We start from the raw sequence: 1,153,433 nt of genomic DNA on the forward strand, positions 1-1,153,433 counted from the left end.
GAGCAGAGCAGAGCAGAACCGCAGATGCGAAGGACAAGCGGAGCAGAGCAGAGTTAAGCTGCAGGTGCAGAGGGCAAGAGGAGCAGAGCAGAGCGGAACCGTGGGCATGGAGGACAAGCGGAGCAGAGCAGAGCAGGACCACAGGCACAGAGGACAAGCGGAGCAGAGCAGAGTGGAACTGCAGGCTCGGAGGACAAGCGGAGCAGAGCAGAGTTAAGCTGCAGGTGCAGAGGGCAAGAGGAGCAGAGCGGAGCAGAGCCGCAGGTGCAGGCAGACAGGACAGGGCGCTGTTCACATGGAACAGACTGGGAAACACAGGAAGATAGCTAGAACACAGGAGGTGGATATGGGGGCAGGGAAATGTGACAAGCAGAACCAGATACACACAAGGTACTTGCAATGAAGTAGCGAGTGGACACAAAACTCACAAACAGAAGTACAGAGACAACGAGTTGGAGTTAGGTGCAGGTTCAGACACTGCAGGAAAAGGGAAGGATCGGACACAGAGACAAACTGGTAACGGGCTAGGACACAGTTCAGACAGGAACTGAACCTGGAACAAGATACAGGAACTACCCTGGGTACTCAGCCCCCAGGGTGACGGAAACAGACTAGAAGTCACAGATACAGGTAATGGGCCTGGGTACTCAGCCCCCAGGGTGGCGGAAACCGACAAGATACAGGACAGGACCTGGCAACTCAGTTGCACAGAACACACTGAAAGAATGGGTTGCTCAGGCACCTTCTACTGGATGGAGGGGGTTTAAGTATCCAGTGACTCACAGCAATAGGCTGGGGACGCATTAGGACCACGCAGGCTGTTACTTTAAGAATCAGGAAGTAACAGGGCCGCCGCCCTAAGCAATCAGACAAGAGACATGCACACAGCAAGTAATGGAGCAAAGTGTGCAGCCTGGACTGATAGGTAAGTTGACGGCCTTGCATGGTGGGAGATGGTAAGTCATGCCAGCACGCCGCCAGGGATATTACATATATACTTCCTCTTTCTAACTTTCCCACACTCCATATACTTGTATTGAGTGAGGCCACGCCCCATCTAGTGACGCAGATGGCCAGTGGGGATGTCCGACTAGAGGGCACAGCCTCACTCTATATAAGTGTATGGAAAGAGGCCGCACCCACTGGCCAAGAGTATGTATAACTCATACATACCCTCGATTACCGGGTCTGAAACCAGCGAATTCCTGCAGCGCACAGTGCATGTTCTGGAGGGATTCATGAGTCTACAGTCACACAGACAGTTTTGAGAGGGCAACTCCTTTAAGGGCTGTGACTCATAAATAGAGCTACTGCCTCAGAACATGGAGATGTGAGTTTGAATCCTGGGAATTCACAGGAGAAGAAGTGAATAATATAAAATGTATGCACTGAGCAGAGAGATGCGGTCCCGTGCATTATAGGTATTAGAAGCCAGGACAAAGCCCTGACGTACCGGGCCGGAGGGACTTAAATCGTGACAGTTCAGCTGAGTCTGGGACGGTTGGGAGCTATGTTACCCCAGTGCAACAGAATATGTGAATATTAAATGCAAATATAGATCCAAAAAATGTTACCAATTGCTCAGACTGCGTCAGAAGACCCTTTTTTTCAACTGCATTGATTATACTTACCTTAATGGAGATGGGGTTGTTACCATACTGTTAACATGAATGATTTGTCTCTCAGATTGCTTGTCTATGACTATCTTATGTCATTGTATCATGACTATTTCCCAATTTTATTCTATGTAATGGTTACTTAATAAAGTTTTTCTACTTTTATTATATACGCTGTTGAAGGGTCCGTTCTTCCTATCGGTTTGTAGTTTGTGCTGAAGAGATTTTTTTACCATTAGTGAGTCTAGATATTTCCTTGTTTTGTCAATATTAAAAATTTTGTTCTCTTCTTCAGGTCTCCATCCAGACCAGGTCTGAAGATTATTCTCCATTGAATTCTCCTGATATGATGCAATACCTCTGCTCCTATCTTCCAAAATTATCAAGTATCTACTGTTTTAAAAGAAAACAATTTTTAGACTTATATTTTAAAAGTTCAATAAGCTTCTCTAAAGATACGGCCCAATTCATCAAAGCTTTTATGCCAGTATTCTGGTGAAAAAGCTTTGAAAAGTCACAAAGTTTCAGAGCAACTCGCAGCTGCACTAAAACATTATGATTTGTGCCGTTCTCAGGCCATTTTTACTCGGCTTTGACAAAGTAGGTGGAGTTGGGGTGGGCAGATACATGATGAGTAGTGGTGAGTGAGCACTAAAATGCTCGGGTACTCGTTGTTCGAGTTGAGCAAATTGGAATACTCGGGTGCTTGACCCGAGCAACAAGCCCAATGTAAGTCTATGAGAAACTTGAGCAGTTTTCCGGCAGCTCACCCCAGTGGTATGCAGAGGGCCTAAAAATTGCCCAAATCGATGGGAAGAGTGCTCAAATGACATGGGAACAGCATGGGGAAGACCCCTGGAAGCATTTCTGACCCCCAGGTCACTGCTGTCAACAATGTTGTCAGAGGTATTACGCCACTTTTACAGACTCACAATAAAACATACAAAAACAAAACCAAAATGGATTTTCCTGGGAAATATGTTAAGAAACATCCTTTCCAGGGTAATGACTCGTATATAAGGTATAAGGCAAAATAAATAACCAAAACCAAAAATACTCCTCCACACCTTGGGCTATGTTCACACATAGCGTTTTTGATGCGTTTTTGCACTTTTACATTGCTTTCAACCAAGACAAATGCATTCACCCGGAAATGTCACTTCAACAATTTATAACCTTATCTGGCCATGTTATGTGTGACACATCATCAGACACATTCTGTTTCATTTATGAAGGAGGGACTCTGAAAGTCACAAAGCCTATTTTTATAGGGCCATCAGGCGGCCTTTACTATTCTTAAAGGGCTAGCAGTCGGCTATGCTTTGTTGCTCCCATTATTAACGAGTGGGTCTCCTATACAGTTATTTCGTATGCAGTGACTGCAAGGGCTGCCAAAAATTTGGACGCAACCCAATGTCCTTTTGAAAAGACATAGAGGAAGGTCTCAGTAAAAAAAATGTTCCCATTATAAAGGAGCAGGTCTCCTATAGGGGTAATGCCCATGCTGTGACTGCAAGGGCTGCCAAAATTTGGGAAAAACACCACTAACAATTTAAAGACAGATACAGCTGGGCCACAGTAACAACATGTTGCCATTAGAAAGGAGAGGGTCTGCTATTCAGTTATAGGGTATGCAGTGAGTCCAACAGCTGCCAAAATTTAGGAAAACCCCACAAACAATTTAATGACACATACACCTGGGCCAAAGTAACGAGTACGACATGTTCCCATTAGAAAGGAGAGGGTCTGCTATTCAGTTATAGGGTATGCAGTGAAGCAACGGCTGCCAAAAATTTGGAGGATCTCCAATGCCCCTTGCCAGAGACATAGAGGTCAGAGGGCCTCCTGCAAAAAATGCTCCCATTATTAGGAAGTGTGTCTCCCATACTATTTGCCTATGCAGTGAAGCAATGGCTGCAAAAATTTGGAGGAACTCCAATGCCCCTTGCAAGTGACGTAGAGGTCAGAGGGCCTCCTGAAAACAATGTTCCCTTTATTAGGAAGTGTGTCTCCCATACTGTTTGCCTATGCAGTGAAGTGTTATGTTCTGCAACTTAAAACTAAGAAATAGGAGGGAAAAGCTGTCCCTGCACTGAGACTCAGCTTTACCCTACGCTGGGGTGGGTGCCCTATTTCTTATGAATAGCCCCACCGAAACTCCTGCACTGAACTCAAATGAAGACCTGTAGGAAAGGGAAAGGGGTCCCTAAAAAATCTAAGCACTGGGAGCAAAAGCAGGAGACCTCCTAACAGAAAAATTAGTTGCAGAAACGAAAATTAGAGGAAACAAAACTGGTGGAAAAAGAAGTCCCAGGATAGCAATAGTCCAAAGCAAGAAGAACTAAACCAGGCTACTTAGCCAGAGCACGAGTGATACAACACTGATTTCCAGCGGAGAATGGGAGCCAGGTGCTGAGTAATGAAGAGTACAGAGATCACGTGACCAAGAAACCCAGCACCAGAGGAAAAGACTAGAAGCTAGCAAACCAGATGGCCGATAGAAAAACAACATAGATTCTAACATGAAGCAACGGCTGCCAAAAATTTGGAGGAAATCCATTGCCCATTGCAAGAGACGTAGAGGTCGGAGGGCCTCCTGAAAACAATATTCCCATTATTGGGAAGTGTGTCTCCCATACTGTTTGCCTATGCAGTGAAGCAACGGCTGCCAAAAATTTGGAGGAACTCCAATGCCCATTGCAAGTGACGTAGAGGTCGGAGGGCCTCCTGCAAAAAATACTCCCATTATTGGGAAGTGTGTCTTCCATACTGTTTGCCTATGCAGTGAAGCATTGGCTGCCAAAAATTTGGAGGAACTCCAATGCCCCTTGCAAGAGACGTGGAGATCGGAGGGCCTCCTGAATACAATGTTCCCATTATTAGGAAGTGTGTCTCCCATACTGTTTGCCTATGCAGTGAAGCAATGGCTACAAAAAATTTGGAGGAACTCAAATGCCCCTTGCAAGAGACATAGATATGTTGATATGGTACATAAGGTGGTGATATGGTGGTAGAGGATGAGGATGCAGAGAAGCAGGAGGACAAGAGCAAATAGACAAAATCAGGAATCATTTACCCATGTCTGGGTGTGAAGATAGAGGTGCATGGGAATAGAGTTAGACCTCCCAAAAAAAGACACTGTATTACAGTTTATGTAACGCTGCTATCATTCGGTGGTGTTGAGAAGTCTGGCCCAATCCAGTCCTTGCTCATTTTTATAAGAGTCAGCCTGTCAGCATTTTCAGTTGACAGGCAGATGCGCCTATTGGTTATAATTCCACCAGCGGCACTAAAAACACGCTCTGACAAATCGCTAGAGACAGGGCAGGCCAGGACCTCCAAGGCGAAGAGAGCCAGTACATGTCATGTGTCCAGCTTGGATACCCAATAATTATAAGGCACAGAGGAATCACGGAGGATGTTGGTACAGTCGGCAAGGTACTCCCTCACAATCTTCCGAAACTTTTCCTTCCTTGGGAGAATACCCCGCGCCTCAGGGCCTGTGTGATGGGAGGGTCTGAGAAAATTGTCCCAGAAGTTTGACAGTGTTCCCCTGCCTCTGCTGGATTGCATTTGTGTCTCTCTTGCCTGTATTCCTTGGTTATCCAACGAACTGTGACCTCTGCCACCAGCGTTTCAGATGGGAATTTTTTAAATAATTCCGCAACAAGGGCCTTCTCGTACTGCCCCATTTTATTAGGCCTGTCCTGCAAGGAATAAGAGACAGAAAGTTCTCCTTGTAGCTTGGGTCTAGAAGTGTCACCAACCAGTAATGACTGTCACACAAAATTTGGACTGCGTAAGGGTCTCGGGAAAGGCAGCGTAACATAAACTCAGCCGTGTGTGCCAGACTGCAGAGAGTCAAGACTTCCGTGTCCTCGCCAAGAGGATGACTGATCATGCTCTACACCTCATCCTCCTCCTCTTCCGCCTCCTTCCTGTCCTCAGACCATCCACGCTGAACAGACGGTATAACAATTGTGCAGGTAGTACTGTCTATAGTGCAGGAAACTAGCTCCTGTTCTTCCTCCTCCTCTTCCTCATTGTCATCCAATCCACATTGGGATGAGATGAGGCTGGGCTGTGTGGAATCACCCTGTATGGTTCCTTGCTCCATCTCATCGTGCTCCGCCTGCAATGCATTCTCTTTAATTGTGAGCAGAGAAAGTTTCAGAAGACAGAGAAGCGGGATGGTGATGCTAATTATGGCATCATCGCAGCTCACCATCTTGGTGAAGTCCTCAAAGTTTTGAAGGATGGTACATATGCCTGACATCCATGTCCACTCCTGAGGTTTTATGTGTGGAGTCTGACCTGAATACCGACGACCTTGTTGATTCTGGTAGTCAATAACTGCCCTCTTTGGCTCACAAATCCTTCCCAACATCTGCAATGTAGAGTTCCAACGCGTGGCGACATCGCAGATCAGTCGGTGAGCTGGAAGCTGCAAATGCTGCTGAAGCACAGCAAGGGCGGCGGAAGCTGTAGCTGACTTTCTAAAATGTGTACACAGGCTGCATACTTTGACAAGCAGATCTGACAGAGAAACCACTGAACCACGAGGTTAAGCACATGGACCAGGCATGGTACGTGTGTGAGCTCGCCTTGCCTCAGAGCCGCCACCAGGTTCTGGCCATGGTCACACACGACCATGCCTGGCTGTAGGGTCAGCGGTGTCAGCCACAGATCTGCCTGCTCTTTCAGAGCTGTCCACAACTCTTCATCGTTGTGTGGTTTGTCACCTAAGCATATTAGTTTCAGCACAGCCTGTTGCCGCTTGGCCGAGGCAGTGCTGCAGTGCTTCAAGCTTGCGACTGATGTGGTCATTTCGTAGATGGAGGCTGAAGAGTAGGAGGTGCAGGAGCTGTAGTATGTGGGGGCAACCCTGATTGACCGAGGGCCCGCAATCCTCGGCGTTGGGAGGATGTGTTCCATCCCAAGATCCGACTGGGTCCTGGCTTCCACTATATTAACCCAGTGTGCCGTCAGCGAGATGTACCATCCCTACCCACAAGCACTTGTCCACTTGTCCGTAGTTAGGTGGACTTTCCCAGTAACTGCGTTGTTGAGGGCACGTCTAATGTTGTGGGACACGTGCTCGTGTAATGCGGGGATGGTGCACCAAGAGAAATAGTGGCGGCTGTGGAACGAGTACCGAGGGACAGCCCGCCGCCATCAGGTTGCGGAAAGCGTCCATCTCCAAGAGCCTGAAAGGCAACATTTCAAGCGCAAGCATTCGCGAAATGTATGAATTTAGTAGTGTGGCCTGTGGGGCTTTGGCTGCGTATTTGTGTTTGCGTTTCAAGGACTGGGGTAGGGACAACTGAACACTGCGCTGGGACAAAGACGTGGACGTGCTTGCTGATGTTGCTAGTTTAGAATGTACAACGACAGGAGCAGGGCGGGAGGCATTTTTGCATGCATCATGGACAGGGGATTGGCGTGCACTCACAACAGCGGAACAAGCAGTGGCGTCACCCGCAGCTACTGTTGCTGGACCCTGGGGTTTGGCCCACTTAGTCGGGTGCTTTGCTGCCATGTGCCTGATCATGCTGGTGGTGGTCAGGCTGCTAGTTTTGCTACCCCTGCTGATGCTGGCCCGGCAGGTGGTGCAAATGGCCTTGTTGGGGTAATCTGCAGAGTCTTTAAAAAATAACCAGACTCTGGAAGACCTAACAGTTGTACTGGCAACTTCCGTCACGTTGGCATTACGAAGAAGGCTTTCCCGCCTTCTGTCTGCGGCCACCACACTGCTTCTTCCTGCCTGTTGTGGTGCTATGCCTCCCTCCCCCTGTGTGCTGCTGTCCTCGCTCTGTATGTCGCCCTGCCAGGTTGGGTCAGTTACTATATCATCCACCACCTCGCCTTCCACTTCCACATCCTGGTCCTGATCCTGATTTTCTGGCAATTGTGTCTCATCATCATCATTATTCACTTCTTGCGACAGTAATTGCACTTTACCACCGTCGCCTTCATGTGACCGTGGCTGCTCCAATATTTGGTGTATAAAGAAAAAAAAAGGAAAATTTCAGCCTACCATACATATGCCATAAGGGTCCACTGGTGCACAGAAATCCTTGGTAGGAAATCCAGGGATGAGAAGCAGTAAGAAGTAGATTAGAAAAACTCCATCACCTTCTCCATATCCATCACAAGAGATGTAAAGTTAAAATGTCCATTTTATTAGTTCCATTAAAAAAGCGCCATATGTAAGGCAAACTTACGCGTTTCGAACCAAACAGGGGTTCTTAATCAAGATGCCCTGTTTGGTTCGAAACACATAATGTTTGCCTTACACATGGCGCTTTTTTAATGGAACTAATAAAAAGGACGTTTTAACTTTAAGTCTCTTGTGGTGAATATGGAGACCTACTGTGAATAGTTTCACCGACACACTACAACGGAATGAAAATGGAAGATCTGGACTTAGCGCAATTTCAAGACAGAGCCATCCGGGTGCTGTGGGAATCAACACCAGGAGGCGCTGCATCCCACCGGCGCCCAGCTATCACCTACCACCAGGAGGTGGCATCCTTTTCCCCAGAACCTGTGGAGGCTGACGCGCAGACTCTGGACAATGACACGTCTGCAGACCTGCGCCTTCAGGTCCAGGAGCTTACCAAAAGCGTGGCCGGGTTAACCAAAACCGTGCAGGCCATGCAAGTGTCTCCTAAGGAGAAGATCCAGCTGGCTTCCAGTCCAGATGATGTCCCGTGGCGATGACAGAGTAGAATTTCACCGATCAGAGGGAGGAACAGAGATCGCTACGACCAGGACGGACAACCCATCTGCCGCCGCTGTCAAAAGGCGGGACACTACGCAAGATTCTGCAATTTAAACGAGCAACACCTGGGGCAGATGGCCAACCCCCAGGAGAAAGACAAAAAGGCCCACAAAGCTGGAGAGACAAGTACGTGGGAGGACGGCCGGTCCTACCTGTCGTGCTTGATGGCATCCCAATGAACGCGTTGCTGGACACTTGGTCCTAGGTGAACACGATGCCATATATCCTTTATAAACAATACTGGACTGATTCAGACATTACCTGCCGTCCAGATGAATATCTTAACATCTATGCCAGCAATGGTCAGCCCTTGCCTCAGGTGGGGTATAAAGAGGTGACCATAAAAGTTGGCAAAGTAGAATTGCCATCACAAGTCATCCCATGATAACCTTAGGCACTAATGTGATAGAAAATTGTCTTGGAGAAATTATTGTTTTGTTGCAATAGGTCGCAGAGACTGCCTGTTCCAGTCAGCAGAGGGTTTTACAGAAAGAAATCAGAACCCTGATGAAAAGACAACAGGTAGAACTGTCTGGTGGAGAAATTGGCAGTGTCAGGATGAGTGATCCATTCCCCATTGCAATGCCCCCTAGGAGCGAAATGTTAATATGGTGTCGGGCAGCAATTGGTCTCAGGGGTCAAGATTATCAGGCCCTAGTAGAACCTGTATACTCTGACAGTAGGCCCACCATCTTGACAGCCAGGGGGGTAGTTGATGTCCGCAAGGGGAGAGTGCTGATCCGTATCCTGAATTGTGGGGAGAAAGAGGTCCAATTACCCAGGTATGCTACCCTTGCTAAGTTATTTACTGTCAGTAACAACTCAATAAAGACAGTGGAACCCTTGCCTCCATCCAAACCGGCGGAGGATAATGGCTCCAAGGGGCAGATGGAGGATTGGTGTCAGAAGCTACAAGTGGGCACTGACTCCACCCCCTTGCACCAAAAGCATGGCGTATACCGGGTGGTCCAAGAGTATGAGCGGGTCTTCAGTATACACCCATTAGACTTTGGGCAGGTAAAAGGGGTCCAACATCATATCTCCACGGAAGATCATCCACCCATTAAAGAGAGGTACCGGCCTGTACCTCCAGCTCACTATCAATGTGCCAAAGGAATGTTACGGGAGATGAAGGAGGCTGGGGTGATCAGAGATAGTTGTAGTCCCTGGGCAGCTCCATTAGTTCTCATTAGAAAGGAGGATGGTACAATGAGGATGTGTGTTGACTACAGGCAGATTAACCACATTACACATAAAGATGCCTACCCATTACCCAGGATTGAGGAGTCACTAGCTGCATTAAGATCTGCTAATTATTTCTCCACTTTGGATCTCACCAGTGGGTATTGGCAGGTTCCTGTGGCAGAGGCGGACAAAGAAAAGACCGCGTTTACAACACCAATGGGCCTTAGCGAGTTCAACTGCATGCCATTCGAGCTCTGCAACGCCCCAGGAACCTTCCAGCGGTTAATGGAGTGCTGCCTAGGACACAAGAACTTCGAAACTGTTCTGCTGTACCTATATGATGTACTTGTCTACTCAAAGACATATGAGGACCACCTGGAGCACCTGGCCCGAGGTGTTCGAAGCCCTATCTGGTTTTGGCCTGAAGGTGAAGCCGTCCAAATGCCACCTGTGGAAGCCTAAGGTGCAGTACCTAGGTCATGTGGTAAGCACCGAAGGTGTAGCGCCAGACCCTGAAAAAGTCACCGTAATCAAGGATTGGCCAAGACCCTCCACTATTAAGGAAGTGCGGAAGTTCCTCGGGCTGGTAGGCTACTACAGAAGATTTATCAAGGGTTTCACCAAGATAGCAGCACCCATGCAGGGCCTCCTGGTAGGCCAGTCCAAGAAGGCCAAGAACCCGAAACCTCCATTCAAATGGGGTAAACCAGAAGACGAATCCTTCACCTGACTGAAGATGGCTCTGACCGGAGATGAAGTCCTGGCATACCTCGACTATGGCCAACCCTTTATACTTCATACAGATGCCAGCAAAGTGGGTTTAGGAGCGGTGCTGTCCCAGGTACAGCAAGGCAGAGAAAGAGTGATTGCCTAAGCCAGCAGGAAGCTCCGGCCCACGGAAAGGAACCCCGACAACTATAGTTCCTTCAAGTTGCAGTTTCTCGCCATAGTCTGGGCTGTAACAGAGCGCTTCAAACACTATCTCGCCTCCTCCAAATTTACAGTCTTCACAGATAACAACCTGCTGACGCACCTGGAGACTGCGAAGCTTGGTGCCCTAGAGCAGCGATGGATGGCTGGACTGTCTAACCACGAGTTCACCATCAAGTATCGGGCGGGGCATAAAAATGCAAATGCTGATGCGCTGTCCAGGATGCCCAACTTTCCAGATGGGGGAGAAGACCCGGAAGAGCTGGAGGAGATAGAGATACCCGCTTTCCATCGTCATGGGGTGACCCAGTGCTCCCACTGTGTAAGGGACAGGCGCTACGCCAACAGAGAGGCCACGTTCAACCCATTGCCCCACCATGGATGGACAGAGACGCAGTATAGCGACCCGGCTGTCCGCCTAGTCAAGGAGTTGCTGATGCAAGCTGACTCGTACCCTAATCCAGATGCTCCACAGGAGACCCAACAGTTGTGGAAAGAGAAGGGCAAACTGTTCATCTACGAAGGAAAGCTGTGTCGAAGAAGCATCAACTCCCGGACACACAAACTGGTCCATGGTGGGATGCGTCCATGGTCTTAGAAGCGTACCACAATGGAGCAGGACACTTCAGGTGGAAGAAGTTGGAAGTCCTGCTACGTGAGAGATTCTACTGGGCTGGCATGAGGAAAGCGATCGAGAGATGGTGTCGAGAATGTGGCCCATGCAACCTGAGACGAAAAGACCATGACAGCCAGAGGGCTCCCTTTCAGCCCATCATCACCAAACAGCCACTAGAAATGGTAGCCTTGGACCACGTGAAGCTAGCCCCAAGCAGGTCAGGCTATGTCTACGCTCTAACCATAGTATACCACTACTCCCGATTCCTGGTAGTAGTGCCAGTGAAAGACCAGATGGCTCAGACGGCAGCCAAAGCGTTTCAACAGCACTTTTGTCGCCCGCACGGTTACCCTCAACGGGTGCTTACCGACCAAGGTCCAGCCTTTGAAGCAGAGGTGTTTCAGGAATTCTGTAACTTGTATGGCTGCAAGAAAATTAGGACGACGCCGTATCATCCCCAGACCAACGGGTTGTGTGAAAAGATGAACCAGGTGGTGATAGAACTGTTGAAGACATAGCCCCTTGAAGAACATAGCCTGTGGCCAGAGAAGTTACCAGATTTGGTGGACCTGTATAACCACATCCCGGTGAACTCCACCAACTGTACACCCGCTTACCTGATGAGAGCAAGACCTGGTAAGCTACCCATCGACTTAGACATGGGAGTCCTAACACCAGAGACGACTTCACCAGATGCGGATTGGGATACCGAGTGGCAGCAACAATACCGCAAGGTGCAAGAATGTGTTGAGAGAAGTTTGTCCCAGGCGAGACAGAAGCAAGAGAAAACTTATAATCAGCATGCACCTGCCGTTCCCTTATCACCTGGAGAACAGGTACTTAAGAGGAAAAGACGAGTCCACAAGTTAGATGACCAGTGGGAGGTTGAGCCATACACCGTCCTACCCTCAAATTACAACAACACCAAAGTGTGCCTCATCAGCAAAGATGGAGGGGAAACTTCAGCGGTAGTCTCAAGAGACCACTTGAAGATATGTCCTGAACAGTTGAAACACACAGAAGAAGATCAAGACAACTCTCGGCCCACAGAAGGAATGGAGGAAGTGGTCCAAACAGTACTCGGAGAAATTCCCCGGTCTTGGACGCAGGTGAGCAGTGCAATTGTAGTACCAGTCCTTACCTTTCTCCAAGCGGCCTCACCGGAAGCTGCAGAAGTCCCAGAACAGCTGGAAGACCAGTCGGCCCCAGAGACAGAGGTTTCATCATCAGCAGACCAGCAGTATCTACCCTCTGCTAGCAGTGAACCTGTTGTACCCATGGTGAGCCAAAGAATTCGTAGGAAATTACCCAGCCTACCAGTGTTATCTCAGACTACCCGTAGAGTAGTTCACACTGAACCCACCACACCAGGGGTAGACACAAGGGACCAGGGTAGAGCAGTGACCACCAATGTACTACGTAGATCGACCAGGAGTACAAAAGGTCAGCTCCCTGCCCGTTGGAGAAACTAAAATGTAAAGAATTAAAGTATAAGAGAACTAAAATGTATGCTGCAATTAGTTACCCGGTAAGGGTATAAAGACTTGTAGGTTACGGACGGTGAATAACCAAAGAACTTTCCATTGTAAATAGCTGCACTTATTAGAGTGCCCCCTATTGGTTTTATGGTTATAACAAATGACCTCAGAACAAAAACCCGTTTGGCGTGGCCGAAGACGTGGTCCAACACCTGAATCATTTATGCCCTGCAGCCACGCCCAGGGCCTATGTTGAGGGTTTTCGAACGGGTCCCTCATGTTGCTCAAAATTGTACCTTACTAAAGAAGAATGGACACCCGGTTACAGAATGTACTGTAACCTATTGAAGAGTGTTATTAACAGTGTTTTATAATGATTTGTAACCAGTTTGTAATGTGAACTGTTATTGTTATTTGTTAATTTTGAAAAGTATCCTCAGTCCGGGAGTACTGAAGTTAACTAGGGGGGAATGTGGCACCCCGGGGGTCCAGTTTCCACAGTGCCATTGCCTCCCCCACAAGAGGTGATGCCATGCCTGGAAGCAAGCAGGGATCCCCTAGTCAGGTATACTGAACATGCAACACTTTCCCGGCTCCAGACCAGCAAGGGGAGCCACTCCACTTGGCAACTGGGATCTGGGGGCAGGGTTAGTTAGTCTTAGTGTAAGGAGTTAAAGTGAGGACGTCAAGGAGAGAGGAGCTGGGGACTGGAGCTGCGCGGCAGCTCACCCCAGAAGTACAGCACAGAAGAACCGATCACCGGAGTCCGAGGCTGTGGGGCACTGAAGGCCCAGCTGCAGAAACAGGAGGGCAGGAGACTGCAGGTCTCCTGACCCCATCAGACGCCCAGAGGCTCAGCAGCACCGCAGGGTCCAGCACCGCCAGCGAGGTGGGAGCGACACACCAGCAAGGCCCGAGCTGCCTGCCATACGGGTGAGCACAGAAACGTTGCACTCAGGGACGAGGGCCACCGCACAGCTACAGGTACACGATGTTCAGTGTTAAGAACTTAGCTCTAGAGACTGCTGGTAATATAGCCAGCATCTCCTGTGCGTGGAGTGGGCTCAGCTCCTGAGCCCACTCCACATAATCTAACCCTCTAGGTGGTGTTACTAGGGCTGACTTTTTAAGGAGGGTATCTCAGTGGGAGGCAAGGGATGGATTAATTTTTTTTTAAATAGTCTCCATTTTCAAACAATATCCCTTTCTAAAGAACACATTTAATTACTTGTTCCTTCCTTACCCTCAAAATAAAACTAATGGTAAGCAAAATTACAGGTACATTTTCCTGCAGTCACAAGTGACATCAGAAATAGCACACAGTGGTACCTCTTTGAGTACTGATAATGTAGTAGGTGTTATACAAGTATTTTATTGTTATAGAATCTACACATTGCACAGCATTATAAGGTAAGATTCTTATCTTTCTGTCGCCCTTAGCCAAATACAAAAACGGAATGCTCTTAACATAAATATACAAGTAGTAATTCTTAAATTGTCATATAGAACAATTATCATGCGCCCCATTATCTGTCAAGTTATGTATTGCTTCATGTGTATAGGATCAAAACTTATAACAATGCAGGAATACAGCACCAGAATCATCTTCAGTACATGCATGCAGCATCACAACCATCATCAGTACATTGATAAATCATCAGAACTGCTAACAGTACATGAATACATCACTAAGCTTAGCACAGTGATCAACTGCATGTCATGTAGGCCCCATATACTCATGCATATGCATAATGCCAATTTGGGAGCTATGTCTCCATGCCGTACAGGCTGATTCCATGTGTTACTGAAAAGTTCATTACTGTGTAGTTCTTATTTTCTCTACTTGAATGTTCCTGGAACTTTTCATGAAAGGCACATTGTACTGATACATATGATGTATCTCTATGTACCAGGTCATTTCTATGTACCTGTATTCTAGCAGTAAAATAAAAGTCTGAGATTTTTTTCTTCCTATACAATTAAAAAAAAAAAAGAAAAACAATTACAATAATGAAATTTTTAATGCATTCCTAAAAAAAAAATATCACAAATCAATGAATAACAGACATTTGTTATCCCTTTAATCGTAACAAATCGTGCAATACAGTGAACAGATTACAGTAATCGGTAAATTACATTTATGTTTTTTCTCCATTAAACTCATAAAAATATAATAAAAATGTTACGCCGAGGCTGTGTGTAAATGTTACTTGTTTTCTGTTGCTTTTATCTGCGCATTTTCTGCAGATGTCCACACCACTATGCAATAACAATCCTCTCTGGTTATTACATTCTTGCTGCATTTTCCTGCTTATTTGATACGTTTTTGATACAGGCTATAAATAAAAAACGCACCAAAAAAATAGTTCAATAGCGTCTTTGGTGACACCATGGGTATAAGTTTTTGTGAGATCACATCCACTTTGCTTGTGCAGTAAAAAATGCAGCAGAAAAAAATCTGCATTTACTCTATGTGTGAACATAGCCTTGCAGACATGTTTGGCATAATGGCACTTAAAAAAAACAATAGCTTATCTCACAAAAAAATCAAGACCACATACGTATATTGAAGCTTATGTAAAAAAGGTATGGCTGTTACAACTCTGAATAAATTAACAAAAAATTAATTAGAAGATCCAAACCATCTGGATTTGAGTCTACGCCCTGCTTTCCCAGCGGTCTGCTGAATGTACCTCATGCCACGATGCATCCTGGTTATTGGCTAGGGATGCAGTTAAGGGTATGGCCAACATGTCCACAGCAATAGCAAAAAGATACTGGGAATTGTTTTTAATGGCCATAAGAGAAGTGGATTAACTCATATAATTGTGATGTATTATAAATCATTGTGGGCAGATGCTGTAATATAGTCATCAGGGAGGATAGATTTAGGAACCTGAAAGAATACTGAAACCAAGGAAAAGGAGAAAGGTTGAATGTGAAGAAAGTAGAAACTTGTGACACAAGAGAGATGTGATCTGCTGAGATGCAGCAGAATAATATAAAAGGCCACAGGGGCCTGGGTAGCAGTTAGTCATTGCCCAGGATTGTAACAAGCCACCCTTGAGAGCAAGATCTGCACTGAATTATAGCCAAACCATGCAAGAACATGTTCAGAAACACAAGCCATCTGTCACGGGTTTACCGTGACAGAGAGGAACCAGAAGATCGCAGCGACTGAGTTCACGTACTCCTGCATTGAATAGAAGCACTTCTCCCTCTTTTTAAATGGTGCAGGTTTCTTTCAGCAGTGCAGGAGTTAAAATTCTCAGCTTGGAGTCTCTGTGGCTTCCTTCCTGGAAGTTCTCAGCTGTGCAGTATCAGTGTTAGACTTACGGCCTAGCATGAGTGCGTAGTGTGGATCCTGTTAGCACCTGGGCGGTGACTGTCATAAGAAGAAGCAGGCTGGAGGATGCCCATACGGATTTGACTCAGGCACTGTCGGCTGACAGTACAGTGTATCCTTAATAATATTGTTCAAGTGTGCTTTTATAACCATATTTGTGTACTGATGTATGTTGCATATGCTCTATATGAATATTGAAGTTATAGTGGTAGAAGTATTCAGTACATGTTCTTGGTATGTAGCTCAGTAAAGTTATAACTCAAGGTTTAGTAAACTTAATCTGCTGTGGTTACCTGTTTTCAGGGATCGTCAGGGATATCTAGTCGTCGACTAGTTTATCTCTGTCACACTTCTCAGTGGGGTTGCACCGGGTTTGTTATTTTTTAGGGGAGTGTTCAGGGTACCAGGGTCAAAATCAGGACGAGATGGTAACCCCGAGGACAAGAGAAAATGCAGGGATCACGCTGTACTGTCTGTATCGTCAGTGATATATGAATTGCCATTTATCTGGAGTTATCCCCACCCTGACGCCATATTAGGTGCCATGTCTCCATCAGAACACAGCCACGGCACGACTAGACCCATACTGCTCAGGAGCCTCTGACTACTTCCGGCACAGGTATTTTTCTTAATTGATATTCACTTACCTCTACTACCTTCTCCTTTAGAACACTAACATTTCCTAATGTGGTTCATTTATTCGACACACGCTGTACTTACCTTATGAGGGTGATCACTATTTCTCCCTCCACATCTCCTGTCATTGTTCTGTTTTTCTATGGTCATAATTCTTCTTTAATTTTCTAGGGGGCTTCTATATTCTCTAGACTTTTTCTGAGTACACTGAGCATTATTCTATTCTAAATACTATATATGATACTTTGTACAGTTCATATAGAGATATGCCATTGCCTAATATTTGGAATAATACCACTAAATAGATGATCAATATCTGTCTGCACAGGTCTTATATTATTAATATTAAGCCATGGAGGTACATTTTATTACAGTATATCTTTTTGTGCTGTTTCTGTTTTATTATGTAAATTTTGCATATAATTTAATATATAAACGACCATGATGTTCTCTGTTGTCTTTGGTGCAGATATACCTTGAGAAAGGCCCTATTTGGCCAAAACGTTTGCTTAATCTGTGTTTGCATGGGTCAGTTTAACTGGATAAAGCTACTTTCTTCACTTGCAACTACTTAAGTTTCGAAGTTTTTTTCTATTTATCATTTATGGGTGTTATACCCTGTCTTGCTCAGCCTGTAAATAGTTAATAAATAACAATTTGTTTTATTGTACCAATAAGTCCACGTTATCTGTGCCGCCTCATTCTCGTACCTGTGAACATAGCCATCATCAGACAGCGGACTATGCAGGAACCACAGTACTGATGCATTGTAGTCCGTATCAGAAATAAACATTTACACCCAGGTACCCTTATGAACTACAACTGTTACATTATCTCCTTTATGAACTGCAACTGCCACACTGTTCACCCTTATTAGTTAAAATCACCACACTGTCCGCCCTCCTGAATCATAACCGCCACACTGTCAGCTCTTATTAGCTTTAACCACCAACCCTTATAATGACCACACTATCCACCCTTATTAGCTATAACCACCTGCCCTTCAGAGCAATAATCAGCACTCTATGCAACCTTATAAGCTATAATTGGTACACTGTCTGCCGTTACCCTTCCTCACTACTCGCCTCGTCTGTGGTGCAGCAGTGACATAAACAGCATGATCTGGTGACGCAAAAACAATTGACAGCAGAGGACCGATCTTCTATTGGTTCTCTAAGACGACTGTCAATTCATCAAGCTGAATCCTACTGCTAGGGGGCGAGGCTTGAAGAAGTTTTAAGTCCCAGCATAGCAGAAAGCGCCTGGACAGGGGAATCTGTCAGGTTAATCAATATGTATATCTCTCCTGATAAGAATGAGCACCTGGAGCTTCTCCAGAACCTGCAGCCTCAGCTTTCCACCACTAGGATCGTCATGATGTCTGGGGATCTCATCTGTCATTGAAGAAGACGGATGCAGTTCTAGCACATCTGCTAAGCTGCATATTTCATCCAAACTGCTTATCAAGATGGTAACTGAAGATGCTCTTTTGGATGTTGTATGTTCCATGGTGAGAAACTCCATGAATTATCCCTCCATTATGGAACTTGACTTTGTGTTCACCTCCTGAGCTTTTTAACAGAATCGGCACACTATAGTTACCTGCTTCTTCTATGGCTACATAGCTATACACTTTTAATGTGTCTCTAGCCATGGTTTACCCCTAACCCACTGTTAATTGTTCACTGTTGAAACAGGCTGAAGTTCTAAAGGTTCTTTTTCCAAGTATAACTGATTATGTGACAGTCATGTTAAAATTGAATTTTGATATTTCTTTCAGGCCAAGAGCAGATAACTGCCGTGTGAGAAAAGGGACTTCATAGGGCTACATCATCAGTTGGAATCACTGCAAGACCTCTTCAACATGGCTGGGATATGAGGGATGGTCTGTAGGAGACCAGAAAAGGACTGAAAAGGCACTTTAGAGAACAGTCCAAGTGAATCGTCTTTCGTTCCAAAGTGGAGAACATGGGAAAAGATGAAAAATGTAACTCGTTCTTTTTCAAGAAACTCCACATCAGTCACATGGTCTTAAATGACCTGCTGGACAAAAAAGGAGACATACAACATGGGCAGTAGAAACTGCTGGGTGTCATTACAGACTTCAATAGCGACTAATACTCCCACAATATATTCCTGTCAGTTATCACTAATCATTTTGATCCTGCTAGTGCAGCAGCCATTGAAATCCGTTTAACAGTGGGGAGCTGCTCTCTGCCACTAAATCTGTTAGGCCTGGCAGGAACATAAGCAGTGATAGTCTTTCAGTGAATTTCTATGTAGCACTGGGATCTAAGGGGCAACATTTCTCCTTGTGGAGAGTGACAAGCCAGGCTTGGTATGTCAGAGTGAGGAGACTTATATTTGCCATGCATGCTCCTCTGGCAATACCCTGAAACACTGTGTCTGCAAATTGAGATTCTGATTTAGCTTTTATCCTAAGTCATATGGCAAGGCTCGATAAAGGGTTGAAATTGACATTTAAGATTGCTACTTCCAATTGGTGGCACTAGAGTTCTAGTCCTCTTCCTCAATGATGAGGCAATTTGCATATCACTGGAGAACTTCATTTTTCCTGGCCTGTTTAAACTGTAAAGGAAAATGATAATGGAGGACAAAATGCCTCCAACAAGAGAAGGGATAATCACCATCTTGTAAAATCATAAGGGGAAATATTTGATTTGAAAAATTGTAGTTCCATCTGTTTTTTTTAACATGGACTTCAAAATCCTGGCCAAGGTGTTTGCCAATCGGCTGGAGGGAGTCACAAGACAAATCATCCACCCTAAGCAAAACTTCAGCATTCCTGGCCACAGGATCGCTGACAGTCTTGCTCTCATGAGAGATGTGGCACCCTGCTGTGCACAGGTACCACAGGACCCAGGGTGCATGGACCGACTTCTCCACAATAGGCCCTCATTACATACAGACACCTCCACCCTTCCACCTCACACCACCAGAGGGAGCCCGTTAGGGATATATATATATATGGAGGGAGGAGCCAGGCAGTTCAGTTAGTTGTGAGTTGTTGGAGAGCGTGCTGACGCTGAGAGCAGCGAAGATGCAGAACGTCTGCTGCTGAGTTTTGAGAGCCCCGAGTGTGGCCGACGGCAAGAGGAGAAAGGAGAGAGGAGTTGAGGGGGCAGAGGAGCATCGTAGGCTCACCCCAGTATACAAACTGGACACCGGGTCTGCTCCTACAGGGTCCCTTTATACACAGTAGGGATCACCGGCATCCCAGGAGGACTACAAGTCCCTGGCTGACCTGAAGCTAGACCCATTACAGGACCAGGAACCACAAGACCCCAGCGTCCAGGGAGAGTGGTTGCCAACAGAAAGTCCTACTACCGAGCGACAGGTGAAGGAACAACACGACACATAAGCTAGGCCCAGTTGCAGGCTGGCCAGGAGCATACGGAGAGGCAGACACAGACCAGGAGGCATTATACCCGCTCACTGGGGAGAAGTCCTGAAGTGCACCCATCCTACTGAGTACCCTGGACCGTACCTGACATCCGCACCAGTAAAGATATTGAAGCAAATCCCCTGTCTCTGTCAGTTACTCCTGCTGCGCCATCCGCCTGCACTAGAAGTCCCAGCATCACCACCATCACACTCCACACTGCCCTGGGGGGGCTCGCTCCACCTGTGGGGAGCAGAAACACCTCAGCTGCCATCCCATCACCCCCCGGAGGTCTGCAGCAGTGCTGGTATTCCTTACCAGGTACCACAGGTGGCGTCACAAACTATTTATTTTTATCCAAGTTACAATTCCACCTTTTTTTCCCTGGGCCACGGACCGGGCCAGCCACCGTGATATCCCCCACCAGCATCCATAGGCCCGGCTGCCGAGTACCCCATTGCCCCGGGGGCGTGTCAGAGACACAGTCCATTACATCAAAGACTGCAGTGTACACGCTGCCCTGGCCAGTATTCCTGGGCAAGTCGCTGCATAGGTTTCAGTTGCGCAAACTGTTCTGTTCCTTTGTTAACATGATGTACCTTGATATTTATAGTAGGTACTGGTAAATAGGTGAGTGACTGAACCCTTTTCTGTATTTTCTGGGGGTCAGACAAGGCTGTCCTCTTTCACCTCTCCTCTCCTTTCAGTTTTTGTCTGGAAGGGCCAAAATACTGTATTTTGGCTCTTCCAGACCCCGTTCTTGTTTGTCCGTGACGTCACGTTGCCGCACCCTCTACAAGCTTTGCGGTCACGTGACAGCACTTCCGGCCGGAGCGCTTTGTGTTTGTATCTTCTCCGCAGAGCTGTTAGGTGGCTTACCCACGGGAGAACGCTCCAGTTCCCTATTGCCAGCCCCAGGTGCTGACTTGTGCAGGCACACTCCGCACCTATCAATAACACAGGACTCACTAATCGAGCAGGCAGTTGTTGGTTGCTTCATCGCGCCATTTGCCTTGCAGTTTGATTGGAGCAACGCACCTTCTCCCAAGTAAGTGCTTTTGCTTCAAGTGCACTCCTAGTCATTGTGGGCCTTCCCAAGGGGGCTTATTGTTTTGCCTATTCCGCACCCCTGGTGGGCTTAAATTAATAAGCACCTCACAGCATTGTAGGCATTCATGTCCATGCATTCTTTTTAACAGCCACATATTCCTGTCCTAGTTGTACTGATTTAAACTTTTATTTTTTAAATATTTTTAAAAACATCTTTTTTTACTTTTTGCTTGCTTCAATAGTCTCCATGGGAGACTAGAAGCAGCACTTGCCTGATCGGCTCTGCTACATACAGTCAATTAGCAAATCGCCTGTATGTAGCAGATTTGCTCACTTGCTATGAGCGCCGACCACTGGGCAGCGCTCATAGCAATCTGGACATGACAAGCACAGGGGTCTCCTGCAGACCCTGAGTTGTCATGCCAACTCATCGGTTACCCGCGGTAATTGATGGGTGGGATAAGTGACGTACTTCCGGCGCGGCGCTGTTAAATGCTGCTGTCAGAGATTGACAGCGGCATTTAACTAGTTAACAGCCGCGGGTGGATCGCGATTCCACCCGCGGCTGTTGCGGCCACATGTCAGCTGTATAAATCAGCTGACATGTGCCCGATTTAGTGCGGGCTCAGTGCTGGAGCCCCTGGTGAACCGGGGGTTACGACGTGGTGCTTATTATTATGTACCACGTCGGAGTTAATATGGGCATACAGGTTATAAACTGCTGAAAAAGTCATCCCTGTATGCCTCATATCAGATGCCTTGTTGTGGATAAATCATCTTTTATCAATTTATGTAAATGACCTCTTTCAGGCTATGGGGAGGATGTTGCCTGGAATATAACTCTGCCTCCAGAGTTTATTTTAAATAGAAGGTGCCATTACAAGTGTGATGTGTAATGGCCGCTCTCTGCTCTCCTGATCTCACTGCAGAGCTGTGTGTGATTATAACTAACACATATGCAGGTTCCTCTTAGCTTCAATCTCACGGGCAGACAGGGTTGTGATATTGTTGCAATACAGCAGATCTCAGTGACTAATTAAATGTCCCCTGTTCTATGTTAGTTACTTGTTTCACCCTGGTAACACCCCCTTTTATTTAAATAAGCTCTGGAGTCAGAGTTATTTTCCAGGCAACATCCTTCACATTGCCTGGAAGAGGTAATTTACATATAAGAAAAGTGTGGATTTTTCTGTAATAAAACATTAGATTGCAGATATCAATGTATCATTTTATTCAGCTTATTATTACCTGCATGCCCACATAGACAGCTTAGGAATCATAAATCATAGAATGTTAGAGTTGGAAGGAACCTCCAGGGTAATCGTGTCCAACCCCCTGCTCAATGCAGGATTCACTAAACCATCTCAAACAGATATGTGTCCAGCTTCTGTTTGAAGACTTCTATTGAAGGGGAACTCACCACATCTCGTGGCAGCCTGGCAGCCTGTTCCACTCATTGATCACACTCACCGTCAAATTTTTTTTTCTAATATCTAATTTGCATTTTCTTCTTTTCAATTTCATTCCATTGCTTCTGGTGTTTCAATGTGCAAATGAGAATTATCATGATCACTCTACACTGTGACATCCCTTCAGATATTTGCAGACAGCTAGAGCTGTGAGAAGGATTGATCCTACTGACAGATTCTCTTTAACATCTATTCCAGGTCTCCCCGTGGACATGATAAAAACTGTATGGACTAATGTATCTTCTGGCAAGTTAAAGAATTGGAACACGGACTTGTCATAAAGAGTGATACAGGGTGCACTGCTTGTCAAGCCATTCTTGCACACCCAGAAACTGTGCAAATCTTGATAATGCTCAAGGTTCCCCAAGATTGAGGAAATATCTTTGCACATCATTTGGGATCGCCACTTTGCGCAGGGCCTGTTGTACAATCTGGAATACGAACTGAAAGACTCTGTGCCCAGGTACCTGGTATTTTACGGACTTTTCCTTGAAGTTCATACTGCTGGAGCCATCAAGGGGGCATGGCATCTTATGAACTGATATAAGTATGCTTCTTGACATTTTTCCCCAATGTGGAGCTCAGTATTTGCCACATGGTTTTTTTTTGCCTTCCTCTGGATCAACAAGTTAGGCTATGGGTTGAACTAGATGGACTTAGTCTTCCTTCAACCTTAAAAACTATGTTACTATGTTGTCAAGAACTGGTTGATTTTGTGGAGAGAGTGTATGTCCATCCAAGACTGTAATATGATCTACAGCCTGGTCAGAGACTATGCTGCCTTGAACTGTCCGGATGTTGATGAATAGAAGGACTAAACCTCTGTACTTTCTCCCTTCCCTCTTTGAGTTGTTGTCTCTCAATAAAGTTTCTAGCCTGTGATTTCCTCTCCCTATTCCCGCTTTCCCTTTTGGTTTCCTCTATCACAGTTTGTAATGGTTTGTTGGATGACTTGTTATTGTACTATATTGGAGTCATATTGTAGTGTAAGAAAGAGGTTGCTTAGCATGATATCTTTTGAGAAAAATTTGCGCTTTTATGTCCTTTTTGGCCACCCATCATCTCTCCTCAGGACCGTATCCCTTCCAGTCAATCAAGAAGAGATTCCCATCATCCTTTTTATAGTCCAAAATTTGGTTAATTTCATGTTTAGTGTTCGGATCTAAGGCAGAAGCAGGAACAGTCTTGACCGTAGGAAAGAATCTATTGAGGACCAGAGGACAAGGTAGAGAAACATGAAAGGCATTAGGGATCTTTAGAGTAGGGGGTAGTTTAAGATGAAAGATGACAGATCTTGCAAATTATCCTGGTAGGAGTTGGAGAATATTTGCAAATATGGACTGATTAATTATTTCAGTCTACCTATTGTTATGTTCTGCTACCAGAGCTAAGGAAAGAGAGGAGATCTGTCCCTACGATAGAACTCCGCTTAATCCCTACGATGTAACAGGGAACCTGATCCTGCGATCAGACCTGCTAAAGTCCTAAGCTAGTCTGTACGGAGACCTATAGATGTGAGGAAGGAATCCCTACAAGTACTAAGGACTGGGAGGAATATGGGACACCTCCTAACAGGAATAGTAGCAGACAGACGAACAAACAAAATATATAGAACATAGAGGTCAGTAGACCAAGCAAACTAACAGAGCAAGACACAGAGCACAGGCTAGCTAGAAAGTAGATATACAATGAAGTCCAGCAAAGCCAGAAGGGCGGAGCAGGATTAAATAGGCCAACAAGGTCATGTGACCAGCAAAGGAAAAAAAACTAAGAGCAAGGTTCTAACAGTACCCCCCCTTCTAAGAGGATCCTCCGGATCCCCTAGGACCAGGCTTATCAGGAAATCTCCTGTGAAACGCTCTGATAAGTCTGGACGCGGAAACATCATCCGACCTCACCCAAGAGTTATCCTCGGGACCGAAACCTTTCCAGGCCACAAGATACTGCAAACTACCTCTATACCGTCTAGAGTTAAGGATGCAAGAAATTTCATATTCCCCATCCTCCACCACCGGAGGAACAGAGGCAGAGGCGTCACAATCTGATACAACAGCTTTTTTCAACAGAGAGACATGAAATACCGATTAATTCTCCAGGAGGTAGGAACCTCCAAACTAACAGCAGATTGGTTGACAACCTGAAGCACCTTAAAGGGCCCTACAAACTTGGGACCCAATTTCTTTGAAGGAATCCTCAACCGCAGATTCCTAGAGGACAACCAAACCATGTCACCAACAGCGAACAAAACCTCCTGTCGTTTCCTATCAAAGTAGTCTTTAGATTTTCTGTTGGCCTCCTGAAGATTACCACGCACATCCGTCCAAACTCTCTCCAAATCACCGGAAAAATTCTCCTCAGGCACGGCAGATCCCAACTTGGAGAACGACCCAAACGACGGATGTCTCCCAGAACAACAAAAAAAAGGCGAACAACCAGCAGAAGAAGATGTATGATTGTTCAGAGCAAATTCAGCAAGTGGCAGAAACTCAGACCACCCCTCTTGATTGTCTGCCACAAAACAACGCAAGAACTGCTCAACATCCTGGTTTTTCCTTTCTGTCTGGCCATTAGATTCAGGATGATATCCGGACGAGAACGACAAATGAACTCCCAACCTATCACAAAAGGCACGCCAAAAACGAGCCACGAACTGAGGACCCCTATCAGAAACAATGTCAGTAGGAACGCCATGAAGTCTGACAATTTCCTTGACAAAGGCCTTAGCGAGAGTTTTAGCGCAGGGCAGTTTGACGAAAGGAACCAAGTGACACATCTTGCTAAAACGGTCCACGACCACCCAGATGACAGTAAAACCCTCAGAGGGGGGACGGTCAGTTATAAAGTCCATAGCCAAATGTGTCCAAGGAGCACTGGGAACCTCCAAAGGACAAAGCAACCCCGCAGCAGGAGTATGTGAGGACTTAGATCTAGCACATATAGTACATTGACGCACCCACTTAATGACTTCCTTCTGCCATCCAGGCCACCAAAAACTGCGACCCACCAGTCTCTTGGTCTCAGAGATTCCGGGATGACCTGCCAACCGAGATTCGTGACACTCAACAAACAAATCTCTCCTAAAGGTCCCAGGCACAAACAACCTCCCATGAGGAGTGTTAGAAGGGGCATTCTCCTGTGCTTTAAGAATCTCATTTTCCAAAACGGAGTCCAAAGCAGCTATCACAACACCTTCTTGTAAAATGTTCTCCTCTTTCTCAGCACCAACTATGGGAGAAAAACTGCAAGACAAGGCATCCGCCTTAACATTCTTAGTACCAGGGATGTAAGTAACGGAGAAATTAAACCGCGAGAAAAACAGTGCCCACCTAGCCTGACGGGCATTCAGGCGCTTGGCAGCATCAAGATATATCAGATTTTTATGATCCGTAAGAACCTGAACGGGAAATTCCGCACCTTCCAAGAAGTGGCGCCAGTGTTCAAATGCGAGTTTAATAGCCAATAATTCCCGATTACCAATATCGTAATTCAGTTCAGTCTCCGAAAAATTTTTTGAAAAAAAGGCACAGGGATGTAATCCATCCCCGTTATCCTGAGACAATACTGCGCCAACCCCCACAGAGGAAGCATCAACCTCAACCAAAAATGGCCTAGTAACATCAGGCTGCATAAGGATGGGAGCAGAGGTGAACCTCTCCTTGAGATACACAAAAGCTTCAATGGCCTCAGAAGACCACTGAACCGCATCAGCACCTTTCCTGGTGAGATCAGTCAGAGGTTTGACAATACTAGAAAATTTTTTTATGAATTTTCTATAGTAATTGGCGAAACCCAAAAACCTCTGTATCGATTTCAAACCAATAGGCCTAGGCCATTCCTGCACAGCCTGAACCTTAACCGGATCCATCTCAAAACCTTTGCTGGAGATAATGTAGCCCAAAAAACTAATTCTCTGTACAGCGAACTCACATTTCTCCAGCTTAGCAAAAAGCGAATTGTCCATTAATAACTGTAATACCTCACGCACGCTCCGCCAATGAGACTCCAGATCCGGCGAATAAATCAAAATGTCATCCAAATGCACAACCACATTTTTACCGATCAAAGGTCTAAGGATGTCATTAATCAGATTCTGAAAAAATGCAGGAGCATTAGTAAGACCAAAAGGCATAACCAGATTCTCAAAATGACCCACAGGAGTGTTAAAAGCAGTCTTCCATTCGTCACCCTCCTTCATGCGCAACAGATTGTATGCCCCCTTAAGGTCAATTTTAGAGAACCACTTGGCCCCCATTAACTGGTTAAACAGATCAGGAATCAATGGCAGTGGGTAAGGATTGCGTACAGTAATTTTGTTAATCTCACGAAAATCCAGACAAGGACGTAAACCGCCGTCCTTTTTTTTTACAAAAAAAAATCCAACCGCCACAGGAGACTTAGAGGGCCTAATGTGACCGGCGGCCAAACTTGTCTGTATGTATTCCTCCAAAGCCTTCCTCTCAGGAATAGTAAGGTTAAATAAACGACTTTTAGGAAGAGTCGCTCCAGGGACAAATTCAATAGAACAATCATAGTCTCTATGGGGAGGCAAAACCTGCGATTCCTTCTCAGAAAAAACTCTCCAAAAATCCTGAATAGGAACAGGCAATTCTCCCCTATCCAAAGCTGCAATACGCCCGTTACAACACTTGTCATAACATTTAGGGCTCCAGGATTTAATTTCACTGGTAGACCAATCCAGTACAGGATTGTGAAATTTTAACCAGGGCAATCCCAATATTACTGGAGAAGGCAAGTTATTCAACACTACCAAATCCAATTTCTCATGGTGAACACCATTAATAGTGAAAGGAAATTCACAGACCTTGAGAGTAATATTCTTCAAAGGGGAACCATCCACAGAAACCACAGCAATGGGGGATGATAAAGGTTCAGGTTTTAAATTGAGTCTTTCCACGAATCCCCCATCAATAACATTCAGAGTAGACCCACAATCGACAAACACCCGAAATTCCATTAATTTTTCCTGAGCAATCGTGGAAGCAGCTAAAAATACACCCTTGGAATTTAAACAGGCAATACGGGCATGACTGACCATTTTTTTTTTCTTTCTTCATACGAAGCTCACAGCCTTTAATCAAATGACCAGATTTTCCGCAATAGAAACACAAGCCTTCAAAAAATCGACGGTCTTTTTCTTGAGAGCGAGGTGCCACCGATCCAATCTCCATCGGTTCACCACTGTTAGTACACACATTCTCATAACCAGAAACTGACATAGCAGAGGATTTGCTCTCATTAACCCTTGCACGCAGTCTCCTATCCACCCGTATAGCTAATTGCATAGCCTGTTGCAAATCTTCAGGTGTAGGATAAGCAATTAGCAGGTCTTTAACCCTTTCACTGAGCCCAGCAAGAAATAGACTTTTCAGAGCAGAATCGTTCCACCCTGTTTGAGTAGACCAACGACGGAAATGAGTACAATATTTTTCCACATTACCTGATCCTTGTTTTAAACGTCTCAACTCAGTCTCAGCTGATGCGACACGGTCAGGATCATCATATAATAGTCCCAAAGCAGAAAAAAAACTATCCACTGATCTGAAGCATGTATCACTAGGTTGCAAAGAAAAGGCCCACTCCTGAGGCTCTTTGCGCAAAAGTGACATTATGAACCCTACGCGCTGGGATTCATCCCCAGAGGACTTAGGTCTCAAACGAAAATACAATAAGCAAGCATTTTTGAATGAAAAAAATTCTCGGTGTTCACCAAAAAATAAATCCGGCAAACATACCTTAGGCTCCAAGAAATGTGCTCCAGGACAGTTACTCACGTGCTGATGGAGCTCGGCCACCTCCAGAGAGAGTCCCTGCAGGCGATGAACCAAATCCTGAACCGACACCATGATGGAACAGAAAAATCTTTCCTTAGAGAATTTGCTGGCTGGACTTACTGTTATGTTCTGCTACCAGAGCTAAGGAAAGAGAGGAGATCTGTCCCTACGATAGAACTCAGCTTAATCCCTACGATGTAACAGGGAACCTGATCCTGCGATCAGACCTGCTAAAGTCCTAAGCTAGTCTGTACGGAGACCTATAGATGTGAGGAAGGAATCCCTACAAGTACTAAGGACTGGGAGGAATATGGGACACCTCCTAACAGAAATAGTAGCAGACAGACGAACAAACAAAATATATAGAACATAGAGGTCAGTAGACCAAGCAAACTAACAGAGCAAGACACAGAGCACAGGCTAGCTAGAAAGTAGATATACAATGAAGTCCAGCAAAGCCAGAAGGGCGGAGCAGGGTTAAATAGGCCAACAAGGTCATGTGACCAGCAAAGGAAAAAAAACTAAGAGCAAGGTTCTAACACCTATTACTTTAGGGGTGAAAAGTTTAGAAGTCCAGGGAAACATTTAAGTTCTCGCAGAAGGCCGTCCAGAACCTGGAAGCAAATTGCACGCCACGGTCAGAGACTATACAAGATAGATACCATGGAATAAAAAAAATTCTTTAAAAAACACTTGTGCCAGCGAAGGAGTGGATGGAAGTCCTGGTAAAGACATGAAATGAGACATCATAGAGAATTAGTCCACCATTACCTAGGTAGCATTGAACCCTGGCGTCTCAGGAAGATCATTATCAAAGTCCATAGAGGTCTATGCCCAAGCCTCTTGTTGGATAGGAAGAGGCTAAAGGGGACCAAAAGGTGAAAAGGTTTGACTTGTGCACACTCAGGGTAGGTTGCTACCAACTACTTGACGTTTTGTCTCCATTTGGGCCACCAAACCAGTTCAAGACAGGAATGGTAGTATTACCCCTGATGAAGCCACATTCCTGAGCAGCGATACGCATAGGATCTCTTTATCCTTGTCTGTATATCCTTACAGGTCATCATTTAGCCTTAATATTTTTTCTCTTCTGCATATTGTAGGGGTTTTACTCACTTGGGTGCTGACTCGCCCCCAGGGCAGTGGGGTGCTTGGTGTCCAGGCCTATGGATGCTGGGGGGAATATGTCACAGTGGCTGGCCCGGTCCGTGGCCCAGGGCGGTCAATAAAAAGAGGATAGTTTATATGGGATTTAGACCTCAGTTCACATTGCTTGGTTTTTTGTCTTGTTTGCATTCTGTGCAAATTAAGGGTGTGGCATCCCCTTTGTTGAGCTGATTAGTATATATGTAGCTTACCACGGGCCTAGGTGGTCTGAAGTTGGAACCCGGTCCTATTTGTCTACCCTTTTATATGCATTACTTCAACTTTGATATACAGTAAGGTTTTTAATATAGACAGTGTAGGTACCGTCCCAATTTAGGGTCACCTTGCCGCTGGTGGGACGGCTTGTATACTTTTTTTGATCAAAAATAGTTCACTAAGTACCCTATATTCAATATGCAACTTTGCTTTACATTTATATACAGTTATATGAAAAAGTTTGAGCACCCCTATTCATCTTAAGCTTAATGTTTTATAAAAATTGGTGTTTTTGCAACAGCTATTTCAGTTTGATATATGTAATAACTGTTGGACACAGTAATGTTTCTGCCTTGAAATGAGGTTTATTGTACTAACAGAAAATGTGCAATCTGCATTCAAACAAAATTTGACAGGTGCATAAGTATGGGCACCTCACCAGAAAAGTGACATAAATATTTAGTAGATCCTCCTTTTGCAAAAATAACAGCCTCTAGTCGCTTCCTGTAGCTTTTAATGATTTCCTGGATCCTGGATGAAGGTATTTTTGACCATTCCTCTTTACAAAACAATTCCAGTTCAGTTAAGTTTGATGGTCGCCGAGCATGGACAGCCCTCTTCAAATGATCCTACAGATGTTCAATGATATTCATGTCTGGGGACTGGAATGGCCATTCCAGAACATTGTAATTGTTCCTCTGCATGAATGCCTGAGTAGATTTGGAGCGGTGTTTTGGATCATTGTCTTGCTGAAAGATCCATCCCCTTCGTAACTTCAACTTTGTCACTGATTCTTGAACATTATTGTCAAGAATCTACTGATACTGAGTGGAATCCATGCGTCCCTCATCTTTAGCAAGATTCCCGGTGCCGGCATTGGCCACACAGCCCCAAAGCATGATGGAACCTGCACCAAATTTTACTGTGGGTAGCAAGTGTTTTTCTTGGAATGCTGTGTTTTTTTGCCGCCATGCATAACACCTTTTTGTATGACCAAACAACTCAATCTTGGTTTCATCAGTCCACAGGACCTTCTTCCAAAAAGAAATTGGCTTCTCCAAATGTGCTTTTGCATACCTCAGCCGACTCTGTTTGTGGCGTGCTTGCAGAAATGGCTTCTTTCGCATCACTCTCCCATACAGCTTCTCCTTGTGCAAAGTGCGTTGTATAGTTGACCGATGCACAGTGATACCATCTGCAGCAAGTTGATGCTGCAGCTCTCTGGAGGTGGTCTGAGGATTGTCCTTGACTGATCTCACCATTCTTCTTCTCTGCCTTTCTGATGTTTTTCTTGGCCTGCCACTTCTGGCCTTAACAAGAACTGTCCCTGTGTTCTTCCATTTCCTTACTATGTTCCTCACAGTGGAAACTAACAGGTTAAATCTCTGAGACAGCTTTTTGTATCCTTCCCCTGAACAACTATGTTGAATAATCTTTGTTTTCAGATCATTTGACAGTTGTTTTGAGGAGCCCATGATGCCACTCTTCAGAGGAGATTCAAACAGGAGAACAACTTGCAAGTGGCCACTTTAAGTAGCTTTTCTCATGATTGCATACACCTGGCTATGAAGTTCAAAGCTCAATGAGGTTACAAAACCAAAAAAAGTGCTTTAGTAAGTCAGTAAAAAGTAGGTAAGAGTATTTAAAACAAGAAAATGATAAGGGTGCCCATACTTATGCACCTGTCAAATTTTGTTTGAATGCAGACTGCACATTTTCTGTTAGTACAATAAACCTCATTTCAAGGCAGAAACATTACTGTGTCCAACAGTTATTACATATATCAAACTGAAATAGCTGTTGCAAAAACACCAATTTTTATAAAACATTAAGCTTAAGATTAATAGGGGTGCCCAAACTTTTTCATATAACTGTATTATGATGGTAGGGTATGAGATATATTTTTTGTCTTTTGTAAGTTTTGCTTCTTTTTGCTAGTGTGAACATGCTCCTATTTCTTGCATGTGTATCATCTTAGACCTCAGTTCACATTGGTTGGTTTTTTATATGGGACTTGTAGTTTGATCGTGACGCCACCTGTGGTTTCTGGTAATTTGTACCAGTGCTGCTGCAGACCTCTGAGGCAGTTGATAGGGCAGCTAGGATGGAACAGCTCCCCACAGGTGGAGCGGGCCTCAGGGCAGTGTAGATTTTGATGGTGGATGGTGATGCTGGGGCTTGTAGTGCAGTCGGGATGGCGCAGCAGGAGTTACTGACAGACAGGGGATTCGCTTCAATACCTTTACTGGTGCGGATGTCAGGTACGGTCCAGGGTACTCGGTAGGAAGGGAGCACTTCAGGACTTCACCCCAGTGAGTGGGTATAAGGCCTCCTGGTCCGTGTTTCCCTCTCTCTAAGCTCCTGGCGAGCCTGCAACTGGGCCTAGCTACTGTGTCGCGTTGCTCTCTTCACCTGTCGCTTGGTAGTAGGACCTTCCGCTGGCAATCACTATCCCTGGGCGCCGGGGCCTTCGTGGTTCCTGGTCCTGTAATGGGTTTAGCTTCAGGTCGGCCAGGGACTTGTAGTCCTCCTGGTATGCTGGTGATCCCTACGGGGTATAAAGGGACCCTGTAGGCGCGGATCCGGTGTCCTTTTTGTATACTCGGGGTGAGCCTATGATACTCCTCTGCCCCCTCAACTCCTCTCTTCTTTTCCTTCCGGCCACACTCGAGGCCCTCAATACAGCAGCAGACGTTGTGCGTCTTCGCTGCTCTCAGCGTCAGCACGCTCTCCTCAGACTGAGACTCTGTCTGACTGAACTGTCCAACTCCACCCTCCATATATATATCCCTAACAGGGCTCCCTCTGGTAGTATGAGGTGGAAGGGTGGAGGTGTTTGTTTGCAATGAGGGCCTCTTGTGGAGAAGTCCATCCATGCACCCTTTTGGGTCCAGTGGTACCTGTGAACAGCAGGGTGCCACATTCCCCCCTAGTACAATTCAGTACTCCTGGACTGAAGCATTTTGTAACAGGTAACAACAATAACAATAATTATAATAACAATAACAATAATTAAGTTACAATAAGTCCCGTCACCAGGTGTCCATTCTACGGGTGAAGGTGTAACAAGGGTAACATGAGGGACCCGCCTGAAAACCCTCAACGTAGGCCCTGGGCATGGCTACAGAGCATAAGTGATCCAGGTGTTGGACCACGTCTTCGGCCACGCCAAACAGGTTTTTGTTCAGTGGTCAAATATGAAACAAATAAGAGGGGCACTGTGATAAGTGGAACTATTTACAAGGAACAGTAACTAAATGAACGGGTAACTAAATGAACACATATTAATTTAAGTTTACACAATAAACAATAGGCAATACCCAACTGGGTAACTATTTATACTTCAGGCATTTTGTATTTTAATCCCTAAACCTGGCAGGGATTTGGCCTTGTGAGCTGCGTGTGGACCTTCGTAGCACTAGGGTGATACTGGTGTCTGTGCATGCACTCTCTGCTAACTTATCAGCTGTACATGCTGGTAGATTATAAAACTGCCTCAATCTCTCTATGGGGCTGGCAAGTGCACTGATTACTGGGCCTTCAGGCTCTGCTTCAACGGTTGATCCTCCTCTTACTGGGGACTCTTCCTGTTCCTGAGCAGGTTCTTCCAGAGCGCTCACAGGTTCTTCTTGTGGCTGATAGAAGTGTATTACAGGTATAATAGTTGCTCCATCAAGTTGAGGCCAGTCCGCAGGAAAATCTCCTAGAACTGTGTGAAGCACATCTTCCTTGGGTTCTTCCGGTGCTACAGGAGGTACTTCTTCTTTTGTTGTCTTCAGTAGACCTGGACACACTTTCAAATGGTCTCTTGAGACTGTTGCGGTTGTCTTACCTCCATCTTTAGTTATCAGGCAGGTTTTACTGTTGTCAAATTTGGAGTTCAACACTGTGCAGGGCTCTCTTTCCCACTGGTCATCAAGTTTGTGACCTCTCCTCTTCCGTTTTAGCACTATCTCTCCAGGTGCCAAGGATTCTGTTGGTGCATGTTTATTGTACTGTTCTTCTTGTTTTTCCCTTACTCTGTTTAGACTGTCTTTGACACAGGCCTGTACTGTCCTGTACTGCTCTTGCCGATTTGTATCCCAGTCTTCAGTGGACATATCTGCTTCAGGTTCTACCACTCTGAGTTCCAGGTCCATGGGCAACTTTCCGGGTCTTGCTCTCATGAGGTACGCTGGGGTACAATTAGTAGAACTCACAGGTATGTGACTGCACAGATCTACCAGGTCAGATAGTTTGTCTGGCCACTGGTTCCTTTCTTCCAAGGGTAAGGTTTTCATCAGGTCAATGACGATGTTGTTCATTTTCTCACACAAACCATTGGTCTGAGGGTGATACAGCGTAGTCCGGATCTTCTTGCACCCATACAGATGACAGAATTCTTTAAACAGCTTGGCTTCAAAGGCAGGGCCTTGATCCGTCAGCACTTTGTCCGGGTATCCATGGGGCTTGCAGATGTATGCTTGGAACGTTCTTGCTGCAATTTCTGCTGTCAGATCCTTGACAGGGGCTACCACCAGGAACCGGAAATAATGATCCACCATGGTCAGTGCATAGGAATAGCCTGACCTGCTGGGTGACAGCTTGACGTGATCCAGAGCGATAATCTCCAGGGGCTGGGTTGTTTTGATGGACTGCAAGGGTGCTTTCTGGCTGCCGTAGTCTTTCCTTCTGAGGCTACAGAGCCCACAATTCCGGCACCACCTCTCTATGGAACTCTGCATTCCAACCCAGTAGAACTGGTCCTTCAGCAGGGTTTCCAGCTTCTTCCAGCCAAAGTGACCTGCTTGATCGTGGTAGGCCTCTAACACCATCTGGATATCTGTCCTGGGTACAACAATCTGCCACACCATTTCATGGGTCTTGGGGTTGACATATCTTCTGCACAGCTTCTCTCTGTAGATGAACAGCCAGCTTCTTTCATTCCACAGGTGTTTGGCTTGTGGGGGAGCATCCTTCTTCAGGTGAGAACCTTCCTGGGTGATCAGTCTTTTGATGAGCCTGACAACCGGGTCACTGTCTTGAGTCTCCTTCCAACTGTGGTGGGGTAGAGGATTCAGCGTCCTTCCATGACGTCTTCTGGTGGTGTGTTGCTCGTGGACCACTCCGCTTTGGTGCAAAGCAGGTAATTCAACTTCCTCTAAATCATCCACTTCATCCTCGGTGTCTGACTGGTGAGGCATCCTTGACAGGGCATCAGCATTGGTGTAATTGTGACCTGCTCGATACTTGATGGTGAACTGATAATTCGACAGTCTGGCCACCCAACGCTGTTCCATGGCTCCCAACCTGGCTGTCTCCAGGTGTGTCAAAGGATTATTGTCAGTAAAGGCTGTGAATTTCGTTGAGGCTAGGTAATGCTTGAACCTTTCAGTGATAGCCCAGACCAAGGCCAGGAACTCCAGCTTGAAGGAACTGTAATTCTCCGGGTTCCTCTCAGTAGGGCGAAGCTTCCTACTGGCATACGCAATTACCTTTTCTCTGCCATTTTGCTTCTGGGACAACACAGCTCCCAGTCCCTCGTTGCTGGCGTCGGTGTACAGCAGAAAAGGCTGGCTGAAGTCAGGGTAAGCCAGGATTTCTTCACCAGTTAGGACTTCCTTCATTGATGCAAAGGACTGAGTCTGCTCTTTGCCCCACTGGAATGGGGGACTTTTTTCTCTTTTGGACTGTCCTACCAGGAGATCTTGTAGAGTTGCTACCTTTTTTGGTATAGTCCTTTATGAACCTCCTGTAGAACCCGACCAATCCCAGGAACTGCCGTACTTCTTTGATGCTTCTCGCTCAGGCCACTTCTGGATGGCAGTGACCTTCTCCGGGTCTGGTGCTACTCCCTCTGAGCTGACTACGTGTCCCAGGTACTGAACCTTCTGCTTGAGCAGGTGGCACTTAGAAGGTTTTAGTTTCATCCCATACCGGGACAATGCTTCAAATACCTCCGCCAGGTGCTTCAGATGGTCTTCATACGTCCTCGAGTACACGATAACATCATCCAGGTACAGCAGCACTATCTCAAAGTTCCGGTGTCCTAAGCAACACTCCATCAACCTCTGGAACGTTCTGGGTGTGTTGCAGAGTCCAAACAGCATACTGTTGAATTCGCACAGTCCCATCGGGGTGGTGAAGGCTGTCTTCTCCCAGTCTTCCTCAGCAACAGAGACTTGCCAGTACCCGCTAGTGAGATCCAATGTAGAGAAGTAATTGGCAGATTTTAGTGCAGCCAGGGATTCCTCTATACGGGGCAAAGGGTATGCATCCTTATGTGTTATTCGATTAATTTGTCTATAATCTACACACATCCTCATGCTACCGTCCTTCTTTCTGACCAGGACCAGGGGAGCTGCCCAGGGGCTACAGCTATCCCTTACTACCCCTGCCTTTTTCATATCATGCAACATTTCCTTGGCTTTTTGGTAGTGTGCTGGTGGTACGGGTCTGTAACGCTCCTTAATGGGTGGATGGTTACCGGTGGGTATGAGGTGTTGTACCCCTTGGCGTCAGTTCCAACATGGAGCTGTTGACACCAATCCTCCAGCTGAGCTTCAGAGTCATTGTCCTCCACTGTATCCGGTGGGGTCAAGGATTCCACTGTGTGTATGGCATCATTATCCACAGTATACAATCTGGCAACAGTGGCATATCTTGGCAATTTAACTTCCTCCTCCCCACAATTTAGGAGACGTATGGGTACCCTCCCATTGCGTACATCAACTACCCCTCTAGCAGTTAAGAGTGTAGGTCTGTGCTCTGAGCTAATGGGCTCTACCGCCTGGTAGTTCTGTCCCCTGAGACCTATTGCTGCCCTACACCAAATCAGCATCTCACTCATTGGGGGAATCACACTGGGTATTGGGTCTGTCACCCGTACATTACCAATCTCACCACCTGTTAGCTTTACATGTTGCTGGTACAGGAGGGCTCGAATCTCTCTCTGGAGCACCTTCCTCTGCCCTGGTTTGGCAGTGTCAGCAATCTGTTGGAGTAAAAACAACACTTCTCCCAAACAGTTGCCAACAATATTTGTACCAAGTATCATATACGGATTGGTATCACCAAGGTTAGATTCTATAACAATTAGTCCTTGGTCCTTTAGTTCCACTCTCCCCACCTTCACTGTCACATCCTTAACCCCTACTTTGTTAAGAGGAAGGCCGTTAGAGGCATACACAGAGAGGTTCGGGGCTGGCGGGTGGAGTTCATCTATGGACCAGTACCTTTTGTAGAGGACATCAGGTATGATGGCTACCTGTGAGCCGGTGTCCAGTAACGCAGGTGTTGCTATGCCGTCCAGCGCGATGGACAGGAAAGGCCTTACTCCTACGATCCGGTTGTACCAGCTTGATGGGCCTGGTTGAGTTACTCCTGGGTGTCGGCCCTTGGCCACAGGGTTTGCCCGTTTAAAGGACAGTTCCGCGCGGTGTGGCCTGCCTTGTGGCAACGGTAGCAGATGAAATCTCCTGGAGGGCGACGTTGGTCGTTGGTCCTCCCACGGGGTGGCGTTGTCCTCCTACGGGGTGGCGTTGTCCTCCTTCTTCTCCTCATCCAGGGGACATCCTCAGGACTGTCGGCGAGTAGGATCCTTCCTTCCGGCTCAGGCTCCGTCTGTAGCTGTAGGGTGCTCAGGACAGTAGCCAGGGTTTTACTTAGCTGATGCACTTCAGAGAGCAGGCTGTCCAGCTCACTAGGGGGCACTGTTTGCATCTTTGTTTCAGCCGTTAATGAAGGAGCAGTGGGTGCTGCGGGCACTGGGTTGGCCCCACCCTGGTAACGCTGGATAGCAGTCCCTGATGTTTCCAGGGGCTGAAGGCCCTTAATAGCAATGTCCTTCAGGGTGTCAAAGGTGGCATTTGGATGATCTAAGGCCCACCACCGTACAGTTCTGCTCTCCTCCTGGGACCTCAACCCCCGGATGAATTGTTCTGTCAGCATTTTATTCTCATCTTGTATGCTGGCTGGACTAACCTGTTTCAGGGCCCGCAGGGCTTCCTGTAAGCGCCAGGCATAGTCCCGGATACTGTCCTCAGGTTTCTGGGTACAGTGGTAGAACCTAATCCGGAGATCTGTCTCAGTGCGGTTTTCAAACACAGTTTGCAGTCTCTTAACGATAATGGATACTGATTCCTGGTCTGCGGCTGGCCAGGTTTCAACTTCCCGCTCTGTGGCACCAGTCAATTGTCCCAGCACAACAGCGGCTCTCTGCTTACCAGTCATTGAATACATGTCCAATACACCGCATATCTTTCTCTTGAATCCAGACAGGGTGTCTGGTTTGCCATCATTCTGGGGAAGCCATTTTGCTCCAGGGATATACGGCAGGGCCATGGTTATTAATGGAGCCACGACCCCTGCTGGTGGGTCGGCCGCTTTGGCCTGAGCAGCGCCGGGCGCAAGTTGAGCATCAGGAGCGTTATCCGGCGCTCCGGCGTCTCGCTGGTCGTCGGCCATGGTTGCGCACCCCTAGTGAACCGTAGACTACCTCCTGTTTCTTTAATCAGGTAGGCCGCAGCTCCGCGGGCGACAGTCTCCTTCCAGGACCTGACGCTTCCAGGTGCTGCATCAGGGCGCGAGGCAGGGCTTGAGCTTCGCGCGCTTCTAGCAGTCACGCCTCTCCGATTCCCATGGTTACGCCCCTCTTCTTTCCGCGCGGCGACTCGGTAATGGCGTCGATATTCACCACAGTTTAAACACAGTTCAAATACGGCACACAGTACCCGGTGGCAACGGGCACGAAATCCTGTTTGTGACGCCAGAGATGACGCACCCCCAGGGCAGGGGGGTACTCGGTGTCCGGGCCTATGGATGCTGGGGGGAATATATCACAGTGGCTTTACCAGTCCGTGGCCCAGGGCGGTCAACAAAAAGGGGATAGTTTATATGTGATTTGTAGTTTGAACGTGATGCCACCTGTGGTTTCTGGTAATTTGTACCAGCGCTGCTGCAGACCTTTGAGGCAGTTGATAGGGCAGCTAGCATGGAACAGCTCCCCACAGGTGGAGCTGGCCTCAGGGCAGTGTAGAGTTTGATGATGGGTGGTGATGCTGGGGCTTGTAGTGCAGTCGGGATGGCGCAGCAGGAGTAACTGACAGAGACAGGGGATTCGCTTCAATACCTTTACTGGTGCGGATGTCAGGTACGGTCCAGGGTACTCTGTAGGAAGGGCGCACTTCAGGACTTCTCCCCAGTGAGCGGGTATAAGGCCTCCTGGTCCATGTTTCCCTCTCTCTAAGCTCCTGGCCAGCCTGCAACTAGGCCTAGCTTCTGTGTCGTGTCGCTCTCTTCACCTGTCGCTTGGTAGTAGGACCTTCCGCTGGTAGCCACTATCCCTGGGCGCCGGGGCCTTCGTGGTTCCTGGTCCTGTAATGGGTTTAGCTTCAGGTCAGCCAGGGACTTGTAGTCCTCTTGGTCTGCCGGTGATCCCTACTGGGTATAAAGGGACCCTGTAGGCGCGGACCCGGTGTCCGGTTTGCATACTCGGGGTGAGCCTATGATGCTCCTCTGTCCTCTTAACTCCTCTCTCCTCTCATCTTTTCCTTCCGGCCACACTCGAGCCCTCAATACAGCAGCAGGCGTGCTGCGTCTTCGCTGCTCTCAGCATCAGTACGCTCTCCTCAGACTGAGACTCTGTCTGACTGAACTGCCTAACTCCACCCTCCATATATATATCCCTAACAGGGCTCCCTCTGGTGGTATGAGGTGGAAGGGTGGAGGTGTTTGCTTGTAATGAGGGCCTCTTGTGGAGAAGTCCATCCATGCACCCTTTTGGGTCCTGTGGTACCTGTGAACAGCAGGGTGCCACAGTGCGACATGAGGAAAACAGGAGGCTTGTTCCTTTAAAAGTTCATGTGAGTTTATTGCTTCATAAACCCAGGAGCCAAACATAAAAGCAAATAGCCTTTAGATCAGGCAAACAAAGTAATCGTCCTTAACAGGTCCCTGCTCACTCAGGCCTGTGTGGCGTACAGGCTGGGGTAGCGTCCAGTATCCTGGCTTGGTCTAGAGACAAACATACACAGGAGGCCTTCTCCCACCAAACACACAGCCCCTGGGCCAAACAACAGCCTCTATTTTATAGGCTGTTAAACACACCCAGAGATGAGGTATGTGAGAAGCTGGACCCTCCCCATTCTCTCCTAGCTACCTGTAACCCGGCTCCCTGGTGCACCAAAGGATCCTCTTAGTGTTTATTGCACTAGAGAAACACTCCGGGCTACATCACAGAGACCAGCCAGCTCTGTGATACATACCTCCCATCGACTACGCGACCAGTAGCCACCTTACATACCTCCCCCTCTGCCTAAAGCCGTGGGGTTTGGCACCTTCTTCTACCAGACAGGGGATTCTCGAGAGGGCATCAGCATTACTATGTAGCTTCCCTGCTCTATGTTCTACATGGAAGTTGAAGTCCTGTAGGGCTAAAAACCAGTGGGTGACCCTGGCATTTTTTTCCTTTGTTTCCCTCATCCATCTGAGTGTGGCATGGTCGGATACCAATCTAAATTTTCAACCTAGCAGAGAGTACCGCAACATGTCCACCGCCCACTTTATGGCCAAGCACTCCTTCTCTATGACTGAATAATTTTTATCGCAGGAGGACAGCTTGCTACTCAGGTAGAGGACAGGGTGCTCCTTCCCACTTATCTCCTGGGAAAGGACTGCTCCTAAACCAACATCTGAGGAATCTGTCTGGAGTATAAACTCTTTCTTGAAGTCGGGGGCAACCAGGACCGGTTGCCTACACAGAGTCACTTTCATCTCTTGAAAGACTGTCTCCGCCTCTGCAGGCGACTTGGCCATGGCTGATTTTGTCCCTTTAAGGAGGTCAGTTAGGGGTGCGGCTATCATGGAGAAGTTTGAGATGAACTTCCTGTAGTATCCCACGATTCCCAGGAAGGCTTCACCTTGCTTTTTCGACAGCGGTCTCGGCCAAGTTTGGATTGCTTCCACTTTAGCAATTTGGGGTTTGATCTCGCCTCTACCCATTACATATCCGAGGTATTTGGCTTCTTCTTCCCCCATGGCACATTTCTTGGGGTTTATTGAAAACCCCACCTTCCTCAGAGAATCAAACACCGCCTAGACCTTTTCCCGATGACTCTCCCAGTCTGGGCTGAAAATAACAATGTCGTCCAAGTATGCTGCGGCATATTTCTTATGGGATGCAAGGATGCGAACCATGGCTTTCTGGAAAGTTGCAGGGGCCACCCACAGTCCAAACGGCATCAGGAGACACACTGGAAGCATCCGTCTGGCATAGAAAACGCAGTCTTCTCCTTGGCTCCCTGTGCCATGGGGATCTGCCAATATCCCTTCGTAAAATTGAAGGTGGTTATGTATCTTGCTGACCTAAGCCTCTCAATCAACTCATCGACGCGTGGCATGGGAGACCTCATTCAACTTCCGATAGTCGTTGCAAATTCTCCATTCACCATCGGCCTTTGGAACCAAGATGATCGGGCTCGACCAACCGCTCTTGAATTCTTCAATGACACCAAGTTTCAGCATACGAGACACTTCTTTAGAGATCAACTCTCGTCGGGCCTCAGGTATCCGATAGGGCTTCAAGTTCACTTGCACATGTGGCTCCGTCAGAACCTCGTGTTCTATAACCCTTGTGCAGCTCGGCAATTCTGAGAACAGATCCCAGATCTTCTGCAGCAACTCCTGACACTGCTGTTTCTGGGCCTTCGTTAGCGTTTCCGCTATTGCGACTCCTCCAGCGTCACCTTCTGGGTTGCCCAGCAAGCATAGAGCTTCCACAGCCTCTTTGTCTTGCCACGGCTTGATGAGGTTGACGTGGTATATCTCAGTTGATGACCCTTGTAGTTCATTTCACCAATTTTTTCCACCACCTCATACAGCCCTAGCCATTTGGCCAAGAACCAAGAACTTACTCTCCATCGTAGGAATTAGCACGAGGACTCTGTCTCCTGGATTGAATTGCCTCACTCTGGTTGACTGGTTGTAGACCCTGGCCTGAGCTTCTTGTGCCTGGAGGAGATGTTCTTTTACGATGGGCATCACCTTCACAATCCTCTCTTGCATCAGAGCGACATGCTTGATGACACTCCTGTGGGGTGTGACCTCGGCTTCCCAGGTTTCCTTTGCAACATCCAGGAAACACCGCGGGTGTTGGCCATAAAGGAGTTTGAATGACGAAAACCCCATAGAGGCCTGTGGAACCTCTCGGATGGAGAACAACAGATACGGTAGGAGACAGTCCCAGTCTCTACCGTCTTTTTCTATAGCCTTCCTCGGCATACTCTTCAGAGTCTTGTTAAACCTTTCCACAAGGCCATCTGTCTGAGGATGGTATACTGAAGTCCTCAGTTGGAAAATTTGCAGGACTTTGCAAAACTTCCTCATCACCTTACTCATAAAGGGAATTCCCTGGTTGGGAAAAAACTTGAACCAACTTGTGGGCTATACTCTTTGCGGAGGAGTTTCTCAGTGGAATTGCTTCAGGATAGTGGGTGGTATAGTCCAGGATAACCAATGTATATTGATGCCCACGAGCAGATTTAACTAGAGGACTGACCAAGTCCATAGCAATTCTCTCGAACGGTACTTCAATAATGGGCAATGGCATGAGGGACTTCTAAAGTGAGAGCTGGGGGCGGTTAACTGGGCAAGACCTGCGATACTTCAGTATTTCCCAGTGACATCCTGGTCAATAGAACCTTTGCACGATCTGTTTTCTACTCCCAGATGTCCCCCCAAGACATGTGAATGGGCCATGTCCAACACATTCCGTCTATAGGGGCCCGGCACTATTAACTGCTCCACACGCTCCTTCCTCACTTTCGTGACCCGGTACAACAACTCCCCACTCATCATAAAATGGGGAAACCTTGTGTCAGCCCCCAGCTTCTGTGCAACCCCATTTATAACAGTGACATTATTAAAAGCTTCCTTCAGAGTTAGGTCACTATGTTGGGCAGACCCAAAATTCTCGCTGGTCACCCCTAACTCCGGAATGTCATACTCAGGGGGCACTACCTCCTCATCCCCCACAAGAGCACAAAAGGGAAACCCGTCTGGCTCTGGGTGTGGTGTTAACTCATCAGGGTTAACTGTTTTCTTTTCTGAGCCAACGAACCCTGAACCCTTCCCCCACAGATCCCAAAATAAACAAAAGTCCCGACCTATAATGATGGGGTGCAACAAGTCCTGAACGACACTGACCTCATGGGACTCAATACTGTGGGCCATTTCAATGTCCACTCTGGCCATGGGCTAGTCCTTAGCATCACCATGAAAGCACAGTACACCGATTTTTTCCCCCGGGATCAGTCGGAGAGGGAAGGTGGCACTCACAAGGGTCACCAGACTCCCGGAGTCTAGCAGTGCAGTTACCTCCCATTCATTCATCTTCACGGGATATGCTTGAGGCCCCTTGCTGGGTGGACAGTTCACACTACAGGCCAGATAAACATAATATGAACAATGGCGTCCTATGCTGCAGTCCATCGGCTCAAGGGTCAGGGGACGACGGGCGGCTATATGGCCTGGGCCGTGGCACCTCCAGCAAACAACATCACCTGTGGGGACCTTGGGCACCACCTCCCCTGCCCCTTTGGACCTTGGACACCCCACCCCCTTTTGGGCCTCTGCCCCTTGTTGGGACCCCCAGAATGGAGTGGGCTGTCTTCCCAAGGAACCTTCAACCCCTTGATATCTCTCGACTAGTAAACCCAAGTCTGCATGGGCCTCGGCAGGGAGTGTACAAACCAGTCCATCACCACCCGCTCTACCATCTGTGCCAGTGTAGAGGCTCTGGCTGCAGCTACTTCTGGACCAGGTGCAACAGGTCAAACATTTGGTGGTTTGTCCCGGTGATACACTCATCGGTGAACCCGCTGCGCCCTGATAGTCATTGTCATCCCCAAGCACGCAAGAATCTCAGTTTTTAGCTTTCCATACTTTTTGGCGTCCTGCAAAGCTAAACCATAGTACGCATTCTGGGGCTCTCTCATCAAGTATGGCACCAGTACCTCGGCCCACTGCTCTGGCGGAACTTTCTCCCTCTCGGCGACCCTTTCAAACACCGGCAGGAAGGCCTCAATGTCATCCACCAGGGTCATTTTCTGCAAAGCCCGTCTTACCGCCTACCGGACGTGGGTGTCATCAGCCGGACTTAGGGTTGGGGCGCTCGTCCTGCCCTGGATGGCGGTTGCCAGAAGCTGCATCTGCTGTCGTTGTTCCTGCTGCTGCTAGATCTGCTGTAACAACAGCATGTTGGTCTTCTGCTGCTACTGCTGTGACTCAGGGCCGGCTCCAGGTTCTTATGGGCCCTGGGCGAAAAAGTCTCAGTGGGCCCCTTTAAGTCTATGTGCACACGAAGCGTTTTTGATGCGTTGTTGCTCTGGGTTTCCCGGAAACGCTTAAAAAACGCTTGTAATTGGTCTGTCATGCATTACAATGCAAATTCACATGTGCTGTGCACATGATGCTGAAATTTCCACTCCGGATAAGCATTGCATTAAAAAATGCAGCACTGACATTGCTCGGGCGTTTCCGTCGCAAATTTGCGCCCATTGACTTGAATTGAAACGCAGCAAAACCGCAAATAAAGTCAATGGCCGCGAATTTGCGCTGGAAACGCTATGTGTGGTACCCAGGTCGGGAGTGGGAGGCTACTACTCCTTTAATCTGATCGCCACTCTCGCTGATAACAGCTAGAGCAGCATGGCTGAAAGGAGCAGTAGTCTGCTCTGCCCAGCCCGCATGCACGCAGTATTAAAAAAAATAAATAAAATAAAGTAAAAATAAAAAAACTCTTTTATACTCACCTGTCCGGCGCCCTCCGGTGTCCTCCTGGTCCCCGGCAGAGATCCTCTCCTCCCGGTGGCTGGCAGTACACTGTGGGGAGCGGGCTCACTCCCCGCAGTGTACTGAGCTACGAGGACCTGTGGTGACGTCAGCGATCAGCTGACGAACCCCAGTAACTTCACTCCTGCAGCAGCAATGTATACTGACAGGAGTGATTTTACACTCCTTGTCAGTATACATTGCTGGCTTCTACAGCAGTGACATCAGTGATTGCTGATGTCACTGCTGTAGAAGTGACACGGATAGTCGAGGGACAATCGGCGGTGATCGTGGACTGCGTCGTTGATGGCTGACAGGTGAGGGATATGGTTGTTTGTTTTTTACTTTTTTTTCAGAAGATTGATGGCTTCATGGATGCATACAATAAAGTTTTGTTTAAAAAACATGTGTTTTTTATTTCACTAAAATACTGTATTCTGGCCATATATTTATTGAAAAAGCACCGACAACTTTACTACGCAGTTAGTAATGGGGGCGTCTTATAGACACCCTCCATTACTAACCTGGGCTTCACGTCAGCTGCCAATACAAGGCTGACGTGAACCCCAACCCCATTACCCCACTGCCCCCGCCACAGGGCAGTGGGAATGTGCCATTTCTGGGACTGCTGGGGTGTGATATTAATAACCGTAGAGGGGGCTAGTATCCTTGGCCCCTTCCCTGGCTATTAATATCAGCCCACAGCTGTCTAATTTAGCCTTTGCTAGTTAGATTTTATAGGGGGACCCCACGTCAATTTTTTTCTGGGGTCCCCCTGTAATCTAGCCAATAAAGGCTAAACAAACAGCTGTGGCTGATATTAATAGCCAAAGAACACTGTTGGCTAATGGCCCCTTCCCCGGCTACTAATATTAGCCCCAAGCGGTTGGCTTTCCCTCTGTGGGTTATAAAAATGACACGGGAGCCCACGCCATTTTTTTTTTAAATTTCAGGCTCTGTGCTCGCGATCCGCACATAGCAAAACTTTGGATGCATATTTTTTACGCAGGTAAATCCACATGTGTTCACTGAACCATGCATATTTACGGCATTCTATAGTGTCTAGTGGTCAAATTTCTGTTGCGGACACTAGCGACTCCGCAGGAGAATTTGACATGCTGTGGTCCTGAAAGACGCGCTGCATGTCCGTGTCCGTGGGTGATCCACAGCCCCTGATGCACGCATAGTGGACATGGGATTTCTAGATATCCCATTCACTATGCTGTAACATCTGGATGCTGTGGGTTTGACACTGAATAAACATGCAGTGTCAAACCTGCAGCAGCTCCTGACCGTGGCCACGTACCCAAACTCACCCGCAGCATGTCAATTTCTGTTGTGGACACTCCAGTCTCCGCTGCAGATTTTGACCGATTGAAGTGTTATTATATGCGGTGGATTCACATGTACCGACAACAAAAATGCGGCATTAGAACACCGCGTTTTGGACGCAACAAAAATACGCTGCATCCAATGAGCTGCTGAGTGCTGATCGGGGGGGGAGGCGTAGCAGCTAAAGAACCAGCTGTGAGAGGTTAATTATGGCCAGGGACCATGTTTACCTAATGGTTCCTTCCCAGGCTAAAATTAGCAGCTCACAGCAGCCACATAAATTACATGAATAGAAATGCTAGTGAAGACTGGGTGAATGGGATTAGCTGACACCTGTCTCTTTTGTTTGGTTATGACAAGGTGTCAATCAGACCATTTCATGAAAAAACTTAGTTAAAGTAAAGTAAAGAGTTAAATAAACACACAGACAAGAGTAAACATTTTATTTGAAATACAACAGACCCATTCTTTAATCATTTAAATGAACCAATATACTCACCCCAGTTCTGATGGTAATCCAAGGGTTTAAGCAATGTCCCACCAAATAACTTCATTTAGCTCCAAAAAGCATTCATTGATGTACAAAAACGCTTAAAAAAAGCTTAAAAAAACGCATGTAAAAACACATCAACATGTCAAAAACACACGTAAATCCACATGCATTTTTTTCTGCCAGGGAGAGGCAAAAACGCTCAGGAAATTTCTGCTTCAAATCCGCCTTAGGCTGTGTGCCCACGATGTGGATTTAATGCGTTTCCGTGGCCGCATTTCCGCCACGGAAACGCATTAAAATCGCTTGGTAAGAAGTCTGGGATGTATCCCAATGATAATCTGCATGTGCTGTGCACATACTGCATAAATTTCCAGTGCGGATTATCATTGGGGAAAAATCTGCAGCACACCAATTTGGGAGCGATTTTGTGGCGAAATCGCGCCCATTGACTTGCATTGAACCGCATAACATCCACATGTATACATGCGGATGTTATGCGGTTCAATGCGCGGATGGTACCCGGGTCTGGAGAAGAGGAGACTCTCCTCCAACCCAGGTACCATGGTACCTGCAAGTTAAAAAAGAATATAAAGTAAAAATTAAAAAAAAATATTCATAGTCACCTCTCCGATGGCCCCCGGTATCCTCCCGGCTGCGTGCTCTCTCCTAGGTGTCCCACGGTGTACTGGAAGGACCTGCGGTGATGCCATTTAGTCAGCTGATGGTCACATGACCGCTGACGTCAATGGTCAAGTGATGGTCGCGTGACCATCAGCTAACTAAATTACGTCACCGCAGATCCTTCCAGTACCTCGCGGGAAGCCGAGGAGAGAGGACGCTGCCGGGAGGAGACCGGGGGCCGCCGGAGAGGTGAATATAAGGTTTTTTATTTCTTTTCACTTTTTAATTCTTTTTCTTTACTTTAGATGCCAGTTGCATGGATTTATATTGTGTGACCAACTTGTCTCAAGCCATTTTCCAAGTGATGCTCAAAATCGCTGGGAAAAACGCTTGTAAAAAACCCATGCATAAACGCATGTAAAAACGCTTGAAAAATGCTGAAAAAACGCATGTAAAATCCGCATGCATTTTTTCTGCCAAGGAGATGCAGAAATGCTCTAGAAATTTCTGCTTCAAATCTGCATCATGGGCACATAGCCTTACACATACCACAATTCATGATGCACGGATACTGCAGAGAAATATAGGTATAGTAGAGTGCCAAACATTTCACATCTTACATTACATGAGTGATACCTATTATAAATTCTACAATAGCTCAGAAACTGGCGAATCCTCACAGCGCACAGTGCAGACTGGACATTATAGTCCTCCATACAGTATTATGGGCACCACATAGTCCTCCATACAGTAGTATGGGCATCACTAAGTCCTCCATACAGTATTATGGGCCCCATATATTGCTCCATACAGAATAATGGACCCCATATAATGCTCCAAGCAGAATAATGGACGACATATAATGCTCCATACAGGATACTGGCCGCCATAAAATGCTCCATGCGGAATACTGACCCCCCTATAACTCTCCATACAGAACATTGGCCCCCATAAAACGCTCCATACAGAATACTGGCCCCCATATAATGCTTCATACAGAATACTGGCCCCCATATAATGCTTTATACAGAATACTGGCCCCCACATAATGCTCCATACAGAATACTGGCCCCCATATAGTGCTCCATGCAGACTGTGCCCCCATATAATGCCCCATGCCTCCTGGTCCCCCATTTAATGCCCTATGCAGGCTGGGCCCCCATATAGTGCCCCATGCCTCCTTGGCCCCCATATAATGCCCTATGCCTCCTGGGCCTCCATATAATGCCCCATGCAGGCTGGGTCCCCATATAATGCCCCATGCAGGTACCCCATCTAATGCCCCAGGCACTTGCCCCATATAATGTCCCATGCCTCCTGGGCCCCCATCTAATGCCCCACGCAGGTCCCCAATATAATGCCTCATGCAGGTGCCCCATATAATGCCCCATGCAGCTGCCCCACATAATGCTCCTTGCCTCCATACATAACAAAAAAATAAAAGAATCAAATACTCACATCACCTATCCTCGCTTGCTGCCGCTGCTCCGGACTCCTCAGCCGAGTCGCTGTCTTCCCGCTCTGCGCTGTGACTGTTCAGCAGAGGGCGTGGTGGAAAGGCGCCCTCTGACCTGAGACGTCACAGTGCAGCAGCTGTGGAAGATACAGGACCTGCTGCGGAGGCACAGCGAGAGGTAAGTATTGTGCCGAGGCCCTGAGCAAGCGGGGGGCGGGCGCGGGCCCTGACACCGCTCTCCTCTGCACATGGGTCCCATAGCTCGCCGTGGTGCCCGCTCGCTCAGGACACCAACACTTGCCCGGGTGCGCCAGGTGCTGATGCTGGGCCTGTTGTAACTGGACCAGATGTTTCAGCAGGTCCTCCATTTTGTCTGGCGGTGCTTGCTGGCTTGTGACAGACTTCACCCAGGACATGCAGTCCTTGTTAGAACCTTGCTGTTAGGTTTTTTTTCCTTTGCTGGTCACATGACCTTGTTGGCCTATTTAGTCCTGCTCCGCCCTTCTGGCTTTGCTGGACTTCATTGTATATCTACTTTCTAGCTAGCCTGTGCTCTGTATCTAACTCTGTTAGTTTGCTTGGTCTACGGACCTCTATGTTCTATCTATTTTGTTTGTTCGTCTGTCTGCTACTATTTCTGTTAGGAGGTGTCCCATATTCCTCCCAGTCCTTAGTACTTGTAGGGATTCCCTCCCCACATCTATAGGTCTCCGTACAGACTAGATTAGGACTTTAGCAGGTCTGATCGCAGGATCAGGTTCCCTGTTACATCGTAGGGATTCAGCTGAGTCCTATAGTAGGGACAGATCTCCTCTCTTTCCTTAGCTTTGGTAGCAGAACATAACAGTAAGTCCAGCCAGCAAATTCTCTAAGGAAAGATTTTTCTGTTCCATCATGGTGTCGGTTCAGGATTTGGCTAAACACCTGCAGGGACTCTCTCTGGAGGTGGCCGAGCTCCGTCAGCACGTGAGTAACTGTCCTGGAGCACATTTCTTGGAGCCTAAGGTATGTTTGCCCGATTTATTTTTTGGTGAACACCGAGAATTTTTTTCATTTAAAAATGCTTGCTTATTGTATTTTCGTTTGAGACCTAAGTCCTCTGGGGATGAATCCCAGCGCGTAGGGTTCATAATGTCACTTTTGCGCAAAGAGCCTCAGGAGTGGGCCTTTTCTTTGCAACCTAGTGATTCATGCTTCAGATCAGTGGATAGTTTTTTTTTTGCTTTGGGACTATTATATGATGATCCTGACCGTGTCGCATCAGCTGAGACTGAGTTGAGACGTTTAAAACAAGGATCGGGTAATGTGGAAAAATATAGTACACATTTTCGTCGTTGGTCCCCTCAAACAGGGTGGAACGATTCTGCTCTGAAAAGTCTATTTCTTGCTGGGCTCAGTGAAAGGGTTAAAGACCTGCTAATTGCTTATCCTACACCTGAGGATTTGCAACAGGCTATGCAATTAGCTATACGGGTGGATAGAAGACTGCGTGCTAGGGTTAATGAGAGCAAATCCTCTGCTATGTCAGTTTCTGGTTATGATAATGTGTGTATTAACAGTGGTGAACCGATGGAGATTGGATCGGTGGCACCTCGCTCTCAAGAAAAAGACCGTCGTTTTTCGGAAGGCTTGTGTTTCTATTGCGGAAAATCTGGTCATTTGATTAAAGGCTGTGAGCTTCGCATGAAGAAAGAAAAAAAAATGGTCAGTCACGCCCGTATTGCCTGTTTAAATTCCAAGGGTGTATTTTTAGCTGCTTCCACGATTGCTCAGAAAAAATTGATGGAATTTCAGGTGTTTGTTGATTGCGGGTCTACACTGAATGTAATTGATGGGGGATTCGTGGAAAAACTCAATTTAAAACCTGAACCTTTATCATCCCCCATTGCTGTGGTTTCTGTGGATGGCTCCCCTTTGAAGAATATTACTCTCAAGGTCAGTGAATTTCCTCTCACTATTAATGGTGTTCACCATGAGAAATTGGATTTGGTAGTGTTGAATAACTTGCCTTCTCCAGTAATATTGGGTTTGCCCTGGTTAAAATTTCACAATCCTGTACTGGATTGGTCTACCAGTGAAATTAAATCCTGGAGCCATAAATGTTATGACAAGTGTTGTAACGGGCGTATTGCAGCTTTGGATAGGGGAGAATTGCCTGTTCCTATTCAGGATTTTTGGAGAGTTTTTTCTGAGAAAGAATCGCAGGTTTTGCCTCCCCATAGAGACTATGATTGTTCTATTGAATTTGTCCCTGGAGCGACTCTTCCTAAGAGTCGTTTATTTAACCTTACTATTCCTGAGAGGAAGGCTTTGGAGGAATACATACAGACAAGCTTGGCCGCCGGTCACATTAGGCCCTCTAAGTCTCCTGTGGCGGTTGGATTTTTTTTTGTAAAAAAAAAGGACGGCGGTTTACGTCCTTGTCTGGATTTTCGTGAGATTAACAAAATTACGGTACGCAATCCTTACCCACTGCCATTGATTCCTGATCTGTTTAACCAGTTATTGGGGGCCAAGTGGTTCTCTAAAATTGACCTTAAGGGGGCATACAATCTGTTGCGCATGAAGGAGGGTGATGAATGGAAGACTGCTTTTAACACTCCTGTGGGTCATTTTGAGAATCTGGTTATGCCTTTTGGTCTTACTAATGCTCCTGCATTTTTTCAGAATCTGATTAATGACATCCTTAGACCTTTGATCGGTAAAAATGTGGTTGTGTATTTGGATGACATTTTGATTTATTCGCCAGATCTGGAGTCTCATTGGCGGAGCGTGCGTGAGGTATTACAGTTATTAATGGACAATTCGCTTTTTGCTAAGCTGGAGAAATGTGAGTTCGCTGTACAGAGAATTAGTTTTTTGGGCTACATTATCTCCAGCAAAGGTTTTGAGATGGATCCGGTTAAGGTTCAGGCTGTGCAGGAATGGCCTAGGCCTATTGGTTTGAAATCGATACAGAGGTTTTTGGGTTTCGCCAATTACTATAGAAAGTTCATAAAAATTTTTTCTAGTATTGTCAAACCTCTGACTGATCTCACCAGGAAAGGTGCTGATGCGGTTCAGTGGTCTTCTGAGGCCATTGAAGCTTTTGTGTATCTCAAGGAGAGGTTCACCTCTGCTCCCATCCTTATGCATCCTGATGTTACTAGGCCGTTTTTGGTTGAGGTTGATGCTTCCTCTGTGGGGGTTGGCGCAGTATTGTCTCAGGATAACGGGGATGGATTACATCCCTGTGCCTTTTTTTCAAAAAAATTTTCGGAGACTGAATTGAATTACGATATTGGTAATCGGGAATTATTGGCTATTAAACTCGCATTTGAACACTGGCGCCACTTCTTGGAAGGTGCGGAATTTCCCGTTCAGGTTCTTACGGATCATAAAAATCTGATATATCTTGATGCTGCCAAGCGCCTGAATGCCCGTCAGGCTAGGTGGGCACTGTTTTTCTCGCGGTTTAATTTCTCCGTTACTTACATCCCTGGTACTAAGAATGTTAAGGCGGATGCCTTGTCTCGCAGTTTTTCTCCCATAGTCGGTGCTGAGAAAGAGGAAAACATTTTACAAGAAGGTGTTGTGATAGCTGCTTTAGACTCCGTTTTGGAAGATGAGATTCTTAAAGCTCAGGAGAATGCCCCATCTAACACTCCTCATGGGAGATTGTTTGTGCCTGGGACCTTTAGGAGAGATTTGTTTGTTGAGTGTCACGAATCTCGGTTGGCAGGTCATCCCGGAATCTCTGAGACCAAGAGACTGGTGGGTCGTAGTTTTTGGTGGCCTGGATGGCAGAAGGAAGTCATTAAGTGGGTGCGCCAATGTACTATATGTGCTAGATCTAAGTCCTCACATACTCCTGCTGCGGGGTTGCTTTGTCCTTTGGAGGTCCCCAGTGCTCCTTGGACACATTTGGCTATGGACTTTATAACTGACCTTCCCCCCTCTGAGGGTTTTACTGTCATCTGGGTGGTCGTGGACCGTTTTAGCAAGATGTGTCACTTGGTTCCCTTCGTCAAACTGCCCTGCGCTAAAACTCTCGCTAAGGCCTTTGTCAAGGAAATTGTCAGACTTCTTGGCGTTCCTACTGACATTGTTTCTGATAGGGGTCCTCAGTTCGTGGCTCGTTTTTGGCGTGCCTTTTGTGACAGGTTGGGAATTCATTTGTCGTTTTCGTCCGGATATCATCCTGAATCTAATGGCCAGACAGAAAGGAAAAACCAGGATGTTGAGCAGTTCTTGCGTTGTTTTGTGGCAGACAATCAAGAGGGGTGGTCTGAGTTTCTGCCACTTGCCGAATTTGCTCTGAACAATCATACATCTTCTTCTGCTGGTTGTTCGCCTTTTTTTTGTTGTTCTGGGAGACATCCGTCGTTTGGGTCGTTCTCCAAGTTGGGATCTGCCGTGCCTGAGGAGGAGAATTTTTCCGGTGATTTGGAAAGAGTTTGGACGGATGTGCGTGGTAATCTTCAGGAGGCCAACAGAAAATCTAAAGACTACTTTGATAGGAAACGACAGGAGGTTTTGTTCGCTGTTGGTGACATGGTTTGGTTGTCCTCTAGGAATCTGCGGTTGAGGATTCCTTCTAAGAAATTGGGTCCCAAGTTTGTAGGGCCCTTTAAGGTGCTTCAGGTTGTCAACCAATCTGCTGTTAGGTTGGAGGTTCCTACCTCCTGGAGAATTAATCCGGTCTTTCATGTCTCTCTGTTAAAAAAAGCTGTTGTGTCGGATGGTGACGCCTCTGCCTCTGTTCCTCCGGTGGTGGAGGACGGGGAATATGAAATTTCTCGCATCCTTGACTCTAGACGGTATAGAGGTAGTTTGCAGTATCTTGTGGCCTGGAAAGGTTTCGGACCCGAGGATAACTCTTGGGTGAGGTCAGATGATGTTTCCGCGTCCAGACTTATCAGAGCGTTTCACAGGAGATTTCCTGATAAGCCTGGTCCTAGGGGATCCGGAGGATCCTCTTAGAAGGGGGGGTACTGTTAGAACCTTGCTGTTAGATTTTTTTTCCTTTGCTGGTCACATGACCTTGTTGGCCTATTTAGTCCTGCTCCGCCCTTCTGGCTTTGCTGGACTTCATTGTATATCTACTTTCTAGCTAGCCTGTGCTCTGTATCTAACTCTGTTAGTTTGCTTGGTCTACGGACCTCTATGTTCTATCTATTTTGTTTGTTCGTCTGTCTGCTACTATTTCTGTTAGGAGGTGTCCCATATTCCTCCCAGTCCTTAGTACTTGTAGGGATTCCCTCCCCACATCTATAGGTCTCCGTACAGACTAGATTAGGACTTTAGCAGGTCTGATCGCAGGATCAGGTTCCCTGTTACATCGTAGGGATTCAGCTGAGTCCTATAGTAGGGACAGATCTCCTCTCTTTCCTTAGCTTTGGTAGCAGAACATAACAGTCCTTCCTGTAGCAGTCACATGTCTATGCTGGGGACACTGCCCGCACATCTAACACCAATTGTAGGGGTTTTACTCACTTGGGCGCGACGGGAGGAAAACAGGAGGCTTGTTCCTTTAAAAGTTCATGTGGGTTTATTGCTTCATAAACCCAGAAGCCAAACAGAAAAGCAAATAGCCTTAAGATCAGGCAAACAAGGTAAACTTCCTTAGCAGATCTCTGTTCACTCAGGCCTGTGTTGCCCACAGGCTGGGGTAGCGTCCAGTATCCTGGCTTGGTGTGGAGACAAGCATACACAGGAGGCCTTCTCCCTCCAAACACACAGCCCCTGTGCCAAACAACAGCCTCCATTTTATAGGCTGTTAACTGACGCGCCCCCTGGGCCGTGGGGTACTCGGTGCCGGGCCGGTCGGTGCAGGGGATGTCACAGTGGCAGTAACCCGGTCCGTGACCTAGGGCGGTCAATAAAAGGGGATTATAGTTTTTATAGTTTAATGTTCGTGCCGTCACCTGTGTTATGCGGCTATATGGAGCCGCCACTGCGGTGCAAGTCCTCTGGAGCTGATGGTGACGCAGCAGAGTTGGGACAGCTCTCCAAAAGCAGAGCTTAGCTCCAGGGCAGGGAATGGTGATGTTATAGATGTTACTGTGCAGTGTAGTGCAGGGGATGGCGCAGATAAAACCAGTCCACAACTTAATGGCTGTTTCCTCTTATCTTTACTTGCGGTGGTTAGGCAGACCGGGGCACGGGTACTAGCTTGTAGTAGAGGTCCGGGCGGCCTGGAAGCAAGTTGGGAATCCACCTCGCCAGGTGAAGTTGGAGGCCTTCCCTTTGCGCTAATCTCTTTGGCCCTGCTGCGTATAGCTGTGCTGTGGCTCTCGTTCCTGAGTAAAACGTCTTTGTGCTCACCCGTATGGCAGGCAGCTCGGGCCTTCCTGGAATGTCGCTCCCAGGTGGCGGTGCTGGGCCCTCTGTGCTGCTGAGCCTCCGGTCGTCTGATGGGGCCAGGAGACCTGCAGTCTTCTGCCCTCCGGTTTCTGCTGCTGGGCCTTCAGTGCCCCACAACCTCGGACTCCGGTGTCCGGTTCTTCTGCGCTCCTCTCTGGGGTGAGGGTGAGCTGCCGTGCAGCTCCACTCCTCAGGTCTTTCCTCGTCGCTGTCCTGTCTTCAACTCCTCTCACTAACTCTAACTATCCCCGCCTCCAGATTTCAGTTGCTAAGGGGAGGAGCTCCCCTTACTGGTCTAGAGCCAGGAAAGTGTTGCATGCTAGTACACCTGACTAGGGGACCCCTGCTTGCTTCCAGGCATGGCATCACCTCTTGTGAGGGAGGCAATGCCACTGTGGCAACCGGACCTCTGGGATGTCACATAACCACACCCAGAGGTGAGGTATGTGAGTAGCTGGACACGCCCATTCTCTCCTAGCTATCCGTAACCCGGCTTCCAGGTGCACTAAGCAATCCTCCTAATGTGCACTAGAGAAACACTCTGGGCTACATCACAGAGACCAGCCATCTCTGTGATACATACCTCCCATCGACTACGCGACTGATGCGCCCCCTGGGCCGTGGGGTACCCGGTGCTGGGCCGGTAGATGCTGGGGGTTGTAGTCACAGTGGTGGTGACCCGGTCCGTGACCCTGGGCGGTCAATCCAAGAGGAATTGTATATGGGGTTTATTAACGAGTCCGACTATGCCACCTGTGGAGTGCGTCCTCTGAAGCTGGTGGTTTTGCAGCAATGATGGTATAACTCCCAACAGGAAGAGTTAGCTTCAGGGCAGTGTGTGGATGATGGTGGTTGTGCAGGTTGTGCTGGGCGTTGTAGTGCAGTGAGGGATGGCGCAGCAAGGAACACAGAGACAAGATGGTGCAGTCCCAGGGTCTTTACTCACTGTTATTGCAGTTCAAGTTACAGGTACCAGTGCAACTTCCCTCGGTGTACTGTGCTTACTCAGCGAGGGGCTTAGTCCACCCCCAGATAGCTCCGGAGTACTTATCAGGACCCCCTTCTGTGTCCTTTCTCTGGCCTCTTCTCTGCACCTCACACCTACTGACTCCAATCCAGTACCCGTGGGCCTTGGCTGGCGACGTGTGTTCCGTCCCCTGGGTCCTATGTGGCTACCTTCTCGGTGAGACTGGCGTGGACTTGTGGCTACAGGACATAAAATTCTGCAGCCTCCAGTTTCTAGCTGAGACTTGCAATCTTCTACTAGTTGAGGGATCCGGTTCCCTGTATGTGGCCTGACCCCTCCACCTCCCGGTAGATTCGGGCGTATGGGTGGCCTCCAGCACTGCCCGTACCCCTGGGATCCCTTCTTCTCCTGGAGCCTTCCTGCTCCCTCTCCTCTCTTCTCTCCTTCTGCCAGACTTGGGCCTCACTTGCTAGGCCCGCCTCTGGAGCAGAGCTCATACAGAGCCTCTGCTCCTGCCACTTCTCCTCCTCTGACTGAACACTGATCTAAGATGGTTTCCTATTTTATACAGCTTCCTGTTAAGTGCTCCCCTGATCTATGTCCTACACCTACACCCACTACATGGTTCCCTCTTACTGTGGTTCCCCCCCACTCCAGCCAGGGATCAGGGACTGAGCTCTCCCATAGGAGCAATCTCGCCCTGCCCTCTGAAATGTGGTGTAGTGAATGCAAATGTTAGGGTCCTGAGCTGTACTCCTTCCTTACCTGAGAGTGAGGTACCACACCTCTGGATGAGATGCAATACCTCTGTGGCGACCGAACCCTCAGGGGTGCCACGCGACCATTAGCCAACTTACAATATATATTTTTCTGTCTTGTGCAGAGTTTATGTACAGATATTTTTTTTATTATTTTTCATTCTTGTGCCAGCAGTATATGCCTTTTGATGTCATTATTTTATGGGGTTCTATAGCTGTTATCTGGTGATTCTGTGTATATTAGAGGTCAAATTATTACACATGCACTTTATTTTATCTCTATTCTGTTGCTTAAGACATATATTTGTATCTCCTTGGCATTTAATTTATAGAGTGGTGTGAAAAAGTGTTTGCCCCCTTCTTGATTTCTTATTCCTTTGCATGATTCTTATTCTTTTGCATTCTTTTAAATGTTTCAGATCACAAAACAAATTTAAATATTAGACAAAGATAACACAAGTAAGCACCAAATGTAGTTTTTAAATGAAGGTCTTTATTATTAATGGAAAAAGAAATCTAAACCTATAGGGCCCTGCATGAAAAAGTGATTGACCCCTAAACCTAATAACTGATTGGTTCACCCTTAGCAGCAACACTTGCAATCAAGCATTTGCGATAACTGGCAATGAGTCTTTTACAACGCTCTGGAGACAAATGGATTCTGGAGGCTCTCCCGTGGTTGAAACCAAAAAATTGTTGAATCTTCCAAATATGGAGCAATCACATGGAGGATATTCCACAAAAGATTAATACGTTTAATGCGTTTCTGCTCATAGAAAGAACCTTCATCAGGTGTGTATGAGACCTTAGGTTTGACTGAACTCTTATACCCAGCATCTTTACTTGTAGGTGGGGTCACCCTCAGAAGTAATAAAATAAAATACTAAAAAAAAAACACCTTCCCATTTTATTAATCTTTTTCTCCACACTTATGTCCTTAAATTACCATCCTTTCTAAGAGACTCATCCCAACTCATTCTGGAGACAAAGGATCTACAATGGGGAGAAACTATATGTTTCTCACCCTAGACTTATGTGCTTTATATTCCAACATAGAAAACAATTTAAGTCTTGATGCAGTAGACCACTTTCTATCACTGGACAAAAATATACCATCGGAACAAAAAACATTCCTGTTGAAAGGTCTAAGATTCATTTTGGAGCATAACCTTTTCTCCTTTCAAGATAAGATGTACCTCCAGCAGTTCGGAACTCCGATGGGGCCTCGGGTCGCACCCAGTTTTGCAAATCTTTTTATGGGGCGATTCGAGTCCCTATCTCCTATTACATCTCCAAAATATACCAAGCATATATGTTATTATCGTCAATATATCAATGACTTATTCCTCATATGGAAAGGTACGGAAGGGGAAGTGTCTTCCTTCGTCCAGGAACTAAATCAGAACAACTTGGGAATCTCCTTCATGTGCAATATGTCTAGAGAAAGAATTATTTTTCTGGACTTATTATTTGCTAAAGATCAAACCATTCAGAGCAAAACCCGTTTTAAACCAGTTGACACCAATTGTTATTTAGATTTCTCTAGCGCTCATTACCCCAAATGGAAACGTAACATTCCATCCAGGCAATTTCACCCGATTAGGCGAAACTGCACTTTCACAACAGATTATATGGAACAATCTGAAATCTTAAAATTCAGATTCGAAGAGAAAAGTTATCCAAAGAATTAATCCAGTCCTCCTACCAAAAATACCTGACACTCACACATAATGTTTGCTTAGAAAAATCCCCAAAAGATTTGGTAAATGATATATTAAATTGGAGGTACAGTTTTATCACCGCCTTCAACAGGGGTAATTCAAACATCCGTAGAATACTAAACAAGTACTGGTATCTCATCAAAAAAGATGCAATTCTGAAAGGGGTGGTACCCTCTAGACCCAACATAGTTTTCAGAAGAGGTAAGACACTAAAAAACAACATAGCACCCAATATATTAAGAGATAAGGAGGTAAATGACAGGAATGTTACAGATCAGAAAAAAGAAAAAATGAGAATATTTAAATGTCGAAATATAAGATGTCACTGTTGTAAGATTATCAATTGGGATATGAGGAAGAGTATCCACACTAAGAATCCCAAGATCACCTTCAAACCTACCCAAGAGTTCACATGCAGCTCGAAATTTGTCATCTATGTGGTAACATGTAGTTGTGGGTTACATTATGTAGGACGCACCACCCAGACACTACAAAGCCGTATGAATGGCCACAGGCATAACGTTAAAAAGGGGTTTCTCAAACAGAGCCTTTCCAAACACATCACTCTTGTGCACAACAAGAACTTTGACTCCATAACAGTGATACCTGTAGAGCAAAGTCCACCCCTCACCAAGAATAGAAAATTGGTCCTCAATGCGAAAGAGTCCTACTGGATCTATAGACTGAGCAGTCTGTATCCAGATGGATTGAACGAGACAGTTGAGACAATATAAGAGATATGTAGCTTGCTGAATAACACCACTTTTTCCATGGCAATTAACATCATGATACTTTTAGTAAAGTCCCGTATCAGAACTAGGGACCTGGGGCATCTCTCTGGCAATCCCCGATATCTCTCCAATACAGCATATGTCTTTGAGTAGTTTGTCTCAATTGACCCCTTTCTCATATAATCTGCTCATATGTGCAAATCATTCCATCTGAGAATTAACATTATCGTTGTTGTGGCAAGTAACATTAATACACAAATTATTGGTTTTTATCCCCCCCCCTACAATTCACCCATTTACATCCAATTCATCACCAGTACATACACCTACAGTGGGTATGGAAAGTATTCAGACCCCTTTAAGTTTTTCACTCTTTGTTTCATTGCAACCATTTGGTAAATTCTAAAAAGTTCATTTTTTTTCTCATTAAAGTACACTCTGCACCCCATATTGACTGAAAAAAACAGAAATGTAGAAATTTTTGCAAATTTATTAAAAAAGAAAAACTGAAATATCACATGGTCATAAGTATTCAGACCCTTTGCTCAGACACTCATATTTAAGTCACATGCTGTCCATTTCCTTGTGATCCTCCTTGAGATGGTTTTACTCCTTCATTGGAGTCCAGCTGTGTTTAATAAAACTGATAGGACTTGATTTGGAAGGGCACACACCTGTCTATATAAGACCTCACAGCTCACAGTGCATGTCAGACCAAATGAGAATCATGAGCTCAAAGGAACAACCCAAGGAGCTTAGAGACAGAATTGAGCGTGGAGCGTGCATGCTTCTATGTGTCTGGTCTGGAACCTTTTTTTTCTTAGAATTTTTTTTTTCGGACACAGGGCCCTGTAGGGTTGGATTTCTTTTTCCCTTAATAATAAAGACCTTTATTTAAAAACTCCATTTTTTGTTACTTGTGTTATCTTCGTCTAATATTTAAATTTGTTTTGTGCTCTGAAATATTTAAGTGTGACAAACATGAAAAAGAATAAGAAATCAGGAAGGGGGCAATCACTTTTTCACACCACTTTATATATATTTTGGCTATTCCATTTGGGCTATTTAGCCATAGCACTTTATAGCACGAGTACAGCAACTATAGCTTATTCCCCTTAGTAGCATACTCTTATTGCACTATTACGCATGTATATTCTTTCCTTGTATTTATTTTGTTACATACCTTAACATCTTACAGACTGAAGGATTAGACCCAACATTATAGTGTTGTGGTCCTGTATATATTTTTGACATAACTATCTATGCTTTTTAATTATTTTTAAATGTTTTGTTTGGCTTGTCTGTCAATAAATGATTTATATTTATTTTTTGGTGATCATTGTCTTTACATACTTCCTTCTCTTACACACATGCAGGAGTCTGAGGAAGTGCGTCCATACAGGCTGAGAGATTTTGCACAGCCTGAACAAGTTTATGTTGGCTGACATCAAGATGCACCACCAGTCCAGGCAAATCATCCGAATCCCACGACAATGATGTTGTAGGTGCTGTAACTTTGGAATCCATGGTCTTAGGATTCTATTGGGCTCACCTAGGAGGTGAATCCATGAAGCCTCAAGTCCGGGTGGGCACACGGATCCCTGGCATTGGTGCAGTTGGTGGGAAGTCACTTGGGAAACAAGGACTTGACAAACTCGGGAATCTCAAGACTGGTAGTACAGATGAAGTGGAACCCAGCAAGGATAGATGCAATAAGAATACAGTCCAGCAATAGCTAGTTTGTTTACTGCAACTAGTGTGTTAATCCAGAGATGGCAGAGCAAGGGTTAACCTGCTGAGCTGAAGGTGTGTTGGATCAGAGAGGGTTTTCAATGGTTGATCCTGTTAACAGATTCCCTTTAATGCCATTAATATAAAATATATAAAGCTAGGTGTCCTGGATACACATTGTCATTCGATCAGTATAATAGTGATTCCCCATGAACTACATTTATCTCCTGAGGGCTAGGTGATAAATATATGATTGCTGGAGATCAGACTTCTGAGATCTTTACTGATCCCGAGAACAGGAGTCCCCAAGTGCCTCGCGTGAATAGAGTGGTAGTGCACTCATGTGACCAACTCTCCGATAACTTCAGACTAATGCAGTTATGTCATCAGGTCCAAGGAAGAGACAAGGGACCAGGGACTCAAGAACCTCTTTTCTCAGCACTGGAGCGGATCACAGTGATCAAACCCACAGTGATCACATGTTTATCACTAATTCTGTTGAAATATGCCACAGTAAACTTTGGGCCCATAAAAGCAAAATGTCTCGAGGACTACTGCAAACACTCACCTCTATTGCTATGCCCCTGTGTATTTATTACGAGAATTAAATAAGTTGCTCACGTAAACATTTTATTTTATTAAATGTGTTGGGAAAATGATTTTGTGGCAATTGCTAATATATTGCTATTACAGGTTAAATGCTAATTTTTTCCTTTGTGAAATGCAGCCTGGTTCTTAGTCAAGCTTTCCTCATATCTCTCCTGTTCTCAAAATGGCAGTTGATGGCGGAGCATGTGACCAGACCTGTCCATCAGTTCCCTCCAATTGAAAAACAACACATTTGGAAATTGTTTTTCAATAGGAAGAGGCCAATGTAAAGGTCCTGTCACATATCCCTCAATTAAGTGTCATTAATGGAGAACAGGAGAGCTGTGCAGTCTTTGAGGATGAGTGTACCAATAAGTGGATACGGAGATTCTGAAAAACTTATATATATTGGTAAGTGTACAGAATTTTGCTCCCAACACATTTGGTGCAATGAATAGTCCCTTCAAGTTTCAATTCTCCAAAATCACAACCTAAACATCTAATGTGTGTATAAAAAATGACCATACACATTGAATGTCTGTCTACTGAAAGATGGTTCGGCCAAATGTTCATTTGGCAGCCATCTTGGCCGGCTGTCCCATACACAACAGAACTTGTTCGGCCAAGCTGTCCTGTGTTCTCTATGAGAGAATGGTCTTTGGGAGACAATGTACTTGGAAGTCTGAAGTCAAACATTCTGTATCAATATTTCCCCTGATAATAAGTTGTCCTGGGCTTCCATGCATATTATACTGTCAACCAAACCCAATGATTTTGGTGAATTTGGCAAACATTAATGTAATGTGTGTGGGGCCTTAGCCTGAATGACCTTGCACTGCCTCAGAAAAATTCTAATTGGTAATTTATTTTACTTATGACATTGGGAATTGGATAGATCCCACATTGCTTCATTCTTTGTTCATAGGGTCCTGCTGAGTATAGAAAATGCATGGCCTTCAGGACAACTTATTCTCGTCTTGGCTCCTACTTATGCTTGGCCACATGAAGGCTTAAATGCTAGAAGGTAATTGTAATGGTAAAACAGTAAATGTTATCCAAATCAAATATTGTTGTTGTTTTATCTGAAATGTGTGCGAGCTTTCTTGGGTTTACAATACCAAATAACCTACTGAGAATAACATGCTATCATAAAATGGGGTGGGCAAGCCCAGGGGCAAAATGGAGACAATTCAAGGAATTTGGGCTCATTTAAATGTTTGTTTTTATGAGTTAAAGACCACATGATTCCAGGGCCAGTTGTTTGGTCTTACCCCCTGGGCTGACAGTCAACACTCTCCTGCACATACAAAGTAGTACAAATGGCACACAGACTAAATTTCAGTTATTCAAGGTTAATTTACATATAAAAATGCTTTCAGAATGTAGTACATGCTGCAATTTCAGGAGCATTGACAAAGCATTTTTATGCTTTTGTCTCCTGTGTAAAGGAAACCTTAGCCTTGGTATAAATTGTCCTTTTCGAGTATTTAAAAAAATCTAAATCAAAGTTTTGATGTAATTCAAAAGACCATTTTAATTGTGATTTGAATCAGTTTGAAACCGTGTAGAAAAGTGTTCTTCATACCTGAGTTAAATCACACATTGTTAAACCAAATCCTAAGTATCTCTTCCTATGCAATCATTGCAGGCAATCATTAGAAATTGCTTTACTGTTCTGAAACAAAATCTTTTACTACAGTGAAACATTTCAGATAGTTTCCACCTATGTGAGAAAGCTCGTAAAACCCAAGTGTTGTGCATGAAGTGCTGAGGGGCATTTACCCTCTGGCTCCACATTTATTAGCAAGTAATACAAGATATTTATCAGAGCAGATTTTGTGAAAGGGCAACCTGGGGCCAGTCTAACAAACCTGCTAAATTCGGCACTTTGAAGGAGCGGATTACAGTTGTCGTTGTGCGAGAAAGTAATGAATGTAAAATACTGCTTAATGAAGACAGATCAGCTTTACTGTTAGTATATACCTGCTGGGTTAAGGGAAGTTCATAGATAGATAACAAGAATTAGGAAGGTCTAAATGAGGCAAATAAGCTAAATGGTGATACTTGTTGGGTTGTTCCTGTAAAGATCAACATGGAGTCTTAATTACTAGAGAAGTAGAAATGACTAAAAGCACATATACAATCTTCATTAGGGTTTGTTCACACAGAGTTTTACTATGTGTTTTTCAGACAGATTCCACACCTAGATCCACATAAAAATGTTTTAAATCTGCTTGGAACCAGCGTCCCTTTCATTTGAATGAAAAAACTTAGCAATAATGCACATTTTGCATTTTTTCACATTTTTTATGCAGTTTTGGAGAGTTTTTTTTGCAGCAGCAATGCTCTAAACATCATACCATATTGTTACATCCCATTATCAAAAACCACACAGAAAATGTGTCACAAAGCACATAAAAACAATGTCAAAGTTTAGTGTTTTTATGAAACCACACGAAAAACCACATGCTTTTTGGAAATGTTTTTTTGTCTGGCTAAAAAATCCACGTAAAAAAAATCTGTGTAAATATACTCTTAACACAGTATTCATGTTTTTACCATAATTTTACATTCACAGCTCGGGTGCAATTATATATGACCACTAGGTATTTTAGCTTTAAAATCTTAATTGATTTGTTAGAGATTTCTTGGAGATGAAGTTGTGTGCAACATTTTCGTTAAAATGTTAATGATGGTTGGTTCATGTCACTTAAGAACCCCACTTGCCCTTGGCCTTTATAACCTTCACACCTTTTTCAATAAAAGTGAGCTACATTGCCAATGATTTGACCCTTTACCACAATAATGGGGTAAGGCGAGAACGCTCACTTTGAGTGCCAGGCAGTTACCATATCAATATGAGAATACTTATCCTGATGATCACGAAGGAACAGCAAGTGTGCCTGTGAGTGGGGTAATGGCTGTGGTAGACAGCTGAAACCCTGCTATAAATGCAAAAATCAAAAGGTCCTTTGATCTTTGATATTTAACCCTTGGAATACAATGATTAACGCAAATTGTGACATTCAAATGGAGAGACCGGGGGATAGAGGCCCAAATGTTGGCAAATGTAGACAACAAATTCAGCCACTTAATGCCAGCAAAGTGTTAGAAGATGCACATTTCTATTTAAGAATTGTCAGCTTTGGTGTCACACAAGCAGTAAATTGAGCCCACTGAACATCTTTCACCAGAATCTTGCAGGATCTTACAGATATTTGTTTGCTTGGCAGCAATGGTTTCCTATTTTGGGTAAAGACCTTAGATTTCCCAACTTGATATTGTTCTCCTTGGTGGTAAGCACTAATTGCATTTTATTGTGGATCACAATTATATCAAATACAAGAGAAGCAAAAGCCAGATTAAAAATAATGTATTCAAATGTTTAATGCTATGCTCTTAAATTCCTACCTTATCAAGGGTAACAGATTATACAGCACAGTCTACAAAAAGGGTTTATCAGACCTTCTTCATCAGCAGATGGAGAAGTTTCTTCTTTGTTGGTAAAAAAAGATGGTGGCCAAAGACCATGTATAGAATACCAGGAATGCAACAAAATTACTATCAAGAATTAGAATCCTCTACCATTTATCCCCTCTCTATAACTGCTGGTTCACTAATCTTGATCTCAATGTCGCTTGAAATTTGATTTGGATTATAGAGGAGGATGCGTAGAAGACAGTGTTTAATACAGATGAGGGACATTATGTCCCACCCAGTGATGCCTTTTGGATTTTCAAAATTATATAAACAATATATTCAGGGATATGTGTGATTGCTATGTGGTGGCCTACATAGGTGATATCTTACTCTATTCACCTGATTATGAGTCACACATCCAATAAACAAATACTGTCTCCTTACACTATTCTCCTCCTCATACTGTCCCCTCACACTTCCCCTAAACTGTCCCCTTACACTTACCCCTCATTCTATCAGCTCACACTCTCCTCTCATATTAGCTCCTCACACTTTTCCCCCTCATATTGTCCTCTCACCCCCATACTGTCCTTCTCACACTTTCCCTCCCTCATACTGTCCCCTCACATATCCCTTCACACCATCCCCTCACACTTTTCCTACAATACTGACCCCTCACAGTATTTCACCCATACTGTACCTTAACACTCCCCCCCACACTTTTCCCTCCACACTGTCCATTCACAATTCAATCATACTGTCCTCTCACACTTTCCCCCCACTTTCTGTTCCCTCACACTTTTCTCCCTAATACTGTCCCTCACACTTTTCTCTGCCCATGCTATTTCCTCACTTCCCCCCTCATATTGTCACCTTGCACGAGCCCCCATACTATCCCCTCACACTTTTCTCCCCCCATACTGAACCCTCAGACTTTCACCACATACTATCCCTTCACACATTTCTCTCGTCTGAAAGATGTAAGTACAATTAAATGAATGGAGCAGTAGAGATGAGCGTTGTTCTACTCGAACTGTTCGCCAATCTCAAATTCGAGCTGTTTTGGGCGGTGTTCGAGCCGTTCGGCGAACACGAACAATTTGAGAAAAATTCGGCTGTTCGAGGTTATGTTCGATAACTGTTCGTGCACCAAAATCATAACTGGATTTTTTCTCAGTAATGATGAAAATTAATGTTAATACGCAGTTTGAGTGTACAGTGGGGTGGGGGGAGGGGCAGGGGATGGATCTCTGCAGGAACAATGAAGATCTCCATTTTCTTTTCTCTTTCCCGCATTTACAGTGGGGAGGTGCAATCTGTCAGCCTATCAGCAGCGCACACACGGAGCGAAGTGCTTTTTTTCACACAAGCAAGGGCATGTGTCATTGGCAGTGTATGTCACATGTCCTTGCCCTATAAGACCAAGCCATTTTCCCCATCGCCACCATTTTCTCACTGCTGCAGCTGCGTGTTAGACGGCACCGCTGTTGCTGTGTGCGCTATACCTTGTTAATTTCAAGCCAATTTTCGCACAAATATACAGATAGCTTGGGAGTAGGGAATAGTTGTGATTGCAGTCCTTTTAAGGACTAGGTTACAGCATTTCCTACGACTTTTATCAGGCAGGTCTGTGCTCTTAAATAGATAGGTTGTGGGAGTAAAGACTAATTGTAATTGGAGTCCTTTTCAGGACTAGGTTACATCAGTTCCTATCAGTTTTTGCCAGGCAGGTCTGTGCCAGTGCTGTGCAAGTTTTTTTCACAGCATTTGGCTGAATCTAGCAAAGCTAATCCTTTTTGGCCTATTGCAGAGTGTGTTAGTCAGTGGAGTAGCCTATCTGTGTTGCAAGATATACCACCTGTGTATAGAATACCAATTTTTTTACTGCACCTAGTGAAGTAAAATCTTTTGGGCATAGCATCATTCTATTAGTCCATCTATACTGACCTCCATCAGGTTGCAAACTGAATCTAATTTTTTTCTGCATCTAGCTCTGAAAAAATATTGGGCTTCTAGCTGTGTGTGGGTCTTGTTCTATTAATCCATCTATACTGACCTCCATCAGGTTGCAAACTGAATATATTTTTTTCTGCATCTACCTCTGAAAAAATATTGGGCTTCTAGCTGTGTGTGGGTCTTGTTCTATTAATCCATCTATACTGACCTCCATCAGGTTGCAAACTGAATCTAATTTTTTTCTGCATCTAGCTCTGAAAAAATATTGGGCTTCTAGCTGTGTGTGGGTCTTGTTCTATTAATCCATCTATACTGACCTCCATCAGGTTGCAAACTGAATATAATTTTTTTCTGCATCTAGCTCTGAAAAAATATTTGGCCTTCTAGCAGTGTGTGGGACTTGTTCTATTAGTCCACCTATACTGACCTCCATCAGGTTGCAAACTGAATATATTTTTTTCTGCATCTACCTCTAAAAAAATATTGGGCTTCTAGCTGTGTGTGGGACTTGTTGTATTAGTCCATCTATACTGACCTCCATCAGGTTGCAAACTGAATATATTTTTTTCTGCATCTACCTCTGAAAAAATATTGGGCTTCTAGCTGTGTGTGGGTCTTGTTCTATTAATCCATCTATACTGACCTCCATCAGGTTGCAAACTGAATCTAATTTTTTTCTGCATCTAGCTCTGAAAAAATATTGGGCTTCTAGCTGTGTGTGGGTCTTGTTCTATTAATCCATCTATACTGACCTCCATCAGGTTGCAAACTGAATATAATTTTTTTCTGCATCTAGCTCTGAAAAAATATTGGGCTTCTAGCTGTGTGTGGGTCTTGTTCTATTAATCCATCTATACTGACCTCCATCAGGATGCAAACTGAATATAATTTTTTTCTGCATCTAGCTCTGAAAAAATATTGGGCTTCTAGCTGTGTGTGGGTCTTGTTCTATTAATCCATCTATACTGACCTCCATCAGGTTGCAAACTGAATATAATTTTTTTCTGCATCTAGCTCTGAAAAAATATTTGGCCTTCTAGCAGTGTGTGGGACTTGTTCTATTAGTCCACCTATACTGACCTCCATCAGGTTGCAAACTGAATATATTTTTTTCTGCATCTAGCTCTGAAAAAATATTGGGCTTCTAGCTGTGTGTGGGTCTTGTTCTATTAATCCAACTATACTGACCTCCATCAGGTTGCAAACTGAATATAATTTTTTTCTGCATCTAGCTCTGAAAAAATATTTGGCCTTCTAGCAGTGTGTGTGACTTGTTCTATTAGTCCACCTATACTGACCTCCATCAGGTTGCAAACTGAATATATTTTTTTCTGCATCTACCTCTGAAAAAATATTGGGCTTCTAGCTGTGTGTGGGACTTGTTGTATTAGTCCATCTATACTGACCTCCATCAGGTTGCAAACTGAATATATTTTTTTCTGCATCTACCTCTGAAAAAATATTGGGCTTCTAGCTGTGTGTGGGTCTTGTTCTATTAATCCATCTATACTGACCTCCATCAGGTTGCAAACTGAATATAATTTTTTTCTGCATCTAGCTCTGAAAAAATATTTGGCCTTCTAGCAGTGTGTGGGACTTGTTCTATTAGTCCACCTATACTGACCTCCATCAGGTTGCAAACTGAATATATTTTTTTCTGCATCTACCTCTGAAAAAATATTGGGCTTCTAGCTGTGTGTGGGACTTGTTGTATTAGTCCATCTATACTGACCTCCATCAGGTTGCAAACTGAATATATTTTTTTCTGCATCTACCTCTGAAAAAATATTGGGCTTCTAGCTGTGTGTGGGACTTGTTGTATTAGTCCATCTATACTGACCTCCATCAGGTTGCAAATTGAATATAATTTTTTTCTGCATCTAACCCAGCGAATAGTTTTGGCCTAATACCACAGTTTGGCCACTCAGCTCTGCTCGGTTACCATCCATTGTTTTTTTGTGCAAACAACTCCAGAGTTGTGAATTAGTTAACCACCAAAATGAGTGGAAAAAGGCCTGCTGCCGGTGGAAAGGGGAATAGGCGTGTTGGGAAGGGGAAAAAAGGTTGTGTCCGTGGGGTAGGTGTTAAAGCAACAGTAACATCTGCAGAAGAAAGACAATCTTCCAGCCAAACTAAAATGTCTACTTCTTTTAGCGGACAATGTGATAAGATCCCTTTCTTACGGCCACGCCAATCGCTACAAATTCCAGATGAGGCACAAAAACAGCAGGTGCTTCAACTGATATCAAGTGCTCCTTTAAGTGGGCTCTCCTCCACATCAACTTCAACATCACAAATACTCCAGTCCTCAAAGGTGTCACCCAAATCGCACTTGCTTCCTCACAGCTCCCAAATCTCCAGCTGCCCGTCTGAGTATGAGGTAGAACAGATGGTTGAGTCTGCAGAGCTGTTTACTCATACTATAGCCTGGGAATCAGAGGTCGACTCCAGCGCTTCTGTGAATCCAGACGAGGAAATGATCTGCACTGATGCCCAGAATCTTTATGAGTCGGATCCAGGACCAGACGCAGAAGGTTCTGACCATAATGTAGACCCTCATTCCCAAACTGTAACTCCTGTTGGTGGAGACAATGAGGAAGACGATGATAAGACTCAAATACCTGATTGGAGCGACAACTTTAGTTTTTTGTCAGGGCAGGAACAGGTTGGCTCTGAGGACGACGGGTGTGATAACACACAGGGTGATGATGATGAGGTTGGAGATCCCACTTACTGTCAACCCACAGTCAGCCAAGAGATGAGGTCAGCAGAGGAGGTGGAGGAAGATGCTAGTGACGACGAGGTCAGGTTGCGCCTTCCTGGACAGAGACGTAGTACTGGAAGCACGTCAACAACTGCATCCTCAAACACAACTCTGCCTCTCACCACAAGTCGTGGTGGCTCTTCAGGTCGCATGGGTGCTAAGCCTTGCATAGCCTGGGCATTTTTTCAGATCGATAAAGATGACCCAACGCGTGTTATCTGTAACATTTGTCAGCAAAAGCTAAGTAGAGGCCAAAAAATACATAGTTTGAGTACTTCATGCATGAACCGGCACATGGACATGAAGCATAAGTTGCAGTGGGAAGCTCAGTGTGCTACAATGCGGCCTAGCCGGCCGGGCCAACCACCGTCTGCCATATCTTGTGCATCCGCGGCCTCTTCATCCTCTGTGACTGGGGGGACAGCAGTCACACCTGTTTTGGGGCGCAGACCTGCCACCTCTTTACCCGCAACAGCCAGCGTGATTGGCAGGTCATCATTTTCTTTGGAGGTGGGAACACCAGCTGGTGTTGAGCGCTGTCCGACATCGATAGCACCACCTTTGGATCAAGGCAACCTAACATGTCCGCCTGCATCTTCCTCACAGACCGGCAGTTTATCAACCCCGTCTAAGCACAATAGCCAGCCCTCGGTCCCTCAGATGTGGACAAGTAAAAGACCATTTCCTCCTAGCCATGAGAAAGCTAAGAGGTTGAATTTCACCATCTGCAAGCTCTTGGCTACAGAAATGCTGCCTTTCCGCCTGGTGGACACAGAGGATTTTCGAGACCTTATGTCCGTCGCAGTGCCCCAGTACCAGATGCCCAGTCGGCACTACTTCTCAAAGAAAGGTGTGCCTGCGCTCCACCAGCATGTCGCACACAACATCACCGCTTCTTTGAGAAACTCTGTGTGTGACAGGGTGCATTTCACCACAGACACTTGGACGAGTAGGCATGGACAGGGGCGTTACATGTCGCTGACTGGGCACTGGGTAACTATGGTGACAGCAGGACAAGGGGCTGCTGTCCAAGTCTTGCCGTCCCCACGAGTTGTGCGTCAATCCTCTTTATGTCAAAGTTCCTCCACTGCTTCTGCCTCCTCAACCTCCTCTCGGTCTTCCACCTGCACCCAAAGCCTGTCTGGTCATGCCACAAGCTTTCTAACTGCGCAGAAGGGATCCTGCACACCTCCTTACTATGCTGGCAGTAGGGCTCAACGTCATCAGGCGGTTTTTACATTGAAATGTCTGGGAAATGTGAGTCACACAGCTGAGGAGTTGTGGTCAGCTCTGGAGAACCAATTTCATGAATGGTTGTCTCCACTGGACCTGAAACCAGGGAAGGCCGTGTGCGACAATGCTGCAAACCTGGGTGCGGCCCTTCGCCGGGGCAATGTCACACACGTGCCTTGTATGGCTCACGTGTTGAACCTTGTTGTCCAGCAATTTTTAGCCCACTATCCCAGACTAGATGGCCTTCTGCAGAGGGCACGGTCGCTGTGTGCTCACTTCCGCCGTTCGCATCCCGCAGCTCAGCGACTTACATCTCTACAGAAGTCGTTGGGCCTGCCACTTCACCGGCTAAAATGCGATGTGCCTACCCGGTGGAATTCAACTCTGCACATGTTGCAGCGACTGTGGCAGCACCGACAAGCCCTGGTGCAATACGTTCTGACGTATAGCCTGGGCCAACGAGATTCAGAGGTGGGGCAAATCACGCTGGAGGAGTGGTCTCAGATCAGGGACCTATGCACCCTTCTGCACAGTTTTGAAATGGCGACGAAGATGTTTAGTGCTGACGATGCCATTATCAGCATGACTATTCCGGTGATTTACATGCTGGAGCACATGTTAAACAGAATTCGGAGTCAGGTGGTGGCACAAGAGGAGGTGGAGGAAGTAGAGGAGGAGGAGTTGTATGCGGAAGGGCTAATGTAGCACCCTGAGGATTCGGCTGCTACAGGGGTATTGCACCTCAACCCAGAGGTGTGATATTCCACTCCCGGGTAAGGATGGAGTGTGGAACTGAGCTCGGTAGGCTGCATGCACTACACACATCCCATTTCCGGGGAACAGACCAACGGTACTCCCACTTAGAAATGTGCAGGTACGACCGAGTCTGTTCCTGGCTGGAGTGGGAGGGGGGTGGTACATCCCAAGTAGTGTAGGGGCAGATAGGGGGAGCAGCCTGGGTAAAGATAGGAGCTCATTGGGTGCTGGTCACCTGAGCTCACACATAGAGGGAGTATTTAAGGTGGGCACCATCAAAGATCAGGGTCAGTCTGAGAGAAGTCAGAGGAAGAGGAGCAGAGCAGTCCCAGAGAGAGTGAGAGAGGAGAAGAAAGAGAGACCCAGAGGGGGAAAAGAAAGGACTCTGAGAACCCAAATTCAATCCCCGGGTGAAGAGTCGGCAATAGGGTACCGGAGCCCAAACTGGTGGGGGCAAAAGCACACCCTAGCCAGAGACCGGAGGCCGTGGGCAGCGTCTGCCACGGCCACCCACCACATCTACCCCGAAGGCAGACCACGTGGAGGGTCAGGGAACCCAAGGCCAAAGGTCTCCCAACAGAAGGCCCGAGGGAGCTGGACCTAGGTGGATCACTAGTGGGGACGGCCAGAGGAAAGGACAGAAGGAGAGCTCAGGGCCACGCTCCGGACTTGCTTGGGGGTTGGCTGGATCCAGGACCTGGTGGACGCAGCACGGCTCGGGTGGTCACTTGAAGCTGGAGTGACCGGAATATCAGCAGTGAGTAAATACCCTAAACTGCACAACCCGACTCTGTCTTCATTTAACACCTATGCTGCACCACCACAACCCCTATCCTCTGCACCTGACCCCCTGAGGCTATACCCCACCCGTTGGGGGTTATACCATCAAAAGCTGCACCAACACCATCAGCCTCAGCGGACCCTGCTGCAGCGGCGGCCGTAGTGACCGCAATACAACGGGTGGCGTAGTCGACATTAAGAACTTAATAACATCTGTAGGACTGCCACATGCAACTGAGCTTGACATCCTGGGCACGGACCGGGTCACAGCCACTCGGAAGACTACAACTCCCATCTGATCCGGCTCCGGGTATTCCCCTAAAGAATATGGCCCAGGGGGCGCGTCAACTTTGGCGTAGTCGGCAGGATTACGTGCCCGCAACACCCGGGTACTGCGTGCCTGAAGAAAAGTGCAAGTTTACCTCAAAAAGAAGTCTCCTGCCGGTTCCGGAGGGTCCCCGCCATCGGACCCCATCACCAGTCGATTCCCGCCGGTTGTCCGCCATTAACAGCTTTTTCCCGCCATCTGCAGAGTTTCCCGCCACTGGGAAGCGATTCCCGCCATTTCCAAAGGTTTCCCGCCTTGGAAGAGCGGACGCCATTATGGGCGTGCCAGAGGGTGGCAAGAGGCCACCTCCCATCGTGGGCCAGGACCGAAAATGGCGCCAAAAGTGGAAACCGCCCCCACCAACAGAGACTGTGATGCTAGAGGTGTCTGTCAGCGTGAAAGAACTGCCCCTGGAGCTGACAATCACCAAGTGGCCCCGGGACCGCCCTCGAGGTGGGAGGAGACGAAAGGAGAGAGCAAAGATGGGTGTCGCTTGGAGCAGTCTGGAGAGAGCGCACCCGGAGGCAAGAAGCCTGGAGAAGAAGATCGGAGGAGCTTACCCGGAGATGGCGAGAAAGCAGAGCAGCACCGGCCCGTTGGCCAGGAGCCTGCTAGAAACGGAGGAGGAAAAGCAGAGCAGCACCGGCCCGTTGGCCAGGAGCCTGCTGGAGACAACGGAAGGAGAGCAGAGCAGCACCGACCCGTTGGTCAGGAGCCTGCTGGAAACAACGACCCCACTAGGCCTAGTGGAGGTCCTAGCACAGCTCCCCCGAGACCGGGAGTGTGCACAGACCGCTCTGGAGGGCCTCGCAAGGAGGATGGCCCGGGTGCAGCGAGAGACGTTGGCGGAGTGGAGCCGTGAGATGGCCCAGCAGACTGAGACCTGTCAGCGGAGCACGCCACCCAAGATGAGGAGACGGACCGCCTCTGAGGATGGCGCGGGAGGATTGAAGGCCGGAGACGGCGCCGAGAAGGGAGCCGAACGAGTGGAGGCAGGTAAAGGGGACGTCTATACCCCAAACCGGGAAACCGCGTACCTGCCCCAGCTCCCCGTCGCAGAGCCCGAAGTCTATCCTGCCGTGCCCGTCGCTGCAACGTCACCGCCGCAGACTAGGCCTCAAACGGGAGCCGCGACCCCTGTGACGTCACACGCCTCGACCCCGAGCGTGACCAAGCAGGAAGTACCACCAGCCTGGTCGCAAGGCCTAGTACCCCCAGGCGCCGCAATACCAACAGCGCCCCCTACCTCCGCGGAGCCCCCGGCCTGGTCGCAGGGCCAAGTAGCCCAGGGCGCCGCCGTCCTTACGGTGCCCTTCACCTTCCAGATACCCCAGGCCTGGCCGCAAGGCCCGGGCAACCCGGGCGCTAACACCACCGCTCCCATAAGACCAAGAGTGCCGCATCTGGGAGAGGACCTGTTCAGCCAACACACGTGCCCGGATGGGCAGCCTTTCATCTGGCCCCAGGAATATCATGAACTGGAACGACAGAGGAAGGCTGGGGCCATGTGTGCACCCCTGATCCCGGCTCCAAAGCCCGTAAAGAGGATCTCGCCCCCGCTAGAAGAGGCCCAATTTGAGTGGGACCCCACCGGAGAAGATCTCATGGGGTTCACTCAGGAGACTCGGGCAGCTGCAGCGGAGCGTGCTGAGTGCTGCCGCCAACAGCTCGAGGTCTTCGAGAGGGAGCGGAGAGAGAGGCGGGTCCGGGAACAGCAAGCTCAAATAAGGAGCGCGGAGCAGAAGAGCCGGGCCAGGAGAGACCCCCGTGCAGCGCATAGTCCCCGCACCACCGGGACTGTGATTAAGTTTAACATGCAGCATGGGTGGGGCTTCATCCGAGACCACCGCACCCCAGGCGACGTCTTTGTAACCAGGAGAGACGTTGAATCCCACCTACCGGAGGGACACAGAGGTCGTGACCTTTACATCGGGGACGAGGTCACCTTCACCCGGCACAAGTGTGCCAAAGGACCCTACGCCCTCCATGTGCATCGCCTGACGGAGGAAGAGCTGCGGTGTGAGGAGGAAGAACAAGAGGACCCGGACGGGTCTGAAACTAGAGTTAGAGGTAACCATAAAGAAAGAGCAGGAGGACGTCGTCGTTAAGTACAGCGAAGCAGAAGCTGTATATAGTTGCCCGTCGGGGCACAGTGAACTGTTACTGTAGCTAATGTAGTCCCCGTTGGGACCAGAGAATTGAACTGTTTACCCGTTTAACCCTTAAATCCCACTGACCGAGGACTGAGAGCGGTCATTCCTCCCTAATACCTGGCCGAGGACTGAGAGCGGCCACCTTCCCTTTTGTATATAGTTGCGTGTCCTAAAGCGCCCCCTACCGGTTTTATAGGAAAACCATTTTTTTCAAGAAAAGACTGTCGCACTTTACCCGGTCACGCGTTGCACAGTGACCGGAGGAGGAGCAAGAAGCGAAGAAAAGTCTATATGAAAAAGTTTTATTGATATATATATATATACAATGTTTTATATGATGTTTTATTATGATGTTTATGCAAAAATTGTATGTTTTGGTGTTTTGTTCTTACAGCCCGAGGACGTGCTGTGATTTACCAGGGGGGAATGTAGCACCCTGAGGATTCGGCTGCTACAGGGGTATTGCACCTCAACCCAGAGGTGTGATATTCCACTCCCGGGTAAGGATGGAGTGTGGAACTGAGCTCGGTAGGCTGCATGCACTACACACATCCCATTTCCGGGGCACAGACCAACGGTACTCCCACTTAGAAATGTGCAGGTACGACCGAGTCTGTTCCTGGCTGGAGTGGGAGGGGGGTGGTACATCCCAAGTAGTGTAGGGGCAGATAGGGGGAGCAGCCTGGGTAAAGATAGGAGCTCATTGGGTGCTGGTCACCTGAGCTCACACATAGAGGGAGTATTTAAGGTGGGCACCATCAAAGATCAGGGTCAGTCTGAGAGAAGTCAGAGGAAGAGGAGCAGAGCAGTCCCAGAGAGAGTGAGAGAGGAGAAGAAAGAGAGACCCAGAGGGGGAAAAGAAAGGACTCTGAGAACCCAAATTCAATCCCCGGGTGAAGAGTCGGCAATAGGGTACCGGAGCCCAAACTGGTGGGGGCAAAAGCACACCCTAGCCAGAGACCGGAGGCCGTGGGCAGCGTCTGCCACGGCCACCCACCACATCTACCCCGAAGGCAGACCACGTGGAGGGTCAGGGAACCCAAGGCCAAGGGTCTCCCAACAGAAGGCCCGAGGGAGCTGGACCTAGGTGGATCACTAGTGGGGACGGCCAGAGGAAAGGACAGAAGGAGAGCTCAGGGCCACGCTCCGGACTTGCTTGGGGGTTGGCTGGATCCAGGACCTGGTGGACGCAGCACGGCTCGGGTGGTCACTTGAAGCTGGAGTGACCGGAATATCAGCAGTGAGTAAATACCCTAAACTGCACAACCCGACTCTGTCTTCATTTAACACCTATGCTGCACCACCACAACCCCTATCCTCTGCACCTGACCCCCTGAGGCTATACCCCACCCGTTGGGGGTTATACCATCAAAAGCTGCACCAACACCATCAGCCTCAGCGGACCCTGCTGCAGCGGCGGCCGTAGTGACCGCAATACAACGGGTGGCGTAGTCGACATTAAGAACTTAATAACATCTGTAGGACTGCCACATGCAACTGAGCTTGACACCCTGGGCACGGACCGGGTCACAGCCACTCGGAAGACTACAACTCCCATCTGATCCGGCTCCGGGTATTCCTCTAAAGAATATGGCCCAGGGGGCGCGCCACTAACATCTGCAAGGTCCAGACGGTCGGCAGCACCAAGGCGGCAGGCATGTGAGCGTGGGGGAGATGGTTTTACCAGGGCGCATGGTAGCAGCCAAACTAGTGAGGAAGGTGCAGGAGCCCAGGAAGAAGTGGAGGACGAACTGATGGAAGACTCATCAGATGAGGGAGACCTTGATCACATTTCTGTTGTGCGAGGTTGGGGGGAGAGGACAGAGGAAGGAAGCATGATTGTTACCTCGCCACCAACACAACAGGGACTTGGTGCTCCTGGATGCGCAACACACATGAGTGCCTTCTTGCTGCACTACCTGCAACATGACCCTCGAATTGTGAGAATTAGAAATAATCCTGACTACTGGGTTGCCACACTGTTAGATCCCCGGTACAAAAGTAAATTTGCAGAAATTATTCCTGCCATAGAAAGGGATGCACGCATGCAGGAGTATCAGCAGAGACTGTTGCAGAATCTTACATGTGCTTTTCCACAAAATACCAGTGGTGCACGTAGTGAATCTCACAGTATCTGCTGGTAACATCAATTTTGCAGAATCATTTCACCACTTTTTTAGCCCATCCTTTGCAAGGCCACAGGAGACAAGAAGTCTGACACATAGTCAACGCCTAGAGACGATGGTACAGGAGTATCTCCAAGTAATCATTGAAGCCACGACTGTGTCACTGGACCCTTGCTCTTTTTGGGCTTCCAATCTGGATAAATGGCCGGAGCTAGCCACTTACGCCTTGGAGATCTTGTCATGCCCCGCAGCCAGCGTTCTGTCTGAACGTTTGTTCAGCGCTGCTGGTGGTGTGCTGACAGATAAGCGCACGCGGCTCTCCACTGATAATGTAGACAGACTCACGTTCATAAAGATGAACAAATCATGGATCCGAAACGACTTTTCTACCCCTGTGTCATCCTGGGGAGAGTAAAAGCTTGATGATTGGTTAAAATCACCCTACCAACCGTTTTAAGCTTTCAAATTACTAATCATGTTTATCTGTATCTTGGCTGGAAAATAATTTGGGCTTTGTAGCAGTGTGCAGCACTGATCCTATTAGGCCATCTATACTAAAGCTTCACCAGATTTAAAATTTAAAATAATTTTTAGCTGCATCTAGCCCAGAAAATAATTTTGGGGCTCCGAGATGCGCAAGACACATAAGTGCCTTCTTGCTGCACTACCTGCAGCATGACCCTCATATTGTCAGAATTCGAAGTAATCATGACTACTGGGTTGCCACACTCTTAGATCCCCCAAACTTTTCGATCAACCTTTTCATTTTAATAAAGACCAAAAAAATGGTCATTTTTGAAATTATAAGCATTAGCAGGTTGTTAGAAACTGAAATCAAATAGTTTTCAACTCAAAACTTTATTCTAGGTGATGTTACATTTTCACATAGGACCCCTTGTTCGAAAGGAGCTTCTGAACTCTCTCGTTCATTGAATTTGTCAGGTTTTGGATGGTTTCTGCTTCAATTGTTTTGCATGAGGACAGAATACCCTCCCAGAGCTGTTGCTTAGATGTGAACTGCCTCCCGCCATCATTGACACTCCTTTTAATGATGCTCCAAAGGTTCTGAATGGGGTAGAGGTCAGGGGAGCATGGGGGTCACACCATAAGTTTGTCCCCTTTTATGCCCATATCAGCCAGAGATGCAGATGTTTTATGTGCAGCATGAGATGGTGCATTATCATGCAGAAAAATGATCTTGCTGTGAAATACACGGTTCTTCTTCTTGAACCATGGCAGGAAGTGCTGTTTGAGAAAATCCACATACATTATGGAGTTCATCTTTAGCGCCTTCAGGGATCCTAAAGGGGCCGACAATCTCTCTCCCCATGATTCCAGCCCAAAACATTACTCCACCTCCTCCTTGTTGGCGCTGTAGCCGTGTTTGCGTGGGGTGTCCATCAACCAGCCATCCTCCACTCCATCCATCTGGACCATCGAGCGCTGCACGGCACTCATCCGTGAACAAAACTGTTTTGAAATCAGTCTTCATGTAATGTTTGGCCCACTGGAGCCGTTTCTGCTTGTGTGAAGTGGATAGAGGAGGTCGACAGGATGGCGTATGCACAGCTGCAAACCTCTGAAGGACCCTGCATCTTGTTGTTCGGGGGACGTTGGAGGCACAAGCAGCTTCAAAAACTTGTCTGCTGCTATGACAAGGCTTTTTGGCCGCTGCTCTTTCAACCTGACGTAATTGCCTGTAGGAAAGAGTCCTCAATTTGCCCTTATCAGCACGCACACGTGTGTACTGTGAATCAGCTACATACTTCTTGATTGCCAAGACACTTCATCCTGATCATCGCACAATGTTGATTGTAGTCATGCCTTGACCTAAACACTCCACAATTTGTTGCTTCTCAGCAGCCGACACATCCTTTTTCTTTCCCATTTTGGCAGAAAATGTAGGCTGCTTAATAATGTGAGAGAGCCTTCTTAAGCAGTCTTGCCTTTCATTGGACACACCTGCCAAACTAATTAGCACAGGTGTCTGCAATTGCTTACAGTGATATAAAGAGCCCTGACACACATCACCATCAATGAGTTTAACTGACAAACAAACAAATTCTTCCCTTATCACTCCTAAACACTTTTTGCATAATAATTTGGAACGCAGTGTACATGTGCTTTTCCACAAAACACCAGCGGTTCACGTAGTGAATCTTACAGTTCTAACTTGCCAACCGTGGTCTGTATGGAGTTGTTCAATAAAGGGCCCAAAATTAAGATAACATAGATGGGAGAGGTCTCTATGAATAGAAATTCCTAAGTATTTGATACCCTGTGAGGGACAGGCAAAGGGAAAGTTGGACTGGATGGAATCCTATATGGATTTGGGGAGGGATACATCGAGGGCCTCAGACTTCGCTGCATTGATTTTAAAATTTGACCATGTAACAAAGTGATCTATTTCAGCCATAACAGCAGGGATGGATATATGTGATTGAGTGATATATACTAGGACATCATCAGCAAATAGAGAGCACTTGTACTCGGTGCCTCCCACCTCAATCCACCTAATATTGGGGTTATGGCGAATTGATGAGAGCAGGTGCTCCGTCACTAGGATGTATAAGAGAGGGGACAGAGAACATCCCTGCCTTGTCCCATTGGTGATTGTGAAAGGTGATGAAAATGTTCTGACGCGCCCCCTGGGCCTTGGGACACCCGGAGTCGGACCCTTTTTGGTGGATGCTGGTGGTTGTAGTCTCCGTGGCGGCAACCCGGTTCTGTGGCTCAGGGCGGTCAAACCAGTGGCGGAACTATTTATGTGGTTTTGATGTTTAAATGTCCGACTACGCCACCCGTGGATTGCGGTCAGAGTGAACCGCCGCTCCAGGGCAGACCGCTGAGGCTGGTGTTGTGGGTGCAGCAGAGCGTAGCATAACTCCCCACGGGAGGAGTATAGCCTCAGGGCAGTGTATGCGGAGGATGGGGGTGATGGTGCAGGGCAGCAGCAGTAACGACACGGAGTCAGTGATGCAGTCCAGGGCCTTTACTCACAGTTCTTATTATCCAGACCACGTCTGCAGGTAACGGCTGCCCACGTCGTACTGTGCTCACCAGGTGAGGGGCTCAGACAACTCCCAGATAACTTTGGAGCACTTCACAGGACCCCCTTTGTGTGTCCTTTGTCTGGCCTTTCTTACCAACACTTCTGTCCGGCTGCCTCGGGCCTCCTCTTGGTAAACTTGGCGCCAGTTTCCCTGACCCTATGTGGTGCCTTCCTAGCGGGTGTAGCGAGGGGCTGCGCCACATAAAATGTCAGAGCCTCCGGTTTCTAGCTGAGGGTCGTTTCCTGCCTCCACTAGTTCGGGGACCGGTCTCCCCCTTTGGCCTGACCCCTCCACGCAGGTGGATTCGGGCGTGCGGTGGCGACTCGCCCGTCCGCACCCCTGGGATCCCTTCATTCCTCGTTCCTGGAGCCTTCTCCGCTCCTCTTCCTTCCTTCTCCCTCTTCCAGGCCTGGGCCTCTGTTACTAGGCCCGCCTCCGGAGCAGAGCTCATGCAGAGCCCCTGCTCCCTGCCACTTCTGCTCAGACTTCTCTGCACTGAACTAAGATGGTGCCCACCTTTTATACTCCCTTCTCAATGCACCCAGGAACTGCTTCCTCCCTGCTCCTGCACTACAGGGTTCCCCTTCCTCAGTGTTCCCTCCCCCCACTCCAGCTAGGGACAGGGACTGTCGTGCCCATCTCAGGGGCATATTGGTCGCCCTGCCCCACGGCAATGTGGTGTAATGCATGCAGGTGTCGGGTCCTGATCCACACTCCATCCTTACCTGAGAGTGAGATATCACACCTCTGGGTGAGGTGCAATACGTCTGTAGCAACCGAGCCCTCAGGGTGCTACAGTTCCATTTATCTTCAGCCTAGGTGACGTATTGCGATACAGGGCCGTGATTTTGGCTATAAAAGGGTCCCCTAGACCCCTACCCCAAGCTTTTTAAGAGAATCATATATGGCGTGCCAGGAGACTCTATGGAATGCTTTCTCAGCATCCAACGAGAGTATCTAATTACAAATTTTTAACTGCATCTAGCCCAGGAAATACTTTGTGCCTAGTAGCAGTGTCTGCTAGTCAGCGGATTATCCCGGCTGTTAAGCAAGCTACACCACCTGTAGTTTAGACACTTAATTTTTTCAAAGGAAATGATTCAGGACCACGGGATACTTAGTGAAGAGCATCAGGAGGCACCCCAAGGCATAGGGGCTGGGACTGGCATTAGGATGCCTTGCGGTGGACAGCCGAGCTCGATCCTTATAAAAGCTTTTTAACTGCAGCAGCTTTAGTGGACGCTACTGGAGCTGGAATTACGCGGCTGCTGGCATGAGACTTGCCCTCCAATAGATCCTTGTAAATGGATTTAAAGTGTATTCATTCAAATTAGAGAGACAATTTAAATTGAAAAGCTTAGAGCTGCCTCCACCACAGGGGGGCTCGCTCGACCCACCAGCGGACAGGCACCAGTATTGGGAGAGGGGGGCTGGCCATCAGGGTTCACCGCGGCTCTGGCACAAACCCGGCGACACGGAGGTGGCACGGGCAGGAGCGGACTGGCCGTGTCGGCTTCTCACTTTTTGGATTTTAGAAGGGCATGACATGCCTATATCTGTGTCTCCCCCTCCTTTTACTCCTCCACCTCTTTTATTTTCGCATGACTATATGTACTTGTCACTTTTCCATGTGTTAGTTATGTCTTCTGAGCAGTTTGTCAGCTTTTGGACACCTTTGAAGGTGTTTTCTATGTGTTTCTATGTGTTTTTGTTTGCCTGCCATTGGTTTTAACGGTGTTCGAAGGTGTTCGACGAACAGTTCGACGAACAGTTCGGCGAACAGTTCGGCGAACACACGGGTGTTCGACGAACCGAACCGAACTCGAACACTACGGGGGTGGCTCAACACTATGGAGCAGTTATTTTTCAGATTCTCTGAGTTTGTGTCAGTTTAGCTACAAGTCGCATCCCATTCATATGAGCGGCAACAAATGCTTGATTGGCCACATTAGTCGCCCCCTGCTAGGTGCACCTGGAATACATACCCTACCTGTCCCCCCAAGTGCGCCTCTAGCCTTAGCGATGTCACACTGATCTCACCATGTGAATGGATGGTAATCGGTGGCAACCAACAGCTTCTTTAAAAAAACACTGCATTGACATATGTTTCATGTTTTTTTAAATTATAAAATAGTCAAAAAATAATCCCTCTTAGTCTTTTGGTGATCAGGAAGACCATTCTGGCACTGCCTTCCAGAAGAGAAGAAATTTCCAGCGTGGTGCCTACTAAGAATTCACCTGGCTAGGCTTGTGGTTCACGCCAAACCTTGCTGACAATGTTTTTTATAAATGATGCATGAAGGTTCCTGGACTTAATGATCACCATCCATTCTTGTATAACTGACACTGTGTCTGTCTGTCCTAAAAATGTTGTATATTGCTTTCTGTGCCTCACATTGTTTCCAGACCACGGTAAACTTAGAGTCATGGCTCAATTCCTGGTCCAATTGCCCACTCTTACCATTTGAGTTAGTGAAAAATAACACTACAACAGTCTTTTATGTTTCCAGCCTGTGCAGGGGCCCAATCCTACACAGGATTTCACTGGGTGAAATGAGGATGATGGTAAAGAAATGGTAAAGAAAATTTGAGTAATGGATGACCATGATTTTCATTTTGAAAATTGTCACCTTTTGCGCCTAGCCATGCTCACAATCCTACACAGGGTTCTACCCGGTGAATTTACACCAGTTGAAACACTGAACATCTTTATTTTTGCAAAAAATAAGAATGATCGCATAGAAAATTGTAGTAACGGATACTCATGAATTTTATTTTGAGAATAATTTAACCTTTAATGCCCAACCCTGCGCAGAGTCCCAATCCTGTTTAGGGTTATAATGGGTGAATTCACACCGGTGGATTCACATAAAATACAAATTTTTACAAAAAATAAAGATGATAGTAGAGGAAATTGTAGTAATGGATGCCCATGAATTTTTGTTTGGAAGAAATTTTTGTCTGTTGTGCCTAATGAAATTGAGGCGGTTAAGCAGTGAGCATGTGTTAGATTGCCTAAAAGCATGGCAGCCACAATATTTCTGAAATTGTTGCTTACTAAGTTGCCCAGTTGTAGTTGATGAGTAGCCGTCCAGTGGGACATTTGATACAACATTCTGCTCTACTGCTTTTGGGGACAGGGAGTTATAAGATGAGGAGAATGTGAAGGAGGTACATAAGTGTCATCTGGTATGGAGGTGTCACCAGTAAACACCTGACCTGCTTGTAGTAGTGTATCGCCACTGTTTAAATCATTGACTCAATGGGCCATGAAAAAGATGTCACTTCCCTGACCATTATTGCTACTATCAATGGTGGAGTGCACCTCACAGTAGAATGTGAATTTCAAGGAGCATCCCATGGTCTCTTCCACAACAGAGTAAATAACAAAGACAGATTTCTTCAACAAAAAATGGAAGCTAGGTATTTCCATTGAGACGGAGTGCATACCATCATTTCACAAAAGGCAGTACAATCCAGGTGGAACAGCATTGATTATGGTACCTGGACATATGGGAGATGAGTTTTTTCACAAACACAACAGGATTTCCTGGGCACCTATATGGCTGATTGGTGACACAATGGTAAGAGAAGTGGCAGAATTTGGAAAGCAATAGATTAGGATAATGATGGCAATGATGACAATGACTGAACAGTACTTTGAGGATGCAGCCTGTCTAGAGGATAAATGAGCATGAGGAGCCTTGCTCATATTGCTGGTCAGTTTTCCCACATGCTTTTCGCAGTGCTAGTTCCTATTCGATTAATGCATGAACTTCCATGGCTTAGTTTCCTATTAAAAAGCCTGCTGACTGCAATAGATTGGTCCTCCTGTCACATGGAAAAAAATTTCAACACTCAAGATCCCCTCATGTAGGTCTCGCCACCACCAAGACCATCACATAAGCTTTTAGGTGCTGTTGTCCCTCCTTCACTAGTTGCAGAATTACCTTCTCTCAAGCTGACCGCAGAAGAAACAGATCTGCCTCCAGATGCTCCACTCTTTATCACCGATGCCAACACACTCTTTTTCTGATGGCATCAGCTTCTTGGCACTAAGATCTTGTTTCCAGGTTTTGTCTACTACACAATCATAATCATCATTATTGTCATATTATCAGCCCATCCCTGCCTGATTCCCAACTCTAGATTTGCCCTAACTCAGAGTGCTACTGTCATGTAAATAACTAGTGCACTCATAGAATTGTATTCTAGAATTGTAGTGTGAGCTACTTCATCTGTTGTGAAGTTTTGGGACACATCCCTTTCTCAAGCTTGTGGTTTTCTAGTCCATTATGTGGTTAAATCATAAAAAAACATCTCCGCCTCCACCAATTAAAATATTCCAGATAATTATAGAGTAATCATTTTTAACACATTACTGCGGGCGCGAGATAAAGCCCAAAACCCAGAGTATATTTAAACCATAATTAATCTACATTATTGAGAATTAAAATTCACAAATGAAAAAATTAAAAAAACTAGTGCTGCTAAGCAGGTGCGGGAATCTGTAGTCGATCATTTTCTTTATACTATCTGAAAAATTGTCAAGTTTTAGAATAAAGACTTGTGTTGACTTGACCTCTAATGCAAAGAACATCCACAATCAATTTTTCGCAATTAAAGTAATAAGTGAATTAACCAAGGACTCCTTATATATATCAATGACTACAGAAGAATATAAAGTGACAAGTGCAGTTAATCATAACTATAAGGTTAAGTAATACTGACGGTAAATGTCTGTATGAGTCATTATTGCTGTATAGAGCCTCAGTAAAGCATAAAGTGGCAAGTGCAGTCAAGCATATCTGTAATATAGGTTATTATCATTTTGATTATATATGCCAACATTAATGTTTAGACTGGTTGTTGCCAGTATAATATAAGCTAGAGGACATTGTTTAAAGATAGAATACAGGGTAAATGAAAACACTTACATGTTATTCCGAGGTTACACGATATCCCCGCTGCCCCCTTTTTTAATTTTTTAATTTGTAAATTTTAATACTCACTAATAAAGATAATTATGGTTTAATTTATATACATATCTTATTGTTAATGTTCATAGAAAAGCACATATTAATATATCCACTACTGAACATAGTATAGGTTGAAAGAACAGAATATTTACAAAAGGAAAAAGAAGAAATAATTTTGTTTACGCAAAAATGATTTTTTATTTGATCTGATTTGAGCATGCTATGATTAAGGACCAGTGTTGAGCGAACATACTCAAATAAGGTGTTATCCGATCACGCTCAAGTGCTAACTGTTCGACAGCCGCAACACATGCAGGGACTCCCTTCATGTGGTGAGGCTGTCTAATAGCAGTGAGACATGCAGCCGCAGCGACGTAAACAGATTTTTCGAGCATGCCGAAGAAACACTATTAACACCTTATCCAAGCACGGTCGCACAACACTATTAAGAAAACTTTTTTGTTCAATACGCGTCAGATGAATCTCTTGCTGTTAAGAACTGGATTTTAATTTGTGGACAATAAAGTCATAATTTTTTATTTTCAGAAGAGTGATGGATCTCTTTCTTTGTACTACATTTATAAGATTATCTCAGCACAGGAACATTTTTTTAACACATACAATTATGGAACTTAATTTTAATCCAATATCCATTAATTAACGTGTAGTTTATTTGTGGTAAAACCTCTTTAAGACTAATATGTATGGGAGCCTTTACTGACTGTATCCCTGTCTGAGCTAATATCATCCTGCCATGACGGAGATGATTGGCATGCCATTTGTTCTGTAACGCTTCCTTCCCACTAGTAAACTTGCCAGAGGCAAAAAAGGCCAATTGTGACTGGCATTTGGTAGTACTATTGCCTAACAGGCTGGTGATAGTGGTAGCGGTGATAATTCTACTCTAAGCGGCTCCCACATTCTTAGCCATCATATGTTTTTGCTTTTGTCTTTTATATGTCCCTGTCCATTGCCACTTTTTTTTTAGCCATACAAGTTTGCACAACCTTGTAATTAATTTTTGAAAATCTTTTCAACCCTTAAAATTTAACTCTTGGCAAAAAATACTTAACAAGAAAAGCTACAGTGTATGTAGGTACACATTCAAAAAGACTAACTACAGGGTGCTGCACTGGTCTGGCATGTACAAATGTTAAACTGGCATAGTAAAGCAGATATGCAAAAACAGACATGCACATTTAAATGTCTACATTTTTAATCTATTTTTTTAACAAACAAACTCCCCTTCCCAAAAAGTCATAACAAGAAATGCTAGGTAGGTAGGTACACGTACAGAAAGAAAAATGTGGCTGCACTATAATTGTACCAGTAAAATTGTTGTGCAAAAATGAACATGTACAGTAAATTTCAAGATCTTTTACATTGTTGTTTTCTATTTTTACTTTCTTTTTTTTTATACCTAAAATCACCCCCCCCTTCCCTAACCATAAAAGACATAACAAGAAATCCTAGATAGGTATATGGCCAAAAGAAACAATACTTCAACGGTGAGCTTTATTGGTGTGGTGTGTATGGATGTAAAATTTGGCTGGTAAATAAAAAAACATAAAAGTTCAATTCACCCCCTTTTTGCCCCTTTCGAAATTAAACAATTAAAAAATTAAAAAAATACACATATTTGGTATCGCTGCGTTCAGAAATGTCCAATCAAAATATAAAATAAATTAAAGGGGTTGTCCACTACTATTGATAATGCCCCAATATATTTTTATGGTGGAAATAAGCTTTTTTCTAAATACCTTGTGCTGTACTTCTTGCCTGTGAGCGGCGCTATCCGCTGATGTCACGTCAAGTTCCGGCTGCAGCCGGGTGTGACTCAGTGCTGCATTCCACGGTGAGTGATGGGTTGTGGGCGGGGTTACCCTGCACATCACACCCAGCTTTCCCTCTCCTCATTCATTGGGAAAGTGCGCGGTGGATGCTGGGTGTGATGCGCAGGGTAACCCCACCCACAGCCCAGCAGCCACCGCGGGGACTCCAGCGCTGAGTCACCCCTCACTTGACATGACATCAGCGGAAGGAAGAGCCGGCTGCAGCCGGGGGTCACGTGATGACTGTGTGCGGCCAGCGATAGCGCCGCTCACAGGCTATAAAGACAACTAAAGGTATTTACGAAAACGCTTATCTGCACAGGCTTAATACACTGGGGGACATTGGGGCCATTGTAAAGAGTACTGGACAACTTCTTTAATCCAATCGGTAAACAGCATTATGAGAAAAAAAATCAAAACGACGGAATTAAGTTTTTTTGGTCGCCGTAACATTGTATTAAAATGCAATAAGGGGCGATCAAAACATCATATCTATCCCAAAATGGTTTCAATATAAACGTCAGCTTGTCACACAAATAAGCCCTCACCCAGCCCCAGATCCTGAAACTTTGACATTTTTTTTTCACAACTTAAAGAAAAATGAACCTAAACATGTTTGGTATCTGCGTACTCGTACTGAACTTGTAAATCATAATGGCAGATTAGTTTCAGCATTTAGTGAACATGGTAACTAAAAAACAAACAAAAAAGAATTGTGGAATTGCACTTCTTTTGCAATTTCACCGCACTTGGATTTTTTTTCCCGTTTTCCAGTACACTATATGGTAAAATCAGCTATGTGTTGCACTATTAGTTTTGTTGCTATTTATTGTGTAAAATCATGTACACACCTTTCTGTATACTGTGAAATTATGTGTACTTTCTATGCACTACACTGTAACTCTGACTTTGTCTAACTCTGTGATACCCTTTGATATTGACTTCAGCTTTCCTGACTAAACTTTGACGGATGTCCTGCTATTAAATCCCTGGTATTACTCTAACTTCACCACATTTCCTGATTTCATACCTTGTCTTGTTACTCCAGTTATTGCCCCAGCTCGCCTGACCACTTTTGCCTCAAGCTCGCTTCTCCAACCAGAAGCTACTCCATGGATACAACTCAGGGGCACTATTATATGTCCATATCCCTGTATAAAGGTTAAAGGATGAATACCATAGTGCATCTGGGACCTGCTATACAGACTGACCTGCAACAAGTCTGTCCCACATAGAATTTTGGAGCTGACGGTCTCAGATAGACTGTTACAATCTCCATGAGGTTAAAAAGTTGGAGGTTGCAGACTGTGTTGTGGAACAGAGCTTGGCAGATACAGAATAGAATTATGGTGTATAGGTTGGTGGTTATACTTCAACGATGAGAGACAGAGCTTGACTCTTGCACAACAAAGTTGAAGCACAGAGTGCTTGGGATTTATAATTGGCAATAATAGCAGTCTTTTGAAAAAGTTTAGAACTCACAGTCGTTGTTTGACAGATCAAAATTCATCAAAGCCCAGGTGACACAATTCACAGCAGATCTCATAAGGTAGTGACCAAAATATATTGATAACTTACAGATGACAGTGTAATGTTAGCAGGTCATCAGTTTCACCAGTGCTTTCCTTTTTGTAGCATCCCAAGAGGACACTATTCTTCTAAGCAGGACAGTCCTTAAAATACAGATAGTCTGACTGCACTTGCCTCAAACTCGCTACACCAGTCAGCACATACTCCATGGATGCAAGCCTTGGGGCTTAAAAAGGCACTTTCTTCTTTAGGGTGTTCTTTAATCTATTGATACCTCCTGATGAATGTTGCAAAACACATATTGAGGATGTTGAGGTGTCTGTAGTGGAGGGGTGAGGGGTCCACATTTACAGTACACGGTATGATGGCCCCACACACAGCCCTAATACAGTATAAAGGTCCACACGCAGCCCCTCATACGGTGTGATCATCCTCACCCAACTCCCCATGCAATATGAAGGTCCACACACAGCCCCCATACAGTATGGTGGTCCTCAAACAATCTCTCATAGAATATGATTGCCCTCACACGACCCACTATAGAGTATGATATTCCCTACACAGCCCCCATAGTGTATGATGGTCCCCACATAGCCCTTCATAGAATATGATGATCACCACATAGACCCACATAGAATATGATAGTCCCCCCCCCCCCCAAAAAAAAACCCTTATACACACTTAATCCAATGCCCTGTCCACTGCAGCCTTCATATCCTCCTCTATCTTGTCTAGAAGTAGGTGCAGGTGGCATGATGAAGTGATGTCTTTGCACCGACCGACATCCCCTGGCCTTCAACTGTTTGCAGACTGGAAGTAACCTGCCGGAGTACAGAGCTCAGCCAGAGCAGTTAACAGTAGGGACGCCGAGGCATTTGCCATATTTTCCCTATGGCCAGTCCGGCCTTGAGTGCAACTCTCAGCATCCCCTCATGACATGTACCCACAATACACATGAGCACATATAACATGCAGTACCCATAAGAAACAAATATTACACAGTATATGTCACTTGTCATATTCAATAACATACCATAATAGCAAGCCTAAAACCTCTATACCCAAGGGTCAAAAACTGGAAAAATGCAGTTAAATGGCCAATATACGCAACCTTTTCTGTGCAGAAACAAAAATCATAGCTTGCCATACCATAGTGCAAGATAAAATTCTGGTGCAAAGGTCATCAGTTACTTCACTGTCAAAATACAATGAAGTGATACATTTTGTTAGAAAGAAGTTACACAGTACTCAATCCATTCACCTTTCCTTATCGGGGCGCTGCTCGCCATATACTTTTTCCATTTGTTTTTTACACACACTAAGGTCTGTTGCATAAGAAGCTTAGTAATCTCTTAGAATATTTTTTTGAGTATTTTGGTGGAAACTAGTTTATCCAGAGAACACCTCCACAAACACAAGAAGAAACTACAAACTGTGGAAATGTTGTACTTGGTCAGATTCAAACCCGAGATGCTGTAGCAATAAAGTGAACATCATAGTGAGGCATTAACACACTAGTGATCAAGAAAAGCTTAGACACTGGTGACCTCTAGTGGAAAAAGAGTGCACCAACCAAATGCTTTGTTACTTCCCTTAGAGAATCTGTCAGTAGGATGAACCCTCCTAAACCATATATGAACATGCAGGTCATAGGAAGCTGAAAAAAGTGATACCTTCATATGTTAAAAAAAGGTTTCTCTATCTTTTTTCTATCTAGCAGTTTGTGAAAAAACAGAAAGCACCTGGATGTCATTCAAAAACCCCATTCAGTAAATTTGTTAATCCTCCAGGTGCTTCACAGAAATTAATGCAAACTGGAAGAAAGAAACATAAAATTGGCTGGAATAGATTGCGGACGCCATGTTACAATTGCAGAGCCTCTGAGGTGTACAAACAGCAGAATCTCCCCGACAAGTGACCCCATTTTGGAAACTAACCCTTCAAGGAATTCATGTATGAGTGTGCTGAGCATCTGAAACCTACAGGTTCTTCACAGAATTTTATAATATTGGGCTGTGAAGATTGAATATTATGTTTTTTTTCCCACAAAAATCTTGCATCATTTGACTTTTTTTTATCAGAATTTTTATTGAAACAGATTACGGATGGCATGTCACATTGAGACAGTTCCTGAGGTGTCAAAACAGCAGAACCCCTCCACAAGTGCCTGCACCCCTAGAGGAACTTATCTATGAAAGTATTGAGCATTCTAAATCCACAGATGATTTGTGGAATTTTGTAACATTGGGCACTTAAAATGAAAAATTATTTCTTTCCATTAAAATATTACACCAATCAAGGAATTTATCTAGGGGAATCATTAGCATGTTGAACCCACTGGTGCTTTACAGAATTTTAGAAAATTGAGTCATGAAAATGAAATGATACCTTTTTTTCTATGAAAATGTTGCTCCAAATCTCTCATTTTCACAAGGGTAACAGGAGAAAAAAGATCCCACAATCTGTTGTGCAATTTGTCCTGCATACATGATACCCCATATGTGGACGGAAACTACTGTATGGGCAAACAGAAGGGGCTTGGAAGGAAAGAGGTGTATTTAACTTTTCAAGCACAATTTTTGCTAGAATTGATTGCGGATGTCATGACACATTAGTGAAGCAAGAAAAACAGAGTATCAGCCCACCCTTGTAAATAAATCCAGATAAGTACCGGCAAATAGAAGCACAGGATCATGTTGCTGCTGAACGTCAGGTAAATATAGAGGGAAAAAGGCTTCAAATAGGAATTCATATGTTTAAAAAGGTTATTTTATTCAATAATTAAAAATATAAAGACTACACTGTGTTGCACATAAGCATAGGTGTAATTGGGGATAAGAGGTACAAAAGGAGAATGAATAAAAATCAAACGCGTTTCCAATGCTCAGTACGTTCTTAGACTCAGCCTGAGTTTACTGAGTGTTCGAAACGTGTTCAGTTTCTATTAATTTTCCTTTTGTACCTCTTATCCCCAATTACACCTATGCCTAGATGCAACACAGTGTTGCCTTTATATTTTTAATTATTGAATACAAACAATTTTTTATATATATGAATTCATATTTGAAGCTGGATCCTTTTTCCCTATATACATTAGTAGAGCGCCTGAGATACCTAAACAGCAGAAATCTGCACACGTGACCCCATTTTGGAATCTACACCATTTGAGGAATTGCTCCAGGGGCGTATTGAGCATTTTAAAACTACATGCGATTCACATAATTTTATAACATTGAGTTGTGGAAATTAATATTGAAAATTTTTCTGTTAAAATGATGCTTAGCCTCAAGTTTTTCATTTAATAGGAGAACATGGACAATTAATTTGTTACACAATTTCTCCTGAGTTTGCCGATCCCCATATGTGGTTGGAAGCTACTGTTTGGGTATAGTAATAACAACAGACTTACCAGATTTCCCCTGATAAAAACTGGAAGTGACACATAAATAGAATATAAAACATATGTTTTCATTATCAACAAAAAAATTAAATAACACTTAAAATAGGGATGAAGGTGCTAATGAAAATGGAAGAAATACTGGAGCATTGGAGCTCATGAATAAATTTTGATAGCGCAACAGGTAAATATCACATGATTACTATTGCTCTTTCTTATTGTCAATAAACAGACAAACATTTTTTGTATAATATGTCTCAAATTATATATTAGAAGATAGTAAGTATTATTGTTAAAAGGCTCGGATGCCGCACACAGCACGCAGAGAGTATGGCAGAGGTTTAATTCAAGATTTGGTTTCTCCATGCAGGGAGTGTAAATTTAAGTAACACAGCAATAAAACAGTAAAATCGGACAATAAACGATTGTGATTTAACTATATCACGGAAAGGATCAACAATACGGCGCAGTCCCAAAAGTTCAGGCTGAATAAGAGAAGGTAGATTACTGGAGGCTTGCACTTATCTGTCCTTTAGCGATAACTACGTCCGTCTTCATCTTGTGATCTTTTTGATTTAATATATCACTTATCAATTTGCTAATGAGTGTATGTTATATAAATAATTTTTTTGTTTATGATTATATATTTATGACCTTATATTTGGATGTTTCTTTAGATAACCTTGATAAAGGCAAATAGCCGAAACGTTGGATGGATTGTACTGTCTTCCATTTTTCGGTCGCGCTGAATAAAATTTCCTTTTTGGCATTACACTAGTAATCTTTCTTTTGTGCAGAGGGTATCAAATATATATACATCCATCTTCAGACACTCACTCCGGAGGGTGTCTGTCTTCTGGCAGCAGTGGGTGGTCTCGGGTCTCACCCACTGGGCCCCCAGTCCTTTTGACCACACGACAGCGGTCACGACTAGAGATGAGCGGTGTTCGACTAGAACTGTTCGCCAATCTCAAATTCGAGCTGTTTTGGGCGGTGTTCGAGTTGTTCGACAAACCCGAACGATTTGCAAAAAATTCGGCTGTTCGAGGTTATGTTCGATAACTGTTCGTGCACCAAAAGCGTGTCCTGCATGTCTGGCGCTATTTAGAGCACCAATCATGCAGGGATTGTCTGCCACTCACTGTAATGCCACAGCCATGGTGGTTGTGGCATTACAGTGATTGCCCAAATCGATGGGAACAGTGCTCACAGTGCAACATGAAAAGCCGGCAATTCATCAGCGGCATACATCGGTACCCGACAATTTAGAACCGAAAGAATAGAGCTTCTTCACACATAGATTAGATAGATAGAAACATGTCAGTCACATATATATGAAGTACAGTGACAGTGTTGCTTACTGTACTTGTCATTTAGTGTAAAGGATTTATTTAAAAAAATAATAGTGTTTTCATGCACCGTCTCTTTAAAAAAGCCGGCCGGCAATTCAGCAGCGGTACCCGACAATTTAGAATAGAAGGAATAGAGAATCACACATAGATTAGATAGATAGAAACATGTCAGCCACATATATATGAAGTACAGTGACAGTGTTGCTTACTGTACTTGTCATTTAGTGTAAAGGATTTATTTAAAAAAATAATAGTGTTTTCATGCACCGTCTCTTTAAAAAAGCCGGCCGGCAATTCAGCAGCGGTACCCGACAATTTAGAGTAGAAGGAATAGAGAATCACACATAGATTAGATAGATAGAAACATGTCAGTCACATATATATGAAGTACAGTGACAGTGTTGATTACTGTACTTGTCATTTAGTGTTAAAATAAAGGATTTATTTAAAAAAAAATTGGCGTGGGGTTCCCCATAATTTTAGACTCTAACGGAGGTTAAGCAGACAGCTGGGGCAGATGTTTGAAGCCTGGGAAGGGGTAAAACCCACGGAGCTTCCCAGGCTACTAATATCAGCCCCCAGCTGAATACCTAGCTTTTACTAGCTATTAAAATGGGGGACCCCCCCAAAAAAATGATGTGGGGTCCCCCCTAATTTAATAGCTAGCAAAGGCTAGGCAGACAGCTGGGGGCTGACATTAATAGCCCAGGAAGGGTGCCATGAATATTGGCCCCCTCCCAGGCTAGAAACACAAGCTGTCAGCCGCCCCAGAAATGGCGCATCCATAGGATGCGCCAATTCTGGCACTTAGCCTCGCTCTTCCCACTGCCCTGTAGCGGTGGCAGTGGGGTAATAGGGCTGGGGTTGATGTCAGCTTATAATGCCAGCTGACATCAAGCCCAGGTTAGTAATGGAGAGGCGTCTATAAGACACCCCCATTACTAACCCCATAGTCAAAGTTAAAAAAAAACACAAACACCCAGAATAAAGTCCTTTAATTGAAATAAAGACACAATTCTTTATTGTTCTAAATTAAACCATACTTACCATCACGCCCATTCCAGTTGAAGCCAACGATCCCCTGCAATAAAAGAAAAATACTAAAGAAACATCATCCTTACCTTTCCATGGTTCCCACAACAGCTTCAGCTCTGCTACATCGAGATGACAGGCTGGACCGCAGCAGAACGCTGCCATCCAGCCTGTCATCCCGCAGACACTGAGAAGCGCAGGCTTGCTTGCGCTCCTCAGCGTCTCTCTGTGACGGCATCCAGATGAGCCGAGTTCATGTCCAATGAACTCGGCTCACCTCATGCACGTCACTGACAGCGTGGGAAAATTCTCCTGCACTCAGCGCTTCAGCGTGAGAATTCTCCCACGCTGTCAGTGACATGCATGAGGTGAGCTCATGTCCAATGAACTCAGCTCACCTCATGCACGTCACTGACAGCGTGGGAAAATTCTCCTGCACTCAGCGCTTCAGCGTGAGAATTCTCCCACGCTGTCAGTGACGTGCATGAGGAACTCGGCTCATCTGGATGCCGTCACAGAGAGACACTGAGGAGCGCAAGCAAGCCTGCGCTTCTCAGTGTCTGCGGGATGACAGGCTGGATGGCTGCTTTCTGCTGCGGTCCAGCCTGTCATCTTGATGTAGCAGAGCTGAAGCTGTCGTGGGAACTATGGAAAGGTAAGGATGATGTTGCTTTATTATTTTTCTTTTATTTCAGGAGATCGTTGGCTTCAGCTGGAATGGGCGTGATGGTAAGTATGGTTTAATTTAGACCAATAAAGAATTGTGTGTTTATTTCAATTAAAGGACTTTTTTCTGGGTATTGTGTTTTTTTTAAATACTTTACTAGAAATTCATGGTGGTCATGTCTAATATTGGCGTGACTCCATGAATTTCGGGCTTAGGGCCAGCTGATAATGCCAAGCTTGCCCTAACCCCTTTATTACCCAGTGAGCCGCCACACCAGGGCCCTGGATGAGTTGGGTACAGCTCCAGAAGATGGCGCTTCTATGAACGCGCCATTTTCCGGGGTGGCTGCGGACTGCAATTTGCAGCGGGGGTGGCCCAGAAAGCTTGGGCCTCCCTGTGCTGCGGATTCCAGCCCCCAGCTGCCTAGTTGTACCTGGCTGGACACAAAAACAGGGCGAAGCCCCACGCCAATTTTCTTTAAGTTATTTCATAAAATAATTAAGAAAAAAAGGGCTTCCCTATATTGTTGTGTCCGGCCAGGTACAAATAGGCAGCTGTTGGTTGGGGGAAGCCCGTTCCTGCCTGCTGTACCTGACTGGACCAAAATATAGTGCGAAGCTCCACGTCAATTTTTTTAAAATTATTTAATGAAATAATTAAAAAAAAAAAAGAGCTTCCCTATATTGCTGTGTCCGGCCAGGTACAAATAGGCAGCTGGTGGTTGGGGGCAGCCCGTTCCTGCCTGCTGTACAGCAGGCAGGAACGGGCTGCCCCCAACCACCAGCTGCCTATTTGTACCTGGCCGGACACAGCAATATAGGGAAGGCTTTTATTTCTTAATTATTTCATGAATTTCATGAAATAATTTAAAAAAAAATACGTGGGCTTCGCCTTATTTTTGTGTCCAGCCAGGTACAACTAGGCAGCTGGGGGCTGGAATCCGCAGCGCAGGGAGGCCCAAGCTTTCTGCCCCCCCCCGCTGCAAATTGCAGTCCGCAGCCACCCCGGAAAATTGAAATAAAGACACAATTCTTTATTGTTCTAAATTAAACTATACTTACCATCACGCCCATTCCAGCTGAAGCCAACGATCTCCTGCAATAAAAGAAAAATAATAAAGCAACAGCATCCTTACCTTTCCATATTTCCCAGGACAGCTCCAGCTCTGCTACATCGAGATGACAGGCTGGACCTGCAGAACGCTGCCATCCAGCCTGTCATCCCGCTGACACGGAGAAGCACAGGCATGCTTGCGCTCCTCAGTGTCTGGCTGTGAGGGCATCCAGATGAGCCGAGTTCATGTCCAATGAACTCGGCTCACCTCATGCACGTCACTGACAGCGTGGGAAAATTCTCCTGCACTCAGCGCTACAGCGTGAGAATTCTCCCACGCTGTCAGTGACGTACATGAGGTGAGCTGAGATCATTGGACATGAACTCACCTCATGCACGTCACTGACAGCGTGGAAAAGTTCTCACGCTGAAGCGCCTAGTCGAATAGTAGGGGCGTATAATAGGATGCTGGCTAGGCACGGTGCCGCGAGTGTGTGAATTGCACCCTACTGCAAGTTTCATCTGTGTGCAGTTTTAGTGCTGGGTAGTCGCCCCTCCAGTGAGAGTGGTTGAGGGCGATTGTTCATTAGCATTCTGCACCTGTGTTACCTCCTTCTAACAAAAGGGGGCCGGCCGTGTCCTGGTGTGCATTTTTTCTTGAAACCTTGGCTGGTGAGTACTGTATTATTATCTTCATTTAATTTGGCTTCAATGAAAAAACACAAAAAGAATTGTCCTAAAGCCAAATTGGATACAATTCCACACCAAACCTAAAAAAGGGGTGGACAAAAGTATTGGCACTGCTTGAAAAATCATGTGATGCTTCTGTAATTCGTGTAATTAACAGCACCTGTAACTTACCTGTGTCACCTAACAGGTGTTGGCAATAACTAAATCACACTTGCAGCCAGTTAACATGGATTAAAGTTGACTCAACCTCTGTCCTGTGTCCTTGTGTGTACCACATTGAGCATGGAGAAAAGAAAGAAGACCAAAGAACTGTCTGAGGACTTGAGAAACCAAATTGTGAGGAAGCATGAGCAATCTCAAGGCTACAAGTCCATCTCCAAAGACCTGAATGTTCCTGTGTCTTCCGTGCGCAGTGTCATCAAGACGTTTAAAGCCCATGGCACTGTGGCTAACCTCCTTAGATGTGGATGGAAAAGAAAAATTGACGAGAGATTTCAACGCAAGATTGTGCGGATGGTGGATAAAGAACCTTGACTAACATCCAAACAAGTTCAAGCTGCAGTCCGAGGGTACAACAGTGTTAACCCATACTATCCGTCGGCGTCTGAATGAAAAGGGACTGTATGGTAGGATACCCAGGAAGACCCCACTTCTTACCCCGAGACATAAAAAAGCCAGGCTGGAGTTTGCCAAAACTTACCTGAGAAAGCCTAAAATGATTTGGAAGAATGTTCTCTGGTCAGATGAGACAAAAGTAGAGCTTTTTGGCAAAAAGCATCAACATAGAGTGTACAGGAAAAAAAAAGAGGTATTCAAAGAAAAGAACACGGTCCCTACAGTCAAACATGGCGGAGGTTCCCTCATGTTTTGGGGTTGCTTTGCTGCCTCTGGCACTGGACTGCTTGACCGTGTGCATGGCATTATGAAGTCTGACTACCAACAAATTTTGCAGCATAATGTTGGGCCCAGTGTGAGAAAGCTGGGTCTCCCTCAGAGGTCATGGGTCTTCCAGCAGGACAATGACCCAAAACAAACTTCCAAAAGCACTATAAAATGGTTTGAGAGAAAGCACTGGAGACTTCTAAGATGGCCGGCAATAAGTCCAGACCTGAATCCCATAGAACACCTGTGGAGAGATCTCAAAATGGCAGTTTGGAGAAGGCACCCTTCAAATATCAGGGACCTGGAGCAGTTTGCCAAAGAAGAATGGTCTACAATTCCAGCAGAGCATTGTAAGAAACTCATTGATGGTTACCGGAAGCGGTTGTTCGCAGTTATTTTGGCTAAAGGTTGTGCAACCAAGTATTAGGCTGAGGGTGCAAATACTTTTGTCTGGCCCATTTTTGGAGTTTTGTGTGAAATGATCAATGATTTGATTTTTGCTTCATTCTCTTTGGTGTTTTTTCCTTGCAAGCAAATTAAATGAAGATAATAATACCAAAGAATTTGTGATTGCAATCATTTTCAGGAAGAAACTGAGTATTATCTGACAGAATTGCAGGGGTGCCAATACTTTTGGCCACCACTGTATAATGCAAATGAAGGTCCACTCTTTATCGTTAGACATTACCATGAATGGATGAGTCTAAGGCTGGAACATAATTAACCAAAACATTAGCATGTTATTTACCTGTAAGGTGAAACACTATATGTATGTTTGAAAAAAGGCTCCTGTTTGCTGCCCCAGAAGGGAAGAAGCGCCTCATTAGAGTGCAGATTTTGCTGGAATGGTTTGCGGGTGCCATGTCACATTGGCAGAGCCCCTGAGGTGAAAAATCAGCACAACTTTCCCATAAGTGACTCCATTTTACAAACTACACCTCTGAATGAATTAATCTAGGGGTGCAGTGATCATATTGACACCACAGATTGGTCACAGAATTTTATACCAATGCGCAAAGAAGAAACAATAATTACATTTTTACCACTAAAATGTTATTTTAGCCACAGATTTTACATTTTCAGAAGGGGAAATAGGTAAAGGTGACCCCATAACATGTTACACAATTTCTACTGAATGTAGCAATATCCCATATGTGACTGTGCAGTACTGTTTGGCCACGCGGCAGGGTTGCAGAGAGAAGGAGCGCTATTTCACTTTGGGAGCTCAGATTTTCTTACAAGAGTTTGCAGACTCCATTTGTAGAGCCTGTAAGTGCCAGAATAGCAGAATCCCCCCTCAAATGACCTAGTTTGAAAATTACACCCCACTGGGAATTGACCTACAGGTGTGGTGAAGGTTTTGACTCCATGGATGAAAATTACAAACATACTAGCCTAGGGCCCATACATTGCACCTTCATTCTGCTTCTGAAGACACGCACCCCATAACTATTAAGTGGGATCTCCCTTCTGCAATAACGCCAACATGAGGACAATAATTTAGGGACACTGTGAGGCTTAGAAGAGAGGGGGGTTATTTTTTTTGGGGGGAGGGCACATGTTGCTTTTCCAGAACAGTTGTGCCACCAGTAACGTAGAATTTCCTTATATTTCAGTTGACAGATGAGGGACATGCGTGGTGACTAGTGTTGAGCGATACCTTCCGATATCGGGAAATATCGGATCGGATTGGATCGGACCGATACCCAAAAAGTATCGGATATCGCCGATTCCGATACCGGAAACCAATGCAAGTCAATGGGACAGAAATATCGGAATGAAAATAAACCCTTTCTTTCCTTGTAGGTTAATTCTACATGAAGGAAAACAACTAAGAATAATGTAGAATGTATTGGGGAAGGTGGGGGAGACAACAAAGGCATAGAGGTTTAGCCCAATCAAATGGAATAGCAGGAATTAATATTTTTTTTTAAGTTACGGAAATATTGACTATGTTAAGTATTTTTATATTTTGTCAGATATTTATGTTTCACTACTTCCATGCTCTTCACCTTCTTTTTTACTTCTCCCACACTTTCTCCTTCATCATCCTCAGCATCAGCATCTTTTTCATCAACTTCTTCTTCACCTTCTTCATCTTCTTCTTCTTCACCTTCTTCGTATTATTCTTTTTTTCTACATTCTTCATATTCTTCTTATTCAACTATTATTCTTCTTCATATTCTTCTTCTTCATCATATTCTTATTTGTGACAGGCATTCCTGTAGTTGTTATCTATAAAAGTTTGAACATTATACCTTTCGTTCTGCTTGTCACAAAAGATTTACAACAGGATTTGTCCGCGTTCAGTTTGGCCTGCAGCAGCAGGTCTTTTCCAGGGGCACCACGAGGAGGAACGGACTCACCCCCATACACTGCTTAGTCATCTTCTGCTTATAATTTAGATATTATCTTTTGCTCTGATTTTTAGTCTTAATGTTCTTCCGCTTTTTGTTCTGCAGCTTCTTGCACTTCTGCTTCTTGGTTTTCTGTCTCTTGTTCTTCTGTACCTTGGTGGTTGTATTCTTGTTCTTTGTCCTCTTGGTCAACTTCTTCAGGGTCATCTTCTTGGTCTTCTTCAGGGTGGTCTTCAGGGTTGTCTTCAGGGTCTTCGTCTTCGGGGTCCTCGTGTTCAGGGTCGTCGTCTTCGGGGTCCTCGTCTTCTTCGGGGTGGTCTTCAAGGTCCTCGTGTTCAGGGTCGTCGTCTTCGGGGTCCTCGTCTTCAGGTTCGTCTTCAGGGTCCTCGTGTTCAGGGTCATCATCTTCGGGGTCCTCGTCTTCTTCGGGGTCGTCTTCAGGGTCCTCGTCTTCAGGGTCCTCGTCTTCGGGGTCCTCGTCTTCTTCGGGTTGGTCTTCAGGGTCCTCGTCTTCAGGGTCCTCGTCTTCGGGGTCCTCGTCTTTGGGGTCCTCGTCTTCGGGGTCCTCGTCTTCTTCGGGTTCGTCTTCAGGGTCCTCGTCTTCAGGGTCCTCGTCTTCGGGGTCCTCGTCTTCTTCGGGCTGGTCTTCAGGGTCCTCGTCTTCAGGGTCCTCGTCTTCGGGGTCCTCGTCTTCTTCGGGGTGGTCTTCAGGGTCCTCGTCTTCAGGGTCCTCGTCAGGGAGATCCAGAGTGATTACCAAGAACCATTTCAAAAAGCTTGAACTTGGAAATGTAGCAGAAGGTACAAGAAGGCTGAGGAACTACCGAGGACCAGCTGACGGTACTGGAACCCGGATGGGTAGCAGAAGGTACAAGAGCCAATGGAACTACCGAGGACAAGCTGATGGTACTGGAACCCGGATGGGTAGCAGAAGGTACAAGAGCTAATGGAACTACCGAAGACCAGCTGACGGTACTGGAACTCGGTTACTAAGCAGGAGGTACCTGTGCCAGAAAGCACTACCAAGGACCAACAGACGTTGGTGGAACTTGGATACCGAGAAGGAGGCACCTAAGCCAAAGGCACTGCCGAGAACCAGCTGACGGTACTGGAACCCGGATGGGTAGCAGAAAGAACCCATGTAAAAAAAAGTTTCAAGGCCGTGAGCCGGCCGCAGTTACCAAAACCCACAGTCCTACAGGGGGTGCTTGTCCTATTGGCACTATGGAACCAGCCTTCATTGCCAGATCCCGCAGCCCACATAGGAGTCACCTAAACTGCAGGCACCATAGAGTCGGCTAACCCGACCGCAACACGACAGGACAACGCATTGGAGGCAAAGTGACGTTGACACTACCCGGAAACAGCTGGCGTGCTGCAACCAGGCTGGGCAGGAGGGAGTACCCGTGCCAAAGACACTGCCGATAACCAGCTGACGGTGCTGGAACCCAGGGTAAACACTAAAAACAGAGTGGAGCCAGAGGCGTAATTGGAGCAACTTTAAAATCTGTAGTAGTGAGAATGAGGACAGAGCAGGAGAAATTGCCGTCCGCACAGCAGGGGAACAGCTGACGTTACTGAACCCCAATAACACGGCAGCAAGTGTTGACTGTGCAGACGGCACTTCCGAGCGCCAACTGGCGGTGTTGGAGCTCAGGGATAATACTGAAAACAGAGGAGCCAGAGGTGTAATTGGAGCAACTTTAAAATCTGTAGTAGTGAGAATGAGGTCAGAGCAGGAGAAATTGCCATCCGCACAACAGGGGAACAGCTGACGTTACTGAACCCCAATAACACGGCAGCAAGTGTTGACTGTGCAGACGGCACTTCCGAGCACCAACTGGCGGTGTTGGAGCTCAGGGATAATACTGAAAACAGAGGAGCCAGAGGTGTAATTGGAGGAACTTTAAAATCTGTAGTAGTGAGAATGAGGACAGAGCAGGAGAAATTGCCGTCCGCACAGCAGGGGAACAGCTGACGTTACTGAACCCCAATAACACGGCAGCAAGTGTTGACTGTGCAGACGGCACTTCCGAGCGCCAACTGGCAGTGCTGGAGCTCAGGGATAATACTGAAAACAGAGGAGCCAGAGGTGTAATTGGAGCAACTTTAAAATCTGTAGTAGTGAGAATGAGGACAGAGCAGGAGAAATTGCCATCCACACAGCAGGGGAACAGCTGATGTTACTGAACCCCAATAACACGGCAGCAAGTATTGACTGTGCAGACGGCACTTCCGAGCGCCAACTGGCGGTGTTGGAGCTCAGGGATAATACTGAAAACAGAGGAGCCAGAGGTGTAATTGGAGCAACTTTAAAATCTGTAGTAGTGAGAATGAAGTCAGAGCAGGAGAAATTGCCATCCGCACAGCAGGGGAACAGCTGACGTTACTGAACCCCAATAACACGGCAGCAAGTGTTGACTGTGCAGACGGCACTTCCGAGCGCCAACTGGCGGTGTTGGAGCTCAGGGATAATACTGAAAACAGAGGAGCAAGAGGTGTAATTGGAGCAACTTTAAAATCTGTAGTACTGAGAATGAGGACAGAGCAGGAGAAATTGCCGTCCGCACAGCAGGGGAACAGCTGAGGTTACTGAACCCCAGTAACACGGCAGCAAGTGTTGACTGTGCAGACGGAACTTCCAAGCGCCAACTGGCGGTGTTGGAGCTCAGGGATAATACTGAAAACAAAGGAGCCAGAGGTGTAATTGGAGCAACTTTAAAATCTGTAGTACTGTGAATGAGGACAGAGCAGGAGAAATTGCCGTCCGCACAGCAGGGGAACAGCTGACGTTCCTGAACCCCAATAACACGGCAGCAAGGGTTGACTGTGCAGACGGCACTTCCGAGCGCCAACTGGCAGTCTTGGAGCTCAGGGATAATAGTGAAAACAGATGAGCCAGAGGTGTAATTGGAGGAACTTTAAAATCTGTAGTAGTGAGAATGAGGACAGAGCAGGAGAAATTGCCGTCCGCACAGCAGGGGAACAGCTGACGTTACTGAAGCCCAATAACATGGCAGCAAGTGTTGACTGTGCAGACGGCACTTCCGAGCGCCAACTGGCGGTGTTGGAGCTCAGGGATAATACTGAAAACAGAGGAGCCAGAGGTGTAATTGGAGCAACTTTAAAATCTGTAGTAGTGAGAATGAGGACAGAGCAGGAGAAATTGCCGTCCGCACAGCAGGGGAACAGCTGATGTTACTGAACCCCAATAACACGGCAGCAAGTGTTGACTGTGCAGACGGCACTTCCGAGCGCCAACTGGCGGTGTTGGAGCTCAGGGATAATACTGAAAACAGAGGAGCCAGAGGTGTAATTGGAGCAACTTTAAAATCTGTAGTAGTGAGAATGAAGTCAGAGCAGGAGAAATTGCCATCCGCACAGCAGGGGAACAGCTGACGTTACTGAACCCCAATAACACGGCAGCAAGTGCTGACTGTGCAGACGGCACTTCCGAGCGCCAACTGGCGGTGTTGGAGCTCAGGGATAATACTGAAAACAGAGGAGCAAGAGGTGTAATTGGAGCAACTTTAAAATCTGTAGTACTGAGAATGAGGACAGAGCAGGAGAAATTGCCGTCCGCACAGCAGGGGAACAGCTGATGTTACTGAACCCCAATAACACAGCAGCAAATGTTGACTGTGCAGACGGCACTTCCGAGCGCCATCTGGTGGTGTTGGAGCTCAGGGATAATACTGAAAACAGAGTAGCAAGAGGTGTAATTGGAGCAACTTTAAAATCTGTAGTACTGAGAATGAGGACAGAGCAGGAGAAATTGTCGTCCACACAGCAGGGGAACAGCTGACGTTACTGAACCCCAGTAACACGGCAGCAAGTGTTGACTGTGCAGACGGCAGTTCCGAGCGCCAACTGGCGGTGTTGGAGCTCAGGGATAATACTGAAAACAAAGAAGCCAGAGGTGTAATTGGAGCAACTTTAAAATCTGTAGTAGTGAGAATGAGGACAGAGCAGGAGAAATTGCCGTCCGCACAGCAGGGGAACAGCTGACGTTCCTGAACCCCAATAACACGGCAGCAAGGGTTGACTGTGCAGACGGCACTTCCGAGCGCCAACTGGCAGTGTTGGAGCTCAGGGATAATACTGAAAACAGAGGAGCCAGAGGTGTAATTGGAGCAACTTTAAAATCTGTAGTAGTGAGAATGAGGACAGAGCAGGAGAAATTGCCGTCCGCACAGCAGGGGAACAGCTGACATTACTGAACCCCAATAACACAGCAGCAAGTGTGGACTGAGCAGATGGCACTTCCGAGCGCCAACTGGCGGTGTTGGAGCTCAGGGATAATACTGAAAACAGAGGAGCCAGAGGTGTAATTGGAGCAACTTTAAAATCTGTAGTAGTGAGAATGAGGACAGAGCAGGAGAAATTGCCGTCCGCACAGCAGAGGAACAGCTGACGTTACTGAACCCCAATAACACGGCAGCAAGTGTTGACTGTGCAGACGGCACTTCCGAGCGCCAACTGGCGGTGTTGGAGCTCAGGGATAATACTGAAAACAGAGGAGCCAGAGGTGTAATTGGAGGAACTTTAAAATCTGTACTAGTGAGAATGAGGACAGAGCAGGAGAAATTGCCGTCCGCACAGCCGGGGAACAGCTGACGTTACTGAACCCCAATAACACGGCAGCAAGTGTTGACTGTGCAGACAGCACTTCTGAGCGCCAACTGGCGGTGTTGGATCTCAGGGACTTCAGTTCAGGTGGTAGAAACATGAACACAACAGGAGACCTGGATACTGTTGGCAACCAATTATTTATTCTGGAAGAGGACTGGCAAATTCATGAGAGATCCTGGCCTTGTTCATTTTGAGAAAAGTAAGCCGGTCAACGTTATCGGAGGATAGTCGCATGCGACGGTCTGTTAGTACACCACCTGCGGCACTAAAGACGCGTTCCGATATTACACTAGCAGCAGGGCAAGCTAGCACCTCCAATGCATACTGACTAAGCTCTGGCCATGTATCCTGCTTACAGACCCAAAACTTGAAGGGAGAAGAGCTGTCTGGGAGTACACTGAGAGGGCAAGACATGTAGTCTGTCACCATCTGACGGAAACGTTGCCTCCTGCTGACTGGAGCCGTCTGTGATGGTGTAGACATTTGTGGCGGTGGGGACACAAAACTTTGCCACATTTCGGCCATACTGGTCTTGCCTTGTGCTGAGGCACTGCTTCTGCTCCCTCTTTGTGCAGAGCTTCCTCCACTGCCTCGACGCACTGAGCTGCTTTGTAAAGCACTAGCAGCACTGCTCTCGGTTGGAATGGAGAATATGATGGAATGCACCAGTGCGTCTTGGTACTCCCGCATTTTACGCTCCCGGTTAAATGGTGTTATGAGGCTTTGTAAGTTGTCCCGGTAGCGAGGATCTAGGAGGGTGGACACCCAATAATCAGCCGTGTTGAGAATGTGGGCGATGCGGCGGTCGTTTCTCAGGCACTGCAGCATGAAATCAAACATGTGCTGCAGACTGCCAACTGGCCAAGAAATCTGTCCCCTGCTTGAGGCGTGATCTCTGCCTGCTCTGCATCACCCCACCCTCGCTCTAGATACTGACTACTAGAGCATTGTGTACCTCCCTCCTCTGGACAGATGTCTTCCTCCTCCATTGACTCCTCCTCATCCTCCTCACAAAGTGTCCCCTGCTTAGGCCTTTGTGAGGAACCACGTTGCGCAGACTGTAGAGAAGCAGATGGCATTTGTGACTCCTCATCCTCCACCTTTTCCAAAATCTCGTCCCTTAGTGCTTGCAGTGTTTTTTCAAGCAGGCAGATAAGAGGGATAGTCATGCTGACTAGTGCATCATCTGCACTCGCCATCCGCGTGGAATAATCGAAGGCAAGCAAAACGTGGCAAATGTCCTTCATAGAGGCCCACTCAGTGGTGAAGTGTGAACGGCGCGCACTGCGACTTGTTTGCGCCTGCTGCAGCTGGTACTCCATTACTGCTGCCTGCTGCTCGCACAACCTCTCCAACATATGTAACGTTGAATTTCACCTGGTGGGTAGGTCACATATGATGCGATGTTCCGGAAGACGTAATCGGCGCTGCAGAGCTGCAATGCGTGATCTTGCGTTGCTGGAACGCCGCAAGTGAGCGCACTCTATGCGGACCTTGTGAAGCAGTGCATCAAGATCCGGATAGTCCATCAAAAAACTCTGCACGACCAAGTTGAGCACATGTGCCAGACATGGGATGTGAGTGAGGTTGCCTAGGCCCAGAGCTGCCACCAGATTTCGGCCATTGTCACACACTACAATGCCTGGCTGGAGATTCGCTGGCACAAACCACACGTCGCTCTGCTGCTTGATGGCATTCCAGAGCTCCTGCGCTGTGTGGCTTCGATTCCCCCAAGAAATTAATTTTAATACGGCCTGTTGACGTTTGGCCACGGCTGTGTTCATATCGGTCATCATAACAGGTAACCGTTCACGGGTCGATGTGGAGGTAGACCGTGGCGGCTCCTGCAGCACTGATTCAGAGGAACTGGAGTATGAGGAGGAGTCAATGTGTACAGACTGGATTCCTGCAATCCTTGGAGTTGGCAGAACACGAACAGCGCCACTCTCAAGATCTGTACCTGGGTCCACAACATTTACCCAATGGGCAGTGAGGGAAAGGTATCGTCCCTGTCCATGCTTACTGGTCCACGCATCGGTGGTCAGGAGGACCTTGCTACTGATGGCGTTTTGTAGCGCATGTTTAATTTTTCCCTCCACATGATGTTGCAGGGCAGGGACGGCTTGCCTGCTGAAATAAAAGCGGCTGGGCACGTTGTATTGTGGGACTGCCAATGCCATGAAGTTACGGAAGGTGTCAGTCTCCACCAGCCTGAATGATAGCATTTCAAGGGCCAGTAGTTTAGCAATGCCAGCATTCAGAGCCTGTGCTCGGGGGTGGTTTGCCGAGTATGGGCGCCTTTTCTCCCATGCCTGTGCTAACGATGGCTGTAGACTGGCCTGGGAGTGTGAGGATGACTGGGAAAGTGGTGCTGTGGGTGGAATTACACTGTGTCTCTGTACAACAGTGCCAGAGATTCTTCCATGGCGATCTTGTGAGGAAGCCGAACCAGCTGTGTGTGAGCTGGAGGAAGAGGCTACAACACGAGCTGAAGAGGTGGTAGGTGGCGCTGTAGGTTGGCCTAGGTCTTCAGTGTGTTTTTGTAACTCCACCACGTGCTTGGTCCGCACATGTTTCCACATATTTGTGGTATTGAGGTTGCTGACACTTTTCCCTCTTTTCACCTTCTGATTACACAGCTTGCATTTGACAAAGCAAATGTCATCTGCAACTGTGTCAAAAAAGGACCAGGCACTGCCAGTCTTGGGAGCGCCCGCTTTGGATTTTGGAAGAGCCATGCTCCTAATGGGTGCCGAAATGGAGGCTACAGGCAACCAAGTCTGCCCCCTCCCTCTCCCTCCTTTTTGGGCTCTTCCTCAGAGCTGCTCCCACCACCTTCCTGTCCCTCACGCCATGATGGGTCAAGGACCTCATCATCTACACCACCCTCTTCAAACAACTGCTTCTCCTGGGTAGTCTCGACAGCACAGTACGCACCAGAAAGTGGCACCAGAGTCTCATCATCAGATGCGTACTGAGGTGTGCTGCTGACCATAGGCACTGGCCCACCCGCCTGTTCAGATTCAGAGAGACAAAACGGTTGCGCATCACTGCATACTACCTCTTCTTCAAATTCTCGAATTCTGCTTGGCTGGCCCCCTCTTTCCAAGCCAAGAGATTCAGAGAACAGAAGTAGAGATGGCTCCTGTCCAGGGCTCTCTGACTGCCTGGGCAATTTGGCAGGTGGTGAAGAGACAGATGGGTGCTCTTCAGTGCTCAGGACCTGAGAGGATCTGGAACTAATTGAAGTCGATGCGTTAGCTGCCATCCATCCGACAACGGCTTCAATTTGGTCCTCCCGCAGCAGTGGGGTATGGCTAGCTCCTACAAAGCTGCGCATAAAGGACTGTTCCCTGGTAAAACTGGGGGATGCTGAGTCACTGGTGCCCGCAGCAGGCACAGAATCCCCATGTCCTCTCCCTGCAGGCACAGAATCCTCACGTCCTCTCCCTGCAGAAACTCCACACCCACGCCCACGACCACGACCACGACCACATGCCTTACTCCCTGCCTTCTTCATCTTGGTAGACTGATAAAGATAGGCAGAAAAGTACTAAGGGCTTAGTGTGCTTATTCCTGAACAGCTGCTAACAGGTATAAGAAACACTAATTTTATAAAGTGTGGACTAGACTTTAATATGAGCTAATGTGGCCTACACAACTGTAAAGTGGAGTGTTTGGTGAACTTTATTTAGGGTTTTTTGTCACAAAAAGACACTGGATGTTCCCAAAGATGTAATACCGATAGTATCACAAACTTTTTGTAGCTATTACAATGTAGGAAGGTAACCTACAATGCAATAGATGAGGCTACAAAAAATAGGCTAGTACTAATCTGCCTGTGGCTGCAGGGCACAATGCTGCAGAAAGGCTCCTCTAACTACTCCTATATAGTGTGTTTGGAACCAATTTAGCTGAATACGGATGGAACCACCACACTAATAGGAGAAATCAGGAAAAATTATGAATTGGCAAAAAAGGACAATGTATGAGGTAGTGACACCCACTGAGTGCACTACAACCAGACGTGGCTGAAGCACACACTACAGGGTGAGCTGCACTCACACACACAGACCTTGCAGACAGCGGTGAACAGCACAGAGAACTGTGCACTAGCGCTGCAAGGCACAGCGATTTATAAAGTAGCTTGGGTAAAGCAGAATAGACCAAATAGGTAGCTAAAACTGTCCCTCAGAACAACAGCGTCCTATCCCTAACTGAATTCACAGCAGAGTGAGCTCAAAATGGCGGCGGCAGCTTTTATAGTGCATCATGACATCATTTCAGCAGCCAATCACAGCCATGCCATTAGTTAAGATGCCTACATGCCTAACAGGATGTGCCCACACTTCTTAGGATTCTCATTGGCTGAATAAAATGAAACTGGCTCATTGCATTATGGGAACTTCCGATTCCGGTATACGATATTGCAAAAGTATCGGAATTAAGTATCGGAATTCCGATACCGCGAATATCGGCCGATAACCGATATTTCAGTATCGGAATGCTCAACACTAGTGGTGACTTTTTTATTGTTTGTGTAGAAGCTTTACTTGTTACCATTTTGGGATACATTCTGTAACATTTTGGATCTCTTTTAAGGCTTGGAGCAAATTATCTGTCAAGGGGCTCTCACTTGAGATTAAATCGGACTAATGCAATCTGATAAAAAATCAGATTGCATTTGTACCAATTTAATCCTATGATGATGTGCTCAGTGGCGTTTTTTTTCAGCTCCTATCGGATCGTGACTGGACTGAAAAAAAATCGCTGCATGCTGCAATTGCATACTGGATTCGGATCGCACGCACCCATATAAGTCTATGGGTGCGTGTGAAACATCGCACTGCACTCAGATATCACCCAACTGCATTGCGATTCCCACCGACGCCAGCAAAAGAGGAGATGGAGAGATTAATTTCTCCGTCCCCTCTGCAGCTGTGCTGCGATCCTCTCTGTGAGCATCGGTCTTATAGATATGGTACTGGTCAGCGACCAAGTGTCAATAGGTTTAAACACACAACTGGAAGATTTTAAATTGATATATACCACACAAGCATAAGCTATATCAGCTCAGCTTACAAGGAAGGTACGATGCCAATGAATTAAAATAAATGTTTTTATTATTGCATATATTAAAACAAAAGAATATAAAACAATTAAAAAGCAGAGACCTTCAGGTTCCCTTGGCATAAACACTAGTGTTGAGCCACCCCCGTAGTGTTCGAGTTCGGTTCGGTTCGTCGAACACCCGTGTGTTCGCCGAACTGTTCGTCGAACTGTTCGTCGAACACCGTTAAAACCAATAAAAAACAAATAAAAACACATAGAAACACATAGAAAACACCTTCAAAGGTGTCCAAAAGTTAACAAACTGCTCAGAAGACATAACTAACACATGGAAAAGTGACAAGTACATATAGTCATGCGAAAAGAAAAGAGGTGGAGGAGTAAAAGGAGGGGAGACACAGATATAGGCATGTCATGCCCTTCTAAAATCCAAAAAGTGAGAAGCAGACACGGCCAGTCCGTTCCTGCCCGTGCCACCTCCGTGTCGCCGGGTTTGTGCCAGAGCCGCGGTGGACCCTGACGGCCAGCCCCCCTCTCCCAATACTGGTGCCTGTCCGCTGGTGGGTCGAGCGAGCCCCCCTGTGGTGGAGGCAGCTCTAAGCTTTTCAATTTAAATTGTCTCTCTAATTTGAATGAATACACTTTAAATCCTTTTACAAGGATCTATTGGAGGGCAAGTCTCATGCCAGCAGCCGCGTAATTCCAGCTCCAGTAGCGTCCACTAAAGCTGCTGCAGTTAAAAAGCTTTTATAAGGATCGAGCTCGGCTGTCCACCGCAAGGCATCCTACCGCCAGTCCCAGCCCCTATGCCTTGGGGTGCCTCCTGATGCTCTTCACTGAGTATCCCGTGGTCCCGAAGCATTTCCTTTGAAAAAATTAAGTGTCCAAACTACAGGTGGTGTAGCTTGCTTAACAGCCGGGATAATCCGCTGACTAGCAGACACTGCCACTAGGCACAAAGTATTTCCTGGGCTAGATGCAGTTAAAAATTTGTAATTAGATACTCTCGTTGGATGCTGAGAAAGCATTCCATAGAGTCTCCTGGCACGCCATATATTATTCTCTTAAAAAGCTTGGGGTAGGGGTCTAGGGGACCCTTTTATAGCCAAAATCACGGCCCTGTATCGCAATACGTCACCTAGGCTGAAGATAAATGGAATTGTAGCACCCTGAGGGCTCGGTTGCTACAGAGGTATTGCACCTCACCCAGAGGTGTGATATCTCACTCTCAGGTAAGGATGGAGTGTGGATCAGGACCCGACACCTGCATGCATTACACCACATTGCCGTGGGGCAGGGCAACCAATATGCCCCTGAGATGGGCACGACAGTCCCTGTCCTTGGCTGGAGTGGGGGGAGGGAACACTGAGGAAGGGGAACCCTGTAGTGCAGGAGCAGGGAGGAAGCAGTTCCTGGGTGTATTGAGAAGGGAGTATAAAAGGTGGGCACCATCTTAGTTCAGTGCAGAAAAGTCTGAGCAGAAGTGACAGGGAGCAGGGGCTCTGCATGAGCTCTGCTCCGGAGGCGGGCCTAGTAACAGAGGCCCAGGCCTGGAAGAGGGAGAAGGAAGGAAGAGGAGCGGAGAAGGCTCCAGGAACGAGGAACGAAGGGATCCCAGGGGTGTGGATGGGCGAGTTGCCACCGCACGCCCGAATCCACCTGCGTGGAGGGGTCAGGCCAAAGGGGGAGACCGGTCCCCGAAACTAGTGGAGGCGGGAAACGACCCTCAGCTAGAAACCAGAGGCTGTGACATTTTATGTGGCGCAGCCCCTCGCTACACCCGCTTGGAAGGCACCACATAGGGTCAGGGAAACTGGCGCCAAGTTTACCAAGAGGAGGCCCGAGGCAGCCGGACAGAAGGGTTGGTAAGAAAGGCCAGACAAAGGATACACAAAGGGGGTCCTGTGAAGCGCTCCAAAGTTATCTGGGAGTTGTCTGAGCCCCTCACCTGGTGAGCACAGTACGACGTGGGCAGCCGTTACCTGCAGAAGTGGTCTGGATAATAAGAACTGTGAGTAAAGGCCCTGGACTGCATTACTGACTCCATGTCGTTACTGCTGCTGCCCTGCACCATCACCCCCATCCTCCGCATACACTGCCCTGAGGCTATACTCCTCCCGTGGGGAGTTATGCTACGCTCTGCTGCACCAACAACACCAGCCTCAGCGGTCTGCCCTGCAGCGGCGGTTCAATCTGACCGCAATCCACGGGTGGCGTAGTCGGATGTTTAAACATCAAAACCACATAAATAGTTCCACCACTGGTTTGACCGCCCTGAGCCACGGAACCGGGTCGCCGCCACGGAGACTACAACCACCAGCATCCACCAGAAAGGGTCCGGCTCCGGGTGTCCCAAGGCCCAGGGGGCGCGTCAGAACATTTTCATCACCTTTCATAATCACCAATGGGACAAGGTAGGGATGTCCTCTGTCCCCTCTCTTATACATCCTAATGACGGAGCACCTGCTCTCATCAATTCGCCATAACCCCAATATTAGGTGGATTGAGGTGGGAGGCACCGAGTACAAGTGCTCTCTATTTGCTGATGATGTCCTAGTATATATCACTCAATCACATATATCCATCCCTGCTGTTATGGCTGAAATAGATCACTTTGTTACATGGTCAAATTTTAAAATCAATGCAGCGAAGTCTGAGGCCCTCGATGTCTCCCTCCCCAAATCCATACAGGATTCCATCCAGTCCAACTTTCCCTTTGCCTGGCCCTCACAGGGTATCAAATACTTAGGAATTCCTATTCATAGAGACCTCTCCCGTCTATGTTATCTTAATTTTGGGCCCTTTATTGAACAACTCCATACAGACCACGGTTGGCAAGTTAGAACTGTAAGATTCACTACGTGAACTTCTGGTGTTTTGTGGAAAAGCACATGTACACTGTGCTCCAAATTATTATGCAAAAAGTGTTTAGGAGTGATAAGGGAAGAATTTGTTTGTTTGTCAGTTAAACTCATTGATGGTGATGTGTGTCAGGGCTCTTTATATCACTGTAAGCAATTGCAGACACCTGTGCTAATTAGTTTGGCAGGTGTGTCCAATGAAAGGCAAGACTACTTAAGAAGGCTGTCCCACATTATTAAGCAGCCTACATTTTCTGCCAAAATAGGAAAGAAAAAGGATGTGTCGGCTGCTGAGAAGCAACAAATTGTGGAGTGTTTAGGTCAAGGCATGACTACAATCAACATTGTGCAATGATCAGGATGAAGTGTCTTGGCAATCAAGAAGTATGTAGCTGATTCACAGTACACACGTGTGTGTCCTGATAAGGGCAAATTGAGGACTCTTTCCTACAGGCAATTACGTCAGGTTAAAATAGCAGCGGCAAAAAAGCCTTGCCATAGCAGCAGACAAGTTTTCTAAGCTGCTGGTGCCTCCAACGTCCCCCGAACAACAAGATGCAGGGTCATTCAGAGGTTTGCAGCTGTGAGTACGCCATCCTGTCGACCTCCTCTATCCACTGCACACAAGCAGAAACGGCTCCAGTGGGCCAAACAATACATGAAGACTGATTTCAAAACTGTTTTGTTCACGGATGAGTGCCGTGCAACGCTCGATGGTCCAGATGGATGGAGTGGAGGATGGCTGGTTGATGGACACCCCACGCAAACACGGCTACAGCGCGAACAAGGAGGAGGTGGAGTAATGTTTTGGGCTGGAATCATGGGGAGAGAGATTGTCGGCCCCTTTAGGATCCCTGAAGGGGTAAAGATGAACTCCATAATGTATGTGGAGTTTCTCAAACAGCACTTCCTGCCATGGTTCAAGAAGAAGAACCGTGTATTCCACAGCAAGATCATTTTCATGCATGATAATGCAGCGTCTCATGCTGCACATAACACATCTGCATCTCTGGCTGATATGGGCATAAAAGGGGACAAACTTATGGTGTGACCCCCATGCTCCCCTGACCTCTACCCCTTTCAGAACCTCAAGAGCATCAACAAAAAGAGTGTCTATGATGGCGGGAGGCAGTTCACATCTAAGCAACAGCTCTGGGACGGTATTCTGTCCTCATGCAAAACAATTGAAGCAGAAACCATCCAAAACCTGACAAATTCAATGGACAAGAGAGTTCAGAAGCTCCTTTCGAACAAGGGGTCCTATGTGCAAATGTAACATCACCTAGAATAAAGTTTTGAGTTGAAAACTGTTTGATTTCAGTTTCTAATAACCTGCTAATGCTTATAATTTCAAAAATGACCATTTTTTTGTTTTTTATTAAAATGAAAAGGTTGATTAAAGAGAGTGGGAGGGATCTAAGAGTATGGCAACCCAGTAGTCAGGATTACTTCGAATTCTGACAATCTGAGGGTCATGTTGCAGGTAGTGCAGCAAGAAGGCACTTATGTGTCTTGCACATCTCGGAGCCCCAAAATTATATTCCGGGCTAGATGCAGCTAAAAATTATTTTTAATTTTAAATCTGGTGGAGCTTAGTATAGATGGCCTAATAGAATCAGTACTGCACACTGCTACAAAGCCCAAATTATTTTCCAGCCAAGATACAGATAAATATGATTAGTAATTTTAAATCTGGTGGAGCTTAGTATAGATGGCCTAATAGAATCAGTACTGCACACTGCTACAAAGCCCAAATTATTTTCCAGCCAAGATACAGATAAACATGATTAGTAATTTTAAATCTGGTGGAGCTTGGTACAGATGGCCTAATGGAATCAGTACTGCACACTGCTACAAAGCCCAAATTATTTTCCAGCCAAGATACAGATAAACATGATTACTAATTTGAAAGCTTAAAACGGTTGGTGAGGTGATTTTAACAAATCATCAAGCTTTTACTCTCCCCAGGATGACACAGGGGTAGAAAAGTCGTTTCGGATCCATGATTTGTTCATCTTTATGAACGTGAGTCTGTCTACATTATCAGTGGAGAGCCGCGTGCGCTTATCTGTCAGCACACCACCAGCAGCGCTGAACACACGTTCAGACAGAACGCTGGATGCGGGGCATGACAAGATCTCCAAGGCGTAAGTGGCTAGCTCCGGCCATTTATCCAGATTGGAAGCCCAAAAAGAGCAAGGGTCCAGTGACACAGTCATGGCTTCAAAGTTTACTTGGAGATACTCCTGTACCATCGTCTCTAGGCGTTGACTATGTGTCAGACTTCTTGTCTCCTGTGGCCTTGCAAAGGATGGGCTAAAAAAGTGGTGAAATGGTAAATTGATGTTACCAGCAGATACTGTGTTTCTGTTATGGTTTGAGTGCTGAACACTCGACGATCCCACGGTTGGCAAGTTGGAACTGTGAGATTCACTACGTGCACCACTGGTGTTTTGTGGAAAAGCACATGTAAGATTCTGCAACAGTCTCTGCTGATACTCCTGCATGCGTGCATCCCTTTCTATGGCAGGAATAATTTCTGCAAATTTACTTTTGTACCGGGGATCTAACAGTGTGGCAACCCAGTAGTCAGGATTATTTCTAATTCTCGCAATTCGAGGGTCATGTTGCAGGTAGTGCAGCAAGAAGGCACTCATGTGTCTTGCGCATCCAGGAGCACCAAGTCCCTGTTGTGTTGGTGGCGAGGTAACAATCATGCTTCCTTCCTCTGTCCTCTGCCCCCAACCTCGCACAACAGAAATGTGATCAAGGTCTCCCTCATCTGATGAGTCTTCCATCAGTTCGTCCTCCACTTCTTCCTGGGCTCTTGCTCCTTCCTCACCAGTTTGGCTGCTACCATGCGCCCTGGTAAAACCATCTCCCCCACCCTCACATGCCTGCCGCCTTGGTGCTGCCGACCGTCTGGACCTTGCAGATGGTAGCCCTTCCGCATAAAACTCCTCCTTCTCTACTTCCTCCACCTCCTCTTGTGCCACCACCTGACTCCGAATTCTGTTTAACATGTGCTCCAGCTTGTAAATCACCGGAATAGTCATGCTGATAATGGCATCGTCAGCACTAAACATCTTCGTCGCCATTTCAAAGCTGTGCAGAAGGGTGCATAGGTCCCTGATCTGAGACCACTCCTCCAGCGTGATTTGCCCCACCTCTGGATCTCGTTGGCCCAGGCTATACATCAGAACGTATTGCACCAGGGCTTGTCGGTGCTGCTATGTGCAGAGTTGAATTTCACCGGGTAGGCACATCGCATTTTAGCCGGTGAAGTGGCAGGCCCAACGACTTCTGTAGAGATGTAAGTCGCTGAGCTGCGGGATGCGAACGGCGGAAGTGAGCACACAGCGACCGTGCCCTCTGCAGAAGGCCATCTAGTCCGGGATAGTGGGCTAAAAATTGCTGGACAACCAGGTTCAACACGTGAGCCATACAAGGCACGTGTGTGACATTGCCCCGGCGAAGGGCCGCACCCAGGTTTGCAGCATTGTCGCACACGGCCTTCCCTGGTTTCAGGTCCAGTGGAGACAACCATTCATGAAATTGGTTCTCCAGAGCTGACCACAACTCCTCAGCTGTGTGACTCACATTTCCCAGACATTTCAAAGTAAAATCCGCCTGATGACGTTGAGCCCTACTGTCAGCATAGTAAGGAGGTGTGCAGGATCCCTTCTGCACAGTTAGAAAGCTTGTGGCATGACCAGACAGGCTTTGGGTGCAGGTGGAGGACCGAGAGGAGGTTGAGGAGGCAGAAGCAGTGGAGGAACTTTGAGATAAAGAGGATTGACGCACAACTCGTGGGGACGGCAAGACTTGGACAGCAGCCCCTTGTCCTGTTGTTACCATAGTTACCCAGTGCCCAGTCAGCGACATGTAACGCCCCTGTCCATGCCTACTCGTCCAAGTGTCTGTGGTGAAATGCACCCTGTCACACACAGAGTTTCTCAAAGAAGCGGTGATGTTGTGTGCGACATGCTGGTGGAGAGCAGGCACACCTTTCTTTGAGAAGTAGTGCCGACTGGGCATCTGGTACTGGGGCACTGCGACGGACATAAGGTCTCGAAAATCCTCTGTGTCCACCAGGCGGAAAGGCAGCATTTCTGTAGCCAAGAGCTTGCAGATGGTGAAATTAAACCTCTTAGTTTTCTCATGGCTAGGAGGAAATGGTCTTTTACTTGTCCACATCTGAGGGACCGAGGGCTGGCTGTTGTGCTTAGACTGGGTTGAGTAGGGTGTCCCCGGCAAACTGCCGGTCTGTGAGGAAGATGCAGGCCGACATGTTAGGTTGCCTTGATCCAAAGTTGGTGCTATCGATGTCGGACAGCGCTCAACACCAGCTGGTGTTACCACCTCCAAAGAAAATGATGACCTGCCAATCACGCTGGCTGTTGCGGGTAAAGAGGTGGCAGGTCTGCGTCCCAAACCAGGTGTGACTGCTGTCCCCCCAGTCACAGAGGATGAAGAGGCCGCGGATGCACAAGATGTGGCAGATGGTGGTTGGCCCGGCTGGCTAGGCCGCATTGTAGCACAGTGAGCTTCCCACTGCAACTTATGCTTCATGTCCATGTGCCGGTTCATGCATAAAGTACTCAAACTATGTATTTTTTGGCCTCTACTTAGCTTTTGCTGACAAATGTTACAGATAACACGAGTTGGGTCATCTTTATCGATCTGAAAAAATGCCCAGGCTATGCAAGGCTTAGCACCCATGCGACCTGAAGAGCCACCACGACTTGTGGTGAGAGGCAGAGTTGTGTTTGAGGATGCAGTTGTTGACGTGCTTCCAGTACTACGTCTCTGTCCAGGAAGGCGCAACCTGACCTCGTCGTCACTAGCATTCTCCTCCACCTCCTCTGCTGACCTCATCTCTTGGCTGACTGTGGGTTGACAGTAAGTGGGATCTCCAACCTCATCATCATCACCTTGTGTGTTATCACACCCGTCGTCCTCAGAGCCAACCTGTTCCTGCCCTGACAAAAAACTAAAGTTGTCGCTCCAATCAGGTATTTGAGTCTCGTCATCGTCTTCCTCATTGTCTCCACCAACAGGAGTTACAGTTTGGGAATGAGGGTCTACATTATGGTCAGAACCTTCTGCGTCTGGTCCTGGATCCGACTCATAAAGATTCTGGGCATCAGTGCAGATCATTTCCTCATCTGGATTCACAGAAGCACTGGAGCCGACCTCTGATTCCCAGGCTATAGTATGAGTAAACAGCTCTGCAGACTCAACCATCTGTTCTACCTCATACTCAGACGGGCAGCTGGAGATTTGGGAGCTGTGAGGAAGCAAGTGCGATTGGGGTGACACCTCTGAGGACTGGAGTATTTATGATGTTGAAGTTGATGTGGAGGAGAGCCCACTTAAAGGAGCACTTGATATCCGTTGAAGCACCTGCTGTTTTTGTGCCTCATCTGGAATTTGTAGCGATTGGCGTGGCCGTAAGAAAGGGATCTTATCACATTGTCCGCTAAAAGAAGTAGACATTTTAGTTTGGCTGGAAGATGGTCTTTCTTCTGCAGATGTTATTGTTGCTTTAACACCTACCCCACGGACACAACCTTTTTTCCCCTTCCCAACACGCCTATTCCCCTTTCCACCAGCAGCAGGCCTTTTTCCACTCATTTTGGTGGTTAACTAATTCACAACTCTGGAGTTGTTTGCACAAAAAAACAATGGATGGGAACCGAGCAGAGCTGAGCGGCAAAACTGTGGTATTAGGCCAAAACTATTGGCTGGGTTAGATGCAGAAAAAAATTATATTCAATTTGCAACCTGATGGAGGTCAGTATAGATGGACTAATAGAACAAGTCCCACACACTGCTAGAAGCCCAAATATTTTATCAAAGCTAGATGCAGATAAAAAATATTTTTAATTTGCCACCTGATGGAGGTCAGTATAGATGGACTAATAGACCAAGTCCCACACACTGCTAGAAGCCCAAATATTTTATCAGAGCTAGATGCAGATAAAAATTATTTTTTAATTTGCAACCTGATGGAGGTCAGTATAGATGGACTAATAGACCAAGTCCCACACACTGCTAGAAGCCCAAATATTTTTTCAGAGCTAGATGCAGAAAAAAATTATATTCAATTTGCAACCTGATGGAGGTCAGTAGAGATGGACTAATAGAACAAGTCCCACACACTGCTAGAAGCCCAAATATTTTTTCACAGCTAGATGCAGATAAAAATTATTTTTAATTTACAACCTGATGGAGGTCAGTATAGATGGACTAATAGACCAAGTCCCACACACTCCTAGAAGCCCAAATATTTTTTCAGAGCTAGATGCAGAAAAAAATTATATTCAATTTGCAAGCTGGTGGAGGTCAGTATAGATGGACTAATAGAACAAGTCCCACACACTGCTAGAAGCCCAAATATTTTTTCACAGCTAGATGCAGATAAAAATTATTTTTAATTTGCAACCTGGTGGAGGTCAGTATAGATGGACTAATAGACCAAGTCCCACACACTGCTAGAAGCCCAGATATTTTTTCAGAGCTAGATGCAGATAAAAATTATTTTTAATTTGCAACCTGATGGAGGTCAGTATAGATGGACTAATAGAACAAGTCCCACACACTGCTAGAAGCCCAAATATTTTTTCAGAGCTAGATGCAGAAAAAAATTATATTCAATTTGCAACCTGATGGAGGTCAGTATAGATGGACTAATAGAACAAGTCCCACACACTGCTAGAAGCCCAAATATTTTTTCAGAGCTAGATGCAGAAAAAAATTATATTCAATTTGAAACCTGGTGGAGGTCAGTATAGATGGACTAATAGAACAAGTCCCACACACTGCTAGAAGCCCAAATATTTTTTCAGAGCTAGATGCAGATAAAAATTATTTTTAATTTGCAACCTGATGGAGGTCAGTATAGATGGACTAATAGACCAAGTCCCACACACTGCTAGAAGCCCAAATATTTTTTCAGAGCTAGATGCAGAAAAAAAATATATTCAATTTGCAACCTGATGGAGGTCAGTATAGATGGACTAATAGACAAAGTCCCACACACTGCTAGAAGCCCAAATATTTTTTCAGAGCTAGATGCAGAAAAAAATTATATTCAATTTGCAACCTGATGGAGGTCAGTATAGATGGACTAATAAAACAAGTCCCACACACTGCTAGAAGCCCAAATATTTTTTCAGAGCTAGATGCAGATAAAAATTATTTTTAATTTGCAACCTGATGGAGGTCAGTATAGATGGACTAATAGACCAAGTCCCACACACTGCTAGAAGCCCAAATATTTTTTCAGAGCTAGATGCAGAAAAAAATTATAATCAATTTGCAACCTGATGGAGGTCAGTATAGATGGACTAATAGACCAAGTCCCACACACTGCTAGAAGCCCAAATATGTTTTCAGAGCTAGATGCAGAAAAAAATTATATTCAATTTGCAACCTGATGGAGGTCAGTATAGATGGACTAATAAAACAAGTCCCACACACTGCTAGAAGACCAAATATTTTTTCAGAGCTAGATGTAGAAAAAAATTATATTCAATTTGCAACCTGGTGGAGGTCAGTATAGATGGACTAATAGAACAAGTCCCACACACTGCTAGAAGCCCAAATATTTTTTCAGAGCTAGAAGCAGAAAAAAATTATATTCAATTTGCAACCTGATGGATGTCAGTATAGATGGACTAATAGAATGATGCTATGCCCAAAAGGTTTTACTTCACTAGGTGCAGTAAAGAAATTGGTATTCTATACACAGGTGGTGTAGCTTGCAACACAGATAGGCTACTCCACTGACTAACACATTCTGCAATAGGCCTAAAAGGATTAGCTTTGCTAGATTTAGCCAAATGCTGTGAAAAAAACTTGCACAGCACTGGCACAGACCTGCCTGGCAAAAACTGATAGGAACTGATGTAACTTAGTCCTGAAAAGGACTGCAATTACAATTAGTCTTTACTCCCAACCTATCTATTTAAGAGCACAGACCTGCCTGATAAAAGTCGTAGGAAATGCTGTAACCTAGTCCTTAAAAGGACTGCAATCACAACTATTCCCTACTCCCAAGCTATCTGTAGATTTGTGCGAAAATTGGCTTGAAATTAACAAGGTATAGTGCACACAGCAACAGCGGTGCCGTCTAACACGCAGCTGCAGCAGTGAGAAAATGGTGGCGACGGGGAAAATGGCTGGGTCTTATAGGGCAAGGACATGTGACATACACTGCCAATGACACATGCCCTTGCTTGTGTGAAAAAAAGCACTTCGCTCCGTGTTTGCGCTGCTGATAGGCTGACAGATTGCACCTCCCCACTGTAAATGCGGGAAAGAGAAAAAAAAATGGAGATCTTCATTATTCCTGCAGAGATCCATCCCCTGCCCCTCCCCCCGCCCCGCTGTACACTCAAACTGCGTATTAACATTAATTTTCATCATTACTGAGAAAAAATCCAGTTATGATTTTGGTGCACGAACAGTTATCGAACATAACCTCGAACAGCCGAATTTTTTTCAAATCGTTTGTGTTCGCCGAACGGCTCGAACACCGCCCAAAACAGCTCGAATTTGAGATTGGCGAACAGTTCGAGTCGAACAACGCTCATCTCTAGTAAACACTTCATAACCATACAAGTATATATAAGCTATATAGCTTATGCTTGTGTGGTATATATCTAGTTTTTGGAAGTATTACTCTGACCATTGTGCTGTAGACTTTAAATTGAGTAGAATATTTGTCACGTTCCCAAAAATGTCAGGATTATTACAGCAGTAATATAGGATCGGGTCGGATGCCAACGGTTTTAGGCAGTGGCATAATAGATATGGTATTGGTCAGCGACCAAGTGTCAATAGGTTTAAACACACAACTGCCAGACTTTAAATGGAGTAGAATATTTGTCACATTACCAAAAAATGTGAGGATTATTATCGCAGTAATATTTGACCAATTGAGATGATGGATAAGTTTCTCGGCTTCCACAATACAGCAATGCTATTAAAATCAACCAAATCTGGCTGTATGCTGATAACAAGCAAATGGAGCAGTAAAAATGGTGTATTATATTGCTTTTCACCAAAATAATCAGGATTAAAAGCAAAAAGATTATTAGAACTGATATCTAGGGCTATGGATAAGATTAACAGCAGCAGAAAGAATGTGCAATGGACCCTATTCTGTTGTATACGCTCTCCACAAACTCTGCCTGTCTAGCTCCTGCTATCACCAGGATTGATATGCATCAGAATTAGTCCTTAGAAGGACTGTTAGAGTAGATTTTAAATAGTGTTGTGGAATCTCTATTTATAATAACCGCCAATTCTCTTCCTCACTCAGCTGCAGCTCTCCCTACTATGCGTCTTTGACCTCCACTTTCTAGTAAACCCCCTAATCCCTATACCTACAATGAACTCTTCATCTCTCCCTCAATCCTCCCCATCCATCTCACCTCCTCCTCTGAGCTAATCCTCAACATACAATCCTGTGTCTCCAAACACAGAAAGCCACCTCATGCTGTCTCCTACTCCCACCTACTAACACTTTCCTTGCTCCTCATCACTGCCGGCGACATTTATCCAAATCCTGGTCCTCCTCACCACATCCCTACAGTCATTTCCACCTCCTATCCATGATCTATCACAAACTCTCGCAACCCTTCTAACCTTATACCCATCCACCCAGCCCCCATTTCCCCAGTCCCACTAACAGATACTCTATGGAACGCTTGCTCCATCTACAACAAACTTTCCTACATCCATGATCTTTTCATTACTTACAGACTTTCTTTCCTCTGCATCACTGAAACCTGGCTCCCCACCTCTGACACGGCCTCTCCAGCTGCACTTTTGTACGGTGGATTCCACTTTTCCCACACTCCTAGCCCCAGTGGCATGCATAGTGGAGGGGTAGGTTTTCTCCTGTCAGATAACTGCTCCTTCACCCAAATCCCACTGCCACCCTACATTACACTCTCCTCTTTTGAGGTGCACTGTATGCGCATCTACTCTCCCTCCAACCTCCAGCTGGCTGTCATTTACCACCCCCCAGGGTCAGCCATCACCTTCTTCTACCACTTCACCATCTGGCTACTTTACTTCCTTTCCGCTAACATCCCCACTATCATCATGGGCGACTTCAACATCCCCATTGACATCTCCCTCTCAGCTTTCTCTAAACTTTTATCCCTCACCTCCTTTTTCAGCCTTGCTCAATGGTCTTCCGCAGCCACTCAGAAAGATGGCCACACACTGGACCTCATCTTCACCCGCCTCTGTTCCCTATCTAACCTCTAACTCACCTCTCCCTCTTTCTGATCACAACCTACATACATTTTCTGCCCTCTCCTCTCCAGGTCCACAATCCCCACTCCACACACTTGCACACCCTCGCAGAAATCTTAAACACCTTGACCTACACTCACTCTCTGAATCCCTTCTCCCTCTTACAGACATTAGTTCCTTACATGATGCAGATGTTGCTTCCGCTTTATATCACACCACAACAGCTGCAACTCTTAATTCGGTCGCTCCCCTCACACATACCAAAGCTCGAACAATCAACAGGCAACCCTGGCACACCAATCTGATTAAAGAACTGAGACGGGCTTCCAGGGTTGCTGAGCAGAGATGTAAAAGGTCCCACTACAATGAGCACTACATCGCATTCAAACAGTCTCTCATTACTTTCAAGTCCACACTCACTGCAGAAAAACAAACATACTTCTCATCTCTCTTATTCTCCCTGTCTGACAACCCTAAACAGCTATTCAACACTTTGAAATCTCTCCTTTGTCCCCCAGTGCCTTCTCCCTTTCCTCTCATCTCAGCCGAAGACTTTGCCTCATTCTCCAAACAGAAGATTGACACCATCAGGCTTTTGCCTAACGTCCCCACAGCCCCATCTCATATCTACTCAACCCTCCTATTCCAAAACCAGCTTCTCCACCATTATGGAAGATCAACTTTCCTCTTTACTCTCTAAATCATACCTCACCAATTGTAAACTTGACCCAATCTCGTCCCACCTCATCCCATGTAACATTCCTGGCGGCATGCTTGCATGGTGCACCACCTCCCACCATGCAAGACCACAATCTTACCTGTCAGTCCATGCTGCACTCTTTGCTCCAGTACCTGCTGTGTCCATGTCTCTTGTCTGATTGCTTAGGGCGTCGGCGCGGCTTTTTGCTTGTTTCTTATAGCTACTGTGTGCACAGTCCTAATGGGTCCCCAGGCTATTGCTGTGAGTCACTGGATACTTAAACCCCCTATACCCAGTAGGAGGTGCCTGAGCAACACTTTCACTCAGTTTGTCTTTTGCAACTGAGTTGCCAGGTCCTGTCCTGTATCTAGTCTGTTCTGCCACCCTGGGGGCTGAGTTCCCAGGGACTCTACCTGTATCTCTGACTTCTAGTCTGTTTCTGCCACCCCGGGGGCTGAGTACCCAAGGCCGCTACCTGTATCTCTGACGTCTAGTCTGTTTCCGCCTCCCTGGGGACTGAGTTCCCAGGCTCGTTCTTGTATCTTGTTCCCGGTTCAGTTCCTGTCTGAACAGTGTCCTAGCCCGTTACCTGCTTGTCTCTATGTCTGAACCTTCCCTTTTCCTGCAGTGTCTGAACCTGCACCTAACTCCAACTCGTCTCTGTACTTCTGTTTGTGAGTTTTGTGTCCACTCGCTACTTCATTGTAAGTACCTTGTGTGTATCTGGTTCTGCTTGTCCCCTTTCCCTGCCTCCGTATCTACCTCCTGTGTTCTAGACATTTTCCAGTATTTTCCAGTCTGTTCCATGTGAACAGAGCCCTGTCCTGTCTGCCTGCACCTTCTGCTTTGGTCCACTCTGCTTGTTCACCGCACCTGCGGTTTTGCTCCACTCTGCTTGATCACCGCACCTGGGGTTTTGCTCCGCTCTGCTTGTTCACCGCACCTCCGGTTTTGCTCCGCTCTGCTTGTTCACCACACCTGCAGTTTTGCTCAGCTCTGCTTGTTCACCGCAACTGTGGTTTTGCTCAGCTCTGTTTGTTCACCGTACCGGCGGTTCTGCTCTGATTGTTCACCGCACTGGCGGCTTCGCTCTGCTCTGCTTGTTCACCGCATTGGCGGTTTCGCTCTGCTCTGCTTGTTCACTGCATCTGTGGTTTCGCTCTGCTCTGCTGTCCACCGCACCTGCGGCTCCGTTCCTGTGTCCCAGTCTGTAGTGGTCTCTATCCTGCCTGCGTTCCTACCTGCCAGTACCCGCCTGTCTTCATACCATTCGTGCCTGCCAGTACCCACCTCTCTTTATGCCAGCCTAACCTGCCTGTTCCTGCATTCCCTGGTGTGGGTCAACAACTGTGACCGGGGTCTGACCTGGAGTAGCACCTGGTCCCTCTGCTTGGTTCCTCCCTAGTTCTCAGAGTTGACTGAGCCACTGTGTGACCTTGGTCGGACCGAGTTGATACTTAGTTACGCCACTCCAGGCACTCCTCGGTTCATGGTACAGTGGGATCACTAACCAAGCTCACGCCAGTCAGTCCGGGCGTGAGCGTAACATCCCAAACCTTATCACAGTCTGCATCCCAACCCTAACCCACCTCTTCATCCTGTCACTAACAACTGGTGTCTTCCCCTCATGCTTCAAACATGCCTCAATCACACCCAACCTTAAAAGCCCTCCCTTGACCAATCTTCTCTGACTAGCTGTCGCCCCATATCACTTCTCCCCTATGCCTCAAAACTACTCAAACAACACGTCCATTTTGAACTGTCCTCCCACCTCTCCTCCTTCTCCATACTCGACCGCCTACAATCTGGCTTCCGACCGCACCATTCCATTGAAACTGCCCCGACTAAAGTCACCAACGACCTACTAACTGCCAAATCCAAGCGGCACTATTCTGTCCTCCTCCTCCTGGACCTGTCATCTGCCTTCGACACAGTGGACCATTCCCTCTTACTACAGACTCTCTCATCTCTCGGCATCAGAGACTTGGCCCTATCTTGGATCTCCTCATACCTAACAGACAGGACATTCAGTGTCTCCACCACCTCCTCATCTCGCCCTCTATCTGCCCGTGTCCCCCAAAGTTCAATCCTAGGGTCCCTGCTCTTCTCTATTTACACCTTCAGACTGGGACAGCTCATAGAGTCTCACGGCTTTCAGCATCACCTCTATGCTGATGACACACAAATTTACCTCTCTGGACATGATATCACCTCTTTACTAACCAGAATCCCACAATGTCTGTCCACTATTTCATCCTTCTTCTCTGCTAGATTTCTAAAACTTAACATGGATCAAACCGAATTCATTATCTTTCTCACTCAACCTCCCCATCTGACCTATCTATCAAAGTTAATGGTTGTCCTCTCTCCCCAGTCCCGCAATCTTGCTGCCTCGGGGTGACCCTGGACTCTAATCTCTCCTTCAAACCACATATCCAAGCCCTTTCCACTTCCTGCTGACTCCAACTTAAAAATCAAAAATATCTACCGGATCCTCACATTCCTCAACCACTAATCTGCAAAAACACTAATACATGCCCTGATCATCTCCCGCCTTGACTACTGTAACCTCCTGCTCTGTGGCCTCCCTTCTAACACTCTCCCACCCCTCCAATCTATCCTAAATTCTGTTGCCTGACTAATCCACCTGTCCCCCCTGCTATTCCCCAGCCCCTCCTCTCTGTCAATCCATTCACTGGCTCCCCGTTGCCAGGAGACTCCAGTTCAAAACCTTAACCATGGCATACAAAGCCATCCACATCCTGTCTTCTCCATACATCTGTGACCTAGTGTCCCAGTACTTACCTGCACACAACCTCCGATCCTCACAAGATTTCCTTCTCTACTCCCCTCTTATCTCCTCTTCCCACAATCGCATACAAGATTTCTCTCTTGCATCCTCCCTACTCTTGAACTCTCTACCACAACAAATCAGACTCTCGCCTACCGTGGAAACCTTCAAAAGAAACCTGAAGATTCACCTCTTCAATTAGCATACAACCTGCAGGAACCCTTGCTCCACCATACCGCTGCACGACCAGCTCTACCCTCACCTACTGTATTCTCACCCATCCCTTATAGATTGTGAGCCCTCGCGAGCAGGGTCCTCTCTCTTCATGTACCAGTTGCCATTGTGTTTTTGTTCAAGATTATTGTAATTGTTTTTGCTGTGTATACCCACTTTTTTCCCATATAAAGCTCCATGGAATAAATGGCGCTATAATAATAAATAGTAATAATAATTTGGAACTTTTCCTTCCCATAGACTAAAGCCTGAGTTCCAGCTACCATTTTTTTGGGGTGATGCACAGTGTTGGTTTTGTGCCAAGCATACCTTTTGGAATATACGGTCAAAAAGTTCAACTTTAGTCTCATGAGACCATAACACGAATTCCCACATGCTTTTGGCAGATTCGATGTAGGTTTTAAAAAATTATATTTTGGCTTGGATGTTTTTCTTTGTAAAAATGGCTTCCATCTTGCCATCTTATGTCATAGACCAGACATGCAAAGAATATGGGAGATTGTTGTCATATGCAGTACACAACCAGTACTTGCCAAATAATGCTCCTTTACTATTGCTGTAAACCTCTTTGCATCCTCCAGACCAACTTTCTTCTTGTCTTTTCATTAATTTTTGACGCACACCCAGTTCTAAGTAATAGATAAACTCTGTATGGAAACAAAGGGTAACAGGCTATATGGTGATACTTTTATAAAGAGATAAAATAGATCCAGGTAATTCTCTCAGCTGAGCAAAGTGTATACAGTAGGCACAACTACTGTGAAAGCTCAATAATTGTTGTTGCTTCCCTGTGTCTGGAGGATGAACTCCACTAGGATGCTTGAAGAAAAAGACAATTCACAGTTTGCACAGCACTAACCGAAAATTAAATCCTTGATCCAATAATATATAGAAGAGCTTTTTATTCACAACGCATTTCCACGCCAGGATGGCTTAGTGTAAAAACCAACAGTACAGTGCACATAGGAGTAAGAGGAGAATAAATAGCCTAGAATGGCTGCCAAAAAAACCCTGAAAAAAACACCCACAGAGGATTTGAGGGAGTGTAATACTTCAGAGGGAATGATAAGAAGGGACTACTGGACTATCAAAGGTGTGATGGAATACATAACAAAGTGCAAGTACAATCGGTAAAAGAGATAAAAATATAGACAGACTTGTTAAAAACAATAGACAGGATTAAAAAATCACCTTAGTTGAATTCTGAAATCATTCTACAAGGACTGTTCAGGGATTAAGATTTGGATATATGAAAAAAGGGGACTATATGTAAAAAATAATAAATGATAGAATAATATCATATAAACATATGTACAGTGGGTATGGAAAGTATTCAGACCCCTTAAAATTTTTCACTCTTTGTTTCATTGCAGCCATTTGGTAAATTCTAAGAAGTTCATTTTTTTCCTCATTAATGTACACTATGCACACCATCTTGACTGAAAAAAACTGAAATGTAGAAATTTTTGCAAATTTATTAAAAAAGAAAAACTGAAATATCACATGGTCATAAGTATTCAGACCCTTTGCTCAGTATTGAGTAGAAACACCCTTTTGAGCTAGTACAGCCATGAGTCTTCTTGGGAATGATGCAACAAGTTATTCACACCTGGATTTGGGGATCCTCTGCCATTCTTCCTTCCAGATCCTCTCCAGTTTCGTCAGGTTGGATGGTGAACGTTGGTGGACAGCCATTTTCAGGTCTCTCCAGATATGTTCAATTGGGTTTGTGTCAGGGCTCTGGCTGAGCCTGTCAAGAATGGTCACAGTTTTGTTCTGAAGCCACTCCTTTGTTATTTTAGCTGTGTGTTTAGGGTCATTGTCTTTTTGGAAGGTGAACATTCGGCCAAGTCTGAGGTCCAGAGAACTCTGGAAGAGGTTTTCATCCAGGATATCTCTGATTTCTGTATTTGGCCACATTCCTGTTTCCTTCAATTGCAACCAATCGTCCTGTCCCTACAGCTGAAAAACACCCCCATAGCATGATGCTGCCACCACCATGTTTCACTGTTGGGATTGTATTGGGCAGGTGATGAGCAGTGCCTGGTTTTCTCCACACTTACCACTTAGAATTATCACCAAAAAGTTCTATCTTCATCTCATCAGACCAGAGAATCCTATTTCTCATAGTCTGGGAGTCCTTCATGTGTTTTTGAGCAAACTCTATGTGGACTTTCATATGTCTTGCACTGAAGAGAGGCTTCCGTCGGGCAACTCTGCCATAAAGGCCCGACTGGTGGAGGGCTGCAGTGATAGTTGACTTTGTGGAACTTTCTCCCATCTCCCTACTGCATCTCTGGAGCTCAGCCACAGTGATATTCGGGTTCTTCTTTACCTCTCTCACCAAGACTCTTCTCTCACGATTGCTCAGTTTGGCTGGACGGCTAGGTCTAGAAAGACTTCTGGTGGTCCCAAACTTCTTCCATTTAATGATTATGGAGCCACTGTGCTCTTAGGAAACTTGAGTACTGCAGAAATTCTTTTGTAACCTTGGCCAGATCTGTGCCTTTCCACAATTCTGTCTCTGAGCTCCTTGGACAGTTCTTTTGAGCTCATGATTCTCATTTGGTCTGACATGCACTGTGAGCTGTGAGGTCTTATATAGACAGGTGTGTGCCTTTCCAAATCAATTCCTATTAGTTTAATTAAACACAGCTGGAGTCCAATGAAGGAGTAGATCCATCTCAAGGAGGAGCACAAAGAAATGGACAGCATGTGACTTAAATATGAGTGTCTGAGCAAAGGGTCTGAATACTTATGACCAAGTGATTTTTCAGTTTTTCTTTTTTTAATAAATTTGCAAAAATTTCTAAATTTCTGTTTTTTTCAGTCAAGATGGGATGCAGGGGGAACAGTAATGAGAAAAAAAAATCAACTTTTTAGAATTTACCAAATGGCTGCAATGAAACAAAGAGTGAAAAATTTAAAGGGGTCTGAATACTTTCCGTACCCACTGTATATGAATATATACACAAACACATATATATATATATATATACATATACTGTATATATATGCATACTGTACATATACATATAAAGATATACAGTACATACTGTACATATAAACACATACACATAGACACATACATATAAAAATGAGGTAAGGGTTTAAAAAGGAAAACCATTAGAAGAATGTGTATTAATATCTTTACAAATAATATTATTGAAAATAATGGTGAATTAAATTGAGTATCTGAGATTCATGGAATGATGAGGGCTCAAAGCAGCTTAATGATAAAAAGTATTCTATATAGATCCAATACACTTCCTTTTTCTTTAGAATTTCCAGTGTTAAGGAGACGGTTGCAAACAACTTTATTAAATAATGGAAAGCAACCGAACCCGGGGTCCGCGATGCAGCCTGGTGGACTGCGGCCGAACACCTTCCGGGTGAGAAGGTAAAACAACCAACTTAAATAAAAATCCCCTCCGTGTTACAGCACACTGGAACGGGAGTAGGGATTCGCACTATCTCCGTTAACAGCACGAGAGATGTGCGATAAATAATGTATCTGTAGTCCTGTTGCAGCACAGGGACTGCACAGTTGGCGCTAGGATGTGTGAGTGACTCACGCCTGCGAATACGTGCTACCAGCCGGCGTGCTACCGGACTGAGGAGTATCTCTCCACGTGGCTTACAGGTGGTACCGGGAATAGGGTGTCTGCAGACTGCTGGGGGTGCAAGGCGACCCCTTTGTCAGAGCCAGACTGTCAGATGAAGCTGCCTATTTCCTCTAAACCTGTCTGCCAGAAACTAAAGCACACATGGAGCCCAAGAGACCAAGCGTCCACACAACACCATCACAGCTCAATGATCAGAGCACGCCGCTATGTTTGTGGGTGGGCTTTTTAAAGATTAAGCCCTGCCCACCATCGCACCATTGGTGACGTCAGGCGGTGCCAGGTCACCGGATCAGCTGACTCCCAAACCACCAATCACGGTCCGCTATGTCACGGGCATGCTCAGTACAAAGAATCCTGGACTTAAGCTTTAGCAGCCCTGTCTCCCTCTGCAACCTATCCTTCATGTTGCTAGGAAAAAAGACCCAATAGACAACCTGTACATCTTGTGGACCAGCTAGGCGTTGGAACAGATGATGATGCTGAGCAGCATCAGCCCTGACTGGACCAGAATGGTAGACCACAGAAGGTTCTGGACCCATTTTGAATCCAGCAAATGCCAGACGCCTAACATTATCCCCCTCCACTTGACGCTCATTCTCCTCAAAGAGCAGGGGAGCATGAATGTGGTCCACCGATTCCAAGGGTGATCCTCAGATCCATGACCCCTCCAGTGTACTGGGTAACTTTTTTTCCCACGAACCATCTTAGACCCCATAATAGCCTGCACCTCGAGATCATCACCCCTGGTGTCTGTAGCAAGTTGGGGTTCAGCGAGTTTTGTCAGGCGAACGGGTTTAAGGAGCGACACATGGAAAGTGTCGTGACTCCTCAGGTGTCGTGGTAATTGTAACCGGTACATTACAGAGTTTACTTGGGCCAAAATTTTGAAAGGACCAATAAAGCGGGGGGCAAACTTAGCAGATTCCCCACATACTTTAGTATTGCGAGCCGTGAGCCACACTCTGTCGCCCGGATAGAATACGGGAGCAGGACGACGAAGAGTGTCAGCCGACTCTCTATCTGTGGAGTCCGCCACGGGTAACGGGTGGAGAAGGCCAGCTGGACTTTGATGGGATGATTTACCTCTCGCACAGAAGGCACACGCCAGAACATATTCCTTAATGTCCTGGCGCCACCGGGGCCACCAAAAGGACCGTTGAAGGGACTTTGTGGTACTTTTGACCCCAAAATGGGCTCCGATCTTAGGGGCATGAGTCCAGGAGAGCACCTCATTTTGTTGATTAAGGGGAACGAACGTCCTCCCCGAAGGAACCTGGTTTAAGGACACTGGAGCCACCCTCCGCCTACTTCCCGAAGGAACGGTGAGCCTGGGCTCGTCATCGTCCTCAGCCGTATCCATGGACTGGGACAAAAGGTCTACCCGAGGGTTCTTTTTGACATAATCTGACAAGACCTGGGTCTCGGGGACAGACAGAAGATCTGTGCCGGGGGCCACATCGGTAGAAGGGTTAGAGACTACCCTCCGGGTGACTGTAACCATACACTGAGACACACAATTCTCACTCCAGGAAGAAATTCTCCCAGTATTCCAGTCAATATGTGGAGTGTGACAACGTAACCGTGGAAGACCCAATAACACCTCATCTAATCCACCGGGAATAATAAGAAAGGAGATAACCTCCCAGTGACCCTGAGGAAATGACATGGTGAGGGGAATCGACTGGTGGGTGATTTGCGTGTCCAGGAGTGAACCGTTGACTACCCTAATGTTCATTGGTCTTGGCAGTAACTCTATAGGAATGGCATGCCTCTGGACAAACGTAGATGACAAAAAATTGCCATCGGCGCCAGAATCCACCAACTCCTTTGCAGTAACCGCGGTTGCTCCAAAGGACAATGTCACCTTATACAATAATTTGGAGGAAGAAGCGCAAGAATCTAACACACCTCCTCCAACGGTGGTTAGACACACTCGTTTTCCCGACTGCTTGGAACCCTTATTAAAGGGGTACTCCAAGAGATGTGCAGGTTGGGAACGAGAGGGGCTAGACTCAGTCCAGGATATATCCATAGTCTCAGACACTGGGTCGGGAGTTGCGGGTTTGGAAATGGATCTAGAGAAGGATGGTGCCAACCGACACTAAGGTCTGGGGACCTCCAGCTCTAACTTGTGTTCGGCATGATGCAAATCTATTCGGTTAGCGAGAGAGATTAACTCCTCCAGGGAGGTTGGAATCTCTCTGGTAGATAGAGCATTTTTAATATGTCCAGCCAGACCCTTCCAGAACACCAATCCAATTCAGCCGCTAAGGTTCTGAACTGGATGGCATAGTGGCTGGCGGTGACCGAACCCTGGACCAACGCAAGAAGCTTAAGAGCATATCATGCGTGACCTGAAGACCTAGGAAAACACTCTTTAGGGCATTAAGAAAGAGACCCGCATTAGCCACTACCGGGTCATTGCGCTCCCACAGAGGAGTAGCCCACTCCAGAGCCCTGTGGGAGAGTAACGAGATGACATAACCAACTTTGGCCCTTTCGGAGGGGAACCGTGCCGCCATCATCTCCAATTGAATGGAGCATAGGTTAATGAAACCTCTGCAGAATCTGCTGTCACCAGAATTTTTTTTCCAGGAGAGCAAAACGGGGTAATGGAACAATTGCAGCTACCGAAGCATTTACCGCAGCCGAGTTAACCAGATTGGCTGCTTGAGAAACCGCCTGGGTAGCTACTGCAGTGATATCAGCTACCGGGTCAGCTTGTTCCAGAGTCCTAAGTCTGGCCTCAAGTTGCTGCATATAGCGCTGCAGTTGCTGGTTGTCAGCCATGTTCGGCAAGACCCTGGCGCTCTGATACTGTTAAGGGAACGGTTGCAAACAACTTTATTAAATAATGGAAAGCAACCGAACCCGGGGTCCGCGATGCAACCTGGTGGACTGCGGCCGAACACCTTCCGGGTGAGAAGGTAAAACAACCAACTTAAATAACAATCCCCTCCATGTTACAGCACACCGGAACGGGAATAGGGATTCGCACTATCTCCGTTAACAGCACGAGAGATGTGCGATAAATAATGTATCTGTAGTCCTGTTGCAGCACAGGGACTACACAATTTGCGCTAGGATGCGTGTGTGACTCACGCCGTCGAATACGTGCTCCCAGCCGGCGTGCTACCGGACTGAGGAGTATCTCTCCATGTGGCTTACAGGTGGTACTGGGAATAGGGTGTCTACAGACTGCTCGGGGTGTAAGGCGACCCCTTTGTCGGAGCCAGACTGTCAGATGAAGCTACCTGCCTAATTCATCTAAGCCTGCCTATTTCCACTAAACCTGCCTGCCAGAAACTAAAGCACACGTGGAGCCCAAGAGACCAAGTGTCCTCACAACACCATCACAGCTCAATGATCAGAGCGCGCTGCCATGTTTGTGGGTGGGCTTTTTAAAGATTAAGCCCTGCCCACCGTCGCACCATTGGTGACGTCACCCGCGACCAATCAGGCGGTGCCAGGCCACCGGATCAGCTGACTCCCAATCCACCAATCACGGTCAGCCATGTCATGGGCATGCTCAGTACTAAGAATCCTGGACTTAAGCTTTAGCAGCCCTGTCTCCCTCCGCAACCTATCCTTCATGTTGCTAGGAACAAAGGTCCAATAGACAGCTTGTACATCTCATGGACCAGCTAGGTGTTGGGACTGATGATGATGCTGAGCAGCATCAGCCCTGGCTGGACCAGAATGGGAGACTACAGAAGGTTCTGGTCCTGTTTTGAATCCAGCAAACACCCAACACCTAACATCAGGCTTGTTGGGAAGCTTGAGGGGGGTATCAATTCAATTGGCATTATGGATAAGAAAGCCATCTTATAGTGCAACAGTGTGCAGAATTGGGAAAGGCCATGTGTCATAAATCCTTTGGCTATATTTGACCTATGTGAATTAAATCTCTGATGTAGGCAGTGTCGGACTGGGGTACCATGGACCCACCAGTAACCATCTCCAGGGCTCCAGTTTTCAGGTATAAGCAAATGTGACATTATCCTCAACCACAAGTTTATAGAACAATGAACTGGGCAGATTGGTAAATGAATAAGATCCTGCCTTTGTCTGTACATAGTGATTCAAGCATATTGTGCCCAGTACTGCTCATATAAAAGAGTGGTGGCTCAGTTTTTAAATGAAGGTCTTTTTCATTAAGGGAAAAAGAATTCCAAACCTACAGGGCCTGTGTGAAAAAGTGATTACTTCCTAAACCTAATAAATGGTAGGGCCACCCTTAGCAACAACTGCAATCAAGCGTTTGCGAAAACTGGCAATGAGGTTTTTACAACACTCTGGAGGAAGGAATTTTGGCACACTCATCCTTGAAAGATTGTAGTAATTCAGCCACATTGGTTGGTTTCCGAGCATGAAACGCCTTTTTAAGGTCATGCCACAGCATCTCAATCGGATTAAGGTCAGGACTTTGACTAAGCTACTCCAAGGTCTTAATTTAATTTTTTTAAATCCATTCAGAGGTGAACTTGCTGGTGAGTTTTGGACCATTGTCCTGCTGCATAACCCTAGTGCGTTTCAGCTTGAGGTCACGAACAGATGGCAGAACATTCTTCTTCAAGATTTTGGGTAGCAGACTTCATGGTTCCATTTACCACAGCAAGTCTTCCAGGTCCTCAACAGCAAAACACCCCCAGACCATCACACTACCACCACCATATTTTACTGCTGATATGATGCTCCTTTTCTGAAATGCTGTGTTACTTCTATGCCATAGACTTTCCAAAAAGTTAAACTTTTGTCTCGTCAGTCCACAGAGTACTTTTCCAAAAGTCTTGGCGATCATCAAGATCTTTTCTGGCAAAACTGAGACGAGCCTTTATGTTCTTTTTGCTCAGCAGTGGTTTTCGTCTTAGAACTCTGCCATACATGCCATTTTTGCCCAGCCTCTTTTCTACGGTGGAGTCATGAACACTTACCTTAACTGAGGCAAATGAGGTCTGCAGTTCTCTGGATGTTGTTGTGGATCTTTTATGAACTCTTGGGTGAATCATTGTTGCGCTCTTGGGGTTATTTTGGTCAGCCGGCCACTCCTAGGAAGGTTCACCACTGTTTGATGTTTTCGCCATTTGTGGATAATTGCTCTCACTGTGGTTTGATGGTGTCCCAAAGCTTTAGAAATGGCTTTATAACCTTTTCCAGACTGATAGATCTCAATTAGTTTGTTTCTCATTTGTTCCTGAATTTCTTTGGATTGCAGCATGATGTTTAGCTTTTGAGGATCTTTTGGTCTACTTCACTTTGTCACAGGTCCTATTTAAATTATTTCTTGATTGAGAACAGGTGTGGCAGTAATCAGGCCTGTGTGTGGCAAGGGAAATTGAACTCAGCTTGTCAAAAATGTGATAAACCACAGTTAATCTATGTTTTAATAGGGGGTGGGGGCAAATACTTTTTCACACAGGGCCCTGTAGGTTTGGATTTCTTTTTCCCTTAATAATAACAACCTTAATTTAAAAACTGCATTGTAAGTTTACTTGTGTTATCTTTGTCTTATATTTAAATTTGTTTTGTGATCTTGAACATTTAAGTGTGACAAATATGCAAAAGAATAAGAAATCAGGAAGGGGGTAAATACTTTTTAAAACCACTGTACATTTAGGTCAAAGGTCGTGTCCTTGCTTTAGATGCGATCTCACACACCAAGCCCATATCTTTCCCTGCACATGATGGCTGATTTAATGAACACATGGCCTGTGTTTACAGGAGAATGGCATTTCTGCTATTCATAGCAGTGATGGTGCACTGTAATAACATGAACAACTCATCGGATATACAGTATGTACATACTTATAGTCAGTACATAATCATAATATCTAATTTATATGCACTAATTTGGACTTCGATCAAACAGAGAGACAAATCGCTAGAAATCATACCAAAACAAAACAAGAAAAAAGAAACGCTCAAAAAATTCCAAATAGGGTAGAATACAAGCATAATGCATGAAGCTTTATTCAAGAAACACTAAAAATAAAAACTTACAGGTAGATGGAAGATGGTAACAGAGAGAAGCATACATGTGAAAAACTACATGCATGCCACACAGGATTGAATCAAAACATCCCATACATCACATAACATTGTGGGCACCAAAATTTATCATTAATCGGATTTTGCCATATTGCAACACCCCATTTGGCCTAGGACTATAAGCGTGATAATAGTATACCACACATACCCGCATGACCTAACAGTAACTGACAGTTAATGGTAACAAATCACAGACAGACTAGTGTATCATATACCTGATGAGATGTGACCAAGGGGGCAGCAAATTCACATCCACCCCAACGCACGTTTCGGTGGAGCCTTCGTCATTTCTTGAATAAAGCTTCATGCATTAAACTTATATTCTACGCTTTTTGGGATTTTTTGATCTTTACTTTTTTCTTGCTTTTTTTGGTATGTTGCACTGTTATGTATAGTACAAGCAATCAGATGATCACAGCTTCAAGTACCCTAAGAGGACTATTCAATACATTAAAAAGTGAGAAAAATGTTTTTAAAAATATGAAAAAAAAACAAACGTTCAAATCACCCCCATTATGCCCCATTAAAAATAAAACAATAAAAAAAACAAAAACGTGCAGTCCGAAGTTTCACATGCACCCATATACTTCCGTTATAACAAACACTCTGACATTTAAACAGGAGTGTGTAGCTTTTTTATGTCCACTGTATATGCATCATATTTTATGTTCAAAGCAATAATAAACAATACAATAAACCAGTTTCTCATGGCAAAACACATCAGCTTTACCTTAAGAGGAGATGTAATGTTAACTGCCTTTCAAACTCACTGACTGCAAACACTTTATAATAATTCTTATTCCTTCTTCTACAGTATGTGGATGGATTTTGTATTTTTTATTGCATAAAACACATTTTTTATGAAAACATATAGATATGTAAATTTTCAGAAAAATGTGTTATATTCACCTACTGTCTAGACTGAATTTCCAGCAAGGATGATATATATGGATATTTGTCTGACACTCTTATTATGTGCAATTTCATTTGCAATAACTGCTGCACGCAGAAATCAACTATACATTTTGTGACTCTAATGAATTTGAGCAGATGCTTGCAAAACATAAAAGTTTGTTAAAACTTTAAAATTTTTAGACTGTTTTAGTAGTTTTACTTTAAAAATAGTACTGAAAGAGTATAGAAAGTACTACATGTGTAATTTCAACAGTTAGTAAGATACCGTATTACAAAATCACAATTCATAGAACTGTCGCTGAACAATATGTGCTGGTGTATGCAACTTCTATTTAATCTTTCATGGCAATTCCCAAAAATGCAGATGCTTCCTGGACTGGCTGATAAAGGAAGTACAGACATTTTCAGGGGACTTCCAAATCTGAATTTCAAAATAACCTAATACAGAATTTCATTACGCATAGCACATAAGAAAATGATTTATTTTGTGGCACTGGAATTTAGTGTTAAAATAATACCCCATGAAGTAGTTTGGAAAAACATGCTGCAATGTTAGGTAAAATTGTGCAGTACAATTACATTCTTCTCTGCATATAACTTTAACATTATGAAAAAGTATAATGTATTAGAATTAGGGTTGAGCGAGTATGTTCTGTCCGAGTATGCTCGGGACGGGCTCCGAGTATTTACAGCTGCTCGGTGATAAGGTTAAATCGCTCCCGTGTGCATGATTTGCAACTGTTTGACAGCTTTATTACATGTGAGGAATGTGTAAGAAATAGACATTCCTCACATGTAACTAAGCTGTCAAACCATCGCAAATCATGCATACGGGAGCGATTCAACCATATCACCGAGCAGCTGTAAATACTCGGAGCTCGGCCCGAGCATACTCGCCGAAAGGGTTAATAGAACATACTCGCTCAACACTAATTAGAATATGTCAGGCAAATTGAGTGTCTGTCATAATTATAATTATTTATTATTATTTTTTTTATATAGCACCATTGATTCCATGGTGCTGTACATGAAAAAAGGGTTTCATACAAAATACAGATATCACTTACAGTAAACGAACTAACACTGACAGACTAATACAGAGTGAAGAGGACCCTAACATTCTAAAAGGATGGAAAGGGGCTACAAGATAACAAAAATATTTTCAGGAGTAGAGATGAACAGGAGTTGAGATTTTATTTTGGTCCAATATCAGTTGGAGGAGTAGTTGAATTTTTTTGTCAAATATCAGATTTGCAAATACTTAATTTTAATAGTTTATGTTCACAGTGAGTCTTTTTGCTGATTTTTGTAGGCAGTAGAGATCAGCGATCTTGTTTGGAAAACGTTCGCCAATCTCAAAGTTGGCACGAACACTGCACATTTGGATTCCTATTTGTATTCCATAGCATTTTCCTTAAAATTTTCGGCAAAATTCGGCTAAAGTTCGATAAATGATTGAGTTTCCACTAATGCTTTTGTTAGGTCTTAAGCTAGGATAGTGGTGCTGTATGATGAGCGGGGGAAATGTGTTTAATGAGGGGAGAGGGTGTGAAGAGCTCAAAGTAGTGGTGGACAGTTATATATTTTTTTCCATTAACTTAATGTGTGGAGATTACGGCAGCAAATCAGGATGCAGAAACTATCCACAACATCCAGACACTAGGGCTTGTGTCATTGGCTGCCGAAGTCACATGTCCCTCTCCATATAAAAAGTGGACATGTCTCTTCAGCGCCATTTTGTCAGTGTAACAGCGTAGTGAGGCTGCTGTAAGTAGTCAGATAGTTGTCTAGGCGATTTATTGTACTAGTTCATATAGATAGGATCCTGTGTCAAATCGACCTTACAGCATATCAATCCTTTGTGCTAATTGTGTAGTCCAGACACCAGTCCACATTTCAACATCTAAATCCTTTGTGCTAATTGTGTGGTTCAGACACCAGTCCACATTTCAACATCTAAATCCGTTGTGCTAATTGTGTGGTCCAGCCAGCAGTCCACATTTCAGCATCTAAATCTTTTGTGCTAACTGTGTTGTCCTGCCATCAGTCCACATTTCAGCATCTAAATCCTTTGTGCTAATTGGGTCTCCATTTGGTGGGTTGCCTGTAGCGGACGGGGTGTCACAGCCCTATTATACTATTTCTATTCTGGGGAAATTGATGCCACTTTAGTGGTGTGTGGCAATAATTTTTTGAAATGTGTAGACTCCAAGTTGGGTCTCCATCTGGTGGGTTGCCTGTAGTGGAAGGGTTACGAGACCGGCAGGCCTGCACTTACTTTCAGTCAACTACCTGTGTTACTAGCCTTACATTTTTCTACCAATAGTAGTCTACAAAGCTGATATTTGTACCACCTTAGTGTGGCTGGGCAGAAAAGCAGTTTGATCTGTTGCATGTGGAATCAGGGCTCCCAGCACAACAAGCCTACACAGGTCCCTCACCCACCTCTTAATTTAAACTTAACTTCAAAGCTGTAAATGCTGACTCAGACCCTGACACCTCATGCATGGCCCATGGCTGAAAGCTGCTGTGCAATTATAAAATTTCTACTGTGGTTCAATTGATGCCACTTTTCCTGGTGTCTGCCCCTAATTTCTGGAAATGTTTGGACTGCAGGTTAGGTCTACTTCATGTGTGTTGCCTGAATTTAGCAGGGCACTAGGCCTACATGTGTCACTCATCCACCTGTTACTGATCAATGTTTAAGCTAGAAATGCTGGTCCAAGCCCTGTCCCATGCATCTGTAATAGAAGGAGAAAAGTCTTTCAGAGAATCAATGCAATGTAAAGAGCACCATCTGGTGAGCATTTCAAGTTTGTACGCTGGACCTGGTCATGTGACCTCCAGCAGAGGATTTCAAAATTTAACGGTCAAGCGCGCAGTGCCTGAGGTGATTTTGGCACAAGACACAGAGAGATACGTGACGCAGGCCAGACGCGCGGAAGGAACCAGCGAGAGAGATCGGGGTGAGAGACCCGTAAGGCAAGACAGGTGGCTGCCGGTGAACGAGAGCGGGATTCAGCGCAGCGGTCCCTCGGGTGTTACGGCTACGGAAGAGGACCGGGACTTGGATACGACATTAAGGAAATGTACAAGACCCTCCTACCCACGACGTGGTAAACCACCCCGATTGACAGGACAAAGAGAGGAAGTGAATGTGATGGTGCAAGCAGAGGAGGAGGACGTGGCCATGGACAAGGTGAAATTGTGCCACAACAAACACCCACATCTTGTCGCTCGACCTTCCTGTCCCAATTACTAGGGGACCGCAGAGCACCACTATTGAACACAGAGCTGTGTGAAAAGGTTATTGGTTGGATAGCAGATAATGCTTCCAGTCACTTGGTCACCACCACCTCCACCCTGACTTCCACATGGTTAAGTCTCAGTAGCCGTGAGTCTGGACCGCATATTCCTCACCCTGATCCTCCTTCCTCCCACCATGCCGAGTGCCCAGAGACAACTGATCCCACACTTGGACACTCTGAAGAGCTGTTCACTTTTCCATTTGTAGATTTGGGCCTCTCATTCGGCCAGCTTTAAGCAAGTCATGAGGAGAATGCGTGTAGCGATGCCAAAATATTGGACCAGCCATGGTCACATGAAGGAGACTGTGGTAAAGTGCAATTACTGTCGCAAGAGGTGGATGATGATGATGAGACACAATTGCCAGAAAGTCAGGAGGAGGACCAGGGTGCGGAAGTGGAAGACGAGGTGGTGGATGAAATAGTAACTGATCCAACCTGGCAGGGGGACACACAGAGCTAGGACAGCAGCACACAGGGGGAGGGAGGCGTAGCACCAGAACAGGCAGGAAGAAGCAGTGTGGTAGCCGAAGACACAAGGCGGGAAAGCATTCCTTGTAACGCCAACATGACGGAAGTTGCCAGTACAACTGTTAGGCCTTCCCGAGTCTGTTTTTTTTTTTAAAGACTCTGCAGATAACCCCAAAAAAGCCATTTGCACCACCTGCCAGGCCAGCATCAGCAAGGGTAGCAAAACTAGCAGCCTGACCACCACCAACATGATCAGGCACATGACAGCAAAGCACCCAACTAAGTAGGCAGAACCCCAGGGTCCAGCAACAGTGTCTGCGGGTAACATCACTGGTTCTTCCGCTGTTGTCCATGCACGCCAATACCCTGTCCATGGCGCATGCCAAGATGCCTCCCTCCGTGCACCTATCATTGCACACTCTCAAGTAGCACCATCAGCAAGCACGTCCACATCCTTATTCTAGTGCAGCATTCAGTTGTCCATACCCTAGTCCTTGGAACGCTAGCACAAATACACACCTAAAGCCTTACAGGCCACACTACTAAATTCACACATTTCGTGAATGCTTGCGCTCTAAATGTTGCCTTTTAGGCTCGTGGAGATGGAAGCTTTCTGAAACCTGATGGCGGCGGCTGTCCCTCGGTACTCGGTCCCCAGCCGCCACTATTTCTCCCGGTGTGCCGTCCCGCAGTACAGGGGCATGTGTTCCACAATATTAGACGTGCCCTCAACAACGCAGTTACTGGTAAAGTCCATCTAATCATGGGCACGTGGACAAGTGCTTGTGGGCAGGGACAGTACATCTCACTGATGGCACACTGAGCTAATATAGTGGAAGCCGGGACCCAGTCGGACCTTGGGATGGAACACGTCCTCCCACCACAGAGGATTGCGGGCCCTGGATCAATCAGGGTTGCCCCCACATTCTACAGCTCCTGCACCTCCTTCTCCTCCTCCTCTTCAGCATCCATTTCCAAAATGACCACATCAGTCGCAAGCTAGAAGCACTGCAGCATTGGCTCAGCCAAGCGGCAACAGGCTGTGCTAAAGCTAATACTCTTAGGTGACAAACCACACACCACTGAAGAGTTGTGGACAGGTCTGAAAGAGCAGGCAGATCTGTGGCTGACACAGCTGACCGTACAGCCAGGCATGGTCGTGTGTGACAATGGTCAGAATCTGGTGGCAGCTCTGAGGCGAGGCGAGCTCACTCAAGTACCATGCCTGGCCCATGTGCTTAACCTCGTGGTTCAGCGGTTTCTCAAAACCTACCCGAATCTGCTGGATCTGCTTGTCAAATACACTGCCTTTGTGCCCACTTTAGAAAGTCAGCTACATCTTCCGCCGCCCTTGCCGTGCTTCAGCAGTTTTGGCAGCTTCCAGCTCACCCACTGATCTGCGATGTCCCCACGCGTTGGAACTCTACACTGCAGATGTTGGGAAGGATTTGTAAGCAGAAGAGGGCAGTTGTTGACTACCAGCATCAACAAGGCCATCGGTATACAGGTCAGACTCCACACATAAAACCTCAGGAGTGGACATGGATGTCAGACATCTGCACCATCCTCCAAAACTTTGAGGACTCCACTAAGATGGTGAGTGGCGATGAAGCCATAATTAGCGTCACCATTCCACTTCTCTGTCTTCTGAAACGCTCTCTGCTCTCAATTAAAGAGGATGAATTGCAGGTGGAGCACAGTGAGATGGAGCAAGGAACCATACAGGGTGATCACACATAGCCCAGCCTTATCTCATCCCAACGTGGATTGGGTGACAATGAGGAAGAGAAGGAGGAAGAACAAGAGCTATTTTCCTGCGCTATAGATGGTACTAGGTGCACAACTGTCATACCATCTGTTCAGTGTGGATGGCCTGAGGACAGGGAGGAAGAGGAGGAGGATGAGGAGGAGAGCATGGTCAGTTGTCCTGTTGGTGAGGACACGGAAGTCTTGCCTCTTTGCAGTCTGCACACATGGCTGAGATTATGTTACGCTGTCTTTCCCATGACCCTCGCGTTGTCCAAATTTTGGGTGACAGTCATTACTGGTTGGTGACGCTTCTAGACCCACACTACAGGGAGAACTTAATGTCTCTTATTGCCTTGCAGTAGAGGCCTAATAAAATGGTGCAGTACGAGAAGGCCCTTGTTGTGGAATTATTTAAAAAATTCCCATCCGAAAACACTGGCGGCAGAGGTCACAGTTCGTTGGACAACCAAGGAGTACACATGAGAGAGTCACAAATGCAATCCACCAGAGGCAGGGGAACACTGTCAAAGTTCAACCAGGGATTGAAGCTTGAAGAGGACAATTTGCATATTCCAGGTGCCTTCTGGGAAAAGCGAAGAGTCTCCCTCAGCTAGAAGATCGTTGGGTACAGCCGGGACCAGCTGCTTGGAAAGCATCGCCAAAATTTGTTTCATTTGTTTATCCTAGGGTAACACAAGAAAGAAGACAGACATCAAGTCAGCAGGGACATGGAAAGTGAAGGAAGCGTCAGAGAACCTCCAGAGGCAGACAAGTGGAGGCAAGTGACCAAAAGAAGCAAGAAGACCATGGAGACACCACCAACCACACAACTGAGAAACAGATTCCAAGGACTTGTGGAGGACGAAGATGGCACACCTAAGGATGAGGCACTACCAGCAAGCAAAAAAGAAAAGAGCACCCAGAAACACCCAGAAGCGACAAGAAAAAGGACAGCCAAGAAGGGAAGAAGAGTGGTGGTGGTGGGAGACTCACTACTGAGAGGAACAGAAGCAGCTATCTGCAGACCGGACATAACCGCAAGAGAAGTATGCTGCCTCCCAGGTGCGAAGATCAAGGATGTTACCGATAGGATACCGAAGCTCATCAGTTCCAAGGATGTCCACCCATTTCTTCTGATACATGTTGGCACCAATGACACGGCAAGGAAGGACCTACCGACAATCTGCAAGGACTTTGAAGCATTGGGGAAGAAAGTAAAAGAACTGGATGCGCAGGTAGTTTTTTCTTCTATCCTTCCAGTAGACGGGCATGGCGTCAGGAGATGGAACAGGATCCTTGATGTGAACAATTGGCTGAGACGATGGTGCAGACAACAAGGATTTGGATTCCTGGACCACGGTGTGAATTACCTCTATGACGGACTCCTTGCCAGAGACGGACTACACCTCAACAAACCTGGGAAACACACATTCGCCAGGAGACTCGCAACACTCATCAGGAGGGCGTTAAACTAGAAGAAGAGGGGATGGGAAGAAAAACGCCGGACACGAACATGAAACCAGAGAACATACTAATGAAAGATATGAAGTGCGACAAAGAAGGTCAAAGACAAGATACTTGGAAGGGAGGTAAGAAAATTTCTAATACAATCCACAGGGAGAAGATTGGAACAAAACAAAATCGTGTAAACTGCGTGCTAGCAAATGCCAGAAGCCTGACAAACAAGATGGATGAACTGGAAGCAGAAATATCTACAGGTAACTATGACATAGTGGGAATAACCGAGACATGGTTAGATGAAAGCTATGACTGGGCAGTTAACTTACAGGGTTATGACTCGCCCCCTGGGCCGTGGGGCACTCGGATCCGGGCAATAGGGAACGATGGGGGTAGTAGTGGCAACCCGGTTCCGTGGCTCAGGGTGGTCAGACCAATGGTAGTCTGCTATGCTCTATTGATAATGTCCGACTACGCCACCCGTGGATTGCGGTTATTAGGAACCGCCACTGCATGCAGACCGCTGGGGCTGATGAGGTGTGCAGCTAGGGTACTGTGACTCCCCACGGGAAGAGTGCGGCCCCAGGGCAGTATAATGGATGGTGTGAGTGATGGTAGTGAGAGTCCCAGTGCTGATAGTGCTGGAGGAGCAAGGAGCACGCAGACTGGTCAGGGTGAGGGTGTAGGCCTACCGTGCTTTCTGTGCTCCTTCTGGCTATCTCCTCGTTATAGGGTAACAGCCCACGTTTCCGAGCTTTCCGTGTATTCTCGCCTGTATGGCCTGCGACGTGGGTTCCTTTCTGCTCCCAGCCTTGTACGGCTTTGCTGGTCCCTTCTGTTGTGGCAGGGCCTCCAGGCTTCTTAGGCCAAGGAATATACAGTCCCTTGCGGACTGGTTCTCTGCTGGAGGATGTAGAATCCTCCCAGCCTCAGACACCAAAGTCTGGTAAAGTCAGTCTCTTATCTGCCAAGACAGGCTTGCTTCGCCTCTTGTCTCTGGCTTGTGGCTCTCCTCCTGCCACACTTCTTCTTAGGTGCAATACAAAACTGTCTGTCCCTGCTCTGCTCTGGGACATGTCTCAGTCCTGAGACAGGCCTTCAAGTTCTCTCTAACCCTGCCCCCAGTATCAGCTTTTATAGGGGCAGCCAGCTCCCCCTACTGGCCTGAGACAGGAGGCATTGCATGCTAATGTTCCCCTGACTAGAGAACCTCCCCCTTGCTCTCAGACACAGCTTTATTTACACTTATGGCATCCAGGCCAGGGTGACACATTCCCCCCTAGTGAAATTTAGTACTCCGGGACTAAACAGTAAACAAAGATAATATACATGGCTATAAAACATTAATAGACAAACGACGCACAGATTGAGTTCTTAAGGTCACAGTGTGGCCTGTGACCGGGTGTCCATATCACCAATACAACGGGGAGCCTTAACCAGGTGGGGGTCTGTCCTACCCCAAGTCCTTTACAGTCTTAGTTCATTCCTTGGTTAGGCTCCGAACGCAGTCCATACAAGGTCCTGGTTATAAAAAAGTCCATAACCTGTGAGTCCTTACGGTAACTGCAAGAAACTGAAACACAGAATTACCAAACATGCATGTAACTTTGCAAACAATTCAACATTTGGCAACAGGGTTATTTACAATTTAGTGCATCCTATATTCTCCAGCGAGCGGGTATCTGCCCCTTTGTGCTCCTGGTTGACCTACGTAGCCCACTGTCTGGTGGTGGACTGACTTGGCTTTCCCCACTAGCGTTAGGGGTACAGCTACCAGCTGGGTGTTCTGGTAGGGCAGGCAGCTGTCTGCGGGTCCTTTGGCTTACCGCAGGCATGGCAGGCTCACTGTCAGCAGAGGGTTGACTCTCCTGGGCTGCTGGTACAGGCTCTTCTGCCTCTGGAACTGCTTGCTCCTCTTCACCTTCCGGCTCTGGGGTTGGTTGTTGCTGTGCCGGTTGCAGGAAATGCAGGACGGGTACCACTATGGCATCATTTATGCGAGTCCAGGACCGAGGGAACTCTCCGAGAATGGTGCTGATCATTTCTTCCTTGTCCTCTGCGGGTTCAAGGTCACTCTGATCCTCTTCTGCACTACGGAGTTGCTCGGGGCATCTTTTGAGGTGGTCTCTGGAGACGGTGCTAGTGGTTTCTCCTCCGTCCTTGGTGATCACGCACACCTTCAGGTTGTCGTGATCAGACTGCAGTACGGTGTAGGGTTCCCTTTCCCACTGGTCGTCCAACTTATGTAGCCTTCTTTTTCGCTTTAGGACTTGCTCACCAGGTTCTAGGGGACCAGCAGGGGCGTGTTGATTGAAGAGTTTTTCTTGCCTCTCTCTCACCTGGGCCAGGCTCTTCTCCACACTCTCCTGTACCTTCTTGTACTGCAGTTGCCTTTCCGTATCCCAGTCTGCATCCGGGGAGGTGTCCTCAGGTATTACGACTCCCATCTCCAGGTCTACGGGCAGCTTACCTGGTCTGGCTCGCATCAGGTAAGCCGGGGTACAGTTTGTAGCGTTCACCGGGATATTGTTGTATAGGTCTATCAGGTCCGGCAGTTTTTCTGGCCACAGTCTGCGTTCCTCCAGGGGCAACATCTTCAGGAGATCGATAACTATATTGTTCATCTTCTCACACATCCCGTTGGTTTGTGGATGGTAAGGCGTTGTCCGAATCTTCTTACAGCCATAGAGGTTGCAGAACTCCTGGAAGATTTCAGCCTCGAACGCTGGACCCTGGTCTGTCAGGACCTGTTCCGGATACCCGTGTGGATGGCAGAAGTATTGCTGGAAGGCTCTGGCCGCTGTTTGGGCTGTCAAGTCTTTTACCGGGACCACCACTAGAAAACGGGAATAGTGGTCCACGATTGTCAGGGCATAGATGTATCCTGACCGGCTGGGAGCCAATTTGACATGGTCCAGAGCTACCAGCTCAAGAGGCTGCGTGGTGACGATGGGCCTCAAGGGTGTCTTCTGGCTGGCACGGTCCTTCCTCCTTAGGTGACAAGGGCCACAGTCTCTGCACCATTTTTCTACAGCTCCTCTCATTCTGACCCAAAAGAACCGTCCTCTTAGCAGGAACTCCAGTTTCTTCCAACCGAAGTGTCCCGCTCTGTCATGGTAAGCCCCCAGGACCATAGCTGCATCCCGCCTTGGGACCACGACTGGCCAGGTCAGCTTGTGCATCTTGTAGTTGACAATCCTTCTGCACAACTTGCCTTCGTAGAGGAACAGCTTGCTCTTCTCCTTCCATAGCTGCTTGGCTTCCTCTGGGGCATCTGGATCTAAGTGGGCGTCTTCCCGGGTCAGCAGATCTTTCACCAGGCGGACTGCAGGGTCACTATCTTGGGTCTCAGCCCAGCTGTGGTGAGGTAGGGGATTGATCATCACAGTTGTTAGATCCTCCTCCTTCACGCGGTGAGAGTATTGAGCGGCTCCATACCGGTGAAACGCGGGGAGTTCTACCTCCTCCAGCTCTTCTGGGTCTTCGTCACCTTCAGGTAAGTGAGGCATTCTTGATAGGGCGTCCGCGTTGGCATTGGTTTTGCCGGCCCGGTACTTGATCACGAAGTCATAGTTGGAGAGACGGGCCATCCACCGCTGTTCAAGGGCACCCAGTCTTGCATTGTCCAGGTGTGTCAACAGGTTGTTGTCCGTGTACACGGTGAACTTTGCGGAGGCCAGGTAATGCTTGAAGCATTCCGTCACGGCCCACACCACCGCCAAGAATTCTAGCTTGAAGGAGCTGTAATTCTCCGGGTTCCTCTCGGTGGGCCTCAGCTTCCGGCTGGCGTATGCGATCACCCGTTCTCTGCCCTGTTGGTTTTGGGACAGTACGGCTCCCAGTCCCACATTACTGGCGTCTGTGTGGAGGATAAAAGGCTGGCCATAGTCAGGGTAGGCCAGGATCTCATCCCCCGTGAGGGCCATCTTTAGCTGGCGGAAGGACTCTTCTTCCGGTTTATCCCACTTGAAGGATGGCTTTTGACTTCTGGACTTAGACTGTCCGATCAGGAGGTCCTGCATAGGAGCTGCCATCTTGGTGAACCCGGGGATGAACCTTCGATAGTAGCCTACCAACCCGAGGAACTGTCTCACCTCTTTGATGTTCGAGGGGCTTGGCCAGCTCTTGATTGCCGTGTCCTTGTCAGGGTCGGGGGCTACTCCTTCCATGCTTACCACGTGCCCTAGGTACTGGACCTTTAGTTTCAGCAGGTGACACTTTGATGGTTTCACCTTCAGGCCATAGCCTGCCAGGGCTTCGAACACCTCGGCCAGGTGCTTTAGATGGTCCTCGTAGGTTTTCGAATAGACGATCACGTCGTCCAGGTAAAGGAGGACCGTCTCGAAGTTTCGGTGCCCTAGACAGCATTCCATCAGCTGCTGGAAGGTCCCTGGTGCGTTGCAGAGCCCGAAAGGCATACAGTTGGATTCGCTCAGTCCCATTGGGGTGGTGAAGGTGGTTTTCTCCTTGTCAGCCTCTGCCACAGGAACCTGCCAGTACCCGCTAGTAAGGTCCAAAGTAGAAAAGAAGTTAGCAGATTTTAGTGTGGCTAAAGACTCCTCTATTCTAGGCAGCGGATATGCGTCTTTGTGGGTGATACAGTTGATTTGTCTATAGTCCACGCACATTCTCATGGTGCCGTCCTTCTTTTTCACCAGAACCAAGGGGGCTGCCCAGGGGCTACAGCTATCTCTAATGACCCCAGCTTCCTTCATTTCTCTTAGCATGCCCTTGGCGTTCTGATAATGTGCAGGGGGTACAGGTCTGTGTCTCTCTTTTATTGGTGGGTGGCTCCATGTGGGGATGTGGTGTTCTATCCCTTTTACTCTGCCGAAGTCTAGCGGGTGCTTACTAAAGACTCTCTCGTACTCCTGTACCACCCGGTAGACTCATTGTTTTTGGTGCAGGGGAGTGGAGTCAGCACCCACGTGGAGTTTCTGGCACCAGTCCTCCTTTTGTTTCTGGGAGCCATTACCCTCCGCCTGTGGAGATGGAGGCAAGGGTTCCACGGCCCTGATAGCTTTGTGTTCGACAACAAACAGTTTGGCAAGTGTAGCGTACCTGAGTAAGTGTACCTCCCTCTCCCCAATGTTGAGGATGCGGACGGGCACCCTCCCATGACGGACATCAACCACCCCCCGGGCTGTCAAAATGGTGGGCCTGCTGTCTGAGTACACGGGTTCTACCATGGCTTGGTAGTCTCTACCTCTCAACCCGATTGCAGTCCGACACCAGATCATCATTTCACTTTTGGGAGGCATGGAAATGGGGAATGGGTCACTCAGTCTTACGCTACCGATCTCACCACCAGACAGTTCTACCTGCTGCCGTCTCATCAGGGCTTTTATCTCCTTGTTGAGGACTCTCTGTTGGCTGGAACTAGCATTCACCGCCACCTGTTGTAAGATTACAATTACCTCTGAAAGACAATTTTCAATTACGTTAGTACCCACAGTTATTTTAGGGTGACTTTCACGACGGTCAATGTCCACAATAATCACTCCCTGTGCCGGCAGTTCAACTTTACCAATTTTAATGGTCATCTCCTTGAACCCCATCTGCGGCACGGGTAAGCCATTACTGGCGATGATGCTCAAGTTACTGTCTGGATACCGTGTGATATCAGCATCAGTCCAATACTGCTTAAAAAGTACATAAGGGATAGTGGTTACTTGTGACCCAGTATCCAGCAAGGCGCTCATGGGGATACCGTCCAGCACCACGGGTAAAACCGGGCGCCCCCCAACGTACTTATTACGCCAATTGTAAGGGCCTGGTGATCTCATGCCTGGGGGTTGGCCCTCTGCCCCATTTAAATTACAGTACCTGGAAATGTGTCCGGGCTGGTTGCATCGACGGCAAATGGGCTGTCCATCCTCTGTGTAGCGGTCTGTGAGCCTCCCTCGGAACGACGGGATCCTCCTCTGTCGACGCCACGGGACATCCTCCGGACTTGAAGCCAGCTCGATGGGTCTTGACGGATCCACTTGTAACGCCTGGACGGTCCTGGTCAACGCCGCGACGCTCCTGGTCAGCTCCTGGACTTGGTGGTGCAGATCTTTCGATGGGGCTTGGTTCAGGGCCTGTGCATCAGCCTCCACGGAGTCCATAGAGGAGGGCGCCGCCTCCTGGTGGTAGGTGAGAGCAGGGCGCCGGGGGTTTATAGCGCCACTTGTTGCGGATTCACGGAGCACCATTATGGCCCTGTCCTTGAATTGGGCAAAGGTCAGATCAGGGTTCTGAAAGAACATGAGGCGCAGCTGGGTCCTCTGGGCGCTAGACAGCAGACCTTCTATAAACTGTTCTGTTAGTAGCTTATCCGTTTCCTGCACGCTGCCAGGGTCAGCTTGTTGGATGGCCCTCAAGGCTTCCTGCAAATTTAGGGCATAGTCTCTGATGCTGTCCTGTGCCCGCTGCTTACATCCATAGAACCTCATTTTAATCTCAGCGGAGGTACGTGTGTCAAAGGTACCCCGCAGCCGGGCCAGAATACCCTTCACAGTCCTTTTCTCCTCAGTGGGCCATGATTTTACCTCCCTTTGGGCTGCGCCAGTTAACTGTCCTGTCAATATGCTGACCTTCTGTTCCTCTGTCAGGGGGTAAACCTGGAACAAACTGTACAGCCTTTCCTTAAAGTCAGTTAGGGCATGGGCTCCCCTGAGTACTTGGGCAGCCAGGCCGCTCCAGGGATGTAGGGCAGGGAAAAGGGCATCACTGCTGCTGCAGCTGCGTTGGTGGTAGTGGGCGCCTATGTATCCGACATCTTCCTCCCCCCTAGTTAAGCGTGGCCTACCTTCCGACGATCCTCTTCTGTAGGCCGCGGCTCCGCTGCTGCTGCTCTGGACGAGGACCTTGCGTCGCGTCCTGATGACGTCAGCGTCGCTCTCTCTCCCTTCCAGGACCTTGCGCAGCGTCGGTGCGTGGGGCGGAGCTTCGGATCTCGCGCGGTTTGGACGTCCACGCCCCTCTTCTTCCCGCGCGGCGTCCTGAAGATGGCGTCCGATGGCGGGAAAGCGGCTGAAGATGGCGGGAACCGATGGAAGATGGCGGGAGATGGCTGGAAATGGCGGGAAACGGCTCCGGATGGTGGGAAACCTCTTTTCAGGTAAGTGCAACGTTTTTTTTTCTAGGCACGCAATACCTGTTTGTGGCGGGTTGGTTGCAATCCTGCCGACTACGCCAAAGCTGACTCGCCCCCTGGGCCGTGGGGCACTCGGATCCAGGCAATAGGGAACGATGGGGGTAGTAGTGGCAACCCGGTTCCGTGGCTCAGGGTGGTCAGACCAATGGTAGTCTGCTATGCTCTATTGATAATGTCCGACTACGCCACCCGTGGATTGCGGTTATTAGGAACCGCCGCTGCATGCAGACCGCTGGGGCTGATGAGGTGTGCAGCTAGGGTAGTGTGACTCCCCATGGGAAGAGTGCAGCCCCAGGGCAGTATAATGGATGGTGTGAGTGATGGTAGTGAGAGTCCCAGTGCTGATAGTGCTGGAGGAGCAAGGAGCATGCAGACAACAGGTTGCAGTCCAGGGTCTTTACTAGAACAGGTAAATTGACCCACAAACAGTCCCAGCTAGGAGGGGACCTGGATGTCTGAGAGCAACGGGGAAATTTGCCCTGGTCAGGGTGAGGGTGTAGGCCTACCGTGCTTTCTGTGCTCCTTCTGGCTATCTCCTCGTTATAGGGTAACAGCCCACGTTTCCGAGCTTTCCGTGTATTCTCGCCTGTATGGCCTACGACGTGGGTTCCTTTCTGCTCCCAGCCTTGTACGACTTTGCTGGTCCCTTCTGTTGTGGCAGGGCCTCCAGGCTTCTTAGGCCAAGGAATATACAGTCCCTTGCGGACTGGTTCTCTGCTGGAGGATGTAGAATCCTCCCAGCCTCAGACACCAAAGTCTGGTAAAGTCAGTCTCTTATCTGCCAAGACAGGCTTGCTTCGCCTCTTGTCTCTGGCTTGTGGCTCTCCTCCTGCCACACTTCCTCTTAGGTGCAATACAAAACTTTCTGTCCCTGCTCTGCTCTGGGACACGTCTCAGTCCTGAGACAGGCCTTCAAGTTCTCTCTAACCCTGCCCCCAGTACCAGCTTTTATAGGGGCAGCCAGCTCCCCCTACTGGCCTGAGACAGGAGGCATTGCATGCTAATGTTCCCCTGACTAGAGAACCTCCCCCTTGCTCTCAGACACAGCTTTATTTACACTTGTGGCATCCAGGCCAGGGTGACACAGTTACAGTCTGTTTAGAAGGGATCGAAGAAATCGGAAAGGGGGTGGAGTCTGTCTATATGTAAAGACGTGTCTAAAGCCTACAATACGGGAGGATGTATGGGAGGGAAATGAGGAGGTCGAGTCCTTATGGGTGGAGATACATGGGGCAAAAAACAATAATAAAATTATCATAGGAGTCTGTTATAAACCACCAAATATAGCAGAAGCCACGGAAAGTCTATTAATGAGACAAATAGATGAAATAGCAAAAAATAACGAGGTGATTATTATGGGGGACTTCAACTACCCCGATATAGACTGGGAAACCGAAAGCTGTAGATCTGAGAAAGGAAACAGGTTTCTGTCAATTATCAAAGACAATTATTTGTCACAACTTGTGCAGGAACCAACTAGAGGGACGGCCCTTAGAGACTTAATATTAACTAACAGGCCAGACAGAATAACTGAGGTGCAGGTCGGGGGGCACCTGGGAAATAGTGACCACAACATTATACAATTCCACATGTGCTTCAGTAGGGTGCCTTACAAGGGAGTCACAAAAACACTGAACTTCAAGAGGGCAAAGTTTGATCAGCTAAGAGATGCCCTTCACCTTGTAGACTGGGATAGTATCTTCAGTAATAGGAGCACGGATAGAAAATGGGAAATTTCAAAACAGTCCTACATAGTCACTGTAGAAGGTACATACCTTATGGGAATAAAAGGGCTAGGAATAGGAGGAAGCCAATGTGGCTAAATAAGGAAGTCAAGAGGGCAATGAAAAACAAAAAAAGGGCTTTCGGTAAACTTAAACAAGAAGGCAGCGAAGAAGCGCTAATATCTTATAGGGAAGAAAACAAAATCTGTAAGAAACAAATAAGAATAGCAAAAGAGGAGACAGAGAGACTAATTGCCAAGGAAAGTAAAACAAATCCCAAACTGTTCTTTAACTATATAAACAGTAAAAGGATTAAAACTGATGGAGTTGGCCCATTGAAAAATAACCTGGGTAAAATCATAGAGGGCGATGAGGGTAAAGCAAACCTACTCAATAGCTTCTTCTCCACTGTTTTCACAAAAGAAAACAATTTATCGGAGGAAATGCAGAGTGATAAAGTAAACCCTCCGCTAAATATCACCCACCTAACCCAGGAGGAAGTTCAGAAACGCCTAAATAATATCAAAATAGACAAGTCACCAGGCCCAGATGGCATACACCCCCGGGTACTAAAAGAATTAAGTAATGTGATAGACAGGCTGCTGTATCTTATATTCAAGCACTCTTTATGGACAGGGACTGTCCCACTAGACTGGCGCCAAGCAGATGTGGTACCAATCTTCAAAAAGGGGTCTGAAAGTGACCCTGGGAACTATAGACCAGTAAGCTTAACGTCTGTTGTGGGTAAATTGTTTGAAGGATTTCTTAGAGATGCTATTGTAGAATATCTTAATGATAATAACTGTCTAACTCCATATCAACATGGATTCATGAGGGATCGCTCCTGCCAAACAAACCTGATCGCCTTCTACGAGGAGGTAAGCTCACAGCTGGACTGGGGAGAATCAGTGGATGTTGTATACCTTGACTTCTCCAAAGCATTTGATACCGTGCCACACAAAAGGTTGGTATATAAAATGAGAATGCTTGGTCTGGGGGATAATGTGTGCAAGTGGGTAAATAGCTGGCTGAGTGATAGAAAGCAGAGGGTGGTTATCAATGGAGTAAGCTCAGGGTGTGTCAGGGTTACTAGCGGGGTGCCTCAAGGGTCTGTCTTGGGCCCTATATTATTTAATATATTTATTAATGATCTAGTGGAAGGGTTACATAGTAAAATAGCAATATTTGCAGATGATACTAAACTTTGTGAAGTAGTTAATACAGATGAGGATAGGGCACAGCTACAGGAGGATTTAGATAAATTGGGGAGTTGGGCCAAAAAATGGCAAATGGGGTTCAATGCCGATAAATGTAAGGTCATGCACATGGGAAAGAAAAACAGCAGTCACCCATACATATTAAATGGGAAACCGTTGGTGAAATCTGACACGGAGAAGGACCTGGGTGTCTTGGTTAACAGCAAATTAAATTGGAGTGCCCAGTGTCAGGCAGCAACTGCGAAGGCAAATAGAGTCATGGCATGCATCAGAAGAGGAATAGGGGCATATGATGAGAACATTGTTCTTCCTCTGTATAAAGCGCTGGTAAGGCTGCACTTAGAATATTGTGCACAGTTCTGGGCTCCGGTGCTCAGGAAAGACATATTGGAGCTAGAGAGGGTACAAAGGAGGGCGACTAAGGTAATAAAGGGAATGGAGGGACTAGAATACCCAGAGAGGTTGTCAAAATTAGGCCTATTTTCATTGGAAAAGAGAAGGCTTAGGGGAGACCTCATAAACATGTATAAATTCATCAGGGGGCAGTATAGAGATCTCTCCCATGACCTGTTTATACCAAGGATGGTGACAAAGACGAGGGGGCACACTATGCATCTGGAGGAAAGGAGGTTCCTGCACCAGCATAGAAGGGGATTCTTTACGGTCAGAGCCATGAGACTCTGGAACTCTCTGGGAGAGGAAGTGGTGATGTCCAACTCACTTAATGAGTTCAAGAGAGGCCTGGACGCCTTTCTTGAGAACAATAAAATTACATCTTATGCTTAGTGATAGTTAATTAATCCAGGGATTTAATCTGACTGCGAGATTGGAGTCATGAAGTGAATTTTTCCTCAATGATGTAAATTGGCCTATACCGCATGTTTTTTTTTTGCCTTTCCCTGGATCAACGCTGCGGAATAGCTGCAGTGCACAAGAAATAGGCTGAACTGGATGGACGCTTGTCTTTTCTCGGCCTTATAAACTATGTTACTATGTTCTGAGACAGTTTTCTCAGACCCTCCCATCTTACAGGCCCTGAGGCGCAGGGTACTCTCTCAAGCAGTGCAAAGTTTCGGAAGATGGTGAGGAAGTACCTTGCTGACTGTACCAATGTCCTCCGTGATTCCTCTGTGCCTTATAATTATTGGGTATCCAAGCTGGACATGTGGCATGAACTGGCTCTCTACGCCTTGGAGGTCCTGGCCTCCCCTGCCGCTAGCGTTTTGTCAGAGTGGGTTTTTAGACTCTTATAAAAATGAACAAGGGATGGATTGGGCCAAACTTCTCAACACCACCGAATGATAGCAGTGTAACTTAAACTCAAATACAGTGTCTTTTTTTTGGGAGGTCTAATTCTATTCTTATGCATCTCTGTCTTCACACCCAGACATGGGTATACGCTTTCTGATTTTGTCTATTTGTTCTTGTCCTCCTCCTTCTCCGCATCCTCATTCTCCACCACCATATCACCACAATATGCACCATATCAACATATTTACGTCTCTTGCAAGAGGCATTGGAGATCCTCCAAATTTTTGGCAGCTGTTGCTTCAGTGCATAGGCAAACAATATGGGAGACCCACGTCCTAATAATGTGTACTTTGTTTTCAGGAGGCCCTCCGACGTCTACGTCTCTTACAAGAGGCATTGGAGTTCCACCAAATGTTTGGCAGCTGTTGTATTCACTGCATAGGCAAACAGTATGGGAGACTCACTTACTAATAATGGGAACATTGTTTTCAGGAGGCCCTCCGACCTCTACGTCTCTTGCAAGGGGCATTGGAGTTCCTTCTAAATTTTTGGCAGCCGTTGCATTCACTGCATAGGCAAATAACAGTATGAGAGACACATTTCCTAATATTGGTAACATTGTTTTCAGGAGGCCCTCCGACCTCTACATCTCTTGCAAGGGGCATTGGAGTTCCTTAAAATTTTTGGCATCCGTTGCTTCACTGCATTGGCAAACAATAGTATGGGAGACACACTTTGCAATAATGGGAATTTTGTTATCAGGAGGCCCTCCGACCTCTACGTCTCTTGCAAGGGGCATTGGAGTGCCTCCAAATTTTTGACAACCATTGCAGTCACTGCATAGGCAAACAGTATACCACTGCATACCCTTTAACTGTATAGCAGACCCTCTCCTTTCTAATGGGAATTTGTCATTACTGCGACCCACCTCTATGTGTCTTTAAATTGTTATTGGGGTTTTTCCTAAATTTTGGCAGCCGTTGGACTCACTTCATACCCTATAACTGTATAGCAGACCAGCTCCTTTCTAATGGAAACATGTTGCTTCTGTGGCCTTGGTCTATCTGTCTTTAAATTGTTAGTAGGGTTTTTCCTAAATTTTGGCAGCCATTGGACCACTGCATACCCTATAACTGTATGGCAGACCCTCTCCTTTCTAATGGGAACATGTTATTACAGTGGCCCAGTTCTATGTGTCTTTAAATTGTTAATGGGGTTTTCCTAAATTTTGGCAGCCGTTAGACTTACCTTATACCCTATAACTGTATAGCAGACATTCTCCTTTCTAATGGAAATATGTTGCTTCTGTGGACTTGGTCTATTTGTCTTTAAATTGTTAGTGGGGTTTTTCCTAAATTTTGGCAGCCGTTGGACCACTGCATACCCTATAACTGTATAGCAGACCCTCTCCTTTCTAATGGGAACATGTCATTACAGTGGCCCAGTTCTATGTGTCTTTAAATTGTTAGTGGGTTTTTCCTAAATTTTGGCAGCAGTTGGACTCACTTCATACCCTATAACTGTATAGCGGACCAGCTCCTTTCTAATGGAAACATGTTGTTACTGTGGCCCTGCTCTATGTGTCTTTAAATTGTTAGTGGGGTTTTTCCTAAATTTGGTCAGCCATTGGACTCACTGCATACCCTATAACTGTATAGCAGACCCTCTCATTTCTAATGGGAACATGTCGTACTCTTTACTGTGGCCTAGCTCTATGTGTCTTTAAATTCTTAGTAGGGTTTTTCCTAAATTTTGGCAGCCTTTGGACTCACTGCATACCCTATAACTGTATAGCAGATCCTCTACTTTCTAATGGGAACATGTCATGCTCTTTACTGTGGCCTAGCTCTATGTGTCTTTAAATTGTTAGTGTTAGAATCTATGTTGTTTTACTATCTGCCATCTTGTTGTGGTTTGCTGGCTTCTAGTCTTTTCCTCTGTTGGTGGGTTTCTTGGTCATGTGATCTCTGCACCCTTTATTACTCAGCACCTGGCTCTCATTCCCCGCTGGACATCAGTGTTGTAACGCTCATGCTCTGACTAAGTAGCCTTGTTTAGTTCTTCTTTCTTTGGACTATTGTTATCCTGGGACTTCTTGTTCCACCACTTTTGTTTCCTTTGATTTTCATTTCTGCAACTAACTTTTCTGTTAGGAGGTCTCCTGCTTTTGCTCCCAGTCCATAGATCTTTTAGGGACCCCTTTCCCCTTCCTACAGGTCTTTGTTTGAGTTCAGTGCAGGAGTTTCGGTGGGGCTATTCATAAGGAATAGGGCACCCACCCCAGCGTAGGGTAAAGCTGAGTCTCAGTGCAGGGACAGCTTTTCCCTCCTATTCCTCAGTTCTAAGTTGCAGAACATAACAGTCTGTCCTGCCGCGCTTAAAAAAAAAAAAAGTAAAAAAAAAGTTTTTTGTTTTTTTTTTTCTTCTCCTCTCCTCTTCCTGGATTTTCTTCAGTATTGTTACCAGCCAGGAGCTTGCTCAATGCTTGCAAGGGTTGACTCTGGAGGTTGCCGATCTTCAGCAGTACGTGAGTAAATACCCTGCAGAACGCTATGGAGAACCTAAGGTAGGATTACCTGAGTGTTTCTCCGGGAAACAACAGGATTTTTTTTCATTTAAAAATGCTTGTTTGTTGTATTTTTTGGCTCAGACCTAGATCTTCTGGTAGTGAACTACAGCGTGTAGGAATTATTATGTCTCTATTGCGTAAGGAACCTCAAATCTGGGCGTTTTCCTTGTCTCCTGATGATCATTGTTTGAGTTCTGTGGAGGCATTTTTTGATGCCGTAGGTTTGCTATATGATGATCCTGATCGGGTTACATCAGCTGAGGCAGAGCCAGATGTCTCAAACAGGGTTCTCTTGATGCTGAGAGCTATTGCACCTTGTTCAGACGATGGTCTGCAGAGGTCAGGTGGAACGACCCTGCGCTCAAGTTTCAGTTTCTGACAGGCTTGAGTGAAAGGTTTAAAGATTTGCTCATTGCATTCCCTGCACCTGATACTTTGCAAGTTGCCATGCAATTAGCTATCCGGGTGGATAGAAGGTTGAGGGCTAGACAGAATGAGGAGAAGCTTCCTGTATTGTTGGATTCTGCTTCTCACGATATTCCTGTCGACACTGGGGAACCTATGCAGGTCGGGGCAATGTCATCCCGCTCCAAGGAGAGGGACAGGAGGTTCTCTGAGGGACTTTGCTTGTATTGTGGTAAGGATGATCATTTTTTAAAGCAATGTGAGGTTCGCTTAAGGAAAGAAAAAAAAATGGTCAGTAGAAATAACACTCCCATTCGCATTGCATTTTTACATTCAGCAAGGGGTGTTTTTTCCTGGTAATACCACCTGTCAGGGTCGTTTGTGTAGCATCGGCGTCTCTGCCGGCTGCCCGGCAGAGACACCGTCCCCCTTACCACCGCGGTCCTGCTCCGGCGTCTTCTGACCTCCCTGCAGCTGCTGCTGGTGCACGCAGCTTCCCCAGCTCTGTGCCTAGGGCACTCGCGCGCTCCCTCCCTCTTAAAGGGGCGGCGCGTGCCATCCTAAAAAGTCCCCGGTCAATAGCCGGAGGACTTCCCCTATAAAAGGCACCTCCTCCAATATGGAGGTGCTCGTGCAAGGTTGTAGCTTTGTGTGTGATACTCTGCTTCAGCCCTCAGGTCCCGCTACAAGCCTGACTACAAGTCCAGCCCGCCAGCCAGACTACACGTCCAGCCCACCAGCCTGACTTCTAGTCCATCCCGTCAGCATGACTACAAGTCCAGCCCGCCAGCCTGACTACAAGTCCAGTCCGCCAGCCTGACTACTAGTCCAGTCCGCCTGCTGTCTATTCTCCTGCACGACAGTCTGTCTACAGTCCAGTCCGCCAGTCTGTCTATGGGCTGTGTCCGCCTGCTTACCTGGAAGCACCTGCCTGTTACCTGCAGTGCCTACCAGCCAACCTACCTGGAGGCTCCTGCCTGTTACCTGCCATGCCTACCAGCCAGCCTACCTGGAGGCTCCTGCCTGTTACCTGCCATGCCTGCCAGCCCGCTTACCTAGAAGCACCTGCCTGTTACCAGCCGTGCCCACCAGCCCGCCTACCTGGAGGCTCCTGCTTGGTACCTGCCGTGCCTGCCAGTCCTTCTGCCCGGATCACCCGTCAGCCTGCCTGCCGTGCCCATCTGCTGTACCAGTCAGTCCCTACCTTCTGACCCGTGGAAGTCACCTGCTCTCATGCAAGGTCAGTCCCCAGAGTAGCACCTGGTCCCTCTGCTTGGTCCTTCCCTGGTCACGGAGTCGATTGAGCCGCCATATGGCCTTGGTCGGTCCGAGTTGATACCTAGTTACGCCCCTCTGGTCCCTCCTTGCACCGCAGCACAGAGGTTCCACCACCCGGGTCCGTAACAGTTTGATTGAGTTTCAGGTTATGGTGGATTGTGGTTCTGCACTTAATTTGATTGATCAACAATTTCTTGAAAACTATAAGTTTGATTCTGAACCTTTGTCGTCTCCTTTTCCTGTGGTGGCAATTGATAATACTCCCCTGGAGCATGGGAGCATTCTTCAAAAGGTCACAGGGTTTCTGCTTACTATGAATATGGAACATCAGGAGCAGATTGACTTATTTGTACTTGCTAAGTTGCCTTCCCTGGTCATCCTGGGGTTGCCCTGGTTAAAAGTGCATAATCCTTTGCTGAACTGGTCATCTGGTTCCATAAAATCCTGGGGTCAGGGGTGTTATGGTAAGTGTTGTAATGTTCACATTGTGGCTGTTGTGAAGGGGCAGTTACCTGAACCCATTCAGGATTTTTGGAGTTTTTTTCGGAGGTGGAGTCTAAAGCTTTACCACCTCATAGAGATTACGATTGCGCTATTGACTTCGTCCCTGATGCTAAGCTCCCTAAGAGTCGGTTGTTTAATCTGACAATTCCCAAGATGGAGGCTTTGAAGGAGTACCTTCAGACTAGTTTAGCTGCAGGTCACATAAGACCCTCTAAGTCTCCTGTGGCGGTTGGGTTCTTTTTTGTCAAAAAGAAGGAAGGGGGTCTTAGGCCATGTCTGGATTTTCGGGAGATTAATAAGATCACTGTGCGCAATTCTTACCCTTTACCACTTAGTCCGGATTTGTTTAACCAATTGACCGGAGCTAAATGGTTTTCTAAGATTGACCTTCGAGGGGGATATAATTTGCTGCGGGTGAAGGACGGAGATGAATGGAAGACATTTTGTAACACCCCGGATGGTCATTTTGAGTGTTTGGTGATGCCTTTTGGGCTTACTAATGCTCCTGCATTTTTTCAAAATTTCATCAATGACATTCTGAGACCCTTGATCGGTAGGAGTGTTATTGTTTATCTGGATGACATTTTGATTTATTCATCTGATCTTGAGTCTCATTGGCAGAGAGTCCGCGAAGTTCTTCAGATTCTGAGAGATAACACATTCTTTGCTAAATTGGAGAAGTGTCAGTTTGCTGTCCAGAAAATTAGTGTTTTGGGTTACTTTGTCTCTTGTGATAGTTTTGAGATGGACCCGGTGAAAGTTCAGGTTGTGCTGGAGTGGCCGAGGCCTGAGGGTTTGAAGTCCGTTCAGAGGTTTTTGGGGTTTGCCAATTATTACAGGAAATTCATTAAGAATTTCTCTGTCACCGCTAAACCCATTACTGATCTCACAAAGAATGGTGCTAATACAGTCCAATGGTCTACTGAGGCTATTGAAGCTTTTGAGTATCTTAAGGAGAGGTTCAGCTCTGCTCCTGTTCTTATCCAGACGGATGAGACCAAGCCATTTTTGGTTGAGGTGGATGCCTCATCTATAGGCGTAGGGGCAGTTCTGTCCCAGGAGGGTGAGGATGGGGTGCATCCCTGTGCTTTCTTTTCAAAAAAATTTCTGAGAAAGAGCTCAACTATGATGTTGGGAATCGTGAGTTGTTGGCTATTAAACTCGCGTTCGAGCATTGGCGTCATTTTTTGGAGGGGGCTCGACATTCTATACAGGTTTTCACTGATCATAAGAATTTGATTTATCTGGACGCAGCTAAACGTTTGAATGCCCATCAGGCTAGGTGGGCACTGTTTTTTGCCCGGTTCAATTTTTCCGTAACCTTTGTCCCGGGGACAAGGAATGTTAAGGTTGACGCTTTGTTTCGTAGTTTTTCTCCAGCGGTGAATGCTGAGAGGGAAGAGTGTATTTTGCAGAGAGGGTTGGTGGTGGCCGCATTGTATTCTGAGTTGGAGAATAGCATCCTAGTAGCTCAGAGTGCAGCACCAGCTAACACTCCGGTAAATTGTTTGTGCCTAGAGCCTTGAGGAGAGAATTGTTTGTTGAATGTCATGAGTCTCAGTTGGCGGGTCACCCAGGGATTTCGGAAACTAGTAAGTCCATCGGTCAGAGTTTCTGGTGGCTAGGGTGGCAAAAGGAAGTCATTAAGTGGGTGTGTCATTGTTCTGTGTGCGCTAGGTCGAAGGCCTCTCACGCTTCGGCTGCGGAGTTGCTATGCCCCTTGGAAGTTCCTAGTTCACCATGGACGCACCTTGCCATGGATTTTGTCACCAATCTGCCTTTATCGGAGGGTTTTTCTGTCATCTGGGTTGTTGTGAACCGGTTTAGTAAAATGTGTCATCTGGTTCCGTTCAACAAGTTACCTTGCGCCAAGACTCTTGCTAAGGCTTTTGTGAAGGAGATTGTCAGGCTCCATGGTGTTCCCACGGACATTGTTTCCGATAGATGACCACAGTTTGTGGCTCGCTTTTGGCGTGCTTTTTGTGACAGATTGAAAATTCATTTGTCATTCTCATCTGGGTATCATCCAAAGTCCAATGGACAGACTGATAAGGAAAAACCAGGATGTCGAGCAGTTTTTGAGATGTTTTATGGCAGACAATCAGGAAATGTGGTCAGAATTTCTACCACTTGCGGAGTTTGCCCTTAATAATCATACTTCTTCCTCGGCTGGTTGTTCTCCTTTTTTTTGTTGTACTGGCAGGTATCCATCTTTTGGTCCATTTTCCAAAGTTGGGGCTGCTGTACCGGAGGAGGACAATTTTTCTGGTGATTTGGAGAGGGTTTGGACCAGTGTACAGTACAGACCAAAAGTTTGGACACACCTTCTCATTTAAAGATTTTTCTGTATTTTCATGACTATAAAAATTGTACATTCACACTGAAGGCATCAAAACTATGAATTAACACATGTGGAATTATATACTTAACAAAAAAGTATGAAACAACTGAAAATATGTCTTATATTCTAGGTTCTTCAAAGTAGCCACCTTTTGCTTTGATGACTGCTTTGCACACTCTTGGCATTCTCTTGATGAGCTTCAAGAGGTAGCCACTGGAAATGGTCTTCCAACAATCTTGAAGGAGTTCCCAGAGATGCTTAGCACTTGTTGGCCCTTTAGCCTTCACTCTGTGGTCCAGCTCACCCCAAACCATCTCGATTGGGTTCAGGTCTGGTGACTGTGGAGGCCAAGTCATCTGGCGTAGCACCCCATCACTCTCTTTCTTGGTCAAATAGCCCTTACACAGCCTGGAGGTGAGTTTGAGGTCATTGTCCTGTTGAAAAATAAATTATGGTCCAACTAAACGCAAACCGGATAGAATAGTATGCCGCTGCAAGATGCTGTGGTAGCCATGCTGGTTCAGTATGCCTTCAATTTTGAATAAATCCCCAACAGTGTCACCAGTAAAGCACCCCCACACCATCACACCTCCTCCTCCATGCTTCATGGTGGGAACCAGGCATGTAGAGTCCATCCGTTCACCTTTTCTGCGTCGCAGAAAGACACGGTGGTTGCAACCAAAGATCTCAAATTTGGACTCATCAGACCAAAGCACAGATTTCCACTGGTCTAATGTCCATTCCTTGTGTTCTTTAGCCCAAACAAGTCTCTTCTGCTCTTTGTCTGTCCTTAGCAGTGGTTTCCTAGCAGCTATTTTACAATGAAGGCCTGCTGCACAAAGTCTCCTCTTAACAGTTGTTGAAGAAATGTGTCTGCTGTTAGAACTCTGTGTGACATTGACCTGGTCTCTAATCTGAGCTGCTGTTAACCTGCGATTTCTGAGGCTGGTGGACTCGGATAAACTTATCCTCAGAAGCAGAGGTGACTCTTGGTCTTCCTTTCCTGGGGCGGTCCTCATGTGAGCCAGTTTCTTTGTAGCACTTGATGGTTTTTGCAATTGGACTTAGGGACACTTTCAAAGTTTTACCAATTTTTTGGACTGACTGACCTTCATTTCTTAAAGTAATGATGGCCACTCGTTTTTCTTTGCTTAGATGCTTTTTTCTTGCCATAATACAAATTCTAACAGTCTATTCAGTAGGACTATCAGCTGTGTATCCACCAGACTTCTGCACAACACAACTGATGGTCCCAACACCATTTATAAGGCAAGAAATCCCACTTATTAAACCTGACAGGGCACACCTGTGAAGTGAAAACCATTTCCGGTGACTACCTCTTGAAGCTCATCAAGAGAATGCCAAGAGTGTGCAAAGCAGTCATCAAAGAAAAAGGTGGCTACTTTGAAGAACCAAGAATATAAGACATATTTTCAGTTGTTTCACACTTTTTTGTTAAGTATATATTTCCACATGTGTTAATTCATAGTTTTGATGCCTTCAGTGTTAATGTACAATTTTCAAAGTCATGAAAATACAGAAAAATCTTAAAATGAGAAGGTGTGTCCAAACTTTTGGTCTATACTGTATGTCTGAACCTTAAAGAGGCTAACAGGAGATCAAAAAGGTATTTTGACAAAAAAAGAAAAGAGTCTTTGTTTGCTGTTGGGGATATGGTTTGGTTGTCCTCTAGGAATGTTTGTTTGAAAATTCCTTCTAAAAAACTGGGGCCTAAATTTGTGGGTCCTTTCAAAGTGGTTCAGATTGTCAACTCGGCAGCGGTGAGGTTGGGCATTCCCTCGTCCTGGAGGATTAATTCTGTGTTTCATGTGTCGTTACTTAAGAAGGCGGACACGCCTGATAAGCAGGCGAAGCCTACTGTTCCTCAAGTTGATGAGGACAGTGAATTTGAGATTTCTCGCATTTTGGATTCCAGGTGCCATAGAGGAAGATTACAGTATCTTGTGTCCTGGAGAGGTTTCGGCCCCGAGGATAATTCCTGGGTGAAGGCCGAGGACATCTCAGCCTCAAGACTAATTAAGGCTTTTCACAGGAGACTTCCTGGTAAGGCCCGGCCTAAAGGATCCGGAGGATCCTGGTAAAAGGGGAGGTACTGTTAGAATCTATGTTGTTTTACTCTCGGCCATCTTGTTGTGGTTTTCTGGCTTCTAGTCTTTTCCTCTGTTGCTGGGTTTCTTGGTCACGTGATCTCTGGACCCTTTATTACTCAGCACCTGGCTCTCATTCCCCGCTGGACGTCAGTGTTGTAACGCTCGTGCTCTGGCTAAGTAGCCTTATTTAGTTCTTCTTGCTTTGGACTATTGTTATCCTGGGACTTCTTGTTCCACCAGTTTTGTTTCCTTTGATTTTCGTTTCTGCAACTACATTTTCTGTTAGGAGGTCTCCTGCTTTTGCTCCCACTCCTTAGATCTTTTAGGGACCCCTGTCCCCTTCCTACAGGTCTTTGTTTGAGTTCAGTGCAGAAGGTCCGGTGGGGCTATTCATAAGTAATATTGCACCCACCCCAGCGTAGGGTAAAGCTGAGTCTCAGTGCAGGGACAGCTTTTCCCTCCTATTCCTCTGTTCTAAGTTGCAGAACATAACAGTTAGTGGCATTTTTCCTAAATTTTGGCAGCCCTTGCAGTCACAGCATGGGCATTACCACGATACTAGACCCGCTCGTTTATAATTATTATTATTATTTATTATTATGGCGCCATTTATTCCATGGCGCTTTACATGTGAGAAAGGAGTATACAGTGGGTACGGAAAGTATTCAGACCCCTTTAAATTTTTCACTCTTTGTTTCATTGCAGCCATTTGGTAAATACTAAAAAGTTCATATTTTTTTTCTTTAAAGTACACTCTGCACCCCATCTTGACTGAAAAAAAAAAAGAAATGTAGAACTTTTTGCAAATATATTAAAAAAGAAAAACTGAAATATCACACGGTCATAAGTATTCAGACCCTTTGCTCAGTATTGAGTAGAAGCACCCTTTTGAGCTAGTACAGCCATGAGTCTTCTTGGGAATGATGCAACAAGTTTTTCACACCTGGATTTGGGGATCCTCTGCCATTCTTCCTTGTAGTTCCTCTCCAGTTCCGTCAGGTTGGATGGTGAACGTTAGTGGACAGCCATTTTCAGGTCTCTCCAGAGATGCTCAATTGGGTTTAGGTCAGGGCTCTGGCTGGGCCAGTCAAGAATGGTCACAGAGTTGTTCTGAAGCCACTCATTTGTTATTTTAGCTGTGTGTTTAGGGTCATTGTCTTGTTGGAAGGGGAACCTTTGGCCAAGTCTGAGGTAAAGAGCACTCTGTGTAGTGCCGGCGTCCCTGCCCTCTGCTAGGCAGGGACGCTGCTCCCCTCACCGCTCTGCCCCGTGCCCGGCGTCCCTCTCCCGCTCTGCTGTCAGCGCGCGCTCCTTCCCGGCGTCCTCCTCCCGCTCTGCTCTCAGCGCGCGCTTCTTCCCGGCCCCTGTGCTTAGGGCGCGCGCGCGCGCGCTCCCCTCCTCTTAAAGGGGCCGCGCGCGCCGTCCTAAGGAGTCCCCGGCCAATGGCCGGAGGACTTCATCATATATAAGGCACCTCCTCCAAAATGGAGGTGCCCGAGCAATGTTGTTTGCACCTGTGTCTCACCTGTGCTTCAGCCCTCAGGTCCCGTTGCCAGTTACCTGCCAGTTACCTGTCAGATTCCTGCCTGATTACTTGCTACCTGTCTGCTAGTCTGAGGTCCGACGGTCTGCCTTACTACTCCTGTCAGTCTGTCTAAGGACCAGCCTGCCCGCTCACCTGGGAGCGCACCTCAGCTACCTGCCTGCTTTCCTGAGGTCCGACGGTCTGCCTTACAACTCCGGTCAGTCTGTCTATGGACCAGCTTGCCCGCTCACCTGGGAGCACTTCTCCGTTACCTGCCTGCTTGCCAGCCCGGAGGCTCCGCTGTCACGTGCTGTGACCACCAGCTATTCCTGAGACTCTTGCCCGCTCACCTGGGAGCGCTTCTCCGTTACCTGCCTGCTTGCCTGCCCGGAGGCTCCGCTGTCACGTGCTGTGACCACCAGCTACTCCAGACTCTTGCCCGCTCACCTGGGAGCGCTTCTCCGCTACCTGCCTGCTTGCCTGCCCGGAGGCTCCGCTGTCACGTGCTGTGACCACCAGCTATTCCTGAGACTCTTGCCCGCTCACCTGGGAGCGCTTCCCCGTTACCTGCCTGCTTGCCTACCTGGAGGCTCCGCCGTCACGTGCTGTGACCACCTGCTATTCCAGAGACTCTCGCTTGCTCACCTGGGAGCACACATTCTTCATCTGCCTTGCTAGCCTACCTGGAGGTTCAGCCATCACAGGTCGTACCTACCCTTTATCCAGAGACTGCCCCGATCACTTGCCGTGTCCTCCTGCCCGTACACCCAGAGACTGTCCTGGTCACCTCCTGTGACTACCTGCCTGGTCGCCACCCGCTCCCTTACAAGGACCGCCCCCTTGTATTGTAGCCCAGAGGTTCCGCCTCCCAGACCCGTTACAGTTTGCTCGGGCCATGGAACCCGGTGGCACCCAAGCTCCCTCGCTCTCGGACCTGTGTCATGAACTGTCCCGTCAAAGGTCCCAACAGGAGTCCATCCTGGGTCACCTGCGGAATGTCAATACTCGCCTGGACACTCTGACTGCTCCACCGACAACCTCCGCCAGTGCCATGTCTCGCAATCCGGCAGCTCCGCTGCCCACTAATACCATGGTATCCTACCCCGGACCCCGGCTTTCTGCACCTCCTCGCTTCAGAGGCGACTCCGTCCAGGCTCGGGGCTTCATAAATCAGTGCACCCTGCACTTTGAACTATTGTCCCACCAGTTTAACTCCGACCGAGCCAAAATTGCATTCATCATGTCCCATCTCACCGGGGAGGCTCTGGCCTGGCTAAATCCTCTGTGGGAGAGAGGAGACCCCCTGGTGTCCAACTTGCCTGCTTTTCTCACGGCTTTCCGGAAAGTCTTCGACGAACCCGGACGGAAGACCTCATCCGCATCATCATTGCTACGCCTCCGTCAGGAAAGCCTCACCGTGGGCCAATATGCCATACGGTTCCGTACCCTTGCCTCGGAGCTGGCCTGGGATAACGACGCTCTGGTTTCCGTCTTCTGGGAGGGTCTGTCCGGCCGTATTAAAGATGAACTTGCCGGTCGGGACATTCCTACCACTCTCGATGACTTAATAACTCTTGCCACCCGGATTGACCTACGGTTTCAGGAGCGTGCCAGAGAGGTCACCCGTGAGAGGAGGTTACTACGTCTAGCTCCTACTTTTCAGAAACCCGTCACTCCTTCTGTCTCTAACCAGGTACACCCTCCTGAGCCTATGCAGGTCGACCAGACCAAGATGGTCAAGACCCGTCAGGACTTACGCCGTGCCGAGGGGACCTGCTTCTACTGTGGCAGTAAGGAGCACCGGATCCGTGCCTGCCCGGAGAGGTCGGGAAACGCCTGTGTCTAGGTTCGCTCAGAGAGGTCCACCTAGACAAGAATAAATCCTCTTCATCCCTGCTGTTGTCAGTTTCAATCGTCTACGGGGAGAACCGTTATTTCGAACTAGCCCAACTGGACTCTGGAGCAGCCGGGAATCTTATTTCACAGTCCCTGGTAGAGAAATACCGCATCCCCACCAAACCTCTGGCTGTACCCTTGTCTGTGGCTGCCGTGGATGGGGGGCTCTTACCATGCCCCATCCAACTCATCACCGAATCCATTACTCTGCAGGTGGGAATGCTGCATTCTGAAAGTATCTCCTTTCATGTTCTGCCTGGACTCTCTCACGCCCTCTTGCTAGGTCTGCCTTGGCTCCAGAAACATGCACCTGTGCTTGACTGGCAAACCGGAGAAGTCCTTCGCTGGGGACAAGACTGTCATAAATCCTGCCTGGTTCCCGTCCATCCCGTCCGTCCCTCTCCTACCCCAGCTAATCTACCTGGACTTCCGATTCCTTATTGGTCTTATGCTGATGTCTTTAATAAAAAGGAGGCAGAGACATTACCCCCTCATAGACCATACGACTGTCCCATCGACCTGTTACCCGGTACTACTCCTCCCCGTGGGCGTATTTATCCTTTATCCGCTGCTGAGACCCGGTCGATGTCCGAATATATTGAGGAGAATCTGGCCAGGGGATTCATCCGGAAATCTACCTCCCCGGCGGGAGCAGGCTTCTTTTTCGTCAAAAAGAAGGACAGCTCTCTCCGTCCCTGTATAGACTATAGAGGCCTAAACCAGATCACGGTGAAGAATAAGTACCCCCTTCCGCTCATTCCAGAATTATTTGATCGTCTGAGGGGGGCTAGAATCTTCACCAAACTAGACCTCCGTGGGGCGTACAACCTGGTTCGTATCCGTCAGGGGGATGAATGGAAGACGGCATTCAACACCCGGGACGGCCACTATGAATACCTGGTAATGCCCTTTGGTCTCTGTAACGCTCCTGCCGTCTTTCAAGAGTTGGTCAATGACATCTTCCGGGACCTTCTCTACTCCTGCGTAGTGGTGTACCTGGACGACATCTTGGTCTTCTCTCCGGATCTCCAGACTCACCGGAGGGACGTTCGTCAGGTCCTGCTCAGGCTCAGGCAGAATCACCTCTTCGCTAAATACGAGAAGTGCCTCTTTGAGCAGACCTCGCTTCCGTTTTTGGGCTACATTATTTCTCAGACCGGCCTACGAATGGATCCAGAGAAACTGTCTGCCATCGAGAAATGGCCCCGACCGGAGGGGTTGAAGGCCATTCAGCGGTTTCTGGGCTTCGCCAACTACTACCGCCTCTTCATACCACACTTCTCTTCCCGGACTGCCCCAATTTCCGCGCTCACCCGTAAGGGTACTAATCCCAAAGAGTGGCCGCCCGAAGCAGAAGAAGCCTTTCTTTCCTTAAAACAGGCCTTCTCTTCCGCCCCGGTGCTGCATCGCCCAGACGGCAATAAGCAGTTCTTCCTGGAAGTGGACGCCTCCTCCTCTGGAGCTGGAGCGGTACTTACTCAAAAATCTTCTTCCGGGAGGATGGTAACTTGCGGCTTCTTCTCTAAACTCTTCTCCTCCTCAGAGCGCAATTATTCCATAGGAGATTGAGAGTTATTGGCCATCAAACTGGCATTGGAGGAGTGGCGTTACCTGCTTGAGGGGGCTCTTCACCCGGTAATAATTTACACTGACCACAAGAACTTGGCTTACCTCCAGCATGCCCAGAGACTTAACCCGCGCCAAGCCCGGTGGTCCTTGTTTTTTGCTCGTTTTGATTTTGTCCTTCATTTTCGCCCGGCTGACAAAAACATCAAGGCGGACGCCTTGTCTCGATCCTTTCTGGTATCTGATCTCGAGGAAGATCCGAAACACATCATCGATCCCGCCATAGTAATGCAGGTGGCTCCCGTGAGTCTAAATCGTCTCCCTCCCGGAAAGACGTTCGTATCAGTACCTGATCGGGAGAAGATCCTTCACTGGGGTCACTCGTCTAAACTGGCTGGCCACGCTGGTCAGAAGAAGACCCTCCAGCTTATTTCCCGGCACTACTGGTGGCCTACCCTGCACAAGGACGTAATAGACTTTGTTTCTGCCTGTGTGTCCTGCGCCCGCAACAAGGTTCCGAGACATCTGCCAGCCGGTCGCCTCCTTCCGCTCCCAGTACCTGCTGCCCCCTGGCAGCATATTGCAATGAACTTCATAACTGACCTCCCACTCTCTGCCGGTTGTACGGTCATTTGGGTGGTCGCTGACCGCTTCTCCAAGATGGCTCATTTCGTTCCCCTGCCAGGCCTCCCGTCTGCACCCGAGCTAGCTAGAGACTTTATTCGTCACATCTTCCGTCTTCATGGCCTGCCCCTCCACATCGTGTCGGATCGTGGGGTACAGTTCACCTCACGCTTCTGGAGAGCCACTTGTAAACTACTAGACGTCACCCTGGACTTCTCTTCCGCTTACCACCCACAGTCCAATGGTCAAGTGGAGCGGATCAATCAGAACCTGACCAGTTACCTCCGGCACTTCGTTAATGCCCACCATTCTGACTGGGTGGATCTCCTACCATGGGCCGAGTTCTCTTACAATAATCACGAGAGCGAATCCTCCTCCAAATCCCCGTTTTTTGTAGTCTTTGGTCAGCATCCTCGGATTCCTTTTCCTGTCTCCACCTCGGTGGACAACCCGGCTGCGGAATCTCTCGTTAGCAAATTTTCCTCCATTTGGGAGAGTACCCGATCCGCACTCCTTCAGTCGTCCGAACGGATGAAAAGACACGCTGACAAAAAACGCCTGGATCCTCCTCAATTTCGTTCAGGAGATAAGGTCTGGCTCTCATCTAAATATGTTCGACTCAAGATACCTTCTTACAAGTTAGGGCCTCGGTTCATTGGTCCTCTGGAGGTCATCAGTCAGATCAACCCGGTGGCCTATAAATTGAAACTCCCGGCCAACTTACGGATCCCTAACTCCTTCCATGTATCTCTCCTCAAACCTGTGGTACTTAACTCTTTTTCCAAGTCTACAGGTACGCCTCCTGCTCCGGTTTCTGCTGAGGACGAGTTTGAGGTAGAGAGCATTCTTGCCACCAAAAGGGTAAGAGGAAAGACCTTTTTTCTGGTAGATTGGAAGGGGTTTGGTCCTGAGGAGAGAACGTGGGAGCCCCGGGAGAACATCCATGCCCCTCTCATCCTAGCTAAATTTCTGTCTGGCCTAAAAAAGGGGGGGCCTAAAGGGGGGGGTACTGTAGTGCCGGCGTCCCTGCCCTCTGCTAGGCAGGGACGCTGCTCCCCTCACCGCTCTGCCCCGTGCCCGGCGTCCCTCTCCCGCTCTGCTGTCAGCGCGCGCTCCTTCCCGGCGTCCTCCTCCCGCTCTGCTCTCAGCGCGCGCTCCTTCCCGGCCCCTGTGCTTAGGGCGCGCGCGCGCGCGCTCCCCTCCTCTTAAAGGGGCCGCGCGCGCCGTCCTAAGGAGTCCCCGGCCAATGGCCGGAGGACTTCATCATATATAAGGCACCTCCTCCAAAATGGAGGTGCCCGAGCAATGTTGTTTGCACCTGTGTCTCACCTGTGCTTCAGCCCTCAGGTCCCGTTGCCAGTTACCTGCCAGTTACCTGTCAGATTCCTGCCTGATTACTTGCTACCTGTCTGCTAGTCTGAGGTCCGACGGTCTGCCTTACTACTCCTGTCAGTCTGTCTAAGGACCAGCCTGCCCGCTCACCTGGGAGCGCACCTCAGCTACCTGCCTGCTTTCCTGAGGTCCGACGGTCTGCCTTACAACTCCGGTCAGTCTGTCTATGGACCAGCTTGCCCGCTCACCTGGGAGCACTTCTCTGTTACCTGCCTGCTTGCCAGCCCGGAGGCTCCGCTGTCACGTGCTGTGACCACCAGCTATTCCTGAGACTCTTGCCCGCTCACCTGGGAGCGCTTCTCCGTTACCTGCCTGCTTGCCTGCCCGGAGGCTCCGCTGTCACGTGCTGTGACCACCAGCTACTCCAGACTCTTGCCCGCTCACCTGGGAGCGCTTCTCCGCTACCTGCCTGCTTGCCTGCCCGGAGGCTCCGCTGTCACGTGCTGTGACCACCAGCTATTCCTGAGACTCTTGCCCGCTCACCTGGGAGCGCTTCCCCGTTACCTGCCTGCTTGCCTACCTGGAGGCTCCGCCGTCACGTGCTGTGACCACCTGCTATTCCAGAGACTCTCGCTTGCTCACCTGGGAGCACACATTCTTCATCTGCCTTGCTAGCCTACCTGGAGGTTCAGCCATCACAGGTCGTACCTACCCTTTATCCAGAGACTGCCCCGATCACTTGCCGTGTCCTCCTGCCCGTACACCCAGAGACTGTCCTGGTCACCTCCTGTGACTACCTGCCTGGTCGCCACCCGCTCCCTTACAAGGACCGCCCCCTTGTATTGTAGCCCAGAGGTTCCGCCTCCCAGACCCGTTACACTCTGGAAGAGGTTCTCATCCAGGATATCTCTGTACTTGGCCGCATTCATGTATCTTTCAATTGCTACCACTCGTCCTGTCCCTGCAGCTGAAAAACACCCCCATAGCAAGATGCTGCCACCACCATGTTTCATTGTTGCAATTGTATTGGGCAGATGATGAGCAATGCCTGGTTTTCTCCACACATGTCACTTAGAATTATCAACAAAAAGTTCTATCTTCGTCTCATCAGACCAGAGAATCTTATTTCTCATAGTCTGGGAGTCCTTCATGTGTTTTTGAGCAAACTCTATACGGGCTTTCATATGTCTTGCACTGAGGAGAGGCTTCCGTCAGGCCATTCTACCATAAAGGCCCGACTGGTGGAGGGCGGCAGTGATAGTTGACTTTGTGGAACTTTCTCTCATCTCCCTACTGCATCTCTGGAGCTCAGCCACAGTGATCTTGGGGTTCTTCTTTACCTCTATGGAGGCCGCTGTGCTCTTAGGGTGCTCTTTGGCTGCAATGAAACAAAGAGTGAAATATTTAAAGGGGTCTGAATACTTTCCGTACCCACTGTACATAGCGAAAACAATTACAATAAGCTTGAACAAAACATGACAGCAACTGGCACAGGAGGAGCGAGGACCCTGCCCATGAGGGCTCACAGTCTACAAGGGATGGTTGAGGATACAGTAGGTGAGGGAAGGGCTGGTCATGCAGTGGTATGGAGTAGCAGTAGTTACTGCAGGTTGTAAACTTGTCGGAAGAGGTGGGTCTTCAGGTTACTTTTGAAGGTTTCCACGGTAGGAGAGAGTCTGATATGTTGGGGTAAGGCATTCCAGAGTAGGGGAGATGCACAGGAGAAATCTTGTTTGTGAGGAAGAGGAGATAAGAGGGGAGTAGAGAAGGAGATCTTGTGAGGATCGGAGGTTGCGTGCGGGTACATACCGGGAGACTCGGTCAGAGATATATGGAGGAGACAGGTTGTGAATGGCTTTGTTTGCCATGGTTAGGGTTTTGAACTGGAGTCTCTGGGTAATGGGGAGCCAGTGAAGAGATTGACAGAGAGGAGAGGCCGGAGAATAGCAGGGGGACAGGTTGATTAATCGGGCAGTGGAGTTTAGGATAGATTGGAGGGGTGCGAGAGTGTTAGAAGGGAGGCCACAGAGCAGGAGGTTGCAGTAGTCGAGGCGGGAGATGATGAGGGCACTAGTGTTTTTGCAGATTATTGGTTGAGGAATGTGCGGATCCGGGAGATATTTTTGAGTTGGAGTCAGCAGGAAGTAGAAAGGGCTTGGATATGTGGTTTGAAGGAGAGGTCAGAGTCCAGGGTTACCCCAAGGCCGGCGAGCTTGCGGGACTGGGGAGAGTGGACAGCCTTTGGCATTGATAGATAGGTCATTTGGGGGGATTGAGTGAGATGGTAGAAAGATGATGAATTCTGTTTTATCCATGTTAAGTTTTAGAAATCTAGCAGGGAAGAAGGATGAAAAAGTGGACAGACACAGTGGGATTTTGGTGAGTAGGGAGGAGATATCGGGTCCAGAGAGGTAGATCTGTGTGTCATCGGCATAGAGGTGATACTGAAAGCCATGAGACTCTATGAGCTGTCCCAGGCCTAAGGTGTAGATGGAGAAGAGCAGGGGTCCTAGAACTGAACCTTGGGGAACACCGACAGATAGGGGGCGAGATGGGGGAGGTGGTGTGTGAGTGGGAGACACTCAATGTCCGGTCTGTTAGGTATGAGGAGATCTGGGATGCCGAGAGATGAGAGAGTCTGCAGTAAGAGGGAATGGTCCACTGTGTCGGGGGGAGATTACAGGTCCAGGAGGAGGAGGACAGAGTAGTGTCACTTGGACTTGGCAGTTAGTAGGTCGTTGGTGACTTTAGTCAGTGCAGTTTCAGTAGAATGGTGTGGTCGGAAACCAGATTGTAGGCGGTCGAAGAGGGAGCAGGAGGAGAGGTGGGAGGACAGTTCAGAATGGACGTGTTGTTCCAGTAGTTTTGAGGCATAAGGGAGAAGTGATATGGGGCATTAGCTAGTCAGAGAGGAAGGGTCAAGGTAGGGATTTTTGAGGATGGGTGTGATTGAGGCATGTTTGAAGCATGAGGGGAAGACGCCAGTTGTTAGTGACAGGTTGAAAAGGTGGGTTAGGGTTGGGATAAAGATAGTGGTAAGGTTTGGGATGAGGTGGGACGGGATTGGGTCAAGTTTACAGGTGGTGAAGTGTGATTTGAAGAGTAAAGAGGAAAGTTGATCTTCCGTAATAGTGGAGGAGGTGGTTATGGAGGAAGAGGGTTGAGTGGATGTGAAGATGTTATGATCTGAAACATAAACTAGGGAAAGAAGGGGAGAGCTGTCCCTACAGTAAGACTAAGCTGAGTCCCTACGTTGTAGCGGGCGACCTATTCCTTGTGAACAGACCCGCCTTTGTCCTCGGCTAGTCTGAATGGAGACCTATAGAGAAAGGGAGGGGTCCCTAAAAGAACTAAGGACTGGGACAAAAAATGGGACACCTCCTAACAGAAGTTGTTGCAGAGCAAAAGATAAACTAACAAAAGTACTAGAGGTCCAGAGGACCAAGCAAACTCGAGATAGATAGGCACAAAAGCACCTGGCTAGAAAGACAGTCTAAACAACATTGAAGTCAAGCAAGGCCAGAAGGGCGAAGCTGGAATATATAGGAAGATGGTGACGTGCCCGCAAAACACAAGAAAGAAACAAAAGCAAACAGGAGGGTTCTAACAGAAGAGGGGCTGTGAGGACTTTAGGCAAACGCTTTGTCTGATGGTGTCAATCTTGTTCTTGAAAAATGAGGCAAAGTCTTCAGCTGAAATAAAAGGAGAGGGTGGAGGCACTGGGGGGTGCAGGAGAGAACTGAAGGTGTTGAATAGCTGTTTGGGGTTGTGAGATAGGGAGGATATGAGAGATGAGAAGTATGTAGGTTTTGCTGCAGTGAGTGTGGACTTGAAGGTCGTGAGGGACTGCTTGAATGTGGTGAAGTGCTCATTTGTGTGGGACCTTTTCCATCTATGCTCAGCGACCCTGGAGGCCCGTCGCCCCTCTTTAGTTAGGCTGGTGTGCCAGGGTTGCCTGTTGATTGGGCGAGCTTTGGTATGTGTGAGGTGGGCGACTTAATTGAGATCTGCAGCTGTTTTGGTGTTGTGTAAAGTGGCAGCAACATCTGCATCATGTAAGGAACTAATGTCTGTAAGAGGGAGAAGGGATTCAGATAGTGAGTGTTGGTCAAGGTGTTTAAGATTTCTGCGAGGGTGTGCAAGTTTATGGAGTGGGGATTGAGGACCTGGAGATGAGAGGGTAGAGAATGTAAGTAGGTTGTTGTCAGAAAGAGGGGGGGTGAGTTAGAGAGGTTAGACAGGGAGCAGAGGCGGGTGAAGATGAGGTCCAGAGTGTGGCCATCTTTCTGAGTGGCTGCGGAAGACCATTGAGCAAGGCTGAAAAAGGAAGTGAGGGATAGAAGTTTAGAGACAGCTGAGAGGGAGATGTCAATGGGGATGTTGAAGTTGTCCATGAGGATAGTGGGGATGTCAGTGGAAAGGAAATGAAGTAGCCAGGTGGTGAAGTGGTCAAAGAAGGTGGTGGCTGACCCTGGGGGATGGTAAATGACAGCCAGTTGGAGTTTGGAGGGGGAGTGCACCTCAAAAGATGGGAGAGTAACGGATGGCGGCAGTGGGGTTTGGAGGTAGAGATGAAGAGTTCATTACTAGGTGTAGGGATATCGGGTGGTTGTAAAAAGTGAAGGATTAAGGGGGTCAGAATGAAAACAAACACAATCATTGCTTACTGTGACTTAGTATCCAGTTCCCTTCAGGTTCAATTCAGGTATAATTCATATTTCTCACACTTAAGCAATGGACACACTTAAGGTGATGGACACAGACTAAAGTCTAACAGACTCCTAGTTCACAATATATTTGCTACAGAATGCATTCAGCTGTGAACCAGAGAGGAGTGGTTTGTGCTCATCTTGACCAGCTGATTAAGGCTGAGCCACATGCTGGATATTCAAAGGCCAAGTAAACAGTCATAAATAAGAGTGGGGGGTAGTAGTTGCTAGTTGAAAAACATACCATTAGTATATAGGAGCAGGGAGGTAGAGAGAAATAAGCATGAAAATCGGGATGGGAAAGCTTGATCATGTACCATTAGTGTATAGGAGCAGGGAGGTAGAGAGAAATCAGCATGGAAATTGGGATGGGAAAGCTGGGTCACATACCATTAGTATATAGGAGCAGGGAGGTAGAGAGAAAAATGGGAACATTTTTTTTTACTGAGACCCTCCTCTATGTCACTTGAAAGGAGTATTGGCTTGTGTCCAAATTTTTGGCAGCCCTTGCAGTCACTGCATACGCAATAACAGTATAGAAGACCCACTCATTAATATTGGGAACAAAAAAGCATAGCCGGCAGATGGCTCTCTAACAATAGCGAGGGCCGACTGCTGGCCCTTTAAGAATAGTAAGGGCCGCCTGATGACCCTATAAAAATAGGCTTTGTGACTTTCAGAGTCCCTCCATCATAAATGAAACAGGATGTGTCTGATGATGTGTCACAAACCACATGGCCAGATAAGGTTTAAAAATGTTAAAATGACATTTCCCGGTGAATGCATTTGTCTTAAAAAATAACGTAAAAAAACAAAACACAGTAGGATATTTGTTTAGTATAAAAACCAGACTTTCCAATGTAACCTCAACATAATCACATTGTTCAGCTCCTGCACCTCCTCCTCCAGTTCGGCCTCCATCTCCGAAATGACCACATCAGTCACAAGCTGAAAGCACTGCAGCACTAACTTGGCCAAGCAACAACAGGCAATGCTGAAGATAGCATGCTTAATGCTTAGATGACAAACCACCCACTGCTGCAGAGTTGTTGAAAGCGGTAACACAGCTGCCTGATCTGTGGCTCTCACCGCTGAACATACAGCCAGGCATGGTTGTGTGTGACAATGGGAAGAACCTGGCGACGGAGAAATGACAGCAGGAGTAGATACGATTTCCCTCTATGCTAGTACTTTCACCGAGCTAAAGAATATGGCTGTGGTGAAATACAACTCCCACTGAGAAGCAGTTTCAAACTGAAAAACATTGGGCTCACCAGAGGATTTGATTCTGAGGGCTCACCTTTCTCCCCCACTCAAGAGCCCCATAGCTGCTGCAAAGTTTGCGCTACCAGGCTGCTACTACCACTCTATCTTCTGCTCCTTTGTGAGAAACTAATGTATTTGGGCGGCCACTCAGTCTACCAAATAGAATTCCTGAGAAAGAAATTGGAGATGGCTTCGCTACTACTAGTGGGGGCAGTGCTAATACCATGGTTTCGTACCATAGTTCACTGGAAATATTACAGGCTGGTAGGAGGCAAGCAGATTCCCACAGAAAAGTACCAGCAGTAATGTTCAGGGACCCTTGCTTGTGGAAGGCGAAGACAATACCGGGAAAAATAGTGGCGGCTGGGGACTGAGTATGGACACCTGGCCGCTGCCATGAAGTTGTGAAAAGCTTCCACCTCCACGAGCCTAAAAGGCCACATTTCAAGTGCAAGCAGCTGCTCAGAAATGTGGTAGTTTACTATTGCAGCCTGTGGGTGGGTGGCTGGCTGCATACTTGCGCTTGCATTCCAAGTAACATAAAACTAAGCAAATGGTGGTCTCTATCATCATCACGGCCTCATCTCGGCACTATGAACTCTCCAGAAGGAGAAGCCAGGGTTCACCAGAGGAGTCTCCGGTTCTCTGGTGGGCCAGTCCAACTCAGCCCTGGCTAAGAGATGTGTGTGGGAAGGTTCACGGACACTCTATGGCTGCATTTTTAATGTGGACTGGCTCCGTACCATCCCTGGCCACGTGTTTGTGGTTAGGCAGTCCTTCCCAGTAAGTGCACTGGGGAGGGCACGGGTAATGTTCTGGGACCCGTGCTTGTGGAAGGTGGAGACGACATTGGGAGAAATAGTGGCGGCTGGGGACCGAGTATGGACACCAGGCCACCTCCACTATGAGGTTGTGAAAAGTTTCCGTCTCCACGAGCCTAAAAGGCCACATTTCAAGTGCAAGCAGCTACCCAGAAATCTGGCAGTTTAGTGTAGCGTCCTGTGGGTGGGTGGCTGGCTGCATACTTGCACTTGCATTCAAAGTAACAGAAAACTAAGCAAATGGTGGCTTCTATCATCATCATGGCCTCACCTTGGCACTATGAACTGTCCCGATAGAGAAGCCAGGGCCCATCGGAGGAGTCTCTGGTTCTCTGGTGGGTCTGTCCCACCCTGCTGAGAAGCAGTTCTTGCTAAGAAAAGTGTGTGGGAAAGTTCCCAGACACTCTATGGCTGTATTTTTTAATGTGGATTGGACGTGCTTAATTGCATGTTATTTCTCAAACCGAATTGCAGATCAGGCCATTGCCCAACTCTGTAGTCATGAAATTAAAGGGCAAAGAAAGATGTTTGTGTGTCGAAGCACCACCGACAAGTGCAAGCTGATGTTGGACGGGCTGCCATTGCTTATGGGACAAGCTGCATTAGAGGACTTCCTGACAATGACTGCTGGAGTAGATATGGTTTCCCAAGTCCTTTCACCGAGCTAAAGAATATGACTGTGGGGAAATACAGCTCTCACTGACAAGCTGTGGCCTGGCTCCGTACCGTCCCTGGCCACATTCACTTATCTACATGTTTTTGGTTAGGCGGTCCTTCCCAGTAAGTATACTGGGGAGGGCACGGGTAATGTTGTGGGACCCGTGCTTGTGGAAGGTGGAGACGACATGGGAGAAATAGTGGCGGCTGGGGACCGAGTATGGACACCCGACCGCCGCCGCTATGAGGTTGTGGACAGCTTCCACCTCCATGAGCCTAAAAGGCCACATTTCAAGTGCAAGCAGTTGTCAAAAATTTGGCAGTATAGTATTGCAGCCTGTGGGTGGGTGGCTGGCTGCATACTTGAGCTTGCATTCCAAGGAATGGGGTAGGGACAACGGAACGCTGTGCTGGGACATGGACATGGACGGTGATTATTGCAAGTCTGCAATGACAGAGGCATCTTCACATGCGCTAAGGATCACTTGTGATGGGCACACTTTTAGGCAGTGACCTGGGAGTCAGCGATGCTTCCATAGGTCTTTCCCATACTGTTCCTATATCTTTTCAGCACTGTATGCATGTGTCTGATGATGTGTCACACACGACATGGCCAGATAAGGTTGTAAAAGGTTAAAATGACATTTCCCAGTGAATGCATTTGTCTTGGCTGAAAGCAATGCAAAAGTGCAAAAACGCATCAAAAACGCTACGTGTGAACATAGCCCAAGGTGTGGAGGAACATTTTTGTTTTTGGTTATTTCTTTTGCCTTATATACAAGTCATTACCCTGGAATGGATGTTCCTTAACATTTTTCCCAGGAAAATCCATTTTGGTTTTGTTTTTGCATGTTTTATTGTGAGTCTATAAAAGTGGCGTAATACCTCTGACAACATTGTTGATAGCAGTGACCTGGGAGTCCAGAGGTCTTCCCCATGCTGATCCCATGTCATTTGAGCACTGTTCCCATTGATTTGGGCAATTTTTAGGCCCTCTGCAAACCGCCGGGGTGAGCCGCCAGAAAAATGCTCGAGTTTCCCATAGACTTACATTGGGTCCGAGCACTTGAGCTTGCCAATTTGCTCGACCTGAGCAACGAGTACCCAAGCATTTTAGTGCTCGCTCATCACTAATGCTGAGCTGACGAGCTGACGTTTTTAGTTATACTATTTTAGGTTAGATACAATGTTTTCATCGCCTCTTATTGCATTTTATTGCAATGTTGCCTCAGACAAAAAAAACATAATTCTGGCGTGTTTATTTATTTTTGTTACACTGTTTACTGATTTATTTTATATTGTGATAGATCGACCTTTTACGAACGCAGCGATACCAAATATGTGTATTTCTTATATTCTTTTATGTTTAATGGGTCAAAGGGAGGTGATTTGAACTTGAGTTTTTTTAATTATATTCAAATTTTTAAATACTTGCGAGCTTGCATCAAAGGCAGGGACATGGCATATGATGAAATTTTATGTCATATTTTGTACTCTTTAGGAAGTACAGAAACAGCAAAGCTTGTGTTCTATGCTATTTCCATTACTTTCTTCTATGGGAATTATAGAAACAGAGTAAATCAGTCCAGAACTGTTTCCATAGTTCTGGCCACCAGTAGTCACTATGAATTGATAGTGGACAACAGGATGTCAGCGCAAAACAGAAACCCTTCCTGAGTAGAGATGAAGATAACAACAGCACAGGGAGGAGATAAAAAGGAGATAGAGATGACAGAATCTACCTCCAGAGCTTATTTTAAGTGAAAGGAGGAGTTACCAGTGTGAGGCATCTAGATAATGAAATCAAACTGTCAGTCATTACTTGACTCACACTAGTAACACCTATTTTCATTTAAAATGACGTTGGAGGCAGATTCTCAGGGAGAACAGTGACCGGCCCATAGATTGTAACAGCTCACTTACATATTGAGAAAAATTTGGATTTCTCTGGAATAAGACATTAGATTGCAGATATCAAGGTATCATTTTATTCAGCTTTCTATGACTTGCATGCCCATGTAGACAGGAGGGTTGATCCTACTGACAGATAACATTTAAATTCTCTGCGAATTCAATTTCCAAGTAAAAGTCGCAGGAATATTCAAATTTGAATTTTGTCTGATCAGCTCATGTCTAGCCCTAAAAGTTTTCCCTTTGCTCTGGGACATAGTAACCAACTATAGCATGGCTCGTTTCGAGCATCCATACTTATTACTTTATTGATTTTTATTATGAAATTGAGAGTGCAATAGAGACAGAAAGTAATTTTTTTTCATAGACTTTCATATTATGTCATAACAGGAAATATCAAACAGGAAAAGTGATGTTCACATTTCGTAAAACTGTTTTGTCAGCTACATTCTTCTGCTGGAAGTAGAATGATGTCCCTGGAGCTTTTTATCCTACTTAGCTCTGCTTTTGTAACTAGTGAAGGAGTATCTTCTACACATGGAAGTAAAAAAGGTAAATCTCATTTTATTTATAATCTGTACGAAAAGTAATGCAAACAATTATCTGCTGCTGTTAGTGGATGATTTTATATGTATTTGTAGAATTTAACAATTTACTGTATGGCAATTGTAGAATATAAATATATATAAAAAAAAAACTGACATTTTTTAAAAAAAACAATCACTTTTCTCATGAGCAATAAATGGATCTATTTTCATCAAGGTTTTGGATAAGATTTTCATCAGTGTTGGTTAGTGTGTCAATTTTTATCAGAGTTTCATTTTTTCTACTGTCCTAAAGGTTTTTTTAAGCTTCTCCTATAAAAGAAAAGAATCAATATCATACAGCACACGGAGTGCACACAGATGGATGGCATCTGAGTGCTGTCTGATTTTTCATGGACCCATAGACTTGCAGTGGCGAGTTTGATGCATGACTTGGATCAAAGTCTGACAGGTCTCTATGTTTTAGTGTGGACCACTGACATGTGAACACCTCCCAAGACTAATGTGGGTACAAGTTTCATCCGTGAAAAACATGGATAGAACTTGTACATGAAAAACTGACATCTGAATAAGCCACAAATAGGACTAAACTTTGGGAAGTTTCTGCTAGAAATATTGTCTTACTGGGCTTTTATTTTAGAAAATTAAGAGCTAAATGTACATTTATGGTATACCCACATATGCCATACATGTATGATAGATACTGTTCCCACCACTGGAATCAAAATTTATATTGAGAATGGTGCCCCATTGCTCATAGCTGTGAGTGGAGAAGTGGACGTACATGTATGGTTCTCTCCATTAATTTGTAGGGCAGTTCAGTATGCCACCTGAACTCAAGTGCCACCTATTGGAAGTAGCAATCCTAAAAGTCAATATTGTTCATTTAACGAACCTTGCCACATGACTTGATCCTCGTCAGTGCAAAGTAAGAGATCTAACTTGGCTGCAGGAGAGGCTTAAATCTGGGATCTAAGGGGTAATCTTTCTGTTTATGGAGAATGACATGCCTAGCCTAGCATGCCAATGTGAGGAGGCTTATAAGCCTTGCGATAATTCTATGGGAAATTAAATATGCAAATTGCCTCTTTAGAAAGGAAGAGGACCTAAACTCTAGTGCCACCTACTGGAAGTAGCAATCCTAAAAGTCAATATCGACTCAATTGTTGAATTGTTAATTGAGTTTAAGATGTGTTGCAAATTACTCAACTTTTTCCAAATTTGCTGTTAATGAATAAAGACACTCTATGTTTTGCTTTGTTGTCAGTGAATAAGAATACTCTTGCTTACATTCAAGGCTGCATGGAATGAATTTATTAATGGTTTTCGGATTTTTTTTACATTAAAAAGTCACAAATTTAACTCAACACTTTTTTTTGCTCAAAATGTTGAAACTTGCAAGTCTTTGTTATTTTACACAAAAACTTTTAAAATTTGAAACCTGGATGTGGTTAGCTATGCAAATAAAGTTCAAGCTATATTTAAGAAAAGCTACTTTTTAAAAAGTAAAAAAAAAACCCGGAAAAAAAACACTCCATTTGGGAGTGGTGTAAAAAGTAGAAAATCAGTTCAAGACAATTACAGTATCTGCATCAAATTTATCACACATCATGCTACACTTTGATAACTTTGGCACAAATAAAGTGTCACACGCGCGCTGCCTAAGTTCAGATAGGCACGAGACCAGTTACATGAATTCATTGGAATCCTGGGGGAACCGTTATTCCGGGCAACCATAGGCTGCAGCTTCTCTCAGGCACAGGACAGATTCAATTGCTGACCAGACACATTTGAAAGAGTCCTCATAAACAGTAGAACAGTAACATTTAATGAGGTACGGCCAGTGCAATGTAAATGTCTCTTTGAGCAACAGGCTCCAGTAATAACAGTACAATCTCCTTTGCAGCACAGCAGTACACAGTGTATTATCCTGTAGCACAGTAATGCATACACATCCAAAGGCTTTTCCTTCACAAGGACTCAATTGTACACAGGATTCTCTATCCTGCATGGAGCTGGAGGTGGGGAGGGCTTGATGAGGGAGATGATCTCTGTGACACAATTCCTTCCAGTCCTTATCTTCCTGCTCGATAATACTCTACACTGTTAGCTCAGGTAGTCTATCTGATCTCTGTTTAGGACCTGAATTCTGTTCCCTTACCTTCTGTGAGATACAGATCACACACCTTTCTCTTCAGCTCCAGCCAGACTAAAAACAAGTTCCCCACAATTACCCTGGGGTTCTGCTAAATACTCCCTGTCTCCTGTGACTGTGTTAACCCCTCTAGTTGCTGGATGCTTTTGAAGCACAACACTTCCTGTATCTTGTGACTGTGTTAAATCTTATAGTTGCTGGATGCTTTTGAAGCAACAGCACTATTTCTGCATGTCACAAAAGGCAACACAGCCACAATCAAAACTGACTTTGGAAATTCCTCTCATGATATATTCCCCTTATATTCTTGCTCTAAGTTGAAGTGCTGAAAGATAACTTGTCAAAAGATTTTAGTACCCCTAACTGATCTCTTCAGTGTTAGTTTGCTGTAGTGAAAATTAATTCTGTACCTTTGATTTTTCAATCCTTTATTCCATTCCCAAGTAATCACCTTTCCGATTTTTTGTAAATGTGCTGCAAATGCAGGGGCTTGGTCCTGCACTTATAGCTCTTCAGTGTCTCTACCTCTTTCCCTGGCCTGAGCTGGCCTCCAGACACTGAATGAAAGGTCACTCTTGTTTGAGAGATCTTTTGCAGACAGCTTCATAAGGTGGTTCATGCATAAGTTCATAGTCCAGTTCTCAAAACATCATCAGGCTTTGATGGCACTTGCAGGGAGTGATGGCACCTGCTCAAGATCTCTAATAGTGGTGGCAGGTCACTCAGATTCTCTGGAGGCCAGTGTGTACCAGGGTCAGCCTTTGATGGTGGAAATGGACTCTGGTTCTTTTATTTCTGTTTCACTGGCTGCTTCACACAGGTGGAAAAACAAGAGGAGTTGGCAAAAGTGCTAGTGTTTCAGTCGTCATGGGCGATATTGGAGGAAATATGACAGATGGCATCCCTCAAGTGGCAGGATGCCTTCTGCATCAACTACCAATTCTACATCATCTTCATTTACTCACAGCTGGAGCACCAGAAATGCAGCTACTACACAGAAATGCAGCAGGAGCAATGCCAAAGCTCCACACTATGCTTGCCAACACAGGATATTTTTCTGGGTGTTCTGCCCATAGGGGAACAGTCTCATGTATCTATGGCACATCTGGAAATAGCAAACTTTCAATCAGTGGGTGAGTCATCCCGTGTAAAAGCATGGGTATCCAATAACTTGTCTTCTAATATTGACTTATTTATGGTTTTATGGTTTTAAAAAGAGTGGTGGCTACCTTTGGTGATACAAGTAGAGGGGTTTCTGTAAAGCCCCACCTGAGCAGTCTATGTCTGGTTTGACATTTAGCGACTTGTTATTTTACTGAGACTCCTCCCTTGGTACATATTTGTCAGCTGAAGTCATGGAGAAAATTTGGAAACATGAATTTGTAGATTTGTGTCTTTAGTCTCTGTAGACCTTCAAAAAGGAATGTAGTTTCGAGTGAAGTTGAGATAAAAAACTTAAAGTGTCAAAGACGTTTGGCAATTGGCTGCATTGTTTTGATATGTTGGCTCATGTAATTTGGCAACATTTTACTGAAAAAGGGGCAGAGCTGTTCATTTACCTACATATGGTTTTTAGTGCATAGAAGCTGCACGATGCTGAAGCTTTCTGGCGCTTTGACAAAGAATTTTGTTGTGATTTGACTTTGTTACCTGACATATGTTGGGCATAAAAGGTGACCGCTGGTTGTAGCTGATTTTAGCACAACAGATGCTTAATTTTCCAGAGGAAGCAGGTTCAGGCAGTAGGTATCCTTTTCAAAAGGTGACTCTGTGAATGATGAAATATCTAAAGAGGTAACGGTGGTTGCATACACTTTCTTTGACATGGGATTACAGGAAGTGAGACATGCAGGTAAAATTGCCCTATTAGCAAATTATGATATTGAATCTGCTTTGCGTCTGTTCATGGTTCATGATAGCTGTTTTCATCTCCAAGATTTCCACTTAGGTGACTGTTGTTATGGGCTGTTCGATATGTTGTAATTATTTTGAATTGTTTGCTTGGCTTCTTGAATGATTAGTATGATACCAGATGATACTAGTTTGTATATTATACTGATGCCATGATCCATCATCCACCTCGTTAGATCACTCACTGCTTGCATGATTTTTTGTAAGTGGGTCCAGGTGATACCAGGGTTTGTTTATATCTGTTGAGAACTTTCATATCTTTTATGTCATAGACTGGTGTGCTGATAGTGGAATAGAAAATAGAAAGCCCAATGACAAAATTGACCTTTGTGGTTATTAACAATATTCACAAGAATTTGTTTTTCATTTGACCATAGACAAGTTGGAAAGGTTGGCCTATGCTATTGATGTAGTGTGACACTTCAGCAATTACAGTCACTAATTAGGTTGTTGGTGTTCCCTTGTTCACTTGTTGGGTGACTCCAATTGGGTGGGTCTTTTCTAGGTGCATATCATTATCAACTAATCGAATATGGCATACTGGACATTTTGAACACATCATGAGAAGCATGCCGCAGGATTTGGTGGTATGGCAGGCTTTTTTGCAGACTTTTAATGGCAGGGTGTCAGGTTAAGAGTCTTTGGTATCTAATGTTGATTTGTATTTGTGTACGGATGTTTCTAGTGGTTTGGGTTTCAGTGCCACTTTTGGTCTTTCTTGGTGCAGGACCTTTTGGCCTGTGACATGGTACTCTTTGTAGTGGCAGTTGAGTTATGGAGCGTATGTATGTCCAAAAAAAAATTTGTTTTTGGACAGATAATATTTAAGTGGTTTAAGTGATTAATTCCTTGTCATCCAGCTCCTTGCTTGTTTAAGCCTTGTTGAGGCATTTAGTAATTTCTTGCATCTGATTTTATATTTAGTTTAGGGCTAAGCATGTACCTGGTTTGGCAAATAAATCAGCTGATGAGCTTTCCATGAGCTCCATTCAGAGGCAAGTTCTTTCAGAAGGGTTTTCCTGAATTATTAGTGACTAAGTATCTAATGGGGTAGCATTTGGGTTTGGTTTTAGCTTCATCTGCCATTTTGTTTATGGTTGAAAAAGGCTGCTTACTGGCTGAAACATTGCTTGTATGATGCATTTTCGATGAATAAAAGAATAGAACTATTTCTCTGGTACCTTGGAAACTATTTGTCTCTAAGTATCTAGTATGGTAGCATTTGGGTTAAAATGTAATGGCTTTTATGATGTTACAATAGCATTTGTCGTGTTACGTATTGTAAAAGATTGGAAGAAAGATCAGTGCGGTTTGATAAAAGACACTCGGTTTCCCTTTCATTGCTAAAGAGGTTGTTGGATAGTGGTAGACGTGTGTTCGGACAGGCATGAGACTCATTTGTTTAGGGTGGCTTTATCATTAACGTTCTTTGCTGCATTTAGGATTGGGAAACTGGTACCTCCTAGTGACATGAGTCTAGGAGGTTTGGGAATGTTTTACTAACTGACGAACTGTTAAGAATTTGTGTGCAATGATCTAAAACCAACAGAGAGGGCAAAGGAACTAGCATTTTGGTTGGCAAGATAGGCAGTATGTACTGGCCATACAAAGTTGTTTCTGAATTGATGGAGGTGAAGAAGATGGGATTCTGTTTTTTAGTGCATAGAGATGGTTAGCCACTTAAGCGTTTTCAATTTGTTGCAGTGTTTAAAGTATATTTGAAATATTGGTGTCAAAGCCTCAGATTTCAGCTCTCACTCATTTTGGATTGGGGCAGCCACTGAGGTAAATTTTTGTGGTTTGGGTGTTGAAGGTATTACAGTGGGTACGGAAAGTATTCAGACCCCTTTAAACTTTTCACTCTTTGTTTCATTGCAGCCATTTGGTAAATTCTAAAAAGTTCATTTTTTTTCTCAATAAAGTACACTCTGCACCCCATCTTGACTGAAAAAAATCAGAAATGTAGAAATTTTTGCAAATTTATTAAAAAAGAAAAACTGAAATATCACATGGTCATAAGTGTTCAGGCCCTTTGCTCACACACTCATATTTAAGTCACATGCTGTCCATTTCCTTGTGATCCTCCTTGAGATGGTTCTACTCCTTCATTGGAATCCAGCTGTGTTTAATTAAACTGATAGAACTTGATTTGAAAAGGCACACACCTGTTTATATAAGACCTCACAGCTCACAGTGCATGTCAGACCAAATGAGAATTATGAGCTCAAAGGAACTGCCCAAGGAGCTCAGAGACAGAATTGTGGAAAGGCACAGATCTGGCCAAGCTACAAAAGAATTTCTGCATTACCCAAGGTTCCTAAGAGCACAGTGGCCTCCATAATCCTTAAATTGAAGAAGTTTGGGACCACCAGAAGTCTTCCTAAACCTTGCCATCCAGCCAAATTGAGCAATCGTGGGAGAAGAGCCTTGGTGAGAGAGGTAAAGAAGAACCCCAAGATCACTGTGGCTGAGGTCCAGAGATGCAGTAGGGAGATGGGAGAAAGTTCCACAAAGTCAACTATCACTGCAGCCCTCCATCAGTCGGGCCTTTATGGCAGAGTGGCCCAACGGAAGCCTCTCCTCAGTGCAAGACATATGAAAGCCCGCATAGAGGATCTGCAAGGAAGAATGGCAGAGGATCCCCAAATCCAGGTGTGAAAAACTTGTTGCATCATTCCCAAGAAGACTCATGGCTGTACTAGCTCAAAAGGGTGCTTCTACTCAATACTGAGAAAAGGGTCTGAATATTTATGACCATGTGATATTTCAGTTTTTCTTTTTTAATAAATTTGCAAAAATGTCTACATTTCTGTTTTTTTCCAGTCAAGATGGGGTGCAGAGTGTACTTTAATGAGAAAAAAAATTACTTTTTAGAATTCGCCAAATTCCTGCAATGAAACAAAGAGTGAAAAATTTAAAGGGGTCTGAAAACTTTCCATACCCACTGTAAGTGGCTAGGTAAAAGGACATCTGATATATCAGTTATAAATTTAATGTTAGAACAAAATTGATTTCATTGTGATGCTCTATTTTGTAAGTTTTGGTGACCTGGACATTTTGATCATATGGCATTGCTATTTCATTTAGATGAACTGGAGAGAAGAACGCTGACCTTTGGGGTATACCTTGACCAAACGTTTATTGGAAATGGATCAGGGGGCTGTGTTGGATACAGATCCTCCCTAAAGTTGTGGTAATTAGTCAGGAGTGTGTTGGGCTTATTATTAGTGATGAGCGAGCATGCTCGCTACGGCTCAGTGCTCGCCCGAGCATCTCACTGCTCGAGATGCTCGGCACTCGCCGAGAATTTCCGAGGTTGCTCGGCGGGAGCTCGGGTCTCCTCCCTGCATGTTTGGCGCTCTTTATAGAGCCAATGAACATGCATGGATTGCCTGCCACTCACTGTAATGCCGTAGCCATGTTGGTTGTGGCATTACAGTGATAAGCTGGCCGCACAGCGTCATCAGGTCTACATCAGACCTGGCGCCGCCATGCTCATCACAGTCTCTACGGAATCAGACAGTGTAGGGAGAAGTACTGCTGAGCTAGGGAGAGATTTGCTTGTTTCTATCTAGTGTAGGTGTACTAAACTACACTGCTCAAAAAAAATAAAGGGAACACTTAAACAACAGAATATAACTCCAAGTAAATCAAACTTCTGTGAAATCAAATTGTCTGCTTAGGAAGCAACACTGATTGACAATCAATTTCACATGCTGTTGTGCAAATTGAATAGACAATAGATGGAAATTATTGGCAATTATCAAGACACACTCAATAAAGGAGTGGTTCTGCAGGTGGGGACCACAGACCAGATCTCAGTACCAATGCTTTCTGGCTGATGTTTTGGTCACTTTTGAATGTTGTTTGTGCTTTCACACTCATGGTGGCATGAGGCGGACTCTACAACCCACAGAAGTTGCAAAGGTAGTGCAGCTCATCCTGGATGGCACATCAATGCGAGCTGTGGCAAGAAGGTTTTCTGTGTCTGTCAGCATAGTGTCCAGAGGCTGGAGGCGCTTCCAGGAGACAGGCCAGTACACCAGGAGACATGGAGGGGGCTGTAGGAGGGCAACAACCCAGCAGCTGGACCGCTACATCCTCCTTTATGCAAGGAGGAACAGGAGGAGCACTGCAGAGCCCTGCAAAATGACCTCCAGCAGGCCACAAATGTGCATGTGTCTGCACAAATGGTTAGAAACTGACTCCATGAGGGTGGTATGAGGGCCCGACGTCCACAGATGGGGGTTGTGCTCACAGCCCAACACCGTGCAGGATGTTTGGCATTTGCCACAGAACACCAGGATTGGCAAAGGTGCCACTTGCACCCTGTGCTCTTCACAGATGAAAGCAGGTTAACATGTGACAGACGTGGCAGAGTCTGGAGACGCCGTGGAGAGCGATCTGCTGCCTGCAACATCCTTCAGCATGACCGGTTTGGCAGTGGGTCAGTAATGGTGTGGGGTGGCATTTCTTTGGAGGGCCGCACAGCCCTCCATGTGCTCGCCAGAGGTAGCCTGACTGCCATTAGGTACTGAGATGAGATCCTCAGACCCCTTGTGAGACCTTATGCTGGTGCAGTTGGCCCTGGGTTACTCCTAATGCAGGGCAATGCCAGACCTCATGTGGCTAGAGTGTGTCAGCAGTTCCTGCAAGATGAAGGCATTGAAGCTATGGACTGGCCCGCCCGTTCCAGAGACCTGAATCAGTTTGAGCACATCTGGGACATCATGTCTCGCTCCATCCACCAACGTCACGTTGCACCACAGACTGTCCAGGAGTTGGAGGATGCTTTAGTCCAGGTCTGGGAGGAGGTCCCACAGGAGACCATCCACAACCTCATCAGGAGCATGCCCAGGCATTGTAGGGGGGGTCATACAGGCACGTGGAGGCCACACACAATACTGAGGCTCATTTTGACTTGTTTTAAGGACATTACATCAAAGTTGGATGGATCAGCCTGTAGTGTGTTTTTCCACTTTAATTTTGGGGGTGACTCCAAATCCAGGCCTCCATTGGTTGATAGATTTGATTTCCATTGATGATTTTGGTGTGATTTTGTTGTCAGCACATTCAACTTTGTACAGAGCAAAGTATTCAATGAGAATGTTTCATTCATTCAGATCTAGGATGTGTTATTTGAGTGTTCCCTTTATTTTTTTGAGCAGTGTATATTAGAGACACATATCCATCTCAACAAACAGTCCTTCTGAGGACTAATCCATCTGCAGAGATATCAGGCAGGCAGTGTATATAGGCAGGCAGGCAGGGTATATAGCAGACTGCAGTGCACACAGCACAATAGGCTCCATTCCAGTTTTGTCTGCTGCTGCTGTTAGATATTTCGAGAAATATGCCCAGGACTCAGGGGCCAGGAATAATTTTTTTGGGGATCTTAATCCTCATTATTTGCTTAAAAAGCAATCCAGAGAACACCGTTGTTCTGCGCCATTTGCTTGTTGGCACTGCAGAATACAGCCAGGTACTTTCCATAATACAAAGCTAAAAATCCAGCTATTTAAAACTGTTTTCTCCGTCACACGGATCACATATACGTTTTCAGAAAATACTGCCATTTCTGACCTCAGTTAAAAATTTGTTTCAGTGTGTCAGTGAAGCAATTGAAACCAGTTTGCTGTTCAAAATAGTTAACTACAGGCCAGGTATTTAAAACTGTGTTTTCTCCGTCACACCGATCACATATACGTTTTCAGAAAATATTGCCATTTCTGGCCTCCAGTAAAAAATTTGTTTCAATGTGTCAGTGAAGCAATTGACACCAGTTTGCTGTTCAAAATAGTTAACTACAGGCTAGGTATTTAAAACTGTGCTTTGTCCGTCAACGGATCACATATACGTTTTCAGAAAATACTACCATTTCTGGCCTCCATTAAATTTTTTTTTCAGTGTGTCAGCAAAGTTTTTGACACCGGTTTGCTGTTCAAAATAGTTACCTACAGGCCAGGTATTTAAAACTGTAGTTTCTCCGTCACATGGATTACATATATCTTAGTTCCAAATTCAGCCATTTGTAGTGAACGTGGAAGATATTGTCCTCCATTTAAAATGGGCAAGGTGTGTGGCAAGGGACGGGGAACTGGACGTGATGGTGATGGTGCATGCAGAGGCCGAGGCCGTGGGCAAGCTGAAATTGTGCCACAACAAACACCCACATCTTCTCGCCCGACCTTCCTGTCGCAATTCCTAGGGGACCGCAGCACACCACTATTGAACCCAGAGCAGTGTCAAAAGTTGTTGGTTGGATAGCGGATAATGCTTCCAGCCACTTTGCCACCACCACCACACTGTCTTCCACACGGTCAAGTCTCAGTAGCCGTGAGTCTGGGCTGCATATTCCTCACTCTGATCCTCCTTCCTCCCACCATGCCGAGTGCCCGGAGACAACTGATCCCACGCTTGGACACTCCGAAGAGCTGTTCACTTTTCCATTTATAGATTCGGGCTTCTTGTCTGGTCCACTTGAAGCGGGGCAAGAGGAGATCGCATGTAGCGATGCCTAAATATTTGAGCAGCCACGGTTATACGAAGGCGACGGTGGGAAAGTGTCACAAGAGGTGGACGATGATGAGACACAATTGCAAGAAATTCAGGAGGAGGACCAGGGTGCGGAAGTGGAAGACGAGGTCGTGGATGATACAGTAACTGACCCAACCTTACAGGGGGACATACAGAGCGAGGACAGCAGCACACAGGGGGAGTGAGAAGTAGCACCTCAACAGGCAGGAAGAACAGTGTGGTGGCCGCAGACAGAAGGCGGGCAACTGTACCCCGTAACATCAACACGAAGGAAGTTGCCAGTACAACTGTTAGGTCTACCCGAGCCTGGTTGTTTTTTAAAGACTCTGCTGAAAACCCAAAAAGGCCATTTGCACCACCTGCCAGGCCAGCATCAATAGGGGTGGCAAAATGACCAGCCTGGCCACCACCAGCATAATCAGGCACATGGCAGCAAAGCAGCCGACTTTGTGGGCTGAACCCCAGGGTCCAGGAACAGTGTCTGCGGGTGCACCACTGCTTCTTCCGCTGTTGTGCATGCAAGCCAATCCCCTGTCCATGGTGCATGTGAAGATGCCTCCTGCCCTGCACCTGTCATTGCACACTCTCAATTAGCAGCATCAGGAAGCACGTCCATGTCCTTGTCCCAGCTGTTCACTTGTCCATACCCCAGTCCTTGGAATGCAAGCACAAATACGCAGCCAATGACCCACAGGCCACACTACTAAATTCCCACATTTCACGACTGCTTGTGACGCGCCCCTGGGCCTGTGTCGCGCTGCGTTGCGCACGCGGGAGCTTACCCGGAGCCGGATCTGTTGAGGGTTGTAGTCTCGTGGCGGTGACCCGTTCTGTGCCCAGGGAGTCAAACTGAGCGGCGATGTATTAGCGGTAGATGTTGTACGACTACGCCACCCGTTGAATGCAGCGAAGGAGCTGCCGCTGCAGGGCAGACCGCTGAGGCCGGTGGTAGGATTGTGCAGCGTGATAGTATCACCCCCAACGGGAGGGGTATGGCCTCAGGGCAGCCGACGTGGATGATGGGGGTAGCAGGAACCACTCGGAGACGGTACGGTGTAGTTCAGGGTCTTTACTGGTGACAAAGATAGACCCTCCCGGAGTACTGGCTAGCGATTGGGGCCTGGTCAGTCCTTGAGCAGATGGGATCTCCCCTGGCCAGGCGGAGTTGTAGGCCTCCCAAACTAACTGTACTCTTCTGGCTACCTTGCTAGAGGCGGGTATAAGTAGCCCACGTCCCTGAGTGTACCGTGTGGTGCTCACCCGTATGGCCGGTGACTCGGGGCCTTCTAGTAGCTTCCGCTCCACGACGGCGGTGCTGGTCCCACGCGTGTGACCGTGCCTTCGGGTTTCTTGGCCAGAGGACCTGAAATCCCCTGCCGGTCGGTTTCTGCTGCTGGATAGGAGTTAGTCCCCACAGCCTCGGACTCCGGGTCCGGTGATAGCTTCTCAGTCAGGGCGAGCTCTGCAGCTGCCAGCCCCTGACTCCTTGTAGCACTGCTCCCACAGAGCTCCTGTTGTTTCTTCCTATGCTGCTTCTCTTCTCTGTCTCTACTTCTTCTCTACTCTCTAACCCTGCCTCAGCCCTAGGTTTATATAGGGGAAGTTCTTCCCTCCCAGGACTGGGCAGGAGGTGTGGCATGCACAGGATCCCTGACCAAGAGACCTCCCACCTGCTCTCAGACATAACATTGCCGTTACTGTGGAAACCAGACCCCTGGGGTGCCACATTCCCCCCTAGTGAAATTTAGTACTCCGGGACTAAACATATTTTTAGAAAAACATAACAAGGTATAAACAATAATAATACAATAAGAAAAACACATAAAGATGGTTACGGCGTGTCCGCAACCGGGTGCAGTCTTTGAAGAAAAGCAAGGTGTCCATTTCACCAAAACAGGGAGACGTAACCAGGTAGGGGTCTGTCCTGCCCCGAGTCCTTAACAGTCTTTAGTCCATTCCTAGGTTACGCTCCAACCATGTACAAGGATTCCCGGTAAATCCACCAAGGACTCCTATAAATAACTAGAAACACATAATTATACACAAGCACAAGAAAAACAGGTAACCACAAATAAAACAATTTATACACTTCAAATCCTCCAACGTGCGGGTAACTGGCCTCTAGTGGCCCTAGTGGACCTACGGAGCTGACTGTCTAGCCCTGAACTACAGGGTGTAGGAGCTGTCAAGGGTAAACTGGGCAGCTGTCTACCGGCTCTTTGGCTCACTAGGGGTACGGCAGGCTCACTATGAGCAGAGGGTTGATCCTCCTGTTCTGCTTGTGTGGAGTCTGCTGCCTCCTGGACCGGCTGCTCTTCCAGCTCTACCTGTTGCTCCGTAGGCACTTGGGATGCTGGTTGGAGGAAAGTGAGGACGGGTACCACAACTGCACCATTGACTTGAGTCCAGGATCGAGGGAAGTCTCCGAGCACAGTACTAACCATATCTTCCCTTTCCTCTACGGGTCGAGGGTCTTCTTGCTCTCCTTCTGGGTTCCGTAGCTGTTCGGGACACTTCTTCAGATGATCCCGGGATACAATGGCTGTGGTTTCCCCTCCGTCTTTACTGATGGTACAAACCTTTGGGTTGTCGTGGCTTGAGGGCAGTACGGTGTACGGGTCCTTCTCCCACTGGTCGTCCAACTTGTGGAGCCGTCTCTTCCTCTTCAAGACCTGCTCTCCGGGTACCAGGGGAACAGCGGGAGCATACTGGTTGTAATTTTTCTCTTGTCTTTCCCTAGCGAGACAGAGACTTCGCTCCACGCTCTCCTGTACTTTCCGGTACTGCTGCTGCCTCTCTGTGTCCCAGTCTGCTTCTGGTGAAGTGTCCTCGGGTGTCAGGACTCCCATTTCCAGGTCAACAGGTAACTTACCAGGTCTCGCCCTCATTAGGTAAGCCGGGGTACAGTTGGTGGAACCTACCGGGATGTGGTTGTATAGGTCCACCAGATCGGGCAGCTTCTCAGGCCACAGACTGCGTTCTTCCAGGGGCAACGTTTTCAGGAGATCCATTACCACCTGGTTCATTTTCTCACAAAGTCCATTAGTTTGCGGATGATAGGGTGTCGTCCTTATCTTCCGGCAGCCATACAGATTGCAGAATTCCTGGAAGACCTCCGCTTCAAAGGCAGGTCCTTGGTCCGTCAGCACTTGGTCCGGGTACCCGTGTGGATGGCAGAAATGCTGCTGGAAGGCTCTAGCTGCTGTTCAAGCTGTTAAGTCCTTGACGGGGATGACAACCAAGAACCGGGAGTAGTGATCCACGATGGTTAGTGCGTAGACGTAGCCACTTCTGCTTGGGGTCAGTTTTACATGATCCAAGGCTACCAGTTCCAACGGCTGCTGGGTGACGATGGACTGCAGGGGAGTCTTCTGGCTGGCACGGTCCTTCCTTCTTAGGTTGCACGGGCCACAGTCCCTGCACCACCTCTCGATGGTTCACCTCATGCCTACCCAGTGGAACCGCCCGCGCAGCAGGAACTCCAGCTTCTTCCATCCGAAGTGTCCAGCCCCGTCGTGGTATGCCTCCATCACCACGGCTGCGTCTCTTCGTGGCACCACTACTTGCCAGATTAGTTCATGCGTCCGGGAGTTAACCATTCGGCGGCACAACTTCCCCTTATAAAGGAACAGTCGACTCTTCTCAGCCCACAGTTGCTTGGCTTCCTCCGGAGCGTCTGGGTCATTGCGAGCCTCTGGCCGAGTCAGCATCTCCTTCACCAGTCGGACGGCAGGGTCACTGTCTTGCGTTTCCGCCCAGTTGTAGTGAGGCAAGGGATTAAACGTAGCAGCTTGCTTACTCCTTACCCGGTGGGAATACTGGATAGTCCCATGACGGTGGAACGCGGGGAGTTCGACTTCTTCCAGTCCCCCTGGATCTTCTCCTGCGTCCGGTAGGTTTGGCATCCTGGACAGGGCGTCCGCGTTGGTATTGGAGCGTCCTGCCCGGTATTTGATTGTGAACTCGTAGTTGGACAGACGGGCCATCCATCTCTGTTCTAGGGCACCGAGTCTTGCTGTGTCCAGGTGTGTCAACGGGTTGTTATCCGTGTACACGGTGAACCGGGAGGAAGCGAGGTAGTGCTTAAAGCGTTCGGTGACTGCCCACACCACTGCCAGGAACTCTAGCTTAAATGAGCTGTAATTCTCAGGGTTTCTCTCGGTGGGTCGCAGTTTTCGGCTGGCGTAAGCGATTACTCGTTCTTTCCCCTGCTGGATCTGGGACAGCACGGCTCCTAGCCCGATGTTACTTGCGTCGGTGTAGAGGATAAAGGGCTGGCTGTAATCAGGGTACGCCAGGATTTCATCCCCCGTGAGGGCCATCTTCAGCTGGCGGAAGGACTCTTCTTCTAACTTCTCCCATCTGAAGGGTGGCTTCTGGTTCTTGGCCTTCCGGGACTGGCCTATCAGGAGGTCCTGCATAGGAGCTGCCTTTTTGGTGAAACCGGGGATGAATCTGCGGTAATAGCCTACCAACCCGAGGAACTGCCGCACTTCCTTTACACTGGAGGGACTTGGCCATTCCTTAATTGCGGTGATCTTATCAGGGTCGGTAGCCACTCCATCAGCGCTCACCACGTGTCCCAGGTACTGCACCTTTGGTTTCAGGAGGTGACACTTGGAGGGTTTCACCTTTAGGCCGTAGCTTGCCAGAGCTTCGAACACTTCCGCCAGGTGTTTCAGGTGGTCCTCATACGTCTTGGAATATACGATGACATCGTCCAGGTACAGCAGGACCGTCTCGAAGTTTCTGTGGCCCAGACAGCACTCCATTAATCGTTGGAAGGTTCCTGGTGCGTTGCAGAGTCCGAACGGCATGCAGGTAAACTCGCTAAGTCCCATCGGGGTGGTAAATGCGGTCTTCTCCCGGTCCGCCTCTGCTACAGGAACCTGCCAGTACCCGCTAGTGAGATCCAAGGTAGAGAAGAAGTTAGCGGATCTTAAAGCAGCCAAAGACTCCTCTATCCTTGGTAAGGGGTACGCATCCTTGTGTGTGATACGGTTGATTTTCCGGTAATCTACACACATCCTCATGGTGTTGTCTTTCTTTTTGACTAAGACTAGTGGAGCTGCCCAGGGGCTACAGCTATCCCTGATCACCCCAGCCTCCTTCATGTCTCTAAGCATCCCCTTGGCGTGTTGGTAGTGTGCAGGGGGTACGGGTCGATACCTCTCTTTTATGGGAAGATGGTCTCCCGTGGGGATGTGGTGTTCTACCCCCTTGACTCGCCCGAAGTCTAACGGGTGTTTACTAAACACTCTCTCGTACTCTTGAACCACCCGATAGACTCCCTGTTTCTGGTGTGAGGGAGTGGAGTCAGTACCCAAATGTAGTTGCTGACACCAGTCCTCCATTGTTTCCTTAGAGCCGTTACCTTCCTCCGGGGAAGATGGAGGCAAGGGTTCTACGGACTGTATGGAATTTTGATTGATGGTATACAATTTGGCTAGCGTGGCATACCGGGGCAGGTACACTTCCCTCTTCCCGATATTTATTATGCGAACGGGCACCCTCCCATGGCGTACATTGACCACCCCCCGTGCTGTCAAAATGGTGGGCCTACTGTCTGAGTAAACTGGTTCTACCATTGCCTGGTAATCTCTACCTCTCAGACCAATAGCTGCCCGGCACCAAATCATCATTTCACTTTTTGGGGGCATGGCAATAGGGAAAGGGTCACACATTCTTACGCTACCAATCTCACCACCAGAGAGTTCTATCTGTTGCCGTCGCATCAGTGCCCGGATCTCTTTCTGGAGCACTCGCTGCTGGCCAGAGCTGGCGTTCTTGGCAACCTGTTGTAAAAGGAAAATCACCTCTGCAAGACAATTTTCAATTACATTAGTTCCTAGAGTTATCTTTGGGTGACTCTCGTGTTTGTCAATGTCTACAATGATCAGTCCCTGTGCTGCCAGTTCGACTCTACCGATTTTAATGGTCACCTCTTTAAATCCAATCTGTGGCACGGGCTGACCATTGCTGGCGATGATGCTCAAGTCGTCGTCAGGGTAGCGGGTGATATCCGAGTCATTCCAGTACTGCTTGAAGAGCACGTACGGGATAGTGGTGACCTGTGACCCGGTGTCCAATAGGGCACTCATAGGGATGCCATCCAGTACCACAGGCAAGACTGGACGTCCTCCCACATATCTGTCGCGCCAGTTCGATGGGCCTGATGATCTTTTTCCTGGGGGTTGGCCCTCTACCCCAGGTTGTGCCAGTTTAAAGGACAGTACCTTGCCATATGTCCGGGTTGATTGCAGCGGCGGCAGATGGGTTGTGCGTCCTCGTTGTATCGGTCGCTGGGTCTTCCTCTGGCCGGTGGGGTCCTCCTTGGTTGACGCCACGGGATGTCCTCCGGTCCGGATGCCAGCTGGATCTTCCCTGGAGTGGAAACCTGTAAAGACTGCACAGTTCGGGTTAGCGCAGCAACGCTTTTAGCTAGCTCTTGGACCTGATGGTGCAGGTCATTGTTCAAAGCCTGCGCATCAGCTCCCACAGGCCCTGCCGACAAGGGCGCCGCCTCCTGGTGGTAAGTGGTAGTGGGGCGTCTGTGGGTCACAACGCCACCTGGTGCTGGTTCTCGGAGCACCCGGATGGCTCTGTCCTTGAACTGTGCAAATCCCAGATGAGGGTCTTGTAAGGCCATTGCCCGCAACTGGGTTCGGTGGGCATTGTAATATAAACCCTCTATAAATTGTTCAGTCAACAGCCTGTCCTCGTCTCCCACGCCGTCAGGGTCGGTCTGCTTAATGGCTCTCAGGGCCTCTTGTAGGTTCAGGGCATAGTCCCTTATACTCTCATGTGCCCGCTGTTTGCACCCGTAGAATCTAAGCTTGATCTCGGCTGAGGTACGGGTATCAAAGGTGTCCCTCAGCCGGGTTAGTATCTCTGCGACAGTCCTCCTCCCAGGTGGCCAGGACTTTACCTCACTTTGGGCTGCCCCGGTTAATTGGGCCACCAGGATGCTCACTTTTTGCTCCTCTGTGAGGGGATACACCTGGAAGAGGCTATCCAGCTTTTCTCTAAAGTCATGCAGGGTATGTGACTCCCCTGAGTACTGGGGTAGCCAGGCTGCCCCCGGGATATAGGGCATGGTGAAAGGCATGACCGCAACGGCGGTGGCGCTGGCGGGGGTTGAAGCGGTGAAGCTCTCCTCCGTATCCGACATCCTTCTCCCCCCTAGTGGACCGTGGCCTACCTTGCGATGATCCTCTTCCGTAGGCCGCGGCTCCGCAGTGGATCGTCAGGGTTGAGGACCTTCCGTCGCGCTCCTGTGACGTCAGCGTCTGCTGGGCTCCTTCCAGGACCTTACGCGACGTCTGGACGTGAGGCGGGGCTTCAGTTCTCGTGCGCTTTTGGAGTCCACGCCCCTCTTCTTCCCGCGCGGCGTCTTCAAGATGGCGTCCAACGGCAGGAAAACTCCACGGAATGCGGGAAGAAGGCTGAAAATGGCGCCGGATGGCGGGAATCTTCACCGATGGCGGGAAGAAGGCTGAAGATGGCGCCGGATGGCGGGAATCTTCACCACTGGTAAGTTTGAACAGTCTTTTTCAGGCACGCAGTACCCGGTGGTTGCGGGCACGAAATCCTGCCGACTACGTCAAAAGTTGACGCGCCCCTGGGCCTGTGTCGCGCTGCGTTGCGCACGCGGGAGCTTACCCGGAGCCGGATCTGTTGAGGGTTGTAGTCTCGTGGCGGTGACCCGGTCCGTGCCCGGGGAGTCAAACTGAGCGGCGATGTATTAGCGGTAGATGTTGTACGACTACGCCACCCGTTGAATGCAGCGAAGGAGCTGCCGCTGCAGGGCAGACCGCTGAGGCCGGTGGTAGGATTGTGCAGCGTGATAGTATCACCCCCAACGGGAGGGGTATGGCCTCAGGGCAGCCGACGTGGATGATGGGGGTAGCAGGAACCACTCGGAGACGGTACGGTGTAGTTCAGGGTCTTTACTGGTGACAAAGATAAACCCTCCCGGAGTACTGGCTAGCGATTGGGGCCTGGTCAGTCCTTGAGCAGATGGGATCTCCCCTGGCCAGGCGGAGTTGTAGGCCTCCCAAACTAACTGTACTCTTCTGGCTACCTTGCTAGAGGCGGGTATAAGTAGCCCACGTCCCTGAGTGTACCGTGTGGTGCTCACCCGTATGGCCGGTGACTCGGGGCCTTCTAGTAGCTTCCGCTCCACGACGGCGGTGCTGGTCCCACGCGTGTGACCGTGCCTTCGGGTTTCTTGGCCAGAGGACCTGAAATCCCCTGCCGGTCGGTTTCTGCTGCTGGATAGGAGTTAGTCCCCACAGCCTCGGACTCCGGGTCCGGTGATAGCTTCTCAGTCAGGGCGAGCTCTGCAGCTGCCAGCCCCTGACTCCTTGTAGCACTGCTCCCACAGAGCTCCTGTTGTTTCTTCCTATGCTGCTTCTCTTCTCTGTCTCTACTTCTTCTCTACTCTCTAACCCTGCCTCAGCCCTAGGTTTATATAGGGGAAGTTCTTCCCCTCCCAGGACTGGGCAGGAGGTGTGGCATGCACAGGATCCCTGACCAAGAGACCTCCCACCTGCTCTCAGACATAACATTGCCGTTACTGTGGAAACCAGACCCCTGGGGTGCCACACTTGCTCTCGAAATGTTGCCTTTTAGGCTCATGCAGACAGAAGCATTCCGCAACCTGATGGCAGCTGTCCCTTGGTACTCAGTCCCTAGCCGCCACTATTTCTCCCAGTGTGCCGTCCCGCATTACACAAGCACATGTCCCAAAAATTAGCAGTGCCTCAACAACGCAGATACCGGGAAAGTCCACCATGGACAAGTGCTTGTGGGCAGGGACGGTACATCTTGCTGACAGCACACTGGGTTAACATAGTGGAAGCTGGGACCCAGTTAGACCTTGGGACGGAACACGTCCTCCCGATGCCAAGGATTGCGGGCCTTAGGTCAATCAGGGTTGCCCCCACAGTCTACAGCTCCTGTACCTCATCCTCCTCAGCCTCCTCTTCCTCTTCAGCCTCCATCTCCGAAATGACCACATCAGTCACAAGCTGGAAGCACTGCAGCACTGCCTCAGCCAAGAGGCAACAGGCTGTGCTGAAGCTAGTATGCTTAGGTGACAAATCGCACAATGTTGAAGAGTTGTGGACAGCTCTGAAAGAGGAGTCAGATCTGTGGCTCACACTGCTGAACCTACAGCCAGGCATAGTCGTGTGTGACAATGGCCGGAATCTGGTGGGGGCTCTGAGGTGAGGCAAGCTCACACACGTACCATGCCTGGCCCATGTGCTTAACCTCATGGTTCAGCGGTTTCTCAACTCCTACCTGGAGTTGCCGGATCTGCTTGTTAAAGTACGCCGCCTGTATGCCCATTTTATAAAGTCACCTACAGCTTCTGCCGCCCTTGCCGTGTTTCAGCAGCGTTTGCTGTTTCTGGCTCACAGACTGATGTGTGATGTCTCCACGTGTTGGAACTCTACAGTGCAGATGTTGGAAAGGATTTGTGAGCAGAAGAGGGCAGTTGTTGAGTACCAGCATCAACAAGGCGGTCGGTATTTAGTTCAGACTCCACACATAAGACCTCAGGAGTGCACATGGATGTCAGCCATATGTACCATCCTCCAAAACTTTGAGGACTCCACCAAGATGGTGAGCAGCGATGACGCCATAATTAGCGTCACCATCCCGCTTCTCTGTCTTCTGAAATGCTCTTTGCTCACAATCAAAGAGGATGCATTGCAGGCAGAGCACGATGAAATGGAGCAAGGAACCATACAGGGTTATTACGCACAGCCCAGCCTCATCTCATCCCAATGTGGATTGGGAGACAATGAGGAAGAGGAGAAGGAGGAAGAACAGAAGCTAGTTTCATGCGCTATAGACGGTACTATCAGTACAACTGTCATACCGTCTGTTCAGCATGGATGGCCAGAGGACAGAGAGGAGGAGGAGAGCATGGTCAGTCATCTTCTTGGTGAGGATACAGAAGTCTTGCCTGTTATCAGTCTGGCACGCATGGCTGAGTTTATGTTACGCTGCCTTTCCCATGACCCTCGCGTTCTCAACATTTTGGGTGACAGTCATTACTGGTTAGTGACACTTCTAGACCCACGCTACAAGGAGAACTTTATATCTCTTATTCCTGAGGCGGACAGGTCTACAAAAATGGGGCAGTACCAGAAGGCCCTTGTTGCGGAACTATTAAAAAAATTCTCATCTGAAAACGCTGGCGGCAGAGATCACAGTTCGTTGGACATCCAAGGAGTACAGGCGAGTGAGACACAACTTCCATCCAGCACAGGCAGGAGAACATTGTCAAAGTTCTGGGAGAGTTTTCTCAGCCCCTCCCATCGCACAGGCCCTGAGGCGTGGGGTACTCTCACAAGGAGAGCAAAGTTTGGGAAGATGCTGAGGGAGTACCTTGCCGACCGTACCAACGTCCTCCATGATTCCGCTGTACCTTTTAATTATTGGGTATCCAAGCTGGATAGGTGGAATGAACTGGCTCTCTACGCCTTGGAGGTCCTGGCCTGCCCTGCTGCCAGCGTTTTATCAGAGCGGGTTTTTAGTGCCGCTGGTGGAATTATAACTTATAAGCGCATCCGCCTTTCAACTGAAAATGCTGACAGGCTGACTCTTATAAAAATGAACAAGGGCTGGATTGGGCCAGACTTCTCAACACCACCGAATGATAGCAGCGTAACATAAACTCAAATCCAATGGGTTTTTTTGGGAGGTGTATTCCCATGCACCTCTTCACACCCACACATGGGTATAAGCTTCCTGATTTTGGATATTTGCTCTTGTCCTCCTCATTCTCCTCATCCTCATCCTCCACCACCATATCACCAGGGTGACTGTGGTCCGTGATGCAACACACACATAATTTTTTTAAGGGGTGTTTATGATGCCCGTCAAAAATTTTTTTTATACAGTATGTTCATATATACCCCAGGGGTAAATGTTTGTCAGCCCATACACTTAGTGCATGGGCATTACAAGTATAGGAGACCCGCTCCTTTCTAATGGGAACGTTTTTTTATGAGGCCATCCTCCACGTCTCTTCCAAGGGGCATTGGAGTGCCTCCCAATTTTTGGCAGCCCTTGCATTCACTGCATAGGCAAATACAATGGGAGTCCCACTTCCTAATAAAGGGAACATTTTTTTTCAGGAGGCCCTCCTCTACGTCTCTTCCAAGGGGCATTAGAGTGCCTCCAAATTTTTGGCAACCCTTCAATTCACTGCATAGGCAAACACAATGGGAGACCCACTTCCTAATAATGGGAACATTGTTTTCAGGAGGCCCTCCTCTAAGTCTCTTCAAAGGGGTATTGGGGTGCATCCAAATTTTCAAAGAGGTATTGGGGTGCATCCAAATTTTGGGCAGCCCTGCCACTCACTGCATAAGCAATAACAGTATAGGAGACCCACTCTTTAGTAATGGGAACAATAAAACATAGCCGGCTGATGGCTCTCTAAGAATAGTGAGGGCCGACTGCTGGCCCTTTAAGAATAGGCTTTGTGACTTTCAGAGTTCCTCCTTCATAAATGAAACACGATGTGTCTGATGATATCTCACACACCACATGACCAGATAAGGTTGTAAAATGTTAAAATGACATTTCCTGGTGAATGAATTTGTCACGGTTGAAAGCAATGCAAAAGTGCAAAAACGCATCAAAAATGCTACCAGTGAACATAGCCCAAGGTGTGGAGGAATATTTTTGTTTTTGGTTATTTATTTTGCATTATACACAAATCATTATCCTGGAAATGATGGTCCTCAACATATTTCCCAGGAAAATCCATTTTGGTTTAGTTTTTGTATGTTTTATTGTGAGTCCATAAAAGTGGAGTAATACCTCTGACAATGTTGTTGACAGAAGTGACATGGGAGTCAGAAATACTTCCAGGGGTCTTCTCCATGCTGTTACAATGTCATTTGATCACTGTTCCCATCGATATGGGCAATTTTTAGGCCATCTGCAGACCGCCGGGGGGAGCCGCCTGAAAAATGAAAATGCTCGCGTTTCCCATAGACTTACATTGGGCTCGTTGCTCGGGTCGAGCACCCGAGTATTCCAATGTGTTCGACCCGAGCATCGAGCACCCGAGCATTTTAGCGCTCGCCCATCACTACTTATTAATATTGTCATTCATGCCAGAGGTAATAGTTTTGGGAAATTAAGTTGGGTAAGCTGCTCTCTCTGATATTGGCAATTTTGGGCCATAATCAATATGCTGTTTGTAGACAGGGTGTTGGCTTGGTTGAAATTGGTGGCAAGGAAATTTTGGAAGTATGCCTAGAATCCAGTAGCTATAGTGAGAGAGAGAGAGAGACGACTGCTTATTATGGAGGGTCTCGTGGTTTGTTTGGTCCTTTTGGGAAAGTTTGCATTCATCTTCAGATGTTGAAGAGTGACCAAGGCAGTTTGCTTAAGGCAGACAGAGCTCATGTGAATGATATCAGTTTAGATATTCCGTTTTCTGGTTTTTATTATTAGGTTGAAGGAACACAAACTTTGTTGGTGGTGGGTGGGTGGAATGCCTTCCTGGTGGAAGTTTTGTCCACAATGTAGTGGAGACATTTCATTCCAGAAAATTAAGAAGTTAAGACAAAGAATGGTTATGTTCATACCAATGTGTTAATAAATATTCTAATGCTGTCGTAATAAGTCTGTGGAGGTTGCAATAACATTTTGAAGGTGTAGGAAAGGAGGAATAGTAGAAAGTTATTTTTAAGAAGGAAACTGGTGAGAGTAGGAGTAGTTATACCATTGCAGTCTTAATAAGTGTCCCTCTCACTCTCCCTTTTGGTGATTTATTTTTTGTCTAATTTCTTTATAGGAATAATAGGATTGAGTAGGTGTTTGTTTGGGAGACGTATTCTCACCTTGATGTCAAAGCTGGCAAAGTTTTGTCCTAAATAAAAGTTGCGACATGATCCCTACTAGTGTTAAGCGAGCACTAAAATGCTCGGGTGCTCGAAGCTCGGGCCGAGCTCACCGTGATACTCGGGTGCTCGACCCGAGCAACGAGCCCAATGTTAGTCTATGGGAGACCCGAGCATTTTTGCGGCGGCACCCCCGGCAGTCTGTAGAAAGCCTAAAAAGTGCCCAAAACGATAGTGACAGTGCTCAAAAGACATGGAGGCAGCATGGGGATCACCCCTGTAAGCATTTCTGACCCCCAGGTCACTGCTGTCAACAATGTGGTCAGAGGTATTAAGCCACTTTTACGGGCTCACAATAAAATGTTCAAAAACGAAACTGAAACTGTTTTCCTGTGAAATATGTTAAGGAATTTCCTTTCCAGGGTAAAGACTTGTGTATAAGGTAAAATAAATGACCAAAAACAAAAATACTCCTCCACACCTTGGGCTATGTTCACAGGTAGAATTTTCATGCGTTTTTGCACTTTTGTATTGCTTTCAACCGTGACAAATGCATTCACCGGGCAATGTCATTTTAACATTTTACAACCTTATCTGGCCATGTGCTGTCTGACACATGCATACAGTGCTGAAAAGACATGGTAACAGCATGGGGAAGACCCCTGGAAGCATCTCTGACTCCCAGGTCACTGCCTAAAAGTGTGCCCATCAGAAGTGATCCTTGCGGCATCAGAAGATGCAGACTTGCAACTATCCCTGTGCAAGTCCTTGTCCCAGGGCAGTGTTCAATTGTAACTCCCCCATTCCTTGCAATGCAAGCGCAAACATGCAGCCAACCACCCACCCACCCACAGGCTGCAATACCATACTGCTAGCTTTCACTTGAAATGGGGCCTTTTAGTTTGGAGGAGGCCGAAGCTGGCCACTACCTCATGGCTGCTTCGGCAGTGAGATATCCATACTCAGTCCCCAGCCGCCCGGCGGCCAGGTGTCCATGCTCGGTCCCCAGCCGCCAGGGGGCGGCCGAGTGTCCATACTCGGTCCCCAGCCACCCCGCGGCCAGGTGTCCACACACGATCCCCAGCCGCCTGGGGGCGGCCGGGTGTCCATAAACGGTCCCCAGCTGCCCCTATTTCTCCTGTCACCTTCCCACACACTTTTCTTAGCCTGGCCTGCTTTAGGGCAGCATTGGACGAGCCCACCAGAGAACCAGACTCCTCCGGTGGGCCCTGGCTTCTCCATCAGGGGAGTTGAGAGTGCCAAGGTGAGGATCATGATGATGATGATAGAAGTTAGCATCAGCTTTGTTTTCTTTTAATGCAAGCGTAAGTGTGCAGCCTGCCACCCATCCACCCCCAGGCTGCAATGCCATACTGCTAGCTTGCACTTGAAATAGGGCCTTTTAGTTTGGAGGAGGCCGAAGCTGGCCACTACATCATGGCTGCTTCGGCGGCCTGGTATCCATACTCAGTCCCCAGCCGCCCGGCGGCCGTGTGTCCATAAATGGTCCCAAGGCGTTCCTATTTCTCCTGTCACCATCCCACACACTTTTCTTAGCCTGGCCTGCTTTAGGGCAGCATTGGACGAGCCCACCAGAGAACCAGACTCCTACAGTGGGCCCTGGCTTCTCCATCAGGGGAGTTGAGAGTGCCAACGTGAGGAGCATGATGATGATGATAGAAGTTAGCATCTGCTTTGTTTTCTTGGAATGCAAGCGCATGTATGTAGTAGCGGCTAGGCCTGAGGTGGTCAGCGTTTTGGCGCATATCCTACCTCCTCCGAGGATTGCTGGATGTTTTCCTGCTACTATCCCAGTTCTATGACTCCCATTAAAACAAAGCTTCAGGTGATAAATGATGGATGAGGTGGTGGCAAAGGAGAAAGAGCAGGAGGAACAGGGACCATTCACATCAATATCAGGCCAGTCAACCACACATGTCTTGTAGGATATGTTTCTGTACCAAAAGGAGCGGTTCGGCTACACAGTTATAGGGCATACAGTGAGTGCAATGCCTACCAAAACTTTAGAGGCACTCCAATGCCCCTTGGAAGTGACATGGAGGTCAGAAGGCCTTAACTAAACCATTTTTTCCATTTATAGCAACTGGGTCTCCTGTGCACTGTTGGCCTAAGCAGTGAATGGAAGGCTTTCCAAAAATTATGAGGAACTGCAATGCCCCTTGAAACAGACGTGCATTACAGCGTACTAAAAACCCTCTACCCATTATTGGGGAGTGGGTCTCCCTTAGTGTTCGCCTATGCATTGAAAAGCAAAAGCTGACTAAAATTAGGAGGAAATGCAATGCCTGTTGGAAGAGTCATGGAGGTCGCAGTAGCTTAACAACACAGTTTTAATGCCCCTTGGAAAAGTGGTGGAGGTCACAGTAGCTTAACAAGACGGTTTGAATGCCCCTTGGAAAAGTGGTGGAGGACACAGTAGCTTAACAAGATGGTTTTAATGCCCCTCGGAAGAGATTTGGAGGTCGCAGTAGCTTAACAAGATGGTTTTAATGCCCCTTGGAAAAGTAGTGGAGGTCACAGTAGCTTAACAAGACGGTTTGAATGCCCCTTGTAAAAGTGGTGGAGGTCACAGTAGCTTAACAAGACTGTTTTAATGCCCCTTACAAGAGCCATACAGTACAGCATCTTAAAAACATTATTCCCATTATTGGGGAGTGGGTCTCCCATAGTCTTTGCTTATGCCTTCCAAGCAAAAGCTGCCAAAAATTAGGACGGAGGAACTTGCAATGCCCCTTACAAGAGCCATGCAGTACAGCATATTACAAACATTATTCCCATTATTGGGGAGTAGGTCTCCCAAAGTCTTTGCTTATGCCTTCCAAGCAAAGCTGCCAAAAATTAGGAGGAAATGCAATGCCCCTTCAAAGAGTCATGGAGGTTAGAGTTAATTAAAAACAACATTTCAATGCCCCTTGGAAGAGCTGTGGAGTTCAGAGTGGTTTAACAAGACGCTTTTAATGCCCCTCAGAAGAGACGTGGAGGTCCCAGTAGCTTAACAAGATGGTTTTAATGCCCCTCGGAAGAGACATGGAGGTCCCAGTAGCTTAACAAGACGGTTTTAATGCCCCTTGGAAAAGTGGTGGAGGTCACAGTAGCTTAACAAGACGGTTTGAATGCCCCTTGGAAAAGTGGTGGAGGTCACAGTAGCTTAACAAGACGCTTTTAATGCCCCTCGGAAGAGACGTGGAGGTCGCAGTAGCTTCACAAGACGGTTTTAATGCCCCTTGGAGAAGTGGTGGAGGTCACAGTAGCTTAACAAGATGGTTTTAATGCCCCTCAGAAGAGACGTGGAGGTCGCAGTAGCTTAACAAGACGGTTTTAATGCCCCTTGGAAAAGTGGTGGAGGTCGCAGTAGCTTAAAAAGATGGTTTTAATGCCCCTTGGAAGAGACGTGGAGGTTCCAGTAGCTTAACAAGACGCTTTTAATGCCCCGCGGAAGAGACATGGAGGTCGCAGTAGCTTAACAAGATGGTTTTAATGCCCCTTGGAAAAGTGGTGGAGGTCGCAGTAGCTTAACAAGATGGTTTTAATGCCCCTTACAAGAGGCATACAGTACAGCATCTTAAAAATATTATTCCCATTATTGGGGAGTGGGTCTCCCACAGTCTTTGCTTATGCCTTCCAAGCAAAAGCTGACAAAAATAAGGACCGAAGAACTTTCAATAATGGCAACATGGACTACGGTCACCCTGGTGGTATAGTGGTGGTGGAGGCTGAGGATAAGGAGAAGAACATAAAACAGCCGAAATGAGGAAGTGTATACACATGTGTGGGTGTGAAGCAGTGCATGTGAATACACCTCCCGAAATAACACAGTGGATTTGAATTTATGTTACTCTGCTGTCATTTGGTGGTGATGAGAAGTCTGGCCCAATCCAGCCCTTGTTCATTTTGATAAGGGTCAGCTTGTCAGCATTGTCAGTTAACAGGCGAGTGCGCTTATCAGTTATAATTCCCCCAGCGGCACTAAAAACACGCTCCAATAACACGCTAGCGGCAGGGCAGGCCAGGACCTCCAAGGCGTACAGAGCGAGTTCATTCCAAGTGTCCAGCTTGGATACTCAATAATTAAAAGGCACAGAGGAATCACGGAGGACGCTGGTATGGTCGGCAAGGTACTCCCTCACCATCTTTTGAAACTTTCCACTCCTTGTGAGAGTACCCCGCGCCTCAGGGTCTGTCCGAAGGGAGGGTCTGAGAAAATTGGCCCAGAACGTTGACAGTGTTCCCCTGCCTCTGCTGGATTGGAGTTGGGTCTCCCTCGCATGTACGCCTTGGTTGGGCAACGAACTGTGACCTCTGCCACTAGCGTGCTCAGATGGGAATTTTTTTAACAGTTCTGCACCAAGGGCCTTCTGGTACTGCCCCATTTTTGTAGACCTCTCCACCTCAGGAATAAGAGAGTGAAAGTTCTCCTTGTAGCGGGGGTCTAAAGTGTCACCAACTAGTAATGACTGTCACCCAACATTTTGACAACGCGAAGGTCACGGTTAAGGCAGCGTAACATAAAGTCAGACTAGTAACGGGCAAGACTTCTGTGTCCTCACCAAGATGATTAACAACATTTTGCCTAGTTGGCAACTAGAACCCCAAACTAAAGCCCTTAAAACTTAACTTTTATTAAAGTATATAACTCTTCCAAGGATAGTGAATATTAAAATGTTTGCACAGGTACAGGCAGCAGAGTAAAGTCGGATATTATAATCTGCAATATTGCTTTTCCACTATGTGGTTAACCGACCAATTCTCATTATCATGCATTAGTGGCGGCGGACCACCTATCTCATATTTACCCTGCCTATGCCTTATCATAAAATGTAAAGTTAAAGCCTCCCCGACATGTTTCGCCTAACTGGCGTCATCAGGGGACAGAGGCTTAATGGCACCCAAAAACGCCATGCAGAGGCTTTTATCAACTCTGTTGTGGCTTTAGATCCAATAGGAGTCCTTCTAACCCATCACCAATAGGAAGAATTGGGGTAGAACACTTCCACTACCTATCAATCACATTAATTTACTCTGATAACACTTTTCCCTTTCCTCGATTGGAGATAACAACTGTCATTAATGTATAAATCATTTCTATTGGTGGGGATTTCAAGAGGTGTGTCGGCGTGCTAAGGAATTACGTGCACACCTATTTCGATATACCTATCAGTGTAGCTTACCTTGAATCCTATCAGCGGTCGGAAACAGTAAAGTTTTATTGCACATGCGTGCCAGAGAGGAAACCAATCCGGTTACGAGAACAGAAAACTGTTTCCACGTCTGCGCATTTTTAGCCAACCGAAGACTTAGACGTCAGTGTTCTTGCACCGGCAATCAAATTATAACACGTATACTAGGTTCTATGTCAGCGCTAAAGACGTCCATCTGCGCATGTATCTTGACTTAGTTTCAGTTCGTTTCATGTATCGTTACTGCGCATGCGAGTGGACATAGAAAAAGAAGTGAGGAATGCTCTATCTGTAGATATCTCATAAGTTAGTATCTATCTGCTCCAATTCATTTTATATTTCTTTACTACGCTTGCAAGTAGACTTAGGAAAGTGAGACTGAAAAGCGCTCAGTCTAGCATGATTGAATAATTGTCTATCACGATCATAATACAAACTAAGGTTCTAAATTTTTTATTAATTACTAATGAAGGCACTCATATTGTAATATACCACAAGAATACAGTCAATTACCAGAAAAGGAAGGGTGCATAAAAACAACTATCCTTATAACAAGATTCAATTGTAATAGTCAATTAAATTATGGCTGACCTCTTATAATGACTACAAAAAGGAGACAAAGGTAAAACCTTCATTAAGGCCTTTCTGACCCCGTGCATCCAATCTATAGATCCATTTGGCTTCTTCCTGTTGTAAAATTTTATCTCATCATACTCTGGCTGCAATGCTTCCTCTTTAATTCTCTGCAGAGAGCGTTGCAAAAGACAGACAAGTGGAATGCTGATGCTAATGATGGCATCATCGCCACTCACCATCTTGGTGGACTCCTCCAAGTTTGTCAAGATGGTACATATGTCAGACATCCAGGTCCACTCCTGAGGTCTTATGTGTGGAGTCTGACCTGAATATCGACGGCCTTGTTGCAGCTGGTACTCCACAACTGCTCTCTTCTGCTCACAAATCCTTTGCAACATGTGGAGGGTAGAGTTCCAACGTATGGGGACATCACACACCAGTAGGTGTGACGGAAGCTGCAAACGCTGCTACAACACAGCAAGGGCGGCGGAAGCTGTAGCCGACTTGCGAAAATGAGCTGACAGGCAGCGCACTTTGATGAGCAGATCTGGCAACTCGGGGTACGATTTAAGAAACCGCTGAACCACGAGGTTAAACACATGAGCCAGGCATGGTACGTGTGTGATCTCGCCTCGCCTCAGAGCCGCCACCAGGTGACGGCAATTGTCACACACGACCATGCCTGGATGTAGGTTCAGCGGTCTCAGCCACAGATCTGCCTGCTCTTTCACAGCTGTCCACAACTCACAAGCAGTGTGAGGTTTCTCACCTAAGCTTATGAGTTTCAGCACAGCCTGTTGCCGTTTGGCGGAGGCAGTACTGCAGTGCTTCCAGCTTGTAACTGATGTGGTGATATCTGAGATGGAGGCTGAACATGAGGAGGAGGATGATGCGCAGGAGCTGTACACTGTGGGGGCAACTCTGACTGACATAGGGCCCGCAATCCTCGGTGTGGGGAGAATGTGTTCTGTCCCAAGGTCCGACTGGGTCCCGGCTTCCACTATGTTTACCCAGTGTGCCGTCAGGGAGATGTACCATACCTGGCCACAAGCACTTGTCCACGTGTCCGTTGTCAGGTGGACTCTCCCAGTAATTGCGTTGTTGAGGGCACGGCAGATGTTTTGCGACACGTGCTTGTGTAGTGAGGGGATGGCACACCGGGCAAAATAGTGTCGGCTGGGGACCGAGCACCGAGGGTCGGCCACCGCCATAAGGTTGCGGAAGGATTCCGTCTCCACCAGCTTAAAAGGCAGCATTTCCAACGCAAGCAGTCGCGAAATGTGCGAATTTAGGACTGTGGCCTGTGGGGCGTTGGGTGCGAATTTCTGCTTTCGTTCAAAGGTCTGGGATATGGACAATTGAACGCTGCGGTGGGACGTGGACGTTGATGCTGTTTCTTGAGAAACTGCCATAACAAGTGAAGACTGAGAGGAGGGGGCATCTTTGCATGCAGTATGGACAGGGGATTGCCTTGCACACACAACAGGGGGTTCTATTGCACGCACAACAGCGGAAGAAGCAGTGGTGACACCTGCTGACACTGGTCGTGGACCCTGAGGTTCACCCCACGAAGTCGGGTGCTTTGCTGCCATGTGCCTGATCATGCTGGTGGTGGTCAGGCTGGTAGTTTTGTCACCCCTGCTGATGCTGGCATGGCAGGTGGTACAAATGGCGTTTTTGGGGTTATCAGCAGAGTCTTTAAAAAAATTCCAGACTCTGAAAGACCTACAGGTTGTACTGGCAACGTCCCTCGTGTTGGTGTTACGGGGAACTGTTGCCTGCCTTCTGTGTACGGCCAACACACTGCTTCTTCCTGCCTGTTGGGGTACTCTGCCTCCCTCATCCTGTGTGCTGCTGGCCTTGCTCTGCATGTCCTCCTGCCACGTTGGGTCAGTTACTAGATCATCCACCACCTCCTCCTCTTCCACTTGCGCACCACGATCCTCCTCCTCACTTCCTGGCAATTGTGTCTCGTAATCTCCACCTCTTGTGACAAATTGCCAGCGTCGACTTCCTGTGGCCGTGGCTGTTCAAATATTTGGGCATCGCTACATGGGATCTCCTCTTCCACCACTTCAAGCGGAGCAGGCGAGGGGCACAAACCTGGAAATGGACCAGTGAACAGCTCTTGAGAGTGTCCAAGTGTGGGATCAGTTGCTGTCTGACTGTTATGATCTGCAACAAGAACTAAGGAAAGATAGGGGAAAGATGTCCCTACAGTAAGACTAAGCTGAATCCCTACGATGTAGCGGGCTGCCTGTTCCTAGTGAACAGACCCGCCTTCGTCCTTTGCTAGTCTGAATGAAGACCTATAGAATTAAGGGAGGGGTCCCTAAAAGAACTAAGGACTGGGACAAAAATGGGACACCTCCCAACCAGAAATTGTTGCAGAACACAAAAGACAAACTGACAAAAAGTACTAGAGGTCCAAGAGGACCAAGCAAACTGACAGAGATAGGCACCAAAGCACCAGGCTAGCAAAACAGTCAGACAACACTGAAGTCCAGCAAAGCCAGAAGGGCGGAGCTGGAATATATAGGCAGATGGTCAAGTGGCCGCAAAACACAAGATAGCAAAAACTAACAGGAGGGTTCTAACAATACCCCCGCTTTTATGAGGATCCTCCGGATCCTCCAGGCCCAGGCCTATCCGGAAACCTCCTGTGGAAAGCTTTAACAAGCCTAGGAGCAGAGACATCATCCGTCCTTACCCAGGTGTTGTCTTCGGGACCGAAACCCTTCCAGGAGACAAGATACTGTAATCTCCCTCTATGCCATCTAGAATTCAAGATCCGCGAAATTTCAAATTCGCCGTCTTCCACCACAGGAGGAACTGTGACAGTGGCATCCCTATCAGATACGTCAGCCTTTTTCAACAAGGAAACATGAAACACAGGATTAATCTTCCAGGAAGTAGGGACATCCAACCTAACAGCAGACAGGTTAACAACCTGAAGCACTTTAAATGGACCCACAAACTTAGGACCCAGTTTTTTAGAGGAAATCCTCAACCGCAGGTTCTTCGAGGATAACCAGACCATGTCACCCACAGTAAACAAAACCTCTTTACGTTTCCTGTCAAAATACTTCTTGGACTTTTTGTTAGCCTCTTGAAGGTTACAACGTACAGTAGTCCAAACTCTCTCTAAATCACCGGAAAAATTCTCCTCCTCCGGCACCGCCGACCCCAATTTGGAGAACGAACCAAAATATGGATGTCTCCCAGTACAACAAAAAAAAGGAGAACACCCAGCAGAGGAGGATGGATGATTGTTAAGAGCAAATTCTGCAAGAGGCAGAAACTCCGACCACATCTCTTGATTGTCCGCCACAAAACAACGCAAAAACTGCTCAACATCCTGGTTCTTTCTTTCAGTCTGTCCATTAGACTCAGGATGATAACCAGACGAAAATGAAAAATGGACTCCCAACCTGTCATAAAAAGCACGCCAAAAGCGAGCCACAAACTGAGGTCCTCTATCAGAAACAATATCCGTGGGAACGCCAGGGAGCTTGACAATCTCCTTAACAAACGCCTTAGCAAGTGTCTTGGTGCAGGGCAACTTAATGAATGGAACCAAATGACACATCTTACTTAAACGGTCCACGACCACCCAGATGACAGTAAAACCCTCGGACACTGGAAGATCAGTAATAAAATCCATAGTGAGATGCGTCCAAGGTGCACTAGGAACCTCCAGAGGGCAAAGCAACCCCGCAGCAGGAGTATGTGAAGCCTTTGACCTAGCACACACAGTACACTGACGCACCCACTTGATGACTTCCTTCTGCCATCCAGGCCACCAAAAACTGCAACTGATCAGTCTCTTAGTCTCCGAAATTCCTGGATGACTTGCCAACAGAGACTCATGACACTACACAAACAAATCTCTCCCAAAGGCTCTAGGCACGAACAACCTCCCATGGGGAGTGTTAGATGGAGCATCATCTTGAGCTTTCAGAATACCAATCTCCAAAACGGAGTCCAAAGCCGCCACCACAACTCCTTTCTGTAAAATGCTCTCCTCCTCCTCGGCACTGACCGTAGGAGAGAAGCTGCGAGATAAAGCATCGGCTTTAACATTCTTAGTACCAGGGATATAGGTAACAGAAAAATGAAACAGAGAAAAAAAAACTGCCCACCTAGCTTGACGGGCATTCAAGCGCTTGGCAGCATCCAGATAGAGCAAATTCTTTTGATCTGTGAAAACCTGAATAGGAAATCTAGCGCCTTCCAAAAAATGACGCCAATGTTCAAACACGAGATTAATAGCCAGCAACTCCCGATTTCCAACATCATAATTCAGTTCAGTTTCCAAAAATTTTTTCGAAAAGAAGGCACAAGGATGTACTCCACCCTTGTTCTCCTGAGACAAAACTGCTCCGACCCCCACCGATGAAGCATTGACCTCGACCAAAAAAGGCTTGGTCTCATCAGGCTGCATAAGGATAGGGGCAGAACTGAACCTCTCTTTGAGATACTCAAACGCTTCAATGGCCTCAGTAGTCCACTGGGCCGTATTCGCACCTTTCCTGGTGAGATCTGTTAGAGGTTTAACAATTACAGAAAAATTCTTAATGAATTTCCTGTAATAATTGGCAAAACCCCAAATTCTCTGTATAGATTTCAAACCAATAGGCCTAGGCCATTCCTGCACAGCCTGAACCTTCACAGGGTCCATCTCAAAGCCCTCGCTGGAGACAATGTAGCCCAAAAAGCTAATTTTCTGCCCAGCGAACTCACAATTCTCCAGCTTAGCAAAGAGTGAATTATCACCCAATAACTGCAAAACTTCACATACACTCTGCCAATGGGACTTCAGATCTGGTAAATAAATCAAAATGTCATCCAAATACACAACCACATTCTTACCAATCAGAGGTCTCAGGATGTCATTAATAAGGTTCTGAAAAAATGCGGGTGCATTGGTAAGACCAAAAGGCATCACCAGATTCTCAAAATGACCTACCGGAGTGTTAAAAGCAGTTTTCCATTCGTCACCCTCCTTCACACGTAACAAATTGCATGCCCCCCGGAGATCAATTTTGGAGAACCACTTGGCTCCCTCTAACTGGTTAAACAAGTCAGGAATTAACGGCAATGGGTAGGAATTGCGTACGGTAATCTTATTAATTTCACGAAAATCCAGACATGGACGTAAACTGCCATCCTTTTTTTTTTAACAAAGAAGAATCCAACTGCCACAGGCGACTTAGAAGGTCTAATGTGACTAGCAGACAGGCTAGTCTCTATGTACTCCTCCAAAGCCTTTCTTTCAGGGATAGTCAGATTAAGCAAGTGACTTTTGGGAAGAGTAGCACCCGGAACAAACACAATAGCGCAATCATAATCCCTATGAGGAGGTAAAACTTGCGACTCCTCCTCCGAAAAAACCCTCCAAAAATCTTGAATAAGTACAGGTAATTCCACTTTTTCCACAGCCGCAATGCGACCATTACAACATTTATCATAGCACTTCGGACTCCAAGACTTAATCACATTAGTAGATGAGTCCAATAAAGGATTGTGCAATTTTAACCAAGGCAATCCTAGAACAACTGGAGAGGGTAAATTATCCAAAACAGAAAAGTCCAAAATTTCTTGGTGAACTCCATTGATAGTGAGAGGAAATGCAGCAGTCTTGCGAGTAATACATTTCAAAGGAGTGTTTTCAATTGCAACCACAGAAATAGGTGATGACAAATGTTTGGTTTTCGATTTAAGGTTTTCCAAAAACCCTTTATCAATCACATTAAGTGCTGAACCACAATCCACAAATACCTGAAATTCAATCAAATCTCCCTGCAGAGTAGAACTCCCAGAAACAAATACTCCTGCAGAGAGTAAGCAAGCTATACGGGCGTAACTGACCTTTTTTTTTCTTTACTTAAATGACGCTCACAATACTTAATCAAATGGTCACCTTTACCACAATAAAGACACAATCCCTCGGCGAATCTCCGGTCTTTTTCCTGAGAGCGGAGTGACATCCCCCCAACCTCCATCGGTTCCCCACTATCAGAGCAGATTTTCTGGGGACTAGGACCTGACATTACAGGAGTCTTTACCTCATTGAGCCTGCACCTCAGTCTCCTGTCTATATGAACAGCTAACTGCATAGCTTCCTGCAGAGTCTCAGGTGGAGGGAATGCAATTAGCAAATCCTTAACCCTTTCACTCAGACCAGCAAGAAATAAACATCTCAGCGCCTAATCATTCCACTTAACTTCTGAATCCCATCTCCTGAAGTGTGTGCAATAATTTTCAACATCATCAGACCCCTGATTCAAACGTCTAAGTTCTTATTCAGCGGATGAGATTCGATCAGGATCGTCATATAATAGCCCCATAGCAGAAAAAAATTCTTCAACAGCACTTAAACACGGATCATTAGGCTGGAGAGAAAAGGCCCAACCCTATGGTTCTTTGCGCAAAAGTGACATAATAAAACCAATGCGCTGTGATTCATTCCCAGAGGATCTTGGTCTCAAACGAAAATATAACAAACAAGCATTTTTAAAGGAAAAAAAATCTTGCTGTTTACCATAAAAAACATCAGGCAGTCCTACCTTTGGTTCTACAAAATGCACTCCAGGACAGCTACTCACGTGTTGTTGAAACTCGCCCACCTCCAGAGACAATCCCTGCATGCGTTAATCCCCGAATTTCTTTCCTTTAAGTTTTTTTGGGCTGGTCTTACTGTTATGATCTGCAAAAAGAACTAAGGATAGATAGGGGAAAGCTGTCCCTACAGTAAGACTAAGCTGAATCCCTATGATGTAGCAGGCTGCCTGTTCCTAGTGAACAGACCCGCCTTCGTCCTTGGCTAGTCTGAACGAAGATCTATAGAATTAAGGGAGCGGTCCCTAAAAGAACTAAGGACTGGGACAAAAATGGGACACCTCCCAAACAGAAATTGTTGCAGAACACAAAAGACAAACTGACAAAAAGTACTAGAGGTCCAAGAGTACCAAGATAACTGACAGAGATAGGCACCGAAGCACCAGGCTAGCAAAACAGTCAGACAATACTGAAGTCCAGCAAAGCCAGAAGGGCGGAGCTGGAATATATAGGCAGATGGTCACATGCCCGCAAAACACAAGATAGCAAAAACTAACAGGAGGGTTCAAACACTGACGACACTCGGCATGGTGGGAGGAAGGAGCATCAGGGTGAGGAGGAATATGCGGTCGAGACTCACGGTTACTAAGATTTGACCGTGTAGAAGACAGACCGGAGTTGGTGGTGCCTAGATAACTGGAAGTATTATCTGCTATCCAATTAACAACCTGTTCACACTGATCAGTTCGCAATACTGGTGTTGATCTGTGCTTCCCTAGTAATTCGGTCAAGAAGTGGGAGCGAGAAGATGTGGCTGTTGGTTGTAGCACATTTTCACCTTGGCCACGGCACCGTCCTCTGCACGCACCATCACCAGAACGTCCAGTTCCACGTCCCTTGCCGCGCGCCTTGCCCATTGTAAAGGAAATAAAATAGCTTACACTCGCACTATCAATGGAAAAAGGGTAATAAAAAGTAGATTAGAACCGTGGAAGAGGAAAACCACAGTTCTATTTCTCTGGCCTACACCCGACTCTTTTAAACAATCTGAACAATCAGGGAGAAACTATTACTGTTTTTCTTTACAGAAAAAATACCAAAAGTTGAACAATAGAGATTTTTTACCGTGGAATGGCAAAACCACAGTTATTGTTTACTGGGGTATACCAGACAATTTTAAATAGATATATTTGCGGCTGAACAGTGAGCGACACACTCAAACTTTTTTTTTTTAGGTAAAAATGGCCCAAAAGTGGATAATACAGAGGTTTGAACCGTGGAACTGCAAAACCACACTTCTATTTCTCTGGCCTACACCAGACTATTTTCAACAAATCTATTTGTGTCTGAACAATCAGGGAGACACTATTAAATTTTTTTTTTTTACGGAAAAAATGCCAAAAGCAGGATAATAGATATTTTTTACCGTGGAGTGGCAAAACCACAGTTATAATTTACTGGTGTATACCAGACTCTTTTAAACAGATATATTGGTGTCTGAACAATCAGGAGACACTATTAGTGTTTTTCTTTACGGAAAAAATACCAAAAGCTGGATAATAGTGATGTTTTACCGTGGGACGGCAAAACCACAGTTATAATTTACTGGTGTATACCAGACTCTTTTAAACAGATATATTTGTGTCTGAACAATCAGGAGACACTATTACTGTTTTTCTTTACAGCAAAAAATGCCAAAAGCAGGATAATACAGAGATTTGACCCATGGAACTGCAAAACCACAGTTCAATTTCTCAGGCCTACACCAGACTATTTTCAAATAGCTCTCCTGTCAATACTCCCTTCTTCAGTAGGTACTCAAAACAAAGACCTACTTCAATTTTGCTTAACAGCGGCACGGACGGTAATCCCGCGGTTTTGGAAACTTAAAAACCCACCTAGCATATTGGATTGGTACAATGAAATGGTGAATTTATGTAGAATGGAAGAACTTTGTGCAGAATGTAATGGAACCAACGATAAATTCAAAAGGGTTTGGAGCGGATGGATTCTGTTTCAGGACTCACATGATTTTCATACCTTGTTTGAATAGTTTCAACAGATTTATGTGATTGTGCTCATAATTAGCTTCATGGGCATAAGGACCTTCCCCTCCTCCCCATTCCTCGCCCCTATGTCTTTTCTCTTTTCTCTCTCTTTTTCTTTCTTCTCTTTTATGATTTCTTCAGACATAATATAAAAGTTACCTCAACATAAGAACCTTTTATTGGTGATTATTACATAAACAATATGATGTTCAAGGTATTACAATGTGAATTGATATTGAAAGAGGTGACCTCATTGGAACAGTGGACATTTTCTATATTGTTATGTTTTCTTCGGATTCACTATATTTTTTGATTTGCAAAATGTATAATAATTAATAATTAATGTTTAATTTATGCTTAATAAAACAGATTGAATATAAAAAATTCTTGCTCATCGTTATTGGCACCCATGAAGCTTAAGTACATAACGTGGAATATCTCCTGAAAAACATGAATCAAGTGAAACAGTTTTTCTGTATAGAGCACTCGTGTTAAATACAAAAGAGCAAATAATAAACAATAATTTAAAACGAAAAATAATGGGAGGGAGAAATAGAAAAACCAAAGCTTCCTGTGACACTGGAATTGGCATCGTTTACATTAATTTAGTATAGTATTTATTAATGAATTTTCACTCGTCTGTAGTAAATCACAAAAGAGATTCACATGTGATTAATTGTCGGTGCCCATGTGACATGAATTAGCCAATGAATGATGACTTCAGTGTTTTAAAAAAACCACATGGCAGGCCCTGTTGCTTTGTTACAATGGTGAAGACAAAGTAGCTGTATGAGGACATCAGAACTGTTATTATTAGCAAACACAAGACTTCCAAAGGGTAAAAGGCTATCTCCAAAGACCTTGGTATCCCAGTGTAATTAAGTTTGTCAAGCATGGAACCATCAAGAACCTCTTGAAGCTCATCAAGAGAATGCCAAGAGTGTGCAAAGCAGTCATCAAAGCAAAAGGTGGCTACTTTGAAGAACCTAGAATATAAGACATATTTTCAGTTGTTTCACACTTTTTTGTTAAGTATATAATTCCACATGTGTTAATTCATAGTTTTGATGCCTTCAGTGTGAATGTACAATTTTCATAGTCATGAAAATACAGAAAAATCTTTAAATGAGAATTTGTGTCCAAACTTTTGGTCTGTACTGTATATATATATATATATATATATATATATATATATATATATATACATATTTATATTTTTTTCACTTTTTTTTCCTTTTTTACTTTGTCCCACTATGGGACTTTCACTTTTTGCAGCCTGATCACTTATAAAGCATAGCAATGCAGGAACATAGCAGTTGTTTATAAACTGTCAGCACTGCACTGACAGACAAACTTGCAACAGTGTAGCTAGTTTGCTAGTTCTGGTGACCTGGATGTCATCATGACGACATAGGGTCACCATGACAGCGACTGGGCCCACACGATGATGCTGGGGGGGGCAAATCGGAGTGCAGAGGGCGCTCTCTCCCTCTGCATACCTGCAAAAAGCTGTGATCGGTATTGATCGCAGCATTTAGTGGGTTAAATTACCAGGAGTGGTGCGGGCACCACTCCGGGCACTGAATGCCAGGTGTCAGTTGTCAGATTCAACTGACACCCGGTGGTGATTGCCTGCACCCAGCCTCCTGTTCATGGACAATTGCGATGACGCATATACACTGTGTGCAGAATTATTAGGCAAGTTGTATTTTAGAGGATTATTTTTATTATTGATCAACAACTATGTTCTCAATCAACCGAAAAGACTCATAAATATCCAAGCTTAATATTTTTGGAAGTTGGCGTTGGATTTTTTTAGATTTGTCTATTTTAGGAGGATATCTGTTTGTGCAGGTAACTATTACTGTGCAGAATTATTAGGCAACTTAATAAAAACCAAATATAATCCCATCTCACTTGTTTATTTTCACCAGGTAAACCAATATCAGTGCACAAAATTTAGAAATAAACATTTCTGACATGCAAAAACATAAACAAAAAAAATTAGTGATCAATATAGCCATCTTTCTTTATGATGACACTCAACAGCCTTCCATCCATAGATTTTGTCAGTTGCTTGATCTGTTTTCGATCAACATTGCGTGCAGCAGTCACCACAGCCTCCCAGACACTGTTCCGAGAGGTGTACTGTTTTCCCTCCCTGTAGATCTCACATTTTATGATGGATCACAGGTTCTCTATGGGGTTCAGATCAGGTGAACAAGGGGGCCATGTCATTATTTTTTCTTCTTTTAGACCTTTACTGGCCAGCCACGCTGTGGAGTAGTTGGATGCATGTGATGGAGCATTGTCCTGCATGAAAATCATCTTTTTCTTGAACGACACCGACTTCTTCCTGTACCACTGCTTGAAGAAGTTGTCTTCCAGAAACTGGCAGTAGGTCTGGGAGTTGAGCTTCACTCCATCCTCAACCCGAAAAGGTCCCACAAGTTCATCTTTGATGATACCAGCCCATACCAGTACCCCACCTCCACCTTGCTGGCGTCTGAGTCGGAGTGGAGCTCTCTGCCCTATACTGATCCAGCCTCTGGCCCATCCATCTGGCCCATCAAGAGTCACTCTCATTTCATCAGTTCATGAAACCTTTGAAAAATCAGTCTTAAGATATTTCTTGGCCCATTCTTGATGTTTTATCTTATGTTTCTTGTTCAAAGGTGATCGTTTTTCAGCCTTCCTTACCTTGGCCATGTCCCTGAGTATCGCACACCTTGTGCTTTTTGATACTCCAGTAATGTTGCAGGTCTGAAATATGGCAAAACTAGTGGTGAATGGCATCTTGGCAGCTTCACGCTTGATTTTCCTCAATTCATGGGCAGTTATTTTGCTCCTTTCTTGGCCAGCACGCTTCTTGCAACCCTGTTGGCTATTTGCCATGAAACGCTTGATTGTTCGGTGATCACGCTTCAAAAGTTTGGAAATTTCAAGACTGCTGCATCCCTCTGCAAGACATCTCACAATTTTGGACTTTTTTACTGACAGAATCTGTCTGTGAAAAAAATTGCAGCATGCTGAGATTTCACTCTGAAGTCAGAAGACACTCACTCATTCTAGTCTATGGGTGCATGTAAAAAATTGAACTTTACTCTGATGACATCTGAGTGCAGTCTGATTTCCATGGACTCACAGATGAAAACAATGGAGAAATCGGAACACACTATGCTAATGACTCGCCTCCCTGTGTGCGGGGAATACCCGGAGCCGGATCGCTGGGGGTTGTAGTCTCCGTGGCGAAGACCCGGTCCGTGCCCAGGGTGGTCAATTCAGTGGCAGTCTTATTAATATGATAATGGTCCGACTACGCCACCCGTGGATTGCGGTCAGTGGGGACAGCCGCTGCAAGGCAGACCGCTGAGGCCGGTGTTGTGTGTGCAGCTAAGAATGGGATGACTCCCCACGGGAGAAGTATAGCCTCAGGGCAGTTGGTGTGGATGATGGGAGTGATGGTGCACGAGCGCAGCAGGAACAACTCAGAGTCTGTGCAGTGCAGTTCAGGGTCTTTACTGGTGTTATAAAGCAGACCCTCCCGGGAGTACTGGTTAGCAGTAGAGGCCTGGTCAGTCTGTGAGCAAGCAGGATCTCCCCTGGCCAGGTGGAGTTGTAGGCCTCCCCGTCTATCTGCACTCTTCCTGGCTACCTTGCTGTATGCGGGTAGAAGTAGCCCACGTCCCTGAGTGTACCATGTGGTGCTTTCCCGTATGGCCGGTGACTTGGGGCCTTCTGTTAGCCTCCGCTCCACGATGGCGGTGCTGGTCCCTTGCTTGTGAACGTGCCTCCGGGCTTCTATGGCCAGAGGACTGGAATCCCCTGCCGGTTGGATTCTGCTGCTGGACCTGAATGTCCCCACTGTTAGAACCTTGCTGTTAGGTTTTTTTTCCTTTGCTGGTCACATGACCTTGTTGGCCTATTTAATCCTGCTCCGCCCTTCTGGCTTTGCTGGACTTCATTGTATATCTACTTTCTAGCTAGCCTGTGCTCTGTATCTAACTCTGTTAGTTTGCTTGGTCTACGGACCTCTAGGTTCTATCTATTTTGTTTGTTCGTCTGTCTGCTACTATTTCTGTTAGGAGGTGTCCCATATTCCTCCCAGTCCTTAGTACTTGTAGGGATTCCCTCCCCAAATCTATAGGTCTCCGTACAGACTAGATTAGGACTTTAGCAGGTCTGATCGCAGGATCAGGTTCCCTGTTACATCGTAGGGATTCAGCTGAGTCCTATAGTAGGGACAGATCTCCTCTCTTTCCTTAGCTTTGGTAGCAGAACATAACAGTAAGTCCAGCCTGTAAATTCTCTAAGGAAAGATTTTTTTTTGTTCCATCATGGTGTCGGTTCAGGATTTGGCTAAACACCTGCAGGGACTCTCTCTGGAAGTGGCCGAGCTCCGTCAGCACGTGAGTAACTGTCCTGGAGCATATTTCTTGGAGCCTAAGGTATGTTTGCCGGATTTATTTTTTGGTGAACATCGAGAATTTTTTTCATTTAAAAATGCTTGCTTATTGTATTTTCGTTTGAGACCCAAGTCCTCTGGGGATGAATCCCAGCGCGTAGGGTTCATAATGTCACTTTTGCGCAAAGAGCCTCAGGAGTGGGCCTTTTCTTTGCAACCTAGTGATACATGCTTCAGATCAGTGGATAGTTTTTTTTCTGCTTTAGGACTATTATATGATGATCCTGACCGTGTGGCATCAGCTGAGACTGAGTTGAGACGTTTAAAACAAGGATCAGGTAATATGGAAAAATATTGTACACATTTTCGTCGTTGGTCCACTCAAACAGGGTGGAACGATTCTGCTCTGAAAAGTCTATTTCTTGCTGGGCTCAGTGAAAAGGTTAAAGACCTGCTAATTTCTTATCCTACACCTGAGGATTTGCAACAGGCTATGCAATTAGCTATACGGGTGGACAGAAGACTGCGTGCTAGGGTTAATGAGAGCAAATCCTCTGCTATGTCAGTTTCTGGTTATGATAATGTGTGTACTAACAGTGGTGAACCGATGGAGATTGGATCGGTGGCACCTCGCTCTCAAGAAAAACACCGTCGTTTTTCAGAAGGCTTGTGTTTCTATTGCGGGAAATCTGGTCATTTGATTAAAGGCTGTGAGCTTCGTATGAAGAAAGAAAAAAAAATGGTCAGTCACGCCCGTATTGCCTGTTTAAATTCCAAGGGTATATTTTTAGCTGCTTCCACGATTGCTCAGGAAAAATTAATGGAATTTCGGGTGTTTGTTGATTGCGGGTCTACACTGAATGTTATTGATGGGGGATTCGTGGAAAAACTCAATTTAAAACCTGAACCTTTATCATCCCCCATTGCTGTGGTTTCTGTGGATGGCTCCCCTTTGAAGAATATTACTCTCAAGGTCAGTGAATTTCCTCTCACTATTAATGGTGTTCACCATGAGAAATTGGATTTGGTAGTGTTGAATAACTTGCCTTCTCCAGTAATATTGGGTTTGCCCTGGTTAAAATTTCACAATCCTGTACTGGATTGGTCTACCAGTGAAATTAAATCCTGGAGCCATAAATGTTATGACAAGTGTTGTAACGGGCGTATTGCAGCTTTGGATAGGGGAGAATTGCCTGTTCCTATTCAGGATTTTTGGAGAGTTTTTTCTGAGAAAGAATCGCAGGTTTTGCCTCCCCATAGAGACTATGATTGTTCTATTGAATTTGTCCCTGGAGCGACTCTTCCTAAAAGTCGTTTATTTAACCTTACTATTCCTGAGAGGAAGGCTTTGGAGGAATACATACAGACAAGTTTGGCCGCCGGTCACATTAGGCCCTCTAAGTCTCCTGTGGCGGTTGGATTTTTTTTTGTAAAAAAAAAGGACGGCGGTTTACGTCCTTGTCTGGATTTTCGTGAGATTAACAAAATTACGGTACGCAATCCTTACCCACTGCCATTGATTCCTGATCTGTTTAACCAGTTATTGGGGGCCAAGTGGTTCTCTAAAATTGACCTTAAGGGGGCATACAATCTGTTGCGCATGAAGGAGGGTGATGAATGGAAGACTGCTTTTAACACTCCTGTGGGTCATTTTGAGAATCTGGTTATGCCTTTTGGTCTTACTAATGCTCCTGCATTTTTTCAGAATCTGATTAATGACATCCTTAGACCTTTGATCGGTAAAAATGTGGTTGTGTATTTGGATGACATTTTGATTTATTCGCCAGATCTGGAGTCTCATTGGCGGAGCGTGCGTGAGGTATTACAGTTATTAATGGACAATTCGCTTTTTGCTAAGCTGGAGAAATGTGAGTTCGCTGTACAGAGAATTAGTTTTTTGGGCTACATTATCTCCAGCAAAGGTTTTGAGATGGATCCGGTTAAGGTTCAGGCTGTGCAGGAATGGCCTAGGCCTATTGGTTTGAAATCAATACAGAGGTTTTTGGGTTTCGCCAATTACTATAGAAAATTCATAAAAAATTTTTCTAGTATTGTCAAACCTCTGACTGATCTCACCAGGAAAGGTGCTGATGCGGTTCAGTGGTCTTCTGAGGCCATTGAAGCTTTTGTGTATCTCAAGGAGAGGTTCACCTCTGCTCCCATCCTTATGCAGCCTGATGTTACTAGGCCGTTTTTGGTTGAGGTTGATGCTTCCTCTGTGGGGGTTGGCGCAGTATTGTCTCAGGATAACGGGGATGGATTACATCCCTGTGCATTTTTTTCAAAAAAATTTTCGGAGACTGAATTGAATTACGATATTGGTAATCGGGAATTATTGGCTATTAAACTCGCATTTGAACACTGGCGCCACTTCTTGGAAGGTGCGGAATTTCCCGTTCAGGTTCTTACGGATCATAAAAATCTGATATATCTTGACGCTGCCAAGCGCCTGAATGCCCGTCAGGCTAGGTGGGCACTGTTTTTCTCGCGGTTTAATTTCTCCGTTACTTACATCCCTGGTACTAAGAATGTTAAGGCGGATGCCTTGTCTCGCAGTTTTTCTCCCATAGTCGGTGCTGAGAAAGAGGAAAACATTTTACAAGAAGGTGTTGTGATAGCTGCTTTAGACTCCGTTTTGGAAGATGAGATTCTTAAAGCTCAGGAGAATGCCCCATCTAACACTCCTCATGGGAGGTTGTTTGTGCCTGGGACCTTTAGGAGAGATTTGTTTGTTGAGTGTCACGAATCTCGGTTGGCAGGTCATCCCGGAATCTCTGAGACCAAGAGACTGGTGGGTCGCAGTTTTTGGTGGCCTGGATGGCAGAAGGAAGTCATTAAGTGGGTGCGCCAATGTACTATATGTGCTAGATCTAAGTCCTCACATACTCCTGCTGCGGGGTTGCTTTGTCCTTTGGAGGTCCCCAGTGCTCCTTGGACACATTTGGCTATGGACTTTATAACTGACCTTCCCCCCTCTGAGGGTTTTACTGTCATCTGGGTGGTCGTGGACCGTTTTAGCAAGATGTGTCACTTGGTTCCCTTCGTCAAACTGCCCTGCGCTAAAACTCTCGCTAAGGCCTTTGTCAAGGAAATTGTCAGACTTCATGGCGTTCCTACTGACATTGTTTCTGATAGGGGTCCTCAGTTCGTGGCTCGTTTTTGGTGTGCCTTTTGTGACAGGTTGGGAATTCATTTGTCGTTTTCGTCCGGATATCATCCTGAATCTAATGGCCAGACAGAAAGGAAAAACCAGGATGTTGAGCAGTTCTTGCGTTGTTTTGTGGCAGACAATCAAGAGGGGTGGTCTGAGTTTCTGCCACTTGCCGAATTTGCTCTGAACAATCATACATCTTCTTCTGCTGGTTGTTCGCCTTTTTTTTGTTGTTCTGGGAGACATCCGTCGTTTGGGTCGTTCTCCAAGTTGGGATCTGCCGTGCCTGAGGAGGAGAATTTTTCCGGTGATTTGGAAAGAGTTTGGACGGATGTGCGTGGTAATCTTCAGGAGGCCAACAGAAAATCTAAAGACTACTTTGATAGGAAACGACAGGAGGTTTTGTTCGCTGTTGGTGACATGGTTTGGTTGTCCTCTAGGAATCTGCGGTTGAGGATTCCTTCTAAGAAATTGGGTCCCAAGTTTGTAGGGCCCTTTAAGGTGCTTCAGGTTGTCAACCAATCTGCTGTTAGGTTGGAGGTTCCTACCTCCTGGAGAATTAATCCGGTCTTTCATGTCTCTCTGTTAAAAAAAGCTGTTGTGTCGGATGGTGACGCCTCTGCCTCTGTTCCTCCGGTGGTGGAGGACGGGGAATATGAAATTTCTCGCATCCTTGACTCTAGACGGTATAGAGGTAGTTTGCAGTATCTTGTGGCCTGGAAAGGTTTCGGACCCGAGGATAACTCTTGGGTGAGGTCAGATGATGTTTCTGCGTCCAGACTTATCAGAGCGTTTCACAGGAGATTTCCTGATAAGCCTGGTCCTAGGGGATCCGGAGGATCCTCTTAGAAGGGGGGGTACTGTTAGAACCTTGCTGTTAGGTTTTTTTTCCTTTGCTGGTCACATGACCTTGTTGGCCTATTTAATCCTGCTCCGCCCTTCTGGCTTTGCTGGACTTCATTGTATATCTACTTTCTAGCTAGCCTGTGCTCTGTATCTAACTCTGTTAGTTTGCTTGGTCTACGGACCTCTAGGTTCTATCTATTTTGTTTGTTCGTCTGTCTGCTACTATTTCTGTTAGGAGGTGTCCCATATTCCTCTCAGTCCTTAGTACTTGTAGGGATTCCCTCCCCAAATCTATAGGTCTCCGTACAGACTAGATTAGGACTTTAGCAGGTCTGATCGCAGGATCAGGTTCCCTGTTACATCGTAGGGATTCAGCTGAGTCCTATAGTAGGGACAGATCTCCTCTCTTTCCTTAGCTTTGGTAGCAGAACATAACACCCACAGCCTCGGACTCCGTGTCCGGTCTTAGTGTCTTCAGCCAGGGTGAGCTATCTGGCTTCCAGCCCCTGGCACTCCCTCCTGCTCCTACAGAGCTCCAGCTGTAACTCTCCCTCTCCAGGCTCTGACTCTCAGACTCTGACTGAACTAATCCTGCCCCAGACCCAGTTTATAAGGGCAGATTCCTCCCCTCCCAGGTCTGGGCGGGAGGTGTTGCATGCTTAGGGCTCCTGACCAGAGAAACCTCCCACTTGCTCTCAGACGTAACATTTCTATCACTGTGGCAACCAGACCCCTGGGGTGCCACATTCCCCCCTAGTGAATTTTAGTACTCCGGGACTAAACACATTTTTAAGAAAACACAAATACAGGGTATAAACAATAATATAATAAAATATATACAAGAAGCTTTAGTCTTTAGAGGTCACGGCGTGTTCACAACCGGGCGTCCATATCACCCAAGGTGAAGTTTTAAGCGAGGCAGGGGACCTGTCCAAAGAAAACCCCTTGCGTTGGCCTTGGGCGTGGCTGCAAGGCTGAAGCTAGCTACTTTGGGCCGCATGGAGGCCACGCCAGACAGGTTTTCTCTTCCGCGGCCGTCTTCGCAAGAGGCACAATGTGCAACTATCTACAAAATTGTTCCGGTTATCCAGCGTCCATAACCTGTTAGTCCAAAGAACCCTGCAGGGTAACTGAGAAACATAATTAATAACAGGCAACAACAAAAACCATAAGCATTTTCAAGAAACAGGTAAATTTACAGTGCATTACTTTATATTCTCCAGCGGGCGGGCATCTGACCTCTAGTGACTCTAGTGGACCTACGGAGCTCACTAACTGGTTCTGCACTACAGGGGGTAGGAGGTGTTATGGGTAAGCTGGGCAGCTGTCTGCGTACTCTTTGGCTCACTGGGGGCACGGCAGGCTCACTACTAGCAGAGAGTTGATCCTCCTGCGCTGCTGGTGTGGACTCTTCTGCCTCCTGGGCCGGCTGCTCTTCCAGCTCTACCTGGTCTTCTGTAGGCACTTGAGGGGCTGGCTGGAGAAAGGTGAGGACGGGCACCACGATAGCGTTGTTTACTTGTGTCCAGGACCGGGGAAAGTCTCCGAGTACGGTGCTGATCATTTCCTCCTTTTCCTCTACGGGTTGAGGGTTTTCCTGATCTTCATCCGTGCTTTGCAACTTCTCAGGTCACTTTTTCAGGTGGTCTCTGGAGACAGTGGCTGTGGTCTCTCCTCCATCCCTGCTGATGACATACACCTTTGGAGTATTGTGGCTTGAGGGCAGTACGGTGTACGGGTCCTTTTCCCACTGGTCGTCCAATTTATGGAGCCGCCTTTTTCTTTTCAAGACCTGCTCTCCAGGTACCAGGGCAACAGTGGGAGCATGTTGGTTATAAGTCCTCTCCTGTCTTTCTCTTGATTGACAGAGACTTCGCTCGACGCTCTCCTGTACTTTCCGGTACTGCTGCTGCCGTTCTGTATCCCAGTCTGCCTCTGGCGAGGTGTCCTCGGGTGTCAGGACTCCCATATCCAGGTCAACAGGCAGCTTACCAGGTCTTGCTCGCATTAGGTAAGCCGGGGTACAGTTGGTGGAACCTACCGGGATGTGGTTATACAGGTCCACCAGATCAGGCAGTTTCTCAGGCCACAGGCTAAGTTCTTCCAGGGGCAATGTTTTTAGCAGATCTATCACCACCTGGTTCATCTTCTCGCAGAGTCCATTGGTTTGGGGGTGATAGGGCGTTGTTCTTATCTTCCGGTAGCCGTACAGGTTGCAGAACTCCTGGAAGACCTCCGCTTCGAAGGCTGGTCCTTGGTCTGTCAACACCTGTTCCGGATACCCGTGTGGGCGGCAGAAATGCTGCTGGAAGGCCCTAGCTGCTGTTTGAGCTGTTAAGTCTTTGACGGGGACCACCACTAGGAACCGGGAGTAGTGATCCACGATGGTTAGGGCGTAGACATACCTGCTTCTGCTTGGAGCCAGTTTAACATGGTCCAGAGCGACCAGTTCCAGCGGCCGCCTGGTGATGATGGGCTGCAGGGGAGTCCTCTGGCTGGCACGGTCCCTTCTTCTTAGATTGCACGGGCCACAGTCTCTACACCATCTCTCAATGGCTCCTCTCATGCCTATCCAGTAGAACCGTTCACGCAGCAGGAACTCCAGCTTCTTCCATCCGAAGTGCCCTGCCCCATTGTGGTAGGCTTCCAGCACCATAGCTGCGTCCCGTCTCGCTACCACAATCTGCCAGATCAGTTCATGTGTCCGGGAATTGACCATTCTGCAGCACAACTTCTCCTTGTAGAGAAACCGTCTGCTTTTTTCCGTCCACAGTTGCTTGGTCTCTTCCGGAGCGTCTGGGTCCAGGCGGGCGTCAGCCTGGGTCAGCATCTCCTTCACCAGACGGACTGCGGGGTCACTGTCTTGCGTCTCCACCCAGTTGTAGTGGGGTAAGGGGTTGAACGTAGCGGATCGCTGGCCCCTCACATGGTGGGAATACTGGGTAATCCCATGACGGTGGAACGCAGGGAGTTCGACCTCTTCCAGTTCTTCTGGATCTTCCCCTCCGTCCGGTAGGTTTGGCATCCTGGACACGGCGTCCGCGTTGGTATTGGAGCGTCCTGCCCGTTATTTGATAGTGAACTCATAATTGGACAGGCGGACCATCCATCTCTGCTCCAGGGCACCAAGTCTTGCAGTGTCCAGGTGTGTCAACGGGTTGTTGTCCGTGTACACGGTGAACCTGGAAGAGGCAAGGTAATGCTTAAAACGTTCGGTTACTACCCACACCACTGCCAGGAACTCTAGCTTGAACGAGCTGTAATTCTCAGGGTTTCTTTCCGTGGGTCGCAGTTTTCGGCTGGCGTAAGCAATTACCCGTTCTCTCCCCTGCTGGATCTGGGACAGTACGGCTCCTAACCCGATGTTGCTTGCGTCCGTGTGGAGGATAAAGGGCTGGCTGTAATCAGGGTACGCCAGGATTTCCTCCCCCGTGAGGGCCATCTTCAGCTGGCGGAATGACTCCTCTTCCAACTCTTCCCTTCTGAAGGGTGGCTTCTGGTTTTTGGCCTTCCTGGACTGGCCTATCAGGAGGTCCTGCATAGAAGCTGCCTTCTTGGTAAAACCGGGAATGAATCTTCGGCAGTAGCCTACCAACCCGTGGAACTGCCGCACTTCCTTTATGCTGGATGATCTTGGCCAGTCCTTAATCACGGTGATCTTGTCAGGGTCGGGAGCCACTCCATCAGCACTCACCACGTGTCCCAGGTACTGTACCTTTGGCTTCAGTAGATGACACTTTGAGGGTTTTACCTTTAGGCCATAGTTTGCCAGGGCTTCAAACACTTCTGCCAGGTGTTCCAGATGGTCCTCATAGGTCTTGGAATGGACAATTACATCGTCCAGGTATAATAGGACCGTCTCGAAGTTCCGGTGTCCCAGAATCACCTCTGCAAGACAGTTTTCGATTACGTTAGTACCTAGGGTTATTTTTGGGTGACTCTCGCGACGGTCAATGTCCACAATGATCAGTCCTTGTGCCGGCAGTTCAACTTTACCGACCTTGATGGTCACCTCTTTAAACCCTATCTGTGGCACGGGCTGACCATTGCTGGCGATAATGCTCAGGTCGTCATCTGGGTAGCGGGTTATGTCCGAGTCATTCCAGTACTGGGGGTTGCCCTCTACCCCAGGTTGTGCCCGTTTAAATGACAGTACCTTGCCATGTGTCCGGGTTGATTGCAGCGGCGGCAGATGTGTTGTCCGTCCTCGTTGTATCTGTCGCTGGGTCTTCCTCTGGACGTTGGGATCCTCCTCTGTCAGCGCCATGGGATGTCCTCCGGTCCGGATGCCAGCTGGATCTTTCCTGGAGAAGAGACCTGTAAAGACTGCACAGTTCTGGTTAGCGCGGCAACGCTCTTAGTCAGCTCTTGGACCTGGTGGTGCAGGTCTGTAGCCGGGTTATTGTTCAAAGCCTGCGCATCAGCTCCCACAGGCCCTGCAGACAAGGGCGCTGCGTCCTGGTGATAAGTAATAGCAGGGCGCCTGTGGGTCACAGCGCCACCTGGTGCCGGTTCTCGGAGCACCCGGATGGCTCTGTCCTTGAACTGTGCAAAGTCCAGGTCAGGGTCCTGTAAGGCCATTGCCCGCAACTGGGTTCGGTGGGCATTGCACAGTAGACCCTCAATAAATTGTTCAGTCAACAGCTAGTCTTCATTCCCCACGCTGTCAGGGTCTGCCTGCTAAATGGCTCTCAGGGCCTTTTGTAGGTTTAGAGCATAGTCTCTTATACTTTCGTGTGCCCATTGTTTGCACCTGTAAAATCTGAGCTTTATTTCGGCTGAGGTTCGGGTATCAAATGTGTCTTTCAGCCGGGCTAGTATTTCTCTGACAGTCCTCTTCTTCCTAGGTGGCCAGGACTTTACCTCCCTTTGGGCTGCCCCGATTAACTGGGCCACCAGGATGCTCACTTTTTGCTCTTCCGTGAGGGGGTATACCTAGAAGAGGCTATCCAGTCTTTCCCTAAAGTCACTTAGGGTATGTGACTCCCCTGAGTACTGGGGTAGCCAGGTTGCCCCCGGGATATAGGGCATGGTGAACGGCATGACCGCAGCAGCGGTTGAGCTGGCGGCAGCTGTGGCGGTGGAGCTTCCCTCTGTATCCGACATCCTCCTTCCCCCTTAGTGGACCGTGGCCTACCTTGCGATGATCCTCTTCCGTAGGCCGTGGCTCCGCAGTCGATCGTTGGGGTTGAGGACCTTGCGTCGCGCTCCTGTGACGTCAGCGTCGCTCTCTCTCCCTTGCAGGACCTTGCGCTGCTTCAAGACGTAAGGCGGGGCTTCAGTTCTCGCGCGCTTTCGATGTCCACGCCCCTCTTCTTCCCACGCGGCGTCCTGAAGATGGCGTCCGATGGCGGGAACCGACTCCGGATGGCGGGAACCAACTGAAGATGGCGGGAAACGGCTCTGGATGGCGGGAAGACGGCTGCAGATGGCGAGAAGATGGCTGCAGATGGCGGGAAATGGCTGCGGATGGCGGGAAGCTTCTCTCTGGTAAGTGCAAAAGTCTTTTTCAGGCACGCAATACCGGTTGGTGGCGGGTTGGTTTGAATCCTGCCGACTACGCCAAAGTTGACTCGCCCCCTGGGCCTGTGTTGTGCGTGCACGTGTGTGCGGGGAATACCCGGAGCCGGATCGCTGTGGGTTGTAGTCTCCGTGGCGATGACCTGGTCCGTGCCTAGGGTGGTCAATTCAGTGGCAGTCTTATTAATATGATAATGGTCCGACTACGCCACCCGTGGATTGCGGTCAATGGGGACCGCCGCTGCAAGGCAGACCGCTGAGGCCGGTGTTGTGTGTGCAGCTAAGAATGGGATGACTCCCCACTGGAGAAGTATAGCCTCAGGGCAGTTGGTGTGGATGATGGGAGTGATGGTGCACGAGCGCAGCAGGAACAACTCAGAGTCTGTGCAGTGCAGTTCAGGGTCCTTACTGGTGTTATAAAGCAGACCCTCCCGGGAGTACTGGTTAGCAGTAGAGGCCTGGTCAGTCTGTGAGCAAGCAGGATCTCCCCTGGCCAGGTGGAGTTGTAGGCCTCCCCGTCTATCTGCACTCTTCCTGGCTACCTTGCTGTATGCGGGTAGAAGTAGCCCACGTCCCTGAGTGTACCGTGTGGTGCTCACTCGTATGGCCGGTGACTTGGGGCCTTCTGTTAGCCTCCGCTCCATGATGGCGGTGCTGGTCCCTTGCTTTTGACCGTGCCTCTGGGCTTCTATGGCCAGAGGACCTGGAATCCCCTGCCGGTTGGATTCTGCTGCTGGACCTGAATGTCCCCACAGCCTCGGACTCCATGTCCGGTCTTAGTGTCTTCAGCCAGGGCGAGCTATCTGGCTTCCAGCCCCTGGCACTCGCTCCTGCTCCTACAGAGCTCCTACTGTAACTCTCCCTCTCCAGGCTCTGACTCTCAGACTCTTACTGAACTAATCCCGCCCCAGACCCAGTTTATAAGGGCAGATTCCTCCCCTCCCAGGTCTGGGCGGGAGGTGTTGCATGCTTAGGGCTCCTGACCAGAGAAACCTTCCACTTGCTCTCAGACGTAACATTTCTATTACTGTGGCAACCAGACTCCTGGGGTGCCACACTAGCATTCGAATCAAACTGTGATCAGAGATTGTCATTTAGCATAATCGACCCGATTCTCTCAGCTGAGAAAATATATGTTCGTGTGATCCCAGCTATGTAGCAACACAAAAAAAAAATTGTGGGACTTGCTCTGAAATATTTAGCAAATGTACATGTATAATCTTCTCTGAAAATTCCAGTGGTAAAGTCCTCCTGTGTGTCTGTAACAAAACCCACTTAAAAAAGGTAAATACTTTGTTATACTTGCATTATCACATTTCCTTATTTTATCATAACATTCTGCAATACTAACTTGGGGCTATCTCAGCGGAAACTATTACTGTATTCGGAAACAGGCATTTGATGAGAGCCAGGTCATTTTTCATTTCCTAGATTAAATCTAAAGTCTTGCTCTGCCCAATGTAATTTCCTCCTGCATATAAAATTAAAATGTCTGAAGCAGTCTAAAAATCACTTCAACTTTTCAACTCTGAAATTATATTTTTCCATTGCAAGCCCTGAACTAACTACCATAATAACTCATAAACAAGACAAATCCTCCTTATAGTTTGTTACCAAAGCCTTTTTCTAGGATCAAAAAAAAAAAATAATGTCCCACAATCTAGAATAACTGCTTCTTAACTAACAAAAGATAATAATGATGCTAAAACAGAAAAAAAAACTGACCAACACCTCTGAACAGAATAAAGCAAGTGTGAACAGATGTAAGCTGCCATAACTGCATAATATACAAACAAGAGAATACAGCAGCCTCTGTAAGAGCTAAGATGTATGCAAACATTGAATATATGGAATTTGAACTGCATTACTGCTATATAGAATATACTTATAAAAATTAAGGTATTTAGTGCATAAATCGGCCAGTTTATGTGTGCTCATCAACCAAGTCAAGGTGACCTTTCTTTGATGGGACCCTATACCTAATATTCATCAAACATGCTTCTCCTGGGTATAAGGCTATGTGCCCACGATACAGAAATGAAGCAGAAAATTTCTGCAGCATTTCTGCATCTCCCTGGGAGAAAAAATGCATGCAGATTGTGCATGCGTTTTTCCTGCGGAATACATGCGGATTCACATGCGTTAACGCATGTGTTTCCATATGCGGACTGACAAGCACTTGGAAAGTGCTTGACAACTAGGTCACACTATATAAATCTATGCAAACGGCATGGATTTATATAGTGTGACCGTAAAAATAAAAAAATAAAGCTATACTTACCCCCGATCCCCCGCCGCGTGTGCTGTCGCGCTCTTCCTGGCTTCTTCCGGGTTGCCGGCATCTCGCGAGACAGCCTGCGGTCACATGACCGCGACGTCATCTCAGGTCCTGGAAGGAGAAGCGCTGCAGGGGCCGCCGGACAGGTGAATATAAACTTTATTTTTTATTTTATTCTTTTTTTTACAGGTAGAATCGTACCCAGGTCTGGATGAGAGTCTTCTCTCCTCCAGAACTGGGTACCATCCGCACATAGAGACGCATATAATCCGCGTGTACAAATGTACAGACACGGATTCTATGCGTCTCAATGCAAGTCAATGGCGGCGCTTCCGCAAAATTAATGAACATGCTGCGGATTTATGAGCGCTTCAGAAACGCTGCGGAAAAATCCACAGCATGTGCATTGACATTGCGGAATGCCATTGGGGACCATGGAGTGCGGATTACCATGCGTTTTTGATGCGTTTCCGCTGCGGAAATTCCGCAGCATAAACGCATGAAAAACGCATCATGTGCACGCAGCCTAAGTCTACAAATTTAAAAGGCAGGTAGGATGCAGAATTAATAAAAAAAAAAGTCTTAAGCTACATTCCTATGATGAGCTTTTAGTGCATTTTTGATGTTGTAGGATTTCTGCTCCATTTCTGTACCCATTTTTTAAATTAGATTACTTGAGTTTTTTCATTGTGGTTTTGTGTGCTGTATTTTAACATGCATTTTATTGCATTTTTGACACTACATGTTTTGTCTCTGTTTGGTAAGTCATGCTTTAAATAAAGATGCTTTGTTTTTGATGCTCTCTGTTTTTTTGCTTTGGCAAAACTCAATTGATATACTTAGGTGCAGATTACATGCGTTTTTGATGCTTTTCCGCCGCATACAACTATATATATTCAGACTATAGCTATTATCTATTACCCTATGCCCTGGGGAGTTTTTTAATATAGTGATTATACTTAGTATATATCAGAATTAGTGTTGAGCGAGCACTAAAATGCTCGGGTGCTCGAAGCCCGGGCCGAGCTCGCCGTGATACTCGGGTGCTCGACCTGAGCAACGAGCCCAATGTTAGTCTATGGGAGACTCGAGCATTTTTGCGGTGGCACCCCCGGCAGTCTTTTAAAAGCCTAACAAGTGCCCACAACCAGGGGCGGAACTACCGCCCGTGCAGCCGGTTCATTGAACGGGGGACCCGAGGGAGAGGGGGCCCCTCCAGCCTCAAGCAGGGCTGCCATCAGGGCATGTCTGCCCTGACTCCAGTATGGGGCCCAGCCGGTAGGGGCCCTCCTCTTGTGAGTCTCTCTCCTCATGGGGCCCCCGGCCCCATGCTAAGCGCCGGGTCCGGGACATCTCAGCGCTGCGCTGCGCTACTGCCGCAGCGCCTTCATGATTCACCTGACTTCCGGTCATGTGACGGCGCCGTCACATGGCCGGAAGTCAGGAGAACCTGGTGTCAGCGATTTGGACGAGCGCCAGGATTCTGCAGGGATCGCATGAGGGTAAGTATAACAAGTTTTGTTTTTTTCAAAATACAATTTACTAGGAGTGGGGGGAATGGGAGATGCACATGTGTGTGTGTGTGTGGGGGGGAGATAAGAGATGCACATGGGGTGGGGGTGATGAGAGAGGTGCACATGTGGGGGGGAGATAAGAGATGCACATGGGGGGGAGATAAGAGATGCACATGGGGGGGGAGATAAGAGATGCACATGGGGGGGAGATAAGAGATGCACATGGGGGAGGGGGATAAGAGATGCACATGGGGAGGGGGATAAGAGATGCACATGGGGGAGGGGGATAAGAGATGCACATGGGGGGAGATAAGAGATGCACATGGGGGGGTGAGAGAGGTGCACATGTGGGGGAGGGGGATGAGAGATGTGCACATGTGGGGGTGGTGAGAGATGCACATGTGGGGGGATGAGAGATGCACATGGGGGGGAGGGGGATGAGAGAGATGCACATGGGGGGGAGGGGGATGAGAGAGGGGCACATGTGGGGGAGGGGGATGAGAGATGTGCACATGTGGGGGGGTGAGAGAGGTGCACATGGGGGGATGAGAGAGGGGCACATGTGGGGGAGGGGGATGAGAGAGGGGCACATGTGGGGGAGGGGGATGAGAGAGGGGCACATGTGGGGGAGGGGGATGAGAGAGGGGCACATGGGGGGGTGAGAGAGGTGCACATGGGGGGGTGGTGAGAGCTGCACATGGGGGGATGAGAGAGGGGCACATGTGGGGGAGGGGGATGAGAGAGGGGCACATGTGGGGGAGGGGGATGAGAGAGGGGCACATGGGGGGGTGAGAGAGGTGCACATGGGGGGGTGGTGAGAGCTGCACATGGGGGGGATGAGAGGGGCACATGTGGGGGGGGGATGAGAGAGGGGCACATGTGGGGGAGGGGGATGAGAGATGTGCACATGGGGGGGTGGTGAGAGCTGCTCATGGGGGGGTGAGAGCTGCACATGGGGAAATTGGGAGAAAATGAGCTGCACATGGGGGAATTAGGAGTAGGGGGATAATGAGCTGCACATAATGAATGTGGGGTGGGGGAGAGTAAATGATGATGGGGTGGGGAGAGCACGGACATGATATAATGAATTGGGGCAGGGGGTGCATATAAATAATGAATGCGGGGAGCAGGAAGTATAGAGTAGAGGTTCTAATTAAATTATATATTAAGTGCCTATTTACAGTTAATGGGGGCACCGTGGTGGATTACAATTTATATTTGGAATGGTAGGTTGCATAATAACTAACCATATATTGATGGTGGATGCACGTCTGTATTCAGCTGCGTAATGTAGAAGTTGGGGAATGTGCTCTAGATAACTGTGTTATTTTATGCAGAGACGAGTCCTGGCTGGAAGACGTGATGGCGGTCTGTGCTGGATGAAGGAGAAAAGCGTAGCTGAAGGACTTCACCTAGAGACGTCACCAGTGAGTCAGTGCATTACATGTACACTTACACTATATACTATGTACCGGGCTCCTGTGTATAATGTCACTGGTGATCACTGTACTACCTGTACACTATATACAGAGCTCCTGTGTATAATGTCACTGGTGATCACTGTATTACCTGTACACTGACACTATATACAGAGCTCCTGTGTATAATGTCACTGGTGATCACTGTATTACCTGTACATTGACAATATATACAGAGCTCCTGTGTATAATGTCACTGGTGATCCCTGTATTACCTGTACACTATATACAGAGCTCCTGTGTATAATGTCACTGGTGATCCCTGTATTACCTGTACACTATATACAGAGCTCCTGTGTATAATGTCACTGGTGATCACTGTATTACCTGTACACTGACACTATATACAGAGCTCCTGTGTATAATGTCACTGGTGATGATCACTAGATTACCTGGACACTTACATTATACATACCATGTATAGAGCTCCCGTGTATAATGACACTTATGGTAATATTAGTAATGTGGTGGTAATATTAGTAATGTGGTGGTAATATGTGGTCTGGTCATGGTGTGGCAGTTTTTCTCCCTTCTGTGTGGTATTATTCGGTCACTATGTTGTGGTAATATCTGGTCTGGTGATGGTGTGGCGGTATTCCCTGTATGTGGTATTATTGGTCATTTTAAAAAAAAATGTATATGACACATTCCCTTAAAGAAAACTAAATAAAAATATATCTAAAAAGAGTATTGGATATTTTAAGAAAATTTTAATAGGTTAGAGTAGGGCCCGGCCAGAAGAGTCTACCTTATCGTGGTGGCGGCTTTAAAAATCTTTTGGCCAAAACAAAAGCTGTTGGCTATGTATGTGGCACCGTCACATGGCCGAACGTCAGGAGAACCTGGTGGCAGCGACGTGGACGAGCGCCAGGATTCTGCAGGGATCGCATGGGGGTAAGTATAACAAGTTTTATTTTTCTTAAATACAATTAATTAACTAGGAGTGGGGGGGATGAGAGATGCACATGGGGGGGGGATGAGAGATGCACATGGGGGGGATGAGAGATGCACATGGGGGGGATGAGAGATGCACATGGGGGGATGAGAGATGCACATGGGGGGGTGAGAGATGCACGGGGGGGATGAGAGATGCATCGGGGGTGAGCTGCACATGGGGGGGATGAGAGCTGCACATGGGGGGGGCGAGAGATGCACATAGGGGGGTTATGTTTACATAACTTTGTTGCCTTATGAAGCGCAGGGGGGGGGGGCCCAAAAATTTCTTGCACAGGGGCCCACTACAGTCTGTGTCCGCCCCTGCCCAAAACGATAGTGACAGTGCTCAAATGACATGGGGACAGCATGGGGATCGCCCCAGGAAGCATTTCGGACCCCCAGGTCACTGCTGTCAACAACGTGGTCAGAGGTATTAAGCCACTTTTACAGGCTCACAATAAAACCAAAGTGAAATTTTTTTCCTGTGAAATATGTTAAGGAACATCCTTTCCAGGGAAAAGACTTGCGTATAAGTTAAAATAAATGACCAAAAACAAAAATACTCCTCCACACCTTCGGCTATGTTCACAAGTAGCATTTTTTATGCGTTTTTGCACTTTTGTATAGCTTTCAACTATGACAAGTGCATTCACCGGGAAATGTCATTTTAACATTTTACAACCTTATCTGGCCATGTGCTGTGTGACACATGCATAAAGTGCTGAAAAGACATGGGAACAGCATGGGGAAGACCCCTGGAAGCATCTCTGACTCCCAGGTCACTGTCTAAAAGTGTGCCCATCATAAGTGATCCTTGCCGCATCAGAAGATGCAGACTTGCAACTATCCCCATGCAAGTTCTAGTCCCAGGGCAGTGTTCAATTGTACCTCCCCCATTCCTTGCAATACAAGCGCAAGTATGCAGCCTGCCACCCACCCACCCCCAGGCTGCAATACCATACTGCTTGCTTGCTTGAACTTGAAATTGGGCCTTTTAGGCATGTGGAGGCGGAATCTGGCCACCACGTCATGGCTGTGTTGGCGGCCTGGAATCCAGACTCAGTCCCCAGCCGCCCAGCGGCCAGGTGTCCATACTCAGTCCCCAGCCGCCCCGTGGCCGAGTGTCCACACGGTCCCCAGTCGGGGGGCAGTCGGGTGTCCATAAACGGTCCCCAGCCGCCCCCATTTCTCCTTGGAAGATCCCCCCACACACTTTTCTTAGCCCGGCCTGCTTTAGGCAGCATTGGACGAGCCCACCAGAGAACCAGACTCCTCCGGTGGGCCCTGACTTCTCCATCGGTGGAGTTGAGAGTGCCAAGGTGAGGAGCATGATGATGATGACAGAAGTTAGCATCTGCTATGTTTTCTTTTAATGCAAGTGTAAGTGTGCAGCCTGCCACCCACCCACCCCCAGACTGCAATTCCATACTGCTAGCTTGCACTTGAAATGGGGCCTTTTAGTTTAGAGGAGGCCGAAGCTGGCCACTACCTCATGGCTGCTTCGGCAGTGAGGTATCCATACTCAGTCCCCAGCCACCCCTATTTGTCCTGGTGTGCCTTATACATAAGATTAAGCGCGTATACCAAAACATTACCTGTGCCCTCCCCAGTGCATTTAGTGGGAAGGAGAGCCTATTCCGCTGTAGTGTGTGCATGCCAAACCCCTGTTCATGGTACATGCGAAGATGCCTCCCACCTTGCACCTGTCATTGCAGACTTGCAACTATCCCCATTCAAGTCCTTGTCCCAGGGCAGTGTTCAATTGTACCTCTCCCATTCCTTGCAATGCAAGCGCAAGTATGCAGCCTGCCACCCACCCACCCCCAGGCTGCAATACCATACTGCTTGCTTGCTTGCACTTTAAATTGGGCCTTTAAGGCATGTGGAGGCGGAATCTGGCCACCACGCCATGGATGTGTCGGCGGCCTGGTATCCATACTCAGTCCCCAGCCGCCTGGTGGCCGGGTGCCCCTGCTTGCTCCCCAGCCTCCAGGGGGTGGCCGGGTGTCCATACTCGGTCCCCAGCCACCCCTATTTGTACCGGTAACCTTTCCCACACTTTTCTTAGCCTGGCCTGCTTTAGGGCAGCATTGGCCGAGCCCACCGGACTATCAGACTCCTCCGGTGGGCCCTGGCTTCTCCATCAGGGGAGTTGAGAGTGCCAAGGTGAGGAGCATGATCAGGATGATAGAAGTTAGCATCTGCTTTGTTTTGTTGTAATGCAAGCGCATGTATGTAGTAGCGGCTAGGCCTGAGGAGGTCAGCGTTTTGGCGCATATCCTACCTCCTCCGAGGATTGCTGGATGTTTTCCTGCTACTATCCAAGTTCTATGACTGCCATTAAAACAAAGCTTCAGGTGATAAATGATGGATGAGGTAGTGGCAAAGGAGAAAGAGCAGGAGGAACAGGGACCATTCACATCAATATCAGGCCAGTCAACCAGATATGTCTTGTAGGATATGTTTCTGTAACAAAAGGAGCGGTTCGGCTACACAGTTATAGGGCATACAGTGAGTGCAATGCCTACCAAAAATTTCGAGGCACTCCAATGCCCCTTGGAAATGACATGGAGGTCAGAGGGCGTTAACTAAACCTTTTTTTCCATTTATAGCAACTGGGTCTCCTGTGCACTGTTGGCCTAAGCAGTGAATGGAAGGCTTTCCAAAAATTATGAGGTACTGCAATGCCCCTTACAAGAGCCATGTGTGGCACCCCAGGGGTCTGGTCACCACAGTAATAGAGATTACGTCGGAGAGCAAGTGGGAGGTTTCCTGGTCAGGATCCCTTAAACATGCAACATCCTCCTGCCCCAGTCCTGGGAGGGGAGAATTCTGCCCTTATAAACTGGATCTGGGGTGGGGTTGAGTGAGTCAGAGAACAGAGAACAGTCAGAGTCAGAGTGAGAGCAAGGGAAAGTAACAGCAAGGAGCTCTGTAAGAGCTAGGCGCTAAAGACGAGGGGCTGGAAGCTGAGCAGAGCTCGCCCTGGCAGAAGACAATAGGAACCGGACACAGGAGTCTGAAGCTGTGAGGACTTATATATCCAGCAGCAGAAACCAGCCGGCAGGGGATTTCAGGTCCTCTGGCCATAGAAGCCCGGAGGCTCAGTCACAAGCAAGGGACCAGCACCGCCGTCGTGGAGCGGAGGCTAACAGAAGGCCCCAAGTCACCAGCCATATGGGTGAGCACTACACGGTACACTCAGGGACGTGGGCTACTTCTACCCGATTACAGCAAGGTAGCCAGGAAGAGTGCAGACAGACTGGGAGGCCTACAACTCCACCTGGCCAGGGGAACTCCTGCTTGCTCACAGACTGACCAGGCCTCTTATGCTAGCCAGTACTCCCGGGAGGGTCTACCTTATAATCATCAGTAAAGACCCTGAACTGCACTGCAAAGACTCTGAGTCATTCCTGCTGCGCTCGTGCACCATCACCCCCATCATCCACACTCACTGCCCTGAGGCTATACTCCTCCCGAGGGGAGTTTTCCCATTTTATGCTGCGCACACAACACCAGCCTCAGCGGTCTGCCTCGCAGCGGTGGTACTCCCTGACCGCAATCCACGGGTGGCGCAGTCGGACAATTAACCTCAAAACCTAAGAAAGATTGCCACTGGTTTGACCAGCCTGAGCCACAGGACCGGGTCACCGCCACGGAGACTACAGACCCCAGAGACCCGGCACTGGGTATCCCACACACATGTACACACGGCCCAGGGGGCGCGTCACATGCAGTACAGCATATTACAAACATAAGTCCCATTATTGGGGAGTGGGTGTCCCATAGTATTTGCTTATGGCTTGCAAGCAAAAGCTGCCAAAAATTAGGATGGAGCAACTTGCAATGCCCCTTACAAGAGCCATGCAGTACAGCATATTACAAACATAAGTCCCATTATTGGGGAGTGGGTCTCCCATTGTATTTGCTTATGCTTTCCCAGCAAAAGCTGCCAAAAATTAGGACGGAGCAACTTTCAATGCCCCTTACAAGAGCCATGCAGTACAGCATATTACAAACATAAGTCCCATTATTGGGGAGTGGGTGTCCCATGGTATTTGCTTATGCTTTCCCAGCAAAAGCTGCCAAAAATTAGGACGGAGGAACTTGCAATGCTGGCACCCTGGTGGTATAGTGGTGGTGGAGGCTGAGGATAAGGAGAAGAAGATTAAACAGCCGAAAAGAGGAAGCGTATACCCATGTGTGGGTGTGAAGCGGTGCATGTGAATACACCTCCCGAAATAACACAGTGGATTTGACTTTATGTTACTCTGCTGTCATTTGGCAGTAATGAGAAGTCTGGCCCAATCCAGCCCTTGTTCATTTTGATAAGGGTCAGCTTGTCAGCATTGTCAGTTGACAGGCGAGTGCGCTTATCAGTTATAATTCCCCCAGTGGCACTAAAAACACGCTCCGATAACACGCTAGCGGCAGGGCAGGCCAGGACCTCTAAGGCATACAGAGCGAGTTCATTCCAAGTGTCCAGCTTGGATACCCAATAATTAAAAGGCACAGAGGAATCACCGAGGACGCTGGTACGATCGGCAAGGTACTCCCTCACCATCTTTTGAAACTTTCCACTCCTTGTGAGAGTACCCCGCGCCTCAGGGCCTGTAAGCTGGGCGGGTGTCAGAAAACTGTCCCAGAACGTTGACAGTGTTCCCCTGCCTCTGCTGGATTGGAGTTGCATCTCTCTCGCCTGTACGCCTTGGTTGGGCAACGAACTGTGACCTCTGCCGCTAGCGTGTTCAGATGGGAATTTTTTTAAGAGTTCTGCAGCAAGGGCCTTCTGGTATTGCCCCATTTTTGTAGACCTCTCCACCTCAGGAATAAGAGAGTGAAAGTTCTCCTTGTAGCGGGGGTCTACAAGTGTCACCAACCAGTAATGACTGTCACCCAACATTTTGACAACACGAGGGTCACGGTTAAGGCAGCGTAACATAAAGTCAGCCATGCGTGCCAGACTGGTAACGGGCAAGATTTCCATGTCCTCACCAAGATGACGACTGACCATGCTCTCCGCCTCCTCCTCCTCCTCTTCCTCCTCCCCCCTGTCCTCAGGCCACCCACGCTGAACCGACGGTATGACACTTGTACAGGTACTACCGTCTACAACGCATGATAGCAGCTCCTGTTCTTCCTCCTCCTCCTCCTCCTCTTCCTCCTCTCTCTCATTGTCCCCCAATGCACATTGGGATGAGAAGAGGCTGGGCTGTGTGTAATCGCCCGCTACGGCTTCTTGATCCATCTCATCATACTCTGGCTGCAATGCCTCCTCTTTAATTCTCTGCAGAGAGCGTTGCAAAAGACAGACAAGTGGGATGCTGACACTAATGATGGCGTCATCGCCACTCACCATCTTGGTGGCCTCCTCAAAGTTTGTCAGGATGGTACATATGTCAGACATCCAGGTCCACTCCTGAGGTCTTATGTGTGGAGTCTGACCTGAATATCGACGGCCTTGTTGCAGCTGGTACTCCACAACTGCTCTCTTCTGCTCACAAATCCTTTGCAACATGTGGAGGGTAGAGTTCCAACGTGTGGGGACATCACACACCAGTCGGTTTGCCTGAAGCTGCAAACGCTGCTGCAACACAGCAAGGGCGGCGGAAGCTGTAGCCGACTTGTGAAAATGAGCTGACAGGCGGCGTACTTTCACGAGCAGATCTGGCAACTCGGGGTACGATTTAAGAAACCACGAGGTTAAGCACATGAGCCAGGCATGGTACGTGTGTGATCTCACCTCGCCTCAGAGCCGCCACCAGGTTACGGCCATTGTCACACACGACCATGCCGGGATGTAGGTTCAGCGGTCTCAGCCACAGATCTGCCTGCTCTTTCACAGCTGTCCACAACTCACAAGCAGTGTGAGGTTTATCACCTAAGCTTATGAGTTTCAGCACAGCCTGTTGCCGCTTGGCGGAGGCAGTACTGCAATGCTTCCAGCTTGTAACTGATGTGGTGATATCTGAGATGGAGGCTGAACATGAGGAGGAGGAGGAGGAGGAGGATGCGCAGGAGCTGTACACTGTGGGGGCAACTCTGACTGACATAGGGCCCGCAATCCTCGGTGTGGGGAGGATGTGTTCCGTCCCAAGGTCCGACTGGGTCCCAGCTTCCACTATGTTTACCCAGTGTGCCGTCAGAGAGATGTACCGTCCCTGGCCACAAGCACTTGTCCACGTGTCCATTGTCAGGTGGACTCTCCCAGTAACTGCGTTGTTGAGGGCACGGCAGATGCTTTGGGACACGTGCTTGTGTAGTGCGGGGATGGCACACCGGGCAAAATAGTGTCGGCTGGGGACCGAGTACCGAGGGACGGCCACCGCCATAAGATTGCGGAAGGATTCCGTCTCCACCAGCCTGAAAGGCAGCATTTCCAATGCAAGCAGTCGTGAAATGTGCGAATTCAGGACTGTGGCCTGTGGGGCGTTAGCTGCGAATTTCCGCTTTCGTTCAAAGGTCTGGGATATGGACAATTGAACGCTGCGGTGGGACGTGGACGTGGACGTTGATGCTGTTTCTTGAGAAACTGCCATAACAAGTGAAGACTGAGAGGAGGGGGCATCTTTACATGCAGTATGGACAGGGGATTGCCTTGCACACACAACAGGGGGTTCTATTGCACGCACAACAGTGGAAGAAGTAGTGGTGACACCCGCTGACACTGGTCGTGGACCCCGGGTTTCGCCCCACAAAGTCGGGTGCTTTGCTGCCATGTGCCTGATCATGCTGGTGGTGGTCAGGCTGGTAGTTTTGTCACCCCTGCTGATGCTGGCATGGCAGGTGGAACATATGGCCTTTTTGGGGTTATCAGCAGAGTCTTTAAAAAAATTCCAGACTCTGGAAGACCTACCGTTTGTACTGGCAACGTCCCTCGTGTTGGTGTTACGGGGATCGGTTGCCTGCCTTCTGTCTGCGGCCACCACACTGCTTCTTCCTGCCTGTTGGGGTACTCTGCCTCCCTCCCCCTGTGTGCTGCTGGCCTCACTCTGCATGTCCTCCTTCCACGTTGGGTCAGTTACTAGATCATCCACCACCCCCTCCTCTTCCACTTGCGCACCACGATCCTCCTCCTCACTTCCTGGCAATTGTGTCTCGTCATCGTCCACCTCTTGTGACAGATTGCCAACGTCGACTTCCTGTAGCCGTGGCTGTTCAAATATTTGGGCATCGCAACATGGGATCTCCTCTTCCACCACTTCAAGCGTATCAGGCGAGGGGCCCAAATATGGAAATGGACCAGTGAACAGCTCTTCAGAGTGTCCAAGTGTGGGATCACTTGCTGTCTGACGACACTCAGCATGGTGGGAGGAAGGAGCATCAGGGTGAGGAGGAGTATGCGGTCGAGACTCACGGCTACTAAGAGTTCACCGTGTGGAAGACAGACCGGAGGTGGTGGTGCCCAGGTAACTGGAAGTATTGTCTGCTATCCAATTAATAACCTGTTCACACTGATCAGTTCTCAATACTGGTGTTGTTCTGTGCTTCCCTAGTAATTCGGTCAAGAAGTGGGAGCGAGAAGATGTGGCTGTTGGTTCTGGCACATTTTCACCTTGGCCACGGCCCCGTCCTCTGAACGAACCATCACCAGAACGTCCACTTCCAAGTCCCTTGCCACGCGCCTTGCCCATTGTAAATGAAGTAAAATAGCTTACACTTGCACTATCAATGCAAAAAGGGTAATAAAGAGTAGATTAGAACCGTGGAAGAGGAAAACCACAGTTATTGTTTACTGGGGTATACCACACTTTTTTAAATAGAGATATTTGCGGCTGAACAGTGAGCGACACACTCAAACTGTTTTTTTTAGATACAAATGGCCCAAAAGTGGATAATACAGAGGTTTGTACCGTGGAACTGCAAAACCACACTTGTGTTTCTCGGGCCTAAACCAGACTATTTTCAACAGATATATTTGTGTCTGAAAAATCAGGGAGAGACTATTTTTTTTTTTTTACAGTAAAAAATGCAAAAAGCAGGATAATAGAGATTTTTTACCGTGGAACAGCAAAAGCACACTTCTGTCTCTCTGGCCTACACCAGACTATTTTCAACAGATATATTTGTGTCTGAAAAATCAGGGAGACACTATTATTATTTTTATACAGCAAAAAATGCCAAAAACAGGATAATAGAGATATTTTACCATGGAACATCAAAACCACAGTAATAATTTACTGGTGTATACCAGGCTTTTTAAAATATATATATATTTGCGGCTGAACAGTGAGCGACACACTCAAACTGTTTTTTTTAGATACAAATGGCCCATAGAACTGCAAAACCACACTTCTATTTCTCTGGCCTACACCAGACTATTTTCAACAGATATATTTGTGTCTGAAAAATCAGAGGCACACTTTTTTTTTTTGGTGGGGGATGACACCAAAAGGTTAATAAGATGGGTATTTGTACATTGTGAAGGAGGAAAAAAAAAAGAGGATTTAGATAAAAAAAAAAGGATTTTTCCTGGCCCCCGGGACCTGGAGCTAAGTCCAGCAATTTCAGCAACAGGAGCAGCACACAGGACTGTAATGCAGCGTTTGCTGGTATAATCACTGCATCTCCTATACAGCCTGCCTGCCTGCCTGCCTGATATACCTGGGATGGATATTAGTCCTGAGAAGGACTGTTTGTTTGATCTGGCAGCCTTTACCGACCCTACACTAACTATTTTGCAGGATATATCTCTCCCTAAATCAGCAGCGCTGTCCCTACACTGTCTGATCCGGAGCGACTGTGTCCAAGATGGCGGCGCCCGGTTTTAAATACTCGAGGTGACGCTGTGCGGCCAGCCAATCACTGTAATGCCCACAAACAACATGGCTGCGGCATTACAGTGACTGGCTGGCAATCCCTGCATGTTCATTGGCTCTGTAAAGAGCGCCAAACATGCAGGGCGGAGACCCGAGCTCCCGCCCGAGTAACCCGAAAATGCTCGGTGCTCGCCGAACATCCCGAGTAGCGTGATGCTCGGGCGAGTACCGAGCAGTGTCGAGCATATTCGCTCAACACTAATCAGAATCCTTTGTTTAGTGTTTTTTTTTCCCTCAAATTTTTATGGGATTATTATTAAAAGTTATATTTCATTATTACTCCAATTGGATTAGACAGTGAATTATTATTTTTTATTTTCTAGACACTTCAGAATTTATTATTCAGTGAATTTGTCTCTTGCAGTAATGAATGTGCATAATAATAATAATAATACATGTACATTTTCTATGATACTTAGATGTGTGAATATCTCTCTCTCAGGTCTGTCACATAACTGTATTTATTAAATTGGTCTACTGTTAAATATATGGAGGTGGAAAAATTGACTCTGACTGGTCACTAATCCTTAGCCTCCGATTGCACTCACCAATAAGTTTGTGGTGAAACAGAATTGTATAAGAATTGTATAAGATTTGTATAGAGTGGCTGTCAATCAACCATGTTACTATTATATCTGTATCTAGAGAGTATGTGTGGCACCCCAGGGGTCTGGTTTCCACAGTAACAAGCAATGTTATGTCTGAGAGCAGGTGGGAGGTCTCTTGGCCAGGGATCCTGTGCATGCCACACCTCCTGCCCAGTCTTGGGAGGGGAAGAACTTCCCCTATATAAACCCGGGGCTGAAGCAGGGTTAGGCAGTCAAGGAGAGTAGAGACAAGAAACAGTCACAGGAAGAAACAGCAGAAGCTCAGTGGGAGCAATACTACTACAAGTCAGGGGCTGGCAGCTGCAGAGCTCGCCCTGACTGAGAAGCTTTCTCACCGGACCCGGCGTCCGAGGCTGTGGGGACTAACTCTTACCCAGCAGCAGAAGCCGACCGGCAGGGGATTTCAGGTCCTCAGGCCCAGAAACCCGAAGGCACGGTCACACGCGTGGGACCAGCACCGCCATCGTGGAGCGGAAGCCATTAGAAGGCCCCGAGTCACCGGCCATACGGGTGAGCACCACACGGTACACTCAGGGACGTGAGCTACTTATATCCGCTTCTAGCAAGGTAGCCAGAAGAGTACAGTCAGTTTGGGAGGCCTACAACTCCGCCTGGCCAGGGGAGATCCCATCTGCTCAAGGACTGACCAGGCCCCGTTCGCTAGCAAGTACTCCGGGAGGGTCTATCGTTGTTACCAGTAAAGACCCTGAATTACACCGCACCGTCTCTGAGTGGTTCCTGCTACCCCCATTTTCCACATCTGCTGCCCTGAGGCCATACCCCTCCCGTTGGGGGTTATACCATCTACGCTGCACCATCCATCCACCGGCCTCAGCGGACTGTCCTGCAGCTGCAGCTCCATAGCTGCATTCAACGGGTGGCGTAGTCGTACAACATCTACCGCTGATACATCGCCGCTCAGTTTGACTCCCTGGGCACGGACCGGGTCACCGCCACGAGACTACAACCCTCAAGAGATCTGGCTCCGGGTAAGCTCCCGCGTGCGCAACGCAGCGCGACACAGGCCCAGGGGCGCGTCATATGCTTGCTTTGTATTTTTCATGATCTATTGAAAAAGTTCAAATGTTCTCAAATGAAACTAATCACAGCAATCAACTGATTGGTGCAGGTCTGTATTCTCTAATATTCAGTAATTATGTCACGGTTCCACCCCTCACTGTGTCTGGAGTGCAGTTACTGACTGCTCAGCCATCCAATCTTGTACAGGGGCGTGCTGGAGCTGTCAGTATTTTGATTGACAGCTCAAACATCCTATCTGGTACAGGGGCGTGCAATAGCTTTCAGTGTGGTGATTGACAGCTCGGCTGTCCAATCTGAGACTGGGAGGCACTGGCTATCTTCAGGTGTTCATTATCCCAGTTGAATGCCTGGCTACTTAACTGAGCTGTTTCCCCAGATCTCTGCCAGATGTACATTCAGCTAGTGTGTGGTTTGTTCTCTGTGCCTTGAGTTCTGTTTATTGATCTTTTGTTGCCTGACCTTGGACCTTGTTCTGACCATCCATCTGTTTAACCCATTCTGCTCTGATCTGCTTTCCTCCAGGTATTCTGATCTACGGAACGTTACCTGACTACGCCTTTGCCTCTTGCCTCTGTTTATGATGCACCCTCCTGGCTTTAACTTCGGACTCCTTGACTATCCCGTCTCATGGCCTGGCTGTGAAAAGTGACTCAGCATCACATTATGTCTGGCCCACACGTTTTTCTTTTTCGCCTGTATGGAAACTGTTCACACGCTCTTTGACCAGATGGTGAATTTGAAGCTGATGACTCAAGATCTGGCTAAGGAATGTCAGAGTCTGGAGTCTTCACAATGTCAGCTGCAGGGTCAGATAACTAATATAATGAAAACCTCTGATAGCCCTTCACTACCGGCAGTTGCTGTGATGTCAGTACCCACTGATGTACACTTGGTCTCTCTAGAACCTGTAATAGACCTCCCTGATACATTTTCTGGAGAGAGAGACCAGTTTTAGGTCTTCAGGGAGACCTGTAGGTTATTCTTTACCCTGCGCCCTTGATCGTCAGGGGAGGAGTTCCAGCGGGTGGGGATAATCATGTACCTACTGCGAGGGGGTCCTCAGACCTGGGCATATTCCTTATCCCCCCTAGACCCAGAACGGTTTTCTGTTGATACCTTATTTGACAGTTTAGGACTGATATATGACGAACCCGACAGGATCCAGGTCGCTGAGGCTAAGATCACAAACTTGGCACAAGGAGGTCGCACAGCTGAGGACTACTGTACTGAGTTCTGGCAGTGGTCCACTGCAGTTCTGTGGAATGATACAGCTCTCAGGTGCCTGTTCCGCAAAGGCCTTTCTGAAACCCTTAAGGATGTCCTGGTCCTCCATGATGCTCCTTGTTCTCTGGCGGAGGCCATGACCCAGGTCATACGAATGGACCGTAGAATCCATGAGAGACGTGATGAACAGCAGGCTGCCCATTATATTTCCCTGGAGCAAGGCCATTTACCGGAGGTAGAGCCATTGGAGATCAGAGTTGCCAGTCTTGGTGTTGTGGAGAGAAGACAAGATCTCAGACTCTGTCTCTACTGTGGTCTCTCTGGACATTTTCTCAAGTATTGCCCTACTCGTCCTCAGGCTACCAAACCACCAGGAGAATGTGTGTGTCTGGGTGATGGCCGAGGAGGTCACCCAGACTACCAGGTACCTTTTTACTTCCTCCTCTAAGGTACTGATAAATACTGAACCAGGTGTTATCAACATTGGCGTTCATCGACTGTGGGTTTGCTGCTAACTTTATTGATTCAGGACTGGTTCTGAAGTTAGGGTTAGGGACAGTTAGTTTAGAAAGACCCTAGCAAGTCTTCGCCCTTGACAAAACACCATTATCCAGGAATTTGGTCAAGAAGGGTATGGTGGATTTCACGCTTCAAGTAGGAGCTCTCCACTCTGAATCCCTCTCATGTTTTGTGTTAGATAATTTAACTGCTGGATTGGTACTGGGGCTTCCATGGTTGCAGATTCACAATCATGTCATTGATTGGTGTCAGAGGGAGATTGTTAAATGGGGTCCTAATTGATGCAAGAAATGTCTAAAAACTATATAAATATGCTCTGCTAGTCTGAAGGGTCTGCCGGGGTACCTGAAGGACTTCAGAGATGTGTTCTCAGAAAAAGAGGCGGAGATACTACCTCCCCATCGTCCTTATGATTATGCTATTGAGCTTATTCCTTGTGCAAAACTGCCAAAAGCTCGCCTTTACAATTTGTCCGGGCCTGAACGGGCCGCCATGAAAGAATATGTTAACAAACGTTTAAGGAAGGGTCATATCTGTGCTTCTTCCTCTCCGGTAGCTGCCGTTTTTTTCTCCGTAAAAAGAAAGATGGGGGTCTCCGTCCTTGCCTCGATTTCCTGGAACTAAACAAAATCACGGTTAAAAATATGTACCCACTTCCACTCATCCCTGACCTATCAGCTTCTGGGGACCAGGGTGTTCTCTAAACTTGATCTTATAGAGACTTACAATTTGATACGCATCCGGGAGGGTGATGAGTGGAAAACTGCGTTTTTAATGTCTGAGGGTCTGTTTGAAAACCTTGTCATGCCTTTTGGGTTATCCAATGCACCTGCTGTGTTTCAAAATTTTATGAATGATATTTTCTCTGATTGCATTGGAAGATATGTTGTAATTTATCTGAATGATATTCTAATTTTCTTGCCAGATTTGGACTCTCACCAGGAACATGTCCGGGTTGTGTTACAAAGGTTAAGGGAGAACTCTTTGTTTGCTAAATTGGAGAAATGTGTTTTTTCTGTTAGGAAAATTTCGTTCTTAGGGTTCATCTTGTCTGCAGAAGGGTTTAAGATGGACCCTGGGAAGGTACAGGCCATAATTGACTGGGTTCAGCCTCGTGATCTTAAGGTTTTACAGCGTTTTCTGGGATTCACTAACTATTATAGGAAATTTATCAAGTGGTTTTCTCAGATTGCTAAACCTCTTACTGACTTTATACGTAAGGGAGCAAATCTGAAGATATGGTCACCGAGTGCTAGCAAGGCTTTCGAAAAATTAAAAGAGTGTTTCATGTCTGCCCCCATTCTGATCCAACTGGATCTCCAAGAACCATTCATTGTAGAGGTGGATGCTTCCGTGGTCGGAATAGGGGCGGTTTTGTCACAGGGGCCCAAATTTCGGACTAACTTGCGTCCATGTGCTTTTTTGTCTAAGACATTTTCGCTGGAGAAAATAAATTATGATGTTGGGAATCGTGAGTTAGTTGCTGTAAAATTAGCCTTTGAAGAATGGAGGCATTTTTTGGAGGGGGCGGTTCATCCAGTTACTGTGGTCACTGATCACAAAAATCTAGCCTATATTGAGTCAGCTAAAAGGTTAACTCCTAGACAAGCCAGATGGTCCTTGTTTTTCTCAAAGTTAAATTTTTCGATTACATTCAGACCGGGGTCTAAGACTGTGAAAGCTGACGTGTTGTTTCAATCCAGTTTCTCCTCCAGAACCTCCATCCTCCATTATTCCTCAGGGTATTGTGGTTTCTATGGTAACCTCAAAATTGGAGGAGGAGATTCGTAATGCCCAGTCATTGGCTCCTCCTGCTACTCCAGGTCTGAAATTATTTGTGCCCGTGTACCTAAGATTGCGTGTGTTACAGGAATTTCATGATTCCATCTTGAGTGGTCATCCTGGGGTTACTGCTACACAGAAAGCCATTGCCAGACTTTTTTGGTGGCCGTCCATGCTTAATGATATCAAAGATTTTGTATCTGCTTGTGAAGTCAGTCATAGCCGGCCGGCCCGGGAATTGGCTCATTTGTCCATGGATGTCATCACTGATTTGCCTCTATCTGATGGGAAAGCTGCCAACTGGGTGGTAGTAGACCAATTTGGCAAACAAGCTCATTTTGTTCCCTTGTCTGGATTACCTAATGCAGAGACACTCTCCAGATTGTTTATTTCCCATATTTTAAGGTTACATGGTATGCCTCTTAACATTGTGTCTGATAGGGGAGTACAATTTGTCTCTAAATTCTTCAGAGCTTTTTTGCAGTAAACTTGAGATTAACTTGTCATTTTCATCTGCCTACCACCCTGAGACCAGCAGTCAGACTGAAAGGACAAATCAATCTTTGGAAAAAAACTTAAGGTGCTTTGTGGCGGCTCAGCAGGAGGACTGGTTTTCGTTTTTACCTCTCGCCGAGTTAATCAGTCTACTGGAACCTCTCAGTTTTTCAGTAATTATGGGTTTCATCCCCATTTTGGTGAATTTTCTAGGATTAGTTCGGAATGTCCTGGTGTGGAGGTCACCGTACAAAGACTTGGGGATGTTTGGAAGGAGGTTCAAAAGAATATTGGGACTGCTCAGACTCGCCAAAAACTGAAGACCGATAGAAGACGTTTGGTGGGTCCTGTTTTTGAGATTGGGGATAAATTTTGGTTGTCATCCAGGAACATTAAACTTAAAGTGCCTTCGGCAAAGTTGGGTCCGAAGTTTATTGGTCCTTGAGGTGAGATTCTTGAGGTGGTCAATCCAGTGGCATTCAGATTAAAGCTTCAACCATCCCTTCGCATCCCTAACGTCTTCCATAAATCCTTATTAAAGGAGTTTGTTCCCTTGGTATTGTCTCCCTCATCCCTGCCTCCTCCCGTTTCAGTCGACGGTGGCTCTGAGTATGAGGTTCAGAGAGTGGTGGATTCTCATTGGGCCAATAATTCCCTCCAATATCTCATCCACTGGAGTGGATACGGACCAGAGGAGAGATCATGGGTCCCTGCTCGAGATGTAAAGGCCGATTGGTTACTCGGGGCCTTCCATCTAAAGTTTCCTGGGAAGCCTGGGGGTCCGGTGGCCCACCTTAGAAGAGGGGGTACTGTCACAGTTCCAACCCTCACTGTGTTTGGGGTGCAGTTACTGACAGCTCAGCCATCCAATCTTGTACAGGGGCGTGCTGGAGCTGTCAGTACTGTGATTGACAGCTCAAACATCCAATCTGGTACAGGGGCGTGCAATAGCTTTCAGTGTGGTGATTGACAGCTCGGCTGTCCAATCTGAGACTGGGAGGCACTGGCTATCTTCAGGTGTTCATTATCCCAGTTGAATGCCTGGCTACTTAACTGAGCTGTTTCCCCCAGATCTCTGCCAGATGTACATTCAGCTAGTGTGTGGTTTGTTCTCTGTGCCTTGAGTTATGTTTATTGATCTTATGTTGCCTGACCTTGGACCCTGTTCTGACCATCCATCTGTTTAACCCCTTCTGATCTGCTTTCCTCCTGGAATTCGGATCTATGGAACGTTACCTGACTACGCCTTTGCCTCTTCACTCTGTTTATGATGTACCCTCCTGGCTTTGACTTCGGACTCCTTGACTATCCCGTCTCATGGCCTAGCTATGAAAAGCTCAGCATCACAAAATAGCTGTCCAGGCATCATGTCTGCTGCAGCTCTTTCGAGAGTGGCTTATGTTCTTGCTCATATTCAGAATATAAGACCACCCTTATGATGTCCTTTGAACCTAACAGCACATATGAACAGGGGTTTTCCTTTATAAATCAATTCATTTTATTTGTATTCCAATTAAATGATGAAATAAATGTACTGACATTTTCTAAATATAAGGTTTACATGGAGATATCTTTAGTTCACATGAGAAGTAATTCTATTGTATTATTCACAGATACTTGTAAAGCGCCAGTTCTGAAGAATGGAAGCTACGAATCAGAAAAAGTTTTGTTTAAAGTTGGAGAATGGCTGCAATATCATTGTGATGAAGGCTACATGACTGCAAAGAGAAATATTGTGGAAAAAGTACAATGTCTTTCTACCGGATGGTCAGCTGTACCTCAATGTTCTGGTACTGTGCACAAAGCGATCAATAGAGATAATATACCATTGTGATGTAGCAATTTTCTATGCATTTGCTCAATAGAACTTGCTAGTGCATCTCTACAAGCAACAATTGTTGTAGGGTTAGCTGTGTATGCATCATGTCTTTGGAGTAGAAACCTAAAGGACAAGTTGCCCCAATGTGTAGAAAGTTTGTCTCCCTTCAAGCAGGTCGGCCATGTAGCTCAGTGCTGAATGATTATTCTGCTCAGTCAAAAATAATCCCTCACTATAGTTTAGACCACGTTCACATGTTAAGTATTTGATCAGTATTTTACCTCAGTACTTGTAACGCAAATATGTACTGAACATGTGAATGTGTTTTTAGTGAGTTTTAGTCTCCTACCTGTATAGGCTTCTCTTCAGGTGAAAGTCCAGAATATCAGTTAACAATTCTAAAGCTGCCATACATGTTAAATGTATAGTAAACCCACTAATATCAGTGAGAAAAATCAACCATCTAACATTGGAACTTGCTGATTTTCCCAAAACAGATGGTGTTTGGGCAGAGAACATTTTGCTTGAATGGAGATAAGCCTCCAATGAAGGTAGATAGCTGTCGGCTCAACTAGTGCTTGATGAAAAGCTGCTGTATCTGATGTGTATGACCAGCTTAAGTGGGTCATTCTAACAATAAAATGTAAGATCGGTGGGCATCCAACCTCTTGTATTCCTACTGAACATCAAAATGGTGGTCTCCTCCCATATTATGTGAATGGTGTGGTAGTATGCGTGCATGACAACAGCTCTGTTCATTGTCTATGGTAGAGGTGGTCACACATGTGCATTACTGGTCACACTAACCCATAATGTGTTACGCTCATGCCCGGACTGTTTAGCGTGAGCGTGGTTAGTGGTCCCACTGGGCCATGAACCGAGGAGTGCATGGAGGGGCGTGACTAGGGACCTCACCAGATCTGACCACAGACACACGGCGGCTTAATCGATTCCGTTGTCCGAGGAGGGACATAGGAGGTGGTCCAGGTGCTACCGGTCAGACCCCGGTCACACAGCTGTTGACCCACATCAGGGAATGCAGGAACAGGCAGGTTTAGCTGGTATGTAGACAGGCGGGTACTGGCAGGCATGGCTAGTATGCAGACAGGCGGGTACTGGCACATGGGTAAACAGGCTGGATAGGGACCAGTACAGACTGGGATACAGGAACAGAGCCGCAGGTGCGGAGGGGAAGCGGAGAAGGGCAGAGAAGACCAGAGTCGCAGGTGCAGAGGGCAAGTGGAGCAGGGCAGAGCAGAGCAGAGCCGCAGGTGCAGAGGGCAAGGAGAGCAGGGCAGAGCAGAGCAGCAGGTGCAGAGGGCAAGGAGAGGAGGGCAGAGCAGAGCCGCAGGTGTGGAGGGCAAGCGGAGCAGAGCAGATCATAGCCACAGGTGCGGAGGGCAAGTGGAGCAGAGCAGAGCAGCAGGTGCAGAGGGGAAGTGGAACAGGGCAGGGCAGAGCAGAGCCGCAGGTGCAGAGAGGAAGCGGAGCAGGGCAGAGCAGAGCCGCAGGTGCGGAGGGAAAGGGGAGCAGAGCAGGGCAGAGCAGAGCCGCAGGTGCGGAGGGGAAGCGGAGCAGGGCAGAGTCGCAGGTGCAGAGGGGAAGCGGAGAAGAGCAGAGCAGCAGGTGCAGAGGGGAAGTGGAACAGGGCAGGGCAGAGCAGAGCCGCAGGTGCAGAGAGGAAGCGGAGCAGGGCAGAGCAGAGCCGCAGGTGCGGAGGGAAAGGGGAGCAGAGCAGGGCAGAGCAGAGCCGCAGGTGCGGAGGGGAAGCGGAGCAGGGCAGAGCAGAGCCGCAGGTGAGGATGGGAAGCGGAGCAGAGCAATGCCGCAGGAGCAGACAGACAGGACAGGGCTCTGTTCACATGGAACAGACTGGGACCGGGAAACACAGGAAGATAGGCAGAACACAGGAGGTAGATACGGAGGCAGGGAAACGTGACAAGCAGAACCAAATAAACACATGGTACCTGCTATGAAGTAGCGAGTGGACACAAAACTCACAAACAGAAGTACAGAGACAACAAGTAGGAGTAGGTACTGGTTCAGACACTGCAGGAAAAGGGAAGGATCGGACATAGAGACAAACAGGTAACGGGCTAGGACACAGTACAGACAGGAACTGACACAGGAATGAGATACAGTAACGAGCCTTGGCATTCAGCACCCAGGGTGGCGGAAACAGACTAGATTCAGGACAGGACCTGGCAACTCACAGTTGCACAGAACACACTGTAAGAAAGTGTTGCTCAGGCACCTCCCACTGGGTGGAGGAGGTTTAAGTATCCAGTGACTCACAGCAATAGGCTGGGGACGCATTAGGACTGCGCACACTGTAACTTTAAGAATCAGGAAGTTCCAGCGCCGTCGCCCTAAGCCAGCTGACAAGAGACATGCACACAGCAAGTAGAGGAAAATTGTGCACAGCCTGGACTGGTAGGTAAGCTGGCGGTCTTGCAAGGTGGGAGATGGTAAGCCATGCCAGCACGTTGCCAGAGATGTTACATAATGAATGGAGTGGTGGTCAGACATACTTATTACTGGTCTCACAGATCCATAGTAAATGGAGCGATGGTCACACATGTGCAATACTGGTCCCATATATTCATAGTGAATGGAGCAGTGGTAACACATGTTTATTACTGGTTTCACAGACCCATAGTGAATGGAGTGGTGGTCACACATGCTTATTACTAGTCTCAAAGACCCATAGTTAATGGAGCGGTGGTCAAACACACTTATTTCTGGTCTCACAGACCCATAGTAAATGAAGCGGTGGTCACACATGTACATTACTGGTCTCACATACCTACAGTGGGGAAAAAAAAGTATTTAGCCAGCCACCAATTGTGTAAGTTCTCCCACTTAAAAAGATAAGAGAGGCCTGTAATTGACATCATAGGTAGACCTCAACTATGAGAGACAAAATGAGAAAACAGATCCTGAAAATCACATTGTCTGATTTGTAAAGAAATTGTTTTCAAATTTTGGTGGAAAATAAGTATTTGGTCACCTACAAAAGTTCATCTCAATACTTTGTTATATATCCTTTGTTGGCAATGACAGAGGTCAAACGTTTTCTGTAAGTCTTCACAAGGTTGGCACACACTGTTGCAGTTATGTTGGCCCATTCCTCCAAGCAGATCTCCTCTAGAGCAGTGATGTTTTGGGGCTGTCACTGGGCAACACAGACTTTCAACTCCCTTCAAAGGTTTTCTATAGGGTTTAGATCTGGAGACTGGCTAGGCCACTCCAGGACCTTGAAATGCTTCTTACGAAGCCACCCCTTCGTTGCCCTAGCAGTGTGTGTAGCACCCTGAGGGTTCGGCTGCTACAGGGGTATTGCACCTCAACCCAGAGGTGTGATATTCCACTCCCGGGTAAGGAAGGAGTGTGGATCTGAGCTCGGTAGGCTGCATGCACTACATACATCCCATTTCCGAGGAACAGGCCGACGGTACTCCCACTTAGAAATGTGCAGGTACGACCGAGTCTGTTCCTGGCTGGAGTGGGAGGGGGGTGGTACATCCCAAGTAGTGTAGGGGCAGATAGGGGGAGCAGCCTGGGTAAAGATAGGAGCTCATTGGGTGCTGGTCACCTGAGCTCACACATAGAGGGTGTATATAAGGTGGGCACCAACTAAGATCAGGGTCAGTCAGTCAGCCAGTCTTTGCAGAGAAGCCAGAGGAGGAGAGCAGAAGAGCAGAGCAGCCCCAGCCAAGAGAGAGAGAGAGGAGAGCAAGAAAGACCCAGAGGGGGGAGACAGAAGGAACTCTGAGAACCCAAGTACAACCCTAGGGTGAAGAGTTGGCAATAGGGTACCGGATCCCAAACTGGTGGGGGCTAAAGCATACCTCAGCCAGAGACCGGAGGCCGTGGGCAGCATCTGCCACGGCCACCCACCACATCCACCCTGAAGGCAAACCACGTGTAGGGTCAGGGAACCCAAGGCCAAGGGTCTCCCAACAGAAGGCCCGAGGGAGCTGGACCTAGGTGGATCCCTGGTGGGGACGGCCAGAAGAAAGGACAAGAAGGAGGGCTCAGGGACACGCTCCGGACTTGCTTGGGGGTTGGCTGAATCCAGGACCTGGTGGACGCAGCACGGCTCGGGTGGTCACTCAAGGCCGGAGTGACCGGAATATCTGCAGTAAGTAAACACCCTGAACTGCACAACCCGACTCTGTCTTTAATTATCATCTACGCTGCACCACCACAACCCCCATCCTCTGCACCTGACCCCCTGAGGCCATACCCCTCCCGTTGGGGGTTATACTATCTAAAGCTGCACCAACACCATCAGCCTCAGCGGACCCTGCTGCAGCGGCGGCCGTAGTGACCGCAATCCAACGGGTGGCGTAGTCGACATAACGAACTTTGTAACATCTGTAGGACTGCCACATACTCTGAGCTTGACACCCTGGGCACGGACCGGGTCACAGCCACTCGGAGACTACAACCCCCATCTGATCCGGCTCCGGGTATTCCCCTAAAGAATATGGCCCAGGGGGCGCGTCAACTTTGGCGTAGTCGGCAGGATTACGTGCCCACAACAACCGGGTACTGCGTGCCTGAAGAAAAGTGCAAGTTTACCTCAGAAAGAAGTCTCCCGCCGGTTCCGGAGGGTCCACGCCATCGGACCCCATCACAGGTCGTTTCCCGCCGATTGTCCGCCATTTCCAGCTTGTTCCCGCCATCTGCAGAGTTTCCCGCCACTGGGCGATGCTTCCCGCCAAATCCGAAGATTTCCCGCCTTGGAAGAACAGCGGACGCCATTATGGGCGTGCCAAAGGAGGGCAAGAGGCCGCCTCCCATCGTGGGCCAGGACAGAAAATGGCGCCAAAAGTGGAAACCGCCCCCACCAACAGAGACTGTGATGCTGGAGGTGTCTGTCAGCGTGAAAGAACTGCCCCTGGAGCTGACAGTCACCGAGTTGCCCCGGGACCGCCCTCTAAGTGGGAGGAGACGAAAGAAAAGAACGAAGATGGGTGTCGCTTGGAGCAGTCTGGAGCGAGCGCACCCGGAGGCAAGAAGTCTAACGAGGAGTAGCGGAGGAGCTTACCCGGATATGGAGAGAAAGCAGAACAGCACCGGCCCGCTGGCCAGGAGTCTGCTAGAGACCGAGGAAGGAGAGCAGAGCAGCACCGGCCCGCTGGCCAGGAGCCTGCTGGAAGAAGAGCAGAGCAGCACCGACCCGTTGGTCAGGAGCCTGCTAGAAACCACGACCCCACTAGGCCTAGTGGAGGTCCTTGCACAGCTCCCCCGAGACCGGGAGTGTGCACAGACCGCTCTGGAGGGCCTCGCACGGAGGATGGCCCGGGTACAGCGCGAGATATTGGCGGAATGGAGCCGGGAGATGGCCCAGCAAGCTGAGACCAGTCAACGGAGCACGCTACCCTGGAAGAGGAAACAGACCGCCTCTGAGGATGGCGCGGGAGGACCAAAGGCCGAAGACGGCGCCGAGAAGGGAGCCGAACGCATGGAGGCAGGTAAAGGGGACGCCTATACCCCAAGCCGGGAAACCGCCCACCTGCCCCAGCTCCCCGTCGCAGAGCCCGAAAGTCCCCCTGCTGTGCCCGTAGCCGCCATGTCACCGCTATGGACTAGGCCCCGACCGGAAGCCGCCGCAGCGACCCCTGTGACGTCACGCGCCTCGACCCGGAGCGTGACAAAGCAGGAAATACCACCAGCCTGGTCGCAAGGCCTAGTACCCCCGGGCGCCGCATCACCAACAGCGCCCCCTACCTCCGTGGAGCCTCCGGCCTGGCCGCAAGGCCAGGTAGCCCAGGGCGCCGCCGTCCTAAGGGTGCCCTTCACCTTCCAGGTGCCCCAGGCCTGGCCGCAAGGCCTGGGCAACCCGGGCGCCACCACCACCGCGCCCGCACCCGTAAAACCAAGGGTGCCGCGTCTGGGAGAGGACTTGTTCAGCCAGCTCACATGGCCGGACGGGCGGCCCTTCATCTGGCCCGAAGAATACCATGAGCTGGAACGGCAGCAGAGACTAAGACCCCTGGATGAACCCCTGATTCCGGCTCCGAAGCCCGTGGCACGGATCTCGCCCCCGCTAGCGGAAGCACAGTTTGAGTGGGACCCCACCGGAGAAGATCTAATGGGGTTCACTCAGGAAACTAGGGCAGCTGCAGCAGAGCGCGCTGAGTGTTGCCGACAGCAGCTCGAAGAGTTTGCGAGGGAGCGGAGAGAGAGGCGGGTCCGGGAACAACAGGCCCAAATAAGGAGCGCCGAGCAGAAGAGCCGGACCAGGAGGGACCGCCGTGCAGCGCATTGTCCCCGCACCATCGGGACAGTGATCAAGTTCAACCAGCAGCATGGGTGGGGCTTCATTCGAGACAACAACACCCCCGGCGACGTCTTTGTCACGCGCAGAGACGTGGAGTCCCATCTGCCGGAGGGGCACAGAGGTCGTGACCTCTACATCGGAGACGAGGTCACCTTTACCCGGCACAAGTGTGCCAAAGGACCTTACGCCCTCCACGTACACCTCCTGACGGAGGAGGAGTTGCGGTGCGAGGAGGAGGAGCAAGAGGACCCGGACGGGTCTGAAGTTACAACCAGCTATAAGCAAAGAGCAGGAGTAAGACGCCGTTGAGTGCGGCAGGGCAGTAGATGTAAATAGTTACCCGACCGGGTACCAAAGAAACTGTTGCTACATATATATAGTCCCCGTTGGGACCAGTATGAGTGAACTTTTTACCCGTTATTCCGTAATCCATACCAGGCTGAGGACTGTGAGCAGCCATTCCCTTCCCTTTACCTGGCCGAGGACTGAGAGCGGCCAACTTTCCCTGTATATAGTTGCGCTTCCTAAAGCGCCCCCTACTGGTTTTATAGGAGAACCAGTTGTCCAGAGAGACTGTCGCACTTTACCCGGTCACACGTTGCACAGTGACCGGAGGAGGAGCCAGAGGCGACGAGAATGTTTTATTTGCTAATATATGTTGTTTTATATGTTTATGAAAAAAAAAAAAATGTATGTTTTTGGTGTTATTTATGTCTTACAGCCCGAGGACGTGCTGTGATTTACCAGGGGGGAATGTAGCACCCTGAGGGTTCGGCTGCTACAGGGGTATTGCACCTCAACCCAGAGGTGTGATATTCCACTCCCGGGTAAGGAAGGAGTGTGGATCTGAGCTCGGTAGGCTGCATGCACTACATACATCCCATTTCCGAGGAACAGGCCGACGGTACTCCCACTTAGAAATGTGCAGGTACGACCGAGTCTGTTCCTGGCTGGAGTGGGAGGGGGGTGGTACATCCCAAGTAGTGTAGGGGCAGATAGGGGGAGCAGCCTGGGTAAAGATAGGAGCTCATTGGGTGCTGGTCACCTGAGCTCACACATAGAGGGTGTATATAAGGTGGGCACCAACTAAGATCAGGGTCAGTCAGTCAGCCAGTCTTTGCAGAGAAGCCAGAGGAGGAGAGCAGAAGAGCAGAGCAGCCCCAGCCAAGAGAGAGAGAGAGGAGAGCAAGAAAGACCCAGAGGGGGGAGACAGAAGGAACTCTGAGAACCCAAGTACAACCCTAGGGTGAAGAGTTGGCAATAGGGTACCGGATCCCAAACTGGTGGGGGCTAAAGCATACCTCAGCCAGAGACCGGAGGCCGTGGGCAGCATCTGCCACGGCCACCCACCACATCCACCCTGAAGGCAAACCACGTGTAGGGTCAGGGAACCCAAGGCCAAGGGTCTCCCAACAGAAGGCCCGAGGGAGCTGGACCTAGGTGGATCCCTGGTGGGGACGGCCAGAAGAAAGGACAAGAAGGAGGGCTCAGGGACACGCTCCGGACTTGCTTGGGGGTTGGCTGAATCCAGGACCTGGTGGACGCAGCACGGCTCGGGTGGTCACTCAAGGCCGGAGTGACCGGAATATCTGCAGTAAGTAAACACCCTGAACTGCACAACCCGACTCTGTCTTTAATTATCATCTACGCTGCACCACCACAACCCCCATCCTCTGCACCTGACCCCCTGAGGCCATACCCCTCCCGTTGGGGGTTATACTATCTAAAGCTGCACCAACACCATCAGCCTCAGCGGACCCTGCTGCAGCGGCGGCCGTAGTGACCGCAATCCAACGGGTGGCGTAGTCGACATAACGAACTTTGTAACATCTGTAGGACTGCCACATACTCTGAGCTTGACACCCTGGGCACGGACCGGGTCACAGCCACTCGGAGACTACAACCCCCATCTGATCCGGCTCCGGGTATTCCCCTAAAGAATATGGCCCAGGGGGCGCGTCATGTGCTTGGGATCATTGTCATGCTGAAAGACCCAGCCACATTTCATCTTCAATGCCCTTGCTAATGGAAGGAGGTTTGCACTCAAAATCTCACGATACATGGCCCCATTAATTCCTTAATGTACATGGATCAATCATCCTGGTCCCTTGACAGAGAAGGAGCCCCAAAGCATGATGTTGCCACCCCCATGCTTCACAGTATGTATGGTGTGTTTTGGATGGAACTCAACATTCTTTCTCCTCCAAACACGACGAGTTGTGTTTCTACCAAACAGTTCAACTTTGGTTTCATCTGACCATATGACAGTCACCCAATACTCTTCTGGATCATCTAAATGCTCTCTACCAAACTTCAGACGGGCCCAGACATGTAATGGCTTAAGCAGGGGGAGACGTCTGGCACTGCAGGATCTGAGTCCCTGGCAGCGCAGTGTGTTACTGTTGGTAGCTTGTGTAACTTTGGTCCCAGCTCTCTGCAGGCCATTCACTAGGTCACCCCGTGTGGTTCTGGGATTTTTGTTCACCGTTCTTGAGATCATTTTGACCCCACGGGGTGAGATCTTGTGTGGATCCCTAATCGAGGAAGATTATCAGTGGTATTGTATGTCTTCTATTTTCTAATTATTGCTCCCACAGTTGATTTCTTCACACCAAGCTGCTTGCCTATTGCAGATTCAGTCTTCCCAGCCTGGTGCAGGGATACAATTTTGTTTCTGGTGTCCTTCGACAGCTCTTTGGTCTTCACCAAAGTGGAATTTGAAGTGTGACTGTTTGAGGTTGCGGACAGGTGTTTTTTATACTGATAACAAGTTCAAACAGGTGCCAGTACTACAAGTAATGAGTGGACGACAGAGGAGCCTCTTAAAGAAGAAGTTACAGGTCTGTGAGAGCTAGAAATCTTGCTTGTTTGTAATTGACCAAATACTTATTTTCCACCAAAATATGATAAAAATTTCTTTCCAAATCAGACAATGTGATTTTCAGGATTTGTTTTCTCATTTTGTCTCTCATAGTTGAGGTCTACCTATGATGTCAATTACAGGCCTCTCTCATCTTTTTAAGTGGGAGAACTTGCACAATTGGTGGCTGACTAAATACTTTTTTACCCACTGTATAGTAAATGCAGTTGTGCACACATGCGCATTGTGCTTCATTAACATGAGGCTACAGGACTCCTATTCTCGTGATTGGTGGAGGCCCCAATGGTTGGACCTGCAGCGATCACACATTTATCACCTCCCCTATGTATAGATGATAAAGGCTAGTTTATAGAGCAGATTTTGGGTAGAGGTGAAATAAACACATGCTTATTTCATATATTTATTATTTATGTATTTATTCCTTTATATTAGGAATCGCATGCTCTTTTCAGCCAAAAACAGGAGCCGATAAGTTACATTTGGTTTACACTCATGGCCCAGTGACAAAGTTTTCATGTAACAATGGCTTTATATTGAATGGATCAGAGATCAGCCAGTGTTACTACTATGGGTGGGATCCACCACTGCCAACATGTCAAGGTAAATATAAAATAATTCTCCTAATTCACATGACAACGTGGCTCACTACTCACTGTTATGAACTGAAGCATGTCTTGCATTATGTGTCTAGATTAAAGTGGTTTTACAGGATTACAAAAACATTGCCAATTCTTTCCCGAAAAGAGAACCACTCGTATCTATGGATTGCATCTTGTATTGCAGCTCAGCTCCAATTAAATTAATGGAACTGAGTTGCAATACCACCCACAAACTGTAGCCAGATGTGGTGCTGTTTTGGAAGCAAATAGCCATGTTTTTTTAACTCTGGACAACCCCAATAATATTGAGTTTGTCCCCCAGAAACCTCATTGGTTCGATATGGTACTCTAAACATAGAGAATAGATTTTTTTTAGCTTTGGTCATGTGAATAAAATATGAATGTGTGTTTATTACTAATCAGCCATGTAGGAAATAATAAGTAGACAGATGTAGTCAGGAACAAGCTGGGGTTAATGCACTTGAGGTTAAAGGTGAAAGTTCAGGAGCTTTGAACTATCTAGTGCTGAATATTATCAAATCATAGCTGATAAGGCAGGCACCGTTATTTAGATAAAAACATGGCATACATCATAAAACTCTTAAACCACAGTATGGGGTAAATCTAGCAATTTTCAATCTTAAAGAGAACCATCAGAAGGATCGACCCTCCTAAACCATCTATATGGGCATGCAGGTCATAGGAAGCTGAATAAAGTGATACCTGATATCTGCAATTTGAATTCTTATTAAGAAGAAATCTATGTTTTATGTTTTTCTTATATGTAAATGAGCTGTTAAGATCTATGGGCTTGACACAGATCTCCCCAACAATCTGCCTCCAGAGCTTATTTAAAATGAAAGGGGGTGTTACCAGTGTGAGACATGAAATGACTGACACTTTGCTCTCCTAAACACACACACCTCTTCAGTGAGATCAGAACTAACACAGTACAGCAGAGCTGACACAGTACCGCAGAACTAAAATAATACAGCAGAGCTAACACAGTACAGCAGAACTAACATAGTGCAGTAGAACTAATACAGTAGAGCAAAACTAACACAGTAGAGCAGAATTAACATAATATAGCAGAACTAATACAGTATAGAAGAACTAATACAATACAGAAGAACTAACATAGTACAGCGGAATAAACACAGTACAGCAGAGCTAACACAGTGCAGCAGAGCTAATACAGTGCAGCAGAACTAACACAGTACAACAGAAATAACATAGTACAGCAGAACTAACACAGTACAGCAAAGGCAAACTTTGTCTCATTGCAAAAACAGTAAGGGCTGCAGGTGTCCCCTTAAAGTGCTTCAGTTTTCATTTCACATGTAATCAGTGTGTGTTTGTAGGGGGAGGGAGTGGCATTACAGCAAAGCTGTAGACAAACTGGGTTGTTGTATTCACATTGAAAAAAAATGTTCAATTCTACTGTACTTTGCTAGTTATGTTCAAGCACAATTCTGCAGCAGAGCTGCCAGCACAATGAGAGGATGACTTCTGCTGCTGCAATAGTGTGTAATGAACTAGCGTTAATTCATCGCACTCTCTTAGTTGTGATAAAGTGTAATTTATTGATACAGCATAAATCAGATTAATCAGATCAGTGATGGGTGGCGACAATATATTGGGACGTTTCGGCCTAAATTGGCCTTATTCAATCCAGTTGCTACTGCAAAGCGAGGATAATTGTAAGAGTACAACGTGAAAATGATAAACAATTAATCGTGAATTTACATAGGAAAATAACACATTAAGCAATAATTAAGCAAATCATACAAAATCCTATAAAAAAAATCCAAGTTTGGTAGGTGGACAAACTCGTACAAGTTGAAGGAAAACCTTACTTGCTGCTGGCTGATGTAGGGGTCGAGGATTTAAGCTATTCTTAAGACCAGGAGTGAGATCTCTGTAGGGATAGACTGAAAGAAAATAGGTGCTATGGTATAGTAGGAGCTGGATCTGCTGCTGTAGGTTAGGTAATGGAAGGAGGGTACCTCTTAGTGATCCAGGTAATGCTGGTTTCCATAGTTCTACTTCCGATTTGGCGTCCACTCAGACTGCACAGTGCCTTCTGACCATTTGCCCCCCTCTACTAGTAACCATCTCTCCAAGCCATACTTGGTATCTGAACTCAGCATACCCCTGTGCTGACACGCCATCCCACCCTTTAGTTCATGGTCCGGACTTCCCTGCTAGCATCCTGCATAAGCGCCCATCTATTAGCGCTATAACACGCAAGGCGCCGCAGCACACATTTTTTTTTTTTTTACTAAGCTGAAGTCCTGGTCCCGCCCCTTCCGGCCGGCGGCGGTGGCCCCCTCCCATCCAGTTTAATCACACTGCGGGCTTTAAGAAGGGCACCCGTCACAGTCCCTGAGCATGGCCTCCCATAAGCAAGGCGCAGCCCACGCTGCTACTCACCACTACCAGCTCAGCCCTGCCGTCGGCCAGTCACTGACTTCTACTAGTAAGTACACCTTTTTGAAGGTTTTACTATACTTCATCTGCAAAATGCAATTTGAGTGACACCTAATGCCACCATCCCCTTCCTCTCTAGAACTACTGAAACCAGCATTACCTGGAGGCCACTGTGCGCTTAGGAACCTTGAGTGCTGCAGAAATTCTTTTGTAACCTTGGCCAGATCTGTGCATTTCCACAATTCTGTCTCTGAGCTCATTGGGCAGTTCCTTTGAGCTCATGATTCTCATTTGGTCTGACAAGCACTGTGAGCTGTGAGGTTTTATACAGACAGGTGTGTAACATAGTAACATAGTTTTTAAGGTTGAAGGAAGACTAAGTCCATCTAGTTCAACCCATAGCCTAACATGTTGATCCAGAGGAAGGCAAAAAAAACCCATGTGGCAAACACTAAGCTCCACATTGGGGAAAAAATTCCTTCCTGACTCCATATGGCAATCAGACTCGTTCCCTGGATCAACGCCCTATCAAGGAATCTAGTATATATAACCTGTAATATTATATTTTTCAAGAAAGGCATCCATACCCTTCTTAAATTTGAGTAGTGAATCACTCATTACAACATCATGCGGCAGAGAGTTCCATAGTCTCACTGCTCTTACAGTAAAGAATCCGCGTCTGTGATTATGATTAAACCTTCTTTCCTCCAGACGTAGAAGATGTCCCCTTTTCCCCATCTCAGGCCTCATAATAAAAAGATCAGTAGAAAGGTCTTTGTGCTGTCCTCTTATATACTTGTACATAGTAATAAGATCACCCCTAAGCCTTCGTTTTTCCAAAGTAAATAACCCCAAGTGTAATAACCTGTCTTGGTATTGCAGACCCCCCAGTCCTCTAATAACCTTGGTCGCTCTTCTCTGCACCCACTCTAGTTCAGCTATGCCCTTCTTATACACTAGAGACCAGAACTGTTCACAGTATTCTAAGTGTGGTCGCACTAGTGACTTGTTTAGATGTAAAATTATGTTCTCCTCATGAGCATCTATGCCTCTTTTAATGCATCCCATTATTTTATTTGCCTTTGCAGCAGCTGCCTGACACTGGCCACCAAACGTGAGCTTGTCGTCCACCAATACACCCAGGTCTTTTTCAGTGACAGTTTTGCCCAGTGTTTTACAATTAAGCATATAATTATACATTTTATTTACCCCTGCCCAAGTGCACTACCTTACATTTATCCCCAATAAAGCTCATTTGCCATTTATCAGCCCAAGCTTCTACTTTAAATAGATCCTCCTGTAATATAAAATTGTCCTCCTCTGTATTGATTACCCTGCAGAGTTTAGTGTCAAATATTGAAATACTACTCTGTATGCTCACTACAAGGTCATTAATAAATACAGTACAGACCAAAAGTTTGGACACACCTTCTCATTTAAAGATTTTTCTGTATTTTCATGACTTTGAAAATTGTACATTCACACTGAAGGCATCAAAACTATGAATTAACACATGTGGAATTATATACTTAACAAAAAAGTGTGAAACAACTGAAAATATGTCTTATATTCTAGGTTCTTCAAAGTAGCCACCTTTTGCTTTGATGACTGCTTTGCACACTCTTGGCATTCTCTTAATGAACTTCAAGAGGTTGTCACCGGAAATGGTTTTTACTTCACAGGTGTGCCCTGTCAGGTTTAATAAGTGGGATTTCTTGCCTTATAAATGGGGTTGGGACCATCAGTTGTGTTGTGCAGAAGTCTGGTGGATACACAGCTGATAGTCCTACAGAATAGAGTGTTAGAATTTGTATTATGGCAAGAAAAAAGCAGCTAAGTAAAGAAAAACGAGTGGCCATCATTACTTTAAGAAATGAAGGTCAGTCAGTGTGAAAAATTGGGAAAACTTTGAAAAAGTCCCCAAGTGCAGTTGCAAAAACCATCAAGCGCTACAAAGAAACTGGCTCACATGAGGACCGCCCCAGGAAAGGAAGACCAAGAGTCACCTCTGCTTCTGAGGATAAGTTTATCCGAGTCACCAGCCTCAGAAATCGCAGGTTAACAGCAGCTCAGATTAGAGACCAGGTCAATGCCACACAGAGTTCTAGCAGCAGACACATCTCTACAACAACTGTTAAGAGGAGACTTTGTGCAGCAGGCCTTCATGGTAAAATAGCTGCTAGGAAACCACTGCTAAGGACAGGCAACAAGCAGAAGAGACTTTTTTGGGCTAAAGAGCGCAAGGAATGGACATTAGACCAGTAGAAATCTGTACTTTGGTCTGATGAGTCCAAATTTGAGATCTTTAGTTCCAACCACCGTGTCTTTGTGCGACGCAGAAAAGGTGAAACGATGGACTCTACATGCCTGGTTCCCACCGTGAAGCATGGAGGAGGAGGAGAGATGGCGTGGGGGTGGTTTGCTGGTGACACTGTTGGGGATTTATTCAAAATTGAAGGCATACTGAACCAGCATGGCTACCACAGCATCTTGCAGCGGCATGCTATTCCATCCGGTTTGCGTTTAGTTGGACCATCATTTATTTTTTCAACAGGACAATGACCCCAAACACACCTCCAGGCTGTGTAAGGGCTATTTGACCAAGAAAGAGAGTGATGGGGTGCTACGCCAGATGACCTGGCCTCCACAGTCACCAGACCTGAACCCAATCGAGATGGTTTGGGGTGAGCTGGACCGCAGAGTGAAAGCAAAAGGACCAACAAGTGCTAAGCATCTCTGGGAACTCCTTCAAGATTGTTGGAAGACCATTTCTGGTGACTACCTCTTGAAGCTCATGAAGAGAATGCCAAGAGTGTGCAAAGCAGTCATCTAAGCATAAGGTGGCTACTTTGAAGAACCTAGAATATAAGACATATTTTCAGTTGTTTCACACTTTTTTGTTAAGTATATAATTCCACATGTGTTAATTCATAGTTTTGATGCCTTCAGTGTGAATGTACAAATTTCATAGTCATGAAAATACAGAAAAATCTTTAAATGAGAAGGTGTGTCCAAACTTTTGGTCTGTACTGTATGTTAAAAAGAAGCGGCCCAATACTGACCCCTGTGGTACCCCACTGTTATCTGAGACGCAGTCTGAGTGTGTTCCATTAATAACCACCCTTTGTTTCGTATCACTAAGAGCCATTTCTTAACCCACAGGAACGGTCCCTCGTAAACCCATGTTGCTATTGGGTCATGAGACTATTCTTCTTCAGATACTCTATTATAGCATCTCTTAGGAAAACCCTCCAGGATTTTACCCACAGTAGAGGTTAAGCTTACTGGCCTATAATTTCCAAGTTCGGTTTTTGTCCCCTTTTTGAATATTGGCACCACATTTGCTATACGCCAGTCCTGTTGTACAGACCCTGTTATTATGGAATCTTTAAAGATTAAAAATAATGGTCTATCTATGACGTTACTTAATTCCTGCAGTACTTGCGGGTGTATCCCATTCGGGCCCGGGGATTTGTCAACTTTAGTGATTTTTAGACGCTGCCGTACTTCTTGCTGGGTTAAGCAAGTGACATTTAATGGAGAATTTTTGTTATCACTGATCATGTTTTCTGTTATGCAATTTTCTTGTGTAAATACTGTTGAAAAAAATCATTTAGCATATTGGCTTTTTCCTCAACCTCATCCACCATTTCCCCCAGACTATTTTTAAGGGGGCCAACAATATCATTTTTTAGTTTTTTACTATTTATGTAGTTAAAGAATATTTTGGGATTATTTTTACTTTCTCTGGCAATGACTCTTTCTGTCTCAATCTTTGCTGCCTTGATTTGGTTTTTACAGAATTTATTTAATTTTCTGTATTTATTTAATGCCTCATCACTATCTACTCGCTTTAGTTCTCTAAATGCTTTCTCTTTGTCACTTACAGCTCTATTTAGCCATAGTGGTTTCCTCCTATTTCTAGCATGTTTATTCCCATAGGGTATATATTGTGCACAGGTCCTATTCAGGATGCTAATAAATGTCTCCCATTTGCTTTGTGTAGTTTTATGTCTCAGGATATCATCCCAGTTTATTGCACTAAGATCATCTGTCAACCGTTGGAAATTTGCCTTCCTGAAGTTTAGTGTCCTTGTAACCCATCTGCTATACATCTTATTAAAGGATACATGAAAACTTATTATTTTGTGATCACTATTACCCAAGTGACCCCCAACTCGTATATTTGATATGCGGTCTGGCCTGTTGGTTAATATTAGGTCTAGCAGTGCCCCCCTTCTTGTTGGGTCCTGAACCAGTTGTGAAAGGTAATTGTCTCTCATAGTCGTCAAAAACCTATTACCTTTGCTTGAATTACAGGTTTCTGTTCCCCAATGTATTTCAGGGTAGTTGAAGTCCCCCATAATAATGACTTCTCCTTGAGTCGCTGCTTCATCTATTTGCTTTATGAGGATATTCTCCTCTGCTTCCATTATTTTTGGAGACTTATTACAAACCCCTATCAGTAATTTATTATTTTTTCCCCCTCCACTTATCTCCACCCACAGGGACTCTTCACATATATTCTTACGCAATATGGGTTTTAAGGATGATTTTACATATAAACACCCCCCCCTCGCTTGTTTCTAGGGTCATTTCTGAACAGACTATAGCCCTGTAAATTAACTGCCCAGTCATGGCTCTCATACAGCCATGTCTCAGATATCCCCACCATGTCATAATTATTTTCCAACAAAATTAATTCTAATTCCTACATTTTGTTGGTGAGGCTTCTGGCATTAGTGTACATGCATTTTATGTATCTCTCTGTACCTCTATTCTTTCTTACTATATTGACTGTTCTAACCCCACCCCCAATTTCTTTATTTGTGCCCAGGTCACTATCTGCACTATCTTCCCCACCTATAAAATGAATACTCCCCCCAATCCCTAGATTAAACACTCCTCCAACCATCTAGCCATTTTCTCCCCCAGCACAGCTGCACCCTCCCAATTGAGGTGCAGCCCGTCCCTAGCGTAGAATCTGTAGCCAACTGAGAAGTCGGCCCAGTTCTCCAGGAACCCAAACCCCTCCTTCCTCCACCAATTCCTGAGCCACTTATTTATCTCCCTAATCTCCTGTTGCCTCTCTGGCGTGGCACATAGTACAGGCAGTATTTCAGAGAATACCACCTTGTAGGTCCTTGCTTTAAGCTTGCTGCCTAATTCCCTGAAATCATCGTTAAGGACCTTCCACCTACCTCTAACTTTGTCATTTGTGCCAATGTGCACCATGACCGCTGAGTCCTCACCAGCCCCTCCCAGTATTCTGTCAACCTGATCAGCGATGTGCCGGACTCGAGCGCCAGGTAGGCAGCACACTGTTCGATGATCTCTGTCTTTGTGACAGATTGCCCTATCTGTTCCCCTAATAATTGAGTCCCCCACTACCAGCACCTGCCTGGCCTGCCCTGCTCTCCTATTTCCCCCCTTACTGGAGCTGACACTCATCCGGCTTTCAGAGGACATGCCTTGCTGCAGCAGTGCTACCCCTGTACCGACACCCCCTCATCTGCCAACTTTGCAAACTTATTGGGGTGAGCCACATCAGGACTAGCCTCCCTGGCACTCTTCCCTCTAACCCCCCTTCTAACTGTCACCCAGCTAGCTGCCTCACTGTCCTGCAGCTCCCTACTACCACCCTCCCCCACATCTACCTCAGTGAGCAGCAGACTCCTTTCCATATTGTCAATGGATCTCAGTGTTGGCAGCTGCTCATTTAGATCCAGTACCTGGGCTTCCAAATGCACAAAGTGCACACATCGTGCACATATCTCGCACAGCAGTATGCACCCACGACCGGCTGTTCAAGGATGTGTCTTTCCAAATCAAGTCCTATTGGTTTAATTAAACACAGCTGGACTCCAATGCAGGAGTAGAACCATCTCAAGGAGGATCTCAAAGAAATGGACAGCATGTGACTTAAATATGAGTGTCTGAGCAAAGAGTCTGAATACTTATCACCATGTGATATCTCAGTTTTTCTTTTTTAATAAATTTGCAAAAATTTCTACATTTCTGTTTTTTTTCCGTCTAGATGGGGTGCAGAGTGTACTTTAATGAGAGAAAAATGAACTTTTTAGAATTTACCAAATGGCTACAATGAAAAAAAGAGTGAAAATTTTAAAGGGGTCTGAATACTTTCCGTACTCACTGTAGATGAAAACGTCACCTTGTCACCCAAAAAATAAGCTGCCATATAGCTCTATCAGTTGAAAAATAAAAAAGCTATAGCTCTCAAAATAAAGCAATACAAAAAATAGCTATTTTTTCTATAAAATAGTTTTCAATGTGTAAAAGCGCCAAAACATAAAAAAAAGATATAAATGTGGTGTCGCTGTAATCGTACTGACCTGAAGAATAAAGTCGTCTAATCACTTATACGACATGAGGAATGGCGTAAAATAAAATAAAATCAAGTCTTCACCGGCTCTTGATTTTTTCATTCAGCCTCAATCACATTCAGTATAAATTTTACCTCATGTGGAATGGCATAAACCCCCCCCAAAAAAATATTTCCTGAATTGCTGGTTTTTATTCATTCTGCCTCTCAAAAATTGGAATAGAAAGCGATCAAAAAACTTTGTGCCCGAAAATAGTACCAATAAAAAATTCAACTTCTCCCACAAAAAAACAAGCCCTCGAATGAATCTGTCAGCAGAAATATATAAAAATTGATAGCTCTCAAAATTTGTTGATGTAAAGTGTTTTTTAGTAACATCACCCAAACAGAAAACAACAATATAAATCTGGTATCGCTATAATCGCACAGACCCGAAGAATGAAGTTGTCTAATCACTTATACCACATGACTAACGGCGTAAAATATAAATAAAACCAAGTCTTCACCTGCTCTTGATTTTTTTCATTCAGCCTCCCAAAGATCCTTGTAAAGCTAGGCGCACATTTATCCTGCACTCTAAGCTGAGCACTTACAATCGGGTTTCCATGTAAATCTCTGAAATACATGATTCAGGTGGAACCCCTGGTGGAAGATTTCCTATAATGAGGCAGATGGAGACAATCTGGCCTGTGATCTGGCGGTGTCCGTCTTTTTAGGAAAGCATAAAAGCGCGGTCGTCCACAGTTTTGTGCTCTTCTGAAAAGAAGGACAATGCTGAACAGAGGCCAGATGGAGTCAAAATTAACTCTACTGCCTCATTATAGTGAATGGATCCCTTGGGGGTTTCATCTGAAACACGTCACTCGAAGATTTGGATGGAAACCCCAAAGTAAGCGCTCAGCATAGAGCGCAGGATAAATGTGATCAAAAATGTTATGTATAATGTTCCCAACAAAAGCTTCAAATCAATTCAGAAAAAAGCAAGTCCCCACTCTGGTCCCTCATCTGTTAACGGAAATATAGGGAGCTTCCAAGTTACTGGTAATACAAAGACTCTGGAAAAGCAAAACAGCTCCACGCTCCCCAAAAGAAATTCAGCATACAGCAATATATTCTTCATCTGCTGTTGATTTATTCATTCTGCCTCCCAAAGATTGCAGTAAGGCTCGGTGCACATTTATCCTGCGCTCTATGATAAGCGCTTACACTGGGGTTTCCTTGTAAATCTCTGAATTATGTGATTCAGACGGCCTAATTTATGGGTGCGTGTGTCCAGAAGCATGAGCTGGGTAAAATGACGGGGCAAAGTTTAAAGTACCAGTTAGGTTTTACCATAAGGGGAGACCTTAGTAGAATGTGAACATAAATCCTCTAAAACTAAATTTTATTAAGCAATATTAAAAACACCAAAAAAAAAATCCCTTTTGTAATAGGAAGGATCTATCTCAGTCACAATATTGTGACTGAAAAAGGACAATGATGAGGAAAAAACCAACATCCCTACAGGATCTGAATAAGCCCAATCAGGCACCGATAGTATATAATACACTTAACTCGACCTGGTAAAAGCTTGATCAGTTCCTGCCTAGCATGGAGGTTGGCACCCTATGACAACGATATTGGCTCCCCCATTCCTCGGCGGCTGTCCCTACCTTTCCCTCTTCTGCTCTATGATGGTGAGCTATACACAGAAAAAAGGTGACAGCCTATTCTAATACATTATAGTTACTGCACTGAGATAACACACAGGTACATTTATCCATGCATAATATTGTTAGAACTTATCTTATAAATCTGGGAACTGCCTCAACGCGTTTCCCCGTCCCATCAGTTCATCTCCGTTTGAGAGCCTCAGGTTGATGGCTATCCCAGTCAAGAAAACTATTTGTAGCAGTAGGTTTGCGATAAGTACATGTAGGGATGGAACCATCCCTCTCCTTATTTATTCTCACATCCAGGAAGGCAATACTGTTGTTGATCTATATCTTTAGATCTAAAGAAGAGAAGCACTAGGACTCCGCCCAATAATGAAATTACTAGTGTGGACATCTTATGCATCTGGTAGAGCAAGATCTCTGTAAAGTCTCAAGAAATCAGGACCAAGGTTCCAATCTGTCGGGTGAAGAATTTCAGGCTCTAGACAAATTGGAAAAAAACAAAGAGCTGATCATAAAGGCATCAGACAAAGGGGGGGGGGGGGACCTGGCTTTGTTAGACCATAATAAACATTTAACAATGTCTTGGGCTATTTTGAATGACAAAGGTACATTTGAAATACTACAAGAGAAACCGACTATTTCATATTCCATGGAATTAACTGGCATCCTAGAAAAGGCCTAATCTAAAATAATGAATATACATACAGTACAGACCAAAAGTTTGGACACACCTTCTCATTTAAACATTTTTCTGTATTTTCATGACTATGAAAATTGTACATTCACACTGAAGGCATCAAAACTATGAATTAACACATGTGGAATTATATACTTAACAAAAAAGTGTGAAACAACTGAAAATATGTCTTATATTCTAGGTTCTTCAAAGTAGCCACCTTTTGCTTTGATGAGTGCTTTGCACACTCTTGGCATTCTCTTGATGAGCTTCAAGAGGTTGTCACCGGAAATGGTTTACACTTCACAGGTGTGCCCTGTCAGGTTTAATAAGTGGAATTTCTTGCCTTATAAATGGGGTTGGGACCATCAGTTGTGTTGTGCAGAAGTCTGGTGGATACACAGCTGATAGTCCTACTGAATAGACTGTTAGAATTTGTATTATGGCAAGAAAAAAGCAGCTAAGTAAAGAAAAACGAGTGGCCAGCATTACTTTAAGAAATGAAGGTCAGTCAGTTCGAAAAATTGGGAAAACTTTGAAAGTGTCCCCAAGTGCAGTTGCAAAAACCATCAAGCGCTACAAAGAAACTGGCTCACATGAGGACCGCCCCAGGAAAGGAAGACCAAGAGTCACCTCTGCTTCTGAGGATAAGTTTATCCGAGTCACCAGCCTCAGAAATCGCAGGTTAACAGCAGCTCAGATTAGAGACCAGGTTAATGCCACACAGAGTTCTAGCAGCAGACACATCTCTTCAACAACTGTTAAGAGGAGACTTTGTGCAGCAGGCCTTCATGGTAAAATAGCTGCTAGGAAATCACTGCTAAGGACAGGCAACAAGCAGAAGAGACTTGTTTGGGCTAAAGAACACAAGGAATGGACATTAGACCAGTGGAAATCTGAGCTTTGGTCTGATGAGTCCATATTTGAGATCTTTGGTTCCAACCACCGTGTCTTTGTGCGATGCAGAAAAGGTGAACGGATGGACTCTACATGCCTGGTTCCCACCGTGAAGCATGGAGGAGGAGGTGTGATGGTGTGGGGGTGCTTTGCTGGTGACACTGTTGGGGATTTATTCAAAATTGAAGGCATACTGAACTAGCATGTCTACCACAGCATCTTGCAGCGGCATGCTATTCCATTTGCGTTTAGTTGGACCATCATTTATTTTTCAACAGGAAAATGACCCAAAACACACCTCCAGGCTGTGTAAGAGCTATTTGACCAAGAAGGAGAGTGATGAGGTGCTACGCCAGATGACCTGACCTCCACAGTCAGAAGACCTGAACCCAATCGAGATAGTTTGGGGTGAGCTGGACCGCAGAGTGAAGGCAAAAGGGCCAACAAGTGCTAAGCATCTCTGGGAACTCCTTCAAGATTGTTGGAAGACCATTTCCGGTGACTACCTCTTGAAGCTCATCAAGAGAATGCCAAGAGTGTGCAAAGCAGTCATCAAAGCAAAAGGTGGCTACTTTGAAGAACCTAGAATATAAAACATATTTTCAGTTGTTTCACACTTTTTTGTTAAGTATATAATTCCACATGTGTTAATTCATAGTTTTGATGCCTTCAGTGTGAATGTACAATTTTCATAGTCAAGAAAATACATAAAAATCTTTAAATGAGGTGTGTCCAAACTTTTGGTATCTTAACCCTTAGATGCCAACTGTATCCACTTTTTATGCCCTTCCTAAGGTCCACAAGGGCCTTAGTCCCTTGAAAGGTCATTGACTCCCTGACGCAAAACGTTGGAATATACATTGATAGAATTGTAGGCCCGTTTGTCACCTCCTTACCCACACATGTTCGTCACACCTTACACCTGCTTTCCCAACTCGAGTGGGTTGCTGTAGAGAGTGATACCATCTTGGCCTCTATTGAAGTGGAGGCCCTATATAGCAGCATCCCTCACGAGGCCGGCATTCAGGCAGTTGGACACTATTTGAGGACTAGAGCAGTGGAATGCTATGATCATAATGGATTGGTGAAGGAATTACTACAAATAGAGATGAATGAGCGGTGTTCGACTCGAACTGTTCGCCAATCTCAAATTCGAGCTGTTTTGAGTGGTGTTCGAGCCGTTCGGCGAACACGAACGATTTGAAAAAAATCCGGCTGTTCGAGGTTATGTTCGATAACTGTTCATGCACCAAAATCATAACTGGATTTTTTCACAGTAATGCTGATAATCAATGTTAATACGCAGTTTGAGTGTACAGTGGGGTGGGGGGAGGGGCAGGGGATGGATCTCTGCATAAATAATGAAGATCTCCATTTTTTTTTCTCTTTCTCGCATTTACAGTGGGGAGGTGCAATCTGTCAGCCTATCAGCAGCGCACACACGGAGCGAACTGCTTTTTTTCACACAAGCAAGGGCATGTGTCATTGGCTGTGTATGTCACATGTCCTTGCCCTATAAGACCCAGCCATTTTCCCCATCGCCACCATTTTCTCACTGCTGCAGCTGCGTGTTAGACGGCACCGCTGTTGCTGTGTGCGCTATACTTTCAGTGTTAATTTCAAGCCAATTTTCTCAGAAATATACAGATAGCTTGGGAGTAGGGAATAGTTATGATTGCAGTCCTTTTGAGGACTAGGTTACAGCATTTCCTACGACTTTTAGCAGGCAGGTCTGTGCTCTTAAATAGATAGGTTGGGAGTAGGGACTAATTGTAATTGCAGTCCTTTTGAGGACTAGGTTACAGTATTTCCTAGGACTTTTTGCCAGGCAGGTCTGTGCCAGTGCTGTGCAAATGTTTTTCACAGCATTTGGCTAAATCTAGCTAAGCAAATCCTTTTTGGCCTCTTGCAGTGTGTGTTAGTTAGTTGAGTAGCGTATCTGTGTTGCAAGCTACACCACCTGTGTATAGAATACAATTTTTTTACTGCACCTAGCCAAGTAAAACCTTTTGGGCATAGCATCATTCTATTAGGCCATCTATACTAAGCTCCACCAGATTGCAAATTAGTAATAATTTTTATCTGAATCTAGCTCGGAAAATAATTTTGGGCTTGTAGCAGTGTGTGGGACTTATTCTTAGTCCATCTATACTAAGCTCCACCAGCTTTCAAATTACAAATAATTTTTAGCTGCATCTAGCTCGGAAAATAATTTTGGGCTTGTGTCAGTGTGTGGGACTTATTCTTAGTCCATCTATACTAAGCTCCACCAGCTTGCAAATTAGAAATAATTTTTATCTGCATCTAGCTCGGAAAATAATTTTGGGCTTGTAACAATGTGTGGGACTTATTCTTAGTCCATCTATACTAAGCTCCACCAGCTTGCAAATTACAAATAATTTTTATCTGCATATAGCTCAGAAAATAACTTTGGGCTTGTAGCAGTGTGTGGGACTTATTCTTAGTCCATCTATACTAAGCTCCACCAGTTTGCAAATTACAAATAATTTTTATCTGCATCTAGCTCGGAAAATAATTTTGGGCTTGTAGCAGTGTGTGGGACTTATTCTTAATCCATCTATACTAAGCTCCACCAGCTTGCAAATTACAAATAATTTTTAGCTGCATCTAGCTCGGAAAATAATTTTGGGCTTGTAGCAGTGTGTTGGACTTATTCTTAGTCCATCTATACTAAGCTCCACCAGCTTGCAAATTACAAATAATTTTTATCTGCATCTAGCTCGGAAAATAATTTTGGGCTTGTAGCAGTGTGTGGGACTCATTCTATTAGTCCATCTATACTAAGCTCCACCACCTGTGTATGTAATAAAATTGTTTTACTGCATCTAACCCAGCCAATCCTTTTGGGCTAATACCACAGTTTGGCCACTCAGCTCTGCTCGGTTCCCATCCATCGTTTTTTGTGCAAACAACTCCAGAGTTGTCAATTAGTTAACCACCAAAATGAGTGGAAAAAGGCCTGCTGCTGGTGGAAAGGGGAATAGGCTTTTTGGGAAGGGAAAAAAAGGTTGTGTCCGTGGGGTAGGTGTTAAAGCAACAGTAACATCTGCAGAAGAAAGACCATCTTCCAGCCAAACTAAGATGTCTACTTCTTTTAGCGGACAATGTGATATGATCCCTTTCTTACGGCCATGCTAATCACTACAAATTCCAGATGAGGCACAAAAACAGCAGGTGCTTCAACGGATATCAAGTGCTCCTTTAAGTGGGCTCTCCTCCACCTCAACTTCAACATCACAATACTCCAGTCCTCAGAGGTGTCACCCCAATCGCACTTGCTTCCTCACAGCTCCCAAGTCTCCAGCTGCCCGTCTGAGTATGGGGTAGAACAGATGGTTGAGTCTGCAGAGCTGTTTACTCATACTATAGCCTGGGAATCAGAGGTCGGCTCCAGAGCTTCTGTGAATCCAGACGAGGAAATGATCTGCACTGATGCCCAGAGTCTTTATGAGTCGGATCCAGGACCAGACGCAGAAGGTTCTGACCATAATGTAGACTCTCGTTCCCAAACTGTAACTCTTGTTGGTGGAGACAATGAGGAAGACGATGATGAGACTCAAATACCTGATTGGAGCGACAACTTTAGTTTTTTGTCAGGGCAGGAAGAGGTTGGCTCTGAGGACGACCGGTGTGAGAACACACAGGGTGATGATGACAAGGTTGCAGATCCCACTTACTGTCAACCCACAGTCAGCCAGTCGATGAGGTCAGCAGAGGAGGTGGAGGAGGATGCTAGAGACGACGAGGTCAGGTTGTGCCTTCCTGGACAGAGACGTAGTACTGGAAGCAAGTCAACACCTGCATCCTCAAACACAACTCTGCGTCTGACCACAAGTCGTGGTGGCTCTTCAGGTCGCATGGATGCTAAGCCTTGCATAGCCTGAGCATTTTTTCAGATCGATAAGGATGACCCAACTCGTGTTATCTATAACATTTGTCACCAAATGCTAAGTAGAGGCCAAAAAATCAATAGTTTGAGTACTTAATGCTTGAACCGTCACATGGATATGAAGCATAAGTTGCAGTGGGAAGCTCACTGTGCTACAATGCGGCCGGGCCGGGCCAACCACCGTCTGCCCCATCTTGTGCATCCGCGGCCTCTTCATCCTCTGTGACTGGGGGGACAGCAGTCACACATGTTTTTGGACGCAGACCTGCCACTTCTTTACCCGCAACAGCCAGTGTGATTTTCAGGTCATCATTTCATTTGGAAGTGGAAACACCAGCTGGTGTTGAGCGCTCTCCGACATCGAGAGCACCACCTTTGGATCAAGGCAATCTAACTTTTCCGCCTGCATTTTCCTCACAGACCGGCATTTTGCCGGGGACACCCTTCTCAACCCTGTCTAAGCACAACAGCCAGCCCTCGGTCCCTCAGATGTGGATAAGTAAAAGACCATTTCCTCCTAGCCATGAGAAAGCTAAGAGGTTGAATTTCACCATCTGCAAGCTCTTGGCTACAGAAATGCTGCCTTTCCGCCTGGTGGACACAGAGTATTTTCGAGACCTTATGTCCGTCGCAGCGCCCCAGTACCAGATGCCCAGTCGGCACCACTTCTCAAAGAAAGGTGTGCCTGCACTCCACCAGCCTGTCGAACACAACATCACCGCTTCTTTGAGAAACTCTGTGTGTGACAGGGTGCATTTCACCACAGACACTTGGACGAGTAGGCATGGACAGGGGCGTTACATGTCGCTGACTGGGCACTGGGTAACTATGGAGACAGCAGGACAAGGGGCTGCTGTCCAAGTCTTGCCGTCCCCACGAGTTGTGCGTCAATCCTCTTAATCTGAAAGTTCCTCCACTGCTTCTGCCTCCTCAACCTTTTCTCGGTCCTCCACCTGCACCCAAAGCCTGTCTGGTCATGCCACATGCTTTCTAACTGCGCAGAAGGGATCCTGCACACCTCCTTACTATGCTGGCAGCAGGGCTCAACGTCATCAGGCGGTTTTTACTTTGAAATGTCTGGGAAATGTGAGTCACACAGCTGAGGAGTTGTGGTCAGCTCTGGAGAACCAGTTTCATGAATGGTTGTCTCCACTGGACCTGCAACCAGGGAAGGCCGTGTGCGACAATGCTGCAAACCTCGGTGCGGCCCTTCGCCGGGGCAATGTCACACACGTGCCTTGTATGGCTCACGTGCTGAACCTGGTTGTCCAGCAATTTTTAGCCCACTATCCCAGACTAGATGGCCTTCTGCAGAGGGCATGGTCTCTGTGTGCTCACTTCCGCCGTTTGCATCCCGCAGCTCAGCGACTTACATCTCTACAGAAGTCGTTGGGCCTGCCACTTCACCGGCTAAAATGCGATGTGCCTACCCGGTGGAATTCAACTCTGCACATGTTGCAGCGACTGTGGCAGCACTGACAAGCCCTGGTGCAATACGTTGTGATGTATAGCCTGGGCCAACGAGATCCAGAGGTGGGGCAAATCACGCTGGAGGAGTGGTCCCAGATTAGGGACCTATGCACCCTTCTGCACAGTTTTGAAATGGCGACGAAGATGTTTAGGGCTGACGATGCCATTATCAGCATGACTATTCTGGTGATTTACATGCTGGAGCACATGTTAAACAGAATTCAGAGTCAGGTGGTGGGACAAGAGGAGGTGGAGGAAGTAGAGGAGGAGGAGTTGTATGCTGAAGGGATAGCATCTGCGAGGTCCAGACGGTCGGCAGCACCAAGGCGGCAGGCATGTGAGGGTGGGGGAGATGGTTTTACCAGGGCGCATGGTAGCAGCCAAACTAGTGAGGAAGGTGCAGGAGCCCAGGAAGAAGTGGAGGACGAACTGATGGAAGACTCATCAGATGAGGGACACCTTGATCACATTTCTGTTGTGCGAGGTTGGGGGGAGAGGGCAGAGGAAGGAAGCATGATTGTTACCTCGCCACCAACACAACAGGGACTTGGTGCTCCTGGATGCGCAAGACACATGAGTGCCTTCTTGCTGTACTACCTGAAACATGACCCTCGAATTGTCAGAATTCGAAATAATCCTGACTACTGGGTTGCCACACTCTTTGATCCCCTGTACAAAAGTAAATTTGCCAAAACAATTCCTGCCATAGAAAGGGATTCACGCATGCAGGAGTATAAGCAGAGACTGTTGCAGAATCTTACATGTGATTTTCCACAAAACACCAGTGGTGCACGTAGTGAATTTCACAGTTCTAACTTGCCAACCATGGGACTTTCGAGTGTTCAGCACTCAAACCATAACAGAAACACAGTATCTGCTGGTAACAGCAATTTTGCGGAATCATTTCACAGCTTTTTTAGCCCATCCTTTGCAAGGCCACAGGAGACAAGAAGTCTGACACATTGTCAACGCCTAGAGACGATGGTACAGGAGTATCTCCAAGTAAACATCAAAGCCATGACTGTGTCACTGGACCCTTGCTCTTTTTGGGCTTCCAATCTGGATAAATGGCCGGAGCTCGCCACTAACGCCTTGGAGATCTTGTCATGCCCCGCAGTCAGCGTTCTCTCTGAACGTGTGTTCAGCGCTGCTGGTGGTGTGCTGACAGATAAGCGCACGTGGCAGTCCACTGAGAATGTAGACAGACTCACGTTCATAAAGATGGACAAATCATGGATCCGCAAGGACTTTTCTACCCCTGTGTCATCCTGGGGAGAGTAAAAGCTTGAGGATTTAGTAAAATCACCTCACCAACCATTTTAAGCTTTCAAATTACTAATAATTTTTAGCTGCCTCTTGTCTGGAAAATAATTTTGGGCCTATAGCAGTGTGCCGTACTCATTCTATTATGCCATCTATACTAAGCTCCACCAGCTTGCAAATCACTAATAATTTTTAGCTTCATCTTGTCTGGAAAATAATTTTGGGCCTGTAGCTGTGTGCGGTACTCATTCTATTATGCCATCTATACTAAGCTCCACCAGCTTGCAAATTACTAATAATTTTTAGCTGCATCTTGTCTGGAAAATAATTTTGGGCATAGTAGCAGTGTGTGGTACTCATTCTAACCAACCGTTTTAAGCAACTCTGGGGCAATTGATGCCACTTAAGTGGTGTCTGTGCCACAAATTTTTGGAAAAAATGGAGACTCTTTTTGGAGTCCCCTTGCTTTGTTTTACGTGACGTTGCCATCGTCAATTAGAGGTGGGTTGGGTCTCCCGCCTCCCCTTTTAACCGTAAGAAAATACATACACTATGGCTTGGGGTAACACAGATGGTTGAGTCTGAACAGCTGTTGACTCAGAGGTCTGCTCCAAAGCTTCAGTGTCTGCTAGTCAGCGTAGTAACCCAGCTGCGAAGCAAGCTGCACCGCCTGTGTATCTAATAATGATTTTTAAATGTGTGACACCCCAGGGGTCTGGTTGCCACAGTAATAGAGATATTATGTCTGAGAGCAAGTGGGAGGTTTCTCTGGTCAGGAGCCCTAAGCATGCAACACGGCCCACCCAGACCTGGGAGGGGAGGAATCTGCCCTTATAAACTGGGTCTGGGGCGGGATTAAGTCAGAAAGAGTTGAGTTCCAGACACAGGGAAAGGAAGAACTAGGAGCTCTGTAGGAGCAGGAGCGAGTGCCAGAGGCTGGAAGCTAGAAAGCTCGCCTTGGCTGAAGACACTAACCCGGACACGGAGTCCGAGGCTGTGGGGACATCCAGGTCCAGCAGCAGAATCCAACCGGCAGGGGATTCCATGTCCTCTGGCCTTAGAAACCCGAAGGCACGGTCACAAGCAAGGGACCAGCACCGCCATCGTGAAGCGAAGGCTAACGGAAGACCCCAAGTCACCGGCCATACGGGTGAGCACCACACGGTATACTCAGGGACGTGGGCTACTTCTACCCGCATAGAGCAAGGTAGCCAGGAAAGAGTGCAGATAGTCGGAGAGGCCTACAACTCCACCTGGTCAGGGGAGATCCTGCTTGCTCACAGACTGACCAGGCCCCTACTGCTAACCAGTACTCCTGGGAGGGTCTGCTTTATACCATCAGTAAAGACCCTGAACTGCACCACACGTCTCTGTGATTCCTTGCCGCACCAGCACCATTACTACTGGGACGCTCACACCATCACTCCCATCATCCACCTTAGCTGCCCTGAGGCAATACTTCTCCCGTGGGGAGTTATCCCATACTCGGCTGCGCAAACAACATCAGCCTCAGCGGTCTGCAGCGCAGCAGCGGTCCCCACTGACCGCAATCCACGGGTGGCGTATTCGGACAATTACAATACCAATAGACTGCCACTGGTTTGACCGCCCTGGGCACGGACCGGGTCACCGCCACATTGAGACTACAACCCCCAGCGATCCGGCTCCGGGTATCCCCCTGCACAGCACAGGCCCAGGGGGCGCGTCAAATGCATCTAGCCTAGGCAGACTGTGGGGACCCCTAACCAAACCCAGACGCTCAGCCCCCTAACGCCCCCCTTTCATTGACAATACAATCATGTAACTCTTACAACTGGATGGGTGAGGATCGGTCACAGCTTTATTAACTGTTTATACTCATTCCATTAGAAATGCATTTTATTTCTAAAATAATTCAGCTTGTTGCAGCATGCCCTGTGTCTCCAGTCTCCACAACAGCAAGTTGGCCAACAAGTGTAACTCTCCAACATGTCCTTTCTATTTCCAGGCCACGGAGGATCCTGCTTACTTGTATGCAGGACTCCGACCCCCATCCATCACTCTTAACGCTTGTTCCACTCCGTTCTGGAGTCCTGACAGTAATATGTCCAGTCCAATATCCATTAAGTGAACACCGTCGGGCTGTATGAGGCCTGCTTTATCTCCTTCCAGTTGTCGGTGTCGTATCACTACACAGCCTCTGTCTCTTATAAATTTTGCCATCCGAATATTTATTACCTGCCTTGTCCGTTCAATGGCCGTGATGTCTCACGCACCTTGCCATACCGTTCTCGGCACAATCTCGGACCATACTATAGTTAGTTTTGTGAAAAATTCTCTGAAGCGCTCAGTGTCTAGTTTCATTATTGCCATCAGTTATGCACTCTTGTGATAAGCTATGTCGTTTCCCCCGGCCTGTATAACTAAGATGACCGGACCTCTTGCCTCTCTCCCTACCTTGATTACCTCCATTAGTACCTGTGGCCATTGCAGGCCTCTAATACCTCTCCAGTTCAAATATGTGCTATGAAACTCCAATTTCCTCCCGCCTGGGCGGACTTTCACCCTACTTTCTGCACAATATATATACGAGTTCTTAATCATTGCATAGCAAAAAAACAGCAAGGAAGTGGTATTTATATGTCATGTCCTGCTATGCACCTGTTCAAGGCTGAGTTAATCAGAAATTTTAACACACATACCATGTTAAAATCGTATAGCATAGAAACAATGCATATAAATGTAAATAATCAAAAAGAAGAAGAAAAGAAGAAAAAAGGAACATATATATAATAATAATCTATAAATGATCACTCATAATGATACATCAAATCATGTCTGATGTTTAAACCCGCTGGTACACGTGTATTTAAAGTATAAATCCACCAACTTTCTCTATTAAGGAGATTTCTCCTATAATCATCCACCAAATCTCCACCAATCGCCACGGCACACGGAGGGGCCACCACAGTCAGTGAATCCTTCCTTATTTAGATTAGAGTCTACCAATACTTTGGGCGTATTAGCCCAGCTGCAAAGCAAGCTGCACCGCCTGTGTATCTAATGAGAATTTTTAACTGCATCTAGCCTAGGCAGACTGTGGGGACCCCCAACCAAACCCAGACGCTCGGCATCTAACCCAGCCAATCATTTGATAGTATTGCTAGTAGCAGAGTCGCATGGGCTCTAAACCTTGCATAGCCTGTGCATTTTTTCAGATCGCTAAGGATGACCCAACTCGTGTTATCTGTAACATTTGTCACCAAAAGCAAAGTAGAGGCCAAAAAATCCATAGTTTGAGTACTTCATGCATGAACCGTCACATGGATATGAAGCATAAGTTGCAGTGCGAAGCTCACTGTGCTACAATGCGGCCTAGTGGGCCGGGACAACCACCATTTGCCCCACCTGTGTCATCCTGGGGAGACTAAAAGCTACTGCGTAGTCTTTTCCAAAAATTTGATGGAATTACCACAAGAATGGTTTGGAAGAGGTATAAGAGTTTAGGTAGGACGTTCATTTTTAGTATACTTATTCTGCCGAACCAGGAAAAATCCTTCACCGTCCAAGAAGTAAGATCTTTATGGAGTTGTTCAATAAAGAGCCCAAAATTAAGATAAAATAGACGGGAGAGGTCTCTATGAATACGAATTCCTAAGTATTTGATACCCTGTGAGGGACAGGCAAAGGGAAAGTTGGACTGGATGGAATCCTGTATGGATTTGGGGAGGGAGACATCGAGGGCCTCAGACTTCTCTGCATTGATTTTAAAATTTGACCATGTAACAAAGTGATCTATTTCAGCCATAACAGCAGGGATGGATATATGTGATTGAGTGATATATACTAGGACATCATCAGCAAATGCAGAGCACTTATACTCAGTGCCTCTCACCTCAATCCACCTAATATTGGGGTTATCGCGAATTAATGAGAGCAGGTGCTCCATCACTAGGATGTATAAGAGACGGGACAGAGGACATCCCTGCCTTGTCCAATTGGTGATTATGAAAGGTGATGAAAATGTTCCATTTATCTTCAGTCTAGCTGACGGATTGCGATACAGGGCCATGATCTTGGCTATAAAAGGGTCCCCTAGATCCCTACCCCAAGCTTTTTAAGAGAATAATATATGGCGTGCCAGGAGACTCTATGGAATGCTTTCTCAGCATTCAACGAGAGTATCTAATTACAAATTTTTAACTGCATCTAGCCCAGGCAATACTTTGGGCCTAGTAGCAGTGTCTGCTAGTCAGCGGAGTAGCCACCGCCTGTAGATCTAATTACAAATTTTTAACTGCATCTAGCCCAGGAAATAGTTTGGACCTAGCAGCAGTGTCTGCTAGTCAGCGGATTATCCCACCTGTTAAGCAAGCTACACCACCTGTAGTTTGGACACTTAATTTTTTCAAAGGAAATGCTTCGGGCCCCCGGGACACTCAGTGAAGAGCATCGGGGAGGCACCCCAAGGCACAGGGGCTGGGACTGGTGGTAGGACCCCTTGCGGTGGACCGCCAAGCTCGATCCTTATAAAAGCTTTTTAACTGCAGCAGCTTTAGTGGACGCTACTGGAGCTGGAATTCCCGCGGCTGCTGGCATCAGACTTGCCCTCCAATAGATCCTTGTAAAAGGATTTAAAGTGTACTCATTCAAATTACAGAGACAATTTAAATTAAAAAGCTTAGACCTGCCTCCACCACAGGGGAGCTCGCTCGACCCACCAGCGGACAGGCACCAGTATTGGGAGAGGGGGGCTGGCCGTCAGGGTCCACCACAGCTCTGGCACACACTCGGCGACACGGAGGTCGCAAGGGCAGGAAAGGACTGGCCGTGTCAGCTTCGCACTTTTTGGTTTTAGAAAGGCATGACATGCCTATATCTTCGTCTCCCCCTCCTTTTACTCCTCCACCTCTTTTCTTTTCGCATGACTATATGTACTTGTCACTTTTCCATGTGTTAGTTGTATCTTCTGAGCAGTTTGTCAGCTTTTGGACACCTTTTGAAGGTGTTTTCTATGTTTCTATGTGTTTTTGTTTACCTGCCATTGGTTTTAACGGTGTTCAAAGGTGTTCGACGAACAGTTCGACGAACCGAACTCGAACACTACGGGGGTGGCTCAACTCTACTCACAACTACTTCCTCTTTGATGGCAAGTACTTCCACCAGCTCAGGGGCACAGCAATGGGGAGCCCCTGTATCCCCACGTATGCCAATCTGCTCCTGGGCTGGTGGGAGGAAACAATCATATTTGGAGGTGAGGACAGGTGGTGGCATCCGTATGTCGGCCTCTGGGCCAGATACATCGGTGACATCTTGGTGTTTTGGTCTGGCCCAGAGACTGAGTTTAAAAGATTTATGGAAACTATCAATATAAACAATATCGGACTGAGATTTACATCTGAATGTCAAAGCAACAGTATTGCCTTCCTCGATGTGAGAATAAATAAGGAGAGGGATGGTTCCATCACTACATGTACTTATCACAAACCTACTGCTACAAATAGTTTTCTTGACTGGGATAGCCATCATTCTGAGGCTCTCAAACGGGGTATTCCGAAGGGTCAGTTTCTTTGTATGAGAAGGAACTGTACCAAAACTGGAGTCTTCAGGGAGCAGGCCAATGATTTATATTACAGGTTCCGTGAGAGAGGATACCCATGCAAGGTCCTGAAAAAATCTTCCTCAGAGGCACTAAGTAGGGAGAGATGGTCCCGATTGGTCAGCACTAATGATTGAAAAACTAGGGAAGGAGGTGCTGAGGATAATAGGCACTTTTGACAATCAGTCTGAAAGACTCTCATGTATACTAAGGAAACATTGGGGAATTCTCCTGGCAGACCCAAATATAAAGGGTCTTATCCCTCATTCCCCGAGTATTACATATAGGAGGGGCAGATCAATAGGTGACCGTCTGGTCCATAGCCTATATCAATGACCTCCAAGACCAGGGACCTGGCTGAAGAGAAAATCCTGTGGCTAGTATACAGTGGTGGCCAAAAGTATTGGCACCCCTGCAATTCTGTCAGATAATACTCAGTTTCTTTCTGAAAATGATTGCAATCACAAATTCTTTGGTATTATCTTCATTTAATTTGTCTTCAATGAAAAAACACAAAAATAATTGTCCTAAAGCCAAATTGGATATAATTCCACACCAAACCTAAAAAAGGGGGTGGACAAAAGTATTGGCACCTAACAGGTGTTGGCAATAACTAAATCACACTTGCAGCCAGTTAACATGGATTAAAGTTGACTCAACCTCTGTCCTGTGTCCTTGTGTGTACCACATTGAGCATGGAGAAAAGAAAGAAGACCAAAGAACTGTCTGAGGACTTGAGAAACCAAATTGTGAGGAAGCATGAGCAATCTCAAGGCTACAAGTCCATCTCCAAAGACCTGAATGTTCCTGTGTCTTCCGTGCGCAGTGTCATCAAGAAGTTTAAAGCCCATGGCACTGTGGCTAACCTCCCTAGATGTGGACGGAAAAGAAAAATTGACGAGAGATTTCAATGCAAGATTGTGCGGATGGTCGATAAAGAACCTCGACTGACATCCAAACAAGTTCAAGCTGCCCTGCAGTCCGAGGGTACAACAGTGTCAACCCGTACTATCCGTCGGCGTCTGAATGAAAAGGGACTGTATGGTAGGATACCCAGGAAGACCCCACTTCTTACCCTGAGACATAAAAAAGCCAGGCTGGAGTTTGCCAAAACTTACCCGAGAAAGCCTAAAACATTTTGGAAGAATGTTCTCTGAGACAAAAGTAGAGCTTTTTGGGAAAAAGCATCAACATAGAGTGTACAGGAAAAAAAAAGAGGCATTCAAAGAAAAGAACACGGTCCCTACAGTCAAACATGGTGGAGGTTTCCTGATGTTTTGGGGTTGCTTTGCTGCCTCAGGCACTGGACTGCTTGACCGTGTGCATGGCATTATGAAGTCTGAAGACTACCAACAAATTTTTCAGCATAATGTAGGGCCCAGTGTGAGAAAGCTGGGTCTCCCTCAGAGGTCATGGGTCTTCCAGCAGGACAATGACCCAAAACACACTTCCAAAAGCACTATAAAATGGTTTGAGAGAACGCACTGGAGACTTCTAAGGTGGCCAGCAATGAGTCCAGACCTGAATCCCATAGAACACCTGTGGAGAGATCTCAAAATGGCAGTTTGGAGAAGGCACCCTTCAAATATCAGGGACCTGGAGCAGTTTGCCAAAGTAGAATGGTCTACAATTCCAGCAGAGCATTGTAAGAAACTCATTGATGGTTACCGGAAGCGGTTGTTCGCAGTTATTTTGGCTAAAGGTTGTGCAACCAAGTATTAGGCTGAGGGTGCCAATACTTTTGTCTGGCCCATTTTTGGAGTTTTGTGTGAAATGATCAATGATTTGATTTTTGCTTCATTCTCTCTTGTGTTTTTTCCTTGCAAGCAAATTAAATGAAGATAATAATACTAAAGAATTTGTGATTGCAATCATTTTCAGGAAAAACTGAGTATTATCTGACAGAATTGCAGGGGTGCCAATACTTTTGGCCACCACTGTAGGTGTGGAAATTGCAGTAAATGTGACTGGATGGTAGTCTGTAAAACATTCTCAAATTCATCTACGAACAAATCCTTCTCAATCAGGGAATTTGGTAATTGTAGATCTAAAGGGGTGGTCTACAAGGCGACATGTACTTGTCCCAAGGATTATGTAGGGAAGACCTTAAGGGAGATGCGGACATGAGTGGGTGAGCACTTGGGAGACATTAGATACAAATGTGACACACCGATTGCACGTCATATGAATGAAATCCATGGGGAACGACTGAAAGAAATATCATTTAATATGATCGAATTGATTAGACCCAAGATAAGAGGTGGAAATTTGGATAAAACCATTCTGAGAAAAGAAGCTGAGTGGATATATAGATTACAGTCAGTATCTCCGAAAGGATTAAATGTACAGCTCTCATATGTATGTTTTTTGTGAAGTATCCCCTCGCCGTGTCTCCCACTGGACATACTCCCCATACTCCATGACCCTGCTCTTTAAGTCTGGTGGTCTCCTTGACCTCCGCCTCATTATGGGCTTATTTCTATAAATTGTCTTTCTCTATGTCCTCAACTTTGAGGAATTTCTATTATGGAATTGATATGTATCTTACATCTAATTTTGGTAATGTGTATCCACCTCTATATCTTTATTGGATGGATAACTAATTAGCTGGCCCTAATGATTTGTCTTTACATTCTCTCTCCACACATGGACAAATGTCTCCTACAGACAGAATCATCTTGACTGATATGGCGTGTTGATATCTGTATTCTATTGCTCTATGTCAGCCCTTGGCAATGTGATTAGTAGCCATAAGTAGGCAGTCAATTTTTTTGACATGATAAACTGTACCATCATGCCTTCAGTAACTGATTGCTATGCACTTGCTATTTCGGCAATCACCGCAACTATATTATAGACCACCGCAGCGCTATGCTATCAGCGCCTGTGGTTAGGATGGACAACATGTGCTGGGGGCTGTGCGCCTGCGCGTGGGGTCTGACCGGATGTATTGCGCTCCACGCTGGAACGCAACTGCTACTTCCGGTCTGGATGTGTCGTACTAGCACATGCGCACTCTATTTAACAACTCAGCCTCCAGTGCTTGCGGGATCAACATGTGCAATAGAGTCCGGAGGTACATAAGACCATATGGTTGGGATATTTGTCTGTAATGAGTGGGCGGATGTCAATGATGAATATCTCATCTGTGTATATATTTAAATAGAACCATATGGTGAAGGACCATAGCCTGCCACAATCCATTATGCACTGCTGAATCAAGCATCACTGCTCTTTCTCTGGACACTTTACTACCTGGCCTCCTGATGAACCGATAGGACGGGGAAATGCGTTGAGGCAGTTCCCAGATTTATGAGATAAGTTCTAACAATATTATGCATGGATAAATGTACCTGTGTGTTATCTCAGTGCTGTAACTATAGTGTATTAGAATAGGCAGTCACCTTTTTCTGTATATAGCTCACCATCTTAGGGCGGAACAGGGAATGGTAGGGACAGCCGCCGAGGAACAGGGGCGCCAATATCGTTGTCATAGAGTGCCAACCCATATGCTAGGCAGGAACTGATCAGGCTTTTACCAGGTCGAGTTAAGTGTATTATATACTATCGGTGCCTGATTGGGCTTATTCAAATCCTGTAGGGATGTTGGTTTTTTCTTCATCATTGTCTTTTTTCAGTCACAATATTGTGACTGAGATAGATCCTTTCTATCACAAAAGGATTTTTTTTTGGTGTTTTTAATATTGATTAATAAAATTGAGTTTTAGAGGATTTATGTTCACATTCAAAATGACTGGGCACTACAATATATGGGCACTACAATGTACTGGACACTTTAATGGCAGTTTGCAATTTTCATCCAGCAACATCCACTGCTCCTTGTTTCTGGAAAACACCCAAGGAGTCAAAATCATCACTACATGTGTAGATAAATTCCCAAAGAGGTATGATTTCCAAAACGGGTTCTCTTGAGGGGGGATTCTGCTGTTATAGTACTTAGATGCTCTTTATATGGAGTCCGCAAACTATCCTAGGAAAATCTGTGCTCCAGAAGGCAAATAGCTCTCCGTCCCTCCCGAGTCTTGCTGTTTGCCTAAGCAGTACTGTACAGCCACATATTAGGTATTTCTACATTCAGCAGAAATAGTGGGACAAATTTTGGTGCCATTTTTACCCATTTCACTGTGTGAAAATGTGAAATCTGGGGCCAAAACAAAATTTTGGTGATAAAAATTGAATTATTTTTTCTTCACTGCCCAATGGTATAAAATTCTGTGACACACCTGTGGTGTCAATATGATCACTGCACCCATAGATGAATAAACTGGAGGGTGTAGTTTGTAAAATTAGATCACTTATGGGGGTATTTCTGATATTCTGGCACCTTAGGGGTTCTTCCATTGTGACATGACACCCTCAAAGCATTCCAGCAAAATCTGAACCCCAATATGGTGAGAGTGCACAACTAATTTTGGGGTCCATTTTCTCTCACTATCCTTGGGAAAATGAAAAAATATGGGGCTAAAACAACATTTTTGCGGGAAAAATATATATTTTTCATTTTCACAGATCAACATTGTACAATTCTATGAAGTACCAGAGGGTTCAAGGTACTCACCACTTGTCTAGATAAATTCCTTGAGGGGTATAGTTTCCAAAATGGGGTCACTAGTGGGGGGTTTCCACTGTTTAGGCACATCAGGGGCTCTCCAAATATGACATGACATCCTCAGACCATTCCATTCAAGTCTGCTTTCCAAAACATCATTCCTTACTTTCTGAGCCCTGCCGTGTGCCCAAACAGTAGTTTTCCCCCACATATCAGGTATCTGCGTACTCAGGAGAAATTGCACAACAAATTTTGGGTTCCATTTTCTCCTGTTACCCTTGTGAAAGTCAAAATAAATGTGGGCCTAAAAAAGTATTTTTGTGGGAAAAATGTGATTTTTTTATTTTCAAGGCTCTACATTGTAAACTTTTGTGAAGCACCTGGGGGTTCAAGGTGCTCATCACACATCTAGATACATTTATTGAGGGGTCTAGTTTCCAAAATGAGGTCACTTGTGGGGGATTTTTAAAGTTTAGGCACATCAAGCGCTCTCCAAACGCGACATGGTGTCTGCTAATGATTCCAGCAAATTTTTGGGTTCAAAAAGTCAAATGGCGCTCCTTCCCTTCGAGCCCTGCCATGTGCACAAACAGTAGTTTTCCTTCACATTTTGGGTATCGGCGTAGTCAGGAGAAATCTCACAACAAACTTTACTGTGCATTTTCTCCTCTTACCTTTGTGAAAGTAAACAACTTGGAGCTATAGTAAAATTTTGCTGAAAAAAAAGTAAAATGTTCATTTTTTTCTTCCACATTCCAACAGTTCCTGTGAAGCACCTGAAGGGTTAGCAAACTTCTTGAATGTGGTTTTGAGGACTTTAAGGGGTTCAGTTCTTAGAATGGTGCCACTTTTGGGTATTTTTTGTCATATAGGCCCTCCAAAGTCACTTCAAATGTGATGTGGTCCTTAAAAATGTTTTTTTAAATTTTGTTAGAAAAATGAGAAATTGCTGATAAATTTTTAACCCTTATGACTTCCTAACCCCCAAAAAATTATGTTTCAAAACTGATGCAGATGTAAAGTAGACATGTGGTAAATGTTATTTATTAACTATTTTGTGTAACATAACTCTCTGGTTTAAGGGCAGAAAAATTAAAAGTTTTAAAATTGCAAAATTTTCTACATTTTCACCAAATTTCCAATATTTTCACAAATACACGCAAGTCATATCAAACAAATTTTACCACTACCATGAAGTACAATATGTCTCTAGAAAACAACTTAATAAAACTATTACTTCATGAAGTGACACTGGTCAGAATTGTAAAATTTGACCTGGTCATGAAGGTATAAACAGGCCACAGTGTGAATTTGCACCTACACATTGCACCTATATCAACAGGTGTGCTGGCCCATTTCTTCTACTTTACATATACACATATTAATAATAAAACATTTTCATGGGAGTACTTTTTTAAGGACTGTAGTATGAGACAGATATGATCAGTGCTCATTTATTTTATGTCATGTTGCAGCCTCTGATGAAAGAGTCAAGTGTCCACCCCCACCACAACCTATGAATATACAAGTCATAAAGCACAAAAATGACTATTTCAGTGGAGACAAAGAAACTATAAAATGCAAGCCTGGTTTTCAGCTTTATGGCACACAATTTGTAACTTGTAAAAATGGACAATGGACATCACCACCTCAATGTGTTAGTAAGTTCTGAACTTATTTATTCTAATATATTGTATACCATAAAAAGCCTTCTTGGTTGCACCTATTCTGGCATTAAAGACTGTGAGATCCAGCAACAATTTACTTAATTATCTATGAAATAGGCCAATCTATTGCTTCTAGGCACTATAGAGTTCAAGTCCTCTTCCTCTCTGAAGAAGCAATTTGCATATTAAATTTCCCAGAGGAGCAGGGGCGTATCCGGGGGAGGGGCAGGGGGACGCAGTCTGGCCGCCTAATGCGGTGGTCCAATGTGTCTCCCCTGGCGGCAGCATTCTGCCTGCCCCGGACCGGGATTTGGCCGTTCTCTGAGCGGGCATCAAGCTTACAGCCCGCTCAGAAAAGCTGCAGTGTGCCGGCTCCCAGCATTGTACTTGCGTCTTGCTGACACAAGTACAAATGAAGCTCTGACCGTCGATTACAGCAACGTCAGCAGCATGATGTGATCATGCTGCTGACGACACTCACCGGCGCCCACAGGAGGGATAGAGCAACAGTGGTAAGTGCTCGTGTGGTTATGGAGCTGAAGATTCAGATGGGGGGGGCATAGTTATTAATTGTATGGGGGGCATAGTTATTAATTGTGTAGCGGGGGTATTCATTGTGCAGGGGGTATTTATTTTGCACGGGGGTATTTATTGTGCAGGTGGAGTAATTGTGCAGGGGGTAATTATTGTGCAGGGGGGCATAATTATTAATTGTGCAGGTTGGTATTTATTGTGCAGCGGTATTAATTGTGCAGTGGGCATATTTATTAATTGTGCAGGGGGCTACTGTGCGGGGGGGCTATTTATTAATTGTGCAGGGGGCTATTAATTGTGCAGAGGGGCTATTAATTGTGCAGGGATCTATTAATTGTGCAGGGGGCATATTTATTAATTGTGCAGGGGGGCTATTAATTGTGCTGGGGGCATATTTATTTATTATGCAGGGGCCATATTTATTCAGTGTGAGGGCAAATTTAATCTATGGGGAGCGAGTGGGGGGTGGGTGCAGACACATTAATGGTAGCGAGGGGGAAAATGTGTGTGGACACAGTATGTGGAGTGTGGGTGATGGGATGTGTGCGGACACAGTATGGGGAGTCCGGGGGGATGTGTGAGGAGGAAATATTAGGAGGTAGGGGAAAACGTGTAAGGAGACTATTGAGGGGAATAGTGTGAAGAGACAGTATGGAGGAAGAAAAGTGTGAGAGGGCACAGAATAGAGTCTGAGTAGTGGGTGGGCGATAGCATGGGGGGACAGTGTAAGGTCACAGCCAGGAGGGAACAGTATGCTAAGTAGGGGGGGGTGTGGTGAGGGGTGAGTATGATGAGGGGGCACAGTACAGAGACTGAGCCCTATAGGGGGAACACAGTGTGAGGACAGTGTGAAGAGGGGCCAAGTATGGTAAGGAGAGGGACAGTGTGGGGATCATATTTTGTGCAGGGAATATAGTGAGGGGTAATTGTATATTCAGGGGCTCAGTGTATGGCAGATATTTTTATTCAGGAGCATTATAATGACACTGTATCTTTAAGGGCATTGTGTTGGGATGTGCTGCAGAAGACCGGAGAAGATGGAAGTCTGCAGAGACGAGGTATTGATGAGAAAACTCATCATGGCGCCTGGACAAGATGAAGAAGAAAAGAAAGAGAATGACTCCAGAGACAACATAATCTATAAGGTACCTGGATGGTAATGTTTTTTATGATGCTGACTTTTTTTTATGTTTATTTATGTTAGGAGCATAAAAGATGTTGTCCACATTTATGATGAGTCTGCAGTAATTCTATGTGACTACAGACTTCTGAATTCTCACAGTGCGCACTGCACACTGTCAGGATTCTCTCATGTCGGCGATTTCTATACATGCGGTCACGTGCTGACTAGACATGCGTGGCCTCACTCAATGACAATCACATACTTGTGGTGACATGACCGTCCACTGTTGCCACCGGCAAGGGAGAATCCTAAAAGTCTGCAGTGCATGCGCTGTGAGAATTCAGAAGCCTGCAGTCATATACAGTGACTGCAGACTTTCATCTCAAACCTGGACAAGCCCATTAATTTTTTTTAAATAAAGCCCTGTAGCCAATCCTAACAGCGTGTAATATACTCACTGTCAGGATTGAACTCTGCTTGGTGGTTCCATCACATGGCCACTTCATTCATATGAGATTTTTATACTTACGGTCAAGTGACAACAAGCTTTTCCTCCTGCTTCTCTCAGAGAGAATTAGGAAGAGCAGCTCGTCGGCATGTGACTAAGGCCACGGCCCCACTATCAGTATTTGGTCAGTATTCGGTCAGTATTTTTTCTCAGGAGTGGGAGACAAAACCGGGTGAGGAACAATCAGAGAAAAGGTATAATAGAAATAAGTCACCAATTCTGCATTTATCACCCACTCCTTGTCTTGGCTCCCACACCTGAGAAAAAATACTGACTAAATACTGATAGTGGGGCCGTAGCCCTAGTGTGCAAATCGCATATGTGCTGGGGAAGAAGCGGGGGAAAGGCGGGCGACAAACTGAATTCTTGTCTCGGTTGCTAGAAGACCTAGATACACCTCTGCAGAGGAGCATTGCACGGCAAATAAGCCTCCTTACCTTTGCATGCCAGAGCCAGTATGTCACTCTCCACAAGGAGAAACATTACCCCTTAGATCTCAGTCCAGAGCCTCACACCCAGCCAAATCAGTTCTCATACTTTGCACTGATGAGGGCCAACAGCCCGAAACACTGTGTCTGCAAATTTACATTCTGATTTGACTTTTATCCTAAGTCATATTGCAAGACTCGTTAAAGGGTCAAATTGTGACTTGTAGGATTGCTGCTTCCAATAGGTGGAGCTATAGAGTACAAGTCCTCTTCCTCTCTGAAGATGCAATTTTCATATTAAATTTCCCAGAGGAACATTGCACGGCAAATAAGCCTCCTTACCTTGGCATGTCAGAGCCAGTATGTCAGTCTCCACAAGGAGAAACGTTACCCCTTAGCTAAAAAAAATGAAAGATATGCTATTTGATGGTTACACTAGAAGAGAACAAGTAACTGGGATTTGATGACAAGAAAGAGAATTACAGAAAACTGAATAGCAGAAATGGTGTTTGTTTGCGAGAGGATGAATTTCCAACATAATTACCATTATAATTTCACACCAATGTAATCTTCATTAGAGATGAGCGTTGTTCTACTCGAACTGTTCGCCAATCTCAAATTCGAGCTGTTTTGGGCGGTGTTCGAGCCGTTCGGCGAACACGAACAATTTGAGAAAAATTCGGCTGTTCGAGGTTATGTTCGATAACTGTTCGTGCACCAAAATCATAACTGGATTTTTTCTCAGTAATGATGAAAATTAATGTTAATACGCAGTTTGAGTGTACAGCGGGGTGGGGGGAGGGGCAGGGGATGGATCTCTGCAGGAACAATGAAGATCTCCATTTTTTTTTCTCTTTCCCGCAATTACAGTGGGGAGGTGCAATCTGTCAGCCTATCAGCAGCGCACACACGGAGCGAAGTGCTTTTTTTCACACAAGCAAGGGAATGTGTCATTGGCAGTGTATGTCACATGTCCTTGCCCTATAAGACCAAGCCATTTTCCCCGTCGCCACCATTTTCTCACTGCTGCAGCTGCGTGTTAGACGGCACCGCTGTTGCTGTGTGCGCTATACCTTGTTAATTTCAAGCCAATTTTCGCACAAATCTACAGATAGCTTGGGAGTAGGGAATAGTTGTGATTGCAGTCCTTTTAAGGACTAGGTTACAGCATTTCCTACGACTTTTATCAGGCAGGTCTGTGCTCTTAAATAGATAGATTGTGGGAGTAAAGACTAATTGTAATTGGAGTCCTTTTCAGGACTAGGTTACATCAGTTCCTATCAGTTTTTGCCAGGCAGGTCTGTGCCAGTGCTGTGCAAGTTTTTTTCACAGCATTTGGCTGAATCTAGCAAAGCTAATCCTTTTTGGCCTATTGCAGAGTGTGTTAGTCAGTGGAGTAGCCTATCTGTGTTGCAAGATATACCACCTGTGTATAGAATACCAATTTTTTTACTGCACCTAGTGAAGTAAAATCTTTTGGGCATAGCATCATTCTATTAGTCCATCTATACTGACCTCCATCAGGTTGCAAATTGAATATAACTTTTTTCTGCATCTAGCTCTGAAAAAATATTGGGCTTCTAGCTGTGTGTGGGACTTGTTCTATTAATCCATCTATACAGACCTCCATCAGGTTGCAAACTGAATATATTTTTTTCTGCATCTACCTCTGAAAAAATATTGGGCTTCTAGCTGTGTGTGGGACTTGTTCTATTAATCCATCTATACAGACCTCCATCAGGTTGCAAACTGAATATATTTTTTTCTGCATCTAGCTCTGAAAAAATATTGGGCTTCTAGCTGTGTGTGGGACTTGTTCTATTAATCCATCTATACAGACCTCCATCAGGTTGCAAACTGAATATATTTTTTTCTGCATCTACCTCTGAAAAAATATTGGGCTTCTAGCTGTGTGTGGGACTTGTTGTATTAGTCCATCTATACTGACCTCCATCAGGTTGCAAACTGAATATATTTTTTTCTGCATCTACCTCTGAAAAAATATTGGGCTTCTAGCTGTGTGTGGGACTTGTTCTATTAATCCATCTATACAGACCTCCATCAGGTTGCAAATTGAATATAATTTTTTTCTGCATCTAACCCAGCCAATAGTTTTGGCCTAATACCACAGTTTGGCCACTCAGCTCTGCTCGGTTCCCATCCATTGTTTTTTTGTGCAAACAACTCCAGAGTTGTGAATTAGTTAACCACCAAAATGAGTGGAAAAAGGCCTGCTGCTGGTGGAAAGGGGAATAGGCATGTTGGGAAGGGGAAAAAAGGTTGTGTCCGTGGGGTAGGTGTTAAAGCAACAGTAACATCTGCAGAAGAAAGACCATCTTCCAGCCAAACTAAAATGTCTACTTCTTTTAGCGGACAATGTGATAAGATCCCTTTCTTACGGCCACGCCAATCGCTACAAATTCCAGATGAGGCACAAAAACAGCAGGTGCTTCAACGGATATCAAGTGCTCCTTTAAGTGGGCTCTCCTCCACATCAACTTCAACATCACAAATACGCCAGTCCTCAAAGGTGTCACCCCAATCGCACTTGCTTCCTCACAGCTCCCAAATCTCCAGCTGCCCGTCTGAGTATGAGGTAGAACAGATGGTTGAGTCTGCAGAGCTGTTTACTCATACTATAGCCTGGGAATCAGAGGTCGACTCCAGCGCTTCTGTGAATCCAGACGAGGAAATGATCTGCACTGATGCCCAGAATCTTTATGAGTCGGATCCAGGACCAGACGCAGAAGGTTCTGACCATAATGTAGACCCTCATTCCCAAACTGTAACTCCTGTTGGTGGAGACAATGAGGAAGACGATGATAAGACTCAAATACCTGATTGGAGCGACAACTTTAGTTTTTTGTCAGGGCAGGAACAGGTTGGCTCTGAGGACGACGGGTGTGATAACGCACAGGGTGATGATGATGAGGTTGGAGATCCCACTTACTGTCAACCCACAGTCAGCCAAGAGATGAGGTCAGCAGAGGAGGTGGAGGAAGATGCTAGTGACGACGAGGTCAGGTTGCGCCTTCCTGGACAGAGACGTAGTACTGGAAGCACGTCAACAACTGCATCCTCAAACACAACTCTGCCTCTCTCCACAAGTCGTGGTGGCTCTTCAGGTCGCATGGGTGCTAAGCCTTGCATAGCCTGGGCATTTTTTCAGATCAATAAAGATGACCCAACTCGTGTTTAGAGATGAGCGTTGTTCTACTCGAACTGTTCGCCAATCTCAAATTCGAGCTGTTTTGGGCGGTGTTCGAGCCGTTCGGCGAACACGAACAATTTGATAAAAATTCGGCTGTTCGAGGTTATGTTCGATAACTGTTCGTGCACCAAAATCATAACTGGATTTTTTCTCAGTAATGATGAAAATTAATGTTAATACGCAGTTTGAGTGTACAGCGGGGTGGGGGGAGGGGCAGGGGATGGATCTCTGCAGGAACAATGAAGATCTCCATTTTTTTTTCTCTTTCCCGCATTTGCAGTGGGGAGGTGCAATCTGTCAGCCTATCAGCAGCGCACACACGGAGCGAAGTGCTTTTTTTCACACAAGCAAGGGCATGTGTCATTGGCAGTGTATGTCACATGTCCTTGCCCTATAAGACCAAGCCATTTTCCCCGTCGCCACCATTTTCTCACTGCTGCAGCTGCGTGTTAGACGGCACCGCTGTTGCTGTGTGCGCTATACCTTGTTAATTTCAAGCCAATTTTCGCACAAATATACAGATAGCTTGGGAGTAGGGAATAGTTGTGATTGCAGTCCTTTTAAGGACTAGGTTACAGCATTTCCTACGACTTTTATCAGGCAGGTCTGTGCTCTTAAATAGATAGATTGTGGGAGTAAAGACTAATTGTAATTGGAGTCCTTTTCAGGACTAGGTTACATCAGTTCCTATCAGTTTTTGCCAGGCAGGTCTGTGCCAGTGCTGTGCAAGTTTTTTTCACAGCATTTGGCTGAATCTAGCAAAGCTAATCCTTTTTGGCCTATTGCAGAGTGTGTTAGTCAGTGGAGTAGCCTATCTGTGTTGCAAGATATACCACCTGTGTATAGAATACCAATTTTTTTACTGCACCTAGTGAAGTAAAATCTTTTGGGCATAGCATCATTCTATTAGTCCATCTATACTGACCTCCATCAGGTTGCAAACTGAATATAATTTTTTTCTACATCTAGCTCTGAAAAAATATTTGGGCTTCTAGCAGTGTGTGGGACTTGGTCTATTAGTCCATCTATACTGACCTCCATCAGGTTGCAAATTAAAAATAATTTTTTTCTTCATTTAGCTCTGAAAAAATATTTGGGCTTCTAGCAGTGTGTGGGACTTGTTCTATTAGTCCTTCTATACTGACCTCCAGCAGGTTGCAAATTGAATATAATTTTTTTCTGCATCTAGCTCTGAAAAAATATTTGGGCTTCTAGCGGTGTGTGGGACTTGGTCTATTAGTCCATCTATACTGACCTCCATCAGGTTGCAAATTAAAAATATTTTTTTTCTGCATCTAGCTCTGAAAAAATATTTGGGCTTCTAGCAGTGTGTGGGACTTGGTCTATTAGTCCATCTATACTGACCTCCATCAGGTTGCAAATTAAAAATAATTTTTTTCTTCATTTATCTCTGAAAAAATATTTGGGCTTCTAGCAGCGTGTGGGACTTGTTCTATTAGTCCATCTATACTGACCTCCATCAGGTTGCAAATTAAAAATAATTTTTTTCTGCATCTAGCTCTGAAAAAATATTTGGGCTTCTAGCAGTGTGTGGGACTTGGTCTATTAGTCCATCTATACTGACCTCCATCAGGTTGCAAATTAAAAATATTTTTTTTCTGCATCTAGCTCTGAAAAAATATTTGGGCTTCTAGCAGTGTGTGGGACTTGGTCTATTAGTCCATCTATACTGACCTCCATCAGGTTGCAAATTGAATAAAAAAAATTTCTGCATCTAGCTCTGAAAAAATATTTGGGCTTCTAGCGGTGTGTGGGACTTGGTCTATTAGTCCATCTATACTGACCTCCATCAGGTTGCAAATTAAAAATAATTTTTTTCTGCATCTAGCTCTGAAAAAATATTTGGGCTTCTAGCAGTGTGTGGGACTTGGTCTATTAGTCCATCTATACTGACCTCCATCAGGTTGCAAATTAAAAATAATTTTTTTCTTCATTTAGCTCTGAAAAAATATTTGGGCTTCTAGCAGTGTGTGGGACTTGTTCTATTAGTCCTTCTATACTGACCTCCAGCAGGTTGCAAATTGAATATAATTTTTTTCTGCATCTAGCTCTGAAAAAATATTTGGGCTTCTAGCGGTGTGTGGGACTTGGTCTATTAGTCCATCTATACTGACCTCCATCAGGTTGCAAATTAAAAATATTTTTTTTCTGCATCTAGCTCTGAAAAAATATTTGGGCTTCTAGCAGTGTGTGGGACTTGGTCTATTAGTCCATCTATACTGACCTCCATCAGGTTGCAAATTAAAAATAATTTTTTTCTTCATTTATCTCTGAAAAAATATTTGGGCTTCTAGCAGCGTGTGGGACTTGTTCTATTAGTCCATCTATACTGACCTCCATCAGGTTGCAAATTAAAAATAATTTTTTTCTGCATCTAGCTCTGAAAAAATATTTGGGCTTCTAGCAGTGTGTGGGACTTGGTCTATTAGTCCATCTATACTGACCTCCATCAGGTTGCAAATTAAAAATATTTTTTTTCTGCATCTAGCTCTGAAAAAATATTTGGGCTTCTAGCAGTGTGTGGGACTTGGTCTATTAGTCCATCTATACTGACCTCCATCAGGTTGCAAATTGAATAAAAAAAATTTCTGCATCTAGCTCTGAAAAAATATTTGGGCTTCTAGCGGTGTGTGGGACTTGGTCTATTAGTCCATCTATACTGACCTCCATCAGGTTGCAAATTAAAAATAATTTTTTTCTGCATCTAGCTCTGAAAAAATATTTGGGCTTCTAGCAGTGTGTGGGACTTGGTCTATTAGTCCATCTATACTGACCTCCATCAGGTTGCAAATTGAATAAAAAAATTTTCTGCATCTAGCTCTGAAAAAATATTTGGGCTTCTAGCGCTGTGTGGGACTTGGTCTATTAGTCCATCTATACTGACCTCCATCAGGTTGCAAATTAAAAATAATTTTTTTCTGCATCTAACCCAGCCAATAGTTTTGGCCTAATACCACAGTTTGGCCACTCAGCTCTGCTCGGTTACCATCCATTGTTTTTTTGTGCAAACAACTCCAGAGTTGTGAATTAGTTAACCACCAAAATGAGTGGAAAAAGGCCTGCTGCTGGTGGAAAGGGGAATAGGCGTGTTGGGAAGGGTAAAAAAGGTTGTGTCCGTGGGGTAGGTGCAGAAGAAAGACCATCTTCCAGCCAAACTAAAATGTCTACTACTTTTAGCGGACAATGTAATAAGATCCCTTTCTTACGGCCACGCCAATCGCTACAAATTCCAGATGAGGCACAAAAACAGCAGGTGCTTCAACGGATATCAAGTGCTCCTTTAAGTGGGCTCTCCTCCACATCAACTTCAACATCACAAATACTCCAGTCCTCAAAGGTGTCACCCAAATCGCACTTGCTTCCTCACAGCTCCCAAATCTCCAGCTGCCCGTCTGAGTATGAGGTAGAACAGATGGTTGAGTCTGCAGAGCTGTTTACTCATACTATAGCCTGGGAATCAGAGGTCGACTCCAGCGCTTCTGTGAATCCAGAGGAGGAAATGATCTGCACTGATGCCCAGAATCTTTATGAGTCGGATCCAGGACCAGATGCAGAAGGTTCTGACCATAATGTAGACCCTCATTCCCAAACTGTAACTCCTGTTGGTGGAGACAATGAGGAAGACGATGATAAGACTCAAATACCTGATTGGAGCGACAACTTTAGTTTTTTGTCAGGGCAGGAACAGGTTGGCTCTGAGGACGCCGGGTGTGATAACGCACAGGGTGATGATGATGAGGTCAGAGATCCCACTTACTGTCAACCCACAGTCAGCCAAGAGATGAGGTCAGCAGAGGAGGTGGAGGAAGATGCTAGTGACGACGAGGTCAGGTTGTGCCTTCCTGGACAGAGACGTAGTACTGGAAGCACGTCAACAGCTGCATCCTCAAACACAACTCTGCCTCTCACCACAAGTCGTGGTGGCTCTTCAGGTCGCATGGGTGCTAAGCCTTGCATAGCCTGGGCATTTTTTCAGATCGATAAAGATGACCCAACTCGTGTTATCTGTAACATTTGTCAGCAACAGCTAAGTAGAGGCCAAAAAATACATAGTTTGAGTACTTCATGCATGAACCGGCACATGGACATGAAGCATAAGTTGCAGTGGGAAGCTCAGTGTGCTACAATGCGGTCTAGCCGGCCGGGCCAACCACCGTCTGCCATATCTTGTGCATCCGCGGCCTCTTCATCCTCTGTGACTGGGGGGACAGCAGTCACACCTGTTTTGGGGCGCAGACCTGCCACCTCTTTACCCGCAACAGCCAGCGTGATTGGCAGGTCATCATTTTCTTTGGAGGTGGTAACACCAGCTGGTCTTGAGCGCTGTCCGACATCGATAGCACCACCTTTGGATCAAGGCAACCTAACATGTCCGCCTGCATCTTCCTCACAGACCGGCAGTTTGCCGGGGACACCCTTATCAACCCCGTCTAAGCACAATAGCCAGCCCTCGGTCCCTCAGATGTGGACAAGTAAAAGACCATTTCCTCCTAGCCATGAGAAAGCTAAGAGGTTGAATTTCACCATCTGCAAGCTCTTGGCTACAGAAATGCTGCCTTTCCGCCTGGTGGACACAGAGGATTTTCGAGACCTTATGTCCGTCGCAGTGCCCCAGTACCAGATGCCCAGTCGGCACTACTTCTCAAAGAAAGGTGTGCCTGCGCTCCACCAGCATGTCGCACACAACATCACCGCTTCTTTGAGAAACTCTGTGTGTGACAGGGTGCATTTCACCACAGACACTTGGACGAGTAGGCATGGACAGGGGAGTTACATGTCGCTGACTGGGCACTGGGTAACTATGGTGACAGCAGGACAAGGGGCTGCTGTCCAAGTCTTGCCGTCCCCACGAGTTGTGCGTCAATCCTCTTTATGTCATTTTACCTCCACTGCTTTTGCCTCCTCAACCTCCTCTCGGTCTTCCACCTGCACCCAAAGCCTGTCTGGTCATGCCACAAGCTTTCTAACTGCGCAGAAGGGATCCTGCACACCTCCTTACTATGCTGGCAGTAGGGCTCAACGTCATCAGGCGGTTTTTACATTGAAATGTCTGGGAAATGTGAGTCACACAGCTGAGGAGTTGTGGTCAGCTCTGGAGAACCAATTTCATGAATGGTTGTCTCCACTGGACCTGAAACCAGGGAAGGCCGTGTGCGACAATGCTGCAAACCTGGGTGCGGCCCTTCGCCGGGGCAATGTCACACACGTGCCTTGTATGGCTCACGTGTTGAACCTGGTTGTCCAGCAATTTTTAGCCCACTATCCCAGACTAGATGGCCTTCTGCAGAGGGCACTGTCGCTGTGTGCTCACTTCCGCCGTTCGCATCCCGCAGCTCAGCGACTTACATCTCTACAGAAGTCGTTGGGCCTGCCACTTCACCGGCTAAAATGCGATGTGCCTACCCGGTGGAATTCAACTCTGCACATGTTGCAGCGACTGTGGCAGCACCGACAAGCCCTGGTGCAATACGTTCTGACGTATAGCCTGGGCCAACGAGATTCAGAGGTGGGGCAAATCACGCTGGAGGAGTGGTCTCAGATCAGGGACCTATGCACCCTTCTGCACAGTTTTGAAATGGCGACGAAGATGTTTAGTGCTGACGATGCCATTATCAGCATGACTATTCCGGTGATTTACATGCTGGAGCACATGTTAAACAGAATTCGGAGTCAGGTGGTGGCACAAGAGGAGGTGGAGGAAGTAGAGGAGGAGGAGTTGTATGCGGAAGGGCTAACATCTGCAAGGTCCAGACGGTCGGCAGCACCAGGGCGGCAGGCATGTGAGGGTGGGGGAGATGATTTTACCAGGGCGCATGGTAGCAGCCAAACTAGTGAGGAAGGTGCAGGAGCCCAGGAAGAAGTGGAGGACGAACTGATGGAAGACTCATCAGATGAGGGAGACCTTGATCACATTTCTGTTGTGCGAGGTTGGGGGGAGAGGACAGAGGAAGGAAGCATGATTGTTACCTCGCCACCAACACAACAGGGACTTGGTGCTCCTGGATGCGCAACACACATGAGTGCCTTCTTGCTGCACTACCTGCAACATGACCCTCGAATTGTGAGAATTGGAAATAATCCTGACTACTGGGTTGCCACACTGTTAGATCCCCGGTACAAAAGTAAATTTGCAGAAATTATTCCTGCCATAGAAAGGGATGCACGCATGCAGGAGTATCAGCAGAGACTGTTGCAGAATCTTACATGTGCTTTTCCACAAAATACCAGTGGTGCACGTAGTGAATCTCACAGTTCCAACTTGCCAAACGTGGGACTGTCAAGTGTTCAGCACTCAAACCGTAACAGAACCACAGTATCTGCTGGTAACATCAATTTTGCGGAATCATTTCACCACTTTTTTATCCCATCCTTTGCAAGGCCACAGGAGACAAGAAGTCTGACACATAGTCAACGCCTAGAGACGATGGTACAGGAGTATCTCCAAGTAAACCTTGAAGCCACGACTGTGTCACTGGACCCTTGCTCTTTTTGGGCTTCCAATCTGGATAAATGGCCGGAGCTAGCCACTTACGCCTTGGAGATCTTGTCATGCCCCGCAGCCAGCGTTCTGTCTGAACGTGTGTTCAGCGCTGCTGGTGGTGTGCTGACAGATAAGCGCACGCGGCTCTCCACTGATAATGTAGACAGACTCACGTTCATAAAGATGAACAAATCATGGATCCGAAACGACTTTTCTACCCCTGTGTCATCCTGGGGAGAGTAAAAGCTTGATGATTGGTTAAAATCACCCTACCAACCGTTTTAAGCTTTCAAATTACTAATCATGTTTATCTGTATCTTGACTGGAAAATAATTTGGGCTTTGTAGCAGTGTGCAGCACTGATCCTATTAGGCCATCTATAATAAGCTTCACCAGATTTAAAATTAAAAATAATTTTTAGCTGCATCTAGCCCGGAAAATAATTTTGGGGCTCCGAGATGCGCAAGACACATAAGTGCCTTCTTGCTGCACTACCTGCAGCATGACCCTCATATTGTCAGAATTCGAAGTAATCATGACTACTGGGTTGCCACACTCTTAGATCCCCCAAACTTTTCGATCAACCTTTTCATTTTAATAAAGACCAAAAAAATGGTCATTTTTGAAATTATAAGCATTAGCAGGTTGTTAGAAACTGAAATCAAACAGTTTTTAACTCAAAACTTTATTCTAGGTGATGTTACATTTTCACATAGGACCCCTTGTTCGAAAGGAGCTTCTGAACTCTCTCGTCCATTGAATTTGTCAGGTTTTGGATGGTTTCTGCTTCAATTGTTTTGCATGAGGACAGAATACCCTCCCAGAGCTGTTGCTTAGATGTGAACTGCCTCCCGCCATCATAGACACTCCTTTTAATGATGCTCCAAAGGTTCTGAATGGGGTACAGGTCAGGGGAGCATGGGGGTCACACCATAAGTTTGTCCCCTTTTATGCCCATATCAGCCAGAGATGCAGATGTTTTATGTGCAGCATGAGATGGTGCATTATCATGCAGAAAAATGATCTTGCTGTGAAATACACGGTTCTTCTTCTTGAACCATGGCAGGAAGTGCTGTTTGAGAAAATCCACATACATTATGGAGTTCATCTTTAGCGCCTTCAGGGATCCTAAAGGGGCCGACAATCTCTCTCCCCATGATTCCAGCCCAAAACATTACTCCACCTCCTCCTTGTTGGCGCTGTAGCCGTGTTTGCGTGGGGTGTCCATCAACCAGCCATCCTCCACTCCATTCATCTGGACCATCGAGCGCTGCACGGCACTCATCCGTGAACAAAACAGTTTTGAAATCAGTCTTCATGTAATGTTTGGCCCACTGGAGCCGTTTCTGCTTGTGTGAAGTGGATAGAGGAGGTCGACAGGATGGCGTATGCACAGCTGCAAACCTCTGAAGGACCCTGCATCTTGTTGTTCGGGGGACGTTGGAGGCACAAGCAGCTTCAAAAACTTGTCTGCTGCTATGACAAGGCTTTTTTGCCGCTGCTCTTTCAACCTGACGTAATTGCCTGTAGGAAAGAGTCCTCAATTTGCCCTTATCAGCACGCACACGTGTGTACTGTGAATCAGCTACATACTTCTTGATTGCCAAGACACTTCATCCTGATCATCGCACAATGTTGATTGTAGTCATGCCTTGACCTAAACACTCCACAATTTGTTGCTTCTCAGCAGCCGACACATCCTTTTTCTTTCCCATTTTGGCAGAAAATGTAGGCTACTTAATAATGTGAGACAGCCTTCTTAAGTAGTCTTGCCTTTCATTGGACACACCTGCCAAACTAATTAGCACAGGTGTCTGCAATTGCTTACAGTGATATAAAGAGCCCTGACACACATCACCATCAATGAGTTTAACTGACAAACAAACAAATTCTTCCCTTATCACTCCTAAACACTTTTTGCATAATAATTTGGAACGCGGTGTACATGTGCTTTTCCACAAAACACCAGTGGTTCACGTAGTGAATCTTACAGTTCTAACTTGCCAACCGTGGTCTGTATGGAATTGTTCAATAAAGGGCCCAAAATTAAGATAACATAGATGGGAGAGGTCTCTATGAATAGGAATTCCTAAGTATTTGATACCCTGTGAGGGCCAGGCAAAGGGAAAGTTGGACTGGATGGAATCCTATATGGATTTAGGGAGGGAGACATCGAGGGCCTCAGACTTCGCTGCATTGATTTTAAAATTTTACCATGTAACAAAGTGATCTATTTCAGCCATAACAGCAGGGATGGATATATGTGATTGAGTGATATATACTAGGACATCATCAGCAAATAGAGAGCACTTGTACTCGGTGCCTCCCACCTCAATCCACCTAATATTGGGGTTATGGCGAATTGATGAGAGCAGGTGCTCCGTCACTAGGATGTATAAGAGAGGGGACAGAGGACATCCCTGCCTTGTCCCATTGGTGATTGTGAAAGGTGATGAAAATGTTCTGACGCACCCCCTGGGCCTTGGGACACCCGGAGCCGGACCCTTTTTGGTGGATGCTGGTGGTTGTAGTCTTCGTGGCGGCGATCCGGTTCCGTGGCTCAGGGCGGTCAAACCAGTGGCGGAACTATTTATGTGGTTTTGATGTTTAAATGTCCGACTACGCCACCCGTGGATTGCGGTCAGAGTGAACCGCCGCTACAGGGCAGACCGCTAAGGCTGGTGTTGTGGGTGCAGCAGAGCGTAGCATAACTCCCCACGGGAGGAGTATAGCCTCAGGGCAGTGTATGCGGAGGATGGGGGTGATGGTGCAGGGCAGCAGCAGTAACGACACGGAGTCAGTGATGCAGTTCAGGGCCTTTACTCACAGTTCTTATTATCCAGACCACGTCTGCAGGTAACGGCTGCCCACGTCGTACTGTGCTCACCAGGTGAGGGGCTCAGACAACTCCCAGATAACTTTGGAGCGCTTCACAGGACCCCCTTTGTGTGTCCTTTGTCTGGCCTTTCTTACCAACACTTCTGTCCGGCTGCCTCGGGCCTCCTCTTGGTAAACTTGGCGCCAGTTTCCCTGACCCTATGTGGTGCCTTCCTAGCGGGTGGAGCAAGGGGCTGCGCCACATAAAATGTCAGAGCCTCCGGTTTCTAGCTGAGGGTCGTTTCCTGCCTCCACTAGTTCGGGGACCGGTCTCCCCCTTTGGCCTGACCCCTCCACGCAGGTGGATTCGGGCGTGCGGTGGCGACTCGCCCGTCCGCACCCCTGGGATCCCTTCATTCCTCGTTCCTGGAGCCTTCTCCGCTCCTCTTCCTTCCTTCTCCCTCTTGCAGGCCTGGGACTCTGTTACTAGGCCCGCCTCCGGAGCAGAGCTCATGCAGAGCCCCTGCTCCCTGCCACTTCTGCTCAGACTTCTCTGCACTGAACTAAGATGGTGCCCACCTTTTATACTCCCTTCTCAATGCACCCAGGAACTGCTTCCTCCCTGCTCCTGCACTGCAGGGTTCCCCTTCCTCAGTGTTCCCTCCCCCCACTCCAGCCAGGGACAGGGACTGTCGTGCCCATCTCAGGGGCATATTGGTCGCCCTGCCCCACGGCAATGTGGTGTAATGCATGCAGGTGTCGGGTCCTGATCCACACTCCATCCTTATCTGAGAGTGAGATATCACACCTCTGGGTGAGGTGCAATACGTCTGTAGCAACCGAGCCCTCGGTGCTACAGTTCCATTTATCTTCAGCCTAGGTGACGTATTGTGATACAGGGCCGTGATTTTGGCTATAAAAGGGTCCCCTAGACCCCTACCCCAAGCTTTTTAAGAGAATCATATATGGCGTGCCAGGAGACTCTATGGAATGCTTTCTCAGCATCCAACGAGAGTATCTGCTTACAAATTTTTAACTGCATCTAGCCCAGGAAATACTTTGTGCCTAGTAGCAGTGTCTGCTAGTCAGCGGATTATCCCGGCTGTTAAGCAAGCTACACCACCTGTAGTTTGGACACTTGATTTTTTCAAAGGAAATGCTTCGGGACCACGGGATACTTAGTGAAGAGCATCAGGAGGCACCCCAAGGCATAGAGGCTGGGACTGGCACTAGGATGCCTTGCGGTGGACAGCCGAGCTCGATCCTTATAAAAGCTTTTTAACTGCAGCAGCTTTAGTGGACGCTACTGGAGCTGGAATTACGCGGCTGCTGGCATGAGACTTGCCCTCCAATAGATCCTTGTAAATGGATTTAAAGTGTATTCATTCAAATTAGAGGGACAATTTAAATTAAAAAGCTTAGAGCTGCCTCCACCACAGGGGGGCTCGCTCGACCCACCAGCGGACAGGCACCAGTATTGGGAGAGGGGGGCTGGCCGTCAGGGTTCACCGCGGCTCTGGCACAAACCCGGCGACACGGAGGTGGCACGGGCAGGAGCGGACTGGCCGTCTCGGCTTCTCACTTTTTGGATTTTAGAAGGGCATGACATGCCTATATCTGTGTCTCCCCCTCCTTTTACTCCTCCACCTCTTTTCTTTTCGCATGACTATATGTACTTGTCACTTTTCCATGTGTTAGTTGTGTCTTCTGAGCAGTTTGTCAGCTTTTGGACACCTTTGAAGGTGTTTTCTATGTGTTTCTATGTGTTTTTGTTTGCCTGCCATTGGTTTTAACGGTGTTCGAAGGTGTTCGACGAACAGTTCGACGAACAGTTCGGCGAACACACGGGTGTTCGACGAACCGAACCGAACTCGAACACTACGGGGGTGGCTCAACACTACTCGTGTTATCTGTAACATTTGTCAGCAAAAGCTAAGTAGAGGCCAAAAAATACATAGTTTGAGTACTTCATGCATGAACCGGCACATGGACATGAAGCATAAGTTGCAGTGGGAAGCTCAGTGTGCTACAATGCGGCCTAGCCGGCCGGGCCAACCACCGTCTGCCATATCTTGTGCATCCGCGGCCTCTTCATCCTCTGTGACTGGGGGGACAGCAGTCACACCTGTTTTGAGGCGCAGACCTGCCACCTCTTTACCCGCAACAGCCAGCGTGATTGGCAGGTCATCATTTTCTTTGGAGGTGGTAACACCAGCTGGTGTTGAGCGCTGTCCGACATCGATAGCACCACCTTTGGATCAAGGCAACCTAACATGTCTGCCTGCATCTTCCTCACAGATCGGCAGTTTGCCGGGGACACCCTTATCAACCCCGTCTAAGCACAATAGCCAGCCCTCGGTCCCTCAGATGTGGACAAGTAAAAGACCATTTCCTCCTAGCCATGAGAAGGCTAAGAGGTTGAATTTAACCATCTGCAAGCTCTTGGCTACAGAAATGCTGCCTTTCCGCCTGGTGGACACAGAGGATTTTCGAGACCTTATGTCCGTCGCAGTGCCCCAGTACCAGATGCCCAGTCGGCACTACTTCTCAAAGAAAGGTGTGCCTGCGCTCCACCAGCATGTCGCACACAACATCACCGCTTCTTTGAGAAACTCTGTGTGTGACAGGGTGCATTTCACCACAGACACTTGGACGAGTAGGCATGGACAGGGGCGTTACATGTCGCTGACTGGGCACTGGGTAACTATGGTGACAGCAGGACAAGGGGCTGCTGTCCAAGTCTTGCCGTCCCCACGAGTTGTGCGTCAATCCTCTTTATGTCAAAGTTCCTCCACTGCTTCTGCCTCCTCAACCTCCTCTCGGTCTTCCACCTGCACCCAAAGCCTGTCTGGTCATGCCACAAGCTTTCTAACTGCGCAGAAGGGATCGTGCACACCTCCTTACTATGCTGGCAGTAGGGCTCAACGTCATCAGGCGGTTTTTACATTGAAATGTCTGGGAAATGTGAGTCACACAGCTGAGTAGTTGTGGTCAGCTCTGGAGAACCAATTTCATGAATGGTTGTCTCCACTGGACCTGAAACCAGGGAAGGCCGTGTGCGACAATGCTGCAAACCTGGGTGCGGCCCTTCGCCGGGGCAATGTCACACACGTGCCTTGTATGGCTCACGTGTTGAACCTGGTTGTCCAGCAATTTTTAGCCCACTATCCCAGACTAGATGGCCTTCTGCAGAGGGCACGGTCGCTGTGTGCTCACTTCCGCCGTTCGCATCCCGCAGCTCAGCGACTTACATCTCTACAGAAGTCGTTGGGCCTGCCACTTCACCGGCTAAAATTCGATGTGCCTACCCGGTGGAATTCAACTCTGCACATGTTGCAGCGACTGTGGCAGCACCGACAAGCCCTGGTGCAATACGTTCTGACGTATAGCCTGGGCCAACGAGATTCAGAGGTGGGGCAAATCACGCTGGAGGAGTGGTCTCAGATCAGGGACCTATGCACCCTTCTGCACAGTTTTGAAATGGCGACGAAGATGTTTAGTGCTGACGATGCCATTATCAGCATGACTATTCCGGTGATTTACATGCTGGAGCACATGTTAAACAGAATTCGGAGTCAGGTGGTGGCACAAGAGGAGGTGGAGGAAGTAGAGGAGGAGGAGTTGTATGCGGAAGGGCTAACATCTGCAAGGTCCAGACGGTCGGCAGCACCAAGGCGGCAGGCATGTGAGGGTGGGGGAGATGGTTTCACCAGGGCGCATGGTAGCAGCCAAACTAGTGAGGAAGGTGCAGGAGCCCAGGAAGAAGTGGAGGACGAACTGATGGAAGACTCATCAGATGAGGGAGACCTTGATCACATTTCTGTTGTGCGAGGTTGGGGGGAGAGGACAGAGGAAGGAAGCATGATTGTTACCTCGCCACCAACACAACAGGGACTTGGTGCTCCTGGATGCGCAACACACATGAGTGCCTTCTTGCTGCACTACCTGCAACATGACCCTCAAATTGTGAGAATTAGAAATAATCCTGACTACTGGGTTGCCACACTGTTAGATCCCCGGTACAAAAGTAAATTTGCAGAAATTATTCCTGCCATAGAAAGGGATGCACGCATGCAGGAGTATCAGCAGAGACTGTTGCAGAATCTTACATGTGCTTTTCCACAAAATACCAGTGGTGCACGTAGTGAATCTCACAGTTCCAACTTGCCAACCGTGGGACCGTCAAGTGTTCAGCATTCAAACCGTAACAGAACCACAGTATCTGCTGGTAACATCAATTTTGCGGAATCATTTCACCACTTTTTTAGCCCATCCTTTGCAAGGCCACAGGAGACAAGAAGTCTGACACATATTCAACGCCTAGAGACGATGGTACAGGAGTATCTCCAAGTAAACATTGAAGCCACGACTGTGTCACTGGACCCTTGCTCTTTTTGGGCTTCCAATCTGGATAAATGGCCGGAGCTAGCCACTTACGCCTTGGAGATCTTGTCATGCCCCGCAGCCAGCGTTCTGTCTGAACGTGTGTTCAGCGCTGCTGGTGGTGTGCTGACAGATAAGCGCACGCGGCTCTCCACTGTTAATGTAGACAGACTCACGTTCATAAAGATGAACAAATCATGGATCCGAAACGACTTTTCTACCCCTGTGTCATCCTGGGGAGAGTAAAAACTTGATGATTGGTTAAAATCACCCTACCAACCGTTTTAAGCTTTCAAATTACTAATCATGTTTATCTGTATCTTGGCTGGAAAATAATTTGGGCTTTGTAGCAGTGTGCAGCACTGATCCTATTAGGCCATCTATACTAAAGCTTCACCAGATTTAAAATTAATAATAATTTTTAGCTGCATCTAGCCCGGAAAATAATTTTGGGGCTCCGAGATGCGCAAGACACATAAGTGCCTTCTTGCTGCACTACCTGCAGCATGACCCTCATATTGCCAGAATTCGAAGTAATCATGACTACTGGGTTGCCACACTCTTAGATCCCCCAAACTTTTCGATCAACATTTTCATTTTAATAAAGACCAAAAAAATGGTCATTTTTGAAATTATAAGCATTAGCAGGTTGTTAGAAACTGAAATCAAACAGTTTTCAACTCAAAACTTTATTCTAGGTGATGTTACATTTTCACATAGGACCCCTTGTTCGAAAGGAGCTTCTGAACTCTCTCGTCCATTGAATTTGTCAGGTTTTGGATGGTTTCTGCTTCAATTGTTTTGCATGAGGACAGAATACCCTCCCAGAGCTGTTGCTTAGATGTGAACTGCCTCCCGCCATCATAGACACTCCTTTTAATGATGCTCCAAAGGTTCTGAATGGGGTACAGGTCAGGGGAGCATGGGGGTCACACCATAAGTTTGTCCCCTTTTATGCCCATATCAGCCAGAGATGCAGATGTTTTATGTGCAGCATGAGATGGTGCATTATCATGCAGAAAAATGATCTTGCTGTGAAATACACGGTTCTTCTTCTTGAACCATGGCAGGAAGTGCTGTTTGAGAAAATCCACATACATTATGGAGTTCATCTTTAGCGCCTTCAGGGATCCTAAAGGGGCCGACAATCTCTCTCCCCATGATTCCAGCCCAAAACATTACTCCACCTCCTCCTTGTTGGCGCTGTAGCCGTGTTTGCGTGGGGTGTCCATCAACCAGCCATCCTCCACTCCATCCATCTGGACCATCGAGCGCTGCACGGCACTCATCCGTGAACAAAACAGTTTTGAAATCAGTCTTCATGTAATGTTTGGCCCACTGGAGCCGTTTCTGCTTGTGTGAAGTGGATAGAGGAGGTCGACAGGATGGCGTATGCACAGCTGCAAACCTCTGAAGGACCCTGCATCTTGTTGTTCGGGGGACGTTGGAGGCACAAGCAGCTTCAAAAACTTGTCTGCTGCTATGACAAGGCTTTTTTGCCGCTGCTCTTTCAACCTGACGTAATTGCCTGTAGGAAAGAGTCCTCAATTTGCCCTTATCAGCACGCACACGTGTGTACTGTGAATCAGCTACATACTTCTTGATTGCCAAGACACTTCATCCTGATCATCGCAAAATGTTGAGTGTAGTCATGCCTTGACCTAAACACTCCACAATTTGTTGCTTCTCAGCAGCCGACACATCCTATTTCTTTCCCATTTTGGCAGAAAATGTAGGCTACTTAATAATGTGAGACAGCCTTCTTAAGTAGTCTTGCCTTTCATTGGACACACCTGCCAAACTAATTAGCACAGGTGTCTGCAATTGCTTACAGTGATATAAAGAGCCCTGACACACATCACCATCAATGAGTTTAACTGACAAACAAACAAATTCTTCCCTTATCACTCCTAAACACTTTTTGCATAATAATTTGGAACGCAGTGTACATGTGCTTTTCCACAAAACACCAGTGGTTCACGTAGTGAATCTTACAGTTCTAACTTGCCAACCATGGTCTGTATGGAGTTGTTCAATAAAGGGCCCAAAATTAAGATAACATAGATGGGAGAGGTCTCTATGAATAGGAATTCCTAAGTATTTGATACCCTGTGAGGGCCAGGCAAAGGGAAAGTTGGACTGGATGGAATCCTATATGGATTTGGGGAGGGAGACCTCGAGGGCCTCAGACTTCGCTGCATTGATTTTAAAATTTGACCATGTAACAAAGTGATCTATTTCAGCCATAACAGCATGGATGGATATATGTGATTGAGTGATATATACTAGGACATCATCAGCAAATAGAGAGCACTTGTACTCGGTGCCTCCCACCTCAATCCACCTAATATTGGGGTTATGGCGAATTGATGAGAGCAGGTGCTCCGTCACTAGGATGTATAAGAGAGGGGACAGAGGACATCCCTGCCTTGTCCCATTGGTGATTGTGAAAGGTGATGAAAATGTTCTGATGCACCCCCTGGGCCTTGGGACACCCGGAGCCGGACCCTTTTTGGTGGATGCTGGTGGTTGTAGTCTTCGTGGCGGCGACCCGGTTCCGTGGCTCAGGGTGGTCAAACTAGTGGCGCAACTATTTATGTGGTTTTGATGTTTAAATGTCCGACTACGCCACCCGTGGATTGCGGTCAGAGTGAACCGCCGCTGCAGGGCAGACCGCTGAGGCTGGTGTTGTGGGTGCAGCAGAGCGTAGCATAACTCCCCACGGGAGGAGTATAGCCTCAGGGCAGTGTATGCGGAGGATGGGGGTGATGGTGCAGGGCAGCAGCAGTAACGACACGGAGTCAGTGATGCAGTCCAGGGCCTTTACTCACAGTTCTTATTATCCAGACCACGTCTGCAGGTAACGGCTGCCCACGTCGTACTGTGCTCACCAGGTGAGGGGCTCAGACAACTCCCAGATAACTTTGGAGCGCTTCACAGGACCCCCTTTGTGTGTCCTTTGTCTGGCCTTTCTTACCAACCCTTCTGTCCGGCTGCCTCGGGCCTCCTCTTGGTAAACTTGGCGCCAGTTTCCCTGACCCTATGTGGTGCCTTCCTAGCGGGTGTAGCGAGGGGCTGCGCCACATAAAATGTCACAGCCTCCGGTTTCTAGCTGAGGGTCGTTTCCTGCCTCCACTAGTTTCGGGTACCGGTCTCCCCCTTTGGCCTGACCCCTCCACGCAGGTGGATTCGGGCGTGCGGTGGCGACTCGCCCGTCCGCACCCCTGGGATCCCTTCATTCCTCGTTCCTGGAGCCTTCTCCGCTCCTCTTCCTTCCTTCTCCCTCTTCCAGGCCTGGGCCTCTGTTACTAGGCCCGCCTCCGGAGCAGAGCTCATGCAGAGCCTCTGCTCAGACTTCTCTGCACTGAACTAAGATGGTGCCCACCTTTTATACTCCCTTCTCAATGCACCCAGGAACTGCTTCCTCCCTGCTCCTGCACTACAGGGTTCCCCTTCCTCAGTGTTCCCTCCCCCCACTCCAGCCAGGGACAGGGACTGTCGTGCCCATCTCAGAGGCATATTGGTCGCCCTGCCCCACGGCAATGTGGTGTAATGCATGCAGGTGTCGGGTCCTGATCCACACTCCATCCTTACCTGAGAGTGAGATATCACACCTCTGGGTGAGGTGCAATACCTCTGTAGCAACCGAGCCCTCAGGGTGCTACAGTTCCATTTATCTTCAGCCTAGGTGACGTATTGTGATACAGGGCCGTGATTTTGGCTATAAAAAGGTCCCCTAGACCCCTACCCCAAGCTTTTTAAGAGAATCATATATGGCGTGCCAGGAGACTCTATGGAATGCTTTCTCAGCATCCAACGAGAGTATCTAATTACAAATTTTTAACTGCATCTAGCCCAGGAAATACTTTGTGCCTAGTAGCAGTGTCTGCTAGTCAGCGGATTATCCCGGCTGTTAAGCAAGCTACACCACCTGTAGTTTAGACACTTAATTTTTTCAAAGGAAATGCTTTGGGACCATGGGATACTCAGTGAAGAGCATCAGGAGGCACCCCAAGGCATAGGGGCTGGGACTGGCAGTAGGATGCCTTGCGGTGGACAGCCGAGCTCGATCCTTATAAAAGCTTTTTAACTGCAGCAGCTTTAGTGGACGCTACTGGAGCTGGAATTACGCGGCTGCTGGCATGAGACTTGCCCTCCAATAGATCCTTGTAAATGGATTTAAAGTGTATTCATTCAAATTAGAGAGACAATTTAAATTAAAAAGTTTAGAGCTGCCTCCACCACAGGGGGGCTCACTCGACCCACCAGCGGACAGGCACCAGTATTGGGAGAGGGGGGCTGGCCATCAGGGTTCACCGCGGCTCTGGCACAAACCCGGCGACACGGAGGTGGCACGGGCAGGAGCGGACTGGCCGTGTCGGCTTCTCACTTTTTGGATTTTAGAAGGGCATGACATGCCTATATCTGTGTCTCCCCCTCCTTTTACTCCTCCACCTCTTTTATTTTCGCATGACTATATGTACTTGTCACTTTTCCATGTGTTAGTTATGTCTTCTGAGCAGTTTGTCAGCTTTTGGACACCTTTGAAGGTGTTTTCTATGTGTTTCTATGTGTTTTTGTTTGCCTGCCATTGGTTTTAACGGTGTTCGAAGGTGTTCGACGAACAGTTCGACGAACAGTTCGGCGAACACACGGGTGTTCGACGAACCGAACCGAACTCGAACACTACGGGGGTAGTTGTCCACTACTTTTACAATGATGCCCCCGCCGATCAGCTGTTATCGGTGCTGGCGGCAGCCGCCACCGGCTACAGGTACTTACTTGCGATGCTTGGCTGTTTAGTTGTAGTGGCCACCGCGGGATACAACATCAGCCTCCCATTGAATTGAATAGGAGGCAAAGGTGAAGAAAGCTGACTGGACACATTGTCATGCTCTGGGTTTTGAAAATAACATCAATACAAGAAGAACTAAAGAATATAAGTAATACAAGGGGGTAGAAAAATAATGCCTAATTGCTGGGTACATGAAAAGAAAATTATGAATATAACTCCTGGACACTGAAAGTGCAACACCAGGAAGGAATAGTGGTGGAATTATGGAAATCACAGGATGGATAGACATGCTAATGATGTGAAAAAATGCAAACAAAATATTCAAAACATCTTGATTTACTCATTATTGACAATGAGCTCTACACGCAACAATACACTTAAATGCCTTAGGATGCCATCAGTGAAGTCAATGGCTGTCAGAGGAATGGTAATTTACTTTGCTGCACTCCATAGGCTCTGTGCTTCTTTGGGGCAACTTCCCATCGAGTTAACAGCAAATCCAGAGACAAATTGTTTCCAAGGCACCAGAGAGATAATTTCATTCCTTTATTTATCCACATGCATCATAAAAGCAATGTTTCGGCCACAAGCATAAGCATACTTACTTACAGTACAGACCAAAAGTTTGGACACACCTTCTCATTTAAAGATTTTTCTGTATTTTCAAGACTATGAAAATTGTACATTCACACTGAAGGCATCAAAACTATGAATTAACACATGTGGAATTATATACTTAACAAAAAAGTGTGAAACAACTGAAAATCATAATCACATTTACTGTGTGATTGCAGCAAAATCTAAAAAAAAATATATGAATTTGCTATTGCTGTAATCGCACCGACCCAATGGATAAAATCATCTTATCACTTATACCACACAGTGACCCACACAAAAATAAAAATAAGAATTATTCCTGTACTGCCTTCTATTTGTACATTCTGCCTCTCAAAAATCCGAATAAGGCTTGGGTCACATTTATCCTGTGCTCTCCGCTGAGCGCTAATGTCGGGGTTTCTGTGTAAATCCCAAAAATGCGATTAAGACTAAACCTCTGATGGAAACCGTCACTGATGAGGCAGATGGAGTCACTTTGGACTCTGTCTGCTCTCTGTTCCAGCAGTGTTCCATTTTTTTAAGCGTCTTTTTAGCGCACAAGTGTGGTTGACCCCAGTTCTGTGCACGCTTAAAAGGATGGATACCACCGGAGAAGAAGCCAAACGGACTCCAAAGTGTCTCCATCTGCCTCATTATAGTGAATGGTTCCGTTGGGAATTTTGGATCGCATTTTTGTGGCATTTACACGGAAATCCCGCCATAAGTGCTCAGTGTATAACACAAGATTGTGATCCCAGCCTTATTCTGGAAGCGTCAAAAAATGTTATGATCCCCAAAATGTTGCCAATAAAAACCTTAGCATATTCCGGACAAAGCCAGCCCCCACTCAGGTCCGTCATCTGTCACTGAAACTATAGGGGGTTCCTATGTTGCTGGTAGAACAGACTCTGGAAAAGTGAAGGCTCGTGACCGTTCAAGTAAAATCCAGTGAAATCAGCACTCCCAAATCCAAATACCCCATCTTCTGATCCCCACTGTGGCTAAACTATGGAAGGTGACCACGTGTTTGGCCTCATTGTAGTGAAGAGAGCCCAATTAACAATATACTGGGTGCATGTCTCCAGAAGCACAAGCTGGGCACTATGTGTGGGGGTGCTACAATATATGGTGGCACTGCACTGCATGGGGCACAATGTATGGGCATTAAACTGGCAGATTTGCAAATAGTTGCTGCAACCGTAGATGAATTCATTAAGAGACACAATTTCTACAATGGGGTCACTTTTGGGGCTTTTCTGCTGTTCTGGTACCTTAGTGGGCCACGCAAATGTCGCCCATAAACTATCTAGGGATCCAAAAGCCAAATAGTGCTCCTTCCATCTCAGCCCTGACGTGTGGCTAAACAGTTGTTTCTGATGACATATAGGGAGGGCATCATCACTTTTGGGAAAAATTGTGCAATAAATTGTGGGGACCAGTTTCACATATTAACCCTTGAGTAACTGACAATTTTTCAACAGATAAAAAATTTACATTTTTACCACAAAAATGTTATACTTCCACGTCAAAATGTTACAAAATTCTGTGAGGCACTTGTGGGTTCAAAATACTCCCTATATTCCTAGATGAATTACTTAAGCAGTGAATTTTCCAATATTTGGTCACTTTTGGGGGGTGCCTGCTAATCTGGCCCCTCAGGGGCTCGGCTAATGGAGCCCACAATTTAGTCAAATGGAATCTCCATTCTAAAAGCCAAGTAGCGCTCATTCCTATCCAATCTCTGCCATGTGCTCAGACAGTAGTGTACAACCACATATGGGTTATTGCCACATTCAGTAAAAATTGCATAACAGATTATGGTGTCCATTTTCTCCCATTACCCCTGGTGGAAATGATAAATTTGGTACTAAAACAGTATTTTAGTGGAATAAATGTAATTTTTTGATTTCATATCTAAATTTTATAAAGTTTTGTGAATCATCTGTAGATTAAAAATGCTCAGTACACCCTTAGATGAATTCCTTGAGGGGTCTAGTTTCCAAAATGGGGTCACTTGTGGGGATTTTCTGCTGTTTTGGCACATCAAGAACTCTGCAAATGTGACATGGCATTCACAATACATTCCAAGCAGACTTATTCTTCAAAATCAAATAGCGTTCTTTCCTTTCAGAATCCTGTCATGTGCCCAAACAGCGGTTTTAACCTTCGTGTTAGGAAGAAATTGCATAACAAATTATGGGGTCTGTTTTTTCCTATTATCCTTGTAAAAATTACAAATTTGGGGCTAAAACAACATTATAGCAGAAAAAAATCAATTCTCCATTTTCACATCCACATAATAAAAAGTTATGTTATGTACCTATGCATTCAACAAGCTCAACACACCCCTAGATGAATTCATTGATGGGTCTAGTTTCCAAAATGTGGTCACTTGTTGAGGTTTCTGCTGCTTTAGTACCTCAAGGGCTCTGCAAATGAGACATGGTGTCTGCAATCTATTTTAGCTAAATTTACATTCCAAATACCAAATGTCGCTTTAACTTGACAATCTAATTGTATCAAATTATGGGTAGTACTTGTTAGTTCAAAATGTTCACTATATACCTGGATAAAATCCTTGAGGGGTGTAGTTTCCAAAATGGGGTCACTTGAGGGGATTTCTGCTGTTTTGGTGTCTTAGGGGCCGTGCAAATGCGACATGGTGCCCGCAATCTATTTCAGCCAATTTTGTGTTTCAAAATCAAATAGAGCTCCTTCCCTTTTGAGATTTACCGTTTGTCCAAAGAGGTTTCTAACCACACGTGGGGTATCAGCGTGCTCAGAACAAACTAGGTAACAAATTGTGAGATCCATTTTCGTGTGCTAATCCTTGTAAAAGTGGAAAAATTGTGACTATAGCAGCATGTTAAAGTAAAAATTAAAATTTACTTTTTTTCATTCCACTTTGCATTAATTTCTGTGTAGCACCTGAAGGGTTAAAAAAATTCCTGACACCAGTTTTGGAGTATTTAAAAATTGTTTTTAAAATTGTATAACTTGTAGTCAGTTTACCATATTTAGCTAATTTAAATCTGAATAGGTCCCTAAAGAAACAGCCTTTGTAAATTTCTGAAAAAATGAGAAATTGGTACCAATCTTTTAACCCTTCTAATGTAATAATATCCCCCATCATGTACCTCTGCCTGGTATAATGTCTTCCATCCTGTGACCCTTCTGATAAGAATGTTCGCCATCCTGGACCCCTTCCAGTAATATTGGCCAAATCCTGGGTCCTTTTGTGCTATAATGACCCCTATCCTGAGCCTCTTTTTGGAATAATATCCACATCCTGGCTTTTTCCTGGTATAAAGTGCCCCATCCTGGGCCCCTTTCAGTAATAATGCCCCCCATCCCACTGTAATATCCCCATTCTGGCCCTCTCCAGTAATATATGTCCCCCATGCTGGGCCCCTTCCTGGTATAATGTCCCCCATTCTGGTATAATATTCCTCATCCTGGGCCTCTTCCAGTAATAATATCCCGCATCCTGGGCCCCTACCAGTAATTAGGTACCCCATCCTGGTAATAATGTCACCCATGTTGGTAAAATGTCCCCCATCATGGGCATCTTTCTGGTATAATGTTCACCATCTTGGTATAATATCCACATTCACTCCCCTTCCAGTGATAATGTTCCCCATCCTGGTATAATGTTCCACCTCCTGGGCCCATCCTGTAATAATATTCAATGTTCTGCTCTAAGACATTAATAAAAAAACAACAAAGAAAAGCAATTCTTCTCACTGTCTCCTATTCCTCTATCGATGATAAGCGGCGTCCTCCTCTATAGCTGGCGCAGAGGCCTGCAGCTGACTTCGACTTGCCTGCTATGAGAAATGTGTGAGATCGCAATGGTTAAGCCCCTGCATATAATATATTGAAAGTGGGTTAACAATTCTGCTATTATTTTTCAGAGTTTTATATTATGATATTTACTGTGCTGTAAACAACACCTGGCAATATGTTTCTTCAGGTCAGCATGATTGCAATGATTCCAAATTAAGAGTATTTGCACATGGTGTCTTTTTCACATGTCCTCCAAAAATGACAGCAAAGCTGCCAGTTAAGCCACCTCAGGGAATTGACCACTAGTGTTTTCCTGAAATGTCTTTGCTGGGAATACTTGGTGGTTGCATCGGCATCTAAAAGACACCATGTGCACATAAATTTATAAGTTTTTTTTCATATTTAAGGCTATGTTCTCATGATGAGTTTAGTAAGGTTTTGAAGCTATGATTTTGCTACTCAATAAATGCAGCATTACAGTTCCAATTAACCCATTTAAAGCCCAAGATGTACTAATACGTATCTGCGCCTTGGGCTTTAAGAGCCTGATACGTATTAGTACGTATTTGCGATCACGCCCGCACACAAGCTGTGTGGGCACCATCGCCGCCGGATGTCGGCTGATTGTCACAGCTGACACCAGGTGCTATGTGCTAGGAGTGGTCCCGCACCGCTCCCGGCACCTTAACCCCCGCAATGCTGCGATCGAAGTCGATCGCAGCATTGCGGGGGCAAGGGGAGGTGATCGTGATACTCACCTCTCCTGCCGGCCCCCAGCGCTGTCTGCCGCAGCTTCCCGAATGTTGCCATGACGACCCGATGTCGTCATGACAACATCCGGGTCACCAGACAGCAGGAAGATATTTTGGTCATGCGCAGTGCATGACCAAAGTATCTTCTGCATCTGCAGAGCTGACAGCCTGTATAGCACAGGGATGGTTTTTTAAAAAAAGTGAATTTTTTTTTTAAAAAATTGTAAAAATATATATAAAAAAATACACCAAAAATAAAAATATAATGTAACTATCAATAAATATTATTATGAAAAAAAAAAAACACAATAAAAGTACACATATTGGTATCCGGAATGACCTGACCTATAAAACTGTCCCACTAGTTAGCCCCTTCAGTGAATACAGCAAAAAAAATGAATAAAAAACTAAGCAAAAAAACAATGCTTTATCATCATACCGGCAAATAAAAAGTGGAATAACACACGATCAAAAAGATGGTACTGCTGAAAACGTCATCTTTTCCCGCAAAAAACAAGCTGTCATACAGCTCCATCAGCCAAAAAATAAAAAAGTTATAGCTCTCAGAATAAAGCCATGCAAAAATAATTTTTTCTATTAAATAGCTTTTATTATGTAAAAGCGCCAAAACATAGAAAAACGATATAAATGTGGTACCGCTGTAAACGTACTGACCCGAAGAATAAAGCTACCTTATTCATTTTACCACACGCGGAACAGCATCAAATTTTAAAAAAAAAACAATTCCTGAATTGTTGGTTTTTGTTTATTCTGCCTCCCAAAAATTGGAATAGAAAGTGATCAAAAAATGTCACGTGCCTGAAAATGGCACCAATAAAAATGTCAACTCATCCCGCAAAAAACAAGCCATCACATGATTCTGTCTGCCAAAATATGGAACAATTATAGCTCTCAAAATATGGCAATGCAAAAACTAGATTTTACAAAAAAATGCGTCTTTTAGTGTGTGACAGCTGTCAATCATAAAAACATCATATGATTCTGGTATCACTGTAATTGCACCTACCCGAAGAATAAAGCCGTTTAATTACTTATACCGAATGAGGAACGGCGTAAAAAATAAACTCTCGGGTTAGGGTTAGGGTTGGGGTTAGGTTTGGACTAGGGTTAGGGTTAGGGTTGGGCTAGGGTTGTGCTACGGTTAGGGTTGGGGTCAGGGTCGGGCTAGGTTTGGGGTTAGGGTTGGGCTAGGGTTGTGCTAGGGTTAGGGTTGGGGTTAGAGTTGGGCTAGGGTTGGAGTTGGGGTTAGAGTTGGGATAGGGTTACTGTTGGGATTTTTTTCAAAATTAAAAAAAAAAAAGATGACGATATGGCGCTACTTAAGTTTGCATCGGGTGCTCGGGTATGCACTGAGTATCGCGGGTGCTCGAGTGACTTGCTCGAGTCTCTGCCCCATATGCTTTGCGACCAAAAAAACCTTGCAGGGATTGCCTGCCATGCACAAGCTATCCCCGCATGTTTTTTTTGGGTGTCTAATAACTGTGAAACATGTGGACGGGGACTCGAACATGTCACTCGAGCACCTGCGGTACATGGTGCATACCTGAGTACCTGATGCAAACTCAAGTAGCGAGCACTTGCGCTCAAGACTAATGACAACTTATTCAATATGATGACCTAATGTTCTCAAATTCTGTGTCTTACCTCTGGGTTCAAAATGTTCACTATACCCCTTGATAAAATCCTTGAGGGGTGTAGTTTCCAAAATGGGGTCACTTGTGGGGGGTTTCCACTATTTAGGCACATCAGGGGCTCTCTAAACGCGTCATGGCGTCCACTCTCGATTTCAGGCAATTTTGCGTTCAAAAAGTCACACAGTGCTCCTTCCCTTCTGAACTCTGCCGTGTGCCCAAACACATTTTCCCCACATATGGGGTATCGGCGCACTCAGGAGAAATTGCACAAAAGTTTTTGGGGTCCATTTTCTCCTCTTAACCTTGTGAAAATAAAAAAAATTGGGGCTAAAACATCATTTTTGTGGAAAAAGTTAGATTTTTTTATTTTTACGGCTCCATATTATAAACTTCTGTAAAGGACTTTGGGGTTCAGGGTGCTCACCACACATCTATATAAGTTCCCTGAGGGGTCTAGTTTCCAAAATGGTGTTACTTGTGGGGGATTTCCACTGTTTAGGCACATCAGGGGCACATCCACTAATTATTCAAGCAAATTTTACATTCAAAAAGTCAAATGGTGCTCCTTCCCTTCCGAATCCTGCCGTATGCCCAAGCAGTGGTTTTCCCCCACATATGGGGTATCTGCTTACTCAGGAGAAATTGCACAACAAACTGACTGCATGGTGCAATTTCTCCTGTTACCCTTATGAAAATGAAAAATTGGGGGCTAAAAAACATTTTTGTGGGAAAAATGTGAAAATTTTATTTTTAAGGCTCAATATTATAAACTTCTGTGAAGCATCTGGGGGTTCAAGGTGCTCACAACACATCTAGATAAGTTCCCTGAGGGGTCTAGTTTCCAAAATGGTGTCACTTGTGGGTGGTTTCCACTGTTTTGGCACATCAGGGGCTCTCCAAACGCAACATGGCGTCCGCTAATTATTCAAGCAAATTTTAAAATCAAAAGTCAAATGGTGCTCCTTCCCTTCCGAACTCTGCCGTGTGCCCAAACAGTGTTTTTTCCCCAGATATGGGGTATCTGCGAGCTCAATGGAAATTGCACAACAAATATGGGGTCCATTTTTTCCTGTGAAACCCCTGCGAAAATAAAAAAAATTGGGTCTAAAATAACATTTTTGTGAAAAAAGTTAAATGTTAATTTTTTTCTTCCACATTCCAAAAATTACTGTGAACCACCTGAAGAGTTAATAAAGTTCTTGAATGTGTTTTTGAGCACCTTGAGGGTTGCAGTTTTTAGAATGGTGTCACTTTGGGATATTTTCTGCCATAAAGACCCCTCAAAGCGACTTCAAATGTGATGAGGTCCCTAAAACAATGGTTTTGTAAATTTTGTTGGAAAAATGAGAAATTGCTGGTCAATTTTTAACCCTTATAGCTCCCTAATAAAAAAAAAATGTGGTTAAAAAATTGTGCTGATGTAAAGTAGACATGTGGGAAATGTTGTTTATTAATTATTTTGTGTGACATATCCCTCTGATTTAAGGGCATAAAAATTCAAATTTTGAAAATTGCAGAATTTTCTAAATTTTTGCCAAATTTCCATTTTTTCCACAAATAAACGCAAGTGATATCGAATAAATTTTACCACAATCATGAAGTACAATATGTCACGAAAAAACAAGCTCAGAATCAGGGGGATCCATTGAAGCGTTCCAGAGTAATTACCTCATAAAGTGACAGTGGTCAGAATTGTAAAAATTGGTCTTGTCATTTACGTACAAACCACCCTCGGGGGTAAAGGGGTTAACCCCTTAAGCACCGAGGGTGGATTGCACGTTAATGACCAGGCCAATTTTTACAATTCTGACCACTGTCACTTTATGAGGTAATTACTCTGGAACGCTTCAATGGATCCCCCTGATTCTGAGTTTGTTTTTTCGTGACATATTGTACTTCATGATTGTGGTAAAATTTATTCGATATCACTTGCGTTTATTTGTGAAAAAAAAGGAAATTTGGCGAAAATTTTGAAAATTTTGCAATTTTCAAAATTTGAATTTTTATGCCCTTAAATCAGAGAGATATGTCACACAAAAGAGTTAATAAATAACATTTCCCACATGTCTACTTTACATCAGCACAATTTTGGAACCAAAATTTTTTTTTGTTAGGGAGCTATAAGGGTTAAAAGTTGACCAGCGATTTCTCATTTTTCCAACAAAATTTACAAAACCATTTTTTTAGGGACCACATCACATTTGAAGTCACTTTGAGAGGTCTTTATGACAGAAAATACCCAAAAGTGACACCATTCTAAAAACTGCACCCCTCAAGGTGCTCAAAACCACATTCAAGAACTTTTTTAACCCTTCAGGTGGTTCACAGGAATTTTTTGAATGTGGAAGAAAAAAATGAACATTTAACTTTTTCACAAAAATGTTACTTTAGACCCAATTTTTTTTATTTTCACAGAGGTAACAAGAAAAAATGGACCCCAAAATTAGTTGTGCAATTTCCCCTGGGCACACAGATACCTAATATGTGGGGAAAAAACACTGTTTATGCGCACGGCAGGGCTCGGAAGGGAAAGAGCGCCATTTAACTTTTTGATTGTAAAATTTGCTTGAATTATTAGCGGACGCCATGTTGTGTTTGGAGAGCCCCTGTGTGCCCAAACATTGGAGCTCCCCCACAAGTGACCCCATTTTGGAAACTAGACCCCCCAAGGCACCTATCTAGATGCATAGTAAGCACTTGGAACCCCCAGGTGCTTCACAAATTGATTCGTAAAAATGAAAAAGTGAAAAAAAAACACTTTTTCATTTTTATGAATCAATTTGTGAAGCACCTGGGGGTTCCAAGTGCTCACTGTGCATCTAGATAGGTGCCTTGTGGGGTCTAGTTTCCAAAATGGGGTCACTTGTGGGAGAGCTCCAATGTTTGGGCACACAGGGACTCTACAAATGCAACATGGTATCCGCTAACAAATTGAATGGAAAATCGGCTCAAATTGTTAGCGGACCCCAAGTTGCGTTTGGAGAGCCCCTGTGTGCCCAAACTTTGGAACTCCCCCACAAGTGACCCCATTTTGGAAACTAGACCCCCAAAGGCACCTATCTAGATGCATAGTGAGCACTTGGAACCCCCAGGTGTTTCACAAATTGATTCATAAATATGAAAAAGTGTTTTTTTTTTCACTTTTTCATTTTTACGAATCAATTTGTGAAGCACCTGGGGGTTCCAAGTGCTCACTATGCATCTAGATAGGTGCCTTGGGGGGGTCTAGTTTCCAAAATGGGGTCACTTGTGGGGGAGCTCCAATGTTTGTGCACGCAGTAGCTCTCCAAACGCAACATGGCGTCCGCTAACAATTTGAGCCGATTTTTCCTTCAATTTGCTAGCGGACACCATGTCGCGTTTGGAGAGCCCCTGTGTGCCCAAACTTTGGAGCTCCCCCACAAGTGACCCCATTTTGTAAACTAGACACCCCAAGTCACCTATCTAGATGCATAGTGAGCACTTGGAACCCCCAGGTGCTTCACAAATTGATTCGTAAAATGAAAAAGTGAAAAAAAAACACTTTTTCATATTTATGAATCAATTTGTGAAACACCTGGGGGTTCCAAGTGCTCACTATGCATCTAGATAGGTGCCTTGGGGGGTCTAGTTTCCAAAATGGGGTCACTTGTGGGGGAGCTCCAATGTTTGGGCACACAGGGACTCTCAAAATGCAACATGGTATCCGCTAACAAATTGTCGGCTCAAATTGTTAGCGGACATCATGTTGCGTTTGGCGAGCCCCTGTGTGCCCAAACATTGGAGCTCCCCCACAAGTGACCCCATTTTGGAAACTAGACCCCCCAAGGCACCTATCTAGATGCATAGTGAGCACTTGGAACCCCCAGGTGTTTCACAAATTGATTCATAAATATGAAAAAGTGTTTTTTTTTCACTTTTTCATTTTTACGAATCAATTTGTGAAGCACCTGGGGGTTCCAAGTGCTCACTATACATCTAGATAGGTGCCTTGGGGGGTCTAGTTTAAAAAATGGGGTCACATGTGGGGGAGCTCCAATGTTTGTGCACGCAGTAGCTCTCCAAACGCAACATGGCGTCCGCTAACAATTTGAGCCGATTTTCCATTCCATTTGTTAGCGGACACCATGTCGCGTTTGGAGAGCCCGTGATGTGCCTAAACAGTGGAGCTCCCCCACAAGTGACCCCATTTTGGAAACTATACCCCTCAAGGATTTTATTAAGGTGTATAGTGAACATTTTGAACCCAGAGGTACGACACAGAATTTGTTTACATTAGGTCATCATATTGAATAAGTTGTCATTAGTCTTGAGCGCAAGTGCTCGCTACTTGAGTTTGCATCGGGTACTCAGGTATGCACCATGTACAGCGTGTGCTCGAGTGACATGCTCGAGTCCCTGCTCCGCATGTTTCACGGTTATTAGACACCCAAAAAAAACATGCGGGGATCGCTCGTGCATGGCAGGCAATCCCCGTAAAGTTTTTTTGGCCGCGAAGCATATGGGGCAGAGACTCGAGCATGTCACTCAAATACCCACGATACTCAATGCATACCAGAGCACCCGATGCAAACTCAAGTAGCGAGCACTTGCGCTCAACACTAGTCGCCATATCGTCATCTTTTTTCTTACTTTTGAAAAAAATCCCAACCCCATCACAACCCTAACCCCAACCCCAGCCCTAACCGTAGCACAACCCTAACCGTAGCACAACCCTAACCGTAGCACAACCCTAACCGTAGCACAACCCTAACCCTAGCACAACCGTAACCCTAGCACAACCCTAACCCTAGCACAACCCTAACCCCAAACCCAGCCCTAACCCTAGCCCAATCCTAACCCAGGAATTTATTTTTGGCGCCGTTCCTCGTTCGGTGTAAGTGATTAGACGACTTTATTCTTCGGGTCGGTGTGATTACAGCAATACCAGAATCATATGGGGTTTTTATGACTGACAGCTGTCACACACAAAAAGACGCATTTTTTGTAAAATCTAGTTTTTGCATCGCCATATTTTGAGAGCTATAATTTTTCCAGATTTTGGCAGACAGTCATGTGACGGCTCGTTTTTTGCGGGATGAGTTGACGTTGTTATTGGTGCCATTTTCAGGCACATGACATTTTTTGATCGCTTTCTATTCCGATTTTTGGGAGGCAGAATAAACAAAAACCAAAAATTCAGGAATTGTTTTTTTTTTTTTATTCTGTTCCGCGTGTGGTAAAAGTGATAAGGCAGCTTTATTCTTCGGGTCAGTACGTTTACAGCGGTACCACATTTATATCGTTTTTCTATGTTTTGCACTTTTACATAATAAAAGCAATTTTATAGAAAAAAATATTTTTTAGCATAGCTTTATTCTGAGAGCTATAACTTTTTTATTTTTCGGCTGATGGAGCTCTATGTCAGCTTGTTTTTTGCGGGACGAGATGTCGTTTTCAGCGGTACCATTTTTATTTATATTCGTCTTTTTGATCGCGTGTTATTCCATTTTTTATTTGGCGGTATGGTGATAAAGCATTGTTTTTTGCTTCGTTTTTTTTTTTTTTTTTACCGTGTTCACTGAAGGGGTTAACTAGTGGGACAGTTTTATAGGTCAGGTTGTTCCGGACGCGGCGATACCAAATATGTGTACTTTTATTGTTTTTTTTGTTTTTTTTTATAATAATGTTTATTGATGGGTACATTATATTTTTATTTTTGGTGGATTATTTTATTTCTTTTTTTTTTAGATTTTTTTTTTTTTTTTTTTTTTCACTTACTGACAGTTTTTATACTTTATTACTTTGTCCCACTATGGGACTTTCACTTTTTTTCTCTGATCACCTGCATGGCACAGGAATGCAGCACCATCCCTGTGTCATACAGGCTGTCAGCGCTGGACAGGGAGAAGATTGTTTGGGGATGCACTGCGCATGTCCAAACAATCTTCCTGCTGTCTGGTGACCCGGATGTTGTCATGACGACATCGGGTCGTCATGGCAACACCCGGGAAGCCTTTGCAGACAGCGCTGGAAGCCGGAAGAGGAGGTGAGCATCTGCGATCACCTCCACTTGCCCCCGCAATGCTGCGATCGGCTGCGATCAACTTAGATCGCAGCATCGCAGGGCTTAATGTGCTGGGAGCGGTGCAGGACCGCTCCCTGCACATAGTACCAGGTGTCAGCTGTGACAATCAGCTGACACCCGGCGGCGATCGCGCCCGCACAGCCTGTGTGCGCGCGCGATCGCGATGACGTACTAATACGGGTCTGGCTCTTAAGTCCCAGGGCACAGACGCGTATTAGTACGTCAGATGTTATTAAGGGGTTAAAGGGGTTTTCCCAAGAACAAAAGTTCATTTTAATCAATAGATCTCGGAATAATAATAATTTGCACAATTGGATGTGTTTAAATAAAATGTCCCTGTGCTGAGATAATCTTATAAATGTTCCCCTGCTGTGTACTGTGTAATGGCTGTGTCTAACCGTGTACAGAACATGGTCTGATCATACCACAGCTCCTGGACAGGGGAGGAAGCAAAAGAGTATACAGACATTACAGCAGGGGATCACAGCTGATTCTTACTTTGAAGTAAAACATTGTTTAAAAACAGGCAGTGAAATTTTTTACCTCACAAAAAGAATCCGCTGTGATCCCCTGCTGTAATGTCTGTATATTCTTTTGCTTCCTCCCCTGTCCAGGAGATGTGGTATGATCAGACTATGTTCCGTACACGGCCAGACACAGCCATTACACAGTACACAGCAGGGGCACATTTATAAGATTATTTCAGCACAGGAAAAAATTTTTTAAACACATCCAATTGTGGAAATTATTATTATTCCGAGATCTTTTGATTAAAATGAACTTTCGTTTGTGGGAAAACCCCTTTAAGTTAATCTGATTTATAGAAATCTCATACCAACTATGCTTTTTGTACACTGCGTAAACTCACCTGTGGTGCTCTTCTGAAATCAACAACATGTCAAATTCTACACAAGTTTTATGTGTGTATTTTCCCCATAGAATTGCTTTAGAAAAATGGTAGGTAAAAAACGCTGCAGAAATTAACTTCTAACCAATGAAATCCACACATGACTGTATCAATAAAGGTTTGTCATAGTCAAATACCAGAAAATATCAAAAACAGAGCAGCTTAATTTAAAACAGGACATAGCAAAAACAAAAAAAAATACAACATCAAAAACGCAAAACAAATGAATGTTAAGAAAATGCACTCACAAACACAATGAAAAGACGCAAGTGACCTAATGTCAATCTTCTGGAATGGAAGAAAAATTGTTGCATGATGCGCTTGTAAAGGTGGAGAAGTTGTCCTGACTCCCTCTCTGAAGATTTAATGTATTTCTGTATTGCAATAACCTGTTTTGTATGTGATCTTACATACTGTATGCAGCAGCAGTTTAGTTAGCCTGTGGATAGGGTTAACAGTTAGAAGACAGGCCAAGTTGGGAGGAGTTACATGGGCACACAAGAAGCTAACTCCTGGTTGTTAGGCAGTTATCATTAAGCTACTGAAGAGATAAGAAGTGTTCTCTAGTAGAGGGCCACAAGTTGGAGAGTGTGTTAGTGACAGAGTATCCAAAACTTTAAGAAGTTCCAAAAACAAGTTCCACAGAAACTTAGTGCTACTACTAACAGCCAGAGTGCAGAGATAGAAGGAGAAGTAATAAGAAGGTTGCTTTCATCATCAATGAGTACCTGCCGTAGCATTAAACAGAGTTGAGGGATGCGTAATTCCCCTAGGCAGCTAGAAGTTGGCTATAGGTCAATGTGTAAAACGGATCCTGGAGGGTTAGAGAAGACCTTGTCCGACCATGAAGGAGCACAAGGTGTCTACTGCAACGAAAGATAGAGAAAGTTGAACTCTGAGCTAGAAAACTCCCAGAAGTATACTGTCACTCTGAAATTGCAATTTTAACATTAAAATATGCCATATGTAACAGAAGTATGAAACTCTGCCTAATGTAGAAGAAATGTTGAATTATTGCTATGTTTCTATCCAGCATTAAACCTGTTTGAACCATGCCAGTAAAGATGTTTTTAACTTTTTACAACAAACTCTGGCTTCACTGAATCATTGTGCATTTTAAAGGTCCCCGTATCATCATACCACTTGTGGCCAAGAAGGGATAAGCAGCGAACCCCCACAAATCACGCCCACATTCAACCATTCATTACACGCTTTTTCTTCCATCCTAAAACTGACACCAAACAGAAACCAAACACAATCTGTTGATCGATATGCCCCTCTGCATCCCGTTGCATCACTTTTTACATGAATATTCTTTGTCTGTGCCTAAAATGGAACAGAAAAACAGACCTCCCAGATGGACATATCAACAGAGCCCAAGCAGTGTGCTAATATCTAAGCACTGCGCTCAATGTATACAATATATGAGCGGTGTGTAATGTATGCATCTAGTAGATGATTAGTAAGCTGTATTTGTCTAAAATATGAGTGGGGTATGCTGTATGTGCCATAATATATACGCAGTGTGTGTACTGCATGCATCTAATATGTGAGCAGTGTATATGTACTGTATGTGTTTAAAACGTAAACAGTGTACAATGTATATGTCTAATATGTGAGCCGTGTCTGCAGCATGTGCCTTTGGGCCTGAGTGTGCAGTAGTATTGCAGTGTAATACATTAATGAACATGTTCCTGAAAAAATATAGAGAAAAGTTTATTTTTACAAAAATACTTTTTTTTCTATTGAAAAGCTTTATTGTATAGAAGCAATAAATACAGTACACATTGGTAATGAATGATGTATCTGTAATTCCCTACTATATAAAATTGTCTTGTTTTTCAACCTGTACTACATAAAATTATCCTGTTTTTCAACCTGTACAGTGGACTCTATGAAAATACAACTTCAATTTCAGTTTTTTTTTTGTTCTTCCAATACCCCCCAAAAAGGGAAAAAAATGTTCAAAAAGTTCTATCTTGCCCCAAATGGTACAACACAGCTATCAAAGGTAAAAAAAAGTTATGGCTCCTTGTTTCATGTCGTCATCCCTTGCCTCAACTTCCCTATAGTTACAAACAGTGGCAAACGCCGGGACTTCTCCCAGGTTCCATGCAGAGATTTTAGTGCGGTATAAATCTATTGAACTGGATTTCTTTCAGGTTTTTGCTATGTAATTTGACAACCACATGATGTAGGAACAAAGACAAAATTCCAGCCATTCCGAAAATGTAATCTTTTCTTTCTTGAAGCTTATAGTTGGTTCTGAGATATGTTTTGGTCATTGTCCATGTGCTATATTCAAACTTCTATATGTGATTGTAATAATATATGGCTGTAATAATAACAACAACACAAAATTCACAATTTTTCCAGGTGACTGCATAATGTGAAAAGAAACAATGTTAAGAAACATTAGATTGGAATACGTTCTTTTAAAATTTCAAATGGGAAAAATGTGGATTTTGATTGCATTGGAATATGGTTCGGTCACGGCTGCATGTAAGGATGGTAAGATGCATTACCCCTAATGCATCATCTTAGACCTGTATAGAATACAGCAGGGGTCAGCAACCTGCAGCCCTGCAGTAGAGATGAGCGTTGTTCTACTCGAACTGTTCGCCAATCTCAAATTCGAGCTGTTTTGGGCGGTGTTCGAGCCGTTCGGCGAACACGAACAATTTGAGAAAAATTTGGCTGTTCGAGGTTATGTTCGATAACTGTTCGTGCACCAAAATCATAACTGGATTTTTTCTCAGTAATGATGAAAATTAATGTTAATACGCAGTTTGAGTGTACAGCGGGGTGGGGGGAGGGGCAGGGGATGGATCTCTGCAGGAACAATGAATATCTCCATTTTTTTTTCTCTTTCCCGCATTTGCAGTGGGGAGGTGCAATCTGTCAGCCTATCAGCAGCGCACACACGGAGCGAAGTGCTTTTTTTCACACAAGCAAGGGCATGTGTCATTGGCAGTGTATGTCACATGTCCTTGCCCTATAAGACCAAGCCATTTTCCCCGTCGCCACCATTTTATCACTGCTGCAGCTGCGTGTTAGACGGCACCGCTGTTGCTGTGTGCGCTATACCTTGTTAATTTCAAGCCAATTTTCGCACAAATATACAGATAGCTTGGGAGTAGGGAATAGTTGTGATTGCAGTCCTTTTAAGGACTAGGTTACAGCATTTCCTACGACTTTTATCAGGGAGGTCTGTGCTCTTAAATAGATAGATTGTGGGAGTAAAGACTAATTGTAATTGCAGTCCTTTTCAGGACTAAGTTACATCAGTTCCTATCAGTTTTTGCCAGGCTGGTCTGTGCCAGTGCTGTGCAAGTTTTTTTCACAGCATTTGGCTGAATCTAGCAAAGCTAATCCTTTTTGGCCTATTGCAGAGTGTGTTAGTCAGTGGAGTAGCCTATCTGTGTTGCAAGATATACCACCTGTGTATAGAATACCAATTTTTTTACTGCACCTAGTGAAGTAAAATCTTTTGGGCATAGCATCATTCTATTAGTCCATCTATACTGACCTCCATCAGGTTGCAAACTGAATATAATTTTTTTCTGCATCTGGCTCTGAAAAAATATTTGGCCTTCTAGCAGTGTGTCGGACTTTATCTATTAGTCCATCTATACTGACCTCCATCAGGTTGCAAATTAAAAATAATTTTTATCTGCATCTACAGTACCTCTGAAAAAATATTTGGGCTTCTAGCTGTGTGTGGGACTTGTTGTATTAGTCCATCTATACTGACCTCCATCAGGTTGCAAACTGAATATATTTTTTTCTGCATCTACCTCTGAAAAATTATTGGGCTTCTAGCTGTGTGTGGGTCTTGTTGTATTAGTCCATCTATACTGACCTCCATCAGGTTGCAAACTGAATATATTTTTTTCTGCATCTACCTCTGAAAAAATATTTGGGCTTCTAGCTGTGTGTGGGACTTGTTGTATTAGTCCATCTATACTGACCTCCATCAGGTTGCAAACTGAATATATTTTTTTCTGCATCTACCTCTGAAAAAATATTGGGCTTCTAGCTGTGTGTGGGTCTTGTTCTATTAATCCATCTATACAGACCTCCATCAGGTTGCAAACTGAATATAATTTTTTTCTGCATCTACCTCTGAAAAAATATTGGGCTTCTAGCTGTGTGTGGGACTTGTTGTATTAGTCCATCTATACTGACCTCCATCAGGTTGCAAATTGAATATAATTTTTTTCTGCATCTAACCCAGCCAATAGTTTTGGCCTAATACCACAGTTTGGCCACTCAGCTCTGCTCGGTTACCATCCATTGTTTTTTTGTGCAAACAACTCCAGAGTTGTGAATTAGTTAACCACCAAAATGAGTGGAAAAAGGCCTGCTGCTGGTGGAAAGGGGAATAGGCGTGTTGGGAAGGGACAAAAAGGTTGTGTCTGTGGGGTAGGTGTTAAAGCAACAGTAACATCTGCAGAAGAAAGACCATCTTCCAGCCAAACTAAAATGTCTACTTCTTTTAGCGGACAATGTGATAAGATCCCTTTCTTACGGCCACGCCAATCGCTACAAATTCCAGATGAGGCACAAAAACAGCAGGTGCTTCAACGGATATCAAGTGCTCCTTTAAGTGGGCTCTCCTCCACATCAACTTCAACATCACAAATACTCCAGTCCTCAAAGGTGTCACCCCAATCGCACTTGCTTCCTCACAGCTCCCAAATCTCCAGCTGCCCGTCTGAGTATGAGGTAGAACAGATGGTTGAGTCTGCAGAGCTGTTTACTCATACTATAGCCTGGGAATCAGAGGTCGACTCCAGCGCTTCTGTGAATCCAGACGAGGAAATGATCTGCACTGATGCCCAGAATCTTTATGAGTCGGATCCAGGACCAGACGCAGAAGGTTCTGACCATAATGTAGACCCTCATTCCCAAACTGTAACTCCTGTTGGTGGAGACAATGAGGAAGACGATGATAAGACTCAAATACCTGATTAGAGCGACAACTTTAGTTTTTTGTCAGGGCAGGAACAGGTTGGCTCTGAGGACGACGGGTGTGATAACGCACAGGGTGATGATGATGAGGTTGGAGATCCCACTTACTGTCAACCCACAGTCAGCCAAGAGATGAGGTCAGCAGAGGAGGTGGAGGAAGATGCTAGTGACGACGAGGTCAGGTTGCGCCTTCCTGGACAGAGACGTAGTACTGGAAGCACGTCAACAACTGCATCCTCAAACACAACTCTGCCTCTCTCCACAAGTCGTAGTGGCTCTTCAGGTCGCATGGGTGCTAAGCCTTGCATAGCCTGGGCATTTTTTCAGATCAATAAAGATGACCCAACTCGTGTTATCTGTAACATTTGTCAGCAAAAGCTAAGTAGAGGCCAAAAAATACATAGTTTGAGTACTTCATGCATGAACCGGCACATGGATATGAAGCATAAGTTGCAGTGGGAAGCTCAGTGTGCTACAATGCGGCCTAGCCGGCCGCGCCAACCACCGTCTGCCATATCTTGTGCATCCGCGGCCTCTTCATCCTCTGTGACTGGGGGGACAGCAGTCACACCTGTTTTGGGGCGCAGACCTGCCACCTCTTTACCCGCAACAGCCAGCGTGATTGGCAGGTCATCATTTTCTTTGGAGGTTACATAGTTACATAGTTTGTAAAGCCGAATAAAGACTTGCGTCCATCAAGTTCGACCTGTTAGTTCTGTAATTGCTAAAGTTGATCCAGAGGAGGGCAAAAACCCCAAATGATTTAGCCAATCTTCACCTGAGGAAAAATTCCCTCCCGACTCTGAAACCAGCAGTCAGAATAAATCCCTGTATCAACCTACTATTTTATTCTATTTTTAAGTATATGCTGAAATCTGCCTGGTATCTAGAAATGCATCCAGTCCCCGCTTGAACTGGTGTAGTGAATCTGACATTACCGTCTCCTCACTCAGTGAATTCCATATTCTCACTGCTCTTACCGTAAAGAACCCCTTCCTATGCTGGTGCTGAAACCTTTTCTCTTCCAGTCTTAGTGAATGCCCTCTTGTTACCGTAATATCCCTCCTTTTGAACAAATCCCGGGCAAGATCTCTATACTGTCCCCTAACATATTTGTACACATTTATTATGTCCCCCCTCAACCTTCTCTTTTCCAGGCTGAATAGTCCTAGTTTTGCCAACCTCTCTGGGTATTGCAGTCCCTCAATTCCCTTTATTAATTTTGTTGCCCTCCTTTGTACCTTTTCAAGCTCATTTATATCCTTTCTATATATTGGGGCCCATAACTGAGCACAGTATTCCAAGTACAGACCCCTGTGGTACCCCACTAGTGACGCTTACCCAATCTGAGTATATTCCATTTATAACCACCCTCTGCCTTCTATCCTTTAGCCAGTTAGCTACCCACTTGCAGACATTTTCCCCCAGCCCCATCATTCTCATTTTGTATACCAACCTATTATGTGGCACGCTATCGAACGCTTTTGAGAAGTCGAGATACACGACATCCACTGGTTCCCCCTGATCTACTCGAGAGCTAACCTCCTCGTAGAAGTCAATCAGGTTTGTTTGGCAGGAGCGATTCCTCATGAATCCATGTTGGTTCGGGGTTAATAGATTATTAGCGTCAAGATGCTCCATGATTGCCTCATTAATAAAGCCTTCAAAAATTTTGCCCACAACGGACGTCAGACTCACCGGCCGATAGTTTCCGGTGTTACTTTTTGCTCCCTTTTTGAATATTGGCATTACATTCGCCTGTCGCCAATCAAGTGGTACAGACCCAGTCTCAACAGAGTCCTTAAATATAAGATATAACGGTCTGTCTATCACATTACTTAGTTCCCTTAGTACCCGTGGGTGTATGCCATCAGGTCCTGGTGATTTGTTTATTTTAATGTTTATTTTAATGTTACTGAGGCGTTTCTGTACCCCAGCTTGGGTTAGATTTGTCATACTTAGTGGAGGATTAAGCTTGTCACTTCTCATTTCGCCTGTTAGTTCTTTTTCTTTTGTGAAAGTTGACGAAAAAAAATTTATTTAATAGATTAGCTTTATCCTCATCTTTCTCTATGATTTTGCCTTCATCACTTTTTATCGGTCCAATATTATTCGATTTAATCCTTTTACTATTTATATACGTAAAGAACAGTTTGGGATTTGATCTACTTTCCCTAGCAATACGTCTCTCTGTTTCCTCCTTTGCTATTTTTATTTGTTTTTTGCAGGTTCTCGTTTTTTCCTTGTAACACATTAGTGCCTTCTTGCTGTTTTCCTGTTTTAATCTCTTGAATGCCTCTTTTTTGCTATTTAACGCCCCTTTTACGTTCTTATTCAACCATATTGGTTTCCTCTTATTTCTGGCCCTTTTATTCCCATACGGTATATACCTCTCGCACTGAGTATTCAGAATTCTTTTGAAGGTTTCCCATCTACTATTCGTATTTCCTTGATTAAGAACTTTGTCCCAGTCTATAAGTTGAAGGTTTTCTTTCAGCTGATCAAACTTCGCCCTCCTAAAGTTTAATGTTTTAGTCGTTCCCTTATTGATAACCCTACTGAAGGGCATTTTGAAATTGATAATATTATGATCGCTATTACCTAGGTGCCCCCCTATCTGTACCTCAGTTATTCTATCAGGCCTATTAGTCAATATTAAGTCCAACACTGCCTTCCCTCTCGTTGGTTCCTGCACTAGTTGGGAGAGATAATTATCCTTGATATTTGTCAAGAACCTTTTTCCTTTCTGCGATCTACAGGTTTCTGTTTCCCAGTCAATATCCGGGTAGTTGAAGTCCCCCATTACAATCACCTCATTATGTTTTGCTACTTTGTCTATTTGTCCTAATAGCAGTTTCTCATTCTCCTCTGTTATATTGGGTGGCTTATAGCAGACCCCCAGTAATATTTTATTATTATTTTTTGCCCCCTCTATCTCTACCCACATGGACTCGACCCCCTCTTCTCCCTCTCCTATATCTTCCCTTAGTCTGGGCTTTAGACGTGACTTTACATATAAGCAGACTCCTCCGCCCTTCCCCTGTTTCCGGTCCCTTCTAAATAAACTATAATCTGTTAAATTTACCGCCCAGTCGTAGCTATCGTCTAGCCAAGTCTCTGTTATACCTACGATGTCATACCTCTCCTCCGATATAAGCGCCCGCAGCTCATCCGCCTTATTGGTCAGGCTTCTTGCGTTGGTCAGCATGCAGGTGGGAACACCAGCTGGTGTTGAGCGCTGTCCGACATCGATAGCACCACCTTTGGATCAAGGCAACCTAACATGTCCGCCTGCATCTTCCTCACAGACCGGCAGTTTGCCGGGGACACCCTTATCAACCCCGTCTAAGCACAATAGCCAGCCCTCGGTCCCTCAGATGTGGACAAGTAAAAGACCATTTCCTCCTAGCCATGAGAAAGCTAAGAGGTTGAATTTCACCATCTGCAAGCTCTTGGCTACAGAAATGCTGCCTTTCCGCCTGGTGGACACAGAGGATTTTCGAGACCTTATGTCCGTCGCAGTGCCCCAGTACCAGATGCCCAGTCGGCACTACTTCTCAAAGAAAGGTGTGCCTGCGCTCCACCAGCATGTCGCACACAACATCACCGCTTCTTTGAGAAACTCTGTGTGTGACAGGGTGCATTTCACCACAGACACTTGGACGAGTAGGCATGGACAGGGGCGTTACATGTCGCTGACTGGGCACTGGGTAACTATGGTGACAGCAGGACAAGGGGCTGCTGTCCAAGTCTTGCCGTCCCCACGAGTTGTGCGTCAATCCTCTTTATGTCAAAGTTCCTCCACTGCTTCTGCCTCCTCAACCTCCTCTCGGTCTTCCACCTGCACCCAAAGCCTGTCTGGTCATGCCACAAGCTTTCTAACTGCGCAGAAGGGATCCTGCACACCTCCTTACTATGCTGGCAGTAGGGCTCAACGTCATCAGGCGGTTTTTACATTGAAATGTCTGGGAAATGTGAGTCACACAGCTGAGGAGTTGTGGTCAGCTCTGGAGAACCAATTTCATGAATGGTTGTCTCCACTGGACCTGAAACCAGGGAAGGCCGTGTGCGACAATGCTGCAAACCTGGGTGCGGCCCTTCTCCGGGGCAATGTCACACACGTGCCTTGTATGGCTCACGTCTTGAACCTGGTTGTCCAGCAATTTTTAGCCCACTATCCCAGACTAGATGGCCTTCTGCAGAGGGCATGGTCGCTGTGTGCTCACTTCCGCCATTCGCATCCCACAGCTCAGCGACATACATCTCTACAGAAGTCGTTGGGCTTGCCACTTCACCGGCTAAAATGCGATGTGCCTACCCGGTGGAATTCAACTCTGCACATGTTGCAGCGACTGTGGCAGCACCGACAAGCCCTGGTGCAATACGTTCTGTCGTATAGCCTGGGCCAACGAGATTCAGAGGTGGGGCAAATCACGCTGGAGGAGTGGTCTCAGATCAGGGACCTATGCACCCTTCTGCACAGTTTTGAAATGGCGACGAAGATGTTTAGTGCTGACGATGCCATTATCAGCATGACTATTCCGGTGATTTACATGCTGGAGCACATGTTAAACAGAATTCGGAGTCAGGTGGTGGCACAAGAGGAGGTGGAGGAAGTAGAGGAGGAGGAGTTGTATGCGGAAGGGCTAACATCTGCAAGGTCCAGACGGTCGGCAGCACCAAGGCGGCAGGCATGTGAGGGTGGGGGAGATGGTTTTACCAGGGCGCATGGTAGCAGCCAAACTAGTGAGGAAGGTGCAGGAGCCCAGGAAGAAGTGGAGGACGAACTGATGGAAGACTCATCAGATGAGGGAGACCTTGATCACATTTCTGTTGTTCGAGGTTGGGGGGAGAGGACAGAGGAAGGAAGCATGATTGTTACCTCGCCACCAACACAACAGGGACTTGGTGCTCCTGGATGCGCAACACACATGAGTGCCTTCTTGCTGCACTACCTGCAACATGACCCTCGAATTGTGAGAATTAGAAATAATCCTGACTACTGGGTTGCCACACTGTTAGATCCCCGGTACAAAAGTAAATTTGCAGAAATTATTCCTGCCATAGAAAGGGATGCACGCATGCAGGAGTATCAGCAGAGACTGTTGCAGAATCTTACATGTGCTTTTCCACAAAATACCAGTGGTGCACGTAGTGAATCTCACAGTTCCAACTTGCCAACCGTGGGACCGTCAAGTGTTCAGCACTCAAACCGTAACAGAACCACAGTATCTGCTGGTAACATCAATTTTGCGGAATCATTTCACCACTTTTTTAGCCCATCCTTTGCAAGGCCACAGGAGACAAGAAGTCTGACACATAGTCAATGCCTAGAGACGATGGTACAGGAGTATCTCCAAGTAAACATTGAAGCCACGACTGTGTCACTGGACCCTTGCTCTTTTTGGGCTTCCAATCTGGATAAATGGCCGGAGCTAGCCACTTACGCCTTGGAGATCTTGTCATGCCCCGCAGCCAGCGTTCTGTCTGAACGTGTGTTCAGCGCTGCTGGTGGTGTGCTGACAGATAAGCGCACGCGGCTCTCCACTGATAATGTAGACAGACTCACGTTCATAAAGATGAACAAATCATGGATCCGAAATGACTTTTCTACCCCTGTGTCATCCTGGGGAGAGTAAAAGCTTGATGATTGGTTAAAATCACCCTACCAACCGTTTTAAGCTTTCAAATTACTAATCATGTTTATCTGTATCTTGACTGGAAAATAATTTGGGCTTTGTAGCAGTGTGCAGCACTGATCCTATTAGGCCATCTATACTAAAGCTTCACCAGATTTAAAATTAAAAATAATTTTTAGCTGCATCTAGCCCGGAAAATAATTTTGGGGCTCCGAGATGCGCAAGACACATAAGTGCCTTCTTGCTGCACTACCTGCAGCATGACCCTCATATTGTCAGAATTCGAAGTAATCATGACTACTGGGTTGCCACACTCTTAGATCCCCCAAACTTTTCGATCAACCTTTTCATTTTAATAAAGACCAAAAAAATGGTCATTTTTGAAATTATAAGTATTAGCAGGTTGTTAGAAACTGAAATCAAACAGTTTTCAACTCAAAACTTTATTCTAGGTGATGTTACATTTTCACATAGGACCCCTTGTTCGAAAGGAGCTTCTGAACTCTCTCGTCCATTGAATTTGTCAGGTTTTGGATGGTTTCTGCTTCAATTGTTTTGCATGAGGACAGAATACCCTCCCAGAGCTGTTGCTTAGATGTGAACTGCCTCCCGCCATCATAGACACTCCTTTTAATGATGCTCCAAAGGTTCTGAATGGGGTAGAGGTCAGGGGAGCATGGGGGTCACACCATAAGTTTGTCCCCTTTTATGCCCATATCAGCCAGAGATGCAGATGTTTTATGTGCAGCATGAGATGGTGCATTATCATGCAGAAAAATGATCTTGCTGTGAAATTCACGGTTCTTCTTCTTGAACCATGGCAGGAAGTGCTGTTTGAGAAAATCCACATACATTATGGAGTTCATCTTTAGCGCCTTCAGGGATCCTAAAGGGGCCGACAATCTCTCTCCCCATGATTCCAGCCCAAAACATTACTCCACCTCCTCCTTGTTGGCGCTGTAGCCGTGTTTGCGTGGGGTGTCCATCAACCAGCCATCCTCCACTCCATCCATCTGGACCATCGAGCGCTGCACGGCACTCGTCCGTGAACAAAACTGTTTTGAAATCAGTCTTCATGTAATGTTTGGCCCACTGGAGCCGTTTCTGCTTGTGTGAAGTGGATAGAGGAGGTCGACAGGATGGCGTATGCACAGCTGCAAACCTCTGAAGGACCCTGGATCTTGTTGTTCGGGGGACGTTGGAGGCACAAGCAGCTTCAAAAACTTGTCTGCTGCTATGACAAGGCTTTTTTGCCGCTGCTCTTTCAACCTGACGTAATTGCCTGTAGGAAAGAGTCCTCAATTTGCCCTTATCAGCACGCACACGTGTGTACTGTGAATCAGCTACATACTTCTTGATTGCCAAGACACTTCATCCTGATCATCGCACAATGTTGATTGTAGTCATGCCTTGACCTAAACACTCCACAATTTGTTGCTTCTCAGCAGCCGACACATCCTTTTTCTTTCCCATTTTGGCAGAAAATGTAGGCTGCTTAATAATTTGAGAGAGCCTTCTTAAGTAGTCTTGCCTTTCATTGGACACACCTGCCAAACTAATTAGCACAGGTGTCTGCAATTGCTTACAGTGATATAAAGAGCCCTGACACACATCACCATCAATGAGTTTAACTGACAAACAAACAAATTCTTCCCTTATCACTCCTAAACACTTTTTGCATAATAATTTGGAACGCAGTGTACATGTGCTTTTCCACAAAACACCAGCGGTTCACGTAGTGAATCTTACAGTTCTAACTTGCCAACCGTGGTCTGTATGGAGTTGTTCAATAAAGGGCCCAAAATTAAGATAACATAGATGGGAGAGGTCTCTATGAATAGGAATTCCTAAGTATTTGATACCCTGTGAGGGCCAGGCAAAGGGAAAGTTGGACTGGATGGAATCCTATATGGATTTGGGGAGGGAGACATCGAGGGCCTCAGACTTCGCTGCATTGATTTTAAAATTTGACCATGTAACAAAGTGATCTATTTCAGCCATAACAGCATGGATGGATATATGTGATTGAGTGATATATACTAGGACATCATCAGCAAATAGAGAGCACTTGTACTCGGTTCCTCCCACCTCAATCCACCTAATATTGGGGTTATGGCGAATTGATGAGAGCAGGTGCTCCGTCACTAGGATGTATAAGAGAGGGGACAGAGGACATCCCTGCCTTGTCCCATTGGTGATTGTGAAAGGTGATGAAAATGTTCTGACGCACCCCCTGGGCCTTGGGACACTCGGAGCCGGACCCTTTTTGGTGGATGCTGGTGGTTGTAGTCTTCGTGGCGGCGACCCGGTTCCGTGGCTCAGGGCGGTCAAACCAGTGGCGGAACTATTTATGTGGTTTTGATGTTTAAATGTACGACTACGCCACCCGTGGATTGCGGTCAGAGTGAACCGCCGCTACAGGGCAGACCGCTGAGGCTGGTGTTGTGGGTGCAGCAGAGCGTAGCATAACTCCCCACGGGAGGAGTATAGCCTCAGGGCAGTGTATGCGGAGGATGGGGGTGATGGTGCAGGGCAGCAGCAGTAACGACACGGAGTCAGTGATGCAGTTCAGGGCCTTTACTCACAGTTCTTATTATCCAGACCACGTCTGCAGGTAACGGCTGCCCACGTCATACTGTGCTCACCAGGTGAGGGGCTCAGACAACTCCCAGATAACTTTGGAGCACTTCACAGGACCCCCTTTGTGTGTCCTTTGTCTGGCCTTTCTTACCAACACTTCTGTCCGGCTGCCTCGGGCCTCCTCTTGGTAAACTTGGCGCCAGTTTCCCTGACCCTATGTGGTGCCTTCCTAGCGGGTGTAGCGAGGGGCTGCGCCACATAAAATGTCAGAGCCTCCGGTTTCTAGCTGAGGGTCGTTTCCTGCCTCCACTAGTTTCGGGGACCGGTCTCCCCCTTTGGCCTGACCCCTCCACGCAGGTGGATTCGGGCGTGCGGTGGTGACTCGCCCGTCCGCACCCCTCATGCAGAGCCCCTGCTCCCTGCCACTACTGCTCAGACTTCTCTGCACTGAACTAAGATGGTGCCCACCTTTTATACTCCCTTCTCAATGCACCCAGGAACTGCTTCCTCCCTGCTCCTGCACTACAGGGTTCCCCTTCCTCAGTGTTCCCTCCCCCCACTCCAGCCAGGGACAGGGACTGTCGTGCCCATCTCAGGGGCATATTGGTCGCCCTGCCCCACGGCAATGTGGTGTAAAGCATGCAGGTGTCGGGTCCTGATCCACACTCCATCCTTACCTGAGAGTGAGATATCACACCTCTGGGTGAGGTGCAATACGTCTGTAGCAACCGAGCCCTCAGGGTGCTACAGTTCCATTTATCTTCAGCCTAAGTGACGTATTGTGATACAGGGCCGTGATTTTGGCTCTAAAATGGTCCCCTAGACCCCTACCCCAAGCTTTTTAAGAGAATCATATATGGCGTGCCAGGAGACTCTATGGAATGCTTTCTCAGCATCCAACGAGAGTATCTAATTACAAATTTTTAACTGCATCTAGCCCAGGAAATACTTTGTGCCTAGTAGCAGTGTCTGCTAGTCAGCGGATTATCCCGGCTGTTAAGCAAGCTACACCACCTGTAGTTTAGACACTTAATTTTTTCAAAGGAAATGCTTCGGGACCATGGGATACTTAGTGAAGAGCATCGGGAGGCACCCCAAGGCATAGGGGCTGGGACTGGCAGTAGGATGCCTTGCGGTGGACAGCCGAGCTCGATCCTTATTAAAGCTTTTTAACTGCTGCAACTTTAGTGGACGCTACTGGAGCTGGAATTACGCGGCTGCTGGCATGAGACTTGCCCTCCAATAGATCCTTGTAAATGGATTTAAAGTGTATTCATTCAAATTAGAGAGACAATTTAAATTAAAAAGCTTAGAGCTGCCTCCACCACAGGGGGGCTCGCTCGACCCACCAGCGGACAGGCACCAGTATTGGGAGAGGGGGGCTGGCCATCAGGGTTCACCGCGGCTCTGGCACAAACCCGGCGACACGGAGGTGGCACGGGCAGGAGCGGACTGGCCGTGTCGGCTTCTCACTTTTTGGATTTTAGAAGGGCATGACATGCCTATATCTGTGTCTCCCCCTCCTTTTACTCCTCCACCTCTTTTATTTTCGCATGACTATATGTACTTGTCACTTTTCCATGTGTTAGTTGTGTCTTCTGAGCAGTTTGTCAGCTTTTGGACACCTTTGAAGGTGTTTTCTATGTGTTTCTATGTGTTTTTGTTTGCCTGCCATTGGTTTTAACGGTGTTCGAAGGTGTTCGACGAACAGTTCGGCGAACACACGGGTGTTCGACGAACCGAACTCGAACACTACGGGGGTGGCTCAACACTACCCTGCAGCTGTTGGGAAAATGTAACTACCAGCAGGACATGATGGCAGATAACATTTCACAACAGCTGGAGTATCGCAGGTTGCTGACCCCTTGTCTACAGCTACACTTTTTGTCATCACTTGTAGTTTAAGACTTCTTTATTAGTTTCTATTTCTGCTTCATGTTTTTCAGATTTTGACTCATGCCAACTGTCAATGGATAAAATTGTACAGAATAATTTGGTCATATCTAAGAGTGTATCTATTGGGAAAGCCTATAACAATGGTGATTATATCCTCTCTCGATGTAAAGCCAATCATTATCGTGCATCCCCAACTTTGAAAGTGGAATGTTTAAATGGTGAAATAATCTATCCAAAATGTACTCAGGAAAGTAAGTATATTGTTTTCTGTGTTTAGTTAAACTTTTTAGACATTAGTAAAAAAACACTTAAGGAGAGACCTGTCAGTCTAAGGGATGGGGTCGGGGAAATATCACTTGGGACTGGACACTTGGAAAAGTCATCTGATACATTTAGTTCACGGCAGGCATTTCAAAGTATGCTTTTTTTCTGAAACACTGCAGTGTTTCAGAGTTCAGTGGGAAACATACACGACTGCAATAACACAACCAGTGTCTAATTCTTACTGGGATGGTTCCGTCACTATGAAACTACTGTAAGGATCAGTTTAAATCTGTGAAATATGCATATACTGCACATCGGGGTTTCCATTAAATCTTCTAAAAACAGGATTTAGACAGAACCCTTGATGAAACCATTCACTGCAATGAGGCAGATTGAGTCACTTTAGACTCCATCTGGCCTTTTTCCAGGTGGTCGCCCATCTTTTTAGGAATACACAAAAGTTCAATTGAAAAAAAGAGAGAAGAAAAGCGCGCTGTGTGAAGGACCAGATGGACAATTTAAGAGTTGAAGACAGCCAAGAGGCCACTCAGCTGCTGGGGTTGTGCACCCCTGCACAACTCCGGTGACTGCCACAAGATGGGGAGAGGAGACAAGGTGAGCCTCACTGCGTGGTGCAGGCCGGTGAGCTTGCCACGTGCTGTGTGCTGCGGACAGCTGGCTGTGCCCGCCACTTCCGGGTTGGCCGCAACCTCGTGACTCAGGACTGAATGCGCGTCAGCGCAGGTCCTGTGAGTCTGGGAGAAGGCGGCACCCTTGTCGCAGGTCCTCAATTAATGAGTGAGATGGTTGCAGGGATGATTGGGAAAATGATCCAAAAAGCTGCTCCTGACGCTGACCCCCAAGAGGGATTAAAAACTATGTGAGGAGAAAAAAAGAGTGTGGTCTATGGAGCGCTGGAGTGATCACTGGAACAGGCAGATTGGGGCTAAAAACATTTAATAAGCCCTTTCCACAATGTGTTTCGATAGTAAACTATCTTCATCAGGTGGTACAAGGGTATGAGCATAGAATAAAATATATATAGATAAAGCTTCACAATAATAGGTTGGTATACTAATTGGTCTTACAATGATTGGTTAAACTGCTGATTAATTGAACCTGAGTTCACAAGGAACACTTCATGTGCCGGTGTGTATGTGCCTTAAAGCCGCACATAGACAACCTTCACATGAATTCAAAGATCAAGAACACATTGGATAAGACGTGAAATATAGTAATACATATTAATAAACAATATGAAAAAATACATTATTAGTATAAAATACACACACAAAAAAATTCAAAAGATAAAAATTTTGTTGTGTTGTGACATATGAAAATAATGATGAAGGAAAAAGAGAAGAGAGGGAAAAGGGGGGGGGGGTAGAATGAGTGGAAACAATATGAAGGGGGAAGGACAAAATCACTAAGAGCTGATCACATTTTCAAGGGCCAAATTCAGACCTTCAGGGGCTAATGTGCCCAATTTGAAAATTCAAAAAACTTTACCTTCACAGAACCCCCCTCCCCCACAACTAATTCAGAGGTTGAACCAGTGCATGTAGATGTACATGGATATTCGAGTAAATTCTGTCCATTACATCATAAAGGTTCTCATATTGAAACATTTCAACAACTCATTCTAAAGGACATTCGGTCCTTTGAGCATCTAAAAATTAGGGATAATTTAAGTCCTGGTGAAAGACGGGCCATTACTTCACTGAGGAACAATCAAAATCTTATCATTAAGAGTGCAGATAAGGGGGGTGTAGTATTAATGAACAGAGGCTGGTATCTTGGGGAGGGAAGAAGAATCTTGAATGATTATGATTATTATGAAACGTTATCCCATGACCCTTCGGTTTGATATTCCTGAAATACAAGGAACTTATTAAAAACGCACATGCTAATAGTCTTTTTAAAAAAAAGAGAAGAAATTTTTAGATATAACACAATTCAGGGTCCCCTTCTTCTATTTCCTCCCCAAGATACACAAAAGCCCTACAAACCCCCCCGGCCGCCCAATCATCTCGGGAATTGGTTCTATTACTAGCAATCTCTCCCATTATGTTGATCTCTTTCTTCAGAAATATGTCCTCAAACTTGATGCATACCTGAGAGAATCTTCTCAACTGATTAAGCTCCTAAGAGGTCTCCACCCCATGAACAATTGTCTCATTTTGACCCTTGATGTCAGTGCCCTTTACAGCAATATGTAAAGAGAGGAGAGAACAAGGCACAATGGGTGACTCAGTATTGCAATTGTTAGAGGGGTGTGGGAATGGCTACTAACCTTATGAAGTTGTGCACCTCTGCACAACCCCAGTGTAAAGCTCCACAAGCTCCGCTCTGTTGGTGGCTGTGAGCTAATTCCAGCAGCGTTCACAGATCCTGATCTCACGGTGTTGGATCACGTGGTCAGGTTAGTTGCATGTAACGCCGAGATGGACGCCCAGCTTCACCAACACCCCCGGCAGCGTTCCTGAGGGGTTAGGGCAGCGCATTTTGGAAAACCAGGGTAGTAATTCTAATTAAATTCCTCCCACAGGTGAAAGAACAATTAATTAAAGGCAGCTCTACCGCACCCCAACAAGGGGAAGGGACAATCAGTAAATGTGAATAGCAGTACCAGAGCGCCAATAACAGGGCAAAAATATTAAAAGGACTGATTTATTAATACACACAACGCGTTTCGGTGGACACAGCCACCTTCATCAGGTGACACCTGATGAAGGTGGCATTGTCCTTCGAAACGAGTTATGTGTATTAATAAATCAGTCCTTTTAATATTTTTGCCCTGTTATTGGTGCTCTGTTACCGCTATTCACATTTACATTACAGCAATATATCCCATGAATTGGGGTTGAAAGCGGTCGAACATTTTTTGTCAACCGATACCAATATTCCAGCTGAGCAAAAGAACTTTCTCAAAACATCTATTATGTTCATACTAAACAATAATGTATTCACTTTTGAAGGGGTGGTTTACCGTCAGATAAGGTGCTGTGCGATGAGGACGAGATTCACCCCCAGTTACTAGTGTTGAGCGAACATGCTCGACACTGCTCGGTACTCGCCCGAGCATCACGCTACTCGGGATGTTCGGCGAGCACCGAGCATTTCTGGGTTACTCGGGCGGGAGCTCGGGTCTCCGCCCTGCATGTTTGGCGCTCTTTACAGAGCCAATGAACATGCAGGGATTGCCAGCCAGTCACTGTAATGCTGCAGCCATGTTGGTTGTGGGCATTACAGTGATTGGCTGGCCGCACAGCGTCACCTCGAGTATTTAAAACCGGGCGCCTCCATCTTGGACACAGTCGCTCCGGATTAGACAGTGTAGGGACAGCGCTGCTGATTTAGGGAGAGATATAAACTGCGAAATAGTTAGTGTAGGGTCTGTAAAGGCTGCCAGAACAAACAAACAGTCCTTTTCAGGACTAATATCCATCCCAGATACCAGGCATGCAGGCTGTATAGGAGACACAGTGGTTATACCAGCAAACGCTGCATTACAGTCCTGTGTGCTCCTGTTGCTGAAATTGCTGGACTTAGCACCAGGTGTCGGGGGCCAGGAAAAATCCTTTTTTTTTCATCTAAATCCTCCTTTTTTTTTCCTCCTTCACACTGTACAAATACCCGTCTTATTAACCTTTTGGTGTCCCCCCCCCCCCCCCAAAAAAAAGGTTGTCTCTGATTTTTCAGACACAAATATAACTGTTGAAAATAGTCTGGTGTAGGCTAGAGAAACAGAAGTGTTGTTTTGCACTTCCACGGGTCAAATTGCTGTACTATCCAGTTTTGGGCCTTTAGTATCTAAAAAAAAAAGCAGTTTGAGTGTGTCGCTCACTGTTCAGCCGCAAATATCTCTATTTAAAAAAGTGTGGTATACCCCAGTAAACAATAACTGTGGTTTTGCCATCCCACGGTAAAAAATCTCTATTATTCAGCTTTTGGTAGTTTTTTCCGTAAAGAAAACAGTAGTGTCTCCTGACTGTTGTGACACAAATATATATCTGTTGAAAATAGTCTTGTGTAGGCCCGACATTTCAGTGTGGTTTCGCAGTTCCACAGGTCAAATCGCTGTACTATCCAGTTTTGGGCCTTTGGTATCTAAAAAAAAAGCAGTTTGAGTGTGTCGCTCACTGTTCAGCCGCAAATATCTCTATTTAAAAAAGTGTGGTATACCCCAGTAAACAATAACTGTGGTTTTGCCATCCCACGGTAAAAAATCTCTATTATTCAGCTTTTGGAAGTTTTTTCCGTAAAGACAAACAGTAGTGTCTCCTGACTGTTGTGACACAAAAATATATCTGTTGAAAATAGTCTTGTGTAGGCCCGACATCCCAGTGTGGTTTCGCAGTTCCACGGGTCAAATCGCTGTACTATCCAGTTTTGGGCCTTTGGTATCTAAAAAAAAAAGCAGTTTGAGTGTGTCGCTCACTGTTCAGCCGCAAATATCTCTATTTAAAAAAGTGTGGTATACCCCAGTAAACAATAACTGTGGTTTTGCCATCCCACGGTAAAAAATCTCTATTATTCAGCTTTTGGTAGTTTTTTCCGTAAAGAAAAACAGTAGTGTCTCCTGATTGTTGTGACACAAAAATATATCTGTTGAAAATAGTCTTGTGTAGGCCCGACATCCCAGTGTGGTTTCGCAGTTCCATGGGTCAAATCACTGTACTATCCAGTTTTGGGCCTTTGGTATCTAAAAAAAAAGCAGTTTGAGTGTGTCGCTCACTGTTCAGCCGCAAATATCTCTATTTAAAAAAGTGTGATATACCCCAGTAAACAATACCTGTGGTTTTGCCATCCCACGGTAAAAAATCTCTATTATTCAGCTTTTGGTAGTTTTTTCCGTAAAGAAAAACAGTAGTGTCTCCTGACTGTTGTGACACAAAAATATATCTGTTGAAAATAGTCTTGTGTAGGCCCGACATCCCAGTGTGGTTTCGCAGTTCCACGGGTCAAATCGCTGTACTATCCAGTTTTGGGCCTTTGTTATCTAAAAAAAAAGCAGTTTGAGTGTGTCGCTCACTGTTCAGCCGCAAATATCTCTATTTAAAAAAGTGTGGTATACCCCAGTAAACAATAACTGTGGTTTTCCTCTTCCACGGTTCTAATCTACTCTTTATTACCCTTTTTCCATTGATAGTGCAAGTGTAAGCTATTTTACTTCATTTACAATGGGCAAGGCGTGTGGCAAAGGACGTGGAAGTGGACGTTCTGGTGATGGTTCGTGCAGAGGACGGGGCCGTGGCCAAGGTGAAAATGTGCCACAACCAACAGCCACATCTTCTCGCTCCCACTTCTTGACCGAATTACTAGGGAAGCACAGAACAACACCAGTATTGAGAACTGATCAGTGTGAACAGGTTATTAATTGGATAGCAGATAATATTTCCAGTTACCCGGGCACCACCACCTCCTGTCTGTCTTCCACACGGTCAACTCTTAGTAGCCGTGAGTCTCGACCGCATACTCCTCCTCACCCTGATGCTCCTTCCTCCCACCATGCCGAGTGTCGTCAGACAGCAAGTGATCCCACACTTGGACACTCTGAAGAGCTGTTCACTGGTCCATTTCCATATTTGGGCCCCTCACCTGATACGCTTGAAGTGGTGGAAGAGGAGATCCCATGTTGCGATGTCCAAATATTTGAACAGCCACGGCAATTGGCAATCTGTCACAAGAGGTGGACGATGATGAGACACAATTGCCAGGAAGTGAGGAGGAGGATCGTGGTGCGCAAGTGGAAGAGGAGGAGGTGGTGGATGATCTAGTAACTGACCCAACGTGGAAGGAGGACATGCAGAGTGAGGCCAGCAGCACACAGGGGGAGGGAGGCAGAGTACCCCAACAGGCAGGAAGAAGCAGTGTGGTGGCCGCAGACAGAAGGCAGGCAACCGTTCCCCGTAACACCAACACGAGGGACGTTGCCAGTACAAGCGGTAGGTCTTCCAGAGTCTGGAATTTTTTTAAAGACTCTGCTGATAACCCCAAAAAGGCCATATGTTCCACCTGCCATGCCAGCATCAGCAGGGGTGACAAAACTACCAGCCTGACCACCACCAGCATGATCAGGCACATGGCAGCAAAGCAACCGACTTTGTGGGGTGAAACCCAGGGTCCACGACCAGTGTCAGCGGGTGTCACCACTGCTTCTTCCACTGTTGTGCGTGCAATAGAACCCCCTGTTGTGTGTGCAAGGCAATCCCCTGTCCATACTGCATGTAAAGATGCCCCCTCCTCTCAGTCTTCACTTGTTATGGCAGTTTCTCAAGAAACAGCATCAACGTCCACGTCCCACCGCAGCGTTCAATTGTCCATATCCCAGACCTTTGAACGAAAGCGGAAATTCGCAGCTAACGCCCCACAGGCCACAGTCCTAAATTCGCACATTTCACGACTGCTTGCATTGGAAATGCTGCCTTTTAGGCTGGTGGAGATGGAATCCTTCCGCAATCTTATGGCGGTGGCCGTCCTTCGGTACTCGGTCCCCAGCCGACACTATTTTGCCCGGTGTGCCATCCCCGCACTACACAAGCGCGTGCCCCAAAGCTTCTGTTATGCCCTCAACAACGCAGTTACTGGGAGAGTCCACCTGACAACGGACACGTGGACAAGTGCTTGTGGCCAGGGACGGTACATCTCTCTGACGGCACACTGGGTATACATAGTGGAAGCCGGGACCCAGTCGGACCTTGGGATGGAACACATCCTCCCCACACCGAGGATTGCGGGCCCTATGTCAGTCAGAGTTGCCCCCACAGTGTACAGCTCCTGCGCATCCTCCTCCTCCTCCTCATGTTCAGCCTCCATCTCAGATATCACCACATCAGTTACAAGCTGGAAGCATTGCAGTACTGCCTCCGCCAAGCGGCAACAGGCTGTGCTGAAACTCATAAGCTTAGGTGATAAACCTCACACTGCTTGTGAGTTGTGGACAGCTGTGAAAGAGCAGGCAGATCTGTGGCTGAGACCGCTGAACCTACATCCCGCATGGTCGTGTGTGACAATGGCCGTAACCTGGTGGCGGCTCTGAGGCGAGGTGAGATCACACACGTACCATGCCTGGCTCATGTGCTTAACCTCGTGGTTCAGCGGTTTCTTAAATCGTACCCCGAGTTGCCAGATCGGCTCATGAAAGTACGCCGCCTGTCAGCTCATTTTCGCAAGTCGGCTACAGCTTCCACCGCCCTTGCTGTGTTGCAGCAGCGTTTGCAGCTTCCGGCACACCGACTGGTGTGTGATGTCCCCACACATTGGAACTCTACCCTCCACATGTTGCAAAGGATTTGTGAGCAGAAAAGAGCAGTTGTGGAGTACCAGCTGAAACAAGGCCGTCGATATTCAGGTCAGACTCCACACATAAGACCTCAGGAGTAGACCTGGATGTCTGACATATGTACAATCCTGACAAACTTTGAGGAGGCAACCAAGATGGTGAGTGGCGATGATGCCATCACTCGTGTCAGCATCCCACTTGTCTGTCTTTTGCAACGCTCTCTGCAGAGAACTAAAGAGTAGAGATGAGCGTTGTTCTACTCGAACTGTTCGCCAATCTCAAATTCGAGCTGTTTTGGACGGTGTTCGAGCCGTTCGGCGAACACGAACAATTTGAGAAAAATTCGGCTGTTCGAGGTTATGTTCGATAACTGTTCGTGCACCAAAATCATAACTGGATTTTTTCTCAGTAATGATGAAAATTAATGTTAATACGCAGTTTGAGTGTACAGCGGGGTGGGGGGAGGGGCAGGGGATGGATCTCTGCAGGAACAATGAAGATCTCCATTTTTTTTTCTCTTTCCCGCATTTACAGTGGGGAGGTGCAATCTGTCAGCCTATCAGCAGCGCACACACGGAGCGAAGTGCTTTTTTTCACACAAGCAAGGGCATGTGTCATTGGCAGTGTATGTCACATGTCCTTGCCCTATAAGACCAAGCCATTTTCCCCGTCGCCACCATTTTCTCACTGCTGCAGCTGCGTGTTAGACGGCACCGCTGTTGCTGTGTGCGCTATACCTTGTTAATTTCAAGCCAATTTTCGCACAAATATACAGATAGCTTGGGAGTAGGGAATAGTTGTGATTGCAGTCCTTTTAAGGACTAGGTTACAGCATTTCCTACGACTTTTATCAGGGAGGTCTGTGCTCTTAAATAGATCGGTTGTGGGAGTAAAGACTAATTGTAATTGCAGTCCTTTTCAGGACTAGGTTACATGAGTTCCTATCAGTTTTTGCCAGGCAGGTCTGTGCCAGTGCTGTGCAAGTTTTTTTCACAGCATTTGGCTGAATCTAGCAAAGCTAATCCTTTTTGGCCTATTGCAGAGTGTGTTAGTCAGTGGAGTAGCCTATCTGTGTTGCAAGATATACCACCTGTGTATAGAATACCAATTTTTTTACTGCACCTAGTGAAGTAAAATCTTTTGGGCATAGCATCATTCTATTAGTCCATCTATACTGACCTCCATCAGGTTGCAAATTAAAACTAATTTTTATCTGCATCTACAGTACCTCTGAAAAAATATTTGGGCTTCTAGCAGTGTGTGGGACTTGTTCTATTAGTCCATCTATACTGACCTCCATCAGGTTGCAAACTGAATATATTTTTTTCTGCATCTACCTCTGAAAAAATATTGGGCTTCTAGCTGTGTGTGGGTCTTGTTCTATTAATCCATCTATACTGACCTCCATCAGGTTGCAAACTGAATATATTTTTTTCTGCATCTACCTCTGAAAAAATATTTGGCCTTCTAGTAGTGTGTCGGACTTTCTCTATTAGTCCATCTATACTGACCTCCATCAGGTTGCAAATTAAAACTAATTTTTATCTGCATCTACAGTACCTCTGAAAAAATATTTGGGCTTCTAGCTGTGTGTGGGACTTGTTGTATTAGTCCATCTATACTGACCTCCATCAGGTTGCAAACTGAATATATTTTTTTCTGCATCTACCTCTGAAAAAATATTTGGCCTTCTAGTAGTGTGTCGGACTTTCTCTATTAGTCCATCTATACTGACCTCCATCAGGTTGCAAATTGAAAATAATTTTTATCTGCATGTACAGTACCTCTGAAAAAATATTTGGGCTTCTAGCTGTGTGCGGGACTTGTTGTATTAGTCCATCTATACTGACCTCCATCAGGTTGCAAACTGAATATATTTTTTTCTGCATCTACCTCTGAAAAAATATTTGGCCTTCTAGTAGTGTGTCGGACTTTCTCTATTAGTCCATCTATACTGACCTCCATCAGGTTGCAAATTAAAACTAATTTTTATCTGCATCTACAGTACCTCTGAAAAAATATTTGGGCTTCTAGCAGTGTGTGGGACTTGTTCTATTAGTCCATCTATACTGACCTCCATCAGGTTGCAAACTGAATATATTTTTTTCTGCATCTACCTCTGAAAAAATATTGGGCTTCTAGCTGTGTGTGGGTCTTGTTCTATTAATCCATCTATACTGACCTCCATCAGGTTGCAAACTGAATATATTTTTTCTGCATCTACCTCTGAAAAAATATTTGGCCTTCTAGTAGTGTGTCGGACTTTCTCTATTAGTCCATCTATACTGACCTCCATCAGGTTGCAAATTAAAACTAATTTTTATCTGCATCTACAGTACCTCTGAAAAAATATTTGGGCTTCTAGCAGTGTGTGGGACTTGTTCTATTAGTCCATCTATACTGACCTCCATCAGGTTGCAAACTGAATATAGTTTTTTCTGCATCTACCTCTGAAAAAATATTGGGCTTCTAGCTGTGTGTGGGTCTTGTTCTATTAATCCATCTATACTGACCTCCATCAGGTTGCAAACTGAATATATTTTTTTCTGCATCTACCTCTGAAAAAATATTTGGCCTTCTAGTAGTGTGTCGGACTTTCTCTATTAGTCCATCTATACTGACCTCCATCAGGTTGCAAATTAAAACTAATTTTTATCTGCATCTACAGTACCTCTGAAAAAATATTTGGGCTTCTAGCTGTGTGTGTGGGACTTGTTCTATTAGTCCATCTATACTGACCTCCATCAGGTTGCAAACTGAATATAGTATTTTCTGCATCTACCTCTGAAAAAATATTGGGCTTCTAGCTGTGTGTGGGTCTTGTTCTATTAATCCATCTATACTGACCTCCATCAGGTTGCAAACTGAATATATTTTTTTCTGCATCTACCTCTGAAAAAATATTTGGCCTTCTAGTAGTGTGTCGGACTTTCTCTATTAGTCCATCTATACTGACCTCCATCAGGTTGCAAATTCAAAATAATTTTTTTCTGCATCTAACCCAGCCAATAGTTTTGGCCTAATACCACAGTTTGGCCACTCAGCTCTGCTCGGTTACCATCCATTGTTTTTTTGTGCAAACAACTCCAGAGTTGTGAATTAGTTAACCACCAAAATGAGTGGAAAAAGGCCTGCTGCTGGTGGAAAGGGGAATAGGCGTGTTGGGAAGGGGAAAAAAGGTTGTGTCCGTGGGGTAGGTGTTAAAGCAACAGTAACATCTGCAGAAGAAAGACCATCTTCCAGCCAAACTAAAATGTCTACTTCTTTTAGCGGACAATGTGATAAGATCCCTTTCTTACGGCCACGCCAATCGCTACAAATTCCAGATGAGGCACAAAAACAGCAGGTGCTTCAACGGATATCAAGTGCTCCTTTAAGTGGGCTCTCCTCCACATCAACTTCAACATCACAAATACTCCAGTCCTCAAAGGTGTCACCCAAATCGCACTTGCTTCCTCACAGCTCCCAAATCTCCAGCTGCCCATCTGAGTATGAGGTAGAACAGATGGTTGAGTCTGCAGAGCTGTTTACTCATACTATAGCCTGGGAATCAGAGGTCGACTCCAGCGCTTCTGTGAATCCAGACGAGGAAATGATCTGCACTGATGCCCAGAATCTTTATGAGTCGGATCCAGGACCAGACGCAGAAGGTTCTGACCATAATGTAGACCCTCATTCCCAAACTGTAACTCCTGTTGGTGGAGACAATGAGGAAGACGATGATAAGACTCAAATACCTGATTGGAGCGACAACTTTAGTTTTTTGTCAGGGCAGGAACAGGTTGGCTCTGAGGACGACGGGTGTGATAACGCACAGGGTGATGATGATGAGGTCGGAGATCCCACTTACTGTCAACCCACAGTCAGCCAAGAGATGAGGTCAGCAGAGGAGGTGGAGGAAGATGCTAGTGACGACGAGGTCAGGTTGCGCCTTCCTGGACAGAGACGTAGTACTGGAAGCACGTCAACAACTGCATCCTCAAACACAACTCTGCCTCTCACCACAAGTCGTGGTGGCTCTTCAGGTCGCATGGGTGCTAAGCCTTGCATAGCCTGGGCATTTTTTCAGATCGATAAAGATGACCCAACTCGTGTTATCTGTAACATTTGTCAGCAAAAGCTAAGTAGAGGCCAAAAAATACATAGTTTGAGTACTTCATGCATGAACCGGCACATGGACATGAAGCATAAGTTGCAGTGGGAAGCTCAGTGTGCTACAATGCGGCCTAGCCGGCCGGGCCAACCACCGTCTGCCATATCTTGTGCATCCGCGGCCTCTTCATCCTCTGTGACTGGGGGGACAGCAGTCACACCTGTTTTGGGGCGCAGACCTGCCACCTCTTTACCCGCAACAGCCAGCGTGATTGGCAGGTCATCATTTTCTTTGGAGGTGGTAACACCAGCTGGTGTTGAGCGCTGTCCGACATCGATAGCACCACCTTTGGATGAAGGCAACCTAACATGTCCGCCTGCATCTTCCTCACAGACCGGCAGTTTGCCGGGGACACCCTTATCAACCCCGTCTAAGCACAATAGCCAGCCCTCGGTCCATCAGATGTGGACAAGTAAAAGACCATTTCCTCCTAGCCATGAGAAAGCTAAGAGGTTGAATTTCACCATCTGCAAGCTCTTGGCTACAGAAATGCTGCCTTTCCGCCTGGTGGACACAGAGGATTTTCGAGACCTTATGTCCGTCGCAGTGCCCCAGTACCAGATGCCCAGTCGGCACTACTTCTCAAAGAAAGGTGTGCCTGCGCTCCACCAGCATGTCGCACACAACATCACCGCTTCTTTGAGAAACTCTGTGTGTGACAGGGTGCATTTCACCACAGACACTTGGACGAGTAGGCATGGACAGGGGCGTTACATGTCGCTGACTGGGCACTGGGTAACTATGGTGACAGCAGGACAAGGGGCTGCTGTCCAAGTCTTGCCGTCCCCACGAGTTGTGCGTCAATCCTCTTTATGTCAAAGTTCCTCCACTGCTTCTGCCTCCTCAACCTCCTCTCGGTCTTCCACCTGCACCCAAAGCCTGTCTGGTCATGCCACAAGCTTTCTAACTGCGCAGAAGGGATCCTGCACACCTCCTTACTATGCTGGCAGTAGGGCTCAACGTCATCAGGCGGTTTTTACATTGAAATGTCTGGGAAATGTGAGTCACACAGCTGAGGAGTTGTGGTCAGCTCTGGAGAACCAATTTCATGAATGGTTGTCTCCACTGGACCTGAAACCAGGGAAGGCCGTGTGCGACAATGCTGCAAACCTGGGTGCGGCCCTTCGCCGGGGCAATGTCACACACGTGCCTTGTATGGCTCACGTGTTGAACCTGGTTGTCCAGCAATTTTTAGCCCACTATCCCAGACTAGATGGCCTTCTGCAGAGGGCACGGTCGCTGTGTGCTCACTTCCGCCGTTCGCATCCCGCAGCTCAGCGACTTACATCTCTACAGAAGTCGTTGGGCCTGCCACTTCACCGGCTAAAATGCGATGTGCCTACCCGGTGGAATTCAACTCTGCACATGTTGCAGCGACTGTGGCAGCACCGACAAGCCCTGGTGCAATACGTTCTGACGTATAGCCTGGGCCAACGAGATTCAGAGGTGGGGCAAATGACGCTGGAGGAGTGGTCTCAGATCAGGGACCTATGCACCCTTCTGCACAGTTTTGAAATGGCGACGAAGATGTTTAGTGCTGACGATGCCATTATCAGCATGACTATTCCGGTGATTTACATGCTGGAGCACATGTTAAACAGAATTCGGAGTCAGGTGGTGGCACAAGAGGAGGTGGAGGAAGTAGAGGAGGAGGAGTTGTATGCGGAAGGGCTAACATCTGCAAGGTCCAGAAGGTCGGCAGCACCAAGGCGGCAGGCATGTGAGGGTGGGGGAGATGGTTTTATCAGGGCGCATGGTAGCAGCCAAACTAGTGAGGAAGGTGCAGGAGCCCAGGAAGAAGTGGAGGACGAACTGATGGAAGACTCATCAGATGAGGGAGACCTTGATCACATTTCTGTTGTGCGAGGTTGGGGGGAGAGGACAGAGGAAGGAAGCATGATTGTTACCTCGCCACCAACACAACAGGGACTTGGTGCTCCTGGATGCGCAACACACATGAGTGCCTTCTTGCTGCACTACCTGCAACATGACCCTCGAATTGTGAGAATTAGAAATAATCCTGACTACTGGGTTGCCACACTGTTAGATCCTCGGTACAAAAGTAAATTTGCAGAAATTATTCCTGCCATAGAAAGGGATGCACGCATGCAGGAGTATCAGCAGAGACTGTTGCAGAATCTTACATGTGCTTTTCCACAAAATACCAGTGGTGCACGTAGTGAATCTCACAGTTCCAACTTGCCAACCGTGGGACCGTCAAGTGTTTAGCACTCAAACTGTAACAGAACCACAGTATCTGCTGGTAACATCAATTTTGCGGAATCATTTCACCACTTTTTTAGCCCATCCTTTGCAAGGCCACAGGAGACAAGAAGTCTGACACATAGTCAACGCCTAGAGACGATGGTACAGGAGTATCTCCAAGTAAACATTGAAGCCACGACTGTGTCACTGGACCCTTGCTCTTTTTGGGCTTCCAATCTGGATAAATGGCCGGAGCTAGCCACTTACGCCTTGGAGATCTTGTCATGCCCCGCAGCCAGCGTTCTGTCTGAACGTGTGTTCAGCGCTGCTGGTGGTGTGCTGACAGATAAGCGCACGCGGCTCTCCACTGATAATGTAGACAGACTCACGTTCATAAAGATGAACAAATCATGGATCCGAAATGACTTTTCTACCCCTGTGTCATCCTGGGGAGAGTAAAAGCTTGATGATTGGTTAAAATCACCCTACCAAACGTTTTAAGCTTTCAAATTACTAATCATGTTTATCTGTATCTTGACTGGAAAATAATTTGGGCTTTGTAGCAGTGTGCAGCACTGATCCTATTAGGCCATCTATAATAAGCTCCACCAGATTTAAAATGAAAAATAATTTTTAGCTGCATCTAGCCCGGAAAATAATTTTGGGGCTCCGAGATGCGCAAGACACATAAGTGCCTTCTTGCTGCACTACCTGCAGCATGACCCTCATATTGTCAGAATTCGAAGTAATCATGACTACTGGGTTGCCACACTCTTAGATCCCCCAAACTTTTCGATCAACCTTTTCATTTTAATAAAGACCAAAAAAATGGTCATTTTTGAAATTATAAGCATTAGCAGGTTGTTAGAAACTGAAATCAAACAGTTTTCAACTCAAAACTTTATTCTAGGTGATGTTACATTTTCACACAGGACCCCTTGTTCGAAAGGAGCTTCTGAACTCTCTCGTCCATTGAATTTGTCAGGTTTTGGATGGTTTCTGCTTCAATTGTTTTACATGAGGACAGAATACCCTCCCAGAGCTGTTGCTTAGATGTGAACTGCCTCCCGCCATCATAGACACTCCTTTTAATGATGCTCCAAAGGTTCTGAATGGGGTAGAGGTCAGGGGAGCATGGGGGTCACACCATAAGTTTGTCCCCTTTTATGCCCATATCAGCCAGAGATGCAGATGTTTTATGTGCAGCATGAAATGGTGCATTATCATGCAGAAAAATGATCTTGCTGTGAAATACACGGTTCTTCTTCTTGAACCATGGCAGGAAGTGCTGTTTGAGAAAATCCACATACATTATGGAGTTCATCTTTAGCGCCTTCAGGGATCCTAAAGGGGCCGACAATCTCTCTCCCCATGATTCCAGCCCAAAACATTACTCCACCTCCTCCTTGTTGGCGCTGTAGCCGTGTTTGCGTGGGGTGTCCATCAACCAGCCATCCTCCACTCCATCCATCTGGACCATCGAGCGCTGCACGGCACTCATCCGTGAACAAAACAGTTTTGAAATCAGTCTTCATGTAATGTTTGGCCCACTGGAGCCGTTTCTGCTTGTGTGAAGTGGATAGAGGAGGTCGACAGGATGGCGTATGCACAGCTGCAAACCTCTGAAGGACCCTGCATCTTGTTGTTCGGGGGACGTTGGAGGCACAAGCAGCTTCAAAAACGTGTCTGCTGCTATGACAAGGCTTTTTTGCCGCTGCTCTTTCAACCTGACGTAATTGCCTGTAGGAAAGAGTCCTCAATTTGCCCTTATCAGCACGCACACGTGTGTACTGTGAATCAGCTACATACTTCTTGATTGCCAAGACACTTCATCCTGATCATCGCACAATGTTGATTGTAGTCATGCCTTGACCTAAACACTCCACAATTTGTTGCTTCTCAGCAGCCGACACATCCTTTTTCTTTCCCATTTTGGCAGAAAATGTAGGCTGCTTAATAATGTGAGAGAGCCTTCTTAAGTAGTCTTGCCTTTCATTGGACACACCTGCCAAACTAATTAGCACAGGTGTCTGCAATTGCTTACAGTGATATAAAGAGCCCTGACACACATCACCATCAATGAGTTTAACTGACAAACAAACAAATTCTTCCCTTATCACTCCTAAACACTTTTTGCATAATAATTTGGAACGCGGTGTACATGTGCTTTTCCACAAAACACCAGCGGTTCACGTAGTGAATCTTACAGTTCTAACTTGCCAACCGTGGTCTGTATGGAATTGTTCAATAAAGGGCCCAAAATTAAGATAACATAGATGGGAGAGGTCTCTATGAATAGGAATTCCTAAGTATTTGATACCCTGTGAGGGCCAGGCAAAGGGAAAGTTGGACTGGATGGAATCCTATATGGATTTGGGGAGGGAGACATCGAGGGGAGGAGTATAGCCTCAGGGCAGTGTATGCGGAGGATGGGGGTGATGGTGCAGGGCAGCAGCAGTAACGACACGGAGTCAGTGATGCAGTCCAGGGCCTTTACTCACAGTTCTTATTATCCAGACCACGTCTGCAGGTAACGGCTGCCCACGTCGTACTGTGCTCACCAGGTGAGGGGCTCAGACAACTCCCAGATAACTTTGGAGCACTTCACAGGACCCCCTTTGTGTGTCCTTTGTCTGGCCTTTCTTACCAACACTTCTGTCCGGCTGCCTCGGGCCTCCTCTTGGTAAACTTGGCGCCAGTTTCCCTGACCCTATGTGGTGCCTTCCTAGCGGGTGTAGCGAGGGGCTGCGCCACATAAAATGTCAGAGCCTCCGGTTTCTAGCTGAGGGTCGTTTCCTGCCTCCACTAGTTCGGGGACCGGTCTCCCCCTTTGGCCTGACCCCTCCACGCAGGTGGATTTGGGCGTGCGGTGGCGACTCGCCCGTCCGCACCCCTGGGATCCCTTCATTCCTCGTTCCTGGAGCCTTCTCCGCTCCTCTTCCTTCCTTCTCCCTCTTCCAGGCCTGGGCCTCTGTTACTAGGCCCGCCTCCGGAGCAGAGCTCATGCAGAGCCCCTGCTCCCTGCCACTACTGCTCAGACTTTTCTGCACTGAACTAAGATGGTGCCCACCTTTTATACTCCCTTCTCAATGCACCCAGGAACTGCTTCCTCCCTGCTCCTGCACTACAGGGTTCCCCTTCCTCAGTGTTCCCTCCCCCTACTCCAGCCAGGGACAGGGACTGTCGTGCCCATCTCAGGGGCATATTGGTCGCCCTGCCCCACGGCAATGTGGTGTAATGCATGCAGGTGTCGGGTCCTGATCCACACTCCATCCTTACCTGAGAGTGAGATATCACACCTCTGGGTGAGGTGCAATACGTCTGTAGCAACCGAGCCCTCAGGGTGCTACAGTTCCATTTATCTTCAGCCTAGGTGACGTATTGCGATACAGGGCCGTGATTTTGGCTATAAAAGGGTCCCCTAGACCCCTACCCCAAGCTTTTTAAGAGAATCATATATGGCGTGCCAGGAGACTCTATGGAATGCTTTCTCAGCATCCAACGAGAGTATCTAATTACAAATTTTTAACTGCATCTAGCCCAGGAAATACTTTGTGCCTAGTAGCAGTGTCTGCTAGTCAGCGGATTATCCCGGCTGTTAAGCAAGCTACACCACCTGTAGTTTAGACACTTAATTTTTTCAAAGGAAATGCTTCGGGACCATGGGATACTCAGTGAAGAGCATCAGGAGGCACCCCAAGGCATAGGGGCTGGGACTGGCAGTAGGATGCCTTGCGGTGGACAGCCGAGCTCGATCCTTATAAAAGCTTTTTAACTGCAGCAGCTTTAGTGGACGCTACTGGAGCTGGAATTACGTGGCTGCTGGCATGAGACTTGCCCTCCAATAGATCCTTGTAAATGGATTTAAAGTGTATTCATTCAAATTAGAGAGACAATTTAAATTAAAAAGCTTAGAGCTGCCTCCACCACAGGGGGGCTCGCTCGACCCACCAGCGGACAGGCACCAGTATTGGGAGAGGGGGGCTGGCCATCAGGGTTCACCGCGGCTCTGGCACAAACCCGGCGACACGGAGGTGGCACGGGCAGGAGCGGACTGGCCGTGTCGGCTTCTCACTTTTTGGATTTTAGAAGGGCATGACATGCCTATATCTGTGTCTCCCCCTCCTTTTACTCCTCCACCTCTTTTATTTTCGCATGACTATATGTACTTGTCACTTTTCCATGTGTTATTTGTGTCTTCTGAGCAGTTTGTCAGCTTTTGGACACCTTTGAAGGTGTTTTCTATGTGTTTCTATGTGTTTTTGTTTGCCTGCCATTGGTTTTAACGGTGTTCGAAGGTGTTCGACGAACAGTTCGACAAACAGTTCGACGAACACACGGGTGTTCGACGAACCAAACTCGAACACTACGGGGGTGGCTCAACACTACTAAAGAGGAGGCATTGCAGCCAGTGTATGATGAGATGGATCAAGAAGCCGTAGCGGGCGATTACACACAGCCCAGCCTCATCTCATCCCAACGTGCATTGGGGGACAATGAGGGAGAGGAGGAGGAGGAGAAGGAGGAGGAAGAACAGGAGCTGCTATCATGCGTTGTAGACGGTAGTACCTGTACAAGTGTCATACCGTCGGTTCAGCGTGGGTGGCCTGAGGACAGGGGGGAGGAGGAAGAGGAGGAGGAGGAGAGCATGGTCAGTCGCCATCTTGGTGAGGACACGGAAATCTTGGCCGTTACCAGTCTGGCATGCATGGCTGACTTTATGTTACGCTGCCTTAACCGTGACCCTCGCGTTGTCAAAATGTTGGGTGACAGTCATTACTGCTTGGTGACACTTGTAGACCCCCACTACAAGAAGAACTTTCACTCTCTTATTCCTGAGGTGGAGAGGTCTACAAAAATAGGCCAGTACCAGAAGGCCCTTGCTGCAGAACTCTTAAAAAAATTCCCATCTGAACACGCTAGCGGCAGAGGTCACAGTTCGTTGCCCAACCAAGGCGTACAGGCGAGAGAGATGCAACTCCAATCCAGCAGAGGCAGGGGAACACTGTCAATGTTCTGGGACAGTTTTCTGACACCCGCCCAGCTTACCGGCGCGGGGTACTCTCACAAGGAGTGGAAAGTTTCAAAAGATGGTGAGGGAGTACCTTGCCGACCGTACCAGCGTCCTCCGTGATTCCTCTGTGCCTTTCAATTATTGGGTATCCAAGCTGGACACTTGGAATGAACTCGCTCTGTGCGCCTTGGAGGTCCTGGCCTGCCCTGCCGCTAGCGTGTTATCGGAGCGTGTTTTTAGTGCCGCTGGGGGAATTATAACTGATAAGCGCACTCGTCTGTCAACTGACAATGCTGAAAAGCTGACCCTTATTAAAATGAACAAGGGCTGGATTGGGCCAGACTTCTCATCACCACCAAATGACAGCAGAGTAACATAAAGTCAAATCCACTGTGTTATTTCGGGAGGTGTATTCACATGCACCGCTTCACACCCACACATGGGTATACGCTTCCTCGTTTCGGCTATTTTATCTTCTTCTCCTTATCCTCAGCCTCCACCACCACTATACCACCAGGGTGCCACCATTGCAAGTTCCTCCGTCCTTATTTTTGGCAGCTTTTGCTTGCAAGGCATAAGCAAATACTATGGGACACCCACTCCCCAATAATGGGACTTTTGTTTGTAATATGATGTACTGCATGGCTCTTGTAAGGAGCATTGCAAGTTGCTCCATCCTAATTTTTGGCAGCTTTTGCTTGGAAAGCATAAGCAAATACTATGGGACACCCACTCCCCAATAATGGGACTTATGTTTGAAATATGCTGTACTGCATGGCTCTTGTAAGGGGCATTGCAAGTTGCTCCGTCCTAATTTTTGGCAGCTTTTGCTTGCAAGGCATAAGCAAATACTATGGGACGCCCATTCCCCAATAATGGGACTTATGTTTGTAATATGCTGTACTGCATGGCTCTTGTAAGGGGCATTGCAAGTTGCTCCGTCCTAATTTTTGGCAGCTTTTGCTTGCAAGGCATAAGCAAATACTATGGGACACCCACTCCCCAATAATGGGACTTATGTTTGTAATATGCTGTACTGCATGGCTCTTGTAAGGGGCATTGCAAGTTGCTCCGTCCTAAATTTTGGCAGCTTTTGCTTGCAAGGCATAAGCAAATACTATGGGACACCCACTCCCCAATAATGGGACTTATGTTTGTAACATGCTGTATTGCATGAATCTTGTAAGGGGCATTGCAAGTAGAGATGAGCGTTGTTCTACTCGAACTGTTCGCCAATCTCAAATTCGAGCTGTTTTGGGCGGTGTTCGAGCCGTTCGGCGAACACGAACAATTTGAGAAAAATTCGGCTGTTCGAGGTTATGTTCGATAACTGTTCGTGCACCAAAATCATAACTGGATTTTTTCTCAGTAATGATGAAAATTAATGTTAATACGCAGTTTGAGTGTACAGCGGGGTGGGGGGAGGGGCAGGGGATGGATCTCTGCAGGAACAATGAAGATCTCCATTTTTTTTTCTCTTTCCTGCATTTACAGTGGGGAGGTGCAATCTGTCAGCCTATCAGCAGCGCACACACGGAGCGAAGTGCTTTTTTTCACACAAGCAAGGGCATGTGTCATTGGCAGTGTATGTCACATGTCCTTGCCCTATAAGACCAAGCCATTTTCCCCGTCGCCACCATTTTCTCACTGCTGCAGCTGCGTGTTAGACGGCACCGCTGTTGCTGTGTGCGCTATACCTTGTTAATTTCAAGCCAATTTTCGCACAAATATACAGATAGCTTGGGAGTAGGGAATAGTTGTGATTGCAGTCCTTTTAAGGACTAGGTTACAGCATTTCCTACGACTTTTATCAGGGAGGTCTGTGCTCTTAAATAGATCGGTTGTGGGAGTAAAGACTAATTGTAATTGCAGTCCTTTTCAGGACTAGGTTACATGAGTTCCTATCAGTTTTTGCCAGGCAGGTCTGTGCCAGTGCTGTGCAAGTTTTTTTCACAGCATTTGGCTGAATCTAGCAAAGCTAATCCTTTTTGGCCTATTGCAGAGTGTGTTAGTCAGTGGAGTAGCCTATCTGTGTTGCAAGATATACCACCTGTGTATAGAATACCAATTTTTTTACTGCACCTAGTGAAGTAAAATCTTTTGGGCATAGCATCATTCTATTAGTCCATCTATACTGACCTCCATCAGGTTGCAAATTAAAACTAATTTTTATCTGCATCTACAGTACCTCTGAAAAAATATTTGGGCTTCTAGCAGTGTGTGGGACTTGTTCTATTAGTCCATCTATACTGACCTCCATCAGGTTGCAAACTGAATATATTTTTTTCTGCATCTACCTCTGAAAAAATATTGGGCTTCTAGCTGTGTGTGGGTCTTGTTCTATTAATCCATCTATACTGACCTCCATCAGGTTGCAAACTGAATATATTTTTTTCTGCATCTACCTCTGAAAAAATATTTGGCCTTCTAGTAGTGTGTCGGACTTTCTCTATTAGTCCATCTATACTGACCTCCATCAGGTTGCAAATTAAAACTAATTTTTATCTGCATCTACAGTACCTCTGAAAAAATATTTGGGCTTCTAGCAGTGTGTGGGACTTGTTCTATTAGTCCATCTATACTGACCTCCATCAGGTTGCAAACTGAATATATTTTTTTCTGCATCTACCTCTGAAAAAATCTTGGGCTTCTAGCTGTGTGTGGGTCTTGTTCTATTAATCCATCTATACTGACCTCCATCAGGTTGCAAACTGAATATAATTTTTTTCTGCATCTAGCTCTGAAAAAATATTTTTCCTTCTAGTAGTGTGTCGGACTTTCTCTATTAGTCCATCTATACTGACCTCCATCAGGTTGCAAATTAAAACTAATTTTTATCTGCATCTACAGTACCTCTGAAAAAATATTTGGGCTTCTAGCTTTGTGTGGGACTTGTTGTATTAGTCCATCTATACTGACCTCCATCAGGTTGCAAACTGAATATATTTTTTTCTGCATCTACCTCTGAATAAATATTTGGCCTTCTAGTAGTGTGTCGGACTTTCTCTATTAGTCCATCTATACTGACCTCCATCAGGTTGCAAATTAAAAATAATTTTTATCTGCATCTACAGTACCTCTGAAAAAATATTTGGGCTTCTAGCTGTTTACGGGACTTGTATTAGTCCATCTATACTGACCTCCATCAGGTTGCAAACTGAATATATTTTTTTCTTCATTTACCACTGAAAAAATATTTGGCCTTCTAGTAGTGTGTCGGACTTTCTCTATTAGTCCATCTATACTGACCTCCATCAGGTTGCAAATTAAAACTAATTTTTATCTGCATCTACAGTACCTCTGAAAAAATATTTGGGCTTCTAGGAGTGTGTGGGACTTGTTCTATTAGTCCATCTATACTGACCTCCATCAGGTTGCAAACTGAATATATTTTTTCTGCATCTACCTCTGAAAAAATATTGGGCTTCTAGCTGTGTGTGGGTCTTGTTCTATTAATCCATCTATACTGACCTCCATCAGGTTGCAAACTGAATATATTTTTTTCTGCATCTACCTCTGAAAAAATATTTGGCCTTCTAGTAGTGTGTCGGACTTTCTCTATTAGTCCATCTATACTGACCTCCATCAGGTTGCAAATTAAAACTAATTTTTATCTGCATCTACAGTACCTCTGAAAAAATATTTGGGCTTCTAGCAGTGTGTGGGACTTGTTCTATTAGTCCATCTATACTGACCTCCATCAGGTTGCAAACTGAATATATTTTTTTCTGCATCTACCTCTGAAAAAATATTGGGCTTCTAGCTGTGTGTGGGTCTTGTTCTATTAATCCATCTATACTGACCTCCATCAGGTTGCAAACTGAATATAATTTTTTTCTGCATCTAGCTCTGAAAAAATATTTGGCCTTCTAGCAGTGTGTCGGACTTTCTCTATTAGTCCATCTATACTGACCTCCATCAGGTTGCAAATTAAAACTAATTTTTATCTGCATCTACAGTACCTCTGAAAAAATATTTGGGCTTCTAGCTGTGTGTGGGACTTGTTGTATTAGTCCATCTATACTGACCTCCATCAGGTTGCAAACTGAATATATTTTTTTCTGCATCTACCTCTGAAAAAATATTTGGCCTTCTAGTAGTGTGTCGGACTTTCTCTATTAGTCCATCTATACTGACCTCCATCAGGTTGCAAATTAAAAATAATTTTTATCTGCATCTACAGTACCTCTGAAAAAATATTTGGGCTTCTAGCTGTGTGCGGGACTTGTTGTATTAGTCCATCTATACTGACCTCCATCAGGTTGCAAACTGAATATATTTTTTTCTGCATCTACCTCTGAAAAAATATTTGGCCTTCTAGTAGTGTGTCGGACTTTCTCTATTAGTCCATCTATACTGACCTCCATCAGGTTGCAAATTAAAACTAATTTTTATCTGCATCTACAGTACCTCTGAAAAAATATTTGGGCTTCTAGCAGTGTGTGGGACTTGTTCTATTAGTCCATCTATACTGACCTCCATCAGGTTGCAAACTGAATATATTTTTTTCTGCATCTACCTCTGAAAAAATATTGGGCTTCTAGCTGTGTGTGGGTCTTGTTCTATTAATCCATCTATACTGACCTCCATCAGGTTGCAAACTGAATATATTTTTTTCTGCATCTACCTCTGAAAAAATATTTGGCCTTCTAGTAGTGTGTCGGACTTTCTCTATTAGTCCATCTATACTGACCTCCATCAGGTTGCAAATTAAAACTAATTTTTATCTGCATCTACAGTACCTCTGAAAAAATATTTGGGCTTCTAGCAGTGTGTGGGACTTGTTCTATTAGTCCATCTATACTGACCTCCATCAGGTTGCAAACTGAATATAGTTTTTTCTGCATCTACCTCTGAAAAAATATTGGGCTTCTAGCTGTGTGTGGATCTTGTTCTATTAATCCATCTATACTGACCTCCATCAGGTTGCAAACTGAATATATTTTTTTCTGCATCTACCTCTGAAAAAATATTTGGCCTTCTAGTAGTGTGTCGGACTTTCTCTATTAGTCCATCTATACTGACCTCCATCAGGTTGCAAATTCAAAATAATTTTTTTCTGCATCTAACCCAGCCAATAGTTTTGGCCTAATACCACAGTTTGGCCACTCAGCTCTGCTCGGTTACCATCCATTGTTTTTTTGCGCAAACAACTCCAGAGTTGTGAATTAGTTAACCACCAAAATGAGTGGAAAAAGGCCTGCTGCTGGTGGAAAGGGGAATAGGCGTGTTGGGAAGGGGAAAAAAGGTTGTGTCCGTGGGGTAGGTGTTAAAGCAACAGTAACATCTGCAGAAGAAAGACCATCTTCCAGCCAAACTAAAATGTCTACTTCTTTTAGCGGACAATGTGATAAGATCCCTTTCTTACGGCCACGCCAATCGCTACAAATTCCAGATGAGGCACAAAAACAGCAGGTGCTTCAACGGATATCAAGTGCTCCTTTAAGTGGGCTCTCCTCCACATCAACTTCAACATCACAAATACTCCAGTCCTCAAAGGTGTAACCCAAATCGCACTTGCTTCCTCACAGCTCCCAAATCTCCAGCTGCCCGTCTGAGTATGAGGTAGAACAGATGGTTGAGTCTGCAGAGCTGTTTACTCATACTATAGCCTGGGAATCAGAGGTCGACTCCAGCGCTTCTGTGAATCCAGACGAGGAAATGATCTGCACTGATGCCCAGAATCTTTATGAGTCGGATCCAGGACCAGACGCAGAAGGTTCTGACCATAATGTAGACCCTCATTCCCAAACTGTAACTCCTGTTGGTGGAGACAATGAGGAAGACGATGATAAGACTCAAATACCTGATTGGAGCGACAACTTTAGTTTTTTGTCAGGGCAGGAACAGGTTGGCTCTGAGGACGACGGGTGTGATAACGCACAGGGTGATGATGATGAGGTCGGAGATCCCACTTACAGTCAACCCACAGTCAGCCAAGAGATGAGGTCAGCAGAGGAGGTGGAGGAAGATGCTAGTGACGACGAGGTCAGGTTGCGCCTTCCTGGACAGAGACATAGTACTGGAAGCACGTCAACAACTGCATCCTCAAACACAACTCTGCCTCTCACCACAAGTCGTGGTGGCTCTTCAGGTCGCATGGGTGCTAAGCCTTGCATAGCCTGGGCATTTTTTCAGATCGATAAAGATGACCCAACTCGTGTTATCTGTAACATTTGTCAGCAAAAGCTAAGTAGAGCCCAAAAAATACATAGTTTGAGTACTTCATGCATGAACCGGCACATGGACATGAAGCATAAGTTGCAGTGGGAAGCTCAGTGTGCTACAATGCGGCCTAGCCGGCCGGGCCAACCACCGTCTGCCATATCTTGTGCATCCGCGGCCTCTTCATCCTCTGTGACTGGGGGGACAGCAGTCACACCTGTTTTGGGGCGCAGACCTGCCACCTCTTTACCCGCAACAGCCAGCGTGATTGGCAGGTCATCATTTTCTTTGGAGGTGGTAACACCAGCTGGTGTTGAGCGCTGTCCGACATCGATAGCACCACCTTTGGATGAAGGCAACCTAACATGTCCGCCTGCATCTTCCTCACAGACCGGCAGTTTGCCGGGGACACCCTTATCAACCCCGTCTAAGCACAATAGCCAGCCCTCGGTCCCTCAGATGTGGTCAAGTAAAAGACCATTTCCTCCTAGCTATGAGAAAGCTAAGAGGTTGAATTTCACCATCTGCAAGCTCTTGGCTACAGAAATGCTGCCTTTCCGCCTGGTGGACACAGAGGATTTTCGAGACCTTATGTCCGTCGCAGTGCCCCAGTACCAGATGCCCAGTCGGCACTACTTCTCAAAGAAAGGTGTGCCTGCGCTCCACCAGCATGTCGCACACAACATCACCGCTTCTTTGAGAAACTCTGTGTGTGACAGGGTGCATTTCACCACAGACACTTGGACGAGTAGGCATGGACAGGGGCGTTACATGTCGCTGACTGGGCACTGGGTAACTATGGTGACAGCAGGACAAGGGGCTGCTGTCCAAGTCTTGCCGTCCCCACGAGTTGTGCGTCAATCCTCTTTATGTCAAAGTTCCTCCACTGCTTCTGCCTCCTCAACCTCCTCTCGGTCTTCCACCTGCACCCAAAGCATGTCTGGTCATGCCACAAGCTTTCTAACTGCGCAGAAGGGATCCTGCACACCTCCTTACTATGCTGGCAGTAGGGCTCAACGTCATCAGGCGGTTTTTACATTGAAATGTCTGGGAAATGTGAGTCACACAGCTGAGGAGTTGTGGTCAGCTCTGGAGAACCAATTTCATGAATGGTTGTCTCCACTGGACCTGAAACCAGGGAAGGCCGTGTGCGACAATGCTGCAAACCTGGGTGCGGCCCTTCGCCGGGGCAATGTCACACACGTGCCTTGTATGGCTCACGTGTTGAACCTGGTTGTCCAGCAATTTTTAGCCCACTATCCCAGACTAGATGGCCTTCTGCAGAGGGCACGGTCGCTGTGTGCTCACTTCCGCCGTTCGCATCCCGCAGCTCAGCGACTTACATCTCTACAGAAGTCGTTGGGCCTGCCACTTCACCGGCTAAAATGCGATGTGCCTACCCGGTGGAATTCAACTCTGCACATGTTGCAGCGACTGTGGCAGCACCGACAAGCCCTGGTGCAATACGTTCTGACGTATAGCCTGGGCCAACGAGATTCAGAGGTGGGGCAAATGACGCTGGAGGAGTGGTCTCAGATCAGGGACCTATGCACCCTTCTGCACAGTTTTGAAATGGCGACGAAGATGTTTAGTGCTGACGATGCCATTATCAGCATGACTATTCCGGTGATTTACATGCTGGAGCACATGTTAAACAGAATTCGGAGTCAGGTGGTGGCACAAGAGGAGGTGGAGGAAGTAGAGGAGGAGGAGTTGTATGCGGAAGGGCTAACATCTGCAAGGTCCAGAAGGTCGGCAGCACCAAGGCGGCAGGCATGTGAGGGTGGGGGAGATGGTTTTACCAGGGCGCATGGTAGCAGCCAAACTAGTGAGGAAGGTGCAGGAGCCCAGGAAGAAGTGGAGGACGAACTGATGGAAGACTCATCAGATGAGGGAGACCTTGATCACATTTCTGTTGTGCGAGGTTGGGGGGAGAGGACAGAGGAAGGAAGCATGATTGTTACCTCGCCACCAACACAACAGGGACTTGGTGCTCCTGGATGCGCAACACACATGAGTGCCTTCTTGCTGCACTACCTGCAACATGACCCTCGAATTGTGAGAATTAGAAATAATCCTGACTACTGGGTTGCCACACTGTTAGATCCCCGGTACAAAAGTAAATTTGCAGAAATTATTCCTGCCATAGAAAGGGATGCACGCATGCAGGAGTATCAGCAGAGACTGTTGCAGAATCTTACATGTGCTTTTCCACAAAATACCAGTGGTGCACGTAGTGAATCTCACAGTTCCAACTTGCCAACCGTGGGACCGTCAAGTGTTCAGCACTCAAACCGTAACAGAACCACAGTATCTGCTGGTAACATCAATTTTGCGGAATCATTTCACCACTTTTTTAGCCCATCCTTTGCAAGGCCACAGGAGACAAGAAGTCTGACACATAGTCAACGCCTAGAGACGATGGTACAGGAGTATCTCCAAGTAAACATTGAAGCCACGACTGTGTCACTGGACCCTTGCTCTTTTTGGGCTTCCAATCTGGATAAATGGCCGGAGCTAGCCACTTACGCCTTGGAGATCTTGTCATGCCCCGCAGCCAGCGTTCTGTCTGAACGTGTGTTCAGCGCTGCTGGTGGTGTGCTGACAGATAAGCGCACGCGGCTCTCAACTGATAATGTAGACAGACTCACGTTCATAAAGATGAACAAATCATGGATCCGAAACGACTTTTCTACCCCTGTGTCATCCTGGGGAGAGTAAAAGCTTGATGATTGGTTAAAATCACCCTACCAAACGTTTTAAGCTTTCAAATTACTAATCATGTTTATCTGTATCTTGACTGGAAAATAATTTGGGCTTTGTAGCAGTGTGCAGCACTGATCCTATTAGGCCATCTATAATAAGCTCCACCAGATTTAAAATTAAAAATAATTTTTAGCTGCATCTAGCCCGGAAAATAATTTTGGGGCTCCGAGATGCGCAAGACACATAAGTGCCTTCTTGCTGCACTACCTGCAGCATGACCCTCATATTGTCAGAATTCGAAGTAATCATGACTACTGGGTTGCCACACTCTTAGATCCCCCAAACTTTTCGATCAACCTTTTCATTTTAATAAAGACCAAAAAAATGGTCATTTTTGAAATTATAAGCATTAGCAGGTTGTTAGAAACTGAAATCAAACAGTTTTCAACTCAAAACTTTATTCTAGGTGATGTTACATTTTCACATAGGACCCCTTGTTCGAAAGGAGCTTCTGAACTCTCTCGTCCATTGAATTTGTCAGGTTTTGGATGGTTTCTGCTTCAATTGTTTTGCATGAGGACAGAATACCCTCCCAGAGCTGTTGCTTAGATGTGAACTGCCTCCCGCCATCATAGACACTCCTTTTAATGATGCTCCAAAGGTTCTGAATGGGGTAGAGGTCAGGGGAGCATGGGGGTCACACCATAAGTTTGTCCCCTTTTATGCCCATATCAGCCAGAGATGCAGATGTTTTATGTGCAGCATGAGATGGTGCATTAGCATGCAGAAAAATGATCTTGCTGTGAAATACACGGTTCTTCTTCTTGAACCATGGCAGGAAGTGCTGTTTGAGAAAATCCACATACATTATGGAGTTCATCTTTAGCGCCTTCAGGGATCCTAAAGGGGCCGACAATCTCTCTCCCCATGATTCCAGCCCAAAACATTACTCCACCTCCTCCTTGTTGGCGCTGTAGCCGTGTTTGCGTGGGGTGTCCATCAACCAGCCATCCTCCACTCCATCCATCTGGACCATCGAGCGCTGCACGGCACTCATCCGTGAACAAAACAGTTTTGAAATCAGTCTTCATGTAATGTTTGGCCCACTGGAGCCGTTTCTGCTTGTGTGAAGTGGATAGAGGAGGTCGACAGGATGGCGTATGCACAGCTGCAAACCTCTGAAGGACCCTGCATCTTGTTGTTCGGGGGACGTTGGAGGCACAAGCAGCTTCAAAAACTTGTCTGCTGCTATGACAAGGCTTTTTTGCCGCTGCTCTTTCAACCTGACGTAATTGCCTGTAGGAAAGAGTCCTCAATTTGCCCTTATCAGCACGCACACGTGTGTACTGTGAATCAGCTACATACTTCTTGATTGCCAAGACACTTCATCCTGATCATCGCACAATGTTGATTGTAGTCATGCCTTGACCTAAACACTCCACAATTTGTTGCTTCTCAGCAGCCGACACATCCTTTTTCTTTCCCATTTTGGCAGAAAATGTAGGCTGCTTAATAATGTGAGAGAGCCTTCTTAAGTAGTCTTGCCTTTCATTGGACACACCTGCCAAACTAATTAGCACAGGTGTCTGCAATTGCTTACAGTGATATAAAGAGCCCTGACACACATCACCATCAATGAGTTTAACTGACAAACAAACAAATTCTTCCCTTATCACTCCTAAACACTTTCTGCATAATAATTTGGAACGCGGTGTACATGTGCTTTTCCACAAAACACCAGCGGTTCACGTAGTGAATCTTACAGTTCTAACTTGCCAACCGTGCTCTGTATGGAATTGTTCAATAAAGGGCCCAAAATTAAGATAACATAGATGGGAGAGGTCTCTATGAATAGGAATTCCTAAGTATTTGATACCCTGTGAGGGCCAGGCAAAGGGAAAGTTGGACTGGATGGAATCCTATATGGATTTGGGGAGGGAGACATCGAGGGCCTCAGACTTCGCTGCATTGATTTTAAAATTTTACCATGTAACAAAGTGATCTATTTCAGCCATAACAGCATGGATGGATATATGTGATTGAGTGATATATACTAGGACATCATCAGCAAATAGAGAGCACTTGTACTCGGTGCCTCCCACCTCAATCCACCTAATATTGGGGTTATGGCGAATTGATGAGAGCAGGTGCTCCGTCACTAGGATGTATAAGAGAGGGGACAGAGGACATCCCTGCCTTGTCCCATTGGTGATTGTGAAAGGTGATGAAAATGTTCTGACGCACCCCCTGGGCCTTGGGACACCCGGAGCCGGACCCTTTTTGGTGGATGCTGGTGGTTGTAGTCTTCGAGGCGGCGACCCGGTTCCGTGGCTCAGGGCGGTCAAACCAGTGGCGGAACTATTTATGTGGTTTTGATGTTTAAATGTCCGACTACGCCACCCGTGGATTGCGGTCAGAGTGAACCGCCGCTACAGGGCAGACCGCTGAGGCTGGTGTTGTGGGTGCAGCAGAGCGTAGCATAACTCCCCACGGGAGGAGTATAGCCTCAGGGCAGTGTATGCGGAGGATGGGGGTGATGGTGCAGGGCAGCAGCAGTAACGACACGGAGTCAGTGATGCAGTCCAGGGCCTTTACTCACAGTTCTTATTATCCAGACCACGTCTGCAGGTAACGGCTGCCCACGTCGTACTGTGCTCACCAGGTGAGGGGCTCAGACAACTCCCAGATAACTTTGGAGCACTTCACAGGACCCCCTTTGTGTGTCCTTTGTCTGGCCTTTCTTACCAACACTTCTGTCCTGCTGCCTCGGGCCTCCTCTTGGTAAACTTGGCGCCAGTTTCCCTGACCCTATGTGGTGCCTTCCTAGCGGGTGTAGCGAGGGGCTGCGCCACATAAAATGTCAGAGCCTCCGGTTTCTAGCTGAGGGTCGTTTCCTGCCTCCACTAGTTCGGGGACCGGTCTCCCCCTTTGGCCTGACCCCTCCACGCAGGTGGATTCGGGCGTGCGGTGGCGACTCGCCCGTCCGCACCCCTGGGATCCCTTCATTCCTCGTTCCTGGAGCCTTCTCTGCTCCTCTTCCTTCCTTCTCTCTCTTCCAGGCCTGGGCCTCTGTTACTAGGCCCGCCTCCGGAGCAGAGCTCATGCAGAGCCCCTGCTCCCTGCCACTTCTGCTCAGACTTCTCTGCACTGAACTAAGATGGTGCCCACCTTTTATACTCCCTTCTCAATGCACCCAGGAACTGCTTCCTCCCTGCTCCTGCACTACAGGGTTCCCCTTCCTCAGTGTTCCCTCCCCCCACTCCAGCCAGGGACAGGGACTGTCGTGCCCATCTCAGGGGCATATTGGTCGCCCTGCCCCACGGCAATGTGGTGTAATGCATGCAGGTGTCGGGTCCTGATCCACACTCCATCCTTACCTGAGAGTGAGATATCACACCTCTGGGTGAGGTGCAATACGTCTGTAGCAACCGAGCCCTCAGGGTGCTACAGTTCCATTTATCTTCAGCCTAGGTGACGTATTGCGATACAGGGCCGTGATTTTGGCTATAAAAGGGTCCCCTAGACCCCTACCCCAAGCTTTTTAAGAGAATCATATATGGCGTGCCAGGAGACTCTATGGAATGCTTTCTCAGCATCCAACGAGAGTATCTAATTACAAATTTTTAACTGCATCTAGCCCAGGAAATACTTTGTGCCTAGTAGCAGTGTCTGCTAGTCAGCGGATTATCCCGGCTGTTAAGCAAGCTACACCACCTGTAGTTTAGACACTTAATTTTTTCAAAGGAAATGCTTTGGGACCATGGGATACTCAGTGAAGAGCATCAGGAGGCACCCCAAGGCATACGGGCTGGGACTGGCAGTAGGATGCCTTGCGGTGGACAGCCGAGCTCAATCCTTATAAAAGCTTTTTAACTGCAGCAGCTTTAGTGGACGCTACTGGAGCTGGAATTACGCGGCTGCTGGCATGAGACTTGCCCTCCAATAGATCCTTGTAAATGGATTTAAAGTGTATTCATTCAAATTAGAGAGACAATTTAAATTAAAAAGCTTAGAGCTGCCTCCACCACAGGGGGGCTCGCTCGACCCACCAGCGGACAGGCACCAGTATTGGGAGAGGGGGGCTGGCCATCAGGGTTCACCGCGGCTCTGGCACAAACCCGGCGACACGGAGGTGGCACGGGCAGGAGCGGACTGGCCGTGTCGGCTTCTCACTTTTTGGATTTTAGAACGGCATGACATGCCTATATCTGTGTCTCCCCCTCCTTTTACTCCTCCACCTCTTTTATTTTCGCATGACTATATGTACTTGTCACTTTTCCATGTGTTAGTTGTGTCTTCTGAGCAGTTTGTCAGCTTTTGGACACCTTTGAAGGTGTTTTCTATGTGTTTCTATGTGTTTTTGTTTGCCTGCCATTGGTTTTAACGGTGTTCGAAGGTGTTCGACGAACAGTTCGACGAACAGTTCGGCGAACACACGGGTGTTCGACGAACCGAACTCGAACACTACGGGGGTGGCTCAACACTAATTGCAAGTTGCTCCGTCCTAATTTTTGGCAGCTTTTGCTTGCAAGGCATAAGCAAATACTATGGGACACCCATTTCCCAATAATGGGACTTATGTTTGTAATATGCTGTACTGCATGGCTCTTGTAAGGGGCATTGCAAGTTGCTCCGTCCTAATTTTTGGCAGCTTTTGCTTGCAAGGCATAAGCAAATACTATGGGACACCCAATCCCCAATAATGGGACTTATGTTTGTAATATGCTGTACTGCATGGCTCTTGTAAGGGGCATTGAAGTCGCTCTGTCCTAATTTTTGGCAGCTTTTGCTTGCAAGGCATAAGCAAATACTATGGGACACCCACTCCCCAATAATGGGACTTATGTTTGTAATATGCTGTACTGCATGGCTCTTGTAAGGGGCATTGCAAGTTGCTCCGTCCTAATTTTTGGCAGCTTTTGCTTGGAAAGCATAAGCAAATACTATGGGACACCCACTCCCCAATAATGGGACTTATGTTTGTAATATGCTGTACTGCATGGCTCTTGTAAGGGGCATTGCAAGTTGCTCCTTCCTAATTTTTGGCAGCTTTTGCTTGGAAAGCATAAGCTAATACTATGGGAGAACCACTCCCCAATAATGGGACTTATGTTTGTAATATGCTGTACTGCATGGCTCTTGTAAGGGGCATTGCAAGTTGCTCCGTCCTAATTTTTGGCAGCTTTTGCTTGCAAGGCATAAGCAAATACTATGGGACACCCACTCCCCAATAATGGGACTTATGTTTGTAATATGCTGTACTGCATGTGACGCGCCCCCTGGGCCGTGTGTACGCATGTGTGGGATACCTGGTGCCGGGTCTCTGGGGTCTGTAGTCTCCGTGGCGGTGACCCGGTCCCGTGGCTCAGGCTGGTCAAACCAGTGGCAGTCTTTCTTAGGTTTTGAGGTTAATTGTCTGACTGCGCCACCCGTGGATTGCGGTCAGGGAGCACCACCGCTGCGAGGCAGACTGCTGAGGCTGGTGTTGTGTGCTCAGCAGAGAATGGGATAACTCCCCACGGGAGGAGTATAGCCTCAGGGCAGTGAGTGTGGATGATGGGGGTGATGGTGCACGAGCGCAGCAGGAACGACTCAGAGTCTTTGCAGTGCAGTTCAGGGTCTTTACTGATGATTATAAGGTAGACCCTCCCGGGAGTACTGGCTAGCATAAGAGGCCTGGTCAGTCTGTGAGCAAGCAGGAGTTCCCCTGGCCAGGTGGAGTTGTAGGCCTCCCCGTCTGTCTGCACTCTTCCTGGCTACCTTGCTGTAAGTGGGTAGAAGTAGCCCACGTCCCTGAGTGTACCGTGTAGTGCTCACCCGTATGGCTGGTGACTTGGGGCCTTCTGTTAGCCTCCGCTCCACGACGGCGGTGCCGATCCCTTGCTTGTGACTGAGCCTCCGGGCTTCTATGGCCAGAGGACCTGAAATCCCCTGCCGGCTAGTTTCTGCTGCTGGATATATAAGTCCTCACAGCCTCAGACTCCTGTGTCCGGTTCCTATTGTCTTCTGCCAGGGTGAGCTCTGCTCAGCTTCCAGCCCCTGGTCTTTAGCTCCTAGCTCCTACAGAGCTCCTTGCTGTTAATTTCCCTTGCTCTCACTCTGACTCTGACTGTTCTCTGTTCTCTGACTCACTCAACCCCGCCCCAGATCCAGTTTATAAGGACAGAATTCTCCCCTCCCAGGACTGGGGCAAGAGGATGTTGCATGTTTAAGGGATCCTGACCAGGAAACCTCCCACTTGCTCTCCAACGTAATATCTCTATTACTGTGGTGACCAGACCCCTGGGGTGCCACACATGGCTCTTGTAAGGGGAATTGCAGTTCCTCATAATTTTTGGAAAGCCTTCCATTCACTGCTTAGGCCAACAGTGCACAGGAGACCCAGTTGCTATAAATGGAAAAAAAAGGTTTAGTTAATGCCCTCTGACCTCCATGTCATTTCCAAGGGGCATTGGAGTGCCTCGAAATTTTTGGTAGGCATTGCACTCACTGAATGCCCTATAACTGTGTAGCCGAACCGCTCCTTTTGTTACAGAAACATATCCTACAAGACATATCTGGTTGACTGGCCTGATATTGATGTGAATGGTCCCTGTTCCTCCTGCTCTTTCTCCTTTACCACTACCTCATCCATCATTTATCACCTGAAGCTTTGTTATAACGGGAGTCATAGAACTTGGATAGTAGCAGGAAAACATCCAGCAATCCTCGGAGGAGGTAGGATATGCGCCAAAACGCTGACCTCCTCAGGCCTAGCCGCTACTACATACATGCGCTTGCATTACAACAAAACAAAGCAGATGCTAACTTCTATCATCCTCATCATGCTCCTCACCTTGGCACTCTCAACTCCCCTGATGGAGAAGCCAGGGCCCACCGGAGGAGTCTGATAGTCCGGTGGGCTCGGCCAATGCTGCCCTAAAGCAGGCCAGGCTAAGAAAAGTGTGGGAAAGGTTACCGGGACAAATAGGGGTGGCTGGGGACCGAGTATGGACACCCGGCCACCCCCTGGAGGCTGGGGAGCAAGCGGGCACACCCGGCCACCAGGCGGCTGGGGACTGAGTATGGATACCAGGCCGCCGACACAGCCATGGCGTAGTGGCCAGATTCCGCCTCCACATGCCTAAAAGGCCCAATTTAAAGTGCAAGCAAGCAAGCAGTATGGTATTGCAGCCTGGGGGTGGGTGGGTGGCAGGCTGCATACTTGCGCTTGCATTGCAAGGAATGGGAGAGGTACAATTGAACACTGCCCTGGGACAAGGACTTGAATGGGGATAGTTGCAAGTCTGCAATGACAGGTGCAAGGTGGGAGGCATCTTCGCATGTACCATGAACAGGGGTTTGGCATGCACACACTACTGCGGAATAGGCTCTCCTTCCCACTAAATGCACTGGGGAGGGCACAGGTAATGTTTTGGTATACGCGCTTAATCTTATGTATAATTCACACCAGGACAAATAGGGGCGGCTGGGGACTGAGTATGGATACCTCGCTGCCGAAGCAGCCATGAGGTAGTGGCCAGCTTCGGCCTCCTCCAAACTAAAAGGCCCCATTTCAAGTGCAAGCTAGCAGTATGGAATTGCAGTCTGGGGGTGGGTGGGTGGCAGGCTGCACACTTACACTTGCATTAAAAGAAAACATAGCAGATGCTAACTACTGTCATCATCATCATGCTCCTCACCTTGGCACTCTCAACTCCACCGATGGAGAAGTCAGGGCCCACCGGAGGAGTCTGGTTCTCTGGTGGGCTCGTCCAATGCTGCCTAAAGCAGGCTGGGCTATGAAAAGTGTGTGGGGGGATGTTCCAAGGAGAAATAGGGGCGGCTTGGGACCGTTTATGGACACCCGGCTGCCCCCAGGCGGCTGGGAACCATGTGTGGACACCCGGCCGCGGGGCGGCTGGGGACCGAGTATGGACACCTGGCCGCCGGGCAGCTGGGGACTGAGTATGGATTCCAGGCCGCCAACACAGCCATGACGTGGTGGCCAGATTCCGCCTCCACATGCCTAAAAGGCCCAATTTCAAGTTCAAGCAAGCAAGCAGTATGGTATTGCAGCCTGGGGGTGGGTGGGTGTCAGGCTGCATACTTGCGCTTGCATTGCAAGGAATGGGGGAGGTACAATTGAACACTGCCCTGGGACTAGAACTTCCATGGGGATAGTTGCAAGTCTGCATCTTCTGATGCGGCAAGGATCACTTATGATGGGCACACTTTTAGACAGTGACCTGGGAGTCAGAGATGCTTCCAGGGGTCTTCCCCATGCTGTTCCCATGTCTTTTCAGCACTTTATGCATGTGTCACACAGCACATGGACAGATAAGGTTGTAAAATGTTAAAATGACATTTCCCGGTGAATGCATTTGTCATAGTTGAAAGCAATACAAAAGTGCAAAAACGCATAAAAAATGCTACTTGTGAACATAGCCGAAGGTGTGGAGGAGTATTTTTGTTTTTGGTCATTTATTTTAACTTATACACAAGTCTTTTCCCTGGAAAGTATGTTCCTTAACATATTTCACAGTAAAAAAGTTTCACTTTAGTTTTTGAGCGTTTTATTGTGAGCCCGTAAAAGTGGCTTAATACCTCTGACCACTTTGTTGACAGCAGTGACCTGGGGGTCAGAAATGCTTCCTGGGGCGATCCCCATGCTGTCCCCATATCATTTGAGCACTGTCACTATCGTTTTGGGCACTTGTTAGGCTTTTAAAAGACTGCCGGGGGTGCCACCGCAAAAATGCTCGAGTCTCCCATAGACTAACATTGGGCTCGTTGCTCGGGTCGAGCAACCGAGTATCACGGCGAGCTCGTCCCGAGCTTCGAGCACCCGAGCATTTTAGTGCTCGCTCAACACTACCAGTTACTCTAATCTGTTCATGGGGGTTTTGGAGTCCGTGTTCATCGCACAGTCCCCCATGGCGGCGAGCCATGTGGTGTTTTACCGCCGCTATATAGACTATTTATTCGGAAGGGCACCAGCAAGAGTGATTTGAAGTTCGTTGATGAACTCAATTCTAATTCATGGGGTTTATCCTTCACAGCAACTCTTTCCGAAACTGCCCTACAGTTTTTGGATCTGATGGTGCAGTCTGACACGATGGAAAGACTGTTCACATCAATCTTCTTCAAACCAGTGGATGTAAATAGTTATTTGAGGTTTGATAGTGGATATCTCCCAAAGTGGTTCACCAATGTTCCCTATGGGCAATATTGGAGGATTCGAAAAAACTGCACCAGAGATTCTGAATTTTAAGTGGAATCTAAAATATTGAGAAAACGGTTTATACAGAAGGGTTATCCCAAAAAATTATTGAAGGATGCCTTTTCTAAAACTAGGGCCCTTACCCAGGACATGTACATTGATAGTATTGAATTATCCACTGGCAAAAATAAAAACAAAACAGCCTCAGAGTTGACTAGATGGAGTATGGTCACTACATTCAGTCAATCTAGGGTTACCATTCATAATATCCTGAATACATTTTGGTTCATTTTGAGGGGTGATCCAATTTTAGGGCCTTCCATACCCAATAAACCGAGTATCATTTACAGGAAGAATAAAAATCTACGAAGTTTAATATTACCAAGTAATACATCTTTGAAATCCAAAATACAGCCACCACAGGATAGCATCCGTCAGGGTTGTCTTCCATGTAATACGCCAAAGTGTTTATGTTGTAAAGCCATTCAAAATGGCGCCCAAAAGATTTTCTCATCACACACTACAGGAAAGAAATTCTCTATTAAACATGATGTGAATTGTCAATCAACACATGTGATCTACCTACTGGAGTGCACATGTGACCTCCAATACGTGGGCCGAACGATACAAACTATGCATGCACGTCTAAATAAACATAGACACAATATTCGGATAGGTTATCAATTACATAGTGTATCGAAACACTTCAGCATTGTCCATCAAAAAGATCCAGGAGACATGAGGGTTACTATTATTAACTATGTATCTGATACCGTCTCAAATCGATTGGCGAGTTTGATCAATAAGGAGAGTTTTTGGATTTTCAAATTGGGCACATTAGCCCCTGAAGGTCTGAATTTGGCCCTTGAAAATGTGATCAGCTCTTAGTGATTTTGTCCTTCCCCCTTCAGATTGTTTTCACTCATTCTATCCCCCCCCTTTTCCCTCTCTTCTCTTTTTCCTTCATCATTATTTTTATATGTCACAACACAACAAAAAACTTTTTTTTTGTGTGTGTATTTTATACTAATAATGTATTTTTTCATATTGTTTATTAATATGTATTACTATATTTCACGTCTTATCCAATGTGTTCTTGATCTTTGAATTCATGTGAAGGTTGTCTATGTGCGGCTTTTAGGCACATACACTCCGGCACATGAAGGGTTCCTTGTGAACCCAGGTTCAATTAATCAGCGGTTTAACCAATCATTGTAAGACTAATTAGTATACCAACCTATTATTGTGAAGCTTTATCTATATATATTTTATTCTGTGCTCATACCCTTGTACCACCTGATGAGGATAGTTTGCTATCAGACGCGTTGTGGAAAGGGCTTATTAAATGTTTTTAGCCCCAATCTGCCTGTTCCAGTGATCACTCCAGCGCTCCATAGACAGCACTCTTTTTTTTCTCCTCACAAAAGTTCAATTGATCACAGTTTTGGTGACCTCTAAAAAGACGAACGCCGGTGGAACAAAGCCCAGACAGACAAACCTTAAGATAGAAATAAAATCAACAAATACCCTACTATAAGTAAGTAAAAAGCAATCATTCATATAAATAACATAAAGTACTTAGTAAACAGCGTTTTTCATAAAAATAAGCATAAAAGCCATCCCACCAGTGCCAAGGTGTACCCTTTCGGGACAGTTGTAATCTCTAGATGAAAACCTTACCATGTGTCAAAAATGACCTTAATGTGAATAAGGGCTGATCAAGACAGGGGTCCAACTGTGGACACCCTGCAATGGGAAGCTATATACAGTGGTGGCTAAAAGTATTGGCACCCCCACAAAAGAGAATGAAGCAAAAATCAAATCATTGATCATTTCACACAAAACTCCAAAAATGGGCCAGACAAAAGTATTGGCACCCTCAGCCTAATACTTGGTTGCACATCCTTTAGCCAAAATAACTGCGAACAACCGCTTCCGGTAACCATCAATGAGTTTCTTGCAATGCTCTGCTGGAATTGTAGACCATTCTTCTTTGACAAACTGCTCCAGGTCCCTGATATTTGAAGGGTGCCTTTTCCAAACTGCCATTTTGAGATCTCTCCACAGGTGTTCTATGGGATTCAGGTCTAGACTCATTGCTGGCCACCTTAGAAGTCTCCAGTGCTTTCTCTCAAACCATTTTATAGTGCTTTTCGAAGTGTTTTGGGTCATTGTCCTGCTGGAAGACCCATGACCTCTGACGGAGACCCAGGTTTCTCACACTGGGCCCAACATTATGCTGCAAAATTTGTTGGTAGTCTTCAGACTTCATAATGCCATGCACACGGTCAAGCAGTCCAGTGCCAGAGGCAGCAAAGCAACCCCAAAACATCAGGGAACCTCCGCCATGTTTGACTGTAGGGACCGTGTTCTTTTCTTTGAATGCCTCTTTTTTTTTTCTGTACACTCTATGTTGATGCTTTTTGCCATAAAGCTCTACTTTTGTCTCATCTAACCAGAGAACATTCTTCCAAAACGTTTTAGGCCTTCTCGGGTAAGTTTTGGCAAACTCCAGCCTGGCTTTGTTATGTCTCGGGGTAAGAAGTGGGGTCTTCCTGGGTATCCTACCATACAGTCCCTTTTCATTCAGATGCCGACGGATAGTACGGGTTGACACTGTTGTACCCTCAGACTGCAGGGCAGCTTGAACTTGTTTGGATGTTAGTCGAGGTTCTTTATCCACCATCCGCACAATCTTGCGTTGAAATCTCTCGTCAATTTTTCTTTTCCGTCCACATCTAGGGAGGTTAGCCACAGTGCCATGGGCTTTAAACTTCTTGATGACACTGCGCACGGAAGACACAGGAACATTCAGGTCTTTGGAGATGGACTTGTAGCCTTGAGATTGCTCATGCTTCCTCACAATTTGGTTTCTCGAGTCCTCAGACAGTTCTTTGGTCTTCTTTCTTTTCTCCATGCTCAATGTGGTACACACAAGGACACAGGACAGAGGTTGAGTCAACTTTAATCCATGTTAACTGGCTGCAAGTGTGATTTAGTTATTGCCAACACCTGTTAGGTGACACAAGTAAGTTACAGGTGCTGTTAATTACACGAATTAGAGAAGCATCACATGATTTTTCAAACAGTGCCAATACTTTTGTCCACCCCTTTTTTTAGGTTTGGTGTGGAATTGTATTCAATTTGGCTTTAGGACAATTCTTTTTGTGTTTTTTCATTGAAGACAAATTAAATGAAGAAAATAATACCAAAGAATTTGTGATTGCAATCATTTTCAGGAAGAAACTGAGTATTATCTGACAGAATTGCAGGGGTGCCAATACTTTTGGCCACCACTGTAAATGTAATGCCCAGCTCAAAGAAAGGGAGGCGTACACTGTGTGCAAAAACCTAAAGCAAAACTGAAAGACTTATAGCAGTGTATATGTTAGTTTTATTTCTATCTTAGGTTTTGTGTGTTTAATGGCCAGTGTGAACATGCTCCCACACATTGCATGTATTCCAGCTTATGCTCCAGTTCATTTCTTTAGGTTTTGCTTTAGGTTTTTGCACTCAGTGCCTGCAAGGGCATGGCCTCCCTTCTTGGAACTGTCACAACATTTTGGTAAGTTAGGAGCCATCTTGCAGGTGTACTCTGCAATCTAAATGCCTTTCAGCCATTGGCTGGGGGCATTTAACTATGTGTGCATGCCTCCCCTTGAAGAGCACACTTCAGCTGGTGACAGGGAGCACACCGGGGACCTCACCGCAAGGCCAGGGCTGTGAGTATGCCAGTGTCCCTGCATTGTGTGGGAAGGTGAACCATGCTGGGGCACCGGTAAAAAGCATTACAATACCCCCCATTACTTCCACTCTTCTTCAAACCCGCGTTGACTCTGCAGAGAAGTTGGAGGCCGTCACCTCTTCACGGACTCGCACGACTTCTCTTGTTAACTAGAAGAAAAGTGACACCTCTCACCATCACGACTAGGAAGCTTCTCTCTATCAAGCCATCCTCAGCATAGGATGAAGTGGGCGTAGTACCAGGAACTGGGCATTGGGAAGTCTCTCTCTGCTCGTTGAGATCGGCTACCACCCCGGAGGATTTACGGACCAACTAGAGTTCCTACGCCTGGTGGGTTGCAAAGACTTGGAAGTTGCCACCGCCTTGACGTTCTCTTCACAAGACCACCTAGAAACCAAAGATACCTCATCTGACTCCATCTTCAGCCTGGTCTCAATGACGACACATCCACAAGGCACACAGCACGTCAGTGACAAACAGACCTGACGGAGAAGATGGCTACACTGCTGACTGATCTGGACATATGAGGACCAGGCATCTCTTGTGACTCGACTGTCCCCAACTAAGCACCGCACGGGGTCTCCGAACTAGAACTGGCACTTGAGTTCTTAGCTCTGGACGACCTATGGGAAAATAGATAGCGCATGGAAGGCAATCTTCTCCATATACACTGCTTCAATCTGGAGCTCTAATTGATTGGAAATGACTTGACTGTCTTTTTGTAGGGCTCGTCCTTCACCTGACAACACCCTTGCCGGAGCTTTCTAAATAGATATAGAGCAAAACCAAGCTATATACATACACTACCGTTCAAAAGTTAGGGGTCACCCAGACAATTTTGTGTTTTCCATGAAAACCCATACTTTTATTCATCAAATGAGTTGCAAAATGATTAGAAAATATAGTCCAGACATTGACAAGGTAATAATAATGATTTTTACTTGAAAGAATAATTTTCTCCTTCAAACTTTGCTTTCGTCACAGAATGCTCCCTTTTCAGCAATTCCAGCATTGCAGACCTTTGGCATTCTAGCTGTTAATTTGCTGAGGTAATCTTGAGAAATTTCCCCCCATGCTTCCTGAAGCCCCTCACACAAGTTGGATTGGCTTCATGGGCACTTTTTGCATACCATACGGTCAAGCTGCTCCCACAACAGCTCAATGGGGTTGAGATCTGGTGACTGCGCTGGCCACTCCATTACAGATAGAATACCAGCTGCCTGCTTCTTCCCTAAATAGTTCATGCATAATTTGGAGGTGTGCTTTGGGTCATTGTCCTGTTGTAGGATGAAATTGGCTCTTATCAAGCGCTGTCCACAGGGTATGGCATGGCGTTGCAAAATAGCGTGATAGCCTTCCTTATTCAAAATCCCATTTACCTTGTACAAATCTCCCACTTTACCAGCACCAAAGCAACATCAGACCATCACATTACCTCCACCATGCTTGACAGATGGCGTCAGGCACTCTTCCAGCATCTTTTCAGTTGTTCTGCATCTCACAAATGTTTTTCTGTGTGATCCGAACACCTCAAACTTTGATTCGTCTGTCCTTAAAACTTTTTTCCAATCTTCCTCTGTCCAATGTCTGTGTTCTTTTGCCCATATTAATCTTTTCCTTTTATTAGCCAGTCTCAGATATGGCTTTTTCTTTGCCACTTTGCCCTGAAGGCCAGCATCCCGGAGTCGCCTCTTCACTGTAGATGTTGACACTGGCATTTTGTGTGTACTATTTAATGAAGCTGCCAGTTGAGGAGCTGTGAGGTGTCGATTTCTCAAACTAGAGACTCTAATGTACTTGTCCAGTTGCTCAGATGTGCAGCGGGGCCTCCCACTTCTCTTTCTACTCTGGTTAGAGCCTGTTTGTGCTCTCCTCTGAAGGGAGTAGTACACACCGTTGTAGGAAATCTTCAGTTTCTTGGCAATGTCTCGCATGGAATAGCCTTCATTTCTAAGAACAAGAATAGACTGTCGAGTTTCACATGAAAGTTCTCTTTTTCTGGCCATTTTGAGAGTTTCATAGAACAAACAAATGTAATGCTCCAGATTCTCAACTAGCTCAAAGGAAGGTCAATTATATAGCTTCTCAAATCAGCCAAACCATTTTCAGCTGGGCTAACATACTTGTGCAAGGGTTTTCTAGGGTTTTCTAAACATCCATTAGCCTTCTTACAAAGTTAGCAAACACAGTGTACCATTAAAACACTGGAGTGGTGGTTGCTGGAAATGGGCCTCTATACACCTATGTAGATATTACAACAAAAACAAGACGTTTGCAGCTAGAATAGTCATTTACCACATTAACTATGTATAGAGTGTATTTCTGATTCATTTAATGTTAGCTTCATTGAAAAAAAATGTTCTTTTCTTTAAAAAATAATGACATTTCTAAATGACCCCAAACTTTTGAACGGTAGTGCAGTTACGCGAGAAAAACCAAGCTAAATACATGGATATGGGAACAGAACTAAGCTTACTACATAGATACGGGAGCCAAACATTCAGTATTTGGTCAGTATCTCACATCAGTATTTTTAAGCCAAAACCAGGACTGTGTGAAAAATGCAGAAGTGGGGACATGTTTCTATTATACTTTTTCTCTGATTGTTTCACTACTGATTTTGGCTTACAAATATTGACCAAATACTGAACATGTGAACGTGGCCTTAGGCCGGGGTCACACAAGCAGTGTCATCTTACTGTGATCAGATTGTCTCGCATGAGAGAATCGCAGCACAGGTGCAGAGAAGATGGAGAAAAATTTCCTACAGCTCTCTCTCTACTGTAACTCCATGGCTTTTTTTTCTACTTCCATTTTGAAGAAATTTAGTTTGTGACTCCCCAGTGCATGCTGAGATATCCAAACGGGATGTTATCAGGGGGTTTGGCTGTGGTCAATAGGGAATTTTTATTTAAAGTATATTAGAAAAATTATTCTAATTATTACATTTAAGGGGTTGTCTGGTCTTAGACTACAAGTCTGTAGTTACTTTATGCGAGTATTAAATATTCTTTACAAATTACAAATAAGTAAATTGGAGAGAGTTGGCGCCCTTATTGCTGCTCTATATTAAAACTATCCAAATCCTATTTTAACGGCTATTAAGTGTTCAAGGGCTGACATTGAGCCACCTATTAAACACAAGCAAAACAAACGTATTTTAAAGGATATTACAGATCATTATGTGGAACAATTATAGAGGGTAAGACTTTAAATAAAACTAATTTTTATTTTTTCTATAGAATACATGGCCACCCTAATATACTGTATATACTTTTTGTATATACAGTAGGGGAAATAAGTATTTGATCCCTTGCTGTTTTTGTAAGTTTACCCGATGAAAAAGACATGAACAGTCTATAATTTTAAAGGTAGGTTAATTTTAACATTGAGGGATAAAATATCTCCAAAAAAAAAAGTCACATTGTATAAATTAGATAGATTTTTTTGCATTTTGCAGTGAGAAATAAGTATTTGATCCCTCTGGCAAACAACACTTAATACTTGGTGGTAAAACCCTTGTTGGCAAACACAGCAGTCAGACGTTTTTTGTAGTTGATGATGAGGTTTGCGCACATGTCAGGAGGAATTTTGGTTCACTCCTCTTTGCAGATCATCTCTAAATTATTAAGATTTTGAAGCTGTTGCTTGGCATCTTGGAGCTTCAAATCACTCCATAAGTTTTCTATGGGATTAAGATCTGGAGACTGGCTAGGCCACTCTATGACCTTACTGTGCTTCTTCTTGAGCCACTCCTTTGTTGCCTTGGCTGTATGTTTTGGGTCATTGTCTTGCTGGAAGACCCAGCCATGACCCACTCAGTAAGGGTCCCTTCTTACTGACGGAAGGAGGTTGTTGGCCAAAATCTCGCAATACATGACCCCATCCATCTTCCCTTCAGTACGGTGCAGTCGTCATGTCCCCTTTGCAGAAAAGCACCCCCAAAGTATAATGTCTCCCCCACCATGCTTCACAGTTGGGACGATGTTCTTAGGGTTGTAGAAATGTTTGCAAATTTATTAAAAAAGAAAAACTGAAATATCGCATGGTTATAGGTATTCAGACGCTTTGCTCAGTATTGAGTAAAAGCAGCCTTTTGAGCTAGTACTGCCATGAGTCTTCTTGGGAATGATGCAACAAGTTTTTCACTCCTGGATTTGGGGATCCTCTGCCATTCTTCCTTGCAGATCCTCTCCAGTTCTATCAGGTTGGATGGTGAACATTGTTGGACAGCCGTTTTCAGGTCTCTCCAGAGATGCTCAATTGGGTTTAGGTCAGGACTCTGGCTGGGCCAGTCAAGAATGGTCACAGAGTTGTTCTGAAGCCACTCCTTTGTTATTTTAGCTGTGTGCTTAGGGTCATTGTCTTGTTGGAAGGTGAACCTTCATCCAAGTCTGAGGTCCAGAGCACTCTGGAAGAGATTTTCATCCAGGATATCTCTGTACTTGGCCGCATTCATATTTCCTTCAATTGCAACCAGTCATCCTGTCCCTGCAGCTGAAAAACACCCCCATAGCATGATGCTGCCACCACCATGTTTCACTGTTGGGATTGTATTGGGCAGGTGATGAGCAGTGCCTGCTTTTCTCCACACATTCTGCTTAGAATTATCACCAAAAAGTTCTATCTTTGTCTCATCAGACCAGAGAATCTTATTTCTCATAGTCTGGGAGTCTTTCATGTATTTTTGAGCAAACTCTATGCGGGCTTTGTTATGTCTTGCACTGAGGAGAGGCTTCCGTCAGGCCATTCTGCCATAAAGGCCCAACTGATGGAGGGCTGTTGTGATAGTTGACTTTGTGGAACTTTCTCCCTTCTCCCCACTGCATCTCTGGACCTCAGCCACAGTGATTTTGGGGTTCTTCTTTACCTCTCTCACCAAGGCTCTTCTCCCATGATTGCTCAGTTTGGCTGAACGGCCAGATCTAGGAAGACTTATGGTGGTCCCAAACTTCTTCCATTTAAGAATTATGGAGGACACTGTGCTCTTAGGAACCTTTAGTACTGCAGAAATTATTTTGTAACCTTGGCCAGATCTGTGCCTTAACACAATTCTGTCTCTGAGCTCCTTGGGCAGTTCCTTTGAGCTCATGATTCTCATTTGGTCTGACATGCACTGTGAGCTGTGAGGTCTTATATAGACAGGTGTGTGCCTTTACAAATCAAGTCCTATCAGTTTAATTAAACACAGCTGTACTCCAATGAAGGAGTAGAACCATCTCAAGGAGGATCACAAGGAAATGGACAGCATCGGACTTAAATATGAGTGTCTGAGCAAAGGGACTGAATACTTATGACCATGTGATATTTCAGTTTTTCATTTTAAATAAATTTGCAAAAATGTCTACATTTCTGTTTTTTTTCAGTCAAGATGGGGTTCAGAGTGTACTTTAATGGGAAAAAAACTTTTTAGAATTTACCAAATGGCTGCAAAGAAACAAAGAGTGAAAAATTTAAAGGGGTCTGAATACTTTCCGTACCCACTGTAGGCCCTTTATAGTCACTTCAAATGTGAAGTGGTCCCCAAAAAAACAGGTTTTGTAAATTTGTTTGAAAAATTAAAAATTGCTGCTAATCCATCCTATCATCTTTAACAAAAAGCATCATGACTCGGTTTCGGGACTCGATCTAGTGACCTTTTGCTGTGAGGTGTTTCCTTCTCTGTTGAAGCACAGCCCAATAATTCTCTGTCCAAATGCTGATGGTTCTTTTGTCATTGCCTTCCTTTTCTTGGTTTGCTTCACTTCGTGTTTTCCATTTTCTAATTTGGTTCTGTCCTATCACATTGGGAAGCGATTTATATATTCACCTCTCGCTGACTTTCTTTGCTGGCTATACTTCTATCTACTGTAGATGGTGTTAGGAGTTGAGTTCCTGCTGGTCAACTAGGGATTATCTTGCTTGATTAACCCAAGTTGCTTTTCCTGTGGTCTGACTGTGAGTCCTCCTCCCCAGCACCCTTTCCTTTCTATTACGTTTGGGGATCTGGGAGATTTTTCACGTAGTCTGTTTATTCTTTGGTTCTCTATTTTTCCCTGTCTATACTTTGTGAACGTGTTTAGTTTTCTTACCCTGGGTTCACGTGTCTCCCTGCACACTCTCCTTTCCCTTTGTAGGATTTGTATTGCGGCTTCCCCTCTGGTTCCTCAGAAGGTATGAGAAACCCCTCGACAACCTTTTAGGGAACCAGGTCCAAGGAGGTGTTTTTTATTTGTGTGGTTAGGGAGTTAGTCTGTGCAGGGCTTCTACCATTATGTGTGAGTGTGTGAACACATTCATAACAAAAAGAAATATTAGAAAATAATGATGATATAAAGTAAACATATGGTAAATGTTATTTATAAAATATTTTCTGCAGTATGATTATCTTTTTTAAGGGCATACAATTTCAAAGTTTGAAAAATTGCAAATTTTCTAAAAATCATAGTGAAAGTTATGATATTTTTATAAGTAAACGCAAATTATATTGACCTAAATATACCACGAACATAAAGTACAATGTGTCATGAAAAACAGTCTCAGAATCAGAGATATGTAGAAGCATTCAGGAATTATTGCTATATGATATGACACTGGTCAAGCTTAAAACATTTGAGTTGATCAGGGAGGTGAAAACAGGTTTTTGTGTAGAGGTTAAATTGTGAGTATTGTAGGTAGTGGCGACTTTTACTTTTTTAAAAAAGGGACAAATTTAATGTTTTTTTTTTTAGTATAGTCTGCAGTCTTAACTGCAGACAGGAAAATGTATTATGCAGTTTAATGGCTATGTAAATAGAATCAAGAGATTTGTATTTGATATGTATTTTTTATAGCAATACATTTACATAGCCAGTTTATTCCTCCATTACTGAGAAATAATCATTTGAATTGATATGTAGATGAGGATGATGAACTATTTGTAGCTCTGAAGCCTCTGTCACTGCAGCCCTATTTCCCACCCAGCGCTGCCTCATCCTGATTGACTGACTGCTATTTTGCCTGAAGTCACGCAGTAAAGAGGCTGTCAGTCAAGCTGTAGGGGGCAATGCTGTTCGCGGGATAGAGCTGGTGTGACAGAGGCTTCAGATCTACAAATAGCTCTTAAGCCTCATTTGCATATCAATTCAACTGCTGATTTCTCACTAATGGAGGAGTGGACTGGTCATGTAAAGGTATTGCTGCACTTGTCTTGGAAAGAGCTATATGTGCTGTGACAGAGTCACTGGTGTTATATGTGAGGGGAGGTATATGTCATTATGGCTGCTAGTCTGTGAACTGAACCTACCATTTTTCCCCAGCATGTTATATGTTGGGGGTTTAATCACCATTGGGAAGAGAGTGGTTTGGTGTGAATGACAAAGAGATAGGTGGGAAGTCATTCACCCTACCACCCCTCAGGGTGTGGCGGAGCAAGGTTAAATGCTTAGTCACTATTTTTTTTTCTTGAGTGTGGGCTGAAGAGTGAAGTCTCCAGGCTGTGTGTGGTGAAACCAGAGAGCTCCACCAAAGGACTTGTGTTTGGTGGGAATTCACTGTGTTACCCAGAGCGGGCGAAACCCAGCTTACTTATGGACTGTGCTATACCTTATCTTTTGTTTTCCCGTTATCCCAGAGAGGACTTGTTTATTTTTGCGGAACTCTGCCGGAGTTTATACTGTCTAATAAACCAGCAGGAAGTTAACCCGAGATGTGTGTCCTGTGTCTGCCTCTGTGAGAGCCAACCAAGTCGCTTTACCACAGCCCGTATAAATAGTTTTGGGCTGAAATCCTGCTGACAGATTATTTTTAAATCACAATGAGTAAAAGGTATTACTCTCTCACACACTGTAGAGCGCTAGGGAGATTAGAAATGATGACTCAATAGAGATGTTATCAATTACAGTCATTGCCGAAAATGAAGTATTTCAACCCAGAAAATGATTGCAATTACACATGTTTTGTTATGCACATGTTCCCTTTGTGTGTATTGGAACAATACAAAAAAAGAGAAAAAAAGGAAAATTGGACATAATTTCACACTAAACCCAAAAAATAGGCCGGACAAAATTGTTGGCACTCTCAACTTAATATTTGGTTGCACACCCTTTGTAACAAATAACTACACTCAATAGCTTCCTATAATCATAAACAAACTGAACTCTCCAGTGCTTTGTTTCCATTCATTTCTGGATGCTTTTTGAAGTATGTTTGGGATTATTGTGCTACTGGAAGACCCATGATGTAGTACACAAACCCAGCTTTCTGACACTGGGCACTACATTGCGACCCAAAGTCCTTTGTTAATCTTCAGATGTCATGATGCCTTGCACAAAGTCAAGGCATCCAGTGCCAGAGGCAGCAAAACAACCCCAAAATATCTTTGAATTTCCACTATATTTGACTGTAAGTACTGTGTTCTTTTCTTTGTAGGCCTTATTCCATTTTTGGTAAACAGTAGAATGATGTGCTTTATGAAAACAGCTCTATCTTGGTCTCATCTGTCCACAAGACGCTTTCCCAGAAGGATTTTGGCTTATTCATGTACATTTTTCGCAAACTGCAGTCTAGCTTTTTTATGTCTGTATGTCAGCAGTGGGTCTCCTGCCATAGTTTCATTTCATTCAAATGTCAACGGATAGTTTGCACTGACACTGATGCACCCTGAGCCTGCTTAAATTTATTTGAACTTGATTAACCACAATCCCGACTATCCTGTGTTGAAACCTTTCATCAATTGTTCTCTGCCGTCCACATCCAGGGATATTAGTTACAGTACCATGGGTTGTAAACTTCTTGATTATGTTGCTCACCATTGGCAAAGGAACATCAAGATCTCTGGAGATGGACTTGTAACCTCGAGACTGTTGATATTTTTCAACAATTTTGGTTCTCAAATCCTCAGATAGCTCTCTTCTCCAGTTTCTGTTCTCCATGCTTAGTGTGGCACACACAGACACACAATGCAAAAAGATTGCATCAAGTTCTGTTTTTATCTGGTTTCAGGTGTGATTTTCATATTGCCCACACCTGTTATTTGGCACAGGTGAGTTTGAATGAGCATCACACGGTTGAAACAAAGTTGTTTACCTACAATTTTGGAAAGGTGACAAAAATTTTGTCTTGGCCATTTTTGGGGTTTAGTGTGAAATTATGTCCAATGTGCCCTTTTTTCTCTTTTTTTTGTATTGTTCCAGTACACACAAAGGAAATAAACATGTGTATGACGCGCCCCCTGGGCCTGTGCTGTGCAGGGGATACCCGGAGCCGGATCGCTGGGGGTTGTAGTCCTCCGTGGCTGTGACCCGGTCCGTGCCCAGGGCGGTCAAACCAGTGGCAGTCTTAGTAATGTGACAAATGTCCGACTACGCCACCCGTGGATTGCGCTGCAGACCGCTGAGGCTGATGTTGTATGCGCAGCCAAGTATGGGATAACTCCCCACGGGAGAAGTATTGCCTCAGGGCAGCTAGTGTGGATGATGGGAGTGATGGTGTGAGCGTCCCAGTACTAATGGTGCTGGTGTGGCGATGAAACACAGAGACGTGTGGTGCAGTTCAGGGTCTTTACTGATGGTTTAACGCAGACCCTCCCGGGATTACTGGCTAGCAGTAGAGGCCTGGTCAGTCTGAGAGCTAGCAGGATCTCCCCCTGGCCAGGTGGAGTTGTAGGCCTCCCCGTCTCTCTGCACTCTTTCCTGGCTACCTTGCTGTGTGCGGGTACAAGTAGCCCACGTCCCTGAGTATAGCGTGTGGTGCTCACCCGTATGGCCGGTGACTTGGGGCCTTCCGTTAGCCTCCGCTTCGCGATGGCGGTGCTGGTCCCTTGCTTGTGACCGTGCCTCCGGGCTTCTATGGTAAGAGGACATGGAATCCCCTGCCGGTTGGATTCTGCTGCTGGACCTGGATGTCCCCACAGCCTCGGACTCCGTGTCCGGGTTTAGTGTCTTCAGCCAAGGCGAACTTTCTAGCTTCCAGCCTCTGGCACTCGCTCCTGCTCCTACAGAGCTCCTGCTGTCACTTTCCCTCTCCAGGCTCTGACTCTCAGACTCTGTCTGACCTAATCCCACCTCAGACCCAGTGTATAAGGGCAGATTCCACCCCTCCCAGGTCTGGGCGGGCAGTGTTGCATGCTTAGGGCTCCTGACCAGAGAAACCTCCCACTTGCTCTCAGACATAATATTTCTATTACTGTGGCAACCAGACCCCTGGGGTGCCACATTCCCCCCTAGTAAATTTTAGTACTCCGGGACTAAACACATTTTTAAAGAAACATAAATGCAGGGTATAACAATAATACAATAACACATTTACAAGAAGCTTTAGTTCTTTAAAGGTCACGGCGTGTCCGCAACCGGGTGTCCATATCACCCAAGGTGAAGTTTGTGAAACAAGAGGGCGTCCATGTCACCCAAGGTGAAGCTTTAAGCGAAGTAGGGGACCTGTCCAAAGCAAACCCCTTGCGTTGGCCCTGGGCGTGGCTGCAAGGCTGATGCTAGCTACTTTGGGCCGCAAGGAGGCCACGCCAGACAGGTTTTCTTTTTCCGTGGCCGTCTTCGCAAGAGGCACCAAGGTGCAACCATCTACAAGAATTGTTCCGGTTATCCAGTGTCCATAACCTGTTAGTCCAAAGAAATCTGCAGGGTAACTGAGAGACATAATTAATAACAGGCAACAAACATAAACCATAAACAGTTAAACAGATAAATTCACAGTGCATTAGTTTATATTCTCCAGCGAGCGGGCATCTGACCTCTAGTGACTCTAGTGGACCTACGGAGCTCACTAACTGGTCCTGCGCTACAGGGTGTAGGAGGTGTTATGGGCAAGCTGGGCAGCTGTCTGTGCACTCTTTGGCTCACTAGGGGCAAGGCAGGCTCACTACTAGCAGAGGGTCGATCCTCCTGCGCTGCTGGTGTGGACTCTTCTGCCTCTTGGGCCGGCTGCTCTTCCAGCTCTACCTGGTCTTCTGTAGGCACTTGAGGGGCTGGCTGGAGAAAGGTGAGGACGGGTACCACGATAGCGTTGTTTACTTGTGTCCAGGACCGGGGAAAGTCTCCGAGTACGGTGCTGATCATTTCCTCCTTTTCCTCTACGGGTTGAGAGTCTTCCTGATCTTCATCCGTGCTTTGCAACTTCTCGGGTCACTTTTTCAGGTGGTCTCTGGAGACAGTGGCTGTGGTCTCTCCTCCATCTTTGCTGATGACGTACACCTTTGGATTATTGTGGCTTGAGGGCAGTATGGTGTACGGGTCCTTTTCCCACTGGTCGTCCAACTTATGGAGCCGCCTTTTTCTTTTCAAGACCTGCTCTCCAGGTACCAGGGGAACAGCGGGAGCATGTTGGTTATAAGTCCTCTCCTGCCTTTCTCTTGATTGACAGAAACTTCGCTCGACACTCTCCTGTACTTTCCGGTACTGCTGCTGCCGTTCTGTATCCCAGTCTGCCTCTGGCGAGGTGTCCTCAGGTGTCAGGACTCCCATATCCAGGTCAATAGGCAGCTTACCAGGTCTTGCTCTCATTAGGTAAGCCGGGGTACAGTTGGTGGAACCTACCGGGATGTGGTTGTACAGGTCCACCAGATCGGGCAGTTTCTCAGGCCACAGACTGCGTTCTTCCAGGGGCAATGTTTTTAGCAGATCTATCACCACCTGGTTCATCTTCTCGCAGAGTCCATTGGTTTGGGGGTGATAGGGCGTTGTTCTTATCTTCTTGCAGCCATACAGGTTGCAGAACTCGTGGAAGACCTCCGCTTCAAAGGCTGGTCCTTGGTCTGTCAGCACTTGGTCCGGGTATCCGTGTGGGCGGCAGAAGTGCAGCTGGAAGGCTCTGGCTGCTGTCTGAGCCGTCAGGTCTTTGACAGGGACCACCACCAGTAACCGGGAGTAGTGATCCACTATGGTTAGGGCGTAGACATACCCGCTTCTGCTTGGAGCCAGTTTAACATGGTCCAGAGCGACCAGTTCCAGTTGCCTGGTGATGATGGGCTGCAGGGGAGTCCTCTGGCTGGCACGGTCCCTTCTTTTTAGATTGCACGGGCCACAGTCTCTACACCATCTCTCAATGGCTCCTCTCATGCCTATCCAGTAGAACCGTTCGCGCAGCAGGAACTCCAGCTTCTTCCATCCGAAGTGCCCTGCCCCATTGTGGTAGGCCTCCAGCACCATAGCTGCGTCCTGTCTCGGTACCACAACCTGCCAGATCAGTTCATGTGTCCGGGAATTGACCATTCTGCGGCACAACTTCTCCTTGTAGAGAAACAGTCTGCTCTTTTCCGTCCACAGTTGCTTGGTCTCTTCCGGAGCGTCTGGGTCCAGGCGGGCGTCAGCCTGGGTCAGCATCTCCTTCACCAGACGGACTGCGGGGTCACTGTCTTGCATCTCCGCCCAGTTGTAGTGGGGTAAGGGGTTGAACGTAGCGGATCGCTGGCCCCTCACACGGTGGGAATACTGGGTAATCCCATGACGGTGAAACGCAGGGAGTTCGATCTCTTCCAATTCTTCTGGATCCTCCCCTTCGTCCGGTAGGTTTGGCATCCTGGACAGGGCGTCAACGTTGGTATTGGAGCGTCCTGCCCGGTATTTGATCGTGAACTCATAATTGGACAGGCGGGCCATCCATCTCTGCTCCAGGGCACCCAGTCTTGCAGTGTCCAGGTGTGTCAACGGGTTGTTGTCCGTGTACACAGTGAACCTGGAAGAGGCAAGGTAATGCTTGAAACGTTCGGTTACTGCCCACACCACTGCCAGGAACTCTAGCTTGAACGAGCTGTAATTCTCAGGGTTTCTTTCTGTGGGCCGCAGTTTTCGGCTGGCGTAAGCAATTACCCGTTCTCTCCCCTGTTGGATCTGGGACAGTACGGCTCCTAGCCCGATGTTGCTTGCATCTGTGTGGAGGATAAAGGGCTGGCTGTAATCAGGGTACGCCAGGATTTCATCCCCCGTGAGGGCCATCTTCAGCTGGCGGAAGGACTCCTCTTCCAGCTTTTCCCATTTGAAGAGTGGCTTCTGGTTTTTGGCCTTCCTGGACTGGCCCTGCATAGGAGCTGCCTTCTTGGTAAAACCGGGAATGAATCTTCGGTAGTAGCCTACCAACCCGAGGAACTGCCGCACTTCCTTTATGCTGAATGGTCTTGGCCAATCCTTAATCACGGTGATCTTGTCAGGGTCGGGGGCCACTCCGTCAGCACTCACCACGTGTCCCAGGTACTGTACCTTTGGCTTCAGTAGATGACACTTTGAGGGTTTTACCTTTAGGCCTTAGTTTGCCAGGGCTTCAAACACTTCTGCCAGGTGTTCCAGATGGTCCTCATAGGTCTTGGAATAGACAATGACGTCGTCCAGGTATAATAGGACCGTCTCGAAGTTTCGGTGTCCCAGACAGCATTCCATCAACCATTGGAAGGTTCCTGGTGCGTTGCAGAGCCCGAAAGGCATACAGTTAAATTCGCTTAGTCCCATCGGGGTGGTGAATGCGGTTTTCTCCCGGTCCGCCTCAGCTACAGGAACCTGCCAGTACCCGCTAGTGAGATCCAAAGTAGAGAAGAAGTTAGCAGATTTTAATGCAGCTAAGGACTCTTCTATCCTTGGTAACGGGTACGCATCTTTGTGTGTGATACGGTTGACCTTCCTGTAGTCTACACACATTCTCATGGTGTTGTCTTTCTTTTTCACTAAGACTAGTGGAGCTGCCCAGGGGCTACAGCTGTCCCTAATTACCCCAGCCTCCTTCATGTCTTTTAGCATCCCCTTGGCGTGTTGATAGTATGCAGGGGGTACGGGTCGGTATCTCTCCTTTATGGGAGGATGGTCTCCCGTGGGGATGTGATGTTCTACCCCCTTTACTCGCCCGAAGTCCAGCGGGTGTTTACTAAACACTCTCTCGTACTCTTGAACCACCCGATAGACTCCCTGTTTTTGGTGTGAGGGAGTGGAGTCAGTACCCAAATGCAGTTGCTGACACCAGTCCTCCATTGGTTTCTTAGAGCCGTTACCTTCCTCTGGTTGAGATGGAGGCAAGGGTTCCACGGCCTGTACAGAGTTCTGGTTGATGGTGAACAATTTGGCTAGCGTGGCATACCGGGGCAGGTATACTTCTCTCTCCCCGATATTTATGATGCGGACGGGCACCCTCCCATGTCGTACATCGACCACCCCCCGTGCTGTCAAAATGGTGGGCCTACTGTCTGAGTAGACGGGTTCTACTATTGCTTGGTAGTCTCTACCTCTTAGACCAATAGCTGCCCAGCACCAAATCATCTCACTTTTCGGGGGCATCTCACCACCAGATAGTTCCACCTGTTGCCGTTTCATCAGTGCCCGGATCTCTTTTTGGAGGACACGCTGCTGGCTGGAACTGGCGTTCTTGGCAACCTGTTGCAAAATAAGAATCACCTCTGCAAGACAGTTTTCGATTACGTTAGTACCTAGGGTTATTTTTGGGTGACTCTCGCGACGGTCAATGTCCACAATGATCAGTCCTTGTGCCGGCAGTATAACCTTACCGACCTTGATGGTCACCTCTTTAAATCCTATCTGTGGCACGGGCTGACCATTGCTGGCTATAATGCTCAGGTCGTCATCTGGGTAACGGGTTATGTCCGAGTCATTCCAGTACCGCTTGAAGAGCACGTACGGGATGGTAGTCACCTGTGACCCAGTGTTTAGTAGGGCACTCATAGGAATGCCATCCAGTACCACAGGCAAGACCGGGCGTCCCCCTACGTATTTGTCACGCCAGTTCGATGGGCCTTATGATCTTAAGCCTGGGGGTTGGCCCTCTAACCCAGGTTGTGCCCGTTTAAATGACAGTACCTTGCCATATGTCCGGGTTGATTGCAGCGGCGGCAGATGGGTCGTCCGTCCTCGTTGTACCGGTTGCTGGGTCTTCCTCTGGCCGGTGGGGTCCTCCTCAGTCGGCGCCACGGGACGTCCTCCGGTCCGGATGCCAGCTGGATCTTTCCTGGAGAAGAGACCTGTAAAGACTGCACAGTTCTGGTTAGCGCGGCAACGCTCTTAGTCAGCTCTTGGACCTGATGGTGCTGGTCTGTAGCCGGGTTATTGTTCAAAGCCTGCGCATCAGCTCCCACAGGCCCTGCAGACAAGGGCGCCGCGTCCTGATGATAAGTGATGGCAGGGCGCCTGTGGGTCACAGCGCCACCTGGTGCCGGTTATCGGAGCACCCGGATGGCTCTGTCCTTGAACTGTGCAAAGTCCAGGTCAGGGTCCTGTAAGGCCATTGCCCGCAACTCGGTTCGGTGGGCATTGCACAGTAGACCCTCAATAAATTGTTCGGTCAACAGCTTGTCTTCATTCCCTACGCTGTCAGGGTCTGCCTGCTTAATGGCTCTCAGGGCCTCTTGTAGGTTTAGAGCATAGTCTCTTATACTTTCGTGTGCCCGTTGTTTGCACCTGTAAAATCTGAGTTTTATTTCAGCTGAGGTTCGGGTATCAAATGTGTCTTTCAGCCGGGCTAGTATCTCCCTGACAGTCCTCTTCTTCCCAGGTGTCCAGGACTTTACCTCCCTTTGGGCTGCCCCGATTAACTGGGCCACCAGGATGCTTACTTTTTGCTCTTCTGTGAGGGGGTATACCTGGAAGAGGCTATCCAGTCTTTCCCTAAAGTCATTTAGAGTATGTGACTCCCCTGAGTACTGGGGTAGCCAGGTCGCCCCCGGGATATAGGGCATGGTGAATGGCATGACCGCAGCAGCGGTTGCGCTGGCGGCCGGTGTGGCGGTGGAGCTCCCCTCGGTATCCGGCATCCTCCTTCCCCCCTAGTGGACCGTGGCCTACCTTGCGATGCTCTTCTTCCGTAGGCCGCGGCTCCGCAGTCGATCGTCGGGGTAGAGGACCTGGCGTTGCGCTCCGATGACGTCGGCGTCGCTTTTCCTCCCTTCCAGGACCTTGCGCAGCGTCAGTGCGTGGGGCGGAGCTTTGGATTTTGCGCGCTTTCGGCGTCCACGCCCCTCTTCTTCCCGTGCGGCATCCCGAAGATGGCGTCCGATGGCGGGAAGCAGCTGCGGATGGCGGGAAGACGGCAGAAGACGGCGGGAAACGACCCAAGATGGCGTCCGATGGCGGGAAACGACTCCGGACGGCGGGAAACTTCGCCACAGGTAAGTACAAAAGTCTTTTTCAGGCACGCAGTACCCGGTGGTTGCGGGCACGAAATCCTGCCGACTACGCCAAAATTGAAGCGCCCCCTGGGCCTGTGCTGTGCAGGGGATACCCAGAGCCGGATCGCTGGGGGTTGTAGCTCTCCGTGGCTGTGACCCGGTCTGTGCCCTGGGCGGTCAAACCAGTGGCAGTCTTATTAATGTGTCAGTGGGGACCGCCGCTGCGCTGCAGACCGCTGAGGCTGATGTTGTATGCGCAGCCAAGTATGGGATAACTCCCCACGGGAGAAGTATTGCCTCAGGGCAGCTAGTGTGGATGATGGGAGTGATGGTGTGAGTGTCCCAGTACTAATGGTGCTGGTGCGGCGATGAAACACAGAGACGTGTGGTGCAGTTCAGGGTCTTTACTGATGGTATAACGCAGACCCTCTCGGGAGTACTGGCTAGCAGTAGAGGCCTGGTCAGTCTGAGAGCTAGCAGGATCTCCCCCTGGCCAGGTGGAGTTGTAGGCCTCCGCGTCTCTCTGCACTCTTTCCTGGCTACCTTGCTGTGTGCGGGTAGAAGTAGCCCACGTCCCTGAGTATACCGTGTGGTGCTCACCCATATGGCCGGTGACTTGGGGCCTTCCGTTAGCCTCCTCTTCACGATGGCGGTGCTGGTCCCTTGCTTGTGACCGTGCCTCCGGGCTTCTATGGCCAGAGGACATGGAATCCCCTGCCGGTTGGATTCTGCTGCTGGACCTGGATGTCCCCACAGCCTCGGACTCCGTGTCCGGGTTTAGTGTCTTCAGACAAGGCGAGCTTTCTAGCTTCCAGTCTATGGCACTCGCTCCTGCTCCTACAGAGCTCCTGCTGTCACTTTCCCTCTCCAGGCTCTGACTCTCAGACTCTGTCTGACCTAATGCCGCCCCAGACCCAGTTTATAAGGGCAGATTCCTCCCCTCCCAGGTCTGGGCGGGCAGTGTTGCATGCTTAGGGCTCCTGACCAGAGAAACCTCCCACTTGCTCTCAGACATAATATTTCTATTACTGTGGCAACCAGACCCCTGGGGTGCCACATGTATAACAAAACATGTGCCATTGCAATAATTTTCTGGGAGAAATACTTCATTTCTGGAATATTTTCAAGGGCCAACACTTTTGGCTATGACTGTATATATATATATATATATACAATAGGTTGCATCTTGGTATGTTTTTCAGTGAAGACTAACACTTTTCTGCTTGTGTTCTCATGTAGTTTGAATTTCCAAAGGGTTTATTCAAATGTTATGGTCGTGTTGCATTTTTTGCTGTAGTTTTTGTGGTGTTGTGGAAAAGTGGTGCTGTTTTGCAGCAATTTCAAATATACCAATGGAAATAACAGAATAATACTGCAACTTATGAATAAACACCTAACAAAGGGCTGAATATCTCATGTGGTGCGATAATATTGGAACTCCTATTTTTACATTGCTAAAGGTCCTTAAAGTTGTTTCACATCACAGTTTTAGCAAACATTTGTTTGTGTTTTGTTTGAAATAGTTTTGGAAAAAGATGCAATTCTATAGGGACTTATGAAATACATTTTTACTTATTTTTTGTGTGCATTTTTTCAATGAGTGGTTTATTTTATTTATTAAAAAGAGCTTACTCTATGTGTGCCATATGTAAAACATATCTGAATAAAATAGCTACTCAGAAATTGCTTCTAAATATGCTGAAAAATCATGGCTTATTTTATAAATAAAAAAAAATGTTCGAAGGAGGGCTTATATCTACATAAAAAAACATCTTTTGAAGGGGTTTTTCACTTTAAAAAAAGTGGTCCCCAAATAATTGAATAATACTTCTAAAAAAACCAAAAAGCATTTATTCACCTCCGGTCCAGCACTGGCTCCTTTCGCTGCTCCGGTCTCTGTGCTTTGGCAGCAGCTGTGACATCACGAATACACTGCACATCACCACTGCAGCCATGTCTTGTACATCAGCACAACCAACTGCTGGGCTCAATGTTTGGCCGGGGTCACACGAGGGCATATTCTCTCCTCTGAGAGAATTGGATTGATTATGAGAACGATACTATGATCCAAGTTTGATCAGAATGTCAGCATAGTGTGATCCGATTCTCTCGGATGAGAGACTCTCAGCACAGGTGAGAAGATGGAGATCACATTTTCTCCGTCTTCTCCATTGTGTGACTGCAAGAATCTGACTGCACTCGGATGTCATCTGAGTGCAGTCCGATGTTTTCCACGCACCCATAGACTTGAATAGGTGAGTGTGATCTGATTTGCACTGCAAATTGCAGCATGCTGTAATTTTTTTCTCATGACGAAACAGAAAAAAAATGCTGGTCAGCACTGCCCCATAGAATAACATTGTATAGCACTCATCCAATATATATGCTAGTGTGAGCGAGCCCTTTAGCTGAAGCAGTATTGTATGCTTTCGGCCACGTTCACATGTTCAGTATTTGGTCAGTATTTTACATCAGTATTTGTAAGCAAAAAACAGTAGTGGGGACGTGTTTCTATTATACTTTTCCTCTGATTGTTGCACTCCTGGTTTTGGCTTACAAATACTGATCTACAATACTGAACGTGTGAACATGGACTATATGATGAAGTCACCACTGCAGGCAAAACACAGAGACCGGAGCAGTGGAGGGAAGCCAGTGCTGGACCAGAGGAGGGTAAATAATGTATTTTTTGGATCATAAGATGCTGTTTTTTCCCCAAAATTTGGGAGGAAAATGGGGGGTGCGTCTTATGGTCCGAACATAGAGGTTACCTGATGGTTGCGGTGGTTGTGGAGCGGGATCGCAGGGCCCTCCGTTCCCTCCCTCAGGAATCCGGCAGCGGCGGCAGGGGCAGCAGAATAGGTGAGATGCTGCGGGCGGGTGTCTGGCCGGGGGTCCGTGAGCGACGTGGCAGAGCGGCATGTGCGGCTTCCAGTGTGCACGGCCATCTTCCTGAAGCTGTGATCTACAGGAAAATGGCCGCTCGAGCCAGCGCATGCACAGACTGGTAGCTCGAGTGGCCATATTCTTGTAGATCACAGCTTCAGGAAGATGGCCGCGCACGACGCTTTGCCACGCCATTCACCGGCCCCGTCCCCCAGCCAGACATCGGCCCCAGGCCCCCAACCAGACACCGGGCCTCAGCCATCTCACCTCTTCTGCTGCAGTCGCCAGGTTCTTGAGGGAGGGAACGGAGAGCCCTGCAATCCTGCTCCACCACCACCGCAACTCCCCGCTGCTGGAGCACCGGCTTCCTGAAGGACCCTGCCTCCTGTGACCCTCACTCCACCGCCCCCCAGGTAAGATACCTGTTCAGACTATAAGATGGACCACCATCTTATAAAAATTATTTTTTTTCCTATATTCCACCCCAAAATTGAGGTGCGTCTTATAGTCCGAAGAATACTTACTTTCTTGTCTTTGTTTATTTACGGTTTTCCAATCATTTGGGTATCACTTTTTTAAATTGAAAAACCCCTTAAAATTGTATCACTTACAAGCATAGTACTTAATAATCACAAAATTATAATGTATTTTTACATTTCCAAATGTGTTGTAGAACCTTGCCGGATAAACCAAGAAAAAATAGATGGAAACTTTTTGGAATTACATCCAGACTATGATTCTAAAGTATTTTATGAGGATGGAGAGATCATACATTTTGTGTGCAAAGCAGGATATACCATACTGACTGAGACGACTGGACAATGTATTAAGGAGGACATTTTCTACCCTGTTTGCCATGAAATATGTAAGTGGACATCAATTCTTGAAATTGTAATAATTCAGGAAAAATATATTATAGCCTTTTTTTCTGTAGAACTATAAGTGGTCTGGCTTCCAATTCTGCGTTGATGGCATTTAGCATTCAGAATCTCTGCCAATCAACCATAATAATAAAACCACATATGATTGAAGTTAATAAGGCCCGTTCAACACTAAATTTTTGACCATTGCAGGGTTCACGTGCTCAGAAGGTATGCATCTGACAGTCCGCATATTCAGGATGGATGCCGAGGCATTCGTCCACCATAAAGACCCATTTTAAGGAAATGCACCTTCCGGTGCCTCCTGGTGGCGCATGCACAGTTATCCTGCCTGGCCCGTCCACATCGGCTGTCACTCACTGAGAGCCATCACCTACATGTCGCCGTGTGCCCGCCCCTTCCGGTCCGCAGTCCGTTGTACTTCTGAATCTATCCTGCGATTGTTTGGGCGGTGTTATACTGCCCGATTGGCCACACCAACATTTTTAAACCCCCTGGTTCCTATGGACACTACCCCCTGACGAAGGACTTTGTGTCCGAAACGCTGATCGGGGCTGCGGTGCACTGTGCCATTTATTTAGTCTGACCATGCATGCAAGTAATTGCCTATACTTGTTTTTCCCTCATATTATTGTGCCCTCCGTTATACAGTTATATGAAAAAGTTTGGGCACCCCTGTTAATCTTAAGCTTAATGTTTTATAAAAATTGGTGTTTTTGCAACAGCTATTTCAGTTTGATATATGTAATAACTGTTGGACACAGTAATGTTTCTGCCTTGAAATGAGGTTTATTGTACTAACTAAAAATGTGCAATCTGCATTCAAACAAAATTTGACAGGTGCATAAGTATGGGCACCCCACCAGAAAAGTGACATTAATATTTAGTAGATCCTCCTTTTGCAAAAATAACAGCCTCTTGTCGCTTCCTGTAGCTTTTAATGAGTTCCTGGATCCTGGATGAAGGTATTTTTGACCATTCCTCTTTACAAAACAATTCCAGTTCAGTTAAGTTTGATGGTCGCCGAGCATGGACAGCCCTCTTCAACTGATCCCACAGATGTTCAATGATATTCAGGTGTGGGGACTGGGATGGCCATTCCAGAACATTGTAATTGTTCCTCTGCATGAATGCCTGAGTAGATTTGGAGCGGTGTTTTGGATCATTGTCTTGCTGAAAGATCCATCCCCTGCGTAACTTCAACTTTATCACTGATTCTTGAACATTATTGTCAAGAATCTGCTGATACTGAGTGGAATCCATGCGTCCCTCAACTTTAACAAGATAACCGGTGCCGGCATTGGCCACACAGCCCCAAAGCATGATGGAACCTCCACCAAATTTTGCAGTGGGTAGCAAGTGTTTTTCTTGGAATGCTGTGTTTTTTTGCCGCCATGCATAACGCCTTTTTGTATGACCAAACAACTCAATCTTGGTTTCATCAGTCCACAGGACCTTCTTCCAAAAAGAAATTGGCTTCTCCAAATGTGCTTTTGCATACCTCAGCCGACTCTGTTTGTGGCGTGCTTGCAGAAACGGCTTCTTTCGCATCACTCTTCCATACAGCTTCTCCTTGTGCAAAGTGCGTTGTATAGTTGACCGATGCACAGTGACACCATCTGCAGCAAGTTGATGCTGCAGCTCTCCGGAGGTGGTCTGAGGATTGTCCTTGACTGATCTCACCATTCTTCTTCTCTGCCTTTCTGATGTTTTCTTGGCCTGACACTTCTGGCCTTAACAAGAACTGTCCCTGTGTTCTTCCATTTCCTTACTATGTTCTTCACAGTGGAAACTGACAGGTTAAATCTCTGAGACAGCTTTTTGTATCCTTCCCCTGAACAACTATGTTGAATAATCTTTGTTTTCAGATCATTTGACAGTTGTTTTGAGGAGCCCATGATGCCACTCTTCAGAGGAGATTCAAACAGGAGAACAACTTGCAAGTGGCCACTTTAAGTAGCTTTTCTCATGATTGCATACACCTGGCTATGAAGTTCAAAGCTCAATAAGGTTACAAAACCAAAAACAGTGCTTTAGTAAGTCAGTAAAAAGTAGGTAGGAGTATTTAAAACAAGAAAATGATAAGGGTGCCCATACTTATGCACCTGTCAAATTTTGTTTGAATGCAGATTGCACATTTTCTGTTAGTACAATAAACCTCATTTCAAGGCAGAAACATTACTGTGTCCAACAGTTATTACATATATCAAACTGAAATAGCTGTTGCAAAAACACCAATTTTTAAAAAACATTAAGCTTAAGATTAATAGGGGTGCCCAAACTTTTTCATATAACTGTATAACCTTTCCTATATTACCACTTGGTTTTGATTTTGTGAAATCCTCCTTACCTCTTTCATCCCCTCCGTCTCCCTTCCCCCCTCCCTCCTACCCCTCCTCTTCCCTCCCTTATCCCCCCTTCCTCCCCTCCCCCTTTTTTCCTTTGGTTGGCACCTCCTATTTTGCACCCTATTCATAGGGGGGCTTTGATACAGTGCCAGTATAAGCATTCTATTTGTGGTATTACACCCCTTTCTGCACATCTGTATATGCGGTGGTGACACGTGATTTATTATCCATCCACAATATCTTTGTATACACGGTTGATACGAGGGTCTTTACCCATATTTATGTGACAATGCATGGGGGGATTTCTTGGTCCTTCATATTACCTTTTGTTTGACATTTGGTCCTTTTCATGTATTTTTGTTACTGTCCATGGTATTCTAGTGCGGACATGCTTGTGCATGTAGTGCCAGTTAACCAATTCTTCCAATAAATGTTTTTTATTTACTCGTTATTTTTGTCTCATTTACAGTTGGACCCATCATTTGGTGGTTCTCTTTCCTTGTTTTACCTACATGTGTAGCCATCATAATATGGGTCCTTGCTCAGATGGTGGAGCTTGCTCGTTATTCCTGCTCTCAACACATCAACTTTAGGAACTGTGTTACTTAATGCCTAATATATCCCAAATTCCTAATACAGCCCACCATTGGAACTTTGTCATAAGATTAACAGTGTTATTTGCTTTACCTATTCTTGGTGTTCATTTTATGGCTGGTTGGTATGACTGATTCATAGACTTGAATCTGATTCGGCTTAAAAAAATAGTTGTATCTAATGATCAACAGATAGTATTTTGGAGGGATCTGATGTGCCAGGCATGAGAAATCTAGAATAGAAGCCATATGCAGATCAGGCTGGAGGAGTCCTGGAGGTTGTCAGTGTATTTGGACTCCTTAGTCTAATTGCATTGACCGTTTCAGGCAGGTTTCCCTTTATGCCCCATGTTGGGACAAACTTTAAGAAGAATTTGAGATCATAAATCTTGATATTTTTAGATTCACCTAACCCCTTAACGCAAAATGATGCTTAGTTGAGTAACTGTTGGGGTTCCCCACGTGTGCAGATGGCTCTGAAGCTGATCTCCCTCCACACGAACGATTTTTAAAATATACTGCAATACTGGGACATTGCAGAATATAGTATAAGTAATTGGATGATTAACGTTGAAGACCCCTAAAGTAAAAAAAAATATAAAAAAAATGGAATCATCCCCATTTATCTCAATTAAAAATAAAAAAAATGAAAGGGAAAAAAACATATTTGGTATTGCAGTGTTCAAAAATGTCCAGTCTATCAAAGTCATGAAATCAAATAAATTAATAAATCCAATAAAAACCTTAACAAAAAAAAGTATCAAAAGCCAAAATTGCATGTTTTTACTCACTACTCCTCTCTAAAAAAAATGCAATAAAAAGCAATCAAAACACTGTATGTACCCCAAGCTGGTCTAAAAAAAATAGTTAGATTACCACGCGAAAAAAAGAAGTACTAACACAGCTCAATAGATGGAAAAATAAAAATATAACCCATCTCGAAAAATGACGATACAAATCAAATTTATTTTCTAAAAACAGGTTTTTTTCACCACTTAAATAAAAAAAAAACATGCTTTGTAATCGTAAAGGTCGTTTTTCCATACAATGAAAAAAAAAAAAGAAAATGAAAGGCAGAATTGCATTTTTTCCCCATTCCATCCCACTTTTTCCATAATTCATGTTAAAATGAATGGTATTATTCAAAGCTACAACTTGCCTCACCAAAAAACTCTTATTTAGTTATGTCGACAGAAAAACAAAAAAGTTTTGGCTCTTGGAAGAAGGTGAGGGAAAATTGCCAATGTAAAACCGAAAGTTGGTTGGGGTTAAAGGATAGACATATTAGAAGAATAGGATGCTCTGCAGATTTAGTTAGTGCTTTGACCTAAGACCTCCACAATACCATTCTGTCTCACAATTGTTGGGTTATGCAGAAAATAGAATTTTTCAATGGTCTGAATGAGGGTAAGTTCACATGACCGATTTCTCCACGTACGTATAAAACAAACCGATTATTCTGATCAGAGTTTCATTCAAGTTTGATCAGTGTGTCATTAGCTTTTCTAGTATGTGGATAGAAAAAAATAAGCTTCTCTACCTTGTCCTTTCTGTCAGTCCTTGAAAGTCAGACTTCACTCCGATGTCATCCGAGTGCAGTCCGAATTTTTTCACAGATTCATAGACTTGCATAGCCAATTTTGATCTGACACTTGGAGCGAAATCGGACATGTTTCTGATTTTTTTCTGCGGACCACATGGTCTGAGGAAAAAAATCGGACCTGTGCACAGCCGCATAGAATATCATAGGCAGGAGTACTAACAATAGGTTAGTATGTGTGTGAGGAAACAAGGGATTGATGATGGCAAGAAAATAAGCATTATTGCTTTAGCAGTAATGATAGGAAAAAAATCCAAATAAATCAGGCTTATTTGGACATTAAATCTTTCATTTATTCTAAAAATATTCTATCTTACAGAATCAAGTAAACCCAGTGAGAGAAAATTGTCTTTAAGAAGCTTTCTGATCAAAATCAAATGTTCATCTATTAAATACTAAGAAGTTCATATTGGAATAACTCCTGGAGTTTATGCCATTGTTTTTATTAATGCAGAGAATTAAAGTTCATCGGAAGAATCCTACACTGTAATTATTTGCATGCTTGCTTGTAACTTTTTTACAGAACTACTTCAATGACTAGTAAAGAGGAAATTAAGTGTAACATTTCTCATAATTGAAATGAAACACTGTAAAAAATTATGTAATTCTGTATTAATCAAAATGATCTCTAAACATAGGAATGTAAATTCCATTGTTGCAATAATAAAGGGAAATTATCCTAAAAGCGTGCTGTAATTTGGATTATTTAACTTGTAAATTAAGGGCAAGGAATCACTATAAAATTTCTAAGGGTATGTGCTCACCACTTTTTTTCAGGTGGATCCTGCTCCAGAACACTGCATGAAAAAGCACTAATTAAACTCTCAAAAGAATGAATATATGTATTTGTATGAAAAAAACCCATTGTATTTTAAGTCTTTGAGTGTATTTTAAATGCTTCAGATTTCCAAAGATGTCAAGGAGTTAAAAGAAGTGACCTGTCCATTCTCCAGGCATTTTCTGCTCTAATGATGCTCTATATTTTATAATATCTGTCAATGAGAAGACTCAAAAGATGTCCGAGTATCTTATTGAGTGTTTTGCTTTTGTTTTTGTTTCACAATACTCTAGCAGTTTTTCATTGTTCAATGTAGTTAAAAAAACAGTCTGGAAAATACCAGTAGAAGAGTCGCCTCAATAACTATGGAAAAACTGTAAAAAAAAAAACTGCCAGTGGTTAAAAAAAAAAAAGAAAAGAAAAAGCACTTACTAATTGACCTCAACAGAATTTGCCCAAAAAAAATGCTTTGTGAAAAAAGTTTTTGAAGTGTCTTCTTCTAATGTTGTGTGCGCATGGAGTTTTTTTAAGAATCATTTAAAGTGGGTCAGCTCCAAAAACACCTGAAAAATTAATCCAATAACACATGTATGACACTTCTTCCAATTAAAAAACGACATTGTTGATCATGAGTTCAAACTGTTCATTATTTTACTTAACTTCATGTTTTCAAAAATGCCAAGTATTTAACCCCTGTTCAACACTGAATGTACTGGTATATCCTAAGTTGCAATTACTTCCTGCAAATGGATGAACGCCTTGGCTGTTATGTAAGCACTGCAGCTGTACCCACATTTTTTGAACATTTACGTCAGGGTTTCCATGTAAATTTCTGAAAATGTGTGATCCAGATGAAACCCCAGTGGAACCATTTCCTATCATCAGGGCCGGTTTTAGACGAGCCTGGGCAAAAGTTGAAAGTGGGGCCCCAAATGCTGACATATTGCACCATCACACAGAAACATTTTGGTTGTATTTACATGTGCTGAGATCAGGCCGCTAAACGAACGCGATCCACAATATTGAAGTTGTTCGACGCTTGTTTCCCGGCCTCTTTGCACCGATTGAGGAAGAATGATGAGGACAGAACGATCACTAGTAGATCTGTCCCCATAGAGGATCATGTTATCAGCAGCATATCTGCAGTTTACACCAGGCGATGTGCTGCTGAGAACAATGATTTTGTTCTGCCATAAACAATCCAATCACCCGATGAGTAGGCAGCATTTTGCTTGTTTAGTATAATGCACCCCACAGTCCTCCACATAGTATAATGCACCCCACAGTCCTCCACATTGTATAATGTACCCCATAGTCCTCCATTTAGCATAATGCACCGCTCATAGTCCTTGATAGAGTATAATGTACCCCCCATATAGTATAATGCAGGTCACCCAGAGAATGATGCATCTCCCCAGAGTATTATACAGCCCCCCAGAGTATGATGCAGCCTCATAGAGCATAATCCAGCCCCCAGAATATTATGCAGGGCCCCATAGAGTATGATGCATTTCCACAGAGTATTATGCAGACCCCCCAGAGTATATTATGCAGTACCCCCATATAGTATAATGCAACACCCCCATATATTATAATGCAGCACCCCCAGAGTATGATGCAGCAGCTCCATAGAGTATAATGCAGGTCCCCCAGAGTATTATGCAGCTCCTCAGAGTATTATACAGACCCCCGTAGAGTATTATGCAGACCCCCATATAGTTTTTTGCAGTCCCCCAGAGTATTATGTAGACCCCCATATAGTATTATGAAACCCCCCTCAGAGAATTATGCAGACTCCCATATAGTATTATGCAGACCTCATATAGTATGATTCAGCCCCCTAGTCCTGCAATATTATGGCCCCTACGTACTCACTGATTTTAAAAATAAATAAATACAATACTCACCTCTCCTGCTACGGTGTCCACAGTGCATCTCAGCAGCTCCACTGCACTGCACAGCGTGGCACGATGAAGTGACATCATTGCACCCGCTGCGTCAGTGGCAGAGAGGGAATGATGGGAGAGGGAGTGTCACATGATGCTCTCTCCTCCATCATTGCTTTCAACTGTATCAGCATCATAGATGCAGATACAGTAGAATGCACAGGGAGATGGGCAAAGCCGGGCCCCATAGCAGATGCGTAGTGTTCCGCTATTAGTGTCATGTGACGCGCCCCCTGGGCCTAGTGTGGACGTGTGTGGGTTACCCAGAGCCGGGGGTTGTAGTCTCCGTGGCGGCGACCCGGTCCCGTGGCTCAGGGTGGTCAGGCTGATGGCCGTCTTTTAGGCGTTTTAGGTTAATTGTCCGACTACGCCACCCGTGGATTGCGGTCATGGTGTACCGCTGCTGCGAGGCAGTCCGCTGAGGCTGGTGTGGTGTGCGCAGCAAAAGATGGGATAACTCCCCACGGGAGGAGTATGGCCTCAGGGCAGGGAATGTGGATGATGGGAGTGATGGTGCGCGGGTATCCCAGCACTAGTAGTGCTGGTGCGGCGATGAGCGGGAAAGACTCAGAGTCTTTGCAGTGCAGTTCAGGGTCTTTACTGGTGATATTAAGGCAGACCCTCCCGGGAGTACTGGCTAGCATAAGGGGCCTGGTCAGTCTGCGAGCAAACAGGAGTTCCCCTGTCCTGGTGGAGTTGTAGGCCTCCCCGTCTATCTGCACTCTTCCTGGCTACCTTGCTGTAAGCGGGTAGAAGTAGCCAACGTCCCTGAGTATACCGTGTGGTGCTCACCCGTATGGCTGGGGACTTGGAGCCTTCTGTTAGCCTCCGCTCCTCGATGGCGGTGCTGGTCCCTTCCTTGTGACTGAGCCTCCGGGCTTCTATGGCCTGAGGACCTGGAATCCCCTGCCGGTTGGGTTCTGCTGCTGGGTGAATATACGTCCCCACAGCCTCGGACTCCGTTGTCCGGTAGTAGTCTCTTCTGCCAGGGCGAGCTATATCTCTGCTTAGCTTCCAGCCCCTGGTCTTCTGCTCCTAGCTCCTACAGAGCTCCTTGCTGACACTTTCTCTGCATCTGGAACTGTCTCCAGGCTCTGACTCAACTGACTAATCCCGCCCCAGGCCCAGTTTATAAGGGCAGATTCCTCCCCTCCCAGGTCTGGGCAGGAAGTGTTGCATGCTTAAGGGCTCCTGACCAGAGAAACCTCCCACTTGCTCCAAGACGTAATATTTCTATTACTGTGGCAACCAGACCGCTGGGGTGCCACATTCCCCCCTAGTGAATTTTAGTACTCCGGGACTAAACACATTTTTAAGAAAACACAAATACAGGGTATAAACAATAATACAATAACATACAGTACAGACCAAAAGTTTGGACACACCTTCTCATTTAAAGATTTTTCTGTATTTTCTTGAAGCTAAACAAGAGAATGCCAAGAGTGTGCAAAGCAGTCATCAAAGCAAAAGGTGGCTACTTTGAAGAACCTAGAATATAAGACATATTTTCAGTTGTTTCACACTTTTTTGTTAAGTAAATAATTCCACATGTGTTAATTCATAGTTTTGATGCCTTCAGTGTGAATGTATAATTTTCATAGTCATGAAAATACAGAAAAATCTTTAAATGAGAAGGTGTGTCCAAACTTTTGGTCCGTACTGTATATACAAGAAGCTTTAGTCTTTAGAGGTCACGGCGTGTCCGTAACCGGTTGTCCATATCACCCAACAAGGTGAAGTCTTGGCACAGAGTAGGGGACCTGTCCAAAGCAAACCCCAAGCGTTGGCCCTGGGCGTGGCTGCAAGGCTGAGACTAGCTACTTTGGGCCACAAGGAGGCCACGCCAGACAGGTTTTCTCTTCCGCGGCCATCTTCGCAAGAGGCACCAAGGTGCAACTATCTACATGTAGTTCCGGTTATTCAGCGTCCATAACCTGTCAGTCCAAATAAACCTGAAGGGTAACTTGAGAAACATAATTAGTAACCAGGCAACAAACATAAACCATTTTCAACATTTACGTATGTACAGGTAAATATATATTACAGTTTAGATTCTCCAGCGAGCGGGCATTTGTCCTCTAGTGCTCCTGGTGGACCTACGTAACCCACTATCTGGTTCTGCACTACAGGGTGTAGGAGGTGTTACGGGTAGGTCTGGCAGCTTTCTGCATACTCTTTGGCTTACTAGGGGCACGGCAGGCTCACTACTATCAGAGGGTTGATTCTCCTGGGCTGCTGGTATGGATTCTTCTGCCTCCTGGGCCGGCTGCTCTTCTGACACTACCTGTTCTTCTGTAGGTCCTTGAGGGGCTGGCTGGAGAAAGGTGAGGACGGGTACCACGACGGCGTTGTTGATCTGAGTCCAGGACCGGGGAAAGTCTCCGAGTACGGTACTGATCATTTCTTCCCTTTCCTCTGCTGGTTGAGGGTTTTCTCGATCTTCTTCAGGGCTTTGCAGCTGCTCGGGACTCTTCTACAGGTGGTCTCTGGAGACAATGGCCGTGGTCTCTCCTCCATCCTTACTGATGACACATACTTTTGGGTTCTCATGACTTGAGGGCAGTACGCTGTACGGGTCCTTCTCCCACTGGTCATCCAACTTGTGGAGCCGTCTCTTTCTCTTCAAGACCTGCTCTCCAGGTACCAGGGGAACAGCGGGAGCATACTGGTTATAAGCCTTCTCTTGCCTTTCTCTTGCTTGAGACAGACTTCGCTCGACGCTCTCCTGTACTTTCCGATACTGCTGCAGCCGTTCTGTATCCCAGTCTGCCTCTGGTGAGGTGTCCTCAGGTGTCAGGACTCCCATATCCAGGTCAATAGGCAGCTTACCAGGTCTTGCTCTCATTAGGTAAGCCGGGGTACAGTTGGTGGAGCCTACGGGGATGTGATTGTACAAGTCCACCAAATCAGGCAGTTTTTCAGGCCACAGACTGCGTTCCTCCAGGGGCAATGTTTTCAGCAAGTCCATCACCACCTGGTTCATTTTCTCACATAGTCCGTTGGTCTGAGGGTGATAGGGCGTTGTTCTTATCTTCCTGCAGCCATACAGATTGCAGAACTCCTGGAAGACCTCCGCTTCGAAGGCTGGTCCTTGGTCCGTCAACACTTGCTCCGGATACCCGTGTGGACGGCAGAAGTGCAGCTGGAAGGCCCTGGCTGGTGTTTGGGCCATTAAGTCCTTGACAGGGACCACCACTAGGAACCGGGAGTAGTGATCTACAATGGTGAGGGCGTAGACATACCCAGATTTGCTTGGAGCCAGTTTCACATGGTCCAGGGCTACCAGTTCCAGTGGCTGCCTGGTGATGATGGGCTGCAGGGGACTCTTCTGGCTGGCACGGTCCTTTCTTCTTAGGTTGCACCAGCCACAGTCTCTGCACCACCTCTCGATGGCTCCTCTCATGCCTACCCAGTAGAACCATTCACGCAACAAGAACTCCAGCTTTTTCCATCCGAAGTGTCCTGCTCCGTCATGGTATGCCTCCAGAACCATAGCCGCGTCTCGTCTTGGGACCACTACCTGCCAGGTCAGCTCATGTGTTCTAGAGTTGACCATTCTCCGGCATAGCTTCTCCTTGTAAAGAAACAGCCTGCTTTTCTCCTTCCACAGTTGCTTGGTCTCCTCCGGAGGGTCTGCGTCAAGACGGGCATCAGCCTGTGTCAGCATTTCCTTCACCAGACGGACTGCGGGATCACTGTCTTGTGTCTCCGCCCAGCTGTAGTGGGGTAAGGGATTGAATGTGGCAGAGTGCCTGTCCCTTACACGGTGGGAATACAGGGTAATCCCATGACGGTGGAACGCAGGGAGTTCGACTTCTTCCAGTTCTTCTGGATCTTCCCCTACGTCCGGTAAGTTTGGCATTCTGGACAGGGCATCCGCGTTGGCATTTGAGCGTCCCGCCAGGTATTTGATGGTGAATTCGTAGTTGGACAGGCGGGCCATCCATCTCTGCTCCAGGGCACCAAGTCTTGCAGTGTCCAGGTGTGTCAACGGGTTGTTATCCGTGTACACAGTGAACTTGGAAGAGGCAAGGTAATGCTTGAAACGTTCGGTCACTGCCCACACCACTGCCAGGAACTCTAGCTTGAATGAGCTATAATTTTCAGGGTTTCTCTCTGTGGGCCGTAGTTTTTGGCTGGCGTAAGCGATTACCCGTTCTTTCCCCTGCTGGATCTGGGACACTACGGCTCCTAGCCCGATGTTGCTCACGTCCGTGTGGAGGATAAAGGGCTGGCTGTAGTCAGGGTATGCCAGGATTTCATCCCCCATGAGGGCCATCTTCAGCTGGCAGAAGGACTCCACTTCCAGCTTTTCCCATCTGAAGGGCGGCTTCTGGTTTTTGGCCTTCCTGGATTGGCCTATCAGGAGGTCCTGCATAGGGGCTGCCATTTTGGTGAAACCAGGAATGAATCTTCGGTACTAGCCTACCAACCCGAGGAACTGCCGCACTTCCTTTATGCTGGAGGGTCTTGGCCAGTCCTTAATCACGGTAATCTTATCGGGATCGGGAGCCACTCCGTCAGCACTCACCACGTGTCCCAGGTACTGCACCTTTGGTTTCAGGAGGTGACACTTGGAGGGTTTCACCTTTAGGCCGTAGCTTGCCAGGGCGTCAAACACTTCTGCCAGGTGCTTCAGATGGTCCTCGTAGGTTTTGGAATAAACGATGATATCGTCCAGGTATAACAGGACCGTCTCGAAATTCCGGTGTCCCAGACAGCATTCCATCAACCGCTGGAAGGTTCCTGGTGCGTTGCAGAGCCGGAACGGCATACAGTTGAATTTGCTGAGACCCATCGGGGTGGTGAATGCAGTCTTCTCCTTGTCCGCCTCTGCTACAGGAACCTGCCAGTACCCGCTAGTAAGATCCAAAGTGGAGAAGAAGTTAGCAGATTTTAATGCAGCTAAAGATTCTTCTATTCTAGGTAACGGGTACGCATCTTTGTGTGTGATACGGTTGACCTTTCTGTAGTCTACACACATTCTTATTGTGTTGTCCTTCTTTTTCACTAGAACTAGTGTAGCTGCCCAGGGGCTACAGCTGTCCCTGATTACCCCAGCCTCCTTCATGTCCCGCAACATCCCCTTTGCATGCTGATAGTGCGCAGGGGGTACAGGTCGGTAACTTTCCTTTATGGGTGGATGGTCTCCTGTTGGGATGTGATGTTCTACCCCCTTTACTCGCCCGAAGTCTAGCGGGTGTTTACTAAAGACCCTCTCGTACTCCTGAACCACCCAGTAGACTCCATATTTTTGGTGGGAGGGAGTGGAGTCAGTACCCAAATACAGTTGCTGACACCAGTCCTCCATTTGTTTCTTAGAGCCGTTACCTTCCTCTGGTTGAGATGGAGGCAAGGGTTCCACGGCCCTTACAGAATTTTGGTTTATGGTGAACAATTTGGCTAGCGTGGCATACCGGGGCAGGTGTACTTCTCTCTCCCCGATATTTACGATGCGGACAGGTACCCTCCCATAGCGTACATCGACCACCCCCCGTGCTGTCAAAATGGTGGGCCTACTGTCTGAGTAGACGGGTTCTACCATTGCTTGGTAGTCTCTACCTCTTAGACCAATAGCTGCCCGGCACCAGATCATCATCTCACTTTTCTGGGGCATGGCAATAGGGAACGGGTCACACATCCTCACGCTACCTATCTCACCACCAGATAGTTCCACTTGTTGCCGCTTCATCAGTGCCCGGATCTCTTTTTGGAGCACACGCTGCTGGCTGGAACTGGCGTTCTTGGCAACCTGCTGTAAAATGAGAATCACCTCTGCAAGACAATTTTCAATTAGTTCCCAAGGTTATTCTAGGGTGACTCTCATGACGGTCAATGTCCACAATAATCAGTCCTTGTGCCGCCAGTTCGACTTTACTGACCTTAATGGTCTCCTCCTTGAATCCCACCTGCGGCATGGGCTGACCATTGCTGGCGATGATACTCAGGTCGTCATCTGGGTAGCGGGTTATGTCCGAGTCATTCCAGTACCGCTTAAAGAGCACGTACGGGATGGTAGTCACTTGCGACCCAGTGTCCAGTAGGGCACTCGTAGGAATGCCATCCAGTACCACAGGCAAGACCGGACGTCCCCCTACATATTTATCATGCCAGTTCGATGGGCCTGATGATCTTATGCCTGGGGGTTGGCCCTCTACCCCAGGTTGTGCCCGTTTAAATGACAGTACCTTGCCATGTGTCCTGGTTGATTGCCGCGGCGGCAGATGGGTTGTCTGTCCTCGTTGTATCTGTCGCTGGGTCTTCCTCTGGACGTTGGGATCCTCCTCTGTCGGCGCCACGGGACGTCCTCCGGTCCGGATGCCAGCTGGATCTTCCCTGGAGACGGAACCTGTAAAGACTGCACAGTTCTGGTTAGCGCGGCTACGCTTTTAGTTAGCTCTTGGACCTGATGGTGCAGGTCTGTAGCCGGGTTGTTGTCCAAAGCCTGCGCACCAGCTCCTATAGGCTCTGCAGACAAGGGCGCCGCCTCCTGGTGATAGGTAATAGCAGGGCGCTGGTGGGTTACAGCGCTACCCGGTGCTGGTTCTATGAGCACCCGGATGGCCCTGTCTTTGAACTTTGCAAAGTCCAAACCAGGGTTCTGCAAGGCCATTGCACGTAACTGGGTTCGGTGGGCATTGGACAGCAGACCCTCAATGAATTGCTCAGTTAACAGTTCATCTGCATTCCGTACACTGTCAGGGTCAGCCTGTTTAATGGCTCCCAGGGCCTCTTGCAAGTTCAAAGCATAGTCTCTTATACTGTCTTGGGCCCGCTGCTTGCACCCATAGAATTTCATTTTGATCTCTGCTGAGGTACGGGTATCAAAAGTGTCCCTCAGAAGGGTTAAGATTTCTTTTACAGTCTCCTTGTCCCGGACTGACCAGGACTTTACTTCACGTTGGGCTGCCCCGGTTAGCTGGCCTACCAATATGCTCACTTTTTGTCCTTCTGTCAGGGGGTATACCTTAAACAGGCTGTACAGTCTCTCTTTAAAGTCGCTTAGGGTATGCGACTCCCCTGAGTACTGGGGCAGCCTGGCCGCTCCGGGGATATAGGGCATTGTAAATGGCATTACTGCGGCAGCAGCCGCGCTGGTGGTAGGGGGTCCCTCTGTATCCGTCATCTTCCTCCCCCCTAGTTAAGTGTGGCCTACCTTCTGTTGCTTCTTCTCCGTAGGCCGCGGCTCTGCAGACGATCGTCAGGGTGGAGGTCCTTGCGTTGCGCTCTGGTGACGTCAGCGTCGCTCCCTCTCCTTCCAGGACCTTGCGCAGCGTCGGTGCGTAGGGCGGAGCTTCAGGTCTCGTGCGCTTTTCGGCGTCCACGCGCCTCTTCTTCCCGCGCGGCGTCCCGAAGATGGCGTCCGATGGTGGGAAAACGACTGCAGATGGCGGGAAAACAGCTGCGGATGGCGGGAACCGACTGAAGATGGCGGGAACCGACTGAAGATGGCGGGAAACGGCTCCGGATGGTGGGAAACAGCTCCAGATGGCGGGAACCTTCACCACGGCAGGTATGACAGTCTTTTGAAGTCGCGCAGTACCCGGTGGTTGCGGGCACGAAATCCTGCCGACTACGCCAAAGCTGACGCGCCCCCTGGGCCTAGTGTGGACGTGTGTGGGTTACCCGGAGCCGGGTCTCTGGGGGTTGTAGTCTCCGTGGCGGCGACCCGGTCCCGTGGCTCAGGGTGGTCAGGCCGATGGCCGACTTTTAGGGGTTTTAGGTTAATTGTCCTACTACGGCACCCGTGGATTGCGGTCAGGGTGTACCGGCGCTGCGAGGCAGTCCGCTGAGGCTGGTGTGGTGTGCGCAGCAAAAGATGGGATAACTCCCCACGGGAGGAGTATGGCCTCAGGGCAGGGAATGTGGATGATGGGAGTGATGGTGCGCGGGCGTCCCAGCACTAGTAGTGCTGGTGCGGCGATGAGCAGGAACGACTCAGAGTCTTTGCAGTGCAGTTCAGGGTCTTTACTGGTGATATTGTAGTGCCCCGAGGGTTCGGCCGCTACAGGGGTATTGCACCTCTGCCAGAGGTGTGGTATTCCACTCCCGGGTAAGGATGGAGTATGGACCAGGGCTCAGTTAGCTGCATACAGCACACACACCCCATTTCCGAGGGACAACTCAACGGTGCTCCCACTAGACAGAAGTGCAGGCACGACCGACTATGTCCCTGTCTGGAGTGGGGAGGGGGGGTGGAACACCCAGTGCTGTAGAGGCAGATAGGGGTTGGTTCCTGAGCGTAGGAAGGAGCCCATTGGTTGCTGGTCACCTGGGCTCATGGTCAGAGGGAGGTATAAAAGGTGGGCACCATCTTAGATCTAGGTTCTGTCCAGAGAGAAGAAGACTGGGAGCAGAGGCTCTGTAGGAGCTCTGCTCAGAGGCAGGCCTAGAGAAAAGGCCAGAGCCTGAGAGGAGAAGGAGAAGTGGGCCTGGAGAAGAGGCCAAGGGAAGGAGGAGAAGACAGAACAGAAAAGGAGAAGAAGAGACAGAGGAACAGAAGGGCTCAGGAACAAGAAGGTGGAAGGGACCCTAAGAACCCACGAGAATCCAGGGTGCAGGGTCAGGCAGATTAAGGGTACGGGATCCCAAGTTGGTGGAGGAGAAACAACCCTCAGCCAAAGACAGGAGGCTGTGACCATTTATTGGTGCAGCACCTCATCAAACCTGCTAGGAAGGCACCATATAGGACAGCGGAGAACGGGGCCCACGTTTACCCGTGCAAGTCCGCGGCAGCTGGACAAAAGTGGGTCACTGGTGAGGCAGGCCAGAGAAAGGAGTGAAGGGGGTCCTGTGCCATGCTCCTGAGCTGCCTGGGAGTTGACCGAGCCCCTCACCTGGTGGACGCAGCACGGCTCGGGCAGTCATTGCCAGCTGAAGTGACTAGGATATCAACCGTGAGTAAAGACCCTGGACTGCAGTACGTTGTCTGTGTGCTTTTTCGCTCCTCCGGCACTACCGGTACTGGGACTCTCACCACCATCACTCCCACCATCCACTACACTGCCCTGGGGCCGCACTCTTCCCGTGGGGAGTAACACCATCCCAGCTGCATACATCATCAACCCCAGGGGTCTGCCCTGCAGCGGCGGTTCCTAATCACCGCAATCCACGGGTGGCGTAGTCGGACATTATCTAAAACATCTAAAAGACTGCCACTGGTCTGACCACCCTGAGCCACGGGACTGGGTCGCCACTACTACCCCCATCGTCTCCCTATTGCCCGGTTCCGAGTGCCCCACGGCCCAGGGGGCGAGTCAATATTAAGGCAGACCCTCCCGGGAGTACTGGCTAGCATAAGGGGCCTGGTCAGTCTGCGAGCAAACAGGAGTTCCCCTGGCCAGGTGGAGTTGTAGGCCTCCCCGTCTATCTGCACTCTTCCTGGCTACCTTGCTGTAAGCGGGTAGAAGTAGCCAACGTCCCTGAGTATACCGTGTGGTGCTCACCTGTATGGCTGGTGACTTGGGGCCTTCTGTTAGCCTCCGCTCCTCGATGGCGGTGCTGGTCCCTTCCTTGTGACTGAGCCTCCGGGCTTCTATGGCCAGAGGACCTGGAATCCCCTGCCGGTTGGGTTCTGCTGCTGGGTGAATATACGTCCCCACAGCCTCGGACTCCGTTGTCCTGTAGTAGTCTCTTCTGCCAGGGTGAGCTATATCTCTGCTTAGCTTCCAGCCCCTGGTCTTCTGCTCCTAGCTCCTACAGAGCTCCTTGCTGATGCTTTCCCGGCGTCTGGAACTGTCTCCAGGCTCTGACTCAACTGACTAATCCCACCCCAGACCCAGTTTATAAGGGCAGATTCCTCCCCTCCCAGGTCTGGGCAGGAAGTGTTGCTAGCTTAAGGGCTCCTGACCAGAGAAACCTCCCACTTGCTCCCAGAAGTAATATTTCTATTACTGTGGCAACTAGACCCCTGGAGTGCCACACATGCCACCGGCTGGGGGAGTGGGGGCCCTAGGCAGATGCCTAGTCTTCCTGCCCTAACGCCGGCCCTGCCTAACATGAGGCAGATGGAGTCTCTTTGGACTCTGTCCTATGATCCAGCAGTGTCTGTCTTTTAGGCTATGTTCACACATCATGGCTTTTCAGCGTTTTTTATGAAAATTTTCAGCTGCATTTTGCAGTAGCAGCAAAGTCTATGAGATTCCAGAAATCTCATGCACACATCATGGCTTTTTTTTTGTTCATGATTTTGTGCCTTGCATGTTTTTTTGCAAAATAGAGCATGTCACTTCTTTCAGCATTTTTTCAGCATTTTTTCACCCATTGGAATTAATGGGTGGTGAAAAAAACGCTGTAAAAACGCACCAAAAAATGCAGGTGTAAAGTTTTCAGCGCTTTTTCAGCGTTTTTTGTGCCTAAACCAGAATGAGATTTGTTTTTTCACTCAACTTTATGTACATGCATAACAGAGACAAAAGGACCGTGAAAAAAATGCAGAAAAAATGCACCAAAAAACGAGCAAAAAAAAAAAGGAAGAAAACAGCAACAAAAATCCTGAACAACCTCCTGGAAAGATATCAGGCTTTGCTGCAGAAAATTAATGCTGAAAAAACCATGATGTGTGAACATAGCGTAAGTCATGTATAAAAGCGCTATCACTGAAAAGACAAACGTCGCTGAACAGTGGACACACAGAGTGCAAAGAAACTGCCTGCCTTATTATAGTGAATGGATCCACCGGGGGTTCCGTCTGAATCAGGCATTTTACATAGTAACAGTAACATAGTTTTTAAGGTTGAAGGAAGACTAAGTCCATCTAGTTCAACCCATAGCCTAACATGTTGATCCAGAGGAAGGCAAAAAAAAAACATGTGCCAAACACCAAGCTCCACATTGGGGAAAAAAATTCCTTCCTGACTCCATACGGCAATCAGACTAGTTCCCTGGATCAACGCCCTATCAAGGAATCTAGTATTTATAACGTGTAATATTATACTTTTTAAGAAAGGCATCCTTGCCCTTCTTAAATTTTAATAGTGAATCACTCATTACAACATCATGCGGCAGAGAGTTCCATAGTCTCACTGCTCTTACAGTAAAGAATCCGCATCTGTGATTATGATTAAACCTTCTTTCCTCCAGACGTAGAAGATGCCCCCTTGTCCCCGTCTCAGGCCTCAGAGTAAAAAGATCAGTAGAAAGGTCTTTGTACTGTCCCCTTATATACTTGTACATAGTAATAAGATCACCACTAAGCCTTCATTTTTCCAAACTAAATAACCCCAAGTGTAATAACCTGTCTTGCTATTGCAGACCCCCAAGTCCTCTAATAACCTTGGTCGCTCTTCTCTGCACCCGCTCTAGTTCAGCTATGTCTTTCTTATGCACCGGAGACCAGAACTGTACACAGTATTCTAAGTGTGGTCGCACTAATAACTTGTATAGAGGTAAAACTATGTTCTCCTCATGAGCATCTATGCCTCTTTTAAAGCATCCCATTATTTTATTTGCCTTTGCAGCAGCTGCCTGACACTGGCCCCCAAACATGATGTTATCGTTAGTGTTGAGCCACCCCCGTAGTGTTCGGGTTCGGTTCGGTTCGTCAAACACCGGGATGTTCGAGGAACTGTTCGTCGAACTGTTCGTCGAACACCTTAGAACACCGTCGAACACCGTTAAAACCAATGGCAGGCAAACAAAAACACATAGAAACACATAGAAAACACCTGCAAAGGTGTCCAAAAGCTGACAAACTGCTCAGAAGACACTCTCTTTAAAAAAGCCGGCCGGCAAATTCAGCAGCGGCATACACCGGTACCCGACAATTTAGACAAAAAGGAATAGAGCATCACACATAGATTAGATAGATAGAAACATGTCAGTCACACATATAAGAAGCACAGTGACAGTGTTGGTTACTGCACTTGTCATTTAGTGTAAAGGATTTATTAAAAAAAATATTAGTGTTTTCATGCACCGTCTCTTTAAAAAAGCCGGCGGCAATTCAGCATCTGTACCCGACAATTTATAACAGACAGAATAGAGCTTCACACATAGATTAGATAGATAGAAACATGTCAGTCACATATATATGAAGTACAGTGATAGTGTTGCTTACTGTACTTGTCATTTAGTGTAAAGGATTTATTTAAAAAAATAATAGTGTTTTCATGCACTGTCTCTTTAAAAAAGCCGGCCGGCAATTCAGCAGCGGTACCCGACAATTTAGAACAGAAAGATAGAGCATCACACATAGATTAGATAGATAGAAACATGTCAGTCACATATATATGAAGTACAGTGATAGTGTTGGTTACTGTACTTGTCATTTAGTATTAAAATAAAGGATTTATTATTAAAAAAATTGGCGTGGGGTTCCCCTTAATTTTAGGCTCTAGCGGAGGTTAAGCAGACGGCTGGGGCAGATGTTTGAAGCCTGGGAAGGGGGTAATACCCACGGAGCTTCCCAGGCTACTAATATCAGCCCCCAGCTGAATACATAGCCTTTACTAGCTATTAAAATGGGGGACCCCCCAAAAAAAATGACGTGGGGTCCCCCCTAATTTAATAGCTAGCAAAGGCTAGGCAGACAGCTGGGGGCTGATATTAATAGCCCAGGAAGGGAGCCATGAATATTGGCTCCCTCCCAGGCTAGAAACACCAGCCGTCAGCCGCCCCAGAAATGGCGCATTCATAGGATGCGCCAATTCTGGCACTTAGCCTCGCTCTTCCACGCTGCCCTGGTGCGGTGGCAGGGGGTAATAGGGTTGGGGTTGATGTCAGCTTATAATGCCAGCTGACATCAAGCCCAGGTTAGTAATGGAGAGGCGTCTATAAGACACCCCCATTACTAACCCCATAGTCAAAGTTAAAAAAAACACAAACACCCAGAATAAAGTCCTTTAATTGAAATAAAGACACAATCCTTTATTGTTCTAAATTAAACCATACTTACCGTCACGCCCATTCCAGCTGAAGCCAACGATCTCCTGCAATAAAAGAAAAATAATAAAGCAACCTCATCCTTACCTTTCCATGGTTCCCACGACAGCTTCAGCTCTGCTACATCGAGATGACAGGCTGGACCGCAGCAGAACGCTGCCATCCAGCCTGTCATCCCGCAGACACTGAGAAGCGCAGGCTTGCTTGCGCTGCTCAGCGTCTCTCTGTGACGACATCCAGATGAGCCGAGTTCATGTCCAATGAACTCGGCTCACCTCATGCACGTCACTGACAGCGTGGGAAAATTCTCACGCTGAAGCGCTGATTGCAGGAGAATTTTCCCACGCTGTCAGTGACGTGCAGGAGGTGAGCTGAGTTCATTGGACATGAGCTCACCTCATGCACATCACTGACAGCGTGGGAGAATTCTCCTGCACTCAGCACTTCAGCGTGAGAATTTTCCCACGCTGTCAGTGACGTGCATGAGGTGAGCCGAGTTCATTGGACATGACCTCGGCTCATCTGGATGCCGTCACAGCGAGACAGTGAGGAGCGCAAGCATGCCTGCGCTTCTCAGTGTCTGCGGGATGACAGACTGGATGGCAGCGTTCTGCTGCGGTCCAGCCAGTCATCTCGATGTAGCAGAGCTGAAGCTGTCGTGGGAACCATGGAAAGGTAAGGATGAGGTTGGTTTATTATTTTTCTTTTATTGCAGGAGATCGTTGGCTTCAGCTGGAATGGGTGTGATGGTAAGTATGGTTTAATTTAGAACAATAAAGAATTGTGTCTTTATTTCAATTAAAGGACTTTATTCTGGGTGTTGTGTTTTTTTTAAATACTTTACTAGAAATTCATGGCGGTCATGTCTAATACTGGCGTGACCCCATGAATTTTGGGCTTGGGGCCAGCTGATAATACCAAGCTGGCCCTAACCCCTTTATTACCCAGTGAGCCACCGCACCAGGGCCCTGGATGAGTTGGGTACAGCGCTAGAAGATGGCGCTTCTATGAACGCGCCATTTTCCGGGGTGGCTGCGGACTGCAATTTGTAGCGGGGGGGGCCCAGAAAGCTTGGGCCTCCCTGCGCTGCAGATTCCAGCCCCCAGCTGCCTAGTTGTACCTGGCTGGACACAAAAATAGGGCGAAGCCCCACGTACTTTTTTTTTAATTATTTCATGAAATTCATGAAATAATTAAGAAAAAAAGGGCTTCCCTATATTGTTGTGTCCGGCCAGGTACAAATAGGCAGCTGGTGGTTGGGGGCAGCCCGTTCCTGCCTGCTGTACCTGGCTGGACACAAATATAGTGCGAAGCCCCACTTCAATTTTTTTTTAATTATTTCAGGAAATTCATGAAATAATTTAAAAAAAATTGACGTGGGGCTTCGCACTATATTTGTGTCCAGCCAGGTACAGCAGGCAGGAACGGACTGCCCCCAACCACCAGCTGCCTATTTGTACCTGGCCGGACACAACAATATAGGGAAGCCCTTTTTTTCTTAATTATTTCATGAAATAATTTAAAGAAAATTGACGTGGGGCTTCGCCCTGTTTTTGTGTCCAGCCAGGTACAACTAGGCAGCTGGGGGCTGGAATCCGCAGCGCAGGGAGGCCCAAGCTTTCTGGGCCACCCCCGCTGCAAATTGCAGTCCGCAGCCACCCCGGAAAATGGCGCGTTCATAGAAGCGCCATCTTCTGGCGCTGTACCCAACTCATCCAGGGCCCTGATGCGGTGGCTCACTGGGTAATAAAGGGGTTAGGGCCAGCTTGGCATTATCAGCTGGCCCTAAGCCCGAAATTCATGGGGTCACGCCAATATTAGACATGACCACCATGAATTTCTAGTAAAGTATTTAAAAAAAACACAACACCCAGAAAAAAGTCCTTTAATTGAAATAAACACACAATTCTTTATTGTTCTAAATTAAACCATACTTACCATCACGCCCATTCCAGCTGAAGCCAACGATCTCCTGAAATAAAAGAAAAATAATAAAGCAACATCATCCTTACCTTTCCATGGTTCCCATGACAGCTTCAGCTCTGCTACATCGAGATGACAGGCTGGACCGCTGCAGAACGCTGCCATCCAGTCTGTCATCCCGCAGACACTGAGAAGCGCAGGCTTGCTTGCGCTCCACAGTGTCTCTCTGTGAGGGCATCCAGATGAGCCGAGTTAATGTCCAATGAACTCGGCTCACCTCATGCACGTCACTGACAGCGTGGGAAAATTCTCCTGCACTCAGCGCTTCAGCGTGGGAGAATTCTCACACTGAAGCGCTGAGTGCAGGAGAATTCTCCCACGCTGTCAGTGACGTGCAGGAGGTGAGCTGAGTTCATTGGACATGAGCTCACCTTATGCACGTCACTGACAGCGTGGGAAAATTCTCCTGCACTCAGCGCTTCAGCGGGAGAATTCTCACGCTGAAGCGCTGAGTGCAGGAGAATTCTCCCACGCTGTCAGTGACGTGCAGGAGGTGAGCTGAGTTCATTGGACATGAGCTCACCTTATGCACGTCACTGACAGCGTGGGAGAATTCTCCTGAACTCACCGCTTCAGCTTGAGAATTTTCCCACGCTGTCAGTGACGTGCATGAGGTGAGCCGAGTTCATTGGACATGAACTCGGCTCATCTGGATGTCGTCACAGAGAGACGCTGAGCAGCGCAAGCAAGCCTGCGCTTCTCAGTGTCTGCGGGATGAGAGGCTGGATGGCAGCGTTCTGCTGCGGTCCAGCCTGTCATCTCGATGTAGCAGAGCTGAAGCTGTCGTGGGAACCATGGAAAGGTAAGGATGAGGTTGGTTTATTATTTTTCTTTTATTGCAGGAGATCGTTGGCTTCAGCTGGAATGGGCGTGACGGTAAGTATGGTTTAATTTAGAACAATAAAGGATTGTGTCTTTATTTCAATTAAAGGACTTTATTCTGGGTGTTTGTGCTTTTTTTAACTTTGACTATGGGGTTAGTAATGGGGGTGTCTTATAGACGCCTCTCCATTACTAACCTGGGCTTGATGTCAGCTGGCATTATAAGCTGACATCAACCCCAACCCTATTACCCCCTGCCACCGCACCAGGGCAGCGTGGAAGAGCGAGGCTAAGTGCCAGAATTGGCGCATCCTATGAATGCGCCATTTCTGGGGCGGCTGACGGCTGGTGTTTCTAGCCTGGGAGGGGGCCAATATTCATGGCTCCCTTCCTGGGCTATTAATATCAGCCCCCAGCTGTCTGCCTAGCCTTTGCTAGCTATTAAATTATGGGGGACCCCACGTCATTTTTTTGGGGGGGTCCCCCATTTTAATAGCTAGTAAAGGCTATGTATTCAGCTGGGGGCTGATATTAGTAGCCTGGGAAGCTCCGTGGGTATTACCCCCTTCCCAGGCTTCAAACATCTGCCCCAGCCGTCTGCTTAACCTCCGCTAGAGCCTAAAATTAAGGGGAACCCCACGCCAATTTTTTTAATAATAAATCCTTTATTTTAATACTAAATGACAAGTACAGTAACCAACACTATCACTGTACTTCATATATATGTGACTGACATGTTTCTATCTATCTAATCTATGTGTGAAGCTCTATTCTGTCTGTTATAAATTGTCGGGTACCGCTGCTGAATTGCCGGCCGGCTTTTTTAAAGAGACGGTGCATGAAAACACTATTATTTTTTTTGATAAATCCTTTACGCTAAATGACAAGTACAGTAAGCAACACTGTCACTGTACTTCGTATATATGTGGCTGACATGTTTATATCTATCTAATCTATGTGTGAAGCTCTATTCTTTCGGTTCTAAATTGTCGGGTACAGGTGTATGCCGCTGCTGAATTGCCGGCTTTTCATGTTTCACTGTTGGCACTGTTCCCATCGATTTGGGCAATCACTGTAATGCCACAACCACCATTGCTGTGGCATTACAGTGAGTGGCAGACAATCCCTGCATGATTGGTGCTCTAAATAGCGCCAGACATGCAGGACACGCTTTTGGTGCACGAACAGTTATCGAACATAACCTCGAACAGCCGAATTTTTTGCAAATCGTTCGGGTTCGTCGAACAACTCGAACACCGCCCAAAACAGCTCGAATTTGAGATTGGCGAACAGTTCTAGTCGAACACCGCTCATCTCTAGTTATCGTCCACCAATACACCCACGTCTTTTTCAATTACAGTTTTGCCCAGTGTTTTACAATTAAGCATATAATTATACATTTTATTTCCTCTGCCCAAGTGCATTACCTTACATTTATCCCCATTAAAGCTCATTTGCCATTTATCAGCCCAAGCTTCTAGTTGTTCTCCTCTGTATTGATTACGCTGCAGAGTTTAGTGTCATCTGCAAATATTGAAATATTACTCTGCATGCCCCCTACAAGGTCATTAATAAATATGTTAAAAAGAAGCGGGCCCAATACTGACCCCTGTGGTACCCCACTGTTATCTGAGACCCAGTCTGAGTGTGTTCCATTAATAACCACCCTTTGTTTCCTATCACTGAGCAGTTCTTAACCCACTTACATATATTTTCCCCTATCCCTATTGTTCCCATTTTATGTATCAACCTTTGTGTATCAAAAGCTTTTGAAAAGTCCATATACACAACATCCACTGCATTTCCTTGGCCCAGTCCGGAACTTACCTCTTCATAAAAGCTTATCAGATTAGTCTGACAGGAACGGTCCCTCGTAAACCCATGTTGCTATTGGGTCATGAGACTATTCTTCTTCAGATACTCTAGTATAGCATCTCTTAGGAAACCCTCCAGGATTTTACCCACAGTAGAGGTTAAGCTTACTGGCCTATAATTTCCAAGTTCAGTTTTTGTCCCCTTTTTGAATATTGGCACCACATTTGCTATACGCCAGTCCTGTGGTACAGACCCTGTTATTATGGAATCTTTAAAGATTAAAAATAATGGTCTATCTATGACTTTACTTTATTTCTGCAGTACTCGTGGGTGTATCCCATCCGGGCCCGGAGATTTGTCAACTTTAATGATTTTTTGACGCCGCCGTACTTCCTGCTGAGTTAAGCAAGTGAAAGGAGATCTTCTCCGAGTGCAGCATTCACACCTGAAGGGTTACAGGCTCTGTGATGAGCAAGATGGTCTCCGGAAGAAGCCTCCCATCCACGGAGGCAACAGCCTACGTTTCAGCCAGACGTACAGTAGGAATCTGATACCACTCCACAACAGCCTGTTAAATGAGATTCCCAGCTCCTCCGGAATCCAGATGGGCTGCCTCAAAGAAGCGGGTTTCAATGTTGGAAATAGAAACAGACAGAGTCAAGGACAGAGAGAATTTACTCTTGCCTAGGATGACCTCTCCGAGCGGTCCTAGACACTGGAGTTTCCCGACCTCACCGGGCAGGAACGGATCAGATGTTCTTTACTCCCACAGTAGAAGCAACTACCCTCCGCTCGGCGCGTCTCCTGGCGAGACTTGACCATCTTGGTTTGGTCAATTTGCATAGATTCAGGCGAACATGCACGGGGATTTGCTGGTTGCGAGGCTGGCTTTTGGAGTACTGAAGCGAGACGCAGGAATCTTCTCTCCCGGGTAGTCTCCTTAGCACGTTCCAGAAAACTGATATCAATCCGGGTAGCTAATGACACCAGGTAGTCGAGGTGGAAGGGATGTCACGACCGGCTAGCTCATCCTTCATCCGTCCGGAAAGACCCTCCCAGAAAGTGGACACCAGGGCCTCGTTGTTCCCGGCAAGCTCAGATGCGAGGGTTCGGAAACGTATGGCATACTGGCCCACAGAGAGACTCTCTTGGCGGAGATGGAGAAGTGAGGAGGCAGTAGAAGATTTTTGCCCAGGCTCATCGAAGACCTTCCAGAAGGCAGTGTGGAAAGTCAGATCAGACACCAGGGTATCCCCTCTCTCCCACAGAGGGTTTAGCTATGCCAATGCCTCCCCGGTGAGGTGAGACATGATGAACGCCACCTTGGCCCGGTTAGAGGGGAACTGATGTGCCAGGAGATCAAAGTGCAGCGTGCACTGATTTAAAAAGCCCCGACATAAGACGGGGTCACCACCAAAACGTGGAGGCGCAGAGAGCCGGGGTCCGGAGCGGGTTCCACAGCACCAGTGGGTTGAGGTGCCACCAGAGCAGGTGTCGCTCGGCTAGAGACGGACACAGACGGGGTGGACAGCGGGAGTTGATAGTCCGCAGAAAGGACAGGATAGTTTCCTGTTGGGACCTCTGACGTGAGACCTCCTGGTACAGGTCAGAGAACAAAGGAGCCTGGGGGCCACCGGGTTCCATGGCTTGTGCAAACTGTTACGAGTCTGGGTGGTGGAACCTCTGTGCTTCGGTGTAAGGAGGGACCAGAGGGGCGTGACTAAGTGCCTACTCGGCCCGATCAAGGTCACACGGCGGCTTAATCGACTCAGTGAACCAGAGAGGAACCAGGCAGGTGGACCAGGTGCCACTCTGGGACCGACCTTGTGTGAGAGCAGGTAACTCCCATTGGTCAGATGGCAGGAACTGACCGGTACAACGTATGAGCACGGCAGGAAGGCTAACGAGTGGACCAGGTAGATAAGCAGGCTGGTTCAGCAGATAGCCAGATGGGTGCTGCGGGTAGGTGACTGCAGGTAACTGGCAGGTGCTCTGGGTAGGCAGACTGGCGGACACGGCAGGTTACAGACAGGTGCTCCAGGTAAGCAAGCTGGTGGGCACAACTGTAGACAGACTGGAGGACAGAACTGTTAGACAGGCTGGTGGGCTGGACTGACAGACAGACTGGCAGGCAGGACTGACAGGCAGTGGGACCTGAGGGCTGGAGCAAGTATTTAGCACACAGAACAACAACCTTGCACAGACACCTCCATTTTGGAGGAGGTGCCTTATATAGGGGACTCTATAGGATGGCGTGCGGCCCCTTTAAGAGGGAGGGAGCGTGCGCGCGCCCTAAGCACAGTGCCCGGGAAGCTGCGCGGTGCGCGCCACAGCAGCAGGGGTGCGGGACGACGCCGGACCTGGACTGCGGCGGTGAGGGGAATGGCGTCTCTGCCTGGCAGGAGGCAGAGACGCCGATGCTACACATCTGTTTGCTTTATGAGGATATTCTCCGCTGCTTCCATTAATTTTGGAGACTTATAACAAACCCCTATCAGTAATTTATTATTTTTTTCCCCCTCCCCTTATCTCCACCCACAGGGACTTTACATTTTCATTAGATTCACATATATTCTCACGCAAGATGGGTTTTAAAGATGATTTTACATATAAACGCCCCCCCCCTTGCTTGTTTGTACGGTCATTTATGAACAGACTATAGCCCTGTAAATTAACTTCCCAGTCACGGCTCTTGTCCAGCCATGTCTCAGATATCCCCACCATGTGATAATTATTTTCCAACAAAATTAATTCTAATTTCTCCATTTTGTTGGTGAGGCTTCTGGCATTAGTGTACATGCATTTTATGTATCTCTCTGTACCTCTATTCCTTCTTACTATATTGACTGTCCTAACCCCACCCCCAATTTCTTTATTTGTGCCCAGGTCACTATCTGCACTATCTTCCCCACCTATAAAATGAATACCCTCCCCCCAATCCCTAGTTTAAACACTCCTCCAACCTTCTAGCCATTTTCTCCCCCAGCACAGCTGCACCTTCCTCATTGAGGTGCAGCCCATCCCTAGCGTAGAACCTGTAGCCAACTGAGAAGTCGGCCCAGTTCTCTAGGAACCCAAACCCATCCTTCCTACACCAATTCCTGAGCCACTTATTTATCTCCCTAATCTCCTGTTGCCTCTCTGGCGTGGCACGTGGTACAGGCAGTATTTCAGAGAATACCACCTTGGAGGTCCTTGCTTTAAGCTTGCAGCCTAATTCCCTGAAATCATCTTTAAGGACCTTCCACCTACCTCTAACTTTGTCATTTGTGCCAATGTGCACCATGACCGCTGGGTCCTCACCAGCCCCTCCCAGTAATCTGTCAACCCAATCAGCAATGCTGGACTCGAGCGCCAGGTAGGCAACACACTGTTCGACGATCCCTGTCTTTTGTGACAGATTGCCCTATCTATTCCCCTAATAATTGAGTCCCCCTCTATCAGCACCTGCCTGCCCTGCCCTGCTCTCCTATTTCCCCCCTTACTGGAGCTGACACTCCTCCGGCTCTCAGAGTACATGCCTTGCTGCAGCAGTGCTACCCCTGTACCGACACCCCCCTCATCTGCCAACTTTGCAAACTTATTGGGGTGTGCCAGATCAGGATTAATCTCCCTGGCACTCTTCCCTCTACCCCCCCTTCTAATTGTCACCCAGCTAGCTGCCTCACTGTCCTGCAGCTCCCTATTACCACCCTCCCCCACATCTACCCCAGTGAGCAGCTGCTCAGTGAGCAGCAGACTCCTTTCCATATTGTCAATGGATCTCAGTGTTGCCAGCTGCTCATTTAGATCCAGTACCTGGGCTTCCAAACACACAAGGTGCACACATCTCGCACAGCAGTATGCACCCACGACCGGCTGTTCAAGGATTGCATACATAAAGCAAGATGTACACTGGATAGCATTGTCAATAATGGAGCTCATTTCCTAATGGGGATTGCACTAGACAGAAATATTAATTGAAAAGAAATGTAAAGAATAAATAAAATACAGACAGCAATTCGGTCCAAATTCCTCCCTTCCAAACTCCCTGAATCCAAGTCACAGAAAAACAAGTCACACATTTACTTCCGTTTGCACTTACGCTCCGGTCACACTCAGCTTGTTCACACTCGCTAAGAAGATTTAAAGAGTTTTTTTTTTTTTCCCCTTTAGCAGCAATCCAACCTACAGCACTTCCAAAGGACTGGATGCCACAACCAGCTGCCCCTTACAAACCCTTAATTATGACCCCTCACCCTTAATTAACCCCTTGTGAGTATAGCTACACCTCAGGATTTAAGTGCAATGTAGTTAACCCTTAAATACACAGGTAGTAAAATAAGAGACTGTAAAACTGTAGTGAGAAAATAGGTTTTAAAAAGCCCAATAAAACTAAACAGGTAGAAAAGCACTCAGCAGTTCACAATTCAACTACAAGTTCACACAGGTATTTTCTGCAGGATTCCCAATTACCTATTCACTGAAAAACAAGTCACACACTTACTTCAGTTTGCACTTACGCTCCGGTCACACTCAGCTCGTTCACACTCGCTAAGGATGAAGATTTAAAGAGTTGTTTTTTTTTCCCTCTTTAGCAGCAATCCAACCTACAGCTCAATGCACTTCCAAAGGAGATGGAAACCTCGATATAAGTACTCAGGGTAGAGCACAAGATAAATGTGAACTGAGTCTTAAAAGTGATCCGAAATATTATGTTACCCAAAATGCTACCAAGAAAAGCTTCAACTGAATAAAAAAGTCCCCATTTAGGTTTGTTATCTGTTAATGGAAATGTAAGGAGTTTCCACGTTATTGGTAGAACAAAGGCTCAGGAAAAGTGACATGGTTCCTCCTAAAAGAAATCCAACAAAATTTGCCCCAATCCCTTCTGAGCCCCACAGTGTTTCTAATCTGCAATTAGCGTTCATATGTTTGGCATTACTATAGCGAGGAGAGCCCACTTAATTTGTAGGATGCGTGTCTCCAGAAGCACAAGCTGGACACAGTGTATTGAGCACTGCAAAATATTGCGTACTACAATGGCATAAACAATATATTCATGGTAAAAATGTAATTATTTTTTCTTTACCGCCCAATGGTATAAATTATTTTTTTTACATCTATGGTGTCAATATGATCACTGCACCCTTAGTTGAATACATTGAATGGTGTAGTTTGGAAAAATTGCCTAATTTATGAGAGGGTTCTGCTGTTCTGGCACCTCATTGTCTCTGCCAAAATGACTTGGCACCCGTAACCCATTCCAGAAAAATATGCACCCCAATCCAATCTGCGCTTTTTTCCTTTTAAGCTTTGCAGTGTGATTGAAAAGTAGGTTCTGACCACATATTTGGTATTGGTATACTCAAGATTAATTTTAATTTTTACCTTCACAGCCCAAGATTACACAATTCAATTAATCATTTGTGAATTTAAAATTCTCACTACAGCCCTACATTAATTTTTCGAGAGGTGTAGTTTCACTTCTGGGGGTTTCTGCAGTTATGGCACCTCAGGGACTCTCCTAATGTGACATGGCATCCACAATCTATTCTAAGAAAAATTGCACTGCAAAAAAATCAAAATATTTCATTTCCCTTCCGAGCCCTACTGTTTGCCAAAGCAGTAATTTCTGACCAAATATGGGGCATTGGCATACTCAGGAGAAACTACACAACAAGCATTCCAGAGTTATAGCCACATAAAGTTATATACATTTGAAACATTTGACCTATACAGGAAGATAAAAAAAAGGCTTAATCGAGAAGGGGCTAAAAGAAGTGATAAGGGCCACCAGAAAGTTCATGGCGTCTCCATGAACACACCAGATGCCCACCACCCTCCCAAGGACTGATACATGTGGATGTAGCACAGCCACAGCCGACTTGGGTAGGGCAGTAGCTGGTAACCCTAAAGTTGTGGACCACGTTGCTGGCGCCAGCTTGTGAATCCCCGGCAGTCCCATGACCAGCTCCTTCAGCCCCTCCTGGGTGTTTTGGCGGGGAGCTTACAGCGTGCGCCTCACTAGAAGAGTCAGCTGCCCCACAGCTTGCAAAGCCTTCCTCCTCTTCACTATCGATCTCTCCCCATTGGCGTTTCTTGGGTTCCTCCTCTTAAGGGACATTGGCCTTGGGTGGGGGTAGAAATCCTTTAGGGGCTTCCCTAGCCCACCACTGCAGACCCTCTATCTTGGCCCTCCATCGGAAGACTTCCTCATCCTTCTCGAGGATATCCTTCCACTCGTAATAGCGAGTAAGCGCAGCCGCGTACCGCCCTCTGGAGCATTCACATTTTACGAAGTGAACTATGTCCCCCATGTGCAGGTTCTGGAGGCGATCGGGCAGGAAGTCTCGCTTAACCACCACGGGGGTGAAGAAAACTTTGTCACCGGTCCACTCTTCCTCTAGAAACCCATATCCTTCTTTTATGTGGAACTCCGTGACCCGCCCTCAGGTCTGGGAAGCCTCTACTGTCTCCGTCCGTGCCGCGTTGGACCCTTCCAGCCAGCCCCGCAAGAAGATATTGGTCCACCGCCGGCGTTCCTGTAATGTCATCGGGGGGTCACGCCTCGCCGACCACAGGCGGCCGGACTTGGAGTGGTACTTCGCTGGGGGTGTATTCAACGTCTCCATCGCCATCTGCCACCAGTTGACGAGGTGGGATTTAAGCTTTAGGGGCCTCGCCTCCATCATGCCACCCTCAGGCCAGGGAGTGTTCGCCGCCGCCCCAGGGGTTGTTACTATGGGTGCTGCGAGTGGGGTTAGCCACATCAGTTCAAGCTGCTCACCTTCACCCAGCCGTACTGTAGTTGCTGGTCTGGCCCCGCCGGGATGTTCTTCGACCTCAGCCGAGGGGGGAGCATCTTCTGGCATCCGGCTCTAGCACTACACTTGGAGCTCGTGGATGAGTAGGCCTATCTCAGGCTGAGGCTTGGTGGACCACTAGACGGTCACCGGTGGTAGTGGTGTGGGTTCACGGGCAGCGCCCGGGGGTGGGTGGCTTCCAGCTGCGGCCCCTGGGGAAGCGATCTTAAGGATATCCTCCTCATCACTCATCTCCATCAAGCTTTCGGATCCTCCTGCTGCTATCCTTCTGGAGTGTCCACTGATGCACCCCCTTCTCCTTGTGCGCTGGACAGAAAATGGCACTGGTCGCTTACAGGTGATGCTCGTCCTGCGCGTCCGACTCCTGCTATTTCTGGGCCAGGCTTCTGACGTGACCGTCGCATCACATATCACTCACGGCAGCTCTGCCTTCAGCTGCGCCTCTACACTTGATGCGCTGATACTCACTGGGCCGGACTTTGCTCTGCACCACACTCTCTTCTTCACTGGACGTCCTATCCTGGGAAGCATCTTCACTGCTGGGCCCATCCTCCTCTGAGTCGGAAGTCATAGTGGCTGGACATCTTTTCATGCTCTCCGGTTTCTGTCTACTCCCACGATAGTCGGTTCTTCTCCTGTACTTTACCGCCATTATCTCCATCTTGGAATCCACGCTTCTAGTCACCATCTTGGGCCACATGTCTTCCAACACTTTCTCTTCAGTGTTCTGGGTTGGCTCTTCCCCTTTTTTTTCATTCGAGGAGCTCACATCCTGCCGACTACACCAAATGTAAGGTGCCTCAGGGAGGTAGTCATGGGCTAGCCGTAACCACTGATCGCTCTGGCACCCTACAGACAATACGTGTCCTCCCTCTGATGTGTGGCTGTGTATGTGGTGCTCTCCACTTACTTCAGACCATCCAATCACGGATATCTCCAGGCATTTCTCTTCTGGAAAAAGGGCAGCAATAAATTCAGAGAAAAGGAGGTTCTTAACCATAACTGGGACTTCACTTGGGCAAGAAGAATATATACAGTATTTACAGGCAGATATAATGGATAAGGTCCGACTGGTTGTCATCTCCCTCTCAGGCGCTGGAAACATCTTCAGCCCTGGTTACCTCTTTAAGTGAAGCATCTCTATGACTCTATTCTATTGCCCAAGAGAATTTTCTTCACCAGCGACAGCATATCCGGATCCTATATCTCCCCCACGTCTTAGCCTGGAGTCCTATCTTCCTCTGCTGCCTGCAGACTGAAAGTGCCCCGTGTGCTCAATACCTCCGTTGAGTTTCTCCGGCCGGCTAACAGGACTCTTGCATAGGGAGATCTTCACACAGGTGATCCTACTGTCTGAGGGTACGGAGCTCACGTCTACCCTAGCAGCCACTATATTAGGCTGTCTGTAAAGTTCACTGTCCAAAGTCTCACTGAATCTTTCTGGAAACCCACTACTTGTTGCCTACGATAATAGACTTCCTAAAAGAGAAAAACATGGCGCTATCTAAGCGTAGTAAGATTTGTTCAATTAAAAGGGTGAGTATTAGTGATGAGCGAGCATACTCGCAAGTACTCAGTACTCACCCGAGCATCTCAGTACTCGAGATGCTCGGAGCTCGCCGAGTACTTGTGAGATGCTCGGGCGGATGCTCGAGTCCCCTCCCTGCATGTTTGGCACTATTTAGAGCGTCAATCAACATGCAGGGATTGCCTGCCACTCATTGTAATGCCGCAGCCATGGTGGTTGTGGCATTACAGTGATTGGATGGCAGCACAGCGTCATCAGGTCTATATCAGACCTGGCGCCGATGTGCTCGTCACAGTCACTCCGGAATCAGGCAGAGTAGGGAGAGGTGCTGCTGCGTCAGGGAGAGATTTGTTTGTGTATTAAGTAGTGTAGGGAGACAAACCATACATTACACATATCCATCTTAACAAACAGTCCTTTTGAGGACTAACTAATCCATCTGCAGAGATATCAGGCAGGCAGGGTATATAGCCAGGCAGTGTATATAGCAGACTGCAGTGCATATAGCACAAGAGGCTCCATTCCGATTCTGCCTTCTGCTGCTGTTAGATATTTCTATACAAGGGTCCAGGTCTCAGGGGCCAGGAATACTATTTTTTGGATCTCAATCCTCATTATTTGCTTAAAAAGTAAACCAGAGAACACAATTTTTCTGCGCCATTTGCTTGTTGGCAGTGCAGAATACAGCCAGGTCCTTTCCATATTACAGCGCTAGAAATCCAGCTATTAAAAACCGTGTTTTCTCCATCACACGGATCACATATACGTTTTCAGAAAATACTGCCATTTTTGGCCTCCATTCCAATTTTTTTTCACTGTGTCAGCGAAGTTTTTGACACCGGTTTGCTGTTCAAACTAGTTACCTACAGGCCAGGTATTTAAACTCTGTTTTCTCCGTCAAACAGATCACATATACATTGTCAGAAAATACTGCCATTTCTGGCCTCCATTAAAAATTTCTTTCAGTCTGTCAGTGAAGCAATTCACACCAGTTTTCTGTTCAAACTAGTTACCTACAGGCCATTTATGTAAAACTCTGTTTTCTCCGTCACACGGATCACATGTAAGTTTGCACCAAACTCAGTCACTTGTAGTGAGCGTGAAAGATACTGTCCTCCATTTAAAATGGGCAAGGCACATGGCAAGGGATGGGGAACTGGACGTGATGGTGATGGTGCATGCAGAGGCCGAGGACAAGGCCGTGGGCAAGCTGAAATTGTGCCACAACAAACACCCACATCTTCGCATCTTCTCGCATGACCTTCCTGTCCCAATTCCTAGGCGACCGCAGAACACCACTATTGAACCCAGAGCAGTGTCAAAAAGTTGTTGGTTAGATAGCGAATAATGCTTTCAGTCACTTAGCCACCACCACCCTGTCTTCCACACGGTCAAGTCTCAGTAGCCGTGAGTCTGGACCGCATATTCCTCACCCTGATCCTCCTTCCTCCCACAATGCCGAGTGCCCGGAGACAACTGATCCCACACTTGGACACTCTGAAGAGCTGTTCACTTTTCCATTTATAGATTCGGGCCTCTCGCCCGGTCCACTTGAAGCGGGGAAAGAGGAGATCGCATGTAGCAATACCCAAATATTTGAGCAGCAACGGTCACACAACGGCGACGGTGAGAAAGTGTCACAAGAGGTGGACGATGATGAGACACAATTGCCCGAAAGTCAGAAGGAGGACCAGGGTGCGGAAGTGGAAGACGAGGTGGTGGGTGGTGGATGATATAGTAACTGACCAAACCTGGCAGGAAGACATGCAGAGCGAGGATAGAAACACACAGGGGGAGAGAGGCAGAGCACCCCAACAGGCAGGAAGAAGCAGTGTGGTAGCCGCAGACAGAAGGCAGGCAACCGTTCCCCGTAACACCAACAGGAAGGAAGTTGCCAGTACAACTGTTAGGTCTTCCCGAGTCTGGTTGTTTTTAAAAGACTCTGCCGATAACCTCAAAAAGGCCATTTTCACCACCTGCCAGGCCAGCATCAGCAGAGGTGGCAAAACGACCAGCCTGACCACCACCAGAATGATCAGACACATGGCAGCAAAGCACCCGACTTTGTGGGCTGAACCCCAGGTCCAGGGATAGTGTCTGCGGGTGGCACCATTGCTTCTTCCACTGTTGTGCATGCAAGCCAATGCCCTGTCCATGATGTATGCAAAGGTGCCTCCTGCCCTGCACCTGTCGTTGCACAATCTCAAGTAGCAGCGTCAGGAAGCACGTCCATGTCCCTGTCCCAGCCAGCATTTAAGTTGTCCATACCCCAGTCCTTGGAATGCAAGCGCAAATATGCAGCCAACGCCCCACAGGCCACACTACTAAATTCTCACATTTCACGACTGCTTGCGCTCGAAATGTTGCCTTTTAGGCTCATGGAGATGGAAGCATTCCGCAACCTGATGACGGCGGCCATCCCTCGGTACTCGGTCCCCAGCCGCCACTATTTCTCCCGGTGTGCCTTCCCTGCATTACTCAAGCACGTGTCCCAAAACATTAGCCGTGCCCTCAACAACTCAGTTACTGGAAAGTCCACCTAACCACGGACACGTGGACAAGTGCTTGTGGGCAGGGATGGTACATCTCTCAGACGGCACACTGGGTTAACATAGTGGAAGCCGGGACGCAGTCGGACCTTGGGACGGAACACGTCCTCCCGACGCCAAGGATTGCGGGCCCTAGGTCAATCAGGGTTGCCCCCACAGTTTACAGCTCCTGCACCTCATCCTCCTCAGTCTCCTCCTCCTCATCCTCCTCAGTCTCCTCCTCCTCTTCAGGCTCCATCTCTGAAATGACCACATTAGTCACAAGCTGAAAGCACTGCAGCACTGCCTCGGCCAAGCGGCAACAGGCTGTGCTGAAGCTAATATGCTTAGGTGACAAACCGCACAATGCTGAAGAATTGTGGACAGCTCTGAAAGAGCAGGCAGATCTGTGTCTCACACCACTGAACCTACAGCCAGGCATGGTCGTGTGTGACAATGGCCGGAACCTGGTGGCGGCTCTGAGGCGAGGCGAGCTCACACACGTACCATGCCTGGCCCATGTGCTTAACCTCGTGGTTCAGTGGTTTCTCAAATCCTGCCCAGAGCTGCCGGATCTGCTTGTTAAAGTACGCCGCCTGTGTGCCCATTTTAGAATGTCACCTACAGCTTCCGCCGTCCTTGCCGTGTTTCAGCAGCGTTTGCAGCTTCCGGCTCACAGACTGGTGTGTGATGTCCCCACCCATTGGAACAATACACTGCAGATGTTGGGTAGGATTTGTGAGCAGAAGAGGGCAGTTATGAGTACCAGCATCAACAAGGCCATCGGTATTCAGTTCAGACTCCACACATAAGACCTCAGGAGTGGACATGGATATCAGACATATGTACCATCCTCCAAAACTTTGAGGACTCCAACAAGATGGTGAGCGGCGATGAAGCCATAATTAGCCTCACCATCCCACTTCTCTGTCTTCTGAAATGCTCTCTGCTCACAATCAAAGAGGATGCATTGCAGGCGGAGCACGATGAGATGGAGCAAGGAACCATACAGGGTAATCACACAGCCCAGCCTCATCTCATCCCAACGTGGATTGGGTGACAATGAGGAAGAGGAGGAGGAGGAGGAAGGACAGGAGTTAGTTTCATGCGCTATAGATGGTACTACCTGCACAGCTGTCATACTGTCTGTTCAATGTGGATGGCCAGAAGACAGAGAGGAGGAGGAGAGCATGGTCAGTCATCCTCTTGGTGAGGACACGGAAGTCTTGCTTGTTAGTCTGGCACGCATGGCCTAGTTTATGTTACTCTGCTTTTCCCACGACCCTCGCGTTCTCAAAATTTTGGGTGACAGTCATTAATGGTTGGTGACATTTCTAGACCCATGCTACAAAGAGAACTTTATATCTTTTATTCCTGAGGCAGAGAGGTCTACAAAAATGGAGCTGTACCAGTTGCGGAACTATTAAAAAAATTCCCATCTGAAAACGCTGGTGGCAGAGGGCACACTTCGTTGGATAACCAAGGAGTATAGGCGAGAGAGATACAACTTCAATCCAGCAGAGGCAGGGGGACACTGTCAAAGTTCTGGGAGAGTTTTCTCAGCCCCTCCCATCGCACAGGCCCTGAGGCGCGGGGTACTCTCACAAGGAGTGCAAAGTTTGGGAAGATGTTGAGGGAGTACCCTGCAGACCATACCAACGTCCTCCGTGATTCCTCTGTGCCTTATAATTATTGGGTATCCAAGCTTGATACATGGAATGAACTGGTTCTCTATGCCTTGGAGGCCTGCCCTGCCACCAGCGTTTTTTAGTGCCGCTGATGGAATTATAACTGATAAGCGCATCCGCCTGTCAACTGAAAATGCTGACTGGATGACTCTTAGAAAAATGAACAAGGGCTGGATTGGGCCAGACTTCTCAACACCACCGAATGATAGCAGCGTAACAAACTCAAATCCAGTGTCTTTTCTTGGGAGGTATATTCCCATGCACCTTTTCACACCCAGACATGGGTATACGCTTCCTGATTTTGGCTATTTTCTCTTGTCCTCGTCCTTCTCCTCATCCTCCACCACCATATCACCAGGGTGACCGTGGTCCGTGATGCAACACCCACATAATTTTTTTAAAGGGTGTTTATGATGCCCGTAAAAAAAAAAAATTATACAGTATGTTCATGTATAATCCCCAGGGGTAAATGTTTGTCAGCCCATACACTTAGTGCATGGGCATTACAAGTATAGAACAATTTTTATGAGACCCTCTCTTCCAAGGGGCAATGGAGTGCCTCCAAATTTTTGGCAACCCTTGCATTCACTGCATAGGTCAACACTATGGGAGACCCACTTCCTAATAATGGGAACATTGTTTTGAGGAGGCCCCCTGACCTCCATGTCTCTTCCAAGGGGCATTGAATTGCCTCCAAATTTTTAGCAACCCTTGCATTCACTGCATAGGTAAACACTATGGGAGACCCACTTCCTAATAATGGGAACATTGTTTTGAGGAGGCCCCCTGACCTCCATGTCTCTTCCAAGGGGCATTGAAGTGCCTCCAAATTTTTGGCAACCCTTGCGTTCACTGCATAGGCAAACACAATGGGAGACCTACTTCTTAATAATGGGAAAATTGTTTTCAGGAGGCCCTACTCTAAGTCTCTTCCAAGGGGTATTGGGGTGCATCCAAATTTTCAAAGTGTTATTGGGGTGCGTCCAAATTTTGGGCAGCCCTGGCACTCACTGCATACGCAATAACAGTATAGGAGACCCACTCTTTAGTGTTGGGAACAATAAAACATAGCCGGCTGATGGCTCTCTAAGAATAGTAAGGGCCGACTGCTGGTCCTTTAAGAATAGTAAAGGCCACCTGATGGCCCTATAAAAAAAGGCTTTGTGACTTTCAGAGTCCCTCCTTCATAAATGAAACACGATGTGTCTGATGATATCTCACACACCACATGGCCAGATAAGGTTGTAAAATGTTAAAATGACATTTCCTGGTGAATGCATTTGTCATGGCTGAAAGCAATGCAAAAGTGAAAAAACGCATCAAAAAATGCTACGTGTGAACATAGCCCAAGGTGTGGAGGAGAATTTTTGTTTTTGGATATTTTTTTTGCTTTATATACAAGTCATTACTCTGGAAAGGATGTTCCTGAACATATTTCCCAGGAAAATCCATTATGGTTTAGTTTTTGTATGATTTATTGTGAGTCCGTAAAAGTGGCATAATACCTCTGACAACGTTGTTGACAGAAGTGACCTGGGAGTCTGAAATGCTCCCAGGGATCTTCCCAATGCTGTCCCCTTGTCATTTGAGCACTGTACCCATCGATTTGGGCAATTTTTAGTCCCTCTGCAGACCGCTGGGGGGAGCCGCCTGAAAAATGCTCGAGTTTCCTATAGACTTACATTGGGCTCGTTGCTCGGGTCAAGCACCTGAGTATTCCAATGTGCTCGACCCAAGCATCGAGCACCCGAGCATTTTAGTGCTCGCTCATCACTAGTGAGTATCAATAGGAAATTGCTCACCTGATGCCGTTGTGAAAGCAGAGGCACAACCCCCTCTTGTACTATGCATGAATTTGCAAAAGACTGCGGCCGACCTGGTGAGGTGGGATTGAATCCTGAGACAGGAGTATCCCACAACGAGAATGGCAAAAGGAAGAACCAGGTGATGGCGCTGTCTTTGCCACCAAGTGAGATCAAGGTGCAGGAACTTCAGGTTGCTCGTAAGAGAAAAAAAATATATTAAACAAAAAAGAAAAACATTTTTTTGACCAACTCTGCTCCAACTAGAGCAATATTCTACCATCTCCCAAAAATCCATAAGAGTTTAAAAGAACCCCCTGGACGCCCCATTATATCGGGCATAGGATCCCTCACTAGCTCCCTCTCACACTATATAGATCTCTATCTACAGGAGTTTGTTATCCAACTTCCCTCTTATTTGAGAGATTCGGCACAATTGATCAAAAAGACAAAAGAAATCGTATGGGAGGAAAATTATTTATTTATAACACTTGATGTCACAGCGCTCTATTCCAATATCGGGCACAAATTGGGACTAGATTGTGTAGAATTTTACCTGAACACAAATCCTACCTTAAAAACGGAGCAAAAGCTTTTTTTGCAGGCAGGTCTGCATTTTATATTAGAGCACAACCTCTTTATGTTCGAGGATAAATTATACTTGCAGCAGCTTGGGACTGCAATGGGGACTCGAGTGGCTCCAAGTTTCGCAAATCTATTCATGGGGCGATTCGAGTCCCTATCATCAATTATGTCACATGAATATAAAGCATACATCAAATACTACCGTAGATATATTGATGACCTGATTATTATATGGAGCGGTACGGAACAGGAGGCTGCAAAATTTGTGAGAGGACTCATTGCCAGTGAATGGGGCCTCACATTCATAGCTCATATAGCGAGTGACAAAATTATATATCTAGATCTGGAATTATTTCATATGGATAAGACCATCATGAGCAAAACACACTTCAAAACAGTCGATGGAAATGGATATTTAGACTTCAATAGTGCTCATTTCCCGAAATGGAAAAAGAATATCCCATCAAGTCAATTTCACCGAATCAGGAGAAATTGTACATTAACAGCTGATTACATAAAACAATCCAAAATTCTTGAAAAAAAGTTCAAAGAAAAAAGATATCCCATGGGAATTGTTGAAACAGCTTTTCAAAAAAATTTAATTTAATGCAATTGGATTGTCTCAATAAACAAAATAAGAAGGGAGAAGAAAGCAAGGAGGATAAAAACCTTTGGAGACACAATTTTATTACAGCATATAACAGGGGTAATCAGTATATCCGCAACACTTTAAAGAAATATTGGTACTTATTGCAAAAGGACCCTATATTAAAAACAATTTTTCCAAAAGAACCACAAATTACTTTCAGAAGGGGCACAATGGTAAAAAACATGATAGCTCCAAGTAAATTGAAGAAAAAAAGACCCCAAAAAATCAGTGTTGATTCATCGGTTTATAAAAAGGAGGAGGCAGTCTCTAAATGCTTTCTAAAAAAAATGCTGCTGCTGCAGGATTATAAATCATGGAGCTAAAGAAATTAATTGTAATAGTACGGGAGAAAAACATAAGATCTCACAAAATCTAACATGCAATTCCGATCACGTGATTTATGTGGTTACCTGTGTCTGTGGTCTTCAATACGTGGGTCGTACAACCCAGACTCTGAGATCACGCATGAATGGCCACAGGCATAATGTAAAAAATGGTTTCTTGAAACAAAGTCTATCTAGACATATAGTGATGAAGCACAATAAAAATTTTGATGTGGTCAATGTTACACCACTGGAACAAATCAATATAGAATCACTAAATAGAAAAAAGACATTGAATGCTAAAGAATCATTTTGGGTATTTAAATTGCAAAGTTTATTTCCGGATGGTCGGAACGATAAACTAGAACAAGTTTGATCATCATCCCAAATACATTTTTATTATGGATTCTTGTTTTATTATGAATCTCTGTTTTGTTTTGTTTTTTTCATTCAATACTTTTAACACCAAAAGAACAGTTGTGTATTTTTATGTTAAAGTGGTACTTTTTAGCTTTCTAGATAATGGGATGTTATATTTTTTATTCAAAAGAAAGAAAAGAAGAAAAGGGAAAAAAAAGTGAAACCTTTATTTTTTAATTATTCAATATTTTTGAACACAAAAAGAACAGATGTGTAATTTTGTGTTGAAGTGACACTTTTTATGCTTTCTAATAATGGGATGTTAATCAGATTGATATATAATATTTACATGTTTATATATATATATATATATATATATATGTACAGTACAGACCAAAAGTTTGGACACACCTTCTCATTTAAAGATTTTTCTGTATTTTCATGACTTTGAAAATTGTACATTCACACTGAAGGCATCAAAACTATGAATTAACACATGTGGAATTATATACTTAAGAAAAAAGTGTGAAACAACTGAAAATATGTCTTATATTCTAGGTTCTTCAAATTAGCCACCTTTGGCTTTGATGACTGCTTTGCACACTCTTGGCATTCTCTTGATGAGCTTCAAGAGGTAGTCACTGACAGCTGTACCCGACAGTGGCATCTTGTGGCTGGTTACAAGTACTGCAGCGAAATCACCATTTCTGTAGCTAAGAGAGTGAGTGCATGTCTCCAGAATGAATCACGAGCTGGGCATAATGTTCGGGCACTAAAATGTACAGCCACTACAATGGCACCTCTGCTGTTTTTTGGTGGAAAACACCCATGGAGCCCAAATCGTCACTATACCAGTAGATAAATTACCAGAGGGGTTTAATTTCCAAAATGGGGTCGCTTGAGGGGGATTCTGTTCTTCTGACACTTAGGGGCTCTGTATATAACGTCCTTAAAATAGTGAACCAAAATTTGTTCTATGTGAGTCAAATAGCTTATCTTCCCTCCTGAGTTTCACCATGGGGCTAAGCAGTACCGTACAGTACTGGGGTATATGGGGTATTGCGTCGTTCAGCAGAAATTGTGTGACAAATTTTGGTGTAATTTTTACTCACCTGATGGAGTTGGACGAACACGTAAGTGGGCTGCGCTGCTGAAGTAAATCAATTCTTCAGAGATGATGATGATGAAAAGGCTTTTTATTAACAACGTTGTTAATAAAAAGCCTTTTCATCATCATCATCATCATCTCTGAAGAATTGATTTACTTCAGCAGGGCAGCCCACTTATGTGTTCATCCAACTGGATTCAGTGAAGTTATTGACACGTGGTCGCTGTGAAAAATAGTAACCTACAGGCCAGCTATTTAAAACTGTGGTTTTCCGTCACACTTATCACATATAAGTTCACTCCAAGTTCAGCCATTTCAGGACTGCATTTAAATTTTGTTGCAGTGTGTCAGTGAAGTTATTGACACCAAGTCGCTGTGAAAAATAGTAACCTACAGGCCAGCTATTTATAACTGTGGTTTTCCATCACACATATCACATATCATGGCCCTATAAAAATAGTCTTTGTGACTTTCAGAGTGCCTCCTTCATAAATGAAACAGGATGTGTCTGATCATGTCTCACGCACCACATGGCAAGATAAGGTAGTCGAAAGCAATGCAAAAGTGCAAAAACACATCAAAAACACTACGTGTGAACATAGCCCAATATGTGGAGGAGCATTTTTGTTTTTATTTATTTATTTTGCCTTATATACAAGTCATTACCCTGGAAAGGATGCTCCTTAACACATAGAGCTGGGCCACTGTAACGACATGTTCCCATTGGAAAAGAGCGGGTCTACTATCTAGTTATAGGGTATGCAGTGAGTACAGTGGCTGTCAAAATTTAGGAAAAACCCCAATAACAATTTAAAGACACATAGAGGTGGGCCTCAGTAATGACATTTTCCCATTAGAAAGGAGTGGGTCTGCTATACAGTTACTGCATACCCTATAAGTCCAATGGTTGCCAAAATTTAGGAAAAACCCCAATAACAATTTAAAGAGACACATAGAGGTGGGCCACATTATCGATATGTTCCCATTATAAAGGAGCGGGTCTGCTATACAGTGATAGGGTATGCAGTGAGTCCAACGGCTGCCAAAATTTAGGAAAAATCCCAATAACAATTTAAAGACACATAGAGGTGTGCCTCAGTAATGACATGTTCCTAGAAAGGAGTGGCTCTGCTATCCAGTTATAGGGTATGCAGTGAGTACAATGGCTGCCAAAATTTGGGAAAAGCTCCAATAACAATTTAAAGACACATAGAGGTGGGCCACACTAACAAAATGTTACCATTAGAAAGGAGTGGGTCTCCCATACTGTTCTTGCATATGCAGAGATTGCAACGGCAGCCAAAAATTTGTAGTAACTCCAATGCCCCTTGCAAGAGACGTAGAGTTCGGAGCGCCTCCTGAAAACAATGCTCCCATTATTTGGAAATGGGTCTCCCATACTGTTTGCCAATGCAGTGAATGTAACGGCTGCCAAAAATTTGGAGGAACTCCAATGCCCCTTGCAAGAGACGTAGAGGTCAGAGTCAGTCTCCTTAAAACAATGTTCCCATTATTAGGAAGTGGGTCTCCCATAGTGTTTGCCTAAGCAGTGAAGCAATGGCTGCCAAAAATTTGGAGGAACTCCAATGCCCCTTGCCAGAGATGTAGAGGTCAGAGAGCCTCCTTAAAAAAATGTTCCCATTATTAGGAAGTGGGTCTCCCATAGTGTTTGCCTATGAAGTGAAGCAACAGCTGCCAAAAATTTGGAGGAACTCCAATGCCCCTGAGCACTAATTTTGAAACTAAAACAAAGTCCTGAATCCAAGTCTGTGTCCAAGAAATGATGGAGTGTGCTTAGCCTCGCTGGCAGATACCCAGTCACAGAAATGGATTTTTGCTATCCAATGACTAATTTTTAGCCACACATTAACCCTAGAACGCATGACCATAAAAATCTACTTTTTCACATACCTGGGGCCTTTTAGGCCCGTGTGCAAATAACATGGAATAACTCAAACAAAAATGACAAACAACTATATACCTGAGGAATACCTAGAGTTTCAAAATTCTAACTAAAGTAATCTTGCAGAAAATAGAAAACAATTAACAGTGCGGGCCTGCAAGGCCCCAGGTATGTGTTCTAGGGTTAAGAGTGACCCTTCCTATAAAAGAAAAAGGGGCAAACTTTTCCCAGATTCCGAAAGGGAGTTTAATTGGCTTATTACCAGGATAAGCTGTGTTACCTGCTCTGTGATGTTTTCTTTGATGAAATGTCTGCATGCATGAATGACTAGCAGACACCTCTGTGATCCCAGCAGACACCATGCTCCCCCACCTGGGCCATCGTCACGGCTATAACAAATAGCTGAGACAGTGGGAGCAACAGTTAGAGTTAGAGACGAGAGGATAGATCTACAGTTGATGAACTTTGTGCTCAATTTCCTGAAATTCCTGATTCCACACAAATTTGAACCATTTTACGCACTGCTGAAGAATAAGATAGCAGCTAATTATATTTTGCGTAGCTGTGGGGGCTTCGCCATAATGCCTTGCGGCTATAACATCACATTATCTATCCCAGCCTATCCAGTGGATTATGAGACCCTGTAAGGCTGAGGACAGTAGTTTTAAATTACTCCATTAATTTTACTGTATCATGTACTTGTGAGAGTGTGAACTGAGATAGCAGCAGGAGAGCATTAGGACCCTGTGAGTTTTGCCTGGCTGAGCTCAGAGCAGGGGCAGAGCAGGAGACCCTGAGTGTTCTGAGGGTGTCTGCTGTGTGAGAAGCTGGACAGGGCGTCTGAGGAGAACTGCAAGGACTGAACTGCAATAAGACTCTCTCTTTACAAGCTTTCCTGTGGGGGTTGATAACCCCTGGCCCTTGTGAAGCTGTGTCCCTGCTTAAGAACAAGTGCTGAGCTGGGCAAAGCTGTGTGGCTCTTTGGAGTTTTGTGGAAGTCCATGTTGAGTGACTAGAGTCTTTGTGCTGAAGTAGCCAAGTGTCGAGTGAGAAGGGAAAGAGACTGAGGATATCATCTCTGTGACAGAGCGCGTGGTCGGTGGTCCGGAAAACAGTGAGTGACTGCGAGAGAAGGGGTCCGCTGCCATTCACATTGAGAGGATACTGACAAGCCTTGTGAAAAGATCTTCCCAGACCTTAACCTGAGGCTACAGGACTAAAATCCCCGGTGTGTGGGCTCGGCATCGGCCGACAAGACAAGGAACCTTTGTTGTTTTTGTGAATATTCCTTTTGTTTGGTGCCAAAGTTTTCCCGGGACTAGCTGCAGCCACCGCGATTCACAGGCCTGTGATAGACCACATCTGAGGTTAACGGTACCGTAACTTTAAGATACCCGGGTATCCCTATACTAGGGAAATAAGAGCAATTGGTATAGTTTCATGCATTGTTATTGTTAATAATAGTAGGATTGTACTCAGTGTGCCATTTAAGGGGGTCCCCATATACCGCCCTCACTATATTGACACAGTGTTTAGGTAAAATTGTTCCAGATCTTTAGAATAATTCACATAAACTGGAAACCTTGAGATTGGCACATTGATTTCAGCTTTTGCTGATTGTGTGTATTTAGTAGAGACAGTGTCCCAGGTAGAACCTGAGACTGATTCATGCAATACTGAATTTTAGTCTAATCCCTGTTTTAGTAAAGAAAGTGTTGTTTATTTCTGTCTCTGTCTCAGTTTGTGACTCACTGGATCTCTCTCGGACCTCCGGTCATTACTTACTGACAAACAGTAAAAGAATTTCAAGTGCAATTTGTGAAAAACTGCAATTTTGGCAGTTTTTTGGGTTTTGTTTTTACAGTGTTCATTGTGAAGTAAAAATGATGTGGCAACATGACTCTTTAGGTCAGTATGATTATGGTGATACTAAACTTGTATAGTTTTGTTATATTTTAGTAATCAGAAAAGATTCTGAAATTTGTAAAAAAAAGACAAAAACTGTCGATCAGGCATTTTGAGGATTTTTTGTTTTGTTGTTCAATGTAAGTAATAGTTTTATATTTGAATAGAGTGGGCCATTATGTAGACGTTGATAACAATTATGCTTACTATTTTGTTTTATTTCTTTTCTTTAAAATTGGGAAAATTTTACGCAAACAGGTCACAGCTGGTCACACGCCAGATATAACCTTACAATTTCAGAACGTAATCCAGCAATCAAGTGGATCCACATCCCAGTGTTCCTGGATTCCAAGTAGTTGTATTTTCATTAGCTGCACTTCTCAGAGGGGAAAAATTTCAGCCTCCCATCATCCTATGGTAAATATAGAGAGCATAAACCAAAAGCCCACAATAATGAAGTACCGCAAGAGCCACAAGAACAGAGCTTCTTTCCACAGGATGAAGCTGAAAATGGTGAAATTTAAATCGAGCTGGGTCTGATGTATATTGTAAAGCTGTCTTTAATTATTTTTTTTTTGTAAGTAGAATAAATACCCTGCAGAAACAAGGTACACACAGAACTTCACCTTATAAACAGTTTTATCACCGGCACCGACATCTTCCGAGAGTTCAAGGCCCGCAGTCTCGCACTGTCTGGACGCCATCTTCTCCCAGCCTGGGTCCTGCAGCATCAAATCACTCTTGCCACCGCCGGCCTCCTGAAGCAGCAACCCTGCCTTCTTTGACCATATTCCTTCTCTGCCACCCCCTGGTAAGCTATTGTTAAAATGGACTATAAGGTGCATCACCATTTTATTTAACAGAAATTTTATTCCATCTGCCACCCCAAAATTTGGGGTGTATCTTATGGTCCGCTGCGTCTTATAGTCGGCAAAATATGGTATTTTAGCTATATTTTAGAAAAATTATTGCTGAAAAAATTAGCTGGGCATGAGGAGAAGAGTACTCTTGGTGGTACTTCTCCTGTCCTGCTCAACTTGAATAAGAAGTCTATCCCTATATGTAAATACGTAGAGACCTGTTAATCAAGCTGAGCCAGGCAGGAGAGACCCAGAAGAAGCTGCTTAGTGATCTCGCCATGCTCGGTCAAATTTAAAGCTAATGTCACTTTAAGAAGAGAGGAAAACATAGCTTCTTGAATTAAGGAAACTTGTCTAAATTTCATGTTGGCCATGGTTTGCACCATGAATGGTTGACATATTCCCGTTATTCCCTATTGTTTTAGGTATACAGCTCACAATGCAGGTCTATAAATTTCCATGGAAGTAGAATACAAACAAGCTCTATGTACTCCAATACCACCGTCATATTCTCTTCTATTTGTCTTATTATTTGTATGTTATCAAATGAACCTTAAGGGAAAAAAATAGTCCCTTTTCTTAATTCAGTTTAACCTTCTGGATATCAGCACACTATAGAAGAAAATAAAATTACGCAATTTCATGTAAGCTTATTGGAAAATTACAGCAGTGTGCTGTATGTAATTATGTACTGTATACACTGTATTATAGGTATATACCCTGGTTTAATTACAACATGCTAAAACGTTCATATATATGATATATCATTGATTCACCATCAATTAAACTTACCTAAGTAACTGAAACATTCCATAAAGTAAAAAACATTCCATAGGGCACCAAACTTTATATAATAGAGATTTGCACTATTATTGCAGGTTTTTAGTGCTCTACCAAAAAGAAAAATTGTCTATAGTTTTCCACTTATTTAGTAAAAAAAAAAAAAACTCACAAAAATAAAGATGCTGAAACTATATTTATTGTGAAATAGCTGACAGGCATAAAGTAATGATCCAAAAGTATGTCTTGATTATTTGTTTCTTTTTTTATGGCAGACTCATTAATATACTGCATATTATTTATATTTAATTAGGCTTTTTTTGCAGCAAATTTCTTCATTAAGCATTAGCAGTAACATTATGTAATCTCTTTATTTATGAATTTCTTGGATCCAGATGCTTAAGTGGACTGTGGTCAGCATCTGAAAGACAAAATAAGACATTACAGACATTCACTAATAGATTTTCACAAAGATTATATTGAAATAATATGAAAAAATCAAGACACACTATGTCATTGGAGAAAATATAAGGTCGTGAGCCACAAGGCAAAATATCCAATGGAATCCCTAAGTATCATGGGCCTTTATTAGCAGAGTTGACTACAATCCTGAAATTCCTGGATGGTAGATTAATCCCTTCCCGACCAAGTAATATTCCAGTTTTGCAATTCTTTTCCCTGAAGCACCTTTTTTAGTATCTTACCAGATGTCTTTGCGGCGGCTGTGTTTTCTGCATTTTTTTGTTCCTTATATAATATAGTGGTGGCTCATAAGGAGAAGAATGAATAGTTCACTGCACACATGACTTGGACGTGACTATAAAGGGGGACTCTGCTTCTTACACTCACTCATCCACTCATCTGTCCATTCACCTATTGCAATAGGTTGACAATGAGTTAAGCGCACCCCACAGCCATTTCCCACATCCACACCAAACTTCTTACTGCCACCACGCGCTGTTTTGATAGGCCAGTGAGACCCCTGTGCTGGCTTACACATTAATACACACATATGGCCAACTTTTGCAAACTCCTGATAGGTACTATTTTTTACTCTGGCATATACATGGTAACACAACCAGGCTATACTTTCCCTCTTCAAGTTTGTAGGTACATTTAGAGAAGCAAAGCATAAATTTATTACATTTTAGGTTTAATATATGAAGAAAGTACAGTGCTTATAAAAGCGACAAAAAGACAAAATAATAGATGCAAGCAAGACAAAAACAGTATATAACAAAAAGGGATAAATAAAGTAAACCCTTACAGATTAGATCTGTGAGCAGAAGATTTACCATAGAAATTTGGGCAGATCTACAATTCACATTGTCTCTTCTGGATCTGACAAAGAGTTTTTTTTGGGTTTTAGATATTATGAAGGGTTTCTTCCACACCCCTCACCCCTGCTTCCAGTCAGGTGAGAGGACGATGGCTAGTTGTATGTATGAAAAAGTGATTCATGATTCTAATTTATTTGAGTAATAATATGACCACTATATTTCACCAGCCTAGACTCACCAAATATTAAGATATATCCATAATTCCGGTTGCTGTTAGATTTCTATGATGTCTAAGAGCCAAAAATTCTGGTGTTTGAACCCACTGAAGTGACTATGCCCTCAAACGCAGATACATCCAGGATTGTTTGGACATCAGATTTTTGTTATAGATATGGCAGGAAAAATATGGTATTGTCATGTCTGCCCTGTGATGTCCCTAGTATGGAGACATCCTGTCTGCCTTAGGGGCAATAATGTTCACCTTTATCGTAGCACTTGTTTGCTAATGAGGAAGTACACAGTCTCCAAAAACTGTCAGATACTCCCTAATTAATTTATCTACTTGCAGAGGAGAATGCTCTGATTTTGAATCATAGAATGCTATGATTTTGAATTTATATTTATTTAATCTATAACTCCAATCTATAACAAGCTTCACGGTTTTTGAAGACTGAATGGTTAAAAGACGATACAAAAGCCAGAACATATGCAAGGTCCTTTTGACATTCGTGTGCATATGTTCATTGTTTTTGCTGTTTTTAGTGCTTTTTCGTGCAGGTTCCTGGCTAAATCTGCCTAAAAAAGATGTTCTATGCACATACTCTAACAGTGTTAGTTTTCTCATATGTGCCACTCCAGGGGTGTATGTGCAATCCCAGCACCTACTATAGTTACACCCCTGCAAAACTATGTAGTTTTTGTGTATTTGGACATTTAAATAATATAATTAAACATTATAAAAATCTAAAATTGATTTAATTGCAGTTGACTGTTAGATAATTTATGCAAGAGGGATTTGCTGCTTGCACAGCTAATTTTAAATAAATCTCCCAACTTCTTGATAAGATTTAAGCCTTGTTAAAAAGGCTGTATTTTCAGTCATTGTGCTGTCCATATGCTAGTGTAACATTTTGACCTTCATACTGCACAGATGAAATGAAGATCTACTGGTGAAAACTGTTGTGTTTGTCAAAAATGGATTATAGATCTATTGTTAAATTATTTTATCTATGACTTGTCTTTCCTGAGCACATTAGAGGAGAATTATCGAATGTGGGTTAGAGATTAAGTTGAGTTGCTGACCGTATTACGCATTTATGCTTCTGCCTTAAATTTCCAAAATATCTCTTTTTAATATGAAAAAGCTAGCATGGGCTTTGATCTAGCCCTTGCCCCTTTTAATACATTTCCCATATTGCTTCATAACTTTTAGTTTTGGCCTTGAAACTTTAGTATTGCCCTGATGATATTTCTGTACAGCAAAAAGTTCCTGCTGGCATACCCTCCAGATAAATCTACTTTGTCCAGCTTTTTCTAATAGTAGACTCATTCATTAGGGTGGGATAGGATATCTTCAGTTTACGTGACTACATTTTTTGGTTATTAGAGACTTGTTTTAAAAGGTCTGGGCAATTATTTTATGACCCTTTCCAGACTCATATAACTCTATATATTTTTTTCTAAAGCATCAGAGAGCTCTTTGAATCTCGGCATAGTGATGCAACAACATAAACAGCAGAGCAATCTAAATGTGTGAGGCTCAAAAAGGTAGTTTCTTGCAGATCCTCTCTTACCACGTTCTAATCATTTGAAGACATATTAACAATTTTTTTCTCATTTGTGTGTTGTTAAAAAAAAAATGGATGCCACAAAAGATAAAAATGGTCCCTTTTTGCAGTCACAGAACAAAAACATTTGTGTTAACAGACCTTAACCAAAGTTGTCTGAATACTACTCATAAGCATCTCTATGTACACTATAGGGTCAAAAGTATGTGGACATCTGTGTAGGATCCTCAGCGTTCCCCTCAGTGCCACGGCCCTGGTCTGGCGTCTTCCAGCTCCCATCCTGCAGCTACTGTGGCGCGAACTGCGCGCAACTTCCCGGGCACTGTGCTTAAGGCGCGCGCCCTCCCTCCCTCTTAAAGGGGTCGCGGCTGCCGTCCTAAAACGTCCCCGGCAAATGGCCGGAGGACTTACCCTATTTAAAGCACCTCCTCCAATATGGAGGTGCCTGTGCAAGGTTGTTGTTCTGTGTGCTAACAGTTGCTTCAGCCCCCAGGTCCCGCTGCCTGTCAGCCCTGCCCACCATTCTGCCTGCCAGTTACCTGCCGTGCTCACCAGCCTGCCTACCTGGGAGCACCTTCCTGTTACCTGTTGTGCCTGCCCGCCAACCTACTTGGAGCACCTACCTGTTACCTGTCGTGCCCGCCAGCTTGCTTACCCAGAGTACCCATCTGGCTATCTGCCGAACCAGCCTGCTTATCTATCCGTACCACCTGTCAGCCTTCCAGACGTGCGCATCCGCTGTACCGGTCAGTTCCTGCCATCTAACCCGTGGGAGTCACCTGCTCTCACACAAGGTCGGTCCCAGAGTGGCACCTGGTCCCCCTGCTCGGTCCCTCCCTGGTTTACGGAGTCGATTGAGCCGCCGTGCAACCTTGGTCAGGCCAAGTAGGCACTTCGTCATGCCCCTCTGGTCCCTCCTTGCACCGAAGCACAGAGGTTCCACCACCCGGACCCGTAATAATCTGACCATCAAAACGCCACGAGTATATTAGTAATTCCATTTGAAGTGTTTCTGTGGGAATTTTTCTCCATTTATTCAAAACAGTATTTGTGAGGTTCAGCACTGGTGTTGGATGAGAAGATCCAGCATGTAATTAGCATTACAACGGATTTAAAAGTTGTTTGATAGGTCAAGTTTCTCAATAACAAACTTGTCAGTCAAACCATGTCTTTATAGACCTTCCTTTCTGCTCAGGAGCACAATTATGTAGAAACATAAAGGGTTTTCCCCAGAATGTTATACAAATATACAGTTTTAAACAGACCATTCTTATATGGACATGGATTCTGGGTGTAGGTTCGGTGAATCCACAATGCTGCTATACACCCAGTCCCCCTTCAGATTGTGCAGGGGGGGGGTCTTCTTCTGTTTCTCTATACATATTTATACTGAATATATAATCCCTTCCCCCATCCTTGCAGACTCTACAATCTGTTCTCTCTTCTATGTCTGCAGTGCTTCTGAAAATTGACTCCCTCCCCTCATCCTGCTAACTTTGCCATAAGGGCTATCCACCCTCTCAAATACAGCTTGCACCCATGTACAATTTGCTACTCCCCACTCCCTTCAGGTAGCTGAAACACTATGGTACTGTTTCATGGTGCGGGGCAGCAGTGGTGGGCAAGAGCAGCATGATGGCTCAGTTGTTAGAAATGCAGCCTTGCAGCGCTGGGGTCCTGGGTTCAAATCCCACCAAAGACAACATGTACAAGGAGTTTGTATGTTCTTCCAGTGTTTTCGTGGGTTTCCTTCAGGTACTCTGGATTCCTCCCACACTCCAAAAACATGCAGATTGTGAGCCCCAATGGGGACAGTACCGATTAATGTCTGTAAAATTATCTGAACTGTAAAGCGCTGCAGAATATGTTGGCTCTATATAAATATAAAGATTATTATCATCCACGCCCTACCACGTGACATGAAAATGTGAGTCCTGGCTTGGTCTGTGTGTTGATATTATCTAGGCAATATGCCTCTGCAGACTGCATACTGGCAGGAGTGGACCAGACGGTATGGACATAAGAGTAAGGGAGGCCAAAGGTAAACTTTCTACTGAACAATAACTTGATGAGAAGTATATACATCAGATAGTAGGTACTGATGGGCGAACCTGGATGCTAAAGTTCGGACTCCGAACATGGACTTTTCACAGAAGTCCATGTTTCTGTTCAGATTCGACAGCCCAATAAAAGCTTGTTCCGGTGTGGGCACTTCCGGCCCCATCACAACCATGCCATGTAAAAAGATAAATAATAAAAAAAAAAAGATGTGGGGTCCACCCAATTTTTGATAACAAGTACAAGTCAAGCAGATAGCTGTGAGCTGCAGCCCTCAGCTGTCTGCTTTATTTTGGCTGGTTATCAAAAATAGAAGGGCCCCCACAGTGTTTTTTTTAATTATTTAAATAAATAATTAAAGAAAATGGTGTGGGGTTCCCCCCATTTTTGATAACCAGCCTAGGTAAAGCAGACAGCTGAGGTCTGGTATTCTCAGTCTGGGAAGGTCCATGGATATTTGTCCTTCCCCAGCCTAAAAATAGCAGTCGACAACTGCCCCCCAAAAGGCACATCCATTAAATGCGCCAATTCTGGCACTTTGACTGGCTCTTCCCGCTTGCCCTGGTACATTGGCAAGCAATGTAATATTTTGGGGTTGATGTCAGCTGTGTAATGTCCGCTGACATCAAGCCCAGAGGTTAGTAATAGTGCGGCGTCTACCAGATACCCTCATTACTAACCTAGTAAGATATAGTTAAAAAAACACAGACACACAGGGAAAAAAATGCTTTATTTGAATAAAGACTCCTGTTCTCTTGTTTACCCATTTATTACTTAAAAATAAATTCAGGGAGTTCTTACAGTAATCCAAGAGTGTTATGTCCCATGATGTTCAGTGAATCCTATGGAGTCTCGTTCAGATAAAGTTCTCAGAACAAGACTTCATAGTTTACTCCCGTTCAGCGGTAGTCACAGAAATTCTCACTCTCCTGCCTGCCGCTTACCACAAGTAACCGTATTGAGCCTCGTTCTGAGAACATTTTGAGAATGGCATCGCGACCGGCACTCGCTCTGCCCTTGTAAGGACTGGCCGCTGTGAACTGAGATAACCTTACTGACTTCACTTCAGTTCACAGCAGTCGGGTCTCGCTGAGAGCGGCGCTAGACGTGGCAGTGGCTGCTGCTCCAGTCTATGGAGCTGGATTCTCTGAATGGGGCTCCATAGAGTAGATAAAGAAGATTGGGATCATTATGGGACCTTCATATTATGGATTACGGAGGACCCTGTGGATTATTATTGTTATTGTTTTAATAAATGGTGGAAAGAGGGAAATTGTTGGGGAGTTTTTTTCGGGTAACCGAACCAAACTTTTTTATAAAGTTCAGCCGAACACAATGAATCCGAACATCCTGATCGTTGTCTTCTCTTGGTTGTGAAACAATGATGTTTGTTATTATATTAATTGCATATTATACTAAAGGCAGGTGAATGTTGATTTAAAGAGCCCCCTTCCCAACTATGTAAATTGATTAGCTCAAACAATGAGAACTGAGTAAGTCCCGCACCTTTGCCTCTGACCTGTGACTGATGACCTTAGCCACATATGTAAATATAAAAAGGGGTTTTGCCATCCTGCTTCTAAGAGAATTGAAAGAGACTTTACAAGGAAAATGAAAGTTTAGAGATACTCGTGAGACCATCAGCTTGGTAGCATGACTTTATACAAAGAGACACAGATTTGGATTCTACATGATTCCAGCCTAAGGGTATGTGGCCCTGACTGGAAAGATATGGATCTGCTTCATTGACCATCAGAGAACCCACGGATACATTTGGGGAGACCAGGTAGGGACGTTGAAGTCACCTGGGCCCAAGGATATGTTGTTTTGTAGTTGCCAGGTGGAACCATCTGGTCGTCTGGAACCCCTGGAGACATTCTTGGAAGCAATATTAGGACCAGGAGGTCATCTTGCCCCAGGGAAACTCTCGGAGAGGCCAGGGTGGGACCCTCGGGTCTCCTGGCCTTGTACCTCGATGGACTGTCAGCTTCTTAAGCTTGCCGCTATCTCTTCTCTGTGGAGGCCTGCCAAAAGCAGGGGGGGGGCAGTGGATGTGGTAGTTGGCCCTGGAAGTGCCAAAGTCGCAGCTGGTATTAGCTGGGACTGTTCTATCTGTGTTTTGTCCATTTTGTGGTTCAATAAAGGATTGCCACGCTGTTTTACCCTCACCCTCTGTTGTCTGAGTAGTATTACGCCCACGGAAGACCCCGTGTCTTTACACCTTCAAAACATACTATCTGACATATCATGGTCTTCCCTCTTCTCACACAACACTGTTTCTATGCAAGTCTGCAATCAGCTAGACCTTAAGTCTGTTACTTTTCAAGTACTCACTATCTGCTAGCAAACAGGAAATTGCAAATTTGTGTGCCTATGTAACTCATCCCATCCTTGGCTGCTTCCCAACTGTTAACCCTGTCTGCTGCTAACTCTCTTGTGCAGACAAACATTTCAAAACATCACAATGCATTATATAATCATCAATTCTTAAAGGGTGAGTGTGGGCAGTTTTTCCACTCTTTTAGGCTATGTGCGAATGATGCTTATTTCAAGCAGAAATTTTCTGTGTGTTTCTGCTTCTCCTTGGCAGGGAAAATGCAGGTGTTTTTACATACATTTTCACATGCATTTTTGACACATTTTTTGATGCTTTTTCAATGAATGATTTTTGGAGCTAAATAAAGTTATTTGGTGGGACATTGCTTAAACCTTTGATTACCATTAGACTGGGGTGAGTATATTGGTTAATTTGAATGATTAAAGAATGTGTCTGTTGTAATTCAAATAAAGTGTTTGCTCTGTGTCTGGTTGTTTATTTAACTCTTTACTTTACTTTAATTAGGTTTGGTCATGAAATGATCTGATTGACACCTTGTCATAACCAAACAAAAGAGCTAGGTGTCATCTAGTCCTATTCACCCAATCTTCATTAGCATTTCTATTCACATAATGAATCGGGTGCTGTGAGCTGCTATTTTTAGCCAGGGAAGGTGCCATAAGGCAAACATGGTCCATAGCCATTAATATCATCTCACAGCTGGTTCATTAGCCTCTAAGTCCCCCCGATCAGCACTCAGCGCTTTGGACACAGCGCATTTTTGCTGCGTCCAAAACGCGGTGTTCTAATGCCACACTTTTGTTGTAGGTAAATGTGAATCCACCGCATATAATGACACTTCTATCGGTCAAAATCTGCAGCGGAGACTGTTGTGTCCGCTACAGAAATTGACATGCTGCGTGTGAGTTTGGGTACGTGGCCACGATCAGGAGCCCCTGCAGGTCTAACGCTGGGTGTTTAAACAGCATCAAAACTGCAGCATCCAGATATTACAGCATAGTGGATGGAATCTCTAGAAATCCCATGTCCACTATGCGTGCATCAGAGGCTGCGAATCACCCATGGACAATGACATGCGGCGCGTCTTTCAGGACTGCAGCATGTAAAATTATCGTGGGAGTCACCTGCTCTCACACAAGGTCGGTCCCAGATTGGCACCTGGTCCCCCTGCTCGGTCCCTCCCTGGTTTACGGAGTCGATTGAGCCGCCGTGCAACCTTGGTCAGGCCAAGTAGGCACTTCGTCATGCCCCTCTGGTCCCTCCTTGCACCGAAGCACAGAGGTTCCACCACCCGGACCCGTAATAATCTGACCATCAAAACGCCACGAGTATATTAGTAATTCCATTTGAAGTGTTTCTGTGGGAATTTTTCTCCATTTATTCAAAACAGTATTTGTGAGGTTCAGCACTGGTGTTGGATGAGAAGATCCAGCATGTAATTAGCATTACAACGGATTTAAAAGTTGTTTGATAGGTCAAGTTTCTCAATAACAAACTTGTCAGTCAAACCATGTCTTTATAGACCTTCCTTTCTGCTCAGGAGCACAATTATGTAGAAACATAAAGGGTTTTCCCCAGAATGTTATACAAATATACAGTTTTAAACAGACCATTCTTATATGGACATGGATTCTGGGTGTAGGTTCGGTGAATCCACAATGCTGCTATACACCCAGTCCCCCTTCAGATTGTGCAGGGGGGGGGTCTTCTTCTGTTTCTCTATACATATTTATACTGAATATATAATCCCTTCCCCCATCCTTGCAGACTCTACAATCTGTTCTCTCTTCTATGTCTGCAGTGCTTCTGAAAATTGACTCCCTCCCCTCATCCTGCTAACTTTGCCATAAGGGCTATCCACCCTCTCAAATACAGCTTGCACCCATGTACAATTTGCTACTCCCCACTCCCTTCAGGTAGCTGAAACACTATGGTACTGTTTCATGGTGCGGGGCAGCAGTGGTGGGCAAGAGCAGCATGATGGCTCAGTTGTTAGAAATGCAGCCTTGCAGCGCTGGGGTCCTGGGTTCAAATCCCACCAAAGACAACATGTACAAGGAGTTTGTATGTTCTTCCAGTGTTTTCGTGGGTTTCCTTCAGGTACTCTGGATTCCTCCCACACTCCAAAAACATGCAGATTGTGAGCCCCAATGGGGACAGTACTGATTAATGTCTGTAAAATTATCTGAACTGTAAAGCGCTGCAGAATATGTTGGCTCTATATAAATATAAAGATTATTATCATCCACGCCCTACCACGTGACATGAAAATGTGAGTCCTGGCTTGGTCTGTGTGTTGATATTATCTAGGCAATATGCCTCTGCAGACTGCATACTGGCAGGAGTGGACCAGACGGTATGGACATAAGAGTAAGGGAGGCCAAAGGTAAACTTTCTACTGAACAATAACTTGATGAGAAGTATATACATCAGATAGTAGGTACTGATGGGCGAACCTGGATGCTAAAGTTCGGACTCCGAACATGGACTTTTCACAGAAGTCCATGTTTCTGTTCAGATTCGACAGCCCAATAAAAGCTTGTTCCGGTGTGGGCACTTCCGGCCCCATCACAACCATGCCATGTAAAAAGATAAATAATAAAAAAAAAAAGATGTGGGGTCCACCCAATTTTTGATAACAAGTACAAGTCAAGCAGATAGCTGTGAGCTGCAGCCCTCAGCTGTCTGCTTTATTTTGGCTGGTTATCAAAAATAGAAGGGCCCCCACAGTGTTTTTTTTAATTATTTAAATAAATAATTAAAGAAAATGGTGTGGGGTTCCCCCCATTTTTGATAACCAGCCTAGGTAAAGCAGACAGCTGAGGTCTGGTATTCTCAGTCTGGGAAGGTCCATGGATATTTGTCCTTCCCCAGCCTAAAAATAGCAGTCGACAACTGCCCCCCAAAAGGCACATCCATTAAATGCGCCAATTCTGGCACTTTGACTGGCTCTTCCCGCTTGCCCTGGTACATTGGCAAGCAATGTAATATTTTGGGGTTGATGTCAGCTGTGTAATGTCCGCTGACATCAAGCCCAGAGGTTAGTAATAGTGCGGCGTCTACCAGATACCCTCATTACTAACCTAGTAAGATATAGTTAAAAAAACACAGACACACAGGGAAAAAAATGCTTTATTTGAATAAAGACTCCTGTTCTCTTGTTTACCCATTTATTACTTAAAAATAAATTCAGGGAGTTCTTACAGTAATCCAAGAGTGTTATGTCCCATGATGTTCAGTGAATCCTATGGAGTCTCGTTCAGATAAAGTTCTCAGAACAAGACTTCATAGTTTACTCCCGTTCAGCGGTAGTCACAGAAATTCTCACTCTCCTGCCTGCCGCTTACCACAAGTAACCGTATTGAGCCTCATTCTGAGAACATTTTGAGAATGGCATCGCGACCGGCACTCGCTCTGCCCTTGTAAGGACTGGCCGCTGTGAACTGAGATAACCTTACTGACTTCACTTCAGTTCACAGCAGTCGGGTCTCGCTGAGAGCGGCGCTAGACGTGGCAGTGGCTGCTGCTCCAGTCTATGGAGCTGGATTCTCTGAATGGGGCTCCATAGAGTAGATAAAGAAGATTGGGATCATTATGGGACCTTCATATTATGGATTACGGAGGACCCTGTGGATTATTATTGTTATTGTTTTAATAAATGGTGGAAAGAGGGAAATTGTTGGGGAGTTTTTTTCGGGTAACCGAACCAAACTTTTTTATAAAGTTCAGCCGAACACAATGAATCCGAACATCCTGATCGTTGTCTTCTCTTGGTTGTGAAACAATGATGTTTGTTACTATATTAATTGCATATTATACTAAAGGCAGGTGAATGTTGATTTAAAGAGCCCCCTTCCCAACTATGTAAATTGATTAGCTCAAACAATGAGAACTGAGTAAGTCCCGCACCTTTGCCTCTGACCTGTGACTGATGACCTTAGCCACATATGTAAATATAAAAAGGGGTTTTGCCATCCTGCTTCTAAGAGAATTGAAAGAGACTTTACAAGGAAAATGAAAGTTTAGAGATACTCGTGAGACCATCAGCTTGGTAGCATGACTTTATACAAAGAGACACAGATTTGGATTCTACATGATTCCAGCCTAAGGGTATGTGGCCCTGACTGGAAAGATATGGATCTGCTTCATTGACCATCAGAGAACCCACGGATACATTTGGGGAGACCAGGTAGGGACGTTGAAGTCACCTGGGCCCAAGGATATGTTGTTTTGTAGTTGCCAGGTGGAACCATCTGGTCGTCTGGAACCCCTGGAGACATTCTTGGAAGCAATATTAGGACCAGGAGGTCATCTTGCCCCAGGGAAACTCTCGGAGAGGCCAGGGTGGGACCCTCGGGTCTCCTGGCCTTGTACCTCGATGGACTGTCAGCTTCTTAAGCTTGCCGCTATCTCTTCTCTGTGGAGGCCTGCCAAAAGCAGGGGGGGGGCAGTGGATGTGGTAGTTGGCCCTGGAAGTGCCAAAGTCGCAGCTGGTATTAGCTGGGACTGTTCTATCTGTGTTTTGTCCATTTTGTGGTTCAATAAAGGATTGCCACGCTGTTTTACCCTCACCCTCTGTTGTCTGAGTAGTATTACGCCCACGGAAGACCCCGTGTCTTTACACCTTCAAAACATACTATCTGACATATCATGGTCTTCCCTCTTCTCACACAACACTGTTTCTATGCAAGTCTGCAATCAGCTAGACCTTAAGTCTGTTACTTTTCAAGTACTCACTATCTGCTAGCAAACAGGAAATTGCAAATTTGTGTGCCTATGTAACTCATCCCATCCTTGGCTGCTTCCCAACTGTTAACCCTGTCTGCTGCTAACTCTCTTGTGCAGACAAACATTTCAAAACATCACAATGCATTATATAATCATCAATTCTTAAAGGGTGAGTGTGGGCAGTTTTTCCACTCTTTTAGGCTATGTGCGAATGATGCTTATTTCAAGCAGAAATTTTCTGTGTGTTTCTGCTTCTCCTTGGCAGGGAAAATGCAGGTGTTTTTACATACATTTTCACATGCATTTTTGACACATTTTTTGATGCTTTTTCAATGAATGATTTTTGGAGCTAAATAAAGTTATTTGGTGGGACATTGCTTAAACCTTTGATTACCATTAGACTGGGGTGAGTATATTGGTTAATTTGAATGATTAAAGAATGTGTCTGTTGTAATTCAAATAAAGTGTTTGCTCTGTGTCTGGTTGTTTATTTAACTCTTTACTTTACTTTAATTAGGTTTGGTCATGAAATGATCTGATTGACACCTTGTCATAACCAAACAAAAGAGCTAGGTGTCATCTAGTCCTATTCACCCAATCTTCATTAGCATTTCTATTCACATAATGAATCGGGTGCTGTGAGCTGCTATTTTTAGCCAGGGAAGGTGCCATAAGGCAAACATGGTCCATAGCCATTAATATCATCTCACAGCTGGTTCATTAGCCTCTAAGTCCCCCCGATCAGCACTCAGCGCTTTGGACACAGCGCATTTTTGCTGCGTCCAAAACGCGGTGTTCTAATGCCACACTTTTGTTGTAGGTAAATGTGAATCCACCGCATATAATGACACTTCTATCGGTCAAAATCTGCAGCGGAGACTGTTGTGTCCGCTACAGAAATTGACATGCTGCGTGTGAGTTTGGGTACGTGGCCACGATCAGGAGCCCCTGCAGGTCTAACGCTGGGTGTTTAAACAGCATCAAAACTGCAGCATCCAGATATTACAGCATAGTGGATGGAATCTCTAGAAATCCCATGTCCACTATGCGTGCATCAGAGGCTGCGAATCACCCATGGACAATGACATGCGGCGCGTCTTTCAGGACTGCAGCATGTAAAATTATCGTGCGTAGTCGCTTATTTCCACAAGAGAAATTTGACCACTAGAAAGTATTGTATGCGGTAAATCTGCATGGTTAAGTGAATACGTGGATTTACCTGAGTTCAATAGAACGCAATGTTTTGGATGCAGCAAAAAATATGCGTCCAAAGCGCTGCTACGTCGGGATCGTGGGCACAGAGCCGAAAATTGAAAAGGAGACGTGGGCTCCCGTGTCATTTTTATAACCAGCAAAGGGAAGTCCGACCACTGCGGGCTGATATTAGTAGCCGGGGAAGGGGCCATTAGCCAACAATGTTTTATGGCTATTAATATCAGCCCACAGCTGTTTGTTTAGCCTTTACTGGCTAGTTTACAGGGGGACCCCAGAAAAAAATTGACCTAGCACCCTCCTATAAAATCTAACCAGCAAAGGCTAAACTAGACAGCTGCGGACTGATAATAGTAGCCAGGAAAGGGGCCATGGATACTCCGTGGCTATTAATATCACCCCTGAGCAGTCCCAGAAAGGCGCATAGATAAGATGCGCCAAATCTGGCGCTTGGCCTCACTCTTCCCACTGCCCTGTAGCAGTGGCGAGTGGGGTAATGGGGTTGGGGTTCACGTCAACCTTGTATTGGCGGCTGACGTGAAGCCCAGGTTAGTAATGGAGGGTGTCTATAAGACGCCTCCATTACTAACTGTGTAGTAAAATGGTCACCGCTTTTTCAATAAAAGACACGGCCAGAATAAAGTATTTTAATGAAATAAAAAACACATGGTTCTACAATTTTTTTTATTACACGCCTACGCGAAGCCCTCGATCTCCGGTAAAAAGCATAAAATGAAAAACAACCATATTCCTCACCTGTCCACAGTCCACATACCACTGAGTGTACCACGAAGATTCGTGTCACTTCTACAGCAGTGACATCAGCCATCACTGATGTCACTGCTGTAGAATACAGCAATGTATACTGACAGGGGTGTAAAATCACCACCTGTCAGTATACATGCTGCAGGAGGACACTGGGGTTGATAAGCTGAAGATCAGCTGATCAGCCCCAGTGGGCTTACGATCTGCTGACAGTCACGTGACCATCAGCTGAGGGGTCATGTGACCATCAGCTGAGCGGTCACGTGACCATCAGCTGATCTGTAACGTCAGCGCAGGCCCTTACGGTCACGTGATCATCAGGACCTGCGCTGACATCACCGCCGGTAATTTGCGGCGTGATCACGCTAGAAATGGCCATGCTGCATTTTGCAACACAATGCGAATATGGCGCATAAATTAATGCATCATGTGCACAGCACATCTGAATTCGCATTGCTATGCATGGCGGACTGATTAGCAAGTGTTTTCATGGCCGCAAAAACTCTTCAAAAACACTACGTGTGAACTTAACCTTACAGTACCATGAGATAAGGGAGGGAAAGAGTAGAGAGAGCAGCTGCTGAGCCAAAAGCAGCATATTGTTGGATTTGTGGAAGAAAAAGTTATATGAATAATTTGCCGTCTCTGCAACAGCATAGTACTAGGACATTTTTCTTAAACATTACACAGAAAAAATGCTTGATTTTGCATACAGTATCTAAAGCAACTAAATAATAAAATCTATATCCATGAAAATGTGAACATAGCCTTTACTATTACTCCTGACTGGAGAATCTATATCCATGAAAATGTGAACATAGCCTTTACTATTACTCCTGACTGGAGGGACTGAAAAATATGGGCTTAGCACAAACTATTAAAAACAATCTCAATACTATTACTACTACATAAAATTTTGAAGCATGCACAATACATTCTGGTAGGTAGCATTCTCCGTGCATCAGCCAAACCTAGATTTATCGGTCAGATTACTACAAAGTGAAACATGAGACACATCTGCACTGTTCCAGAGTCCAGTGGTGAAAACGTTACAGCTTTCTAGCTGACAATTGGCAAGAGAATCTTAGGCTTTACAGAAATTGTATGGCTAAGCACTTCATTTTTTGCTTGCAAATAGCTTCTCCAGAGAGGAGGATGACAAACTCTAGGGCCACCTATTGGAAGTAGCAATCCTAAAAGTTAATATCAACTAGTGATAAGTGAGCACTAAAATGCGCAGGTACCAGTTACTTGGGTCAAGGAAATCGGAATGCTCGGGTGCTCGACCTGAGTAACGAGTACAATGTAATTCAATGGGAAACTCAAGCATTTTTCTGGCGGCCCCCACTGGAGGTCTGGAGGGGACCTAAAAATTGATCAAATCAATGGAAACATTGCTGAAATGACATGGGAGCAGCATGGGGAAGACTCCTGTAAACATCTCTGAATTCCAGGTCACTGCTGTGAACAATGTTGTCAGAGTATTACGCCACTTTTACGCACTGACAATAAAACATACAAAAACAAACCTAAAATGGATTTTCCTGGAAAAAATGTTAAGAAACATTCTTTGCAGGGTAAGGACTTGTATATAAGGCAAAATAAATAATCAAAAACAAAAATGCTCTCCCACACCTTGGGCTATGTTCACACGTAGTGTTTTTGATGCGTTTTTGCACTTTTGCATTGCTTTAAACAGTGAAAAATACATTCACCAGTAAATGTAATTTTAACATTTTACTACTTTATCTGGCCATGTGGTGTGTGAGACATGATCAGACACATCCTGTTTCATTTACAAAAGGGGAACTCAAAGTCACAAAGCCTATTTTTACAGGGCCAGCAGTCGGCCCTCACTATTGTTAGAGGGCCATCAGCTGGGTATGCTTTTCATAGCCGTGCATTGCTACTGCAATATAATGTATCCATCTGAGGTGGTCAAATTTTATTTTTCGTATATATTCTATAAAGATTGAAACTTGAATGTCCAGCAGGTAGCCGTCACAATTTATAGAGTGCCAGTAGGCGGCCTCCACTATTTTTAGAGGGCCAGCAGGCGTCTTGGGGACAGATGAGACCAAGATAAAGCTTTTTAGTAATGCACATCATTCAACTGTTTACTGTAAATGCAATGAGGCCAACAAATAAAATATTACAGTACTTCTAGTCAAATATGCTGAAGGTTAAAAGATATTTTGGGGTTGTTTTGCTGATTCTAGCACAGAGTGCCTTGACTGTGTGCATGGCATCATGAAATGTGAAGATTTCCAAAGGACTTTGGGTTGCAATGTAGTGCCCAGTGTCATAAAGCTGGGTATGCATCCTAGGTCATGGGTCTTCCAGCAGGACCCCAAACATACTTCAAGAAGCACCCAGAAATGGATGGAAACAAAGTACTGGAGAGTTCTGAAGTGGTAATTCCAGCTTCAGTAGTGTCAAGTTTCCCACCAATACCTTTTAGATTCAGAAGCTACAGAGAAACTTTGAATGGACACATTAAATCAGGACAATTTTTTTAACTTTGATTAATTTCTGTCAAATGTGAACAATTTCTACCAAATTTGATTAATTTCTGAGTACAGATCACCGTAAAGATTATGAATCGGTCAATGATTGCATGGAAAAAATCAATCAAGTTATGAACTGTAAAAGATATGTATGTGACTAGAATGAACACTCATTTCCAGCTGATAATACCTAGCACCTGTCCCTATTGTAAATGCAGCTAACAGCAGTATTAATAGGGAATAGAATATATATATTTTTTCAGCCGCAGTAGCAGGAGTATGGAGTATAAGGCAATAAACCCTGGCTGGATGTGTGTTATACGCTAGCCATAGTGCAATAGCTCACCCATACACAAATTTCAGATGAGAGGTAATATTGTAGAAAATAAAATAGATTTTAACTGGCCCCAAAGAGTTTTTTTTGGATGTGACAGCAACAAACTATGAAGGAACACAAGCAACCCTGCCTGCTTTGATGAATTTCTGAGTGCAGTCTATATTAAAAAACATGAATCTGTCAATGATTTTTTGAAAAAAGCAAGTCAAGTTATTGTTTTAGAGATGTATGCGACCAGAATGAACGCTCATTTCCAGCTGATGATGCCTAGCACCTATCCCTATTCTAAATGCAGCTAACAGTGGTACCAATAGGGAAAATATACATTTTTTTGCAGCATAGAGTATAATACAATAATCCCTGACTAGATTGCTGTAAAACGCTATCTCTATGGCTATAGCTCACCTGTACACGAATCACAGATAAGAGAGGTAATATTTTAAAATAAAAAATAGATTTTATCCGGCTCCGAAGAGGGTTTTTTGTTAAGTTGCAGCACCAAACTGTGGAGAAACGCAAGCAACCCTGACTTATTTGATGAATTTCTGAGTGCAGATTGTATTAAAAAACATGAATCTGTCAATGATTTTTGGAAAAAAGCAATCAAGTTATAGACAATGTAAGAGATGTATGCGACCAAAATGAACATTCATTTACAGCTCATTATAGCTGCATTTAGAATAGGGTCAGGTGCTAGGTAACAGTATCAATAGGGAATATATTTTTCTTGTTTTCTTGCAGCAGCAAGAGTATTAGGCAATAATCCCTGTCTGGATGCGTGTAATGCACTATCCATAGTGTGATATCTCACTTGTACACAAATTTCAGTTAAGAGATAATATTATAGAATATAGAATCGATTTGAATTGGCCTTCCCATTATTAAGGAGTGGGTCTCCTATACTGTTACTGCATACACAATAAGTGCAAGGGCTGCCAAAAATTAGGACGCACTCCAATACCAATTTGAAGAGATGTAGTGGAGGGCTTCAGTAAAAAAAAACATTTTCCATTATTAAGGGAGTGGGTCTCCTATACTGTTATTGGGTAGGCAGCAAGTTCAAGGGCTGCCAAAAATTAGGACTCACTACAATCCCCCTTTGAAGAGACGTAGTAGAGGGCCTCAGGCAATTTTTTTTCCCATTATTAAGTAGTGGGTCTCTTACACTGGTAATGCCCATGCACTAAGTGCATCAGCTGAAACACATTTACCCCTGGGGGTATACATATATATTTTATAGAATGTTAGAGGTAGGCCTCTAAAAATATTTCTACATCATAAACTCCCATAAAAAAAATTATGTGGGTGTTGTATGATGGTCACCCCGGTGATATGGTGGTGGAGGATGAGGCAAAAGACGACCTAAAATAGACAAAATACTGAAGCATATACAGATGCCTGGATGTCAAGGGGTGCATGGGAATAAAAACCACTGGATTTGAGTTTATGTTCTGCTGCTATCATCCGGTGGTGTTGAGAAGTCTGGCCCAATCCAGCTCTTGTTCATTTTGATAAGAGTCAGCCTATCAGTTATAATACCCCTGGCAGCACTAAAAAGCCGCTCTTACAAAATGCTAGTGGCAGGGCAGGCCAGGACCTCCAAGGCATATAGAGACAGTTCATGCCACGTGTCCAGCTTGGATACCCAATAGTTGTAAGGCACAGAGGAATCACTGAGGACGCTGGTATGGTCAGCAACGTACTCCTTCAGCATCTTCCAAAACGTTTCCTTCCTTGTCAAAGTACCCCGCTCATCAGGGCCTGGGCGCTGAGAGGGTGTGAGAAAACTGTCCCAGACCTTTGACAGTGTTTCCCTGGCTCTGTTGCATCTGGTTTGTGTCTCCCTTTGCCTGTACTCCTTGGTTGTCCAAGGAACTGTGATCTCTGCCAAAGAAAATGTGGTATCCAGCGGCAAGTAAAAATATGCGTTTAATTAGTCCATGTTAAAAATTACATCAATGTGGAAAGGGTATGGGGAGCAGGTGAACAATGATACGCGTTTCGAACGATCTAGCGTTCTTTGTTACTGCTTCTGTAACAGTGTGTCGGTCCATCCTTAAATTCCACTGATAATTACACTTGGTTAGGCGTGTCCACAGACATCATCACTGAAAAGAAATCAGCATGGATTTCGGGACAGTGTGTCAGCGTATCCTGAATACTCTCAGAAATTTCAGACCGATGAAATAATTAGTTCATATTATCAAAACCTGCCAGAAGAAAACTCAAACACAATTAAGCAGTAGCACACAGACAATAAGTGCAAATACAAAAAATAAAAAACAAATATGCAATTGACAATTTAAAAATGGGAATGAGTATAAAAAGCATCCAAAACCCCATCTAAGGAGAAACATAGAGACAAAGCGAGAAATGCATATCTCTCTGGATTATTTAGTAGTGAAACATTACCTATCTGAGCAAGTTGAGAACTTGTGGAACACGAGCCCAAATTGTAAATCCAGAACTCTTCTCTGGTGTGCAGTCGTTTCATATGATCGTCACCCCTGTTAAATTTAATAATTCTTAAGAAATCTAACAGGGGTGGCAAATGGCCTTTTTGGGAAAACTGGACAGTATTTAAAAAAGAGCCAGACTCGGGAAGACCTAAAAGTTGGACTGGCAACTTCCCTCGTATTGATGTCTTGGGGAACAGTTGCCCGCCTTGTGTCTATACCTAACCTCTGCTTGTTCCTGCCTTATTCCTGCTCCTCCTCTGCTCTGCTGTTCTCACTATGCATGTCACCTTCCCAGGTTCAGTACATTTTTTTTACCTTCCCACGTTGGCTCAGTGACTTCATCGTCCACCACCTCGTACGCACCCTGGGTCCCGTCCTGACTTGCTGACAATTGTGTCTCATAATGATCCACCTCTTGCGACAGTAATTGTACTTTCCCACCGATGCTTCTGTGAGACTGTGGCTGCTCAAATATTTGGGCATCACTACATGCGACCTCCTTATGTCCCGCATGAAGCAGGCCGAACCAGAGGTCGGAATCTATAAATGGAAATTTTAAAAGCTCTTCGTAGTGTCCAAGTGTGGGATTACTTGTCTCTGGGTACTCGGCATGGTGGGAGGAAGGAGGAAATGGCGCATTAATAAGATGCACCAAATCTGGCGCTTAGCCTAAGCTCTTTCCACTTGCCCTGGTGCAGTGGCAAGTGGGGTAAAAGGGTTGCGATCAGCCTTTTATTGGCAGGTGACATGAAGCCCAGGGGTTAGTGATGGAGAGGAGTCTATATGAAGTCCACAATTACTAACCCCTGTAAGATAGCTCATGGACACATAGTTGATAGGAGGTATGCATCACATACATGGTTGTCATCTGTGATGTAATCCCGGAATGTTGCTCTAGTGCATCTAAGCACTAAGAGGATTGTTTGGTGCTCTGAGACAGCTTTTACGGGTAGCCGGAGAGATGGGTGGGTCTGGCTACCCACATATCTCATTTCTGGGTGTGGTTAACAAGTTAAAATGGAGGCCATTGTTTGGCACATGGTCGGTGTCTAAAGACTGAGCCAGGGTACTGTGCCCACAGGACTGGCTAACCAGAGACTTTGACTAAAGGTCTGTTTACTTTGTTTTGCCTGCACTAAAGGCTGTTTGTTTTCCTTTTGCTTATGCACATTTTATTAAGAAATAAACCGACATGGACATTTAAATGAAAAACGCTTCCTGTTTGCCTCCCTACACACCCAAGTGAGGAGAAACCCTACACCCCATAGTCAAAGTTTATAAATAAACACATAGCCATAAAAAAATGCTTTATTTTAAATAAAAGTCCACACCATTTTTTTTACACATTTAATAATAAAAAACACAGTTAATACTCACCTAATCCACTGAAGCCATTGTCACTTGTAAAAAAACCCAAAAATAAGATAGAACCATATTCCTCACCTGTCCGACGTGATGAAATAATCCAGAGTGTCCCACGAAGATCTGGGTCAGTTCTAGAGCAGTCACATCAACAATCACTGATCTGACTGTTCTAGAGGACAGCAGGATAAACACTGACACAGGAGTGTAATTGCTTCTGTGTCAGAGTATAGCACTGAGCTTCCGGGAGAGTGAGTGCAGTAAGTGAGGTCACCAGAGCTATTCAGCTGAATGAACTCAGGTGAAATCTCTCTCCGCAGCTCAGAGCTATAAACTGCCGGGAGCAATCACACTCTTGCAGTGTATAGCGTGCTGCCGGGTGATTCGATCACTGTGGTACATTCAGGATTTTACCTGGATTATGGTGGATAGGTGAGTATATGGTGGTTTATTATTTCTTACAGGGGACAAGAGCATCGGGGATTAGGTGCTAAGGTGAGACAATGTGTTTTTTTATTTTTATTTTAACATGTATTTATTTTAATTTTTATTTTCCTTTACTATGAACACATGCGCCGGCTGATGATAACTCTCATCAGCCTGTGCCTGCTCTTGCTGTTATCAGAGAGAGTAGTCTCTCATCAGCCGACGCCTGTGACTCACAGTTTTTTCTCTTTGTACGTTTATGCCGCGTTTTTGACCCATTGACTTCAATTGAGTCAGTCAAATACCCAGCAAAAATCTGCAGCAAATCCACAAACATTTTTATACCTGCATTTTTGCTGCCGATTTGCAGACTTAATTAAAGTCAATGGGTGAATAACGCAGCAAAACCCCATAAAGAATTGACATGCTGCAAATTTAAATCCTCAGAGAAAAATTACTGATTAAGTGCACAGCACTTCAGGATTTTCATTTACTTAGCTGGCATAAGGATTCCCTAGTGTTTTTGGCCCAATTCGGAGCTGAAAAAGCGTGGCAAAACCACGCCAAAAATGCACCATGTGCACACAGCCAATGGGTGTGGAGAGTCGAAGATACGATTCTTCGAAGTTCCACGGCACTTGTGTCCAAATGTCACCATCTACTGAGTAAGCTGAGTAAAGTGGAACCGGAAGATGAAGGAAGTGTTCCTGGGGGAATGGATTTGAGGAGAGCATCAGGTCAGGTGGTAGCTGTGTCACAGTTACCAAATATAGAAGGAAGGAGCGACAATATGGGAAAGCAGTTGGAGACCAACCTAAAAGGGAGAGAGGACAAGTGAACAATGCAAGGCTGAGACAGAATGACAAAGGAGTGAAAGATGATCGTGACCAGTGGGACATCTTAGGTCAAGTCCAGATGATGCCAGTCAAGACCATAGGCCCAGACTGTGCCGGTCAAGACCCAAGTCTCCCCCAGTTGAGACCCGAAATCTGGACAACCCCGAACAAGCAATGAAGGTTGAGTCCTGATCATCGCATGGGGCCAGATGTCGGCTGTGGTGACCAGGAGATATGAGTGAACAGGGCCGCTACTTCCAATGTAGATGTATAGTACAGGGTGTGGACCAGGAAAGAGCTATGGAAGGGACTGGGGCCAATTGGAGTGAGGAGCTTACATAGAGTATTAAGGGACTGGCTATTAACGACTTGCTTTAATAGTGGAAAGTATCGGTGACCCCCGTTAGTGCTAGTACAATAAGAGGGAATGTTTGAAAGATTCACTGTAGTGATGTGCTTACTGCTGTGAGTGCCACCATGAAAGTTAAAGCGGAAGAATATCAAAGAGCCGTTCATACTGAGAGATTGCTAGATAGAATAGAGGATAAGATATTGAACTGTAAAACTTATAATTGTCATTACTGCCAATTTTTGTTGCTTGACACCCTGTACCCAAACAATTGACTATTTTCAAAATTAACACCTTCACTTCTGTGTTAGGAAAATAAATAGTTTAGTTGGTTACTTCACCCTTGCCTTAATCAGTGGGTTGCATCCTAGTAACCTGTTCACATTTGGTGTAGTCAGCAGAATGAAGAATTCTAGCACGGAGATGAAAGGTCAGTCAGTAACCGAGTCTGCCTGGGTAAATAATTTCCTGGGGGCTTTGCTTAGCAACCTCCCAAAATTTACGGGGAGCAATTTATTATTATGGGACTGGGTGGAGCGACTGATGAGTATGTTACACATTTACCCCATGATGCCTACTTTACCCTGCTAACCCTAGATTGAGAGGCCCGACAGACGGTTATATTCTGACAGCCAAGGGACCATGAAATGGTAGACAAAGTGACAAAAATTCTAAAGGACATGCATGGTGACACCACTGACTTGGGTAATTTACACATACAGTACAGACCAAAAGTTTGGACACACCTTCTCATTTAAAGATTTTTCTGTATTTTCATGACTATGTAAATTGTACATTCACACTGAAGACATCAAAACTATGAATTAACACATGTGGAATTATATAATTAACAAAAAAGTGTGAAACAACTGAAAATATGTCTTATATTCTAGGTTCTTCAAAGTAGCCACCTTTTGCTTTGATGACTGCTTTGCACACTCTTGGCATTCTCTTGATGAGCTTCAAGAGGTAGTCACCAGAAATGGTCTTCCAACAATCTTGAAGGAGTTCCCAGAGAGGAGTTCCCAGAGATGCTTAGCACTTGTTGGCCCTTTTGCCTTCACTCTGCGGTCCAGCTCACTCCAAACCATCTAGATTTTGTTCAGGTCTGGTAACTGTGGAGGCCAGGTCATCTGGCGTAGCACGCCATCACTCTCCTTCTTGGTCAAATAGCCCTTACACAGCCTGGAGGTGTGTTTGGGGTCATTGTCCTGTTGAAAAATAAATGATGGTCCAACTAAACGCAAACCGGATGGAATAGCATGCTGTTGCAAGATGCTATGGTAGCCATGCTGGTTCAGTATGCCTTCAATTTTGAATAAATCCCCAACAGTGTCACCAGCAAAGCACCCCCACACCATCACACCTCCTCCTCCATGCTTCACGGTGGGAACCAGGCATGTAGAGTTAATCCGTTCACCTTTTCTGCGTCGCACAAAGATCTCAAATTTGGACTCATCAGACCAAAGCACATATTTCCACTGGTCTAATGTCCATTCCTTGTGTTCTTTAGCCCAAACAAGTCTCTTCTGCTTGTTGCCTGTCCTTAGCAGTGGTTTCCTAGCAGCTATTTTACCATTAAGGCCTGCTGCACAAAGTCTCCTCTTAACAGTGGTTGAAGAGATGTGTCTGCAGCTAGAACTCTGTGTGGCATTGAACTGGTCTCTAATCTGAGCTGCTGTTAACCTGAGATTTCTGAGGCTGGTGACTCGAATAAACTTATCCTCAGAGGCAGAGGTGACTCTTGGTCTTCCTTTCCTGGGGCGGTACTCATGTGAGCCAGTTTCTTTGTAGCGCTTGATGGTTTTTGCAACTGCACTTGGGGACACTTTCAAAGTTTGCCCAATTTTTCGCACTGACTGACCTTCATTTCTTAAAGTAATGATGGCCACTCGCTTTTCTTTACTTAGAATTTATATTATGGCAAGAAAAAAGCAGCTAACAGTCTATTCAGTAGGAGTACCAGCTGTGTATCCACCAGACTTCTGCACAACACAACTAATAGTCCCAACCCCATTAATAAGGCAAGAAATCCCACTTATTAAACCTGACAGGGCACACCTGTGAGGTGAAAACCATTTTCGGTGACCACCTCTTGAAGCTCATCAAGAGAATGCCAAGAGTGTGCAAAGCAGTCATCAAAGCAAAAGGTGGCTACTTTGAAGAACCTAGAATATAAGACATATTTTCAGTTGTTTCACACTTTTTTCTTAAGTATATAATTCCACATGTGTTAATTCATAGTTTTGATGCCTTCAGTGTGAATGTACAATTTTCATAGTCATGAAAATACAGAAAAATCTTTAAATGAGAAGGTGTGTCCAAACTTTTGGTCTGTACTGTATGACTATTCCATCAGGTTCAGAGGAGGGGAGAGAAAAGTATGTAAACACTCTACAGGAAATAACGGCTCATATCACTAAAAAGACTCAAGAAGGGTATCGAGGGCTGAGACCACTGGATGAGGTGCTGAGGGATCAACTAGTTGTGGGCCTGAGAGACCCCTACCTGAGGTAAGGCTTGATGGAGCGCCTACACTATAACTGCAATATATGTTTCCTGGAGGTTGAGGTGAAAACCAGAGTTCGAGAACGAGAGGCCCCAGTCATGACAGGTATGGATAAAAGCCATGAAATAACCGTCTCCGCGTCACCAAACGCCGAGCCGGACTAGGCTTGAAAACTGTGGGGCTGTGCACTCCTTGAAGGGGGAATCAAGACTCCGAAGACATCATCTCTGAAAGACCCACTACCTTGGCTGAGTTCAATAGGCAAAGGATTTGCTGCTTAATGGACACCGGGTCCCAGGTGACAACTATTCTGGAGGAATACTTCCAAGGCCACTTCCCAGACAACTGGTGGCTGCCAACTCTAGTGGCAGGAATAGTGTGGATGACCATACAAGTGTGCGAAAAGGATCTGGGAAAGAAGAGAATCATATTAGTAAAAGGCCCCGGTACAGGAGGACCCATCGTGAACCTGAGATGAATGTCTTGATGGAAGTGGGACAATTTCTGGCTGATGGGTGATGAGGGAAAAGCTGGGCTTGTGTAATCTGACATCATGCAAGAAAGAGAGTATTCCAACAACTTGCTCAGGTCAGCCAGATTCTGAAGTTGCCAACCACATCTCCGTACCTCGGAAAAGTGGCGGTGCCCTCAAAGGTGCAATGACCCTGCAAACAGGACAAACCATCCTCACCATGTCAGTCCAAGCCCATGTGTCGTTGGAGGGGGTGGAGGTACAAGTTGAACCCTCAAAGGGGAAAAAAGCAACCCCACGGTTGCTGGTCACTCACACTCTAGCCACCGTATGCCGAGGCCGTGTACTAGTGTGGTGCATTAACTTCAGTGGGACAGACATGAGGCTAACTCCTAGAAAGCAAGTGGCTTGAGTGTGTGTGATGCCGGAAGATCTCATGCGGTCCAAAGCCATAGAATTGATTCCCATAAAAGGAGATCCACGGACCCAGTCAGTGTCCTTCAATCCCAAGGAAAATTAGGGGTGAAGCCAGAGCTGGCCATAATATCTTGGAACAGATGAAAGTGGATCTGAGTGAATTTACTCCAAGACACGTGAGGCAGGTAGAGGACTTCCTGAGACAACATCAAAGAGTGCTTGCTCAACATAATGACTTCGGGTGCACTAAGGCTATCCAGCATGAAATCTCTACAGGAAGTACAGCCCCTATCCGAGAAAGATACCATCAGATCCCACCCCAAGTGTACCAGGAAGTGAAAGACTTTCTATCATATGTGCTACAAAATGAAGTGATATGAGAGAGCAGGAGTCCCTGGGCCGCACACATTGCACTGGTCCAGAAAAAAGTAAAAGTTATTAACCCTTTCACGCCAGAGCCTGTTTTCGCCTTCTTGACCAGGCCAATTTTTGCAATTCTGACTAGTGTTGAGCGAGCATGCTCGACACTGCTCGGTACTCGCCCGAGCATCTCACTACTCGGGATGTTCGGCGAGCACCGAGCATTTTCGGGTTACTCGGGCGGGAGCTCGGGTCTCCGCCCTGCATGTTTGGCGTTCTTTACAGAGCCAATGAACATGCAGGGATTGCCAGCCAGTCACAGTAATGCTGCAGCCATGTTGGTTGTGGACATTACAGTGATTGGCTGGCCGCACAGCATCACCTCGAGTATTTAAAACCGGGCACCGCCATCTTGGACACAGTCGCTCCGGATCAGATAGTGTAGGGAGAGTGCTGCTGAGCTAGGAAGAGATTTATACTGCAAAATAGGTAGTGTATGGTCTCTAAAGCCTGCAAAGTCAAACAGTCCAACTGAGGACTAATATCCATCCCAGATATCAGGCAGGCAGGCAGGCAGGCTGTATAGGAGACGCAGTGGTTATACCAACAAACACTGCATTACAGTCTTGTGTGCCGCGGCTGCTCAAATTGCTAGACTTAGCCCCAGGTCTCCAGGGCCAGGAAAAATCCATTTTTTTTCATCTAAATCCTCTTTTTTTTTTTTTCCTCAGTCAGACTGTACAAATACCCGTCTTATTAACCTTTTGGTATTTCCCCCCCCCAAAAAAAAAATTGAGTGTGTCTGTGAGTGTTCAGACACAAATATATCTGTTTAAAAGAGTCTGGTTTTGGCCAGATAACTAGAACTGTGGTTTTGCAGCTCCACGGTTCAAATCTCTGTATTATCCACTTTTTTGCCTTTTCTACATAGAAAAAAAACAGTTTCAGTGTCTCGCTTACTGTTCAGACACAAATATATCTGTTTAAAAGATTCTGGTGTAGGCCAGAGAACTAGAACTGTGGTTTTCCTCTTCCACGGTTCAAATCTGGGTGTAATCCACCTTTTTGCCTTTTTTACATAAAAAAACTGTTTGAGTGTCTCACTGACTGTTCAGACACAAATATATCTGTTCAAAAGATTCTGGTGTAGGCCAGAGAACTAGAACTGTGGTTTTCCTCTTCCACAGTTCAAATCTTGGTGTAATGCACCTTTTTGCCTTTTTTACATAAAAAAAAACAGTTTGAGTGTCTCGCTGACTGTTCAGACACAAATATATCTGTTCAAAAGATTCTGGTGTAGGCCAGAGAACTAGAACTGTGGTTTTCCTCTTCCACAGTTCAAATCTGGGTGTAATGCACCTTTTTGCCTTTTTTCCATAAAAAAAAACAGTTTGAGTGTCTCGCTGACTGTTCAGACACAAATATATCTGTTTAAAAGATTCTGGTGTAGGCCAGAGAACTAGAACTGTGGTTTTCCTCTTCCATGCTTCAAATCTGGGTGTAATCCACCTTTTTGCTTTTTTTACATTAAAAAAAACAGTTTGAGTGTCTCGCTGACTGTTCAGACACAAATATATCTGTTTAAAACATTCTGGTGTAGGCCAGAGAAATAGAACTGTGGTTTTCCTCTTCCACAGTTCAAATCTGGGTGAAATCCACCTTTTTGCCTTTTTTACATTAAAAACAGTTTGAGTGTCTCGCTGACTGTTCAGACACAAATATATCAATTTAAAATATTCTGGTGTAGGCCAGAGAACTAGAACTGTGGTTTTCCTCTTCCACGGTTCAAATCTGAGTATAATCCACCTTTTTGCCTTTTTTACATAAAAAAAAACAGTTTGAGTGTCTCGCTGACTGTTCAGACACAAATATATCTGTTCAAAAGATTCTGGTGTAGGCCAGAGAACTAGAACTGTGGTTTTCCTCTTCCACAGTTCAAATCTAGGTGTAATGCACCTTTTTGCCTTTTTTCCATTAAAAAAAACAGTTTGAGTGTCTCGCTGACTGTTCAGACACAAATACAGTGCCTACAAATAGTATTCAACCCCCTGCAGATTTAGCTGGTTGACACATGCGGAATTAACTTGGCATTGTGACATTTGTACTGTAGATCAGCCTGGAAGTGGGAAATGCACTGCAGCAAATTTTGGTTTTGTTTTGTTTTTTTTGTTTTTTTTAAACGTTAAAAGTTAATTCAGAGTGTCATTTATTATTCAACCCCTCAAACCACAAGAATTCTGTTTGGTCCCCCTAAAGTATTAAGAAGTAGTTCAGGCACCAAGAATAATGAGCTTCACATGTGTGGATTAAAGATCTCTTTTGCCAGCCTTTTCTGACAATTTAAGACCCTCCCCAAACTTGTGAACAGCACTCAGACATGGTCAACATGGGAAAGACAAAGGAGCATTCCAAGGCCATCAGAGACAAGATCGTGGAGGGTCACAAGGCTGGCAAGGGGTACAAAACCCTTTCCAAGGAGTTGGGCCTACCTGTCTCCACTGTTGGGAGCATCATCCGTAAGTGGAAGGCTTATGGAACTACTGTTAGCCTTCCACGGCCAGGACAGCCTTTGAAAGTGTCCTCCCGTGCCGAGGCCAGGCTTGTCCGAAGAGTCAAGGCTAACCCAAGGCCAACAAGGAAGGAGCTCCGGGAAGATCTCATGGCAGTGGGGACATTGGTTTCAGTCAATACCATAAGTAACGTACTCCACCGCAATGGTCTCCGTTCCAGACGAGCCTGTATGGTACCTTTACTTTCAAAGCGTCATGTCAAGGCTCGTCTACAGTTTGCTCATGATCACTTGGAGGACTCTGAGACAGACTGGTTCAAGGTTCTATGATCTGATGAGACCAAGATCGAGATCTTTGGTGCCAACCACACACGTGACGTTTGGAGACTGGATGGCACTGCATACGACCCCAAGAATACCATCCCTACAGTCAAGCATGGTGGTGGCAGCATCATGCTGTGGGGCTGTTTCTCAGCCAAGGGGCCTGGCCATCTGGTCCGCATCCATGGGAAGATGGATAGCACAGCCTACCTGGAGATTTTGGCCAAGAACCTCCGCTCCTCCATCAAGGATCTTAAGATGGGTCGTAATTTCATCTTCCAACAAGACAACGACCCAAAGCACACAGCCAAGAAAACCAAGGCCTGGTTCAAGAGGGAAAAAGTCAAGGTGTTGGAGTGGCCTAGTCAGTAGAGATGAGCGTTGTTCTACTCGAACTGTTCGCCAATCTCAAATTCGAGCTGTTTTGGGCGGTGTTCGAGCCGGTCGGCGAACACGAACAATTTGAGAAAAATTCGACTGTTCGAGGTTATGTTCGATAACTGTTCGTGCACCAAAATCATAACTGGATTTTTTCTCAGTAATGATGAAAATTAATGTTAATACGCAGTTTGAGTGTACAGTGGGGTGGGGGGAGGGGCAGGGGATGGATCTCTGCATAAATAATGAAGATCTCCATTTTTTTTTCTCTTTCCCGCATTTGCAGTGGGGAGGTGCAATCTGTCAGCCTATCAGCAGCGCACACACGGAGCGAAGTGCTTTTTTCACACAAGCAAGGGCATGTGTGATTGGCAGTGTATGTCACATGTCCTTGCCCTATAAGACCAAGCCATTTTCCCCGTCGCCACCATTTTCTCACTGCTGCAGCTGCGTGTTAGACGGCACCGCTGTTGCTGTGTGCGCTATACCTTGTTAATTTCAAGCCAATTTTCGCACAAATATACAGATAGCTTGGGAGTAGGGAATAGTTGTGATTACAGTCCTTTTAAGGACTAGGTTACAGCATTTCCTACGACTTTTATCAGGCAGGTCTGTGCTCTTAAATAGATAGATTGTGGGAGTAAAGACTAATTGTAATTGGAGTCCTTTTCAGGACTAGGTTACATCAGTTCCTATCAGTTTTTGCCAGGCAGGTCTGTGCCAGTGCTGTGCAAGTTTTTTCACAGCATTTGGCTGAATCTAGCAAAGCTAATCCTTTTTGGCCTATTGCAGAGTGTGTTAGTCAGTGGAGTAGCCTATCTGTGTTGCAAGATATACCACCTGTGTATAGAATACCAATTTTTTTACTGCACCTAGTGAAGTAAAATCTTTTGGGCATAGCATCATTCTATTAGTCCATCTATACTGACCTCCATCAGGTTGCAAACTGAATATAATTTTTTTCTGCATCTAGCTCTGAAAAAATATTTGGGCTTCTAGCGGTGTGTGGGACTTGGTCTATTAGTCCATCTATACTGACCTCCATCAGGTTGCAAATTAAAAATAATTTTTTTCTGCATCTAGCTCTGAAAAAATATTTGGGCTTCTAGCAGTGTGTGGGACTTGGTCTATTAGTCCATCTATACTGACCTCCATCAGGTTGCAAATTAAAAATAATTTTTTTCTGCATCTAGCTCTGAAAAAATATTTCGGCTTCTAGCAGTGTGTGGGACTTGGTCTATTAGTCCATCTATACTGACCTCCATCAGGTTGCAAATTAAAAATAATTTTTTTCTGCATCTAGCTCTGAAAAAATATTTGGGCTTCTAGCAGTGTGTGGGACTTGGTCTATTAGTCCATCTATACTGACTTCCATCAGGTTGCAAATTAAAAATAATTTTTTTCTTCATTTATCTCTGAAAAAATATTTGGGCTTCTAGCAGCGTGTGGGACTTGTTCTATTAGTCCATCTATACTGACCTCCATCAGGTTGCAAATTAAAATTAATTTTTTTCTGCATGTAGCTCTGAAAAAATATTTGGGCTTCTAGCAGTGTGTGGGACTTGGTCTATTAGTCCATCTATACTGACCTCCATCAGGTTGCAAATTAAAAATAATTTTTTTCTGCATCTAGCTCTGAAAAAATATTTGGGCTTCTAGCAGTGTGTGGGACTTGGTCTATTAGTCCATCTATACTGACCTCCATCAGGTTGCAAATTGAATAAAAAAATTTTCTGCATCTAGCTCTGAAAAAATATTTGGGCTTCTAGCGGTGTGTGGGACTTGGTCTATTAGTCCATCTATACTGACCTCCATCAGGTTGCAAATTAAAAATAATTTTTTTCTGCATCTAGCTCTGAAAAAATATTTGGGCTTCTAGCAGTGTGTGGGACTTGGTCTATTAGTCCATCTATACTGACCTCCATCAGGTTGCAAATTAAAAATAATTTTTTTCTGCATCTAGCTCTGAAAAAATATTTGGGCTTCTAGCAGTGTGTGGGACTTGGTCTATTAGTCCATCTATACTGACCTCCATCAGGTTGCAAATTAAAAATAATTTTTTTCTTCATTTATCTCTGAAAAAATATTTGGGCTTCTAGCAGCGTGTGGGACTTGTTCTATTAGTCCATCTATACTGACCTCCATCAGGTTGCAAATTAAAAATAATTTTTTTCTGCATCTAGCTCTGAAAAAATATTTGGGCTTCTAGCGGTGTGTGGGACTTGGTCTATTAGTCCATCTATACTGACCTCCATCAGGTTGCAAATTAAAAATAATTTTTTTCTGCATCTAGCTCTGAAAAAATATTTGGGCTTCTAGCAGTGTGTGGGACTTGGTCTATTAGTCCATCTATACTGACCTCCATCAGGTTGCAAATTAAAAATAATTTTTTTCTGCATCTAGCTCTGAAAAAATATTTGGGCTTCTAGCGGTGTGTGGGACTTGGTCTATTAGTCCATCTATACTGACCTCCATCAGGTTGCAAATTAAAAATAATTTTTTTCTGCATCTAGCTCTGAAAAAATATTTGGGCTTCTAGCAGTGTGTGGGACTTGGTCTATTAGTCCATCTATACTGACCTCCATCAGGTTGCAAATTAAAAATAATTTTTTTCTGCATCTAGCTCTGAAAAAATATTTGGGCTTCTAGCAGTGTGTGGGACTTGGTCTATTAGTCCATCTATACTGACCTCCATCAGGTTGCAAATTAAAAATAATTTTTTTCTTCATTTATCTCTGAAAAAATATTTGGGCTTCTAGCAGCGTGTGGGACTTGTTCTATTAGTCCATCTATACTGACCTCCATCAGGTTGCAAATTAAAAATAATTTTTTTCTGCATCTAGCCCAGCCAATAGTTTTGGCCTAATACCACAGTTTGGCCACTCAGCTCTGCTCGGTTACCATCCATTGTTTTTTTGTGCAAACAACTCCAGAATTGTGAATTAGTTAACCACCAAAATGAGTGGAAAAAGGCCTGCTGCTGGTGGAAAGGGGAATAGGCGTGTTGGGAAGGGGAAAAAAGGTTGTGTCTGTGGGGTAGGTGCAGAAGAAAGACCATCTTCCAGCCAAACTAAAATGTCTACTTCTTTTAGCGGACAATGTGATAAGATCCCTTTCTTACGGCCACGCCAATCGCTACAAATTCCAGATGAGGCACAAAAACAGCAGGTGCTTCAACGGATATCAAGTGCTCCTTTAAGTGGGCTCTCCTCCACATCAACTTCAACATCACAAATACTCCAGTCCTCAAAGGTGTCACCCAAATCGCACTTGCTTCCTCACAGCTCCCAAATCTCCAGCTGCCCGTCTGAGTATGAGGTAGAACAGATGGTTGAGTCTGCAGAGCTGTTTACTCATACTATAGCCTGGGAATCAGAGGTCGACTCCAGCGCTTCTGTGAATCCAGACGAGGAAATGATCTGCACTGATGCCCAGAATCTTTATGAGTCGGATCCAGGACCAGACGCAGAAGGTTCTGACCATAATGTAGACCCTCATTCCCAAACTGTAACTCCTGTTGGTGGAGACAATGAGGAAGACGATGATAAGACTCAAACACCTGATTGGAGCGACAACTTTAGTTTTTTGTCAGGGCAGGAACAGGTTGGCTCTGAGGACGACGGGTGTGATAACGCACAGGGTGATGATGATGAGGTCGGAGATCCCACTTACTGTCAACCCACAGTCAGCCAAGAGATGAGGTCAGCAGAGGAGGTGGAGGAAGATGCTAGTGACGACGAGGTCAGGTTGCGCCTTCCTGGACAGAGACGTAGTACTGGAAGCACGTCAACAACTGCATCCTCAAACACAACTCTGCCTCTCACCACAAGTCGTGGTGGCTCTTCAGGTCGCATGGGTGCTAAGCCTTGCATAGCCTGGGCATTTTTTCAGATCGATAAAGATGACCCAACTCGTGTTATCTGTAACATTTGTCAGCAAAAGCTAAGTAGAGGCCAAAAAATACATAGTTTGAGTACTTCATGCATGAACCGGCACATGGACATGAAGCATAAGTTGCAGTGGGAAGCTCAGTGTGCTACAATGCGGCCTAGCCGGCCGGGCCAATCACCGTCTGCCATATCTTGTGCATCCGCGGCCTCTTCATCCTCTGTGACTGGGGGGACAGCAGTCACACCTGTTTTGGGGCGCAGACCTGCCACCTCTTTACCCGCAACAGCCAGCGTGATTGGCAGGTCATCATTTTCTTTGGAGGTGGTAACACCAGCTGGTGTTGAGCGCTGTCCGACATCGATAGCACCACCTTTGGATCAAGGCAACCTAACATGTCCGCCTGCATCTTCCTCACAGACCGGCAGTTTGCCGGGGACACCCTTATCAACCCCGTCTAAGCACAATAGCCAGCCCTCGGTCCCTCAGATGTGGACAAGTAAAAGACCATTTCCTCCTAGCCATGAGAAAGCTAAGAGGTTGAATTTCACCATCTGCAAGCTCTTGGCTACAGAAATGCTGCCTTTCCGCCTGGTGGACACAGAGGATTTTCGAGACCTTATGTCCGTCGCAGTGCCCCAGTACCAGATGCCCAGTCGGCACTACTTCTCAAAGAAAGGTGTGCCTGCGCTCCACCAGCATGTCGCACACAACATCACCGCTTCTTTGAGAAACTCTGTGTGTGACAGGGTGCATTTCACCACAGACACTTGGACGAGTAGGCATGGACAGGGGCGTTACATGTCGCTGACTGGGCACTGGGTAACTATGGTGACAGCAGGACAAGGGGCTGCTGTCCAAGTCTTGCCGTCCCCACGAGTTGTGCGTCAATCCTCTTTATGTCAAAGTTCCTCCACTGCTTCTGCCTCCTCAACCTCCTCTCGGTCTTCCACCTGCACCCAAAGCCTGTCTGGTCATGCCACAAGCTTTCTAACTGCGCAGAAGGGATCCTGCACACCTCCTTACTATGCTGGCAGTAGGGCTCAATGTCATCAGGCGGTTTTTACATTGAAATGTCTGGGAAATGTGAGTCACACAGCTGAGGAGTTGTGGTCAGCTCTGGAGAACCAATTTCATGAATGGTTGTCTCCACTGGACCTGAAACCAGGGAAGGCCGTGTGCGACAATGCTGCAAACCTGGGTGCGGCCCTTCGCCGGGGCAATGTCACACACGTGCCTTGTATGGCTCACGTGTTGAACCTGGTTGTCCAGCAATTTTTAGCCCACTATCCCAGACTAGATGGCCTTCTGCAGAGGGCACGGTCGCTGTGTGCTCACTTCCGCCGTTCGCATCCCGCAGCTCAGCGACTTACATCTCTACAGAAGTCGTTGGGCCTGCCACTTCACCGGCTAAAATGCGATGTGCCTACCCGGTGGAATTCAACTCTGCACATGTTGCAGCGACTGTGGCAGCACCGACAAGCCCTGGTGCAATACGTTCTGACGTATAGCCTGGGCCAACGAGATTCAGAGGTGGGGCAAATCACGCTGGAGGAGTGGTCTCAGATCAGGAACCTATGCACCCTTCTGCACAGTTTTGAAATGGCGACGAAGATGTTTAGTGCTGACGATGCCATTATCAGCATGACTATTCCGGTGATTTACATGCTGGAGCACATGTTAAACAGAATTCGGAGTCAGGTGGTGGCACAAGAGGAGGTGGAGGAAGTAGAGGAGGAGGAGTTGTATGCGGAAGGGCTAACATCTGCAAGGTCCAGACGGTCGGCAGCACCAAGGCGGCAGGCATGTGAGGGTGGGGGAGATGGTTTTACCAGGGCGCATGGTAGCAGCCAAACTAGTGAGGAAGGTGCAGGAGCCCAGGAAGAAGTGGAGGACGAACTGATGGAAGACTCATCAGATGAGGGAGACCTTGATCACATTTCTGTTGTGTGAGGTTGGGGGGAGAGGACAGAGGAAGGAAGCATGATTGTTACCTCGCCACCAACACAACAGGGACTTGGTGCTCCTGGATGCGCAACACACATGAGTGCCTTCTTGCTGCACTACCTGCAACATGACCCTCGAATTGTGAGAATTAGAAATAATCCTGACTACTGGGTTGCCACACTGTTAGATCCCCGGTACAAAAGTAAATTTGCAGAAATTATTCCTGCCATAGAAAGGGATGCACGCATGCAGGAGTATCAGCAGAGACTGTTGCAGAATCTTACATGTGCTTTTCCACAAAATACCAGTGGTGCACGTAGTGAATCTCACAGTTCCAACTTGCCAACCGTGGGACCGTCAAGTGTTCAGCACTCAAACCGTAACAGAACCACAGTATCTGCTGGTAACATCAATTTTGCGGAATCATTTCACCACTTTTTTAGCCCATCCTTTGCAAGGCCACAGGAGACAAGAAGTCTGACACATAGTCAACGCCTAGAGACGATGGTACAGGAGTATCTCCAAGTAAACATTGAAGCCACGACTGTGTCACTGGACCCTTGCTCTTTTTGGGCTTCCAATCTGGATAAATGGCCGGAGCTAGCCACTTACGCCTTGGAGATCTTGTCATGCCCCGCAGCCAGCGTTCTGTCTGAACGTGTGTTCAGCGCTGCTGGTGGTGTGCTGACAGATAAGCGCACGCGGCTCTCCACTGATAATGTAGACAGACTCACGTTCATAAAGATGAACAAATCATGGATCCGAAACGACTTTTCTACCCCTGTGTCATCCTGGGGAGAGTAAAAGCTTGATGATTGGTTAAAATCACCCTACCAACCGTTTTAAGCTTTCAAATTACTAATCATGTTTATCTGTATCTTGACTGGAAAATAATTTGGGCTTTGTAGCAGTGTGCAGCACTGATCCTATTAGGCCATCTATAATAAGCTTCACCAGATTTAAAATTAAAAATAATTTTTAGCTGCATCTAGCCCGGAAAATAATTTTGGGGCTCCGAGATGCGCAAGACACATAAGTGCCTTCTTGCTGCACTACCTGCAGCATGACCCTCATATTGTCAGAATTCGAAGTAATCATGACTACTGGGTTGCCACACTCTTAGATCCCCCAAACTTTTCGATCAACCTTTTCATTTTAATAAAGACCAAAAAAATGGTCATTTTTGTAATTATAAGCATTAGCAGGTTGTTAGAAACTGAAATCAAACAGTTTTCAACTCAAAACTTTATTCTAGGTGATGTTACATTTTCACATAGGACCCCTTGTTCGAAAGAAGCTTCTGAACTCTCTCGTCCATTGAATTTGTCAGGTTTTGGATGGTTTCTGCTTCAATTGTTTTGCATGAGGACAGAATACCCTCCCAGAGCTGTTGCTTAGATGTGAACTGCCTCCCGCCATCATAGACACTCCTTTTAATGATGCTCCAAAGGTTCTGAATGGGGTAGAGGTCAGGGGAGCATGGGGGTCACACCATAAGTTTGTCCCCTTTTATGCCCATATCAGCCAGAGATGCAGATGTTTTATGTGCAGCATGAGATGGTGCATTATCATGCAGAAAAATGATCTTGCTGTGAAATACACGGTTCTTCTTCTTGAACCATGGCAGGAAGTGCTGTTTGAGAAAATCCACATACATTATGGAGTTCATCTTTAGCGCCTTCAGGGATCCTAAAGGGGCCGACAATCTCTCTCCCCATGATTCCAGCCCAAAACATTACTCCACCTCCTCCTTGTTGGCGCTGTAGCCGTGTTTGCGTGGGGTGTCCATCAACCAGCCATCCTCCACTCCATTCATCTGGACCATCGAGCGCTGCACGGCACTCATCCGTGAACAAAACAGTTTTGAAATCAGTCTTCATGTAATGTTTGGCCCACTGGAGCCGTTTCTGCTTGTGTGAAGTGGATAGAGGAGGTCGACAGGATGGCATATGCACAGCTGCAAACCTCTGAAGGACCCTGCATCTTGTTGTTCGGGGGACGTTGGAGGCACAAGCAGCTTCAAAAACTTGTCTGCTGCTATGACAAGGCTTTTTTGCCGCTGCTGTTTCAACCTGACGTAATTGCCTGTAGGAAAGAGTCCTCAATTTGCCCTTATCAGCACGCACACGTGTGTACTGTGAATCAGCTACATACTTCTTGATTGCCAAGACACTTCATCCTGATCATCGCACAATGTTGATTGTAGTCATGCCTTGACCTAAACACTCCACAATTTGTTGCTTCTCAGCAGCCGACACATCCTTTTTCTTTCCCATTTTGGCAGAAAATGTAGGCTGCTTAATAATGTGAGAGAGCCTTCTTAAGTAGTCTTGCCTTTCATTGGACACACCTGCCAAACTAATTAGCACAGGTGTCTGCAATTGCTTACAGTGATATAAAGAGCCCTGACACACATCACCATCAATGAGTTTAACTGACAAACAAACAAATTCTTCCCTTATCACTCCTAAACACTTTTTGCATAATAATTTGGAACGCGGTGTACATGTGCTTTTCCACAAAACACCAGTGGTTCACGTAGTGAATCTTACAGTTCTAACTTGCCAACCGTGGTCTGTATGGAATTGTTCAATAAAGGGCCCAAAATTAAGATAACATAGATGGGAGAGGTCTCTATGAATAGGAATTCCTAAGTATTTGATACCCTGTGAGGGCCAGGCAAAGGGAAAGTTGGACTGGATGGAATCCTATATGGATTTAGGGAGGGAGACATCGAGGGCCTCAGACTTCGCTGCATTGATTTTAAAATTTTACCATGTAACAAAGTGATCTATTTCAGCCATAACAGCAGGGATGGATATATGTGATTGAGTGATATATACTAGGACATCATCAGCAAATAGAGAGCACTTGTACTCGGTGCCTCCCACCTCAATCCACCTAATATTGGGGTTATGGCGAATTGATGAGAGCAGGTGCTCCGTCACTAGGATGTATAAGAGAGGGGACAGAGGACATCCCTGCCTTGTCCCATTGGTGATTGTGAAAGGTGATGAAAATGTTCTGACGCACCCCCTGGGCCTTGGGACACCCGGAGCCGGACCCTTTTTGGTGGATGCTGGTGGTTGTAGTCTTCGTGGCGGCGATCCGGTTCCGTGGCTCAGGGCGGTCAAACCAGTGGCGGAACTATTTATGTGGTTTTGATGTTTAAATGTCCGACTACGCCACCCGTGGATTGCGGTCAGAGTGAACCGCCGCTACAGGGCAGACCGCTAAGGCTGGTGTTGTGGGTGCAGCAGAGCGTAGCATAACTCCCCACGGGAGGAGTATAGCCTCAGGGCAGTGTATGCGGAGGATGGGGGTGATGGTGCAGGGCAGCAGCAGTAACGACACGGAGTCAGTGATGCAGTTCAGGGCCTTTACTCACAGTTCTTATTATCCAGACCACGTCTGCAGGTAACGGCTGCCCACGTCGTACTGTGCTCACCAGGTGAGGGGCTCAGACAACTCCCAGATAACTTTGGAGCGCTTCACAGGACCCCCTTTGTGTGTCCTTTGTCTGGCCTTTCTTACCAACACTTCTGTCCGGCTGCCTCGGGCCTCCTCTTGGTAAACTTGGCGCCAGTTTCCCTGACCCTATGTGGTGCCTTCCTAGCGGGTGGAGCAAGGGGCTGCGCCACATAAAATGTCAGAGCCTCCGGTTTCTAGCTGAGGGTCGTTTCCTGCCTCCACTAGTTCGGGGACCGGTCTCCCCCTTTGGCCTGACCCCTCCACGCAGGTGGATTCGGGCGTGCGGTGGCGACTCGCCCGTCCGCACCCCTGGGATCCCTTCATTCCTCATTCCTGGAGCCTTCTCTGCTCCTCTTCCTTCCTTCTCCCTCTTGCAGGCCTGGGCCTCTGTTACTAGGCCCGCCTCCGGAGCAGAGCTCATGCAGAGCCCCTGCTCCCTGCCACTTCTGCTCAGACTTCTCTGCACTGAACTAAGATGGTGCCCACCTTTTATACTCCCTTCTCAATGCACCCAGGAACTGCTTCCTCCCTGCTCCTGCACTGCAGGGTTCCCCTTCCTCAGTGTTCCCTCCCCCCACTCCAGCCAGGGACAGGGACTGTCGTGCCCATCTCAGGGGCATATTGGTCGCCCTGCCCCACGGCAATGTGGTGTAATGCATGCAGGTGTCGGGTCCTGATCCACACTCCATCCTTATCTGAGAGTGAGATATCACACCTCTGGGTGAGGTGCAATACGTCTGTAGCAACCGAGCCCTCGGTGCTACAGTTCCATTTATCTTCAGCCTAGGTGACGTATTGTGATACAGGGCCGTGATTTTGGCTATAAAAGGGTCCCCTAGACCCCTACCCCAAGCTTTTTAAGAGAATCATATATGGCGTGCCAGGAGACTCTATGGAATGCTTTCTCAGCATCCAACGAGAGTATCTACTTACAAATTTTTAACTGCATCTAGCCCAGGAAATACTTTGTGCCTAGTAGCAGTGTCTGCTAGTCAGCGGATTATCCCGGCTGTTAAGCAAGCTACACCACCTGTAGTTTGGACACTTAATTTTTTCAAAGGAAATGCTTCGGGACCACGGGATACTTAGTGAAGAGCATCAGGAGGCACCCCAAGGCATAGGGGCTGGGACTGGCACTAGGATGCCTTGCGGTGGACAGCCGAGCTCGATCCTTATAAAAGCTTTTTAACTGCAGCAGCTTTAGTGGACGCTACTGGAGCTGGAATTACGCGGCTGCTGGCATGAGACTTGCCCTCCAATAGATCCTTGTAAATGGATTTAAAGTGTATTCATTCAAATTAGAGGGACAATTTAAATTAAAAAGCTTAGAGCTGCCTCCACCACAGGGGGGCTCTCTCGACCCACCAGCGGACAGGCACCAGTATTGGGAGAGGGGGGCTGGCCGTCAGGGTTCACCGCGGCTCTGGCACAAACCCGGCGACACGGAGGTGGCACGGGCAGGAGCGGACTGGCCGTGTCGGCTTCTCACTTTTTGGATTTTAGAAGGGCATGACATGCCTATATCTGTGTCTCCCCCTCCTTTTACTCCTCCACCTCTTTTATTTTCGCATGACTATATGTACTTGTCACTTTTCCATGTGTTAGTTGTGTCTTCTGAGCAGTTTGTCAGCTTTTGGACACCTTTGAAGGTGTTTTCTATGTGTTTCTATGTGTTTTTGTTTGCCTGCCATTGGTTTTAACGGTGTTCGAAGGTGTTCGACGAACAGTTCGACGAACAGTTCGGCGAACACACGGGTGTTCGACGAACCGAACCGAACTCGAACACTACGGGGGTGGCTCAACACTACTAGTCAGTCTCCTGACCTTAACCCAATTGAAAACTTGTGGAAGGAGCTCAAGAATAAAGTCCACATGAGACACCCAAAGAACCTAGATAACTTGGAGAAGATCTGCATGGAGGAGTGGGCCAAGATAACTCCACAGACCTGTGCCGGCCTGATCAGGTCTTATAAAAGACGATTATCAGCTGTAATTGCAAACAAGGGTTATTCCACAAAATATTAAACATAGGGGTTGTATAATAATTGACCCACACTTTTAAGTTTAAAATTTAATAAAATTCAACTGAGCAGCATAACTTTTTGGTTTGTAAGATTTATGCTTCTGTTCATAAAACCTACTCTCGTTTGCAGTTTGAAGGCTCTAACTTATTTGCATCTTATCAAACCAGCTAAATCTGCAGGGGGTTGAATACTACTTGTAGGCACTGTATATCTGTTGAAAAGAATCTGGTGTAGGCCAGAGAACTAGAACTGTGGTTTTCCTCTTCCATGGTTCAAATCTGGGTTTAATCCACCTTTTTGCCTTTTTACATAAAAAAAACAGTTTGAGTGTCTCGCTGATTGTTCAGACACAAATATATCTGTTTAAAACATTCTGGTGTAGGCCAGAGAAATAGAACTGTGGTTTTCCTCTTCCACGGTTCAAATCTGGGTATAATCTACCTTTTTGCCTTTTTTACATAAAAAAAAACAGTTTGAGTGTCTCGCTGACTGTTCAGGCACAAACATATCTGTTTAAAAGATTCTGGTGTAGGCCAGAGAACAAGAACTGTGGTTTTCCTCTTCCACAGCTCTAATCTCCTTTTTATTACCCTTTTGCCATTGATAGTGCGAGTGTAAGCTATTTTACTTCATTTACAATGGGCAAGGCGTGTGGCAAGGGACGTGGAACTGGACGTTCTGATGATGGTGCGTGCAGAGGACGGGGCCGTGGCCAAGGTAAAAATGTGCCACAACCAACAACCACATCTTCTCGCTCCCAGTTCTTGACAGAATTACTAGGGAAGCACACAACACCACTATTGCCAACTGATCAGTGTGAACAGGTTATTAATTGGATAGCAGATAATACTTCCAGTCACCTGGGCACCACCACCTCCGGTCTGTCTTCCACACGGTCAAGTCATAGTAGCCGTGAGTCTCGACCGCATACTCGTCCTCACCTTGATGCTCCTTCCTCCCACCATGCCGAGTGTCGTCAGACAGCAACTGATCCCACAGTTGGACATTCTGAAGTGCTGTTCACTGGTCCATTTCCATATTTGGGCCCTTCGCCTGCTCCGCTTGAAGTGGTGGAAGAGGAGATCCCATGTAGCGATGGCCAAATATTTGAACAGCCACGGCCACAGGAAGGGGACGCTGGTAATTTGTCACAAGAGGTGGATGATGACGAGACACAATTGCCACGAAGTGAGGAGGAGGACTGTGGTGCGGAAGTGGAAGAGGAGGAGGTGGTGGATGATCTAGTAACTGACCCAACGTGGCAGGAGGACATGCAGAGCGAGGCCAGCAGCACACAGGGAGAGGGAGGCAGAGAACCCCAACAGGCAGGAAGAAGCAGTGTGGTGGCTGCAGACAGAAGGCAGGCAACCATTCTCCATAACACCAACACGAGGGATGTTGCCAGTATAACCGGTAGGTCTTCCAGAGTCTGGAATTTTTTTAAAAACTCTGCTGATAACCCCAAAAAGGCCATTTGTACCACCTGCATTAGTAGGGGTAACAAAACTACCAGCCTGACCACCACCAGCATGATCAGGCACATGTCAGCAAAGCACCCGACTTTGTGGGGCGAACCCCAGGGTCCACGACCAGTGTCAGCGGGTGTCACCACTGCTTCTTCCGCTGTTGTGCGTGTAAGAGAACCCCTTGTTGTGCGAGCAAGGCAATCCCCTGTCCATACTGCATGCAAAGATTCCCTCTCCTCTCAGTCTTCACTTGTTATGGCAGTTTCTCAAGAAACAGCATCAACGTCCACGTCCAAGTCCCACCACAGCGTTCAATTGTCCATATCCCAGACCTTTGAACGAAAGCGCAAATTCGCAGCCAACGCCCCACAGGCCACAGTCCTAAATTTGCACATTTCGCGACTGCTTGCATTGAAAATGCTGCCTTTTAGGCTGGTGGAGGCGGACTCCTTCCGCAACCTTATGGCGGTGACGGTCCCTCAGTACTCGGTCCCCAGCCGACACTATTTTGCCCGGTGTGCCATCCCCGCACTACACAAGCACGTGTCCCAAAACATGTCAGCTCATTTTCGGAAGTCGGCTACAGATTCCGCCGCCCTTGCTGTGTTGCAGCAGCGTTTGCAGCTTCCGGCACACCGACTGGTATGTGATGTCACCACATGTTGGAACTCTACACTCCACATGTTGCAAAGGATTTGTGAGCAGAAGAGAGCAGTTGTGGAGTACCAGCTTCAACAAGGCCGTCGATATTCAGGTCAAACTCCACACATAAGACCTCAGGAGTGGACCTGAATATCTGACATATGTGCCATCCTGACAAACTTTGAGGAGTCCACCAAGATGGTGAGTGGCGATGACGCCATCATTAGCTTCAGCATCCCACTTGTCTGTCTTTTGCAATGCTCTCTGCAGAGAATTAAAGAGGAGGCATTGCAGCCAGAGTATGATGATATTGATCAAGAAGCCATAGCGGGCGATTACACACAGCCCAGCCTCATCTCATCCCAACGTGCATTGGGGGACAATGAGGGAGAGGAGGAGGAGGAGGAAGAACAGGAGCTGATATTATGCACAGTAGATGGTAGTACCTGTACAACGGTCATTCCGTCGGTTCAGCGTGGGTGGCCTGAGGACAGGGGGGAGGAGGAGGAGGAGCAGGAGGAGGAGAGCATGGTCAGTCGTCATCTTGGTGAGGACACGGAAGTCTTGCCCGTTACCAGTCTGGCACGCATGGCTGACTTTACGTTACGCTGCCTTAACCGTGACCCTCGTGTTGTCAAAATGTTGGGTGACAGTCATTACTGGTTGGTGACACTTTTAGACCCTCGGTACCAGGAGAACTTTCACTCTCTTATTTCCGAGGTGGAGAGGTCTACAAAAATGGGGCAGTACCAGAAGGCCCTTGCTGCAGAACTGTTAAAAAAATTCCCATCTGAACACGCTAGCGGCAGAGGTCACAGTTCGTTGCCCAACCAAGGCGTACAGGCGCAAGAGAGGTCCTAGCCTGCCCTGCCGCTAGCGTGTTATCGGAGCGTGTTTTTAGTGCCGCTGGGGGAATTATAACCGATAAGCGCACTCGCCTGTCAACTGACAATGCTGACAAGCTGACCCTTCTCAAAATGAACAAGGGCTGGATTGGGCCAGATTTCTCATCACCACCAAATGACAGCAGAGTAACATAAAGTCAAATCCACTGTGTTATTTTGGGAGGTGTATTACCATGCACCGCTTCACACCCACACATGGGTATACGCTTCCTCATTTCGGCTGTTTTTTGCTCTTCTCCTTATCCTCAGCCTCCACCACCACTATACCACCAGGGTGACGGTGGTCCGTGTTGCCAGCATTGCAAGTTCCTCCGTCCAAATTTTTGGCAGCTTTTGCTTGGAAGACATATGCAAAGGCTATGGGAGACCCACTCCCCAATAATGGGAATAATGTTTTTAATATGCTGTACTGCATGGCTCTTGTAAGGGGCATTGCAAGTTCCTCTGTCCTAATTTTTGGCAGCTTTTGCTTGGAAGGCATAGGCAAAGACTATGGGAGACCCACTGCCCAATAATGGGAATAATGTTTTTAATATGCTGTGCTGCATGGCTCTTGGAAGGGGCATTGCAAGTTCCTCCGTCCTAATTTTTGGCAGCTTTTGTTTGGAAGGCATAGGCAAAGACTATGGGAGACCCACTCCCCAATAATGGGAATAATGTTTTTAATATGCTGTACTGCATGGCTCTTGTAAGGGGCATTAAAATCGTCTTGTTAAGTTACTGTGACCTCCACTTCTCTACCAAGGGTCATTGATATTGTCTTTTTATTACACTCGGACCTCCACGTTTCTTCCAAGGGGCATTGATCTTGTCTTTTTATTCCACTGTGACTTCCACGTCTCTTCCAAGGGGCATTAAAAACGTCTTGTTAAACTACTGTGACCTCCTCTTCTCTTCCAAGTTTCATTGATACTGTCTTTTTATTCCACTGGGACCTCCACCACTCTTCCAATGGGCATTGATATTGTCTCTTTATTCCACTGCGACCTCCACCACTCTTCCAAGGGGCATTTATATTGTCTTTTTATTCCATTGCGACCTCAACCACTCTTCCAAGGGGCATTGATATTGTCTTTTTATTACACTGCGACCTCCACCACTCTTCCAAGGGGCATTGATATTGTCTTTTTATTCCACTGGGACCTCCACGTCTCTTCCAAGGGGCATTAAAACTGTCTTGTTAAGCTACTGTGGCCTCCACGTCTCTTCCAAGGGGCATTAAAACCATCTTGTTAAACCACTCTGAACTCCACAGCTCTTCCAAGGGGCATTGAAATGTCGTTTTTAATTACCTCTAACCTCCACGACTCTTCCAATGGGCATTGCATTTCCTCCTAATTTTAGTCAGCTTTTGCTTTTCAATGCATAGGCGAACACTAAGGGAGACCCAATCTTCAATAATGGGTAGAAGGATTTTAGTACGCTGTAATCCACGTCTGTTTCAAGGGGCATTGCAGTTCCTCATAATTTTTGGAAAGCCTTCCATTCACTGCTTAGGCCAACAGTGTACAGGAGACCCAGTTGTTATAAATGGAAAAAATGGTTTAGTTAAGGCCCTCTGACCTCCATGTCACTTCCAAGGGGCATTGGACTGCCTCGAAATTTTTGGTAGGCATTGCACTCACTGTATGCCCTATAACTGTGTAGCCAAACCGCTCCTTTTTGTATAGAAACATATCCTGTAACATGTGTGGTTGACTGGCCTGATATTGATGTGAATGGTCCCTGTTCCTCCTGCTCTTTCTCCTTTGCCACCACCTCATCCATCATTCATCACCTGAAGCTTTGTTTTAACGGGAGTCATAGAACTGGGATAGTAGCAGGAAAACATCCAGCAATCCTCGGAGGAAGTAGGATATGCGCCAAAACGCTGACCATCTCAGGCCTAGCCGCTACTACATACATGTGACGCGCCCCCTGGGCCTGTGCTGTGCAGGGGATACCCGGAGCCGGGCCTTCTGTAAGATGCTGGGGGTTGTAGTCTCCATGTTGCGGCGACCCGGTCCGTGCCCAGGGCGGTCAAACCAATGGCAGTCTAATGGTATTGTAATTGTCCGACTACGCCACCCGTGGATTGCGGTCAGTGGGGACCGCCGCTGCACTGCAGACCGCTGAGGCTGATGAAGTTTGAGCAGCCGAGTATGGAATAACTCCCCACGAGAGAAGTATTGCCTCAGGGCAGCTAGTGTGGATGCTGGGAGTGATGGTGTGAGCGTCCCAGTACTGATGGTGCTGGTGCGGCGATGAAACACAGAGACTTGTGGTGCAGTTTCCAATGCTTTACTCACAGTTTTCATCCAGGTCACTTGTGCACATGAAGGACCGCCTGAGCCGTGCTGCGTTCACCAGGCAAGGGACTCGACCAACTCCCAGGCAATTCCAGAGCGTGGCACAGGGCTCCCTTCTCTTCCTTTCTCTGGCCGTCCCCACCAGTGACCCACCTTTGTCCAGCTCCCTCGAGCCTTCTGTTGGCGAAACCTATCTCCGGTTTCCCTGACCCTATGCGGTATGCTTTCCTGGTGGATGTAGTGGGGGGGTCGCACCAAGATGTGGTGACGACCTCCGGTCTTTGGCTGAGGAATTTGTTGCCTCCACCAATTTGGGTTCCGGTACCCTGTTCTGCCAACCCTTCACCCTGTATCTCCTGGGCATATGGAGTTCCTTCTGTCCTCGTGTCTCTGGGCCTTTCTCTGTGTTCCTTGCTTCCTTTCTCCTCTGTTCCAGTTCCTTTCTTACTTTCCTTTCCGTTCCTTCTCCTCTCTCTTTCTGCTGTTTCTGGCCTCCACTCCAGGCCTGCCTCTGGAGCTGGGCCCAGACTGAGCAACAGCTCCCTGTCAGCCCGCTCTGGCTGAACTCCTCTCTGAACTGGCTCAACTGACTGACTGTCCTAAGATGGTGCCCACCTTATATACCTCCTTCTAACACCCGAGCCCAGGTGACTAGCAACCAATGGGCTCCTACCTATGCCCAGAAACCCACCCCTATCTGCTCCTACACTACTGGGTATTCCACCCCCTGCCCCACTCCAGCCAGGGACAGATGCTGTTGTGCCTGCACTTCTGTCTAGTGGGAGCACCGTTGACCTGTCCCTCGGAAATGGGGTGTGTGTGGTGCATGCAGCTAAACGAGTCCTGGTCCACACTCCATCCTTACCCGGGAGTGGAATATCACACCTCTGGTTTGAGGTGCAATACCCCTGTAGCAGCCGAGCCCTCGGGATGCTACACATGTGCTTGCATTCCAAGGAACAGAAAGCTAAGGATATGGATGGCCTCATGATGATGAATAAATTTACTCGTTGTGTAGGAGGCCGACCACTGCTGCTGTCTGCCTTCTGAACTTTGTGTTGAAGCCTGATTGACCCAGGACTCGCAATCCTCTATGTCTGGAGGACGTGTTGCATCCCAGTGTCCAACTGTGTCCCGGCTTCCACAATATTAACCCAGTGTGAAGGCGTCAGTGAGATGGAACATCCCTGGCCACATTCACTTGTCCACGTGTTTGTGGTTAGGCTGTCCTTCCCACTAAATGCACTGGAAAGGGCACAGATAATGTTTTGGTATGCACGCATGTGCATAAGGCACACCGGGACAAATAGGGGAGGCTGGGGACCGTTTATGGACACCCGGCCGCCCCCAGGCTGCTGGGGACCGTGTGTGGGCACCCGGCCCGGGGCGGATAGGGACCGAGTATGGACACCTGGCAATCCCCTGGCAGCTGGGGACCAAGCGTGGACACCCGGCCGCCGGGCGGCTGGGGACTGAGTATGGATACCAGGCCGCCGACGCATCCATGACGTGGTGGCCAGATTCCGCCGCCACATGCCTAAAAGGCCCAATTTCAAGTGCAAGCAAGCATTATCGTATTGCAGCCTGGGGTTGGGTGGGTGGCAGGCTGCATACTTGCTCTTGCATTGCAAGGAATGGGGGAGGTACAATTGAACACTGCCCTGGGACAAGGACTTGAACGGGGATAGTTGCAAGTCTGCAAAGACAGGTGCAGGGAGGGAGGTATCTTCGCATGGGCCATCAACAGGGGGTTGGCGTGCACACACTACAGCGGAATAGGTTGTCCTTCCCACTAAATGCACTGGAGAGGGCACAGTTAATGTTTTGGTATGCGCGCTTGTGTATAAGGCGCACTGGACAAATCGGGGCAGCTGGGGACCGAGTATGGACACCCGGCCGCCCCCTGGTGGCTGGGGACCGAGTGTGGACACCCGGCCGCCGGGCGGCTGGGGACTGAGTATGGATACAAGGCCGCCGACCCAGCCATTACATGGTGGCCGGCGTCTGCCTCCATGAGCCTAAAAGGCCTCATTTCAAGTGCAAGCAAGCTAGCAGTATGGCATTGCAGCCTGGGGGTGGGTGGGTGGCAGGCTGCACACTTACGCTTGCATTCCAAGAAAACAAAGCAGATACTAACTTCTATCATCATCATGCTCCTCACCTTGGCACTCTCAACTCCCCTAATGGAGAAGCCAGGGCCCACCGGAGGAGTCTCTGATTGTCTGGTGGGCTCGTCCAATGCTGCCCTAAAGCAGGCCAGGCTAAGAAAAGTGTGGGGAAGGTTCCCGGGACAAATAGTGGCGACTGGGGACAGAGTATGGAGACCTCGCCGCCAACGCAGCCATGAGGTAATGGCCAGCTTTGGCCACCTTCAAACTAAAAGGCCCCATTTCAAGTGCAAGCTAGCAGTATAGTATTGCAGCCTGTGGGTGGGTGGGTTTCTGCATATTTGCACTTGCATTGCAAGGAATGGGGGAGGTACAATTGAACACTGCCCTGGGACAAGGACTTGCACGGGGATAGTTGCAAGTCTGCATCTTCTGATGCGGCAAGGATCACTTTTGATGGGCACACTTTTAGGCAGTGACCTGGGTGTCAGAGATGCTTCCATGGGTCTTCCCCATGCTGTTCCCATGTCTTTTCAGCAATGTATGCATGTGTCACACAGCACATGGCCAGATAAGGTTGTAAAATGTTAAAATGACATTTCCCAGTGAATGCATTTGTCACGGTTGAAAGCAATACAAAAGTGCAAAAATGCATAAAAAATGCTACTTGTGAACATAGCCCAAGGTGTGGAGGAGTATTTTTGTTTTTGGTTATTTATTTACGTTATACACAAGTCTTTACCCTGGAAAGGATGTTCCTTAACATATTTCACAGGAAAACCGTTTCAGTTTAGTTTTTGAACGTTTTATTGTGAGCTCGTAAAAGTGGCTTAATACCTCTGACCACGTTGTTGACAGCAGTGACCTGGGGGTCAGAAATGCTTCCTGGGGCAATCTGCATGCTGTCCCCATGTCATTTGAGCACTGTCACTATCGTTTTGGGCACTTTTTAGGCTTTCTACAGACTGCTGTGGGTGCCGCCACAAAAATGCTCGGGTCTCCCATAGACCAACATTGGGCTCGTTGCTCAGGTCGAGCATCTGAGTATCACGGTGAGCTCGGCCCGAGCTTCGAGCACCCGAGCATTTTAGTGCTCGCTCAACACTAATTCTTACCACTGTCACTTTATGAGGTAATAGCTCTGGAACGCTTCAACGAATCCCACTGATTCTGAGATTGTTTTTTCATGACATCGGTAAAATTTAATCGATATGACTTGCGTTTATTTGTGAAAAAAACAGAAATTTGAGGAAAATTTAGAAAATTTTGCAATTTTCAAACTTTAAATTTTCATGCCCTTAAATCAGAGAGATATGTCACACAAAATAGTTAATAAATAACATTTCCCACATGTCTACTTTACATCAGCACAATTTTGGAACCAAAATTTTTTTTGTTAGGAAGTTATAAGGGTTAAAAGTTGACCAACGATTTCTCATTTTTCCAACAAAATTTACAAAACCATTTTTTTAGGGACCACATCTTATTTGAAGTGACTTTGAGGGGCCTTTATGACAGAAAATACCCCAAGGCGACACCATTATAAAAACTTCACCCCTCAATGTGCTCAAAATCACATTCAAGAAGTTTATTAACCCTTTAGATGCTTCATGGGAATTTTTTGAATATGGAAGAAAACAACGAACATTTAACTTTTTTTCACAAAAATGTTACATTTTACCCCAAGTTTTTTATTTTTACAAAGGTAACAGGAAAAAATGGACTACACAATTGGTAGTGCAATTTCTCTTGAGCACGCTGATACCTCATATGTGAGGGAAAACTACTGTTTGGGCGCACGGCAGGGTTCGGAAGGGAAGGAGTGCCATTTGACTTTTTGAATGTAAAATTTGTTTGAATAATTAGCGGATGTCATGTCGCATTTGGGGAGCCCCTGATGTGCCTAAACAGTGGAAACCCCCCAAGTGGTGAGCACCTTGAACCCCCAGATGCTTCACAGAAGTTTACAATATTGAGCCGTAAAAATAACATTTTCACATTTTTCCCACAAAAATGTTTTTCATCCCCAATTTTGCATTATCATAAGGGTAACAGGAGAAATTACACCATGAAATTTGTTGTGCAATTTCTCCTGAGTACGCCGATACTCCATATGTGGTGGAAAACTACTGCTTTGGCACACGGCAGGGCTTGGAAGAGAAAGGAGCGCTAAGTTGGCTGGGATAGGTTGCAGACACCATGTCACATTTGAAGAGTCACTGACATGCCGAAACAGGAGAAACCCTCACAAGTGACCCCATTTTGTAAACTACACCTCTCAAGGAAGGGAAGTAGGGAGTATTTTTTAATTTTTACATTTACCCCATTGGGTAGTGAAGAAAAAATTATTATATTTTTACCACAAAAAAAATTGTTTTAGCCTCAAATTTTAAAATTTCACATAGGGCAGAAGGTAAAATTGGTGTCGAAATGTGTCACACAATTTCTTCTAAATGTGGCCATACCCCATATGTGTCTGTACAATACCGCTTAGCCATAGGGCGAGACCCGGGAGGAACAGAGCACTATTTGACTCCTGGAGAACAAATTATTGTAGAATAGTTTGCGGACTCCATATACACAGCTCCTAAGTGCTAGAAGAGCAGAATCCCCCCTCAAGTGACCCCATTTTGGAAATTATACCCCTTTGGGAATTTACCTGCAGGTGTAGTGACGATTTTGACTCCATGGGTCTTTTCCAGAAACAAGCAGCAGTGGATGCTGCTAAGTGAAAATTTCAAACTGCCGTTGAAGTGACCAGTACGCTGTAGTGACCAGTACATTGTGCCCAGCTCATGCTTCTGGAGACATGCATCTGTAAATTAGGCAAGCTCTCATCGCTATAGGAATGCCAAACATGTGGACCCTAAATGTAGTTTAGGCACATTGTGGGGCTCAGAAGGTAGGGAGGCATTTGGATTTGGGAGCACAACATTTTCTGAATTTCTTTTGGGGGGCAAGGGCCATTTCGCTTTTCCGGAGTCTTTGTGCTACCAGTAACTTGGAAGTCCCTTATATTTTTAACAGATGATGGATCTGAGTGGGGACTTGCTTTTTTTGAGGACTGAGTTGAAGTTTTTATTGGGAACATTTTACATAACGTTTATCCGGCACTCTAGGCTGACATCGGGGTTTCCATCTAAATCTCCAATTGATGTAATTCAGATGAAACTCCGCAGGATCCATTCACTATAATGAGGCAGCAGAGTTACTCTGGACTCCGTCTGGCCTCTGTTTAACGGTGTACTTTTTTTCAGAAGTGCACAAAACTGTGGCCAACCACACTTTTATGCACGCCTAAAAAAATTGACACCGTGGGATCACAGGCCAGACGGCATCCACAGTGCCTCCATCTGCCTCATTACAGGGAATCTTCGCGAGGGGTTCTGTCTGAATCACGTATTTCAGAGATTTACACGGAAACTCCGGTGTAAGTGCTCAGCGCATTGCACAGGATAAATGTGAGCAGAGCCTTACTGCGATCTTTGGGAGACAAAATAAACAAATCAGCAGTAGGTTAAGAATTGGTTTTATATATTTTTTACGCCGTTCCTCGTGCGGTATAAGTGATTAGACGACTTTATTCTTAGGGTCGGTGCGATTACAGAGATACCAGATTTATATCAGGTTTTTATGATTGACAGCTGTCACACAGTAAAAGATGCTTTTTTTTGCAAAATCTAATTTTTGGATTGCCATGTCTTGAGATCTATAATTTTTCCATATTTCGGCCGACAGAGTCATGTAAGGGCTTGTTTTTTGCGGGGCGAATTGACGTTTTTATTGGACACATTTTTGGATACGTGACATTTTTTGATCACTTTCTATTCTGTTTTTTGGGAGGTAAAATGAACAAAAATCAGCAATTAAGGATTTGTTTTTTGAGGTTTTTTTTTATGCCGTTCTGGGTGTGGTGAAAGTGATAAAGCAGCTTTATTTTTCGGGTCGGTATGCTTACAGCGATACTACACTTATATAGTTTTTTTATGTTTTGGCGCTTTTACACAATAAAACTATTTTATAGAAAAAATATTTTTTTTTGCATCGCTTTATTCTGAGAGCTATAAATTTTTTATTTTTCGGCTGATGGAGCTGTATGGTGGGACAAGATGACATTTTCAGCTGTACCATTTTTATTTCCATTTGGCTTTTTGATCGCATTTTATTCCACTTTTTGTTTGGCGATATGATGAAAAAGCATAGTTTTTTGCTTGGTTTTTTATTTTTATTTTTTATGGTGTGCACAGAAGGGGTTAATTAGTGTGACAGTTTTATAGATCGGGTTGTTCCAGACGCAGCGATACCAAATATGTGTACTTTTTTGTTTTTGCATAAATATACAGATTTATTGGTTTAATATATATATATTTTTTTTTATTTTGTGATTTTTTTTTAACAGTTTGAAAACATTTTTACTTAGTCCCTGTATGTGACTTCAATTTTTATTTTTCTAATCACTGTTCTCATGCAATGCAATAGACATGTATTGCATTGCATGAGAGCTGACAGTTTTACACTGTCAGTATCTCCTGCTAGACTTCAGCTGCTGGCTGAGCCTAGCAGGACACCGTGCATGGCAGACCCGGAGGTGGTCATGTGACCTCCGGCTGCCATGACTATGCCAGGTCCTGTCAGGCATCACGAGAGCCGTCGGAAAGGTAAGTAGACGACCCCTCTCCTCTCACTATCTTCTAAATGGCACGATCGCTATGGATCGTGGCATCTAGAAGATAGCAAAGGGTTAACATCATTGGGACCTGATCCAATCAGGTCCCGATGATGTCCCCTGTCAAAGCTACTGCTCTGCACCGCACCCGCAGTGCTTGCAGGACCCTGGGGCTCCTGAGCGCTGCGGGACCACCGACCGTTTATAAACATCGGCGCTGCACAGAGCCCAGGCAGCGCCGCCGTTTATATATAGTGGGCGGTCGGGAAGCGGTTAAGAATCTGTATGGACTATCAGCAGCTGAATGCCTGCACCGTACGAGACTCATACCTTCTGCCGAGGATAGGAGAATCCTTGTCTGCCTTGTGAATGGCCAAATACTTCTCTTATCTTGATCTGGTCAGTGGATATTGTCAAGCCCCTATGATTGCGAAGGATAGACCAAAAACTGCTTTCATCCTTTCTATGGGATTATTTGAATCCAATCAGATTCCGTTCACGTTAGCTAATGCATGAGGAACATTTCAACCCCTGATGAAAAGATACCTTGGGGACCTAAACTTCTAAGCAACCCTAATATATTTTGATGACATCCTCATCTACTTAGCCACCTTCAAGGAACATCTCATTAGATTGGGGCAGGTTTCGGAATGGCTTCAGAGGCATGGACTGAAAATAAAACCCCAAAAGTGTCACCTGTTTCAGAGGGTAATTGAGTATCTGGGACACACAGTCTCTAGCGCAGGAGTCTATTCCACTATGAAATACATAGCTTCTGTAAAGAAATGGCCTCAACCACGCACAACACCCACAACACAGAGAGCTGAGAGCATTCCTTTGACTGTGCGGGTACTATTGTATATCAGAGGTTTATCAAGAACTTTCTCAAGACTAAGGCACCCTTACATGAGTTACTAAGGAGAACAGCAGGAGGAACCAATGGGGCCCAAGGCAAGAAGATACTTACTAGTCACTGAAACTGGCACTGACCGATGCCCCCATCCTGGCGCATACTGACTTCTCCCAACCCTTTGTGTTGTACACTGATAACAGCCTTTGTGGTCTGGGGGCAGTGTTGGCTCAGGTTCAAGAAGGGTGTGAACAGATGATCGCGTACGCCAGTACCTCACTGAAGAACTCAGAGAAGAACCCCGATAACTACAACTCTCTTGAGTTGCTGGTGCTGGGGTTGGCCATGATCCAAAAGTTTGCAAAGCACATGTCAGGATCGGAAGTACAAATACGAACCGATAAGAATCTACTCCCCCACCTGGAGAATGCAAAGCTGGGTGCGCTGGAGCAGAAGTGGGTTGCAAGAATATCTAAGTACCGGTACAAGATCTCCTATCAGTCAAAGGCTGAGAATATGCATGCAGATGAGCTGTCCAGCGTCACTCAGGAATGTCCAAAGGGTGATGCAGTCGAATAACTGGAGGGTGACGAGACCCCAGACTTCAAGCACTTTGCGACAGCTGTTGTAGTAGCCACTCAAGAATCAGGGGAGAAGCCCCAACCCACTTGGTTCCTAGGATGCCCAAGGGACCAGTGGGTGAAGTTACAACAGTCTGATCCTGAGTTAGCAGTGCTGCCAAAGTGGGTTTCCCTGAGTCAGAAACCCAACAGGAAGGCAAGAAAAGCTTTTTCCTCCAGTGCCCTACAAATCCTGGGACAATAGAAGAGACTCTGCATGAGGAATTGCTTATTGTATCGAAGAATCCAGCTACCTCAAGAATTCGGTGTCACATGGCAAGTAGTTGTGCCTGAAAAAATGACGCTAAACTATGCAAATAGAAGCCCATGAGAGAGACTCCCACTTTGGAAAAGAGAGAACCTTCCGGTCATTGAAGCGGCTGGTGTATGGACCTCAACTACACAGAGTGGTGGAAGAAATTTGCTGGAGGTGTCAGCAGTGTAAACTGACCAAACCCCTGGAACAAAGAGCCTCCATTCAAGAGATCCGAACTTTTGTGCCACTGGAAGTATTGATAGTCGACTACCTGATGATTGGGTCATCCCATAATGGCTACAAATAATGCCTGGTAATGACTGATCCCTTCACGAAGTAGTGACTCCAACTAAAGAACAGAAAACGGAGGCGATGGCCAGAGCTATATGTTTATGTGATTTGATTCACATGTACGGGTGCCCGGAGAGAATACACTAAGATCAGGGAACCTGTTTTCAAGGCAAGGTGATGGAAGAATCACATCAACTCTACCGCATTGATAAGTCCTGGACAACACCATATGATCCACAAGGGAATGGGGTCTGCGACGGCTTTAATAAAACGTTGCTGCAAATGTTGCGAACCTTGGAAGAAGATAGGAAGCTAAGGTGGCCCGAATTCATCTCAGAGTTGGTTGGTGTGGGTGTACAACAACTGGCTCCATGACACCACTGGGTACACGCAATGTATGTTACTGTTAGGTCTGAATAGGTGAGAAATCAAATTGAATTGAAGCTGGATCCTGAAGACGACTACGCGAGGTGTAGTCCAAGCACCTGGGTCCATGAGTACAGACATCGGCTCTAAACAATGAAATGACTGGTGGAGCAGAAATTTCGAGATCTGGACAGTCTGAATGCTACCCCAGTACAGGAAGAACTGCTCCAGCTGGGAGATCAGGTGCTAGTACGAGCCAAGCAACCTAAGAGCAAACTGAATTATTGCTGGGAGGCAGTGCCACACCGAGTGATGATGAGAGTCCACCTCGATAACCCGGTGTACTAGGTCAGACTTGAAGGAGAACAAAGGACCCCTGGCTGGATGCTGCACTGGAATATGCTCCACCCTTGTCTCTCAAAAATGGAGGAGACTCAAAAGACTAAGTTCTCGAAAGAACAGCATGGTGGCACCCGCTGAACCGCAGTAAGTGATGGCATCACCCCCAGTAGAGCCAGAAAGTGGGTGAACCTCCATATGATGGCCCAAAGTTCCAAGGGCTCATGAAGCCCCATTGTAGGAAGAGCCACAGAGGACCAAACGTGCCTAGCTATTAACGACTTGAGGCATAGCGGGAAGTACCGGTGACCCCCAATAGTGCCTGTACAATAAGAGGGAATATTTGAAAGACTTACTGTAGTGACGGGTTTACCGCTGTGAGTGCCGCCCATGCAAGTTAAAGCAGAGGGACATCATAGTGCCTTTCATACAGAGAGATAGCTAGATAGAATAGAGCATAAGATATTGAACTGTTAAACTGTTTTTATTGCATTTATTGACAATTTTTGTTGCCTTGATACCCTGTACCCGAACAACTGACTGTTTCTATTATTAACACTTTCACTTCTGTGTTAGTAAAATAAATAGCTTAGTTGGCTACTTCCGACTTGCCTTAATCTGTGTTTTGCATCCTAGTAACCTGTTCACATGAGGCATAGGGCACAACATTTTGTTTGTAGTGGGTGTAGCTGAAATACCTGAATTCAATATATAGAATGGATGTCCACATACTGTTCACTAAATTGCATATGTGATGCTGATCTCACAGAGTAGAACAATTAAAATGTATTTACAGTCATATGAAAAAGTTTGGGCACCCCTATTAATCTTAAGCTTAATGTTTTATAAAAATTGGTGTTTTTGCAACAGCTATTTCAGTTTGATATATGTAATAACTGTTGGACACAGTAATGTTTCTGCCTTGAAATGAGGTTTATTGTACTAACAGAAAATGTGCAATCTGCATTCAAACAAAATTTGAAAGGTGCATAAGTATGGGCACCCTTATCATTTTCTTGTTTTAAATACTCCTACCTACTTTTTACTGACTTACTAAAGCACTTTTTTTGGTTTTGTAACCTCATGGAGCTTTGAACTTTATAGCCAGGTGTATGCAATCATGAGAAAAGCTACTTAAAGTGGCCACTTGCAAGTTGTTCTCCTGTTTGAATCTCCTCTGAAGAGTGGCATCATGTGCTCCTCAAAACAACTGTCAAATGATCTGAAAACAAAGATTATTCAACATAGTTGTTCAGGGGAAGCATACAAAAAGCTGTCTCAGAGATTTAACCTGTCAGTTTCCACTGTGAGGAACATAGTAAGGAAATGGAAGAACACAGGGACAGTTCTTGTTAAGGCCAGAAGTGGCAGGCCAAGAAAAACATCAGAAAGGCAGAGAAGAAGAATGGTGAGATCAGTCAAGGACAATCCTCAGACCACCTCCAGAGAGCTGCAGCATCAACTTGCTGCAGATGGTGTCACTGTGCATCGGTCAACTATACAAGGCACTTTGCACAAGGAGAAGCTGTATGGGAGAGTGATGCGAAAGAAGCCGTTTCTGCAAGCACGCCACAAACAGAGTTGGCTGAGGTATGCAAAAGCACATTTGGAGAAGCCAATTTCTTTTTGGAAGAAGGTCCTGTGGACTGATGAAATCAAGATTGAGTTATTTGGTCATACAAAAAGGCGTTATGCATGGTGGCAAAAAAACACAGCATTCCAAGAAAAACACTTGCTACCCACAGTAAAATTTGGTGGAGGTTCCATCATGCTTTGGGGCTGTGTGGTCAATGCTGGCACTGGGAATCTTGTTAAAGTTGAGGGACGCATGGATTCCACTCAGTATCAGCAGATTCTTGACAATAGTGTTCAAGAATCAGTGATAAATATGAAGTTACAAAGTGGATGGATCTTTCAGCAAGACAATGATCCAAAACACCGCTCCAAATCTACTCAGGCATTCATGCAGAGGAACAATTACAATGTTCTGGAATGGCCATCCCAGTCCCCAGACCTGAATATCATTGAACATCTGTGGGATCATTTGAAGAGGGCTGTCCATGCTCGGCGACCATCAAACTTAACTGAACTGGAATTGTTTTGTAAAGAGGAATGGTCAAAAATACCTTCATCCAGGATCCAGGAACTCATTAAAAGCTACAGGAAGCGACTAGAGGCCGTTATTTTTGCAAAAGGAGGATCTACTAACTATTAATGTCACTTTTCTGGTGAGGTGCCCATACTTATGCACCTGTCAAATTTTGTTTGAATGCAGATTGCACATTTTCTGTTAGTACAATGAACCTCATTTCAAGGCAGAAACATTACTGTATCCAACAGTTATTACATATATCAAACTGAAATAGCTGTTGCAAAAACACCAATTTTTATAGAACATTAAGCTTAAGATTAATAGGGGTGCCCAAACTTTTTCATATGACTGTATAACATAACTGAATCATGTTACATTGTATTAAGATTGCAATAGGATTGTACTTACACTTATAGGCATCTAGGATATGAAAGTTTTCCTCTGATGCACTTGCTGCTTAACTCCATCTTGTTATATATTGTATAACCAGGGAGACATTCAAACCTAATTGTTTGATTGTGCTTAACATAACATTTCTTGGCATACTTCTCGTTCTCATCACTTCTGATGCAATGATTGATATTTCTAATTTTCCAGATTAACATAATATGATTTTCACGCATGTTTGTCTCGTTTGTAGTACATGGCTCTGAGACAGAAAGGAAATATCAGTTAGAAAAATAAATATATTGGCATTTTTTGTAACAATATTATAGCTAGTCTTTATAAAAAAAAGTTATATATTTCTCTGTATCATTTTCTTACAGTTGTTTCATATTTTTCTTAAAAGGGTTAATAATCTGTTCTAGTAACAGTGATAGCTATGGCTGCTTGGGCCATCTCAAGACACTCTCATAACTATCCAGCAATTCTAACCAGACGAAAGCCTGTATCAGGCCACATGCCACATCAAAGGGTAATTTAACTGCTTGTCATAACCATTCTACAATATATATTGCACGACTTGGCATTTTACTGCACTGTGTATAAGAGGATTATGAGATTAATCATTTGATAGACTAGAAAGTTGCCTAATGGCTCCAAAAGGTGGCTCATAATCGCAATAAGAAAGAACTATCTGCTGGGGAATCATTATCTCATTGCATATTTCAAAAGTAATAAAGCACTTGGATACTCCTCTATTTGTCCTCAGAATTTCTACTGGACTAAATTGTATTCCATTTTACAAGCAAATTTCCAAGATCTGAAATACAGTAATCTACATTTGGTCTGGTATATCCTCTCCTGTTTTATAACATTTCTGGGGATACAGGATGATATATAATTTTTGACACATCATTGTCTCTTTGCTGTACAATTATTAAAATGAATAACAAAAAAAGTTAATTAATCTCTCGGCATGAGGTTGTATTATTTTTTTGCTGGGGGGCACATATAAATTACATATTTTTGATGTATATATCACTATGTACTGGTAGATCGTTAGTCTCTTCTTTGGTTCTTTTGGATTAGAAATTTCTCGATCTATCCATCTATCTATAAAAACAGGAGTAACATCATAAAGGTATGAGTGTAAAACCTTCTTGGCTGGAACCTTTCTCAAGCAGTGATACAGAACAAATGCCATATATTTAAAGCAAAGTGAATGAGAGAAAGATTCTACAATAATGTAAAAATACATGCAAAATACAATTGCAAAATTGATATATAATACATCAGAGGATGACCATGTGCATATATAAGAGGTTATCTATTAATACAGACAACAACATCACATAGTGTACATAAAAAATGCAATAGTGCACATAAAAATGCAATAGTGCTTAATTGTTCAATTAAAACCCAGGTGTAGATAATAGTAATATAATATAGAACAAATGACCCTATACCACATAGGAACATACATAATTCAAAACCGCCATATTCAGCATCTTAATTAGTTTACTGCTAGTGATGAGCAAGCATGCTCGCTACTGCTCGGTACTTGCTCGAGCATCTCACTGCTCGAGATACTCGGAGCTCACCGAGTATTTCCGGGGTTGCTCGGCGGGAGCTCGGGTCCCCTCCCTGCATGTTTGGCGCTCTTTAGAGAGCCAATGAACATGCAGGGATTGTCTGCCACACACTGTAATGCCACAGCCATGTTGATTGTGGCATTACAGTGATTGGCTGGCCGCACAGCGTCATCAGGTCTATATCAGACCTGGCGCCACCGTGATCGTCACAGTCTACTCCGCAATCAGGAAGAGTAGGGAGAGGTGCTGCTGAGCTAGGGACAGATTTACTTGTTTCTTAGTTAGTGTAGGTGTACCAAACTATATTAGAGACACATATCCATCTCAACTAACAGTCCTTCTGAGGACTAATCCAGCTGCATAGATATCAGTGCTAGGCAGGCAGGCAGGCAGTGTATGTGGCACACAGCAGTGCACATGGAAAGAGGGTCCATTCCAGTTCTGTCTGCTGCTGGTGCTTTTACAGATATTTCTAGAAATAGCCCCAGGTATCAGGGGCCAGGTATAATTTTTTTTGGATCTTAATCCTGATTATTTGCTTAAAAAGCAATCCAGAGAACAACTTTCTTCTGCTCCATTTGCTTGTTGGCACTGCAGAATACAGCCAGATCCTTTCCATATAACAGTGCTAAAAATCCATCTATTTAAAACTGTGGTTTGTCCGTGACACGGTTCACATATAAGTGCTCTCAAAATTCTTTCATTTATGGCCTCCATTGAAATTTTGTTGCAGTGTGTTAGAGAAGCTATTGACACCAGTTTGCTGTTAAAAATAGTTACCTACAGGCCAGCTATTTAAAACTGTGGTTTTATGTCACAGGCATCACATATAAGTTCGATCCAAATTCAGCCATTTCTGGCCTCCATTAAAATTTTGTTGCAGAGTGTAAGTGAAGTTATTGACACCAGGTCGCTGTGAAAAATAGTAACCTGCAGGCCAGCTATTTAAAACTGTGGTTTTCCATCACACGTATCACATATCACTGCGGTTCAAATCCAGCCATTTGTAGTGAACGTGGAAAATAATTTCCTCCATTTAAAATGGGCAAAGCACGTGGCAAGGGATGGGGAAGTGGACGTGATGGTATGATGGTGCATGCAGAGGACGAGGTCGTGGGCTAGCTGAAATTGTGCCACAACAAACACCCACATCTTCTCGCTCGACCTTCCTGTCCCAATTAATAGGGGACCGCAGAACACCACTATTGAACACAGAGCAGTATGAAAAGGTTATTGGTTGGATAGCAGATAATGCTTCCAGTCACTTAGCCACCACCACCACCACCCTGTCTTCCACACGGTCAAGTTTCAGTAGCCGTGAGTCTGGACCGCATATTTCTCACCCTGATCCTCCTTCCTCCCACCATGTTGAGTGCCTGGGGACAACTGATCCCACATTTGGACACTCCAAAGAGCTGTTCACTTTTCCATTTATAGATTCGGGCCTCTCGCCGGTCCACTTGAAGCGGGGCAAGAGGAGATCGCATGTAGCAATGCCCAAATATTTGAACAGCTACGGTCACACGAAGGCGAAGGTGGGAAACTGTCACAAGAGGTGGACGATGATAAGACACAATTGCCAGAAACTCAGGAGGAGGACCAGTGTGCGGAACTGAAAGTCGAGGTGGTGGATGATATATTAACTGACCCAACCTTGCAGGGAGACATACAGAGCGGGGACAGCAGCACACAGGGGGAGGGAGGCATAGCACCACAACAGGCAGGAAGAAGCAGTGTGGTGGCCGCAGACAGAAGGCGGGCAACTGTTCCCCGTAACATCAACACGACGGAAGTTGCCAGTACAACTGTTAGGTCTTCCCGAGTCTGCTTGCTTTTTAAAGACTCTGCCGATAACCCCTGAAAGGCCAGCATCAGCAGGGGTAGCAAAACTAGCTGCTTGACCACCACCAGCATGATCAGGCACATGGCAGCAAAGCACCCGATTAAGTGGGCCGAACACCAGGGTCCAGGAACAGGTGGCACCACTGCTTCTTCCGCTGTTGTGTGGGTAAGCCAATCCCCTGTCCATGGTTCATGCGAAGATGACTCCTGTTCTGTACCTGTCGTTGCATACTCTTAACTAGCACCATCAGCAATCACGTCCATGTCCTTATCCCAGCACAGCGTTCAGTTGTCCCTACCCCAGTTTTTGGAACGTAAGCGCAAATACGCAGCCAATGCCTCACAGGCCACACTACTATATTCACACATTTTGCGACTGCTTGTGCTCAAAATGTTGCCTTTTAGGCTCGTGAAGGCGGAAGCATTTACGCAATCTGATGGCGCCGGCCATCCCTCAGTACTCGGTTCCCAGCCGCCACTATTTCTTCCAGTGTGCCATTCCCGCATTACACAAGCACGTGTCCCACAACATTAGCCGTGCCCTTGATAATGCAGTTACTGGGAAAGTCCACCTAACCACGGACACGTGGACAAGTGCATGTGGGCAAGGATGGTGCATCTCGCTGACGGCAGACTTGATTAACATAGTAGAAGCCGGGACCCAGTCGGACCTTGGGATGGAACATGTCATCCCAACGCTGAGGATTGCGGGCCCTGGGTCAATCAGGGTTGCCCCCACATTCTACAGCTCCTGCACCTCCTCCTCTTCAGCATCCATCTCCGAAATTATCACATCAGTTGCAAGCTGGAAGCACTGCAGCACTGCCTCGGCCAAGGGGCAAAAGGCTGTGCTGAAGCTAATATGCTTAGGTGACAAACCGCACAATTCTGAAGTGCTGTGGACAGCTCTGAAAGAGCAAGCAGATCTGTGGCTGACATCATTGAACCTACAGCCAAGCATGGCCGTCTGTGACATAGTAACATATAGTAACATAGTTTGTAAAGCCGAATAAAGACTTGCGTCCATCAAGTTCGACCTGTTAGTTCTGTAATTGCTAAAGTTGATCCAGAGGAGGGCAAAAACCCCAAATGATTTAGCCAATCTTCACCTGAGGAAAAATTCCCTCCCGACTCTGAAACCAGCAGTCAGAATAAATCCCTGTATCAACCTACTATTTTATTTTATTTTTAAGTATATGCTGAAATCTGCCTGGTATCTAGAAATGCATCCAGTCCCCGCTTGAACTGGTGTAGTGAATCCGACATTACCGTCTCCTCACTCAGTGAATTCCATATTCTCACTGCTCTTACCGTAAAGAACCCCTTCCTATGCTGGTGCTGTAACCTTTTCTCTTCCAGTCTTAGTGAGTGCCCTCTTGTTACCGTAATATCTCTCCTTTTGAACAAATCCCGGGCAAGATCTCTATACTGTCCCCTAACATATTTGTACACATTTATTATGTCCCCCCTCAACCTTCTCTTTTCCAGGCTGAATAGTCCTACTTTTGCCAACCTCTCTGGGTATTGCAGTCCCTCCATTCCCTTTATTAATTTTGTTGCCCTCCTTTGTACCTTTTCAAGCTCATTTATATCCTTTCTATATATTGGGGCCCATAACTGAGCACAGTATTCCAAGTGTGGTCTGACCAGTGCTTTGTACAGTGGAAGAACAATGTTCTCATCCTTTGCAGCTATACCTCTTCTGATACATCCCATTACCCTGTTTGCCCTTACAGCAGCGGCCTGACTTTGGGCACTCCAATTTAGTTTGCTATCAATCAAGGTGCCCAAGTCCTTCTCCATCTCTGAATTCCCCAATGATTTCCCATTCAGTGAGTACTGGTGACTTCCATTTTTCCTTCCCATATGTATGACCTTACATTTCTCCTCGTTAAACCTCATTTGCCATTTAATGCTCCACCTACCCAGCTTATCCAAATCCCTCTGTAGGTCTGCACTGTCCTCTTTTGTATTAATTGTTTTACATAACTTTGTGTCATCTGCAAATATTGATATTTTACTATTTATCCCGTTGACTATGTCGTTAATAAAGATATTAAATAACATTGGGCCTAGTACAGACCCCTGTGATACCCCACTAGTGACGCTTACCCAATCTGAGTATATTCCATTTATAACCACCCTCTGCCTTCTATCCTTTAGCCAGTTAGCTACCCACTTGCAGACATTTTCCCCCAGCCCCATCATTCTCATTTTGTATACCAACCTATTATGTGGCACGCTATCGAACGCTTTTGAGAAGTCGAGATACACGACATCCACTGGTTCCCCCTGATCTACTCGAGAGCTAACCTCCTCGTAGAAGTCAATCAGGTTTGTTTGGCAGGAGCGATTCCTCATGAATCCATGTTGGTTCGGGATTAAAAGATTATTAGCATCAAGATGCTCCGTAATTGCCTCTTTAATGAAGCTTTCAAAAATTTTGCCCACAACGGACGTCAGACTCACCGGCCGATAGTTTCCGGCGTCACTTTTCGCTCCCTTTTTGAATATTAGCACTACATTCGCCTGTCGCCAATCAAGTGGTACAGACCCAGTCTCAACAGAGTCCTTAAATATAAGATATAACGGTCTGTCTATCACATTACTTAGTTCCCTTAGTACCCGTGGGCTGGAACCTGGTGGCGGCTCTGAGGCGAGGCGAGCTCACTCATGTACCATGCCTGGCCCATGTGCTTAACCTCGTGGTTCAGTGGTTTCTCAAAATTTACCTGGAGCTGCCGGATCTGCTTGTCAAAGTACGCCGCCTGTGTGCCCATTTTAAAAAGTCACCTACAGCTTCCGCCACCCTTGCCGTGTTTCAGCAGTGTTTGCAGCTTCTGGCTCACTGACTGGTGTGTGATGCCGCCACGCATTGGAACTCTACATTGCAGATGTTGGGAAGGATTTGTGAGCAGAAGAGGGCAGTTGTTGACTACCAGCATCAACAAGGCCGTCGGTATTCAGTTCAGACTCCACACATAAGACCTCAGGAGTGGACATGGATGTCAGACATATGTACCATCCTCCAAAAATTTGAGGACTCCACCAAGATGGTGAGCGGCGATGACACCATAATTAGCGTCACCATCCCTCTTCTCTGTCTTCTGAAACGCTCTCTGCTCACAATCAAAGAGGATGCATTGCAGGCGGAGCACGATGAGATGGAGCAAGGAACCATACAGGGTGATTACACAAAGCCCAGCCTCATCTCATCCCAACGTGGATTGGGTGACAATGAGGAAGAGGAGGAGCTAGTTTCATGCACTATAGACAGTACTACCTGCACAACTGTCATACTGTCTGTTCAGCATGGATGGCCTGAGGACAGAGAGGAGGAGGAGGAGGAGAGCATGGTCAGTCATCTTCTTGGTGAGGACACAGAAGTCTTGCCTCTTAGTCTGGCATGCGTGGCGTGGCGTGGCATGACCCTCGCATTCTCCAAATTTTGGGTGACAGTCATTACTGGTTGGTGACACTTCTAGACCCACGCTACAAGGAGAACTTCATATCTCTTATTCATGAGGAGGACAGGTCTACTAAAATGGGGCAATACCAGAAGGCCCTTGTTGCGGAATTATTAAAAAAATTCCCATCTGAAAACGCTGGCGGCAGAGGTCACAGTTCGTTGGACACCCAAGGAGCGGGTTTTTAGTGCCAGTGGTGGAATTATAACTGATAGGCACATCCGCCTCTCAATTGAAAATGCTGACAGGCTGACTCTTATAAAAATGAACAAGGGCTGAATTGGGCCAGACTTCTCAACACCACCGAATGATAGCAGCGTAACATAAACTCAAATCCAGTGTCTTTTTTGGGAGGTCTATTCCCATGCACCTCTCCACACCTACACATGGGTATACGCTTTCTGATTTTGTCTATTTGCTCTTGTCCTCCTACTTCTCCTCATCCTCCATCACCATATCATTCATCACCATATCTACCATATTACCTCCTCTACATATCTTGCAAGGGACATTGGAGTTCCTCCAAATTTTTGACAGCTTTTGCATTCACTGCATAGGCAAACACTATGGGAGACTCACTTCCTAATAATGGGAACATATGCTCGAGTTTCCCATAGACTTACATTGGGCTCATTGCTCGGGTCGAGCACCCGAGCATTCCAATTTGCTCGACCCGAGCAACGAGCACCCGAGCATTTTAGTGCTCGCCCATCACTATTTACTGCGCATGTCAGAGAATAAAATCAGGTGTATGATGTATTTTCACACATGCGCAGTGACACATGAAATCGTTCGCACCATCTTAGCAAAGGAGTAGAGCGTAAAGCACGTGTCCGCGCCCGCTCATTGGTATTCATACTTGCGCATGCACAGTAACGTATGGAGGCACCTGCACCGTCTTGGAAAGGGATCCAGGGTGTAGTGCGCATGTCTGTGCCCACTTATTGCCATGAAGGAATATACAATGACATCACTGTATGTAAATCAGGTCTACTGCAAAGCAGCACATAAGGAGAGCTACAAAATGCTATCTTACTAGAGGGCAAATCTGCTGGCAACAGCATTATAGCTGTATCCAAAGGGTAAATATATTTTGAAGAAGTCCCAAACTGAAAACAAGATGTATGATAACCAAAAATGACAGAAGACTTTCCATGTGCTGTGGCTGGTATACCTATGAGACAAGGATGTCTAAGGAGAGTGTAACACTAGTGGGTTTGGACCCAGTGTGCCACAGGTTGGGACTACCCTGGAGGACTGTGACTAAGTGTCTATTGAGTCTTCACTAGGGCCTCTGATGGTAAGGATAGGCTGGGCTGCCAGTAGACACCAGTTACCACTCCAGGGCAGTCCCAGGGACTGCAGCAGCTGATCGGAGGGTCATAGGCACAGGTACGAGGTACAGGAGGGTGAGACAGAAGCAGAGTCCAATGGTCCGAGGTCAGGGCAGGCAGCAAGGGTTCAAAATACAGAGCCGGAGACAGGGATGGAGAAGTCAAACTGAGCAGCTAAATAGACCAGGTCAATAACAGGAGGCAGAATACAGAGATATGCATAAATGAGTGCTAGCATGCTAGGGACCAACATTCAGGCAAGAACTGGTGGGAGGAGCTGCCTAATATAGACATTGCTGGCATGGGTAGGCCAGGGAACCTAATCTCTGCAAGACACAAAAGGGTTTAATTCCTGCCTAGACTGGCCATGCCCCTTAAAGCTAAATTGAAATTACATGCAGATGCAGCGGTGCTGAAGAGTGCTGAAAGAAGCAAACTCAGGATGATGTCCTGACACGAGAAGGGCATGGTGAGAAGGGCAGCACTGAGGAGGCATGCGAGTTGTCACCGTGACAGTACCCCCCTTACATCACCTTACCTTCTTTGCCAATCCAATGGAGAAATCGCTCCAAGATGACAGGGGCACAGATATTCTCCGAAGGTTCTCTCTTCAGGTCCAAAGTCCTTCCTGTCCACTGGATAGAAGGATCCTCCCCTGAACCTTTTTTGCATCCAGGATGTCCTTAACCTCACAGACGTCCAAATGACCCTCAGGAACAACAGTAGTGGAAGTAGCTTGAGGTTTTGAGGAGCGATTCATGACCACCGGCTTAAGGAGCGAGACATGAAAGGCGTTTGGGGTCCATAGATTCTCAAGGAGTTGAAGATAGTAGGTCACCGGATTAACTTCCCTGAGGATCTTGTACAGACTAAGGTACCGTGGTGAAATTGTACAAGGCACGTTCAGGCGAATATTCCGGAATGACAGCCAGACTTTATCTCTAGAAAGATACTGAGGCGGCAAACCTCTCTTCTTGTCCGCATGAGTCTTTATCAGAGTAACGGCATTAAGGAGGGATGCCTGTGCCTGCTTTCAGATATGTAGGAAGTTGCTATAAAAGGCATTAGCTGCTGGAACCCCGGAAGAAGCAGACATAGAAGAGCGCACTTGAAGATGCTGGGAGTATACCACGAAGAATGGAGATGCTCTGGAAGATTCCCCACTATGGTTGTTGTAGGAAAATTCTGCCAAAGAGAGTAGTTGTACCCATTCATCCTGACGAGCAGAGATTAAGTGCCAAAGGTAGCTCTTGAGAACCTGATTTACCTGTTACACGGCCCATTAGTCTGCGGTTGATATGCGGAAGAGAAGCCCAGCTGGACATTCAGCCACTTGCACAAAGCTCTCTAAAACTTTGGATTAAACTGGACTCCATGGCCAGAGACTATGTGGAGAGGAAAACTGTGGAGACGAAATACATGCGTGGTGAGCTTAGGAGTGGAGAGAAGATTGGCCAGGGTTATGAAGTGAACCATCTTAGAGAATTGATCCACCAGAAGCCAGATGGTGTCATATCTAGTGTTGAGCGATACCTTCCGATATCAGGAAATATCGTATCGGATTGGATCGGACCGATACTCAAAAAGTATCGGATATCGCCGATTCCGATACCGGAAACCAATGCAAGTCAATGGGACAGAAATATTGGAATGAAAATAAACCCTTTCTTTCCTTGTAGGTTAATTCTACATGAAGTAAAACAACTAAGAATAATGTAGAATGTATTATGCGAAAAGCCGGCAATTCATCAGCGCATACACCGGTACCCGACAATTTACAACAGAAAGAATAGAGCACCACACATAGATTAGATAGATAGAAACATGTCAGTCACATATATATGAAGTACAGTGACAGTGTTGCTTAATGTACTTGTCATTTAGTGCAAAGGATTTATTAAAAAAAATATTAGTGTTTTCGTGCACCGTCTCTTTTAAAAAGCCGGCCGGCAATTCAGCAGCGGTACCCGACAATTTATAACAGAAAGAATAGAGCTTCACACATAGATTAGATAGATAGAAACATGTCAGTCACATATATATGAAGTACAGTGACAGTGTTGCTTACTGTACTTGTCATTTAGTGTTAAAATAAAGGATTTATTTTAAAAAAAATTGGCGTGGGGTTCCCCTTAATTTTAGTCTCTAGCGGAGGTTAAGCAGACAGCTGGGGCAGATGTTTGAAGCCTGGGAAGGGGGTAATACCCACGGAGCTTCCCAGGCTGCTAATATCAGCCCCCAGCGGAATACTTAGCCTTTACTAGCTATTAAAATGGGGGACCCCCCAAAAAAAATGACGTGTGGTTCCCCCTAATTTAATAGCTAGCAAAGGCTAGGCAGACAGCTGGGGGCTGATATTAATAGCCCAGGAAGGGTGCCATGAATATTGGCCCCCTCCCAGGCTAGAAACACCAGCCGTCAGCCACCCCAGAAATGGCGCATCCATAGGATGCGCCAACTCTGGCACTTAGCCTCGCTCTTCCCACTGCCCTGTAGCGGTGGCAGTGGGGTAATAGGGTTGGGGTTGATGTCAGCTTATAATACCAGCTGACATCAAGCCCAGGTTAGTAATGGAGAGGCGTCTATAAGACACCCCCATTACTAACCCCATAGTCAAAGTTAAAAAAAAAAACACAAACACCCAGAATAAAGTCCTTTAATTGAAATAAACACACAATTTTTTATTGTTCTAAATTAAACCATACTTACCGTCATGCCCATTCCAGCTGAAGCCAATGATCTCCTGCAATAAAAGAAAAATAATAAAGCAACCTCATCCTTACCTTTCCATGGTTCCCACGATGGCTCCAGCTCTGCTACATCGAGATGACAGGCTGGACCGCAGCAGAACGCTGCCATCCAGCCTGTCATCCCACAGACACTGAGAAGCGCAGGCATGCTTGCGCTCCTGTGTCTCTCTGTGACGGCATCCAGATGAGCCGACAATGAACTCAGCTCACCTCATGCACGTCACTGACAGCGTGGGAGAATTCTCCTGCACTCAGCGCTTCAGCGTGAGAATTTTCCCACGCTGTCAGTGACGTGCATGAGGTGAGGTCATGTCCCATGAACTCAGCTCACCTCATGCACGTCACTGACAGCGTGGGAGAATTCTCACGCTGAAGCGCTGAGTGCAGGAGAATTTTCCCACGCTGTCAGTGACGTGCATGAGGTGAGCCGAGTTCATTGGACATGACCTCACCTCATGCACGTCACTGACAGCGTGGGAAAATTCTCCTGCACTCAGCGCTTCAGCGTGAGAATTCTCCCACGCTGTCAGTGACGTGCATGAGGTGAGCTGAGTTCATTGGACATGACCTCACCTCATGCACGTCACTGACAGCGTGGGAAAATTCTCACGCTGAAGCGCTGAGTGCAGGAGAATTCTCCCACGCTATCAGTGACGTGCATGAGGTGAGGTCATGTCCAATGAACTCAGCTCACCTCATGCACGTCACTGACAGCGTGGGAGAATTCTCACGCTGAAGCGCTGAGTGCAGGAGAATTTTCCCACGCTGTCAGTGACGTGCATGAGGTGAGCCGAGTTCATTGGACATGACCTCACCTCATGCACGTCACTGACAGCGTGGGAAAATTCTCCTGCACTCAGCGCTTCAGCGTGAGAATTTTCCCACGCTGTCAGTGACGTGCATGAGGTGAGCTGAGTTCATTGGACATGAACTCGGCTCATCTGGATGACGTCACAGAGAGACACTGAGGAGCGCAAGCATGCCTGCGCTTCTCAGTGTCTGCGGGATGACAGGCTGGATGGCAGCGTTCTGCTGCGGTCCAGCCTGTCATCTCGATGTAGCAGAGCTGAAGCTGTTGTGGGATCCATGGGAAGGTAAGGATGAGGTTGGTTTATTATTTTTCTTTTATTGCAGGAGATCGTTGGCTTCAGCTGGAATGGGCGTGATGGTAAGTATGGTTTAATTTTGAACAATAAAGAATTGTGTGTTTATTTCAATTAAAGGACTTTATTCTGGGTGTTGTGTTTTTTTTAAATACTTTACTAGAAATTCATGGTGGTCATGTCTAATATTGGCGTGACCCCATGAATTTCGGGCTTAGGGCCAGCTGATAATGCCAAGCTGGCCTTAACCCCTTTATTACCCAATGAGCCACCGCACCAGGGCCCTGGATGAGTTGGGTACAGCGCCAGAAGATGGCGCTTCTATGAACGCGTCATTTTCCGGGGCGGCTGCGGACTGCAATTTGCAGCGGGTGGGGCCCAGAAAGCTTGGGCCTCCCTGCGCTGCAGATTCCAGCCCCCAGCTGCCTAGTTGTACCTGGCTGGACACAAAAATAGTGCGAAGCTCCACGTATTTTTTTTTTAAATTATTTCATGAAATTCATGAAATAATTAAGAAAAAAAGGGCTTCCCTATATTGTTGTGTCCGGCCAGGTACAAATAGGCAGCTGGTGGTTGGGGGCAGTCCGTTCCTGCCTGCTGTACCTGGCTGGACACAAATATAGTGCGAAGCCCCACGTCAATTTTTTTTTAATTATTTCATGAATTTCCTGAAATAATTAAAAAAAAATTGACGTGGGGCTTCGCACTATATTTGTGTCCAGCCAGGTACAGCAGGCAGGAACGGGCTGCCTATTTGTACCTGGCCGGACACAACAATATCGGGAAGCCCTTTTTTAAAAAAAATATGAGACCCAAGCTTTCTGGGCCTCCCCCCCACTACAAATTGCAGTCCGCAGCCACCCCAGAAAATGGCGCGTTCATAGAAGCTGGATGCTGTACCTGGCTGGCATACAAAAATATGGCAAAGCCCACGTCAAAATTTTTGGGAAAAATTAATTAAAAAAGAAATAATAATTTAGGGACTGCATCTTTATTAACTCCTCAAATGTCATTTAGTGTTAAAATAAAGGATTTATTTAAAAAAAAAAATTGGCGTGGGATGCCCCATAATTTTAGTCTCTAGCGGAGGTTAAGCAGACGGCTGGGGCAGATGTTTGAAGCCTGGGAAGGGGGTAATACCCATGGAGCTTCCCAGACTACTAATATCAGCCCCCAGCGGAATACCTAGCCTTTACTAGCTATTAAAATGGGGGACCCCCCAAAAAAATGACGTGGGGTCCCCCCTTTTTTAATAGCTAGCAAAGGCTAGGCAGACAGCTGGGGGCTGATATTAATAGCCCAGGAAGGGTGCCATGAATATTGGCCCCCTCCCAGGCTAGAAACACCAGCCGTCAGCTGCCCCAGAAATGGCGCTTCCATAGGATGCGCCAATTCTGGCACTTAGCCTCGCTCTTCCACGCTGCCCTGGTGCGGTGGCAGGGGGTAATGGGGCTGGGGTTCATGTCAGCGCCAGCTGCCATGAAGCCCAGGTTAGTAATGATGGGCGTCTATAAGACACCCCCATTACTAACCTACAAAGTGTTAAAAATAAAAAACACACTACACCCAGAAAAAAATAATTTATTTGAAATAAAACACACCATTTTATTTAATTCTTAGTTTACTAAAAAAAAATAGTTACCTGTCCACGTTCCTGCGCTGATCTCCCATGCACAGCTGTCACATCTGGAGATGTGACAGCTGTGCATGGCTGCTGTAAGCTCACACTGCCGGGAACACGTCCGCTCCCGGCAGCGGGAGCCACTGACTGAGGTCACCGGAGTGCATTCAGGCAGCGCAGCTCCGGAGACCTCCTTTACGGCACTGCTGTACCGTGGGAATTTCTCACGATACAGCAGGGCCGTAAAGGAGCTGACCGGAGCAGCGCTGCCTGAACTCCGGCGAACCCGCTTATGCAATGACGGGGCTGCTTTACGGCCCCGTCATTCTAGCGGCGGCAGCGGTTCAGAGCGGTCACATTCTATGTGGCTGCTCTGAACTGGAGATCTTCGTGGGACACTCGTGGACTACTACGGAGGGGTAAGGATAAGGTTGTGGATTATTATTTTATATTTTATTACAGGAGATTGATGGCTTCGGGGAATTAGGTGTCTAGGTGAGTATAGGTGTAGTTTTTTATTTTTTACTTTATTTTAGGTGGCGATCGGCGGGGACAGGTAATGTATGAACTAATTTATTGTAGGTAACCACTGGCCACCAATGACATGTATTTAAAATGTATTGGGGACACAGTAGGGCAATTTAAATAGCAGGATCAGGCTGATGGGAACTACTGCTCCCATCGAGCTGATCCTGCTGGCACGAGTGGACGGGGGACAGACATAGGCCGATGGGAGTAGTAGTGTCACATCGGCTTATGTCTGCCTGCATGCACACACTAATCATGGTCTGGGAGGTGAGGCTGACCTGTGCGGCCGTGGGAAAGTTCATGTGAGTTCATGCAATGCAGTCAAGCATGAACTCACATGAACCCTCTGAAGGCACCGCGGCGACTTCAAATGAACAGCTGATCGGCATCACCTGATACCTCAGCTGTTCATTTGAAATAACCGGCGGGAAAGCGCAGCACAGAACGGGAAAGCCGGCGGTGAAGTCTTCTCACTGCCGGCTTCCCCGCCCGGGTTCTTCGGTCCCCGCTCCTTGGTGCTGCGCTCCTCGCCCGGTCCTAACTTACGATCGGGATGGGAGGTGGTGAGGGGAGCGGAGGATCGGGTGGGAGGCTGCGGGGAAGCAGTATGGGGCTGTGTGATTGTTTAAAAGCCGGCGGCTTTTTACCGCGCGCCGGCTTTTAAACAATCAGGAGAATTCTCCCACGCTGGGATGGCATTCTGATGACAGGCTGGATCTCAGCTGAGTGCTGCCATCCAGCTTGTCATCCTTCAGAGACACTGCAGAGCGCAGGCATTATGGGAACTTCCGATTCCGGTATTCGATATTGTAAAAGTATCGGAATTAAGTATCGGAATTCCGATACCGCGAATATCGGCCGATACCCGATATTTCAGTATCGGAATGCTCAACACTAGTCATAACCCTTGGAGAGAGGCAGATCTGTGATGAAATCCACAGCAATATATTAAGCAGAAGGAACCTGCAGAGCCTGGAGGAGACGATCAGGCTTATCCCTGGAAGTCTTGTTTCTGGTGCACTGTGAACAAGCATTTACTAAATCCCAGACATCCTTGACCAGCGAGGGCCACTGGAAATGGTGAGCAATCAGCTCAGTGGATTTATGTATGCCCACATGACCAGCCAACTTTGATTCATGTCCCCAGGACAGAACTCTCTTCCTTCTAGCGATGGAGATAAACATTTTGCCTAGAGGAATGTCTTTAAAAAGGACAGGGGCTGCTTCAATAATCCTGACCGGGTCAATGATGTGCTGAGGCTCCTCCAGGAAATCGATCACATCAAAGGATCGAGATGGGGCACTAGCTTTGACATTCTTCTCCGCAGGGCAGAAATGTAATTCAAAGTTAAAATAAGTGAAGAAGAGTGCCAACCTTGCTTGACGAGGATTCAACCACTGGGTAGACTGTAGGAAGGTCAGATTTTTATGGTCAGTGTATATTATTATTGGAGAGCTGGCACGTTCCAGTAGATGTCTCCATTCCTAGAGCGCAATCTTGACAGCCAGAAGCTCACAATCCCCAATAATTTAATTTCACTCAGCTGGCAAAAACAGTTTGGAGAAAAAAACGCAAAAGACAGACTTCCACGAAGCAGTTCTTTGCAGGAGCACTGCCCCAGCACCAATAGATGAGGCATCTACCTCCAAGAGAAACTACTTGTTGGGATCAGGGAGTGCCGAAGCAGAAAAAAACGAACATATGGCCCATTTTATAGAGAATTAGAAAATTTTTTTATTTTATTGTACAGAGTTTAAAGTGACGCAGCATGTGTCAAAAAATACATACAGAGTTTAAAACATACTTAAAAACAAGCGGGTGTCACAAGAGTGTAGGTATCACATCCCAAAGGTATCATTATTTATAATTATTACATCCCTGAAGACACTGAATTGATGGATAGGGGGAGTGTGGACAACCAGTCCATGTGCAAACAATATTCAGTCTGAAAGACACTGTATATATATACAGCTCTCTCTGCCCCTGTTCATCAAAAATCACTAATGTCCATCATAATTACCTTTGTAGAGTGAAGCCCGCATGCTGCGTGATTCCCCGACGCGCGTTTTGGCGCTATTGCCTTCCTCAAGGGGATTGCTCTGACTGAACATCAGGACCTTTAAATATATATTGCGTGTATTCCTAGCCAATGGGGCAACAATACTGCCCCCACCGGAAATGGGCGGTCATGTGATCGTTGTCATAGCGATCCACGACACTACCAGGAACAACTGAAAAGAATTCTAGGTAAAGGAATCAGTGGGGGAGTTATTACAGGTGAGCTGGCATCTGCATTAGCTGTGGCCGAACCAACAGTTCCCACCCTGTATCTCCTCCCCAAAGTTCATAAGAATTTGAGCAGACCTCCTGGACGTCCGATTATATCGGGCAGGGGGAACTACTTGGAGCCCGTTAATAGATGGATAGATTCCAAATTAAATCTACTGGTTGAAAGTCTTCCGTCATTCTTGAAGGATACGGGTGACCTGCTGAGAAGGGTGGATGGACTATATTTAGAGATTGATTCTATCTTGGTGACAGCTGACATTGAGTCGCTGTACACCAGTATTAGACACAATGAAGGTCTACGTGCTACTCAACATTTTTTAAGGGGATCATCTCTATCTATTGATTTACAGGCATTGGTGATGGAACTATTGGAGTTCACACTCACCCATAATTTCTTTGTATTCAAGGGGTCCTTCTACCTGCAGCTCCAGGGGACTGCTATGGGGGTGGCCTTTGCCCCCTCGTATGCTAACCTTTTTCTGGGGCTGTGGGAGAAGGACCTCTCCCTGCCAGATCAGCGGTCACCGATGGGGCGTGTTCTTTCCTGGACACGGTACATCGATGACATCCTGCTGATCTGGCAGGGTTCGTGTGAACAGTTGGAGATGTTCATACGAGACTTAAATACCAACACATTGAATATTCGTATCACATTCACATGTGATCCAGATAAAATTGAGTTCTTGGATGTATGTTTGATGCGAGATAAAGACAATGCCATCCAAATGAACATTTTTAGGAAGCCAACTTCCACCAATACCCTTCTCCACGCTTCCTTGTCCCTACCATTACATATGATTCAGTCTGTTCCGGTGGAGCAGTTTCTGCGCCTTCGCAAAATCTTGTCCAGCGATCAAGACTTCGAGGTACAATCACAGGAATTGAGGGAACGCTTCTATGAACGCGGATATAGTCACAGAATGGTAAAGAAGGCCTATAATCGGGCAAGACATTCTTCTCGCTATGATTTGCTCTATAAATCCCGTGATAACAAAAAAGAGAATGATGTGGTAAGGTTCATCACCACATTTCATTCTCAGATACCAGCAGTCCGAAATGCCCTTAATAAGGCCGGGCGAATTTTAAGAGCTGATCCAATATTGGCTAAATACATTACAGCAAAACCTACAATAGTATTCCGTCATGCTAAAAATCTCCGAGACAACTTGGTTCACAGCCATTATGATGGCGGTAGGGTTCACACGCTTATGGATAATTTTGGTGTTCGTTTGGGATGCATACCGTGTGGTCGATGTGTGGCCTGTCCCAACGTGATCAGAAGTACCACTTTTGTCGATTCTACAGGTAAACATGTGTATAAAATAAAAAAACATATCACATGTGTGTCACGTAATGTGATATATTATGCCACATGTCCGTGTGGTCTGATCCACGTTGGGATGACCACACGTTGTCTAAAAACACGAGTTAGGGAGCACGTCTTGGGGATATTGGCTGCATCAGAACAAAATGATATATCTATTCTCAAGACGATACCAAAGCACTTTAAAATACACCATAATTGTGACGCCAAATTATTAGAAGTGAGAGGGATTGATATGGTTGATGTGGGGATACGGAGTGGTCCCGTTTCCCATAGACTCGGTCGTATGGAGACGAGGTGGATCTGGTCCCTCAAAACATTACATCCCAGTGGCCTAAATGAAAACAATACTTTTGCCCCATTTCTGTGAACCCAGTCCTGCCATTACATTTGAGTACCTGTGCAATCAATGCATGCATTGTCTCTTTTTAAGGTGGTTGTTGATTTTGTTTTTTAATTCTATGCATTCTTTAGCAGGTTTAATTTGAATGAATTTACGGTTCTGGTTGAACATGATGATATCTTTGTGCGCTTCATACAAGGGATTATCGTGACAATACATCTACATGCCATATTTGTGAAATTCACACCATAGCAATCCAACCTAGAAATTATGCATTACGCAAAAAGAAGAAACTTATGGCTTATGGTCCTCTATCTGTATTATGTTATGTGCATGATTTCATGTGTGTATACATATATTATATATTGGTTGCTACTTGGGGAAGGTTCCTTTGCCATTGTTTCCTGTATAAGAACGTCATATCGACTTTTATAATTGTAAAACATTGTGCCCTATGAAATGGTGATGGGGTTATAAAAATATAAAAATATATAAAAACATTTAGCCATATTTATAATTATAATTGTAAAATATTGTTCTGTATAAATGGTGATGGGGATGTATATGAGAAAATCTAGCCATAATTGGGGTATATATTCCTTTTTATATGTAATTTCTCATTGGATTGGGGTTGTGTATCATATGGAATATATATCTGTGTATATTTTATATGCACAGATGTACCCTGAAATGGGATGGTATTAGTAATATAAGATATATGCATTATTCTATGATGTATACACACTATGAGTTATGAGATGTGTCACTGTTTATGAATTATGAGATGTGTCACTATAGGATATATCTTTTTGTATCTATGGTAATGCCATGGGGTGACACTCTAGCGACCCCCCCTTTTTTCCGAGGTATGATCTTTATATGTAGTGGTCTATTGTGATATGGTGAGTACGTTACCGTAAGACCCTGTACGCAGGTGCGTCGCTGTCCCTACACATCTGACTCCATCGGCGTCCTGGGTAGCATCGCTGCTGCGATGCCGTTGGGGTCAGCTGTCTTGGGTACGACGACGCACTCTGCATCACTTCCGGGTCGCGGTGTATCACTGGGTAGTGTCGTGGATCGCTATGACAACGATCATATGACCGCCCATTTCCGGTGGGGACGGTATTGTTGCCCCATTGGCTAGTAATGCGCGCAATATATATTTAAAGGTCCTGATGTTCAGTCAAAGCAATCCCCTTGAGGAAGGCAATAGCGCCGAAACACGCGTCGGGTAATCACGCAGCGTGCGTGCTTCACTCCGCAAAGGTAATTATGATGGACATTAGTGATTTTTGATGAACAGGGGCAGAGAGAGCTATATATATATATACATAGTCTTTCAGACTGAATATTGTTTGCACATGGATTGGTTGTCCACACTCCCCCTATCCATCAATTCAATGTCTTCAGGGATGTAATAATTATAAATAATGATACCTTTGGGATGTGATACCTACACTCTTGTGACACCTGCTTGTTTTTAAGTATGTTTTAAACTCTGTATGTATTTTTTGACACATGCTGCATCACTTTAAACTCTGTACAATAAAAAAAAAAGATTTTCTAATTCTCTATAAAATGGGCCATATGTTTGTTTTTTTCTGCTTCGGCACTCCCCAATATATTGTAGTTCATACGAATGGCCGGATATATATATCCTAAAAGAGTAGGTTACAATATGGATGATAGATGTGTATTATACTTGATTATATTAGGTAACTTAATATTCTGTTCTAATCTTTCCTTTTATATTGTTGGGATCAGGGTGATGCAGCACCGAAGCACACGCAAATACCTCTTTCAAATGCTGAAAGGCCGACACTACCGACTCAGGCCAGTCTCTGGCACTGGCCCCTTCTTGTTTAAGGCGAAGATAGGTGCCATAAGGGATGAGAAGTGCGGGATAAATTGCCTTTGAAGTTGGCCAAACCCATAAAGTGTTGAATGGCTCACAGGCCTTGATTACAGGGCCAGGATATAATAGCAGAAACCTTTTCTGGATCCATTTCGAGACTTTAGTTTGAGACAGTGTAGCTAAGGAAATGCAAGGAAGTTTTTTCCAAGACACCTTTGGACAATTTGCCAAACAAATTGTTTTACTGGAGATGCTGCAGAACTTGACGGATGCACAGTTGTGCTCAAAAGTTTGCATACTCCTGCAGAATTTTTCCTTTATTTGCCGTGTTTCAGAGAATATGAATGATAAAAAACGTTTTCTCCGCTCATGGTTATTGGTTGGGTGAAGCCATTTATTGTCAAACTACTGTGTTTTCTCTTTTTAAATCTTAATGATAACCAAAAACATCCAAATGACCCTTATCAAAAGTTCACATACCCTGGTGATTTTGGCCTGATAACATGCACAGAATTTGACACAATTGGGTTTGAATGGCTGCTAAAGGTAACATCTTCATCTGTGACTTGTTTGCTTGTAATCAGTGTGTGTGCATAAAAGCTGAGTTTTTGGGATCCAGACAAACTCTTGTATCTTTCATCCAGCCACTGACGTTTCTGGATTGTGAGTCATGGTAAAAGCAAAAGAATTGTCAATGGATCTACGGGAAAAGGTAGTTGAACTGTATAACACAGGAAAGGGATACAAAAATATCCAAAGAATTGCTAATGCCAGTCAGCAGCATTCAAACTGTGATTAACAAATGGAAAATCAGGGGCTCTGTAAAAACCAAACCACGGTCAGGTAGACCAACAAAAATTTCGGCCACAACTGCCAGGAAAATTGTTCGGGATGCAAAGAAAAACCCACAAATAACATCAGCTGAAATTCAGGACTCTCTGAAAACTAGCGGTATGGCTGTTTCAAGATGCACAACAAGGAGGTACTTGAAGAAAAATGGGCTGCATGGTCGAGTCGCCAGAAGAAAGCCATTACTGTACAAATGCCACAAAGTATCTCACCTAGAATACGCCAAACAGGACAGAGACAAGCCACAAAACTTTTGGAACAAGTAAATTTGGAGTGATGAGACCAAAATTGAACTTTTTGGCCACAACCATGAACGTTACATTTGGATAGAGGTCAACAAGGCCTATGATGAAAGGAACACCATTCCTACAGTAAAACACGGAGGTGGATCGCTGATGTTTTGGGGATGTGTGAGCTACAAAAGGCACAGGAAACTTGGTAAAAGTTGAAGGAAAGATGAATGCAGCACGTTATCAGCAAATACAGGAAGCAAATTGGCACTCATCAGTCAAGAAGCTGCGCATGGGACGTACTTGGAAGTTCCAACATGACAACGATTCAAAACACAGGGCCAAGTCGACCTGTCATTGTCTACAGCAGAACTAAGTGAAGGTTCTGGAGAGGCCATCTCAGTCTCCTGACCTCAATATCATTGAGCCACTCTGGGGAGATCTCAAGCTCGCAGTTCATGCTAGACAACCCAGGAATTTACAGGAACTGGAGGCTTTTTTTGCCAAGAAGAATGGGTAGCTTTACCATCTGAAAAATTAAAGAACCTCATCCACAAGTACCACAAAAGACTTCAAGCTGTCATTGATGTTAGAGGGGGCTATACACGCTATTAAGAACTGGGGTATGTGAACTTTTGATCAGGGTCATTAGGATGTTTTTGGTTGTCATTAAGATTTAAAAAGAGAAAACACAGTAGTTTGACAATAAATGGCTTCACCCAACCAATAACCATGAGTGGAGAAAAAGTTTTTTTGTTATCATTTATATTCTCTGAAACAAGATCAAGAAAGGAAAAATTCTGCCGAGGTATGTAAACTTTTGAGCACAACTGTATTTCTGTGGAAAGGAAGATCAAAGGAGAGTATCAGGATATCGTCCGAATACACACCCATGGAAGCATAGAGGAAATACCAGAAGATGTCATTAATGAACTCCTTAAACATGGCGGGGACATTACACAGCCCGACGGGCATGATGAGACACTCGTAGTGACCGTCACAGGTAATAAAGGCCTTTTCTATTAATCACCCTTATGGATATGAATCAAGTCGTAAGCCTGTCGGAGATCCAATTTAGAGAAGATCTTAGCTCCACGGATTTTCTCAAATAGCTCATAAATCAAATGCATAGGTACTTGTTCTTTATTGTGATTTTGTTAAGACCTCGATAGTCTATACTGGGGCTTAGGGAACCATCCTTTTTAGTCATGAAGAAGAAGCCAGCACCAGCAAGAGAAGAGGACTTGCAGCTGAATCCCTTGTCTAAATTCTCTTTGATGTATTCAGACATGATTCGATTCTCAGGAAGAGATAGGTGATACACCTGCCCTTGGGGTGGTGAAGTGCCAGGAAGAAGATCGCTGGGACAGTCATAAGGTTTGTGGCGTGGCAGGACCTCAGCCTTCTTTTCAGAAGACTTCTCCAATGGATGGGCAGTGACGCAATTTTTGAAGGTACAGGGGGTGGAGTCTTGGGTGTGACCTTGGCTAGGCAGTTGGAATCACAGTGGTGTTCCCAATGAAGGACCTGACTGGAGGACCAGTTAATAATCATCACTTGTAGACACAGCCATGAAAGGCCCAGGAGAACAGGATTCACAGATCTGGGTAGCATGGAGAAGGAAATCATCTCAGTATCCAGGACTCCACTCCACTGGTGGCATGATGAATCAAACAGGTTGTGCCAGGAGTTGTCCGATCTTGCAGGCAAAAGTCAGGGGATGATCCTGCCATTGGGTAGGTATCTGAAGTCGATGGATGAGATCCAGATGAATGAATTTTCCCGTGGAGCCAGGATTCAGATGGGCAGCAGTGGAGAGGGACCTCTCCTGCCAAGTCAAGGTAAGTTTGGTCAATAGCTTTGGAGAGCAATTACTCTCACCTAGGGTCGTCTCTCTGGCCAACCCTAGGTGCTGTAGTTTCCCAGTCTCACAGGGAACTGGGGAACAAAATGTCCTTTCCCTTCACAGTACATACAAATCTTGTCTCTGTATTTCCGCTGTCGTTCCTGTACAGAGAATGTGGTCCGCTCAACCTGCATCGGCTCAGATGCTGATGGTGTGATGTGGTAGCAAAGGGAACTGGAAGTTTAGAGCCATTGTGGGTGGTCCTCTGGCATGAGAAGGGTTGGCCAGACGTGGTAGAGGCAGAAGGAGGGGCAGACACTGCAGCGGAAAGAACCTGCAAATGGGTAGCCACCACATTGATGGCCTGCATCAGCTGGTCTTGATGCTCACGCTCAAAGCGGACCTCCTCGTACAGTACTTGTACACTTGACTTGGGATCTCTGGATCCCAGTTTGTCAGCGAGGTCCATGGTCCGAATGTAATGTAACGCTAGTGTCTATGGACCCACAGCACCACTGGCCAGGATAACCCTGCAGGGGTGTGACTAAGTGTCTACCGGGTCTTTTCCAGTAGACACCAGGTACCCTAGGATGTAGGTGAGACCACCTGAGACTTTATAACCAGAATAAATCATCATTGTTACACTATCTGTAAAAAACAACGACTTACCTGTATCTAAGCATTTTTTTTTTTAACATGAACACACTGAAAGATGGTTGCGAATTTTCTATAATTGACCACATACCCCTTCTAAGAAGAGGTAGTGATATAGGGTAATTACTAAAAAGAGAGTACGGATGTGGATTTCTAGATTAAATACGAAATTGAGACCTAATGTGGACTATAAAATAAATTGTACTTTATAATTTGATGTGTATTATTCCTTATATTTTTGGTGGGTATTCTACCCTTTTTTTAGTCTGTTTGTGTATTTTAGTGATGATTAACAATTTTTTTCTTTTCTTTTAGACATATATATCTAATATTGGACATTATTGATAGGATGACTCATCTTATACAAGGAACACTATTTCTTGAAGATCTATTGTGAAATAACAGTTATTAGAATTACATATAATTATTGCTTGAGATATATCACTATTATTTATATTTGTTCCATTTTGCTCTTTTGGGATGTTCTGTACTCTTTTGGATTCTAAGTGGAGCTTTAAATAAGGTGCAGCTCTTCTCAGATATCCTTGTATCATAGGTATATCAGCCACAGCACATGGAGGGTCTTCTGTAATTTTGTGTTATCTTACAGTGCCTACAAGTAGTATTCAACCCCCTGCAGATTTAGCTGGTTTGATAAGATGCAAATAAGTTAGAGCCTTCAAACTGCAAACGAGAGTAGGTTTTATGAACAGAAGCATAAATCTTACAAACCAAAAAGTTATGCTGCTCAGTTGAATTTTATTAAATTTTAAACTTAAAAGTGTGGGTCAATTATTATACAACCCCTATGTTTAATATTTTGTGGAATAACCCTTGTTTGCAATTACAGCTGATAATCGTCTTTTATAAGACCTGATCAGGCCGGCACAGGTCTGTGGAGTTATCTTGGCCCACTCCTCCATGCAGATCTTCTCCAAGTTATCTAGGTTCTTTGGGTGTCTCATGTGGACTTTATTCTTGAGCTCCTTCCACAAGTTTTCAATTGGGTTAAGGTCAGGAGACTGACTAGGCCACTCCAACACCTTGACTTTTTCCCTCTTGAACCAGGCCTTGGTTTTCTTGGCTGTGTGCTTTGGGTCGTTGTCTTGTTGGAAGATGAAATTACGACCCATCTTAAGATCCTTGATGGAGGAGCGGAGGTTCTTGGCCAAAATCTCCAGGTAGGCTGTGCTATCCATCTTCCCATGGATGCGGACCAGATGGCCAGGCCCCTTGGCTGAGAAACAGCCCCACAGCATGATGCTGCCACCACCATGCTTGACTGTAGGGATGGTATTCTTGGGGTCGTATGCAGTGCCATCCAGTCTCCAAACGTCACGTGTGTGGTTGGCACCAAAGATCTCGATCTTGGTCTCATCAGATCATAGAACCTTGAACCAGTCTGTCTCAGAGTCCTCCAAGTGATCATGAGCAAACTGTAGACGAGCCTTGACATGACGCTTTGAAAGTAAAGGTACCATACAGGCTCGTCTGGAACGGAGACCATTGCGGTGGAGTACGTTACTTATGGTATTGACTGAAACCAATGTCCCCACTGCCATGAGATCTTCCCGGAGCTCCTTCCTTGTTGGCCTTGGGTTAGCCTTGACTCTTCGGACAAGCCTGGCCTCGGCACGGGAGGACACTTTCAAAGGCTGTCCTGGCCGTGGAAGGCTAACAGTAGTTCCATAAGCCTTCCACTTACGGATGATGCTCCCAACAGTGGAGACAGGTAGGCCCAACTCCTTGGAAAGGGTTTTGTACCCCTTGCCAGCCTTGTGACCCTCCACGATCTTGTCTCTGATGGCCTTGGAATGCTCCTTTGTCTTTCCCATGTTGACCATGTATGAGTGCTGTTCACAAGTTTGGGGAGGGTCTTAAATTGTCAGAAAAGGCTGGCAAAAGAGATCTTTAATCCACACATGTGAAGCTCATTATTCTTGGTGCCTGAACTACTTCTTAATACTTTAGGGGGACCAAACAGAATTCTTGTGGTTTGAGGGGTTGAATAATAAATGACACTCTGAATTAACTTTTAACGTTTAAAAAAAAAAAAAAAAAAAAAAAAAAAAAATTTGCTGCAGTGCATTTCCCACTTCCAGGCTGATCTACAGTACAAATGTCACAATGCCAAGTTAATTCCGCATGTGTCAACCAGCTAAATCTGCAGGGGGTTGAATACTATTTGTAGGCACTGTACATCTTGTTTTGAACTTGGGAATTCTTCGATACAGTATAAATTTGTCCTTTATTTACAGCTATGATGCAGTTGCCAGTAGCTTTGCACTATAGTAAGATGGCGCTTTCTAGCTCTCCTTATATGATGCTATGCGGTGGATCTGATTTACTTACAGTGATGTCATTATATATCCCTTTACTCCAATGAATGGGTGCAGACATGCGTACTATGCCCTGGATGCTTTTCCAAGATGACGTGGGTGACTCCATAAGTCACAGCACATACGCAAGTATGAATAACAATGAGTGGCCATGGACATGCGCATTACACTCTGCTAGTTTACTATGATGGTCCAGATGACTTCATGTGTCACCTCTCATGTATGAGAGTACAACATATACCCGATCTTATACTCTGACATGCGCAGTAAACTAATAAGGGTGCCGAATATGGTGGTTTTGAACTATGTTTGTTCCTATGTGGCATAGGGTTATAGCATTACCCCTGAAACATAAGAAAGAAGCACAGATAAATATCACACATATCTAGTCCAGATCAGCTAGGACCCCTGCGCAGCACAACCGATAGGCCCAGTATATTCTATCAGATATACTATAATTTGCCTGACCTGTGGTTATGCCTAATGCGGTAACCGGGAGTTACCAAAAGCAAGGGTGTGATTAGATGAGAGCAAGAGGCAGCCCCTACAGTGGTGCAGTGCAGAGATTCACAAACTTAACAATTCTCTAAAATTGCAATTCAGTTATGCTCTCTATACACAAGCTCACCCACTGAGGGGAGTATCTAGCTAATATTCACACAGCCCTATTGGCAAACAATGTCTCTAAATGAGAATTTATGTTTGGCGCCAAACTCTATAGAGAGTGCATACATATGCCCACTGGGATCCCTGTGGTGGGGCCTGAGGTCAGGACTTACCGGCCGTTAACTGATCACAGAAAAGGCTGTCTGATCGTCCTAACAGCCGTTTAGCTCGGAGACCGTGGAGTAGATCCTGGGCTTGTCACCTGAAGCGCAGTTTTAACCTGACAGGCTAGCAGAAGACCATTCACGTCACAGCTGATGCTTTAGGGAGGAATTCAACTCTGCATCCAACCGTAGTCGTCCACTCAACAACATGTTTCTTCTTCTCTGATAGGAATTACAGGAACAGTCTTTCTCTGACAGGAACCCTCTCATGTCTTTCACAGCGTGGGAGAATTCTCCTGCACTCAGCGCTTCAGCGTGACAATTTTCCCACGCTGTCAGTGACGTGCATGAGGTGAGCCGAGTTCATTGGACATGACCTCGGCTCATCTAGATGCCGTCACAGCGAGACACTCAGGAGCGCAAGCATGCCTGCGCTTCTCAGTGTCTGCGGGATGACAGGCTGGATGGCAGCGTTATGCTGCGGTCCAGCCAGTCATCTCGATGTAGCAGAGCTGAAGCTGTCGTGGGAACCATGGAAAGGTAAGGATGATGTTGGTTTATTATTTTTCTTTTATTGCAGGAGATCTTTGGCTTCAGCTGGAATGGGCGTGATTGTAAGTATGGTTTAATTTAGAACAATAAAGAATTGTGTGTTTATTTCAATTAAAGGACTTTATTCTGGGTGTTGTGTGTTTTTTAAATACTTTACTAGAAATTCATGGCGGTCATGTCTAATACTGGCGTGACCCCATGAATTTTGGGCTTAGGGCCAGCTGATAATACCAAGCTGGCCCTAACCCCTTTATTACCCAGTGAGCCACCACACCAGGGCCCTGGATGAGTTGGGTACAGCGCCAGAAGATGGCGCTTCTATGAACGCGCCATTTTCCGGGGTGGCTGCAGACTGCAATTTGCAGCGGGGGGGGGCAGAAAGCTTGGGCCTCCCTGCGCTGCGGATTCCAGCCCCCAGCTGCCTAGTTGTACCTGGCTGGACACAAAAATAGGGCGAAGCCCCACGTATTTTTTTTTTAAATTATTTCATGAAATTCATGAAATAATTAAGAAAAAAAGGCCTTCCCTATATTGTTGTGTCCGGCCAGGTACAAATAGGCAGCTGGTGGTTGGGGGCAGCCCGTTCCTGCCTGCTGTACCTGGCTGGACACAAATATAGTGCGAAGCCCCACTTCAATTTTTTTAAATTATTTCAGGAAATTCATGAAATAATTAAGAAAAAAAGGCCTTCCCTATATTGTTGTGTCCGGCCAGGTACAAATAGGCAGCTGGTGGTTGGGGGCAGCCCGTTCCTGCCTGCTGTACCTGGCTGGACACAAATATAGTGCGAAGCCCCACTTCAATTTTTTTTAATTATTTCAGGAAATTCATGAAATAATTAAGAAAAAAAGGCCTTCCCTATATTGTTGTATCCGGCCAGGTACAAATAGGCAGCTGGTGGTTGGGGGCAGCCCGTTCCTGCCTGCTGTACCTGGCTGGACACAAATATAGTGCGAAGCCCCACTTCAATTTTTTTTAATTATTTCAGGAAATTCATGAAATAATTAAGAAAAAAAGGCCTTCCCTATATTGTTGTGTCCGGCCAGGTACAAATAGGCAACTGGTGGTTGGGGGCAGCCCGTTCCTGCCTGCTGTACCTGGCTGGACACAAATATAGTGCGAAGCCCCACTTCAATTTTTTTAAATTGTTTCAGGAAATTCATGAAATAATTAAAAAAAAATTGACGTGGGGCTTCGCACTATATTTGTGTCCAGTCAGGTGCAGCAGGCAGGAACGGGCTGCCCCCAACCACCAGCTGCCTATTTGTACCTGGCCGGACACAACAATATAGGGAAGCCCTTTTTTTTTTAAATTATTTCATGAATTTCATGAAATAATTTAAAGAAAATTGACGTGGGGCTTCGCCCTGTTTTTGTGTCCAGCCAGGTACAACTAGGCAGCTGGGGGCAGGAATTCGCAGCGCTGGGAGGCCCAAGCTTTCTGGGCCACCCCCGCTGCAAATTGCAGTCCGCAGCCACCCCGGAAAATGGCGCGTTCATAGAAGCGCCATCTTCTGACGCTGTACCCAACTCATCCCGGGCCCTGATGCGGTGGCTCACTGGGTAATAAAGGGGTTAGGGCCAGCTTGGCATTATCAGCTGGCCCTAAGCCCGAAATTCATGGGGTCACGCCAATATTAGACATGACCACCATGAATTTCTAGTAAAGTATTTAAAAAAAACACAACACCCAGAATAAAGTCCTTTAATTGAAATAAACACACAATTCTTTATTGTTCAAAATTAAACCATACTTACCGTCACGCCCATTCCAGCTGAAGCCAACGATCTCCTGAAATAAAAGAAAAATAATAAAGCAACATCATCCTTACCTTTCCATGGTTCCCATGACAGCTTCAGCTCTGCTACATCGAGATGACAGGCTGGACCGCAGCAGAACGCTGCCATCCAGCCTGTCATCCCGCAGACACTGAGAAGCGCAGGCTTGCTTGCTCTCCACAGTGTCTCTCTGTGAGGGCATCCAGATGAGCCGAGTTAATGTCCAATGAACTCGGCTCACCTCATGCACGTCACTGACAGCGTGGGAAAATTCTCATGCACTCAGCGCTTCAGCGTGGGAGAATTCTCATGCCGTCACAGAGAGACGCTGAGGAGCGCAAGCAAGCCTGCGCTTCTCAGTGTCTGCGGGATGACAGGCTGGATGGCAGCTTTCTGCTGCGGTCCTGTCTGTCATCTCGATGTAGCAGAGCTGAAGCTGTCGTGGGAACCATGGAAAGGTAAGGATTATGTTGCTTTATTATTTTTCTTTTATTGCAGGGGATCATTGGCTTCAGCTGGAATGGGCGTGATTGTACGTATGGTTTAATTTAGAACAATAAAGAATTGTGTCTTTATTTCAATTAAAGGACTTTATTCTGGGTGTTTGTGGTTTTTTTTAACTTTGACTATGGGGTTAGTAATGGGGGTGTCTTATAGACGCCTCTCCATTACTATCCTGGGCTTGATGTCAGCTGGCATTATAAGCTGACATCAACCCCAGCCCTATTACCCCACTGCCACCGCTACAGGGCAGTGGGAAGAGCGAGGCTAAGTGCCAGAATTGGCGCATCCTATGGATGTGCCATTTCTGGGGCGGCTGACGGCTGGTGTTTCTAGCCTGGGAGGGGGCCAATATTCATGGCACCCTTCCTGGGCTATTAATATCAGCCCCCAGCTGTCTGCCTAGCCTTTGCTAGCTATTAAAATAGGGGGGACCGCACATCAATTTTTTGGGGGGTCTACCATTTTAATAGCTAGTAAAGGCTAGGCATTCAGCTGGGGGCTGATATTAGTAGCCTGGGAAGCTCCGTGGGTATTACCCCTTCCCAGGCTTCAAACATCTGCCCCAGCTGTCTGCTTAACCTCCGCTAGAGCCTAAAATTATGGGGAACCCCACGCCAATTTTTTTTTAAATAAATCCTTTATTTTAACACTAAATGACAAGTACAGTAATCAACACTGTCACTGTACTTCATATATATGTGACTGACATGCTTCTATCTATCTAATCTATGTGTGATTCTCTATTCCTTCCATTCTAAATTGTCGGGTACCGCTGCTGAATTGCCGCCGGCTTTTTTAAAGAGACGGTGCATGAAAACACTAATATTTTTTTTAATAAATCCTTTACACTAAATGGCAAGTACAGTAATCAACACTGTCACTGTACTTCTTATATATGTGACTGACATATTTCTATCTATCTAATCTATGTGTGATGCTCTATTCTTTCGGTTCTTAATTGTTGGGTACCGGTGTATGCCGCTGCTGAATTGCCGGCTTTTCATGTTTCACTGTGAGCACAGTTCCCATCGATTTGGGCAATCACTGCAATGCCACAACCACCATGGCTGTGGCATTACAGTGAGTGGCAGACAATCCCTGCATGATTGGTGCTCTAAATAGCGCCAGACATGCAGGACACGCTTTTGGTGCATGAACAGTTATCGAACATAACCTCGAACAGCCGAATTTTTTGCAAATCGTTCAGGTTCGTCGAACAACTCGAACACCGCCCAAAACAGCTCGAATTTGAGATTGGCGAACAGTTCTAGTCGAACACCGCTCATCTCTATACATAACATAACAGAAATAAGGAATTGTGGCATTACACAATGATATTTATACTTATTTTACAATATAAAATACTGATTAGAGTAAATTACTCTATAATACCACTCACTTACCATGAACACTATCAGTATACAAAACAAATCACTATATACACATACCAAGACAAACAGGTGGGTGTCCCCATTTTCCATCTTGACATTTGATCGCTTTATGACCATTAACTATAAAATACTTCTGACACTTGTATGTCACTGATGAACCTGACTCATAATTGTCATTTATAGTTGTAGTAATTTCTCCATCTAGTATTTGTGGAGGCCTGCCACATGGTTTCTTTACTGAAAGAAATAGAAAACATGAAATTAAAAATTGAAATCCAGACTTGGCCGGTAACCAGTAGCATCGCTATATTGCTATTTCACTATACCAATTTGTTCTGAGGTGGGAAAATTTAACTGTGCTAAAAATACTGCAGTTTTCTCAGCAGGGAAATATCATACATAGTTTGAAATGGGCAAGGCGCATGGTAAGGGAAGGGGAAATGGATGTGATGCTGATGATGAGCGCAGGGGCCGAGGCCGTGGGCAAGGTGAAACTGTGACTGCTAAGGGAGCAAAACAAACACACACATCATGTCTACCTAGCTACCTGTCTCACTTTTTAGAGGGGTGCAGAACACCACTCTTGAAGCCAGACCAGTGTGAAAAGGTTGTTGGTTGGATTGCAGATAATGCTTCCAGTCAGTTTGAAAGTATCACCCTGTCCAGTCTCAGTAGCCATGACTGTGGACCACAGAATTCTCACCCTGATCCTCTTTCCTCCCACCATGCCGAGTGCCCGGAGACAAGGGATCTCACGGACACTCCGAAGAGCTGTTAACATTTCCATTTATAGATTCTGGCCTCTCGCCCTGCCAGCTTCAAGCAGGACATGAGGCGATCGCATGTAGTGACGCCCAAATATCTGAGCAGCCAGTCACAAGAAGGCGACGGTGGGAAACTGCAATTACTGTCGCAAGAGGTGGGCGATGATGAGACAAATTGCCAGCAAGTCAGTAAGAGGACCAGACTGCTGAAGTGGAACATGAGGTGGTAGATGATGAAGTCACTGACCTAATCTGGCAAGGTGATATGCCGAGCGAGAACAGCAGCGCAGAGGGGGAGGTAGCCGCAGCACTACAACAGGCAGGAAGAGTCAGTGGGGTGGCCAGAAACAAAAAGAGGATAACTATTCCCCAGAACACCAATACAAGGGAAGTTGCCAGTCCAAGAGTTAGGTCTTCCAGAGTCTGGTGCTTTTTTAAAGACTGTCCAGCTAATCCAAAAAAAGCCATTTGCAACATCTGCCATGCCAGCATCAGCAGAGGCAGCACTACTACTAGCCTTACCACCACCAGCATGCTCAGGCACAAGACAGCAAAACACCCGACTAAGTGAGCTGAACGCCTGGGTACAAAAACAGTGTCTGCAGGTGACACCACTGCTTCTTCCCATGTTGTATGTGCACACCAATCCCCTAACCATGATGCAGGCAAAGATACCTCTCACTGTGCACCTGTCGCTGCACACTTGCAACCACTGTCAGCAACCACATCCATGTCATTGTCCCAGCTCAGCGTTCAGTTGTCTCACCCCAGTCGTTGGAAAGCAAGAAAAAATACCCAGCCACCAACCCACAATACTAAACTTCCACATTTCGAGACTGCTTGTCCTGGAAATGTTGCTGTTTAGGCTTGTGGAGACGGAAGCTTTCCGCAACCTCATGGTGGCGGCCATCCCTCGGTACTCAGTCTCCAGCTGACGCTATTTCTCCCGGTGTGCCATCCCCACCTTACACAAGCACATGTCACATAACATCAGCAACGCAGTTATTGGGAAGGTCCATGTAACCACGGACACGTGAACAAGTGCTTGTGACCATGGACGCTACGTTTCCCTGAAGGCACGCTGGGTGAATATTGTGAAAGCTGGGACCCAGTCGGACCCGCTACCGACGCCAAGGATTATGGGCCCTGGTTCAATCAGGGTTGCCCCCAACTTCTACAGCAGTTCCTGCACCTTCTTCTCCTCCTCAGGCTCCATCTGGGAAATGAAAACATCAGTCGCAAGCTTGAAGCACTGCAGCACTGCCTCAGCCAAATGGCAACAGGCTCTGCTGAAGCTAATCTGCTTAGCTAACAAAACTCAGACCTCCATAGAATTGTTGAATGGTCTAACAGACCAGACTGATCTGTGAATCTCGCCCCTGAACCTACAGCCTGGCATGGTCGTGTGTGACAATGGCCGTAACCTGTTGGCAGCTCTGAAGCTTGGTAACATCGCACATGTACCATACCTGGCCCACGTGCTCAGCTTAGTGGTTCAGCAGTTTCTGAAAACCTTAAAGTTCAGATATACGTCACTCCGGATAGATTATGGTGCACGGAAAGGAAACCACTCCTAAATATTACAAATATAGAATCTGGCACTCATTCAATAGTATGAATGTGCATTTCCATGTGGCATATATGCCTTTTCTACATTGCGCTGTCTTTCCTGGCGTCCTACTTCTATAGCAATCTGAGTCTGATGAAGGTCGTGACTGAACGACCAAAACGTCACATGCTGTGGATTGCATTTCATGAATTTCTAATGGAACGTTAATTGCTTGATTAAAAATCATATTTCATACTATTGAATGAGTGCCAGATTATATTTTCGTTTCTGAAAACCTAACCTGATTTGCTTGAGCTGCTTATGAAAGTATGCCGCCTGTGTGTCCATTTCCACCAAGGTCAACTACAGCTACCGCTGCCCTGGCAGTACTTCAGCAGCATTTGCAACTTCCAGCTCACCAACTTGCGATATCACCACACGTTGGAACTCAACGTTACTTATGGAAAGGCTTTGTGAGCAGCAGAGGGCAGTAGTTGATTACCAGCTTCAACATGCCTGTTGGCATTCCGGTCAGCCTCCGCACATAAGAGCTGATGAGTGGGCATGGATGTCTGACATGTGTGGTTCTCAAAACCTTTGAGGACTCCACCAAGATGGTGAACAGCAATGACGCCTTAATCAGTGTCACCATTCTGCTTCTCCTCTGTCTACTAAAACGCTCTCTGCTCACAATTAAAGAGGAGGCTTTGTAAGTGGAGCAAGTTGAGATGGCGCAAGAAACTATACAGGGTGATACTACACAGGCCAGTTTCATTTCATCTTCTCAACGCAGATTGGGTGATAATGAGGAAGAGGAGGAGGAACAGAAGCTAGTTTCCTGTGCTAAAGATGGTACTACCCACACCACCTTCATCCCATCTGTTCAGCATAGATAGCCTGAAGAGAAGGAGGAAAGGGAGGACGAGGAGGTTTACATGGACAGTCGTTCCCTGGGGACAGGGATGTCTTTGCTTGTTGGCAGTCTGGCACACATAGTAACATAGTTTTAAGGTTGAAGGAAAGCTAAGTCCATCTATTTCAACCTATAGCCTAACATGTTGATCCAGAGGAAGGCAAAAAAAAACATGTGGCAAACACTAAGCTCCACACTGGGGAAAAAACTTCCTTCCCGACTCCATACGACAATCAGACTAGTTCCCTAGATCAACGCCCTATCAAGGAATCTAGTTTATATAACCTGTAATATTATACTTTTCAAGAAAGGCATCCATGCCCTTCTTAAATTTTAATAGTGAATCACCCATTACAACATCATGTGGCAGAGAGTTCCATAGTCTTACTGCTCTTACAGTAAAGAATCCCCGTCTGTGATTATGATTAAACCTTCTTTCCTCCAGACGTAGAAGATGCCCCCTTGTCCCCGTCTCTGGCCTCAGAGTAAAAAGATCAGTAGACAGGTCTTTGTACTGTCCTCTCATATACTTGTGACTCGCCCCCTGGGCCGTGGGGCACTCGAGACCGGGCTTCAGGGTAATGCTAGGAGTAGTAGTGGCGACCCGGTCCCGTGGCTCAGGGTGGTCAGACCAAGGTTGTGGCAGTCTCTGTATCAGTATAATGCAATGTCCGACTATGCCACCCGTGGATTGCGGTCAATAAGAACCGCCGCTGCTGAACCGACCTCAGAGGCTGATGTTGTGAGGGCAGCAGAGTGTAGTATAACTCCCCACGGGAGGAGTCTAGCCTCAGGGCAATGTAGAGCGATGATGGTGGTTGTGGTCCCAGTACTAGTAGTGCTGTACGCGGTGAGGAAGCACAGAGACAAGGTGTTGCAGTTCAGGTTTTTTTACTCACAGTTCTCTTCCAGGTCACTTGTGCACAGGTAGGACCGCCTGAACCGTGCTGTGTCCACCAGGCAGGGGGCTCGATCAACCCCCAGGTAATTCCGGAGTGTGGCACAGAACTCCCTTCTATCCTTTCGTCAGCCGTGCCCCACCAGTGACACTACTTCTGTCCAGCTGCCTCGGGTCGTCTCCTGGGAGGGCTGGGTGCCCACTTCCCTGACCCTATGTGGTGTGCCTTCATAGTAGGTGTAGTGAGGGGACGAACCAGTAAATGATCACGACCACCGGTTCTTGGCTAAGGATTAGTCACCTCCACCAACTTGGGATCCGGTACCCTGTTCTGCCAACCCGTCACCCGCAATCTCCTGGGTCCTTAGGGTTCCTTCTGCCTTTGTGTCTCTGGGCCTCTCCTGGTGTTCTGTTCCTTCTTCTCCTCCTTCCTCTCAGGCTCCGGCCTTCACCCTAGGCGTGCCTTTGAGCAGAGCTCCTACGGAGCCTCCGCTCCCTGTCTTCTCCTCTCACTGACTGAACTTCTCTACTCTACAACTAAGATGGTGCCCACCTTTTATACCTCCCTCTCTGTGTATGAGCCCAGGTGACCTGCAACCAATGGGCTCCTACCTATGCCCAGAAACTAGCCCCTATCTGCTCCCAGATCACTAGATTCCCCCCCTCCCCACTCCAGGCAAGGAACAAGGTCACTCGTGCCTGCATTTATATTAATGGGAGCACCATCGAACTGTCCGCCCCCCTGAATGAGGAGTGTAATGTGTGCAGCTAACAGAGCCCTGGTTCACAAACTATCATTACCCGGGAGTGGGATATCACACCTCTGGATGAAGTGCAATACCTCTGTAGCGACCGAGACCTCGGGGCGCTACACTTGTACATAGTAATAAGATCACCCCTAAGCCGTCATTTTTCCACAGTAAATAACCCCAAGTGTAATAACCTGTCTTGGTATTGCCGACCCCCCCCCCCAGTCCTTTAATAACCTTGGTCGCTCTTCTCAGCACCCACTCTAGTTCTGCTATGTCTTTCTTATACACTAGAGACCAGAACTGTACACAGTATTCTAAGTGTGGTCGCACTAGTGACTTGTATAGAGGTAAAATTATGTTCTCCTCATGAGCATCTATGCCTCTTTTAATGCATCCCATTATTTTATTTGCTTTTTCAGCAGCTGCCTGACACTGGCCACTAAATGTGAGCTTGTCGTCCACCAATACACCCAGGTCTTTTTCAGTTACAGTTTTGCCCAGGGTTTTACAATTAAGCATATAATTATACATTTTAATTCCTCTGCCCAAGTGCATTACCTTACATTTATCCCCATTAAAGCTCAGTTGCCATTTATCAGCCCAAGCTTCTAGTTTACATAGATCCTCCTGTAATATAAAATTGTCCTCCTCTGCATTGATTACCCTGCAGAGTTTTGTGTCATCTGTCATGGCTTAGTATAAGTTCCGCTGCCTTTACCATGACCCTCACGTTGTACGAATTTTGGCCAACACTAATTACTGGTTGGTCACCCTTCTAGACCCACGCTACAAGGAGATCTTTCCATCTCTCTTTCCCCTGGCGGAGAGGTCTACGAAAATGTTGCAGTACCAGAAGGCCCTATTTGAAGAATTATTGAAAAAAATTCCCATCTGACAATGATGGCGGCAGAGATCACAGTTGCTTGGACAAGCAAGGAATACAGGCGAGGGAGACACATACCAGATGCAGCAGAGACAGAGGAACACTGTCAAAGGTCTGGGTTTTCTCAGGCCCTCCCAGCGCCCAGGCACTGATGCGCGGGTTACTCTGACAAGGAGAGAAAAGTTTTGGAAGATGCTGAAGGAGTACCTTGGTGATTGTACCAGTGTCCTCCATGATTCCTATGTGTGCCTTACAACTATTGGGTATCCAAGTTGGATACGTGCTGTGAACTGTCTCTCTATGCCTTGGAGGTCCAGGCCTGCCCTGCCACTAGTGTTTTGTCAAAGCGGGTATTTAGTGCCACCGGGGGTATTATAACTGGTAAGTGCATTCACCTGTCAACCCAAAATGCTGACAGGCTGACTCTTATAAAAATGGACAAGGGCTGGATTGGCTCTGACTTCTCAACAACACCAGATGACAGCCATAGAACATAAACTCAAATCCATTTTTTTCCTGTTCTATTCCTATGCACCCCTTCCTACCCAGATATGGGTATACGCTTCAGGATTTCGTATTTTTTATATCATCCTCCTCCTTCTCCTTCTCCTCATCCTCCATCACCATATCAACAGGGTGGTCATCATGCAACCTCCATTAATTTTTTAAAATTTTTTAAGTGTGTTTATGATGCCCGCACGAACAATTTTTAGAGCCCTACCTCTAACATTCTTTAATATATATATAAAATTCTTAGGCCCTCCACTACGACTCTTCAAAGAGGTATTGGAGTGTGTCTTTCTAATTTTTGGCATCCCTTGCACTTAGTGCATACGCTTTAACAATCTGGGAGACCCACTGCTTAGTAATGGGAAAAATACTTTTCAGAGGCCTTTATATGTAGGCCTCATTCCATTTACAGTGAACAGTTGAGTGATGTGCTTTAACAAAAAGCTCTATCTTGGTCTCATCTGTCCACAAGACGCCTGCTGGCCCTCTAAAAATACTGGAGGCCACCTGCTCTCACTCTATATAAGTATTATCCTGGAAAGACTGTTCCTTAACATTTTTTCCAGGAAAATCCATTTTAGCTTTGTTTTTGTATGTTTCATTGTCAGTCCATAAAAGAGGCGTATTACACTGACAACATTGTTCCCAGGGATTCAGAGATGCTTCAACGAGTCTTCCCCATGTTGTTCCCATGCTGTTTCAGCACTGTTTCCATAGATTTGACCAATTTTTAGACGCCCTCCAGACCTCTGGGGGGAGAAGGGCTGCCGTAAAAATGCTCGAAGTTCCCAATGACTTCCATTATACTCATTACACGGGTCTAGCACCTGAGCATTACGATTTGCTTGATCCGAGTAACAAGTACCTGAGCATTTTAGGGCTCGCCCATCACCAGTAATAATGAGAAATGACACAGGGAAAAAGTATTGAACATGCTCACTGAAATGTATTTAATACTTTGTACAAAAGCCTTTGTTGGTGATGACAATTTTAAAATGTCTCCTTTATGGAGAAACTAATCACATGCATTGCTCAGGTGTGATTTTGGCCCATTCTTCCACACAAACACTCTTCAAATCCTGAAGGCTCCGCGGGCTCCTTCTATGAACTCTAAACTTTAGTTCCTTCCATAAATTATGATTAATTTTACAATTTGCTCGACTAGAGTAACGAGTACCCGAGCATTTTAGTGCTCACTAGTGCTGAGCCACCCCCGTAGTGTTCGGGTTCGGTTCCGTTCGTCGAACACCGGTCAGCCTCCGCACATAAGAGCTGATGAGTGGGCATGGATGTCTGACATGTGTGATTCTCCAATCCTTTGAGGACTCCACCAAGATGGTGAACAGCAATGACGCCTTAATCAGTGTCACCATTCTGCTTCTCCTCTGTCTACTAAAACGCTCTCTGCTCACAATTAAAGAGGAGGCTTTGTAAGTGGAGCAAGTTGAGATGGCGCAAGAAACTATACAGGGTGATACTACACAGGCCAGTTTCATCTCATCTTCTCAGCGCAGATTGGGTGATAATGAGGAAGAGGAGGAGGAACAGAAGCTAGTTTCCTGTGCTAAAGATGGTCTTACCCACACCACCTTCATCCCATCTGTTCAGCATAGATAGCCTGAAGAGAAGGAGGAAAGGGAGGACGAGGAGGTTTACATGGACAGTCGTTCTCTGGGGACAGGGATGTCTTGGCTGTTGGCAGTCTGGCACACATAGTAACATAGTTTTAAGGTTGAAGGAAAGCTAAGTCCATATAGTTCAACCCATAGCCTAACATGTTGATCCAGAGGAAGGCAAAAAAAAACCATGTGGCAAACACTAAGCTCCACATTGGGGAAAAAACTTCCTTCCCGACTCCATACGACAATCAGACTAGTTCCCTAGATCAACGCCCTATCAAGGAATCTAGTTTATATAACCTGTAATATTATACTTTTCAAGAAAGGCATCCATGCCCTTCTTAAATTTTAATAGTGAATCACCCATTACAACATCATGTGGCAGAGAGTTCCATAGTCTCACTGCTCTTACAGTAAAGAATCCCCGTCTGTGATTATGATTAAACCTTCTTTCCTCCAGACGTAGAAGATGCCCCCTTGTCCCCGTCTCTGGCCTCAGAGTAAAAAGATCAGTAGACAGGTCTTTGTACTGTCCCCTCATATACTTGTGACTCGCCCCCTGGGCCGTGGGGCACTCGAGACTGGGCTTCAGGGCAATGCTGGGAGTGGTAGTGGCGACCCGGTCCCGTGGCTCAGGGTGGTCAGACCAAGGTTGTGGCAGTCTCTGTATCAGTATAATGCAATGTCCGACTACGTCACCCGTGGATTGCGGTCAATAAGAACCGCCGCTGCTGAACCGACCTCTGAGGCTGATGTTGTGAGGGCAGCAGAGTGTAGTATAACTCCCCAAGGGAGGAGTCTAGCCTCAGGGCAATGTAGAGCGATGATGGTGTTTGTGGTGCGGGGCGTCCCAATACTAGTAGTGCTGTACGCGGTGAGGAAGCACAGAGACAAGGTGTTGCAGTTCAGGTTTTTTTACTCACAGTTCTCATCCAGGTCACTTGTGCACAGGTAGGACCGCCTGAGCCGTGCTGTGTCCACCAGGCAGGGGGCTCGATCAACCCCCAGGTAATTCCGGAGTGTGGCACAGAACTCCCTTCTATCCTTTCGTCAGCCGTGCCCCACCAGTGACACTACTTCTGTCCAGCTGCCTCGGGTCGTCTCCTGGGAGGGCTGGGCGCCAACTTCCCTGACCTGATGTGGTGTGCCTTCCTAGTAGGTGTAGTGAGGGGTCGCACCAGTAAATGATCACGACCACCGGTTCTTGGCTAAGGATTAGTCACCTCAACCAACTTGGGATCCGGTACCCTGTTCTGCCAACCCGTCACCCGCAATCTCCTGGGTCCTTAGGGTTCCTTCTGCCTTCGTGTCTCTGGGCCTCTCCTGGTGTTCTGTTCCTTCTTCTCCTCCTTCCTCTCAGGCTCCGGCCTTCACCCTAGGCCTGCCTTTGAGCAGAGCTCCTACGGAGCCTCCGCTCCCTGTCTTCTCTCACTGACTGAACTTCTCTACTCTACAACTAAGATGGTGCCCACCTTTTATACCTCCCTCTCTGTGTATGAGCCCAGGTGACCTGCAACCAATGGGCTCCTACCTATGCCCAGAAACCAGCCCCTATCTGCTCCCACATCACTAGGTTCCCCCCCTCCCCACTCCAGGCAGGGAACAAGGTCACTCGTGCCTGCATTTATATTAATGGGAGCACCATCGAGCTGTCCCCCCCCCTGAATGAGGAGTGTAATGTGTGCAGCTAACAGAGCCCTGGTCCACAAACCATCCTTACCCGGGAGTGGGATATCACACCTCTGGATGAGGTGCAATACCTCTGTAGCGACCGAGACCTCAGAGCGCTACACTTGTACATAGTAATAAGATCACCCCTAAGCTGTCATTTTTCCACAGTAAATAACCCCAAGTGTAATAACCTGTCTTGGTATTGCTGACCCCCCCAGTCCTTTAATAACCTTGGTCACTCTTCTCAGCACCCACTCTAGTTCTGCTATGTCTTTCTTATACACTAGAGACCAGAACTGTACACAGTATTCTAAGTGTGGTCGCACTAGTGACTTGTATAGAGGTAAAATTATGTTCTCCTCATGAGCATCTATGCCTCTTTTAATGCATCCCATTATTTTATTTGCCTTTGCAGCAGCTGCCTGACACTGGCCACTAAATGTGAGCTTGTCGTCCTCCAATACACCCAGGTCTTTTTCAGTTACAGTTTTGCCCAGTGTTTTACAATTAAGCATATAATTATACATTTTATTTCCTCTGCCCAAGTGCATTACCTTACATTTATCCCCATTAAAGCTCAGTTGCCATTTATCAGCCCAAGCTTCTAGTTTACATAGATCCTCCTGTAATATAAAATTTTCCTCCTCTGTATTGATTACCCTGCAGAGTTTAGTGTCATCTGTCATGGCTTAGTATAAGTTCCGCTGCCTTTACCATGACCCTCACGTTGTACGAATTTTGGCCAACACTAATTACTGGTTGGTCACCCTTCTAGACCCACGCTACAAGGAGATCTTTCCATCTCTCTTTCCCCTGGCGGAGAGGTCTACGAAAATGTTGCAGTACAAGAAGGCCCTATTTGAAGAATTATTGAAAAAAATTCCCATCTGACAATGATGGCGGCAGAGATCACAGTTGCTTGGACAAGCAAGGAATACAGGCAAGGGAGACACATACCAGATGCAGCAGAGACAGAGGAACACTGTCAAAGGTCTGGGTTTTCTCAGGCCCTCCCAGCGCCCAGGCACTGATGCGCGGGTTACTCTGACAAGGAGAGAAAAGTTTTGGAAGATGCTGAAGGAGTACCTTGGTGATTGTACCAGTGTCCTCCGTGATTCCTATGTGTGCCTTACAACTATTGGGTATCCAAGTTGGATACGTGCTGTGAACGGTTTCTCTATGCCTTGGAGGTCCTGGCCTGCCCTGCCACTAGTGTTTTGTCAAAGCGGGTATTTAGTGCCGCCGGGGGTATTATAACTGGTAAGTGCATTCACCTGTCAACTCAAAATGCTGACAGGCTGACTCTTATAAAAATGGACAAGGGCTGGATTGGCCCTGACTTCTCAACAACACCAGATGACAGCCATAGAACATAAACTTAAATCCATTTTTTTCCTGTTCTATTCCTATGCACCCCTTCCCACCCAGATATGGGTATACGCTTCAAGATTTCGTATTTTTTATATCATCCTCCTCCTTCTCCTTCTCCTCATCCTCCATCACCATATCAACAGGGTGGTCATCATACAACCCACATTAATTTTTTTAAATTTTTTAAGTGTGTTTATGATGCCCGCACGAACAATTTTTAGAGCCCTACCTCTAACATTCTTTAATATATATATAAAATTCTGATGCCCTCCACTACGACTCTTCAAAGAGGTATTGGAGTGTGTCTTTCTAATTTTTGGCATCCCTTGCACTTAGTGCATACGCTTTAACAATCTGGGAGACCCACTGCTTAGTAATGGGAAAAATGCTTTTCAGAGGCCTTTATATGTAGGCCTCATTCCATTTACAGTGAACAGTTGAGTGATGTGCTTTAACAAAAAGCTCTATCTTGGTCTCATCTGTCCACAAGACGCCTGCTGGCCCTCTAAAAATAGTGGAGGCCACCTGCTCTCACTCTATATAAGTATTATCCTGGAAAGACTGTTCCTTAACGTTTTTTTCCAGGAAAATCCATTTTAGCTTTGTTTTTGTATGTTTCATTGTCAGTCCATAAAAGAGGCGTATTACACTGACAACATTGTTCCCAGGGATTCAGAGATGCTTCAACGAGTCTTCCCCATGTTGTTCCCATGCTATTTCAGCACTGTTTCCATAGATTTGACCAATTTTTAGACCCCCTCCAGACCTCTGCGGGGAGAAGGGCTGCCGGAAAAATGATCGAAGTTCCCAATGACTTCCATTATACTCGTTACACGGGTCTAGCACCTGAGCATTACGATTTGCTTGATCCGAGTAACAAGTACCCGAGCATTTTAGGGCTCGCCCATCACCAGTAATAATGAGAAATGACAGAGGGAAAAAGTATTGAACATGCTCACTGAAATGTATTTAATACTTTGTACAAAAGCCTTTGTTGGTGATGACAATTTTAAAATGTCTCCTTTATGGAGAAACTAATCACATGCATTGCTCAGGTGTGATTTTGGCCCATTCTTCCACACAAACACTCTTCAAATCCTGAAGGCTCCGCGGGCTCCTTCTATGAACTCTAAACTTTAGTTCCTTCCATAAATTATGATTAATTTTACAATTTGCTCGACTAGAGTAACGAGTACCCGAGCATTTTAGTGCTCACTAGTGCTGAGCCACCCCCGTAGTGTTCAGGTTCGGTTCCGTTCATCGAACACCGGGATGTTCATGGAACTGTTCGTCGAACACCTTAGAACACTGTCGAACACCGTCGAACACCATTAAAACCAATGGCAGGCAAACAAAAACACATAGAAAACACCTTCAAAGGTGTCTAAAAGCTGACAAACTGCTCAGAAGACACTCTCTTTAAAAAATCCTGCCGGCAATTCAGCATCGGTACCTGGCAATTTAGAACAGAAAGAATAGAGCATCACAAATAGATTAGATAGATAGAAACATGTCAGTCACATATATAAGAGGTACAGTGATAGTGTTGATTACTGTACTTGCCATTTAGTGTTAAAGGATTAATTAAAAAAAAAAATAATAGTGTTTTCATGCACCCGTCTCTTTAAAAAAGCCGGCCGGCAATTTAGCATCGGTACCCGACAATTTAGAACAGAAAGAATAGAGCATCACACATAGTTTAGATAGATAGTAACATGTCAGTCACATATATAATAAGTACAGTGATAGTGTTGATTACTGTACTTGTCATTTAGTGTTAAAATAAAGGATTTATTAAAAAAAAATTGGCGTGGGGTTCCCCGTGATTTTAGTCTCTAGCGGAGATTAAGCAGATGGCTGGAGCAGATGTTTGAAGCCTGGGAAGGGGGTAATACCCACGGAGATTCACAAGCTACTAATGTCAGCCCCCAGCTGAATACCTAGCCTTTACTAGCTATTAAAATGGGGGACTCCCAAAAAAAATCACATGGGGTCCCCCCTATTTTAATAGCTAGCAAAGGCTAGGCAGACAGCTGGGGGCTGATATTAATAGCCTAGGAAAGGTGCCATGAATATTGGCCCCCTCCCAGACTAGCAACATCAGCCGTCAACCTCCCCAGATATGGCGCATCCATTTCTGGCACTTAGCCTCGCTCTTCCCACTGCCCTGTAGTGGTGGCAGTGGGGTAATAGGGTTGGGGTTGATGTCAGCTTATAATGCCAGCTGACATCAAGCCCAGGTTAGTAATGGAGAGGCGTCTATAAGACACCCCCATTACTAACCCCATAGTCAAAGTAAAAAAAAAACACAAACACCCAGAATAAAGTCCTTCAATTGAAATAAACACACAATTCATTAATGTTCTAAATTAAACCATACTTACCGTCACGCCCATTCCAGCTGAAGTAAAATAATAAACCAACCTCATCCTTACCTTTCCATGGTTCCCAGGACGGCTCCAGGTCTGCTACATTCACATGACAGGCTGGATCGCAGCAGAAAGCTGCCATCCAGCTTGCCATGCCGCAGACACTGAGAAGCGCAGGCATGCTTGCGCTCCTCAGTGTCTCATTGTGACGGCATCCAGATGAGCCGAGTTCATGTCCAATGAACTCAGCTCACCTCATGCATGTCACTGACAGCGTGGGAGAATTCTCCTGCGTATGCGGTGAGTGTGAGAGAATTCTCCTGCGCTCACGGCAAGCGCAGGAGAATTCTCCCACTCTGTCAGTGACGTGCATAAGGTGAGCTGAGTTCATTGGACATGAACTCGACTCATCTGGATGCCATCACAGCCAGACACTGAGGAGAGCAAGCATGCCTGCGCTTCTCAGTGTCTGCGGCATGGCAAGCTGGATGGCAGCTTTCTGTTGCGATCCAGCCTGTCATGTCAATGTAGCAGAGGTGAATCCGTCCTGGGAACCATGGAAAGGTAAGGATGAGGTTGGTTTATTATTTTACTTCAGCTGGAATGGGCGTGACGGTAAGTATGGTTTAATTTCGAACATTAAACAATTATCTGTTTATTTCAATTAAAGGACTTTATTCTGGGTGTTGTGTTTTTTTAACTTTGTCTATGAGGTTAGTAATGGGAGTGTCTTATAGACGCCTCTCTATTACTTACCTGGGCTTGATGTCAGCTGGCATTATAAGCTGACATCAACCCCAACCCTATTACCCCACTGCCACCGCTACAGGGCAGTGGGAAGAGCGAGGCTAAGTGCCAGATTTGGCGCATCCTATGGATGCGCCATTTCTGGGGCGGCTGACGGCTAGTTTTTCTAGCCTGGGAGGGGGCCAATATTCATGGCACCCTTCCTGGGCTATTAATATCAGCCCCTAGCTGTCTGCCTAGCCTTTGCTAGCTATTAAAATATGGGGGACCCCACATAATTTTTTTGGGGGTCCCCCATTTTAATAGCTGGTAAAGGCAAGGTATTCAGCTGGGGATGATATTAGTAGCCTGGGAAGTGCCGTGGGTATTACCCCCTTCCCAGGCTTCAAACATCTGCCCCAGCCGTCTGCTTAACCTCCGCTAGAGACTAAAATTACGGGGAACCCCACGCCAATTTTTTTTTAAATAAATCCTTTATTTTAACACTAAATGACAAGTACAGTAATCAACACTATCACTGTACTTATTATATATGTGACTGACATGTTTCTATCTATCTAATCTATGTGTGATGCTCTATTCTTTCTGTTCTAAATTGTCGGATACCGATGCTGAATTGCAGGCTGGCTTTTTTAAAGAGACGGTGCATGAAAACACTATTATTTTTTTTTTTATAAATCCTTTATTTTAACACTAAATGACAAGTACAGTAACCAACACTGTCACTGTACTTCTTATATTATGTGACTGACATGTTTCTATCTATCTAATCTATGTGTGATGCTCTATTCTTTCTGTTCTAAATTGTCGGGTACCGGTGTATGCCGCTGCTGAATTGCCGGCTTTTCATGTTTCACTGTGAGCACTGTTCCCATCGATTTGGACAACCACTGTAATGCCACAACCACCATGGCTGTGGCATTACAGTGAGTGGCAGACAATCCCTGCATGATGTGAAAAAATCCAGTTACGCTTTTGGTGCACGAACAGTTATCGAACATAACCTCAAACAGCCGAATTTTTTGGAAATAGTTTGCGTTTGTCGAACGACTCGAACACCGCCCAAAACAGCTCGAATTTGAGATTGGCGAACAGTTCTAGTCGAACACCGCTCATCTCTAGTGCTCACCCATCACTATCTATAATAACATTTATTTCCAATAAACACTATCAGTATACAAAAGAAAGCACTTGACGTACATACCAAGACAAAATGGTGGTTGGTCCCATATTCCATTTTGACATTGGATTTTTTTTTTACCCTGAATTGTAAAGAACTTCTGACACTTGTATATCACTGATGAACCTGATTCGTAGGTGTCTTTCACAGTTGTTGAGATGTCTCCATTTGGTATTTGAGGAGGCCTGTCACATGACTTCATTACTGAAAAAGCTGGAAAAACAGAAATGAACCAAATGTTAGGAAAAATAATGTAAACAGCCTTCAACCATATGAAAAGCTAAGGGCAGGATGATAGTGGGCTCTAGTCAAAACAAAAAATGTTCCTGTAACAATTGGTACAATATGTAAAATCAGCAAACACTATATTTTTAGATGTAGTACACCATGCTGATTTTTTTTAAATTGTGTATATATTGTCCTTTGAGAAGTCTGAGACCTATGATTTTAGGAGGAATTTGGTAAAGCACTTCCTCATTTATTTCCAAAATTCCCACTTGTCCAATCAGCTCTCCCCAGCTATTCTTTTTTTTCAGCCACTGCTGCCTTCCTTGTGTTAATAAAATTGGAGTTCTAGTGTCTCCCCTTATTATACAGATATACCATGAATGCTTTTGGTCAAAATATCCCACTAATTAAGAAATTCATGGACCAATGTAAAAATTGTTATACTGTTTTCTAGCAAGTCCAAAGATTGAACTATACACACCTGCTTTTTTGGGAACTTGCATCTGCTGGTCCTGAAGATCTAAAATAATAATAAAAAAAAACATTAAAATATAAGGCCTGTATGACTGCATAGTACTTTATTCCATCTGATCATGATCATGCCAGAAACACAATGCAGAATATACAGAATATGAAGATTCTTAGTGCAAAACATACGGTAATAAAATACGACAAATGGATATATAGGTATTTTGGCCAGTCAGTGTGCCAGAAAACCAGATCTGCACATGCTGTAAACAGATTTGGAATCAAACTATAATTTAACATATATAATATAACAAATATAACAACTCAGGAGTAAATTTTATCTGACTATGAGTTGTCTCTCACTCCCTCCCTCTAAACGCTTTCATAATTTTGGAAAATGCTTAAAGCAGCTTGAAAATAAAGTTGTAAGTTTTGGCACAAAGATATAAGGACAACTTGAAATCGTATTACTGCCAAAAAACAAATGCACATCGCCTAATAATTCTATCTCTACATTCTATAAACTTGCAGATCTCTGATAGGTAGTGTTGAGCCACCCCCGTAGTGTTCGGGTTCGGTTCGGATCGTCGAACAGCATGATGTTCGTGGAACTGTTCGTCGAACACCTTAGAACACCGTCGAACACCGTTAAAACCAATGGCAGGCAAACAAAAACACAAAGAAACACATAGAAAACACCTTCAAAGGTGTCCAAAAGCTGACAAACTGCTCAGAAGACACTATCTTTAAAAAAGCCGGCCGGCAATTCAGCAGCGGCATACACCTGTACCCGACAATTTAGACAAGAAGGAATAGAGCATCACACATAGATTAGATAGATAGAAACATGTCAGTCACATATATAAGAAGTACAGTGACAGTGTTGATTACTGTACTTGTCATTTAGTGTTAAAGGATTTATTAAAAAAAATAATAGTGTTTTCATGCACCGTCTCTTTAAAAAAGTCGGCCAGCAATTCAGTATCGGTACCCGACAACTTATAACAGAAAGAATAGAGCATCACACATAGATTAGATAGATAGAAACATGTCAGTCACATATATAAGAAGTACAGTGATAGTGTTGATTACTGTACTTGCCATTTAGTGTTAAAATAAAGGATTTATTAAAAAAAAAATTGGCGTGGGGTTCCCCGTAATTTTAGTCTCTAGTGGAGGTTAAGCAGATGGCTGGGGCAGATGTTTGAAGCCTGGGAAGGGGGTAATACCCACAGAGCTTCCCAGGCTACTAATATCATCCCCCAGCTGAATACCTAGCCTTTACTAGCTATTAAAATGGGGTACCCCCAAAAAAATGATGTGGGCTCCCCCCTATTTTAATAGCTAGCAAAGGCTAGGCAGACAGCTGGGGGCTGATATTAATAGCCCAGGAAGGGTGCCATGAATATTGGCCCCCTCCCAGGCTAGAAACACTAGCCGTCAGCCGCCCCAGAAATGGCGCATCCATAGGATGCGCCAATTCTGGCACTTAGCCTCGCTCTTCCCACTGTCCTGTAGCGGTGGCAGTGGGGTAATAGGGCTGGGGTTGATGTCAGCTTATAATGCCAGCTGACATCAAGCCCAGGTTAGTAATGGAGAGGCGTCTATAAGACACCCCCATTACTATCCCCATAGTCAAAGTTAAAAAAAACACAAACACCCAGAATAAAGTCCTTTAATTGAAATAAACACACAATTCTTTATTGTTCTAAATTAAACAATACTTACCGTCACGCCCATTCCAGCTGAAGCCAATGTTTTCTGCAATAAAAGTAAAATAATAAAGCAACATCATCCTTACCTTTCCATGGTTCCCACGACAGCTTCAGCTCTGCTACATTCACATGACAGGCTGAACCGCAGCAGAACGCTGCCATCCAGCTTGCCATGTGGCAGACACTGAGAAGCGCAGGCATGCTTGCGCTCCTCAGTGTCTCGCTGTGATGGCATAAAGATGAGCAGAGGTCATGTCCAATGAACTCAGCTCACCTCATGCACGTCACTGACAGCGTGGGAAAATTCTCCTGCGCATGCGGTGAGTGCAGGAGAATTTTCCCACGCTGTCAGTGACGTGCGTGAGGTGAGCTCATGTCCAATGAACTCAGCTCACCTCATGCATTTCACTAACAGCGTGGGAAAATTCTCAGCGCTCAGCGCTTCAGCAGGAGAATTCTCCCATGCTGGCATGGCATTGAGATGACAGGCTGGATCACAGCTGAGTGCTGCCATCCAGCTTGTCATCCTTCAGAGACACTGCAGTGCGCAAGCATGCCTGCACTCTGCAGTGTCTATGAAGGATGGCATGCTGGATGGCAGCGCTTAGCAGCCATCCAGCCTGTCATCTCAATGCCATCCCAGCGTGGGAGAATTCTCCTGCTGAAGCGCTGAGCGCTGAGTATTTTCCCACGCTGTCAGTGACGTGCATGAGGTGAGTTGAGTTCATTGGACATGAGCTCACCTCATGCACGTCACTGCCAGCGTGGGAAAATTCTCCTGCACTCACTGCATGCGCAGGAGAATTTTCACACGCTGTCAGTGACGTGCATGAGGTGAGCTGAGTTAATTGGACATGACCTCGGCTCATCTTTATGCCGTCACAGCGAGACACTGAGGAGCGGAAGCATGCCTACGCTTCTCAGTGTCTGCGGCATGGCAAGCTGGATGGCAGCTTTCTGCTGCGATCCAGCCTGTCATGTGAATGTAGCAGAGCTGAAGCTGTCGTGGGAACCATGGAAAGGTAAGGATGATGTTACTTTATTATTTTACTTTTATTACAGGAGATCATTGGCTTCAGCTGGAATGGGCGTGATCGTAAGTATGGTTTAATTTAGAACAATAAATAATTGTGTCTTTATTTGAATTAAAGGACTTTATTCTGGGTGTTTGTGTTTTTTTTTTAACTTTGACTATGGGGTTAGCAATGGGGGTGTCTTATAGACGCCTCTCCATTACTAACCTGGACTTGATGTCAGCTGGCATTATAAGCTGACATCAACCTCAGCCCTATTACCCCACAGCCACCGCTACAGGGCAGTGGGAAGAGCGAGGCTAAGTGCCAGAATTGGCACATCCTATGGATGCGCCATTTCTAGGGCGGCTGACGGCTGTTTTTTCTAGCCTGGGAGGGGGGCAATATTCATGGCACCCTTCCTGGGCTATTAATATCAGCCCCCAGCTGTCTGCCTAGCCTTTGCTAGCTATTAAAATAGGGGGGACCCCACGTCATTCTTTTGGGGGTCCCCCATTTTAATAGCTAGTAAAGGCTAGGTATTCATCTGGGGGATGATATTAGTAGCCTGGGAAGCTCTGTGGGTATTAACCCCTTCCCAGGCTTCAAACATCTGCCCCAGCCATCTGCTTAACCTCCGCTAGAGACTAAAATTACTGGGAACCCCACGCCAATTTTTTTTTAATACATCCTTTATTTTAACACTAAATGACAAGTACAGTAATCAACACTATCACTGTACTTCTTATATATGTGACTGACATGTTTCTATCTATCTAATCTATGTGTGATGCTCTATTGTTTCTGTTATAAATTGTCGGGTACCGATGCTGAATTGCCAGCCGACTTTTTTAAAGAGAAGGTGCATGAAAACACTATTATTTTTTTTAATAAATCCTTTAACACTAAATGACAAGTACAGTAACCAACACCGTCACTGTACTTATTATATATGTGACTGACATGTTTCTATCTATCTAATCTATGAGTGATACTCTATTCTTTCTGTTCTAAATTGTCGGGTACAGGTGTATGCCGCTGCTGAATTGCCGGCTTTTCATGTTTCACTGTGAGCACTGTTCCAATCGATTTGGGCAACCACTGTAATGCCACAACCACCATGGCTGTAGCATTACAGTAAGTTGTAGAATAGATAGTTAGCGTGCACTCTCGTCAGAAAGAGGGAGGTGCTGATGAAGGGACACGTTGTGCCCAATACGTACAGTAAATTATATCATCGCACACTCAGAGGTTCAAATGCAGTGTTCGTTTATTAATGAGGCATAACATCAAACCAAATAGTTGTGGTTGCGACAGTGATTGGCGACTGAAGACGTTTCGGCCTCATCCAGGCCTTATTCATTGAGTCGCGCTACTTATATAGGTTTAGATGCAGGTATGTGCCGACAGAGGTAAAGATAGAGATCTTTTTAATGGTGCTCTTGTATCACGTGTTCCACAATCTATAAGAGATTAATTTGCTGGTGTGATATGACACGTCTGTGTCTTGGTACAGTGCTGGTGTCCCAGATATGGCAGGGAGAGGAGAGGAGGGGCGTTATAGCCGTTTCTCTGTATTGTTATTTGTGCACCATGGGAGGCTTGTTCCTGTTTGTTGTCTGTGGTGGTGTGGGGCTCCCAGGTATGGCCTGTGGAGGAAGGGCCATACCTGGGAGCCCCACACCACAACAGACAGCATACAGGAACAAGCCTCCCATGGTGCACAAATAACAATACAGAGAAACGGCTATACCGGCCCTCCTCTCCTCTCCCTGCCATATCTGGGACACCAGCACTGTACCAAGACACAGACGTGTCATATCACACCAGCAAATTAATCTCTTATAGATTGTGGAACACGTGATACAAGAGCACCATTAAAAAGATCTCTATCTTTACCTCTGTCGGCACATACCTGCATCTAAACCTATATAAGTAGCGCGACTCAATGAATAAGGCCTGGATGAGGCCGAAACGTCTTCAGTCGCCAATCACTGTCGCAACTACAACTATTTGGTTTGATGTTATGCCTCATTAATAAACGAACACTGCATTTGAACCTCTGAGTGTGCGATGATATAATTTACTGCATTACAGTAAGTGGCAGACAATCCCTGCATGATTGGTGCTCTAAATAGCGCCAGACATGCAGAACACGCTTTTGGTGCACGAACAGTTATCGAACATAACCTCGAACAGCCGAATTTTTTGCAAATCGTTCGTGTTCGTCGAACGACTCAAACACCGCCCAAAACAGCTCGAATTTGAGATTGGCGAACAGTTCTAGTCGAACACTGCTCATCTCTACTGATAGGTCTAGTAGTGGATCATGGACAGAGTAGGTCATCGATGCCTTAATTCCATAAGGCAAATTTTTTGGTCCACATTCTATAACTCAAGGATCATCACAGCAGAGTGACACCTACAGCTTTGTTTAAGACATAATAATTACTACTATAACAATCTGTAAAAATCTATAATAATCCACTGGGGTGAAAATATAAGGAAATATATAACACAATTAGGGCAACTATGAATTATTTTTTGAGTTTTATCCACTTTCCTATATATGCATTTCTAAGCCATATACTATCAAGACTTGAACTCACTCAGCATGTATGCTCCAAACCTATGTCCTGTACTTTTAGTAGAAATGTATTTCTTCCAATATAGCTTTACTCTACATATCATGTGTTACGCTCCAAGGTGGCGGACGTAATTTGTGGATCCACTGTGCCACAGACCGGACTTACATTGGAAGGCAGTAAGTAAGCAGCTACTTTGGTGTTTGCTGGAGTCTCTAGTGGTGAGGTGAGGCTTGTGTGGTAGGTAGCTGCCAGGTGCCACTCCAGGGCGTATCAGGCAGTGCCAGCTGACCCCAAGGGTAAACAAAGTTTAGACAGGTCAGGACGGCCATTTGGGAAGGGTTCAGATAGAACGGCCACTGGGACAGGTTCAGACACACTAGTCTCGGGTAACAGTTCTGATACAGCCGATGTGACCAAGGGGTACAGATACAGCAAATATAATTGCAGGTTGAGAGTTCAGGCCTGGGCACTCAGTCCCCAGGGTAGCTGACAGGTACCGCTGATGTGGTTTCAGGATACAGACACTACCGAGGCAGGCACAGGAACACGGACAAATTATACTGAAAGGGACACAGGATACAGGTAAGAGTTTAACAGACTAGGGACGGGGGACTTGGCAACATACAATTGCTCACCAAACCAATTAACATAACTATAGGGGTTGCTCAGGCATCTCCCTATTGGGGAGGGTGCCTTTTATACAAGATGTCTCCCAGCTATTGTCTGCGAGACACCTTGCAGGCGATTACTTTAACGGAATGACTTCCAGCTGTCAGCTGGGGGCATTTTGCCATATGCGTGTGCTGCTCCTTTAAGAGCAGGGGAGCGTGCGCACACGTATCACGCATGTCACTGGAGCACAGTGCGGCATGCACAGAGGAGGGAGGAAGACATACGCAGGGACCACACCGGAGGCCAGGCAGTGAGTAAGCAGGCGTCCCTGCATGGTGTCCCTTTCTCCCTCCATGCAGGGACGCATTAAGTCAAATTATTTAGTTAACAATAAATCATCTATATGCAATAAACATTTGGATTGGGATGTCGGCTTGAGTCACATGACAAAAAAGCATTTATGTCTTAAAATGATGTATGTAATATGTAATGATATGCAATAACAATCAAGTGACATTACGTGGGAGATTCTGGATTCTTTATCAGTACATTTCCATATTTTGTATTTGCACAGATTCCTCCCAATTTCTAATACAAGAAAAGATACATTTTTTATCCGTCAGTTGTTAAATATAAATATTGTGATATTGTTATTTTCCTTCAGCTAAAAATGTCTATTTCTTCCTAAAACAAACCTGTATGTCAGGGGCATCTATGGCTAGGATTAGTTATGTGTGAAGGCATCAACTGCAGAGATTGCAATGTGCTATAACGGCTTCATTTTATACTTGCTTCCTGTTTGATGACACTTCATTTGAGAACACCCAGTGCATGCTGGAATAGTCAAACCAGACGTCATCTTAGGGCACAGGCTGCAGTCACAGCTACAGTCTCTGCCCACACCCTGAAATGAAGTGCCATCAGTGACGTCCATTTCAGTGGCTGAACTAGTCCCGGCTCTTCTGAGCATGCATTGATTGTCAATTCTGATGTATATTCAGTAGGATCTTATCACTGTGCAATCTGCACAGTGACAGTGTACTTACTCGCCGGCTCTGCTCACCAGGTAATCTCCTTACAATGAGCACTGACAGTGCACTCTCTTGCTGGTTTGTCACTTTTCATCAGAGCTGGTGAGTTAGCGCACAGTTACTGTGCATTAAAAAGAATATTGTACAGTGAGAAGATGCTACTGAGCATATGTCAGAATTGACAACCATTGCATGGTCAGTATAGCAGGGACTAGCCAAGCCCCCAAACGAACGGCACTGATGATGCTTCCTTTTAGGAAGGGGAAGCGGCTGCAGCAGTGACCACAACCTCTACCCACTAATGATGTCTCGTTTGAGTATTCCAGCATGCACTGGGGGTTTTCAAACAAAGCATCCCTAAACAGGAAGTAGGTAAAAAAATAAAGTTAGTGTAGTGAGGAATGATAAGAAATTTCTAATTAAAGAGATTAGATTATTTCATTAAATAGACAGATAATTAGTATTAAAATAAAGTTAGTTTCAGACCACCCCTTAAAGTACATCTATAAGAATACAACAACCAAGTGCCAAGACTTTCAGAGATTACCAGGGCATTGGTGCTGGAACAACACGGGATTTAATATTTCTATGCAATATTTTAACTTTGCCCTTTGGGATCATCCACACAGGAGTTGTTTGCAAAATGACCCTCTCCTTTTCTGGGAACATGTCGTTACAGTGGCCCAGCTCTATGTGTCTTTAAATTGTTAATGGAGTTTTTCCCAAATTTTGGCAGCCCTTGCAGTCACAGCATGGGCATTACCACTATAGGAGACCCGCTCCTTTATAATGGGAACATTTTTTTTACTGAGACCCTCCTCTATGTCTCTTTCAAAGGGATATTGGGTTACGTGCGTCCAAATTTTTGTCAGCCCTTGCAGTCACTGCATACGCAATAACAGTATAGGAGACCCACTCGTTAATAAAGGGAACAACAAAGCATAGCCGGCTGATGGCTCTCTAACAATAGCGAGGGCCGACTGCTGGCCCTTTAATAATAGTAAGGGCCGCCTGATGACCCTATAAAAAAAGGCTTTGTGGCTTTCAGATTCCCTCCATCATAAATGAAACAGGATGTGTTTGATGATGTGTCACACCCTACATGGCCAGATTAGGTTGTAAAATGTTAAAATGACATTTCCCGGTGAATGCATTTGTCTTAAAAAAAATAACGTAAAAAATAAAAACACAGTAGGATCTTCGTTTAGTATAAAAACCAGACTCGCCAATGTAACCTCAATGTAATCACATTGTTCAGCTCCTGCACCTCCTCCTCCAGTTCAGCCTTCATCTCCAAAATGACCACATCAGTCACAAGCTGAAAGCACAGAAGCACTGCCTTGGCCAAGCGTCAACAGACTGTGCTGAAGACAACATGCGTAATGCTAGGTGACAAACCACCCACCGCTGCAGAGTTGTTGAAAGCTGTAACACAGCAGCCTGATCTGTGGCTCTCACCGCTGAACATACAGCCAGGCATAGTCGTGTGTGACAATGGGCGAAACCTGTTGGTGATGGAGAAATGACAGCCGGTGTAGACACGATTTCCCTCTATGCCAGTCCTTTCACTGAGCTAAAGAATATGGCTGTGGTGAAATAAAACTCCCACTGAGAAGCAGTTTCAAACTGAAAAACATTGGGCGCACCAGAGGATTTGATTCTGGGGGCTCAACTTTCTCCCCTGCTCAAGAGCCCTATAGCTGATGCAAAGTTTGCGTCTATCATGAACTCTCCTCATGGAGAAGCTAGGGCCCACCCAAAGATTCTCTGGTGGGACCGTCCAACCCTGCCGAGAAGCAGCCCTGGCTAAGAAATGTGTTTGGGAAGGATCCCGGACACTCTATGGCTGCATTTTTAATGTAGACTGGCTCCGTACCGTCCCTGGCCACATTCTCCTGTTTTGGATGTGCGTATGCATGTTATTTCTCAAACCGCACTGCAGATCAGGCCATTGCCCAACTCTGTAGTCATGAAATTAGAGGCACAAAGAAAGATGTTTGTGTGCCAAAGCACCACCAATAAATGCGAGCTGATGTTGGATGGGCTGCCATTGCTTATGCAACAAGCTGCATTAGAGGACTTCCTGGGAAAATGACACCCAGAGTAGATACGGTTTTCCTCTATGCCAGTCCTTTCACCGAGCTAAAGAATATGGCTGTGGTGAAATACAACTGTCACTGAGAAGCAGTGTCAGACTAAAATACATTGGGCTCAACAGAGTATTTGATTCTGAGTGCCCTCCTTTTTCCCCCGCTCAAGAGCCCCATAGCAGCTCCAAAGTTTGCGCCTATCATGAACTCTCCTGATGGAGAAGCCAGGGCCCACTTGAGGATTCTCTGGTGGGCCCGTCCAACCCTGCAGAGAAGCAGCCCTGGCTAAGAAATGTGTTTGGGAAGGTTCCCGGACACTGTATGGCTGCATTTTTAATGTGGACTGGCTCCGTACCATCCCTGGCCACATTCACCTGTCCACTTGTTTGAGGTTAGGCGGTACTTCCCACCTAAGTGCCCTGGGGAGGGCACGGGTAATGTTGTGGGACCCATGCTTGTGGAAGGCGGAGATGACACCGGGACAAATAGTGGTGGCTCGCTGCATACTTGCACTTGCATTCCAAGGAATGGGGTAGGGACAACTGAATGCTGCACTGGGACAAGGACGTGGACAGTGATTGTTGCAAGTCTGCAATGACAGGAGCATGGCGGGAAGCATCTTCGCATTCGCCAAGGATCACTTATGATGGGCACACTTTTAGGCAGTGACCTGGGAGTCAGAGATGTTTCCAGGGGTCTTCCCCATGCTGTTCCCATGTCTTTTCAGCACTGTATGCACTATATGGTGGGAGGCATCTTTGCATGCGCCAAGGATCACTGATGATGTGTCACACAGCACATGGCCAGATAAGGCTGTAAAATGTTAAAATGACATTTCCCAGTGAATGCATTTGTCTTGGTTGAAAGCAATGCAAAAGTGCAAAAAGGCATCAAAAATGCAACGTGTGAACATAGCCCAAGGTGTGGAGGAGCTTTATTGGTTTTGGTTATTTATTTTGCATTATATACAAGTCATTACCCTGGATAGGATGTTATTTAACATATTTCCCAGAAAAATCCATTTTGGTTTCGTTTTGCATGTTTTATTGTGAGTCCGTAAAAGTGACTGACAGGTCTCTGCCTAAGGTCTCTTTCACACGTCCTGATATTTCCGGTACTGGATACCAGAGAAATCCATGTCCATGTGTCCTCGTGCACCTGTGTGTGGTCCTAGTATGGTCTTAGTATGGTCTTTGGAAGGAATAAGTCATGTGCCAGTCCTTTGTACTGACCACACATATATTTATACATGTAAATGAGATCCCCTCTGAGGGGTAGTTTTTCTTATCTAAACAAGCTCAACTTTTTCAACCTCTCATCATATGAAAGGCCTTCCATCCCTTGTAATAATCTAGTTGCCCGGCTTTGAGCTGACTAACTTCTGAATATCCTTTTTAAAATGTGGAGCCCAAAACTGGATCCCATATTGCAGATGTGGCCTCACAAGTGATTTATAAAGGGGTAACAATATGTTGGGATTGCGGGATTTTATTTCTCTTTTTAAACAACCTAAAATCTTGTTTGCTTTTGCGGCTGCTGCTTGACATTGAGTAATGCTGCTCAGCTTACTTGTAACCAGTATATCCAAGTCCTTCTCCTGTTCTGTAATCCCGAGTATACTCCTATTTAATGTACATGCAGAAACAGGATTACTCCTTCCTAGGTGCATTATTCTACATTTATCTACCTTAAACCTCATCTGCTAAGTGTTTGCCCATTCAGTCATCTTATCCAGATCGTTCTGCCATATCGTAATGTCAAGAACAGATTTTAATATCCTACATAGTTTGGTGTCATCGGCAAAGACTGACACTTTTCTCTCAATCCCATGCACAAGATCATTAATAAAGAGGTTAAAAAGAATCGGTCCTACCACAGATCCTTGCAGCACCTCACTGCTGACTATATCCCATTTAGAGAACGTACCATTTATGATGACTCTTTGTTTCCTATCATTTAGCCAATTCCTTACCTATCTGCATATAGTTCCCCCAAGTCCTTGCTTCTGTAGCTTCAGTATAAGGCTGTTATGTGGTACAGTATCAAATGCCTTTTCAAAGTCCAGATAAATCACATCAGCCGCATTACCAACATCCAGATTTGTACTTATCTCCTCATTGAAACCCAGTATGTTAGTTAGACACAATCTATTTTTCATGACTCTGTGCTGGTTATCATATATTATATTATTTTGTGCGATATAACTCATCGCTTATGATGCCCTCAAAAACTTTGCACACTACCGATGTCAGACTTACTGGACGGTAGTTACCTGGATCCACCCTCTTACCTTTCTTAAATATCGGTACCACATCGGCTATTCTCCAATCCTGTGGCACTACCCCTGCTACAAGGGAGTCTAAGAAATGAGATTCAGCAATTTGTCAATTACTGAGCTCAATTCCCTCAGTATCTGTGGATGAATACCATCTCGGCCGGGGGATTTGTCAATGTTTAATTTGCTCAGATGCAGGCATACCTCTTTTTGTTTTAAACTAGTTATATCAGGTGGTCAACTTTGTTTTTTTGCCTTGTTAAAAGATCCCTCGAACATTTGTGAACATGGATCAAAAGTGCCTGTTTAATATTTTGTCCTCTACAATTATCTTGTTATTATCATCTTTTAAGGGGTCAATACCTTCTGTTTTTTTCTTTTTGGCATTAATGTATTTCTAAAATTTTTTTTTAAATAAAACATACAAAAAGGAAGCTAAAATGGATTTTTCCTGGAAAAAAATAATATTAATATCAGCCCCCAGCTGTCGGCCTAGCCTTTGCTAGCTATTAAAATAGGGGGGACCCCACATCATTTTTTGGGGGGTCCCCCATTTTAATAGCTGGTAAAGGCTAGGTATTCAGCTGGGGGCTGATAATAGTAGCCTGGGAAGCTCCGTGGGTATTACCCCCTTCCCAGGATTCAAACATCTGCCCCAGCCGTCTGCTTAACCTCCGTTAAAGACTAAAATTGCGGGGAACCCCACGCCAATTTTTTTTTTTAATAAATCCTTTATTTTAACACTAAATGACAAGTACAGTAATCAACACTATCACTGTACTTATTATATATGTGACTGACATGTTTCTATCTATCTAATCTATGTGTGATGCTCTATTCTTTCTGTTCTAAATTGTCTGGTACTGGTGTATGCTGCTGATGAATTGCCGGCTGGCTTTTTTAAAGAGACAAAACCACTATTATTTTTTTTTAATAAATCCTTTATTTTAACACTAAATAACAAGTACAGTAACCAACACTGTCACTGTACTTCTTATATATGTGACTGACATGTTTCTATCCATCTAATCTATGTGTGATGCTCTATTCTTTCTGTTCTAAATTGTCGGGTACCGGTGTCTGCCGCTGATGAATTGCCGGCCAGCTTTTTTAAAGAGACGGGTGCATGAAAATTGGAGGGCACTAGTGTGTTCTAAGTGCCCTGCTATGTTTTTCATGCACCCTCCTATATACTCTGCCTGCCTGTCTGCCTATATATTCTGCCTGCCTGATGTTTAATTGAGCACCGTTCCCATCGATTTGGGCAATTTTTGACCTTCTGCAGACCTCTGGGGGCGGGGGGGGGGCCACCAGAAAAATGCTCGAGTTTCCCATAGACTTACATTGGGCTCATGGCTCGGATCGAGCACCCGAGTATTCCAATGTATTCCAATGTGCTCGACCTGAGCTTCGAGCACCCGAGCATTTTAGTGCTCGCTCATCACTATTAAAGACCCTTATCAGTTTATATTCCCAGGCACTTCAATATTTTTGTGATTTAAAGTTGTCTTTTAATATGACAACTTTCAAATTTTTAATGTTGTGTCCTGGACCATGGAAATGTTTGGCCACCGGTACTTGGGTTTTTCTTTTGTCTGTAATCATGTGGAGATGAGACCTTATCCTTGTGACGCGCCCCTGGGCCGTGGGGTACTCGGCAGCCGGGCCTCTTATGGATGCCGGTATGGGGAATATCACAGTGGCTGGCCCGGTCCGTGACCCCGGGCGGTCAGTAAAAAGGGGGATATTTATGGGGGATTTGGAAAGTTCGTGACGCCACCTGTGGAATGCGGCTAAAGGGAGCCGCCGCTGTGGGGCAGTCCTCTGGAGCTGGTGTTACGGCAGCAGGGATAGTGTGGCTCTCCACAGGCAGAGCTAGCTCCAGGGCAGTGAAGGTAGTGTGGTGTGCGCTGGGCGTCGTAGTGCAGGGAGGGAAGGATGGCGCAGACGAAAGAATGGACGGAGGCAGTGCGGTGCAGTGATCTGAGTCTTTACTCACAGTTCTTTTGACAGTTCCACTGGTCACCGGGGTATAGATTCCGGTCGGGATGGCCCTGTTCCAGCTCGGGCTCAACATCCCGCCGGTTTACGAAGATGTCACTCGCGAAGTCAGGATCCCGTATGAAGCCCCACCCAGCCTTCAGGTCGAACTTCACTACGAGTCCTTCTTTGCAGGGGCTGGGGTGGGCTGACTCCGCCTGACGCTCTTGAGCCTTTGCGGCCTTGTTCCAGGCCTCCAGACGCTCGCAACGTGCCCACCGAGCGCGCCGCTCCTTCTCCAGCTGCTGGAGCTCCTGCCTGCAGAATACCTTCCTCCGCAGGGCTTCGGCCTGGGTCTCCTGCGGGAACCACATCAGGTGCCACCCCCTGGTTGTCCCAGCAAAACTCCTCTCCGCTGGAGTAGGCAACCGTGGGTGCTGGTGTCGGGAGTAGCGGGCACGGCTGCTGGTCCTCGAACCGGGTGGACCAGTCGAAGGCCGGCACGCTGTACACCCACTCGGGTGCCGGAGGTGGAGGCTCCAGGAGGGCATCAAGTAGAAGGCCCCTGGCTTAGGCGCTCGGGAGTGGAGGTTCCGGGAGGGCACTAAGTGGAAGGTCCTCAGGGTCAGCGCCCGGGGGTGGAGGCTCCGGGCAATGCAGTTGCTCCAGAGAGGGCAAGGCGGAATAAGGGAAGTGCTGGTGAAGGAGACCCAGGAGCAGGTCGGTGCTTGCAGCGCCCGGGGCAGGGGAACTCTTCCTACCAGCTCCTGTGCTGTATATGGCCTCCTGGTGCTCCTCTGGCTCTGCCGGGGCTGGGGTGCCGCTGCTGGCATCCGGTGCTGCTCTCCACCATGCTGCCAACTTCTCTAGCAGCTCGCTCCTCTATTTGGTGACCGCTGCTTGCTGGGCCCATTCCACTTGTTGGCTCAGCTCCAGGACTTCACTCTGGAGGAACTCCACGTCCTCCGGGGATAGTTTTCCAGCTTCTCCCTCCAGGGTGAGGGGGGTCGCTTTCCACTGCAGCAGGCCAGAGGTGGAGGCTTGGTCTTGGCATCCGTCCATGCTGGCTGCCGGGTGCGGTCTGTCTAGACTGGTTAAGACCACACCCTGTCTCCATTCCTTCTCTCCTCCTCCTCCTCCTCTCCTCTTTCGGGGGCAGTCCCATGGCAATCTGCTGTCGGTCACTCCTTGCGACGTCCTCCCTGCCTTGACGGACACATCTATGCGGACAGTCACAGTTGCAAGGGGCAGGGTATGCTTTTGGCGCCACTCTGGGACGCGGCCCACGATGGGGGGTTCCATATTGTTGTCTTTGATCGTGCACATAATGGCGCCCGTTCTTCTACGGCGGGCGCCACATTCAATGTAGAAAAGCAGTTCCTTAGGCACACAATACCCGCTGATAACGGGCTGGTCACGTATCCTGTTCGTGACGCCAAGGCTGACGCGCCCCCTGGTCCATGGGGTACTCGGCAGCCGGGCCTCTTATGGATGCCGGTATGGGGAATATCACAGTGGCTGGCCCGGTCCGTGACCCAGGGCGGTCAGTAAAAAGGGGGATATTTATAGGGGATTTGGAAAGTTTGTGACGCCACCTGTGGAATGCGGCTAAAGGGAGCCGCTGCTGCGGGGAAGTCCTCTGGAGCTGGTGTTACGGCAGCAGGGATAGTGTGGTTCTCCACAGGTAGAGCTAGCTCCAGGGCAGTGAAGGTAGTGTGGGGTGCGCTCGGCGTTGTAGTGCAGGGAGGGAAGGATGGCGCAGATGAAAGAATGGACGGAGGCAGTGCGGTGCAGTGATCCGAGTCTTTACTCACAGTTCTTATGACAGTTCCACTGGTGCACTGTACAGGTGTCAGCCTCCCACGTCGCGCTGCGTTCACCAGGCAGGGGTTCAGCACTTCCTCAGGCAGATTAGGAGTACCTGACAGAACCCCACTTTCTTGTGTTCCTAGCTAGACCGTCTTCACGCTGGGTCTTTCTCCCTCCTGCCCTGCGCTTCCCACTCTCAATCCCGCTCGGGTGCTCTGAAGTCCCTCCTGTCTCGTCGGAGTTCCCGGACCTGCTTGACCCTCACGGAGATTAGAATGGGGCTTCGGCGACTGACTATAAAAGCTAGAAGCCTCCGATTTTCCCAGCCAAGACATGGAGTAACACGGCTGGACCAGGGGCCGGTCCCCTTCTTGCGGCCTACGATCCCTCTGTCTTCTGACAGATTCGGGGCGTACGGGTGCTGTCCTGCACTCACCGTACCCACTGGGATCCCTTCTGTAGATCGGAGCCTACTCCTCTGCTCCCCTCCTGGGCCTCTAGCACTGGGCCCTGCTTGTGGAGCAGAGCTCCCAAAGAGACTCTGCTCCCGGACTGACTACTCTCACTCACTGACCTTACTGTCCTGCCACCCTAAGATGGCCTCCCTTTATATACCTCACTCTATAGTGCTCCCCTAAACTGCTTCCTCCACCCACACCCACTACTGGTTCCCCCTACCTCTAGGTTCCCCCCCACTCCAGCCAGGGACAGGGCTCAGCAGGAAAACACATTGCATCTTGTCCTTCCAGCCGGCCTGGACCAGTGTAGTGTTGGATGCAGGTGTTGGGGTTCCAGACAGCACTCCCTCCTTACCTGAGAGAAGGGGATACCACACCTCTGGGTGAGGTGCAGTACCTCTGTGGCGACTGAACCCTCAGAGGCGCCACACTTGCTCTCAGTTTCTGTCCTCTTTCTCCCACATAGAGACCCCCCAATAGGACATATAGTGCACAGAATTAAGTACACCACATTGGAAGAGGAACATCTAAATGTCCCAGGAATCTTATATTCCTGCTGTGTGTTGGGAATCTGTATCCTGTCTTGGGTCTCTACATGGGTGCAGGTTTTGCAGCTCTTCACATTGCAAGGAAAAGTTCCTCTTGGTGTTTCTGAGAGCACTGAACTTTGGATCATGATGTTTCTTAAATTTGGAGGATGCCTGTAGCACAGCAAGGGAGGATCTTTGAATATTGTTTTTAGTCATGTCATCCTTGTGTGGGATTGTGGTGAAGTTTTTTAGCAGTTTTTCTCAGTACCTCAAGCTGTGGGTTGTAGGTCACCACCAGAGGTACACGATTATTTTTCTCTTTTTCTCTGTACTGAAGTAATTTACGTCTAGAGATCCATGTGGCTCTAATGATCTGGTCATCAATGCAGGTGGGGTGGTAGCCTTGGTTTAAAAATGTCTTTTTAAGATGGCTTAAGTTTTCATCCATGTCGGTTGGACTGGAACAGATCCGATTATATCTAAGGGCCTGGCTGTAAACAATGGACTTTTTAATGTGTTTCAGGTGGAAGCTGTCCCATCTGAGGTATGTGGGACAGTCAATTGGTTTCCGATACACTGATGTCTGGATTGAACCATTTTGAATATTTATGGTGGTATCCAGAAAGTTGATTTCCATTTTTGAGTGCTCCAATGTTAAGTTTATGGTGGGATGAAATATATTGAATTTGTCATGGAATTTTAGAAGTTCTTGTTCAGACTCAATCCAGATTATTAAGATGTCATCAGTGTTTCGGAAACCGATTGACTGTCCCACATACCTCAGATGGTAATGCCCATGCACTAAGTGCATGGGCTGAAAAATGTTTACCCATGGGGGGTATACATATATATTATATAGAATGTTAGAGGTAGGGCTCTATAAAAATAGTTCCTACAAGCATCATAAACACCTTTAAAAAATATGTGGGTGTTGCATGATGGTTACCCTGTTGAAATGGTGGTGGAGGATGAGGAGAAGGATAAGGAGGAGGATGGCATAAAATAGACGAAATCCTGAAGCGTATAGGGTGCATGGGAAAAGACCCTCCAAAAAAAGACAGTGGATTTGAGTTTATGTTCTGCTGCTATCATTCGGTGGTGTTGAGAAGTCTGGCCCAATCCATCAATCCAATCTTGTTCTTGTCAGCATTTTCAGTTGACAGACATCAGTTATAATATCCCAGGCAGCACTAAAAGCCTGCTCTGACGAAACGCTAGGGCAGGTCAGGACCTCCAAGGCATAGAGAGACGGTTCATGCCATGTGTCCAGCTTGGATACCCAATAGTTGTAAGGCACAGAGGAATTATGGAGGACACTGGTACGGTCAGCAAGGTACTCCTTCAGCATCTTCCAAACCCTTTCCCTCCTCGTCAGAGTACCCCGTGCCTCAGGGCTTGGGCGCTGGGTGGGTCTGAGAAATCTGTCCCAGACCTTTGACAGTATTCCCCTGCCTCTGCTGCATCTCGTTTGTCTCTTCCTCACCTGTACTCCTTGGTTGTCAAAGGAACTGTGACCTCTGCCACCAGCATTGTCAGCTTGGATTTTTTTTTAATAATTCTTCAACAAAGGCCTTCTGGAACTGCAACATTTTATTAGACCTGTCTACCACGGGAATTAGAGATAGAAAGTTCTCCTTGTAGCGTGGGTCTAGAAGTTTGACAAACCAGTAATTACTGTTGCCTAAAATGTGTACAACACGAGGGACACGCAAAAGGCAGTGGAACATAAACTCAGCTATGTATGCTAGACTGCCAACAGCCAAGACTTCCCTGTCCCCACCAAGAGGACAACCGTACATGTTCTCCTCCTCATCCTCCTGCTTGTCCTCCCCCTCTTCAGGCCATCCACGCTGAACAGATGGTATGAATGTGGTGTGGGTAGTACCATCTGTAGCACAGGAAACAAGCTCCTGTTCCTCCTCCTCCACATTATCATCCAATCCACGTTGAAATGAGGTGAGGCTGGGCTGTGTAGCATCATTTTGTGTATTTCCTTGCTCTATCTCTTCTTGCTCCGCCTGCAATGCCTCCTCTTTAATTGTGAGCAGCAAGCATTTCAGTAGACAGAGAAGTGGGATGGTGATGCTAGTTATTGCATCATCCCCACTCACAAGAATCACTCAGGACTGTCTCAAAAGAATGTTCTGTTTATTAATAGATACCCCAAGGTTTTATAGCATTTTGTGAGGGGTAAGGTTAGGTAAAATTTCATAAACAACATATGTCACATGGCAGACATTTGGGTCAAAATAATTACTTGTCAAACCCTTATCAGGTCACTGTGATGAAAGGTGAGGGATACATCCTTTCACACACATAGAATCTATGGGAAACTGCCAACCTTGGCTAACCACTCATTTTTGGTACATTTCAATCTCAGGGACATTTGGGGAGTTTTTCCTGGAATTGATATTTAGAGAATAGGGATGATGTTGTTAGTCACTTGGACAGATTTAGACAGAGATGATAATTACAGGATTACAAGCCAATTTTTAGTGAGTATACAGGTCACTCTTGCAAATTCTTGAACTAAACCATTTCTTTAACAATCTGCAACATTGAGTTCCAACGCATGGTGACATCATACACCAGTTGGTGAGCTGGAAGCTGCAAACACTGCTGAAGCACTGTCAGGGCGGCAGAAGCTGTAGCTGACTTTCTGAAAAGGGCACAAATGCGGCGTACTTTCACAAGCCGCTCAAGTAGATCAGGGTAGATTTTGAGAAACCGCTGAACCACTAAGTTGAGCACATGGGCCAGGCATGGTATGTGTACGAGGTTTCCAAGCTTCAGAGCAGTCATCAGGTTCTGGCCATTGTCACACATGGCCATGCCTGGCTGTAGGTTCAGCGGTGAGAGACCCAGGTCTGCCTGCTCTGTTATAACTCTTATGCGACAACTCTGCAGCTGTGTGTGGTTTGTCTCCTAAGCAGATAATCTTCAGCAGAGCCTGTTGCCATTTGCTGCAGTGCTTCCAGCTTGAAATGTGTTTTGGAGGTGGAGGTTGAAGAGGTGGAGGAGGTGCAGGAGGTGCAGGAGCTGTAGAATGTGGGGGCAACCCTGATTGATCAAGGGCCCGCAATCCTCGGTGTCAGGAGGACATCTTCCGTCGCAGGGTCCGACTAGGTCCAGGCTTCCACAATATTAACTCAGTGTGCCGTCAGTGAAATATACCATCCCTGGCCACAAGCACTTGTCCACGTGTCCGTGGTTAGGTGGACTTTCCCAGTAATTGTGTTGGTGAGGGTACTGGTAATGTTCTGGCACACATGCTTATGTAATGCGGGGATGGCACACCGAGATAAATAGTGGCAGCTGGGGACTGAGTACCCAGGAACAGCCGTTGCTATGAGATTTTGGAAAGTTTCCATCTCCACGAGCCTAAAAGACAACATTTCTAGTGCAAGCAGTCGAGAAATTTGGCAGTTTAGTATTGTGGCCTGTGGGTGGGTGGCAACTGAACGCTGTGCTAGAACAAGGACGTGGCTGCTGACAGTAATGGTTGCAAGGTGCAGAGTGGGAGGCTTCTTTGCCTGCATCATGGACAGAGGCTTGGCATGCATGTACAACAGCAGAAGAGGCAGTGTTATCACCCTGAGACACTGTTTCTGGATCCTGGTGTTCGGCCCAACTAGTCGGCTGCTTTGCTGTCATGTATCTGAGCATGCTGGTTGCAGGCTGGTAGTTTTGCTGCCCATGCTGATGCTGGCAAGACAGATGTTGCAAATGGCCTTTTTTGGGTTAATTGGACACTCTTTCAAAAAGAGCCAGATTCTGGAAGACCTAGCAATTGTACTGGCAAATTCGCTTGTATTGGTATTTTGGGGGAACAGTTGCCTGCCTTGTGTCTGTGGCCACTCCACTGCTTCTTCTGGCCTGTTGTGGTGCTGCGCCTCCCTCTCACTCTCTGCTGCTGTCCTCACTATGAATGTCACCTTGCCAGGTTGAGTTAGTGACTTCATTGTCCACCGCCTCGTCTTCCACATACGCACCCTGGGCCTCCTCCTGACTTGCTGGCAATTGTGTCTCATTGTCATCATTCACCTCTTGTGACAGTAATTGCACTTTCCCACCGTCGCCTTCGTGTGACCGTGACTGCTCCAATATTTGGGCATCGCTACATGCGATCCTCTCCACTGAGCGAGAGGGCAGAATCTATAAATGGAAATGTGAACAGCTCTTCATAGTGTCCAAGTGTGGGATCACGTGTCTCCGAGCACTCGGCATGATGGGAGGAAGGAGGATCAGGGTGAAGAATTTGTTGTCCAGACTCACGGCTACCGAGACTGGACCATGTGGAAGACAGGGTGGTTGTGGCAAACTGACTGGAAGCAATATCTGCTATCCAGCCAACAAGCTTTTCACACTGCTTTGGCTTCAACAGTGGTGTTCCACGGCCCCCTGGAAACAGGAAGGTAGGTTAACATGATGTGGGTGATTGTTGTGCTCCCTAAGCAGGCACACGCATCTTGCTTATGGCCTCGGCCTCTGCGGGCACCATCAGCATCACATCCACTTCCCCGTTCCTTGCCACGTGCCTTGCCCATTTTAAATGGACTATAATATTTTGCAGCTTGCAAGAAAAAAAATCAGGATTAATACCACAGTATTTTGTAACGTCTCATGACTAGTGTTGAGCGAACATGCTCGACACTGCTCGGTACTCGCCCGAGCATCACGCTACTCGGGATGTTCAGCCAGCACCGAACATTTCCGGGTTACTCGGGCGGGAGCTCGGGTCTCCGCCCTGCATATTTGGCGCTCTTTACAGAGCCAATGAACATGCAGGGATTGCCAGCCAGTCACTGTAATGCTGCAGCCATGTTGTTTGTGGGCATTACCGTGATTGGCTGGCCGCACAGCGTCACCTTGAGTATTTAAAACGGGGCGCCGCCATCTTGGACACAGTCGCTCCGGATTAGACAGTGTAGGGACAGCGCTGCTGATTTAGGGAGAGATATAAACTGCGAAATAGTTAGCGTAGGGTCTGTAAAGGCTGCCAGAACAAACAAACAGTCCTTTTCAGGACTAATATCCATCCCAGATACCAGGCAGGCAGGCTGTATAGGAGACACAGTGGTTATACCAGCAAACGCTGCATTACAGTCCTGTGTGCTCCTGTTGCTGAAATTGCTGGACTTAGCACCAGGTGTCGGGGGCCAGGAAAAATCCTTTTTTTTTCATCTAAATCCTCCTTTTTTTTTCCTCCTTCACACTGTACAAATACCCGTCTTATTAACCTTTTGGTGTGTCCCCCCCAAAAAAAAAGCGTGTCTCTGATTTTTCAGACACAAATATAACTGTTGAAAATAGTCTGGTGTAGGCTAGAGAAACAGAAGTGTTGTTTTGCACTTCCACGGTTCAAACCTCTGTATTATCCATTTTGGGCCATTTGTATCTAAAAAAAAAAACAGTTTGAGTGTGTCGCTCACTGTTCAGCCGCAAATATCTCTATTTAAAAAAGTGTGGTATACCCCATTAAACAATAACTGTGGTTTTGCCACCCCACGGTAAAAAATCTCTATTATTCAGCTTTTGGTAGTTTTTTCCGTAAAGAAAAACAGTAGTGTCTCCTGACTGTTGTGACACAAAAATATATCTGTTGAAAATAGTCTTGTGTAGGCCCGACATCCCAGTGTGGTTTCGCAGTTCCACGGGTCAAATTGCTGTACTATCCAGTTTTGGGCCTTTGGTATCTAAAAAAAAAGCAGTTTGAGTGTGTCGCTCACTGTTCAGCCGCAAATATCTCTATTTAAAAAAGTGTGGTATACCCCAGTAAACAATAACTGTGGTTTTGCCATCCCACGGTAAAAAAATCTCTATTATTCAGCTTTTGGTAGTTTTTTCCATAAAGAAAAACAGTAGTGTCTCCTGACTGTTGTGACACAAAAATATATCTGTTGAAAATAGTCTTGTGTAGGCCCGACATCCCAGTGTGGTTTCGCAGTTCCACGGGTCAAATCGCTGTACTATCCAGTTTTGGGCCTTTGGTATCTAAAAAAAAGCAGTTTGAGTGTGTCGCTCACTGTTCAGCCGCAAATATCTCTATTTAAAAAAGTGTGGTATACCCTAGTAAACAATAACTGTGGTTTTCCTCTTCCACGGTTCTAATCTACTCTTTATTACCCTTTTTCCATTGATAGTGCAAGTGTAAGCTATTTTACTTCATTTACAATGGGCAAGGCGAGTGGCAAGGGACGTGGAAGTGGACATTCTGGTGATGGTTCATGCAGAGGACGGGGTCGTGGCCAAGGTGAAACTGTGCCACAACCAACAGCCACATCTTATCGCTCCCACTTCTTGACCGAATTACAAGGGAAGCACAGAACAACACCAGTATTGAGAACTGATCAGTGTGAACAGGTTATTAATTGGATAGCAGATAATACTTCCAGTTACCTGGGCACCACCACCTCCGGTCTGTCTTCCACACGGTCAACTCTTAGTAGCCGTGAGTCTCGACCGCATACTCCTCCTCACCCTGATGCCCCTTCCTCCCACCATGTCGAGTGTAGTGTCGTCAGACAGCAAGTGATCCCACACTTGGACACTCTGAAGAGCTGTTCACTGGTCCATTTCCATATTTGGGCCCCTCGCCTGATACGCTTGAAGTGGTGGAAGAGGAGATCCCATGTTGCGATGCCCAAATATTTGAAAAGCCAGGCCACAGGAAGTCGACGTTGGCAATCTGTCACAAGAGGTGGACGATGACGAGACACAATTGCCAGGAAGTGAGGAGGAGGATCGTGGTGCGCAAGTGGAAGAGGAGGAGGTGGTGGATGATCTAGTAACTGACCCAACGTGGAAGGAGGACATGCAGAGTGAGGCCAGCAGCACACAGGGGGAGGGAGGCAGAGTACCCCAACTGGCAGGAAGAAGCAGTGTGGTGGCCGCAGACAGAAGGCAGGCAACCGTTCCCTGTAACACCAACACGAGGGACGTTGCCAGTACAACCTGTAGGTCTTCCAGAGTCTGGAATTTTTTTAAAGACTCTGCTGATAAACCCAAAAAGGCCATATGTTCCAACTACCATGCCAGCATCAGCAGGGGTGACAAAACTACCAGCCTGACCACCACAAGCATGATCAGGCACATGGCAGCAAAGCACCCGACTTTGTGGGGCGAAACCCAGGGTTCACGACCAGTGTCAGCGGGTGTCACCACTGCTTCTTCCACTGTTGTGCGTGCAATAGAACCCCCTGTTGTGTGTGCAAGGCAATCCCCTGTCCATACTGCATGTAAAGATGCCCCCTCCTCTCAGTCTTCACTTGTTACGGCAGTTTCTCAAGAAACAGCATCAACGACCACGTCCACATCCCACCGCAGCGTTCAATTGGCCATATCCCAGACCTTTGAACGAAAGCGGAAATTCGCAGCTAACGCCCCACAGGCCACAGTCCTAAATTCGCACATTTCACGACTGCTTGCATTGGAAATGCTGCCTTTTAGGCTGGTGGAGACGGAATCCTTCCACAATCTTATGGCGGTGGCCGTCCCTCGGTACTCGGTCCCCAGCCGACACTATTTTGCCCGGTGTGCCATCCCCGCACTACACAAGCACGTGTCCCAAAGCATCTGCCGTGCCCTCAACAACGCAGTTACTGGGAGAGTCCACCTGACAACGGACACGTGGACAAGTGCTTGTGGCCAGGGACGGTACATCTCTCTGACGGCACACTGGGTAAACATAGTGGAAGCCGGGACCCAGTCGGACCTTGGGACGGAACACATCCTCCCCACACCGAGGATTGCGGGCCCTATGTCAGTCAGAGTTGCCCCCACAGTGTACAGCTCCTGCGAATCCTCCTCCTCCTCCTCATGTTCAGCCTCCATCTCAGATATCACCACATCAGTTACAAGCTGGAAGCATTGCAGTACTGCCTCCGCCAAGCGGCAACAGGCTGTGCTGAAACTCATAAGCTTAGGTGATAAACCTCACACTGCTTGTGAGTTGTGGACAGCTGTGAAAGAGCAGGCAGATCTGTGGCTGAGACCGCTGAACCTACATCCCGGCATGGTCGTGTGTGACAATGGCCGTAACCTGGTGGCGGCTCTGAGGCGAGGTGAGATCACACACGTACCATGCCTGGCTCATGTGCTTAACCTCGTGGTTCAGCGCTTTCTTAAATCGTACCCTGAGTTGCCAGATCTGCTCGTGAAAGTACGCCGCCTGTCAGCTCATTTTCGCAAGTCGGCTACAGCTTCCGCCGCCCTTGCTGTGTTGCAGCAGCGTTTGCAGCTTCCGGCACACCGACTGGTGTGTGATGTCCCCACACGTTGGAACTCTACCCTCCACATGTTGCAAAGGATTTGTGAGCAGAAGAGAGCAGTTGTGGAGTACCAGCTGCAACAAGGCCGTCGATATTCAGGTCAGACTCCACACATAAGACCTCAGGAGTGGACCTGGATGTCTGACATATGTACCATCCTGACAAACTTTGAGGAGGCCACCAAGATGGTGAGTGGCGATGACGCCATCATTAGTGTCAGCATCCCACTTGTCTGTCTTTTGCAACGCTCTCTCCAGAGAATTAAAGAGGAGGCATTGCAGCCAGAGTATGATGAGATGGATCAAGAAGCCGTAGCGGGCGATTACACACAGCCCAGCCTCATCTCATCCCAACGTGCATTGGGGGACAATGAGGGAGAGGAGGAGGAGGAGGAGGAGGAAGAACAGGAGCTTCTATCATACGTTGTAGACGGTAGTACCTGTACAAGTGTCATACCGTCGGTTCAGCGTGGGTGGCCTGAGGACAGGGGGGAGGAGGAAGAGGAGGAGGAGGAGGAGAGCATGGTCAGTCATCATCTTGGTGAGGACACGGAAATCTTGCCCGTTACCAGTCTGGCACGCATGGCTGACTTTATGTTACGCTGCCTTAACCGTGACCCTCGCGTTGTCAAAATGTTGGGTGACAGTCATTACTGGTTGGTGACACTTGTAGACCCCCGCTACAAGGAGAACTTTCACTCTCTTATTCCTGAGGTGGAGAGGTCTACAAAAATGGGGCAATACCAGAAGGCCCTTGCTGCAGAACTCTTAAAAAAATTCCCATCTGAACAAGCTAGCGGCAGAGGTCACAGTTCGTTGCCCAACCAAGGCGTACAGGCGAGAGAGATGCAACTCCAATCCAGCAGAGGCAAGGGAACACTGTCAACATTCTGGGACAGTTTTCTGACACCCGCCCAGCTTACAGGCCCTGAGGCGCGGGGTACTCTCACAAGTAGTGGAAAGTTTCAAAAGATGGTGAGGGAGTACCTTGCCGATCATACCAGCGTCCTCCGTGATTCCTCTGTGCCTTTTAATTATTGGGTATCCAAGCTGGACACTTGGAATGAACTCGCTCTGTACGCCTTGGAGGTCCTGGCCTGCCCTGCCGCTAGCGTGTTATCGGAGAGTGTTTTTAGTGCCGCTGGGGGAATTATAACTGATAAGCGCACTCGCCTGTCAACTGACAATGCTGACAAGCTGACCCTTATCAAAATGAACAAGGGCTGGATTGGGCCAGACTTCTCATCACCACCAAATGACAGCAGAGTAACATAAAGTCAAATCCACTGTGTTATTTCGGGAGGTGTATTCATATGCACCGCTTCACACCCACACATGGGTATACGCTTCCTCGTTTCGGCTGTTTAATCTTCTTCTCCTTATCCTCATCCTCCACCACCACTATACCACCAGGGTGCCAGCATTGCAAGTTCCTCCGTCCTTATCTTTGGCAGCTTTTGCGGGGAAAGCATAAGCAAATACCATGGGACAGCCATTCCCCAATAATGGGACTTATGTTTGTAATATGCTGTACTGCATGGCTCTTGTAAGGGGCATTGCAAGTTGCTCCGTCCTAATTTTTGGCAGCTTTTGCTGGGAAAGCATAAGCAAATACTATGGGACACCCACTCCCCAATAATGGGACTTATGCTTGTAATATGCTGTACTGCATGTGACGCGCCCCCTGGGCCGTGTGTACACGTGTGTGGGATACCGGTGCCGGGTCTCTGGGGTCTGTAGTCTCTGTGGCGGTGACCCGGTCCCGTGGCTCAGGCTGGTCAAACCAGTGGCAGTCTTTCTTAGGTTTTGAGGTTAATTGTCCGACTGCGCCACCCGTGGATTGCGGTCAGGGAGTACCACCGCTGCGAGGCAGACCGCTGAGGCTGGTGTTGTGTGCGCAGCATAGAATGGGATAACTCCCCTCGGGAGGAGTATAGCCTCAGGGCAGTGAGTGTGGATGATGGGGGTGATGGTGCACGAGCGCAGCAGGAATGACTCAGAGTCTTTGCAGTGCAGTTCAGGGTTTTTACTGATGATTATAAGGTAGACCCTCCCGGGAGTACTGGCTAGCATAAGAGGCCTGGTCAGTCTGTGAGCAAGCAGGAGTTCCCCTGGCCAGGTGGAGTTGTAGGCCTCCCCGTCTGTCTGCACTCTTCCTGGCTACCTTGCTGTAAGCGGGTAGAAGTAGCCCACGTCCCTGAGTGTACCGTGTAGTGCTCACCCGTATGGCTGGTGACTTGGGGCCTTCTGATAGCCTCCGCTCCACGACGGCGGTGCTGGTCCCTTGCTTGTGACTGAGCCTCCGGGCTTCTATGGCCAGAGGATCTGAAATCCCCTGCCGGCTGGTTTCTGCTGCTGGATATATAAGTCCTCACAGCTTCGGACTCCTGTGTCCAGTTCCTATTGTCTTCTGCCAGGGCAAGCTCTGCTCAGCTTCCAGCCCCTGGTCTTTAGCTCATAGCTCCTACAGAGCTCCTTGCTGTTACTTTCCCTTGCTCTCACTCTGACTCTGACTGTTCTCTGACTCACTCAACCCCGCCCCAGATCCAGTTTATAAGGGCAGAATTCTCCCCTCCCAGGATTGGGGCAGGAAGATGTTGCATGTTTAAGGGATCCTGACCAGGAAACCTCCCACTTGTTCTCCGACGTAATATCTCTATTACTGTGGTGACCAGACCCCTGGGGTGCCACACATGGCTCTTGTAAGGGGCATTGCAGTTCCTCATAATTTTTGGAAAGCCTTCCATTCACTGCTTAGGCCAACAGTGCATGGGAGACCCAGTTGCTATAAATGGAAAAAAAGGTTTAGTTAACGCCCTCTGACCTCCATGTCATTTCCAAGGGGCATTGGAGTGGCTCGAAATTTTTGGTAGGCGTTGCACTCACTGTATGCCCTATAACTGTGTAGCCGAACCGCTCCTTTTGTTACAGAAACATATCCTACAAGACATATCTGGTTGACTGGCCTGATATTGATGTGAATGGTCCCTGTTCCTCCTGCTTTTTCTCCTTTGCCACTACCTCATCCATCATTTATCACCTGAAGCTTTGTTTTATCGGGAGTCATAGAGCTTGGATAGTAGCAGGAAAACATCCAGCAATCCTCGGAGGAGGTAGGATATGCGCCAAAACGCTGACCACCTCAGGCCTAGCGGCTACTACATACATGCGCTTGCATTCCAAGAAAACAAAGCATATGCTAACTTCTATCATCCTCATCATGCTCCTCACCTTGGCACTCTCAACTCCCCTGATGGAGAAGCCAGGGCCCACCGGAGGAGTCTGATAGTCCGGTGGGCTCGGCCAATGCTGCCCTAAAGCACGCCAAGCTAAGAAAAGAGTGGGAAAGGTTACCGGGACAAATAGGGGTGGCTTGGGACCGAGTATGGACACCCGGCCACCCCCTGGAGGCTGGGGAGCAAGCGGGGACACCCGGCCACCAGGCGGCTGGGGACTGAGTATGGATACCAGGCCGCCGACACAGCCATGGCGTGGTGGCCAGATTCCGCCTCCACATGCCTAAAAGGCCCAATTTAAAGTGCAAGCAAGCAAGCAGGATGGTATTGCAGCCTGGGGGTGGGTGGGTGGCAGGCTGCATACTTGCGCTTGCATTGCAAGGAATGGGAGAGGTACAATTAAACACTGCCCTGGGACAAGGACTTGAATGGGGATAGTTGCAAGTCTGCAACGACAGGTGCAAGGTGGGAGGCATCTTCGCATGTACCATGAACAGGGGTTTGGCATGCACACACTACAGCGGAATAGGCTCTCCTTCCCACTAAATGCACTGGGGAGAGCACAGGTAATGTTTTGGTATACGCGCTTAATCTTATGTATAAGGCACACCAGGACAAATAGGGGCGGCTGGGGACTGAGTATGGATACCTCGCTGCCGAAGCAGCCATGAGGTAGTGGCCAGCTTCGGCCTCCTCCAAACTAAAAGGCCCCATTTCAAGTGCAAGCTAGCAGTATGGAATTGCAGTCTGGGGCTGGGTGGGTGGCAGGCTGCACACTTACACTTGCATTAAAAGAAAACGTAGCAGATGCTAACTTCTGTCATCATCATCATGCTCCTCACCTTGGCACTCTCAACTCCACCGATGGAGAAGTCAGGGCCCACCGGAGGAGTCTGGTTCTCTGGTGGGCTCGTCCAATGCTGCCTAAAGCAGGCCGGGCTAAGAAAAGTGTGTGGGGGGATGTTCCAAGGAGAAATAGGGGAGGCTGGGGACCGTTTATGGACACCCGGCTGCCCCCAGGTCGGCTGGGGACCGTGTGTGGACACCCGGCAGCGGGGCGGCTGGGGACCGAGTATGGACACCCGGCCGCCGGGCGGCTGGGGCCTGAGTATGGATTCCAGGCCGCCAACACAGCCTTGACGTGGTGGCCAGATTCCGCCTCCACATGCCTAAAAGGCCCAATTTCAAGTTCAAGCAAGCAAGCAGTATGGTATTGCAGCCTGGGGGTGGGTGGGTGGCAGGCTGCATACTTGAGCTTGTATTGCAAGGAATGGGGGAGGTACAATTGAACACTGCCCTGGGACTAGAACTTGCATGGGGATAGTTGCAAGTCTGCATATTCTGATGCGGTAAGGATCACTTATGATGGGCACACTTTTAGACAGTGACCTGGGAGTCAGAGATGCTTCCAGGGGTCTTTCCCATGCTGTTCCCTTGTCTTTTCAGCACTTTATGCATGTGTCACACAGCACATGGCCAGATAAGGTTGTAAAATGTTAAAATGACATTTCACGGTGAATGCATTTTTCATAGTTGAAAGCAATACAAAAGTGCAAAAACGCATAAAAAATGCTACTTGTGAACATAGCCGAAGGTGTGGAGGAGTATTTTTGTTTTTGGTCATTTATTTTACCTTATACACAAGTCTTTACCCTGGAAAGGATGTTCCTTAACATATTTCACAGGAAAAAAGTTTCACTTTCGTTTTTGAACGTTATATTGTGAGCCTGTAAAAGTGGCTTAATACCTCTGACCACGTTGTTGACAGCAGTGACCTGGGGGTCAGAAATGCTTCCTGGGGCGATCCCCATGCTGTCCCTATGTCATTTGAGCACTGTCACTATCGTTTTGGGCACTTGTTAGGCTTTTAAAAGACTGCCGGGGGTGCCACCGCAAAAATGCTCGAGTCTCCCATAGACTAACATTGGGCTCGTTGCTCGGGTCGAGCACCCGAGTATCACGGCGAGCTCGGCCCGAGCTTCGAGCACCCGAGCATTTTAGTGCTCGCTCAACACTACTCATGACCAATTGTTTTGCCCAGTGAGGGCATACCAATGCAATTGGTCAGCGAGCAAGTGTGAATATATATTTGACACACAAGTAGCAGACTTTAAATGCAGTATAATATTTTGCAGCTTGCAAAAATAAATCAGGATTAATACCGCAGTATTTGATCATGTCTGATGACAAATTTTTTGCCCAGTGAGGGTATACCGATTCTATTGGTCAGCGAACAAGTATGAATACATTTTTGACAAATAAAGAGCAGACTTTACATGCAGTATAATATTTTGCAGCTGGACAAAAAAACAGGATTAATACTGCAGGAATATTTGACCACCTGAGATGATGGACAAGTTTCTCTGCTTCCACAATACAGCGATGCTAGTCAAATCAACCAAATCTGGCTGTATGCTGATAACAAGCAAATGGAGCAGTAAACATTGTGTATTATATTGCTTTTCACCAAAAATTAGCAGGATTAAGAGCAAAAAAAATATTAGCAGCCCTTATATCTAGGGCTATTGATAGGAGTTCCAGCAGCAGAAAGAAAGTGCAATGGACCCTATTCTGTACTATACTAGGTCTCCACAAACTCTACCTAACTTGTGCGATCAGCAGGATTAATATTTTCTTCAGAATTGGTCCTTACAAGAACTGTTAAGAGTAGATTTCTGATAGTGGTGTGGAATCTCTGTTTGAAATAACTGCCAATTCTCTTTCTCGCTCAGCAGCAGCTCTCCATACTCTGCCTGTTTGACCGGTAGACTGGGATGAGCATAGGGTCCCGGGTCTTATATAGACCCAATGACGCTATGCAGCCAGCCAATCACTGTAATACCACAACCAACAAGGCTATGGATTCCAGTGACTGTCACACAATCCCTGCATAGTAATTGGCTGCCTAAAATGCACCCAACATGCGGGGCAGGGACTCGAGCTCCCACCCGAACATTTCAAAATTACTCGCCGAGCATTGAGCATCTTGAGCACTATGATGCTCGGGTGAGTAATGAATAGTGCCGAGTACACACAGCGGCTTTTAGCACAGTACTTTCACAAACGAGTTTGCAGAGTACACACAGGCGGAGGGGGCACAGTATACACTGCAGCTTAAAGGCACAGTGCTCCCACAGCTATGGGAGGAGGGAGAGTATGCAAATTGTCCCTTCAGAGAGAAAGAGGACTAGAACTCTTGTGCCACCTACAGGAAGTAGCAATCCTAAAAGTCAATAGTGACTCTTTAACAAGCCTTATCACATGACTTATGATATAAGCCAGAACCAGAAACTCAATTTGCAGACACTTTGTTTTGGGGTACTGCCCCTCGTCAGTGCAAAGTGTGAGTTCTGGTTTGGCTGGATGAGAGGCGTCAGACCGGTATCTAAGGGGTAACATTTCTCCTTGCGGAGAGCGACATGTAAAGCATGTCAGGTGAGGGAAGAGTACTCACAGAAGCTTAAAGGTACAGTGCTCCCATTGGCAGCGGGAGCAGAGTACGCACAGCAGCTTTTAGCACAGTACTCTCACAGACGAGTTTGCAGAGTACACACAGCAGAGCACAGGACAGTACTCCGACAGGCGTAGGGTACACAGCAGCTTAAAGGACAGTACTCCCACAGGCAGAGGGTGCAGAGTTCACACAGCAGATTAAAGTTACAGTACTCCCGAAGACGGAGGGGGCAGAGTACACACAGCGGCTTTTAGCATAGAACTCCCACTGACAGGTTTTCACAGAGTACACACAGGAAATCAAAGGACAGTACTCCCACAGGCGGAGGGAGCAGAGTACACACAGTAGCATAAAGGACAGTACTCCCAAAGGTGGAGGAGACAGAGTACACACAGTGACTTTTAGCACAGTACTTTCATAGATGGGTTTGCAGAGTACACACAATGGATCAAAGGACAGTACTCCCAAAGGCGGAGGGTTCAGAGTACACACAGCAGTTTAAAGGCACAGTGCTCCTATAGGCAGAGGGGGCTGTATTTCTGGACATGACAGATTCCCTTTAAGGATATAATTGTCATATTCTGTCCACTTTTTATGTCTAGTTAATATTGCCTCATAATAAATATGTACCAATATTATTTCCCATTTGTCCAAGGGTCAAGATCCTATCACTCCATCGCAAAATTACACTAACCTAGTTCGATGCATCTCATGAACAGCAGGAACCAGGGTTGTATAATCTCGTTGGTTGGTTGAGTAACATTTTCAGCTTTTTGCTTCAGTGATTTTAACTATACATAAAACTTTAACTAAATTAACATTTACATTGAAAATCCACATTGCTTTAGAAAGTAAATTGAAAGGGAAAAATAATTAATTAATTATGGAGTTGCACTATGATATTTATCCTTTTTATTACAATATCAAATACTAATTAGCACTTGTTAATATCACTTCCCATGAACACTATCACTACCTAAAACAAATTACTGCATGCACATACCAACACAAACAGGTGGCTTGCCCCATATTCCATCTTGACATTGGATCATTTCTTGGCCGAATGCTGCAAAGTACTGCTGACACTTGTATGTCACTGATGAACCTGAATCGTAAGTGTTGTTCACAGGTTCTGTGATTTTTCCATAGAGTATTTGTGGAGGTCTGCCACATGGTTTCATTGCTGAAAGATATGGAAAACATAAAATTTACTAGATTTAAGAAGAAAATGTAAGTAGATCTGAGGAAAACAGGCGTACAATCAAGCTGTAATTTAATAATTTTTGCCAGTCCTGGACTAAATTTTCAGGCTGTTGGTGGTCCCCTACCTCCCTCTAACCCCAAATATTTTTGTCAAGTGCTGAAAGCAGCTTGAAAATAATGAAAAAGGTGCACATTTTTGTACAAAACAGAAATATGCAAAACTAGCAGTTTTATTTCTGCTAAAAAACAATGCACATCGCCTAATAAACCTCCCTCTACGTTTTATTCATTTGCAGATCTCTGATAAGTCTAGAAGTAGACCACGGACTGAATAGATTACTGATGACTTAACTCCATAAAGGGAATTCTTCAGTCCACAGATCAAGGATCATCACAGCACAGTGACATATTTATGTACAAGACATACGGTAATTACTGCTAATATAATCTATAATAATCCACTGGATAATTATGTAAGAAAAGATATAGCACAATTAACGCATCTCTAAATTCATTTTTAGCTTTTCCACAGGCTTCATAAAGTGTATATCTAAGCCAAACACTATGGAGACTTGAACTCAAGCAGCATTTATCTGTTGAGCCAATGTCCTGCACTTTTGGTAGAAACGTGTTTCTTTTGATACACTGTAGCTTTATGCTATATAACATGAAACATTGGTGAATTATCCAGTGTAATGCTGGATTAATTGGGATGATTTAATTAATAAGAAATCATCCATACAGTAAGGAAAATAAGTATTTGATACATTGCCCATATTGCAAGTTTTCCCACCTCCAAAGAATGGAGAGTGAAAATGCATGGAGTAAATGAAAACCTATATAAGTATGTGAACTCCTCTGCGGTAAATGCCCTGCCCATTGATCCCTAGGACCAAACTTGAAAATAAGAAGGCATAGTATAAGCACATTAATGCAAAGTAGAAGTGCTGCAAAGAGAGAACAACCACAAAATGCTTGTGGATAAATGAAAAGATCATAAAGAAAACCTGGGTGTTGAGGCAGGGGAAGGGGGAAGACCCCACGCGTATCGCTACTAGAAACGTAGCTTTCTCAGGGGCAGGAAAGAAAACACCTGTTATGTGCTCCCCCATCCTGTTATGTGCTCCGCCATCCTGTTATGTGCTGCTCCCATCCTGTTATGTGCTGCTCCCATCCTGTTATGTGCTCCCCCCATCCTGCTATGTGCTGCCCCCATCCTGTGCCCCAATCCTGTGCCCCTATCCTGTTATGTGCTCCCTATCCTGCTCCCCCATCCTGTTATGTGCTCCCCCCATCCTACTATGTGCTGCCCCCATCCTGTGCCAAATCCTGTGCCCCTATCCTGTTATGTGCTCCCTATCCTGCTCCCCCATCCTGTTATGTGATGCCCCCATCCTATTATGTGCTCCCCCATCCTGTTATGTGCTCCCCTCATCCTGTTATGTGCTCCCCTCATCCTGTTATGTGCTGCCCCCATCCTGTTATGTGCTGCCCCCATCCTGTTATGTGCTGCCCCATCCTGTGCCTCCATCCTGTTATGTGCTGCCCCCATCCTGTTATGTGCAGCCCTCATCCCGCTCACCCATCCTGTTATGTGCTGCCCCCATCCTGTGCCCCCATCCTGTTATGTGCTGCCCCCATCCTGTTATGTGCTGTCCCCATCCTGTGCCCCCATCCTGTTATGTGCTCCCCCATCCTGTTATGTGCTGCCCCCATCCTGTTATGTGCTGTCCCCATCCTGTTATGTGCTCCCCCCATCCTGTTATGTGCGCCCCATCCTGTGCCCCCATCCTGTTATGTGCTGCCCCCATCCTGTTATGTGCTCCCCCATCCTGTTATGTGCTGACCCCATCCTGTGCCCCCATCATGTTATATGCTGCCCCCATCCTGTTATGTGCTGTCCCCATCCTGTGCCCCCATCCTATTATGTGCTCCCCCATCCTGTTATGTGCTGCGCCCATCCTGTTATGTGCTGCCCCCATCCGGTTATGTACTCCCCCATCCTGTTATGTGCTGCCCCCATCTTGTTATGTGCTGCCCCCATCCGGTTATGTGCTGCCCCCATCCTGTGCCTCCATCCTGTTATGTAATGCCCCATCCCGCTCCCCCATCCTGTTATGTGCTGCCCCCATCCTGCTCCCCCATCCTGTTATGTGCTGCCCCCATCCTGTGCCCCCATCCTGTTATGTTCTGCCCCCATCCTGTTATGTGCTGTCCCCATCCTGTGCCCCCATCCTGTTATGTGCTCCCCCATCCTGTTATGTGCTGCCCCCATCCCGCTCCCCCATCCTGTTATGTGCTGCCCCCATCCTGTGCCCCCATCCTGTTATGTTCTGCCCCCATCCTGTTATGTGCTGTCCCCATCCTGTGCCCCCATTCGGTTATGTGCTCCCCCATCCTGTTATGTGCTGCCCCCATCCTGTTATGTGCTGCCCCCATCCTGTTATGTGCTCCCCCCATCCTGTTATGTGCACCCCCATCCTGTGCCCCCATCCTGTTATGTGCTGCCCCCATCCTGTTATGTGCTCCCCCCATCCTGTTATGTGCGCCCCCATCCTGTGCCCGCATCCTGTTATATGCTGCCCCCATCCTGTTATGTGCTGTCCCCATCCTGTGCCCCCATCCTATTATGTGCTCCCCCATCCTGTTATGTGCTGTGCCCATCCTGTTATGTGCTGCCCCCATCCGGTTATGTACTCCCCCATCCTGTTATGTGCTGCCCCCATCCTGTTATGTGCTGCCCCCATCCGGTTATGTGCTGCCCCCATCCGGTTATGTGCTGCCCCCATCCTGTGCCTCCATCCTGTTATGTAATGCCCCCATCCTGCTCCCCCATCCTGTTATGTGCTGCCCCCATCCCGCTCCCCCATCCTGTTATGTGCTGCCCCCATCCTGTGCCCCCATCCTGTTATGTTCTGCCCCCATCCTGTTATGTGCTGTCCCCATCCTGTGCCCCCATCCTGTTATGTGCTCCCCCATCCTGTTATGTGCTGCCCCCATCCCGCTCCCCCATCCTGTTATGTGCTGCCCCCATCCTGTGCCCCCATCCTGTTATGTTCTGCCCCCATCCTGTTATGTGCTGTCCCCATCCTGTGCCCCCATCCTGTTATGTGCTCCCCCATCCTGTTATGTGCTGCCCCCATCCTGTTATGTGCTCCCCCCATCCTGTTATGTGCGCCCCCATCCTGTGCCCCCATCCTGTTATGTGCTGCCCCCATCCTGTTATGTGCTCCCCCATCCTGTTATGTGCTGGCGCCATCCTGTGCCCCCATCCTGTTATATGCTGCCCCCATCCTGTTATGTGCTGTCCCCATCCTGTGCCCCCATCCTATTATGTGCTCCCCCATCCTGTTATGTGCTGCGCCCATCCTGTTATGTGCTGCCCCCATCCGGTTATGTACTCCCCCATCCTGTTATGTGCTGCCCCCATCTTGTTATGTGCTGCCCCCATCCGGTTATGTGCTGCCCCCATCCTGTGCCTCCATCCTGTTATGTAATGCCCCATCCCGCTCCCCCATCCTGTTATGTGCTGCCCCCATCCTGCTCCCCCATCCTGTTATGTGCTGCCCCCATCCTGTGCCCCCATCCTGTTATGTTCTGCCCCCATCCTGTTATGTGCTGTCCCCATCCTGTGCCCCCATCCTGTTATGTGCTCCCCCATCCTGTTATGTGCTGCCCCCATCCCGCTCCCCCATCCTGTTATGTGCTGCCCCCATCCTGTGCCCCCATCCTGTTATGTTCTGCCCCCATCCTGTTATGTGCTGTCCCCATCCTGTGCCCCCATTCGGTTATGTGCTCCCCCATCCTGTTATGTGCTGCCCCCATCCTGTTATGTGCTGCCCCCATCCTGTTATGTGCTCCCCCCATCCTGTTATGTGCGCCCCCATCCTGTGCCCCCATCCTGTTATGTGCTGCCCCCATCCTGTTATGTGCTCCCCCCATCCTGTTATGTGCGCCCCCATCCTGTGCCCGCATCCTGTTATATGCTGCCCCCATCCTGTTATGTGCTGTCCCCATCCTGTGCCCCCATCCTATTATGTGCTCCCCCATCCTGTTATGTGCTGTGCCCATCCTGTTATGTGCTGCCCCCATCCGGTTATGTACTCCCCCATCCTGTTATGTGCTGCCCCCATCCTGTTATGTGCTGCCCCCATCCGGTTATGTGCTGCCCCCATCCGGTTATGTGCTGCCCCCATCCTGTGCCTCCATCCTGTTATGTAATGCCCCCATCCTGCTCCCCCATCCTGTTATGTGCTGCCCCCATCCCGCTCCCCCATCCTGTTATGTGCTGCCCCCATCCTGTGCCCCCATCCTGTTATGTTCTGCCCCCATCCTGTTATGTGCTGTCCCCATCCTGTGCCCCCATCCTGTTATGTGCTCCCCCATCCTGTTATGTGCTGCCCCCATCCCGCTCCCCCATCCTGTTATGTGCTGCCCCCATCCTGTGCCCCCATCCTGTTATGTTCTGCCCCCATCCTGTTATGTGCTGTCCCCATCCTGTGCCCCCATCCTGTTATGTGCTCCCCCATCCTGTTATGTGCTGCCCCCATCCTGTTATGTGCTGCCCGCATCCTGTTATGTGCTCCCCCATCCTGTTATGTGCGCCCCCATCCTGTGCCCGCATCCTGTTATATGCTGCCCCCATCCTGTTATGTGCTGTCCCCATCCTGTGCCCCCATCCTATTATGTGCTCCCCCATCCTGTTATGTGCTGTGCCCATCCTGTTATGTGCTGCCCCCATCCGGTTATGTACTCCACCATCCTGTTATGTGCTGCCCCCATCTTGTTATGTGCTGCCCCCATCCGGTTATGTGCTGCCCCCATCCGGTTATGTGCTGCCCCCATCCTGTGCCTCCATCCTGTTATGTAATGCCCCCATCCCGCTCCCCCATCCTGTTATGTGCTGCCCCCATCCCGCTCCCCCATCCTGTTATGTGCTGCCCCCATCCTGTGCCCCCATCCTGTTATGTTCTGCCCCCATCCTGTTATGTGCTGTCCCCATCCTGTGCCCCCATCCTGTTATGTGCTCCCCCATCCTGTTATGTGCTGCCCCCATCCCGCTCCCCCATCCTGTTATGTGCTGCCCCCATCCTGTGCCCCCATCCTGTTATGTTCTGCCCCCATCCTGTTATGTGCTGTCCCCATCCTGTGCCCCCATCCTGTTATGTGCTCCCCCATCCTGTTATGTGCTGCCCCCATCCTGTTATGTGCTCCCCCCATCCTGTTATGTGCTCCCCCCATCCTGTTATGTGCGCCCCCATCCTGTTATGTGCTGCCCCCATCCTGTTATGTGCTCCCCCCATCCTGTTATGTGCGCCCCCATCCTGTGCCCGCATCCTGTTATATGCTGCCCCCATCCTGTTATGTGCGCCCCCATCCTGTGCCCCCATCCTGTTATGTGCTGCCCCCATCCTGTTATGTGCTCCCCCCATACTGTTATGTGCTGCCCCCATCCTGTTATGTGCTGCCCCCATCCTGGTATTTGTGCTGCCCCCATCCTGTTATGTGCTGCCCCCATTTTAAAATGCCGATATTAAATCCTGTTTAAATAAATGCATGGAGTAAATGAAAACCTATATAAGTATGTGAACTCCTCTGCGGTAAATGCCCTGCCAGTTGATCCATAGGACCAAGCTTGAAAATAAGGAGGCATAGTATAAGCACATTAATGCAAAGTAGAAGTGCTGCATAGAGAGAACAACCACAAAATGCTTGTGGATAAATGAAAAAATCATAAAGACAACCTGGGTGTTGAGGCAGGTAAATGGGGAATGCTGAAAGCCCCCACGCGTATCGCTACTAGAAACTTAGCTTTCTCAGGGGCAGTAAAAGAAAACACCTGTTATGTGCTCCCCCATCCTGTTATGTGCTTCCCCATCCTGTTATGTGCTCCCCCCATCCTGTTATGTGCTGCCCCCATCCTGTGCCCTGATCCTGTGCACCCATCCTGTTATGTGCTCCCTTTCCTGCTCCCCCATCCTGTTATGTGCTGCCCCATCCTATTATGTGCTCCCCCATCCTGTTATGTGCTTCCCTCATACTGTTATGAGCTCCCCTTATCCTGTTATGTGCTGCCCCCATCCTGTTATGTGCTGCCCCCTTGCTGGTGTATGCCTCCCCATCCTGGTATATGCACCTCCATCCTGATATGTTCTGCCGCGATCCTGCACCCCCATCCTGTTATGTGCCGCCCCATCCTATGTGCTCCCCCATCCCGCTCCCCCATCCTGTTATGTGCGCCCCCATCCTGTTATGTGCTGCCCCCATCCTGCTCCCCATTCTATGCCCCCATCCTGCACCCCCATCCTGTTATGTGCTGCTCCCATCCCGCTCCCCCATTCTTTTATGTGCTGCCACCATCCTGCGCCCCACTCTGGTATTCGCGCCTCATCCTGCGCCTCCATCCTGTTATATGCGCTCCCATCCTGTTATTTGCTGCCCCCATCCTGTGCCCCCATCCTGTTATTTGCTCCCCCATCCTGTTACGTGCTTCCCCCACCCTGCTCCCCTATCCTGTCATTTGCTGCCCCCATCCTGTTATGTGCTGCCCCCATCCTGTTATGTGCTGACCCCATCCTGGTATTTGTGCTGCCTCCATCCTGTTATGTGCTGCCCCCATCCTGTTTTGTGCTGCCCTCATCCTGGTATTTGTGCCCCCATCCTGGTCCCCCATCCTGGTATTTGTGCTCCCCCATCCTGGCCCCCCATCTTTGTAATTGTGCCCTCATCCTGGTATTTGTGCTGCCCCCATCTTGTTTTGTGCTGCCCCCAAGCTGTTTTGTGCTGCCCCCATCCTGTGCTCTATCCTGTTTTCTGCTGCCTCATCCTTTGCCCCCATCCTGCACTCCCATCCTGTTATGTGCTGCCCCCATCCTGCTGCCCTATCCTGTTATGTGCTGCCCCCATCATGTTCCCCCATCCTGTTATGTGCTGCCCCCATCCTGTTTTGTGCTGCCCTCATCCTGGTATTTGTGCCCCCATCCTGGTCCCCCATCCTGGTATTTGTGCTCCCCCATCCTGGCCCCCCATCTTTGTAATTGTGCCCCCATCCTGGTATTTGTGCTGCCCCCATCTTGTTTTGTGCTACCCCCAAGCTGTTTTGTGCTGCCCCCATCCTGTGCTCTATCCTGTTTTCTGCTGCCTCATCCTGCGCCCCCATCCTGCACTCCCATCCTGTTATGTGCTGCCCCCATCCTGCTGCCCTATCCTGTTATGTGCTGCCCCCATCATGTTCCCCCATCCTGTTATGTGCGCCCCCATCCTGTGCCCCCATCCTGTTATGTGCTGCCCCCATCCTGTTATGTGCGCCCCCATCCTGTGCCCCCATCCTGTTATGTGCTGCCCCCATCCTGTTATGTGCTCCCCCCATCCTGTTATGTGCTGCCCCCATCCTGTTATGTGCTGCCCCCATCCTGGTATTTGTGCTGCCTCCATCCTGTTATGTGCTGCCCCCATTTTGAAATGCCGATATTAAATCCTGTTTAAATAAATGCATGAAAATGCATGGAGTAAATGAAAACCTATATAAGTATGTGAACTCCTCTGCGGTAAATGCCCTGCCAGTTGATCCATAGGACCAAGCTTGAAAATAAGGAGGCATACTATAAGCACATTAATGCAAAGTAGAAGTGCTGCATAGAGAGAACAACCACAAAATGCTTGTGGATAAATGAAAAAATCATAAAGACAACATGGGTGTTGAGGCAGGTAAAGGGGGGATGCTGAAAGACCCCACGCGTATCGCTACTAGAAACTTAGCTTTCTCAGGGGCAGTAAAAGAAAACACCTGTTATGTGCTCCTTCATCCTGTTATGTGCTTCCCCATACTGTTATGTGCTCCCCCCATCCTGTTATGTGCTGCCCCCATCCTGTGCCCTGATCCTGTGCACCCATCCTGTTATGTGCTCCCTATCCTGCTCCCCCATCCTGTTATGTGCTGCCCCATCCTATTATGTGCTCCCCCATCCTGTTATGTGCTCCCCTCATCCTGTTATGAGCTCCCCTTATCCTGTTATGTGCTGCCCCCATCCTGTTATGTGCTGCCCCCATGCTGGTGTATGCCTCCCCATCCTGGTATATGCACCTCCATCCTGATATGTTTTGCCGCGATCCTGCACCCCCATCCTGTTATGTGCTGCCCCATCCTATGTGCTCCCCCATCCCGCTCCCCCATCCTGTTATGTGCACCCCCATCCTGTTATGTGCTGCCCCCATCCTGCTCCCCATTCTATGCCCCCATCCTGCACCCCCATCCTATTATGTGCTGCTCCCATCCCGCTCCCCCATTCTTTCATGTGCTGCCACCATCCTGCGCCCCACTCTGTTATTCGCGCCCCATCCTGCGCCTCCATCCTGTTATATGCGCTCCCATCCTGTTATTTGCTGCCCCCATCCTGTGCCCCCATCCTGTTATTTGCTCCCCCATCCTGTTACGTGCTTCCCCCACCCTGCTCCCCTATCCTGTCATTTGCTGCCCCCATCCTGTTATGTGCTGCCCCCATCCTGGTATTTGTGCTGCCTCCATCCTGTTATGTGCTGCCCCCATCCTGTTTTGTGCTGCCCTCATCCTGGTATTTGTGCCCCCATCCTGGTCCCCCATCCTGGTATTTGTGCTCCCCTATCCTGGCCCCCCATCTTTGTAATTGTGCCCCCATCCTGGTATTTGTGCTGCCCCCATCTTGTTTTGTGCTGCCCCCAAGCTGTTTTGTGCTGCCCCCATCCTGTGCTCTATCCTGTTTTCTGCTGCCTCATCCTGCGCCCCCATCCTGCACTCCCATCCTGTTATGTGCTGCCCCCATCCTGCTGCCCTATCCTGTTATGTGCTGCCCCCATCATGTTCCCCCATCCTGTTATGTGCTGCCCTCATCCTGTCCCCCATCCTGTTATGTGCTGCCCCCATTCTGCGCCCCCATCCTGTTATGTGCTGCCCCCATCTTGCTTCCGCATTATTGTATTTGTGCTTCCCCATCCTGGTACTTGTGCTGCACCTATCCATACAAAAAATAAAAAAATAAAAAAGACTCCTAATTACCTTTTTCCCCTCTCCCTTGCAGAGCATCCTTGATCTTTGCCGAGTCTAGAGGAGAAGTGTGGCACCAGAGTTTGAGCGAGATAGTGGTATGCGGTCAGCGCTTCTGCATACTGCGATCTCCTGCACCACAGTACTTCATCTTCGTCCTCCTCCCTCTGACCTATAGCGGGTGATGTTTTCTTCTGTCTCTGGCCAGACTGCGCAGGCGCATCGCGCTTGCGCAGTCTATAGAGGCTTAGGACAGACGAACACATCTACCGTTAAATTATTATAGATGTTCCACTTAATTGTGGAATCAGGAGATGCAAACCTAGTCTGCAGGGCATCATAGGAAAGTGAGCACGGCCAACTGGGAACGCCAATCTCTCACTGACCACCATTGTACAATAGATGATAATCCTATATATATATATACATATATATATATATAAATATATATATATATATATATATATATATATACACATATATATATATATGCATACACACTGTATATATACAGTTGAAACCAGAAGTTGACATACACTATTTAAAAAGACACATGCGTGTTTTTCTCAATATCTGACAAGACATCAGAATCAATTTTTCCCATTTTAGGTCAATTAGGATTACTATCATTTTTAATATTTGCTAAATGCCTGAATAATGAGAGAGAATGTTTTAGGGCATTGTTATTACTTACTGCAAAGTCAAAAGTTTACATACACTAAGACATGCCTTTAAACAATTCTTGACTGCCCATATGATGATGTCATATGTTTGAAAACTTCTGATAGTTTTTTTGGCAACATCTAAGTTAATTAGAGACATACAGTACAGACCAAAAGTTTGGACACACTTTCTCATTTAAAGATTTTTCTGTATTTTCATGACTTTGAAAATTGTACATTCACACTGAAGGCATCAAAACTATGAATTAACACATGTGGAATTGTATACTTAACAAAAAAATGTGAAACAACTGAATATATGTCTTATATTCTAGGTTCTTCAAAGTAGCCACCTTTTGCTTTGATGACTGCTTTGCACACTCTTGACATTCTCTTGATGAGCTTCAAGAGGTAGTCACCGGAAATGGTTTTCACTTCACAGGTGTGCCCTTTCAGGTATAATAAGTGGGATTTCTTGCCTTATAAATGGGGTTGGGACCATCAGTTGTGTTGTGCAGAAGTCTGGTGGATACACAGCTGATAGTCCTACTGAATAGACTGTTAGAATTTGTATTATGGCAAGAAAAAAGCAGCTAAGTAAAGAAAAACGAGTAGCCATCATTACTTTAAGAAATGAAGGTCAGTGCAACACAGAGTTCTAGCAGCAGACACATCTCTTCAACAACTGTTAAGAGGAGACTGTGTGCAGCAGGCCTTCATGGTAAAATAGCTGTTAGGAAACCACTGCTAAGGACAGGCAACAAGCGGAAGAGACAAGTTTGGGCTAAAGAACACAAGGAATGGACATTAGACCAGTGGAAATCTGTGCTTTGGTCTGATGAGTCCAAATTTGAGATCTTTGGTTCCAACCACCGTGTCTTTGTGCGATGCAGAAAAGGTGAACGGATGGACTCTACATGCCTGGTTCCCACCGTGAAGCATGGAGGAGGAGGTGTGATGGTGTGGGGGTGCTTTGCTGGTGACACTGTTGGGGATTTATTCAAAATTGAAGGCATACTGAACCAGCATGGCTACCACAGCACCTTGCAGCGGCATGCTATTCCATCAGGTTTGCGTTTAGTTGGACCATCATTTATTTTTCAACAGGACAATGACCCCAAACACACCTCCAGGCTGTGTAAGATCTATTTGACCAAAAAGGAGAGTGATGGGGTGCTACGCCAGATGACCTGACCTCCACAGTCACCAGACCTGAACCCAATCGAGATGGTTTGGGGTGAGCTGGACCGCAGAGTGAAGGCAAAAAGGCCAACAAGTACTAAGCATCTCTGGGAACTCCTTCAAGATTGTTGGAAAACCATTTCCGGTGACTACCTCTTGAAGCTCATCAAGAGAATGCCAAGAGTGTGCAAAGCAGTCATCAAAGCAAAAGGTGGCTACTTTGAAGAACCTAGAATATAAGACATATTTTCAGTTGTTTCACACTTTTTTGTTAAGTATATAATTCCACATGTGTTAATTCATAGTTTTGATGCCTTCAGTGTGAATGTACAATTTTCATAGTCATGAAAATACAGAAAAATCTTTAAATGAGAAGGTGTGTCCAAACTTTTGGTCTGTACTGTACCTGTGGATATATTTTAATGCACACCTGAAACACACTGCTTCTTTGTGTAGCATCATGGGGAAGTCTAAAGAAATCAGCCAAGATATCAGGAAGATAATTGTGGACTTGCACAAGTCTGCTCATCATTGGGCACAATTTCAAGATTCCTGAAGGTGCCTCGTTCATCTGTACAAACAATTATATGCAAGTACAAACAAGATGGGAATGTCCAGCCATCATATCGCTCAGGAAGAAGACGGGTTCTGTGTCCCAATCTAGGTGACCATCTGACAAAGAGCCACTTCTAGAGACCTGCTCCCAGGTTGAATCGCGGCATTATCCTAAGGGGATCTTTTGCATGTGGTGACTGCAAAATGTACAAATTTATGACACCAGTAAGGGATGTTTTTATCAACCCAGGAAACTCTAGTAGTCACCTTCTTAGAACCTATATGAATTGCAAGACTGTTAATGTAATCTATGCAATCTTATGTCCTTGTAACAAACTCTATGTGGGACAAACGTCACAAGAACTAAAGAAACTGATACAGAAGCATGTCTTGACTATCAATCTGGCTAATACGGACCTAAGGAAGGGCAAAACTCTTAAGTCAATTGCAGTGCACTTTCTTCAGTACCATCAAGGTAGGCCCAATAATATGAGAGTAATTGGATTGGACAAACATTCCACTACCATTAGGGGGGGGGTGACTGTCGTAAGAAGTTGTTACAAATGGAATCCAGATGGATTTTCAATCTTGATACAGTGGCGCCTAGAGGCTTAAATGAAGAGCTGTTATACACAGGTTTTCTGGGCTAATCCCCTTGAGATAATTACTGGGGGCCCAATTTTTATATCAAAGATATTTAGTCTCTTCTGATTTGTTTACAGCCTCATTGATTTTGGAGATAGAACCTTCTGGATCTCCTTGGACCATATTGGATCCCGTTATTGGCATACTGGACAGAACATGAACACGACATCTGGTAGTATGGGGTGCTAATACTTTGGTTGCCATCCTAAAAATATCATCGAGCAGGTGGAATAAGGAATTGAGGAGACATCATTTTCTATTGAAAACCTCCCCGCTGTGGACAGACGCATGGGGAAATAACAGGAGAAGGACACTGCCGGAGGGCCCACCATGGATTTATTACAATCAATTGAGGAAGATGCGATGCAAATACTGTTTGTTGGAGCTTTACAAGTCCACAATGTGCAGTTCATCTGGTGAAAATTGGATCCAAACAGTACCTGTGGGGGCCTATATACCTCTTTCTTTTACTCATCTTAGGATCTGACCCATGTATATTTGGGCATTTGACCATTCTCTTTGGATTTGTTATACTTACCCAGGAGGTTAATGTGGTTAATTCTGGTACTTCCTGGAGAGTCTTCATACATTGTGTTATACGCTGTGGTAATACATAAGTATATAAGGTTGTTTTTTTTTCTTGGGCTCTCTGCAGAAATATACAGTATATATGGTGGTCCAAAAGTACAGTGGTGGCCAAAAGTATTGGCACTCCTGCAATTCTGTCAGATAATACTCAGTTTCTTCCTGAAAATGATTGCAATCACAAATTCTTTGGTATTATTATCTTCATTTAATTTGTCTTCAATGAAAAAGCACAAAAAGAATTGTCCTAAAGCCAAATTGGATACAATTCCACACCAAACCTAAAAAAGGGGGTGGACAAAAGTATTGGCACTGTTTGAAAAATCATGTGATGCTTCTCTAATTTGTGTAATTAACAGCACCTGTAACTTACCTGTGGCACCTAACAGGTGTTGGCAATAACTAAATCACACTTGCAGCCAGTTAACATGGATTAAAGTTGACTCAACCTCTGTCCTGTGTCCTTGTGTGTACCACATTGAGCATGGAGAAAAGAAAGAAGACCAAAGAACTGTCTGAGGATTTGAGAAACCAAATTGTGAGGAAGCATGAGCAATCTCAAGGCTACAAGTCCATCTCCAAAGACCTGAATGTTCCTGTGTCTTCCGTGCGCAGTGTCATCAAGAAGTTTAAAGCCCATGGCACTGTGGCTAACCTCCCTAGATGTGGGCGGAAAAGAAAACTTGACGAGAGATTTCAACGCAAGATTGTGCGGATGGTGGATAAAGAACCTCGACTAACATCCAAACAAGTTCAAGCTGCCCTGCAGTCTGAGGGTACAACAGTGTCAACCCGTACTATCCGTCGGCGTCTGAATGAAAAGGGACTGTATGGTAGGATACCCAGGAAGACCTCACTTCTTACCCTGAGACATAAAAAAGCCAGGCTGGAGTTTGCCAAAACTTACCTGAGAAAGCCTAAAACGTTTTGGAAGAATGTTCTCTGGTCAGATGAGACAAAAGTAGAGCTTTTTGGGAAAAGCATCAACATAGAGTGTACAGGAAAAAAAAAGAGGCATTCAAAGAAAAGAACACAGTCCCTGCAGTCAAACATGGCGGAGGTTCCCTGATGTTTTGGGATTGCTTTGCTGCCTCTGGCACTGGACTGCTTGACCGTGTGCATGGCATTATGAAGTCTGAAGACTACCAACAAATTTTGCAGCATAATGTAGGGCCCAGTGTGAGAAATCTGGGTCTCCCTCAGAGGTCATGGGTCTTCCAGCAGGACAATGACCCAAAACACACTTCCAAAAGCACTATAAGATGGTTTGATAGAAAGCACTGGAGACTTCTAAGGTGGTCAGCAATGAGTCCAGACCTGAATCCCATAGAATACCTGTGGAGAGATCTCAAAATGGCAGTTTGGAGAAGGCACCCTTCAAATATCAGGGACCTGGAGCAGTTTGCCAAAGAAGAATGGTCTACAATTCCATCAGAGCATTGTAAGAAACTCATTGATGGTTACCGGAAGCGGTTGTTCGCAGTTATTTTGGCTAAAGGTTGTGCAACCAAGTATTAGGCTGAGGGTGCCAATACCTTTGTCTAGCCCATTTTTGGAGCTTTGTGTGAAATGATCAATGATTTGATTTTTGCTTCATTCTCTTTTGTGTTTTTTCCTTGCAAGCAAATTAAATGAAGATAATAAGACCAAAGAATTTGTGATTGCAATCATTTTCAGGAAGAAACTGAGTATTATCTGACAGAATTGCAGGGGTGCCAATACTTTTGGCCACCACTGTAGGTGGACAGAAAGTGTAATAAGGTCATGAAGGTGGAGATTTATCAAACACTAAATTGCAGCCGCCTGTCTGGATCATCCTCCAATAAACCATGAATTAGACATGGACGATCAGCTTTCCACCCAATATATTTCAGAATTCGCATGATAGAAGCTCGTGAAATTCCCAATTCCAAAGAGGCTCTTCTGGTGGACTTTTTTGGACTCTGAACAAATGTTTCAGCGACAAGTTGTTTATTATCTTCTGTACAGACTGTTTTGGGTCGACCATTCTTTGGAGCATTAAGGATTGAGCCAGTGGCATTGAATTTGTCATGAATGCGGTAAATGGTTTGTCTCTTTGGGGCTGGAGTACCAAATGTTTCAACCCAATTTGCTCTAACGGTTTCAGCATTTTGAGATTTCCAATACTCTGTTAAAATCCATTTTCTTTGATCTGTATTTAAATGATTTGCCATTATGTGTTATCTGAAAAGAAAACAGATTTGGGGGAGATCTATCTGTGAAAACTAGATCTGTGAAACTGGCTCAGTTGCCCTTAGCAACCAATCATATTCCACCTTTCATTTTCCAAAGAGTCTGTGAGGAATGAAAAGTGGAATCTGATTGGTTGCTGAGGGCAACTGAGCCAGTTTCACTTTACACCATGTTTGATAAATCTCCCTCTTCATAACCTTATTACACTTTCTGTCCACCTACTTTTGGGCCACCCTGTATATAGGTATGATATTGTTATACTATGGGAGGTATTATGTCTTGCACGTTGTATATGTATATTGTCCCCCACATGGATGCCTGTGTATGGGATTTCTAACAAATCACTGAGCTTATGTCACATGGTCCTTATAAGGTTCATGTCCTTGGTTACATTATGACTGAAGTTGTATGGTTCATGCTACATTCATGCTTTATGTCTACATAGACAACCATATCATCACTTTCCTGGGCCGGTCGGCCGATTCAGGCAAGCTTGTTGCCTATGGCAACATCTTGATCTGCTCTTCTCCCTGGCAATATGTATATTATATATGAAAAAAATGTGTTTTTTGGGGTTTTTTTTTTGCCCACATTGAACATTAATTATGCTATTATATAAGTATTATGTCTTTTCTGTTTGCATCTGCGTATTGAACTCTGGTCTCCCAGTGAATGATGGCACATCATCTGCAAGTCATTAGTCTTTTAATTGTGTGTGTATATACTGTATATGTTGGGCACCTGGGATACACCCCCACACTTTCCCCGAGGAAGCTGCTGAGTGACAGCAATATGCGTGGGCTTGTGAGGTTGTGTTTGTAGATGGGATGGGGGCTCCCATGTGGTTCACTTGAGGACTTTACCAGAGAACCATAGACAGAAAAAATACCCAATAAAAATTAACTTTTAATAATTATCCTTAAAAGTGTACTCTATAGTACAAGTGAGAAAAAACTACACATATATCTCAAAAACAGGATACCATGTAAGGAGAATATAATATGAAATTAGCAATTAATTCAGACAAACTTACCCTGTATAGCACCTAATCGGATTGCTCTCCCTACCTAACAGCGGAGTGTTTTTCACCCTAAGGTTCAGATGGTGTCCCCGCTCCTCGGAGGCTGTCCCTCTCCTTTCCCTAGGTATCCCTACACAGTCAAAAGATGCCACACACATACATATAAATGGACCAATTGTAGACTATTCATGTCATAATTGACATGCTCAATATAAAAAATTATAACAATACCATATCAGTGGGGAGTGGGCAAAAATAGATATAGTTGCACAAATAGAAGGTTTTTGATTTACAGTAACCCACTAATATAAATAGATAGAAATGTGTACCAGTCAGAGCAAGTCCGAAAAAAATATTAAGAATATTTTCATCCCTAATCAGACTAAGATTCAAGCGATGCCATAAATGATATCAATTAGTTGGCCTTTAGTACAATAACTAAATGTAGTCAATCCACAATGCAAAATTTCCCAAAGCTATAATAGCAATATTCCAGACATCAATATTATAAGATTCCTCAGACTGGTGTAAAGTCATCCGCAAATAAGGTTATAATTAATCCCTTCGTCCCAACCCACTGGAATAGGTAGAAATGTGTACTAGTCAGACCAAATAAGAAATAGTAATAAACTTATCTTAATCTCTAGTCCATCTGAGATTCACACAGTGCCTTGAGTGGTGTCCATTAGATGTCCTTTTTTTTGTACATAACTGAATATAGTCAATCCACAATTCAGAACTCCCCAAAATAGTAACAGCACTCCAGGCATCAATTTTCAAGGTCCCTCAGACTGGTGTAAAATCATCAGCAGTAAAGTTATTCCTTAGGATTAGTCCCTTCGTCCCTACGCGTTTCACCCCCTCCTCAATGTGGGGCTCATCAGGGGACAAGAAATATTAGAGGAGATGAGCCATAATAGATGCCCGCATAATAGCTCCTTGTATACCGGAGTCCAACCGCATGTTCAATGGTGGGATTCATCCCTATATATCTGTGGAATGCCATGTGCCACGAGATTAATTTCACCTGTGATCAATCCCAGCGTTACCCTGACTACGAGACGCAAGCTTTATGGAACTAGCGTACCACCGTGTTTAACGTCACTTCCGGTCCCCACGTAATATGTCATTTCCGATTGCGTAGCCCAGGGTATTAACTAAGGGATCGTATGAAAAATGCGTACGCAAAGTACGTATCCTCCCGCTTTTTACGTCACTTCCTGGAACCACCAGGTGGAACGCAGACTGCGTTTCACTGTCTGCATGGAGGATACCGCTACTCTCAGTTCAATGGGAACATGCAAGAAACAATCACTACCACAAAACAATAGACCCGGAAAATCACAAGATGAGCTGAATATTCCACCATAATTAAAAAGATGTGCATCCATCCCCAAAGAAAAGGGGGGGTAATAGGTAGCATATTATCCACTTATGTGTGAGTAACTAAGCCAGTATTAAAGTCCACCAGTATGGTGAATACACACACCGGGACTATCTATAGATATATAAAAAAGGCTGATCATGATTTTTGTCCGTAAGGCTAATTGAAACAACAGTAAGGCTATACAAAGCTAGAAAAGCTTAGCTGTTCATTAATACCCCCGGGATTCAGAGATTCGAGCCAGAAAATCCATCTGGACTCCCGCTGCAGAATTCTTTTATCCCAGTCCCCCTGTCGCACTGAGGGACTCACCACTTCAATTGAACGAAATGTAATAGAATTTAAATCACCTCCATGGTGTGTATTGACATGTTTCGCTAGAGGAGTATCTCGCTTGTTTCGAATGTCACCTAAGTGTTCACCAATACGTACTTTAAATTGTCTTCTGGTTTTTCCCACATAGTCTTTTGGGCAAGTGCACATACATACATAGACGACACCTATTGTTTTATAATTAGCAAAATGTTTGTTCCTATAGGTGCGTCCAGTTACAGAGCTCACAAATATATCTGAGATGGAGACATAACGACAATAAGTGCACTGTCCACATCTAAAAGTACCAGTAGACCTCCTATCCAACCAGGTCCCCTCCTTCTTGGGGGGCACAAAGTGACTATGTACTAAGTGATCTTTGACAGATCTGCCTCTCCTAAAGGTGACAGAGGGATAGTCAGCAATCCATTTGGAAACATCCGGATCTGTCCTCAAGATACCCCAATATTTTCTCAGGATTGTCATAATCCTAGGATGTTGATCATCATATGTTCCAATTAGCCTAGTAAGGGAGGTCTGTTCGGGCCTGGAGTGAGACACCAGTAATTTAGATCTATCCTGTTTAAAGGCATCATTAAATGCTCTATTGATCACCCTTGTTGGATAGTCCCGATCAGAAAAACGGTCCCTAAGGTCCCTAGCCTTATGAAAATAGTCAGAGGTAGAGGAGCAATTTCTCCTTAATCTTAAAAACTGGCCTTTAGGGATCCCTTGTTTCAAAGGAACCGGATGATAACTATCCCATTTTAATAGGCTATTTGCTGCTGATGGTTTTCTAAAGATAGATGATCTCAATGAGCCAGATTCATCAATTGATATTATAACATCCAAAAAGGCAATCTTTTTACCTCCTATCTCATAAGTAAATTTAAGGCCCAAATCATTTTCATTGAGGCGCTGTATGAACCCAATGAAGGACTCCTCATCTCCAGTCCAGAGGACGAGGATGTCGTCAATGTATCGGCCCCAAAATTGAATGTGGGGGCCCCCGACGACATCCCCCTCCCCAAAGACTATGTTGTCCTCTCACCAGCCAAGGAGCAAATTAGCATAAGTGGGGGCACAGGGGCTCCCCATCACTGTGCCCCTAAGCTGGTGGTAGAATCTCCCATGAAAAAAAAAAAATTATGCGTAAGAACATAATCAAGCAACCGAAGAATGAATTCGTTGTGTGGGATCAAGTGGTTTCCCCTTGTTTTCAAAAAGGACTCCACTGCCATCAGACCAGCCGTATGGTGGATACTAGAATACAATGCCTCCACATCTATGGAAACCAAAATAGTACCAGGATCAACTGTAATGTCATCCAATTTTGTTAATAAATCTGTTGTGTCTCTCAGATAGGACGGGAGAGCTGTAACAAAAGATCTAAGCATCTGATCAAGATAGATGCTCGAGTTTTGACTCAATGCATCCACACCTGAAACTATTGGCCTCCCTTTCAATGGTGGATAGCCCTTATGAACCTTAGGAAGGGCATAAAATGTTGCAATCACAGGAAATTTTGGAAGCCGAAAATTCAGTTCACTCAATGAAATCAGATTATTTTGTCTAGCTTGTTGCAGAATGTCAGATAAGGTTCTCATAAAAGCAGATGTAGCATCACCTTGTAATACCTGATATGTCATGGTATCTGAAAGAATACTCATACACATAGAAACATATTGATCACAATCTAGAAGCACTATGTTCCCTCCCTTATCAGAGGGTTTTATGATAAGGGAGGTGTCACCACTCAAATCCTGTAATGCTCTTCGTTCATCAAATGTAAGATTGGGGTTCACCCTATGTATCCTTGGATTTATTCTCCTGATTTCCTCCGTGACTAACGACGAAAAAATATCTATACTACCAATATCTCCTACAGGTGGCATTTTGCTACTTTTAGGATTTAAATCCGAGAAAGGGCCCTCTCCCAATCCACGAGTGCCCTCGTTTTCAAGTTCAGCTAAAAGATGAACATCCTGGAGATCCTCCATTGAGATGCCCAATTGTAAACATTTATTTTTGTCATTGAGTGCAAAAAACTTTCTCCATCTCAACTTCCTCAAGAATAGGTGAATATCTTTAACCCACGAAAAAGGGTCAAAGCGAGTCGTTGGTACAAAGGACAGTCCTGTCCCTAAGACCCTTCGTTCAGTCTCTGTAAGAGTGTGTGAGGACAAATTTATCACATTCCTATCATTACCTGCATGTAATCGATGTGGTATTATCTTATTGGCTAGCGATTGTAATTCACCATTCTTTCCCGCAAATGGTAGCGTGTTTCCCTGTTCTCTAAAAAAGAGGGAGTTGAAGTAGAGGATAATCCCATAGATGGTGATGTGGAGAAAGATGGACCCTGGCCTGAATAACCTCGATTTTGCCATCTTCTACCAAACCCTCTCCTTCCTTGCCCCCTAGATCTACTAGACAGTCTAGGGGTTTCCTTCGGAGTACGTTCAGTATCAGAGGACTCCAGATCAGAGGAGGAGATGTCCGTCGTTGGGCCACCCTTACTATTTAGGGCAGGATATGCTCGTTTTTCCCTAAAATCAGTCAAATCTCTAGTGAACAGTTTATGTTTTCTATCTGATATTTTTCTACTGACACCCTCAGTGCTTCTTTTCTTGTGGAGAAGTCCAATACGGACTTGAAGTTAAGGGCCCTATCTATCTGCTCTTTAAGGGTGGCTGCAGACTTCTCAAAAGTGACCTTTTTTTCCTCTAGTAGGATTTGCATAAACCTCAAAGATGAGGCTGTAGATTCTTTCTCCCACTTAGATAAAAGTGAAACTGACCTGCTCCTATGTGCTGGTAAGAAGTTAATCCTTAGGCCACGTGGCACTATCCCTTGTTTTATATAATTGTCCAGTGATTGGACCTCCCACCATGACTTGATGTTTTCCTTATAGACTTCTAATAAATTCGCAAAGACATTCTTAATACTGGGCTCTGTTGAAATATTGACCCCACACTCAGTCCCTGAAAAAACTTCCTTAGCCTCGTCCAACCATCTGTTAGTGTTTAAAGGTCCCGACAAAAATCCAGCCATAATACTCTGAAGTAAAACCAGAAAAATATTCACCAAACTAAATTGGAAATAATGTATATATATTTACCAGAGAACCATAGACAGAAAAAATACCCAACAAAAATTAACTTTTAATAATTATCCTTAAAAGTGTACTCTATAGTACAAGTGAGAAAAAACTACACATATATCTCAAAAACAGGATACCATGTAAGGAGAAAATAATATGAAATTAGCAATTAATTCAGGCAAACTTACCCTGGATAGCACCTAATCGGATTGCTCTCCCTACCTAACAGCGGAGTGTTTTTCACCCTAAGGTTCAGATGGTGTCCCCGCTCCTCGGAGGCTGTCCCTCTCCTTTCCCTAGGTATCCCTACACAGTCAAAAGATGCCACACACATACATATAAATGGACCAATTGTAGACTATTCATGTCATAATTGACATGCTCAAAATAAAAAATTATAACAATACCATATCAGTGGGGAGTGGGCAAAAATAGATATAGTTGCACAAATAGAAGGTTTTTGATTTACAGTAACCCACTAATATAAATAGATAGCAATGTGTACCAGTCAGAGCAAGTCCGAAAAAAATATTAAGAATATTTTCATCTCTAATCAAACTAAGATTCAAGCGATGCCATAAATGATATCAATTAGTTGGCCTTTAGTACAATAACTAAATGTAGTCAATCCACAATGCAAAATTTCCCAAAGCTATAATAGCAATATTCCAGACATCAATATTATAAGATTCCTCAGACTGGTGTAAAGTCATCCGCAAATAAGGTTATAATTAATCCCTTCGTCCCAACCCACTGGAATAGGTAGAAATGTGTACTAGTCAGACCAAATAAGAAATAGTAATAAACTTATCTTAATCTCTAGTCCATCTGAGATTCACACAGTGCCTCGAGTGGTGTCCATTAGATGTCCTTTTTTTTGTACATAACTGAATATAGTCAATCCACAATTCAGAACTGCGGTCCAGCTCACCCCAAACCATCTCGATTGGGTTCAGGTCTGGTGACTGTGGAGGCCAGGTCATCTGGCGTAGCACCCCATCACTCTCCTTCTTGGTCAAGTAGCCCTTACACAGCCCTGGGGTGTGTGTGGGGTCATTGTCCTGTTGAAAAATAAATGATGGTCCAACTAAACGTAAACCGAATGGAATAGCATGCCGCTGCAAGATGCTGTGGTAGCCATGCTGGTTCAGTATGCCTTCAATTTTGAATAAATCCCCAAACAGTGTCACCAGCAAAGCACCCCCACACCATCACACCTCCCCCTCCATGCTTCACGGTGGGAACCAGGCATGTAGAGTCCATCCGTTCACCTTTTCTGCGTCGCACAAAGACACGGTGTTTGGAACCAAAGATCTCAAATTTGGACTCATCAGACCAAAGCACAGATTTCCACTGGTCTAATGTCCATTCCTTGTGTTCTTTAGCCCAAACAAGTCTCTTCTGCTTGTTGCCTGTCCTTAGCTGTGGTTTCCTAGCAGCTATTTTACCATGAAGGCCTGCTGCACAAAGTCTCCTCTTAACAGTTGTTGTAGAGATGAGTCTGCTGCTAGAACTCTGTGTGGCATTGACCTGGTCTCTAATCTGAGCTGATGTTAACCTGAGATTTCCGAGGCTGGAAACTCGAATAAACTTATTCTCAGAAGCAGGGGTGATTCTTGGTCTTCCTTTCCAGGGGCGGTCCTCATGTGAGCCAGCTTCTTTGTAGCGCTTGATGGTTTTTGCAAATGCACTTGGGGACACTTTCAAAGTTTGCCCAATTTTTCGCACTGACTGACCTTCATTTCTTAAAGTAATGATGGCCACTCGTTTTTCTTTACTTAGCTGCTTTTTTCTTGCCATAATACAAATTCTAACAGTCTATTCAGTAGGACTATCAGCTGTGTATCCACCAGACTTCTGCACAACACAACTGATGGTCCCAACCCCATTTATAAGGCAAGAAATCCCACTTATTAAACCTGGCAGGGCACACCTGTGAAATGAAAACCATTTCCGGTGACTACCTCTTGAAGCTCATCAAGAGAATGCCAAGAGTATGCAAAGCAGTCATCAAAGCAAAAGGTGGCTACTTTGAAGAACCTAGAATATAAGACATATTTTCAGGTGTTTCACACTTTTTTGTTAAGTATATAATTCCACATGTGTTAATTCATAGTTTTGATGCCTTCAGTGTGAATGTACAATTTTCATAGTCATGAAAATACAGAAAAATCTTTAAACGAGAAGGTTTGTCCAAACTTTTGGTCTGTACTGTACATATAAATGGACCAATTGTAGACTATTCATGTCATAATTGACATGCTCAATATAAAAAATTATAACAATACCATATCTGCAGTCTACAGCCACCCTTAAAGAGCAGATAGATAGGGCCCTTAACTTCAAGTCCGAGTTGGACTTCTCCACAAGAGAAGAAGCACTGAGGGTGTCAGTAGAAAAATATCAACTCGTTCTGAAAGATAGAAAACATAAACGGTTCACTAGAGATTTGACTGATTTTAGGAAAAAACGAGCATATCCTGTCCTAAATAGTAAGGGTGGCCCAACGACGGACATCTCCTCCTCTGATCTGGAGTCCTCTGATACTGAACGTACTCCGAAGGAAACCCCTAGACTGTCTAGTAGATCTAGGGGGCAAGGAAGGAGAGGGTTTGGTAGAAGATGGCAAAATCAAAGTTATTCAGGCCAGGGTCCATCTTTCTCCACATCACCATCTATGGGATTATCCTCTACTTCAACTCCCTCTTTTTTAGAGAACAGGGAAACACGCTACCATTTGCGGGAAAGAATGGTGAATTACAATCGCTAGCCAATAAGATAATACCACATCGATTACATGCAGGTAATGATAGGAATGTGATAAATTTGTCCTCACACACTCTTACAGAGACTGAACGAAGGGTCTTAGGGACAGGACTGTCCTTTGTAACAACGACTCGCTTTGACCCTTTTTCGTGGGTTAAAGATATTCACCTATTCTTGAGGAAGTTGAGATGGAGAAAGTTTTTTGCACTCAATGACAAAAATAAATGTTCACAATTGGGCATCTCAATGGAGGATCTCCAGGATGTTGATCTTTTAGCTGAACTTGAAAACGAGGGCACTCGTGGATTGGGAGAGGGCCCTTTCTCGGATTTAAAACCTAAAAGTAGTAAAGTGACACCTGTAGGAGATATTGGTAGTATAGATATTTTTTCGTCGTTAGTCACGGAGGAAATCAGGAGAATAAATCCAAGGATACATAGGGTGAACCCCAATCTTATATTTGATGAATGGAGAGCATTACAGGATTTGAGTGGTGACTAGTGTTGAGCATTCCGATACTGAAATATCGGGTATCGGCCGATATTCGCGGTATCGGAATTCCGATACTTAATTCCGATACTTTTGCAATATCGTATACCGGAATCGGAAGTTCCCATAATGCAATGAGACATTTTCATTTTATTCAGCCAATGAGGATCCTAAGAAGTGTGGGCACATCCTGTTAGGCATGTAGGCATCTTAACTAATGGCATGGCTGTGATTGGCTGCTGAAATGATGTCATGATGCACTATAAAAGCCACCGCCGCCATTTTGAGCTCACTCTGCTGTGAATTCAGTTAGGGATAGGACGCTGTTGTTCTGAGGGACAGTTTTAGCTACCTATTTGCTCTATACTGCTTTACCCAAGCTACTTTCTAAATCACTGTGCCTTGCAGTGCTAGTGCACAGTTCCCTGTGCTGTTCACCGCTGTCTGCAAGGTCTGTGTGTGTGAGTGCAGCTCACCCTGTAGTGTGTGCTTCAGCCAAGTCTGGTTGTAGTGCACTCAGTGTGTGTCACTGCCTCATACATTGTCCTTTTTTGCCAATTCATAATTTTTCCTGATATCTCCTATTAGTGTGGTGGTTCCATCTGTATTCAGCTAAATTGGTTCCAAACACACTATATAGGAGTAGATAGAGACATTTTTTTCCGTCTTGCAGCACTAGTGCACAGTGCTCTGCATCTGTACTGTTCACCGCTGTCTGCAAGGTCTGGTGTGTGAGTGCAGCTCACCCTGTAGTGTGTGCTTCAACCCCGTCTGGTTGTAGTGCACTCAGTGTGTGTCACTGCCTCATACATTGTCCTTTTTTGCCAATTCATAATTTTTCCTGATATCTCCTATTAGTGTGGTGGTTCCATCCGTATTCAGCTAAATTGGTTCCAAACACACTATATAGGAGTAGATAGAGAAATTTTTTTGGTCTTGCAGCGCTAGTGCACAGTGCTCTGCATCTGTACTGTTCACCGCTGTCTGCAAGGTCTGGTGTGTGAGTGCAGCTCACCCTGTAGTGTGTGCTTCAACCCCGTCTGGTTGTAGTGCACTCAGTGTGTGTCACTGCCTCATACATTGTCGTTTTTTGCCAATTCATAATTTTTCCTGATATCTCCTATTAGTGTGGTGGTTCCATCTGTATTCAGCTAAATTGGTTCCAAACACACTATATAGGAGTAGATAGAGAAATTTTTTTCCGTCTTGCAGCGCTAGTGCACAGTGCTCTGCATCTGTACTGTTCACCGCTGTCTGCAAGGTCTGGTGTGTGAGTGCAGCTCACCCTGTAGTGTGTGCTTCAACCCCGTCTGGTTGTAGTGCACTCAGTGTGTGTCACTGCCTCATACATTGTCCTTTTTTGCCAATTCATAATTTTTCCTGATATCTCCTATTAGTGTGGTGGTTCCATCCGTATTCAGCTAAATTGGTTCCAAACACACTATATAGGAGTAGATAGAGAAATTTTTTTGGTCTTGCAGCGCTAGTGCACAGTGCTCTGCATCTGTATTGTTCACCGCTGTCTGCAAGGTCTGGTGTGTGAGTGCAGCTCACCCTGTAGTGTGTGCTTCAACCCCGTCTGGTTGTAGTGCACTCAGTGTGTGTCACTGCCTCATACATTGTCCTTTATTGCCAATTCATAATTTTTCCTGATATCTCCTATTAGTGTGGTGGTTCCATCCGTATTCAGCTAAATTGATTCCAAACACACTATATAGGAGTAGATAGAGGAGCCTTTCTGCAGCCTTGGGCCCTGCAGCCCCAGCCAGATTAGTATTAGCCTATTTTTTGCAGCCTCATCTATTGCATTGTAGGTTACCTTCCTACATTGTAATAGCTACAAAAAGTTTGTGATACTATCGTTATTACATCTTTAGGCACATCCAGTGTCTTTTTGTGACAAAAAAAAACCTAAATAAAGTTCACCAAACACTCCACTTTACAGTTGTGTAGGCCACATTAGCTCATATTAAAGTCTAGTCCACACTTTATAAAATTAGTGTTTCTTATACCTGTTAGCAGCTGTTCAGGAATAAGCACACTAAGCCCTTAGTACTTTTCTGCCTATCTTTATCAGTCTACCAAGATGAAGGAGGCAGGGAGTAAGGCATGTGGTCGTGGGCGTGGGCGTGGAGTTTCTGCAGGGAGAGGACATGAGGATTCTGTGCCTGCAGGGAGAGGACGTGGGGATTCTGTGCCTGCTGCGGGCACCAGTGACTCAGCATCCCCCAGTTTTACCAGGGAACAGTCCTTTATGCGCAGCTTTGTAGGAGCTAGCCGTACCCCACTGCTGCGCGAGGACCAAATTGAAGCCGTTGTCGGATGGATGGCAGCTAACGCATCGACTTCAATTAGTTCCAGATCCTCTCAGGTCCTGAGCACTGAAGAGCACCCATCTGTCTCTTCACCACCTGCCAAATTGCCCAGGCAGTCAGAGAGCCCTGGACAGGAGCCATCTCTACTTCTGTTCTCTGAATCTCTTGGCTTGGAAAGAGGGGGCCAGCCAAGCAGAATTCGAGAATTTGAAGAAGAGGTAGTATGCAGTGATGCGCAACCGTTTTGTCTCTCTGAATCTGAAGAGGTGGGTGGGCCAGTGCCTATGGTCAGCAGCACACCTCAGTACGCATCTGATGATGAGACTCAGGTGCCACTTTCTGGTGCGTACTGTGCTGTCGAGACTACCCAGGAGAAGCAGTTGTTTGAAGAGGGTGGTGTAGATGATGAGGTCCTTGACCCAACATGGCGTGAGGGACAGGAAGGTGGTCGGAGCAGCTCTGAGGAAGAGATTCCCCGAATGGCCCAAAAAGGAGGGAGAGGGAGGGGGCAGACTTGGTTGCCTGTAGCCTCCACTTCGGCACCCATTAGGAGCATGGCTCTTCCAAAATCCAAAGCGGGCGCTCCCAAGACTTGCAGTGCCTGGTCCTTTTTTGACACAGTTGCAGATGACATTTGCTTTGTCAAATGCAAGCTGTGTAATCAGAAGGTGAAAAGAGGGAAAAGTGTCAGCAACCTCAATACCACAAATATGTGGAAACATGTGCGGACCAAGCACGTGGTGGAGTTACACAAACACACTGAAGACCTAGGCCAACCTACAGCGCCACCTACCACCTCTTCAGCTCGTGTTGTAGCCTCTTCCTCCAGCTCACACACAGCTGGTTCGGCTTCCTCACAGGATCGCCATGGAAGAATCTCTGGCACTGTTGTACAGAGACACAGTGTAATTCCACCCACAGCACCACTTTCCCAGTCATCCTCACACTCCCAGGCCAGTCTACAGCCATCGTTAGCACAGGCATGGGAGAAAAGGCGCCCATACTTGGCAAACCACCCCCGAGCACAGGCTCTGAATGCTGGCATTGCTAAACTACTGGCCCTTGAAATGCTATCATTCAGGCTGGTGGAGACTGACACATTCCGTAACTTTATGGCATTGGCAGTCCCACAATACAACGTGCCCAGCCGCTTTTATTTCAGCAGGCAAGCCGTCCCTGCCCTGCAACATCATGTGGAGGGAAAAATTAAACATGCGCTACAAAACGCCGTCAGTAGCAAGGTCCACCTGACCACTGATGCGTGGACCAGTAAGCATGGACAGGGACGATACCTTTCCCTCACTGCCCATTGGGTAAATGTTGTGGAGCCGGGTACAGATCTTGAGAGTGGCGCTGTACGTGTTCTGCCAACTCCAAGGATTGCAGGAATCCAGTCTGTACACATTGACTCCTCCTCATACTCCAGTTCCTCTGAATCAGCGCTGCAGGAGCCGTCACGGTCTACCTCCACATCGACCCGTGAACGGTTACCTGTTATGATGACCGATATGAGCACAGCCGTGGCCAAACGTCAACAGGCCGTATTAAAATTAATTTCTTTGGGGAATCGAAGCCACACAGCGCAGGAGCTCTGGAATGCCATCAAGCAGCAGAGTGACGTGTGGTTTGTGCCAGCGAATCTCCAGCCAGGCATGGTAGTGTGTGACAATGGCCGAAATCTGGTGGCAGCTCTGGGCCTAGGCAACCTCACTCACATCCCATGTCTGGCACATGTGCTCAATTTGGTCGTGCAGAGTTTTTTGAGGGACTATCCGGATCTTGATGCACTGCTTCACAAGGTCCGCATAGAGTGCGCTCACTTGCGGCGTTCCAGCAATGCAAGATCACGCATTGCAGCTCTGCAGCGCCGATTATGTCTTCCGGAACATCGCATCATATGTGACCTACCCACCAGGTGGAATTCAACGTTACATATGTTGGAGAGGTTGTGTGAGCAGCAGGCAGCAGTAATGGAGTACCAGCTGCAGCAGGCGCAAACAAGTCGCAGTGCGCGCCGTTCACACTTCACCACCACTGAGTGGGCCTCTATGAAGGACATTTGCCACGTTTTGCGTGCCTTCGATTATTCCACGCGGATGGCGAGTGCAGATGATGCACTAGTCAGCATGACTATCCCCCTTATCTGCCTGCTTGAAAAAACACTGCAAGCACTAAGGGACGAGGTTTTGGAAGAGGTGGAGGATGAGAAGTCACAAATGCCATCTGCTTCTCTACAGTCTGCGCAACGTGGTTCCTCACAAAGGCCTAGGCAGGGGACACTTTGTGAGGAGGATGAGGAGGAGTCAATGGATGAGGAAGACATCTGTCCAGAGGAGGGAGGTACACAATGCTCTAGTAGTCAGTATCTAGAGCGAGGGTGATTTGATGCAGAGCAGGCAGAGATCACGCCTCAAGCAGGGGACAGCGTTTCTTGGCCAGTTGGCAGTCTGCAGCACATGGTTGATTTCATGCTGCAGTGCCTGAGAAACGACCGCCGCATCGCCCACATTCTCAACACGGCTGATTATTGGGTGTCCACCCTCCTAGATCCTCGCTACCGGGACAACTTACAAAGCCTCATAACACCGTTGAACCGGGAGCGTAAAATGCGGGAGTACCAAGACGCACTGGTGCATTCCATCATGTTCTCCATTCCAACCGAGAGCAGTGCTGCTAGTGCTTTACAAAGCAGCTCAGTGCGTCGAGGCAGTGGAGGAAGCTCTGCACAAAGAGGGAGCAGAAGCAGCGCCTCAGCACAAGGCAAGACCAGTATGGCCGAAATGTGGCAAAGTTTTGTGTCCCCGCCGCCACAAATGTCTACACCATCACAGACGGCTCCAGTCAGCAGGAGGCAACGTTTCCGTCAGATGGTGACAGACTACATGTCTTGCCCTCTTAGTGTACTCCCAGACGGCTCTTCTCCCTTCAAGTTTTGGGTCTGTAAGCTGGATACATGGCCAGAGCTTAGTCAGTATGCACTGGAGGTGCTAGCTTGCCCTGCTGCTAGTGTATTATCGGAACGCGTCTTTAGTGCCGCAGGTGGTGTATTAACAGACCGTCGCATGCGACTATCCTCCGATAACGTTGACCGGCTTACTTTTCTCAAAATGAACAAGGCCTGGATCTCTCATGAATTTGCCAGTCCTCTTCCAGAATAAATAATTGGTTGGCAACAGTATCCAGGTCTCCTGTTCTGTTCATGTTTCTACCACCTGAACTGTAATCCCTGAGCTCCAACACCGCCAGTTGGCGCTCGGAAGTGCCGTCTGCACAGTCAACACTTGCTGCCGTGTTATTGGGGTTCAGTAACGTCAGCTGTTCCCCTGCTGTGCGGACGGCAATTTCTCCTGCTCTGTCCACATCCACTGTACTACTGATTTAAAACCTCCTCCAAATACACCTCTGGCTCCTCTGTTTTCAGTATTATCCCTGAGCTCCAACACCGCCAGTTGGCGCTCGGAAGTGCCGTCTGCACAGTCAACACTTGCTACCATGTTATTGGGGTTCAGTAACGTCAGCTGTTCCCCTGCTGTGCGGATGGCAATTTCTCCTGCTCTGTCCACATTCTCACTACTACAGATTTTAAAGTTGCTCCAATTACACCTCTGACTCCTCTGTTTTCAGTATTATCCCTGAGCTCCAACACCGCCAGTTGGCGCTCGGAAGTGCCGTCTGCACAGTCAACACTTGCTGCCGTGTTATTGGGGTTCAGTAACGTCAGCTGTTCCCCTGCTGTGCGGACGGCAATTTCTCCTGCTCTGTCCACATCCACTGTACTACTGATTTAAAACCTCCTCCAAATACACCTCTGGCTCCTCTGTTTTCAGTATTATCCCTGAGCTCCAACACCGCCAGTTGGCGCTCGGAAGTGCCGTCTGCACAGTCAACACTTGCTACCATGTTATTGGGGTTCAGTAACGTCAGCTGTTCCCCTGCTGTGCGGATGGCAATTTCTCCTGCTCTGTCCACATTCTCACTACTACAGATTTTAAAGTTGCTCCAATTACACCTCTGACTCCTCTGTTTTCAGTATTATCCCTGAGCTCCAACACCGCCAGTTGGCGCTCGGAAGTGCCGTCTGCACAGTCAACACTTGCTGCCCTGTTATTGGGGTTCAGTAACGTTAGCTGTTCCCCTGCTGTGCGGACGGCAATTTCTCCTGCTCTGTCCACATCCACTGTACTACTGATTTAAAACCTCCTCCAAATACACCTCTGGCTCCTCTGTTTTCAGTATTATCCCTGAGCTCCAACACTGCCAGTTGGCGCTCGGAAGTGCCGTCTGCACAGTCAACACTTGCTACCATGTTATTGGGGTTCAGTAACGTCAGCTGTTCCCCTGCTGTGCGGACGGCAATTTCTCCTGCTCTGTCCACATTCTCACTACTACAGATTTTAAAGTTGCTCCAATTACACCTCTGGCTCCTCTGTTTTCAGTATTATCCCTGAGCTCCAACACCGCCAGTTGGCGCACGGAAGTGCCATCTGCACAGTCAACACTTGCTGCCGTGTTATTGGGGTTCAGTAACGTCAGCTGTTCCCCTGCTGTGCGGACGGCAATTTCTCCTGCTTTGTCCACATCCACTGTACTACACATTTTAAAGTTGCTCCAATTACACCTCTGGCTCCTCTGTTTTCATTCTTATCCCTGGGCTCCAACACCGCCAGTTGGCGCTCGGAAGTGCCGTCTGCACAGTCAACACTTGCTGCGGTGTTATTGGGGTTCGGTAACGTCAGCTGTTCCCCTGCTGTGTTCACGGCAATTTCTCCTGCTCTGTCCATATTCACTGTGCTACTTATTTAAAACTTGCTCCAATTACACCTCTGGCTCCTCTCTATTTTTATTCTTATCCCTGGGCTCCAGCACCGCCAGTTGGCGCTCGGAAGTGCTGTCTGCACAGTCAACACTTGCTGCCGTGTTATCGGGGTTCGGTAACGTCAGCTGTTCCCCTGCTGTACGGACGGCAATTTCTCCTGCTTTGTCCACATCCACTGTACTACACATTTTAAAGTTGCTCCAATTACACCTCTGGCTCCTCTGTTTTCATTCTTATCCCTGGGCTCCAGCACCGCCAGTTGGCGCTCGGAAGTGCCGTCTGCACAGTCAACACTTGCTGCGGTGTTATTGGGGTTCGGTAACGTCAGCTGTTCCCCTGCTGTGTTCACGGCAATTTCTCCTGCTCTGTCCATATTCACTGTGCTACTTATTTAAAACTTGCTCCAATTACACCTCTGGCTCCTCCGTTTTTAGTATTTACCCTGGGCTCCAATACCGCTAGTTGCTGCTCAGAAGTGCCGTCTGCACAGTCAACGCTTGCTCCAGTGTTATTGGGGTTCAGTAACGTCAGCTGATCCCCAGCTGTGTGTCCGGCAAATTCTCCTGCTTTGTCCACATCCACTGTACTACGGATTTAAAACCTCCTCCAAATACACCTCTGGCTCCTCTGTTTTTAGTATTTACCCTGGGCTCCAGCACCGCCAGCTGGTTCTCGGCAGTTCCATTGGCTCTTGTACCTTCTGCTACCCATCCGGGTTCCAGTACTGTCAGCTGGTCCTCGGTAGTTCCATTTGCTCTTGTATCTTCTGCTACCCATCCGGGTTCCAGTACCGTCAGCTGGTTCTCGGCAGTGTCTTTGGCACGGGTACTCCCTCCTGCTCAGCCTGGTTCCAGCACGCCAGCTGTTTCCGGGTAGTGTCAACGTCACTTTGCCTCCAATGCGTTGTCCTGTCGTGTTGCGGTCGGGTTAGCCGACTCTATGGTGCCTGCAGTTTAGGTGACTCCTATGTGGGCTGCGGGATCTGGCAATGAAGGCTGGTTCCATAGTGCCAATAGGACAAGCACCCCCTGTAGGACTGTGGGTTTTGGTAACTGCGGCCGGCTCGCGGCCTTGAACTTTTTTTTACATGGGTACCTTCTGCTACCCATCCGGGTTCCAGTACCGTCAGCTGGTTCTCGGCAGTGCCTTTGGATTAGGTGCCTCCTTCTCGGTATCCAAGTTCCACCAACGTCTGCTGGTCCTTGGTAGTGCTTTCTGGCACAGGTACCTCCTGCTTAGTAACCGAGTTCCAGTAACATCAGCTGGTCCTCGGTAGTTCCATTGGCTCTTGTACCTTCTGCTACCCATCCGGGTTCCAGTACCGTCAGCTGGTCCTCGGTAGTTCCATTTGCTCTTGTATCTTCTGCTACCCATCCGGGTTCCAGTAGCGTCAGCTGGTTCTCGGCAGTGTCTTTGGCACGGGTACTCCCTCCTGCCCAGCCTGGTTCCAGCACGCCAGCTGTTTCCGGGTAGTGTCAACGTCACTTTGCCTCCAATGCGTTGTCCTGTCGTGTTGCGGTCGGGTTAGCCGACTCTATGGTGCCTGCAGTTTAGGTGACTCCTATGTGGGCTGCGGGATCTGGCAATGAAGGCTGGTTCCATAGTGCCAATAGGACAAGCACCCCCTGTAGGACTGTGGGTTTTGGTAACTGCGGCCGGTTCGCGGCCTTGAACTTTTTTTTACATGGGTACCTTCTACTACCCATCCGGGTTCCAGTACCGTCAGCTGGTTCTCGGCAGTGCCTTTGGATTAGGTGCCTCCTTCTCGGTATCCAAGTTCCACCAACGTCTGCTGGTCCTTGGTAGTGCTTTCTGGCACAGGTACCTCCTGCTTAGTAACCGAGTTCCAGTAACATCAGCTGGTCCTCGGTAGTTCCATTGGCTCTTGTACCTTCTGCTACCCATCCGGGTTCCAGTACCGTCAGCTGGTCCTCGGTAGTTCCATTTGCTCTTGTATCTTCTGCTACCCATCCGGGTTCCAGTACCGTCAGCTGGTTCTCGGCAGTGTCTTTGGCACGGGTACTCCCTCCTGACCAGCCTGGTTCCAGCACGCCAGCTGTTTCCGGGTAGTGTCAACGTCACTTTGCCTCCAATGCATTGTCCTGTCGTGTTGCGGTCGGGTTAGCCGACTCTATGGTGCCTGCAGTTTAGGTGACTCCTATGTGGGCTGCGGGATCTGGCAATGAAGGCTGGTTCCATAGTGCCAATAGGACAAGCACCCCCTGTAGGACTGTGGGTTTTGGTAACTGCGGCCGGCTCGCGGCCTTGAACTTTTTTTTACATGGGTACCTTCTGCTACCCATCCGGGTTCCAGTACCGTCAGCTGGTTCTCGGCAGTGCCTTTGGATTAGGTGCCTCCTTCTCGGTATCCAAGTTCCACCAACGTCTGCTGGTCCTTGGTAGTGCTTTCTGGCACAGGTACCTCCTGCTTAGTAACCGAGTTCCAGTAACATCAGCTGGTCCTCGGTAGTTCCATTGGCTCTTGTACCTTCTGCTACCCATCCGGGTTCCAGTACCGTCAGCTGGTCCTCGTTAGTTCCTCAGCTTTCTTGTACCTTCTGCTACATTTCCAAGTTCAAGCTTTTTGAAATGGTTCTTGGTAATCACTCTGGATCTCCCTGACGAGGACCCTGAAGACGAGGACCCTGAAGACCAACCCTAAGAAGACGAGGACCCCGAAGACAATGACCCTGAAGACGAGGACCCTGAAGACCACCCCGAAGAAGACGAGGACCCTGAAGACCACCCCGAAGAAGACGAGGACCCCGAAGACGAGGACCCAGAAGACCAACCCGAAGAAGACGAGGACCCCGAAGACGAGGACCCCCGAAGACGACGACCCTGAAGACCACCCCGAAGAAGACCAAGAAGATGACCCTGAAGAAGTTGACCAAGAAGACAAAGAAGAGAAGACAAGCACCAAGATACAGAAGAACAAGAGACAGAAAACCAAGAAGCAGAAATACAAGAAGCTGCAGAACAAAAAGCGGAAGAACATTAAGCATAAGACTAAAAATCAGAGCAAAAGATAATATCTAAATTATAAGCAGAAGATGACTAAGCAGTGTATGGGGGTGAGTCCGTTCCTCCTCGTGGTGCCCCTGGAAAAGACCTGCTGCTGCAGGCCAAACTGAACGCGGACAAATCCTGTTGTAAATCTTTTGTGACGGGCAGAACGAAAGGTGTAATGTCCAACCTTTTATAGATAACAACTACAGGAATGCCTGTCACAAATAAGAATATGATGAAGAAGAAGAATATGAAGAAGATGAAGAAGTAGAATATGAAGAATGTAAAAAAAAGAATAATACGAAGAAGGTGAAGAAGAAGAAGGTGAAGAAGAAGTGGATGAAAAAGATGCTGAGGATGATGAAGGAGAAAGTGTGGGAGAAGTAAAAAAGAAGGTGAAGAGCATGGAAGTAGTGAAACATAAATATCTGACAAAATATAAAAATACTTAACATAGTTAATATTTCCGTAACTCAGAACATAATAAAAAAATAGTAATTCCTGCTATTCCATTTGACTGGGCTAAACCTCTATGCCTTTATTGTCTCCCCCACCTCCCCCAATACATTCTACATTATTCTTAGTTGTTTTCCTTCATGTAGAAATAACCTACAAGGAAAGAAAGGGTTTATGTTAATTCCGATATTTATGTCCCATTGACTTGCATTGGTTTCCGGTATCGGAATCGGCGATATCCGATACTTTTTCGGTATCGGTCCGATCCAATCCGATCCGATATTTCCCGATATCGGAAGGTATCGCTCAACACTAGTGGTGACACCTCCCTTATCATAAAACCCTCCGATAAGGGAGGGAACATAGTGCTTCTAGATTGTGATCAATATGTTTCTATGTGTATGAGTATTCTTTCAGATCCCATGACATATCAGGTATTACAAGGTGATCCTACATCTGCTTTTATGAGAACCTTATCTGACATTCTGCAACAAGCTAGACAAAATAATCTGATTTCATTGAGTGAACTGAATTTTCTGCTTCCAAAATTTCCTGTGATTGCAACATTTTATGCCCTTCCTAAGGTTCATAAGGGCTATCCACCATTGAAAGGGAGGCCAATAGTTTCAGGTGTGGATGCATTGAGTCAAAACTCGAGCATCTATCTTGATCAGATGCTTAGATCTTTTGTTACAGCTCTCCCGTCCTATCTGAGAGACACAACAGATTTATTAACAAAATTGGATGACATTACAGTTGATCCTGGTACTATTTTGGTTTCCATAGACGTGGAGGCATTGTATTCTAATATCCACCATACGGCTGGTCTGATGGCAGTGGAGTCCTTTTTGAAAACAAGGGGAAACCACTTGATCCCACACAACGAATTCATTCTTCGGTTGCTTGATTATGTTCTTACGCATAATTTTTCATGGGAGATTCTACCACCAGCTTAGGGGCACAGCGATGGGGAGCCCCTGTGCCCCCACTTATGCTAATTTGCTCCTTGGCTGGTGGGAGGAAACATAATCTTTGGGGAGGGGGATGTCGTCGGGGGCCCCCACATTCAATTTTGGGGCCGATACATTGACGACATCCTCGTCCTCTGGACTGGAGATGAGGAGTCCTTCATTGGGTTCATACAGCGCCTCAATGAAAATGATTTGGGCCTTAAATTTACTTATGAGATAGGAGGTAAAAAGATTGCCTTTTTGGATGTTATAATATCAATTGATGAATCTGGCTCATTGAGATCATCTATCTTTAGAAAACCATCAGCAGCAAATAGCCTATTAAAATGGGATAGTTATCATCCGGTTCCTTTGAAACAAGGGATCCCTAAAGGCCAGTTTTTAAGATTAAGGAGAAATTGCTCCTCTACCTCTGACTATTTTCATAAGGCTAGGGACCTTAAGGACCATTTTTCTGATCGGGACTATCCAATAAGGGTGATCAATAGAGCATTTAATGATGCCTTTAAACAGGATAGATCTAAATTACTGGTGTCTCACTCCAGGCCCGAACAGACCTCCCTTACTAGGCTAATTGGAACATATGATGATCAACATCCTAGGATTATGACAATCCTGAGAAAATATTGGGGTATCTTGAGGACAGATCCGGATGTTTCCAAATGGATTTCTGACTATCCTTCTGTCACCTTTAGGAGAGGCAGATCTGTCAAAGATCACTTAGTACATAGTCACTTTGTGCCCCCCAAGAAGGAGGGGACCTGGTTGGATAGGAGGTCTACTGGTACTTTTAGATGTGGACAGTGCACTTATTGTCGTTATGTCTCCATCTCAGATACATTTGTGAGCTCTGTAACTGGACGCACCTATAGGAACAAACATTTTGCTAATTGTAAAACAATAGGTGTCGTCTATGTATGTACGTGCACTTGCCCAAAAGACTATGTGGGAAAAACCAGAAGACAATTTAAAGTACGTATTGGTGAACACTTAGGTGACATTCGAAACAAGCGAGATACTCCTGTAGCGAAACATGTCAATACACACCATGGAGGTGATTTAAATTCTATTACATTTCGTTCAATTGAAGTGGTGAGTCCCTCAGTGCGACAGGGGGACTGGGATAAAAGAATTCTACAGCGGGAGTCCAAATGGATTTTCTGGCTCGAATCTCTGAATCCCGGGGGTATTAATGAACAGCTAAGCTTTTCTAGCTTTGTATAGCCTTACTGTTGTTTCAATTAGCCTTACGGACAAAAATCATGATCAGACTTTTTTATATATCTATAGATAGTCCCGGTGTGTGTATTCACCATACTGGTGGACTTTAATACTGGCTTAGTTACTCACACATAAGTGGATAATATGCTACCTATTACCCCCCTTTTCTTTGTGGATGGATGCACATCTTTTTAATTATGGTGGAATATTCAGCTCATCTTGTGATTTTCCGGGTCTATTGTTTTGTGGTAGTGATTGTTTCTTGCATGTTCCCATTGAACTGAGAGTAGCGGTATCCTCCATGCAGACAGTGAAACGCAGTCTGCGTTCCACCTGGTGGTTCCAGGAAGTGACGTAAAAAGCGGGAGGATACGTACTTTGCGTACGCATTTTTCGTACGATCCCTTAGTTAATGTCCGGGGCTACGCAATCGGAAATGACGTATTACGTGGGGACCGGAAGTGACGTTAAACACGGTGGTACGCTAGTTCCTTAAAGCTTGTGTCTCGTAGTCATGGTAACGCTGGGATTGATCACAGGTGAAATTAATCTCGTGGCACATGGCATTCCACAGATATATAGGGATGAATCCCACCATTGAACATGCGGTTGGACTCCGGTATACAAGGAGCTATTATGCGGGCATCTATTATGGCTCATCTCCTCTAATATTTCTTGTCCCCTGATGAGCCCCACATTGAGGAGGGGGTGAAACGCGTAGGGACGAAGGGACTAATCCTAAGGAATAACTTTACTGCTGATGATTTTACACCAGTCTGAGGGACCTTGAAAATTGATGCCTGGAGTGCTGTTACTATTTTGGGGAGTTCTGAATTGTGGATTGACTATATTCAGTTATGTACAAAAAAAGGACATCTAATGGACACCACTCAAGGCACTGTGTGAATCTCAGATGGACTAGAGATTAAGATAAGTTTATTACTATTTCTTATTTGGTCTGACTAGTACACATTTCTACCTATTCCAGTGGGTTGGGACAAAGGGATTAATTATAACCTTATTTGCGTATGACTTTACACCAGTCTGAGGAATCTTATAATATTGATGTCTGGAATATTGCTATTATAGCTTTGGGAAATTTTGCATTGTGGATTGACTACATTTAGTTATTGTACTAAAGGCCAACTAATTGATATCATTTATGGCATCGCTTGAATCTTAGTTTGATTAGGGATGAAAATATTCTTAATATTTTTTTCGGACTTGCTCTGACTGGTACACATTTCTATCTATTTATATTAATGGGTTACTGTAAATCAAAAACCTTCTATTTGTGCAACTATATCTATTTTTGCCCACTCCCCACTGATATGGTATTGTTATAATTTTTTATATTGAGCATGTCAATTATGACATGAATAGTCTACAATTGGTCCATTTATATGTATGTGTGTGGCATCTTTTGACTGTGTAGGGATACCTAGGGAAAGGAGAGGGACAGCCTCCGAGGAGCGGGGACACCATCTGAACCTTAGGGTGAAAAACACTCCGCTGTTAGGTAGGGAGAGCAATCCGATTAGGTGCTATCCAGGGTAAGTTTGTCTGAATTAATTGCTAATTTCATATTATATTCTCCTTACATGTTATCCTGTTTTTGAGATATATGTGTAGTTTTTCTCACTTGTACTATAGAGTACACTTTTAAGGATAATTATTAAAAGTTAATTTTTATTGGGTATTTTTTCTGTCTATGGTTCTCTGGTAAATATATATACATTATTTCCAATTTAGTTTGGTGAATATTTTTCTGGTTTTACTTCACTTGAGGACTTTCTTACATCCTATTATGATATGCATGGGGTGGGCCCCGCTGCTAGCATACATAGTGCACTAGTTTATCTTGCTCTCTCTGACTATGATGTTTTCTATTGCATATTGACTCCTAAATTGGGTGGCTTATTTGCATCCATCTGTTATGCCATTCACTAAATATGCAGGGTGCTGCAGTAGGTTGGCATATATAGCAGCTGTCCCTTTATATACGGATTCTTATGTGATGACAACTTTGATTCATTGTGATCAGGCTTATTAATTATGTGCATCAAACCAATGGCATATTGCTTATTTTCTACATAGCTATACCTATATGTGATGCCAGCGTTTATTCACTGTGCTCAGGCTTATTAATCATGTGCATTTAACCAATGGAATAATATTGATTGTTTATTTGTGACTAGAGATGAGCGGTGTTCGACTAGAACTGTTCGCCAATCTCAAATTCGAGCTGTTTTGGGCGGTGTTCGAGTTGTTCGACGAACCCGAACGATTTGCAAAAAATTCGGCTGTTCGAGGTTATGTTCGATAACTGTTCGTGCACCAAAAGCGTGTCCTGCATGTCTGGCGCTATTTAGAGCACCAATCATGCAGGGATTGTCTGCCACTCACTGTAATGCCACAGCCATGGTGGTTGTGGCATTACAGTGATTGCCCAAATCGATGGGAACAGTGCCAACAGTGAAACATGAAAAGCCGGCAATTCAGCAGCGGCATACACCTGTACCCGACAATTTAGAACCGAAAGAATAGAGCTTCACACATAGATTAGATAGATATAAACATGTCAGCCACATATATACGAAGTACAGTGACAGTGTTGCTTACTGTACTTGTCATTTAGCGTAAAGGATTTATAAAAAAAAATAATAGTGTTTTCATGCACCGTCTCTTTAAAAAAGCCGGCCGGCAATTCAGCAGCGGTACCCGACAATTTATAACAGACAGAATAGAGCTTCACACATAGATTAGATAGATAGAAACATGTCAGCCACATATATACGAAGTACAGTGACAGTGTTGCTTACTGTACTTGTCATTTAGCGTAAAGGATTTATCAAAAAAAATAATAGTGTTTTCATGCACCGTCTCTTTAAAAAAGCCGGCCGGCAATTCAGCATCTGTACCCGACAATTTATAACAGACAGAATAGAGCTTCACACATAGATTAGATAGATAGAAACATGTCAGTCACATATATATGAAGTACAGTGATAGTGTTGGTTACTGTACTTGTCATTTAGTATTAAAATAAAGGATTTATTATTAAAAAAATTGGCGTGGGGTTCCCCTTAATTTTAGGCTCTAGCGGAGGTTAAGCAGACGGCTGGGGCAGATGTTTGAAGCCTGGGAAGGGGGTAATACCCACGGAGCTTCCCAGGCTACTAATATCAGCCCCCAGCTGAATACATAGCCTTTACTAGCTATTAAAATGGGGGACACCCCAAAAAAAATGACGTGGGGTCCCCCCTAATTTAATAGCTAGCAAAGGCTAGGCAGACAGCTGGGGGCTGATATTAATAGCCCAGGAAGGGAGCCATGAATATTGGCCCCCTCCCAGGCTAGAAACACCAGCCGTCAGCCGCCCCAGAAATGGCGCATTCATAGGATGCGCCAATTCTGGCACTTAGCCTCGCTCTTCCACGCTGCCCTGGTGCGGTGGCAGGGGGTAATAGGGTTGGGGTTGATGTCAGCTTATAATGCCAGCTGACATCAAGCCCAGGTTAGTAATGGAGAGGCGTCTATAAGACACCCCCATTACTAACCCCATAGTCAAAGTTAAAAAAAACACAAACACCCAGAATAAAGTCCTTTAATTGAAATAAAGACACAATCCTTTATTGTTCTAAATTAAACCATACTTACCGTCACGCCCATTCCAGCTGAAGCCAACGATCTCCTGCAATAAAAGAAAAATAATAAAGCAACCTCATCCTTACCTTTCCATGGTTCCCACGACAGCTTCAGCTCTGCTACATCGAGATGACAGGCTGGACCGCAGCAGAACGCCGCCATCCAGCCTGTCATCCCGCAGACACTGAGAAGCGCAGGCTTGCTTGCGCTGCTCAGCGTCTCTCTGTGACGACATCCAGATGAGCCGAGTTCATGTCCAATGAACTCGGCTCACCTCATGCACGTCACTGACAGCGTGGGAAAATTCTCACGCTGAAGCGGTGAGTGCAGGAGAATTCTCCCACGCTGTCAGTGACGTGCAGGAGGTGAGCTCATGTCCAATGAACTCAGCTCACCTCCTGCACGTCACTGACAGCGTGGGAGAATTCTCCTGCACTCAGCGCTTCAGCGTGAGAATTCTCCCACGCTGAAGCACTGAGTGCAGGAGAATTTTCCCACGCTGTCAGTGACGTGCATAAGGTGAGCTCATGTCCAATGAACTCAGCTCACCTCGTGCACGTCACTGACAGCGTGGGAGAATTCTCCTGCACTCAGCGCTTCAGTGTGAGAATTCTCCCACGCTGAAGCGCTGAGTGCAGGAGAATTTTCCCACGCTGTCAGTGACGTGCATGAGGTGAGCCGAGTTCATTGGACATTAACTCGGCTCATCTGGATGCCCTCACAGAGAGACACTGTGGAGCGCAAGCATGCCTGCGCTTCTCAGTGTCTGCGGGATGAGAGGCTGGATGGCAGCGTTCTGCTGCGGTCCAGCCTGTCATCTCGATGTAGCAGAGCTGAAGCTGTCATGGGAACCATGGAAAGGTAAGGATGATGTTGCTTTATTATTTTTCTTTTATTTCAGGAGATCGTTGGCTTCAGCTGGAATGGGCGTGGCGGTAAGTATGGTTTAATTTAGAACAATAAAGAATTGTGTGTTTATTTCAATTAAAGGACTTTTTTCTGGGTGTTGTGTTTTTTTTAAATACTTTACTAGAAATTCATGGTGGTCATGTCTAATATTGGCGTGACCCCATGAATTTCGGGCTTAGGGCCAGCTGATAATGCCAAGCTGGCCCTAACCCCTTTATTACCCAGTGAGCCACCGCATCAGGGCCCTGGATGAGTTGGGTACAGCGCCAGAAGATGGCGCTTCTATGAACGCGCCATTTTCCGGGGTGGCTGCGGACTGCAATTTGCAGCGGGGGTGGCCCAGAAAGCTTGGGCCTCCCTGCGCTGCGGATTCCAGCCCCCAGCTGCCTAGTTGTACCTGGCTGGACACAAAAACAGGGCGAAGCCCCACGTCAATTTTCTTTAAATTATTTCATGAAATAATTAAGAAAAAAAGGGCTTCCCTATATTGTTGTGTCCGGCCAGGTACAAATAGGCAGCTGGTGGTTGGGGGCAGCCCGTTCCTGCCTGCTGTACCTGGCTGGACACAAATATAGTGCGAAGCCCCACGTCAATTTTTTTTAAATTATTTCATGAATTTCCTGAAATAATTTAAAAAAATTGAAGTGGGGCTTCGCACTATATTTGTGTCCAGCCAGGTACAACTAGGCAGGAACGGGCTGCCCCCATCCACCAGCTGCCTATTTGTACCTGGCCGGACACAACAATATAGGGAAGCCCTTTTTTTCTTAATTATTTCATGAATTTCATGAAATAATTAAAAAAAAAGTACGTGGGGCTTCGCCCTATTTTTGTGTCCAGCCAGGTACAACTAGGCAGCTGGGGGCTGGAATCTGCAGCGAAGGGAGGCCCAAGCTTTCTGGGTCCCCCCCCGCTGCAAATTGCAGTCCGCAGCCACCCCGGAAAATGGCGCGTTCATAGAAGCGCCATCTTCTGGCGCTGTACCCAACTCATCCAGGGCCCTGGTGCGGTGGCTCACTGGGTAATAAAAGGGTTAGGGCCAGCTTGGTATTATCAGCTGGCCCCAAGCCCAAAATTCATGGGGTCACGCCAGTATTAGACATGACCGCCATGAATTTCTAGTAAAGTATTTAAAAAAAACACAACACCCAGAATAAAGTCCTTTAATTGAAATAAAGACACAATTCTTTATTGTTCTAAATTAAACCATACTTACCATCACACCCATTCCAGCTGAAGCCAACGATCTCCTGAAATAAAAGAAAAATAATAAACCAACCTCATCCTTACCTTTCCATGGTTCCCATGACAGCTTCAGCTCTGCTACATCGAGATGACTGGCTGGACCGCAGCAGAACGCTGCCATCCAGCCTGTCATCCCGCAGACACTGAGAAGCGCAGGCATGCTTGCGCTCCTCACTGTCTCGCTGTGACGGCATCCAGATGAGCCGAGGTCATGTCCAATGAACTCGGCTCACCTCATGCACGTCACTGACAGCGTGGGAAAATTCTCACGCTGAAGTGCTGAGTGCAGGAGAATTCTCCCACGCTGTCAGTGATGTGCATGAAGTGAGCTCATGTCCAATGAACTCAGCTCACCTCCTGCACGTCACTGACAGCGTGGGAAAATTCTCCTGCAATCAGCGCTTCAGCGTGAGAATTTTCCCACGCTGTCAGTGACGTGCATGAGGTGAGCCGAGTTCATTGGACATGAACTCGGCTCATCTGGATGTCGTCACAGAGAGACGCTGAGCAGCGCAAGCAAGCCTGCGCTTCTCAGTGTCTGCGGGATGACAGGCTGGATGGCAGCGTTCTGCTGCGGTCCAGCCTGTCATCTCGATGTAGCAGAGCTGAAGCTTTCGTGGGAACCATGGAAAGGTAAGGATGAGGTTGCTTTATTATTTTTCTTTTATTGCAGGAGATCGTTGGCTTCAGCTGGAATGGGCGTGATGGTAAGTATGGTTTAATTTAGAACAATAAAGGATTGTGTCTTTATTTCAATTAAAGGACTTTATTCTGGGTGTTTGTGTTTTTTTTAACTTTGACTATGGGGTTAGTAATGGGGGTGTCTTATAGACGCCTCTCCATTACTAACCTGGGCTTGATGTCAGCTGGCATTATAAGCTGACATCAACCCCAACCCTATTACCCCCTGCCACCGCACCAGGGCAGCGTGGAAGAGCGAGGCTAAGTGCCAGAATTGGCGCATCCTATGAATGCGCCATTTCTGGGGCAGCTGACGGCTGGTGTTTCTAGCCTGGGAGGGGGCCAATATTCATGGCTCCCTTCCTGGGCTATTAATATCAGCCCCCAGCTGTCTGCCTAGCCTTTGCTAGCTATTAAATTAGGGGGGACCCCACGTCATTTTTTTTGGGGGGTCCCCCATTTTAATAGCTAGTAAAGGCTATGTATTCAGCTGGGGGCTGATATTAGTAGCCTGGGAAGCTCCGTGGGTATTACCCCCTTCCCAGGCTTCAAACATCTGCCCCAGCCGTCTGCTTAACCTCCGCTAGAGCATAAAATTAAGGGGAACCCCACGCCAATTTTTTTAATAATAAATCCTTTATTTTAATACTAAATGACAAGTACAGTAACCAACACTATCACTGTACTTCATATATATGTGACTGACATGTTTCTATCTATCTAATCTATGTGTGATGCTCTATCTTTCTGTTCTAAATTGTCGGGTACCGCTGCTGAATTGCCGGCCGGCTTTTTTAAAGAGACAGTGCATGAAAACACTATTATTTTTTTAAATAAATCCTTTACACTAAATGACAAGTACAGTAAGCAACACTATCACTGTACTTATTATATATGTGACTGACATGTTTCTATCTATCTAATCTATGTGTGAATCTCTATTCTTTCTGTTCTAAATTGTCGGGTACAGATGCTGAATTGCCGGCCGGCTTTTTTAAAGAGACAGTGCATGAAAACACTAATATTTTTTTTAATAAATCCTTTACACTAAATGACAAGTGCAGTAACCAACACTGTCACTGTGCTTCTTATATGTGTGACTGACATGTTTCTATCTATCTAATCTATGTGTGATGCTCTATTCCTTCTTGTCTAAATTGTCGGGTACCGGTGTATGCCGCTGCTGAATTTGCCGGCCGGCTTTTTTAAAGAGAGTGTCTTCTGAGCAGTTTGTCAGCTTTTGGACACCTTTGCAGGTGTTTTCTATGTGTTTCTATGTGTTTTTGTTTGCCTGCCATTGGTTTTAACGGTGTTCGACGGTGTTCTAAGGTGTTCGACGAACAGTTCGACGAACAGTTCCTCGAACATCCCGGTGTTCGACGAACCGAACCGAACCCGAACACTACGGGGGTGGCTCAACACTATTTGTGACCACACACTTGGTGTATATTAGATTTGATACATATATATATATTCCTTATGTGTTAATACCACCATAAATGTATTTGGGCCTGGTGCAATTTATGTAAACTTTATCCTGTTCCTGTGTATTAGTGCATTCCTCATCTGCAACCATGTGTTGATTTTATGTCAGGTTTTAATCATGTCCTATTTGTCTTGCTTGTAATAACATTTTGATTACTTATTTTGGGTGTGCATATTGTTAGATGTATTCTTTCTCTTCTTAACTTGGCTCATAGCTTGTACATTATGGAGCACCCCATTTTTATATAGTGGCTGTGCATCCTATATACATATTGTCTGTGTCCCAGAGATGAACGTGCTTTCATCCGACATGTGCATATCAACCCAAGGACAAAAGCAAAAGACCTTGTGAAGATCATGGCAGAAGCTGAAAAGATTTTGTTAATAACCACAGTGAAACGAGTACTGTATCAACAAGGGCTGAAAGGCCACTTTGCCAGGAAGAAGCCATTACTCCAAAAGAAAAATAAAAAAAGCCAGATTAATGTTTGCAAATGTACACAGGAACATAAACCTTAATTTTTGGAGACATGTCCTGTGGTTTGATGATACTAAAATTGAAGTTTTTGGGCATAATGACCAATGTTATTTTTGGAGGAAAAAGGGAAAAGCTTGGAAGCCTAAGAACACCATCCTACCTGTGAAACACGGAAGTGGCAGCATTATGTTGTGGGGTTGTTTTGCTGCAGGAGTGACTGGTGCACTTCACAAAATAGATGGCATCATGAGAAAAGAAGATTATGTGGCAATACTGAAGCAACATCTCAAAACATCAGCCAGGAAGTTAAAGCTTTGGCGGAAATGGGTCTTACAAATGGAAAATGGCCTGCAGCATACTGCCAAAATGGTAAAAAAGTGGCTTAAGGATAACAAAGTCAATGTTTTGGAGTGGCCATCACAAAGCCCTGATCTCAATCCTATTGAAAATTTATGGGCAGAGCTGAAAAGGCAGGTGCGAGCAAGGCGACCTACAAACCTGGATCAGTTACACCAGGTGTGAGGAGGAATGAGCCCAAATTCCGACCAACTATTGTGAGAAGCCTGTGGAAGGATATCCCAAACGTTTGACCCAAGTCATTTAGTTTAAGGGTAATGGTACCAAATACTAAAGAAATGTATGTAAACTTTTGACTTTGCAGTAAGTAATAAAAATGCTTTAAAACATTCTCTCTCTCATTATTCTGGCATTTGGCAAATATTAAAAATGATGGTAATCCTAATTGACCTAAAACGGGAAAGGTTTATTCTGATTTCATAACAGGTATTGAGAAAAACATGCATATGTGTCTTTTTATATAGTGTATGTAAACTTCTGGTTTCAAGTTTCAACTGTATATATATATATATATATACATATATATATATATATATATATATATATATATATATATATTATATTTATATACTGCTAAAAAAAATAAAGGGAACACTCAAATAACACATCCTAGATCTGAATGAATGAAATATTCTCATTGAATACTTTGTTCTGTACAAAGTTGAATGTGCTGACAACAAAATCACACAAAAATCATCAATGGAAATCAAATTTATTAACCAATGGAGGCCTGGATTTGGAGTCACTCTCAAAACTAAAGTGGAAAAACACACTACAGGCTGATCCAACCTTGATGTAATGTCCTTAAAACAAGTCAAAATGAGGCTCAGTATTGTGTGTGGCCTCCACGTGCCTGTATGACCTCCTTACAATGCCTGGGCATGCTCCTGATGAGGTTGCGGAAGGTCTCCTGTGGGATCTCCTCCCAGACCTGGACTAAAGCATCCTCCAACTCCTGGACAGTCTGTGGTGCAACATGACATTGGTGGATGACATTGGAGGACATTACATCAAAGTTGGATCAGCCTGTAGTGTGTTTTTCCACTTTAATTTTGGGGGTGAGTCCAAATCCAGGCCTCCATTGGTTAATAAATTTGATTTCCATTGATGATTCTTGTGTGATTTTGTTGTCAGCACATTCAACTTTGTAAAGAACAAAGTATTCAATGAGAATACTTCATTCATTCAATGAGAATATATCATTCATTCAGATCTAGGATGTGTTATTTGAGTGTTGCCTTTATTTTTTTGAGCAGTGTATATATATACAACCCCTGGCAAAAATTATGGAAACACTGGGCTCAGAGGATGTTCATTCAGTTGTTTAATGTTGTTGAAAAAAAGCAGATCACAGACATGGCACACAACTAAAGTAATTTCAAACGGCACTTTTAAGGCTTTAAGAAACACTAAAATAAATTAAAATTAAAAATGTGGTACTCAGGGTAATTTTCAGACCAAGCAGAGGGAAAAAAATTATGGAATCACTCAATACTGCGGAAAAAAATTATGGAATCACCCTGTAAATTTTCATTTCCAAAACTAACACCTGCATCAAATTAGATCTGCTTGTTAGTCTGCATCGAAAGAGGAGTGATCACACCTTGGAGAGCTGTTGCACCAAGTGGACTGACATGAATCATGGCTCCAACACGAGAGATGTCAATTGAAACAAAGGAGAGAATTATCAAACTCTTAAAAGAAGGTAAATCATCATGCAATGTTGCAACAGATGTTGGTTGTTCACTGTCAGCTGTGTCTAAAATCTGGACCAAACACAAACAACATGGGCAGGTTGTTAAAGGCAAACATACAGGTAGACCAAGACATCAAAGTGTCAAGACCGGAAACTTAAAGCAATATGTCTCCAAAACAGGAAATGCACAACAAAACAAATGAGGAACGAATGGGAGGAAACTGGAGTCAATGTCTGTGACTGAACTGTAAGAAACCGCCTAAAGGAAATGGGATTTACATACATAAAAGCTAAACATAAGCCATCATTAACACCTAAACAGAAAAAAACAAGGTTACAATGGGCTAAGGAAAAGCAATCGTGGACTGTGGATGACTGGATGAAAGTCATATTCAGTGATGAATCGCTAATCTGCATTGGGCAAGGTGATGATGCTGGAAATTTTGTTTGGTGCCATTCCAATGAGATTTATAAAGATGACAGCATGAAGAGAACATGCAAATTTCCACAGACATTGATGATATGGGGCTGCATGTCAGGTAAAGGCACTGGGGAGATGGCTGTCATTACATCTTCATTAAATGCCCAAGTTTACATTGATATTTTGGACAGTTTTCTTATCCCATCAATTGAAAGGATGTTTGGGGATGATGACATAATTTTTCAAGATGATAATGCATCCTGCCATAGAGCAAAAACTGTGAAAACATTCCATGAAAGAAGACACATAAGGTCAATGTATATATATAAACACCAAGCAGTACCGCACAGTAGTGCACACAGCAGGTTGCGCAAAAAAGTTAAAATACTGTATATGCACACAGCATATTAGATTATTCTGTGCCAGAACAGAAAAGCAAACCAAACTCGGCACAGTGGATCAAAGCCCACCAGGGCATAGAAGGTAAATATAAGGCGAATTGTGCACATAATAGCAACTGTTGTTGAATTAACCCAAGAATGTCTAGAAAACGATGAATGTGTGAAACTCTAAAAGTGCATTAAATATGATGCAAAGTAAATATTAAGTGACAATGTGCATGAAAGTGCTGGGAAGAAACCTCTTAATGACTTAGGTGAAATCCATACCATAAAAAACAGTAAAGATTGCAATAGTAGAATAAAAAATATGACATTTCACATTTCAAGCTGCATTTCTGAGCATCTCTACCAATAGGTAAGCTCAAAGAGAGTATTCTTTAGCTTCTTTATCTTGATCCTGTTGTCCAGGAAAATGATCAATAGATGTTCTACACAGAGGACATCCTATTCTTGATCTCACTATCTATGAAGCTGATACATAGATAAGTATATGGACTAATGTTGAGCGAACATGCTCGACACTGCTCGGTACTCGCCCGAGCATCACGCTACTCGGGATGTTCGGCGAACACCGAGCATTTCTGGGTTACTCGGGGGGGAGCTCGGGTCTCCGCTCTGCATGTTTGGCGCTCTTTACAGAGCCAATGAACATGCAGGGATTGCCAGCCAGTCACCGTAATGCCGCAGCCATGTTGGTTGTGGGCATTACATTGATTGGCTGGCCGCACAGCGTCACCTCGAGTATTTAAAACCGGGCGCCGCCATCTTGGACACAGACGGCTGGGATCAGACAGTGTAGGGACAGCGCTGCTGATTTAGGGAGAGATATATACTGCGAAATAGTTAGTGTAAGGTCTGTAAAGCCTGCCAGATCAAATAAACAGTCCTTCTCAGGACTAATATCCATCCCAGATATCAGGCAGGCAGGCTGTATAGGAGACGCAGTGGTTATACCAGCAAACGCTGCATTACAGTCCTGTGTGCTCCTGTTGCTGAAATTGCTGGACTTAGCTTCAGGTCTCGGGGGCCAGGAAAAATCCTTTTTTTTCATCTAAATCCTCATTTTTTTTCCTCCTTCACACTGTACAAATACCCGTCTTATTAACCTTTTGGTGTCCCCCCCCCCCCAAAAAAAAGTGTGTCTGTGACAGTTCAGAAACAAATATATCTGTTGAAAATAGTCTGGTGTAGGCCAGAGAAACAGAAGTGTGGTTTTGCAGTTCCACGTTTCAAACCTCTGTATTATCCACTTTTGGGCCATTTGTAACTAAAAAAAACAGTTTGAGTGTGTCGCTCACTGTTCAGCCGCAAATATACAGTACAGACCAAAAGTTTGGACACACCTTCTCATTTAAAGATTTTTCTGTATTTTCATAACTATGAAAATTGTACATTCACACTGAAGGCATCAAAACTATGAATTAATACATGTGGAATTATATACTTAACAAAAAAGTGTGAAACAACTGAAAATATGTCTTATATTCTAAGTTCTTCACAGTAGCCACCTTTTGCTTTGATGACTGCTTTGCACACTCTTGGCATTCTCTTGATGAGCTTCAAGAGGTAGTCACCGGAAATGGTTTTCACTTCACAGGTGTGCCCTGTCAGGTTTAATAAGTGGGATTTCTTGCCTTATAAATGGGATTGGGACCATCAGTTGTGTTGTGCAGAAGTCAGGTGGATACACAGCTGATTGTCCTACTGAATAGACTGTTTAGAATTTGTAATATGGCAAAAAAAAACAGCTAAATAAAGAAAAACGAGTGGCCATCATTACTTTAAGAAATGAAGGTCAGTCAGTGTGAAAAATTGGGAAAACTTTGAAAGTGTCCCCAAGTGCAGTTGCAAAACCATCAAGCGCTACAAAGAAACTGGCTCACATGAGGACCTCCACAGGAAAGGAAGACCAAGAGTCACCTCTGCTTCTAAGGATAAGTTTATCCGAGTTACCAGCCTCAGAAATCTCAGGTTAACAACAGCTCAGATTAGAGACCAGGTCAATTCCCCACAGAGTTCTAGCAGCAGACACATCTGTTCAACAACTGTTAAGAGGAGACTTTGTGCAGCAGGCCTTCATGGTAAAATAGCTGCTAGGAAACCACTGCTAAGGACAGGCAACAAGCAGAAGAGACTTGTTTGGGCTAAAGAACACAAGGAATGGACATTAGACCAGGGGAAATCTGTGCTTTGGTCTGATGAGTCCAAATTTGAGATCTTTGGTTTCAACCACCACGTCTTTGTGCGACGCAGAAAAGGTGAACGGATGGACTCTACATGCCTGGTTCTCACCGTGAAGCATGGAGGAGGAGGTGTGATGGTGTGCGGGTGCTTTGCTGGTGACACTGTTTGAGATTTATTCAAAATTGATGGCATACTGAACCTGTATGGCTATCACAGCATCTTGCAGCGGCATGCTATTCCATCCGGTTTGCGTTTAGTTGGACCATCATTTATTTTCAACAGGGCAATGACCCCAAACACACCTCCAGGCTGTGTAAGGGCTATTTGACCAAGAAGGGGAGTGATGGGATGCTACACCAGATGACCTGGCATCCACAGTCACCAGACCTGAACCCAATCGAGATGGTTTGGGGTGAGCTGGACCGCAGAGTGAAGGCAAAAGGGTCAACAAGTGCTAAGCATCTCTGGGAACTCCTTCAAGATTGTTGGAAGACCATTTCTGGTGACTTCCTCTTGAAGCTCATCAAGAGAATTCCAAGAGTGGGCAAAGCAATCATCAAAGCAAAAGGTGGCTACTTTGAAGGACGTAGAATATAAGACATATTTTCAGTTGTTTCACACTTTTTTGTTAAGCATATAATTCCACATGTGTTATTCATAGTTTTGATGCCTTCAGTGTGAATGTACAATTTTCATAGTCATGAAAATACAGAAAAATCTTTAAATGAGAAGGTGTGACCAAACTTTTGGTCTGTACTGTATATATTTAAAAAAGTTTGGTATACACCAGTAAATTATAACTGTGGTTTTGCTGTTCCACGGTAAAAAATCTCTATTATCCTGCTTTTGGCATTTTTTGCCATAAAAAAAACTAATAGTGTCTCCCTGATTTTTCAGACACAAATATATCTGTTGAAAATAGTCTGGTGTAGGCCAGAGAAACAGAAGTGTGGTTTTGCAGTTCCACGGTTCAAACCTCTGTATTATCCACTTTTGGGCCATTGGTATCTTAAAAAAAACAGTTTGAGTGTGTCGCTCACTGTTCAGCCGCAAATATATATATTTAAAAAAGTCTGGTATACACCAGTAAATTATAACTGTGGTTTTTGCCGTTCCACGGTAAAAAATCTCTGTTATTCAGCTTTTGTTATTTTTTCCATAAAGAAAAACAGTAATAGTTTCTCCCTGATTGTTCAGATTGCTTAAAAGAGTTGGGTGTAGGCCAGAGAAATAGAACTGTGGTTTTCCTCTTCCACGGTTCTAGTCTACTTTTTATTACCCTTTTTCCATTGATAGTGCGACTGTAAGCTATTTTACTTCCTTTACAGTGGGCAAGGCGCGTGACAAGGGATGTGGAACTGGACGTTCTGGTGATGGTGCGTGCAGAGGATGGGGCCGTGACTAAGGTGATAATGTGCCACAACCAACAACCACATCTTCTCGCTCCCACTTCTTGACTGAAATACTAGGGAAGCACAGAACAACACCATTATTGCGAACTGATCAGTGTGAACAGGTTATTAATTGGATAGCAGATAATACTTCCAGTTACCTGGGCACCACCACCTCCGGTCTGTCTTCCACACGGTCAAATCTTAGTAGCCGTGAGTCTCGACTGCATACTCCTCCTCACCCTGATGCTCCTTTCTCCCACCATGCCGAGTGTCGTCAGACAGCATCTGATCCCACAGTTGGACACTCTGAAGAGCTGTTCACTGGTCCATTTCCAGATTTGTGCCCCTCGCCTGCTCCGCTTGAAGTGGTGGCAGAGGTGATCCCATGTAACGATGCCCAAATATTTGAACAGCCACGGCCACAGGAAGTCGACGCTGGCAATTTGTCACAAGAGGTAGACGATGACGAGACACAATTGCAGGAAGTGAGGAGGAGGATTGTGGTGCGCAAGTGGAAGAGGAGGAGGTGGTGGATTATCTAGTAACTGACCCAACTTGGTAGGAGGATATGCAGAGCGAGGCCAGCAGCACACAAGGTGAGGGAGGCAGAGTACCCCAACAGGCAGGAAGAAGCAGTGTGGTGGCCGCACACAGAAGGCAGGCAACAGTTCCCCGTAACACCAACCCGAGGGACGTTGCCAGTACAACCTGTAGGTCTTCCAGAGTCTGGAATTGTTTTAAAGACTCTGCTGATAACCCCAAAAAGGCCATATGTTACACCTGCCATGCCAGCATCAGCAGGTGTGACAAAACTACCAGCCTGACAACTACCAGCATGATCAGGCACATGGCAGCAAAGCACCCGACTTTGTGGGGCAAACCCAAGGGTCCATGACCAGTGACAGCGGGTGTCACCACTGCTTCTACCGATGTTGTGCGTGCAATAGAACCCCCTGTTGTGTGGGCAAGGCAATCCCCTGTCCATATTGCCCCCTCCTCTCAGTCTTCACTTGTTATGGCAGTTTCTCAAGAAACAGCATCAACGTCCACGTCCACGTCCCACCGCAGCGTTCAATTGTCCATATCCCAGACCTTTGAACGAAAGCGCAAATTCGCAGCTAACGCCCCACAGGCCACAGTCCTAAATTTGCACATTTCATGACTGCTTGCATTGGAAATGCTGCCTTTTAGGCTGGTGGAGACAGAATCCTTCCGCAACCTTATGGCGGTGGCCGTCCCTCGGTACTCGGTCCCCAGCCGACACTATTTTGCCCGGTGTGCCATCCCCGCACTACACAAGCACGTGTCCCAACACATCTGCCGTGCCCTCAACAACGCAGTTACTGGGAGAGTCCACCTGACAAAGGACACGTGGACAAGTGCTTGTGGCCAGGGACGGTGCTTCTCCCTGACGGCACACTGGGTAAACATAGTGGAAGCCGGGACCCAGTCAGACCTTGGGACGGAACACATCCTCCCCACACCGAGGATTGCGGGCCCTATGTCAGTCATAGTTGCCCCCACAGTGTACAGCTCCTGCGCATCATCCTCCTCCTCATGTTCAGCCTCCATCTCAGATATCACCACATCAGTTACAAGCTGGAAGTACTGAAGAACAGGCTGTGCTGAAACTCATAAGATTAGGTGAGAAACTTCACACTGCTTGTGAGTTGTGGACAGCTGTGAAAGAGCAGGCAGATCTGTGGCTGAGACCGTTGAACCTACATCCAGGCATGGTCGTGTGTGACAATGGCCTTAACCTGGTGGCGGCTCTGAGGCGAGGTGAGATCACACACGTACCATGCCTGGCTCATGTGCTTAACCTTGTGGTTCAGCGGTTTCTTAAATCGTACTGTGGCACCCCAGGGGTCTGGTTACCACAGTAATAGAAATATTACGTCTGAGAGCGAGTGGGAGGTTTCTCTGGTCAGGAGCCCTAAGCATGCAACACCGCCTGCCCAGACCTGGGAGGGGAGGAATCTGCCCTTATAAACTGGGTCTGGGGCGGGATTAGGTCAGTCAGAGCCTGGAGAGGGAAAGCAAGAACTAGGAGCTCTGTAGGAGCAGGAGCGAGTGCCAGGGGCTGGAAGCCAGATAGCTCGCCCTGGCTGAAGACACTAAGACCGGACACGGAGTCCGAGGCTGTGGGGACATCCAGGTCCAGCAGCAGAATCCAACCGGCAGGGTATTCCAGGTCCTCTGGCCATAGAAGCCCGGAGGCACGGTCACAAGCAAGGGACCAGCACCGCCTTCGTGGAGCGGAGGCTAACAGAAGGCCCCAAGTCACCGGCCATACGGGTGAGCACCACACGGTATACTCAGGGACGTGGGCTACTTCTACCCGCATACAGCAAGGTAGCCAGGAAGAGTGCAGATAGACGGGGAGGCCTAATACTCCACCTGGCCAGGGGAGATCCTGCTCACTCTCAGACTGACCAGGCCTCTACTGCTAACCAGTACTCCCGGGAGGGTCTGCTTTATAACACCAGTAAAGACCCTGAACTGCACTGCACGGACTCTGAGTTATTCTTGCTGCGCTCGTGCACCATCACTCCCATTATCCACACTAACTGCCCTGAGGCTATACTTCTCCTGTGGGGAGTCATCCCATTCTTAGCTGCACAAACAGCACCGGCCTTAGCGGTCTGCCTTGCAGCGGCGGTCCCCACTGACCGCAATCCACGAGTGGCGTAGCCGGACAATTGTAATACTACTAAGACTGCCACTGATTTGACCACCCTGGGCACGGACCGGGTCAACGACACGGAGACTACAACCCCCAGCGATCCGGCTCCGGGTATTCCCCGCACACACGTGCACGCACAACACAGGCCCAGGGGGCGCGTCAGTACCCCGAGTTGCCAGATCTGCTCGTCAAAGTACACCGCCTGTCAGCTCATTTTCGCAAGTCAGCTACAGCTTCCGCCGCCCTTGCTGTGTTGCAGCAGCGTTTGCAGCTTCCGTCACACCGACTGGTGTGTGATGTCCCCACACATGGGAACTCTACCCTTCACATGTTGCAAAGGATTTGTGAGCAGAAGAGAGCAGTTGTGGAGTACCAGCTGCAACAAGGCCATCGATATTCAGGTCAGACTCCAAACATAAGACCTCAGGAGTGGACCTGGATGTCTGACATATTTACCATCTTGACAAACTTTGAGGAGTCCACCAAGATGGTGAGTGACGATGACGCCATCATTAGCGTCAGCATTCCACTTGTCTGTCTTTTGCAAGGCTCTCTGCAGAGAATTAAAGAGGAGGCATTGCAGCCAGAGTATGATGAGATGGATCAAGAAGCTGTAGCGGTCGATTACACACAGCCCAGCCTCATCTCATCCCAACGTGCATTGGGGGACAATGAGGGAGAGGAGGAGGAGGAAGAGGAGGAGGAAGAACAGGAGCTTGTATCATGCGCTGTCGACAGTAGTATCTGTACAACTGTCATACCGTCAGTTCAGCGTGGGTGGCTTGAGGACAGGTGGAGGAGGAGGAGGAGGAGAGCATGGTCAGTCATTATCTTGGTGAGGACACGGAAGTCTTGCCCGTTACCAGTCTGGCACGCATGGCTGACTTTATATTACGCTGCCTTAACCGTGACCCTCGCGTTGTCAAAATGTTGGGTGACAGTCATTACTGGTTGGTGAAACTTTTAGACCCCCGCTACAAGGAGAACTTTGACTCTCTTATTCCTGAGGTGGAGAGGTCTACAAAAATGGGGCAGTACCAGAAGGCCCTTGCTGCAGAGCTGTTAAAAAAATTCCCATCTGAACACGCTAGCGGCAGAGGTCACAATTCGTTGCCCAACCAAGGCGTACATGCAAGAGAGATGCAACTCTAATCCAGCAGAGGCAGGGGAACACTGTCAATGTTCTGGGAAAGTTTTCTCAGACCCTCCCTTCGGACAGACCCTGAGGCGCGGGGTACTCTCACAAGGAGTGAAAAGTTTCAAAAGATGGTGAGGGAGTATCTTGCCGACCGTACCAGCGTCCTCTGTGATTCATCTGTGCCTTTTAATTATTGGGTATCCAAGCTGGACACTTGGAATGAACTCGCTCTGTTCGCCTGGGAGGTCTTGGCCTGCCCTGCCGCTAGCGTGTTATCGGAGCGTACTTTTAAGGGCCGCTGGGGGAATTATAATTGATAAGTGCACTCGTCTGTCAACTGACAATGCTGACAAGCTGACCCTTATCAAAATGAACCAGGGCTGGATTGGGCCAGACTTCTCATCACCACCAAATGACAGCAGAGTAACATAAAGTCAAATGCACTGTGTTATTTCGGGAGGTGTATTCACATGCACCGCTTCACACCCACACATGGGTATACACTTCTTCATTTTGGCTGTTTTATGTTCTTCTCCTTATCCTCAGCCTCCACCACCACTATACCACCAGGGTGACCATGGTCCGTGCCATTATTGAAAGTTCTTCCGTCCTTATTTTTGTCAGCTTTTGCTTGGAAGGCATAAGCAAAGACTGTGGGAGACCCACTCCCCAATAATGGGAATAATATTTTTAAGATGCTGTACTGTTTGGCTCTTGTAAGGGGCATTAAAACTGTCTTGTTAAGCTACTGCGACCTCCACCACTTTTCCAAGGGGCATTAAAACCATCTTGTTAAGCTACTGGGACCTCCACGTCTCTTCCAAGGGGCATTAAAAAAGTCTTGTTAAGCTACTGGGACCTCCACGTCTCTTCCGAGCGGCATTAAAACCATCTTGTTAAGCTACTGTGACCTCCACCACTTTTCCAAGGGGCATTAAAACTGTCTTGTTAAGCTACTGTGACCTCCACCACTTTTCCAAGGGGCATTAAAACCGTCTTGTTAAGCTACTGTGACCTTCACCACTTTTCCAAGGGGCATTAAAACCGTCTTGTTAAGCTACTGCGACCTCCACATCTCTTCCAAGGGGCATTGTAATGTTGTTTTTAATTAACTCTAACCTCCACGACTCTTCGAACGGGCATTGCATTTCCTCCTAATTTTTGGCAGCTTTTGCTTGGAAGGCATAAGCAAAGGCTATGGGAGACCCAGTCCCCAATAATGGGAATAATGTTTGTAATATGCTGTAATGCATTGCTCTTGTAAGGGGCATTGTAAATTCCTCCATCCTAATTTTTGGCAGCTTTTGCTTGGAAGGCATAAGCAAAGACTATGGGAGACCCACTCCCCAATAATGGGAATAATGTTTGTTATATGCGGTACTGCATGGCTCTTGTAAGGGGAATTGCAAGTTCCTCCATCCTAATTTTTGTCAGCTTTTGCTTAGAAGGCATAAGCAAAGACTAAGGGAGACCCACTCCCCAATAATGGGAATAATGTTTGTAATATGCTGTACTGCATGGCTCTTGTAAGGGGCATTGCAAGTTCCTCCGTCCTAATTTTTGGCAACTTTTGCTTGGAAGGCATAAGCAAAGACTATGGGAGACCCACTCTCCAATAATGGGAATAATGTTTTTAAGATGCTGCACTGTATGGCTCTTGTAAGGGGCATTAAAACTGTCTTGTTAAGCTACTGGGACCTCCACGTCTCTTCCAAGGGGCATTCAAACTGTCATGTTAAGCTACTATGACCTCCATGTCTCTTCCGAGGGGCATTAAAACCGTCTTGTTAAGCTACTGCAACCTCCACCACTTTTCCAAGGGGCATTAAAACCGTCTTGTTAAGCTACTGCGACCTCCACATCTCTTCCAAGGGGCATTGTAATGTTGTTTTTAATTAACTCTAACCTCCACGACTCTTCGAACGGGCATTGCATTTCCTCCTAATTTTTGGCAGCTTTTGCTTGGAAGGCATAAGCAAAGGCTATGGGAGACCCAGTCCCCAATAATGGGAATAATGTTTGTAATATGCTGTAATGCATTGCTCTTGTAAGGGGCATTGTAAATTCCTCCATCCTAATTTTTGGCAGCTTTTGCTTGGAAGGCATAAGCAAAGACTATGGGAGACCCACTCCCCAATAATGGGAATAATGTTTGTTATATGCGGTACTGCATGGCTCTTGTAAGGGGAATTGCAAGTTCCTCCATCCTAATTTTTGTCAGCTTTTGCTTAGAAGGCATAAGCAAAGACTAAGGGAGACCCACTCCCCAATAATGGGAATAATGTTTGTAATATGCTGTACTGCATGGCTCTTGTAAGGGGCATTGCAAGTTCCTCCGTCCTAATTTTTGGCAACTTTTGCTTGGAAGGCATAAGCAAAGACTATGGGAGACCCACTCCCCAATAATGGGAATAATGTTTTTAAGATGCTGCACTGTATGGCTCTTGTAAGGGGCATTAAAACTGTCTTGTTAAGCTACTGGGACCTCCACGTCTCTTCCAAGGGGCATTCAAACTGTCATGTTAAGCTACTATGACCTCCATGTCTCTTCCGAGGGGCATTAAAACCGTCTTGTTAAGCTACTGCAACCTCCACCACTTTTCCAAGGGGCATTAAAACCGTCTTGTTAAGCTACTGTGACCTCCACGTCTTTTCCGAGGGGCATTAAAACCATCTTGTTAAGCTCCTGGGACCTCCACGTCTCTTCCGAGCAGCATTAAAACCATCTTGTTAATCTACTGTGACCTCCACGTCTCTTCCGAGGGGCATTAAAACCGTCTTATTAAGCTACTGTGACCTCCACATCTCTTCCGAGGGGCATTAAAACAGTTTTGTTAAGCTTCTGTGACTTCCACGTCTCTTCAAATGGGCATTAAAAGCGTCTTCTTAATCCACTCTGAACTCCACAGCTCTTCCAAGGGGCATTGAAATGTTGTTTTTAATTACCTCTAACCTCCACGACTCTTCCAACGGGAATTGCATTTCCTCCTAATTTTAGTCAGCTTTTGCTTTTCAATGCAAAGGCGAAAACTAAGGTAGACCCACTCCCCAATAATGGGTAGAAGGTTTTTAGTACACTGTAATCCACGTCTGTTTCAAGGGGCATTGCAGTTCCTCATAATTTTTGGAAAGCTTCCATTCACTGCTTAGGCCAACAGTGTACAGGAGACCCAATTGCTATAAATTGAAAAAACGGTTTAGTTAAGGCCCTCTGACCTCCATGTCATTTCCAAGGGGCATTGCAGTGCCTCGAAATTTTTGGTAGGCATTGCACTCACTGTATGCCCTATAACTGTGTAGCCGAACCGCTCCTTTTGTTACAGAAACATATCCTACAAGACATATGTGGTTGACTGGCCTGATATTGGTGTGAATGGTCCCTGTTCCTCCTGCTCTTTCTCCTTTGCCACCACCTCATCCATCATTCATCACCTGAAGCTTTATTTTAATGGGAGTCATAGAACTGGGATAGCAGCAGGAAAACATCCAGTAATCCTCGGAGGAGGTAGGATATGCGCCAAAACGCTAACCACCTCAGGCCTAGCCGCTACTACATACATGCGCTTGCATTCCAAGAAAACAAAGCATATGCTAACTTCTATCATCATCATCATGCTCCTCACCTTGGCACTCTCAAGTCCCCTGATGGAGAAGCCAGAGCCCACCGGAGGAGTCTGGTTCTCTGGTGGGCTCATCCACTGCTGCCCTAAAGCAGGCCAGGCTAAGAAAAGTGTGTGGGAAGGTGACTGGAGAAATAGGGGCTGGGGACCGAGTATGGACACCTGTCCCCGAGCGTGGACACCCATCTGCCGGGCGGCTGGGGACTGAGTATGGATACCTCACTGCCAAAGCAGCCATGAGGTAGTGGCCAGCTTTGACCTCCTCCAAACTAAAAGGCCCCATTTGAAGTGCAAGCTAGGAGTATGGCATTGCAGCCTGGGGGTGGGTGGGTGGCAGGCTGCACACTTACGCTTGCATTAAAAGAAAACAAAGCAGATGCTAATGTGTCACCCTGGCCTGGATGCCACAAATGTATAATAAAGCTGTGTCTGAGAGCAAGGGGGAGGTTATATGGTCAGGGACCATTAGCATGCAGCACCTACTGTCCCAGGCCAGTAGGGGGAGCAGGCTGCCCCTATAAAAGCTGGAACTGGAGGCAGGGTTAGAGAGAACTGGACAACCTGTCTCGGAAGTGAGAGGTGTCCCAGAGCAGTGACAGACAGTTGTGTTGCAGCCTAAGAGGCCGTGTGGCAGTAGGAGAGCCAGGAGCCAGGGGCAAGAGGCGAAGCGAGCCTGTCCTGGCAGATAGAGAAACTAATCTAACAGACTTTGGTGTCTGAGGCTGTGAGGATTCCAAGACCTACAGCAAATAACCAGTCCGCAGGGGATTGTATGTTCCTTGGCCTAAGAAGCCCGGAGGTTCCGTCACAACAGAAGGGACCAGCAAAGCCGTACCAGGCCGGGAGTAGAAAGGGACCCAAGTTGCAAGCCATATGGGCGAGAAGACACGGCAAGCTCAGGAGCGTGGGCTATTACACCACGAGGAGGGAAATAGCCAGAGAGAGCGCAGAGAGCACGGTAGGCCTACACCCTCACCCTGACCAGGAGGGCTTCTCACTTGTTCTCAGACATTCAGGCCCCCTCCTAGCCGGGACTGTTTTTGGGTCGTTTCACCTGTTCTAAAAAAAGACCCTGAACTGTTTAGAGGCCTCCGTTTCCGGGCTATTGCGATCGGAATCATCCCCTCCATCATCCATCTATATACTACCCTGGGGCCATACTCCTCCCGTGGGGAGTTGTACTATTCAGTGCTGCACATTTATATCTGCCCCAGCGGTCTGCACTGCAGTGGCGGTTAGCCCTGACCGCAATCCATGGGTGGCGTAGTCGGAGATTGCAAAACATATAGTAGACTGCCACTGTTCTGACCACCCTGAGCCACGGACCGGGTTGTCACTAATACCCCCATTATTGCCCTGGTGCCTGGATCCGAGTGCCCCACGGCCCAGGGGGCGAGTCAGCTTTGGCGTAGTCGGCAGGATTGTGACCAACCCGCCACAAACGGGTACTGCATGCCTGAAAAGACTGTCTGCTTACCTTGAGAGGGAGGTTTCCCGTCATCCAGAGCCGTTTCCCGCCATCTTCAGCCGTCTCCCGCCATCTTCAGCAGTTTCCCACTATCTTCAGCTGTTTTGCCGCCATCTTCAGCCGTTTTCCCGCCATCGGACGCCATCTGCAGGACGCCGCGCGGGAAGAAGAGGGGCATGGACGTCCAAACCGTGCGAGACCTGAAGCCAGCGCAGCTGCAGCAGCGGTGATGCCATTCTCCCTGCCTTACATCCCTGGAGCGGCCTGGCTGCCCAAGTATTCAGGGGAGCCCCATGCACTAACTGACTTTAAGGAAAGGCTGTACAGTTTATTCCAAGTTTACCCCCTGACAGACGAACAGAAGATCAGCATACTGACAGCGCAGTTAACTGGCGCGGGCCAGCGGGAGTTAAAGTCATGGCCCGCTGAGGAGAAAAGAACTGTAAAGGACATTCTGGCCTGGCTGTGGGGTACCTTTGATACACGTACCTCCGCTGAAATTAAAATGTGGTTCTACGTATGTAAGCAGCGGGCACAGGACAGCATCAGAGACTATGCCCTAAATTTGCAGGAAGCCTTGAGAGCCATCAAACAAGCTGACCCTGGCAGCGTGCAGGATACAGATAAGCTATTAACAGAACAGTTCATAGAAGGTCTGCTGTCTAGCGCCCACAGGACCCAGCTGCGCCTCATGTTCTTTCAGAACCCTGATCTGACCTTTGCCCAATTCAAGGACAGGGCCATAAGGGTGCTCCGTGAACCCTCAACAAGTGGCGCTATAAACCCCCGGCGCACTGCTCTCACCTACCACCAGGAGGCTGCGCCCTCCTCTATGGACTCCGTGGGGGCCGATGCACAGGCCCTGAACCAAGCCCCATCGAAAGATCTGCACTACCAAGTCCAGGAGCTGACCAGGAGCGTTGCGGCGTTGACCAGGACCGTCCAGGCGTTGCAAGTGGACCCGTCAAGACCCATCGAGTTGGCTTCAAGTCCGGAGGATGTCCCGTGGCGACGACAGAGGAGGACCCCGTCGTTCCGAGAGAGGCCCACAGACCGCTACGCGGAGGATGGACAGTCCTTTTGCCGTCGATGCAACCAGCCCGGACACGTTTCCAGGTACTGTAATTTAAACGGGTCCAACCTGGGGCAGAGGGCCAACCCCCAGGCATAATATCACCAGGCCCTTACAATTGGCGTAATAAGTATGTTGGGAGGCGCCCGGTTTTACCCGTGGTGCTGGATGGTATCCCCATGAGTGCCTTGCTGGATACCGGGTCGCAAGTAACTACTATCCCTTATGTACTTTTTAAGCAGTATTGGACTGATGCTGATATAACACGGTATCCAGACAGTAACTTGAGCATCATCGCCAGTAATGGCTTGCCCGTGCCGCAGATGGGGTTCGAGGAGATGACCATTAAGATTGGTAAAATTGAACTGCCGGCACAGGGAGTGATTATTGTGGACATTGACCGTCGTGAAAGTCACCCTAAAATAACTGTGGGTACTAACGTGATTGAAAATTGTCTTTCAGAGGTAATTGTAATTCTACAACAGGTGGCGGTGAATGCTAGTTCCAGCCAACAGAGAGTCCTCAACAAAGAGATAAAAGCCCTGATGAGACGGCAGCAGGTAGAACTGTCTGGTGGTGAGATCGGTAGCGTAAGAATGAGTGACCCCTTCCCCATTTCCATGCCTCCCAAAAGTGAAATGATGATCTGGTGTCGGACTGCAATCGGGTTGAGAGGTAGAGACTACCAAGCCATGGTAGAACCAGTGTACTCAGTCAGCAGGCCCACCATTTTGACAGCCCGGGGGGTGGTTGATATCCGTCATGGGAGGGTGCCCATCCGCATTCTCAACATTGGGGAGAGGGAGGTACACTTACCTAGGTACGCTATACTTGCCAAACTGTTTGCTGTCGAACACAAAGCTATCAGGGCCGTGGAGCCTTTGCCTCCATCTCCACAGGCGGAGGGTAATGGCTCCCAGAAACAAAAGGAGGACTGGTGCCAGAAACTCCATGTGGGTGCTGACTCCACTCCCCTGCACCAAAAACAAGGAGTCTACCGGGTGTTTCAGGAGTATGAAAGAATCTTTAGTAAGCACCCGCTAGACTTCGGCCGAGTAAAGGGAGTAGAACACCACATTCCCACGGGGAGCCACCCACCAATAAAAGAGAGGCACAGACCTGTACCCCCTGCACATTATCAGAACGCAAAGGGCATGCTAAGAGAAATTAAAGAAGCTGGGGTCATTAGAGATAACTGTAGCCCCTGGGCAGCCACCTTGGTTCTGGTAAAAAAAAAAAAGACGGCACCATGAGAATGTGCGTGGACTATAGACAAATCAACCGTATCACCCATAAAGACGCATATCTGCTGCCTAGAATAGAGGAGTCTTTAGCCGCACTAAAATCAGCTAACTTCTTTTCTACTTTGGACCTTACTAGCGGGTACTGGCAGGTTCCTGTGGCAGAAGCTGACAAGGAGAAGACTGTCTTCACCACTCCGATGGGACTGAGCGAGTTCAACTGTATGCCCTTCGGGCTCTGCAACGCAACAGGGACCTTCCAGAGGCTGATGGAATGCTGTCTAGGGCACCGAAACTTCGAGAAGGTCCTACTTTACCTGGACGACGTGATCGTCTATTCGAAGACCTACGAGGACCATCTAAAACACCTGGCAGAGGTGTTCGAAGCCCTGGCAGGCTATGGCTTGAAGGTGAAACCATCGAAGTGTCACTTGTTGAAACCGAAGGTCCAGTACCTAGTGCACATGGTAAGTGCAGAAGGAGTAGCCCCCGACCCGGACAAGGTCACAGTAATCAAGAGCTGGCCAAGCCCCTCAAACATCAAGGAAGTGAGGCAGTTCCTCGGGTTGGTAGACTCCTACCGAAGGTTCATCCCCGGGTTCATTAAGATGGCAGCTCGAATGCAGGACCTCCTGATAGGTCAATCCAAATCCAGAAGTCAAAAGCCACCCTTCAAGTGGGACAAGCCGGAAGAGGAGTCCTTCCGCCAGTTGAAGATGGCCCTCACGGGGGATGAGATCCTGGCCTACCCCGATTATGGCCAGCCTTTTATCCTCCACACAGACGTCAGTAATGTGGGGCTGGGAGCCGTACTGTCACAAAACCAACAGGGCAGAGAAAGGGTGATCGCGTATGCCAGCCGGAAGCTGAGGCCCACTGAAAGAAACCCGGAGAATTACAGCTCCTTCAAGCTAGAATTCTTGGCAGTGGTGTGGGCCGTCACAGAACGATTTAAGCATTACCTGGCCTCCGCAAAGTTTACCGTGTACACGGACAACAACCCGTTGACACACCTGGACAATGCAAGACTAGGTGCCCTAGAGCAGTAGTGGATGGCGCGACTCTCGAATTATGACTTCACGATCAAGTACGGGCAGGCAGAACCAATGCCAACGCTGACGCCCTATCGAGAATGCCTCACTTACCTGATGGAGGCGAAGACCCGGAAGAGCTGGAGGAGGTAGAACTCCCTGCGTTTCACCGGTATGGAGCCACTCAATACTCCCACCGCGTGAAGGAGGAAGACTTAACAACCGTCATGATCAATCCCCTACCTCACCACAGCTGGGCCGAGACCCAACATAGTGACCCTGCAATCTGCATGGTGAAAGACCTGTTGGCCCGAGAAGATGCCCGTCTAGATACGGATGCTCCAGAGGAAGCCAAGCAGCTATGGAAAGAGAAGAGCAGGCTGTTCCTCTGTGCAGAAGACTCGTCAACCACCGGACACACGAGCTGACCTGGCAAGTCGTGGTCCCAAGGCGAGATGCAGCTATGGTCCTGGAGGCTTACCATGACAGAGAGGGGCACTTCGGCTGGAAGAAACTGGAGTTCATGATAAGAGGCCATTTCTTCTGGGTCGGCATGAGAGGGGCTGTAGAGAAGTGGTGCAGAGACTGTGGCCCTTGTAACCTAAGGAGGAAGGACCGCACTAGCCAGAAGACACCCTTGAGGCCCATCGTCACCCAGCAGCCTCTTGAGCTGGTAGCTCTGGACCACGTCAAATTGGCTCCAAGCCGGTCATACGTTTATGCCCTGACAATCGTGGACCACTATTCCCGATTTCTAGTGGTGGTCCCTGTAAAAGACTTGACAGCTCAAACGGCGGCCAGAGCCTTCCAGCAATACTTCTGCCGCCCACACGGGTATCCGGAACAAGTCCTGACAGACCAGGGTCCAGCGTTCGAGGCTGAAATCTTCCAAGAGTTCTGCCACCTCTATGACTGTAAGAAGATTCGGACAACGCCTTACCACCCACAAACCAATGGGATGTGTGAGAAAATGAACAATTTAGTCATTGATCTCCTGAAGACGTTGCCCCTAGGGGAACGCAGCCTGTGGCCAGAAAAACTGCCGGACCTGATAGACTTAAACAACCATATCCCGGTGAATGCTACAAACTGCACCCCGGCTTACCTGATGCGAGCCAGACCAGGTGAGCAGCCCATAGACCTGGAGATGGGGGTCCTAACACCCAAGGACACCTCCCCAGATGCGGACTGGGATAAGGAAAGGCGACTGCAGTACAAGAAGGTACAGGAGAGTGTGGAGAAGAGCCTGGCCCAGGTGAGAAAAAGGCAAGAGAGACTCTTCAACCAACACGCCCCTGCTGGTCCCCTAGAACCTGGTGAACAGGTCCTGAAGCGAAAGAGAAGGCTACACAAGCTGGACGACGAGGTGGGAAAGGGAACCCAACACAGTACTGCAGTCTGATCACGACAACCCGAAGGTGTGCATGATCACCAAGGATTGAGGAGAAACCACTAGTACCGTCTCCAGAGACCACCTAAAAAGGTGCCCCGAGCAACTACGGGATGCAGAAGAGGATCAAAGAGACCGTGAACCCGCAGAGGACAAGGAAGAAATGATCAGCACCGTTCTCGGAGAGTTCCCTCAGTCCTGGACTCGGAAAAACGATGCCATAGTGGTACCCGTCCTGCATTTCCTGCAACCAACTCAGCAGCAAACCTACACCAGAGCGGGAAGGTGGAGAGGAACAAGCAGTTCCAGAGGCAGAAGAGTCTGTACCAGCAGCCCAGGAGAATCAACCCTCTGCTGACAGTGAGCCTACCATGCCTGCGGTAAGCCAGAGGACCCGCAGACAGCTGCCTGCCCAACCTGTAAGTCTAGCCAGTGATTGCACCCCGAGCGCTAGTGAGAAAAACCAGGTTAGACCACCACCAGACAGTGGGTTACGTAGGTCAACCCGAAGCACTGAGGGGCAAACACCCGCTCACTGGAAAGTGTAGAGTGTAATAGCAAATGTAACTAACCTGTAAAATGTTGAATTATTTGAAATGTAATTGCATGACCAGTAACTACGCGTTTTCTTAGTTTCTTTCAGTTAAAACATGGACTAACAGGTTATGAACTGTGAGTAACCGGACTTCCCTGTACATATGTTTGGAGCTTAACCAGCGGAATGAATAAGGACTGTCAAGGACTTGGGGCTATGGCAGACCCTCACCTGGTTACAGCTCCCCATTGTTGCAGACCACACTGTGACCTTAAGAACTCAAGCTGTGCGTCGTTTGCCTTTACTTGCCTAATAATGTTTTAATGGTCATGCATGTTACTCTTGTTTTAAGCTTAGTTCTGGAGTACTAAGTTTTACTAGGGGGGAATGTGTCACCCTGGCCTGGATGCCACAAATGTATAATAAAGCTGTGTCTGAGAGCAAGGGGGAGGTTCTATGGTCAGGGACCATTAGCATGCAGCACCTCCTGTCCCAGGCCAGTAGGGGGAGCAGGCTGCCCCTATAAAAGCTGGAACTGGGGGCAGGGTTAGAGAGAACTGGACAACCTGTCTAGGAAGTGAGAGGTGTCCCAGAGCAGGGACAGACAGTTGTGTTGCAGCCTAAGAGGCCATGTGGCAGTAGGAGAGCCAGGAGCCAGGGGCAAGAGGCGAAGCGAGCCTGTCCTGGCAGATAGAGAAACTAATGTACCAGACTTTGGTGTCTGAGGCTGTGAGGATTCCAAGTACTACAGCAAATAACCAGTCCGCAGGGGATTGTATGTTCCTTGGCCTAAGAAGCCCGGAGGTTCTGCCACAGCAGAAGGGACCAGCAAAGCCGTACCAGGCTGGGAGTAGAAAGGGACCCAAGTTGCAAGCCATACGGGTGAGAAGACACGGCGAGCTCAGGAGCGTGGGCTATTACACCACGAGGAGGGAAATAGCCAGAAAGAGCGCAGAGAGCACGGTAGGCCTACACCCTCACCCTGACCAGGAGGGCTTCTCACTTGTTCTCAGACATTCAGGCCCCCTCTTAGCCGGGACTGTTTTTGGGTCGTTTCACCTGTTCTAATAAAGACCCTGAACTGTTTAGAGACCTCAATTTCCTGGCTATTGCGATCGGAATCATCCCCTCCATCATCCATCTATATACTGCCCTGGGGCCATACTCCTCCCGTGGGGAGTTGTACTATTCAGTGCTGCACATCTACATCTGCCCCAGCGGTCTGCACTGCAGCGGTGGTTAGCCCTGACCGCAATCCACGGGTGGCATAGTCAGAGATTGCAAAACATATAGTAGACTGCCACTTTTCTGACCACCCTGAGCCTCGGACCGGGTTGCCACTACTACCCCCATTATTGCCCTGTTGCCCGGATCCGAGTGCCCCACGGCCCAGGGGGCGAGTCACTAACTTCTATCATCATCATCATCATGCTCCTCACCTTGGCACTCTCAACTCCCCTGATGGAGAAGCCAGGGCCCACCAGAGGAGTCTGGTTCTCTCTGGTGGTCTCGTCCAATGCTGCCCTAAAGCAGGCCAGGCTAAGAAAAGTGTGTGGGAAGGTGACAGGAGAAATAGGGGCGGCTGGGGACAGTTTATGGACACCCGGCCGCCCCCAGGTGGCTGGGGACCGAGCGTGGACACCCGGCCGCTGGGCAGCTGGGGACTGAGTATGGATACCTTGCTGCCGAAGTAGCCATGAGGTAGTGGCCAGCTTCGGCCTCCTCCAAACTAAAAGGCCACATTTCAAGTGCAAGCTATCAGTATAGAATTGCAGCCTGCGGGTGGGTGGGTGGTTGGCTGCATATTTGCGCTTGCATTGCAAGGAATGGGGGAGGTACAATTGAACACTGCCCTGGGACAAGGACTTGCACGGGGATAGTTGCAAGTCTGCATCTTCTTCCCCATGGTGATCCCATGTCTTTTCAGCACTGTATGCATGTGTCACACAGCACATGGCCAGATAAGGATGTAAAATGTTAAAATGACATTTCCCGGTGAATGCATTTGTCACGGTTGAAAGCAATACAAAAGTGCAGAAATGCATAAAAAATGCTACTTGTGAACATAGCCCAAGGTGTGGAGGAGTATTTTTGTTTTCGGTTATTTATTTTACCTTATACACAAGTCTTTACCCTGGAAAGGAACGTCCTTAACATATTTCACAGGAAAGCAGTTTCAGTTTTGTTTTTGAACGTTTTATTGTGAGCCCTTAAAAGTGGCTTAATACCTCTGACCACGTTGTTGACAGCAGTGACCTGGGGGTCAGAAATGCTTCCTGGGGCGATCCCTATACTGTCCCCATGTCATTTGAGCACTGTCACTATCGTTTTGGGCACTTGTTAGGCTTTTAAAAGACTGCCGGGGGTGCCACCGCAAAAATGCTCGGGTCTCCCATAGACTAGCATTGGGCTCGTTGCTTGGGTCGAGCACCCGAGTATCACGGCGAGCTCGGCCCGAGCTTCGAGCACCCGAGCATTTTAGTGCTCGCTGAACACTAATATGGACCTTTCTAAAGAATCAGAAATGAAAAAGGATAGAAAAATTCCCCATTGCTTTGCATACAATATTAACTACAAAATACAATAAATTTCTTGTTGATGCCACTTCCCATAAACACTATCAGTATAGAAAACAAATCACTGCATGCACATACCAAGACAAACAGGTGGTTCGCCCCATATTCCATCTTGACATTGAATCACTGTTTCACCGTGAGCTGTAAAGTACTGCTGACACTTGTATGTCACTGATGAATCTGAATCATAAGTGTTGTTCACAGGTTCTGTGATTTCTCCATTTAGTACTTGTGGAGGTCTGCCACATGGTTTCTTTACTGGAAAAAATGGAAAACATAAAATTAACCAGATTTCAGAACAAAATGTAGTAGATTTTAGGTAAACAGCTGTAGTTTAATATATTATTCCAGTTTTAGAATACATTTTGTCTGACTGTGGGTGGTTCCCTCCCTCCCTCTAAGCCCTTGAATACTCTTGTAATGTGCTAAAAACAAAAACAATTGCAAAACCTTTGCAGAAACAGATATAAGCAAAACTAGAAGTTTTATTCCTTCCATAAAACAATGTGCATTGCCTAATAAATCTTCATTTACATTTTATAAACTTAGATCATGGACAGTAGTGTAACTTTTGTGGTGGTTACTGTCCCTTTTGTTCCTGCTTCAGAAGCTAGGTGGCTCTGCTTCTTTGTGGAGGGTGATGAGTGACAGGATTGGTCCGGTTTAATTCCTGGGACTTATGGTGCCACTAGTTCAGGGAGTTATGGGATTAATTGTCTGTTTTTTGATTACTTCTTTCTGAGAGCTCTGGGCGAGGCTGTCTGCTACTTAAACCCCTGATTCTCAGACTTCCACTGCCAGTCAATTAGTTTTGCTACCTGACATGCTCTAGTCCCTGCTTCTGTTACTTTCTTGATTCCTCCTGTCTTCTGACCTTAGCACGAATTTGGTCTTAAGATTATGTTCCCGAGGCCACGGCCCCACTATCAGTATTGGTCAGTATTCAGTCAGTATTTTTTCTCAGGAATTGGAGACAAAACCAGGTGAGGAACAATCAGAGAAAAGGTATAATAGGAACAAGTCACCAATTCTGCATTTATCACCCACTCCTGGTTTTGTCTCCCACTCCTGAGAAAAAATACTGACCGAATACTGACCAAATACTGATAGTGGGGCCATGGCCTGATGTGACCTCCTGGATCTGACTCAGCTACCTGACTATCTTTCTTGCCAGCTTGTGCAACCAAACAGCTGCTGACTCTGTGGCCCTTTCCCATGGACCACTGTTTAAGTCCAGATCCTTGTACACGGGTTAAAGAGTGAAGGCCAGGACATCCCCTGGACTCTGGGAAACAGAGTATTTTACTCCAAGCCTGTTTGCAATTGCCTTTTTGGAGCTGCCGGGTTTCTTTGAACAGTGCCCTCGCGACAGATGAACTAAAATGATGCTTTAATATGTAAGTCACTGTTATTGATAATACTCTTCTCACAGGTTTTCAAGGAGAAACAATGACATAGGTTAAAAATTAGTGATGAGCGAACGTGCTCGCCACTGCTCGGGACTCGCCCGCGCATCTCACTGCTCTGCATGTTTGGCGCTCTTTAGAGAGACAATGAACATTCAGGGATTTCCTGCCACACATTGTAATCCTGTAGCCATGTTGGTTGTGGCATTACGATGACTGGCTGGCCGCACAGTGTCATCAGGTCTATATCAGACCTGGCGCCGCCATGCTCGTCACAGTCTACCCCGGAAACAGGCAGTGTAGGGAGAGGTGCTGCTGAGCTAGGGAGAGATTTGCTTGTTTATTAGTTAGTGTAGGTATACCACAACATCTGAACTAACAGTTCTTCTGAGGACTAACCCAGCTGCATATTTTAAGTGGTGAGGGTGATAGCAGGAGTTAGGCAGGCAGGCAGTGTATGTGGCAGACTGCAGTGCACATAGCAAGAGGGTCCATTGAATGTCCTGTTAGTCTAGGTATTCCACAACATTATATATATATATCAGAGCTAGGCAGGCAGGCAGTGTATGTGGCAGACTGCAGTGTATAATACAGTACAAGAGGCTCCATTCCAGTTCTGTCTGCAGCTGCTGTTACAGATATTTCTACAAATAGCCTCATGTATCAGGGGCTAGGGATAATTATTTTTTTGATCTTAAAGAAGATGTCCAGTACTTTATCCCCCCCCCCAATATATCCCCCGGGGCCCCTAAGACTTATTGTAAATACCTTCTGTTGCTGATAATGCCTGTGAGCGGCGTTTTCGATGGCCGCTCACAGGCATCATGTGACCCCGCGCTGATGTCACAAGAAGTTAGGCGTGACTCAGCGCTGGGGTCCCAGCGGTGGCTGCTGGGTTGTTGGCAGGGTTACCTCCAGCGTCACACCCTGTATCCGCCGCGCGCTTTCCCAATGAATGGGAAGAGGCAGACTGCGCGGAGGATGCGGGGTGTGATGTGGATGTCAGAGCCGGCTGCTGCCGGGGGTCACGTGATGCATGTGAGCGGCCAGTGATAGCGTCGCTCACAGGCATTATCAACAACCGAAGATATTTACAAGAAGTCTTAGGGGAGCCGGGAGGATACATGGGGGGGATATAAAGTAGTGGACAACCCCTTAAATCCCGATTATTTGGTTAAAAAGCAATCCAGAGAACATTGTTTTTCTGCTCCATTTGCCTGTTGCCACAGCAGAATACCGCCAAATTCTTTCCATATTACAGCGATAAAAATCCAGAAATTTGTAGTGAAAGTGGAAAATATTGGCCTCCATTTAAATTTTGGTGCAGTGTGTCAGTGAAGTTATTGACACCAGGTCGCTGTGAAAAATAGTAACCTACAGGCCAGCTATTTTAAAACTGTGTTTTCCGTCACACGTATCACATATCACAGTGGTTCAAATCCAGCCATTTGTAGTGGACGTGGAAAATATTGTCCTCCATTTAAAATTGGCAAGGCGCGTGGCAAGGGATGGGGAAGTGAACGTGATGGTGATGATGGTGCATGCAGAGGAAGAGGCCGAGGCCGTGGGCAAGCTGAAATTGTGCCACAACAAACACCCACATTTTCTCGCTCTAGCTTCCTGTCCCAATTAACCCCTTAAGCCCCGGAGCATTTTCCGTTTTTGCATTTTCGTTTTTGCTCCCCTTGTTCCCAGAGCCATAGCGTTTTTATTTTTTGGTCAATATGGCCATGTGAGGGCTTATTTTTTGCGGGACGAGTTGTACTTTTCAATGTCATTACTAGTTTTACCATATCCTGTACGGGAAAACGGGAAAAAAATTCCAAGTGCGGTAAAATTGCAAAAAAAGTGCAATACCACAGTTGTTTTTTATTTATTTTTTTACCACGTTCACTGAATGCTAAAACTGACCTGCCCTTCTTATTCTACAGGTCATTACGAGTTCATAGACACCAAACATGTATAGGTTCTTTTATATTTAAGTGGTGAAAAAAAATTCCAAAATTTGGTAAAAAAAATAAAAAGCGCCATTTTCTAAGACCCGTAGCGTCTCCATTTTTCGTGATCTGGGGCTGGTTGATGGCTTATTTTTTGTGCACCGGGCAAACGTTTTTATTGATAACATTTGGGGTAGATCCGATGTTTTGATCGCCCGTTATTGCATTTTATTGCAATTTTGCGGCGACCAAAAAACGTAATTCTGGCGTTTAGAATTTTTTCCTTGTTACGCCGTTTACCGATCGGATTAATTCTTTTTTTATATTGATAGATCGGGCGATTCTGAACGTGGCGATACCAAATATGTGTATGTGGGTTTTTTTTATATATTTTATTTTGAATGGGGCGAAAGGGGTGTGATTTAAACTTTTATATTTTTTTATTTTTTTTTTATATTTTTAAAAACTTTTTTTTTTACATTTTGCATGCTTCTATAGTCTCCATAGGAGACTAGAAGCAGCAACTATCCGATCGCCTCTGCTACATACAGGGGACGAGCAGGTCCCCTGCATGCAGCAGAAATGGTCCTGTGCTGTGAGCGCCGACCACTTGGTCGACGTCACAGTTCATTGGACAACCAAGGAGTACAGACGAGAGAGCCACAAATGCAATCCAGCAGAGGCAGGAGATCACTGTCAAAGTTCTGGGGCAGTTTTCTCAGACCCTCCCATCGCACAGGCCCTGAGGGGTACTCTGACAAGGAGTGCAAAGTTTCGGAAGATGGTGAGGGAGTACCTTGCTGACCGTACCAACGTCCTCCGTGATTCCTCTGTGCCTTTTAATTATCGGGTATCCAAACTGGACACGTGGCATGAACTGGCTCTCTACGCCTTGGAGGTCCGGGCTTGCCCTGCCACTAGCATTTTGTCAGAGTGGGTTTTTAGTGCCTCTGGTGGAATTATAGCCTGCTGACAGGCTGACTCTTATAAAAATGAATAAGGGCTGGATTGGGCCAGACTTCTCAACACCACCAAATGATAGCAGCGTAACATAAACTCAAATACAGTGTCTTTTTTGGGGAGGTCTAACTCTATTCCCATGTACCTCTGTTTTCACACTCAGACATGGGTATACACTTCCTGATTTTGTCTATTTGCTCTTGTCCTCCTTCTCCGCATCCTCATCCTCCACCACCATATGTACCACATCTACATATCTACATCTCTTGCAAGGGGCATTGGAGTTCCTCCAAATTTTTGGCAGCTGTTGCTTCATTGCTTAGGCAAACACTATGCGAGACCCACTTCCTAATAATGGCAACATTGTTTTTAGGAGGCTCTCTAACCTCTACGTCTTTTGCAAGCGGCATTGGAGTGCCTCCAAATTTTTGGCAGCCCTTGCAGTCAGTGCATACGCAATAACAGTATAGGAGACCCACTCGTTAATAATGGGAACAACATAGCATAGCCGGCTGATGGCTCTCTAACAATAGCGAGGGCAGACTGTTGGCCCTTTAAAAATAGTAAGGGCCGCCTGATGGCCCGATAAAAATAGGCTTTGCTTCTTTCAAAGTCCCACCATGATAAATGAAAATGGATGTGTCTGATGATGTGTCACACACCACATGGCCAGATAAGGTTGTAAAATGTTAAAATGACATTTCCAAGTGAATGCATTGGTCTTGGTTGAAAGCAATGCATCAAAAATACTACGTGTGAACATAACCAAAAACAAAAAAGCTCCTCCACACCTCGGACTATTTATTTTTCCTTATATACAGTACAGACCAAAAGTTTGGACACACCATCTCATTTAAAGATTTTTCTGTATTTTCATGACTATGAAAATTGTACATTCACACTGAAGGCATCAAAACTATGAATTAACACATGTGGAATTATATACTTAACAAAAAAGTGTGAAACAACTGAAAATATGTCTTATATTCTAGGTTCTTCAAAGTAGCCACCTTTTGCTTTGATGACTGCTTTGCACACTCTTGGCATTCTCTTGATGCTTAGTAGTGTTGAGCAAGCATGCTCGACACTGCTCGGTACTCGCCCGAGCATCTCACTACTCGGGATGTTCGGCGAGCACCGAGCATTTTCAGGTTACTTGGGCGGGAGCTCGGGTCTCCGCCCTGCATATTTGGCGCTCTTTACAGAGCCAATGAACATGCAGGGATTGCCAGCCAGTCACTGTAATGCCGCAGCCATGTTGGTTGTGGGCATTACAGTGATTGGCTGCACAGCGTCACCTCGAGTATTTAAAACCGGGCGCCGTCATCTTGGACACAGTCGCTCCGGATCAGACAGTAAAAGGAGAGTGCTGCTGAGCTAGGGAGAGATTTATACTGCGAAATAGGTAGTGTAGGGTCTCTAAAGCCTGCAAAATCAAACAAACAGTCCTTCTGAGTACTAATATCCATCCCAGATATCAGGCAGGCAGGCTGTATAGGAGACGCAGTGGTTATACCAACAAACACTGCATTACAGTCCTGTGTGCTGCTGCTGCTCAAATTGCTAGACTTAGCCCCAGGGGCCAGGAAAAATCCTTTTTTTTTCATCTAAATCCTCTTTTTTATTTTCCCTCAGTCAGACTGTACAAATACCCGTCTTATTAACCTTTTGGTATCCCCCCCCCCCAAAAAAAAAAAATAATTGAGTGTGTCTGTGAGTGTTCAGACACAAATATATCTGTTTAAAAGAGTCTGGTTTCGGCCAGATAACTAGAACTGTAGTTTTGCAGTTCCACGGTTCAAATCTCTGTATTATCCACTTTTTGCCTTTTTTCCATGAAAAAAAATAGTTTGAGTGTCTCGATGACTGTTCAGACACAAATATATCTTTTTAAAAAAGTCTGGTATACGCAAGGAAATTAGAACTGTGGTTTTCCTCTTCCACGGTTCAAATCTGGGTGTTATCCACCTTTTTGCCTTTTTTCCATAAAAAACAGTTTGAGTGTCTTGCTGACTGTTCAGACACAAATATATCTGTTTAAAAGATTCTGGTGTAGGCCAGAGAAAAAGAACTGTTGTTTTCCTCTTCCATTGTTCAAATCTCCTTTTTATAACCCTTTTGCCATTGATAGTGCGAGTGTAAGCTATTTTACTTAATTTACAATGGGCAAGGCGCGTGGCAAGGGACGTAGAACTGGACGTTCTGGTGTTGGTGCGTGCAGAGGACGGGAAATGTGCCACAAAAAACAGCCACATCTTCTCATTCCCAGTTCTTGACCGAATTACTAACACCACTATTGCGAACTGAACAGTGTGAACAGGTTATTAATAGAGATGAGCGTTGTTCGACTCGAACTGTTCGCCAATCTCAAATTCGAGCTGTTTTGGGCGGTGTTCGAGCCGTTCGGCGAACACGAACAATTTGAGAAAAATTCGGCTGTTCGAGGTTATGTTCGATAACTGTTCGTGCACCAAAATCATAACTGGATTTTTTCTCAGTAATGATGAAAATTAATGTTAATACGCAGTTTGAGTGTACAGCGGGGTGGGGGGAGGGGCAGGGAATGGATCTCTGCAGGAATAATGAAGATCTCCATTTTTTTTTCTCTTTCCCGCATTTGCAGTGGGGAGGTGCAGTCTGTCAGCCTATCAGCAGCGCACACACGGAGCGAACTGCTGTTTTTCACACAAGCAAGGGCATGTGTCATTGGCAGTGTATGTCACATGTCCTTGCCCTATAAGACCAAGCCATTTTCCCCGTCGCCACCATTTTCTCACTGCTGCAGCTGCGTGTTAGACGGCACCGCTGTTGCTGTGTGCGCTATACCTTGTTAATTTCAAGCCAATTTTTGCACAAATCTACAGATAGCTTGGGAGTAGGGAATAGTTGTGATTGCAGTCCTTTTAAGGACTAGGTTACAGCATTTCCTACGACTTTTATCAGGCAGGTCTGTGCTCTTAAATAGATAGATTGTGGGAGTAAAGACTAATTGTAATTGCAGTCCTTTTCAGGACTAGGTTACATCAGTTCCTATCAGTTTTTGCCAGGCAGGTCTGTGCCAGTGCTGTGCAAGTTTTTTTCACAGCATTTGGCTGAATCTAGCAAAGCTAATCCTTTTTGGCCTATTGCAGAGTGTGTTAGTCAGTGGAGTAGCCTATCTGTGTTGCAAGATATACCACCTGTGTATAGAATACCAATTTTTTTACTGCACCTAGTGAAGTAAAATCTTTTGGGCATAGCATCATTCTATTAGTCCATCTATACTGACCTCCATCAGGTTGCAAATTGAATATAATTTTTTTCTGCATCTAGCTCTGAAAAAATATTTGGGCTTCTAGCAGTGTGTGGGACTTGTTCTATTAGTACATCTATACTGACCTCCATCAGGTTGCAAATAGTGTTGAGCCACCCCCGTAGTGTTCGAGTTCGGTTCGGTTCGTCGAACACCCGTGTGTTCGCCGAACTGTTCGTCGAACTGTTCGTCGAACACCTTCGAACACCGTTAAAACCAATGGCAGGCAAACAAAAACACATAGAAACACATAGAAAACACCTTCAAAGGTGTCCAAAAGCTGACAAACTGCTCAGAAGACACAACTAAAACATGGAAAAGTGACAAGTACATATAGTCATGCGAAAAGAAAAGAGGTGGAGGAGTAAAAGGAGGGGGAGACACAGATATAGGCATGTCATGCCCTTCTAAAATCCAAAAAGTGAGAAGCCGAGACGGCCAGTCCGCTCCTGCCCGTGCCACCTCCGTGTCGCCGGGTTTGTGCCAGAGCCGCGGTGAACCCTGACGGCCAGCCCCCCTCTCCCAATACTGGTGCCTGTCCGCTGGTGGGTCGAGAGAGCCCCCCTGTGGTGGAGGCAGCTCTAAGCTTTTTAATTTAAATTGTTCCTCTAATTTGAATGAATACACTTTAAATCCATTTACAAGGATCTATTGGAGGGCAAGTCTCATGCCAGCAGCCGCGTAATTCCAGCTCCAGTAGCGTCCACTAAAGCTGCTGCAGTTAAAAAGCTTTTATAAGGATCGAGCTCGGCTGTCCACCGCAAGGCATCCTAGTGCCAGTCCCAGCCCCTATGCCTTGGGGTGCCTCCTGATGCTCTTCACTAAGTATCCCGTGGTCCCGAAGCATTTCCTTTGAAAAAATTAAGTGTCCAAACTACAGGTGGTGTAGCTTGCTTAACAGCCGGGATAATCCGCTGACTAGCAGACACTGCTACTAGGCACAAAGTATTTCCTGGGCTAGATGCAGTTAAAAATTTGTAAGTAGATACTCTCGTTGGATGCTGAGAAAGCATTCCATAGAGTCTCCTGGCACGCCATATATGATTCTCTTAAAAAGCTTGGGGTAGGGGTCTAGGGGACCCTTTTATAGCCAAAATCACGGCCCTGTATCACAATACGTCACCTAGGCTGAAGATAAATGGAACTGTAGCACCGAGGGCTCGGTTGCTACAGACGTATTGCACCTCACCCAGAGGTGTGATATCTCACTCTCAGATAAGGATGGAGTGTGGATCAGGACCCGACACCTGCATGCATTACACCACATTGCCGTGGGGCAGGGCGACCAATATGCCCCTGAGATGGGCACGACAGTCCCTGTCCCTGGCTGGAGTGGGGGGAGGGAACACTGAGGAAGGGGAACCCTGCAGTGCAGGAGCAGGGAGGAAGCAGTTCCTGGGTGCATTGAGAAGGGAGTATAAAAGGTGGCACCATCTTAGTTCAGTGCAGAGAAGTCTGAGCAGAAGTGGCAGGGAGCAGGGGCTCTGCATGAGCTCTGCTCCGGAGGCGGGCCTAGTAACAGAGGCCCAGGCCTGCAAGAGGGAGAAGGAAGGAAGAGGAGCGGAGAAGGCTCCAGGAACGAGGAATGAAGGGATCCCAGGGGTGCGGACGGGCGAGTCGCCACCGCACGCCCGAATCCACCTGCGTGGAGGGGTCAGGCCAAAGGGGGAGACCGGTCCCCGAACTAGTGGAGGCAGGAAACGACCCTCAGCTAGAAACCGGAGGCTCTGACATTTTATGTGGCGCAGCCCCTTGCTCCACCCGCTAGGAAGGCACCACATAGGGTCAGGGAAACTGGCGCCAAGTTTACCAAGAGGAGGCCCGAGGCAGCCGGACAGAAGTGTTGGTAAGAAAGGCCAGACAAAGGACACACAAAGGGGGTCCTGTGAAGCGCTCCAAAGTTATCTGGGAGTTGTCTGAGCCCCTCACCTGGTGAGCACAGTACGACGTGGGCAGCCGTTACCTGCAGACGTGGTCTGGATAATAAGAACTGTGAGTAAAGGCCCTGAACTGCATCACTGACTCTGTGTCGTTACTGCTGCTGCCCTGCACCATCACCCCCATCCTCCGCATACACTGCCCTGAGGCTATACTCCTCCCGTGGGGAGTTATGCTACGCTCTGCTGCACCCACAACACCAGCCTTAGCGGTCTGCCCTGTAGCGGCGGTTCACTCTGACCGCAATCCACGGGTGGCGTAGTCGGACATTTAAACATCAAAACCACATAAATAGTTCCGCCACTGGTTTGACCGCCCTGAGCCACGGAACCGGATCGCCGCCACGAAGACTACAACCACCAGCATCCACCAAAAAGGGTCCGGCTCCAGGTGTCCCAAGGCCCAGGGGGTGCGTCAGAACATTTTCATCACCTTTCACAATCACCAATGGGACAAGGCAGGGATGTCCTCTGTCCCCTCTCTTATACATCCTAGTGACGGAGCACCTGCTCTCATCAATTCGCCATAACCCCAATATTAGGTGGATTGAGGTGGGAGGCACCGAGTACAAGTGCTCTCTATTTGCTGATGATGTCCTAGTATATATCACTCAATCACATATATCCATCCCTGCTGTTATGGCTGAAATAGATCACTTTGTTACATGGTAAAATTTTAAAATAAATGCAGCGAAGTCTGAGGCCCTCGATGTCTCCCTCCCTAAATCCATATAGGATTCCATCCAGTCCAACTTTCCCTTTGCCTGGCCCTCACAGGGTATCAAATACTTAGGAATTCCTATTCATAGAGACCTCTCCCATCTATGTTATCTTAATTTTGGGCCCTTTATTGAACAATTCCATACAGACCACGGTTGGCAAGTTAGAACTGTAAGATTCACTACGTGAACCACTGGTGTTTTGTGGAAAAGCACATGTACACCGCGTTCCAAATTATTATGCAAAAAGTGTTTAGGAGTGATAAGGGAAGAATTTGTTTGTTTGTCAGTTAAACTCATTGATGGTGATGTGTGTCAGGGCTCTTTATATCACTGTAAGCAATTGCAGACACCTGTGCTAATTAGTTTGGCAGGTGTGTCCAATGAAAGGCAAGACTACTTAAGAAGGCTCTCTCACATTATTAAGCAGCCTACATTTTCTGCCAAAATGGGAAAGAAAAAGGATGTGTCGGCTGCTGAGAAGCAACAAATTGTGGAGTGTTTAGGTCAAGGCATGACTACAATCAACATTGTGCGATGATCAGGATGAAGTGTCTTGGCAATCAAGAAGTATGTAGCTGATTCACAGTACACACGTGTGCGTGCTGATAAGGGCAAATTGAGGACTCTTTCCTACAGGCAATTACGTCAGGTTGAAACAGCAGCGGCAAAAAAGCCTTGTCATAGCAGCAGACAAGTTTTTGAAGCTGCTTGTGCCTCCAACGTCCCCCGAACAACAAGATGCAGGGTCCTTCAGAGGTTTGCAGCTGTGCATATGCCATCCTGTCGACCTCCTCTATCCACTTCACACAAGCAGAAACGGCTCCAGTGGGCCAAACATTACATGAAGACTGATTTCAAAACTGTTTTGTTCACGGATGAGTGCCGTGCAGCGCTCGATGGTCCAGATGAATGGAGTGGAGGATGGCTGGTTGATGGACACCCCACGCAAACACGGCTACAGCGCCAACAAGGAGGAGGTGGAGTAATGTTTTGGGCTGGAATCATGGGGAGAGAGATTGTCGGCCCCTTTAGGATCCCTGAAGGCGCTAAAGATGAACTCCATAATGTATGTGGATTTTCTCAAACAGCACTTCCTGCCATGGTTCAAGAAGAAGAACCGTGTATTTCACAGCAAGATCATTTTTCTGCATGATAATGCACCATCTCATGCTGCACATAAAACATCTGCATCTCTGGCTGATATGGGCATAAAAGGGGACAAACTTATGGTGTGACCCCCATGCTCCCCTGACCTCTACCCCATTCAGAACCTTTGGAGCATCATTAAAAGGAGTGTCTATGATGGCGGGAGGCAGTTCACATCTAAGCAACAGCTCTGGGAGGGTATTCTGTCCTCATGCAAAACAATTGAAGCAGAAACCATCCAAAACCTGACAAATTCAATGGACGAGAGAGTTCAGAAGCTCCTTTCGAACAAGGGGTCCTATGTGAAAATGTAACATCACCTAGAATAAAGTTTTGAGTTGAAAACTGTTTGATTTCAGTTTCTAACAACCTGCTAATGCTTATAATTTCAAAAATGACCATTTTTTTGGTCTTTATTAAAATGAAAAGGTTGATCGAAAAGTTTGGGGGATCTAAGAGTGTGGCAACCCAGTAGTCATGATTACTTCGAATTCTGACAATATGAGGGTCATGCTGCAGGTAGTGCAGCAAGAAGGCACTTATGTGTCTTGCGCATCTCGGAGCCCCAAAATTATTTTCCGGGCTAGATGCAGCTAAAAATTATTTTTAATTTTAAATCTGGTGAAGCTTATTATAGATGGCCTAATAGGATCAGTGCTGCACACTGCTACAAAGCCCAAATTATTTTCCAGTCAAGATACAGATAAACATGATTAGTAATTTGAAAGCTTAAAACGGTTGGTAGGGTGATTTTAACCAATCATCAAGCTTTTACTCTCCCCAGGATGACACAGGGGTAGAAAAGTCGTTTCGGATCCATGATTTGTTCATCTTTATGAACGTGAGTCTGTCTACATTATCAGTGGAGAGCCGCGTGCGCTTATCTGTCAGCACACCACCAGCAGCGCTGAACACACGTTCAGACAGAACGCTGGCTGCGGGGCATGACAAGATCTCCAAGGCGTAAGTGGCTAGCTCCGGCCATTTATCCAGATTGGAAGCCCAAAAAGAGCAAGGGTCCAGTGACACAGTCGTGGCTTCAATGTTTACTTGGAGATACTCCTGTACCATCGTCTCTAGGCGTTGACTATGTGTCAGACTTCTTGTCTCCTGTGGCCTTGCAAAGGATGGGCTAAAAAAGTGGTGAAATGATTCCGCAAAATTGATGTTACCAGCAGATACTGTGGTTCTGTTACGGTTTGAGTGCTGAACACTTGACGGTCCCACGGTTGGCAAGTTGGAACTGTGAGATTCACTACGTGCACCACTGGTATTTTGTGGAAAAGCACATATAAGATTCTGCAACAGTCTCTGCTGATACTCCTGCATGCGTGCATCCCTTTCTATGGCAGGAATAATTTCTGCAAATTTACTTTTGTACCGGGGATCTAACAGTGTGGCAACCCAGTAGTCAGGATTATTTCTAATTCTCACAATTCGAGGGTCATGTTGCAGGTAGTGCAGCAAGAAGGCACTCATGTGTGTTGCGCATCCAGGAGCACCAAGTCCCTGTTGTGTTGGTGGCGAGGTAACAATCATGCTTCCTTCCTCTGTCCTCTCCCCCCAACCTCGCACAACAGAAATGTGATCAAGGTCTCCCTCATCTGATGAGTCTTCCATCAGTTCGTCCTCCACTTCTTCCTGGGCTCCTGCACCTTCCTCACTAGTTTGGCTGCTACCATGCGCCCTGGTAAAACCATCTCCCCCACCCTCACATGCCTGCCGCCTTGGTGCTTCCGACCGTCTGGACCTTGCAGATGTTAGCCCTTCCGCATACAACTCCTCCTCCTCTACTTCCTCCACCTCCTCTTGTGCCACCACCTGACTCCGAATTCTGTTTAACATGTGCTCCAGCATGTAAATCACCGGAATAGTCATGCTGATAATGGCATCGTCAGCACTAAAGATCTTCGTCGCCATTTCAAAACTGTGCAGAAGGGTGCATAGGTTCCTGATCTGAGACCACTCCTCCAGCGTGATTTGCCCCACCTCTGAATCTCGTTGGCCCAGGCTATACGTCAGAACGTATTGCACCAGGGCTTGTCGGTGCTGCCACAGTCGCTGCAACATGTGCAGAGTTGAATTCCACCGGGTAGGCACATCGCATTTTAGCCGGTGAAGTGGCAGGCCCAACGACTTCTGTAGAGATGTAAGTCGCTGAGCTGCGGGATGTGAACGGCGGAAGTGAGCACACAGCGACCGTGCCCTCTGCAGAAGGCCATCTAGTCTGGGATAGTGGGCTAAAAATTGCTGGACAACCAGGTTCAACACGTGAGCCATACAAGGCACGTGTGTGACATTGCCCCGGCGAAGGGCCGCACCCAGGTTTGCAGCATTGTCGCACACGGCCTTCCCTGGTTTCAGGTCCAGTGGAGACAACCATTCATGAAATTGGTTCTCCAGAGCTGACCACAACTCCTCAGCTGTGTGACTCACATTTCCCAGACATTTCAATGTAAAAACCGCCTGATGACGTTGAGCCCTACTGCCAGCATAGTAAGGAGGTGTGCAGGATCCCTTCTGCGCAGTTAGAAAGCTTGTGGCATGACCAGACAGGCTTTGGGTGCAGGTGGAAGACCGAGAGGAGGTTGAGGAGGCAGAAGCAGTGGAGGAACTTTGACATAAAGAGGATTGACGCACAACTCGTGGGGACGGCAAGACTTGGACAGCAGCCCCTTGTCCTGCTGTCACCATAGTTACCCAGTGCCCAGTCAGCGACATGTAACGCCCCTGTCCATGCCTACTCGTCCAAGTGTCTGTGGTGAAATGCACCCTGTCACACACAGAGTTTCTCAAAGAAGCGGTGATGTTGTGTGCGACATGCTGGTGGAGCGCAGGCACACCTTTCTTTGAGAAGTAGTGCCGACTGGGCATCTGGTACTGGGGCACTGCGACGGACATAAGGTCTCGAAAATCCTCTGTGTCCACCAGGCGGAAAGGCAGCATTTCTGTAGCCAAGAGCTTGCAGATGGTGAAATTCAACCTCTTAGCTTTCTCATGGCTAGGAGGAAATGGTCTTTTACTTGTCCACATCTGAGGACCGAGGGCTGGCTATTGTGCTTAGACGGGGTTGATAAGGGTGTCCCCGGCAAACTGCCGGTCTGTGAGGAAGATGCAGGCGGACATGTTAGGTTGCCTTGATCCAAAGGTGGTGCTATCGATGTCGGACAGCGCTCAACACCAGCTGGTGTTACCACCTCCAAAGAAAATGATGACCTGCCAATCACGCTGGCTGTTGCGGGTAAAGAGGTGGCAGGTCTGCGCCCCAAAACAGGTGTGACTGCTGTCCCCCCAGTCACAGAGGATGAAGAGGCCGCGGATGCACAAGATATGGCAGACGGTGATTGGCCCGGCCGGCTAGGCCGCATTGTAGCACACTGAGCTTCCTACTGCAACTTATGCTTCATGTCCATGTGCCGGTTCATGCATGAAGTACTCAAACTATGTATTTTTTGGCCTCTACTTAGCTTTTGCTGACAAATGTTACAGATAACACGAGTTGGGTCATCTTTATCGATCTGAAAAAATGCCCAGGCTATGCAAGGCTTAGCACCCATGCGACCTGAAGAGCCACCACGACTTGTGGTGAGAGGCAGAGTTGTGTTTGAGGATGCAGTTGTTGACGTGCTTCCAGTACTACGTCTCTGTCCAGGAAGGCGCAACCTGACCTCGTCGTCACTAGCATCTTCCTCCACCTCCTCTGCTGACCTCATCTCTTGGCTGACTGTGGGTTGACAGTAAGTGGGATCTCCGACCTCATCATCATCACCCTGTGCGTTATCACACCCGTCGTCCTCAGAGCCAACCTGTTCCTGCCCTGACAAAAAACTAAAGTTGTCGCTCCAATCAGGTATTTGAGCCTTATCATCGTCTTCCTCATTGTCTCCACCAACAGGAGTTACAGTTTGGGAATGAGGGTCTACATTATGGTCAGAACCTTCTGCGTCTGGTCCTGGATCCGACTCATAAAGATTCTGGGCATCAGTGCAGATCATTTCCTCGTCTGGATTCACAGAAGCGCTGGAGTCGACCTCTGATTCCCAGGCTATAGTATGAGTAAACAGCTCTGCAGACTCAACCATCTGTTCTACCTCATACTCAGACGGGCAGCTGGAGATTTGGGAGCTGTGAGGAAGCAAGTGCGATTTGGGTGACACCTTTGAGGACTGGAGTATTTGTGATGTTGAAGTTGATGTGGAGGAGAGCCCACTTAAACCAGCACTTGATATCCGTTGAAGCACCTGCTGTTTTTGTGCCTCATCTGGAATTTGTAGCGATTGGCGTGGCCGTAAGAAAGGGATCTTATCACATTGTCCGCTAAAAGAAGTAGACATTTTAGTTTGGCTGGAAGATGGTCTTTCTTCTGCACCTACCCCACGGACACAACCTTTTTTCCCCTTCCCAACACGCCTATTCCCCTTTCCACCAGCAGCAGGCCTTTTTCCACTCATTTTGGTGGTTAACTAATTCACAACTCTGGAGTTGTTTGCACAAAAAAACAATGGATGGTAACCGAGCAGAGCTGAGTGGCCAAACTGTGGTATTAGGCCAAAACTATTGGCTGGGCTAGATGCAGAAAAAAATTATTTTTAATTTGCAACCTGATGGAGGTCAGTATAGATGGACTAATAGAACAAGTCCCACACGCTGCTAGAAGCCCAAATATTTTTTCAGAGCTAGATGCAGAAAAAAATTATTTTTAATTTGCAACCTGATGGAGGTCAGTATAGATGGACTAATAGACCAAGTCCCACACACTGCTAGAAGCCCAAATATTTTTTCAGAGCTAGATGCAGAAAAAAATTATTTTTAATTTGCAACCTGATGGAGGTCAGTATAGATGGACTAATAGACCAAGTCCCACACACCGCTAGAAGCCCAAATATTTTTTCAGAGCTAGATGTAGAAAAAAATTATTTTTAATTTGCAACCTGATGGAGGTCAGTATAGATGGACTAATAGACCAAGTCCCACACACTGCTAGAAGCCCAAATATTTTTTAAGAGCTACATGCAGAAAAAAATTATTTTTAATTTGCAACCTGATGGAGGTCAGTATAGATGGACTAATAGAACAAGTCCCACACGCTGCTAGAAGCCCAAATATTTTTTCAGAGATAAATGAAGAAAAAAATTATTTTTAATTTGCAACCTGATGGAGGTCAGTATAGATGGACTAATAGACCAAGTCCCACACACTGCTAGAAGCCCAAATATTTTTTCAGAGCTAGATGCAGAAAATTTTTTTATTCAATTTGCAACCTGATGGAGGTCAGTATAGATGGACTAATAGACCAAGTCCCACACACTGCTAGAAGCCCAAATATTTTTTCAGAGCTAGATGCAGAAAAATTTTTTATTCAATTTGCAACCTGATGGAGGTCAGTATAGATGGACTAATAGACCAAGTCCCACACACTGCTAGAAGCCCAAATATTTTTTCAGAGCTACATGCAGAAAAAAATTATTTTTAATTTGCAACCTGATGGAGGTCAGTATAGATGGACTAATAGAACAAGTCCCACACGCTGTTAGAAGCCCAAATATTTTTTCAGAGATAAATGAAGAAAAAAATTATTTTTAATTTGCAACCTGATGGAGGTCAGTATAGATGGACTAATAGACCAAGTCCCACACACTGCTAGAAGCCCAAATATTTTTTCAGAGCTAGATGCAGAAAAAAATTATTTTTAATTTGCAACCTGATGGAGGTCAGTATAGATGGACTAATAGACCAAGTCCCACACACTGCTAGAAGCCCAAATATTTTTTCAGAGCTAGATGCAGAAAAAAATTATTTTTAATTTGCAACCTGATGGACGTCAGTATAGATGGACTAATAGAACAAGTCCCACACGCTGCTAGAAGCCCAAATATTTTTTCAGAGATAAATGAAGAAAAAAATTATTTTTAATTTGCAACCTGATGGAGGTCAGTATAGATGGACTAATAGACCAAGTCCCACACACTGCTAGAAGCCCAAATATTTTTTCAGAGCTAGATGCAGAAAAAAATTATTTTTAATTTGCAACCTGATGGAGGTCAGTATAGATGGACTAATAGACCAAGTCCCACACACTGCTAGAAGCCCAAATATTTTTTCAGAGCTAGATGCACAAAAAAATTATTTTTAATTTGCAACCTGATGGAGGTCAGTATAGATGGACTAATAGAACAAGTCCCACACGCTGCTAGAAGCCCAAATATTTTTTCAGAGATAAATGAAGAAAAAAATTATTTTTAATTTGCAACCTGATGGAGGTCAGTATAGATGGACTAATAGACCAAGTCCCACACACTGCTAGAAGCCCAAATATTTTTTCAGAGCTAGATGCAGAAAAAAATTATTTTTAATTTGCAACCTGATGGAGGTCAGTATAGATGGACTAATAGACCAAGTCCCACACACTGCTAGAAGCCCAAATATTTTTTCAGAGCTAGATGCAGAAAAAAAATATTTTTAATTTGCAACCTGATGGAGGTCAGTATAGATGGCCTAATAGACCAAGTCCCACACACCGCTAGAAGCCCAAATATTTTTTGAGAGCTAGATGCAGAAAAAAATTATATTCAGTTTGCAACCTGATGGAGGTCAGTATAGATGGACTAATAGAATGATGCTATGCCCAAAAGATTTTACTTCACTAGGTGCAGTAAAAAAATTGGTATTCTATACACAGGTGGTATATCTTGCAACACAGATAGGCTACTCCACTGACTAACACACTCTGCAATAGGCCAAAAAGGATTAGCTTTGCTAGATTCAGCCAAATGCTGTGAAAAAAACTTGCACAGCACTGGCACAGACCTGCCTGGCAAAAACTGATAGGAACTGATGTAACCTAGTCCTGAAAAGGACTCCAATTACAATTAGTCTTTACTCCCACAATCTATCTATTTAAGAGCACAGACCTGCCTGATAAAAGTCGTAGGAAATGCTGTAACCTAGTCCTTAAAAGGACTGCAATCACAACTATTCCCTACTCCCAAGCTATCTGTATATTTGTGCGAAAATTGGCTTGAAATTAACAAGGTATAGCGCACACAGCAACAGCGGTGCCGTCTAACACGCAGCTGCAGCAGTGAGAAAATGGTGGCGACGGGGAAAATGGCTTGGTCTTATAGGGCAAGGATATGTGACATACACTGCCAATCACACATGCCCTTGCTTGTGTGAAAAAAAGCACTTCGCTCCGTGTGTGCGCTGCTGATAGGCTGACAGATTGCACCTCCCCACTGCAAATACGGGAAAGAGAAAAAAAAAATGGAGATCTTCATTGTTCCTGCAGAGATCCATCCCCTGCCCCTCCCCCCGCCCCGCTGTACACTCAAACTGCGTATTAACATTAATTTTCATCATTACTGAGAAAAAATCCAGTTATGATTTTGGTGCACGAACAGTTATCGAACATAACCTCGAACAGCCGAATTTTTCTCAAATTGTTCGTGTTCGCCGACCGGCTCGAACACCGCCCAAAACAGCTCGAATTTGAGATTGGCGAACAGTTCGAGTAGAACAACGCTCATCTCTAGTTGCAAACTGAATATAATTTTTTTCTGCATCTAGCTCTGAAAAAATATTTGGCCTTCTAGCAGTGTGTGGGACTTGTTCTATTAGTCCATCTATACTGACCTTCATCAGGTTGCAAATTCAAAATAATTTTTTGTCTGCATCTAGCTCTGAAAAAATATTCGGCCTTCTAGCAGTGTGTGGGACTTTCTCTATTAGTCCATCTATACTGACCTCCATCAGGTTGCAAATTCAAAATAATTTTTTGTCTGCATCTAGCTCTGAAAAAATATTTGGGCTTCTAGCTGTGTGTGGGACTTGTTCTATTAGTCCATCTATACTGACCTCCATCAGGTTGCAAACTGAATATAATTTTTTTCTGCATCTAGCTCTGAAAAAATATTTGGCCTTCTAGCAGTGTGTGGGACTTTCTCTATTAGTCCATCTATACTGACCTCCATCAGGTTGCAAATTTAAAATAATTTTTATCTGCATCTAGCTCTGAAAAAATATTTGGCCTTCTAGCAGTGTGTGAGACTTTCTCTATTAGTCCATCTATACTGACCTCCATCAGGTTGCAAATTCAAAATAATTTTTTGTCTGCATCTAGCTCTGAAAAAATATTTGGCCTTCTAGCAGTGTGTGGGACTTTCTCTATTAGTCCATCTATACTGACCTCCATCAGGTTGCAAACTGAATATATTTTTTTCTGCATCTACCTCTGAAAAAATATTTGGCCTTCTAGCAGTGTGTGGGACTTTCTCTATTAGTCCATCTATACTGACCTCCATCAGGTTGCAAACTGAATACAATTTTTTTCTGCATCTACCTCTGAAAAAATATTTGGGCTTCTAGCTGTGTGTGGGACTTGTTCTATTAGTCCATCTATACTGACCTCCATCAGGTTGCAAACTGAATATAATTTTTTTCTGCATCTAACCCAGCCAATAGTTTTGGCCTAATACCACAGTTTGGCCACTCAGCTCTGCTTTGTTCCCATCCATTGTTTTTTTGTGCAAACAACTCCAGAGTTGTGAATTAGTTAACCACCAAAATGAGTGGAAAAAGGCCTGCTGCTGGTGGAAAGGGGAATAGGCGTGTTGGGAAGGGGAAAAAAGGTTGTGTCTGTGGGGTAGGTGTTAAAGCAACAGTAACATCTGCAGAAGAAAGACCATCTTCCAGCCAAACTAAACTGTCTACTTCTTTTAGCGGACAATGTGATAAGATCCCTTTCTTACGGCCACGCCAATCGCTACAAATTCCAGATGAGGCACAAAAACAGCAGGTGCTTCAACGGATATCAAGTGCTCCTTTAAGTGGGCTCTCCTCCACATCAACTTCAACATCACAAATACTCCAGTCCTCAAAGGTGTCACCCCAATCGCACTTGCTTCCTCACAGCTCCCAAATCTCCAGCTGCCCGTCTGAGTATGAGGTAGAACAGATGGTTGAGTCTGCAGAGCTGTTTACTCATACTATAGCCTGGGAATCAGAGGTCGACTCCAGCGCTTCTGTGAATCCAGACGAGGAAATGATCTGCACTGATGCCCAGAATCTTTATGAGTCGGATCCAGGACCAGACGCAGAAGGTTCTGACCATAATGTAGACCCTCATTCCCAAACTGTAACTCCTGTTGGTGGAGACAATGAGGAAGACGATGATGAGACTCAAATACCTGATTGGAGCGACAACTTTAGTTTTTTGTCAGGGCAGGAACAGGTTGGCTCTGAGGACGACGGGTGTGATAACGCACAGGGTGATGATGATGAGGTCGGAGATCCCACTTACTGTCAACCCACAGTCAGCCAAGAGATGAGGTCAGCAGAGGAGGTGGAGGAAGATGCTAGTGACGACGAGGTCAGGTTGCTCCTTCCTGGACAGAGACGTAGTACTGGAAGCACGTCAACAACTGCATCCTCAAACACAACTCTGCCTCTCACCACAAGTCGTGGTGGCTCTTCAGGTCGCATGGGTGCTAAGCCTTGCATAGCCTGGGCATTTTTTCAGATCGATAAAGATGACCCAACTCGTGTTATCTGTAACATTTGTCAGCAAAAGCTAAGTAGAGGCCAAAAAATACATAGTTTGAGTACTTCATGCATGAACCGGCACATGGACATGAAGCATAAGTTGCAGTGGGAAGCTCAGTGTGCTGCAATGCGGCCTAGCCGGCCGGGCCACCCACCGTCTGCCATATCTTGTGCATCCGCGGCCTCTTCATCCTCTGTGACTGGGGGGACAGCAGTCACACCTGTTTTGGGGCGCAGACCTGCCACCTCTTTACCCGCAACAGCCAGCGTGATTGGCAGGTCATCATTTTCTTTGGAGGTGGTAACACCAGCTGGTGTTGAGCGCTGTCCGACATCGATAGCACCACCTTTGGATCAAGGCAACCTAAGATGTCCGCCTGCATCTTCCTCACAGACTGGCAGTTTGCCGGGGACACCCTTATCAACCCCGTCTAAGCACAATAGCCAGCCCTCGGTCCCTCAGATGTGGACAAGTAAAAGACCATTTCCTCCTAGCCATGAGAAAGCTAAGAGGTTGAATTTCACCATCTGCAAGCTCTTGGCTACAGAAATGCTGCCTTTCCGCCTGGTGGACACAGAGGATTTTCGAGACCTTATGTCCGTCGCAGTGCCCCAGTACCAGATGCCCAGTCGGCACTACTTCTCAAAGAAAGGTGTGCCTGCGCTCCACCAGCATGTCGCACACAACATCACCGCTTCTTTGAGAAACTCTGTGTGTGACAGGGTGCATTTCACCACAGACACTTGGACGAGTAGGCATGGACAGGGGCGTTACATGTCGCTGACTGGGCACTGGGTAACTATGGTGACAGCAGGACAAGGGGCTGCTGTCCAAGTCTTGCCGTCCCCACGAGTTGTGCGTCAATCCTCTTTATGTCAAAGTTCCTCCACTGCTTCTGCCTCCTCAACCTCCTCTCGGTCTTCCACCTGCACCCAAAGCCTGTCTGGTCATGCCACAAGCTTTCTAACTGCGCAGAAGGGATCCTGCACACCTCCTTACTATGCTGGCAGTAGGGCTCAACGTCATCAGGTGGTTTTTACTTTGAAATGTCTGGGAAATGTGAGTCACACAGCTGAGGAGTTGTGGTCAGCTCTGGAGAACCAATTTCATGAATGGTTGTCTCCACTGGACCTGAAACCAGGGAAGGCCGTGTGCGACAATGCTGCAAACCTGGGTACGGCCCTTCGCCAGGGCAATGTCACACACGTGTTGAACCTGGTTGTCCAGCAATTTTTAGCCCACTATCCCAGACTAGATGGCCTTCTGCAGAGGGCACGGTCGCTGTGTGCTCACTTCCGCCGTTCGCATCCCGCAGCTCAGCGACTTACATCTCTACAGAAGTCGTTGGGCCTGCCACTTCACCGGCTAAAATGCGATGTGCCTACCCGGTGGAATTCAACTCTGCACATGTTGCAGCGACTGTGGCAGCACCGACAAGCCCTGGTGCAATACGTTCTGACGTATAGCCTGGGCCAACGAGATCCAGAGGTGGGGCAAATCACGCTGAAGGAGTGGTCTCAGATCAGAGACCTATGCACCCTTCTGCACAGTTTTGAAATGGCGACGAAGATGTTTAGTGCTGACGATGCCATTATCAGCATGACTATTCCGGTGATTTACATGCTGGAGCACATGTTAAACAGAATTCGGAGTCAGGTGGTGGCACAAGAGGAGGTGGAGGAAGTAGAGGAGGAGGAGTTGTATGCGGAAGGGCTAACATCTGCAAGGTCCAGACGGTCGGCAGCACCAAGGCGGCAGGCATGTGAGGGTGGGGGAGATGGTTTTACCAGGGCGCATGGTAGCAGCCAAACTAGTGAGGAAGGTGCAGGAGCCCAGGAAGAAGTGGAGGACGAACTGATGGAAGACTCATCAGATGAGGGAGACCTTGATCACATTTCTGTTGTGCGAGGTTGGGGGGAGAGGACAGAGGAAGGAAGCATGATTGTTACCTCGCCACCAACACAACAGGGACTTGGTGCTCCTGGATGCGCAACACACATGAGTGCCTTCTTGCTGCACTACCTGCAACATGACCCTCGAATTGTGAGAATTAGAAATAATCCTGACTACTGGGTTGCCACACTGTTAGATCCCCGATACAAAAGTAAATTTGCAGAAATTATTCCTGCCATAGAAAGGGATGCACGCATGCAGGAGTATCAGCAGAGACTGTTGCAGAATCTTACATGTTCTTTTCCACAAAACACCAGTGGTGCACGTAGTGAATCTCACAGTTCCAACTTGCCAACCGTGGGACCGTCAAGTGTTCAGCACTCAAACCGTAACAGAACCACAGTATCTGCTGGTAACATCAATTTTGCGGAATCATTTCACCACTTTTTTGGCCCATCCTTTGCAAGGCCACAGGAGACAAGAAGTCTGACACATAGTCAACGCCTAGAGACGATGGTACAGGAGTATCTCCAAGTAAACATTGAAGCCATGACTGTGTCACTGGACCCTTGCTCTTTTTGGGCTTCCAATCTGGATAAATGGCCGGAGCTAGAAACTTACGCCTTGGAGATCTTGTCATGCCCCGCAGCCAGTGTTCTGTCTGAACGTGTGTTCAGCGCTGCTGGTGGTGTGCTGACAGATAAGTGCACGCGGCTCTCCACTGATAATGTAGACAGACTCACGTTCATAAAGATGAACAAATCATGGATCCGAAACGACTTTTCTACCCCTGTGTCATCCTGGGGAGAGTAAAAGCTTGATGATTGGTTAAAATCACCCTACCAACCGTTTTAAGCTTTCAAATTATTAATCATGTTTATCTGTATCTTGGCTGGAAAATAATTTGGGCTTTGTAGCAGTGTGCAGCACTGATTCTATTAGGCCATCTATAATAAGCTCCACCAGATTTAAAATTACTAATCAAGTTTATCTGTATCTTGACTGGAAAATAATTTGGGCTTTGTAGCAGTGTGCAGCACTGATCCTATTAGGCCATCTATACTAAGCTCCACCAGATTTAAAATTAATAATAATTTTTAGCTGCATCTAGCCCGGAAAATAATTTTGGGGCTCCGAGATGCGCAAGACACATAAGTGCCTTCTTGCTGCACTACCTGCATCATGACCCTCATATTGTCAGAATTCGAAGTAATCATGACTACTGGGTTGCCACACTCTTAGATCCCCCAAACTTTTCGATCAACCTTTTCATTTTAATAAAGACCAAAAAAATGGTCATTTTTGAAATTATAAGCATTAGCAGGTTATTAGAAACTGAAATCAAACAGTTTTCAACTCAAAACTTTATTCTAGGTGATGTTACATTTTCACATAGGACCCCTTGTTCGAAAGGAGCTTCTGAACTCTCTCGTCCATTGAATTTGTCAGGTTTTGGATGGTTTCTGCTTCAATTGTTTTGCATGAGGACAGAATACCCTCCCAGAGCTGTTGCTTAGATGTGAACTGCCTCCCACCATCATAGACACTCCTTTTGATGATGCTCCAGAGGTTCTGAATGGGGTAGAGGTCAGGGGAGCATGGGGGTCACACCATAAGTTTGTCCCCTTTTATGCCCATATCAGCCAGAGATGCAGATGTTTTATCTGCAGCATGAGATGGTGCATTATCATGCAACAAAATGATCTTGCTGTGAAATACACGGTTCTTCTTCTTGAACCATGGCAGGAAGTGCTGTTTGAGAAAATCCACATACATTATGGAGTTCATCTTTAGCGCCTTCAGGGATCCTAAAGGGGCCGACAATCTCTCTCCCCATGATTCCAGCCCAAAACATTGCTCCACCTCCTCCTTGTTGGCGCTGTAGCCGTGTTTGCATGGGGTGTCCATCAACCAGCCATCCTCCACTCCATCCATCTGGACCATCGAGCGCTGCACGGCACTCATCCATGAACAAAACAGTTTTGAAATCAGTCTTCATGTAATGTTTGGCCCACTGGAGCCATTTCTGCTTGTGTGAAGTGGATAGAGGAGGTCGACAGGATGGCGTATGCACAGCTGCAAACCTCTGAAGGACCCTGCATCTTGTTGTTCGGGGGACATTGGAGGCACCAGCAGCTTCAAAAACTTGTCTGCTGCTATGACAAGGCTTTTTTGCCGCTGCTCTTTTAACCTGACGTAATTGCCTGTAGGAAAGAGTCCTCAATTTGCCCTTATCAGCACGCACACGTGTGTACTGTGAATCAGCTACATACTTCTTGATTGCCAAGACACTTCATCCTGATCATCGCACAATGTTGATTGTAATCATGCCTTGACCTAAACACTCCACAATTTGTTGCTTCTCAGCAGCCGACACATCCTTTTTCTTTCCCATTTTGGCAGAAAATGTAGGCTGCTTAATAATGTGAGACAGCCTTTTTAAGTAGTCTTGCCTTTCATTGGACACACCTGCCAAACTAATTAGCACAGGTGTCTGCAATTGCTTACAGTGATATAAAGAGCCCTGACACACATCACCATCAATGAGTTTAACTGACAAACAAACAAATTCTTCCCTTATCACTCCTAAACACTTTTTGCATAATAATTTGGAACACAGTGTACATGTGCTTTTCCACAAAACACCAGTGGTTCACGTAGTGAATCTTACGGTTCTAACTTGCCAACCGTGGTCTGTATGGAGTTGTTCAATAAAGGGCCCAAAATTAAGATAACATAGATGGGAGAGGTCTCTATGAATAGGAATTCCTAAATATTTGATACCCTGTGAGGGCCAGGCAAAGGGAAAGTTGGACTGGATGGAATCCTATATGGATTTGGGGAGGGAGACATCGAGGGCCTCAGACTTCGCTGGATTGATTTTAAAATTTGACCATGTAACAAAGTGATCTATTTCAGCCATAACAGCATGGATGGATATATGTGATTGAGTGATATATACTAGGACATCATCAGCAAATAGAGAGCACTTGTACTCGGTGCCTCCCACCTCAATCCACCTAATATTGGGGTTATGGCGAATTGATGAGAGCAGGTGCTCCGTCACTAGGATGTATAAGAGAGGGGACAGAGGACATCCCTGCCTTGTCCCATTGGTGATTGTGAAAGGTGATGAAAATGTTCTGATGCACCCCCTGGGCCTTGGGACACCCGGAGCCGGACCCTTTTTGGTGGATGCTGGTGGTTGTAGTCTTCGTGGCGGCGACCCGGTTCCGTGGCTCAGGGTGGTCAAACCAGTGGCGGAACTATTTATGTGGTTTTGATGTTTAAATGTCCGACTACGCCACCCGTGGATTGCGGTCAGAGTGAACCGCTGCTGCAGGGCAGACCGCTGAGGCTGGTGTTGTGGGTGCAGCAGAGCGTAGCATAACTCCCCACGGGAGGAGTATAGCTTCAGGGCAGTGTATGCGGAGGATGGGGGTGATGGTGCAGGGCAGCAGCAGTAACGACACGGAGTCAGTGATGCAGTCCAGGGCCTTTACTCACAGTTCTTATTATCCAGACCACGTCTGCAGGTAACGGCTGCCCACGTCGTACTGTGCTCACCAGGTGAGGGGCTCAGACAACTCCCAGATAACTTTGGAGCGCTTCACAGGACCCCCTTTGTGTGTCCTTTGTCTGGCCTTTCTTACCAACCCTTCTGTCCGGCTGCCTCGGGCCTCCTCTTGGTAAACTTGGCGCCAGTTTCCCTGACCCTATGTGGTGCCTTCCTAGCGGGTGTAGCGAGGGGCTGCGCCACATAAAATGTCACAGCCTCCGGTTTCTAGCTGAGGGTCATTTCCTGCCTCCACTAGTTTCGGGGACCGGTCTCCCCCTTTGGCCTGACCCCTCCACGCAGGTGGATTCGGGCGTGCGGTGGCAACTCGCCCGTCCGCACCCCTGGGATCCCTTCATTCCTCGTTCCTGGAGCCTTCTCCGCTCCTCTTCCTTCCTTCTCCCTCTTCCAGGCCTGGGCCTCTGTTACTAGGCCCGCCTCCGGAGCAGAGCTCATGCAGAGCCCCTGCTCCCTGCCACTTCTGCTCAGACTTCTCTGCACTGAACTAAGATGGTGCCCACCTTTTATACTCCCTTCTCAATGCACCCAGGAACTGCTTCCTCCCTGCTCCTGCACTACAGGGTTCCCCTTCCTCAGTGTTCCCTCCCCCCACTCCAGCCAGGGACAGGGACTGTCGTGCCCATCTCAGAGGCATATTGGTCGCCCTGCCCCACGGCAATGTGGTGTAATGCATGCAGGTGTCGGGTCCTGATCCACACTCCATCCTTACCTGAGAGTGAGATATCACACCTCTGGGTGAGGTGCAATACCTCTGTAGCAACCGAGCCCTCAGGGTGCTACAGTTCCATTTATCTTCAGCCTAGGTGACGTATTGTGATACAGGGCCGTGATTTTGGCTATAAAAGGGTCCCCTAGACCCCTACCCCAAGCTTTTTAAGAGAATCATATATGGCGTGCCAGGAGACTCTATGGAATGCTTTCTCAGCATCCAACGAGAGTATCTAATTACAAATTTTTAACTGCATCTAGCCCAGGAAATACTTTGTGCCTAGTAGCAGTGTCTGCTAGTCAGCGGATTATCCCGGCTGTTAAGCAAGCTACACCACCTGTAGTTTGGACACTTAATTTTTTCAAAGGAAATGCTTCGGGACCACGGGATACTCAGTGAAGAGCATCAGGAGGCACCCCAAGGCATAGGGGCTGGGACTGGCAGTAGGATGCCTTGCAGTGGACAGCCGAGCTCGATCCTTATAAAAGCTTTTTAACTGCAGCAGCTTTAGTGGACGCTACTGGAGCTGGAATTACGCGGCTGCTGGCATGAGACTTGCCCTCCAATAGATCCTTGTAAATGGATTTAAAGTGTATTCATTCAAATTAGAGAGACAATTTAAATTAAAAAGCTTAGAGCTGCCTCCACCACAGGGGGGCTCGCTCGACCCACCAGCGTACAGGCACCAGTATTGGGAGAGGGGGGCTGGCCGTCAGGGTTCACCCCGGCTCTGGCACAAATCCGGCGACACAGAGGTGGCACGGGCAGGAGCGGACTGAACGGGTCGGCTTCTCACTTTTTGGATTTTAGAAGGGCATGACATGCCTATATCTGTGTCTCCCCCTCCTTTTACTCCTCCACCTCTTTTCTTTTCGCATGACTATATGTACTTGTCACTTTTCCATGTGTTAGTTGTGTCTTCTGAGCAGTTTGTCAGCTTTTGGACACCTTTGAAGGTGTTTTCTATGTGTTTCTATGTGTTTTTGTTTGCCTGCCATTGGTTTTAACGGTGTTCGAAGGTGTTCGATGAACAGTTCGGGGAACAGTTCGGGGAACACACGGGTGTTCGACGAACCGAACCGAACTCGAACACTACGGGGGTGGCTCAACACTAGTTATTAACTGGATAGCAGATAATACTTCCAGTCACCTGGGCACCACCACCTCCGATCTGTCTTCCACACGGTAAAGTCTTAGTAGCCGTGAGTCTCGACCGCATACTCCTCCTCACCCTGATGCTCCTTCCTCCCACCATGCCGAAAGTCATCAGAAAGCAACTGATCCCAAAGTTGGACACTCTGAAGAGCTGTTCACTGGTCCATTTCCATTTGGGCCCCTTGCCTGCTCCGCTTGAAGTGGTGAAAGAGGAGATTCCATGTAGCGATGGCCAAATAATTGAACAGCCACAGCCATAGGAAGGCGACGCTGGCAATTTGTCACAAGAGGTGGACGATGACGAGACACAATTGCCACGAGTACCCCAACAGGCAGGAAGAAGCAGTGCGGTGGCTGCAGACAGAAGGCGGGCAAGCGTTCCCCGTAACACCAACATGAGGGACGTTGCCAGTACAATGGGTAGGTCTTCCAGAGTCTGACATTTTTTTAAAGACTCTGCTGATAACCCCAAAAAGGCCATTTGTACCACTTGCCAGGCCAGCATCAGCAGGGGTGACAAAACTACCAGCCTGACCACCACCAGCATGATCAGGCACATGTCAGCAAAGCATCCGACTTTGTGGGGCGAACCCCAGGGTTCACGCCAGTGTCAGCGGGTGTCACCACTGCTACTTCCGCTGTTGTGCGTGCAAGGCAATCCCCTGTCCATACTGCATGCAAAGATGCCCCCTCCTCTCAGTCTTCACTTGTTATGGCAGTTTCTCAAGAAACAGCATCAACGTCCACGCCCCACCGCAGATTTCAATTGTCCATATCCCAGACCTTTGAACGAAAGCGCAAATTCGCAGCCAACGCCCCACAGGCCACAGTCCTAAATTTGCACATTTCATGACTGCTTGCGTTGGAAATGCTGCCTTTTAGGCTGGTGGAGACAGAATCCTTCCATAACCTTATGGCGGTGGCCGTCCCTCGGTACTCGGTCCCCAGCTGACACTATTTTGCCCGGTGGGCCATCCCCGCACTACACAAGCACGTGTCCCAAAACATCTGCCGTGCCCTCAACAATGCAGTTACTGGGAGAGTCCACCTGACAACGGACACGTGGACAAGTGCTTGCGGCCAGGGTCGGATCGGGTGAATACCTAGTTACGCCGCTCCAGGCATTCACTCTCCGGCACAGTCCAGTGGAATCACACGCACACGCCGCTCAGCCCGGGCGTGTGCATTACACCTCACACTGCTTGTGAGTTGTGGACAGCTGTGAAAGAGCAGGCAGATTCGTGGCTGAGACCGCTGAACCTACATCCAGGCATGGTCGTGTGTGACAATGGCCGTAACCTGGTGGCGGCACTGAGGTGAGGCGAGATCACACACGTACCATGCCTGGCTCATGTGCTTAACCTCGTGGTTCAGCGGTTTCTTAAATCGTACCCCGAGTTGCCAGATCTGCTTGTCAAAGTCCGCCGCCTGTCAGCTCATTTTCAGAAGTCGACTACAGCTTCCGCCGCCCTTGCTTTGTTGCAGCAGCGTTTGCAGCTTCCGGCACATCGACTGGTGTGTGATGTCCCCAGACGTTGGAACTCTACCCTCCACATGTTGCAAAGGATTTGTGAGCAGAAGAGAGCAGTTGTGGAGTACCAGCTGCAACAAGGCCATCGATATTCAGGTCAGACTCCACACATAAGACCTCAGGAGTGGACCTGGATGTCTGACATATGTACCATCCTGACAAACTTTGAGGAGTCCACCCAGATGGTAAGTGGCGATGACGCCATCATTAGTGTCAGCATCCCACTTGTCTGTCTTTTGCAACGCTCTCTGCAGAGAATTAAAGAGGAGGCATTGCAGCCAGAGTATGATGAGATGGATCAAGAAACCGTAGCGGGCGATTAAACACAGCCCAGCCTTATCTCATCCCAACGTGCATTGGGGGACAATGAGGGAGAGGAGGAGGAGGAAGAACAGGAGCTGGTATCTTGCGCTGTAGACGGTAGTACCTGTACAACGGTCATACCGTCGGATCAGTGTGGGTGGCCTGAGGACAGGGGGGAGGAGGAGGAGGAGAGCATGGTCAGTGATCATCTTGGTGAGGACACGGAAGTCTTGCCCATTAGCAATCTGGCACGCATGGCTGACTTTATGTTACGCTGCCTTAACCGTGACCCTCGCGTTGTCAAAATGTTGGGTGACAGTCATTACTGGTTGGTGACACTTTAAGACCCCCGCTACAAGGAGAACTTTCACTCTCTTATTCCTGAGGTGGAGAGGTCTACAAAAATGGGGCAGTACCAGTAGGCCCTTGCTGCAGAACTGTTAAAAAAAATTCCCATCTGAACACGCTAGCGGCAGAGGTCACAGTTCATTGCCCAACCAAGGCGTACAGGCGAGAGAGACGCAACTCCAATCCAGTAGAGGTAGGGGAACACTGTCAATGTCCTGGGACAGTTTTCTGAGACCTGCCCAGCTTACAGGCCCTGAGGCGCGGGATACTCTCACAAGGAGTGGAAAGTTTCAAAAGATGGTGAGTGAGTACCTTGCCGACCATGCCAGCATCCTCTGTGATTCCTCCGTGCCTTTTAATTATTGGGTATCCAAGCTGGACACTTGGATTGAACTCGCTCTGTACGCCTTGGAGGTCCTGGCCTGCCCTGCCGCTACCGTGTTATCGGAGCGTGTTTTTAGTGCCTCTGGGGCAATTATAACTGATAAGTGCACTCGCCTGTCAACTGACAATGCTGACAAGCTGACCCTTATCAAAATGAACAAGGGCTGGATTGGGCCAGACTTCTCATCACCACCAAATGACAGCAGAGTAACAAAGTCAAATCCACTGTGTTATTTCGGAAGGTGTATTCCCATGCACCGCTTCACACCCACACATGGGTTTACACTTCCTCATTTCTGCTGTTTTTTGCTCTTCTCCTTATCGTCAGCCTCCGCCACCACTATACCACCAGGGTGACCGTGGTCCGTGTTGCCAGCATTGCAAGTTCCTCTGTCCTAATTTTTGGCAGCTTTTGCTTGGAAGGCATACGCAAAGACTATGGGAGACCCACTCCCCAATAATGGGAATAATGTTTTTAATATGCTGTACTGCATGGCTCTTGTAAGGGGCATTGCAAGTTCCTCCGTCCTAATTTTTGGCAGCTTTTGCTTGGAAGCCTTAGGCAAAGACTATGGGAGACTCACTCTCCAATAATGGGAATAATGTTTTTAATATGCTGTACTGCATGGCTCTTGTAAGGGGCATTGCAAGTTCCTCCGTCCTAATTTTTGGCAGCTTTGCTTGGAAGGCATAGGCAAAGACTATGGGAGACCCACTCCCCAATAATGGGAATAATGTTTTTAATATGCTGTACTGCATGGCTCTTGTAAGGGGCATTGCAAGTTCCTCCGTCCTAATTTTTGGCAGCTTTTTCTTGGAAGGCATAGGCAAAGACTATGGGAGACCCACTCCCCAATATGGGAATAATATTTTTAATATGCTGTACTGCATGGCTCTTTTGAGGGGCATTAAAATCGTCTTGTTAAGCTACTGTGACCTCGACTTCTCTTCCAAGGGTCATTGATATTGTCTTTTTATTCCACTGGGACCTCCACCACTCTTCCAAGGGGCATTGATATTGTCTTTTTATTCCACTGCAACCTCCACCACTCTTCCAAGGGGCATTGATATTGTATTTTTATTCCACTGCGACCTCCACGTCTCTTCCAAGGGGCATTAAAACCGTCTTGTTAAGCTACTGTGACCTCCACGTCTCTTCCAAGGGGCATTAAAACCCCTTCCAAGGGGCATTGCATTTCCTTCTAATTTTAGTCAGCCTTTGCTTTTCAATACATAGGCGAACACTAAGGGAGACCCACTCCCCAATAATGGGTAGAAGGTATTTAGTACGCTCTAATCCATGTCGGTTTCAAGGGGCATTGCAGTTCCTCATAATTTTTGGAAAGCCCTCCATTCACTGCTTAGGCCAACAGTGTACAGGAGACCCAGTTGCTATAAATGGAAAAAGCAGTTTAGTTAAGGCCCTCTGACCTCCATGTCACTTCCAAGGGGCATTGGAGTCCCTCGAAATTTTTGGTAGGCATTGCACTCACTATATGCCCTATAACTGTGTAGCCGAACCGCTCCTTTTGGTACAGAAACATATCCTACAAGACATGTGTGGTTGACTGGCCTGATATTGGTGTGAATGGTCCCTGTTCCTCCTGCTCTTTCTCCTTTGCCACCACCTCATCCATCATTCATCACCTGAAGCTTTGTTTTAACGGGAGTCCTAGAACTGGGATAGTAGGAAAACATCCAGCAATCCTCGGAGTAGGTAGGATATGTGCCAAAACGCTAACCACCTCAGGCCTAGCAGCTACTACATACATGCGCTTGCATTCCAAGGGACAGAAAGCTAAGGAGTTGGATGGCCTCATGATCATGAATAATTTACTCGTTGTGTAGGATGCTGACCACTGCTGCTGTCTACCTTCTGAACTTTGAGTTGAAGCCTGATTGACCCAGGACCCGCAATCCTCTATGTCTGTAGGACGTGTTGCAACCCAGTGTCCAATTGTGTCCCAGCTTCCACAATATTAACCCAGTGTGAAGGCGTCAGTGAGATGGACCATCCCTGGCCATATTCACTTGTCCACGTGTTTGTGGTTAGGCTGTCCTTCCCACTAAATGCACTGGGGAGGGCACAGGTAATGTTTTCGTATGCGCGCTTGTGTATAAGGCGCACCGGGACAAATAGGGGCAGCTGGGGACCGTTTATGGACACCCGGCCGCCCCGAGGCGGCTGGGGACTGTGTGTGGGCACCCGGCCGCGGGGAGGCTGGGGACCGAGTATGGACACCCGGCCGCCCCCTGGCGGCTGGGAACCAAGCGTGGACACCCGGCCGCCGGGCGGCTGGGGACTGAGTATAGATACCAGGCCGCCTACGTATCCATGACGTGGTGGCCTGATTCCACCTCCACATGTTTAAAAGGCCCAATTTCAAGTGCAAGCAAGCAAGAAGTATGGTATTGCAGCCTGGGGGTGGGTGGGTGGCAGGCTGCATACTTGCGCTTGCAAGGAATGGGGAAGGTACAATTGAACACTGCCCTGGGACAAGGACTTGAACGGGGATAGTTGCAAGTCTGCAAAGACAGGTGCAGGGTGGGAGGCATCTACGCATGTGCCATGAACAGGGGGTTGGCGTGCACACACTACAGAGGAATAGGCTGTCATTCCTACTAAATGCACTGGGGAGGGCACAGGTAATGTTTTGGTATGCGCGCTTGGGTATAAGTCGCACCGGCACAAATAGGAGCGGCTGGGGACTGAGTATGGATACCAGGCCGCCGACGCAGCCATGACATGGTGGCCGGCGTATGCCTCCACAAGCCTAAAAGGCCTCATTTCAAGTGCAAGCAAGCTAGCAGTATGGTATTGCAGCCTGGGGGTGGGTGGGTGGCAGGCTGCACACTTACGCTTGCATTCCAAGAAAACAAAGCAGATGCTACCTTCTATCATCATCATGCTCCTCACCTTGGCACTCTCAATTCCCCTGATGGAGAAGCCAGGGCCCACCGGAGGAGTCTGGTTGTCTGATCGGCTCGGCGAATGCTGCCCTAAAGCAGGCCAGGCTAAGAAAAGTGTAGGGAAGGTTACCGGGACAAATAGTGGCGGCTGGGGACCGAGTATGGAGGCCTCGCTGCTGAAGCAGCCATGAGGTAGTGGCCAGATTCGGCCTCCTCCAAACTAAAAGGCCCCATTTCAAGTGCAAGCTAGCAGTATAGTATTGCAGCCTGCGGGTGGGTGGGTGGTTGGCTGCATATTTGCACTTGCATTGCAAGGAATGGTGTAGGTACAATTGAACACTGCCCTGGGACAAGGACTTGCACGGGGACAGTGTAGCGCCCCGAGGGTTCAGCCGCTACAGGGGTATTGCACCTCTACCAGAGGTGTAATATTCCACTCCCAGGTAAGGATGGAGTATGGCCCAGGGCTCAGTTAGCTGCATACAGCACACTCACCCCATTTCCGAGGGACAGTTCAACGGTGCTCCCATTAGACAGAAATGCAGGCAGACCATGTCCCTGGCTGGAGTGGGGAGGGGGGAGGAATACCCAGTGATGTAGGAGCAGGAGGGGACGGTTCCTGAGCGTAGATAGGAGCCCATTGGTTGCTGGTCACCTGGGCTCATGTTTTAGAGGGGAGTATAAAAGGTGGGCACCATCTTAGATCTAGGTTCTGTTCAGTGAGAGAAGACAGGGAGCAGAGGCTCTGTAGAAGCTCTGCTCAGAGGCAGGCCTAGAGAAAAGGCCGGAGCCTGAGAGGAGAAGGAGAAGTGGGCCTGGAGAAGAGGCCAAAGGAAGGAGGAGAAGAAGGAACAGGAAAGAAGGAGAAGAGAGAGAGAAACAGAGGGGCTGAGGAACAAGAAGGTGGAAGGGTCCCTAAGAACCCACGAGAATACCGGGTGAAGGGTCAGGCAGATTAAGGGTACCGGATCCCAAGTTGGTGGAGGAGAAACTACCCTCAGCCAAAGACTGGAGGTCGTGATCATTTATTGGTGCGACACCTCATCAAACCTGCTAGGAAGGCACCATATAGGACAGCGGGGAACGGGGCCCACATTTACCCGCGCAGATCCGCGGCAGCTGGACAAAAGTGGGTCACTGGTGAGGCAGGCCAGAGAAAGGACAGAAGGGGGTCCTGAGCCATACTTCTGAACTGCCTGGGAGTTGACCGAGCCCCACACCTGGTGGACGCAGCACGGCTCGGGCGGTCACTACCGGTGCCGAAGTGACCCGGAGCACATGAACTGTGAGTAAAAGACATTGGATTGCAGTACATTGTCTGTGTACTTTCTCGCTCCTCCAGCATTACCGATACTGGGACTCCCTGCACCAACACCCCGAGCATCTTATTGCACAACCCTGGGGCTACACTCTTCCTGTGGGGAGTTAAACAACCTCAGCTGCGTACACCATCAGCCTCAGGGGATTACCTTGCAGCTGCGGTTCATAATAACCGCAATCCACGGGTGGCGTAGTCGGACCTCATCAACAGCACATAGCAGACTACCATTGGTCTGACCACCCTGAGCCACGGAACCGGGTTGCCACTACTACCCCCATCGTTCCCCTATTGCCCGGATCCGAGTGCCCCACGGCCCAAGGGGCGAGTCAACAGTTGCAAGTCTGCATCTTCTGATGCGGCAAGGATCACTTCTGATGGGCACACATTTAGGCAGTGACCTGGGTGACAGAGATGCTTCCAGGGGTCTTCCCCATGCTGTTCCCATGTCTTTTCAGCACTGTATGCATGTGTCACACAGCACAGATAAGGATGTAAAATGTTAAAATGACATTTCCCGGTGAATGCATTTGTCACGGTTGAAAGCAATACAAAAGTGCAGAAATGCATAAAAAATGCTACTTGTGAACATAGCCCAAGGTGTGGAGGAGTATTTTTGTTTTCGGTTATTTATTTTACCTTATACACAAGTCTTTACCCTGGAAAGGATGTTCCTTAACATATTTCACAGGAAAGCAGTTTCAGTTTCGTTTTTGAAAGTTTTATTGTGAGCCCATAAAAGTGGCTTAATACCTCTGATCACGTTGTTGACAGTAGTAACCTGGGGGTCAGAAATGCTTCCTGGGGCGATCCCCATGCTGTCCCTATGTCACTTGAGCACTGTCATTATCGTTTTGGGCACTTTTTAGGTTTTCTACAGACTGCCAGGGGTGCCGCCGCAAAAATGCTCGGGTCCCCAATAGACTAACATTGGGCTCCTTGCTCGGGTCGAGCACCCGAGTATCACGGCGAGCTCGGCCCGAGCATCGAGCACCCGAGCATTTTAGTGCTCGCTCAACACTAATGTTTAGCACTTGTTGGCCCTTTTGCCTTCACTCTGAGGCCAGCTCACCCCAAACCATCTCGATTGGGTGCAGGTCTGGTGACCAGCTGCCTATTTGTACCTGGCCGGACACAACAATATAGGGAAGGCCTTTTTTTCTTAATTATTTCATGAATTTCATGAAATAATAAAAAAAAATTGAAGTGGGGCTTCGCACTATATTTGTGTCCAGCCAGGTACAGCAGGCAGGAACGGGCTGCCCCCAACCACCAGCTGCCTATTTGTACCTGGCCGGACACAACAATATAGGGAAGGCCTTTTTTTCTTAATTATTTCATGAATTTCATGAAATAATTAAAAAAAAAATACGTGGGGCTTCGCCCTATTTTTGTGTCCAGCCAGGTACAACTAGGCAGCTGGGGGCTGGAATCTGCAGCGCAGGGAGGCAGCCACCCTGGAAAATGGCGCGTTCATAGAAGCGCAATCTTCTGGCGCTGTACCCAACTCATCCAGGGCCCTGGTGCGGTGGCTCACTGGGTAATAAAGGGGTTAGGGCCAGCTTGGTATTATCAGCTGGCCCTAAGCCCAAAATTCATGGGGTCATGCCAGTATTAGACATGACCGTCATGAATTTCTAGTAAAGTATTTAAAAAAAACACAACACCCAGAATAAAGTCCTTTAATTGAAATAAACACACAATTCTTTATTGTTCTAAATTAAACCATACTTACCATCACACCCATTCCAGCTGAAGCCAACGATCTCCTGCAATAAAAGAAAAATAATAAACCAACATCATCCTTACCTTTCCATGGTTCCCAGGACGGCTCCAGCTCTGCTACATCGAGATGACAGGCTGGACCGCAGCAGAAAGCTGCCATCCAGCCTGTCATCCCGCAGACACTGAGAAGCGCAGGCATGCTTGCGCTCCTCAGTGTCTCGCTGTGACGGCATAAAGATGAGCCGAGGTCATGTCCAATGAACTCAGCTCACCTCATTCACGTCACTGACAGCGTGGGAAAATTCTCACGCTGAAGTGCTGAGTGCAGGAGAATTCTCCCACGCTGTAAGTGACGTGCATGAGGTGAGCAGAGATCATTGGACATGAACTCACCTCATGCACGTCACTGACAGCGCTTCAGAGTGAGAATTTTCCCACGCTGTCAGTGACGTGCATGAGGTGAGTTCATGTCCAATGATCTCTGCTCACCTCATGCACGTCACTGACAGCGTGGGAGAATTCTCCTGCACTCAGGGCTTCAGCGTGAGAATTCTCCCACGCTGAAGCGCTGAGTGCAGGATAATTTTCCCACGCTGTCAGTGACGTGCATGAGGTGCGCCGAGTTCATTGGACATGACCTCGGCTCATCTGGATGCCGTCACAGCGAGACACTGAGGAGCGCAAGCATGCCTGCGCTTCTCAGTGTCCGCGGGATGACAGGCTGGATGGCAGCTTTCTCCTGTGGTCCAGCCTGTCATCTCGATGTAGCAGAGCTGAAGCTGTCCTGGGAACCATCGAAAGGTAAGGATGATGTTGGTTTATTATTTTATTTTTATTACAGGAGATCGTTGGCTTCAGCTGGAATGGGCGTGACGGTAAGTATGGTTTAATTTAGAACAATAAAGAATTGTGTGTTTATTTCAATTAAAGGACTTTATTCTGGGTGTTTGTGTTTTTTTTAACTTTTACTATGGGGTTAGTAATGGGGGTGTCTTATAGACGCCTCTCCATTACTAACCTGGGCTTGATGTCAGCTGGCATTATAAGCTGACATCAACCCCAGCCCTATTACCCCACTGCCACCGCTACAGGGCAGTGGAAAGAGCGAGGCTAAGTGCCAGAATTGGCGCATCCTATGGATGCGCCATTTCTGGGGCGGCTGACGGCTGGTGTTTCTAGCCTGGGAGGGGGCCAATATTCATGGCACCCTTCCTGGGCTATTAATATCAGCCCCCAGCTGTCTGCCTAGCCTTTGCTAGCTATTAACATAGGGGGGACCCCACGTCATTTTTTTTGGGGAGGTCCCCCATTTTAATAGCTAGTAAAGGCTAGGTATTCAGCTGGGGGCTGATATTAGTAGCCTGGGAAGCTCCGTGGGTATTACCCCCTTCCCAGGCTTCAAACATCTGCCCCAGCCGTCTGCTTAACCTCCGCTAGAGACTAAAATTACGGGGAACCCCACGCCAATTTTTATTTTAATAAATCCTTTATTTTAACACTAAATGACAAGTACAGTAACCAACACTGTCGCTGTACTTATTATAAATGTGACTGACATGTTTCTATCTATCTAATCTATGTGTGAAGCTCTATTCCTTCCATTCTAAATTGTCGGGTACCGCTGCTGAATTGCCGGCCGGCTTTTTTAAAGAGACAGTGCATGAAAACACTATTATTTTTTTTAATAAATCCTTTACACTAAATGGCAAGTACAGTAACCAACACTGTCACTGTGCTTCTTATATGTGTGACTGACATGTTTCTATCTATCTAATCTATGTGTGATGCTCTATTCCTTCTTGTCTAAATTGTCGGGTACCGGTGTATGCCGCTGCTGAATTTGCCGGCCGGCTTTTTTAAAGAGAGTGTCTTCTGAGCAGTTTGTCAGCTTTTGGACACCTTTGCAGGTGTTTTCTATGTGTTTCTATGTGTTTTTGTTTGCCTGCCATTGATTTTAACGGTGTTCGACGGTGTTCTAAGGTGTTCGACGAACAGTTCGACGAACAGTTCCTCGAACATCCCGGTGTTCGACGAACCGAACCGAACCCGAACACTATGGGGGTGGCTCAACACTAGTTATGATGGCCACTCGTTTTTCTTTACTTAGCTGCTTTTTTCTTGCCATAATACAAATTCTAACAGTCTATTGAGTAGGACTATCAGCTGTGTATCCACCTGACTTCTGCACAACAAAACTGATGGTCCCAACCCCATTTATAAGGCAAGAAATCCCACTTATTAAACCTGACAGGGCACACCTGTGAAGTGAAAACCATTCCGGTGACTACCTCTTGAAGCTCATCAAGAGAATGCCAAGAGTGTGCAAAGCAGTCATCAAAGCAAAAGGTGGCTACTTTGAAGAACCTAGAATATAAGACATATTTTCAGTTGTTTCACATTTTTTTGTTAAGAATATAATTCCACATGTGTTAATTCATAGTTTTGATGCTTTCAGTGTGAATGTGCAATTTTCATAGTCATGAAAATACAGAAAAAATCTTTAAATGAGAAGGTGTGTCCAAACTTTTGGTCTGTACTGTACAAGTCATTACTCCGGAAAGGATGTTCCTTAACATATTTCCCAGGAAAATCCATTTTGGTTTCGTTTTTGCATGTTTTATTGTGAGTCCGTAAAAGTGGCGTAATACCTCTGACAACGTTGTTGACAGCAGTGACCTGGGAGTCAGGGGTCTTCCCCATGCTGTTCCCATGTCATTTGAGCACTCTTCCCGTCGATTTGGGCAATTTTTAGGCCCTCTGCAGTCCGCCGCGGGGAGCCGCCCGAAAAATGCTTGAGTTTCCCATAGACTTACATTGGGCTCGTTACTTGGGCTGAGCACTCGAGCATTTCAATTTGCTCGACCCGAGCAACGAGTACCCGAGCGTTTTAGTGCTCGCTCATCACTATTCAAAATTTAATGTACCAACAAGCAGGGGCACCTCCTAGGTGATATACTTACAGTAACCACACCCTGGGTGAGAGATCTCCATACGAACAGGCTTACGCAAGTTACTCCTTTTCCCGGAGTCCAAAACGCTGTCCTTCTTTCTTTAACTCCTATTAAGGGATTTGGACTTAAACAGGGGTCCCGAGGGCCACAGAGTTAGCTGCTGTTCAGTGGCCACTCGTCGGTTGCAGCCTTTACTACTCCATCAGAGCAGACATCCGCCCTGATAGAATATTGATTAGCTGCAGCCGGCATGTGACACAACAAGTCACCAGGAACAGTGACGCCAACATTTCTGGAACAGCATCGTTGCAGGATGTGAGTATACATCATTTTTATTTTATGATTAAGCTTGCTGGATAACTCCTTTAACACTCTTTATAACAGGAAATTGTCAGCAGTGTGCAGAGCCTTAGGGTCATAGGGTCACTCATGGTATGGACAGTGTTTCTGCAGGCATCTTTCATAACAAAAAAAAATAGAGAGAAAAGCAAGTAATTGAGCATTAAAAAGGGAAATAGAGCTGATCAATAGGCTGCAACAGCACTAAAAATAGCTGAGAAGGGCACAGAGCACCTAAACAAAGAAGCCCATGTTCTTATAATGTAAGTGTTTGTTGAAAAGACAAGTACTCTTTACCACAAACAATAACATTTGGACCAGAAGCAAATCTTGATCATCTGGTCTTTTGTGCACAAAATTAAACTAACTAAGCTGAAGGGCAAATCAGCTGTTTTAATAAGAAAACTCAATACTGATGATTTATGAATCTCATTCATCACAGTAGAAATAACTTGTACTAATTACCTATCTTCTGGCAGGTTGGATATTCCAGAACACCGTTGTTACACTGTATCGTTAGCTTTACTGGATCCAATATATTATATCCATAACTACATTGAAAGTGAACATCCTCATTGTCTTTAACATGGAATCCTTGATTATTCTTTAGATGAATATTATTTTTTCTCATGTCAGTCTCCTGTATAATGCATGACTCTGTGGCAAGATATAAAAAAATAACAGCAATGTGCAAATCAAGCAACGTCTACCAGCAACCAGCATCTTTGAATCTGGTTTCACATGCCTAAGTTTTCTTTTGCCATATTCAGGACTTTTTGAGGGGGAGGGGAGAGTAGGTAAAAATGCTGTGTCCAGTCTACATTGAAAATGGAATGTACTATGTACAATGCATTTAGCTTTTAGTGTTTTATTGCTCTTTTAGATCAGTGGCATTTTTTGTTGGCTGGGGTTATTTTTTCCATAGACTTCTCTAAAGGATTGGAAATGCTTATCTATTTTTTTTATCTCATACGAATGAAGTTCTTAAAGGAAACCTGTCATGTGTAAAGCCCCCATCTCACATAGTGAGATCACTAGCGAGATCGCTGCTGAGTCATGGTTTTGGTGACGCAACAGCGACCTCACCAGCGATGTCGCTATGTGTGACACTTTGCAGTGATCAGGCCCCTGCTGTGAGGTCGCTGATCGCTGCAGAATGTCCTGGACCTTTTTTTGGTCGTTGCCCTCCCGCTGGTCAGCACACATCGCTGTGTGTGACTAGCGGGACCAGCGATCAGGCTGGTAACCATGATAAACAGCGGGTTACTAGGGGCGCACGCGCACTTAGTAACCCGCTGTTTATCATGGTTACGAGCCTGCTAAAGTGAGCGGTAACCTCCCGCTCACCGTAGCAGAGTGGTAACCATGATAAACAGCTGGTTATTAGGTGCGCGTGTGCCCCTAGTAATCCGCTGTTTATCATGGTTACCAGCCTGCTCCTGCTTTAGCAGGCTGGTAGCCAGGAGCAGGACATCGTGGAAAGATTCTTTCCACGATGTCGCGGCTCCCCTGATCGTTGGTGAGCCTGCCTGTTTGACAGCTCACCAGCGATCACATAGCGACGCAGCAACGATCCCTGACAGGTCATATCATTGTCGGGATCGTTGCAGCGTCGCTAAGTGTGACGGGGCCTTAAAAATTCTATTAATCTGCAGATATGGGGTTAATCTGCAAGTTAATATCATTCTAAAGCTGTGCGGCCACCGCACTGAAATCCTGGCAACCGGAAAGAAATGAACTTTATTCCTCCCTGCAACATCTGTCTTTCAATCATAGAGGCGTGGCCAGCGTGGCTTCAGTAACCATGCCCCAGCACTGATTGACAGTCGGCTCAGCAGTGCATCAGTACAGCGTAGGCTGTCAGTCAATGCCAGATCGTGGTAATACCTGCTGCTCACTATGTGCTAAGCGGCGACTGAAGCTGCGCTCGCTGCGCCTCTATGACTGAAGGTCCGAGACTGCCAGGAGGAATACAGTTAATTTTCTCCCGTTAGCCTGGCTTTCAGCTGCACCTTTTTGAGCTAGGCATTTCATCTATACAGCTTCCCATGGGCAAGTATATTAATAGTTGGGCCTGGGTCCTGCTCTGTCCCCATCTATTTTGAGGTTGACACAAGATGAGGTTTAATGTTAGAGATAACACCATCCCGAATGAGTACAACTTGTCGTGGTGAGATGGCTTTTACACTTTTTTGATCCAAATAATGATAATTAAATACCCTATATTATTTACACGTACTATTACTATTTATTTCTTTGCTTACTACAGGGTATATGCTTATTTTGTTTGCATCTTGGATTTCGCTTTTCAACGTGGTGGCCGCATAGGTTCAGAATGGTGTTTAACCTGCTGATTAACTTCAAGTCAATAGCGATTTTTTATTTTTTTTTACATGACAGGTTCCCTTTAAAACACTGCTAGTTCCACTAAGTCTGTCCTCTATTTAAAGCGGGAATGTGCTCAGTAAACTACATACACTGTAAGGTGGGACACTGATTAAAACGATACCTTGGTTGATGAAATCCGTCCTGTGGTTCTTGTGTAATCTTTACTTTCAGTTTGGGGATAATGATATGCTTGTGCTCTGGGGCGGCCTGTGGGGGGCGCACTATCTGGTGCTCTGCTCACATATTCATCTGTATGCTCTTATGACAGCTCACTGTGCCTTCACTGACCTGCCTCCTATTTTACATAAGGCATCTAGTAGTGCGGGGCTAGGTAAAATAGGAGGCAGGTCACTGAATAGAGGATGTCAAAAAGGAATAGTCGGCACTCCGTATAGCTAGGGTGGTGCACATGGAAAACAATGTCTGTAGGAAAAGAAAATCCCGGCACTCAAATGTTGACAGGCTGAAACGTCTTGTATGAGTTGTGGAATAAATCAACTAATTATCAACACGTGAGTGCCGGGATTTTCTTTTCCTACTGAATAGAGGATAACTTTCTGATCCCTGAAGGTTCGACTACTGGTACACACAGTGATCCTGGCAACAGTCACATTGTGGCAGTAATACCCAAATTAACTGTAAAGCATAAAAGTAACCACAGTGACCCAACAGTCCAGAGATGATATACACTGTGATATTAATGTGGGTTCATAATTTATTCAATAAAGTTAAATAGCAACTGTCACCAGGTCAAACGTGACCCTTTTTTGCTCTTATTTTATTCCCGCTGCTCCCCTGACTATTCAGTTTTTTTTTACATCCACTGGTTCCAAAGCCATGAGCCTTTTTATGTAGTGCGGTCTTTAGAATACTCTGAATTATTACCATGTGTATCACACCCACTTGTAAAGACCCTTAAAATAGCACAAAATAAAAAGTTCAATATCTTTTGAACTGTATGGTGGATATAAAAACAAACAACAAAAAAAAACAAAATACTCAGAGGAGCAGTGGCTTTAAAATAAGAACAAAAACTGTCCACTTTTGATTTATTGATACATCTTCTTTAAAGTTTATTCTCTATGCTGGATAACAAGGATGTTCCCCAATGTTTCCAAATTACAAATATGTCATGAAAATCTCTGTCTAAGGCCGAGTTCACACTGCTGTATATTTTCTTATGTGAGAGAATTGGGTCAATTACCGTATATACTCGAGTATAAACCGACTTTTTCAGCTGTTTTTTTTAGGCTGAAAAAGCCCCCCTCGGCTTATACTGACGTATATACTTTATTTAGTATATACATTCCGGTGGTGGGGGGGTGCGGTGGAGGAGCAGGGCACAGGCAGTAGCCAATGCTGCAGCTACCACGTTTGCCCGCTGCTAAAGGAGAATGAATATTCACCCTTCTCCACGCCCATGGGAGTGGAGAGGAGTGAATATTAATTTCTTTAATAGTGGGCGCATAGTGTCAGCAACGATGCAGCTCCTGCACCTGTTTAGCGATCCTCCGCACCCGCTATTATTATATTACTAGTATGAATATTCACCCTTCTCCACTCCCATGGGCATGGAGAAGGGTGAATATTCATTCTCCTTAGTAGCAGGCACGCAGGATTGCTTAGCCGAAGCGGGAGCTACGGCACTGCTGACACCGTGCGCCAGCTATTAAAGAACATGGATATTCACTCCTCTCCACTACCATGGTCCCGGCGTGGAGAGGAGTGAATATACCAGCAGCTCACCTCAGCATCTGAGGGCGTGTGGCAGTGACTTCATGCGCTGTGCTGATGCTGAGGTGAGATGCAGGCAGAACAGGATGCAGTGCTGGAGCAGAGGGGAGAAAGGTGAGTAGAAGTGTTTATTTTTTTCAAGTGTGCAGTGATGAGGGGGCCATACATACCAGAATTGGGGATGAGGGGTACCATGCATACCAGGATTGGGGATGAGGGGTGCCATGCATACCAGGATTGGGGATGATGGGGCCATACATACCAGGATTGGGGATGATGGAGCCATGCATACCAGAATTAGGGATGAGGGGTGCCATGCATACCAGAATTGGAGATGAGGGGGCCCTCAGACTTCATTCACATATCCGTGTTTAAACACATGTGTGAAAAAATGGTACTGGTGTCATTAGTGTTTTGGATCAGTGTGTCATCAGTATTTTTCATAGATGGATAAACAAATTACTAAGCTTCTCGTATACTTTGTAATGTTAAATATGTAAAACAAGTATAAACCCTGCTGTAACTAAATAAGTTAAAAGCAAAAGCTGAGTTGTCCACGATTCGGAACCCAGTCCTTTGTCTGCCCTTATTCACACAGCTCACATCTGACAAAAGGTAGGGTTTTTAATATTAGACAGTGTAGGACCGTCGCGAATAGGGTCACCTTGTCGTTGGTGGGATGGCTTTTATGCTATTTTTGATCAAAAATAGTGTGTACTAAGAACCCTGTTATTTAAATCCACTTTTGCTTCTTACCTATTTAGTTACAGCAGGGTTTATACGCATTTTGTGTCTTGTAGGTTTTGTCTGTTTCATGGCCAATGTGAACATGAATTTATATGCTGCATGTATACAAACTCAAACCCCAGCTCAATGTGTGTGTTTTTTCAATTTTAAATACATACAGCCCATGGACAACACACTTATGCTAATCTTGTGTTATACGTGTTTTTCCCCGACCCATAGACTTGTATTGGTCCTTGTCATCCGTGCTGCTGGAAAAAAAATTGGACATATCTCCATGAGATTTAAACGGACACACGGTCAGTGAAAAAACATGGACATGTGAACAGCACCATATATTATAATGAATGCATGTTTTATCTGTGAAAAAAACGGTTAAAACATGTAGGTGCAACACGGACGTCTGAATGAGGCCTAAGATGTTTTGAATGATTACATCACCTTTACAGGTTGGAGGATCCACATTCCATGATCCATCTGCAGTACAATAAATTTGAGATGGTCCTCTAAGAGTATGCTTTGGATTTTTGCATTTAAAGTTTACAACAGAGCCCATAGAAAATTCATCATCTGTCACAGAAGTAATGACTCTCACACTGTCATCCATCACTGGTGGACATAGGCGAGCTGTAATAAAATTAGAAATAACATGATCAATTAAGTTTTTTGTTCAATTGGACTTTGGCTTAAAAAAAGGAAAAACATCAATAAAAGCAAAAGACTGCAGTGTGTGAAAAAGAGCAAGATCACTATTCTTGTAAATGATTTACTGCCATCCTGTGGATAGATGATAAATGCTATTCGTGGGACAACCTCTTTCAGGTTAGCAGTTTGCATCTTCATTATGCCGAGAGAAATAAAAGTTTTAACACTACCTATCTGGCTGTGAAAGTCAGAGGGCAGGTGCCCATCAGACACTTCTGCTATCACCTTGCACTTATTAACCCCTTGAGGATGCAGCTAATTTTCACTTTTGTGCTTTCATTTTTCCTCTTATTTTTCCAAAAGCCATAATGTTTTAATTTGCTGATTCATTATGTTGATTACATCAAAAGTCTGGAGTAAAAAAAACCTTCAAATGTTGCAGAATATTTGAGCAACAAGAAGTTGTGCAAAAATTTGTCATCTTTTGGCATTTTCATGCCAGATTTGGGCAGCTCTGCGAAAATGGACAGAGCTGGGGAGAAGCCAGGGTGGGACAGGGCATGATAACGCCTGCCCAACAAAGTAATTAAAAGTGGAGTACCTTACGGCAGAAATGCTACTCCAGTCCCTGAATGGACTAACATTTCTGGCAAGGTTCACGTTGGCACGCACCAGTGATAAGATGCGCCTACGGGCGGGGCCACACTAGCGAATCACATTCAATGTAAGAGCATGAGCTATGCTAATGACATTCGGCTCCTGCTCTGCTGCGAGCGGGAGTCGAATGTCAGTGCTCCGTGCTGCGATCCTCTCGCACAGAAAGGCTCACAGCACAGCTGCGGAGGGGATGGAGAAATCAATTTCTCCATCTCCTGTGCTGCTGGCATCAGTGGGTATCGCACTGCACTCGGGTGATATCCGAGTGCAGTGTGATGTTTCACACGCACCCATAGATTATATGGGTGCGTGCGATCTGAATGCAGCATGCAATCTCAGCATGCTGGGAATTTTTTCCAACCCGATTGCAATCTTTCGCTGGAAAAAAAGCAACTGAGCACACACTCACAGGATTAAATTGGTCCGAATGCAATCTGATTTTTTATCGGATTGCATTCATCCGATTTAAGTGAAAGTGAGAGCGAACCCTAAATCAGTAAGTGGCATGGACCTCTTAATAAATGAGGCGCATCTCACTCCTGGACATTGGCATCAATTTATTAAGACTTATTTTGATTGCCAGTCCTAATGAATTGGGACCAAGATGTCTTGATCTATTTGCATTTAATTTTTGGGGCATGTGCGGCGATAAAAAATGGACCATTCTAGTATTTTTTCTTTTTTTACTTTATGGCGTTTTCCTTGTGGGCTAAGCAATCTTATAATTTGTTAGATCCGGCATTTTTAAATGAGAAAATGCATGTGTCTTTTCCTTTTACATTTCCTTTTTTTTCTGCTTTTTAATGTATTTTTCCCCTTATTTGATGCATTTTTAGTGCACATTTGAAGCAATATTTAATATGTGTTACATATAGTACACAAAGGCTTTGATTCAGCACTTAAATATGCAACGGCATTTTTTACTTGCTTTTTACATATTTTTTTTCTTACAAGCACCTCATAAAAGCGTTGAGAAAAAAAAGCATTAAAACTACACAGTTCAACAGCGTCTTTATGCACACAGCAGTAAGGACTTTTCATTAAAGGGAATGTGTCACCCCCTGGGCGATATCAGACCTCCACTATGGGCATACAGGTGACAGAAAAGTAAATCTATACTTACCTGTATGGCCCATAGCAGAGGTCTGACTGCAGAGAAATCTGGCAAACTCCTATCCTATCTCCTAAATCGCCGCCTCTGTGCTAAATTGCTATATTCCCCCCCTCCCATGCATGTCACAGGGCCCTGTGACGTGCCCTGCTCAGCCTCCCCTCCACTCCCATGGAGCACGCTTAGTTTCCCTCCGGCCCCGTTTGTATTGCGCAAGCAATGGTGAGTCACTGAGACTTCCGCTCCGCTGGCAGTACGCAGCCAAACAGGGCTGGAGGGAAACATAGCGCGCTCTATGGGAGCAGTGCTTTGCGCATGCGCGGGAGGGGAGGCAGAGAAGGGCACATCACAGGTCCTGTCACAGGGCCCTGTAACATGCATGGGAGGGGGGGCATATGGTAATTTAGCACAGAGGTGGTGATTTAGGGGAATAGTAAGCAGCTAGGTGGGGATTTCTTCCCGTCCTCCGGACGCCAAGCCTCTGGATAACCGACTTTATAAAACCAGATTTCTCTGCAATCAGACCTCTACTATGGGCCATACAGGTAAGTATAGATTTACTTTTCTATCACCTGTGTAGCACCCCGAGGGCTCGGCTGCTACAGGGGTATTGCACCTCGATCCAGAGGTGTGGTATTCCACTCCCGGGTAAGGATGGAGGGTGGGACTGAGCTCAGCTAGTTGCATGCACTACACTCATCCCATTTCCGGGGGACAGAACAACGGTACTCCCACCAGATAGATGTGCAGGTACGACAGCGTCTGTCCCTGGCTGGAGTGGGAGGGGGGGAGGAACATCCCAGTAGTGTAGGAGCAGTCAGGGGAGGGACTCTGGGCATAGGAGGAGCCCATTGGTTGCATTGTGACCTGGGCTCGGGTGTCAGAGGGAATATATAAGGTGGGCACCATCTTAGGAGAGGGTCCTGTTCAGAGGAGAGTCGGTTCAGAGAGGAGCTCAGCCAGAGAGGGCTGAGGGGGAGCTGTGGCTCCGTCTGGGCCCAGCTCCAGAGCCAGGCCTGAAGCAGAGAGAGGAAGAAAAAGGAACACAAGGAAAGGCCCAGAGACGCAAGCAGAGGGAACCCGGAGATCCCATGAGTGAACTAAAACGGGTGAAGGGTTGGCAGAGAAGGGTACCGGATCCCAAGCTGGTGGAGGCAAATCATCCTTAGCCAGGAACCGGAGGTCGTGGTCAAGCTTTGGCACGACCCCTCGCCACATCCACCAGGAAGGCACGCCACATAGGGTCAGGAAAACCGGAGAGAGGTTTTGCCCCATAAGGCCCGAGGAAGCCAGACATAGGTGGGTCCCTGGTGAGGACGGCCAGTAGGAAGGAAGAGAGGGGAGCTCAGGACCACGCTCTGGAACTGCCTGGGAGTTGGCCGAGTCCCGCACCTGGTGGACGCAGCACGGCTCGGGTGGTCACTCTTGGCCGAAGTGACCGGAGCAACACCTGTGAGTAAAAGCCTTGAAACTGCACCACACGTCTCTGAGCTTCCTTGCTGCACCATCACTACCACTATCATCCACATCTGCTGCCCTGAGGCCATACCCCTCCCGTTGGGGGTTATACCATCCACGCTGCACATCTGTACCACCGGCCTCAGCGGACTGTCCTGCAGCGGCGGCTTCATAGCCGCATTCAACGGGTGGCGTAGTCGAACACTCTAACATCTACTGCTAAAGACTGCCACTCAGCTTGACTCCCTGGGCACGGACCGGGTCACTGCCACGAGACTACTACCCCCATCTGATCCGGCTCCGGGTAAGCCCCCGTGCGCGCGATGCCGCACGACACAGCAGGCCCAGGGGCGCGTCACCTGTTTGCCTATAGTAGAGGTCTGATATCACCCAGGGGGTGACACAGTCCATTTAAATCTCATTCACTTTGCTTGGACAGTTAAACATAGCTGAATTTCTGCAAAAAAAAATCACAGCAGAATAAATGTAGTATTTACAATCCATGTGAACACCGCCTAACTGTCCAAGCAAAGTGGATGTAATTTCATGAAAACCCTGCCACTGTTCATCTATAGGCACTGTTGAATTGTATAGTTTTGATTAGTGTTGAGCATTCCGATACTGAAATATCGGGTATCGGCCGATATTCGCGGTATCGGAATTCCGATACTTAATTCCGATACTTTTGCAATATCGTATACCGGAATCGGAAGTTCCCATAATGCAATGAGCCAGTTTCATTTTATTCAGCCAATGAGGATCCTAGGAAGTGTGGGCACATGATGTTAGGCATGTAGGCATCTTAACTAATGGCATGGCTGTGATTGGCTGCTGAAATGATGTCATAATGCACTATAAAAGCCGCCGCCGCCATTTTGAGCTCACTCTGCTGTGAATTCAGTTAGGGATAGGACGCTGTTGTTCTGAGGGACAGTTTTAGCTACCTATTTGGTCTATTCTGCTTTACCCAAGCTACTTTATAAATCGCTGTGCCTTGCAGCGCTAGTGCACAGTTCTCTGTGCTGTTCACCGCTGTCTGCAAGGTCTGGTGTGTGAGTGCAGCTCACCCTGTAGTGTGTGCTTCAGCCACGTCTGGTTGTAGTGCACTCAGTGTGTGTCACTGCCTCATACATTGTCCTTTTTTGCCAATTCATAATTTTTCCTGATTTCTCCTATTAGTGTGGTGGTTCCATCCGTATTCAGCTAAATTGGTTCCAAACACACTATATAGGAGTAGTTAGAGGAGCCTTTCTGCAGCATTGGACCCTGCAGCCCCAGCCAGATTAGTATTAGCCTATTTTTTGTAGCCTCATCTATTGCATCGTAGGTTACCTTCCTACATTTTAATAGCTACAAAAAGTTTGTGATACTATCGGTATTACATCTTTGGGCACATCCAGTGTCTTTTTGTGACAAAAAAAACCTAAATAAAGTTCACCAAACCCTCCACTTTACAGTTGTGTAGGCCACATTAGCTCATATTAAAGTCTAGTCCACTCTTTAAAAAATTGGTATTTCTTATACCTGTTAGCAGCTGTTCAGGAATAAGCACACTAAGCCCTTAGTACTTTTCTGCCTATCTTTATCAGTCTACCAAGATGAACAAGGCAGGGAGTAAGGCATGTGGTCATGGTCGTTGGCGTGGGAGTGGAGTTTCTGCAGGGAGAGGACGTGAGGATTCTGTGCCTGCAGGGAGAGGACGTGGGGATTCTGTGCCTGCTGCGGGCACCAGTGACTCAGCATCCCCCAGTTTTACCAGGGAACAGTCCTTTATGCGCAGCTTTGTAGGAGCTAGCCGTACCCCACTGCTGCGGGAGGACCAAATTGAAGTCGTTGTCGGATGGATGGCAGCTAACGCATCGACTTCAATTAGTTCCAGATCCTCTCAGGTCCTGAGCACTGAAGAGCACACATCTGTCTCTTCACCACCTGCCAAATTGCCCAGGCAGTCAGAGAGCCCTGGACAGGAGCCATCTCTACTTCTGTTCTCTGAATCTCTTGGCTTGGAAAGAGGGGGCCAGCCAAGCAGAATTCGAGAATTTGAAGAAGAGGTAGTATGCAGTGATGCGCAACCGTTTTGTCTCTCTGAATCTGAAGAGGCGGGTTGGCCAGTGCCTATGGGCAGCAGCACACCTCAGTACGCATCTGATGATGAGACTCAGGTGCCACTTTCTGGTGCATACTGTGCTGTCGAGACTACCCAGGAGAAGCAGTTGTTTGAAGAGGGTGGTGTAGATGATGAGGTCCTTGACCCATCATGGCGTGAGGGACAGGAAGGTGGTGGGAGCAGCTCTGAGGAAGAGATTCCCCGAACAGCCCAAAAAGGAGGGAGAGGGAGGGGGCAGACTTGGTTGCCTGTAGCCTCCATTTCGGCACCCATTAGGAGCATGGCTCTTCCAAAATCCAAAGCGGGCGCTCCCAAGACTTGCAGTGCCTGGTCCTTTTTTGACACAGTTGCAGATGACATTTGCTTTGTCAAATGCAAGCTGTGTAATCAGAAGGTGAAAAGAGGGAAAAGTGTCAGCAACCTCAATACCACAAATATGTGGAAACATGTGCGGACCAAGCACGTGGTGGAGTTACAAAAACACATTGAAGACCTAGGCCAACCTACAGCGCCACCTACCACCTCTTCAGCTCGTGTTGTAGCCTCTTCCTCCAGCTCACACAGAGCTGGTTCGGCTTCCTCACAGGATCGCCATGGAAGAATCTCTGGCACTGTTGTACAGAGACACAGTGTAATTCCACCCACAGCACCACTTTCCCAGTCATCCTCACACTCCCAGGCCAGTCTACAGCCATCGTTAGCACAGGCATGGGAGAAAAGGCGCCCATACTCGGCAAACCACCCCCGAGCACAGGCTCTGAATACTGGCATTGCTAAACTACTGGCCCTTGAAATGCTATCATTCAGGCTGGTGGAGACTGACACCTTCCGTAACTTTATGGCATTGGCAGTCCCACAATACAACGTGCCCAGCCGCTTTTATTTCAGCAGGCAAGCCGTCCCTGCCCTGCAACATCATGTGGAGGGAAAAATTAAACAAGCGCTACAAAACGCCGTCAGTAGCAAGGTCCACCTGACCACCGATGCGTGGACCAGTATGCATGGACAGGGACGATACCTTTCCATCACTGCCCATTGGGTAAATGTTGTGGAGCCGGGTACAGATCTTGAGAGTGGCGTTGTATGTGTTCTGCCAACTCCAAGGATTGGAGGAATCCAGTCTGTACACATTGACTCCTCCTCATACTCCAGTTCCTCTGAATCAGCGCTGCAGGAGCCGTCACGGTCTACCTCCACATCGACCCGTGAACGACCTGTTATGGTGACCAATATGAGCACAGCCGTGGCCAAACGTCAACAGGCCGTATTAAAATTAATTTCTTTGGGGAATCGAAGCCACACAGCGCAGGATCTCTGGAATGCCATCAAGCAGCAGAGCGACGTGTGGTTTGTGCCAGCGAATCTCCAGCCAGGCATGGTAGTGTGTGACAATGGCCGAAATCTGATGGCAGCTCTGGGCCTAGGCAACCTCACTCACATCCCATGTTCCCATGTCTGGCACATGTGCTCAACTTGGTCGTGCAGAGTTTTTTGAGGGACTATCCGGATCTTGATGCACTGCTTCACAAGGTCCGCATAGAGTGCGCTCACTTGCGGCGTTCCAGCAACGCAAGATCACGCATTGCAGCTCTGCAGCGCCGATTACGTCTTCCGGAACATCGCATCATATGTGACCTACCCACCAGGTGGAATTCAACGTTACATATGTTGAAGAGGTTGTGTGAGCAGCAGGCAGCAGTAATGGAGTACCAGCTGCAGCAGGCGCAAACAAGTCGCAGTGCGTGCCGTTCACACTTCACCACCACTGAGAGGGCCTCTATGAAGGACATTTGCCACATTTTGCGTGCCTTCGATTATTCCACGCGGATGGCGAGTGCAGATGATGCACTAGTCAGCATGACTATCCCCCTTATCTGCCTGCTTGAAAAAACACTGCAAGCACTAAGGGATGAGGTTTTGGAAGAGGTGGAAGATGAGGAGTCACAAATGCCATCTGCTTCTCTACAGTCTGCGCAACGTGGTTCCTCACAAAGGCCTAGGCAGGGGACACTTTGTGAGGAGGATGAGGAGGAGTCAATGGATGAGGAAGACATCTGTCCAGAGGAGGGAGGTACACAATGCTCTAGTAGTCAGTATCTAGAGCGAGGGTGGGGTGATGCAGAGCAGGCAGAGATCATGCGTCAAGCAGGGGACAGCGTTTCTTGGCCAGTTGGCAGTCTGCAGCACATGGTTGATTTCATGCTGCAGTGCCTGAGAAACGACCGCCGCATCGCCCACATTCTCAACACGGCTGATTATTGGGTGTCCACCCTCCTAGATCCTCGCTACTGGGACAACTTACAAAGCCTCATAACACCGTTGAACCGGGAGCGTAAAATGCGGGAGTACCAAGACGCACTGGTGCATTCCAACCGAGAGCAGTGCTGCTAGTGCTTTACAAAGCAGCTCAGTGCGTCGAGGCAGTGGAGGAAGCTCTGCACAAAGAGGGAGCAGAAGCAGCGCCTCAGCACAAGGCAAGACCAGTATGGCCGAAATGTGTTTTGTGTCCCCGCCGCCACAAATGTCTACACCATCACAGACGGCTCCAGTCAGCAGGAGGCAACATTTCCGTCAGATGGTGACAGACTACATGTCTTGCCCTCTTAGTGTACTCCCAAACGGCTCTTCTCCCTTCAAGTTTTGGGTCTGTAAGCTGGATACATGGCCAGAGCTTAGTCAGTATGCATTGGAGGTGCTAGCTTGCCCTGCTGCTAGTGTATTATCGGAACGCGTCTTTAGTGCCGCAGGTGGTGTACTAACAGACCGTCGCATGCGACTATCCTCCGATAACGTTGACCGGCTTACTTTTCTCAAAATGAACAAGGCCTGGATCTCTCATGAATTTGCCTGTCCTCTTCCAGAATAAATAATTGGTTGGCAACAGTATCCAGGTCTCCTGTTGTGTTCATGTTTCTACCACCTGAACTGTAATCCCTGAGCTCCAACACCGCCAGTTGGCGCTCGGAAGTGCCGTCTACACAGTCAACACTTGCTGCCGTGTTATTGGGGTTCAGTAACGTCAGCTGTTCCCCTGCTGTGCGGACGGCAATTTCTCCTGCTCTGTCCACATTCTCACTACTACAGATTTTAAAGTTGCTCCAATTACACCTCTGGCTCCTCTGTTTTCAGTATTATCCCTGAGCTCCAACACCGCCAGTTGGCGCTCGGAAGTGCCGTCTGCACAGTCAACACTTGCTGCCGTGTTATTGGGGTTCAGTAATGTCAGCTGTTCCCCTGCTGTGCGGACGGCAATTTCTCCTGCTCTGTCCACATTCTCACTACTACAGATTTTAAAGTTGCTCCAATTACACCTCTGGCTCCTCTGTTTTCAGTATTATCCCTGAGCTCCAACACCGCCAGTTGGCACTCGGAAGTGCCGTCTGCACAGTCAACACTTGCTGCCATGTTATTGGGGTTCAGTAATGTCAGCTGTTCCCCTGCTGTGCGGACGGCAATTTCTCCTGCTCTGTCCACATTCTCACTAGTACAGATTTTAAAGTTGCTCCAATTACACCTCTGGCTCCTCTGTTTTCAGTATTATCCCTGGGCTCCAATACCGCTAGTTGCTGCTCTGAAGTGCCGTCTGCACAGTCAACGCTTCCTCCAGTGTTATTGGGGTTCAGTAACATCAGCTGTTCCCCAGCTGTGTGTCCGGCAAATTCTCCTGCTTTGTCCACATCCACTGTACTACTGATTTAAAACTTGCTCCAATTACACCTCTGGCTCCTCTGTTTTTTGTATTTACCCTGGGCTCCAATACCGATAGTTGCTGCTCAGAAGTGCCGTCTGCACAGTCAACGCTTGCTCCAGTGTTATTGGGGTTCAGTAACGTCAGCTGTTCCCCAGCTGTGTGTCCGGAAAAATTCTCCTGCTTTGTCCACATCCACTGTACTACTCATTTAAAACTTGCTCCAATTACACCTCTGGCTCTTCTGTTTTTAGTATTTACCCTGGGCTCCAATACCGCTAGTTGCTGCTCAGAAGTGCCGTCTGCACAGTCAACGCTTGCTCCAGTGTTATTGGGGTTCAGTAACGTCAGCTGTTCCCCAGCTGTGTGTCCGGCAAATTCTCCTGCTTTGTCCACATTCACACTACTACAGATTTTAAAGTTGCTCCAATTACACCTCTGGCTCCACTCTGTTTTTAGTATTTACCCTGGGTTCCAGCACGCCAGCTGTTTCCGGGTAGTGTTGTAACGGGTCTGGGAGGCGGAACCTCTGAGCTACTATACAAGGGGGCGGTCCTTGTAATGGAGCGGGTGGCGACCAGGCAGGCAGTCACAGCAGGTGACCGGGACAGTCTCTGGAAGAACGGGCAGGAGATCACGGCAAGTGACTGGGGCAGTCTCTGGATGAACGGGCAGATGGTCACGGCAAGTGACCGGGGCAGTCTCTGGATGAACGGGCAGATGGTCACGGCAAGTGAGCGGGGCAGTCTCTGGATGAACGGGCAGATGGTCACGGCAAGTGACCGGGGCAGTCTCTGGGTAAAGGGTTGGTACGACCTGTGGCGGCTGATGGTACACGTGAGCTCCCAGGTGAGCAGGCGAGAGTCTCTGGATAAACGGGTGGTCACAGCATGTGACGGCGGAGCCTCCAGGAAGGCTAGCAGGCAGGAAGCAGATGTGCGCTCCCAGGTGAGCGGGCAAGCTGGTCCTTAGACAGACTGACAGGAGTTGCAAGGCAGACCGTCGGACCTCAGGCTAGCAGGCAGGTAGCGGAATATCAGGCAGGAATAAGACAGCAAGCTGGCAGGAATCTGGCAGGTATCTGGCAGGTAACTGGCAACGGGACCTGAGGGCTGAAGCAGAGTAGTGAACAGTGCAACAACATTGCTCGGGCACCTCCATTTTGGAGGAGGTGCCTTATATATGGTGAAGTCCTCCGGCCATCGGCCGGGGACTCCTTAGGACGGCGCGCGCGGCCCCTTTAAGAGGGAGGGAGAGCGCGCGCGCCCTAAGCACAGTGGCCGGGAAGGAGCGCGCGCTGCCAGCAGAGCGGGAGGAGGACGCCGGGCACGGAGCAGGGAGGTGAGGGGAACAGCATCCCTGCCTAGCAGAGGGCAGGGACGCCGGCGCTACAAGTGTCAACGTAACTTTGCCTCCAATGCGTTGTCCTGTCGTGTTGCGGTTGGGTTAGCCGACTCTATGGTGCCTGCAGTTTAGGTGACTCCTATTTGGGCTGCGGGATCGGGCAATGAAGGCTGGTTCCATAGTGCCAATAGGACAAGCACCCCCTGTAGGACTGTGGGTTTTGGTAACTGCGGCCGGCTGGCGGCCTTGAAACTTTTTTTTACATGGGTATCTTCTGCTACCCATCCAGGTTCCAGTACTGTCAGCTGGTTCTCGGCAGTGCCTTTGGATTAGGTGCTTCCTTCTCAGTATCAAAGTTCCACCAATGTCTGCTTGTCCTTGGTAGTGCTTTCTGGCACAGGTACCTCCTGCTTAGTAACCGAGTTCCAGTACCGTCAGCTGGTCTTCGGTAGTTCCATTGGCTCTTGTACCTTCTGCTACCCATCCGGGTTCCAGTACCGTCAGCTGGTCCTCGGTAGTTCCATTTGCTCTTGTACCTTCTACTACCCATCCGGGTTCCAGTACCGTCAGCTGGTTCTCGGCAGTGTCTTTGGCACGGGTACTCCCTACTGCCCAGCCTGGCTCCAGCACGCCAGCTGTTTCCAGGTAGTGTCAACGTCACTTTGCCTCCAATGCGTTGTCCTGTCATGTTGCGGTCGGGTTAGCCAACTCTATGGTGCCTGCAGTTTAGGTGACTCCTATGTCGGCTGCGGGATCTGGCAATGAAGGCTGGCTCCATAGTGCCAATAGGACAAGCACCCCCTGTAGGACTGTGGGTTTTGGTAACTGCGGCCGGCTCGCGGCCTTGAAACTTTTTTTTACATGGGTACCTTCTGCTACCCATCCGGTTTCCAGTACGGTCAGCTGGTTCTCGGCAGTGCCTTTGGATTAGGTGCCTTCTTCTCGGTATCCAAGTTCCACCAACGTCTGCTGGTCGTTGGTAGTGCTTTCTGGCACAGGTACCTCCTGCTTAGTAACCGAGTTCCAGTACCGTCAGCTGGTCTTCGGTAGTTCAATTGGCTCTTGTACCTTCTGCTACCCATCCGGGTTCCAGTACCGTCAGCTGGTCCTCGGTAGTTCCATTTGCTCTTGTACCTTCTACTACCCATCCGGGTTCCAGTACCGTCAGCTGGTTCTCGGCAGTGTCTTTGGCACGGGTACTCCCTCCTGCCCAGCCTGGTTCCAGCACGCCAGCTGTTTCCAGGTAGTGTCAACGTCACTTTGCCTCCAATGCGTTGTCCTGTCGTGTTGCGGTCGGGTTAGCCGACTCTATGGTGCCTGCAGTTTAGGTGATTCCTATGTGGGCTGCGGGATCTGGCAATGAAGGCTGGTTCCATAGTGCCAATAGGACAAGCACCCCCTGTAGGACTGTGGGTTTCGGTAACTGCGGCCGGCTCGCGGCCTTGAAACTTTTTTTTACATGGGCACCTTCTGCTACTCATCCGGGTTCCAGTACCGTCAGCTGGTTCTCGGCAGTGCCTTTGGATTAGGTGCCTCCTTCTCGGTATCCAAGTTCCACCAACATCTGCTGGTCCTTGGTAGTGCTTTCTGGCACAGGTACCTCCTGCTTAGTAACCGAGTTCCAGTACAGTCAGCTGGTCTTCGGTAGTTCTATTGGCTCTTGTACCTTCTGCTACCCATCCGGGTTCCAGTACCGTCAGCTGGTCCTCGGTAGTTCCATTTGCTCTTGTACCTTCTACTACCCATCCGGGTTCCAGTACCGTCAGCTGGTTCTCGGCAGTGCCTTTTGCTTAGGTGCCTCCTTCACGGTATCCAAGTTCCACCAACGTCTGCTGGTCCTTGGTAGTGCTTTCTGGCACAGGTACCTCCTGCTTAGTAACCGAGTTCCAGTACCGTCAGCTGGTCTTCGGTAGTTCCATTGGCTCTTGTACCTTCTGCTACCCATCCGGGTTCCAGTACCGTCAGCTGGTCCTCGGTAGTTCCATTTGCTCTTGTACCTTCTACTACCCATCCGGGTTCCAGTACCGTCAGCTGGTTCTCGGCAGTGCCTTTGGATTATGTGCCTCCTTCTCAGTATCCAAGTTCCACCAACGTCTGCTGGTCCTTGGTAGTGCTTTCTGGCACAGGTACCTCCTGCTTAGTAACCGAGTTCCAGTACCGTCAGCTGGTCTTCGGTAGTTCCATTGGCTCTTGTACCTTCTGCTACCCATCCGGGTTCCAGTACCGTCAGCTGGTCCTCGGTAGTTTCATTTGCTCTTGTACCTTCTACTACCCATCCGGGTTCCAGTACCGTCAGCTGGTTCTCGGCAGTGCCTTTGGATTAGGTGCCTCCTTCTCGGTATCCAAGTTCCACCAACGTCTGCTGGTCGTTGGTAGTGCTTTCTGGCACAGGTACCTCCTGCTTAGTAACCGAGTTCCAGTACCATCAGCTGGTCTTCGGTAGTTCAATTGGCTCTTGTACCTTCTGCTACCCATCCGGGTTCCAGTACCGTCAGCTGGTCCTCGGTAGTTCCTCAGCCTTCTTGTACCTTCTGCTACATTTCCAAGTTCAAGCTCTTTGAAATGGTTCTTGGTAATCACTCTTGATCTCCCTGACGAGGACCCTGAAGACGAGGACCCTGAAGACCAACCCGAAGAAGACGAGGACCCCGAAGACGACGACCCTGAAGACAAGGACCCTGAAGACCACCCCGAAGAAGACGAGGACCCTGAAGACCACCCCGAAGAAGACGAGGACCCCGAAGACGACGACCCTGAAGACCACCCTGAAGAAGACCAAGAAGATGACCCTGAAGAAGTTGACCAAGAGGACAAAGAAGAGAAGACAACCACCAAGATACAGAAGAACAAGAGACAGAAAACCAAGAAGCAAAAGTACAAGAAGCTGCAGAACAAAAAGCGGAAGAACATTAAGCATAAGACTAAAAATCAGAGCAAAAGATAATATCTAAATTATAAGCAGAAGATGACTAAGCAGTGTATGGGGGTGAGTCCGTTCCTCCTCGTGGTGCCCCTGGAAAAGACCTGCTGCTGCAGGCCAAACTGAACGCGGACAAATCCTGTTGTAAATCTTTTGTGACGGGCAGAACGAAAGGTGTAATGTTCAAACTTTTATAGATAGCAACTACAGGAATGCCTGTCACAAATAAGAATATGATGAAGAAGAAGAATATGAAGAAGATGAAGAAGTAGAATATGAAGAAGAATAATAGTTGAATAAGAAGATTATGAAAAATTAAAAAAAAAAGAATAATACGAAGAATGTGAAGAAGAAGAAGATGAAGAAGGTGAAGAAGAAGTTGATGAAAAAGATGCTGATGCTGAGGATGATGAAGGAGAAAGTATGGGAGAAGTAAAAAAGAAGGTGAAGAGCATGGAAGTAGTGAAACATAAATATCTGACAAAATATAAAAATACTTAACATAGTCAATATTTCCGTAACTCAGAACGTCTTGAAAAAAATATTAATTCCTGCTATTCCATTTGATTGGGCTAAACCCCTATGCCTTTATTGTCTCCCCCACCTCCCCCAATACATTCTACATTATTCTTAGTTGTTTTCCTTCATGTAGAATTAACCTACAAGGAAAGAAAGGGTTTATTTTCATTCCGATATTTCTGTCCCATTGACTTGCATTGGTTTCCGGTATCGGAATCGGCGATATCCGATACTTTTCGGGTATCGGTCCGATCCAATCCGATCCGATATTTCTCGATATCGGAAGGTATCGTTTAACACTAGTTTTGATGCATTTTTTCTCTACAAACTTTGTAAAATACACACGTTAAAATACACAGTTCGATTTTTAAGCATAGAATCAAAGATTTTCTATACTTTTAAAAAGCATTAAAAGCACTGCTCCAATTCTGCACCATGAACGCATCAAACAATGGAGGGAAGCAATAAAAAACACAGCAAAAACACAATAATCAGAGAACATTATCATTGCATCATGTGGTGTGGATACCTGCAGATAAAAAAAGTAACAGAGAAAATGCAGCTTTATGCTATGTGTGAACACGATCTCAGTGTTACATTTTCATTACATTTTTTATGGGTTTAATAGAAAAAAAAATCAACCATGCCACTTTTTTACTCTATTTACCGATCACTGTAAATAATCTGTTTTCTGCTTTGACCGGGTTGCTATGATATCAGGGATACCAAATATGACCGTGTTATTTGCTGATTTGTAATGTTTATTTAAACAAGTGCATTAAAATGACATTATTGTAATAGTTTTTCATTATTTTTTTAGCAATTTTTTAGGAAGAAAAAAAATCTGACTTTTATTTTACCCCTTAGAATACATGGACGTAGAAATGTCCTGGCATATACAGTGGTGTGAAAAAGTGTTTGCCCCTTTCCTGATTTCATATTCTTTTGCATCTTTGTCACACTTAAATGTTTCAGATCATAAAACAAAATTAAATATTAGACAAAAATAACCAGGGTCGGTTTTAGACAAAGTGGGGACCTTGGCAAAAATTTAAAGTGGGGCCCCAAATGCTGACATATTGCACCAATACACAGAAACATTTTGGTTGTATTTACATGCACTGAGTTCATGCCGTTAAATGAGCGTTAATCAACAATACTGAAGTTATTCAACGCTTGTTTCTCGGCCTCTTTACACCGGCTGAGGAAGAATGATGGGCACAGAATGATCACTAGTAAATCAATCTGTCCACATACAGTATCATGTTATCAGCAGCATATCTGCAGTTTACACCGGGCGATGAGCTGCTGAGAACAATGATTTTGTTCTGCCATAAACAATCTAATCACTCGATGAATAGGCAGCATTTTGCTTGTTTAGTATAATGCACCCCACAGTCCTCCACATAGTATAATGTACCCCATAGTCCTCCATATTGTATAATGCACACCCCATGGTACTCCATATAGTATAATGCACCCGAAAGTAGGAGGGGAAGGGAGGATCAGGAAACTTCACCCTGGATCCATGCCGAGGTGAATATGCTTCAGCGAAGGGTGCCGGCCCCACTGGTGAGCACAGCAAGTAACAGTAGAACGTAGAAGGAGGGATGATTGGCACTCTGACGGGTATTTTATTTAGATCATAGTAAAAAAGAGATTAAAACAGTCTGACACATTTCTGGCTCTAGAACTGCACCCTTAGTGGTAGCCTACGACTAGGGGCGCAGTCCTAGCACCAGAAACGTATCTGACTGTTTTAATCTCTGTTTCACTATGATCTAAATAAAGTACCTGATTTTACCCATCGGGGTGCCGAGCACCCGATAGTACTCCATATTATTTAATGCACACCCCATTGTAGTCCATATTGTATAATTCACCCCCATAGCCCTCCATATAGTATAATGCACACCCCATATTCCTTCATACAGCAAATGCACATCCCATAGTCCTCCATGCAGTATAATGCATTCCCCATAGTCTTCCATACAGTATAATGCACTCCCCATAGTCCTACATATAGTATAATGCACTCCCCATAGTCCTCAATATAGTATCATGCATCCCATAGTCCTCCATATTGTATAATGCACCCCTCATAGTCCTCCATATACTGTAGTATAATGCACACTCCATAGTCCTCCATATAGAAAAATGCACACTCCATAGTCCTACATATAGTATAATGCACACTCCATAGTCTTTCATATAGTATAATACATTCCCCATAGTCCTCCATATAGTATAATGCACACTCTATAGTCCTCCATATAGTATAATGTACACCCATAGTCCTCCATATAGTATAAGCACAGCCATAGTCCTCCATATAGTATAACACAATCCCCGTAGTCCTCCATTGTCACAGAAGGTGTGGAAAGACTTAGTGCAACATAGAGGGAAGAGGAAAAAGGAGTCCAGACACTAGGGAAAGGAGGGAGTGGAGACCTCCTAGTCTGGTCTAGTGTCATCCTGTCTCTTCTACCGTCCCTATATTGGCTCTTCACCAATCGCCACACGCATGCCTCTACCTGACTTTCCCTGGTGTATGGCTAAGGCTAGGGAAGGAAAGAGATGAGCACTAGTCGATCTCCACTAAACTCTATAGACAACAAGGATAGACAAACAGGGGGGGAATTGCTTAGCTTTAGATGACTTCAAACAAATGCGCACATGGCCTCAAGCTCCAGAGAGGACGAAATACTGCTCTTGCTAAGCCTCACAAGTAGTAATGAATATCGCTGGCACCTGCCTCTCAGACACACCAGGTATTTATAGACCCAGGCCAGGGAGCTAATTAGGCAGAGGGAGGTAGCCGCTGGGTCCTAGAGACAGCCAGCCTCTAGGAAGATGTTTGTAATGCCAAACATAGAGATCTCCTGCAACCAACTGCAGGGCGACTGTATGTCACCTCTGACACCCGTGGTCCAAATTAAATAAAAAAGCGGTATATAGGGCGCTAAAAGAATGAACACTAGAAGTGAAAATTTTTTTTAGGGCTAAAAAATAAATTTAATGAGCCTTTTCCACAACGCGCTTCGATAGAGAACTATCTTCTTCAGGTGGTACAAGGGTATGAGCACAAACATAAAATATATATAGACAAAGATTCACAGTGATTGGTTGATACTAATTAGTTAACCTGGGTCCAAACAAAGGAAACCCTTCATGTGCTGGTGCGAAGTGTCCACATTGGTTTCACATAAGCCACCTTCACATGAATACAAAATATCAAAAACACATTGGATAAGGTATAGGATATGGCAATACATGTTGATAAAGAGTTACACAAAAATACATCTGTAGTACCTACATCAATTTCATAGAAATCACCTACACATAAATACAAAAAATCAAAACATATTAAGTGAGATATAGAATGAAGTAATACATGTTAAAAAACAGTTATTCAAAACTGTATCATAAAAAAGAAAAAAAAAACACATTTAAAACATAGCAATAATAATTCCATTAGAAAGGAGAAGGAAATGACCTTAAGAGGTGGTTACATTTTCAAGGGCCAAATTCAGACCCTTAGGGGCCAACGTGCCCAACTTGAAGATCCAAAAACTTTCTTTATTAATCAAACTCACTAATCAGTCGGGGACAGTATCAGGTATGTGGTCTATAATAGTAAGCCTCATATCTCCTGGATCTTTTTGATGAACAATGCTAAAATGTTTGGATACGCTGTGTAATTGATAACCTATCCGAATGTTATGTCTATGTTTATTTAGACGTCCGTGCATCGTTTGTATCGTTCGACCCACGTACTGGAGGTTGCAAGTGCACTCAAGTAAATAGATCACATGTGTCGACTGACAATTCACATTATGTTTGATAGAGAATTTTTTTCCTGTGGTATATGATGAAAAATTCTTTTGATTACCATTTTGAATGACTCTACAACATAAACATTTAGGCATATTACATGGAAGACACCCCGAACAGACGCCCTCTTGTGAGGCTTGTATTCTAGATTTCAGGGATGTATTACTTGGTGCTATTAAGTTTCGCAAATTTCTGTTCTTCCTATAAATAATGCTCAGCTTGTTAGGTATAAAGGCTCCTATATGTGCAATAGATGCAATTGCTGGTTCCTCTGTTCCATCCCGACAGGATCCAGCTATTATCTCTGAGGGATCGAAATCTGATCCTATTCTAATTCTAAATCCTCCGTCTACCACACCCGATTCCCCTGACAAAAAGAGAAGTTTGTCTTTAAAATTTCTTAAATCTATTAAACAAAATAATTTTTATGAACAGCACAAGAAAATTTTACCAACTGTTTCTACAAAAATGAGAGTTATAAAATCTATGGCAGATAAAAATAGGTCAGAAAATAACAAGAGGGTTTCAATTGATACAAAAAATTTAGACACTATTCAGACGATGCAGTCCTTTTTGGACTTAAATCCTACATCTTTGAATATAGCCCCAATAGTCCATTCCATAGATAAAGATCCAGTCCAGTTTCCATCAGACCTTGAAATCAACTCCTCACCCACCGCCATATCTACACAAATGGAGGTCCATGTTGACCCCAAGAATTTATCCTTGTTGACAGTGCACAACTATACACTTTCTCAAACTGATCTCCATCCAATCAACGGTGACCCTTCGTTTGAATCACCGGTTGTGGATGGGATCCGCATTTCTCTGATTAAGGAACCAAATACCACCACCATCACTTATCCTGTAGTTACTTTACATGCTTTTCGAAATGTGTCTTTGACAATTGACTTAACCCCATCTGTACAAGAATCATCAACTAGAGCCAATTTTTCGGTTTGTGTGAATGAGAAAAATGCTGCTTACAGTATATTCAGAATCCAACATGAGGGATTCAAAAATCACACAGTTTTTTCGGGTTGCCCCCGGACGTCACTCAAAGAGAAAAAGAGAAAACGGGGTTGTAGAGGGAGAGGACGAACCCACTGCAAACCCAGTACCTCTACTGGATATATCCCAAAAAAGGACAAAGGCAGATTAGAACACAATAGTACGAAGGAAATTTAGGAATTTTTAATTTGTCGGACCATATTTTAACCGATGATGAGATCCGATTACTTGAACGAGGTCTGTCCTTCTGCCCTAATTCTCCTACTAATGTGTTTTCTTTATATCTTGATCTCAATGATTTTTTTAAAAAATTATCTATACAACGATATTTTTGATTAGAAGAAAGGAGAGGAAAAACTATAATTCCACCTCCACAAAGCCCCTCCCTGGCCACCAATCTAGAGACTGAACTGATGCATGTAGATGTGCATGGACATTCGAGTAAATTCTACCCACTGCATCATAAAGGTTCCCATAATGAAACATTTCAACAACTTATTTTAAAGGAGATTCGGTCCTTTAAACATCAAAAAACTAAGGATAATATGAGTCCCGGTGAGAGACTAGCCGTCATTTCACTTAGAGACAACCAAAATCTGTTTATCAAGAATGCAGACAAAGGGGGTGGCGTAGTACTCATGATAGAGGCTGGTATATTGGGGAGGGAAACAGAATTATGGCTGATCATGACTACTATGAAATGCTATCTCAGGACCCGTCGGTTTCTATATTTTTAAAATATAAGGAGCATATTAGGACCGCACATGCAAAGGGTCTTCTAAACAAAAAAAGAGAATTTTTTTTCGGATATAACTACATTCAGGGTTCCTTTTTTCTATTTTCTCCCCAAGATACACAAAAAACCCATCAATTCCCCGGGCCCCCAATCATTTCGGGAATTAGTTCCATCACCAATAACCTTTCCCATTATGTCGACCTTTTTCTTCAAAAATATGTTGTTAAGCTTGATTCCTACCTGAGAGACTCCTCCCAACTAATTAAACTTTTGAGAAACCTCCCCCCTGTGAATGATTGCCTCATCTTGACCCTTGATGTTAGTGCTCTTTATAGCAATATATCCCACGACTTGGGGTTGCAAGCAATCGATCAATTCTTGTCGATGAACACTAATATTCCAGTTGAGCAAAGGAATTTCCTTAAAACATCTATGATGTTTATATTAAATATTAATGTATTCACATTTGAAGGGGTGGTTTACCGTCAGATAAAGGGCTGCGCGATGGGGACTAGGTTCGCCTCCAGTTATGCAAATTTGTTTATGGGGGGTTTTGAGTCCGTCTTCATCGCGCAGTCCCCCCCGGCGGCCAACCATATGGTGTTTTATCGCCGCTTCATAGACGACTTATTTTTCCTGTGGAGGGGAACTAGCGAGAGTGCATTGAAATTCGTTGACTAAATCAATGCCAATCCATGGGGTTTATCATTTACAGCGACCTTTTCTTAAACTGCCTTACAGTTTCCGGATCTTATAGTGCAGTTGATCTAACAGGAAGATTGTTCACATCAACTTTTTTTAAACCTGTGGATGTTAACAGTTATTTAATATTCGATAGTGGACATCTCCCGAAATGGTTCACCAATGTCCCTTATGGGCAATACTGCAGGGTCCGAAAAAACTGCACCAGAGATTCAGAATTTTTAGTGGAATCTAAAATATTGAAAAAACAATTTCTACAGAAAGGCTACCCCAAGAAGTTATTGATGGATGCTTTCTCCAGAACTAAAACCCTTACACAGAATAAGTGTCTTGATAGGATTGAGTCATTCACCAATAAAAATAAGAGTAGAAATAAACTAGCCTCAGATCTGACTAGATGGAGCATGGTCAAAACATTTAGTCAATCTAGGGTTACCATTAGAGATGAGCGTTGTTCTACTCGAACTGTTCGCCAATCTCAAATTCGAGCTGTTTTGGGCGGTGTTCGAGCCGTTCGGCGAACACGAACGATTTGAGAAAAATTCGGCTGTTCGAGGTTATGTTCGATAACTGTTCGTGCACCAAAATCATAACTGGATTTTTCTCAGTAATGATGAAAATTAATGTTAATACGCAGTTTGAGTGTACAGCGGGGTGGGGGGAGGGGCAGGGGATGGATCTCTGCAGGAATAATGAAGATCTCCATTTTTTTTTCTCTTTCCCGCATTTGCAGTGGGGAGGTGCAGTCTGTCAGCCTATCAGCAGTGCACACACGGAGCGAACTGCTGTTTTTCACACAAGCAAGGGCATGTGTCATTGGCAGTGTATGTCACATGTCCTTGCCCTATAAGACCAAGCCATTTTCCCCGTCGCCACCATTTTCTCACTGCTGCAGCTGCGTGTTAGATGGCACCGCTGTTGCTGTGTGCGCTATACCTTGTTAATTTCAAGCCAATTTTCGCACAAATCTACAGATAGCTTGGGAGTAGGGAATAGTTGTGATTGCAGTCCTTTTAAGGACTAGGTTACAGCATTTCCTATGACTTTTATCAGGCAGGTCTGTGCTCTTAAATAGATAGATTGTGGGAGTAAAGACTAATTGTAATTGCAGTCCTTTTCAGGACTAGGTTACATCAGTTCCTATCAGTTTTTGCCAGGCAGGTCTGTGCCAGTGCTGTGCAAGTTTTTTTCACAGCATTTGGCTGAATCTAGCAAAGCTAATCCTTTTTGGCCTATTGCAGAGTGTGTTAGTCAGTGGAGTAGCCTATCTGTGTTGCAAGATATACCACCTGTGTATAGAATACCAATTTTTTTACTGCACCTAGTGAAGTAAAATCTTTTGGGCATAGCATCATTCTATTAGTCCATCTATACTGACCTCCATCAGGTTGCAAATTGAATATAATTTTTGTCTGCATCTAGCTCTGAAAAAATATTTTGGCTTCTAGCAGTGTGTGGGACTTGTTCTATTAGTCCATCTATACTGACCTCCATCAGGTTGCAAACTGAATATAATTTTTTTCTGCATCTAGCTCTGAAAAAATATTTGGCCTTCTAGCAGTGTGTGGGACTTTCTCTATTAGTCCATCTATACTGACCTCCATCAGGTTGCAAATTAAAAATAATTTTTATCTGCATCTAGCTCTGAAAAAATATTTGGCCTTCTAGCAGTGTGTGGGACTTTCTCTATTAGTCCATCTATACTGACCTCCATCAGGTTGCAAATTAAAAATTATTTTTATCTGCATCTACCTCTGAAAAAATATTTGAGCTTCTAGCTGTGTGTGGGACTTGATCTATTAGTCCATCTATACTGACCTCCATCAGGTTGCAAACTGAATATAATTTTTTTCTGCATCTAGCTCTGAAAAAATATTTGGCCTTCTAGTAGTGTGTGGGACTTTCTCTATTAGTCCATCTATACTGACCTCCATCAGGTTGCAAATTAAAAATAATTTTTATCTGCATCTAGCTCAGAAAAAATATTTGGCCTTCTAGCAGTGTGTGGGACTTTCTCTATTAGTCCATCTATACTGACCTCCATCAGGTTGCAAATTAAAAATAATTTTTATCTGCATCTAGCTCTGAAAAAATATTTGACCTTCTAGCAGTGTGTGGGACTTTCTCTATTAGTCCATCTATACTGACCTCCATCAGGTTGCAAATTAAAAATAATTTTTATCTGCATCTACCTCTGAAAAAATATTTGGGCTTCTAGCTGTGTGTGGGACTTGTTCTATTAGTCCATCTATACTGACCTCCATCAGGTTGCAAACTGAATATAATTTTTTTCTGCATCTAGCTCTGAAAAAATATTTGGCCTTCTAGCAGTGTGTGGGACTTTCTCTATTAGTCCATCTATACTGACCTCCATCAGGTTGCAAATTAAAAATAATTTTTTTTCTGCATCTACCTCTGAAAAAATATTGGGCTTCTAGCTGTTTGTGGGACTTGTTCTATTAATCCATCTATACAGACCTCCATCAGGTTGCAAACTGAATATAATTTTTTTCTGCATCTACCTCTGAAAAAATATTTGGGCTTCTAGCTGTGTGTGGGACTTGTTCTATTAGTCCATCTATACTGACCTCCATCAGGTTGCAAACTGAATATAATTTTTTTCTGCATCTAGCTCTGAAAAAATATTTGGCCTTCTAGCAGTGTGTGGGACTTGTTCTATTAGTCCACCTATACTGACCTCCATCAGGTTGCAAATTCAAAATAATTTTTTGTCTGCATCTAGCTCTGAAAAAATATTTGGCCTTCTAGCAGTGTGTAGGACTTTCTCTATTAGTCCATCTATACTGACCTCCATCAGGTTGCAAACTGAATATATTTTTTTTCTGCATCTACCTCTGAAAAAATATTTGGGCTTCTAGCTGTGTGTGGGACTTGTTCTATTAGTCCATCTATACTGACCTCCATCAGGTTGCAAATCGAATATAATTTTTTTCTGCATCTAACCCAGCCAATAGTTTTGGCCTAATACCACAGTTTGGCCACTCAGCTCTGCTCGGTTCCCATCCATTGTTTTTTTGTGCAAACAACTCCAGAGTTGTGAATTAGTTAACCACCAAAATGAGTGGAAAAAGGCCTGCTGCTGGTGGAAAGGGGAATTGGCGTGTTGGGAAGGGGAAAAAAGGTTGTGTCCGTGGGGTAGGTGTTAAAGCAACAGTAACATCTGCAGAAGAAAGACCATCTTCCAGCCAAACTAAAATGTCTACTTCTTTTAGCGGACAATGTGATAAGATCCCTTTCTTACGGCCACGCCAATCGCTACAAATTCCAGATGAGGCACAAAAACAGCAGGTGCTTCAACGGATATCAAGTGCTCCTTTAAGTGGGCTCTCCTCCACATCAACTTCAACATCACAAATACTCCAGTCCTCAAAGGTGTCACCCCAATCGCACTTGCTTCCTCACAGCTCCCAAATCTCCAGCTGCACGTCTGAGTATGAGGTAGAACAGATGGTTGAGTCTGCAGAGCTGTTTACTCATACTATAGCCTGGGAATCAGAGGTCGACTCCAGCGCTTCTGTGAATCCAGACGAGGAAATGATCTGCACTGATGCCCAGAATCTTTATGAGTCGGATCCAGGACCAGACGCAGAAGGTTCTGACCATAATGTAGACCCTCATTCCCAAACTGTAACTCCTGTTGGTGGAGACAATGAGGAAGACGATAATGAGACTCAAATACCTGATTGGAGCGACAACTTTAGTTTTTTGTCAGGGCAGGAACAGGTTGGCTCTGAGGACGACGGGTGTGATAACGCACAGGGTGATGATGATGAGGTTGGAGATCCCACTTACTGTCAACCCACAGTCAGCCAAGAGATGAGGTTAGCAGAGGAGGTGGAGGAAGATGCTAGTGACGACGAGGTCAGGTTGCGCCTTCCTGGACAGAGACGTAGTACTGGAAGCACGTCAACAACTGCATCCTCAAACACAACTCTGCCTCTCACCACAAGTCGTGGTGGCTCTTCAGGTCGCATGGGTGCTAAGCCTTGCATAGCCTGGGCATTTTTTCAAATCGATAAAGATGACCCAACTCGTGTTATCTGTAACATTTGTCAGCAAAAGCTAAGTAGAGGCCAAAAAATACATAGTTTGAGTACTTCATGCATGAACCGGCACATGGACATGAAGCATAAGTTGCAGTGGGAAGCTCAGTGTGCTACAATGCGGCCTAGCCGGCCGGGCCAACCACCGTCTGCCATATCTTGTGCATCCGCGGCCTCTTCATCCTCTGTGACTGGGGGGACAGCAGTCACACCTGTTTTGGGGTGCAGACCTGCCACCTCTTTACCCGCAACAGCCAGCGTGATTGGCAGGTCATCATTTTCTTTGGAGGTGGTAACACCAGCTGGTGTTGAGCGCTGTCCGACATCGTTAGCACCACCTTTGGATCAAGGCAACCTAACATGTCCACCTGCATCTTCCTCACAGACCGGCAGTTTGCCGGGGACACCCTTATCAACCCCGTCTAAGCACAATAGCCAGCCCTCGGTCCCTCAGATGTGGACAAGTAAAAGACCATTTCCTCCTAGCCATGAGAAAGCTAAGAGGTTGAATTTCACCATCTGCAAGCTCTTGGCTACAGAAATACTGCCTTTCCGCTTGGTGGACACAGAGGATTTTCGAGACCTTATGTCCGTCGCAGTGCCCCAGTACCAGATGCCCAGTCGGCACTACTTCTCAAAGAAAGGTGTGCCTGCGCTCCACCAGCATGTCGCACACAACATCACCGCTTCTTTGAGAAACTCTGTGTGTGACAGGGTGCATTTCACCACAGACACTTGGACGAGTAGGCATGGACAGGGGCATTACATGTCGCTGACTGGGCACTGGGTAACTATGGTGACAGCAGGACAAGGGGCTGCTGTCCAAGTCTTGCCGTCCCCACGAGTTGTGCGTCAATCCTCTTTATGTCAAAGTTCCTCCACTGCTTCTGCCTCCTCAACCTCCTCTCGGTCTTCCACCTGCACCCAAAGCCTGTCTGGTCATGCCACAAGCTTTCTAACTGCGCAGAAGGGATCCTGCACATCTCCTTACTATGCTGGCAGTAGGGCTCAACGTCAACAGGCAGTTTTTACTTTGAAATGTCTGGGAAATGTGAGTCACACAGCTGAGGAGTTGTGGTCAGCTCTGGAGAACCAATTTCATGAATGGTTGTCTCCACTGGACCTGAAACCAGGGAAGGCCGTGTGCGACAATGCTGCAAACCTGGGTGCGGCCCTTCGCCGGGGCAATGTCACACACGTGCCTTGTATGGCTCACGTGTTGAACCTGGTTGTCCAGCAATTTTTAGCCCACTATCCCAGACTAGATGGCCTTCTGCAGAGGGCACGGTCGCTGTGTGCTCACTTCCGTAATTCACATCCCGCAGCTCAGCGACTTACATCTCTACAGAAGTCGTTGGGCCTGCCACTTCACCGGCTAAAATGCGATGTGCCTACCCGGTGGAATTCAACTCTGCACATGTTGCAGCGACTGTGGCAGCACCGACAAGCCCTGGTGCAATACGTTCTGACGTATAGCCTGGGCCAATGAGATCCAGAGGTGGGGCAAATCACGCTGGCGGAGTGGTCTCAGATCAGGGACCTATGCACCCTTCTGCACAGTTTTGAAATGGCGACGAAGATGTTTAGTGCTGACGATGCCATTATCAGCATGACTATTCCGGTGATTTACATGCTGGAGCACATGTTAAATAGAATTCGGAGTCAGGTGGTGGCACAAGAGGAGGTGGAGGAAGTAGAGGAGGAGGAGTTGTATGCGGAAGGGCTAACATCTGCAAGGTCCAGACGGTCGGCAGCACCAAGGCGGCAGGCATGTGAGGGTGGGGGAGATGGTTTTACCGGGGCGCATGGTAGCAGCCAAACTAGTGAGGAAGGTGCAGGAGCCCAGGAAGAAGTGGAGGACGAACTGATGGAAGACTCATCAGATGAGGGAGACCTTGATCACATTTCTGTTGTGCGAGGTTGGGGGGAGAGGACAGAGGAAGGAAGCATGATTGTTACCTCGCCACCAACACAACAGGGACTTGGTGCTCCTGGATGCGCAACACACATGAGTGCCTTCTTGCTGCACTACCTGCAACATGACCCTCGAATTGTGAGAATTAGAAATAATCCTGACTACTGGGTTGCCACACTGTTAGATCCCCGGTACAAAAGTAAATTTGCCGAAATTATTCCTGCCATAGAAAGGGATGCAAGCATGCAGGAGTATCAGCAGAGACTGTTGCAGAATCTTACATGTGCTTTTCCACAAAACACCAGTGGTGCACGTAGTGAATCTCACAGTTCCAACTTGCCAACCGTGGGACCGTCAAGTGTTCAGCACTCAAACCGTAACAGAACCACAGTATCTGCTGGTAACATCAATTTTGCGGAATCATTTCACCACTTTTTTAGCCCATCCTTTGCAAGGCCACAGGAGACAAGAAGTCTGACACATAGTCAACGCCTAGAGACGATGGTACAGGAGTATCTCCAAGTAAACATTGAAGCCATGACTGTGTCACTGGACCCTTGCTCTTTTTGGGCTTCCAATCTGGATAAATGGCCGGAGCTTGCCACTTACGCCTTGGAGATCTTGTCATGCCCCGCAGCCAGCGTTCTGTCTGAACGTGTGTTCAGCGATGCTGGTGGTGTGCTGACAGATAAGCGCACGCGGCTCTCCACTGATAATGTAGACAGACTCACGTTCATAAAGATGAACAAATCATGGTCCGAAACGACTTTTCTACCCCTGTGTCATCCTGGGGAGAGTAAAAGCTTGATGATCGGTTAAAATCACTTAACCCCATCTGTACAAGAATCATCAACTAGAGCCAATTTTTCGGTTTGTGTGAATGAGAAAAATGCTACTTACAGTATATTCAGAATCCAACATGAGGGATTCAAAAATCACACAGTTTTTTCGGGTTGCCCCCGGACGTCACTCAAAGAGAAAAAGAGAAAACGGGGTTGTAGAGGGAGAGGACGAACCCACTGCAAACCCAGTACCTCTACTGGACCTCTACTGGATATATCCCAAAAAAGGACAAAGGCAGATTAGAACACAATAGTACGAAGGAAATTTAGGAATTTTTAATTTGTCGGACCATATTTTAACCGATGATGAGATCCGATTACTTGAACAAGGTCTGTCCTTCTGCCCTAATTCTCCTACTAATGTGTTTTCTTTATATCTTGATCTCAATGATTTTTTTAAAAAATTATCTATACAACGACATTTTTGATTAGAAGAAAGGAGAGGAAAAACTATAATTCCACCTCCACAAAGCCCCTCCCTGGCCACCAATCTAGAGACTGAACTGATGCATGTAGATGTGCATGGACATTCGAGTAAATTCTACCCACTGCATCATAAAGGTTCCCATAATGAAACATTTCAACAACTTATTTTAAAGGAGATTCGGTCCTTTAAACATCAAAAAACTAAGGATAATATGAGTCCCGGTGAGAGACTAGCCGTCATTTCACTTAGAGACAACCAAAATCTGTTTATCAAGAATGCAGACAAAGGGGGTGGCGTAGTACTCATGATAGAGGCTGGTATATTGGGGAGGGAAAGAGAATTATGGCTGATCATGACTACTATGAAATGCTATCTCAGGACCCGTCGGTTTCTATATTTTTAAAATATAAGGAGCATATTAGGACCGCACATGCAAAGGGTCTTCTAAACAAAAAAAGAGAATTTTTTTTCAGATATAACTACATTCAGGGTTCCTTTTTTCTATTTTCTCCCCAAGATACACAAAAAACCCATCAATTCCCCGGGCCCCCAATCATTTCGGGAATTAGTTCCATCACCAATAACCTTTCCCATTATGTCGACCTTTTTCTTCAAAAATATGTTGTTAAGCTTGATTCCTACCTGAGAGACTCCTCCCAACTAATTAAACTTTTGAGAAACCTCCCCCCTGTGAATGATTGCCTCATCTTGACCCTTGATGTTAGTGCTCTTTATAGCAATATATCCCACGACTTGGGGTTGCAAGCAATCGATCAATTCTTGTCGATGGACACTAATATTCCAGTTGAGCAAAGGAATTTCCTTAAAACATCTATGATGTTTATATTAAATATTAATGTATTCACATTTGAAGGGGTAGTTTACCGTCAGATAAAGGGCTGCGCGATGGGGACTAGGTTCGCCTCCAGTTATGCAAATTTGTTTATGGGGGGTTTTGAGTCCGTCTTCATCGCGCAGTCCCCCCCGGCGGCCAACCATGTGGTGTTTTATCGCCGCTTCATAGACGACTTATTTTTCCTGTGGAGGGGAACTAGCGAGAGTGCATTGAAATTCGTTGACTAAATCAATGCCAATCCATGGGGTTTATCATTTACAGCGACCTTTTCTTAAACCGCCTTACAGTTTCCGGATCTTATAGTGCAGTTGATCTAACAGGAAGATTGTTCACATCAACTTTTTTTAAACCTGTGGATGTTAACAGTTGTTTAATATTCGATAGTGGACATCTCCCGAAATGGTTCACCAATGTCCCTTATGGGCAATACTGCAGGGTCCGAAAAACCTGCACCAGAGATTCAGAATTTTTAGTGGAATCTAAAATATTGAAAAAACAATTTCTACAGAAAGGCTACCCCAAGAAGTTATTGATGGATGCTTTCTCCAGAACTAAAACCCTTACACAGAATAAGTGTCTTGATAGGATTGAGTCATTCACCAATAAAAATAAGAGTAGAAATAAATTAGCCTCAGATCTGACTAGATGGAGCATGGTCAAAACATTTAGTCAATCTAGGGTTACCATTAGAGATGAGCGTTGTTCTACTCGAACTGTTCGCCAATCTCAAATTCGAGCTGTTTTGGGCGGTGTTCGAGCCGTTCGGCGAACACGAACGATTTGAGAAAAATTCGGCTGTTCGAGGTTATGTTCGATAACTGTTCGTGCACCAAAATCATAACTGGATTTTTTCTCAGTAATGATGAAAATTAATGTTAATACGCAGTTTGAGTGTACAGCGGGGTGGGGGGAGGGGCAGGGGATGGATCTCTGCAGGAATAATGAAGATCTCCATTTTTTTTTCTCTTTCCCGCATTTGCAGTGGGGAGGTGCAGTCTGTCAGCCTATCAGCAGCGCACACACGGAGCGAACTGCTGTTTTTCACACAAGCAAGGGCATGTGTCATTGGCAGTGTATGTCACATGTCCTTGCCCTATAAGACCAAGCCATTTTCCCCGTCGCCACCATTTTCTCACTGCTGCAGCTGCGTGTTAGACGGCACCGCTGTTGCTGTGTGCGCTATACCTTGTTAATTTCAAGCCAATTTTCGCACAAATCTACAGATAGCTTGGGAGTAGGGAATAGTTGTGATTGCAGTCCTTTTAAGGACTAGGTTACAGCATTTCCTACGACTTTTATCAGGCAGGTCTGTGCTCTTAAATAGATAGATTGTGGGAGTAAAGACTAATTGTAATTGCAGTCCTTTTCAGGACTAGGTTACATCAGTTCCTATCAGTTTTTGCCAGGCAGGTCTGTGCCAGTGCTGTGCAAGTTTTTTTCACAGCATTTGGCTGAATCTAGCAAAGCTAATCCTTTTTGGCCTATTGCAGAGTGTGTTAGTCAGTGGAGTAGCCTATCTGTGTTGCAAGATATACCACCTGTGTATAGAATACCAATTTTTTTACTGCACCTAGTGAAGTAAAATCTTTTGGGCATAGCATCATTCTATTAGTCCATCTATACTGACCTCCATCAGGTTGCAAATTGAATATAATTTTTTTCTGCATCTAGCTCTGAAAAAATATTTGGGCTTCTAGCAGTGTGTGGGACTTGTTCTATTAGTCCATCTATACTGACCTCCATCAGGTTGCAAACTGAATATAATTTTTTTCTGCATCTAGCTCTGAAAAAATATTTGGCCTTCTAGCAGTGTGTGGGACTTTCTCTATTAGTCCATCTATACTGACCTCCATCAGGTTGCAAATTAAAAATAATTTTTATCTGCATCTAGCTCTGAAAAAATATTTGGCCTTCTAGTAGTGTGTGGGACTTTCTCTATTAGTCCATCTATACTGACCTCCATCAGGTTGCAAATTAAAAATTATTTTTATCTGCATCTACCTCTGAAAAAATATTTGGGCTTCTAGCTGTGTGTGGGACTTGTTCTATTAGTCCATCTATACTGACCTCCATCAGGTTGCAAACTGAATATAATTTTTTTCTGCATCTAGCTCTGAAAAAATATTTGGCCTTCTAGCAGTGTGTGGGACTTTCTCTATTAGTCCATCTATACTGACCTCCATCAGGTTGCAAATTAAAATAATTTTTATCTGCATCTAGCTCAGAAAAAATATTTGGCCTTCTAGCAGTGTGTGGGACTTTCTCTATTAGTCCATCTATACTGACCTCCATCAGGTTGCAAATTAAAAATAATTTTTATCTGCATCTAGCTCTGAAAAAATATTTGGCCTTCTAGCAGTGTGTGGGACTTTCTCTATTAGTCCATCTATACTGACCTCCATCAGGTTGCAAATTAAAAATCATTTTTATCTGCATCTACCTCTGAAAAAATATTTGGGCTTCTAGCTGTGTGTGGGACTTGATCTATTAGTCCATCTATACTGACCTCCATCAGGTTGCAAACTGAATATAATTTTTTTCTGCATCTAGCTCTGAAAAAATATTTGGCCTTCTAGCAGTGTGTGGGACTTTCTCTATTAGTCCATCTATACTGACCTCCATCAGGTTGCAAATTAAAAATAATTTTTTTTCTGCATCTACCTCTGAAAAAATATTGGGCTTCTAGCTGTTTGTGGGACTTGTTCTATTAGTCCATCTATACTGACCTCCATCAGGTTGCAAACTGAATATAATTTTTTTCTGCATCTAGCTCTGAAAAAATATTTGGCCTTCTAGCTGTGTGTGGGACTTGTTCTATTAGTCCATCTATACTGACCTCCATCAGGTTGCAAATCGAATATAATTTTTTTCTGCATCTAACCCAGCCAATAGTTTTGGCCTAATACCACAGTTTGGCCACTCAGCTCTGCTCGGTTCCCATCCATTGTTTTTTTGTGCAAACAACTCCAGAGTTGTGAATTAGTTAACCACCAAAATGAGTGGAAAAAGGCCTGCTGCTGGTGGAAAGGGGAATTGGCGTGTTGGGAAGGGGAAAAAAGGTTGTGTCCGTGGGGTAGGTGTTAAAGCAACAGTAACATCTGCAGAAGAAAGACCATCTTCCAGCCAAACTAAAATGTCTACTTCTTTTAGCGGACAATGTGATAAGATCCCTTTCTTACGGCCACGCCAATCGCTACAAATTCCAGATGAGGCACAAAAACTGCAGGTGCTTCAACGGATATCAAGTGCTCCTTTAAGTGGGCTCTCCTCCACATCAACTTCAACATCACAAATACTCCAGTCCTCAAAGGTGTCACCCCAATCGCACTTGCTTCCTCACAGCTCCCAAATCTCCAGCTGCACGTCTGAGTATGAGGTAGAACAGATGGTTGAGTCTGCAGAGCTGTTTACTCATACTATAGCCTGGGAATCAGAGGTCGACTCCAGCGCTTCTGTGAATCCAGACGAGGAAATGATCTGCACTGATGCCCAGAATCTTTATGAGTCGGATCCAGGACCAGACGCAGAAGGTTCTGACCATAATGTAGACCCTCATTCCCAAACTGTAACTCCTGCTGGTGGAGACAATGAGGAAGACGATAATCAGACTCAAATACCTGATTGGAGCGACAACTTTAGTTTTTTGTCAGGGCAGGAACAGGTTGGCTCTGAGGACGACGGGTGTGATAACGCACAGGGTGATGATGATAAGGTTGGAGATCCCACTTACTGTCAACCCACAGTCAGCCAAGAGATGAGGTCAGCAGAGGAGGTGGAGGAAGATGCTAGTGACGACGAGGTCAGGTTGCGCCTTCCTGGACAGAGACGTAGTACTGGAAGCACGTCAACAACTGCATCCTCAAACACAACTCTGCCTCTCACCACAAGTCGTGGTGGCTCTTCAGATCGCATGGGTGCTAAGCCTTGCATAGCCTGGGCATTTTTTCAGATCGATAAAGATGACTCAACTCGTGTTATCTGTAACATTTGTCAGCAAAAGCTAAGTAGAGGCCAAAAAATACATAGTTTGAGTACTTCATGCATGAACCGGCACATAGACATGAAGCATAAGTTGCAGTGGGAAGCTCAGTGTGCTACAATGCGGCCTAGCCGGCCGGGCCAACCACCGTCTGCCATATCTTGTGCATCCGCGGCCTCTTCATCCTCTGTGACTGGGGGGACAGCAGTCACACCTGTTTTGGGGTGCAGACCTGCCACCTCTTTACCGGCAACAGCCAGCGTGATTGGCAGGTCATCATTTTCTTTGGAGGTGGTAACACCAGCTGGTGTTGAGCGCTGTCCGACATCGTTAGCACCACCTTTGGATCAAGGCAACCTAACATGTCCGCCTGCATCTTCCTCACAGACCGGCAGTTTGCCGGGGACACCCTTATCAACCCCGTCTAAGCACAATAGCCAGCCCTCGGTCCCTCAGATGTGGACAAGTAAAAGACCATTTCCTCCTAGCCATGAGAAAGCTAAGAGGTTGAATTTCACCATCTGCAAGCTCTTGGCTACAGAAATGCTGCCTTTCCGCCTGGTGGACACAGAGGATTTTCGAGACCTTATGTCCGTCGCAGTGCCCCAGTACCAGATGCCCAGTCGGCACTACTTCTCAAAGAAAGGTGTGCCTGCGTTTCACCAGCATGTCGCACACAACATCACCGCTTCTTTGAGAAACTCTGTGTGTGACAGGGTGCATTTCACCACAGACACTTGGACGAGTAGGCATGGACAGGGGCGTTACATGTCGCTGACTGGGCACTGGGTAACTATGGTGACAGCAGGACAAGGGGCTGCTGTCCAAGTCTTGCCGTCCCCACGAGTTGTGCGTCAATCCTCTTTATGTCAAAGTTCCTCCACTGCTTCTGCCTCCTCAACCTCCTCTCGGTCTTCCACCTGCACCCAAAGCCTGTCTGGTCATGCCACAAGCTTTCTAACTGCGCAGAAGGGATCCTGCACACCTCCTTACTATGCTGGCAGTAGGGCTCAACGTCATCAGGCAGTTTTTACTTTGAAATGTCTGGGAAATGTGAGTCACACAGCTGAGGAGTTGTGGTCAGCTCTGGAGAACCAATTTCATGAATGGTTGTCTCCACTGGACCTGAAACCAGGGAAGGCCGTGTGCGACAATGCTGCAAACCTGGGTGCGGCCCTTCGCCGGGGCAATGTCACACACGTGCCTTGTATGGCTCACGTGTTGAACCTGGTTGTCCAGCAATTTTTAGCCCACTATCCCAGACTAGATGGCCTTCTGCAGAGGGCACGGTCGCTGTGTGCTCACTTCCGCCATTCACATCCCACAGCTCAGCGACTTACATCTCTACAGAAGTCGTTGGGCCTGCCACTTCACCGGCTAAAATGCGATGTGCTTACCCGGTGGAATTCAACTCTGCACATGTTGCAGCGACTGTGGCAGCACCGACAAGCCCTGGTGCAATACGTTCTGACGTATAGCCTGGGCCAATGAGATCCAGAGGTGGGGCAAATCACGCTGGCGGAGTGGTCTCAGATCAGGGACCTATGCACCCTTCTGCACAGTTTTGAAATGGCGACGAAGATGTTTAGTGCTGACGATGCCATTATCAGCATGACTATTCCGGTGATTTACATGCTGGAGCACATGTTAAATAGAATTCGGAGTCAGGTGGTGGCACAAGAGGAGGTGGAGGAAGTAGAGGAGGAGGAGTTGTATGTGGAAGGGCTAACATCTGCAAGGTCCAGACGGTCGGCAGCACCAAGGCGGCAGGCATGTGAGGGTGGGGGAGATGGTTTTACCAGGGCGCATGGTAGCAGCCAAACTAGTGAGGAAGGTGCAGGAGCCCAGGAAGAAGTGGAGGACGAACTGATGGAAGACTCATCAGATGAGGGAGACCTTGATCACATTTCTGTTGTGTGAGGTTGGGGGGAGAGGACAGAGGAAGGAAGCATGATTGTTACCTCGCCACCAACACAACAGGGACTTGGTGCTCCTGGATGCGCAACACACATGAGTGCCTTCTTGCTGCACTACCTGCAACATGACCCTCGAATTGTGAGAATTAGAAATAATCCTGACTACTGGGTTGCCACACTGTTAGATCCCCGGTACAAAAGTAAATTTGCCGAAATTATTCCTGCCATAGAAAGGGATGCAAGCATGCAGGAGTATCAGCAGAGACTGTTGCAGAATCTTACATGTGCTTTTCCACAAAACACCAGTGGTGCACGTAGTGAATCTCACAGTTCCAACTTGCCAACCGTGGGACCGTCAAGTGTTCAGCACTCAAACCGTAACAGAACCACAGTATCTGCTGGTAACATCAATTTTGCGGAATCATTTCACCACTTTTTTAGCCCATCCTTTGCAAGGCCACAGGAGACAAGAAGTCTGACACATAGTCAACGCCTAGAGACGATGGTACAGGAGTATCTCCAAGTAAACATTGAAGCCATGACTGTGTCACTGGACCCTTGCTCTTTTTGGGCTTCCAATCTGGATAAATGGCCGGAGCTTGCCACTTACGCCTTGGAGATCTTGTCATGCCCCGCAGCCAGCGTTCTGTCTGAACGTGTGTTCAGCGATGCTGGTGGTGTGCTGACAGATAAGCGCACGCGGCTCTCCACTGATAATGTAGACAGACTCACGTTCATAAAGATGAACAAATCATGGTCCGAAACAACTTTTCTACCCCTGTGTCATCCTGGGGAGAGTAAAAGCTTGATGATTGGTTAAAATCACCCTACCAACCGTTTTAAGCTTTCAAATTACTAATCATGTTTATCTGTATCTTGGCTGGAAAATAATTTGGGCTTTGCAGCAGTGTGCAGCACTGATTCTATTAGGCCATCTATAATAAGCTCCACCAGATTTAAAATTACTAATCATGTTTATCTGTATCTTGGCTGGAAAATAATTTGGGCTTTGTAGCAGTGTGCAGCACTGATCCTATTAGGCCATCTATACTAAGCTCCACCAGATTTAAAATTAATAATAATTTTTAGCTGCATCTAGCCCGGAAAATAATTTTGGGGCTCCGAGATGCGCAAGACACATAAGTGCCTTCTTGCTGCACTACCTGCAACATGACCCTCATATTGTCAGAATTCAAAGTGATCAGGACTACTGGGTTGCCACACTCTTAGATCCCCCAAACTTTTCGATCAACCTTTTCATTTTAATAAAGACCAAAAAAATTGTCATTTTTGAAATTATAAGCATTAGCAGGTTATTAGAAACTGAAATCAAACAGTTTTCAACTCAAAACTTTATTCTAGGTGATGTTACATTTTCACATAGGACCCCTTGTTCGAAAGGAGCTTCTGAACTCTCTCGTCCATTGAATTTGTCAGGTTTTGGATGGTTTCTGCTTCAATTGTTTTGCATGAGGACAGAATACCCTCCCAGAGCTGTTGCTTAGATGTGAACTGCCTCCCGCCATCATAGACACTCCTTTTGATGATGCTCCAGAGGTTCTGAATGGGGTAGAGGTCAGGGGAGCATGGGGGTCACACCATAAGTTTGTCCCCTTTTATGCCCATATCAGCCAGAGATGCAGATATTTATGTGCAGCATGAGATGGTGCATTATCATGCAAAAAAATGATCTTGCTGTGAAATACACGGTTCTTCTTCTTGAACCATGGCAGGAAGTGCTGTTTCAGAAAATCCACATACATTATGGAGTTCATCTTTAGCGCCTTCAGGGATCCTAAAGGGGCCGACAATCTCTCTCCCCATGATTCCAGCCCAAAACATTACTCCACCTCCTCCTTGTTGGCGCTGTAGCCGTGTTTGCGTGGGGTGTCCATCAACCAGCCATCCTCCACTCCATCCATCTGGACCATCGAGCGCTGCATGGCACTCATCCGTGAAAAAAACAGTTTTGAAATCAGTCTTCATGTAATGTTTAGCCCACTGGAGCCGTTTCTGCTTGAGTGAAGTGGATAGAGGAGGTCGACAGGATGGCGTATGCACAGCTGCAAACCTCTGAAGGACCCTGCATCTTGTTGTTCGGGGGACGTTGGAGGCACCAGCAGCTTCAAAAACTTGTCTGCTGCTATGACAAGGCTTTTTTGCCGCTGCTCTTTTAACCTGACGTAATTGCCTGTAGGAAAGAGTCCTCAATTTGCCCTTATCAGCACGCACACGTGTGTACTGTGAATCAGCTACATACTTCTTGATTGCCAAGACACTTCATCCTGATCATCGCACAATGTTGATTGTAGTCATGCCTTAAGCTAAACACTCCACAATTTGTTGCTTCTCAGCAGCCGACACATCCTTTTTCTTTCCCATTTTGGCAGAAAATGTAGGCTGCTTAATAATGTGAGACAGCCTTCTTAAGTAGTCTTGCCTTTCATTGGACACACCTGCCAAACTAATTAGCACAGGTGTCTGCAATTGCTTACAGTGATATAAAGAGCCCTGACACACATCACCATCAATGAGTTTAACTAACAAACAAACAAATTCTTCCCTTATCACTCCTAAACACTTTTTGCATAATAATTTGGAACACAGTGTACATGTGCTTTTCCACAAAACACCAGTGGTTCACGTAGTGAATCTTACAGTTCTAACTTGCCAACCGTGGTCTGTATGGAGTTGTTCAATAAAGGGCCCAAAATTAAGATAACATAGATGGGAGAGGTCTCTATGAATAGGAATTCCTAAGTATTTGATACCCTGTGAGGGCCAGGCAAAGGGAAAGTTGGACTGGATGGAATCCTATATGGATTTGGGGAGGGAGACATCGAGGGCCTCATACTTCGCTGCATTGATTTTAAAATTTGACCATGTAACAAAGTGATCTATTTCAGCCATAACAGCATGGATGGATATATGTGATTGAGTGATATATACTAGGACATCATCAGCAAATAGAGAGCACTTGTACTCGGTGCCTCCCACCTCAATCCACCTAATATTGGGGTTATGGCGAATTGATGAGAGCAGGTGCTCCGTCACTAGGATGTATAAGAGAGGGGACAGAGGACATCCCTGCCTTGTCCCATTGGTGATTGTGAAAGGTGATGAAAATGTTCTGATGCACCCCCTGGGCCTTGGGACACCCGGAGCCGGACCCTTTTTGGTGGATGCTGGTGGTTGTAGTCTTCATGGCGGCGACCCGGTTCCGTGGCTCAGGGTGGTCAAACCAGTGGCGGAACTATTTATGTGGTTTTGATGTTTAAATGTCCGACTACGCCACCCGTGGATTGCGGTCAGAGTGAACCGCCGCTGCAGGGCAGACCGCTGAGGCTGGTGTTGTGGGTGCAGCAGAGCGTAGCATAACTCCCCACGGGAGGAGTATAGCCTCAGGGCAGTGTATGCGGAGGATGGGGGTGATGGTGCAGGGCAGCAGCAGTAACGACACGGAGTCAGTGATGCAGTCCAGGGCCTTTACTCACAGTTCTTATTATCCAGACCACGTCTGCAGGTAACGGCTGCCCACGTCGTACTGTGCTCACCAGGTGAGGGGCTCAGACAACTTCCAGATAACTTTGGAGCGCTTCACAGGACCCCCTTTGTGTGTCCTTTGTCTGGCCTTTCTTACCAACCCTTCTGTCCGGCTGCCTCGGGCCTCCTCTTGGTAAACTTGGCGCCAGTTTCCCTGACCCTATGTGGTGCCTTCCTAGCGGGTGTAGAGAGGGGTTGCGCCACATAAAATGTCACAGCCTCCGGTTTCTAGCTGAGGGTCGTTTCCTGCCTCCACTAGTTTCGGGGACCGGTCTCCCCCTTTGGCCTGACCCCTCCACGCAGGTGGATTCGGGCGTGCGGTGGCGACTCGCCCGTCCGCACCCCTGGGATCCCTTCATTCCTCGTTCCTGGAGCCTTCTCCGCTCCTCTTCCTTCCTTCTCCCTCTTCCAGGCCTGGGCCTCTGTTACTAGGCCCGCCTCCGGAGCAGAGCTCATGCAGAGCCCCTGCTCCCTGCCACTTCTGCTCAGACTTCTCTGCACTGAACTAAGATGGTGCCCACCTTTTATACTCCCTTCTCAATGCACCCAGGAACTGCTTCCTCCCTGCTCCTGCACTACAGGGTTCCCCTTCCTCAGTGTTCCCTCCCCCCACTCCAGCCAGGGACAGGGACTGTCGTGCCCATCTCAGAGGCATATTGGTCGCCCTGCCCCACGGCAATGTGGTGTAATGCATGCAGGTGTCGGGTCCTGATCCACACTCCATCCTTACCTGAGAGTGAGATATCACACCTCTGGGTGAGGTGCAATACCTCTGTAGCAACCGAGCCCTCAGGGTGCTACAGTTCCATTTATCTTCAGCCTAGGTGACGTATTGTGATACAGGGCCGTGATTTTGTTTATAAAAGGGTCCCCTAGACCCCTACCCCAAGCTTTTTATGAGAATCATATATGGCGTGCCAGGAGACTCTATGGAATGCTTTCTCAGCATCCAACGAGAGTATCTAATTACAAATTTTTAACTGCATCTAGCCCAGGAAATACTTTGTGCCTAGTAGCAGTGTCTGCTAGTCAGCGGATTATCCCGGCTGTTAAGCAAGCTACACCACCTGTAGTTTGGACACTTAATTTTTTCAAAGGAAATGCTTCGGGACCACAGGATACTCAGTGAAGAGCATCAGGAGGCACCCCAAGGCATAGGGGCTGGGACTGGCAGTAGGATGCCTTGCAGTGGACAGCCGAGCTCGATCCTTATAAAAGCTTTTTAACTGCAGCAGCTTTAGTGGACGCTACTGGAGCTGGAATTACGCGGCTGCTGGCATGAGACTTGCCCTCCAATAGATCCTTGTAAATGGATTTAAAGTGTATTCATTCAAATTAGAGAGACAATTTAAATTAAAAAGCTTAGAGCTGCCTCCACCACAGGGGGGCTCGCTCGACCCACCAGCGGACAGGCACCAGTATTGGGAGAGGGGGGCTGGCCGTCAGGGTTCACCGCGGCTCTGGCACAAACCCGGCGACACGGAGGTGGCACGGGCAGGAGCGGACTGAACGTGTCGGCTTCTCACTTTTTGGATTTTAGAAGGGCATGACAAGCCTATATCTGTGTCTCCCCCTCCTTTTACTCCTCCACCTCTTTTCTTTTCGCATGACTATATGTACTTGTCACTTTTCCATGTGTTAGTTGTGTCTTCTGAGCAGTTTGTCAGCTTTTGGACACCTTTGAAGGTGTTTTCTATGTGTTTCTATGTGTTTTTATTTGCCTGCCATTGGTTTTAACGGTGTTCGAAGGTGTTCGACGAACTGAACCGAACTCGAACACTACGGGGGTGGCTCAACACTAGTTTCCATTAGTGTTGAGTGAGCACTAAAATGATAGGGTGCTCGAAGCTCTGGCCGAGCTCGCCGTGATACTCTGGTGCTCGACCCAAGCAACGAGCCCAATGCTAGTCTATGGAAGACCCGAGCACCCCCGGCAGTCTGTAGAAAGCCTAAAAAGTGCCCAAAAGGATAGTGACAGTGCTGAAAAGACATGGGGACAGCATGAGCATCACCCCAGGAAGCATTTCTGACCCCCAGGTCACTGCTATCAACAACGTGGTCAGAGGTATTAAGCCACTTTTACGGGCTCACAAGAAAACGTTCAAAAACTAAGCTGAAAGTGCTTTCCTGTGAAATATGTTAAGGAACTTCCATTCCTTGTTGTGTATAAGGTAAAATAAATAACCAAAAATAAAAATACTCATCCACACCGTGGGCTATGTTCACAAGTAGCATTTTTTTATGCGTTTTTGCACTTTTGTATTGATTTCAACCGTGACAAATGCATTCACCAGGAAATCTAATTTTAACATTTTACAAACTTATCTGGCCATGTGCTGTGTGACACATGCATACAGTGCTGAAAAGACATGGGAACAGCATGGGGAAGACCCCTGGAAGCATCTCTGACACCCAGGTCACTGCCTAAAAGTGTGCCCATCAGAAGTGATCCTTCCGCATCAGAAGATGCAGACTTGCAACTATCCCAGTGCAAGTCCTTGTCCCAGGGCAGTGTTCAATTGTACCTCCCCCATTCCTTGCAATGCAAGCGCAAGTAAAAAACCTGCCACCCACCCACCCCCAGGCTGCAATACGATGCTGCTAGCTTGCACTTGAAATGGGGCCTTTTAGTTTGGAGGAGGCCGAAGCTGGCCAATACCTCATGGGTGCATTGGCAGCGAGGTATCCATACTCAGTCCCCAGCCACCCGGCGGCCGGGTGTCCATGCTCGGTCCCCAGCCGCCAGGGGGCGGCCAGGTGTCCATACTCGGTCCCTAGCCGCCCCGCGGCCGGGTGTCCACACACGGTCCCCAGCCGCCTGGGGGCGGCCGGATAACCATAAACTGTCCCCAGCCGCCCCTATTTGAAGGACAGCCTAACCACAAACACGTGGACAAGTGAATGTGGCCAGGGATGGTCCATCTCACTCCTTTGCACTGGGTTAATATTGTGGAAGCTGGGACACAGTTGGACACTGGGATGCAACACGTCCTCCAGACATAGAGGATTGCGGGTCCTGGATCAATCAGGCTTCAACACAAAGTTCAAAAGGTAGACAGCAGCAGTGGTCGGCCTCCTATACAACGGGTAAATTATTCATGATCATGAGGCCATCCATCTCTTTAGCTTTCTGTTCCTTGTAATACAAGCGCATATATGTAGTAGCTGCTAGGCCTGAGGTGGTCAGTGTTTTGGCGCATATCCTACCTCCTCCGAGGATTGCTGGATGTTTTCCTGCTACTATCCTAGTTCTATGACTCCCATTTAACCAAAGCTTCAGGTGATGAATGATGGATGAGGTGGTGGCAAAGGAGAAAGAGCAGGAGGAACAGGGACCATTCACATCAATATCAGGCCAGTCAACCACACATGTCTTGTAGGATATGTTTCTGTACCTAAAGGAGCGGTTCGGCTACACAGTTATAGGGCATGCAGTGAGTGCAATGTCTACCAAAAATTTTGAGGCACTCCAATGCCCCTTGGAAGTGACATAGAGGTCAGAGGGCCTTAACTAAACCATTTTTTCCATTTATAGCAACTGGGTCTCCTGTACACTGTTGGCCTAAGCAGTGAATGGAAGGCTTTCCAAAAATTATGAAGAACTGCAATGGCCCTTGAAACAGACATGGATTACAGCATACTAAAAACCTTCTACCCATTATTGGGGAGTGGGTCTCCCTTAGTGTTCGCTTATGCATTGAAAAGCAAAGGCTGACTAAAATTAGGAGGAAATGCAATGCCCATTGTAAGAGTCATGGAGGTGAGAGTTAATTAAAAACAACATTTCAATGCCCCTTGGAAGAGCTGTGGAGTTCAGAATGGTTTAACAAGACGGTTTTAATGCCCCTTGCAAGAGTCGTGGAGGTTGCAGTAGCTTAACAAGATGGTTTTAATGCCCCGTGGAAGAGACGTGGAGGTCGCAGTAGCTTAACAAGATGGTTTTAATGCCCCTTGGAGGAGACGTGGAGGTCGCAGTAGCTTAACATGACTGTTTTAATGTCCCATGGAAGAGACGTGGAGGTCGCAGTAGCTTAACAAGACAGTTTAAATGCCCCTTGGAAGAGACGTGTAGGTTGCAGTAGCTTAAAAAGACGGTTTTAATGCCCCTTGGTAGAGACATGGAGGTCGCAGTAGCTTAACAAGACGGTTTAAATACCCCTTGGTATAGTGCTGGAGGTTACAGTAGCTTAACAAGATGGTTTTAATGCCCCTTGGAAGAGACGTGGAGGTCGCAGTGGAATAAAAAGACAATATCAATGTCCCTGGGAAAAGTGGTGGAGGTCGCATTAGCTTAACAAGACGGTTTTTATGCCCCTTGGAAGAGACGTGGAGGTAGCAGTAGCTTAACAAGACGGTTTAAATGCCCCTTGAAAGAGTGGTGGAGATTACAGTAGCTTAACAAGACGGTTTTAATGCCCCTTGGAGAAGTGGTGGAGGTCGCAGTAGCTTAACAAGACGGTTTAAATGCCCCTTGGAAGAGACGTGGAGGTCGCAGTGGAATAAAAATACAATATCAATGCCCCTGGGAAAAGTGGTGGAGGTCGCATTAGCTTAACAAGACGGTTTTAATGCTCCTTGGAAGAGATGTGGAGGTTGCAGTAGCTTAACAAGACGGTTTAAATGCCCCTTGGAAGAGTGGTGGAGGTTACAGTAGCTTAACAAGACGGTTTTAATGCCCCTTGGAAGAGCAGTGAAGGTCACAGTAGCTTAACAAGATGTTTTTAATGCCCCTTGGAAGAGACGTGGAGGTTGCAGTAGCTTAACAAGATGGTTTAAATACCCCTTGGAAGAGTGCTGGAGGTTGCAGTAGCTTAACAAGTCGGGTTTAATGCCCCTTGGAAGAGACGTGGAGGTCGCAGTGGAATAAAAAGACAATATCAATGCCCCTGGAAAAAGTGGTGGAGGTCGCAGTAGCTTAACAAGACGGTTTTAATGCCCTTTGGAAGAGACGTGGAGGTCAGAGTGGTTTAACAAGAGGGGTTTAATGCCCCTTGGAAGAGCGGTGGAGGTCGCAGTAGCTTAACAAGACATCTTTAATGCCCCTTGGAAAAGTGGTGGAGGTCAGAGTACCTTAACAAGACGGTTTTAATGCCCCTTGGAAAAGTGGTGGAGGTCGCAGTAGCTTAACAAGACGGTTTTAATGCCCCTTGGAAGAGACGTGAAGGTCACAGTAGCTTAACAAGATGGTTTCAATGCCCCTTACAAGAGCCATGCAGTACAGCATAATAAAAACATTATTCCCATTATTGGGGAGTGGGTCTTCCTTAGTCTTTTCCTATGCCTTCCAAGCAAAAGCTGCCAAAAATTAGGACGGAGGAACTTGCAATGCTGGCAACACGGACCACAGTCACCCTGGTGGTATAGTGGTGGTGGAGGCTGAGGATAAGGAGAAGAGCAAAATAAAAGCCGAAATGAGGAAGCGTATACCCATGTGTGGGTGTGAAGCGGTGCATGTGAATACACCTCCTGAAATAACACAGTGGATTTGACTTTATGTTACTCTGCTGTCATTTGGTGGTGATGAGAAGTCTGGCCCAATCCAGCCCTTGTTCATTTTGATAAGGGTCAGCTTGTCAGCATTGTCAGTTGACAGGCGAGTGCGCTTATCAGTTATAATTCCCCCAGTGGCACTAAAAACACGCTCCGATAACACGCTAGCGGCAGGGCAGGCCAGGACCTCCAAGGCGTACAGAGCGAGTTCATTCCAAGTGTCCAGCTTGGATACCCAATAATTAAAAGGCACAGAGGAATCACATAGGATGCTGGTACCGTCGGCAAGGTACTCCCTCACCATCTTTTGAAACTTTCCACTCCTTGTGAGAGTACCCCACGCCTCAGGGCCTGTAAGTTGGGCGAGTCTCAGAAAAATATCCCAAAATGTTGACAGTTTTCCCCCGCCTCTGCTGGATTGGAATTGCATCTCTCTCGCCTGTACGCCTTGGTTGGTCAACGAACTGTGACCTCTGCCGCTAGCGTGTTCAGATGGGAATTTTTTTAACAGTTCTGCAGCAAGGGCCTTCTGGTACTGCCCCATTTTTGTAGACCTCTCCACCTCAGGAATAAGAGTGAAAGTTCTCCTTGTAGCAGGGTCTAAAATTGTCACCATCCAGTAATGACTGTCACCCAACATTTTGGCAACGCGAGGGTCACGGTTAAGGCAGCATAACACAAAGTCAGCCATGGGTGCCAGACTGCTAACGGGCAAGACTTCCGTGTCCTCACCAAGATGACGACTGACCATGCTCTCCTCCTCCTCCTCCCCCCCCCCCCTGTCCTCAAGCCACCCATGCTGAACCGAATGTATGACAATTGTTCTGGTACTACCGTCTACAGTGCATGATGCCAGCTCCTGTTCCTCCTCCTCCTCCTCCTCTCCCTCATTGTCTCACAATGAACGTTGTGATGAGATGAGGCTGGGCTGTGTGTAATCGACCGCTACGGGTTCTTGATCCATCTCATCATACTCTGTCTGCAATGACTCCTCTTTAATTCTCTGCAGAGAGCGTTGCAAAAGACAGACAAGTGGGATGCTGACGCTACTTATGGCATCATAGCCACTCACCATCTTGGTGGACTCCTCAAAGTTTGTCAGGATCGTACAAATGGCAGACATCCAGTTCCACTCCTGAGGTCTTATGTGTGGAGTCTGACCTGAATATCGACGGCCTTGTTGCAGCTGGTACTCCACAACTGCTCTCTTCTGCTCACAAATCCTTTGCAACATGTGGAGGGTAGTTCAAATGTGTGGGGACATCACACACCAGTCGGTGTGCCGGAAGCGGCAAACGCTGCTGCAACTCAGCAAGGGCGGTGGAAGCTGTAGCTGACTTGCGAAAATGAGCTGACAGGCTGCGTACTTTGACGAGCAGATCTGGCAACTCGGGGTACGATTTAAGAAACCGCTGAACCACGAGGTTAAGCACATGAGCCAGGCATGGTACGTGTATGATCTCGTCTCGCCTTAGAGCTGCCACCAGGTTACGGTCATTGTCACACTCGACCATTCCTGGATGTAGGTTCAGCGGTCTCAGCCACAGATCTGCCTGCTCTTTCACAGCTGTCCACAACTTACAAGCAGTGTGAGGTTTATCACCTAAGCTTATGAGTTTCAGCACAGCCTTTTGCCACTAGGCTGAGGCAGTACTGCAGTGCTTCCAGCTTGTAACTGATGTGGTGATATCTGAGATGGAGGCTGAACATGAGGAGGAGCAGGATGATGCGCAGGAGCTGTACACTGTGGGGGCAACTCTGACTGACATAGGGCCCGCAATCCTCGGTGTGGGGAGAATGTGTTCCATCCCAATGTCCAACTGGGTCCCAGGTTCCACTATGTTTACCCAGTGTGTTGTCAGGGAGATGTACCGTTCCTGGCCACAAGCACTTGTCCACGTTTTCATTGTCAGGTGGACTCTCCCAGTAACTGCGTTGTTGAGGGCACGGCAGATGTTTTGGGACACGTGCTTGTGCTGTGCAGGGATGGCACACTGGGCAAAATAGTGTCAGCTGGGGACCGAGTACCGAGGGACGGCCACCACCATAAGGTTGCGGAAGTATGCGTCTCCACCAGCCTAAAAGGCAGCATTTCCAACGCAAGCAGTCGTGATATGTGCGAATTTAGGACTGTGGCCTGTGGGGCGTTGGCTGCGAATTTGCGCTTTCGTTCAAAGCTCTGGGATATGGACAATTGAATGCTGCGGTGGGACGTGGACGTGGACGTTGATGCTGTTTCTTGAGAAACTTCCATAACAAGTGAAGGCTGAGAGGCGGGGTCATCTTTGCATGCAGTATGGAAAGGGGATTGCCTTGCACGCACAACAGTGGAAGAAGCAGTGGTGACACCCGCTGACACTAGTTGTGGACCCTGGGCTGCGCCCCACAAAGTCGGGTACTTTGCTGCCATGTGCCTGATCATGCTGGTGGTGGTTAGGCTGGTAGTTTTGTCACCCCTGCTGATGCTGGCCTGGCAGGTGGTACAAATGGCCTTTTTGGGGTTATCAGCAGAGTCTTTAAAAAAATTCCAGACTGTGGAAGACCTACCAGTTGTACTGGCAATGTCCCTCGTGTTGGTGTTACGGGGAACTGTTGCCCGCCTTCTGTGTGCGGCCATCACACTGCTTCTTCCTGCCTGTTGGGGTACTCTGCCTGCCTCCCCCTGTGTGCTGCTGGCCTCGCTCTGTGTGTCCTCCTACCACGTTGGGTCAGTTACTAGATCATCCACCACCTCCTCCTCTTCCACTTGCACACCACGATCCTCCTCCTCACTTCCTGGCAATTGTGTCTCGTCATCGTCCACCTCTTGTGACAAATTGTCAGCGTCGACTTCCTCTGGCTGTGGCTGTTCAAATATTTGGGCATCGCTACATGGGATCTCCTCTTCCACCACTTCAAACGGAGCAGGCGAGGGGCACAAATATGGAAATGGACCAATGAACAGCTCTTCAGAGTGTCCAAGTGTGGGATCAATTGCTGTCTGACAACACTTTGCATGGTGGGAGGAAGGAGCATCAGGGTGAGGAGGAGTATGCGGTCAAGACTCACGGCTACTAAAACTTGACCGTGTGGAAGACAGACCGGAGGTGGTGGTGCCCAGGATACAGGAAGTATTATCTGCTATCCAATTAATAACCTGTTCACACTGATCAGTTCACAATACTGGTGTTGTAGTGTGCTTCCCTAGTAATTCGGTCAAGAATTGGGAGCGACACACTCAAACTGTTTTTTTATGTAAAAAAGACCCAAAAGTGGATAATACAGAGATTTGACCCGTGGAACTGCAAAACCACAGTTCTATTTTTCTGGCCTACACAAGACTCTTTTAAACAGATATATTGGTGTCTGACCAGTCAGGGAGACACTATTACTGTTTTTTTTACGGCAAAAAATGCCAAAAACAGGATAATACAGAGATTTGACCCGTGGAACTGCAAAACCACAGTTCTATTTTTCTGGCCTACTCCAGACTCTTTTAAACAGATATATTGGTATGTGAACAGTCACAGACACACTCAAATTTTTTTGGGAGGGGGAAAAAATACCAAAAGGTTAATAAGACGGGTATTTGTACTGTCTGACTGAGGAAAAAAGAAAAACACAGGATTTAGATGAAAAAAAAAAAAACATTTTCCTGGCCCCTGAGACCTGGTTGATAAGTCTAGCAATTTGACCAACAGGAGCACACAGGACTGTAATGCAGCGTTTGCTGGTATAACCACTGCCTCTCCTATACAGCCTGCCTGCCTGCCTGCCTGATATCTGGGATGGATATTAGTCCTGAGAAAGACTGTTTGCTTGATTTGGCAGGCTTTAGAGACCCTACACTACCTATTTCGCACTATATATCTCTCCCTAACTCAGCAGCACTGACCCTACACTGTCTGATCCAGAGCGACTGTGTCCAAGATGGCGGCGCCCGGTTTTAAATACTCGAGGTGACGCTGTGCGGCCAGCCAATCACGGTAATGCCCACAAACAACATGGCTGCGGCATTACAGTGACTGGCTGGCAATCCCTGCATGTTCATTGGCTCTGTAAAGAGCGCCAAACATGCAGTGCGGAGACCCGAGCTCCTGCCCGAGTAACCCGGAAATGCTCGCTGCTCGCCGAACATTCCGAGTAGTGTGATGCTTGGGTGAGTAACGAGCAGTCTCGAGCATGCTCGCTCAACACTAGTTACCATCCATAATATTTTGGATTAATTCTGGTTTATCTTGAAGGGTGACCCCATTTTAGGACCCTTTATACCTAACAAGCCGAGCATTATTTATAGGAAGAACAGAAATTTGCGAAACTTAATAGCACCAAGTAATACATCCCTGAAATCTAGAATACAACCCTCACAAGAGGGCGTCTGTTCGGGGTGTCTTCCATGTAATATGCCTTAATGTTTATGTTGTAGAGTCATTCAAAATGGTAATCAAAATAATTTTTCATCATATACCACAGGAAATAAATTCTTTATCAAACACGATGTGAATTGTCAGTCGACATATGTGATCTATTTACTTGAGTGCATTTGCAACCTCCAGTACGTGGGTCGAACGATACAAACGATGCACGCACGTCTAAATAAAAATAAACATAACATTCGGATAGGTTATCAATTACACAGCGTATCCAAACATTTTAGCATTGTTCATCAAAAAGATCCAGGAGATATGAGGCTTACTTTTATAGACCACATACCTGATACTGTCCCCGACCGATTAGTGAGTTTGATTAATAAAGAAAGTTTCTGGATCTTCAAGTTGGGCACGTTGGCCCCTGAGGGTCTGAATTTGACCGTTCAAAATGTAACCACCTCTTAAGGTCATTTCCTTCTCCTTTCTAATGGAATTATTATTGCTATGTTTTAAATTTTTTTTTTTTCTTTCTTTTTTATGATACAGTTTTGAATAACTGTTTTTTAACATGTATTGCTTCATTCTATATCTCACTTAATATGTTTTGATTTTTTGTACTTATGTGTAAGTGATTTCTATGAAATTGATGTAGGCACTACAGATGTATTTTTGTATAACTGTTTATCAACATGTATTGCCATATCCTATACCTTATCCAATGTGTTTTTGATACTTTGTATTCATGTGAAGGTGGCTTATGTGAAACCAATGTGGACACTTCGCACCAGCACATGAAGGGTTTCCTTTGTTTGGACCCAGGTTAACTAATTAGTATCAACCAATCACTGTGAATCTTTGTCTATATATATTTTATGTTTGTGCTCATACCCTTGTACCACCTGAGGAAGTTAGTTCACTATCGAAACGCGTTGTGGAAAAGGCTCATTACATTTATTTTTTAGCCCTAAAAATTTTTTCCACCTCTAGTGTTCATTCTTTTAGCGCCCTATAGACTTTTTTATTTAATTTGGACCACTTTCAGTTTCCCTTTGGGGGTTAGGAGCAGGAGCAGCTTCTAGCTAATCATTCTTAAATCCCCCCACTATAAAATTCCCCTTTGTCTGCTCAACTCAGGACCTGCGGACGGGGGCTGCACTCTCCTAACTTTCAGCACCTGTGGTGATGCACATTTGATCCTGAGTCACGTGATCTGTGGGCGGACACGTGGCCTGCAATTTTGGAACCTGGAAGCGGTGAGCACGAGCGGCGGTCTGAATTACAACAATTTTGCAAAGATGAGAGGGCCAAAATTCCTCTAGAGCATTGTAAAAGACTCATTGCCAGTTATCACAAACACTTGATTGCAGTTGTTGCTGCTAATGGTGGCCCAACCAATTATTAGGTTAAGGGGTCATTCACTTTTTCACACAGGGCAGAGGAGGTTTGGATTTCTTTTCCTCTTAATAATAAACACCTTCATTTAAATACTGCATTGTATGTTTACTTGTGTTATCTTTGTCTAATATTTAAATTTTTTTGTGATCTGAAACATTCAAGTGTGACAAGCATGCAAAAGAATAATAAATCGCAAGGTTGCAAACACTTAAACAGTAAACACCACGCTAAAGATATAGCTCTATGTTCCAGTAAAATATGTCTGCAATTTAGGAACATCCAGTGCACATTTAAATATAGAAAATTCTCACAACCTTGTACAGTCTTTGGTTCTTAGCATTTGCTACTTCCTACAATGATGCAAGTTGGGAGTTTAAGTCCCGGGGAGATCAGATCACAAGAAAAGAGAAGAATTGTTTATTTAATAGAATGTAAGTGTGTAAAGAGCTCAGATTCAAGATTTTCAAATCACACATTGCCAAACGTAATCTTACATTTGGCCAACACACCGAGGAGGAGGAACTACAGAGCAATGAAGACGGCAGGAGAGAAGACATTGTACAGAATGAGAGGAAATCGGACACCGCTCTGACCTCCCAGGACAGCTCCCACAAATTGAAATAGTCTTGCTGGTTCTGGGAAGATTGGAAGCTATAGTACTGCAATTTTTAATTATTGCCTTATATAGTAAAAAACACAATCTTCTAAAAACTCCAGCTAGTGGCTGGGCTTCACAAAGGCATCAAGATGGGTGTGACGGGGGCATTCACAGGGAACCAGCTCCCATGGCAACCCATTGACCCCCTAAAAAATTGCATGTACTACAAAAATCCAAAGCACAGGTATTTTCCTTCCACATAAATTATTTTTACTGACATCAGTGTACACACAGGAAAATTAGCAATGTTTCGGCCATGCAGCGTCTTTGTCAAGTCAAGAAAAAAGTACATGGTCAAATAATACAAGACAGAAGTATTTATAGTGAATTATTAATGGACCAATCCCCTTGATTCTTCCATGGGAGGAGTCCTGAGGAGATAATTTGCATATTCTCACTGCATTTTGGGGTAAGTGAAGAGTCTCCGCGAGCTCAAAGAACACTGGATTTTGGCTGTTGGAGCTGAAAAGAGGACATCGGTAAACCAGGGGAGGAGTCCTGAGGAGATAATTTGCACATTCCCACTGCATTTTGGGGTAAGTGAAGAGTCTCCACGAGCTCAAAGAACACTGGATTTTGGCTGTTGGAGCTGAAAAGAGGACATCGGTAAACCGCGCGCCTACTGGCGCGCGCATTTTGAAGCTTTTTTTTTAAGCTTTTTTCACTGTTTTCAGAACATTAACAATAAGAACATGGAAGAGTCCTGGAGCCATTTGGTGAGCTGCATATCCTGCTACATGTTCACAGACTTGCCAGTGGAAAAGCCAAACTTCTCATGCCAGAAATGCAAGCTTGTGTCCCTGTTGGAGGAAAAGTTGCGAAATCTAGAAGAGAGGTTAACTACCTTGAAAATCATTAAGGAAGGTGAAGAGTTCTTAGACAGAGCAGAATTATCTCTTCATGATTCAGAAAGAGAAGAAATTCGAATTGCACCTGACGAAACAGAGGAATGGAAGCATGTGACCCACAGAAGCAGGAGGATCGAGAAGCAGTCAGCACCCATACTGCTCAGGAACCAGTACCAGGCTCTCACGCAGGAGAACCATGAAGAAATACAGCAAAATAAGACTTTGCCAGCAATGAATAACCTTGTAAGCCCTCAGAATCCTCCTGGATGGAAAAAGAAGAATGTTGTGAAGAAAAAACGGAGAGTGGTGGTCATGGGGGATTCCCTGTTAAGAGGAACAGAGGCCGCTATCTGCAGACCAGACATAACCTCAAGAGAAATGTGCTGTCTTCCAGGAGCAAAAATTAAAGATGTGTCTGACAGGATATCAAGACTCTTCAGACCTACAGATCACTACCCATTCCTGCTAATACATGTGGGGACAAATGACACCGCAAGAAAGGACCTGGAAACCATCTGCAGTGACTTTGAAGACTTAGGCAAGAAAGTGAAAGAATTGGGAGCGCAGGTGGTCTTCTCATCCATCCTCCCAGTGGATGGCCATGGAACAATGAGGTGGAATAAGATTCTACAGGTGAACAACTGGCTACGTCGATGGTGCCGTCAACAAGGATTTGGATTTCTGGATCACGGAATGAATTACCTATACGATGGACTACTTGCTAGAGATGGGGTGCACCTTACGAAGACTGGAAAACATGTATTTGGAAGTCGCCTTGCTACACTCATCAGAAGAGCTTTAAACTAGAACAATGAGGGAAGGGAAGCAAAAGGCCAGAAAAAGCCATACAGCTGACAAATACTATTGAGATCTCTGCTACTGGAAGTGGAAAGGAAGAACAAAGACAAAACAATTTAAATAAAAAAAATATGGGAGGAAGAGAAACCAATCACAAACTAAAATGTTTTTATACAAATGCACAAAGCATGGGCAACAAACAAGGAGAATTGGAACTACTAATGCAGGAAAAGGAATATGATGTCATTGGAATCACTGAAACTTGGTGGGATGATACACATGATTGGAATAAAAGGCTAAAAGGATACAACTTATTTGCAAGAAACAGACTTGATAAACGAGGAGGAGGTGTTGCATTGTATGTTAGAAAAGCGTATATCTGCACAGACATTGAAGCTTCAGAGACTGGGAGTTCTGTGGAAACTGTTTGGGTAAGAATACAAGGAGAGAACAACGGAAAGGACACCATTGTAGGCATTTACTACAGGCCACCTGGGCAAGCTGAAGATATGGATGAACTCTTTATGTATCAAATGACCAAGTTCTCCAAAAAATATGACGTAGTGGTCATGGGAGATTTCAACTATCCAGACATTTGTTGGGAATCTCTCTCAAGTAAAACTAACAGGTCAAGCAAATTCTTATCCTCTCTTGCTGACAACTTTATCTTCCAAAAGGTAGGGGAGAAAACAAGGGGATCTGCTACTTTGGATCTAATCCTTATAAACAGGGAGGAAATGGTTGAGGAGGTAAAGGTGGCTGGGATCCTAGGAGGCAGCGATCATGCTATTATAGAATTTTGGATAACTAGAGGAGGAAGACATGTGAAGACTCAAACTTCAAGGTTAGATTTTAGAAAGGCAGATTTTAAGAGACTCAGAAAGAGAATAGGAGGGATCCAATGGCTGGATGTCCTTAAGGACAAAAATGTCCAGGAAGGATGGGAAATTTTTAAAAATGAGATTCTCAAAGCACAATCGTTAACAATCCCGAAAAGTAGGAAGAATGGGAAGCATTTAAGGAAACCAGGATGGATGAACACAGAACTTAAACACATGCTAAAAAGAAAGAAAGAAATGTTTATTAAATGGAAAGAGGGAGGCATATCTAAAGAAGATTATAATGCAGTCTGCAGATCCTGCAGGGCACGTATCAGGTTAGCTAAAGCTGACAATGAATTAAGGCTTTCAAGAGATGTCAAAAACAATAAAAAAGGATTTTGGGGGTATGTCAAAAGTAAAAGAAAAGTCAAAGATGCTATAGGATTTTTACAGGATGAAAATGGAGAAATGGTAAGAGAGGATGTTGAGAAGGCCGAACTTTTTAATTCCTATTTTGCATCTGTTTTCTCTCAGAAAGAAAATGTAACATCAACTGATCTTCACTGTCCTTTTAAAGGAATAGAGGAATCCAAGTTATCTGTAAACAGAAAGATTGTGAGGGAATATTTAGCTACCATAAATGAGTTCAAGTCTCCAGGTCCAGATGAATTACACCCCAGAGTACTGAAGGAGATCGTAGAAGAAATTTTAGAACCACTCTCCATAATCTTTGAAAATTCTTGGAGAACAGGAGAAGTCCCAGAAGACTGGAGAAGAGCAAATGTTGTTCCTATCTTCAAAAAGGGGAAGAAGGTGGACCCAGGGAACTATAGGCCGGTGAGTCTGACTTCTATACCAGGAAAGATCTTTGAACAAATTATTAAACAACATGTATGTAAGTACCTGGATAAGAATGAAGTGATTAACCAGAGTCAGCATGGGTTTGTAACTAACAAGTCATGTCAGACTAACTTAATTTCCTTCTATGACAGAATCACTGACTGGGTGGATCAGGGAAATGCTGTAGATATAGTATATCTTGACTTCAGCAAAGCATTTGACAAAGTATCTCACACCATCCTTATTGAAAAAATGACCAAGTATGCAATGGACCAGGCAACTGTTAGGTGGATTCATAACTGGCTTAGTGATCGGACTCAAAGGGTGGTTGTAAATGGCTTCACATCCAGCTGGATGAATGTCTCAAGTGGGGTACCACAGGGCTCCGTCCTGGGACCTGTATTGTTCAACATCTTTATCAATGATTTAGATGAAGGAATTGAGGGTAAACTGATTAAATTTGCTGATGACACAAAGCTAGGAGGGATAGCTAATACTAGAGAAGAGAGAGAGAGGATTCAAAAAGACCTAAATAAACTGGAGCAGTGGGCAGCAACCAACAGAATGGTTTTTAACAGGGAAAAATGCAAAGTACTACATCTGGGCAATAAAAATGAATAAAGCATATACAGAATGGGAGGAATAGAGCTAAGCAACAGTACATGTGAAAAAGACTTAGGTATACTAATAGATCATAGACTGAACATGAGTCAACAGTGTGATGCAGCAGCAAAAAAGGCAAATACAATTCTGGGATGTATTAACAGAAGCATACAGTCTAGATCACGTGAAGTCATTATCGGTCTTTACTCCTCTTTGGTCAGACCTCATCTGGAATACTGTGTACAGTTTTGGGCACCACATTTTAAAAAAGACATAGACAAACTGGAGCAAGTTCAGAGAAGAGCGACCAGAATGGTGACTGGTTTGCAAACCATGTCCTATGAGGAACGGTTGCAGGATTTGGGAATGTTTAGCTTGCAAAAAAGAAGACTGAGAGGAGACTTAATAGCTGTCTACAAATATGTCAAGGGCTGTCACATTGTAGAAGGATCATCTTTATTCTCATTTGCACAAGGAAAGACTAGAAGCAATGGGATGAAACTAAATGGGAGGAGACACAGATTAGATATTAGAAAAAACTTTTTGACAGTTAGGGTGATTAATGAGTGGAACAGGCTGCCACGAGAGGTGGTGAGTTCCCCTTCAATGGACGTCTTCAAACAGAGGCTGGACAGACATCTGTCTGAGATGATTTAGTGAATCCTGCTTTGAGCAGGGGGTTGGACCAGATGACCCAGGAGGTCCCTTCCAACTCTACCATTCTATGATTCTATGATTCCTGTTGGACCAACCTCTATTACCATAGAGACACTACAACAAGAATTAAAATCAATATAAAATACAGAAAAGAGAAAATATCAAAGGTCACTGTTGTACGGGTAATTGGTAACTACATAATCCCGGATGAAGGGAAGCACAGGAACAATCCCACCTCACCATATCTGTTGTTAAGAAACTTACACTTCAGATTGCATCATTAGTATAGGTATATGCCCAGTTACACCCCCTCAAGCCAATAGTATATATTGTTTCAAACCTGCCCATTTGCCTGGGAAGCACTGTCAGGGACTATCAGGCATGGTAGACAGGGTGGGCCCATCTTATTTACAAAAGCTGCTCAGTGATTGTTGTATAACATATCCTATTCAACCCATTATTGCTATGTCACCTTTAACTGTATGAAACCAATCGTAATGCTAGAATTTTTCTGTCATGGGGCAGATCATGATGTCATCATTATATGTCACATGATTGCCATTGTCCCATGCAGCATTGGCAGTCACGTTACCAGCGCATCACAATAGCACCTCCCATGGTTATGTTATGTGATCGCCATGGTCACATGCAGTCCCGCCGGTCACATGACCAGTGTGCCATGATAGCTCCTCCTATGATGTCATTGCCTCACTCCTATCACAAACTGACCAGACAGACCGTGAAGAAAGGATACGCTTCAGTTGTTAGGTTATCATACATTGATCTAATTAAATCACAATAGGGTTTGTTGTATCATCTATTGCTATTTGTCAATGGCAGACCATGTAGAGGAATATCTGTGTATACCTATAGTGCGAGACTCTGCCATCTACATAATAGCACCAGTGTTTCAATGTCAATAGGGTAAAACAGGGAGATGGAAAGTAGAACAAAAAAAGGCAGAGAAGGCAAATAGATATAGAAATAGAAACAGAAGTAATAGAAATAAGGAGAAAGTAAGAAAAAGTAAAAGAAAAAAAAAGAAAAAGAGAAGAGGAGGAAAATGGAAGGACATAAGGGTTAAGGAACGGAAGAGAAAGAGAAAGGAAAAAGGGGGAAAAAGGAAATAAAAAGGACAAAAAAAAGAAAAAAAGAAAATTCACAAGAAAGGAAAGCATATTTTTGAAAAGGGGGGAAGGGTGGTGTCACGGGTGTGTCAGAAGTGACAGACAGTCGCCCTGCAGTTGACCGCAGGAGATCTCTATGTTTGGCATTACAGACATCTTCTTAGAGGCTGTCTCTAGGACCCAGCAGTTACCTTCCTCTAGCTAATTAACTCCCTGGTCTGGGTGTATAAATACCTGCTGTGTATCAGAGGGAGGTGCCGGTGATATTCATTTACTTCTTGTGAAGGCTTCAGCAAGAGCAGTAATGCTTACTCTCTGGTGCCTGAGGACGTGTGCGCATTTGTCTGGTGTCATCTAAAGATAAGCAATTTCCCCTGTTTGTCATCCCTTGTTGTCTTTAGTGTTCAGTGGGGGTCGACTAGTGTTCATCTCCTCCTTTCCCTAGCCTGATTCTAATGCCAGGGAAAAACAGGGCGAGGTACGCATGTGGCGATTGGTTAAGAGCCAATATAGGGTCAATAAGGGAGACAGGGTGACACTAGACCCGACTAGGAGGTCTCCACTCCCCCCTTTCCCTAGAGTCTGGGCTCCCTTTCCCTCTTCCCTTTGTGTTGCACTGAGTCCTTCCGTATACCTTGCGTGACAGGTGGGGGAGAAAGGAAAAAGACTAAGAACAACAAATAGACATAAAGAAAAAAAGGAAAGGAAAAAAAGAAAAAAAGAGAAAAAGAAAAAAAAGAGATATTATACTCACAACAGGGATCTCACTGTCATTATACCCAACAACATTTTTTTTTAAATAAGATGGACCCACCCCTGCCATTCAGATGTGATTGTGACTGAATCAATAGTCCATGACAGTGCTTGCTAGGCAAATGAGCAAGTTTGAAACAATATATACTATAGGTTGGAAGGGGTGTAACTGGGCATATACTTATGCTAATGATGTAATATGAATTGCAAGTTTCTTAACAACAGATAATTTGAGGTGGGATTGTTCCTGTGCTTCCCTTCATCCGGGATTATATATTTATGAATTACCATTCCATCAGTGCCCTTTGATGTTCTCTTTTCTGTATTTTATATTCATTTTAATTCTTGTCTTAGTGTCTTTATGGTAACAGAGGTTGGACGAACAGGGGGAGTCAAGGGGATTGGTCCATGACTGATTCACTATAAATACTTCTGTCTTGTGTTATTTGACTATGCACTTTTTTTCTTGACTTGACAAAGGCCCTGCATTGCCGAAACGTTGCTAATTTTCCTGTGTTTACACTTATGTTCATAAAAATAATTTTTGTGAAAGGAAGTTACCTAGTACCTTGGATTTTTATAACCTAGTGGAGGCGCTGTACCAAGTCAGCAAGGGACACAGAGTGGTGCATGGGACACACCTTATTTTACCCTACAAAATTGCAAAAGGAGGCCAGTAGGCACCCAAATGTACGCACCATCAAGATTTCGCCATTTAAATAACTGTCAGAGATTGACAGCAGCATGTAAGTGGTTAAACAGCAGTGATCATGGCTAGCACTGAACATTGCTGATTGAGGCAGGTACTTGCTGTACAACACAGTCAATCAACATCTGCCCTGTGTGGTGGTGGCTCAGCTCCTGCTGAGTCCGATCCATACACCCACTCTCTCTTTGACAGATATATATGTCAGGGAGATGCAGGGTGTTAAAACTACTAAACTGTTATACACTGAAAAGAAAAGAAAGAACTAGAAATCCGTAATAATAAGATCAGAGTAGTTGATAATTTGTGCATTGAGGAATGGAAATCTGCATATAAATGTACATTAATTGTTTCCAGTTACCTTCACAATGAGGAATAAAATTTGTCCAACCATCTGCCGCACATAAACGAGTATTATGTTTGCTCATCATCTGATACCTGGTTAAAAAAATATATATATTAATTGAAGCAATGGTTGTGTACCCCTTAACATAATTCTACAGAGAACAATTTCTTAAAGAGCTGATTAGACTAATTTTATTGGTCTAAATTTAAAGGAGTTTTCAGCCTTCTCCTTTATTGATCATGAGTAGTGTTGAGCGAGCACTAAAATGCTCAGGTGCTCGAAGCTCAGGCCGAGCTCTCCGTGATACTCGGGTGCTCGACCCGAGCAACGAACCCAATGTTAGTCTATGGGAGACCCGAGCATTTTTGCGATGGCACCCCATGCAGTCTGTAGAAAGCCTAAATAAGTGCCCAAAACGATAGTGACAGTGCTCAAAAGACATGGGGACAGCATGGGCATCGCCACAGGAAGCATTTCTGACCCCCAGGTAACTGCTGTCCACAACGTGGTCAGAGGTATTAAGCCACTTTTACAGGCTCACAATAAGACGTTCAAAAACGAAACTGAAACAGTTTTCCTGTGAAATATGTTAAGGAACTTCCTTTCCAGGGTAAAGACTTGTGTATAAGGTAAAATAAATAACCAAAAATAAAAATACTCCTCCACACCTTGGGCTATGTTCACAAGTAGCATTTTTTATGCGTTTTTGCTCTTCTGTATTGATTTCAACCGTGACAAATGCTTTCACCGGGAAATGTCATTTTAACATTTTACAATCTTATCTGGCCATGTGCTGTGTGACACATGCATACAGTGCTGAAAAGACATGGGAACAGCATGGGGAAGACCCCTGGAAACATCTCTGACACCCAGGTCACTGCCTAAAAGTGTGCCCATCAGAAGTGATCCTTTCCGCATCAGAAGATGCAGACTTGCAACTATCCCCGTTCAAGTCCTTGTCCCAGGGCAGTGTTCAATTGTACCTCCCCCATTCCTTACAATGCAAGCGCAAGTATGCAGCCTGCCACCCACCCACCCCCAGGCTGCAATACCATACTGCTAGCTTGCTTGCACTTGAAATGGGGCCTTTTAGTTTGGAGGAGGCCAAAGCTGGCCTCTACCTCATGGCTGCTTCGGCAGCGAGGTATCCATACTCAGTACCCAGCCGTCTGGTGGCCGGGTGTCCACGCTTGGTCCCCAGCTGCCAGGGGGCGGCCGCGTGTCCATACTCGGTCCCCAGCCGCCCAGCGGCCGGGTGTCCACACACGGTCCCCAGCTGCCTGGGGGCGTCTGGGTGTCCATAAACGGTCCCCAGCCACCCCTACTTTTCCTTGGAACATCCTCCCACACGTTTCTTAGCCCGGCCTGCTTTAGGGCAGCATTGGACGAGCCCACCAGAGAACCAGACTCCTCCGGTAGGCCCTTGCTTCTCCATCAGGGGAGTTGAGAGTGCCAAGGTGAGGAGCATGATGATGATGATAGAAGTTAGCACCTGCTTTGTTTTCTTGGAATGCAAGCGTAAGTGTGTAACCTGCCACCCACTCACCCCCAGGCTGCAATACCATACTGCTAGCTTGCTTGCACTTGAAATTGGGCCTTTTAGGCATGTGGAGACAGACCCCAGCCACCATGTCATGGCTGCATCGGCGGCCTGGTATCCATACTCAGTCCCCAGCCGCCCGGCAGTCGGGTGTCCACGCTCGGTCCCCAGCCGCCAGGGGTCGCCGGGAATCCATACTCGGTCCCCAGCCACCCCGCGGCCGAGTGTCCACACATGGTCCCCAGCTGCCTGGGGGCCTCTGGGTGTCGATAAACGGTCCCCAGCCACCCCTATTTCTCCTTGGAACATCCCCCCCACACACTTTTCTTAGCCCGGCCTGCTTTAGGGCAGCATTGGACGATCCCACCAGAGAACCAGACTCCTCCGGTGGGCCCTGGCTTCTCCATCAGGGGAGTTGAGAGATCCAAGGTGAGGAGGGTGATGATGATAGAAGTTAGCATCTGCTTTGTTTTCTTGGAATGTAAGCGCATGTATGTAGTAGCGGCTAGGCCTGAGGTGGTCAGCGTTTTGGCGCATATCCTACCTCCTCCGAGAATTGCTGGATGTTTTCCTGCTACTATCCCAGTTCTATTACTCCCGTTAAAACAAAGCTTCAGGTGATGAATGATGGATGAGGTGGTGGCAAAGGAGAAAGAGCAGGAGGAACAGGGACGATTCACATCCATATCAGGCCAGTCAACCACACATGTCTAGTCAGATATGTTTCTGTAACAAAAGGAGAAGTTCGGCTACACAGTAATAGGGCATGCAGTGAGTGCAATGCCTACCAAAAATTTCGAGGCACTCCAATGCCCCTTGGAAGTGACATCGAGGTCAGAAGATCTTAACTAAACCATTTTTTCCATTTATAACAACTGGGTCTCCTGTGCACTGTTGGCCTAAGTAGTGAATGGAAGGCTTTCCAAAAATTACGAGGAACTAAAATGCCCCTTGAAACAGACGTGGATTACAGCATACTAAAAACCTTCTACTCATTATTGGGGAGTGGGTCTCCCTTAGTGTTCGCCTATGCATTGAAAAGCAAAAGCTGACTAACATTAGGAGGAAATGCAATGCCCGTTGGAAGAATGGTGGAGTTCGCAGTGGAATAAAAAGACAATATCAATGCCCCTTGAAAAAGTGGTGGAGGTCGCAGTAGCTTAACAAGACGGTTTTAATGCCCCTTGGAAGAGACGTGGAGGTCGCAGTGGAATAAAAAGACAATATCAATGCCCCTGGGAAAAGTGGTGGAGGTCGCATTAGCTTAACAAGATGGTTTTAATGCCCCTTGGAAGAGCGGTGGAGGTCGCAGTAGCTTAACAAGACGGTTTAAATGCCCCTTGGAAGAGCGGTGGAGGTCGCAGTAGCTTAACAAGACGGTTTTAATGCCCTTCGGAAGAGTGGTGGAGGTCGCAGTAGCTTAACAAGATGGTTTTAATGCCCCTTGGAAGAGACATGGAGGCTGCAGGAGCTTAACAAAACGGTTTAAATGCCCCTTGGAAGAGACGTGGAGGTCGCAGTAGCTTAACAAGACGGTTTTAATGCCACTTGGAAGAGATGTGGAGGTCGCAGTGGAATAAAAAGACAATATCAATGCCCCTGGGATAAGTGGTGGAGGTGGTATTAGCTTAACAAGACGGTTTTAATGCCCCTTGGAAGAGCGGTGGAGTACGCAGTAGCTTAACAAGACGGTTTTAATGCCCTTTGGAAGAGTGGTGGAGGTCACAGTAGCTTAAAAAGACGGTTTTAATGCCCCTTGGAAAAGTGGTGGAGGTCGCATTAGCTTAACAGGACGGTTTTAATGCCCCTTGGAAAAGTGGTGGAGGTCGCAGAAGCTTAACAAGACGGTTTTAATGCCCTTTGGAAGAGTGGTGGAGGTCGCAGTAGCTTAACAAGACGGTTTTAATGCCCCTTGGAAGAGACATGGAGGTTGCAGGAGATTAACAAAACGGTTTAAATGCCCCTTGGAAGAGACGTGGAGGTCGCAGTAGCTTAACAAGATGGTTTTAATGCCACTTGGAAGAGATGTGGAGGTCGCAGTGGAATAAAAAGACAATATCAATGCCCCTGGGATAAGTGGTGGAGGTGGTATTAGCTTAACAAGATGGTTTTAATGCCCCTTGGAAGAGCGGTGGAGTACGCAGTAGCTTAACAAGACGGTTTTAATGCCCCTTGGAAGAGTGGTGGAGGTCGCAGTAGCTTAACAAGACGGTTTTAATGCCCCTTGGAAAAGTGGTGGAGGTCGCATTAGCTTAACAGGACGGTTATAATGCCCCTTGGAGAAGTGGTGGAGGTCGCATTAGCTTAACAAGACGATTTTAATGCCCCTTGGAAGACCGGTGGAGGTCGCAGTAGCTTAACAAGACGATTTTAATGCCCCTTGGAAGAGCGGTGGAAGTCGCAGTAGCTTAACAAGACGGTTTTTATGCCCCTTGGAAGAGTGGTGGAGGTCGCAGTAGGTTAATAAGACGGTTTTAATGCCCCTTGGAAGAGACATGGAGGTCCCAGTAGCTTAACAAGATGATTAAAATGCCCCTTGGAAGAGACGTGGAGGTCGCAGTAGCGTAACAAGACGGTTTTAATGTCCCTTGGAAGAGACGTGGAGGTCGCAGTGGAAAAAAAAGACAATATCAATGCCCCTGGGAAAAATGGTGGAGGTACCAGTAGCTTAACAATACGGTTATAATGCCCCTTGGAAGAGTGGTGGAGGTCAAAGTAGCTTAAAAAGATGGTTTTAATGCCCCTTGGAAGAGACATGGAGGTTGTAGTAGCTTAACAAGATGGTTTTAATGCCCCTTGGAAAAGTGCTGGAGGTCGCATTAGCTTAACAAGACAGTTTTAATGCCCCTTGGAAGAGCGGTGGAGGTCGCAGTAGCTTAACAAGATGGTTTTAATGCCCCTTGGAAGAGCGGTGGAAGTCACAGTAGCTTAACAAGACGGTTTTAATGCCCCTTGGAAGAGGCGTGGAGGTCGCAGTAGCTTAACAAGACGGTTTTAATGCCCCTTGGAAGAGTGGTGGAGGTCGCAGTAGCTTAACAGAACAGTTTTAATGCCCCTTGGAAGAGACGTGGAGGTCGCAGTAGCTTAACAAGACGGTTTTAATGCCCCTTGGAAGAGTGGTGGAGGTCGCAGTAGCTTAACAAGACGGTTTTAATGCCCCTTTGAAGAGACATGGAGGTTGCAGTAGCTTAACAAGATGGTTTTAATGCCCCTTGGAAAAGTGGTGGAGGTCACATTAGCTAAACAAGACGGTTTTAATGCCCCTTGGAAAAGTGGTGGAGGTCGCATTAGCTTAACAAGATGGTTTTAATGCCTCTTGGAAGAGCGGTGGAGGATACAGTAGCTTCACAAGACGGTTTTAATGCCCCTTGGAAGAGACGTGGAGATCGCAGTAGCTTAACAAGTTGGCTTTAATGTCCCTTGGAAGAGACGTGGATGTCACAGTGGAATAAAAAGACAATATCAATGCCCCTGGGAAAAGTGGTGGAAGTCACATTAGCTTAACAAGACTGTTTTAATGCCCCTTGGAAGAGCGGTAAAGGTCGCAGTAGCTTAACAAGGCGGTTTAAATGCTACTTGGAAGAGCGGTGGAGGTCGCAGTAGCTTAACAAGACGGTTTTAATGCCCCTTGGAAGAGCGGTGGAGGTCGCAGTGGCTTAACAAGACGGTTTTAATGCCCCTTGGAAGAGTGGTGGAGGTCGCAGTAGCTTAACAACACGGTTTTAATGCCCCTTGGAAGAGACGTGGAGGTTGCAGTAGCTTAACAAGATAGTTTAAATGCCCCTAGGAAGAGACGTGGAGGTCGCATTAGCTTAAGAAGACGGTTTTAATGCCCCTTGGAAGAGACGTGGAGGTCGCAGTGGAATAAAAATACAATATCAATGCCCCTGGGAAAAGAGGTGGAGGTCGCATTAGCTTAACAAGACGGTTTAAATGCCCCTTGGAAGAGTGGTGGAGTACGCAGTAGCTTAACAAGATGGTTTTAATGCCCCTTGGAAGAGTGGTGGAGGTCGCAGTAGCTTAATAAGACGGGTTTAATGTCCCTTGGAAAAGACGTGGAGGTTGCAGCAGCTTAACAAGACCGTTTTAATGCCCATTGGAAGAGTGGTGGAGGTTGCAGTAGCTTAACTTGACGGTTTTAATGCCCCTTGGAAGAGACGTGGAGGTTGCTGTAGCTTAACAAGATGATTTAGATGCCCCTTGGAAGAGACGTGGAGGTGGCAGTAGCTTAACAAGACAGTTTTTATGCCCCTTGGAAGAGACGTGGAGGTCGCAGTAGAATCTAAAGACAATATCAATACCCCTGGGAATAGTGGTGGAGGTCGCATTAGCTTAACAAGATGGTTTTAATGCCCCTTGGAAGAGCGGTGGAGGTCGCAGTAGCTTAACGAGACGGTTTTAATGCCCCTTGGAAGAGACGTGGAGGTTGCAGTAGCTTAACAAGACGGTTTTAATGCCCCTTGGAAGAAACGTGGAGGTTGCAGTACATTAACAAGATGGTTTCAATGCCCCTTGGAAGAGTCGTGGAGGTCGCAGTAGCTTAACAAGACGGTTTTAATGCCCCTTGGAAGAGCGGTGGAGGTCGCAGTGGCTTAACAAGACGGTTTTAATGCCCCTTGGAAGAGTGGTGGAGGTCGCAGTAGCTTAACAACACGGTTTTAATGCCCCTTGGAAGAGACGTGGAGGTTGCAGTAGCTTAACAAGATAGTTTAAATGCCCCTAGGAAGAGACGTGGAGGTCGCATTAGCTTAAGAAGACGGTTTTAATGCCCCTTGGAAGAGACGTGGAGGTCGCAGTGGAATAAAAATACAATATCAATGCCCCTGGGAAAAGAGGTGGAGGTCGCATTAGCTTAACAAGACGGTTTAAATGCCCCTTGGAAGAGTGGTGGAGTACGCAGTAGCTTAACAAGATGGTTTTAATGCCCCTTGGAAGAGTGGTGGAGGTCGCAGTAGCTTAATAAGACGGTTTTAATGTCCCTTGGAAAAGACGTGGAGGTTGCAGCAGCTTAACAAGACCGTTTTAATGCCCATTGGAAGAGTGGTGGAGGTTGCAGTAGCTTAACTTGACGGTTTTAATGCCCCTTGGAAGAGACGTGGAGGTTGCTGTAGCTTAACAAGATGATTTACATGCCCCTTGGAAGAGACGTGGAGGTGGCAGTAGCTTAACAAGACAGTTTTTATGCCCCTTGGAAGAGACGTGGAGGTCGCAGTGGAATCTAAAGACAATATGAATACCCCTGGGAATAGTGGTGGAGGTCGCATTAGCTTAACAAGATGGTTTTAATGCCCCTTGGAAGAGCGGTGGAGGTCGCAGTAGCTTAACGAGACGGTTTTAATGCCCCTTGGAAGAGACGTGGAGGTTGCAGTAGCTTAACAAGACGGTTTTAATGCCCCTTGGAAGACACTTGTAGGTTGCAGTACATTAACAAGATGGTTTCAATGCCCCTTGGAAGAGTCGTGGAGGTCGCAGTAGCTTAACAAGACAGTTTTGATGCCCACTGGAAGAGTGGTGGAGGTCGCAGTAGCTTAACAAGATGGTTTTAATGCCCATTGGAAGAGACGTGGAGGTTGCAGTAGCTTAACAAGACGGTTTTAATGCCCCTTGGAAGAGTGGTGGAGGTCGCAGTAGCTTAACAAGATGGTTTTAATGCCCATTACAAGAGCCATGCAGTACAGCATATTAAAAACATTATACCCATTATTGGGGAGTGGGTCTCCCATAGTCTTTGCCTATGCCTTCCAAGCAAAAGCAGCCAAAAATTAGGACGGAGGAACTTGCAATGCTGGCAAAACGGGCCACGGTCACCCTGGTGGTATAGTGGAGGTGGAGGCTGAGGATAAGGAGAAGAGCAAAAAAAAGCCGAATTGAGGAAGCGTATACCCATGTGTGGGTGTGAAGCGGTGCATGGGAATACACCTCCAGAAATAACACAGTGGATTTGACTTTATGTTACTCTGCTGTCATTTTGTGGTGATGAGAAGTCTGGTCCAATCCAGCCCTTGTTCATTTTGATAAGGGTCAGCTTGTCAGCATTGTCAGTTGACAGGCGAGTGCGCTTATCAGTTATAATTCCCCCAGCGGCACTAAAAACACGCTCCGATAACACGCTAGCGGCAGGGCAGGCCAGGACCTTCAAGGCGCACAGAGCGAATTCATTTCATGTGTCCAGCTTGGATACCCAAAAATTAAAAGGCACAGAGGAATCACAGAGGACGCTGGTACGATCGGCAAGGTGCTCCCTCACCATCTTTTGAAACTTTCCACTCCTTGTGAGAGTACCCCGCGCCTCAGGGCCTGTAACCTGGGCGGGTCTCAGAAAACTGTCCCAGAACGTTGACAGAGTTCCCCTGCCTCTGCTGGATTGGAGTTTCATCTCTCTCGCCTGTACGCCTTGGTTGGGCAACAAACTGTGTCCTCTGCCGCTAGATTGTTCAGATGGGAATTTTTTTAACAGTTCAGCAGAAGGGCCTTCTGGTACTGCCCCATTTTTGTAGTCCTCTCCACCTCAGGAATAAGAGAGTGAAAGTTCTCCTTGTAGCGGGGGTCTAAAAATGTCACCAACCAGTAATGACTAGAGATGAGCGTTGTTCTACTCGAACTGTTCGCCAATCTCAAATTCGAGCTGTTTTGGGCGGTGTTCGAGCCGTTCGGCGAACACGAACAATTTGAGAAAAATTCGGCTGTTCGAGGTTATGTTCGATAACTGTTCGTGCACCAAAATCATAACTGGATTTTTTCTCAGTAATGATGAAAATTAATGTTAATACGCAGTTTGAGTGTACAGCGGGGTGGGGAGAGGGGCAGGGGATGGATCTCTGCAGGAACAATGAAGATCTCCATTTTTTTTTCTCTTTCCCGCATTTGCAGTGGGGAGGTGCAATCTGTCAGCCTATCAGCAGCGCACACACGGAGCGAAGTGCTTTTTTTCACACAAGCAAGGGCATGTGTCATTGGCATTGTATGTCACATGTCCTTGCCCTATAAGACCAAGCCATTTTCCCTGTCGCCACCATTTTCTCACTGCTGCAGCTGCGTGTTAGACAGCACCGCTGTTGCTGTGTGCGCTATACCTTGTTAATTTCAAGCCAATTTTCGCACAAATCTACAGATAGCTTGGGAGTAGGGAATAGTTGTGATTGCAGTCCTTTTAAGGACTAGGTTACAGCATTTCCTACGACTTTTATCAGGCAGGTCTGTGCTCTTAAATAGATAGTTTGTGGGAGTAAAGACTAATTGTAATTGGAGTCCTTTTCAGGACTAGGTTACATCAGTTCCTATCAGTTTTTGCCAGGCAGGTCTGTGCCAGTGCTGTGCAAGTTTTTTTCACAGCATTTGGCTGAATCTAGCAAAGCTAATCCTTTTTGGCCTATTGCAGAGTGTGTTAGTCAGTGGAGTAGCCTATCTGTGTTGCAAGATATACCACCTGTGTATAGAATACCAATTTTTTAACTGCACCTAGTGAAGTAAAATCTTTTGGGCATAGCATCATTCTATTAGTTCATCTATACTGACCTCCATCAGGTTGCAAATTGAATATAATTTTTTTCTGCATCTAGCTCTGAAAAAATATTGGGCTTCTAGCTGTGTGTGGGACTTGTTCTATTAATCCATCTATACAGACCTCCATCAGGTTGCAAACTGAATATATTTTTTTCTGCATCTACCTCTGAAAAAATATTGGGCTTCTAGCTGTGTGTGGGACTTGTTCTATTAATCCATCTATACAGACCTCCATCAGGTTGCAAACTGAATATATTTTTTTCTGCATCTACCTCTGAAAAAATATTGGGCTTCTAGCTGTGTGTGGGACTTGTTCTATTAATCCATCTATACAGACCTCCATCAGGTTGCAAACTGAATATATTTTTTTTCTGCATCTACCTCTGAAAAAATATTGGGCTTCTAGCTGTGTGTGGGACTTGTTCTATTAATCCATCTATAGAGACCTCCATCAGGTTGCAAACTGAATATATTTTTTTCTGCATCTACCTCTGAAAAAATATTGGGCTTCTAGCTGTGTGTGGGACTTGTTCTATTAATCCATCTATACAGACCTCCATCAAGTTGCAAACTGAATATATTTTTTTCTGCATCTACCTCTGAAAAAATATTGGGCTTCTAGCTGTGTGTGGGACTTGTTCTATTAATCCATCTATACAGACCTCCATCAGGTTGCAAACTGAATATATTTTTTTCTGCATCTACCTCTGAAAAAATATTGGGCTTCTAGCTGTGTGTGGGACTTGTTCTATTAATCCATCTATACAGACCTCCATCAGGTTGCAAATTGAATATAATGTTTTTCTGCATCTAACCCAGCCAATAGTTTTGGCCTAATACCACAGTTTGGCCTCTCAGCTCTGCTCGGTTCCCATCCATTGTTTTTTTGTGCAAACAACTCCAGAGTTGTGAATTAGTTAACCACCAAAATGAGTGGAAAAAGGCCTGCTGCTGGTGGAAAGGGGAATAGGCGTGTTGGGAAGGGGAAAAAAGGTTGTGTCCGTGGGGTAGGTGTTAAAGCAACAGTAACATCTGCAGAAGAAAGACCATCTTCCAGCCAAACTAAAATGTCTACTTCTTTTAGCGGACAATGTGATAAGATCCCTTTCTTACGGCCACGCCAATCGCTACAAATTCCAGATGAGGCACAAAAACAGCAGGTGCTTCAACGGATATCAAGTGCTCCTTTAAGTGGGCTCTCCTCCACATTAACTTCAACATCACAAATACTCCAGTCCTCAAAGGTGTCACCCCAATCGCACTTGCTTCCTCACAGCTCCCAAATCTCCAGCTGCCCGTCTGAGTATGAGGTAGAACAGATGGTTGAGTCTGCAGAGCTGTTTACTCATACTATAGCCTGGGAATCAGAGGTCTACTCCAGCGCTTCTGTGAATCCAGATGAGGAAATGATCTGCACTGATGCCCAGAATCTTTATGAGTCGGATCCAGGACCAGACGCAGAAGGTTCTGACCATAATGTAGACCCTCATTCCCAAACTGTAACTCCTGTTGGTGGAGACAATGAGGAAGACGATGATAAGACTCAAATACCTGATTGGAGCGACAACTTTAGTTTTTTGTCAGGGCAGGAACAGGTTGGCTCTGAGGATGACGGGTGTGATAACGCACAGGGTGATGATGATGAGGTTGGAGATCCCACTTACTGTCAACCCACAGTCAGCCAAGAGATGAGGTCAGCAGAGGAGGTGGAGGAAGATGCTAGTGACGACGAGGTCAGGTTGCGCCTTCCTGGACAGAGACGTAGTACTGGAAGCACGTCAACAACTGCATCCTCAAACACAACTCTGCCTCTCACCACAAGTCGTGGTGGCTCTTCAGGTCGCATGGGTGCTAAGCCTTGCATAGCCTGGGCATTTTTTCAGATCGATAAAGATAACCCAACTCATGTTATCTGTAACATTTGTCAGCAAAAGCTAAGTAGAGGCCAAAAAATACATAGTTTGAGTACTTCATGCATGAACCGGCACATGGACATGAAGCATAAGTTGCAGTGGGAAGCTCAGTGTGCTACAATGCGGCCTAGCCGGCCGGGCCAACCACCGTCTGCCATATCTTGTGCATCCGCGGCCTCTTCATCCTCTGTGACTGGGGGGACAGCAGTCACACCTGTTTTGGGGCGCAGACCTGCCATCTCTTTACTCGCAACAGCCAGCGTGATTGGCAGGTCATCATTTTCTTTGGAGGTGGTAACACCAGCTGGTGTTGAGCGCTGTCCGACATCGATAGCACCACCTTTGGATCAAGGCAACCTAACATGTCCGCCTGCATCTTCCTCACAGACCGGCAGTTTGCCGGGGACACCCTTATCAACCCCGTCTAAGCACAATAGCCAGCCCTCGGTCCCTCAGATGTGGACAAGTAAAAGACCATTTCCTCCTAGCCATGAGAAAGCTAAGAGGTTGAATTTCACCATCTGCAAGCTCTTGGCTACAGAAATGCTGCCTTTCCGCCTGGTGGACACAGAGGATTTTCGAGACCTTATGTCCGTCGCAGTGCCCCAGTACCACATGCCCAGTCGGCACTACTTCTCAAAGAAAGGTGTGCCTGCGCTCCACCAGCATGTCGCACACAACATCACCGCTTCTTTGAGAAACTCTGTGTGTGACAGGGTGCATTTCACCACAGACACTTGGACGAGTAGGCATGGACAGGGGCGTTACATGTCGCTGACTGGGCACTGGGTAACTATGGTGACAGCAGGACAAGGGGCTGCTGTCCAAGTCTTGCCGTCCCCACGAGTTGTGCGTCAATCCTCTTTATGTCAAAGTTCCTCCACTGCTTCTGCCTCCTCAACCTCCTCTCGGTCTTCCACCTGCACCCAAAGCCTGTCTGGTCATGCCACAAGCTTTCTAACTGCGCAGAAGGGATCCTGCACACCTCCTTACTATGCTGGCAGTAGGGCTCAACGTCATCAGGCGGTTTTTACATTGAAATGTCTGGGAAATGTGAGTCACACAGCTGAGGAGTTGTGGTCAGCTCTGGAGAACCAATTTCATGAATGGTTGTCTCCACTGGACCTGAAACCAGGGAAGGCCGTGTGCGACAATGCTGCAAACCTGGGTGCGGCCCTTCGCCGGGGCAATGTCACACACGTGCCTTGTATGGCTCACGTATTGATCCTGGTTGTCCAGCAATTTTTAGCCCACTATCCCAGACTAGATGGCCTTCTGCAGAGGGCACGGTCGCTGTGTGCTCACTTCCGCCGTTCGCATCCCGCAGCTCAGCGACTTACATCTCTACAGAAGTCGTTGGGCCTGCCACTTCACCGGCTAAAATGCGATGTGCCTACCCGGTGGAATTCAACTCTGCACATGTTGCAGCGACTGTGGCAGCACCGACAAGCCCTGGTGCAATACGTTCTGACGTATAGCCTGGGCCAACGAGATTCAGAGGTGGGGAAAATCACGCTGGAGGAGTGGTCTCAGATCAGGGACCTATGCACCCTTCTGCACAGTTTTGAAATGGCGACGAAGATGTTTAGTGCTGACGATGCCATTATCAGCATGACTATTCCGGTGATTTACATGCTGGAGCACATGTTAAACAGAATTCGGAGTCAGGTGGTGGCACAAGAGGAGGTGGAGGAAGTAGAGGAGGAGGAGTTGTATGCGGAAGGGCTAACATCTGCAAGGTCCAGACGGTCGGCAGCACCAAGGCGGCAGGCATGTGAGGGTGGGGGAGATGGTTTTACCAGGGCGCATGGTAGCAGCCAAACTAGTGAGGAAGGTGCAGGAGCCCAGGAAGAAGTGGAGGACGAACTGATGGAAGACTCATCAGATGAGGGAGACCTTGATCACATTTCTGTTGTGCGAGGTTGGGGGGAGAGGACAGAGGAAGGAAGCATGATTGTTACCTCGCCACCAACACAACAGGGACTTGGTGCTCCTGGATGCGCAACACACATGAGTGCCTTCTTGCTGCACTACCTGCAACATGACCCTCGAATTGTGAGAATTAGAAATAATCCTGACTACTGGGTTGCCACACTGTTAGATCCCCGGTACAAAAGTAAATTTGCAGAAATTATTCCTGCCATAGAAAGGGATGCACACATGCAGGAGTATCAGCAGAGACTGTTGCAGAATCTTACATGTGCTTTTCCACAAAATACCAGTGGTGCACGTAGTGAATCTCACAGTTCCAACTTGCCAACCGTGGGACCGTCAAGTGTTCAGCACTCAAACCGTAACAGAACCACAGTATCTGCTGGTAACATCAATTTTGCGGAATCATTTCACCACTTTTTTAGCCCATCCTTTGCAAGGCCACAGGAGACAAGAAGTCTGACACATAGTCAACGCCTAGAGACGATGGTACAGGAGTATCTCCAAGTAAACATTGAAGCCACGACTGTGTCACTGGACCCTTGCTCTTTTTGGGCTTCCAATCTGGATAAATGGCCGGAGCTAGCCACTTACGCCTTGGAGATCTTGTCATGCCCCGCAGCCAGCGTTCTGTCTGAAAGTGTGTTCAGCGCTGCTGGTGGTGTGCTGACAGATAAGCGCACGCGGCTCTCCACTGATAATGTAGACAGACTCACGTTCATAAAGATGAACAAATCATGGATCCGAAACGACTTTTCTACCCCTGTGTCATCCTGGGGAGAGTAAAAGCTTGATGATTGGTTAAAATCACCCTACCAACTGTTTTATGCTTTCAAATTACTAATCATGTTTATCTGTATCTTGGCTGGAAAATAATTTGGGCTTTGTAGCAGTGTGCAGCACTGATCCTATTAGGCCATCTATACTAAAGCTTCACCAGATTTAAAATTAATAATAATTTTTAGCTGCATCTAGCCCGGAAAATAATTTTGGGGCTCCGAGATGCGCAAGACACATAAGTGCCTTCTTGCTGCACTACCTGCAGCATGACCCTCATATTGTCAGAATTCGAAGTAATCATGACTACTGGGTTGCCACACTCTTAGATCCCCCAAACTTTTCGATCAACCTTTTCATTTTAATAAAGACCAAAAAAATGGTCATTTTTGAAATTATAAGCATTAGCAGGTTGTTAGAAACTGAAATCAAACAGTTTTCAACTCAAAACTTTATTCTAGGTGATGTTACATTTTCACATAGGACCCCTTGTTCGAAAGGAGCTTCTGAAATCTCTCGTCCATTGAATTTGTCAGGTTTTGGATGGTTTCTGCTTCAATTGTTTTGCATGAGGACAGAATACCCTCCCAGAGCTGTTGCTTAGATGTGAACTGCCTCCCGCCATCATAGACACTCCTTTTAATGATGCTCCAAAGGTTCTGAATGGGGTACAGGTCAGGGGAGCATGGGGGTCACACCATAAGTTTGTCCCCTTTTATGCCCATATCAGCCAGAGATGCAGATGTTTTATGTGCAGCATGAGATGGTGCATTATCATGCAGAAAAATGATCTTGCTGTGAAATACACGGTTCTTCTTCTTGAACCATGGCAGGAAGTGCTGTTTGAGAAAATCCACATACATTATGGAGTTCATCTTTAGCGCCTTCAGGGATCCTAAAGGGGCCGACAATCTCTCTCCCCATGATTCCAGCCCAAAACATTACTCCACCTCCTCCTTGTTGGCGCTGTAGCCGTGTTTGCGTGGGGTTTCCATCAACCAGCCATCCTCCACTCCATCCATCTGGACCATCGAGCGCTGCACGGCACTCATCCGTGAACAAAACAGTTTTGAAATCAGTCTTCATGTAATGTTTGGCCCACTGGAGCCGTTTCTGCTTGTGTGAAGTGGATAGAGGAGGTCGACAGGATGGCGTATGCACAGCTGCAAACCTCTGAAGGACCCTGCATCTTGTTGTTCGGGGGACGTTGGAGGCACAAGCAGCTTCAAAAACTTGTCTGCTGCTATGACAAGGCTTTTTTGCCGCTGCTCTTTCAACCTGACGTAATTGCCTGTAGGAAAGAGTCCTCAATTTGCCCTTATCAGCACGCACACGTGTGTACTGTGAATCAGCTACATACTTCTTGATTGCCAAGACACTTCATCCTGATCATCGCACAATGTTGATTGTAGTCATGCCTTGACCTAAACACTCCACAATTTGTTGCTTCTCAGCAGCCGACACATCCTTTTTCTTTCCCATTTTGGCAGAAAATGTAGGCTGCTTAATAATGTGAGACAGCCTTCTTAAGTAGTCTTGCCTTTCATTGGACACACCTGCCAAACTAATTAGCACAGGTGTCTGCAATTGCTTACAGTGATATAAAGAGCTCTGACACACATCACCATCAATGAGTTTAACTGACAAACAAACAAATTCTTCCCTTATCACTCCTAAACACTTTTTGCATAATAATTTGGAACGCAGTGTACATGTGCTTTTCCACAAAACACCAGTGGTTCACGTAGTGAATCTTACAGTTCTAACTTGCCAACCGTGGTCTGTATGGAGTTGTTCAATAAAGGGCCCAAAATTAAGATAACATAGATGGGAGAGGTCTCTATGAATAGGAATTCCTAAGTATTTGATACCCTGTGAGGGCCAGGCAAAGGGAAAGTTGGACTGGATGGAATCCTATATGGATTTGGGGAGGGAGACATCGAGGGCCTCAGACTTCGCTGCATTGATTTTAAAATTTGACCATGTAACAAAGTGATCTATTTCAGCCATAACAGCATGGATGGATATATGTGATTGAGTGATATATAGTAGGACATCATCAGCAAATAGAGAGCACTTGTACTCGGTGCCTCCCACCTCAATCCACCTAATATTGGGGTTATGGCGAATTGATGAGAACAGGTGCTCCGTCACTAGGATGTATAAGAGAGGGGACAGAGGACATCCCTGCCTTGTCCCATTGGTGATTGTGAAAGGTGATGAAAATGTTCTGATGCACCCCCTGGGCCTTGGGACACCCGGAGCCGGACCCTTTTTGGTGGATGCTGGTGGTTGTAGTCTTCGTGGCGGCGACCCGGTTCCGTGGCTCAGGGTGGTCAAACCAGTGGCGGAACTATTTATGTGGTTTTGATGTTTAAATGTCCGACTACGCCACCCGTGGATTGCGGTCAGAGTGAACCGCCACTGCAGGGCAGACCGCTGAGGCTGGTGTTGTGGGTGCAGCAGAGCGTAGCATAACTCCCCACGGGAGGAGTATAGCCTCAGGGCAGTGTATGTGGAGGATGGGGGTGATGGTGCAGGGCAGCAGCAGTAACGACACGGAGTCAGTGATGCAGTCCAGGGCCTTTACTCACAGTTCTTATTATCCAGACCACGTCTGCAGGTAACGGCTGCCCACGTCGTACTGTGCTCACCAGGTGAGGGGCTCAGACAACTCCCAGATAACTTTGGAGCGCTTCACAGGACCCCCTTTGTGTGTCCTTTGTCTGGCCTTTCTTACCAACCCTTCTGTCCGGCTGCCTCGGGCCTCCTCTTGGTAAACTTGGCGCCAGTTTCCCTGACCCTATGTGGTGCCTTCCTAGCGGGTGTAGCGAGGGGCTGCGCCACATAAAATGTCACTGCCTCCGGTTTCTAGCTGAGGGTCGTTTCCTGCCTCCACTAGTTTCGGGGACCGGTCTCCCCCTTTGGCCTGACCCCTCCACGCAGGTGGATTCGGGCGTGCGGTGGCGACTCGCCCGTCCGCACCCCTGGGATCCCTTCATTCCTCGTTCCTGGAGCCTTCTCCGCTCCTCTTCCTTCCTTCTCCCTCTTCCAGGCCTGGGCCTCTGTTACAAGGCCCGCCTCCGGAGCAGAGCTCATGCAGAGCCCCTGCTCCCTGCCACTTCTGCTCAGACTTCTCTGCACTGAACTAAGATGGTGCCACCTTTTATACTCCTTTCTCAATGCACCCAGGAACTGCTTCCTCCCTGCTCCTGCACTACAGGGTTCCCCTTCCTCAGTGTTCCTTCCCCCCACTCCAGCCAGGGACAGGGACTGTCGTGCCCATCTCAGAGGCATATTGGTCGCCCTGCCCCACGGCAATGTGGTGTAATGCATGCAGGTGTCGGGTCCTGATCCACACTCCATCCTTACCTGAGAGTGAGATATCACACCTCTGGGTGAGGTGCAATACCTCTGTAGCAACCGAGCCCTCAGGGTGCTACAGTTCCATTTATCTTCAGCCTAGGTGACGTATTGTGATACAGGGCCGTGATTTTGGCTATAAAAGGGTCCCCTAGACCCCTACCCCAAGCTTTTTAAGAGAATCATATATGGCGTGCCAGGAGACTCTATGGAATGCTTTCTCAGCATCCAACGAGAGTATCTAATTACAAATTTTTAACTGCATCTAGCCCAGGAAATACTTTGTGCCTAGTAGCAGTGTCTGCTAGTCAGCGGATTATTCCGGCTGTTAAGCAAGCTACACCACCTGTAGTTTAGACACTTAATTTTTTCAAAGGAAATGCTTCGGGACCATGGGATACTCAGTGAAGAGCATCAGGAGGCACCCCAAGGCATAGGGGCTGGGACTGGCAGTAGGATGCCTTGCGGTGGACAGCCGAGCTCGATCCTTATAAAAGCTTTTGAACTGCAGCAGCTTTAGTGGACGCTACTGGAGCTGGAATTACGCGGCTGCTGGCATGAGACTTGCCCTCCAATAGATCCTTGTAAATGGATTTAAAGTGTATTCATTCAAATTAGAGAGACAATTTAAATTAAAAAGCTTAGAGCTGCCTCCACCACAGGGGGGCTCGCTCGACCCACCAGCGGACAGGCACCAGTATTGGGAGAGGGGGGCTGGCCATCAGGGTTCACCGCGGCTCTGGCACAAACCCGGCGACACGGAGGTGGCACGGGCAGGAGCGGACTGGCCGTGTCGGCTTCTCACTTTTTGGATTTTAGAAGGGCATGACATGCCTATATCTGTGTCTCCCCCTCCTTTTACTCCTCCACCTCTTTTATTTTCGCATGACTATATGTACTTGTCACTTTTCCATGTGTTAGTTATGTCTTCTGAGCAGTTTGTCAGCTTTTGGACACCTTTGAAGGTGTTTTCTATGTGTTTCTATGTGTTTGCCTGCCATTGGTTTTAACGGTGTTCGAAGGTGTTCCACGTACAGTTCGACGAACAGTTCGGCGAACACACGGGTGTTCGACGAACCGAACCGAACTCGAACACTACGGGGGTGGCTCAACACTAGTAATGACAGTCACCCAACATTTTGACAACGCGAGGGCCACGGTTAAGGCATCGTAACATAAAGCCAGCCATGCGTGCCAGACTGGTAACGGGCAAGACTTCCGTGTCCTCACCAAGATGACGACTGACCATGCTCTCCTCCTCCTCCTCCTCCTCCCCCTGTCCTCAGGCCACCCACGCTGAGCCGACGGTATGACAGTTGTACAGGTACTACCGTCTACAGCGCATGATACAAGCTCCTATTCTTCCTCTTCCTCCTCCTCCTCTCCCTCATTGTCCCCCCAATGCACGTTGGGATGAGATGAGGCTGGGCTGTGTGTAATCGCCCGCTCTGGCTTGTTGATCCATCTCATCATACTCTGGCTGCAATGCCTCCTCTTTAATTCTCTGCAGAGAGCGTTGCAAAAGACAGACAAGTGGGATGCTGACGCTAATGATGGCGTCATCGCCACTCACCATCTTGGTGGACTCCTCAAAGTTTGTCAGGATGGTACATATGTCAGACATCCATGTCCACTCCTGAGGTCTTATGTGTGGAGTCTGACCTGAATATCGACGGCCTTGTTGCAGCTGGTACTCCACAACTGCTCTCTTCTGCTCACAAATCCTTTGCAACATGTGGAAGGTAGAGTTGCTGCAAACGCTGCTGCAACACAGCAAGGGCGGCGGAAGCTGTAGCCGACTTGCGAAAATGAGCTGACAGGCGGCGTACTTTGACGAGCAGATCTGGCAACTCGGGGTACGATTTAAGAAACAGCTGAACCACGAGGTTAAGCACATGAGCCAGGCATGGTACGTGTGTGATCTTGCCTCGCCTCAGAGCCGCCACCAGGTTACGGCCATTGTCACACACGACCATGCCTGGATGTAGGTTCAGCGGTCTCAGCCACAGATCTGCCTGCTCTTTCACAGCTCTCCACAACTCACAAGCAGTGTGAGGTTTATCACCTAAGCTTATGAGTTTCAGCACAGCCTGCTGCCGCTTGGCTGAGGCAGTACTGCAGTGCTTCCAGCTTGTAACTGATGTGGTGATTAGTGTTGAGCCACCCCCGTAGTGTTCGAGTTCGGTTCGGTTCGTCGAACACCCGTGTGTTCGCCGAACTGTTCGTCGAACTGTTCGTCGAACACCTTCGAACACCGTTAAAACCAATGGCAGGCAAACAAAAACACATAGAAACACATAGAAAACACCTTCAAAGTTGTCCAAAAGCTGACAAACTGCTCAGAAGACACAACTAACACATGGAAAAGTGACAAGTACATATAGTCATGCGAAAAGAAAAGAGGTGGAGGAGTAAAAGGAGGGGGAGACACAGATATAGGCATGTCATGCCCTTCTAAAATCCAAAAAGTGAGAAGCCGAGACGGCCAGTCCGCTCCTGCCCGTGCCACCTCCATGTCGCCGGGTTTGTGCCAGAGCCGCGGTGAACCCTGACGGCCAGCCCCCCTCTCCCAATACTGGTGCCTGTCCGCTGGTGGGTCGAGAGAGCCCCCCTGTGGTGGAGGCAGCTCTAAGCTTTTTAATTTAAATTGTCCCTCTAATTTGAATGAATACACTTTAAATCCATTTACAAGGATCTATTGGAGGGCAAGTCTCATGCCAGCAGCCGCGTAATTCCAGCTCCAGTAGCATCCAGTAAAGCTGCTGCAGTTAAAAAGCTTTTATAAGGATCGAGCTCGGCTGTCCACCGCAAGGCATCCTAGTGCCAGTCCCAGCCCCTATGCCTTGGGGTGCCTCCTGATGCTCTTCACTGAGTATCCCGTGGTCCCGAAGCATTTCCTTTGAAAAAATTAAGTGTCCAAACTACAGGTGGTGTAGCTTGCTTAACAGCAGGGATAATCCGCTGACTAGCAGACACTGCTACTAGGCACAAAGTATTTCCTGGGCTAGATGCAGTTAAAAATTTGTAAGTAGATACTCTCGTTGGATGCTGAGAAAGCATTCCATAGAGTCTCCTGGCACGCCATATATGATTCTCTTAAAAAGCTTGGGGTAGGGGTCTAGGGGACCCTTTTATAGCCAAAATCACGGCCCTGTATTACAATACGTCACCTAGGCTGAAGATAAATGGAACTGTAGCACCGAGGGCTCGGTTGCTACAGACGTATTGCACCTCACCCAGAGGTGTGATATCTCACTCTCAGATAAGGATGGAGTGTGGATCAGGACCCGACACCTGCATGCATTACACCACATTGCCGTGGGGCAGGGCGACCAATATGCCCCTGAGATGGGCACGACAGTCCCTCTCCCTGGCTGGAGTGGGGGGAGGGAACACTGAGGAAGGGGAACCCTGCAGTGCAGGAGCAGGGAGGAAGCAGTTCCTGGGTGCATTGAGAAGGGAGTATAAAAGGTGGGCACCATCTTAGTTCAGTGCAGAGAAGTCTGAGCAGAAGTGACAGGGAGCAGGGGCTCTGCATGAGCTCTGCTCCGGAGGCGGGCCTAGTAACAGAGGCCCAGGCCTGCAAGAGGGAGAAGGAAGGAAGAGGAGCGGAGAAGGCTCCAGGAACGAGGAATGAAGGGATCCCAGGGGTGCGGACGGGCGAGTCGCCACCGCACGCCCGAATCCACCTGCGTGGAGGGGTCAGGCCAAAGGGGGAGACCGGTCCCCGAACTAGTGGAGGCAGGAAACGACCCTCAGCTAGAAACCGGAGGCTCTGACATTTTATGTGGCGCAGCCCCTTACTCCACCCGCTAGGAAGGCACCACATAGGGTCAGGGAAACTGGCGCCAAGTTTACCAAGAGGAGGCCCGAGGCAGCCGGACAGAAGTGTTGGTAAGAAAGGCCAGACAAAGGACACACAAAGGGGGTCCTGTGAAGCGCTCCAAAGTTATCTGGGAGTTGTCTGAGCCCCTCACCTGGTGAGCACAGTACGACGTGGGCAGCCGTTACCTGCAGACGTGGTCTGGATAATAAGAACTGTGAGTAAAGGCCCTGAACTGCATCACTGACTCCGTGTCGTTACTGCTGCTGCCCTGCACCATCACCCCCATCCTCCGCATACACTGCCCTGAGGCTATACTCCTCCCGTGGGGAGTTATGCTACGCTCTGCTGCACCCACAACACCAGCCTTAGCGGTCTGCCCTGTAGCGGCGGTTCACTCTGACCGCAATCCACGGGTGGCGTAGTCGGACATTTAAACATCAAAACCACATAAATAGTTCCGCCACTGGTTTGACCGCCCTGAGCCACGGAACCGGATCGCCGCCACGAAGACTACAACCACCAGCATCCACCAAAAAGGGTCCGGCTCCGGGTGTCCCAAGGCCCAGGGGGTGCGTCAGAACATTTTCATCACCTTTCACAATCACCAATGGGACAAGGCAGGGATGTCCTCTGTCCCCTCTCTTATACATCCTAGTGACGGAGCACCTGCTCTCATCAATTCGCCATAACCCCAATATTAGGTGGATTGAGGTGGGAGGCACCGAGTACAAGTGCTCTCTATTTGCTGATGATGTCCTAGTATATATCACTCAATCACATATATCCATCCCTGCTGTTATGGCTGAAATAGATCACTTTGTTACATGGTAAAATTTTAAAATCAATGCAGCGAAGTCTGAGGCCCTCGATGTCTCCCTCCCTAAATCCATATAGGATTCCATCCAGTCCAACTTTCCCTTTGCCTGGCCCTCACAGGGTATCAAATACTTAGGAATTCCTATTCATAGAGACCTCTCCCATCTATGTTATCTTAATTTTGGGCCCTTTATTGAACAATTCCATACAGACCACGGTTGGCAAGTTAGAACTGTAAGATTCACTACGTGAACCACTGGTGTTTTGTGGAAAAGCACATGTACACCGCGTTCCAAATTATTATGCAAAAAGTGTTTAGGAGTGATAAGGGAAGAATTTGTTTGTTTGTCAGTTAAACTCATTGATGGTGATGTGTGTCAGGGCTCTTTATATCACTGTAAGCAATTGCAGACACCTGTGCTAATTAGTTTGGCAGGTGTGTCCAATGAAAGGCAAGACTACTTAAGAAGGCTCTCTCACATTATTGAGCAGCCTACATTTTCTGCCAAAATGGGAAAGAAAAAGGATGTGTCGGCTGCTGAGAAGCAACAAATTGTGGAGTGTTTAGGTCAAGGCATGACTACAATCAACATTGTGCGATGATCAGGATGAAGTGTCTTGGCAATCAAGAAGTATGTAGCTGATTCACAGTACACACGTGTGCGTGCTGATAAGGGCAAATTGAGGACTCTTTCCTACAGGCAATTACGTCAGGTTGAAAGAGCAGCGGCAAAAAAGCCTTGTCATAGCAGCAGACAAGTTTTTGAAGCTGCTTGTGCCTCCAACGTCCCCCGAACAACAAGATGCAGGGTCCTTCAGAGGTTTGCAGCTGTGCATACGCCATCCTGTCGACCTCCTCTATCCACTTCACACAAGCAGAAACGGCTCCAGTGGGCCAAACATTACATGAAGACTGATTTCAAAACTGTTTTGTTCACGGATGAGTGCCGTGCAGCGCTCGATGGTCCAGATGAATGGAGTGGAGGATGGCTGGTTGATGGACACCCCACGCAAACACGGCTACAGCGCCAACAAGGAGGAGGTGGAGTAATGTTTTGGGCTGGAATCATGGGGAGAGAGATTGTCGGCCCCTTTAGGATCCCTGAAGGCGCTAAAGATGAACTCCATAATGTATGTGGATTTTCTCAAACAGCACTTCCTGCCATGGTTCAAGAAGAAGAACCGTGTATTTCACAGCAAGATCATTTTTCTGCATGATAATGCACCATCTCATGCTGCACATAAAACATCTGCATCTCTGGCTGATATGGGCATAAAAGGGGACAAACTTATGGTGTGACCCCCATGCTCCCCTGACCTCTACCCCATTCAGAACCTTTGGAGCATCATTAAAAGGAGTGTCTATGATGGCGGGAGGCAGTTCACATCTAAGCAACAGCTCTGGGAGGGTATTCTGTCCTCATGCAAAACAATTGAAGCAGAAACCATCCAAAACCTGACAAATTCAATGGACGAGAGAGTTCAGAAGCTCCTTTCGAACAAGGGGTCCTATGTGAAAATGTAACATCACCTAGAATAAAGTTTTGAGTTGAAAATTGTTTGATTTCAGTTTCTAACAACCTGCTAATGCTTATAATTTCAAAAATGACCATTTTTTTGGTCTTTATTAAAATGAAAAGGTTGATCGAAAAGTTTGGGGGATCTAAGAGTGTGGCAACCCAGTAGTCATGATTACTTCGAATTCTGACAATATGAGGGTCATGCTGCAGGTAGTGCAGCAAGAAGGCACTTATGTGTCTTGCGCATCTCGGAGCCCCAAAATTATTTTCCGGGCTAGATGCAGCTAAAAATTATTTTTAATTTTAAATCTGGTGAAGCTTATTATAGATGGCCTAATAGGATCAGTGCTGCACACTGCTACAAAGCCCAAATTATTTTCCAGTCAAGATACAGATAAACATGATTAGTAATTTGAAAGCTTAAAACGGTTGGTAGGGTGATTTTAACCAATCATCAAGCTTTTACTCTCCCCAGGATGACACAGGGGTAGAAAAGTCGTTTCGGATCCATGATTTGTTCATCTTTATGAACGTGAATCTGTCTACATTATCAGTGGAGAGCCGCGTGCGCTTATCTGTCAGCACACCACCAGCAGCGCTGAACACACGTTCAGACAGAACGCTGGCTGCGGGGCATGACAAGATCTCCAAGGCGTAAGTGGCTAGCTCCGGCCATTTATCCAGATTGGAAGCCCAAAAAGAGCAAGGGTCCAGTGACACAGTCGTGGCTTCAATGTTTACTTGGAGATACTCCTGTACCATCGTCTCTAGGCGTTGACTATGTGTCAGACTTCTTGTCTCCTGTGGCCTTGCAAAGGATGGGCTAAAAAAGTGGTGAAATGATTCCGCAAAATTGATGTTACCAGCAGATACTGTGGTTCTGTTACGGTTTGAGTGCTGAACACTTGACGGTCCCACGGTTGGCAAGTTGGAACTGTGAGATTCACTACGTGCACCACTGGTATTTTGTGGAAAAGCACATGTAAGATTCTGCAACAGTCTCTGCTGATACTCCTGCATGTGTGCATCCCTTTCTATGGCAGGAATAATTTCTGCAAATTTACTTTTGTACCGGGGATCTAACAGTGTGGCAACCCAGTAGTCAGGATTATTTCTAATTCTCACAATTCGAGGGTCATGTTGCAGGTAGTGCAGCAAGAAGGCACTCATGTGTGTTGCGCATCCAGGAGCACCAAGTCCCTGTTGTGTTGGTGGCGAGGTAACAATCATGCTTCCTTCCTCTGTCCTCTCCCCCCAACCTCGCACAACAGAAATGTGATCAAGGTCTCCCTCATCTGATGAGTCTTCCATCAGTTCGTCCTCCACTTCTTCCTGGGCTCCTGCACCTTCCTCACTAGTTTGGCTGCTACCATGCGCCCTGGTAAAATCATCTCCCCCACCCTCACATGCCTGCCGCCTTGGTGCTGCCGACCGTCTGGACCTTGCAGATGTTAGCCCTTCCGCATACAACTCCTCCTCCTCTACTTCCTCCACCTCCTCTTGTGCCACCACCTGACTCCGAATTCTGTTTAACATGTGCTCCAGCATGTAAATCACCGGAATAGTCATGCTGATAATGGCATCGTCAGCACTAAACATCTTCGTCGCCATTTCAAAACTGTGCAGAAGGGTGCATAGGTCCCTGATCTGAGACCACTCCTCCAGCGTGATTTTCCCCACCTCTGAATCTCGTTGGCCCAGGCTATACGTCAGAACGTATTGCACCAGGGCTTGTCGGTGCTGCCACAGTCGCTGCAACATGTGCAGAGTTGAATTCCACCGGGTAGGCACATCGCATTTTAGCCGGTGAAGTGGCAGGCCCAACGACTTCTGTAGAGATGTAAGTCGCTGAGCTGCGGGATGCGAACGGCGGAAGTGAGCACACAGCGACCGTGCCCTCTGCAGAAGGCCATCTAGTCTGGGATAGTGGGCTAAAAATTGCTGGACAACCAGGTTCAACACGTGAGCCATACAAGGCACGTGTGTGACATTGCCCCGGCGAAGGGCCGCACCCAGGTTTGCAGCATTGTCGCACACGGCCTTCCCTGGTTTCAGGTCCAGTGGAGACAACCATTCATGAAATTGGTTCTCCAGAGCTGACCACAACTCCTCAGCTGTGTGACTCACATTTCCCAGACATTTCAATGTAAAAACCGCCTGATGACGTTGAGCCCTACTGCCAGCATAGTAAGGAGGTGTGCAGGATCCCTTCTGCGCAGTTAGAAAGCTTGTGGCATGACCAGACAGGCTTTGGGTGCAGGTGGAAGACCGAGAGGAGGTTGAGGAGGCAGAAGCAGTGGAGGAAAAATGACATAAAGAGGATTGACGCACAACTCGTGGGGACGGCAAGACTTGGACAGCAGCCCCTTGTCCTGCTGTCACCATAGTTACCCAGTGCCCAGTCAGCGACATGTAACGCCCCTGTCCATGCCTACTCGTCCAAGTGTCTGTGGTGAAATGCACCCTGTCACACACAGAGTTTCTCAAAGAAGCGGTGATGTTGTGTGCGACATGCTGGTGGAGTGCAGGCACACCTTTCTTTGAGAAGTAGTGCCGACTGGGCATCTGGTACTGGGGCACTGCGACGGACATAAGGTCTCGAAAATCCTCTGTGTCCACCAGGCGGAAAGGCAGCATTTCTGTAGCCAAGAGCTTGCAGATGGTGAAATTCAACCTCTTAGCTTTCTCATGGCTAGGAGGAAATGGTCTTTTACTTGTCCACATCTGAGGGACCGAGGGCTGGCTATTGTGCTTAGACGGGGTTGATAAGGGTGTCCCCGGCAAACTGCCGGTCTGTGAGGAAGATGCAGGCGGACATGTTAGGTTGCCTTGATCCAAAGGTGGTGCTATCGATGTCGGACAGCGCTCAAGACCAGCTGGTGTTACCACCTCCAAAGAAAATGATGACCTGCCAATCACGCTGGCTGTTGCGGGTAAAGAGGTGGCAGGTCTGCGCCCCAAAACAGGTGTGACTGCTGTCCCCCCAGTCACAGAGGATGAAGAGGCCGCGGATGCACAAGATATGGCAGACGGTGGTTGGCCCGGCCGGCTAGGCCGCATTGTAGCACACTGAGCTTCCCACTGCAACTTATGCTTCATGTCCATGTGCCGGTTCATGCATGAAGTACTCAAACTATGTATTTTTTGGCCTCTACTTAGCTTTTGCTGACAAATGTTACAGATAACACGAGTTGGGTCATCTTTATCGATCTGAAAAAATGCCCAGGCTATGCAAGGCTTAGCACCCATGCGACCTGAAGAGCCACCACGACTTGTGGTGAGAGGCAGAGTTGTGTTTGAGGATGCAGTTGTTGACGTGCTTCCAGTACTACGTCTCTGTCCAGGAAGGCGCAACCTGACCTCGTCGTCACTAGCATCTTCCTCCACCTCCTCTGCTGACCTCATCTCTTGGCTGACTGTGGGTTGACAGTAAGTGGGATCTCCGACCTCATCATCATCACCCTGTGCGTTATCACACCCGTCGTCCTCAGAGCCAACCTGTTACTGCCCTGACAAAAAACTAAAGTTGTCGCTCCAATCAGGTATTTGAGTCTTATCATCGTCTTCCTCATTGTCTCCACCAACAGGAGTTACAGTTTGGGAATGAGGGTCTACATTATGGTCAGAACCTTCTGCGTCTGGTCCTGGATCCGACTCATAAAGATTCTGGGCATCAGTGCAGATCATTTCCTCGTCTGGATTCACAGAAGCGCTGGAGTCGACCCCTGATTCCCAGGCTATAGTATGAGTAAACAGCTCTGCAGACTCAACCATCTGTTCTACCTCATACTCAGACGGGCAGCTGGAGATTTGGGAGCTGTGAGGAAGCAAGTGCGATTTGGGTGACACCTTTGAGGACTGGAGTATTTGTGATGTTGAAGTTGATGTGGAGGAGAGCCCACTTAAAGGAGCACTTGATATCCGTTGAAGCACCTGCTGTTTTTGTGCCTCATCTGGAATTTGTAGCGATTGGCGTGGCCGTAAGAAAGGGATCTTATCACATTGTCCGCTAAAAGAAGTAGACATTTTAGTTTGGCTGGAAGATGGTCTTTCTTCTGCACCTACCCCACGGACACAACCTTTTTTCCCCTTCCCAACACGCCTATTCCCCTTTCCACCAGCAGCAGGCCTTTTTCCACTCATTTTGGTGGTTAACTAATTCACAACTCTGGAGTTGTTTGCACAAAAAAACAATGGATGGTAACCGAGCAGAGCTGAGTGGCCAAACTGTGGTATTAGGCCAAAACTATTGGCTGGGTTAGATGCAGAAAAAAATTATTTTTAATTTGCAACCTGATGGAGGTCAGTATAGATGGACTAATAGACCAAGTCCCACACACCGCTAGAAGCCCAAATATTTTTTCAGAGCTAGATGCAGAAATTTTTTTTATTCAATTTGCAACCTGATGGAGGTCAGTATAGATGGACTAATGGACCAAGTCCCACACACTGCTAGAAGCCCAAATATTTTTTCAGAGCTAGATGCAGAAAAAAATTATTTTTAATTTGCAACCTGATGGAGGTCAGTATAGATGGACTAATAGACCAAGTCCCACACACCGCTAGAAGCCCAAATATTTTTTCAGAGCTAGATGCAGAAAAAAATTATATTCAATTTGCAACCTGCTGGAGGTCAGTATAGAAGGACTAATAGAACAAGTCCCACACACTGCTAGAAGCCCAAATATTTTTTCAGAGCTAAATGAAGAAAAAAATTATTTTTAATTTGCAACCTGATGGAGGTCAGTATAGATGGACTAATAGACCAAGTCCCACACACTGCTAGAAGCCCAAATATTTTTTCAGAGCTAGATGCAGAAAAAAATTATTTTTAATTTGCAACCTGATGGAGGTCAGTATAGATGGACTAATAGAACAAGTCCCACACGCTGCTAGAAGCCCAAATATTTTTTCAGAGATAAATGAAGAAAAAAATTATTTTTAATTTGCAACCTGATGGAGGTCAGTATAGATGGACTAATAGACCAAGTCCCACACACTGCTAGAAGCCCAAATATTTTTTCAGAGCTAGATGCAGAAAAAAATTATTTTTAATTTGCAACCTGATGGAGGTCAGTATAGATGGACTAATAGAACAAGTCCCACACGCTGCTAGAAGCCCAAATATTTTTTCAGAGATAAATGAAGAAAAAAATTATTTTTAATTTGCAACCTGATGGAGGTCAGTATAGATGGACTAATAGACCAAGTCCCACACACTGCTAGAAGCCCAAATATTTTTTCAGAGCTAGATGCAGAAAAAAATTATTTTTAATTTGCAACCTGATGGAGGTCAGTATAGATGGACTAATAGACCAAGTCCCACACACCGCTAGAAGCCCAAATATTTTTTCAGAGCTAGATGCAGAAAAAAATTATATTCAATTTGCAACCTGCTGGAGGTCAGTATAGAAGGACTAATAGAACAAGTCCCACACACTGCTAGAAGCCCAAATATTTTTTCAGAGCTAAATGAAGAAAAAAATTATTTTTAATTTGCAACCTGATGGAGGTCAGTATAGATGGACTAATAGACCAAGTCCCACACACTGCTAGAAGCCCAAATATTTTTTCAGAGCTAGATGCAGAAAAAAATTATTTTTAATTTGCAACCTGATGGAGGTCAGTATAGATGGACTAATAGACCAAGTCCCACACACCGCTAGAAGCCCAAATATTTTTTCAGAGCTAGATGCAGAAATTTTTTTTATTCAATTTGCAACCTGATGGAGGTCAGTATAGATGGACAAATGGACCAAGTACCACACACTGCTAGAAGCCCAAATATTTTTTCAGAGCTAGATGCAGAAAAAAATTATTTTTAATTTGCAACCTGATGGAGGTCAGTATAGATGGACTAATAGACCAAGTCCCACACACTGCTAGAAGCCCAAATATTTTTTCAGAGCTAGATGCAGAAAAAAATTATTTTTAATTTGCAACCTGATGGAGGTCAGTATAGATGGACTAATAGAACAAGTCCCACACGCTGCTAGAAGCCCAAATATTTTTTCAGAGATAAATGAAGAAAAAAAATATTTTTAATTTGCAACCTGATGGAGGTCAGTATAGATGGACTAATAGACCAAGTCCCACACAATGCTAGAAGCCCAAATATTTTTTCAGAGCTAGATGCAGAAAAAAATTATTTTTAATTTGCAACCTGATGGAGGTCAGTATAGATGGACTAATAGAATGATGCTATGCCCAAAAGATTTTACTTCACTAGGTGCAGTAAAAAAATTGGTATTCTATACACAGGTGGTATATCTTGCAACACAGATAGGCTACTCCACTGACTAACACACTCTGCAATAGGCCAAAAAGGATTAGCTTTGCTAGATTCAGCCAAATGCTGTGAAAAAAACTTGCACAGCACTCTCACAGACCTGCCTGGCAAAAACTGATAGGAACTGATGTAACCTAGTCCTGAAAAGGACTCCAATTACAATTAGTCTTTACTCCCACAATCTATCTATTTAAGAGCACAGACCTGCTTGATTAAAGTCGTAGGAAATGCTGTAACCTAGTCCTTAAAAGGACTGCAATCACAACTATTCCCTACTCCCAAGCTATCTGTATATTTGTGCGAAAATTGGCTTGAAATTAACAAGGTATAGCGCACACAGCAACAGCGGTGCCGTCTAACACGCAGCTGCAGCAGTGAGAAAATGGTGGCGACGGGGAAAATGGCTTGGTCTTATAGGGCAAGGACATGTGACATACACTGCCAATCACACATGCCCTTGCTTGTGTGAAAAAAAGCACTTCGCTCCGTGTGTGCGCTGCTGATAGGCTGACAGATTGCACCTCCCCACTGCAAATGCGGGAAAGAGAAAAAAAAATGGAGATCTTCATTGTTCCTGCAGAGATCCATCCCCTGCCCCTCCCCCCGCCCCGCTGTACACTCAAACTGCGTATTAACATTAATTTTCATCATTACTGAGAAAAAATCCAGTTATGATTTTGGTGCACGAACAGTTATCGAACATAACCTCGAACAGCCGAATTTTTCTCAAATTGTTCGTGTTCGCCGACCGGCTCGAACACCGCCCAAAACAGCTCGAATTTGAGATTGGCGAACAGTTCGAGTAGAACAACGCTCATCTCTAGTGGTGATATCTGAGATGGAGGCTGAACATGAGGAGGAGGAGGAGGATGATGCGCAGGAGCTGAACACTGTGGGGGCAACTCTGGCTGACATAGGGCCCGCAATCCTCGGTGTGGGGAGGATGTGTTCCGTCCCAAGGTCCGACTGGGTCCCGGCTTCCACTAGGTTTACCCAGTGTGCCGTCAGGGAGATGTACCGTCCCTGGCCACAAGCACTTGTCCACGTGTCTGTTGTCAGGTGGACTCTCCCAGTAACTGTGTTTTTGAGGGCACGGCAGATGTTTTGGGACACTTGCTTGTGTAGTGCTGGGATGGCACACCGGGCAAAATAGTGTCGGCTGGGGACCGAGTACCGAGGGACGGCCACCGCCATAAGGTTGCGGAAGGATTCCGTCTCCACCAGCCTAAAAGGCAGCATTTCCAACGCAAGCAGTCGTGAAATGTGCGAATTTAGGAATGTGGCCTGTGGGGCGTTGGCTGTGAATTTGCGCTTTCGTTCAAAGCTCTGGGATATGGACAATTGAACGCTGCGGTGGGACGTGGACGTTGATGCTGTTTCTTGAGAATCTGCCATAACAAGTGAAGACTGAGAGGAGGGGGCATCTTTGCATGCAGTGTGGACAGGGGATTGCCTTGTACGCACAACAGGAGGTTCTATTACACGCACAACAGCGGAAGAAGCAGTGGTGACACCCGCTGACACTGGTTGTGGACCCTGGGGTTCGCCCCACAAAGTCAGGTGGTTTGCTGCCATGTACCTGATCATGCTGGTGGTGGTCAGGCTGGTAGTTTTGTCACCCCTGCTGATGCTGGCATGGCAGGTGGTACAAATGGCCTTTTTGGGGTTATCAGCAGAGTCTTTAAAAAAATTCCAGTCTCTGGAAGACCTACCGATTGTACTGGCAACGTACCTCGTGTTGGTGTTACGGGGAACTGTTGCCCGCCTTCTGTGTGCGGCCACCACACTGCTTCTTCCTGCCTGTTGGGGTACTCTGCCTCCCTCCCCCTGTGTGCTGCTGGCCTCGCTCTGCGTGTCCTCCTGCCACGTTGGGTCGGTTACTAGATCATCCACCACCTCCTCCTCTTCCACTTGCGCACCACGATCCTCCTCCTCACTTCGTGGCAATTGTGTCTCGTCATCGTCCACCTCTTGTGACAAATTGCCATCGTCGACTTCCTGTGGCCGTGGCTGTTCAAATATTTGGGCATCGCTACATGGGATCTCCTCTTCCACAACTTCAAGCGAATCAGGCGAGGGGCACAAATATGGAAATGGACCAGTGAACAGCTCTTCAGAGTGTCCAAGTGTGGGATCAGTTGCTGTCTGACGACACTCAGCATGGTGGGAGGAAGGAGCATCAGGGTGAGGAGGAGTATGTGGTCGAGACTCACGGCTACTAAAATTTGACCATGTGGAAGACAGACCGGAGGTGGTGGTGCCCAGGTAACTGAAAGTATCTGCTATCCAATTAATAACCTGTTCACACTGATCATTTCGCAATACTGGTGTTGTAGTGTGCTTCCCTAGTAATTCAGTCAAGAAGTGGGAGCGAGAGGATGTGGCTGTTGGTTGTGGCACATTTTCACCTTGGCCATGGCCCCGTCCTCTACACGCACCATCACCAGAACGTCCAGTTCCACATCCCTTGCCACGCGCCTTGCCCATTGTATATTAAGTAAAATAACTTACACTCGCACTATCAATGGAAAAAGGGTAATAAAAAGGAGATTAGAACTGTGGAAGAGGAAAACCACAGTTCTATTTTTCTGGCCTACACCAGACTCTTTTAAGCAGATATATTGGTGTCTGAACAGTCACAGACACACTCAATTTTTTTTTGTGGGGGAGGGAATACCAATAGGTTAATAAGACGCGTATTTGAACAGTCTGACTGAGGAAAAAAAAAATACAGGATTTAGATGAAAAAAAAAGAAGTTTTTCCTGGCCCCTGAGACCGGGGTGATCAGTCTAGCAATTTGATCAACAGGAGCACACAGGACTATAATGCAGCATTTGCTGGTATAACCACTGCATCTGCTATACAGCCTGCCTGCCTGCCTGATATCTGGGATGGATATTAGTCCTGAGAAGGACTGTTTGTTTGATTTGGCAGGCTTTAGAGACCCTACACTACCTATTTCACACTATATATCTCTCCCTAACTCAGCAGCACTCTCCCTACACTGTCTGATCCGGAGTGACTGTGTCCAAGATGGCGGCGCCTGGTTCTAAATACTCGAGGTGCCGCTGTGCGGCCAGCCAATCACTGTAATGCCCACAAACAACATGGCTGCAGCATTATAGTGACTGGCTGACAATCCCTGCATGTTCATTGGCTCTGTAAAGAGCGCCAAACGTGCAGGGCGGAGACCCGAGCTCCGGCCCGAGTAACCCGGAAATGCTCGGTGCTCGCCGAACATCCCGAGCAGCGTGATGCTCGGGCGAGTAACGAGTAGTGTCAAGCATGCTTGCTCAACACTAATCATGAGATGAAGTAAAGTTTACCATGACAAATAAGGCACCGTATTAATAAGGACAACTTGTTACAGTAGGTTTTCTCAATAGGATTAAGATAGCCTAATATTGCACAAACCATTGACCAAAGTCAAGTTATGTGTCAAATTACATTTTTTTGTGGTGTGCGAGTCTCAATACCGTGTTATCTTCTCAAATACTATATTACCCCATGTAAAATAAAGCAGGCAGTACTCACATCCGGGTGCCGACACCATTTCAGCAATGTCAGCATCGGGGCTCACGTGATGCTGTTATGTCATGTGAGCCCTGCAGCCAATCATCGGCTGCTTCGCTCTTACTGACATCCAGAGGAAATAATCCTATTTCTTTGGATGCCAGTTTCGTCTAAAGGAAGTGAGAGTGAAGGTGCTCATTGGCTGCAGGGCTCACGATATATAACAACATCACGCGAGCCTTGGGTGAACTGGTGCCGATCGCAGCACCCGCAGGGGACAATGATGATGGCAGTAATCAGCACCCGGCACTTGGGAACAGCGCTAACTGTACCGCTGATTCCCAGGCGCCGATATGTGCTCTCCTGATTCGTCAGATGGGCGGCACACGTGTGACACACGGGTGTACACGGACATGGATATGTCCGGTACTGTTTTTTCTGGTACTGGAAATATCAGGACCTGTGAAAAAGCCCTGACAGAGTTTGATCCGAGTGGCATTAGCATAATCGGTCTGATTTTCTGGCACGAGAGAATCATGGCTTTGGTGACCACAGCCTTAATCACAATCACTGGCTTTATATTTTTGTATTGTGGTATATAAGACAAGGGATCAGAAGAACAGATATTAAAATCCCCTAAGTGGACTTAAAAAAAAGTAAAGAGTAAAAAAAAAAGGAAAATTGCAATTACCAATCAATTTCTTAAAGATAAAGATATGAAAAAAAGTGTTGTATAATATATGTTGTATTTACCCCAAAATAGTATCAACATATTGGCTTGCTCTGCAAACATGTAGCTCTTGCATAGATCAATTGTCATAACAATAAAAAGATTTTATAAATTTCTGCTGATTTTTTTACCATTAAAATAAAAACTATACAAGTTTGGTATCAACATAATTGGATTGATCCAGAGAATCATGTTGTCAGGTCACTTTTACCAAACGATGAACGCAGTAAAAACATATCCCAAATAACAGTGTCGGAATTACAGTTTTTTTTCGCAATTTCACCAAACTTGGATTTTTTATTATTTTTAAGTACACTGTACGGTAAAATAAATGGTGTCATTTAAAGCTACAACTCGTGCCGCAAAACAAAGGCAAGAGCCATCATAAGGCTCTGTGGACAAAAAAATAAAAAAAGTAAAGGGTAGAAATTTTTAAGTATCAAAAACAAATATCAGCTGCGTCAGGAAAGGGGATAAACATCTCCAATGGCGTATGTACTTAGAAATATGTAGCCCTAGCCTTAAGTGTACTTGGGAAAACCAATCACATTGCTCTGCAAAGCATAGAGGAACATTGTATACATACCCCTCCTCACAAGAGTACTCCACCTCAGCTCCAAATACAAATTCATATCCATTTTTCAGTTCAAATGTGCCAAAGGGGATCTCTCCAGGATGACCGCATGATTTCTCTGTGTAAAGCAGAAAAATGAAGGAATAGGGTTATTTGTGACAAAGACAAAACTTTTTTTCTATGTAGTGCTAACTTATATTTTGTGGGAAAATACTTCATCTTTTCTCTGGATTTTTTGTACAGTCTTATTTTCTAATGTGTTTTTTTAAAGGCTGCAGCCAGAATGTTGATAGGCAATACTGAAATTTAAAATATTCTGCAAAAATTGTTTTTTTGGTGGTATTTTTCTTCTTGTTTTTAGTGTATTTCATTTTCATTTGTTTCATTTTCAAAACACATGTAGAGCATTTTTTGGAAGACATTTTCTAAAAAATGTTTCAACAGGATTTGAAAAATGCCTGAACAAAATGCATGTTAAAAATGTATGATAAAAAAACTTGATGAAAAAATTCTCTTTCTTTCAAATAAAAAAACTTGATGATAAAAATATAAGCCATGAAAAGGTATATAGGGAGGAGCTCTATCCAGCCTATGGTGAAGCTAAATGTTATCATCCCATTAAGCTCTAAGGGGTAACGTTTATCCTTGTGGAGAGTGACAAGCCAAGCCTGGCATGTCAGAGTGAGGAGACTTTAAGCCTTGCAATGCTCCTCTGGGAAATTAAATATGCAAATTGTGTCTTCAGAGAGGAAGAGGATTTGAACTCTATTGCCACCTATTGAAACCAGCGATCCTAAAAGTCAATATCGATCCTTAAATGAGCCTTGCCATATAACTTAGGATAAAAGCTAAACCAGAATCTCAATTTGCAGAATGCTGTGTCTGCAAATTGAAATACTGGTTTGGCTTTTATCCTAAGTCATATGGTAAGGCTCATTAGAAAGTCAATATCGACTTTTAGGATCGCTGCTTCCAATAGGTGTCGCTTGAGTTCTAGTCCTCTACATCCCATTGAGCAAAACATGTCTTTAGTACGAAGGCACCGAGATAAGCAATCAGGGCTCACTGACACAGCCATGTATTCTCTCATGTGAATCGGGCAGATTATGCTAATGACCCTCGGATGAAACTGTCATCGGAGTGTAATCCGATTCTCTCTCATAAAAGAATGACAGCACAGGTGCGGAGAAGATGGAGAACGTAATTTCTCCATCTTCACCATTCACTCTATGCGAGTGTATCTGAGTGCAGTCTGATGTATCACTCGCACCCATAGACTTGAATAGGTGAGTGCAATCTGATTATAGGATGCACTCTCAGCATGCTCTGATTACTTATCATGCTGAATCGGCATGAAAGAATATATGCAGATCTGCACTGCCCCATAGAATAATACTGGGCCGAGTGCTATCTGATAAAACATTGGATAGCACTCAACCGTGTTATACGGCAGTGTGGACGATGTCTTATACTGACAACACATGTAAAATTGGGTTTAAATTGCAGGGATTTTATGCCAGGCACCATGTACGGACACCTGTGGCAATAACTAACCAGATTGCAGTAGAAGTGAAGAAATGTGGGATTGAGTCTCCTAATGGAGTCTCCAACCCAGGTGTGCACCCTCCTTAAGGTCATGTGCACACGTTCTGTATTTGGTGAGTTTTTACCTCAGTATTTGTAAGCCTAAACCAGGAGTGGGTAAAAAAATACAGATGTGGTGATGTGTTTCTATTTTACTTTTCCAAAGGTTGTTCCTCTACTGGTTTTAGCTTCCAAATACTGAGGTAAAATACTGACCAAATAATGAGCATGTGCATGTGGCATAAGGGTTCAGTTAATATTAAATGTAGTACGTTTCCTTGAATTACTAATTCTACACTTCACTGTTCTACAGCCAAGTTGGTTCAGAGACGAAAACAGTTGTGCCCAACTAATTTTGTGGGGCTGAAAAGTTTATATGATGCTTAAATTTGCTGTTTGGCTCTAATTTTCAAGATCCAGAGGAGGTTGTAACTAGTTATGACACCTTTAATGCAGACTTATAGAAAAATTGTGTCATTATTATTTCATCTTCATTATTCTATTGTTACTGTAGTAGCTCGTCTATTACATCATCTGTTTAGTCTATTGAGCCTTCAGTATTCTATCATAGAGTGACCAATCAAAAAGCCAAGTCAGCTCCGATGCTGTAATCCTAATTAGAGTTGCATCACCTACTTTTATAAATGCTCACTGTGAAAGGTATAAAGATTTAGGATTTCTTAGCTTAATTTCTTAGCATATTGACATGTGTCTTTATGTTTTTTCAGATATGTCTCGTTCTTGTATTAACAGCGGATAGTTTTTGCTACTTAAGCAAAGTCACTTTTGCATCACAAAGGCAAAACTTGACTACTACAGTATGGTAAGGAAAGCCTACAACCTGTATTTTGGCTGCAGAATAGGAGATTAGGAAAAGAGTTGGGCTCCACACTTATGCTGCTATAGATGTGCGTCACATCTTACCAAGTGGTAGCATGGAAAGAGGAAACCTATACCTTTTGCAGTTCCAATGATTTGCAGAGAGCCAACCGATCACAACATCAATTGCCATTTCTGCATGGTTGCCCAATTAGGAATGGAGTTTCAAGGAAAAAGAACTGGACTATAAAGTATCCAAACCTTTCATCTGCATTTCACCCAGTACCACATACAGAAGTATTGCCGTTTCCAAAAGCACCGGAAAATTTTCAATGTAGTTAAGTGAGGAAGAAGAGGGCACTTGGTGTCATGAAGCATCTTCCCCTCGCAACGAAGACTTTTTGTCAGCAGTCTCAACTGACCCACACCTTATAACACAAAGTAAACTGAATGATTTTGTTAGAGATTTTGATCTGACCAAGAGTAAGGATGAGCTCTTAGGTTCCAGGCTACAGCAGTGGAATCTTCAAGCGGGCGATGTTTGGATTTCTGTGTTCCGCCACCGTGATAAAGATCTTGTCCAATATTTTTTATGGAGGGCGATTTTATGTCATGCAACAACATTAACAGTTTAATGGAAGCCCTGAAGATAAGTCATAATCCAGAGGAATGGAGGCTCTTAATTGATTCGTCCAAAACAAGCCTAAAAGCCGTTTTGCTGCATTATGGCAATGCGCTGCCTTTAATTCCAGTTGGTTATGCAGTCCACATGAAAGAAATCTATGACAGCATGAAACAACTGTTGAGGTGACTGTCACCCAAGGTGTGGGAAAGACAAATTGCAACATGAAGGGAAGAGGGGGAGGAAGCCCAAACACTAGGGAAAGGGGAAGTGGAGACCCTTAGGCAGATCTAATATCACCGTGCCTACCCTATCGTCCCAATATAGGTTACACACCTATCGCCGAGCAGGAACCTAACCCCTGAATGGGTCTAGAGCTTTGCCCTAGATAGGGAGGGGACAGGGTGGGTACTAGTCAGGCCCCAATACAAACTAAAGACAGCAAGCAAACAAACAAGGGTGATACACTTTGCTTGATCAGACACCACAGAGATAACGGCAACTGTCTCCAAGGGCACCAGAGAAGAACTAGCCAACTGCTAGTGCTCCAAGCCTACACAGAGGTACATAGAACTATCACTGGCGAATCTCTGAAGAAACTGAGAAGCGGTGACCCGAAGTAAGGAAGACAGCTGTGCCTCTGGAATTGTGCATACTCAGGCTGTCACAACTGTCAGGTCGGAGGGAATGAAGAGACTCTGTTCAGGGTAGTGCAGGACCTGCAGAGTTCCCTGAATATTATGCAAGAAAAACTAACACAAATGGAAAAGAGGATGGGAGCCAGCTCCACCGCTGAGATAACATACCCGGCCCTAGCAGATCCTTATCGGACCTTCCCTCAGGCACCTGAACCTAGACCTCTCTACACTGGTCCATTGAACCCTTACCGTCCCCCGCCTACAACGTCTGTGGGTTGGCAGTGTTACCAAGGTCCTCAATATCATCCACCAGTGGTCCCCTGGCCTGAGCCACTCTACCCAACGTCCTTCAATGCGGCCAGCCGGTTACATGTTGAGGGCCCCTCCCACACGCAGAAGAATAGAGGGATGTCAGGTTGCACAGTGCTGGCGATGTGGAAGTGAAAGACACTTCGCTAGAGAGTGCCAGAGTGATTTGCAGGGATGTCCAGCGCCGCCGTTAAAACTTCCAGTTCCTGCAGTAGTGGGGCATACTGCAGAGGGGGTAGAAGGACAAACCACCCAGCACAATTCTGAACATCTGGTTGAGGGTTGTCCCATCCTGTGAGCTGAGTATGAAGGAATCCCAGTGGACTGTTTGGTGGATGCCGTATCACAGGTAATGACTATGCCCGAGTCATACTTCAATCTGTACTTCCATGCGATGGCCAAGCCAGAGCGGGAGATGTAAATTTGAGTGACGGCGGGTAATCAGCAACCGATCTCAGTCACGGGGGTCGTGTGGATGAACGTGCGATTATGTGGACAAGATATGGGAAGGAAAGGTATCCTGTTGGTTCCTTAACCATTCAAAGAAGATGTACCGGTGATAATGGGTATGAATATTCTGAGGGAGTTAGACGAGATCATGTTCACTAAACGGTAGCCTGGCTTCTGGAAACAGGCTCCCCGCATAAGCCCACTCAGAAAGCGTTTCAACGGCTGATTCGCGTTTGTGGGACTCGGAAGAGCATCCCGATACACCAGTCTGTAGGAATTAACCGAGTGCCAGGAAGAGCGTCCCTCATCCTCCCTCCTGGTCAGGAGAACATGCTCCCCCTGCCCATGGGGACTTTCCGCAACTTTGAAGGTATGGAGGTGACTATTGAACTAGTGGGGCTAGGTGAAATAGACCAGAATGTCCTGGTGGCCCAGACACTGGCAGTGGTCCGAGAATGGAGAGTACCCATCTGAGTCATGAATATGGGGCAGAGAGAAGTCCATTTAACCTCAAGAGTGGAGCTCGCTCGGGTGTACTTACATCAAAGTGAATTGTTGAGTCCGAGAGAAATGACCCTGGCCCCAGTAGATGGTGCAGTCTGGACTCTGGCCATCACAGCCAAAGAGAAGGAGGCACCAACTCCAGAATGGAATGGGCGAGCCCTAATGACTCAAATAGGGATGGATGTGAAAGCCCTCAATTCGGATCAGATACAAGCAGTGGAAGCAATGCTTGGGAGAATCAGGCCGCATTCGCCTGTCACATTGACGACTTTGTCTGCACGGAAGCCATCATCCATGAGATACCAATGGGGGACGCTCCTTCGATATGAGAAAGATATCGACAGATACCCCCTAAGCTGTACCAAGAGGTGAAGTCCCTGCTGAAACACATGTTGGATTCGTGCAGAGTAGTCAGAGCCCATGGGCAGCACCAGTTGTGCTTTTCAAGAAGAAGGATGGGACCCTTAGTTTCTGCGTGGACTACAGGCAATTGAACACGTGCACCGTGCGAGATTCATACCCCCTGCCCTGTATCGAAGAGTCTTTGATGGCCCTGGGAAAAGCAAAGTACTTCTCTACTCTGGATTTGGCTAGCAGGTAATGGCAAGTTCTGGCGGCAGAAAAGGACAAGGCAAAGACAGCATTCATACTCCCCATGGGACTGTTTGAATTTAATAAAATGTAGTGATGGGCGAGCACTAGTGATGAGCGAGTATGTTCGGTTAACCCTTTCGCCGAGTATGACAGATTTAATACATGTGAGGAATGCCTGTTTTTCCAGCATTCCTCACATGTATTAAATATGTCAAACAGTTGCAAATCATGTTCACGGAGAGATGAAAACTTAAAGCCCGAGCATTCTATAAATACTCGGTGCTCGGCCGAGTATACTCGGCGAAAGGGTTAACCGAACATGCTCGCTCATCACTAGCGAGCACTAAAATGCTCGGGTGCTTGATGCTTGGGTGGAGCACATTGGAATACTCAGGTGCTCGACCCGAGTAACGATCCCAATGTAAGTCTATGGGAAACTCGAGCATTTTTCAGGCGCCTCCCCCCAGCGGTCTGCAGAGGGCCTAAAAATTGCCCAAATCGATGGGACCATTGCTCAAATGACATGAGAACAGCATGGGGAAGACCCCTGGAAGCATTTCTGACTCCCAGGTCACTGCTGTGAACAATGTTGTCAGAGGTATTACGCCACTTTTATAGACTCATAATAAAACATACAAAAACGAAACCAAATGAATTTTCCTGGGTAATATGTTAAGGAACAACCTTTCCAGGGTACTAATGACTTGTATATAAAGCAAAATAAATAACCAAAAACAAAAATACTCCTCCACACCTTGGGCTATGCTTACACTTAGCATTTTTGATGTGTTTTGCACTTTTGCATTGCTTTCAACCGTGACAAATGCATTCACCAGGAAATGTAATTTTAACATTTTACAACCTTATCTGACCATGTGGTGTGTGAGATATCATCAGACACATCATGTTTCATTTATGAAGGAGGGACTCTGTAAGTCACAAAGCCTATTCCATCAGGCTGCCTTTACTATTCTTAAAGGGCCAGCAGTCGGCCCTCACTATTCTTAGAGAGCTATGCTTTATTGTTCCCATTACTAAAGAGTGGATCTCCTATACTGTTATTGCGTATGCAGTGAGTGGCAGGGCTGCCCAAAATTTGGACGCACCACATTACCCTTTTGCAGAGACTTAGAGGAGGGCCTCCTGAAAACAATGTTCCCATTATTATTAAGTGGGTTTCCATTGTGTTTGCCTATGCCGTGAATGCAAGGGTTGCAAAAATTTGGAGGCACTCCAATGCCCCTTGGAAGAGATGTAGAGGGCCTCATGAAACAATGTTCCCATTATTAGGTAGTGGGTCTCCCATAGTGTTGGCCTATGCAGTGAATGCAAGAGTTGCCAAAAATCTGGAGGCACTCCAATGCCCCTTGAAAGAGATGTGGAGGTTAGAGGGCCTCCTGAAAACAATGTTCCCATTATTAGGAAGTGGGTCTCCCATTGTGTTTGTCTATGCAGTGAATGCAAGGGTTGCCAAAGATTTGGAGGCACTCCAATGCCCCTTGGAAGAGATGTAGAGGGCCTCATGAAAAATTGTTCCCATTATTAGGTAGTGGGTCTCCCATAGTGTTGGCCTATGCAGTGAATGCAAGGGCTGCCAAAAATTTGGAGGCACTCCAATGCCCCTTGGAAGAGATGAGGAGGAGGGCCTCATAAATGTTCCCATTAGAAAGGAGCGGGTCTCCTATACTTGTAATACCCATACACTAAGGGTTGACAAACATTTGCCCCTGGGGGGTATACATGAACATACTGTATAAAAAATTTTTTTTACGGGCATCATAGACAGTTTTTAAAAAAATTATGTGGGTGTTGCATCACAGACCACGGTCACCCTGGTGATATGGTGGTGGAGGATGAGGATGAGGAGAATGAGGTGAAGGAGGAGGACAAGAGCAAATAGCCAAAATCAGGAAACGTATACCCATGTGTGGGTGTGAAGAGATGCATGGGAATACACATCCCAAAAAAAGACACTGGATTTGAGTTTATGTTACGCTGCTATCATTCGGTGGTGTTGAGGAGTCTGGCCCAATCAAGACCTTGTTCATTTTTATAAGAGACAGCCTGTCAGCATTTTCAGTTGACAGGCGGATGCGCTTATCAGTTATAATTCCACCAGCGACACTAAAAACCCGCTCTGATAAAACGCTAGCTGCAGGGTAGGCCAGGACATCCAAGGCGTAGAGAGCCAGTTCATTCCACGTATCCAGCTTGGATACCCAATAATTATAAGGCACAGAGGAATCACGGAGGACGTTGGTACTCCCTCAGCATCTTTCCAAACTTTGCACTCCTTTTGAGAGTACCCCACGCCTCAGGGCCTGTGCGATGGGAGGGGCTGAGAAAATTCTGCCAGAACTTTGACAGTGTTCCCCTGCCTCTGCTGGATTGGAGTTGTGTCTCTCTCACCCATAGTCCTTGGTTGTTCAACAAACTATGACCTCTGCCGCCAGGGTTTTCAGATGGGAATTTTTTTAATAGTTCGGCAACAAGGGTCTTCTGGTACTGCCCCATTTTTGTAGACCTGTCTGCCTCAGGAATAAGAGATATATAAAGTTCTTGTAGCGTGGGTCTAGAAGTGTCCAGCCAGTAATGACTGTCACCCAAAAATTTGAGAATGTGAGGGTCATGGGAAAGGCAGTGTAACATAAACTCAGCCATGTGTGCCAGACTGCTAACAGGAAAGACTTCCGGGTGCTCACCAAGAGGCCATGCTCTCCTCCTCCTCCTTCTCCTCCTCCTCTCGGTCATCAGATCATCCATGCTGAACAGATGGTATGACAGTTGTGCAGATAGTACCGTCTATAGCGAATGAAACTAGCTCCTGTTTTTCCTCCTCCTCCTCTTCCTCATTGTCACCCAATCCACGTTGGGATGAGATGAGGCTGCGCTGTGTGTAATCACCCTGTATGGTTCCTTGCTCCATCTCATCATGCTCTGCCTGCAATGCATCCTCTTTGATTGTGAGCAGAGAGCATTTCAAAAGACAGAGAAGTGGGATGGTGATGCTACTTATGGCATCATCGCCGCTCACCATCTTGGTGCAGTCCTCAAAGTTTTGGAGGATGGTACATATGTCTGACATCCATGTCCACTCCTGAGGTCTTATGTGTGGAGTCTGCACTGAATACCGATGGCCTTGTTGATGATGGTACTCAACAACTGCCCTCTTCTGCTCACAAATCCTTCCCAACATCTGCAGTGTAGAGTTCCAATGAGTGGGGGCATCACACACCAGTCTGTGAGCCGAAAGCTAAAAACGCTGCTGAAACATGGCAAGGGGGGCGGAAGGTGTAGGTGACTGTCTAAAATGGGCACACAAGCAGCGCACTTTGACAAGCAGATATGGCAGCTCCAGGTAGGATTTGAGAAACCGCTGAACCACGAGGTTAAGCACATGGGCCAGGCATGGTACGTGTGTGAGCTAGTCTCACCTCAGAGCCACCACCAGGTTCTGGCCATTGTCACTCACGACCATGCCTGGCTGTAGGTTCAGCGGTGTGAGCCACAGATCTGCCTGCTCTTTAAGAGCTGTCCACAACTCTTCAGTATTGTGCGGTTTGTCACTTAAGCAAATTAGCTTCAGCACAGCCTGCTGCCGCTTGGCCAAAGCAGTGCTGCAGTGCTTTCAGCTTTTGACTGATGTGGTAATTTCGGAGATGGAGGCTGAAGAGGAGGAGGAGGATGAGGTGCAGGAGCTGTAGACTGTGGGGGCAACCCTGATTGACCTAGGGCCTGCAATCCTTGTCATCGGGAGGGCATGTTCTGTCCCAAGGTCCGATCAGGTCCCGGCTTCCACTATGTTAACCCAGTGTGCCATAAGCGAGATGTACCGTCTTTGCCCACAAACACTTGTCCACGTGTCCGTGGTTAGGTGGACTTTCCCAGTAACTGCATTGTTGAGAGCATGGCTTCCTTTCTAATGGGAATTTCTCATTACTATGGCCCTGCTCTATGTATCTTTAAATTGTGAGTGGGTTTTTTCCCAAATTTTGGCAGCCCTTGCAGTCACAGCATGGGCATTACCACTATAGGAGACCAGCTCCTTTATAATGGGAACATTTTTTTTACTAAGACCCTCCTCTATGTCTCTTCAAAGGGGTATTGGGTTGATTCCGAATTTTTGGCAGCCCTTGCAGTCACTACATATGCAATAACAGCCTAGGAGACCCACTCCTTAATAATGGGAACAGCAAAGCATAGCCGGCTGATGGCTCTCTAACAATACAGAGGGCCGACTGCTGGCCCTCTTAGAATAATAAGGGGTGCATGATGGCCCTATAAAAATAGGCTTTGTGACTTTCAGAGTCCCTCCATCATAAATGAAACAGGATGTGTCTGATGATGTGTCACACACCAAATGGCCAGAAAAGGTTGTAAAATATTAAAATTACATTTCCCAGTGAATGCATTTGTCTTAAAAAATAACGTAAAAAACAAAAACCAGTAGGATCTTTTTTTAGTATAAAAAACAGAGTCACCAATGTAACCTCAATGTAATCACATTGTTCAGCTCCTGCACTTCCTCCTCCATCTCCGAAATGACCACATCAGTCACAAGCTGAAAGCACTGCAGCACTGCCTTGGCCAAGCAGCAACAGGCTGTGCTGAAGATAACATGCTTAGTATTTAGGTGACAAACTGCCCAGCGCTGCAGAGCTGCTGAAAGCTGTAACATAGCAGCCTGATCTGTGGCTTTTCAACGCTGAAAATACAGCCAGGCATGGTTGTGTGTGACAATAGGCAGAACCTGGTGATGGAAAAATGACAGCCAGAGTAGATAAGGTTTCCCTCTACGCCAGTCCTTTTAACGAGCTAAAGAATATGGCTGTGGTGAAATACAACTCCCTCTGAGAAGCAGTTTCAAACTGAAAAACTTTGGGCCCACCAAAGAATTTGATTCTGAGGGCTCACCTTTCTCCCCAGCTCAAGAGCCCCATAGATGCTGCAAAGTTTGCGCTATCATGAACTCTCCTGACGGAGAAGCCAGAGCCCACCCAAGGACTCTCTGGTGGGACTGTCCAACCCTGCCGAGAAGCAGTCCTGGCTAACAAAAGTGTGTGGAAGGTTCCCGGACACTCTATGGCTCCTTTTTTTACTGAGGTGGAAACCCACGCAAACATGGGGAGAACATACAAAATCCTTGCAGATGTTGTCCTTCCTGGGATTTGAACCCAGGATCCCAGCGCTGCAAGGCTTCAGTGGTAACCACTGAGCCAATGTGCTGCCGTTCTATCTTCAGCTCCTTTTTGAGAAACTAATGTATTTGGGCAGCCATTTAGTCTACCAAATAGAATTCCTGAGAAAGAAATTGGGGATGGCTTCACTACTGGTACGGGGGGCAGTGCTAATACCATGGTGTCATACCATAGTTCACTGGAAATATTACAGGCTGGTAGGAGGCAGGCAGATTCCCACAGAAAAGTAACAGCAGTAATGTTCAGGGACCCTTGCTTGTGGAAGGCGGAGATGAAATGGGGACAAATAGTGGTGGCTGGGGAGGGGACCGAGCATGGACACCCAGTCGCCGCTGACATGAGGTTGTTGACAGCTTCCGCCTCCACGAGGTTAAAAGGCCACATTTCAAGTGCAAGAGAAAGGGAGAAAAAGCGCGCTATGTGAAGGACCTGATAGGTAGATGTGACGGAAACAGCCAAAGGGCCACTCACCTGTTGGAGTTGTGCACCCCTGCACAACTTCGGTGCTAGTATGAAAATGGAAGGAGCAGGCATGTCTCACCGCAAGGTACAGGTAGCTTGGCACACCACGTGCTGTGTGCTGCAGATCGCCACTCATGCTCACCGCTTCCAAGTTCCAAAATTGCAGGCCACGTGTCCGCCCACAGATCACGTGACTCAGGATCAGATGTGCATCACCACAGGTCCTGAAAGTTAGGAGAGTGCAGCCCTCAACCGCAGGTCCTGAGTTGAGCAGCCAAAGGGGAATTTTATAGTGGGGGGATTTAAGAATGATTAACTAGAAGCTGCTCCTGCTGCTAACCCCCAAAGGGGAATGAAAGTGGTCCAAATTAAATAAAAAAGTAGTCTGTAGGGCGCTAAACGAGTGAACACTAGAGGTGAAAAAATTTTTTAGGGCTAAAAAATAAATAAATAATAATGAAAAATTTTTAGGGCTAAAAATTTTTTTAGGGGTGAAAAATTATCAAATCATTTAATTATCATTAAATTTATTTTTTAGCCCTAAAAAAATTTTCACCTCTAGTGTTCATTAGTTTAGCGCCCTATAGACAGCTTTTTTATTTAATTTGGACCACATTTCAAGTGCAAGCAGCTTTTGAGGACTTCCTGGGAGAAATGACAGCTGGAGTAGATACGGTTTCCCAAAAGTCAGTCCTATCACCTAGCTAAAGAATAAGGCTGTGGTGAAATACAACTCACCGACAAGCTGTGGACTGGCTCCGTACCGTCCCTGGCCACATTCACTTGTCCACGTGTTTGTGGTTAGGCGGTCCTTCCCAGTAAGTAAACTGGGGAGGGCACGGGTAATGTTGCAGGACCCGTGCTTGTGGAAGGCGGAGACGACACCAGGACAAATATTGGCGGCTGGGGACCGAGTATGGACACCCGGTCGCCGCCGCCATTAAGTTGTGGACAGCTTCCGCTTCTCCACGAGCCTAAAAGGCCACATTTCAAGAGCAAGCAGCTGTCAAAATTTGGCAGTATAGTGTTGCAGCCTTTGGGTGGGTGGGTGGCTGGCTGCATACTTGCGTTCCAAGGAATGGGGTAGGGACAACTGAACGCTGCGCTGGGACAAGGACGGTGATTGTTGCAAGTTTGCAATGACAGGTGCATGGCGGGAGGCATCTTTACATGCGCCAAGGATCACTTATGATGGGCACACTTTTAGGCAGTGACCTGGGAGTAAGAGATGCTTCCAGGGTCTTCCACATGCTGTTCCCATGTCTTTTCAGCACTGTATGCATGTATTTGATGATGTGTCACACACCACATGGCCAGATAATGTTGTAAAATGTTAAAATGACATTTCCCAGTGAATGCATTTGTCTTGGTTAAAAGCAATGCAAAAGTGAAAAAACGCATCAAAAATGCTACGTGTGAACATAGCCCTAGGTGTGGAGGAGCATTTTTTTTTGTATATTTATTTTGCTTTATATACAAGTAATTACTAGAGATGAGCGTTGTTCAACTCGAACTGTTCGCCAATCTCAAATTCGAGCTGTTTTGGGCGGTGTTCGAGCCGTTCGGCGAACACGAACGATTTGAGAAAAATTTGGCTGTTCGAGGTTATGTTCGATAACTGTTCGTGCACCAAAATCATAACTGGATTTTTTCTCAGTAATGATGAAAATTAATGTTAATATGCAGTTTGAGTTTACAGCGGGGCGGGGGGAGGGGCAGGGGATGGATCTCTGCAGGAATAATGAAGATCTCCATTTTTTTTTTCTCTTTCCCGCATTTACAGTGAGGAGGTGCAATCTGTCAGCCTATCAGCAGCACACACACGGAGCGAAGTGCTTTTTTTCACACAAGCAAGGGCATGTGTCATTGGCAGTGTATGTCACATGTCCTTGCCCTATAAACCAAGCCATTTTCCCCGTCGCCACCATTTTCTCACTGCTGCAGCTGTGTGTTAGACGGCACCGCTGTTGCTGTGTGCGCTATACCTTGTTAATTTCAAGCCAATTTTCGCACAAATCTACAGATAGCTTGGGAGTAGGGAATAGTTGTGATTGCAGTCCTTTTAAGGACTAGGTTACAGCATTTCCTACGACTTTTATCAGGCAGGTCTGTGCTCTTAAATAGATAGGTTGTGGGAGTAAAGACTAATTGTAATTGCAGTCCTTTTCAGGACTAGGTTACATCAGTTCCTATCAGTTTTTGCCAGGCAGGTCTGTGCCAGTGCTGTGCAAGTTTTTTTCACAGCATTTGGCAGAATCTAGCAAAGCTAATCCTTTTTGGCCTATTGCAGAGTGTGTTAGTCAGTGGAGTAGCCTATCTGTGTTGCAAGATACACCACCTGTGTATAGAATACCAATTTTTTTACTGCACCTAGTGAAGTAAAATCTTTTGGGCATAGCATCATTCTATTAGTCCATCTATACTGACCTCCATCAGGTTGCAAATTGAATATAATTTTTTTCTGCATCTAGCTCTGAAAAAATATTTGGGCTTCTAGCAGAGTGTGGGACTTGTTCTATTAGTCCATCTATACTGACCTCCATCAGGTTGCAAACTGAATATAATTTTTTTCTGCATCTAGCTCAGAAAAAATATTTGGGCTTCTAGCAGTGTGTGGGATTTGTTCTATTAGTCCATCTATACTGACCTCCATCAGGTTGCAAACTGAATATAATTTTGTTCTGCATCTAGCTCTGAAAAAATATTTGGCCTTCTAGTAGTGTGTGGGACTTGTTCTATTAGTCCATCTATACTGACCTCCATCAGGTTGCAAATTCAAAATAATTTTTTGTCTGCATCTAGCTCTGAAAAAATATTTGGCCTTCTAGCAGTGTGTGGGACTTTCTCTATTAGTCCATCTATACTGACCTCCATCAGGTTGCAAATTGAATATAATTTTTTTCTGCATCTAACCCAGCCAATAGTTTTGGCCTAATACCACAGTTTGGGCACTCAGCTCTGCTCGGTTCCCATCCATTGTTTTTTTGTGCAAACAACTCCAGAGTTGTGAATTAGTTAACCACCAAAATGAGTGGAAAAAGGCCTGCTGCTGGTGGAAAGGGGAATTGGCGTGTTGGGAAGGGGAAAAAAGGTTGTGTCCGTGGGATAGGTGTTAAAGCAACAGTAACATCTGCAGAAGAGAGGATGCTAGTGACGACGAGGTCAGGTTGCGCCTTCCTGGACAGAGACGTAGTACTGGAAGCACGTCAACAACTGCATCCTCAAACACAACTCTGCCTCTCACCACAAGTCGTGGTGGCTCTTCAGGTCGCATGGGTGCTAAGCCTTGCATAGTCTGGGCATTTTTCAGAACGATAAAGATGACCCAACTCGTGTTATCTGTAACATTTGTCAGCAAAAGCTAAGTAGAGGCCAAAAAATACATAGTTTGAGTACTTCATGCATGAACCGGCACATGGACATGAAGCATAAGTTGCAGTGGGAAGCTCACTGTGCTACAATGCGGCCTAGCCGGCCGGGCCAACCACCGTCTGCCATATCTTGTGCATCCGCGGCCTCTGCATCCTCTGTGACTGGGGGGACGGCAGTCACACCTGTTTTGGGGCGCAGACCTGCCACCTCTTTACCCGCAACAGCCAGCGTGATTGGCAGGTCATCATTTTCTTTGGAGGTGGTAACACCAGCTGGTGTTGAGCGCTGTCCGACATCAATAGCACCACCTTTGGATCAAGGCAACCTAACATGTCCGCCTGCATCTTCCTCACAGACCGGCAGTTTGCCGGGGACACCCTTATCAACCCCGTCTAAGCACAATAGCCAGCCCTCGGTCCCTCACATGTGGACAAGTAAAAGACCATTTCCTCCTAGCCATGAGAAAGCTAAGAGGTTGAATTTCACCATCTGCAAGCTCTTGGCTACAGAAATGCTGCCTATCCACCTGGTGGACACAGAGGATTTTCGAGACCTTATGTCCATCGCAGTGCCCCAGTACCAGATGCCCAGTCGGCACTACTTCTCAAAGAAAGGTGTGCCTGCGCTCCACCAGCATGTCGCACACAACATCACCGCTTCTTTGAGAAACTCTGTGTGTGACAGGGTACATTTCACCACAGACACTTGGACGAGTAGGCATGGACAGGGGCGTTACATGTCGATGACAGGGCACTGGGTAACTATGGTGACAGCAGGACAAGGGGCTGCTGTCCAAGTCTTGCCGTCCCCACGAGTTGTGCGTCAATCCTCTTTATCTCAAAGTTCCTCCACTGCTTCTGCCTCCTCAACCTCCTCTCGGTCCTCCACCTGCACCCAAAGCCTGTCTGGTCATGCCACAAGCTTTCTAACTGCGCAGAAGGGATCCTGCACACCTCCTTACTATGCTGGCACTAGGGCTCAACGTCATCAGGCGGTTTTTACTTTGAAATGTCTGGGAAATGTGAGTCACACAGCTGAGGAGTTGTGGTCAGCTCTGGAGAACCAATTTCATGAATGGTTGTCTCCACTGGACCTGAAACCAGGGAAGGCCGTGTGCGACAATGCTGCAAACCTGGGTGCGGCCCTTCGCCGGGGCAATGTCACACACGTGCCTTGTATGGCTCACGTGTTGAACCTGGTTGTCCAGCAATTTTTAGCCCACTATCCCGGACTAGATGGCCTTCTGCAGAGGGCACGGTCGCTGTGTGCTCACTTCCGCCGTTCGCATCCCGCAGCTCAGCGACTTACATCTCTACAGAAGTCGTTGGGCCTGCCACTTCACCGGCTAAAATGCGATGTGCCTACCCGGTGGAATTCAACTCTGCACATGTTGCAGCGACTGTGGCAGCACCGACAAGCCCTGGTGCAATATGTTGTGATGTATAGCCTGGGCCAACGAGATCCAGAGGTGGGGCAAATCACGCTGGAGGAGTGGTCTCAGATCAGGGACCTATGCACCCTCTTCTGCACAGTTTTGAAATGGCGACGAAGATGTTTAGTGCTGACGATGCCATTATCAGCATGACTATTCCGGTGATTTACATGCTGGAGCACATGTTAAACAGAATTCGGAGTCAGGTGGTGGCACAAGAGGAGGTGGAGGAAGTAGAGGAGGAGGAGTTGTATGCGGAAGGGCTAACATCTGCAAGGTCCAGACGGTCGGCAGCACCAAGGCGGCAGGCATGTGAGGGTGGGGGAGATGGTTTTACCAGGGCGCATGGTAGCAGCCAAACTAGTGAGGAAGGTGCAGGAGCCCAGGAAGAAGTGGAAGACGAACTGATGGAAGACTCATCAGATGAGGGAGACCTTGATCACATTTCTGTTGTGTGATGTTGGGGGGAGAGGACAGAGGAAGGAAGCATGATTGTTACCTCGCCACCAACACAACAGGGACTTGGTGCTCCTGGATGCGCAACACACATGAGTGCCTTCTTGCTGCACTACCTGCAACATGACCCTCGAATTGTGAGAATTAGAAATAATCCTGACTACTGGGTTGCCACACTGTTAGATCCCCGGTACAAAAGTAAATTTGCAGAAATTATTCCTGCCATAGAAAGGGATGCACGCATGCAGGAGTATCAGCAGAGACTGTTGCAGAATCTTACATGTGCTTTTCCACAAAACACCAGTGGTGCACGTAGTGAATCTCACAGTTCCAACTTGCCAACCTTGGGACCGTCGAGTGTTCAGCACTCAAACCGTAACAGAACCACAGTATCTGCTGGTAACATCAATTTTGCGGAATCATTTCACCACTTTTTTAGCCCATCCTTTGCAAAGCCACAGGAGACAAGAAGTCTGACACATAGTCAACGCCTAGAGACGATGGTACAGGAGTATCTCCAAGTAAACATTGAAGCCATGACTGTGTCACTGGACCCTTGCTCTTTTTGGGCTTCCAATCTGGATAAATGGCCGGAGCTAGCCACTTACGCCTTGGAGATCTTGTCATGCCCCGCAGCCAGCGTTCTGTCTGAACGTGTGTTCAGCGCTGCTGGTGGTGTGCTAACAGATAAGTGCACACAGCTCTCCACTGATAATGTAGACAGACTCACGTTCATAAAGATGAACAAATCATGGATCCGAAACGACTTTTCTACCCCTGTGTCATCCTGGCGAGAGTAAAAGCTTGATGATTGGTTAAAATCACCTCACCAACCGTTTTAAGCTTTCAAATTACTAATCATGTTTATCTGTATCTTGGCTGGAAAATAATTTGGGCTTTGTAGCAGTGTGCAGCACTGATTCTATTAGGCCATCTATAATAAGCTCCACCAAATTTAAAATTACTAATCATGTTTATCTGTATCTTGGTTGGAAAATAATTTGGGCTTTGTAGCAGTGTGCAGTACTGATTCTATTAGGCCATCTATACTAAGCTCCACCAGATTTAAAATTACTAATCATGTTTATCTGTACCTTGGCTGGAAAATAATTTGGGCTTTGTAGCAGTGTGCAGCACTGATCCTATTAGGCCATCTATTCTAAGCTCCATCAGATTTAAAATTAATAATAATTTTTAGCTGCATCTAGCTCGGAAAATAATTTTGGGGCTCCGAGATGCGCAAGACACATAAGTGCCTTCTTGCTGCACTACCTGCAACATGACCCTCATATTGTCAGAATTCGAAGTAATCCTGACTACTGGGTTGCCACACTCTTAGATCCCCCAAACTTTTCGATCAACCTTTTCATTTTAATAAAGACCAAAAAAATGGTCATTTTTGAAATTATAAGCATTAGCAGGTTATTAGAAACTGAAATCAAACAGTTTTCAACTCAAAACTTTATTCTAGGTGATGTTACATTTTCACATAGGACCCCTTGTTCGAAAGGAGCTTCTGAACTCTCTCGTCCATTGAATTTGTCAGGTTTTGGATGGTTTCTGCTTCAATTGTTTTGCATGAGGACAGAATACCCTCCCAGAGCTGTTGCTTAGATGTGAACTGCCTCCCGCCATCATAGACACTCCTTTTGATGATGCTCCAGAGGTTCTGAATGGGGTAGAGGTCAGGGGAGCATGGGAGTCACACCATAAGTTGGTCCCCTTTTATGCCCTTATCAGCCAGAGATGCAGATGTTTTATGTGCAGCATGAGATGGTGCATTATCATGCATAAAAATGATCTTGCTGTGGAATACATGGTTCTTCTTCTTGAAACATGGCAGGAAGTGCTGTTTGAGAAACTCCACATACATTATGGAGTTCATCTTTACCCCTTCAGGGATCCTAAAGAGGCCGACAATCTCTCTCCCCATGATTCCAGCCCAAAACATTACTCCACCTCCTCCTTGTTGGCGCTGTAGCCGTGTTTGCGTGGGGTGTCCATCAACCAGCCATCCTCCACTCCATCCATCTGGACCATCGAGCGTTGCATGGCACTCATCCGTGAACAAAACAGTTTTGAAATCAGTCTTCATGTAATGTTTGGCCCACTGGAGCCGTTTCTGCTTGTGTGAAGTGGATAGAGGAGGTCGACAGGATGGCGTATGCACAGCTGCAAACCTCTGAAGGACCCTGCATCTTGTTGTTCGGGGGACGTTGAAGGCACCAGCAGCTTCAAAAACTTGTCTGCTGCTATGACAAGGCTTTTTTGCCGCTGCTCTTTTAACCTGACGTAATTTCCTGTAGGAAAGAGTCCTCAATTTGCCCTTATCAGCACGCACATGTGTGTACTGTGAATCAGCTACATACTTCTTGATTGCCAAGACACTTCATCGTGATCATCGCGCAATGTTGATTGTAGTCATGCCTTGACCTAAACACTCCACAATTTGTTGCTTCTCAGCAGCCGACACATCCTTTTTCTTTCCCATTTTGGCAGAAAATGTAGGCTGCTTAATAATGTGGGACAGCCTTCTTAAGTAGTCTTGCCTTTCATTGGACAGACCTGCCAAACTAAGTAGCACAGGTGTCTGCAATTGCTTACAGTGATATAAAGAGCCCTGACACACATCACCATCAATGAGTTTAACTGACAAACAAACAAATTCTTCCCTTATCACTCCTAAACACTTTTTGCATAATAATTTGTAACACAGTGTACATGTGCTTTTCCACAAAACACCAGTGGTTCACGTAGTGAATCTTACAGTTCTAACTTGCTAACCGTGGTCTGTATGGAGTTGTGCAATAAAGGGCCCAAAATTAAGATAACATAGATGGGAGAGGTCTCTATGAATAGGAATTCCTAAGTATTTGATACCCTGTGAGGGCCAGGCAAAGGGAAAGTTGGACTGGATGGAATCCTGTATGGATTTGGGGAGGGAGACATCGAGGGCATCAGACTTCGCTGCATTGATTTTAAAATTTGACCATGTAACAAAGTGATCTATTTCAGCCATAACAGCATGGATGGATATATGTGATTGAGTGATATAGAGCACTTGTACTCGGTGCCTCCCACCTCAATCCACCTAATATTGGGGTTATGGCGAATTGATGAGAGCAGGTGCTCCGTCACTAGGATGTATAAGAGAGGGGACAGAGGACATCCCTGCCTTGTCCCATTGGTGATTGTGAAAGGTGATGAAAATGTTCTGATGCACCCCCTGGTCCTTGGGACACCCGGAGCCGGACCCTTTTTGGTGGATGCTGGTGGTTGTAGTCTCCGTGTCGGCGACCCGGTTCCGTGGGTCAGGGCGGTCAAACCAGTGGCGGAACTATTTATGTGGTTTTGATGTTTAAATGTCTGACTACGCCACCCGTTGATTGCGGTCAGAGTGAACCGCCGCTGCAGGGCAGACCGCTGAGGCTGGTGTTGTGGGTGCGGCAGAGCGTAGCATAACTCCCCACGGGAGGAGTATAGCCTCAGGGCAGTGTATGCGGAGGATGGGGGTGATGGTGCAGGGCAGCAGCAGTAACGACACGGAGTCAGTGATGCAGTCCAGGGCCTTTACTCACAGTTCTTATTATCCAGACCACGTCTGCAGGTAACGGCTGCCCACGTCGTACTGTGCTCACCAGGTGAGGGGCTCAGACAACTCCCAGATAACTTTGTAGCGCTTCACAGGACCCCCTTTGTGTGTCCTTTGTCTGGCCTTTCTTACCAACCCTTCTGTCCGGCTGCCTCGGGCCTCCTCTTGGTAAACTTGGCGCCAGTTTCCCTGACCCTATGTGGTGCCTTCCTAGCGGGTGTAGCGAGGGGCTGCGCCACATAAAATGTCACAGCCTCTGGTTTCTAGCTGAGGGTCGTTTCCTGCCTCCACTAGTTTCGGGGACCGGTCTCCCCCTTTGGCCTGACCCCTCCACGCAGGTGGATTCGGGCGTGCGGTGGCGACTCGCCCGTCCTCACCCCTGGGATCCCTTCGTTCCTCGTTCCTGGAGCCTTCTCCGCTCCTCTTCCTTCCTTCTCCCTCTTCCAGGCCTGGGCCTCTGTTACTAGGCCCGCCTCCGGAGCAGAGCTCATGCAGAGCCCCTGCTCCCTGTCACTTCTGCTCAGACTTCTCTGCACTGAACTAAGATGGTGCCCACCTTTTATACTCCCTTCTCAATGCACCCAGGAACTGCTTCCTCCCTGCTCCTGCACTACAGGGTTCCCCTTCCTCAGTGTTCCTTCCCCCCACTCCAGCCAGGGACAGGGACTGTCGTGCCCATCTCAGGGGCATATTGGTCGCCCTGCCCCACGGCAATGTGGTGTAATGCATGCAGGTGTCGGGTCCTGATCCACACTCCATCCTTACCTGAGAGTGACATATCACACCTCTGGGTGAGGTGCAATACCTCTGTAGCAACCGAGCCCTCAGGGTGCTACAGTTCCATTTATCTTCAGCCTAGGTGACGTATTGCGATACAGGTCCGTGATTTTGGCTATAAAAGGGTCCCCTAGACCCCTACCCCAAGCTTTTTAAGAGAATCATATATGGCGTGCCAGGAGACTCTATGGAATGCTTTCTCAGCATCCAACGAGAGTATCTAATTACAAATTTTTAACTGCATCTAGCCCAGGAAATACTTTGTGCCTAGTAGCAGTGTCTGCTAGTCAGCGGATTATCCCGGCTGTTAAGCAAGCTATACCACCTGTAGTTTGGACACTTAATTTTTTTAAAGGAAATGCTTCGGGACCACGGGATACTCAGTGAAGAGCATCAGGAGGCACCCCAAGGCATAGGGGCTGGGACTGGCAGTAGGATGCCTTGTGGTGGACAGCCGAGCTCGATCCTTATAAAAGCTTTTTAACTGCAGCAGCTTTAGTGGACGCTACTGGAGCTGGAATTACGCGGCTGCTGGCATGAGACTTGCCCTCCAATAGATCCTTGTAAATGGATTTAAAGTGTATTCATTCAAATTAGAGAGACAATTTAAATTAAAAAGCTTAGAGCTGCCTCCACCACAGGGGGCTCACTCGACCCACCAGCGGACAGGCACCAGTATTGGGAGAGGGGGGCTGGCCGTCAGGGTTCACCGTGGCTTTGGCACAAACCCGGCGACACGGAGGTGGCACGGGCAGGAGCGGACTGGCCGTGTCGGCTTCTCACTTTTTGGATTTTAGAAAGGCATGATATGCCTATATCTGTGTCTCCCCCTCCTTTTACTCCTCTACCTCTTTTCTTTTCGCATGACTATATGTATTTGTCACTTTTCCATGTGTTAGTTGTGTCTTCTGAGCAGTTTGTCAGCTTTTGGACACCTTTGAAGGTGTTTTCTATGTGTTTCTATGTGTTTTTGTTTGCCTGCCATTGGTTTTAACAGTGTTCGACGAACAGTTCGACGAACAGTTCGGCGAACACACAGGTGTTTGACGAACCGAACCGAACCCGAACACTACGGGGGTGGCTCAACACTAGTCATTACCCTGGAAAGGATGTTCCTTAACATATTTCCCAGGAAAATCCATTTTGGTTTTGTTTTTGTATGTTTTATTGTGAGTCTGTAAAAGTGGCGTAATATCTCTGACAACATTGTTCACAGCAGTGACCTGGGAGTCAGAAATGCTTCCAGGGGTCTTCCCCATGCTGTTCCCATGTCATTTGAGCTCTGTTCCCATCGATTGGGGCAATTTTTAGGCCCTCTGCAGACCGCCGGGGGGGTGCTGCTTGAAAAATGCTCGCGTTTCCTATAGACTTGCATTGGGCTTGTTGCTCTTGTCGAGCACCCGAGCATTCCAATTTGCCAGACCCGAGCATCGAGCACCCGAGCATTTTAGAGCTCGCCCATCACTAGTCATCACCTATGCCAGTAGGTCCTTGAGGGATACGGAGCTGAACCCCTACAACTACAGCTCCTTCTGGCTAGAACTCCTCGCTTTAGTATGGGCCATAACGGAGAAATTCGCAGAGTACCTAAGGGAAGCCAAGATCCAAGTGCGAACGGATAAAAACCCATTGGCCCGTCTGGACACTGCCAAGCTTGGGGCCATGGAGCAGCGTTGGGTTGCCATCTTGCAAAATTTGACTTCTCGATTTGCTACCGCTCTGCCATGGAGAATACCAACTCAGATGGATTGTCAAGAGTAACCTTCAAGACTCCGGGAGAAGACCGTGATGAGCACCTAGAAGAAAAGGAGATCCCAGATTTCTGCAAATTCACTCCATTGGAGTAACGGCACAGTCAAGTGGGGGGGCTCAACCTTTACCCAAGTCACTGGGAAGGACTAACAAAGAATGGGGTCAGGTCCAAGATGAGGATGCAGGGATGCAGCAAGTGAAAAACTGGGTATTCCAAGGAAAATGGTCAGACAAGGAAGAAAGAGCTGCCCTAGATCTTGAAATGAAGTCCGTGATATGCCAATGGGATAGACTGAAAGTTCGAGAAACCGTTCTATACCGCAATTGGCAACAGCCTGCTGACTTAGAGGTGAGATGGCAAGTAGTAGTCCCTGGAAGAGAAGCACGAGAAATTGCCATAGAAGCTCATGAGTTTGGAACTCACTTCGGCCCAGGAAAAACCTACAAGTGACTGCAGCGTTATGTATATTGCCCCCGGGTGGAGGAGACGTTTGAAGAAGTGTGCTGACAGTGTCAAACGTGTGACCTCACCAAAAGCACAGAGCAGAGGGCACCCATACGGACCAAAGGGCCACTTGAAGTGTTAATGATAGATTACCTCCTCGTGGGACAATTGACTAGAGACCCACAGTACTGCCTAGTAATGACTGACCACTTCTCCAAGTTTGGGGTGGCCACCCTGACTCGGGACCAGATGGCTGAGTTTGCTGCGCGAGCCATCTGTCAGGATTTCATCCGGGCCTATGGGTGTCCGAAGCAGATTCATTCAGACCAAGGAGCGTGTTTTCAGGGTAAAGTGATGGAGGAATTGTACTGACTGTACGGCATTGAAAGGTCCAGAACAACCCCTTATCACCCCCAAGGGAATGGGGCCTGTGAGCGTTTTATTCAAACTCTGCTTCAAATGTTGAGGACATTAGAAGAAGACAAGACGACACATTGGCCTGACTACATACCCAAACTAGTCTGGATCTATAACAATCGGGTCCACACCACCACAGGTTATACCCCATACACGTTACTGTTTGGTAGAGCCGGGCAAGAAATCATCGAGCTAAATCTGGAACAGCCAGAGGATCTAATCGAACGATCTACCACCTCCTGGGTGAAAGAGCATCAGCGACGACTTCAGACCAACCGCCGGCTAGCAGGCCAGCGGTTAAAAGAAACAAAATAAGGGAAAAAAACAAAACAAAATAAGATATAACTTTCAATAGATACTTTAAAAGACCAACTAATAGTCATATAATGGACAGAAAGCATAAAAATGTTTGTGCACAAGAGGGTATTGATAAAGAGTATATTCAAATAATGTCAATCAGGCTGGCCCTAGGTAACCCTGTTAAAACTGGGACCCTGTCTAACAGCGGACGTTTATCACCCTAGCGAGACGATTTGGTGTCCCCGCTCCACGTCGGCTATTTCTTACTTGCCCTATTAGGCCCTTGCACCAAACATAAATATTTTCTTTATCCTATGCAGTGGTACTGCCCAGATCAAGGATAACTTGTCTATATGCATATAATTGATGCTGCATACACTCAAAATACTGCATATAATCTGGTCTCTGTCAATAAGTATACATGAGGAGAAAATAAATATTCTCAGTAAAGAAAAGGACACTCTAAAATATTTAAAGGAGAAAAAAACAAATGAACTTATCTGAAGTAGGTAATCGATTGCTTGCAGATAAAGGCCGGATAATTCAATTCAGACAGAGTCCTATAGGCTGTACCAGTGCATAGGAGAAAAGTCCCAAAGATACAGGCATAGATAATGTCAACAGCTCATAGAATCATAGAATCATAGAATGGTAGAGTTGGAAGGGACCTCCTGGGTCATCTGGTCCAACCCCCTGCTCAAAGCAGGATTCCCTAGATCATCTCAGACAGATGTCTGTCCAGCCTCTGTTTGAAGACGTCCATTGAAGGGGAACTCACCACCTCTCGTGGCAGCCTGTTCCACTCATTAATCACCCTAACTGTCAAAAAGTTTTTTCTAATATCTAATCTGTGTCTCCTCCCATTTAGTTTCATCCCATTGCTTCTAGTCTTTCCTTGTGCAAATGAGAATAAAGATGATCCTTCTACAATGTGACAGCCCTTGACATATTTGTAGACAGCTATTAAGTCTCCTCTCAGTCTTCTTTTTTGCAAGCTAAACATTCCCAAATCCTGCAACCGTTTCTCATAGGACATGGTTTGCAGACCAGTCACCATTCTGGTCGCTCTTCTCTGAACTTGCTCCAGTTTGTCTATGTCTTTTTTAAAATGTGGTGCCCAAAACTGTACACAGTATTCCAGATGAGGTCTGACCAAAGAGGAGTAAAGACCGATAATGATTTCACGTGATCTAGACTGTATGCTTCTGTTAATACATCCCAGAATTGTATTTGCCTTTTTTGCTGCTGCATCACACTGTTGACTCATGTTCAGTCTATGATCTATTAGTATACCTAAGTCTTTTTCACATGTACTGTTGCTTAGCTCTATTCCTCCCATTCTGTATATGCTTTTTTCATTTTTATTGCCCAGATGTAGTACTTTGCATTTTTCCCTGTTAAAAACCATTCTGTTGGTTGCTGCCCATTGCTCCAGTTTATTTAGGTCTTTTTGAATCCTCTCTCTCTCTTTTCTAGTATTAGCTATCCCTCCTAGCTTTGTGTCATCAGCAAATTTAATCAGTTTACCCTCAATTCCTTCATCTAAATCATTGATAAAGATGTTGAACAATACAGGTCCCAGGACGGAGCCCTGTGGTACCCCACTTGAGACATTCATCCAGCTGGATGTGAAGCCATTTACAACCACCCTTTGAGTCCGATCACTAAGCCAGTTATGAATCCACCTAACAGTTGCCTGGTCCATTGCATACTTGGTCATTTTTTCAATAAGGATGGTGTGAGATACTTTGTCAAATGCTTTGCTGAAGTCAAGATATACTATATCTACAGCATTTCCCTGATCCACCCAGTCAGTGATTCTGTCATAGAAGGAAATTAAGTTAGTCTGACATGACTTGTTAGTTACAAACCCATGCTGACTCTGGTTAATCACTTCTTTCTTATCCATGTACTTACATACATGTTGTTTAATAATTTGTTCAAAGATCTTTCCTGGTATAGAAGTCAGACTCACCGGCCTATAGTTCCCTGGGTCCACCTTCTTCCCCTTTTTGAAGATAGGAACAACATTTGCTCTTCTCCAGTCTTCTGGGACTTCTCCTGTTCTCCAAGAATTTTCAAAGATTATGGAGAGTGGTTCTAAAATTTCTTCTACGATCTCCTTCAGTACTCTGGGGTGTAATTCATCTGGACCTGGAGACTTGAACTCATTTATGTTAGCTAAATATTCCCTCACAATCTTTCTGTTTACAGATAACTTGGATTCCTCTATTCCTTTAAAAGGACAGTGAAGATCAGTTGATGTTACATTTTCTTTCTGAGAGAAAACAGATGCAAAATAGGAATTAAAAAGTTCGGCCTTCTCAACATCCTCTCTTACCATTTCTCCATTTTCATCCTGTAGAAATCCTATAGCATCTTTGATTTTTCTTTTACTTTTGACATACCCCCAAAATCCTTTTTTATTGCTTTTGACATCTCTTGCAAGCCTTAATTCATTGTCAGCTTTAGCTAACCTGATACATGCCCTGCAGGATCTGCAGACTGCATTATAATCTTCTTTAGATATGCCTCCCTCTTTCCATTTAATAAACATTTTTTTCTTTCTTTTTAGCATGTGTTTAAGTTCTGTGTTCATCCATCCTGGTTTCCTTAAATGCTTCCCATTCTTCCTACTTTTCGGGATTGTTAACGATTGTGCTTTGAGAATCTCATTTTTAAAAATTTCCCATCCTTCCTGGACATTTTTGTCCTTAAGGACATCCAGCCATTGGATCCCTCCTATTCTCTTTCTGAGTCTCTTAAAATCTGCCTTTCTAAAATCTAACCTTGAAGTTTGAGTCTTCACATGTCTTCCTCCTCTAGTTATCCAAAATTCTATAATAGCATGATCGCTGCCTCCTAGGGTCCCAGCCACCTTTACCTCCTCAACCATTTCCTCCCTGTTTATAAGGATTAGATCCAAAGTAGCAGATCCCCTTGTTTTCTCCCCTACCTTTTGGAAGATAAAGTTGTCAGCAAGAGAGGATAAGAATTTGCTTGACCTGTTAGTTTTACTTGAGAGAGATTTCCAACAAATGTCTGGATAGTTGAAATCTCCCATGACCACTACGTCATATTTTTTGGAGAACTTGGTCATTTGATACATAAAGAGTTCATCCATATCTTCAGCTTGCCCAGGTGGCCTGTAGTAAATGCCTACAATGGTGTCCTTTCCGTTGTTCTCTCCTTGTATTCTTACCCAAACAGTTTCCACAGAACTCCCAGTCTCTGAAGCTTCAATCTCTGTGCAGATATACACTTTTCTAACATACAATGCAACACCTCCTCCTCGTTTATCAAGTCTGTTTCTTGCAAATAAGTTGTATCCTTTTAGCCTTTTATTCCAATCATGTGTATCGTCCCACCAAGTTTCAGTGATTCCAATGACATCATATTCCTTTTCCTGCATTAGTAGTTCCAATTCTCCTTGTTTGTTGCCCATGCTTTGTGCATTTGTATAAAAACATTTTAGTTTGTGATTGGTTTCTCTTCCTCCCATATTTTTATTATTTAAATTGTTTTGTCTTTGTTCTTCCTTTCCACTTCCAGTAGCAGAGATCTCAATAGTATTTGTCAGCTGTATGGCTTTTTCTGGCCTTTTGCTTCCCTTCCCACATTGTTCTAGTTTAAAGCTTTTCTGATGAGTGTAGCAAGGCGACTTCCAAATACATGTTTTCCAGTCTTCGTAAGGTGCACCCCATCTCTAGCAAGTAGTCCATCGTATAGGTAATTCATTCCGTGATCCAGAAATCCAAATCCTTGTTGACGGCACCATCGACGTAGCCAGTTGTTCACCTGTAGAATCTTATTCCACCTCATTGTTCCATGGCCATCCACTGGGAGGATGGATGAGAAGACCACCTGCGCTCCCAATTCTTTCACTTTCTTGCCTAAGTCTTCAAAGTCACTGCAGATGGTTTCCAGGTCCTTTCTTGCGGTGTCATTTGTCCCCACATGTATTAGCAGGAATGGGTAGTGATCTGTAGGTCTGAAGAGTCTTGATATCCTGTCAGACACATCTTTAATTTTTGCTCCTGGAAGACAGCACATTTCTCTTGAGGTTATGTCTGGTCTGCAGATAGCGGCCTCTGTTCCTCTTAACAGGGAATCCCCCATGACCACCACTCTCCGTTTTTTCTTCACAACATTCTTCTTTCTCCATCCAGGAGGATTCTGAGGGCTTACAAGGTTATTCATTGCTGGCAAAGTCTTATTTTGCTGTATTTCTTCATGGTTCTCCTGCGTGAGAGCCTGGTACTGGTTCCTGAGCAGTATGGGTGCTGACTGCCTCTCGATCCTCCTGCTTCTGTGGGTCACATGCTTCCATTCCTCTGTTTCGTCAGGTGCAGTTCGAATTTCTTCTCTTTCTGAATCATGAAGAGATAATTCTGCTCTGTCTAAGAACTCTTCACCTTCCTTAATGATTTTCAAGGTAGTTAACCTCTCTTCTAGATTTCGCAACTTTTCCTCCAACAGGGACACAAGCTTGCATTTCTGGCATGTGAAGTTTGGCTTTTCCACTGGCAAGTCTGTGAACATGTAGCAGGATATGCAGCTCACCAAATGACTCCTGGACTCTTCCATGTTCTTATTGTTAATGTTCTGAAAACAGTGAAAAAAGCTTAAAAAAAAAGCTTCAAAATGCGCGCGCCGGTAGGCGCGCGGTTTACCGATGTCCTCTTTTCAGCTCAAACAGCCAAAATCCAGTGTTCTTTGAGCTTGCGGAGACTCTCCACTTACCCCAAAATGCAGTGGGAATATGCAAATTATCTCCTCAGGACTCCTCCCCTGGTTTGCCGATGTCCTCTTTTCAGCTCCAACAGCCAAAATCCAGTGTTCTTTGAGCTCGCGGAGACTCTTCACTTACCCCAAAATGCAGTGGGAATATGCAAATTATCTCCTCAGGACTCCTCCCCTGGTTTGCCGATGTCCTCTTTTCAGCTCCAACAGCCAAAATCCAGTGTTCTTTGAGCTCGCGGAGACTCTTCACTATCCCAATGCGTTTCACCCTCTCCTCATTCAGGGTTCATCAGGGGACAAATTAGGATATACACCATAGTAGGAGCATCGGCAATAGCAATATATTCGCCATGAACCATCAGAGTGAATGCCTGGTTCTCCATTATAGCATAAATCCCCATTCATATAGCCGCAAGAAAGTGCCAAAAAAACACCCACCAATTAGAGCCAGGAGTCTGAGGGTCATATCCGGGAGGAGCCATCATGCTCCTATACCCAATATGGCAATTGACATATTGCCGCCGTGTCCTGGTGGAACGCAGGTGCGCTCCAATGACGCGACTTCTGGTCACACGTACAAGTGACATGGCTTCCGTTTACGCCACAAACTGAAGTGAGCCAATTTACTGCTCGATATTACCGTTGCGTCCCGGTGGAACGCTAATGCGCTCCAGTGACGCAACTTCCGGCGACACGTGTCAATGACGCGGCTTCCGGTTAACCCCCAGCCAACATGGACAAATGTGCTGCTTGATACCATAGATGGAACACAAATGCGCTCCAGTGACATAACTATCGTTGGGGGGTAGGGAGAAAGGGAATTTTTACCCCAAACTGATGCTAAATTATCTATAAGATTCAAATAAAAACCCCTTATCGATAGTGAAGCGCAGATATGCGCATAGTTCAGTAGCAGGTCCTAGAGGGTGGAAATATAAAATAGTACACCAATATGAAATAAGGCAGCAAAATTATTTGAGATAATAAGTACAGGCTAAATTAGGTGAAAGGAATGGGGAGAAGCAGGCAAACACAAAAAAGGCCCATATATATCTAGTTAATGGTTATGTAATGTCCAAATAGAGACCCATCTGATATGATATCACAGACAGTCCAAATAGAAGTTTTTTTTAGAAAGGTCAAGAATGACCTATATCAAGGCTTATAGAGAATTCATGTCATATGGATAACTACCGATTAGGCTCAATGAAGCTAGAAAAATTAAGTTGTTCATTTAGACCCAAGGGGGTCAGTGATAGTGTTGAGCCACCCCCGTAGTGTTCGGGTTCGGTTCGGTTCGTCGAACACCGGGATGTTCGAGGAACTGTTCGTCGAACTGTTCGTCGAACACCTTAGAACACCGTCGAACACCGTTAAAACCAATGGCAGGCAAACAAAAACACATAGAAACACATAGAAAACACCTTCAAAGGTGTCCAAAAGCTGACAAACTGCTCAGAAGACGCTCTCTTTAAAAAAGCCGGCCGGCAATTCAGCAGCGGCATACACCGGTACCCGACAATTTAGACAAGAAGGAATAGAGCATCACACATAGATTAGATAGATAGAAACATGTCAGTCACATATATAAGAAGTACAGTGACAGTGTTGCTTACTGTACTTGTCATTTAGTGTAAAGGATTTATTAAAAAAAATAATAGTGTTTTCGTGCACCGTCTCTTTAAAAAAGCCGGCCGGCAATTCAGCAGCGGAACCCGACAATTTATAACAGAAAGAATAGAGCATCACACATAGATAGATATAAACATGCCAATCACATATATAATAAGTACAGTGACAGTGTTGGTTACTGTACTTGTCATTTAGTGTAAAGGATTTATTTAAAAAAATAATAGTGTTTTCATGCACCGTCTCTTTAAAAAAGCCGGCCGGCAATTCAGCCTCGGTACCCGACAATTTAGAACAGAAAGATAGAGCATCACACATAGATTAGATAGATAGAAACATGTCAGTCACATATATAAGAAGTACAGTGACAGTGTCTATAAGACACCCCCATTACTAATCCCATAGTCAAAGTTAAAAGAAAACACAAACACCCAGAATAAAGTCCTTTAATTGAAATAAACACACAATTCTTTATTGTTCTGAATTAAACCATACTTACCATCACGCCCATTCCAGCTGAAGCCAACGATCTCCTGCAATAAAAGTAAAATAATAAACCAACATCATCCTTACCTTTCCATGGTTCCCACGACAGCTTCAGCTCTGCTACATCGAGATGACAGGCTGGACTGCAGCAGAACGCTGCCATCCAGCCTGTCATCCCGCAGACACTGAGAAGCGCAGGCTTGCTTGCGCTCCTCAGTGTCTGGCTGTGACGGCATAAAGATGAGCCGAGGTCATGTCCAATGAGCTCGGCTCACCTCATGCACGTCACTGACAGCGTGGGAGAATTCTCACGCTGAAGCGCTGAGTGCAGGAGAATTTTCCCACGCTGTCAGTGATGTGCATGAGGCTGATATTTAAATTTGGCGCACAAATCGGTGATTGGTCGCGGGCAGCGTCCGCGACCAATCAGCACAGTAGTGTTTAACTTTGGCGGCAAGATCTGTGATTGGTCGCGGTCAAGACGGCGACAAATCACCGATTTGTGCGGCACATTTAAATAGCGGCCGCGACCAATTGGATGTCAGCGCCGCTCCCCGGTCCTCCCTTCACGCCCAAGCCGCATGGATGTCAGCGGCGCTGCCTGTGCGGATACTTCCGCTGCGAGAACCCGGGACATGAGCGGGCGCTCGGAGCAGAAGTATCCCGACCCGCAGCGCCGCTCCCCGGTCCTCCCTTCACACCCTAGCCGCTGATGTCCCCACAGTATCCGCATGGTGTTACAAAGGCCCGGACATTTGTGTTAAAAATCGCTGATTGGTCGCTGGCGCTGCCCGCGACCAATCACCGATTTGGGCGCCAAATTTAAATATCGGCCGCGACCAATCACCCATCTTGGCTCCACATTTAAACACCGCTGTACTGATTGGTCGCGGATGCTATTTAAATGTGGCGCCAAAATCGGTGATTGGTCGCGCCCAGCGTCGGCGACCAATCAGCACAGCGGTGTTTAAATGTGGAGCCAAGATCGGTGATTGGTTGCGGCCGATATTTAAATTTGCCGCCCAAATCGGTGATTGGTCGCGGGCAGCGCCAGCGACCAATCAGCGATTTTTAACACAAATGTCCGGGCCTTTGTAACACCATGCGGATACTGTGGGGAGATCAGCGGCTAGGGTGTCAAGGGAGGACCGGGGAGCGGAGCTGCGGGTCGGGATACATCTGCTGCGAGCAGTCGCTCATCTCCAGGCTTCTCGCAGCGGAAGTATCCGACCAGGCAGCGGCGCTCCCCGGTCCTCACCAATACGATTCGCTGATTGGTCGCGCTCTCCGCACGCGACCAATCAGTGATCTTGGCGCTAAAGTTAAACACCGCTCTGCTGATTGGTCGCGGAAACTGCCCGCGACCAATCACCGATTTGGGCGCCACATTTAAATAGCGGCCGCGACCAATCAGTGAGATTGGCGCCAAATTTAAACAATGCTCTGCTGATTGGTCGCGGACTCCAGCCGCGACCAATCAGCGAGATTGGCGCCAAATTTAAACCCCGCTCTGCTAATTGGTCGCGGATGCCGGCCGCGACTAATCAGCATTATTGGCGCCAAATTTAAACACCGCTCTGCTGATTGATCGCGGTCGCCGGCCGCAACCAATCAGCAGCATTGGCGCCAAATTTAAACCCTGCTCGGCTGATTGGTCACGGTTGCCGGCCGCGACCAATCAGCAGTATTGGCGCCAAATTTAAACCCCGCTCTGCTGATGGGTCACGGTTGCCGGCCGCGACCAATCAGCGATTTTGGCGCCAAATTGAAACACCGCTCTGCTGATTGGTCGCGGCCGGCGATTGCGACCAATCAGCATTATTGGCGCCAAATTTAAACCCCGCTCTGCTGATTGGTCGCGACCGCCGGCCGCGACTAATCAACATTGTTGCCGCCAAATTTAAACACCGCCCTGCTGAATGGTCGCGGTCGTGACCAATCACCGTTATTGGCGCCAAATTTAAACACCGCTTTGCTGATTGGTCACAACCGCAACCAATCAGCATTATTGGCGCAAAATTTAAACACCTCTTTGCTGATTGGTCGCGACCGCGACCCATCAGCATTATTGGCGCAAAATTTAAAACCCGCTCTGCTGATTAGTCGCAACCGCCGGCCGTGACCAATCAGCGATATAGTCGCCAAATTTCAACACCGCTTTGCTGATTGGTCGCGGTTGCTGGCCGCGACCAGTGAGCGATTTTGGCGCCAAATTTAAACACCGCTCTGCTGATTGCGCCGGGTCTGCCGCATACATATTCTAGAATACCCGATGCGTTAGAATCGGGCCACCATCTAGTTTCATGAAATAATTAAAAAAAAAATTGACGTGGGGCTTCGCACTATATTTGTGTCCAGCCAGGTACAGCAGGCAGGAACGGGCTGCCCCCAACCACCAGCTGCCTATTTGTACCTGGTTGGACACAACAATATAGGGAAGCCCTTTTTTTCTTAATTATTTCATGAATTTCATGAAATAATTTAAAAAAAAAAAACGTGGGGCTTCGCCATATTTTTGTGTCCAGCCAGGTACAACTAGGCAGCTGGGGGCTGGAATCTGCAGCGCAGGGAGGCCCAAGCTTTCTGGGTCCCCCCCGTTGCAAATTGCAGTCCGCAGCCACCCCGGAAAATGGCGCGTTCATAGAAGCGCCATCTTCTGGCGCTGTACCCAACTCATCCAGGGCACTGGTGCGGTGGCTCACTGGGTAATAAAGGGGTTAGGGCCAGCTTGGCATTATCAGCTGGCCCTAAGCCCGAAATTCATGGGGTCACGCCAATATTAGACATGACCGCCATGAATTTCTAGTAAAGTATTTAAAAAAAACACAACACCCAGAATAAAGTCCTTTAATTGAAATAAACACACAATTCTTTATTGTTCTAAATTAAACCATACTTACCGTCACGCCCATTCCAGCTGAAGCCAATGTCTTCTGCAATAAAAGTAAAATAATAAAGCAACCTCATCCTTACCTTTCCATGGTTCCCACGACAGCTTCAGCTCTGCTACATCGAGATGACAGGCTGGACTGCAGCAGAACGCTGCCATCCAGCCTGTCATCCCGCAGACACTGAGAAGGGCAGGCATGCTTGCGCTCCTCAGTGTCTCGCTGTGACGGCATAAAGATGAGACGAGTTCATGTCCAATGATCTCAGCTCACCTCATGCACGTCACTGACAGCGTGGGAAAATTCTCCTGCACTCAGCGCTACAGCGTGAGAATTCTCCCACGCTGTCAGTGACGTGCATGAGGTGAGCTGAGATCATTGGACATGAACTCGTCTCATCTTTATGCCGTCACAGCGAGACACTGAGGAGCGCAAGCATGCCTGCGCTTCTCAGTGTCCGCGGCATGGCAAGCTGGATGGCAGCGTTCTGCTGCGGTCCAGCCTGTCATCTCGATGTAGCAGAGCTGAAGCTGTCGTGGGAACCATGGAAAGGTAAGGATGATGTTGCTTTATTATTTTACTTTTATTGCAGGAGATCGTTGGCTTCAGCTGGAATGGGCATGGTGGTAAGTATGGTTTAATTTAGAACAATAAAGAATTGAGTGTTTATTTCAATTAAAGGACTTTATTCTGGGTGTTTGTGTTTTCTTTTAACTTTGACTATGGGATTAGTAATGGGGGTGTCTTATAGACGCCTCTCCATTACTAACCTGGGCTTGATGTCAGCTGGCATTATAAGCTGACATCAACCCCAGCCCTATTACCCCACTGCCACCGCTACAGGGCAGTGGGAAGAGCGAGGCTAAGTGCCAGAATTAGCGCATCCTATGGATGCGCCAGTTCTGGGGCGGCTGACGGCTGGTGTTTCTAGCCTGGGAGGGGGCCAATATTCATGGCACCCTTCCTGGGCTATTAATATCAGCCCCCAGCTGTCTGCCTAGCCTTTGCTAGCTATTAAAATAGGGGGACCCCACGTCATTTTTTTGGGGGGGTCCCCCATTTTAATAGCTAGTAAAGGCTAGGTATTCAGCTGGGGGCTGATATTAGTAGCCTGGGAAGCTCCATGGGTATTACCCCCCTCCCAGGCTTCAAACATCTGCCCCAGCCGTCTGCTTAACCTCCGCTAGAGCCTAAAATTATGGGGAACCCCACGCCAATTTTTTTTAAAATAAATCCTTTATTTTAACACTAAATGACAAGTACAGTAAGCAACACTGTCACTGTACTTCATATATATGTGACTGACATGTTTCTATCTATCTAATCTATGTGTGATTCTCTATTCCTTCTATTCTAAATTGTCGGGTACCGCTGCTGAATTGCCGGCCGGCTATTTTAAAGAGACAGTGCATGAAAACACTATTATTTTTTTTAATAAATCCTTTACACTAAATGACAAGTACAGTAAGCAACACTGTCACTGTACTTCATATATGTGACTGACATGTTTCTATCTATCTAATCTATGTGTGATTCTCTATTCTTTCTATTCTAAATTGTCGGGTACCGCTGCTGAATTGCCGGCCGGCTTTTTTAAAGAGACGGTGCATGAAAACACTATTATTTTTTTTGATAAATCCTTTACACTAAATGACAAGTACAGTAAGCAACACTGTCACTGTACTTCGTATATATGTGGCTGACTTGTTTCTATCTATCTAATCTATGTGTGATGCTCTATTCTTTCTGTTCTAAATTGTCGGGTACCGGTCTATGCCGCTGCTGAATTGCCGCTTTTCATGTTTCACTGTTGGCACTGTTCCCATCAATTTGGGCAATCACTGTAATGCCACAATGGCTGTGGCATTACAGTAAGTGGCAGGCAATCCCTGCATGATTGGTGCTGAAAATAGCGCCAGACATGCAGGACACGCTTTTGGTGCACGAACAGTTATCGAACATAACTTCGAACAGCCGAATTTTTTGCAAATCGTTCGGGTTCGTCGAACAACTCGAACACCGCCCAAAACAGCTCGAATTTGAGATTGGCGAACAGTTCTAGTTGAACACCGCTCATCTCTAGTCAGTGATTCCATCCAAAATATCCAACTACACTCACGCTGTAAGATTTTCCTATCCCAGTCTCCCTGAAAAGTGGAGACAAAAACAGTTTCAATTGTTCGAAAAGAGAGGGACTTCAGATCACCGTGATGGACTTCATTAATATGTTTAGCAAGGGGAGTATCCCTAGTATTTCTAATATCCCCAATGTGTTCCCCAATTCGGACTCGTATTTGTCTTTTAGTTTTGCCAATGTAGTCCTTGGGGCATGTACAGGTGCACATGTAGATAACCCCAACGGTCTTGCAATTGGCAAATGACATATTCTTGTAGGTCCTCTTAGTGGTAGCACTGGAAAAAGTATCAGAAGATGTGACATACTGGCAATAGCTACAATGTCTGAATCTAAAAGTCCCTAGGGACCTCCTCTCAAGCCACGTCCCCTCACGGACAGGTGGAGTATAGTGGCTGTGCACTAGGTGATCTTTTATTGATTTCCCTCATCTGTAGGTGACCGATGGATATGGAGAGATCCACGCAGCAATATCTGGGTCAGTTTTTAAAATACCCCAGTATCTCCTAAGAATCCCAATAACCTTCGCCTGCTGGTTATCAAAGGTCCCCATCAGTCTCGTAACTTGACTATTATCATCTTTTTGTTTTGGTATCAGGAGTGTAGATCGTTCTTGTCCCAAGGCATTATTGTACACTTGATTAATTAGGTCTGTGGGGTACCCCCGGTCCTGAAATCTTTTTTTCAAATCAATGGCCTTTATTCTGAAATCAAGGGAGGAGGAACAGTTTCTCCTTAATCTCAAGAATTGACCTTTCGGAATGCCTCATTTCAAGGGTATGGGATGATGGCTTTCCCATCTTAGTAGACTTGTTGCTGCAGTTGGTTTCCTGTATATTGATTTCTTCAGAAAGCCTTTTTTTGTCAATACTAATCATAACATCCAAAAAAGCTATACTGTCGCCCCCTATTTCATATGTAAATTTAAGACCAAGATTATTGACGTTAAGATGGTCAATAAATGTCAAGAAAGAAGTAGAATCACCGGACCAGAGGATGAGGGGGTCGTCTATGTACTATCCCCAAAATTGGATACGGGGAACACCGACGACATCCCCGTAGCATAAGTGGGGGTGTCACGAAAACACACTTGGTCAGACCTTGCAGCCCTCTGGCGCCCCCTTATCCTGCTGGTCAAACACGGTATTGAAAGAGGATAAGCAACAGGGTGCAGCTGCTCTAATTTATGTCGACTATTGTGGCACGTGATGTGACAGGACGTATATATACCACCAGTTCCTTCCAGGAACGTATATATACCTCCGTCCAGCCACCCTCAAACCACAATATCACATAAATACTGGTATGCTGCCACCACCGATCGCTTAACAGGTGGATCGGGTACCCGTTAGGTAATGTGAATTAGCGGGTGAGGAACGTGTTTGCTCGACATAGGACAAGAAGAACGAAACTGGTAAATAATAATGATTTACTCCTGAAAGTGGGCAGTGTTCACAAAAGATATACAAGGTATTATAAAAGAGACAATTTACATATATGCATAAAACAGTTATTAAAATAAAAGGGGTAAATAATAGCAAAACCTGCGCCACGAGGTGATGGTCTCAGATTCTGTGGGGGGGGACGGCTCCCCGGAAATTAGGTTTGATTCCTCCACGCAGCGAGGAGTGCATGCGTCTGACGTCCCGGGGTAAGAATGAAGTAAAATGTCCGTTCTGGTTTTTAGTCAGAGGCCATAACACTGGGAGACACCCATGTTGCTTACCTCACACGGGGGCTCGGTTTTGTTAACCCACCCAGCTGCACAAGACATAAAAATCCTTCAGATTTCATATCTTGGTATGGGGGGGTCCCACATCCAAAATGGAGACATCATGTTTGCCGTCACCAATATTCATGAGGATGGATATCAAATATGATATCTCTATGACGCTCAGAAGCTCAGAACCCATTTCCCGGGCTGCCGGTGGTCTCAAAGTTATGTAAGATATACTATTAAAATCAGAAAAAGGTGAACATTCCAAAAATGTGGCCCCTGTGTTGGTGACAGTCATGGGCATTATTAAAATCGACATTAAAAGTTTGTACAGTTAGACAATAGGATTTTGGAGGGAGTTCCAGTTTATACCAGTATGCTTGCTCTGGCTGTGGTTTTATGGCGGTAATAAAAATTCCTTTTTAGGGGGAAAGCAAGAGTGAGTTCTATATAGGACCCTTCTAAATGAGCAGGGGGTGGAGATTTAAGACATCTCTCATTTTTAAAACTAGGACAAAAATACATTTTGCCTGACACCTTCCCCTTTTAGACTGCGCTATGGAGGTAGGACCTTCTGGTACTCCTCCAGGTGTATGTCTGGAGGCTCCCCTCGCCGGGACAACCCATCGGCATTGCCATGCTCGCTGCCTTTGAGGTGTTGAACAGTAAAGTCGTACTGCTGGAGGGTGAGGCTCCAGCGTAACAACCTTCCGTTGGCACCGGACATGGTGTGCAGCCAACTCAGGGGGTTGTGGTCAGTCATGACAGTGAAGGGGCGCCCGTACAAGTAAGGCTGTAAACCGTTGAGGGCCCATACAATGGCCAGGCACTCATTCTCTATGGTGGAGTAGGCCACTTTCCTCGGCAGCAGTTTCCGACTTAGGTACAACTCGGGGTGCTCTTGGTTCCCCGAGTTGACCTCGCTGAGTACAGCACTGAGGCCAAACTCACTGGCGTCGGTCTGTACAAAGAGTGGCCGTGTGCCGTCGACTGCCTTTAGCACAGGAGAGCTGCTCAGGACAGTCTTCAAAGCCCGAAAGGCCACCTCGCATTCCTCTGTCCATTTGACTGAATGGGGTAGGCTCCTCCTGGTGAGGTCTGTCAAGGGTTTCGCAAGGCTACGATAGTCTTGTACAAAGCGTCTATAGTACCCTGCGGTCCCCTGGGGGTGGGCCAGGACACGATAGCGTCCACCTTCCCAGGCTCTGGCTTCAGAGTACCCCCACCTACCCAGTGCCCCAGGTAGTGGACCTCGTTCATGCCCATCTGGCACTTTCCTGAATTGATGGTCAAGCCCGCCTGGTGAAACCAGGGATTGAAGCTTGAAGAGGACAATTTGCATATTCCAGGTGCCTTCTGGGAAAAGCGAAGAGTCTCCTTCAGCTAGAAGATCGTTGGGTACAGCCGGGACCAGCTGCTTGGAAAGCATCTCCAAACCGCGCACCTGACAGCGCGCAAATTTGTTTAATTTGTTTATCCTAGGGTATCACAAGAAAGAAGACAGACATCAAGTCAGCAGGGACAAGGAGCAGCATGGCAGATGTGACAACCTACATGGTGAGCTGCAACATGTGCTACATGTTCACAGATCGACCAGAAGCTGAAACCAACTTCACCTGCCAGAAGTTTAGACTGCTGGCTCTTTTAGAAGAAAAGGTGCGGGGACTGGAAGAAAGAATTGCGACATTAAAACTCATCAAGGAAAATGAAGACTTCCTGGACAGAACAGAAGCGTCACTACTGGTCACGGAAAGTGAAGGTAGCATCAGAGAACCTCCAGAGGCAGACAAGTGAAGGCAAGTGACCAAAAGAAGCAAGAAGACCATGGAGACACCACCAACCACACAACTGAGAAACAGATTCCAAGGACTTGTGGAGGACGAAGATGGCACACCTAAGGATGAGGAACTATCAGGAAGCAAAAAAGAAAAGAGTACCCAGAAACACCCAGAAGCGACAAGAAAAAGGACAGCCAAGAAGGGAAGAAGAGTGGTGGTGGTGGGAGACTCACTACTAGTGTTGAGCCACCCCCGTAGTGTTCGAGTTCGGTTCGGTTCGTCGAACACCCGTGTGTTCGCCGAACTGTTCGTCGAACTGTTCGTCGAACACCTTCGAACACCGTTAAAACCAATGGCAGGCAAACAAAAACACATAGAAACACATAGAAAACACCTTCAAAGGTGTCCAAAAGCTGACAAACTGCTCAGAAGACACAACTAACACATGGAAAAGTGACAAGTACATATAGTCATGCGAAAAGAAAAGAGGTGGAGGAGTAAAAGGAGGGGGAGACACAGATATAGGCATGTCATGCCCTTCTAAAATCCAAAAAGTGAGAAGCCGAGACGGCCAGTCCGCTCCTGCCCGTGCCACCTCCGTGTCGCCGGGTTTGTGCCAGAGCCGCGGTGAACCCTGACGGCCAGCCCCCCTCTCCCAATACTGGTGCCTGTCCGCTGGTGGGTCGAGAGAGCCCCCCTGTGGTGGAGGCAGCTCTAAGCTTTTTAATTTAAATTGTCCCTCTAATTTGAATGAATACACTTTAAATCCATTTACAAGGATCTATTGGAGGGCAAGTCTCATGCCAGCAGCCGCGTAATTCCAGCTCCAGTAGCGTCCACTAAAGCTGCTGCAGTTAAAAAGCTTTTATAAGGATCGAGCTCGGCTGTCCACCGCAAGGCATCCTAGTGCCAGTCCCAGCCCCTATGCCTTGGGGTGCCTCCTGATGCTCTTCACTAAGTATCCCGTGGTCCCGAAGCATTTCCTTTGAAAAAATTAAGTGTCCAAACTACAGGTGGTGTAGCTTGCTTAACAGCCGGGATAATCCGCTGACTAGCAGACACTGCTACTAGGCACAAAGTATTTCCTGGGCTAGATGCAGTTAAAAATTTGTAAGTAGATACTCTCGTTGGATGCTGAGAAAGCATTCCATAGAGTCTCCTGGCACGCCATATATGATTCTCTTAAAAAGCTTGGGGTAGGGGTCTAGGGGACCCTTTTATAGCCAAAATCACGGCCCTGTATCACAATACGTCACCTAGGCTGAAAATAAATGGAACTGTAGCACCGAGGGCTCGGTTGCTACAGACGTATTGCACCTCACCCAGAGGTGTGATATCTCACTCTCAGATAAGGATGGAGTGTGGATCAGGACCCGACACCTGCATGCATTACACCACATTGCCGTGGGGCAGGGCGACCAATATGCCCCTGAGATGGGCACGACAGTCCCTGTCCCTGGCTGGAGTGGGGGGAGGGAACACTGAGGAAGGGGAACCCTGCAGTGCAGGAGCAGGCAGGAAGCAGTTCCTGGGTGCATTGAGAAGGGGTATAAAAGGTGGGCACCATCTTAGTTCAGTGCAGAGAAGTCTGAGCAGAAGTGGCAGGGAGCAGGGGCTCTGCATGAGCTCTGCTCCGGAGGCGGGCCTAGTAACAGAGGCCCAGGCCTGCAAGAGGGAGAAGGAAGGAAGAGGAGCGGAGAAGGCTCCAGGAACGAGGAATGAAGGGATCCCAGGGGTGCGGACGGGCAAGTCGCCACCGCACGCCCGAATCCACCTGCGTGGAGGGGTCAGGCCAAAGGGGGAGACCGGTCCCCGAACTAGTGGAGGCAGGAAACGACCCTCAGCTAGAAACCGGAGGCTCTGACATTTTATGTGGCGCAGCCCCTTGCTCCACCCGCTAGGAAGGCACCACATAGGGTCAGGGAAACTGGCGCCAAGTTTACCAAGAGGAGGCCCGAGTCAGCCAGACAGAAGTGTTGGTAAGAAAGGCCAGACAAAGGACACACAAAGGGGGTCCTGTGAAGTGCTCCAAAGTTATCTGGGAGTTGTCTGAGCCCCTCACCTGGTGAGCACAGTACGACGTGGGCAGCCGTTACCTGCAGACGTGGTCTGGATAATAAGAACTGTGAGTAAAGGCCCTGAACTGCATCACTGACTCCGTGTCGTTACTGCTGCTGCCCTGCACCATCACCCCCATCCTCCGCATACACTGCCCTGAGGCTATACTCCTCCCGTGGGGAGTTATGCTACGCTCTGCTGCACCCACAACACCAGCCTTAGCGGTCTGCCCTGTAGCGGCGGTTCACTCTGACCGCAATCCACGGGTGGCGTAGTCGGACATTTAAACATCAAAACCACATAAATAGTTCCGCCACTGGTTTGACCGCCTTGAGCCACGGAACCGGATCGCCGCCACGAAGACTACAACCACCAGCATCCACCAAAAAGTGTCCGGCTCCGGGTGTCCCAAGGCCCAGGGGGTGCATCAGAACATTTTCATCACCTTTCACAATCACCAATGGGACAAGGCAGGGATGTCCTCTGTCCCCTCTCTTATACATCCTAGTGACGGAGCACCTGCTCTCATCAATTCGCCATAACCCCAATATTAGGTGGATTGAGGTGGGAGGCACCGAGTACAAGTGCTCTCTATTTGCTGATGATGTCCTAGTATATATCACTCAATCACATATATCCATCCCTGCTGTTATGGCTGAAATAGATCACTTTGTTACATGGTAAAATTTTAAAATCAATGCAGCGAAGTCTGAGGCCCTCGATGTCTCCCTCCCTAAATCCATATAGGATTCCATCCAGTCCAACTTTCCCTTTGCCTGGCCCTCACAGGGTATCAAATACTTAGGAATTCCTATTCATAGAGACCTCTCCCATCTATGTTATCTTAATTTTGGGCCCTTTATTGAACAATTCCATACAGACCACGGTTGGCAAGTTAGAACTGTAAGATTCACTACGTGAACCACTGGTGTTTTGTGGAAAAGCACATGTACACCGCGTTCCAAATTATTATGCAAAAAGTGTTTAGGAGTGATAAGGGAAGAATTTGTTTGTTTGTCAGTTAAACTCATTGATGGTGATGTGTGTCAGGGCTCTTTATATCACTGTAAGCAATTGCAGACACCTGTGCTAATTAGTTTGGCAGGTGTGTCCAATGAAAGGCAAGACTACTTAAGAAGGCTCTCTCACATTATTAAGCAGCCTACATTTTCTGCCAAAATGGGAAAGAAAAAGGATGTGTCGGCTGCTGAGAAGCAACAAATTGTGGAGTGTTTAGGTCAAGGCATGACTACAATCAACATTGTGCGATGATCAGGATGAAGTGTCTTGGCAATCAAGAAGTATGTAGCTGATTCACAGTACACACGTGTGCGTGCTGATAAGGGCAAATTGAGGACTCTTTCCTACAGGCAATTACGTCAGGTTGAAACAGCAGCGGCAAAAAAGCCTTGTCATAGCAGCAGACAAGTTTTTGAAGCTGCTTGTGCCTCCAACGTCCCCCGAACAACAAGATGCAGGGTCCTTCAGAGGTTTGCAGCTGTGCATATGCCATCCTGTCGACCTCCTCTATCCACTTCACACAAGCAGAAACGGCTCCAGTGGGCCAAACATTACATGAAGACTGATTTCAAAACTGTTTTGTTCACGGATGAGTGCCGTGCAGCGCTCGATGGTCCAGATGAATGGAGTGGAGGATGGCTGGTTGATGGACACCCCACGCAAACACGGCTACAGCGCCAACAAGGAGGGGGTGGAGTAATGTTTTGGGCTGGAATCATGGGGAGAGAGATTGTCGGCCCCTTTAGGATCCCTGAAGGCGCTAAAGATGAACTCCATAATGTATGTGGATTTTCTCAAACAGCACTTCCTGCCATGGTTCAAGAAGAAGAACCGTGTATTTCACAGCAAGATCATTTTTCTGCATGATAATGCACCATCTCATGCTGCACATAAAACATCTGCATCTCTGGCTGATATGGGCATAAAAGGGGACAAACTTATGGTGTGACCCCCATGCTCCCCTGACCTCTACCCCATTCAGAACCTTTGGAGCATCATTAAAAGGAGTGTCTATGATGGCGGGAGGCAGTTCACATCTAAGCAACAGCTCTGGGAGGGTATTCTGTCCTCATGCAAAACAATTGAAGCAGAAACCATCCAAAACCTGACAAATTCAATGGACGAGAGAGTTCAGAAGCTCCTTTCGAACATGGGGTCCTATGTGAAAATGTAACATCACCTAGAATAAAGTTTTGAGTTGAAAACTGTTTGATTTCAGTTTCTAGCAACCTGCTAATGCTTATAATTTCAAAAATGACCATTTTTTTGGTCTTTATTAAAATGAAAAGGTTGATCGAAAAGTTTGGGGGATCTAAGAGTGTGGCAACCCAGTAGTCATGATTACTTTGAATTCTGACAATATGAGGGTCATGCTGCAGGTAGTGCAGCAAGAAGGCACTTATGTGTCTTGCGCATCTCGGAGCCCCAAAATTATTTTCCGGGCTAGATGCAGCTAAAAATTATTTTTAATTTTAAATCTGGTGAAGCTTATTATAGATGGCCTAATAGGATCAGTGCTGCACACTGCTACAAAGCCCAAATTATTTTCCAGTCAAGATACAGATAAACATGATTAGTAATTTGAAAGCTTAAAACGGTTGGTAGGGTGATTTTAACCAATCATCAAGCTTTTACTCTCCCCAGGATGACACAGGGGTAGAAAAGTCGTTTCGGATCCATGATTTGTTCATCTTTATGAACGTGAGTCTGTCTACATTATCAGTGGAGAGCCGCGTGCGCTTATCTGTCAGCACACCACCAGCAGCGCTGAACACACGTTCAGACAGAACGCTGGCTGCGGGGCATGACAAGATCTCCAAGGCGTAAGTGGCTAGCTCCGGCCATTTATCCAGATTGGAAGCCCAAAAAGAGCAAGGGTCCAGTGACACAGTCGTGGCTTCAATGTTTACTTGGAGATACTCCTGTACCATCGTCTCTAGGCGTTGACTATTTGTCAGACTTCTTGTCTCCTGTGGCCTTGCAAAGGATGGGCTAAAAAAGTGGTGAAATGATTCCGCAAAATTGATGTTACCAGCAGATACTGTGGTTCTGTTACGGTTTGAGTGCTGAACACTTGACGGTCCCACGGTTGGCAAGTTGGAACTGTGAGATTCACTACGTGCACCACTGGTATTTTGTGGAAAAGCACATGTAAGATTCTGCAACAGTCTCTGCTGATACTCCTGCATGCGTGCATCCCTTTCTATGGCAGGAATAATTTCTGCAAATTTACTTTTGTACCGGGGATCTAACAGTGTGGCAACCCAGTAGTCAGGATTATTTCTAATTCTCACAATTCGAGGGTCATGTTGCAGGTAGTGCAGCAAGAAGGCACTCATGTGTGTTGCGCATCCAGGAGCACCAAGTCCCTGTTGTGTTGGTGGCGAGGTAACAATTATGCTTCCTTCCTCTGTCCTCTCCCCCCAACCTCGCACAACAGAAATGTGATCAAGGTCTCCCTCATCTGATGAGTCTTCCATCAGTTCGTCCTCCACTTCTTCCTGGGCTCCTGCACCTTCCTCACTAGTTTGGCTGCTACCATGCGCCCTGGTAAAACCATCTCCCCCACCCTCACATGCCTGCCGCCTTGGTGCTGCCGACCGTCTGGACCTTGCAGATGTTAGCCCTTCCGCATACAACTCCTCCTCCTCTACTTCCTCCACCTCCTCTTGTGCCACCACCTGACTCCGAATTCTGTTTAACATGTGCTCCAGCATGTAAATCACCGGAATAGTCATGCTGATAATGGCATCGTCAGCACTAAACATCTTCGTCGCCATTTCAAAACTGTGCAGAAGGGTGCATAGGTTCCTGATCTGAGACCACTCCTCCAGCGTGATTTGCCCCACCTCTGAATCTCGTTGGCCCAGGCTATACGTCAGAACGTATTGCACCAGGGCTTGTCGGTGCTGCCACAGTCGCTGCAACATGTGCAGAGTTGAATTCCACCGGGTAGGCACATCGCATTTTAGCCGGTGAAGTGGCAGGCCCAACGACTTCTGTAGAGATGTAAGTCGCTGAGCTGCGGGATGCGAACGGCGGAAGTGAGCACACAGCGACCGTGCCCTCTGCAGAAGGCCATCTAGTCTGGGATAGTGGGCTAAAAATTGCTGGACAACCAGGTTCAACACGTGAGCCATACAAGGCACGTGTGTGACATTGCCCCGGCGAAGGGCCGCACCCAGGTTTGCAGCATTGTCGCACACGGCCTTCCCTGGTTTCAGGTCCAGTGGAGACAACCATTCATGAAATTGGTTCTCCAGAGCTGACCACAACTCCTCAGCTGTGTGACTCACATTTCCCAGACATTTCAATGTAAAAACCGCCTGATGACGTTGAGCCCTACTGCCAGCATAGTAAGGAGGTGTGCAGGATCCCTTCTGCGCAGTTAGAAAGCTTGTGGCATGACCAGACAGGCTTTGGGTGCAGGTGGAAGACCGACAGGAGGTTGAGGAGGCAGAAGCAGTGGAGGAACTTTGACATAAAGAGGATTGACGCACAACTCGTGGGGACGGCAAGACTTGGACAGCAGCCCCTTGTCCTGCTGTCACCATAGTTACCCAGTGCCCAGTCAGCGACATGTAACGCCCCTGTCCATGCCTACTCGTCCAAGTGTCTGTGGTGAAATGCACCCTGTCACACACAGAGTTTATCAAAGAAGTGGTGATGTTGTGTGCGACATGCTGGTGGAGCGCAGGCACACCTTTCTTTGAGAAGTAGTGCCGACTGGGCATCTGGTACTGGGGCACTGCGACGGACATAAGGTCTCGAAAATCCTCTGTGTCCACCAGGCGGAAAGGCAGCATTTCTGTAGCCAAGAGCTTGCAGATGGTGAAATTCAACCTCTTAGCTTTCTCATGGCTAGGAGGAAATGGTCTTTTACTTGTCCACATCTGAGGGACCGAGGGCTGGCTATTGTGCTTAGACGGGGTTGATAAGGGTGTCCCCGGCAATCTGCCGGTCTGTGAGGAAGATGCAGGCGGACATGTTAGGTTGCGTTGATCCAAAGGTGGTGCTATCGATGTCGGACAGCGCTCAACACCATCTGGTGTTACCACCTCCAAAGAAAATGATGACCTGCCAATCACGCTGGCTGTTGCGGGTAAAGAGGTGGCAGGTCTGCGCCCCAAAACAGGTGTGACTGCTGTCCCCCCAGTCACAGAGGATGAAGAGGCCGCGGATGCACAAGATATGGCAGACGGTGATTGGCCCGGCCAGCTAGGCCGCATTGTAGCACACTGAGCTTCCCACTGCAACTTATGCTTCATGTCCATGTGTCGGTTCATGCATGAAGTACTCAAACTATGTATTTTTTGGCCTCTACTTAGCTTTTGCTGACAAATGTTACAGATAACACGAGTTGGGTCATCTTTATCGATCTGAAAAAATGCCCAGGCTATGCAAGGCTTAGCACCCATGCGACCTGAAGAGCCACCACGACTTGTGGTGAGAGGCAGAGTTGTGTTTGAGGATGCAGTTGTTGACGTGCTTCCAGTACTACGTCTCTGTCCAGGAAGGCGCAACCTGACCTCGTCGTCACTAGCATCTTCCTCCACCTCCTCTGCTGACCTCATCTCTTGGCTGACTGTGGGTTGACAGTAAGTGGGATCTCCGACCTCATCATCATCACCCTGTGCGTTATCACACCCGTCGTCCTCAGAGCCAACCTGTTCCTGCCCTGACAAAAAACTAAAGTTGTCGCTCCAATCAGGTATTTGAGTCTTATCATCGTCTTCCTCATTGTCTCCACCAACAGGAGTTACAGTTTGGGAATGAGGGTCTACATTATGGTCAGAACCTTCTGCGTCTGGTCCTGGATCCGACTCATAAAGATTCTGGGCATCAGTGCAGATCATTTCCTCGTCTGGATTCACAGAAGCGCTGGAGTCGACCTCTGATTCCCAGGCTATAGTATGAGTAAACAGCTCTGCAGACTCAACCATCTGTTCTACCTCATACTCAGACGGGCAGCTGGAGATTTGGGAGCTGTGAGGAAGCAAGTGCGATTTGGGTGACACCTTTGAGGACTGGAGTATTTGTGATGTTGAAGTTGATGTGGAGGAGAGCCCACTTAAAGGAGCACTTGATATCCGTTGAAGCACCTGCTGTTTTTGTGCCTCATCTGGTATTTGTAGCGATTGGCGTGGCCGTAAGAAAGGGATCTTATCACATTGTCCGCTAAAAGAAGTAGACATTTTAGTTTGGCTGGAAGATGGTCTTTCTTCTGCACCTACCCCACGGACACAACCTTTTTTCCCCTTCCCAACACGCCTATTCCCCTTTCCACCAGCAGCAGGCCTTTTTCCACTCATTTTGGTGGTTAACTAATTCACAACTCTGGAGTTGTTTGCACAAAAAAACAATGGATGGTAACCGAGCAGAGCTGAGTGGCCAAACTGTGGTATTAGGCCAAAACTATTGGCTGGGCTAGATGCAGAAAAAAATTATTTTTAATTTGCAACCTGATGGAGGTCAGTATAGATGGACTAATAGACCAAGTCCCACAAACTGCTAGAAGCCCAAATATTTTTTCAGAGCTAGATGCAGAAAAAAAATATTTTTAATTTGCAACCTGATGGAGGTCAGTATAGATGGACTAATAGACCAAGTCCCACACACTGCTAGAAGCCCAAATATTTTTTCAGAGCTAGATGCAGAAAAAAATTATTTTTAATTTGCAACCTGATGGAGGTCAGTATAGATGGACTAATAGAACAAGTCCCACACGCTGCTAGAAGCCCAAATATTTTTTCAGAGATAAATGAAGAAAAAAATTATTTTTAATTTGCAACCTGATGGAGGTCAGTATAGATGGACTAATAGACCAAGTCCCACACACTGCTAGAAGCCCAAATATTTTTTCAGAGCTAGATGCAGAAAAAAATTATTTTTAATTTGCAACCTGATGGAGGTCAGTATAGATGGACTAATAGACCAAGTCCCACACACCGCTAGAAGCCCAAATATTTTTTCAGAGCTAGATGCAGAAATTTTTTTTATTCAATTTGCAACCTGATGGAGGTCAGTATAGATGGACTAATAGACCAAGTCCCACACACTGCTAGAAGCCCAAATATTTTTTCAGAGCTAGATGCAGAAATTTTTTTTATTCAATTTGCAACCTGACGGAGGTCAGTATAGATGGACTAATAGACCAAGTCCCACACACTGCTAGAAGCCCAAATATTTTTTCAGAGCTAGATGCAGAAAAAAATTATTTTTAATTTGCAACCTGATGGAGGTCAGTATAGATGGACTAATAGACCAAGTCCCACACACTGCTAGAAGCCCAAATATTTTTTCAGAGCTAGATGCAGAAAAAAATTATTTTTAATTTGCAACCTGATGGAGGTCAGTATAGATGGACTAATAGAACAAGTCCCACACGCTGCTAGAAGCCCAAATATTTTTTCAGAGATAAATGAAGAAAAAAATTATTTTTAATTTGCAACCTGATGGAGGTCAGTATAGATGGACTAATAGACCAAGTCCCACACACTGCTAGAAGCCCAAATATTTTTTCAATATGTAAAGAGAGGAGAGAACAAGGCGCAATGGGTGACTCAGTATTGCAATTGTTAGAGGGGTGTGAGGATGGCTACTAACCTTATGAAGTTGTGCACCTCTGCACAACCCCAGTGTAAAGCTCCACAAGCTCCGCTCTGTTGGTGGCTGTCATCTATTTCCAGCGGCGTTCACAGATCCTGATCTCTCGGTGGTGGATCACGTGGTCAGGTTAGTTGCTGAACCTGATGAAGGTGGCTGTGTCCACCGAAACGCGTTGTGTGTATATTAATAAATCAGTCCTTTTAATATTTTTGCCCTGTTATTGGCGCTCTGGTACCGCTATTCATATCCAAATATTTTTTCAGAGCTAGATGCAGAAAAAAATTATTTTTAATTTGCAACCTGATGGAGGTCAGTATAGATGGACTAATAGACCAAGTCCCACACACTGCTAGAAGCCCAAATATTTTTTCAGAGCTAGATGCAGAAAAAAATTATATTCAGTTTGCAACCTGATGGAGTTCAGTATAGATGGACTAATAGAATGATGCTATGCCCAAAAGATTTTACTTCACTAGGTGCAGTAAAAAAATTGGTATTCTATACACAGGTGGTATATCTTGCAACACAGATAGGCTACTCCACTGACTAACACACTCTGCAATAGGCCAAAAAGGATTAGCTTTGCTAGATTCAGCCAAATGCTGTGAAAAAAACTTGCACAGCACTGGCACAGACCTGCCTGGCAAAAACTGATAGGAACTGATGTAACCTAGTCCTGAAAAGGACTCCAATTACAATTAGTCTTTACTCCCACAATCTATCTATTTAAGAGCACAGACCTGCCTGATAAAAGTCGTAGGAAATGCTGTAACCTAGTCCTTAAAAGGACTGCAATCACAACTATTCCCTACTCCCAAGCTATCTGTATATTTGTGCGAAAATTGGCTTGAAATTAACAAGGTATAGCGCACACAGCAACAGCGGTGCCGTCTAACACGCAGCTGCAGCAGTGAGAAAATGGTGGCGACGGGGAAAATGGCTTGGTCTTATAGGGCAAGGACATGTGACATACACTGCCAATCACACATGCCCTTGCTTGTGTGAAAAAAAGCACTTCGCTCCGTGTGTGCACTGCTGATAGGCTGACAGATTGCACCTCCCCACTGCAAATGCGGGAAAGAGAAAAAAAAATGGAGATCTTCATTGTTCCTGCAGAGATCCATCCCCTGCCCCTCCCCCCGCCCCGCTGTACACTCAAACTGCGTATTAACATTAATTTTCATCATTACTGAGAAAAAATCCAGTTATGATTTTGGTGCACGAACAGTTATCGAACATAACCTCGAACAGCCGAATTTTTCTCAAATTGTTCGTGTTCGCCGACCGGCTCGAACACCGCCCAAAACAGCTCGAATTTGAGATTGGCGAACAGTTCGAGTAGAACAACGCTCATCTCTACTCACTACTGAGAGGAACAGAAGCAGCTATCTGCAGACCGGACATAACCGCAAGAGAAGTATGCTGCCTCCCAGGGGCGAAGATCAAGGATGTTACCGATAGGATACCGAAGCTCATCAGTTCCAAGGATGTCCACCCATTTCTTCTGATACATGTTGGCACCAATGACACGGCAAAGAAGGACCTACCGACAATCTGCAAGGACTTTGAAGCATTGGGGAAGAAAGTAAAAGAACTGGATGCGCAGGTAGTTTTTCCTTCTATCCTTCCAGTAGACGGGCATGGCGTCAAGAGATGGAACAGGATCCTTGATGTGAACAACTGGCTGAGACGATGGTGCAGACAACAAGGATTTGGATTCCTGGACCACGGTGTGAATTACCTCTATGACGGACTCCTTGCCAGAGACGGACTACACCTCAACAAACCCGGGAAGCACACATTCGCCAGGAGACTCGCAACACTCATCAGGAGGGCGTTAAACTAGAAGAAGAGGGGATGGGAAGAAAAACACCGGACACGAACATGCAACCAGAGAACATACTAATGAAAGATATTAAGTGCGACAAAGAAGGTTCAAGACAAGATACTTGGAAGGGAGGTAAGAAAATTTCAAATACAATCCACAGGGAGAAGATTGGAACAAAACAAAATTGTGTAAACTGCGTGCTAGCAAATGCCAGAAGCCTGACAAACAAGATGGATGAACTGGAAGCAGAAATATCTACAGGTAACTATGACATAGTGGGAATAACCGAGACATGGTTAGATGAAAGCTATGACTGGGCAGTTAACTTACAGGGTTACAGTCTGTTTAGAAGGGATCGAAGAAATCGGAAAGGGGGTGGAGTCTGTCTATATGTAAAGACGTGTCTAAAGCCTACAATACGGGAGGATGTATGGAAGGGAAATGAGGAGGTCGAGTCCTTATGGGTGGAGATACATGGGGCAAAAAACAATAATAAAATTATCATAGGAGTCTGTTATAAACCACCAAACAGCAGAAGCCACGGAAAGTCTATTAATGAGACAAATAGACGAAGTAGCAAAAAATAACGAGGTGATTATTATGGGGGACTTCAACTACCCCGATATAGACTGGGAAACCGAAAGCTGTAGATCTCAGAAAGGAAACAGGTTTCTGTCAATTATCAAAGACAATTATTTGTCACAACTTGTGCAGGAACCAACTAGAGGGACGGCCCTTTTAGACTTAATATTAACTAACAGGCCAGACAGAATAACTGAGGTGCAGGTCGGGGGGCACCTGGGAAATAGTGACCACAACATTATACAATTCCACATGTGCTTCAGTAGAGTGCCCAGCAAGGGAGTAACAAAAACACTGAACTTCAGGAGGGCAAAGTTTGATCAGCTAAGAGATGCCCTTCACCTTATAGACTGGGATAGTATCTTTAGTAATAGGAGCACAGATAGAAAATGGGAAATTTTCAAAACAGTCCTACATAGTCACTGTAGAAGGTACATACCTTATGGGAATAAAAGGGCTAGGAATAGGAGGAAGCCAATGTGGCTAAATAAGGAAGTCAAGAGGGCAATGAAAAACAAAAAAAGGGCTTTCGGTAAACTTAAACAAGAAGGCAGCGAGGAAGCGCTAATATCTTATAGGGAAAAAAACAAAATCTGTAAGAAACAAATAAGAATAGCAAAAGAGGAGACAGAGAGACTAATTGCCAAGGAAAGTAAAACGAATCCCAAACTGTTCTTTAACTATATAAACAGTAAAAGGATTAAAACTGATGGAGTTGGCCCATTGAAAAATAACCTGGGTAAAATCATAGAGGGCGATGAGGGTAAAGCAAATCTACTCAATAGCTTCTTCTCCACTGTTTTCACAAAAGAAAACAATTTATCGGAGGAAATGCAGAGTGATAAAGTAAACCCTCCGCTAAATATCATCCACCTAACCCAGGAGGAAGTTCAGAAACGCCTAAATAATATCAAAATAGACCAGTCACCAGGCCCAGATGACATACACCCCCGGGTACTAAAAGAATGAAGTAATGTGATAGACAGACCGCTGTATCTTATATTCAAGCACTCTTTATGGACAGGGACTGTCCCACTTGACTGGCGCCAAGCAAATGTGGTACCAATATTCAAAAAGGGGTCTAAAAGTGACCCTGGGAACTATAGACCAGTAAGCTTAACGTCTGTTGTGGGTAAATTGTTTGAAGGATTTCTTAGAGATGCTATTGTAGAATATCTTAATGATAATAACTGTCTAACTCCATATCAACATGGATTCATGAGGGATCGCTCCTGCCAAACAAACCTGATCGCCTTCTACGAGGAGGTGAGCTCACAGCTGGACCGGGGGGAGTCAGTGGATGTTGTATACCTTGACTTCTCCAAAGCGTTTGATACCGTGCCACACAAAAGGTTGGTATATAAAATGAGAATGCTTGGTCTGGGGGATAATGTGTGCAAGTGGGTAAATAGCTGGCTGAGTGATAGAAAGCAGAGAGTAGTTATCAATGGAGTAAGCTCAGGGTGTGTCAGGGTTACTAGCGGGGTGCCTCAAGGGTCTGTCTTGGGCCCTATATTATTTAATATATTTATTAATGATCTAGTGGAAGGGTTGCATAGTAAAATAGCAATATTTGCAGATGATACTAAACTTTGTAAAGTAGTTAATACAGATGAGGATAGGGCACAGCTACAGGAGGATTTAGATAAATTGGGGAGTTGGGCCAAAAAATGGCAAATGGGGTCAATGCCGATAAATGTAAGGTCATGCACATGGGAAAGAAAAACAGCAGTCACCCATACATATTATATGGGAAACCGTTGGGGAAATCTGACATGGAGAAGGACCTGGGCGTCTTGGTTAATAGCAAATTAAATTGGAGTGCCCAGTGTCAGGCAGCAGCTGCGAAGGCAAATAGAGTCATAGCATGCATCAGAAGAGGAATAGGGGCATATGATAAGAACATTGTTCTTCCTCTGTATAAAGCGCTGGTAAGGCCGCACTTAGAATATTGTGCACAGTTCTGGGCTCCGGTGCTCAGGAAAGACATATTGGAGCTAGAGAGGGTTCAAAGGAGGGCGACTAAGGTAATAAAGGGAATGGAGGAACTAGAATACTCAGAGAGGTTGTCAAAATTAGGCCTATTTACGTTGGAAAAGAGAAGGCTTAGGGGAGACCTCATAAACATGTATAAATACATCAGGGGGCAGTACAGAGATCTCTCCCATGACCTGTTTATACCAAGGATGGAGACAAAGACGAGGTGGCACACTATGCGTCTGGAGGAAAAGAGGTTCCTGCACCAGCATAGAAGGGGATTCTTTACGGTCAGAGCCGTGAGACCCTGGAACTCTCTGGGAGAGGAAGTGGTGATGTCCAACTCACTTAATGAGTTCAAGAGAGGCCTGGACGCCTTTCTTGAGAACAATAAAATTACATCTTATGCTTAGTTAATTAATTAATCCAGGGATTTAATCTGACTGCCAGATTGGTGTCGGGAAGTGAATTTTTCCTCAATGATGTAAATTGGCCTATACCGCATGTTTGTTTTTTTTGCCTTTCCCTGGATCAACACTGTGGAATAGCTGCAGTGCACAAGAAATAGGCTGAACTGGATGGACGCTTGTCTTTTTTCGGCCTTATAAACTATGTAACTATGTAATGCGCCCGAGCACCTGCTGCAGATGCTCGAGGTGATCCTCCCAGGTGGGACTGAAGACGGCAATGTCATCCAGGTACGCCACTGCGTACCTCTCCAGTCCCTGGAGCAGGTGGTTGACCATTTGCTGGAAAGTGGCAGGAGCATTTTTCATGCCAAAAGGCATGACCGTGGATTCATACAATCCGAAGGGGGTGATAAAGGCAGACTTCTCCTGGGCCCCGGGGCTCAAGGGAATCTGCCAATATCCCCGACTCATATCCATAATGGAGAGATAGCTCGCGCTGGCTAACCGCTCCAGCAGCTCCTCAATGCGTGGCATTGGTTGTGCGTCAGAGGCTGTGATAGCGTTGAGCCCCCTGTAGTCCACACAGAACCGGGTGGTCCGGTCCTTCTTTGGCACCAGGACTACAGGTGAGGCCCACGCACTCTTGGACCGCTTAATCACCCCCAACTTCAGCATCTCCTCGACCTCCTGTCGCATGACATGCTGAACCTCGTGGGAGATTCGTAGGCCGTCCGCCGGAGTGGGGCATGATTCCCGGTGTCCACTTCATGGACCGCCACTTCAGTCCTGCCAGGCAGGTTGGTGAACATTGCTTGGAAGGGTTTCAGCGCTGCTCACATCTGAGACCTCTGGTCTTCGGATAGCAAGGAGCTTATCTCTACATCCTCTAGGGACCTGCTGGCCTTTGCTTGGGCCAGCAAGTCCAAGAGGGGGTCGTCCTCCCCATCCTCGGGCTGGCTGCAGACCGGTAGGACGCAGGCTCCACGTTCTTGATGAGCCTTCATCATATTAACGTGAAAAGCCTTCCGCCTACCCCGCGCTTGGTCAAGAGTGATCACGTAGGTGACTGGGTTGAGCTGTTGGTGAATGACGTACGGGCCTTCCCAGGCTGCCTGAAGCTTGTCCTTTGGTACGGGGACCAGCACCCATACTTTCTGACCCACCTGATAGGTCCGCTCTCAGGCGTTCTGATCATACCAATGCTTCTGGTCAGCCTGGGCTTGCGCCATATTGTCATGCACCAACTGCGTCAAGGTCTGCATCTTGTCACGGAAGCGCATGACATACTCCACGATGGACAATCCTGGGGAGCTCGGCTCTTCCTCCCAGAATTCCCTTATGAACCCAAGGGGTCCTCGGACACGTCTGCCATACAGGAGCTCAAAGGGGGAGAACCTAGTCGAGTCCTGTGGAACCTCTCTGTAAGCAAATAACAGGTGTGGGGGGTAACGCTCCCAGTCGCGTCCCTGGGTCTCAACCAGCATTTTTAACATCTGTTTGAGGGTGCCGTTGAATCGCTCACACAAACCATTGGTTTGGGGATGATACGCGCTCAATACCACATGCAGCACCTGCATTTTCTTACATAGGGCCTTCATTAAGCGAGACATGAACTGGGTCCCCTGGTCGGTAAGCATCTCCCTGGGAAAGCCTACTCACGAAAAGATGGCCAAGAGGGCGTCCGCCACCTTATCTGCCCTAATTGAGGACCGGGCTACTGCCTCCGGATACCGGGTAGCATAGTCTACCACGGTAAGGATGAAACGTTTTCCAGAGCTGCTGGGTATGGTCAGTGGTCCCACAATGTCCACAGCAATCCTCTGGAAAGGCTCCTCTATCACTGGCAAAGATATCAGGGGGGCTTTGGGAGCCGGCCCTGACTTTCCCACTCTTTGACACGTGGTACAGGAGTGACAGTAGGTCACCACATCCGTCCCCATTTTGGGCCAATAAAAGTGGTGAGACAGCCGGGCCTTGGTTTTGCTGACCCCCAAGTGTCCAGCAAGTGGAATTTCATGGGCGATCTGCAGCAACTCATCCCTGATTTGGTAGGGGACGACCAGCTGTCTTTCCCTCAGCCACTCCTGTTGGGAACTGTCTCCCGGTACAACCTCCCTTGGTCCCAGAATACCCTCTCCTTATCCGTCTCGGAGGTGGGTCTCTCAGCGAGGCTCCTTAACATCTCCAGGCTAGCATCTGAGTGCAGAGCTGCCTGAAACTCCTGGCTGGAGGAAGCCAGAAGTGAGGTTAAGGCCACGTCCTCACTGGGACCCTCTGGGACCGGCTCTGCGTCCGTACCTGATTCTGTTATTCCTCAGTCAGAGGAAGGTCCAGAAGGCAGGGCGTTATTTGCATTCTGGGCACTCTGACTGCGGGTAACAGCAGCTATATAGGTCGTCTCCCCGAGGAATAACACCGTCCCATCAGCCTGCGCGGCTATGAGTACTACTTCCCCATCCTCTTCCATTACCTCAGGCACAGTGCTACGTATGGGGCAGCTACCATCAGCCAGGTCACCATCTGTTGTGACACTGGTCGCTGGCAAAGCACCACCTGCTTCATGGTCCCCGTGCCTCTCCCCATTACCCTTGGCACTCACACTTGCTCCTGTTAGGAGATCCTCAGCAATATCACACCGCAGCGTGACATGGCTGAGTTCTCCTGTACCTTCCAATACATCATCATCATTAACATCATCATCATCAGCAGCAGCAGGTAAAGCATTGACATTCACATTATCAGCGTTAACCTTACCAACCGTATCAGATCGGGGAGAGGTGTCAGGGAAATAATAAGCAAACATCCTCCTCAAATCAGTTCCCAACAAAACATTTGCAGGTAGGTTTTTGGATACTCCCACTTCCTTCACCCCACTCCCCGCACCCCAATCAATAAAACCCGGGCCATGGGCAAGGGGCATCGGACGTCCCCAATCAGGGTCTTTCCCGGAATAAGCTCTTCAGCGGACACCAGTTCTGGTCGGATGAGGGTTCGTTTGGCCCCAGTGTCATTGAGGCCTACAGTGACAGTGTTCCCCACCATGACAGACTGCAAGATTTCACAGGCCCTCCCAACCGGCCCACCCACCAAAAGAAATGAGGCATTAGGCCCTGGGGCCTTGGATGGGGGGTTCTTCCTCTGCTTCTCTGGGCAAGTGGCGCTGAGATGACCAGTCTGGTTGCAGAAATAACATCAGCGGGCATCAGATGCAGGCCGGGCATTGGTAACGGGGAAAAGGCCTCCGGAAGGTCGGCTGGCAGGGGCAGGGATGATGGTTGATGGCTTACCCCCTTTCCAGCTGGCGACGACCGGCTTCCGCACCTCCGGTCTCCGGTTGGCCTCGTATTTGTCTGTGATCTGCGCTGCTTTATTGGCATCTGGTGGCTCCCGATCCATCACGAACTGCAGTACCTCAGTCGGACACAGATGCAGGAACTGGTCTTTCACCATCAGATCCTTTAGCTGCTCAAAGGTGGTCGCTGACAGTCCTTGGATCCACTGCTCAAAGTTGGTTCTGAGCCCGTGCACCACATCGTTGTAACTGTCGTGCGGTCCACGTTGGAGGTTCCGGAACTTTTTACGGTACACCTCAGGAGTCAGTTGGAACCTCTGGATTAGGGCCTGCTTAATGGCATCATAGTTCCCATCTAGGCTCAGAGGAAGAGTCACAAGAACATCCAGAGCTTTGCCTCACAGCCCTGCAGTTAAGTATCGGGCCCACTGGTCCACCGGCAGCTGGTACTGTCTGCAAGTCTTTTCAAAACCCCTCAGAAAGGTGTCGAGGTCGCCGTTCTTTTCCATCACCGGAAAATGCTCTGGACGGGGTTTAAACGGGGTCACATTGTTGGTCTCACCGTTCCATGAGGTGGATGCTGGGATCCCGAGTTGGGCCATCTGCAGTTCATGGGCCCTCTGAGCTTGGGCCTCCGCTCGCCGCTCGGCAGCCTCTCGCTGGGCTCTCTCGGCCTGTTGCTTGGATCTCCGCTCGGCAGCCTCTGGGTGCTGCTGAATTACTTTCAGCCATCCTTCATGATCCTCTGCAGGAAGTTGCTGTAGAGCCATCTGCAGATAGGTGTTCACGCTGCCCTGGTCGCTGACACGGCGTGCGTCTACAGGTGGGACCCCTGCAGTAGTAGTGTCCATATCTCGGCTGACCCCTGGCCCTGCTGAGGTCTGGAGATGGGCTTGCTCGGCCTCCAGTTGCGCCAGTGCAACAGCCATTTGTTCTTTGCTTTTGCCGAGGGGGTCAATGCCTTTGGTTATACATATTCCAGTAAGAGTATCCTATTTCTGCTGGCTGTACCAGAGCTCCCCAACTATGACCATGATCACAAAAATAAAAATAGAAAAGAAAAAACGAAGAAGGGTAGGGGTAACTGCTACACATACAGTATTGTCTCAGATCTAATAAACACTGAGTTTGATCTTCAAAACTTTTGTGCAGGGTCCAGGTAATAACCGTGCAAGTTTTTAGTGAAAGGAATGATTGCTCAAAGCAAATCACTAATGTCCTATGATCCCACCACTTGCCATCAATTGTCACGAAAACACACTTGGTCAGACCTTGCAGCCCTCTGGCGCAACCTTATCCTGCTGGTCAAACACGGTATTGACCGAGGATAAGCAACAGGGTGCAGCTGCTCTAATTTATGTTGACTATTGTGGCACGTGATGTGACAGGACGTATATATACCACCAGTTCCTTCCAGGAACGTATATATATACGTATATATATATATATATATATATATATACGTATAAGTATAATGTCCGTTCTGGTTTTTAGTCAGAGGCCAAAACACTGGGAGACACCCATGTTGTTTACCTCACACGGGGGCTCGGTTTTGTAAACCCACCCAGCTGCACAAGACATAAAAATCCTTCAGATTTCATATCTTGGTATGGGGGGGTCCCACATCCAAGATGGAGACATCATGTTTGCCGTCACCAATATTCATGAGGATGGATATCAAATATGATATCTCTATGACGCTCAGAAGCTCAGAATCCATTTCCCGGGCTTCCGGTGGTCTCCCAGTTATGTAAGATATACTATTATAATCGGAAAAAGGTGAACATTCCAAAAATGTGGTCCCTGTGTTGGTGACAGTCATGGGCATTATTAAAATCGACATTAAAAGTTTGTACAGTTAGACAATAGGATATTGGAGGGAGTTCCAGTTTATACCAGTATGCTTGCTCTGGCTGAGGTTTTATGGCGGTAATAAAAATTCCTTGTTAGGGGGAAAGCAAGAGTGAGTTCTATGTAGGACCCTTCTAAATGAGCAGGGGGTGGAGATTTAAGACATCTCTCATTTTTAAAACTAGGACAAAAATACATTTTGCCTGACAGGGGGCACAAGGGCTCCCCATTGCTGTGCCCCTGAGCTGGTGGTAAAACTTCCCGTTGAACAAGAAATAGTTGTGTTGTAGAACATAGTCAAGCAGCTGTAAAACAAATTTATTATGGGGGATAAGATGTACTCCCCTCGAGCTCAGGAAAAATTCAACTGCTGCCAAGCCCGCCTCATTATGTGTACAGGAGTACAATGCCTCGACATCTATAGATATCAGAATAGTGCCAGGATCCACCATAATACCATCCAATTTGGTTATGAGGTCTGTGGTATCTCTGAGATATAAAGGTAAGGCAGTAACGAAAGGTCTTAATATTTGATCCAGATACACACTACAATTTTGACTCAAGGTATCGACCCCTGACACAATTGGTCTACCTTTAAGGGGAGGGTACCCCTTATGTACTTTAGGAAGAGCGTAAAAGGTGGAGATAACAGGATTACAAAAAAAGGTGCACAGCGGTCAACCACCAATTCAGGAAGTTCCGTTACAGCCTGGAGTGTATCCAAACAGTCCAGTGTACGAAGTGCAAGGTGAAAATGAGGAGTCTGGTCGCGAACTCTACATAGGAATGTGTTACGACCATGCTGCTCTGAGGATCCTTCACCTGACCCAAGAGTTACTCCTTCTGCTCCTTCACCAAGACCGGTTATCCCTTACAGTGACTTTGCTGAAGACTGGTGGACCATTCCTGAGTCCACGAAAGGTCCCCAGTCAGTGGGAGTTGACATTCCTGACATGGATGCATTGCCAGTTTGCGGAGAGGAGGAAACCACGGCTCAAGCTGAACCTTCAGTTGAAGAGGACAGTCACACGGCTATTATGCCTATGGAGGACAGTCAAGATCTCCGGAGATCCAGTAGGCCTAATGCAGGGATTCCACCAGAAAGATACAATACTGATCAGATTATTTGGTCCACTCATATGTATTGTGATGAAAGTGGTCTTGTGATGTTTACTGCTGCATGAAGCCTTTATTTCTTTCAGAGCTATACAGAGAGGCCAAGGACGACCGTCTTTAAGTGAGGAGGCATATAGGGGATCGGCCCTCACCAGACATTGAATACACTGTGACTTTATGGCATCATGCTCCCCTCCAACTCTTGCTGTTTGACTAGTCGCCTCCCCCTGCTGTTGTTGGTATGTGCTGAGAGAGAAAGCAGAACCAGGAAGTAGAGACCTCATGTGGATGTGTGTCTGAGGTAACAGGGAGATGCCTGCAGGTTCCCTGATCAGCATAGACTATAAAGAAGACACTGTTAATCTATGGAAAGAGAAGCTTACGGACTACAGCAAGATTTGTTGTTTGGGACTGTGTCAAGGAGTAGAGAAATTCATCCTTTTTTTTATTGTTTTCCCTGGAGACTAAGGACCTTAGATAACATACAACACAGCGTGTCAGCCATTTCTGTGAGAGTGAAGCAAGGTTTGCCTGTCGGCTGGAAGAAAGAGATCTCTTATACAAGGAAAAGACTCAAGTGAATTCATCCGCCTCTTTCACACCAGGAACAAGCGGCGGCTGCAGTTTGTGCCTGATCTGTGCAATTGTGAGTGACCCATCGATGTGAACGGTGTAAGGGTTTAGAGTAGTTTTTGTAGCTAGGATGCTGTAGCAGCATGGCCCGGCTAGCGGAAAGCCAGATAGAGAATAGGCTCAGAGTAGTTTGTGAAACTTGCTGTGCAGTGTTTGTTCTGAGCTTTCATTGCTATAGCTGGAGCATAGTTTGTCACTCACTCCAGCTATATCTTCCTATGTTCATGTTGGTAATATTGTTATTGTAAATACTGTTATTCCCCCGGCATATAATTCCTTTATATAAAATAAAGCCGGAGTTTTGGTTCGGTCTTCTCGTCTGTTGTCCCGTACTTGAATCCTGCCTTGCAGTGTTCTTTGAACACCGCTACACACATAAGATTTTGTTATCACCATTGCATATCAAGTTGGGCCTAATGAAGAACTTTGTAAAGGCAATGAATAAAAATCCAAAAGCATTCATTTCTTAATTTCTCATCCTGACTTTATTCCACCAAACTGCGGAGCAGTGAGCGACGAGCACAGTGAGAGATTTCACCAAGATATTGTGGCTATGGTGAAAAGATGATGTATCCAGGAAAATGGAATCCATCAATACTTGCAGTTTATTGTTGGTCAAGTGGAAGAGATGATCTGATGTAGGAGTACAAGAGATGGGAGAAAAAGAGTTGTCACTGAATGAGGGCCAAATTTGGCAGGGCAATTTCAGTAACTGTTTTTAATTCACAATTCTGTTGCGACAGGTTTTATTTATTTGAATTGTTGCTAAGTTTCCTCTAAATAAATATCATAGAGATAATTGGCATAACAAAATATTCTGCAACTTTATAGTTGCAAAAGTAATAATGTTTCAAAGTACTGAAACTTTTATGCATAAACTATATGTAGCAATAAATGGAAAACTCTTTGATATCATAGAAACATGAAGAGCCAACTAAAAATTTTCATTGTCAGATTTGAATTCAGTAGGTCAAAATCATTCAGAAAATGTCTCATTTCATAACTGAATGTGACAACTTTTGAAAATATATAGAACAGTGTTACCAGTGTAGTAAAGGTGTCATTATTAAGTTCTTTTTATGGAGTTTTTGGAGCCAAAACCAGGTGCGGATTAATAAAAGCTTAGACATAGTATCTGTTCTTTATACCTTCTCTTACTTTATCATCTATCTTGTGTTGGCTTCAAAAACTGCGCAATAAAATTTAAACAAAGCCTTAAATGTGTAATCACACCATAAGGTGCCGTTCAGGCGTCAGTGTTTTGAGTATGTGTAGTGTCCATTTCCACACGTACTGGAGATGTCAGGGTAAGAAAGAATATATATTTTCTCCACTTTTATACGCTTTGCTTATGTACTAACCACCATTTTGTGTCTTATAACAATAAGCTTTCCTTGCTACGTGTTACTTAGATCGAAATTTATGCTAAGATGGCGCCGGTATCAGCCAGCACCTGTTTCAGAGAAATGAAACCGAATCATCAACTGACGGTTGTCTGCCCAGAGACTGAGTTAAGGAGACGTGGACCAATCAGGAGTGGCCGGATACTAGACATTTATGGCTTACCCCGCCCCGAACAATCCATTTATGGCTTACCCCGCCCCGAACAACCCCTTTCCCCTCCCCATTATGTAGTGTATTTAGGTTTGTGCATGCGGAAATAAAAGCAGAACTTTGCTGAGATCGTGGCTTGCCAGTAGCCTTCTGAGCATGCTCTGAGTTTGAACCAGCTTGTTGTCTGACTCATTCTTTGAATGGTTGACCCATGCTCATAGCCTTAATTTGGAGTGACTGGAGGACGAGTGGAATGTCGCTACGACCCCGACAAATGGCGCCCAATGTGGGGCGTGGCTAGCGGTACGCCGCCCTCCCGGACCCATATTGTTGACTTCCCTGGTGGTGACCGCGGCGGCTGAATTTGAGGCCTGATCAACCTCCATCGAACACGGTAAGTCGAGATATATTTTATATGTTTCACTTGCCTGTGTGTCAGCCGCAGCGGTTCCTGTGGGGTTGTCAGGTTAGATCTGGGTGGGTGACCGGTCGAGTGGTGAGACCTCAGGCGTCCCGCGCCACGTCCTGAACCAGCAACTGTGAGACCGAGTGACATCGCATGCCTGCGCGTGCTCGTGTGCACACCACCTCCTCCTCACCCGGTCACTGTACTTTTCTTAGATAGTTGCCTCCCGTGACTGATAGTCGATTCCAAGCCATCCCTAAATTGAAGTGTAAGGAAGAAAGAATCTGTGACGAATTGAGGAGTGCTCTTCGTCTACCACAGAGACTGCTGTAAAGTCAAGGTTAAGAAAGGAGATAGATGAGGTGTCTCTCTGTCTCACCAGTGTATTGAGGTGTGCTCTACACTGACGGGTGGCGACCTGTACTCAGGGTGCTGTGGTGAGTCGCACTGTAAAGTCGCCATTCAAGGTTAGGGAAGGAGATAGATGAGGTGTCTCTCTGTCTCACCAGTGTATTGAGGTGTGCTCTACACTGACCGGTGGCAACCTGTGGACTGCACCAGTGATCTGAGTCGCGACAGATCATTGCATTCTATAAGAAAATGTTGCGTATGTTCAAATCTGAAAGACCTCACAAGTTGCCGGATGGTGCAGTGGGAGTCATCCAGCTAGTAGAGTCACGGGGAGGCAAGAAGGCTGTTAAGAATGTTAGGAATCTGTATAAAATGATAAGCTTACCCAGTACGGGCAGGCTCCAGCCTTCAGTGTGGAAAGAATACGTTATACAAAATAAGGGGCAGTTGAGTGACGAAGGACTCCTGCACCAGGCTCAGGCACATCTTAGAGTAGCAAATGATTTAAAGGTTGAGGGCTGGAAAGAAGTAGATGGTGCAGGGGGAACAGAGAATGCCGAGCCTTTCTTCGGATACATGAAAGCTGCAGAATGTGATTTGTTATGTGACTCTAAATTGGCCGTAACCCCGTTGATGCCTGTCACTACACCGAGCCCTCAGCCACCACCCTATAATGGCGCCGACGCCAAATCATCGGAAGGATGGACGTGTCGTATGTGCGGAGAGCAAAACTCGCCCTGGGCGAAGTTCTGCTGTGTCTGTGGGGCGGGCCGCCCATGGCACGATGCCCAGCCTGTCTCCAAGAACAATCCCACCCCCACTCCAACTCCTCCCTCCAACGGCCATCTTACTACACCTTTCCCTGCCCCCAAGAACAATCCCACTCCCACTCCAACTCCTCCCTCCAACGGCCATCTTACTACACCTTTTACTTGTTGTGGGCGGCCCGGGAAACCCCAATCCGGCCTATATCCACTACTAGATCCGTCCGGTGCTTATTACCAGCCGCCAGCACGGGTGGAAAAGCCCGCAGTCCCAGAGCACCCATCTGAAACTAATGTGATACCCTCTGCTCCAGTCCACGATGCTGAGGCGCTCCCTCTGTTCCCCATGGGGGTCGCCCATAACTCTGGGGATATCCTCCTCAACTCCCCAGAATTTCAGGCCAGACTGCTCTCGCTCCGCCAACATACTGTTACTCAAGACGATACGGAGCCAGATGAGGGATGGGCTCAAGATACTCCAGCGCCCCCCCCTTTACCCCATACGTCTCCTATGGCATCCTCCACCCCACATTCATTACCCATACTCCGGCCCTTGCTCCAAGCAACTGCTGAAAGAGCACCACCCCCCAGCCCCTCAGAAGTCTGGGACCCCTGCCGCTCCCGGAACCTAGTAGACCCATCAGGACACCCCGTCACTCTGTCAATAGGCTATGGTGACATCCTTACACATCGGGTGGGGGCCATAGTCAACCCTGCAAACACCCGTATGAGCCATGCTGGAGGATTGGCTCGTAAAATTGCCCTTGCTGCTGGTTCCACTCTGGCTGCAGAATGCCAGGCTCACTTAGCCGAAAACGGAGAGCTTTCAAAAGGCCAGACCTTAGTCACCCGTGCGGGTAGACTGCCCGCTGATGTCATCATACATGCAGTGGGTCCTATTTATGACCCCCAGAACCCCAAAGAGTCACGTTCCACTCTCGCATCTACCATCCGTTCAGTATTCCTCCATGCAGGAAAATTGAGTCATCAGGATATGCCCAGACGCACTTTAGCGATACCACTTATATCTTCTGGAATTTTTGGCTACCCACTCGGGCCGTGCATGGAGGAACACGTACTAGCCCTCAAGGAAGGCATGGAGACCCTCCCCCATGGATTGGACTCAATACGCATTGTATGTGTCCGTAGTCCAGCAGTTCATGCTGCTATGCCTTTGGCCCTTAAGCTACTAGTGGCAACCTCCTCCCCGACACCGATACCTAATGCGGTTCTGTTGCCTGAAGAATCCTCCCTAGCGGCCACCCCAAACACCACCAAGGCACACGCAACGCTGCTCGGTCCTCAACAAGTTCCTGGACCTTTAGGGATGATCAAATATCAACCCTTTACCCCAGTATAAGTAGACACTCTGGTCTCAAAGCTTCCTGATCCCGATAAATCTCCCATGCAGTATGCTAGACGCTTGGACACAACCAGAGCCATTTATGGTGCAACCTGGGCTGATTTGGCAGGTATCACATCTGTGAAGGCCAAGGAATATTTCTTGCCTACTATCGAAAAGGCCATGGATTCCACAAAAGCAGGATCCCTTAGTACGTATGAATCCGGCCTAGAATACATGAAACAGTTAAAAGCCTGGGCTCAGGATCGCTTGTCAGATCAAGCTGGGTCTGTACAAGATGTTCAACAAGACCCTGATGAATCTGTGGAAAGATATGCTGCAAGACTCAGCATGCATTTTGAGGATCTCGGATACAGTCCTCACGTCAAGACGCAGGCCGCCCTGTTGGTTCAGGCCCTAGTAGATGGCCTACAAGATGCTCTCAGAGATGAGGTTCTGAGGGTACACCCCGAGATTCGTTCTTCTTCTTTTAACGACGCGGTGGACATTGTCAAAGCTTTCCAAAAAGCCATGCTAAAAATGGAAAAGGATACTAAGCCAAGGAAGAAAGCCGCTCCTGCCATGGTATATCAAGCTCAAGAAAGCTACCCACCCCCTGGCAACCAACATGGAATCAAGTGGGTAATGGTTAAAGGCACAGGTGATGATACTCCTCCCACATATAGAAAACAAGACAGAAGAAATGACAGGGGGCCACCTAGAGACAAGAGACAATCTCGTGATTCTGAAGGACGCATGCTGTGTTGGGAATGTGGTAGCCCTAATCACAATCTCAGAGACTGTCCAACCCGCAGACAGTACCATGACCGCTCGTTTCATGACGGTCCACACAACCATGGACCTTCCCGTGAACCATCTCACCCAAGCCAATGACGGCCCGGTCAACCAGTGTCCACTTTCCCGGCTACGCACCCCACGGCCGCCTGTGGGACTGTCACTTTACAGGTGGACCGTCAACCATTGAAGTTCCTGGTGGACACTGGGGCGGTCACATCTGTCATTTCTTCCACACAGCTCCCTCCCTCGGTATCCCTATCACCGGATACCCTCACCTGTGTTGGGGTGGAAGGCCAACATATTTCCTCTCCACTCACAGTCCCTGTGTCTGCAGGACCATTCACTGGAGTACTCACAAGATTCTTGGTCTCAGAAACTTGCCCCGTTAATTTGTTGGGAGCCGATCTCTTAGAGCGGATGAAGTCAACTATTACCTTCGGAAACCATGGCATGGAGCTTCTTCTGCGAGATCCTCATTCCGAACAAGGGACTGAAGACCGCTGCGTTCTCAAAGCCTTCCCTCTCATGATGATGACCATACAACCTCACACTCTTCTTGATACCTCACAGTTCCCTCACTCTCTGTGGTCCAGCGGGCCAGAGGACGTTGGCCTCCTGCAGGTTCCCCCGGTCCAAGTACACCTCAAGCCTGGACACAGGTACCCACGGTTGCCACAATACCCCCTCAAGGCGGCACAAGAACAAAGCTTGGGTACCCAAATCGCTTCCCTCCTGGAGTCAGGAGACCTTGTCAGATGTGTATCTCCATGCAATACACCCCTCTTTCCTGTAAAAAAGAAAACCGCTCCGGGAGAGCCTCCAAGATACCGGTTGGTTCAGGATCTCAGAGCCGTCAATGCAGCTACCATTTTAGAAACTCCAGTGGTACCCAACCCAAACACCCTCTTGTCTCAGGTGCCTCCAACGGCCACCTTGTTTACGGTGTTAGATCTGGCCAACGCCTTCTTCAGTATACCCTTGCATGAAGATTCGTGGTTTCTTTTTGCCTTTACCTTTCAAGGAGCACAGCTTACATGGACCAGGACTCCACAAGGAGCCCAGAACTCTCCTAACCAATTCATTCATTCTATGAAGTCTATTCTGGAGCCATGGGTTCAAGAGAACCCTCAGGTCACTCTTCTACAATATGTGGATGATCTTTTACTCTGCGGCACTGAAGAAAATTTTCCAGAGATGTCAGCATCTCTTCTCTGGTTTCTTCACTCAGCTAACTGTAAAGTCTCGAAAGGCAAAGTCCAATGGTGTCTGCCCAAGGTCATTTTCCTCGGACATTGTATACCACAAGGTGCTAGACATCTGACTGAAGAAAGAACACAAGCCATCATGGATATCACCTTCCCAACCACCTACTCCGCTATGCAGACTTTCCTTGGTCTCATCACTTACTGCAGGCAATGGATCCCTGATGCCTCAAAGCTTATGCAACCCCTGTATGACTGTCTTAAGGACGAAGGCTCCGTCTGATTTCATGCTGAAGATTCACGTATCTCTCACCAACGCAGACTATGTTTTGACCGCCTTAAACAGGCTGTTGTCTCTGCCCCGGCCTTGGGCTTACCAGACTATACTCAGCCATTTCACCTCTTTGTCTCTGAATCGGAAGGTCATGCCTCTGGAGTTCTAGCACAACGCTATGATCATAAGTATCGGCCTTTAGGCTACTACTCAGCCCGCCTGGACCTTGTCGCCCGAACTGCCCCCACGTGTCTTAAGGCGGTCCACGCTGCTCACATCCTCCTTGACAAGTCAGCTGATATCGTCCTTGGACATGATCTAGTTATACAGGCTGGCCATGATCTCTCGGCTGTTCTGCAACAAACATCTCCGAAACATCTAACCAACCAAAGACACCTGCGGCTGCAGTGTTCCCTATTGTTGCCCTCCAATATAACATTTACCAGATGTCTGACTATCAACCCTGCCACTTTGCTTCCACCTTCTAGGGGGGAAGACGAACAGGGTGAAGGTCCATTGGTGGAACCTCATGATTCTCATGATTGTATAAAAATTTTGCAGGAAGAGACTTCTGCTCCAGAGAATATGGTGGCACATCCGCTCGCACACCCTGCCTTGCACCTATGGACTGATGGATCCCGTTTCGCAGACCCTCAAGGGAAGTTCCACACGGGATATGCTGTCACAACAGACCTAACAGTCCTCAAGGCTGAAGCTCTACCACCATACATGTCTGCACAAGAAGCTGAACTTGTAGCTCTCACAGAAGCCTGCCACCTGGCAGCTGGAACAACGGCAAACATATATACCGATTCTAGGTATGGACATGGAATTTGCAATGATTTTGGACTCTTGTGGAAGTCTAGAGGATTCATCACAGTTGCAGGTACACCAGTGAAACATGCCTCATGGATTAAGGCCCTAATGAAGGCCCTGGAACTACCCATTCAGGTTGCTGTTATCAAGGTCAAGGCTCATGGAAGACTAGATTCCAGAGAAGCCAGGGGCAACCACCTAGCTGACCAAGCAGTCAAGACTGCGGCAGTGGAGAATGTGTCATCAAAGTGGCAGGAAAAGGAAGAAGAGATGGGGGAGACCCTGCAAACCGTAGCTGTGGCGCTCACTAGAGCAAGAGCCAAAGAACAGCCGGCAGAAGACCATACAAGTCCAGCGGAGACACGAGTGGAATCCAGGGGTTCAGGATGCCTGAAGAAAAATTGTGTGAAGAACAAAGGAAGACCCTCACTGAAGAAGTCAAGCAATGGAAAGCGGCGGGAGCCGTGCTGGTAGGTCGCAAAGATTTAAAGGTCGACTCAACTCTTTATCAAGTGGACGGAAAACCTTGCTTGCCCAGGCGCATGTACTCAGCCGTGGCCGCATGGGCTCACGGGCCTACACACAGAGGAAAGAATCAAGCCTAGGCATGTATCAAGAAACTGTACTTTGCACCCGGAATCTCTTCCACTGTGACTGCATACTCAAAATCCTGCTCTGTCTGCGCTACTTGCAACCCAACGTGTACGGCACGGGTCCCTCTCCAACACCTGGCTAAACCAGACTACCCTTGGCAGAGAATACAAGTCGACCATATCCAAATGCCTAAAGCAGGAAAATATGAGTACGTTTTGGTAGCCGTGGATATGTTCTCAGCCTGGCCCGAGGCCTACCCGGTTGTCAACATGACTGCTAAAGTCACAGCCAAGAAACTGATCACTGAAATTGCCTGCAGATTTGGAGTTCCCCAAGTCATAGAATCAGCAAATATCTACAAAGAACTTTGGAACATGTTGGGAACAGATTTGGGCCTCCACACTCCATACCATCCTGCCAGTTCAGGCAAAGTGGAAAGGATGAATTCCACACTCAAGACCCAGCTCTTGAAAATGACCCAAGATCATCCCCTCCCCTGGTCCGACCTACTCCCTATAGTATTGTATCATATCAGACACACCCCACAAGCTAAACATGGGCTAACTCCCTATGAAATTTTGTTTGGGACCCCACCTAAAATAGGAGAAATTAGGCCCCAAGAGTTGTCTGAAACACATGATAGAGTAGTAAAATTTGTGATTGCTCTGTCTAAAGAATTGACTAACACCCGCTCTACAGTATCTGCTTCTCTCCCAGAATCCACAGGTGATGCGGTACATGATTTCACCCCAGGCGACCTGGTGTACGTAAAGAAGTTTGTCCGGAAAGACTGTCTCCAACCCAGATTTGAGGGCCCCTACACTGTGATCCTGACTACTCCTACAGCTCTGAAGCTTGAGGGCAAGAGCACCTGGATTCACACCTCCCACTGCAAGAGAGACAAAACGAGCCTATAAAAGATGACTACCTTCTTCTATATCCTTTCCATATGCTTACTGTCTGTCCCAGGGTGGACAGCTACCACATTTTGGGTAGATACTCATGCAAAAATTCAGACGTATCGATTTGATTACTGTGACATAGTGGATTGTGCAGGAATGACATGGAAGTGGTATGATGCCTATGCCCGAGGAACGTTTTGTAACCCGTCCAGGAAACGAAAATTGCCATTATTTTCAGATGTGGGGTGGAATACGGGAGATACTGACTGGGAATACAAACCAAAGGAAGCTGTAAACAGGAAGGACAGAGAAGGGAGATCTCTATTAACCCGAATGACCCTGAGCACTGGATTTATAGATAAGGTACAGTGGCCACGTATTCCAAAATGCTCATGGGAAAAAGACTGCTTCCCTTTATATCTGAATCTGGAGAACCCTCAAACAGGAGATTTGGGGAAATATGTTTTGAGTAGCTACAATGGTGCTATAAACCCTGATCAAGGAATAATAGAGCTAAAAGATATACAAACAAAACCTACACCAGCCCCTTTGAACACAAGTCAATCTAGCGGAGGTGTTATGCTGCAAAAAAATTTAAACGAGGTCATTCCCATCCCAGGGCTTGGGTGGGAAGAAGTTTTCTCCATAGAAACCCAGGTAAATCCCCGTAAAAATTTATGGTTAGAATGGGTACGGTACAATGTTAGAGCCCAGAACATATCCGTAAGTTGCGTGGCCTGTGCAGCCGCCAATACTCATCTGTACACCCATGCTTTCCCAGCTGACCATAATAGTACCCTCTGCTTATTAAAGTTGCTGAAAAATAAATTAGACGACAGCTCTTGTCGTGAATACATTCCCCTGGTTAGCTCCAAGGCAAAAATTCGGACCCCAGGTGAAGTAACAATAACCAAAGATAATTATACATGCTACTCCCCTGACAACTCTACCGGTCGTTCTTTAGGAATTTTCAAAGACGGTTTCTGTCAGACTAACAAGACTGTGGACACTGATCTACTAAGCAATCATTCTAGATATATATATGATAGTTATTGGCTCTGTGGGGATGGACGACTCAGACCCAGGCTTCCCACCACCTGGACCGGACAGTGCACCCTAGTAAAATTAGCCATGCAATTCAGAATCCTGCCCTGGAACCCGGAAACAACTCCTGAACTGACCAGGAAAAAGAGAAGTCTGGAACAGCTGCATATGAGCTATGCAGAAGACCCGAAGGTCTATATAGACTCTATAGGAGTCCCTAGGGGGGTCCCAGATGAGTACAAGGCCCAGAATCAAGTAGTTGCTGGATTTCTCTCACTCATCCCGGCTATACAGATCAATAGGAATGTAGATTGGATAAACTATGTCTATTACACTGAACAGAGATTTATAAATTACAGCAGAGATGCCTTCCAGGGCATAGTTGAGGAACTAGGGCCCAATACGAGGATGACTCTGCAAAATAGATTGGCAATAGATATGATTCTCGCTGAGAAAGGTGGAGTATGTGGGATGATAGGGGAAGAATGTTGCACATACATTCTCCAGAACTCTGGAGTGAATGGGAAAACCGTGGAAGCTCTTCGAAGGATAACAAGTCTGGCAGAGGAAGTGAAGGCGAATGCGGGAGTAGATACCTCCTTCTTCTCAGGTTGGTTGGGAAGGCTCAAGGGATTCCTCCAACAAGCTTGTCTAGTAATGGGAGGTCTACTAGTATTGGGCCTGGTGGTCCTATGCTGTATAGTCCCCTTATACAGGAAAGCTATAAACAATGCTGTTCCAACCTCCGGGACCTTTTTGAATCAAGAAACCACATCTCTGTTACATGATGATACCAGTAAGGAAGATATGGAGAAATACACTCCTTTGAACAAGCCTGACCAGACCCCCCATGACAGAGTTCAATTGAGAGATTTAGTTTAGGGTCAGTTGGGAGAACTCCATGTGTCATTTAGGGTAGGGCTCAATTGTTTGGGGGCGTCCCATAAGGGGGCAGCTTCTAAGATGATTGGGTGAAGAAATCCACCTCCCCTCTAGTGTTGAGCCACCCCCGTAGTGTTCGAGTTCGGTTCGGTTCGTCGAACTGTTCGTCGAACACCTTCGAACACCGTTAAAACCAATGGCAGGCAAACAAAAACACATAGAAACACATAGAAAACACCTTCAAAGGTGTCCAAAAGCTGACAAACTGCTCAGAAGACACAACTAACACATGGAAAGGTGACAAGTACATATAGTCATGCGAAAAGAAAAGAGGCGGAGGAGTAAAAGGAGGGGGAGACACAGATATAGGCATGTCATGCCCTTCTAAAATCCAAAAAGTGAGAAGCCGACACGTTCAGTCCGCTCCTGCCCGTGCCACCTCCGTGTCGCCGGGTTTGTGCCAGAGCCGCGGTGAACCCTGACGGCCAGCCCCCCTCTCCCAATACTGGTGCCTGTCCGCTGGTGGGTCGAGCGAGGCCCCCTGTGGTGGAGGCAGCTCTAAGCTTTTTAATTTAAATTGTCTCTCTAATTTGAATGAATACACTTTAAATCCATTTACAAGGATCTATTGGAGGGCAAGTCTCATGCCAGCAGCCGCGTAATTCCAGCTCCAGTAGCGTCCACTAAAGCTGCTGCAGTTAAAAAGCTTTTATAAGGATCGAGCTCGGCTGTCCACCGCAAGGCATCCTACTGCCAGTCCCAGCCCCTATGCCTTGGGGTGCCTCCTGATGCTCTTCACTGAGTATCCCGTGGTCCCGAAGCATTTCCTTTGAAAAAATTAAGTGTCCAAACTACAGGTGGTGTAGCTTGCTTAACAACCGGGATAATCCGCTGACTAGCAGACACTGCTACTAGGCACAAAGTATTTCCTGGGCTAGATGCAGTTAAAAATTTGTAATTAGATACTCTCGTTGGATGCTGAGAAAGCATTCCATAGAATCTCCTGGCACGCCATATATGATTCTCTTAAAAAGCTTGGGGTAGGGGTCTAGGGGACCCTTTTATAGCCAAAATCATGGCCCTGTATCGCAATACGTCACCTAGGCTGAAGATAAATGGAACTGTAGCACCCTGAGGGCTCGGTTGCTACAGAGGTGTTGCACCTCACCCAGAGGTGTGATATCTCACTCTCAGGTAAGGATGGAGTGTGGATCAGGACCCGACACCTGCATGCATTACACCACATTGCCGTGGGGCAGGGTGACCAATATGCCTCTGAGATGGGCACGACAGTCCCTGTCCCTGGCTGGAGTGGGGGGAGGGAACACTGAGGAAGGGGAACCCTGTAGTGCAGGAGCAGGGAGGAAGCAGTTCCTGGGTGCATTGAGAAGGGAGTATAAAAGGTGGGCACCATCTTAGTTCAGTGCAGAGAAGTCTGAGCAGAAGTGGCAGGGAGCAGGGGCTCTGCATGAGCTCTGCTCTGGAGGCGGGCCTAGTAACAGAGGCCCAGGCCTGGAAGAGGGAGAAGGAAGGAAGAGGAGCGGAGAAGGCTCCAGGAACGAGGAATGAAGGGATCCCAGGGGTGCGGACGGGCGAGTCGCCACCGCACGCCCGAATCCACCTGCGTGGAGGGGTCAGGCCAAAGGGGGAGACCGGTCCCCGAAACTAGTGGAGGCAGGAAACGACCCTCAGCTAGAAAACGGAGGCTGTGACATTTTATGTGGCGCAGCCCCTCGCTACACCCGCTAGGAAGGCACCACATAGGGTCAGGGAAACTGGTGCCAAGTTTACCAAGAGGAGGCCCGAGGCAGCCGGACAGAAGGGTTGGTAAGAAAGGCCAGACAAAGGACACACAAAGGGGGTCCTGTGAAGCGCTCCAAAGTTATCTGGGAGTTGTCTGAGCCCCTCACCTGGTGAGCACAGTACGACGTGGGCAGTCGTTACCTGCAGACGTGGTCTGGATAATAAGAACTGTGAGTAAAGGCCCTGGACTGCATCACTGACTCCGTGTCGTTACTGCTGCTGCCCTGCACCATCACCCCCATCCTCCGCATACACTGCCCTGAGGCTATACTCCTCCCGTGGGGAGTTATGCTACGCTCTGCTGCACCCACAACACCAGCCTCAGCGGTCTGCCCTGCAGCGGCGGTTCACTCTGACCGCAATCCACGGGTGGCGTAGTCGGACATTTAAACATCAAAACCACATAAATAGTTCCGCCACTGGTTTGACCACCCTGAGCCACGGAACCGGGTCACCGCCAGGAAGACTACAACCACCAGCATCCACCAAAAAGGGTCCGGCTCTGGGTGTCCCAAGGCCCAGGGGGTGCATCAGAACATTTTCATCACCTTTCACAATCACCAATGGGACAAGGCAGGGATGTCCTCTGTCCCCTCTCTTATACATCCTAGTGACGGAGCACCTGCTCTCATCAATTCGCCATAACCCCAATATTAGGTGGATTGAGGTGGGAGGCACCGAGTACAAGTGCTCTTCATTTGCTGATGATGTCCTAGTATATATCACTCAATCACATATATCCATCCCTGCTGTTATGGCTGAAATAGATCACTTTGTTACATGGTCAAATTTTAAAATCAATGCAGCGAAGTCTGAGGCCCTCGATGTCTCCCTCCCCAAATCCATATAGGATTCCATCCAGTCCAACTTTCCCTTTGCCTGGCCCTCACAGGGTATCAAATACTTATGAATTCCTATTCATAGAGACCTCTTCCATCCATGTTATCTTAATTTTGGGCCCTTTATTGAACAACTCCATACAGACCACGGTTGGCAAGTTAGAACTGTAAGATTCACTACGTGAACCACTGGTGTTTTGTGGAAAAGCACATGTACACTGTGTTCCAAATTATTATGCAAAAAGTGTTTAGGAGTGATAAGGGAAGAATTTGTTTGTTTGTCAGTTAAACTCATTGATGGTGATGTGTGTCAGGGCTCTTTATATCACTGTAAGCAATTGCAGACACCTGTGCTAATTAGTTTGGCAGGTGTGTCCAATGAAAGGCAAGACTACTTAAGAAGGCTGTCTCACATTATTAAGCAGCCTACATTTTCTGCCAAAATGGGAAAGAAAAAGGATGTGTCGGCTGCTGAGAAGCAACAAATTGTGGAGTGTTTAGGTCAAGGCATGACTAATAATAATAATAATAATTTTTATTTATATAGTGCCAACATATTCCGCAGCACTTTACAATTAAGCGGGGACATGTACAAACAATAAATTCAATACAAGGTGAGACAGTTTAACAGTTACATCAGGAGTGAGGTAAGCTTACAATCTACATGGAAATGGGGGGACACAATAGGTGGAAAGTGCTTGTTATTTCAGGTCTGGCAATTATAATAAGTCGGGATTATCATATAAAGCTGTATGATCCGGTCATCAGCCTGTATGTTAAAGTGCAATACTCAATTACCGAGTGCAGTTATCGAGTGCATGGAGGGTGTAGAAACAGATGAACAGTAGGGTGCAGATTCTGAATAGTATTTAGGAGGGAACAGGGGAAAGTTAGTTTACTGAGTAGTTGAGGTGGTAGGCTTGTTTAAAGAGATGGGTTTTTAAAGCGCGCTTGAAGACATCGGGGCTAGGCATCAATCGGATCGTCTGGGGTAGAGCATTCCAGAGAACTGATGCAGCACGAGAGAAGTCTTGGAGACGGAGGTGTGAGGTTCGGATTATGGGGGATGTTAGCCTTAGGTCATTTGTGGAACGGAGGGCACGTGTAGGACGATAGACTGAGATGAGAGAGGAGATATAAGGTGGTGCAGAACTGTAGAGAGCTTTGTGGGTGAGAGCAATGAGTTTATATTGGACCCTGTAGTGAATGGGTAACCAGTGTAATGACTGGCACAAGGTGGAGGCATCGGTGAAGCGGCTGGACATAAATACGACCCTGGCTGCCGCATTCAGGACAGATTGGAGAGGAGAAATTTTGGTAAGAGGGAGACCGATCAGAAGAGAGTTGCAGTAGTCCAGACGAGAGTGAATAAGAGCGACAGTAAGAGTTTTAGCAGTTTCCAAAGTGAGAAAAGGTCGGATTCTGGAGATGTTTTTAAGATGCAGGTGACAAGAGCGAGTGAGTGATCGGATATAGGGAGTAAAGGAAAGGTTAGTGTCGAATATGACCCCAAGGCAGCGGGCGTGCTGCTTGGGAGTTATGGTTGACCCCTCCAAGGTAATTTCGATATTAGGTAGAGTTAGGTTACTAGAGGGGGGAAACACAAGAAGTTCAGTTTTGGAGAGATTCAATTTGAGATAGAGGGAGGACATGATGCTAGACACAGCAGATAAACAATCCTTGGTGTTTTGTATTAGGGTAGGGGTTATGTCAGGGGAAGAAGTGTATAGTTGGGTGTCGTCAGCATAGAGATGATACTGGAACCCAAATCTGCTGATTGTTTGTCCAATAGGGGCAGTGTATAGAGAGAAGAGGAGGGGGCCTAGGACTGAGCCCTGAGGAACCCCGATAGTAAGGGGATGAGGAGGGGAAGTGGAGCCGGCAAAAGATACAGTGAAGGAGCGGTCAGAGAGGTAGGAGGAGAACCAGGAGAGAACGGTTTCCTTGAGGCCTATAGAGCGGAGCATAGTGAGGAGGAGCTGGTGATCCACAGTGTCAAATGCTGCAGAGAGATCCAGGAGAATCAGCAGGGAGCAGTGACCTTTGGATTTGGCTGTTAGTAGATCGTTAGAGACTTTAGTGAGGGCAGTTTCAGTGGAGTGTAAGGAGCGGAAACCAGATTGTAGAGGGTCGAGGAGAGAGTTATCTGAGAGATAGCGGATTAGACGGGAGTGGACCAAGCGTTCCAGGAGTTTAGAGATGAAGGGAAGATTAGAGACAGGTCTATAGTTAGCAGTGCAGTTCTGGTCCAGGGATGGCTTTTTAAGTAAAGGGGTTATGATGGCATGTTTAAATGAGGAGGGAAAGATACCTGACGAAAGAGAGAGGTTAAATATTTTAGTCAGGTGAGTGGTGACCACCGGTGAGAGGGACTGCAGGAGATGTGAAGGAATGGGGTCACTGTTGCAGGTTGTAGGCCGAGAAGAAGCGAGGAGCTGGGTAACCTCTTCTTCTGTGACAGGCTCAAAGATGGCTAGTGAGCTTGAAGTGCAGTAGGGAAGGGGATCCAGGCACTGAGGAGATTGGGCTGAGATGTCCTGATGGATGTGGTTGATTTTTTCCAAGAAATAAGTGGCCAGATCCTCACTGCTGAGGTTGGTGGTGGGGGCCTGTGCTTTAGGTTTCAGGAGGGAGTTTAAGGTTTCGAAAAGTCGTTTTGGGTTGTTGGACATTGAAGTGATGAGGGTGGTGAAGTAGGATTGTTTGGCCAGATGAAGGGCAGAGTTATAGGTTTTGAGCATGAATTTATAGTGGATGAAGTCCTCTGCTAAAAGAGATTTTCTCCACTGACGCTCAGCACACCTCGAGCAACGTTGAAGAAAGCGTGTTTGCATCGTGTGCCAGGGCTGCCGTTGTCTGTGTCGGATCTTTCTGCGAGTAGAAGGAGCTGCTTCATCTAGGGCGCTCTTCAGTGTATTGTTGTAGTGTGACAATGCCAAGTCTGGACAGGAGAAGGAGGAGATGGGGGCTAAAGATGTGTGGAGTTTGTCCATAAGCTGCTGGGTATTAATGGTACGTATATTCCTATAAGTGTGGTAAGTGGGGGTGTCCCGGGTGAGGAGACAATTCTTAACAGAGAAGGAGAGAAGGTTGTGGTCCGAGAGCGGGAGAGGGAAGTTGGTAAAGTCATCCAGCAAGCAGAGACTGGAAAAAACCAGGTCCAGAGTGTTCCCGTCTTCATGGGTAGGAGAATTCGTAAACTGTGAGAGACGGAATGAAGAAGTTAGAGAAAGTAGATGAGAGGCAGATTGGGAGAGGGGGTCATCGATGGGGATGTTAAAGTCGCCCATGATGAGGGTGGGGATGTCACAGGATAGAAAGTGAGGATGCCAGGTGGCAAAGTGATCCAAGAACTGGCGGGCGGAGCCTGGAGGGCGATACACGACTGCCACTCGCAGGGAGAAGGGTTTAAAGAGTCTGATGGTGTGGACTTCAAAGGAAGGAAACATAAGTGAGGGAACCGGGGGGATGACCTGGAAAGCACATTGTGAGGAAAGGAGCAGACCAACACCTCCACCCTGTCTGTTGCCATGTCTGGCGGTATGTGAAAATTTCAGCCCACCAAACGAGAGAGCAGCAGCAGCGGTGGTGTCTAGCTGCTGAATCCAGGTTTCTGTGATAGCCAGAAGGTTAAGAGAATTAGAGAGGAAAAAATCATGGATGTAAGTTAGTTTGTTACACACAGACCGTGCGTTCCAGAGAGCGCAATGGAAATCAATAGGAGAGGGCATGCTCTGAACGTTAATAAGATTAGCAGGGTTTCTATATGCAGCTGGAGGAGAGTGGTGTACGCTAGTAGAGGGGGGCCCAGGGTTGGGGGAGATGTCGCCTGCGACTAGTAAAAGGAGAAAGAAGAGAAAGATCAGGTGGTCTAATGATTTGTATGAACGTTTTGAATGCTGTATGGAGGTAGAGGATGGTTTGCAGTGGGTGAGGAATGTCAGTAGAGCCTCAGAGTTATACATGGGAGAGGGGAGAAGGGAGGGGCTGATATAGAGAGAGTGCATAGAATGTGTTGAAGGGCGGGTGAGTTGTGAGAGAGCAGAAGTGAAAACAAATAAAAAGCAGATTGATAAGACTAATGCATAATGCACTATGACTGACCAAGAAGCATGTTTGTATGAAAATTTTATGCACCTTACCTGTCTCCTGCCCTGTCCAACTGCCATGGTCTAACTGCACTTGTAATTATTGCACTTAAAATCTATTGCACGCGTGACCCAGCACGCGTGCTATTCCCAGCCAGAGCTGGGAATACAATCAACATTGTGCGATGATCAGGATGAAGTGTCTTGGCAATCAAGAAGTATGTAGCTGATTCACAGTACACACGTGTGCGTGCTGATAAGGGCAAATTGAGGACTCTTTCCTACAGGCAATTACGTCAGGTTAAAAGAGCAGCGGCAAAAAAGCCTTGTCATAGCAGCAGACAAGTTTTTGAAGCTGCTGGTGCCTCCAACGTCCCCCGAACAACAAGATGCAGGGTCCTTCAGAGGTTTGCAGCTGTGCATATGCCATCCTGTCGACCTCCTCTATCCACTTCACACAAGCAGAAACGGCTCCAGTGGGCTAAACATTACATGAAGACTGATTTCAAAACTGTTTTGTTCACGGATGAGTGCCGTGCAGCGCTCGATGGTCCAGATGGATGGAGTGGAGGATGGCTGGTTGATGGACACCCCACGCAAACACGGCTACAGCGCCAACAAGGAGGAGGTGGAGTAATGTTTTGGGCTGGAATCATGGGGAGAGAGATTGTCGGCCCCTTTAGGATCCCTGAAGGCGCTAAAGATGAACTCCATAATGTATGTGGATTTTCTCAAACAGCACTTCCTGCCATGGTTCAAGAAGAAGAACCGTGTATTTCACAGCAAGATCATTTTTTTGCATGATAATGCACCATCTCATGCTGCACATAAAACATCTGCATCTCTGGCTGATATGGGCATAAAAGGGGACAAACTTATGGTGTGACCCCCATGCTCCCCTGACCTCTACCCCATTCAGAACCTCTGGAGCATCATCAAAAGGAGTGTCTATGATGGCGGGAGGCAGTTCACATCTAAGCAACAGCTCTGGGAGGGTATTCTGTCCTCATGCAAAACAATTGAAGCAGAAACCATCCAAAACCTGACAAATTCAATGGACGAGAGAGTTCAGAAGCTCCTTTCGAACAAGGGGTCCTATGTGAAAATGTAACATCACCTAGAATAAAGTTTTGAGTTGAAAACTGTTTGATTTCAGTTTCTAATAACCTGCTAATGCTTATAATTTCGAAAATGACAATTTTTTTGGTCTTTATTAAAATGAAAAGGTTGATCGAAAAGTTTGGGGGATCTAAGAGTGTGGCAACCCAGTAGTCATGATTACTTCGAATTCTGACAATATGAGGGTCATGTTGCAGGTAGTGCAGCAAGAAGGCACTTATGTGTCTTGCGCATCTCGGAGCCCCAAAATTATTTTCCGGGCTAGATGCAGCTAAAAATTATTATTAATTTTAAATCTGGTGGAGCTTAGTATAGATGGCCTAATAGGATCAGTGCTGCACACTGCTACAAAGCCCAAATTATTTTCCAGCCAAGATACAGATAAACATGATTAGTAATTTTAAATCTGGTGGAGCTTATTATAGATGGCCTAATAGAATCAGTGCTGCACACTGCTACAAAGCCCAAATTATTTTCCAGCCAAGATACAGATAAACATGATTAGTAATTTGAAAGCTTAAAACGGTTGGTAGGGTGATTTTAACCAATCATCAAGCTTTTACTCTCCCCAGGATGACACAGGGGTAGAAAAGTTGTTTCGGATCCATGATTTGTTCATCTTTATGAACGTGAGTCTGTCTACATTATCAGTGGAGAGCCGCGTGCGCTTATCTGTCAGCACACCACCAGCAGCGCTGAACACACGTTCAGACAGAACGCTGGCTGCGGGGCATGACAAGATCTCCAAGGCGTAAGTGGCTAGCTCCGGCCATTTATCCAGATTGGAAGCCCAAAAAGAGCAAGGGTCCAGTGACACAGTCATGGCTTCAATGTTTACTTGGAGATACTCCTGTACCATCGTCTCTAGGCGTTGACTATGTGTCAGACTTCTTATCTCCTGTGGCCTTGCAAAGGATGGGCTAAAAAAGTGGTGAAATGATTCCGCAAAATTGATGTTACCAGCAGATACTGTGGTTCTGTTATGGTTTGAGTGCTGAACACTTGACGGTCCCACGGTTGGCAAGTTGGAACTGTGAGATTCACTACGTGCACCACTGGTGTTTTGTGGAAAAGCACATGTAAGATTCTGCAACAGTCTCTGCTGATACTCCTGCATGCGTGCATCCCTTTCTATGGCAGGAATAATTTCGACAAATTTACTTTTGTACGGGGGATCTAACAGTGTGGCAACCCAGTAGTCAGGATTATTTCTAATTCTCACAATTTGAGGGTCATGTTGCAGGTAGTGCAGCAAGAAGGCACTCATGTGTGTTGCGCATCCAGGAGCACCAAGTCCCTGTTGTTCTGGTGGCGAGGTAACAATCATGCTTCCTTCCTCTGTCCTCTCCCCCCAACCTCGCACAACAGAAATGTGATCAAGGTCTCCCTCATCTGATGAGTCTTCCATCAGTTCGTCCTCCACTTATTCCTGGGCTCCTGCACCTTCCTCACTAGTTTGGCTGCTACCATGCGCCCTGGTAAAACCATCTCCCCCACCCTCACATGCCTGCTGCCTTGGTGCTGCCGACCGTCTGGACCTTGCAGATGTTAGCCCTTCCGCATACAACTCCTCCTCCTCTACTTCCTCCACCTCCTCTTGTGCCACCACCTGACTCCGAATTCTGTTTAACATGTGCTCCAGCATGTAAATCACCGGAATAGTCATGCTGATAATGGCATCGTCAGCACTAAACATCTTCGTCGCCATTTCAAAACTGTGCAGAAGGGTGCATAGGTCCCTGATCTGAGACCCCTCCTCCAGCGTGATTTGCCCCACCTCTGGATCTCGTTGGCCCAGGCTATACGTCAGAACATATTGCACCAGGGATTGTCGGTGCTGCCACAGTCGCTTCAACATGTGCAGAGTTGAATTCCACCGGGTAGGCACATCGCATTTTAGCCGGTGAAGTGGCAGGCCCAACGACTTCTCTAGAGATGTAAGTCGTTGAGCTGTGGGATGCGAACGGCGGAAGTGAGCACACAGCGACCGTGCCCTCTGCAGAAGGCCATCTAGTCTGGGATAGTGGGCTAAAAATTGCTGGACAACCAGGTTCAACACGTGAGCCATACAAGGCACGTGTGTGACATTGCCCCGGCGAAGGGCCGCACCCAGGGTTGCAGCATTGTCGCACACGGCCTTCCCTGGTTTCAGGTCCAGTGGAGACAACCATTCATGAAATTGGTTCTCCAGAGCTGACCACAACTCCTCAGCTGTGTGAGTCACATTTCCCAGACATTTCAAAGTAAAAACTGCCTGATGACGTTGAGCCCTACTGCCAGCATAGTAAGGAGGTGTGCAGGATCCCTTCTGCGCAGTTAGAAAGCTTGTGGCATGACCAGACAGGCTTTGGGTGCAGGTGGAAGACCTAGAGGAGGTTGAGGAGGCAGAAGCAGTGGAGGAACTTTGACATAAAGAGGATTGACGCACAACTCGTGGGGACGGCAAAACTTGGACAGCAGCCCCTTGTCCTGCTGTCACCGTAGTTACCCAGTGCCCAGTCAGCGACATGTAACGCCCCTGTCCATGCCTACTCGTCCAAGTGTCTGTGGTGAAATGCACCCTGTCACACACAGAGTTTCTCAAAGAAGCGGTGATGTTGTGTGCGACATGCTGGTGGAGCGCAGGCACACCTTTCTTTGAGAAGTAGTGCCGACTGGGCATCTGGTACTGGGGCACTGCGACGGACATAAGGTCTCGAAAATCCTCTGTGTCCACCAGGCGGAAAGGCAGCATTTCTGTAGCCAAGAGCTTGCAGATGGTGAAATTCAACCTCTTAGCTTTCTCATGGCTAGGAGGAAATGGTCTTTTACTTGTCCACATCTGAGGGACCGAGGGCTGGCTATTGTGCTTAGACGGGGTTGATAAGGGTGTCCCCGGCAAACTGCCGGTCTGTGAGGAAGATGCAGGCGGACATGTTAGGTTGCCTTGATCCAAAGGTGGTGCTATCGATGTCGGACAGCGCTCAACACCAACTGGTGTTACCACCTCCAAAGAAAATGATGACCTGCCAATCACGCTGGCTGTTGCGGGTAAAGAGGTGGCAGGTCTGCGCCCCAAAACAGGTGTGACTGCTGTCCCCCCAGTCACTGAGGATGAAGAGGCCGCGGATGCACAAGATATGGCAGACGGTGGTGGGCCCGGCCGGCTAGGCCGCATTGTAGCACACTGAGCTTCCCACTGCAACTTATGCTTCATGTCCATGTGCCGGTTCATGCATGAAGTACTCAAACTATGTATTTTTTGGCCTCTACTTAGCTTTTGCTGACAAATGTTACAGATAAAACGAGTTGGGTCATCTTTATCGATCTGAAAAAATGCCCAGGCTATGCAAGGCTTAGCACCCATGCGACCTGAAGAGCCACCACGACTTGTGGTGAGAGGCAGAGTTGTGTTTGAGGATGCAGTTGTTGACGTGCTTCCAGTACTACGTCTCTGTCCAGGAAGGCGCAACCTGACCTCGTCGTCACTAGCATCTTCCTCCACCTCCTCTGCTGACCTCATCTCTTGGCTGACTGTGGGTTGACAGTAAGTGGGATCTCCAACCTCATCATCATCACCCTGAGCGTTATCACACCCGTCGTCCTCAGAGCCAACCTGCTCCTGCCCTGACAAAAAACTAAAGTTGTTGCTCCAATCAGGTATTTGAGTCTCATCATCATCTTCCTTATTGTCTCCACCAACAGGAGTTACAGTTTGGGAATGAGGGTCTACATTATGGTCAGAACCTTCTGCGTCTGGTCCTGGATCCGACTCATAAAGATTCTGGGCATCAGTGCAGATCATTTCCTCGTCTGGATTCACAGAAGCGCTGGAGTCGACTTCTGATTCCCAGGCTATAGTATGAGTAAACAGCTCTGCAGACTCAAACATCTGTTCTACCTCATACTCAGACGGGCAGCTGGAGATTTGGGAGCTGTGAGGAAGCAAGTGCGATTGGGGTGACACCTTTGAGGACTGGAGTATTTGTGATGTTGAAGTTGATGTGGAGGAGAGCCCACTTAAAGGAGCACTTGATATCCGTTGAAGCACCTGCTGTTTTTGTGCCTCATCTGGAATTTGTAGCGATTGGCGTGGCCGTAAGAAAGGGATCTTATCACATTGTCCGCTAAAAGAAGTAGACATTTTAGTTTGGCTGGAAGATGGTCTTTCTTCTGCAGATGTTACTGTTGCTTTAACACCTACCCCACGGACACAACCTTTTTTCCCCTTCCCAACACGCCTATTCCCCTTTCCACCAGCAGCAGGCCTTTTTCCACTCATTTTGGTGGTTAACTAATTCACAACTCTGGAGTTGTTTGCACAAAAAAACAATGAATGGGAACCGAGCAGAGCTGAGTGACCAAACTGTGGTATTAGGCCAAAACTATTGGCTGGGTTAGATGCAGAAAAAAAGTATATTCGATTTGCAACCTGATGGAGGTCAGTATAGATGGATTAATAGAACAAGTCCCACACACAGCTAGAAGCCCAAATATTTTTTCAGAGGTAGATGCAGAAAAAAAATATATTCAGTTTGCAACCTGATGGAGGTCAGTATAGATGGAATAATAGAGAAAGTCCCACACACTGCTAGAAGGCCAAATATTTTTTCAGAGCTAGATGCAGACAAAAAATTATTTTGAATTTGCAACCTGATGGAGGTCAGTATAGATGGACTAATAGAACAAGTCCCACACACTGCTAGAAGGCCAAATATTTTTTCAGAGCTAGATGCAGAAAAAAATTATATTCAGTTTGCAACCTGATGGAGGTCAGTATAGATGGACTAATAGAACAAGTCCCACACACAGCTAGAAGCCCAAATATTTTTTCAGAGGTAGATGCAGAAAAAAATTATATTCAGTTTGCAACCTGATGGAGGTCTGTATAGATGGATTAATAGAACAAGTCCCACACACAGCTAGAAGCCCAATATTTTTTCAGAGGTAGATGCAGAAAAAAAATTATTTTTAATTTGCAACCTGATGGAGGTCAGTATAGATGGACTAATAGAACAAGTCCCACACACAGCTAGAAGACCAAATATTTTTTCAGAGGTAGATGCAGGTAAAAATTATTTTAAATTTGCAACCTGATGGAGGTCAGTATAGATGGACTAATAGAGAAAGTCCCACACACTGCTAGAAGGCCAAATATTTTTTCAGAGCTAGATGCAGATAAAAATTATTTTTAATTTGCAACCTGATGGAGGTCAGTATAGATGAACTAATAGAGAAAGTCCCACACACTACTAGAAGGCCAAATATTTTTTCAGAGCTAGATGCAGATAAAAATTATTTTTAATTTGCAACCTGATGGAGGTCAGTATAGATGGACTAATAGAGAAAGTCCCACACACTACTAGAAGGCCAAATATTTTTTCAGAGCTAGATGCAGATAAAAATTATTTTTAATTTGCAACCTGATGGAGGTCAGTATAGATGGACTAATAGAGAAAGTCCCACACACTGCTAGAAGGCCAAATATTTTTTCAGAGCTAGATGCAGAAAAAAATTATATTCAGTTTGCAACCTGATGGAGGTCAGTATAGATGGACTAATAGAACAAGTCCCACACACAGTTAGAAGCCCAAATATTTTTTCAGAGGTAGATGCAGATAAATATTATTTTTAATTTGCAACCTGATAGAGGTCAGTATAGATGGAATAATAGAGAAAGTCCCACACACTGCTAGAAGGCCAAATATTTTTTCAGAGCTAGATGCAGATAAAAATTATTTTTAATTTGCAACCTGATGGAGGTCAGTATAGATGGACTAATAGAGAAAGTCCCACACACTGCTAGAAGGCCAAATATTTTTTCAGAGCTTGATGCAGATAAAAATTATTTTTAATTTGCAACCTGATGGAGGTCAGTATAGATGGACTAATAGAGAAAGTCCCACACACTGCTAGAAGGCCAAATATTTTTTCAGAGCTAGAAGCAGAAAAAAATTATATTCAGTTTGCAACCTGATGGAGGTCAGTATAGATGGACTAATAGAACAAGTCCCACACACAGCTAGAAGCCCAAATATTTTTTCAGAGGTAGATGCAGATAAAAATTATTTTTAATTTGCAACCTGATGGAGGTCAGTATAGATGGACTAATAGAGAAAGTCCCACACACTGCTAGAAGGCCAAATATTTTTTCAGAGCTAGATGCAGATAAAAATTATTTTTAATTTGCAACCTGATGGAGGTCAGTATAGATGGACTAATAGAGATAGTCCCACACACTACTAGAAGGCCAAATATTTTTTCAGAGCTAGATGCAGAAAAAAATTATATTCAGTTTGCAACCTGATGGAGGTCAGTATAGATGGACTAATAGAACAAGTCCCACACACAGCTAGAAGCCCAAATATTTTTTCAGAGATAGATGCAGAAAAAAATTATATTCAGTTTGCAACCTGATGGAGGTCTGTATAGATGGATTAATAGAACAAGTCCCACACACAGCTAGAAGCCCAATATTTTTTCAGAGGTAGATGCAGAAAAAAAAATATTTTTAATTTGCAACCTGATGGAGTTCAGTATAGATGGACTAATAGAGAAAGTCCCACACACTGCTAGAAGGCCAAATATTTTTTCAGAGCTAGATGCAGATAAAAATTATTTTTAATTTGCAACCTGATGGAGGTCAGTATAGATGGACTAATAGAGAAAGTCCCACACACTACTAGAAGGCCAAATATTTTTTCAGAGCTAGATGCAGAAAAAAATGATATTCAGTTTGCAACCTGATGGAGGTCAGTATAGATGGACTAATAGAACAAGTCCCACACACAGCTAGAAGCCCAAATATTTTTTCAGAGGTAGATGCAGATAAAAATTATTTTTAATTTGCAACCTGATGGAGGTCAGTATAGATGGACTAATAGAGAAAGTCCCACACACTGCTAGAAGGCCAAATATTTTTTCAGAGCTAGATGCAGATAAAAATTATTTTTAATTTGCAACCTGATGGAGGTCAGTATAGATGGACTAATAGAGAAAGTCCCACACACTGCTAGAAGGCCAAATATTTTTTCAGAGCTAGATGCAGAAAAAAATTATATTCAGTTTGCAACCTGATGGAGGTCTGTATAGATGGATTAATAGAACAAGTCCCACACACAGCTAGAAGCCCAATATTTTTTCAGAGGTAGATGCATAAAAAAATATATTCAGTTTGCAACCTGATGGAGGTCTGTATAGATGGATTAATAGAACAAGTCCCACACACAGCTAGAAGCCCAATATTTTTTCAGAGGTAGATGCAGAAAAAAAATATATTCAGTTTGCAACCTGATGGAGGTCAGTATAGATGGACTAATAGAGAAAGTCCCACACACTGCTAGAAGGCCAAATATTTTTTCAGAGCTAGATGCAGAAAAAACTTATATTCAGTTTGCAACCTGATGGAGGTCAGTATAGATGGACTAATAGAACAAGTCCCACACACAGCTAGACGCCCAAATATTTTTTCAGAGGTAGATGCAGATAAAAATTATTTTTAATTTGCAACCTGATGGAGGTCAGTATAGATGGACTAATAGAGAAAGTCCCACACACTGCTAGAAGGCCAAATATTTTTTCAGAGCTTGATGCAGATAAAAATTATTTTTAATTTGCAACCTGATGGAGGTCAGTATAGATGGACTAATAGAGAAAGTCCCACACACTGCTAGAAGGCCAAATATTTTTTCAGAGCTAGATGCATAAAAAAATTATATTCAGTTTGCAACCTGATGGAGGTCAGTATAGATGGACTAATAGAACAAGTCCCACACACTGCTAGAAGCCCAAATATTTTTTCAGAGCTAGATGCAGAAAAAAATTATATTCAATTTGCAACCTGATGGAGGTCAGTATAGATGGACTAATAGAATGATGCTATGCCCAAAAGATTTTACTTCACTAGGTGCAGTAAAAAAATTGGTATTCTATACTTAGATGGTATATCTTGCAACACAGATAGGCTACTCCACTGACTAACACACTCTGCAATAGGCCAAAAAGGATTAGCTTTGCTAAATTCAGCCAACTGCTGTGAAAAAAACTTGCACAGCACTGGCACAGACCTGCCTGGCAAAAGCTGATAGGAACTGATGTAACCTAGTCCTGAAAAGGACTGCAATTACAATTAGTCTTTACTCCCACAATCTATCTATTTAAGAGCACAGACCTGCCTGATAAAAGTCGTAGGAAATGCTGTAACCTAGTCCTTAAAAGGACTGCAATCACAACTATTCCCTACTCCCAAGCTATCTGTAGATTTGTGTGAAAATTGGCTTGAAATTAAAAAGGTATAGCGCACACAGCAACAGCGGTGCCGTCTAACACGCAGCTGCAGCAGTGAGAAAATGGTGGCGACGGGGAAAATGGCTTGGTCTTATAGGGCAAGGACATGTGACATACACTGCCAATGACACATGCCCTTGCTTGTGTGAAAAACAGCAGTTCGCTCCGTGTGTGCGCTGCTGATAGGCTGACAAACTGCACCTCCCCACTGCAAATGCGGGAAAGAGAAAAAAAAATGGAGATCTTCATTATTCCTGCAGAGATCCATCCCCTGCCCCTCCCCCCACCCCGCTGTACACTCAAACTGCGTATTAACATTAATTTTCATCATTACTGAGAAAAAATCCAGTTATGATTTTGGTGCACGAACAGTTATCGAACATAACCTCGAACAGCCGAATTTTTCTCAAATCGTTCGTGTTCGCCGAACGGCTCGAACACCGCCCAAAACAGCTCGAATTTGAGATTGGCGAACAGTTCGAGTAGAACAACGCTCATCTCTACTCCCCTCTCCCCACACATGGACAGTCTCAAAGGCCCCGAAGCAAGGGAAAGCTTAGTGTTTAGGGGGGAATGTCAGGGTAAGAAAAAATATATATTTTCTCCACTTTTATACTTTTATACTTTTATACGCTTTGCTTATGTACTAACCACCATTTTGTGTCTTATAACAATAAGCTTTCCTTGCTACGTGTTACTTAGATCGAAATTTATGCTAAGATGGCGCCGGTATCAGCCAGCACCTGTTTCAGAGAAATGAAACTGAATCATCAACTGACGGTTGTCTGCCCAGAGACTGAGTTAAGGAGACGTGGACCAATCAGGAGTGGCCGGATACTAGACATTTATGGCTTACCCCGCCCCGAACAATCCATTTATGGCTTACCCCGCCCCGAACAACCCCTTTCCCCTCCCCATTATGTAGTGTATTTAGGTTTGTGCATGCGGAAATAAAAGCAGAACTTTGCTGAGATCGTGGCTTGCCAGTAGCCTTCTGAGCATGCTCTGAGTTTGAACCAGCTTGTTGTCTGACTCATTCTTTGAATGGTTGACCCATGCTCATAGCCTTAATTTGGAGTGACTGGAGGATGAGTGGAATGTCGCTACGACCCCGACAGAGACACTAACCCATGTAGACGCATTGAAATTAGTGAATTTGTGGACATGTCAGTCTTCTTCCACGGACCATGTGTCCATGGGCAAAACATGCTGACGTGTCCATTTTTCTCTCATAGCACAGGCCGCAAAATGTTCAGCACACGTGCACACTGATGATATCCATTCCCAAGCGCCTGGTGCTGCAGGCATCTGTCATCATTGTCCCCTTCTGGTGCTGCGATCAGCGCAAGCATGGGACAATGTTGAGAGTAGTAGTCTGCTCCCACTGTGTCATCATTTAAAAATAAGAATAAAATAAACAATTCCTTATACTTATCTGCCCGAAGATGTCCCCCACTTTAATCCATCAGCCTGCTCATGCCGAGGTGCCGGAGAGAATAACTTACTGTAGCGAGCGGGCCCTGGACCAAGGCTGAGCTCAGTGAGTGACAGGACACCACTCACTGTATCGAGTCATTCTCCCCGGATTTTCAACATTGTCCCTTGCTCGCGCTGAGCGCAGCGCAAGCAGGGGACAATGATGAGGGCAGCGTTCAGCACCCAGCGCTTGGGAACAGCGCAAACAGTACCGCTGATTCCCAAGCACTGGTATGTGTGATCCTGATGTGGCACACAGTTGCCACATGTGTGCCAGACAGGTGCACATGGACACACAGATATCTCCAGTACTGGTTTTTCCAGTATTGGAAATATCCGGATGGCTGAAAGATGCCTAAGGCTGTGTTCACATGGAATAGTCACGATGCGGTTAAATACCTGCCCTTTGCCTCTGCAGTGTTTCCACTGTTGCCATTCAGAATCACTTAATCTTATAGGGAAACAGCTGTTTCATCTGCAAGATTATACAGCCGATCTAATGGCTGCATGGATGTGATTTTCAGCTGTAGCATGAATGCTGCGTGTGAACCCTGCCTAAGGGCTCACACGTCAATATTTTTCATGTACGAGAAAAATTAATAGATTTTTTTTTGTTAGATTATGATGAGAGTGTGGTTCGAGTGTCATCAATTTTTATTGAACGTGGAGAAAAAAAAAGTTTATCCAGCTTCTTTCTGACACTATGAAATTCGGACCACATTCGGATATTATCTGAGTGTGGTTCGATTGTTCCACTGATCTGAAGACTTTCATTGCTGATTTTGATCCAACTCTCAGATTCAAATCGGATATGTCTCTGTTTTGTTAATCTGACCACGCAGCCCCAAGAAAAAAAATCGGACACGCGAACAGCCCAATAGGGCTATTTGTAAAAACCACGGATAGAACTCATAGAAAAAAAACTGAAGTCTGAATGAACCCCAAGGGTGGAGACTCTGGTGGCATGTTTGCTAATACATAATTAACAATTAATTTTAAAATATCCCTGTTTTATGGTACAGCAACCATGGTGTAGCAGCTACAAGTCTCCACTCTTTTTAATTTTTGTTTGAGCCTTAAAATATTATTCAATACCTTTGAATTCCACATTGGGTGGGTGAGGAGCGCTACTATTCAACTGCAATGTGTTATGCTTCTGTCCAAGTAATAGAATAGGACATGTGTACGATACCGGCTGACCGAACATAATATTGGATGATACATGGCGAGTGTGCGATGGATCTCATGTCAGCAGTGCCTCTCACCCACGATGTAAAAGTTGGAGGCACTGGATAATACCTTTGACTCTTTCTCTTCATTTATTGTAAGGCTAGGCTCACATGGCGTTGTAGCCTCTGTTAGGAGGCTCTATTGCAATTTTCACCATTGTTGCTGTTAGAAAAACTATATAAAGTGAACAGAATCCATTTGTATTCATCATAGGATGAATGCGTTATTTCAAGAGTTCTATTTTTCTGTTCCTGTAACAACTTTTAATTATAGTATGAACTTATCTATTTGTCATTCTTTCTATTTTTCAGCAACAGGAATTGCTCAACACAAAATGTTCAGTTCCAAATACAATAATACCAGCATGTTTTATCATATGGTACCAATTACCACAATATAACTTCTATATTTATATTTTTCTAAAATACAGTCTACACTTGTTAATCCTATTGATGCTATAAAGTGCTTGTCCACTACTCAGAAAATTCTTCTGAATCCCAACGTTTCCCCCCCAATAAAAATAACAACACTTCTGGTGACGTTCCAACTGTGTCAGCAGTGACACTCCCGGTGCTCATGTAACATTATTATGTCATGCGATCACTGAGGCCAATCAGCCCTGGCTTCAATCTCCATTCCTTTGAACAAATCAAGACATATGGAAGAAGTGAGAAAGCCGCCACAGCTCCCACTTCCTCCAGGTGTCAATTATATTCATAAGAGAGAAGAGTGATAAAGTCACTCAAGCCCCTGTAGAGCCCGCGTCAACACCACTAGAACAATGCTGGCACTAGAGGTGAATATAAGTGTTGTTATTTTATTTGGGGGGAAATATGAGGATTCAGAAGGAGTTGTCTGAGTAGTGGATAATGACTTTAATGAAATGTTTGTATCTCATTTCAACAGGACTCTGGTACTTGTTTCCACATGTTCATCACTCTTTTCTCTCAATTAGTAAAATACATCTCCTGTGTGCTGTCTGCATTCTGTTTTAGTGCTATAAAAGAGTGCACTTCATTAGCCACACTTATCCTAGGGAAGTTATGGAATAGCATATAAATGTGTTTCCTATTAGTGATACTACTGATTGTATGTACTCCCTTCTAGCAAATTTTTGTAGCATGTGGCAGACTTTACAACTCTTTTGGGTGTTCAGGAGGCCCCTTTTTTCAGAAGTCTCCAAGACATTACAAGTTTGTTGGAAAGCATGGTAGACTGTCAGACGGATGCGTACATGTTTTTGCTCCAATCTTCTTATACTTGTTATTATTTAAAGCAGAAAAACAAAAATGACAGCATGAATTACACTGTATCAGCTTATGGGAGCAAATATATACATAAAAAAAAATTACTTGCACCCGATCACTGTTCACATGTGATCAGCATGTGACAGCTACAGCCAGTCAGTGGCTGCAGTGGTCATGTGACATATTACTTGCATGAACCATGAGATCACTGATTGGCTACAGTGGCCATATGACAACTGCCCATAAACAAAGACCAGGAGCATTACTGGTGGATCAGCGCTATTGTTGGGGCAAAGAATATGTCAATAGTGTTTCATTTCACTTTCTATAGAACACCTGCAGCTATTTATAAAACCATGTGTAAGTTCGATAAACCCTTTAACAATGGGATCAGTGAAAGAAAACACAGGGTGGGTAATAATGGAAAGAATTCTAATTGGGTCACAGACAAACAGTGGGGTACCACAGCATTTACAGGGGTACAATTTCAATATATAAATATGATACTAAGGTCTGTAAAGTGAGCAACATGGAGGCGGATAATATAATACAGAGAGATTTGGAGAAGCTGGGGACGAGAAATAGCAATTGAAGTTTAAAGTTAATAAATGTAAGGTCGTGCACTTGAGCAGAGGTACAAATGTACAAATATGTATTAAATAGTGACTTGGCAATAGCGGTAAACAGCTCAAATTTAGAAAACAGTGCTGGGCAATGCCTGCCAAGGCAAATAAAATTATGGAATTTATCAAGAGAGGCACAGAGCATAATGGTTCCTGGTTTCCTGCCAGTAAAGGTTAAACAGAAAACGCCCGTGCCTTATTTAGCTCTTTATAGCTATTAATACAGCTAAGTGGGGGCTACATTGGAACATGTAATAACCTCCAGCATGAGTTGCAGTTGGTACAATTTGTCCCAGTTGAAGACCAGCAGGGGGGCATGAGAGTATTGTCACTAGAGAGGACGAGAATTAGGAGAGAGAACATCAGGGAGGAGATCAGAAAAGGCTTAATCCTATCAGTCAGGAAATTGCATCAGGTGTTTTTAACTCTTCTTGCAGGAGGCATCCAGCGGTAGGTGATGTGAGTAGTAAAAATTTGGGCTCGTGCATACGACCGATTTTCTCGGCCGAGTGCAATCCTTGGCTATAACAGTCGCACCTATGATATTCTATGGGGCTGCGCACATTTCTGATTTTTCTTTTGATCGCGTGGTTGGCGAAAAAATTGGAGACATGTCTGATTTTGATCCGAGTGTCTGATCAAAATCGTCATTCCAAGTCTATGTGTCTGTGAAAAAAATCGGACCACACTCGGATGAGATCTGAATGCGGTTTGAATTTCACTGACTGACACAATGGAAAAGGTGGAGAAACTTTGATCCAACTCTGATCAAAGTCTGATTAAAGTAATCAGACTGCTGTGAAAAAAAAATCGGCCGTGTGAACCTACCGTTAGTGCAAGTTACAGTGTCTGCAGTGAACAAGATAAACATGTTGTCCGGACAAAATAAACATGTTATCGGTGGCTTGATTGAAGCAGTACTGCTGTACCTGGAACAGTGATTTCAGAGGTGAAAACAGACAGGCCCATGTGCAAAAACAGTATATGGGCCCTTTGCAGTCCAATAATGTATCACTGACAGAAGCCACTTGTTGCTTTGGAGGTGAAAATGGGCCCACTTACCTGCTGGACCCCTGTACGGCTGGCTGCGTAGGTTGTACCAATGGTATGTCCACCTCTATGTGAGCGGCGCTTTGCGCATGCCTGGATGTCAGGGAGCACAGTGCGCGTCACAGGGCCTGTCACAGGGCCCTTTGACGTGCAGGGAAGGGGGGGATATGATAATTAAGCAGAGAGGTGGGGATTTAGGGGAATAGTAAGCAGATAGGTGGGGTTTGCATGGCGTCCCCTGGACGCCAAGCCTGTGGAAAAAAGAATTGATTAAAGTGCTTTTCTCTGCATTACTTTTCTATACCCTGTATGGCCATAGTAGAGGTCTGATATCGTCCAGGGGGGTGACAGATTCCCTTTAATGAGGAAAGACTGCCATCTGCTGGCAAGGTGAAATCAGGGTCAACCAAATTTTGCTGGAAGATTTGCAGGGGGGGTGACTTCGGGTGCTGGACCTGATCAGGTGACCCACAGGAAGGACTTCCTTGATATAAAAGCCCTGCGTGCCAAACTGGAAGCAGGTGTGGTGCCAAGCCAGAGAGTGGAGCAGACATGATCCATAGACACCACTGAGTCCAGCATGACAGGCCTCAGCGGGAAGTCTGCGCCACCCAGGTGTCGATCACCGCCTGGCAAGGTCCGGATCCCACACAGTAGAACTCCAAGTTCTGCCTGCGCTGGTCAGAACCAGGATACTTGCCCTCTGCTGGTCAAGTCTCTGAGACCCTGCATCATCTGTCAAGAGTAGAGTCCTAGTCCTTTCCGCCCTAAGCCTAAGAGCTTATCGCCGACGGTCAAGCCGAGAAAAGCCATGAGAAGACTGTGACCGGAGAGGCACACCTGTGATTGCGGAGGAACAGTGCCGTCACTTCCAGCTTTCACATATGGTTTCGGGGTCGGCTGGGACTAGGATTTCAGGTTGGGAGGAGGTCGGTTGGTGCATGGGAGGCTCAGCGAGCTTTGATTGACTACTTCAGAGAAACACTTGTGGCTTAGCGGGAACACCCGGTGACCCCTGCTAGGGCAAGATCGGGATAGTGAACTTACGTGGTGACTCCCACGACTGGGTGCACCACCTTTGTGAAAAAAACATTACCGTTAATTAGTGAAGTGAAAGACTTTCTTTGTTATTCCAAGATTATCGTTATTAGTTCTTCTTTGATTTGCCTTGTTACTAACACTAGTTGTTTAAAGTCATTATTGTATATAAATTGAGTTATATCAATCCTTGACTGTTTCCGTCTCGTGATCTCTGTGCATTGAATTCCAAAACCTGTATTACATTGCCATCTGGTGAATAATGCCAAGCAGGGCATGCTGTAGATAGAGAACGTCTCTCTTAAAATGTAACAAAAATTTTTGATAATTTTTGATATGTTGCTATTCCTGTAAATTACTGTTGATCACTGGAGGTCAAGAACTCACAGTTGGCCTCAATAGAAAGTCTGAGGGTCTATACTCATGTTTGAGCATAGTCACTGTGCTGGTGCCCATTGGTTTAATGAATAGATGGGGGTCTCGGGACCTAGATCCTCAATCAGTACTACTTATACATTGTTATAACCATCAACAATCTTGACTGTGAACCAGAAAGTACTCAGCAATAGTTTGTAATAAAAATAGACTATGCCCATCTGTTTTGATAGAAACTATTATGATTGCATGCTTCTTAGAAGGAATGTGTTATGAGAAAACTATCTACCGTATATACTCAAGTATAAGTCGACTCGAATATAAGCCGAGGCTTCTCATTTTACCACAAAAAACTGGGAAAACATATTGATTCGAGTTTAAGCCTAGGGTGGGAAATGCAGCAGCTACCGGTACATTTCCCCATCCTGGTATGCATGGCCCTATCATCACCAATCCTGGTATGCATGGCCGCCTCATCACCAATCCTAGTATGTATGGCCCCCTCATCCCAATCCTGGTATGCATGTCACCCCTCATTCCCAATCCTGGTAAGCATGGCACCCCTCAGCCCCAATCCTGGTATGCATGGCACCCCTCATCCCCAATCCTGGTATGCATGGCACCCCTCATCCCCAATCCTGAAATACATGGCACCCCTCATCCCCAATCCTGGTAGGCATGGCACCTCTCATCCCCAATCCTGGTATGCATGGCACCTCCTATCCCCAATCCTGGTGTGCATGGCACCCCTCATTCCCAATCCTGGTATGCATGGCACCCCTCATGCCAATCTGGGTATGCATGGCATCCCTCAATCCCAATCATGGTATGCATGGCACTCCTCATCCCAATCCTGGTATGCATAGCCCCCTCACACCAATCCTGGTATGCATGGCACCCCTCATCCACAATCCTGGTATGCATGGCACCCCTCATCCCAATCCTGGTATACATGGCACTCCATCACTGCACACATGAAAAAAATAAACACTCATACTCACCATTCTCGCATCTGCTCCAGTGCTGCGTACTGTTCTGCCCGCAGCATCTCACCTCCGCATCTGAGCAGCGCATGACGTCACTGTCATGCGCCCTCAGATGCCGAGCTAAGCTGCAGGGATATTCACTTCTTTCCACGCCGGGACTATGGCCGTGGAGAGGAGTGAATAGTCATTTTCTTTAATAGCGCCCACAGTCAGCAGCGCGATCCTCTGTGCCCAATACTAAAGAAAATGAATATTCACTCCTCTCCATGCCCATGGGAAAGGAGAGAAGTGAATATTCATACTCTCTAATAGCGGGCACAGAGGATTGCTGAGCCTACTGTGGCCACTGCTGATACTGCGCTATTAAAAAAAAATAATATTCACTCTTCTCCCCTCCCATGGGCGTGGAAAGGAGTGAATATTCATTTTCTTTAGCAGCGGGCACACGTGGTAGCTGCAGCAGTGGCTACTGCCTGTGTACCACTCCCCCGCTACCGCAACCCCCAACCCCACCGGTATATACCGCACATATAAGTATATAAAAGTATATACCCGAGTAAAATCTGAGGGGGGCTTTTTTAGCATAAAAAATGTGCTGAAAAAGTCAGCTTATACTCGAGTATAAGTGCTAAATATTTCTAAATCTTATGGGCATTATTTTTTCCCCAATCCAAATTACGGTATATTAAAAAAGTGAAATCTTGCTAATTTCACACTGGCCCCTGGGGCCTTCAGAGCCTCCTACTTCCTGGCTTTTTTTGATTTGTAAATTCACATGTACATTAGCAGCGATACTCTAGCTCAAACCTTATTTTTAGCACTGAAGCATCTCTTGTGAAGCGAGGAGAATCAGGGTCAGCTGTGGCATCATCTATTGTGAAAGGTGGATTTGGCGTTCTTTGCTGGGTATAAAGATGTTATCTGTCATTGTAGTTCTACCTCTGATAATAAGGAGTCTTCTGAAAAAACTTCCTGACAGAACAGGAAGTAGGAATATAAAATAGCCACAATGGTCAGTGTGAAAATTATAAAATTAGTAATTTTTTAAATACAGATTGTGACATGAAAAAAAACTGTAACATACCTGGCGGCGTCCTTGCATAGTGGTCCATCTCCCACTGTGCAAGAGCGCGCACTTGATCTCCAGTCCAGTCTGCTAGCCTGGCTTCCCGCCATGCTGTCTGCTTGCCTCTGTTTCTGCTGCTTTAGGGCGGCGCCCGATCACTTCCTGCTTCTTGTAGCTGCTGCAGGCATACCCCTTGTGCGTCCTCAGCCTATTGCTGTCTGTCACCTGGTATTTAACCCAGCTCCTCCCTGAAATCCATGCCTGAGCATTGTGTTCTGTCAGTTGGCTTCCGGTCACTGATGTGCCAGGTCCTGTCTATGCTTCCTGCCTTGCGGTATCAGTTCCCGTGTCTGAGCTATCTTCTAGCCTGTTGTCTTCTGCCTATCCTGGAGGCTGTCTTTCCAGGCCAGTGTGAACACGCTCCTAGCCAGTTCTTTCCGCCTTCTAGGGGCCGCATACCTAGACCCGTTCCTGTATCTTGCCTGTTCCTTTCTGAACATGCTCCTAGCCTTTTCGTTCCGCTATCTAGGGGCCGCATACCTAGTCCTGCTCCTGTATCTTGCTGCTGTGTCTGTTCTTGTCTGAATACTCTCCTAGCCTGTTACCTGTTTTTCTCCATGTCCGTACCTTCCCTTTTCCTGCAGAATCTGATCCCGTACCTAACTCCTACTCGTTGTCCCTGTACTCCCGTTTGTGAGTTTAGAGTCCACTCGCTACTTCATTGCAAGTATCCTGTGTGTACCTGGTTCTGCCTTTCCCTTCCAGTCTGTTCCGTGTGAACAGAGCCCTGTCCCCTCTGCTCTGCCTTGCTCGCTGCTCCGGCAGTCTCGCTCTGCTCTGACCCTTTGCTCGCTGCTCCGGCAGTCTCGCTCTGCTCTGACCCTTTGCTCGCTGCTCCGGCAGTCTCGCTCTGCTCTGACCCTTTGTAGCATCGGCGTCTCTGTCCCGTTCTAGGCAGAGACGCCGTCCCTCTCACCTCCCCGCTCCTGGCGCGGCGTCCTCCAGCGCTTCTCTCCCCGCTGCTTCCGGCACGCGCCCCTTCCCCGGCAGTGTGCTTAGGGCGCGCGCGCGCTCCCCCTCTCTTAAAGGGACCGCGCGCGCCATCCTAAGGAGTCCCCGGCCAATTGCCGGAGGACCTCCCATATAAAAGGCACCTCCTCCAAAATGGAGGTGCCCGACCAATGTTGTAGCACTGTTCACTACTCTGCTTCAGCCCTCAGGTCCCGTTGCCAGTTACCTGCCAGATACCTGCCAGTCTGCTGTCTAATTCCTGCCTGATATCCTGCTACCTGCCTGCTAGCCTGAGGTCCGACGGTCTGCCTTCCAACTCCTGTCAGTCTGTCTAAGGACCAGCTTGCCCGCTCACCTGGGAGCGCACATCTGCTACCTGCCTGCTAGCCTACCTGGAGGCTCCGCCGTCACGTGCTGTGACCACCCGCCTGTCCAGAGACTCCTGCCCGCTCACCTGGGAGCGCTCATCTGCTACCTGTCTGTTGGTCTTCCTGGAGGCTCCGCCGTCACATGCTGTGACCACCCGTTTATCCAGAGACTCTCGCCTGCTCACCTGGGAGCTCAAGTCTATCATCTGCCGCCACAGGTCGTACCAATCCTTTACCCAGAGACTGCCCCGGTCACTTGCCGTGACCTCCTGCCCGCTCATCCAGAGACTGCCCCGGTCACTTGCCGTGACCTCCTGCCCATTCATCCAGAGACTGCCCCGGTCACTTGCCGTGACCTCCTGCCCATTCATCCAGAGACTGCCCCGGTCACTTGCTGTGACCTCCTGTCCGTTCATTCAGAGACTGTCCCGGTCACCTGCTGTGACTGCCTGCCCGTCTACCCTGGTCGCCACCCGCTCCCTTACAAGGACCGCCCCCTTGTATAGTAGCTCAGAGGTTCCGCCTCCCAGACCCGTTACAGTTTGCTCGGGCCATGGAACCCGGTGGCACCCAAGCTCCCTCGCTCTCGGACCTGTGTCATGAACTGTCCCGTCAGAGGTCCCAACAGGAGTCCATCCTGGGTCACCTGCGGAATGTCAATTCTCGCCTGGACACTCTGACTGCTCTGCCTGCAACCACCGCCAGTGCCATGACTCGCAATCCGGCAGCTCCACTGCCCACTAATAACATGGTATCCTACCCCGGACCCCGGCTTTCTGCACCTCCTCGTTTCGGAGGCGACTCCGCCCAGGCTCGGGGCTTCATAAATCAGTGCACCCTGCACTTTGAACTCCTGTCTCACCAGTTTAACTCCGACCGGGCCAAAATTGCCTTCATCATGTCCCATCTCACCAGGGAGGCCCTGGCCTGGCTAAATCCTCTATGGGAGAGAGGAGACCCCCTGGTGTCCGACTTGCCTGCCTTTCTCACGGCTTTCCGGAAAGTCTTCGACGAACCCGGACGGAAGACCTCATCTGCATCATCTCTGCTACGCCTCCGTCAGGGAAGTCTCACCGTGGGCCAATATGCCATACGGTTCCGTATCCTTGCCTCGGAGCTGGCCTGGGATAATGACGCTCTGGTTTCCGTCTTCTGGGAAGGTCTGTCCGGCCGTATTAAAGATGAACTTGCCGGTCGGGACATTCCTACCACTCTCGATGACCTAATAACTCTTGCCACCCGGATTGACCTGCGGTTCCAGGAGCATGCCAAAGAGGCCACCCGTGAGAGGAGGTTTCCACGTCTAGCTCCTTCTTTTCAGAAACCCGTCACTCCCTCCGTCTCTCCTCAGGTACACTCTCCTGAGCCTATGCAGGTCGACCAGACCAAGATGGTCGGTTCTCGCCGAGAATCTCGCCGAGCCGAGGGAAGCTGTTTCTATTGGGGCAGTATGAAGCACTTCATCCGTTCCTGCCCGGAAAAGCCGGGAAACGCCAGTGTCTAGGACCACTCGGAGAGGTCGTCCTAGACAAAAGTAAGCCCTCTCCGTCTCTGACCTTACCGGTCTCTATTGCTTGGGGAGAGAACCGTCTCTTTGAACTCGCCCATCTGGATTCTGGAGCTGCTGGAGACCTCATCTCCCAGTCTCTGGTAGAGAGATACCATATTCCCACCAAGTCCCTGGCTGAACCATTGTCAGTCGCCTCCGTGGATGGAAGGCTTCTCTCGGAGACCATCCTGCTCGTCACTGAACCCATAACCCTGCAGATGGGAATGCTGCACTCTGAGGAGATCTCATTCCATGTGCTGTCCGGACTTTCTCACTCCCTGTTGCTAGGTCTACCTTGGCTCCAGACACATGAACCCGTATTGAACTGGCGGTCCGGTGAAGTACTCCGATGGGGTCCTGACTGTCATAGGACCTGCCTGGTCCCGGTCCGTCCACTTCGCCCTCAGCCTACTCCAGCTAACTTACCTGGTCTCCCGGCTCCCTACTGGCCCTATGCGGACGTCTTCGGTAAGAAGGAAGCTGAAACGTTGCCACCCCATAGGCCATACGATTGCCCGATCGACCTGGTACCTGGTACCACTCCTCCCCGTGGGCGTATCTACCCGTTGTCTGCAGCCGAGACCCGAGCCATGTCTGAGTACATTGAAGAGAATCTGGCTAGGGGATTTATCCGAAAATCTACCTCCCCGGCTGGAGCCGGATTCTTCTTTGTCAAAAAGAAAGACGGCTCGCTACGTCCCTGTATTGACTACAGAGGACTCAATCTCATCACGGTAAAAAACAAATATCCCCTGCCACTCATGTCCGAATTGTTTGACCGTCTCAAGGGTGCCAGGATCTTCTCCAAGCTGGATCTATGAGGAGCGTATAATCTGGTCCGTATCCGTCAAGGAGACGAGTGGAAGACGGCATTCAATACCCGGGACGGTCACTACGAGTACCTTGTGATGCCCTTCGGTCTCTGTAATGCTCCCGCGGTCTTTCAGGAACTAGTCAACGACATCTTCCGTGACCTCCTGTACTCCTGCGTAGTGGTATACCTGGACGATATCTTGGTCTTCTCTCCGGATCTCCCCACACACCGGAGGGATGTTCGTCAGGTCCTGCTTAGGCTTCGGCAGAACCACCTTTATGCCAAATACGAGAAGTGCCTCTTCGATCAGACCTCCCTTCCGTTCTTGGGCTATGTCATCTCCCAAACAGGTCTGCAAATGGATCCCGAGAAGCACTCTTCCGTTCTAAAATGGCCTCGTCCTGAAGGTTTGAAGGCGATACAGCGATTCCTGGGCTTCGCTAATTATTATCGTCTTTTCATCCCACACTTCTCGTCTCGGACTGCTCCCATATCTGCACTTACCCGTAAGGGGGCTAACCCCAGGACATGGTCGCCTGAAGCCGAGGAGGCCTTCCTTTCCCTAAAGAAAGCCTTCGCCTCTGCTCCCGTCCTGCACCATCCGGACTGTAATAAACAATTCTACCTGGAGGTTGATGCCTCCTCCTCCGGAGCCGAAGCGGTGCTCACCCAGAAGTCTTCTACCGGGAGAATGATAACGTGCGGCTTCTTCTCCAAAATCTTCTCCTCGTCGGAGCGCAACTACTCCATAGGAGACCGTGAATTGCTAGCCATCAAATTGGCACTGGGAGAGTGGCGCTATCTGCTTGAAGGGGCTCTCTACCCGGTAATTATCTACACGGATCACAAAAACCTGGCATATCTCCAAAATGCCCAGAGACTCAATCCTCGCCAGGCCCGGTGGTCGTTGTTTTTTGCCCGCTTCAACTTCATTCTTCATTTCCGTCCGGCGGACAAGAACGTCAAAGCTGATGCCTTGTCCCGGTCCTTCCTGTCCTCCGATCAAGAGGAGGAACCTACGCACATCATCGACTCCTCCAAGGTGATGAATGTGGCCCCCTTGGATCTGACTCGTCTTCCACCCGGTAAGACGTTCGTAGCTGTGCCAGATCGGGAGAGGGTTCTTCGCTGGGGACATTCTTCTAAACTAGCTGGCCATGCTGGCCAAAAGAAGACCTTCCAACTCATTACTCGGCATTACTGGTGGCCTACCCTGCGTAAGGACGTGGTAGACTTCGTCGCGGCCTGTTCATCCTGTGCCCGTAACAAAGTTCCCCGACATCTACCTGCCGGCCATCTCCTGCCCCTTCCCGTACCTGCTGCTCCTTGGCAACACATCGCTATGGACTTTATCACCGACCTTCCAGTTTCTGCCGGTTGTACTGTCATTTGGGTTGTCGCTGACCGTTTTTCTAAGATGGCCCACTTCATTCCCCTGCCTGGTCTTCCGTCTGCACCCGAGCTGGCTAAAGACTTTATCCGCCACATCTTCCGTCTCCATGGTCTGCCCCTCCACATCGTGTCGGATCGTGGGGTTCAGTTCACCTCTCGCTTCTGGAGAGCCACATGTAAGCTGCTGGACATTACCCTGGATTTCTCCTCCGCTTACCACCCTCAGTCCAATGGTCAAGTGGAGCGGATCAATCAGATCTTGACCAGCTACCTCCGGCACTTCGTTGATGCTCACCACTCGGACTGGGTGGATCTCCTACCATGGGCCGAGTTCTCTTATAACAACCATGAGAGCGAGTCCTCTTCCAAATCCCCGTTCTTTATAGTCGGTGGCCAACATCCCCTGATTCCACTTCCTGTCTCCGTTTCTGTGGACAACCCTGCTGCGGAGTCTCTTGTCAGCGAATTTTCTACTATTTGGGAGAGCACCAGGTCCGCTCTTCTTCTCTCCTCTGAGCGGATGAAGAGATATGCTGATAAGAGACGTCTGGATCCGCCCCAATTCCGTCCGGGAGACAAGGTTTGGCTCTCATCCAAACATGTGCGGTTCAAAGTACCCTCCTACAAGTTGGGTCCTCGATTCATCGGCCCCTTCGAAGTCCTCAGGCAAATTAACCCTGTGGCCTACAAATTAAAACTCCCGGCCACCCTACGGATCCCCAACTCCTTCCACGTATCTCTCTTCAAACCCGTTGTCTTTAACTTTTTTTCCCAAAATCCAGGTGCCCCTCCTGCTCCGGTTTCCGCTGATGACATCTTTGAAGTAGAGAGTATTCTGGCCTCCAAGAGGGTAAGAGGAAAAACCTTTTTTCTGGTAGATTGGAAGGGGTTTGGTCCTGAGGAGAGTACTTGGGAACCCAGGGAGAACATCAACGCCCCGCTTCTCCTTGAGAAATTTCTTTCTGGCCAAAAAAAGAGGGGGCCTAAAGGGGGGGGTACTGTAGCATCGGCGTCTCTGCCCCGTTCTAGGCAGAGACGCCGTCCCTCTTACCTCCCCGCTCCTGGCGCGGCGTCCTCCAGCGCTTCTCTCCCCGCTGCTTCCGGCACGCGCTCCTTCCCCGGCAGTGTGCTTAGGGCGCGCGCGCGCGCTCCCCCTCTCTTAAAGGGACCGCGCGCGCCGTCCTAAGGAGTCCCCGGCCAATTGCCGGAGGACCTCCCATATAAAAGGCACCTCCTCCAAAATGGAGGTGCCCGAGCAATGTTGTAGCACTGTTCACTACTCTGCTTCAGCCCTCAGGTCCCGTTGCCAGTTACCTGCCAGATACCTGCCAGTCTGCTGTCTAATTCCTGCCTGATATCCTGCTACCTGCCTGCTAGCCTGAGGTCCGACGGTCTGCCTTCCAACTCCTGTCAGTCTGGCTAAGGACCAGCTTGCCCGCTCACCTGGGAGCGCACATCTGCTACCTGCCTGCTGGCCTACCTGGAGGCTCCGCCGTCACGTGCTGTGACCACCCGCCTGTCCAGAGACTCCTGCCCGCTCACCTGGGAGCGCTCATCTGCTACCTGTCTGTTGGTCTTCCTGGAGGCTCCGCCGTCACATGCTGTGACCACCCGTTTATCCAGAGACTCTCGCCTGCTCACCTGGGAGCTCAAGTCTATCATCTGCCGCCACAGGTCGTACCAATCCTTTACCCAGAGACTGCCCCGGTCACTTGCCGTGACCTCCTGCCCGCTCATCCAGAGACTGCCCCGGTCACTTGCCGTGACCTCCTGCCCGTTCATCCAGAGACTGCCCCGGTCACTTGCCGTGACCTCCTGCCCGTTCATCCAGAGACTGCCCCGGTCACTTGCTGTGACCTCCTGTCCGTTCATTCAGAGACTGTCCCGGTCACCTGCTGTGACTGCCTGCCCGTCTACCCTGGTCGCCACCCGCTCCCTTACAAGGACCGCCCCCTTGTATAGTAGCTCAGAGGTTCCGCCTCCCAGACCCGTTACACCCTTTGCTCGCTGCTCCGGCAGTCTCGCTCTGCTGACCCTTTGATCGCTGCTTCGGCAGTCTCGCTCTGCTCTGACCCTTTGCTCGCTGCTCCGGCAGTCTTGCTCTGCTCTAACCCTTTGCTCGCTGCTCCGGCAGTCTCGCTCTGCTCTGACCCTTTGCTCGCTGCTCCGGCAGTCTCGCTCTGCTCTGACCCTTTGCTCGCTGCTCCGGCAGTCTCGCTCTGCTCTGACCCTTTGCTCGCTGCTCCGGCAGTCTCGCTCTGCTCTGACCCTTTGCTCGCTGCTCCGGCAGTCTCGCTCTGCTCTGACCCTTTGCTCGCTGCTCCGGCAGTCTCGCTCTGCTCTGACCCTTTGCTCGCTGCTCCGGCAGTCTCGCTCTGCTCTGACCCTTTCCTCGCTGCTCCGGCAGTCTCGCTCTGTTCTGACCCTTTGCTCGCTGCTCCGGCAGTCTCGCTCTGCTCTGACCCTTTGCTCGCTGCTCCGGCAGTCTCGTCTTGTTCTGCTCTTGCTCGCTGCTCTGGGCGGCCTCACTCTGCTGTGTTTGTCCACCGCATCTGCGGTTCTGTTCCTGAGTCCCAGTCTGTACTGGGTCCTATCCACTCGGTGCTCCAACATGTCGTACCTGCCAGTACCTCCCTGCCTGCATACCAGTCGTGCTTACCAGCATCCGCCAGTCTGCATACCAGCCGTGTCTGCCTATACCCAGCAGTCTGTGTGCCAGCCTAACCTGCCTGTTCCTGTATTCCCCTGTGTGGGTCAACAGCCGTGTCCAGGGTCTGTCCTGGAGTAGCACCTGGTCCCTCTGCTCGGTTCCTCCTTGGTGCACTGGCGTCGTATGCCGTCGTGCGACCCTAGTCAGATCGGGTGGATACTTAGTTACGCTCCTCCAGGCATTCACTCTCCGGCACGGTCCAGTGGAATCACTACATATACACGCACACGCCACTCAGCCCGGGCGTGTGCATTACAAAAATACTGCCCAAAAAAATAAAAACAAAAAATACATTTAACACAAAAAACCTGAGTGAAAAAATAGGTCAATTTCTTATGGCACAATCCCTTGTAAGTAATTGTGACCACAAAGTGTGTTCAGTCTCTATGTAATAATAAACAAAGCAATAATCAATTCTTGTTTGCACCAATGAGCCATGTTTGTGACACTGTAGAGAGGCTTCTAGACTCCCATTATAGTGCCAGGTAAAGAAGCAGAGAGCTTTAGTTTCTTTTTTTTTTATTTAGCTAAATATTTAATTCACTTAATAACTCACGGGCCAGTGACTCTTTCATCCCGAGCATGACATCTTCATGTATTTCTATGCAGCTCTCACTCTCGGGTCATGAGAGCTGCCGGCCATTCTGTGCACTGCATTCTAATCTTCGTCCAATTTATACAGCCCCCTGACTCTTCCCTTATAGATTCAGATGTAAAATAGCTTCATATATTTTTTCAAGCCTGACTTCAGCCTGAAGAAGAACAATATTTTGCCTCAACATTGCTTGATATACTTCCAATGTTGGCAGCATAAATGAATAAAATTAACTTTATAAAGGAAATCAATGCCAAATGCAGTCTTTGCACCGATAGTGGAGGAACCAAAGAGACTGGCACAAATCACAAAAGATGTGATTAAGGCGCAAACTTGAAAAATCTGTGTTGTGAGATAGTTGAAGAGAGCAGTCACTCATGATGCCTAGTTGCCCAACAATAGTTGGGGCACCATCTGGGCTGCAATTTGTTTTTTTTACCTGTTGCCTAAAAAATACCATCTGTGAAAATTTGAACTGATGTTTTTTTATATATGTTGTTTTAAAGTTTTAGGCATTCTGTATAATATGTAGGAAATTCATACAATACCTGAGTGCCAGTAATATGGTATATCTATATCATTCTCTATAGAGAGGACTTTATAACAGGCCAGTGCATCATTACTGATGGATGTTTTACTTCTTGAGCCACCAACGATCCTCGGAATGAAGGTCCTTTTAGCTTTTGTCCACTCGCGGTACAAGGATCGTCAACCCAACTTCTCACCTCTGGTGATCGGAATACTTATTTAACTTTGTACAACATTCATGGAAGTGTTGCATTGAGTATGACTGCATAATTTTCCTGTAAATTAATGCTAAAATTACTTTACTAATGGGAGTAATAAACAATCCCATATGACTGGTGAATGGTTCGCTCTGTGTTGTACTTACTTCTACATCGCCCTTTAGAAAACTCAAGCCATTTTCCTCCTATACAGGCCCTTTTAATTCGTCCCAATGGAGAATATCCAGGATGGCAACTGTAATTTGCGGTGCTGCCTGGTGGGAAGGTTTCCTCATCCAAGGCATCCCAGTCACCCTGTAATAAGGCATTTTCGACTTTCGGTGGTTTTTCACAATGAGCTAGAAAAAAAAAAGAAAGAAATCAGTGACAGGATCCAGCATTGGGTATTTCACATGATTTTGGTACCACATTTTCTATATCTTCCTTAGCAATGAGCACCATACTCTGTAATAATTATTTATTCATAATGGAATTTTCATGGGTTAATATTGATGACCTTTTCTTAGGATAAGCTATAAATATCAGAATGATGGGGACTCGAGTCCCAGCACATCTGCAGATCAGTTAATAAAAGGGTAGCAGCGCTTCAATGTGTGCAGAATCCCATTCTTGAGTCACCTGGTCAGTCAGGATCCCGGGAGTCAGACAGCTACTGGTCTGATATTGATGTCTTTCTTAAAAAAAGGAAATCAATACTATAGTCTCTAAAACCCCTTTAACCTCATGAGGATCCAACTATGTGAAGTTTACCTGTCATGTCCTCAAATGACGATAATCTGCAGGTTAAGAGCGTTCTAAAGTTGTGTGGCTGACATACTGAAATCCCAGCTGCCGGGAGGAAAACTGATACACCTCAGCCATCTCTACAGGATATCATGGAGGCAACGGTTGTCAGCCAATGAGCCAGAGTGTGCTTACAGTCGCCACTCACTGTACACTGAATGGTGACTAAAACCACACTGGCACGCCTCTATGACAGAAAACCTGCAACTCCCAGAAGGATTAAAGGTAATTTCCTCCCTGCAGCTGGCATTCAATGAAGCAGCCCCACAGCTTTGAAACACTATCAGGTCTCCCTCACACATCCTGGTGATTCCTGTACAGGAAAAAACAGTACTGCTGAGGTCCGTATCCATGTGACATCCATATGCTATCTGTAGGTCTGTGTCCTATCTGTGTGTACGTATGCAGCATCCGTATTTTGTCCAGGAAAAAAGCGGATGATATTTAAACAATTTATTTCTAAAGTTTAATTGCAAGAAATTTAACAATACAGGACTTGCAGGAGGGAGAAGAGATGATAGATAGATATATAGATATATAGATAGATACAAAAATGTCGTTGATATCTATATAATCAGTGCTTTGCGTGTGTTATTGTCGCTACTTTGATGTATCTACTAAATAAATAGAATAAATTAAAAAAAATGTCATGGGCTCCCACATAATTTTCATAACCAGCAGAGGGAAAGCCGACCACTGGGGGCTGATATTACTAGACAGGGAAGGGGCCATTAGCCAAAAATGTTCCCTTGCTATTAATAACAGCTAACAGCTGTTTGATTAGTGTTTACTGGCTAGATTACAGGTGGACCCCAGAAAAAAATTAATGTAAAGTCCCCCTAGAAAATCTAACCAGCAAAGGCTAAACAGACAACTGTGGGCCGATATTAATAACTGTAACATACCTGGCGGCGTCCTTGCATGGTGGTCCATCTCCCACTGTGCAGGAGGGCGCACTTGGTCTCCTGTCCAGAATGTCTCTCTGGCTTCCCTCCATGCTGTCTGTTTGTGTCTGTTTCTGCTGCTTAAGGGCGGCGCCCGATCACTTCCTGCTTTTTGTACCTGCTGTGGGTCACACCCCTTGTGCGTCCTCAGCCTATTGCTGTCTGTCACTTGGTATATAGCTCAGCAGCTCCCTTCTATCCCTGCCTGAGCATAGTGTTTCCTTCAGTGTGTGCTTCCACTCTGAAGGTGCCAGGTCCCGTCTCTTGTCTCCTGCTTTTTGTATCAGTTCCCGTGTCTGAACTGAGTCCTGTATGTCTCCTGCTTTGCGGTATCAGCTCCCGTGTCTGAACTGTGTCCTTTTTGTGTTCTCTGGTCTGTCCTGTCTGAACACGCTCCTTGCCTGTTCGTTCCGCCTTCTAGTGGCCGATTTCCTAGACCCGCTCCTGCGTCTGGTCTGTCCTGTCTGAACACGCTCCTTGCCTGTTCGTTCCGCCTCTCTGGGGGCCGTATTCCCAGACCCGCTCCTGTATCCCTCTGCAGTGTCGGTCTCCTCCGTACACTCAGTTCCAGTCTGAACTCTCTCCTGTCCTTTACCTGTTTTGCCTCTATGTCCGTTCCCTTCCTTTTTCTGCAGAGTCTGAACTCGTACCTAACTCCTGCTTGTTGTCTCTGCAAGTACTGTGTGAGTATCTGGCTCTGTCTTTCCTTTCCTGTCTGTTCCGTGTGAACAGAGCCCTGTCCTCCCTGCTCAGCCTTGTCTGCACTCTAGCTGTGCTTGCCTTTACCCCCCTGCCTGCATACCCGCCTGCCTGCATACCAGTCGTGCCTGCCTATACCCTCCAGTCTGTGTGCCAGCCTACCAGCCTGTTCCTGTATTTCCCTGTGTGGGTCAACAGCCGTGTCCGGGGTCTGTCCTGGAGTAGCACCTGGTCCCTCTGCTCGGTTCCTCCTTGGTGCACTGGCGTCGTATGCCGTCGTGCGACCCTGGTCGGATCGGGTGAATACTTAGTCACGCCCCTCCAGGCATTCACTCTCCGGCACGGTCCAGTGGAATCACTACCAATCACACGCACACGCCGCTTAGCCCGGGCGTGTGCATAACAGCATGCTCAGGCCATGGTTCCCATTGAGCCCCACGGCCTTCGCTCTTTGAGAAGTTTTTCCAGCGAATACATGCATTAAAATAAAATAAATAATTTTTTTTTTCCCCCTTTAGCTGAGTTCCAGGCGAATTACGCACCCGTCCAGATGGATCTATCAGCCCTCGTTCCTGCGGATCCGCCACATTACTATGGGGATCCAAGACAGTGTCGTGCATTTGTGGAGCAATGCATGCTACACTTTAAGGCCTACCCTCTCTATTTTCCTTCCGATTGGGCTAAAGTGGCCTTTATGATTGACTACCTAGCGGGTGATGCCTTGAAATGGGTCACTCCCCTATGGGAAGCATGGGATCCTGTCATCCTTGACCTGCAGGCCTTCCTGGTGGCCTTTCGTATGGTCTTTGAGGACCCTAACTCTGAAGCCCCTGCTGAAGCTTCACTTCCCAATATCCCGGAGCAGCCCCGACGGGTAATGTGTGTGGGTAGCGCAATAGTCCTCCAGCCCAATGAGACTACTGCCCACCCAGAATCCTCACAGGGTGACTACGCTTTCCGGAATACTTCTCTCAACCTCAAGAGGCAGTCCAGACGTGCTAGACTTAGAGGCAAGCCGTCACGCCAGGGTCTGTCCTCCCTGAGACCTCCTGACCCCAGCCTTGGAGTCCCTACTGAAGCTTCATCTCCCTGTATCCCAGAGAAACCCCAATGGGTAATGTGCGTGGGTAGTGCACCAGTTCTCCTGGCCGAAGAGACTTCTGCCCATCCAGACTCCACACAGGAGAACTTCCTGCACCCGGCATCAGATGCTTCTTTCTCTTTAACCGGTGTGCATGTCCAAGGATGCTCCAAAGCTGTGGTTACCTCAGAGTCTGTGCACCTCTACTACCTGGCGGAGGATCCCCTGTTGCCTCCTGAACCCTCCGGGATACCACTCGATGACAAATGGAGAGAGACTTCTCTACACCCGGTACTCAATACTTTGTCCGCTTCGTCCTGTGAGCCTGACAATGGGTACCCCAAAGTGGTAGTTACCTCCGAGTCTCTACACCCCTCCGACCAGGCGGAGGATCTCCAGTTGTCTCCTGAACCCTTCGGGGTGCTACCTGGTAGCGAAAGGACAGAGACTCTCCTATACTCTGTACCTGATACCTCGCTCGCTTCGTCCAGTGAGTCCAACTTAGTGTACTCCGAAGCAGAGGTTACTCCTGAGTCTCTACACCCCTCCGACCAGGCGGAGGACCTCCAGTTGTGTTCAGAATCCTTCGGGGTGCCACCTGGTGGTGAATGGACAGAGACTTTCCTATATCCTGGATCTGATACCTCGCTTGCTTCGTCCAGTGAGTCCGACCTAGTGTACTCTGAAGCAGAGGTTACCCGTGAGTCTCTACACCCCTCTGACCAGGCGGAGGACCGCCAGCTGTCTCCAGAACCCTTCGGGGTGCCACCTGGTGGTGAATGGACAGAGACTTTCCTATACTCGGTACCCGATACCTCGCCTGCTTCCTCCCGTGAGTCCGACCTAGTGTACTCTGAAGCAGTTGTTTTCTCTGAGCCTCTGCACTCTTCTGACCCGGCGGAGGACCTCCAGTTGTTTCCTGAATCCTCCGGGATACCACCAGATAACAAAGAGACAGTGACTTTTCCTCATTATGTACCTGATAACCCGTCTATTTCTTCCTGTGAGCTTGACAAGATGTACCTCGAAGCAGAGATTACCCTTAAGTCTCTGTCCCCCTCCAACCCAGTGAACGACTGGCCCTCGAATTCCCTGCGGAAGATTCTGGCAGGCCTGAAGAAGAGGGGGCGTAAGGGGGGAGGTACTGTAACATACCTGGCGGCGTCCTTGCATGGTGGTCCATCTCCCACTGTGCAGGAGGGCGCACTTGGTCTCCTGTCCAGAATGTCTCTCTGGCTTCCCTCCATGCTGTCTGTTTGTGTCTGTTTCTGCTGCTTAAGGGCGGCGCCCGATCACTTCCTGCTTTTTGTACCTGCTGTGGGTCACACCCCTTGTGCGTCCTCAGCCTATTGCTGTCTGTCACTTGGTATATAGCTCAGCAGCTCCCTTCTATCCCTGCCTGAGCATAGTGTTTCCTTCAGTGTGTGCTTGCACTCTGAAGGTGCCAGGTCCCGTCTCTTGTCTCCTGCTTTTTGTATCAGTTCCCGTGTCTGAACTGAGTCCTGTATGTCTCCTGCTTTGCGGTATCAGCTCCTGTGTCTGAACTGTGTCCTTTTTGTGTTCTCTGGTCTGTCCTGTCTGAACACGCTCCTTGCCTGTTCGTTCCGCCTTCTAGTGGCCGATTTCCTAGACCCGCTCCTGCGTCTGGTCTGTCCTGTCTGAACACGCTCCTTGCCTGTTCGTTCCGCCTCTCTGGGGGCCGTATTCCCAGACCCGCTCCTGTATCCCTCTGCAGTGTCGGTCTCCTCCGTACACTCAGTTCCAGTCTGAACTCTCTCCTGTCCTTTACCTGTTTTGCCTCTATGTCCGTTCCCTTCCTTTTTCTGCAGAGTCTGAACTCGTACCTAACTCCTGCTTGTTGTCTCTGCAAGTACTGTGTGAGTATCTGGCTCTGTCTTTCCCTTCCTGTCTGTTCCGTGTGAACAGAGCCCTGTCCTCCCTGCTCAGCCTTGTCTGCACTCTAGCTGTGCTTGCCTTTACCCCCCTGCCTGCATACCCGCCTGCCTGCATACCAGTCGTGCCTGCCTATACCCTCCAGTCTGTGTGCCAGCCTACCAGCCTGTTCCTGTATTTCCCTGTGTGGGTCAACAGCCGTGTCCGGGGTCTGTCCTGGAGTAGCACCTGGTCCCTCTGCTCGGTTCCTCCTTGGTGCACTGGCGTCGTATGCCGTCGTGCGACCCTGGTCGGATCGGGTGAATACTTAGTCACGCCCCTCCAGGCATTCACTCTCCGGCACGGTCCAGTGGAATCACTACCAATCACACGCACACGCCGCTTAGCCCGGGCGTGTGCATAACAATAACCAAGGAAGGGGCAATGAATACTGGCCCCCGTTGAAGCTAATAACATCAGTCCTCAGCGGCCCCAGAAATGGCACATCATTAAGATACGCCAAATCTGGTGCTTAGCCTAGGCTCTTCCCACTTGCCCTGGTGCGTTGGCAAGTGGGTTAATAGGGTTGGAGCTCATGTCAACTTTGTATTAGCATCTGACATGAATCCCAGGTGTTAGTAGTGGACAGGTGTCTATAAGACGTTCCCATTACTAATCCCATAGTAAAAGTTTGTAAATAAGCACAGAGCCTGAAAAAAATTCTTTATTTGAAAGAAAACTCCACACTGTTTTACACATTTATTTAAAAATAAACACATTTATACTTACCTTATGCCTGTTCCTCTGAAGTCAATGTCCCTTGTAAACGACAGAAAATAATAAACAAAAATACTCACCTTCCACCTAATCAATCAAAGCCACTGTCCCCTGTGAAAAAAACAAAAATAAAAAGCAACCATATCCCTCACCTGTCCGACATACTGTCCCATGCTGCAAACCATGAGACAATGAACTGCTGTGAGAGCAGCTTCAGTGAAAAGCGGTGACGTCAGAGGTTACTGCCGGTTACTGAAGCTGCATTCCCACAGGCAGTTCACTGCGAGCCGGAAAGATGAGCTGCCATGACCTCAGTGAGATCACCACTTGCACCGTGAGAAAATTCTCTCGGTGCTTGTGGTGATCTTATTAAGTTCAGCGTCCCGGCTTGCAGTGAACTGCCCATGGGAATGCAGCTTCAGCGACCGGCGGTAACCTCTATGACGTCACCTCTCATCACTGAAGCTGTGCTCGCAGCAGCTCATTGTGTCCTTGTTTACAGCCTGGACGGTCGCATCATGGCACTCTGAAGAGCTGTTCACTTTTCCATTTATAGATTTGGGCCTCTCGCCCGTCCACTTGAAGCGGGGAAAGAGGAGATTGCATGTATTTGAGCAGCCATGGTCACATGTAGGAGATGGTGGGAAAGTGTCACAAGAGGTGGATTATGATGAGACACAATTGCCAGAAAGTCAGGAGGAGGACCAGGGTGTGGAAGTAGAAGATGAGGTGGTGGATGATATAGTTACAGACCCAACCTGGCAGGAGGACATGCAGAGCGAGGACAGCAGCACACAGGGTGAGGGAGGCAGAGCACCCCAACAGGCAGGAAGAAGCAGTGTGGTGGCCGCATACACAAAGAGGGAAAAAGGCTCCTCGTAACGCCAACACGAAGGAAGTTGCCAGTACAACTGTTAGGTCTTCCCGAGTCTGGTTATTTTTTAAAGACTCTGCCTATAACCCCAAAAAGGCCATTTGCACCACCTGCCAGGCCAGCATCAGCAGGGGTGGTAAAACGACCAGCCTGACCACCACCAGCATGATCAGGCACATGGCAGCAAAGCACCCAACTTTGTGGGCCGAACCTCAGGGTCCAGGAACATTGTCTGCGGGTGGCACCATTGCTTCTTCTGCTGTTGTGCATGCAAGACAATCCCCTGTCCATGGTGCATGCGAAGATGCCCTGCACTTGTCGTTGCACACTCTCAAGTAGCAGCATCAGGAAGCACGTCCATGTCCATGTCCCAGCGCAGCATTCAGTTGTCCATACCCCAGTCCATGGAACGCAAACGCAAATACGCAGCCAACGCTCCGTAGGCCACACTACTAAATTCCCACATTTCACGACTGCTTGCGCTCAAAATGTTGCATTTTAGGCTCATGGAGATGGAAGCATTCCACAACCTGATGGCGGCGGCCGTTCCTCGGTACTCGGTCCCCAGCCGCCACTATTTCTCCCGGTGTGCCGTTCCCGCATTACACAAGCACGTGTACCAAAACATTAGCCGTGCCCTCAACAACGCAGTTACCGGGAAAGTCCACCTAACCACCGACACGTGGACAAGTGCTTGTGGGCAGGGACGGTACATATCGCTGACGGCACACTGGGTTAACATAGTGGAAGCTGGGACCCAGTCGGACCTTGGGACGGAACACATCCTCCCGACGTCAAAGATTGCGGGCCATAGGTCTATCACGGTTGCCCTCACAGCCTACAGCTCCTGCACCTCATCCTCCTCATCCTCCTCCTCCTCTCCAGCAGCCATCTCCGAAATGACCACATGAGTCACAAGCTGGAAGCACTGCAGAACTGTCTCGGCCAAGCAGCAACAGGCTGTGCTGAAGCTAATATGCTTAGGTGACAAACCGCACAATGCTGAAGAGTTGTGGACAGCTCTGAAAGAGCAGGCAAATCTGTGGCTCACACCGCTGAACTTACAGCCAGGCATGGTCGTGTGTGACAATGGCTGGAACCTGGTGGCGGCACTGAGGCGAGGCGAGCTCACACACGTACCATTCCTGGCCCATGTGCTTAACCTCGTGGTTCAGCGGTTGTAGCATCGGCGTCTCTGCGTCCTGCCGGGCAGAGACGCCGTCTCCCTCACTGACACAGCCCTGGTCCGGCGTCTTCCGGTTCCTGTCCTGCAGCTACTGTGTCGCTCACTGCGTGCAGCTTCCCGGGCACTGTGCTTAGGGAACACGCGCTCCCTCCCTCTTAAAGGGGCCGTGCGCGCCGTCCTAAAAAGTCCCCGGCCAATGGCCGGAGGACTTTCCCTATTTAAAGCACCTCCTCCAATATGGAGGTGCCTGTGCAAGGTTGTTGTTCTGTGTGCTAACACTTGCTTCAGCCCTCAGGTCCCGCTGCCTGTCAGTCCTGCCCGCCAGTCTGCCTGTCAGTCCTGTCCGCCAGTCTGCCAGCCAGTTACCTGCTGTGCTCACCAGCCTGCCTACCTGGAAGCACCTGCCAGTTACCTGCCGTGCCCACCAGCCTGCTTACCTGGAAGCACCTGCCTGTTACCTGTAGTGCATGCCAGCCTGCCTACCTGGAGCACCTGCCTGTTACCTGTCGTGCCTGCCCGCCAGCCTACCTGGAGCACCTGCCTGTTACCTGTCGTGCCCACCAGCTTGCCTACCCGGAGCACCCGTCTGGCTATCCGCTGAACCAGCCTGCTTATCTATCCGGACCACCCATCAGCCTTCCTGCCATGCTCACCCGCTGTACTGGTCAGTTCCTGCCATCTGACCCATGGGAGTCACCTGCTCTCACACAAGGTCAGTCCCAGAGTGGCACCTAGTCCCCCTGCTCGGTTCCTCCCTGGTTCATGGAGTTGACTGAGCCACCGTGCAACTTTGGTCAGGCCGAGTAGGCACTTAGTCACGTCCCTCTGGTCCCTCCTTGCACCAAAGCACAGAGGTTCCACCACCCGGACCCGTAACAGTTTGCACAGGCCATGGAACCCGGTGGCCCCGAGGCACCTTCGCTCTCTGACCTGTACCAGGAGATCTCACGTCAGAGATCCCAACAGGAGACTATCCTGTCCTATCTGCGGTCAGTCAATTCTCGCCTGGACACGCTGTCCACTGCCTCTGTGTCAGTCTCTAGCCGAGCAGCACCCGCTCCGGCTGCACCTCAACCTACTGGCGCTATGGCACCCGGCTTTGGACCCCGGCTCTCTGCACCTCCACATTTTGGTGGTGACCCCGTCTTATGTCGAGGCTTCCTAAATCAGTGCACGCTGCATTTTGAACTCCTGGCACATCAGTTCCCCGCCGACCAGGCCAAGGTGGCGTTCATCATGTCTCACCTCACTGGGGGGGCATTGGCATGGCTAAACCCTCTGTGGGAGAGAGGGGATACCCTGGTGTCGGATCTTCTGGCTTTCCTCACTGCCTTCAGGAAGGTCTTCGATGAGCCCGGACAAAAATCTTCTACTGCTTCCTCTCTTCTCCATCTCTGTCAAGGGAGTCTCACCGTGGGCCAATATGCCATACATTTTCGAACCCTCGCATCTGAGCTTCCCTGGAACAATGAGGCCCTGGTGTCCACCTTCTGGGAGGGTCTTTCCAGTCGTATCAAGGATGAGCTAGCCGGTCCTGACATCCCTTCCACCCTGGATGACCTGGTGTCATTAGCTACCTGGATTGACATCTGTTTTTTGTAACGAGCTAAGGAGACTACCCGAGAGAAAAGACTTCCGCGTCTCGCTCCTGTGTTCCAAAGCCCAGCCTCGCAGCCAGCTATTCCTCGGACACGTTCCCCAGAGCCTATGCAAATTGACCAAACCAAGATGGTAAAATCTCGCCTGGAGATGCGCCAAGCTGAGGGGAGTTGCTTCTACTGTGGCAGTAAAGAGCATCTTATCTATTCTTGCCCGGTGAAGTCGGGAAACTCCACTGTCTAGGACCATTTGGAGAGGTCGTTCTAGGCAAGAGTAAATCCTCTCCATCCTTGACTCTATCTGTTGCTATTTCCAGTGGTGAAACCGGCTTCTTTGAGACTGCCCACCTGGATTCCAGAGCCGTTGGGAATCTCATTTCACAGGCTGTTGTGGAGCAGTATCAGATTCCTACCATACACCTGGCTGAACCGTTGGGGGTCGCTTCCGTGGATGGGAGACTTCTTCCAGAGACCATCTTGCTCGTCACTGAGCCTGTAACCCTTCAGGTGGGAATGCTGCACTCGGAGAAGATCTCCTTTCATGAGCTGTTCGGTCTCTCTCACTCCCTTTTGCTTTGTCTACCCTGGTTACAGAGACATGAACCTGTCCTGAATTGGAGGTCTGGTGAAGTGCTCCGTTGGGGGCAGGAATGCCACGAGTCCTGCCTGGTTCCGGTTCATCCAGCTCGACCTCCATCTACTTCGTATAATCTACCTGGTCTGCCAACACCCTACTGGTCCTATGCGGACGTCTTCAACAAAAAGGAGGCAGAGACACTTCCACCTCATAGGCCGTATGATTGCCCAATTGACCTGGTACCTGGTGCTTCTCCTCCCTGCGGGCGTATCTACCCTTTGTCGCTGGCTGAGACCCGGGCCATGTCTGAGTACATAGAAGAGAATCTTGCTAGGGGATTCATTCAGAAATCTACCTCCCCGGCTGGAGCAGGATTCTTCTTCGTTAAGAAGAAAGACGGCTCACTTCGTCCCTGTATCGATTACAGGGGTCTTAACCAGATTACCATCAAGAATAAGTACCCCCCTGCCTCTCATCTCAGAACTGTTCGACCGCCTTAAAGGCGCGAAGATGTTTACCAAGCTCAATCTTCGTGGGGCGTACAATTTGGCCCGGATCCACGAGGGAGACGAGTGGAAGACGGCATTCAACACTATGAATATTGCGTGATGCCCTTTGGTCCCTGTAATGCCCCAGCCGTCTTCCAGGAGCTGGTTAACGACATCTTACGTGATCTCCTGTATTCTTGCGTGGTGGTGTACCTGGACGATATCTTGGTCTTCTCTCTGGACCTGCCCACATACCAGAGGGATGTTCGTCAGGTCCTGCTAAGGCTCCACAGAATCGCCTATACGCAAAATTTGAGAAATGCCTCTTCGAGCAGACCTCCCTTCCATTCCTGGACTATATTATCTCCAAGACTGGTCTGCGGATGGATCCCGAGAAGGTTTCTTCCGTCTTAAAGTGGCCCCGACCGTAGGGGTTGAAGGCGATTCAGCGATTCCTGGGCTTCGCAAATTATTACCGCCTCTTCATCCCTCATTTCTCCTCCCGGACCGCTCCCATCTCGGTGCTCACCTGTAAGGGAGAAAATCCCAGGGAATGGACTTCCGAAGCGGAGGAAGCCTTCGTCTTCCTAAAACAAGCTTTCTCCTCTGCCCCTGTGCTGCACCGAGCAGTTCTTCCTGGAGGTTGATGCATCCTCCTCCAGAGTGGTGCTCACCCAGAAATCCCCGTCAGGAAGAATGGTAACCTGCGGCTTCTTCTCCAAGCTCTTCTCCTCGTCCGAGCGGAACTACTCCATAGGAGATCGTGAGCTGCTAGCCATCATATTGAAACTGGAGGAGTGGCGTTACCTGCTGGAGGGGGCTCTGCACCCGGTGGTCATCTACACTGACCACAAAAACCTGGCCTATTTACAAAATGCCCAAAGACTTAATCCGCATCAGGCCAGGAGGTCTCTATTCTTTGCCCGATTCTGCTTCACTTTGCATTACCGCCCAGCAGACAAGAACATTAAGGCTGACGCTTTATCCCGCTCGTTCCTGTCCACTGACCAAGAGGAGGAGCCTCTACATATCATCGACTCCTCCAAAGTAATGACTGTGGCTCCGTTTGACCTGTCTCTTCTTCCACCCGGTAAGACTTTTGTGGTGGTTCCAGATCATAAGAAGGTTCTACTCTGGGGCCAATCATCCAAACTAGTCGGTCATGCTGGTCAGAGGAAGACCTTTCTGCTCATCGCCCGACATTACTGGTGGCCTTCTCTGCGCAAGGATGTTGCGGCTTGTTCCTCCTGTGCCCGTAACAAGGTTCCCTGGCGCCCTCCATCTGGCCGTCTCCTTCCTCTTCCCGTGCCTTCCGCTCCATGGCAACACATAGCTATGGACTTCATTACAGATCTCCCTGTCTCTGCCGGTTGTACAGTCATTTAAGCGGTCGTTGACCGCTTCTCTAAAATGGCCCACTTCATCCCTCTGTCTGGTCTTCTGTCTGCTTCTGTGCTGGCTAAGGACTTCATCCATCACATCTTCCGTCTTCACGGCCTACCCCTCCACATTGTGTGTGATCACGGGGTTCAGTTCACTTCGCGCTTCTGGAGAGCTATGTTCAAGCTGCTGGACGTCTCCTTGGATTTTTCCTCTGCTTATCACCCTCAATCCAATGGTCAAGTGGAACGTATCAACCAGGTCCTTACCAGTTTTCTCCGGCACTTCGTCAATGCTCACCATAACAATTGGGTTGAGCTCCTGCCCTGGGTCGAGTTCTCCTATAACAACCATGAGAGCGAGTTTTCTACTAAATTCCCGTTCTTTGTGGTCTATGGTCAACACCTCCGGATTCCGTTTTCCGTCTCCTCTTCTGTGGACAGTCTCTTGTCAGCGAAATTTTGGCAATTTGGGAAGACACTAGATCTTCACTTCTTCAGTACTCCGAGCGGATGAATAGACATGCTGATAAGAGACATCTGGATCCACCTCAATTCCGTCCGGGAGACAAGGTCTGGCTTTCCTCCAAATATGTCCGTCTCAAGATACTGTACCTTCCTATAAGTTGGGTCCGTGATTCGTAGGTCCGTTCGAGGTTCTGAACCAAATCAATCCCGTGGCCTACAAGCTGAAACTCCCGGTCACCTTACGGATTCCCAACTCCTTTCATGGATCCCTCCTCAAACCTGTTGTCCTTAATTCCTTCTCTGACGATCCAGGTACCTCTCCAGCTCCAGTCTCCGCTGAGGACGTCTTTGAGGTAGAAAACATTTTGGCCACCAAGAGGGTAAGAGGAAAGACTTTCTTTCTTGTGGATTGGAAGGGATTTGGCCCGGAGGAGAGGTCTTGGGAACCCAGGAAGAACATTCATACCCCACATCTTCTTAAAAAATTTCTCTTGGGCTTAAAGAAGGGGGGCGTAAAGGGGGGGTATTGTAGCATCGGTGTCTCTGCCTCCTGCCGGGCAGAGACGCCGTTCCCCTCACCGCCACAGCCCTGGTCCGGCGTCTTCTGGTCACAAGGCTGGCAAGGGGTACAAAACCATTTCCAAGGAGTTGGGCCTACCTGTCTCCACTGTTGGGAGCATCATCCGTAAGTGGAAGGCTTATGGAACTACTGTTAGCCTTCCACGGCCAGGACAGCCTTTGAAAGTGTCCTCCCGTGCCGAGGCCAGGCTTGTCTGAAGAGTCAAGGCTAACCCAAGGACAACAAGGAAGGAGCTCCGGGAAGATCTCATGGCAGTGGGGACATTGGTTTCAGTCAATACCATAAGTAACGTACTCCACCGCAATGGTCTCCGTTCCAGACGAACCCGTAAGGTACCTTTACTTTCAAAGTGTCATGTCAAGGCTCGTCTACAGTTTGCTCATGATCACTTGGAGGACTCTGAGACAGACTGGTTCAAGGTTCTATGGTCTGATGAGACCAAGATCGAGATCTTTGGTGCCAACCACACACGTGACGTTTGGAGACTGGATGGCACTGCATACGACCCCATGAATACCATCCCTACAGTCAAGCATGGTGGTGGCAGCATCATGCTGTGGGGCTGTTTCTCTGCCAAGGGGCCTGGCCATCTGGTCCGCATCCATGGGAAGATGGATAGCACGGCCTACCTGGAGATTTTGGCCAAGAACCTCCGCTCCTCCATCAAGGATCTTAAGATGGGTCGTAATTTCATCTTCCAACAAGACAACGACCCAAAGCACACAGCAAAGAAAACCAAGGCCTGGTTCAAGAGGGAAAAAGTCAAGGTGTTGGAGTGGCCTAGTCAGTCTCCTGACCTTAACCCAATTGAAAACTTGTGGAAGGAGCTCAAGAATAAAGTCCACATGAGACACCCAAAGAACCTAGATAACTTGGAGAAGATCTGCATGGAGGAGTGGGCCAAGATAACTCCACAGACCTGTGCCGGCCTGATCAGGTCTTATAAAAGACGATTATTAGCTGTAATTGCAAACAAGGGTTATTCCACAAAATATTAAACGTAGGGGTTGTATAATAATTGACCCACACTTTTATGTTTAAAATTTAATAAAATTCAACTGAGCAACATAACTTTTTGGTTTGTAAGATTTATGCTTCTGTTCATAAAACCTACTCTCGTTTGCAGTTTGAAGGCTCTAACTTATTTGCATCTTATCAAACCAGCTAAATCTGCAGGGGGTTGAATACTACTTGTAGGCACTGTATATTTGAATCCTAACAATTGCAATGTTCGGTTTACATGTAGTCATCTAACTACTAATACTACTTTTTTGAATATTATGTTACATGGCAACCTTACCACCAATAGAGTTGATTCATCTGTATATAGGAAAGACACTGCTGGAAATACCATTCTTTCAGCCTCCAGTTCACACCCTAGGCACGTTATGAATGCTATCACTAAGGGGGAATTTATTAGAGCTAGAAGGATTTGTTCTAGCTAAGAGGTTTTTGTTAAGGAAAGTAAAACTATTAAGAACAGGCTGAAAGATAGGGGATATAATAGGTACAGAGTGAATCAAGCAGTTGAAAAAGTGCATAATATCTCACGTGATAATTTTTTATATGGTACAGGGAAAACACCAAAATCGGCTTCTCCCCCTACCATTGTTTTTTCCCCTGCCTTCAGCAATCAGTTTCATTATTCAGAAATATTTACCAGTGGTAAATCAAGACAACCACCTTCGTACAATTCTAGATGGTGGTTGTCAGGTAGTAGCTAAAAGAGGCAGATCACTTGGTGATATGCTGTCGCCCAGTCTGATATGCAATGTTAAATCCCCCTCATCTTGGCTTTCAGCTACAGGTTTTTACAAATGTGCATTGAGCAGATGCAATGTATGTCAGTATGCGTATAACAAGAAACACACTTTCAGTTCCTCTGAGGGTGTGTCATATTCTATCAAAGCATTCATTAATTGTGAAACCAGTCATGTAATTTACTGCATACATTGCAAAATCTGCAATTTACAATATGTAGATTATACCACACGTAAACTCAAAAAAGGATAGCTGAGCATATTGGTAACATCAGCAGTGGTAACTCTGGTTATTCTGGGGCAGCTAAACATTTTAGCACATTGCATAGAGGAGACCATTCTTGTTTGTCTTTTTTTGGGATTGAAAAAGTTGATCATTCCATTCGGGGGGCAGCTGGCAGAAACAATTAGCTATAAGAGAAGCCTACTGGATATTGACCTTGGACACTAAATATCCCCAGGGCATGAATTTCAAAAATGACCTATTTTTTATTTATTAGTGATTGTGATTATTTTTTCCTTTTTTTTTTTGAAACTGCTTGTTTAATAGTGATGTTGAAACACTGATTGCTAGGCTGTGTAATGCCGTATGTCGATTTTTGTACCTTATTCCATTCTCTGTGTTACTGGCTGCCTGGCTGAGTATCTGATTTCATCCTGTGTGACACTGACTGCGGAATTGCGGCTTTCATTAGTTGCCATTATGTGAATTATTATTGCATTTATATTTGTCCATTTAGAATATTATTGTCATGTTGGGAATGCTTTATGAATTATTTATTATTCATTGCACTACATTTATTATCTTATGCTCGTCACCTGTATTGTTTGCAACTTACCCTGCAGCACTGATTTGAGCTTCACCTACTGTTTTTGCTCATTTATTGCAAGTTTGGTATAAAGTCTGGTCTGTTACATGTTACCTCAGTCGTGCCTTTGCAAGGTTGTTGTTCTGTGTGCTAACACTTGCTTGAGCCCTCAGGTCCCACTGCCTGTCAGTCCTGTCCGCCAGTCTGCCTGCCAGTTACCTGCCGTGCTCACCAGCCTGCTTACCTGGAAGCACCTGCCTGTTACCTGTAGTGCCTGCCAGCCTGTCTACCTGGAGCACCTGCCTGTTACCTGTCGTGCCTGCCCGCCAACCTACCTGGAGCATCTACCTGTTACCTGTCGTGCCCACCAGCTTGCCTACCCGGAACACACGTCTGGCTATCCGCCGAACCAGCCTGCTTATCTATCCGGACCACCCATCAGCCTTCCTGCCATGCTCACCCGCTGTACTGGTCAGTTCCTGCCATCTGACCCATGGGAGTCACCTGCTCTCACACAAGGTCGGTCCCAGAGTGGCACCTAGTCCCCCTGCTCGGTCCCTCCCTGGTTCACGGAGTTGACAGAGCAGCCATGCGACCTTGGTCATGCCGAGTAGGCACTTAGTCACGCCCCTCTGGTTCTTCCTTGCACCGAAGCACAGAGGTTCCACCACCCGGACCCGTAACAGCGGTTTCTCAAATCCTACCTGGAGCTGCGAGATCTACTTGTTAAAAATATGCCGCCTGTGTGCCCATTTTAGAAAGTCACCTACAGCTTCCGCCGCCCTAGCCGTGTTTCAGCAGCGTTTGCAGCTTCTGGCTCACAGACTGGTGTGTGATGTCCCCACACGTTGGATCTTTGCACTGCAGATGTTGGGAAGGATTTGTAAGCAGAAGAGGGCAGTTGTTGAGTACCAGCATCAACAAGGCCGTTGGTATTCAGTTCAGACTCCACACATAAGACCTCAGGTGTGGACATGAATGTCAGACATATGTACCATCCTCCAAAACTTTGAGGACTCCACCAAGATGGTGAGCGGCGATGACGCCATAATTAGCGTCACCATACCACTTCTCTGTCTTTTGAAATGTTCTCTGCTCACAATCAAAGAGGATGCATTGCAGGCAGAGCACTATGAGAAGGAGCAAGGAACCAAACAGGGTAATCACACAGCACAGCCTCATCTCATCCCAACGTGGATTGGGTGACAATGAGGAAGAGGAGGAGAAGGAGGAGCTAGTTTCATGTGTTATTGACGGTACTACCTGCACAACTGTTATACTGTCTGTTCAGTGTGGATGGCCTGAGGACAGAGAGGAGGAGGAGGAGAGCATGGTCAGTCATCCTCTTGGTGAGGACACGGAAGTCTTGCCTGTTAGCAGTCTGGCACGCATGGATGAGTTTATGTTACGCTGCCTTTCCCATGACCCTTGCGTTCTTAAAATTTTGAGTGACAGTCATTACTGGTTGGTGACACTTCTAGACCCATGCTACAAGTCGAACCTTAAATCTCTTATTCCTGAGGCGGATAGGTCTACAAAAATGGGGCAGTACCAGAAGGCCCTTGTTGCAGAACTATTAAAAAAAATCCCATCTGAAAACGCTGGTGGCAGAGGTCACAGTTCGTTGGACAACCAAGGAGTACAGGCGAGAGAGACGTAACTGTGGCGCCCCTGAGGGTTCGGTCGCCACAGAGGTACTGCATCTCAACTAGAGGTGTGGTATCTCACTCTCAGGTAAGGAAGGAGTACAGCTCAGGACCCTGCATTTAACACATACCCGCAGTGGGGGTAGGGCGAGATTGCTCCTAAGGGAGAGCACAGTCCCGAGTCCCTAGCTGGGGGGCAGGAACTATGTAGTGGGTGTGGGTGGAGGAAGTGGCTTAGGGGAGCACATGAGAGGAAGGTATAAAAAGGGAAGCCATCTTAGAAAGAGAGTTCAGTTCGGTCTGAGGAGAGAGAGAGAACAGTCTACAGTGAGAGGAGTGGAGCAGGGCTCTGCAGGAGCTTTGCTCAGGCAGAGGGCCTGAGGAGAGGCCCAGGACTGAAGAAAGAGGAGAGGGAGCAGGAAGGGCTCCAGGAAAGGAAGAAGGGACCCCAGGGGTACGGGCAGTGCTGGAGGCCACCCGTACACCCGAATCTATCAGGAGGTGGAGGGGTCAGGCCACACAAAGGGGACCGGTCCCTCAACTAGCAGAGAACTTTATGACTCAACTAGAAAAAGCAGGATGCAGTATTTCAAGTCCTGCAGCCAACAGTTCATACCAGTCTCACCAAGAAGGTAGCTATATAGGACCCAGGGGACGGAACAGAAGTCGCCCGACAAGGCCCGCAGGTACCGAATTGGGACACTAGGTATGAGGTGCAGGGAGATGGCCAGTGAGAGGACACAGAAGGGGGTCCTGCTAAGTACTCCGGATATATCTGAGGGTGGACTGAACCCTTCTCTGAGTAAGCGCAGAAAGACGAGGGAAGTTATTTTGGCGTCTGTAACTTGGACTGCAATAACCGTGAGTAAAGACCCTGAGGACTGCACTTCCTTGTCTCTGTGTTTCTTGCTGCGCCATCAGCCCCTGCACTACAATGCCCAGCACAACCTACTACATCTACACTGCCCTGGAGCTAAGCTCTACCTGTGGAGAGCCACACCATCCCTGCTGCAGTAACATCAGCTCCAGAGGACATGCTCCACAGCGGTGGCTCCCTTAGCCGCATACCACAGGTGGTGTCACGAACTTTATAAACTATAATCCCCTGTAAATATTCCCCTATTGAAGGACTGCCCTGGGTCACGGACCGGGTCACCGCCACTGTGACATCCCCCAGCATTTACCGGCCCGGCACCGGGTACCCCATGGCCCAGGGGGCGCTTCATCTTTGGAGTCACGAACAGGATATGAACCCATACTTTATCACCGGGTATTGTGCGCCTAAGGACTGTGTTTTTTACTGAATGTGGCGCCCGCCACAGAAGAACGGGCACCATTATGTGAGAGCCAAAAGACAACCAGAAACCACCTCCCATCGTGGGCCGGGTTCCAGAATGGCGCCAAAAGCGAGGCCCGCCCCAAGCAACAGTGACCATGCATGTGGATGTGTCTGTCAAGCTGGGGGGGCCGCCCCCAAAGTGTGCCCGACAGCAAGTTGCCATGGAACCGCCCCCAAAAGGGGAGAGGAGAAAAGAAACCTGGGAGACAGGATGTGGTCTCCAAGAGTCCAGACAGACCACACCCGGAGGGCAAGATGGAGAGACAGGAGCCAGCTCCCATCCGTGGTCAGCAACAGGCGGCAAGGCCTCTTACCTTGGAGGAGGCCATGGCAGAGCTAACCCTGGAGGATACTGAATTCCTCCAGGCAGAGATCCAGGAGCTGGGAAGAAGAATGGAGATGGCCCAGCAGGACGCCATCGCCGGTTGGAGAAAGGAGCTGCAGGAGAAGTTGATGATCCTGCAGCAGCCAGCACTGCACTCCACCAGCAGCGCTCCAGCCCTGGAGGAACCTGAACGGAGCCAGGAGGCAAAGGACAGCACAAGCGCGGCCGCGGGAGCAGGTAAGGAGAGACTCCCTGTCCCGGGCGCTGAGAGTGCTAGCCTGCTCCTGGGCTTCCCGGCGGAACCTTCGATCCCGGGCGCCTGCTTCACCGACCTGCCCCTTGGATCCCCGGCGGACCATCTGATCCCGGGCACCTGCTCCACCGACCTACTCCTGGACCTACTCCTGGGCTCCCCAGCAGACCTCCAACACTGGGCGCCTGCTCTGCCGATCCGCTGCCCGGTCCTCCGGCGGAATCTCCTGTCCTGGACACCTGCTCCGCAGACTGGCTCCCAGACCCCCTGGCGGAAACCCCATACCCGGGGGCTTGCTCCGCCGACCTGTTCCTGGGCCCCCTACCTGCCCCCGCGCCTGAGTGGATCTACGGAGACACTGGCTATGACTGGTCCGCCCGTTATGAGGACCAGCAAGGAGCCCCGCTCGCACCTGCGCCTGCACCCCCGGTTACCTGCCCAGGAGGAGAAGAGTTCCAGTGGGATAATCGGGGAGAGGACCTCATGGGGTTCCCATGGGAAACGCAGGCCCAGGCCCTCCTTAGGGAAGAGCACTGCAGGAGGGAGCTCCTGCAGCTGGAGCGGGAACGTCATGACCAACAGGTGCGGTGGGAAAAGATGGAGGCCCGGAACATGGCGGCCAAAAATCGGGCCCGCCAAGCCAGAGCTACCACCCCTAGTGCCCGTCTGGAGGAGATCGTTGTTAAGTTCAACCTAAACTCGGGGTGGGGCTTTGTGAGGGAACCGCATACCGACAGGGATGTGTTTGTAAACCGGCGGGATGTGGAACTCCACCTCCAACAGGGGTATCCCGGTCAAAATTTGTATCCAGCGCGGCTGGTATGCCCTGCAGGTATACCATGTGGTAAAGAAAGGAGACCTGCCCCCGCAGCCCCAGGAACCAAGAGTTCCCCCGGAGGGAGCACCTCTGTTAAACTGTTTGTGTTGCAGAAACTGTACATAAGTTACCTGGAAAGGTACAGGAAGTTTTGTTCATTTAGTTACCCGGTAAGGGTATAGAGACATTGGGGAACAGGATGGTGATCTCCCTAAAAACTTTCCACTGTACATAATTGTGACTCGCCCGCTGGGCCGTGGGGTACCCGGAGCCGGGCCGGTAGATGCTGGGGGTTGTAGTCACTGTGGCAGTGACCCCGTCCGTGACCCAGGGCGGTCAATCCAAGGGTAATTTGTATATATGGGTTTTATAATATCCGACTACGCCACCTGTGGAGTGCGGCTAATGAGGCCGCCGCTGCGGAAGAGTCCTCTGAAGCTGATGGTTTGGCAGCAAAGGTGGTATAACTCCCCACAGGAAGAGTGTAGCTTAAGGGCAGTGTGTGTGGATGATGGTGGTTATTGTGCAGGAAGTCAATAATAAACATGGAGTCAGTGTGATGCAGTCCCAAGGTCTTTACTGATGACACTTTAGACAGACCTGGACTGGAGTACTGGCTAGTGATAAGAGTCCGGTTGGCCTGGAAGCAAGCGTAGAGTCCTCCTTGCCAGGTGGAGTTGTAGGCCTACCATTCTTACTATTCTCTTTGGCTTCCCTGCTTGTAGCTGCGTTGTAGCCCACGTTCCTGAGTGTAACGTGCGGTGCTCACCAGTATGGCTGGTAGTGCGGGCCTTGTGGATGCTTCGCTCCTCCGTGGTGGTACTGGTCCCTCTGTGCTACTGAGCCTCCGGGCATCTGATGGGGACCAGGAGACCTGCAATCTCCTGCCCTACGGTATCTGCTGCTGGGCCTGAAGGGTTCCACAGCCTCGGACTCCGGTGTCCGGTTCTTTGTGTGCTCCAGCTAGGACGAGCTATCTCCAGCTCCAGTCCCTAGCTCCTCTCTCTTCAATGTCCTAAACTCAACTCTTTGCACTAAGCTAAACTAACCCCACCTCCAGATCCAGTTGCCAAGGGGAGGGTCCTCCCCTTGCTGGTCTAGAGCCAGGAAGTATTGCATGTATTGTGTACCTGGCTAAAAGAACTCCTGCTTGCTTCCAGGTATGGCATTACCCCTTTTGAGGGAGGCAATGCCACTGTGGCAACCAGACGCTTGGGGTGCCACAATTGCACTTCTTAAAGTGCCCCTTATTGGTTTTATATATATACAAAAATGACCTCAGAACAAAAACCCGTTTGGCGTGGCCGAAGACGTGGTCCAACACCTGGATCACCTATGCCCTGCAGCAAAGCCCAGGGCCTGCGTTGAGGGTTTTCGGACGGGTCCCTCATATTGAAGTTTGCTGGTTTTCACCTTAATAAAGAAAGTGGAAACCTGGTTGCAGATCATGCTGTAACCTGTTAAGGAACAGTTAATATGAAAAATGTTTTATATGTGGAAGATGTGTTTATACAAGAGAAAAGAGTTTTACAGAAAGAGTTCTATAATGTTTTATATATGTGAAGAAAGTCTTATAATGTTTTGATAAAAAAAAATAACCAGTAACGTTCCAGAAAAAGTGCCTCCCATAAAGGGAAGAAAATATGTTATGTTTACGATCTTCTAAGTGAATGCATTCTAAAATTTTGCATGTCTGAAATACTCTGTTTTTACTCTGTTCCAGCCCGCGGACGTGCTGTGTTTTACCAGGGGGGGTGTGTGGCACCCCTGATGGTTCGGTAATCACAGAGGTACTGCATCTCAACCAGAGGTGTGGTATCTCACTCTCAGGTAAGGAAGGAGTACAGCTCAGGACCCTAACACCTGCATCCAACACATACCCGCAGTAGGGGTAGGGCGAGATTGCTCCTAAGGGAGAGCACTGTTCCGAGTCCTTAGCTGGGGGGCAGGAACTATGTAGTGGGTGTGGGTGGAGGAAGTGGCTTAGGGGAGCACATGAGAGGAAGGTATAAAAAGGGAAGTCATCTTAGAAAGAGAGTTCAATTCAGTCTGAGGAGAGAGAGAGAACAGTCTACAGTGAGAGAAGTGGAGCATGGCTCTGCAGGAGCTCTGCTCAGGCAGAGGGCCTGAGGAGAGGCCCAGGACTGAAGAAAGAGGAGAGGGAGCTGGAAGGGCTTCAGGAATGGAAGAAGGGACACCAGGGGTACGGGCAGTGCTGGAGGCCACCCATACGCCCGAATCTACCAGGAGGTGGAGGGGTCAGGCCACACAAAGGGGACCAGTCCCTCAACTAGCAGAGAACTTTATGACTCAACTAGAAACCGGAGGCTGCAGTATTTCAAGTAGTGTTGAGCCACCCCCGTAGTGTTCGAGTTCGGTTCGGTTCGTCGAACTGTTCATCGTACTGTTCGTCGAACACCTTCTAACACCGTTAAAACCAATGGCAGGCAAACAAAAACACATAGAAACACATAGAAAACACCTTCAAAGGTGTCCAAAAGCTGACAAACTGCTCAGAAGACACAACTAACACATGGAAAAGTGACAAGTACATATAGTCATGCGAAAAGAAAAGCGGTGGAGGAGTAAAAGGAGGGGAGACACAGATATAGGCATGTCATGCCCTTCTAAAATCCAAAAAGTGAGAAGCCGACACGTTCAGTCCGCTCCTGCCCGTGCCACCTCCGTGTCGCCGGGTTTGTGCCAGAGCCGCGGTGAACCCTGACGGCCAGCCCCCCTCTCCCAATACTTGTGCCTGTCCGCTGGTGGGTCGAGCGAGCCCCCCTGTGGTGGAGGCAGCTCTAAGCTTTTTAATTTAAATTGTCTCTCTAATTTGAATGAATACACTTTAAATAAATTTACAAGGATCTATTGGAGGGCAAGTCTCATGCCAGCAGCCGCGTAATTCCAGCTCCAGTAGCGTCCACTAAAGCTGCTGCAGTTAAAAAGCTTTTATAAGGATCGAGCTCGGCTGTCCACCGCAAGGCATCCTACTGCCAGTCCCAGCCCCTATGCTTTGGGGTGCCTCCTGATGCTCTTCACTGAGTATCCCGTGGTCCCGAAGCATTTCCTTTGAAAAAAATAAGTGTCCAAACTACAGGTGGTGTAGCTTGCTTAACATCCGGGATAATCCGCTGACTAGCAGACACTGCTACTAGGCACAAAGTATTTCCTGGGCTAGATGCAGTTAAAAATTTGTAATTAGATACTCTCGTTGGATGCTGAGAAAGCATTCCATAGAGTCTCCTGGCACGCCATATATGATTCTCTTAAAAAGCTTGGGGTAGGGGTCTAGGGGACCCTTTTATAGCCAAAATCACGGCCCTGTATCACAATACGTCACCTAGGCTGAAGATAAATGGAACTGTAGCACCATGAGGGCTCGGTTGCTACAGAGGTATTGCACCTCACCCAGAGGTGTGATATCTCACTCTCAGGTAAGGATGGAGTGTGGATCAGGACCCGACACCTGCATGCATTACACCACATTGCCGTGGGTCAGGGCGACCAATATGCCTCTGAGATGGGCACGACAGTCCCTGTCCCTGGCTGGAGTGGGGGGAGGGAACACTGAGGAAGGGGAACCCTGTAGTGCAGGAGCAGGGAGGAAGCAGTTCCTGGGTGCATTGAGAAGGGAGTATAAAAGGTGGGCACCATCTTAGTTCAGTGCAGAGAAGTCTGAGCAGAAGTGGCAGGGAGCAGGGGCTCTGCATGAGCTCTGCTCCGGAGGCGTGCCTAGTAACAGAGGCCCAGGTCTGGAAGAGGGAGAAGGAAGGAAGAGGAGCGGAGAAGGCTCCAGGAACAAGGAATGAAGGGATCCCAGGGGTGCGGACGGGCGAGTCGCCACCGCACACCCGAATCCACCTGCGTGGAGGGGTCAAGCCAAAGGGGGAGACCGGTCCCCGAAACTAGTGGAGGCAGGAAACGACCCTCAGCTAGAAACCGGAGGCTGTGACATTTTATGTGGCGCAGCCCCTCGCTACACCCGCTAGGAAGGCACCACATAGAGTCAGGGAAACTGGCGCCAAGTTTACCAAGATGAGGCCCGAGGCAGCCGGACAGAAGGGTTGGTAAGAAAGGCCAGACAAAGGACACACAAAGGGGGTCCTGTGAAGCGCTCCAAAGTTGTCTGGGAGTTGTCTGAGCCCCTCACCTGGTGAGCACAGTACGACGTGGGCAGCTGTTACCTGCAGACGTGGTCTGGATAATAAGAACTGTGAGTAAAGGCCCTGGACTGCATCACTGACTCCGTGTCGTTACTGCTGCTGCCCTGCACCATCACCCCCATCCTCCGCATACACTGCCCTGAGGCTATACTCCTCCCGTGGGGAGTTATGCTACGCTCTGCTGCACCCACAACACCAGCCTCAGCGGTCTGCCCTGCAGCGGCGGTTAACTCTGACCGCAATCCACGGGTGGCGTAGTCGGACATTTAAACATCAAAACCACATAAATAGTTCCGCCACTGGTTTGACCGCCCTGAGCCACGGAACCGGGTCGCCGCCACGAAGACTACAACCACCAGCATCCACCAAAAAGGGTCCGGCTCCGGGTGTCCCAAGGCCCAGGGGGTGCATCAGAACATTTTCATCACCTTTCACAATCACCAATGGGACAAGGCAGGGATGTCCTCTGTCCCCTCTCTTATACATCCTAGTGACGGAGCACCTGCTCTCATCAATTCGCCATAACCCCAATATTAGGTGGATTGAGGTGGGAAGCACCGAGTACAAGTGCTCTCTATTTGCTGATGATGTCCTAGTGTTAGGATTTGAACCTGTGACCCATTGCTTGCTAGTCTGTTCCTTTGCTGTGGAGCTATTCGGAACTTGTTTAACTCCTGCCTGAAACCATATGAACTTCGTCTGGGATAGAGATCATCACTTGCCCTGCTGATTGTTCATGCCCTGATTGAGATTGATTGGACCTGCTATATATACCTGGCCCTGTGCAGCTTCCTGTTGCTGAGTATTGTGGTGCTCAGTCTAACTGAGTGAAGCATTATCTGAGCTCCTGACTTGGAAGGTGTTCTGCTGGCGCTTTCCTGCTTCTTGTGAAGACTCTGCTGTTCCTATCTCGAACTCCTATTGCCTAAACGAACCTGGTGCTCGTGTGTGATCCCGGCCGGCCGTTGCTCGGGCGGGCCCCTGCATCTGCTGACAAGGTGAACTACTACCGCCATATACTGCATCTTCTGACAAGGTGAACTACTACTGCCATATACTGCATCTTCTGACAAGGTGAACTACTACCGCCATATACTGCATCCCCAGAAGTCTTCCCACGGTCAGGTCACCTGTACACATCTGCTCCGGCCACTGACCTCCAGTCCAGTATCGCCAGTAGCGTGACAGAATACTCAGCCTCTCAAAAATGGAGGCCACTGGGGCAGAAACTATGGAGGCACGTGTCAGAAAACTGCAGGGTGCAATATCCAGTCTGTACGCCGAACAGATGAATGGAAAATCACGGGTAGACGCATTTTTTGTACAGAGCGATCATAATGTTCAGAATCACCAACAAGCTATCCAAGATCTGCAGAATGCGGTACAAGTGTTGACTGCTCGAATTTCACAGCTAGAAGGACAAGCTCCCGTCTCGGCGTTTGCCATGCCCCCCAAGCTACCACCTTTTCGTTTTGGCGGTGATCGAGACAAATTTCGTGGATTTTTGAATCAATGCTACCTGTTCTTTGATACACATGCTAATCAGTTCCCGACCGATAGGTCAAAGGTGTTATGCATCATTATGCTGTTAACCCACAAAGCGATCGCTTGGGCTAATCCTCTGATTGAGACTCGGGACGCACGTTTAGACAATTTGAATGAGTTTATTCGAGCGATGCAGCAGATGTTTGATGACCCAAATCGTGCAGCTACAGCTGAATCAACGTTGCTGGCATTACGACAAGGCAAACGTCCCGTCGCAGAGTATGCTATGGAGTATAGGAGGTGGGCCGTCGACACCGAATGGAATAATGCAGCAAAGGTAACTTTCTTTAAAAGAGGACTTTCTAGTGCAGTAAAAGACGAACTTGCCCGTGGAGAGACCCCTTCGGATCTGGATGATTTTATCAAGCATTGCATCCGGGTTGACACCCGTCTGTCTGAACGACGACAAGAGAAGTGGACCTCCATGAATCGTTCAACTAACTCGTATAACTCCTCCCTGCCATCGGTCACTAAAGAAGTGCCTAGCCGAAATTTCCGAGATTTAGAATTAGAGCCAATGCAAGTGGATGCGATCCAGAGATGAGCGAGTGCAGAACGAAGAGAACAGAGATTTAAAGAGAATCTATGTTTGTACTGCGAGGAAGCAGGACATTTTCTCATTAACTGTCCAAGTCGTCCCACAAACCGTTCAAGGAAAATGGTGGCGGCCATAATGGATCCTGATTCTTCCGACGAGGAGTCTTTCATCTCAGAGACTGATTATGCTAAAGATGAGATCCAGTCCATATCATCCATAGCTCCACATACCAGGAAGGAGAGCCGAGAATCCCATTATTTTGTAACTATCAAACTGAAGGTTAACTCCCAGTGGATCACCGCATCAGCCATGATTGACTCTGGGGCCAGTGGGACTTTCATGGATTCTGCATTTGCTCAAAAACATGGCATAGATGTGCAGAAAAGACGTTCACCTATTGTGATGGAGACAGTAGATGGATCTCCACTGAATTCAGGGCCAGTGGATCATGAGACAGGACTTTTGGAGATCTATATTGAGCCGCAGCATCGCGAGATGTTGACATTCCTAATTATTTCTTCTCCACATTTTCCCATCATTTTAGGTCTGCCGTGGTTGCAGAAGCAAAACCCTATCATCGATTGGGAGATGAAAAAGATTAGTTTCCCCGAAAACGAAGTTCAGGCGGAGGTTCCAAGTGAGTCCTCGTTAGAAGCAGCTCAGAATCCAGAACTGCCTCAGCTGCCAGCGGTGTATGAAGATTTCTTAGATGTCTGTGACAAGAGGGGAGCGGATACACTTCCCCCACATCGACCGTACGATTGCCCAATAGAGCTACTCCCGGGGGCGGCTATACCGTTTGGAACTATCTACCCTCTAGCGGGTCCTGAACTGAAGGCTCTCTAAGAATTTATTGATGAAAATCTAAGCAAAAAATTCATCCGTCCATCATCCTCGCCCGCTGGAGCCCCTATATTCTTCGTTAAAAAGAAGGATGGAGCACTACGGCCAGTAGTGGACGACAGGGAGCTTAATAAAGTCACGGTCAAAAATCGTTATCCCCTACCGTTGATCCCGGAACTCCTAGAAAAAGTACAAAGTGCGAAAATCTTCACTAAGTTAGATTTACGTGGGGCATATAATTTAGTACGTATAAAACCTGGGGATGAATGGAAGACGGCTTTTCGTACCCGATATGGACACTTTGAGAGTCTAGTGATGCCCTTCGGACTTTGCAATGCTCCAGCTACTTTCCAGCACCTGGCAAATGATATTTTCCGAGACCTGTTGGACCAGTTCATGGTCGTTTATCTAGATGACATCCTGATCTTTTCAAACTCTGTGGAGGAACATCAGACGCACGTAAGACGAGTGCTACAACTGTTAAGGGAGAATTCGTTATATATTAAATTAGAAAAATGTGAATTCCATCAAGAAGAGATCCAGTTCTTGGGATACATCATTTCACCTCAAGGATTACGGATGGATGCTAAGAAAACGCAAGCTATCACCGAGTGGCCTATCCCTAAAAATGTGAAAGAAGTTCAGCGTTTTGTGGGGTTCGCCAACTTTTACAGACGTTTTATCAAGAATTTTTCAGAAATCGTGGCACCCATCACGCAACTAACAAAAAAAGGAGCAAAATTTATCTGGACCCCCCAAGCGCAAGAAGCATTCTCTCGTTTAAAAATGAAATTCACGACGGCTCCCATACTACGCCATCCTGACCCTGAATTGGCTTTTATCGTCGAGGTGGATGCTTCAGACTGTGCGGTCGGTGCTATCCTCTCTCAGAGGACAGGGGAAAAGAAGTTGCTGCATCCCTGCGCATTTTTCTCACAACGTATGTCTTTAGCCAAAAAAAATTATGACGTGGGAAATAAAGAATTGCTCGCCATCATATCAGCATTCAAAGAGTGGAGACATCATCTCCAGGGGGCTGCACAACAAATTCTAGTGTTGTCCGATCATCGCAATCTAGAGTTTATCAGGTCTGCAAAATGCCTCTCTCCTCGGCAGACCCGTTGGATTCTGTTTTTGAATCAATTCAATTTTGTAATTTCATACCGACCAGGCTCCCGTAACAAGAAAGCAGACGCATTATCCCGAATGTTTTCAAGTGAGGCTAACCTCGTGACAACACCCAAAACCATTGTGGCAGATACTAAGATCTTGGGAGTAATACATGATGGAGATTTGCTGGAAGATTTGAAAGCAGCATACGAAACAGACTCGTTTCTATCACGTCCATCAGGGGACGTGCATCTGTTTTTTAAAAATCAAGTATGGACCGATGGTCGACGACTATATGTGCCAGAAGCAGTTCGGTTAAAAGTTCTACAACTAGTGCATGATTCTAAAGTTGCAGGGCACAAAGGGGTACAAAAAACGCAGGAATTTTTGTCACGTTTCTTTTGGTGGCCTAACTTTCAAGAAGACGTGAAGATGTACGTTAATTCCTGTGACATCTGTGCCAGATATAAGACTCCACGTGCATCTCCTATGGGACTATTGCAGCCTCTCGCCATCCCAACTCGACCATGGGGATCGATTTCAATGGACTTTATAGAAGACCTAACAGACTCCAAGGGAAAAACATCCATTCTGGTAGTAGTGGACCGACTTACGAAAGCAGCGCATTTTATCCCGTGTTCAGGTCTGCCTTCAGCAAAAGATACAGCTGATCTGATAATTTGCAATGTTTTCCGCCTCCACGGAGTGCCGGATGAAGTCGTCTCAGATCGAGGTGTGCAATTTACATCTAAATTTTGGCTCAGTCGATGCTCAGCGCTAGACATCAAGGTACGATTGTCAACCGCTTATCATCCCCAATCTAACGGTCAGACAGAACGTACAAATCAGACGCTGGAGCAGTATCTTCTTTGTTATATTTGCCATCTGCAAGACGACTGGGTAGATCTGTTGCCATTTGCGGAATTTTCATATAACAATTCACAGAATGCCTCTACGAAACAGACGCCATTTTTTGCAAATCTTGGATATCACCCAAACATCCTTCCCAAGAATCCTGTGGCACCATTAATACCAGCAGTCGCAGAAAGAATCTCTCTTCTCCCGCGAAATCTGAATCTTCTGAAAGACACATTAAGGGAAGCTCAGGAGAAATATAAAAAAGCTGCCGACAGGTATCGTAGACCCACTCCCACGTTTAGGATTGGAGATCGAGTGTGGTTATCCACTAAGAATTTGAAATTGAAGATTCCTTCTCCTAAATTAGGACAAAAGTTTGTGGGACCATACAAAATCAGTAAGATTGTGAGTCCATTGGCCGTACGTCTACAGCTACCAACATCAATGAGAATTCATCCCGTGTTTCACGTGTCTGTGTTGAAAGCCGCCACAGCCAATCCATTTCCAGAACGTTCCCCTCTGCCTCCCGATGCAATTGAAGTGGACGGACAGGAGCAGTTTGTGGTGGAAAAGATCTTGGATTCCCGAATACACAGAAATTGTTTACAATACTTAATCAAATGGCAGGGCTACGACACGGAAGAAAATTCATGGGAACCAGTAAGCAACATCAATGCTCCCCGTTTGATTAGACAATTTCATCAGCAGTATCCTGCAAAGCCTGGGCAAATTGCGTCCAGAGGCCGCCGTTAAGAGGGGAGTATTGTTAGGATTTGAACCTGTGACCCATTGCTTGCTAGTCTGTTCCTTTGCTGTGAAGCTATTCGGAACTTGTTTAACTCCTGCCTGAAACCATATGAACTTCGTCTGGGATAGAGATCATCACCTGCCCTGCTGATTGTTCCCGCCCTGATTGAGATTGATTGGACCTGCTATATATACCTGGCCCTGTGCAGCTTCCTGTTGCTGAGTATTGTGGTGCTCAGTCTAACTGAGTGAAGCATTATCTGAGCTCCTGACTTGGAAGGTGTTCTGCTGGCGCTTTCCTGCTTCTTGTAAAGACTCTGCTGTTCCTATCTCGAACTCCTATTGCCTAAACGAACCTGGTGCTCGTGTGTGATCCCGGCCGGCCCTTGCTCGGGCGGGCCCCTGCATCTGCTGACAAGGTGAACTACTACCGCCATATACTGCATCTTCTGACAAGGTGAACTACTACTGCCATATACTGCATCTTCTGACAAGGTGAACTACTACCGCCATATACTGCATCCCCAGAAGTCTTCCCACGGTCAGGTCACCTGTACACATCTGCTCTGGCCACTGACCTCCAGTCCAGTATCGCCAGTAGCGTGACACCTAGTATATATCACTCAATCACATATATCCATCCATGCTGTTATGGCTGAAATAGATCACTTTGTTACATGGTCAAATTTTAAAATCAATGCAGCGAAGTCTGAGGCCCTCGATGTCTCCCTCCCCAAATCCATATAGGATTCCATCCAGTCCAACTTTCCCTTTGCCTGGCCCTCACAGGGTATCAAATACTTAGGAATTCCTATTCATAGAGACCTCTCCCATCTATGTTATCTTAATTTTGGGCCCTTTATTGAACAACTCCATACAGACCACGGTTGGCAAGTTAGAACTGTAAGATTCACTACGTGAACCACTGGTGTTTTGTGGAAAAGCACATGTACACTGTGTTCCAAATTATTATGCAAAAAGTGTTTAGGAGTGATAAGGGAAGAATTTGTTTGTTTGTCAGTTAAACTCATTGATGGTGATGTGTGTCAGGGCTCTTTATATCACTGTAAGCAATTGCAGACACCTGTGCTCATTAGTTTGGCAGGTGTGTCCAATGAAAGGCAAGACTACTTAAGAAGGCTGTCTCACATTATTAAGCAGCCTACATTTTCTGCCAAAATGGGAAAGAAAAAGGATGTGTCGGCTGCTGAGAAGCAACAAATTGTGGAGTGTTTAGGTCAAGGCATGACTACAATCAACATTGTGCGATGATCAGGATGAAGTGTCTTGGCAATCAAGAAGTATGTAGCTGATTCACAGTACACACGTGTGCGTGCTGATAAGGGCAAATTGAGGACTCTTTCCTACAGGCAATTACGTCAGGTTAAAAGAGCAGCGGCAAAAAAACCTTGTCATAGCAGCAGACAAGTTTTTGAAGCTGCTGGTGCCTCCAACATCCCCCGAACAACAAGATGCAGGGTCCTTCAGAGGTTTGCAGCTGTGCATACGCCATCCTGTCGACCTCCTCTATCCACTTCACACAAGCAGAAACGGCTCCAGTGGGCCAAACATTACATGAAGACTGATTTCAAAACTGTTTTGTTCACGGATGAGTGCCGTGCAGCGCTCGATGGTCCAGATGGATGGAGTGGAGGATGGCTGGTTGATGGACACCCCACGCAAACACGGCTACAGCGCCAACAAGGAGGAGGTGGAGTAATGTTTTGGGCTGGAATCATGGGGAGAGAGATTGTCGGCCCCTTTAGGATCCCTGAAGGCGCTAAAGATGAACTCCATAATGTATGTGGATTTTCTCAAACAGCACTTCCTGCCATGGTTCAAGAAGAAGAACCGTGTATTTCACAGCAAGATCATTTTTTTGCATGATAATGCACCATCTCATGCTGCACATAAAACATCTGCATCTCTGGCTGATATGGGCATAAAAGGGGACAAACTTATGGTGTGACCCCCATGCTCCCCTGACCTCTACCCCATTCAGAACCTCTGGAGCATCATCAAAAGGAGTGTCTATGATGGCGGGAGGCAGTTCACATCTAAGCAACAGCTCTGGGAGGGTATTCTGTCCTCATGCAAAACAATTGAAGCAGAAACCATCCAAAACCTGACAAATTCAATGGACGAGAGAGTTCAGAAGCTCCTTTCGAACAAGCGTTCCTATGTGCAAATGTAACATCACCTAGAATAAAGTTTTGAGTTGAAAACTGTTTGATTTCAGTTTCTAATAACCTGCTAATGCTTATAATTTCAAAAATGACCATTTTTTTGGTCTTTATTAAAATGAAAAGGTTGATCGAAAAGTTTGGGGGATCTAAGAGTGTGGCAACCCAGTAGTCATGATTACTTCGAATTCTGACAATATGAGGGTCATGTTGCAGGTAGTGCAGCAAGAAGGCACTTATGTGTCTTGCGCATCTCGGAGCCCCAAAATTATTTTCCGGGCTAGATGCAGCTAAAAATTATTATTAATTTTAAATCTGGTGGAGCTTAGTATAGATGGCCTAATAGGATCAGTGCTGCACACTGCTACAAAGCCCAAATTATTTTCCAGTCAAGATACAGATAAACATGATTAGTAATTTTAAATCTGGTGGAGCTTATTATAGATGGCCTAATAGAATCAGTGCTGCACACTGCTACAAAGCCCAAATTATTTTCCAGCCAAGATACAGATAAACATGATTAGTAATTTGAAAGCTTAAAACGGTTGGTAGGGTGATTTTAACCAATCATCAAGCTTTTACTCTCCCCAGGATGACACAGGGGTAGAAAAGTCGTTTCGGATCCATGATTTGTTCATCTTTATGAACGTGAGTCTGTCTACATTATCAGTGGAGAGCCGCGTGCGCTTATCTGTCAGCACACCACCAGCAGCGCTGAACACACGTTCAGACAGAACGCTGGCTGCGGGGCATGACAAGATCTCCAAGGCGGAAGTGGCTAGCTCCGGCCATTTATCCATATTGGAAGCCCAAAAAGAGCAAGGGTCCAGTGACACAGTCATGGCTTCAATGTTTACTTGGAGATACTCCTGTACCATCGTCTCTAGGCGTTGACTATGTGTCAGACTTCTTGTCTCCTGTGGCCTTGCAAAGGATGGGCTAAAAAAGTGGTGAAATGATTCTGCAAAATTTATGTTACCAGCAGATACTGTGGTTCTGTTACGGTTTGAGTGCTGAACACTCGACGGTCCCACGGTTGGCAAGTTGGAACTGTGAGATTCACTACGTGCACCACTGGTGTTTTGTGGAAAAGCACATGTAAGATTCTGCAACAGTCTCTGCTACTCCTGCATGCATGCATCCCTTTCTATGGCAGGAATAATTTCTGCAAATTTACTTTTGTACCGGGGATCTAACAGTGTGGCAACCCAGTAGTCAGGATTATTTCTAATTCTCACAATTCGAGGGTCATGTTGCAGGTAGTGCAGCAAGAAGGCACTCATGTGTGTTGCGCATCCAGGAGCACTAAGTCCCTGTTGTGTTGGTGGCGAGGTAACAATCATGCTTCCTTCCTCTGTCCTCTCCCCCCAACCTCGCACAACAGAAATGTGATCAAGGTCTCCCTCATCTGATGAGTCTTCCATCAGTTCGTCCTCCACTTCTTCCTGGGCTCCTGCACCTTCCTCACTAGTTTGGCTGCTACCATGCGCCCTGGTAAAACCATCTCCCCCACCCTCACATGCCTGCCGCCTTGGTGCTGCCGACCGTCTGTACCTTGCAGATGTTAGCACTTCCGCATACAACTCCTCCTCCTCTACTTCCTCCACCTCCTCTTGTGCCACCACCTGACTCCGAATTCTGTTTAACATGTACTCCAGCATGTAAATCACCGGAATAGTCATGCTGATAATGGCATCGTCTGCACTAAACATCTTCGTCGCCATTTCAAAACTGTGCAGAAGGGTGCATAGGTCCCTGATCTGAGACCACTCCTCCAGCGTGATTTACCCCACCTCTGGATTTCGTTGGCCCAGGCTATACGTCAGAACGTATTGCACCAGGGCTTGTCGGTGCTGCCACAGTCGCTGCAACATGTGCAGAGTTGAATTCCACCGGGTAGGCACATCGCATTTTAGCCAGTGAAGTGGCAGGCCCAACGACTTCTGTAGAGATGTAAGTCGCTGAGCTGCGGGATGCGAACGGCGGAAGTGAGCACACAGCGACCATGCCCTCTGCAGAAGGCCATCTAGTCTGGGATAGTGGGCTAAAAATTGCTGGACAACCAGGTTCAACACGTGAGCCATACAAGGCACGTGTGTGACATTGCCCCGGCGAAGGGCCGCACCCAGGTTTGCAGCATTGTCGCACACGGCCTTCCCTGGTTTCAGGTCCAGTGGAGACAACCATTCATGAAATTGGTTCTCCAGAGCTGACCACAACTCCTCAGCTGTGTGACTCACATTTCCCAGACATTTCAAAGTAAAAACCGCCTGATGACGTTGAGCCCTACTGCCAGCATAGTAAGGAGGTGTGCAGGATCCCTTCTGCGCAGTTAGAAAGCTTGTGGCATGACCAGACAGGCTTTGGGTGCAGGTGGAAGACCGAGAGGAGGTTGAGGAGGCAGAAGCAGTGGAGGAACTTTGACATAAAGAGGATTGACGCACAACTCGTGGGGACGGCAAGACTTGGACAGCAGCCCCTTGTCCTGCTGTCACCATAGTTACCCAGTGCCCAGTCAGCGACATGTAACGCCCCTGTCCATGCCTACTCGTCCAAGTGTCTGTAGTGAAATGCACCCTGTCACACACAGAGTTTCTCAAAGAAGGGGTGATGTTGTGTGCGACATGCTGGTGGAGCGCAGGCACACCTTTCTTTGAGAAGTAGTGCCGACTGGGCATCTGGTACTGGGGCACTGCGACGGACATAAGGTCTCGAAAATCCTCTGTGTCCACCAGGCGGAAAGGCAGCATTTCTGTAGCCAAGAGCTTGCAGATGGTGAAATTCAACCTCTTAGCTTTCTCATGGCTAGGAGGAAATGGTCTTTTACTTGTCCACATCTGAGGGACCGAGGGCTGGCTATTGTGCTTAGACGGGGTTGATAAGGGTGTCCCCGGCAAACTGCCGGTCTGTGAGGAAGAAGCAGGCGGACATGTTAGGTTGCTTTGATCCAAAGGTGGTGCTATCGATGTCGGACAGCGCTCAACACCAGCTGGTGTTACCAGCTCCAAAGAAAATGATGACCTGCCAATCACGCTGGCTGTTGCGGGTAAAGAGGTGGCAGGTCTGCGCCCCAAAACAGGTGTGACTGCTGTCCCCCCAGTCACAGAGGATGAAGAGGCCGCGGATGCACAAGATATGGCAGACGGTGGTTGGCCCGGCCGGCTAGACCGCATTGTAGCACACTGAGCTTCCCACAGCACTTATGCTTCATGTCCATGTGCCGGTTCATGCATGAAGTACTCAAACTATGTATTTTTTGGCCTCTACTTAGCTTTTGCTGACAAATGTTACAGATAACACGAGTTGGGTCATCTTTATCGATCTGAAAAAATGCCCAGGCTATGCAAGGCTTAGCACCCATGCGACCTGAAGAGCCACCACGACTTGTGGTGAGAGGCAGAGTTGTGTTTGAGGATGCAGTTGTTGACGTGCTTCCAGTACTACGTCTCTGTCCAGGAAGGCGCAACCTGACCTCGTCGTCACTAGCATCTTCCTCCACCTCCTCTGCTGACCTCATCTCTTGGCTGACTGTGGGTTGACAGTAAGTGGGATCTCCAACCTCATCATCATCACCCTGTGCGTTATCACACCCGTCGTCCTCAGAGCCAACCTGTTCCTGCCCTGACAAAAAACTAAAGTTGTCGCTCCAATCAGGTATTTGAGTCTCATCATCGTCTTCCTCATTGTCTCCACCAACAGGAGTTACAGTTTGGGAATGAGGGTCTACATTATGGTCAGAACCTTCTGCGTCTGGTCCTGGATCCGAGTCATAAAGATTCTGGGCATCAGTGCAGATCATTTCCTCGTCTGGATTCACAGAAGCGCTGGAGTCGACCTCTGATTCCCAGGCTATAGTATGAGTAAACAGCTCTGCAGACTCAACCATCTGTTCTACCTCATACTCAGACGGGCAGCTGGAGATTTGGGAGCTGTGAGGAAGCAAGTGCGATTGGGGTGACACCTTTGAGGACTGGAGTATTTGTGATGTTGAAGTTGATGTGGAGGAGAGCCCACTTAAAGGAGCACTTGATATCCGTTGAAGCACCTGCTGTTTTTGTGCCTCATCTGGAATTTGTAGCGATTGGCGTGGCCGTAAGAAAGGGATCTTATCACATTGTCCGCTAAAAGAAGTAGACATTTTAGTTTGGCTGGAAGATGGTCTTTCTTCTGCAGATGTTACTGTTGCTTTAACACCTACCCCACGGACACAACCTTTTTTCCCCTTCCCAACACGCCTATTCCCCTTTCCACCAGCAGCAGGCCTTTTTCCACTCATTTTGGTGGTTAACTAATTCACAACTCTGGAGTTGTTTGCACAAAAAAACAATGGATGGGAACCGAGCAGAGCTGAGTGGCTAAACTGTGGTATTAGGCCAAAACTATTGGCTGGGTTAGATGCAGAAAAAAATTATATTCAATTTGCAACCTGATGGAGGTCAGTATAGATGGACTAATAGAACAAGTCCCACACACAGCTAGAAGGCCAAATATTTTTTCAGAGCTAGATGCAGATATAAATTATTTTTAATTTGCAACCTGATGGAGGTCAGTATAGATGGACTAATAGAGAAAGTCCCACACACTGCTAGAAGGCCAAATATTTTTTCAGAGCTAGATGGAGAAAAAAATTATATTCAGTTTGCAACCTGATGGAGGTCAGTATAGATGGACTAATAGAACAAGTCCCACACACAGCTAGAAGTCCAAATATTTTTTCAGAGGTAGATGCAGATAAAAATTATTTTGAATTTGCAGCCTGATGGAGGTCAGTATAGATGGACTAATAGAGAAAGTCCCACACACTGCTAGAAGGCCAAATATTTTTTCAGAGCTAGATGCAGACAAAAAATTATTTTTAATTTGCAACCTGATGGAGGTCAGTATAGATGGACTAATAGAGAAAGTCCCACACACTGCTAGAAGGCCAAATATTTTTTCAGAGCTAGATGCAGACAAAAAATTATATTCAGTTTGCAACCTGATGGAGGTCAGTATAGATGGACTAATAGAATGATGCTATGCCCAAAAGATTTTACTTCACTAGGTGCAGTAAAAAAATTGGTATTCTATACACAGGTGGTATATCTTGCAACACAGATAGGCTACTCCACTGACTAACACACTCTGCAATAGGCCAAAAAGGATTAGCTTTGCTAGATTCAGCCAAATGCTGTGAAAAAAACTTGCACAGCACTGGCACAGACCTGCCTGGCAAAAACTGATAGGAACTGATGTAACCTAGTCCTGAAAAGGACTGCAATTACAATTAGTCTTTACTCCCACAATCTATCTATTTAAGAGCACATACATGCCTGATAAAAGTCGTAGGAAATGCTGTAACCTAGTCCTTAAAAGGACTGCAATCACAACTATTCCCTACTCCCAAGCTATCTGTAGATTTGTGCGAAAATTGGCTTGAAATTAACAAGGTATAGCGCACACAGCAACAGCGGTGCCGTCTAACATGCAGCTGCAGCAGTGAGAAAATGGTGGCGACGGGGAAAATGGCTTGGTCTTATAGGGCAAGGACATGTGACATACACTGCCAATGACACATGCCCCTGCTTGTGTGAAAAAAAGCACTTCGCTCCGTGTGTGCGCTGCTGATAGGCTGACAGATTGCACCTCCCCACTGTAAATGCGGGAAAGAGAAAAAAAAATGGAGATCTTCATTATTCCTGCAGAGATCCATCCACTGCCCCTCCCCCCACCCCGCTGTACACTCAAACTGCGTATTAACATTAATTTTCATCATTACTGAGAAAAAATCCAGTTATGATTTTGGTGCACGAACAGTTATCGAACATAACCTCGAACAGCCGAATTTTTCTCAAATCGTTCGTGTTCGCCGAACGGCTCGAACACCGCCCAAAACAGCTCGAATTTGAGATTGGCGAACAGTTCGAGTCGAACAACGCTCATCTCTAATTTCAAGTCCTGCAGCCAACAGTCCATACCAGTCTCACCAAGAAGGTAGCTATATAGGACCCAGGGGACGGAACAGACGTCGCCCGACAATGCCCGCAGGTACCGGATTGGGACACTAGGTATGAGGTGCAGGAAACGGCCAGAGAGAGAACACAGAAGGGGGTCCTGCTAAGTACTCCGGAGATATCTGAGGGTGGACTGAACCCCTCCCTGAGTAAGCGCAGCACGATGAGGGAAGTTACTTTGGCGTCTATATCTTGGACTGCAATAACCGTGAGTAAAGACCCTGAGGACTGCACTTCCTTGTCTCTGTGTTTCTTGCTGCGCCATCAGCCCCTGCACTACAACATCCAGCACAACCTACCACATCTACACTGCCCTGGAGCTAAGCTCTACTTGTGGAGAGCCACACCATCCCTGCTGCTGTAACATCAGCTCCAGAGGACCTGCTCCGCAGCGGCGGCTCCCTTAGCCGCATACCACAGGTGGCGTCACGAACTTTATAAACTATAATCCCCTGTAAATATTCCCCTATTGAAGGACCGCCCTGGGCCACCGCCACTGTGACATCCTCCAGCATTTACCGGCCCAGCACCAGGTACCCCACGGCCCAGGGGGCGCATCATAACTCTGACTCTGACCTCTGACCTCCACGTCTCTTCCAAGGGGCATTGGAGTGCCTCCAAATTTTTGGTAACCCTTGCATTCACTGCATAGGCAAACACAATGGGAGACCTCCTTCCTAATAATGGGAACATTGTTTTCAGGAGGCCCTCCTCTAAGTCTCTTCAAAGGGGTTTTGGGGTGCATCCAAATTTTCAAAGTGATATTGGGGTGCGTCCAAATTTTGAGCAGCCCTGCCACTCACTGCATACGCAATAACAGTATAGGAGACCCACTCTTTAGTAATGGGAACAATGAAACATAGCCGGCTGATGGCTCTCTAAGAATAGTGAGGGCCGACTGCTGGCCCTTTAAGAATAGTAAAGGCTGCCTGATGGCCTTATAAAAATAGTCTTTGTGACTTTCAGAGCCCCTCCTTCATAAATAAAACACGATGTATCGGATGATATCTCACACACCACGTGACCAGATAAGGTTGTAAAATGATAAAATGACATTTCCTGGTGAATGCATTTGTCACGGTTGAAAGAAATTCAAAAGTGCAAAAAAACATCAAAAACGGTACATGTGAACCTAGCCCAAGGTGTGTAGGAGCATTTTTGTTTTTGGTTATTTATTTTGCTTTATATACAAGTCATTACCCTGGAAAGGATGTTCCTTAACATATTTCCCAGGAAAATCCATTTTGGTTTCGTTAGGCTCAGTGCCCACGATGCAGAAATGCTCCGGATTTTTCCTGAGCGTTTCTGCATCTCCCTGGCAGAAAAAACACATGCGGATTTTACATGTGTTTTTCCTGCCAGGGACAAGCGTAATTGAAACGTTTTGATCATGCGATTTCGCATGCGGGTTGTCAAGCGCTTTCCAAGCGATTTTAGCATCACTTGGAAAGTGCTTGACAACTTTGTCACACTATATAAATCCATGCAACCGGCATAGATTTTATATAGTGTTACCAAGTTAGTTAAAGTCTCCTTATCCGATGCGTCCAGTCTTCCCGGTGTCTCGCAGTTGTGTAAAAGGAACTACCATGACGTCATTTAGTCATGTGACTGCCGACGTCAGCGGTCGTGTGACCCGTCACATGACTAAATGACGTCATGGCAGGCCGTTTTAGACCATCGCGAGCTGCCGGGAAGCCAGAACGCATCGCTATGGAGACCGGGGGCCATCAGAAGGTAAGTATAATGTATATTTTTTATTTTAATTCTTGTTTTTTAACAGGTACTATGGTACCCGGGTCTGGAGGAGAGTCTCCTCTTCTCCAAACCCAGGTACCTTCCGCACATTGAATCGCTTAATATCCGCATGTGCACATGTAGTCATGCAGATATTAAGCGATTCGGAGGGAGCCGTCTGAAAAATGCTCAAGTTTGCCATAGACTTACAGTATATTGGGCTCGTTGCTCGGGTCAAGTACCCGAGTATTCCAATGTCCTCGACCCGAGCATCGAGCACCCGAGCATTTTAGTGCTCGCCCATCACTAGTCCTGACAAAACTTTGTGGTTACTAACCACCATATATATCTATATATATATATCTATATAGATAATATAACTGGCCAAGCCTCCCTCTGTCTGAAGCCTCTATAGAGTGCGCATGCGTGATGCGCAGTCTAGCTCTGGACAGAAGAACACATGGAGCTGTTACAGGTAAGAGGAGTGCATGGCGCCGTAGATCGCGGTATGCGTAGACACTGAATGCATACCGCGATCTCCGGCGCCATACTTACCTGACCGGGAGGAGCGATGCTGCGGCGCCTCTCGTCTGGCCAGAGACCAGGGGCAGAGTGAAGGAGTCGGAATCGGCGCATGCGCATAGCGCTATCCGGCGCCATTTTACTGAAGACACATTTGCAGTGTGTCTTCAGTAAAATGGCGCCAGACAGCGCGGTGCTTCGGCGCCGGATTCCTCCCCCGGCCTCCGGCAGAACAGGACACAGCAGTGCTGGAGCACAGGGAAGAAAGGTGAGTATAAGTATAAGTATTTTTTTTGTATGTGTGCAGTGTGAAAGGAACGAGGGTTGCCATATATACCAGGATTGGGGGGGTGAGAGGGCCACACATACCAGGATTGGGGGATGAGGGGGCCACACATAACAGGATTGAGGGATCAGGGGGCCACACATACCAGGATTGGAGGATGAGGGGTACCATACATACCAGGATTGAAGGCTGAAGGTGCCACACGTACCAGGATTGGGCGGATGAGGGGGCCATACATACCAGGATTGGGATGAGGTGGCCCTACATACCAGGATTGGGGATGAGAAAGCCATGCATACCAGGATGAGGGATTGGGTGCCATACATACCAGGATTGGGATGAGGAGTGCCATGTATATCAAATTTGGGATGAGGGGTGCCATGTATACCAGGATGAGAGATGAGGTGCCATGCATACCAGGATTGGGATGAGGGGTGCAATGTATACCAGATTTGAAATGAGGGGTGCCATGCATAGCAGGGTTGGGGATAGGGGGTGCCATGCATACCAGGATTGGGGATGGTGGGGTGCCATGCATAACAGGATTGGGGGAAGAGAGGTGCCATGCATACCAGGATTGGAGGAAGAGGGATGCCATGCATAAAAGGATTGGAGGAAGAGGGGTGCCATGCATACCAGGATTGGAGGAAGAGGGGTGCCATGCATACCAGGATTGGAGGAAGAGGGGTGCCATGCATATCAAATTTGGGATGAGGGGTGCCATGCATACTAGGATGAGAAATGGGGTGCCATGCATACCAGGATTGGGATGAGGGGTGCCATGCGTACCAGGATTGGAGGAAGAGGGGTGCCATGCATACCAGGATTGGAGGAAGAGGGGTGCCATGCATATCAAATTTGGGATGAGGGGTGCCATGCATACCAGGATGAGAAATGGGGTGCCATGCATACCAGGATTGGGATGAGGGGTGCCATTTATACCATATTTGAAATGAGGGGTGCCATGCATACCAGGATTGGGGATAGGGGGTGCCATGCATACCAGGATTGGGCAAAGAGGGGTGCCATGCATACCAGGATTGGGGGAAGAGGGGTGCCATGCATACCAGGATTGAGGGGTACCATGCCTACCAGGATTGGGGGAAGAGGGGTGCCATGCATACCAGGATTGAGGGGTGAGGGGTACCATGCCTACCAGGATTGGGGGATGAGGGGTACCATGCATAGCAGGATTGGGGGATGAGGGGTACTATTCATACCAGGATAGGGATCTGGGGGGGCCATGCATACCAGGATTCAGATGAGGGGCCATGCATACCAGGATAGGGATGAGGGGTACCATGTATTCCAGGATAGGGATGAGGGGTACCATGCATACCAGGATTGAGGGTGAGGTGTTCCATGCATACCAGGATTGGGGGATGAGGAGTGCCATGCATACCAGGATATGGATGAGGGGGCCATACATACCAGGATTGGGGATGAAGGGGCCACACATGCCAGGATTGGGCGGTTGAGGGGGCCATACATACCAGGATTGGGGATGAGAAAGCCATGCATACCAGGATGAGGGATTGGGTACCATACATACCAGGATTGCAGGACGGGGAGTGCCATGCATGCGAGGATTGGGGAATGAGGGGTGCCATACATAACAGGATTGAGGGTGAGGGGTGCCATGCATACAAGGATTGGGATGAGGGGTACCATGTATACCAGATTTGAAATGAGGGGTGCCATGCATACCAGGGTTGGGGATAAGGGGTGCCATGCATACCAGGATTGGGGATGGTGGGGTGCCATGCATACCAGGATTGGAGGAAGAGGGGTGCCATGCATACCAGGATTGGAGGAAGAGGGGCGCCATGCATACTAGGATTGGAGGAAGAGGGGTGCCATTCATACTAGGATTGGAGGAAGAGGGGTGCCATGCATATCAAATTTGGGATGAGGGGTGCCATGCATACCAGGATGAGAAATGGGGTGCCATACATACCAGGATTGGGATGAGGGGTGCCATGTATACCAGATTTGAAATGAGGGGTGCCATGCATACCAGGATTGGGGATAGGGGGTGCCATGCATACCAGGATTGAGGGAAGAGGGGTGCCATGCATACCAGGATTGAGGGGTGAGGGGTACCATGCATACCAGGATTGGGGGATGAGGGGTGCCATGCATACCAGGATTGGGGGATGAGGGATACTATGCATACCAGGATAGGGATCTGGGGGGGGCCATGCATACCAGGATAGGGATGATGGGTACCATGTATACCAGGATAGGGATGAGGGGTACCATGCATACCAGGATTGAGGGTGAGAGGTGCCATGCATACCAGGATTGGGGGTGAGGGGTGCCATGCGTACCAGGATTGGGGGTGAGGGGTGCCATGCGTATCAGGATTGAGGGTGAAGGGTGCCATGTGTACCAGGATTGAGGGTGAAGGGAGCCATGCGTACCAGGATTGAGGGTGAGGGGTGCCATGCACACCAGGATTGGGGGTGAGGGGTGCCATGCATACCAGGATTGAGGGTGAGGGGTGCCATGCATACCAGGATTGGGGGTGAGGGGTGCCATGCATACCAGGATAGGGATGCGGGCAGCACATAACTGGATGGGGGAACAGGATTGGAGAGCACAAATACCAGGATGGGGGCAGCACATACCTGCATGGGAGACCATATACCAATAAGAATGCTCGCCACCCGGGCTTTGAATGGGCTCAATAGCTAGTATCTATATATGTTCTATCAAGTTACACAGTAAAATCATATTTACAGAAATAAACATGATCTACACCTTTCTTGTTATAATTGTGAGCTCTGGGACTCTGTGTCATCTAGAAGTATGCAGCCATGGTGAGAGACATTTTGTGTGGAAAAAGAATATAAATGATCTATTTTGGTGAGACTTGGCATTGACACTCTGTGAGTAATAAAGCATTAGGAACCACTTAGCAAGTGAAGACTGTCTGTAAGCCACTTTCTGCTAAACTGGTTATAGAGGTGAAACAAACTAACAGCAGTTAAAAGGGCATAAGTTTAAGCAGGGATGTTTATATAGTCCTGAAATCTGCTGATAAAGGCCCAAATGATTCAAACTAGATCACTGCAAATGGCTTTTAATAAAGTATTAAAAGTCTGTTTCTGTATGGGCTTTTTTAGGCATTTTGTTTTTCATTGTAATACACATTACATTGTACGTATTATATGTTCTAATATATTGATAAATAATGTAATGTGTAAGTTACACATGAGCGAATCAAAACTTTATTGCTCAATTTATGACTTGTCACTGTAGTAACGAGTGAGACTCCGTTTAATACAGTGTTCTCCATCAAGCACTGCGTGTTTCTGTTGGAATCCCTGAAAAAAGAGTATTGCAACACAGGCTCGATGGAGCTATTTACTTGAAATAAGCCGGTAAAGTCTCGGTGCACACTGTCTGGCCTATATTTGTACTGGCAATATTTCTCTTTTACTGACATGCACAAAGATATGATTTGCTACGACAGAATCCCCAACGCATTGCTCAGCGGAGAGCGCTGATGTAGTGTGAACCTAGTCTTACACAGATTTCTTCTACAAATACTGAAATAACTAATTTTGATTTGAAACACATGTGGATAGCACTACTTACTAACACTGAACTCATTACAGAGGAAAAGCATTAGGCTATGTGCCCACAATGCAGAAATGCTGAATATTTTTTACGCTTCTCCCTGGCAGGAAAAACGCATGCGGTTTTTACATGCGTTTTTCCCACCAGGTAGTAGCGTTTGACAAGCGTCTTTGCATGCATTTCTGCATGCGGGTTATCAAGCGCTTTTCCAAGCGATTTTAGCATCACTTGGAAAGTGCTTGACAACTTGTTCACACTATATAAATCCATGCAACCGGCATGGATTTATAGAAGTGTGACCAAGTTAGTTAAAAAAAAGAATAAAATGGTAAAAAAAAATAAATAAAGTTTATACTCACCTTCTGGTGTCCTCCCGGTGTTCTCTCTGCCACGTCCGGTGTGTTGGGCGGCTCGCGCTGTTGTGAAGGACCTGCGGTGACGTCATTGAGCCATGTCATGGGTCACATGACTCAGTGACGTCATGGCAGGTCCTTCACAACAGCGGGAGCATTGCAATAGACCGGACAGAGCAGACAAAACACCGGGAGGACATCAGAAGGTGAGTATAAACTTTATTTTTTATTTTAAATTCTTTTTTTTTTACAGTTTCTATGGTATCCGAGTCTGGATGAGAGTCTCCTCTCCGCCAGACTTGGGTACCATCCGCACATAGAAACACATAATATCCGTGTGTGCAAATGTACTGACACGGATATTCAATGCAAGTCAATGGTGACGATTACGCTGCGTGTCCGCAAAATTAATGGACATGTTGCGGATTTTTGAGCGCAGCATAAACGCTGCGGAAAAATCCGCAGCATGGGCATTGACATTGCAGCTTGTCATTGGGGACCATGGGGGGCGGATTACCAAGTGTTTCCCAAGCGTTTCCCTAAGGGTATGTGCCCACTTAGCGTTTTACAAGCGCATATGCTGCGGAATTTCCGCAGCGTAAACGCTTGGGAAACGCTTGGTAATCCGCCCCCCATGGTCCCCAATGACAAGCTGCAATGTCAATGCCCATGCTGCAGATTTTTCCGCAGCATTTATGCTGCGCTCAAAAATCCGCAGCATGTCCATTAATTTTGCGGACACGCAGCGTAATCGCCGTCATGTTTCATAAACATGCTTCACAGTATGTATAAGGATTTAATGTAGTCTTCAATAAAAAAAATGAGACAATTTTTTGTTGACTGTAGGAAAAATCCTATGATATTTTACAGGAAGATAAATCTGTCTTTCAGCAGATTTTATGACTTTTTATAAGATTCTAGATGCCAAATCTTTTAGATAAGATATTTATAAAATCTAATTTAACAATCACTGTGTAATTAGAAATATGCATTCACAGTAATGAAAAAGAGTCACATTCACATTTACCAGTGTTGTGATTTCCACCCTCTTTGCTGGGAAAAAAAGAAAGAAAAAATATTGTCCATAAAGTATAAGGAGGAATATTCTACACACTGAAAAACTGTCCACCATACTATTCTACTCATTTATGGCAAGCAGATCTGAGTGTCTATCACCTGCAGCAGAGGCGGTCAGATATTATACGTACATAGAGAAATCTGCTCAGATTCAAAAAAAATACTAAAACATTGTAAGCTTTTTTTAAACCCATATTGTGAACTTACCTGGTTTAGACGGCAGTGCAGCATAACAGCATAAAGTAAGCGATAACATAGCAATGACGTCCAGTCTAAGCATTTTGACTCGGATTTGGTAACTTCTGCCTTGGGATTGCAGATCAAACACGAACTTCCTGGCTATTTCTGCCCTTTAAATTCCTTTTATCAGTTCACTTTTTGTGGTGATTTTGCAATCTTAGCTTCTGTTTTCCTTGTCTGTTGATCTGAAAGCTTTAGGGATTTTTATGTTGCGGGATTTTCATCTAAGCAGGGACAAGTAATTCTTTGTGTGCATGTGGCTGTCTGAAGAGCATGTTTTCCTGTTTTCTAGTTAACACTGAAATCATGGAAAAAAAAATTTCAGCTTAACACCCAGTTTGCCGGTTTCCTGTCCACAGGCTGAACTCTTCAACCTTGTTAAAAAATCCAGATAAATAAGGGCCTGTAAAAATAAAAGACTTAACACTAATTTGGCATTTAAAATTATTATGATGTACAACAATGTGACTGCAGGGACCAACATTTTAACCCTTACCAGTGATGGCTCTCTCACTTCCCTACATTCAAACACACATTATGAATTCTTTTGTAGGACAGGAATCGGCAACTACGTTTACTGAAAAATGTGTCATGTAAATTATTACCAGATGTAAAGCCATATACCAAGCGCCGGACTCCCGGTGCACAAATCTGCCTTCAATTCTACCACTTAATCTACACTCTAACCATCACTCGCCAGCTGCCACTTATCATAAGGAGATATCAAAAGAGCACTGAAATCAGAAACAAGAGGAAGAGAATATATAACCAACAGTAAGAACATGACAAAAACAAAAAAATATCAATAACGGTGGTCAGTTCCATAGAAGGCAGAAGGAAATAGGCAGCTCAATGCATAAATGTGGGTGTGGGTATATGGGTGTTACAACCAGATACATGGAGGGGTTATTGAGGGGCTTGAATTCAGGCTGAAATACACTAAATTATTAACATCAGAAGAAAGGGAGAGGGTAGCAGAGGACACAGCCATTAGGCTGCTTAGCCTTAATAGAAATCTTTCACCAGGTTTTCACTACCTCATTTGAGGGCAGCATGATATAGGAAAAGAGACGCTGATTCCAGCAATGTATCACTAAGTTTACTGGGTGCCGCCATTCTGACACAGAGTTCTTAGCTATAGCAGTGCTCAGAAAGCTGATCCCACCCATACCACAGCTTTCTATGTACATGGTCTACAAACAGTGAGCTGGTTATCAGAGGAGGGGGCATGGTCGGACCAGGGCTCATATCAGCCTGTAGTCCAGACAGTGATAATCTACTGGTGATAAAACATTCATTGTAGTGAAACAACAGCATACAGTCTAATAACTGACATCACTGAAATCTGTGAGCCCCTACCTCATGTTGTCCTAAGTTTATATAGCAAAAGCCTGCTGAGAGATTCCCTTTAAAGGGGTATAAACCTTGCACAAAAATAAAAAAAGCAGCTACTGTACAAAATTGGACAGTGTCTATTCAGAACTTCAACCTGGCTGCTGCAGTCAGTGACAGCTTCCCTAAATGATGTGTTGTCATTCAATCTATATGTGCTACAGAATTAAAATGGTCACTGAACTGAAATAGGAAGCTGAATTAAAACTTTTAATTAAATGATTACAATGATTAACCGGTGTATACTTTGTTCCCCAACATTTTGTTACACCATACTGTTATAATATTAAATTATGGCACCACTATTCAGTGTGACCAATTCCTCCATATAACGATCACACTTCTTGTCCTGATCCACCAGGTCCATCACATTTATCGGGACGAATAGAAGCACCATTATTAACGAAAAACATGAATGAACCCCAATAGTCCATATTAAAAGTCAAAGGGGTCCATTAGGCACCATTTGTGTTAGTTGTGAAATAAAGCGAGTGAAATAAGTATGGAACACGTCGCCAATTAACTATGTAAATATATTTCTAAAGGTTCTATTGACATTAAATTCTCACCAGATGTGAATAGCAACCCATCCAATCCACACAGGCAAAGAAATCAAACCATAGATTTCCAAAATAATTAAGTTATGTGTAATAATGAGAAACGACACAGAGAAAAAATATTGAACACATGAAGAAAGACAGGTTCAAAAAGCCATGGAAAGTTTTGACACCAGCTGAAATCTATCAGTAATTGGAAAGTAATCCTGCCACTTAGTGAAAAATAATATCAGCTGTTTCAACTGATGGCCTATAAAAAAGTGTCTCATTACCAAGGTGCCACACAAGAAACATCTAATGATAGATAAAACCAGTGAGCTGTCTCAAGACTTTCACAACCTTATTGTTGCAAAACATACTGATGTCATTGGTTACAGAAGAATTTCTAAAGTACTGAAGGTTCCAGTGAGCATGGTTGAGGCCATAATCCAGAAGTGGAAATAACATCATTTCATCATAAACAGGCCATGACCAGGTGCTCTCCTCAAGATTTCAGACAGAGGAAGGGAAAAAATTATGAGAAGGGTTGTCCAAGGACCACTTGTGGAGAGCTACAGAAAAATATGAAGTCAGGAGGTACAATTGTTTCAAAGAAAATTATAAGTAATGCACTCAACCTCCATGGCCTGTATGCATGCTCACCACTAGAGATGAGCGGTGTTCGACTCGAACTGTTCGCCAATCTCAAATTCGACCTGTTTTGGGCGGTGTTCGAGCCGTTCGGCGAACACGAACGATTTGAAACAAATTCGGCTGTTCGAGATTATGTTCGATAACTGTTCGTGCACCAAAATCATAACTGGATTTTTTCTCAGAAAGGCTGAAAATTAATGTTAATACGCAGTTTGAGTGTACAGCGGGGCGGGGGGAGGGGCAGGGGATGGATCTCTGAAGGAATAATGAAGATCTCCATTTTTTTTTCTCTTTCCCGCATTTACAGTGGGGAGGTGCAATCTGTCAGCCTATCAGCAGCGCACACACGGAGCGAAGTGATTTTTTTTCACACAAGCAAGGGCATGTGTCATTGGCAGTGTATGTCACATGTCCTTGCCCTATAAGACCCAGCCATTTTCCCCGTCGCCACCATTTTCTCACTGCTGCAGCTGCGTGTTCGACGGCACCGCTGTTGCTGTGTGCGCTATACCTTGTTAATTTCAAGCCAATTTTCGCACAAATCTACAGATAGCTTGGGAGTAGGGAATAGTTGTGATTGCAGTCCTTTTAAGGACTAGGTTTCATCATTTCCTACGACTTTTATCGGGCAGGTCTGTGCTCTTAAATAGATAGGTTGGGAGTAAAGACTAATTGTAATTGCAGTCCTTTTCAGGACTAAGTTACATCAGTTCCTATCAGTTTTTGCCAGGCAGGTCTGTGCCAGTGCTGTGCAAGTTTTTTCACAGCATTTGGCTAAATCTAGCAAAGCAAATCCTTTTTGGCCTATTGCAGAGTGTGTTAGTCAGTGGAGTAGCCTATCTGTGTTGCAAGATATACCACCTGTGTATAGAATATCAATTTTTTTACTGCACCTATTGAAGTAAAACCTTTTGGGCATAGCATCATTCTATTAGTCCATCTATACTAACCTCCACCAGGTTGCAAATTCAATATAATATTTTTCTGCATCGAGCTCTGAAAAAATATTTGGGCTTCTAGCAGTGTGTGGGACTTGGTCTATTAGTCCAGCTATACTAACCTCCACAAGGTTGCAAATTAAAAATAATTTTTTTCTGCATCTAGCTCTGAAAAAAATATTTGGGCTTCTAGCAGTGTGTGGGACTTGGTCTATTAGTCTATCTATACTGACCTCCATCAGGTTGCAAATTCAATATAATTTTTTTCTGCATCTAGCTCTGAAAAAATATTTGGGCTTCTAGCAGTGTGTGGGACTTGGTCTATTAGTCCATCTATACTAACCTCCACCAGGTTGCAAGTTAAAAATAATTTTTATCTGCATCTAGCTCTGAAAAAATATTTGGGCTTCTAGCAGTGTGTGGGATTTGGTCTATTAGTCCATCTATACTGACCTCCATCAGGTTGCAAATTCAATATAATTTTTTTCTGCATCTAGCTCTGAAAAAATATTTGGGCTTCTAGCAGTGTGTGGGACTTGGTCTATTAGTCCATCTATACTAACCTCCACCAGGTTGCAAATTCAATATCATTTTTATCTGCATCTAACCCAGCCAATACTTTTGGCCTAATACCACAGTTTGGCCACTCAGCTCTGCTCGGTTCCCATCCATTGTTTTTTTGTGCAAACAACTCCAGAGTTATGAATTAGTTAACCACCAAAATGAGTGGAAAAAGGCCTTCTGCTGGTGGAAAGGGGAATAGGCGTGTTGGGAAGGGGAAAAAGGTTGTGTCCGTGGGGTAGGTGTTAAAGCAACAGTAACATCTGCAGAAGAAAGACCATCTTCCAGCCAAACTAAAATGTCTACTTCTTTTAGCGGACAATGTGATAAGATCCCGTTCTTACGGCCACGCCAATCGCTACAAATTCCAGATGAGGCACAAAAACAGCAGGTGCTTCAACGGATATCAAGTGCTCCTTTAAGTGGGCTCTCCTCCACATCAACTTCAACATCACAAATACTCCAGTCCTCAAAGGTGTCACCCCAATCGCACTTGCTTCCTCACAGCTCCCAAATCTCCAGCTGCCCGTCTGAGTATGGGGTAGAACAGATGGTTGAGTCTGCTGAGCTGTTTACTCATACAATAGCCTGGGAATCAGAGGTCGGCTCCAGAGCTTCTGTGAATCCAGACGAGGAAATGATCTGCACTGATGCCCAGAATCTTTATGAGTCGGATCCAGGACCAGACGCAGAAGGTTCTGACCATAATGTAGACCCTCATTCCCAAACTGTAACTCCTGTTGGTGGAGACAATGAGGAAGACGATGATGAGACTCAAATACCTGATTGGAGCGACAACTTTAGTTTTTTGTCAGGGCAGGAACAGGTTGGCTCTGAGGACGACGGGTGTGATAACACACAGGGTGATGATGATGAGGTTGGAGATCCCACTTACTGTCAACCCACAGTCAGCCAGTCGATGAGGTCAGCAGAGGAGGTGGAGGAAGATGCTAGTGACGACGAGGTCAGGCTGCACCTTCCTGGACAGAGACGTAGTACTGGAAGCACGTCAACAACTGCATCCTCAAACACAACTCTGCCTCTGACCCTAAGTCGTGGTGGCTCTTCAGGTCATATGGGTGCTAAGCCTTGCATAGCCTGGGCATTTTTTCAGATCAATAAAGATGACCCAACTCGTGTTATCTGTAACATTTGTCAGCAAAAGCTAAGTAGAGGCCAAAAAATACATAGTTTGAGTACTTCATGCATGAACCGGCACATGGACATGAAGCATAAGTTGCAGTTTGAAGCTCACTGTGCTACAATGCGGCCTAGCCGGCCGGGCCAACTGCCGTCTGCCCCATCTTGTGCATCCGCGGCCTCTTCATCCTCTGTGACTGGGGGGACAGCAGTCACACCTGTTTTGGGACGCAGACCGGCCACCTCTTTACCCGCAACAGCCAGCGTGATTGGCAGGTCATCATTTTCTTTGGAGGTGGAAACACCAGCTGGTGTTGAGCGCTGTCCGACATCGATAGCACCACCTTTGGAACAAGGCAACCTAACATGTCCGCCTGCATCTTCCTCACAGACCGGCAGTTTGCCGGGGACACCCTTCTCAACCCCGTCTAAGCACAACAGCCAGCCCTCGGTCCCTCAGATGTGGACAAGTAAAAGACCATTTCCTCCTAGCCATGAGAAAGCTAAGAGGTTGAATTTCACCATCTGCAAGCTCTTGGCTACAGAAATGCTTCTTTTCCTCCTGGTGGACACAGAGGATTTTCGAGACCTTATGTCCGTCGCAGTGCCCCAGTACCAGATGCCCAGTCGTCACTACTTCTCAAAGAAAGGTGTGCCTGCGCTCCACCAGCATGTCGCACACAACATCACCGCTTCTTTGAGAAACTCTGTGTGTGACAGGGTGCATTTCACCACAGACACTTGGACGAGTAGGCATGGACAGGGGCGTTACATGTCGCTGACTGGGCACTGGGTAACTATGGTGACAGCAGGACAAGGGGCTGCTGTCCAAGTCTTGCCGTCCCCACGACTTGTGCGTCAATCCTCTTTATCTCAAAGTTCCTCCACTGCTTCTGCCTCCTCAACCTCCTCTCGTTCCTCCACCTGCACCCAAAGCCTGTCTGGTCATGCCACAAGCTTTCTAACTGCGCAGAAGGGATCCTGCACACCTCCTTACTATGCTGGCAGTAGGGCTCAACGTCATCAGGCGGTTTTTACTTTGAAATGTCTGGGAAATGTGAGTCACACAGCTGAGGAGTTGTGGTCAGCTCTGGAGAACCAATTTCATGAATGGTTGTCTCCACTGGACCTGAAACCAGGGAAGGCCGTGTGCGACAATGCCGCAAACCTGGGTGCGGCCCTTCGCCGGGGCAAGGTCACACACGTGCCTTGTTTGGCTCACGTGTTGAACCTGGTTGTCCAGCAATTTTTAGCCCACTATCCCGGACTAGATGGCCTTCTGCAGAGGGCACGGTCGCTGTGTGCTCACTTCCGCCGTTCGCATCCCGCAGCTCAGCGACTTACATCTCTACAGAAGTCATTGGGCCTGCCACTTCACCGGCTAAAATGCGATGTGCCTACCTGGTGGAATTCAACTCTGCACATGTTGCATTGACTGTGGCAGCACCGACAAGCCCTGGTGCAATACGTTCTGACGTATAGTCTGGGCCAACGAGATCCAGAGGTGGGGCAAATCATGCTGGAGGAGTGGTCTCAGATCAGTGACCTATGCACCCTTCTGCACAGTTTTGAAATGGCGACGAAGATGTTTAGTGCTGGCGATGCCATTATCAGCATGACTATTCCGGTGATTTACATGCTGGAGCACATGTTAAACAGAATTCGGAGTCAGGTGGTGGCACAAGAGGAGGTGGAGGAAGTAGAGGAGGAGGAGTTGTATGCGGAAGGGCTAACATCTGCAAGGTCCAGACGGTCGGCAGCACCAAGGCGGCAGGCATGTGAGGGTGGGGGAGATGGTTTTACCAGGGCGCATGGTAGCAGCCAAACTAGTGAGGAAGGTGCAGGAGCCCAGGAAGAAGTGGAGGACGAACTGATGGAAGACTCATCAGATGAGGGAGACCTTGATCACATTTCTGTTGTGCGAGGTTGGGGGGAGAGGACAGAGGAAGGAAGCATGATTGTTACCTCGCCACCAACACAACAGGGACTTGGTGCTCCTGGATGCGCAAGACACATGAGTGCCTTCTTGCTGCACTACCTGCAACATGACCCTCGAATTGGGAGAATTAGAAATTATCCTGACTACTGGGTTGCCACACTGTTAGATCCCCGGTACAAAAGTAAATTTGCAGAAATTATTCCTGCCATAGAAAGGGATGCACGCATGCAGGAGTATCAGCAGAGACTGTTGCAGAATCTTACATGTGCTTTTCCACAAAACACCAGTGGTGCACGTAGTGAATCTCACAGTCCCAACTTGCCAACCGTGGGACCGTCGAGTGTTCAGCACTCAAACCGTAACAGAAACACAGTATCTGCTGGTAACATCAATTTTGCGGAATCATTTCACCACTTTTTAGCCCATCCTTTGCAAGGCCACAGGAGACAAGAAGTCTGACACATAGTCAACGCCTAGAGACGATGGTACAGGAGTATCTCCAAGTAAACATTGAAGCCATGACTGTGTCACTGGACCCTTGCTCTTTTTTTGGGCTTCCAATCTGGATAAATGGCCGGAGCTAGTCACTTACGCCTTGGAGATCTTGTCATGCCCCGCAGCCAGCGTTCTGTCTGAACGTGTGTTCAGCGCTGCTGGTGGTGTGCTGACAGATAAGCGCACGCGGCTCTCCACTGATAATGTAAACAGACTCAAGTTCATAAAGATGAACAAATCATGGATCCGAAATGACTTTTCTACCCCTGTGTCATCCTGGGGAGAGTAAAAGCTTGATAATTGGTTATAATCACCTCAGCAACCATTTTAAGATTTCAAATTACTAATCATGTTTATCTGTATCTTAGCTGGAAAATAATTTGGGCTTTGTAGCAGTGTGCAGTACTGATTCTATTAGGTCATCTATACTAAGCTCCACCAGATTTAAAATTAATAATAATTTTTAGCTGTTTCTAGCCCGGAAAATAATTTTGGGGCTCCGAGATGCGCAAGACACATAAGTGCCTTCTTGCTGCACTACCTGCAACATGACCCTCAGATTGTCAGAATTCGAAATAATCCTGACTACTGGGTTGCCACACTCTTAGATCCCCCACACTCTTCGATCAACCTTTTCAATTTAATAAAGACCAAAAAATGGTCATTTTTGAAATGATAAGCATTAGCAGGTTATTCGAAACTGAAATCAAACAGTTTTCAACTCAAAACTTTATTCTAGGTGATGTTACATTTGCACATAGAACCCCTTGTTCGAAAGGAGCTTCTGAACTCACTCGTCCATTGAATTTGTCAGGTTTTGGATGGTTTCTGCTTCAATTGTTTTGCATGAGGACAGAATACCCTCCCAGAGCTGTTGCTTAGATGTGAACTGCCTCCCGCCATCATAAACACTCCTTTTGATGATGCTCCAGAGGTTCTGAATGGGGTAGAGGTCAGGGGAGCATGGGGGTCACACCATAAGTTTTTCCCCTTTTATGCCCATATCAGCCAGAGATGCAGATGTGTTATGTGCAGCATGAGACGGTGCATTATCATGCATGACAATGATCTTGCTGTGGAATACACGGTTCTTCTTCTTGAACCATGGCAGGAAGTGCTGTTTGAGAAACTCCACATACATTATGGAGTTCATCTTTACCCCTTCAGGGATCCTAAAGGGGCCGATAATCTCTCTCCCCATGATTCCAGCCCAAATCATTGCTCCACCTCCTCCTTGTTGGCGCTGTAGCCGTGTTTGCGTGGGTTGTCCATCAACCAGCCATCCTCCACTCCATCCATCTGGACCATCGAGCGTTGCATGGCACTCATCCGTGAACAAAACTGTTTTGAAGTCAGTCTTCATGTATTTTTTGGCCCACTGGAGCCTTTTCTGCTTGTGTGCAGTGGATAGAGGAGGTTGACAGGATGGCTTACGCACAGCTGCAAACCTCTGAAGGACCCTGCATCTTGTTGTTCGGGGGATGTTGGAGGCACCAGCAGCTTCAAAAACATGTCTGCTGCTATGAAAAGGCATTTTTGCAGCTGCTCTTTTAACCTGACATAATTGCCTGTAGGAAAGAGTCCTCAATTTTCCCTTATCAGCACGCACACATGTGTACTGTGAATCAGCTACATAATTCTTGATTGCCAAGACACTTCATCCTGATCATCGCACAATGTTGATTGTAGTCATGCCTTGACCTAAACACTCCACAATTTGTTTCTCAGCAGCCGACACATCCTTTTTCTTTCCCATTTTGGCAGAAAATGTTGGCTGCTTAATAATGTGGGAAAGCCTTCTTAAGTAGTCTTGCCTTTCATTGGACACACCCGCCAAACTAATTAGCACAGGTGTCTGCAATTGCTTACAGTGATATAAGGAGCCCTGACACACATCACCATCAATGAGTTTAACTGACAAACAAAAAAATTCTTACCTTATCACTCCTAAACACTTTTTGCATAATAATTTGGAACACAGTGTACATGTGCTTTTCCACAAAACACCAGTGGTTCACGTAGTGAATCTTACAGTTCTAACTTGCTAACCATGGTCTGTATGGAGTTGTTCAATAAAGGGCCCAAAATTAAGATAACATAGACGGGGGAAGTCTCTATGAATAGGAATTCCTAAGTATTTGAAACCCTGTGAGGGCCAGGCAAAGGGAAAGTTGGACTGGATGGAATCCTGTATGGATTTGGGGAGGGAGACATCGAGGGCCTCAGACTTCGCTGCATTGATTTTAAAATTTGACCATGTAACAAAGTGATCTATTTCAGCCATAACAGCAGGGATGGATATATGTGATTGAGTGATATATACTAGGACATCATCAGCAAATAGAGAGCACTTGTACTCGGTGCCTCCCACCTCAATCCACCTAATATTGGGGTTATGGCGAATTGATGAGAGCAGGTGCTCCGTCACTAGGATGTATAAGAGAGGGGATAGAGGACATCCGTGCCTTGTCCCATTGGTGATTATGAAAGGTGATGAAAATGTTCTGACGCGCCCCTGGGCCTTGGGACACCCGGAGCCGGACCCTTTTTGGTGGATGCTGGTGGTTGTAGTCTCCGTGGCGGCGACCCGGTTCCGTGGCTCAGGGCGGTCAAACCAGTGGCGGAACTATTTATGTGGTTTTGATGTTTAAATGTCCGACTACGCCACCCGTTGATTGCGGTCAGAGTGAACCGCCGCTGCAGGGCAGACCGCTGAGGCTGGTGTTGTGGGTGCAGCCGAGCGTAGTATAGCTCACCACGGGAGGAGTATAGCCTCAGGGCAGTGTATGCGGAGGATGGGGGTGATGGTGCAGGGCAGCAGCAGTAACGACACAGAGTCAGTGATGCAGTCCAGGGCCTTTACTCACAGTTCTTATTATCCAGACCACTTCTGCAGGTAACGGCTGCCCACGTCGTACTGTGCTCACCAGGTGAGGGGCTCAAACAACTCTGGAGCGCTTCACAGGACCCCCTTTGTGTGTCCTTTGTCTGGCCTTTCTTACCAACGCTTCTGTCCGGCTGCCTCGGGCCTCCTCTTGGTAAACTTGGCGCCAGTTTCCCTGACCCTATGTGGTGCCTTCCTAGCGGGTGTAGCGAGGGGCTGCGCCACATAAAATGTCACAGCCTCCGGTTTGTAGCTGAGGGTCATTTCCCACCTCCACTAGTTTCGGGACCGGTCTCCCCCTTTGGTCTGACCCCTCCACGCAGGTGGATTCGGGCGTGCGGTGGCGACTCACCCGTCCGCACCCCTGGGATCCCTTCGTTCCTCGTTCCTGGAGCCTTCTCCGCTCCTCTTCCTTCCTTCTCCCTCTTCCAGGCCTGGGCCTCTGTTACTAGCCCCGCCTCCGGAGCAGAGCTCATGCAGAGCCCCTGCTCCCTGTCACTTCTGCTCAGACTTCTCTGCACTGAACTAAGATGGTGCCCACCTTTTATACTCCCTTCTCAATGCACCCAGGAACTGCTTCCTCCCTGCTCCTGCACTACAGGGTTCCCCTTCCTCAGTGTTCCCTTTCCCCACTCCAGCCAGGGACAGGGACTGTCGTGCCCATCTCAGGGGCATATTGGTCGCCATGCCCCACGGCAATGTGGTATAATGCATGCAGGTGTCGGGTCCTGATCCACACTCCATCCTTACCTGAGAGTGAGATATCACACCCCTGGGTGAGGTGCAATACCTCTGTAGCAACCGAGCCCTCGGGGTGCTACAGTTCCATTTATCTTCAGCCTAGGTGACGTATTGCGATACAGGGCCATGATTTTGGCTATAAAAGGGTCCCCTAGACCCCTACCCCAAGCTTTTTAAGAGAATAATATATGGCGTGCCAGGAGACTCTATGGAATGCTTTCTCAGCATCCAACGAGAGTATCTAATTACAAATTTTTAACTGCATCTAGCCCAGGAAATACTTTGTGCCTAGTAGCGGTGTCTGCTAGTCAGCGGATTATCCCAGCTGTGAAGTAAGCTACACCACCTGTAGTTTGGACACTTAATTTTTTCAAAGGAAATGCTTCGGGACCCCGGGATACTCAGTGAAGAGCATCAGGAGGCACCCCAAGGCATAGGGGCTGGGACTGGCGGTAGGACGACTTGCGGTGGACCGCCGAGCTCGATCTTTACGAAAGCTTTTTAACTGCAGCAGCTTTAGTGGACACTACTGGAGCTGGAATTACGCGGCTGCTGGCATGAGATTTGCCCTCCAATAGATCCTTGTAAATGGATTTAAAGTGTATTCATTCAAATTAGAGAGACAATTTAAATTAAAAAGCTTAGACCTGCCTCCACCACAGGGGGGATCGCTCGACCCACCAGCGGACAGGCACCAGTATTGAGAGAGGGGGGCTGACCGTCAGGGTGCACCGCGGCTCTGGCACAAACCCGGCGACACGGAGGTCGCACGGGCAGGAACAGACTGGCCATGTCGGCTTCTCACTTTTTGGGTTTTAGAAGGGCATGACATGCCTATATCTGTGTCTCCCCCTCCTTTTACTCCTCCACCTCTGTTCTTTTCGCATGACTATATGTACTTGTCACTTTTCCATTTGTTAGTTATGTCTTCTGAGCAGTTTGTCAGCTTTTGGACACCTTTTGAAGGTGTTTTCTATGTGTTTCTATGTGTTTTTGTTTGCCTGCCATTGGTTTTAACGGTGTTCGACGGTGTTCGACGAACAGTTCGACGAACAGTTCGGCGAACACACGGGTGTTCGACGAACCGAACCGAACTCGAACACTACGGGGGTGGCTCAACACTACTCACCACGTAAGACTCCATTGCTGAACAAAAAGCATGTTTAAGAGTGTTTAAAGTTTGATCAACAACATTTAGACAAGCATGTAAAATACTGACATGCCATAATATTCACGAAGTTTGGAGGCCACAAGGTACTGCATATCACCCCAAAAACATCATAACAACAGTAAAGTTTGGAGGTGGGAACATTATGGTGTAGTGCTATTTTTCAGCATACGGCATTTGCAAACTACATATACTTGAAGGAAGAATGAATGGACAAATGTACCGAGACTTTCTTGATAAAAATCTGCAGCAATCTACAGTACCAGGATGATGAAGATGAATCGAGGGTGAACATTTCAGCATGACAATGGTTCCAAACACACAGACAAAGAAACTCATTTGGTTTCAGAGAAGAAAATAAAACTGGTAGAATGACTCAGCCAATCAAATTTATGGGAGTAACTAAAGCTTAGAGTTCATAGAAGGAGCCACGGAACCTTGTGGATTTGAAGAGTGTGTGTAAGAATGGACCAAAATCACACCTACGCATGGATGGACTTCTCCACCAGAGGCCCTCATTACATAACAGACACCTCCACCCTTTCACCTCATACCACCAGAGGGAGCCCTGTTAGGGATATATATACGGAGAGGGTGCTGGCACTGAGACCAGTGAAGAAGCAGCACCTGTTAGCTGCTGTGTTGAGGGCTGGAGGCAAGGAGAGAGGAGTTAAGGGGGCAGAGGAGCATCTAAAGCTCACCCCAGGACACAAGCCGGACACCAGGGTCCTCTACACCCAGTAGGGATAACCTGCATACCAGGAGGATTCCAGACCCCTGGTCAACCTGAAGCTACCATCATTTTACAGAACTAGGAACCACAAAGGCCCCAGCGTCCAGGGATAGTGGTAGCCAGAGAAAAGTTCTATTACCAAGCAGACAGGTGAGAGAGTGAAACAGCATAGAAGCTAGGCCTAGTTCCAGGCTGGCAAGAAACATTAGAGAGAGGAAGAAACGGACCAGGAGGCCTACTACCCGCTCACTGGGGAGAGTCCAGAAGTGCACCATTTCTACTAGGTACCCTGGACCATACCTGCCGTTACACCAGTAAAGGTACTGAAGCAAATCCCCTGTGTGCGTGTCCGTCATTCCCCCTGACCCAACTGGGCCACCTCTCACCTGCATCCCTTCCATCAACCCTGCCCCGGGGGCCTGCTCCGCCTGTGGGGAGCAGAAACATCCCAGCTGCCATCCTATCACCCCCGGAGGTACCCATTACCAGGAGCCACAGGTTAACAAACCCCTTTTAAAGAGTGACCCCAGGGTACGGGCCCGGGAGCCGACTGTCGTGACATCCCAAGAAGGTAAAGACCCGGGTACCGAGTCCCCCATATCCCCCTGGGCGAGTATTCTCTTCCTGGCGTCACGAACAGGATTTCGTGCCTGTTGCCACCAGGTACTGTGTGCCGTACTTGAACTGTGTTTGAACTGTGGTGAACATCGCCGCCATTACCTCGTCGCCGCGCGGTAAGAAGAGGGGCGTAACCGTGGGAACCAGAGAGGCATGACCGTTGGTAGCGCGCGACGCCCAAGCCCCGCCTCGCGCTCTGACGCCACATCAGGAAGTGTCAGGTCCTGGAAGCAGACCATGATCTGCAGAGCTGTGGCATACCCGATAAAAGCAAAGAAGGTAGGCTACGGTTTACTAGGGGGGCGCAACCATGGCCGACGACCAGCAAGATGCCGGAGCACCGGTTAACGCTCTCGATGCTCAACTCGCACCCGGCGCTGCTCAGGCCGGAGCGGCCGCCCCACCAGCAGGGGTCGTGACTCCAGTGATACCCATGGTCCTGCCGTACGTCCCCGGAGCTAAATGGCTTCCCCAGTATGACGGCAAACCAGACACCCTGTCTGGGTTCAAAAGGAAAATATGCAGTGTATTGGACATGTACTCAATGACTGGTAAGCAGAGAGCCGCTGTTGTGCTGGGACAATCGGCTGGTGCCGCAGAGTGGGAAGTTGAAACCTGGCCAGCTGCAGAACAAGAATCAGTATCTATTATATTTAAGAAACTGCGAACTGTCTTTGAAAACCGCACTGAGACAGATCTTCGGGTGAGGTTCTACCACTGTACCCAGAAACCTGAGGACAGTATCCGGGACTATGTCTGGCACTTACAAGAGGCTCTGCGGGCCCTGAAACAGGGTAGACCAGCCAGCATACATGATGAGGACAAAATGCTGATAGAACAATTCATCCGGGAGTTAAGGTCCCAGGAGGAGAGCAGAACTGTAAGGTTGTGGGCCTTAGATCATCCAAATGCCACCTTTGACGCCCTGAAGGACATGGCTATTAAGGGCCTTCAGCCCCTAGAAACATCAGATACTGCTATCCAGCATTACCAGGGTGGGGCCACCCTAATGCCCACAGCACTCACTGCCCCTTCATTAGCGGCTGAGGCAAAAGTGCAAGCAGCGTCCCCTAGCGAGCTGGACAGCCTGCGCTCTGAAGTGCATCAGCTAAGTAAAACCCTGGCCACTGTCCTGAGCGCCCTGCAGCTACAGACAGAGCCCGAGCCGGATCGAAGGATCCTACTCGCCGACAGTCCTGAGGATGTCCCCTGGATGAGGAGAAGAGGGAAGACAACGCCACCCCGTGGGAGGACCAACGACCGACCTCGCCCTCCAGGTGAACTCGTTTGTTACCGTTGCCACAAGGCAGGCCACACCACACGGATCTGTCCTTTAAACGAGCAAACCCTGGGGCGAAGGGCCAACACCCAGGAGTAGATCAATCAGGCCCATCGAGCTGGTACAACCGGTTTGTAAGAGGAAGGCCTTTCCTGCCCATTGTGCTGGACGGCATAGCAACACCTGCACTACTGGACACCGGGTCACAGGTAACCATCATACCTGATGTTCTTTACAAAAGGTACTGGTCCATAGATGAACTCCACCCGCCAGCCCCAAACCTCTCTGTGTATGCCTCAAATGGCCTTCCTCTTAACCTAGTCGGGGTTAAGGATGTGACAGTGAAGGTGGGAAGAGTGGAACTAAAGGACCAAGGACTGATTGCAATAGAGTCTAACCCTCGTGATACAAACCCATATATGATACTTGGCACAAATGTTGTTGGTAACTGTTTGGGAGAAGTGTTGTTTTTACTCCAACAGATTGCTGACACTGCCAAACCAGGGCAGAGGAAGGTGCTCCAGAGAGAGATTCGAGCCCTCCTGTACCAGCAACAGGTAAAACTAACAGGTGGTGAGATTGGTAATGTACGGGTGACAGACCCGATACCCATTGTGATTCCCCCAATGAGTGAGATGCTGATTTGGGGTAAGGCAGCAATAGGTCTCAAGGGACAGAACTACCAGGCGGTAGTAGAGCCCGTTAACTCAGAGCACAGACCTACACTCCTAACTGCTAGAGGGGTAGTTGATTTGCGCAATGGGAGGGTACCCGTATGCCTCCTAAATTGTGGGGAGGAGGAAGTCAAATTGCCAAGATACGCCACTGTTGCCAGACTGTATACTGTGAATAATAATGCCATACACACAGTGGAATCCTTGACCCCACCAGATATGGTGGAGTACAATGACTCTGAAACCCAGCTGGAGGAATGGTGTCAACAGCTCCATGTTGGAACTGACGCCACTCTTGTCCATCAAAAACACGGTGTCTACAGAGTGGTTCAGGATTATGAACAGGTGTTTAGTAAACACCCACTTTATTTTTTGAAGGGTCAAAGGGGTACAACACCACATACCCACAGGTAACCATCCACCCATTAAGGAGCGTTACAGACCCATACCACCAGCACATTACCAAAAAGCAAAATAAATGTTGCATGACATGAAAAAGGCAGGGGTAGTAAGAGATAGCTGTAGCCCCTGTGCAGCTCCCCTGGTCCTGGTCAGAAAGAAGGATGGTAGAATGAGGATGTGTGTAGATTATAGACAAATTAATCGAATAACACATAAGGATGCATACCCTTTGCCCCGTATAGAGGAATCCCTGGCTGCACTAAAATCTGCCAATTATTTCTCTACATTGGATCTCACTAGCGGGTACTGGCAAGTCTCGGTTGCTGAGGAAGACCAGGAGAAGACAGCCTTCACCACCCCGATGGGATTATGCGACTTCAACAGCATGCCATTTGGACTCTGCATCGCACCTGGAACGTTCCAGAGGTTGACGGAGTGTTGCTTGGGACACCGGAACTTTGAGACAGTGCTGCTATACCTGGATGACGTTATTGTGTACTCAAGGACGTATGAAGACAATCTAAAGCACCTGGCTGAGTTATTTGAGGCATTGTCCTGGTATGGGATGAAACTAAAACCTTCCAAGTGCCACCTGCTCAAACAGAAGGTTCAGTACCTGGGACACGTGGTCAGCTCAGAGGGAGTAGCACCAGACCCGGAGAAGGTCACTGCCATCCAGAAGTGGCCTGAACCAAAGAACATCAAAGAAGTACGTCAATTTCTGGGACTGATTGGGTACTACAGGAGGTTCATTAAGGACTACACGAAAAAGGCAGCACCTTTACAAGATCTCCTAGTAGGACAGTCCAAAAGAGGTAAAAGTCCCCCATTCCAGTGGGGCAAAGAACAGACTGAGTCCTTTGCATTAATGAAAGAAGCCCTAACCGGTGAGGAAATCCTGGCTTACCCCGACTGCAGCCAACCTTTCCTGTTATACACAGATGCCAGCAATGAGGGACTGGGAGCTGTGTTGTACCAGAAGCAGAACGGCAGAGAAAAGGTAATTGCCTATGCCAGTAGGAAGCTTCGCCCCACTGAGAGGAACCCGGAGAATTACAGTTCCTTCAAGCTGGAGTTCCTGGCCTTGGTCTGGGCTATCACTGAAAGATTCAAGCATTACCTAGCCTCAACTAATTTCACAGCCTTTACCGACAATAACCCCTTGACACTCCTGGAGACAGCCAGGTTAGGAGCCATGGAACAGCGTTGGGTGGCCAGATTGTGGCAGGTCACAAGAACACCAATGCTGATGCGTTTTCAAGAATGCCCCACCAGTCGGACACCGAGGATGAAGTGGATGACCTAGAAGAAACTGAATTACCTGCTTTCCACAGAAATGGAATGGTCCACGAGCAACACACCTCCAGAAGATGTCATGGTAAGACGCTAAACCATTTATCTTCTCTCATTCTACAGGTGTTTGGCTTGTGGAGGAGCATCCTTCTCCAGGTGAGAACCTTCTTGGGTTATCAGTCCTTTGATGAGGCTGACAACCGGGTCACTGTCCTGGGTCTCCTTCCAGCTGTGATGAGGTAAAGGGTTTAGTGTCTTACCATGACGTCTTCTGGAGGTGTGTTGCTCGTGGACCATTCCATTTCTGTGGAAAGCAGGTAATTCAATTTCTTTGAATGCCAAAAAAATGAATAACATCAACATCGACTTGTTAAAAACCTTACCTTTGGAAGAGAGGAACCAGTGGCCAGAAAAGCTACCTGACCTAGTGGACCTGTATAACCACATACCTGTGAGTTCTACTAATTGTACCCCAGCGTACCTCATGACAGCAAGACCCGAAAAATTGCCCATGGACCTGGAGCTCGGAGTGGTAGAACCTGCTGCAGATATGTCCACTGAAGACTGGGACACAAATCGACAAGAGCAGTACAGGAAAGTACAGGCCTGTGTTGAAGACAGCTTAAACAAAGTCAGGGAAAGACAAGAAGACCAATATAACAAGCATGCACCAGCAGAAGCCTTGGCACCCGGAGAAATAGTGCTAAAGCGGAAAAGAAGAGGTCACAAGCTCGATGACCAGTGGGAAAGAGAGCCCTACACCGTGTTAAATTCCAGATTTGACAACACCAAAACTTGCCTGATCAGCAAGGATGGAGGTAGGACCACCACAACAATCTCAAGAGACCACTTGAAATTGTGCCCAGGTCTACTGAAGACACAGGAGGAAGAAGTACCACTTATAATACCAGAAAAACCCAAGGAAGATTGAGTTCATACAGTTCTAGGAGACTTCCCCGCGGACTGGCCTCAACTGGTTATGGGACTCACTGTAACTTTGAAAAGCTGTTTGAAAATCTTCTATGTGTTATTGTTATTATAATTATAATTGTAATTGTTGTTACCTGTTTAAAATGCTTCAGTCCAGGAGTACTGAGTTGTACTAGGGGGGAATGTGGCACCCTGCTACCCACAGGTACCACAGGACCCAAAAGGGTGCATGGACGGACTTCTCCACCAGAGGCCCTCATTACTAGTGTTGAGCCACCCCCGTAGTGTTCGGGTTCGGTTCGGTTCGTCGAACACCGGGATGTTCGAGGAACTGTTCGTCGAACTGTTCGTCGAACATCTTAGAACACCGTCGAACACCGTTAAAACCAATGGCAGGCAAACAAAAACACATAGAAACACATAGAAAACACCTGCAAAGGTGTCCAAAAGCTGACAAACTGCTCAGAAGACACTCTCTTTAAAAAAGCCGGCCGGCAAATTCAGCAGCGGCATACACCGGTACCCGACAATTTAGACAAGAAGGAATAGAGCATCACACATAGATTAGATAGATAGAAACATGTCAGTCACACATATAAGAAGCACAGTGACAGTGTTGCTTACTGCACTTGTCATTTAGTGTAAAGGATTTATTAAAAAAAATATTAGTGTTTTCATGCACCGTCTCTTTAAAAAAGCCGGCCGGCAATTCAGCATCTGTACCCGACAATTTAGAACAGAAAGAATAGAGCTTCACACATAGATTAGATAGATAGAAACATGTCAGTCACATATATAATAAGTACAGTGATAGTGTTGCTTACTGTACTTGTCATTTAGTGTAAAGGATTTATTTAAAAAAATAATAGTGTTTTCATGCACTGTCTCTTTAAAAAAGCCGGCCGGCAATTCAGCAGCGGTACCCGACAATTTAGAACAGAAAGATAGAGCATCACACATAGATTAGATAGATAGAAACATGTCAGTCACATATATATGAAGTACAGTGATAGTGTTGGTTACTGTACTTGTCATTTAGTATTAAAATAAAGGATTTATTATTAAAAAAATTGGCGTGGGGTTCCCCTTAATTTTAGGCTCTAGCGGAGGTTAAGCAGACGGCTGGGGCAGATGTTTGAAGCCTGGGAAGGGGGTAATACCCACGGAGCTTCCCAGGCTACTAATATCAGCCCCCAGCTGAATACATAGCCTTTACTAGCTATTAAAATGGGGGACCCCCCAAAAAAAATGACGTGGGGTCCCCCCTAATTTAATAGCTAGCAAAGGCTAGGCAGACAGCTGGGGGCTGATATTAATAGCCCAGGAAGGGAGCCATGAATATTGGCCCCCTCCCAGGCTAGAAACACCAGCCGTCAGCCGCCCCAGAAATGGCGCATTCATAGGATGCGCCAATTCTGGCACTTAGCCTCGCTCTTCCACGCTGCCCTGGTGCGGTGGCAGGGGGTAATAGGGTTGGGGTTGATGTCAGCTTATAATGCCAGCTGACATCAAGCCCAGGTTAGTAATGGAGAGGCGTCTATAAGACACCCCCATTACTAACCCCATAGTCAAAGTTAAAAAAAACACAAACACCCAGAATAAAGTCCTTTAATTGAAATAAAGACACAGTCCTTTATTGTTCTAAATTAAACCATACTTACCGTCACGCCCATTCCAGCTGAAGCCAACGATCTCCTGCAATAAAAGAAAAATAATAAAGCAACCTCATCCTTACCTTTCCATGGTTCCCACGACAGCTTCAGCTCTGCTACATCGAGATGACAGGCTGGACCGCAGCAGAACGCTGCCATCCAGCCTGTCATCCCGCAGACACTGAGAAGCGCAGGCTTGCTTGCGCTGCTCAGCGTCTCTCTGTGACGACATCCAGATGAGCCGAGTTCATGTCCAATGAACTCGGCTCACCTCATGCACGTCACTGACAGCGTGGGAAAATTCTCACGCTGAAGCGCTGATTGCAGGAGAATTTTCCCACGCTGTCAGTGACGTGCAGGAGGTGAGCTGAGTTCATTGGACATGAGCTCACCTCATGCACATCACTGACAGCGTGGGAGAATTCTCCTGCACTCAGCACTTCAGCGTGAGAATTTTCCCACGCTGTCAGTGACGTGCATGAGGTGAGCCGAGTTCATTGGACATGACCTCGGCTCATCTGGATGCCGTCACAGCGAGACACTGAGGAGCGCAAGCATGCCTGCGCTTCTCAGTGTCTGCGGGATGACAGACTGGATGGCAGCGTTCTGCTGCGGTCCAGCCAGTCATCTCGATGTAGCAGAGCTGAAGCTGTCGTGGGAACCATGGAAAGGTAAGGATGAGGTTGGTTTATTATTTTTCTTTTATTGCAGGAGATCGTTGGCTTCAGCTGGAATGGGTGTGATGGTAAGTATGGTTTAATTTAGAACAATAAAGAATTGTGTCTTTATTTCAATTAAAGGACTTTATTCTGGGTGTTGTGTTTTTTTTAAATACTTTACTAGAAATTCATGGCGGTCATGTCTAATACTGGCGTGACCCCATGAATTTTGGGCTTGGGGCCAGCTGATAATACCAAGCTGGCCCTAACCCCTTTATTACCCAGTGAGCCACCGCACCAGGGCCCTGGATGAGTTGGGTACAGCGCCAGAAGATGGCGCTTCTATGAACGCGCCATTTTCCGGGGTGGCTGCGGACTGCAATTTGTAGCGGGGGGGGGCCCAGAAAGCTTGGGCCTCCCTGCGCTGCAGATTCCAGCCCCCAGCTGCCTAGTTGTACCTGGCTGGACACAAAAATAGGGCGAAGCCCCACGTACTTTTTTTTTAATTATTTCATGAAATTCATGAAATAATTAAGAAAAAAAGGCCTTCCCTATATTGTTGTGTCCGGCCAGGTACAAATAGGCAGCTGGTGGTTGGGGGCAGCCCGTTCCTGCCTGCTGTACCTGGCTGGACACAAATATTGTGCGAAGCCCCACTTCAATTTTTTTTAATTATTTCATGAAATTCATGAAATAATTAAGAAAAAAAGGGCTTCCCTATATTGTTGTGTCCGGCCAGGTACAAATAGGCAGCTGGTGGATGGGGGCAGCCCGTTCCTGCCTGCTGTACCTGGCTGGACACAAATATAGTGCGAAGCCCCACTTAAATTTTTTTAAATTATTTCAGGAAATTCATGAAATAATTTTAAAAAAATTGACGTGGGGCTTCGCACTATATTTGTGTCCAGCCAGGTACAGCAGGCAGGAACGGGCTGCCCCCAACCACCAGCTGCCTATTTGTACCTGGCCGGACACAACAATATAGGGAAGCCCTTTTTTCTTAATTATTTCATGAAATAATTTAAAGAAAATTGACGTGGGGCTTCGCCCTGTTTTTGTGTCCAGCCAGGTACAACTAGGCAGCTGGGGGCTGGAATCCGCAGCGCAGGGAGGCCCAAGCTTTCTGGGCCACCCCCGCTGCAAATTGCAGTCCGCAGCCACCCCGGAAAATGGCGCGTTCATAGAAGCGCCATCTTCTGGCGCTGTACCCAACTCATCCAGGGCCCTGATGCGGTGGCTCACTGGGTAATAAAGGGGTTAGGGCCAGCTTGGCATTATCAGCTGGCCCTAAACCCGAAATTCATGGGGTCACGCCAATATTAGACATGACCACCATGAATTTCTAGTAAAGAATTTAAAAAAAACACAACACCCAGAAAAAAGTCCTTTAATTGAAATAAACACACAATTCTTTATTGTTCTAAATTAAACCATACTTACCATCACGCCCATTCCAGCTGAAGCCAACGATCTCCTGAAATAAAAGAAAAATAATAAAGCAACATCATTCTTACCTTTCCATGGTTCCCATGACAGCTTCAGCTCTGCTACATCGAGATGACAGGCTGGACCGCAGCAGAACGCTGCCATCCAGTATGTCATCCCGCAGACACTGAGAAGCGCAGGCTTGCTTGCGCTCCACAGTGTCTCTCTGTGAGGGCATCCAGATGAGCCGAGTTAATGTCCAATGAACTCGGCTCACCTCATGCACGTCACTGACAGCGTGGGAAAATTCTCCTGCACTCAGCGCTTCAGTGTGGGAGAATTCTCACACTGAAGCGCTGAGTGCAGGAGAATTCTCCCACGCTGTCAGTGACGTGCAGGAGGTGAGCTGAGTTCATTGGACATGAGCTCACCTTATGCACGTCACTGACAGCGTGGGAAAATTCTCCTGCACTCAGCGCTTCAGCTTGAGAATTTTCCCACGCTGTCAGTGACGTGCATGAGGTGAGCCGAGTTCATTGGACATGAACTCGGCTCATCTGGATGTCGTCACAGAGAGACGCTGAGCAGCGCAAGCAAGCCTGCGCTTCTCAGTGTCTGCGGGATGAGAGGCTGGATGGCAGCGTTCTGCTGCGGTCCAGCCTGTCATCTCGATGTAGCAGAGCTGAAGCTGTCGTGGGAACCATGGAAAGGTAAGGATGAGGTTGCTTTATTATTTTTCTTTTATTGCAGGAGATCGTTGGCTTCAGCTGGAATGGGCGTGACGGTAAGTATGGTTTAATTTAGAACAATAAAGGACTGTGTCTTTATTTCAATTAAAGGACTTTATTCTGGGTGTTTGTGTTTTTTTTAACTTTGACTATGGGGTTAGTAATGGGGGTGTCTTATAGACGCCTCTCCATTACTAACCTGGGCTTGATGTCAGCTGGCATTATAAGCTGACATCAACCCCAACCCTATTACCCCCTGCCACCGCACCAGGGCAGCGTGGAAGAGCGAGGCTAAGTGCCAGAATTGGCGCATCCTATGAATGCGCCATTTCTGGGGCGGCTGACGGCTGGTGTTTCTAGCCTGGGAGGGGGCCAATATTCATGGCTCCCTTCCTGGGCTATTAATATCAGCCGCCAGCTGTCTGCCTAGCCTTTGCTAGCTATTAAATTAGGGGGGACCCCACGTCATTTTTTTGGGGGGGTCCCCCATTTTAATAGCTAGTAAAGGCTATGTATTCAGCTGGGGGCTGATATTAGTAGCCTGGGAAGCTCCGTGGGTATTACCCCCTTCCCAGGCTTCAAACATCTGCCCCAGCCGTCTGCTTAACCTCCGCTAGAGCCTAAAATTAAGGGGAACCCCACGCCAATTTTTTTAATAATAAATCCTTTATTTTAATACTAAATGACAAGTACAGTAACCAACACTATCACTGTACTTCATATATATGTGACTGACATGTTTCTATCTATCTAATCTATGTGTGAAGCTCTATTCTGTCTGTTATAAATTGTCGGGTACCGCTGCTGAATTGCCGGCCGGCTTTTTTAAAGAGACGGTGCATGAAAACACTATTATTTTTTTTGATAAATCCTTTACGCTAAATGACAAGTACAGTAAGCAGCACTTTCACTGTACTTCGTATATATGTGGCTGACATGTTTATATCTATCTAATCTATGTGTGAAGCTCTATTCTTTCGGTTCTAAATTGTCGGGTACAGGTGTATGCCGCTGCTGAATTGCCGGCTTTTCATGTTTCACTGTTGGCACTGTTCCCATCGATTTGGGCAATCACTGTAATGCCACAACCACCATGGCTGTGGCATTACAGTGAGTGGCAGACAATCCATGCAGGACACGCTTTTGGTGCACGAACAGTTATCGAACATAACCTCGAACAGCCGAATTTTTTGCAAATCGTTCGGGTTCGTCGAACAACTCGAACACCGCCCAAAACAGCTCGAATTTGAGATTGGCGAACAGTTCTAGTCGAACACCGCTCATCTCTACTCATTACATAACAGACACCTCCACCCTTCCACCTCATACCGCCAGAGGGGGCCCTGTTAGAGATATATATACGGAGGGTGGAGTTAGGTAGGCGGAGAGTATGCTGGCACTGAGACCAGTGAAGAAGCATCACCTGTTAGCTGCTGTGTTGAGGGCCCCGAGTGTGGACGGAGGCAAGGAGAGAGGAGTTAAGGGGGCAGAGGAGCATCTAAAGCTCACCCCAGGACACAAGCCGGACACCGGGTCCGCGCCTACAGGGTCCTCTACACCCAGTAGGGACAACCGGCATACCAGGAGGATTCCAGACCCCTGGTCAACCTGAAGCTACCATCATTTTACAGAACTAGGAACCACGAAGGCCTCAGCGTCCAGGGATAGTGGTAGCCGGAGAAAAGTTCTATTACCAAGCAGACAGGTGAGAGAGTGAAACAGCATAGAAGCTAGGCCTAGTTCCAGCCTGGCCAGAAGCTTTAAAGAGAGGAAAAAACGGACCAGGAGGCCTACTACCCGCTCACTGTGGAGAGTCCAGACGTGAACCCTTCCTACTAGGTATCCTGGACCATACCTGCCTTTACACCAGTAAAGGTACTGAAGCAAATCCCCTGTGTGCGTGTCCGTCATTCCCCCTGACCCGACCGGGCCACCTCTCACCTGCATCCCTTCCATCAACCCTGCCCCGGGGACCTGCTCCACCTGTGGGGAGCAGAAACATCCCAGCTGCCATCCCATCACCCCCAGAGGTCTGCAGCAGCGCTGGTACCCATTACCAGGAGCTACAGGTGGCGTCACAAGACAAAACTGTTAACAAACCCCTTTTAAAGAGTGACCCCAGGGTACGGGCCCTGGAGCCGACTGCCGTGACATCCCAAGAAGGTAAAGGCCGGGGACCGAGTCCCCCATATCCCCCTTGGCGAGTCAATTGCACATTTGTCTGCCTAATAGTATGGATATATATAGCAGGCTGGGTACACTTACAGTCATGCTCGTCATTATTGGCACCCATGAAGTTTAAGTACATAATGTGGAATATCTCCTGAAAAAAATGAATCAAGTGAAACAGTTTTTTGTATAGAGCACTCGTGTTAAAAAGTGATGAGCGAATATGTTCGAAATCCAATTTCCAAACATTAAGTCTGACATGAATGTAGCACATTCGGATTCGTGATCAGAAAGGCGAGCAAAATTTGTTAAATTCGGGAAAATCGGTAAGGTTCGGCGAATTTCCGTGGTTACTCGATTGCTGGCCAAGTACAGTGTTTTTAACAGTTTTGCTAGCATAGTGAGCGGGGAGACGTGGTAGATGAGTGGGGGGGCTGGTGATAGCTCAGAACGGTCAGATCAGCGGCACCCTGTTTTTTTTTTTCCTGTAGGCGGTAACTTTAAGTCAGGAAAGCGCGGCTAGCCAATCAGAGTACAGGAAGCATCCACAGTATCTCAGACACAAGGGCTTCTGCAATTGGCTGCTGAAATCACATGCCCTCTCCATATAAAAACTAGCCATGTTCCCTCAGCGCTATTTCATGCATGTCACTTGTGATAGACGCTGCTCCTGCACCCAGCTCCTGTGTAATGAGAGATATTAGCTAGATAGATGGGCGCTTCTGTGGAAGTCAGATAGTGTAGATTAGTCCAGTGCTGTGTACCTGTGAAATCGACCTTGCAGCACTTTTTTTTATTTTTGTGCAATTACAGAAAGAGCAGGGCCTATGGCACAGAACAGTACTGTGCACCGGTTGTACTGTCTGTGCTCCATGCAGACCTTCAATCTATTTTTGCACTTGCTAATGTTATAAAGCAAGCAAGCCCTTGTAGGCCAATTTATGATTTTGTGGAGTTGAAATTCAGCTATCTGCAAAGCTTGTCAGTGCAGAGCTTCTGAGTGCAGAGCCCAAAAAAACTTTTGTTTTCATTTGCTAATATTATAGTGCAAGCTGTGTTAGCCCAGTTTGTCATTTTTTGGTGGGTAAACTTCAGCTGTATGCACAGTAAAACAATTTTTTTTTCTGTTGGCAGGCAGAGTCCACTAAAGATCTTTTTGTGTTGCAGACATGTTACACTCTGCTATAAGCCACCTAGTGCTTTTAGAGGCGGTGAAATTCAGCTGTTTTCAGAGTAAAAAATAGATTTTTTCTGTTGCTAGCCACAGTCCACCAAAGATTTTTTGTGTGGCAAGAGTCATACACTCTGCTAAAATCCACCTACTATTTTAGTGGCAGTGAACCTCAGCTGTTTTCAAAGTAAAAAAAAATATTTTTTTTGTCTTGCTAGGCAGAGTCCAAAAAAGATTTTTTTTTGTGTGGCAAACATCATACACTCTGCTATATGTCAGCTACTACATTAGTGGTGGTGAACTTCAGCTGTTTTCAGAGTAAAAAAATTGATTTGTTCTGTTGCTAGACAGAGTCGAAAAAATATTTTTTTCTGTCGCAAACGTGTTACACTCTGCTATAAGCCACCTAGTCCTTTTAGTGGCGGTGAAATGCAGCTGTATTCAGAGTTTGTGCAGAGTCAAAAAAATCTATTTTTTGCTGTTGCTAATGTTATACAGCAGGCTAGATCTCAGTTTGAAATAGTTTGGAAAATATCTCGTATGTTATACAGGCCTCATCCACAGTAAAAAAAAATACTTTGTTCAGTTCCTAACGTTACACAGCAGGAACGTCTCAGTTTGAAATAGTTTGGAGAATATCTCATATGTTATACAGGCCTCATCCACAGTAAAAAAAATACTTTGGTTCCTAAATCCTAACGTTATACAGCAGGGACATCTCAGTTTGAAATAGTTTGGAGAATATCTCCTATGTTATACAGGTATCATCCACAGTAAAAAAAAATATTTTGCTCGGTTCCTAACACTATACAGCAGGAATATTTCAGTTTGAAATAATTTGGAGAATTTCTCCTATGTTATATAGGCCTCAGCCACAGTAAAAAAAATACTTTGTTCGGTTCCTAACTCTATACAGCAGGAACATCTCAGTTTCAAATAGTTTGGAGAAAATCTCCTATGTTATATAGGCATCATCCACAGTAAAGAAAAATACTTTGTTTGGTTAGTAACATTATACAGCAAGCCAAATCTTACCTTGTCATTTAGTCCCGCTAAAATTCAGGTGTGTGCAGAGTTGTTGCAGAGGAAAAAATCTAATCTTGTTTTGCTAATAGCTTGCTCCTACTACAGTATCTGAGCAACATGAGTGGGAAAAAGAGAGGTCATGGTGCAAGGGGGAATAGGCTTGGTGTTCAAGATATACGTGGGGTAGGTGGTAATGTTAGTGAAAGCACTAGTGAACCAACACTGTCATGTCCTATCCAACGACAACTGACAACTTCTGATACTGGACGGGCATCTCCACACCCTTTCTTTGGCAGCCGCACAGTGATACACCTTGTTGATAAGGGCCAGAAAGAGCAGGTGCTCCAGTGGATGGCAAGCGCTGCTTCAAGTGGCCTCTCCTCTTCTTCCTCCACCTCAACATCACACACAGTACAGTCAACAGAGGTGGCACCCGAATTACCCTTGCTTCCCCCGTGTCACAACTGTCCAAGTGCCCAACTGACTGTAGCGAACCACAGATGGGTGAGTCTGTAGAACTGTTCACCCATTATATACCATGGGCATCAGAAGTGTACTCCAAATATTCACAGAGTCAAGAAGAGGAGGAAAGCATCTACACCGATGATACCTGAGGCTCATGAAGACTGTACTGTGCTGTCAGGGCAACAAGAGGAGAAGGGTCACTCTGAGGGCGAGGAATGGGATAACATTTTGGAAGATGATGAGGTTGAAGATCCTACTTGGTTGGAACCCAGAGTCACGCAGCCGAGTAGCTCATCTGAGGAGGTGGAGGAGAAAGACAAGGAGGTTACCTTCCGCCCTACGGCGCAGACACGAAGTGATGCAAGCACGACGAGAACTGCATCCTTAGTCACACCTGTGACTGTGGCCAGCAGCGGTTGCGAGTCTGCAGCTCGCAGGGGTGGCAAGGGTTGCCTAACCTGGGCCTTTTTTGAGACTGCAAAGGACCGCAAAGGATGATTAGCTGCACACTTTGCAAGAAAAAAGTCAGTAGAGGGAATAAGTGCAATAATTTGACTACTACATGCATGAACACAACATGCGTTATGCTGGGAATCTCACTGCGCTAAAATGCGGACCAGCGGACCTCAACAACCATCAGCTGCCCCATCAACCGCATCTGCTGCTTCTTCCTCCTCCTCTGTTACAGTGCCAAGTATTGGCACGCAGGTCTCCCCACAAAACCTCTGGTTCTCTACCCGCTCCAGTCAGGCTGAGTGACAGCCGTCAACTGTAACGGAAGCGGACATGCATGCTGTGTTTATTTCACCGAGCACACCACATCTTTCTCAATTCACCGTAACATGTCCCCCTGCACCTCTCTTACTGTCCAGAAATTTTTCCATTTCACCGTACTCCGCCCTCTCTCAGCACTGTAGCCAGCTCTTAGTCCTGCATTTGTGGTCATGAAAAAGATTGTTTTCTCCCACACATGACAAAGCTAAGAGGTGGAAATCCACCATCTCCAATCTGTTGGCCACGGAAATGGTGATGTCAGACCCTAATTTTTTGAACTGTGAACACTCCTCTATGGCTGCTTTTTTTACTGAGGAGGTAACCGGAGAACTGGAGGAAACCCCCACAAACACGGTGAGAACATACAAACTACTTGCAGATGTTGTCCTTTATCATTATAAAGGAGTTAGCTCATTGTCTAGGAGACCGACCACTGCTGCAGTCTACCTTGTGAACATTGCGTTGAAGCTTGCAAGGTGACACGGGTTTACCGTGACAGAGAGGAGCCAGAAGACCACAGCGTCTGATTCCTCCCACTCCTGCAGTCATTAAAAAGAAGCCTTTTGCCTTCATATGAATCGGTGCAGGGGTTAATCTGCTCAGTTGTGAGCTCCTGGAAGCTTAACGTGATTTAGGCTATCGACAGGTTTGTCCCGTGCATCTCCCCTACTATGATAACGCTGTACCCCAACACATCAGACTGTCGCCTACCATGGAAACCTTGAAAAGGAAGCTGAAGACCCACTTCTTGTGACAAGCGTACAATCTGTGGTAACCCTCGCTTCAGCATACAGCTGCACGACTAGTTGTACCCTGACCTACTGTAACCTCACCCATCCCTTGTAGATTGTTTGTGCGCCCTCACAGGCAGGATCCTCTCTCCTCTTGTATCAGTCGATGAGTCACCAATGGTGACTTCTTTTCACATGTAAAGCACCACAGAATAATGTCACTGTAATAGTAATAATAATTATAGTACTTGTACTCTGAGTCAATTGATGCCACTTTCCAGGTGTCTACCCCTAATTTGATGTGTTTTGGCAGCTTTTGGGCCCATTTGAAGGTGTTGTGTATCTGTTTTTTTGTCCCCCCCCCCATTGAAATACTGCCGATGCCACGTGCATCACTAGATAGACAGCAGGAGCTTAGGGACATAAATAAGTGGCTCAGAAATTGGTGCAGGAAGGAAGGGTTTGGGTTCATGGAGAACTGGGCCGACTTTGCTGTCGGCTACAGGCTGTGTAGTAGGGACAGGCTGCATCTCAATGGGGAGGGTGCAGCTATGCTGGGGGAAAAATGTTCAGACAGATGGAGGAGCTTTTAAACTAGGATCTGGGGGAGGGAGGGTATTCATGCTTATAAGGGGATAGATAGAGTAGACAGAGAGAGTGGGACAGCAGGGGTTATAGAGGATCTAGGGGGGGCTGGGATATGCAAGGAAAGTAGGGAGGTAAGTAGGAGTAGCAAATGTGCTAATTGTATTAAATGTCTGCTAGCTAATGTAAGAAGTCTGGCAAACAAAATGGCTGAACTGGAGACTCTTATGTCGGTCACAGAATACGATGTGGTGGGTATTAAGGAAACCTGGCTGGATGAAAGCCATGACTGAGTGACAAACATACAGGGATACACTACATTTAGAAAGGACAGGAAAGACCAAAAAGGTGGAGGGGTGTGTATTTTCGTAAGATCCAACTTAAAACCCGTGCACAGTGACAACATTGGGGGGAGCTGCGACAATGTAGAGTCAGTCTGGATAAATGTACATGGAGATGGCCATAATGGTAAGCTGCTAATTGGAGTTTGTTACAAGCCTCCTAATATAGCTGAACAGGTAGAGGACGAAATGCTGGAACAAATTAAAAATGCAGCAAATAATAATAGGGTTGTTATTATGGGGGATTTTAACTATCCAGATATTCAATTGGACATACAATCTTCCAGTTGTGCTAGAAGCTGCAAGTTCTTATCTACAGTTCAGGACAATTACCTCTCTCAGCTGGTAGATGAACCAACCAGGGGAGGTAATCTGCTGGATCTGGTGCTGTCAAATAGACTAGATACAATTTCAGATAAACAGGTCCGGGAGCATTTGGGAAACAACGACCATAATATGGTAAGTTTTAATGTAATATTTAATAAAACATTTCAAAAATGAAATGCAAAAACCTGGAACTTTAGGAAAGCTGATTTCAGCAAATTAAGGGAAGAGCTTAATCGTGTAGACTGGGACCAAGTCATGGTAACTGGGGATTTCGAACGTAAATGGGGCATGTTTAAGGAAATACTACTAGAATCCTGTAGAAAATTTATACCCTCTGGTAATAAAATGTCCAGAAATAAAAAGAAACCATTATGGATAAATAAGACTGTACAAAGTTTAATAAGATAAAAACAAAGGGCATTCAAAATCTTGAACGCCGAGAATACAGAAATAGCATTTCAGGAGTATAAAGACCTAAATAAGAAATGTAAAAAAGAAATCAAGCTAGCAAAATTATCTACAGAGCAACAAATTGCCAGGGACATTAAATTAAATCCCAGAAATTTTTATACATACATCAATGCCAAAAAGGGAAAATCAGATGGTATCAGCCCCTTAAAAGACGATAATAATAAGATACTGTAATTATTAGTGTTGAGTAGTGTTGAGCCACCCCCGTAGTGTTCGGGTTCGGTTCGGTTCGTCGAACACCGGGATGTTCGATGAACTGTTCGTCGAACTGTTCGTCGAACACCGTCGAACACCGTTAAAACCAATGGCAGGCAAACAAAAACACATAGGAACACATAGAAAACACCTTCAAAGGTGTCCAAAAGCTCACAAACTGCTCAGAAGACGCTTTCTTTAAAAAAGCCGGCCGGCAATTCAGCAGCGGCATACACCGGTACCCGACAATTTAGACATGAAGGAATAGAGCATCACACATAGATTAGATAGATAGAAACATGTCAGTCACATATATATGAAGTACAGTGACAGTGTTGCTTACTGTACTTGTCATTTAGTGTAAAGGATTTATTAAAAAATATAATAGTGTTTTCGTGCACCGTCTCTTTAAGAAAGCCGGACGGCAATTCAGCAGCGGTACCCGACAATTTATAACAGACAGAATAGAGCTTCACACATAGATTAGATAGATAGAAACATGTCAGTCACATATATATGAAGTACTGTGACAGTGTTGCTTACTGTACTTGTCATTTACTGCAAAGGATTTATTAAAAAAAATAATAGTGTTTTCATGCACCGTCTCTTTAAAAAAGCCGGCCGGCAATTCAGCATCTGTACCCGACAATTTATAACAGACAGAATAGAGCTTCACACATAGATTAGATAGATAGAAACATGTCAGTCACACATATAATAAGTACTGTGACAGTGTTGGTTACTGTACTTGTCATTTAGTATTAAAATAAAGGATTTATTATTAAAAAAAATTGGCGTGGGGTTCCCCGTAATTTTAGTCTCTAGCGGAGGTTAAGTAGACAGCTGGGGCAGATGTTTGAAGCCTGGGAAGGGGGTAATACCCATGGAGCTTCCCAGGCTACTAATATCAGCCCCCAGCTGAATACCTAGCCTTTACTAGCTATTAAAATGGAGGACCCCCCCCAAAAAAATGACGTGGGGACCCCCCTAATTTAATAGCTAGCAAAGGCTAGGCAGACAGCTGGGGGCTGATATTAATAGCCCAGGAAGGGAGCCATGAATATTGGCCCCCTCCCAGGCTAGAAACACCAGCCGTCAGCCGCCCCAGAAATGGCGCATCCATAGGATGCGCCAATTCTGGCACTTAGCCTCGCTCTTCCCACTGCCCTGTAGCGGTGGCAGTGGGGTAATAGGGCTGGGGTTGATGTCAGCTTATAATGCCAGCTGACATCAAGCCCAGGTTAGTAATGGAGAGGCGTCTATAAGACACCCCCATTACTAACCCCATAGTCAAAGTTAAAAAAAAACCACAAACACCCAGAATAAAGTCCTTTAATTGAAATAAAGACACAATTCTTTATTGTTCTAAATTAAACCATACTTACCATCACGCCCATTCCAGCTGAAGCCAACGATCCCCTGCAATAAAAATAAAATAATAAAGCAACCTCATCCTTACCTTTCCATGGTTCCCAGGACAGCTTCAGCTCTGCTACATCGAGATGACAGGTGGACCGCAGCAGAACGCTGCCATCCAGCCTGTCATCCCGCAGACACTGAGAAGAGCAGGCATGCTTGCGCTCTGCAGTGTCTGGCTGTGACGGCATCCAGATGAGCCGACAATGAACTCGGCTCACCTCATGTACGTCACTGACAGCGTGGGAAAATTCTCCTGCACTCAGCGCTTCAGCGTGAGAATTTTCCCACGCTGTCAGTGACGTGCATGAGGTGAGCCGAGTTCATTGTCGGCTCATCTGGATGCCGTCACAGCCAGACACTGAGTAGCGCAAGCATGCCTGCGCTTCTCAGTGTCTGCGGGATGACAGGCTAGATGGCAGCGTTCTGCTGCGGTCCAGCCTGTCATCTCGATGTAGCAGAGCTGAAGCTGTCGTGGGAGCCATGGAAAGGTAAGGATGATGTTGCTTTATTATTTTACTTTTATTGCAGGAGATCATTGGCTTCAGCTGGAATGGGCGTGATGGTAAGTATGGTTTAAATTAGAACAATAAAGAATTGTGTGTTTATTTCAATTAAAGGACTTTTTTCTGGGTGTTTGTGTTTTTTTTAAATACTTTACTAGAAATTCATGGTGGTCATGTCTAATATTGGCGTGACCCCATGAATTTCGGGCTTAGGGCCAGCTGATAATACCAAGCTGGCCCTAACCCCTTTATTACCCAGTGAGCCACCGCACCAGGGCCCTGGATGAGTTGGGTACAGCGCCAGAAGATGGCGCTTCTATGAACGCGCCATTTTCCGGGGCGGCTGCGGACTACAATTTGCAGCGGGTGGGGCCCAGAAAGCTTGGGCCTCCCTGCGCTGCAGATTCCAGCCCCCAGCTGCCTAGTTGTACCTGGCTGGACACAAAAATAGGGCGAAGCTCCACGTATTTTTTTTTTAAATTCATGAAATTCATGGAATAATTAAGAAAAAAAGGGCTTTCCTATATTGTTGTGTCCGGCTAGGTACAAATAGGCAGCTGGTAGTTGGGAGCAGCCCGTTCCTGCCTGCTGTACCTGACTGGACACAAATATAGGGCGAAGCCCCACATCAATTTTTTTTTCATTATTTCATGAATTTCCTGAAATAATTAAAAAAAAATTGACGTGGGGCTTCGCACTATATTTGTGTCCAGTCAGGTACAGCAGGCAGGAACGGGCTGCCCCCAACCACCAGCTGCCTATTTGTACCTGGCCAGACACAACAATATAGGGAAGCCCTTTTTTTCTTAATTATTCCATGAATTTCATGAAATAATTTAAAAAAAAAATGCGTGGGGCTTCGCCCTATTTTTGTGCCCAGCCAGGTACAACTAGGCAGCTGGGAGCTGGAATCCGCAGCGCAGGGAGGCCCAAGCTTTCTGGGCCCCACCCGCTGCAAATTGCAGTCCGCAGCCGCCCCAGAAAATGGCGCGTTCATAGAAGCGCCATCTTCTGGCGCTGTACCCAACTCATCCAGGGCCCTGGTGCGGTGGCTCACTGGGTAATAAAGGGGTTAAGGCCAGCTTGGCATTATCAGCTGGCCCTAAGCCCGAAATTCATGGGGTCACGCCAATATTAGACATGACCACCATGAATTTCTAGTAAAGTATTTAAAAAAACACAACACCCAGAATAAAGTCCTTTAATTGAAATAAACACACAATTCTTTATTGTTCTAAATTAAACCATACTTACCGTCACGCCCATTCCAGCTGAAGCCAACGATCTCCTGCAATAAAAGAAAAATAATAAAGCAACCTCATCCTTACCTTTCCATGGTTCCCACGACAGCTTCAGCTCTGCTACATCGAGATGACAGGCTGGACCGCAGCAGAAAGCTGCCATCCAGCCTGTCATCCCGCGGACACTGAGAAGCGCAGGCATGCTTGCGCTCCTCAGTGTCTCGCTGTGACGGCATAAAGATGAGACAAGTTCATGTCCAATGAACTCGGCGCACCTCATGCACGTCACTGACAGCGTGGGAGAATTCTCCTGCACTCAGCACTTCAGCGTGAAAATTCTCCCACGCTGTCAGTGACGTACATGAGGTCAGCTGAGTTCATTGGACATGAATGAGCTCACCTCATGCACGTCACTGACAGCGTGGGAAAATTCTCACGCTGAAGTGCTGAGTGCAGGAGAATTTTCCCACGCTGTCAGTGACGTGCATGAGGTGAGCTCATTCATGTCCAATGAACTCAGCTGACCTCATGTACGTCACTGACAGCGTGGGAGAATTCTCACGCTGAAGTGCTGAGTGCAGGAGAATTCTCCCACGCTGTCAGTGACGTGCATGAGGTGCGCCGAGTTCATTGGACATGAACTCGTCTCATCTTTATGCCGTCACAGCCAGACACTGCAGAGCGCAAGCATGCCAGCGCTTCTCAGTGTCTGCGGGATGACAGGCTGGATGGCAGCGTTCTGCTGCGGTCCAGCCTGTTATCTCGATGTAGCAGAGCTGAAGCTGTCGTGGGAACCATGGAAAGGTAAGGATGAGGTTGCTTTATTATTTTTCTTTTATTGCAGGAGATCGTTGGCTTCAGCTGGAATGGGCGTGATGGTAAGTATGGTTTAATTTAGAACAATAAAGGAATGTGTCTTTATTTCAATTAAAGGACTTTATTCTGGGTGTTTGTGTTTTCTTTTAACTTTGACTATGGGGTTAGTAATAGGGGTGTCTTATAGACGCCTCTCCATTACTAACCTGGGCTTGATGTCAGCTGGCATTATAAGCTGACATCAACCCCAACCCTATTACCCCACTGTCACCGCTACAGGGCAGTGGGAAGAGCGAGGCTAAGTGCCAGAATTGGCGCATCCTAAGGATGCGCCATTTCTGGGGCGGCTGACGGCTGGTGTTTCTAGCCTGGGAGGGGGCCAATATTCATGGCTCCCTTCCTGTGCTATTAATATCAGCCCCCAGCTGTCTGCCTAGCCTTTGCTAGCTATTAAAATAGGGGGGACCCCACGTCATTTTTTTGGGGGGTCCCCCATTTTAATAGCTAGTAAAGGCTAGGTTTTCCGCTGGGGGCTGATATTAGTAGCCTGGGAAGCTCCGTGGGTATTACCCCCTTCCCAGGCTTCAAACATCTGCCCCAGCCGTCTGGTTAACCTCCGCTAGAGCTTAAAATTATGGGGATCCCCACGCCAATTTTTTTTTAAATAAATCCTTTATTTTAACACTAAATGACAAGTACAGTAATCAACACTGTCACTGTACTTCATATATATGTGACTGACATGTTTCTATCTATCTAATCTATGTGTGATTCTCTATTCCTTCTATTCTAAATTGTCGGGTACAGATGCTGAATTGCCGGCCGGCTTTTTTAAAGAGACAGTGCATGAAAACACTATTATTTTTTTTTAATAAATCCTTTACACTAAATGACAAGTACAGTAAGCAACACTGTCACTGTACTTCATATATATGTGACTGACATGTTTCTATCTACCTAATCTATGTGTGAAGCTCTATTCTGTCTGTTATAAATTGTCAGGTACCGCTGCTGAATTGCCGGCCGGCTTTTTTAAAGAGACGGTGCATGAAAACACTATTATTTTTTTTGATAAATCCTTTACACTAAATGACAAGTACAGTAAGCAACACTGTCACTGTGCTTCTTATATGTGTGACTGACATGTTTCTATCTATCTAATCTATGTGTGAAGCTCTATTCTTTCGGTTCTAAATTGTCGGGTACCGGTGTATGCCGCTGATGAATTGCCGGCTTTTCATGTTTCACTGTTGGCACTGTTCCCATCGATTTGGGCAATCACTGTAATGCCACAACCACCATGGCTGTGGCATTACAGTGAGTGGCAGACAATCCCTGCATGATTGGTGCTCTAAATAGCGCCAGACATGCAGGACACGCTTTTGGTGCACGAACAGTTATCGAACATAACCTCGAACAGCCGAATTTTTTGCAAATCGTTCGGGTTCGTCGAACAACTCGAACACCGCCCAAAACAGCTCGAATTTGAGATTGGCGAACAGTTCTAGTCGAACACCGCTCATCTCTAGTGTTGAGCGAGCACTAAAATGCTCGGGTGCTCGAAGCTTGGACCGAGCTCACTGTGATACTCAGGTGCTCGACCCGAGCAACGAGCCCAATGTTAGTCTATGGGAGACCCGAACATTTTTGCGGGGGCTCCCCCGGCAGTCTGTAGAAAGCCTAAAAAGTGCCCAAAACGATAGTGACAGTGCTCAAATGACATGGGGACAGCATGGGGATCGCCCCTGGAAGCATTTCTGACCCCCAGGTCACTGCTGTCAACAACGTGGTCAGAGGTATTAAGCCACTTTTACAGGCTCACAATAAAACGTTCAAAAACTAAAGTGAAAGGGCTTTCCTGTGAAATATGTTAACCCCTTACCGACCATGGGTCTTTCTGTTTTTGTGTTTTCCTTTTTTGCTCCCCTTCTTCCCAGAGGCAGAACTTTTTTAATTTTCATTCAATATGGCCATGTGAGGGCTTATTTTTTGCGGGACGAGTTGTACTTTTAAACACCTCACTGGTTTTACCATATCGTGTGCTGGAAAATGGGAAAAAAATTCCAAGTGCAGTGAAACTGCAAAAAAAATGCAATTCCACAGTTGTTTTTTGGGTCCTTTTTTTTACCACGTTCACAGATTGCTAAAACTGACCTGCCATCATTATTTTCCAGGTTGTTACGAGTTCATAGACGCCAAACATGTATAGGTTCTTTTTTATTTAAGTGGTGAAAAAAAAATCCAAAGCTTGCTAAAAAAAAACAAAAAAAATGACGCCATTTTCCGAGACCCTTAGCTTCTCCATTTTTCGGGATCTGGGGCCAGGTGAGGGCTTATTTTTTGCGTGCCGGGCTGACGTTTTTATTGATACCATTTTGGGGTAGATCCGATGTTTTGATCGCCCGTTATTGCATTTTATTGCAAAGTTGTAGCGACCAAAAAAACTTAATTCTGGCGTTTAAAATTTTTTTCTTTACGCCGTTTACTGATTGTATTAATTCTTCTTTTATATTGATAGATCGGGCGATTCTGAACGCGGCGATTCCAAATATGTGTATGTGTTTTTTTTTTTATATATATATATATTTTATTTTGAATGGGGCGAAAGGGGGTGACTTAAACTTTTATATATTTTTTATTTATTTATTTTTTAAAAAAAATTTTTTTTACACTTTCTGCTTGCTTCTATAGTCTCCAGAGGAGACTAGAAGCAGCAGTTGTCTGATTGCTTCTACTGCATACAAGCGATGAACAGATCGCTTGTATGCAGGAGAAATGCTCACTTGCTATGAGCGCTGACCACTAGGATTGCGATTCCAATAATCAGCTGACATGTGCTCGCTTCAGTGCGGGCTCACCGCCGGAGCCCCCGCTGAACCGGCCTTCCCGACCTGGTGCGTACTATTACTGACGAGGTCGGAAAGGGGTTAAGGAACATCCTTTCCAGGGTAAAGACTTGTGTATAAGGTAAAATAAATAACCAAAAACAAAAATACTCCTCCACACCTTGGGCTATGTTCACAAGTAGCATTTTTTACGCGTTTTTGCACGTTTGTATTGCTTTCAACCGTGACAAATGCATTCACCGGGAAATGTCATTTTAACATTTTACAACCTTATCTGGCCATGTGCTGTGTGACACATGCATACAGTGCTAAAAAGACATGGGAACAGCATGGGGAAGACCCCTGGAAGCATCTCTGACACCCAGGTCACTGCCTAAAAGTGTGCCCATCAGAAGTAATCCTTGCCGCATCAGAAGATGCAGACTTGCAACTATCCCCGTGCAAGTCCTTGTCCCAGGGCAGTGTTCAATTGTACCTCCCCCATTACTTGCAATACAAGCGCAAGTATGCAGCCTGCCACCCACCCACCCCCAGGCTGCAATACCATACTGCTAGCTGGCTTGCACTTGAAATTGGGCCTTTTAGGCATGTGGAGGTGGAATCTGGCCACCACGTCATGGCTGCGTCGGTAGCCTGGTATTCATACTCAGTCCCCAGCCGCCCGGCGGCCGGGTGTCCACGCTTGGTCCCCAACCGCGTGGGGGTGGCCGGGTGTCCATAAACGGTCCCCAGCCGCCCCTATTTGTCCCGGTGCGCCTTATACACAGGCGTGCATACCAAAACATTACCTGTGCCCTCCCCAGTAGTGTTGAGCCACCCCCGTAGTGTTCGGGTTCGGTTCGGTTCATCGAACACCGGGATGTTCGAGGAACTGTTCGTCGAACTGTTCGTCGAACACCTTAGAACACCGTCGAACACCGTTAAAACCAATGGCAGGCAAACAAAAACACATAGAAACACATAGAAAACACCTGCAAAGGTGTCCAAAAGCTGACAAACTGCTCAGAAGACACTCTCTTTAAAAAAGCCGGCCGGCAAATTCAGCAGCGGCATACACCGGTACCCGACAATTTAGACAAGAAGGAATAGAGCATCACACATAGATTAGATAGATAGAAACATGTCAGTCACACATATAAGAAGCACAGTGACAGTGTTGGTTACTGCACTTGTCATTTAGTGTAAAGGATTTATTAAAAAAAATATTAGTGTTTTCATGCACCGTCTCTTTAAAAAAGCCGGCCGGCAATTCAGCATCTGTACCCGACAATTTAGAACAGAAAGAATAGAGCTTCACACATAGATTAGATATAGAAACATGTCAGTCACATATATAATAAGTACAGTGAGAGTGTTGCTTACTGTACTTGTCATTTAGTGTAAAGGATTTATTTAAAAAAATAATAGTGTTTTCATGCACTGTCTCTTTAAAAAAGCCGGCCGGCAATTCAGCAGCGGTACCCGACAATTTAGAACAGAAAGATAGAGCATCACACATAGATTAGATAGATAGAAACATGTCAGTCACATATATATGAAGTACAGTGATAGTGTTGGTTACTGTACTTGTCATTTAGTATTAAAATAAAGGATTTATTATTAAAAAAATTGGCGTGGGGTTCCCCTTAATTTTAGGCTCTAGCGGAGGTTAAGCAGACGGCTGGGGCAGATGTTTGAAGCCTGGGAAGGGGGTAATACCCACGGAGCTTCCCAGGCTACTAATATCAGCCCCCAGCTGAATACATAGCCTTTACTAGCTATTAAAATGGGGGACCCCCCCAAAAAAATGACGTGGGGTCCCCCCTAATTTAATAGCTAGCAAAGGCTAGGCAGACAGCTGGGGGCTGATATTAATAGCCCAGGAAGGGAGCCATGAATATTGGCCCCCTCCCAGGCTAGAAACACCAGCCGTCAGCCGCCCCAGAAATGGCGCATTCATAGGATGCGCCAATTCTGGCACTTAGCCTCGCTCTTCCACGCTGCCCTGGTGCGGTGGCAGGGGGTAATAGGGTTGGGGTTGATGTCAGCTTATAATGCCAGCTGACATCAAGCCCAGGTTAGTAATGGAGAGGCGTCTATAAGACACCCCCATTACTAACCCCATAGTCAAAGTTAAAAAAAACACAAACACCCAGAATAAAGTCCTTTAATTGAAATAAAGACACAATCCTTTATTGTTCTAAATTAAACCATACTTACCATCACGCCCATTCCAGCTGAAGCCAACGATCTCCTGCAATAAAAGAAAAATAATAAAGCAACCTCATCCTTACCTTTCCATGGTTCCCACGACAGCTTCAGCTCTGCTACATCGAGATGACAGGCTGGACCGCAGCAGAACGCTGCCATCCAGCCTGTCATCCCGCAGACACTGAGAAGCGCAGGCTTGCTTGCGCTGCTCAGCGTCTCTCTGTGACGACATCCAGATGAGCCGAGTTCATGTCCAATGAACTCGGCTCACCTCATGCACGTCACTGACAGCGTGGGAAAATTCTCACGCTGAAGCGCTGATTGCAGGAGAATTTTCCCACGCTGTCAGTGACGTGCAGGAGGTGAGCTGAGTTCATTGGACATGAGCTCACCTCATGCACATCACTGACAGCGTGGGAGAATTATAAGCTGACATCAACCCCAACCCTATTACCCCCTGCCACCGCACCAGGGCAGCGTGGAAGAGCGAGGCTAAGTGCCAGAATTGGCGCATCCTATGAATGCGCCATTTCTGGGGCGGCTGACGGCTGGTGTTTCTAGCCTGGGAGGGGGCCAATATTCATGGCTCCCTTCCTGGGCTATTAATATCAGCCCCCAGCTGTCTGCCTAGCCTTTGCTAGCTATTAAATTAGGGGGGACCCCACGTCATTTTTTTGGGGGGGTCCCCCATTTTAATAGCTAGTAAAGGCTATGTATTCAGCTGGGGGCTGATATTAGTAGCCTGGGAAGCTCCGTGGGTATTACCCCCTTCCCAGGCTTCAAACATCTGCTCCAGCCGTCTGCTTAACCTCCGCTAGAGCCTAAAATTAAGGGGAACCCCACGCCAATTTTTTTAATAATAAATCCTTTATTTTAATACTAAATGACAAGTACAGTAACCAACACTATCACTGTACTTCTTATATATGTGACTGACATGTTTCTATCTATCTAATCTATGTGTGAAGCTCTATTCTGTCTGTTATAAATTGTCGGGTACCGCTGCTGAATTGCCGGCCGGCTTTCTTAAAGAGACGGTGCATGAAAACACTATTATTTTTTTTGATAAATCCTTTACGCTAAATGACAAGTACAGTAAGCAACACTGTCACTGTACTTCGTATATATGTGGCTGACATGTTTCTATCTATCTAATCTATGTGTGAAGCTCTATTCTGTCTGTTATAAATTGTTGCGTACAGATGCTGAATTGCCGGCCGGCTTTTTTAAAGAGACGGTGCATGAAAACACTATTATTTTTTTTGATAAATCCTTTACGCTAAATGACAAGTACAGTAAGCAGCACTTTCACTGTACTTCGTATATATGTGGCTGACATGTTTATATCTATCTAATCTATGTGTGAAGCTCTATTCTTTCGGTTCTAAATTGTCGGGTACCGGTGTATGCCGCTGCTGAATTGCCGGCTTTTCATGTTTCACTGTTGGCACTGTTCCCATCGATTTGGGCAATCACTGTAATGCCACAACCACCATGGCTGTGGCATTACAGTGAGTGGCAGACAATCCCTGCATGATTGGTGCTCTAAATAGCGCCAGACATGCAGGACACGCTTTTGGTGCACGAACAGTTATCGAACATAACCTCGAACAGCCGAATTTTTTGCAAATCGTTCGGGTTCGTCGAACAACTCGAACACCACCCAAAACAGCTCGAATTTGAGATTGGCGAACAGTTCTAGTCGAACACCGCTCATCTCTACTCCCCAGTGCATTTAGTGGGAAGGACAGCCTAACCACAAACACGTGGACAAGTGAATGTGGCCAGGAATGGTCCATCTCACTGACGCCTTCACACTGGGTTAATATTGTGGAAGCCGGGACACAGTTGGACACTGGGATGCAACACGTCCTCCAGACATAGAGGATTGCGGGTCCTGGGTCAATCAGGCTTCAACACAAAGTTCAGAAGGTAGACAGCAGCAGTGGTCGGCCTCCTACACAACGAGTAAATTATTTATGATCATGAGGCCATCCACCTCCTTAGCTTTCTGTTCCTTGGAATGCAAGCGCATGTATGTAGTAGCAGCTAGGCCTGAGGTGGTCAGCGTTTTGGCGCATATTCTACCTCCTTCGAGGATTGCTGGATGTTTTCCTGCTACTATCCCAGTTCTATGACTCCCGTTAAAACAAAGCTTCAGGTGATGAATGATGGATGAGGTGGTGGCAAAGGAGAAAGAGCAGGAGGAACAGGGACCATTCACATCAATATCAGGCCAGCCAACCACACATGTCTTGTAGGATATGTTTCTGTACCAAAAGGAGCGGTTCAGCTACACAGTTATAAGGCATACAGTGAATGCAATGCCTACGAAAAATTTCGAGGCACTCCAATGCCCCTTGGAAGTGACATGGAGGTCAGAGGGCCTTAACTAAACCGTTTTTTCCATTTATAGCAACTGGGTCTCCTGTACACTGTTGGCCTAAGCAGGGAATGGAAGGCTTTCCAAAAATTATTAGGCACTGCAATGCCCCTTGAAACAGATGTGGATTACAGCGTATTAAAAACCTTCTACCCATTATTGGGGAGTGGGTCTCCCTTAGTGTTCGCCTATGCATTGAAAAGCAAAAGCTGACAAAAATTAGGAGGAAATGCAATGCCCGTTGCAAGAGTCATGGAGGTTAGAGGTAATTAAAAACAACATGTCAATGCCCCTTGGAAGAGCTGTGGAGTTCAGAGTGGTTTAACAAGACGGTTTTAATGCCCCTTAGAAGAGACGTGGAGTTCAGAGTGGTTTAACAAGACAGTTTTAATGCCCCTTGGAAGAGATGTGGAGGTCGCAGTGGAATAAAAAGACAATATTAACGACCCTTGGAAGAGATGTGGAGGTCACAGTAGCTTAACAAGACGATTTTAATGCCCCTTACAAGAGCCATGCAGTACAGCATATTAAAAACATTATTCCCGTTATTGGGGAGTGGGTCTCCCATAGTCTTTGCCTATGCCTTCCAAGCAAAAGCTGCCAAAAATTAGGAAGGGGGAACTTGCAATGTCCCTTACAAGAGCCATGCAGTACAGCATATTAAAAACATTATTCCCATTATTGGGGAGTGGGTCTCCCATAGTCTTTGCCTATGCCTTCCAAGCAAAAGCTGCCAAAAATTAGGACAGAGGAACTTGCAATGCTGGCAACATGGACCACGGTCACCCTGGTGGTATAGTGGTCGTGGAGGCTGAGGATAAGGAGAAGAGCAAAAAACAGCCGAAATGAGGAAGCATATACCCATGTGTGGGTGTGAAGCGATGCATGGGAATACATTTGGTGGTGATGAGAAGTCTGGCCCAATCCAGCCCTTGTTCATTTTGATAAGGGTCAGCTTGTCAGCATTGTCAGTTGACAGGCGAGTGCACTTATCAGTTATAATTCCCCCAGCGGCACTAAAAACACGCTCCGATAAAACGCTAGCGGCAGGGCAGGCCAGGACCTCCAAGGCATACAGAGTGAGTTCATTCCAACTGTCCAGCTTGGATACCCAATAATTAAAAGGCACAGAGGAATCACGGAGGATGCTGGTACTCCCTCACCATCTTTTGAAACTTTCCACTCCTTGTGAGAGTACCCTGCGCCTCAGGGCCAGTAAGCTGGGCTGGTCTCAGAAAACTGTCCTAGAACATTGACAGTGTTCCCCTGCCTCTGCTGGATTGGAGTTGCGTCTCTCTCGCCTGTATGCCTTAGTTGGGCAGCGAACTGTGACCTCTGCCGCTAGCGTGTTCAGATGGTAATTTTTTTAATAGTTCTGCAGCAAGGGCCTTCTGGTACTGCCCCATTTTTGTAGACCTCTCCAACTCAGGAATAAGAGAGTGAAAGTTCTCCTTGTAGAGGGGGTCTAAAAGTGTCATCAACCAGTAATGACTGTCACCCAACATTTTGACAATGCGAGGTTCACGGTTAAGGCAGCGTAACATAAAGTCAGCCATGGGTGCCAGACTGGTAACAGGCAAGATTTCCGTGTCTTCACCAAGATGACGACTGATAGTGTTGAGCGATCACTAAAATGCTCGGGTGCTCGAAGCTCGGGCCGAGCTTACCGTGATACTCGGGTGCTCGACCCGAGCAACGAGCCCAATGTTAGTCTATGAGAGACCCGAGCATTTTTGCGGCAGCACCCCCGGCAGTCTGTAGAAAGCCTAAAAAGTGCCAAAAACGATGGTGACAGTGATCAAAATACATGGGGGAAGCATGGGGATTGTCCCTGGAAGCATTTCTGACCCCCAGGTCACTGCTGTCAACAATGTGGTCAGAGGTATTAAGCCACTTTTGTGGGCTCACAATAAAACATTCAAAAACGAAACTGAAACGGTTTTCCTGTGAAATATGTTAAGGAATTTCCTTTCCAGGGTAAAATCTTGTGTATAAGGTAAAATAAATAACCAAAAACAAAGATACTCCTCCACACCTTGGGCTATGTTCACAAGTAGCATTTTTCATGCGTTTTTGCACTTTTGTATTGCTTTCAACCGTGACAAATGCGTTCACCGGGAAATGTCATTTTAACATTTTACAACCTTATCTGGCCATGTGCTGTGTGACACATGCATACAGTGCTGAAAAGACAAGGGATCAGCATGGGGAAGACCCCTGGAAGCATCTCTGACACCCAGGTCACTGCCTAAAAGTGTGCCCATCAGAAGTGATCCTTGCCGCATCAGAAGATGCAGACTTGCAACTATCCCCGTGCAAGTCCTTGTCCCAGGGCAGTGTTCAATTGTACCTCCCCCATTCCTTGCAATGCAAGCGAAAATATGCAGCCAACCACCCACCCACCCGCAGGCTGCAATACCATACTGCTAGCTTTCACTTGAAATGGGGCCTTTTAGTTTGGAGGAGGCCGAAGCTGGCCACTACCTCATGGCCGCTTCGGCAGCGAGGTATCCATACTCTGTCCCCAGCCGCCCGGCGGCCGGGTGTCCACGCTCGGTCCCCAGCCGCCAGGTGGCGGCCAGGTGTCCATACTTGGTCCCCAGCCGCCCTGATTTCTCCTGTCACCTTCCCCCACACTTTTCTTAGCCTGGCCTGCTTTAGGGCAGCATTGGACGAGCCCACCAGAGAACCGGACTCCTCCGGTGGGCCCTGGCTTCTCCATCAGTAGAGTTGAGAGTGCCTAGGTGAGGAGCATGATGATGATGATAGAAGTTAGCATCTGCTTTGTTTTCTTGGAATGCAAGCGCATGTATGTAGTAGCGGCTAGGCCTGAGGTGGTCCGCGTTTTGGCGCATATCCTACCTCCTCCGAGGATTGCTGGATGTTTTCCTGCTACTATCCCAGTTCTATGACTCCCGTTAAAACAAAGCTTCAGGTGATAAATGATGGATGAGGTAGTGGCAAAGGAGAAAGAGCAGGAGGAACAGGGACCATTCACATCAATATCAGGCCAGTCAACCAGATATGTCTTGTAGGATATGTTTCTGTAACAAAAGGAGCGGTTCGGCTACACAGTTATAGGGCATACAGTGAGTGCAATGCCTACCAAAAATTTTGAGCCACTCCAATGCCCCTTGGAAATGACATGGGGGTCAGAGGGCGTTAACTAAACTTTTTTTTCGATTTATAGCAACTGGGTCTCCCGTGCACTGTTGGTCTAAGCAGTGAATGGAAGGCTTTCCAAAAATTATGAGGAACTGCAATGCCCCTTACAAGAGCCATGTGTGGCACCCCAGGGGTGTGGTCACCACAGTAATAGAGATATTACATCGGAGAGCAAGTGGGAGGTTTCCTGGTCAGGATCCCTTAAACATGCAACATCCTCCTGCCCCAGTCCTGGGAGGGGAGAATTCTGCCCTTATAAACTGGATCTGGGACGGGGTTGAGTGAGTCAGAGAACAGTCAGAGTCAGAGTGAGAGCAAGGGAAAGTAACAGCAAGGAGCTCTGTAGGAGCTAGGAGCTAAAGACCAGGGGCTGGAAGCTGAGCAGAGCTTGCCCTGGCAGAAGACAATAGGAACCGCGGACTCAGGAGTCCGAAGCTCTGAGGACTTATATATCCAGCAGTAGAAACCAGCCAGCAGGGGATTTCAGGTCCTCTGGCCATAGAAGCCCGGAGGCTCAGTCACAAGCAAGGGACCAGCACCGCCGTCGTGGAGCGGAGGCTAACAGAAGGCCCCAAGTCACCAGCCATACGGGTGAGCACTACACGGTACACTCAGGGACGTGGGCTACTTCTACCCGCTTACAGCAAGGTAGCCAGGAAGAGTGCAGACAGACGAGGAGGCCTACAACTCCACCTGGCCAGGGGAACTCCTGCTTGCTCACAGACTGACCAGGCCTCTTATGCTAGCCAGTACTCCCGGGAGGGTCTACCTTATAATCATCAGTAAAGACCCTGAACTGCACTGCAAAGACTCTGAGTCGTTCCTGCTGCGCTCGTGCACCATCACCCCCATCATCCACACTCACTGCCCTGAGGCTATACTCCTCCCGAGGGGAGTTATCCCATTCTATGCTACGCACACAGCACCAGCCTCAGCGGTCTGCCTCGCAGCGGTGGTACTCCCTGACAGCAATCCACGGGTGGCGCAGTCGGACAATTAACCTCAAAACCTAAGAAAGACTGCCACTGGTTTGACCAGCCTGAGCCACGGGACCGGGTCACCGCCACGGAGACTACAGACCCCAGAGACCCGGCACCGGGTATCCCACACACGTGTACACACGGCCCAGGGGGCGCGTCACATGCTGTACAGCATATTACAAACATAAGTCCCATTATTGGGGAGTGGGTGTCCCATAGTATTTGCTTATGCTTTCCCAGCAAAATCTGCCAAAAATTAGGATGGAGCAACTTGCAATGCCCCTTACAAGAGCCATGCAGTACAGCATATTACAAACATAAGTCCCATTACTGGGGAGTGGGTCTCCCATAGTATTTGCTTATGCTTTCCCAGCAAAAGCTGCCAAAATTAGGACGGAGCAACTTGCAATGCCCCTTACAAGAGCCATGCAGTACAGCATATTACAAACATAAGTCCCATTACTGGGGAGTGGGTCTCCCATAGTATTTGCTTATGCTTTCCCAGCAAAAGCTGCCAAAATTAGGACGGAGCAACTTGCAATGCCCCTTACAAGAGCCATGCAGTACAGCATATTACAAACATAAGTCCCATTATTGGGGAGTGGGTCTCCCATAGTATTTGCTTATGCTTTCCCAACAAAAGCTGTCAAAAATTAGGACGGAGCAACTTGCAATGCCCCTTACAAGAGCCATGCAGTACAGCATATTACAAACATAAGTCCCATTATTGGGAAGTGGGTCTCCCATAGTATTTGCTTATGCTTTCCCAGCAAAAGCTGCCAAAAATTAGGATGGAGCAACTTGCAATGCCCCTTACAAGAGCCATGCAGTACAGCATATTACAAACATAAGTCCCATTATTGGGTAGTGGGTGTCCCATAGTATTTGCTTATGCCTTGCAAGCAAAAGCTGCCAAAAATTAGGACGGAGCAACTTGCAATGCCCCTTACAAGAGCCATGCAGTACAGCATATTACAAACATAAGTCCCATGATTGGGGAGTGGGTCTCCCATAGTATTTGCTTATGCTTTCCCAGCAAAAGCTGCCAAAAATTAGGATGGAGCAACTTGTAATGCCCCTTACAAGAGCCATGCAGTACAGCATATTACAAACATAAGTCCCATTATTGGGGAGTGGGTGTCCCATGGTATTTGCTTATGCTTTCCCAGCAAAAGCTGCCAAAAATTAGGACGGAGGAACTTGCAATGCTGGCACCCTGGTGGTATAGTGGTGGTGGAGGCTGAGGATAAGGAGAAGAAGATTAAACAGCCGAAACGAGGAAGCGTATACCCATGTGTGAGTGTGAAGCGGTTCATGTGAATACACCTCCCGAAATAACACAGTGGATGTGACTTTATGTTACTCTGCTGTCATTTGGTGGTGATGAGAAGTCTGGCCCAATCCATCCCTTGTTCATTTTAATAAGGGTCAGCTTATCAGCATTGTCAGTTGACAGGCGAGTGCGCTTATCAGTTATAATTCCCCCAGCGGCACTAAAAACACGCTCCGATAACACGCTAGCGGCAGGGCAGGCCAGGACCTCCAAGGCGTACAGAGCGAGTTCATTCCAAGTGTCCAGCTTGGATACCCAATAATTAAAAGGCACAGAGGAATCACGGAGGATGCTGGTACGATCAGCAAGGTACTCCCTCACCATCTTTTGAAACTTTCCACTCCTTGTGAGAGTACCCCGCGCCTCAGGGCCTGTAAGCTGGGCGGGTGTCAGAAAACTGTCCCAGAACGTTGACAGTGTTCCCCTGCCTCTGCTGGATTGGAGTTGCATCTCTCTCGCCTGTACGCCTTGGTTGGGCAACGAACTGTGACCTCTGCCGCTAGCGTGTTCAGATGGGAATTTTTTTAAGAGTTCTGCAGCAAGGGCCTTCTGGTATTGCCCCATTTTTGTAGACCTCTCCACCTCAGGAAAAGAAAGAGAGTGAAAGTTCTCCTTGTAGCGGGGGTCTACAAGTGTCACCAACCAGTAATGACTGTCACCCAACATTTTGACAACGCGAGGGTCACGGTTAAGGCAGCGTAACATAAAGTCAGCCATGCGTGCCAGACTGGTAACGGGCAAGATTTCCGTGTCCTCACCAAGATGACGACTGACCATGCTCTCCTCCTCCTCCTCCTCTTCCTCCTCCCGCCTGTCCTCAGGCCACCCACGCTGAACCGACGGTATGACACTTGTACAGGTACTACCGTCTACAACGCATGATAGCAGCTCCTGTTCTTCCTCCTCCTCCTCCTCCTCTCCCTCATTGTCCCCCAATGCACATTGGGATGAGATGAGGCTGGGCTGTGTGTAATCGCCCGCTACGGCTTCTTGATCCATCTCATCATACTCTGGCTGCAATGCCTCCTCTTTAATTCTCTGCAGAGAGCGTTGCAAAAGACAGACAAGTGGGATGCTGACACTATTGATGGCGTCATCGCCACTCACCATCTTGGTGGCCTCCTCAAAGTTTGTCAGGATGGTACATATGTCAGACATCCAGGTCCACTCCTGAGGTCTTATGTGTGGAGTCTGACCTGAATATCGACGGCCTTGTTGCAGCTGGTACTCCACAACTGCTCTCTTCTGCTCACAAATCCTTTGCAACATGTGGAGGGTAGAGTTCCAACGTGTGGGGACATCACACACCAGTCGGTGTGCCGGAAGCTGCAAACGCTGCTGCAACACAGCAAGGGCGGCGGAAGCTGTAGCCGACTTGCAAAAATGAGCTGACAGGCGGCGTACTTTCACGAGCAGATCTGGCAACTCGGGGTACGATTTAAGAAACCGCTGAACCACGAGGTTAAGCACATGAGCCAGGCATGGTACGTGTGTGATCTCACCTCGCCTCAGAGCCGCCACCAGGTTACGGCCATTGTCACACGCGACCATGCCGGGATGTAGGTTCAGCGGTCTCAGCCACAGATCTGCCTGCTCTTTCACAGCTGTCCACAACTCGCAAGCAGTGTGAGGTTTATCACCTAAGCTTATGAGTTTCAGCACAGCCTGTTGCCGCTTGGTGGAGGCAGTACTGCAATGCTTCCAGCTTGTAACAGATGTGGTGATATCTGAGATGGCGGCTGAACATGAGGAGGAGGAGGAGGATGCGCAGGAGCTGTACATTGTGGGGGCAACTCTGACTGACATAGGGCCCGCAATCCTCGGCGTGGGGAGGATGTGTTCCGTCCCAAGGTCTGACTGGGTCCCGGCTTCCACTATGTTTACCCAGTGTGCCGTCAGAGAGATGTACCGTCCCTGGCCACAAGCACTTGTCCACGTGTCCGTTGTCAGGTGGACTCTCCCAGTAACTGCGTTGTTGAGGGCACGGCAGATGCTTTGGGACACGTGCTTGTGTAGTGCGGGGATGGCACACTGGGCAAGATAGTGTCGGCTGGGGACCGAGTACCGAGGGACGGCCACCGCCATAAGATTGCTGAAGGATTCCGTCTCCACCAGCCTAAAAGGCAGCATTTCCACTGCAAGCAGTCGTGAAATGTGCGAATTTAGGACTGTGGCCTGTGGGGCGTTAGCTGCGAATTTCCGCTTTCGTTCAAAGGTCTGGGATATGGACAACTGAACGCTGCTGTGGGACGTGGACGTGGACGTTGATGCTGTTTCTTGAGAAACTGCCATAACAAGTGAAGACTGAGAGGAGGGGGCATATTTACATGCAGTATGGACAGGGGATTGCCTTGCACACACAACAGGGGGTTCTTTTGCACGCACAACAGTGGAAGAAGCAGTGGTGACACCCGCTGACACTGGTCGTGGACCCTGGGTTTCGCCCCACAAAGTCGGGTGCTTTGCTGCCATGTGCCTGATCATGCTGGTGGTGGTCAGGCTGGTAGTTTTGTCACCCCTGCTGATGCTGGCATGGCAGGTGGAACATATGGCCTTTTTGGGGTTATCAGCAGAGTCTTTAAAAAAATTCTAGACTCTGGAAGACCTACCGCTTGTACTGGCAACGTCCCTCGTGTTGGTGTTACGGGGAACGGTTGCCTGCCTTCTGTCTGCGGCCACCACACTGCTTCTTCCTGCCTGTTGGGGTACTCTGCCTCCCTCCCCCTGTGTGCTGCTGGCCTCACTCTGCATGTCCTCCTTCCACGTTGGGTCAGTTACTAGATCATCCACCACCTCCTCCTCTTCCACTTGCGCACCACGATCCTCCTCCTCACTTCCTGGCAATTGTGTCTCGTCATCGTCCACCTCTTGTGACAGATTGCCAACGTCGACTTCCGTGGCTGTTCAAATATTTGGGCATCGCAACATGGGATCTCCTCTTCTACCACTTCAAGCGTATCAGGCGAGGGGCCCAAATATGGAAATGGACCAGTGAACAGCTCTTCAGAGTGTCCAATTGTGGGATCACTTGCTGTCTGACGACACTCGGCATGGTGGGAGGAAGGAGCATCAGGGTGAGGAGGAGTATGCGGTCGAGACTCACGGCTACTAAGAGTTGACCGTGTGGAAGACAGACCGGAGGTGGTGGTGCCCAGGTAACTGGAAGTATTGTCTGCTATCCAATTAATAACCTGTTCACACTGATCAGTTCTCAATACTGGTGTTGTTCTGTGCTTCCCTAGTAATTCGGTCAAGAAGTGGGAGAGAGAAGATGTGGCTGTTGGTTGTGGCACATTTTCACCTTGGCCACGGCCCCATCCTCTGCACGAACCATCACTAGAACGTCCACTTCCACGTCCCTTGCCACGCGCCTTGCCCATTGTAAATGAAGTAAAATAGCTTACACTTGCACTATCAATGGAAAAAGGGTAATAATGAGTAGATTAGAACCGTGCAAGAGGAAAACCACAGTTATTGTTTACTGGGGTATACCACACTTTTTTAAATAGAGATATTTGCGGCTGAACAGTGAGCGACACACTCAAACTGCTTTTTTTTTAGATACCAAAGGCCCAAAACTGGATAGTACAGCGATTTGACCCGTAGAACTGCGAAATCACACTGGGATGTCGGGCCTACACAAGACTATTTTCAACAGATATATTTTTGTGTCACAACAGTCAGGAGACACTACTGTTTTTCTTTACGGAAAAAACGACCAAAACCTGAATAATAGAGATTTTTTACCGTGGGATGGCAAAACCACAGTTATTGTTTACTGGGGTATACCGCACTATTTTAAATAGAGATATTTGCGGCTGAACAGTGAGCGACACACTCAAACTGTTTTTTTTAGATACTAATGGCCCAAAAGTGGATAATACAGAGGTTTGAACCGTGAAACTGCAAAGCCACACTTGTATTTCTCAGGCCTACACCAGACTATTTTCAACAGATATATTTGTGTCTGAACAATCAGGAGACACTATTTATTTTTTACGGCAAAAAATGCCAAAAGCAGGATAATAGAGATTTTTTACCGTGGAACAGCAAAACCACAGTTATAATTTACTGGTGTATACCAGGCTTTTTAAAATATATATATATTTGCGGCTGAACAGTGAGTGACACACTCAAACTGTTTTTTTTAGATACAAATGGCCAAAAAGTGGATAATACAGAGGTTTGAACCGTGGAACTGCAAAACCACACTTGTATTTCTCGGGCCTACACCAGACTATTTTCAACAGATATATTTGTGTCTGAACAATCAGGAGACACTATTTATTTTTTACGGCAAAAAATGCCAAAAGTAGGATAATAGAGATTTTTTACTGTGGAACAGCAAAACCACAGTTATAATTTACTGGTGTATACCAGGCTTTTTAAAAAATATATATATTTGCGGCTGAACAGTGAGCGACACACTCAAACTGTTTTTTTTAGATACAAATGGCCCAAAAAGTGGATAATACAGAGGTTTGAACCGTGAAACTGCAAAGCCACACTTGTATTTCTCGGGCCTACACCAGACTATTTTCAACAGATATATTTGTGTCTGAACAATCAGGAGACGCTATTTATTTTTTACGGCAAAAAATGACAAAAGCAGGATAATAGAGATGTTTTACCGTGGAACAGCAAAACCACAGTTATAATTTACTGGTGTATACCAGACTTTTTTGAATATATATATATTTGCGGCTGAACAGTGAGCGACACACTCAAACTGTTTTTTTTAGATACAAATGGCCCAAAAGTGGATAATACAGAGGTTTGTACCGTGGAACTGCAAAACCACACTTGTATTTCTCGGGCCTACACCAGACTATTTTCAACAGATATATTTGTGTTTGAAAAATCAGGGAGACACTATTATTATTTTTATACAGCAAAAAATGCCAAAAACAGGATAATAGAGATGTTTTACCGTGGAACATCAAAACCACAGTAATAATTTACTGGTGTATACCAGACTTTTTTAAATATATATATTTGCGGCTGAACAGTGAGCGACACACTCAAACTGTTTTTTTTAGATACAAATGGCCCATAGAACTGCAAAACCACACTTCTATTTCTCTTGCCTACACCAGACTATTTTCAACAGATATATTTGTGTCTGAAAAATCAGAGGCACACTTTTTTTTTTTTGGGGGGGGGGGGACACCAAAAGGTTAATAAGATGGGTATTTGTACATTGTGAAGGAGGAAAAAAAAAAGAGGATTTAGATAAAAAAAAGGATTTTTCCTGGCCCCCGGGACCTGGAGCTAAGTCCAGCAATTTCAGCAACAGGAGCAGCACACAGGACTGTAATGCAGCGTTTGCTGGTATAACCACTGCGTCTCCTATACAGCCTGCCTGCCTGCCTGATATACCTGGGATGGATATTAGTCCTGAGAAGAACTGTTTGTTTGATCTGGCAGGCTTTACAGACCCTACACTAACTATTTTGCAGGATATATCTCTCCCTAAATCAGCAGCGCTGTCCCTACACTGTCTGATCCAGAGCGACTGTGTCCAAGATGGCGGCGCCCGATTTTAAATACTCGAGGTGACGCTGTGCGGCCAGCCAATCACTGTAATGCCCACAAACAACATGGCTGCGGCATTACAGTGACTGGCTGGCAATCCCTGCATGTTCATTGGCTCTGTAAAGAGCGCCAAACATGCAGGGCGTAGACCCGAGCTCCCGCCCGAGTAACCCGGAAATGCTCGGTGCTCGCCGAACATCCCGAGTAGTGTGATGCTCAGGCGAGTACCGAGCAGTGTCGAGCATGTTCGCTCAACGCTAGTAATTACAGATGACAAAGAAAAGGCTGAGATATTAAACAGACACTTTTCATCCATGTTCACCAACAAACAGTCTATTCCAGGGATCTTTCAACAGAGCAAAAATCAAAGTTCACCTCCTGATATAACTAGTTTAACACAAAAAGAAGTACGCCTGCGTCTGAACAAATTAAACATTGACAAATCCTCTGGACTAGATGGTATTCATTCATGGATACTAAGGGAATTAAGCCCAGTAATCGATAAACCACTGTATCTTGTATTCTAAGACTCTCTTGTAACACGGGTAGTGCCACAGGATTGGAGGATAGCCAATGTGGTACCGATTTTTAAGAAAGGTAAGAAGGTGGATCCAGGTAACTACCATCCGGTAAGTCTGACATCAGTAGTGTGCAAAGTTTTTGAGGACATCATAAGGGATGACCTGCAGAGTTATATTGCACAGAATAATATATTAAATGATAATCAGCACGGATTCATGAAGAATAGATCGTGTTTAACCAATATGTTGGGGTTCTATGAGGAGGTAAGTGCAAATCTGAATGTTGGTAATGCGGCTGATGTGATTTATCTGGACTTTGCAAGTTTATTTGATACTGTACCACATAGCAGCCTTATTCTGAAGCTACAGAAGCAAGGACTTGGGGGTACTATATGTAGATGGGTAAGGAATTGGCTAAATTATAGGAAACAAAGGGTCGTCACGTCATAAGTGGTACATTCTCTAAATGGGATATAGTCAGTAGTGATGAGTGAGCACTAAAATGCTCGGGTACTCGTTGCTTGGGTCAAACAAATTTGAATACTTGGGTGCTCGACCCGAGCAATGAGCCCAATATAAGTCTGTGGGAAACTTGAGCATTTTTCAGGCGGCTCCCCCCCCGGCGGTCTGCAGAGGGCCTAAAAATTGCCCAAATCGATGGGAACAGTGCTCAAATGACAAGGGAACAGCATGGGGAAGACCCCTGGAAGCATCTCTGACTCCCAGATCACTGCTGTCAACAACGTGGTCAGAGTATTACCCCACTTTTACTGACTCACAATAAAACATACCAAAACGAAACCAAAATGGATTTTCCTGGGAAATATTTTAAGGAACATCCTTTCCATGACATTTACAATGTATATAAAGCAAAATAAATGACCAAAAGCAAAAATACTCCTCCACATCTTGGGCTATGTTCACACGTAGCGTTTTTGATGCGTTCTTGCACTTTTGCATTGCTTTGAGCAAAGACAAATGCATTCACTGGGAAATGTCATTTTAACATTTTACAACCTTATCTGGCCATGTGGTGTGTGACACATCATCAGACACATGCACACAGTGCTAAAAAGACATGCGAACAGCATGGGGAAGACCTCTGGAAGCATTTCTGACTCCCAGGTCACTGCCTAAAAGTGTGCCCATCATAAGTGATCCTTGGCGCATGCGAAGATGCCTCCCGCCATGCACCTGTCATTGCAGACTTGCAACAATCACTGTCCACGTCCTTGTCCCAGTGCAGCGTTCAGTTGTCCCTACCCCATTCCTTGGAATGCAAGCGCAAGTATGCAGCCAGCCACCCACCCACAGGCTGCAATACTATACTGCCAAATTTTTGACAGCTCCTTGAAATGTGGCCTTTTAGGCTCGTGGAGGCGGAAGCTTTTCATAACCTTATGCCGGCGGCGGCCGGGTGTCCATACTCGGTCCCCAGCCGCGACTATTTCTCCTGGTGTCGCTTCCGCCTTCCACAAGCACAGGTCCCACAACATTACCCGTGCCCTCCCCAGTGCACTTACTGGGAAGGACCACCTAACCACAAACACGTGGACAGGTGAATGTGGCCAGGGACAGTACGTAGCCAGTCCACAACTTTTTTTGCTGAGAGTTGTATTTAGCTCGGTGAAAGGACTGGCATAGAGGGAAACCGTATCCACCCTGGGTGTCATTTCTCCCAGGAAATCCTCTAATACAGCTTGGTGCAGAATCAATGGCAGCCCGTCCAACATCAACTCACACTTGTCGGTGGTGCTTTGACACACACACATCATTCTTTGCGCACTTAATTTCATGAATACAAAGTTGTACAATGGCTTGATCTGCAATGCGGTTTAAGAAATAACATGCATTAGCATGTCCAATCCACATTAAAAAAGCAGAGTGTCCAGGAACCTTCCGCCACACTTTTCTTTGCCTGGGCTGCTTCTCAGCAGGGTTGGATGGGCCAATCAGAGAACCGGTGACTTCTGCGGCGGGCCCTGGCTTCTCCTTCAGGAGAGTTCATTGTGGCGAGGTGAGGTCATGATGATGATAGAGGCCACCATCTGTTTAGTTTTCTGTTACTTGGAATGCAAGTGCAAGTATGCAGCCAGCCACCCTCCCACCCACAGGCCGCAACACTAAACTGCCAGATTTCTGGGCAGCTGCTTGCACTTGAAATATGGCCTTTTAAACTCGTGGAGGTGGAAGCTTTTCACAACCTCATGCCGGTGGCAGCTGGGTGTCCATACTCGGTCCCCAGCCACCACTATTTCTCCCGTACAGGTGAATGTGGCCAGGGACGGTACGGTGCCAGTCCACAACTTTTTTTGCTGAGAGTTGTATTTAGCTCGGTGAAAGGACTGGCATAGAGGGAAACCGTATCTACTCCGGCTGTCATTTCTCCATCACCAGGTTCGATCTTTTGTCACACATGACCATGCCTGGCTATATGTTCAGCAGTCAGAGCCACAGATCAGGCTGCTGTGTTACAGCTTTCAACAACTCTGCAGCGCCGGGCGGTTTGTCAATTAAGCATGTTATCTTCAACACAGCCTGTTGCCGCTTGGCCAAGGCAGTGCTGTCAGCTTGTGACTGATGTGGTCATTTCGGAGATGGAGGAGGAGGTGCATGAGCTGAACAATGTGATTACATTGAGGTTAAATTGGTGACGCTGCTTTTTATACTAAAGAAAGATCCTATTGTTTTGTTTTTTTTACGTTATTTTTTAAGACAAATGCATTCACCGGGAAATGTCATTTTAACATTTTACAACCTTATCTGGCAATGTGGTGTGTGACACATCATCAGACTCATCCTGTTTTATTTAATATGGAGGGACTCTGAAAGTCATAAAGCCTATTTTTATAGGGCCATCAGACGGCCCTTACTATTATTAACCCCTTTAAAGCCCAAGACATACTAATACGCGTCAGTGCCCTGGGCTTTAAGAGCCTGACCCGTATTAGTACGTCATCGCGATCGCGCGCACACAGGCTGTGCGGGCGCGATCGCCGCCGGGTGTCAGCTGATTGTCACAGCTGACACCCGGTACTATGTGCAGGGAGTGGTCCCGCACCGCTCCCAGCACATTAACCCCCACAATGCTGCGATCGAAGTCGATTGCAGCATTGCGGTGGCTAAGAGGAGGTGATTGGTACACTCACCTCCTCTTCCGGCCTCCAGCGCTGTCTGCCGGGGCTTCCCGGGTGTTGCCATGACAACCCAATGTCGTCATGACAACATCCGGGTCACCAGACAGCAGGAAGATTTTTTGAACATGCGCAGTGCATCTCCAAACTATCTTCTCCCTGTCTAGCGCTGACTGCCTGCATGGCACAGGGATGGTGCCTATGCTATGCAGGCGATCAGAATAAAAAAAGTGAAAGTCCCATAGTGGGACAAAGTAAAAAAGTAAAAAAAACTCCCAGAAAGTGAAAAAAAAAAAAAATTGTAAAAATATAAAAAAATAAATAAAAAAAATAATCCACTAAAAATAAAAATATAATGTTCCCATCAATAAATATTATAATGAAAAAAAAGCAAAAAAACAATAAAAGTACACATATTTGGTATTGCCGCGTCCGTAACGACCTGACCTATAAAACTGTTCCACTAGTTAACCCCTTCAGTGAACACGGTAAAAAATAAAAATAAAAAACGAAGCAAAAAATTATGCTTTATCACCATACCGCCAAGCAAAAAATGGAATAACACGCGATCAAAAAGATGAATATAAATAAAAATGGTACTGCTGAAAACGTCATCTCGTCCCGCAAAAAACAAGCCACCATACAGCTCCATCAGCCGAAAAATAAAAAAGTTATAGCTCTCAGAATAAAGCAATGCAAAAAAATAATTTTTTCTATAAAATAGCTTTTATTGTGTAAAAGCGCCAAAACATAAAAAACGATATAAATGTGGTACAGCTGTAAACGTACTGACCCAAAGAATAAAGCTACCTTATCAATTTTACCACACGTGGAGTAGAATAAAAAAATGTAAAAAAACACAATTCCTGAATTGTTGGTTTTTGTTTATTCTGCCTCCCAAAAGCTGGAATAGAAAGCGATCAAAAAATATCACATGCCTGAAAATGGCACCAATAAAAACGTCAACTCATCCCGCAATAAACAAGCCATCACATGAATCTGTAGGCCAAAATATGGCAATGCAAAAACTAGATTTTACAAAATATGTGTCTTTTACTGTGTGACAGCTGTCAATCATAAAAACCCGATATGATTCTGCTATCGCTGTAATCGCACCGACCCGAAGAATAAAGTAATCTCATCACTTATACCGCACGAGGAACGGCGTAAAAAATAAACGCTAGGGCTTGGGTTGGGGTTGTGCTAATGTTAGGGTTGTTTTTTTTTTTTTTTCAAAAATAAAAAAAAGAAAAGAAAAGATGGCGATATGGCAACTAGTGTTGAATGCAAGTGCTCGCTACTTGAGTTTGCATTGGGTGCTCGGGTATGCAGTGACTATCGCGGGTGCTCAAGTCTCCGCCCCATATGCTTCACGGCCAAAAAAAACCTCACGGGGATTGCCTGCCATGCATGAGCGATCGACGCATGTTTTTTTTGGGGTGTCTAATAACCGTGAAACATGCGGGCGGGGACTCGAGCATTTCACTTGAGCACCCGTGATACATGGTGCATACCTGAGTACCCAATGCAAACTCAAGTAGCGAGCACTTGCGCTCAAGAGTAATGACAACTTATTCAATTTGATGACCTAATGTTATCAAATTCTGTGTTGTACCTCTGGGTTCAAAATGTTCACTATACCCCTTAATAAAATCCTTGAGGGGTCTAGTTTCCAAAATGGGGTCACTTGTGGGGAGCTCCAATGTTTAGGCATACAGGGGCTCTCCAAACGCAACATGGTGTCCGCTAACAATTTGAGCCGATTTTCCATATTGTTAGAGAGCCGGCTATGCTTTGTTGTTCCCATTATTAACAAGTGGGTCTCCTATACTGTTATTGCGTACCCAGTGACTGCAAGGGCTGCCAAAAATTTGGACGCAACCCAATACCCCTTTGAAGAGACATAGAGGAGGGTCTCAGTAAAAAAAAATGTTCCCATTATAAAGGAGCGGGTCTCCTATAGTGGTAATGCCCATGCTGTGACTGCAAGGGCTGCCAAAATTTGGGAAAAACCCCACTAAGAATTTAAAGGCACACAGAGCAGGGCCACAGTAGCAAGTATGACATGTTCCCATTAGAAAGGAGAGAGTCTGCTGTACAGTTATAGGGTATGCAGTGAGTCCAACGGCTGACCAATTTTAGAAAAAACCCCACTAAGAATTTAAAGACACACAGAGCGGGGCCACAGTAACAAGTACGACATGTTCCCATTAGATAGGAGAGAGTCTGCTATACAGTTATAGGGTATGCAGTGAGTCCAATGGTTGACCAATTTAGGAAAAACCCCACTAAGAATTTAAAAACACATAGAGCAGGGCCACAGTAACAAGGTATGACATGTTCCCATTTGAAAAGAGAGGGTCTGCTATACAGTTATAGGGCATGCAGTGAGTCCAACGGCTGACCAATTTTAGGAAAAATCTCACTAAGAATTTAAAGACACACAGAGCAGGGCCACAGTAACAAGTATGACATGTTCCCATTAGAAAGGAGAGAGTCTGCTGTACAGTTATAGGGTATGCAGTGAGTCCAACGGCTGACCAATTTTAGGAAAAACCCCACTAAGAATTTAAATACACACAGAGCAGGGCACAAGTAACAAGTACGACATGTTCCCATTATAAAGGTGAGAGTCTGCTATACAGTTATAGGGTATGCAGTGAGTCCAACGGCTGACCAATTTTAGGAAAAACTCCACTAAGAATTTAAAGACACACAGAACAGGGCCACAGTAACACGTACAACATGTTCCCATTAGAAAGGAGAGAGTCTGCTATACAGTTATAGGGTATGCAGTGAGTCCAACGGCTGACCAATTTTAGGAAAAACCCCACTAAGAATTTAAAGACACATAGAGCAGGGCCACAGTAACAAGGTACGACATGTTCCCATTAGAAAGGAGAGTCTGCTATACAGTTATATGGTATGCAGTGAGTCCAACGGCTGACCAATTTTCGGAAAAACCCCACTAAGAATTTAAAGACACACAGAGCAGGGCCACAGTAACAAGTACGACATGTTCCCATTATAAAGGAGAGAGTCTGCTATACAGTTATAGGGTATGCAGTGAGTCCAACGGCTGACCAATTTTAGGAAAAACCCCACTAAGAATTTAAAGACACCTAGAGCAGGGCCACAGTAACAAGGTACGACATGTTCCCATTAGAAAGGAGAGAGTCTGCTATACAGTTATATGGTATGCAGTGAGTCCAACGGCTGACCAATTTTAGGAAAAATCCCACTAAGAATTTAAAGACACACAGAGCAGGGCCACAGTAACAAGTACGACATGTTCCCATTATAAAGGAGAGAGTCTGCTATACAGTTATAGGGTACAGTATGCAGTGAGTCCAACGGCTGACCAATTTTAAGAAAAACCCCACTAAGAATTTAAAGACACATAGAGCAGGGCCATAGTAACAAGTACGACATGTTCCCATTAGAAAGGAGAGAGTCTACTATACAGTTATAGGGTATGCAGTGAGTCCAATGGCTGACCAATTTTAGGAAAAACCCCAGTAAGAATTTAAAGACACATAGAGCAGGGCCACAGTTACACGGTACGACATGTTCCCATTAGAAAGGAGAGAGTCTGCTATGCAGTTATATGGTATGCAGTGAGTCCAACGGCTGACCAATTTTAGGAAAAACCCCACTAAGAATTTAAATACACATAGAGCAGGGCCACAGTAACAAGGTACGGCATGTTCCCATTAGAAAGGAGAGAGTCTGCTATACAGTTATATGGTATGCAGTGAGTCCAATGGCTGACCAATTTTAGGAAAAACCCCACTAAGAATTTAAAGACACAAAGAGCAGTGCCACAGTAACGACAAATTCCCATTAGAAAGGAGAGAGTCTCCCATAGTGTTGGCCCAGTGATTGCAAGGGCTGACAAAAATTTGGAGGCACTTCAATGCCCCCTGGACGAGACGTGGAGGAGGGCCTCATAAAAAAATGTTCCCATTAGAAAGGAGCGGGCCTCCTAGACTTATAATGCCCATGCACTAAGTGTATGGCCTGACAAACATTTACCCCTGGGGGCTATACATGAACATACTGCATAATTTTTTTTTTACGGGCATCATAAATATCCTTTAAAAAATTATGTGGGTGTTGCATCACGGACCACGGTCACTCTGGTGATATGGTGGTGGAGGATGAGGAGAAGGAGGAGGACAAGAGAAAAAAGCCAAAATCAGGAAGCGTATACCCATGTGTGGGTGTGAAATGGTGCATGGGAATACACCTCCCAAGAAAAGACACTGGGTTTGAGTTTATGTTACGCTGCTATCATTCGGTGGTGTTGAGAAGTCTGGCCCAATCCAGCCCTTGTACATTTTTTATAAGAGTCAGCCTGTCAGCATTTTCAGTTGAGAGGTAGATGCGCTTATCAGTTATAATTCCACCAGCGGCACTAAAAACCCGCTCTGATAAAACGCTGGCGGCAGGGCAGGCCAGGACCTCCATGGCATAGAGAGCCAGTTCATTCCACGTATCCAGCTTGGATACCCAATAATTATAAGGCACAGCTGAATCACGGAGGACGTTGGTACGGTCGGCAAAGTACTCCCTCAGCATCTTCCCAAACTTTGCACTCCTTGTGAGAGTACCCCGCGCCTCAGAGCCTGTGCGATGGGATGGTCTGAGAAAACTCTCCCAGAACTTTGACAGTGTTCCCCTGCCTCTGCTGGATTAAAGTTGTGTCTCTCTCGCCTGTACTCCTTGGTTGTCCAACAAAGTGTACCCTCTGCCGCCAGTGTTTTCCGATGGGAATTTTTTTAATAGTTCCGCAACATCGGCCTCTGGTACAGCCCCATTTTTGTAAACCTGTCCGCCTCAGGCAGGAATAAGAGATATAAAGTTCTCCTTTTAGCGTGGGTCTAGAAGTGTCACCAACCAGTAATGACTGTCACTCAAAATTTTGAGAACGCGAGGGTCATGGGAAAGGCAGCATAACATAAACTCAGCCATGTGTGCCAGACTACTAACCTGCAAGACTTCCATGTCCTCACCAAGAGGATGACTGACTATGTTCTCCTCCTCCTTCTCTCTGACCTCTGGCCATCTGTTATGATCTGCAACATAAACTAAGGAAAGATAGGGGAATGCTGTCCCTACAATAAGACTAAGCTGAATCCCTACGATGTAGCGGGAGGCCTGTTCCTTGTGAACAGACACGCCTTAGTCCTCGGCTAGTCTGAACGAAGACCTATAGAATTAAGGGAGGGGTCCCTAATTGAACTAAGGACTGGGACAAAAAGGGACACCTCCTAATCAGAAGTTGTTGCAGAGCACAAAAGACAAACTGACAAAAAGTACTAGAGGTCCCAGAGGACCAAGCAAACTAGACAGAGATAGGCACCGAAGCACCTGGCTAGAGAGACAGTGAAACCACACTGAAGTCCAGCAAGGCCAGAAGGGCGGAGCTGGAATATATAGGCAGATGGTCACGTGACCGCAAAACATAAGATAGAAAAAACTAACAGGAGGGTTCTAACACCATCCACGCTGAACAGACGGTATGACATCTGTGCAGGTAGTACTGTATATAGTGCATGAAACTAGCTCCTGTCCTTCCTCCTCCTCTTCCTCATTGTCACCCAATCCACATTGGGATGAGATGAGGCTGGGCTGTGTGTAATCATCCTGTATGGTTCCTTGCTTCATTTCATCATGCTCCGCCTGCAATGCATCCTCTTTGATTGTGAGCAGAGAGCATTTCAGAAGACAGAGAAGCGGGATGGTAATGCTAATTGTGGCGTCATCGCCGCTCACCATCTTGGTGGAGTCCTCAAAGTTTTGGAGGATGGTACATATGTCTGACATCCATGTCCACTCCTGAGGTCTTATGTGTGGAGTCTGAACTGAATACCGATGGCCTTGTTGATACTGGTTTTCAAAAACTGCCCTCTTCTGCTCACAAATCCTTCCCAACATCTGCAGTGTAGAGTTACAATGCATGGGGACATCACACACCAGTCTGTGAGCCAGAAGCTGCAACGGCTGCTGAAACACTGCAAGGGCGGCGGAAGCTGTAGCTGACTTTCTAAAATGGGCACACAGGCGGCGTACTTTAACAAGCAGATCCGGCAGCTCCGAGTAGGAATTGAGAAACCGCTGAACCACGAGATTAACCACATGGGCCAGGCATGATATGTGTGTGAGCTTACCTCGTCTCAAAGCCGCCACCAGGTTCCGGCCATTGTCACACACACGACCATGCCTGGCTGTAGGTTTAGCGGTGTGAGCTACAGATCTGCCTGCTCTTTCAGAGCTGTCCACAACTCTTCAGCATTGTGCAGTTTTTCACCTAAGCATATTAGCTTCAGCACTGCCTGTTGCCACTTGGCCGAGGCAGTGCTGCAGTGCTTCCAGCTTGTGACTGATGTGGTCATTTCGGAGATGGAGGCTGAAGAGGAGGAGGAGGCTTAGGAGGATGAGGTGCAGGAGCTATAGACCATGGGGCAACCCTGATTGACCTAGGGCCCGCAATCCTTGGCATCGGGAGGACGTGTTCGGTCCCAAGGTCCGACTGGTTCCCGGCTTCCACTATGTTAACCCAGTGTGCCATCAGCGAGATGTACCATCCCTGCCCACAAGCAATTGTCCACGTGTCCGTGGTTAGGTGGACTTTACCGGTAACTGCGTTGTTGAGGGAACGGCTAATGTTTCGGGACACGTGCTTGTGTAATGCGGGGACGGCACACCGGGAGAAATAGGGGTGGCTGAGGAGCAAGTGCCGAGGGACGGCCGCCGCCATCAGGTTGCGAAATGCTTCCGTCTCCACGAGCCTAAAAGGCAACATTTCGAGCGCAAGCAGTCGTGAAATGTGAGAATTTAGTAGTGTGGCCTGTGGGGCGTTGGCTGCATATTTGCGCTTGCGTTCCAAGGACTGGGGTATGGACAACTGAATGTTGCGCTGGGACAAGGACATGGACGTTTTTCCTGATGCTGCTACTTGAGAGTGTGCAACGACAGGTGCAGAGCAGGAGGCATCTTCGCATGCACCATGGACAGGGGATTGGCTTGCATGCACAACAGCGGAAGAAGCAATGGTGCCACCCGCAGACACTGTTCCTGGATCCTGGGGTTCGGCCCACAAAGTCGGATGCTTTGCTGCCATGTGCCTGATCATGCTGGTGGTGGTCAGGCTGGTCATTTTGCCACCCCTGCTGATTCTGGCCTGGCAGGTGGTGCAAATTGCCTTTTTGTGGTTATCGGCAGAGTCTTTAAAAAACAACCAGACTTGGGAAGATGTAACATTTGTACTGGCAACTTCCTTCGTGTTGGTGTTATGGGGAACGGTTGCCTGCCTTCTGTCTGCGGCCACCACACTGCTTCTTCCTGCCTGTTGGGGTGCTCTGCCTCCCTCCCCCTGTGTGCTGCTGTCCTCGCTCTGCATGTCCTCCTGCCAGGTTGGGCCAATTACTATATCATCCACCACCTCGTCTTCCACTTCCGCACCCTGGTCCTCCTCCTGACTTCCTGGCAATTGTGTCTCATCATTGTCCACCTCTTGTGACACTTTCCCACCGTCGCCTTCGTGTGACCGTGGCTGCTCAAATATTTGGGCATCGCTACACGCATTCTCCTCTTGCCCCGCTTCAAGTGGACTGGGCGAGAGGCCCGAATCTATAAATGGAAAAGTGAACAGCTCTTCAGAGTGTCCAAGTGTGGGACCAGTTGTCTCTGGGTACTGGGCATGGTGGGAGGAAGGAGGATCAGGGTGAGGAATATGCGGTACAGACTCACGGCTACTGAGACTTGACCGTGTGGAAGAGAGGGTGGTGGTGGTGGCTAAGTGACTGGAAGCTTTATCCGCTATCCAACCAACAACCTTTTGACACTAATCTGGGTTCAATAGCGGTGTGCTGCGGTCCTCTAGAAATTGGGACAGGAAGGTCGGGCGAGAAGATGTGGGTGTTTGTTGTGGCACAATTTCAGCTTGCCCACGGCCTTGTCCTTGGCCTCTGCATGCACCATTACCATCACGTCCAGTTGCCCGTCCCTTGCCACGTGCCTTGCCCATTTTAAATGGAGGACAGTATCTTCAACGCTCACTACAAATGACTGAGTATGGAACAAACTTACATGTGATCCGTGTGACGGAGAAAACAGAGCTTTAAATAGCTGGCCTGTAGGTAAGTAGTTTGAACAGCAAACTGCTGTGAATTGCTTCACTGACACACTAAAGGAAATTTTTAAAGGAGGCCAGAAATGGCAGTATTTTCTGACAACTTATATGTGATCCGTGTGGTGGAGAAAACACAATTTTAAATAGCTGGATTTCTAGCGCTGTAATATGGAAAGGACCTGGCTGTATTCTGCAGTGCCAACAAGCAAATGGCGCAGAATAACTGTGTTCTCTGGATTGCTTTTTAAGCAAACAATGAGGATTAAGATTAATGTTGAGCCACACCCGTAGTGTTCGAGTTCGGTTCGGTTCGTCGAACACCCGTGTGTTCGCCGAACTGTTCATCGAACTGTTCGCCGAACACCTTCGAACACCGTTAAAACCAATGGCAGGCAAACAAAAACACATAGAAACACATATAAAACACCTTCAAAGGTGTCCAAAAGCTGACAAACTGCTCAGAAGACATAACTAATACATGGAAAAGTGACAAGTACATATAGTCATGCGAAAAGAAAAGAGGTGGAGAGTAAAAGGAGGGGGAGACACAGATATAGGCATAACTGCATCAGGATCTGTCTTTCCCACACATAAGCAGACGGAGGTCTCTTAGAGAGGTATTCACATTGGTAGGTCCTGACATCGAGAAACGCCTTACCGCGGCTGTCAGGTACACATGAATTGGCCAATTTATGCGCTAAGATTTCTCATTTATTTACAGCAGTAATGCTATTCATTTTCCATACTTCATATTTCATGCGCTAAAAAAAATTTTCAAAAAATTTTTCATTTATTTCTATTTTTTACAGCAGTTATGCTATTCATATTTCATATTTCACATCTATATACTCAGTGTTACAGTGTGCTACTTTATTTGTTCATTATATATGGAGGTAGCTGCTCTTAGTAAGCACCTGTTCACACCTAGTTTTTGTAGTGGAAGTGCCGTCATTTTCTTTGTTACTAGATTTAGCGTTGACTGAGCACTCCACCCCCACCCCCATGCCGCAGGTGGTTTTAAATGCATCAGGATCTGTCTTTCCCACACATAAGCAGACGGAGGTCTCTTAGAGAGGTATTCACATTGGTAGGTCCTGACATCGAGAAACGCCTTACCGCGGCTGTCAGGTACACATGAATTGGCCAATTTATGCGCTAAGATTTCTCATTTATTTACAGCAGTAATGCTATTCATTTTCCATACTTCATATTTCATGCGCTAAAAAAAATTTTCAAAAAATTTTTCATTTATTTCTATTTTTTACAGCAGTTATGCTATTCATATTTCATATTTCACATCTATATACTCAGTGTTACAGTGTGCTACTTTATTTGTTCACAGATATAGGCATGTCATGCCCTTCTAAAATCTAAAAAGTGAGAAGCCGACACGGCCAGTCCGTTCCTGCCCGTGCCACCTCCGTGTCGCCGGGTTTGTGCCAGAGCCGCGGTGGACCCTGACGGCCAGCCCCCCTCTCCCAATACTGGTGCCTGTCCGCTGGTGGGTCGAGCGAGCCCCCCTGTGGTGGAGGCAGCTCTAAGCTTTATAATTTAAATTGTCTCTCTAATTTGAATGAATACACTTTAAATTCTTTTACAAGGATCTATTGGAGGGCAAGTCTCATGCCAGCAGCCGTGTAATTCCAGCTCCAGTAGCGTCCACTAAAGCTGCTGCAGTTAAAAAGCTTTTATAAGGATCGAGCTCGGCTGTCCACCGCAAGGCATCCTACCGCCAGTCCCAGCCCCTATGCCTTGGGGTGCCTCCTGATGCTCTTCACTGAGTATCCCGTGGTCCCGAAGCATTTCCTTTGAAAAAATTAAGTGTCCAAACTACAGGTGGTGTAGCTTGCTTAACAGCCGGGATAATCCGCTGACTAGCAGACACTGCTACTAGGCACAAAGTATTTCCTGGGCTAGATGCAGTTAAAAATTTGTAATTAGATACTCTCGTTGGATGCTGAGAAAGCATTCCATAGAGTCTCCTGGCACACCATATATTATTCTCTTAAAAAGCTTGGGGTAGGGGTCTAGGGGACCCTTTTAGAGCCAAAATCACGGCCCTGTATCGCAATACGTCACCTAGGCTGAAGATAAATGGAACTGTAGCACCCTGAGGGCTCGGTTGCTACAGAGGTATTGCACCTCACCCAGAGGTGTGATATCTCACTCTCAGGTAAGGATGGAGTGTGGATCAGGACCCGACACCTGCATGCATTACACCACATTGCCGTGGGGCAGGGCGACCAATATGCCCCTGAGATGGGCACGACAGTCCCTGTCCCTGGCTGGAGTGGTGGGAGGGAACACTGAGGAAGGGGAACCCTGTAGTGCAGGAGCAGGGAGGAAGCAGTTCCTGGGTGCATTGAGAAGGGAGTATAAAAGGTGGGCACCATCTTAGTTCAGTGCAGAGAAGTCTGAGCAGAAGTGACAGGGAGCAGGGGCTCTGCATGAGCTCTGCTCCGGAGGCGGGCCTAGTAACTGAGGCCCAGGCCTGGAAGAGGGAGAAGGAAGGAAGAGGAGCGGAGTAAGCTCCAGGAACGAGGAACGAAGGGATCCCAGGGGTGCGGATGGGCGAGTCGCCACCGCACGCCCGAATCCACCTGCTTGGAGGGGTCAGGCCAAAGGGGGAGACCGGTCCCCGAAACTAGTGGAGGCGGGAAACGACCCTCAGCTAGAAACCGGAGGCTGTGACATTTTATGTGGCGCAGCCCCTCGCTACACCCGCTAGGAAGGCACCACATAGGGTCAGGGAAACTGGCGCCAAGTTTACCAAGAGGAGGCCCGAGGCAGCCGGACAGAAGGGTTGGTAAGAAAGGCCAGACAAAGGACACACAAAGGGGGTCCTGTGAAGCGCTCCAAAGTTATCTGGGAGTTGTCTGAGCCCCTCACCTGGTGAGCACAGTATGACGTGGGCAGCCGTTACCTGCAGAAGTGGTCTGGATAATAAGAACTGTGAGTAAAGGCCCTGGACTACATCACTGACTCCGTGTCGTTACTGCTGCTGCGTGCACCATCACCCCCATCCTCCGCAAACACTGCCCTGAGGCTATACTCCTCCCGTGGGGAGTTATGCTACGCTCTGCTGCACCCACAACACCAGCCTCAGCGGTCTGCCCTGTAGCGGCGGTTCACTCTGACCGCAATCCACGGGTGGCGTAGTCGGACATTTAAACATCAAAACCACATAAATAGTTCCGCCACTGGTTTGACCGCCCTGAGCCACGGAACCGGGTCGCCGCCACGGAGACTACAACCACCAGCATCCACCAAAAAGGGTCCAGCTCCGGGTGTCCCAAGGCCCAGGGGGCGCGTCAGAACATTTTCATCACCTTTCATAATCACCAATGGGACAAGGCACGGATGTCCTCTGTCCCCTCTCTTATACATCCTAGTGACGGAGCACCTGCTCTCATCAATTCGCCATAACCCCAATATTTGGTGGATTGAGGTGGGAGGCACCGAGTACAAGTGCTCTCTATTTGCTGATGATGTCCTAGTATATATCACTCAATCACATATATCCATCCCTGCTGTTATGGCTGAAATAGATCACTTTGTTACATGGTCAAATTTTAAAATCAATGCAGCGAAGTCTGAGGCCCTCGATGTCTCCCTCCCCAAATCCATACAGGATTCCATCCAGTCCAACTTTCCCTTTGCCTGGCCCTCACAGGGTATCAAATACTTAGGAATTCCTATTCATAGAGACCTCTCCCATCTATGTTATCTTAATTTTGGGCCCTTTATTGAACAACTCCATACAGACCACGGTTGGCAAGTTAGAACAGTAAGATTCACTACGTGAACCACTGGTGTTTTGTGGAAAAGCACATGTACACTGTGTTCCAAATTATTATGCAAAAAGTGTTTAGGAGTGATAAGGGGAGAATTTGTTTGTTAGTCAGTTAAACTCATTGATGGTGATGTGTGTCAGGGCTCTTTATATCACTGTAAGCAATTGCAGACACCTGTGCTAATTAGTTTGGCAGGTGTGTCCAATGAAAGGCAAGACTACTTAAGAAGGCTGTCCCACATTATTAAGCAGCCTACATTTTCTGCCAAAATGGGAAAGAAATAGGATGTGTCGGCTGCTGAGAAGCAACAAATTGTGGAGTGTTTAGGTCAAGGCATGACTACAATCAACATTGTGCGATGATCAGGATGAAGTGTCTTGGCAATCAAGAAGTATGTAGCTGATTCACAGTACACACGTGTGCGTGCTGATAAGGGCAAATTGAGGACTCTTTCCTACAGGCAATTACATCAGGTTAAAAGAGCAGCGGCAAAAAAGCCTTGTCATAGCAGCAGACAAGTTTTTGAAGCTGCTGGTGCCTCCAACGTCCCCCGAACAACAAGATGCAGGGTCCTTCAGAGGTTTGCAGCTGTGCGTACGCCATCCTGTCGACCTCCTCTATCCACTGCACACAAGCAGAAACGGCTCCAGTGGGCCAAACAATACATGAAGACTGATTTCAAAACTGTTTTGTTCACAGATGAGTGCCGTGCAACGCTCGATGGTCCAGATGGATGGAGTGGAGGATGGCTGGTTGATGGACACCTGACGCAAACACGGCTACAGCGCCAACAAGGAGGAGGTGGAGTAATGTTTTGGGCTGGATTCATGGGGAGAGAGATTGTCGGCCCCTTTAGTATCCCTGAAGGGGTAAAGATGAACTCCATAATGTATGTGGAGTTTCCCAAACAGCACTTCCTGCCATGATTCAAGAAGAAGAGCCATGTATTCCACAGCAAGATCATTTTCATGCATGATAATGCACCGTCTCATGCTGCACATAACACATCTGCATCTCTGGCTGATATGGGCATAAAAGGGGACAAACTTATGGTCTGACCCCCATGCTCCCCTGACCTCTCCCCCATTCAGAACCTCTGGAGCATCATCAAAAGGTGTGTCTATGATGGCGGGAGGCAGTTCACATCTAAGCAACAGCTCTGGGAGGGTATTCTGTCCTCATGCAAAACAATTGAAGCAGAACCCATCCAAAACCTGACAAATTCAATGGACGAGAGAGTTCAGAAGTTCCTTTCGAACAAGGGGTCCTATGTGCAAATGTAACATCACCTAGAATAAAGTTTTGAGTTGAAAACTGTTTGATTTCAGTTTCTAATAACCTGCTAATGCTTATAATTTCAAAAATGACCATTTTTTGGTCTTTATTAAAATGAAAAGGTTGATCGAAGAGTGTGGGGGAGCTAAGAGTGTGGCAACCCAATAGTCAGGATTACTTCGAATTCTGACAATCTGAGGGTCATGTTGCAGGTAGTGCAGCAAGAAGGCACTTATGTGTCTTGCGCATCTAGGAGCCCCAAAATTATTTTCCGGGCTAGATGCAGCTAAAAATTATTATTAATTTTAAATCTGGTGGAGCTTAGTATAGATGGCCTAATAGAATCAGAACTGCACACTGCTACAAAGCCCAAATTATTTTCCAGCCAAGATACAGATAAACATGATTAGTAATTTTAAATCTGGTGGAGCCTAGTATAGATGGCCTAATAGAATTAGTGCTGCACACTGCTACAAAGCCCAAATTATTTTCCAGCCAAGATACAGATAAACATGATTAGTAATTTGAAAGCTTAAAACGGTTGGTGAGGTGATTTTAACCAATCATCAAGCTTTTACTCTCCCCAGGATGACACAGGGGTAGAAAAGTCTTTTCGGATCCATGATTTGTTCATCTTTATGAACGTGAGTATGTCTACATTATCAGTGGAGAGCCGCGTGTGCTTATCTGTCAGCACACCACCAGCAGCGCTGAACACACGTTCAGACAGAACGCTGGCTGCGGGGCATGACAAGATCTCCAAGGCGTAAGTGGCTAGCTCCGGCCATTTATCCAGATTGGAAGCCCAAAAAGAGCAAGGGTCCAGTGACACAGTCATGGCTTCAATGTTTACTTGGAGATACTCCTGTACCATTGTCTCTAGGCGTTGACTATGTGTCAGACTTCTTGTCTCCTGTGGCCTTGCAATGGATGGGCTAAAAAAGTGGTGAAATGATTCCGCAAAATTGATGTTACCAGCAGATACTGTGTTTCTGTTACGGTTTGAGTGCTGAACACTCGACGGTCCCACGGTTGGCAAGTTGGAACTGTGAGATTCACTACGTGCACCATTGGTGTTTTGTGGAAAAGCACATGTAAGATTCTGCAACAGTCTCTGCTGATACTCCTGCATGCGTGCATCCCTTTCTATGGCAGGAATAATTTCTGCAAATTTACTTTTGTATCGGGGATCTAACAGTGTGGCAACCCAGTAGTCAGGATTATTTCTAATTATCACAATTTGAGGGTCAATTTGCAGGTAGTGCAGCAAGAAGGCACTCATGTGTCTTGCGCATCCAGGAGCACCAAGTCCCTGTTGTGTTGGTGGCGAGGTAACAATCATGCTTCCTTCCTCTGTCCTCTCCCCCCAACCTCGCACAACAGAAATGTGATCAAGGTCTCCCTCATCTGATGAGTCTTCCATCAGTTCGTCCTCCACTTCTTCCTGGGCTCCTGCACCTTCCTCACTAGTTTTGCTGCTACCATGCGCCCTGGTAAAACAATCTCCCCCACCCTCACATGCCTGCCGCCTTGGTGCTGCCGACCGTCTGGACCTTGCAGATGTTAGCCCTTCCGCATACAACTCCTCCTCCTCTACTTCCTCCACCTCCTCTTGTGCCACCACCTGACTCCGAATTCTGTTTAACATGTGCTCCAGCATGTAAATCACCGGAATAGTCATGCTGATAATGGCATCGTCAGCACTAAACATCTTCGTCGCCATTTCAAAACTGTGCAGAAGGGTGCATAGGTCCCTGATCTGAGACCACTCCTCCAGCGTGATTTGCCCCACCTCTGGATCTCGTTGGCCCAGGCTATACGTCAGAACGTATTGCACCAGGGCTTGTCGGTGCTGCCACAGTCGCTGCAACATGTGTAGAGTTGAATTCTACCGGGTAGGCACATCGCATTTTAGCCGGTGAAGTGGCAGGCCCAACGACTTCTGTAGAGATGTAAGTCGCTGAGCTGCGGGATGCAAACGGCAGAAGTGAGCACACAGCAACCGTGCCCTCTGCAGAAGGCCATCTAGTCCGGGATAGTGGGCTAAAAATTGCTGGACAACCAGGTTCAACACGTGAGTCATACAAGGCACGTGTGTGACATTGCCCCGGCGAAGGGCCGCACCCAGGTTTGCAGCATTGTCGCACACGGCCTTCCCTGGTTTCAGGTCCAGTGGAGACAACCATACATGAAATTGGTTATCCAGAGCTGACCACAACTTCTCAGCTGTGTGACTCACATTTCCCAGACATTTCAAAATTAAAACTGCCTGATGACGTTGAGCCCTACTGCCAGCATAGTAAGGAGGTGTGCAGGATCCCTTCTGCGCAGTTAGAAAGCTTGTGGCATGACCAGACAGGCTTTGGGTGCAGGTGGAGGACTGAGAGAAGGTTGAGGAGGCAGAAGCAGTGGAGGAACTTTGAGATAAAGAGGATTGACGCACAACTCGTGGTGACGGCAAGACTTGGACAGCAGCCCCTTGTCCTGCTGTCACCATAGTTACCCAGTGCCCAGTCAGTGACATGTAACGCCCCTGTCCATGCCTACTCGTCCAAGTGTCTGTGGTGAAATGCACCCTGTCACACACAGAATTTCTCAAGGAAGAGGTGATGTTGTGTGCGACATGCTGGTGGAGCGCAGGCACACCTTTCTCTGAGAAGTAGTGCCGACTGGGCATCTGGTACTGGGGCACTGCGACGGACATAAGGTCTCGAAAATCCTCTCTGTCCACCAGGCGGAAAGGCAGCATTTCTGTAGCCAAGAGCTTGCAGATGGTGAAATTCAACCTCTTAGCTTTCTCATGGCTAGGAGGAAATGGTCTTTTACTTGTCCACATCTGAAGGACTGAGGGCTGGCTGTTGTGCTTAGACGGGGTTGATAAGGGTGTCCCCGGCAAACTGCCGGTCTGTGAGGAAGATGCAGGCGGACATGTTAGATTGCCTTGATCCAAAAGTGGTGCTATCGATGTCGGACAGCGCTCAACACCAGCTGGTGTTACCACCTCCAAAGAAAATGATGATCTGCCAATCACGCTGGCTGTTGCGGGTAAAGAGGTGGCAGGTCTGCGTCCCAAAACAGGTGTGACTGCTGTCCCCCCAGTCACCGAGGATGAAGAGGCCGCGGATGCACAAGATGTGGCAGAAGGTGGTTGGCCCGGCCGGCTAGGCCGCATTGTAGCACAGTGAGCTTCCCACTGCAACTTATGCTTCATGTCCATGTGCCGGTTCATGCATGAAGTACTCAAACTTTGTATTTTTTGGCCTCTACTTAGCTTTTGCCAACACATGTTACAGATAACACGAGTTGGGTCATCTTTATCGATCTGAAAAAATGCCCAGGCTATGCAAGGCTTAGCACCCATGCGACCTGAAGAGCCACCACGACTTGTGGTGAGAGGCAGAGTTGTGTTTGAGGATGCAGTTGTTGACGTGCTTCCAGTACTACGTCTCTGTCCAGGAAGGCGCAACCTGACCTCGTCGTCACTAGCATTCTCCTCCACCTCCTCTGCTGACCTCATCTCTTCGCTGACTGTGGGTTGACAGTAAGTGGGATCTCCAACCTCATCATCATCACCCTGTGTGTTATCACACCCGTCGTCCTCAGAGCCAACCTGTTCCTGCCCTGACTAAAAGCTAAAGTTGTCGCTCCAATCATTTATTTGAGTCTCATCATCATCTTCCTCATTGTCTCCACCAACAGGAGTTACAGTTTGGGAATGAGGGTCTACATTATGGTCAGAACCTTCTGCGTCTGGTCCTGGATCCGAGTCATAAAGATTCTGGGCATCAGTGCAGATCATTTTCTCGTCTGGATTCACAGAAACGCTGGAGCCGACCTCTGATTCCCAGGCTATAGTATGAGTAAACAGCTCTGCAGACTCAACCATCTGTTCTACCTCATACTCAGACGGGCAGCTGGAGATTTGGGAGCTGTGAGGAAGCAAATGCGATTGGGGTGACACCTCTGAGGACTGGAGTATTTGTGATGTTGAAGTTGATGTGGAGGAGAGCCCACTTAAAGGAGCACTTGATATCCGTTGAAGCACCTGCTGTTTTTGCGCCTCATCTGGAATTTGTAGCGATTGGCGTGGCCGTAAGAATGGGATCTTATCACATTGTCCGCTAAAAGAAGTAGACATTTTAGTTTGGCTGGAAGATGGTCTTTCTTCTGCAGATGTTACTGTTGCTTTAACACCTACCCCACGGACACAACCTTTTTTCCCCTTCCCAACACGCCTATTCCCCTTTCCACCAGCAGAAGGCCTTTTTCCACTCATTTTGGTGGTTAACTAATTCACAACTCTGGAGTTGTTTGCACAAAAAAACAATGGATGGGAACCGAGCAGAGCTGAGTGGCCAAACTGTGGTATTAGGCCAAAACTATTGGCTGGGTTAGATGCAGAAAAAAATTATATTCAATTTCCAACCTGATGGAGGTCAGTATAGATGGACTAATAGACCAAGTCCCACACACTGCTAGAAGCCCAAATATTTTTTCAGAGCTAGATGCAGATAATTATTTTTAATTTGCAATCTGATGGAGGTCAGTATAGATGGACTAATAGACCAAGTCCCACACACTGCTAGAAGCCCAAATATTTTTTCAGAGCTAGATGCAGATAAAAATTATTTTTAATTTGCAACCTGATGGAGGTCAGTATAGATGGACTAATAGACCAAGTCCCACACACTGCTAGAAGCCCAAATATTTTTTCAGAGCTAGATGCAGATAAAAATTATTTTTAATTTGCAACCTGATGGAGGTCAGTATAGATGGACTAATAGACCAAGTCCCACACACTGCTAGAAGCCCAAATATTTTTTCAGAGCTAGATGCAGAAAAAAATTATATTCAATTTGCAACCTGATGGAGGTCAGTATAGATGGACTAATAGAACAAGTCCCACAGACTGCTAGAAGGCCAAATATTTTTTCAGAGCTAGATGCAGATAAAAATTATTTTTAATTTGCAACCTGATGGAGGTCAGTATAGATGGACTAATAGACCAAGTCCCACACACTGCTAGAAGCCCAAATATTTTTTCAGAGCTAGATGCAGAAAAAAAATATATTCAATTTGCAACCTGGTGGAGGTCAGTATAGATGGACTAATAGAACAAGTCCCACACACTGCTAGAAGCCCAAATATTTTTTCAGAGCTAGATGCAGATAAAATTATTTTTAATTTGCAACCTGATGGAGGTCAGTATAGATGGACTAATAGACCAAGTCCCACACACTGATAGAAGCCCAAATATTTTTTCAGAGCTAGATGCAGAAAAAAATTATATTCAATTTGCAACCTGATGGAGGTCAGTATAGATGGACTAATAGACCAAGTCCCACACACTGCTAGAAGCCCAAATATTTTTTCAAAGCTAGATGCAGAAAAAAATTATATTGAATTTGCAACCTGATGGAGATCAGTATAGATGGACTAATAGACCATGTCCCACACACTGCTAGAAGCCCAATTATTTTTTCAGAGCTAGATGCAGATAAAATTATTTTTAATTTGCAACCTGATGGAGGTCAGTATAGATGGACTAATAGAACAAGTCCCACACACTGCTAGAAGCCCAAATATTTTTTCAGAGCTAGATGCAGAAAAAAATTATATTCAATTTGCAACCTGGTGAAGGTAAGTATAGATGGACTAATAGACCAAGTCCCACACACTGCTAGAAGCCCAAATATTTTTTCAGAGCTAGATGCAGAAAAAAATTATATTCAATTTGCAACCTGGTGGAGGTCAGTATAGATGGACTAATAGAACAAGTCCCACACACTGCTAGAAGCCCAAATATTTTTTCAGAGCTAGATGCAGATAAAAATTATTTTTAATTTGCAACCTGATGGAGGTCAGTATAGATGGACTAATAGACCAAGTCCCACACACTGCTAGAAGCCCAAATATTTTTTCAGAGCTAGATGCAGATAAAAATTATTTTTAATTTGCAACCTGATGGAGGTCAGTATAGATGGACTAATAGACCAAGTCCCACACACTGCTAGAAGCCCAAATATTTTTTCAGAGCTAGATGCAGAAAAAAATTATATTCAATTTGCAACCTGATGGAGGTCAGTATAGATGGACTAATAGAATGATGCTATGCCCAAAAGGTTTTACTTCACTAGGTGCAGTAAAAAAATTGGTATTCTATACACAGGTGGTGTAGCTTGCAACACAGATAGGCTACTCCACTGACTATCACACTCTCGAATAGGCCAAAAAGGATTAGCTTTGCTAGATTTAGCCAAATGCTGTGAAAAAAACTTGCACAGCACTGGCACAGACCTGCCTGGCAAAAACTGATAGGAAATGATGCAACTTAGTCCTGAAAAGGACTGCAATTACAATTAGTCTTTACTCCCAACCTATCTATTTAAGAGCACAGACCTGCCTGATAAAAGTCGTAGGAAATGCTGTAACCTAGTCCTTAAAAGGACTGAAATCACAACTATTCCCTACTTCCAAGCTATCTGTAGATTTGTGCGAAAATTGGCTTGAAATTAACAAGGTATAGCACACACAGTAACAGCGGTGCCATCGAACACGTAGCTGCAGCAGTGAGAAAATGGTGGCGACGGGGAAAATGGCTGGGTCTTATAGGGCAAGGACATGTGACATACACTGCCAATGACACATGCCCTTGCTTGTGTGAAAAAAAGCACTTCGCTCCGTGTGTGCGCTGCTGACAGGCTGACAGATTGCACCTCCCCACTGTAAATGCGGGAAAGAGAAAAAAAAATGGAGATCTTCATTATTCCTGCAGAGATCCATCCCCTGCCACTCCCCCCGCCCCGCTGTACACTCAAACTGCGTATTAACATTAATTTTCATCATTACTGAGAAAAAATCCAGTTATGATTTTGGTGCACGAACAGTTATCGAACATAACCTCGAACAGCCGAATTTTTTTCAAATCATTCGTGTTCGCCGAACGGCTCGAACACCGCTCAAAACAGCTCGAATTTGAGATTGGTGAACAGTTCGAGTCGAACAGCGCTCATCTCTATTTAAGATCCAAAGAAAAGTATTCCTGGCCCCTGAGACCTTGGCCTTTGTATAGAAATATGTAACAGCAGCAGAAGGCAGAATTGGAATGGAGCCTCTTGTGCTGTATGGACTGCAGTCTGCTATATACCCTGCCTGCCTATATCCACTGCCTGCCTGATATCTCTGCAGATGGATTATTTAGTCCTCAAAAGGACTGTTTGTTAAGATGGATATGTGTAATGTACGGTTTTTCTCCCTACACTACCTAATACACAAGCAAATCTCTCCCTGACGCAGCAGCACCTCTCCCTACACAAGCAAATGGTGCAGAAAAACGGTGTCCTCTGGATTGCTTTTTAAGCAAATAATGAGGATTAAGATCCAAAGAAAAGTAATCCTGGCCCCTGAGACCTGGGCCTTTGTATAGAAATATGTAACAGCAGCAGAAGGCAGAATTGGAATTGAGCCTCTTGTGCTATATGGACTGCAGTCTGCTATATACCCTGTCTGCCTATATACACTGCCTGCCTGATATCTCTGCAGATGGATTAGTTGTTAAGATGGATATGTGTAATGTACGGTTTTTCTCCCTACACTAACGAATACACAAGCAAATCTCTCCCTGACGCAGCAGCACCTCTCCATACATTGTCTGATTCCGGAGTGACTGTGACGAGCATGGCGGCGCCAGATCTGATATAGACCTGATGACGCTGTGTGGCCAGCCAATCACTGTAATGCCCACAACCAACATGGCTACAGCATTATAGTGCATGGCAGTCAATCCCTGCATGTTCATTGGCTCTCTAAAGAGCGCCAAACATGCAGGGAGGGGACCAAAGTTCCCGCCCGAGCAACCCGGAAATACTCGGCGAGCACCGAGCATCTCGAGCAGTGAGATGCTCGGGCGAGCACTGAGCAGTAGCGAGCATGCTCGCTCACCACTAATAGTCAGCAGTGGGGTGCCACAGGGATCTGTGCTAGAACCAATTCTCTTTAACCTCTTTATTATTGCCCTGGGGGATGGGATTCTGAGTAAAGTATCAGTTTTTGCTGACGATACCAAACTATGTAGGATATTAAAATCTGATCTTGACATTACGATATTGCAGAACGATCTGGATAAGATGACTGAATGGGCAAACACTTGGCAGATGAGGTTTAATGTAGATAAATGTAGAGTAATGTACCTAGGATGGAGTAATCCTATTGCAACATATACATTAAATGAGAGTATACTCAGGATTACAGAACAGAAGAAGGATTTGGGTATTCTGGTTACGAGTAAGCTGAGCAGCAGTACTCAATGTCAAGCAGCTGCCGCAAAAGCAAAACAAATTTTAGAGTGTATAAAAAGAGATAGAAAATCTCGTGATCCAAGCGTATTGTTACCCCTTTATAAATCTCTGGTGAGGCCACATCTAGAATATGTAATCCAGTTTTGGGCTCCACATTTTAAAAAAGATATTCAGACGTTAGAGTCAGTTCAAAGGCGGGCAACTAGATTATTACAACAGATGGAAGGCCTCTCATATGATGAGAGGTTGAAAAAGTTGAGCTTGTTTAGCTTACAAAAACGAAGCCTCAGAGGGAATCTCATTTACATGTATAAATATGTATGTGGTCAGTACAAAGGTCTAGCCCATGACTTATTCCTTCCAAAGACTATACTAAGGACCAGGGGGCACTCATTATGGGTGGAAGAAAGGCGATTCCGGCACCTAAACAGGAAAGGGTTCTTAACAGTCAGAGCAGTCGGTCTGTGGAATATCCTACCACAAAAGGTAGTAATGGCATATACTATAACAGCTCTCAAAAAAGGGCTGGATGATTTCTTCGATACACATAACATTATGGGCTACAGTTAAATTAGACAAAATGTTACATCTATAGTAGTAGTACTTTTGATCCAGGGTTCTTGTACTGATCGCCTTTCTCGGGGTCAAGAAGGAATTTTTCCCCGTGATGCAAATTGGCTGGATGTATCCTGGGGTTTTTGCCTTCTTCTGGATCAACAGATTTAGGTACAAGGATTTTAATAACACCATAACAGTAATACAAAAATAAAACTAATTAAAAATTATAAACTGGTTTATTTATAATTGTCATAGTGCAGTAATGATAAAAATAAAAATGGTAATTCATTTGTGAGGCCTAGTTCCAGTAAGTTAGTGTAGTGTTGGTATGGGGAGTACAATTGGGGGAGAAAGGTTGAACTTGATGGACCTAGGTCATTATTCAACCTACGTTACTATGTTACTATGTAATCTTAGGGCGTTCGGTAACGTTTAACGAACATTCGACGAATAAATCGGCGAATATTGCAAATTCGGCGATCGCAATCCGAATTGAATATTGAAACATTCGCTCATCTCTAGTGTTAAATACAAAAGAGCAAATGATAAACAATAATTTAAAACAAAAAAAATGGGAGGGAAAAATAGAAAAACTTAAAGCTTGCTGTGACACTGGAATTGGCACCCTTTACATTAATTTAGTATGGAAACATATTTTGACTCGCCTGTGGCAAATCACAAAAGAGATTCACCTGTGATTAAGTGAAATTACTGGTATTAAAAGGTAACTTCAAATCCCAGAGAGACAGAAAAATTTGGGAATACAAACTCATGACGACCTTTGACACTCTCAGTGCAGAAATGAATGTGTCGCATGGATTTATGTCATTCTACATCAACTAAGGAATGTGCTCCTTAGACCTGTAGGGTCATCACAACCATGGACCAGACTTCAATCACAGGACAATAAAACTCTCATGCTCCTTATCTATGAACTGCTCCAATATTTATGGCCACAACTCTTTCTCCCCCCTCCCAAACTCATAGTTCTGCTTCACGTCACGTGTCTCATCTACTGCATAATTCTCGTGCCCTGTTGTATATAAATATGTGATTCTTCAGATTTTGTGTTATTCTCTGCCTAATGATGAGGCCTGTGTAGTCTCGAAAGCCTGCAATTTCTTACCATTTTTCCAGTTAGCCATTAAAGGGTATCAACCACTGAGGACTGACAAATCTTAATATTTTTCTATCTACTGGCTAACACAGTACAAAGATATATCTTTTTCTTGTACTAAGAAAGTAAGAAACATGAAGTGCTGTTCTCTATAACACATCACATCGTAATGGACTTGAACAGTAAACATTTGCTTGCTGCAATAAACTTGGTGTTCCCTGAATTGTGTGCAGTGGCTTCTAGAGATGGATCCAGTTGGATGAACATATGGCGTGCTTTTCAAGTGAAAAAAACAAACGGCTCCTGAAAATGGAGGCCTGGAGACAGCAGAGGCCTGTGGCCTACAACTGTGTGTGATGCCCCCCACACCTGACAGCACACTGAGACTTGGACACTGTTTTCCTGTGTAGTGCCAGAGCATAACAGGACAGCAGCTCGGTCATGACTACTGCTCTTGGCAACTTTACAGGTGTAATGCAAGACAAAAATGGGATGTCCTCAGGAAATAATCCACTGGGTACACCAAGATTAATAATATGTAGGGGAGCAGTAGGGGATTAGCAATCTTAACTGTGCATTATGTACACACTGTTATAGGAACTTTGTTCATCATGTACTAATAAAAATGTAATAAAGTAGACCTGCCCACCTGGATGCATGTACCACCTTTACTGAGAGAAGGCAAACATTGTCACCACAGCGGGGGAGTCTTTAAGTAGCACACCTATGAAACATTTTTGGTCTCTTAGCTGTGAATATTGTATTCAAAGCGCTGGTGTTCATAAACTAATCAATCAACACATCTCCTTTTAATAGTGTTCTGGTTCTAATCTGCACATGACCTGCACAGTAACTAGCCGGATCATGCAGAAACTTTTGTGTGGACCAGAAAACACTTTCCCAATGCATTTTCAATTGATGAACTCATTGAAATGTTTTGAAAAAGGGAGTTTTGGTTCACACAGAAGCTGCTGTGGATTCCGGGTAGTTACATTAGTAGTAGTTATATCCCCATTTCAGTGTGTTGTTATATGGATACACTGGCCCTTGTTGTACAGACTGATTTCCTTACTCAAGGATTGCGAAAGGAATGAATATGGGGAACAGAAGCAGTTCAAGCCGATCTTACTCATTGGGTGGAAACAAGTTTGATGATTTCTGAACTTTATAACAGGAATCTTGGATGGATTTACCAGTCTGTTGCTTCTCTTTTCTTGTGGCCTCCCACAGAGCACCAACTCTCTGCCTGTGGTCTCTCTCACTCTTTACTGCACTTATGGTTCTCTCACACTCTGACTCTTCTTGCTCATGGGGCTGCTGCCTCCTTGGCCTCCCTCCTGGCAAGGTGTCTGGGTTCATAGCTCGTCTGGCACTATTCATGCCTTTCTTAGTTTGTTTTCTCACTGCTTTTGGGCCCACAAGCACAGCATTTCCTAGCCTCTTACTTTGTTATACTTTGTTCAATCATCGTCTCCTTGATGGCACAACCCTGTTTGCAGGATCACCCTCACCACAGCAGCACACTTTACTTTTCTTGCATCATAGACAATGTTTACTGGCTTCCTCTACAGCAGGGATGTCAAACTTAAAAACACAGAGGGCTAAAATAAAATTTTTGGAAAAAAGTCACGGGCCAACCAGTATACAGAATAATGGCGCCACATAGGGGTGGCAGTTTCAGTGTCGCGGGCCAAATATAACCACTCTGCGGGTCAGATTTGGCCCACGGGCCAGAGTTTGACACGTATGCTCTACAGACTCTCTCTCTCTCGTCCCTCTCTCAAATACCAGTAGCTGTTTCCTGTAAGAAGTTGCAGTCAACCTCTTTTTGGTAACTTTATTAACATCCACATTTTGTATAATTTAGTCCTAACAAAAAAAAAATAAAACAAAGTGTTTCAGTTTATAACAAAAAATAATTTGGGTTAGAAAAAGAAAAACATATATTTGAATCCAGCTGATACCGTTAGCATTCGAAATAGGGAGTCTCTGCCATTCTGTGCTGCTCCTTAGTGCAGACTAGTTGCACTGCTGTGCAGGCTCTGTCAGGCTATGGGTGTGCACAGACATTTCCCTGAACAAGCAATGCTGAAAATATCTGCTTACATAGCAATCTGATATATCATAAATAAAAATGACTACATATTAAGCGGTGCACTCATCGTTCTTAGGGCTACGCTTATAACCACACTACTTATTGAAGTTCTTATTGTGTTTTCTACAAAGTAATGTGAAAATAAATCTATATAAATCAATGGCCATTGCCCCGTTACCCGTGCATGTGCAGTAAAGCTGGTAATCACACAGCCTCACTGCGCAGGTGGCCGGACATGTACAAGTGCGCATGCGCCCCACAATATCAGCGCTTGCCGGGAGCAATATTCAAATACATGAGCGGCGTCAGCACTGAGTGAATGCTGCGCCTGCCCATGACTGAATATGACAATCACACCCCTATGACTGAATAAGCTTGTAGGATCTAAGTATACCAAAGATTATAAGATCATTATATTTGCACCAATTTTAATGAAAAAAGCTTGTTAGTGATGCACATTGCATCACTAACAATGCTATGGAGACAGTGTAGAGGATAGCTAGGACGTGACAGGTTCACTTTAAAGGAGTTGTCCGATCTTAAACTACAAGTCTGCAGTCACTCTATGTGACTTCAGACTGTTGAATCCTCACATTGAGCGCACTGCATGCTGTGAGGATTCTCCAATGCCAACGATGGTAATGGTGGTCATGTGGCCAAGTATGCGATATGCATGCTCCCGGCCACATTCCGACTAAATGGACTCGGCCTCACTCAATACAAATGTATTGAATGAGGTCAGAAATAGTATAGTCAGAATGTTAACATATCACAAACTTGCGTTCACATAACCGCCACTCCCAGCACCGGAGAATCCTCACAACATGCAGTGCATGCAATGTGAGGATTCACAAATCTGCAATCACCTAGAGTGACTGCAGAGTTGTAGTTGAAGTCAGGACAACCCTTCTCAGGACTAATTGGCCACTCATTCTTTCTCCTCCACTTGGCCCTTAAAACACATACAGTACAGACCAAAAGTTTGGACACACCTTCTCATTTAAAGATTTTTCTGTATTTTCATGACTTTGAAAATTGTACATTCACACTGAAGGCATCAAAACTATGAATTAACACATGTGGAATTATATACTTAACAAAAAAGTGTGAAACAACGGAAAATATGTCTTATATTCTTAGTTCTTCAAAGTAGCCACCTTTTGCTTTGATGACTGCTTTGCACACTCTTGGCATTTTCTTGATGATCTTCAAGAGGTAGTCACCGGAAATGGTTTTCACTTCACAGGTGTGTCCTGTCAGGTTTAATAAGTGGGATTTCTTGCCTTATAGATGGGATTGGGACCATCAGTTGTGTTGTGCAGATGTCAGGTGGATACGCAGCTGATAGTCCTACTGAATAGACTGTTAGAATTTGTATTATGGCAAGAAAAAAGCAGCTAAGTAAAGAAAAATGAGTGGCCACTGTTACTTTAAGAAATGAAGGTCAGTCAGTGCGAAAAATTGGGCAAACTTTGAAAGTGTCCCCAAGTGCAGTTGCAAAAACCATCAAGCACTACAAAGAAACTGGCTCACATGAGGACCACCCCAGGAAAGGAAGACCAAGAGTCACCTCTGCTCCTAAGGATAAGTTTATCCGAGTCACCAGCCTCAGAAATCGCAGGTTAACAGCAGCTCAGATTAGAGACCAGGTCAATGCCACACAGAGTTCTAGCAGCAGACACATCTCTACAACAACTGTTAAGAGGAGACTTTGTGCAGCAGGCCTTCATGGTAAAATAGCTGCTAGGAAACCACTGCTAAGGACAGGCAACAAGCAGAAGAAACTTACTTGGGCTAAAGAACACAAGGAATGGACATTAGACCAGTGGAAATCTGTGCTTTAGTCTGATGAGCCCAAATTTGAGATCTTTGGTTCCAACCACCATGTCTTTGTGTGACGCAGAAAAGGTGAACGGATGGACTCTACATGCCTGGTTCCCACCATGAAGCATGGAGGAGGAGGTGTGATGGTGTGGGGGTGCTTTGCTGGTGACACTGTTGGGGATTTATTCAAAATTGATGGCATACTGAACCAGCATGGCTACCACAGCATCTTGCAGCGGCATACTATTCCATCCGGTTTGCGTTTAGTTGGACCATCATTTATTTTTCAACAGGACAATGACCCCAAACACTCCTCCAGGCTGTGTAAGGGCTATTTGACCAAGAAAGGGAGTGATGGGGTGATATTCCAGATGACCTGGCCTCCACAGTCACCAGACCTGAACCCAATCGGGATGGTTTGGGGTGAGCTGGACCGCAGAGTGAAGGCAAAAGGGCCAACAAGTGCTAAGTATCTCTGGGAACTCCTTCAAGACTGTTGGAAGACCATTTCCGGTGACTACCTCTTGAAGCTCATCAAGAGAATGCCAAGAGTGTGCAAACCAGTCATCAAAGCAAAAGGTGGCTACTTTGAAGAACCTAGAATATAAGACATATTTTCAGTTGTTTCACACTTTTTTGTTAAGTATATAATTCCACATGTGTTAATTCATAGTTTTGATGCCTTCAGTGTGAATGTACAATTTTCATAGTCATGAAAATACAGAAAAATCTTTAAATGAGAAGGTGTGTCCAAACTTTTGGTCTGTACTGTATATCAATAAAAATATTACTTAACCCCTTTCTGGCCCAGGGTTTACTAATATGTATCTGCACCCTGGGCCTTATGGGCCAGATACGTATAAGTACTTCTTGGCGATTTTGCCCGCACACAAGCGGTGCGGGCAAAATCGCCACCGTGTGTCAGCTGATTGTCACAGCTGACACCCAGTGCTATGTGCAGGGAGAGGTCCCGCACCACTCCCTGCACATTAACCTCCGAAATGCTGCGATCGAAATTGATCGCAGCATTCTGGTGGCAAGAGGAGGTAAGCGCTATACTTAATTTCTCTGCCGGCGTCCCGCAGCGTCTGAGTCCGGTCCCGGATGTTGTCATGGTGACCCGATGTCATCATGACAACATCCGGGTCACCAGGAGGCAGGAAGTTACTTTGGTCATGTGCAGTGCACGACCAAAGAAACTTATCCCTGGGCAGAGCTGACAGGCTGCATAACACAGGGATGGTGCTGCATTCCTTTGCTATGCAGCCGATCAGGCTGCAAAAAGTGAAAGTCCCATAGTGGTACAATGTGCAAAAGTAATAAAAATTTCAGAAAGTGAAAAAAAAAAAATTGTAAAAAATATATATACTGTATATATGAAAAAATGAAAATAATAATAATAAAAAAAAAGATATATATTGTACTCATAAATAAATAATCTTATGAAAACTAAAAGAATAAACCAATTAAAGTACACATATTTGGTATCGCCACATCCGGAACGACCTGACCTATATAACTGTTCCACTAGTTAACCCCTTTAGTGAACACGTTAAAAAAAATAAATAAATAAAAAACGAAACTTAAAATGATGCTTTATCATCATACCACCAAGCAAAAAATTGAATAAAACGCGATAAAAATTACAAATATAAATAAAAATGGTACCGCTGAAAACGTCATCTTGTCCCGCAAAAACGAGCCACCATACAGCTCAAATGGCTGAAAAATAAAAAAGTTATAGCTCTCAGAATAAAGCGATGCAAAAACAATTCTTTTTCTATAAAATAGTTTTTATTGTGTAAAAGCGCCAAAACATAAAAAAACAATATAAATGTGGTACCGCTGTAAACGTACTGCCCGAAGAATAAAGCTGCCTTATCAATTTTACCACACGCAAAATGGCATAAAAAAATAATAATTCCTGAATTGTTTATTCTGCCTCCCAAAAATCGGAATAGAAAACTATCAAAAAATGTCACATGCCCGAAAATGGTACCAATAAAAACGTCAATTTGTCCCGCAAAAAACAAGCCATCACATGACTCTGTCAGCTGAAATATGGAAAAATTATAGCTTTCAAAATATGAATCTAGTATCGTTGCAATTGCACCGACCCGAAGAATAAAGTCGTCTAATCACTTATACCACATGAGGAACAGCGTAAAAAATAAACTCTAGGGTTAGGGTTGTGCTAGGGTTAGGGTTAGGGTTGGGCTAGGGTTAGGGTTGGGCTAGGGTTATGGTTGGGCAGGGGTTGTGCTAGGGTTAGGGTTAGGGTTGGGCTAGGGCTAGGGTTGGGCTAGGGTTAAGGTTAGGGTTGGGCTAGGGTTAGGGTTGGGCTAGGGTTAGAGTTGGGCTAGGGTTAGGGTTGGGCTAGGGATAGGATTGGGCTAGGGTTGGGCTAGGGTTAGGGTTGGGCTAGGGTTAGGTTTGGGCTAGGGTTGGGTTAGGGTTGGGGTTGTATTAGGGTTGGGGTTAGGCTTGTGTTGGGTTGGGATTTTTTCAGAAGTAAAGAAAAAAATGATGACGATATGGCGACTAATGTTGAGCGCAAGTGCTCGCTACTTGAGTTTGCATCGGGTGCTCGGGTATGCACCGAGTATAGCGTGTGCTCGAGTGACATGCTTGAGTCTCCGCCCCAAATGTTTTGCAGCTGTTATACAGCCAAATAAACCTCGCGGGATTGCCTGCCATGCACGAGCGATCCCCGCATGTTTTTTTTTGGGTGTCTAATAACCGTGAAACATGCGGGCAGGGACTTGAGCATGTCACTTGAGCACCCGTGATACTTTGTGCATACCCGAGTTCCCAATGCACACTCAAGTAGAGAGCACTTGCACTCAAGACTAATGACAACTTATTCAATATGATGACCTAATGTTATCAAATTCTGTGTCGTACCACAGGGTTCAAAATGTTCTTTGAGGGGTCTAGTTTCCAAAATGGAGTCACTTGGGGGGGGGTTCCACTGTTTAGGCACATCAGGGACTCCCCAAATGCAACATGGCGTCCGCTAATTATTCAAGCAAATTTTACATTCAAAAAGTCAAATGGCGCTCTTTCCCTTCCGAAACTTGCCGTGCGCCCAAACAGTGGTTTTCCCCCACATATGGGGTATCTACTTACTCAAAAGAAATTGCACAACAAACTGCATGGTGTAATTTCTCCTTTTACCCTTATGAAAATGCAAAATTGAGGGCTGAAAAACATTTTTGCTGGAAAAATGTGAAAGTTTTATTTTTATGGCTCAATGTTATAAACTTCTGTGAAGCATCTTGGGGTTCAGGGTGCTCACCACACATCTAGATAAGTTCCCTGGGGGGTCTAGTTTCCAAAATTGGGTCACTTATTGGGGATTTCCACTGTTTAGGCACATCAGGGGCTCACCAAACGCAACATGGCGTCCGCTAATTATTCAAGCAAATTTTACATTCAAAAAGTCAAACGGTGCTCCTTCCCTTCCGAACCCTGCCGTGCGCCCAAACAGTTGTTTTCCCCCACATATGGAGTATCAGCTTGCTCAGAAGAAATTGCATAACAAACTGCATGATGCAATTTCTCCTGTTACCCTTATGAAAATGCAAAGTTGGGGGCTGAAAAACATTTTTGTTGGAAAAATGTGAAAATTTTATTTTTACGGCTCAATGTTATAAACTTCTGTGAAGCATCTTGGGGTTCAGGGTGCTCACCACACATCTAGATAAGTTCCCTGGGGGGTCTAGTTTCCAAAATGGGGTCACTTGTGGGGGGTTTCCACTGTTTAGGCACATCAGGGGCTCTCCAAACGCAACATGGCGTCCGCTAATTATTAAAGCAAATTTTCATTCAAAAAGTCAAATGGTGCTCCTTCCCTTCCGAACCCTGCCGTGCGTCCAAACAGTAGTTTTTCCCTACATATGGGGAATCAGCGTGCTCAAGAGCAATTGCACAATAAATTTTGGTGTTCATTTTTTAATGATACCCTTGCAAAAATAAAAAATTGTGGTCTAAAGTAACATTTTTGTGAAAAAAAATAAATGTTAATTTTTTTCTTCCACATTCCAAAAATTCCTGTGAAGCACCTAAAGGGTTAATAAAGTTATTTAATGTGGTTTTGAGCACCTTGAGGGGTGCAGTTTTTAGAATGGCGTCAATTTCAGGTATTTTCTGTCATAATGGCCCCTCAAAGTCACTTCAAATGTGTTGTGGTCCCTAAAAAAATGGTTTGGTAAATTTTGTTGCAAAAATGAGAAATAGCTGGTCAATTTTTAACCCTTATAGCTCTCTACCAAAAAAAATGTTGGTTCCAAAATTGTGCTGATGTAAAGTAGACATATGGGAAATGTAATTTATTAACTATTTTGTGTGACATGTCTCACTGATTTAAGGGCATGGAAACTCAAAGTTTGAAAATTGTTAAATTTTCAAAATTTTCACCAAATTTCCTTTTTTTTCACAAATAAACACAAGTGATGTTGAAGAAATTTTACCGCTATCATGAATTACAATATGTCATGAAAAACCAGTCTCAGAATTAGTGGGATCCATTAAAGCGTTCCAGAGTAATTACTTCATAAAATGACAGTGGTCAGAATTGTAAAAATTGGCCCGGTCATTAATGTGCAAAGCACACTCGGGGGTAAAGGGGTTAAAAACTGTAGAAATTCATGTATCAAATGATAGGATGCACATGGAACCAATTGACTGTTCTGTAAAATATAATGTTTTGTAAAAATACTAATTGTGGCAGATAACAAGAAGATGGATTCAGTAGAGAAAGACGACCCTCAGTAGCATAAATGTGCCTCAATAATCATTGCTGTTGTCGGAAAGACCCTTCTTTGAATGGAGTATCATATCTTGAGGAGCTGTGCACTGTAACTTCATGATAAACTCTCAAGTTATCTCTACTTATTCCATTTTGTCCACTCTGGACTCGTTAAAAAATTCATAAATACAGCACTTTCATATGTTCCATTTTTTTTCCCTTTCTTTCACTTTATATATGTAGCATATATTTGTTTTGAAGATTTATAATTAAATTAATCTGAATTTATTATTTTTTCTAGTGACTACTGTATATGTGAACAAGGCTCGGGAACAGCCCAAATGTTATTTGTGATAGTCACATATAATATGCAACAATAAATGTACAGCATGTATTGTTGATTATGCATGAAATATTGAAATTTAAAGCGGAATATTTCCCTACACTTACGATCTGCATGGTGATATGTATATAAAGAATTTTTTTCCTTTCTTGGAATTTTTTGTACTCAATTTGTTCTGAAATTCTCTGGAAATATCGATAATTCAAATAAATCACCGAACACATGAGAGTGCTGTATTTTTGAATTTTTAAGATATTGTTTACAAGCACCTCCTATAATACTGTGTGCCGACCCTCTTTATTCTGTACCCACTAAAAGGCTGTACTATATCTGATGAAAATACAAATGTGCTACCATTTTTGCTTATTTAGAGAGGAAAACCATTAGAATCATGAGGGTAGTAGCCTACGAGCATCTTTCATATTCAAACGTTTCACTGACAAAATAGTGTTAGATTGTAGCCTTTTTCTCTCATTATTCCAGTCATTACAGTTGCACTTATGCAAATCACAACGTATTCCCAGGGAGATGAGGGCACCTTTGTCACCTATTTTATTCTGGAACAATATTGTTTATTGCAAGAGATTTCAATAAATTTGCAAACAAAAAATTAATGAACATAATATTCCTCAATTTGGAGTTCTTACAAGTGGGGATAGATGCAATACAAAAGAAATGTGAAGAGATGAAGAAAATAACCTGTGATATGGTCCCAGTGGATGATTTTACAAAAACCAAGGTGCAGTTGGAGAACACCCTCACGGAACATTGGGATGCATGTGAAGGTACCAAGAGAAATAAATTAACAAGGGTCTTGAATTACTATACAATACTTCTGGTGTTGTCTTCAAATTATAGATCCAGAAAGGCAGAGGTTATGCCAGAGATCTCAAACCACAAGCATCTAAAGAGCACCCTCCTGCCAGACCACAGTAGCATAGATCTGTAATTTGAAATCTGATTTTTCTTCCTACCTGGTAGTTAAATCAAATGGTATTTACACTAGGATTGACCTAACACATTTCACAGCATTCGGTAGAAGTACCGTACTTTTCAAATAAAGGTTCTTCTGTACCTCTTTCACACACTTCAGATGGTGATGTTATGTTCAAGAGTAAACCAATGGGTTTAAAATATGAGTAGAAGCCAGTTCACACAACAGGCAATGATATTGAATCTTACATATCACTTGTTTCCGATGAGATCATGAGAATATTTAAAATTCCTCTCCCAATATATGTCACAGTGTAACTAAGGCTATGTGCCCACAATGCAGAAATGCTGCATATTTTTTGCGCTTCTCCCTGGCAGGAAAAATGCATGCGGTTTTTACATGCGTTTTTCCCGCCAGGTAGAAGCGTTTGTCAAGTGTTTTTGCATGCATTTCCACATGCGGGTTATCAAGCGCTTTTTCAGCGATTTTAGCATCACTTGGAAAAGTGCTTGATAACTTGTTCACACTATATAAAACCATGCAACCGAGTTAGTTAAAAAAAAAAGAATAAGAATGGTAAAAAATAAAAAAAAATAGATTATACTCACCTTCCGATGTCCTCCCGGTGTTATCTCCGCCGCGTCCGGTCTCTTGCACTGCTCGCGGTGGTGTGAAGGACCTGCGGTGACATCATTCAGTCATGTGTCAGGTCACATGACTCAATGATGTCATGGCAGGTCCTTCACAACAGCGCGAGCAGTGCAAGAGACCGGAAGGAGCGGACAAAACACCGGGAGAACACCGGAAGGTAAGTATAATCTTTATTTTTTATTTTAAATTCTTTTTTTTACAGTTTCTATGGTACCCGAGACTTGAGGAGAGTCTCTTCTCCTCCTGACCTGGGCACCATCCGCACATTGAAGCGTGTGATATCCGCTTATCCACATGTAGTGATGCAGATGTCACACGGTCCAATGCAAGTCAATGGCGGCGATTATTCTGCGTGTCCACAAAATTAATGGACATGCTGCGGATTTTTGAGTGCAGCATAAATGCTGCGGAAAAAACCGCAGCATGGGCATTAACATTGCGGCTTGTCATTGGGGACCATGGGGGATGGATTATCAAGCGTTTCCCAAGCATTTACGCTATGTAAATTCCGCAGCATAAACGCTTGGAAAATGCTTCGTGGGCACATAGCCTAAGAGTGAACTGATGTCTCTTCCAGACTTCAAAACAAATCCTTCCATAATATGTAAACTTGCTGATAAGGAGGGGAGCATTGTTTACTTGGGCAAAGAGATATATGTCCAAGGAATACAAAGACTGTAATCTAAAAAGGAAGTATACATATAGCTCAATGGGATTTTAAGACAAAAATTCAAGAAAAGATTGTTCAGTTGTAGATGAAGATTTCCAACAAGGCATGATAAATGACATTCGTATATTTTTGATACAAGAAAATCCAGTGACATCTGTATTATACTAGATACACAAGTGACTGGAGAACCCTAGGAGCAGGCTAATTGTGTGTGAGTCATTCTTCATTCACATTGTCTGTCTTTATTGATATGGTTTTATGCCATTACCTATCTGAGACAAATTCCTATGTCCTAGACATGAGTGGTGTACTGTCCAAAATCAAGACCTCACCATTTCTGTTAGGGTCCAGCTGCTTGCACTTGAAATGTGGCCATTTAGGCTTGTGGAGAAGCAGAAGCTGTCCACAACCTTATAGCGGCGGCGACCGGGTGTCCTTACACGGTCCCCAGCCGCTACTATTTGTCCCAGTGTCGTCTCCGCCTTCCACAAGCACGGGTCCTACAACATTACCCGTGCCCTCCCCAGTTTACATACTGGGAAGGACAGCCTAATCAGAAACAGTGGACAGGTGAATGTGGCTAGGGAAAGTACGGAGTCAGTCCACAGCTTGTCGGTGAGTTGTAATTCACCACAGCCATATTCTTTAGCTTGGTGAAAGGACTTGGGAAACCGTATCTACCCCAGCTGTCAAATCTCCAAGCAAGTCCTCTAAAGCTGCTTGCACGTGAAATGTGGCCTTTTAGGCTTGTGGAGGCAGAAGCTTTTCACAACCTCATGCCGGCGGCGGCCAGGTGTCCATACTCGGTCCCCAGCCGCCACTATTTCTCCCGGTATCGTCTCCGCCTTCCACAAGCAAGGGTCCCTGAACATTACTGCTGGTACTTTTCTGTGGGAAGCTGCTTGCCTCCTACCAGCCTGCAGTATTTCCAGTGAACTATGGTATGATGCCATGGTATTAGCAATGCCCCCTGTACCAGTAGCAAAGCCATCCCCAATTTCCTTCTCAGGAATTCTATTTGGTAGACTGAGTGGCTGCCCAAATACATTAGTTTCTCACAAAGCAGATGAAGATAGAGTGGCAGTAGGTGCAAATTTCTCCAGCCTGTTAGATATCAGAGAGTGAACAGCAGCACATTGGCATATGGGTTAGCACTGAAGCCTTGCAGCGCTGGGGTCCTGGGTTCAAATCCCAGCAAGGACAAAAACTGCAAAGATTTTGTATGTTCTCCACGTGTTTGCGTGGGTTTCCACCTCAGTAAGAAAGGAGCCATAGAGTGTCCGGGAACCTTCCCACTCACTTTTCTTAGCCAGGACTGCTTCTCGGCAGGGTTGGACAGTCCCACCAGAGAATCCTCAGATGGGCCCTGTATTCTTCATTAGGAGAGTTCATGATAGCGCAAACATTACAGCAGCTATGGGGCTCTTGAGCGGAGGAGAAAGGTGAGCCCTCAGAATCAAATCCTCTGGTGGGCCCTAGTTTTTCAGTTTGAAACTGCTTCTCAGTGGGAGCTGTATTTCACCACAGCCATATTCTTCAGCTCGTTGAAAGGACTGGCATAGAGGGAAATCGTATCTACTCCGGCTGTCATTTCTCCGTCACCAGATTCCGCCCATTGTCACACACGACCATGCCTGGGTGTATGTTGAGCGGTGAGAGCCATAGATCAGGCTGCTGTGTTACAGCTTTCAACAACTCTGCAGCGCTGGGCGGTTTGTCACCTAAGCATTAAGCATGTTATCTTCAGCACAGCCTGTTGCCGCTTGGCCAAGGCAGTGCTGCAGTACTTTCAGCTTGTGACTGATGTGGTCATTTCGGAGATGGAGGCCGAACAGGAGGAGGAGGTACTGGAGCTGAACAATGTGATTGCATTGAGGTTACATTGGCGAATTTGGTTCTTATACTAAAGAAAGATCCTACTGTTTTTTTATTTTTGTTTTTTTTATGTTGTTTTTTAAGACAAATGCATTCACCCCGGGAAATGTTATTTTAACATTTTACAACCTTATCTGGCCATGTGGTGTGTGACACATCATCAGACACATCCTGTTTCATTTATGATGGAGGGACTCTGAAAGTCACAAAGCCTATTTTTATAGGGCCATCAGGCGGCCCTTACTATTCTTAAAGGGCCAGCAGTCGGCCCTCACTTTTGTTAGAGAGTAGTGATGAGCGAGCACTAAAATGCTCAGGTGCTCGAAGCTCGGGTCGAGCACATTGGAATACTCGGGTGCTCGACCAGAGCAACGAGCCCAATGTCAGTCTATAGGAAAATCGAGCATTTTTCTGGCGGGGGGGGGGGTCTGCAGAAGGTCAAAAATTGCCCAAATGAATGGGAACAGTGCTCAATTAAATGTCAGGCAGGCAGAATATATAGGCAGACAGGCAGGCAGGGCATATAGGAGGGTGCATGAAAAACATAGCAGGGCAGGCACTCAGAACACACTAGTGCCCTCCGATTTTCATGCACCCGTCTCTTTAAAAAAGCCGTCCGGCAATTCAGCAGCTGCATACACAGGTACCCGACAATTTAGAATAGAAAGAATAGAGCATCACACATAGATTAGATAGATAGAAACATGTCAGTCACATATATAATAAGTACAGTGACAGTGTTGGTTACTGTACTTGTCATTTAGTGTTAAAATAAAGGATTTATTAAAAAAAAATTGGCGTGGGGTTCCCCGTAATTTTAGTCTCTAGCGGAGGTTAAGCAGACGGCTGAGGCAGATGTTGGAAGCCTGGGAAGGGGGTAATATCCACGGAGCTTCCCAGACTACTAATTTCAGCCCCCAGCTGAACACCTAGCATTTACTAGCTATTAAAATGGGGGACCCCAAAAAAAAATGACGTGGGGTCCCTCCTATTTTAATAGCTAGCAAAGGCTAGGCAGACTGCTGGGGGCTGATATTAATAGCCCAGGAATGGTGCCATGAATATTGGTCCCCTCCCAGGCTAGAAACACCAGCCATCAGCCACCCCAGAAATGGCACATCCAATTCTGGCACTTAGCCTGGCTCTTCCCACTGCCCTGTAGCAGTGGCAGTGGGGTAATAGGGCTGGGGTTGATGTCAGCTTATAATGCCAGCTGACATCAAGCCCAGGTTAGTAATTGAGAGGCGTCTATAAGACGTCCCCATTACTAACCCCATAGTGAAAGTTAAAAAAAACACCAACACCCAGAATAAAATCCTTTAATTGAAATAAAGACACAATACTTTAATGTTCTAAATTAAACTCTACTTACGGTATCGACCATTCCAGCTGAAGCCAACGATCTCCTGCATTAAAAGTAAAATAATAAACCAATCTCATCCTTACCTTTCCATGGTTCCCAGGACGGCTTCAGCTCTGCTTCATTGACATGACAGGCTGGATCGCAGCAGAACGTTGCCATCCAGCTTGCCATGCCGCAGACACTGAGAAGCTCCTCAGTGAAGCTCCTCAGTGTCTGGCTGTGATGGCATCCAGATGAGCCGAGTTCAAGTCCAATGAACTCAGCTCACCTCATACACGTCACTAACAGCGTGGGAGAATTCTCCTGCGCCTGCGGTGTCGGCAAATGACGTCACCGCTTGAGCAGGAGAATTCGCCCATGCTGGGATGGCATTGAGATGGCAGGCTGGATGGTAGCAGATCGCTGCCATCCAGCTTGTCATCCTTCAGAGACATTGCCTGCGCTCCGGAGTGTCTCTGAAAGATGGCATGCTGGATGGCAGCGTTCTGCTACCATCCAGCCTGCCATCTCAGTGCCATCCCAGCGTGGGAGAATTCTCCTGCTCAAGCGGTGACGTCATTTGCCGACACCACATGCGCAGGAGAATTCTCCCACGCTGTCAGTGACGTGCATGAGGTGAGCTTGTGATGGTTCCACCAATTTAAGATACACTAGGTAACTGCTCTCCTCCAAATTAAAGATGTCTGAGTGCATGCAGAGAAGCTAATTAACCAAATCTGCTAATCTGGTTGAAAAACTTCACTCAGAAACTGAACCACGTAAAATGACATAATGGTACACTTTATTACTTTATTACATGGGGTAAAATAGCATTCTCCTTCTAGGTGGGATTAGTAAAATTTATTGCTCTTTTCTGATAACTCAGCACGCTGTAATTTGTCCATCTATATATCCCTTGGTTTGAGTAACGCCTTAGGAATTCCGATGGAGGGGGGTGAGTTCGTCTCTCAGCGCCATCATTGCCAACTCGACATGAATCTCTCTGTTATCAGCCGTGCACATGCATACGTCATTCCCAGGAAATCATGTAGTTGTTCGTGTCTACAGATTAGAACAGAAGCTGTTAGTTATATGTTCATTAACTATTAACATAATCCATGTGCATATACACATTTGCATACATACATGCACATAGATTATTCCATCATTGCTATATTGATTCACACTAATTAGGTAATCTATTAAAAGAAACCAATTGATTTTCTAGAATATATATTTTTTACCTTGTCAAACCCCCCTAAAATCAATTATTTGCTTTTAATATCCATATGCTAAAAATCATTGTGGGAGAAGAAATTGACCCTATGCTAAGGCTATTCTGGAACTCTACGATGTGACGGGCGCCCCGTCCCTTTTAGACGGACTCACCGACAATCCTAAATCTAACTCATATGAAGACCTACAGGAAAGGGGTGGAGACCCTAAAAGATCTAGTGACTGGGTAATCGAGGGCCACCCCTAACACAGAAATATGGATATTAACTTTACAAACTCATTTACTTCCGGTAAACTCTCTGGTACAACTCTTTTGTTCTAAAGGGAACTGTTTGTTCATAGATTTTGAGAGCCTTAGTAACTTTCCCTGTGGGGCCGGTATTGTCTGGGATATACGTACAACAATGCTCACCTATCATTTTGCATACCCCTCTTTTCTCTGCAAGTAACATATCCTGAGCTATTCTGTTTTGGAAAGCCATGGTAGATGTGGGTGCTAGTTGGTCAGCTATCCCTTGTAAGGCATCTTTGGCGTAATTGACAAATCTTTGTTGGTTATAATATATGTAATTTATCCAATCTACGTTCTTGTTAATGGTTACTATGGGTATTATGGACTGAAATCCCGTCTTCACTTGGTCTCAGGCCTTGAATTCGTCTTGCACCCCCCTAAGCACTCGGAGAACATCAATATATATATGTGGGTCAAAACTGCCTTTGGGGTTAACTTCTCTCTTGGCCCTGTATGTGCCTGTAAACACAGCCTCTATTTCCTCTTTGGATTCCTGGGACTCAGATATAAGGTAAACAGACATTATTGCTTTAGTTATGGCATATTCCCCAGTCTATTTGCCCTACAATCTAATCCTAATCTTCATGTCACCACATTCAAGGAAGTGTTGTACCAGAAAACTGGAATATCATTCTCTTTAGTAATAATTACTTGGAATGCACGTGTTACCGTAACAAAGGCTTCCCCCCAGCTACTGTCATTAGACAAAGGAACATCAGGGTTGTGGGGCTGAGACCACCTTCTTGCAATGGGATGTGTGGACCCATGATGTTTGGCCTTCGACCTTCACAGCCGTAGGTGATGTAAGCAGCACTTGGTAGGGCCCTTCAAGTCTGGCATCCAGTGTGCCTCGCACGTGATTCTTTATCCAGACAAAATCTCCAGGCTGGATGCTGTGAGTACCTGGTTCTAGATCTGAGTCTGGAATAGAAGAGTACACTGTAGCATGTGTTAGTTTTAACTCTTTAGCAAGTCCGACAACAAAATTCACAAGCTTATCATTCCCTGAACTAAGCTGCTGTGGGTAATATCAACCCATTCTAGGTGGCCCCCGAAACAAGATCTCATATGGTGTGAACCCTGTGGGTTTTCTCGGGGTGTTTCGGACTGAGTATAGAGCAATAGGCAGCACCTCCGGCCATGGAAGTGACAATTCTTTACTGGCTTTAAGAATTTTGTTTTTTAAAGTGCCATTCATCCTTTCAACTTTGCCTTTACTTTGAGGATAATAAGGAGTATGCCGGCCAAAATCCGCCCCAATCATCTCCCAGATTGATTTGGCAACTTCTGCAGTAAAGGCGCGTCCTTGATCACTTTTAATCACTTCTCGTTTTCAATCCTTGTTTTCCTTCTTTCGTTACCGCATTCTGCCGGTCCACTTAAGTCCTGTGTGTCAGATTCTCTTCCAGTCTTTGCTCCTCTTCATCTTCCCACCCCAAATTTCTCATTCCCGTTTCTTCATCATCTCCTCGTTGTCTCTGACTTCTAATGGGCACAAACACCTCCGTATCCCCCGAGACCTCTGCTTTCTCTGGAAATATTGGTTCCATAGCTGCTGCTTTTGCTGTAATTTCAGCCCGATGATTCCCCTTGGCTTCCTCCAAATTCAGTTTCTCATGAGCCTTAATTTTGATCACAGCCACTTGCCTAGGTAACTTCAGAGCTTCTAGCAGACTTCTCACTGCCGCTGCATTCTGGATTGGAGCTCCACTGACTGTCTTGTAGCCCCGAGGGCCCATATCAGGCCAAAGTCGTGGGCAATCCCGAATCCGTACCTCAGGTCCATGTAGATATTGGCCACTCGACTCTCTGCGCACTTGCAGGCTTCAGTCAGAGCATATAGTTTGGCCTCTTGAGCTGACATATAAGATGGCAGTGGTCCAGCAGAAACAACCATTGGTGGGGACACCACCGCATATCCGGTATGGTAAGTTCCATATTCATCTGCGTATCTGGACCCGTCAGTATACAGTATCAGATCCGCTTTCAGGCAGTGGCTGCTCAGAGACAGTAGGTAGGTGAGAGGTTTCTGCCCTCATGACCTCAAAGCAATCATGGTCACTCGAATCAGGGTATTCATGGTCTTCTGAGGACCCCCCCCAAGTCTTCAGGGCAGTCGTTCCCCCTTGACAGAGGAAGCAGAGTTGAGGGGTTCAAGACAGTACATCGCTGATGAGGGGAGTTCTGAGCTCCTTGAGGCATAGCGGTACAGGTGTACTGTACTCCTCTATGCGTAAAAGAAAAAAGATACCGACAGTCTGGATGCAGAGGCACACTGAAAAGGCATTTGCCAAGTCGATTACTGTAAAATGCGTTGCCTCAGGGGGAATTTCACTGAGTAATGTATGTGGATTTGGCACCACTGGGGTCTCCAGGATTGTAACTATATTCACAGCTCTCAGATCTTGCACCATCCTGAATTTATCCGGTTCTCCTCTTGCAGTTTTCTTCTTCACTGGAAGCAATGGAGTATTAGCAGGAGAAACACAGGGAATTAATGCTCCTTTCTTATAGCAGGAGGTGGGCTTGTTTGTCTAGGAAATAGTTCATTCAGGTTATCTTGCGAGGTCATCTGGCGGCTGAGTGAGTCTGATCTAGCTGTGGCACTTTCCACAGCTCTGGTGAAAATTTGAGATTTATGATAGTCATTGCTGATTAGTCTTATCTCCTCCAACATAGTTATTCTTCTATACTCCGGAAAGCTTGGACTATCACTTGGGCACAGGCTTGCATAGGAAATCCATACATTCCAGAACTTATAACAGGAAGAGCAATAGAAGTAAGGTTCCTTGTTCCAACATAGTTCAGAATATTGTTGATTGTAGCTCTAAGTTGTGTCACACACTGGTCATGAGGATCTTCATCATACACATTCCGGGTGTAGTGTGTATTGCTGCCTGTATTCCGGATATGCCAAGATTGCCACCATCAGAAGGAAGCGCACTACAGGAAGGGTGCGCCAAGATGGCCGCCACCAAAGGGACATCTGGTTAGAGGCCGGAGGTGCTGCAATGGGTGTAGCAACATGGCCGCTGCAGGAAGGGTTGGAAATTTGGGCGGACATAGGTATAACAGATGAGGATGGGGCACTAGGAGTGGCTTGGATAGTAGCAAGGGGTGGGCCTCCTGGACGGGGCACGTGACATACAATACAATAATCTGCTGACTGGAATTTGTACAGGTCCACCCCCCCCCCGTCCACCATTATCGGGCGGTGGCTGGAGAGCAGTATCTTTGTAACATGGCGTCTTTCCCTTATCGTCTGTATTTTCTTCCTCCACCCACCTTTCTTTGACAAATTCTCTGCTGTTCTGTATCAAGCCAAGGCTGTTTGCTATTCTAGCAGCTGTAACCGGCCCTTATCTGGTAGATCGCATATTTTAGTTAACTGTTTAAGTTTCTGCACATGCTTTTTCCCTTCTTTCGACAAACTCAGCGCAACTTTTTTCCACATGTATTCACTTTCCAACATTCCATTATCTTCCTTGCTGCATTTAACATCTACTGTAATCTACCCCACCCCCGGGTACAACCCACACAATGACATTACTTTTTTGGTTTTCTCTACATATTTCCTTCCTTCTCTTCTATTTCAACATATCCTTCATCACAAATCTCATGTGCAACTTTCCTAAACTTTTCTAAACGTAAACACTTTTGGTGCATTCTTAAATGATCTTTTCCCCTCTCGACCAACCATGATAGTCATCACATCCTCTCATTCCTGAAGGTGAGACACTTTCTTTCTGCTCCATGGAAACATTGATTTTTCACTGCATTGCTTTCCAACTGACAAAAGATCCTTAATTTGTGCACAGCACGAGTCCGGCCGGACCTCATCTGCTGTTCCACTGACTTCACTTCACCCCTCCCATGAGGGGAGTCACGAACGGCTCAGATGAAAGGAGGAGAACTCTCGTCCGCAGCTCTCCAGACACTAGATATATGTATATCTGTGTGCGTGCCCTACCCAATCTTCGATCACCTGCCGCGACTGAACCTAACAGTGTTCAGTCTCCTAAATATCTTTGTCAGAAGTTAAGGAAGATTCATACACAGAGCAGCAGTTAGCCAGGAGCGACTACACCAGGGTTCTTGGAATCACACAGCGGGGACCCGCCCAGTCACATGGGCTGTCCCTAAGGGCCAATCTAGACACCACAAACTCACCAGAGACCGCTCAAGATACGAGTAAGCACTACGGATTCATTAAATCTGCAGACTTACCGTATTCAGTGATGAGAGTTGACCAGGCTCTCGCTTTGAGCAGTCCCGGCTCATCCGTAGGTGGTCCGGTGATGGGCACCCCAAGACCTAGAGTTCCCCTCGAGTGTGATCCGAGTCACGGCACCATTTGTGAAGGTTCCACCAATTTAAGATACACTAGGTAACTGCTCTTCTCCAAATTAAAGATGTCTGAGTGCATGCAGAGAAGCTAATTAACCAAATCTGCTAATATGGTAAAAAACTTCACACAGAAACGGAACCACACAAAATGGCATAATGGCACACTTTATTACGTAGACATACGGTTAAATAGCATTCTCCTTCTAGGTGGGATTAGTAAATTTATTGCTCTTTTCTGATAACTCGGCACGCTGTAATTTGTCCATCTATGTATCCCTTGGTTTGAGTAACGCCTTAGGAATTCCGATGGAGGGGGGTGAGTTCGTCTCTCAGCGCCATCTTTGCCAACTCGACATGAATCTCTCTGTTATCAGCCGTGCACATGCATACGTTATTCCCAGGAAATCATTTAGTTGTTTGTGTCTACAGATTAGAACAGAAGCTGTTAGTTATATGTTCATTAACTGTTAACATAATCCATGTGCATATACACATTTGCATACATACATACACATAGATTATTCCATCATCGCTATATTGATTCACACTGATTAGGTAATCTATTAAAAGAAACCAATTGATTTTCTATAATATATTTTTTTTACCTTGACAAGCTGAGTTCATTGGACATGAACTCGGCTCATCTGGATGCCGTCACAGCCAGACACTGAGGAGCTTCACTGAGGAGCTTCTCAGTGTCTGTGGCATGGCAAGCTGGATGGCAGCGTTCTGCTGTGATCCAGCCTGTCATGTCAATGTAGCAGTGCTGCAGCCATTCTGGGAACCATGGAAAGGTAAGGATGAGGTTGGTTAATTATTTTACTTTTATTGCAGGAGATCGTGGGCTTCAGCTGGAATGGGCGATACGGTAAGTAGAGTTTAATTTAGAACATTAAAGTATTGCGTCTTTATTTCAATTAAAAGATTTTATTCTGGGTGTTGGTGTTTTTTTTAACTTTCACTATGGGGTTAGTAATGGGGGCGTCTTATAGATGCCTCTCCATTACTAACCTGGGCTTGATGTCAGCTGGCATTATAAGCTGACATCAACCCCAGCCCTATTACCCCACTGCCACCGCTACAGGACAGTGGGAAGAGCGAGGCTAAGTGCCAGAATTGGTGTATCCTATGGATGCGCCCATTTCTGGGGTGGCTGACGGCTGGTGTTTCTAGCCTTGGAGGGGGCCAATATTCATGGCACCCTTCCTGGGCTATTAATATCAGCCCCCAGCTGTCTGCCTAGCCTTTGCTAGCTATTAAAATAGGGGGGACCCCACATCATTTTTTTTTTGGTTCCCCCATTTTAATAGCTAGTAAAGGCTAGGTATTCAGCTGGGGGCTGATATTAGTATCCTGGGAAGCTCCGTGGGTATTACCCCCTTCCCAGGCTTCAAACATCTGCCCCAGCCGTCTGCTTAACCTCCGCTAGAGACTAAAATTACGGGGAACCCCACGCCAATTTTTTTTTTAATAAATCCTTTATTTTAACACTAAATGACAAGTACAGTAACCAACACTGTCACTGTACTTATTATATATGTGACTGACATGTTTCTATCTATCTAATCTATGTGTGATGCTCTATTCTTTTTGTTCTAAATTGTCGGGTACCGATGTATGCCGCTGATGAATTGCCGGCTTTTCATGTTTCACTGTGAGCACTGTTCCCATCGATTTGGGCAATCAGTGTAATGCCACAACTACCATGGCTGTGGCATTATAGTGAATGGCAGACAATCCCTGCATGATTGGTGCTCTAACTAGCGCCAAACATGCAGGACAGGGACCCGAGCTCCCGCCCGAGCATCGCGCAAGTACTCTTTGAGCTCCGAGCATCTCGAGTACTGAGATGCTCGGGGGAGTATCGGGCAGTGGCGAGCATGCTCGCTAATCACTATTAGAGAGTAGTGATGAGCGAGTATGTTTTGTTAACCCTTTCGCCGAGTATGCTCGGGCCGAGCACCGAGTAGTTACGGCTGCTCGGTGATATGTTTGAATCACTCCCGTGTGCATGATTTGCGACTTTTTGAAAGCTTTGATACATGTGAGGAATTTCTGCTTCTTACACGTTCCTCACATGTATTAAAGCAGTCAAACCATCGCAAATCATGCACACAGGAGTGATTCAAACATATCACAAAGCAGTTATAAATACTCGGTGCTCGGCCCGAGTATACTTGCCGAAAGGGTTAACAAAACATACTCGCTCATCACTATTAGAGAGCCATCAGCCAGCGATGCTTTATTATTCCCATTATTAACGAGTGGGTCTCCTATACTGTTATTGCGTATGCAGTGAGTGCAAGGGCTGCCAAAAATTTGGACGCAACTCAATACCCCTTTGAAGAGACATAGAGGAGGATCTCAGTAAAAAAATGTTCCCATTATAAAGGAGCGGGTCTCCTATAGTTGTAATGCCCATGCTGTGACTGAAAGGGCTGCCAAAATTTGGGAAAAACCCCACTAACAATTTAAAGACACATAGAGCAGGGCCAAAGAACTGACATGTTTCCATTACAAAGGAGCGGGTGTGCTCTACAGTTATAGGGTATGCAGTGAGTCCAACGGCTGACAAAATTTAGGAAAATCCCCACTAACAAATTAAAGACACATAGAGTAGGGCCACAGTAATGACATATTCCCATTAGAAAGGAGAGGGTCTCCCATACTGTTTGCCTATGCAGTAAAGCAACGGGCTGCCAAAAATTTGGAGGAACTCCAATGCCCCTTGCAAGAGACGTAGAGGTCGGAGAGCCTCCTAAAAACAATGCTCCCATTATTAGGAAGTTGGTCTCCCATAGTGCTTGTCTATGCAGTGAATGCAAAAGCTGCCAAAAATTTGGAGGAACTCCAATGCCTCTTGCAAGACATGAAGAGGAGGTAATATGGTAGATATAGTGGTAAATGATATGGTGATGGAGGATGAGGAGAAGGAGGAGGACAAGAGCAAATAGACAAAATCAGGAAGCGTATACCTATGTCTGGGTGTGAAGACAGAGGTACATGGTAATAGAATTAGACCTCCCAAAAAAAGACACTGTTTTTGAGTTTAGGTTATGCTGCTATCATTCGGTGGTGTTGAGAAGTCTGGCCCAATCCAGCCCTTGTTCATTTTTATAAAAGACAGCCTGTCAGCATTTTCAATTGACAGGCGGATGCACCTATCGGTTATAATTCCATCGGCGGCACTAAAAACCAGCTCTGATAAAACGTTAGCGGCAGGGCAGGCCAGGACCTCCAAGGCGTAGATAGACAGCTCTTTCCACGTGTCCAGCTTGGATACCCAGTAATTATAAGGCACAGAAGAATCACAGAAGACGTTGGTAAGGTCGGCAAGGTACTCCATCACCATCTTCCCAAACTTTGCACTCCTTGTGAGAGTACCTCGCGCCTCAGGGCCTGTAAGATGGGAGGGTCTGTGAAAACTGTCCCAGAACTTTGACAGTGTTCTCCTGCCTCTGCAGGATTGGAGTTGTGTCTCTCTCGCCTGTACTCCTTGGTTTTCCAATGAACTGTGACGTCTGCCGCCAGCGTTTTCAGATGGGAATTTTTTAATAATTCCGCAACAAGGGCCTTCTGGTACTCCTCCATTTTAGTAGACCTGTCAGCCTTGGGACGAAGAGATAGAAACTTCTCCTTGTAGCGTGGGTCTAGAAGTGTCACCAATCAGTAATTACTGTCTCCCAAAATTTGGAGAATGCGAAGATCACGGGAAAGGCAGCGCAACATAAACTCAGCCCTTCGTGCCAGACTGCTAACAGGCAAGACTTCCATGTCCTCACCAAGAGGACGACTGACCATGCTCTCCACCACCTCCACCTCCCTGTCCTCAGGCCATCCACGCTGAACAGATGGTTTAACAGTTCTGCAGGTAGTACCGTCTATAGTGCATGAAACTAGCTCCTCCTCTTCCTCACTGTCACTCAAACATCGTTGGGGTGAGATGAGGCTGGGCTGTGTGTAATCACCCTGTATGGTTCCTTGCTCCATCTCATCGTGCTCCACCTGCAGTGCATCCTCTTTGATTGTGAGCAGAGAGTGTTTCAGTAGACAGAGAAGTGGGATGGCGTCATTGCCACTCACCATCTTGGTGGAGTCCTCAAAGTTTTGGAGGATGGTACATATGTTTGACATCCATGTCCACTCCTGAGGTCTTATGTGTGGAGTCTGAACTGAATACCGATGGCCTTATTGATGCTGGTAGTCAACAACTGCCCTCTTCTGCTCACAAATCCTTCCCAACATCTGCAATGTAGAGTTCCAACGTGTGGGGACATCGCACACCAGTTGGTGAGCCAGAAGCTACAAACACTACTGAAACACAGCAAGTGCAGCGGAAGCTGTAGGTGACTTTCTACACAGGCTGCGTACTTTGAAAAGCAGATCCGGCAGCTCTTGGTAGGTTTTGAGAAACCGCGAGGTTAAGCACATCGGCCAGGCATGATACGTGTGTGAGCTCGCCTCGCCTCAGAGCTGCCGCCAGGTTTCGGCCTTTGTCATACACGACCATGCCTGGCTGTAGGTTCAGCGGTGTCAGCCACAGATCTGCCTGCTCTTTCAGAGCTGTCCACAACTCCTCAGCGCTGTGTGGATTGTCACCTAAGCATATTAGCTTCAGTCTGCTGCTCTTAGGACACCGTGCCTATGTCAGTTCTATATTCCACCCTTTGAGGATTGTGTACCTTCATTATTTAATTACCCAATCTGACCCCCTTAATTATCATAATTATCGAATCTTGACTACCTTTTTATGCTGATGGTGCAGACGCATCCTCCTCATGCGCTGCTCGTCCCCTGTGGCGTCGCCGGCTGCACGCGTTGCCGGGACGACGGGAGCGATGACGTTGTCCTCCCTCCCGTCCTCCCCCGGCGCGCGTCGGCCGGCCGCGCCTCCCAGGGGAGGAGCAACATGACGAGTGATGCGCCGATTCGCCAGCCGCCCGGACCCCGTGATATTTATAGTGTCCATTCTTAACTTGTGCTACGCCTCCTGACGAAGCCGGAAGGAGAAACGCGCGTCGAGGCGCTTGTGTCGATCTCCAGCCCTCTCCCCACAACGCGGATATGTCCCCAGGTACAGCACGTATTTAATATATTATACTATGCCGTGTTACACCTGCTTGGCGTTTTTTGCCAAGCTTACCTTGATCTTTATCTATATTTAAAGTTTTGCTGTCCTGGAGGCTGTTATGCATGCCTATCAGTATGTGGGGGCGAATTTCTGCCTATTTTGATTGAGGGCAGGGAATCCTCTGTGTTTCTATGAGTTTTCATTACTCATTACTGCTGTCAACATTTTAGCAACATATTTTCTCTCACCATATGTGGATTTCTCTATATGTATTAATATTTTGCTCTAATAAAATTATCTTGATATTTAAACCGATCCCGCGGTTTTTTCTTTTGACAAAGAGTCCTTTGGTTTTCTCTCTTTTTGAGACTCACTTGAACCCTTAGTTAAAACTCTGATACTGTTATAATATTCTATTTCTTCTGGGCTCAATTGTTGTTATTATTATATACTGCAGATCAGAGGTCTCTGTCTTCCTCTCCTTTTTGGTTAAGTATATATAATCGGGTTAGACTCCACCTTTAGTGGATTCGTTATAGGTTCTCCATTTTGTGATCGTGTTGTATTCACAGACTCTCCTCAGGTTACATGGATTTTAAGAAACGTGATAGAACCTGGGTTAACCAACTCGGGACCATATTTGGTGAGAAGCAGAATATCGTAACTCATGAGACACTCGATTTAAAAGACTTGAAACTGAGAATTAGACTTATTAAAAAAGAGAATTAAGACTTGGTGGAATAAGGCTGCCCTTGAAAATTATTTAGCCAAAGGTATAATACCTAGAGGATTGCGTGTCCAACTATTTCCTACCCTTGAGATTGAGGATCCACTATTTACTCAAAAATGGGAGGACACTTTAACTAAGTGTTCAAGTACATTGTTGGAACTACTGATAGGAATAGATAAACGGACTCTTGAAGCATTGGAGAAAGAAATCGAAGATTTACGTATTAAAATTCAGAATACACTTTCTAGCGATGAGTACAAATTATTTGACCAATCTCTGGATATAGATTTATCTAAGTGGGAGTCGGAAATACAGAATATTAAGACTAAAAAGTACCAACGTGATCTGGGGGACTATCAGTCCAAACGTGTGTATCGTTGGCAGCAGAAGCGCCATAGACTTACAGCCCGTTCACAATCAGTTTCCAACTTCTCGACAACTTCAGAGGAAGAATGTGGAGATCATTTTTTAGAAAAACGTTTAACATCAGTAGAAGACGATACACCTCAAAATTCAAAGACACGCTTCAGGACATTGAACACCAAAGGGAGGAATCACCCCTATTTCTTCAGGGACAAGAAAATGAAGAAACCTTAAAGGTAATCAACCTTTCCAATAAAAATCTTTCTAAATCACAGGTGGAAGTACTTGCTAAAGGCCTCTCCTTTGCACCGGTGATGGGTTCTGATTATTTTACTCTAATTAAAGATCTAGAATTATTTGCTCGTAAACTCCTTTTTAAAAAACACTTTAGTCCAGATCTATCATCATTCACGACGGCCACTGAGCTCAGGGCACTTCGGGACTTAGAGTCATTGGAAGCTGAGAATGTTCCACAATGTGATCCTCTCTTTCCCCCTAATCTATATCCACGTTCACAGACATTTCCACCTCTGTCCTCTTGTCCACCGGTGGAGATTTTTGTTGACATGGTAAAGGAGGACTTTGCTAAACTTAATAATAAATCAATTAAGGACAATCTTTCTAGATCACATAGACTAGCCCTTAAAGAACTGATGAATATGAAGGATGTTGTTCTGAAAAGGGCAGATAAGGGAGGTAATGTGGTTGTCTGGCCGGTGGATATGTATGAGATTGAAGTCTTTAAGCAGTTGAATAGGAAGGACTGGTATAAGAGATTGGACTCTATCCCATTGCTTAAATTCAAACAAGAACTGACTGAACTGATTGATGACGGCCTGGCGGTCTCTGTCATTCCGCCAAAAATTGGGGAAGCCCTATTACCAGAACATCCTATTATACCCACCTTTTATTTGCTTCCCAAAGTTCACAAAGACCCCCTCTGCCCCCCTGGGAGACCAATTGTCTCCGGCTTGGGGGGTCTTTGTGAACCAGCATGTCAGTTTATTGATTTTTACTTGAAAAAGAGTGTTGAAACTCTCCCGTCCTATGTTAGGGACACCTCTGACGTTCTGAGGAGACTGGACAGGGTAATTTTGGAGGAAGATATGTGGCTTGTCACTTGCGACGTGGAGTCCCTGTATACGTCGATATGTCATGACCATGGGATCAATGCGGCGCGGGTCTTTTTGAATATGACTAATCTCGAGGCAGATCTTATCTTATTCATTTTGTCATTGCTACAATTTATTTTAACACATAATTTTTTTGTGTTCAAGGACCGCCCCTTCCTACAGCTCCAGGGTACGGCAATGGGGGCATCTTGTGCCCCCTCTTATGCCAATCTTTTCCTGGGGCTGTGGGAGAGGGATACGGTCCTGGACACACCCGGACACGAGCATGTGGTCTCGTGGTCTAGATATATCGACGACATCATTTTCATCTGGCAGGGACCCTCGTCGCAACTAGATTCTTTTTTAAATCTACTTAATATTAACGACTTTAACATCAAACTCACATGGAAATACAGCCGATGTCAGATTGACTTTTTGGATCTACTCATCACTAAGTCCCCAGATGGGACTATCAATACGGATATTTATAGGAAAAAAACATCTACTAACTCTCTCCTGCATTTCCAATCTTCTCCTCCTCCGAAATTGAAAAAATCAATTCCCGTTGGTCAATTCTTAAGAGCCCGTCGTATATGCTCTGATAATAAGAGCTTTAATACTCAGGTTGATGATCTATCCCGCAGGTTCTTGAGCAGGGGATACAATTATCAGGACATTAGAAAAGGTTATAATCGTGCTAAGAGCACTAATAGACAAACCCTACTAACAGGGAACTTAAAACCTCAAAAATGTTCCCCTTCTGATCAACCTCCGAGATTTATCACCACCTTTAATGCCAATTGGGACGGGATTCAAAAAATCCTGTCTAAACATTGGCCAATATTACGTTCGGATAAAGACTTACAATATCAGTTACCAAAACATCCATCCGTGACTTGGCGTAAATCACGCACACTTGGTGATTTACTTTGTAATAGCCACTATGTTCCTCCTAAAAACCAATACCTGTTCGGCGGCTCGGGCCCCCCTTGGGGCTGCTTCCCCTGTGGAGACTGCTCGGCCTGTAAATACATAGTCAGAACAAAAACATTTGGCAATGTAAATAATAAAAAAACTTTTAAAATTGTTCATCATATCACGTGTAACACCACAGCAGTGATATTTCTTGCCAAATGTCCTTGTGGACGTATTTACACGGGCATGACAACTAGAGCGTTAAAAATAAGGACACAAGAACATGTGCGGGATATAATTAATGCAGCTAATTGCCCCGATCCACATCTATTAAAAACTATCCCTAGACACTTTTTTGAATACCATAACTGTAATCCAAAGGGTCTGACTGTCTGTGGGATTGATCATGTCTATATGGGCATCAGAGGGGGGAATCTTAAGCAAAAGCTGCTCCAGAAAGAGACACGTTGGATGGTTATCTTGGACACGCTATCCCCCAATGGTCTTAATGAGACCATCAGTTTCAAACCTTTTCTTTAAACCATGTTTTTAATCGTGGACACTATTTTTTGTGTTTTTATTATAGTTCTGTTTATTGATATTTATATTCTCTTATATTTTGTAGTTGTTAGGTACCTTTGTACTCCATTTTTGTCTGGTATCAGGCGGTGAGGACCGGCGCTACTACTTATCCTTTACCATGAGACTGTGGATCGATGGCACCGATTTGACGGAATCTTTTACTACTAAAGCAGCAAGCTGATGGGCTGATTATTGTATATCTTCTGTAAATTCTTTACAAGGAGGATTGTCAAGATTGCCAACATTGAAATATAATATTGATGTTTGTACATTTTAATTATGTCTGTTTATACTGACCAATTATTAGCTTTGGAACTGCGCTATTAGTCTTGACAGAAGAATGTCATTATCCTTGTTAGAAATGGAGGGCTATTTTTATGGTCTTCCTAGATTGAAATCTATATTGTGGCATGTTATTTTTTCTATAAGATTGTATCTGTGGTATTTAAGAGGTGACATATACGCGTATGACACAGTCGGTTCCTGATATACCTGCCCACCTTATAGCCCCACTTAAAAAAAATATACTATTTGATAGTTCTCAAAAAGACATTATCGGGCTTACGTATGGTATTTGCTTTTAATAAACCTGACCTGGTAGGGTCATTATTATCATCTGAGCAAGCGGACTTATTTGTCTGCTGCTCTTAGGACACCGTGCCTATGTCAGTTCTATATTCCACCCTTTGAGGATTGTGTACCTTCATTATTTAATTACCCAATCTGACCCCCTTAATTATCATAATTATCGAATCTTGACTACCTTTTTATGCTGATGGTGCAGACGCATCCTCCTCATGCGCTGCTCGTCCCCTGTGGCGTCGCCGGCTGCACGCGTTGCCGGGACGACGGGAGCGATGACGTTGTCCTCCCTCCCGTCCTCCCCCGGCGCGCGTCGGCCGGCCGCGCCTCCCAGGGGAGGAGCAACATGACGAGTGATGCGCCGATTCGCCAGCCGCCCGGACCCCGTGATATTTATAGTGTCCATTCTTAACTTGTGCTACGCCTCCTGACGAAGCCGGAAGGAGAAACGCGCGTCGAGGCGCTTGTGTCGATCTCCAGCCCTCTCCCCACAACGCGGATATGTCCCCAGGTACAGCACGTATTTAATATATTATACTATGCCGTGTTACACCTGCTTGGCGTTTTTTGCCAAGCTTACCTTGATCTTTATCTATATTTAAAGTTTTGCTGTCCTGGAGGCTGTTATGCATGCCTATCAGTATGTGGGGGCGAATTTCTGCCTATTTTGATTGAGGGCAGGGAATCCTCTGTGTTTCTATGAGTTTTCATTACTCATTACTGCTGTCAACATTTTAGCAACATATTTTCTCTCACCATATGTGGATTTCTCTATATGTATTAATATTTTGCTCTAATAAAATTATCTTGATATTTAAACCGATCCCGCGGTTTTTTCTTTTGACAAAGAGTCCTTTGGTTTTCTCTCTTTTTGAGACTCACTTGAACCCTTAGTTAAAACTCTGATACTGTTATAATATTCTATTTCTTCTGGGCTCAATTGTTGTTATTATTATATACTGCAGATCAGAGGTCTCTGTCTTCCTCTCCTTTTTGGTTAAATATTAGCTTCAGTACAGCCTGTTGCCGCTTGGTCGAGGCAGTGCTGCATTGCCTCCAGCTTGTGGTCATTTCAGAGATGGATGCTGAAGAGGAGGAGGAGGTGCAGGAGCTGTAGAATGTGGGGGCACCCCTGATTGACCCAGGGCCCACAATCCTTGGAGTTGGGAGGATGTGTTCCGTCCCAAGGTCCGACTGGGTCCCGGCTTCCACTATGTTAACCCAGTGTGCCGTCAACGAGATGTACCGTCCCTGCCCACAAGCACTTGTTCATGTGTCCGTGTTTAGGCGGACATTCCCAGTAACTTCCTTGTTGAGAGCACTGCTAATGTTGTGGGACACGTACTCGAGTAATGCGGGGACGGCACTGCAGGAGAAATAGTGGCGACTGGGGACTGAGTACCGAGGGACAGCAGTCACCATCCACGAGCCTAAAAGGCAACATTTTGAGCGCAAGCAGTCGCTAAAAGTGTGAATTTAGTAGTGAGGCCTGTGGGGCGTCGGCTGCGCATTTGCGCTTGCGTTCCAAGGACTGGGGTAGGGTCAAATGAAGGCTGCGCTGGGACAAGGACGTGGACGTGCTTGCTGATGGTGCTACTTTAGAGTGTGCAATGACAGGTGCAGGGCAGGAGGCATCTTCTCATGCGCCATGGACAGGGGATTGGCTTGCACACACAGCAGCAGAACAAGCAGTGGTGCCACACTCAGAAACTATTCCTGGCCCCTGGGTTTCGGCCCACTTAGTCGGGTGCTTTTCTGCCATGTGCCTGATCATGATGGTGGTAGTCAGGCTGGTAGTTTTGCTACCCCTGCTTATGCTGGCATGGCAGGTGGTGCAAATGGCCTTTTTGGGGCTATCAGGACAGTCTTTAAAAAACAACCAGACTTGGGAATACCTAACAGTTGTACTGGCAACTTCCATCATGTTGATGTTATGGGGAGCGGTTGCCCGCCTTTTGTCTGCGGCCACCACACTGCTTCTTCCTGCCTGTGGTGGTGTTACACCTCCCACCCCCTGTGTGCTGCTGTCCTCGCTCTGTATGTCCCCCTGTCATGTTGGGTCAGTTACTATATCATCCACCACCTCGTCTTCCACTTCCACACCCTGGTCCTCCTCCTGACTTTCTGGCAATTGTGTCTCATCATCGTTCACCTCTTGTGACAGTTTCCCACAGCGCCTTCATGTGACCGTGGCTGCTCATATATTTGTGCATCGCTACATGCGATCTCCTCTTGCCCCACTTCAAGTGTATCGGGCGAAAGGCCTGAATGTATAAATGGAAAAGTAAACAGCTCTTCTGAGTTTTCAAGTGTGGGATCAGTTGCCCCCGGGCACTTGGCATGGTGGGAGGAAGGAGGATCTGGGTGAGGAATATGCGTTCCAGACTCACGGCTACTGAGACTTGACCGTGTAGAAGACAGGGTGTTGGTGATGGTGGCTAAGTGACTGGAAGCATTATCTATCCAACTAATAACCTTTTCACACTGCTCTGTGTTCAATAGTGTTGTTCTGCGGTCCCCTATTAATTGGGACAGGAAAGTCGAGCGAGAAGATGTGGGTGTTTGTTGTGGCACAATTTCAGCTAGCCGAAGGCCTCGGCCTCGTCCTCTGCATGCACCATCATCACCATCACGTCCACTTCCCCATCTCTTGCCACGCACCTTGCACATTTTAAATGGAGGACAATATTTTCCACGTTCAGTACAAATGGCTGGATTTGAACAGCAGTGATATGTGATACGTGTGACGAAAAACCACAGTTTTAAATAGTGGCCTGTAGGTAACTATTTTTAACAGCGACCTCGTGTAAATAACTTCGCTGACACACTGCAACAAAATTTCAGTGAAGGCCAGAAATGGCAGAATTTTCAGCGCAATTATATGTGATCTGTGTGACGGACAAACCACCGTTTTAAATAGCTGGCCAGTAGGTAACTATTTTTAACAGCGACCTCGTGTCAATAACTTCGCTGACACACTGCAACAAAATTTCAATGGAGGCCAGAAATGCAGAATTTTCAGCACAATTATATGTGATCCGTGTGATGGACAAACCAGTTTTAAATAGATGGATTTGTAGCTCCGTAATATGGAAAGGATCTGGCTGTATTCTGCAGTGCCAACAAGCAAATGGAGCAGAAAAACGGTGTTCTCTGGATTGTTTTTAAGCAAATAATCAGGATTAAGATCCAAAAAAAAATTATTCCTGGCCCCTGATACCTGGGGCTATTTCTAGAAATATCTGTAAAAGCACTAGCAGACAGAACTGGAATGGACCCTTTTGCTATATGCACTTCAGTCTGCCACATACTGTCAGTATTCCGGGTTTTCTAGGTAACCTTGTGAATGATTTTGCCGTTTGTTAAAATGGAGTTTGCTGTTCTTGTGTGCCCTACTTCCTGTTCATTTATTTATAACCTGGCTCAGGTGCTGGCTTCCTTGCTGGAGTATTCTGCTTCCGTTTCCCTTCAACCCAGCTGCCTTGTCCTACTATTATCTGCCGGATCGCTTGTGTATTTACCAGGTTAATCTTCACGTGTTTCTCAGCAGCAGTGAGCTTCTTCCAGTGGCTCTGGACATTCTCTGCATATGTAAGCTACACTCACTGTGTTATCATTTACCTGTTGACTTTGGAATTTTAACCCTTGGCTCACTCTACCTGGTAAGAACTGTGTTTATGAACTGTGTGTTGCTGTTTAACCCTTCGTTCACTCCCTCCGGTGAGGGTTGCTGGAACTATTTACTGGAATATTACTTAAATGTGAACTTGTTTCTGGACTTCCCTGAATCTATGCCGCATCTAGGATTAACTTGTGAACTTGTTTTTGGACTTCCCTGTGGCTACTGCATACCTGGATCTGACTCTTACTACACCAGCAGTGTTTGAATCAAGCCACGTCACCCGTGTATCAGACTTTCCTTTTGATCACATTTGTGTGAGGACTCCGTCGTAAGAACTTTGCTATATAGGTTCCAAAGACTTTATATCGCTGGACTTATTTTATTGTATGTCACTACGGGTTATCTGTATATTGTTTTTGGGTGTTATTGCTGTTGCACAAATACACTATCTGCATTAAAGAAACCCGTCTATGATTGATCATTGCCCCACGCTACCAGAATCCTCGAGTTCCTACAATAGTATTACTGGATATTCCAGCCCAAAAAAGAGGATTCTGCTGGGGCAATTGTGTCACCCTGGCCTGGATGCCACAAGTGTAATTAAAGCTGTGTCTGAGAGCAAGGGGGAGGTTCTCTAGTCAGGGGAACATTAGCATGTAATGCCTCCTGTCTCAGGCCAGTAGGGGGAGCTGGCTGCCCCTATGAAAGCTGGTACTGGGGGCAGGGTTAGGGAGAACATGATGGCCTGTCTCAGCACTGAGACTTGTCCCAGAGCAGAGCAGGGACAGACAGTTGCACTGCACCTAAGAGGAAGTGTGGCAGGAGGAGAGCCACAAGCCAGAGACAAGAGGCGAAGCAAGCCTGTCTTGGCAGATAAGAGACTGACTTTACCAGACTTTGGTGTCTGAGGCTGGGAGGATTCTACATCCTCCAGCAGAGAACCAGTCCGCAAGGGACTGTATATTCCTTGGCCTAAGAAGCCTGGAGGCCCTGCCACAACCGAAGGGACCAGTAAAGCCATACAAGGCTGGGAGCAGAAAGGAACCCACGTCGCAGGCCATACAGGCGAGAATTACACGGAAAGCTTGGAAACGTGGGCTGTTACCCTATAACGAGGAGATAGCCAGAAGGAGCGCAGAAAGCACGGTAGGCCTACACCCTCACCCTGACCAGGGCCAATTTCCCCATTGCTCTCAGACATCCAGGTCCCCTCCTAGCTGGGACTGTTTGTGGGTCAATTTACCTGTTCTAGTAAAGACCCTGGACTGCAACCTGTTGTCTGCGTGCTCCTTGCTCCTCCAGCACTATCAGCACTGTGACTCTCACTACCATCACTCCCACCATCCGTTATACTGCCCTGGGGCCGCACTCTTCCCGTGGGGAGTCATACTACCCTAGCTGCACACCTCATCAGCCCCAGCGGTCTGCATGCAGCGGCGGTTCCTAATAACCGCAATCCACGTGTGGCGTAGTCGGACATAATCATCAGCACATAACGGACTACCACTGGCCTGACCACCCTGAGCCACGGAAACGGGTTGCCACTACTACTCCCATCGTTCCCCTACTGCCCGGATCCGAGTGCCCCACGGCCCAGGGGGCGAGTCAGCTTTGGCGTAGTCGGCAGGATTTCGTGCCCACAACCACCGGGTACTGCGTGCCTGAAAGAGACTTTTGTAACTTACCTGTGGCGAAGTTTCCCGCCGTCCGGAGTCGTTTCCCGCCATCCAGAGCCGATTCCCGCCATCAGACGCCATCTTGGACCGTTTCCCGCCGTCTTCTGCCGTCTTCCCGCCATCCGCAGCTGCTTCCTGCCATCAGACGCCATCTTCAGGACGCCGCGCGGGAAGAAGAGGGGCGTGGATGCCGAAAGCGCGCGAGACCCGAAGCTCCGCCCCACGCACCGACGCTGCGCAAGGTCTTGGAAGGGAGAGAGAGCGGCGCTGACGTCATCAGGACGCGACGCCAGGTCCTCGTCCATAGCAGCGGAGCCGCGGCCTACAGAAGAGGATCGTCGGAAGGTAGGCCACGCTTAACTAGGGGGGAGGGAGATGTCGGACACAGAGGCCCCCACTACCACCAACGCAGCTGCAGCAGCGGTGATGCCCTTTTCCCTGCCCTACATCCCTGGAGCGGCCTGGCTGCCCAAATACTCAGGGGAGCCCCATGCCCTAACTGACTTCAAGGAAAGGCTATACAGTTTGTTCCACGTTTACCCCCTGACAGAGGAACAGAGGATTAGCATACTAACGGGGCAGTTAACTGGCGCAGCCCAAAGAGAGGTAAAATCATGGCCCACTGAGGAGAAAAGGACTGTGAAGGGTATTCTGGCCCGGCTGCGGGGTACCTTTGACACACGTACCTCCGTTGAAATTAAAATGAGGTTCTATGGATGTAAGCAGCGGGCACAGGACAGCATCAGAGACTATGCCCTAAATCTGCAGGAAGCCTTGAGGGCTATCCAACACACTGACCCTGGCAGTATGCAGGAAATGGATAAACTACTAACAGAACAATTCATAGAAGGTCTGCTGTCCAGCGCCCACAGGGCCCAGCTGCGCCTCATGTTCTTTCAGAACCCCGACCTGACCTTTGCCCAATTTAAGGACAGGGCCATAAGGGTGCTCCGTGAATCTGCAACCAGTGGCGCTATAAACCCCCGGCGCCCTGCTCTCACCTACCACCAGGAGGCGGCGCCCTCCTCTATGGACCCCGTGGGGGCTGATGCACAGGCCCTGAACCAAGCCCCGTCGAAAGACCTGCACCACCAAGTCCAGGAGCTGACCAGGAGCGTCACGGCGTTGACCAGGACCGTCCAGGCGTTGCAAGTGGACCCGGCAAGACCCATCGAGCTGGCTTCAAGTCCGGAGGATGTCCCGTGGCGTCGACAGAGGAGGATCCCATCGTTCCGAGGGAGGCCCACAGACCGCTACGCGGAGGATGGACAGCCCATTTGCCGTCGATGCAACGAGCCCAGACACATTTCCAGGTACTGTAATTTAAACGGGTCCAACCTGGGGCAGAGGGCCAACCCCCAGGCATAAGATCACCAGGCCCTTACAATTGGCGTAATAAGTACGTTGGGGGGCGCCCGGTTTTACCCGTGGTGCTGGGCGGTATCCCCATGAGCGCCTTGCTGGATACTGGGTCGCAAGTAACCACTATCCCTTATGTACTTTTTAAGCAGTATTGGACTGATGCTGATATCACACGGTATCCAGACAGTACCTTGAGCATCATCGCCAGTAATGGCTTACCCGTGCCGCAGATGGGGTTCAAGGAGATGACCATTAAAATTGGTAAAGTTGAACTACCGGCACAGGGAGTGATTATTGTGGACATTGACCGTCATGGAAGTCACCCTAAAATAACTGTGGGTACTAACATAATTGAAAATTGTCTTTCAGAGGTAATTGTAATTCTACAACAGGTGGCGGTGAATGCTAGTTCCAGCCAACAGAGAGTCCTCAACAAGGAGATAAAAGCCCTGATGAGACGGCAGCAGGTAGAACTGTCTGGTGGTGAGATCGGTAACGTAAGACTGAGTGACCCATTCCCCATTTCCATGCCTTCCAAAAGTGAAATGATGATCTGGTGTCGGACTGCAATCGGGTTGAGAGGTAGAGACTACCAAGCCATGGTAGAACCCGTGTACTCAGACAGCAGGCCCACCATTTTGACAGCCCGGGGGGTGGTTGATGTCCGTCATGGGAGGGTGCCCGTCCGCATCCTTAACATTGGGGAGAGGGAAGTACACTTACCCAGGTACGCTACACTCGCCAAACTGTTTGTTGTCGATCACAAAGCTATCAGGGCCGTGGAACCCTTGCCTCCATCTCCACAGGCGGAGGGTAATGGCTCCCAGAAACAAAAGGAGGACTGGTGCCAGAAACTCCATGTGGGTGCTGACTCCACTCCCCTGCACCAAAAACAAGGAGTCTACCGGGTGGTACAGGTGTACGAGAGAGTCTTTAGTAAGCACCCGCTAGACTTCGGCAGAGTAAAAGGGATAGAACACCACATCCCCACAGGGAGCCACCCACCGATAAAAGAAAGACACAGACCTGTATCCCCTGCACATTATCAGAATGCAAAAGGCATGCTAAGAGAAATGAAGGAAGCTGGGGTCATTAGAGTTAGCTGTAGCCCCTGGGCAGCCCCCTTGGTTCTGGTGAAAAAGAAGGACGGCACCATGAGAATGTGTGTGGACTATAGACAAATCAACCGTATCACCCACAAAGATGCATATCCGCTGCCTAGAATAGAGGAGTCTTTAGCCGCACTAAAATCTGCTAACTTCTTTTCTACTTTGGACCTTACTAGCGGGTACTGGCAGGTTCCCGTGGCAGAGGCTGACAAGGAGAAGAACGCCTTCACCACCCCGATGGGACTGAGTGAGTTCAACTGTATGCCCTTCGGGCTCTGCAACGCACCAGGGACCTTCCAGCGGCTGATGGAATGCTGTCTAGGGCACCGAAACTTTGAGACGGTCCTCCTTTACCTGGACGATGTGATCGTCTATTCGAAGACCTACGAGGACCATCTAAAGCACCTGGCCGAGGTGTTCGAAGCACTGGCAGGCTACGGCCTGAAGGTGAAACCATCGAAGTGTCACCTGCTGAAACCAAAGGTCCAGTAGCTAGGGCACATGGTAAGCGCGGAAGGAGTGGCCCCCGACCCTGACAAGGTCACGGCAATCAAGAGCTGGCCAAGCCCCTCGAACATCAAAGAGGTGAGACAGTTTCTCGGGTTGGTAGGCTACTACCGAAGGTTCATCCCCGGGTTCACTAAGATGGCAGCTCCTATGCAGGACCTCCTGATCGGACAGTCTAAGTCCAGGAGCCAAAAGCCGCCCTTCAAGTGGGATAAACCGGAAGAGGAGTCCTTCCGCCAGCTAAAGATGGCCCTCACAGGGGACGAGATCCTGGCCTACCCTGATTATGGCCAGCCTTTCATTCTCAACACAGATGCTAGTAATGTGGGACTGGGAGCCGTACTGTCCCAAACAGAGATGAGCGTTGTTCGACTCGAACTGTTCGCCAATCTCAAATTCGAGCTGTTTTGGGCGGTGTTCGAGCCGTTCGGTGAACACGAACGATTTGAGAAAAATTCGGCTGTTCGAGGTTATGTTCGATAACTGTTCGAGCACCAAAATCATAACTGGATTTTTTCTCAGTAATGATGAAAATTAATGTTAATACGCAGTTTGAGTGTACAGCGGGGTGGGGGGAGGGGCAGGGGATTGATCTCTGCAGGAATAATGAAGATCTCCATTTTTTTTTCTCTTTCCCGCATTTACAGTGGGGAGGTGCAATCTGTCAGCCTATCAGCAGCGCACACACGGAGCGAAGTGCTTTTTTTCACACAAGCAAGGGCATGTGTCATTGGCAGTGTATGTCACATGTCCTTGCCCTATAAGACCAAGCCATTTTCCCCGTCGCCACCATTTTCTCACTGCTGCAGCTGCGTGTTAGACGGCACCGCTGTTGCTGTGTGCGCTATACCTTGTTAATTTCAAGCCAATTTTCGCACAAATCTACAGATAGCTTGGGAGTAGGGAATAGTTGTGATTGCAGTCCTTTTAAGGACTAGGTTACAGCATTTCCTACGACATTTATCAGGCAGGTCTGTGCTCTTAAATAGATAGATTGTGGGAGTAAAGACTAATTGTAATTGCAGTCCTTTTCAGGACTAGGATATATCAGTTCCTATCAGTTTTTGCCAGGCAGGTCTGTGCCAGTGCTGTGCAAGTTTTTTTCACAGCATTTGGCTGAATCTAGCAAAGCTAATCCTTTTTGGCCTATTGCAGAGTGTGTTAGTCAGTGGAGTAGCCTATCTGTGTTGCAAGATATACCACCTGTGTATAGAATACCAATTTTTTTACTGCACCTAGTTAAGTAAAATCTTTTGGGCATAGCATCATTCTATTAGTCCATCTATACTGACCTCCATCAGGTTGCAAACTGAATATAATTTTTTTCTGCATCTAGCTCTGAAAAAATATTTGGCCTTCTAGCAGTGTGTGGGACTTTCTCTATTAGTCCATCTATACTGACCTCCATCAGGTTGCAAATTAAAAATAATTTATATCTGCATCTAGCTCTGAAAAAATATTTGGCCTTCTAGCAGTGTGTGGGACTTTCTCTATTAGTCCATCTATACTGACCTCCATCAGGTTGCAAATTAAAAATAATTTTTTGTCTGCATCTAGCTCTGAAAAAATATTTGGCCTTCTAGCAGTGTGTGGGACTTTCTCTATTAGTCCATCTATACTGACCTCCATCAGGTTGCAAACTGAATATATTTTTTTTCTGCATCTACCTCTGAAAAAATATTGGGCTTCTAGCTGTGTTTGGGACTTGTTCTATTAATCCATCTATACAGACCTCCATCAGGTTGCAAACTGAATATAATTTTTTTCTGCATCTACCTCTGAAAAAATATTTGGGCTTCTAGCTGTGTGTGGGACTTGATCTATTAGTCCATCTATACTGACCTCCATCAGGTTGCAAACTGAATATAATTTTTTTCTGCATCTAGCTCTGAAAAAATATTTGGCCTTTTAGCAGTGTGTGGGACTTTCTCTATTAGTCCATCTATACTGACCTCCATCAGGTTGCAAATTAAAAAAAATTTATATCTGCATCTAGCTCTGAAAAAATATTTGGCCTTCTAGCAGTGTGTGGGACTTTCTCTATTAGTCCATCTACACTGACCTCCATCATGTTGCAAATTAAAAATAATTTTTTGTCTGCATATAGCTCTGAAAAAATATTTGGCCTTCTAGCAGTGTGTGGGACTTTCTCTATTAGTCCATCTATACTGACCTCCATCAGGTTGCAAACTGAATATATTTTTTTTCTGCATCTACCTCTGAAAAAATATTGGGCTTCTAGCTGTGTGTGGGACTTGTTCTATTAATCCATCTATACAGACCTCCATCAGGTTGCAAACTGAATATAATTTTTTTCTGCATCTAGCTCTGAAAAAATATTTGGCCTTTTAGCAGTGTGTGGGACTTTCTCTATTAGTCCATCTATACTGACCTCCATCAGGTTGCAAATTAAAAATAATTTTTATCTGCATCTAGCGCTGAAAAAATATTTGGCCTTCTAGCTGTGTGTGGGACTTGTTCTATTAGTCCATCTATACTAACCTCCATCAGGTTGCAAACTGAATATAATTTTTTTCTGCATCTAGCTCTGAAAAAATATTTGGCCTTTTAGCAGTGTGTGGGACTTTCTCTATTAGTCCATCTATACTGACCTCCATCAGGTTGCAAATTGAATATAATTTTTTTTCTGCATCTAACCCAGCCAATAGTTTTGGCCTAATACCACAGTTTGGCCACTCAGCTCTGCTCGGTTCCCATCCATTGTTTTTTTGTGCAAACAACTCCAGAGTTGTGAATTAGTTAACCAACAAAATGAGTGGAAAAAGGCCTGCTGCTGGTGGAAAGGGGAATAGGCGTGTTGGGAAGGGGAAAAAAGGTTGTGTCCGTGGGGTAGGTGTTAAAGCAACAGTAACATCTGCAGAAGAAAGACCATCTTCCAGCCAAACTAAAATGTCTACTTCTTTTAGCGGACAATGTGATAAGATCCCTTTCTTACGGCCACGCCAATCGCTACAAATTCCAGATGAGGCACAAAAACAGCAGGTGCTTCAACAGATATCAAGTGCTCCTTTAAGTGCACTCTCCTCCACATCAACTTCAACATCACAAATACTCCAGTCCTCAAAGGTGTCACCACAATCGCACTTGCTTCCTCACAGCTCCCAAATCTCCAGCTGCCCGTCTGAGTATGAGGTAGAACAGATGGTTGAGTCTGCAGAGCTGTTTACTCATACTATAGCCTGGGAATCAGAGGTCGACTCCAGCGCTTCTGTGAATCCAGACGAGGAAATGATCTGCACTGATGCCCAGAATCTTTATGAGTCGGTTCCAGGACCAGACGCAGAAGGTTCTCACCATAATGTAGACCCTCATTCCCAAACTGTAACTCCTGTTGGTGGAGACAATGAGGAAGACGATGATAAGACTCAAATACCTGATTGGAGCGACAACTTTAGTTTTTTGTCAGGGCAGGAACAGGTTGGCTCTGAGGACGACGGGTGTGATAACGCACAGGGTGATGATGATGAGGTTGGAGATCCCACTTCCTGTCATCCCACAGTCAGCCAAGAGATGAGGTCAGCAGAGGAGGTGGAGGAAGATGCTAGTGACGACGAGGTCAGGTTGCGCCTTCCTGGACAGAGACGTAGTACTGGAAGCACGTCAACAACTGCATCCTCAAACACAACTCTGCCTCTCACCACAAGTCGTGGTGGCTCTACAGGTCGCATGGGTGCTAAGCCTTGCATAGCCTGGGCATTTTTTCAGATCGATAAAGATGACCCAACTCGTGTTATCTGTAACATTTGTCAGCAAAAGCTAAGTAGAGGCCAAAAAATACATAGTTTGAGTACTTCATGCATGAACCGGCACATGGACATGAAGCATAAGTTGCAGTGGGAAGCTCAGTGTGCTACAATGCGGCCTAGCCGGCCGGGCCAACCACCGTCTGCCATATCTTGTGCATCCGCGGCCTCTTCATCCTCTGTGACTGGGGGGACAGCAGTCACACCTGTTTTGGGGCGCAGACCTGCCACCTCTTTACCCGCAACAGCCAGCGTGATTGGCAGGTCATCATTTTCTTTGGAGGTGGTAACACCAGCTGGTGTTGAGCGCTGTCCGACATCGATAGCACCACCTTTGGATCAAGGCAACCTAACATGTCCGCCTGCATCTTCCTCACAGACCGGCAGTTTGCCGGGGACACCCTTATCAACCCAGTCTAAGCACAATAGCCAGCCCTCGGTCCCTCAGATGTGGACAAGTAAAAGACCATTTCCTCCTAGCCATGAGAAAGCTAAGAGGTTGAATTTCACAATCTGCAAGCTCTTGGCTACAGAAATGCTGCCTTTCCGCCTGGTGGACACAGAGGATTTTCGAGACCTTATGTCCGTCGCAGTGCCCCAGTACCAGATGCCCAGTCGGCACTACTTCTCAAAGAAAGGTGTGCCTGCGCTCCACCAGCATGTCGCACACAACATCACCGCTTCTTTGAGAAACTCTGTGTGTGACAGGGTGCATTTCACCACAGACACTTGGATGAGTAGGCATGGACAGGGGCGTTACATGTCGCTGACTGGGCACTGGGTAACTATGGTGACAGCAGGACAAGGGGCTGCTGTCCAAGTCTTGCCGTCCCCACGAGTTGTGCGTCAATCCTCTTTATGTCAAAGTTCCTCCACTGCTTCTGCCTCCTCAACCTCCTCTCGGTCTTCCACCTGCACCCAAAGCCTGTCTGGTCATACCACAAGCTTTCTAACTGCGCAGAAGGGATCCTGCACACCTCCTTACTATGCTGGCACTAGGGCTCAACGTCATCAGGCGGTTTTTACTTTGAAATGTCTGGGAAATGTGAGTCACACAGCTGAGGAGTTGTGGTCAGCTCTAGAGAACCAATTTCATGAATGGTTGTCTCCACTGGACCTGAAACCAGGGAAGGCCGTGTGCGACAATGCTGCAAACCTGGGTGTGGCCCTTCGCCGGGGCAATGTCACACACGTGCCTTGTATGGCTCACGTGTTGAACCTGGTTGTCCAGCAATTTTTAGCCCACTATCCCAGACTAGATGGCCTTCTGCAGAGGGCACGGTCGCTGTGTGCTCACTTCCGCCGTTCGCATCCCGCAGCTCAGCGACTTACATCTCTACAGAAGTCGTTGGGCCTGCCACTTCACCGGCTAAAATGCGATGTGCCTACCCGGTTGAATTCAACTCTGCACATGTTGCAGCGACTGTGGCAGCACCGACAAGCCCTGGTGCAATACGTTCTGACGTATAGCCTGGGCCAACGAGATCCAGAGGTGGGGCAAATCACGCTGGAGGAGTGGTCTCAGATCAGGGACCTATGCACCCTTCTGCACAGTTTTGAAATGGCGACGAAGATGTTTAGTGCTGACGATGCCATTATCAGCATGACTATTCCGGTGATTTACATGCTGGAGCACATGTTAAACAGAATTCGGAGTCAGGTGGTGGCACAAGAGGAGGTGGAGGAAATAGAGGAGGAGGAGTTGTATGCGGAAGGGCTAACATCTGCAAGGTCCAGACGGTCGGCAGCACCAAGGCGGCAGGCATGTGAGGGTGGGGGAGATGGTTTTACCAGGGCGCATGGTAGCAGCCAAACTAGTGAGGAAGGTGCAGGAGCCCAGGAAGAAGTGGGGGACGAACTGATGGAAGACTCATCAGATGAGGGAGACCTTGATCACATTTCTGTTGTGCTAGGTTGGGGGGAGAGGACAGAGGAAGGAAGCATGATTGTTACCTCGCCACCAACACAACAGGGACTTGGTGCTCCTGGATGCGCAGCACACATGAGTGCCTTCTTGCTGCACTACCTGCAACATGACCCTCGAATTGTGAGAATTAGAAATAATCCTGACTACTGGGTTGCCACACTGATAGATCCCCGGTAAAAAAGTAAATTTGCAGAAATTATTCCTGCCATAGAAAGGGAAGCACGCATGCAGGAGTATCAGCAGAGACTGTTGCAGAATCTTACATGTGCTTTTCCACAAAATACCAGTGGTGCACGTAGTGAATCTCACAGTTCCAACTTGCCAACCGTGGGACCGTCAAGTGTTCAGCACTCAATCCGTAACAGAACCACAGTATCTGCTGGTAACATCAATTTTGCGGAATCATTTCACCACTTTTTTAGCCCATCCTTTGCAAGGCCACAGGAGACAAGAAGTCTGACACATAGTCAACGCCTAGAGACAATGGTACAGGAGTATCTCCAAGTAAACATTGAAGCCATGACTGTGTCACTGGACCCTTGCTCTTTTTGGGCTTCCAATCTAGATAAATGGCCGGAGCTAGCCACTTACGCCTTGGAGATCTTGTCATGCCCCGCAGCCAGCTTTCTGTCTGAACGTGTGTTCAGCGCTGCTGGTGGTGTGCTGACAGATAAGCGCACGCTGCTCTCCACTGATAATGTAGACATACTCATATTCATAAAGATGAACAAATCATGGATCCGAAACGACTTTTCTACCCCTGTGTCATCCTGGGGAGAGTAAAAGCTTGATGATTGGTTAAAATCACCCTACCAACCGTTTTAAGCTTTCAAATGACTAATCATGTTTATCTGTATCTTGGCTGGAAAATAATTTGGGCTTTGTAGCAGTGTGCAGCACTGATTCTATTAGGCCATCTATAATAAGCTCCACCAGATTTAAAATTACTAATCATGTTTATCTGTATCTTGACTGGAAAATAATTTGGGCTTTGTAGCAGTGTGCAGCACTGATCCTATTAGGCCATCTATACTAAGCTCCACCAGATTTAAAATTAATAATAATTTTTAGCTGCATCTAGCCCGGAAAATAATTTTGGGGCTCCGAGATGCGCAAGACACATAATTGCCTTCTTGCTGCACTACCTGCAACATGACCCTCATATTGTCAGAATTCGAAGTAATCATGACTATTGGGATGCCACACTCTTAGATCCCCCAAACTTTTCGATCAACCTTTTCATTTTAATAAAGACCAAAAAAATGGTCATTTTTGAAATTCTAAGCATTAGCAGGTTATTAGAAACTGAAATCAAACAGTTTTCAACTCAAAACTTTATTCTAGGTGATGTTACATTTTCACATAGGACCCCTTGTTCGAAAGGAGCTTCTGAACTCTCTCGTCCATTGAATTTGTCAGGTTTTGGATGGTTTCTGCTTCAATTGTTTTGCATGAGGACAGAATACCCTCCCAGAGCTGTTGCTTAGATGTGAACTGCCTCCCACCATCATAGACACTCCTTTTGATGATGCTCCAGAGGTTCTGAATGGGGTAGAGGTCAGGGGAGCATGGGGGTCACACCATAAGTTTGTCCCCTTTTATGCCCATATCAGCCAGAGATGCAGATGTTTTATGTGCAGCATGAGATGGTGCATTATCATGCAAAAAAATGATCTTGCTGTGAAATACACGGTTCTTCTTCTTGAACCATGGCAGGAAGTGCTGTTTGAGAAAATCCACATACATTATGGAGTTCATCTTTAGCACCTTCAGGGATCCTAAAGGGGCCGACAATCTCTCTCCCCATGATTCCAGCCCAAAACATTACTCCACCTCCTCCTTGTTGGCGCTGTAGCCGTGTTTGCGTGGGGTGTCCATCAACCAGCCATCCTCCACTCCATCCATCTGGACCATCGAGCTCTGCAAGGCACTCACCCGTGAACAAAACAGTTTTGAAATCAGTCTTCATGTAATGTTTGGCCCACTGGAGCCGTTTCTGCTTGTGTGAAGTGGATAGAGGAGGTCGACAGGATGGCGTATGCACAGCTGCAAACCTCTGAAGGACCCTGCATCTTGTTGTTCGGGGGACGTTGGAGGCACCAGCAGCTTCAAAAATTTGTCTGCTGCTATGACAAGGCTTTTTTGCCGCTGCTCTTTTAACCTGACGTAATTGCCTGTAGGAAAGAGTCCTCAATTTGCCCCTATCAGCACGCACACGTGTGTACTGTGAATCAGCTACATACTTCTTGATTGCCAAGACACTTCATCCTGATCATCGCACAATGTTGATTGTAGTCATGCCTTGACATAAACACTCCACAATTTGTTGCTTCTCAGCAGCCGACACATCCTTTTTCTTTCCCATTTTGGCAGAAAATGTAGGCTGCTTAATAATGTGAGACAGCCTTCTTAAGTAGTCTTGCCTTTCATTGGACACACCTGCCAAACTAATTAGCACAGGTGTCTGCAATTGCTTACAGTGATATAAAGAGCCCTGACACACATCACCATCAATGAGTTTAACTGACAAACAAACAAATTCTTCCCTTATCACTCCTAAACACTTTTTGCATAATAATTTGGAACACAGTGTACATGTGCTTTTCCACAAAACACCAGTGGTTCACGTAGTGAATCTTACAGTTCTAACTTGCCAACCGTGGTCTGTATGGAGTTGTTCAATAAAGGGCCCAAAATTAAGATAACATAGATGGGAGAGGTCTCTATGAATAGGAATTCCTAAGTATTTGATACCCTGTGAGGGCCAGGCAAAGGGAAAGTTGGACTGGATGGAATCCTATATGGATTTGGGGAGGGAGACATCGAGGGCCTCAGACTTCGCTGCATTGATTTTAAAATTTGACCATGTAACAGAGTGATCTATTTCAGCCATAACAGCATGGATGGATATATGTGATTGAGTGATATATACTAGGACATCATCAGCAAATAGAGAGCACTTGTACTCGGTGCCTCCCACCTCAATCCACCTAATATTGGGGCTATGGCGAATTGATGAGAGCAGGTGCTCCGTCACTAGGATGTATAAGAGAGGGGACAGAGGACATCCCTGCCTTGTCCCATTGGTGATTGTGAAAGGTGATGAAAATGTTCTGATGCACCCCCTGGGCCTTGGGACACCCGGAGCCGGACCCTTTTTGGTGGATGCTGGTGGTTGTAGTCTTCGTGGCGGCGACCCGGTTCCGTGGCTCAGGGTGGTCAAACCAGTGGCGGAACTATTTATGTGGTTTTGATGTTTAAATGTCCGACTACGCCACCCGTGGATTGCGGTCAGAGTGAACCGCCGCTGCAGGGCAGACCGCTGAGGCTGGTGTTGTGGGTGCAGCAGAGCGTAGCATAACTCCCCACGGGAGGAGTATAGCCTCAGGGCAGTGTATGCGGAGGATGGGGGTGATGGTGCAGGGCAGCAGCAGTAACAACACGGAGTCAGTGATGCAGTCCAGGGCCTTTACTCACAGTTCTAATTATCCAGACCACGTCTGCAGGTAACGGCTGCCCACGTCGTACTGTGCTCACCAGGTGAGGGGCTCATACAACTCCCAGATAACTTTGGAGCGCTTCACAGGACCCCCTTTGTGTGTCCTTTGTCTGGCCTTTCTTACCAACCCTTCTGTCCGGCTGCCTCGGGCCTCCTCTTGGTAAACTTGGCGCCAGTTTCCCTGACCCTATGTGGTGCCTTCCTAGCGGGTGTAGCAAGGGGCTGCGCCACATAAAATGTCACAGCCTCCGGTTTCTAGCTGAGGGTCGTTTCCTGCCTCCACTAGTTTCGGGGACCGGTCTCCCCCTTTGGCCTGACCCCTCCACGCAGGTGGATTCGGGCGTGCGGTGGCGACTCGCCCGTCCACACCCCTGGGATCCCTTCATTCCTCGTTCCTGGAGCCTTCTCCGCTCCTCTTCCTTCCTTCTCCCTCTTCCAGGCCTGGGCCTCTCTTACTAGGCCCGCCTCTGGAGCAGAGCTCATGCAGAGCCCCTGCTCCCTGCCACTTCTGCTCAGACTTCTCTGCACTGAACTAAGATGGTGCCCACCTTTTATACTCCCTTCTCAATGCACCCAGGAACTGCTTCCTCCCTGCTCCTGAACTACAGGGTTCCCCTTCCTCAGTGTTCCCTCCCCCCACTCCAGCCAGGGACAGGGACTGTCATGCCCATCTCAGAGGCATATTGGTCGCCCTGCCCCACGGCAATGTGGTGTAATGCATGCAGGTGTCGGGTCCTGATCCACACTCCATCCTTACCTGAGAGTGAGATATCACACCTCTGGGTGAGGTGCAATACCTCTGTAGCAACCGAGCCCTCAGGGTGCTACAGTTCCATTTATCTTCAGCCTAGGTGACGTATTGTGATACAGGGCCGTGATTTTGGCTATAAAAGGGTCCCCTAGACCCCTACCCCAAGCTTTTTAAGAGAATCATATATGGCGTGCCAGGAGACTCTATGGAATGCTTTCTCAGCATCCAACGAGAGTATCTAATTACAAATTTTTAACTGCATCTAGCCCAGGAAATACTTTGTGCCTAGTAGCAGTGTCTGCTAGTCAGCGGATTATCCCGGCTGTTAAGCAAGCTACACCACCTGTAGTTTGGACACTTAATTTTTTCAATGGAAATGCTTCGGGACCACGGGATACTCAGTGAAGAGCATCAGGAGGCACCCCAAGGCATAGGGGCTGGGACTGGCAGTAGGATGCCTTGCGGTGGACAGCCGAGCTCGATCCTTATAAAAGCTTTTTAACTGCAGCAGCTTTAGTGGATGCTACTGGAGCTGGAATTACGCGGCTGCTGGCATGAGACTTGCCCTCCAATAGATCCTTGTAAATGGATTTAAAGTGTATTCATTCAAATTAGAGAGACAATTTAAATTAAAAAGCTTAGAGCTGCCTCCACCACAGGGGGGCTCGCTCGACCCACCAGCGGACAGGCACCAGTATTGGGAGAGGGGGGCTGGCCGTCAGGGTTCACCGCGGCTCTGGCACAAACCCGGCGACACGGAGGTGGCACGGGCAGGAGCGGACTGAACGTGTCGGCTTCTCACTTTTTGGATTTTAGAAGGGCATGACATGCCTATATCTGTGTCTCCCCCTCCTTTTACTCCTCCACCTCTTTTCTTTTCGCATGACTATATGTACTTGTCACTTTTCCATGTGTTAGTTGTGTCTTCTGAGCAGTTTGTCAGCTTTTGGACACCTTTGAAGGTGTTTTCTATGTGTTTCTATGTGTTTTTGTTTGCCTGCCATTGGTTTTAACGGTGTTCGAAGGTGTTCGACGAACAGTTTGGCGAACACACGGGTGTTCGACGAACCGAACCGAACTCGAACACTACGGGGGTGGCTTAACACTAGTCCCAAAACCAACAGGGCAGAGAAAGGGTGATCGCGTACGCCAGCTGGAAGCTGAGACCCACCGAGAGGAACCCGGAGAATTACAGCTCCTTCAAGCTAGAATTCTTGGCGGTGGTGTGGGCCGTGACGGAACGCTTCAAGCATTACCTGGCCTCCGCAAAGTTCACAGTGTACACGGACAACAACCCGTTGACACACCTGGACAATGCAAGACTGGGTGCCCTAGAACAGCGATGGATGGTCTGTCTCTCCAACTATGACTTCGTGATCAAGTACCGGGCCGGAAAAACCAATGCCAACGCTGATGCCCTATCGAGGATGCCTCACTTACCTGAAGGTGACGAAGACCCAGAAGAGCTGGAGGAGGTAAAACTCCCCGCGTTTCACCGGTATGGGGCCGCTCAATACTACCACCGCGTGAAGGAGGAGGATCTAACAACCGTGATGATAAATCCCCTACCTCACCACAGCTGGGCCGAGACAAAAGATAGTGACCCTGCCATCCGCCTGGTGAAAGATCTGCTGACCCAGGAAGATGCCCGCATAGATCCGGATGCTCCAGAGGAAGCCAAGCAGCTATGGAAAGAGAAGAGCAAGCTGTTCCTCTACGAAGGCAAGTTGTGCAGAAGGATTGTCAACCACCGGACGCACGAGCTGACCTGGCAAGTCGTGGTCCCAAGGCGGGATGCAGCTATGGTCCTGGGGGCTTACCATGACAGAGCGGGACACTTTGGTTGGAAGAAACTGGAGTTCCTACTAAGAGGAAGGTTCTTTTGGGTCGGCATGAGAGGAGCTGTAGAAAAATGGTGCAGAGACTGTGGCCCATATCACCTAAGGAGGAAGGACCGTGCCAGCCAGAAGACACCCTTGAGGCCCATCATCACCACGCAGCCTCTTGAGCTGGTAGCTCTGGACCATGTAAAATTGGCTCCCAGCCGGTCAGGATACATCTATGCCCTGACAATCGTGGACCACTATTCCCGTTTTCAAGTGGTGGTCCCGGTAAAAGACTTGACAGCCCAAACAGCGGCCAGAGCCTTCCAGCAATATTTCTGCCGTCCACACGGGTATCCGGAACAGGTCCTGACAGACCATGGTCCAGCGTTCGAGGCTGAAATCTTCCAGGAGTTCTGCAACCTCTATGGCTGTAAGAAGATTCGGACAACGCCTTACCATCCACAAACCAACGGGATGTGTGAGAAGATGAACAATATAGTTATCAATCTCCTGAAGACGTTGCCCCTGGAGGAACGCAGCCTGTGGCCAGAAAGACTGCCGGACCTGATAGACTTATACAATCATATCCCGGTGAACGCTACCAACTGCACCCCGGCTTACCTGATGCGAGCCAGACCGGGTAAGCTGCCCATAGACCTGGAGATGGGAGTCGTAATACCTGAGGACACCTCCCCGGATGCAAACTGGGATACGGAAAGGCAACTGCAGTACAAGAAGGTACAGGAGAGTGTGGAGAAGAGCCTGGCCCAGGTGAGAGAGAGGCAAGAAAAACTCTTCAATCAACACGCCCCTGCTGGTCCCCTAGAACCTGGTGAGCAAGTCCTAAAGCGAAAAAGAAGGCTACATAAGTTGGACGACCAGTGGGAAAGGGAACCCTACACCGTACTGCAGTCTGATCACGACAACCTGATGGTGTGCGTGATCACCAAGGACGGAGGAGAAACCACTAGCACCGTCTCCAGAGACCACCTCAAAAGATGCCCCGAGCAACTCCGTAGTGCAGAAGAGGATCAGAGTGACCTTGAACCCGCAGAGGACAAGGAAGAAATGATCAGCACCGTTCTCGGAGAGTTCCCTCGGTCCTGGACTCGCATAAATGATGCCATAGTGGTACCCGTCCTGCATGTCCTGCAACCGGCACAGCAACAACCAACACCAGAGCCGGAAGGTGAAGAGGAGCAAGCGGTTCCAGAGGCAGAAGAGCCTGTACCAGCAGCCCAGGAGAGTCAACCCTCTGCTGACAGTGAGCCTGCCATGCCAGCGGTAAGCCAAAGGACCCGCAGACAGCTGCCTGCCCTACCTGTACACCCAGCTGTTAGCTGTACCCCTAACGCTAGTGGGGAAAGCCAGGTTGGTCCACCACCAGACAGTGGGCTACGTAGGTCAACCAGGAGCACAAAGGGGCAGATACCCGCTCGCTGGAGAATATAGAGCGCACTTAAATTGTAAATAACCCTGTTGCCAAATGTTGAATTGTTTGCAAAGTTACATGCATGTTTGGTAATTCTGTGTTTCAGTTTCTTGCAGCTACCATAAGGACTCACAGGTTATGGACTTTTTATAACCGGAGCCTTGTATGGACTGAGTTCGGAGCCTGACCAAGGAATGAACTAAGACTGTAAAGGACTTGGGGTAGGACAGACCCCCACCTGGTTAAGGCTCCCCGTTGTATTGGTGATATGAACACCCGGTCACAGGCCACACTGTGACCTTAAGAACTCAATCTGTGCGTCGTTTGTCTATTAATGTTTTATAGTTATGCATATTGTCTCTGTTTATTGTTTAGTCCCGGAGTACTAAATTTCATTAGGGGGGAATGTGTCACCCTGGCCTGGATGCCACAAGTGTAATTAAAGCTGTGTCTGAGAGCAAGGGGGAGGTTCTCTAGTCAGGGGAACATTAGCATGCAATGCCTCCTGTCTCAGGCCAGTAGGGGGAGCAGGCTGCCCCTATGAAAGCTGGTACTGGGGGCAGGGTTAGGGAGAACTTGATGGCCTGTCTCAGCACTGAGACTTGTCCCAGAGCAGAGCAGGGACAGACAGTTGCACTGCACCTAAGAGGAAGTGTGGCAGGAGGAGAGCCACAAGCCAGAGACAAGAGGCGAAGCAAGCCTGTCTTAGCAGATAAGAGACTGACTTTACCAGACTTTTGTGTCTGAGGCTGGGAGGATTCTACATCCTCCAGCAGAGAACCAGTCCGCAAGGGACTGTATATTCCTTGGCCTAAGAAGCCTGGAGTCCCTGCCACAACCTAAGGGACCAGTAAAGCCATACAAGGCTGGGAGCAGAAAGGAACCCACGTCGCAGGCCATACAGGCGAGAATTACACGGAAAGCTTGGAAACGTGGGCTGTTACCCTATAACAAGGAGATAGCCAGAAGGAGCGCAGAAAGCACGGTAAGCCTACACCCTCACCCTGACCAGGGCCAATTTCCCCGTTGCTCTCAGACATCCAGGTCCCCTCCTAGCTGGGACTGTTTGTGGGTCAATTTACCTGTTCTAGTAAAGACCCTGGACTGCAACCTGTTGTCTGCGTGCTCCTTGCTCCTCCAGCACTATCAGCACTGTGACTCTCACTACCATCACTCCCACCATCCATTATACTGCCCTGGGGCCGCACTCTTCCCGTGGGGAGTCATACTACCCTAGCTGCACACCTCATCAGCCCCAGCGGTCTGCATGCAGCGGCGGTTCCTAATAACCGCAATCCACGGGTGGCGTAGTCGGACATAATCATCAGCACATAACGGACTACCACTGGCCTGACCACCCTGAGCCACGGAACCGGGTTGCCACTACTACTCCCATCGTTCCCCTACTGCCCGGATCCGAGTGCCCCACGGCCCAGGGGGCGAGTCACAATGACTGAGACACGGGCAGACAAACTGTTCACCATAATTAACTCCTTGCAGCAGGAGATAGCGGCTATACACAATAAGATTAGAGACGTTGAGTCCCGGGTTGACCACAATGCACAGGTGTTTGGTCAGGCTCTCCAAGATCTACGTACTAAGTTAGAAGTCCGGGAGGCCTTACCTACTGAGCCTACATCATCCACTAGTATGTCCAAAATGCCTCCATTCTGGTTTAATGGTGACCGAAGTCAATTCCGTGGGTTTGTTAACCAATGTATATTATTCTTTGATGTACATGCCTCCTATTACCCGTCTGATAGATCTAAGGTTTTATGTTTTATTATGTTGTTGACATCACGGGCACTGGCTTGGGCAAATCCTATGGTTGAAAGTCACGATACCCATCTAAACAATTTGGATGATTTTCTGACAGCCATGGCGCAAATGTTCAACGATCCCAACCACCGTGCTACCGCTGAATCTGCCTTGCTTTCCTTACGCCAGGGGAAACGTTCAGTCATTGAATATGTTACTGAATTTAAGAGGTTAGTGGTAGACACCAACTGGGATAACAATGCTTTATTGCCTATCTTTAGAAAGGGTTTGTCCAGTGCAATCAAGGATGAGCTAGCTCGTTCAGAGTCTCCACAGGAGTTTGAGTTGTTTTTACAACACTGTGTACGTATTGATATCCGTTTAACTGAACGCAGACAAGAAAAATGGGCAGCTGTAAATCGCATCACTAATTTCTCTCTTCCGTCTAGGGAAACCACAGGCAAAAACCCACGGTAGGCCGAGGAGGTGCCTATGCAGGTGGACTCACTACAAAGACGTGAGAGTAATGAACGCCGTGAATACCGTCTCCATGAGCGCTTATGTTTTTATTGTGGTCAATCAGACCATTTCCTCATCAATTGTCCTAAATGTCCCAGGCGACCCAACAAGGTGTTGGCGGTAGTAGGGGATTATGTTGACACAGACGCTGAGTCTGAAGTTTCGGAGGCCAGTCTACATCTGGATGCTGTGTTTCCCCCAAAATTGATGCTCACTTCCCATAAAGACCAAGGGGAGAAATATTCACATTGTTCTCTTCCTATTCAGATACAGTGGGAGGGACAGTGGATACAAAGTTCTGCCATGATAGACTCTGGAGCAGGTGGGAATTTCATGGATTCTTCTTTCGCCAGGGAACATGGTATAAAGACACAACTAAGAGCTTCACCAGTCACTATGGAAACGGTGGATGGTTCCCCATTAGTTTCTGGACCAGTAGATCTGGAGCCAGTGCTTCTGGAGTGTAAGATGGAACCAGACCATCAAGAAACACTTTCATTCATGTTAATATCTTCTCCTCATTTTCCTGTAATTTTAGGAATTCCCTGGTTACGGTCACAAAATCCAAACATCAATTGGGAAACCAAGGAGATATCCTTCCCCCCGAAGGGTAGTCCTGCCATCAGTCCAACGGTAGCGGCTCCAGTTACCCAGAACTCGGAAGAGGCAATACAGGTACCTACTCTCCCTCTGGTTTACCAGGAATTCTCGGACGTTTGTGACAAGAGGAAGGCAGATCAACTTCCCCCACATAGACAGTATGACTGCCCCATAGAATTGCTTCCTGGGGCAGCAATTCCTTTCGGCCATGTTTACCCGCTGGCGGCTCCGGAATTAAAATCATTACGAGAATATATAGATGAGAATTTAGCCAAGGGGTTTATCCGACCATCTTCTTTACCAGTGGGAGCCCCTATATTCTTTGTAAAGAAGAAGGATGGGACTCTAAGACCTTGCATTGACTACCGGGAGTTAAATAAGGTAACCATTCGCAACAGGTACCCGTTGCCGCTAATGCCAGAACTGTTGGAAAGAGTTCGCCAGGCCAAAGTATTTACCAAATTAGATCTCCGTGGGGCATACAATTTACTCCGTATACGTCCCGGAGACGAATGGAAGACAGCTTTTAGATGCCGGTAAGGACATTATGAGTATTTAGTGATGCCATTCGGACTCTGTAACGCTCCTGCTGCTTTTCAACATTTAGCCAACGATATTTTCAGGGATTTATTGGACCAATATGTGGTAATTTACCTGGATGACATTTTGATCTTCTCTGATTCCTTACAGGAACATCAGGAACATGTTAAGACCGTGCTTAGACGTTTGAGAGATAATCATTTGTACATCAAACTTGAAAAGTGTGAATTTCATTGCTCCGAAATCCAATTTTTAGGCTATATTATATCTCCTCAGGGATTGAATATGGAGTCCAGCAAGATCCAGGCAATCTTAGACTGGACGGTACCAGGAAACATTAAAGAGGTACAACGATTCATTGGTTTTGCTAATTTTTATAGACGTTTTATCCGGAATTTTTCAGAAGTTGTCCGTCCCATCACTCTCCTCACCAAGAAGGGGAAGAAGTTTGTATGGTCTTCGCAAGCTCAGGAAGCCTTTGATCGCCTCAAGGTTTGTTTTACCACGGCTCCGATATTGATGCATCCGGATCCTGCACTGCCTTTCATCGTGGAGGTGGACGCTTCTGACTGTGCATTGGGAGCTATCCTCTCACAACGTACCGGAGACAAAGGTTTGCTGCACCCGTGTGCCTTCTTTTCTCGTAGGTTATCTTCTGCTGAACTGAACTATGATATTGCAGATAAGGAACTTTTGGCAATCATTGCCGCCTTTAAGGAATGGAGACACCACTTGCAGGGAGCAACTCAACAGGTAGTAGTGCTCACGGATCATCATAATTTGGAATTCCTTAAGTCCGCCAGGTGTCTTTCTCCTCGACAAGCTAGGTGGAGTTTGTTCTTGAACCAGTTTAATTTTATTATTTCGTACCGCCCAGGTTCACGTAATGGGAAAGCTGACGCATTATCCCGAATCCATACGATGGACTCCGTGCCTGGGACCCCGTCTAAGACCATCTTGTCTGATGCCAATTTCGTAGGAGTGCTCCAGGACCGGGACTTGTGGCAGGAGATCAAGCTGGCCTATGACGGTGTCGTATTTCTCGCTGCTCCACCTGACAATGTAAATCTTGTCCTTCGGAATGGTGTGTGGCTTAGAGGTCAATGTATTTATGTCCCAGAGGCTGTGAGACTTTGAATTCTCAAATTGGTCCACGACTCGGTATTGGCTGGTCATAGGAGGGTACAGAAGACGCAGGAATTTTTAAGTCGTTTTTTTTGGTGGCCTACCTGCTTGAAAGATGTGAATGACTATGTCCGCTCTTGTGAGGTTTGTGCCCGATACAAGGTTCCTCGCGTTTCACCTACTGGTCTTCTTAAACCGCTACCTGTACCGTCTCGCCCTTGGGGGTCTATTTCGATGGACTTTATTGTGGAGTTACCCACCTCTGGCGGTAAAAATACTATTTTGGTGGTAGTAGATCGTCTAACGAAGGCTGCTCATTTCATTCCGTGTACCGGTCTTCCCTCAGCTACAGAAACAGTGGATCTGGTTATCCAGAACGTTTTCCGGCTGCATGGGGTACCAGATGAGATCATTTCTGACCGGGGAATACAATTTACCTCTAGATTTTGGAAAGGCTTTTGTTCTGCGCTCCACATTAATGTTTGCTTGTCTTCTGCATACCATCCTCAGACCAATGGGCAGACCGAACGGACAAATCAAACCTTGGAGCAATATCTACGCTGTTACGTCAGTCATTTGCAGGACGATTGGCTGAAGCTACTTCCTTTAGCGGAATTTTCATACAACAACTCTCAGAGCAGTTCCACGAAGGTAACGCCTTTTTTTGCCAATCTTGGATATCATCCAAATATTTTGCCTAGGTCTCCGGTTGCTACTTCGGTACCTGCGGTTGAAGACAGAGTGACGGTGTTGCAACGTAATCTTGAAGTTTTGAAGGACTCCCTGACCGTAGCACAGGAGCGTTATAAGAAGTCGGCCGATACATTCCGGAAACCGGCACCTATGTATAAGGTAGGAGACTCGGTTTGGTTGTCCACCAAGAATCTAAGATTGGGTGTTCCTTTGCAGAAACTGGGACAGAAATTCATCGGTCCATTCAAGATCACTGGGATTGTGAGCTCTGTTGCCTGTCGACTGAAGCTACCACGGACTTTAAAGGTACACCCAGTATTTCATGTTTCTTTATTAAAACCGGTCTCTCCCAACACATTTCAGGGACGTATTGTATCTCCCCCACCACCAGTGTTGGTTGATGGCGAAGAACAATTTGTGGTACAGGATATTGTTGATTCAAGACTTCATAGGAACCGGCTTCAGTATCTAGTTAGATGGCAAGGTTACTCTCCCGAAAACGATACTTGGGAACCAGTAAGTAACATCAATGCTCCCCTGAAGGTTGCTCAGTTTCATCGGAGATACCCGGACAAGCCTGGTCCAGGATCGTCCGGAGGCCGTCTTTAGGGGGGGAGTAATGTCAGTATTCCGGGTTTTCTAGGTAACCTTGTGAATGATTTTGCCCTTTGTTAAGATGGAGTTTGCTGTTCTTGTGTGCCCTACTTCCTGTTTGTTTGTTTATAACCTGGCTCAGGTGCTGGCTTCCTTGCTGCTGTATTCTGCTTCCGCTTCCCTTCAACCCAGCTGCCTTGTCCTACTATTATCTCCCAGATCGCTTGTGTATTTACCAGGTTAATCTTCACGTGTTTCTCAGCAGCAGTGAGCTTCTTCCAGTGGCTCTGGACATTCTCTGCATATGTAAGCTACACTCACTGTGTTATCATTTACCTGTTGACTTTGGAATTTTAACGCTTGGCTCACTCTACCTGGTAAGAACTGTGTTTATGAACTGTGTGTTGCTGTTTAACCCTTCGTTCACTCCCTCCGGTGAGGGCTGCTGGAACTATTTACTGGAATATTACTTAAATGTGAACTTGTTTCTGGACTTCCCTGAATCTATGCCGCATCTAGGATTAACTTGTGAACTTGTTTTTGGACTTCCCTGTGGCTACTGCATACCTGGATCTGACTCTTACTACACCAGCAGTGTTTGAATCAAGCCACGTCACCCGTGTGTCAGACTTTCCTTTTGATCACATTTGTGTGAGGACTCCGTCGTAAGAACTTTGCTATATAGGTTCCAAAGACTTTATATCGCTGGACTTATTTCATTGTATGTCACTACGGGTTATCTGTATATTGTTTTTGGGTGTTATTGCTGTTGCATAAATACACTATCTGCATTAAAGAAACCCGTCTCTGATTGTTCATTGCCCCACTGTAGCGTCGGCTACACCTCTCCGCTCCGTGCCCGGCGTCTTCCTCCCACTCTGCTTGCAGCGCGCGCTCCTTCCCGGACACTGTGCGTAGGGCGCACGCGCGCACGCTCCCCCTCTCTTAAAGGGGCCGCGCGCGCCGTCCTAAGGAGTCCCCGGCCAATGGCCGGAGGATCTCTCCATATATAAGGCACCTCCTCCAAAATGGAGGTGCCCGAGCAATGTTGTAGCATAGTTCATCACTCTGCTTCAGCCCTCAGGTCCCGTTACCAGTTACCTGCCAGTTACCTGCCAGTTTCCTGTCTGATACCTGCCTGACTCGTGTCTATCTGCTGTTATTCTTGCGGTCCGACAGTCTGCCTACCAGCCCTGCCAGTCTGTCTATGGATCCGTCTGCCCGCTCACCTGGGAGCGCTCACCTGCTCCCTGCCTGCTAGCCTACCTGGAGGCTCTGCCGTCACGTGCTGTGACCACCTGCCCATCCAGAGACTCTTGCCTGCTCACCTGGGAGCGTCCACCGGTTACCTGCCTGTTAGCCTACCTGGAGGCTCTGCCGTCACTTGTTGTGACCACCCGCTTGTCCAGAGTCTCTCGCCCGCTCACCTGGGAGCGTCCACCCGCTACCTGCCTGCTAGCCTACCTGGAGGCTTAGCCATCACTTGCCGTGACCACCCGCCTGTCAAGAGACTGTACCCGTCACTTGCCGTGACCTCCTGCCCTCTTACCCAGAGACTGTCCCCATCACTTGCCGTGTCCTCCTGCCCTCTTACCCAGAGACTGTCCCCGTCACTTGCCGTGACCTCCTGCCCTCTTACCCAGAGACTGTCCCCGTCACTAGTCGTGACTGCCTGCCCGCCTTCCCTGGGTGTCATCCGCTTCCTTACAAGGACTGCCCCTTTGTATAGTTGCTCTGTGCTTCCACCTCCCAGACCCGTTACACCCACGCTACCTGAATCCTCGAGTTCCTACAATAGTATTACACATACACTGCCTGCCTGCCTAGCACTGATATTTATATAGCTGGATTAGTCCTCAGAAGGACTGTTGCTTGAGATGGATATATGTAGAATATGTTGTGATATACCTACACTAACTAAGAAACAAGCAAATCTCTCCCTAGCTCAGCAGCAGCTCTCCCTACACTGCCTGATTGCGGAGTAGACTGTGACGAGCAGTCTGGCACCAGGTCTGAGATAAACCTGATGACGCTGTGCAGCCAGCCAATCACTGTAATGCCACAACCAACATGGCTGTGACATTACAGTGTGTGGCAGACAATCCCTGCATGTTCATTGGCGCTTTAAAGAGCTCCAAACATGCAGGGAGGGGACCCGAGCTCCCGCCGAGCAACCCCGGAAATACTCTGAGAGCGGCAAGCATCTCGAGCAGTGAGATGCTCAGGCGAGCACCGAACAGTAGTGAGCAGGCTCGCTCACCACTAGTCACTAATCAAAATTGTCTTGTGTAGAATACTTTTATTTTGGGGACCAATTTTATGGCCAATGTCAAGGGACCTCTATGGGTGCCAGTGTGGCCCCTGCCTATGCAAATCGGTTTATGACACAGTTTGAGGAGTCCTTTATGTACCGCTGGCCCTATAGATTCAACATATCAACAAAATCACATCTAGATCCTAGGGACACTACAGACCATAAAGTAAATTACCACTTATTATTAACACACTCATGTAAATCTCTGGTGTAAATCTGGCCATACACATCAGATAGCTGTCAGTCGAACAATGCTTTGGCTGATCATTTGGCCAATAGCCATCTCTGTGGTCTCTCCCATACAAAGGAGCACTAGATCAGTTAAGCAATAGTGTTCTCTATGAAAAAAACACTGACAGACATTGGTCTGTGGTTTATCTCTGAGAGAACAAAGCAATCCACACTCCGAAATTGGACATACCCCATCGTCATCTCCCCTGACTATCAGTTGTTCAGCTACTTCATACACATTAGAGTGTTGACAGAACCCATCAATATCACTGGATTTGGCCTACATTAGTCTAATGTGTATGGGGGCCTCAATTGTGCACATTTTAAAATCCAGGATTCCCTGTTTACCAATTTCCTAAACTCATCTGAGATACCCTCCAAAATCTGTTTTAACCACTTCCTGACCTTAGACGTACTCAGTACATCCTGGTTGGGAAGTGCGTCCCGACCTTGGACGTACTGAGTACTTCCCAGCAATTTTGCGCGCACAGAGGCTGTCCATGTGCGATCGCCGCTGGGTTTCAGCTGATTCTGACAGCTGACACCCGGCACTCAGTGCCAGGAGCGGTCCCCACACCACTCCTGACACTTTAACCCCCTAAATGCTGCGATTGCTTGTGATTTCAGCATTTAGCAGGCATGCAGAAGGAGTGGTCCCCTTTGCTCTCCAATTGGTGTGGGGGCCAGATCATTGTCATGATGACCAGATGTCATCATGATGATATCCGGGTCACCAGGCTCCAGCAAGTTAGTTAGATCATGTGCAGTGCATGATCTAACAAACTTCTGTCAGTGCAGAACCAATAGTTACAAAGCATAGCAATGATCCTGCATTGCTATGCTTTATAGCGGAAATCAGACTGCAAAAAGTGAAAGTCCCATAGTGGGAGCAAGTAAAAATGTTAAAAAAAAAAATGTAAAAATATTTTTAAAAAATCAGAAAGTAATAAAAAAAATAAGAATATATTGTACTGATAAATTATAAAAAAAATACAAATATTTGGTATTGCCGTGTCCGGAACGGCCTACCCCATAAAATTGTCATGCTAGTTAACCCCTTCAGTGAACACCGTAAAAAAATTAATGAAAAACGGGACAAAAAACAATGCTTTTTTCATCATAATGCTGAACATTGGAAAACATCCATGGAGTAAAAATCGTTACTACGCCTGTAGATAAATACCCAAAGGGTTATAATTTCCAAAATGGGGTCACTTGAAGGGGAATTCTGCTCTTCTAGCACTTAGAGCCTAATTTTCCATTAAAAGGGGTCAGAGCAATTTAAAACTACTATAGTGAACTTGTATTTCTCCAATGTCATCATGATGATGAGGGACTTCCTATTATTGAAGTCCCTTTTATATCAGCTACAATTCTTAATTATGTATATTTTCTACACCAACATCATGGCTGCAGTCTATAGATCAATGTAGAACACCCTTGCAGGAAACTCTTGTAGTGTCCATTTTAGGACATGATCAGTTATCAAAATCAAACATCAGAATGATGTCAGTTTGAGGCTAAATTCCCTGTCTGAGAACAGATTTTGAAAAGTGATTTTGAAAAGTGACTTTGACAAGTGACCTTTACAACTGTAATAATTAGTGCTGAGCCACCCCCGTAGTGTTCGAATTCGGTTCGGTTCGTCGAACACCCGTATGTTCGCCGAACTGTTCGTCTAACACCTTCGAACACCGTTAAAACCAACGGCAGGCAAACAAAAACACATAGAAACACATAGAAAACACCTTCAAAGGTGTCCAAAAGCTGACAAACTGCTCAGAAGACACAACTAACACATGGAATAGTGACAAGTACATATAGTCATGCGAAAAGAAAAGAGGTGGAGGAGTAAAAGGAGGGGGAGACACAGATATAGGTATGCCATACTCTTCTAAAACCAAAAAAGTGCGAAGCCGACATGGCCAATCCGTTCCTGCCCGTGCGACCTTCGTGTCGCCGGGTTTGTGCCAGAGCTGCGGTGGACCCTGACGGCCAGCCCCCCTCTCCCAATACTGGTGCCTTACCGCTGGTGGGTCGAGCGAGCCCCACTGCGGTGGAGGCAGGTCTAATCTTTTTAATTTAAATTGTCTCTCTAATTTGAATAAGTACACGTTAAATCCTTTTACAAGGATCTATTGGAGGGCAAGTCTCAAGCCAGCAGCCGCGTAATTCCAGCTCCAGTAGTGTCCACTAAAGCTGCTGCAGTTAAAAAGCTTTTATAAGGATCGAGCTTGGCGGTCCACCGCAAGGCGTCCTACCGCCAGTCCCAGCCCCTGTGCCTTGGGGTGCCTCCCTGATGCTCTTCACTAGTGTTGAGCCACCCCCGTAGTGTTCGAGTTCGGTTCGGTTCGTCGAACACCCGTATGTTCGCCGAACTGTTCGTCGAACACCTTCGAACACCGTTAAAACCAATGGCAGGCAAACAAAAACACATAGAAACACATAGAAAACACCTTCAAAGGTGTCCAAAAGCAGACAAACTGCTCAGAAGACACAACTAACACATAGAAAAGTGACAAGTACATATAGTCATGCGAAAAGAAAAGAGGTGGAGGAGTAAAAGGAGGGGGAGACACAGATATAGGCATGTCATGCCCTTCTAAAATCAAGAAAGGCTGGAGTAAAAATCTAAAATCAGCCTACCAACACCCAGACGTCGTGACAAGAAAATTAAAAAAAGAAATATCTTTAGGTAGAATGGCGGATCCATTCAGAACACTTTCCTTTCAAGACGTAGTGGTATCCCCGTTGTGAGTTGTGCCAAAAATGGAACCCAATTCATTCGGACTAATCCACCATTTGTCATATCCAAGGGGCAGGTCAGTAAACGACAACATCAACGCGGAAGCAAGTACAGTAGTATATACTGTACATCCTTTGACAAGGCAATCAGGCGGATCAAGAAGTTGGGAAGGGTCACCCTAATGGCCAAAACAGACATTGATGCGGCGTTCCGGTTACTTACTACCTGTGCCTCCGAATAGTGTCCACCTATTGGGCTGCTTCTGGGAAGGAGCATACTATATAGATCGCTGTTTGCCCATGGGGTGCTCCAGATCCTGCTCACTATTTGAGGCGTTTAGTTGCTTCCTCGAATGGGTTGTAATGGACGTTTCTAAGGGGGCACATATTATCTATTACCTCGACAACTTCTTATGCCTGGGCCCAAAAGATTTGCCACAGTGTGAATACACGCGGTAATCCACCTGTGAGAAGGAGAGAGCTGGAGGGAGAGCGGACACCACAGAGCCGAGTGGTTAGATGGAGAACGGAAGAAGGAAAGAGGGCGAGGGAGGTAAGGGAGTTCAGTGGAAGGGCGACCTGAGCTCCCCCAGGTTCCTGCTGGGCGGGGAACAGCCCTGGGAAGAAAAGCCGCTTGCGCTTCCCTTTGAGGTTACGGGCACGAGCGGGCAGAGGGACTACGCTGGAGTGCGAAGCCGACATGGCCAGTCCGTTCCTGCCCATGCGACCTCCGTGTCGCCGGGTTTGTGCCAGAGCCGCGGTGGACCCTGACGGCCTGCCCCCTCTCCCAATACTGGTGCCTGTCCGCTGGTAGGTCGAGCCCACCCGCGGTGGGGGGGGAGTAACATCTGCAGAAGAAAGATCATCTTCCAGCCAAACTAAGATGTCTACTTCTTTTTGTGGACAATGTTATACGATCCTTTTCTTACGGACACGTCCATCTCTACAAATTCTAGATGAGGCACAAAAACAGCAGGTGCTTCAATGGATATCAAGTGCTCCTTCAAGTTGGCTCTCCTCCACCTCAACTTCAACATCACAAATACTCCAGTCCTCAGAGGTGTCACCCCAATCGCACTTGCTTCCTCACAGCTCCCAAGTCTCCAGCTGCCCGTCTGAGTATGGGGTAACACAGATGGTTGAGTCTGCAGAGCTGTTTGCTCATACTATAGCCTGGGAATCAGAGGTCTGCTCCAGAGCTTCTGTGAATCCAGACGAGGAAATGATCTGCACTGATGCCCAGAATGTTTATGCGTCGGATCCAGGCCCAGATGAAAAAGGTTCTGAGCATAATGTAGACCCTCGTTCCCAAACTGTAATTCCTGTTGGTGGAGACAATCAGGAAGACGATGATGAGACTCAGATACCTGATTGGAGCGACAACTTGACTTTTCGGACAGGGCAGAAAGAGGTTGGCTCTGAGGACAACGGGTGTGAGAACACACAGGGTGATGTTGACGAGGTTGGAGATTCCACTTACTGTGAACCCACAGTCAGCCAGTTGATGAGGTCAGCAGAGGAGGTGGAGGAGGATGCTAATGACGACGAGGTTTGGTTGCGCCTTCCTGGACAGAGACGGAGTACTGGAAGCACGTCAACAACTGCATCCTCAACCACAACTCTGCCTCTGACCACAAGTCGTGGTGGCTCTTCAGGTCGCATGCGCTCTAAGCCTTGCATAGCCTGGGCATTTTTTGAGATCGATAAGGATGACCCAACTCATGTTATCTGTAACATTTGTCACCAAACCTAAGTAGAGGCCAAAAAATCCATAGTTTGAGTGCTTCATTCGTGAACAGTCACATGGATTTGAAGCATAAGTTACAGTGGGAAGCTCACTGTGCTACAATGCGGCCTAGCGGGCCGGGCCAACCACCGTCTGCCCCATCTTGTGCATCCGCAGCCTCTTAATCCTCTGTGACTGGGGGGACAGCAGTCACACATGTTTTTGGATGCAGACCTGCCACCTCTTTACCCGCAACAGCCAGTGTGATTGGCAGGTCGTCAGTTCATTTGGAAGTGGAAACACCTGCTGGTGTTGAGCGCTCTCCGACATCGAGAGCACCACCTTTGGATCAAGGCAACATAACATGTTCGCCTGCATCTTCCTCACAGACCCGCAGTTTGCCGGGGACACCCTACTCAACCCCGTCTAAACACAACAGCCAGCCCTCGGTCCCTCAGATGTGGACAAGTAAAAGACCATTTCCTCCTAGCCATGATGATGTACAATACAAAGTTATATTGTGGTACCGTGTTAGCCAGAAAAATCGATGTAAATACTTTTATGCCAAAAATGACAGAAGTATTCTTGTGGTGATACCTTTATTGGCTAACCAGAAAAAAAAAATATATATATGCAAACTTTCAGAGCACAGAGGCTCCTTCTTCAGGCAAGATTACAAATGGATTCATAAGACAAAAGGCACAGCATTTGAGAGATGTTACAAGACATTTGTTCATGAGGTGTAAGTTGTGATGCCTCCTACTGATAAGTTAGGGAGAGCTAATTAGGTTTTTTTTGTTGCAAAATGAGAGGCCTTGGTAATGTTTAATTATCTGGAGGTGTGAATTGTGTCCATGTAGTGACTCATAAATCCAGGTGTTATATTTAGTCCTGTTGTCAGTGAATTGAACATCCTTATCAATTTGAATTCCAAAATTTTTCTTTCTCTGTTGCCCTTGAAGTGACCTTTTAGTATTAAAATTTTAGATCTTTCATACAGTGTCCCCGGCCAGAGAAATGTTTTCCCACAGGTGTATCCAGTTCATTCATAATTGTGTCTCTGTGTAAATTCATTCTCGTTTGCAGCCTTTGCATAGTTTCTCCAATATAAACTCCTTCTGGGCACTTTGTACATTGCATCATGTACACCACATTGGAGGATGTACATGAAAAGACATCCATGATTTTGTAGTCCTGATTTGTGTTAGGTATGCAGACTGTATTTTATGGTAATATGTGGGTACAAGTTTTGCATTTTTTGTTTTTACATGGGAATGTGCCCGTCACTGATGGTGATGAGAGGACACTTCTGACAAGGAGATTCCTTAAGTTAGGGGGAAATTTGTAGGAGAGAAGTGGTAGTTCTGGGAATATTTCTTTCAGTTTGTGGTCTCTGTGGAATAAGAGTTGGAGATCAGCACCAATTTTCCTTAGGATGTTCATGTGGGGGTTGTATGTGACCACAAGAGGTACCCTGTTGTTGTCCTCCCTTTGTCTGTAATTCAGATCCTAGCCATGACAAAGCTAAGAGGTTGAATTTCACCATCTGCAAGCTCTTGGCTACAGAAATGCTGCCTTTCCGCCTGGTGGACACAGAGGATTTTCGAGACCTTATGTCCGTCGCAGTGCCCCAGTACCAGATGCCCAGTCGGCACTACTTCTCAAAGAAAGCTGTGCCTGCGCTACACCAGCATGTCGCACACAACATCACCGCTTCTTTGAGAAACTCTGTGTGTGACAGGGTGCATTTCACCACGGACACTTGGACGAGTAGGCATGGACAGGGGCGTTACTTGTCGCTGACTGGGCACTGGGTAACTATGGTGACAGCAGAACAAGGGGCTGCTGTCCAAGTCTTGGCGTCCCCACGAGTTGTGCGTCAATCCTCTTTATCTCGAAGTTCCTCCACTGCTTCTACCTCCTCAACCTCCTCTCGGTCCTCCACCTGCACCCAAAGCCTGTCTGGTAATGCCACCCGCTTTCTAACTGTGCATAAGGAATCCTTCCCATCTCCTTACTATGCAGGCAGCAGGGCTCAACGGTATCAGGCGGTGTTTACTTTGAAATGTCTGGGAAATGTGAGTCACACAGCTGAGGAGTTGTGGTCAGCTCTGGAGACCCAGTTTCATGAATGGTTGTCTCCACTGGACCTGCAACCAGGGAAGGCCGTGTGCGACAATGCTGCAAACCTGGTTGTCCAGCAATTTTTAGCCCACTATCCCGGAATAGATGGCCTTCTGCAGAGGGCACGGTCGCTGTGTGCTCACTTCTGCCTTTCGCATCCCGCAGCTCAATGACTTACATCTCTACAGAAGTCATTGGGCCTGCCAGTTCACCGGCTGAAATGCGATGTGCCGACATGGTGGAATTCAACTCTGCACATGTTGCAGCGACTGTGGCAGCACCGACAAGCCCTGGTGCAATACGTTCTGACGTATAGCCTGGGCCAACGAGATCCAGAGGTGGGGCAAATCACGCTGCAGGAGTGGTCTCAGATCAGGGACCTATGAAGTTGACGCGCCCCCTGGGCCATGGGGTACCCGGAGTCGGGCCGGTAGATGCTGGGGGTTGTAGTCACTGTGGTGGTGACCCGGTCCGTGACCCAAGGCGGTCAATCCAAGGGTAATTTGTATTTATGGGTTTTATAATGTCCGACTACGCCACCTGTGGAGTGCGGCCAAAGGGGCCCGCTGCTGCGGAACAGTCCTCTGAAGCTGGTGGTTTTTCAGCAATGGTATTATTACTCCCCACAGGAAGAGTGTAGCTTCAGGGCAGTGTGGGTGGATGATGGTGGTTGTAGTGCAGGGAGTCAGTAATGAACACAGAGTCCGTGTGATGCAGTCCCAAGATCTTTACTCACAGTTGTTGCAGTCCAGATTACAGGTACCATAGCAATCTCCCCGTCGTGCTGTGCGTACTCAGTGAGGGGCTCATTCCACCCCCAGATAGCTCCGGAGTACTTAGCAGTAGTGTTGAGCCACCCCCGTAGTGTTCGAGTTCGGTTCGGTTCGTCGAACACCCGTGTGTTCGCCGAACTGTTCGTCGAACTGTTCGTCGAACACCGTTAAAACCAATGGCAGGCAAACAAAAACACATAGAAACACATAGAAAACACCTTCAAAGGTGTCCAAAAGCTGACAAACTGCTCAGAAGACACAACTAACACATGGAAAAGTGACAAGTACATATAGTCATGCGAAAAGAAAAGAGGTGGAGGAGTAAAAGGAGGGGGAGACACAGATATAGGCATGTCATGCCCTTCTAAAATCCAAAAAGTGAGAAGCCGAGACGGCCAGTCCGCTCCTGCCCGTGCCACCTCCGTGTCGCCGGGTTTGTGCCAGAGCCGCGGTGAACCCTGACAGCCAGCCCCCCTCTCCCAATACTGGTGCCTGTCCGCTGGTGGGTCGAGAGAGCCCCCCTGTGGTGGAGGCAGCTCTAAGCTTTTTAATTTAAATTGTCCCTCTAATTTAAATGAATACACTTTAAATCCATTTACAAGGATCTATTGGAGGGCAAGTCTAATGCCAGCAGCCGCGTAATTCCAGCTCCAGTAGCGTCCACTAAAGCTGCTGCAGTTAAAAAGCTTTTATAAGGATCGAGCTCGGCTGTCCACCGCAAGGCATCCTAGTGCCAGTCCCAGCCCCTATGCCTTGGGGTGCCTCCTGATGCTCTTCACTAAGTATCTCGTGGTCCCGAAGAATTTCCTTTGAAAAAATTAAGTGTCCAAACTACAGGTGGTGTAGCTTGCTTAACAGCCGGGATAATCCGCTGACTAGCAGACACTGCTACTAGGCACAAAGTATTTCCTGGGCTAGATGCAGTTAAAAATTTGTAAGTAGATACTCTCGTTGGATGCTGAGAAAGCATTCCATAGAGTCTCCTGGCACGCCATATATGATTCTCTTAAAAAGCTTGGGGTAGGGGTCTAGGGGACCCTTTTATAGCCAAAATCACGGCCCTGTATCACAATACGTCACCTAGGCTGAAGATAAATGGAACTGTAGCACCGAGGGCTCGGTTGCTACAGACGTATTGCACCTCACCCAGAGATATCTCACTCTCAGATAAGGATGGAGTGTGGATCAGGACCCGACACCTGCATGCATTACACCACATTGCCGTGGGGCAGGGCGACCAATATGCCCCTGAGATGGGCACGACAGTCCCTGTCCCTGGCTGGAGTGGGGGGAGGGAACACTGAGGAAGGGGAACCCTGCAGTGCAGGAGCAGGGAGGAAGCAGTTGATGGGTGCATTGAGAAGGGAGTATAAAAGGTGGGCACCATCTTAGTTCAGTGCAGAGAAGTCTGAGCAGAAGTGGCAGGGAGCAGGGGCTCTGCATGAGCTCTGCTCCGGAGGCGGGCCTAGTAACAGAGGCCCAGGCCTGCAAGAGGGAGAAGGAAGGAAGAGGAGCGGAGAAGGCTCCAGGAACGAGGAATGAAGGGATCCCAGGGGTGCGGACGGGCGAGTCGCCACCGCACGCCCGAATCCACCTGCGTGGAGGGGTCAGGCCAAAGGGGGAGACCGGTCCCCGAACTAGTGGAGGCAGGAAACGACCCTCAGCTAGAAACCGGAGGCTCTGACATTTTATGTGGCGCAGCCCCTTGCTCCACCCGCTAGGAAGGCACCACATAGGGTCAGGGAAACTGGCGCCAAGTTTACCAAGAGGAGGCCCGAGGCAGCCGGACAGAAGTGTTGGTAAGAAAGGCCAGACAAAGGACACACAAAGGGGGTCCTGTGAAGCGCTCCAAAGTTATCTGGGAGTTAGGCCCTGAACTGCATCACTGACTCCGTGTCGTTACTGCTGCTGCCCTGCACCATCACCCCCATCCTCCGCATACACTGCCCTGAGGCTATACTCCTCCCGTGGGGAGTTATGCTACGCTCTGCTGCACCCACAACACCAGCCTTAGCGGTCTGCCCTGTAGCGGCGGTTCACTCTGACCGCAATCCACAGGTGGCGTAGTCAGACATTTAAACATCAAAACCACATAAATAGTTCCGCCACTGGTTTGACCGCCCTGAGCCACGGAACCGGATCGCCGCCACGAAGACTACAACCACCAGCATCCACCAAAAAGGGTCCGGCTCCGGGTGTCCCAAGGCCCAGGGGGTGCGTCAGAACATTTTCATCACCTTTCACAATCACCAATGGGACAAGGCAGGGATGTCCTCTGTCCCCTCTCTTATACATCCTAGTGACGGAGCACCTGCTCTCATCAATTCGCCATAACCCCAATATTAGGTGGATTGAGGTGGGAGGCACCGAGTACAAGTGCTCTCTATTTGCTGATGATGTCCTAGTATATATCACTCAATCACATATATCCATCCCTGCTGTTATGGCTGAAATAGATCACTTTGTTACATGGTAAAATTTTAAAATCAATGCAGCGAAGTCTGAGGCCCTCGATGTCTCCCTCCCTAAATCCATATAGGATTCCATCCAGTCCAACTTTCCCTTTGCCTGGCCCTCACAGGGTATCAAATACTTAGGAATTCCTATTCATAGAGACCTCTCCCATCTATGTTATCTTAATTTTGGGCCCTTTATTGAACAATTCCATACAGACCACGGTTGGCAAGTTAGAACTGTAAGATTCACTACGTGAACCACTGGTGTTTTGTGGAAAAGCACATGTACACCGCGTTCCAAATTATTATGCAAAAAGTGTTTAGGAGTGATAAGGGAAGAATTTGTTTGTTTGTCAGTTAAACTCATTGATGGTGATGTGTGTCAGGGCTCTTTATATCACTGTAAGCAATTGCAGACACCTGTGCTAATTAGTTTGGCAGGTGTGTCCAATGAAAGGCAAGACTACTTAAGAAGGCTCTCTCACATTATTAAGCAGCCTACATTTTCTGCCAAAATGGGAAAGAAAAAGGATGTGTCGGCTGCTGAGAAGCAACAAATTGTGGAGTGTTTAGGTCAAGGCATGACTACAATCAACATTGTGCGATGATCAGGATGAAGTGTCTTGGCAATCAAGAAGTATGTAGCTGATTCACAGTACACACGTGTGCGTGCTGATAAGGGCAAATTGAGGACTCTTTCCTACAGGCAATTACGTCAGGTTGAAACAGCAGCGGCAAAAAAGCCTTGTCATAGCAGCAGACAAGTTTTTGAAGCTGCTTGTGCCTCCAACGTCCCCCGAACAACAAGATGCAGGGTCCTTCAGAGGTTTGCAGCTGTGCATATGCCATCCTGTCGACCTCCTCTATCCACTTCACACAAGCAGAAACGGCTCCAGTGGGCCAAACATTACATGAAGACTGATTTCAAAACTGTTTTGTTCACGGATGAGTGCCGTGCAGCGCTCGATGGTCCAGATGAATGGAGTGGAGGATGGCTGGTTGATGGACACCCCACGCAAACACGGCTACAGCGCCAACAAGGAGGAGGTGGAGTAATGTTTTGGGCTGGAATCATGGGGAGAGAGATTGTCGGCCCCTTTAGGATCCCTGAAGGCGCTAAAGATGAACTCCATAATGTATGTGGATTTTCTCAAACAGCACTTCCTGCCATGGTTCAAGAAGAAGAACCGTGTATTTCACAGCAAGATCATTTTTCTGCATGATAATGCACCATCTCATGCTGCACATAAAACATCTGCATCTCTGGCTGATATGGGCATAAAAGGGGACAAACTTATGGTGTGACCCCCATGCTCCCCTGACCTCTACCCCATTCAGAACCTTTGGAGCATCATTAAAAGGAGTGTCTATGATGGCGGGAGGCAGTTCACATCTAAGCAAAAGCTCTGGGAGGGTATTCTGTCCTCATGCAAAACAATTGAAGCAGAAACCATCCAAAACCTGACAAATTCAATGGACGAGAGAGTTCAGAAGCTCCTTTCGAACAAGGGGTCCTATGTGAAAATGTAACATCACCTAGAATAAAGTTTTGAGTTGAAAACTGTTTGATTTCAGTTTCTAACAACCTGCTAATGCTTATAATTTCAAAAATGACCATTTTTTTGGTCTTTATTAAAATGAAAAGGTTGATCGAAAAGTTTGGGGGATCTAAGAGTGTGGCAACCCAGTAGTCATGATTACTTCGAATTCTGACAATATGAGGGTCATGCTGCAGGTAGTGCAGCAAGAAGGCACTTATGTGTCTTGCGCATCTCGGAGCCCCAAAATTATTTTCCGGGCTAGATGCAGCTAAAAATTATTTTTAATTTTAAATCTGGTGAAGCTTATTATAGATGGCCTAATAGGATCAGTGCTGCACACTGCTACAAAGCCCAAATTATTTTCCAGTCAAGATACAGATAAACATGATTAGTAATTTGAAAGCTTAAAACGGTTGGTAGGGTGATTTTAACCAATCATCAAGCTTTTACTCTCCCCAGGATGACACAGGGGTAGAAAAGTCGTTTCGGATCCATGATTTGTTCATCTTTATGAACGTGAGTCTGTCTACATTATCAGTGGAGAGCCGCGTGCGCTTATCTGTCAGCACACCACCAGCAGCGCTGAACACACGTTCAGACAGAACGCTGGCTGCGGGGCATGACAAGATCTCCAAGGCGTAAGTGGCTAGCTCCGGCCATTTATCCAGATTGGAAGCCCAAAAAGAGCAAGGGTCCAGTGACACAGTCGTGGCTTCAATGTTTACTTGGAGATACTCCTGTACCATCGTCTCTAGGCGTTGACTATGTGTCAGACTTCTTGTCTCCTGTGGCCTTGCAAAGGATGGGCTAAAAAAGTGGTGAAATGATTCCGCAAAATTGATGTTACCAGCAGATACTGTGGTTCTGTTACGGTTTGAGTGCTGAACACTTGACGGTCCCACGGTTGGCAAGTTGGAACTGTGAGATTCACTACGTGCACCACTGGTATTTTGTGGAAAAGCACATGTAAGATTCTGCAACAGTCTCTGCTGATACTCCTGCATGCGTGCATCCCTTTCTATGGCAGGAATAATTTCTGCAAATTTACTTTTGTACCGGGGATCTAACAGTGTGGCAACCCAGTAGTCAGGATTATTTCTAATTCTCACAATTCGAGGGTCATGTTGCAGGTAGTGCAGCAAGAAGGCACTCATGTGTGTTGTGCATCCAGGAGCACCAAGTCCCTGTTGTGTTGGTGGCGAGGTAGCAATCATGCTTCCTTCCTCTGTCCTCTCCCCCCAACCTCGCACAACAGAAATGTGATCAAGGTCTCCCTCATCTGATGAGTCTTCCATCAGTTCGTCCTCCACTTCTTCCTGGGCTCCTGCACCTTCCTCACTAGTTTGGCTGCTACCATGCGCCCTGGTAAAATGATCTCCCCCACCCTCACATGCCTGCCGCCTTGGTGCTGCCGACCGTCTGGACCTTGCAGATGTTAGCCCTTCCGCATACAACTCCTCCTCCTGTACTTCCTCCACCTCCTCTTGTGCCACCACCTGACTCCGAATTCTGTTTAACATGTGCTCCAGCATGTAAATCACCGGAATAGTCATGCTGATAATGGCATCGTCAGCACTAAACATCTTCGTCGCCATTTCAAAACTGTGCAGAAGGGTGCATAGGTCCCTGATCTGAGACCACTCCTCCAGCGTGATTTGCCCCACCTCTGAATCTCGTTGGCCCAGGCTATACGTCAGAACGTATTGCACCAGGGCTTGTCGGTGCTGCCACAGTCGCTGCAACATGTGCAAAGTTGAATTCCACCGGGTAGGCACATCGCATTTTAGCCGGTGAAGTGGCAGGCCCAACGACTTCTGTAGAGATGTAAGTCGCTGAGCTGCGGGATGCGAACGGCGGAAGTGAGCACACAGCGACCGTGCCCTCTGCAGAAGGCCATCTAGTCTGGGATAGTGGGCTAAAAATTGCTGGACAACCAGGTTCAACACGTGAGCCATACAAGGCACGTGTGTGACATTGCCCTGGCGAAGGGCCGCACCCAGGTTTGCAGCATTGTCGCACACGGCCTTCCCTGGTTTCAGGTCCAGTGGAGACAACCATTCATGAAATTGGTTCTCCAGAGCTGACCACAACTCCTCAGCTGTGTGACTCACATTTCCCAGACATTTCAATGTAAAAACCGCCTGATGACGTTGAGCCCTACTGCCAGCATAGTAAGGAGGTGTGCAGGATCCCTTCTGCGCAGTTAGAAAGCTTGTGGCATGACCAGACAGGCTTTGGGTGCAGGTGGAAGACCGAGAGGAGGTTGAGGAGGCAGAAGCAGTGGAGGAAAAATGACATAAAGAGGATTGACGCACAACTCGTGGGGACGGCAAGACTTGGACAGCAGCCCCTTGTCCTGCTGTCACCATAGTTACCCAGTGCCCAGTCAGCGACATGTAACGCCCCTGTCCATGCCTACTCGTCCAAGTGTCTGTGGTGAAATGCACCCTGTCACACACAGAGTTTCTCAAAGAAGCGGTGATGTTGTGTGCGACATGCTGGTGGAGCGCAGGCACACCTTTCTTTGAGAAGTAGTGCCGACTGGGCATCTGGTACTGGGGCACTGCGACGGACATAAGGTCTCGAAAATCCTCTGTGTCCACCAGGCGGAAAGGCAGCATTTCTGTAGCCAAGAGCTTGCAGATGGTGAAATTCAACCTCTTAGCTTTCTCATGGCTAGGAGGAAATGGTCTTTTACTTGTCCACATCTGAGGGACCGAGGGCTGGCTATTGTGCTTAGACGGGGTTGATAAGGGTGTCCCCGGCAAACTGCCGGTCTGTGTGGAAGATGCAGGCGGACATGTTAGGTTGCCTTGATCCAAAGGTGGTGCTATCGATGTCGGACAGCGCTCAAGACCAGCTGGTGTTACCACCTCCAAAGAAAATGATGACCTGCCAATCACGCTGGCTGTTGCGGGTAAAGAGGTGGCAGGTCTGCGCCCCAAAACAGGTGTGACTGCTGTCCCCCCAGTCACAGAGGATGAAGAGGCCGCGGATGCACAAGATATGGCAGACGGTGGTTGGCCCGGCCGGCTAGACCGCATTGTAGCACACTGAGCTTCCCACTGCAACTTATGCTTCATGTCCATGTGCCGGTTCATGCATGAAGTACTCAAACTATGTATTTTTTGGCCTCTACTTAGCTTTTGCTGACAAATGTTACAGATAACACGAGTTGGGTCATCTTTATCGATCTGAAAAAATGCCCAGGCTATGCAAGGCTTAGCACCCATGCGACCTGAAGAGCCACCACGACTTGTGGTGAGAGGCAGAGTTGTGTTTGAGGATGCAGTTGTTGACGTGCTTCCAGTACTACGTCTCTGTCCAGGAAGGCGCAACCTGACCTCGTCGTCACTAGCATCTTCCTCCACCTCCTCTGCTGACCTCATCTCTTGGCTGACTGTGGGTTGACAGTAAGTGGGATCTCCGACCTCATCATCATCACCCTGTGCGTTATCACACCCGTCGTCCTCAGAGCCAACCTGTTCCTGCCCTGACAAAAAACTAAAGTTGTCGCTCCAATCAGGTATTTGAGTCTTATCATCGTCTTCCTCATTGTCTCCACAAACAGGAGTTACAGTTTGGGAATGAGGGTCTACATTATGGTCAGAACCTTCTGCGTCTGGTCCTGGATCCGACTCATAAAGATTCTGGGCATCAGTGCAGATCATTTCCTCGTCTGGATTCACAGAAGCGCTGGAGTCGACCTCTGATTCCCAGGCTATAGTATGAGTAAACAGCTCTGCAGACTCAACCATCTGTTCTACCTCATACTCAGACGGGCAGCTGGAGATTTGGGAGCTGTGAGGAAGCAAGTGCGATTTGGGTGACACCTTTGAGGACTGGAGTATTTGTGATGTTGAAGTTGATGTGGAGGAGAGCCCACTTAAAGGAGCACTTGATATCCGTTGAAGCACCTGCTGTTTTTGTGCCTCATCTCGAATTTGTAGCGATTGGCGTGGCCGTAAGAAAGGGATCTTATCACATTGTCCGCTAAAAGAAGTAGACATTTTAGTTTGGCTGGAAGATGGTCTTTCTTCTGCACCTACCCCACGGACACAACCTTTTTTCCCCTTCCCAACACACCTATTCCCCTTTCCACCAGCAGCAGGCCTTTTTCCACTCATTTTGGTGGTTAACTAATTCACAACTCTGGAGTTGTTTGCACAAAAAAACAATGGATGGTAACCGAGCAGAGCTGAGTGGCCAAACTGTGGTATTAGGCCAAAACTATTGGCTGGGTTAGATGCAGAAAAAAAATATTTTTAATTTGCAACCTGATGGAGGTCAGTATAGATGGACTAATAGACCAAGTCCCACACACCGCTAGAAGCCCAAATATTTTTTCAGAGCTAGATGCAGAAAATTTTTTTATTCAATTTGCAACCTGATGGAGGTCAGTATAGATGGACTAATAGACCAAGTCCCACACACTGCTAGAAGCCCAAATATTTTTTCAGAGCTAGATGCAGAAAAAAATTATTTTTAATTTGCAACCTGATGGAGGTCAGTATAGATGGACTAATAGAACAAGTCCCACACGCTGCTAGAAGCCCAAATATTTTTTCAGAGATAAATGAAGAAAAAAATTATTTTTAATTTGCAACCTGATGGAGGTCAGTATAGATGGACTAATAGACCAAGTCCCACACACTGCTAGAAGCCCAAATATTTTTTCAGAGCTAGATGCAGAAAAAAATTATTTTTAATTTGCAACCTGATGGAGGTCAGTATAGATGGACTAATAGAACAAGTCCCACACGCTGCTAGAAGCCCAAATATTTTTTCAGAGATAAATGAAGAAAAAAATTATTTTTAATTTGCAACCTGATGGAGGTCAGTATAGATGGACTAATAGACCAAGTCCCACACACTGCTAGAAGCCCAAATATTTTTTCAGAGCTAGATGCAGAAAAAAATTATTTTTAATTTGCAACCTGATGGAGGTCAGTATAGATGGACTAATAGACCAAGTCCCACACACCGCTAGAAGCCCAAATATTTTTTCAGAGCTAGATGCAGAAAAAAATTATATTCAATTTGCAACCTGCTGGAGGTCAGTATAGAAGGACTAATAGAACAAGTCCCACACACTGCTAGAAGCCCAAATATTTTTTCAGAGCTAAATGAAGAAAAAAATTATTTTTAATTTGCAACCTGATGGAGGTCAGTATAGATGGACTAATAGACCAAGTCCCACACACTGCTAGAAGCCCAAATATTTTTTCAGAGCTAGATGCAGAAAAAAATTATATTCAGTTTGCAACCTGATGGAGGTCAGTATAGATGGACTAATAGAATGATGCTATGCCCAAAAGATTTTACTTCACTAGGTGCAGTAAAAAAATTGGTATTCTATACACAGGTGGTATATCTTGCAACACAGATAGGCTACTCCACTGACTAACACACTCTGCAATAGGCCAAAAAGGATTAGCTTTGCTAGATTCAGCCAAATGCTGTGAAAAAAACTTGCACAGCACTGGCACAGACCTGCCTGGCAAAAACTGATAGGAACTGATGTAACCTAGTCCTGAAAAGGACTCCAATTACAATTAGTCTTTACTCCCACAATCTAACTATTTAAGAGCACAGACCTGCCTGATAAAAGTCGTAGGAAATGCTGTAACCTAGTCCTTAAAAGGACTGCAATCACAACTATTCCCTACTCCCAAGCTATCTGTATATTTGTGCGAAAATTGGCTTGAAATTAACAAGGTATAGCGCACACAGCAACAGCGGTGCCGTCTAACACGCAGCTGCAGCAGTGAGAAAATGGTGGCGACGGGGAAAATGGCTTGGTCTTATAGGGCAAGGACATGTGACATACACTGCCAATGACACATGCCCTTGCTTGTGTGAAAAAAAGCACTTCGCTCCGTGTGTGCGCTGCTGATAGGCTGACAGATTGCACCTCCCCACTGCAAATGCGGGAAAGAGAAAAAAAAATGGAGATCTTCATTGTTCCTGCAGAGATCCATCCCCTGCCCCTCCCCCCGCCCCGCTGTACACTCAAACTGCGTATTAACATTAATTTTCATCATTACTGAGAAAAAATCCAGTTATGATTTTGGTGCACGAACAGTTATCGAACATAACCTCGAACAGCCGAATTTTTCTCAAATTGTTCGTGTTCGCCGATCGGCTCGAACACCGCCCAAAACAGCTCGAATTTGAGATTGGCGAACAGTTCGAGTAGAACAACGCTCATCTCTACTTAGCAGGACCCCCTTCTGTGTATCCTTTCTCTGGCCTTCTCCCTGCACCTCACACCCAGTGACACTTCTATCCGGTACCCTCGGGCCTTGGCGGGCGACGTGTGTTCCGTCCACTGGGTCCTATGTGGCTACCTTCTTAGTGAGGCTGGTGTGGACTTTGGCCTGCAGTACATGAAATGCTGCAGCCTCCGGTTTCTAGTTGAGCCTTGCTGTTTCTCCGCTAGTTGAGGGACCAGTTCCCCTTATCTGGCCTGACCCCTCTACCTCCTGGTAGCAGCGGGCGTACGGGTGGCCTTCTGCACGGCCCGTACCCCTGGGGTCCCTTCGGTTCCTGGAGCCTTCCTGCTTCCACTCCTCTCTTCTCTCCTTCAGTCCTGGGCCTCCCAGGCTAGGCCCGCCTCTGGAGCAGAGCTCATGCAGAGCCTCTGCTCCTGTCACTTCTCCTCCTTTGACTGGCTTGCTCTTTCTAAGATGGCTTTCTATTTATACTCTCCCTGTCATGTGCTCCCCTAAGCTGCTTTCTCCACCCACACCCACTACATAGGACCCTCCCACCAGCTAGGGACCTGGGACTGTGCTCTCCCTTAGGAGCAATCTCGCCCTACCCCCACTGTGGGTATGTGTTGGATGCAGGTGTTAGGGTCCCGAGCCATACTCCTTCCTTACCTGAGGGTGAGATACCACACCTCTGGGTGAGATGCAGTACCTCTGTGGCGACTGAATCCTCAGGGGCACCACACACCCTTCTGCAGAGTTTTGAAATGGCGACGAAGATGTTTAGTGTTGACGACGATGCTGGAGCACACGTTAAACAGAATTCAGAGTCAGGTGGTGGGACAAGCGGAGGTGGTGGAAGTAGAGGAGGAGTCGTATGCGGAAGGGATAACATCCCCAAGGTCCAGACGGTCGGCAGCACCAAGGCGGCAGGCATAGGAGGGTGGGGGAGAGGGATTACCCAGGGCGCATGGTAGCAGCCAAACTGTTGAGGAAGGTGCAGGAGCCGAGGAAGAAGTGGAGGACGAACTGGCGATGGGCATGTAAGACTCATCAGATGAGGGAGACCTTGATCACATTTCTGTTGTGCGAGGTTGGGGGGAGAGGGCAGAGGAAGGAAGCATGATTCTTACCTCGCTACCAACACAACAAGGACTTGATGCACACAACATCTTCCTGGATGTGCAAGACACATGAGTGCCTTCTTGCTGTACTACCTGCAACATGACCCTCGGATTGTCAGAATTCGAAGTGATCCCGACTACTGGGTTGCCACACTCTTAGATCCCCGGTACAAAAGTAAATTTGCCGAAATAATTCCTGCCATAGAAAGGGATTCACGCATGCAGGAGTATCTGCAGAGGCTGTTGCAGAATCTTACTTGTGCTTTTCCACAAAACACCAGTGGTGCACGTAGTGAATCTCACAGTTCTAGCTTGCAAACCGTGGGACTGTCGAGTCTTCATCACTCAAACCATAACAGTAACACAGTATCTGCTGGTAACAGCAATTTTGTGGAATCGTTTCATCACTTTTTTAGACCATCCTTTGCAAGGCCACAGGAGACAAGAAGTCTGACACATAGTCAACGCCTAGAGAGGATGGTACAGGAGTATCTCCAAGTGAACATCGAAGCTATGACTGTGTCACTGGACCCTTGCTCATTTTGGGCTTCCAATCTGGAAAAATGTCCGGAGCTCGCCACTCACGCCTTGGAGATCTTGTCATGCCCTGCAGCCAGCATTCTCTCTGAACGTGTGTTCAGCGCTGCTGGTGGTGTGCTGACAGATAAGCGCACGCAGCTGTCCACTGAGAATGTAGAGAGACTCACGTTCATAAAGATGAACAAATCATGGATCCGGAAGGACTTTTCTACCCCTGTGTCATCCTGGGGAGACTAAAAGCTTGAGCATTTGGTAAAATCACCTCACCAACCGTTTTAAGCAACTCTGGGGCAATTGATGCCACTTAAGTGGTGTCCGTGCCACAATTTTTGGAAAAAATGGAGACTCTTTTTGGAGTCCCCTTGCTGTGTTTTACGTGACGTTGGCATAGTCAATTCCAGGTGGGTTGGGTCGCCCCCCACCCTTTTAACTGTAAGAAACTACATACACTATGGCTTGGGGTAACAAAGATGGTTAAGTCTGAAGAGCGGTTTACTCAGAGGTCTGCTCCAAAGTATCAGTGTCTGCTAGTCAGCGTAGAATTTTTAACTGCATCTAGCCTAGGCAATACTTTGGGCGTAGTAGCCCAGCTGCAAAGCAAGCTGCACCACATGTGTATCTAATAAGAATTTTTAAATGCATCTAGCCTAGGCAGACTGTGGGGACCCCCAACCAAACCCAGACGCTCAGCCCCCCTACCGCCCCCCTTTCCTTGACAATACAATAATGTAACTCTTACAACTGGATGGGTGAGGATCGGTCACAGCTTTATTAACTCTTTATACTCATTCCATTAGAAAGGCATTTTATTTCTAAAATAATTCAGCTTGTTGCAACATGCCCTGGGTCTCCACACCGGCAAGGTGGCCAACAAGTGTAACTTTCCAATATGTCCTTTCTATTTCCAGGCCACGGAGGATCCTGCGTACTCGTATGCAGGACTCTGACCCCCATACATCACTCTTAACGCTTGTTCCACTCCGTCCTGGAGTCCTGACAGGAATATGTCCAGTCCAATATCCATTAAGTGAACACCGTCGTGCCGTATGAGGCCTGCTTTATCTCCCTCCAGTTGTCGGTGTTGTATCACAACACCGCCTCTGTCTCTTCTAAATTTTGCCATCCGAATATTTATTACCCGCCTTGTCCGTTCGATGGCCGTGATGTCTCGCGCACCTTGCCATACCGCTTTCGGCACAATCTCTGACCATACTATAGTTAGTTTTGTGAAAAATTCTCTGAAGCGCTCAGTGTCTAGTTTCATTATTGCCATTAGTTATGCGCTCTTGTGATGATCTAGGTTGTTTCCCCGAGCCTGTATAACTAAGATGACAGGACCTCTTGCCTCTCTCCCTACCTTGATTACCTCCATTAGTACCTGTGGCCATAGCAGGCCTCTAATACCTCTCCAGTTGAAATATGTGTTATGAAACTCTAATTTCCTCCCGCCTATCACCCACACTGTTGGCTTAGCGTCACCTGTAAAAGAAACAAACCACGTTACGATAACAAGTCCGGTCTTATGTATCTCACCAAACACGTGGATCGCCATCTCCCTATCCTCTGAACTTCTGTTTCTGACAGACCTGTTCTTGCTGCTTCCGTGGCCGCGCCTATGCGGAGTTAGTGTGTCCCGTAATCTTTGGGGTGGTTCCCTGCCGATGTTATGCATTTATTAAATATAGCTTGGAACTGGTATCTTGATAATGGCGTTCCATCAATGTGTGATAGGAAGAAATTACTTTGTGATCTGATGGTTATATATGTTTTACTATTGTTACCGGACTCAGTGTACCGTTTGTGGGTTGTTGAAGTACCAAAGTGCCCCTGCCCGCTGGAACCATTTTCGATTGGCGAATGCGTAGACGTATTGCTTTATTGGTAATGAGTACGTCCTGGTGTAATAAGCCTCCACTGGTGGTAATTTTGGATTGAGGGACTAATTCGCTTATGCATAGCGCCCTGAAGAAGGCGATCGCAAATGCAGTAGACAGTAGTGTAGCTTCAAATTGTTAGTGTCATGTTAATGGTGTTAGGAATATGATGTGAGAAATCAGTTTTTGTGACACGGGACGGGACGTCTACACTCCTGACTTGGCTGACCCCTTTTCCACCCTTTTATGGATTGTCTGATGATGAATCTCTTTGTCACATCTCCCCAATTCAGTAGTTGGAAGTGAAATGCTACTCCGGTCAGACACCGCTGCGCTGATGCCCCTGATATGCCCCTCATCATTAGCTGGTGGAGAAATTCTATGGTGACTTGTAATCTGGCTTGTTCACATTGGTCAACCCGTCTGCCTGCTACTTGTCTTGTCCACTCTTCCCATGCCTTACCGTATGCTTGCCACATCGATGGGGCAACTGACTAGAGATGAGCGGTGTTCGACTAGAACTGTTCGCCAATCTCAAATTCGAGCTGTTTTGGGCGGTGTTCGAGTTGTTCGATGAACCCGAACGATTTGCAAAAAATTCGGCTGTTCGAGGTTATGTTCGATAACTGTTCGTGCACCAAAAGCGTGTCCTGCATGTCTGGCGCTATTTAGAGCACCAATCATGCAGGGATTGTCTGCCACTCACTGTAATGCCACAGCCATGGTGGTTGTGGCATTAGAGTGATTGCCTAAATCGATGGGAACTGTGCTCACAGTGAAACATGAAAAGCCGGCAATTCAGCAGCGGTACACCGTTACCCGACAATTTAGAACCGAAAGAATAGAGCATCACACATAGATTAGATAGATAGAAACATGTCAGTCACATATATAAGAAGTACAGTGACAGTGTTGATTACTGTACTTGTCATTTAGTGTAAAGGATTTATAAAAAAAAATATTAGTGTTTTCATGCACCGTCTCTTTAAAAAAGCCGGCCGGCAATTCAGCAGCGGTACCCGACAATTTAGAATAGAAGGAAAAGAGAATCACAAATAGATTAGATAGATAGAAACATGTCAGTCACATATATAAGAAGTACAGTGACAGTGTTGATTACTGTACTTGCCATTTAGTGTAAAGGATTTATTAAAAAAAATAATAGTGTTTTCATGCACCGTCTCTTTAAAAAAGCCGGCCGGCATTTCAGCATCTGTACCCGACAATTTAGAATGGAAGCAATAGAGCATCACACATAGATTAGATAGATAGAAACATGTCAGTCACATATATATGAAGTACAGTGACAGTGTTGATTACTGTACTTGTCATTTAGTGTTAAAATAAAGGATTTATTTAAAAAAAAATTGGCTTGGGATCCCCCATAATTTTAGTCTCTAGCGGAGGTTAAGCAGACGGCTGGGGCAGATGTTTGAAGCCTGGGAAGGGGTAATACCCACGGAGCTTCCCAGGCTACTAATATCAGCCCCCAGCTGAATGCCTAGCCTTTACTAGCTATTAAAATGGGAGACCCCCCAAAAAATTGACGTGGGGTCCCCCCTATTTTAATAGCTAGCAAAGGCTAGGCAGACAGCTGGGGGCTGATATTAATAGCCCAGGAAGGGTGCCATGAATATTGGCCCCCTCCCAGGCTAGAAACACCAGCCGTCAGCCGCCCCAGAAATGGCACATCCATAGGATGCGCCAATTCTGGCACTTAGCCTCGCTCTTCCCACTGCCCTGTAGCGGTGGCAGTGGGGTAATAGGGCTGGGGTTGATGTCAGCTTATAATGCCAGCTGACATCAAGCCCAGGTTAGTAATGGAGAGGCGTCTATAAGACAACCCCATTACTAACCCCATAGTCAAAGTTAAAAAAAAACACAAACACCCAGAATAAAGTCCTTTAATTGAAATAAAGACACAATTCTTTATTGTTCTAAATTAAACCATACTTACAATCACGCCCATTCCAGCTGAAGACAACGATCCCCTGCAATAAAAGAAAAATAATAAAGCAACATAATCCTTACCTTCCCATGGTTCCCACGACAGCTTCAGCTCTGCTTCATCGAGATGACAGGCTGGACCGCAGCAGAAAGCTGCCATCCACCCTGTCATCCCGCAGACACTGAGAAGCGCAGGCTTGCTTGCGCTGCTCAGCGTCTCTCTGTGACGGCATCCAGATGAGCCGAGTTCATGTCCAATGAACTCGGCTCACCTCATGCACGTCACTGACAGCGTGGGAAAATTCTCACGCTGAAGCGGTGAGTGCAGGAGAATTCTCCCACGCTGTCAGTGACGTGCATAAGGTGAGCTCTTGTCCAATGAACTCAGCTCACCTCCTGCACGTCACTGACAAAGTGGGAGAATTCTCCTGCACTCAGCGCTTCAGCGTGAGAATTCTCCCACGCTGAAGCGCTGAGTGCAGGAGAATTTTCCCACGCTGTCAGTGACGTGCATAAGGTGAGCTCATGTCCAATGAACTCAGCTCACCTCCTGCACGTCACTGACAGCGTGGGAGAATTCTCCTGCACTCAGCGCTTCAGTGTGAGAATTCTCCCACGCTGAAGCGCTGAGTGCAGGAGAATTTTCCCACGCTGTCAGTGACGTGCATGAGGTGAGCCGAGTTCATTGGACATTAACTCGGCTCATCTGGATGCCCTCACAGAGAGACACTGTGGAGCGCAAGCAAGCCTGCGCTTCTCAGTGTCTGCGGGATGACAGGCTGGATGGCAGCGTTCTGCTGCGGTCCAGCCTGTCATCTCGATGTAGCAGAGCTGAAGCTGTGATGGGAACCATGGAAAGGTAAGGATGATGTTGCTTTATTATTTTTCTTTTATTTCAGGAGATCGTTGGCTTCAGCTGGAATGGGCGTGATGGTAAGTATGGTTTAATTTAGAACAATAAAGAATTGTGTGTTTATTTCAATTAAAGGACTTTTTTCTGGGTGTTGTGTTTTTTTTAAATACTTTACTTGAAATTCATGGTGGTCATGTCTAATATTGGCGTGACCCCATAAATTTCGGGCTTAGGGCCAGCTGATAATGCCAAGCTGGCCCTAACCCCTTTATTACCCAGTGAGCCACCGCATCAGGGCCCTGGATGAGTTGGGTACAGCGCCAGAAGATGGCGCTTCTATGAACGCGCCATTTTCCGGGGTGGCTGCGGACTGCAATTTGCAGCGGGGGTGGCCCAGAAAGCTTGGGCCTCCCTGCGCTGCGGATTCCAGCCCCCAGCTGCCTAGTTGTACCTGGCTGGACACAAAAACAGGGCGAAGCCCCACGTCAATTTTCTTTAAATTATTTCATGAAATAATTAAGAAAAAAAGGGCTTCCCTATATTGTTGTGTCCGGCCAGGTACAAATAGGCAGCTGGTGGTTGGAGGCAGCCCGTTCCTGCCTGCTGCACCTGACTGGACACAAATATAGTGCGAAGCCCCACGTCAATTTTTTTTTAATTATTTCATGAATTTCCTGAAATAATTTAAAAAAAATTGAAGTGGGGCTTCGCACTATATTTGAGTCCAGCCAGGTACAGCAGGCAGGAACGGGCTGCCCCCAACCACCAGCTGACTATTTGTACCTGGCCGGACACAACAATATAGGGAAGGCCTTTTTTTCTTAATTATTTCATGAATTTCATTAAATAATTAAAAAAAATTGACGTGGGGCTTCGCACTATATTTGTGTCCAGCCAGGTACAGCAGGCAGGAACGGGCTGCCCCCAACCAGCAGCTGACTATTTGTACCTGGCCGGACACAACAATATAGGGAAGGTCTTTTTTTCTTAATTATTTCATGAATTTCATGAAATAATTAAAAAAAAAATACGTGGGGCTTCGCCCTATTTTTGTGTCCAGCCAGGTACAACTAGGCAGCTGGGGGCTGGAATCTGCAGCGCAGGGAGGCCCAAGCTTTCTGGGCCCCCCCCCCGCTGCAAATTGCAGTCCGCAGCCACCCCGGAAAATGGCGCGTTCATAGAAGTGCCATCTTCTGGCGCTGTACCCAACTCATCCAGGGCCCTGGTGCGGTGGCTCACTGGGTAATAAAGGGGTTAGGGCCAGCTTGGTATTATCAGCTGGCCCCAAGCCCAAAATTCATGGGGTCACGCCAGTATTAGACATGACCGCCATGAATTTCTAGTAAAGTATTTAAAAAAAACACAACACCCAGAATAAAGTCCTTTAATTGAAATAAACACACAATTCTTTATTGTTCTAAATTAAACCATACTTACCATCACACCCATTCCAGCTGAAGCCAAAGATCTCCTGCAATAAAAGAAAAATAATAAACCAACATCATCCTTACCTTTCCATGGTTCCCACGACAGCTTCAGCTCTGCTACATCGAGATGACTGGCTGGACCGCAGCAGAACGCTGCCATCCAGCCTGTCATCCCGCGGACACTGAGAAGCGCAGGCATGCTTGCGCTCCTCACTGTCTCGCTGTGACGGCATCCAGATGAGCCGAGGTCATGTCCAATGAACTCGGCTCACCTCATGCACGTCACTGACAGCGTGGGAAAATTCTCCTGCACTCAGCGCTTCAGCGTGAGAATTTTCCCACGCTGTCAGTGACGTGCATGAGGTGAGCCGAGTTCATTGGACATGACCTCGGCTCATCTGGATGCCGTCACAGCCAGACACTGAGGAGTGCAAGCATGCCTGCGCTTCTCAGTGTCTGCGGGATGACAGGCTGGATGGCAGCGTTCTGCTGCAGTCCAGCCTGTCATCTCGATGTAGCAGAGCTGGAGCTGTCCTGGGAACCATGGAAAGGTAAGGATGATGTTGGTTTATTATTTTATTTTTATTACAGGAGATTGTTGGCTTCAGCTGGAATGGGCGTGACGGTAAGTATGGTTTAATTTAGAACAATAAAGAATTGTGTGTTCATTTCAATTAAAGGACTTTATTCTGGGTGTTTGTGTTTTTTTTAACTTTGACTATGGGGTTAGTAATGGAGGTGTCTTATAGACGCCTCTCCATTACTAACCTGGGCTTGATGTCAGCTGGCATTATAAGCTGTCATCAACCCCAGCCCTATTACCCCACTGCCACCGCTACAGGGCAGTGGGAAGAGTGAGGCTAAGTGCCAGAATTGGCGCATCCTATGGATGCGCCATTTCTGGGGCGGCTGACGGCTGGTGTTTCTAGCCTGGGAGGGGGCCAATATTCATGGCACCCTTCCTGAGCTATTAATATCAGCCCCCAGCTGTCTGCCTAGCCTTTGCTAGCTATTAAAATAGGGGGGACCCCACGTCATTTTTTTGGGGGGGTCCCCCATTTTAATAGCTAGTAAAGGCTAAGTATTCAGCTGGGGGCTGATATTAGTAGCCTGGGAAGCTCCGTGGGTATTACCCCCTTCCGAGGCTTCAAACATCTGCCCCAGCCGTCTGCTTAACCTCCGCTAGAGCCTAAAATTATGGGGGATCCCACGCCAATTTTTATTTTAATAAATCCTTTATTTTAACACTAAATGACAAGTACAGTAACCAACACTGTCACTGTACTTATTATAAATGTGACTGACATGTTTCTATCTATCTAATCTATTTGTGATGCTCTATCTTTCTGTTCTAAATTGTCGGGTACCGCTGCTGAATTGCCGGCCGGCTTTTTTAAAGAGACAGTGCATGAAAACACTATTATTTTTTTAAATAAATCCTTTACACTAAATGACAAGTACAGTAAGCAACACTGTCACTGTACTTATTATATATGTGACTGACATGTTTCTATCTATCTAATCTATGTGTGAAGCTCTATTCTGTCTGTTATAAATTGTCGGGTACAGATGCTGAATTGCCGGCCGGCTTTTTTAAAGAGACAGTGCATGAAAACACTAATATTTTTTTTAATAAATCCTGTACACTAAATGACAAGTGCAGTAACCAACACTGTCACTGTGCTTCTTATATGTGTGACTGACATGTTTCTATCTATCTAATCTATGTGTGATGCTCTATTCCTTCTTGTCTAAATTGTCGGGTACCGGTGTATGCCGCTGCTGAATTTGCCGGCCGACTTTTTTAAAGAGAGCGTCTTCTGAGCAGTTTGTCAGCTTTTGGACACCTTTGCAATTGTTTTCCATGTGTTTCTATGTGTTTTTGTTTGCCTGCCATTGGTTTTAACGGTGTTCGACGGAGTTCTAAGTTGTTCGACGAACAGTTCGACGAACAGTTCCTCGAACATCCCGGTGTTCGACGAACCGAACCGAACCCGAACACTATGGGGGTGGCTCAACACTACAACTGACGCTCTGATTAATAGCATCAACTATTCGCCACTAGATCCCATAGGGAGGGTGGGCAACTGTTGCCCGATGGGTGGGCATTGGGGAGGAGCTCTGTGAAAATCTGCCAATTGAATTGTGATAAAGCGTTAGCAGCAGCTTTAGACCCCTCAGCATCGTGGCTAGCGCGGACCTATGCATTGTGTTTTAGGCACAGGAATGCTAGCCGGCGTAGACGGAAGAGACGATGATGCCATTGTAACATACCTGGTGGCGTCCTTGCATAGTGGTCCATCTCCCACTGTGCAAGAGCGCGTACTTGATCTCCAGTCCAGTCTGCTAGCCTGGCTTCCCTCCATGCTGTCTGTTTGCCTCTGTGTCTGCTGCTTAAGGGCGGCGCCCGATCACTTCCTGCTTTTTGTACCTGCTGCAGGCACACCCCTTGTGCGTCCTCAGCCTATTGCTGTCTGTCATCTGGTATTTAACCCAGCTGCTCCAATGAATCCCTGCCTGAGCATCTTTCCCTGTCAGTTGGCTGTTTGTCTCTGACATGCCAGGTCCTGTGTATGTTACCTGTCTTGCAGTATCTGTTTCCGTGTCTGTACTGTGTCCTACCTGTGTACTCTAATCTGCAGTCTGTACACGCTCTCTAGCCTGTTGTCTTCTGCCTATCCTGGAGGCTGTATTTCCAGGCCTGTGTGAACACGCTCCTAGCCTGTTCGTTCCACCTTCTAGGGGCCGCATACCTAGACCCGCTCCTGTATCTTGCTGCTGTGTCTGTTCTTGTCTGAATACTCTCCTAGCCCCTTTCCTGTTTTTCTCTATGTCCGTACCTTCCCTTTTTCTGCAGAGTCTGAACTCGTACCTAACTCCTGCTCGTTGTCACTGTACTTCCGTTTGTGAGTTTGTGGTCCACTCGCTACTTCTCTGCAAGTACCCTGTGGGTATCTGGTTCTGCCTTTCCCTTCTAGTCTGTTCCGTGTGAACAGAGCCCTGTCCCCTCCGCGTCTGCGGTTTTGCTTTGCTCAGCTCTGTCCACTGCGTCTGCGGTTTCGCTTTGCTCAGCCCTGTCCACCGCGTCTGCAGTTTCGCTTTGCTCAGTCCTGTCCACCGCGTCTGCGGTTTCGCTTTGCTCAGCCCTGTCCACCGCGTCTGCGGTTTCGCTTTGCTCAGCCCTGTCCACCGCGTCTGCGGTTTCGCTTAGCTCAGCGTTGTCCACCGCGTCTGCGGTTTCGCTTTGCTCAGCCATGTCCACCGCGTCTGCAGTTTCGCTTTGCTCAGCCTTGTCCACCGCGTCTGCAGTTTCGCTTTGCTCAGCCCTGTCCACCACGTCTGCGGTTTCGCTTTGCTCAGCCTTGTCCACCGCGTCTGCGGTTTCGCTTTGCTCAGCTCTGTCCACCACGTCTGCGGTTTTCGCTTTGCTCTGCCCTGTCCACCGCGTCTGCGGTTTCGCTTTGCTCAGCCTTGTCCACCGCGTCTGCGGTTTCGCTTTGCTCAGCCTTGTCCACCGCGTCTGCGGTTTCGCTTTGCTCAGCTCTGTCCACCGCGTCTGCGGTTTCGCTTTGCTCTGCCCTGTCCACCGCGTCTGCGGTTTTCGCTTTGCTCTGCCCTGTCCACCGCGTCTGCGGTTTCGCTTTTCTCAGCCTTGTCCACTGCGTCTGCGGTTTCGCTTTGCTCAGCCTTGTCCACCGCGTCTGCGGTTTCGCTTTGCTCAGCTCTGTCCACCGCGTCTGCGGTTTCGCTTTGCTCTGCCCTGTCCACCGCGTCTGCGGTTTCGCTTTGCTCAGCCTTGTCCACCGCGTCTGCGGTTTCGCTTTGCTCAGCCTTGTCCACCGCGTCCGCGGTTTTGCTTTGCTCAGCCTTGTCCACCGCGTCTGCGGTTTCGTTTTGCTCAGCTCTGTCCACCGCGTCTGCGGTTTTCGCCTCGCTCTGCCCTGTCCACCGCGTCTGCGGTTTCGCTCTGCTCAGCTCTGTCCACCGCTTCTGCGGTTTCGCTTTGCTCAGCTCTGTCCACCGCGTCTGCGGTTTTCGCTTTGCTCAGCTCTGTCCACCGCATCTGCGGTTTCGCTTTGCTCAGCCCTGTCCACCGCGTCTGCGGTTTCGCTTTGCTCTGCTCTGTCCACTGCGTCTGCGGTTTCGAATTTATCTCCCAGTCTGTACTGGACCTTATCCAGCCTGCGCTCTAGTCTGCCTGTTCCTGTATTCCCCGGTGTGGGTCAACAGCCGTGTCCGGAGTCTGACCTGGAGTAGACCCTGGTCCCTCTGCTCGGTTCCTCCCTGGTGCACTGGCGTCTCATGCCGTCGTGCGACCTTGGTCGGATCGGGCAGATACTTAGTTACGCCCCTCCAGGCACTCTCCGGTTCATGGCACAGTGGAATCACTACATAAACAAGCACATGCCAGTCAGTCCGGGCGTGTGCATTACAGCCATCTTATTAATGCAGTGCGCTAGGCTGGTGTTTTTTGTTATGAAGCGTATATTTTTGTTAGCCAGGAGCGCGCCCCATATTTCTATTGCTACCACTATTGGGAAGAAAAATTTTTTTTTAGGCTAGATGCAGCTAAAAATTATTATTAATTTCAAAGCTGGTGGAGCTTGGTATAAATGGCCTAATACAATGAGTACCACACACTGCTACTGTGCCCAAAATTATTTTCCAGGCAAGATGCAGCTAAAAATTATTAGTAACTTGAAAGCTGGTGGAGCTTGGTATAGATGGCCTAATACAATGAGTACCACACACAGCTAATATGCCCAAAATTAGTTTACAGGCAAGATGCAGCTAAAAATTATTTAGAATTTGCAACCTGCTGGAGGTTAGTATAGATGGACAAATAGAACAAGTCCCACACACTGCTACAAGCCGAAGCCAAAATAGTTTTTCAGAGCTAGATGCAGAAAAAAATTATATTGAATTTGCAACCTGCTGGAGGTTAGTATAGATGGACTAATAGAACAAGTCCCACACACTGCTACAAGCCAAAATATTTTTTCAGAGCTAGATGCAGAAAAATATTAGATTGAATTTGCAACCTGCTGGAGGTTAGTATAGATGGACTAATAGAACAAGTCCCACACAGTGCTAGAAGCCGAAATAGTTTTTCAGAGCTAGGTGCAGAAAAAAATTATATTGAATTTGCAACCTGATGGAGGTTAGTAAAGATGGACTAATAGAACAAGTCCCACACACTGCTACAAGCCGAAATATTTTTTCAGAGCTTGATGCAGAAAAAAAAAGATTATATTGAATTTGCAACCTGCTGGAGGTTAGTATAGATGGACTAATAGCACCAGTCCCACACACTGCTAGAAGCCAAAATATTTTTTCAGAGCTAGATGCAGAAAAAAATTATATTTTGAATTTGCAACCTGATGGAGGTTAGTATAGATGGACTAATAGAACAAGTCCCACACACTGCTAGAAGCCGAAATAGTTTTTCAGAGCTAGATGCAGAAAAAAATTATATTGAATTTGCAACCTAGTGGAGGTTAGTATAGATGGACTAATAGAATAATGCTATGCCCAAAAGGTTTTACTTCACTAGGTGCAGTAAAAAAATTTGTATTCTATACACAAGTGGTGTAGCTAGCAACACAGATAGGCTTCTCCACTGACTAACACACACTGCAAGAGGACAAAAAGGATTAGCTTTGCTAGATTTAGCCAAATGCTGTCAAAAAAATCTTGCACAGCACTGGCACAGACCTGCCTTGCAAAAAGTGATAGGAACTGATGTAACCTAGCCCTGAATAGGACTGCAATTACAATTAGTCTTTACTCCCAACCTATCTATTTAAGAGCACAGACCTGCCTGATAAAAGTCCTAGGAAATGATGTAACCTAGTACTCAAAAGGACTGCAATCACAACTATTCCCTACTCCCAAGCTATCTGTAGATTTGTGCGAAAATTTGCTTGAAATTAAAAAAAGTATAGCGCACACAGCAACAGCGGTGCCGTCTAACACGCAGCTGCAGCAGTGAGAAAATGGTGGCGACGGGGAAAATGGCTGGGTCTTATAGGGCAAGGACATGTGACATGCACTGCCAATGACACATGCCCATGCTTGTGTGAAAAGAAGCACTTCGCTCTGTGTGTGCGCTGCTGATAGGCTGACAGATTGCACCTCCCCACTGTAAATGCGGGAAAGAGAAAAAAAAATGGAGATCATTCATTATTTATGCAGAGATCCATCCCCTGCCCCTGCCCCTCCCCCCGCCCCGCTCTACACTCAAACTGCGTATTAACATTAATTTTCAGCATTACTGAGAAAAAATCCAGTTATGATTTTGGTGCACGAACTGTTATCGGACATAACCTTGAACAGCCGAATTTTTTTCAAATCGTTCGTGTTCGCCGAACGGCTCGAACACCGCTCAAAACAGCTCGAATTTGAGATTGGCGAACAGTTCGAATCAAACACCGCTCATCTCTACCCTTCACTGAGTGTCCCGGGGGCCCGAACCATTTCCTTTGAAAAAATTAAGTGTCCAAACTACAAGTGGTGTAGCTTGCTTAACAGCTGGGATAATCCGCTGACTAGCAGACACTGCTACTAGGCAGAAAGTATTTCCTGGGCTAGATGCAGTTAAAAATTTGTAATTAGATACTCCCGTTGGATGCTGAGAAAGCATTCCATAGAGTCTCCTGGCACGCCATATATTATTCTCTTAAAAAGCTTGGGGTAGGGGTCTAGGGGACCCTTTTATAGCCAAAATCACAGCCCTGTATCGCAATACGTCACCTAGGCTGAAGATAAATGGAACATTTTCATCACCTTTCATAATCACCAATGGGACAAGGCAGGGATGTCCTCTGTCCCCTCTCTTATACATCCTAGTGACGGAGCACCTGCTCTCATCAATTCGCCATAACCCCAATATTAGGTGGATTGAGGTGGGAGGCAACGAGTACAAGTGCTCTGCATTTGCTGATGATGTCCTAGTATATATCACTCAATCACATATATCCATCCCTGCTGTTATGGCTGAAATAGATCACTTTGTTACATGGTCAAATTGTAAAATCAATGCAGCGAAATCTGAGGCCCTCGATGTCTCCCTCCCCAAATCCATACAGGATTCCATCCAGTCCAACTTTCCCTTTGCCTGGCCCTCACAGGGTATCAAATACTTAGGAATTCCTATTCATAGAGACCTCTCTCATCTATGTTATCGTAATTTTGGGCCCTTTATTGAACAACTCCATACAGACCATGGTTGGCAAGTTAGAACTGTAAGATTCACTACCACTGGTGTTTTGTGGAAAAGCACATGTACACTGTGTTCCAAATTATTATGCAAAAAGTGTTTAGGAGTGATAAGTAGTGTTGAGCATTCCAATACTGAAATATCGGGTATCGGCCGATATTCGCGGTATCGGAATTCCGATACTTAATTCCGATACTTTTACAATATCGAATACCGGAATCGGAAGTTCCCATAATGCCAGCGCTCTGCAGTGTCTCTGAAGGATGAAAAGCTGGATGGCAGCGCTCAGCTGAGATCCAGCCTGTCATCAGAATGCCATCCCAGCGTGGGAAAATTCTCCTGATCGTTTAAAAGCCGGCGGGCGGTAAAAAGCCGCCGGCTTTTAAACAATCACACAGCCCCATACTGCTTCCCCGCAGCCTCCCACCCCGATCCTCCGCTCCCCTCGCCATCTCCCATTCCGATCGTAAGTTAGGACCGGGCGGGGAGCGCAGCACCAAGGAGCAGGGAGCGAAGGACCCGGGCGGGGAAGTCGGCAGTGAAAATACTTCACCAGCGGCTTTCCCGTTCTGTGCTGCGCTTTCCCGCCGGTTATTTCAATTGAACAGCTGAGGTATCAGGTGATGCTGATCAGCTGTTCATTTGAAGTAGCCGCGGTGCCCTCAGAGGGTTCATGTGAGTTCATGCTTGACTGCATTGCATGAACTCACATGAACTTTCCCACGGTCGCACAGGTCAGCCTCACCTCCCAGACGATCAGCCCGTCATGATTGGTGTGTGTGGGTGTCTGTGCGTGTGTCTGTGAGTGTGTGCGGGGTGTCTGTGCGAAGTCTGCGGGTGTGTGCGGTGTCTGTGCGATGTGTGCGGGTGTGCGCGTGGTCTGTGCGATGTCTGCGGTGTCTGTGCGATGTCTGTGAGTGTGTGCGGTGTCTGTGCGATGTCTGCGAGTGTGTGCGGTGTCTGTGCGATGTCTGCGAGTGTGTGCGGTGTCTGTGCGATGTCTACGGGTGTGTGCGGTGTCTGTGCGATATCTGCAAGTGTGTGCGGTGTCTGTGCGATGTCTGCGAGTGTGTGCGGTGTCTGTGCGTGTGTCTGCGAGTGTGTGCGGGGTGTCTGTGCGATGTCTGCGGGTGTGTGCGCTGTGTCTGTGCGACGTGTGCGGGATGTATGCGGGTGTGTGCGGGTGTGTGCGTGCAGGCAGACATAGGCCGATGTGACACTACTACTCCCATCGGCCTATGTCTGTCCCCCGTCCATTCGTGCCAGCAGGATCAGCTCGATGGGAGCAGTAGTTCCCATCAGCCTGATCCTGCTATTTAAATTGCCCTACTGTGTCCCCAATAAATTTTAAATACATGTCATTGGTGGGCAGTGGTTGCCTACAATAAATTAGTTCATACATTACCTGTCCCCGCCGACCGCCACCTAAAATAAAGTAAAATATAAAAAACTACACCTATACTCACCTAGACACCTAATTCCCCGAAGCCATCGATCTCCTGTAATAAAATATAAAATAATAAACCACAACCTTATCCTTACCCCTCCGTAGTAGTCCACGAGTGTCCCACGATGATCTCCAGTTTAGAGCAGCCACATAGAATGTGACCACTCTGAACCGCTGCCGCTGCTAGAATGATGGGGCCATAAAGCAGCCCCGTCATTGCATAAGCGGGTTCACCGGAGTTCAGGCAGCGCTGCTCCGGTTAGCTCCTTTACGGCCCTGCTGTATCGTGAGAAATTCCCACGGTACAGCACTGCCGTAAAGGAGGTCTCCGGAGCTGCGCTGCCTGAATGCACTCCGGTGACCTCAGTAAGTGGCTCCCGCTGCCGGGAGCGGACGTGTTCCCGGCAGTGTGAGCTTACAGCAGCCATGCACAGCTGTCACCATCTCCAGATGTGACAGCTGTGCATGGGAGATCAGCGCAGGAACGTGGACAGATAACTATTTTTTTTAGTAAACTAAGAATTAAATAAAATGGTGTGTTTTATTTCAAATAAATTATTTTTTTCTGGGTGTAGTGTGTGTTTTTTCTTTTTAACACTTTGTAGGTTAGTAATGGGGGTGTCTTATAGACGCCCATCATTACTAACCTGGGCTTCATGGCAGCTGGCGCTGACATGAACCCCAACCCTATTACCCCCTGCCACCGCACCAGGGCAGCGTGGAAGTGCGAGGCTAAGTGCCAGAGTTGGCGCATCCTATGGATGCGCCATTTCTGGGGCGGCTGACGGCTGGTGTTTCTAGCCAGGGAGGGGGCCAATATTCATGGCACCCTTCCTGGGCTATTAATATCAGCCCCCAGCTGTCTGTCTTGCCTTTGCTAGCTATTAAATAGGGGGTACCCCACGTCATTGTTTGGGGAGGGTCCCCCATTTTAATAGCTAGTAAAGGCTAAGTATTCAGCTGGGGGCTGATATTAGTAGTCTGGGAAGCTCCGTGGGTATTACCCACTTCCCAGGCTTCAAACATCTGCCCCAGCCATCTGTTTAACCTCCGCTAGAGCCTAAAATTATGGGGGATCCCACCCCAATTTTATTTTAAATAAATCCTTTATTTTAACACTAAATGACATTTGAGGAGTTAATAAAGATGCAGTCCCTAAATTATTATTTATTTTTTAATTAATTTTTCCCAAAAATTTTGACGTGGGCTTTGCCATATTTTTGTATGCCAGCCAGGTACAGCATCCAGCTTCTATGAACGCGCCATTTTCCGGGGTGGCTGCGGACTGCAATTTGCACCGGGGGAGGGAGAAAGCTTGGGCCTCCCTGCGCTGCAGATTCCATCCCCCAGCTGCCTAGTTGTACCTGGCTGGACACACAAATAGGGAGAAGCCCCACGTATTTTTTTTTTTAAATTATTTCATGAAATTCATGAAATAATAAAGAAAAAAAGGGCTTCCCTATATTGTTGTGTCCGGCCAGGTACAAATAGGCAGCTGGTGGTTGGGCGCAGCCCGTTCCTGCCTGCTGTACCTGGCTGGACACAAATATAGGGCGAAGCCCCACGTCAATTTTTTTTTAATTATTTCAGGAAATTCATGAAATAATTAAAAAAAAATTGATGTGGGGCTTCGCCCTATATTTGTGTCCAGCCAGGTACAGCAGGCAGGAACGGCTGCGCCCAACCACCAGCTGCCTATTTGTACCTGGCCGGACACACTAATATAGGGAAGCCCTTTTTTTAAAAAATTATTTCATGAAATAATTAAAAAAAAATTGACGTGGGGCTTCGCACTATATTTGTGTCCAGCCAGGTACAGCAGGCAGGAACGGGCTGCCCCCAACCACCAGCTGCCTATTTGTACCTGGCTGGACACAATAATATAGGGAAGCCCTTTTTTTAAAAAATTATTTCATGAAATAATTAAAAAAAAATTGACGTGGGGCTTCGCACTATATTTGTGTCCAGCCAGGTACAGCAGGCAGGAACGGGCTGCCCCCAAACACCAGCTGCCTATTTGTACCTGGTTGGACACAACAATATAGGGAAGCCCTTTTTTTCTTAATTATTTCATGAATTTCATGAAATAATGAAAAAAAAAATACGTGGGGCTTCGCCCTATTTTTGTGTCCAGCCAGGTACAACTAGGCAGCTGGGGGCTGGAATTCGCAGCGCAGGGAGGCCCAAGCTTTCTGGGCCCCACCCGCTGCAAATTGCAGTCCGCAGCCACCCCGGAAAATGGCGCGTTCATAGAAGCGCCATCTTCTGGCGCTGTACCCAACTCATCCAGGGCCCTGGTGCGGTGGCTCACTGGGTAATAAAGGGGTTAAGACCAGCCTTGGCATTATCAGCTGGCCCTAAGCCCGAAATTCATGGGGTCACGCCAATATTAGACATGACCACCATGAATTTCTAGTAAAGTATTTAAAAAAAACGCAACACCCAGAAAAAAGTCCTTTAATTGAAATAAACACACAATTCTTTATTGTTCTAAATTAAACTATACTTACCATCACGCCCATTCCAGCTGAAGCCAACGATCTCCTGCAATAAAAGAAAAATAATAAAGCAACCTCATCCTTACCTTTCCATGGTTCCCACGACAGCTTCAGCTCTGCTACATCGAAATGACAGGCTGGACCGCAGCAGAACGCTGCCATCCAGCCTGTCATCCCGCAGACACTGAGAAGCGCAGGCATGCTTGCGCTCCTCAGTGTCTCTCTGTGACGGCATCCAGATGAGCCGAGGCCATGTCCAATGAACTCGGCTCACCTCATGCACGTCACTGACAGCGTGGGAAAATTCTCCTGCACTCAGCGCTTCAGCGTGAGAATTTTCCCACGCTGTCAGTGACGTGAATGAGGTGAGGTCATGTCCAATGAACTCAGCTCACCTCCTGCACGTCACTGACAGCGTGGGAAAATTCTCACGCTGAAGCGCTGAGTGCAGGAGAATTCTCCCACGCTGTCAGTGACGTGCATGAGGTGAGCTGAGTTCATTGGACATGACCTCGGCTCATCTGGATGCCGTCACAGCCAGACACTGAGGAGCGCAAGCGTGCCTGCGCTTCTCAGTGTCTGCGGGATGACAGGCTGGATGGCAGCGTTCTGCTGCGGTCCAGCCTGTCATCTCGATGTAGCAGAGCTGAAGCTGTCGTGGGAACCATGGAAAGGTAAGGATGAGGTTGCTTTATTATTTTTCTTTTATTGCAGGAGATCGTTGGTTTCAGCTGGAATGGGCGTGATGGTAAGTAGAGTTTAATTTAGAACAATAAAGAATTGTGTGTTTATTTCAATTAAAGGACTTTATTCTGGGTGTTTGTGGTTTTTTTTTTAACTTTGACTATGGGGTTAGTAATGGGGGTGTCTTATAGACGCCTCTCCATTACTAACCTGGGCTTGATGTCAGCTGGCATTATAAGCTGACATCAACCCCAGCCCTATTACCCCACTGCCACCGCTACAGGGCAGTGGGAAGAGCGAGGCTCAGTGCCAGAATTGGCGCATCCTATGGATGCGCCATTTCTGGGGCGGCTGACGGCTGGTGTTTCTAGCCTGGGAGGGGGCCAATATTCATGGCACCCTTCCTGGGCTATTAATATCAGCCCCCAGCTGTCTGCCTAGCCTTTGCTAGCTATTAAATTAGAGGGTCACCACATCATTTTTTTGAGGGGGTCCCCCATTTTAATAGCTAGTAAAGGCTAGGTATTCAGCTTGGGGCCGATGTTAGTAGCCTGGGAAGCTCCGTGGGTATTACCCCCTTCCCAGGCTTCAAGCATCTGCCCCAGCCGTCTGCTTAACCTCCGCTAGAGACTAAACTTAAGGGGAACCCCACGCCAATTTTTTTTTAAATAAATCCTTTATTTTAACACTAAATGACAAGTACAGTAATCAACACTGTCACTGTACTTCATATATATGTGACTGACATGTTTCTATCTATCTAATCTATGTATGATTCTCTATTCCTTCTATTCTAAATTGTCGGGTACAGATGCTGAATTGCCGGCCGGCTTTTTTAAAGAGACGGTGCATGAAAACACTATTATATTTTTAAATAAATCCTTTACACTAAATGACAAGTACAGTAAGCAACACTGTCACTGTACTTCATATATATGTGACTGACATGTTTCTATCTATCTAATCTATGTGTGAAGCTCTATTCTGTCTGTTATAAATTGTCGGGTACCGCTGCTGAATTGCCGGCCGCTTTTTTTAAAGAGACAGTGCATGAAAACACAATTATTTGTTTAAATAAATCCTTTACACTAAATGACAAGTACAGTAAGCAACACTGTCATTGTACTTCATATATATGTGACTGACATGTTTCTATCTATCTAATCTATGCGTGAAGCTCTATTCTTTCTGTTGTAAATTGTCGGGTACCGGTGTATGCCGCTGATGAATTGCCGGCTTTTCGCGTAATACATTCTACATTATTCTTAGTTGTTTTACTTCATGTAGAATTAACCTACAAGGAAAGAAATGGTTTATTTTCATTCCGATATTTGTGTCCCATTGACTTGCAGTGGTTTCTGGTATCGGAATCGGCGATATCCGATACTTTTTGGGTATCGGTCCGATCCAATCCGATACGATATTTCCTGATATCGGAAGGTATCTCTCAACACTAGTGATAAGGTAAGAATTTTTTTGTTTGTCAGTTAACCTCATTGATGGTGATGTGTGTCAGGGCTCTTTATATCACTGTAAGCAATTGCAGACACCTGTGCTAATTAGTTTGGCAGGTGTGTCCAATGAAAGGCAAGACTACTTAAGAAGGCTGTCCCACATTATTAAGCAGCCTACATTTTCTGCCAAAATGGGAAAGAAAAAGGATGTGTCGGTTCCTGAGAAGCAACAAATTGTGGAGTGTTTAGGTCAAGGCATGACTACAATCAATATTGCCAAGACACTTCATCCTGATCATCGCACAATCAAGAAGTATGTAGCTGATTTACAGTACACACGTGTGTGTGCTGATAAGGGAAAATTGAGGACTCTTTCCTACAGGCAATTACATCAGGTTAAAAGAGCAGCGACAAAAAAGCCTTGTCATAGCAGCAGACAAGTTTTTGAAGCTGCTGGTGCCTCCAACGTCCCCCGAACAACAAGATGCAGGGTCCTTCAGAGGTTTGCAGCTGTGCGTAAGCCATCCTGTCGACCTCCTCTATCCACTGTACACAAGCAGAAATGGCTCCAGTGGGCCAAACAATACATGAAGACTGACTTCAAAACTGTTTTGTTCACCGATGAGTGCCGTGCAACGCTCGATGGTCCAAATGGATGGAGTGGAGGATGGCTGGTTGATGGACACCCCATGCAAACACGGCTACGGCGCCAACAAGGAGGAGGTGGAGTAATGTTTTGGGCTGGAATCATGGGGAGAGAGAATGTCGGCCCCTTTAGGATCCCTGAAGGGGTAACGATGAACTCCATAATGTATGTGGAGTTTCTCAAACAGCACTTTCTGCCATGGTTCAAGAAGAAGAACCGTATATTCCGCAGCAAGATCATTTTCAGGCATGATAATGCACCGTCTCATGCTGCACATAACACATCTGCATCTCTGGCTGATATGGGCATAAAAGGGGACAAACATATGGTGTGACCCCCACGCTCCCCTGACCTCAACCCCATTGGGAACCTCTGAAGCATCATCAAAAGGAGTGTCTATGATGGCGGGAGGCAGTTCACATCTAAGCAACAGCTCTGGGAGGGTATTCTGTCCTCATGCAAAACAATTGAAGCAGAAACCATCCAAAACCTGACAAATTCAATGGACGAGAGAGTTCAGAAGCTCCTTTCGAACAAGGGGTCCTATGTGCAAATGTAACATCACCTAGAATAAAGTTTTGAGTTGAAAACTGTTTGATTTCAGTTTCTAATAACCTGCTAATGCTAATAATTTCAAAAATTACCATTTTTTTTGTTCTTTATTAAAATGAAAAGGTTGATCGAAGAGTGTGGGGGATCTAAGAGTCTGGCAACCCAGTAGTCGGGATTATTTCGAATTCTGACAATCTGAAGGTCATGTTGCAGGTAGAGCAGCAAGAAGGCACTCCTGTGTCTTGCGCATCTATGAGCCCCAAAATAATTTTCCGGACTAGATGCATCTAAATATTATTATTAATTTTAAAGCTGGTGGAGCTTAGTATAGAAGGCCTAATAGAATCAGTACTGCAAACTGCTACAAGGCCCAAATTATTTTCCAGCCAAGATACAGATAAACATGATTAGTAATTTTAAATCTGGTGGAGTTTAGTATAGATGGCCTAATAGAATCAGTACTGCACCCTGCTACAAGGCCCAAATTATTTTCCAGCCAAGATACAGATAAACATGATTAGTAATTTTAAATCTGGTGGAGTTTAGTATAGATGGCCTAATTGAATCAGTACTACACACTGCTACAAGGCCCAAATTATTTTCCAGCCAAGATACAGATAAACATGATTAGTAATTTTAAATCTGGTGGAGTTTAGTATAGAAGGCCTAATAGAATCAGTACTGCACACTGCTGCAAGGCCCAAATTATTTTGCAGCCAAGATACAGATAAACATGATTAGTAATTTGAAAGCTTAAAAAGGTTGGTGAGGTGATTTTAACAAATCATCAAGCTTTTACTCTCCCCAGGATGACACAGGGGTAAAATAGTAGTTTCGGATCCATGATTTGTTCATCTTTATGAACGTGAGTCTGTCTACATTATCAGTGGAGAGCCGCGTGCGCTTATCTGTCAGCACACCACCAGCAGCGCTGAACACACGTTCAGACAGAATGCTTGCTGCGGGGCATGACAAGATCTCTAAGGCGTAAGTGGCGAGCTCCAGCCATTTATCCAGATTGGAAGCCCAAAAAGAGCAAGGGTCCAGTGACACAGTCATGGCTTCAATGTTTACTTGGAGATACTCCTGTACCTTCGTCTCTAGGCGTTGACTATGTGTCAGACTTCTTGTCTCCTGTGGACTTGCAAAGGATGGGCTAAAAAAGTGGTGAAATGATTCCGCAAAATTGATGTTACCAGCAGATACTGTGTTTCTGTTACGGTTTGAGTGCTGAACATTCGACGGTCCCACGGTTGGCAATTTGGAACTTTGAGATTCACTACGTGCACCACTAGTGTTTTGTGGAAAAGCACATGTAAGATTCTGCAACAGTCTCTGCTGATACTCCTGCATGCGTGCATCTCTTCCTATGGCAGGAATAATTTCTGCAAATTTACTTTTGTACCGGGGATCTAACAGTGTGGCAAACCAGTAGTCAGGATTATTTCTAATTCTCACAATTCGAGGGTCATGTTGCAGGTAGTGCAGCAAGAAGGCACTCATGTGTAGTGTTGAGCCACCCCCGTAGTGTTCGAGTTCGGTTCGGTTCGTCGAACACCCGTGTGTTCGCCGAACTGTTCGTCGAACTGTTCGTCGAACACCTTCGAACACCGTTAAAACCAATGGCAGGCAAACAAAAACACATAGAAACACATAGAAAACACCTTCAAAGGTGTCCAAAAGCTGACAAACTGCTCAGAAGACATAACTAACACATGGAAAAGTGACAAGTACATATAGTCATGCGAAAATAAAAGAGGTGGAGGAGTAAAAGGAGGGGGAGACACAGATATAGGCATGTCATGCCCTTCTAAAATCCAAAAAGTGAGAAGCCGACACGGCCAGTCCGCTCCTGCCCGTGCCACCTCCGTGTCGCCGGGTTTGTGCCAGAGCCGCGGTGAACCCTGACGGCCAGCCCCCCTCTCCCAATACTGGTGCCTGTCCGCTGGTGGGTCGAGCGAGCCCCCCTGTGGTGGAGGCAGCTCTAAGCTTTTTAATTTAAATTGTCTCTCTAATTTGAATGAATACACTTTAAATCCATTTACAAGGATCTATTGGAGGGCAAGTCTCATGCCAGCAGCCGCGGTAATTCCAGCTCCAGTAGCGTCCACTAAAGCTGCTGCAGTTAAAAAGCTTTTATAAGGATCGAGCTCGGCTGTCCACTGCAAGGCATCCTACTGCCAGTCCCAGCCCCTATGCCTTGGGGTGCCTCCTGATGCTCTTCACTAAGTATCCCATGGTCCCGAAGCATTTCCTTTGAAAAAATTAAGTGTCTAAACTACAGGTGGTGCAGCTTGCTTAACAGCCGGGATAATCCGCTCACTAGCAGACACTGCTACTAGGCACAAAGTATTTCCTGGGCTAGATGCAGTTAAAAATTTGTAATTAGATACTCCCGTTGGATGCTGAGAAAGCATTCCATAGAGTCTCCTGGCACGCCATATATTATTCTCTTAAAAAGCTTGGGGTAGGGGTCTAGGGGACCCTTTTATAGCCAAAATCACAGCCCTGTATCGCAATACGTCACCTAGGCTGAAGATAAATGGAACTGTAGCACCCTGAGGGCTCGGTTGCTACAGACGTATTGCACCTCACCCAGAGGTGTGATATCTCACTCTCAGGTAAGAATGGAGTGTGGATCAGGACCCGACACCTGCATGCATTACACCACATTGCCGTGGGGCAGGGCGACCAATATGCCCCTGAGATGGGCACGACAGTCCCTGTCCCTGGCTGGAATGGGGGGAGGGAACACTGAGGAAGGGGAACCCTGTAGTGCAGGAGCAGGGAGGAAGCAGTTCCTGGGTGCATTGAGAAGGGAGTATAAAAGGTGGGCACCATCTTAGTTCAGTGCAGAGAAGTCTGAGCAGAAGTGGCAGGGAGCAGGGGCTCTGCATGAGCTCTGCTCCGGAGGCGGGCCTAGTAACAGAGGCCCAGGCCTGGAAGAGGGAGAAGGAAGGAAGAGGAGCGGAGAAGGCTCCAGGAACGAGGAATGAAGGGATCCCAGGGGTGCGGACGGGCGAGTCGCCACCGCACGCCCGAATCCACCTGCGTGGAGGGGTCAGGCCAAAGGGGGAGACCGGTCCCCGAACTAGTGGAGGCAGGAAACGACCCTCAGCTAGAAACCGGAGGCTCTGACATTTTATGTGGCGCAGACCCTCGCTACACCCGCTAGGAATGCACCACATAGGGTCAGGGAAACTGGCGCCAAGTTTACCAAGAGGAGGCCCGAGGCAGCCGGACAGAAGTGTTGGTAAGAAAGGCCAGACAAAGGACACACAAAGGGGGTCCTGTGAAGTGCTCCAAAGTTATCTGGGAGTTGTCTGAGGCCCTCACCTGGTGAGCACAGTACGACGTGGGCAGCCGTTACCTGCAGACGTGGTCTGGATAATAAGAACTGTGAGTAAAGGCCCTGAACTGCATCACTGACTCCGTGTCATTACTGCTGCTTCCCTGCACCATCACCCCCATCCTCCGCATACACTGCCCTGAGGCTATACTCCTCCCGTGGGGAGTTATGCTACGCTCTGCTGCACCCACAACACCAGCCTCAGTGGTCTGCCCTGTAGCGGCGGTTCACTCTGACCGCAATCCACGGGTGGCGTAGTCGGACATTTAAACATGAAAACCACATAAATAGTTCCGCCACTGGTTTGACCGCCCTGAGCCACGGAACTGGGTCGCCGCCACGAAGACTACAACCACCAGCATCCACCAAAAAGGGTCCGGCTCCGGGTGTCCCAAGGCCCAGGGGGTGCGTCAGAACATTTTCATCACCTTTCACAATCACCAATGGGACAAGGCACTGATGTCCTCTGTCCCCTCTCTTATACATCCTAGTGACGGAGCACCTGCTCTCATCAATTCGCCATAACCCCAATATTAGGTGGATTGAGGTGGGAGTCACCGAGTACAAGTGCTCTCTATTTGCTGATGATGTCCTAGTATATATCACTCAATCACATATATCCATCCATGCTGTTATGGCTGAAATAGATCACTTTGTTACATGGTAAAATTTTAAAATCAATGCAGCGAAGTCTGAGGCCCTCGATGTCTTCCTCCCCAAATCCATATAGGATTCCATCCAGTCAAACTTTCCCTTTGCCTGTCCCTCACAGGGTATCAAATACTTAGGAATTCCTATTCATAGAGACCTCTCCTATCTATGTTATCTTAATTTTGGGCCCTTTATTGAACAACTCCATACAGACCACGGTTGGCAAGTTAGAACTGTAAGATTCACTACGTGAACCACTGGTGTTTTGTGGAAAAGCACATGTACACTGCGTTCCAAATTATTATACAAAAAGTGTTTAGGAGTGATAAGGGAAGAATTTGTTTGTTTGTCAGTTAAACTCATTGATGGTGATGTGTGTCAGGGCTCTTTATATCACTGTAAGCAATTGCAGACACCTGTGCTAATTAGTTTGGCAGGTGTGTCCAATGAAAGGCAAGACTACTTAAGAAGGCTCTCTCACATTATTAAGCAGCCTACATTTTCTGCCAAAATGGGAAAGAAAAAGGATGTGTCGGCTGCTGAGAAGCAACAAATTGTGGAGTGTTTAGGTCAAGGCATGACTACAATCAACATTGTGCGATGATCAGGATGAAGTGTCTTGGCAATCAAGAAGTATGTAGCTGATTCACAGTACACACGTGTGCGTGCTGATAAGGGCAAATTGAGGACTCTTTCCTACAGGCAATTACGTCAGGTTGAAAGAGCAGCGGCAAAAAAGCCTTGTCATAGCAGCAGACAAGTTTTTGAAGCTGCTTGTGCCTCCAACGTCCCCCGAACAACAAGATGCAGGGTCCTTCAGAGGTTTGCAGCTGTGCATGCGCCATCCTGTCGACCTCCTCTATCCACTTCACACAAGCAGAAACGGCTCCAGTGGGCCAAACATTACATGAAGACTGATTTCAAAACTGTTTTGTTCACGGATGAGTGCCGTGCAGCGCTCGATGGTCCAGATGGATGGAGTGGAGGATGGCTGGTTGATGGACACCCCACGCAAACACGGCTACAGCGCCAACAAGGAGGAGGTGGAGTAATGTTTTGGGCTGGAATCATGGGGAGAGAGATTGTCGGCCCCTTTAGGATCCCTGAAGGCGCTAAAGATGAACTCCATAATGTATGTGGATTTTCTCAAACAGCACTTCCTGCCATGGTTCAAGAAGAAGAACCGTGTATTTCACAGCAAGATCATTTTTCTGCATGATAATGCACCATCTCATGCTGCACATAAAACATCTGCATCTCTGGCTGATATGTGCATAAAAGGGGACAAACTTATGGTGTGACCCCCATGCTCCCCTGACCTCTACCCCATTCAGAACCTTTGGAGCATCATTAAAAGGAGTGTCTATGATGGCGGGAGGCAGTTCACATCTAAGCAACAGCTCTGGGAGGGTATTCTGTCCTCATGCAAAACAATTGAAGCAGAAACCATCCAAAACCGGACAAATTCAATGGACGAGAGAGTTCAGAAGCTCCTTTCGAACAAGGGTTTCCTATGTGAAAATGTAACATCACCTAGAATAAAGTTTTGAGTTGAAAACTGTTTGATTTCAGTTTCTACAACCTGCTAATGCTTATAATTTCAAAAATGACCATTTTTTTGGTCTTTATTAAAATGAAAAGGTTGATCGAAAAGTTTGGGGGATCTAAGAGTGTGGCAACCCAGTAGTCATGATTACTTCGAATTCTGACAATATGAGGGTCATGCTGCAGGTAGTGCAGCAAGAAGGCACTTATGTGCCTTGCGCATCTCGGAGCCCCAAAATTATTTTCCGGGCTAGATGCAGCTAAAAATTATTTTTAATTTTAAATCTGGTGAAGCTTTAGTATAGATGGCCTAATAGGATCAGTGCTGCACACTGCTACAAAGCCCAAATTATTTTCCAGTCAAGATACAGATAAACATGATTAGTAATTTGAAAGCTTAAAACGGTTGGTAGGGTGATTTTAACCAATCATCAAGCTTTTACTCTCCCCAGGATGACACAGGGGTAGAAAAGTCGTTTCGGATCCATGATTTGTTCATCTTTATGAACGTGAGTCTGTCTACATTATCAGTGGAGAGCCGCGTGCGCTTATCTGTCAGCACACCACCAGCAGCACTGAACACACGTTCAGACAGAACGCTGGCTGCGGGGCATGACAAGATCTCCAAGGCGTAAGTGGCTAGCTCCGGCCATTTATCCCGATTGGAAGCCCAAAAAGAGCAAGGGTCCAGTGACACAGTCGTGGCTTCAATGTTTACTTGGAGATACTCCTGTACCATCGTCTCTAGGCGTTGACTATGTGTCAGACTTCTTGTCTCCTGTGGCCTTGCAAAGGATGGGCTAAAAAAGTGGTGAAATGATTCCGCAAAATTGATGTTACCAGCAGATACTGTGGTTCTGTTACGGTTTGAGTGCTGAACACTTGACGGTCCCACGGTTGGCAAGTTGGAACTTTGAGATTCACTACGTGCACCACTGGTATTTTGTGGAAAAGCACATGTAAGATTCTGCAACAGTCTCTGCTGATACTCCTGCATGCGTGCATCCCTTTCTATGGCAGGAATAATTTCTGCAAATTTACTTTTGTACCGGGGATCTAACAGTGTGGCAACCCAGTAGTCAGGATTATTTCTAATTCTCACAATTCGAGGGTCATGTTGCAGGTAGTGCAGCAAGAAGGCACTCATGTGTGTTGCGCATCCAGGAGCACCAAGTCCCTGTTGTGTTGGTGGCGAGGTAACAATCATGCTTCCTTCCTCTGTCCTCTCCCCCCAACCTCGCACAACAGAAATGTGATCAAGGTCTCCCTCATCTGATGAGTCTTCCATCAGTTCGTCCTCCACTTCTTCCTGGGCTCCTGCACCTTCCTCACTAGTTTGGCTGCTACCATGCGCCCTGGTAAAACCATCTCCCCCACCCTCGCATGCCTGCCGCCTTGGTGCTGCCGACCGTCTGGACCTTGCAGATGTTAGCCCTTCCGCATACAACTCCTCCTCCTCTACTTCCTCCACCTCCTCTTGTGCCACCACCTGACTCTGAATTCTGTTTAACATGTGCTCCAGCATGTAAATCACCGGAATAGTCATGCTGATAATGGCATCGTCAGCACTAAACATCTTCGTCGCCATTTCAAAACTGTGCAGAAGGGTGCATAGGTCCCTGATCTGAGACCACTCCTCCAGCGTGATTTGCCCCACCTCTGAATCTCGTTGGCCCAGGCTATACGTCAGAACGTATTGCACCAGGGCTTGTCGGTGCTGCCACAGTCGCTGCAACATGTGCAGAGTTGAATTCCACCGGGTAGGCACATCGCATTTTAGCCGGTGAAGTGGCAGGCCCAACGACTTCTGTAGAGATGTAAGTCGCTGAGCTGCGGGATGCGAACGGTGGAAGTGAGCACACAGCGACCGTGCCCTCTGCAGAAGGCCATCTAGTCTGGGATAGTGGGCTAAAAATTGCTGGACAACCAGGTTCAACACGTGAGCCATACAAGGCACGTGTGTGACATTGCCCCGGCGAAGGGCCGCACCCAGGTTTGCAGCATTGTCGCACACAGCCTTCCCTGGTTTCAGGTCCAGTGGAGACAACCATTCATGAAATTGGTTCTCCAGAGCTGACCACAACTCCTCAGCTGTGTGACTCACATTTCCCAGACATTTCAATGTAAAAACCGCCTGATGACGTTGAGCCCTACTGCCAGCATCGTAAGGAGGTGTGCAGGATCCCTTCTGCGCAGTTAGAAAGCTTGTGGCATGACCAGACAGGCTTTGGGTGCAGGTGGAAGACCGAGAGGAGGTTGAGGAGGCAGAAGCAGTGGAGGAACTTTGACATAAAGAGGATTGACGCACAACTCGTGGGGACGGCAAGACTTGGACAGCAGCCCCTTGTCCTGCTGTCACCATAGTTACCCAGTGCCCAGTCAGCGACATGTAACGCCCCTGTCCATGCCTACTCGTCCAAGTGTCTGTGGTGAAATGCACCCTGTCACACACAGAGTTTCTCAAAGAAGCGGTGATGTTGTGTGCGACATGCTGGTGGAGCGCAGGCACACCTTTCTTTGAGAAGTAGTGCCGACTGGGCATCTGGTACTGGGGCACTGCGACGGACATAAGGTCTCGAAAATCCTCTGTGTCCACCAGGCGGAAAGGCAGCATTTCTGTAGCCAAGAGCTTGCAGATGGTGAAATTCAACCTCTTAGCTTTCTCATGGCTAGGAGGAAATGGTCTTTTACTTGTCCACATCTGAGGGACCGAGGGCTGGCTATTGTGCTTAGACGGGGTTGATAAGGGTGTCCCCGGCAAACTGCCGGTCTGTGAGGAAGATGCAGGCGGACATGTTAGGTTGCCTTGATCCAAAGGTGGTGCTATCGATGTCGGACAGCGCTCAACACCAGCTGGTGTTACCACCTCCAAAGAAAATGATGACCTGCCAATCACGCTGGCTGTTGCGGGTAAAGAGGTGGCAGGTCTGCGCCCCAAAACAGGTGTGACTGCTGTCCCCCCAGTCACAGAGGATGAAGAGGCCGCGGATGCACAAGATATGGCAGACGGTGATTGGCCCGGCCGGCTAGGCCGCATTGTAGCACACTGAGCTTCCCACTGCAACTTATGCTTCATGTCCATGTGCCGGTTCATGCATGAAGTACTCAAACTATGTATTTTTTGGCCTCTACTTAGCTTTTGCTGACAAATGTTACAGATAACATGAGTTGGGTCATCTTTATCGATCTGAAAAAATGCCCAGGCTATGCAAGGCTTAGCACCCATGCGACCTGAAGAGCCACCACGACTTGTGGTGAGAGGCAGAGTTGTGTTTGAGGATGCAGTTGTTGACGTGCTTCCAGTACTACGTCTCTGTCCAGGAAGGCGCAACCTGACCTCGTCGTCACTAGCATCTTCCTCCACCTCCTCTGCTGACCTCATCTCTTGGCTGACTGTGGGTTGACAGTAAGTGGAATCTCCGACCTCATCATCATCACCCTGTGCGTTATCACACCAGTCGTCCTCAGAGCCAACCTGTTCCTGCCCTGACAAAAAACTAAAGTTGTCGCTCCAATCAGGTATTTGAGTCTTATCATCGTCTTCCTCATTGTCTCCACCAACAGGAGTTACAGTTTGGGAATGAGGGTCTACATTATGGTCAGAACCTTCTGCGTCTGGTCCTGGATCCGACTCATAAAGATTCTGGGCATCAGTGCAGATCATTTCCTCGTCTGGATTCACAGAAGCGCTGGAGTCGACCTCTGATTCCCAGGCTATAGTATGAGTAAACAGCTCTGCAGACTCAACCATCTGTTCTACCTCATACTCAGACGGGCAGCTGGAGATTTGGGAGCTGTGAGGAAGCAAGTGCGATTGGGGTGACACCTTTGAGGACTGGAGTATTTGTGATGTTGAAGTTGATGTGGAGGAGAGCCCACTTAAAGGAGCACTTGATATCCGTTGAAGCACCTGCTGTTTTTGTGCCTCATCTGGAATTTGTAGCGATTGGCGTGGCCGTAAGAAAGGGATCTTATCACATTGTCCGCTAAAAGAAGTAGACATTTTAGTTTGGCTGGAAGATGGTCTTTCTTCTGCAGATGTTACTGTTGCTTTAACACCTACCCCACGGACACAACCTTTTTTCCCCTTCCCAACACGCCTATTCCCCTTTCCACCAGCAGCAGGCCTTTTTCCACTCATTTTGGTGGTTAACTAATTCACAACTCTGGAGTTGTTTGCACAAAAAAACAATGGATGGTAACCGAGCAGAGCTGAGTGGCCAAACTGTGGTATTAGGCCAAAACTATTGGCTGGGTTAGATGCAGAAAAAAATTATTTTGAATTTGCAACCTGATGGAGGTCAGTATAGATGGACTAATACAAATAGTCCCACACACTGCTAGAAGCCCAAATATTTTTTCAGAGCTAAATGAAGAAAAAAATTATTTTTAATTTGCAACCTGATGGAGGTCAGTATAGATGGACTAATAGACCAAGTCCCACACACTGCTAGAAGCCCAAATATTTTTTCAGAGCTAGATGCAGAAAAAAATTATTTTTAATTTGCAACCTGATGGAGGTCAGTATAGATGGACTAATAGACCAAGTCCCACACACCGCTAGAAGCCGAACTATTTTTTCAGAGCTAGATGCAGAAAAAAATTATATTCAATTTGCAACCTGCTGGAGGTCAGTATAGAAGGACTAATAGAACAAGTCCCACACACTGCTAGAAGACCAAATATTTTTTCAGAGCTAAATGAAGAAAAAAAATATTTTTAATTTGCAACCTGATGGAGGTCAGTATAGATGGACTAATAGACCAAGTCCCACACACCGCTAGAAGCCCAAATATTTTTTCAGAGCTAGATGCAGAAAAAAATTATTTTTAATTTGCAACCTGATGGAGGTCTGTATAGATGGACTAATAGACCAAGTCCCACACACTGCTAGAAGCCCAAATATTTTTTCGAGCTAGAGGCAGAAAAAAATTATTTTTAATTTGCAACCTGATGGAGGTCAGTATAGATGGACTAATAGACCAAGTCCCACACACTGCTAGAAGCCCAAATATTTTTTCAGAGCTAGATGCAGAAAAAAATTATTTTTAATTTGCAACCTGATGGAGGTCAGTATAGATGGACTAATAGACCAAGTCCCACACACTGCTAGAAGCCCAAATATTTTTTCAGAGCTAGATGCAGAAAAAAATTATTTTTAATTTGCAACCTGATGGAGGTCAGTATAGATGGACTAATAGACCAAGTCCCACACACCGCTAGAAGCCGAACTATTTTTTCAGAGCTAGATGCAGAAAAAAATTATATTCAATTTGCAACCTGCTGGAGGTCAGTATAGAAGGACTAATAGAACAAGTCCCACACACTGCTAGAAGACCAAATATTTTTTCAGAGCTAAATGAAGAAAAAAAATATTTTTAATTTGCAACCTGATGGAGGTCAGTATAGATGGACTAATAGACCAAGTCCCACACACTGCTAGAAGCCCAAATATTTTTTCAGAGCTAGATGCAGAAAAAAATTATATTCAGTTTGCAACCTGATGGAGGTCAGTATAGATGGACTAATAGAATGATGCTATGCCCAAAAGATTTTACTTCACTAGGTGCAGTAAAAAAATTGGTATTCTATACACAGGTGTTATATGTTGCAACACAGATAGGCTACTCCACTGACTATCACACTCTGCAATAGGCCAAAAAGGATTAGCTTTGCTAGATTCAGCCAAATGCTGTGAAAAAAACTTGCACAGCACTGGCACAGACCTGCCTGGCAAAAACTGATAGGAATTCATGTAACCTAGTCCTGAAAAGGACTCCAATTACAATTAGTCTTTACTCCCACAACCTATCTATTTAAGAGCACAGACCTCCCTGATAAAAGTCGTAGGAAATGCTGTAACCTAGTCCTTAAAAGGACTGCAATCACAACTATTCCCTACTCCCAAGCTATCTGTATATTTGTGCGAAAATTGGCTTGAAATTAACAAGGTATAGCGCACACAGCAACAGCGGTGCCGTCTAACACGCAGCTGCAGCAGTGAGAAAATGGTGGCGACGGGGAAAATGGCTTGGTCTTATAGGGCAAGGACATGTGACATACACTTCCAATTACACATGCCCTTGCTTGTGTGAAAAAAAGCACTTCGCTCCGTGTGTGCGCTGCTGATAGGCTGACAGATTGCACCTCCCCACTGCAAATGCGGGAAAGAGAAAAAAAAATGGAGCTCTTCATTGTTCCTGCAGAGATCCATCCCCTGCCCCTCCCCCCACCCCGCTGTACACTCAAACTGCGTATTAACATTAATTTTCATCATTACTGAGAAAAAATCCAGTTATGATTTTGGTGCACAAACAGTTATCGAACATAACCTCGAACAGCCGAATTTTTCTCAAATTGTTCGTGTTCGCCGAACGGCTCGAACACCGCCCAAAACAGCTCGAATTTGAGATTGGCGAACAGTTCGAGTAGAACAACGCTCATCTCTACTCATGTGTCTTGCGCATCCAGGAGTACCAAGTCCCTGTTGTGTTGGTGGCGAGGTAACAATCATGCTTCCTTCCTCTGCCCTCTCCCCCCAACTTCGCACAACAGAAATGTGATCAAGGTCTCCCTCATCTGATGAGTCTTCCATCAGTTAGTCAACCACTTCTTCCTGGGCTCCTGCACCTTCCCCACTAGTTTGGCTGCTACCATGGGCCCTGGTAAATCCATCTCCCCCACCCTCACATGCCTGCCGTCTTGGTGCTGCCGACCGTCTGGACCTTGCTGATGTTAGCCCTTCCGCATACAACTCCACCTCCTGTACTTCCTCCACCTCCTCTTGTGCCACCACCTGACTCCGTATTCTGTTTAACATGTGCTCCAGCATGTAAATCACCGGAATAGTCATGCTGATAATGGCATCGTCAGCACTAAACATCTTCGTCGCCATTTCAAAACTGTGCAGAAGGGTGCATAGGTCCCTGATCTGAGACCACTCCTCCAGCGTGATGTGCCCCACCTCTGAATCTCGTTGGCCCAGGCTATACATCAAAACATATTGTACCAGGGCTTGTCGGTGCTGCCACAGTCGCTGCAACATGTGCAGAGTTGAATTCCACCGGGTAGGCACATTGCATTTTAGCCGGTGAAGTGGCAGGCCCAACGACTTCTGTAGAGATGCAAGTCGCTGAGCTGCGGGATGCGAACGGCGGAAGTGAGCACACAGCGACCATGCCCTCTGCAGAAGGCCATCTAGTCTGGGATAGTGGGCTAAAAATTGCTGGACAACCAGGTTCAACACGTGAGCCATACAAGGCACGTGTGTGACATTGCCCCGGCGAAGGGCCGCACCCAGGTTTGCAGCATTGTCGCACACGGCCTTCCCTGGTTTCAGGTCCAGTGGAGACAACCATTCATGAAACTGGTTCTCCAGAGCTGACCACAACTCCTCAGCTGTGTGACTCACATTTCCCAGACATTTCAAAGTTAAAACCGCCTGATGACGTTGAGCACTGCTGCCAGCATAGTAAGGAGGTGAGCAGGATCCCTTCTGCGCAGTTAGAAAGCTTGTGTCATGACCAGACAGGCTTTGGGTGCAGGTGGAGGACCGAGAGGAGGTTGAGGAGGCAGAAGCAGTGGAGGAACTTCGAGATAAAGAGGATTGAGGCACAACTTTTGGGGACAGCAAGACTTGGACAGCAGCCCCTTGTCCTGCTGTCACCATAGTTACCCAGTGCCCAGTCAGCGACATGTAACGCCCCTGTCCATGCCTACTCGTCCAAGTGTCTGTGGTGAAATGCACCCTGTCACACACAGAGTTTCTCAAAGAAGCGGTGATGTTGTGTGCGACATGCTGGTGGAGCGCAGGCACACCTTTCTTTGAGAAGCAGTGCCGACTGGGCATCTGGTACTGGGGCACTGCGACGGACATAAGGTCTCGAAAATCTTCTGTGTCCACCAGGCGGAAAGGCAGCATTTCTGTAGCCAAGAGCTTGCAGATGGTGAAATTCAACCTCTTAGCTTTCTCATGGCTAGGAGGAAATGGTGTTTTACTTGTCCACATCTGAGGGACCGAGGGCTGGCTGTTGTGCTTAGACGGGGTTGAGAAGGGTGTCCCCGGCAAACTGACGGTCTGTGAGGAAGATGCAGGCTTACATGTTAGGTTGCCTTGATCCAAAGGTGGTGCTATCGATGTCGGACAGCGCTAAACACCAGCTGGTATTTCCACCTCCAAAGAAAATGATGACCTGCCAATCACGCTGGCTGTTGCGGGTAAAGAGGTGGCAGGTCTGGATCCCAAAACAGGTGTGACTGCTGTCCCCCCAGTCACAGAGGATGAAGAGGCCGCGGATGCACAAGATGTGGCAGACGGTGGTTGGCCCGGCTGGCTAGGCCGCATTGTAGCACAGTGAGCTTCCCACTGCAACTTATGCTTCATGTCCATGTGCCGGTTCATGCATGAAGCACTCAAACTATGTATTTTTTGCCTCTACTTAGCTTTTGCTGACAAATGTTACAGATAACACGAGTTGGGTCATCCTGATCAATCTGAAAAAATGCCCAGGCTATGCAAGGCTTAGCACCCATGCGACCTGAAGAGCCACCACGACTTGTGGTCAGAGGCAGAGTTGTGTTTGAGGATGCAGTTGTTGACGTGCTTCCAGTACTACGTCTCTGTCCAGGAAGGCGCAACCTGACCTCGTTGTCACTAGCATCCTCCTCCACCTCCTCTGCTGACCTCATCTCTTGGCTGACTGTGGGTTGACAGTAAGTGGGATCTCCAACCTCATCATCATCACCCTGTGTGTTCTCACACCCGTCGTCCTCAGAGCCAACCTCTTCCTGCCCTGACCGAAAAGTCAAGTTGTCGCTCCAATCAGGTATTTGAGTCTCATCATCGTCTTCCTCATTGTCTCCACCAACAGGAGTTACAGTTTGGGAACAAGGGTCTACATTTTGCTCAGAACCTTCTGCGTCTGGTCCTGGATCCGACTCATAAAGATTCTGGGCATCAGTGCAGATCATTTCCCCGTCTGGATTCACAGAAGCTCTGGAGCCGACCTCTGAATCCCAGACTATAGTATCAGTAAACAGCTCTGCCGACTCAACCATCTCTTCTACTCCATTCTCAGACGGGCAGCTGGAGACTTGGGAGCTGTGAGGAAGCAAGTGCGATTGGGGTGACACCTCTGAGGACTGGAGTATTTGTGATGTTGAAGTTGAGATGGAGGAGAGCCCACTAAAAGGAGCACTTGATATCCGTTGAAGCACCTGCTGTTTTTGTGCCTCATCTGGAATTTGTAGCGATTGACGTGGCCGTAAGAAAGGGATCTTATCACATTGTCCATTAAAAGAAGTAGACATCTTAGTTTGGCTGGAAGATGGTCTTTCTTCTGCAGATGTTACTGCTGCTTTAACACCTACCCCATGGACACAACCTTTTTTTCCCTTCCCAACACGCCTATTCCCCTTTCCACCAGCAGCAGGCCTTTTTCCACTCATTTTGGTGGTTAACTAATTGACAACTCTGGAGTTGTTTGCACAAAAAACAATGGATGGGAACCGAGCAGAGCTGAGTGGCCAAACTGTGGTGTTAGCCCAAAAGTATTGGCTGGGTTAGATGCAGATAAAAAATATTTTGAATTTGCAACCTGGTGGAGGTTAGTATAGATGGACTAATGGAAAAAGTCCCACACACTGCTACTAGCCAAAATATTTTTTCAGAGCTAGATGCAGATAAAAATTATATTGAATTTGCAACCTGGTGGAGGTTAGTATACAGTGCCTACAAGTAGTATTCAACCCCCTGCAGATTTAGCTGGTTGACACATGCGGAATTAACTTGGCATTGTGACATTTGTACTGTAGATCAGCCTGGAAGTGGGAAATGCACTGCAGCAAATTTTGTTTTTGTTTTTTTTTTGTTTTGTTTTTTAAAACGTAAAAAGTTAATTCAGAGTGTCATTTATTATTCAACCCCTCAAACCACAAGAATTCTGTTTGGTCCCCCTAAAGTATTAAGAAGTAGTTCAGGCACCAAGAATAATGAGCTTCACATGTGTGGATTAAAGATCTCTTTTGCAGCCTTTTCTGACTATTTAAGACCCTCCCCAAACTTGTGAACAGCACTCAGATATGGTCAACATGGGAAAGACAAAGGAGCATTCCAAGGCCATCAGAGACAAGATCGTGGAGGGTCACAAGGCTGGCAAGGGGTACAAAACCCTTTCCAAGGAGTTGGGCCTACCTGTCTCCACTGTTGGGAGCATCATCCGCAAGTGGAAGGCTTATGGAACTACTGTTAGCCTTCCACGGCCAGGACAGCCTTTGAAAGTGTCCTCCCGTGCCGAGGCCAGGCTTGTCCGAAGAGTCAAGGCTAACTCAAGGACAACAAGGAAGGAGCACCGGGAATATCTCATGGCAGTGGGGACATTGGTTTCAGTCAATACCATAAGTAACGTACTCCACCGCAATGGTCTCCGTTCCAGACGAGCCCGTAAGGTACCTTTACTTTCAAAGCGTCATGTCAAGGCTCGTCTACAGTTTGCTCATGATCACTTGGAGGACTCTGAGACAGACTGGTTCAAGGTTCTATGGTCTGATGAGACCAAGATCGAGATCTTTAGTGCCAACCACACACGTGACGTTTGGAGACTGGATGGCACTGCATACGACCCCAAGAATACCATCCCTACAGTCAAGCATGGTGGTGGCAGCATCATGCTGTGGGGCTGTTTCTCTGCCAAGGGGCCTGGCCATCTGGTCCGCATCCATGGGAAGATGGATAGCACGACCTACCTGGAGATTTTGGCCAAGAACCTCCGCTCCTCCATCAAGGATCTTAAGATGGGTCGTAATTTCATCTTCCAACAAGACAACGACCCAAAGCACACAGCCAAGAAAACCAAGACCTGGTTCAATAGGGAAAAAGTCAAGGTGTTGGAGTGGCCTAGTCAGTCTCCTGACCTTAACCCAATTGAAAACTTGTGGAAGGAGCTCAAGAATAAAGTCCACATGAGACACCCAAAGAACCTAGATAACTTGGAGAAGATCTGCATGGAGGAGTGGGCCAAGATAACTCCACAGACCTGTGCCGGCCTGATCAGGTCTTATAAAAGACGATTATTAGCTGTAATTGCAAACAAGGGTTATTCCACAAAATATTAAACATAGGGGTTGTATAATAATTGACCCACACTTTTATGTTTAAAATTTAATAAAATTCAACTGAGCAACATAACTTTTTGGTTTGTAAGATTTATGCTTCTGTTCATAAAACCTACTCTCGTTTGCAGTTTGAAGGCTCTAACTTATTTGCATCTTATCAAACCAGCTAAATCTGCAGGGGGTTGAATACTACTTGTAGGCACTGTAGATGGACTAATAGAACAAGTCACACACACTGCTACAAGCCAAAATATTTTTTCAGAGCTAGATGCAGATAAAAATTATATTGAATTTGCAATCTGGTGGAGGTTAGTATAGATGGACTAATAGAACAAGTCCCACACACTGCTACAAGCCGAAATATTTTTTCAGAGCTAGATGCAGATAAAAATTATTTTGAATTTGCAACCTGGTGGAGGTTAGTATAGATGAACTAATAGAATGATGTTATGCCCAAAAGGTTTTACTTCACTAGGTGCAGTAAAAAAATTTGCTTTCTATACACAGGTGGTGTAGCTTGCAACACAGATAGGCTACTCCATTGACTAACACACACTGCAAGAGGCCAAAAAGGATTTGCTTTGCTAGATTTAGCCAAATGCTGTGAAAAAAACTTGCACAGCACTGGCACAGACCTGCCTGGCAAAAAGTGATAGGAACTGATGTAACCTAGCCCTCAAAAGGACTGCAATTACAATTAGTCTTTACTCCCAACCTATCTTTTTAAGAGCACAGACCTGCTTGATAAAAGTGATAGGAACTGATGTAGCCTAGCCCTCAATAGGACTGCAATTACAATTAGTCTTTACTCCAAACCTATCTATTTAAGAGCACAGACCTGCTTGATAAAAGTCGTAGGAAATGATGTAACCTAGTCCTCAAAAGGACTGCAATCACAACTATTCCCTACTCCCAAGCTATCTGTAGATTTGTGCGAAAATTGGCTTGAAATTAACAAAGTATAGCGCACACAGCAACAGCCGTGCCGTCTAACACGCAGCTGCAGCAGTGAGAAAATGGTGGCGACGGGGAAAATGGCTGGGTCTTATAGGGCAAGGACATGTGACATACACAGCCAATGGCACATGCCCTTGCTTGTGTGAAAAAAAGCAGTTCGCTCCGTGTGTGCGCTGCTGATAGGCTGACAGATTGCACCTCCCCACTGTAAATGCGGGAAAGAGAAAAAAAAATGGAGATCATTCATTATTTATGCAGAGATCCATCCCCTGCCCCTCCCCCCACCCCGCTGTACACTCAAACTGCGTATTAACATTAATTTTCAGCATTACTGAGAAAAAATCCAGTTATGATTTTGGTGCACGAACAGTTATGGAACATAACCTTGAACAGCCAAATTTTTTTCAAATTGTTCATGTTCGCCGAACGGCTCGAACACCGCCCAAAACAGCTCGAATTTGAGATTGGCGAACAGTTCGAGTCGAACACCGCTCATCTCTAGTAATAATATTAAAAAAAGTCACTGTTTGCTGATGGGACTTGAACCTAAAACTCTACGTCTAGAGCCAGTGCACTAACCATTGAGCTATACTCTCAGTTGAACAAGTTTAGGCAATCTATTTGGTTATGGGATTTTCAGTGCAAACCTGTCTGAAACTGATTGGGACTTTCAGAAATACCTCCTCCAAGTAAATTCAAATGATGTTTGATTTTGATTTTCATGTGTGAGTCTGATGTGTGACCTACTTCAAACATCAGAATCAGAATCACAAGGACTTTTAGTTACCCGGAGTATTTTCATGGTTGATCTCATGAGACACGAAAAGCAACCTCTCACTATTATTTGACCGGATAGCTCAATGGTAAGGCATCAGCGTCTAAATCTGCGATTTCTGGGTTCAAATCCCAATAAAATTAGGGATATTTTTATTTTTTTTTAATTATGCCTATTTAGCACACAAACTACAGGGGTGTTTTACTTTTAATATCTGACATTCTGATTGTCATCCTGACGTGTTAAGAGTTTCAGACACGCTGGCTATTTGCATAGTAAATCACATATCCAAAGTAAATTGGGAGGCACTATTTTACTACATATCTATTTCCAAGTGACTGTACATTTGCATAATTTCTTAAAGGGGTCTAATGAAAACATTTCTTTATTGTAAATTTTCCTTTCTATCCACCCAAGAAATGGCTGCAAACTCCCAATTTACTTTTGCTATGTTTTTATCATTATATATCACTACCTAAATAATCAAATAATGAACCTAATACTAATATAATACCTAATATTGATACGCATCTGTGCCCTGGGCCTTATGTGCCTGATACGTATTTATACGCCCTATCTTTAATACGCCCTATCTTTAATGCGGCACCGCGACTTCGGTCGCGTGATCGCATTAAATTTCCGGTGCCATCTTACCTTACAGTGTCACCACCCCCACCGCACCCACGATCACTATGATTGGCTGTTCAATTCTGAACTGCCAATCACAGCATTTCTCATTGTTTCGGGCAATCAGATTGCCGGAAACAGTGATGTGCAGCCTAGGATTGGTGCTCCTAAGAGCACCGTTCCTAGGCTGTTGCCTAGTAACCCCAGCCCTCTCCCCAAACTGCTATGATCGGTGCAATCGCTGATCACATCGATCGCACCAATCATAGCGGGACCGCGCGGTAACAGGGCGGTCACGGGGCGGTGACCGGCTTGTGACCTGCCTGTTATCGCCCCATGACCCCCTGTGATGTCATAGAAGCCCCCAGCAAGCTCTGATTGGAGCGATCGATGATGACATCGATCGCTCCAATTAGAGTACCTGAACACAGGTGTCAGGGCGGTCACAGGGCGGTGACCGGCTTGTGATCTGCCTGTCACCTCCCTGTGACCCCCTGTGGTGCGTGCCCAGGCCCCAGCCATCTCTGATTGGTGCAATCGATGTCATCATCGATCGCACCAATCAGAGTACCTGACCAGGAGGTGACCGGGTGGTGACCGGCCTGTGACCTGCCTGTCACCACCTTATCACCCCCCTGTGACCGCCCTGCAGATCCTCACATTTGGTGATGATTTCTACAGAGCGGTCACACTGATCTGCACTGTGCTGGGCCTTGTAGTGCCACAGAATCTTCTGTGACTCTACAAGACCTTTCTCCTACCTGCTCCAGTTGCTGCTGCTGCTCCGGGGTCCTGCTGCGGTCTCCAGGGTCCTGGATCTCCTGCTCCAGCATCCTGCTGCTGTCTCCAGGGTCCTGGGTCTCCAGCTCCTTATCCTGCTGCTGCGGATCCTGCTTTAGAGCCTCTTCCAGAACCTGCTGCTGATCCTGCTGCTGAAGAAGAACAGAGAAGACTTTGGTAAGTCCATCCCTGTTCTACCCTCATCCATCCCTCTCCCCCCCTCCCTTTACGCCCAATCCTCCTCCCCACAGTTTTTTTTTTTCATGTGTCCTGCAGCGGCCGAGCGCTGACCAGTGACTACGTCACTGATCAACGTCCATGCTCGCTGCTTTTCAGGACTTTTTTATTCCCCCCCCCCGCCCCACTTTGCACCACCTCCGTGCGTGCATCCAGCAGCCACCGAGAGTTGATCGGTGACACAAATCACCGATCAGCACTCGCGCTCGCTACTTTAGCTTTTTTTTTCAACTAACCTTTTTTTTTTCTAGAGGGCGGTCGCATTGTCAGATTGTGCGTCATGCTGGGCCTTGCGGTGCCACAGAAGCCTGTGATACCACAGACTCCGCTCCTGCTCCAGAAGACATTTTACAGAAGACATCTTAATCTGAAAGATGACAACTGTAAGTAGGATTTTTTGATCAGTCCTCATCCACCCCAATCCCCCTCTCTCCCCTCTCCTCCTTACCCCCTTCCCATCCCCCTTTCTCCCACCAAGTGCTGATCAGTACTTGATCGCTTGACTTTTATCCATTTTTTTTCCCGTACTTCCTGCAGCGGCTGAGCGCTGATTAGTGACCACAGATCACTGAACCGAACTCGTGCTCTTTGTTTTACACTCCCCCCCACCTTTGCACCACATCCGCGCACATACCCAGCAGCTGCCGAGAGCTGATTGGTGACATAGTGACATAGTTCACCGATCCACACTCGTGCTCACTGTTTGCACCACCTACAGTAGTTCCTTTTTTTCTCTTTTTTTTTCCAGAAAAAAAAAGTTCACACCAAGTACACTGAAACACACACACTCTAAATAAAGTAGTGACACACACGCACCACATACATAAAAAAAAAAATGTCCGGCTCATCCCAAACTCGCTATTCAGCGGAGAAGGCATACGCTATTCTTGCCTCCGACACTGACAGTGAGGGCGAGGATCCCACATTTCTTTACTTTTCCGACGCCTCATTGTCCTCCTTTTCCTCCTCTTCTTCCTTCTCAGGTGCTGCTGGACCGCCCCGCAGTCATCTCAGGAGAGAAGATGATCCAGCGCCCCCCACTACTGACCCCATATGGAACTCGCCCCCCCGAAAATTATGAGCCACTGATTCCTGATTTCGTGGCGGAATCAGAAATCAAGTTTGACACCACAGGCCTCACAGAAATAGACTTTTTCAAAGTCTTTTTCTCTGAGGATTTTATAAACCTCATGGTGGGCCAAACTAATTTATACGCTCATCAATTTTTGGAACAAAACCCCTCTTCATCATTTTCTAACTGGTCTCTTGTAGACGCAGAAGAAATGATGAAGTTTTGGGGCCTGGTCCTTCATATGGGGATTCTGAAGAAGCCAGAGGTTCGGCAATACTGGAGTGTTGACGTTTTGTATAACACTCCAGTGTTCTGAATGGTCATGATCTGGAGATGATTTGAGGCCATCTACAAGTTCTTGCATTACCAAGATAATGCAAGGTGTCCTGCACGCGATGACGCAAACTTTGATCGTCTTTTCAAAGTTCGTCCTGTCATCGAGCACTTCAACAACAAGTTTGCTGAAGTGTATGTGCCCCAAAGGGACTTCTGCTAGGATGAGTCCCTAGTTCATTTTAAGGGGCGGCTTGGATTTCGGCAGTACCTTCCCAGTAAGAGGGCCAGGTACCGGATCAAGCTGTATAAACTTTGTGAGAGTAACTCAGGGTACACTCACAAGTTTAGAGTTTATGAAGAGAAGTACTCCCGGATTGAACCCCCTGAATGCCCCCTTCTTCTGGGAGTGAGTGGGAAAATTGTGTGGGACTTGATGCACCCATTTCTGGATAAAGGTTATCACTTGTACGTGGATAACTTTTATACCAGTGTCCCTCTCTTCAAGTCCCTCTCTGCGTGACGTACCGCACCTTGCGGTACTGTCCGCAAAAATCAGAGAGGCCTCCCAAAGACGCTAATTGGGCAGCTGCTCAGAAGGGGTGAGAGCAGAGCCCAATGTAGCGACCACCTGTTGGTGGTCAAGTACAAGGGCAAGAGGGATGTCCTTCTCTTGACCACCATACATGGTAATGGCAGCACCCTCAGCACTGTACGAGGTTCCACTACACAGGTCGCCAAACCAGACTGTGTAGTGGAGTACAACAAGTACATTGGGGGAGTTGATCTCTCTGATCAAGTCCAAGAGAAAGGCCAAGGTATGGTATAAGAAGCTGTCTGAGCACATCGTACAGATGGCAATGCACAACGCTTTCCTTCTGTCACAATGTGCAGGCCAGACTTCTACGTCGTACCTTCACTTTCAGGAGACAGTTATCAAGGCCCTGATATTTGGCAGTGATGACGGAGCGGGCCCCAGTACTTCTGGAACTGAAAGACCTCGAATTGTACCGGGCCAGCATTTCCCGGGGCAGATCCCTCACAGCGGAAAAAAAGGTAAGTCACAAAAGAAATGCCGAGTGTGTTATAAAAGGGGAATACGCAAG

At 46.5% G+C, this 1,153,433-nt stretch overlaps 2 protein-coding genes across 7 annotated transcripts; one reads left to right on the plus strand and one right to left on the minus strand.

Annotated features, from left to right (window-relative positions):
* Positions 1-180,499: 180,499 nt before the first annotated feature.
* On the plus strand, positions 180,500-415,118 carry LOC141156359 (coagulation factor XIII B chain-like). Of its 4 annotated transcripts, none has more exons than XM_073642549.1 (8): positions 180,502-180,609; positions 180,932-181,093; positions 255,177-255,353; positions 264,988-265,155; positions 295,425-295,610; positions 348,791-349,000; positions 409,117-409,308; positions 414,185-415,113. In XM_073642549.1, coding segments are annotated over exons 2-8 (1,020 nt in total). In that variant the 5' UTR covers positions 180,502-180,609; positions 180,932-181,008; the 3' UTR covers positions 414,187-415,113. The 4 variants fall into 4 exon arrangements, with proteins under 4 accessions (XP_073498653.1, XP_073498650.1, XP_073498652.1 ...); XM_073642550.1 differs by having other exon boundaries at positions 180,505-180,609; positions 348,800-349,000; positions 414,185-414,804; XM_073642552.1 differs by lacking the exon at positions 348,791-349,000 and having other exon boundaries at positions 180,500-180,609; positions 414,185-415,118.
* A 41,977-nt stretch (positions 415,119-457,095) lies between these two features.
* LOC141156680 (complement factor H-related protein 1-like) lies at positions 457,096-951,517 on the minus strand. Of its 3 annotated transcripts, none has more exons than XM_073642922.1 (13): positions 951,172-951,515; positions 905,313-905,504; positions 799,386-799,491; positions 765,092-765,168; positions 707,853-708,038; positions 703,011-703,202; positions 662,540-662,719; positions 593,902-594,060; positions 561,831-561,869; positions 561,146-561,334; positions 545,953-546,132; positions 514,954-515,194; positions 457,096-457,337 (listed from the first exon to the last, which is right to left on the minus strand). In XM_073642922.1, the coding sequence occupies exons 1-12, from the start codon at positions 951,242-951,244 to the stop codon at positions 514,956-514,958; spliced, it is 1,812 nt and encodes a 603-aa protein (XP_073499023.1). In that variant the 5' UTR covers positions 951,245-951,515; the 3' UTR covers positions 457,096-457,337; positions 514,954-514,955. The 3 variants fall into 3 exon arrangements, with proteins under 3 accessions (XP_073499023.1, XP_073499021.1, XP_073499024.1); XM_073642920.1 differs by having other exon boundaries at positions 593,881-594,060; XM_073642923.1 differs by lacking the exon at positions 662,540-662,719 and having other exon boundaries at positions 593,881-594,060; positions 951,172-951,517.
* Positions 951,518-1,153,433: the final 201,916 nt, after the last annotated feature.

Source organism: Phyllobates terribilis, unplaced genomic scaffold, assembly GCF_046119375.1.
Source record: "Phyllobates terribilis strain yellow unplaced genomic scaffold, ASM4611937v1 Scaffold_8__6_contigs__length_399053987, whole genome shotgun sequence".
NCBI classification, from domain to species: Eukaryota; Metazoa; Chordata; class Amphibia; order Anura; family Dendrobatidae; genus Phyllobates; species Phyllobates terribilis.

Coding starts and splice junctions, on each gene's coding strand:
- LOC141156359 (XM_073642549.1), top strand. CDS start 181,009: ATGATGTCCCTGGAGCTTTTTATCCTACTTAGCTCTGCTTTTGTAACT. Junction 181,094..255,176: donor TACACATGGAAGTAAAAAAG/GTAAATCTCATT, acceptor TATTATTCACAG/ATACTTGTAAAGCGCCAGTT. Junction 265,156..295,424: donor ACCACTGCCAACATGTCAAG/GTAAATATAAAA, acceptor GTCATGTTGCAG/CCTCTGATGAAAGAGTCAAG.
- LOC141156680 (XM_073642920.1), bottom strand. CDS start 951,244: ATGCTTAGACTGGACGTCATTGCTATGTTATCGCTTACTTTATGCTGT. Junction 546,133..561,145: donor CCAACCACCATTTTGTCTTG/GTATGTACGTCA, acceptor TATTTCTTTCAG/TAAAGAAACCATGTGGCAGG. Junction 515,195..545,952: donor ACACCCACCTGTTTGTCTTG/GTATGTGTATAT, acceptor TTTCTGTCTCAG/AGCCATGTACTACAAACGAG.